The sequence below is a fragment of the Schistocerca nitens genome, chromosome 1 (genome assembly GCF_023898315.1).
Source record: "Schistocerca nitens isolate TAMUIC-IGC-003100 chromosome 1, iqSchNite1.1, whole genome shotgun sequence".
Classification (NCBI taxonomy): domain Eukaryota; kingdom Metazoa; phylum Arthropoda; class Insecta; order Orthoptera; family Acrididae; genus Schistocerca; species Schistocerca nitens.
The window spans coordinates 920,299,988-921,453,420 of NC_064614.1; the positions used below are offsets into that span (position 1 = coordinate 920,299,988).

The window sequence follows — 1,153,433 nt, forward strand, 5'->3', positions numbered from 1 at the left end:
GTTGCAGATTGTACAGCTACCACAGCACAGATAAGAGGGCTGGCAAGCCCAGATGTGTCAACATGAACTCTTGCGAACCAGTTGTTAACAGTGGAGCTATGGGCATGCATACCTCTAGCCTGACTTTCACTCACACTGCAGCTTGTATGTTCATGGCTCGACTGATGCTAACGAAGGATCACTTGAAAGGTGGAACGGTCTTCAGCAAGGAAACCAGATTCTCCCTGCATGCAAGTGATGATATTTTTCATGTACGATGTTGACCTGGTGAGTGTTGTCTCCTACAGTGCATTCGTCCAAGACATACTGACCCCCCACCCCAGACCCCGTTGTCTGGGGGTGCAATAAGCTGTAACTCTCATTCCCCTTTGGTGTTTATGGAGGGGATGCTAAATAGCACTCAATACATGAAGAATGTTGTTAGATCCATTCCTTCCCTGTTCTTGGAACAGAAAGATTGTGTGTTGTTCCAACAAGATTGTGCTCACCCACGCACTGCTCGTGAAGCTCAGCATGCTCTGCAAGATATGCAGCAACGTCCCTGCCCATCACAGTCTCCTGACTTGTCTCCAACTGAGCACGTGTGGGATGTGATGGGATGAGCAGTGACCTGTGCGATTTGTCAAACGACTCCTACAGACTACAGGGGAGGATCGGAAAGTGTCGCACAATAACTTTTTCTTCCCTGGTATTGCAGCTTAAATGTTGAAATTTCACATCTATATAGTTTGAAGTTTGCTCTACAGAAGGCATTTTGTTTTCATGTGCAACTCTAGTGAGAGAAGCCTGAACTATAAAACAAACATGGCATACATCTTACTGTCGTCAGCTTGTGAGTTGGATATTTGTGGCCCGAAGGACATAAACTAGTGAAATTCACAGGGACTTGCATGGCATGTATGGGGACAACTGTATGGACCGTAGCAATGTCTCCAGGTCATATACATTCTTCTAAGAGGGCTCTGTGAACCTCAGCAATTTGCCATGCACTGAGCAGCCGGTAACAGCTGCAACCCCACAGAATGTCAAAGGTATTGAGGTAGCAATTTTGAATGACTGGCATGTGCAACTGCAAACCTAATCACAGCAGTTCAATATTTCCTATGGTGTGGTGTAAGATATTGTTCATGAAATGTTGAAATTTCATAAAGTTAGTACTCGCTGGGTGCCTAAGAACCTGACAGGTAACCACAAGGGCTGGTGGACGACAAGCTTGGATCACTTAATGTGTTATACCACAGAAAGGGATGAATTTCTGAATGGAATCATCACTGGTGATGAGACGTGTGCATACCACTACACACTCAAAACCAAGTAGGCCTCTATGGAGGGGGAACATATTGGTTCCCCAGTACGAATAAAGTTCAGAGTGACTTAGTCGGCTATGAAAGTACTCATGACGGTGTTCTGGAATATGCATGGTGTATTATTGGTGGCCTTTGCTGAACCCGGGACCATTGTGAATGCTGCAGCCTACTTTAAAACTTTCATTAAGCTGCGTCATACCTTTCGTGACAAACACAACAATGTTAATGCTGATGGTGTCAAACTTCTTCATGACGACGGGCTATACACCAACCAAAGGAATTCTGCGAACAGGGCATACTGAAACTGGTTACACGATTCGAGAAATGTACTGTGAATGTTGGTGACTATATAGAAAAGTGGGTTTAAGATGTAAGTTCATTTGTGATTTTTTCTTTTGTCTTTTTACTTACTAAACATTTTGGTAATAAAATTATTGATTGTCACTTTTCAGTCTTCTCTCATATTTAAACAAGTCAAGCAGGTGTGGCAAAACATATCCCAGGACATTATATGCCATCTGTATGATCGACTGGATGCCAGAGTCACTGCCTGCATTGCCGCCCATGGAGGCTACACCACATATTGGATTTGGTGCTCAGCATGGGTCAACTCATGATACCTCAGAACTGCTTGTGCTATTGATCTGTAAATGTAATCATTTCATGTACCCCAAATGCACTATTGTAACAGTAAAACAATGGAAAATCCAGGATAGAATGTAACAGTATTAAGAAAAGGATAGTTGCTACTCACCATAGAGTGGAGATGTTGAGTTACAGATAGGCACAACAAAAAGACAGTCACAAAATAAGCTTTTGTCCAATGAGGCCTGTGTCAAAAATAGACGATAGACACACACAAACATACACTCATGTAAATGCAACTCACACACACATGACCACAGTCTCTGGCATCTGAAGCCAGACAACGACCAGTAGCTCATGATGGGAAATGTGACTGGTTGGGCTTAAGGAGGCTGGGGCGAGGAGGGGGAGGGATAGCAGGCCTGGGGTGTGGCACAGTGGAGTTTTGCTGGGGAGTATGCAGGGACAAGGGGGAGAGAGTGTACAGAGATGGGTGCACTCAGGAGGTTAGACAGGGAGGAGAGGGGTAGTGGAAAAGGAGAGAAGTAAAAAGACTGGGTGCATTGATGGGATAGAGGGGCTGTGTAGTGCTGGAATGGGAACAGGAGTGGGGCTAGATAGATAAGGACAATGACTAACAGAGATTGAGGCCAGAATGGTTACAAGAACATGGGATATATTGCAGGGAGATTTCCCACATGCACAATTCATAAAAGCAGGTGTTGGTGGTAAGGATCCATATGGAATAGGCTGTGAAGCAGTCATTGAAATGAAGAATTCTTGTTGGATGGCATGTCAGTAACAGGGTGGTTCAGTTTTTTCTTGGCCACAGTTTGTCGGTGGCAATTCATATGGACAGACAGCTTGTTGGTTGTCATGCCCACATAGAATGCAGCACAGTGGTAGTACTTTATCTGGTTTCACAGGTAGTCCTGCCTTTGATGGGATAGGTGGTGGTGAAAGGATGTACGGGACAGGTCTTGCATCTAAGTCTATTACAGGGATATGAACCATGAGGTAAGGGATTGGGAGCAGGGCTTTTGCAGGGATAGATGAGTATATTGCGTAGGTTTGGTGGATGGCAGAATACCACTACGGGAGGGGTGGGATGGATAGTGGACAGAACATTTCTCATTTCATGGCATGATGAGAGGTAGTCAGAATCCTAGTGGAGAATGTAATTCAGTGGCTCCAGTCCTGGGTTGTACTGAGTTACAAGGGGAATGCTCCTCTGTGGCTGGACAGTGGGCCTTTGAGAGGTGGTGGGTGACTGGAAAGATAAGGCATGGGAGAGTTGTTTTTGTACACCCTTGGTGTATTTCGAGAGGGACCACTCATCATTGCAGATGCTATGGCTGTACGGAAGGGACTTCTTGGTAAAGAATGGGTGGCAGCTGTCAAAGTGGAGGTATCGCTGGTGGTTAGTAGGTCTGATATGGACTGAGGTACTGATGTATCCATCTTTGAGGTGGAGGTCAACATCTAGGAAGGTGGCTTGTTGGGTTGAGTAGGACCAGGTGAAGCAAATTGGCAAAGAAAATGTTGAGATTCTGGTGGAATGTGGATAGGGTGTCCTCACCCTCGATCCAAATCGCAAAGATGTCATCAGTGAATCTGAACCAGATGAGGGGTTTAGGATTCCGGATTTTTAGGAAGGATTCCTCTATATGGCCCATGAATTGGTTGGCATAGGATAGTGCCAAGCAAGTGCCCACAGCCATACCCTGGATTTGTTTGTAGGTAATACCTTCAAAGAAGACGTGATTGTGTGTGAGGATGCAGTTGGCCATGGGTACTAGGAAGGAGGCTGTTGGTTTTGGAATCTGTCAGGCATTGGGAAAGGAAGTGTTCAATAGCAGTAAGGCCACTGGCATTAGGTATGTTAGTGTAAGGGGAGCAGCATAAATAGTGACTATCAGGCCATCATGTGGTAAAGGAACAGGAACTGTAGAGAGTCAATGGAGGAAATGGTTGGTATCTTTTATATAGGAGGTTAGGTTCCAGATAATAGGCTGAAGGTGTTGGTTTATGAGAGCAGATATTTTCTCAGTGGTGGCACAGTAACTGGATAGTTGAGTTTATGAAATTAGAAAGCATGTTGAAGGCAGGAGTGCATTGAGTGGTAGGGGTGAGGAGAGAGATGGACTTCAGGAAGAGATTCTAGGATGGGCCTAAGGATTTGAGGATAGACTGAAGATCTTGCTGGACTCCTGGAATGGGGTAACTATGGCAAGGTTTATAGGTGGATGTATCAGATGGCTGGCAGCGTCCTTCTGCCATGTAATCCTTATGGTTCAAAACAACAGCTGTGGAACCTTTGTCTGCAGGCAGGTTTATAGGGTCAGGATCAGTTTTTAGGTGGTGGACTGTGGGTCTTTCTCTGGATGTAAGGTTAGTTTGCGTGTTGATGGATTTGGCAAATGATGATGAGGGAAGGTTCACGGTTAAGAAATTCTGGAAAGTTCACAGCGGGTGATTTGGGGCAGTGGGGGTGGATCACGATTGGATGGAGGAGTGAACTGAGTCAGGCAGGGTTCAACATTATTCTTTGGTTGAGACTGATTGGTAGGATTGGTGGCAATAAAGCGTTTCCACTGTAGGGATCAGGAGAGGGGGAGAAGGCCTTTAACTAGTCCTGATGGCTGAATTTGTGAAGGGGACAAAAATGAGGCCTTTGGACAGGACTGATATTTCTGTGGGATAAGGCTTTTGTACAAAAGGTTAATGATTGTGTTTCATGTCTGTTTACGTTCTGGATTCTATGTGGTGGTGGGAGGAAGCTTTGGAGGGTGGGGTAAATGTAATAGGTCTCTGAGATAGGTTTTTCCCAACCCCGTACAAAACAAATCTCCTGTGCCTTATCTTTCCAATTATCCACCACTTCCCAAAGTCTCACTGTCTGGACACAGAGGAGCATTCCACTCATAACTTAGTACCAAGCAGAACTGGAGCCACTCAATTACATTCTCTGCCAGGATTACGACTATCTCTCATCACGCCTTGAAATGAGAAATGCCCTGCCCACTATCCTTCCCACCCCTCCCACAGTAGTATTCCGCCATCCACCAAACCTACACAATATACACTATGTGATCAAAAGTAACCAGACACCCCCAAAAACATACGTTTTTCATTTTAGGTGCATTGTGCTGCCACCTACTGCCAGGTACGCCATTTCAGCGACCTCAGTAGTCATTAGACATTGTGTGAGAGCAGAATGGGGCACTCAGCAGAACTCACGGGCTTCGAGCGTGGCCATGTGATTTGATGTCACTTGTGTCATATGTCTGTATGCATGATTTCCACACTCCTAAACAACCCTAGGTCCACTATTTCTGATGTGGTAGTGAAGTGGAAACATGAAGGGACATGTACAGCACAAAAGCATACAGGCCGACTTTGTCTGTTGACTGACAGAGACTGCCAACAGTTGAAGAGGGTCATAATGCGTAATAGGCAGACATCTATCCAGACCATCGCAGAGGAATTCCAAACTGCACCAGGATCTGCTGCAAATACTAAGACAGTTAGGTGGGAGGTGAAAAAACTTAGATTTCATGGTCGAGTGGGTGCTCATAAGCCACACATCACACTGGTAAATGCCAAACAAAGTCTCTCTTGGTGTAAGGAGCGTGAACACTGGATGATTGAACAATGGAAGAATATTGTATGGAGCTACGAATCATGGTACACAATGTGACTATCTGATGGCAGGGTGTGGTTATGGCGAATGCCTGGTGAACATCATCTGCCAGCGTGTGTAGTGCCAACAGTAAAATTTGGAGGCAGTGGTGCTGTGGTGTGGTCATGTTTTTCATGGAGGGAACTTGCACCCCTTGTTGTTTTGTGTGCCACTATCACAGCAGAGGCCTACATTGATGTTTTAAGCACCTTCTTGCTTCCCACTGCTGAACAGCAATTTGGGGATTGCGACTGCATCTTTCAACATGATCAAGCACCTGTTCATAATGAACAGCCTGTGGCAGAGTGGTTACACTACAATAACATCCCTGTAATCGACTGGCATGCACAGAGTCCTGACCTGAACCCTACAGAACACCTTTGGGATGTTTTGGAACGCTTACTTTGTTTCAGGCCTCACCAACCGACATTGAAACCTCTCTCAGTGCAGCACTCCGTGAAGAATGGGGTGCCATACCCTAAGAAATGCTGGCCGCTGTGGCTGAGCAGTTCTAAGTGCTTCAGTCCAGAACCACGCTGCTGTGGTCGCAGGTTCGAATCCTGCCTCGGGCATGGATGTGTGTGATTACCTTAGGTTGGTTAGGTTTAAGTAGGTCCTAAGTCTAGGGGCTGATGACCTCAGATGTTAAGTCCCACAGTGCATGGAGCCATTTTGAACCCCAAGAAACCTTCCAGAAGCTGATTGAAGGTAAGCGTGCCAGAGTGAAAGGTGTCATCAAGGCTAAGGGTGGGCCAACACCATATTGAATTCCAGCATTACTGATGGAGGGTGCCATGAACTTGTAAGTAATTTTCAGCCAGGTGCCCGGATGCTGTTGATCACATAGTGTATTCGTCCACCCCTATATGACACCTGCTCCCAACCCCTTACCTCTTGGATCATATCCCTGTAATATTCCCAGATGGAAGACCTGTCCCATACATCCTTTCATCACAGTGTACTCCAGTCTAGTCACAAACATCACATATCCCATCAAAGGCAGTGCTACCTGTGAAACCCATCATGTGATCTACAAGCTTCAACCACTGTGTTGCATTCTATTTGTGCATGACAACGAATAAGCCATCTATCTGCATGACAACTGGACCACCTTGTTGCTGAGCATGCCACCCAATACGACCCTCTCCATTTCAGTGACTCTTCACAGCCTGTGCCATATGGATTCTTCCCACCACCATCAGCTTTTCTGAATTGCACAGGTGAGAACTCTCCGTGCAATATATCATATGTTCGTAACCCTCCTGGCCTCAACCTTCATTACTCAGTGTGCTCACCCATCTAGCCCCTTCCCAGTTTTGATTCCAGCACGACACAGCCCTCTATTCCATCAACTCACCCAGTCTTTTTACTTCTGTCCTTTTCTGCTAGCCCCCCCCCCCCCCCAAATCTCCCCTGCCCTCCTTCTAATGTCCTGAGTGCATCTAGCTGCCTTACACTATCTTCACCTCATCCCAGCGCACTCCCATGCAACACTTCACCGTGCCATATGCCTATCCTGCTATCACTCCCCCTCCCCAGCCCGCCTCCTTCTCACATCCACCCAGTTGCCTCTCCCGTAATGGATTACTGCTGCTGCTCATAGTCTGGCTTTAGTGAGTAGCAACTAACCTTTTTATAATATTACTACATTCCATTCAAGATTTTCTGCTGTTTGATTTTGACTGATGACTCTTTTTCCATACTAACTCAGAGCTGTTTTCCTTTGTTACTATTTTCTAATGCTTTATTATACTCCATGTCCGTCCTTTCTTGTGTTTCTCTTGTCGCCTTACAAACCACACTGCATGCTCTACTTATGAGCCACACCCTATCAGCTGTCTCGGCCATGCACAACAGGCAGCTACAAGACCATGCTGCTTGTTGGTGCACCACCTTTATGTCCCACATTACTGCTGCCAATATTGCTAATCCTATACCTTCAAATTGATCACTCTCCCATATTTTCGTGTGTTATTTCCCGCAGCTTTGTCGTGCCACATGATATTGTATCTCATGCTACAAGATGGCGCCGATAGAGAAAGTACGTGTAGGTTCAGCTCCCAGTTATGAAGATAAAAGTAATAGTAATTGTAAATTGTGTATCAGAAAAGTTAGTAAAGGAATTCAGTGTAGAACCTGCAAGTACTGGTTTCATGAAAATTGCTGCTGTAGTGTTGGCAGATTTGCCAACACTGTGTTGCTAGAGGAGGCCAAAATGCACGCGTTTAAATACACGCAGACCGGCGTGAGGTCTAGAACAGGACAATGTCTTGAGAATTGCAATAAAGTACGAAAATCTTGTAATACTTAACTTTAATCCATAATCGGTGTACATCGCTCTTGATTGTACATGCTTCATAAAATAATATCAAATGCTATGGCGCCTTGCTAGGTCGTAGCCAATGACTTAGCTAAAGGCTATGCTAACTATCGTCTCGGCAAATGAGAGCGTATTGGTCAGTGAACTGTTGCTAGCTACGTCGGCTGTACAACTGGGGCGAGTGCCAGTACGTCTCTCTAGACCTGCCGTGTGGTGGCGCTCGGTCTGCTATCACTGACAGTGGCGACACGCGGGTCCGACATATACTAATGGACCGCGGCCGATTTAAAGGCTACCACCTAGCAAGTGCGGTGTCTGGCGGTGACACCACAGCTGCAAGATCAACTTAAAACTCGTAACTGATGACTATTTGTGGACCTGTGAGCCGAGCATAGCAGCCGCGTGTGAAAGTAAATTTTCAAACATTATCAAAAATAAGGACGAAATAATCAGAATGCTACAAATCGATATTGAAGTGCTAGAAGTGAAATACGCTGTCCTCCAAGACCGATATACCGCTCTACAAAACAGTAGTGCTTCGACAGTGTGTGTAGATCGGTGTTATGTACGTCGTGAAAACGTAACCGTCGACGACGCCACATTTATATACAAGAAAGGAAACCCACAAGTGAATAAAGAAGCCTCAACAGTGGACAAAGTTCAGTGCTTGATAAACAGTGATAATTCAAATAACAAAAACAGTGCATCTAAAATTGTAGTAGACGGCAACACGTATACACAAAACACGCGTGGTTGCGTAAGAAAAAGTTCCGATCGCGTTCGTAAACAAACACAACGGAAAAATAACGTAAAAATATTTGGAGACAGTCATGCTCGCAATATTTCGACATGCATGTCGAACTCTGCTCAAGATGGTTCGTGTATATCAGCAATTGTTAAACCAGGAGCAAAATTCGTGAATGTGGTAGAAGACATACACACAGAATGTGCTAAATTCACGGAAAAAGACTGTGTTGCGATAATCGCAGGAGCAAACGATGTTTATTGCAACGAGGCCAGCACTTTCATTAAAAAGCTACTCGTATTGCTGCAGTTATTACAGCATACAAACATAATACTAACAACTGTGCCCACGAGATATGATCTGGCAGACTGGTCTTGTGTGAACAGAGAAATTCGCCTAACGAATAGGAAACTGAAACACTTTTGCACTAAGTTTACGGATGTGACACTACTGGATACAGACAGGTATGAGAGACACTGCTTCACAAAGCATGGACTACATCTAAATCAGTTTGGCAAAAATAAACTAGCAGCAGACATTGGAAAAGCTTTTCATGAAATAATAGACCTAAACAATAACGATCATGAAAGCAGACCAGTCATAGCCCTAACTAACGAGGGAAACTAGTGAGCTGGGCCAACTCTAGCAGGATTTGGTCCAGTAACAAAAATCTGCAACAAGTAATTAATACACAAACGAAAGTTCACTCAAACAGCAATACAATTAAAGATAAACAAAAGTTAACAGTGTTTCATCAGAACATAAGAGGCCTATACTGCAAGCTGGATCAGTTCACAGCAAATGTAGAAGACACAAAAGGTATAAACAGTGCCCACATTCTGTGTCTAACAGAACACCACATCACTGCTGGTATTGAAGTGGTTCCTATTCCCAACTATGTTTTGGCAACGTCTTATTGCAGGAACCATATGGTCAAAGGAGGAGTAGCTGTATATGTAAAACACAATGTCTTGTTCGCGGCAATAGATGTACAAAGATTCTGCTTTGAGCTACATTTTGAAGTATGTGCTGTAGAGGTGCCAGACACTGTCTCCAGATTAACAGTTGTGGCAGTTTACAGGGCACCATCTGGTAATTTTAAAGTGTTTGTTAAACAATTAGATACTCTTTTGTTGTACTTAAGTAGAAAAAATAGGGGCATGGTAGTTGTTGAGGATTTTAACATAGATTTCTTGGTTAATTCTCCCTGCAAGATGGAGTTTGAAAATCTCATGTGCACGTACAACCTTGTTCCCGTGGTTAGCTCGCCCACCAGAACCACAACCTCTTCCAGTACTCTCATTGATAACGTTTTTGTTGATCAGAGTAAAGTCAACCATATTAATATTGAAATGGTTATAAATGGTCTGTCTGACCATGACGGACAACGAGTTACTTTCAACAGCTTGGGAATTCCTCTGAGTGACACCTCACTTAGACGGAAAACAGTAAGGAAAATAAGTGAGGAAGCTATTCGAACATTCAGATCATGTCTTCAGCATACTGACTGGACACCTGTTTATCTAGCAGAAACTGCTAATTCAAAATACAATTTATTCACAAATGAGATAGCAGGTACCTTTGAAAGTGTATTTCCAAAAAAGTCATACAGAGTCCAACCTGCTAGGTCTGCAAAAAAAACCATGGCTCGCCAAGGGCATCATAGCTTCCTGTCAGAGAAAAAGACAACTCTACATAGTATCAAAGACTTCTAACAACCCTGCTCAGCTAAAACATTATAAACTCTACTGTAAAATTCTTGCCAAAGTAATTAAAAACTCTAAAAGTATGTGTATAGCATCTGAAATTACTAATTCTGAAAATAAAATTAAAACAATCTGGAATGTGATAAAGAGAGAAACAGGGACTGTAAACTACACCAAAGACAAAAATATTGTTTTAACTGTTGACAACTCAGAGATAACTAATAGTGAGGAAATTGCTGAAATCTTTAACCAACATTTTTTAACTGTCCCAACACAGATAGGTTGCCATGGTTCTGTAGATAAAGCTGCCTGTATAATGAAAAATAATTTTCCAGAACCTTTCAGTCAAATAGGTGTGCCTCCCATTACTGCCAATGAAATCAAAAAAAATCATAGTCTTTGAAAAATAAACATTCTGCTGGTATCGACGATATTTCAAGCAAGCTGTTGAAGGCTTGCTGCAGTGAAGTGACCGAAGTTTTGTCTCACATCTGCAACACATCCATGCAACAAGGAGTGTTTCCAGACAGAATGAAATACTCTGTTGTCAGGCCCCTGTACAAAGCAGGGGATGCTACAAATGTGTCAAACTATCGCCCTATTTCTCTATTAACAACATTTTCAAAAGTCCTACAAAAAGCTCTGTACAACAGGATTGTGGCACACCTTGGTGACCCGAACATCATTAACAGTCAGCAGTTTGGTTTTCAAAAGGGAGTTTCAATAGATAACACAATTTTCTCATTCACAAATGATGTTCTAGAGTCTATAAACAGCAAGAGGCTGCCAACTGGTGTCTTATGCAACCTATCAAAGGCGTTCAACTGTGTAGATCACCAGATACTCTTCAAGAAGGCCTGTCATTATGGAATTACAGGACCTGTAGGGAACTGGTTAAAATCGTACCTCGAAAACAGGAAGCAGAAGATTATTCTAGATGTTTCAGGTAGTGTATCACAGTATATAGTAGACTCTGAGTGGGGAATTGTGCAGCATGGAATGCCACAGGGATCAGCGCTTGGGCCCTTGCTGTTCCTCTTATATGTTAATGACCTGCCTTTATCCATCAATTAGCAGTGTAAATTTACAATGTTCGCTGATGATACGAGCATTGTGGTGGATAATGTGTCAACTACTGACTTAGAATCCGAGGTCAATGATATCCTTAAAGAAGTTCTGGGTTGGTTTAGTATTAACTCCCTTTCAATAAACCTGAAAAAAACCAATTTTATCCAGTTCCAGACGACCCACAAAAACCCAAAAGAAATAGTTATCACACAGAATGATCAGATGATAAAGCAAGTGTACTTATCAAAATTCCTAGGCGTATACGTGGACAGTAGGCTGAACTGGGAACATCACGTTCTACAAACACTAAAACGGCTGACATCGGCAACATTTGCTTTACGAATTTTGTCACGCTTCAATGACATTACCATCTCAAAGTCAGCTTACTTTGGCTACTTTGATTCAGTCATGTGTTATGGCATCATCTTCTGGGGCAATACACCTGCCGCAAAGAAAATCCTCACAGCACAAAAAAGAGCAATAAGAATCATTTGTGGTGTACCCCCACGAACCTCATGTTGAAATCTTTTTAAACGACTTGAAATACTGACAGCAACATCTCAGTACATACACTCCTGGAAATGGAAAAAAGAACACATTGACACCGGTGTGTCAGACCCACCATACTTGCTCCGGACACTGCGAGAGGGCTGTGCAAGCAATGATCACACGCACGGCACAGCGGACACACCAGGAACCGCGGTGTTGGCCGTCGAATGGCGCTAGCTGCGCAGCATTTGTGCACCGCCGCCGTCAGTGTCAGCCAGTTTGCCGTGGCATACGGAGCTCCATCGCAGTCTTTAACACTGGTAGCATGCCGCGACAGCGTGGACGTGAACCGTATGTGCAGTTGACGGACTTTGAGCGAGGGCGTATAGTGGGCATGCGGGAGGCCGGGTGGACGTACCGCCGAATTGCTCAACACGTGGGGCGTGAGGTCTCCACAGTACATCGATGTTGTCGCCAGTGGTCGGCGGAAGGTGCACGTGCCCGTCGACCTGGGACCGGACCGCAGCGACGCACGGATGCACGCCAAGACCGTAGGATCCTACGCAGTGCCGTAGGGGACCGCACCGCCACTTCCCAGCAAATTAGGGACACTGTTGCTCCTGGGGTATCGGCGAGGACCATTCGCAACCGTCTCCATGAAGCTGGGCTACGGTCCCGCACACCGTTAGGCCGTCTTCCGCTCACACCCCAACATCGTGCAGCCCGCCTCCAGTGGTGTCGCGACAGGCGTGAATGGAGACGTGTCGTCTTCAGCGATGAGAGTCGCTTCTGCCTTGGTGCCAATGATGGTCGTATGCGTGTTTGGCGCCGTGCAGGTGAGCGCCACAATCAGGACTGCATACGACCGAGGCACACAGGGCCAACACCCGGCATCATGGTGTGGGGAGCGATCTCCTACACTGGCCGTACACCACTGGTGATCGTCGAGGGGACACTGAATAGTGCACGGTACATCCAAACCATCATCGAACCCATCGTTCTACCATTCCTAGACCGGCAAGGGAACTTGCTGTTCCAACAGGACAATGCACGTCCGCATGTATTCCGTGCCACCCAACGTGCTCTAGAAGGTGTAAGTCAACTACCCTGGCCAGCAAGATCTCCGGATCTGTCCCCCATTGAGCATGTTTGGGACTGGATGAAGCGTCGTCTCACGCGGTCTGCACGTCCAGCACGAACGCTGGTCCAACTGAGGCGCCAGGTGGAAATGGCATGGCAAGCCGTTCCACAGGACTACATCCAGCATCTCTACGATCGTCTCCATGGGAGAATAGCAGCCTGCATTGCTGCGAAAGGTGGATATACACTGTACTAGTGCCGACATTGTGCATGCTCTGTTGCCTGTGTCTATGTGCCTGTGGTTCTGTCAGTGTTATCATGTGATGTATCTGACCCCAGGAATGTGTCGATAAAGTTTCCCCTTCCTGGGACAATGAATTCACAGTGTTCTTATTTCAATTTCCAGGAGTGTATATTCACTGATGTGCTTCATAATAAATAACCCCACTCTGTATGAAACGAATTGCCTACATCATGAACATAACACAAGAAGAAAAGAGGATTTCCACTGTGAGTTAAAGAACTTGACACTTATTCAGAAAGGGGTAAAGTACGCTGGAACGAAAATTTTCAATTCCCTACCCAACAGCATCAAAAGTATAAGGAGTAGTACATCAGTATTTAAACGTAGCTTGAAAAATTATTTACTTGAGACCTCACTTTATTCACTAGAGGAATTCTTTCAGAGAAATAAGTAAAACCCAGATTAGAAAGATGTTTTCAATTTTTTGACACTGTTTACTGTTAAACTAACGTAATAATGCCTTAATGTAAAAATTCCTGTTTTTCTCATTTCCATTTTTGGGTCACTTTTAAACCCAAAGTGGGAAGTTTTGATTACTGTTCAAGGTTAAAATAAATGCAATAATGCCCTAAATATGAAACTGCTATCTTCACATTTATGTTGACTACTTTTTAAGCTAATAAGTATGACTTTTGTGCACTGTTATTAATACTTTAACAATGTCTTTATTCAATGTATTTTATTATGTATATTGACACGTTCCACATCTGAGTGACTTGCTCACATGTACAGATCTATGGAACAAGTATATAAATAAATAAATAAAAATAAAAAAATACCAACCCATCCCCACTCCTCCTCCCTTCTATCCCAGCTCGCATATACTAATTTCACCTCATGCCATCACATCTGCTGCCCCTCAGACCTGCAACCCACAGTAAAATATGTTTTTTATTTATATCTTTTCTTGGACTCATTGTGACTTTCCACCAATTTTAGTGGGTTTTTGCCTTTCAAAATCATCGTATTCCCTCAGATCTTGCATCTTGTTTCCCCCTACTTCATCTGTTTCTTGATTTTCCCACATATTTGTGTGTAATTTTGTGAACTTTTTTGGATGTAATCCTATGTTATTTGCAAATGGTTTCACACTTTTTTTCCACCAACTCCTTCCATCTACATTAACAGCAGAAAAGCTTTCGTATCCCTTACCAGAATCCAGTCTTACATACCATTCCTGTGTTGTTGCTTGGCTCATATGATCCACCCAATTGGCCCTACCAACAAATTACCCATCTCTGCCAGCCATCCATCCTTCCACAATGACCTCTATCTGTTCAGATTCCACCAATCCTTAGCCCTTACCAACATAGTCCTGCAAAACTATATCAATCAAGCCCAAGCCTCCTTGCAATACCTTCTCTCCATCTGTAAAATTCTCCTGCTATGCAATCTAAAATTCATGGAACCCATAACACACATTGAAACCCTTGCCCTGCAGGAACTAGAGCAACAGGCACAACACCATCTCAAAAATCTCTCCACCTTGCTCACTTCCTACTCCTGCCTTGGAGTACCACTGTCCACCACCTCTACAACAACCTCCAAACCTCCCCCTTGTTCCATCATAGCTGATAAACCCTGTCTCACAGACCTCCTACATTTACCCAACTCTACAGAACTTCCTCCCACCACTACACATGATCTGGAACCTAAACACACCCAAAACACTGTCATGAACATTTCCTCCAAAACCCTTAGCCTTATAGAAATATCAGTCCTTTCAAAAGGACTCACCTTCTGTCCCATTCCCAAATTCAATCATGAGGCTTTGTTAAAGACCTTCCCTCCCTCTTCCAGTCCCTACAGTGAAAACACTGTTTTTGCCACTAACCCTATCAATCAATCAATCTCAACCAAAGACCAATGTTGAATCCTGCCTGACTCAGTTCACTCCTCCATCCAATTGTGATTCACCCCCACTGCTCCCCCTCCCCCCCCCCAAAAAAAAATTACTCCCTGTTAATATTCCAGAATATCTTAACCTTGAACCTTGTCTCATCATCACTCTACAAATCCCTCAACATGCAAACTAACCTTACATCCACAGAAAGAACCACAGTCCACCATCTAAAATCTGATTCTGACCTTATAATGATACGTGCAGACAAAGGATCCACCACTGTAGTTTTGAACTGCAAGGATCACCTGGCAGAAGGACTCCACCAACAGTCAAAAACATCCACCTATAAACCTGGCCACAGTTACCCCATTCCAGAAATCCTGCAGGATCTCCTGTCTCTCCTCAAATCCTTAGGACCATCCCAGAATCTCTTCCCAAAGTCCATCTCTCTCCTCATCCCTGTCACTCCCCATACTCCTACCTGCTACACGCTTCCTAAAGTCCAAAAACCCAACCACCCTGGATGGCCTATTATGGCCGGTTACTGTGCCCCCGCTGAGAGAATCTCTGCTGTTATAGCGCAACACCTTCAGCCTATTACCCAGAACCCTCCCTCCTACATAAAAGATACCAACCATTTTCTCCACTGACTCTCCACAGTTCCTATTCCTTTATCACATGGTAGCCTGATCATCACTATTTATGCCACCTCCCTTTACACTAACATACCTAATGCCAGTGGCCTTACCACTATCGAACACTTCCTTTCCCAATGCCTGACAGATTCCAAAACCAGCAGCCTCCTTCCTAGTACCCATGACCAACTACATCCTCACCCACAATTACTTCTCCTTTCAAGGCATTGCCTACAAACAAATGCAGGGTATGGCTATGGGCACCTGCATGACACCATCCTACGCTGACCTATTCATGGGCCACGTAGAGGAATCCTTCCTAAAAACCCAGAATCCTAAACCCCTCACCTGGTTCAGAGTCATTGGTGACATCCTACCCACATTCCTCCAGAATCTTAACTCCTCCCCAATTTGCTTCACCTGGTCCTACTCAACCCAACAAGCCACCTTCCTAGATGTTGACCTCCACCTCAAAGATGGATACATCAGTACCTCTGTCCAAACCTACTAACCATCAGCAATACCACCACTTTGACAGCTGCCCTCTGTTCCTTACCAAGAAGTCCCTTTCATACACCCTAAATACCCATGGCCATAGCATCTGCAGTGATGAGTAGTCCCTCTCAAAATATACCGAGGGTTCACTGAAGCCTTCAAATACTGTAATTATTCTTCCAACTTTGCACAAAAACAAATATCCTGTGCCTTATCTTTCCAGTCTCCCACCACCTCCCGTAATACCACCATCTGGCCACAGAGGAACATTCCCCTTGTATCTCAGTATCGCGCAGAACTGGAGCAACTGAATTACATTCTCCACCAGGGTTTTGATTACTTCTCATTGTGCCCTGAAATGAGATATGTCCTGCCCACTATCCTTCCCACTCCTCCCACAGTGGTATTCCACCATCCACCAATCCTACACACTATACTCATTCATCCCTACACATTCCCTGCTCCCAACCCCTTATCCTCATGGCTCATATCTCTGTAATAGACCTAGATGCAAGACCTGTCCCATGCATCCTCCAACTGCCACCTTCTTCAGTCCAATCACAAACATCACCTATCCCATCAAAGGCAGGACTACCTGTGAAACCAGTCATGTGATCTAAAAGCTAAGCTGCAACCACTGTGCTACATTCTATGTGGGAATGACAACCAACAAGCTGTGTGTCCACATGAATGGCCACCAACAAACTGTGGCCAAGAAACAACTGGACCACCGTGTTGCTGAGCATACTGTCCAACACGATATACTTCATTTTAGTGACTGCTTCACAGCCTGTGCCATATGGCTCCTTCCCACGAGCACCACCTTTTCTGAATTGTGCAAGTGGGGACACTCCCTGCAATAAATCCTACATTCTCATAATCTACTTTTGACAAAGGCCTTGTTGGCTGAAATCTTATTTTGTGACAGTCTTTTTGTTGTGTCTATCTACGACTCAGCATCTCTGCTATATTGTGAGTAGCAACTACGAGGGCGGTTCAGAAAGTAACCTCCGATTGGTCACAGTGCGGGTGGTTGTGGGGGGAGTAGCGACGCCATCTGTGCGTTCAAGCACTCAACAGGTCAGTCGGCATCAAGCCGTGGTCGAGTGAACGTCGTACCTGCGCTAGTTTAGTTTTTGTGGCAGTTTGAAATGTGTGCTGCAATAGAAAACCCCGCCAAATGTGAAGTGCGTGCTGTCATAAGGTTTTTTACAGCCAAAGGATATTCTGCAGCAGCTATTCATCGTGAGCTTTGTGCCGTGTACGGACCAAGAGTTATGAGTGAAGGAGTTGTCTGTGAATGGGTACGTTTATTTAAAAGTGGACGAGAAAACGTTCATGATGAAGAGAGGAGTGGTAGACCATCATTGGTGACTGACGAACTCATTCAGACAGTTGATGCAAAAGTTCGTGAAAATCGACGTTTCTCAGTGTCGGAGTTGTCTACTGGTTTTCCACAGATTTCTAAGACTCTCTTGTACGAGATAGTGACAGCAAGATTGGGTTACCGTAAGTTCTGTGCACGATGGGTGCCCAAAATTCTTACCGACCACCACAAAACTCAAAGAATGGCCTCTGCATTAGACTTTCTGTCACGTTATGAGGATGAAGGAGAACCATTGTTAAACAGAATCGTGACCGGTGACGAAACCTGGATTACGTACGTGAACCCTGAGACAAAAGAACAATAAAAGATGTGGGCACATTCAAATTCGCCTACCAAACCAAGAAAAGCCTCGCAAGATTTTTCTGCCAGAAAACTGATGGCAACGGTGTTTTGGGATGCCAAAGGGGTGTTGTTGGTTGAATTCATGGAACGTGGTACGACCATTAATCAAGACGTGTACTGTGAAACAATAAAAAAGTTACGACGGGCTATACAGAACAAACGCCGTGGTATGCTGACTTCCGGTATCGTTTTTTTGCACGATAATGCCCGTCCTCACTCTGCTCGCAGAACAACGGCCCTTCTTGAGTCCTTCAAGTGGGACGTTATCAACCATCCACCTTACAGCCCAGACCTGGTGCCAAGTGATTATCACCTCTTCATGCATTTGAAGAAATGGCTCGGGTCACAGCGGTTTGATGACGACGAAGAGCTCAAAGATGCGGTCACAGGCTGGCTCCAGGCACAAGCGGGTGATTTTTATGCAGAAGGAATTTCAAAGCTTGTGAAGAGATACGATAAGTGCCTCAATCGCTATGGAGACTATGTAGAAAAATAGTGCAAAGATGTAGTTGTAAGATGTATATATTAAAATATTTTTATTTAACTTGGTGTATTTTTTTAAATCAACCGGAGGTTACTTTCTGAACGGCCCTCGTATTTTTTTCATAATATTGTTGTGACAATAAATATTGTGTGAACTTGAAGCATGGGGTGTGCTAATTTTTTTCTGGCAGTTTATTTATAGGAGTTTGATTGTGGAAGGGGCTGACCAAGTCTAAGTGAAGGTGTTGCAGTCTGCCAGAAGGGATCTAGGATTGGCATGAGATCATGTTTTGCTCTGCTGATGTACTGCACATGCTTGTATCCACTGTTCACATTTTTTTTCTTTTTTACTTCTGGCCACACAAAATTGTCTTTTACCAATTTCGTTAAGGGCCATAGCCCCTGCTGAGACTTTCAGTCCAAGCAGTTAAAGACTTGCTTCTGCATAGTTGATGGGACAATTGGTGGTCCCTACCCCAGAAAATGTTGCACCAAATCTGTTTCTCCAAGATAGGGAGTAAGCAATGTTTGAACTTGAGGCTGGTGTTCACATTGTGCAAAAGTTCTTGAATTTGTGGGTCTCATTCCTATGCCACTGCAAGCTTCTCATAGTCAGTGCTTAATCTATGCTTGCAGACAGTGCACTGATTCTGGACAGATAGCCAACCACCATGTTTTCACCTCCCCTGATGTGCTGTACATCAGTTGTGAACTGGCTCACATAGCCAACATGCCGAAATCTTCTTGGTGAACAGTCACTGTCTGGGTTTCCTATTGCTTCTGCTAGCAGGCTGTGGTCTGTGAAAATAATGGACTGTTTGCCTTCCACTTCAGGCTTAAAGTGGTGCATCACTTCATATACTGCTAACAACTCATGATTGAACACTGACCATTTGCACTGTGAGTGTATGAGCTTTTGTGAAAAAATGTGTATTGGTTGTTGCTTGCTATCCACGAATTGCTGCAGAATTGCACCAACGGCTGTATCACTTGCATCATCTGTGATGGAGTGAAGAGTGTCCAGTATGGGTTGTGTTAATTTTGTAAGCATAACTTGATGTAACCAAATGCACATTGCATTGCTTGGATCCACTGTAGTAATTGTTTCCCCTGTTTGTTTCTTCCTTTGAAGACATCAGTGAGTCATACTATAGTGCTGCTGCCTGAGATAAATGACCCCTGTAGAAGTTTGCTGTCATAGAACTCTCCTCTGTTCTTGCTAATTGGAAGGACTAGGTAGTGCTTAAGGAAGTTTGATATGTTCCTGCATGGGACAGACACTTGTCTGATTTACTAGATGATCTACGAAAAGGTTGTTTTCAGAGCTGGCACTTCTCTTCATTTATTACCATGCTGTGCTGTTCTAGTGTATTAAAAACTATGTGGAGGTGTTCCTCTAGTTCATTCAGAGAAGTTGAGAAAACTAGAATGTCATCTTGGTAAGAAACAGAAAATGAAAATTGGAGTAATAACTTGTCAACCAAGTGCTGCCATGTTTGTGCAGCCTTTTATAATCTGCAAGGCATAAACAATAGTGTGTAGCATTTGAATGGTGTGATTTCAGCCATTTTGGCATATAGGAATTTGCAAATGTGCTTTCTTGCAGACTTGTTACCCTGAAAATGGTGACACCCACCAACACAGGGGAAAAGTCTTAGGTATTCTGGATTGGGTATCTATCTGATATTGTCCACTCATTCAGAGCATAGTAATCCCCACAAAGTCTCTATGAACCATCAGTTTTTGGTACTAGATGTGTGGGCGAGGCCCACAAACTGTCCCATGGCTACACTATTTCTGCACATAGTAGCTTATCTGTCACAGTCTTAGCCACATGCATTCTATCTGGCACTGCAATTTAAAATGCACTGATGGTCCAGGGTAGTGTGAATACACTGCATAGTATTGCATTTGGCACCCTGATGTTGAGTACCAATTGTTTGATATGAGTGTCATATGATGGGCACTTGCACACTTTGAATGCTGCACTGACTGACCTCAACATTACATGTGAACTGTGGCTGAAGCATGTAGTGCTGTTGCTCTTTGTGTTGTAGTTTCATGAGAGGTGCTTGCTTCTTACATAAGTTTATAGATACAGTGTGTGATGTTCTTCAATGAAATCGACACGTCCTTGTACAATTTTGTCAGAAGTGGTTTGCCTAAGTAATTTTTGTCACAAGGTGCAAATAATGAAGGAAATCCACTCCTAAGATTGGTTTACACACATGCACTTAGTCATCAGTCCGAGATCGACCATTAATTTGACTGTTCTAAACTGTTGCACTGGTGTGTCATTAGCTGTCCTATGTCGTGTGCGTGAAGATCCTGCTGTCTGTGATGATACTATGTATATTATCTCCTTTTGTGACCAAGTTCTACTATAGTACATACTCATATAAAATGAACATTCGTAGTAATCAAGTAATAGTGTAAAGTTACTTGCACTTCTGAGTTGTAATGAACATTGAACTGTGCTGTGAAAGGCACTCCATGAGACATTTGTTCTTTGCTATTTATTTCATAGTCAACTTTCAGCGTATGGATACGAGACTGGTCTTGGTTTGGGTGGAGATATATTTGACTCAGTTCTATCGGGAGAGATACTGATTTCTGTATTAAGTTGTACATTAAACTGTAGGAAAAAAGTGCAGGAAGGTGAATAAAGAATTAAGCCAACATTGTCTATGGATTTATTTGGATGCAAGGCTTTCAAGTCCAATAAATGTCCTCATCACTCCATTGCTCCGGAGACTAAATTTCAGTTCTTTGCTTATTTATTTTACTAGTCATAAATGTTCCAGATCATTGGCAGGCATGATAGACAGCGGCAAATCCAACAGATGAGCCTGCAGTAAAAAATCAATTGTATTTCTCTATGCTACTAACAGAACGACGTCTTCCATATCCGAACACACCTTCTATCGAGTGTAGTCCTCCAGCTGTAACTAATCTGTTTTCTATTTCAGCGACATTCAGAAAATGGTCTGAAATAGGCTTATTTACAATAGGAGTAGTATAGGACATTTTAGTGTGGTGGCTGTGACAGAACTAATGAGAAATACAACTCCTGTAATTAGTACATTATATTCTTTTTAATTTTGTAATGTTTATGATAGTAGATAAAACATTGTATTTTTGTTTCACGTAATGTTTCCAATGCTGACAAAGCCATAACGAGTATTGGAATGAGATCTGATTAGCATTACCCAGGTCTATGAAGTATTCCAACACTGAATAAGTGTACACACTCTTGTCTATCTATGCTTCACAGTAACAAGGCTCTTGTTGGGCTTCAAGACAGTCAATAAGTTATGCATCTTTATTCAGTAAATACACTCATGCTCATAAATTAAGGATAATTGCAGAATGTGGTGCCACACAATGTGGCATTACACAAAACTGGCACTAACAGCACAGGCGCATAGAGAACACACACAACACTGATCTGTAAGTTCACGGTATTGGTGCTAAGTTGAAAAAACTGCCCCGAAACACATGTGCTACAAAATGCCACTATTTCCTGCGTATGTACCCTGCCATCAATATGGGATATGATCACCATGCACAAGTACACAGGCCGCACAATGGGTTGGCATACTCTGGATCAGGTGCTCGAGCAGCTGCTGGGGTATAGTCTCCCATTCATGCACCAGTGCCTGCCGGAGCTCCTGAAGTGTCGTAGGAGTTTGAAGACGTGCAGTGATACGTCGACCGAAAGCATCCCAGGTGTGCTTGATGGGGTTTACGTCTGGAGAACAGGCAGGCAACTCCATTTGCCTCATATCTTCTGTTTCAAGGTACTCCTCCACAATGGCAGCTCGGTGGGGCTGTGCATTATCATCCATCAGGAGGAAGGTGGGACCCACTGCACCCCTGAAAAGGCAGACATACTAGTGCAAAATGACTTTCTGATGCACCTGACCTGTCACAGTTCCTTTGTCAAAGACATGCAGGGGTGTACGTGCACCAATCATAATCCCACCCCACACCGTCAAACCGCGACCTCCATACAGGTCCCTTTCAAGGACATTAAGGGGTTGGTATCTGGTTCCTGGTTCACGCCAGATGAAAACCTAGTGACAATCACGCTTCAGACTATACCTGGACTCGTCCATGAACATAACCTTGGACCACTGTTCCAATGACCGTGTACTGTGTTCTTGACACCAGGCTTTACAGGCTCTCCTGTGACCAGGGGTCAGTGGAATGCACCTTTCAGATCTCTGGGCGAATAAACCATGTCTGAAACTGAAAGCCTAACTGTGAATCCAGTACTTAACACAGGTGCAAGTATCAGTGCCGTGACATTATCTCTATTCCAAAGAATTAAGGAAATAGTGAATGTACCAACTCTTCCAGCAGCAAACTATCAAATAATAGGTGCTGTTGGAGGACATTTGCAATTTGTGAAATGACACATATAAGTAAAAATAATTCTGGATAATGGAGCCACATTTGGTACAGTCAGTTACTCAGTTACTTAGGTAGTTACTTTCATGTTCCATGGATCATTTTGCATGATAAATCATCATGATGTGGAATGAGTCATTTTACATTCATATTGCAAATTAATTTGTACATCTATTTGTGCTCTAAACATCATATTTTTTTCCCCGAAATGAAAACAAGATGTACAGACTGAGTTAGCAGTTCCTACCCACCAGCTTTTACACATTACAAACATAGAAGTTCTTCTATGGAATAGAAGGAATTGTCAAGCAAAAACTTTTTCAATTTGTTTTCAAATTTTATCTTGCTGTCTGTTAGACATTTTATATCACTGGGTAAGTGGTCAAAAATTTTTGTTGCAGATTTGTGCACCCCTTTCTGTGCTAAAGACAACCTTAATGTTGAGTAATGAATGTCATTTTTTTCTTCTAGTATTGTAATTATGTACATCATTGTTCCTTTTGAACTGTAGTGGATTATTTACAAAAAAACTTCACGAGGTAATAAATATACTGTGAGGCAATAGTCAGAATGCACAATTCCTTAAACAGATGTCTACAAGATGATTGTGGGGAGCATCACATATTATTCTTACAGCACATTTTTGGGCAATGAAGACCTTCTCTCTTAAAGATGAGTTCTCCAGAACGTTATTCCATATGACATTACTCAATGGAAATAAGCAAAATTTGTCAACTTACTGATTTCTCTCTTCCCAAAATTTGCTGTAATTCTAAGTGAAAATGTGGCTGAACTGAGTTGTTTTAGGAGTTCCAAAATGTGTTTTTTCCAATTTAAATTCTCATCAATATGGACACCTAAGAATTTTGAAGTTTCCACCCTATGTATTATTTCATCACCATGTGTAACACTTATCACTGGTGCAGTACCCCTACAGGTGCAGAACTGAATATGATGTGTCTTTGTGAAATTCAGTGTGAGACCATTTGCAGAAAACCAGTCAATGATACTTTTGAGAACTTTGTTCACCATTTCTTCCATTTCTGTTTGTATACTGGGAGTGATTGAATACTCGTGTCATCTGCAAAAAGAACTATTTCTGCTTCTTGTACATTAGACGGTAGATCATTTACATATATGAGAAACAGTAGTGGACCTAAGATTGAGCCTTGGGGAACCCCATGCATGATTTCTCCCCAGTCAGAATTATATCCCTGATTCTGTTGTTTAAATTACCATTAAGTACAACTTTCTGCATTCTTTTGGTTAGATATGACATGATCCATTGGTTGGCTGTACCCATAAAACTTCAATTTATCTAGGAGTATACTATGATTCACACAATCAGATTCCTTAGGTAGGTCCCACAAAATACCCACCAGTGCCTAGTTGTGTCAAATTTAGTTGCTGATTGCATTCTAGGGCTTGATTGGCTGCAAGAGGAGGATGCAAACATCGACTTTTTTGCAGGCGAGCCTATACTTTCAAAACGATGGAGTCCTGACCACAGTAAACCTCTTAATGAAGGAATACATCGATGGGAAGTATTGCTGAGGACAAACGATTCAATTGATAAGAAGAGCAATGGCAAATACAATGAAACAGCTGCCTGTCAATGCAGAGACCGTACTGATTAGTGAACTGATTTGTGTAACAATTACAGATTCCATGGCCTTGTCAGCCACAGGGCAGAGCAGTTTTCTGAAGAGAAGCCAGAATAATCAAAGGATACATCTAACAATGGAATATCCAGGATGGAATGTAACAATACCAGAGAAGGAAAGTTACTACTCACCATATAGCAGAAATGCTGACTCGCAATAGGCACAACAAAGATTCACACAATTATAGCTTTCGACGATTAAGGCCTTTGTCAACAGTAGACACACACACACACACACACACACACACACACACACACACACACACACACACACACACACACACGTCTGAAGTCTCAGAGAGCTCAGGTTTCAGCTCTCTGAGACTGTGTGTGTGTGTGTGTCTACTGCTGACAAAGGCCTTAATGGCTGAAAGCTATAATTGTGTTGTACCTATCGCAACTCAGCTTCTCCGCTATGTCGTGAGTAGCAACTTTCCTTCTCTGGTACTGTTACATTCTAAAGGATACATCTGTCATTTAAACACCAGACCACACTGCATGTACTGCTATAGTCATTGTCCTATTCTCTGGGCATTAAAATAAGTCGTGTACCATGAAATTAAGAGAATGTTTCAATAGGGAATTATAGAACCCTCGAACGTCCTTATTGTAGTCCATTACCGATGTTGCCAAAAGCAGGAGTTAGTGTCCACTTAGTCTTTGATGCCCGAGAAATTAATAAAATTTTGATACCTATGTGAACCAGACCACAAAATACTGGAGAAGTCATACGGAAGTTTCCTGATGTCAGATATCTCACCAGTGTCAATCTGAGATATTCATACTGGCAGGTATCATTAGATGAGGAATCCAGGAAATATGCAGCATTTATATATTCTGGATGGAGTTATCATTGTATCGTCTTGCCTTTTGTGCTTAATGAAAGCTCCAGTGCATTCATATCTATTCTGAATACACTACTGGTTCCAGAGCTCAATTATTTGGTTACCTTGTTCATGGAAAATTTTTTGATAGTCTCACAAACCTGGGAAGCATACAATACAGGGTTGTATAGAGTATTGGAGGAATTTTATCAGTCTGGTGTAACAGCTAACTGAAGAAGTTGGAGCAATGGTACTCCTGAGAAACCATTTCAAATCTTCTCTTTTCTCAGCAATAATGTATAAATGATCTGATTAGTGCTGCTACACTAGTTACATGAGACATCATTGGAATTTCTGATTGTCTGTTAAGAATTTTTCTGTTTCTGGGACTAGTACTCAATCCTAGGTACGTGTGAGGTCAGGACATTTGTGTGTGCACGTGCACATGTTAGCCCTAAAAAACACAACTACATCTTATGACCTGCTAGATAATGAGTCTAAATAAATGTACCCTGTGTACTTCCAGCATAAATCAGTTTGTGAGTGTACAATCACTAAAATTTAAAGACATCTGAACCAGTAATAAAGGTGAACCTTCCCTGACATCCATAGACACAGCTATTATGAAAACTTATGTGTGACATTTAGTGCAAAGTTAGCAATAAGAATGGATTTGAAGACTGACTAAAGTCTGTTTTCAATCTCTTGTGTATCATTGGAATTATGAAGTTATAGTTAAGTGCAATGAATTTGAAACATAAACACTGCATGAATGTCTCATTATGAATGTTCCTAAGGGCTTGAATTGTCAATAGCCATTGTGGTGTGAGGAAATCATTACCCCTGGAATATGCTTATTAGTGTAAGCTCTAACACTAAATGCTCAGTGACTGCATTAGTGAGTCAACAAGTTTCATGCTTCTATTCTCGTGTCCATTGAACAGTGAATGATGAACACCATATTTTTTTCTGAATGTGAATGAATGGTTAAGCCAGACCAATCAATTTCTTCCAGCCCCATCAACAACAACAATTTTTTTTCTCTAATCTCATTGTTCCATGTCCGTATCAATCTAAATGTCTGTTGCTGACTGGAATCCATTTGTATCAAATGAGTGTTTCTGGCAACGCGCATTGTAATCCCTCGCATCACTAGCTCCTAACCTGATTCTGTCTGCCCTGCTGTCTACTTGCCACTGTTACTCCAACTGCAACATCTACAATCACTGCCATGTGCCGATCTACATAATGTCAAGACTGTATGAGCAACCTACGTGTATATCTATCCATGAAGCATGTGTATGTTTCAATAAGTGTTAACAGAGCACAGTTGATAATGACCAAGACAGATAATTCAATGTAATAATGCAATTTAATCTCTACAGAGCTAACTCATTAATAATGAATGAAAGGTTCAACTTTGTTTTTCTTAACACTGATGGACTTCTTGTAGATTATCTACGTATATAAATTTTAAGAACATCTTTCAGTCAAGATTTTCAATTGCAGCATTAATCTAATATTTTAAGTATATGTGCATAGTTTATGTATGATTACATCTGCATTATATTACATACCTTAAAATAATATACAGTAACACAGTACTTACACCGCAGCAACCATGATAGACCCGAGAATTATTGTTCAGTATCCTACAAATATGGCAACTGTATAATCTAGGTTACGAAATTTAATGTAACTTTTTGTATTATTATTATTATTATTATTATTATTATTATTATTATTATTATTATACTAAATTAGTGGAGATTAATTACCTGAAAGTTATAGGATCAAAAGACATCCAGATCAGACCTACATTTGAGTCAATACTGTTGCAGACTGAATATCTAATAATGAGTATTTTTCAACCAAATATGGTTAAAGGACAACAGATAATTCAAATAATCCATGGTTAACTCTCATTGTATGTATATCAGATTGGTCTTGTTTTGGATGAAGATAAGTTTGAGTTGAGTTCCTTCTAGAGAGATATTGAATTTTCTACTAAGTTGTACATTAAAGCATGAAAAACAGTGGTAAGAATGCAAATGAAGAATTCTGCCAATTGAAATATACCAGGGCATAAGAATCAATTAGCAAGTACTCATCTTCATTTCTCGGCAACCTCCAGTGATGCTGCAGTAGCTGTAAAAGAATTTGCAAGTTATCTGTTCCACCAAAATTTGCTCGACTTGTTGAGTTCTTGACAGTGAAGCTATAGATTTGGTGGTGCTAAGAGAAATGTCAAGAAATTCAGGTTGACACAATGTCGTTTTTCAGAGTGACTTGTTTATTGCATCATACTGTAACTATATGTATTTTTAACAATTAGTGCCTACATAATCCATTATTAAAAATGGAAAATTTATGGATTACAATCAAAATCTTCCTAGTGTACACAGATTGTCATAATTCCGTTATGCATTAATTTGTTCCTCTCACATTGTAACATGAAGTTTTACATGGCTTTTCCTTTTTAGATTTGAAATTCGTAAAATCTATTTCATTAATAATTTTTTTTATAAAGTTTCTTATATCATGAAGATTATGAACTGGAAAATGTTCCACACATTTCTGTGAGTGTATGTTTAAATAACAATTAGTAACAGTTGAACCAGTGCAGAGATATATGAGTGCTTGCTAAAGACGGAATGAAATTAATGACAAAATATGAAACAGTATAATAAATCAAATGAAACTACCAGATAATTCAAAGATGGTCACTACAAAATTTATATAAGCCTGCAAATGTGGCAGCCTGACAGTTGAGGTCATCACTTCATGTTATACTTATCCAAAGGATCAACAAATATAGGTATGTTTCAACAATGCCTCCTCCCCCCCCCCCACCCCAAAAAAAAAAATCACCCCACACCCTCCCCAGAGTATTGCAGATGAGAATCAGGTATGATACTCTGTCAGAAATAAAACTTCTGTGAGTTTCCGGAAGCCATAGTATAAAATTACCAACCAGCACATGTTGACTTCAGTGAACGTGAACTGTGGCAGTGAGGTGAGTGTAGTACATCAAATACGCTTAAAGCAAAACTTGGCACAAAGATTCAAATTTAAACCATGTCTATTTCCACATAATTCAAAAAAGAAATAAGTGAGTTAATCATACAAAATTATAAAGGGAAAATGTATATATTCTTCTTACATGCTTCTCACTGCTTCAGAAAATTCCAGTCCATTTGTGGTAACACCTCCTACCAGTCTCTTCATATTCCTCTGGTGGTCTGACACACACTATGAATTCAGTAATCTCTGCAAGTACATCCAATTGAGTTTGTCACTATTCGTCTCAGCCACACACACAGCATAGTATACAAAGAAGCAGAACAGCAAAGACAAATTATTACAGAGCAGGAAAGAGTTATACACAGTTGAGGCTCAAATACCCGGATATACTGCTTATATTAAAGTATCAAATTTCATTATCATTATACTAATATTGATTCATAGGCAGTAGCTTTCTAGCAAGATAAGTGTTGCTCAATTCTATCAATAAAGATGCATGACTTCCTCAAATGGCATTTGTGGATAACATGTACATTCTCAGATGTCACCTCCAAGAAACAATAAAAGTTAAAACAGTGAGTAGATAGCAAAATAATCAGTTTGTGTTTTCATTGATATAAGTTGATTTCAGTTTCTTTGCATGTTTGTATATTGATTGTGACATTATAATTGGTCTCTCTCTCTCTCTCTGCAAAATAGTCTGCAACTCAGAAAACATCAAAATATCAAGTAACAAATTCTCTCCTTTTTTTTTTTTTTTTTCCCAGAAGAAGGAAATGCTATGAAAGCACACACTTTTGGGAAAATATTCCTGTAATTGACATGTAATTAAATTTTCATATACTGACAAATCAATATGTACAGTGTGCATATTATGTGATTAACAGTTATTAATCCAGTCAGATGTGTCACTACAAGTGACAGCTTACACGCCAATTCTATTCAGCTAACTCCTTTTCTAATCCATCAAAGTTGCATTACAGGAAGGCAGCACTGTCCTTTACCATAGCTTGTCCAAGGTAACCCTTCTTCCTTCAAATGGCCTTAAATGTATCACTAAATAGCATTCATTGTGTGCATATACATACATATACCCAGCATGCACAAGTGCGCCCCTCCCCCCCCCCGGCCGACCGCGGTGGTCTAGTGGTTCAGGCGCTCAGTCTGGAACCGCGCGGCTGCTACGGTCGCAGGTTCGAATCCTGCCTCGGGCATGGATGTGTGTGATCTCCTTAGGTTAGTTAGGTTTAAGTAGTTCTAAGTTCTAGGGGACTGATGACCACAGATGTTAAGTCCCATAGTGCTCAGAGCCATTTGAACCATTTTTGACCCCCCCCCCCCCCCCCTCCACACACACACATACATTTCAACACCCATAAGTTTTGTAACTAAACACCTGTCAAAATGCAATAAAAATGAAACTTGGGTATACAAATGCATCTCTTGATAAACAAATGAAGTCAGTTATAAGTTTACAATGTAGAACTCTTACATGTGAACATGTTTGAGACACTTTACTGATAAACTCCAATGCTTCTTCCTAACAGTCTACCAGTCACTCAGCAGCTGGATGACAAGAACAGCAGAAAGTAATATTGATCATACTTATTGTGTGTCACTAACTTCAGTTTTCGTTTACCAGTAGAATACAAATCATGTGAAATAGCATATAAGGCCAAGATGTGTCTATAAAGTGGCTTCAAATGCAATGTTGTTGTTGTTGTGGTCTTCAGTCCTGAGACTGGTTTGATGCAGCGCTCCATGCTACTCTATCCTGTGCAAGTTTCTTCATCTCCCAGTACCTACTGCAGCCTTCATCCTTCTGAATCTGCTTAGTGTATTCATCTCTTGGTCTCCCTCTATGATTTTTACCCTCCACGCTGCCCTCTAGTACCATATTGGTGATCCCTTGGTGCCTCAGAACATGTCCTACCAACCGATCCGTTCTTCTAGTCAAGTTGTGCCACAAACTTCTCCTCTCCCCAATTCTATTCAATACCTCCTCATTAGTTATGTGATCTACCCATCTAATCTTCAGCATTCTTCTGTAGCACCACATTTCGGAAAGATTCTATTCTCTTCTTGTCTAAACTATTTATCGTCCATGCTTCACTTCCATACATGGCTACACTCCATACAAATACTTTCAGAATGCAATATATGTGCATTATTTCAAAACAGTATCCCTTTCCTTTTTACTCATTACAACTGAACCAACTGTACAATACTATGATTGCCTGGATCAATAAAAATACAATACAATACAATACACAATACAATACAATACAACCAAAAAATTATCCACAGGGTGTATGTAAAGTATGCGACATAAATTTGCAGAAATATTCTCATTGTAATATAGTGCCTTGTATCAAAATAATTCTCAGACAGTGATTATTTAAATAAAGTATTTCCCTTATCTCTCAGCAATCTAAAGAAATACACCTTCCAGCATCAATAATAGCTCACATGTGTTGTTTCTTTCTTAAGATTGCTAGTACAACTGACTAATTTCAAGTATAAAATTCTGTGTACATAGTCAAATATTCGTTTCAAAACAATGCAGCACAGCTTAGTTTTAAACAGTTTTCATACAGTATATAGGTTACTTAGTGTGTACAATCCACTCCTTCAACAAACTCTTCCAATGCCTAGCAAAATGTCTGTCACATTTGTAATATTACCTATGACATATTTTTAGTATATAGTTGTGTAGTTGGCAAATGACAAAATACAGATAAGATGAAATTAATAAGGCCTTGCTGTGTTGGTACTGTGAACAGCTGAAAGCAAGGGGGAACTACAGCCGTAATTTTTCTCAAGGGCATGCAGCTTTACTGTATGGTTAAATGATGATGGCATCCTCTTGGGTAAAATATTCTGTAGGTAAAAAAGTTCCCCTTTTGGATCTCCATGTGGGGACTACTTAAGAGGATGTCATTATCAGGTGAAACAAAACTGTTGTTCTACGGATTGGAGCATGGAATGCCAGATCCCTTTATCAGGCAGGTAGGTTAGAAAATTTAAGAAGGGAAATGGATAGGTTAAGGTTAGATATAGTTGGAATTAGTGAAGTTCAGTGGCATGAGAAACAAGACTTCTGGTCAGGTGAATACAGGGTTATAAGTACAAAATCAAATAAGGGTAATGTAGGAGTAGGTTTAATAATGAATAAAAAGAATAGGAACGCAGATAAGCTACTATGAACAGCATAGTGAGTGCATTATTGTAGCCAAGATTGACACGAAGCCCACACCCACCGCAGTAGTACTCGTTTATATACCAACTAGCTCCGCAGACGATGAAGAGATTGAAGAAATGTATGATGCGATAAAAGAAATTATTCAAATAGTTAAGGGAGACGAAAATTTAATAATCATGGGGGACTGGAATTCGTTAGTGGAAAAAGGAAGAGAAGGAAAAGTAGTAGATGATTATGGACTGGGGGTAAGAAATGAAAGAGGAAGCTGTCTGGTAGAATTTTGCACAGAGCATAACTGAATCATAGCTAACACTTGGTTTAAGAACCATGAAAGAAGGTTGTATACATGGAAGAGTCCTGGAGACACTAGAAGATTTCAGATATATTATATAATGGTAAGACTGAGATGTAGGAACCAGGTCTTAAATTGTAAGATGTTTCCAGAGGCAGATTCATTGGTTATGAACTGTAGATTAAATCTGAATAAACTGCAAAAAGGTAGGAATTTAAGGAGATGGGACCTGATAAATTACAGAAATTTATATGTATTTTATGTTTTTATACCTCAACAATTTATTCCATATTTTGTAAGTGAACTGTTCCCCATTATGTGACTATTTGGCTTTGGGTCTCACTACATTCTGAAAATAGTCTTTACACATTTTAGAGATAATATTTCTTGGTTGTAACTTTTCTTAATGGGTAAAGTTTGAAGAATTTTGAGAATAGATGAACCATCACAAAAATATAGCTATAACCACCTTTAGATTTTGGTAACTCCACATAGAAATCCACTCCCACTAATTCCAATTGTGTTTTGGTATAACATTTTCCATATAACTTGCACACATTTGATTACTAACTTTTGTTCTTAGAAATCTGTCACAAGTTGCTAAAAGATTTTTAACCATTCTTGTCATGCTATAAAAACATAAATGTTCTTGAATTTTCTGTATACATTTCAGCACTCCACAATGACCACAGCTTTCATGCACATACCAAGTAAGTGTATCCATAAAACAAAAAGAGTCCTTTTGGACACTTTAAAGTACAATCCCACTTTTTCTTTTCCCTTTGTATCAACTTTTTACTAGTTTCCAATTTGAATCATGATTTTCATTCTGCATGATCCTTACAAATCTTAATTATCTCCTTCTCATCTTTGATACCTCCATAAACATTATTTTGAAATTGTTATCACATTCACCTCCATTTTTCTCATTCTAAACCCCCCACCCCTCCGCCAGTGGTGGTATAGACAATTCATCAGCAGTCACATTTTCTCACCTTTTATATATCTAATTGTGTAATTAATGATATGGTTATAATAGAGGGAAACATTCCACGTAGGAAAAATATATCTAAAAACAAAGATGATGTGACTTACCAAATGAAAGTGCTGGCAGGTCGACAGACACACAAACAAACACAAACATACACACAAAATTCAAGCTTTCGCAACAAACTGTTGCCTCATCAGGAAAGAGGGAAGGAGAGGGAAAGACCAAAGGATGTGGGTTTTAAGGGAGAGGGTAAGGAGTCATTCCAATCCCGGGAGCGGAAAGACTTACCTTAGGGGGGAAAAAAGGACGGGTATACACTCGCACACACACACATATCCATCCACACATATACAGACACAAGCAGAAATCATGTCTGCTTGTGTCTGAGGACCGCGCGCCACCACAGTTAGAGCTCTCCATCCGTCTCTGTCTTCTGCTATCTGTCTCCAGTTTTCCGTGACTCCCAGCTGCAACAGGTCTTCTCTCACTCCATCGATCCACCTCTTTCTAGGTCTTCCCACTGGCCTGCTGCCTGACGGGATCCAGTCCATTGTGATTTTGGGCCATCTTGTTGCCTCCATTCTAACAACATGTCCAGCCCATTGCAGTCTTTTGCTTCTCATCACTCCCAAGATGTTAGGCTCCTTGTACAGCTCTTCTAATTCAGTGATATGGCATCTTCTCCATTCTCCAGTAGTCTGATCTCTGACTGGTCCAAATATTTTCCTGAGGACTTTCCTTTCAAATGTTAGCAGTCGCTTAAGGTCTTGTTTTCGAGGGCTCCAGGTTTGAGAACCATAAAGTACTACTGGCATTATTAATGTCTTATACAACCATAGCTTTAGTTGTTGCGAGACACTTCTACATTTTAATATAGGGTCTGGAGAGTGATAGTATCTGTTTCCCGCCTGCAGTCGTGCTTTTATCTCTGCTTCAGTTGATGTTACTTCTGTAAAAAATGATCCAAGGTATTTGAACTCTTTCACACGTTTATACCTGGTGTTGTTCACAATTAAATCTTGAGAGTTCTGGATCTTTCTTCCTATGGTCATATACTCTGTCTTTTCAGAGCTAATTTGTAGACCGACCCTAGCTGCCAATAACTCCAAGGTCTGGATACTTCTCTTCAGATCTTCTTGTGTGCATGCTAATAGTGCAATGTCGTCTGCATAGGCCAGATATGTAATGTGTTCATTACCAATTTGAATGCCCTTGATGTTTTCTTTGTTGAAAGCCCGCATTACCTTCTTAAGTGCCAAGTTGAAGAGGACAGGTGATAGCCCATCTCCTTGGCGTAATCCTGTTACAACTTAGGAGCTTTCTGTCATTTGATTGCCTACCTTAACCTTAAGTTTTGTGTCATTTAGGCATACCTCTACCAGTTTGACCATCTTCTTTGGTATACCAAACTCTGTCATAGTTCTAATCAGGCTAGGTCTATGTATACTGTCGTAAGCCTTCTTGAAGTCTACAAACAGGAGATGTATCTCTCGTCCGTATTCGTACATTTTTTCACAGACCTGTTTTAGGACAAAAATCTGGTCTGTGGTTGATTGCCCTGCCTGGAAACCTCCTTGGTATTCTCCAATTATGTCTGTTGCTATAGGTTTTATTCGTTCTAATAGGCAGTTGGAGAAGATCTTATAACAGGTGTTGAGTAGCGCTATGCCCCTGTAGTTGTCACATACGGATTTGTCTTTCTTTTTATATATGGGGCATATCACAGCTACCTTCCATTCCTCTGGTATTTCATGTTTTACCCAAATTTGCTCGATTAGCTTGTGGATTTTGAAACAGAGGATTTTGTCTCCAGCCTTGAGAAGTTCAGCAGGAATACCGTCCTCACCTGGACTTTTACCATTCTTAAGGTTTTTAATCTGGTTCCTTATCTCTTCAATGGTGAGTGGAGGATATTCTGGGTCTACTGTTACTGGTTCATCAAACTCAAGTAGTTCGGTTGGTTCATCAGAGTTTAGTAATTCTCTGAAGTATTCCATCCATCTTCTTCCAATTTTTTGATCTTCTGTCAACATTCTTCCATTGGCAGCTTTTATGAATCTGTGTTGATGGTATGTCCCTCCTTTAAAACTTTTCACTTTTCTATAAAGTTCTTTATACCTATTTCCATGAAAGTCTTATTCAGCTTCCTCCATGATACTTTTAACATATTTTCTCTTTGCTTTCCTCAATGTGGCTCGGGTCTGCCGTCGTGTTTCTTCAAACTTCGATTTTTCTTCTTCTTGCATATTGCTTTGTATCCACAGTAGTTTGGCCCGTTGTCTCTCCCTGATAGCTCCTTCACACTCCTCATTGAACCACACTCTTTTCCCCCTAGTTCACTTTGGGATTACTTCTTGGGCTGTTTCTTTAATGGTCTCTGCAATCGCCTTCCAGTTCTGATCTACCACAGTATCTCCTTCCTCTTCATTCAAAGCCTCAAAACGGTTTGTTAGTGCTATCTTGAAAGTTCTTCTTATATTATCTTCAGTCAGACTCTCATGGTCATATCGAGTGACTCTTTGCATTCTTTTGTGCTTCCTGGCTCTCCATATTGTTTTCATCCTTCCTCTGACAAGGAAGTGGTCTGATCCACATTCTGCACCTCTTGCCGTTCTAACATTTTGTATCCACTTCTTTATTCTCTTCTCTACAATTAGGTGGTCAATTTGGTTCACTGTTTTCCCATCTGGAGACACCCAGGTTCCTTTATATATTCTCTTCCTGTCGAAATCAGTACTACTTATAAACAAGCCTTTTGCAGTCGCAAAGCTAACCAGCCTAGTGCCGTTATCACTGCTCACTTCATGTAAACTGTGCTTTCCGATGGTCCCCATGAAGGCTGCTTCTTTCCCTATTTTCGCATTAAAATCTCCAAGGATAATTTTGTAATGTTCACTTGGTACATTGTCTAAAACCGTTTCTAATTCCTCGTAGAAAATATCTTTTTTGATGTCATCGCTTTCTTCGGTTGGGGCATGACAATTTATATATGTGAGTTTGTGTTTTCCTGTGTCTATGGTTAGGAGTGAGATTCTGGGGTTGATTGATTTAAAATCTATGAGAGTGGTACAGAGTTATTTCTTCACTGCAAAACCAGTTCCTAGTGAGTGGTTTGTTTCTGAGGCTCCATGGAATATGACATAGTTTTCCATTTCTGTAGCTCCGGTTTCTGTCCACCTTGTTTCTTGCAGGGCCAATAGATCAATTTGATACTTATCTGCCTCCCTTACTACACATTTTGCTGCCCCACGTTGGTATAGGCTTCTGACATCCCAGGTCCCTAGTTGTATTTCCTTCCGTAGTCCTTGTTCTTGCTTAGGTCGTTTTACAGAGATCAGTCCTATCCGAGGCTCTTCTGTGATGCTAGTACCGGTGATTATTTTTTTTTCCAGGACGGGTTGGTAGCCCGTCACCAACCCCCAACCAGGAGGACCAGGATTTTTCATTCGGGGTTTTCTCCCGTAGAAAGATTGGCTTCTCCACGCCTATAGAGGTCTTTCTGCCCTTTTGTACATATACCAGGGAATGACAGGAAAAGGAAATGGTGAGGACAGGTTTGGGATAGGAAAGGGGAGCGATAGATCGTTGTGGGACACACTTTGTCTGGCTCCTCCCCTTTGGTCTGTCCGGCATGGGTGACCCTGCTGGTAGCTATGCTACCGCCGGCATAGCCCTCTGGATCCGGAGCATGCAAACCTCCTCACCCGCACGGACAGTGGTACGTTAAGGCGGTGTCCCCTGTATTTGCTAATATGTTCACAAATAGAGCCAAATAAATACTTTAAGAATCCTAGTAATTCCTCTTCCAAATGTTTATAATTAGAACAGAATTTTTATTTGTTTATAAGTTACAATAGAATCTAAGTCACGAAACAATTTCTGATTTCACTCTATGATGATCTGTAGAAAAAGGTATTTGCTAGAAATGGTCAAAATAAATTAGAAAATTAATTACATACACAAAACTAAGCGTAAAATTAGACCTGGTGCTTTATTCCTTAAGACTGAGGGCCAACCTCTCTCTTTTATGGAAGTACAGATTATACTCCTGCATGTTAATGGTAATTAGGCAAAAATGAAAATAAAATTAATTTAAGGAAGCAGATAGCAAAACAAGAGAGGAAGCAAAGAGATCCCAGATTGCTTTGTCACAAACTCTTCCCATCTGAAGATAGAACATGCTGTATTATATCGTCATTGGCAATTGGTGGCCACCACAGAGCCCTCCCCGCCCCCTCCACCTCCTCCCCCTCCATGGGAAGTGCAGAGCACTGGGGAGAGGACGTGAGTGTAGTTGAATAAATGGGTGTTGAGGGCCGCTCAATCACTGTTGGCTGATCGTGCAAGGTAGCGTGACCACCCATGCTGTGTCTGGTCCAAATGAAAGGCACGGGTAGACCATTTCTCACAGAGTCAAGGAGGTCCATGCAGGGTGGACTAGAGAAGGTATAGACTGCCATCCAGTAAGGAGGACGTACAAGTCACTCTGCTCGTGTAAACTGTGCCAACACAGGAGGCAATGGTGTCGGAGGAGCAGGGACGTTTGTCTTGAGCATCCCATTTGTGCCGAGGGCCACTGTTATTCCAGCTGCATCACCTCATCTGGAACAGGGCTGTGAACAGGGTGGTTATATGTGAAGTGCATGTGGCCTTGGATGAAGAGCTCCTCACAGGAGGATGAAGAGTGAGCCATATTGGAGCAGTAAGGAAAGCTCATCCCATGGGCACCGAGAAGTGTTGATGGAAAAGCAGATCTTGTCAGTGATAGTTGTAGGTGGCACGAAGGAAGTAGGGTGGAGGGAGGGGGAAATTGTAGCTCAGGAGAAGCCCTAGAGCACAGTGGGGGAACAGCATGTGATAGCACTTGCGAGGTTCATGCACAGGCATAGGGGTAGTACGCACTGGTTTGGCCTCATCACACAGTGATAGGGAATGTGACTCAAGAGATTGTGGAGGGACAGATTCCTCAATCATCCAGTCCAGCTTAACCAGCTGAAGTGAAACTGTCTGATGCTGGCTGTTGTTGAGGATGTCCATAGAATTAGCCATGTGAACCAATACCTGATGTGAACCAACGAAAGGTAGCTGCAGTGCCACTTTGACAGTGTCATTCCATAACATAATTCATTTGCATGAGTCCAAGGCCGAGTGTAAGAAAACTGAAGGGGGGGGGGGGGGGGGACACAGGTATGTGGTCATGTGAAGGTATACAAATGGCAGCTCAACAAGAGCAGGGAGATCAAATAGCTTGACTGTTGCAGCACTGTCGACGAACTCAGCTGGGAGGACTAATGTCTCACCATACAAGAATGCAGCAAGTGACACCTGGAGGTCTGCTTTATAAGCTGTGTGGATTCCTAACATGACCCAGGGGAGGGCGTCAAACCATTCACCACTGTGGAACATAAGGGCCGCTTTCAGAGTCCTATGCCAACACTCGATGAGCGTTTTACTCTGAGGATAGTACGCTGTAGTGTAAAATTTATCCACACCACAGAGCAGACAGAGTTTGTTAAATAATAGTGACTCAAACTGTCTAACCTGATTGGTAGTGTTGGAAGCAGGGCACTCGAATCTAGCTATCCAGGAAGATACAAATGCTCATGCTACGGACGCTGCCATACTGTGTGCAAGAAAGATCATCTCTACCCACCATGTAATATGGTAGATGATTGACAAGATATACCTAAAACTGTTAGATACAGGTAATGGTCCAATGAGATCTAGGTGCATGTGTCAGAAACAGCCTCTAGGGACATGAAATTTGTATAGCAGAGGCTGCATATGTCTGCCGACTTCACTGTGCTGACATGGCATGTTGGCGTGAGCCCACATACGACAATCCTGCTGCACGTCTGACCACAGAAAGTGTTCCATGACAAGCCACATTTAGCCTTAGTGTCAGGGTGTTAAAGATTATGCAAAACAGTGAAAACCTGGTGACATAAAACAGCTAGAACAACAGGTCGAGTGACACCCATAGACGTATTGCACCATAATTGCCTGACCAAGCCCTGTAGGTTACAAGAAACTATCTGTAGGGAAGTGGAAGGGACCTGGTGTAGGTTAGCATTTTGATATCATTGTCCTGTAAGTAGGTCAGTTCGCCAAAGTTAATAGGAGATGAAATGGCATTGACACGTGACAGATTTTCAATTCAATTCAATTCAATTCAATTTATTAGCATCCTTGTAGTACATCATCAAAATGACATAGGACTTGTCAATAAACATTACAATTTAAAATACATGTATATGAAAATTTATAATTGAATTTACTTGTCACTTAGACATTACAATTTTAATAGAACTATTAGAACATTCACACAAAAATATACAAGTAGGATAACAACGTACAAAAAAAAAAAAAGTTAGTGATTCTCACATCAAAGATTATTTACAGTCTTACATTAACACTGTTTCACACTTTCATAGAAACAGCAAGTATTTAAATGTGAGCAATTACACATATTTATTATGTCAGGGAAATATTAACTGCGCTTTGATTGTCAACGATTCATAAACTCTTCAATACTGTAAAAACTATTGCTCAATAACATGTTTTTTTAATTCTCTTTTAAATATGTGCAGTTTTGGTATTATTTTTAGTTCTTTGGGGAGAGCACTGTAGAGGATTTTGGGTTGGTATAGTACACTTTTGTGATACATAGCTGTTTTATGAATTTCTCTGTGGAAATCATTCCTATTCCTTGTTTCGCAGTTGTGAAATTCTCTGTTTAATGTAGAAAATTCCTCGTGTTCTTTTAAGAAACATATGCTTTCATATATGTATAAAGATGGTAGTGTCATGATTTTTAATTCTTTGAAAGCATGCCTACAAGAGCCTCTATATCCTATACCTTTTATTATTCTGACTGCCTTCTTTTGTAGTCTAAATGAGTGTTTTGTTAGATTGATGTTTCCCCAAAACTGTACACCGTATCTTAATAAACTGTGCATGAATGAGAAATAAACACATAACACTGAGCTTTTAAGCATTCTAAGTATATAACATGTTTGACTTAATTTTTTGTTCAATGATATTACATGCTTTTCCCATCTTAAGTGTTCATCAAACCATATTCCCAAGAAAGTTAGTGTATGATGCTTGTTCAATCTTACACTTACCCAGTTCTACTGTAAGGTTAGTTTTTATTTTATTTGTAATATGTCTGAAGTTGATCCACGTTGTTTTTTTGGCATTCACAATGAGTCTGTTTTCATTAAACCATCTGTCTGCTTTGTCTGTTGCTAATGTGACTTTTTCCTGTAAGTCAGCTTCACTATTTGCTTTAACAAACAAACTTGTATCATCAGCAAACAGTACTGCCTCTGCTTCAGATAGTTGACTTGGTAGGTCATTGATAAATATTAAAAACAGTAATGGCCCTAATACAGATCCCTGGGGTACTCCATACAAAACTCTCTCGAATCTTGATGAATATGTCCTATCTGCCTGGCTTATCTCCACCTTCTGATACCTGTCCAACAGATATGATTCAAACCATTTGTGGGCAACTCCACGTATCCCATAGGCATATAACTTCCTAAGCAGTAACTTATGGTCGATGACATCAAAGGCCTTTGATAAGTCTAAAAACAATCCACAATTTAATTCCTTTCTGTTTATGGAATTTAGAACAAGTTGCAAAAAATTGAAGATAGCTGTTTCCTTTGATTTATTTTTACAGAAACCATTTCGCGCATTAACCAATATTCTATTCTTAATAAGAAATTTGTATAGTCTCTGATACATTATCCTTTCTATTGTTTTTGAGAAACCTGACAACATTGATAAAGGCCTAAAGTTACTAACTTCATATTTATCACCATTCTTGTAAAGTGGCTTTATAGTTGGCATTTTAAGTTTTGATGGAAACACCCCTGTCTTAAAAGATTCATTTATAATTTCAGTGAGATGCAAGGCCTATGTTTCTTGCACTTTGCTTAATGACTTTGTCAGGAATCCCATCACACCCACATGACATTTTATTTTTTAACTTATTTATAGCATTTAGTACCTCTGATTCAGTTACTGGATAAAGGAACATTGTCATGTCATTCATGGGGATTTTTACCTTGCTATTGGAATTGCATTTAGTTTTAATTAAATTTATGGCTATATTTGTAAAATGTTCGTTAAATATGTTGGCAATCTGAAGTGGATCCTTAACAGTTTTACCCCCACTTTTAATGACAAAGCTGTTATCTTTTCTTTTGTGTCTACCTATATTTTTATTTATTACCTCCCAAGTTGACTTCATTTTGTTGTTACCTTTCTCAATATATGTATCATTATCAAGCTTCTTAGCTGCAATTATTACTTTCTTGTACAGGCTTCTATAACATTTCACATGTGCTTTCAGTGATACATTCTTCCTGGCTGATTTATTTAAATTTCTGAGTGTGTCTGATGACTTTCTAATCCCCTGTGTAGCCCATGTTTTGGTTTTATGTTTAGTTTTTACTCTTTTTATAGGAAAGGCTACATCGAAGCAGTGTTTGTAGCTTTCAAGGAATGAGTCAAACTTTCTGTTGACATCACCACTTGATTCACTACCCAAGTTGTTATTTTCCAGAATGTAATTAAAAATTCTTATGCTGTTATCATTTATAAATCTCCTTTCTCTGTAATTGTTATTGATAACAGGGTCCTTGTAAGATGTGACATTTAAACTCAATTTGATACCCTTGTGATCCAAGAAACCAGTGTCAATTACTTCAGTGTTATATTCACACTTGTCCTTGTTTATAAATACTTGATCTATTATAGTTTCAGACATATTTCCACATCTGGTAACTTCCTTTACAGTTGCCATCATATTGTGACAAAAACAGATTGCACAGTTGCTGTTGTTTACTACAATCATTCTTAAAGTTAACATTAAAATCACCAAGAACAATTACATTATGTTTAAGTTCATTCAGTAGTCCCTCAAGTTTTTCCATAAAAATGGCAAAGTTGCCCAATGGTGATCGGTACAAACACACAATAGTAATTTTTAATTTGGTTAGCTCACATATACTGTATTCAAAATCTTTTTCTATGCATTTTAGTTTACATTTAATTTCTTTTGATTCTACCCCTGTCCTAACATAAATACATGTCCCATCCCCTTTATCGTTGATTCTACAAAATTTGCTAATCATTTCAAAATTTGGAATAATTATGCTAGACACTTGCATTTCTTTTACCCAGTGCTCACTTATGCATAGTATGTTAATGTCTTTTAGATAGTCAGTTAATAGAACTTCTATTTCAGCTAATTTACTTTCTAGTCCTTGCACATTTTGGTATACAACTGTTAAAGTTTCATGTAGTGGATTTGCTGCACTTTGTAATTTCTTGTTGCTGACACTGTAAAGATTCTGCCTTTTCTTCTTCTTCAAATTGCGAAGATCCCATAAAAAATAGTCACTACGCATAGCAGCTCTTTTTATCTTGAGGCTCTTCCTTTGAGATGTCTGCAGAGCAGCTGATGAGTTTCTGGATCTAAGTGAATGGTTCTTGGCTGTTGGTGTGGTTGTAGTCCTAGTTACAAATGAGCATGAAGCATTAAGTGTGTCGAATGTGCTGACAGCTTCATCCTTGGAGGTTTCAGGTGCACATGAGTTTACACTAGGTTTGTAGGCTTTCTCATCTGAAGAAATTGTTTCCTCTTCAACTCTGCTGGTACACCATATTCTACCACTCCTTCAGATACTGGCACCGGTATGTTAGGTATCTCTCTCATCTTAGACGTTTCCTTGCAAATTTCCATTTGCTCAGTTACTGCTATGGTGAGGATACCAGGCAGTTTGTGTTGATCATTGAGATTATTTATTGTTTTCATAATTTGAGCACAGACATACAGTTGTCCTGCTCTATTTAGGAGATCTCCACTGTTTATGAAATGTTGTTTTCTGAACTCTAGCTGGACAAATGTTGAATTTGGGTAGCACTTTGTTATTTTGTGAAGCAGTCTGTTAGTTTTTTTTATTTCTTCGTTAACACGAGATTTCTTAAAAAAATCGTATGGAATGCTGGTTACCATCACATGTACATTTTTGAGCTTTTCGAGCATCTCTCCTAGGGTTCGTCTTGCTGATAATACATCATTGCAGCGGACGTCTACTCCGCCCCCTAGGATTAGAACACAATCATTTTTCTTTATCTTGATACTCAGATTTTCGCAGTTGTTGACGATCTCTTTCAGTGGAGCATCAGGTTTTATTATGCTAGTAACACTGCATCCTGAGTCATATAGGGTTTCTGCCAGTCTTTTTCCGAGACTGTCGGCAAGTATATGTACAGTAAAAGCATTATTTGTTGTGCTAAGTTTCCGAAGTTTTGCAGTCTATTGTATGATCTTCTTTCTTTTCACAGTCTCTATGTATTATATTATTAACAGATTTTAACGTTTTGAGCACATTATGGGCTGAGTTGTTAAGTTTTCGCTCGAGGTTTCTGTTAACAGTTGCTTGTATGTTAGGTGTAATGAACTTTTCGGAGGCTTGTTTACTTTCAGTTCTCACGACACTTACTGCTTCCACTCTCTCTCCGCAAGGTTTTATTTCGTCACATATTTCCAGAGCATTGTATCTGTTTTGTACAGCGATCTTTTTAGTTGCTTTTAGTTCATATTTTTTAAAATTTACACTCGTTTTTGGAAGAATAGATGTGCTGTAGATTTCGGAGTTTGTGTTAAGTGATGATACTCCATAATCAGCCATTACATTTTCTGAGCCATGGATATATTGGATGTCTGTTGTGAACTGACAGATGAGATCCATCTGCCAAAACTTGTTTGGGGGAGGGTCAATGGCAGGATTGCAAACAATATCTCTGAGGGGTTGATGATCCATGTGAACTGTTATGTTCCTTGGAGTTGGCTTGTTTTGGGGAGGAGACCAAACAGCAAAGTCATCAATCTCATTGGATTATGGAAGGATGGGGAAGGAAATCAGCTGTGCCCTTTCAGAGGAACCATCCCAGCATTTGCCTGGAGCGATTTAGGGAAATCAAGGAAAACCTAAATCAGGATGGCTGGATGTGGGATTGAACCATCATCCTACCGAAAGTGAGTCCAGTGTGCTAACCACTGTGCCACCTTGCTCAGTTATGTTCCTTCCTTTGATGTCTGCACAAAAAAATATTTAACAACCTTGTACTTTGTGAATTTTAAAATTTTCCCGGCAAATTGACTGTTCAAACAAATTTCGGGCTTGCAGCCGGTTGTCATTCAATACTTCGCACGATATTTCAACTGGGCACCTGCCAGTCATCTTCAGGTGAGCCATCGCAGACTGGCAAAAACATCCTCCGTTCCACAATATATAGCGTACTGTAACTATTCTGCACATGCGTCGAAAACTTGATAGTTGAACCACACTGCCCGCCGGCAGTGCCCTCGCTGGTGGAATAGCGGAACTCAGTCGCCCTCTGCGTTGCTGTTTGCCACGGCCGTCAACGCACTCTGTCGTGTTCGATTTGAGCAAATCGTGGAGATGATGGGATTCCATGCACTGTCCAGCTGGTAGCCGCTGTCACGGTTTAACAGATTTTCTGCCAGTCGTATTTCTACGGAAAATGGGTATTCCATCCATCAGATTAACAGGGCACTAACAGTTAAAACTAAGAAGCAGGAAGTGAATAAAGAGGAGAACATGCCGGAACAATCTTTAGCTTTTCTTCCTTTCATTGGCAACATTTCGTTTAAAATGACAAGAATCCTCTGAAAATTTCAGGTAAAAGTGGTTTTCCGCCCACCATCGAAGATTGCGTACCTTGTGGGATCAGTTGAGGACAATCTGTTACTACGAAAGGCTGGAATTTACAAGATACTGTGCGAATGTGGTATTGCTTACATACGTCAAACCACACGCACCGTGAAAGAACGCTGCACTGCACATCAACGTTACACACGCCCTTTGCAGCCAAGCAAGACCGCTATTGCTGAACATTGTATTTCTACTGGATATTCAATGGAGTATGAGAAAACAATGATTTTGTCCACAGCAACGTCTTTCTGAGACTCCGTAGAAATACGACTGGCGGAAAATCTGTTAAACTGTGACAGTGGCTACCAGCTGGACAGTGCATGGAATCTCATCATCTCCACAATTTGCTCAAATCGAACACGACAGAGTGCGTTGACGGCCGTGGCAAACAGCAACACAGAGGGTGACTGAGTTCCGCTATTCTGCCAGCAAGGGCGCTGCCGGTGGGCAGTGTGGTTCAACTATCAAGTTTTCGACGCATGCGCAGAATAGTTACAGTACGCTATACATTGCGGAATGGAGGACGTTTTCGCCAGTCTGCGACAGCTCACCTGAAGATGACTGGCAGGTGCCCAGTTGAAATATTGTGCAAAGTATTGAAGGACGACTGGCTGCAAGCCCAAAATTTGTTTGAACAACCGTGTACATTGTGAGAAGTTCTCTACAAAAGCGAACTGCTGACATTGAGCCACAGATAGCATTTTCTGAAAAAAATGGTCTGGCTGAATCGTGTCAGCAACATGTTGTTGAAAAACCACACCTGTTGCAAAATGACTTCCGTCCAGTGTAATAGAGATATGAGCATCTGGCAAGGGATGGGCAAGAGTGATGTACATCCTAGAGCAGTTTTGAGATCCTCAAAAGCTTTCATCATATTGTCAGACCACTATAACTGGTGATTACCAGAAGTTTGTTTGCCAACTAATGCATATGAAAGGCACACGCTTGGATAGCTGCTGCCATCAGGAGACTGCTTCTGTAAGAACTGATGGTCCCCAAAAACCCACAGGGAGTGGTAGACTGTGAAAGCTGTCGATCTGATCTTCTGGGGGACATTGTAGTGCTTCGAGAATTTCCGTGTAAATTCTAGAACTACTTAGCCTTCCTCCATCTCGAACCCATGATATTTTAAATAGAAGTGAGAGAGAGATGACAAATCGAACCTACTGTGTATTGCATGTTTGTGTGTGGATGTCTGAAAACAGTCACGAGCTTGTGGACGTGGCAGCTGAACGGCAGTCGACAAGTACCTGCTGTATGATCCATGGAGTTTCAGTGTATGTGTAATTCAAGTATTGGTTCCTAAAACAAGACATGTTCATAAATTACAGGTGGTTTTTAAACCAACTCGCTTATGAATGTTAATTTAATGCATTTATAAAGCTCAAAATATGATTGAAATACGAGAAGACGGAGATATTTACATGTGAAATGCGAGAATGTTATTCTGCATAAGCCAATATATCATTAATTCGTGAAAACATAAACTTTGTATATTTACTCCACACATTCTATCATCAAAGAGTGTTAGAACATGGTGGCCAGTGAAAAAGAACCCGAAAAAACAGGAATTAGAGACAAAACTGAGAAAAGTAGATGTTGCATGTTGCTGTAGCAACCGAATATAACAAGACGAGAAAACCGTTATGAGAAACTTGATTTATGCCAGAAATCAAATTAAAAAGAAAATTTGTGAATGCAGCAAAGGAAAAAAAGTAAGGAAGTAATAACATTAAAAGAATGGAAAGAAGACCTCAACGTATTAGACTAAGAAGAGATATGATGAGAATAATTCAACTAAGTAGATCAAGTGTGGGGAGTATACAGCTCTCACACACATCGTGGTGACACCGATGTGGAAACCAACAACTGACGCCACCCACACCAGTTGCTGTTCACCGGTGCCGATTCTACATCATGCCGACGCTGATGTGGAAGCCAACAACCAACGCCACTCGCAACAGTTGCTATTCACTGGTGCTGATTCTACATTGTGCTGACACCGATGCAGAAACCAACAACCGATGGCATTGGCACCAGTTGCTGGTCACCGGTGCTGATTTCACACCCACTCACCAACACTGCCTAAAAGTCTATGCCAGGTGAGTGTAAAACAATAATTGTTTGAGTATAAAGTTGAAGAAACTGTTCAGTAGACTGTATTTGTGAATTTACTATACTTAGAATTATTTTTTTAAATGCTTACTAGATCTAAAATTGGTAAAACCATGGAAAACATACAATTAGTTGGAGAAACTTCAGAACCAGCCATGGCTATGAGGATCAGTAGAGAAATACCAGACTGGACTGAGTTAGCAAATTTAATTAAAGCACAGAATGCAGCTTCAAATGATCAAATTGTAACTTTAAGTGAAAAACTAGATGCCCAGAGGGCAGATTGAGCAGCTTTAAGAAAGGAATTAAATGAAATTTTAAATTCTAGATTAAATGATCAGAATGAAACTCAGGAAAGAAATAGGTTTGGTACATTCTAGTTTAAATGCTCAAAGTGAAGTTCTAAATGACCAGCGTGAAACCTTGAATAGTCAAGCAACAAATATAGGTTTACTAAAGACTGAATTTTACACACTAAAAAGTAAAGTTGAAAATCTGAAATTAGATTTAAAGAAAGAATTAACAAGTTCTTTAAACCTTTGTGTAAATCAATTATTCACTGATTTTAGTCAGAAACAGAATGATCAAATCCAAGGTTTAACAAAAAGGATAGAATTTAATATTGAGGAAAAATGTAATAATGTAGAAACCAAAATCAATGAAAAATTTGGATCATTTGAAAATGTATGTAATGTTAAGTTCGATGCTGTAAAGCAGAGATTATATACTCTAAGACAGAGCATTGATAAGCAAGAGAAGTTGCTACCAATTATCAAATCACAAATTACAGGCGTGAATACACGAGTAAATACAGTGGAAAGAAATTTCAGAGAGAAACTAGTGAACTCAGACATTATAAATATAAATAGTTTATAGAAACAGGTGGAGGAAATGATGGATCGAAAAGTTGCTGAGAGAATAACATCTGGGAATGCATCACCTATGGCTTCTTCCGAATTTACTGACACCAGGAAGAGCATAGACGAACTCTGGAGAGACTTCAAACTTATCTAGGATAGAGTAGAATATAGAATAACTTCACCTAACATGGTATTGACTAGTGAAGTGGTGATTGTTTTGCAGTGGGGGAGACTTTCAAACTAAATTCAACGAGAAGTAATGGTCTGTACTTGCTCAAGTGAAGTTAATATCAGATCCATGGGATCCAGGCAGAGTCATCTATCCCCCAGGGATGTTAACATTCTGAGTTAATGCGGGGAGTGACGACCGTCGGCTCCCGAGTTGTTTTCGGTGTTTCTCCCAAAATAGTTTTCCTGCACCGAATTCCCTTCAAATCTTAAACTATTCTGTCATCTATTTCTGAATTCTTAAACTATCCTATAATCTGATTACCTAGGAAACTGGATATGGCTATAACCTAAGGATTGGATTAAGAGAATCATGGATAAAACGTGATCTCTAGATGAAATAAACTGAATAGAATATTATATTTGTGGAAAACATGATATTATGTGAATAATTTAAATATTTATTATACAATAGTGGATACTCTTTCTATTTTGCATAGAATATTTTATAACTTTTATGAGATGTGGTATAGCCTGGGAGGGTTTATATTAGTTTTGAAAGGGGTGGGTATTGTAGATAAAAGCATGATTTACACCAACTGATAAATCATGACTAACACAAAATGCACACCACATCATACCTGTCAAACAACCCTTGCAAACAAGTGTGCCTGATTCTTCATGATTTGCCATTTCAATAGTATTGCTAAGATTTCCTTCAGGGACCTCAAGAGTGAAGGTGGGAATGTCCATTCTGTAGGAGACAATTCAACACCAAACGTCCTCCAGCTGCTCACTCAAATACTGGTGAGGTAGGGATCCTGGGGAAGGGGTGTGGGAAGGGTTTCCTGTCTTTGGGGCTGTCTTCTTTCTCTTCTTCGATCTTAGCAACCTTATCTATTTTTTTCTTTCTTACTACTCTTTTGAGGACCTATCTATTTTTCCCTTTTCCCATATTCATCTACTTCTATTGCACAAGTCCTTCCTAGTTTCTGTGGTTTCCAGTAACCTACAACTTATAGGCCAAAGAATCAGACTACACAAAAACATGTCCGCATACACACAAAGAAATAAGAAATATGAATACACAAGCAATGAAATTACAGATTAAAAGCAAGTAAGAACCTCCAAGGGTTGTAGGGGAAAAAGATATGTGTACATCTGGAAAGATACACAATTGTTTTTAAAGTGACAGTTGTACATCGGTTTTTTTTTTTTTTTTTTTTTTTTTTTAAATCTTGTATATGAATACAGGTTGCCCCCCTACAAAACCTTTCACCTGACTCCATCAACCTCCTGTCCCCATCAACACTCCGCACCCCTACCTTCTACCTTCTTCCTAAAATTCACAAACCCAATCATCCCGGCCGCCCCGTTGTAGCTGGTTACCAAGCCCCCACAGAATGTATCTCTACCTATGTAGATCAACACCTTCAACCCATTACATGCAGTCTCCCATCCTTCATCAAAGACACCAACCACTTTCTCGAACGCCTGGAATCCTTACCCAGTCTGTTACCCCCGGAAACCATCCTTGTAACCATTGATGCCACTTCCCTATGCACAAATATTCCGCACGTCCAGGGCCTCGCTGCGATGGAGCACTTCCTTTCACACCGATCACCTGCCACCCTACCTAAAACCTCTTTCCTCATTACCTTAGCCAGCTTCATCCTGACCCACAATTTCTTCACTTTTGAAGGCCAGACATACCAACAATTAAAGGGAACAGCCATGGGTACCAGGTTGACCCCCTCGTACGCCAACCTATTCATGGGTCGCTTAGAGGAAGCCTTCTTGGTTACCCAGGCCTGCAAACCCAAAGTTTGGTACAGATTTATTGATGACATCTTCATGATCTGGACCCACAGTGAAGAAGAACTCCTGAATTTCCTCTCCAACTTCAACTCTTTTGGTTCCATCAGATTCACCTGGTCCTACTCTAAATCCCATGCCACTTTCCTTGACGTTGACCTCCATCTGTCCAATGGCCAGCTTCACACGTCCATCCACATCAAACCCACCAACAAGCAACAGTACCTCCATTATGACAGCTGCCACCCATTCCACATCAAACGGTCCTTTCCCTACAGCCTAGGTCTTCGTGGCAAACGAATCTGCTCCAGTCTGGAATCCCTGAACTATTACACCAACAACCTGAAAACAGCTTTCGCATCCCGCAACTACCCTCCCGACCTGGTACAGAAGCAAATAACCAGAGCCACTTCCTCATCCCCTCAAACCCAGAACCTCCCACAGAAGAACCCCAAAAGTGCCCCACTTGTGACAGGATACTTTCCGAGACAGGATCAGACTCGGAATGTGGCTCTCCAGCAGGGATATGACTTCCTCAAATCCTGCCCTGAAATGAGATCCATCCTTCATGAAATCCTCCCCACTCCACCAAGAGTGTCTTTCCGCCGTCCACCTAACCTTCGTAACCTCTTAGTTCATCCCTATGAATTCCCCAAACCACCTTCCCTACTCTCTGGCTCCTACCCTTGTAACCGCCCCCATTGTAAAACCTGTCCCATGCACCCTCCCACCACCACCTACTCCAGTCCTGTAACCCGGAAGTTGTACACGATCAAAGGCAGAGCCACGTGTGAAAGCACCCACGTGATTTACCAACTGACCTGCCTACACTGTGAAGCTTTCTATGTGGGAATGACCAGCAACAAACTGTCCAGGCAGACAGTGTTTGTTGGTAATGAGGATCACCCTGTGGCTAAACATGCCTTGGTGCACGGCCAGCACATCTTGGCACAGTGTTACACCGTCCGGGTTATCTGGATACTTCCCACTAACACCAACCTGTCATAACTCCGGAGATGGGAACTAGCCCTTCAGTATATCCTCTCTTCTTGTTATCCGCCAGGCCTCAACCTCCGCTAATTTCAAGTTGCCGCCACTCATACCTCATCTGTCTTTCAACAACATCTTTGCCTCTTTACTTCCGCCTCGACTGACATCTCTGCCCAAACTCTTTGCCTTTACAAATGTCTGCTTGTGTCTGTGTATGTGCGGATGGATATGTGTGTGTGCGAGTATATACCTGTCATTTTTCCCCCTAAGGTAAGTCTTTCCACTCCCGGAATTGGAATGACTCCTTACCCTCTCCCTTAAAACCCACATCCTTTCATCTTTCCCTCTCCTTCCCTCTTTCCTGACGAAGCAGCCGTTGGTTGCGAAAGCTAGAATTTTGTGTGTATGTTTGTGCTTGTTTGTGTGTCTATCGACCTGCCAGCATTTTTGTTTGGTAAGTCTCATCATCTTTGTTTTAGATATACATGTATATAGAGGTATATATAAAGAAAGAATGGCAGCAATTGAGATAGGAGCAGGAGAGCTTGTGAAATAATTATTAAACAGTGATACGCAAGGTTGGAGTTAATCATGATAATCATTTAAGAAAAGTCAGGGTAGCAAACACTCAGATGAAGTGATGAGTCATAGAGTAGTGGGATTTGATCATTATGTATAGACACAGTATCTACAATGAGTCGAATAATATCTGTAGACATAGTATCTACTAATATTATAGAAGTTGTCACGAGTATTAGAGGAGGTAGTAAGAAGTGAGAGTGAAGTGTAAAATATATTTTATTTTTACCAGGAAATATTTAATTATAGTGTACATAGAGATGTATACTAGGGCAATGATCCATGAGGCCTACTCATAAAGGATTTGCTAAGGATATTGGGCAGGCATACCTACATAGAGATAGGAGAACCTGTGGCCTGATGAATAGGGATTTTTTATAAAGTGGCGTAACTAACAGAACAGAAGGAGGAAGTGCACTCATAGAGTCAACCCACATATATGGTATAGGTACTGATCCTAGGGGAAAAGGACAGTATCGTGACAGAAGTCACACATTTAATAGGAATTATTCTGGTAAGTTTGAATTCTATATACCACTAGCTTTATTATGTTTAGGTAAGTTTACAAGTGTCAAAAGGGAACACTTTTATTTTGCCCAGAGTTCCTCCAGACTACAGACTACGATAAATAATGATACTAATACATACTAAGGAAAAAATATTACAAATAATTAGAATAAAGGATAAAGTACTCAAGTCTCCTGAACACCTGGAATTTGCAATTGGGTAAAGAGCAGAAAAAAGAGAAAAAATGGGTCCTCATGATTTTTAGATATTGAAAGAACCATCTCCAACATTGATTGAAATATTCATGTTTTGTAATTAAAGTAAAATGGAAAAAAAGGGAATAGCTAAATAAGAAGAAAAACGGTATTCACGGTTATTAAAAGAACAAGGTATACTGTTGAGAGACAAATTGTCATTCTATGTGATATAAATGGACATAATGATGGTATATAAAATATCATGTGTTTGATCTGAGAGGGGAATATGTAGTGCTTCGAGAATTTACGTGTAAATTCTAGAACTACTTGGTCATCCTCCATCTCAAACCATGATATTTTAAATAGAAGTGTGAGAGAGATGAATCCGACCAATTGCGCATTGTATGTTTGTGTGTGCGGGTCTAAAAACAGTCACGAGCAAACTGTAGATGCGGTGGCCGAACGGCAGCCAACAAGTTCCTGCTGTACGATCCATGAAGTGTCAGTGTATGTATAGAGAAGAGCCTGTGCTATTCTTTGCTTGTATATACATACAGTGACTGTGATGATTGTTAAGGACAAATGAAGAAATGAGATTAGACTTTCAAGTAATTCATGTATTGGACTTGCTAGATGCAAGAGATTTGCAATTTTCTGGTGGTTATTAAACCAACCCTGTTGTAAACGTATCTTAATAGAGTCTAATGTTTGATGACTTGGTTGACATTGAGTTCAAATATTTATATGAGAAATGGTGAATTTGTTTTTTGTGGAAGTTGGAATATACCATGACTGAACTAAAAGAGTTCTTTGAGTGCCAAATTATTTCAAGAGTAGAGAGAGAGTCTGATAAATTCCCTTAACCAGCATTATTCTTCAGAGAAGAAGTTTTTGGAGATTGGCATGGCTGGCTATCAAGAGAAGAATATCGGCTGTGCGTACTAAGTAAGTCAACCTATGGAAGAGAGGTGGGAAGTTTGCAAACCAGCTCCACATTGCTTCTTGTCGTCTAAAGCATTAGAACATATACCGTCACAGGAGACGGCGTACCTGAGAAAAGTAACAGAGATGTGTCAAAGTTGTGATTTATTGTACGAGGGTAAGTCAATTATTATCCTCAAAGTAGTTATAAAATTTTATTGCAATCAAATAGGAAACCTACAAGAACATTTTTCGGCATAGTCTCATTGCATATCAACACACTTGATCCATCATTGTACAGGATTTCTGATGCCCTCATAAAAGAAGCTTCTTGGCTGAGCTGTGAGCCAGGAATGCACCACTTCTTTCACTGCTTCATCCAAGGCAAATTGATGGCCCCTTAATGCCTGTTTGAGTGGACCAAACAAGTGATCGTCCGAAGGGGCAAGATTGCAACTATATGGAGGATGATCCAGTACTTCAAATTTGAGTTTCTGCAGTGTTTCAGCAGTGTGGGCAGCAGTATGCGGACGGGCATTGTCATACAACAACACAACACCTTTTGACAGCAATCCTCGGCATTCGCTTCGAATCGCAGGCTTTAACCTGGCAGTAAGCATCTCACTGTAACATACACTGTTCGTTGTTGTGCCCCTTTCCCCATAATGTCCCAGTACTGGACTTGGGGTGTCCAAAAACACCATAAGCATCAGTTTTCCTGCCGACAGTTGGGTCTCAAACTTTTTCTTGCATGGCAAATTTGGGCGTTTCCATTCCATACTCTATCATTTACTCTCCAGCTCGTAATGATGGATCCATGTTTTGTCACCAGTAATGATCCTGTCTAAGAAGTTGTCCCCTTCATTACCACCCATGTCTGACCATCCTGATTTAGGTTTTCTGTGATTTCCCTAAATCACTCCAGGCAAATGCTGGGATGGTTCCTTTGAAAGGGCACGGTCGACTTCCTTCCCTAATCCGATGAGACTGATGACCTCGCTGTTTGGTCTCTTCCTCCAAACAACCCAACCCAACCTTCATTACCACATTGATGCAAATGTTTTTTGCAGATGTCCAAGCACATTTGTTTAAGCAAATGTGTGAGTTGTTTTGGGACCCATCTTGCACAAACTTTATGAATTCCAAGTCTCTTGTGGATAATTTTGTAGGCAGAACCATGACTAATTTTCAGACAATGTGCCACTTTGTCAATAGTTAATCATCTGTCTAAGAGAATCATTTCATGTGAACACTCAATGGTTTCTTCATTTGTGGTGGTAAAAGGTCGTCCGGCTCCTTCATCATGCATAACACTTGTGTGGACCATTTTGGAATTTATCAATCCATTCATAGACACTCTGTTGTGGCAAAACACTGTTCCCATACTATACCAAAAGTCTTCGATGAATTTCAGCCCCTGATACATCTTCCGACCACAAAAAACGGATCACTGAATGTTGGTCTTCTTTGGTGCAAATAGACAATGGAGCAGCCATGATTAACAGCACAGCAGCAATGACAAAACTAACTTAGCAGCTTTAAAACTGCAAAGATATAGTAATAAATAAACAAAGCATGTGTCATCAACGTAAAAAGACAGTGCTACCAAAATAAACAAAAATATAACTAAATTGCGGATAATAATTGACTTACCCTCGTAATTAATTTCAACTCCATTACTTGACACCAAGTCTTGTACCATGGCCAGGTGTAGCTCATATTCATCATCAGAGGAAGAGAAAATGAGAATCTAGGCACGCATAACAGTAAAAGCAGTTAAAGAGAAGGGAGTTGATGAAACATTGCCAAGTTTGAGGCATGTTTTCAGGGCCATAAGACATTTAACAAAATTCGCAAAGGCTGAAGAGGGTGATCAAGGCTGTTTTGGGTATGTCACTCTTTTCCATTGGTATTTGTAAATATGCCTTGTGGCAGTCCAAAGCACTGAAAATGCATGCTACATTAAATAGTTGGGCAAAGTCCTGAATATGTGGGATAGCATAATTGTCTAATACAGTACATGCATTAAGGTGATGATAGTCACTGCAGAGGCACATTGTGCTATCCTTCTTGCAGGCTAAGTGTATGGGGGAAGATCATTTATTGTCCAATGGTCGAGCAATGGCTGCCAGCAGAAGTTCATCCACTGCAGCCTTACCAAGGCTTATTTTGTGCGGAGGGAGGCGGCATGCTTTATGACACACTAGGGGCCATCTGTTGTGACAATTTTTGTGTCATCCCATTTGTAATAGAGTTCATTTGACCCAATGAACACAGCAAGGGGACATCTCGAGAAGGAGTCGATAGCATGCAGAGTCATTAACCTGAGATGCAATCAGTGTGGGCAAAGGCATACATGCTGGACTTATAAGAGGTGCATCATTTCTGTTGAGATACGGTGGTATAGACAGTTGGCATATGAGGTGCTGCACAACCACAAGTACCTGCTTAGCTGTCACGATAGTGTGGCTAAGTTCTGCATTCTCAGCATGAAGATTATTGAACACAGAGTGCTCAGATTGGAGCTGAGTGATGAAAGTGGTGAGGCAATTCGCCAGAGAAGAGCACTCAATGAGAGCTTCGTCAGCATCATTGGAGGACTGGGGGGTAAAGAGAGCTGAGAGAGTGATCATGCAATATGTGTACCCAAAGCAGTGTGCACTAAAGCAGGCAACAGGAGGTCAGCCAACAGACCGAAATAAATCAGGAAATCAATTCCAAGTACCACGTCTTCAACATTGGCCATGTGGAAGGACCATATGAATGGTTCACAGGGCATGAGTTTAATAGGTAACAAGACCATGCCATTGACACACAGTGTCGATTTATTGGCTGCTAGAAGGAGAATTTTAGTTGGTGTTATATCAACTACAGTGAATGAGAGTGGAATAACACTAATTTCAGCTCCTTTTTCGAAAAGGAAATGACAAATTACTAAGCCATATCTTATGTAAGACGCAAATAAATGCATTGCTGGAGTTACAGTGTCACATTTTCTCTGTCTTCAAGCCCCTGCCTTATCTTTGTAATTAAGTCCAATGCTGCTGTGACCATTTAGTTTCCTTTTCTAAAAGCACGCTGTGTATTCTATAAAAGTTTGTCATCCTCAACATAACTCAACATCCGGTATTTCATTACACACTCCATAACATTAGCTAAAATGGTGATTACTAAAACTGATATAAAACTGTATATCTCACATGGGTCACTATTAGAGTGGAACTGCCCATGCCAGCTTTTGGAATTCTGCAAAGACACTGAAGGATAAGCATTTCATTAGTTTGGATATAACATACTTTATTGAGTCTGTGACCATGCTTGGCTCAATAATATGCTCTTGTCTTGGTTGCTAAATTCTTTTATTTCTTGTAATGTGTTTTGCTTTACAGTACCCTGTGGTACAAAAAGCTAGCTTTAGAATGGATGGAACAGAATTTTGTAAAGTAACGTTGTTTAGAGTAACTGTGGTGCAGCACAAGATGAATTACATGCCTTTTGGGTACATAGTGTATAGTCAAAGCTAAACATCTTATTCAACATCAGAGGTCAAACTGGCTGTTTCTGTTCAGTGTGTTATAAAGTAAACATGTTAAGCCATCAGGTAGCTGAAGTGAATGGAATATATCAAATATGATCTCTCAAAAAATTTTAATATGAAATAATTATTCACTTCCTAAAATACCATAACTGCAGCCCAACTATATTACATCATAAAGCATATCATTACATTACAATAGATATTACTGTTTGTCAAAAATGTGTAACTTGAATCACATGATGACAAATTTACAATACAATTTTTTTAAGAATAACCAACACTGCAATTTACATGCATGCAGAAGAAACATATAACTGCAATATTAATACCATTATACCTATTTTATGTGATAGATTAAATGGTGGTTTTGAAATTTTGGTTTGAAGGACAGTATTTCAATTGAGATTTTTACCTCATTGGAACTACTTCATTGCTCTTGTGTAACTTTGACATTGAGCCACCCATAAAGTGATAATGAACAATGATCTCACTGCCATTATTTTCTAATATAGCAGCAATTGCTTAAGGATTTGTTTTATTTGCATGTAATTGTAATGCTGGACGTATGTGTCATAGGGCATTTGTTGTGGACTCCCACCCTTGTAATTACACATCTCACATGGTGCATCATACATAACTGATGATGTTTCTTCATTTTAATTTTTATCAAATCTCTGAGTAGACATATGTTTCTTCTGTACATGCAACAGCTGCAGGTTTGGTTACTTTAAAAAATTACATTGCAAATGTAGCATAGTGTGATTCAGGTTACATATTTTTTGTGCACAATAACGTTGACTGTAAAGTAATAATATGTTTTATAATGTAATTAATATGTTTAGGCTGCAGTTATAATATTTATGAAAGGAAATAAATGTTTCACATTAAAATTACATGGGACATCATATTTGATTCACGTCATTCACTTCAGCCACCAGGTGGGCGAACATGTTTACTTTGTAATGCACTGCACAATGAGAGCCAGTTTGGCCACTGCTGTTGAGTAAGGTGATTAGCTTTGACTACATGCTATGTATCCATAAGCTGTGTAATTCAACTTAGGCATCACACAGTTACTCTAAACATTGTTATTTTATAAAAGTCTGTTCCATCCATTCTAATGTCAGTTCTTTACACCACAGACATGACGATGCTGTAAAACAAAACATGTTATAAAGAATAATAAGGAAAATAATTTAGCAACAAGGCAAGAGTATATTATTGGGTACACATTTGTTAAGTACTTTGGCTATTGGTTTTAGTGGTTGTACAAACTCCAAGATAATTTTCTTTAGGACTGTGCAGGACACACCACTGATACTTGCACTCTCTGAAAACTTTTATGAATTAATTATTTTTACAATGTCCTTAGAGAGCACTTCCTTTCAGTTAAATGGTTAAACAAATTACATGATTTAGGTGAGAAACAAATTACATGGTTTAGGTGAGCTGCAGGATTTAAGACTGAGTCTGTAATTTTACTTACAGTATTTTTCACTATCCTAACAATGTAACTGAACACATCAGAACTACAGGAATTTAAAGTGTAGGTAGGCTTCGTACTGTGATCATATACCAGAGTCCAATCTGCTTTACATGGTTTATGAGCATCTTTAATGAATGTATCATTGTATTTCTTTTTTTTATCCTCCACCCCATTTTTGTAAATTTTCTTGGCTCTTAAGTAGTTACAATGAAGCACATCTTTATTTGGAAAATTTAATGGTGTCTTCATGCAGTCCCTGAACATTATGACAATAAATTTTAATTTATGTAGTTCAGATGTGCACCATATCTTGCTTTAATAGGTTTTTCCCTGATGTGTGATTTGTCAATAGGTTTCTTCTTGGGGATTATTAGGATCACGTCATCAAATTTCACACTTAAATTTCAGAACAGACAATGAAATATGGCACTGTCCCCCACATCTGCAATCTTCTGCTGCCATTTTATGACAGACAGTGCTGATTTCGGATTGTTTAGCCTGTCTTATTTAATAATCCTTCTATGAATGTGTAATATGAAAGCTTGTGCTTGGCTGTAGTTACACTTGCTCATCATACTGAGCTTCATTACAAAAGCATTGGTTCCGCTGTGCTGATATTATAATCCCAGGTACTGAGGTTAATCATAACAGTGTCTAGATCGGCATCACCCCCTCTTGGGAGCTGATTTCTTACGAATAATACGTAGCTGTTTACTAACGCTTGAGCATGTGCACTGATTTTTGTAACAAGAACATGCGTGGTATACTTTGTACATGCGTAAAGAATAGTTGTTCTTGTGTCACCAAACTAAACTTGTAGGAGCAAAATCACAGTTTAATCTTAGTTTAATTAAACAACTACAAAATAAACTTATATGATGTGAGCTAAATCACTGTTTAATTAAACAATACTTTTAAAAAACTTTCATTGTGTCACTCTGTTGCTGTGTACAAGTGTTACCCCACAGTAATGGCTGCCTCAAAGTATTAAATGGCACATTTGTTGCTAACTCAGCATATGGGGTATTTTCTTGCACAGACTGTAAATTTTATCTTACCTAGCTCACTGTTTATTTTATACTACTGCTGCTCACTTGGATGTATCACAACACAAGTTATCACTGTATTAGACAAAGCAATAATGAAGGAATAGGTATGGGACCACAATTGTGAAACAACAATGGAACAGTACAAGACAAGTTATTTGCAGTTGGCACACTCTATACAGAGGCACGCCCACTTCAGGGTTAAGCCCATAAAGACCCTCTTTTGTACTTTCACTACATATATGTATGTTGAAGTCACCACACAATGTAGTTTTAGACTTAAATGTAGCAGGAAACTTCTGGTAGAATTTTAATAATTTAGTAATAAAGAAGACCAATCTTCCAATAGCAGAATCATTGAGTCATTGACAGACACACACAGAAGAGAAAGAAATCTTGCTAGCTTTCAGAATAAATTCTTTGTTGGGCTAGACAAAAGATTTCTTCTGAAAGCTAGAACATTTTTCAGAATAAATTCTTTGTCTAACTCAATGAAGTATTTATTCCAAAAGCTAGCAAGTTTTCTGCCCTTTTTTGTGTGTGCCTGTCTGATGCAACACTTCTTTTTTCATTGAATAACCATTTTACTCTCAAATTATTTTAATTTTAGACTTAAGGCATGTTAGATAAGATAAACAATTGTCAAGCTGTGTGATAAAGTTTTCAAAGATATTATTTGGTGAATTGCACACACAGATAACAATGAGATTCATATTTGTTAACACTAGTACAGCCAATTCAAGGCCCCCCCTGTGGGCCTGGGGCTTAGAATAGGCCCGAGGTATTCCTGCCTGTTATAAGAGGTGACTAACAGAAGTTTCACACCTTTACCTTTATGTGATGGTCCTCTGTAGTATTTGACCTCCATTTTTCAAAATTTTCCTGAAGAGCGAACCAACTGGGAAAGAGGCCTTACATGGTGACTCGTCTCCATCGTGTATTGAGATCTTTAGCCTACTTTCTCATTGTGGCATTGCAGTCCCACTCATCCTCCATCTCTTGAGTGAGGAAACCTTCCTGGGTGCATTTTCCTCCACCCACTATGCAGTGTCTTTTTCTGCACCAACGAGGACCATGGAATTCTTTGCACCTCATATCCAGCATGGTAGCCAGTCCGTTGTGGTGGGGCCGCCATGTACCCTGTTGGTTGTAGCCCCCGGACTACACAGGGAACTCTCTGCTGATGCCTGCACCGTTAACTCCCCACGTATGCCAGGGAGTAGATGCCCGTCACGGGCATCAGGACTCCTGACAATGGCCATCCTGCCAGGTGGCCTTTGCTGCAGCTGGGTGGCACCCATGGGGAGGGCCCCTGGTCGGAGGGGATGGCATCAGGGTGGATGACATGTAATGAAACATACCATGCCATCACTTGCTGGTGATTAAACGCCAACAGTCTCTAAGGGTTCCAAGTCTCAGTACAATGCAAGGAAGTATGATCCTAAATCGTTCTCCTCCATGGCCACACCATGGGAGGAATGCCAGGTTAAGGTTGGCAACGAACCTTATTCACCCTCGTATGTACGAGAGCTGATGGGTACTCCTTTGTCTCGATGAAGCCTCAGTTTTTTGTAGAGCATTTAGATGACAAGTTTGGGGAAGTGGAGGGCTTGTCCAAAATGTGGTCAGGGTCATTCTTGATAAAAATGGCATCCTCTGCCCAGTCATGGGCATTACTCGCTTGTGACAAGCTGAGGGATGTTTCTGTTACCATCACGCCTCATAAGAGCTTAAATATGGTCCAGGGTATTATATTCCACAGGGACCTTCTTTTGCAGTCTGATGACGAGGTGTGCACCAACTTACAGCAACGAGGAGTTCATTTCGTCTGGTGTGTCCATCCGAGTCCGAGGGATAATCAGGTTGTCACCGATGCCTTGATCTTGGCCTTCGAGGGTAACACATTACTCGAGAAAGTCAAGGTGATGGTCTACCACTATGATGTCAAACCGTATAGCCCTCCCCCAATGTGATGCTTTAAGTGCTAGAAGTTTGCCCATATGTCTTCCCACTGTACGTCCAGCATCACATGTTGAGATTGTGGACGTCTATCCCATTCCAATATTCCATGTGCTCCGCCTCCCATCTGTGTCAACTGCGGAGATCGTCATTCTCCTTGCTCACCATACTGCAGGATTTTACAGCAAGAAAGGAAAATCATGGAATACAAGACCTTTGACCGACTGACCTACACTGAGGCCAAGAGGACATTTAAGTGCCTACATCCTGTGGCTACAACCTCCTCTTATGCCACCACTACGAGAAGAGTTGTAGCCCCATCAGTTCCATGAGTTCAAGTCAACTCTCAGAGCCAGAAGACTGCATGTGCCCCCTTGATGGTGGGGACACTTCCCTCCCTGTTGCTTCCACGCCATCTACCTTGGTAGCACTGTCCCCCAACCATAGGGGACACCAGTCCCCACTTCTCAGCTGGAGAATCATAAGTCTTCTTCAGCTCCTCTCACTAGGAAGGGGTCCCTTGGGTCACTCGCTTCCCAGGTTTCTGCTAGTGGGAAAGATGACACCTGCCAGTGGCTGTAGTGGCCAAAAGCAGCAGCTAGTCATTGGACTTCACCATCATCCACAGTCCCAGAGACTGAATCGGTGAAGCCCTCCCAGCCAGAGAAATCCAAGGCTCAGCAAGAGAAATCCAGAAAGAAGACTCCAAGATCAATGGAGCTGTGGTGACACCCACACCACAACTGCCCACAAGCTCTGCGTCTGAGAATGAGGTGAAGATTCTGGCGTCTACTGTGGACCTAGGTCTTGCCAGACCCTCAGACACAATGGATATAGCCTGTTCAGGAAATGAGTCGGTGGCTTCAGGGGACCCTGAGACATAGACTACCTCATTGAGTGTTTTGTGACGGTTTTTTCCACCACCTGACTGAGCTACAGCAACTGTTACGCTTTACACCTGCTTTCTGCATTGCCCTCCAGGAAACCCGGTTCCTGGAAATGCAGACCCCTGCCCTTTGTGGCTACAGGGGATATTACAAGAACCGTAGTGAATATAATAAAGTGTCAGGTGGAGTTTGCGTTCATGTCCTGAACTCGGTATGTAGTGAACGTGTGCCTGTCAGGATACAGACAACACAAGAAATAACTATCTGCAATGGATATCTCCCTCCAGATGTTGCAGCACCCCTGAACGTATTGGCTGCACTGATTGATCAACTTCCTACTTTTGGGAGATTTTAATGCCCATAACCCCTTGTGGGGTAGCACCATGCTTACTAGCTGTGGCAAAGCGACCTCTGCCTCTTAAATAGCGGGGCCGCCAGGACATGAGCACATGACGACCTGTGTGGTAGTGACTACTTCCCCCCTGGCATCATACCCACAGATGCCTACCCAGATGGGCTTTAAACAAGGCAGACTGGGTAGCCTTCACCTCTGCTGTCACCCTTGAATCTCCCCCACATGGTGCCATCGATGTTGCGATTGAGCAGGTTACTACAATGATAATTTCTGAGACGGAAAACATGATCCCTCGTTCTCTAGGGTGCCCCCGGTGAAAGACAGTCCCTTGATGGTCACTAGATGTGACTGAGGCAATTAAAGTGCTTCGGTGAGCTCTACAGCGATATAAGCGGCACCCTTCCTTGGAGCACCTAATAGCCTTTAAGCAGCTCTATACCCATGTTCCCCTGCTTATAAAACGACGGAAACAGGAGTGTTGGCAGAGGTACGTGTCGACCATTGAATGCCATACTTCACCTTCCCAAGTCTGGACGAAGATCAAACGTCTTTTTGGGTATCAGACCCCAACAGGTGTCCCTGACGTAAACATCAATGGCGTGCTCTCTACCGATGCAAATGCGATTGCTGAGCACTGTGCTGAAGCCTCTGCATGGGAGAACTACACCCAGCCTTTCGCACCCTCAAATGGCAGATGGAAAGGAAAGTCCTCTCGTTCACTACACGCCACAGTGACCCCTGTAATGCCCCATTTACAGAGAGGGAGCTCCTCAGCGCCCTTGCACATTGCCCCAACACAGCTCCTGGCCGGGATTGGATCCACAGTCAGATGGTTACACATCTCTCGTCTGACTAAAAGCGATATATCCTAGTCATCTTCAACGGCATCTGGTGCGATGGCATCTTTCCATCGCAATGGCAGGAGAGCACCATCATTCCAGTGCTAAAACCCGGTAAAAATCCGCTTGGTGTGGATAGCTATCAGCCCATCAGCCTCACCAACGTTCTCTGTAAGCTGCTGGACTGTATGGTGTGTTGGCGGTTGGGTTGGGTCCTGGAGTCACGTGGCCTACTGGCTCCAGGTCAGGGCAGCTTCCGCCAGGGTCGCTCCACCACTGATAATCTTGTGTCCCTTGAGTCTACCATCCGAACAGCCTTTTCCAGATGCCAGCATCTGGTTGCCGTCTTTTTTGACTTACATAAAGCATACCACACGACCTGGAGACATCATATCCTTGTCACATTGTATGAGTTCGGTCTCTGGGGCCCGATCCCGATTTTTATCCAAAACTTCCTGTCGCTCCGCACTTTCCATGTCCAAGTTGATGCCTCCCTTAGTTCCCCCCGCATTCAGGAGAATGGCGTTCCTCAGGGTTCCATATTGAGTGTATCTCTATATTTGTGGCCATCACCGGCCTAGCAGCAGCTGTAGGGCCGTCGGTATCCCCTTCTCTGTATGCAGATGACTTCTGCATTTTGTATTGCTCCTCCAGTACTGATGTTGCTGAGTGGCACCTACAGAGAGCCATTCACAAGGCGCAGTCATGGGCTCTAGTCCACTGCTTCCAGTTTTCAGCTGCGAAGTCGTGTGTCATGCACTTCTGTCGGCATCTTAATGATGATCCACTCACTGTAGTGGAGACGTATCGATTCTTAGGACTGGTTTTTGATGCTCAGTTGACTTGGCTACCTCACCTTCGTCAGCTTAAGCGGGAGTACTGGTAGCACCTCAATGCTCTCCACTGCCTGGGCAACACCAACTGGGGTGCAGATAGTTCTACGCTGCTGCAGCTCTACAGAGCCCTTGTTCAATCCTGCCTTGACTATGGGAGCCTGGTTTACAGCTCGGCGGCGCCCTCAGTGTTGCGTTTCCTTGACCCAGTGCACCACTGTGGCGTTCACCTAGTGACGGGAGCTTTTGGAACAAGTCCGGTGACCAGCGTCCTGGTGGAGCCCGGAGTCCTTCTATTGCAGATCTGACATGCACATTTACTCTCCAGTTATGTTGCACACATTCATAGTTCTCCTGAGCATCAGAATTACTGTCTCCTTTTCCCACCCAGTGGCAGTTCATCTCCTGCATCAGTGGCCCAGGTCAGGGCTCACGATTGCGGTTCGTGTGCGTCCATTCTCTCCAAACTTGAGTCTTCCCTTTACCACCTCTACTTGAGGTCGATTCACGTACACCTCCAAGGTGTACACCTTGGCCAAAGTTTTGTCTGGACCTTTTGTATGGCCCTAAGGTTTCTGTTAACCCCGCCACTCTCCACTGTCACTTCCTCTCGATTCTTGACGTGTTCCGGGGCTCTGAAGTTGTTTACACCGATGGCTCGATGGCTGATGGTAATGATGGCTTCACCTATGTCCACAGAGGCCATATTAAACAGCATTCCTTGCCCACTGGCTGCACTGTATTCACTGCAGAGCTTGTGGCCATATCTCATGCACTTCAGTACATCCGTTCCTGTTCTGGTGAGTCGTTCCTTCTCTGTTCTGACTCCCTGAGCAGCTTACAAGCTATCAACCCTTGCTACCCTCGACATCCCTTGGTAGTGAACGTCCAGGAGTCCATCTCTGCCCTGGAATGGTCCAGTCATTCAGGGGTGTTTGTGTGGACCCGAAGACACATCAGAATCCCAGTCAACAAAGTTGCTGACTGGCTGGGCAAACAGGCTACGCAAAAACCGTTCCTGGAGATGGGCATCTCTGAAACTGACCTGTGTTCTGTCTTACGCCGCTAGGTTTTTTGGCTTTTGGAGATGGAGTGGCATAACAGTATGCACAACAAACTGTGTGTCATTAAGGAGACTGCAAATGTGTGGAAGTCTTCCCTGTGGGCTTCCCGCAGGTAATCAGTTGTCCCTTCTCGACGCCACATTGGCCATATGTGGCTCACACATGGTTACCTCCTCAGTCACGAGGACCCACCTCAGTGTTGCTGTGGCTCCCAAATGACAGTCATCCACCTCTTGCTGCACTGCCGAATTTTAGCCACTCTGCAGCGGACTTTTAACTTTCCCACCACCCTACTTTCGGTGTTGGGTGACAACGCCTCAACAGCAGCTTTAGTTTTACGTTTTATTTGTGAGGATGGGTTTTATCATTTCATCTGAGTTTTAGTGCATGTCCTTTGTCCCTCTGTGTCCTACACCCTAGGGCTTTTAAGGTGGAGGTTTTTATGTGTTGCAGAGTGTCTGGCTTCTTCTTTTTTATTCTCATGGTCAGCCAGCCCTGATAATCTGCTTTCTTGTTTTTAATCTCCTCTCCCTGTTTCTTGCGTCTCTCTGTGGTTTTCTAGTCCTGTTTCGTCCATTGTAGTGTTTGTTGTCCTGTTATTCTTCTGGTTCTGCCTTTCTCCTGTTATTGTGCCGTACGTCTTCTTTGTTTTCTTCTTTCCCTTGGGTAATTGATTATTCTGTTGGGAACAAGGGTCCGATGTCCTCGCAGTTTGGTCCCTTCCCCCACCCCCACCTTAAAAGGTGTTGTAGGCATCCACAACTTACCTACATCGGAAAGAGCAAGTGATGCAAGAGAACACCTAAAAAGAAAAACAAGAGACATATAGCATCACTGCTGTCTTTGTTCCAGTCCTATTTGTAAAGAACATGCAGCAACAATTATTCTTAATTGTCTGTGTGTGTCACAAGATGATGGATCTGGCTTAGAGTAGTAAAACAAAACTGAAGTTAACCTTAGTGACTCACTTATTACGATTATTTCAAAGTGGTGTTACGAGAGACGTGGATGGAACGATAAACTGTGTGCAACCACTGCATATTGAAATATTGTTAGGGTAAGCAAGATACATGTTTCACTCTATGTTTATACATATTTGTAATGTATTGAACAATGGAAAATCCAGCTTGGAATATCAACAATGTTAAGAAAAGGATAGATTGCTATTCACAGTAAAGATGACGCATTGAGTTGCAGATAGGCTCAGCAAAAAGACTGTTACACATAGTAGCTTTCAGTCAAAGGCTTCTTCAGCAAAGGAAACTCATACACATTTCCACAAGGAAGCACACCACATGCATGCATGAGTGCTACCACCAGCATGTCTGACTAGTATAAGGTAGTGAAAAGACCGATCTAAATCGGATATCAGAGTAAGTTAACTAAAACCTCATAAAAGAGCTTTCAGGTTTTCACCAAAGAAGGTTTTGCTGTGGACAGATTATTAATTTAGTCCAACATGTTGAGGATAGGTATGTGGCTTTCATTGGCTTTCATTGACCTCACAGCAGCTTATGATACAGTAACCCACAAAAAGCTGGTGTGGAAAGTCTAGTCAGGCATGAAGGATTATTATTTAACACAATGCATTCATTTTTCACCCTACCAAACCAGAAAAGTTGATGGAGGATCCAAAAAATGGCCGCTCTCATTGAAGTGTGTTGTCCCCTATGTTGTATAACATCTACAGACATGGCCAACCTATTAGCTTTGGAATTTATTTATGCTGATGATAGAGTGATTGCTGCCTAAGGCAAAACTTTTGTGGAGTTGGAGATAAAGTTGACAAAAATCCTTTACGACATGGCCAAGTACTATGATGATAACCATCAGAAGCCAAATCCTGTAAAGACATGAGTTTGTGCATTTCATCTAAGAAATAGGGAAGCTAAAGAAAAACTAAACATTACTTGGGCAGGAGGACAACTATTCCACTGTGACACTCTGAAATAGCCTGGAGTAAAGATGGACTGTTCGCTTATCTTCAAAGCCCACTGCAAAGAAATGTAGCTCAAAGTATCTGCACAGAGCACTATCATCTATAAATTTACAAGAACCATCTGGACACTCAACCTTAAGTGCTTCAAAAATCTTTCCTGGTGATATGTTTCTCCATGACAGAATATTCTGCATCAATCTGGCAAAATTATCTACATGCCAGACAGGTGGATTCAGCTCTGAATGTGATTGGGTGCATTGTGACAGGCTGTATGTTACCAACACCACCCAGTAAATTGCACCAAATTATGGGTAAGCACTAACAAGTATTCACAGGAAAGGAGCTTCAGAAGTGGAGGAGAAGAAAGAGGAAACTGATGTTTAGAGATGAGCTTCAATGACCAAGGCCCAAATGAAGAAAGAGTACGAAGTCCATTTTCTGTACTCACTGAATGGAACTTTGGTGAGGTTATTTGTGTGAGGCATACTGAATGAATGTCAGAGGGAAAACAGCTGGAGGCTCAGACCTGCGTTATGTGACATGGAAGACACTGGACAGATTAAGAACTGGGGAGTCATGATGCACAACTTCAGGAAATGGGGCATTCAGAGCAATGATGAAGTTTGTCAGTGTGATGACCTGTAGCACCAATCAAATCTACTAGTCTGCAGGAATATGCTGGATACATAAACTACTAGTGATATGCTGGATACATAAACTACTAGTGATCTTGCTGCAGCTAACAAAACAGCAATCAAAACTGCTGAATACTGGGCTGTACACACAATATGAAGTGAATTATGTTGCTGTTTCTTCCTATCTGTACTTATGAATTTTTATTGTACATGTTAATTTCATAGTTTTGTTGTTATTACTTTCTGTCTTTATTTTATTGAATTTTCTGTAATTGATATTTTGTATGTGATTAATCTCAATGTGTTATTAATGCTCTACCAATGTCGTAATAACTTCATGTCTGGGACATACAAAATAAATAAATAAACTTCCGTACTATGCCATGTTTGTGGCACAAATTCTCAAAAATTTCATCCTCACATTATTAAGTCCAACATTCAATACTAGTGGACTTCTTTTGGCCTGATATGTCCTTCTTACCTGTTCTAGTCTGATTTTTATGTCTTTCTTGCTTTGTCCATCATATATTATCTTGCTTTAAAGATAGCACTTCCAACAAATTGCTGTACAACTTTAGTACAACTTCAGTACTTTCAACATGAGACATCTCAAACTGATCAACTTATTTATATTAAAAGTGGCAGTAGACTTTTAGTTGAAGATGAATTGGCTTCTCTAAACTGAACAGTTACAGAACTTGGACAAACAAATGTAGGTATATGAACAGTATAGGAAAAGATAGATTGCTACTTACCATAAAGAAGACACATTATGTTGCACACAGGCACAATTAGAGATACTTACATAAGGCTTTCAGCCACAGCCTTCATCAGCCAAAGAGAAACACATATAACTCATACACACAAGCAAGCAAATGTCACACACAGATGAGCACCACTTCCAGCATCTCGGGCCAGAATGCATCTATCATGTGGCATGCAAGCAGCAATCAAGATGGGATTGGAAAGGGAAGGAAATGGGAATGAACCAGAAATGGGTTCTAGGCACTTCAGTCTGGAACCGCGCAACAGCTATGGTCACAGTTCAAATCCTGCCTCGGGCATGGATGTGTGTTATGTCCTTAGGCTAGTTAGGTTTCAGTAGTTTTAAGTTCTAGGAGACTGATGATGTCAGATGTTAAGTCCCATAGTGCTCAGAGCCATTTGAACCATTTTTGAACCAGAAATGGGTAAAACAGATGTTGATGATTGTGAGAGGAGCTGGATAAGAAAAATACACGTAAAAATATATAAAAATACGTGAAAACATGAAGAAATGCCACAGATATGCATAAATATGCACAGATACATAAAAATATCCACAAATATGTGCATTTTGACAACTGTTATCCCTTTCATACCAAAATATCCCTCCCATACAGCCTGGCCATCCAGGGATGACATATATGCAGTGACAAGAACTCCCTTGATCAGTATGCTGAGGGTCCCACTAAGGCTTTCACAGACAGGCACTATCCCCCCCAGACCTATTCCACAAACAGATCTCCTGTGCCATTTCCCTCTACTCCCCTAATCCTTCCACCACCCCCAGGAACCACCCACAAAGAAGTGTCACCCAGTACCACCCCAAACTAGAACAACTGAACCATATTCTTCATTAGGGCTTTGGTTACCTATGATCATGACCTGAAATGAGTGTCATCCTACACATGATACTTCCCACCTATCCTAAAGTGGTGTTCCATAACCCATCTCACCTCCACATGTCCTAGTCCAGGGGTAGGCAACCAGAAAGCCTTCACAGTCTACTATTCCGTACCAACTTATCAAAGTGATCTACTTTTAAAAATTCAATTGCTACATTTTTAATTTTTGGATACTGGTACTGTAAAACAACTATTTAAAATATAAGTTTTAAATCTTCACTATTTATTTGAAACATAATAATTTCATTTCATAATATTCTCAACTATATTCTTACATTAATAACGCAAGAATTATTTTACATTTAATGTGAAATCTGAGTAGCTGTTTTGTCTACAATGTCCTTGATATTTGGTGTATAACTTGTTACACTTAGTCGAATCCATGAGTCCAGTTGTTAATCAGTCAACATTGTTCTGTGTTTATTTTTAATTAAGTTCATATCTGAAAACAGTGATTCACACAGGTAGGTAGAAGCAAACAAGGCCTTTATTCTAAGAGCAACAGTAACTAAGATAGGGTATTTCTCCTGAGGAATTAGAGGCCAACAGGTTTTGGGTTCTGCAACATCTTTGAGAAACAAATCACTTTTAATGATATTATTTCAAGTTCAAGAGCTGCCCTAACTATGTCAAAAACTTTTGCAATGGAGGAAGATGTATTCAGTAGTTCAATGTTAGCCCAAGGGAAAGATACAAACTTGGTTACCACTGAAATTTTTTTGAAGTGTGAAAACCAATCACTGGAATCATCCCTCAAATTGGAGATCATTATTGCATGACATTCACTATTGTAAGGTATTTCACTTTCTTCTATTTGTGTCTTCAGAGTTGGAAAATGTCTTAATTCACCCCTCTTAAGGACCTAGGACCTAGTCCATACCTATGCAACTCCTAATCCCAACCCCTTGCTATATATCCCTGTGGAATAATCAGATGCAAGACCTGCCCAATCCACTCATCCAACACATCCTATTCCAACCCCGTCACAGGCTTACGCTACCCCATTAGAGGCCAAGCCACCTGTGAAAACAGCTATGTCATATACCAACCCTGCTGCAAAAACTGCATAGCCTTTTATGTAGGTATGACTACCAACCAGCTGTCCACTATGATGAATGGCCACTGCCAAACTGTGGCCATAAGCAACATAGACCACTCCGTGGCACAACATGCAGCTGAACATAACGTGCTTCATTTCAATGGCTGCTTCACTACCCAAGTCGTCTGGATCCTCCCATCCACCACTAGATAACATACTGTTTCCACACTGTCCACCCAACAGTTCTCCCCCCCCCCCCCCCCCCACACACACACACACTTGTCGTATTATCTCCTCCCCATTATTATCTCCCACCCACTTTGTTTGCTGCCCTTTGCCAGTGCACTTGCCCATCTTTCCCCACTCCTCTCCATTTTCCCCCCATCTCCCTGCCTCACAACCTCATGGCAATCTGCCAGGCAGCGTTCATCTCTCCCCTTACCCCTACACTACTATCCCTTCCATCTCCCCCTCCCCCCCAACCCTTCCCTCCCCTCCTCCTCCAATTGCTGCATGCACCCCATGTGATAGTTGCATTCTGGCCTGACATGTTGGAAGTGGCAGTCAGTGTGCATAAGATGGCTTACTTTTGTGTATGAATGGTGGGTGTTTCCTTTTTTCTAATGAAGGCTGTGGCCGAAAGCTTTACGTAAGTGTCTTTTAATTGTGCCTGTCTGCAACATAACGTGTCTTCTTTATGGCAAGTAGCAAGCTATCTTGTACTACATTGTTGATATTCCTACCTGGACTTTCCATTGTTTGAAATGTAGATATGAGAAAGGTGACCGTGAGGAAATGTTGGGTAAATGCAAAATACTTCAACTGATCACCAAAAGAAGGAAGTAGAAAATGCTCATGAACTGAGCAATATAAGTCACTCAGGAATGAAATAAATAGATTGTGCAGAGAGTGTAAGAAGAAATGGCTGCAGGAAAAATGTGGAGAAATCGAAAAAGAAATGTCATCAGAAAGACTGACTGACAATGAAGAAAAATCAAAACAACTTTTGGTGAACTCAAAAGCAAGGGCAGCAACATTAATAGTGCAATGGGAATTCCATTGTTAAGCATGGAAGAGAGAGTTGATGTGTGGAAAGAGGAGAAAGTTGATAAGGAAAGAGTACACTGAATATCTCTACGAGGGGTCGCAACTGTCTGATGAAGTGATAAATGGAGAAATGGATGTTGATTTGGAAGACATATGGGATCCATTATTGCAGTCAGAGTTTGACAGAGCCCTGAGAGACTTGAAATCAAATAAGGCAGAAGCATAGATAATATTCCTCTGCAATTTCTAAAATCATTGGGGAAATGGCAACCAAATTATTATTTAAGTTGATATATAGAATCTATGAGTCTAGAGACATAAGAATACGAAAAGGATCATTCATGGAATTCTGAAAACAGCAGTGGTAGATAAGTATGAGACTTATCACACAATAAAATACGAAATCATGCATCCAAGTTGCTTATGCCAATTATGTACAGAAGAATGGTAAGGAAATCAATGATCACTTAGAAGATGATCATTTTTGCTTTATAAAAGGTAGAGGTACAAGGGAAGCAATTCTGATACTCTGCTTGATAATGGAAGGACACAAGTAAATCAAGGCATACTGATGGGATTTGTTGTCTCAGGAAAAGTGCTCATTGATGTAAAGTGATGCACAGTCTTTGAAATTCTTAGAAAAATAGGTGTTAGATATAAGGAAAGATGGGTAATATACAATATGCATAAGAACCAAGAAGGAACAATAAGACTGGAAGACCAAGAACAAAGTGCTCAGATTACAAAAGGCTTAAGACAATGATGCAGTCTCTCCACCCTACTGTTCAATATACACATCAAAGAAGGAATGATGGAAATAAAAAATAGGTTCAGGAATGGGATTAAAATTTGGGGTAAAAGGATATTGATGATAAGAAACAAGATTAGTGATGAACTTAACATCTGTTAGATGAAGCGGAGGAATTCTGCTACCTTAGAGATAATATATGACAGACAAAGCAAGGAAGACATAAAAAGCAGACTAGAATTGGTAAGAAGAACATATCAGGCCAAAAGAAGTCCACTAGTATTGAATGTAGGAGTTAATAATGTGAGGGTGAAATTTTTGAGAATTTGTGCCACAAACCCGGCATAGTATGGAAGTTAATTTATTTATTTTATATGTCCCAGACATGAAGTTGTTACAACATTGGTAGAGCATTAATAACATATTGAGATTAGTCACAAACAAAATATCAATTACAGAAAATTCAATAAAATAAAGACAGACAGTAATAACAACAAAAATATGAGGATTAACATGTACAATAAAAATTTATAAGCACAGACAGGAAGAAACAGCAACATAATTCACTTCGTATTGTGTGGACAGCCCAGTATTCAGTAGTTGTGACTGCTGTTTTGTTAGCTGCAGCAAGATCACTAGTAGTTCATGTATCTGGCATGTTCCTGCAGACTAGCAGATTTGGTTTGCCCTACAGGTCATCACACTGACAAACTAGGAGCCCTAGTTCCTGAAGTTGTGCATCATGACACCCCAGTACTTAATCTGTTCAGTCACTTCCATGTCATATAATGTGTGTGAGCCTTCACCTGTTTTCCCTCTGACATGTATTCAGTGTGCCTCAGACAAATAACCTCACCAAAGTTCCATTCAGTGAGTTGCAGAAAATGGACTTTGTATGAAGCTCTTTCTTCATTTGGGCCTTGGTCACTGAAGCTCATCTCTAAACATTAGTTTCCTCTTCTGATGCTCCTTTCCTGTGAATAATTGTTAGTGCCTACCCCTTGGTGCAATTTACTGGGGGTGTTGGTAACATACAGCCTGTCACAATGCACCCAATCACATTCAGAGCTGAATACACCTGTCTGTCATGTACAGAATTTTGCTAGATTGATGCAGAATATTCTGCCATGGAGAAACATACCACCAGGGAAGATTTTTGAAGCATTTAAGGTTGAGTGTCCAGATGGTTCTTGTAAATGTATGGATGATGCTGTTCGGTGCTGATACTTCGATTCCAAGTAATGTTTAGTTTTCGTTTAGCTTCACTAGTTCTTAGATGAAACGCACAAACTTGTGTCTTTCTAGGATTTGGCTTCAGATGGTTATCGTCATAGTACTTGGCCAGGTCTTCGAGGACTATTGTCAGCTTTATAACTTCGCAAAGGTTTTGCCTTGGGCAGCAATCACCGTATCATCAGCATAAACAAATGCTTTAATTACAGAGCTGATTGGTTGGTCATTTGTGTAGATGCTATACATCATTGGGACAACACATTTCATTGAGGGAGTCAATTTTTTGAATCCTCCATCAACTTTTATTGTTTGGCATTGTGACAAATCATCTCCCATTTTGCAAAAATCGTTGGATGCACTGTCTTAGCAATAATCCTTCATGACTAAGTCCACTTTCCTGACAATCTTTTTGTGAGTGACTGTGTCATAAGCTGCTGTGAGGATCAATGAAAGCCACATGTGTGACTTAACCACTTGCATACCCATCCTGAATGTATAGGACTGTGACTTCCTGGACTTCTGCCATAGGGTTGAGAATTGTAGAGTCACCCTAAATAGGTCAGGTGTGCACTACACATCAGAAGCTGCTACTCAAGTAGCTGACTGTGGGTGGAGTGCACTCAAGAGTCTTTTTTTAGATCAGGTGACTCTCCATCCAATCCAGATAATGATATTTGTAGAAAACCCAGAAGTATAAGTGTAAGATCAAAAGAAATGCCCCCCTCAGGTGAGAGTATTAAAATCCTAATTGTAAACTTGCAAAGCATTCGCAACGACGGGCCAGAGTTTGAAGTACTCATGAAAAGCAGTGAAGCTCACTTAATACTAGCTACAGAAAGCTGGCTGAAACCTGAAACTGATAGCACTGAGATTCTTGCGGAAAATTTAAGTGTATATCGAAAGGATAGGCAAATGGGAAATGGAGGCGAAGTATTTGTCACAGTAGACGAAAAACATTAAATACCCCAAGATAGATGTTGAACCTTCATGTGAGATTGTTTGAGCAAGTTTCAGTATTAGGTATGGGCATAAAATGGTGATTGGATCCTTCTATCACCCGCCAGATGCACTTCCTAATGTAACCAAAAAATTTAAAGAAAACCTCAGTTCACTTGTACATAAGTTACCCAATCATACTGTAATCATTGGTGGATAGTTTAATCATCCAACAATTAATTGGGAAAATTACTGTTTTGTTAGCAGTGGGCGTGATGAGACATCCTGTCAAACTTTACTATAAGCTTTCTCTGAAAACTACCTAGAACAGAGTGCTAGGAACCTTACTCATGATGGAAATATATTGTATCTAATGGCAACAAATAGACCTGACCTCTTTGAGGATGTCCACATTGAAACCAGTATCAGTGACCATGACATGGATGTGGCAACAATGATTACCAAAGTACAAAGGACAACTAAAACAAACAGAAAGATATATGTGTTTAATAAACTATATTTAAAAAATCAGTAATTTCATATCTGAATGAGGAACTTGAAACTTTCAGCACAGGGCAGGAGCATGTAGGGGAACTCTGGCTCAAGTTTAAAAGAAAAGTTGACAATGCACTGGATAGACATGTACCCAGTAGATCAGTTCATAACAGTAGGGAACCTTCATGGTATGCAGTCACTATAAAGAAACTTTTAAAGAAACAGAGCTTACTGCATAATAAGTGTAAAACAAAGGGTGGGGGTATAGATAGAGAGATGCTGAATGACACATGTTTGCCTATCAAGAGAGCAATGCATGATGTCTTCAATGAATACTTTAGCAGACTATTGTCAAATGACATTTCACAAAATCGAAAGAAATTCTGGTCGTACATAAAACTTGCTAGGGGCACCACAGCTAGTGAGATGGGAACTGAAATTGAGGGTAGCAAAGCAAAAGCTTAAATGCTTAATTCATTTTCAAATGCTTCTTTACAAAGGAAAACACAGGAGATTTGTGCCAGTTTAATTCTAATACTGCTAAAAAGATGAAAGAAATATCTGTTATTATCAGTGGTGTTGAGAAACAGCTGAAATCATCAAAACTGAACAAAGCTCCAGGCTTGGATCACTGTCAGATTCTATACTGAATTTTCGGATCCCTGTCAGATTCTATACTGAATTTGCTTCTAAGTTAGCCCCTTTTCTCACTATAATCTACCATAGATCCTTCAAACAAAAAACAATGCCCAGTTCTTGGAAGAAGGCACAGGCCACACCCGTCTACAGGAAGGGTAGTAGAAGTGATCCACAAAATTACCATCCAATATCCTTGACATTTATTTGTTGCAAAATTTTAGAACATATTCTGAGCTCCAACATAATGAGGTACCTTGAACAGAATGGCCTGCTCAATGCCAACCAGGATTTGTTTTTGAAAGCACCGATCATGTGAAACCCAACTTGCACTTTTCTCACATGGCATACTGAAAACTTTGCATCAAGGCAACCAGGTAGCTGGAGAGGTTCTTAATTTCTAAAAGCACTTGACTCAGTACCACAACTATGCTTCCTGTCAGAAGTATGATTATATGGGGTATAAAGTGAAATTTGTGACTGGATTGAGGACTCTTTTGTAGGGAGGACACAACATGTTATTTTGGATGGACAGTCATCATCAGATGTAGAAGTAACTTCAAATGTGCCCCAGGGAAGTGTGTCAGGATCCTTACTGTTTATATTAATGGCATTTCAGACAATATTAATAGTAAAATCATGCCTTTTGCAGATGAGGCAGTTATCTAAAATAAAGTACTCTCTGAGAGAAGCTGCATGAATATTCAGTCAGATCTTGATATGATTTCAACATGATACAGAGATTGGCAACTTGCTCTAAATGTTCAGAACTATAAAATTTTGAACTTAAAAAAAATGTAGTGTTCAATGATTCTAATATCATTGAGTCACTGTTAGAATTGGCCAACTCATACAAATATCTGAGTGTAACACTCTTTAGGGATATAAAATTGAATGATCACATAGGTTCAGTCATGGGTAAAGCAATTGGCAGGCTTTGATTTATTTGCAGAGTACTGGAAAAATGCAATTAGCCTACAAAGGAGATTGCTTACAAATCACTTATGTGACCAATCCTAGAATACTGCTCAAGTGTGTGGGACCTGTACCAAATAGTACTAACAGGGGATATTGAACGTGTACACAAAAGTGCAGCATGAATGCTCACAGGTTTGTTTAATCTGTTGGAGAGTGTCATAGAGATACTGAAGAAACTGAAATGGCAGACTTTTGCATCCCAACAAAGTCTATTAACAAAGTGCCAAGAACTGGCTTTAAATGATAAGTCCAGTGATATACTACAACCCCCTGTGTATCGCACACACAGGGATCATGAGGATAGGGTTAGAATAATTACTGCATGCACAGAGGCATTCAATCAATCATTCTTCCCATTCTCCATATGTGGATTGAATAGGGAGAAATACTAATAACTAGTACAATGGGACATACCCTCTGCCTTGCACCTCATGGTGGTTTGCAGAGTATAGATGTAGATGTAGATGTAGATGTATACATACACTAAATTAAGGATCTGTCCACAGCAAGACATTCCTTGGTGAAAACCAAAATGCTCTTTTATGAGGCTTTTGTTAATTTACTCTGATTTAGTATCAGTCTTTCCACTACCTTATACAAATGCCAGAGAAGAGAAACTGGTCAGACCTGCTGGTGGCAACACTCGTGTGTGTAAGGTGTGCTTCTTGTGTGAATGTGAATGTGTGTGTGTGTGTGTGTGTGTGTGTGTGTGTGTGTGTGTGTGTGTTTTCTTTGCTGAAGAAAGGTTTGGCCAAAAGCTATTATGTGTAACAGTCTTTTTGCTGAGTCTATCTGAAACTCAACGGGTCATCTTTATGGTGAGTAGTAATCTACTCTTTTCCTACCATTTTTGATATCCCAAGATGGATTTTCCATTGTTCAGTGCATCACAAATATGTACAAACAAAGAGTGAAGCATGTATCTTGCTTAACCTAACAATATTTCAATATTCCGTGGTTGCACACAGTTTATCGTTCCATCCACATCTCTCGTAACAGCGCTTTGAAATAATCATAATAAGTGAGTCACTAAGGTTAACTTCAGTTTTGTTTCACTACTCTAAGCCAGATCCATTATCTTGTGACACATACAGACAATTAAGAATAATTGTTGCTGTATGTTCTTTACAAATAGTACTGGAACAATAACAGCAGTGATGCTATATGTCTCTTGTTTTTCTTTTTAGGTGTTCTCTTGCATCACTTGCTCTTACCAATGTAGGTAAGTTTTGGATGCCTACAACACCTTTTATTTTCTACTTCAAGTGGTGTGATATTATTGGATTTAATATATGTTTTATCATACACTCTTTTGAAAGCATCATACTAATTTCTGTAAGGGCCTTTCTCCTTGGTATTAAATCATTTGTATTTATCTTACATATTATTTGAGCCCTAACTACCCTAATGGTGATGTATCTGTATATGCCAACAGAAATCTTTGTGTAAAGCAAATCGATTTAAAAAACTGTTGTCAGACCTGGACCTTGAATTGGCTGCACTAGTGTTTATAAATATGAATCTCGTTGTTATCTGTGTGCGCAATTCACCAAATCGTAACTTTGAAAACTTTATCACACAGCTTGAGAATTGTTTATCTTATCTAACATGCCTTAAGTCTAAATTTAAATAATTTGGGAGTAAAGGTGATCACTCACAGAAAATGAAGTGTTGTCTCAGACAAGCATACACAAAAAAAGAAAGAAAACTTGCTAGCTTTTGGAATAAATACTTCATTGAGTTAGACAAAGAATTTATTCTGAAGAACTTACTAACTTTCAGAAGAAATCTTTTGGTTAGCCCAACAAAGAATTTATTGTGAAAGCTAGCAAGATTTCTTTCTCTTCTATGTGTGCCTGTCAATGACTCGACCCTTCTGCTATTCGAAGAGTGGTGTCCTTTATTCCTAAATCTTTCCTACTACATTTAAGTCTAAAACAACATTGTGTGGTGACTTCAAAGTACAAGAGAGGGTCTTTATGAGCTTAAACCTCAAGTGGGTATGCCTTTGAATAAAGTGTGCCAACAGCAAATAACTTTTCTTGTACTATTCCATTGTTGTTTCACAACTATGAGCCCACACCTGTTCCTTCATTATTGCTTTTTCTAATACAGTGGTAACTGGCATTGTGATACATCCAAGTGAACAGCAGTAGTATAAAATAAACAGCAAGCTAGGCATGGAAAAAGTTTACGATCTGTGCAGGAAAATGCCCCATATGCTGAGCTAGCAGCACACTCCGACAATGAGGTAGTTGTCTATGAGACAATTAGTAATTGAGTAAGCATTTGGGTGGGTTCTGAAGCAAATGCGCTGTTGAATGCTTTGAGGCAGCCATTACTGTAGGGTAACACTTGTACACATCAACAGAGTGACATAATGAAAGGTTTTTTTTTAGTATTGTTTAATTAAACAGTGATTTAGCTCAAATCATATAAGTTTATTTTATTGTTGTTCAATTAAACTAAGATTAAACTGTGATTTTGTTCATACAATTTTAACTTGATGACATAAAAACAACTATTCTGTACAAGTGTACAAAGTACGCCACACATGTTCTTGTTACAAAAATCAGTGCACATGCTCAAGCGTTAATAAACATTATGGATTGTTTGTAAAAAAAAACAACTCCCAAGGAGGGGGGGGGGGGGAGGGGGGGAGGATGTTGATACAGACACTTGGGATTATAATATCAGCACATCTGAACAAATGCTTTAGCGCTTTAGTAGTGAACCTCAATATGAAGAGCAAGTGTAAACTACAGTCAAGCCAATAGCACTCGAATTCCACATGCAGTACAAGGATTATTAAGGAAGTGAGACTAAATTATCTGAAATCAGCACTGTCTTTTGTAAAATGGCAGCAGAAAATTACACATATGGGGCCAGTGTCATATTTCATTGTCTGTTCTGAAACTTAGTTTGATGACATGGTCCCAATAGTCGCCAAGAAGAATCCTGTTGGCAAATTACACAGCAGGCAAAAACCTATTAAAACATGATGTGGTACACATCTGAACCATATAAATTAAAATTTGCCATAATGTTGAGAGACTGTATGAAGACTCCTTTAGATCTTCCAACAAAAGATGTGTTTCTTTGTAACCACTTAAGAGCCAAGAAAATTTACAGATATGGATTGGAGGATAAAAAAAAGAAATACAATGACACATTCATGAAAGAGGCTCATAATCCACATAAAGCAGATTGGACTATGGTGGACGAACACAGGAAGAGGCCTACCTACACTTTAAATTCTGTAGTGCTGATATCTTCAGTCAGCACATTAAAATCACAGACTCAGTCTTAGACCCTACAGCCCACCTAAACCGTGTAATCTGTTGCACTATTAAAAACTAGAAGGAAGTGCTCTCTAAGGACATTTTAAAAATAGGAAATTTGTAAAAGCTTTCAGATGGTGCAGGTATCAGTGGTATGTCCTGCACAGTCCTAAAGAAAGTTATCCTGGAGCTTGCACAACCACTAAAACCAATAGCTGTAGTAATTAACAAATGTTTACCCAATAATATGTTCTTGTCTTGGTTGCTAAATTCTTTTGCTTAATACTCTTTATAACATGTTTTATTTTACAGCACCATCAGATATGTGGTATAAAGAATTGACATTACAATGGATGGAATAGACTTTTATAAAATAACAATGTGTAGAGTAACTTTGTGATGCATAAGTTGAATTACACAGCTTACAGAGAAAGTGTGGCACTGACACTCTGTGATCTTAGCATTTCCCACAAGATACTGCACAATAAATTGAAGTGTTACGGTGTCGGAGGTGTTGTTCTGGCAACTTTTCAGTTTTATCGGGAAAACCGGAGACAAGTGGTATAAATTCATGGAGCAACATCACAAGAACAAAAGCTGGAACATGGAGTACCCAAAGGGTCCGTCATAGGGCCTCTCCTGTTCCTTATTTATATCAATGGTATGGGTTAAACAACAATATGTTACAGTTTGATGATGACACCACCCTTTTTGCCAAAGGAAGAACTGCTGCAGAATCACTCCAAGAAACAGATGTACTCTTCCAAAACATTAAAGAATGGTTCATCAAAAACGAAATGAAAATGAATGAAGAAAAAACACGTCTGATATGCACCCTTAACAACATCAGATGTCATGATAATACGGAGGCTGTCAAACTGTTGGGCTTCATGATAGACAGGAAACTAACAATGAATGAACACACAGTGTACGTGTGCTCCAAGCTTTCCCATAGAATATACCTTCTGAGGAGGTTAAAAGGTGTATTGAGTGACCAATATCTCATAACAGTATATTATGCCCTATTCCATAGCCACATCAATTATGGCCTACTGTTATGGAGACATTCTGCAGGTTGTAAGGATGTGCTAATTCTACAGAAAAAAGCTCTCAGAATAATCACATCAAGCAAAAGACAGGAGCATTGCAGGCCTATATTCAAGCAGTTAGGAATTATGACAGTCTTCAGCCAGTATGTGTTTTTATATCTCATCAGCGTTAAAGAAAACCAAGGAGTCTTCAGCATGAGGCAAGATATACACAATCACAATAACTGTGACAAGAGGAGCATCGAAATACCCAGGTGTCGTCTGACGGGAATGCAAGACAGCTTTCCAGTGGTTGCCCTAAAGATGTCCAACTCACTGCCTCAAGAAGTGCAATCCCTGCTGCTAGGAACATTCAGAAGGAGAGTAGCACAGGACCTGAAAGAACACCCATTGTACTCCATTGGTGAATTCTTTAATAGTGACCAAAGTGAATGGACAAACAAATATTGTTTCTATTAAGTATAAATGTCTTAATTTTGTGAATATTTTTTTTAAATGTATATATGTAATTAATCTTGATGCAGTCTGTCCAGTCATGGCTGGTAAACGACACAGATCTGGTAATAAAGTAGTAATAATAGTAATAAAGTAATATGGATACATAGTATGCAGTCAAAGCTAATCGCCTTACTCAACAGCAATGGCCAAACTGGTTCTCATTGTGTGCCACATTACAAAGCAAACATGTTTGCCCACCTGGTGGCTGAAGTGAATGACATGAATTGAATATGATGTCCCTTGTAATTCTAATGTGAAACATTTATTTCTTTTCATAAATATTATAACTGCAGCCTAAACACATTACATTATAAAACATATTATTACTTTACAGTGATCGTTATTGTGCATCAAAAAATGTGTAATTTGAATCACATTATGCTACATTTACAATATAATTTTTAAAGTAACCAAACCTGCAACTGTTGCATATGCTGAAGAAACATATGACTGCAGTATAAATACTATAAACCATAACTAATTATGTTATACGTATAAATAAGACTGGAACTTTATTTTGAAGGCTGGGAAATATATTCTTTGTATGACATCCTAGGTACAGTATCATAAAAAAACAGTAATGACAGTAAACAGTATTGAAAATGATAATACACAATGGACATGGCTGTAGGTATTGTCCAAATTCTAGCTTTCTTGTGTGAACTTTATATCCAGTAAGAATAATATTCTGATGTTAAATTTATATACAATAAAACCATTATTAATATTTGATATGAAAATGTGTAATACATGTGTGCCTACTGCATGGTAGGGGGTTCAATGAACCACCTTCAAGCTGTCTCTCTACTGTTCCACTCTCAAACAGTGCGCAGGGAAAACGAGCACTTAAATTTTTCTGTGCGAACCATGATTTATTTTATCATGATGATAATTTCTCCCTATGTAGGTGGGTACCAACAGAATGTTTCCACAATTGGAAGAGAAAACTGGTTTTGAATTTTCATGAGAATATCCCGTCGCAACGAAAAATGCTTTTGTTTTAATGATTGCCACTCCAATTCACGTATCATGTCTGTGGCACTATCTCCCCTGTTTTGCAATAATACAAAATGAGCTGCCCTTCTTTGAACTTTTTCAGTATCATCCGTCAGTCCCACCTGATACAGATCCCACTCTACACAGCAATACTCCAGGATAGGGCGGACAAGTGTAGTGTAAGCAGTCTCTTTTGTAGATCTGTTGTACCTTCTCAGTGTTGTGCCAATGAACCACAGTCTTTCGTTTGCTCTACCCACAACATTATCTGTGTGATCATTCCAATTTAGGTTATTTGTAATTGTAATCCCTAAGTATTTGGTTGAATTTACAGCCTTAAATTTTTTGTGTGACTTATTGCATAAGCGAAATTTAGAGGATTTCTTTTAGTACTCATGTGACTAACTGTACACTTTTCTTTATTCAGGGTCAGTTGCCACTTTTTGCTGTCCTAGACTTCTCCAGTGCTTTTCCTTCACCCCTATTCCATCCCCTTTAACCCTTCTACCTGAAGAAGGAGCCACTGGCTCTGAAAGCTTAGCTGATTATAACCTCCTTTTATGTGTGTGTTCTGCTGCCATTTGGTGAGTTGATTTTTTATCTTCCCAATTATATTATTTTGTCAACACTTGAAATACTGTTCTTTATACCAAAGTTTCAAAACACCATTTAATCCTTCACCCAAAATGGGTATAGTGGTATTAATATTGCAGTTATGTGTTTCTTCTGCATACATGTAAACTGTAGTATTGGTTACTTTTAAAAAATTTATTGTAAATGTAGTGTCATGTGATTCAAGTTACACATTTTTGACACACAGTAACATTTACTGTAATGTAATAATATACTTTATAATTAATATATTTAGGCTGTAATTATGATATTTATGGAAGGGAATAATTATTTCATTTTAAAATTATATGAGGGATCATATTTGATTTATGCCTTTCACTTCATGTTTACTTTATACGCCCTGCACAGCAATAGCCAGTTTGGCCTCTGAAGCTGAATAAGATTTTTATGTTTGACTAGGTTCTATGTGCCCATAAGGTACATAATTCACCTTATGCTGCACCACAGTTATCGTAAATCTTGTTATTTTACAAAATTCTGTTCCATCTATTCTAATGCTAATTCAGTGTACCACAGACCTAATGATGCTGTAAAGCAAAACAGATTATAAGAAGTTATAATGAAAAGTATTTAGCAACCAAATTGTTGTTGTGGTCTTCAGTCGAAAGACTGGTTTGATGCACCTCTCCATGTTACTATGTCCTGTACAAGGCTCTTCATCTCTGAGTAATTACTGCAATCTATATCCTTCTGAATCTGCTTACGGTATCATCTCTATACAAATAATTTCAGGAAGGATTTCCTAGAATTTGAATTTATACTCGATGTTAACTAACTTCTCTTCTTCTGAAATTCTTTTCCTGCCACTGCCAATCTACATTTTATATCCTCCCTACTTCAGCCATCATCAGTTATTTTGCTTCCAAAAGTGTCTTATTTCCTAATCTAATTCCCTCAGCATCACCTGACTGAATCTGATTACATTCCATTATCCTCATTTTTCCTTTGTTGATGTTTATCTTATATCCTCCTTTCAAGACACTGTCAATTCCATTCATGTGCTCCTCCAAGTTCCCTGCTGTCTCTGGCAGAGTAACAATGTTGTCGGCAAACAAAGTTTTTATTTCTTCTCCATGGACTTTAATTCCTACTGCAATTTTTTTCTATTATTTACTTTACTGCTTCCTCAGTATACAGATTGAATAACATTTGGGAAAGGGCCAAAACCATGTCTTACTCCCTTCTCAACCACTGCTTCCCTTTCATGCCCCTCAACTCATATAACTGCCATATGGTTTCTGTGCAAATTATAAATAGCCTTTTACTCCCAGTATTTTACTCCTGCCACCTTCAGAATTTGAAAGAGAGTATTCCAGTCAATATTGTCAAAAGCTTCCTGTAAATCTACAAATGCTATAAACGTAGGTTTACCTTTCCTTAACCTTTCTTCTATGAGAAGTCGTAGGGTCAGTATTGCCTCACATGTTCCTACATTTCTCCAGAATGCCTCGGTGTTCCTACATTTCTCCAGAATCCAAATTGATCTTTCCCAAAATTGGTTTTTACCAGTTTTTCCATTCTTCTGTAAAGGATTCATGTTAGTATTTTGCAACTGTGACTTATTAAACTGATGGTTTGGTAATTTTCACACCTGTCAGCATCTTCTTTCTGTGGAACTGGAATTACTAAGTTGTTCTTGATGTCTGTGGGTATTTCATTTGTCTCACACATCTTTCGCACTTGGTGGAAGAGTTTTGTCATGACTGGCTCTCCCAATGCTATTTGTAGCTCTACAGCATATTGTCTACTCCTGGGGCCTTACTTTGTCTTTCAGTGCCTTGTCAATCAGTGCTTTGTCAAATTCTTCACACAATATCATATCTCCCTTCTCATCTTCATCTGTGTTCTCTTCCATTTCCATAATATTGCCCTCAAGTACATCTCCCTTCTTTGCTTAGGACTAGTTTATCATCTGCGCTCTTGATATTCATACAGCTGCTTCTCTTTTCACCAAAGGCCTCTTTCATTTTCCTGTAGGCAGTATCTATCTTACCCCTAGTGATATATGCTCCTACATCCTTTCATTTGTCCTCTAGCCATTTCTGCTTAGCCATTTTGCACTTCCTGTCAGTCTCAATTTTTAGACATTTGTATTCCGTTTCGCCTGACTCATTTATTGCATTTTTATATTTTCTCCTTTCGTTAATTAAATTCAGTCTCTCTTGTGTTGCCCAAGGATTTCTACTAACCCTCATCTTTTTACCTGCTTGATCCTCTGCTACCTCTCAAAGCTACCCATTCTTCTTCTACAATATTCCTTTCCCCTGTTGCTGTCAGTCATTCCCTAATGCTCCCTCTGAAACTCTCTACAAGCTCTTGTCCTTTCAGTTTATCCAGGTCTCATCTCCTTAAATTCCCACCTTCTTGCAGTTTCGTCAGTTTTAATCTGCAGTTCATAACCAATAAATTGTGGTCAGAGTCCACATCTGCCCCTGGAAAAGTCTTACAATTTAAAACGTGGTTCCGAAATCTCTATCTTACCATTATGTGAGCAATATGAAACTTTCGAGTGCCTCCAGGTCTCTTCCACATGTACAGCCTTCTTTCATGATTCTTAAACCAAGTGTTAGCTATGATTAAATTATGCTCTGTGCACTATTCTACCAGACGGCTTCCTCTTTCGTTCCTTTGCCCCAGTCCATATTCACCTACTACTTTTCCCTCACTTCCTTTTCCTACTATCGAATTCCAGTTCATCATGACTATTAAATTCTCATCTCCCTTAACTATCTGAATAATTTCTCATATCTCACCACTCATTTCCTCAATCTCCTTCTCATCTGTGAAGCTAATTGGCATATAAGCTTGTTCTACTGTGGTGGGTGTGAGCTTCGTGTCTATCTTGGCTATTGTAGTGTGTTCACCCCGCTGTTCATAATAGCTTACCTGTGTTCCTATTTTGTTATTCATTATTAAACCTACTCTTGCATTACCCTTATTTGATTTTGTATTTATAACCCTGTATTCACCTGACCAGAAGTCCTGTTCCTCCTGCCACCAAACTTCACTAATTCCCATGATATCTAGCTTTAATCTATTCATTTCCCTTTTTAAATTTTCTAACCTATCTGCCTGATTAAGTGATCTGACATTCCACACTCCAATCCATAGAACTCCAGTTTTCATTCCCCTGATAATGACATCCTCCTGAGTCGTGCCCACCCGGAGATCTGAATGGAGGATGCCTTCATCATTTAACCATACAGTAGATCTGCATGCCATTGGGAAAAATTACACCTGATATTTCCCCCTGCTTTCAGCCGTTCGCAGTACCAGCAGAGCAATGCCATTTTGGTTGATGTTACAAGGCCAGATCAGTCAATCGTGTAGAATGTTGCCCTGCAACTACTGAAAAGGCTGTTGCCTCTCTTTAGGAACCATATGTTTGTCTGGCCTCTCCACAGATATCCCAAAGTTGTGGTAGCACCTATGGTATGGATGGCTATCTGTACTGCTGAGGCACGCAAAATTCCCTACCAAGCAAAGTCCATGGCTCATGGGGGGCAGCAACCAAGATGAGAGCATATTATTGAGCCAAACATGGTCACAGACTCAATGAAGGATGTTATATCCCAACTAATGAAATGTTTACCCTTTAGCGTCTTCAAAAACTGTCATGGACAGTACCAGCCTAATGGCGAACCATGTGAAGTATACAATTTTATACCAGTTTTAGTAATCACAATTTTAGCTAAAGTTATGAAATCTGTAATGAAATAGCGGATGTTAAGTTATGTTGAGGTTGACAAACTTTTTAAGGACACACATCCTGCTTTTAGTAAAGGAAATTAAATGGTTACAGCAGCACTGGACTTAATTACAAAGATAAGGCAGAAGTTTGATGACAGAGAAAATGTGGAACTGGCACTGTAGCTCCAGCATAGCATTTGACTGAGTATTACATAACATATGGCTTAGTAAGATAAAGTGTTATGGTATCTAAGGTGCTGTTCTGAGAAGCTCTTCAATTTTATCTTGAAAACAAAAGGCAGTTAGTGTCATTCCATGGGGCAGTCTTCCGAGAACAAGAAGTGGAGCATGCCTTATCTCAGGGATCCATCATAGGACCTCTCCTGTTCCTTATCTATGACAATGATGTGGGTTGTAGCAGCCATAAGTTACAACTTACTGATGACATCACATTTCTCCCAAAGTGAAAACTGCTGCACAAACTCTGCTAGCAGAAGATGTGCACTTTGAAAACATCATCTGATGCAGCCTCAGCAATGTCAGCTGCTAGGATAATATGGTGACTGTCAAACTGCTGGTCTGACAGCATTACCGACTAATGAGCACACTGTGCATGTGTACCAAGCTCTCCTATGGGGTACACATACTGAGGAGGCTAGAGCTTGTGTTAACTGGCCAGTTCCTTATAACAGTGTATTGTGCACTGTGTCATAGCCACATTAATTATGACCTGCTGTTACGGGGTCACTCTACAGGTTGCAAGCAAAAGACTGAAGCACTGCAAGCCTGTATTTGCCTGGCAGAAATTATGACCATTTTCAGTCAGTGTATGTTTTTATGTCTCATTAGTGTGAAAGAAAATCAAGGGGATTTCAGCATGAAGCAAGAAATACATAATTGTGACTCAAAATGAGAGAGACAGAGAAATCCAAGCTGTTGACTGTCTGGAACACAAGACAGTTTTCCAATGGTTGCCCTAAAAATGTTCAACTGACTGCCTCCAGAAGTGAAATGTCTTTCACCATGATTATTCAGAAGGAAAATTTCACAGGACTTGGAACAGCACCTATTACACTCTGTTGGAGAATTTTTCAATAGTGATGGTCAAAATATTGTTTTTATGTGTTTTACACTGAAGAGCCAAAGAAACTGGTACACCTGCCTAATATCGTGGACTCTACTGATGTCTGAAGTGGTGCTGGAGTGTACTGACACCATGAATCCTGCAGGGCTGTCCATAAATCCGTAAGAGTACGAGGGGGTGGAGATCTCTTCTGAACAGCATGTTGCAAGGTATCCCAGATACGCTCAATAATGTTCATGTCTGGGGAATTTGGTGGCCAGTGGAAGTGTTTAAACTCAGAAGAGTCCTCATAGAGGCACTCTGTAGAATTCTGGGTGTGTGGGGTGTCGTGTTGTCCTGCTAGAATTTTCCAAGTCCATTGGAATGCACAATGGACATGAATGGATGCAGGTGATCAGGCAGGAGGATTACGTACATGTCACCTGTCACAGCCATATCTAGACATATCAGGGGTCCCACATTATTCCAACTGCACGTGCCCCACACCATTACAGAGCCTCCACAATCTGCTACAGTCCCCTGCTGACATGCAGGGACCATGGATTTATGAGGTTGTCTCCATACCCTTACATGTCCATCCGCTCCATACAATTTGAAACAAGGCTCGTCTGACCAGGCAACATGTTTCCATTCATCAACAGTCCAATGTCGGTGTAGACGGGTCCATAGCATATAGCATATAGCTTTGTGTGGTGCAGTCATCAAGGGTACATGAGTGGACCTGTGGCTCTCATAGCCCATATCGATGATGTTTCACTGAATGGTTTGCACACTCCACTGAAATCTTCAGAAATTTGTGGAAGAGTTGTGCTTCTGTCATGTTGAACGATTCTCTTTGGTCGTCATTGGTCCCATTCTTGAAGAATTCTTTTCCAGCCACAGCGATGATGAAGATTTGATGTTTTACCGTATTCCTGATATTGGCGGTACACTCATGAAATGATTGTACAGTAAAATCTCCACTTGATTGCTGCCTTCGAGATGCTGTGTCCCATTGCTCATGTGCCAACTATAAAACCTCGTTCAGACTCACTTAAATCTTGATAACCTGCCATTGTAGGAGCAGTAACTGATCTAACAACTGTGCCAGACAGTTGTTGTCTCATATAGGTGTTGCCGACCACAGCACCATATTCTGCCTGTTTATATCTCTCTATTTGAATACGCATGCCTATACCAGTTTCTTTGGCACCTCAGTGTATGTGTTCTTGTTGTTCTTTACATGTTATATGAAAAAATGTTGTAAATATCTTTCTTCAGTTATAATATGATAAGTAATGTAATTTTGAGGCAGTCCATCCTGTCATGACTGGTAAATGCTGCAGGTCTAGTAATACAGGTGTTCAGCAAGCTGTAAATCATTGTAAGAGGCCAATGTTGGCTTTGAGACAGAATATTCCAATTTCAGATGATGAACAACATCTACACCTCCTTTTGTGAGATTGTAGAATGTAATCACTGCAGGCTTATTCACTTTGCCACAGTCAGTGTCTATACTGATGGTCTAGACTGAAGGACAGGGTAAGCAGCAATCTGCATCTGTTTGCTGACAATGCTATGGTGCACAGGATGGGGTCATCATTGAGTGACTGTAGGAGGATACAAGATGACTTACACAAAATTTCCAGGATAAATAATCTAGTTACGTTTGGACACAACATTAGCAGTGTACTACGGCATAACATTGCAAAGTGATGTAAATGGAAGGGTCACATAAAGGAGAGAAGGTGTATAACACCAGTACTGCCTGAGCGTTTGAGGTATATACCTGGTAGGATTACAGGAAGACATTGAATCAATCCACGCAAGTTCATAGAGATGTTTCATAAACTCAAGTAGAAATCCCTAGAGGAAACAAGTTCTTTTCAAAGAACACTATCAAGAAAATTTAGAGAACTGGAATTTGAACCTGGCTGCAGAATGATTCTATGCTGCCAACATACATTTTGCATGATGTCCATGAAGGCAAGATAAGAGAATTTAGGACTTGTATGAAGCCAGAGAGAGAATTGTTTTTACCTTCTCTGTCTGTGAGTGAAACGGGAAAGGAAATTACTGGTAGTGGTAAAAGGTAACCTCTGACACACATTATATGGTGGCTTGCCGGTGTACAAAAATTTGGAAGAACAACACATTATCATACCTAATACGGTGTAGGAAAACTGTTGACATTCAAAATAGCTTCCAGTTGTCTTGTAATGGATAAATACTGTTCCCATATGGTTTTCAAGGGAATCTCATACCATTCTTCTCGTAAAATAGTGGCAAGTTCAGATAACAATGATGGAGGTGGATAGCGATCACACACCCTTCTCTCAAAAGCTGACCACAAAGACTCAATATTATTTGGGTAGGGTGATTATGGTGGCCAGGGGAGATACAATCATTCATCTTCAAGCTCACACAGCCACTCTTGAATGATGTGAGCCTTGTTGTCTTGAAGCACAGCATCATCACTGGGAAACAAACATTGTATAACGCGGTGATCAGCCAAAATGGTAAGATAATCCTTGGCAGAGTACCCATGGGCTCCACAAAATACAATGATCTAGCTGCCCAAATCATCATCCAACCCCCGCCACATAAACTTGGCTAGAAGTTGGGAACAGTATAAAACTAGTTGGAAACAGTATAAAACAAGACTCATCTGACCAAATGACATTCTTTCATTGCTCCATAATCCAGGTTTTATGACGTCAGTGTCACATTTTCCTGTTATGGACATCCTGTTAAGGACATTTGCGTCACGGATAAGCAGCTTTGGAATTCCAGCTTTCCCAGCAATTCCCTGCTTATGGAGCTCTCTGTGTGTTTTTGGCACTAACAGGTTTCACAAGTAAGACATTCAGTTCTGCAGCAATTTTGGAGCTGTCATTTCTTTATTTTTTGTCACAGTCCTCTTCAATCAGTGTCACAATCACTCAACACACACTTTCATCCATTTTGCGGCTTAATAGATGATGTTTTTATGCTTTCAATATATGCGGCATAAATCTTGAATATGGTGCCCCTTGGAACACCAAACACTTTGGTTTCCTCGGTTACAGAAGCACCCACTACATGAGTGTCAATAATTTGCCCACATTCAAATTCACTTAGCTCCAACACAATTCACTTGCAACTACACAGGACACTGTCCATATTGTGACTTGGTTGATTTTTACACTTTCCCTATGGGTAGCATAAATCTTCAATCTGGTGCCTGTTGAAATACCAAACACTTTGGCTCCCTTGTTTACAGAGGCACCTATCAAACAAGTGCCAACAGTTTGCCCACATTCAGATTCACTTATCTCCAACTTAATGCACTTGCAGCTACACAGAACACTGTCCTCAGCATGACTGACACTTGCAATTTACTAAGGACATTGCAGAGGTGCCATTCATGATGAAATGCAACAGCTCAACCTACAGGCTTGGCTAGCATCCACAGTTATGTTCAAGCATGCATTTCTCATGGCATTTGGGTGTATTTTTCCAGCCCCTGTAGATGTTATTAATACATTCTTTTTCTGTTTCTTGTTTGGAACATATGATCAAAGGAGGCAATTGATACTTGATTTTTCTCCATGTGTGAAAATGCTGCTATTTTGTAGCCTGCCCTTTATTGACAGCAGTTCTGGTGGAACTGTTCTCTTATTCCTCTGCAGAGTAACTACTACTATGAATTGATGATAAGTGGACTGTTAGTTAGTGACTGACATAGATGTAAGTTGTCCATCATCACATTTTTGCATGTGTTGCCAAAGAGTTGAATCAGTGGTGGTACCATATTCCCTGAATCATTGGGTACCTGATATGGACCAGCAGGCTGTTTGTCTGTATAGACTTCCATTTTTAGGAAGTAAAAAGTTCTAGCATTACATCGTGCTTATACTTTTATACTGTATTTTGCTGGCTTGCTTGGAATGTTCTGCCTGAATTTACAATTCCACAGAATGCTTCCAACATATAATCTATTCTTGTCAGTGCTCTTGCACTGTCCGCCTCTGGTAGTTGAGTCCTAAGGGCCTGGGTCCAATTCCCGGCTGGGTCGGAGATTTTCTCTGCTCAGGGACAGGGTGTCATGTTGTCCTAATCATCATCATTTCATCCCCATTGACACGCAACTCACTGAAGTGGTGTCAAATTGAAAGACTTGCACCCGGCGAACGGTCTACCTGACGGGATGCCCTAGTCACACAATATTTCCAATGCTCTCACACTGAAACTCTTCATGCAGACATTCACAAACTGATCAAATGTTTTTATAATTGGTGCCAGGTTATCCATTTCTTTCCACTGTGCCCTTGTAGACTTGTCATCAAATTGTACAGCTTGGAGACGAATATGGAACCTCCATTTGCTCCTCAATGCAGTAAAAAAATCTGGTGCAGTCCCATAGTTCATCAGTGTTGAGATGCTCTGACTTTTTCACTTGTGCTAGGTATAAAACACCAAGAAAATCAAATAATTCTTCAAAATCTTTCTCTGCACAGTGTCTAGCACTCCATGAATAACCTGCTGCCATTCTGTCTACTATTAGGTCTTGGTCTGTGTACAATGTGGTCTATTACACTATCTGGAAAAAAGTTTCCAGCAATCCTTATGTGTTTGTGACATTTTTTTTCTTCCTTACAGCTGGAAGCTGTGTCACAATACTCTGATGACCAATTTTTGATGGAGGGGTTTATGCTTGGCACATTTTGTTTTTCCATCCCTACTGCAATATATATCACAGTCTGCAAAAGTTTCAGAATCACTGTCAAACTGCCGTGTTGATCTCTTCATGTTCAGACTGTGAGTCACTATCTTATCTAGCTATGTGTGTGTGTGTGGGGGGGGGGGGGGGGGGGCGTGAGTGCGCAGCTGCTTCTTTCAATATATAAAAACCCAATAAGAATATTTACTTTGCGTATAAGAGGTAATACATGCAGAACAATTCCAGGACAAAACCTAGTTGCATTTAACTAACACAAAGAAACAGACTAAAGAGGAGGCCATGCAATGTTACAGGAATGCGTAAGAAACTGTTGTGTAATAATTCTCATGTGAGGAGAAAATCTAACAATATGCGCTGCTTCAAGCGAATCAATTATAGCAGGCTTGAATTGTAATTTGACCAATAAAAGAGACAATGACCACAGGTAGATATCAACGAATACACTGTTGGATCAACACTTCAGTTTTTTTTAAAATATTGTTGCGTAGATGAAGATGTAAGTAGATGAATGATGAACACTAACTTCACTTAACGAAGGTTTATTCAGCACTTGCACATACAAGAGCGCAGAGTGAACTGCCTCTCGCCAGAACACATGTGGTATATGTACAGTTACAAAACATTCCAGTACAATGATTCTTGCCATTTGTGGATACTTCTAGAATGTACTCGAACCGAAGACAAAAATTAAAATGTTTCAGTTCAGGTGCGTTTTGAACTCATGACCCTCCATGCAACAATCTAGTATCATAACCACTACACTATGGCGACTGCGCTACTTGGCTCCTTCTGCGACATTGCTCCCTCCTTAAGAGAACAGCGTCTCAGTGTTATGTCCTCCTAGTCCAGGAATGAGTCATCAGTCCTGCATACTCCGACTCCTGATGACTGATGCTCACCGTGGCGGTGATCTTCTTAGAACTTCTTTTGGCACTATGCTCTTCGTCACCTTTCCACTTGTTGCCTTTGCTGGAGCTTTGAATTTGCCCTGGGTTGCAGGATCCTTGTAGGGCTTCATTCAAAGGACGTGGACCGTATCTCTGATCTTTCATCATCTCGTGTCGGGGTCGAAATCTTCAACTTTGTAAGTAACATCAGACAACTGTCTTACAACCTTATAAGGTCCAAAGTATCACCTGAAGAGCTTCTCAGAGAGACCAACCTTCCGAACAGGAGTGAAGATCCAGACAAGGTCACCAGGCTGGTAGACAACAGGGCGGTAGCTCGCATCGTACCTTCAGTGATCATTTTCTTGGTCCTGCAGCGTGCGGAGTCGAGCTAACTGCTGATCTTCCTCAGCTCTGGTTAACGCCTGGCCAATGTAGTCATCATCCGTGTTATCAGGATGTAACGGAAACACAGTGTCCATCATTGTTGTCACCTCACACCCGTGCACTAGGAGGAATGGCGTAGTTCCTGTGGTGTCTTGTTTGGCAGTGTTGGAGGCAAACGTCACAAAAGGTAGCACCTCATCCCAGTTGCTCTGCTCAACATTAACGTACATTGATAGCATGTCGGCCACGGTCTTATTAAGGTGTTCCGTAAGCCTGTTAGTTTGTGAATGGTAAGCAGTTGTCATGTGATGAGTAATGCTGCACCGACAGTTTATCTCTGTCACAAGATTCGATTGAAAAACTTTACCTTGATCCATAATTAACGACCTTGGGGCACCATGTTTTAATACCATGTCTTCTATGATGAATTTGGCTACCTCGAATGCTTTGGCTGTTTTCACGGCTTTTGCAATGGCAAAGCACGTCAGATAATCAGTGCAAACAATGATCCATCTACTGCCACTAGCAGACGTTGGAAGTCATCCAAGGAGGTCAATCCCAACATGCTGGAAAGGCGTTTTGGTTGCTGGGATTGGTATGAGTTGACCAGGTGGTTTCTGAGGAACTGCCTTTCTCCTCTGGCACTCTCGACAGTGTGACACATAGTGACAGACACTCCTAAATAAACCTGGCCAGAAAAATCTCTTGCGGATCCTATCGTATGTCTTAATAAATCCTAAATGTCTGGCCTAAGGTGTCTCATGGAATTTCTGTAGAACATCTAAGTGCATGTGTTTAGGAATCACTGGTAGCCACCTCTTTCCAAACGGATCAAAGTTTTTCTTGCAAAGTAATCCATTAACTACATTAAATTGTCCTTTCACATCCTCTGACCAACTTAAGGCAAGCATAATTTGAGATATCTTGGCATCCTTCTTCCGCTCAGCAGAGAGATCCTGAAGTGCAGTGAGGCAGTCACTATCTTCATCAAAGTCTTGATGGTTTTGCACAGGGTTTCTTGAGAGACAGTCGGCATCTTGGTGTTTTCTTCCACTTTTGTACACTATGGTAATGTCATATTCTTGAAGACATAGTGCCCACCTGGCGAGTCATCTTGTTGGATCCTTAAGACCTGTCAACGAATAAAGTGAATGATGCTCTGTAACAACTGTGAATGGCCTTCCATAGAGATACTGTCAAAATTTGCACATGGCCTAGATCGCAGCAAGACATTCTCTTTCTGTAGTTGAGTAGTTTCTCTCAGCTTTTGTAAGTGTCCTAGAAGTATAGGCTATAAAATTCTCTTTTCCATCCGAAATCTGCACCAGAACAGCACCGATCCCATACCCACTGGCATCTGTGTGTAGTTCTGTAGGTACTCTCTCATCTACAGACCAAGTACAGGGTCACCGTCAGACCTTTTCGCAGCACATCAAAAGAATCTTGTTGAGCACCACCCCAGATGAATTTAGCATCAGCTTTTGACAACTCTTGGAGTGGTCTGGCTTTGATACAAAAGTCTTTGATAAAATGAAGGTAATAAGAACATAATCTGAGGAAGCTTCTCACATCTCTAATACTTTTAGGAATAGGAAATTCTGTTATAGCTCTCACCTTTTCTGGGTCTGGCCACACACCATCGCTTGACACAAGGTGCCCAAGCATTTTGATTTTTTTTGCTCCAAAGAGACACTTTCTTGGATTAAGTTTCAGTCCGGCTTGTTGGAGACACTTAAGAATGGCCCTCAGTCTTTTTATGTGTTCATCAAATGTCTCTGAGGTCATTAAATGTCATTTAAATAACAAAGACACATCGTCCACTTCAGGTGACAGAAGATTATCCATCATTCATTCAAAAGTTGCCGGTGCATTACACAAACCAAACAGTATTACCTTAAACTCATACAGGCACACAGTGGTGATGAATGCAGTTTTCTCATGATCAGCCTCATCTACTTCGATTTGCCAGAATCCTGAGTACATGTCCATGGTTGAGAAAAACTTAGCCCCCTTCAGATAATCTAGTGTATCATCAATTCATGGAAGAGGGTAAACATCCTTTTTAGTTACCTTATTAAGCTTCCTGTAATCAACACGAAAGTGTCAATTGCCATCCTTCTTCCTGACGAGAACCACTGGTGATGACCATGGGCTCTGCGAAGGATGAATGATGTCATTCTTCTTCATTTTCTCTACCTCGTCGCGAATTACTCGATGTTCTATTGCTGACACATGGTACGCTCTTTAGCTTATTGATTGATGGCCTCCAGTGCTAATCCGGTGCTTCACCATCGATTTGTCTAATTTGCTCTTCACCTAAGGATTGAAGCATTCTGAGAACTCTTGAAGAATGTCAAGTAGCTTCTCCTTAGTGAGACCTGGTGATAATTGAGCAAGAAGATCTTGTCTCATAGTGGTAGCGCTAATTTCGCCCACAGACTCAGCATGGGAGGTTTCTATGACACTCAGCTGTTCTTCAGTTAATGGCTCAGCGTTTGCTACGCACATGCATCTTGGATGGTTCTCCGCGACAGTTAACTATCCACAATTCACCGAATCTGTCCTGAAATGAGACGACAGAGGCTGGGATGACCAAGTTATTCATCAGTGGTATGCTTCTCTTACATTCCACTACAAGATCCACAGGTTGATGCATGGCATGACACATGACAGCTACCATTCTAACCCTGACTGCAGGAATGATCACTTCATCCAGCACACATAGTTTCTACACACTCGGATGTACATCTTCCTGTCCACAGTATCTCATCTCGTCTAGCATAATCTTTGAGTGACCACAATCTATAATTGCTTGAGAAGCTTTCAAAAAGTCCCATCCGAGAATGACGTCATGACTACACTCTTGTAAGACGACGAATTCTAAGGTCTGTGTATGGCCACTTATACCCACACGAATGACACATCTTCCTGTAGGTTTTACATATTTCCCATGAGCCACCTTCAGCAGAGATGTTTGGTTTTCTGCAACTGGTGACGGTACTTCTCCGAAATGACTGAATATGATGCTCCAGAGTCCACAAGAGCTTTGGCTGGTCAACCATCCATGAGGATATCAACTTAGTTTCCTATCATTTTTGTAGTGATCGACGACAGAGGATTTTTCTCTTCGGCAGCCTCACCTCCAAGGTAGGTCACACCCTTTAGTTTTCCAGGTTGCAGCGGCTAGGTGATCAGCTGGAGCTTCTAAACAGCAATGGAGACCGTGATCGGCGTGTTGGGGAGTGTCCTCTCCAGCGGCTAGCTTGCGGCTAAGGTGACCTACGTCATCCTGCACCGACCTCTTCTTCTTCACCTTCGTCGTCCCGGAGTTGGTGTTGGCTAAGATCGGTCTGCTGTCTTCTGGCACAGGCATCATCAAATATCCGCCGCCTTTCTCTACAATAGTGCACCACATGTCTCGGTCATCCACAGTGGAAACATACTGGTTGGTTATCATGGGTCCTCCAGACATCAGTCTTCCTAGGTGCCCAAACAGGGTTCTCATGCGGCATTGAAGGAACATAACTTTGCCTAGGTCTCAACTTTTTCACCGTTTTAAACGGAAATGAAGGACGAGAGATTGGGTTCAATGTCTGTTCCACTTCCTCCCTTGTGACCTCTTGAAGCGTCTCAGTTTTTTGCTTGCCGTGCAATCCAAGTGCCTTCTGAACTTCCTTTCTCACTATCTGATGAAGAACACTTGTGAAATTAGTTTCTTCCTCCATCAAAGACATTGATACAACACTTGGAAGCTGTTCAAACTTCTTGCATGTAATTCTCTTTTGATGCATTCTCTTGATATACTGGCACCATTTTATGCTGTCGAAACCTCCTTCACGAGTAGGGCTTGATACATATCCTCAGCAACACCCTTCATTAGTTGTTTCTACCATATCTTCCTCCTTCATTCTAGGATCCACTATTTTACACAGCTCCAAGATGTCTTGAATGTAGGATGCTGTCGTTTCTCCTGGGTGCTGTGCCCTGCACTTTAATTTATCTTCAGCCTTGCACTTCTGTCATCGTGTGTCACCAAAATACTTGCACAGTTCCACCTGGAATACTTCCCAGCTTGTGAACTTCTCCTTGTTGTTCTCATACCATTACTTGGCAGTGCCCTCCAAGTAGAAAAATATGTTAGCCAAACACACGGTGTCATCCCATTTGTTGAATTGGCTATACACTCATATACCTTCAGCCACTTGTTTGGATCTTGGCCATCATCACCAGAGAACCCGGAAGGATGTCTCATGTGGTGGCACACAGTTCCTGTCATCATGACGTCCTCTTCTTCTTCTGTCTCCGATAGATTGCGATCTGTTGAATATGGCTCGAACTTGGGTTTCTCGCCACGTAAATGGCGGCTCTGTCATGGCCTGATGGGAGCCACTGTGTCGTCGATAATGTGTGGTATCACAAGTTCCAATACCCAGCGCCTCCACCAGATTAATGTCACGTAGACGAAGGTGTAACTAGATGAATGATGAACACTAACTTCACTTAACGACGGTTTATTCAGCACTTGCACATACAAGAGCGCGGAGCGAACTGCCTCTGGCCAGAACACATACGGTATATATATACAGCTACAGAACATTCCAGTATGATGATTCTTACCATTTGTGGACACTTCTAGAATGTACTCGAGCCAAAGATAGAAATTAAAATGTTTCAGTTCAGGTGCGTTTTGAACTCATGACCATCCATGCAACAATCTAGTATCATAACCATTGCATTATGGCAACTGCACTACTCAGCTTCTTCTGCAACAATATATTGAAATATTTCAATAAAATCATAAACATTAGATTTTTTTTTTTTTTTTTAGTGATCACAGGTTAGGAGTTCCTCTTTTGATGCTTACTATGTGTTCCAACTCTCTTCCTTTGTTTGCAAACATAGTTCTTTGTATTTCTGTAAGTCTATAGCCACATCTCATACTCTTTGAGATTCATTGATAGAATCCTCAGGAATATTACTCAGCCACAAAAGATATGGTTTACAAAAACCTCATTACGTAGTGTTCAGATATTTTGCGATTGCAATGGTCAATGTGTTAGTGTGTGCACTGATGCAAGAGAATTTTTTATATGGTAATTTTGACTGACTTTCACACTTTTCAGTCCAGTTCTAACTGCAGCTTTTTCTACCTAATGCAGTGGGTGATTCACATTCTGTCTCTAGTCACAGTCAATGCCAGAAGTACTCAAATTTTTCCACACGATTTTGAAATATACTTCTTCAAGGTTTTGGGACTGGAGTCAACAACAGTTACAAGTTGCACTTTGCACTTTTGCCATGACAAGTATGTGTTTCCCATACACTGCATGGGGAGTTGCTACACTGTAAGTTCGTAAACTCACAAGCCACTTCCTCTATGCAACGTGCCAAAGTGTTGTGCAGTCACCTCAAATAAAGTGACACAGAATCCCTTCTTTTACGTATATGATCTACCAGATGATGTAATAAAATTTGGAAATTTGGTTTTTCATAACATTTGGTCAATTAGTTAAGTTCAAATTATTAATTTTGCTACCTTAATTGGCATTTAGTTCAGTAGCAATGGTAGTGACATTTTGCAGTTAGCTATTGATTCAGATGAAAACTCTATTTTGGCTAAAATTTTTATCTGAGACATTGACAAAGTTTTTTACTTATTTTTTTAAGTAAATTTTGTAGATAAAGTATAAGAACTACATAAGATCCAGAGACTTTTAAGTAAAAGTTATAAATAGTAATTTAACTATGCTGCGTCATGGTGGAACTTTGTAAAGTAAATACACTAGTCACATGGAATTTTCTTGGAACATCCCTGGTGGGAATAGATGCATTTCAAAATTATTACAGATGCATCTTTGTGACTAGTACGATACACTACTTCTAGTTTCATTGGGAAAGTGATTGTCTGTTCACAAAAAATTACTGAAAGTTATCAGGAACTGTAATTGGATTGCTGTATGTGATTTACAAAAACCTTTTGCCTTTGTCTGGTGGTTTAAAAAATATGCGAGTCACCTAGATCTAAGATGATCACTCTGTTGAGTGCAATGTGGAATTGATGACTCTTGAATATCAGAGTGCAGAAGCATTCTTGTTCAATGAGAATACCAAATTTCATAAGCAGGCAACCAGTCTCGTATTGCCTACACACTGTTAACAAACAACTATTTATTTGAACCAAAACAGTTACAATAATGTTCCAAATCCACAAGAAATGCTGATAGTGAAATTTCCTGCAATTCTGTAGAAATTTTCCTGACTTATTAATCCTGTCTCATGCATCAACCTTTTAATGACTTAGTATGAAATGAATTTATTTTGATCACAAAAGTTTTGCAGTTTATTCACCAACTAACACAGCTTTTCCCATTGTTGGTATCAAATAAATGTATATATGCTGCAGAGTGACTCCTTTGCACTAATCCATATGTATTATTCTTGTTTAAAATTAATGGAAATCATCTTGTTGTTTAAATTCTTTTGTAGTCCATGTTTGCTTCCTAATATACAATGTGTTTCTACCTTGAACAAACACAATTCTTCTTGTTTTAGTGCCCAAATATGTTTCAATGAGATTTCTCCATCTTCAGTGGATTTATTTATTCTTTTCGTATTATATATTGGTGCTCAGCTGGCTGTCTAGTATTCGTAGTATATATATAATTAATGGAGGACAATAATTATCTATGGAAGTAGTAGAAGCTGAAGAAATGAATTAAAATATGTGCCACAGCCAGGACTTCAACCAGGTCTCCTTGCTTACTTGGTGGTATAGCTACACAGCTGCATGGACTACCCTAGTCCAGTGACCTCCCTAACAGAAACTTCATTTCACATTTTCAGATTATTTTCACCTTCTTAGATCATCACTATTGCCGAGGCACTCCGCTATTGGAATAGCACCCCAGAATTGGACATAATGGGTAAATCCTGCCTGTTCTTCAGGCGTACGTGATCTATAGATCTGATATAACTAAATTTTCATGGAGATGTTTGAGTCCCATCTTTATCTTTGATAATGATAGAAGCCGAAGAAATGGATTAAAATTTGTGCCATGACCGGGACTTGAGCCAGGGTCTCCTTGCTTACTAGCCGACTCTCACCTGTAGTTGTAAATTTGCATATGGAGTACTTCGAGGAAGAAGCCCTAGTGTCATCTAAATGAAAACCCATGTGTTTTTTCCTCTATGTGGATGATACATTTGTCATGTGGCCCCATGGAAGAGACAAACTCCTTCACTTCCTTACACATTTGAACTCCATAAATCCCAACATCAAAGTTACTATGGAGACCACAGCAGAAAGAAGATTACCATTCCTGGACATCAGGGTCAAGAGAAAAGCTGATGGCACCCTGGGCCATGGCGTGTAGTAAAAGAAAACGCCCTCTGACCTGTATTTGTATGCAGAGAGTTGCCGCTGATCTTCGCAAAGGAATGGGGGTACTAAAAGCACTAGTACACAGGGCGTGCACCGTTTCAGCTGCAGAGTGTCTGCTCCAGGAGCTAGAATGCCTCAGACCTGCATTCCAAAAAAATGGATATCCAGAATCGCAGATTAGGTACGCTCTCTGCCCCACCACAACAGTACAACCTGTGGAGATGGAAGAAGCCACAGAGGAAGAAGCAGCCTTTATATGGTACACAGGTGCACTATTACGCGAAATCGGATGCATATTAAAGAACCACTGAGTAAAAACTGTCTTTTGCCTGCCCAATAAAACATGAACATTACTAAGAAGTCACAATAAAACACGAGCATTACTAAGAAGTGTCAGAGTTGATCTCGGTTTGCAGAAGGCAGCATATACCAGATTCATTTAAATGTGACACGACATATTGTGCAGACAGTGCGCTCCATCAAAGACCATTGCGAACACCAGAGGCACACTCAGCTGATGTATCCCAACAAGTCGGCGGTCGTAGAGCACTGTTTGTCCAAGTATCATGCAATGGAGAATGGCTGTATCCGGATCTTGGCATAGTCTTCCAAACACTGGGACAGCGTCATTAGAGAGGCCATAGAAATTCAACCAGGGACAATATCATTAACCAAGATTGCCATTATAATTGTGGCAAGACTTGGGAACTGGCAATGAGTTTAATTAAGAAGACTCTTATCCAACAAAATGATCTAGTGACCAGGGGGGTCAGAGAAGTTACTTCAACGCCACCACAAACACCAGTCCTAGGGTCTCCGCAATTGTCGACACAAGGCCGAAGACCACAGACAGAGGAGCTATTGGGGGCAGGGAATATTAGTCAGCTACGCACCCTCAAGAACTCAGTTCGTCAGTGCACCTGATGATGGTGACATGTCTAATCGCCAAAATACAGGATGTATCTAAAAGAATCATCCAATTTGGCTTGTCTATATTTCTGAAACTAATAAAAATTTAAAATGAATAATGTTTTTTTGATGAATGGGAAACTTAAAAAGTTATTTTTTTAATACCTTTTCATAGGTGTTCAACATGCACCCCTTGAGATGCGCAGCATATGTCAATGGGGTATTCCAATTCTTCCCACACTGCAGCAAGCATGTCTTGAGTTACAGCTTCCATAGTTGCTGTTATGCGACGTCTCAGGTGATTCATTGTTGTTGGTAATAGAGGCACATAAACAGAATGTTTTATAAACCCTCACAAGAAATAATCACAGTCAGGTCTGGAGACCTTGAAGACCAATAACGTAAGGCTGAATCATTTGGTCCAGTGCAACCGACCCATTGTTCAGTAATCCTTTGATTTAAAAATTCTCTCATTTCCAGATGCCAGTGCAGCGGCATCCCATCCTTTTGGTAAATGAAGGCATTCAAATCAGTCTCCAACAGTGGGCAAAGAAAGTTCTCAAGCATAGTCAGATATGTCCTTCCTGTAACAGTGTTCTCGGCAAAGAAAAATGGACCATACACCATTTCCCGTGAAACAGCACAAAACACATTAAAGTTTGGAGAGCCCCTCTCATGTTGTACAACTTCATGTGGTTGTTCCATACCCGATATTCTCACATTATGATGGTTCACCTTTCCATTTAAATGGAATATTGCCTCTTCATTAAACACTAAGTGTGGAAGGAAACAGTCATCATTCGGAACACCAAATGATGTTGTTTTTCACCTTTATGAAGAGCTTGCAGTAGCTGAATTTTGCATGGCTTCATGTGTAAACATCGGCAGCATGAGTCAGATGGACATCGGGGACATGTTGAGCTGTCAAACTGCATGTTGAACAGGTTTCTGTGAACTTCTTGTGAAACTATGGCAGATGCATTTGACGTCTGTGTCAGACAATTGGGGACGGCCTGGCAATTTGCCTTTACACCAACAACCCGTTTCTCGGAATTTTTCATGCCATCATCTAATTCTCTATGCTGTTGGAGGATCCACACAATACCTGGTACAAAAGTCATGCTGAACAGTTATTACTGACCTGCACTGTGCAAAATGTAGAACACGAAATGCTTTCTGGTGTCCGGACACCATTTTTACTAGAACTGAAGGGAGCAGAAACTGCTGCTACCTAGTGAGAACCATGTAAAACTCGAAGAGTTTGCTCTTTTAAACAGTACATTGTTCACACACGTACTTCTAATAAGATAATAGTTAGGATTTTTGAAAAATCAGACGGTTCTTTTTGATACATCCTGTATTGTGCCCGTTGGAAGCTATGAACCAGCAGTACACACGTGGACTGTGTTGTTAGGGCGGCAGCAGACAATTTGTCACTGATTGTTTGAAGGGCGGGGGAATGGATTCCTCACAGGTTGCCTGGGATTTTTTTGCTATTTTTAATTGCCAGTATCATCTTTATTTATTCTTCATTAAGGCTCTCTGTGATACAGAAAAATTTAATTCACAGTTAGAAAAATCTTTCGGCTTAATGATGCAAAAAGCCTGTAATAAACTGAAGTTGATTTTAAAATCAGTCTAAAATTGTTTCTTCTTGAGAACCATCTCTAGTCCACAGAGCAAAAATTTTCATCCATATTCATGTGCTTATGAAAATGAGTAGCATTTATCAATTACGGGGAAGTAATTTCTTTAAAAAAATCCCCCTATTTTCCACAAATAGCACTGTTAACTTCCCAAAAGCAAAAAAAAATAGTAAGTTGTAAGTTTAAAGGCATATCATGGAACATTGCTGCTTCAGTTAAGGAAGAAAGACCATGACACTGAATGTTGCCAACCTGAAATAATTAACAGAAACAATTGAAAATTCATACCAGGATGATCAGATGAATATTGAAACTCACTCTTCCTGACTAAGGAATCGGTGTGTAAATTGCTGCATCAGCTTACTTATATTTATTAATCCAAAATAGCATAATTATCATCCAGTATATTTTCAATAACTGTAATATTTATTTTGTGTTGCTTAAGTCTTTGTGTAATGACTTCAAACTAAATCATTCTGTCTCTCTTGTTGAAATTTTTAGTAACAGGTAGGACAGAAATGTGAACTTTCCCAACAGTAAACTTGCTGAGGCCCTCAGATTTTGCATACAGCATCAGTAGGGCCTTCTTTAGATTTCCCATCACCAGTACACAAGATACTTTATGCCAGATCACATGCAATGCTCTAACCGACTTAGCTAGTCAGGCATGACTCAAAGATTTACTTCCACCAGTATCTCTCCCCTATCTTGCAAAATTCATAGAAGTTCTACTGCATACTTTATGGAACTAGTGCTCCTATAAGAAAGAATATTGCGGTGAAATGTCTTACACACAGTACTCTCGAAACAATAAACAATCATCAGAAGATGACAAGGAGGTGTTTTCTTAAAAGTAATACAAATTCCAGCAACGTCATCCAATGCAAAGCCCAAGAGGTTCAGAAATATTCATCCATTTCAAAAGTGAGGTTAGCGTTAAAACAAAGACATATTTTTATAGGTAGTTTAGGAGTAAAGGAAACCAATCTCTAGATAGCAGAAGCATCAGGTCACTGACAGGCACATACAAAAGAGGGAAAAAACTTGCTAGCTTCTGGAATAAATCCATTATCGCTTCCCCCATCCCCACTCTCACACACACTTGCCTCTCTACACTATGCTGGCTGGACAGCCTATGGTCTATATTAACTTTGTTTTACAGGTAATATATTATGTATATTTCCCTAAAGAAGTCCTCATTCCCACAAATTTATTATAACATGTCTACTACATGGGTAGCAAGTAAAATTTTCTATTCTGTAGTCAACATCTTGCATTATTCTTTATGAACCAGCCAACATCAAGGATAACATACATGAGGTCTGTTTAAAAAAATTCCAGAGCATTCATAACTTCATGTCAATGGTGTGCTGGAGCAATGTGGTTGGCGTCCCTGCAAATGCCTTTGTTTAATGCATAACTGCTGGAAGTTTCATTGTTGATATCTTTTAGTTATTGTTCAATGCTGTATTGAGTAGAACGTTGTGTCTAATTTCGAGATGGCAGAGTTAGATGAGCAACATGTCTGCATTACATTTTGCATGAAACGCATGAAAACTTTTACCGAGACACGCCAAATGATACAGGAAGCCTATGGTGACGAGTGCTTAAGCTGTACTCAGTGTTATGAATGGTTCACATGGTTTAAAAATGGCTGGACACTAATTAAAGATGACCCTTGTTCAGGATGCCATTCGCCATCTAGTTTTCTTTGACTTTGAAGGATTAGTTCATCATGAATTTTTGCCACAGGGATAAACTGTTGATCAGTGGTACTATCGGGACATGTTGCAATGCCTGTGAGAAAATGTGAGACGGAAACAGCTTCAAATGTGGCGAGACATTTCACGGCTCTTCCATCATGACAACGCACCCGCACATTCATCCCTGCTGGCAAGTGACTTTTGCACAAAAAACAAAATCACTACGCTGCCTCATAATCTGTACTCTCCAGACATGGTCCTTCCACTTTTTTCTTATTCCTAAAGATAAAAACCCCATTGAAAGGATGAAGATTTGCAACGACCAATGAGATAAAAGAAAATTTGCATATGGCGCTTCGTGTGATTGAGCAAGAGGCATACCAAGACTGATTTTGGAAGAGAGTATTTCGAAGGAGACCATGCACAACAAGTAAAAAATAGGTGTAGGAAACTTTTGTGGACAAAGTTCCGGAATTTTTTGAACATACCTCGTACATCTTAAAAACACAAATAAAAGGACAGTTTCAAATAGTAATGCAAGTTTAAAGAATAAGAAACATCCCTGAAAATACATTTGTTCTGAGGGATCCTTAGGAGCCTTTAGATACAAGAAGACTTTCAAACAAAAGGTTTCACAAATGTTTCAGTGCTGACCAGGATTAGGAATCAGTGTTCACTCTAACATTGATTTTAAGCTATTTTCATCAGAATTACCAGTAATGGTTTGGGCTGTGTAATAATGGTAAATGAAAAGAAAGAGTACACACTTATGACCCATAAACAAAGTAATGGTTGAGGTAATGAAACACCTTCCAACAGACAAATTGGTCATCATCTGAGATGAAGGCAATGTATTTTTGAATAAGGATACAAATTAGGCAGTACTATACCTGACAAAAGATGCAACCATCATAATGTAGCACTCTGTCTTACTTCTTGACTAACTACAGCTGCAACTCTTAGCTGAACATCAAGGCAAGTGGCGAAGGTATCTAGTTTCTCTGAAACAATACCTCACCAAACCTGACAGCGCACAACAAAAATTAAAGACATTCATTGTGAAGTGTGAGAATACTTATGTTTCTCACTTGATTCGTTGCCCTATGCACACCACTATTTCTCAAAGACAAAAATAATTAGAATTACTAAGTTTCCAAGCCCTGAGAAGAGCTCATTTATCTACACCCTGCCAGTCTCAGTTGTAGGCTTTATAGTGTCAGAGCCCTCCTGTCTAGCAGATCAGAAAGAGCACTCTAAGAACTAATGCAGACACATGCACAACACAGAAAGTGAACACATGTTTATAAGTTGAGTTTCACACTCAGACTTAGCAAACTCAGAGCCTTTCCTTTGGTGGGCAACACTTACTAACTACACAGTTTCAACCTTGCAGTACACACCTACTGCCTTCCAAAGTTCACAGAGACTCTCCCACATACATTTGCTGATCCAGCACACCGTTTGGACAGGCAATGGCTCAACCACTACCTAAGGGTTGTTCTCAGAATGAATATTACACTCTGCAGTAGCATTTACATTGTAATGAAATTTTCTGAAAGATGAAAGGTAATTATAAGTCTGTCTCTTTTCTTCCTTTCTCCCATGGGGACATGCCCAGCACGATATGCAGAAGAACCTTTGTGGATTGTGGCATGCGTGAGAGATAAACTTGCAAATACGAGCTGTGGGGCTGATAGTGAGTCACACTTGGTGAGCTCAGTCACGTCCTAGACTGGCATTTCGCTTTAAATCAGCCAGGAAATTTTGCAGTAGTGGAAATCAATTGCAGAGTGAAAGACACATTCTGATAAAAGCTTCATGTGGTTTTTTTGTGCAACCAAGTAAATGCTGAAATAATATTTCCAATAATCCAAGACACATGGCAGATTTATTCCTTTATCATTGTCAGCACTAAGTTAGTGAATGAGATGTTTATAAATAACATGTAATTGCTAGAAGAAAGAAAATCAAACTGATACCTAAGAATGCTGACAAGAAGCAAGGGACAAAACTGAAGAAACTGATGATTTTGTTTTTACTACATTACCTTCTCTTATCTCTGTTCTCTACATTCCATACAGATACTACTTCTATTTTATACAGTGCTATTCATTCACTTTCATTATGTGGAACCATCAGAGACGACACAGCTTAATGCGTACGCCTCAGCTGAATGCCTATTCTTAGTCATAACTGCATATGTGATACAAATCAATGAAAATAATGAAATGGGTGAAAACTGTTACTTAAAAAACTGGAGATACTTTATTAGTCATATAATGATTATTCATATGAACACAAGAATAAAAATGGCTTATTTACTAAAACAATTCCAAAATAAAATATATCATAAAAACATATGAAAATTATATAATATTTCAACATTAAAATCATAATTCATCTTGTTTATTTCCCATACACAGCTTAAATGTGCATACACTGAAAGTATATTACATGAAATAATATATTCCCATCTGAAACAAGAGTTTCTGGAGTTCTCCAAAGTTCAGAAAAATTAGAACATTCAAATTTTATAAATCAAGCACTTCTCAATCTTCTGGTGGCAGATCTAAATCTTCCACAATGCAACTGCTTATAAAATTGTCTTTAAAATGTCTGTAGGTATCACCCTGTAATCTAAAATAACATACGAGCATATTTCCTTGTTCATTTCACAATATAGTGCTCTTGGACCCAGATATAAACATCAGTGGGGAAAAATGCACCACTATGATAAATCTTATAAAAAATTCAGGGTCACATCTTACAATTTTGTTGTCAAGGTAATGGCAGTAAAGTTGGTCTATTGTCCTTATCATAGCCCATAATATACCTTCCTTCACCAGCAATCTCCCACAAACACTATGGGTTCAATGGAAAATAAAAAAACAGCTCACTTGTCACTTATTTGTACACCCACAATTTCAACAGTTTTTAAAAGTGCTGTATATTTCATGATTTAAAGCAAATACATTCATATTTCTTTTTCAATAAAAGCTTGTCATGTCTACACAAAATACATCCATATTAATCTATGATGATATGAACACAATAGGTTTTTTTTTTAATAATAAATACATTCAGGAAGTTCAGAATAAGTTTTAAAAACCTCTCAGAACATGAAGTTGGCATTTGGTGTTTAAGATTTGAAGAACAAGTTTGGATTTTGTACTCCAACAGTTCACCACTATCAAGAACTGATAAATTGTGGAATGTGCTTAATATGTAACAGTTGACTGAAAAAAATAGTCAGCATGCTACCCCATTAAAGCACTGGAAACTTCGAGAGCTGAAAGTAACTCTTGTCCTTGTAACAAACCACCACTTGAACTAACTGGAGCATTAACATCATAGTCTTGTTGACTCAAATCTGCTAAAGATGGTATAGTTGAACTCTCTGGCTCCAAAAGCGAGAAGGAATTTTTGCGGATGCTTGCTTTTCGCTCCTCTGCCACTTTAGTGCCACTGAAAGCTGGCCCAGGGTCTTGAATTTCAAATTTCTTCTGGCCTGTTTTCTTAGTCATTAACTCCTGGAAAAACAGAAATTTACACACATTAGAGTTTGTTCCAGTTGCTAGCTTAAACTGTATCAAAATGTATACCAACTTCATAATTATTCACTCATTAGCAATAATGTATACAGGGTGTTCCAAAACAGTTATTGAAATTAATACAGGAGGTAGAGAACATCAAAACAAATATATTTCAACAAGGAACATATGGTCTCTGAAATCAACTTGGACTGTAAGGGAACATTTTGTTAGTGGTACTGACAAAAGCTGTTGTGTCGATATCGCTGACTGGTAATGTGTACTGACACTGAAATATCCAGAATTCACATGTTTGGGCACAAATGAATCCACAAGGTACTCGGCATAGTGTTCATCAATAGTGATTCAGTGTTAATGTGTGTGCTGGCATTCTAGGTGACAGGTTGACTGGATCATACATTCTTCCATTTCACCTCGATGGATGGAGATATCACATCTTCGTGGAACTTGTACTGCCAGAACAGCTGGAGGGTGTACCCCTGAATATTAGACAAAGAATGTACTTCCAACATTATGGGGTGCCAGACAATTTCAAGATTGCAGCATCTGAACTATCTTAGGGAATTGATGGACTGGGCTAGGTGGCCCTGTGGCCTGGAAACCTAGCCCTCCTGGCCATATGTGTTTGGATTTCTTCCTCTAGGAGCACATGAAACAGCTGGTGTATAAAATCATTGTAGAAACAGAAGGCCTCATCACTAAAATTGCTGTCACTGCTAGTACAATTGCAGGCTTGCCACGAATCTTCGAAAGGACGTGACACTCAACTGTCCGACAATTTACTGTGTGCATATAGGGCAAAGGTTGCGCATTTAAGCAGTTCTGGTGAATGCCACTGCTGTAATTAGCATGCTAACTACCTTCTCTGTAAATCATCCCTAGCATCAGAAATTGCTGTCAGGCATTGTTTTAATCTTCTCTGCCTTCTGTATTCTGAACACCTTGTGTCAAAAACTTAAATGAGCTAACAAAATATTACTCAGAATGCTAAGATTTGGTTAAAAAGGCTGATGTATGCCAATAAGAGTCAAAGGAGTTTCAGTAAGATAAAAATTTACTTTTGATACTAGTTAGAATAAAGTGAAAAGTGTCTAATTACACCAATGCAGTTACATCATCATCAAAATGACGAGCTCAAGAATGAAATACTAATTACATTATGTTACAAAGAGAAATACAAACATGACAATAAATTGCCAACAGTATAGATTTTATTCATCACTCTTTGCTTTCCACTCCAGTCAAATTCTTTTGTCTTATGTGTAATAGACTTCTGAATAACTTAGTACCACCATATTGACTTATCTTTTTCTCTCTTTCTTTCTTCTGAGGATACATTAGCAATTGCATGCAATGTGTTTTGTCAAGTTTTTTTTTTAACTTATAGCAACAACAAATTCTTCGTATACCACTGTTCACATACAAAAACAATGCTTAATAATTTTATTGTACAACATTTCAAATATAAGTTACAGTATGTTACATCTTTTTGCAGCTTTCCTTTGGGTTTGTGTGGGGAATTGAGTCAAATATTAATCAAGATGATCGAACCAAAAATGAGTGGAAAAATAGTTCACAAGCAACAAATAGGTTAAATTCACTAAGAAGCATAGTTTAAAACAAGATTGTATTTACTCTTTGTATTAACTTAATAGAGTGATGCTGATATATAAACTGTTTTTCTAAAGTTTCATTATGTTGGTGGGGAACCATAATATGGAGAAACTGCTTCTTAATAAATAATTACAAAAAAATCTGGCATATTTCTCAGGAGTAGGGATGCATTTCACAGACTGGTTTTTGGAATCTGCATTCTTCTGTCCCTTTTGCATTGTATTTTAATGTCTTTATCAAAGAAGTGTAGTCAAAAAATTCACCAAGCATCTCTCATGTCAAATGTTTAATGTGTCCAATTTTTACTTTTGTTCTGGCCAAGACTCGTCAGACAATATGTCTTCATCTTTAATAGGTGGGTCAACAACGTTTCCAGACATTATTACATACATTATTCTATCCTACAGTCATAGCTTCATTTTTTAATTTTACACTCATGAAGTGGTTTAATTATATATATGAAAATTTAAATTACTAAATGAAGGGTACTACAAACTGTTCCTTTTTATTAGTAGGCCAACTAAGATGGCACATATATGTGTGAACTCAATAGTTGCCAATCAGTCAGCTTTTGTCTGTATTATTAAGCAAAATAACAGGGTCTATGGAGCCCGACAAACAGGTTTATGCTCTTCCCTGGAATGTTGACCCTAACTTAGTGTTTTGTGTTCCCAAATTTTAAACATGTGTGTTCAGTTTGCACAGTAAACCATAGCTGATAACAATGGCACAAAAGTTGAAATATACCACTACAGCCCAGAAAGAAGACATGATGTACCTATCCAAAAATAACAATAATTTACCATACTGCTACTTAAGTATACAGGACTGTGACGAAATATGTAACTATTTTTATATTTATATTACCAATTTATTAGAACTTCTATAGAAATTCCTGGATAAAATAACATGTAAAATTACGATAAGACACTCACTCACGTATAGCTGACTAATGTGTGGTGCATAGAAACATGCAACAGAAAAGATTATGTGCACTAGCTTTCAAGTGCTTGCTCTTCCTCTAACAAAAGCGTGCACACACACACACACACACACACACACACACACACACACACACACACTCGTAGCCCCAGGAGTATTTTGGTGCCTGTGTGGTTGCATGTGTGAATGTGTATACTTTTGCTAGAGAAAGAGCAAGAGCTCTTTGCCAGTGTAAATAATCTTTTTCTGTTGTGTGTTTCAATGCATTAGACGTCAGTCAGCTACAGATGAGTGGTTGCCTCTCCTTAATCTTAAGTGTTATTACACCTCCTGTTATTTATTTAGTTACTATGTGACACCATGTATTGTCAATATTAATTCTGACTTGTTGTGATTTAAATCTTAGCTATCTCTATCTGTGTAATTCTCTCAAACTTCCTTGCAACTGTTAAGGCACCCAAGTCATTACCTGTAACTCATGAATGAATGGCGATGAGTTCCTTAGGAAGTAACTGATAAATTTTAATGTATTTGCACAGTTTCCCACTCATGTATTAATGTGGTCAGAGGTATTCCCTATGATAAAACTGATGTTAAAAGCAGGTACAATTCCATGGAAAACATGAGAAATGTCCAAATGTTCCAGACAATGAGGAAAATCTGAAATCATGTAGTAATGCCTCCCACACACCCCTCATCATTTTGAGAATTTTGCTACTGAAACTTTAGTAAATACAATTGGAAAGTTTTGTGTGACTGCTGGCAGCCATATAATTAGTTGTATAACTTTTTTTACTTGTTGAGCACCTGTTTTTGACTTGTAAGTTGCAGAATTTATTTTATGCATTTGGTATGTTACATTATACCTAAGATGTAACCCTGCATGTGCAACATCAAAATAAATGACTATATTCAAAAGTTTAGTTCTCAATGAGCATCAAGATCTTAATGCAACTTTCATACTGAGAATTTGCAAACATTGGGTTGGTGTTATAATGAAATAGAATTATTTCAAAGTAATTCATGTGGTGGATAATACAAAACATCTTGAGCAAACTGCCCCAGTTTCGGTGTTTGACTATTTACAGGATCAGAACCAGTTTGAGAACATTTTTTCCACACTAACAACATATCATTTGAATCCCAACCCCCCCCCCCCCTCTCTCTCTCTCTCTCTCTGCTGTGTACTTTCACCCGAATCAGGTTTCACTACTAATTATGTGTGATACACCCAGCACTTGGGAGCCCTAAGTAGCGGTTTGTGTCACTGGGCCCTTAAACTGGTCCTGCTCAGGAGACTATATAATTTGAATATTCTAAATCATATCACCAGCTTCTCACATCGTAATGCCAACCTCACATCCTTCTGACAGTTTTAGATCTGAAAATACCTTTTCCACACTGTGCAGTTTATGTATTGGGAGGAAAAAGTGCAGAAGTGCATTGAGCAGTACTAAAACTGAAAAGGTTTCTTCAGTATACAACTGGTTCTATCATATACCTGCACTAATTCAACATATACAGGATGAGTAAAGATGAAAGGTATATGCTTTGAGGGGTACTGGTATTAGCGATTCCAAACAAAAAACTTCATATGGTCATATCCCTATTCCAAATGGTTTCTAGGATGAAACACATTTAATATCACATTTATAGGTTTTTTTAGAATACTTGAAAACCCCTTCCAGCAAAAATGGGTCACAGTATAAAATTAAACTACATTACATTTTGTACAAAAAAGCTCCTATTTTTTCTCTAGGACTAATAGTTTGCATGAAGAGAGTGCAATAATACTGTAAATCTTGCATAATGCACATGTGCAATAGCTTAGATAGTTTTTGTAGGCCAATTTGAGGGAGTTCCCTGAATTGATAGCCCACAAGTGTTCTTTATCAAACTGTTCTTCTCAACATCTACACTACTGTGGTACCTTGTAAATAATGACAATGTCTGAATAGTATAAAAAAAAAATAATGATATACATTAAATGTGTTTTATCTTACAAACCATTCGGAATAGAGCATATGTCCATATGAAGTTTTTTTTTGTTGAGAATCACTAATACTATCGCCCCTCAAAGCAAATAACTTTGCATATGTGTGTACATTCTCAGTACAGGTTCCTTGCAACACCTCGTTTGTTCATCTTCCTAATGTACTCTTACAATCCCAAATCCAGGTCTCTCTCTCTCTCTCTCTCTCTCTCTCTCTCTCTCTCTCTCTCTCTATCCCCCCCTCCCTTTTCCTCTTTAATGGTATCCCAAGAATCCTTCATCTACAAATTATTCTGCTAGCAAATTTCAGGTTATCATGGTTTTAGATAACAGTTAAGTCTTTACTTTATTTGATTTTATTTAAAGTAAATATAAGCTTTGTTTCAGTCAAACTCAGACAAGACTGTCTCCTTTAAATTGAAGCTGCATACCTTATTATTATCTATTACTTACCAAAATCTAATCACAACAAAGCATGAGAGGAGAAGGAAGTTTTCTCAGTTGTTCTTTACATGTCACAAGTTTTTAGGAGCGCAGTAGAGCAAATTTTTCCTCAGTGAATGGATGCTAATTTGGATGTGTGTGCCCTTGACTCATGAGATTATATACTTCGTAAGTTACTGACATCTAACTTTACCATTGAATTCTCAAGGTGTATGCAAGGAACTGTTTTATTTTGTAGCAATATGATTGTTGCAATATATCTTTGTGACAAATTATAACTGTTGATCTGATTTGATCTGTGCCCCCCCCCCCTCTCTCCTCAACTGATTTTATTTGTTATTAGAAAAGGACAGATTGCTGCTCACCATAAAGATAACCCATGCAGACAGGCACAACAAACCGAATGTTGCACATTGTAACTTTCGACCAATGCCTTCTTCAGTAAAGAAGAATATGTAACAGTCTTTTCATTGTGCCTGTCTGCAACTCAACGGGCCATCTTTATGGTGAGCAGCAGCCTATTCTTTTCCTAATATTGCTGATATTCCAATCTTGAGTTTCCATTGTTTTATTTGCTTTCATATACACATAGCCCCCCCCCCCCTCCCCCAACCTTTAATCAGTCACAAAATGTGAACCACAGAGAAAATCTCGTGAAGCTTTGTGAAAATCTCGTGAAGCTTTGTGCAGATGTGTTGTGCAGTGTCTCTCGTATGCCCATCTATTATTTCATGTCGCACTTTCAGTTCTGAGTGCACAGTGAGCATGTAAAGCTGCCTAGAAAATAATGTCTCCCACCAAGTGTGAAGTCCTGCTGAGGGATTCTGCCTGATTTCATACAGCCCACATAATGTAACTTCATGACAATTCTTGGCTGTATACTGCAGGAGCAACGTAGTCACTCCTGTAGCTTTTTCAGTGAGAAGTATCTGATCCTCTTCATACATCCCTTACTTGGCTTCCTCTGATTTTCATCTCTTCACTCATGTAAGCTACGAGGACTGTATTTTGGCACAGACAATGCGCTGCAGACCAGTGTAGGGAACTGGAGGAAGTCACAAGTGGCTGCCTACTATGACAACAATACTGGACTGTTGGTGCCATGCTACGACAGATGTCCAAGTTGGAGGGGCAACTACATAGAGAGCCGCTGGAAGGAGTAGGTAAATTTTGCAAACAAAACATTTTTTATTTTCACTGTGGTTTCTATTTCGCATCCAATCAGAAATTGGAAAAAAAAAATAGCCCTCATATCGACGGGTTTCGTTTTATAACTAGTGAAAAGAAGAAGAAGAAGAAGAAGAAGAAGAAGAAGAAGAAAAGATATTAATTGCTTAGTTGGATAAGGACACCACATCAAAAATCAGGAGGGCTAAATTTCAGACATTGTAAAGTTTTTGGAAATGGGTAATTTTATGTGATGATAGAATGACAGATAAAAACATGTACCTCATCCTGCAGGATAATTTTCCTTCAAATGGGAGGACAACGTACGCAAAAGAAGTCTCTCAAAGAAAGGAATGGGTGATGGTGGCACAAATGGATAGCAAATCCATTAAATGAAAGGAAAAAGTCATCTTGTTGAATGCTTCTCAGAGGTTTTAGTTATGATACGAGTGTTTCAAAAAGAAAACTTTCGAAAGTAAGTAACTAATGTAAGAATGTCACACTATCCCCCCCCCCCCCCCTCTGCCATGTGACTTTCTAGCTTCTTCCTGCTTTGCATTTGTTCTGCATATTACACATTTTCTATTTGAAAACAAATGTCAGAAAATACAGCGTTGCCAGTGTATTTAACATAACATATTACAAAGGTATGTTCCTGTTGCAAATTGGTATGCTGTTACTTGAACATGACATCCTTACCATACCTAAATGAATTCACATTGATGCCGCCCCCCCCCCCTCTCTCCCCCACTTAAAGTTCATTTATAACAATTATTGATTCAAGTGCGAAAAAAAACCTAATATCAACTTTAAAATACAGAAGGAAATAGGGATGAGTGAAAGAAGGGCTAATGTAAAGCTTACAATTACTACAAATTTCTTTATTGTATCACATAATCATTCTTACACTTAGAAATCAATAAAATACGACAGGTCTGCTGGCTGACACTTGTACTGCATACTGTACCTAGGACACATCTTCTCTATAAATGAAGATGAAACTTTTAAAACATTTCTAAGAGAAAGGAACAATACTTACTGTACATTGTTAAAGGCTGCAGAAAGTACAGTGTCCTATTTTGTCTACTTAGCTGTCTTGTTGCAATGTACACTTATTAAGTGTGATGTCATTGTTTAAGAGAGGACTGACTGCAATGCAGTAGCCATTTCTGATACGTTTACAGAATTTCTTTTGACACAGATACAAAAATAATGGTTTCCATCTGATAAAGCATGATATATTGTTAATGTATGTTTCTTTTGTATCTATGAGTCTATTAGCAGTAATTCAGATTTTCACGAAACAATATACTACATAGGGAATGTCTCATTACGTCAAAAATGAAGCAGCAACAACCAGCTGTAACGCAACTAGATCAAGCACGTTTTACACATCTGTCACTGCCTCGCAAATTTTACATTCAGATTATTTTCCTTTTATTTGTGATTCTGTGTGCAAGACTAGCACACCAAAGCTAATATTGTCGACTAAACTTTGCCATCAAAATTATGACTTTCCTTTCCTTACTGATCTACCACGGGTTGGTAGCAACACAAAGATATGCGAGTCTCTGAAGTGTGATGAAGGTAAACAAAACAGATACGTATATACATTCCATTTCTGCTATATGGCATCTAGCCAACAAATGTTTATGTTTCACAACTGACAATTATAATCCTCATATATACATACCACTGTAAGAATGTTCTCTCCACTGTGCAAGTATGGCAATTGTCCTCATTTAGATCTCACTGAAAGAGTCTATTTACACAAATAAGAAAAGTGCCACGTCAGTTCTCCTGTGCTGAAGAGACAATGAGTGGCAGTATCATGTATAATAGGCAGTGTAGTTGATTACTGTGTGACTGTTCGTAACAATTAACAACCACACAGTGGAAGTGAAACCCAAAGGAAAGCTCTACTTGCCTAAGAGGGCTTTGTCTGCTTGGATACCAGTCCTGCCCTAGTAGGCCCTAAGCAAATATAGCCAGCACTCACATCACACCCGCTGACCAGAAGATTCATCAGCACACTTTCACCAGGTGGTGGCGGTTTGGAACTTGTCCCCCCTCCATCAGGTATCCAGGCTCCAGGTGCCTGTCGAGGTCTTTTGCCTCCTGCCCCACCACCTGCATCTGAGCGAGCCGAGCCTGATGGTGCTACCCTCTTGCACGGAGGCCTGTCAGGGGCTCTTCTGCTGGTGGTTACTCCATTTGTCTCTTTTAAAGGGTCCGGTGGCCCATTCTGCCTCTGGCGTCGTGGACTTTTAGGCCAGTCACTGTCACTCACACACCCTGTTGGGATAGCATACAAAACAATGTAATTACTTTAAATGGAAATCGAAAGCACTCTACATATGACTGGTGACATTAGAATACCACTGCTTACCTTTCTTACATGTTGCACTGGACAGCATATTATTTGTGTCAACCAACCCTCCACCATGATCATTGCAGCGTCCTATAGTGGTTCTTGCTGATGGTGGTGGTGATGATGAAATCACAGGAGATGATGTACTATCTGAGCATAACAGTTGTGCTAGGTTTGAGCTCAGGTCTGGCTTACTGACAGGTGATAGCAATGACCTGAAAAATAAAGCTCATCATTTCTGTTGTACTCACATGCCACAATAAGGGAATCAACAAACTTAACAATTTATATGCTATACATAAAGTAAAACAACATTTTAAATTACAAAATTCCTTTAAGATGGAGGGATGTCTGAGTAGGAGAGTGGTGCAGGGGAGGGAATAAAAAATGACTTCCTCTCACCAATTGTCTTCAGATGGCGGCTTATCCTGCAGTGGGCCCCACATTAAGTCAGCTGATATGAGCAATGGGAGATCATCTCCCACACCCATCGGTATGTAAGGGGCACGCATTGTAAGATCCTCATCAGCATCAGTGCAAGGTGATCCCATGCCTACAGACATCAGCTGTGTCATATGATCATCATCGCCGGATAGACTTGGGCTGCACAGGGATGGCATACTGCAACCACCTGGACTCTGTAATGTCAATGCAAATTATTATCATCATACTTCACGGAAGCCTAAGTATCTTAAACTTTGAAACATAATTTGAAATATGTACAGTTACACCAGGAATATGTTTACCTTTGTAAATGATGAACTACTGAGGTCACTTGGAGATGCTGAAGGAGACAACTCTTCTCTGTATGAGAAGAATGGGTCTCCACTTGTTTTGGAGCCATTGCTTGACTGAGAGTCACTTAGAGAGTTCAAATCATCATTCAAGAGTGGACAATAGTTATCAGATAGCATAATATCATCAAACATGTCTGTGATAAAAGCATTTGTTTCAAGTGGAACACAGACATCTCCAGCTGTTGGGGCCAAGTGAGTAAGGTCTTCAGGCTCATCTTTAAGAACTGCAACAAACATTAAATTGGTTTCAAGACAAACTCTCTTGTGAGAGTCCCCAGTGTCTTACATCTATTAAAAACAAATATTTGAGAAATATAAATATTGTTCTTACTAGTCAACCCCGGCTCCTCGTCTGAAAACATAAGATATCCTTTGTTCATATCTTCAGTTCTTGGAGCAAATATCTTGGATGTTGTAGCTTGTGGTCTAGGCAAATCAGTTGCAGGTGCAGATAGCTTAGGCGGAGACTGCTGATGGATGATGTCTTTGGGAGCTGAAGCAAAGATCTTGCTTGTCACAGCCTGAGGAACATTTTTCACAGGTGTTGCTGAAGCATTAGTTATTATTATTGATGGAGCTTCTTTCACTTGAGGAGTGCTGACAAATGCTTTCTGTGTCACTGTCTGTGGCGGTGTATCTCTGATATTTGAAAAGATCTTGCTTGTCACAACTTGCGGTGTCTCTCGAATTATGTTGCTAAATATCTTGCTGGTGACAACCTGTGGTGCCTCCCTTGTCACGTTTGTGAAAACTTTAGCAGTTACTGTCTGGGGCTGTTCCTTTGAACGTACTCTATCAGGTGCAACTCGCAAATGCTCACTTGGCGGTGGGGCTGTTAACTTGCTACCCACAACCAGTGCCGATTTGTTGGCCACAATCTGAAAATAAACAAACAAATTGTTCTGAAACTACAACATTTACTTAGGTTATCTCATGAAAGAAATGAAATTAAATGAAAGTGTTCACAGCAATTAGTACTATTTCATCTTCATCTTCAAAATCCTCCATGTGAATGCTTTCTAGTGGGTTGCAATATATTCCTAGATTAATAATTTAAAACTTGTTTTTGTCATAATTAATTGTGACTTGGTAAGTAGTCTTTCTTTAAATATTTGTTGATTCAGATTATTATTTACTGTTTAGACATTCTTTCATCAGAATAACAAATCACTGAGAACCAGCTCTGCCCTTCTTCGTGAAGCAGCATCACTGCCAACGTGCCATGACAACATCCACAGGTTTTAAAGGAACCATTGTCAATTAATAGTGGATTGAAAGACAATGTCTAAAGACTACAGTCAGAACAGATAGGAACTGACTGGTTACATGCATTTGTGTATTTCATAAAGTGAGCGCTTATTACTTGACAAAGAAAACTGTAGGCTCAGTCACAGCAGGAACTAACTTCATCTTTTCAGCTCTAAGTAGTGGCTGTTATTACCTCACAGTGTTAGTCAGACAATGTCCCCTTGAACTGCAAAAATGACTTGCTATCAAAGTCTTTTATTGTAATTGACAGAAATTTAATTTAATGAAAGTGTGAACAGTACTTAGTCCAATTTCTTCTTCAAAATCCTTGAAGTGGATATTTACAGTGGGCTTGAAAATACAGCAAGTTCCCAATAATCTCGATTTGAGGATTATCCTTATATGGCTTGGCTTTTTTTGAAAAAAATGAAGCCTGAAGTCTTCTATTACAATTGGGTTAAAGTTTTCATTTACAATATAGTATTTGCATATTATTCATGTTTTATGATGTACAGCGAGTCCGCCCCGGTTCTGAGCGGTCAGCGTGACGAAATGTCATGCCGAGGGGGCCGGGTTCGATTCCCAGCTGGGTCGGAGATTTTTCTCTGCTCAAGGACTGGGTGTTGTGTTGTCCTAATGATCGTCATCATCTCATCCTCATCGACATGCAAGTCACCGAAGTGGCGTCAACTCAAGAGACTTGCACCAGGTAAACAGTTACCTGACAGGAGGCGCTAGCCACACGACATTTCATTTCTTTGAGTCACTGAAATGCACTGATTTGTTAATAGAGTGTTCAGGATAGAATTTGTTTGACTAATATTGATGTTTTGACCCTCTGGAAAATGAAAATGCTCATCAGGAGAAATATGAATCAAAACCAAAAACAGAAAAAAATGAATGGCTGTTTCCCGTAACTGGACTGAATCCAAATTATGTGAAATACAGTGCATTTTCAGTATAATTTCATAAATCACTAGTTAGTTTCCAGAGAGGAACTTATACTTAATCCAGTGGGTTTTCAAATGTGACATGAAACATGTTTTGCAAATAAAGCAAATAGCAATTTCCAGTAAAAATCTTTGTATTTTGGACTATCCATACTTTTAAGTTATCCATGTGGTCTTGGATTTTGCATTTAAGTGAATAACTTGCTGTATTCCTACGGGAATCATATTCAAGTGGAGAAAACAAAATTGGAATTGGAATTAAAATCATGAAAACAGCTGGTGGTTTGTTTTAAGGACATGCATATATGCACTCATTACAGAGAGTATAATGTGATGAGTACAGTTGAGCAATGATTGTTACTGTGCACGTAAGTCTTAAGGGATGCTATCTGAGTTTACATATTATCACTTAGAGATAGTGAGTGGAGCTGTGGATGCTGGAAAATGGAGAGCCAAGTGGAGGAATCAGAACATTTCCGACATATTCCTCCGTTTGGGCTCAATATAGGGGTGACAGCAGCGGATGCAGCTAGAAACATTTGCGCTGTGTATCGGGATAATGCTGCTGAACAGAGCAGGGCAAGAAAATGATTTTCTCATTTTATGGAGGATAATTTTGACATTAGTGATTCCACATTCAAGAAGGTCTTCAGGGTTTGATAAACTTCGTTTAAATGCATTAATCTACAATATTCACATCATTGTACTCAAGAGTTTGCAAATGTGGTAAGCTGTGATCATTTCAGCATCGTGCGACATTTGCATGCAATAAGGAAGCTTCATAAACTGGCTCTATGGATACTGCATGCTCTAAGCCAAAATCACAAAAATCAGCAGGTGGCCATATGTGCATCTCTGCTTGCTCCTCATTAACCGACTTATGAACAACGCCGACCATTCCCATCCTGTATTGTTACTGATGCACCTCGTGGAACAGCAACGGTGTGGTGTGCTACAAATTGCTACCCTGAGGTGTAACTATCATTGCTGACATTTATTGTCAACAACCGAGATGTCTCAGATACACAATCCAAGAACACTGACCGGGAAGACTACGTGAAGTGATGTTATTCTACAACAATGCATGCCCACATACTGTAGACCTCCGACACGCAAGTCGCCGAAGTGGCGTCAACTAAAAAGACTTGCACCACGTGACCGATCTACCCGACGGGAGGCCCTAGCCACACGACATTTCATTTCACACTGTACACAGAGGCCTACGAGAAAGATAGGCTGTGGCACATACGTCACAGCATGTGACACTGCAGGTCTTACGAGTGCCAGCAGCCATCTCTAGTGGGGAGTAACTATTTCAGACGAGTTTGATTATCGTTGACTGTGTGAGTAAATGCCAAGTTCTCGACAGCACACAACAAAATTAAGACCTTTAATAGGTTACGTTTTCAATTGCATATCGATTTCCCGTGGGCTCTACACAGAGCCCAGCATTCGCCGAGTGTGACGGACAGTCGACTAGTGCAATGTCACCAGTTTGTCGCAGGGCCCACATATCTTGTTGCCTCCGCTGCAGACTCACAAAAACATTTTACAGGAGTCGGGTTGGGAAGCCATTCGGCACACATCTTATTCACCTGATCTCGGACCATAAGATTTTCACCTCTTGCACAATCTATCGAACAACCTTCGAGGAAATTCCTTTCCGGATGAAAATGCACTCCGAAAAAGACTCGACGAGTTCTTCGCCTCAAAACCACTCGATTTCTACAGTCACTGAATCGAATATATTATTGACGACTAATGTCTCCCTCTAACGTCTCTCTTACGTGTATCTACTGCGTTTATTACACTTGTGCATCAACGTAGTATTACAAAGAAAACCTGTGAATGGTCAGCATGTTGCCATATTTATGTACAAATGTAGAACGACTCATTCCACATCGTTACAATTAACCAAACAAATCGTTCACGGAACATAAAAATATCTACTTATGAGACACGAATACTAAAGTCACAGTACTTTTGAATGGGATCCATCTGTAGCGGTGATACAATGACATTCAAAATCAGCAGAACACTTACGGGCAAACCACAGTCAATCGACTATTGGACACGATATAAGCTGGCGACAAAAATTCAGCGTCTGAATGTTCACTCCACAGATATTCCCACTCTGTTGTGTCAAGTTCAACTGACACTGCTGACTGATTGGTAGGGGAGTGGAGGTTGGGGGCTGGCGTGTACCTGCGGGGCCTCGAGCACGGCGGGCGCGCTAGCCCGGACTGCGGCGGCGGCGGCCCTCGGCTGGTGGACGGCGGCTGCGGCGGCGGCGGTGGCCGGGGAGGCGGCAGCGGCGGCGGGTGCCGGGGGCAGGTCGGCGAGCGGCAACAGCACCGTCTGCGGCGCGTGGCGCACGGCGGGCGCGGCAGAGAACACCCTGGCCGTCACCGTGCGCGCCGACAGCAGCTTGCCCGACACGGTCTGCGCGACGCAAGGCCCGCTCTTCAGCGGCACCGCCACGCCGGCCGGCGCAGCGGCAGCCGGAGGGCCCGCGCACAACTGGCAGCTCGCGTACACCTCATCCCGGTGCTCGATGCCACTGCAACACGCGACGCCCTCATCAGTACTCAGTAAGCGCACAAAAAAACACACACACACACACACACACACACACACACACACACACACACACACACACACACCATATTAATTTGAAATATTTTTGGTACATTTCCTCGAATTTTCAGCCTTTTTTGCCCTCAGTCGCCTGTTAACAATTCGTTACGTTATTTGTGTCGTCATGAATGCAACGGAAAACACGCGTATTTAAGTCAAAGGCGTCGGGTGTTTTCGCTGCGAATAGCGTCATCATTTGCGATGATAATTTTTCGTAACAATTTCCTTGCTCTTGAAGTGTAAATGGACAGCTCTTACAACATAAGAATGGGCATTTATCAGAGAGAACGCAGAAGCCTAAAAAAGTGTCTCCTATGACGATTCTTTGCAAATAAAAAGTGCCTAGCTCATACACATATGGTGCTTTGCACAACTGATGATGTAACTAACCAAAATAATTATTTCTTGAACATTTACATAACGACTTCTTTTCTGTTCAGTTTTCACTAACAAGCGATAGTTTGGCATGAGAAAACTGTCATCTTCAAGTAGCCATAAGTGACAGATACAGCATGGAAGTATGCCGCGGATACGCTCGCGCCAGTTAGTTTGGCAGCCTAAAAAGAAAAAAAATGCAAAATTTTTAAAAGGTCTGGAATTGTTAAGACATCGAGACAAAGTGTACACTGCACTGCTGAACGGCGAATATGATAGTGAAACAACTATCCTTTTTTGATGAACTATGTATGTTTTCACTGGCATTCTATAAACCTTGTTGGAAAAAGGAGACGGTTTTACAGTGATATGACAATTGATATTCTGAGAGAGAAGGTTTTACAGTGATATGACAATTGATATTCTGAGAGAGAGAGAGAGAGAGAGAGAGAGAGAGAGAGAGAGAGAGAGAGAATGTGTATAATGCATTGTATGAGGGCCATACTATTGTGGCTGTGCAGCTTCACCTACACTGCTATGTAAAAATTCTATATCAAGGTGAAAATTTTGCTGAACCAGCAGACTATAGTTCCGTATTTCGCACATTACCAATGTTCTTTATTGAAGAGTTTATCTGCAAAAATTATGAAGGGCTGTATCGTAGAACTCTTTTTATAACCTCTTCGAATATCTTTAGCAAGTATAGCATTTCACTGAACGACAAATATTAGTACAAGACGAGTATCAAGTGATTAAACACACCGCCAAGTAATCGTCCCTTCGTAAACTATCAGGAAGAATTCTCTGTCTCTAAAAATTTGTCGTAGCAATATTCTTTATTTATTGGCCATACAATGACTGTATTAACGCACAAGTTCCAATTGGTAACGCACAGCCGAGTCGGTGATGACCTTAGGTTTCCAAAGACTGGACCACGTATTTAACTGACCCAACTCAATGTAAAATCTAGTAAGCTAACGAGTTCGCGCCCTAGTCACTCCATCGTAAAAGAAGTCTCGTTTTGTTGTCAGCGAATGTAGAAGATATTGAACGCTTATTGATGTCCGCACACTGCGCAAAACGTTGATGATAAATTTCCATTGGAACTATAAATACATGAGCAAGGCACGAAATTTCAATTGCCTTCCGCGAAATCTGGTGGCCTTGGCAGCGCCGTCCTTCGACAAGAAGATAACGGCAGACCTTCCATATGATCGAAGCAGACGCAGCAACAGAGACATTCCGTAACGTCGAAAGAAAACCATGGGAAACAGAGTCCACGTCCAGTTGTACAGAAATTCAGCAGCCGACTTTTTACTTAAGTAACCAGCGTCTCTCAAACTCATCAGTAACGCCGACATGGAACAACGAAACATCACTCTCACTGTTTACATCGAAGACACAAGAAATGATTCGTCCGACTTCCGTAAGACAGCGAAGCAGTTAAAACCGCCAAACTCCAGTGAACGGAAAGAGAGACGCACCCTCTGCATCAGTCATGGACACCCTTTGATGAAACATCTTTTAACAACGTAAGAGGCGCCCCGTGCTTTTACAAGGCTCAGCGATATGTCGAACCGTACTCTACACGCACACGCATGACTATAACTTTGTTGTCCCCAGAAAGAATCCGGCAGGTTGCGGGAGATCACAAATCACGCTTTTAACGAGAAATCACAGAGCCTGGAAGGGACAACAAGCCACTTTGAGCGATGGTATACGGATGTCAAGAGTTCTTCCCGCCTGCTACGGTCGCAGGTTCGAATCCTGCCTCGGGCATGGATGTGTGTGATGTCCTTAGGTTAGTTAGGTTTAAGTAGTTCTAAGTTCTAGGGGACTGATGACCACAGATGTTAAGTCCCATAGTGCTCAGAGCCATTTGAACCATTTTTCTTCCCGCCTTCAAATTCTGCAGCGGCCACATTCGCAAATAAAAGATAACGCTGAGCTAGCCGCATCAATTGTGCATTTCAATCGACGTTTCGTGCATTTCTCCCTCGTTTTCGTGTGCAGTAAAACTAGCCGTCGGAACCACAACTAGACCACTCTTTTATACAATGATACTTCCACTAAAGCCTTTCTCTGGCATTAGTTTCCTCTCCGAAGAGTACTCAGCATGTAACTGTAGAGTCTGCATGTTAAAACATTCACGTATTCTGCCGAAGAGGATGGATGTAATCTTCGAAGCGTTGAGTAGAAAATACACAATTGACGTGGATGGGCACTGAAACTGCAACAGACAACTTTTTTCTTTTTATATAGTTTCACGTTTCTCGCTGAAGCACTTGTATCCACAGCTGCCGGTAATGCACATTCCGCACTCTATATAAATCCATCGCAAGTTCAGTTCTGAGATGTTTCTGATTGAGGCATTCTCCGTATAGAAACGTATTCTTGCTCTAGAAGCCTTTCGCGGATACGGGTTCGTCGTGTCCACTGATGGCGCGAGGAGCCGTAAGCTGCGCCACTCACCAGGAGTCACGGAAGACACTACTACTGCTTGTGCGTGGCGAAGCCTGTTGGGTGACAGCCCGGAACGTTGTGCTCGTGTGTGCAGCGGCGAGCGACTGACGCGCGACAAGGCGACTGCGCCTGCCCCGAGACCCCGCCCCCTATTCCTCCCCTCCACCTGCCTCCCAGGGCGTTCACAGTGGAGCAACCAGCTGCCTCTCTCCCCTCCGCTGCTCACTGACCACCGAGTGTTGTCAGCGGGACGCTCCGAAGCAGTTCCTACCCAGAGCACACACACAACAGTCTCCCACACTCGCTTCGCACCTACTCGGCTGCAGCGCTCACCGCTTCTTAAGCACGTGCAGCCTGTGGCTGTGATACCTAGTTATTAAAACCGCATATAAAAATGTCATGTATACACTGACTTGACAAGTCACGGCATACACAGCTGGCGGTAATATAGGGCACACAAGGCATAAAAGAGCAGTGTATCGGAGGAGCTGTCATTTGTACTCGGCTGATACATGCGAAAAGCTTTCCGATGTGATTACGGCCGCACAGCGGGAATTAACAGACTTAGAACGTGGCGTGGTATTTGGAGCTAGACGCATGGGAGATTCCATTTCGGAAATCGTTAGGGAATACAATTTTCCGGGGTCAGCAGTGTTAAGTGTGTGCCGAGAACACCAAATTTTAGGCATTACTTCTCACAACGGATAACACAGCGGCCGTCGGCTTCAATTAACGACCGAGAGCAGCGGCGTTTCTGTACAGTTGTCACTGCTAATAGACAAGCAACACTAGGTGAAAATAACTGCAGAAATCAATGTGGGAGGTACGATGAACGAATCCGTCAGTACAGTACGGCGAAATTTGGCGGTAATGGGCTGTGGCAGCAGACGACCGATACGAGCGCCTTTGCTAACAGCACGACGTCGCCTGCAGCGCCTTACCAGGGCTCGTAACCATATCTGTTCAACACTACACGATTGGAAAACCGTGGCTTGGTCAGGTGAGTCCCGACTTCAGTTTGTAAGAGCTGATGTTAGGGTTCGAGTGTCGGACAGATCCCACGAAACCACGGACCCAAGTTGACGACAATGCACAGTGCAAGCAGGTAGTGGCTCCATAACGGTATGGACTGTGTTTACATGCAACGGATTGGGTCCTCTGGTCCGACTGAACCAATGATTGACTGAAAATGGCAATGTTTGGTTACTTGGAGACCATTTGCAGCCATTTATGGACTTCATATACTAAAAAAAAAGACGCAGTTTTTATGGGTGACAATGTGTCATGTCACTGGGTGAAAGTTAAAAAAAAAAAATTGTTCAAATGGCTCTGAGCACTATGGGACTTAACATCTGTGGTCATCAGTCCCCTAGAACTCAGAACTACTTAAACCTAACTAACCTAAGGACATCACAGACATCCATGCACGAGGCAGGATTCGAACCTGCGACCGTAGCGGTCACGCGGTTCCAGACTGAAGTGCCTAGAACCGCACGGCCACACAGGCCGGCGTGAAAGTTCAAGTTAGGTTTGAAGAACATACTAGACACTTCACTGACGCAATCGAGAGGCCAATTCGTGCACAAAATCCTGTACCTGCAATACTTTCATAATTATGGACGGCTGTGGAGACAGTACGGCACAATATTTCTGCAGGGTACTTCCAACGATTTGTTCAGTCCATGCCACGTCGAGCTACTGCGTTACGCCGGGCAAAAGGCGGTCTGGCACGATATTAGGATGTATCCACTTTTGTTACCTCAGTACCTCAATGTGAACCATGTGAAGTGCAGAAGAGTGGTGTGTGTGTGTGTGTGTGTGTGTGTGTGTGTGTGTGTGTGTGTGTGTGTGTGTGTGAGAGAGAGAGAGAGAGTGTGTGTGTGTGTGTGTGTGTGTGTGTGTGTGTGTGTGTGTGTGTGTGTGTGTGAGGGAGTGTGAGTATTGGGGGGGGGGGGGGAGGGGAGGGGATAGTAGCGTATATGTAGCTTGAGCGATCACTATGCCAATGGGCGTTCACCGAGCTACAGAGACTGAACGGGGTGAAATGGTCGGTCTTCGTGAATTCGGATCGTCATACCGTGAAATGTAGCCCTTGAAGAACCAAGAGCTTCTGGAGTACTCTGTGCGTGACGGGTGACGTGGTCTGAAGCGAGCCCGTAAATCTGGTAGAATATAACACGACAATGACGAATATCCTCGGGGAAGGGGATAAAGGTTGTTAGGGGTAATCGTGAGTGATGAAACAACTTTGGAACACCACTACAGGTAAAAGGGAAGTTGGATGGTAACGCCTTGTCGACAACAACGTCATAGGTTACAGGGGACCAACTGGAGATGGGTAGTGCGCAAGAACTGAATACGACTATATTATCCAAGCATTCGCCTGACGTGATTTAGGGAAACTAAGAAAACGTATTTAGTTACTAGACGTTTGCCCGAGCTCCTTTGCCCCTACTGTCTGCCTCCGCCCCCCAAAAAAGTCAGTCGACGTCTCTTATGCTATAGACCGCATACACTTCTTATTTCTCTTGCCAAACGAAAGTGCCTCCAACGACACACTGGCGCCGCCCAACTGGCATCTAATCGTCTTTTCAAGTGAGTTTAGACCACTCTTGGACTTCAGTGACGGTTGGCTACGTTTAATTTTGCAAAATATGCCAACTGTCGTTTCGGAGATTTAAGTTGCTCATATAATTACAAATTGTTTCTTTATGCAACGAGACGACTATCATAGCTTTTACTCGTACAACTGCCGATTTCGACTGTAGTACACAATCATTTCAAATCCACTCATGCAGCATAAAAGGGCTTGCACTGCGGATTACAGTTGAAATCAGGATAAGTACAACCTGTGCTTATAATCTGCTTAAATAAAACAAAAAAGTACGTTTATGGCGTTAGGTTAATTTACTACACTCTAAGAGTCATACTGGAATGATAAATTCTGCCTTTTGCTGGGCGGGGAAATTATTTAATGGTTGTCCACAAGCGTCTATAACCGTAGAAGAAATAGAATCGTTGGACCGATAAATGTTTCTGCTGCGCGGTGCCTGATCGTAGTATGTGGAGTTCTAAAAGCAACTCATTATATCGTCAGTTGGTACATTCACTGCTATACTGGAAGCTACCGCCACTATTACTCTCTTTCAAATCGAGAACCTGCCAATTAAATACTGTTCATTACATACGTACTACGAAAATTAGGCTCCCCTAAAAAAGATAAATAGTGTTATATTTTAGGCATCTTAAAAAATGCCGCTTCAAATATAATCAATCACGGAACCTCTACCACAAACGGTGCTCTCGTGGCAAAGAGAATTTTCGAGGACTCATTTTATACGCTTAGTACGTGGTTGAAAACTTGCGAAACCGTTTCAACATCTGGCTCTTAACTACGAAATCCATATCTGAATATTACCGACACGAAGAATTACAGTACCGTGATCAGAGCGCAAAGTTACACACACACACACACACACACACACACACACACACACACACACACACACACACACACACCAGGGTCCACATTTTCTGCTGCAACTAGACGCCTGTGTCTTTTCACGCACGGTCTTTATTTCGAGTATCGGAAGAGGACATGGCCCCCTTCATTAGGAGGATAGCAGAATGCTAAACATGTCAGCGCTTCTCTACGCTCCAGCGCCACAACACACCATGAGCGACGTGACCGATGCTCGAGCTGACATTCAGGTTATGCGGCTGTTCAGCTGCTGGGGGCGGGACAGCAGAGGCGCCCCTCGAGACAGCGGCATCGCGACCGATGGCGGAAAGATTGATGCTCCGCACACAGCCGTGGGCAGCAACCGGGATCCTATATCGCACAGTGCCGTCCGGGAAACCTGCTCCAGTCGTTTGGCTATCGGCACTTCTACGCTTTACAGCCGCGACAAGCATGTCGATTACTCGCTTGTTTTCTGATACTCCGGTAAATACTGACAGCAATGGTCTTCTTGTCGTCCGTGACGAGGAACACGTTGCCAGACAGAACCGACCTGATAAATTTTATTTAGTGAAAGACGGCAATGAAACTACGTGGAACTGATAGATGAGCTGCGAAAGGTGTAGGTCTATTCTGGTCCTGACAATGTACCTATTCTCTCCTTCAAACGATCCTGCTACAAAGCCTAGGCATATTACCTTAGGGGAACGCAGTGAGCGTTTTGTAGATTTTTTTATTTATTTCAGGTCAGGTCACACAAATGATACCATTACCGCTTTCGGCTTACTACCAAGACATCACTGGATGTTCCGAACACGTTGCACGGTAACAACTGAACACCTCTTTAACATGGTCCGACAGATGAAATGGAAAAAGAATTTACATCACGCGTTGGCTGCACTGTCCTTTATCGCTTTACGATTATCTGTAACTGTTACAATACAATCACCCCTATAACAATGGTTGAAGCTTTCGTTTACAGGGCGTCACACTTTAAGTGGACACACAAAATAATTTTCAAACGGTTCAAGCTGTAGACAAAACGATTTAGACGAGTGGTATGTCCAAAGGGCCAAATACTGTTTTCCTCGAGTTTAAACTTTTACTTTCTTAGCTGCGGAAAGACTGACGCAATTATTTATAATAAAAGCAAAAGGCGAAGGATCTACCTCATTTTGAAGGGAAACAGAACTACTTAGTGATTTTGAAAGCCTCTGGGAGCCTTTTAGTCTATGAGGAGAATCGTTTCCCAAAGATATACAGCAAATGACTTACGCCCAAGGCCGAAATGTGCCGGCATAGAGCAGTTTCAGCCCTGTTATCCAATATTTACGTCGCAAGATAAGCGAAAAAGTGCTATGGCGGCAACTTTGGTCAACACTTGTTGTAAACCGGACTACTTCGCAAAATGTTGCACTTCAAACACTGATTAGCGATAGACACTGTGCTGCTTTTCACAAGAGCTATGGTAAGTGATCAAAAGCTATCCACTGTTGCATTAAAGGCAATGTACAACTGGTGTCCTGTATCTTAATAGGTCTAAATGTTACGAGCGTAAACCCCACAGAAAAACCTCGTGTCCCTCATTACGTGGTGCAAAACTATCGGGAACTTTATTTCGCAATCGCTAAGAGTTTTGTGTGTCCCTGGGGTGTACACAATTTCAGTACATATTCAGTAATAGCTACAAAGGCAAAATGTGATAGTTGTCAACACTAGACTGATCTTGGTTCTCTCGTTACATACACACACACACACACACACACACACACACACACACACACACACACACCTGCTCCTGCTTGCACGCGCCCTAACGCATTTACAACCTTCGAAGCATTTGTTACCTGATACGTCATAAACAAATTGTGTACGTCCTGGCCAGCAGTAGTACGGAATTTCCAAGATCTGAGAATGTATACGAGGGTAATCCCAAAAGTAAGGTCTCCTATTTTTTTTTATAAGTACATAGACCTGTTTACTTCTACAATGGCTTACATCAGTTTACAGCTTGAACATTTAGCTACTTTTCGACATAATCACCATTTCTGTCGATGCATTTTTGCAGCCGCTGTGGCAGTTTTTGTATGCCCATGTCATACCAGCTCGACGCCATGCTGTTCAAAAAAAAAAAAAGAATGTGCGGCAAGCATCAACTCGCCGCATGTGGTCCTCAGTCAGCATGCGTGGCACCCATCTTGCGCACACCTTCCGACAGTTCAATGTTTGGCCGGCCCTTGTGGCCGAGCGGTTCTAGGCGCTTCAGTCTGGAACCGCACGACTGCCACGGTCGCAGGTTGGAATCCTGCCTCGGGCATGGATGTGTGTGATGTCCTTAGGTTAGTTAGGTTTACGTAGTTCTAAGTTCTAGGAGACTGATGACCTCAGATGTTAACTCCCATAGTGCTCAGAGCCACTTGAACTTGAACCAGTTCAATGTTTTCGTTAAAATTCTGTGAGGGGTGCTTCGGGAAACCTCAGGAACCAACGTGCAGAGATCATCCAGGGTGATCCGCCGATCTTCACGCATGCTTTGCTCAACCTTCAACACCGTCTCCTCAGAAATTGACGGTCTCCCGCTCCTTTGTTCATTGTGAATTTCGGTTCGACCAGCTGCAAACTCTCTACACCACTTACTAACATTTCTCACATCCATGCATGACTCACCATACACTTCCGTCAACTGGCGATGGATTTCAATCGGCGCAGTGCCCTTTGCGTTCAAAAACCGAATAACTGCGCGGAATTCACACTTGGCGGTGACATCCAACGGGAACTCCATTCTCAACGGCTGCCAAGCCAAGACAGCGCCTCAGCGCGGCGTGCTTATGTTTACATACATCGCGTGAAGCACTCTTCATAACAGTGTAACCAACTGCCACACAGAGTTCTGTACTTATAAAAAATAGGAGACCTTACTTTTGGGATTACCCTCGTCTGGGTACTATACTATCCATAAATGGTCGCTTGCCAATAAAATAGTTACCTGTCTACGTTTACGATAAAGGTGTTTTCATAATTGCCTGTAAGTACCTCGAATTAAAACTAAATACAATTCGTTCTCGAAATAGTCTTCCGATTAATGACTGCTTCGCGTTTTGGGCCCTACACATGAAACTGTCAAGTTAGAGCCTTGGTAAGTAAAATCTTTTATGTGTGGCTCTATTTATATCAATAGGTTTTCGATACGGATCGACCCCATCTTGTTTTAAGATGCACTGCCCGCCGTAAGTGTGAATAATCCGATTGGACGTCGAAGTGGGGCCCTGCGATAGATGGCATTTATAAAAAATACATCGTGAGCTTTTCTTATCCTTCTGGAAATCTCTTTAAAACCGAGTCCCGCGCTCTGTTCTTTACTCTCATGTTTCTGAATCAGTGCAAGATAGGGAGACTAACGACATGTGCACTGACTCTCTTCATTCCATCCACTGTAACAGTAACTGAGGTCGTACTAAACATCGCAAACTCACAATTTTTTTTTATAACGAAATTAATTATTAGATGCCTTTCGAGTAACACGCTGCTTGGCGTACATTCGTTACCGTAGATTCGCAATGTATTCGTTTCCAAGAAAGTTAAATGGAAATTTCCATTCTTAATGTCTTGTATTTGATTTGTGATGTTCATCGTGTACTAGAGTTTGTTTTGCGTATCGCAATCCAATACGCCGCTCTCCGATGGAAACATTTTGTCAATTGGATAACTGGCGAATTTTAACTTGATAACTGTTTGGTGCGAGCATTATTTCTCTTGCAGGATCTGTACACTAGGAACATTGTAGCTTATTCTTCCTTCTCGGCTCTACACTGCTCTGAAAGTGCAACAGATACATAAAATAAAGTACAGAAACGTCGATAGTGATATTGCTTTCTCCATTAAATCGAGAGCGTTGTTTGACATAATTGCCTTCTGTTGTGAATAATGTCATTTTTGTACCTTCTATTCAGATTTTTTTAAATCGTGCGACGCTATGATAGTCAAGCAGAAGTAAGCTGATTTGAACCCGAACGGTGGTGGGAAAACATCTTTGCTGCTGCCACTTTACGAGAGGTAAATTAGTTACCACAACTCTCTGCCACGTTACATGGGCTAAGGCGTAATCCAGTGTTAGTGGTGATCCGTCCCTGGGATAAGGAGCTTAGGATCGGCGGGCCCCACAAATCTTCTGATAGCTACGGCCAGTGTGCCGGCACCGAGGTTCATCCTCTCCCTCACGATCACCTCCATCTTCTCACGTAATGAGACGCTCACCACACTACACATGATATCTGTACTAATTACAGATATCTACAATATGGACATTCAACGAGCCATTTCGGGTCGAATGTCCATGCCAGGATCTTTACTAAGGATTACAGACAAACGTTCAGCGTGCAAAATTACGAACACATCCTACTTTTTGCGGCAACAATAGAAGCTTGCCCTTCCCTTGTCGTTGCCTGGAGATTGGAACACGATACATCAGGCCTTTTGGCAGTTGAGAAGTGCCAGTGCCTTCCGGTGTTTCTCGAATATAATCGCAAAAATGAGCTGTATTAAATTGCGCTTCGTCATACCACAACCCACCGATATGACATACTGCCGCTTTTAGCCGTTACGGCATCTGCAACTAAACTGTGAGGTGTTCAGAAGATTCGCTGTAACAGCACAGATAACGAAAATAGTGATAAGCGCATGAAATTTATGACTGCCAGACGTATTACGTCTACACGTTTACTTCGTTCGCATGAGAGTACGACGGATTAATTTCACAGCTCGCTGAATGAGGCTGGCGTAAGGATGTTCTTGGCCGTGGCCTTTTCGTTTGAATCATGTCGTCCCTCAGATGAGACTGTTTTGGGAATTCGATGACGAGAGAAGGGAAAGGGAGAGAAGATTATGTGTGCAGTCTTTCTGTGTACGATGGAAGATTTTTTCGCGATGTTTCAGTTTTAAATGAACAGGTATACGAAGAACGAATGGATAATCAGGCAAGCATTTTCTCTCCACTGTGGAAAACTGGTTTAAGCGGGTAGGACGTCAAACGGGCCGACTTGGAACAGGAGAGGCATCACAGAACATTTTAATTTCTAGTGTCTATGCTTTTACAAATAAATTTATAAAACTTTTTCAGCATCAGCAGGAAGGATTCGGGAATCACACTCATTGCAGAGGAAGTTCGAAAACATAACAAAATAAATTTTTTTTATTTGTGAAATTTCATCATTTTTTTCACTTACTAATGGCTGCATTTGTTGCTATAGGTCCACTTTTCTTCGTAAGTTAGAGAGATTCTTCGATGAATTTTGCACATCATACATACCATACTCACAGGTGTATGGAACTCTAGAATTTATTTAACTTATGAAAAAACGAATTAACTACTATATTTTAAACATCATGTTTAGGAAAAACACAAATTTATAGTTAATTACCTCAATTTTTACCACAGTTTTTAATAGATTTGGAGAATTCTAGAGTTTCATACACCTGGAAGTATGGTTTGTATGCTCTGCACAATTCATCGAAGAATCTCTCTTACTTATGAAGAAAAGTGTACCTATAGCACCAAATACTGCCATTAGTAAGTGAAAAAAAATGATGAAATTTCACATGTAAAAAAAATATATATATATATATTTCGTTATGTTTTTCGAACTTCCACTGCTATGAGTGTGAATTCTGAATCCTTCCTGGTCATGCTGACAAAGTTTTATGAATTTACTTGTAAAAGTATAGACAGAGGAAATTAAAATGTCCTGTGGTGCCTCTCCTGCTCCAAGTCGGCCCGTTTGACGTCCTACCCCCCTTTAAGTAACTGCTCGGACTGGGCGCTGTACCAGTTCTCTACAAGTACTGATTGTACAAGAGTTCGCTCGAAGCACGCTATCCTATCCCCGAAATACGTGCTTATCTGGATACGCATATCTATCGAATGCTTACGCTGTTCTATACTCTGGCAGAGGTACACGAAACGGGATCTCTATTCTATGTAATTTGTCGAGTCAGACGTGTTCTACCTCGCCTGTTGAGGCACCGACGACTTGGAGAGTGGTCGTTGTGGAGGCGACGATGGTCTGCGGCTCCGCTGGATCGGAAGTTGCGTCAGGCTGGTGCGAGTGCTGTGCGTTGCGCGCCAGATTGCCTCAATTGGGGCCTGACACGGGCATAATGCGGCTGCCTCGTTTAGTCCACTTGGCGCGCCGGCCAGCTCGCGCCACGCTTTTCGCTAAGGCCTTTGTATTTCAGATTTGTGCACCTCATCTTCTGAACCTTCTTTAGATGCATCCCCCCTCCCCCCAATCTCCGACCGCCTTTTTGAAGGAGCCTCCGTTTCTCTACAGCTTGAATTTTTAAGGGTAGTTAAATATGACTGGCGAACTGACCTCGTGTAGTGCAAGCGGTTACGAGACTCACTACGAAGCGTTTGAGGGAGTCACTTTTATGGTTCATTGTTTCATTTCCAAGAAATACGGCCTGCAGCTGTGTCCTGCGTGACGTAGCCGGTCACGTTTCTGTTTGCTCGGCTTATCGGAGCTACTGATGGCATCCACGCGGAACTCTGCTCTCGCTCTCCGTACGGGTGTGGGAAGAGAGTACGTCTTACACATTTGTTGCGTTATATTAAAAGTGTTTCGAACCGCATGGTTTGCGAGGGATGTATCAATCCTCGTTCCTTATAAGGCTGCATACTCGGGTTTTTCTTACGTTCAGCGCACGTAATGAGTAAGCGAGTGAGCAACACATCGCGGGGGAGGGGGGGGGGGGAGGGAGTACCAGAAATTTAGGGCAGTCACTGAAGTTGTAGTACCGAAATTGTGTAATAAAAATGGTTCAAATGGCTCTGAGCACTATGGGACTTAACTTCTGAGGTCATCAGTCCCTTAGAACTTAGAACTACTTAAACCTAACTAACCTAAGGACATCACACACATCCATGCCCGAGGCAGGATTCGAACCTGCCACCGTAGCGGTTGCGCGGTTCCAGACTGTAGCGCCTAGAACCGCTCGGCCACCCCGGCCGGCAACTGTGTAATCAGTGGTGTTTTATCTTCCTGTCCAAAAGGTTTCAGAGTTACGTGTGTAATCAACTTTAGCACAGAGTATAATGTGGCATAACATAAGAATCTTAGGTAGTTTTTTCTTGCATCACCCACGGAAAGCAGTGGGGAGAGGGAAAAAGTACGACGAGTGTTCAATAAGTAATGTAACACTTTTTTCTCGGCTAATTTATGTTGATAAAATGCGGAATTCGTTATGGGACATGCTGGAACATTCCCACTTCAGCTCCTATATTTTCATGAGTACGGGTCTACACATAGCCTTCAAAATGGCGTCTGCAACGGAGGTGAGTTCCAAGCAGAGAGCTGTCACCGAGTTTCTTTTAACGGATAACCAGAGCATCGCAGATATTCATAGGCACTTGCAGAACGTCTACCAGGAGACCTGGCAGTGAACAAAAGCACTGTGAGTCGTTGGGCGAGGGTCTGTCATCATCGCAATAAAGTCGCGCAAACTTGTTCGATCCCCCGCGAGTCGGCCGGCCGCACAGACCCTCCTGCGATGTTGGAATGTGAGGACATTCTCATTCGATGTGATGCAAAAGAACTTCTTCTTCTCCATGACAACATAAGGCTTCACACAAGTCTGCCCGCCCGGGACGAGATCACAAAACTTCACTGGACTCTTCTTCCTCTTCCACCCTACGGCCCTGTCTCGCACCTTCCGACTTCCTTTCGTACTCCGCGAGAAGCAGTACGTGGATGATGGGGGAGGGGGGGGGGGGGTTACTGATGCAGCAAAATGTTGGTTCCGACGTCGACCAGTATTCTGGTACGATAAGAGCATAAAAGTCCTTCTAGTGAGGTGGCGTAAGGCCGTCACATTGAATGGAAAAGATGTTGAAAACTAGAGAATTTTGTAGCCAAAAGAGTGGGGAATAATATAGTGAATTGGAATTCTGAATAAAACCAACCTGCTTTCATGAAAAAATATACTGCATTACTTACTGAGCGCCCCTCGTTCTTTACTTTGTAAAGCACAATTTAATGCATTACGTTACGCTCTGTGTTGCGATAAAAATTGTAAAACGCACGAATGAACTTTATACTCCATATTTTATACAGATCATCACTGGTGCAACGAAATATCCGTAACCCCTGTTGTGAGATAATATATATATAAAAGTAAGTGTTAAGCAACCCAGTATGTGAAGCACTGTGATACAGTTCAGCCGAAATATAAGCATTCAAGAAAAAATCTGCACCACCTGTGGTGGTAAACTTAACATCTTCAGGCGACCGCCAAGTCTATCTATTACCCTGTCTTTCCAAATCAGCAGAAAAGAATGTCGGATTTAGGTCCTGAGAAGAAAGCTAACCCGGTGTGTCGTTAATTTCATTCTATGGTTGCCTGCATTCTAATTTCGAGCGACTGGCAGCCGCTGCACCGCCTAATTCTGGATCCTCGTTGGCAGTGATTCTAGAAACGCTTCCTCTGCACACCTAATCGCTGTCATCGAAGTTCTGCGTACAGCCGGTTGGGAGAGCTACACACAAACGTGCATTCCTATTCTCTCTTAGTAGAGTTGTCACACAAGTTTGTTACTGTCTATCTGTATCAGATAACTTTGATGATTTCGATCAAATAATTGGAAGACAATTCTATCACTGAGGACAGGTCTATCTTCTCTTCATTGCCAACTTGCTGGCGTACCGCGAATTAAGTGCATCGGGCGAAGCGGTGAAGATGTTGGCCTTGCAGTCCGGGAGGAGCGCGGTACAAACATCTTTATAGTCAGCCAGCTTCTCAAACTAGTTTTATGAAATGCCAGGGTTGTTCCTTCGAAAATAACACGGCCTGTTTCCCATCTGCGCTTCTGCTGTCCGTCTCTAGTGACCTAGTCGTCGGCGCTACGGTAAACCCCTTTCCTTCTTCGAACTAACTTTCGCAACGAATAAGTTAGTTGAAAATTAATGTTATAAAGCCGAAGTCTTGTCATATACTGCAAATTACTGGTTGGTATCGAAGGCCACTCAAGTCAATAAACAAACATCTTCCGAAGAAATCCTCTATATGCGCTCAGCTAAACAGCTAGAACAAGAAGTAACGTGGGAGTATGGACAGTCAAAGACACCTATTGTGCTCGGAACTGAAGTACCGATGAAAGTAACTCGTTACATGTTACAACCATACAATGTGTATGGGGCGGGAAGAATAGAGATGCAAATTTTCGCAAAACGCTAAGAGTGTGTGATGCAGTAAAGAACAGAGTTGGCTGTACGCGAGACGGGCCCAAGTGGCTCTGGGTGGCAGCTATCTACGTACGTGACGCTACGCTGGGCTACGAGGGCGGCAGCGAACTCACAAGTTGGCCGCCGCCGTGAACACCCCTTGCATTACAAGCAGTGGGGACGGAGGGAGCAGCGCAAACCGTCCACAACCAGGGGTACGAGATACGCGAGCTCAGCGTTGATTAAAGTGCCGAGTGATCGTGACTCTAGAATGTGCTTCCTGAGTGACCGTCACAACTTTTAAGTGGACTCCGAAGATGTCGATTTTGAAACGACGGATGACAGAAAACATGAGGGCGTACGAGGAACAACGTTAATTTTTAGGCGTAAACGTACATGTGCGTCGCAACAATTACGTGTGTGCCATGCTGAAGAAGCTGATTGTAATTTTCATGAATTCGTTGCATTTGGAATGCAGTGGAAAAGTAGAAATACATAAAGGATTTCTGCTTACAGGGTGCGGTAGCGTTCTCGCTACCCGCGCCCGGGTTCCCGGGTTCGATTCCCGGCGGGGTCAGGGATTTTCTCTGCCTCGTGATGACTGGGTGTTGTGTGATGTCCTTAAGTTAGTTTGGTTTAAGTAGTTCTAAGTTCTAGGGGACTGATAACCATAGATGTTAAGTCCCATAGTGCTCAGAGCCATTTGAACCGTGCAAGCTTATGGACCGATGACCTCAACAGTTTGGTCCCATAGGATCTTACCATAAATTTCAAATTTCTACCTTTCACGGGCACGTGTTCTACCGATTGAGATGTACCCAAGCACTACCCACGGCCAGTTCTCGAAACATTACTTCCGCCAGTACATTTCCCACCTTCCAAACTTCACAGAAGTGCTCCTGCAAAACTCGTACGAAGAAAGGATATTGCCGAGACATGGCTTAACCACAGACTGGAGAATGTTTCCATAACATGTTTTAATCTGCCATGAAGTTTCAATAGCAGTCGTTATTTATACAGGATTTTTAACGTCCCGTCGAGTTGAGGTCGGAATTCCAGCTCATTTGGAAAATGGCGGGGAAGGAAATCGGTCATGGTCTTGTAGATGGAGCCATCTTCTGAAGCTGATTAAGGTAACCAATGGAAAGCTAAATTGTAGTAGCCGAAGAGACCCTCTGCGCCCAGCGCTTCACCAGCATACGAATCCAATGTTAGCAATGAGCCAAAAAAAGTCTGTATAGGGCATGTTGAAAGGAATCGCAAGAAAAAACGAATGGGCTCTTCACATATAGGAAAACAGGCTATGAAAAATGATGCAGGGATTATGTAAATACAGAGATATCTCAGTGTGTATATCATGGCGAATTCGATGCCTCGTCCTACGAAATGTAATGCGGAATATCTGTTACACAACGAACATGGTTTGGGTATCAAATCCTTTAAAGGTACTTCGGGCTACAGGATTCTCCCACAGAAGTCATTATAAAAGCATGCGACTTCTACTGGTGGCTACGCTCAACGTGGCATTTTTGAAAGTGCGTAACACAAAGATATATCCTGTAATTTGTCAGGAAAAGTTCCCTAGTGTTGTGGGTGTAGGTGTGCACTGGCCAATAAAAATAATTTCATGAGGCTGTAACAATGCGTTTGCTGACTCGTGATTCTACAGCCTTTAAACTTTTCTACATGGTTAGTTCATTCTTGAAGTTTCTCTTTATTTTTGTTAGATTCTGGTAGGCGGTATATTTCCGACATCAAAACCCGCGCAAACGTAGGCTGTCACGCTGGCTGATACGATGCGTCCACAACTGACGGTCTTGTAGATATTAACTGACAAGTTAACGAGGAAGCACGGCACAACGAACACTGTATGAAGAAAGGACGAGAATGATTTGCAGCAAGGAAGAGCTGTTTTCGTGTCACATCCGACAACTCTTACTTTTGCAGCTTTAGGAACTGAGTATTCTTTTTCTTACAAAAGAATAGACCACTTGGAAACAGTCACAAGTAGAAGCGACTGCGGCTAACTGCAAATATTCTCCGAAATTAGTGCGCTGTCTGTATAACATTTATTCACACACGCATTGAATTCCGTCAATGCCGCCGGCCGGTGTGGCCGTGCGGTTCTAGGCGCTACAGTCTGGAACCGCGTGACCGCTACGGTCGCAGGTTCGAATCCTGCCTCGGGCATGGATGTGTGTGATGTCCTTAGGTTAGTTAGGTTTAAGTAGTTCTAAGTTCTAGGGGACTGATGACCACAGATGTTAAGTCCCATAGTGCTCAGAGCCATTTGAACCATTTGAACCGTCAATGCCGAAAAGCTTGTTGAGCACGAGTCAATGATCGATAAATCAGTCTTCGCGTATTTTCTGATGTCTCTATATACGGAAAAAATTGTAACAAGAATAGCAATTTATCATAAAAATTGTCGACAACTACTTTCAAATTTCTCGGTGTAAACAAATGTCTAAATGAAATTCAGGGGAACTTTAAATCTCATTCTCTCGACAATAATGGTAACTCCAGTACTACCCCAGCATTAGTCTTGAGTAATTTATGATCATCAGCACTAAATAACACAATGCAGTGACCTGAGCTTCGCTGACAGCGGCCGACATATAAATCACTGTGCCGCCTCGTTTGATCCAGCTGTCTCGATAACTCGAATCCTTTGGCTAATTACCCGAATGCCAGTGACAGCGAAAGCCACACCTTTTAATGGCAGGTTAAGAGTTTTGTCGACATCAAGCTAGTAGAGACGAAGTATGGAAGAAGATAACGGACTGAATGTGGAGGGCGCTCGATGGAAACATGCTTTTCCTCACTGCCATGAAGTAATTTGCGGAAACCATGGTTAAATAACAGAAAATAGCCGATCAGCACCTACTGGGTACGAGATCTTTACAGGTGCAAGATCTGGACGTAGCAATCGAGAATAAGGAACAACCCTGCTGTATAAAGAAGCGTTTCAGCACGAATTTGAAGCAGTTAAGAGGAACGCTAATTGCTACGGCTGTAACGGCAGCGGATATCAAGACTTCATATTTCGACAGCAGCGTCTCGCTCCTGCAACAAATAAATAAATATCTACAATCTTCTTTGTTACGCGGCGCCGTCAGTAAACTCTCAGACATGTAACTGCTAGTTTATGATATCCTCGTTACCTTACATTCGGTCTGTGTAGACGACGTTAAACTAGTGGAACCCCCTGCATAACACAAAAGAAATGCATTATCCCGATCTCATGGCAACAGGGGAAACTTCGAAGTGGGTCGCCGCACCAGGAAGCGAACGTAGGCTTCCCAGCGAAATTCCAATTTGTGTGCTCGGGCCACTACACCGCTCTCGATGCGAATGAGTCTAACACGGAGTCGGCCGCCGTGTTAGTAGATTTTATTGGACGGGGACCTCGTGTCAACACCCGGACGAGGCCTTCGCTTGCCACTGGAAATGTTCCACATCCGACGCTGGCGGCAAACGAAGGCGAGCGGCTCTGCGTTACCGAAGTGCCAAACGGCCCGTTGGCTGACGCAGCAGCCAATTAACGAAAGGCGAACGAGCACTAACGTCGGCTGCGGACTCCGGGACCCGACTGCCCCATCAGATGCGCCTCCCAGCTGCTCTGCTATTTACATCGGCCAGCATGTGAGCGTCTATTCTTACCTAACTGCCGCTGCCTTACATAAGGCCTTGTGTGGCCGCCGGCCAAACGCTGTCGGGCATACTGTACGTACAGGAGTGGCTTTCCTCACACATCGATACTAGGGCTTCATTCCCGAAGCGGCGAGACCGTTCGCTTCGAGGTCAGATAACAGAATTCTTCAGAGGTCCATAACATTATGCAGTAACAAAGCATTTTTTCGGTGATGTATTTCACAATGTGTCTCAGTTTGGCTATTTTAATAAGCCACGCGTAAGAAATTGCACGGAGTATGGACTGCAAGGGACGAGTAACGGCAGATGTAAACTATGATGTGGTTCCTGAGTTGTGCATTTGTAGGTATGTCGATATGAGCATTTTTCACAAACGGCATGGGTTCGAATGCGAATCTCATTATTCGGTGACGTCTTTCACAACGTATCTAAGTATAGCTTTTTTAGTCGTCCAAAAGGATAAGAACTTGCACGGAGTGTGGACCGCAGGGGAGAGGTACGGCAGATGTAAGAGAGCATACGAGGTGTGTAAGGAAAGTAACGAGGCTGATTTTTTTTATATACCAAAGTTTTTATTTATTTCAAACAACAATACTGTCCCCTTCAAAGTAGTTGTTCGAAACTGATGTACTTTTCAGACATTTTTCAATTTCAGGAAAAGATAAAAGCCACAAGTACTCAGATCGGGTGAATAAGGGGGCTGTGGAACAACAGGAATGCCTTTACAGGTCAAAAATTTCGTGATGGAAGAGGCCGTGTGGCATGGGGTATTGTCATGGTGCAGCATCCACTTCTCTGCAATGTATAATCTCACTCAATTCACCTTTTTCCTGAGCCTTTCAGGGACACTACGTAAAACACTTGGTTGACAGTTTGTCCTGGAGGAACAAATTCTCTTTGTACGGTATCCCTACTGTCAAAAAAAGCTAATCAACATTTGTTTGATCTTTGATTTGCTTATTCAAGCTTTTTTTCAGTCGTGAAGATGTCTCAGTGTGCCACTCCACACTTTTCCGCTTTGTCTCAGGATCGTATTAAAAAATCCATGATTCAAAAGGATCGTATTCAACAATCCATGATTCATCTCCTACGATCACATGACTGAACCATTCGTGGTTATTGGCAATCTTATCGAGAAAATCAACGGACACGATGTTTAGATTATCCTTCTGCTCTGTTGTGAGGTTTTTCGGTATCATTTTGGCACAAATCTTTTCCATCTGCAAAACTTCGGACAAAATTTGGTGAGCGGTGAAATTGTTGAAGTTTAACAGGTTACCCATCACCCGTAATGTTAAATGTCGGTCTGATCTCACAAGAGCACGCACATGTTCGACGTTTTCGTCGCTTTTTGAAGTTGTTCGAGCGAGGTTCATCTTCAACGTGTTCTCGGTCTTATAAAAATGATTTTTACCAGCAAAGACCTTGTGCTCTTGGTAAGGACTGTTCTCTTTAAACTTTTCAAAGGTCACACTCGCGGGTTCTCCAAGTTTAAAACAACACTCGATTGCACGACATTGCTCTAAATTTCCTGTTCAGTTTTCTTAACGCACAACAAGAACACGACTTCACCGATGACGCTCTCAAAAATCACGTGATGGCTGTACGGAGCTGAAAACTGGGAGTGAGCATCTGGAAGGAATGAACACACCTGTCTACACAAGTGCAATAAGACGGCATTGCCAGATCGCTCGCAATTTTGAGGTCTAGGTTAGAAAAAGAAAAAAGAATTATTTGAAAGTAATCAGCGTAATTGAGAAGAACTTCGTGATTTGACGAAAATATGAAGTATTTCACGAACAGCTGCTACTAGATATGTAAATGAAGTCTCAAAAAGTTCATCCCTTCAAGGCGTGGTTACCGGTGTGATATTTAATTCTTAAAATGACTTCCTCCAAATTAAGTACTAAATTCGGATTAGTTCGAGAATAGAAAACGTCAGGGAAGGAAATAAGGTGTCAATATGATTGCGCTTTTGATCAAGACTTGAAAATAAAAAAAAATATCGGCTAATGTTTTGTGACATGATTTGTCTAAAAGAAAGAAATAAAACAAATTAGTGAAACATTTGTCGCGCCTTTGAATGATGCTAGAAATCATGTGCTGCAGATGAGGTGCGTCAGATGTTTCTTTAATCTGTTTCATTTCTTTCCTTTAGACAAAGCGTTTGACCAATTTATTTAAGAAATTTTTAAGATACGATGTTCCACAACAGCGCACACTCAGCTGCAGAGTAAATGATTCATCCACGATACAGAGTGGCGCGAATTGGCGCCACTTCCAAACATTAGCATTAAGTAATGGTAGTGCTGTTAAAAACCGGAGCAACAGTTTGACTGACCTCTAAATAGACTTTCTGCAATCTTGCAACATGTCTTGAGCATCCTAGATTAAACAACAAATAATAAATCTATCTGACTGGGCCAATTAATGTGATCAGAAAGGAAAACCTGTCAATTTGTTCTAGCTAATGAACACCTTAACGAGGGCAGAAGCGACCTAAAGAAAGAAGTTTACCTGCAGGGCTTGAAGTGAAAAGCCGAGTACAATGAAAGACTACAAGACGGTTTCAGAATTTCTAATAGTTTCTTTAGAAATTTGCAAGAAGACGAGCCGTGGAAAAATCCTCTCATAATCAATTTTGATAATGATCGGGGATACATCTCTTTTTATCTTTAAAGGATATGAGTAACGTAACCTACTTTTATACGTAAAGAAGATGTCGATTGGAAACTAGTAATAGTTGAGATCGTCATATAGACCAGTACGCGTACTACTCGTGGTACTCAAGGACATTTCAGATGTTACGTGTACAAGTAAATAATACACATACTAATATAAGTAAAATTACTTATTTTTAAAGTAAAATGCCAGTGAGAAATCTGTTTGGTAAAAGCAGCAGCTTATAACGTTAAAGCAAATGGATTTACCGCAGAATGTGTATTTCGGACTGTATGCGGAAGACACGAAGATCGGATTCTAATCCCCGCCCCCTCCCTTCGTTAATCGTCAGTGCCTTGGCTGCGAGTGGTTAATCTTGTTTTAACTTTGGCGATATTTTGATCGTTTCTTGTCGGTGATTATTCGAGGTTTCGTGCCACTTTTGAATACCGTAACTGTGATGCGAAGTTAAGCTTGAATGTGTGACTTAATGAGTGATTGTGATTTAAGTTAACCATGAAGTGATTTTTAAGCCAGGGAGCGATGAAAGCCACATACATTTTGGCTTTGCGGCAGGGATAGTTAAAAACTGAACACGCTACAGTGGTAACGCTAAATTTATAAAAATGTCGAGTGGTACGGAGTGACAAAAAGTATGGGAACCCTTCCTCTAGACTGAAGTGACAGAATCCACTTGTTTACCCGAAACGTTTATGTATCGTTATGTTAAAAGCAGCATCAGTGCAGCAAGTATTTTCCCGCACAACTGTTGTCGCCGCTGATATAGTTATCTGTGCTCCGAAACTAAAGACAGTTTTTGAGACTACATTTGTGTTAATGTATGCAGTGTCATGCCGTGTCGTTGGTTTACCAAGGATTGTAAGCAACAGGATGAGAATGGAGCGAACGAGAGTGAAGATGCCTTTCTAGTTCCATCTCAGGACTTCAAATCGAAAATCTAATCAAAAGTACAGGGTGTTTCAAAAATGACCGGTATATTTGAAACGGCAATAAAAACTAAACGAGCAGCGATAGAAATACACCGTTTGTTGCAATATGCTTGGGACAACAGTACATTTTCAGGCAGACAAACTTTCGAAATTGCAGTAGTTACAATTTTCAACAGCAGATGGCGCTGCAAGTGATGTGAAAGATATAGAAGACAACGCCGTCAGTGGGTGCGCCATTCTGTACGTCGTCTTTCTGCTGTAAGCGTGTGCTGTTCACAACGTGCAAGTGTGCTGTAGACAACATGGTTTATTCCTTAGAACAGAGGATTTTTCTGGTGTTGGAATTCCACCGCCTAGAACACAGTGTTGTTGCAACAAGACGAAGTTTTCAACGGAGGTTTAATGTAACCAAAGGACCTAAAAGCGATACAATAAAGGATCTGTTTGAAAAATTTCAACGGACTGGGAACGTGACGGATGAACGTGCTGGAAAGGTAGGGCGACCGCGTACGGCAACCACAGAGGGCAACGCGCAGCTAGTGCAGCAGGTGATCCAACAGCGGCCTCGGGTTTCCGTTCGCCGTGTTGCAGCTGCGGTCCAAATGACGCCAACGTCCACGTATCGTCTCAAAAATGGTTCAAATGGCTCTGAGCACTATGGGACTCAACTGCTGAGGTCATTAGTCCCCTAGAACTTAGAACTAGTTAAACCTAACTAACCTAAGGACATCACAAACATCCATGCCCGAGGCAGGATTCGAACCTGCGACCGTAGCGGTCTTGCGGTTCCAGACTGCAGCGCCTTTAACCGCACGGCCACTTCGGCCGGCGTATCGTCTCATGCGCCAGAGTTTACACCTCTATCCATACAAAATTCAAACGCGGCAACCCCTCAGCGCCGCTACCATTGCTGCACGAGAGACATTCGCTAACGATATAGTGCACAGGATTGATGACGGCGATATGCATGTGGGCAGCATTTGGTTTACTGACGAAGCTTATTTTTACCTGGACGGCTTCGTCAATAAACAGAACTGGCGCATATGGGGAACCGAAAAGCCCCATGTTGCAGTCCCATCGTCCCTGCATCCTCAAAAAGTACTGGTCTGGGCCGCCATTTCTTCCAAAGGAATCATTGGCCGATTTTTCAGATCCGAAACGATTACTGCATCACGCTATCTGGACATTCTTCGTGAATTTGTGGCGGTACAAACTGCCTTAGACGACACTGCGAACACCTCGTGGTTTATGCAAGATGGTGCCCGGCCGCATCGCACGGCCGACGTCTTTAATTTCCTGAATGAATATTTCGATGATCGTGTGATTGCTTTGGGCTATCCGAAACATACAGGAGGCGGCGTGGATTGGCCTCCCTATTCGCCAGACATGAACCCCTGTGACTTCTTTCTGTGGGGACACTTGAAAGACCAGGTGTACCGCCAGAATCCAGAAACAATTGAACAGCTGAAGCAGTACATCTCATCTGCATGTGAAGCCATTCCGCCAGACACGTTGTCAAAGGTTTCGGGTAATTTCATTCAGAGACTACGCCATATTATTGCTACGCATGGTGGATATGTGGAAAATATCGTACTATAGAGTTTCCCAGACCGCAGCGCCATCTGTTGTTGAAAATTGTAACTACTGTAATTTCGAAAGTTTGTCTGCCTGAAAATGTACTGTTGTCCCAAGCATATTGCAACAAACGGTGTATTTCTATCGCTGCTCGTTTAGTTTTTATTGCCGTTTCAAATATACCGGTCATTTTTTAAACACCCTGTATCTGCAATTAGTAGTCTAGAGTTTTCAGATCATCGGAAGTCTCACTAGGCGACACTGTCGGTATGATTCGCTGCAGAAGCCGCTGACATTGATGTGAGTTTGATTACGTGGCGAGTGCTCATGACGAAGCCTATATTTCTGAAACGAGCGAAGAGAGGAGTTCGGCAGTGAAAATCCGGAGACAGTTGAGACAGCGTTATGATACCGGCCAGACAGGGCAAACAGGAGCTATGCAGGCTGAGCTGACGTCTGAAACAAACCGATAATGGTGTCACGACCTGCTGGCTCTGATACGCACCGCACGCGATGAAAACAACTCGACGAGAAAACTGGCGTCCGTGTAGTAACCGTTTAGTTTACACGGTGTCATGACCTGACAATAGCAAGGACTATTTGCCTTCTCCAAAATATTCGATTTTTTTTGCTATTACACATGCAAAGGATGTCGGCACGGCACACAAGAGTGGCCATTTCCGTCTTTTTTTGATCCAAGGTAAAAGGGCACGTTTATTGTTAAGGAAGGCAGACCGACTTACAACCGAATAAAACCCGCGCTCCATAATCGAGTGTCTGGTGTCACATTTTGTAAAGAGAATATGATAACTTCTACAATATTATTTCAGTGGTACAGGGGTGCGCAAGAAAAATCGGCCCCCGAGTACTAGACTGCTCACTGTCGCATACCAATCATCATCTATTGTTTCGAAGTTGTTGTTTGCATTAGCTATCTTGTTATTTCTTCACTGCCTAATTATTACATGTTTATCTATTGTGCTCGTAGCGGTCAACAAATCGTGCGTAACTGGCGAGCAGTCTGTGCTCGGGGTCGGTTTTTCGTGCGCCACCTTATATTATTTCACTGCGATCAGCCACATAACGCTACAGTTGGCTAAACGAGAGGTTTTGCAGGATCACGAAAATTACAAGTGTGCGAGAATTCTGTTATTAAGAAAAACTCTGTACTCCAGGGGGGAGGCAAGTGCCTCCTCTCGGCGCCTTTCGTCTTCAGTCACCTATGCTACTAATTTTTCATAAGAACCATATAACAAGCACAAATGAACGGTGAACGAGTAAAAATGAACGGTTCCCGAAAAGGAGGGATCACCAGTGAAGTAGTTCCCAAGGATGAACGAGTTTGCCCATCTCTAATACAGTTTGCTTTGTTCACATGTTATTTCATGCAAATGCTGCAGGTGAACACTTAGATTGCGTTTTCCCAGAGTTCAGAAAGGTGTTCGACAGTGCGCCGCACAGACCGTGCGCAAGACAGACCGTACTGAGTATCTCCACAAATATGTGATTGGTTCAATGAATATTTTACCAATACAACCTAGTACATTATAATGGACGGCGAATGTTCTACGGAAACCAAATAACACCAGGAATGTCTCAGGAAAGCGTAACAGGACCTCTAATGTTGTCAATACAGGTAAACGACCCGTCAGATAAGATCAGCAGCACTGTAAGATGGGTCGTTGATGGTGTTGTTGTCGACAGGAAAGTACCGTCGTTGGGCGACCGAAAAGGAAAACAGAAAGACTTGGACAAAATTTCCACTTCGGTAATGCATGTCAGTCTTCTTTAAATACGAGACAAAAGTATCTGACTACAAGATTAATTGTGAATCTCTGGAAATGGCAACGTCAAAATAAAACAGAAATTAGAATCTACGGCAAGAGACTTAACACTCTGAGATTTTCACATAACATTATACTGTTAGCAAATGATTTTGAAGAATTGCAGAGGTTAGTATCGGGTCTCGCCTCAGAACATCAGGAAGTGGGACGGAACATAAACTTTTACAAGATAGAAATTATGTCTAATAAGCGGAGCTCGGTAGAAAACTTAGAACTCAAAAAAACACACTACTGGACACAGTCAGAGAATATGTCTGTATTGACCGAATTGTAAATATCACGGGACACACAAGATTTCGCAACTTTCGACTCGTAAAACTAAAGTGGCAAGCGTCTGGAAGACATTCAATACCCTTAGGTCAGACATGGCAGTTTTTTTATTATTAGTATGTCCTTCCCGTTTGGACTTAACGCCTATGATACCTGGACACTACGTGAATATACGAAACGGAAACTTAGAACTGCATAGTGAGGGATGGAAAGGTTTATGTCGGCTTTTTCTTTTTTAAAAAAACGGAAGCAAAAGACATCAGATCAGTTACCGACTTCAGGGACATCCTGGAGAGAACAACCACTATGGACTGGCAATAAACCGGCCACTGTGCCAGAAAAAATATCACCGATGGACAAAGTCGGCACTGGAAATGGAGTCCAAACAGAGACAGACTACGAGGACGACCGCCAGACCGATGGCACAAAGACCTGCGCAACATCGGTGGATTAAACTGGCTGAATATTGCCTCAGACCATCCTTCATGGAAGAAGTTGCAGACATACCCGAGTTCAGTACTTGGAGAGTCCACCTCCTCTGATGACAGGAATGGATGATGGTGATAATGATCTAGAACACGCCACATAGTTCAAAAATTCAGGGATAGTATTAAGTAGTGATACGAAATGGGACGAACAGGTAGTACCTGTATGTAGTACGGATGGCAAATGAAGGATATACATTGAGGTGACAGAAGTCATGTGATAGCGATATGCACACATACAGATGGCGGTAGTGTCGCGTTCGCAAGGTATAAAAGAGCAGTGTATTTGCAGAGCCGTGATTTGTACTTAGGTGAATCATGTGAAAAGGTTTGTGATGTGATTAAGGCCGCACGACGGGAATTCACAGAATCTGAACGCGGCATGATAGCTGGAGCTAGACGCATCACACATTCCATTTCGGAAATCGTTAGGGCACGCAATATTTCGAGATCTACAGTGTAAATAGTGTGCCGAGAGTACCAAATTTCAGGGATTACCTCTCACCACGACATCTCAGTGGCCGACGACCTTCACTTACCGATTGAGAGCATCGGCGTTTGCACAGAGGTGTCAGTGTCAACAGACAAGCAAAACTGTGTGAAATAACAGCAGAATTCAACGTGGGACGTACGATGGACGTATCCGTTAGGACAGTGGGGCGAAATATGGCGTTAAGCGGGTATGGAAGCAGACGACCGACTCGAGTGCCTTCGCTAACAGCACGACATCGCCCCCAGTGCCTCTCCTGGGCTCGTGACCCTATCGGTCTTACCCTAGACGACTGGAAAACCACGGCCTGGTCAGATAAGTCCCGACTTCAGTTGGTAAGAGCCGACGGCAGGATTTGAGTGTCGCACAGACACCACGAAGCCATGGTCTCAAGTTGTCAACAAGGCACTGTGCAAGCTGGTGGTGGCTCCATAATGGTATGGGCTGTTCAAAATGGTTCAAATGGCTCTGAGCACTATGGGACTTAACTTCTGAGGTCATCAGTCCGCTAGACTTAGAACTACTTAAACCTAACCAACCTAAGGACATCACACACACCCATGCCCGAGGCGGGACTCGAACCTGCGACCGTAGCGGTCGCGCGGCTCCAGACTGTAGCGCCTAGAACCGCTCGGCCACCCCGGCCGGCGGTATGGGCTGTGTTTACATTGGTGGACTGGGCCTCTCAAATGGTTCAAATGGCTCTGAGCACTATGGGACTTAACATCTGACGTCATCAGTCCCCTAGAACTTACAAGGGAACCTCCCCATCGCACCCCCCTCAGATTTAGTTATAAGTTGGCACAGTGGATAGGCCTTGAAAAACTGAACACAGATCACTCGAGAAAACAGGAAGAAGTTGCGTGGAAGTATGAAAAAAATTTAAATCTGAGGGGGGTGTGATGGGGAGGTTCCCTTGTTAGAACTACTTAAACCTAAGTAACCTAAGGACATCACACACATCCATGCCCGAGGCAGGATTCGAACCTGCGACCGTAGCAGCAGCGCGGTTCCGGACTGGGCCATCTGGTCGAGCCGAACCGAACACTGACTGGAGCTACTTGGACACCATTTGCAGCCGTTTATGAATGTGTGGATGTCATGTTCCCAACAACGATGGAATTTTTATGGATGACAATAAGGCATGTCTTCGGGCCACAATTGTTCGCCATTGGTATGAAGAACATTCTGGTCAGTTCGAGCGAATCATCTGGCCACCTAGATGGCCCGACGTGAATCCCATCACACATTTATGAGACGTAATCGAGAGGTGCGTTCGAGCAGAAAATACTGCACCGGCACCACTTTCGCAATTATGAGCGGCGACAGTTGCAGCATGGCACAGTATTTCTGTAGAGGGCTTCCAATGCCTTGTTGAGCCCATAACGACTTGTTGAGGTCATGCCACGTCGAGTTGCTGTACTACGCCATGCAAAAGGAGGTCCGACAAGATATTGGGAGGTATCACATAACTTTTGTCACCTCTCTGTATATTCATAAAATTATTTAAAAATGAAACAGTTTTGGGGAAACGAATGTAGTGTTTCGGCCATGTCTTCCCAGTGTCACCCTACGTTTCGAAGCCCACTCACAGAACGATAGCTGGAAAGTGCAGAGTGGAGCGCAGCGCGCGGAGCAGCAGACAAGAGCGGGTTCGCGCCTTGCAGAGGTGACGTGGCTGCGGCTGCGAGACTTCCCGGACCAGACCGGACCGGAGGCGGCGCGGCGGCGCGATAGCGGCCCAGCCCGCCGGCGGAACTGGGGCATTGCACCTGCCGCTGCCGCGCCCGTACGTGCGGCGCGACATGGCGCGGTTCGCGCACGTGAGCCGCCTCACGGCTGCGGCCGCCTACGGGGCAAAAAAACACCCAGCCCCGCTGACTCTGCTCCTCGCCGCTTTCCATTTCTAACGCGGCACGGACGCGCATTCTCGCTGGCACTACACAATGTCTACCTTGCAAGCTACCCTACACACGCACCGACGCCGACTTAACAAAATACGTTCGTATCGGATATTCAACCAGATGGTTCAAATGGCTCTGAGCGCTATGGGACTTAACATCTGAGGCCATCAGTCCCCTAGAACTTTTTTTTAAATTCTTTATTCAAATCATTGCATTATACATATTAACCCACTACCTGAATACATTAGTGGGTCCTAATTTCATACACATATATGCAGCTATTTTTCTACACTACAGGTAATCTTGGATTTTGATCTTAACGCTATGGGGTTCCTAATTCTACTTAATCTACAAAACTTATGCTACATGCAGCGTTACAGGTGTGCCAGTGCTCTATAAACCTGATGGATGTTGGCCTTGCCCACTGAGCTAATCCCAGTGGCACTGGGCTGGCCAGTAACTTGGTATTGCTGCAGACTGTCCCGAAAAAACCTTATCCTATCCTATCTTCAACATCTAACCTATTTTAAATCTAGTGTCACAAATTGGCGCGTTGTCCTATCCGGTTATTGTACAACCCCCCCCCCCCCCCCCCCCCCAGTCCAGAGCAAGGCGGATTCCAGCCGTGAAGCGGCTGGCCAAGTCCCGGCCCGGCGGAACACGAAAGGTGCACATAGTCTGAGTTGGTGTGGTTTTTACTGGTTGTCCTTTAGAAAATTCTTAAGGACTTTTTTCGAGGTTTCGTCTGTCAATTTGTTCAAGACATTGAAGGTGTTGTCATGCCTTAGCAGATGGTACGTGTCGTTATTCGGGAGTTGTTGTCGTAGTTCGTTTGCTACGTCATCGAAGAGGTGGCACTCATACACCACATGTTCTTACAACTACTTAAACCTAACTAACCTAAGGGCATCACACACATCTATGCCCGAGGCAGGATTCGAACCTGCGACCGTAGCGGTCAAGCGGTTCCAGACTGAAGCGCCTAGAACCGCTCGGCCACAACGGCCGGCGACTGTTAACTTAGCGACAGGAAAAAACAGCACACTGTCCTTTATGGATCGTTTTCTAGAGACACAAGTACCAACAGACATCCTCATCGACATGTCATACGATTATTTATTGTACTGCGTTGGTGCATAAGTTCGTAAAGTTTTCCCGCAAGTTCAATAAACACAACAGACACACAACAGGGTCTTTAGTCATCAGTGACATATTCTCCTTCACTATTTACAACAGTCTGCCAAAGCTGGGGTAATTCTTAGATTCCGCGACTGTAGAAATGACGTGATTTTGAGCCGAAAAACTCGTCGAGCCATGTTCGGAGCCAATTTACATTCCGAAAGGAAATTCTTTGTAGGTTGTTCAATAGAGAGCGCAAAGGTGAAAACTTAGAGCGCAAGATCACGTGAATAAGGTGGCTGCGGAATAACTGCCCAACCCAACTCCTGTGTCGTGTTTCTGTCAGTCTTGCAGATGCGGGCTGGCGTTGTCGTAGAATAGCATCAAATGTTCAAAATGCATGTGAAATATTATGGGACTTAACTGCTAAGGTCATCCAGTCCCTAAGCTTACACACTACTTAACCAAAATTATCCTACGGACAAACACACACACCCATGCCCGAAGGAGGACTCGAACCTCCGCCGGGACCAGCCGCACAGTCCATGACTGCAGCGCCTTAGTCGGCTTTTTTTTTTTTATAATCTCATTTTGTTCTATATTGTTTGTTGAATTTGTTCGTGGCGGACGTCCGATGACGCTCGTTCAGGTTGTTTGTTGATCCGTTTACTCAGTTTTTTTTATTACAGAGGGTAGCTAAACCCTCTGACCGAACACGCTGAGCTACCGTGCCGGCTCTCGGCTAATCCCGCGTGGCCACAATAGCATCACTTCACGCAGTCTTCCTTATCACTGTTATTGGATTGCGTCTGCAAGACGTCTCCGTTGCTGACAATAAATGTCAGCAGTGATGGTTACATGTCGGGGAAGCATTTCGTAGTATATCACACCGTCGCGGTGCCACCAGATGCATAACATGTTTTGTGGATGCGCGCAGGTCCTTGTACCGGGAGCTGCTACTTTGTTTGACCTCAATCATTCCTTTCTTTTCCTTATGTTAGCTTAAAGACACCGTTTCTCATCACCAGTAGCGATACAGGGTGGGAACGGTCGGTGTTGTTCACGAGGCAAATGATAACGAGGAAGCAGAGATCCACATATGGCCGCCCAATGATTTCTGTGATTTTGGCTTACAAGGGGAGGCCGCCAATTGTGAAATTCAGATTCGATTCATACTGCGCATAATAAAAGCTCATGGCCAGAGGTGTAATGTGGCAAAGCACCAAGATGCACTTCTCAGCCGTTGTCGAGAAACTCGACAGTTAAAAGAAACCGTTGCGGTGAAATACTCTCTACGATGAATAATTTTCTACAGCGTCATTGCGCAGCGGTAAGCGCTCGGGTTTGTAAGGATCGCCGGATCGAACCTCGCACCATCCAACTTTAAACTGGCGACTTCGAACATCATTATGTTTTCCGCAAACAAAGTTGAATTTCACAAATGTTAGTAATTGTCTTCATAATGTTAGCCGCGTATAGTTAACGGAAGACGTAGAAACGAAGAAACGATATTCCGAAACGAATACGTATAGCGTAAGTCAAACGTTCGAATTAGAATGGAGACCCCACGAACACAAATTCGCTGTGGCAGGTATGAAATATAAACTCCGTTACTCGCTCGTTACACTTGAAGGACAGATGTTGAATGGGCCGAAACGAGCCGCTGCATAACAGCGTAGTTGCCTGCTAACTTCGAAAGAAGGTAGATGCGGTCCCTAGCGCAACTTATAACATAGTCGAAAATCAGTGCGGACGGGAGAGCTTTGGTACAGCCTGTTAAAAAAACGGAAAAATGGAGGCGGTACAATTGGAAAGCGATCCGCCTTCACCAACATGCATAAGCAAGTCATTAATAGCATATATGAATTACAAAAAACTAATAATAAAAAAATTGCATGGCGCGAGATTCGATCCTGCGACCTTCGGATTACGAACCCGAGCGCTTACCGCTGCGCCACGAAGCTGTAGAAAGCTATTAATCGTAGAATTTCACCGCAACGGTTTCTTTTAACTGTCGATTTTCTCGACAACGGCTGAGAAGTGCATCTTGGTGCTTTGCCACATTACACCTCTGGCCATGAGCTTTTATTATGCGCAGTATGAATCGAATCTGAATTTCACAATTGGTGGCCTCCCCTTGTTAGAGTATTTGTTACCCATACACTCGATTTTTGCACCTTCCACATTGCATGCAAATATGGCACGATGGTGGAATGATCCCAGTTCATCACATTTTCCAGTTCCCGAGCACACTGACGTGGATTATTGTGTATTAATGCGTTTAAACGATTTTCATCGAACCCCGAAGTTCTTCCTGAACGTGGAGAGTCACTCATGTGAAAACGATCCTCCTTACACCAAGTAAACCATTTTTTTGCCTTGCCCTGTCCAATGGCATTCTCCGCACACACACACACACACACACACACACACACACACACACACGGCAAATGTTTGTGGCTGCCTCCGTTGCTGTCCCCCTGCACTGAACTCAAACATAAATATGCCGGAAATGTTCCGATTTTTCCACTTGGCGCTCCATTTTCTAGTGTCCACAGCTGCACTCTTTATCTCCAAATTAGAAAATGACAATATGTAAACTCAAATGGCAACAGTAAACTACAGATAAAAAATTATTGTCGATAAATAAACCTATAGCAAGCTGAATACCAACATGAAAAAAAAACACGCTACGAACTTATGTACCAACCTAATACACGCCATGCACAATGAGTTTTTGGAGGGGTTGGGAGAAGATTATTGTTTGATGTGGCAAATCTCTTCACCTCCTACGCTAGTCTATTTGTGTCGGAGCAGCACTTACATCCAACATCCTCAATTTCTTTGGTACATATAAGTCATAGTTTACGTTTTAGTGAAATTTTATCTCAGGAAAGGTAAAAATTTTTGTAGGCACATGATACGAGTCTCAGATACGTGAGCAGTGCGTAAGTCAGTGTACAGGGTGTTTGGCCCCTTGAGGTACAAATGAAAGGGGCGAGTAGAGGACAACGAAACAAGTAAATAATCCCAATAAACATAGGTCCCGAAACCAATCATCGCAAGTGAGGCGTAAATTACAAAGTGATAAAGTGCCCTCATTTGGTTTTATCATCATTTCGGATACCTTTGTACTGGTAAACGCCGCGCGGGATTAGCCGAGCGGTCTAGGGGCTGCAGTCAACGCCACCTAGGTGGCGTTGCTGCAGTCATGGGCTGTGCGGCTGCTCCCGGCGGAGATTCGAATCCTCCCTCGGGCATGGGTGTGTGTGTTTGTCCTTAGGTTCAAATGGCTCTGAGCACTATGGGACTTAACTTCTGAGGTCATCAGTCCCCTAGAACTTAGAACTACTTAAACCTAACTAACCTAAGGACATTACAAACATCCATGCCCGAGGCAGGATTCGAACCTGCGACCGTAGCGGTAGCGCGGTTCCATACTGTAGCGCCTAGAACCGCACGGCCACTCCGGCCGGCTGTCCTTAGGATAATTTAGGTAAAGTAGTGTGTAAGCTTAGGGACTGATGACCTTAGCAGCTAAGTCCCATAAGATTTCACACACATCTGAACACCATCATCATCTGTACTGGTAAACACTGTTTCGACAGCCACGAATATGGTGTAATCGTTTCTTCAGTTCCCTAAGAGTTTCGTAATACGCTTCGGAGTTGATCGATTGATCATGATGGAGGACTTCGAACAGAACAAGCCCATTCAGTTTCCCAAAAGACGGTAGCCATGACTTTACCAGCTGAGACTACTGTTTAGAACTGCTTCTTCGAAGTGGGTGTTGTGCGGTGTCACTTCATGGATTGCCGTTTTTCTTTCAGGTTGCAAGCTTCTGAGCTTCATCATCTGTGACAATGTTTGACAAGAACTTGTCACCGTCAGCGTATAATGAGCAAGCGGTTCAGCACAGATGATTTTTCTTTCCTCTTTATGCTCTTCAGTTGGGCTTCGAGGAAATCAGCGAGCACAAACTTTTGAATATGCTACCTGGCGGACAAGTGTATCAGCATTGAGTTGCTTGACTATTATACGTCGATCACGTCGAATAAAGTGTGTCCGGACGTTGCAAGACAGCAGAAGTCACAAATGTGTGCAGCCGTCTGACATGTGAGATTACACAGATTTACTTTTCTTTGTTCTGTTGACGACAGACGCTTCGCCCAGTAACTTGCGATGCTTTTATCCACTGCCCGGTGTCTGTACATATTCTGTACACGCCTCTCAATTTCGGTGATGGTGTGGTTTTCCGCCAAAGAAAATTCACAAATGCTCTTTGCTTGGGACGCAACTCAGCTGGAGACGCCTTTTTTAAGACTAGTTATAACGCTATTAAAGCTACCATTCACCAGGAGTTACTGGATATACATGAGATGACGCAGGAATGTTTAGGGATGTTGTAAACAAAGTTGCGAAATGTTTGAACCTAAACTGGTCGAGGAAAAAATGTTACATTGCTTATTAAACGCACCTTGTTTATAGTTTTTGATAAGGAAAGTATCATTGTCATGACTTAATATCCATACATTTCTGCAGCGTGATATATAATGATGGCACAAGAGACTTTCCTGTCCTGACGGTAAAGTGGGGACCTCAAGTCTGGATGCTCATTGCTAAGCGTCAGAACCTCCCCCCCCCCCCTCCCCCAAAAGTCCTTTTCCCGCGTCTGTCGCCAGACGCAAACCCACACTAGTTACACTTACGAAAGATCATACTGGCATCCCGTATAGGAGGTGCCCAGAGTGCGTGTATACGAACTCGGCAATTCTGTATCCTGCACGAGCACATTTTATTGTGTAAGAAGCCATTCGCTCGTAGATATGCAACACGGATAAAATCTTGTAAGCATTGCATTTCTTCGGAAATTCTCCCTCACTCCTCTGGAATACCATCTTCTACATACAACAGTTCAGCTCTCCAGGACACAAATCTAAATCAGTGAATAAGCCGGCTGGTCGCACCTTTCCAGCAACCATACCGTAACACAAACTTATATGCAATACCTCCTCGGGCGCCAAGCCGCTGGCGACGGTTCCACACCAGCCGCCACAAAAACTGTGAAACACTGGTGCACCGCATACCGCGCGCATTCGTATCTTGTAAGGATTGTGCCTTTACCAGTAATAGGCTTGCTTTCATAATGTCACACAAAATTGAAGAGAATAAAAAGAATTAGAATTTCTGTGTCGTTTTTCCTACTTTCATAGCTCATACAGGAAAAATGATTTCAGGTACGGGACATCACTATGGCTCAGAATTTTTGATGCGTTGTAGGGGAAAAAAGACCTCAAGCGACCGTTACACGCGGTCGCGCGACCGTCACCCGTTTTACGAAATACTCCTTCTATCACGGTATGCAGCCGAGTAGCGTTGAGATAACCCCGCAGAGTTCACGTCTACACACAAGCTTGCTTACGTTACAGACATTTTATGTACGCTAAGCTTTAAGCCTCCCCTCGTGATCGTTATCTGAATTACCAAATAGGCCATCGTTCATGGACACTTCTGCGCTCTATAGGCACAAGGGCACCGACAGACCCACTGAGATTGGCTGCCGAAACTTAAAACGGCTGGCATGGAAAAAAAACTGGTAATAGTAGCAGCATATTTATTGAGCACAAGCAGAATATTCGACACTTCGGTAACGGAAATATGATGTGCATATGACGCTGACAAATCGAACAATGCTCCTGGAGTTGCGCTTCAAGAATATGGAGTAGCCCGCTGTCGCTTGATACGTCCTGCAAACCGCAAGTTCAAATATCATCACCAACGAATGTTTGTTATTTAGAATCAACTTTTCTAGTACGTTCTAGAAATTTCTTACGTTTGTAATGTTTGGAAATTCTGGAATATTTGATGTTTGTATAAATACCAGAAGATAGTTCTGTTCTGTCGCTACGTAGTAAATGTGCTTAGGGTGCTAAGCGTTGTACTTCAATGACGGCCCTGCCTTCGGATTTGGACTTGATTGGGTTACGGCGTGACATGTGCCTCAATAAAATCCGCATCTGTGTTGTAAAACTCGACGCAAAGATCATTAACGTCGTTGGACGCACAAAAACAAACTAATGTAAGCTAGAAACAAAACTACATACAGTTACTTACGCTGTGTGCCTATGGCATCACGTTACGAGAGACACGACTACCTAGACGTCCACCGCATGAAAGATAGTAACGAAAGAAATTCAGTCCATGTTTTTATCACATGGCTCCCGAATGTGCTTAAGCTAATCATGAAAATCATCTGCAGCCGATTAGAGGTATTTAACGTAAATGTCGAGTCACTTCCGTATGTCTTAAAATTAAGTGGAAAAGAACCTATAATTGATGATGCGGTTATATTATTATAAAACTGGTGTTTTGGGCGCGCGTATCTGGGACATTCACTGCTTGATCGAACTCCTCTTCCGTTAGTAAAACACGTATCGGATCTCGCTCGGAAAATCTACGCCAATAAATGGAAAATTACCCAAGTTAGCTACCTATGCGTGATGAAATTCTATTCATGCCAAATATTATGGAGTACTGAAACAAAAATATCGATTGTAGGGACACTGGAAGCTGCTTGGTGGTGTGATAGCCTAGTTAGGGCAAAACCTTACCGTCGGCGTGTGTAATTTTGTGCTCCTTACCACCTCAGTCATTCGCATTCATTCACACAGTCATTTCTTATTTACCATCTACATTCCGTTACGAAATTATTTCTTTTAAATGTCAGATTTGCAATTATGCACCTATTCCTAAAACGTACGGAATTTGATACGGAAGAAATTTAAACTTAGTATTTTCAAATAAACTATCCGACATAGATTGTACTGTTTACCACAGCGTGAGGAATATACGTTTTTGTTCTAATGTACTACAATAAAGTTTATCGTTGATTCATTTATACCATCACTGTGGGAAAAGCGCAGTTAAACGACAAAGAACCAAAACACGCAAAGATATAATCAGTCACCGAGGACCGCGAACTCCGTTTCAAAATTTTGCAGCCGTCTAACGGAAACGGCATGTGCTACGGTGAACCATTTTAAAATACTTAAAAACAGTCGACCCACACTTCATACGGGAAACAAACAGGTTGTGAAATAAGTGTAGTGCATGCGTTGCGCACGTAAGGACAAAGATTCTGGATAGCACGCAAGCCTTCGACGGTCGCCGAAACACGTAAAACCGACCACACGGCAATTTCGTTTGAGTGAGGCAGGGCAGTTTGCAACAGGAAAGTGACAATGGACGGTGTGAGGCCATACGCCTAGCCTCAGGGGCTATATTTGCCGCTGGCTGCCGTCGCCGACCCAGCATGCCTCAGCGGCCGGCGGCACACACTACTACAGCTCAAATCGCAGATGTAAACAGCAAAAAATGATACCATCAGCGTCGCAAGTGATCTTTAAGGACAGGACAGAACCTCAAAAATTCGAGGCTAATATTTTAGTTTACGACCCCAACATGGAGATAGCAGCACTTGTAAAAAAAATTGGGGAAATTGTTTGTGCATGCGTAGTACTCCGTTCATCTAAATTTCAGTCATTTTGGACGCGCTGTAGTTGTTTGACATTCGTTTTGGTGAGTCGATGCGAGTGTTTTTGTGAAAACGGACAAAATCGAGTATCGAACTGTCATCAAATTTTTGTTTTTGAAAGGCAATATATCTACAGAAATTAAACAGGAGTTGTATGCTGTGTACGGGGAGTCTGCACTACAATTTACCACCGTGAACTTTTAGGCAGCTGAATTTAAATGTGGACGTATCAGCTTGGGCGATGAACGTTCGCGTCGGCCGAAAACTGCAACCACTGACGATAACATTGCTCAAGTTCATCAAATTGCGATAGAGAACCATCGAAAGTCTGGAGCCGCGAGACCGCTACGGTCGCCGGTTCGAATCCTGCCTCGGGCATGGATATGTGTATTGTCCTTAGGTTAGTTAGGTTTAACTAGTTCTAAGTTCTAGGGGACTAATGTCCTCAGAAGTTGAGTCCCATAGCGCTCAGAGCCATTTGAACCAGAACCATCGAATTGCGGCGAGAGAGAAAGCAGAGGCTATGAACATCTCTCTCTTTACTCACGAGGATAGGAATTTTCCCTTGAATGAAGAGGCAGCCACATTCGTAAATAACTATTTTGCAGAGAAAGACACTAACTACGAGCGTTGTAACTTAAATAGTGGCAACTATTTATTCACAACCGATACAAAAGTGTTGCATGTTTGCACCTGTTACTGTCCTTCCAAGTAATCACCAGCGTTGTGTAGAACCCGTTGCCAGCGATTTGGAAGGCAGAGTATAGCGTTAGCAGAGCTTGTTCTGTTGATGGTTGGAATGGAGCGGTCTACTGCCTGTCGAATCTCTGGAACAGTTCTGAAGCGAATGCCATGAATTGGTTCCTTCATCTTCGGAATCAAATCAAAGTCACACGGACTAAGTCCAGGGAGTATGATGGATGGTACAGTACTTCCCAGTGCCATCGACCGAACAGAGCAGCCACAGCTTGCGCTGTATGCGCTTTCTTACGCCGTATCGTAACGCTGGATGAGACATGGGCCACATCGTACGAGCCAAAACTGAAACGCCAATCCAACGAATGGCGTCATTGTGGGTCGTCGCGTAAGTCGAAAGTGCGTCAGAGCCCCAGTATGGTGAAAGTTATGGGGATAATCGTGTACGACTGTGATGGTGTTATCCTAACGCGTTACGTTCCTCCACGGCAGACTGTCAATGCACAGTATTACTGTTCGTTTTTGGAGCATCACCTGCGACCGGCTTTCCGAAAGAAGCGGCGACACTTCCGCGCAACCCACCCATCATTTTGCACGACAATGCGTGGGCGCATACAGCGTAAGCTGTGGCTGCTCTGTTCGGTCAATGGGACTGGGAAGAACTGTACCATCCACCATACTCCCCGGACTAAAGTGATTCCGAAGATGAAGGAACCACTTCGTGGCATTCGCTTCAAAACTGTTCCAGAGACTCGACAGGCAGTAGACCGCTGCATTCGCACCATCAACAAAACAGGCTCTGCTAACGGTATACTACGCCTTCCAAATCGCTGGCAACGGGTTCTATACAACGCTGGTGACTACTTTGGAGGACAGTAACAGGTGCAAATATGTAACTCTTTCCTATCGGTTATGAATAAGTAGTTGCCACTAGTTAAGTTCCAACCCTCGTATTATTTGGACGTAGTAAAGAGATAGGAGCATCATGGAGAAAAGTGCACAGACTTACAAGAAGACTATTTTGCACAATAAAAAGAAATTTGAAGAAAAAAGACTTACTTCTTTGTTAAGACTGGAAATTTTGAGACTGCCCTCGTACACTATCTCACCAAATATATCCGGACATCTATTAGAGGACATTAATATGAGATGTGGCCTTCATGGCCACTTGTTGACAAACTGCCTGTTGGCTTCTGTCTCGAGTTCTTGGTCGACTTTCCTCTGATAATTTTTCCAGCCTTTCGCCAGTGCGAGTGGCTGGCATTGTCAACGCTTCACCCGCCATTGTTGGTGGTGGGGAGCCGGTCTGCGGCCACGAACTCGGGCTCCAGTCCACCACCAGCAAATGAGGGTGAAGCTTTGACAATTGCAGCCACTCGGGCTGGCGAAACGTCAGAAAAATCGTGAGTCGAACGTCAGCCGAAGAACCCCAGACGGAAGCCAACAGGCAGTTTGTCAATGTGAGATTTGTTCACCCTTTGCCTATATGGCTCCTTGGACTTTTTTGGGGACAGTTTCAATGAGGTGTTTCAAAGTCGGCGGAGGAATGGCCGCCCATTCCTGTTAAGCCGAAACAAGAGAAGGGTGGGGTCTGGAGCGAACTCGACGTTCCGCCTCAATCCAAAGGTGTTCCACTGACCTCAGGCCGCGACTCGGAGCAGGCCAATCAATTTCAGGAATGTTATTGTTCATAAACCAATGCCTGACTGATGCTACTTTATAACAGGCTGCATTGTCATACTTATAAAACCATCGTCTCGGAATTTTTGCTCCACTGCACGCAATATATAATGTTGTAAAATGTGTTCACCTCCTTCCACACTTAGCTCTTTCCTAAGCGCAATAAGGGGATCACACCCACATCATAATCACAAAAGCACCCCATGCCAGAGCACCCCATTCATACTTCACTCTTGGCACTACATATCATGACAGGTACCGCTCTCCAGGCAACTGCCAGCTCAGACCCTCACCTCGTATTGCCACTGGATATAGCGTTATTCATTACTCCAAATCACTTGTTTCTACTTACCTGCTGTCCAGTGTTGTCGCTCCTTACAGCGCCTCAAGCGTCGCTTAGCACTGACTACAGGAATGTGTGTCTTAGGAGGAGCAGCTTTCCCACCATACCCCATTCTTATTAACGTCGTGTGCACAGTCACTGTCCCAGCTGAACTGCTGATGGCACTCTGGAACTCAAAAGTGATTCCCTCCACTGGTTTCATGCGATTTTTTACAATCACGATCGAAATGCTCGATAGTCCTTGTCCGTCAGTGAATGAGATCTGCCTGGTCTTGGTTTAGAAGTGGCTGTTCCTTCGCATTTTCACTCCTCAGTCACATCACCAACAGCAGACTTGGGCAACTTTAGAACGGTTGGACTGTCCCTATGGATTTGTTACACAGCTGACATCCAATGACTGGTTCAAGTTGAAGTCACTGAGCTCTGCTGACTGATCCGTTCTGCTGCGCTACCTCTCCACTGACAACACATCACTCACAGCTTCTTTTTACACTAGTGGTTCCGCATCTCATGACATCTAAGAGGTCAATTCCGCATAACATGGGGTTGTCCGCATAGTTTCGATCAGATTGTAAATTAATTCTGGTCTGCTCGAATGTGCGATGTGCATTGCTGCCAAAAGGAATTGACGTCTACAGATTGAAATCAATAACGTTACCACGTCTCAGGCTGTGACAGAGAGTGGCACACATGATTACCGCCGAAACACAAGATGCCTGAGAGAGAATACGTCACACAATCAGAATCATGCAGGGAGGAGGTGTCCCGGCCACAGCGGAGCTGACAGCTGCGTGGTCCCCAGCCGGGGGCAAGGCCAAAGCAATCAGCACGTCCCCGTCATCTGATGAACACGCTCTAACTAGCGCAGCGTACGGGGGGACACGAGGGAAGCTATCCGCTTGATGCAGCACCGCGCGCCGAGGAAGGCATCCAAGAATTCGGGCTGCTGGCTACTTCGCCGCTGTGCCAGCACAATCCCGTCGATCTAAAAAAGAAAATACTGTGTGTGGCAATCGCGCCATCTTTACATTTCAAGGCCGACGCGCGGCACACACACCCCGCTCTCGGTTGCTTCGCCCACTGTCGCGAGAATGTCCTCGGAATCACAGAGTGCTAACCTGTGCACCATTTCCTGAATTCCGCTCCACAGCCTCGGTATGTTGTACACACAAAAAAAATCTGCTATTAAATGATACAGGCTGGGTCGTAAGTCATTTGTCACTACCAATCTTTATAAAAACTTTCTAAAGCCAAAGATAGCATTAATGTTTGTTTATATACAAACATCAGGTTTCGGCAGACTTTTGCTGTCATTTTCAGGTCTTCAAACATTTCTGTTATAAAATGTATTAATTTTGAGTTGGACCTCACGCCAAGTTGTCACGCACATAAAATGTAGCACATAGTGTAAACGTTTGTCGCAAATAAGACATTTAAAATCAGGAAGCATCTCGCGCACATGGCAAAGCCCATATACGTAGCGCTCACGGATGATTGTTACGTCATAAAAACACAGTATACAATAAGAAACACAGTACCACATCTGTTAACGTTAGCTGGACATGTTCTAATCATTGAAGATATACCTTACTCTAAGCCGGCCGAAGTGGCCGCGCGGTTCTGGCGCTGCAGTCTGGAACCCCGAGACCGCTACGGTCGCAGGTTCGAATCCTGCTTCGGGCATGGATGTGAGTGATGTCCTTAGGTTAGTTAGGTTTAACTAGTTCTAAGTTCTAGGGGACTAATGACCTCAGCAGTTGAGTCCCATAGTGCTCAGAGCCATTTGAACCATTTGAACCTTACTCTAAGGTGACTAGCAAAATCTGTCGAAACCAGTTGTTTGTAAATATTTATGCGATCCTCGCTTCAGAAAGGTTTTACCAAGTAAAACAGACAGCTCCTAATTTTCAGCATGAGAAAATTTAATCACACCAATCTTTACACTTTGTGCTGCTTAGCGTAGCAGTAGTCAGCAGTACATTAGACTAGAGCGTAGAGCCCAAGAGTCAGTCGGCACCATGGGTTTGAGATTACGTGTTTTTTGTTATCCGAAAAACAAAATTAGAAAGTTAACTGCAAGAGAGCGTGTATTTATTTTGCACACATGATGGAAACGTGTCCATAATTACAGTGATGTTTGTGATTTGTTTGTGGTACGTTTCCCAAACGCAAATTAAACTTAAGATTTAGAGAGACTGGGTCGATAGTGGAGTTTCCTCGATCAGGTAGGCCGAAGTGTGTTACTACAGAAGAAAATCTTAATGTTGTCACGCAGTGTTTTGACCAATCAGCTACTAAATCTCAAAGAAAAGCATTCATGGGGTACGGAAAAGCCTAAGAAGCATCCAGAAAAAGATGAAATTGAGACACGCAGGCCTTCTTTACTTTTAAGGCGAAAATGAAGATGATCTGGAGAGGCATATGGTATTCTGCGAGTTGCACACAAACCGAAAAGAACCCGATTCAAAAGTTTTACAAAAGCATTCTTTGGCGCTACGAAGCGATTTTCAAGTGGCGAAGTTAACGGATTCTATGAATTATCGTGTGGCTTCGGAGACGGAATTAAACTCTCCTGACGTCAGCGCATGGGCAGAGATTTTCAGCGATTGCCGAATCGGACCTTCTGCAGCCAGATAAGGAAAATTTGATACGGAGTTACTGCAAGAAACTTTCTAATTGAAAGCTTTGATCTATGGATTGGCAGACGGGGTACAACTGAATAGCTTCTACGATCCCCAGATGTCACACCAATGATTTCTCAGTCTGGTGTATAATAAAAAATTCGTGATGCCGAAGGAACGAATCCGATCATAATTTGAGTACCTTCAGGCTACAGTCCCAGAAGATTCGCGACAAAATTTGTAAATCCGTGTTGAAAAGGTGCAATGTATGCCTAGAGCAGTATGGAAACCTCGTTCACCACCATTTGTACGTTCATTGAACCCTAAATGTATTTCTGTGCTGGTAATAATTTTTTTATTTGTTTAGAACTAATGCACCAAACGTATTTTTGAGAACTGACTGACTGCCCACCCTGCACTTTATTTTATTGTGAGTAGTTTCGACGTTGCGTCATCATGGCAGCTCAAACTGGTATACGTGTCCATGATTACAATGTACCTAAAACACAGTGTTATACATACATGGTGCATAACAATTAACAGCAAAAATTGACCGTGGCAGAAGTATGCGATAGCAGAAGCACAAACGTTTCAGTGAACTTCAAAGACGTCAACCGTACCAACGGTAGTGGCGGACACTGTTGGTATTACCCCAGACAGAAATATCCAGAGATTTGAGATCAGGTGATGTTCGAGACCAAGGTACAGGCCGTGCTCGACCTGTCCATACTGGACCATATTGGCACGATAGACGTAGTCTTACATCAGCACCAAAATGCCCCAGTGCTCCATCATGCATGTACCAAATGCCTCAACCATAAGCCATGGACGAAATTGGAATCCAGTCAGATTGAAAAGTGATGAAAAATTTACATTTCAAACACATTTATACTAACTAGGACTACATTTCATTCTTAAGTCCATAGCAGTTCGTAACCACAAATTCGCGACTATCTTGCATGCGGCTCGTTCGTTTATTGGAACAATTTTGTTGATTCATGTCAGCTTCCGCTGTATACACAGAGGTTAGAAAAAATATGGAAAAACCGCGAGAAATGCATGCATGAACACAAATGCAGACGCTATCCAAGCCTGCAGGTTCCGCTGTTGTTTTTGACCAGGAACGACAGTTGTATAATGGCCTCAGTACATTGCAAGTGTCAGCCGTGGTCAGTTGTGAGGGCATTATCTCATAGGCAAGTGACTTCGAACGCGGGCAAATTGTTGATGCTCGTATGGTGTGTGCTCCCGTAACCAAGGTGACCGAAGTTTTTGGTGTTTCAGGAGGCGCCGTATCGAAGGTTTGTGCCACATAAAGAGAAAGCAAAAAATTATATACGGGAAATTAGGACTCATGTGGAGGTATATAGGCAATCGTTTTGCCCTATCCGCGAGTGGAAGAGGAAAGAAAATTACTAGGAATGGTTCAGGGTAACCTCTGCCACGCACCGTACGGTGGCTTTCACAGTAGACGTAGATCATCTGTTAAGTCACAAAGCGGACAAAAATGCATGTTGAGTGATTGTGACTGACGAGGACTGTGACGAAAATAAGAGGACGACAGCTACGAAAGTCATTGCAAAACTGAATTTCGCATTCGCGAACATCGTCAGCACTAAAAGAACACGCAGGGAACACCATAAGCAGGGAATTGCAGGGCGGGTTAGGATTCCAAAACCATTCGTATCAACGATGCATATCCCCATAACAGGTTCAAATGGTTCAAATGGGTCTGAGCACTATGGGACTTAACATCTGTGGTCATCAGTCCCCTAGAACTTAGAACTACTTAAACCTAACTAACCTAAGGACATCACACACATCCATGCCCGAGGCAGGATTCGAAACTGCGACCGTAGCGGTCACGTGGTTCCAGACTGAAGCGCCTAGAACCGCAGGGCCACACCGGCCGGCCCCATAACAGGAAAACGTGGTCCCGATCCATAAAACCCGAACTATGGAGCAATGGAAGAATATCATTTGTCCACATATGTCTTTTTTTCACGCAGTTTCCAACTTTTGGCCGAGAGTGAAACATGACGGGGATAGGCTGATGACTTGGCCATCATATCGTTATATTCCAATGGTTCAAATGGCTCTGAGCACTATGGGACTTAACATGTGAGGTCATCAGTCCCCTAGAACTTAGAACTACTTAAACCTAACCAACCTAAGGACATCACACACATCCATACGCGAGGCAGGATTTGAACCTGCGACCTTAGCGGTCGCGCGGTTCCAGACTGAAGCGCCTAGAACCGCTCGGCCACACCGGCCGGCTATTTTGCAGGAAGAAAGGTACAAGACACCTTTGAAAAATCTCCGTTCCGAGACGACAGGAAGTTGTTTTGAATGCCAACTGGTTTCCTACACTGTATTAGCGATGGTGTTATGCTTTTGACGTTTCCATATGTTTGTCCAAACCTAGTAATTGATGTACACAGTAAACGTCTTTGTTAAGTTCGCCACGTATTGATGCAATGTCGAAGTTATTGTTCTGCGAATAAATTAGCAACTAAGAGCAGCTTTTGGTGATGTAAGAAACGTCTTTTATACAACTGTCTGCTGCAGTCACGTAAGAACCAAAGCCCTGAGTACCTCACATGGATCGACACCGGTAAACCGCAAATGGAAATGTTACCACGTACAACCGCAGGAACCCCACTGCAGTGGTAACACGTGAACCTCGGATCGACTTTCGTATCAAATATGAAGAGCCAAGACCTCGTTTCTAGGGCGTAGTTGAAACACGTACTGGAGCAGTCCAAAAAACAAACAGTGTCGCTACGGAGGACACACATCACAGTGTGAAGCATTACACAAATTAGTTTCATACTCACGCTTTGTCGGGTCACCGCTGTTTAGTTAACACACCACAGGCTGTTCTGACATGAAACTACATGGATATGATTGGTAGTCTGCTAACCCCATTCGAGCAAGACATAGAAAACATACAACTGATTACTATTCAGCACTGTTAGCAAAAGCCGGAGCTTTATCTATGATAACGGTTTTCATATTATATGATTCATTTTCATTCGTACCTTGAGCAACAGCTCTCCAAAAGGGCAACAGCGAAAATTTTGCTTCCTTAGTCTCTTTTGGTAATTTCTCTTTCTTTCTCTCTTACATTACTGAGTCTTTCTCGGGATCTGCAAGTGATGCGTACTACAGCATCCTGGCTTTAACATACTTTTTTGATTTATTTTCTGTCAATGGACGCTGTTCCTGCCGACACAAGGTAAACCTAAAGATTAGGCAGAAAGAAAAATCGTGTACACGACTGGTATGTGAATCATGCAAGGTTTTTGGGAAGTTTCTGATTTGAAGATACGAGAATTTGAAAGTCAACTGACTAAAAAGGTCTAGGTCCCGCTTAAAAACACGTCGCGCATGCTACCGCTCTAGTTCTTCTCACCTAGTCTCACCAAAATATCTTATGTTTTACGGTTGCTTTGTCTTATATCCTTCGAAGCTCTAAGAGTACGTTTACAACTGCCCACATCTCTTACTCCTACGGAACGACTCCCAACGGCATCAGAGTAACGTACCATCTTTTCACATCTTTTATTTCTATTGCTCTACAACATATTAGTTACGATATTTAGACATTTCTCTAATGAACTCAATATACAATCCACGCAATATGAATTTAGGTGGTTCAAACGCTTCCCTGCATTCCTTCAGAACAGGTGGTTCCTTATTTTTCATTGCACTTGACGAAACCTTAAAAGAGTTAAGCCAGCAGAACTGCGTTATCCAAACGACTCTCAGAGAAACGGACTCTTGAAAACTAGAAATCATGTTACCAGCCTCTTCTGCCAGTCATAGTAATTTTGACGTTGGCATAAATAATATTGGTACACACAGATGACGAAAAGGTGCACGACTACGCTTCAGCGTAGCTTCTGCCCCTCGAATGAGTATTCTCAAAAAGGAAGATTGCCGTCGTTGTTTGGGAGAAACTGATGCATACAATGGTTTCAAAACGGCGAGTATTATCGGCGACTCGTTTCTACAAAATGCGCCTCAAATTCGTAGTTTCCGTAGTTTCATAGACATTTGCACAGAAGGCAAGCAATCTACGTTCGCCCTTTGTTCACGTCATATTTGCAGTGAAATGCATAACTCGTATGCTACAAATCGTAAACAAAGCCCTCTTTTTTACTGTTTGGCATCAGGGCGATACACAAGTTACTGTTTAGGTTTAATTTTGACACATGTGGGGAAAATGAATGGAACAGGGAAAACTCATCGAGTTAGCTGGAAAAACAGCGAAAACCTATACCAGGATATCCGAACAGCGACTGAAATTATTCTGCTGCAAATAAGTATTACTGTGTTACCTTATCAGCCATCTCGCTTTATCTGAAACGTACTTTCGGTCTCAGCGTGGTCGACAGTTACATAGGATCCCGCCGTTCCCAAGAATGACAAGCAAGTATGTAGCAACACACGATGGTGTTAACGCAGCGACACAGTTCCGCGAAGAGAAGTTCCTCGAAGACGCTGAACACGGAAATCAGCTCACGTAGCTATTTTTGTACTGACGTAACGTCGGAGAGGTAGATCTTACAGTTACATCGCCTATATACTTAAAGAAAAATGCCTCCTCTTTCTACGTAGTTTCTTATGTACTGTTTTACACATTCCAGTTCAAATGGCTCTGAGCACTATGCGACTTAACTTCTGAGGTCATCAGTCGCCTAGAACTTAGAACTAATTAAACCTAACTAACCTAAGGACATCACACACATCCATGCCCGAGGCAGGATTCGAACCTGCGACCGTAGCGGTCACGCGGTTCCAGACTGAAGCGCCTTTAACCGCACGGCCACACCGGCCGGCTACACATTCCAGTGCCATAACATAGTGCTAGTTACAGACCGTCGCCAACAGCCGCATATTTAACGTAGTTACTGTTGTCCTTGACAATAAAGTTGAATTACAACAATCTTCGGGGAGAAATGTCATGAAGATGACTGCACAAACGGGCAGATATGCTTCAATAATGTTAACCTAAAAGATGCGAGCAGAGAATTCCTTCTAAAACGTTATTTCTTCTTTGATCGTCAGAATTTCTACGCTAATCTTGCGTTACAGTCAAATTTCTCTGAATTTCCTGAGCGTTCCGCAATCGTGCCACCCCGCCAGGAATCCTGACAGGACCATTATCCTAATGTCGTTTGGAATGCTATATCCAGAAACAAAGTCTCTCTTACAGTCACGAACTGCTGCGTCAGTTAAAAGAGTGCTGCTTGGACCCAGACGGAGAAAACTACTACAGTTGCTTCTGATCATATTTACGACGAAAAATTGCTTTTATCATTGGGACTACCGATATATTTATAGGAAAAAGATACGCATAACCAATGCTTTCATTTAAGAGCATTAAAGGTGTGCATATTTGTATTATTTCCTCTGTTGGTCACTTTAAATAATGCAGTTGACTGTGCTCATTTTTCGCGGTTCGCATATGACATGCACGCGTAATTCAGCAACCTATCTCTGACAGTTCCAAACTCAAATTCAGCATCATCGAAAACTAATACTATCCCAGTCATCAGTGGTGTTCTTGAATCAGTGCGTCATGACATGGACAGCATCTTTCGAGAACCCCAGGATGTAGTACAGACTGTGAAATAATATTTAGTACTGTTCGGAACGGCCCTAACCTTGCGTAAAGTACTGCAAAATCATCTACGTCACTAGCCCTGCTCATAAAAAGGTTGAAAGCAACGTGAAGTAGCCTTTGTATCATACAGCGTAATCCCTGTTACGAGAAATAACGATGATTGATGATGATGATGATGATGGTGTTGGTGATGATAACAACAACAATAATAATAATATAATGAGAGACCAGTCCATATGAAGTGAGCAGTGGCTGGCGTCCTCTAATCAAGTACTCCATTACTAGGGCAGTTCTCTGTCTATGATTTCCCAATGTAAAAGACCAACTCTAGTTGGACATATCGTCATTTATAAAAGTTGACACCCCCCCCCCCCCCCATGAACCATGGACCTTGCCGTTGGTGGGGAGGCTTGCGTGCCTCAGCGATACAGATGGCCGTACCGTAGGTGCAACCACAACGGAGGGGTATCTGTTGAGAGGCCAGACAAACGTGTGGTTCCTGAAGAGGGGCAGCAGCCTTTTCAGTAGTTGCAGGGGCAACAGTCTGGATGATTGACTGATGTGGCCTTGTAACATTAACCAAAACGGCCTTGCTGTGCTGGTACTGCGAACGGCTGAAAGCAAGGGGAAACTACAGCCGTAATTTTTCCCGAGGACATGCAGCTCTACTGTATGATTAAATGATGATGGCGTCCTCTTGGGTAAAATATTCCGGAGGTAAAATAGTCCCCCATTCGGATCTCCGGGCGGGGACTACTCAAGAGGACGTGGTTATCAGGAGAAAGAAAACTGGCGTTCTACGGATCGGAGCGTGGAATGTCAGATCACTTAATCGGGCAGGTAGGTTAGAAAATTTGAAAAGGGAAATGGATAGGTTAAAGTTAGATATAGTGGGAATTAGTGAAGTTCGGTGGCAGGAGGAACAAGACTTTTGGTCAGGTGATTACAGGGTTATAAATACAAAATCAAATAGGGGTAATGCAGGAGTAGGTTTAATAATGAATAAAAAAATAGGAGTGCGGGTTAGCTACTACAAACAGCATAGTGAACGCATTATTGTGGCCAAGATAGACACAAAGCCCATGCCTACTACAGTAGTACAAGTTTATATGCCAACTAGCTCTGCAGATGATGAAGAAATAGATGAAATGTATGACGAGATAAAAGAAATTATTCAGGTAGTGAAGGGAGACGAAAATTTAATAGTCATGGGTGACTGGAATTCGTCAGTAGGAAAAGGGAGAGAAGGAAACATAGTAGGTGAATATGGATTGGGCGGAAGGAATGAAAGAGGAAGCCGCCTTGTAGAATTTTGCACAGAGCATAACTTAATCACAGCTAACACTTGGTTCAAGAATCATGAAAGGAGGCTGTATACATGGAAGAAGCCAGGAGATACTGACAGGTTTCAGATAGATTATATAATGGTAAGACAGAGATTTAGGAACCAGGTTTTAAATTGTAAGACATTTCCTGGGGCAGATGTGGATTCTGACCACAATCTATTGGTTATGAACTGCAGAATGAAACTGAAGAAACTGCAAAAAGGTGGGAATTTAAGGAGATGGGACCTGGATAAACTGAAAGAACCAGAGGTTGTAGAGAGTTTCAGGGAGAGCATAACGGAACAATTGACAGGAATGGGGGAAAGAAATACAGTAGAAGAAGAATGGGTAGCTCTGAGGGATGAAGTGGTGAAGGCAGCAGACGATCAAGTAGGTAAAAAGACGAGAGCTAATAGAAATCCTTGGGTAACAGAAGAAATATTGAATTTAATTGATGAAAGGAGAAAATATAAAAATGCAGTAAATGAAGCAGGCAAAAAGGAATACAAACGTCTCAAAAATGAAATCGACAGGAAGTGCAAAATGGCTAAGCAGGGATGGCTAGAGGACAAATGTAAGGATGTAGAGGCTTGTCTCACTAGGGGTAAGATAGATACTGCCTACAGGAAAATTAAAGAGACCTTTGGAGAGAAGAGAACCACTTGTATGAATATCAAGAGCTCAGATGGAAACCCAGTTCTAAGCAAAGAAGGGAAGGCAGAAAGGTGGAAGGAGTATATAGAGGGTTTATACAAGGGAGATGTACTTGAGGACAATATTATGGAAATGGAAGAGGATGTAGATGAAGACGAAATGGGAGATAAGATACTCTGTGAAGAGTTTGACAGAGCACTGAAAGACCTGAGTCGAAACAAGGCCCCGGGAGTAGACAACATTCCACTAGAACTACTGATGGCCTCGGGAGAGCCAGTCATGACAAAACTCTACCATCTGGTGAGCACGATGTATGAGACAGGCGAAATACCCTCAGACTTCAAGAAGAATATAATAATTCCAATCCCAAAGAAAGCAGGTGTTGACAGATGTGAAAATTACCGAACTATCAGTTTAATAAGTCACAGCTGCAAAATACTAATGCGAATTCTTTACAGACGAATGGAAAAACTGGTAGAAGCCGACCTCGGGGAAGATCAGTTTGGATTCCGTAGAAATGTTGGAACACGTGAGGCAATACTGACCTTACGACTTATCTTGGAAGAAAGATTAAGAAAAGGCAAACCTACGTTTCTAGCATTTGTAGACTTAGAGAAAGCTTTTGACAATGTTGACTGGAATACTCTCTTTCAAATTCTGAAGGTGGCAGGGGTAAAATACAGGGAGCGAAAGGCTATTTACAATTTGTACAGAAACCAGATGGCAGTTATAAGAGTAGAGGGGCATGAAAGGGAAGCAGTGGTTGGGAAAGGAGTGAGACAGGGTTGTAGCCTCTCCCCGATGTTATTCAATCTGTATATTGAGCAAGCAGTAAAGGAAACAAAAGAAAAATTCGGAGTAGGTATTAAAATTCATGGAGAAGAAGTAAAAACTTTGAGGTTCGCCGATGACATTGTAATTCTGTCAGAGACAGCAAAGGACTTGGAAGAGCAGTTGAACGGAATGGACAGTGTCTTGAAAGGAGGATAGAAGATGAACATCAACAAAAGCAAAACGAGGATAATGGAATGTAGTCAAATTAAATCGGGTGATGCTGAGGGAATTAGATTAGGAAATGAGACACTTAAAGTAGTAAAGGAGTTTTGCTATTTAGGGAGTAAAATTACCGATGATGGTCGAAGTAGAGAGGATATAAAATGTAGACTGGCAATGGCAAGGAAAGCGTTTCTCAAGAAGAGAAACTTGTTAACATCGAGTATAGATTTAGGTGTCAGGAAGTCGTTTCTGAAAGTATTTGTATGGAGTGTAGCCATGTATGGAAGTGAGACATGGACGATAACTAGTTTGGACAAGAAGAGAATAGAAGCTTTCGAAATGTGGTGCTACAGAAGAATGCTGAAGATAAGGTGGGTGGATCACGTAACTAATGAGGAGGTATTGAATAGGATTGGGGAGAAGAGAAGTTTGTGGCACAATTTGACTAGAAGAAGGGATCGGTTGGTAGGACATGTTTTGAGGCATCAAGGGATCACAAATTTAGCATTGGAGGGCAGCGTGGAGGGTAAAAATCGTAGAGGGAGACCAAGAGATCAATACACTAAGCAGATTCAGAAGGATGTAGGTTGCAGTAGGTACTGGGAGATGAAGAAGCTTGCACAGGATAGAGTAGCATGGAGAACTGCATCAAACCAGTCTCAGGACTGAAGACCACAACACAAAAGTTGACAATCTTCTGGAAATGCTGAACAATTGGGATTGTCGGCACAGGGCAAGAACGGTTTCATACCGAAAGGTGTGACCGAGCGAGGTGGCGCAGTGGTTAGCACATTGGATTCGCATTCGGGAGGACAACGGTTCAAACCCGCGTCGGTTCACCCTGATTTATGTTTTCCGTGATTTCTATAAATTGGTTCAGGCAATTGCCGGGATGGTTCCTTTGAAAGGGCCGATTTCCTTCCCCGTCCCTGACGTAATTCGAGCTTGCGCTCCGTGTAATGGCCTCGATGTCGATGGGACGACAACACGATCTTCCTTCCATTTTTCCCGAGAGGAGTGTAATATCTTAACCACAGGACCTTAACCAGAGGGTCCGCAGAGTTGTTGCACTGCTGACTTTAGCACTTCTCGAACAGTCTTCTCCGACAGTTTAAGGACCAGAGTTGTCTCCTAACCACTTAATTACGCAATGTATTAGTACGCAAGATGTAAGCTCTCTATTATCAAATTATCAAAATTTAATTAACTTCTGTTGTTGTGGTCTTCAGTCCTGAGACTGGTTTGATGCAGCTCTCCATGCTACTCTATCCTGTGCAAGCTTCTTCATCTCCCAGTACTTACTGCAACCTACATCCTTCTGAATCTGCTTAGTGTATTCATCTCTTGGTCTCCCTCTACGATTTTTACCCTCCACGCTGCCCTCCAATGCTAAATCTGTGATCCCTTGATGCCTCAAAACATGTTCTAGAAATCATCACTTAATAGAACGGCTCACATCTGTTGGTCGCATTCGCTTTCAACAATGACAGAGCTCTACCAATATGAGCACGGTTTAAGTCATTATGAGTATGTATTATTAATGACTAGGAAACCATCCACTTATAACAGTTCAAGTTTCACGACACTTCTGGAATTTATTATCAGTCACTATGATTTCAAGCTTTTAAACTCGCGATATCATTTCGCCTCTTTCCTATTAACAAACTGTTTTAGACCCACCTTAATATTTTTCCGGCGACCACGCGCTAGTATCTGTACTCCGTCACCAGACTTGATACAACTCCTCACACTTTACTCAAACAATGCCCACTGGGCGCACCAGCCTTGCTCCCAGTTCAAAGAGAACCAAACTCGCAAGAAACGTGTAATGTCTCTTGCAGCGGTCTCTCCGCGATATTTTCAGAAATTTTATAAATTATATAACTCAGTACATATCTCGAAATGTCTCTTCTTATCTTACCGATTCCTAAACTTTAATCTACGATGATTATCAATGCAAAGTAGTTTCAAGCCCTATTATTCCTTGGAGCGTGCATTTACTCCATGGAATAGCTTCTCTGCTATCTATGTTTTCTCTTATGAAAAGAATGAAGGAGATCTTGTCGATTAGCCGTGAAAGAAAGAAGATGTATATGTATGTATTGTTGAGCTAGTCGCCATCTTGATGAGATTCTGTATGAGAAGGAATTTAATACATGAACTAAACTAAAGTAAGTGTGTTCGCGTATTATTTAACTGATTATTATTGCCAGTGTCTGCTTACTACGCTGTGTTGCACGGGATCAGTGGGGAACGTCTGATTTACACTGGACGAACCTGCCGTTTTATATGCTCAAGATATCCAGTTTATTACTTCCAATAAATAGGCTAACACGGTCTTACCAGTAGATCTCCGGTCTTCCCCATGTGATCACCGAAAGTTAATAATTATTACAAATGTTTTCAGGAGATCGACTGACAATTTTCGTCGCACCGAGACTTCGAAATTGCTTCACTGCTTATGGAATTTAAATTAAGCTCAATTTAATCAGGATAGAACAGTATTGAACTGTGTGAATGTGATAAGCCTGCTTTGCGAATGAAAACTCCCTTAATATACGCATGTTTTTAACTATCCTGATCAGTGAAGCTAAGTCAGGTCGGTGTGAGAGAGGTTTTCAAATTTTTAGATCCCACAAAAAATATTAAAAACGGTACACCGTCCCTGGCTCAGGTCAGTGTTGCGCTTGCCAAGAAGAAACCAACAAAAAATTGCCCACGTACTTTTTCGATGCCCCCCCCCCCCCCTTTAGAACATTTCTCCGCTATGTTCAAGGACAGCGCACAGCTTATGTATGAACGAATGTTTTCTTCTTCTTCAGAATGTTATCTTTGACGTGTCTCTGTTTATGATAAATGCCGAATGTGACACGGCGAGGAAAAGAATGAGAGATGAAGCGCTGTATCTACTGAAGTAGCGGTAGCGGGATTTGAGCAGCAGCGACAAGCCGTTTTGACAGCGCGTCGCGTGACTCTAGTGACTTATTAATAGCCGCATACGTGTTGCCGACGCCATCAGCGACCTAAGTGCAGCGCCGGAACTGCCCTCTCGGAATGCAGCTCCGCGCTCACTGATGGAAATTGATTTCGTGCACCGGGCGACTAACAACGCAACCAGACAAAAATGGGCCATCGGGGCTGGCGCCGTAGAAAATCGGAAATCAATCTGGCGCCTTGCGTAGGCGCTGCTCCGTGTCTTGGCGTGCAGACCGCACGCTGCCCTTAACTTGGGCAGTTGGTGACGTGGTCCCCGTTCTCCTGCGCTTGCAGCGTAACACAGCTCTCCGCATGGAAGGGGAGGAACAAGGGAGGGCAAGCTCGGCAGGCGCCTATCACTGTGTGCCTTCCGATAAGGCCCTGTCATCTTCGACACTCTGAAGGACACCTCTTTGGCTGCAGGTTTTTAGTAACAACAATGTTGCCGTACGTTACCGGTCGGAAAGAATTTCCATTGCGAGATGTGCTACGTAATAGCTGCTTTTGGTTGTTATCATCATTTACTGCCTAACTAAATTTTACATGGCACTGACATAATGACAACGGTATAAAAACAAGTTATCATGAAGTTATCCATGTACTCGAGAACGTGACCAACTGTTTTGTAGCGCTACAAATCTGCGAATCCCGTGGCTAAGACACTGTGGTCCTGTGGTTAAGATACTGTATCATCATCATCATACAATCAAGCCTACTTCACGTTGCTTTCCATCTCTTTATGAGCAGGGCTAGTGACTTAGGTGATTTTGCAGTACTTTACGCAAGGTATGGGGGCCGTTCCGAACAGTGCTAAATATTGTATTTCGCTGTCTTTTCTGCATCCTGGGATTCTAGACCGATTGTTGTCAAGCTTATGTCGCATTGATCCCCGCACGCCAATGATGACGGCGATGGTATCAGTTTTAATTTTCCACATTCGACTGACATTGGTGGTCAGATCATTATTCTTCAAAATTCATCCGTGCCACCTTATCATTAACGTTCCGATCACGTGGGACTCGGGTTCGATTCCCGGCTGGGTCAGGGATTTTCTCTGCCTCGTGATGACTGGGTGTTGTGTGATGTACTTAGGTTAGTTAGGTTTAAGTAGTTCTAAGTTCTAGGGGACTGGTGACCATAGATGTTAAGTCCCATAGTGCTCAGAGCCATTTGAACCACGTGGGACTGATACATCGATAAAGAGACGCCATCTTTTATCTGTATGGTGTGTCCAAGAGTACACCCAGGGTCTGAGAAGGCGGCAGACGGGAGAGGATGGCGCAGTGGGGAACCCTTATGAAATTCCGCAGTGAATGACTAAACAGTTTTGAGATTTCACAGCAAATGATTCTGGGTATACTGACTATCAACCAGTATCCATTTCTTCAAACTGATACTGAATTGGCGTATCTGTTCGTGAGACGGGACGGGATCCAAGTTTGGTTTGTGAAGATAGTTCTTCCAGGGAGAGCAGTTCTCCCCCCCCCCCCCCTCTCACAGAGTGATAAATGTCTTAAGGTGATTATTTTTAAATAATGAACAGTTTACTTTTTTTCATTTGTCTCTTTTCATTTGACTGCCCCTTATACATCCACATGAATCTGCTCACTGTAGTCAAGTCTCGGTCCACTTCTACAGATTTTTACCCCTCACACTGTTTTCCACTATCAAATTCAGGACGTATCCTATCAACTGATACTTCTTTTCGTCATACTGTGCCATAAATTAATTTCCTCTTCAATTCGATGCACTAACACTTCGTTAATTATCCGATCTACTCATCTAATCGTCATCACTTTTCTCTAGCACCGCATTTCAAAAGTTTCTATTCTCTTCTGCTCTCAATTGATTACTATCCACGTTTCATTTCCGTAAATGGTTGCAATCAAGACAGCTATACCTTCAGAAAGAATTTCCCATCATTTATATTCAATGTTAATTTTTCGTTTTCAGAAACGCTTTTTGGTATTGCTACTCCGCATTTTATACCTACTTCTGCCATCATCAGTTATTTTTCTACCCAAATAGCAAACCTCATGTGTACTTTAACTGTCTCATTTCTCAGAGTAAACAATGAAAGGAAAAGATAGATTCCATTAAGCGTAAAGATGACACGTCAAGTTACAGACAGACACAGTTAAAAGACACTTACACATTATGGCCACAGCATTCTTCAGAAAAAGAAAGAGAACACACATTCATTCACACAAGCAAGCACATCTGAAGCACACATGACCGTCTTCTCAGGCAGCTGCCGGACATGACGGTTACGTTTGCTTTTCCTTACATTGTTGATATTCCAACGCGGAGTTTCCATTGCTTTATTCGTGTTAGTATCTCGCTCTACCAAAATTACGGTTCGGTTGTTTTGGTACACTACACAAATGACGTAGTAAACGGTAGGATTACCGGTAGCATTGGCAGGGAAAGAAACATAAATCCATGTGTAAGAGAGAAACTGGGAGCCGACGACTTCTGTTTCTTTGTTTATTTTTGAAGTAATTGAAAAGTCATCGTTCAGTGTTAGTCGAATGTGTATTATACATCCTTAAGAACATAAATTGCGTTTTGTTCGTAATAAAAGTCAGTTGATCGCACAACGTTTGCACTTTTATGCATCTACAGGAATTAATTCTGATGCAAAAAGAATTTACATGTACAAACATGAAAAATGCATGTTAATTATCGTTGTCATTTTCCAATCAACAGAAAGTTCATCATCATTATCAAAGACAAGAGTTTCCCGTTATTACTGATAAATGCCGAAGTTTCCTATGAATTACAAAAACATGTTTTTACAATTTCGACGAAGTACAGAAATGATGTTTAATATATTTTATTTTGCTTTTTTATCATTTTACGATTTTTGAGGAAATCGCGTTTTCTTGTGCTATATGATTTATTTTATTTTTTTTTTTTTTATTTTTGCCGCAGCATCCCTCTGTTTCACGTTACACGTCAATGTTTTTAAAATAAAGCCTGAATTAAATACTGAAAATTTCAATTTTGCTATAAATACTGTCTGTTTTTAAGTAACAGACCGGAGGACAACTATGTATAACTAAAATGTTCCGTACATTACGCGGCCCTTTATATATCCTGTTTCGGCCGGCCGTGGTGGCCAAGCGGTTAAAGGCGCTACAGTCTGGAACCGCGCGACCGCTACGGTCGCAGGTTCGAATCCTACCTCGGGCATGGATGTGTGTGATGTCCTTAGGTTAGTTAGGTTTAAGTAGTTCTAAGTTCTAGGGGACTGATGACCTTAGAAGTTAAGTCCCATAGCGCTCAGAGCCATTTGCACCATTTTTATATATCCTGTTTCAGTTTGTAGATTGTTATCCGCTTCCGGTTTCTAGGGGAATCTAATAAGACACTGATCGTATACGTAAACAAATCGAGCGATATGAGGTATCGCTCGATAGGAATGCAACAAACCTAACGTACAGGTAACGCGGGTACGACCTTAACTGACCAAGGCTACTAGGAAAGCTACCGTAGTCTACGCTTACTTGTGATAATCTGCAGTAGTCAGCAGTAACTTTCCAACTCTAGTGTAAATATTTGAGCAGCGACTGATTGAATCTGAGCAGGTTCTATTACCTCTGCTTTACTTTAGTTGATTTTCATCTTATAACTTCTTTTCAAGACACTATCAATTCTGTTCAACCCATCTTTCAGGGCCTTCGCCATTCCTCAGAAAATTACGTCGTCGGCAAACCTGAGAAGTTTTATTTCTTGTCCTTGGGCTTAAGTTTCTTTTGAGATTTCTCTCTGGTTTCCTTGCTGCTTCCTGAATTTACGGACTGAACAACATCGGGGACAGACTACAAACCTAACTTCCCTGCTCAATTAACGCCCCCCTTTCAACCCTCTAAGTCTTGCTACTGCAGTCTGATTTCTATACAAGTTGCAGTTAACGTCCCCTTCCCTTTACTTTATCCTCTTATAATGAGACAAAGAATTTCAGTTGTGCTTCACATACCGCACGAAAGTGAAGCTATGTTAGCGAAACAATATGCGAAAGACATGGCAGCAAAGCGTTAATGATTACTCCACCATTGCAGCACGTGGTTACGCAACATGCGTCATTCAGGAGGTATTGACCAGCATGCGAATGGAGAGAGTAATTCAGGGCAGCAACTGGATGGCGCCAAGCACGCTGTTGCAGGCTCCGCCAACAGCACGGCATTCGATTAGCGATGAGCCCTCTCTCACACACAATTTGTGTAGCGGTTACGTATCACCTCTTAACACATTAGAGGTACAGTTGAGCATTCCCTAAAATTTTCCATGTACAACGCTGAGATGATGAGTACGAATTCCAGACATTTTTACTAGTGTGATTCAACACTTAACGAAAGAAAGGTTAAGGTTGTAACACCCCGTCGACGGCGAGATCACAGGAACGAAGGGAAAGCTCTGACTGGGAAAGACTTAGGTCGCGCCCTTCCAAAATAATTAACCACGAGTTCGCCTTATGGGGTAATGTATGTAAAATTGGTCAACAAAAGTTGGAATTTTTTTGCCACCAGATAGTTCTGTAACGTGTAAGAAATATTGTTTCCAATTTTCATAGTTCAATTCGTGTTACAAATGATGTAAAATCCATTTTGTTTCAACCAATGCGCAGTGCCACGCCACCTTTTTTATCCGCCTCTGTCCTTCCTTATGATGCTTTATTATTTCCTGCCATCAGAAAAGATATCTATGGTGTTAAGAAGGCTGTGAGCCCATTTACGATACAATTAATTAAAGAAATAAACACACGGTGGAATTCAAAACCTGAACGAAAGCTTTAATAACTACATTTAGCAGAGACGGCAAAAGACAACATTTTGCACATCTACTATTGTTAAAATTTTCTCATATGATGCTTGTCTGGTGTTCAGTGATGGTAACCCTGGAAGAATCAGGGCCCTTACGAGAACAGGAGTTGATGCAGGTTGCTTCACTGAAAACGTGAGAAGAAGACTGATGATGTGCATATTGCTAGTCCTTAAATGTCGGTGAAGGATTTTGCCACAAGGGCTTGCGAGAGGAACTGGACAAGAAGAAAAGAGCTACACAAAGACCAACAAGTCCAAATGTATGGTTATGGCCAACACTGACGTACTCATTTCTGGCATGAATGCTCACAAAATCTTTTTTTCTGGATTGCCTGCAATATTCATTTTTCAATCTGTAAGGAACATCTTCTGCTGAACACCTGCTGATAAAATGGTGAAACCTGCTACGGACTTAGAACATACTATAACACAGCTTCATGTGATGCAAAATTTTCCAAGTCTATTACTCTCAAATTTATTTAAATTTTTGTGAAATAAAAATTGTTGTGTATCATACACATGAATTTTAAAAAATATTGCGAGAATTCTAAGAACGATATTAAAAAACTGGTGCACAGATCCTTCTAATTAGTAAGAATGATCTTCCATATTTTGAAAGGGATCAGTAAAGTAACCTCCGAGACAATGTTCCTTATGTGATAGTGTGTGTTCTAAAAGTCTCCAGCCATGTCCTGATCAAATTATTTGATAAAAAAGCGGAGAAACATCCGAATTATAGTCAATAATACAATAACAACATGTTCAAAATTTGGTTCAATTATCTCTCAAACAGTTACATTAGCTTATGTGTACCCTGTATTTTCTCATATGTCACATCCTTAAGCGATTTAGGGAAATCACGGAAAAATCTAGATTTGAATGCCCGGACAGGAATTTGAAACGTCGTCCTTGCGAATACGACTCCAGCGTGTTACCATTGCACCACCCCGTGCTGTTTGTGTGGTGGTTCAACAGGAACTTCGGTCAGTTCACACAATGCTTCTCCACCATCCAAAAGAATATGTCTGTGACTGTACAAAGACTTTGTGCAGGCACTTTACAGTATTTTCCACGAATACCAGACACGATAAAAAAACAACACTGGGAGGAAAAACAGGCATGAAGCAACAACGTAGAGGTTCCGTCATGCAGCAGTAGTTTGTATGTTGGCGCCATAATGGGAACTCCATTCTGGCGCCAATACCGCGATCAACCTCACTCCAGCAAACGGCTGTGCCTTCTTAGAGAATTACATTCGTCATTCACAAACATGGATTCAAGCACAGATGTGTTACTGGAAACTTAAGTGGTACAGCGTTCTCTTCTCATTATTAACTGAGACTTGTTTCTATTAGTTCTGTAGGTGCAACAAGGGAAAGAAAGCGCTTGAGTGCTATAGAAACCAAACGGTCATTTCGGGAGGTAGGGTCTGTTCGCGAATTACTTCGTGCGAAATATACAGTTCCTTGCTATTGAGTGTTAACCTCACAGTTAAATATAAGTTATAATCACATTAGCCTTATTCGTTTCCCCTTTTTCCCTTACGTCAAGTATTATTGATTTGCAAACAAAAATTCCTATGAAATCACGTTCTATGTTTCTGAAACCTCTGTTCTGTTTTCGGTGTGCAATTGTTTATCGCCTAAAATTATAAACAAACAACGATTTATGAAGTTTCTTAAAATTAGCTCTGAAATGAAATGTGCATGTGGCTAGGGCCTTCCGTAGGGCAGACCGGTCGCCTAGTGCAAGTCTTTTTGGTTGACGCAACTTCGGCAACTTGGCGTGACGATGAGGATGAAATAATGAAGACACCAGGATGAAATGATGATGAAGAAGACAAAACACCCACTCCGAGCGGACAAAATCTCCGATACGGTCGGGAATCGAACCCGAGCCCCTCGCATGGCATTCTACCTCCCGGACCACATTGCTATGACAATAAAACATGAACCTATTGTCCTTGAACACTCTTCGCAATTGTCCCGTTGATTTACGCATATTAAAAGGGTTATAGCACTACCGTAAAAAGCTGTTAAAAATACAGAAATAATATTTTACGTTGTCTCGTGCGTGAAAATAACTGTACGTTGCATTTGACTGAGTTTCTGCATCTGAATTTCATACATTTATAGCTTTTCAAGTACAACAGCGAAATCAGTTGTCCTTTTAAGAAAAATTTGAAGGCCGGCCGCGGTGATCTAGCGGTTCTGGCGCTGCAGCCCGGAACCTCGGGACTGCTACGGTCGCAGGTTCGAATCCTGCCTCGGGCATGGGTGTGTGTGATGTCCTTAGGTTAGTTAGGTTTAAGTAGTTCTAAGTTCTAGGGGACTTATGACCTAAGATGTTGAGTCCCATAGTGCTCAGAGCCTTTTTTTTTTTTTTTTTTGAAAAATTTGAAAAGATTTCTGAATTATTATCGTAAAATTATAATCGTGCTATTGTCATAACTTACGATGGCTATAAGCTCTTTCGTGAGTGTTTTTCGTGTTCATATGATGAATTAACTAGATTGTAGTGTTTTAAAAGTATGGGTGAGAAAAATAAAAGAGAAGACAGTTCCTCGCACAACGTAGAATCTGAAAAAAAAAATGGCTCTGAGCACTATGGGACTCAACTGCTGAGGTCATTAGTCCCCTAGAACTTAGAACTAGTTAAACCTAACTAACCTAAGGACATCACAAACATCCATGCCCGAGGCAGGATTCGAACCTGCGACCGTAGCGGTCTTGCGGTTCCAGACTGCAGCGCCTTTAACCGCACGGCCACTTCGGCCGGCGTAGAATCTGATTTGCCATACATTAAACGTAGGTAACATTAGTTCACATACAGTATATTATCTTCAAAAACATGTTCTTGGTTTCGAAAAATGTTATGGAAGGGACAAAAGACAGTGGCGCCACAAATTTAGAAGTACAGAGCGACTCACTCACAATGGGGAACACACAAACTGTTTCTTCCTGTAGTATGTATCAGACAATATCGAGGTAAAGACGAGAATGACAGTAATAAGTTTCAGTAATAGGAATTAATGCAGTTTCGTTCATTTCCTGTATTATATACATCCATACACTGCATTGCATTAAGTTGAACAATAAATAAGACTGAGTCTGTATCGCAAACGATTTGGAAAAGAGTAATACGTACATAAAATACTATCTTCAAAATACGCTTGAGGTCGCTATGCTGCATTTGATATTTAGGTTATGAGTGGAGGCGGATCTAACTGACTACGCGACGAAGAACACGCTGTGACGCAGAGGAAGCAGTAATATACTTTTGTGTGTAAAAAGCAGGTACATACTTTAGTAATCTGTGCAGAGCACCTTGTGCAATCCGATTATGAACTCTCGTAAGGGAAACGTGTTATACAGGAGCAAGTGCGAATCGGACAACTAGTTCTTCTTCAAAACCAGCCAGTGCCTACAGATCTGAGACGTTCGTGACAGTAGGGTTTGTTACGTATGGGGAAGAAGTGGAGAGAGACGTGCTTGAGCTATTGCACAGGCATGCACCACCTGAAGGCTTAGCCGACGGGAATGAATCACGCTACCGGTGTGGTCTGGTCTGTAGAGTTGCATCAGCCGCAAGGTTTCGCAAAAACAAACCACCGCTGCTCTGTTAGGCACAACCTCCTTCGCAAAACGTGCAAAACCGCGATCGCATACTTCCAGCGAGCGACGATAATAACCATTCTGAGAGTAGCTGCCTCCGGTCTTTTACTTCACGTAATACTGTAAAGAGGAAACTTGGTTTTAGCGTTGTCATCATCTTGATGCTCTGTTCCTTCATTCTGTCAATCATAACCCGTAATCGTATGTACAGCTATCAAATAATAGCAATTAGCTGTTTTAAGCACTTAATGAAACCAAGGTAGAAATATGGAAACAGAATTAAAGTTCACGCAGAAGAAATTAAAACGTTGAGGTTTACTGATGACCATGCAATTTTGTCTGAGACGGCAAGTGGCTTGGAAGCGCAGCTGAACGGAATGAATAACGACTTGAAAAGATGTTATTCGATCATCAACATAAGTATAGCAATGTTAATGGAATGTAGACGAATTGAATCAAGCTATATGAAGAAATCAGATTAGAAAACCAGGCACTCATTATTATTATTATTATTATTATTATTAACAATGATAACAGCCTTCGCATTTCGTGCACACAATCAGCTTCAAATTACAGAACCTGGATACGAACAATTGTATAACATTTACATTCTAACACGCAACATACGCACAAGATACATACAATATCAGTAAGCTCCAGGAAATGGTATCCGAGATTTATTACTGTTTTAATAAATTAATACATTGTATGTGAATTTCGCTACAGGTTAACAATGAGCTTTGTACATATCGCAACGTCGGATTTCGCTTAACGCTTTAGGAAGTCATTTGTTAGTTAGAAGTCCGCAGCTCGTGGTCGTGCGGTAGCGTTCTCGCTTCCCGCGCCCGGGTTCCCGGGTTCGATTCTCGGCGGGGTCAGGGATTCTCTCCGCCTCGTGATGACTGGGTGTTGTATGATGTCCTTAGGTTAGTTAGGTTTAAGTAGTTCTAAGTTCTAGGGGACTGATGACCATAGATGTTAAGTCCCATAGTGCTCAGCCATTTTTTGTTAGTTAGAAACGAAGAGGACAGCTCGTAATGGCGCTGTTGACATCTCCCTAAGTACCGTACGCTCACAGGGTTAACGTTATCAATAGTAGCAGCTCTAAATGTCACGTGAACATCCGTTTAAAGTAGAAACGAAACCTCGTCAGCAGACAACAAAACAGTTTGTCGTTATTACTGTTCTACAAGCAGTAGGACACTGACAGCTCTTCAAAGGAAAAGCAACTGAAAAATTCTGTAATCCAGGAAAAATACCCAATACAGCGCTTTTCTTTACTGAATGTGCCAAGAGCAACTTGTGACAAACTGAAACTCCCGCTTGTATGTGGTCACAGGTAGGCTAGCTGCGTGTGCTACTGCCACACGGAGGCGCTGGTCCAGCACAGATGCTGCCGGCTTCATTAGCTGCGTGCGCGCTTAACGACATTAGTGATGGCATGCGAGTCTTCGTTAGTGAGGCCTGTGAAAGCGAGCGTTGAGTAATCACCAATGAACAATACGCTCTCACAGTCAAAGACGTGCAACAGATTTACACGAGAAGGAACAGGAAAGTGCGCGATTAAATGTCATGGAAATGCAAAAACAGTTTCCAGGGCAGAGATCTGGAGATTGTAGCGCTGCTTACTCGCCACAAACTTTAATTGAAAGTACTTCGAATATGAAACACGGCCGGAATCGACGCTGGTGCATGGCGGCCTGATTTTCACACATTTCAGACGAGTTAATAGCGAATAGTTGCCTATACATTACTTCCGCTACGAGATGACAAAATATGCTAGGTGCAATGGGAGATCAGTGTTTCATCGCGACCGGGACACGAAGAATGAAGCAGTATTGTATTTTACGTACAGTTCCACGGTCGAAATGTTGCAGCTCTCCTCTGGTCACCTCATGAACAGAGAATGCGTATTTTTCTGGGATTTATTTACGTAATGGAATGCTGTGCTCTTGTTATTTGCACAAGTACGATTGTTTGGAACGTACAGAACATTCGGCTCCAGACTAATATGTGCACACGACTGTGTGGTATCGACGACGTGTCGCCTGTATACATGCAAACCGTATATTCTAACCATTCGCTCAAACGTGGTGTGAAATCTGTTTATTAGTAACACCAATAAACTTGAAGCGTGCGATGGTATAAAATGAATACCGGGTTTATGGGTGTTATTATTAATATTTTTTTCGGAAACACTGCAAATGGCTTTGACTAATTCTCTTCGTTAACCCACAACATTAAAAAAATAAAAATAAAGAAAATGAAGATTCCTATCCTTAATGCTGCATGATCGCGTCTAAGAATGACTACAAAACATTTTACGTTCGTTTTTAAAGAGCAAAAATAGTATCTGACAGGCAAGCAAGAAATTAATTTGTCTTAATTATTTAACTGGTGCTATCCTCCGACCATAAGTGCAACAAGCGAGTAGGCATATATAATTCGGAGCCATCTGTTTGATTTACAAACGCAATTTCAAAATACCTCCCCAGTAGCAGTTGCTGTCATCTTATGTATTTTCGTTGCCAGTCGTCTGTGAGGTCACCTATTCGAATTCTGGTGGCAGAATAAATTTTTATCATCAGCGTTTGACCAAACTGGAGAGGACAGACGATTACGTGACGTTCCTGATCACTGAAGTTCGTGGTTTAGTGATCTTTCCATGTCATTGATGCCAAGTTTCATGGAGTGAGGCATGCGATATTGTAGTTAGTGATCGTCCGTCGAATGGATATGTTAAGTTCGATGGCCCTCCTTTTTCACCAACAGATACATGACCTGCACACCACATACAGATATGTAACAGTAACCAACGTTCCAATTACTTCCAATTACACACATAATATGTCCGTCATACAAGAAATCTAAGAGGCACCCAATGAAAGGCTTGTATGCAGCAATGAGCCACAAGGAGAGGTAGGAGAGGTATTTCAAACTGCTGCCGTTTGGTAAGACGTTCGAACTCTAATCCGAATGCCATTTTTATTAATGAATTAGGGCTTTCGTTTCTCCTAAATTCTACTTTCCTCTTACTTGGACGATGAACGAAATTTCAACGAAAACCAGTTACGTTTCACGAAATTTATATAGGGATGACCATTTCAGTCAGCCTTAAGTCACGACGAAATTTTGATGAAACAGTACTTTACTTTCGCAAACTGTGTTTGAAATTCTTGAAAATTCGCGTTCTATGTTAGTTTTACAGAATCATATAGCAATTTTATATTACGTATTAAGTGTTGATTTTCTTTATTTTGGCTGCCATATTGTCCGCAGCCACGACAAACTGTCTGAATAAGCGCATCTTACCACACTGGCCGTCATTAGAAGAAGCACAACTTCGCTTTCATTTATTTCCATTTCGGTGCAGTTTTGGTTATGGAGCAATTTGCAAATGCATGCTAAAGCACGGCTCATTAAAGTGGCCAAACTTGCGCAAAAGTCCGAGAATTCGCCAATTCACACGTGTAATTGTCTATTCGCACGAAGGTGCCAGCATTATCTGCTTTGACAGTCGAAGACATGATAAGTCTATCGCGTACTGCAATGATCCAGCGCAACACTTAGATCTGTACGGTTTTATCTCTCTATCAACGGCCCATAAAACGAAATAATTACATAACACAATATCGCAAGTATATTCTAAACTTGCTCAGCGCCCGCTGCTTCGCTTGCGTAGTCTGTATGGTCTGCATATGCACAAATTTTCAAAAAATGGTTCAAATGGCTCTGAGCACTATGGGACTTAACTTCTGTGGTCATCAGTCCCCTAGAACTTAGAACTACTTAAACCTAACTAACCTAAGGACATAACACACATCCATGCCCGAGGCAGGATTCGAAACTGCGACCGTAGCGGTCGCGCGGTTCCAGACTGTAGCGCCTAGAACCGCTCAGCCACTCCGGCCGGCCTACAAATTTTCATGTTATCCACAAATTGCGACACCATCTGAACTTTTCACGCTAACTAAGGCCACAAAGTATGCGCTTCTCCGAATGTACTTCTGTCCAACAACGACTCTGGTAGCTGGAGTCCAAGATTTTTGTTAATCATAGCTTTTGCGTTCTTGTGGTAATATTTCCGTAGGAATTTTTATCCCCTAGCACACAGTTCTTCATACCTAACAAAGAAGTGAAATACCAATTGTCAAAGAAGTAGCTTTAAAAAGCTTTAGAAGTTCTTTAATAATTATTTATTTCCAAAAAAACTTTCATCCACTATTTTACCCCCTTAATAGTTGAATTTCCAAAGATGCTGAAGCTTATATTCTTTTAGTTTTGACTGAGAAACCAAGGAGCAATTTTCGTAGCTCTATCTTATACACTGCCTTAATAGGAACATAGTTTCAAAAAGCCTTTCATTCCCTATTTCACCAAATTACGAGTGAATGTTCGAACAATCCGTTCTTAAACGATACGTACAGTATAAGATCACACCCTCTACAAATTTTAAGTTTCTATTCTTCGCGGTTTCGGCTGGGCGATGGCGAGTCGGTGAATCAGTCTGACCCTGTTTCACCCCCGTACGTGCTGAAGCTCCAAGAAAAGTGAAATATGTAAATTTTCCTGTCTAACCGAGAAGGAAATGCCAATTTTCATAGATTAAGCTTTAAAAACGCTTCAACTGCAACTAAAATCCGCAAAACTGTTAGGTAAGAATATGACACAGAAGAAACATAAGCACCGATCTATCAACGTCAGCTGTACGGGTGGAAGAAAGGATAGTCTTTAAATTTTCTTCTCTAACAATGCGGAAGAAGCTGAGAGGGGTGAAAAAATCCCTTTACCCTGTCGTCAGTCGAGGAGGCACCGACGCAGACAGAGCAGCGGTGGCTACTGCTGAGTGCTCCAGCCGGTGAAATCGAGCCGGCAGGCGCGCCGCCCCTTGCGTCTAGTGTCCGCACCGCGGCTACCCGCTGTACAACGCCCCCCCCCCCCTCCCCCGAACAAATGGAGCGCTTTCACGTGGCTTTCGCCAGCGCATACCGCCGGCTGCGTGCCGATGTCCGACAAAAGGCCGCCACCTCACTTCATTTGACTTTCCCGCTGACACCGTTAATTACGCCTCCTCTTCCACGGGCTGCCTAAATCAGTTTCCAGCAAAGGGGAGGAGCGAAAATTTTTTGTACTCTGCGTCATCTCTGTATTATCTCTATTTGCGAGTGGAACAGGAAAGGAAATGACTAGCAGTGGTACAGGGCACCCTCCCCCGTGCACAATACGATGGCTTGCGGTGTATGTACTTGACGAAGTAAGCCTTTCACTACCACTCGGGCGTACTTAGCCCACGATAGTTTATCAGGCTTTCGTAAGAGGACTGCGCAAAAACTATGAGACGTGTGGGAAGAATGACGCGTAAGTCGACGGAGCATCTCTCCTAGTTTCGATTCGTTATACGCACAGTGGCGTACATGGCGTTCGCGCCTGGAAACAGACAACCCAATGAACTGATTCAGCAAAACGCGCTGCTGTCGCACCTCCCCGGACGGTTCCTGTCAGTGAATTGCAAGCACGTACTTACAGTAGTTTCCTGCCCCACAAACAATGCCCATTATGAGCACCTTTGATGAGAATTCAAAACTTTGAGACATCTCTATTCACTGGTGGCTGTTTTTTCTGTATGTCTTATAATTTTTACGAAACCGTCTCCTGGAATCCAGGAGGTACTTCAGAATAACCCCGTATGTCCCAATCCTTCCCAACAGATCAAAGGAAACGGAGGGATGTATCTTTTAATATTGTTACTTCTGATAAATAACCAGAAGTTAATGTTCTTCAAGCCTGATAGAAAAATCGTAATCGAGGCGCTAGGGCCGAGTTCAAACCACATGCAGACCATCCAGTTTTAGGATTCTGTTGTAGGTATGCCGGGATGTTTCCTTCGTACAGGGCACCAGTCATATCTGAACGTGTGCTCCGTCGCCGACGTGACGGTAAATCTCAACCTTCCTTCCTACCTCCCCTCCTTCCTTTCGTTCTTTTGGACGCTCGGTAGACAGATGCCGTACAGCGTAGGAAGTGCCTCTCATTATCGGGTTTTCAAACTCCCCGGCACTTGGCAGCTCCGGCGCGTTCTGATTCCTGGTAAGCGTCTCTGATGCTGGCCGGCAGCGTAAGCGCCTCGGAGCGCTACGGCACTCCGCCACGCCCGAATTATGCACGGCTCTTGAGACGTCGGAAGCCCGTCCAGTCAGAGGGCTCTCAGTCGCGGCCCCTGCTACTGTAGGAGAGGCCAGGCACCTGGAGGTAATCACAGGGAGATTGCTCTCGTCGTGAATAGCTGCCCACTGCTGTTTCCGGTCTACACAGTTTGCATCACGTAACTGTATCTATGACTCACTTCGTTCATCTTCAGTGTAATGCTACCTTTTTTTTATCCTTCTAAGTTATTTTGGCTCGCGTGAAACACCCGTCCTGCTTTGTTTACTCACAGATATACAAAGAGCTAACTCTAAATTTTACAGATATGCTGTGAATCGATTAATGTATTTCACATCTTTCAACAAGCAACATACAGCACACTATGCTATCGCAAAAATCTCACACTTCCATTGTGCAATGAAAATCTTAGCTTACTAACTGAGGTATGCTACCGATACTACTTGCAGAATATCGTTTATATCTCTACTTGACAAAAAAAGTGAAACACCCGGAAGATACGGCAGGGTGCCAATGTAACTTATATACGATCACAACATCGTTGGGTATTTACATAATTAGAGTTGCAATTATTTGTAAGTGGAACGGCCACCAGAGTACATTAGTGGTCGTACCAGGCCTGGTAGGTTATATAAGGGGCGTGAACAGCGTCAGATGTTGACTGACCACTGTGAAGGACAAGAAGCTAGAGCGTACTCTTGTGAGACAGCATTATCAGCTTCTGTGAAAGGAGATTCACTATGGGCCTCCATTTGGTCGGCTGGTCGAATCGTACATTATCCGGATTCGTGTGTCGTTCAGATGTGACAGTGGAAAGATGTTGAACTACATAGGAACGTTGGAGCAGGCACATTCGACAAGGTTCCGACTGACCACATCTGACAACCAAAAGGGAGGATCGCCGTACTGAGCACCGAAGACATCGTAGCCGCTCCACGAATGCGCCTGCCACACGAGAACAAGTAATGCACTCCTTGCAACATTCTGAGTCATCTCACACCACTGGCTGGAAGCTAGTAACACTCGGACTATGGAATTACCGACCCGTGCATAGGCTACCGGTTAACACCTCGACGCAACAGCTGCGTTTGTAGATAAGTCGTGAGCAGGAAGCATAGACCGCTGATGAACGGCATTGCACAGTGTTCAGCAATGAATTGTAGTTCTTCATTACTCTAGATGACCACCGTCGTCTAGCATTTCATTTATTTATTTATTAACAGTACAGAGTAACCCACCGCCTTGAAATGTAAGGTGGGTCGGATGCTTCTGAATCCAACAGCAAACACTTCTCAGTATTACAATGTTATTGGTATACAGTTGTTAATGCTCTTTTTAAATAATATAAAGAACATAATATAAAAATTTCTCTAAGGTTACAGCGAATTGAGTGATTAACATCGGCGAGTACGGCGACGACGATGGGAGACGTCCCAGTCTTCCAATATTTTGGAGAGGCACGCAGCGTTACTCCGTAGGTCGTGGAATGGGGCACGGCTGGCTGTGGCTGAGGTAAATCTGACGGAACAACAGTACGCCACGAGCATCCTGAGTCCTGATGTGTTACCTCTCATGCGACAGCATCGCGGTGCCATTTTTTCCTCAAGACGATGCTCGTTCATACATGGCACAAGTCTCTGCCGGAACCTACTACATACCTAGATCTGTCCCGGATAGAATATGTATGTGGCCAAATGCGACGTGAATTCCATCCCTGTTCCAGTATCCAGGATATCAAACGCCAGTTACAACAGTTGCCGGCCGGCTTGCTTCAGGGCAGGACACAATAGTTTTATGACACATTTCTCTATTGAATCAATGCATGCATTCATGCCAGAGGGGATGCAACATCGTACTCATTAGTGAGCTCATACTGCCAAGTTTGACTCGAATTTGTGATCAGTGAAATAACATCACATGTCCTCTCGACCCACGTAGCTTCACTTCGTTTCATCCTCCCCTTCTGGATGCCTCAACATTTTTTATTTATTTATTTTTTTTTTGTCGGGTAATGTACTTGGCGCACAACAGCACCTTCCCTATGGACTCCGCTTGAGATCCAACCACGCACAGGGTTGGGGTTGGGTTGTTTTGGGGGAAGAGTCCAAACAGCGAGGTCATTGGTCTCATCGGATTAGGTAAGGATGGGGAAGGAAGTCGGCCGTGCCCTTTCAAAGGAACCATCCCGGCATTTGCCTGAAGAGATTTAGGGAAATCACGGAAAACCTAAATCAGGATGGTCGAACGCAGGATTGAACCGTCGTCCCCCCGAACGCGAGTCCAGTTTGCTAACCACTGCGCCACCTCGCTCGGTCACGCACAGGGTGTAAGACAATTCACTAATTGCTTACAAAAGTGGTCATCGACATGAAGTTAGGCAGTTTGAAGGCTGGTGGCGGAAAAAAAAATCTTCAAAATCAGTACTTAGACGGCAAGGAGATTGGTGAAGATGGCGAACAGTTTCTACCCATCAAATCGTGCACCAACCTCCGGGATAGAATTTGAAACCCCAACCACCTCTATCCCTCTCCTCTTCGTCACATTAAGTGAGGAAAAGTGACACTATTATTGTAATCCGTCTGGTACATGGACATGTTATGGGGGGTTCTGTTCATTTTGAGAGGAGAAGGCACGTGTTTCACATTCTGCCTTGTTTTCACCCTCGAAATTTGCATAAAACAAACGTAACACAAGAACTCGCCACAGTTACCCATACAACACATGTATGGTTGGGATCTTCCGTTGAGGGGTGCTATGTCCGTTCTCCGTTAGGTCTGACTAACTTCCGCGGAAATGCGTCACAGAGTCCTCTTTCTGAATATAATGACTAAGCAGGTAAGGTTTCGGCAAGACTAAACGACAGCGAAGGCATAGTGCGTATCTCCGACTGAACAGCTAATTGTCTGTACAGAAATGTGCCCTCGCTATCGAGGAGTCTGAGACAGAGGCTAAGCCGACATGGAAGATATCGATATCAGATACCGCTTCGACCAGCTTGAACTGAATTTCTCGTAAATGATTATTACACACTTCGATACGATAGCAATAATTTCGCTGTTATGCGTTGGACACGGAATCTAATGAAACTTAGCTATACTTTATTCATGAGTAGAATCTTAAATAAAACAGTATCCTACTCATAGAAATATCGAGGGAAAAGTTTCGATACCTTGTGGTATCGATACTATTGTTCGATTAAAAATCCATTTAGCAGACACACTCTTTAGGCTGTCATTACTCCATCTGAGTTTTTAAAATCTAACTATAAAAGAAATACGAAGTCGATTTTCACAAATTTTAAATAGAATAATACAAGCGTTATATCAAGCAATGTTATCTTAAAGGCTATTTCATATCTGAAATATTTCCCGAAGACTTCAGATTTATGCAACAGATTCTGCACCTCACTTCGCTATTATCTAATTTATAAAAATTTATCAAAATATCATTTTTGGTAGGCGCCATTTTGTCTGCTAATTCAGTAACTCTCGCACCTAAACTGCTTTACACAACTCGACAAAAATAAACTAGCAAGTCGAATCGTGAAAACAAGGGAATACCAAGTGAACGAACTACGAAAGAAACGTTGCCAAGGTTGACGATGCATCTAAAAATATTTGTACAAACTCTCCGTCGCTAGCACACACGCCGCTCGTCGAACTGTTTTAGAAGTGTTGAAACTTATTAATGCGGCTAAAAATCTGAGTTAATAATAACAAAAATGTAATAAATTATTACAAGAATCATACCTGCTTTAAAGTAATGATACGAGTAAAAGTATCAACTAAAAGCATCGAGTAAAAAAGTATCGGTATTTAGATGGAAGTACTCGATACGAAGAAGTATTAATACTTTCTCTGTGTCCCTACTTATGGGACGTTGTGGCCTAAAAATAGATGAGCAAAAGGAAGCAGGAAGGGTGTATTTTTTCTACCTGGCACCAACGTGAATATGTTAGTCGTTACACATTCCGAGAAAACATGTGGCATCGTACTGGCGTACTGGAAGCGGCGGATTCCACAGTAGCAAGCAGCCGGCGATGCGTAGCGTACTGCGCGCAAGGCGGTCCCGTCACGCATGGAACATGTGTCGCTGGCAGCGCGTCTGTTCCTGACGCCCCCACCAACGGCGAGTACTGTGTTTGGCAGGAAGTCACAAACAGCCGTGTCAGCATCGCCTCAAGCGCTTCCTTCTGGCTTATTTGTTTTGTATATGGATTTTCGCCACGTGTGTATCTGTCCGTGCGCGACAAAGCACGGTACCAACCTGTTCCAAAAAGCCGCGCGCGAATTTCGACTTTCCCTTTGGAGGGGGGGGGGAGTGTCATATGTAACGTTCTATTTGGGTAGCCCTTGGCCTAGACCATTTGTATACCAATTGCATGAATGAGTATACCGTAGTTTTCTACAGTGCAGGGTCAAAATTTGAACACTACGCACTTCCTCCAGCCCAGACAAATTGGGCGAATCAAATGGCTCTGAGCACTATGGGACTCAACTGCTGTGGTCATAAGTCCCCTAGAACTTAGAACTACTTAAACCTAACTAACCCAAGGACATCACACACATCCATGCCCGAGGCAGGATTCGAACCTGCGACCGTAGCGGTCGTGCGGTTCCAGACTGTAGCGCCTTTAACCGCTCGGCCACTCCGGCCGGCTTTGGGCGAATCGGTTGGCTCTTTTGCTGTAGGTGTGGTCTAGGGTGGACCTTAGGCAGCATTTTTTTATGGGTGTTCCTGAAAAAACTACTAAAGCATAACTTTTGGTTACCAAAAGTATCCACTGTGAGGATGGCCACTTCTATAATTTATAGTCACGGCAGACTGTCAAATTTTTTACCATGTATTCTTAAGATGATGATCTCGGGGAATTCTGAAATTTTTTTCGATATCATTATTCGTTGCCGAGATGGAGAGGTTCCAAGTTATCGTGGGTATGCACGTAATATCCGGTCTGAGGTGCAGATGTAGTTTTAACTGAATTAGTGAACACTGGCAGGTGTTCTGGGATCAACACAGGTGTTCTGAGGTCACCAAACTATGTTTTTAATCGCCATTTTCTCACCAATGAAACATTATGACGAGCTGTTTTTGTACAATGGGCAGTTCCAGCCTATGCACGCTGTCTTGACCTGGAAGTTATTCGATGGTGTCATTTGGCGCCGCAACCATCTTATAAAAAATTATCTTCTCATACGAAATTTCTCGTACTTGCAAATCCAACTTCGATTTTTTTGTATCCTGTGGTTATAGCCTTAAAATACTGTGCATTTTTATGTAAACTAATGTAAAGTGAACTTGCGTTAGCTGGGAGACGATTTAACTTTAAATTACGTGCACTTGTTTGTCGTTTATATGTGTCAAAGCGTTGTTTACTGCTTATATGTGTCAAATATTTGAACGCATCGAAGCATATAAATAAACTCAAAACTTTACTAATCTACAGTCTTCGTTTTATATCTGCAGGCAGATAGAAGGCGTTAAATAGCTGCATTAATTTAGTGGACATCTCATAAGGCTCACAAAAGGAAACAGCAAAAGATACAGTGCCTGAAAAACCATTTCCTAAAATAACTTTGTGAGGGCCAAATCCACGTAGCTTCGAACTTGAATACTCGCTGCGCAGTTTATAAGCAGGACGACAAAAGTCGAGAGGTAAAAATCCCGTAAATGATCCATCTTTGTTTGTGCGTTATGCTTAGAGAAGTTTATAAATCATTTTCAACAAGCAGAAACTACAGAAAACGTGTTGTTTCGAGAGCGAAATGTGTATATATTTCGTCCAATATAGAACACAGGCCGCAGTGGGAACTGCTTATTCCAATAAAGGTACAATCTCTCATCAGTAATCTTGACAAAGGTGAAGCAAGTGGGCGAACAACGACCACTGATCCACAGAGAACAAAAGTCTGCGCGCGTGCCCGCTGTGCATATAAGTGACACATTCACTGCGAAAGCAGCTTCTGCCGTGATATCTTGCGTTTAATTTTTCGAAATATTTACAAATCGTGTAACTGAGGCGAGACTGGGGAATGAGCCGGCTATTCACCTAGCGGGATGCGTGAAACCACATAAAAACCACATCCCAGCTGGCCAGCACACCACCCGCGTCGTTAATCCGCTGGACAGATTCCATCCGGATCCGGTGCACCTCCCCATCCCGGAAACGACGCTTTAACATGCACGGCTATCCGGGAGGTTAACGGCCAGTCGAGAGTGAGATAGTAAAAAGCGTGGGATTCTTTTCACGTTTTTCTAAAAACTCTTAAATTTTTTCCTTGGTAAGCCCTACAATGAGGCTCTAACCCGACGTAACCTGTACATAAGAGCTTCACTGGGGAGGGTCACAGTATTATGAGAGCGAATAATCTGCTGCGTGTGTCTGCGTACGCTCTTTGTTATGTGTGGTTGTGGGTGACTGGTGGGGTACGCGAGAACAATTCTGAATTTGTGCAACTGGGCGTAGAAACCTCTCTAAAGCAGCATGCATGACAGACGGTGACCAGAGGATTGTGGCAGGCCTCTCGACTGCAGGCTTGAAGCGAATTGTGTCGTGGTTACTGGCGCGAAAATGAATGCGGCACAGACGGGGCACGGCCGAATGTTTGTGACAGTACACGTTTGCGCCACTACTGAGATCAATTGTGCTTGCGCTCAAACCAACGTGTCAAGTGACGTTAAATTGATCATAATACAATTACGATTAACTTACGAGTTATTGAACTGATGAAGATCTAATTGTGACAAAGTGTATCAAATGAATTGCGATATTAAACGATGCAACGTGTATCTAGAGTTTCTCTGTATCCCTGAACTAGTTTCAGCACGTTAGCCTAGTATCACTCCAGAAAATTACCTCCTAACACTCATATAAGACCAAGTGAATAATTGTATTCATTCTAGTTAACACGTTCAATATCTGATCTTCTCCGAAGTCCATATCTCAAAAGCCTCAGAATATTTCTCCATCTCCCTCACGGTAACCACTTTATGAAAAAGTAATGGTGTGAAATTTACAGCTAAAATAAGTAATGAGGTTGTGTTCCAGATGGTGCATGAGAAATGAAAAATAGTAGGCACACTTAAAGAGGGGGAAGAGAAATTGGTTAAGACACTGGATGAGAAGAGACAAAAATGGCTCTCAGCACTATGGGACTCAACTGCTGAGGTCATTAGTCCCCTAGAACTTAGAACTAGTTAAACCTAACCAACCTAAGGACATCACAAACAACCATGCCCGAGGCAGGATTCGAACCTGCGACCGTAGCGGTCTTGCGGTTCCAGACTGCAGCGCCTTTATCCGCACGGCCACTTCGGCCGGCTGAGAAGAGACAGTACAATAAAAGATGCACTAGAAGGAAGGGTCACTGGAAAGACGATCAGAAGCCAAAGAAGATATCACCAAATTAAGATCATCAAAATGTATGCATGTTACTGAGCTACGGAAAAGATGGCGGAAAACAGGACGGACTGAAGAATGCTGAACTTCCAAATGGGCAGAGCACACCACCGCCACCAGCACATTTTATCTGTAATTAATCCAATATTTCAAATGTGAAAATGATTAAGCGGAGAGGTTATTAACTGGAACTGGGCGGGGCACGTACAGCAATTGTGTAAAACTATGAGGGTCAAACTATGCTGTTACTGAAAACTGTTTGGATCGAATATCTAATACGTTTAAGGACAACCTGCTACAAATCAGCCTACGATCTTGCTGCGATATTAATTTTTGAAACGTGGTTAGGAGTGGCATTGCAATGGGAGCACTGAGCCCCAATTTACGGCGGCAACTTGGCGGTGAAAGTGCTGGTACACGGCCAGACAGCTGATTTGTTGCTGCGCCCGCGAGCAGTGCGGCCGATCTCTGCCGATAAGCGATTAATTTTGAAACTGCGATCCAGTTACGGCCGATGACGGAAGCGCTCTACGGGAGTAGAAACAGCTCCACTGTGTGTTGCGAGAAACATTTTACCTTGTATAGTCTGATTTTTATTAATTCAGCCTATGGAGAAGACGTAATATGGTGTGCCTTACTGCAATATTCGTCCACACTTCTGTCGAGAAGCAATATTAAAAGTAAAGTTGTATACCATCGTTGGATGAGAGACCCCGAGGGCTAAGATCAGACGTCTAACTGGAAATGTTTTCTTCTTTGCGCACAATGGCAGCTTTCCTTCGTACCGATTGAGAGCTATGTCTAAGTATTTCTGTCAAGAGATCCTTTGTCCCCATATCGCGTACTTTTCTACGACAGTACCAAAGAAGCTGCATAGCTTAACGTCGCCGTCTAACGAGCGGATAATATGCCCTTACTCCATGAGACAGTGCAGAAAGTTTGGAATTTAACTCAGGACATTGCCGCAAAGTCTGATAATCAGGGACTTCACGCCACCACCTCTCCTGCCGTCACTGGCCAAAAACTGGCGGTGAAAATTTCTTCTACGAACACGGGAGTCGTCTGTGCTTACGGGTCGAGCGCAGACGCACATCCGTGCACTAGTGACCTCGGCTACGGTGGCGGCTAAAACTTTCAGTGTTTCGCCTTGGGGCGACTTATACCGTGTAGGTAACGGATCAGTACCATTTTTCGCTCTATATTGACGAAGGCTACAGAGGAGAGACAGGGAACTTCGCTGATCGCACATAGCTTAACGTTACTGAGTAGTACCAAAGCATCGATGACAGTGTTACGGACAGATAACCATCTGCCTCGCAGTGAGATACTGTAAAATTGTAGCGAAATACACAAAGACCCGCAGAGGATCGATGTTTGATGCAGAGACTAGCAGCTGACACTCAACACAACCAAATGAATGTATTGCGCAGACATGGGTGGAAACATCTGTCACTGGTTATACTACCCGCGGCCGATCAAGGGAAACATTCGCATCAAATAAACGTCTGGGAGTATTAGTACGGAACGATCGCATGAAACTAATCGTAGGACGCGGGACTGAGATTCGTTGGAAGAATCCTCAGGAAGTGTAATCCGCCCACACAGGAAGCAGCTTACAAAGCACTCGTTAGACCGATACTTGAATATCTACACCCAACGTGGGACCTTTACGAGGTAGAATTGATAGATAACTAGAGATGATCCAAAGAAGAGCAGTGCCATTCGTAAAGAGTGTTTCACTAAACACGAAAGCGGAGATGCTGAGCCAACTGCAGTAGCAGATGCTACAAGCCTAGCGTTGTGCGTCGTAGTGTGGTTTCAAAAATGGTTCAAGTGGCTCTGAGCACTATGGGACTTAACATCTGAGGTCATCAGTCCCCTAGAACTTAGAACTACTTAAACCTAACTAACGTAAGAACAACAGACACATCCATGCCCGAGGCAGGATTCGAACCTGCGACTGTAGCGGCCGCGCGGTTCCAGACTGAAGCGCCTAGAACCGCTCGGCCACACCGGGCGGCAGTGTAGTTTCATTTACAACCTCTGAGAGCATATATTCCCAGACGAGTGAACAATTATACTGCTTTTTCTTCATACATTTAGCGGAAAGACCTTGACTGTAAAAGATTAGATTTCATACGGGAATTTATCAACAATCGCTCTTCCCTTGAAATTATTTATTTATTTATCGTATGGTTTTATGCACAATATTAAATACAATACAAAATAATAATAGTTGTAATTTAAAAACAGACATTTAAATTTACAATATAGTCAATTGCGTCGTTCGTTAGCATCAGGAAATCGTCGAACGTTTCACGATATGTCCTGGTTAAGACATCCACCACCTCATCTAATTGGGAGAAATAACCCTTGCACCATTCATGACAGGATAAGGAGAGGAGAGGAGAGGAGAGGAGAGGAGAGGAGAGGAGAGGAGAGGAGAGGAGAGGAGAGGAGAGGAGAGGAGAGGAGAGGAGAGGAGAGGAGAGGAGAGGAGAGGAGAGGAGAGGAGAGGAGAGGAGAGGAAGTTACGGTGGTAAAAGTACCCTCCGCGACACATCCTAGCCGGCCGTTGTGGCCGAGCGGTTCTCTAGGCGCTTCAGTCCGGAACCGCGCGACTGCTACGGCCGAACATTCGAATTCTGCCTCGGGCAAGGATGTGTGTGATGTCCTTAGGTTAGTTAGGTTAAATAGTTTTAAGTTCTATGGGACTGATGACCTCCGATGTTAAGTCCCACAGTGCTCAGAGCCATTTAAGCTTTTTTTTGACACATCCTAGAGTTGCTCGACGTAATGTGCAATGAATCAATCACACCATGGCTCACCGCGGAGGACACAAATGCCGAGACCAGACAATAAATGCAGGCGCTTCCTCCACTTGTCGTTAACATGATGTAGTAATGATCGTGTCAGATTCGCGTCCAGAACAAACTTTAGCGCAAACAAAATTTCTCTGAGTTGAGGACGCTTTACTCAACAGTGGTGCCGTCTTCGGCGGCAGGGCAGGCGACGCGGAGGCCATGGAAGCTGACCCACGGGCGTGGCAAGGTGTGACGGCGCGGCGCGCTGGCCAAGGCGGAACGTATCCCCACATGCGCAGCGTCGCCTTACCGCTTCCGGACAACGATCCCGACACGCTCTTCGACGCCACCCTGCCCTGTCACAGATTATAGCCGCCTCTGAAAGAGCGCTCTACCAGAAATATCGCTGAGGCGCCCCACAACGCGACATCCGTGCCACATACATTCCCCGTAACAGAAATCACAAGAAAATCGAAACGTGGCTGCTTCGGGAACGCTGAGCGTCGGGAAAGCTTTAAATTCCTCTTTGCATGGATAATATTAATACTGCGGAATAGTTATTAGAGACGAAGCCGATATTAGTACACAATTTATATTATTACAAATATTTTATTAGTGCGTACACACGTACCTAAAACAACTACAACAATTATTTCTGTTGTACAGAACTGGAGATGCCCGAAGCAATGGGGTGAAATATAGCTCGCTGAGAAGCAAAATAAAATTATGTGGCAGAGAACTAGTACTACTCAGAATATTTACAAGTGAACAGCATTGGAATAGCAACTGAGACAAACAGGTCACAAATTTGTTAAATATAAATTTATGTATGCTACCTTGTCTGAAACGAAATACGTGAAACGGGACTGGATGTCACTGCAGGCAATTTCTTACTGGTATTAGTAATTTATTTCTTAAAAAGAAACAAAATATTATTCAAAATGTGCTGTTGATGATCACTCTTTCATATTCGCAACTTACGTCGTCTACATTTCTTTGTTCGTTCTTTTTTCCTTTTTTCAGGGTAGTAGGCCTATGCTTACTTATGCCTGAGATAGAGTGGCAATATAATGCTTTTTAGATCCAAATCCTAATCTGATAATCCTGATTTACGTCTTCCGTGACTTCCCTAAGTAGTGAATTGCATCAACTTTTTTTTTCTATTTTAGTCTACAGGTGTGATTATTTCCTTTAATCCCCATGTTTTTCCTGCTGTCCAGGCTGTCATCACCTATATAAAAACGTATTAATGTCGACGAGACGTTAATACCTACATTCTTTCCAGTAGCAAGAAGCAAGAAATTAAAAGAGACCGCACATATTGTAGCCGGTTATTTTTTAATAATGCGCTCCAGACTGACAGTGTTACGTCGTCACGACTAATTTTATAGCAACCTGTAATTTTTTATGCATACTGTACTGCTAATAAAACTGAAATTAAAAATAAATACTAAAGAAACGAAAGAATTACAATGGATCACCATTCTTTCGTTTCTGTACCTACATACAGGCATTCACGTTTCTACAAAGACCGGATGTAAAGTGCCTTAACAGTTAGAGTGATGCAACTGAATAATCTAGCAATATTACAAACATTTCCAATGATACTGAGTTTCATCTTTCACAACTGCTGACCTAGAAAGTTTCGTCTTTCACAACTGCTAACCTAGCAGCTGCAGACTGCTCAAGGAACCATCGATACTATCTTGGCCATTGCTTAAAATACGAGCGCTTCGCTCTGGATGCTATTAAGAATTCTGTTATTGTAAACTGATACATAATTCTTTGATTTTACATTAAAACTGCCCACATATACACCTTAAAAGTATAACAAACATATTAAAATGGTCACGTGTCTACCTGGTAACGTTGTTCCAGTGCGAACGGAGCAGTGACAGGAAACGTTCGTACTCCGACTAAAAGGCGCGCCGAAAACAAGAATGCATTTTTCCGTTTACGTAAGACTGTCTGTTCACAGCTCTGTAATCCTTGAAGCCTTGGCTAGCACAAAAGAAGCGCCAGTAAAAATAACGCAAGCGAAAGAAGGCTCTGCGTTACGTCGCTTCGCCTGCGTATATAGCTCCGACTCCAGAGCTGAATGTAGATCTGCTTGACGATCATCTGCGTAAATTACTTTACTTCCATTTGATGCATTAACATAACAATGGCACTAAAGAAACCAATCACATGCATCAAAGCAATATTAGAAGATTTGCGTCATTGTGAACATTTTAACAGAATTTTTAATCATAGTACGAAGAATGTTATAATTGGGATGGAGGTCAGAGAAGCGGTGGCCGTTTTCACCAGATTCGACCAAATACGTTCATCAAATCTTGAGAATGTGGTATGTTTCACTGCCAAAGTATCTGTGAACTATTCCTGAGAAAAATGTACCGTTGATTAATATTACTGTTGTAGTAACTCGTCCACGACGAGAAGATTAGAGGCGCAACACAAGCTGCGTTGGATAAGGACGCAAAAAGAAATCGGGCGTCCTTTTACTAACAGGAACCATCCTTGCAAAGTGGGATGTGTTTAGGGAAAACCATGGAAAACTGGAATCAAGATGTACACATTGGAGCAAGTCCTTTCCGTGAGAATACAAGTACAACGCGTTAACCGCTACGGTACGCGTACGTTACTCACTGATGAAGCAACAATCCATAACATTAAAATGCTTTTACCAGTTGCACATTTCAGAAGTTTGTTCCCTGCATCACGACCAGATGGCAGGTGGATAACAACGCTCGCTACAGTGACCGAAGAATAATTACTTAGAGGTTTTCCGTCGACATAGTGGGTAAACAATCTGTGTCCATCGTCTGTGTTACAGCGTCTGTTGTCTTCTAGGTGCAGCTACATGTGAAGCTTATAATAAGCGTCCATTGATCTGTCAGTGTTATGTATAGCAGGGGAAAAGTACGTGCATAAGAAAGAAAAGTCAAACTATGTCACGGATTTAGCATATGGATATAATTTAGACAAAAGGCTTATTAGGTAGTGCAAGAGTGATCCAAATAACACGTAAAAAATGCACATAACTGATGTGATTGCTGATGTAAACACGTATTATTCCTGTCACTCGCAAACACGAGTATGAAAACACTTCATGATCTGTTTCGTAAATATTTTATTGGCAACTAAAATCGTCTCCAATTTATAAAAAAAATCGATAAGAAATATACATTCATGTAGTGGATATTGGTACTTGCCCTTCACCCAGATGGTGTTTCACCTTAGAGACCCTACGTGAACGCTCCGTTTCTCTATCTTGATGTACGACGCAAGCTCTGCCTATGGCGCGCTGCACACGAACAAGTAAAAGACACAGGCAGACTGCGATCACCGTACGACGCTCGGGCCCGTTGCTGTTATTTATGATCGGAAGCATCTGTCACAGGAACTACATTATCATCAAAAAACCTTGTAATACTGCCGTAGACACATTGACGATGTTCGCTATAGCACTGACCCTCGTGAAACAACAGTAGGTCTTTCCGTTAGTTGTTACTTCTTTGTAAAAAGTTGCAGTATACCGTCCACATCCCTATCAGGAGTTATGGTTTGATGGAAAAAGAACGGCTCAGTTGTCAGTGCTGCACTAATCGCACAACACTCTTCATTTCACATCAAGCAGAGACTCTTGATTTACCTGATGAGGATTTTCAGAACCCAGACACTACTGTTTTGAGTGTTCACAGCACCCTATAGATGCATCCATGCTTCATCAGAAAAATGAGCGTACCAGAATCAACCTCTCCAATATGCATGGGCTGCAATAGCCAGTGGTGTGAAGTGCTGAATGCAACAACAGTTTTCTCCGACTCTTTCTGCAAGGACAGTCTTAACTCGTCTGGTTCGACAAAACCCGATACTCCACCTGTGAAGCCCAACGAATCGGTCGGAGCGTATACGGTGATCAAAGTGTGTCTCCCCGGTACTGGTTCCTGTATCTCAGATGAAACTGATAGTCACATGATACACTGCCCGACAACATCTGCATCTACTTCTACAAGAACGATTGTCGGTAAATTTCCACGTGAACGCGAATCTCTCCAATGTTATCTTCACCGTCTTTTCGTGAGATATACGTAGGAGATATCTTGTTGAATCTTAAACAATAAACCATACAGTAATACACTACATCTCTCTTGTAGCAATCTGCCACTGGAGTTGCACGAGCATCTTCGTGTTGCTTCCGACAGTAGTAAATGAATCTGTGACGAAACGCGCTGCTCTTGTTTGCATCTCCTCCTTTAATTCCACGAAGTACGGATCGCAGGCTGACTAGCAATACCGAAATGTTGGTCGAACGCTGGTTCTATAAGCTATCTTCTCCGTAAGGGGACTACACATCCTGAAAAGTCTTCCCATGAATGTCAGTCTGGCATTTTCCTTACCTGCGATTATTTTTATGTGGTCGTTCCACTTTCAGTCGCTCTCTGCGTCTACTCCCACATATTTAATGGATGTGACTGCTTCCAGTGAATGTTCTACAATCCTGTAATAATACCATAAGGGGGCTTTCTGTCTATTTACATGAAGTACGTTACGTTCGTTGTTGCTGGGTGTCAACGGCCAATCCTGTGAAGGTTTTCCTACAATGGTCTAGCATTGAGACATCTCGTTATGTAACAGCATCATCCGCTATCCGTCTGATGTAATTCCGACGTTATGGTTCAAATGGCTGAGCACAATGGGACTTAACTTCTGAGGTCATCAGTCCCCTAGAACTTAGAGCTACTTGAACCTAAACAACCTAAGGACATCACATACATCCATGCCCGAGGCAGGATTCGAACCTCCGACCGTAGCGGTCGCGCGGTTCCAGCCTGTAGCGCCTAGAACCGCTCGGCCACTCCGACGTCATGCACTAGGTCATATCGTACGCTCATATTTTGTTAATTAGGCGACAGTGCAAGTGTACCGAGAGCATTCTGAAAGTCGAATAACACGGTATCGCTCTGGGCGTCTCTATCTAGTGCCTCCTGCGTATCGTACACGAAAAGGGCGAGCTGTGTTTCTCATCATCGTTGTTTCCGGAATCCAAGTTGATTTCTATTGCGGAGATTTACGGTCTCCAGATATGTATTAATACGCAAGAACAAAACATGTTCCAAAATTCTACAGCACACTGACGTCAGCGATATGGGCCTACAGTTCTGTGCGCGTGTTCGGTGACCCATCTTGAGAACGGTAACAACTAGGAACACTTCGCTTCTCCAGCTGCAGAAGGAGATACTGGTGGCTGTACATTATTCTGAATTATCAAATATGCAATCTCAAGGATTACGTAACAGAAGAGTATGGAGCACACGTATGAAGTGTGTGGCTGCGTACTATCATCCTTTCATTTCTCTTCGCATCTAGAGTGTAGCCGCAGTGTCACAGTGACGCAAACCGATCTTGAGGAGACAATGGGACAAGCGCGGCTGGGCGCGGCGGAGAGAATCTACGCAGGATGAGCGCATGAGGTCGCTCGTCGATTGTCCAATTGAACGCTGTCCGCTCATCAGTCACATGACGCCGCCACTGCCGTACAATTTCGCAGCTTCAAGAGATCTCCTGCCAGCTCATAAGAACCCGTACGTCTCTGTAGGGGCACTGCGGTCCCGCGTTTTCTCGTGGGGGCACGGATCGGAGTGAAAATACTTTCCCCAACGACGCGAAAGGCATAAATGACGAGAAATTAGCTTCGAGGACTGTTTCAGCCAGCATATTTTGATTACTGAAGAACTACGCCACGTTTTCGCAGCATGCTACCATTATCACGCTTCTGATTTCGGAAAACAAAAAAGCGTTACACCAGCCATGGACATACGCAATTGGCTCGAATAGGAGAAAGTAATCTTTGGTACACTGGCAGACAGAGAAACTTCTGCAAACGAATAAATCATTGGGGAGGGGGGGGGGGGGGGCAGTGGGTATTAAATGGATCCTGCGTACAAACGATAATGAAATACGACGCTAAGGAGAAAATTTTGCATTGTGCCACGGAGGTAGCACTGACATCAAAGAAAATATGTTTCACGATATATTCGTAATTATTACACAGTAATTTAAGTGAAATGTCGACATGATCTGCACAGTAATACTCTAGCTGGTGCGAATTTTTAAAAGAGAGTCTGATTCTTGCTAATTTTCAATAGTTGAAATATGTGTGTCTACTTAAAACGTGCCGTACTTTTCTTGACGATGCTCCACGACAAAGACTGAGCGAAATCTGCACCCACAGATGAACATATCAAGGAAGTGTACACCACAGAACTTTAAACTTGTACCATGAGCATTACAGACGAAAAGGTATTGCAAATTTTAAATGAGGACTTAACTATGAGAGTCTCTGTGCAAGATGGGTGCAAAATTTGTTGAATACTGATCAAATGAAATACGAAAAGAAATTCCTCAAAGATGATTGTGTCGATTTAAATAAAACAGTGCTGATTTTGTGCCCTGATCTATTACTGTGCTTGAGAAGTGGGTCAACTACTTCACGCCAGAAACGAAACAGCAGTGAAAGCGGTACATGGAAGCCAGTTGCTCTACTCCAAAACGGGTGATGTCAACTTCACCTTTCGATATGACTACTGACCGGTGTGGAAAACAAATTATTGTCAAGGAACCGTACCTTGGTGGAAGCTATCTCTAGCTTCTATACGTTACAACATGGAACCAGAGAGGCATTAAAAGTCTTCCTGGTGTTCGGCCCGTATGGTTCTTTCGATTAAAGTCCTCAGATCATTGATACCGCCAGTCGAAGGATACTAATGGGCCAATTGTCTAGTGAGTAGTGCCGCTACAAGAGAGTTTAGCGGGAAACGATTTTTCTTTTATTTCCAAGAAAGTGTTTTCTCAATTAATGTAGTTCTTAGACTTTTTCAGCAAAAGCCACGCAGATCGTAACGCCGGATTACACCACAGAAAAGATCCCTGAATAACCCTCGAAATTTTCAGTATTTTGGTATAAGGGACACATAGTCTCTAATGGCTCACTACATAATTATAAAACTGCAGTTGTGATTTATTAGTTTTGTTACCTCAGTTATTTTTGTTTCTATGTAAATATCGTGATAACGTGAAAAATCCTATACGCTATCAAAGTACGACGTAAAAAACAAAGTAAAAACACCCAGATGCAAAAGTAGCGTGATGTCGCCGTCGCTCCGGAGAAACAGTTCAGCATAGCGCTGTTGTGTTACTCTTCCATTACATTCAGTGAACCCATACTCAAATCGTTCGCTCGAACCAATCGCGAACTACTGTGAGCCGGTCGGAGTGGCCGTGCGGTTATAGGCACTACAGTCTGGAAAGGCGTGACCGCTACGGTCGCAGGTTCGAATCCTGCCTCGGGCATGGATGTGTGTGATGTCCTTAGGTTAATTAGGTTTAAGTAGTTCTAAGTTCTAGGGGACTGATGACCACAGCAGTTAAGTCCCATAGTGCTCAGAGCCATTTTTGAACAACTGTGGCCCGGCGACAAGGCGATTGTCATTCATGAAAATTCCATCGTTGTTTGAGAATATGAAGCCTATGAATGGCTTGCAAATAGTCACCAAGCAGCTGGACACAAGCGTTTCGAGTCAATGACCCAGTCCATTCCGTGTAAACACAGCCCACACTATTACGGAGCCACCAGCAGCTTGCACAGTGCCTTATTCACAACTTGGATCCATGCCTTCGTAGAGTCTGCGCCACACTCGAACACTACCATCAGCTCTTACCATCTAAAATTGGGACTCATCTGAAATGGCTATCGTTTTCCAGTTGTCTAGCGTCAAGCCGATATCGTCACGAGCACAGCAGAGGCTCAGCAGGCGGTGTCGTGCTATTAGCAGAGGCACTCGCGCCTGTTGTCTGTTACTCATAGCACTTTAACGCCAAATTTCGCACCACTGTCTTAACGGATACGTTCCTCGTATGTCCCATACTGATTTGTGTGGTGATTTCACGGGATGCTGCACGTCTGTTTGCACTGACAATTTCACGCAATGGCCGCTGCTCTTGGTCGTTAAATGAAGGCCGTCGGCCACTGCGACGTCCGTGGTGAGAGGTCATGCCTGAAATTTGGTATTATCGGCACGCTCTTGACTATGTGGATCTCGCAATACTGAATTCCCTAACGAATTCCGAAATGGAATGTGCCTTGCGTTTGGCTCCAACTACCATTCCGCGTTCAAAGTCTCTTAATTCTTGTTGTGCGGCCATAATCACGTCGGAAATCTTTAGTCACCTGAGATCCGCAAATGTACTGCCCTTTTATAGCTTGTGCACGCAATACCACAGCCATCTGTATCTCTGCATATCGCTATCCCATGACTTTAGTCAGCTCAGTGTACAGCTGACACTACCAAAAACTACGGGTCGCCCACACCACAATGCTCCTCTCTCTCAGTTAGACGTAAGTACTAGGGGACAGAACATGCGGGATAAGCGGATGTGCAGGATACGTGACCGAAACCGATTTGTGCCTCAAATCATGGCTTCCAGTATTTTCTGTGATGATGAGCAGTTCTCCTATTCATTAAAAAAGGGTCAACTCTGCGTCAGTCTTATACGTTTATCCGTTCCAGTTTTATTTCGCCCGTTCAGTGTAACACAATTAAGTCAATTCCCTGAGGGCACAACATATACTTGTTGCAAAGATTTTACATCATCGTGAATACTGCTAATTCTAGTTAAGCAATAAGAAATTTATGTCCAGCATTAAATGGCGCCAGAAATTGTTCGGCACCCGTACTGATGGCCAACGGATGTTGGTGTAAGCCGGATGGGGGTATAATTTACACTTCTGATTACCTCATGCCGAGTCAGCACACGGCTGTGAAACAGCAAGCAACGGGTGGAATTCAATGGAAAGAAGCAATATAATACATTTACACTAGACAGTTCTGAAGCGGGGTGATGTAAATAAATGTGGCAGACACGGTAGGTTTTTGTAAGACATATGTACGTAAAGGTAAGCAACATGTTTATTAATCTGCTCTTTTAAAAGCTTTTCAGTCTATTAACTATGAGAAAACTGATCTTATATTACCCATGGTACATTACGAATTCAACAAAGACACGTTTTACCTGACCCACTTGTATAATATTAGCTCAATAGTTCCATTATTAAATACATGGAGGTCTTTTGCATAATTATTCGAACGGGATGTGTGGTGATGTAAATTACAATTTCATGCACGAAGTTTTTGTATCGTACTGAAAAACGTACCATATCTTCTATTCTCTTCATAAAATTAGTCTTCCTGCCACATGGTGGGATATCAGGACACATGTGACAAGCATGTTTCGTATACGACACTTAGCTAAAAAACTGTTTTTTCCCCTTATAAATCAGATTCATTTGGTCTACATACATAACACACCCTACTGCACAGTAGCGCTATTTACTGTGCAAACGAAGCAAACGTATCGGATCCGACACCGCCTTGTAGTATTAAGGTTAATGCAAAGTGTAGGAGCGAAACGAAATTATAGTTCACAGAATTTTACGCCTCGTTCCATCACATTCGCGGATACTTTATTTACAGGAGAGACAAGATGTTATATTATATGAAAAAATTAATAAAATGTAATTGAAAACTTTCTGTTTACAGCGTGAAACAACTATTAACGGACTTCCCAAAACAAAATCGGCATAATGACGGCAGTGTTCGTAGTTATATATGCAAACCTTTCTTTAGGACACGACACAGCACGCAAGATCAGTCCGTTCGACAAACTAGCAATGCTGACATTATGATAACAGAAAAATCTGAAAGTAGCCCTATACTTAACCAAAAACACATAAATTCCAAAACGTAAGTGGCCTTCACAGGATAATAATACACTTGTGTACCACGTCCTCGAGTAATACGGCTAACGCAGACCCTATTTCATTGTATGTTAATTGCAGAACACCCAGTGAAGTCGAATATTCTCTAACAACGTCGCCAAGAGATGAAAGAACTTTGTTTCGTGACGGAAGAGTAATCCAATAATTAGGAATTATATTTGCGAGACATTTTCATCTGTGTGAATCCTGTCCAACGACTAGCAGTCACGTATTGAAATCCACCGAAGCTGTAGACGACGTGTTAGCACGACATTACAGAGTCAAAAGGAATACTATACCAAAAGATTCGTTTACTGCAAAAATTTCTAATAGCCTGCAAAGAGCCATATTTCTGAAATACAAACAAACAATGCACTCCTTTATTACCACGTACGATGCATCATCAACAGCGACAGCGCACCTCTGACGCCAGACACAACGGCGAATCGCTTATCAAGCAGCCTGCCGTGGCAAGTACAGATATTGCATTTAGATAATGTTATCTGCGTCTTTCGTAATGTGACTTCTTCAGCGAGATGAAAAGGAAGCGTACCATCTACACATCTACGTCCAATAACAGGGGAGATGATCAAAAGAGAAAAGCAGTCTTCTGGGGATACAAACACTACGTAAAGGCATATAGTTACACGTCAATCACTCATTATTCACTTTATTCTACAGTAACTGGGAGTCAGACAAATCCCTTCACAATACATTAATATACATTGCTCCAATCACTCCAGGCGAACTCCTGAAAGGCCACGACAAGTTTCCTTCCACATCCTTGTCCAGTAAGAGCTATTGCTACGTCTCTAATGACAAAGATGTCGAGGAAATGTTGCATGGAAAGCTGGAAAGCCGTAGATTACAAAACATTTACTGAACATACTTGGACGAAACAAAACCGGCTTAAAACACTGCACTACAAGTCCACTAACCGAATCTTAATGTGTCTTTTTTCTTAGAAGATACGAATGGTGCAGCGGACTCGACTTGAGTTCTGGAGGGTGGTGATTCAGATCCCCGCCCGGCCACCCAGACTTACGTTCTCAGTAGTTTCTCTAAACTGCTTAAGGACATCCCGGGACTAAGCTTCTGAAATGGCACGGTTGAGTTCCTTCCATGACATGAAATTCTGTTCCCTCTCTAATCTCCTCGTCGTCGACGAGACATTAGCCCTGAATATTTCTCCCTTCCTTGCAGCTTTCAGACGACCCGTCGGTAAAGCGGCGTCTATATTCATGCGCCTGTCAGTTCAGGTTTCAGCACCTCCGTGAGTCACACAAACCTGTGACCATTCGTACTAACGTTCTTTGCATAAATTTAACGTTCTCTAACACTCCTGTTTGGTGTGGGTCACATACGCTTGATCTTTATTTTAATTATGATCCATGTGTGTTTTGAAACCACTGTTCTTGGTGCACTGACTACATCTTCCCAGCATCCTACGAATGAACAGAAATCTATCACCAGCTTTACCTACGACTTAACCTAAGCCTATGCCATTACTCCAGTTCATATTCTTAGACGTTGTCTCAATCACGTATTCCACTTGTAACTCATTGTAATTGTACGCTCGCATCCTACTTTTCTGCACATTTCCAAGACGTTGCCAATTTTTGCACCACGTTGAAATCTAATCCAGATCTGATTAGTTAGATATTTGCGGAGCTTTCTGACCTAGTACACTACAGGTAACGGTATTACTTGCAAAAATCTGCCATTAATATTAGTTCCTTCCTTTCTATTTTAGAAGAGTAGCATTAGAGCTATACATCGAGGTGACAGAAGACAAGGAACGGCAATATGCACATGTAAAGATGGCGGCAGTATCACGCACACAAGGTATGAAAGGGCAGTGCAGTGGCGGAGCTATCATTTGTACGTAATTACGGCCGCACGACTGCTATTAAGGCTTTCAACGTGGAATGGTAGTTGGAGCTATACGCATGAGACGTTCCATTTCGGAAATCGTTAGGGAATTCAATACTCCGAGACCCTACAAGAGCATGCAGAGAATACCACATTTCAGGCGTTTCCTCTCACTACCGGCAATGCCGTGGCCGACGGCCTTCACTTGACGACCGAGAGCGGCGGCCTTTGCGTAGAGTTGTCAGTATAAACAGACAAGCAACACTGAATGGAATCAACGCAGAAATCAATTTGGGACGTACGATGAACGTACTGGTAAGGACGCTGCGGCGTAATTCGGCGTTAATGGGTTATGGCAGCAAACGACAGACGTGAGTGTCTTTGCTAACAGCACGACATCGCCAGCACAACGTCTATTAGGCTCGTGACCATATCGCTTCGACGGTGGGCTGGTCAGGTAAGTCCCGATTTCAGTTGGTAAAAGCTGATGGTAGGGTTCGAGTGCGGCGCAGATCCCACGAAGCACTGTGCAAGCTCGTGGTGGCTCCATAATGGTATGGGACGTGCTTACAGCAATGCATTGGATCCTCTGGTCCAACTGAACCTAACATTGACTGGAAGTTTCTCGATACAATAATTTACCAACAGCCGTATGTATTGTAGGCATTTATTTTGTGAACTTCTTATATGCAACCAGTTCAAGGATTACATTGATGCCATCTTCAGGCCTCACACGTCAGTGAATCAAATCGCTATGCAACAGCTCTTGGTGATCAGGCGACACACCGTGTATAGCGATTTTAAGACTATGACGTGTTGGGCCTGAAGATGGCATCAATGTAATGCCGAAGCTGGTTGCATATAAGAAGTTCATAAAATAAATGTCTACAATACATACGGCTGTTGGTAAATTATTGTATCAAGAAATACATGTCAGCCGTTGTCCCACAGCCCATAATTGATCAGCGAAGACTGACTGGAAATAATTATGTTGGGCTACCTGGAGACAATCTGCAGCCATTCCTGGACATCATGCTCCCAAACAACGACGGAATTTTTTTGGATGACAATGCTCTACGTCACCGGGCCACAGTTGTTCGCGATTGGTTGGAAGAACTTTCTGTACAGTTCGAGTACTGCCCAGATCACCCGATAAGAATCCCATCGAACATTTACGGGACATTACAGAGAGGTCGGGTCGTTTATAAAATCCTGCAACAGCAACACTTTAGCAATTACGAGCGGGTAGTGAGGCAGCATGGCTCAATATTTCTGAAGGGGGCTCCCGAGGACTTGTTGAATCCATGCCACGTCGAGCTGCTGAAATACGATGAGCAAAATGAGGTCGGTCAAGATATTAGGCTGTAGCGGATGATTTTTGTCGCCTGAGTGTATATAACGCTGTGAAATAGTAGAGTGCACTGCTGCGTTATTATTTACAACCGATCCTGCCAACTCCAAAACTCTTACCATCTCAGACAAGGATTTTTTCCACCGCATTCATAAAATCTTCAGTGTCTGACGACTACATCGCGACTGATCTTACGTCTTCGAACGTAACAGCGTATACGCCTGTCAGCCACGAAGTATTCATTTACAGGGAAATAATATGCAGGCTGAGTCAGAATTAATAGCGAAAACTGACTCGGGTCAAATTATACGATGTTGTTGTCACTATGCGACAGGATTTCTGTCACCGGACATATTTCACTTTTTCAAAACCTACTCTGTGGACGTACTATCTTACTCTACAATATTATTCGATTATTTTGTTCGTGTGGACGACAGCTATCTTTCAGCCTTCCATAGGGTGGCTCCTGATGTTGATGTTGTGGTGGTCTTCAGTCCTGAGACTGGTTTGATGCAGCTCTCCATGCTACCCTATCCTGTGCAAGCTGCTTCATCTCCCAGTACCTCTGCAATCTTCATCCTTCTGAATCTGCTTAGTGTATTCATCTCTTGGTCTCCCTCTACGATTTTTACCCTCCACGCTGCCCTCCAATACTGAAAAGGTGATCCCTTGATGCCTCAAAACATGTCCTGCCAGCCGATCCCTTGTTCTAAGCAAAGTTGTGCCATAAATTTCTCTTCTCCCCAATTCTATTCAGTACATCCTCATTAGTTATGTGATCTACCCATCTAATCTTCAGCATTCTTCTGTAGCACCACATTTCGAAAGCTTCTGTTCCCTTCTTGTCCAAACTATTTATCGTCCATGTTTCACTTCCATAGATGACTACAGTACATATAAATACTTTCAGAAACGACTTCCTGACACTTAAATCTATACTCGATGTTAACAAATTTCTCTTCTTCAGAAACGCTTTCCTTGCCATTGCCAGTCTACATTTTATATCCCCTCTACTTCTACCATCATCACTTTAAAAGAAGCAAAAACAAGTAATTGTGAATGAGTGGTTACGAGCCGCCATTGACATAAGAATGAAAAGTCTATCCTAATCAGTATAAATATACTTGCGTCCCTATCTAAGTGGCGTTACATTTGTCCCATGGCCCATGATGGGGAGTGTACCACAGGTATGATGGGGCAACGGTACATTTGGGTGCTGATGTAAGACGACACCTTACAGCCAATATGATCCAACATGGATAAGTCGAGCATATCCCTGACCTCAAATTTCCGGATTTTTCTGTCTGGGATAACCTCAAAAGTGGAGTGTACTGTATTCCCGTTGAGAAGGTTGAAGCACTGTACAATGGTGACAAAATTTGCGAGATGATTTGGGGGTGTTTGAAAGAGTTCGTAACTCACTGCAGAGACGAGTGCAATATTGCTTCCAAATGCGAAGACGACAAGTGGAATACCTCCTTCAACAGGTGCGTGTGGAAAGTAAAGAGTAACATGTAACGTACTGAAGTAAGCAACGGGTGAAATTAGAGGCCGCGCGAGATTAGCCGAGCGGTCTTAGGCGCTGCAGTCATGGACTGTGCGGCTGGTCCCGGCGGAGGTTCGAGTCCTCCCTCGGGCATGTGTGTGTGTGTACTTGTCCTTAGGATAATTTAGGTTAAGTAATGTGTAAGCTTAGGAACTGATGATCTTAGCAGTCAAGTCCCATAAGATTTCACACACATTTGATTTTTTTTTTTTTTAATTAGAGCTCAATTACATGGGGACTTAACCGAAGTGTATATTTCAAATACATTTGTAGGAACTAGGACAATGTCACACTGAAGTTGGTGGTGACTAATATCACACAATTACCTCGCAAATGATTCGTTTAAGAACGCGTGTTTATTGGGAAGTTTTCAAGTCTACTATCGGGTATACTTTTAATAGTGATACTGTATAATTGTTATACTGGAGTGCTATGTTGATTCGGCCGTACCGCAGACACTGGAACGTTTCCCGTTCCGGCGTCCCGCCCGTAGCGCGCGCAGCTGGTGCAGTACGTTGAGGGCACGTGCTAAGAGCTACCGGCCCGCTAATGGCCGCTAACGCCACGCCGCGCCGCGAGCACATGCAGAGCACGCGGCCCGGCAGACGGAGTTACGTCACAGCCACAGGCCCAGGCACACGGGCCTTGGCTGCGGCGGCGGCAAGTAAGCGGCGCCGCTTCGCTTGCATAATCCGCTCCACGCCTCTCCTCTCCTCTCAATGAAGGCCGACGCGCCATCCCCGCTGCTGCTGGCACTCTACTAACGACGGCCCAGTGCCGCTGCGATACGTGCTTCAAATTGGAGTAGGGCGGCCGAGTTATCTTGATGTTGCCGGTAATAAGCGTATAGGACACTACACTGGCACACAGGGCAAACTTCGCACTCCCCTTCCCTCATTGCCGTCTGCTGACATCTAATTCTTTTTTCAAAGTGAGTATAATTAAGTTAGATGCACACATTTCATTAATTCTTTTCTTGTACGATACAATTTGTTCCGCCTCCGTATGTGAGTGGTCACCGTACGTGACAGCCACGCTGAGGACTCGAGTTCGATTCACGGTACTGCCAAAGATTTTTCCTTGGTGGAAAGACCGGTACGAGATGCACTTAGCCTCTTGGTGCCATTTGAGGAGGAGTTACTTGATAGAATAGTAGGCTCCGCTTTCCTTTCATATAACTCCGCCCCTTCCCACTTTAGTGCGTTCCCATCCATTTCCTTCTTATTCCTCCTCTCCTCCCTCTTACTTCGCCCTGCCTCTCCCCCTTTTCTTTCGCCGTTCTGGAAAGTCCGGGAAACCGGTGTGCTGACCACATTCCCCTCCACGCTGCATCCGCATGACGCCGCAGGGCAAAGGATGACACGGCGCCCGTCGACATTCCTTGGGCCGTGCGACCTACTAGGCGAAGAGCAGATGATGCAATTCAAACCATGGAGCACATTTTGTGGAAGGTCGCATTGGTTGCAACAGTAACTTATTTCTTGTTTCATTTTCCACAGTGCATAATCATGACAAAAAAAGAAGAAACAAGGTAAAATGTACTCTATACACCTTCACTGGGTTGTGTCACTTATCGTAACAACAGCTACTATATCTAGCAGCTGGAAATAGGCACCATATATCTCCGTGCCAGAAAAGGTGGGGCTTAACGGAACTATTCCTCAGCATAGTCCATTCCCAATGTCTTTCGGATTTCCTTTCATACAATTCCGCTTCTTCCGAATTTAGTGGACTTCAATATATTTTCTGTCATTCTTCTTCTTCCCCCTCTTACTTCGCCCTGCTGTTCCTTTTTCTTTTTTCGTCGGTCACAAAACGGCGTTCCCACACAAACGGCGCGCAGCGCACGTATCGCGGCTGCCAAACCCAACTTAGGACGGTGACTGTAGGTGTATGTTCCTTTTTTGTTACTAAAGTTTTCATTTCTGCAGTTTTGAACTGGTCTAGGGAACAACAGTCCATTCAGAACGCCCGAGAGAAATGGTGCAATGGCTAAAAGACTGTACTCACCTTCCTCTAGTTTCTCCGCGGTTTCTACGTACAAACGAAACGAATTCCGCCAAGGATTCTTCAAAATGCACATGGCTGATTCCTTGTCCATTCCTATCTTGTGCTCCGCATCTAACTAACGCACTGCCGACGGTAAGTTAATTTCTAACTTTTCTTCTTTTCAGTGCAAAACTACGATGCGTTAATCGCCTGTTACATCCTCAACGGTGTAAAAACTGATGTTTTTTAATCTACGATTGTGTGGCTCCGTGGCTCAGCAAGCGCCAAATTTTCAGAATCAATTTCCAGTCGTCACTTCTTTCATCCTGCCTTGGGCATGGATGTGTGTAATGTCCTTAGGCTAGTTAGGTTTAAGTAGTTCTAAGTTCTAGGGGACTGATGACCTCAGATGTTAAGTCCCGTAGTGCTCAGAGCCATTTGAACCATCTTCTTTCATCACCGCAAATGATCTGTTGCGTGACAAATGCTAAGCTGCACCGTGGCTCGTAGTCCACGTTAGGCTGTAGGCCCCACTAGAACTGGCTGGGTAAGTGTGTTCGAAAGTCGGAGGAAGGCAAAGGCACGTCATCATTATTTCCCACCACGACCAAACCTGGGGAAGCACTGCTGTGTTGTGGACTGTGTTACTTTTTTTAACTTAGAAGCAGCCACTGAATTACAGAGCGTTTAAATAGTCATCAATCGCCTACAAATACTAAGGCAATGATTTCGTTGAATTAAATAATACAACACTGCGCCAGTTAAGTTTATTAGTGCATAGCACGACGCGTTTCTGAAACTTATTCCCATTTTCAAGTGCAAGTATTTACATTAGTATTGTATATGATGCCTGTGTGTGTATTGTTCTGCTTCCTTTGCACTGCACTCATCTTTTCATAGTTTTAGTGCAACTGGAAAATCGGAAATACCTGGGACTATATCCATACTCTTTAGGAAGCGATGATATCTAGTGTCTTGGTTTTGACTGAATGTGACATGGTTAGTGTGTGACAATTTATGCACAATGAAGGAGGCACAATACCATCACATAAATACGCAAGAAAGACTAATTTCTAACATTAGCGTCTGAAGGAATCACATACGTAACTTTTCTGATAGCAGTAAAACCACAAAAACGCAGAGAAACAGAAAAGCACACAAAGACATCGCATGCAATACTAATGTAAATACATGCACTTGAAAACAGAACAAATTGCTGAGGAGCGTCGTGCTATGCGCAAGGAAAAAAAGTAACTGGTGCAAGCTTTCACAAACATAGAAATTAAGTTAATGCTTTTATTTTGTCGTGGTGAACAGTTTCCCACTGGGTGCATCTCTATATGACTATGTCAGTTTCCACGAAAGTTTCTTGCTAGGAACTACAAGATACATGTGCGTTAACGGAAGATAATGGTACCTGTGACACTGACGCTTACTTCCGGGATGCAGGTTAGAAACACGAGCTGCACTATTCAAAGGTCTTATTCTCACCACTGAAAATGCTAGCACGAACTGAAAACTGCTAACTCTCTGCTTATTACATGCCACACTGAGTTCGCGTTTATTTCATGCAGTATTAACATGTGCTAATGTAAAGCATTAAAACAGGGAGCTGTTACGTGCGAACTTAATGGGGAGTGGATACTTTATACCAGTGGTTAATTCATGCAAATTTTGACATGTGTTATGTGGCAGAATATGCTCTGTGCTCCTTACGTCACGTGTTTTCCACACGTTTTACGCCGCAAGAAACTGTTGTCACAGCTGCTGGCAATACCTATAAAATGTCGCCGAAGAGCGACGTAAATACAGATGTAATCATGCCCTAATGGGACCCTACACGAAACTATGGAAAGGAAATAAATGCTCGTCCTGAGAATTTGGGGTTGGTTTCGAAGTCTTTCAACAAATACTTCAGCTTGGGACTAAAATGATACTCACCTTCAGAACCACAGGCCCGAGTAATTGTCCATCCTGATTTTTCTTCGTGGTTTTCCCTGTTATTTCCTCTGTATGCCTGCATGGTTGTCTAAGCGAAGCAGTGGTGTATCGTCCCCGTCTGAACCTTGTCAGTAATGAGCTACAACTATGTCAGCATGAGCGCACCACAAAAAACACACACATAATTAACGTCCTGCGAACATAAAATAACGTGCTAAGGGACGATGTTTCAATCGTACTTGCGTCGTGTTGATTTGGACGCTTTTGCATTCGATCGAACGAGCCATTCCTTGTGACGAAGGAAAGAAAACCTCCGGCAAGTACGATGGGCATCGTCAGTCACAATCACTAACACGCGCGCCAGTGGCTATGTGAGGGCTGTAGCACGAATACAGAGGGTCGTTCTTTTATTACTTGTGATATGGAAGGGACGTTTCGAACAGATATGAAATGAGTTTCAAAAGATAATTGGGTAGTTAACACTGCAATCATCAAATGCCGCCAGTGTACAACGCGAATATTTGCTTCAATACACAGTTTATCGTATTTCCAACCTGTCGACGACTTAAGAGTAATAGTTGTAACACAATGTTCAAAATCTGTGGCAAATATATCTTCACAAGCACTTACCAAATTCAGATGCTTCTATCTCAAAACATATCTCTGAATCGAGATTTCTGACGACAAAGTCAAACTATGAGGATCGGAACTTAAGAGGCAACTATTTATTCACAACCGATACAAAAGAGTTACATGTTTGCACCTGTTACTGTCCTTTAAAGTAGTCACCAGCGTTGTGTAGAACCCGTTGCCAGCATGTGGAAGGCTTAGTATACCGTTAACAGAGCCTGTTCTGTTAATGGTGCGAATGGAGCGGTCTGAAGTTATGGTGATTCTCGTGTACGACGGTGATGGTGTTATCCTGACACATTACGTTCCTCCACGGCAGATCGTCAATACACGGTTTTACTGTTCGTTTTTGGAGCATCACCCGCGACCAGCTTTGCGAAAGAAGCGGCGACACTTTCTGCGCAACCCACCCATCATTTTGCACGACAATGCGCGGGCGCATACAGCGCAAGCTGTGGCTGCTCTGTTCGGTCTATGGGACTGAGAAGTATTGTACCATCCACCATACTCCCCGGACTTCTTGTGACTTTGATTTGATTCCGAAGATGAAGGAACCACTTCGTGGCATTCGCTTCAGAACTGTTCCAAAAATTCGACAGGCAGTAGACCGCTCCATTCGCACCATCAACAGACCAGGCTCTGCTAACTGTATACTACGCCTTCCAAATCGCTGGCAGCGGGTTCTACACAACGCTGGTGACAACTCTGAAGGACAGTAACATGTGCAAACATTTAACCCTTTTGTATCGCTTGTGAATAAATAGTTGCTACTATTTAAGTTCAAACCCTTGTATAATATAATGTTTCACAATTTCCACATTAATATGCGAGTTTGGTTTGCCACAGTTACTTATATCCGTATCGCTTGATTTACAGAAGTAGTTACGCAATATTGGTGAAGACCGACTTGTACTCGAGCTCGCTAAAAGTCTGAAAAGTCGGGTCTACGGAAAAACTTGCTTCCGCCAGGCCATTCAGTACTGCTGCTGCTACACCGTTTTGACGTGTTACATTGACCCTCGAGTGCTAGCGACACTGAAACTACGTCCTGAAAGACTCTCGCGATATTTGCTAGGCACAGAAAATATTACAACAGTGTATGAACAATTACAAAAAGTTCAACGAGTATGAAAGTTAAGATAGCCGATCTGCAAAAACGCGTAAATCTCTGGCGTTATCGAACGAATCCTTTCTGACTGGATGGTGGTACGTAAAAACGAAGCAGTTGTGTTATTTGCGGAGTCATTGGTACAAAAACATATCCCAACTGGTTCACGTCAGACAATTCATGTCTGCCGAAATCTCTAATACCTACTAGCTTTGTAGCTCACTGGGCTTCTATACTGAGACAGGAATATTATACAAACGGTGCATTCGTCGTAGCTGTTCGACATAGGGGAATCTTAAGATACTTTACGAGAGCCCTACTATGTGCTACAACGACGTTCTCAAAACATTTGCGCCGGCCATTACATCAGAACGACAGATATCGATATCAGTGCACGTTATCGGAATGTTTTAAGTGGTCTGGTAATCACAATCAAATGCATAAAATTTAATGGAATTACCGGCTATAATCATAATAAACTCTGCTTTTTATTGTATTTGCCCTTATATTTGCCACTACCGTGCAAACCTATGTAGATACAAAAGATTTAAGAAGGGTCAAACAGTATGTGACATGATTTCTCTAAAACCTTTGAATGATGGTCGAAATCATGTACAGCAAATGAGCGGCCGATTGAGAATTTACAGTCCAACGTTTAACTTAGAAACCTAGACTTTTGAAGGGTACAACAGGATACTTGCTGTATACTTAAAGGCGCATCCAATCTGTTTCTAACATTTAAAGTTTTGTTCAGAAAGCATAAGATATATTTAAATACTGATCAGTATTTTGTTATTTTCTTAATTACCCAGGTTACGTTGAAACAATTAAACCTTTTTTTTTTTTTAGAACTAGACCTTACGCTGATCAATCTGATGCCCGAATTGTCCAAGTCCCACTCTTTAACTGGCTATGAAATCTTCAGTGAATCTAATGTTCCATCTCTAACGACTGTGTTATTAGCAGAGACTACGTTACATCAGTAATCTTCCTTCATTCGTCTTACTACTAGCTGGTCTTAGGGGGTATGTTGGCTCAGATGTTGTCTGCCGCCCGCGAATACTTACGAAAATAGTATAGCTTTCCCAGTATACGGAAACGAATAATATGGGGAAGTTTACCGATACATACAGTGTGTTTCACAGTTCATGTTACACACTTCTGGAGTTTGTAGAGAGGGCTAAGTAGATCAAGTTTTACATCGGTGTCCATGTCCGGAAGCGTCATCTAACGACGCTACGGACTGTCAAAGTTATAGGCGCTGCCACCCGTAAATATATGTATACACAGAGTGATTCCATCATGATGTTACAAACTTTCATGGATGATGGAGAACGATAAATGTATCAATTTGAGGTATGGGTCTCTGTACCGGAAACAAACGAAGCCAAAGTTATAAGTGAAAACCGTTCTGGTACCTCTGATAATGGAATACATATACTGGTACTGTTGTTGCTAATACTGTATGGTAGGCAACTTTCAGAGGTGACTGTATGCACCAAAACAAGAAAAAAAATGTCTAGTAAACCTGGGCTCTAGAATGCATGCTATCAGCACTTGTTCAGTAGAGGAGAGGCATGTTTACTGGACTTCTTTTCTTTTTTTGGTTCATACTGCCACCTCTGAAAGTTGCATACCCTACATTCTTAGCAACAACAGAACTGATACATGTATTCCACCGTCAGAGCCGCGCGGTCTAGGCGCCTTGCCACGGTTCGGGCGGCTCCCCCCGTCGGAGGTTCGAGTCCTCCCTTGGGCGTGTGTGTGTGTGTGTGTGTGTGTGTGTGTGTGTGTGTGTGTGTGTGTGTGGTCCTTATCGTAAGTTAAAGTTAGATTAAGTAGTGTGTAAGGCTAGGGACCGATACCCTCAGTAGTTTGGTCCCATAGAACTTACAACAAATTTCCAAATTTCCACTGTCAGAGCTATTAGAACGGTTTTCGCTTGCACGTGTAACTTTAAGGCTCTGTAGCGTTGTTGGATGACGTTGCCGGAGATGAGTTCCTATGTAATACTAGATCAACTAAATCCCCTCTACGACCTCTAGAAGTGTGTAACATGGACTGTGAAACACCCTGTACGTACTTGTCTTACCACACACTACTCTCCGAAGACTACAGTTTTCCTCGTACCGCTGTATGGCGAATCCAGTTATAACACTGATCATTTTTCACAATATTTTCCTGGCAGAACCGGTTTGGTACATACGAAGGCAGGAAATGATTTCCACAGTACCTCATATTATGCCCCCTACAATGAGGCAAATTCTCTGAAAAGAAACCTGCGAAATCGTGCGGGAGAGCAGCAAATCTGGAACACGGGGCGACCGCTTCTACATCCCTGTCACCTACTACGGTCTTGGGTCAGACGGAATCCGAAACGTTCAGGAGCTGAGTCTGTTTCCAGCAGAGCAGGCTATCGCGCTATGCATACAACAAGCAGGTGGCACGTAGACATACTTGGCAGGTTACTGAAGAGCGGATGCCGGCTGGGTGTGCGGTGGACTGGTACGAACTTGTCACGCAAGGCCCTCGCTCAAAACAACTGTTCAATGGTAGCTCATGGCCGCGCCGCTCTTTAAAGCACTGCGTAACTACTGTGCGTGAAGGCGGCCGACGTGCAAAACAGCCGACGCATATTTAACACAGAGCGCGGTATGACGCAAGCTTTGCTGCACAGCTACCGTACACTTGTCGAGCGAAAAGCTTTGTACGAAACAAATTTACCACAGGGCGCCGTCTACAGGTCTCAATACTAAGAGCTAATTCATTCCCTTTTAACGCATATTTAGCATTCGACCGCTAGCGTCGACATCAGATTGGTTCAAATGGCTCTAAGCACTATGCGACTTAACTTCTAAGGTCATCAGTCGCCTAGAACTTAGAACTAACTAAACCTAACTAACCTAAGGACATCACACACATCCATGCCCGAAGCAGGATTCGAACCTGCGACCGGAGCGGTCGCTTGGTTCCAGACTGTAGCGCCTAGAACCGCACGGCCACTTCAGCCGGCCGACATCAGACATAAAACACTAACGCGCATTAGGGATGGCAAAGCGTAGAGGTTATCAGAAGCTCGTTGAGGATTTCTATGACTATTAGTGGAGCTCCAGTCTAATAAATGCTGTGCTCAATCCTTTGGATTTATATACTATTGACATTGGCTTCATAGGCTTTCTGCATATGAAAAATCGAGACATTAATTCGTTACTCAGATTTTACAATTCTGCCTTCATAGTCACAGCGCGAGAAGTGCTGAGGGATACACGTATGTCTTTACGTGAGACAAGAAATCTCGGTGGGTTCAAATGGCTCTGAGCACTATGGGACTTAACTTCTGAGGTCATCAGTCCCCAAGAACTTAGAACTACTTAAACCTAACTAACCTAAGGACATCACACACATCCATGCCCGAGGCAGGATTCGAACCTGCGACCGTAGCAGTCGCGCGGTTCCAGACTGCAGCGCCTAGAACCGCTCGGTTACCAGTCCGGCACACTCGGTGGGATTCAGCGCTATTCTATTACAATAAAATCTTGATAGCATAACCACTTTATTTGACATTATTTGCGCATACTAGTGCTGTCACCATGATCAGTATCTTTGGCACACTGAAATAACAAAAAATCGGTTTCAAAGTACTATCTTTCCAGCAATTATTTAAGTGCTGAAAAATACGTCAGTTCACTATTCTTGGAAATGGTGATTTAGGAACTTAAAAGGCAAACGGTTTTTTTCTTTTTCTACTGTATCCCACTGCTTAGGTTACTTAAAACAATGGTGAAGGTTAACCCATACCGAGCCTAAATAAAGCAGGGCAGTGATCACGTCAAACTTAAGGCTGAAGATAGATTCACCTATTTTTTAATAGTCAAATAACCATTCTGAGTTTCATTTGATGGGCGTTTTATTCCGAGAGATACATATTGAAGAGATCCTCTAAGATGTAGAACATGTCGAAAAAAGAATATATATATATATATATATATATATATATATATATATATATATATATATATATTCCTGGAAATTGAAATAATAACACCGTGAATTCATTGTCCCAGGAAGGGGAAACTTTATTGACACATTCCTGGGGTCAGATACATCACATGATCACACTGACAGAACCACAGGCACATAGACACAGGCAATAGAGCATGCACAATGTCGGCACTAGTACAGTGTATATCCACCTTTCGCAGCAATGCAGGCTGCTATTCTCCCATGGAGACGATCGTAGAGATGCTGGATGTAGTCCTGTGGAACGGCTTGCCATGCCATTTCCACCTGGCGCCTCAGTTGGACCAGCGTTCGTGCTGGACGTGCAGACCGCGTTAGACGACGCTTCATCCAGTCCCAAACATGCTCAATGGGGGACAGATCCGGAGATCTTGCTGGCCAGGGTAGTTGACTTACACCTTCTAGAGCACGTTGGGCGGCACGGGATACATGCGGACGTGCACTGTCCTGTTGGAACAGCAAGTTCCCTTGCCGGTCTAGGAGTGGTAGAACGACGGGTTCGATGACGGTTTGGATGTACCGTGCACTATTCAGTGTCCCCTCGACGATCACCAGTGGTGTACGGCCAGTGTAGGAGATCGCTCCCCACACCATGATGCCGGGTGTTGGCCCTGTGTGCCTCGGTCGTATGCAGTCCTGATTGTGGCGCTCACCTGCACGGCGCCAAACACGCATACGACCATCATTGGCACCAAGGCAGAAGCGACTCTCATCGCTGAAGACGACACGTCTCCATTCGTCCCTCCATTCACGCCTGTCGCGACACCACTGGAGGCGGGCTGCACGATGTTGGGGCGTGAGCGGAAGACGGCCTAACGGTGTGCGGGACCGTAGCCCAGCTTCATGGAGGCGGTTGCGAATGGTCCTCGCCGATACCCCAGGAGCAACAGTGTCCCTAATTTGCTGGGAAGTGGCGGTGCGGTCCCCTACGTCACTGCGTAGGATCCTACGGTCTTGGCGTGCATCCGTGCGTCGCTGCGGTCCGGTCCCAGGTCGACGGGCACGTGCACCTTCCGCCGACCACTGGCGACAACATCGATGTACTGTGGAGACCTCACGCCCCACGTGTTGAGCAATTCGGCGGTACGTCCACCCGGCCTCCCGCATGCCCACTATACGCCCTCGCTCAAAGTCCGCCAACTGCACATACGGTTCACGTCCACGCTGTCGCGGCATGCTACCAGTGTTAAAGACTGCGATGGAGCTCCGTATGCCACGGCCAACTGGCTGACACTGACGGCGGCGGTGCACAAATGCTGCGCAGCTAGCGCCATTCGACGGCCAACACCGCGGTTCCTGGTGTGTCCGCTGTGCCGTGCGTGTGATCATTGCTTGTACAGCCCTCTCGCAGTGTCCGGAGCAAGTATGGTGGGTCTGACACACCGGTGTCAATGTGTTCTTTTTTCCATTTCCAGGAGTGTATATATTAGAAGAAATAGACTTACCTTCCACAGATCTCAAGTGAAATGGTCGTCATGAATGTGAAACAAGTAAAAAAAATCTTAAAGACATTTTCATTTAAAAGGTAAAAAATATCATTTAGTAAAGAAGATTGACATTTTGGGAAGGTTGCGGGGAAAATATCAGCCGTATCCTGCATAAGCCGTATTGTCAATTGCTTGACATAGTTCAGAGACGCCACGACAAGCTCGAATCAGAATACTGAAATTGGTATGTGATCCGCGCTTTTCAAAACTGACAGAGCAACGTTTTACCGCTGTATCATCCCGCTCGCTCACAGGTAATCGTCCCCAATGTTTCTAGCAGTTATCATTATTACAGTTCTGGAAAATTATGGTTTATCTTATCTCAAGGTGATAACAAACAGTCACACCCGTATTAGGTCATATTTTCCCATTTCTCTCCAATAGTAACGCAGCTGCTAATAAGTGGTTCACTAGCGGCTCGCTGACAATTACGTAATTAAACTCATGCGTGAAACTGTGGGAAGCCATAAAACTTACAGCCAATCACAATTATAATCTACAAGCATTGCCAGGCAAATGAAAATTACGTGTCTACTATGGAGAGTAATGTCTATAGTCACGATACGGAAATTCATGGTTTGATTATGATAAAGAATTCGGGAATAGTTATTAAATCTGCAGTTCCAAACTGGTTTTCCCCACTTCATCGATCGTAAAGGACATCTGTGTAACCATCATTTCGACTATCTAATGTATGGAGTATAAGGAAATTCCCACGTTCAACAACTGACCTTCATACTATCACTGATTGTGGCCGTGTGTCCAAGCGCGAAGAGCTCCGGATAGGGGCGGGGACTTTCCCACGTTCCAGTCCCTACAGGATGGCGCCAAATGAGTACCGGGGATCTTTCCCGGGCGTAAAAGGCGGCTGGGGTTATAGGCCCGCCACCTCACCCTACTGGTGCCACGCCAATAGCGCAGTATTTTCCTTCTTATCACTGATTTCAAAGTTAAAGCACCTATCGAAAACTATTACGATCACGAGTCCTTTGATGTGAACTAATGAGTGCAAACCTTTGGGACGCAGCAGGTACATCGAAACAAACGAACACAAATACATCTCGATAACATCAAATAACTTACGAAGATGTTTCAAACACAGTCTGCAGACTTCCTTTTTGTAATCCACAAAAGACAATGAGTACACTACTACTCTTTCGTCGGTATATGGCGTAGCTCGAGAGGAAACGTTCGATCTCTTAAAAGCGATCTGAAACTGATTTTGAAATATTTTTTAGTTGCAGGAGTAGAAAATGAACGCTAGTATCAGGGTGTGACGATATTTGACTGGCCCTTTTACGTAGTGGCCAACAAGAACAGCCACTTTCGAGTTTCCTTGGTGCAAAGTTCTCTGGACGGCAACGATAGCCTTTCTAATTTAAGACACCGAGTAAGTACCGGCTGGTTATAATTTAAGTGCAGCTACTCACAAAGGTCCAGCGTAGCCCGTAATCAGCGTATGGCACCGAAACTTAGAAGATATCCTAACGGGTTAATGAGGAGTCGATTTACGAAAAAAATAATAGTTCCAATTTTGGTCACCGGCGCAAGTCTTCCACTGTGAATGCAAGGAAGACATGTAGAAATTTTTCCATTTGTAAGGAGTTGGGAACGGGACATGGTCAGAAAATATCAAACAAGTGAGAAAGGCGTAGTGTTGATTTTATTACTAACTGCCGTTTACACAATTTGTTAAATACGAGCACCGAAGACGTCGCCAGATTTACACCTGGTTGTCAAAATTTGAACTAATTTGCTTTCCAGCGAACAGCGATTCCTTATTAACGCATTAGCATATCTATCAAGTTTCGCTGCCTTATGATAATTACAGCCCAGACTGGACCTCTGTAACTAGCTGCACATTAATTGTAACCACGTACAGGTCGCAAATACGGATCATTTAACCACCTTCCCGAAAAGCTTCAGCGGAGTCTAAGAAGTGGAATGTTTGTATGGTGAGTGGCGTATATTCAAAGTAATGGCTGATTGTTAGGAAATATGGCTGATTGCAGTCATCACTTTGTCCTTGCACAACAGTAAGTGCAGATCCTGCCTACAGACAAGGTAAAATTTCATACATAATGCGTGTGATGCAGAGTATTAAAATTATTGCAAAAAATATGCGGTATTGTTATGTTAGAATCACAATTACTGATTTCATTACTCACAGCAGAGGGACATACAATCGAGCAGCGTCATACAAATAAACAAAAGTTGAAAAACACTATATCTGCACCGAAAAATGACGAAACCGTTTTTTCGAGTCCAAGTTATAATTGTTGGTGGTCTTCAAAGACAAGACCTGGAAACGTCAATTGCATGTGACATGTGTAGTCAAATAGTTTTGAAACGAAGACCTGTAATTAAAAAACAGATGATACGGGTATCTATTATCTGGGACCGTCCTCATTCACAACAACGCAAGCCTACACAATGCAGTCCATACTGCCCATACGACTGGTAACTTAGAAATATAAGCCGGCCGAAGTGGCCGTGCGGTTAAAGGCGCTGCAGTCTGGAACCGCAAGACCGCTACGGTCGCAGGTTCGAATCCTGCCTCGGGCATGGATGTCTGTGATGTCCTTAGGTTAGTTAGGTTTAAGTAGTTCTAAGTTCTAGGGGACTAATGACCTCAGCAGTTGAGTCCCATAGTGCTCAGAGCCATTTTTTTTAGAAATATAAACTTTTAGTCCTAATCTGCACTCAATGGGTGTCCGCTATTCTTGCATCACAAAAAACTTCATTCTCATTGTTATAAAGACGTGAAGTATCGACTATTTTTTTCTGATGTGTCTGATGTCTCAGGCGGAAGAATTTTATGCAAATGGTTTCAAAAATTCTTGGACAACAATTACCACTATGGAAAGACAGAGACCAAAAATAGTATGCGTGGATGTAACTATACAGGGTATTTCAGGAGGAACAGTAAATATTTTAGGAGGTGGTAGTATCGACTAATTCGAGTAAAACATTCCACATAACGCGAGAACAATTCTCACTGGTTGTTTTGCGCCGTAAAGCCTTTAAGATATAGTTTTCAGAATATAACGTAAATAAATAACGACATGTGTAGATGTCAAATAAAAGGCAAATGATTAAGATCACAGTTGATTTTCTTAAATTCTTCCTCAGACTCCAGTTTACTTGAGAAATCTTCTGACAACCTTGTATCTCTTCTGACATCGTCTTTTGTGAGAACAGCACTAGCGTACGCCGAACGATCACTCTGTCTCAAAGGGGTAATAAGCCGACGGGATCTTGCTGGCCCAGAAACGCAACACATCATCTAAACCTAATATTCCCCGGAATATGGTTCGGCATAAATAGTTCCGTTTATTGGCTATCCCTGGACCTCCCCTCTTTTGATTTTTGCTTTTGGGGACGGTTGCAAGCCGAAGTTTACGATAAAGATTACGCAGTGGTACCCCCTGAGATTTTTCTTAGTTTATGTCGATATATGCACATAATATGAATAAAAATTCTCGTCGGAGTCTCGTTCATTATCTAATGTGTGTGCAAAGTGCGTTTAAATATGATTCATTGGCATCGCCAATTCACAATCAAATTATCACATTTCAGCCAAACCTAGGCCTCGGGCTGCACTGTAATCACTGTCACCACAACCAAGACTTTTCAGGAAGGGGTGGGTGGAGATGTTCAATGTGTGTTCGAACATTATGAATTACCTCGAAGAAAACGATTTATTGACACATAGTCAGCACGGATTGGGAAAACATCTTTCTTGTGATACACAACTAGCTCTTTATACTCATGAAGTAATGAGTGCTATCGACATGGGATGTCAAATTGATTCCATATTTTTAGATTTCCAGACGACTTTCAACACCCTTCCTCACAATCGTCGTCTAACCAAACTGCTGCCTATGGAATATCGCCTCAGTTGTGTGACTGGATTCGTAATTTCCTGCCAGAAAGGTCATAGTTCGTTGTAATAGATGGAAAGTCATCGAGTAAAACAAAAGTAATATCCGGCGTTCCCCAAGGAAGTGTTATAGGTCCTATACTATTCCTGATCTATATTAACGACATCTGAGTAGCCGCCTTACATTGTTTGCAGGTGATTCTGTCATTTACTGTCTTGTAAACTCATCAGATTACCGAAACGAATTGCAAAATAATTTAGATATTGGTACGGTGCGATAAGTGGCAATTGACCCTGAATAAAGAAAAATATGAAGTTATTCACATGAGTAATAAAAGAAATCCACTAAATTTTGATTACGCGACAAGTCACACAAATCTTAAGACTTAAATTCAACAAAATACTTAGGGATTACAATTGAAATTGAAATCTGTGGTAAAGTAATATGACCAAACTGCTGAGGTAATCGGTCCCTAGGCTTAAACAGTACGTAATTTAACTTACGCTAAGGACAACACACACCAACGCCCGAGGAAGGACTCGAGCCTCCAGCGGGGGGAGCTGCGCGAACCGTGACAAAGCGCCCTAGACCACGCGGCTACCTCGCACGGCTGGAACGATCACATAGATAATGTTGTGGGTAGAGCAAACCAAAGATTGCGATTCATTGGCAGAACACTTAGAAGGTGCAACAGGTCTACTAAAGAGAAGGGTTATACCACGCTTGTCCGCTCTATTCTGAAGTATTGCTGTGCGGTGTGGGATCCGCATCAGGTGGGACTGACGGATGACATCGAAAAAGTTCAAAGAAGGGCGGTTCGTTTTGTAATACCGCGAAATAGGGGAGATAGTGCCGCAGACATGATACGTGAATTGGAGTGGCAATCATTAAAACAAAGGCGTTTTTCGTTGCGACGGGATCTTCTCATGAAATTTCGATCACCAGTTTCCCCCTCCGATTGCGAAAACATTCTGTTGGCACCCACCTACACAGAGAGAAATGATCAAAATGGTTCAAATGGCTCTGAGCACTATGGGACCCAACTGCTGAGGTCATTAGTCCCCTAGAACTTAGAACTAGTTAAACTTAACTAACCTAAGGACATCACAAACATCAATGCCCTAGGCAGGATTCGAACCTGCGACCGTAGCGGTCTTGCGGTTCCAGACTGCAGCGCCTTTAACCGCACGGCCACTTCGGCCGGCGAGAAATGATCATCACGATAAAATAAGAGAAATCAGGGCTCGTACAAAAAAATTTAAGTGCTCGTTTTTCCCACGTACTGTTCGTGAGTGGAACGGTAGAGACAGCTTAAAGGTGGTTCACTGAACCCTCTACCAGCCAGTTTATTGTGAATAGCAGAATAATCGCGTAGATGTAGATGTAGAGGATGTCGTTGAATATCAGACTCTTGTCAAGTCTACAAGGATACAGTTAGCACAAAACACGATGTAATCGTTACGTTTATCGAAATTTGGAAATTTGTGTTATGCTCCTATGGGACCAAACTGCTAAGGTCATCGGTCCCTAGGCTTACCCATTACTTAAACTAACTTAGGCTAAGGACAACACACACGCCCACGCCCGAGTGCGGATTCGAACCTCCGACAGGGGTAGCCGCGCGAACCGTGGCAAGGCAACCCTAGACCGCACGGCTACCCCGCGCAGCGTTACGTTTATGAATAGTGCTACCCTGATAAAATATCGAAAAAATGGCCACATAACTCAGAAGAATTCGAAAGTGGTTTGAAGTCAGTGCTTTAATGTATGAAAATCAAGTTTCAGATTAATCATTTCCCTTTGTTTAACTACGTTTGTGAGTGTCTGTCAGGGCTACATTCTAAAAGCTGTATCTCTGTAACCGCTAAAAACTGGACACGTGTTATATGGAATGTTTTACTCGTATTAGTCTATATTACCACCTCCTAAAATATGTTTCCCTAAGGAGTTGTGTTTTACTTTTCAGGCGTATCTCGCATTTAACACACTCCAACCAAGGATGAATATGAGTACGTTTGAAATTCGTGACAGCCGCATAATATTTAATCACCTATCATCACAACTGTCATCATACTCTATTCCGTCCAGCAAACCAAAAAATGGTCCAAATGGCTCTGAGCACTATGGGACTCAATTGCTGTGGTCATAAGTCCCCTAGAACTTAGAACTACTTAAACCTAACTAACCTAAGGACAGCACACAACACCCAGCCATCACGAGGCAGAGAAAATCCCTGACCCCGCCGGGAATCGAACCCGGGAACCCGGGCGTGGGAAGCGAGAACGCTACCGCACGACCACGAGATGCGGGCTCCAGCAAACCCATCTGAAAGACCAATCCCTCGACGCTCACGATTATACAGGGTGGGCGAGAAGTCCCTTAGTCCGAAACCCCTGTTTAGTTATCAAATGTCCGCCTGCGTAGCTGGGTGGCAACGTGCTCGCCTCCCATGTAAGCGGGCCCGGGTTGGAGATTTTTCTCCGCTGGGGGACTGGGTGTTGTGTTGTCCTCATCACCGGCGCACAAGTCCCCCAATGTGGCGTTGACTGAAATAAGACTCGCACTTCGCGGCCGAACTTCCCCGAATAGGGGCCTCCCGGCCAACGATTTCAGTTACCAAATGTTGTTATCTACATCTACATGGATACTCTGCAAATCACATTTAAGTGCCTGGCAGAGGTTTGTAGCTATATTATTTGTTTTCAATTGTTGGAATTCGTGTTTACATGTTTGCGCAGTCGCAGTCGAGTTTTAATTTGTTACGGAGGAGCGCCTGGTGATAAGTGCGTGGCTGCACGAACGACAGCACATAGGGCAGGTAATGAGACGTATTACGGGGGCATTACAGGAAAGATTTAACAAGGCTACACCACGAAAGGCAACACTTCTGGATTGTGAGAGACATGCTTATGCTTTTGGCAGTGTTAAAGACAGACTACTGAGTGGAAGGAAGAAGAAACGATAAGAAACGTGTCAGGGTCACATGCTAGAAATATTGTCGTCTGACCCAAAGAGAATCCTCATCACACAGCCGAACTAGAAAGGAACCCGCCTCACGTACACTAGGGGGTACGAGGAGTTCTCGCCAACCCTGTACAATCGATGGGTACCATAAGGTAAACAAAGAAGTTGGTATAAAAGGTGAAACGGCATCTTCATACTACTCTGGTTTGTAGGGTATTACACAGCGAAGGAATGGCGACCAGTGAGAATGACGTACTCCCAAAGGTCGGCTGCCGGCCGCCGCGCCTCGCCAAGTCTACAATAGAGCTAATGCGCCGGAGATTGCACAAGAGGCGTCAGCTGGTGGCGGCGAGGGAGGCACGCGTAAACACAGGCGACGCTCTATTTTTAGTCCTCAGCCGGGCCCCCGGCAGGCCGCCAACCCGGGACACCCGACCGAGGGGTGCGGAGCGCAGCCTTCCAGCTGGATCCAACATACTTCCCATCACGGCGCGCCCACTTCTTTACCACTAGACGGCCGCAAAATACATTTCACGCTACCACATTATATGAAAAACAAGCACTAGTGAAAGAGCGACGAAGATCAAAATGGTCCTTCATAGTGAAAACACTCATTTGTCTGCTTGGTACAGAACGAATGGCCACTGCTGTTAACGCACCCATCGGATTAGGGAGGATCAGGATTGAAATCGTGGTCCGACTATCCGCAGCGAGATTTTTCACGGTTACCTAGAATCACTGTAGGCCAATACCGGAAAGACGTACTACCAAATGCTTCAGCCGACTGCATGGTTCATTCTGTCCAAACTTGCCTGCAACGAATTAATCGTCGATGGTACGCCAAAACAATACCTTCCTTTCACTCCTTTTCATATCCTTGGAAAACTGAAATGCTGCCGCTTAGCAGTCTCGACAGTCTTGACATAATTCCATCATACGAAATGGCACAGCTAAACAGAGAATGTATACAAAGTTAAAGAGCCCAAGAACGTTTCTCTGTAATTTCTATGAGCCTTCCAACTGACGTCCTACAAATGATATCTGAAATGATCGATAGTTCACCACATACAATGTCAAGGAGGATGTTGGTTTTCTATAGACACTTGAAGATAAACTTGGAGCGATTAACACTTACGACTTCCGGTAAAAAACGAAAAGCACTTGCTTTCACTTGACGTACTGTAACGACATGATGTACATACTACAGAATTTAATTGTAAAAGAGAGAAATTGGGGAAAATTGTGTAACTGAGCAAAGCCTAAATACCGGCGATACCTTCACAGGAGCAAGGCAGAGAAATGGAAGACCTTTAGCAATAAATCATATTACAAGATAAAAACCTGATAATAAACGATGGAAATTATTTTCTTTTTCCATAGTTAGCAGACGGCTGAAAAATTATAAATAAATAAGTACTGAGGCGACCACGTCATAAGTACGAAAGGCGAATCGCGAATAAGCTGTTCTTTAATTCTGTAGGCCGCGGTGTGATTTCTTCTGTTAAGCATATCCTAATTTGAATTCCGTGTATTTGTTGTAGAAAATCAGCGCGCCTATCGATGAAAAAGATCAGTGAATTCTGTACGTTCCCAACTTGACTGAAAAATTGATAGGTTTTTCAACGTCACATCGAAACTAAAGTTAAAAGGAAAATAAAGAATGGAAAGAAGGAAGTTGGGTGTCCAAAACGAAATTCGAGGCAGCAAGGAGTGAGCGGGAAATCAGTCCTGACTTTTCCGAAGAAACCATTCCATCATTCGCCTTAACGACTGAAAACATAATTTGGATGGCTGGACGGTGATTCGCACTCCGTCCCTTCTGAATGTGAGGTCAGTCCCTTAGACGCTGTGTTTTGAGCCGGGGATGACTAACAGTGATACAAGGTACCCTTCGCCGTGCACCGTAAATTGGCTTGCGGAGTCTGTATGTAGAAAAAAATCCACCCTGGAAGTAATGTAGGAAAACAATGGAACCGTGATCGCATGAGAATTTGATGACCGCCGCTCCAGTATGCGTGTTCATATTCCTTTTATTCAGCAGCAGACTCTTAAAATCTAAAGCGATAAGTATCTCAACAACAAAATACTACTAGCACAATCTCATTTACTTAACGGGCTCGGGAGACGGGAAGGAACGGATTACAGTAACATCGTGCACCGTCTGGTATATACACTGGAGAATAGTTATTTACGTTCAGCAGAGGATAATATCACTTTTTAACAGCCCAGATCAACATTGGTCTATGCCCCGCTTATTACCCACACCCCGGTCTAACTGAAATTTGTATCAAATATGCCAACGACGACCTAAAATAAGCACGTACCCATCGACATAACAAACGACTGTCAGCTCTTGAGTTATCTATATTCCTTGCTTTTAAAGAAGAAACCGTCAGTTCTGAGAAGACTTCGAGAGTTCTCCTCTTTTGTACTCGTCCGTCCAAATCATAATATTCACAAGTTCGAAAGTCATTTGCAGCGACTAAGGCTCTCTGAATAGGGAACACAAAGGGGAACCACACCGATTTAAATCTTCCGTGGTTGTCTAAATCACTTTTGGCGATTGCCGAGATGGTTAATTCGGGAAGTTCAAGGTCTATTACGTCTGCAAGCTTTGTCTAATCTGAGACTGTGCACAACCTCTGATAAACTTGGTACTGACAGGATGTTAAATCTAATCTTCCATCTTTCTCCAATATCCGTCCATTTTCACTTTCTACATGCACAATAATAAAACACAGCGACATTTAGCCAGTAACAGTTTCATGTCTCCTGCAGTCAAAATTTCAGACAAAAGCGTTAGAGGTATGATTCTCAACGACAATGAGGGAAATTGTATATGCTTCACTGACAAGTTGTATTGGGCCGAGATCAAATGGTTCAAATGGCTCTGAGCACTATGGGCCTCAACTTCTGAGGTCATCAGTCCCCTAGAACTTAGAACTACTTAAACCTAACTAACCTAAGGACATCACACACATCCATGCCCGAGGCAGGATTCGAACCTGCGACCGTAGGGGCCGAGATCAAAACTGGAGAAGACGCAGTGCTACGTGCATGATGCACAACAGAAACTCCTCATAAAACGTTACAACTTAAAGTCGACGACCAAAGGCCAAGGGAGTTATAGAGACCAGCAGTACGCTTGCGAAACAAACTTGGCTGCCTCTTCAAAGAAGCCGTGTGTGAAAGTAGTTGCGGCTTATTCTGTAGAAGACTGCGCGTAAGTAAGTTGCGATAGTAACACTCGATACAACATTATACACACTCATGGAGCGTTTTCAACATGTTTAAGAGAGAGCAAGAATTTTATGGTAAAATCATTACCACTATTATGCCAGCTAAATTCGTAAAGAATGATAATTTTACTGTCATGGCTTCCGACACAAGGATATGTTGTATGCCAACCTTCAGTCCACGTTCAACTCATTGGGGACCGTGATAAGTTGGAGAAAAATGGCGAAAGGATCCCGTCGTATCACTGCTGAAGAGAGCATACGTTGTTTGCGTGAAATGGTTAGCATAAATTACGGGAAAACTTAGATTGCCTGTGGATATTAAAAACCCCGTTGGAGCTGAATACAAACCTTGTGTTTTATCACTGCCCCAGAGCGACAAGTCTAATTGCTAAACAGTGATAATTAATTGTATGGTACCATCTCATTTATACAGTGAGAGAGAATGAAAAACCCATCTCCATGGTCCGCTAACAGTATACTCCAGCGATTCTTTTGGTCTTCCCACATTTCGTATGATATTAGAGGAAATCAGATAGATTTCTCAAAGAAGTTCGTCAGTCAGTTAGCCGAGCATCACGAGAGTTAACCATCCCTCGCTCAACAGTTCAAAAGGTGCTGCATGAACGACCTCACATGCACGCTTATAAAGTAAAAATTGTGCAACCACTGAAGCGAAATGACTTGCAGCGTCGTCACGGATTTGTTACACAGATGCTGGACTGGATCGGGCAAAACCCCAACTATCTGGGTAACGCCGTCTTCTCTGACAGGGTAACCTGCCACAGGTGTGATAAGGTTAATCGGCACAACATTCAAATCCGGGGTTTGAAAATCGCTCGCAGTTCTCGGGAACGCGTCCGAGGCAGGAAAAAAGATGAATGTATGGTTTGTGCTGACTAAAGACACCATAGCTGGACCATTTTTCTTTATCGATAAAACAGTAACAAAGAGCCGTTTATCTGGACATGCTTGAGCAATTTGCTGTCCCTCGGCTTCTTCCCCTTCAGCCAAATGTGAACTTCCAGCACGATGGAGCACCATCAGACTGGAGTTTATATGTTAGTGGCTTCCTGGACCGAACGATTTCCACAGTGATGGATACGGAGGGACAACACACGCAAAAGAGCTCTTGTAGAGTATCGTCAACACAGTTCACAGGTTACGAAAGAAGACTATGTAGAAATGTATTAACATTTTGTAGAAAAAATTTTTTGTTACTTTACATGATGCTGCAATACACTAGAATCTACGCCTCATTTAAAAAAAAAAAGTTTGAAATCAGGGTGGTTCCACGTGGATACCGAATACTTCATTTATTGACTGCATTGGGAACTAGCACCCAGCAGTACCCCGATTGCAATTTTTGTCTTATCGATGTTCCATTATAATTTGTCTTATCGATGTTACATTATAAAAAGCGCAAAAAATCACCTGCCTACCTCAGTATCCTGCAAAGTTGAGCACTTTCTTGATTAGCTCAATAGCTGTAAGTAAGCAGCTCGCAAGTAAACTAAAATGGTTTCATACTAACTTGGACTCACCAAGAGAACACGGCAAGTGCCATCACCCGATTTCCCAGAAATTTCGCTCTGTGGAAGAGGGGTCAAAATAAGCGAACACGTGTCACGGCTTATCCCTAGATACTCGATCGTTTCCCATCAAAATTTTCGAGGTATTTTCAGGAACATCATATGCGTTTTACCACGCAATGTCTTCAGATCAACTGTTGCCACATTGGTCAGCGTCGTGGCTTCTTAATTTTGCGCCCTGCGCTCGAACTCCGGTTATTACTTTTGGTTTTGGTTTTCATTTATGTACTCATGCCTGCAGATGATTCCTACAAGAATGTTTTTCAGTTCATATTGATATAACGTTGTTCTTAATCGTCTACTAATTGTGTCACATGAATTAATTTAAAAAAAAAAGAGAAAAACATATTTGAAACTGTTTTCGGTGAAATTCCTGTGTCGTATCAATTGCAAGCCCCAGTTTTCGGAAAAGTGATCCGTTTAAGTATGGTGCGAAATTATTGGCGACGCGCCAATGTTAACGACATTTCTTTCCCGAGAGAAATGTAAACGAAGAAACCTGCCTTCACGCTATGACGTGGTGTTTGGAATATCTGTATTTTGGATGTGTCTACGATAGGTATCATCCAAGGGAATGCACCATATGTTTCTGAAGAAAAAAATATAAATAGAATATAAGAATTAATATAAGGATTGATATGAGAATCAAATATCAGGGAATTTAAAAAAAAGATTATAACCCCTCAACATACCATACACACGTATATCATATAACACACGTGTGACACGTATTGTGAAATTCAGTTGTAATTTTACAATTAATGTATCTCCCTTGGATTCCCTAATTTGGTAAGAAACATTCGTGTAATAACCTTATACGGGCGTGGGTAGATAAATGAAAACAATAAAAATAAAATAAGGAAAAACATCAATCGGGTTTCGAACACGGGGCGCAATCATAAGATGCCGTGACGCAAACTACTGCGCCACTATTTCGTCTGAGAAGATCGCGCGGTAAAAGGCACAAAATGTACCTCGAACTTTGAATGTCTTCCCCCTCCCCAAAGAAAGGGTCGAGTATCTACGGGGATAAACCGAGACACGTTTTCGCTTATTTCGACTCCTCTTCCACTGAGTGAAGTTCCTGGGAAATCGAGTGACGGTACTTGCCATGTTCTCCTCGTCATTTTAACGGAGATGCAGCGTCGACTCGTTTCTCGTACTATTTCCTTTGCAGAATGCCAGAAACTACGTACGAAAATACACACCCCACCGTACTTTCGCTGACCTGTTGTGGTATCGCCATTGGGGCGTGCTGCGCGACCGCCTCCCATCTACCACGACGCGCCTACGGGGCGGAGGCGATTCAAATTATGCGGTGAAACACAAGCCTGAAGGGGCCGCAGGCGACGAAGCGCAGTGCCATCAGCAAACCGGGGTATCGCGTAACGACAGCGGCTCTCAGCGGAAACTTTGAGGCGACACGCCCTTGCTCAACTTCATCGCAGTGAGTGAGCGAATGACGCTCTTCAGGCACAGCTGGCGCACAGAAAAGGCCGGCGTCATTAATTAGCGACGCTCGCGCACGCCAACTCATTAACGCTGTTCTATAGGGAAACGATGATATATTAACAGTGTCCCGCACGAATGTAACGTTCTGATGCGTTCCTGCCTCGTAACGACCGTCCATTAGCAATGAGAATACCTGGAAAAAACGGCTGCAGCAACAGTGAGGTCTTTAACGACATGCAAATTCCAGTACGTGCAGTTACCCGACAGTTGCCCTGAGGGAAAAACACTACCTTTCAACAGGCTACTGATAATCTTATTTAGTAGACAGTATAATAGAAGTGATACACTGCTGAAAACTGCAACTGCTGCAAATGTAATCAGCACGACTAAGGAGCGAACACAGTTCTTGTCATAATCTTTAAGAATGTAAAACACTTCTGGACAACTAATTTCTGTTTAACGTCCACAGTACTGCAATATTTTACGAAAGACAACATTTTATACCGTATAATAACATTTAAAATCAGATTATTCGTTGTCGGTATAAAATAATGTGACGAAAACACCTTAATTAGTAGTGACTCCGTTTACCAAAGACTATGACAAAGAGTAAAACACATGTATCAACGACGATCTGAAACTGGGATTCAGTCCAAAATGAACATAATCTTTGCGCACTAAATGCACTGAAATTGAAGGTAGATATGAAAAAAAAATTAAAATATGGAATAAAAGCCAGTGAGTGGTCACGAATCGTGAATGTATTGACGACAGACGACGAATTTCGAGCCCTCGAAGCTGTTGTCTTCTTTAGGTCATTTTTCACTGAATGAGATCTATATTCTATTATTTTACGCAACGAGAATACTAACGATTCTAACACAAATTTTTCAATGGCTAAAAATTATTTACACGTTACAATTTTCAATAACGACCAAACACCTACTTATTCAAGCCCAGGCTTGTTCGTATTCGAGTCTGTATGTGATCTCAGTGAGTGATCTAGCTCTTATAACCTAGCGAATTTGCAGACACGAGAATCCCACCAAAACAAGAAAAAAGGGCTTGCTGTAACATTGAGCAATCCTGGAACGAAAAGAGCAAGCAATTCATGTACGTGGTCTAACGCTGTAGTTCATTTATAGAATGCCTTCCCCCAACGAGTATTCTCCTCCTTTACTTTTCCGTAACAAATCGTCATGGACATTTCCACTCATAGTTGAATTCTTATTATTGAACGTCATTTCTTATACCACATAAAGTTAGTCATCGATAATTGAAGAACGCTGCGAGTTCTCTTTTCTTGTTGTTAAATTTTGTTGACACACAGAGCGCACTGTCGAAGCGATACTGCCCAAAAGAATTAGGGGAACATAACTTTTAGCTCCTGCCACACTCCACTGAGCAATAACTGAGGAATAGGTATGTTACCAAATTATACCTTTATCTTTCACAAATTAAGTACGCAACAAAACAACATTACATCCTCCATCGTTTAAACAAAGAGAATTGAATTGTCCAAGACGTGTCGGGAACGGAAGGGAAATAATCACTCATCCCAGGTGCTTTTCATTGTACTTTTGAGGGCTTCAATAACATTTATGCCCTCCGTGAGCGTTTACCTCTGTCTGAAACCGTGCCATTAAGTCTACAGAGATCACCCTGCGGTATTCGTTCCCATTGTTCAATGAGAACCCATGAGAGTTCAAGTTCAAATGGCTCCGAGCACTACGGGACTTAACTTCTCAGGTCATCAGTCCCCTAGAACTTAGAACTACTTAAACCTCACTAACCTAAGAACGTCACACACATTCATGCCCGAGGCAGGATTCGAACCTGCGACCGTAGCGGTCGCGCGGTTCCAGACTGAAGCGCCTAGAACCGCTCGGCCACTCCGGCCGGCCCCTGAGAGTTCATAATGAGGCTGTCGTGGGACAGGACAACCACGAACACGTCTGTCAAGCATGTCCACATATGCACAACGGGGTTTAGGCTTCGCAAGATATCGCTGCTGATCCCCACCACATAGACCCGGGCATTAGAAGGAATTCATGGGCCATCCCCACATGCAGCAGCCGGAACATTGGTCCACCAGGATCTGTTCGATGTACTGCCTGGCGGTAAGTCGAGCATGGACAACGACAAGATCGGTATGGCTGTCAACACTGAAGCCTTCCTTCAACATCACAGAGCCCTGGAAGTGTGTCAATTTCCTGGACAACATTTGGCAGGTACTCTCCACATATGAATATGGCCATCACCTTATTCCAGAGGATATTTGGACTTGTCTGCGAATAACACGTTTTGCAGTCTGCACGGAGTGCTACGAAACCTGGACACTGGAGTAATGGAATAGCCGGCAGTGAGTCCCGAACAAAACCCCATAGTTCATATGGGAGACATGCTTGGAACGGCAGAATTTAAGGCGAACTGGAAGATATGGTGTCAAGCGGGGTACTCCAACAGGACGTCTTGACCGTAAGGTCCTTTCGCGTAACCTCTTCATCGCAATCTAATCGCACACAGCGGCTCCAGTAACCCTTCTAAAGGACATCGGTAATCACTTCCTTCTGAGCGGTCGCCTGACACTGTACTGCATAACACAGCTAAAGCGAAGATCTCAATCCCTGCAATAAGACAACATGTACCACCTATATCAAAATAGTTTTAACATATCGGACGTTAATACAATTCCCCAAATTCTTTTGAACAATGTCCCGTATTACAACGAAATTAAGAACTATCTGAATCTCATCTCCATCCACTTCGCATGACGCACAAAAAACAAAAGAAAAGCATACCACCATTCTCTTCGAATGGTTTAAAGAATTTATTCATTTCTTCGCAAATGTAGCTTATTACCTATAATAGGTCTCAAGGACTCAAACTATGAACTGATGAACTTCGTAATTGTACGGGAAGATAATTCTAGTCTGTCTGTAAACCAAAGAGTGAGCAGATCTCCCGGAATAACACTACGACTGTTGTACAGAATCAATAACAGTTACCCGTCTAGTTGAGTAGTGTAGTGTGTTGTGATTTACATCTACATCTACGTAGGTTCTGTTCATGTGCGTTTATTGCGTCAGTTGTATTAGTTACTAATTACAGTAATCTGTCTAGTTTTAACAGGTCTACTGGAAAATTAACTCTCCCCGGGTGTGTCCGCGCACTATCTGGCCACTGATGCAAAAGGCGCGCTGCGGAAGGGTCGGTATAACCTAGTGAAACAGGCTACAGGTGCTCCTTGACACGCAGCTGGGTACAGTGGGGATCGTCTGTTCGCACTTCAGCCTACTGACAGACTGTAGTGTGCTGTGCTGTGCTCGCATGAGAAACGTTCTCGTGCCGACTGTACTATGTGCAAGATCAGTACCATCCTCGCCTTCTAACGGTTGCGTAAAGAATGCCGTTGCGGTTGAGCAAAGCTTCCACATGCATCTCCATTCTAGGAAGGGCGCGTGACGTACCTGTGGTCTCCGCACTCTAGGCGAAGCTAATCTATTAATGAACGCCTTGCCACGGCCATGATTCTCACTACCTGCTTTCCCTCCCTCTGGCTCTTTGTCTTGTCGACACAGAGCTCCGCTGAAATGTATCATTTTAATTGTTGTAATGGAGGGTTACACATTCCCGAAATAAGTGCCATCTGATACTCCGTGCTCGCACCAACCGGCTACATCTCTTTCCCCTTTTGGTCGACATATTGTCATTATTTTGTGCATTCTTGCTTCCTCCGTCTGCTATACTACGTACAGTCAATGCCGCCTATTTGTAGTGTTCTGGTTTAATTTTATTTTCACATTTAGTTCTTCACTCATTTAATGACTTGGATTGTGATCTAAAAAAATTATTTTTTTGGCATTCCCAAGAATTATATTTCTGCTATCTCAATTTTATTCTCAGCAGTTCACGTCTCGGGACCACACAGGACTGTCTGAACTGCCAAAGTTTTATGTAATGTACGTTGCGTATCTTTCTACGCTTAATCTAACAAAGTTATGAGAATCGGCCCGGATGTAGTTTGGGACCTGTCACTTACCTCTTTCGTTGGTTACAACGCACGACCCAATACCTGAAAGGAAGATTAAAGTTGAACTTCGCATCGACGACGAGGTCATTAGAGACGGAAGACAAACTCGGATTAAGGATCAATGGCGAACGAAATCGGTCGTGGTCTTTCCAAAGGAACCATCCCGGCATTGACCTGCATCGATTTAGGGAAATCACGGAAAACTTAAAGCTGTATGGCCGAGCAAGGATTTGAACTGTCTTCCTCCCGAATGCAAGTCCAGTGTGCTAGCCAATACGCCATCTCGCTCGGTCCAAATGCCTGATTTTGTGGGACTTGTTCACGAGCCTCATTATCTATCACAATATTAGACTAACTGGAGGTTTTGTTTACTGGACATCTTTATTTTGTATTTAGACAGTAAAGGAGATGAAAATATGTACACTTCTACAGTATGGTATTTCTACCTTACTTACTACGTGTTACGCTAAATAGCACAACCTAGAACATTTGTTATCTATGGATCCTTGTATGCTTTGTTTAAGCTGAAAGACAGCTGGCTAACGCTGGAGAGAGAAACTAGCGCTGCCACTAAAAGAAGGCAATTCCTCCGTGGTGCGGTCTATTTTAATGCACCGGCCTGCAGCCAACGTGGAGTGGCTTAACGACTTTCGAGACCACTTGACATGGTTTTTACTGCTTCTGCAACACTCACCGTTTTCCGGCACTAGGGCGTCTACCTAACATTTCCCACTGACAAATTGATTATTTTGTCGACAAAAACATTGTAACAAATTAAAGTGACAGTGGTTCCCTTTATAACACATTATAGATGAAAAATAATTGCATACGTAAGTCCAGAAATAGCTTGTTGACGGCTGTAGGTTGTTTACCAGAGTAGCTAACTGAAGCATCAAAAGATTTTCTTCTTCCTTGCATCGTATCGTGGCCACATGATTCGAGCTGCTGCTTTCATGACTTGACAATTTATTTATTTATTTATAAATTTGTTTATCAGCTGAGTAAACTTATTGATTGATGAGAAGCAGCCTGGCACTTACATAAATCACGATGGGAAACCGCCTAGAAACGATATTCGGTTCTTGGGAGAACACACGTCTTTTCCTGTCTCCTTCTCCTCCCAAATACATAAAATGTTTTAATGTAACAATTATAATTTTTTACATCAGGGGTCATTACGGAAATTTTGGCTTGTTTTTGGAGGGGGCATTACCACGATGATATCCCACCCCCTACCCAGGATCCGCGCCTGGGCGAATATACTAGAAAAACAATCGTTATTCCTGCGCGTGGATGACCCCCGTGTCTCTTAAGATAGCGCTGACCCATCGGAATAATAGCATGTCAATATACGTTTTAAACGCACTAATTTCACGTGTGGACAATTACCATTTTTGAAACTGGCGTAAAACTGCCCACGATAATTCCGAAACCGGTTAGTGCTCTTACGGCACATGATTTAATTCAAGAACATGATAGGGCACAAATTACAAAGTCTATACTATCATTTAACGATAACACATAACAGCCACCTTTGATTAGAGCCGCTTCGATAACTAGTTAAGTGGCGAACTCCTTATCACCCGAACATTCGCATGTGCCGGTTCTGCACGATACCCTTCACATAATCTTCTTTATAAAACAGACAACAACCTTTAATATCAGGAGCTGCGTCACACTATCGCAGCTCCAGAGCGAAACGAGGAGGACATACACAAGGCAGTACAGTCAATATGAACAATATATAGCATGAAAAACAAACGTCATGGGCAAAGTGGAAAAGTTCGACTCATTGAAAGACACTTGATGAAGCTCGCGACAAGTCTCTATCTGCAATGTATCGCTCAACTCCGTTAGGGTGCCACGTGCTGGAACCACAGAGCGAAACTAGTATCGAGTCGGTCCCATAGTCAATTCCTGCAATGCCGTGTATCACTATTGATGAAGAATGTTGTTTATACACCTGTCGACCTACTGCAACGGATTCTGGTAGCGCTAACAGCGCGTTCTCATTGGCCGCAGGCCATGGTTTAATGTATGTCACAGGGTTCTTGGATTACAGTTTTGACGTTCCATCGTACCGAAAACGACAGACAGAAGAGCTAGGAAGTATATGAAGCTACAAACCACACTTTTATAGTCGCTGAATGAGAACTGTGAGACATGTAGTACCACTGAGAAGAAAGACATCATCTGCCCCAGCGAACATATCCAGAGCGAGTTAGCGCTCATTACTTGAAAGGATACCATACAGGTTATGAGAGTTCTAACATAGGCGATTGATTCGAAAAAAATGTGAGCGATTTATTCCTCAGTTCATAATGGTGTGAAGCAATTCCGTAGCAAGATGTGTGTTGTCTATCGTTTGCGTGATATACACTGACGAGCCAAAATATTTTGACCACCTGTTTAAGAACTTGTTTGTCCGTCTTTGGCACGAAATACATCACTGAGTCTGCGTATCAGGAATCCGACAGTTTGTTGGTAGGTTTGTGGAGGTAGATGTCTACGCACAGGTCAAGTAATTCGCGTAAATAACGGCCCGCTCATTTGTGCACGCAGTGATGGCGCCCGATAGCGACGCAGATGGGTTCAATACGATTTACATCGGGCGAATTTGGTCACCGAGACATCAACGTGGGTTCAGTATAATGATCCTCAAATCACTGTAGCACGGTTCTGGCTCCCAGACACGGACGGTTATACTGCTGAAAGACGACACTGCCGTCGGGGAAGACATCAAGCATGAAGGGATGCAGGTTGTTCGAAGCTGTCAGCGTGTCTTGCACAGGTCCCATGCAAGCGCAGGAGAATGTCTCCCACAGCATACTACCGCTCCCACCAGCCTGTGACCGTGGCGCGCTACACGTTTCGAGCTGCCGTTCATCAACATGACGGCGCTTGTGGAGACGAACGTCGACCTAGCGTAGAAAAAAATGTGATTCACCCGAAGAGCCGAAACGTTTCCATTGGTGGGCGGTCGAATCCCGATGATCCCGTGCCCACTGCAATCGTAACTGACGATGTCGTTGAGTCATGTGATGGTCTGCTCCGGAGCTCCATGTTCAACAACATACGACGAACTGTGTGCTCCGAAACACTTGAGCATGCACCAGCATTGTGGCTCAAATGGCTCTGAGCACTATGGGACTTAACAGCTGTGGTCATGAGTCCCCCAGAACTTAGAACTACTTAAACCTAACTAACCTAAGGACACCACACACATCCATGCCCGAGGCAGGATTCGAACCTGCGACCGTAGCAGTCGCGCGGTTGCGGACTGCGCGCCTAGAACTGCTCGGTCACAGCAGCCGGCCACCAGCATTGTGCTTTGTCGGCAGAGATGCCACAGATCATCATCTATTCTACGTTACAGAGCAGCCAAGGCTCTGGACCCCACGTTTTGAAAAGAGTCGTGGACGTCCAACCATTTGTGGCGCCTAGTGGTAGTTTCACTGTCCAATCTATGTCCGAAGATGCTCAAGACAGTAACACGTGAACATTCGACCTGCTTCGCCGTTTTCGAGATACTCGTTCACAGCCTGTGCGTAATAATAATCTGTCCTTTGTCAAAGTCGCTTACCTCAGTGGATTCCGACATTTGCAGCCCGTATCTTCGTAAGGGTGATCCTCCGTCTGTGCCTGTTCCTCTTACACACTTTTGTTACCGCGTCACGTGTCCGCAACGACACCGGGCGGCATCCAAGGGTCGCGATAGGCAGTGGTCATAATGTTTTGGCTCATCAATGTACACATTATATTCACTCGTTCCAAGACGCAAACAGTAAGATTTTTCCATGTAGGTAGAGATTATCTGTCACAAGAGTCAATTACAATACTCCGCTGCAAATGCAGGCTTTTCCAGATAGGGTTCAACATTAGCAAAGGCTATATCGTTTTACACAATGCGGCATGTTTACAAGGACATTTGCTTCAAACTGGTACGCGCCTGGCAGCCTCAGGGCCCATTCTAAGTCGCTGTGAGGTAGCGTGTCGGACATTTTTGGGTGTTTATTAACCGAAGGTCAGAGCCTAGGTGAATACTATCTGGAGCTTCCCAGTTTCAACGCTAAGGCTGATTTTGTTCACACACAACACACTACCTTACTAAAAATGCCCTAACACTTGATACTCCTGTTCTATAACTCAACTCATTTTAGACCGTGCAGACGCCGACTTCGCCCTTTACGGTGCCATCTCCCGAAATTTGACGAACTTCGCAACAAAGCGCTACCGATGCCAAATGTCAGGGGTGGTCGTGACACGGCAACTGAACTCTACACATGAAGCAACAGCGTACAGATGCATAATGACAAAAGTGATTTCACTGTTTATATCTGCGAATGAAGACTGGCGACAAAAACTGAAGGAAGAACTAGGGAATTAGAATTAGTTCGAAAACTCCTTTTATGCGAGAATTTGGAAACTCGTGAGCACTGTACACAATGTCTAGTCAGAACAGTATCGGGAAAGTGGTCTGATCCAATTCACCGCGTTAATCTATCCGGCGCAAATCAGCTCGTCTGTGCATAATCGCTGCAATCTACATCGATCTGAACTTGTTTACTGTAGTCAAGCATTGGTCTCCCTTTACAATTTTTATCCCGACACACTTTCACCATTACCAAATTAAAGATTATTTAATGTTACAGGATGTCTACTATTAACTGATACCTTCTTTTATTCAGGTTGTGCCACTAATTTATTTCATCTCCTACTCGTTTCTGTACTGCTCATTACTTATCCAAACTATCCATCGAGTCTTCAGCATTTCCGTGTACCACCACTTTTCGAAAGATTCTATTGTCACCTTGTCTGAACTGTTTACAGTTTAAGTTTCACTTTCGTACGAGGTTACATTCCAGGCATATACCTCCCATAAATGACTATCTACGATTTAAATTTATGTTTGATGTTAACAATTTTTTCTTTTTCAGAAACATTTTTCTTGCTGCGAACAGTCTGAATTTTATATCCTGCCTAAATTGGCCAACGTCACTTATTTGGTTGCCCTAATAATGAAACACCGCAATTACTTTCAGTGTTGCATTTCCTAATCTAATTCCCTTAGCATCGCCTGATTCGATTAGACTACATTCCACTAACCTTGATTTACCTCATTTTGAAGACTGTCCATTCCATTCAATTGTCCTATACTGTCCTTCAGTAAATTACACTGCCATCGGCAAACGTTAAAATTTTTGTTTTTTCTTCCTGATTTTTAATTCCCTTTCCAAATTTCTCCTTGGTTTCCTTAAAAGCTCAATGCAATGATTGAATAGCGTGCGGATTAGGCCACGAATCTATTCCGCTACATTGTCAGTTACTGCTTCCATTTCATGTCCGATTCTTAACTGCAGTCTGGGTTCTGGACAAGTTGTAGATAACCTCCTGCTCTCTGTACTTTACGCTGCTACCTTCAGAATTTCAAAAAGTACTTTCTATCCAAAACAGTCAAAATCTTCATCCAAGTCTACAAACGCTACAATAGTATTTTTGTCTTTCTTCAGTCACATCACCAAGTCTAGGTAGTACGATCAACATTGTTCACATTTCTCTCGCACACACATTGATCTCTGAAGTCTGTTTTTACCAGTTTTATCCATTCACCTGTAAATAATTGGTGTCACCACTTTGCAACCTTGACTTATTAAACAGTTCGGAGCAATGACTGACTGTGTCGGCATGACAATGCACCCTGTCATAAATCAGCAACTGTCAGGCAAGGATTGTGGACAATAAAATTCGCAAAATGTACTGACCTGTTCAGAGTCCCGAGCTGAACCCAATGGAAAACGTTGAGGATGAGCTAGAAGTTCGACTTTGCTCCAGACCCCACCGTCTGACACCACTACTTTCTCTGGTTTCGGCTCTTGAGGAGGGATGGGCTACCATTCGACCACAATGATTCAAACCGAAAGTTGCCTCAACACAGTTCGAGTCGCCATAATGGCGAATGTTGGACACACCTATCATTAATATCCACAAGTAAGTGACCGGATACATATGATCACATCTCGCGTCCGTTCCCTGCCTTAATTCAGTACACCGATGAAGTCTGCGTGGTGGTGGTGGTGGTCATGAGGCTCGGCTGTGGCGAGGGCGGCGCGCACTGCAGCGGCCAGAGCGGCGGGTAGTCGAAGCGGCGACCGCCCAGGAATAGAGGCGGGGCAACGGCCGCGCTCAGGCCAGCCTTGAGCGGCAGCCGGTCCGGCGCCGGGGAGCACCAGTCGATACGTCCACCTCGGCCACCGGCAAAAACACTTTGCTCTGCTCGCACACAGCTTCCCAAGATTGAATAAGGGCCTAACTTTTCCCCTTCCACGGGGTCTCTCTCTTCTGCTCTCGGTACTAGTCCCAGCCTCCCTTGCCAGCAATCGAAGGAAGTGCACTTAGGCCGAGCAAAATAAATCAGCGGCACTGAAGATCACAGACCGAAGAAACAGTGATGATTTCAAAAGTTCCACTAATGAGTCCTTTCCCCATTTCTCAGACCAGACAAGAACTACTGGCGACTGTTGGTAGTTTCAACTTATCTCGAGTAAAGTGAGCACCTCCCTAAGGCTCGTTTAGAGACCACTGAATAGGCTTTGTCTTTATGAAAGCGGTATGTCCTTGTCTTCTTCCAACCTAAGAAGCGAAACGCCATTTAAATCATGGGTCGACCAAAAGTTCAGCATATTCACAGCATAGAGCCAGAGGAAGATATATAGTTAGAAAAACCCCAAACACCAAGTGGATATTACATTCAATCACTTTAGACTTCTAAAGACAACGAGTAGTCTTTACCTTGTAGTGATTATGAATTTCACAGCACACATGGCTGTGAGTGGTAGCCGCGTGGTCTCGGGCGCCTTGCCACGGTTCGTGCGGCTCCCCCCGTCGGAGATTTGAGTCCTTCCTCTGGCTTGGGTGTATGTGTTGTCCTTAGTTTAAGTTAGATTAAGTAGTGTGTAAACCTAGGGACTGATGGCCTCAATAATTTGGTCCCATAGGAACTTACCATCACCAAACAAATACATGGTAGAAGGAAGTAGTACAGTTGTTTATACGTGTGGGCGTGATGCCTGACACACCTGGAACCACGAAGTGGTGCAACGACATGTGATGCGTGACTTTGGTATTTATTTACACCACTTCACAGGTATAACATAGCAGACCTTCCAACATGACAATTTATCTTTCATTCCCTTGTATATTTCATTTCAGTAGTTGAGTAATTTGTAATGAAGCTCCTACAGATGAAAGCGAATTAAACTCCAATAAAAAAGAGGACTTGTCCACAGAATAATAGTAACAATTATAATAATAATGAAACAATTGCATGCATATTCCTTGGAAGACCACATCCCTCCAACAAACGGGACACAAACAACCTACAGCTGTAACTACAGCTAAGCCTAGCGCTCTCTTTTACGACCAACAAACACCGATAAAACAGATGCAGCTAACAATATAACATTCTTACATGGCAAGTAAAATGATGAAGCAGCTCGGAAAAAACTAAAGAGGTTAATTGTGTGTAGCAAGTGCAAACTGAGTCCATCGGTGTCATAACTGCCTCCCTGGAATCAATACTGCACAACCGAAGGAGAGCTCTGTCTCATATACCAGGAAGCAGTAAATACGATGAATTTACAGAGCACAGGATTATTTAGAAATGCTAATATCTCGCTGCTGAACATGCTGGAAGCACTTATCAGTAGGCCTCAAACCCAACATACTTAAACAGAAGTCCTCAAAATCAAGTTGATGACAGTAACTTAATGTCGAGCCGCTTACGGCCTGGTGCAAGCCTTTTGACTTGACAGCACTTCGGCGGTTTGCATGATTGTATCTGAAGTGTTGATGTTTTACAGTACGAGACTCTCTTGAGTATAACACTGAACTTCGGTCATTATGTTGACGGTAAAAATACAGAACATCAAACCCGGTAACAGCACACTGCCTGCTTCTCTCGAGTAGCACCAACGTAGTCTCCAAGCAAATCTCCGTACGACTGATAAATCACCAGCCGCAATGGGACCTGCTTTCACTTTAGGAGACACTATAGAGAAATATGGCGGTTGAGCAAGGCTGCTGGTGCAGTCTCTGGTGCTTCTCAGCGCCTCTTCACTCGATGTTGGCGATATACTGGTGATTAAAATTTCATACAGCATCAGAATTTGAATCGGCTACTTCCAGACAACGTTAGGCGCTACCGTGGGGTAGTTTCCTGTATCACCGATACAGACTAACAGACGTTGATCGATAACGACCTTCACTGTGTCCTGTAAGAAGAGAGAGATAGGTTACAGAATCAAACCTCAAGGCGATATCGACGTCATTGGAGGTGGAACACAAGCTCAGTCGATCGATGCGTAAGGATGGAATCTGTCGTGGCCTTGTTCCCTCTTTGATATGGGGGAATGAAATTTGAATCGCAACACATCCTCTTCATTTTTACTGGGTGCTCCTTGCATTTACTTTACTAGTAAATTGCTCAAGAATTTTATACATCATTCAGCATCTTTACGATGCTTCTTATTCTTTTGCAATGCGTGATTACATAAACGTACACGGCGCTTTCCGAATGGCTTTCAGGATGTATTTCAGAGCCAGAGCCAATCAAAGTGCTTTCGCTTTAAATGAAATGCAACGATCGTATGCTGCCAGCGCTTTATAATAATAATGGTAGTATTAATAATATAGCAGCTATGGAACGAAATGTCGAATACTTTTGTCACGAATTAATGACCGAGTTCATTCTGAATAATACTTCTCATGCAACACCGCATTCCTGTTGAAGGTGACAGTTATCTCCACAAATAAATACAGCAGTTCATTTATACTTCGCGAACCTCGTATCGCTACTGCAGTATTTCTACACGGGCTTTTCACTTGAACCAAAGCTCACTTTTCAAGTGCCATCTTCACGAGAGATTCACGGCTACACATTCTGGTACTTAATTTACGAGGTGTGGTCCGCGTCAGATGAAGTAAGAATTTATAAGAGGGGGCGGTTGCCGCCGTCCGTGCCAGGGAACTGCCTGCTACATATGTTACCAGCAACGCACCAAGCGCACACGCTCGGGTCTAGCCGGCAGCGCCGAAGGGAACGAACGAAACTCGGCGGAGTGGAGATGAGACATAACATGGTACTTGAGCTTCTCCCTCTTTCTACGCAGAAGTACAAACGGGAACTGTGCCAGCTAACGGATGTATCTTAGCATTCTGTGACATAGGCTCGGTAGATACTGCTGTTCGTCATTTTGATGGCAGCGTCAGACTTTCACAAGGTTTATAAAAAAAAAATCGTGGAACAGAGAATTTGTAAAATAGTTCCTAACTGCTAGATAGACGTGCATATACTGATAACATTAGTACCCATTCCCAATGCCGCTAACGAACACATAAAATTTGGAAGTCTACGGGATATTTAAGAGCGCTAGTATCGCCTGTGGTCGAAATTCGACAAATTGTGTCGCTGTCTTAAAAATGCAACTACGCAAAACAAGGTGAACGATCATACGTAGATACATAATAATAAAGAATGTCGTCTATTTTAAAGTGATACAATCCACGTAAAACTGGGACTGAAATTTTAGCCTCGGTACTGACCACAGTAAATGCTGCATTGTAGCTACGAATATTATTGAAACAATTCTTTGATTTCTCTTTAATTCTTCTTAATTGTTCACGAGTCCTTGATGCAGTGCGTTGAAAACTAAAGTTTTGTGTTAAGGTGGCAAAGTCTCTTTTCCCTTAGGACAAAACAATGTGAATGCCTTTGTAATAACGTAAAGTAACGTCTGAAATCAGCATTTTAAAATCATCAGACTGCAGTTATAACTCTCAAAATTATTTGGAATTACGTTCAGTGCACATTTAAGTCTATCTTTCAAAACAACACTAGAATTATCATTATTTGTATCCACATTATTCTTATTTTTTGTCTACGCAAAAATTGTGTCTCTCTACCTCTTTTTCTGTCACATCCCACCTGTTACTATTGTTCTTCGAGGCATAGCCTAAAACAATATAGTTTCCGTATAATAAGGGAAGTCATTGGTATTGAAAATGAAGAAACTGAAAACTAGGAACTTAATTAAAATTTTATGGTAACGGTGGTAAATGAACTTAAAGTTAATTCCTTTTAACCTTAGACGGAAGTAAGAGAAAAAACGACGCCAATAAGCACCGTTATGTGTAGTCTGCGCTGCCCCCCCCCCCCACTATAAACTAGCTAGCAGTTGTTGCATTCACATCAGTGAAAAAGTATCTTCCCAATTACGTGGGTTTCACTGTTCTCCTTTCATAATTAATGTTAAAATTGGTACTTCAGCTTTCTACGTTTAAATGTTAATATTAGGATGTGGATACTGATTGTTTAATGCTCGTTTTGTCGTACTGAGTTGTTACTGAAATTATCCTAGCCTTCTGGAGGCACTGAATAAACACATAATGCAGAACCGCAAAAATGTACTGCTGGCTTCAAATGGCTCTGAGCACTATGGGACTCAACATCTGAGATCATCAGTCCCCTAGAACTTAGAACTACTTAAACCTAACTAACCTAAGGACATCACACACATCCATGCCCGAGGCAGGATTCGAACCTGCGACCGTAGCGGTCACGCGGTTCCAGACTGAAGCGCCTAGAACCGCTCGGCCACACCGGCCGGCAATGTAATGCTGAATCATGTCTTACAGGGCTTTTTACCTTTTAGAGGACAATCTCAAAATCTTTCGGCTAGAATGTTAAGAAGGGCTATGACAAGCACACAGAAAAGGAACACTATAATTTCAGTATTTTAATGTGAATTGGTAGCATAAAGGCGAGCATCATTAATATACATCGCGCCTCATTGATATTTAAGCCGAAAAATTTTGCAGTTGTAATGTTAAATACGGTTAGACACAGCGAAGTTCAGAATCAGAAGTTTGCGTTACAATGTTGTAGGCTAGCACAGTGTTTCGGAAAAATTAGGAAGGTTACAGCGACACAATGAGAATAAAAAAATGTACAAGAAGCGTTTATTATATTCATAAATATACAGCACTAATCTGAGATCAACTGTCTCATTTCACAAGCCAGTGGCAGTGATAGAAAATTATTTAAACCTCGCAATACCAAAATGGGGAGGGAAGTGGTGCGGGGCGGGAAGTGGTGCGGGGCGGGAAGTACTTTACGCCCATACGCCCCTTTTGAAAATATTGTAATCCAGTCCTGTATTTTATATATTGAAATTTTTGAAAATATTTATTGTTTTTAATGACTTCCTATACCTGATTCTGTGTTTTTTTTACGTTTTTCAGTACAATGTAAACAAAAGTTTTAGTAGTGAATGTGAGTTTTTACAACTGTCTCATTCATGCTTTCAGGTTCGGGACATTTCCTACGTATCTATGCATCTTTAAAATGTATGTTTTGAATGGCAGTCACACAGCAATGAACGAAATTTGAATTTCTTAATAACTTCTTAAGTGTCATTAAGTACCCCTCCCATTTGGTGTACGCATTAAAGAAAATCCATTGGAATTGCTAAGATTGTGCTTAAGGATATTTTCCGGTTCTGGACCCTTCTTATATATCAGTACATATTCAAAACGTATGTCATTAATAAAAGTTAGAAACAGTTAATTAAATTTCTTTATTCGCCTATTTTTCTCTTTTTTTGTGGTAGGCAGAGAGTACTCGCTCTTGTAGTACGCATTATGGAACACGCGTTGGCATCGCTAGGATTAAATATTGCAGTCATATGGCGGCTAGAACCTGTTTTATAAATTCCGTATCCCACCATGCTAGCACTGGTACCGCTAACATTCCACCTACAAACACAGTTCTTCAAATATGGGGACGAGGCACCAGATCGCGACAAAGAAACATAATAATGATCCGAGGGTAACGTCTCTTCAACGTTAGGTCCATTACGTGTGTAGTTGTAGATCGGCAGGAAAAAGGATTATTGACGAAATCGGTTCTAGGCACACCAAATCATCAAATGGTTCAAATGGCTCTGAACACTATGGGACTTAACATCTGAGGTCATCAGTCCGCTAGAACTTAGAACTACTTAAACAGAACTAACCTAGGGACATCACACACATCCATGCAGCAGGCAGGATTCGAACCTGCGACCGTAGCGGTCGCGCGGTTCCAGACTGAAGCGCCCAGAACCTCTCGGCCACACCGGCCGGCACACCAAATCATCACTTACGAGTTTTTCTCAGAATAATTTCGAGAAAACCATGAAAAATGACGCGGTGGCCGAAAGGGGATTTGAGCCCAGTCCCGTCCGAATACGAGTCCAACGCCTTAAACAAAGCGCTTCGCCTCGCTGTATTTCCCAGTTTTCTTACAAAGGAGTATTCCGACCGCTAGTCCTCTATTTTTTGGGTATTTTCTCTTGTTTGTTTAAGTCAAATTTAAAAAAATAATAATTTGCGCTTGAGACAGGAGGATGAGCCGGAATATCGACTAGGAAAACAATGTGTCGCGCTGATTAAAGGATTCGAGAACATAATTACAGCAGTCCTCATTAATATACAGCAGCGATGAAATATATCCAATGTTGGTACTATACTTGTTACGCCGTCTTTAATTTGACATATTTTCAGTTGTCATGTAATTAAGGCAGCAATGGTACTTCTCTAAATGCAACATTGTTTAGTTATTAAAAACACCCCACCGTTAGCAGTGTTCGAACAAAATGTACATTTACGTCTTATTTTTTATTTGTAAGCTCAGTTAGCCGTGAGATTAAATTGAGATCAAGTCTCCTGCCTCTAGTTGCAGATGACGGAGTTTGTTCTTCATTGAGATGTTTCGTGAGCCCATGAAATGCTTATTTTTGGATGTCTCTCGGAAGTCTGATGTGACAGTGGTGGTGGACTTATCATGAATACGGTTCTACAAAAAGAAAGGAATGTAAAATAAACGAAAAGTCATAACACTCTATAGCCAGAACCATCAAGAACGCTGCACAGATCGATTCAAGTTTCAATCTACCACAAGCGTTCTAAAGGATTGGAAAAGGGCACAGGTCATCCCAGTTTACAAGAAGGGACGTCGAACAGATGTGCAGAACTATAGACCTATATCTCTAACGTCGATCAGTTGTAGAATTTTGGAACACGTATTATGTTCGAGTATAATGACTTTTCTGGAGACTAGTAATTTATTCTGTAGGAATCAGCATGGGTTTCGAAAAAGACGGTCGTGTGAAACCCAGCTCACGCTATTCGTCCACGAGACTCAGAGGGCCATAGACACGGGTTCCCAGGTAGATGCCGTGTTTCTTGACTTCCGCAAGGCGTTCGATACAGTTCCCCACAGTCGTTTAATGAACAAAGTAAGAGCATATGGACTATCAGACCAATTGTGTGATTGGATTGAAGAGTTCCTAGATAACAGAACGCAGCATGTCATTCCGAAGTAAGAGTGATTTCAGGTGTGCCGCAGGGGAGTGTCGTAGGACCGTTGCTATTCACAATATACATAAATGACCTTGTGGATAACATCGGAATTTCACTGAGGCTTTTTGCGGATGATGCTGTAGTATATTGAGAGGCTGTAACAGTGGAAAATTGTACTGAAATGTAGGAGAGGATCTGCAACGAGTTGACGCATGGTGCAGGGAATGGCAATTGAATCTCAATGTAGACAAGTGTAATGTGCTCTGAATACATAGAAAAAAAGATCCTTTATCATTTAGCTACAATATAGCAGGTCAGCAACTGAAAGCAGTTAATTCCATAAATTATCTGGGAGTAGGTATTAGGAGTGATTTAAAATGGAATGATCATATAAAGTTGATCGTCGGTAATGCAGATGCCAGACTGAGATTCATTGGATGAATCCTAAGAAAATGCAATCCGAAAACAAAGGAAGTACGTTACAGTACACTTGTTCGCCCACTGCTTGACTATTGCTCACCAGTGTGGGATTCGTACCAGATAGGGTTGCCGGCCGAAGTGGCCGTGCGGTTAAAGGCGCTGCAGTCTGGAACCGCAAGACCGCTACGGTCGCAGGTTCGAATCCTGCCTCGGGCATGGATGTTTGTGATGTCCTTAGGTTAGTTATGTTTAACTAGTTCTAAGTTCTAGGGGACTAATGACCTCAGCAGTTGAGTCCCATAGTGCTCAGAGCCATTTGAACCATTTTTGAACCAGATAGGGTTGATAGAAGAGATAGAGAAGATCCAACGGAGAGCAGCGCGCTTCGTTACAGGATCATTTAGTAATCGCGAAAGCGTTACTGAGATGATATATACACTCGAGTGGAAAAATTTGCAGGAGAGACGCTCAGTAGCTCTGTACGGGCTTTTGTTGAAGTTTCGAGAACATTCCTTCACGGAGGAGACAAGCAGTATATTGCTCCCTCCTACGTATATCTCGTGAAAAGACCATGAGGATAAAATCAGAGAGATTAGAGCCCGCACAGAGGCATACCGACAATCCTTCTTTCCACGAACAATACGAGACTGGAATAGAAGGGAGAACCGACAGAGGTACTCAAAGTACCCTCCGCCACACACCGTCAGGTGGCTTGCGGAGTATGGATGTAGATGTAGATGTAGATCTCTCTTTTACCCCTCGGATTCGATAAATTCTGCAAATGTGAGTGGGTTCAAGGTTTGGCGAATATGTGCTGGGAGGATTTGGAATCGCAATATGATCACCCACAGATATTATATTCATTAACTGCTATTGGAGTTTAATCTTCAAACCACATATTTTCGACCCTTTAACTCTAAAAACTGACACAACTTATCAAGAACTAATGATTAATACTGAGACACATTTCTTTGAGCTTCAGACTTGGGTATGAACTACGCTAGCGCAGTTTAGTGACCTTTGAACTTTTCATATCGCATGACTATTTCGTAAATGCATTTTTCATCTAACAGCTGTTTGTAAACATCTTGCGCTAAAGCAATTCATAATTAGTACGGAATGCCACGCTCGTCAGCCATTTTTCACACGTATAGGGTGTTTCACAATTCGTGTTACCCACGTCTAGAGGATGTAGTGGGGACTTAGTAGATCATATTTTACGTAGGAATCCGTGTCCGGAAACTGTTCGTTCCTATGTTACAACGTAAACAAGCTGTACAGATTTTACTCCTATTTACTATGACATTACAACAACTGTTCGATATGACGACCAGCAAGTTTGGTGCACACAGTGTATTTGCGCAATAAGTTCGCAAAAACTCTGTCCAACAGGCGTGGTTTATGGTTAATCACGTCTGCCGCAGGCATGATCGGTCCAACCACATCTTCCTCCAACTGGACAGGGATCTCGTAAACAAGATTCTTCATTGGTCCCACAAGAAAAAGTCCAAAGGGGTTCAATCTGAGGATCTGGGTGGCCAAGGATGTGGTCCACCATGACCGAGCCACCTCGGATGCGAGCTGCGAAATGTACTTCCGCGCCATCATGTTAGAACCACAATTCGTGCAGAATGTCCTTGCACATTTTCCAAAAACTTCGCCAGCACTTTTTGCAGGAATATCAAGTACCTGGCACCCCCTTAGGTGGAGAGAAAGGAGGTACGACCCAATCACATGACCATCACAGCTCCCTGTCCAGACATTGATACCGACGGTGTGCTGAAATCTTCGTGCACACGTGGCTTTGGGGTTTTCTTGATCGCAAAAGTGGCTATTTAGAGAGTTCAAAACACCTCCCCTGTTGAAACACGCTTCGTCGTTGAACATAATTCACCAACGATGTAAAAATCAAGTACAGATATTGGCACGTGGTACAAAATCTGCCGGGAGCATGGCGTGTAGCTACTGAGGGTGATACGGGTGGAGTTGCTGTTCATGCAACACACGCCAGACAGACGATTGAGACACATCCAAATCACTTGCAATGGTTCGAGTACACGTCGATTGGTTCTCTGCAACTTGCTGAAGCACTTCGTCTTCCAATATGACAGTGCGCCGCCTTCTTGGAGCACCACAGTTTGATCTATTGCCTGTGAATCTCTTACTGTCCCGCAGCCGTTGTTCTACTGCGGCAAACATGGGGTGAGATGACGTCACACGATTTGGAAAGTACTCGTGGTACAGGCTTCCATTACGACGGGTTTCACCGCGAATTAACAACATATCGATATATTCTGCGAACGTGTACTCAGGCGTACTGTTACTGCAGTACAAGTCACTATAATGTCACCTGACGCACCACCAGTAAGAATGAAAACAAGACAGATGGAAACAGACAACACGTGACATCGCATCATCGTTACAATTCATGAACGTGGGTAGCCTACCATATCAGGCTAACTATGTACGAAATATGTAGCGCGCGACTGACTAGCTCCTCGGACATGGGTTTCTAAGTAAAACTTGATCTACTACGCCCCTATACAACCTCTAGAAGTGTGTAACATGAAACGAGAAACACCTTGTATACGGCTGTGATGTTGATGTGACACAAGCTTCCACGTAACGGCAACGTCATGTGCCCTACAAGTATCGTGCTCCACTGCAGGGGGATCGAGAATTCATTATCTCGAAGGACAAATTGGAATCCACAGACTGGTACTGCGTGTTAAGACAACAATGGTGGTGTAGAATTATTTTTCAGTTACTAACGCGTTGCGGGAGAGGAAACATAGCTTGATTTTGACCGACATAAACTACTAAATGAGATTTGTAATAATGGTTTATTACACAGGTACTCATTCCCAAACTAGGCTAGTGATTCTGGTATTAGGTCTACCGCCTCTAATCAGTCAAGGAAACGATTGGGGGAGGTGTAAATTGTACCTCATAGTCGTAACTGCTTGGTATTCGAACATAATTCCAGGCGGAAACGTTGTGTTGCGACTGTTGTTCCCGTTTCTGATCAGACGAAACGGGCAGCGGAAGTTAACCCCTCCAGCCGAGGTCTATTAAGAGGTCACCGAACAATAAAAACCAGTCAACTGACACAGCACAACGCGATGACACACTGCGATCCACGCAAAGTGTATAATAAAGAACTCATCTAAATCATTTATCTTCCTCTGGTTGCATTCTTGCATTCTGTGACCGACTGCTGCACAGCAACAAGATAAAAGTTAGTCCACTATAAACAAAGGCGATTTATGTGCAACGTCTTCCGACTAAATTACATCCTCATTCATATATGCAATTTTCTTAAAGGTTTAAGATTTGAGAGTTAATTAGCTTTGTAGCTACTGTAAAAAGGTTACGGGCCGCGATCCTCTGTTGAATACTGCAGGATTTATTTCATTTATTTATTTATTCCACTGTTACTAGTACGGTTCCTGTAAGCGTGTGCTATTCAACCGTGATCACCATTTCTTCTGAGAATCACTAGAGCTCCAATTAGGTCTCTGCATTTAATTAACCTTTACAGCGCCGTCTGTTCGCCCTTTCTCATTACTGCTAGCGGTAGTCACAGCGCGCAGCGGGTCGAAGATTTTTGGGAAGTACCAAGGGCTGACGAAACCGCTGCCTTAGTGGTCGCGGTGGCGGTTTCTATAAAAGGGAGGTTAGATACTGTTAAGACGTTTAGAAGGTAACACTACAACGCATCACTAGGCACTGCGTCGCCAATGGCACCCTGAGACTGGAGCAATTCGGCTTTAGGAATCACCACTCAACAACACAACAACTCCTCCGCGTAGTCGAACATACGCTGAAGCGCCAAAGAAACTGGAAAGAGGCATGCGTATTCAAATACACAGATATGTAAACAGGCAGAATACGACGCTGCGGTCCGCAACGCCTATAGAAGACAACTGCCTGGCGCAGTTGTAAGATCTGTTACTGTTGCTTCAATGGCAGGTCATCAAGTGAATTTGAACGTGGTGTTATAGTCGGCGCACCAGCGATGTGACACAGCATTTCCGATGTAGCAATAAAGAGGGGATTTTCCCGTACGACCATATCACGAGGGTGCCGAGAATATCAGGAATCCGGTAAAAAATCAAATCTCCGACATCGCTGCGGCCGGAAAAAAGAACGAGACCGACGACAACTGAAGAGAATCGAGAATCGTTCGATGTGACAAAAGTGCAACCCTTCCTCAAATTGCTGCGGAATTCAAGGCTGGGCAATCAACAAGTGTCAGCGTGCGAACTACTCAACGAAACATTATCGATATGGGCTTCCGGAGCCGATGGCCCACTCGTGTACCCTTGATGACTGCACGACACAAAGCTTTACGCATCGCCTGGGCCCGTCAACGCCAACATTGGACTGTTCACGACTGGGAACATTTTGCCTGATCGAACGAGTCTCATTTCAAATTGTATCAAGCGGAGGGACGTGTACGGATATGGAGACAAGCTCAGGAATCCATGGACTCTGCTTGACAGCATCGGACTGTTCAAGATGGTGGAGGCTCTGCAATGCTGTGGGGCGAGTGCAGTTGGAGTAATATAGGACGCCTAATATGTCTAGGTACGACTATGACAGGTGACAAAACGTACGTAAGCATACTGTCTGATCACCTGCATCCATTCATGTCCATTGTGCATTCCGACGGATTTGGGCAATTCCAGCAAGACAATGCCACACCCCACACGTCCAGAATTGCTACAGAGTGGCTCCAGGAATACGTTTCTGAGATTAAACACTTCCGCTGGCCACCAAACTCCCCAGACATGAACATTATTGAGCATATCTGGGATGCCTTGAAACGTGCTGCTCAGAAAAATGGTTCAAATGGCTCTGAGCACTATGCGACTTAACTTCTGAGGCTATCAGTTCCCTAGAACTTAGAACTACTAAAACCTAACTAACCTACGGACATCACACACATCCATGCTCGAGGCAGGATTCGAACCTGCGACCGTGGTGGTATCGCGGTTCCAGACTGACGCGCCTAGAACCGCACGACCACACCGGCCGGCCGTGCTGCTCAGAAGATATCTCCACCACCATTTGTAGTGTATTTACTATAATGCAACATTTAATTAGATACTAGAATTTTCCCTGTGGCTTCATCTGTGTACATGTATGTCATCTGAAATGTTCACAACTCTTGGTCCATCTCCTCCTAACCCTTCTCTCTCCATTACGTCCTCGCACCCCCATCTGTCCATCTTCCCCTTCCACTTCTCAGCCCATTTCCTCTTCCTTCCTTTTTCTGTCCATCTCCACCTCCCCCCCTCCTCCTGTCTATCTAGTCCTCCTCTCTCTCTCTCTCTGCCCACCTCCTCCACATTCTCTCTCTCTCTGTGTATCCCCTCCTGTCCCCTCTTTTCTATCCATCTCAACTTTCCCCTGCACATGTCCACCCGAACGTCCAGCGTCGTAATGTGCCAACGCCATTCAACCAACTCGCACAATGTAATATTTCGTCCTTGCCATAATGAACGTAGCACTTGTACATAGGTATACGGGGGACGAAAACGTAAAGTATTCCTCATTGGATGAGTACAGTGTTACATGCCTGTGCTAAGAGCCTGGCGTACATCTGGTGACCTCACGACATGGAGCACTCTCTGTGTGTACAATCGCAATGCATGCAGCATACTTGCTATGATGCACTTCGGAAGTGACACATTGTTGTCTGTGGAAAGATAGGAATGGAAGTGTGTACGCTGTGGCGAGGGGTGGGGGGCAATACATCCGCATACGGCAGGTTGCCTACGCAATTGCCCCTAAGGGGCATGTAGAGCAGGTCGATACTATTCCCACACAGCATATCTGTTGCGCAGGGCAGCCTATACGGCTCGGACTTAAAATCGTCGCATATCTATATCTCCCTATATATTAGAGCTAGAGCGTTACAAAACCCCCTATGTTGGTCTTCTCAGGGCAAGAGGTTTGTGTGCCAAATTTGGTCCCCTTCGGTCCAGTGTCTGGGTGGAGTTCCCAGACACACACAAACACATAAGATGTGTAATATTTCTCGTCAATATAGCCCATTTAACTACTGTTTGTCTATAATACTTTATTTTTATTCAACAAGTTACAAAATTTTAAAAAGTTACTCAATTTTCACAGAAAAAACTGCAGGAAGGTTGTTTTACGGTTGGAGGTAGCTTCAGAATTCCGTCAAGGGCGCAGGATCACCTCAGTACGGCTCTGAAGCTACTGTTGCAAACGCACAGAAGGCACTACTACTGCGGGCAGCAACTAAGGGCGTGGAACCTTGTCACAAATGCGAGGGACAAAAGGTGCGGGAAATGCGACAAAATGGCTGCGGCTTGAGAGAGCATTTTGGTGGCTATTAGCGGCGGGGCGCTGTAACGCAGATACGTTGAGTGCCCCTGGGAAAACCGGCTGCAGCGCCGCGCTGCTGTCGCTGTCGCCGTCTGCGATAGACAGGCCGCCATAGCCGAGACCACGGCAGCCTCCCTGTCGCGGTTCGCGTTACCACCAGCTCCAGTGTCGCACGCTCGCCCTCCTCATCGGCTGCGTCGCAGTTTGGGTGCACTCGGGGTTTTACTGCAACCGCGCAATACAGGGTACTGCCCTCAGAAATGAGACTGCACCGTCAGAGTGCACGATATACAGTGGTCAAAACAAAAGTTGCATGCTGCTGAAACTGTAAAACTGAACAATGTGATCCAGAAAAATTTTACAATGTCAGCACAGGTTTGTTTTAAATGTAATTATAGCGGAAACAGTCCATATTTCCACTGTGAGGGGGCATTATGTGCAATCTGTGGCAACAGTGTCACCTGTAACCATTGCAGTACTTATGCTGTGTATCATCAAGAGAGTTGTGTTGCTTCAGGATGGTTTGGACAACAATAACGTACGATCAGAGGCTCTGTATAGTCACTGAGGTAGCGAATGACACAGGTGTACGTTGCAGTGACGTCGCTGTGAGTCAGAGTAATCTCTCTAGAATCTAGAACAAGTTTCTAGCGACAGGATCAGTCACACTAGTGGCCGCGAAAAAAAAAAAAAAAAAACAGGTGTGCAGGACTGATACCGGAATGTTGTTGTTGTAGTCTTCAGTCTTGAGACTGGTTTGATGCAGCTCTCCATGCTACTCTATCCTGCGCAAGCTTCATCTCCCAGTACCTACTGCAACCTACATCCTTCTGAATCTGCTTAGTGTATTCATCTCTTGGTCTCCCTTTACGATTTTTACTCTCCACGCTGCCCTCCAATACTAAATTGGTAATCCCTTGATGCCTCAGAACATGTCCTACCAACCGATCCCTTCTTCTAGTCAAGTTGTGGCACAAACTCCTCTTCTCCCCAATTCTATTCATTACCTCCTCATTAGTTATGTGATCTACCCATCTAATCTTCAGCATTCTTCTGTAGCACCACATTTCGAAAGCTTCTATTCTCTTCTTGTCCAATCTATTTACCGTCCATGTTTCACTTCCATACATGGCTACACTCCATACAAATACTTTCAGAAACGACTTCCTGACACTTAAATCTATACTCGATGTTAACAAATTTTTCTTCTTCAGAAACGCTTTCCTTGCCATTGCCAGTCTACATTTTATATCCTCTCTACTTCGACCATCATCAGTTATTTTGCTCCCCAAATAGCAAAACTCCTTTACTACTTTAAGTGTCTCATTTCCTAATCTAATTCCCTCAGCATCACCCGACTTAATTCGTGTACATTCAATTATCCTCGTTTAGCTTTTGTTGATGTTCATCTTATATCCGCCTTTCAAGACACTGCCCATTTCCGTTCAACTGCTCTTCCAAGTCCTTTGCTGTCTCTGACAGAATTACAATGTCATCGGCGAACCTCAAAGTTTTTATTTCTTCTCCATGGACTTTAATACCTACTCCGAATTTTTCTTTTGTTTCCTTTACTGCTTACTCAATATACAGATTGAATAACATCGGAGAGAGGCATATAACAGCAAATAGACACCACCAACACGATACGGCACGTCTACAGCGATAGTTCCAAACAGCTACAGGAGTGCATGTGCCAACACAAATGATACGAAATGGGCTCCAAAAGTAAGGATTACATGTCAGAAGACCTTAAGGCTCCTCCTCTATATCGAGCTCGCAGAGCGGCTTGCGTCGCAGGGGCACGAAATGATTCTTTGCGGGCTACACGGCAGTTGGACACAACGCTCTTTTCTGATGAGGCCCTGACAATATTGATAATCGTATGTGGAGGCACCGAAGAAAAAGTTTACACCGAATTCTCTCGTAGACCGCCACCTTTATGAAGGCGGTTCAGTCATGTTTCAGTGTGCAACCACATATGGCAGCAGGACACGTGTTGTGCCAATACACGAGAAGATGACTGATGTGAATTGTCGGGACGAAATCCTTGCACGCACTGTGACCCCGTTTGGTAAACATACTGGAGCGTGATTTACGCTGATGGACGACAATGCAAGCCCCCATCGTCACAATCTTGTGAACACCTTCATAATCAGTATACAAACAATGGAATGACCTCCACATTCTACAAATCTCAGCTGCATTGAAAATGAATGGGACACGGAATAACGAGCACTTAGCAATCGGCCTTCCCACAAGAGAGAACACAGAGGTCGCTGTGGAGGAATGGAGCAATAACCAACAGGTTTTCCTGGACTATATGGTAAAGAATATGCCTAACCGCATTCAAAAGTGTCTCCAGTTACGAGGAGGGCAAACTAGTCCACAAAGAATGTATTATGCAAGATGACAATCCGAAGAAACTGTAGTGTCTGCAGTGGTATTCTTCGTAAGGTTTATTTATTTATTTATTTTGCTTGTGTTTGTCAAGTGGTGATTTTCGTCTTCTTGTGACTGTATCTGACAATACAAAACCAGTTTTGTTTCCTATTATAGACAATAAAGAAATAAGCAACATTCACTCTGACTGCTGTACACTGTCTGCCCAAGAAGTTCCGACACTGAATTTATTCTTGATGTATAGGCGAGGTCGACGCAAAACTAACAACTGTAAAAAACACAAGTGCATTCGACCAGTCAGCTGTAAATGTGCAGCTTTTAAGTAATGGACATGTGACCGTAGTGTGTCAACGTAATTGTCTCGCAAATCGCAATGGCGCAACATCTCTAAATCAAGAGTTGAAGGCATTCTCCGTATTGTTTTGAAGAAGAGAAAACTGTGTGCAAAGTTTGTCGCACACACCCCGACTCCCGAACAAATAGACGCGTGGACGTCTGTCGTCACTTGATTGAAATAAAAAAACGTGGACAACTTTTTCCCGAAAAAAATGCGACGGACGATGAGATTTGGTGTCAGCAATACGAAACTACTACAAAACGTTAAATTTCAGAAATTCACTTGTAGGGTCAATGCTTTCACGACACACCCGTAATTCAAGACAATGTGACGCGCAAAATGCAAAACAGCCCAAAGAAGTACTTTTTCTGACAGTTTCACGTGGTTGTATGAAAATTCTGTCCGTTATACTCAAGCCCGAGGAGATTGTGTAAAACACCTTGAAGTATTAAAATCACTTTCCTAATATTTCTCCATTTTCTTCTTAATCCAGTCTTTATGGACTGACTTAAAGTCGCATTGACATTAGGGTTATTGCCGGCACCACAAGCTATGATCGGAGAAGTTTGGAGAAGGAAATGGGCGTGTTCTTTTCAAAGGAACCACTGCGGCATTCACCTGAAGTGATTAGAGGAAACTGCGGAATACTTGTATCTGGATGTAAGACCAGGTGTTTGAACTGCCTTCCTTCCGAATGTGAGTCCAGTATCCTTATCACTACGCCATCTCAACCAGTCTTAAATATTTCATATGTCGGGCTTAGTGCGCTAATGGTATAGCTCCAGGAACAAGTGTCCTACTCAGGCACCTAAATTCATCAGTCTGTCTTTCAAATGTGTGTGAATTCCTAACGGACCAAGCTGCTGAAGTCATCGGTCGATAGACTTCCACATTACTGAACCTAACTTATGCTAACAACAACAACAACAACAACAACAACAACACACACACACACACACACACACACACACACACACACACACACACACACACACGCCCACACACACACGCCCGAGGGAGGACTGTGGCCGAGCGGTTCTAGGTGCTTCAGTCTGGAACCGCGCGACCGCTACGGTCACAGGTTCGAATCCTCCCTCGGGCATGGATGTGTGTGACGTCCTTAGGTTAGTTAGGTTTAAGTAGTTCTAAGTTCTAGGGGACTGATGACCTCAGCTGTTAAGTCCCATAGTGCTCAGAGCCATTTTTTGGAGGGAGGACTCGAACCTCCGGCGGGAGGGGCCGCGCAATCTGTGACATGGCGCGGTCAGTCTGCTTTTACGCTAGCCTTCAAGTAACAATTATGTGAAGATATGGACCCCCCCCCCCCCGCCCCTCCCGGAAAGATAACTGGGACAGATTAGGGGCACGACACTCCTTGAAAGTGGTGTCCGACTGAAAGAACTTGCAAACAGACGGCTCCAATTCCTATCGAGGGACTCCCAGGCAATCGTGTGATACGAATTCACATTTCTAATTTTGTTTTCGTGGCGTGTAGGTGCAGAATTTGTGTCATTGAAGACATACCAACGGACTTTAAGAATATCATTCACACAATACCGGAGATAACAAACGCAGATAAATGAATAAATGAGAGGATTATCGCACAATCACCTTAACAGCTCATGCACCCAAGTTGCTGACAAGCGTAATGAGCAGAACAACGGAAAAAACTGAGGACCGGTTACATGTTTTGCTCGAGGATAGGTACAGGCAAAGGAGGGGCAATTTTGAAGTTGCTCTTGACAATGGAGGGAAGACTTAAGAAAAATCGAGACATTTTCATACGATTTGTAGACGTAGAAAAACTGTTTGGCAATGTAAAATGGTGCAAGATGTTCGAAATTCTCAGAGAGATAAGTGAAGTTATAGGGAAAGACGTGCAACATAAGATATGTGATAGTACCGAGAAGGAGCAATAAGAATGGAAACCCAAAAGTGAAGCGTTCGGATTAGAAAGAGCATAAGGCAAATATATAATCTTTCCCCTATACTGTTCAAATTAAAATGCATCGTCAAATAATATGACTGAGAAGTTTGGCTGATGGCATTGCTACCCCAGTGAAAGCGAGGAAGTCTAAAAGGATCTGCTGAACACACAGAACACGAAATGAGAGTAAAAGAAAGAAACACGAAAGCGAGTAGCATAAATGCTATTAGCGACAAACTTAAGACCAAAATTTGAAATCGTGTATCAGACGAAGTGAGCGAATTCTGCTACCTTGGAAGCAAAATAATGCACGACGGGCGAAGCAAAGAGAGTATAAGAAGCAGACTATTATTGAGAGGGCTTTCCTCGCCAAAAGAAGTCTACAAGTGTCAAAGATAGGTCTTAATTTGAGGTAGAAATTTCTGAGAATGTGCATCTGGCGCATAGCACTGCATGGAAGCCAATCATGCAGCGTGGGAAACTGGAAAAAAAAGAGAATCGAGGAGCTTAAGAAGTGGGATACTGATGACTAAGTATATTGAGAAGACGATAAATGATGTGGTCTTTCAACATTTGCTAGAAGAAGGGAAAATCTGATGGGACATTTGCTATGACGTGAGGAAATGAATTCCAGGGTACTAGTGATTGACAGAGGGCGAAAGCTGTAGGGGAAGGCGGAGATTGGATAATATCCAGCAGGTGGCGGAGAAGTAGGAAGTATAAAGTGAAGATGTTGTCATAATTCTTTCATTACTACAAGTGGAGCCGGGGATAGGTACACGGAAAAGTATCTATGATTTTTGATAGCTAGTACTTCCAACTCTATATCAATACTCTTTCATTCGATACTTTTAAGCTGATACTTTTATTCTCATCAGTGCTTAGTAAGAGGTATCGTACGGAATGATCGTAGTAATTATTTCTTTCTTTCTTATTATGCACTCATAATTTTCACCACGTGACTTATTTACAACTGAACGAGCAATGTCACTGCGAGCGAAGAGTCATAGTACGAAAACATTTAAAAAGATTTGCCAATCCAGGCAACGTTTTGTTCACAACTGGTTCACTTGGAATCAAATTATTTTCACTATTTGACTTATTACTTTGTTTTCGTATTGCTGTTTAAAACAGTTTAGGTGCAAGAATTACTGAATAAGCAGACTCAATGGCGCCTACCGCAAGTGAAATTTGGCAGTATTTTGATATACACGATAATAACGAAGTGAAATGCAAAACATGCTTCAAAATTTTGAAGTCTTCGTGAAATACTTCAAACACGAAACAGCATATGAAAACATTGCCTTATTTACCTCTTGTATTATTCTATTCAAAACTTATGAAAATCGACTGTATCCATAGCAGATACAGTTAAAAAACAGTGATTGAAAAACTGAAACCGATGGAGAGACGACGACGAGAGTTTTCGTACTGGAAACTCTCAACTTCCATTTTAAGATGAAACTTCCATCGTCTTGCGTTGTTTTACGTCTGTTCCATACGTATGGTTATAGTTACTTGTAGCAGATTTTTGGAACCTATTGCTGCTACCTAAGTAGTACTTTTTCCGTTTATTTATTTTTTTTTTCTTACTGTCGCAACATGGTAGTCCTGAAGGTGGTGCGCCACTGTAGAGTGAGGGCGATACTAGCCTTTGTTTTCTAAACTCCAGGTGCGTATATAGAGTGTCCCTGCAGGCGATTATTCAGGGATATGACTGGAACGATTATTTGAAGCAAAAAACTCAGTATTCCGAACGGTTTCCCAGATACAACACATTTAATGTACATTCTTATTTATTTTCTGTATAAAGTGTTGCTGTTCATCCACAGGCTGTTGAACTACTCGTACGGAAGAAAAACGGGAACTAGGAAGACTATGCCTGTAGCAAGCTATATGCTAAAAACTCTGGTAAACACTCTACAATCAGGAATTCGACCTGTAGGGAAACGCCGAGGTATTCGCCGACAGTAACACGAGTACTACCATCGCAGAAGCGGAAACACATACCACATCGGGATATTCTTCATCTGTGTACATGTGTGATTTTTTAGCCGGCGCGTGTACAAACAGTTAACCGATGCTTCTCTCTGATACATTCTCAATCTCCAACAATTTCACTCGTAACACGCCATGGGCAACTGTTCGTTCACTGGTTAGTTTAATGGCGTATAAAGATCCCGAGGGAAGAGGTTGAAACAAACGAGGTAGGTTTGGCTTAAATAAAACGTCAAAGAGGTTGGGTGGGAAAGATATGCGACCCAGTTGTCCAAAAAACAAGGATACATTAAATGTGTTCCATCTCGGAAACCATACGGAATAGTGCATTATGTCCATATGACATAATTAGCTTCAAATGAGTTTCCTGTCCTATTCCTGACGACTGCCTATTCCTCCTAAGACACCCTGTATCTGCAAAGCCAGCAGTACGTTGTAGAACGTACTTGAAGTTTCTCGATGCCGTTCTTTCAGACGCGGTGCAGTTTTCGCGACAGACGTTCGGAGGACTACCGTATTGCATTCCCTGTGTTGTTCAGAAATACGATGCCATGTTCCTTCGGCGTGTCCTAATAAACAGGCACTACGGCGGCTACAGTCATTATGAAACACAGGAAATGTATTCCCAGTTGCGAATATCGACAACCATCGGCTGTATAATGGAATGACGACAGTGAAAATGGACTGGGACTCGAACCCGGGTTTCCCGCTTATCGCGAATGGTCGCCTCAACATTAGGCTATGCGAAGGGACATTGCATCGTACTTCTGAGCACCATACGCACTGCAATATCTTTTTTTATCCACCGCCACCGGACAAGAGACTTTCAATTGAAATGTCTCCCCTGTATGGGAATATACATAATGGATGTTCGACTGTAGGTTGTAGACACGTGATTGACGACATATGGAAGTATGGGTCTGGCCGTGAAGCGTTGTCGGATAGCCTAATAGTAAGGCGACCGCTCGCGGTAAGCGGGAAATCTGCGTTCGAGTGCTGGTCCGACACGAATTTTCATTATACGCTACCGGCCATTAAAATTGCTGCACCACGAAGATGACGTGCTACAGACGCGAAATTTAACCGACAGAAAGAAAATACTGTGATATGCAAATGATTAGCTTTTCAGAACATTCACACAACGTTGGCGCCGGTGGCGACACCTACAACGTGCTGACGTGAGGAAAGTTTCCAACCGATTTCTCATATACATAAACAGCAGTTGACCGGCGTTGCCTGGTGAAACGTTGTTGTGATGCCTCGTGTAAGGAGGAGAAATGCGCACCATCAGGTTTCCGACTTTGATAAAGGTCGGATTGTAGCCTATCGCGATTGCGGTTTATCGTATCGCGACATTGCTGCTCGCGTTGGTCGAGATCCAATGACTGTTAGCAGAATATGGAATCGGTGGGTTCAGGAGGGTAATACGGAACGCCGTGCTGGATCACAACGGCCTCGTATCACTAGCAGTCGAGATGACAGGCACCTCATCCGCATAGCTGTAACGGATCGTGCAGCCACGTCTCGATCCCTGAGTCAACAGATGGGGACGTTTGCAAGACAACAACCATCTGCACGAACAGTTCGACGATGTTTGCAGCAGCATGGACTATCAGCTCGGAGACCATGGCTGCGGTTACTCTCGACGCTGCATCACAGACAGGAGTCCCTGCAATGGTGTACTCAACGACGAACCTGGGTGCACGAATGGCAAAACCTCATTTTTCCGGATGAATCCACGTTCTGTTTACAGCATCATGATGGTAGCACCCGTGTTTGACAACATCGCGGTGAACGCACATTGGAAGCATGTATTCGTCATCGCCATACTGGTGTATCACCCGGCGTGATGGTATGGGGTGCCATTGCTTACACGTCTCGGTCACCTCTTGTTCGCATTGACGGCACTTTGAACAGTGGACGTTACATTTCAGATGTGTTGCGACCTGTGGCTCTACCCTTCATTCGACCCCTGTGAAACCCTACATTTCAGCAGGATAATGCACGACCGCATGTTGCAGGTCCTGTACGAGCCTTTCTGGATACAGAAAATGTTCGACTGCTGCCCTGGCCAGTACATTCTCCAAATCTCTCACCAATTGAAAACGTCTGCTCAGTGGTGGCCGGGCAACTGGCTCGTCACAATTCGCCAGTCACTACTCTTGATGACCTGTGGTATCGTGTTGAAACTGCATGGGCAGCTGTACCTGTACACGCCATCCAAGCTCTGACTCAATGCCCAGGCGTATCAAGGCCGTAATTACGACCAGAGGTGGTTGTTCTGGGTACTGATTTCTCAGGATCTATGCACCCAAATTGCGTGAAAATGTAATCACATGTCAGTTCTAGTATAATATATTTGTCCAATGAATACCAGTTTATCATCTGCAGTTCTTCTTGGTGTAGCAATTTTAATGCCTAGTTGTGTAATTCCATTATATAGCTGATGGTGTCCATATTCGCAACTGCAAATGCATTTCATACAGTTCCGAGGAAGCTGAAGAGAGAGTCGCAAAGCCCTCTTCGGGTCAATAGAGAGTATGTTTTATTTTATTTATATTTTTTTTAAAGCAAAGATGAGCACTGGTGCAGCAAAATATCGATACATTTCTTTCGGTACTATTATGAGTACGGTACTCATGAGTAAAGTATCGATATTTTTTGTTCGACGTCGTGCTCCTAGATAGTCTCGCAGCTGCGTTGCTAAAATGGTTAAGCTGTTGGCGAGGTCGGGATTGGATGTGAAACGGAGCCGCGTCCTTTTGTAGCCGGCGTCGCGAGTAGAGCGGGGCCTTGGCGAGTGCCAGGTGAGCCAGGGTCGCTTTGATCTGCGAGGCCAGGTGCGGGATGAGTCCCGCCGGCCGGCGCGAGGTGAACGTGCGGCAGAGCAGAGGCGCGGCGCTGCCGATCCGTGTCAGGGTCGGCGCTCGCCGGCTGCGGAGTGCGTGCGTGCGCGCGGTCACGTACCTGATGACGAAGTTGAGGCACACCACGCTGAGCGGCTTCTGGCTCTTGCTGCCGTAGATGAGCGTCGCCTGCGTGAGGACCCACACGTAGCCGCCGTTCTTGGCCAGGAAGCGGTACTGGCCCGTCTCGCATTGGCCCTTGGAGAACACTGCAACAGGGAAGGGAAGAGGGTAGGGCGTCGTCGTACATAGGCCGGCGAGGCGCGGCGCGGCCGCAGTCGCGCGGCGTGCGGCGTGCGCTCCACGGGGCAGGTGGCAGCGGGCAGGTGACAGCGCGGCAAACCAGCCCCGCCTGTGAATCAGCGTGTTGACACGCCGGCCTCCGTGCGGCGGCAGCGATACCGCCGCCAGTTCTAGTTCCGACAGTGACCTGTGAAGTGCTGTGTCCAAGTGCGCCACGTTATATGCTTAGGCTGCCTGTCTCCGTTGTTCCTGCCGGCCAACGGTGCGCTCCAGCTCGGGATCCTGAATGGTGAGATGTATCATAGAAATGTTACGGCAAGCCGGCAGGAACCTAAAATGTGTACGGATACACGTCTCTCTGTCGAAACGTCGTACTGTGAGCCGATTAGACTTTGGGGTTGCAAATGGATGTAGTTAACTTTAATTGATGATGATTTCTGCGGCCCGCGGACAGATGCGAGCCTTTTTCTAACTGATGCCACTTCGACATCTTGTGCGTCCAGATTCCAGAGTAGTAGTTTCCTATAGTGTCGTATTGTTGACAGAAGAGTGTGTCGATTGAATCTGTCTATACAATACCTCTGCTTTGATCCGTGGCGTAACGTTATGGCGAATAACGTCATACGTATGCAACGTAATGACACTCGAGAACGTTTCTATAAATTTTTTACATTTTTTGGGTTGCAGTCTGTGGCGACACACTGGTCTGTGACATACTCCGAAGTATGTTAGGTTGGAAAGTGACTGTGTGGTTGTTAGTGAGCGAAGTAACTAATATGAAAACTTTGTTGATTCAGAAAAATCTTTACTAGTCAAGATCTCAAATATTTTATTACTAATTTCGGATCTACAAGCTATCTTCAGATCTAAAATATAGAAAATTGCATCTAAGAGGTATAGAGTTTTAAATCGTTTATATACAAGTTCCATCACATGCTTTATAACAAATTATACTGATTCGTGTAAAACTGCCAAATGGCGGGTCAAGTGACAACTTGTGTGAAGAGGTTAGTTTGTTTTACAAAACTATGGAACAATGCTGTAAATTATCTTGAAAACATATTTAAATCGTGACAATGACCTTATACTGCACAGAAATATAAGCTGAGAATAAAACTCGTCACTTGTCTTGGACAGTGACATGATCACATAATTCACGTACGTGGACACGGCCATCCTATTTGCTACATTATGTTCTACAGTAGCCTTAGAAGCAGTAACTGTTACGGACTCGGCAGAACTAGATGTCTGTTCCACATTAGAAACCAGTACTATGTAACTTCCATATGTCAACATGAACATCATGTGTCGCTCATGACACAAGCCTCGGTAAACAAGGAAGTGCACGTAATGCGGCAGGCCGAAGACTAACTGATGGTGTTAGTCAAGGCTTACGGGAAGTCAGGTTCTACCAGATGGCGCTAATAACTAATTTTTCTCTTAGCAGACCTAAGGAACAATTAATATAATGACAACATGAATAATTAATTACACAAAACGAAAGAGTAAAATATAATTTGTTGGGTGCCATAAACAAGGCACCATGAAAGTGTTGAAAGCACTAGTAAACACATATTACCTGTGTAAATTTAACGAAGTATAATTACACTTCAAATGAACTATAAGCAACTTCTACACGATAGTATAAGTACTTTATTCTCAAGTAATGTTGCAAATATGACTATACTGTTCACATATCTAAACTGATTGTCAGTAAGCATTAAATATGACGACTATTATTCTGCGTAACAGTTGTAGTCTCAACTCGTATTTCCTAGTAATGTATCTTAGCAGTATAATATTACTGTCACGATTTAAATATGTTTTTAGGATAATTCACATCATTGTTCCACTGGACTGTTCAACAAAAGGTCCTGTTCACACAAATTATGACAAGTGTCCCGCCGATTGGTAGTTGCACAGTAATAAATGTATTCTGTTATAGTATATATCGTGTGATGGAACTTCCATATTAGAAATTCGAACTTTTGTACAACTTTCTATACTACAGATCTGAAGATGGCTTGTAGATAAGCCGAAATTAGTAATCGAATAAAATTATATTTGCGATCTGCTTAATAACGGTTTTTCTGAATCCATAGCTTTAAGACAACAGGTCCCTTATCAACAAATGTGACAACGTCAAATAAGAAAGTAATATCCTGAGAATAATTATTATTTTTCTTATGAGGCGCGTATTTTACGCATATTGGATATCGTGAATAGTTCATCTCCATTTTAATGAAGCCATGTGCCAAAGCACACGTGTAATGCAGGCAGATTAAATATTCCCGAAAGACGGCAAAACACGGTACCAGCATGCAGTCCACTGCTCCGAAAGTCACGTAAACGCTCCACAGAGCCTACAGTTTCCATCCAACGGAGGCAGTGCTATCAATCGTGTCACGTGCCCTAACTCTATGAGGCGCTAAAAATAAATATCAGTAAAATAATGGCGATGAAAATATCTTTCAACACCTAGATTCCAAAAGGATAACTCCGAACCAATTATATATTTTACATAAATTTAGACAGCATCTTACAGGCTTATTGCTAGTAGAAAACCATCGCTGCAGTACAGAAGATAGCATATTCGCAGCCAGCAATAGAGTGTATTAATTCAGAGAGACTAGTTAATAATAACAAATTAAATACTGTACAAAACCCGGAAGTTGTGCACCGCAAGCTAAAGCAATTCAAAGGCTCTGAGCACTATGGGACTTAACATCTATGGTCATCAGTCCCCTAGAACTTAGAACTACTTAAACCTAACTAACCTAAGGACAGCACACAACACCCAGCCATCACGAGGCAGAGAAAATCCCTGACCCCGCCGGGAATCGAACCCGGGAACCCGGGCGTGGGAAGCGAGAACGCTACCGCACGACCACGAGATGCGGGCTCTAAAGCAATTCAATGCAATAATTTCTGAAAGGCATTCCTAAACGTAGCCCATCTTCTCGATTGGTGTTAGTCTGCGCGTTGTCGTTGTTCCGGAAAGTAGCATTAGAATATTCAACGTTTGTAGCAGAATCAGTGTTGGCGTCTAAACCTTTCAGTCACTAACTAATCTTCCTGTTTTCTTCAGTGGCAAACAAACACTGACATGTCGTCAACGAAGATTATTAGACCACTGCGACAACGAAATTATGGTCAAAGAGTAGCATCAAGAGGTTGTAGCAAATGCATACTTATTAACGTACCTAATTTTGAAAGTAACGGTATACAATTCGTTTTTATACTATTTCTCGTTCAAGTTAGGCCTCACCTAAGAACTGTCTGCTTTCAAATCTCTCATATGTTAAAGATGGGTTTGAACGTGTGACATTCTCTTACTGAGGCTGTGGCGCCTCAAGTAGTGGATGTTTTGGGCATAAAAAGCGCTGTGGGAGCAAATTGCGGAGGACCGGCGATCTAGATTTACATTAGGCATACATTTACAAACGTTCCGTTATGTGGCAGGTCCTACGTCACATAACTTTAAACTGTGCACAGGAGCGACGCGTCAAACGTAGACACAATACCCGTATTTTAGAGTACAGCAAAACTGCTTTAGTTGAAATTCGCGTTGCAAACGGTTATGTAGACTAGATAACATCAAAATCTTTGAGACTCTTTATCAGAACAGCAATGAAAATTAGACTTGGTGGCAGTATAATTAATGGCAATTACAGTTTATGCTGCAGTAAATCCAGCAATCCGCCCCTCAGATTCACTCGGACCCAAAACATCACAATATATAATGCATGTATAACATGGTGCACCTTACAGTGTCCAAGGCATGGAGTAGACTGTTTGAAGACACCATAGCCTTTTAACGTAAATTCACTCTTTTAGGATCTGTGGTACTAGTTGTCTGAAAGTATTAATATCTGCGCCTGCACGTGTTTCCTCGTTGGCTGCTAATATGAAACAGCTACAGCCCCACAAAAACGATTGCTCTCGAATGACACCGAGAACGATAGAAAAAAAAATCAGTACAAAAAAATTAACTACATATTGCTGTATACCCAAAGTCTAATCGCGTACTCAGTAAGTAGGGAATATTTTCATGTGAAGCGGAGGCAGTGAAACGCTTGTGGCGAAGGGTCCCAGCACTTGCCAGCACCGGCGGACTAGAAGTGAACAGTACGCATAATACAGTGTTACTGACGAAAGTTTTAAAACAAAATGTTAACATGTCCACCACAAGTAATTCACTTACGTTCCGTAACGGTTGTCTTGTCGAAACATCACAACAGAAGTCATAAGATACAATTCTTTCTCAGGGAAGCATTTTGATGATTAATAAAGTGGAAAAAGGGCACCATGCACGCTAATAAGTTTACATTCAAGATGATTCTTTAGTATGAACTACTTTTTATTAACGTATCGTTACACAAAGATTCTGACTGACATATTTTTTAAGTGTTTGGCTGTTGTCATATAACATTAAATAGTAACAACTCCTGCTCAATTAAGACTTATTACTGTTCCAAAATACAGGATGTTTCGAAAAGAATGATCTGATTTCAAAACTCCATATTTATTGATAATAAACTACTTCAAACTTGCGATGATTTGCAAAATACAAAGTCTTAAAGTTTTAGCTATGCTATTACAAATTCTCTGGGTTCACCAGCTACAGCATCTAGAAACTAAATTCGTCATAAACTTGACGCAATGTATCTGTTTTTACAGAAGTTGCTTCTTCTATGTCACGAGGTAACGGAGAGTTGAACAAAGTTTCTTTCACATATCCCCACAAGAAAAAATCGCTTAGGGTCATGTCTGGCGATATTGGAGGCCAAGAATGCAGTGCAGTGTCTCGGGACCCCGTGCGCCCTATCAAGCGTTGAGCTTTCTTCAAATGCTGCAAAATTGGCTTTTTCCACAACTTCAAGAAGACTCCGATGACTTCACTTTCCAAAAGGGTGGAATTCCACCACAATGGCACAGCAACGAACATCAGTTTCTCAATGACACACTGCCTCGACACTGGATGGGGCGCACGGGATCCCGGGACCCTGACCTCAATTCTTGGCCTCCAAGATCGCCAGACATGACCTTAGACCATTTTTTTTATGGAGATATGTGAACGAAAGTGTGTTCATCTGACATAGAAGAAGTGAGTAACAGAACAATGGCCGCCGTAACTTCTGTAAAAGCAGATACATTGTGTGAAGTTTGACAAATTTATCTATGGTCTAGATGTTGTTCGTCCTGATGCTGGAGGACACAGAACATTTTTAACAGCATGTTAAAACTTTAAGATTTAATGAGTATTTTGCAATTTATCGCGTGTATGTAGTATGTTTTTATCAATAAATATGGAGTTTTGAAACCGGGCCATTCTTTTTTAAACACCCTGTATAGATGACTCACTATTGACATTGAGAGATGGAAGAAAATTTTCAAAACCACCTTCTCAATTTCCTTCTCACGAACGTAAGATCTGAATGATACCAAAATCTGAATGGCGACGAGTGTTTTTCTCGGATATTTCATTAAAACACTTCACCGTACTTGGTGCACGTCAAGGAACCGTATGGACACAAACAAGTATCGACCTGTTCTCCATCTTACTGCCTACCCTCCCCCTTTATTTGCCGGACGCCTCATTCCATTGTCACCACCAGTTTGCATTTTCTGATGGGTACAGCCCACAGTGTGTGAAAGTGTTGTTTTTTTTTGCACAGTTTCTGCTAAGAACAAAGAAAATTGCATATTATTATGAATGGCTGCAGATTTCATCGAAGTTTAAGCTACGGACATTATGATATGCAAATTATGCAATAATGTTTAATTACACGTCCTCTACAGCTGGTAGATTTGCTTTATATAAAGGCCTCTAAGCCTATCTGTGGTGCTACATTCCTTTAGCGCTGCAAATAGTATGTGGAACGTGATTGAAGAGCTTTATTATCTAGATAGTTCTTCGATCTGGTCTACTTGATGTACTACTAATGAAATAGTTCAGAGCAGTTAAGCTTATCCATCACGGATATTTTAGAAACCGTTACTATTAATTGATGTAACTAAGTTACATAAAACTGCAACCAGTCACTTTTTTGAAAAATTTTGTTTTATTCCATGAACCGATTTTCGAACCTTTTCAGATTCATCTTCAGATGGATTCTGGAGGTTACATCATTATTTTAAGCATAATGCTGGGTGCTGTCTCTGTGACAAGAAGATGGAACACGTTTTAATGTATCGCCATGACTATTATTTGTCGATATGGACGTAAATTTAGTTTTTTTACACGTATTAAAGTCGGTATAAGGGCAAATATTTTAATAAGACTGGCGATAACATGAGAGCAAAATAAAATACATAAATGAATTGCTCCAAGAACAAACTTAAAGTGATCTGATGTCTTATTTCTCTTCGTATAATAGTTTATAGCATATATTTTAAACAAGACTGGCATTAACATGAATGCCCAGGAGACATTAATACAGAGTTATCGCATTTCCAATGAGATAGAGCCGTTTGTATGACCATGACCTTTATATTTAAGTTTAAATTTTAAATAATAACAAACCTTCAAATGAACTGTTGGCTTATTTCTGTCCTGACGTTTATATGATCAGGAATATTAGTAAGAGTAAATTTTGTTTATTTTAGCTCAGGTAATATGTATAAAAGTTATAGTCTTTCTAATGGACTTTAGCTGATTGTACGACTGTGTTCTTTATATTTAAAAATAAAATAACAAAAGTTCAAGTGAACTGATGATTTATTTTTGTTCTTACATTAACATGAGCTGGCGTACTGGTGAAGGCAGATTCTGTTTGTTCCAGCTAGAGGTAATTTGAATAAAAGTACTGATGTATTTTAACAGTAGAGGGCTTTACGATTTAGAAATATAGTAAAGGTTTTATTCAGTGATAGCATATTTACATTGAACCAGTGTAGTTAGGATGTAAGGAGAGGGATTGGGGGGGTGGGGCGGGGGGTAGGAGATGGGGTAGGGTTGGTTGAGTGGTTACTTGTTTTGAACTAGTAAATCTTCAAAGTTCTGATGGAAAAATTAGTTCAGTTTGGTCATTAAGTAGTCAGTTGCTGTATTTGTGTAGATAAATATTTCAGTTTTAAAGAAGGTCAAGTATCGTGCAAAGCTGGATTTATTCAGGTTGTTAAGACGGAGTGCATCTATGTGTTCTTTAAATCTCGTTGTGAAGCTTCTACCAGTTTGTCCAATGTAGAAAATTGGACATGAGTTGCGTGTGAGCTTGTATACACCTGACTTATGATACTGTTGTATAGTAGTTTTGGTGCTGTGTCTGATTCTATTCATTCTATTTTGTATTTCGTTGTTGGTGTAGCAGCTTATTTTTATGTTGTATGTCTTGAAGAGGTTGGCAATTTGGTGAGAAATCTTCCCTAGTAAAGGCAGGCATATAAATGTGGTCTTCTTGTTTGTGGGTGTTTGTTCAGCTGTTTGGTTGATTTAATTTTGCTGTATGGATTAGTTTATCTATTACTGCAGGGTTGTACCCATTGCTCGAGGCAACTGATACAATAATTTCGGTTTCTTTTTCTCTTTCACTTGCGTCCATTGGGATTTTAAGCATATGATTAACCATTGTTCTGAAGAATGCTTTTTTATGTTGGTCTGGATGGCAAGAGGATTTGTGTATGGTACTACTGGTGGTTGTTGGCTTTCTGAAAATTTGAAATTTATGCTTTCGATTTTATTTGAGATTGTTAAATCAAGACAGTTAATGCCTTCTGGTGTTTCATGTTCTACTATGAATTGAATTTTGTTGTGTAATTTATTAATTTCTTTGGCTAGATTTTCTATTGCTTCTGTTGTTCCATTGAACAGATTGAGTGTGTCACCAGCATAGCGTCTGTAGTAAAGCTGCTTATCTTTTAGCTGGTCTTGGGATCTAAAAACGTTGTTTTCAAGATTATTAATACATACGTCTCCTAGCAAGCCTGCAAGACTACAGCCACTAGAGGTCGCAGGTTCGAATCTTTCCTTGGGTATCGATGTGTGTGATGTCCTTAGGTTAGTTGGGTTTAAGTTCTAAGTTCTAGGGGACTGATGACCTCAGATGTTACGTCCCATAGCCCTCAGAGCCATCTGAACCATTTTTTTGTTGAACAGGAAGTAGTTGAGTGGTAATACAAGCTCCAGAATCTCTATTTCACAAATTTCAGCTCTACCCACTGTTCCATGTTTGAGTAAGTTATTTCTTATTATACTTACTGTTTCTCTGACAGGTATGTTTGAATATAGGTTGACTATGTTGAGAGATGGAAATCTAGTCGTGACTGGGGTGGGGATATCTTTTATGCTACTGATGAGCTCATGACTGTTTTTGATGGAGAAGTTATTTTCGAATACATATGCCTTTCGGATAATCTCATTACGTTTTCTGGTGATTTTATAGCTTGGACTATTTATGGAGTTCACAGGGGACGTATTGGACATTCTGGTTTATGGATCTTAGGCTGTGATCTCAATTTTGGTGCTGATGGGTTTATCACTACACAGTGCTTTGCTTCTGTTGGTGTCAAAAAGAAGTTGCAGTTTTTAAGCAACTTTCTAATTTCATCTCGGAATTTGGGAGTAGGGTCATATGCTATTTCTTTTATGTTATTCTTTCTGAAGAATTCACAACTTTTGTTAATCTGTTCGTATATGACAACAGCTGTACTGCCCTTTTCAGCTCTGACAACGAGGGCGTTCTCGGTTGAAAGTTCCTGTTTATGTCGCATAATGTCCTATGGCCATTATTCATCTCACTGTATCTTTTGTTCTGGTGAATATTTTTCGTAATGATATTTACCTTATGGGCATAACATTTTGTTCGTCGTGTTTTAGTTTAGCTGCTGTGGATGCAATTTTTGTGCTTCCTATTAGGTCTTTAATGTTGCTTTCATTTAGTGAGGGGGGTAATATTGTGCTTAAAGCCTTCAACAGCTTTAATTCATTACTATTGAAGCATATTTCTGTAGTATTTCAGAGAGTTATTGTAATCCGGACGTGTGTCTTTCTTAGGTCACGCTTACGGGCTAGACTACACAGGAAACCGTTAACAGTAAATTAGTAACAGCTGAATTAACTCTGCTGCTACGTCAAAAATGCTTAGGTGCAGTTCTGTCTGCGCATATTCTTTTCTTTCTGTAATTAACATCCTCCTTTCGCTGCCAGTGAAAGGTTGGTATTCACTTGTCAACTGCATGACGAACAACACGTATTAATCATTAACTGTGCCCTCCGACATCTGTACTTCGCAAGTCCTCTTACGGTGTGAAGGGGAGTGCTCTTCAGCGATCTCTTATTTTCTGTTTCATTCACGAATGCTAATCTGGAAGAACCACTGTCGTTCCTCTACTATGAGCTTGAATTTCCAACATTTAACCAATATGATATTTTAGAGATACACTTGGAAGTAAGTATTTGTTGCTCGACTCCTCTTCGAGCAAACGCTTTCGAAATTTTAACAATAAACTTTGTCAGGCACAATGTTTCTGTTAAAACGCCTGCCACTGAAGTTAGTGTAGCATTTCCGTGACGATATCGCGTAAACTAAATCAACGCGCTGCTCTTCTTTGTATCTTCTCCATTAATCGTACCTGCTAGCTTCTCAGCTGACGCACAATACTCGATATCGGTCTAACTGGGGTTTTGTCAGCTACCTCTTTCGTGGATGAATTACATTTCCGTAAGGTTCTTCCGATGTATATGCTTGGCATCTGCTTTTCATATAATTAGCTTTATGTTGTCGTTTCACATCAAACCACTCCGACGGGTCCCCCCAGGGGATCCACAACTCTTTTGTGGATACGTGCGTAGCGAGCACGGGACCCCGAGCTGATGTGGCCTTCCTTCCTTTCCGGGCTGCATACCTTCCCTTTCCGCATCCTTTCCCATCCCCCATCTTCGCCCCCCCCCCCCCTCACCTCTGGCTCTTTCCTTCCCTTCCCTTTCTCCCCCTCTGGGGGTATGGTTTGTGCCTACGTCCGGAGACGGACGCTTGTAAGTCTTCATCCTTCCTTTGTCCTTCTCTTTTCCTTACCTCTTCTCTCTACCCTTTTCTCCGCTGCGGCGTTTGAGACCTCTCTTCTTTCCTTTCCCTTTCTCTTTCTTCCTCCCTGTGCGTGTCTGAAGGCCGACCCACGCACTTCCATGCGTAGCCGGTGACGGGGTAACGCGTAATTCCCCGCCCCGGGTAGACAGGTAGGACACGTACGTATCCCCTGGTAACGGCCAGGCCCAGGGAGGGGTGATTACCCGAGCTGATACCTTCCGGAAGTGCCGATTGGTCCCTCCGTCCGTTTGTCGGGAGGTGTGACCTGAGGTGTGAACAATCACCTAAGGCGGGAGTGCCCTCAGAGAGGGCCCCCACAAGGGAGGAGCGCGCCATCGGAGACGCCGGTAATCATGGGGGATTCTTCCGCAATGGTTTCTTCACCTTCCACTATGTCTGCTCACAAACGTAAGTTCACTGAGTCTCAGCCACAGTCAGTTCTTCCATCGTTGCCACAGTTCCTTGTTGTTTCTCGGTCTGACGAAGGTCACGACTTCTCGACGGTCAACCCTTTCATTATTCAGAAAGGTGTCGACGCAATTGCAGGTCCTGTAAAGTCTTGTTCCAGATTACGGAATGGCACCCTGTTGTTAGAAACAGTCAGTGCCCTCCAGGCACAAAAATTGCTGCGTACCTCACTACTACACACTTTCCCCGTCCGGGTGGAACCGCACCGTACCTTAAATTCCTCGCATGGAGTCGTTTATACATGCTCCCTCGATGGACTGTCTGACGAAGAAATTCAGCACTACCTGTCTGACCAGGGCGTAACGGCTGTTCATAGGGTTATGAAAAGGGTTGACACGAACATCATTCCAACCCGCACTGTCTTCTTGACATTTGACAAAGTGCAACTCCCATCGAAAATCAAAGCAGGCTATGAGATAATTTCCGTTCGCCCTTACGTCCCAAACCCTACGCGTTGCTATCGGTGTCAGCGGTTTAATCACACCAGCCAGTCCTGTTCCAATCCGGCCAAATGTGTTACGTGTGGCAGGGATGCCCACGAGGGTGCTTGTCCACCTCCATCCCCTCGCTGCATCAACTGTATGGGTGACCACGCTGCTTCCTCTCGAGATTGTCCCGTTTTTAAGGACGAAAAGCTCATCCAGGAAATTAGAGTAAAGGAACAGGTGTCGACCTTTGCTGCTCGAAAATTATTCGCCAGTCGACAGCCCACCGTGCCTCAGAAAGGAAAATACAGCACTGTCCTTGCTTCTCCTCGGCCAACAAAGGAGGCGGCCACGCAGACTTGCGACCTCACCTTTAGTACCACGGTCGTCAGATCGGCCAGCGCAAAGATCGCCCGTTCAACCTCACCACTTTCGCCTGCCCACTCTCTGGCTCATCCTTCGTCGAGTTCTGCTAAATCTCGAGCCCAAAAGTCAGATACCAAGACTTCGAAAAAAGAGCATACTCGTGAAGAGTTTTTACGTATGGCAACTTCCCAACCATCGGTTTCTCCTTCCTCTAAACATCATACTTCCAAGAAGGCTACAAAGAAACCCAGTTCCTCTCCTTCTCCGCCAAGGCGTGTCCCATCTACAGCACCACCTGGCGGAAATCGCCCTCGGCCGTCTTCTGTGTCGCCGAGGCGCACTGCTGGCGGCGGATCAACCGGCCGGTCGCTGGTGGCAGGAGCTGCTCCCGACCAACCTATGGATCAGGATCTTCTGCCTTCGGTTGAACGCCATTCCATGCTGTCGGTCGCAAGCTCAGAGCAGTCGTTGAGTTGACAGCGACCTTGGTCACATTCCTCCATTTTCTGTTCACCCTATGTCCATTATCCACTGGAATATCCGCGGTATTCGAGCCAATCCTCTTACAATCCTACTCGCCGGTCATCTTCTGTCTTCAGGAAACAAAGCTGCGTCCCCATGACCGCTTTGTTCTCCCTCATTTTCAGTCTGTCCGATATGATCTCCCCTCTGTTGAAGGCACTCCAGCACATGGAGGACTCATGATTCTTCTCCATGAAACTCTCCATTATCACCCAATCCATTTAAACACTTCCTTCCAAGCTGTCGCCGTCCGTCTTTCCCTTTCCGGATACACGTTCTCTCTTTGTACTGTATACATTCCATCGTCCACACCAATGGCACTAGCTGATCTCCTTCATCTTCTTGGTCAGCTTCCACCCCCCTATTTGCTGGTTGGGGACTTCAATGCCCACCACCCGCTTTGGGGATCTCCTCCACATCCTTGTCCTCGTGGCTCACTATTGCTAGACGTCTTCCACCAAGCAGATCTAGTTTGCCTCAACACTGGGGTCCCTACATTTTTGTCTGCCTCCACGACAAATTTATCTCATTTGGACCTTGCGGTCGGTACTGTTCCGCTAGCTCGGCGTTTCGAATGGTTCGCCCTTGATGATACACACTCGAGTGACCACTTTCCATGTGTCCTTAGACTGCAGCCTCAACTGCCCTACATGCGCCCGCGACGCTGGAAGTTTGCCCAAGCCGATTGGACACTTTTTTCGTCTCTAGCGACATTCGATGACCGTCACTTTCCCAGCGTCGACGATGAGGTCACACATATTACCGACGTTATTCTTACAGCTGCGGAACATTCAATACCACGCTCCTCCGAATTGCCCCGGCGCCCCCCAGTTCCTTGGTGGAACGAGGCATGCCGTGATGCACTACGTGAGCGGCGACGTGCTCTCCGCGTTTTCCGCCACCATCCTACTTTGGCCAACTGTATCCGTTATAAGCAGCTCCGAGCGCGATGCCGTCGTGTCATCCGCGATAGCAAGAAGGCAAGCTGGAAATTCTTTATTAGCTCATTTAACACCTTCACTCCCTCCTCGGAAGTCTGGAGTCGGCTTCGACGTTTCTCAGGCGCGCCTAGTTTCTCCCCGGTCTCTGGGCTCACTGTCGCGCATCACACATTAGTGGACCCCGTCGCAATTTCTAACTCGTTGGGTCAGGACTTTGCTGAGATTTCGAGCTCTTCACATTACCCGCCAGCGTCTCTCCAGAAGAAACGTGCAGCGGAAGTGCGACCTCTTGCTTTCTCCTCTCAAAATCGCGAAAGCTACAATACTGTTTTCTCCTTGCGGGAACTCCAACATGCACTCTCTTCTTCTCGCTCCTCCGCCCCAGGACCGGATAGTATCCACATCCAAATGTTGCTGCATTTATCAACCCATAGTCTGCGTTACCTCCTTCGCCTTTATAATCGAATTTGGACCGACAGTACTTTTCCCAGACGATGGCGGGAAGCTATCGTCGTTCCTGTTCCGAAACCTGGAAAGGACAAACATCTCCCCTCTAGCTATCGCCCCATTTCTCTCACGAGTAGTGTCTGTAAGGTTTTGGAGCGTATGGTGAATTACCGTTTAGCGTGGTGGCTGGAATCCCGCAGTCTTTTAACACCTGCCCAATGCGGATTCCGAAAGCATCGTTCTGCAGTTGACCATCTTGTTGCTCTCTCCACTTATATCATGAACAATTTTCTCCGGAAACGCCAAACAGTAGCAATATTTTTTGATCTGGAGAGAGCATACGATACCTGTTGGAGGACAGGCATCCTCCGCACACTGTTCTCTTGGGGCTTTCGAGGTCGGCTGCCCCTTTTTCTTCGCGAATTTATGGCAGAGCGCACATTTAGGGTGCGGGTGAACACTACTCTCTCCCGTACTTTCTCCCAAGAAAACGGGGTACCCCAGGGCTCCGTGCTGAGTGTTGTACTGTTTGCCATCGCCATCAATCCAATTATGGATTGTCTCCTTCCTGATGTCTCGGGCTCCCTCTTTGTGGACGATTTTGCGATCTACTACAGCTCTCCACGGACCAGCCTTCTTGAACGACGTCTTCAAAGATGTCTCGATCGCCTCCACTCTTGGAGCATCGAAACCGGCTTCCGTTTTTCTCCCAGTAAGACCGTTTGTGTTAATTTTTGGCGACGTAAGGAGTTTCTTCCGCCCTCCTTACATCTAGGTCCTGTCAACCTTCCGTTTTCCAACGTCGCTAAATTCTTGGGTCTTATGTTTGACGCTACGGTCGCAGGTTCGAATCCTGCCTCGGGCATGGATGTTTGTGATGTCCTTAGGTTACTTAGGTTTAACTAGTTCTAAGTTCTAGGGGACTAATGACCTCAGAAGTTGAGTCCCATAGTGCTCAGAGCCATTTGAACCAATCTTATGTTTGACAGAAAACTGTGCTGGTCCTCCCACGTTTCCTATCTTTCGGCTCGCTGTCTGCGATCCCTTAACACCCTCCGTGTCCTGAATGGTACCTCCTGGGGAGCGGACCGAGTGGTCCTTCTCCGCCCCTATCGCGCCTTAGTGCGCTCGAAATTGGACTATGGAAGCATAGTCTACTCCTCTGCTCGGCCGTCTATTCTTCGGCGTCTCGACTCTATCCACCACCGTGGATTACGTTTAGTGTCTGGAGCTTTTTACACCAGCCCTGTGGAAAGCCTTTATGCTGAGACTGCTGAACCTCCGTTGTCCAATCGGCGAGCAGTCCTTCTGAGTCGTTATGCTAGCCATCTGTCTTCCATGCCTGCTAATCCAGCCCATGACCTTTTTTTCGACGCCTCCTTTGATGTAGGGTATGCAGGCCGCCCCTCCTCCCTACTACCACCGGGAGTCCGCTTCCGTCAACTACTCCATTCTCTTTCCTTCCGCTTTCCTAAAACCTTCTTGACAACTTGGGGTACAGCACCGCCTTGGCTCCGTCCCCGGATCTGCCTGCTCCGTGACCTTTGTCGATTTCCCAAGGATGGTACCCCTTCACTTGTTTATCGTCGGGCATTTGCTGCTCTATGTGCACAAATGACGGACGCCACATTTATTTACACCGACGGCTCGAAAACATCGTTAGGTGTAGGGAGTGCCTACGTTGTTGGCGACACCCCAAATCACTTTCGGCTTCCCGACCAGTGTTCGGTTTATACTGCGGAGCTTTACGCTGTTCTCCAGGCTGTCCACTACATCCGCCGCCATCAGCGGATACAGTACGTTATCTGCTCAGATTCTCTCAGCTCTCTCCTCAGTCTCCACGCTCTTTATCCTGTGCACCCTCTGGTCCACCGGATTCAGGACTGTCTGCGCTTGCTCCACCTGGGGGGCGTCTCGGTGGCGTTCCTCTGGCTCCCGGGACACGTTGGTATCTGTGGAAATGAGGCGGCCGATATTGCAGCCAAGGCTGCAGTCTCACTTCCTCGGCCAGCTATTCAATCGCTTCCCTTCGCCGATCTACGGAGCGTTCTATGTCGACGTGTTGTCCATTTATGGCACACGCATTGGTCGACACTTACCCATAATAAATTGCGGGACTTGAAAGCTCTTCCTTGTGCTTGGACCTCTTCCTCCCGACTGCGTCGTCGGGAGGAGGTAATTTTAACTAGACTCCGGATAGGGCACTGTCTTTTTAGCCATCGACATCTTTTAAGCGGCGATCCTCCCCCACTCTGTCCCCACTGCTCTCAGCTGTGGACGGTGAGACACCTTTTAATTGAGTGCCCCTATTTTAATCCGTTACGCTCCCGTCTACAGCTATCGCCTGATATATCGTCGATTTTAGCAGATGACACGTGCTCCGCCGACCACGTTCTCAAGTTTATTAGTGCCAGTGAAATGACGTCAGTCATTTGAAGCTTTCTTTGGGGACAACCAACCCCTTTCTGTAGTGGATTTTTAAGCCTTCCTTCTGCTTTTAGTTTCTCCAATTTTATGACTTTCGTTCTCATTGCTGCTGGTTTTAAATTTCGGTTTTTTACTGTTTCCTAAGTCACGGACCGGGCGCTAATGACCATAGAAGTTTTGCGCCAAAAAAAAAAAAAAAAAAAAAAAAAAAAAAAAAAAAAAAAAAAAAAAAAACTTCCGACGGGTGCTCCTGGATATTTTTTGTGTTGCACATGATTCAAGTATTTTATATGCAAATTGTATAATTAACAATAACGTCCCCTTCCGCCCTATTTACGAGCAGTAGTTTATTCGGAGGTATCAATTTCCAGTTCCTAAACCAAGCACTGATTTTCTGAAAGGCTGCATGCATTTCGCTACTATTAGTAGAATACTCTTTCGGCGCCTAGATTTCAAGACACTCGACATCAGCTTTAATAGCCGCTAAGCCTTAAATTGTGAAATTGGTACTTGTCGCTCCGTCCTCTGGGAACCTGAACATAATGTCTATGCTTCACATGCGACGAAATAGATATCCGATGCGAACAGCAATCGTTTGGTAGTTGGCGTAGGCCCTGCATGATCCACAAACATGAGTGCAGACCGTAACAGAGAATACTACGCAGGATTATTAAAAAGCCTCCTTCCCATTACACCCCTTTCCGATTACACTCACGTATGGCAGACGAAGAGAAATTACGGACTGTACAGTTCTTTAATAATCTCGTTCTACAATGGTTACGCTTAAGAATATAGTTTCGCTTGCAGTTTCCGTCATGCTGTCGAAAAAGATGCGTAGAATAACGGCTCTAGTTCCTTATGATTTCGCAAAAAGTCAGTTAATGGTTATCGCGAGTGAATACTGAAGAATAATTATTCTGTCGGCAGCAAACTGAAAGCCATCGCAGCGCAACGCGTCTAAATCGTACAAAGAAATAAGTCATCTAAGCACAGCTGGCACAAGGGAGCTGTTACGAAGCGTTTTACTTCCCCTCTTTCAACACTTTACCTATCCTCCCTGGTATTTACGCTTTGTCAAATGCTGTTTCGCCAACTGTCTTCCCCATGTGAGTTCATCTTGACATAGAAAAACACAGTAGTTCGACCACTGTAAATTGCATCGGACATTTATGTCTACGAGACATATTTAGCCGTTAAGCTACACCGCCTTCTGTCAGTACTACAACTGTTAAGTACAACAAGCATATCAAAGTACTAAGCGCAGTGCACGAACCAGGAAGTCGCAGCTATGTGCGCAACCGCACGAAACGCGACATGTTTAGTCAACCGCAGCGATTACAAAGGAAACCTTACAGCAATTCCGGGAAGCCGCCACGGTGATGTTTCCGACGTTTCGCGAGTCTTCCCTACACAGGGAGTGGCACCTTGAAACAATGACATGAAGTCTAACAGTATTCGCAGCATCCTCCTCAACATACCAGTGGCTATACTACTCGTGTACGGCTGGGCTTACTTTCAAGTGGAAATGGGTTCAACTGAACGTCTGGTCATTTCTGTTTTATCTTTACATGGACTTTCTACATCATTCAAGGCCAATACGTGCATGGTTTCTTCTTCGCACCGCCATCTATCTTCATCTCATCCATGACTAACAGTTTCTCTAATCATCTCGATGTAAATGGAAGGATAAAATCTAGCCACATTCCATTCCTTATACTTACAGAGCAGGTAAATTCTGGAGGCTACTTAACGACAAAGTATTTCTGCATGTGCAGATTAAACTCGTCTCTGCAGACATCTAAATAAGCAGGCGGATTTTGTGTAATCATTTTGCAAGTATATTACTGACTTGCTGCAATGAAGCAGTTTCACTACCTTAAAATGATAAGCTGTGTGTGTGTTTACCCCCCCCCCCCCTCCCCCTCCAAATATATATATTCGTATTTCGTCCTCCTTTACTCTTCGAAGAATATTATCTTCGATTATATGAGAGTTTGACTAATGCAACGTGCACGTCTTCTTACTGGGTCTTCAATCACCAGATTGGTTACCAGTAGCTCGCCATGTTCTTCTATCTGCGACCTTCCTCATGAGACCGGTACTTAGCATTCTACGGTAGCACCATATCTCGAATGCAATTATTTTGTGTTTTTCTGCTTCTCAGAGGATCCACGTTTCATTCTCGTACAGCAGCATACTCCTAACAGACGGGTCTATTAGATCTTTCCTCAGATGCTATTCTATGCAGCTCTATGTGAAAAGGTTTCTTCTCTCGTGAAAAGTAGCTGGATTCGGCTTGTAATATCATTTGATTTTTCATCTGATGAAATTTTAGGTAAGTGAAGAATTCGACAGTCACCAGTCGCTCATTTGTTAGGTAAGCACTCTGCAACAGTAAGATTTTTGTTTCAGTTTTATCAACTTTCATCTTACAGGAAGAGCAGGGGGGGGGCGGTTTACATCTAGGTCAGCAACGCTTCTAACTGTTCCGCACCTTTAACACTGCGTTATCATCAGCAAATCAACATATCTATTTTCTTACGATAGATTTTAACTCCTCGTTTCTCCTCCGACTTCTTCTACTGCTCTCCGAATGTACCCACTGAGCAAGACATCTATCACTATGTTATGGTTACTTTCGACGTCTGGGTAGGTTCTATAGTCTGTTACTCGACTACAGAAGCTTTGTATAACAAGAATGGAGTCAATCTGGTATCTCGACCTACAAGATTCGAAACGATGGCCTGTACATCAAGGTATTTTCTTATCCATTACGCCACGCAACTAGTCAATGTCATACAACTTTCTTAATGCTACTGAGCGTCACGCAAAATTTCGAAATATTTTTTCGTCAATATCTCGCAAACGAAAGCCTACCAGGGCGAATGGCTGCTTGGCGTGATAGCTGGGATCTTAACCTACATCATCGTATAGACGATTTCAGCTCACCGCTGGGGATCTCTCATTGTTAGACTCTACGTGCTGTAGATATGATAGCCGGCCGTGGTGGCCGAGCGGTTCTAGGCGCTACAGTCTGGAAACTCTTGACCGCTACGGTCGCAGGTTCGAATCCTGCCTCGGACATGGATGTATGTGATGTCCTTAGGTTAGTTAGGATTAATTAGTTCTAAGTTCTAGGGGACTGATGACCTCAGAAGTTAAGTCCCATAGTGCTCAGAGCCACTTGAACCATTTTTTGTAGATGTGATACAACAAAGGCACGACCCTAGAACAGTTCGCTCTTGCACCACTGGAAACGAACCACTGTAGTTGCGTACGACACGCTGACTCGGTAGCCATCTTCCGAGAATTTGCAGAGGACTTGCAAGGAGCTGGGACGCCGAAGCTGGTGGGCAACTGCTTGGGGGAGCGGCCCAACTGGGTCCGGCGCCGGGGCCATATATTGGGCGTATCTGCAGGCAGCTGACGTTCCGGTCCCGGCTTTACGACTGGCTGGCGGGCAGCGGCGGGGGCGAACGCCCGCCTAACGCCGCCCCCGCTGCTCTGCTGTCCGCTTTACTGCTCGCCCCGAACCGTCTCGGCCCTTATCCCAATCGACGCCGGCTTCCGTCGCGCCAATAAGGCTACACCACTACGCGGAAGGAAAAGGCGGGCTCCGCATCTACATTTATGCTGTGGGACTGGTAACCCCGCCAATTCACTGCCAGTACCAGTTCGAACATGTTGAGCCCACAAGCAAGTATCGAGACAATCGTGAATAGGTAGCAGTACTAACTTGAAAAATACAGAACGGTTATATGTTGTTCAGTGATTCTATGAGGCTAGACTTTGACCACACTGCCATCTCAAAGAGGGAATCTGTTCTGAAGCTATAATACAACTGTACCACGATATCAGTTCGTTATGAGTCCGCCTGCCTAGCTGGGTGGTAACGTGCTTGCCCCCCATGCACTGGCCCCGAGTTCGATTCCCGGCCGGGTTGTAGATTTTGTGTTGTCCTCATCATTGGCCGCAAGTCGCCCAGTGTGGCGCCGACTGAAATAAGACTTGCACTTGGCGGACGAACCCGACTGGGACCTCCGGGCCAACAATGCCATACGATCATTTCATTTTCAGTTCGTTATGACGTACCAGTTGACTAAATTTGTGATTAACTTAAAACCACAACATGTTTCGGCAAGATATAATCGCATTATCAAATTCCTCAAACAAGGAAATACATTATTTCGCATTACTTCGGACAATAATATGCATGTAATGAAGCTCTGTCTATTGTTACTGTAGTATTACATCATTAGGCGTAGTCAAGAGTCAACTTTGTAATTACTGATGGAACTTAACACTGTTTACTGAATTACGAAAGTCAACTGCCACTCACTTAACAAGATTGAAGTAATTCGCGACGTACACATCAGTGCCAACCAACGACACAACTGCAGCCGGTCGGAGTGGCCGAGCGGTTCTAGGCGCTTCAGTCTGGAACCGCGCGCCCGGTACGGTCGCAGGTTCGAATCCTGCCTCGGGCATGGATGTGTGTGACGTCCTTAGGTTAGTTAGGTTTCAGTAGTTCTAAGTTCTAGGGGACTGATGACCTGAGAAGTTAAGTCCCATAGTGCTCAGAGCCATTTGACAACTGCCGACTCGCAGACGTTTGAACGTCTGTATATCGGTCATAGCTAAACCTAAACGTAGGTATAACTTGTCTATGTCAGAGTAAAACCTAAAAACAATCTTACACCTACGTTTAGATTAAACTAGGACTTCCATTCGCTAGCTCTGCAGTTGGTTGGCAATGATGTATACGTTAACAAGTTACTTCAAATCTTTGGGAGGTGAATGGCAGTCGACTTTCGTTAGCAAATGGAGTCCTGCCCTGTCAGAGCGTTACGTGCCACCATTAATTACCGACGATACACCATGATATGTAGAATGAAAGAGTCTTAAATGTCTAACAGCGCATGTTTGCTGCTTGATTTTTGGGGTTCGGTGCCCTAGCCTATAAAAAGAGCACCCTTATAAGATCGCTTCATCATCCGTGTGTCTGGCTGTCAAGAACGGGTAGACGTACCCAGATCAAATTTACGTCGCACATTTAAAGTCTATAGTCCCTCGGTTGTGTAATAAATATAAGCTCTTGGGTCAATGAAACCAAAAGATACGTGTAATTATGTCACAAACTTATCGGAATTTAACGTAGCCCACTGAGCCGCATCTTCTTCCAAATGTCTTACAATAAATCTCGAATTCTCTGCTTCGCTCCATACGTTTGGTAATGCACGTTGAAATGATTTAAGAAAAATAACTGGATGCACTTTCCCCCGCGGTCTGAACTTTGGAAAGTTACAGGGTACTTCCACTTCACGTAGAATCATGAAATCTGGCAAGAAGAAAGGTTTCACAGTATAAGTGCAGGAAAAGAATCAGAAAATTGTTAATCTGTATCACACAAAAGATACTTCTTTTTGTCATTTGTCATCCGACTTCAGACTTCAAGTTAAAATATTATCCAAAGTTTTGGACTCCCTAGGACCGATATCTTGCCAGTATTAATGTCGATAACGGGAAAAAATCGTCAATATCCTAGATTCCTGGAATGGGTGAACTGTCTACGGAAACCTCAGTGCGCGAGCCCTACTCACAACTGTCTTTTTTATTTTTTAAAAATTTTATTTTATTTCATCGCCGACCGATTTTCATTATATGTATGTTGGTGAGTTAGGTGATGCGAAATAATGTTTGTTTTTCTTTTTTTTTTTGTTTATAAAACTAGATAACGGGATTATGTTTTCCCGAAATGTACTGTAGTTTTAATTTTAGGAAATCACAGATCTGGATAACTGGTGCATCATAAACTCCGCATTGATATGAAAGAAGGAAGTTTGAAAGATATTACACACAATTATCCACTCGGAGTGCGCCTAGTGGCTGAACGACAAACTCACGATAGTGACTCAAGGCCTCTCAAACTGGTGTAGGTTGGTCATCGCGATTGTAGTTGTAATGGAACATTCTCAATTTTTGATATATCCCTGGAAGCGGAAAGATGTAAACTTCGTCATTGACAAAAGCCACAGAAATAAATGGCGCACGCACACACAATAGGCGAGCGCGGTGGCTATGTTGTGAATCTGCTGTGCGGGTCCATCGATTTAGGAATAATTATTCACATGAAAACTTCTTAATGCAACATCTTTTAAAACTGACTGAAAAGTATAAAATGTCTCCTAGCTGCATATAGATTCCAAACCCCAAATAGATACCTCTGAAAATTTGTCCTTATGAATTTTTAATAGCTGTGTCAAATTTGTAAAATTGAAAACATAAAACACGGGGAGAGGGAGGAGGAGGGGGCGTGAAGTAGATAATAGTAAATAGTGTAGAGAATATCTGTCGTTGATCAAAATCGCACAACAGTTCATATCATTTGCGGTGCAATAAAACTGTTAGTGACTTAGTCCTGCATCTATTATCTATTGTACGCGCTTAATGTTTTTCGTTCCAGATTTTACGAGTATTGTCACAGCAAGTAAAACTTCACAAGTACAAATTGTCAGGACTATTTGTATGGGGATAGGAGAAATTATGTCATACCTTTTACTCCGTTTTAAAAACATGTTGTATTAAAAAGTGCCGGCCGTAATGGCCGTGCGATTCTGGGCGCTACAGTCTGGAACCGAGCGACCGCTACGGTCGCAGGTTCGAATCCTGCCTTGGGCATGGATGTGTGTGATGTCCTTAGGTTAGTTAGGTTTAATTATTTCGAAGTTCTAGGCGACTGATGACCTCGAAAATTGAGTCGCATAGTGCTCAGAGCCATTTTATTAAAAAGTGTTTAATGTCAATTACTTTCTGCTTTTTAGTGTTGTGTGCGTGAAATTTTTTAATCGATTTCAAATATTTTGATGACATTGCAACAGACATTTGGTAAATTTCAAGTTTATTTCAGTTTCTCTTCACCTGATTTAACCAATTAATTGCTTACTTCTATGTATATCTCGCGAAAAGGCCGTGAGGGTAAAACTCAAAGAGAGATTAGAGTTCACTCGGAGGCTTACCAGCAATCGTTTTTCCCGCGAAGCGATCATGACTGGGACACGAAAAGGGAGAAGTGTCAGTGCTACAAAACGCCCCCCCCCCCACACACACAAACACACACACACACATACACCAGACATGGAAGCGAGTTAATCTCGCACTGTCATCCAGCTATGCTGAAAGTTTCATATCTCTAGATCGTCGTGAAGTTAGTTTACAATCAATTGTAAAATTTGTACCAGACATAGACAAGAAACTGAACTGATTAAAAAAAGGTGTTAAAAATCACATATTGTCGAAGGAGATTTGTGAATGACTGCTAATTTCCTTTATATTGTTAAGACTACAATCGCAAAAGCATATCACAATTAAATAACCGGTTTCGACCGGCCGGTGGTCGTAATCAGACTACACGCACACGCCTCGAGCTATAAGTATACTGACAATGCAACGGGAACGGCAGTTTATCGCTTGTGGCGGGTGCTTTTAATCTGATCATCATTGGCTGGTCGAAACCGGCTATTGCGTTGTGAAATGGTGTAGCGCTCGTTGTCGTAATAAAATACACGGCCCAGTCACATCCAAAAGGGCATGGACACTGACTTTCGGGCCACGGGTGGAAGCATTTCCGAAACGGCTAAGTTTATAAAGTGTTCGCGTGCCGCCGTGGTTGGAGTATACCGTACTTGGTAAAACGGTGCTATCCGAAACCGCCGCCGGGGCAACTGTGGTGCACCACCGGCCATACGTGACAGAGGTGAACGACAGGTACGGAGACGTATACGGACCAACACACGTGCAACTGCAGAGCAGCTGACCGCGCAGGTCAACGAAGGAGCTACCGACAGTGTCTCCTAAACGACCGTTCAGTTGCTGAGTATCGGCCTCCATAGCAGGCGAATGGTGCATGCGCCCACGCTGTTCATCGGTGATCGAGGCTGGAATTCGCACGCCACTAACGCAACTGAACGTCCACTGAATAGCGACAGTTGGCCTTTTCAGAGAAAACACGTTTTATTCTCTATCAGACACATGGCCGTCCGACAGCAAACACCCTGCAACAATCGTCAGAAGGGTCCAGGCCTGAGGAGGGAGCGTTTTGATCTGGGGAATGTTTTCCGGACATTCCCTGAGTGATCTCGTCCTTCTGTAAGGCACAATGGATCAACACAAGTATGCATGTATCCTTTACGCAGTTTGTTTTTCCTCACACGATAGCCTCTACCGGCAGGACAATACAATGTGTCACACAGCTCGCAGTGAACGAACGTTGTTCAAAGAGCATCAGGATGAGTTTACCGTACTCTTCTGGCCACCAAACTCCGCGGATTGAAACCGGTCGACAATCTGCTGGACCACTTCGATCGGGCTGGCCATGACGATAGAGTCGGAATGACTCCACATCCCCTTCGGTACATTGCAGAACATCAATGACGCCGCGCGGTTTGAGGCGCCATGTCACGGATTGCGCGGCCCCTCCCACCGGAGGTTCGAGTCCTCCCCCGGTGTGTGTGTGTGTGTGTGTGTGTGTGTTTGTTGTTCTTAGCATAAGTTAGTTTAAGTAATGTGTTAGTCTAGGGACCGATGACCTCAGCAGTTTGGTCCCTTAGGAATTCACACACATTTTTCAAGCTCAATGACACTCTTCCTGCACGTCTTCAGGTTTCTGACAGGTAATCACATTGTGACTGGAGAGTGTATATTGATAACGAAACGGGAACATTCGGTCATCGCTCACAGCGCATGTTGTTAAACTGATCATCACTAGCTAATCGAAACCGGGTACCACAATGTGAAACTTTATAGTGAGGGTTGTAAGCAAATAAAAGGAATGAAAGAAGGTAATCAAAAATGGCTCTATGGGACTTAACTTCTCAGGTCATCAGGCCCCTAGAACTACTTAAACCTAAGTAACCTAAGGACATCACATACATTCATGCCCGAGGCAGGATTCGAACCTGCGACCGTAGCGGTGGCGCAGTTCCAGACTGAAACGCCTAGAACCGCACGGCCACTCCGGCCGGCGAAAGAAGGTAATCCCTAGAGTTCTTATACCAGGGCGAAATGAGGGAGGGTCTCGTACTAAAAGTCTGCCTGTGCACGGAATCATTGGGCTGTAGTTTTTGTAAGCTGAACTTTTATATAAGATCCACTGCAATAATTTTCGTAATATCTTCCCCACCGTTGGCCAGCTGTTCACATACACCCTCCACGTTACAGTAACGCCGAGGACGTTATCCAACGTTATTAACTGTAAGTCATTTACTGACAATAGCGGAAGAAACCGCACCAATCGCAATGAGTAAAGCCGGCCGCGGTGGTCGAGCGGTTCTAGGCGCTTCAGTCCGGAACCGCGCGACTGCTACAGTCGCAGGACCGAATCCTGCCTCGGGCATGGGTGTGTGTGATGTCCTTAGGTTAGTTAGGGTTAAGTATTTCTAAATTCTAGGGAACTGATGACCTCAGATGTTAAGTCCCATAGTGCTCAGAGCCTTTCGAACCATTTGTAATGAGTAATTTGACTGAAAATGACATAACGGCAGCAGACAGTCAACGTGAGCTGACTAGCCTGTTATCGCTGGTTGCGGAAAGGCACATAACGGCCAATGTTTGAAGACCCTGGCAATAATACTGTGCTGGTCTTCCGAAAGTGCTTGGCATCACCGTTGCGGCCTAGCTGCTCTAACCAATTAGCAGCTGCAATGACATCACGACAGCTCTCCATTAGCGCACTAAGGCGTCCAAGCGTCGTTGTTTCCAGTCGCATTCCGCGAAAACAATTTCTTCCTCTGTCTGACCGTGAGTAAGTCTTCACTTATAACCGCTGCCAAGGGCAGGAATGCTTTAACTCTGCTGCCTTTGTCTAAGCCGCAAAATTAGTTCAAACACACGGCATCGGCGACAAGCAGGAGTCACAGCAATGATGCGGCATCAGATTTAACAGAATTTGATAACGTATTACTACCTTGCCATTAGTCTCACAGTTCCTAGGAAATTTATGACTGGTTGATTTCTACGTAGTAACCGCGCTGTAAATGTTACGCAGGACGCTCCGGGAGAGTTGGGGCACTGTTTGGGGGTTATACAAATACAAGGGTTCAGAGTGAGGTCATTAAGATTTAGGTTCTCGTGCGTTCCTTCAATGATTAACACAAATATTGGGCTGGTTCCTCTGAAACTGGCAAGATCGAGTCTCTCCTCTATTTTTCTCCACCCCGAGCTTTTGCTAAAGCCTTCCTTGTTATCGTCGTCGGGACGTTACAATCTAATCTTTTTTGCTTGGATAGAGGGAGCGTCTCACCTCGTTAGTGAAAACTTGTGTGCAAAAAGTACGCCACTCAGAACTCATTAACGACGAACAATTGCCTTAAAGTCTGTGTATATAAATGTGACAGAAGACCGTAATATAAGGGACTATTTTCCTTCCATTTAGTCTGGCAAATGTCGACCCCAACACAGTCTATCTTAACTGCAGCTATACCTGCAAACGCATATCCCGTCAGTCCAAAAAGTTTCGAAACTAGATTAATAAAAAGTATAAGGAAGGTTAAGATGGCGGCTTTAATGCCTCAGGTGTTCTACGTAGTTTGCTCCCACATACGTACAATGGACAGAATGTTCATCCAAGAACGTGTCACTGTCAGAAAATGTTCTTTAGGGTGTTGTTCAACTTAGCGGCATATTTGTTTGAATGTCGGTCATGTCGTCAAAGCGCTTGACCATTTGTGAATTTCTGCACAACACCCAGTCTCGTCATCTGTGATGATTTTATGCAAAAAACATCCCACGTTTTGCCTTTCTGTCAAGTCACAGCAGACGTCCAAGCGTCTTTGTTTTTGTGCGGGAGTCAGGGTGCATGGGTCAAACTTTGCAAACACTTTCGTCTTCTCCTACACATTCTGGAGACTGTCTTGAACACCTGATTTAAAGGCGCTGCAGTCATGGACTGTGCGGCTGTTCCCGGCGGAGGTTCGAGTCCTCCCTCGGGCATGGGTGTGTGTGTTTGTCCTTAGGGACTGATGACCTTAGCAGTTAAGTCCCATAAGATTTCACACACATTTGAACATTAAAAACAACTGATTTACAGCTGTTGCTCCACTGCAATCTGTGACACACTCCAGTCGCACGTCCGCTACGTAAGACTGCCTCCTCACAACTGTTTAGAGTCGGTTAGAACTGCTGCCATAGTTAGCCACGCTGACGTCGCTTATACGCCGGGAATAAAATCAGTGGCGGAACTTTTCGGACGGATGGTGTACGTAAACCACAACACCTTATCTAAAGGTCTGGATAATGCGACCACAGTGACTTTTGACATTGTAGGATACAGAGAAAATTATACATGACCACCTGTTATTATTGTCAAGTGTAAATACTGTTCCATTCCGCTGTGTTTTAACCATTTTGTTGAAATACCACATCTGTACTTAGAATAACAAATAAGGGAAGAATACCGAAACTTCTACTTATGGGAAATACGACTGTGTAAGTACTGAGTGTGGAAACACATGTTCCGAGCAAATATTTAGCTTTTGGTTAAACAATACATTAGTGAGTCTGGTGAATGTCCTGGTCATAACTGTTATTTATACAGTATTGTTTCTCCGACGACTTGCGCTTCTGTGGTCTCTTGATTCGTTAACATTCTCACACTGATTGTGCGCTAAACAGTAAAACAGCATAAGTGATGTGCCACATCACCGTATTTATCCGTTCCAGTTTGGGCGCATACCTTGTTTGCATGACCGCACACTCTCACACTGGTGATCAGTCGATAAAGGCATATACAGGGTGATTCAGCTGCCCCTGCCCATGGGTTTTACGCAACCTGCAAGACCTTCAAATACCACATGCGAGACTCAAAATCTCTCTCTCTCTCTCTCTCTCTCTCTCTACGCGCAGACTATTAGTCCGACAGAAAAAAATAACAGGACGTGAGCTTCAGACAATAGATAAAAACTCGTAAACCGCGGCCTCCGGCGAAGACGTATTCCAGCAAAAAATTTAACTACATTAAATTTCCTACAAAAAGGTCCTGTTTATTTTTTCTTATGGAGTGAGAGAATACAAAAATCTCGCACGTGGTTTTCGAAGGCACTGCGGGTGGCATGAAACCTGAATCACCCTGTATTATAGAGCGCCATATGTAAATCTAGGATAAAAAACATTAACATTTGTTCACCTTCACGCACTAATATCCAGATAATGTTCATGGGAACAAACGAGCTGTCACTCTTACTACAGATTTTTTTCCCCCCGAACCTATGCTGATTCTTCGAGATAAGCTCCTTACGGAGGGTCACAAGCGCCAGCGCACTGCTAAACACGTGTTCCACATGCGCCAGACGGAGTCGGCAATGTGTTCGCTAAGCCCCGCCGGTATCGGCTAATGGTGACGGCGCTGCGGGCTGTAATTAGGCCCTACTTGCGCAACACTCGCGGTGGCAGGAATCCAGCCAGCGCTGCGGTACACCACGCCATGCGATCAGCCATACTTGCACTGCACGGAAATGAAGATTAAGCCTTTCATGTCCCGTCGATGACAAAATCATTTGAGACCAAGACTAATACAAATAGTAAAAGGGTAGAGATGGGACCACCGAAAAAAATCATCCAGATATACGTATTAGTCGATTTAGGGAAACCACAGAAAACCTGAATCTGGATCGCTAAAACGAGATGTGAACACTACTCATCTTTAATACCAGTCTAGTACGAAAACCTCTGAGTTACGTAGTTCGGTAATAGTCGAATTGCAATTTTAATTATTGTTACTCCTAGATTTCCGAGAGTGCTGCATTTTTGCATCGGGTCCAGAATGTGTTTCGGCACAGATGACTTCAGGCTTCAGATACTACTGAAGCTTCCATCCCAATTTACTTTTAGTGTAGAGTAACAACAGACGCACCACATCTGGCACATGTAGCCATATATCGTATATTTCTGATGGCCCGAACAAATTCCATAACCGCATTTTTGTGGAATCCTGCAATGCATGAGAGGAAAAAGACGCAAAAAGGTGCATCTTTACCATTCAGAGAACGTGCTGATGCGGGTGATGTGGACATCAGTTAATGTGTGGGCTGGAAGTAAACCAGCGTCGCTGAGCTAACCAGAAATCTTCGAGGTAGTGTGCGAAAAAACGACGCTGTACATACAGGGAGGAAACAGCATGGAACTCGTGATAAACCTTATGAAATAGCACAGAGTGATTGCAACAGCCCATGTTGACAGATATCTTTGGTGTAAGAGTCATGAATGACTATCGTGTATGCTTTCTAGCAAGTTTTCGCTTTTTGTCATCGTACTATTGCACGCAAAACTCTACCGCTTAACCCACGTATCCAGATACACGCTCTACTACGAACACAATTGAACAGACAAGTTATGGGGTGCCTAAAATTCTCCTGTATGTTCTGTTCCAATTTCAGAGCGTTTTATTCGGTTACTGCCGTTATGTCACATAAGTTCTTCAGTAACTCCAGACGTCCTATTGCGGGTATTTATACGATAAATTACTAGAGAACTACAGCTTTCGCCATTAATCCGATAAAAGTAAACTAAGAAGATTCCTTTCTAGACAACACCAAATGTGGTGGTGGTTTCACATTACTGAGATGTCACGTTTGGACAAATAAATGAGCCGCGCGGTTAGAGGCGCCATGTCACTAATTGCGCGGCCCCTCCCGCCGGACGTTCAAGTCCTCCCTCGGGCGTCGGTGTTAGCTGAAGTGGTATGTACGTCTAGGAACCGATGACCTTAGCAGTTTGGTCTCTTAAAATTTTTTTGACAAATAAATGAAATTGTGGATTTTTTATTTTTTGAGCTAGACTGTTATTACCTAGTACATAACTGCATGCCAGTACATAAGCACACCAGTACATACAGGGTGTTTCAAAAATGACCGGTATATTTGAAACGGCAATACAAACTAAACGAGCAGCGATAGAAATACACCGTTTGTTGCAATATGCTTGGGACAACAGTACATTTTCAGGCAGACAAACTTTCGAAATTACAGTAGTTACAATTCTCAACAACAGATGGCGCTGCGGTCTGGGAAACTCTATAGTACGATATTTTCCACATATCCACCATGCGTAGCAATAATATGGCGTAGTCTCTGAATGAAATTACCTGAAACCTTTGACAACGTGTCTGGCGGAATGGCTTCACATGCAGATGAGATGTACTGCTTCAGCTGTTCAATTGTTTCTGGATTCTGGCGGTACACCCGGTCTTTCAAGTGTCCCCACAGAAAGAAGTCACAGGGGCTCATGTCTGGCGAATAGGGAGGCCAATCCACGCCGCCTCCTGTATGTTTCGGATAGCCCAAAGCAATCACACGATCATCGAAATATTCATTCAGAAAATTAAAGACGTCGGCCGTGCGATGTCGCCGGGCACCATCTTGCATAAACCACGAGGTGTTCGCAGTGTCGTCTAAGGCAGTTTGTACCGCCACAAATTCACGAAGAATGTCCAGATAGCGTGATGCAGTAATCGTTTCGGATCTGAAAAATGGGCCAATGATTCCTTTGGAAGAAATGGCGGCCCAGACCAGTACTTTTTGAGGATGCAGGGACGATGGGACTGCAACATGGGGCTTTTCGGTTCCCCATATGCGCCAGTTATGTTTATTGACGAAGCCGTCCAGGTAAAAATAAGCTTCGTCAGTACACCAAATGCTGCCCACATGTATATCGCCGTCATCAATTCTGTGCACTATATCGTTAGCGAATGTCTCTCGTGCAGCAATGGTAGCGGCGCTGAGGGGTTGCCGCGTTTGAATTTTGTATGGATAGAGGTGTAAACTCTGGCGCATGAGACGATACGTGGACGTTGGCGTCATTTGGACCGCAGCTGCAACACGGCGAACGGAAACCCGAGGCCGCTGTTGGATCACCTGCTGCACTAGCTGGGCGTTGCCCTCTGTGGTTGCCGTACGCGGTCGCCCTACCTTTCCAGCACGTTCATCCGTCACGTTCCCAGTCCGTTGAAATTTTGCAAACAGATCCTTTATTGTATCGCTTTTCGGTCCTTTGGTTACATTAAACCTCCGTTGAAAACTTCGTCTTGTTGCAACAACACTGTGTTCTAGGCGGTGGAATTCCAACACCAGAAAAATCCTCTGTTCTAAGGAATAAACCATGTTGTCCACAGCACACTTGCACGTTGTGAACAGCACACGCTTACAGCAGAAAGACGACGTACAGAATGGCGCACCCACAGACTGCGTTGTCGTCTATATCTTTCACATCACTTGCAGCGCCATCTGTTATTGAAAATTGTAACTACTGTAATTTCGAAAGTTTGTCCGCCTGAAAATGTACTGTTGTCCCAAGCATATTGCAACAAACGGTGTGTTTCTATCGCTGCTCGTTTAGTTTTTATCGCCGTTTCAAATATACCGGTCATTTTTGAAACACCCTGTAACTGCTGTCCCTTCCCAGAATGGTGAAGAGAGCTACAGAACTTTTCCTCCATCACACGGAACGGACAGCATCAACCCTGACCTACGCCACCAGTCGACAGAAAACTGCGAGGAGGTCTGTAAATTACCTTTGAATATTGCGGACACCGTCAACCGCACGTGAGGGGAAAAATGTCGACGGAAGACAAGAGTTGTCCAGGTAAGTTAAATGAGAGCGCTAAAAGACATGGGTCGTTGTTTCCGCTAAACCCTGTTATCTTAATTCAGAGGATACTTAATAAAAGTAAGTCTGTGCAACAGCTCTAGTACCTTTTCTACATAGGGTGAAACCGAACTGGAGCGAATTACATTTTGGAGGTTGTTCAGATATATTTTCTGAGTATTTTGTTATTAGGAACCCATGGTCTACGGTAGCTCCTTACAGACTAACTGCATTTCGTTTGATTTCTTGCTCTATATCTATTTCTGTGTAGTAGTGAAAATATCTGGACAATAGTTGCAAACGTCGATGGTATGTGCTGTGTATTTTGTTCGGAAACATGCTTGTTACGGTACTCGTTGTTTATACTACTGTTCACAATGCTCACTTTGCTTTTCGCCTTCAGGCATGCATTTTGTATTGCTAGGTTCTGTGTAGCGTTTAGCTTTTTTTCCGGCAGAGTTGACTGGAAGTCGACTGTGATACACAGCAGTATGGATGAGTTTACTTGTGAAGAACAGGCTTATGTGCGCCTCGTGTATGGTTCACTGGATGCAATGAAAGAGCGAAACAAGACGATATGCTGAGCTGTTCTCACAGCTACAGTAACCACACCACTGTACTTTAGCATCTTTCGATAGGCTCCTACGAAAATCCGGGTCCTACCATGCAGAATCGTCTTGTATGTTTTCGTGATTGGTTATTACAGGCCTCCACTGTAGTGAAGGTATTATAACAGAAATAAAGATAATTGGGGAAACAAGCCAAATAAATGGTGAAACTTCCTGGCAGATTAAAACTGTGTGCCCGACCGAGACTCGAACTCGGGACCTTTGCCTTTCGCGGGCAAGTGCTCTACCAACTGAGCTACCGAAGCACGACTCACGCCCGGTCTCACAGCTTCACTTCTGCCAGTATCTCGTCTCCTACCTTCCAAACTTTACAGAAGCTCTCCTGCGAACCTTGCAGAACTAGCACTCCTGAAAGAAAGGATATTGCGGAGACATGGCTTAGCCACAGCCTGGGGGATGTTTCCAGAATGAGATTTTCACTCTGCAGCGGAGTGTGCGCTGATATGAAACTTCCTGGAAGGTAGGAGACGAGATACTGGCAGAAGTGAAGCTGTGAGACCGGGCGTGAGTCGTGCTTCGGTAGCTCAGGTGGTAGAGCACTTGCCCGCGAAAGGCAAAGGTCCCGAGTTCGAGTCTCGGTCGGGCACACAGTTTTAATCTGCCAGGAAGTTTCATATCAGCGCACACTCCGCTGCAGAGTGAAAATCTCATTCTGCAAATAAATGGTGATTACATTATTACTGCGTAAAAAGCCACCAGAGACCATGGGTCCCTTGTATCAAAATATTCAGAACGTATCACTTAACAACCTCCGAAATTATCAAGCTGGAGTTCAGCTTCACGCTGTATTTTTCGTTTGGGGGTTTTGAAAATGACAAGATATAGGGTGGCTCACTGAGCCTTACACAGCCACATTTTCCGCCAGTCCACACACAAATGAAACAGGAGTGGTTAACATTGGTACGAAGTGCTCTTAGCCATGTATTAGAAAGTGGCCCTCTTAGATTTTCTTCATATTTACAGGATTTAAAGGCCAATGCCCGGGCATCAAGTACAGCGCACTCATCGAAGGACATGGAAAAATGTACTCTGAAGATTTCCCAGAACAGTTTAGTATAAGAAACTGGGGTAAAAATCTCGACTGCTTGGTGCTGCACAGTTAGTAGATATTTGTTAAAGGCCATCTCCTAATCATCATGAGCTGCACTTAAAATATTTAATAACCAAACCGCTATTCGGATGTATAACCGATCTTCATGTACATCGATATCTACAAGAGTTGTGTACGAGGTGCATTCAAGTTCTAAGGCCTCCGATTTTTTTTCTCCGGACTGGAAAGAGATAGAAACATGCGTATTGTTTTAAAATGAGGCCGCATTCATTGTCAATACGTCCCAGAGATGGCAGCACCGTACGGCAGATGGAATTTTACCGCCAGCGGCGAGAATGAGAACTGTTTTTAAGTTACTTGAACAGCGTGCAATCATTCGTTTCCTGAATTTGCGTGGTGTGAAACCAATTGAAATTCATCGACAGTTGAAGGAGACATGTGGTGATGGAGTTATGGATGTGTCGAAAGTGCGTTCGTGGGTGCGACAGCTTAATGAAGGCAGAACATCGTGTGACAACAAACCGAAACAACCTCGGGCTCGCACAAGCCGGTCTGACGACATGATCGAAAAAGTAGAGAGAATTGTTTTGGGGGATCGCCGAATGACTGTTGAACAGATCGCCTCCAGAGTTGGCATTTCTGTGGGTTCTGTGCACACAATCCTGCATGACGACCTGAAAATGCGAAAAGTATCATCCAGGTGGGTGCCACGAATGCTGACGGACGACCACATGGCTGTTCGTGTGGCATGTTGCCAAGCAATGTTGACGCTCAACGACAGCATGAATGGGACTTTCTTTTCGTCGGTTGTGACAATGGATGAGACGTGGATGCCATTTTTCAATCCAGAAACAAAGCGCCAGTCAGCTCAGTGGAAGCACACAGATTCACCGCCACCAAAAAAATTTCGGGTAACCGCCAGTACTGAAAAAATGATGGTGTTCATGTTCTGGGACAGCGAGGGCGTAGTCCTTACCCATTGCGTTCCAAAGGGCGCTACGGTAACAGGTGCATCCTACGAAAATGTTTTGAAGAACAAATTCCTTCCTGCACTGCAACAAAAACGTACGGGAAGGGCTGCGCGTGTGCTGTTTCACCAATACAACGCACCCGCACATCGATCTAACGTTACGCAACAGTTTCTTCGTGATAACAACTTTGAAGTGATTCCTCATGCTCCCTACTCACCTCACCTTGCTCCTAGTGACTTTTGGCTTTTCCCAACAATGAAAGACACTCTCCGTGGCCGCACATTCACCAGCCGTGCTGCTATTGCCTCAGCGATTTTCCAGTGGTCAAAACAGACTCCTAAAGAAGTCTTCGCCGCTGCCATGAAATCATAGCGTCAGCGTTGTGGAAAATGTGTACGTCTGCAGGGCGATTACGTCGAGAAGTAACGCCAGTTTCATCGATTTCGGGTGAGTAGTTAATTAGAAAAAAAATCGGAGGCGTTAGAACTTGAATGCACCTCGTACATAACAGTACAATCGTAAATCGACTTACATTATACCAGTGACCTGCGTAACAGTTTGAACATGATGTTCACGTAGAAAGCAAACAACTACATGTATAGCTAGAATCCGAGGTCGACAAGAGAGAGAGGCCGTGGCACGTACGTCGCAGCACGTGACACTGCAGGTCCTGCAAGTGCCAGCTGCCGCCCCGTCTCCGGCGGCGAGCGAGGAACTATTTCAGAAGAATTTAAATGCAAGAACTTTCTGGATAGTACACGAGAAAATTAAGACCTTTAATGAGCACCTTTTCAGTTAAATATTGATTTCCCGTGTGCCCTGCACGGAGCCGAACGTTCCCGAAGTGTGGCGGACGAGCCTACTAGTGTGACGACACAATTCGTTGTAGGACCCGTATATTTCATTGGCCCCACTAGAATACAATTACAATCAAGTCTACGTTAATATTTTGGAAATTAAAATCCGTCGTACCTCACAGTACACGCGTTGTCGTGTATGCTACTACTGTCATTTCTTAGGCAGTACCATTTCTTGGTTGACAGCAGTAACGTACATGATAACCTGTGTAGCGAGAGACAGGAAGGACTTTATATCGTAAAATATTAACATAGTCATGGTTGTAACTGTGTTCCTAGTATCCACATGGTTGTTAGCTTCTAAGATCAACGTCAAGTTGAGAATCACATGGAAGTTATACCTGTCACGCATGTCATTGACAAAGAGATACACTGCTGTTATATATACAATTGTCATGTTACAGATAGCGAGGGACTTACATACAATTGTTTGTTGTCCTCTGCATCAGATGCCACTGACGAGGGGATATGCACCGGAATATCACTTTGGCTATTAAACATTTTACCCACGCCCGGGTTCCCGGGTTCGATTCCCGGCGGGGTCAGGGATTTTCTCTGCCTCGTGATGGCTGGGTGTTGTGTGCTGTCCTTAGGTTAGTTAGGTTTAAGTAGTTCTAAGTTCTAGGGGACTTATGACCACAGTAGTTGAGTCCCATAGTGCTCAGAGCCATTTGAGCCATTAAACATTTTAAGTGCATCCCATGCTGTATAGAAGCTGTCCTTTAACATAAAAGAGTCGTTCGTAGTTGCCTTCACAGCGTTCCAGTCTTAAAAATGCGAGGTTGCTGGTTCGATTCTCGCAAAACGTATCAAACCTTAACAAATATACTGAACCATCATTTATATCAATAACACTGTTTTAATATTGTTTGTATTTATTTTTAAACTCTAGAAATAAAAAACGGTTTATTTTCTATTTGATGTTTTACATGTTTCGTACAAAATTTTTAATTTATTACAAATACTCGCATTTTCATGCGACTGGTATTTAATAAATTATTTTTATTAACAGCTATATTTGAATACTTATTAGTTAACATTTTCTCAATTTCCTAATAAATATGTAAGTGAAATAAAACATTTTTAAAAGTTGCGCATAGCGAAAAATTGAAGGGGGCCAGTGATAAGCCGGTCTTTTGAGCGTCCAAGAGGAAGGTAAGTAAAAACAGCGGTCGGTCGGTCGGTCGGTCTGTCTCACTCACTCAGAAACACACGGAAACATACGGCTTGCAAGGCAAGAAACGAAGTATATACTAAGATGGTATCTGTTCTTTCGGACATGTCCGAAAGAACAGATACCATCTTAGTATATATATAGTTAAGGCTCACCGGCCACTAGACCATCTTCTTCTTCTGTGCGAATGCACAAACAGTACCCGAACTCTTACGGGAATCGGCAAAAAGGCGCGAGTAATGAGTATAATGGGCGGGGGCACTACGAATGTAGTGCGGGACAATACGTTGAGAATGTGGGTTTCGCGGGAGGCGTGCCAGAGATAAATCCCTGCAGTCGCGCTATCCTCTGTGTCCTCGGTGGCTCAGATGGATAGAGCGTCTGTCATGTAAGCAGGAGATCCCGGGTTCGAGTCCCGGTCGGGGCACCCATTTTCATTTGTCCCCGTTGATGTATTTCAAAGCCTGTAAGCAGCTAAGGGTGTTCATTTCATTGTAATTGCAAGAAACGAAGTGTTGGGGGATCAGGCTTTAAGAAAGGCACGCGCCGCATTTCCATTAGCGATCCACGACGCCGCCTGCGACCAACGGGAGCCAGGCGGCAGTGAGTCGGCAGGCGCCGCAAATACCGGCGGCCCGAGTGCGGTCCCGTGATCGCCAACAGTGCCGCCGCGGCGCGGCCCAGAATACGCAGCCCGCTATCACATGATGCTGACGTAAGGCGGCCACGCCCTCCTCTATACCTGTGTGCTCGCGGCCAGAAATCTCGCCCCCCCGAGGCGCCACGCCTACTTGCCGTATCGAGGCGAGGCACAGCGAAACAGCGCTAACGTCGGTTATATTTGTAGGCCACCGTCTTAAAGGTAACCCCGTCATCAACCGAAAGCTTGCTTGGGCGCCACGGTGCTTCACTACGCATACCCCTACAGCAGGTGGAATGTCCAGCCAGTTACGGGAATAACCACAAATTAACGCACATTGAAAATCACGCAACTCGGCATTTTTCACGTTAAGAAACGTTTATTAAGGTGAAAGGTGGGGCAAATGAAACATAAAAATTCTAGGGCTCATCAGGGATCGGACCCCCATGTTTTTGGATCCGTAGTGTGGCATTAAATCACTGAGCTATCCTCTTGTCCACTCAACTTACATCTTTACCTTACACTACCACTTTTACGAATCCAGACGAAACGGAATGTTCTGAACTGGACAAAAAATTTGAAATCATATAGTGGAAGCTCACCTCTGCCATCCAAAGGGTCCTCAAGTCTTTATTGGCTTAATCCCACTTAGTTAATCAAATATAATCAGCAGGTTTTTATAACACTCCTCAAAAAGGAACTTGTTTCATTCCTTGGAAGATACCAGAGGAAAGTGACGAGTCACAAAACATCGCTAACCTACTTTTAAAACAAATTTTGTGCACTTCAAGTGGGCGCACCATCTTCATGAAAGACGTAAACGAATGTTGAAAATTGTAAACTTCCAATGACACGATTAATAAAATGTTCCGGGCTATTATGTCGTGGTCGAATTGATTTCACACTTAAACCCAACGTTTTGTCCCCATTCACACCCTGGCTCGCTACCCTACTGCAGCACTATCCTGTTTAAGCGTGTTTCCGTGCAGTGGCGTGACGTCACATGTTTTAAATACCGCAGCGCAATAGGCCGTTGTCGACTGCCGTCGTCCGCCTTCGCTATCACCCCATGGTGGAAGACTAGCAGGCATCCTCTTCAGGACTGGGATCTAGACCCTATTAAATGTCTACTGACGTTCCTGGGATGTTTAAAATCTCTATGGCCTTTCGTGGTATCCACTTGTGGCTGCCAGTACTTGAATGTGGTGGTCTCTTGGCCGCGAAGTATTTTTCACAACAGCTGATCTGTTATCTACCTTCTTCTACACTTTCACCTGTGCTCTTCTAGTTGTTTTTGGGTCGTTCTTTTTGCAGTACCCACTTATACCTCCCCACAACTACATGGAATCCTTCAAACTCTTTTTTCCCCCAGCGGTTTGGGAGCATCCTTGGACGTTTTTAGGTGATTATAATCTACAAAACTATCAGGAAGAGAAATAGAGATGTTCCGTGGATTTTTTCCAAGATTTTTCCTAAGCGTTCAGTAACGCCCTTAATGAAAAGGAAAAAAACTTTCGATTTCACAGACGCTTGTGCCTCGCTATGCTTTCTGCACGGTCGTCTCAACAATGATTCGGATGCCGGTGGTGGATAATATTTTCACTGATGGTATTTCACTGGCGAGATATGGTGGGGTAAAGTTCCTGATCACCAGACTTCTCGTCAATATCCTGTATTAAGTTCCAAACCTCTCCGCAGTGTGGGTCATTAAGGCAGAGTATGTGACACTGTTGATGGTGATCTGCACGTCGGATGGGAACGTTGAGCTTGGCGGCCCCCTTGGTGCTATTCGAGAGGACTAGGTTATGTGCTGGCACCTGGTTTAAGCCTCTCCCTGCATCATCACCATCACTAAACGCAACACCAAGCTATATACGCATCCATTACACTCAACAAATACACACACGACACACCTCTCACATATTCGTAAGGAAGTGGGTCATTGTGCTCGAGGAATAAAACCCTTTCCGGCTACGCGGCTAAAAAACTACCCCTTGGGGCCTACCCATCAAATATGCCACATGTTCTTACTTTTCATTAAGTTTAGTATCACCTCCTTTACTCCGGCTTAGTAAGCGGAAAACGAAAGACACACAGTCCAGAGAAAATGGAATCTTTCCTCTAACTTAGTCTTGTACCCTGTAAAATATTTGCTCTCGTAAACAAACACTGTCTAAAGTTGCATCACACTTGAGGCAACCTGTAAGGATATAAGGGACACTACAGTTTGCCGCCGCCTGCGCCACTAGAATATCACCGTTCTGTCCGAACACGAGACATACGAACGAGAACTATGATTAATTCTTGCCAAATCACAATCCCATTTGTAAATTTTATGAATAGACCATGATCTATCTTAGAGGACAAAAGGATGGTTTTCAGCAATAGTTCCTATGATGATGCGCGAGAGAGAAAAAAAATCAATAATCTCGTGCTACATTCGGAATATATTTTTTTAAATTTCGAAATAACAAATAATTCAAATTAAATTTTACACTTAAACGACTGAAAAACGGTGGCAACCAATTCTCTATAGTATGCACTTAGTAATGGAAGTTTTGCACAGACGCAGTTTTCCTCATGTTGCCTCTGTACTGGCGTCAATAAACGTACCGTGGGAAATAAGCTGTGCGCGGGTCCATCCCAACGATTTACGTTTGCTGAATGGAGGGAGACATTCAATAAGCTAGAATTTCCTCGAGTCAGAACGATGGTATTGGCACAACGCTCTGCCAGGTGCTCACGTGACGCCAGATGCGGCGCGTAAGCGGACTCCGAAGTATTTCGTAACGCACGGCCACGAAACATCGCAGCCGCATCTCACAAAGCTGTCAACGAGGCATCCCTGAACTTATTTTGGCCGCTGGCAGCTACGATGTTGGTCTTGGCAGTTCATGACTGACAGAGCGCGCTCGCGGCATTACACGACTCGCATGGCAGGCACGAGGTTTTGAGAACAGCCGGAAACAAGTCACTGTTTTCCCTTAGCTTAAAAGCGGCCGCCAAGTTGGTACATCACAACCACCTTGTCCTCTCTACCCTTTCCCCCCAACGGGAAGATCGCGCGGCATTTTCTCACGGTGAAGAACTTCCGCGGAATAGTGAAATGCAGCAACGATCTTAATGCAAGTCTAAAACAAATTCTACTCAATTTTTTTAAACAGTAACTCACGCACGAAGGAAGCTGCGCAAAGACCCTTGACCATGTCATTCTTAGGTTCTCCCACTCTGTTTGTTCGTCATTGGTTTCTTTTATAAGTGTGAGAGTTTTTGCCGAATACAGCGGGAGATGCTACAATGCTGGTGTGCACCAAGAAAACTATCATTCTCAAAATTTTTAGAAACACGTTTATCTCCCATAGACATACTGCGTGATTACTCAACCCTTACGTTGGTTACGGCTAAGGCGTAGACGTAAACACTTGTGTTCTTTCCATGCACCTAATGCGAACGTACCTAAAGAAGACCCCTATTTTTACACTCGACTACTAAACCACGTCAGTCCAAAATGTTGCGAGGCGGATTTTATTCCTGGCGTATAAGCGAGATCAGCCCAGTAACCGTGTCAGCTTGAACTAACAACCTAACAGACATTTAAGGTTTTCAGCCGCTAAGCACCTTGGCTCAAATGGCTCTGAGCACTATGCGAGTTAACTTCTGAGGTCATCAGTCGCCTAGAACTTAAACCTAATTAACCTAAGGACATCACACACATCCATTCCCGAGGCAGGATTCGAACCTGCGACCGTAGTGGTCGCTCGGCTCCAGACTGTAGCGCCTAGAACCGCACGGCCACTCCGGCCGGCGCACCTTAGCAAATGCATGTTAACGATCAGCTGTTTTATTTAACCTACTTATCCTCCCCCGGTTTCGGGTCATAGAACATCATCACTGGATGCAAGGTAAAACAGAACAGTTAAAAACATATCCCACTCTCCTTCAAGCTGATACATCAGCCAGTGGCTGCACTGTGACAACGTTGTGTTGTACCAGCTTAAAAGGAAAATAGTATAAGTTTATAACTTTTAACTGTTTTGATTTACATTACATCCAGTGATGATGATCTATGATCGAAACGGGTAGATAACATATAGTTTAAATGAAACAGCTGATGGTTAGAATGCATTTTCTAAAAAAAAAAAAAAAAAAAAAAAAAAAAAAAAAAAAAAAAAAAAAAAAAAAAAAAAACTAAACAGACGTCTCTTCCACCAATCAGCTGCGAAGAGGTAGTGTTAAGTCAATTTCGTTATGTCCCAAACCTCATTGTAGCAAAAATCTCTAAATCAAGTATTCAAGACATTCTTCCGAATTTTTTTAAAGAAGAGAAAAGTGTGTGTGTTAAGTTTATCCCGCACAGCTGGACTATCGAACAGAAACGACTCGTGGACGCCTGCCACAGCTTTATCGAAGAGAAAAACATAAGACAGTTCTTCGTGAAAAAAACGTCACGGGCGAAGAAAAAAAAAAGGGAGGGGGGTGAAGAGACTTGTTGTTATTAACACGACACAGTGCAGAATGGGCCCTTATGGTACGGCAAGACCGAAGACAATGTAAATGTGACGAGCGGATTCAACAATATTCCCAAAGTGCAATTTTCTAACAGTTTCACAACCACCTTAACTCTTCCCTACTTTTTTTTATTAATCCAGTTTCCAAACTTTTAGGATTGACTTATTGTGTGATGGTGAGGAAGGTTACAACATCTACTAACAGCCTATAGACGGTCCATTTCTCTGAAGCTTAACTAGAACCAACTTTAGGCTTCCGTTGGTAAGTTGTGGGTTTCGGCTTTGAGTTCAAAAAATGCGCCATTCTGCTCACTCAGATACGCATTCTGTGCCACTTAAACGTTCACTTTTGCTGATGTAAGTAATATATATTTTGAGAGTACGCTCAATCATACGAAGTCAGCGAAAAAAAAAAAGAAAAAGAAAAAGCATGGGGACTATGGGACTTGACCTCAGAAGTTATCAGTCCCCCAGAACTTAGAACTACTTACACCTGGCTATCCTAAAGACATCACACACATCCATGCCCGAGGCAGGATTCGAACCTGCGACCGTAGTGTTCGCGCGGATCCAGATTGCAGCGCGTAGAACCGCTCGGCCACCCCGGCCGGCGGAAAAAAAAGCATTAATGACGAGGTTCCATGAAAGTGAGGCCTCCGTGGTAACAGCAGAGTTTCGCGCGGGGCCTCATAATACCGCCGCTATATTTTCGCTGTCAGGCATCTGGCACCAAACTACGAACGCGGGGAGAGTGGGTCCGTTCAGGAATAGACGCTGTTGCGGCAGCAGAACACAACTCCGGAACAATCAAAAGGCGCAGTGCTAAGCCTAATATATTAAACCAATATGCAACTGCAGTGTAGTCTGCGCTACGGTCCCGACACCTGTATTACTAGCAGATGCAATTCTAACTTTTGATTTAGTGTTAGATTATGGGTCATCGACAACTAGTACATTTACTTAGAGTTCTGTCTATATTACTTAATTAATCGATAAAGTTTGGACTAAAATCCTTCATAAATAGGAATGTAAAATGTATATCAACTGCACTCAATTAATACGAAACGAACAATAAATACTATGGCGTCTTGTGAGGTGTTTCCCACTTCACCTGTCTTTTAAATCATTAATCATTTCAGCAGCCACAGGAACTAACTTAGAACTTTTTTTACGATTATGGATCATGTACACTCAAATACCCCTACAGGCTGAAACCTAGAACAGTCTACTATCTTGTAAGCAAAATCATATCCGACACGTGAGCGAGCGTACCGTACACAAATACAGTGAAACAGCGTCTCCACTCTAACGTTTTACAGCATACAAATTATAATTAACTAGAAATTAATTCATTTACTCGTTTGATTCTCGTGTAGGAAAAATCTCGATTTCCTTTTGAAACAAAAAGACATGACGCGAAGATCCGAGCTTTCCAAACATCACAATCACTTTGCGCTAGAAACATCCGAAACAGACGGGTAAGATTCTTGGACGGTAGTACAATATACAGTATCCAGTTACATTAACGTGACCACTTTTGAAAAGCCTGAATAACAAGCCTTTGCAGCACGGACGGCTGCGGGATGTGCAGGAAGAACGTCAATGAGGCAGTGGAAAGACCAACAGGGACGTGAGCCGTGCTGAATCTAGTGACGTGCCCAGCTGCGCCGCTAGGTTTCTCGACTGAGGATCCATGAAGCGAACAGCCCGATCGACGTGATCCCACAGATTTTAGATTGGGTAAACCCGGGGAGTTTGGTGGCTAGGGGACTGGTGCTCTTGGAACCATGCACGTACTCTGCGAGCTGTGTGGCATGTTGTATTGTCCTGCTGGTAGATGCCATTTTACCGATGAAAAACAAACTGCGTTTAAGAGTGGATGTGGTATCCAAGGGTAAATGTATACTTGTTTTGATCCACTGTGCTTCCAGAATAACGAGATCACCCAGGGAATGTGACGAAACCATAACGTGTGGCGTCGCAACTAGTGCGCGATCGCCCATTTTTCTATTAAAAGCTTTACTTCAGAATGTATGTGGGCTGCAATGTAAGCCAGTAGAGTATTATACGGTCAGTGACGGACGAGTTGTGTCCTGCAGACTGACGTCACGACCATCTGTTGCAGCTGCGTGTGTGAAAGCAGTGGAGTAGCACTGGCAGGCCACTTACATTATACGAAACTAAAAATATTAATAACTAATAAAGGAATAACCTGAGGTGCGTCATATTTGATGTGAAAACAATATGTCAAAGTCTGAGATCAAAAATAGTTGTATTTTGGAAGTTAGTAAAATTCCAAAAAAAACGTAATTTTCTGACAGTCAAGAATTTAAACAAATACAGTGATGTAATAGTTCACCTTCAGTGACTATATGCGATGATCTGATAACACTTTCAGTGTTAATATATAAATTTGTAAAGTTTTTAGTTTCAGAAAACCTCTGTGACTTTTCTATAATAATAATTTCAAGAATTCAAAGTAAATATGTGTATTGTGTGTTAGGGTGCGTGTGAATGAGAATGCGTGCATGAGAGTATGTGGGACGTTCGGCATTATTAAACATCATTCATGTAATTCTGTACAGGAACTGGCAAGTGTTCCAACTCTGTAACGTGGGAACGAATCCACTAGTGGTTCCCCTACTAGTGAATGTCGGATGTCCAAGTATGTATGCTTATCTATAAGACAGCCAGAACATTCGCGACTACATAATAAATTTCCAGATGTAGAGTAAAGCTTATCGTTAATTTTGTTTTGTTTATTTAATTAGAGAGTTTTGTGTTACTTAATTTGATGACGTCAATGAGCCTAGAGAAGTGGTTGGTGCTTGCTAGATTTTGGCGCGAGCCGCGCCCCACAAGTGAGTTCTCATTGGTCGTAAGTGCTGACAGCCAATGAGAAGGGAGACGGTTGGCCGCCCAGCGAGGAGATATAGTTTTGAGTAGTGGGAGAGCGAGAAGAGAGTCGCGAGCTAGCTTTGATTGGAGGCGGTTACGTTGGATGTGACTTTTCGCATTATGTGTAAGATGAAGTCTTGGGATGACTTCCGCGTTATGGTCCAGTGTTAATGGTATCTGGTAGTGACCAGAAACTGTTTATGAAAACTTTAGTGTGTTGTTGTAATTCGTTCCGACGAAAATCGCGAGTGAACTTTGAATTATATAGCGTGGCGGTATTGTGTATATTCTTGCTGAGTATTTTATGGCCAGCATGAACTTTTACTAAAGACAACCACTGAATATCGTGTGCAGAAGTAATTGGCCTATCATTGACAGTGTTACAAGTAATTGGTTTCGGAATTTGGGAAGGTAAAAGTTCTGGCTGTTTTAGGTATGGTGATAACTGTGAGCAGAAACTTTAGTAATTTTCGTAAATGTGGTCTGATGATCTTGCTTCACGGCAATAAAGATCTATTGAAGGTTTAAATTTGAACTTCATGTTTAAAGTACGAGTGACATCCCCTTTCCGAATCATTTCTTTAAAGTACATAGACAATTTTCAGCAAATTTTACTTATAGCGGCCTCCGGCGTGTAGCTATGAGGTTACAGTTTCCTCAACACTGCTTTTCTGTGATCTCGTAAGTAGCTGCAGTCAGGAGTTTACGTACGAAGATCTACCGCTGTAAAGAGGTAGGTGGACAAAAACTATAAAAGAAATTGCATTGCAGCAGCAACGTATAATCCGTCGCAACTGGTGCAACGCACGCACGTAAAATCTGTCGCACGCTCCCTCCTCCAACCTGGACCCTTCCGACGATTGTCGCAGGGTGTCTGCTTTCAGACGTTTCACGCCGAACACGCCAAAGGCTATCTGTCCAATGGACGTCGAGTTGCGGTATTGCCATCCAAATTCCAACCTCCGTCGCGGATGAACAGCGGTCAGCATGGGCGCATGAACCGGCCGCCTGCTATGGAGGCCCGTACGCAGCAGCTTTCACTGAACGCTCGTTGAGGAGACACTGTTGGTAGCTCCTTCGTTCACTTGACTGGTCAGTTGCCCGACAGTTGAACGTCTATTCGCCCGTACACATCTCCGCAACCTTCGTTTACTCCTGTCACCTATGGCCCGTGGTGCACCACACTGGCCTCGGCGACTGTTTACCAAGCACGGTATACTTCAACCACGGTGGTACGCGAACAGCCCTTTCGAAAATGCTTCCACCCTCGGCTCTGAGGCTGATGATCATGCCCTTTACGACATTAGATAAATCGCTTCGTTTCCGGATTACGTAACGTGACCGGACGGTATCATCGTTATTTAGATGAAAAAGGAGAAAAGATTATGCTTATCCATTACGGATATTTTAGAACCGTGACTGCATATTGAATGTAAATAAGTTATACAGAACTGCAACCAGTCACTTTTTTGAATATTTATGTTTTATTCCATTAACCGGTTTTCGAACCTTTTCAGGTTCATCTTCAGACGGTTTCAGGAAGTTACATCATTACTGGTGGTAGCATAATGCTTTACAACTCAAGTGCATGCTGGATGCTTCAAAAGTCTCGCTGTCAAAGTGTAAATTAATATAATTTGTGTGGAAGTGTGTGTCCTTATATAACTACGGGACATCAAAATGGAGGCAGGCAGATGGACACTAACCGAAAAAAGCCGCCTATTCTGTCGCAAGCCAGCACCCAGATTATGCTACCACCAGTAATGATGTAACTTCCTGAAAGCATCTGAAGATGAACGTGAAAAGGTTCGAAAAAACGGTTAATGGAATAAAACATAATTATTCAAAAAAGGAAAAGTCACGCTGGGAACTCAACAGAGATACAAACATAACGACGTTACCTATGCAGTAAGTTTATCATAAGTAATATACCACTTACGTCGCGTGACGGTATGTCTTTTAATTTTTAGGCTTCCATATCTCAATCGGTAAAAACGTAACCCTTGTTGAAGCACTTTGTTGTCCATCTGTCTGCCTATCCGTCTGTTAAGAGCCCCTTTCTCAGAAACGGGTAGAGATATCAAATTGGTAGTTACGTCACATACTGAGGTCTACGGTGCCTTTTTCGCAGAAAAATTTAAGCTTTTAAGTCAGTGAAGTCAAAACATACAGCCATTTATGTCACATATTTTGATAATTGCAAAGTCGCCCATCAAAACCTATAGTGCACTTCCTATTGACATAGGATAAGGAATTACAATAGCAAACGCGAAAGTACACAAAAAATTTACATTTAAAACTAAAACATTCTTGAAACTTTTGGTATTCCCCCGGTATAGATGAATTGTTTAGTACAGTAACCTCGGAGTGCTAGTTCTACTCGCATCCTGCCAACTTTTTAGATTCTTCCAGAAACATTGTAAGACTCAACATACGCTTCAGTGTCTGTTTCTTTTTATCATATTTTTAACAATTAATCAACGCTGAGAACTTCATAGGAACAAAATGGCTCTGAGCACTATGCGACTTAACTTCTGAGGTCATCAGTCGCCTAGAACTTACAACTAATTAAACCTAGCTAACCTAAGGACATCACACACATCCATGCCCGAAGCAGGATTCGAACCTGCGACCGTAGCGGTCGTTCGGCTCCAGACTGTAGCGCCTAGAACCGCACGGCCACACCGGCCGGCTTCATAGAACAACTCGGCTGAATTAACATTTAAAAATTCTACACTGTACATACGAGCACTAGAGCAGAGCAGTATCACTAGTCTACTTGCAGAAGAGTGAAATATTGCGCAATGTAAATTCTAAAATATTTGGTTATGAGATCCAGCTTTGGCTAAAATCCAGTATTAGCAAACAACATTGAAACAGGCCTTCGTGTAAACGTACAAAACGAGCGGCCGACACATCCAAAACTAGATTCTAGTAGTGGAACGAGAAACACGGTACAAGTGCACTTCTCCGTCTCAGATGATTATAGTGCCATCCCATCACTTACTACTTCTCGGAGAAGCAACAGATTACAACCATTGTAATTCAAATCAGTTTTTCTTTGTGTCTTACGTTTGACGGTGCGAAACTCGTGCCGGAACAGCATCTCGTTTAGAGGCCCAAAGAAGAATTTTCTGAATAACTGTCAGTATTTGCCAACTCGAGACTTTACTTATTTTGTTAACACATGACACACTGAAGTCTATGTAAACGGAGTGACATCTGACGAGAACCAGTTCCAGCCTTATGTAAGGAAGCCTTCCGACATGTGACAAGAATCAACACAGGACCAGCTGCACACGTCATCCCAACGGCCTGCCAGAACTACTTTCGCTGTTTCCTGAGGTGCCTGATAGCGATTGTTCATACGGGTCACCAACAGATGGTAGCATGAAGGTATATGAAAATTCACAGGTTGAAAACACTGCTTCTGTTTGAAAAGTACAACCCCCGTGTCTTACTGCAACGTCTGGTACCTCACTTTTGATGAAGAATATAAATTTAACCGAGAAAATGCGAGTTGAAGCGAAACAGCTCCCACCACCTGAAACATGCGCCGCTACGTGAGCTGAACGTCATTGGCTACCAAAAACCAGATTAAGCGCCACACAAGTGAAATAGCGGTTTTTAAATTATGAATTCGATTCTTTCATCTTTTTATTTGACGTCACTGAACCAAGCAAATTGCACCAAAAGATAACTCAAGTAGACGAAATACAGTGAATGGTACAGGAACGATCATTCGAAGCAAAAACGTCTGGTAAACATTGGCTCTAAAATGCGTGCCTTAAGGGCTACGAGCATTTCCTCAGGTTTGACACTGTGAAACAAATCTCTTCTACTGAACAAGTATGAACTTACCCCGCAGACTAATTCGCCCCTCCGCCACCCCACACCGAACCACTTTTTCAGGGTTATATATAGATGTTTAGTACCTTAATTGTCTGTTCTGAATGTAGTCGATTTCCATTCTAGCTGGTATACAGGTTAACGCTTTGCACATTATGCTTCGTTCCAGCCATATACTGCTGAGCGTCGATTCAACGGCGCCTTCGATGCTCAAAGGGTTGCTTATCCGATTCAGGGTGTATGTCATGTTTTCATTAATTGATGCTACGAATTTCCTACCGGTTAATGGACCCAAGGAAGTAATTTCTAATAACAGTTAGCATTTGTCGAATCATACTTTGCTTATTCTGTTAACACCTGTTCAGAAACAGTTGTTTAAATACTTTAAGGAACTGAATACAATTCTCATTCGCAGTGGGACCGATTACTTCGCTGTCTCGTCCCCTGCCTCAACTCAACCAACCAATCATTCGTAGTTATTCCACCTCTGATTAGCGCTCTGATGGATTGAGAAAGGTATTAATGGATAACCTTATTAGAATGTTTACATGTATAAGCAGCAGTCAAATGAAACACAGACTGACTAACGAGCGTGGAGCGGAGGTTGGTAATGTACGTAGGTGTGTGTATAGACGTGCCCTTTATTGGGAAGCAGGAACCAACAGCGCGAACGCTCACCGCTGTGCCATTTGTTAGACGTGCTCGACGTGAGATCAGCGAGTCGTATGTGCGTCCGATTTCACTACGGAGGCTAGGAAAGATGAACAGCGAGGTGTAGTGCGGGTTTTGAGTGCGGATGTGGTATCAAGAGGTGAAATTTATGCCGGATGTCTGCTGTGTATGGCGAACACAATATGATACGTGCGCATGTTTGCGTGGAATAAACGATTTTGAGAAGATCGGGCGTCACTGAAAGACAGCAGTCGGCCCGGTGAAGCTCCTCGTGTCATTACCCCTTCTGTCACTGCTGCGATGGATGCTGCCGCCAGACGTGGTCGATGGCGGAAGGTGGAAGACGTTCGGCCCATGTTAGATATCAGTCAAGCTACCGCTCATTCCATCATAAGAAAGCATCTGAAGTTTCGAAAAATCTATGCGCAGTGGCTTCCCCGCAGCCCGGAGAACAGAATGTCCGTATCTCTGCAGCACCTGGAACGGTATCATGATGAAGAATATTGTTTCTGTCCTGTATTGTCACCGAAGATTAAACGCGGCGTTGTCTTTTTGAGCTGGAGAGCACGCGCCAGAACTAAAAGTGGAAGCACACGGATTCACTCCCTCCGAAAAAATCTAAACCCTTGAGCGCCAGATCAAGTCATGACGACCTTTCTTCTTTGGCTGCAACGGTTCACTGCTCATTGACTTTCTGGAACAATTACAGCACAGCGGGAGGTGGTCACTTTGCACAGAAGGAAGAGCGCCATCGAGCCGAAACGGCTAGAAATGTTGATGGATGGCATCATAATGTTCCAGGATAATAGGTTGCAGAAATTTCGCCGGGAAGCCCTTACACATCCTCCCCCACAATCCCGGTCTCTCCCCATCCGATTTCCATATTTTTGGAGCCCTGAATAAAGATATTCGTGGCCGTCTATTTGCTTCGGACGGAGAGTTGCACACCTGGTTCCGTAGGCAACAGCGAACGTTTTTCCATGAAGGCAATGACCACCTTCCCTCACAGTGGGATACATGTATTAACAGATATGGCGATTACTTGAAATAATAAATATCTTACTTAGTTTTTTCCATTTGTGTAGGTTTCATTTGACTACCCATTACAGTAATGGAACATTTAACCCGAGGGTTACCTACAACACACAGGGTGAAAAATTAATCATTGCCCAACTAAGGATCATGTCCATATCTTCCTCTGTTCTGCAAGAAGGAAAGAATTTAAAACTAAAACCAGTGGATGAGAAGGTCATTGGAGAGGGAGCCTTGCTCAGTGACCCTCCTCACCCGGCCACTTACACAGATTATGACGGAGCCTGTTGCAACTTCACATGCGCAAAGAACAGAAACTAAAGTCGTGATATACATGCGGATAAAATTCTCACTCCAACATAGTATCAATTCATTTTTATTAAGTGATACCCCCACAGCTCATATATATACACTCCTGGAAATTGAAATAGGAACACCGTGAATTCATTGTCCCACGAAGGGGAAACTTTATTGACACATTCCTGGGGTCAGATACATCACATGATCACACTGACAGAACCACAGGCACATAGACACAGGCAACAGAGCATGCACAATGTCGGCACTAGTACAGTGTATATCCACCTTTCGCAGCAATGCAGGCTGCTATTCTCCCATGGAGACGATCGTAGAGATGCTGGATGTAGTCCTGTGGAACGGCTTGCCATGCCATTTCCACCTGGTGCCTCAGTTGGACTAGCGTTCGTGCTGGATGTGCAGAACGCGTGAGACGACGCTTCATCCAGTCCCAAACATGCTCAATGGGGGACAGATCCGGAGATCTTGCTGGCCAGGGTAGTTGACTTATACATTCTAGAGCACGTTGGGTGGCACGGGATACATGCGGACGTGCATTGTCCTGTTGGAACAGCAAGTTCCCTTGCCGGTCTAGGAATGGTAGAATGATGGGTTCGATGACGGTTTGGATGTACCGTGCACTATTCAGTGTCCCCTCGACGATCACCAGTGGTGTACGGCCAGTGTAGGAGATCGCTCCCCACACCATGATGCCGGGTGTTGGCCCTGTGTGCCTCGGTCGTATGCAGTCCTGATTGTGGCGCTCACCTGCACGGCGCCAAACAGGCATACGACCATCAGTGGCACCAAGGCAGAAGCGACTCTCATCGCTGAAGACGACACGTCTCCATTCGTCCCTCCATTCACGCCTGTCGCGACACCACTGGAGGCGGGCTGCACGATGTTGGGGCGTGAGCGGAAGACGGCCTAACAGTGTGCGGGACCGTAGCCCAGCTTCATGGAGACGGTTGCGAATGGTCCTCGCCGATACCCCAGGAGCAACAGTGTCCCTAATTTGCTGGGAAGTGGCGGTGCGGTCCCCTACGGCACTGCGTGGGATCCTACGGTCTTGGCGTGCATCCGTGCGTCGCTGCGGTCCGGTCCCAGGTCGACGGGCACGTGCACCTTCCGCCGACCACTGGCGACAACATCGATGTACTGTGGAGACCTCACGCCCCACGTGTTGAGCAATTCGGCGGTACGTCCACCCGGCCTCCCGCATGTCCACTATACGCCCTCGCTCAAAGTCCGTCACCTGCACATACGGTTCACGTCCACGCTGTCGCGGCATGCTACCAGTGTTAAAGACGGCGATGGAGCTCCGTATGCCACGGTAAACTGGCTGACACTGACGGCGGCGGTGCACAAATGCTGCGCAGCTAGCGCCATTCGACGGCCAACACCGCGGTTCCTTGTGTGTCCGCTGTGCCGTGCGTGTGATCATTGCTTGTACAGCCCTCTCGCAGTGTCCGGAGCAAGTATGGTGGGTCTGACACACCGGTGTCAATGTGTTCTTTTTTCCATTTCCAGGAGTGTATATGAAAAATGTGATGTCACCGCCTTGAGCTAGGTATAAATCTATTTATTTATTTATACAACGAGATTCGGTCGACTGACAGTCATGAAGTTCATAAACGTATTCAAAGCATCATGTTAAGCGCAATTATAATCATTAATGTCACATGATAAAACCATTAATTAGACGCTGTTATCGTATAGTACTATAAATTACGTCGTCAATCTATAAGTAAAATTATATTTCGCCTAACGAGATGCTGTGATAATGTCATGAACCTGACGATGGGTCAAGTCCACCGAAACTGGTTGCGTACATTTTATCAACAGCTCAGGGCGGTAACATGACATTTTTCAGAATACTAATACCTGAACTTGTAGTGAGAAACTTACCCATTGAACGACCAAATCACATCCACTGTTTCCTTAAAGGTGGTTTGCTGGAGTAACTCCAAACCATGCGTTATGCGTCAGTACCTGCTCAAAGAATCCACACGAGGTCTTATCGAGGCTAATACTTTAAAGCAGACATCAATTTCATCTTCAGCCCCCTACACGTACGAAACAGACTGAAAACTGGCACGCACGTCACAACATAACACATCCTATAAAAGATGTCAATGAAAGATGTTACAGAAACTATTGGAAAAAATTTGGATGCCCGTCTGGTGCACTACGCAAATGTATACTGTCCATCGTCCTTATGATGGACACCATGCGAAGTAGCCACAGCACTTGTAAACACACTCGTCGCCAAGAGGAGTTTGTTCTGAATACTATAGTGCTTCAGAAGGTATGATCTTTGGCACGCCCTCTGAGAAGCGGCGTACGATGTGTACCGAGACTTGGGCCTGGAATTCGTACAACAGTGCGACAGAGTGCTTTCCACATGCAAAGTACAAGGGTTCGTCACAGAAATTTGGAAATTTTTGGTAAATTCCTATGGGACCAAACTGCTGAGGTCATCGGTCCCTATGCGTACACACTACTTAATTCTCTCTCTCTCTCTCTCACTCACACACACACACACACACACACACACACACACACACACACACAAGGGAGGACTCGAACCTCCGACAGGGGGAGCCGCGCGAACCCTGGCAAGTCACCGTAGACCATGCGGCGTTCGTCGCACAAAACAAGTACAAGGAAAAGTGAATCGCTTACCCGACCAAGGCACACGTATCAGACCCGGACCTTGAGCCTGAGGCGCTAGACGGTGGCCTAATTGTTACCCACCAGTGTGCCAACTGTTTTGTTTACGTTTCGATACGAACCTTAGTTGCAGTTTTCTAACAGAGCGTATGTAACGTCTTTTCACGCCACATAGTTGGCACGTAATTGCATTACAGATGTTCGCTAGGTAGTGGGCACTGCGTAACTGAACTCGCAGAGACCTCAGCCGATTACGATAAGTAGCGTCGTTGGCCACCCAATGGTGCGCCCGAGAACAATGAGCCATGCATAATAAGCTGACCGTGCGGCAGCCCGCTGACGTCACCCTCGTCAACAGGTGCAGGCGCTGGCACGGCCGCTGGGTTTTAATGCCCCGGCTATAAATAAGCAAGTTTCTCTTGGGCCTTTGCAGAGGTGCGCCGCTTTTTATAAAACGCCGCACAATCGGCGTGTGAAAGTGAGTCACCACCTTCCAGTGGACCACAAGTGACACGGCGAGGAGACAAGACGCGGCTGTACAAGGGGGCTGTAGCTGGTGACGGTCGCCCATCGATCAGCGGGGCAGGGGTGGGCGAGCGAGGAGGGCGAAGGGTTTCATCACCGCGAAGCGACGGCCGCCTGCAGCTAATGGCCAGCGCTGCGAGCCAGTCGAATTGGAGCCGCCTACGGGCTTCCTTTGTGGCTGCACAGTAACGTCCGGCCACGCCGCCACTCTTCTTATTGAATGCTACAAGCCCCACGTCAGCATGCAAGATCCCATCTGCTCCTTGCATAACACTGCCTTTGGCGTCAGAGCAGTCGGCGCGCCACACATCGGTAGCCTACAATATCTTTAACACGTATCCACTCCATATTAAGAAGTGTTTTACGTTAAATCCAAGAGAAGGTTGCACGTCCTGCTGACAGTTTTTACACAGCACAAACTCTCCTCCCTTTGTTGGCTACGTATCGTTGCTGAAAATCTTCCATCACTGGGATTTGAACCGGAGACCTATACGTGGAGTACCACAGCACTAACGTTCCTCACCGATTGCAGGTTTCAGTGCAATATTTTATAGGATGGGAGTCGCCGAACGGAGTTTCTCGACAACAGTTAGATCCGCTTTTTCTTGGCTCCTTGAATGCAGTATACAACGAAAAAGATGCCGATCAAGTGACCAAGCTTTGTACACACAATGCAAAAGGATGACTGAAGAGATAAGCACGTTTTCAGTGGGCCAGCCCATGTCCAGTAAAACGACGATGAGGACAAACTCCTGATCACTAGTTTCCATGTCGTGTCAAAAATTACGAAAGGATCATCCCGATTTATGACAAAAACCCTGGGTTTCCCACTTTCAAAACTCATCAATTAGGTTGTTCGCTTCGCATGACTACTCATAATGTATTCCAACAAGGTCAGAAAAATAAACCAAGCAGGCAGTACTATACTGTACTTTCTGCGGGACACGAGCTGCACTCGTATTTAAGAAACGTCGTGAATTCTACGACTAGTGAATACAAGCAGTATTTTCAGTCGCCACAGGTCTAGGTGCGTGCAGTGAACTCACGACCAGATGCGTTCCGTAAGCGTTAGATATCACGCACCACAAAGGGACCAAAAGACAATGGTTTTGTACACTGCGGCTCGTGAACAGAATAACGAATGTGGGACAGGAACTTCTCGAATCGCGAAAGAGTAGCTTCTGAAGTTTATATGTAGCTGCATATGATGACAGTACCGGTTCCGGGTTATGGGAGTCTGCTTTGAGGCTTTTTTCTGGATAATGAGATGTTTTATAAGTGAATATTACAGTTTTACGGTTCCGTACCTCATTCGGTAAAAACACAACCCTTATGCCATCACTTTGCTGTCGGTCTGTCCGACTGTCAAAAACCATTTTTCTTATGAATCAGTAGACGTATCAAGTTGAAATGTGTCACATACTAAGATCTACAGGCCCTTGCCGGTGTAATAAATTCAAGCTTCTAAGGCAATGCAACCAAAAGCTACGGCCATTTAGGTCACATATTTTAGTACTCGGAAAGCCACTCCTCAGAACCTTTGGGGTACTTCCCGTTGATCTACAATGACGAAATTTGGCAATAAGTAAGGTTTCACAGTACAAGTAAAAGAAAAATGCGAAAATTGTTAATTTTAACAATATAACACGAAAAAAACATTTCTTATGTCTTTTTTATCCGACGTCAAACTCTAAATTTTAACAATCAATAATTATTGCATTCAGACTGACTCGACCGCAATAGTAAAAGTCAAACATCAGGCAAGGAATGACTTTATGGCTCACATGACGTGCTTCGAAATTTATCCATAATTAGATACCCAAGTGCGCTTACAGCTCGTAAATAATTCCTCCTATATATCTGGTCATGGATAAAATCCGAAACGCGTCATATGAGCAATAAAGTCATTCCTTGCCTGATGTTTGACTTTTACCACTGCGACCTAGTCAGCCTCAACGGAGAGCTACTGATCATTATAGTAATGGTCACCTCACTCCTGCATGTCTTTTCCACATTCAAATTATTGAAATTAAAACATTCTCGAAAATCTTGGAATCCCCAGGGCCCAGATCTTGCCAGTATCGATGCCGATAACAGGCAAAAATTGTCGAGATTCTCGATTCCCGGATCTCTCTCTCTCTCTCTCTCTCTCTCTCTCTCTCTCTCTCTCTCTCTCTCACACACACACACACACACACACACACACACACACACTAAACACAGTAGCTTTGCGAAAGAAAAGGAATTTGGACGCTTCTGTCGTCCCTAACCCAGGACAAATTTATTTCTGGCAAACGAAAAGCTTTGGCGAGTTATTCAGAGCACGAAAGCTAAATCAGTTTCAACATCTGAACTCATCCATTCTATGGCTTTTGTTTTTGCCAGCAGGCTCTCCAAAGCTGTAAGCTATAGTTCAGTGAACTCTTGCTAGTGGAAAGATACAAACGATGTGAATCGCAAATCTTCAAAGCAACAAATGTATGTTTTGGGTTAAAATTGTACAATAAATATGGCTTTTTTTCATTGTCGGTTAAAATGCTGAGACTCCCGCAATCACTGTCTCACGTGTTGCTTGCTGGCATTCGTCTAGAGATTTTCAGTCGACAGTCCTTTAAGGTCCTTTCTGTCGTTTCGCCAGCACAAGTCGCTAGCCTCGTCAAAACGTTCTCCTCCGTCGCAAGTGGCGAACTGAGTAAATCTCTGACAAACGTTTCCCTCCGTTGCGGGTGGTGAACTGAGAGTATCTCTGACAATTTCAGCCACTCGCGCTGGTACCGTCGACGAAAGGAAACCGACACGAACGCCAAAAGGCGACACGTGCTTTCGGTTTCGCGCAGCCATACTGCTTTCTCCCAACAAAAATACAATCAGACTTTTCTTTAAAAAATACGGAAATATAGCAATGCAACATGTTTCCTGAACTAAAAATGTCAAATCTGAGTTATAGAAGAGGTGGTTACAATCGCTCCTAATATAAAAGCTGAATCGGAAGAACACTATCGGTTTCAGCTGTCGGTGATGTTTTGCTGGTATGGTGGAGATGCAGAGAACCAAAGTACGTGAAACGAGTGGCTGACCCGCCGACGACGTGTTTCCTCGCAAGTGAACAGAATGGCGTCAACTGCCTTGCGCTGTACCGTGTGACGGGAGCCTAAGCGATAACAGCACTACAGCACTGGTGCCTCGCCTTTAGTACGATGGCTGGCAGTGGTGCCTCGAATTTAGTGGGCCCCTTGCCGCTTACGATTTAGCGAACTCACTACACACTAAAAGAGAAAAGTCTTCCGCATTCGTGCAATACACACACACACACACACACACACACACACACACACACACACACACACACACACACACACACACACACACACACGGCACTTCTGAATAGAGCCGATACTACTTATACACCTGCTCCCTACAAGCGATACAAGAATAATATGTTATGTAAGAAGGTAAGTACTGTTATTGCTGATGCTAAGCAAAAAAAACTGTCACACAAACACAAATCCTTTTCATAAAACAATCAAGGCAATAACAACAAAAATCAGTAAGATATGATGACGATGATGATGATAATAATAATGATAACAATAATAAATAAAAGCAAGGCGAGGCCGGCGCATTTTGGAACTAGTCGTACAGATAAGCTGCCAGGACAGCCAACTGCATCGAAGAATTACGACTGTGCATACAGAATAGAAGAAGGTGCGACGATACGTCAAGAGGATACCTCGATTACAAGAACGCTTCACAGTTGTTCTTAGTCGCAAGCCTTACTGTAATATACTAATACATACGGTGCCTTCTTGACGTTCTAGTGGAGTCGAAGGTAATACTGTCTAAGAGGAATAAGAATTAGTTTCAGTAGCTGAATGAGGAGATCGGTGCAACTGCCTTTCGTATATTCAAGCGTCACAACGCTGTGTACTTATACTAAATGCATTCTTTCCCCTAAGACAGGTTCCATATCGTCTGGACGTAAATCCTGTATAGCTGATATAAAGTAGGATCAAAAATAGTATCATGTAATATTCAGCTTTGAAGATCATAACATCAGGAGCCACCGAAGAAGAACCTATGGAAGGCTGAAAGATAGCTGTCGTCCACACGAACAAAATAATCGAATAATATTGTAGAGTAAGATAGTACGTCCACAGAGTAGGTTTTGAAAAAGTGAAGATGTGTCCGACGACAGAAATCCTGTCGCATAGTGACTAATTGGTTTCTGACTTTAAAGTTCCTGTCGGATAGTGGCTAGCTGCTTTCTTACTTTAAAGATCAAAGAGACTATTAGAGTTCTTTTGTAACGACACAAAGAAAAAAAAATATTCCTCTTATTACTAGATATCATTCTTCCAATAAACAGTAATTTCATAATTATATTCGGTATTTTCACGATATTTTTGCACCTTGCGGAACTGTTTTCCTTTTCCTCACATAAGAATAGCTCCACCTATGAAATGTAGTTATTGATCTTCTATATCTGAATAGCTCTCCCCTAACTCTGAGGAGCAACACGACACAGTGCGGCAATTACCGCCACTCACGCCATAGGTAATGCGTCACAGAAATGTTCTGACTAGTAACTGAAACGTGCAAGAAATATACTAAAAATAAAACTTGATTTGAATAATCTGCCGCAAATTTATTGGAGAAGTGATACATCAGAAAACGTGATACAACTAACAGTCTTTCGCGATTAATCGGTTAAGTTTCGTATGTACAAATTGTAATCTACTTCTTACACTCGTCTTTCGATTCCCTACCTTCGAATCATTCTCAACTCACTACGAGGATGACTGTAAGTTCGAAATACACCATTTCAAATTGGTATGTTATGGAGAATAAGCGCTACTCTCTTACTACTTTTTCTCCACTCAGCTATTTCTACCGTTTTCTTTTTTTATTAATTCATCGACATCGACGTAACTACGGTTTCATATTCAGCTTAAAGGCCTTTAATCTCCATAATCCGCATAATAATTAACAGCTAACACCCCCCAATACCAGCAATACCAGCAATGTGGAAGCAACAAGACTACTGTTACAATCGACGGAAAGGTAAGTGCAAATTACGTTATCCACAAATCGTTGTTTATATTACAGCTCATTTCGTCGGGCCTATTCTGTAAGAAACACGCTTCAAGCAACAAAAGTTTCGTCTCCGCTCTTATTACAATGGGAGACACATCACTGTCAGCATTGAAATACAAGTGAAAAACACTTTATCGGTGACTCGATAAGTATACTTGCAACGAACGTAATGCATAATTTCGTATCAGAATAGTGAGGTTGAAGGGAGAAAAAAATAGAGTTTAGCATGTCGTCGACCATCATGGTTATTAGTGATGGAACATCCGCACATGTAGTACAGAAGTGACGCCCCTCTATTTAAGAAATCATCCAGACAGTCTAGATGAAGATCGATGAACGACGATCTGAAATACTTTCCTCCCGATTAAGAATCCATATATCTTACTCCTGCCCCACAATGCTTAGTACCACAGCGGAAGTAGGTACGAAATCACGATTTGGAACTGCAGTCCAGTGCAATACTTTACACAAAAAGAAACCCGCTATCGACACGAAGGTTTGTCTGAGCACCACTGAGCTTTAGTAATCATGGTCCTTTTAGAGGTAGTAAAACTTTATTTTTCTCTTATCTTTGAAATGATTGAATCACGACGCAACTAGCCTTTTTTTTCACATTAACAAGCATTGGTAGAGGTGACAGAAATGATAAGTGACAGATAAAAATCTTATCACTGATATGGGATCGAACTGCAGACCACTGGGATCGAACCTTCACACAAGTGGATGATTGGTCTGGCACTTCACCACAGACACACAAGTAAATTACGTAAAACTCTAGATTCTCTGAGGCAAGTTAGTGGGTTGCAAACCCTCACCACGCAGCAATTGGTTTCAGTGCCAATGTATGCAGTACGTGAAGCAGACTAACCAGAAGCCAGGGATACAAAAATATACAAAAGTCAACGTGACCTAAGGACAGTTTATATATTTCGCCTCAGTTTCTAGCAAATTTCAGAAAAAAAAGCTGAATTGCTAGAACATCAGTGTTACAATTCAAAAAAGAGAGACACATCAGCAAGCGCGGTACACTTTATATAGCGCGTCCGTAAAAACGATGATATCGCAACACAACGAACCGTGTAGCAGCAACAGATCGGGCCACGTCTTTCGAGATGAGGTCGGTACAGAGGAAAGTTTAGTGTGTACTGTGGCTGGCTAAATTCGAATCTGTGACCAATGTTAAATATGAATATCGTCGCGTTACGAAGAAGAGTCACCACATACGTAGAAAGAACTTTAATCAATAGGATAAGCAGTAAAACAATACCGGCAGTTTGATGGACAAACCAGGTTCTGGCAGACCTTCGGTAAGTGATGAGTCTGTAGAATCTATACAGGCTAGCTACCTATCAAGCCTCCCAAAAAATCAATGCATGTGTGTGTTCGAGAATTAGGCCTAAAAAGGACTAGAGTTTACAAGGTTTTAAAGACACGTCTCCAGTTTTCGATTTACAAATTGCTGCTGTTGGACGCTATCGGACTGACAAACACAAATGATTCGAATGTTTTACAGATATGCTTAATGTGACCGATTGTGATGAACGAATTATTAAGAAATTGTGTTTAGCGATGAGGTCACGCCGGCCAGAGTGGCCGAGCGGTTCTAGGCGCTACAGTCTGGAACCGCGCGACCGCTACGGTCGCAGGTTCGAATCCTGCCTCGGGCATGGGTGTGTGTGATGTCCTTAGGTTAGTTAGGTTTAAGTAGTTCTAAGTTCTAGGGGACTGATGACCTCAGAAGTTGAGTCCCATAGTGCTCAGAGCCATTTGAAACAATTTGATGAGGTCACAATCTGCGTCTGTGGCCACGTTCATCGCTATAACGTCATAATATGGGCTTCTGAAAACCCTGGTGCCCACATCAAGTACGAAAGTATCACCCTCCCCCTTGATGTACGGTAAAATTATACATCCATTTTTCTTTTCGGAGCTGAATTTGATTTCAAAGAACTACCTCGACATGTTGTAACTGTAGTCAGTGCCACAATTTCCAGAAGATGTCATTTTTCAACAAGACAGCGCTCCTCCACACTACTCCAACAATGTTCGCAAATTTCGGGATACAAAATTCCCCAGCGGCGGACAAGAAGGGATGGTTTTAAGCCGTGGCCACCAGGGTCCCAGGACCTAATGCCATTTGACTTTCACTTTTGGGTACAGTGAACGTATCAATGACATTAATCTTGAGAATCAGAGGCACTATTCACTGTGTTACAAAAGATGTTCTCCCATGTGTGTAGGAAGAACTAGAATATCGTTTACATGTGTGAACGGCGACAAATGGAAACCACGTCGAACTGCGCTGAACGCAGACTTGGTGAGTTTCTCTTTCACTTCAATCATTTCCACATTTCTATCTAACTTCGCCGCTTTTCTGTGGACAATAAAACTGCTACATGACTTTACGAACGCACGGCATAATTAGTTTTAATTAAATAAAATAGATGGTCATCTTTGACACAACTGTAGATGTAGGTGATCTTTAGCGTCGTTTTATTTACAGTGGTACTAGGTTAACTTTCTGACATCGCAGCCTATATTTCATCCACATTGGGTGTAACGGGCAGAATGAACAGGAAAGAACAAACGCACTGGCTTGACAGGGCAGAGAGAAGAGGTCTTTTCCTGCGAACCGCTTTGTGCACAAGCCGCGCTGCCAAGCGGCTGAGAAAGCCCCCGCTTCATTAAGGCTGTGGCAAGATTCATGAGCGACAACACTCATGCTACGTGGCTGCTGATGAGAGCTGCGATTCACGTAGGCTAGGAGGGATGAATAAATTCGTTCCATCGAGCGGCCATTCCTAGCGCTCTTCAATTTACTCTGGCGGACAGGTGTAGTTCAGCATAGGGGTCATTGACTGTTACCACCAAAACAAAATAATAAAAAGCGCCACGCGAAAATTTCCGCGGGGATAGAAACTGTTACGACGCCATTAACCTCACGTTTTATTGAGTGACAAATGGCTTAAGAAAGGTTGCCAGAGAAAAGGGAAAAAAACAATCAGAGGATACCGCAACAGCTATTTATCTCTGTAGTCAAGCAGTTTGCTTGCGTCCAGAAAAATAACTGCTCTGATGGAACTCTTCCACCTACGTTCTCAAGACAACATTTCTAAAAATGTTACCGCGTTTCTTTATATTCCGGGAAGAATATTCTTTCATCGTGCTGTACCTTTTCGTTAAAAAAATGTTACTTACATACCGGTCACATAATAAATGGCTTAAACTTTAGTATGGTCCGAAGAAATCAAACAACCAACTCGTCGTTGTACAAAGGGTCTATAGAAAATAGTGGCAATATGTATAGATCGGAAATACATATAGGCGTACTTAGTTTCGGAAATATGAGAGAGTGAAAAAATGAAATGTCGTGTGGCTAGGGCCTCCCGTCGGGTAGACCGTTCGCTTGATGCAAGTCTTTGGGTTGACGCCTCTTCGGCGACTTGCGTATCGATGAGGATGAGATGATGATGATTAGGACAACACAACACCGAGTCCCTGAGCGGAGAAAATCTCCGATCCAGCCGGGAATCGAACCCGTCGCGCTGACCACTCAACTACCGGGGCGGAGAGACTGAATTACGGCCACTGTCTCATGTGTGTGTGTGTGGGGGGGGGGGGGGGGGTGCGTGTCTGTGTCTCAATTACTTCCTCAAAGTTTAAGAACTATTGTTATCCGATTACTTACAAGACATGCTGCTAGGTACGCCGATGTATGTACTCCATCAACGACGACGCTCTTGCTCATCCTAATGACTGTACATGACCGCACCTCATAGATATTTCCCTATTTGGTAGGTAGAGGACCACAATTCCGTGGCCTCCAAGCTCATCTGTTTAAACCAATTGGTCTTAGTTGTGTGAGAAAATGCCAATTCTACGGTTTACCTGTGTCAATGATGAAGGGTATCGTGTGCTAGATGTGGAGGCAGACACATGATACCAGGCATATTCGAGTCTGTTAGAAATACTGCGGCGGCGGCGGCGAGCTTAAGGCCATATAAAGACGGAAGGATGTCACTTCGAACAATCTGTGATAATTGTTGTGAACCATTCGTAAAATACAGTAAAGAACAAATACAATGAAAAGTATCTTCAACATATACATTACACGTGAAATGCTCGTAACTACTATCGATACGGAAATGTCTTGTTATTTTTACGCGAGCAATCGTATCGCTAGTATGCCTCGATATTTTCGCTACAAACAGTAAAAAATCGAAGCAATATCATACTACCGAGCGAGGTGGAGCAGTAGTTAGCACATTGGACTCGCATTCGGGAGGCGAAGGTTCAAACCCGCGTCCGGCCATACTGATACTGGTTTTCCGCGATTTCCCCATATCGCTTCAGGCAAATGCCGGGATGATTCCTATAAAAGGGCACGATCGACTTCCTTTCCCATCCTTCCCTAATCCGATGGGACGGATGACCTCGCTGTTTGGTCCCATCGCCCAAATCAGCCAACCAATCCCATTCAACATAAACAACTAGTATCAGTGTCAGGGACACGTAAACAAAACTATCTGTGTAGAGCTAATATCGGAACCTTGCAGGAAATATTAATACTAACGTCAGACTCTTCGCAAATGATACAGTTATCTATAAATAAAGTAGTGTCTGATAAAGAAGATCACAAATATTTAATCGAATCTTGTTAAGATGTCAAAAAGTGACGCAAAGATCGGTAACCTCCTTCAAACGTTCAGAAATGCAAAACTGTGCACATCGTAGAACAAAAACACATATTACGCAATGGTCACTTCATCAAGGAGTCGCAATTACAATCGGCCAACTCAAACAAATATCTGGGTATAATAATTTGTATGAACATGAAATAAACAGATCCCATTAGCTCATTTGTAGGTAAAACAAGTGGCAGACTTTGGCTTACTTATAGAATACTAGCGAAACGTAATCAGCCTACAAATCACATTGCTTTCTAAACTCTCTTGCGACCAACCTAATACTGCTCAGGTGTGTGGGATAGGTACCAAACAGGAGACACTGAAACTATACAAACAACCGGTTTTAAGTGATGGATACAAATAACCGGTTTTAAGTGATGGATGTGGGACTGTATCAAAACCCCCAACATATCGCCCCCGTGGCATCGCGAGGACAAGATTAGATAAATTACAGCGTGTACAGAGGTGTTTAAGAAATCATTCTTAGTGCACTCCTTATGTGACCCGAACGGGAAGAAGTCCTAGTAACCAGTACATCGGGATGTACACTGTGCCATGCAGTTCGCAGTGATTTGCAAGAGTATGGATGTAGATGCAGATTCTGTTCAAATGGTTCAAATGGCTCTGAGCACTATGGGACTTAACATCTACGGTCATCAGTCTCCTAGAACTTGAACTACTTAAACCTAACTAACCTAAGGACACCACATAAAACCCAGTCATCACGAGGCAGAGAAAATCCCTGACCCCGCTGGCAGATTCTCTAAAGGAATTAGGATTCGCCTTATCACGCAAGGGAATAAAGTGTGTGCTGTGCGCCATGATAAAGTATATGATACATTCAATGAGAGAGATCATTACGTCATTGTGCAGATAAGATTGATACACAGAAATATCTTACGAAATAATGAGCAGCAATTGAAATTTAGTCCACATAATTTCTGTTACGAGAGTTCGATTATACACAAAGTCCAATAAAACAATATTACGCACAGCTGCAGCGTTCGTCTAGCCAAAGGTAGGTTTACACAACGGCCTTTTTCACTAGGTCTTGTTCTACTGGATATTGTATTATCTGACGTGAGCACCGGATCATCCAGCCAGTTGCTATATCCAAGAACTGAATCTCCAACATCTGGATTTGTGGTCTAACAGTTCCCTGCAGTACCACAAGATTACAATTGCCTAAAATAGCGATTTAGTTAAAAGTTTATCCATATTGTTACAGAGTTGAGAACTGACTGTTTTGTTTTATCTATGGCGTAATCAGCTCTTAACAACGAGACGTTCAAATGCAAGTTGCACGGGTATTAGGCACTGTGACAGTTGAAGAGTAAAGGCTGCACGTTTAAGTCGAAACTTGACCGCTAAAAGCCAACGGAGTCTCATAGTGCTTTGTCTGGGATTTGTGTTGACTTAACAGCCGGCTGCAACACATTTTCTCGTAGATCTATTCGTATTTCTCGTGATCGTATGATAGCAAAGATGAAATGAACGCAAAAACATAAAGAATCAACTAATTGTATATTGTGCTAGATGCTCTTAAAGAAAACTACGGTAAATGACCTAAGGAACTTTCTGAGACCAAAGGGATTATTTCAACGTCAGTACCCCGAACTTAGAGAAATGTGTCCCTTCGCTGCTTAGCTCCTGAAGAGAAATAGAAATTATAGGAACTGTACGCTTTATGGAACAAAGATTCGACACTGAAGACAATTATCTCAATTAAAACGTGACGGGAGTGCTGATTACTGTTTGTGAGCACCAAGAAATCATCACGGCAGACTTGATGAGAATTTACTACTGTGGCTTCAGGCAAAATTTCAGCAGAGAAATATACTAAACCAGTCTCGATTTGGTCGAAGCTGGGCCACTCATTCATCACAGCATCGGCTGACGTAACATGAGACAGGTTTTAGTCGAAATACGATTGGAAAATTTAACCTCGCGTTCTCGACATTTCTGACAAGACTCCATCAGTCTTTTGATTATTCCCCGAGTTGAAATAATTTATGATTCAAAGTTATTTTCCTTCTTTTGAATAAAATTCTGCTGGCATTACCCGAAGCATTCGACTGCTGAAGAGAGATGGTGTGCTGAATTAAGTCACAAATTCTAGCAATACACTACAAGTCTCCATTGCTAGAATTTATGGGACAAATTGTAGCAATAAAGAGTAAGTCTAAATTGCTAGAAGATGAATCACAAATTTTGTAGACATTTACGGATTTTCCGTGTAAAGAAACAGAAACTATTTTCAGTAAGGCGATAGAAGTTCTCAATGCAGGTGTCAAGTAATTCACAATGTTGGCTCGAAACTTAAGCTTCACCGAACGAAGTACCTGTTAGAAACCTACTGCTGACAGGTGACCAGCAAAGCACGAGGGGCAGTCAGTAAGTAAAGCAACACTTTTTTTCCTCGTCCAATTCCATGTGAAAAAATGCAGAATTTTTTTGGGATGTCGAGGAATATTTCTGCCTCAGCCCTTATAATTTCCTGAAGTTCCCATAGGTGGCGGTGCTACACGTAGCCTTCAAAATGACGTCCGTAACGGAGGTGCAGTCCAAGCAGAGGGCTGTCATGGAATTTCTTTTGGCAGAAAGCGAGAGCATCGGAGATATTCAAAGGCGCATGCAGAATGTCTACGGAGCCCTGGGAGTGAACAAATGTACGGTGAGTCGTTCGCCGAGACGTCTGTCATCGTCGCAGCCAGGTCGGCTGCACCCTCAGGGGACTGAAGATGCGACTTCAGCGTGTTCGGCGCCACAAAAACGCCAATAAACTTCTCCTCCAAAACAATGCAGGGCCTGACAAAAGTCTGCCCATCCTAGAGGAGCTCACACAACTTGATTGGACTGTTCTCCATCATCCACCCTACAGCCCGGATCTCGCACCTTCTGGCCTCCATGTTTGGCCCAATGAAGGATGAACCCTGCGAGAAGCAGTACGTGAATGGCGGTGAGCTTATTGATGAGCAAGACGTCGGCTTCGAAGTCCACCTGCGGAGTGGTATCATGCGGGCATACAGGCCTTCCCAGTAATGCGGCTTAAGGCCGCCGCATTGAAATGAGATTATGTCGAAAACAGAGTTTTGTAGCCAGAAGAGTTGGCAATAACATGGTGTATTGGAACCCTGAATAAAACCAACTCGCTATCAGAAAAAAATGTCGTAGATGACATATGCACTTTTTTAACGCTCAAGTCAAGTATTGTTAAATCGTATTCATGCGCCAGAGTATGTCAATAGCGTTCCAATCTGTGCTTCTAACAATAGGAAGAGAAGGAACAAAATAAATAACTCGGTATTATACGCACCACAGGAAGACCCTGCTGTTTTCTACGCCAGATACACAGCGGCAAGAAAGACTGGCATCCCTTTTAAGGGAAGCGGCGGCTGTGGCTGCGTGGTGCATAAGCCGGAGTGCTGGGCGGAGCGTCATCTCATTATGCAAATACAGCGGCCGCCAAGTCGCGCTCAGGAACTGGGGCAATTGCTCGCCCATAGAACACCACCCCTACCGAGACGCTCTGATACCGCACGCGTGGCACAGAAGAAACAGCAACAAACTGTCTTAAGGTTACAGATGTGCAAAACATACCCACGGCATCCCAGCGCACCCATTTCAATAATACACGCGTAGTTACTTGACGTTTCTTGCAGTGTAACAAATACTAACATGAGACAAACAAGCCAAGAAAACGAGGAGTAGAACGAACGATGGATAAATCAACATTGCCGATAAGAAATGTAAGTTCTGACAAGACACGCATCATGAAGTTTGATGAAAGAAGAAGATGATGATGATGAAGGGCAGGAGGAGGAGGGTGACTTTCAAGTGTCTTCAACTGATAGAAAAGGAATGAGCGCAAATAATAGCATGCACTTGAAATGACAATTGAGGCCATATCGAGGACGGGGATAAATCACTACCTGATCCGAGTTATAACATTCGTTCTCTATTATTTATTTGCAGGCTAAGGAAGTCGTATTCGAACCAGATTCAACAAAACTGAGCAATTATTGTTCCACTGAGAGGGAACTGGACAGTAGCCGCCGATTTTTTAAAAATTCATTTTTCTGCAAAAATTACTGGCATTTTGGTATAGCAGCTACAGTGGGCGTCCTCAACGGCCTAAAATATTTATTGAGTGGGAACAAAATCTCCAGACCCATCACCTCTCGGCTTTTATCTACGGTGCACCTTGGAGGAATCAGGTACAACAAAGAATCAAGTGTGATGTGCATTCATCATGGCTGATGCACTGGCAGCTGTAGTTCGCTCGACGCTCAGTGAAATTGAAACTATTCGCTAATGTTGGACACTTCACACACACACAGTGAGAGAACAACGGTAAGAATGATGTATGTAGATTAAGTATTACCAATGACTGACACATCATACAGTACAGCACAGTCATTTAGTGAATAAAATAGGAGCTTACCGAGTAACGAGGCAGATTTTTGACTGTATTCACAATTTTTTAACAGATAGAAGGGAATACTTTATTCTTAACGTGATGAAATTGACAGATGTAAATGTGATTTATGCAGTAACCCACAGGGACAAACCGTCGGACAGATGTAAATGTAATTTATGCAGTAACCCACAGGGACAAACCGGGCGACCACTGTTGCCGAACTGGGAGGGGGATGTCTTAGAGAGACCCTTTGCCGTTTTATTCACACCCGTGTCAATAGTGCACAGTCCCGTGGTCATGCCATAGGAGGGTGTGAAACAGGAGGGCTGAAAAAGCAGAAACACCATCTGCTGCTTCGGATCATGTTGAGACTTCGTCGAATGGTTTTGAACTGTCCCTTGTTGTTGCACCTTGCATACCAGACCAAAAATTGCGGTCGCATTACACTCCAAAGGGGTCAGATCACGTTCATTGGAGTTGCAACCTTACAGTACCTTAGAGACGGGTTGAATCGTCCGAGGGGTGTCATCAGTCTCAAAGGATGTCGAGAAAGTCGTCGTGTTGCAAATCGCACTGGAAATTGTAGTTTTCGATCGCAAAATAAGTGAAAATGAACGCCGCAAGATAAGAGGTCGTTTTATTGACGCCCTTTATGTCACCTCCTGAGGCCTTTTCGCGTCGATTTTGAGCAACGGTTGCCAGAAACGTTTTCCTCCGCCACAGATTAAAAAAAAAATCACGTTATTTCGACCCTGGGCATCGCGGTTCTGACCTCCATCGCAGAGGCAAGAGAAGGGGTGAAATGTGGGTAAGAGGGGGTTCGACGACCTCGATACCGAGTGACTCTCCCACGGTGGCCTCTGGCAAAATTGTGGTGACATTTGGTGCCTTTTTTTTTTGCATACGATGTTGTTGTCTACAAGAAGGTTGCAACGGCAGTAGAGACATGCAGAGGGGCTTGCACAGGATCGATGATTGGTGCAGGGTCTGGCAGCTGACGCAGAACGTAAATAAATGTGACATTGTCCGTAAATGGGCGTTTCCGGCCGAAGTGGCCGTGCGGTTAAAGGCGCTGCAGTCTGGAACCGCAAGACCGCTACGGTCGCAGGTTCGAATCCTGCCTCGGGCATGGATGTTTGTGATGTCCTTAGGTTAGTTAGGTTTAACTAGTTCTAAGTTCTAGGGGACTAATGACCTCAGCAGTTGAGTCCCATAGTGCTCAGAGCCATTTTAAATGGGCGTTTCGATTATGTATTTGCTGAAAATCGATTGGAAACAGTAACTAACGTAAAATATCTACGATTAACAGTCTGGAGCGACCTAAAATTAAATAACCTCATAAAACAAACTAGGAAACGCAGTTGCCAAACAAATCCGTTAGACGAATCTCGAGAAAATGTAATTCATACACGAAAGAAGCGGCCTAAAAACCACTTGTAGAGAAATTTCTGAGTGTTTTTCATTAGTTTATGAGCCTTACCAAGCAGAGATAAAGAAATTCAACGAAGAGCACACTTTTCGTCACGGGATCGTTTAGCAAGTGCGTCACGGAGATGTTCAATAAACTTCAGCGGCATTTGCTACAACAGAAGCGTTGTGCATCACGAAGAAGTTGCAGTTGAATTTTGGAAATTTGTGGTAAGTTCCTATGGGACCAAACTGCTGAGATCATTAGTCCCTAAGCTTACACACTACTGAATCTAACTTAAGCTAACTTACGAGGGAAGACTCGAACCTCTGACGGGGAAGGGAGGGAGAGGGGGAGAGAGACGGAGGGGGAGAGAGACGGAGAGGGAGAGAGGGAGAGGGAGAGAGAGCGGAAGAGGGAGAGAGACCGTGCGAATCGTGGTAAGACGCCTGTAACCGCGCGGCTACAATGCTACCCCGCGCTGTCGAAATCCGAGTGCGTACGATTGAAAATTAACTGCGTAACATACCACTTCCTCCCACGTATGTCTCCCGAAATAACCATGACGGAAGAATTCGAGAACTCACACAAAATTTTACCGACAGAGCAAGAAGGCGGCGGCGGATGGGGACAGGGGGGAGTTAATGATAGTGGTGCTAGAGCTAACCTCCGCCACACACCGCAAGATGGTTTAGGGAGTACAGATATAGATCGTAGCCAGTCACAAGCCATATACAAATTATCGTCACGTTGCAATCAAACAGGTAAACAATATTCGAAAAGACCTTGGAAATGTCGCATTCTCTCCCACTATCAAGTTCACATAGTCACACTATGTAGGTATTATACACTTCGCAACCACACTTTCATCTTGACGTGCCAATGTACCTGAATCAATAGACCTATGGCTCTATAGCCGTCAATACTCCACTCTTTCAAATGATTACATATTTCCGCCACAGCTGCGAAATCAAACAAGTGATCATTCGGTTTCGGCCGTTGGCGCCCATCTTCAAGTCTGTATTAAGGATTACTGTGTGTACAAGTCACACTCACTGCCGTGAACGGATGCTTCGACGTCGAAATATTTTAATGTCAATACAACCGGTAATGGCGACGACTATGTCGCGTTAACACTGTACCCAAGGTCTGAAGACGGCTTCTAACGGCCGAATCAGGTCATCCGTATTAATCAATCAACAGTTGCTGTATCTCTTGAAGGCGCTACGTCGGTCCTTATATACATACTCTTCTAATAAATAAATTTCCACATTTGAGGAAAACCACCACAAAAGTTGTCAAATACGGGTGAAATAAATTAAGAAAAATTACATAAAGTTTTCCGCCTACTGATATGGATGCAAGAATAGTATTGTAATTAAAGTACTAAACGTATATTAAAGTCATATAACAAAATTTAAAAAGGGTTATAGCACGTTGACTAGCTTAATACCCCATTTCCAATGTTTTCACAGGTAAAAATACCTTTCTCGCTCGTCACCTACCGCCATTTCAAATGGATCCTGACGTTGGCCTCGGATGATTAGTTTACGAGAGTGGGACATCTCCCGAGGGAAATCAACGCTGTTAGCGCCGGAGGATTCTCGCAACTATACTAAAAGCGCAATGGACAAATTTGCTGGTTGCGAAAAAAAAAATCAGATGGCCAACAAGGCAGAACGAATACAGCATTCCGCGCGATATGCGTCTACATATGTGCTCCGCAAATCACTATACAGTTCGTTGTGCACTGCAACATAATGCCCACGAGGCTGCCACAAAGGCCTTCAGCAAGTAGGCAAAACTTTTGCACGGTTCAACATGCGCTGAATTAACGAGAACTTCTATCTGTGGTGGATATGAGAGAAAACATACTTCACTAACGGTTCTATACAGAATCATGGAGCAAGAGGCAGTTTGGAGTAACATGTACCACATTTTCTATCACAGAATATAATTGCATAATAAACTGCACAAAGAGATGAAAATGATTACTGCAACACATCTAGCAAAAAATAAATATATATAAAAAAATAGCTAAAACATACTTTGGAAGTAAGGTACAGTACGCAAAGACTACTTCCAGGACTAACAATACTGGTTAGCATCGAAAGGGGACAACTACAACATCCTGTCACATTACAAAACATGATCAAAGTATAACTCTTTTCCAAGAAACTCTTTTGCGTGATATATAGTTAATGACAGCAATGTCGCGCCATTCTCTGAACTCAATATCTCACTCATCGTGGAGGCTGCTGGTTTACATTTTCCCGCAGACGGAGGGGAGGACATGCATTGGTGTTGTTGCATGTTTATAAGGACCTGGAGTTAGTTTTCCGAATAGACCGGAGTTAGTGCAATGGGCACAGCAGCATGTTAGTGGACCTGGGGTCACCAACGAGTGTCCATAACCTGTGCACTGATGCAGAGCAAAACTAAGTTTTATATTATAAGTTATCTTGTGAAAATTGTGTATGATCAAAAGAAGAATGTGCAATAAGGGAGTAACCCAATGAATCAGTGCGGTTGTTAGAATGCTGAATTCATATTCGACAGAGCAGAGTTTCCTCTGTCCGGCCATCCTGATTTAGGTTTCCGTGGTTTCCTTACATCATTTCAGGCAAATATACGGATGGTTCCTTCCGCAAGGCCATGGTCGACCACCTGTGGTGTCCTCGCTAAAGAAATATTTATACGTTCCATGTGTGTGTTATTTTCGAGCTTCTTTTCGCGGCAGTATAATGACAAATCCTATATCACTATGAGGTGATTCCTGGATGAATGAATGAATAAATAATGTAACTACACTTTGTATTACATTTTATGTAAACAGACGTGAGCAGCGTAAACACGATGTGCGGTAAACCCCGCCCAGTCGACCGCCAGCGTCGGACATGTCGCTATCGAGTTAGGCGGAGCCCTCAACTATTAAATACTCTGGGAGGATAAATTCGAAGTTGGAGGATGGCCCCAGTAAAAAGCAACATAAAAGGCAAAGCTTTTCATAGTTAAACATGCGAAGTGGTTGCCAACGTCTACCAGTTTACGAAGCAAGACGCTGTGCTAGGTGCTCCATTGAAACCAAAATCCACACTGAAATGAGTGGCCGAAGCAACTGGTGAACAGTTTATTTCCGTTCCACGAATCAAGAGAGAGCTGGAAGAAGTCCACGCTGGTGAATGCTCGACATTTTCGGCAACTTATAGAGAGACACGCAGTACCAAATAGAGATTGGAATGCTATCGTTCGCTGCGTGGTGAATAATTTCTACATTACAGATAAAAGAAGACACACTTTGAGGGAAATTCGTAAAAAATTAAAGAGTTTAACAAATTCTGAAGGAAGTAAAAATACATTCCGTAAAATTCTTCTCGCTCTAGGATATAGGTGGGAAAAGACTGAGAACAACCGAAGAGTTTTCCGGGAACAAAGCAGTATCAGGGCAAAACGAATTGCTTACTGGAAAATTATCCGAGAGTACATACTTGAGTGTCGTCCACTTGCCTATAAGGAAGATACATATATTCGCACTTGTCGCACAGCATCGTACGGATGGAGTAACAATTCAGCACAGAGTATATTGAAATTTGTTTAGAAAGGGAGCAGAATTATCAACATCCACGATGGCGGGGAGGACGGTTTTGTAACGAATGCCAACATAATGTTTAAGTCTGTCCAGAAAACAGCGGATTTTCACGACGACAAGGACTTCTCAAATTATGGACAGTGTCTCATGGAGAGATTAATACGTTATCTAACACTGTACTCGTTATAGATAACACCGCTTACTACAGTAATCAGCTCGGTAGTGGTCCAATATCAAACTGTACAAGGAGAGAGACGATGTCCTGATTAACAGAACAGAGAATTCCACTTCACAAGGGCATGCTGAGACTCCCCGTTGAATTGACTGATCGAAGTGAACAAATCAGGCCACATCACTTACAAAATAGACAGTATTTTAACCGGACATGGTCATAATGTGTTACGACTTCCTCCATACCACCCAGAATTAGATCCTATAGTGCTGAAACGGGGAGTCAAGAATGGCGTTCCTGAACGTAATGCGACATTCAGAATGGATTTATACATCAACGAATTGCTTCCATAAGGAAAGAAGAATGGAAGAAACGCTGTGAGTATATAAAGAAAATTCAGAGCAGTATATTTCAACTGACGGTTTTCTGGACCAAGCGCTCGAGATGATCGTGGGAAGCAGTACAGACCCGAGTAGTGATACTCATAGTGATAGAAGGAATACTGATTCCGCAAGTGAAGATGACAGTGAATCAACTGGCATTGCCAGGGGAAGTAAAACAGACACGGCTACTGAAGATAAAGAAACATTGGGTGAAGTATTTTCTAACTGTGTTTTTGTGTGGAAATAGTGACAGTAAAAGACCCATAGTATTATGTCACACGATGAAGTGTATTATTTATATTGTGCATTTGTATGGAATTACCGCTTAAATTTTCTCATGTACGCTCGTGCCGCCTCTAACGCCCACTGTTCGTCCGCTACGCTGCAATACCTCTTCCCCTTGCTTGTCTTTCCCCTTCTGCGCATACGAGTGTCCTCGTCTGTTCACACGGAGTGTATATAAGTTGTGAAATTTTAGAGGAAAATCAAGACAACATTTCTAACGACCGCTCAGATTTTGCGTAAAACAATCTATAGTAGCATTTCCCAGGTAAATAGGAACAAACTCGTAGGCAAGGATCTGTTATCCGCAACTGGCCCCCCCGCGAGAAAACAGTGGTGAAAGTACTGTCCCACTGTTACTTTCAGGATCTGTTCACGTACCGGAGAGAAAGAGGGGAAGAGGGTGAAATCCTATGCTGGCCCCCAGCCAGCTTCTACCAAGGGCGCCGCCGAGATTAACGTACCCATTCGTCGCGCGAATCTCCATGTACAGTGCCTTCTAGTCTCACTCCGTGCGGCGCTGCCTGGATGCATGGGATTCGATCCAGGGCGCGGAAATTCCGTGTGGACGTAAGGAACGACGAGAATACAGGCGACAAACATCGATGGAAGAAAGAGCAATGAACGTCCTCTATACTTTCCCATAGCCAACAGATTGAAGAGTTCTTCAAATGACGATAATTCTAGGGCAAGTTACAATTTTCTCCCTGCTGTTGTTATTGTTGATATGGGTAGACGGGGAGATAAATAGAAGCGGAGATGCTGGAAATTTCTAAACAGTGGAAATTAACGTACATACTTAATGAATGGACAAAGATAATTTTCTTGCATTACCTTTAAGAGTCTGATTCTCGTGTAGTGCTCGTTTCAAGCACAAAACAATTCCAGTGTGAAAGAAGACATAAAAGGCAGTATGATAAGTAGCTCGATCATCGGGGTATGTCACAACACACAGCAATAATCAACCCACTTTTATTTAGGTAAAGATATACGGCTGTCTTATCCGAGATGACTGAGTGAACCAAGACACGAAGATTAATAGTTTAATGTAGAAGTCACGAGAGGCAGAGAGCAAGCTAAGATTAGACAGGGATGGTACGGAAATAGGCCGTGTCTTTATAAAGCAATCATCCTGCATCTGCCTTCAGTCATTTACAGTTATCACCGTAAACGTCCGCCCCTGGTAGCTGAGTGGTTAGCGCGACAGAATGTCAATCCTAAGGGCCCGGGTTCGATTCCCAGCTGGGTCGGAGATTTTCTCCGCGCAGGGACTGGGTGTTGTGTTGTCCTAATCATCATCATTTCATTCCCATCGACGATCAAGTCGCCGAAGTGGCGTCAAATCGAAAGACTTGCACCCGGCGAACGGTCTACCCGATGGGAGGCCCTAGTCACACGACATTTACATCACCGTACACCTAAACCAGTGTCATCGCATGGAGATTTGAAGCCCGCTCTTCCCGAATGCGATTCCAGTGCCTTAACCACTACGTCGTCACGTTCAGATACATACAATTAAGGTAACAGACTTCAACATGAGCTGACTGTAACGCTGCGTCTACAAACGCTACAATTATTATTATTATTATTATAACTACTATTATGTGGTGGGGATGTTGTGATGGTTATATGAATGTGTGGTGTCACAAACTTCAGTGCCGATGCACATTTACTTTCGGCCTATAGCGGAAATCTAAAAAAACGAACATGGAGGACACGGACGGGGACTGTGGATAGGTGTTACTAGGTGGGAATGTGGGTTGGCCGGGGAGCGCACCGTGATGGTCTGTGCATTTGTGATAAACACTGAGTCCGGATGGAGCAGTGGTTAACGCAACTGCCTAGTAACCAGGAGATTCCGGGTTCCAGTCTCGGTCCGGCAGACATTTTCACTCGTCGCTGCTGATTTCACATTAAGTCCTGACACAGTTCCTCTCCTTTCCTTTTCCCCTCTCCACCTTCAATTTACATGATACTGTGACGGTCTTGAGTGGCAACGCACTCTTAACTGAGGGCAGCCTACATTAACACGCATATTCACAGAATGACATACAGAAATAGCATTCACCAATAGCTACACAAGTTTAACTAAGAACTCTTCAGAGAGAGAATACTGAACGACTAGATCTAGTTATCGGTAATGAAAGGGGGGGGGGGGGGGGGGTGGCCGAATTCGGTGAACCTCAGCACATAGTTGGCGCATCTGCTCTCCCGTAGTATCGCGAAATACTATACTTCCGAGCGTCATTATTTGACTGTGCCCCAAGTCACGAACCTTTAAGCCTGGCGGTGTGGCCGAGCGGTTCGAGACGCTTCAGTCTGGAACCGCGTGAACGCTACAGTCGCAGGTTTGAATCCGGCCTCGGGCATGGATGTGTGTGATGTCTTTAGGTTAGTTAGGTTTAAGTAGTTCTAAGTTCTAGGGGACTGATGACCTCAGAAGTTAAGTTCCATAGCGCTCAGAGCCATTTGCACCATTTTGAAGTCCCATAATAGCATGCTTCGCACACGGGGGCGGCTGTTTGGAGATAGAAAATGTCAGTGTCAAAATTATAGTGCTTCTGTTGATAAAGCAAGGACCACAGCGTGAAGGTTCAAAGAAAAGCAGGCAGTTTTGCTCAAGATTCCGTTATGAACCGCACTGTACATCTTTGGGATAAAGTAGGGCACTACATGGCAAATCAGTTCACCAAAAACTCTACAATGGTTATCTCCTTCGCATCAGAAAGAACAAAAACAAATTTCGCTTCAGTAAACCAACAGTTGCTGGGGAACCTCCCCTCGAATTTAAAAGCCGTAAATGTAGCAGAGAGCGGACTTCAGGATATTCATTACGGGGATCGAGTTTGCGTGAGAAACAGCAAAGGGTCTTAGGGGACTCGAAATCATCACAATAGTGAAAAATCCAAAACTGAAAGGCAGTCAAGCAAAGGGGATTTTCCAATACCATACTTCACTGAAGGCGTACCTTCATATTTAAAACACTGAAACTAAATATATGCAGAAGACTGGAAAGGCTGACATGAAGAACATTTGGTTTCTGCAAAAATGTGGGAACAAGGGAGGCTATACTGGAATTATCACACGTCTTACACTCATAAAAGGGAAACCTACTTTCAAAGCATTTCTAGGCTTAGAGGGAGCTTTTTACAATGTTGGCTGGAATCAACTCTTTGAAATTCTGAAGGTACCAGGAGAGGAAGCGGGAAGTTATATATAGCTTGTACAGAAATCAGACTGCTGTTATAAAATTCAAAGGACATGAAGGGGTAAACATAGTTGAGAAGAAAGTGACACAGGATTGTAGCAAATCTCAGACTTTATGTTATCTGTATATGAAACAAGAAAGTATGGAAACAAAGGAAGAATTTGGAAAGGGAATTAAACTTTGAGGTTTACTGACGCCATTATGTCAGAGACGTCAAAGCACTTGGAAGAGCAATTAAACATAATGGATAGTGTCTTGAAGAGAGATTGTATGTTGAACATCAACGAACATACAACAAATTAATATGTTCGAATTAAATCTGAGGTAATTCGGTTAGAAAATGAAACACGAAAATTTTTAGGCGGGTTTTGCTATTTGGACAGTAAGGTAATTGATGCTGGCCAAAGTAGAGGGGATGCAGACAGGCAACAGCAACGCTAAATCATAGTAAGACTCAGTTTTTACTGATTGTAATACACAATTCAACAAAACCCGACGTTATAATTTCACCGAAAGGGCATACGATTAGTGAAACTCAGCAGTTCAAATTTCTACGTGTTCAGATAGATAGTAAACTGTTGTGGAAAGCCCACGTTCAGGATGCTGTTCAGACTTCATGCTGCCATTTTTAGTATTCGAACGGTATCTGAAGTAAGTGATTGCTCGGCACGAAAATTAGACTAATTTGCATATTTTCACTCGCTTATGTCGTTTGGGTTAACTCTTCCCATTCTAAAAGGATATTTTCGGCTCAAAAAAAACGGGCAGTTCGGGCAATAAGAGGTAAGTTCACGAACCTCTTGTCGACTCCTGTTCACTAGTCCGGGTATTCTGATATTGGCCTCTCAATGCATGTATATTCTTTACTGCCGTTTCTAGTTAACAACAATAAGCAGCTTTCACTCAGTTAATACACGGTAGAAATCCAACCAGCGGGTAGAAATCCAACCAGCGTTTGGATCGGATTTGCTTAACTCTTATGCAGAAAGGTATGCAGTATACTGCTGTATCCATTTTCAATATGCTACCACAAGAATTCAAAAATCTTAGTAGTAATCCACGCGCTTTCAAATCGAAATTGAAGAGTTTCCTCATTGGTCGCTCCTTCTATTCTGTTGAGGAGTTCCATGAAAAATTAAGCCGATTCTTATGTTATATTGTTGATTGCTTGTATTTCAACTTAAGGCTTGAGTTTTTTGGGTTCATAAAGATTTTATTTTTATCTGTTATCACTTTTATTTTATTACTCATGTACTGACACGCTCCATGACCTTGGGGATTTGCTCCTCAACTTGGTCCTACGGAACTTGACGTATAAATAAATAAATAAAGATTTCCTGACACACAGAAAATTTTGTGGGGAAGGCGAACCAAAGACTCCTTTCACTGGCAGAACACTTAGAAGTTGCAACAGATCTACTAAAGAGACTGCCTACACTACGCTTGTCGGTCCTCTTCAAATGTGTGTGAATTCCTAAGGGACCAAACTGCTGAGGTCATCATTCGCCTAGAACTTAGAACTAATTAAACCTAAGGACATCACACACATCCATTCCCGAGGCAGGATTCGAACCTGCGACCGTAGCGGTCGCTCGATTCCAGACTGTAGCGCCTAGAACCGCACGGCCACTCCGGCCGGCCACGAAGAAATGATCATCATAACAAAATAAGGGAAATCAAAGCTCACGCGGAAAGATACGGGTGTTTGTTTTTCCGCACGCTGTTTGAAACTGGAATAATAGAGAATGATTGTGAAGGTGATTCTATGAACCCTCTACCACCCACTTAAGTGTGATTTTGCAGAGTAGCCATATAGAAGTATATGTAAGTATACCGAATAACTAATGAGGTGGTACAGAATCAACTTGGGAGAAGAGAAATGCACCATCCATCTTGACTGAAAGGTGGGAAATGGAGACGATCGCTTGAATACAGTAAGCAGGTAAAAAGCATGTAGGCTGCAATAGTTATGCGGAGACGAAGACCCTTTCACAAGATGGACTAGCGTGTACAGTTGCATCAAAACGGTCTTCAGGCTGGCTATCCTAGGGCCTCTCTCGTCCGGTATACAAATGCACCCTCGCCGGCGAAATTAAGCGCGCCGCTACGAGCGTCGCCGTCGCATTACCCGGCGCAGCTCTGTCGAACAATAAAAGGGCGGCAGAGGCTCTGTTTTATGGCGGAGCGCGGCGCGGCGGCGCATCTGCGATGGGGATGAAGGACCTCGGCGGCGGTAGTAATTCCGTGCGTGCGGGCTCAGCAGCGCCAGTAGCTTCCTTTCCCTTCCCTCGGCTCCCCAGGGGCAACGCGCGCGCCGAGGCGAGGCGACAGACGACAAAGGCGCGCGCCACCGCCACTGGCCCCATCTCGCCCCGGGCGCAGATTAGACCGTCTTTCTGGGTCGCGGCATTTGTCGGAAAGGAGCGGAGCGCAGCCGCGAGGTCGTCGGCCGCGCTGGCCACCGGCCCGGCCCGGCCCGGGGACTCCGAACCCCCCCCCCTCCTGCCGCCATTGCCATACCCCTCCTGCTGACGCCTTGGCAGTAAAACACCGCCCGCCCCCTCCGTACGGTACCACGCCGCGCGCACCCTTTATCTCCTGCCCCGAGTCCGCGCATGCGCACCCGAAACTGGGGCACGCAGCCGCTGTGCGAGGGTGCAAGCGGCCCACGCCGATATCGGCCGGAACAACTGGGCTGGCTACGCCGACCAAATAAGCTCACGTTCGATGCCATTCCCGGAGCCCTCCCACCCTTCCCGCCCACCGCCACCACCCCCTTCAGCTGTTACTTCCCGCTGTCGCTGGCTGCTGTTTACGCGAAGAACAACTTCGGCCGATGGGTTTTGTAGCTTTGTGGTTTGCTTCCTCTGATTGTCAACTTTCGCAATACACGTGCAATGGTAAATGCAAACGCTAGCAGTAGCATTATTTACAATTAATCTAATATCTGAGTACACAGAAGTAGCTTTAATTATAAAAACAAAGGACAATGTAATCTTTGTAACACATCGTGTTATGAACCCTCCTGAGCAAGACACGTGCAGTGACGAGCGCGTGGACGGCCTCGCACGGCCCAAAGCAAAGGCTGAGTCGAGAAGTACTTAAAGAATAAGAAACCAGGTGACAGATTCAGACCTTTTTATGACAAACAAAACGCTGCTCTACCCATAATTTACACGCAATTTTACACTACTGGCCATTAAAATTGCTACACCAAGAAGAAATGCAGCTGATAAACGGGCATTCATTGGACAAACATATTATACTAGAACTGGTATGTGATTACATTTTCACGCAATTTGGGTGCATAGATCCTGAGAAATCAGTACTCAGAACAACCACCTCTGGCCGTAATAACGGCCTGGGCATTGAGTCAAACAGAGCTTGGATGGCGTGTACGGGTACAGCTGCCCATGCAGCTTCAACATGATACCACAGGTCATCAAGAGTAGTGACTGGCATATTGTGACGAGCCAGTTGCTCGGCCACAATTGACTAGACGTTTTCAATTGGTGAGAGATCTGGAGAATGTGCTGGCCAGGGCAGCAGTCGAACATTTTCTGTATCCAGAAAGGCCAGTACAGTACCTGCAACATGCGGTCGTGCATTATCCTGCTGAAATGTAGGGTTTCACAGGGATCGAATGAAGGGTAGAGCCTCGGGTCGTAATACATCTGAAATGTAACGTCCACTGTTCAAAGTGCCGTCAATGCGAACAAGAGGTGACCGAGACATGTAACCAATGACACCCCATATCATCACGCCAGGTGATACGCCAGTATGGCGATGACGAATACACGCTTCTAGTGTGCGTTCACCGCGATGTCGCCAAGCACGGATGCGAACATCATGATGCTGTGAACAGAATCTGGATTCATCCGAGAAAATGACGTCTTGCCATTCGTGCACCCAGGTTCGTCGTTGAGTACACCATCGCAGGCCCTCCTGTCTGTGATGCAGCGTCAAGGGTAACCGCAGCCATGGTCTCCGAGCTGATAGTCCATGCTGCTGCAAACGTTGTCGGACTGTTCGTGCAGTTGGTTGTCTTGCAAACGTCCCCATCTCTTGACTCTGGAATCGAGACGTGGCTGCACGATCCGTTACAGACATGCGGATGAGATGCCTGTCATCTCGACTGCTAGTGATACGAGACCGTTGGGATCCAACACGTCGTTCTGTATTACCCTCCTGAACCCACCGATACCATATTCTGCTAACAGTCATTGGATCTCGACCAACGCGAGCAGCAATGTCGCGATACGATAAACAGCAATCGCGATAGGCTACAATCCGACCTTTATCAAAGTCGGAAACGTGATGGTACGCATTTCTCCTCCTTGCACGAGGCATCACAACAACGTTTCACCAGGCAACGCCGGTCAACTGCTGTTTGTGTATGAGAAATCGGTTGGAAACTTTCCTCATGTCAGCACGTTGTAGGTGTCGCCACCGGCACCAGCCTTGTGTGAATGCTCTGAAAAGCTAATCATTTGCATATCACAGCATCTTCTTCCTGTCGGTTAAATTTCGCGTCTGTAGCACGTCATCTTCATGGTGTAGCAATTTTAATGGATAGTAGTGTACTTAAGGGGCTCCGGAAAGGCTCAAAATCATGAAAATTTCAATTTTTACTTTTTTGCGTTTTCTGAATCTGCAGACTATTACCTTTTAATAGATATATAATTCATTCAATTCCGAAGACTACAACTATTTTTAAATTTTTTTTTGAAATGTGTTCTACATGGGCGTGACCCACTGTGGCGCTGTTAAACTGCTGTCAAATGGTGTTATTATTAACGTCCGTGTTCATCAGGTACATTTTAGTGATGTGAGATAAAGTATGTGTTGTGGCTAACCTGTGATGGTTCAATAAATATCGCTGGTGTGATTGTCGATTGTTTCATGTTTATTTACTCTGTCGTTATCTCGAAAATATTCGTAATTAATTCTGTTTCTTGAGTCTCTGTTTTGTTGAAGTATAATAATGAGTAAAAGTAAAGTTGTTAGAAATTCTCTTAAGGCTTTTAAGAAAAGGAGAAATGTTGGAAAGCCAAAGGTATGTGTTATTACTGTAAACAATAAAGACGATGAAAATCCCCAACATAGCTTGTGTCCCAAAGAAGAAGACAGTTGGTGTAAATATAACAAAGGATTGCTAACTGGTGAAGTGTACACTCATAAGTATAGTCTGCCTCATGCAATAATAGAGGTGATAAAACCTGTTTTCAGAGACTTAGCAGCACCTGAACTGTTGAAAAAGTGTATTCACGGAAAAACTCAAAACCCCAATGAAAGTGTAAATAGTGTTATATGGTCGAGATTCCCCAAGACTGTATTTGTTGGAATAGAAACACTTCACTTTGGTGTGTATGATGCTGTTGCGACTTTCAATGATGGCCACATTGTAAGGTGCAAGGTATTTAGAAATATGGGAATGAAGATAGGTTCTAACATGGTACGAGCGATGCTTGCTTTAGACAAGGAACGCCTTCGGGCTGCAGACAGGGCTGTAAAGAGTCTAGAAATACGAGCAAGAGTAAACAGGAGGAGGAACAAGAGGAAGCTGGAGGAGGAGTTTGCAGAGGATGAAGATAATCCATCCTATGGACCTGGAATGCACTAAAAGGTTAATCCAATCTTTGTCGCTCGATTCCCAAAACTTTTATTTTCTCATACTAATTACATGTTTTCTATGGATCTTCCAAACATATTTGTTTCAAAACTTTCAGTAAATGTTACACAGTACCTTCTGCATAATTTAACACAGCCTTTTTCCAAAAAACTGTATATTTTTGAATATATAAATAAAAAATTGCAAAAAAATGTTGTGAATTTTCATTACAATTGGAAAAAAATCATCTTTAATAACTGAACTAAAATTTTGTAAAATCCCTGTGTTAAGTTGTAGCCCATATTCCAATAAATAATCTGTAAAAAGTTTAACTTCCTACGTCAAATACTTTGTGAGGAAAGATGTAATTTATAAGCGTTATTTTAACATTGCAAGTATAGGGCGTTCCGGAGCCCCTTAAAAAATAAGAAATCACGTGACAGATTCGGGACCTTTTTATGACAAACTAACGCTACTCTACCCATGATTTACACGCCAATTTTAGTTCTACGTATCTAAAGATTCAGCCGCGAATTAAAGCCTTTACAGGAACGAAAGAAAACTTGTAATAACAATTCCCTACATGCAGAGGAACCCCAATCAGTAAACAAAAATTTCGGCTTCTGTCATTTTGAAAGAAATTAATTAATTGTTCATATGGTGGCGGCCGTTAAAATGATTCAATTTCAAGTTCAAACCGGGCGTCATCTTGGTCTTGAGGTGTGCACGAACGCAGAAAGGCCCACCGTCGCAACGAGCGAGGCTGTGCCAGTTCTTTGGCCCACCAGGCAACAGCTACCCGCTTGACCACCCAGCAAGCTGGCACCGGAACTACTTTTTTCAGCCGTAGCACACTAGTGTGAGATGCCGACCAGCTAACAAAACCCCTGAGCATCGCCCCTCCGGCTCTTTCTGTAACGTCTTCTAGGAAGGTCCACCAGCTGATGCGCGCGTGACCGCCACGCGACGGTAAAGCTTAAAAAGGTTCATTCAAATGGCTCTGAGCACTATGGGACTTAACTGCTGAGGTCATCAGTCCCCTAGAACTTAGAACTACTTAAACCTAACTAACCTAAGGGCATCACACACATCCATGCCCGAGGCAGGATTCGAACCTGTGACCGCAGCGGTCGCGCGGTTCCACACTGTAGCGCCTAGAACCGCTCGTTCACCCCGGCCGGCTCTAAATCTTTTATTTGTGTTACTATTTCTACCACCTTTCCCCAGTATCCATTCAAATTAGTGGCCCTCTGCAAGTAGGGTCGTAGTCCAGGCCTTCCCACGCTCTGATACAGGAAAGAATAACAACATGAGACCCCGATGTCCTATCGACATTGATCTCGCCCGTTAACTGGGGCATGCTCTTTTCATACAGGTCGCCTGGGATACGAAAACAGTAACAGTCAGTTTCAGTGAGCTAGCGCACTTTCACGCCTGAACTGTTCGACGTATTAAATACTTCCGGCTGTTATGTCGCGTTCCCAAGGATTCTCTACAACATTCCAAACTTTCGATCCTATGTGTGAAGAGCATTTTCAGGGGACTCAAGCTTAAATGTATGGCCCCGATGTACAGTACATCAACAAATGCTTCTGACGCAACGTGCTACTGATGCTACGTGCATCCTCACGTCTCTTGGTGCACGACTGTGTGCGGTCGTAGGTTGCAAAGAAAATTCTCTTCGGCGAAATACAATCCTCCTGAATACGTTCTCCATACGAGGGGACGAGACGTTAGATTTTCAACAAGTGTCATACTACTACAGAATTTTTTTAATAAATACAGAAAAGAAAGATAAAATATATTAGCTACAAGCGGATGAAATTAATTCTCTTCATTGGATTCAAACGGGCGCAGTGCACAGCGTATAAATTAATAAACTTCCCCCCCCTCTCTCTCTCTCTCTCTCTCTTTCTCTCTCTCTCTCTCTCTTACAGTAAGAAAAAATATGCACTACAGACTTAATAGTAGGCGTAAAAATTAACAACACTGTACTACGGATCTATGGAAAATGTAAAACGGCAAAGAAATCCTTCAGTTCACACCAGCTGTTATTGCAGACTTTCGCTGAAGAATTATTCTAAGTCCAAAGAAGGCTACGCGTAAAATGGCCCAACAGGCGCGTGTAAGGAGGAATTGCCAGCGAATATTGAAAAGTCTTAATTTCACGCCATATCGTGAGGCGGTTATGAAGCAATTACGGCAGGACGACAGTCAGAAACATGTGGATTACTGCACGTCGCTTTTGAATAACATCAACTATGGTTTGTTAGACACTTCCCATTACGTCGTGAGTGGTGAAGCTTGGGTTCATCTTTCCAGTCCTGTGAATTCACAGAACACGAGGTACTGAGCAACGGAGAACCCTAACATTGTGTGTCAACCATTCCATGAGAAAAAATCGACGTTTCGTGCTGTGTAACAGGAAAGCGCATCATTGGACCGATCGATATATCTTTGACACTACCCTCAACACGGATGCCTATATGAAAAGTTCTGATACATTTTGTGCTCAAATCTCTTAATATGAAAGACAATACTGCTTGTTCCAGCAAGATGCCACACGTCTAAAGTAACCTTGGAACGAGTCCATGATTTCTTCACTGGGGAACGAACTGTCAGCAAACATTTATGGCCACCACATCCGCTGGATCTAACGTCATGTGATTTTTTCCTATGGGGCCACTTTAAGAGCAAGGTCTATGAAACAAATCTACACACAATGCAGGAACTGCAAGACAACATCAACCGTTAAGTTGCCGCCACTGATATCCGAAATTTACGCCGAGTGTATCTAAATATGCTTAGATGTGCACGGCTATGTACTGATGCTGCATTTTCAGCATCTTCTGCAAGTGTGTTTTTCACTGTATTTTTTATTGTAAATCAATGGTGCGACCATTTCAACTCTTCCTTCCCATAATTTCACTGAATTTCCATTTAAATTCCACGGGTTACTTTTATCTATGCTACCCTTTACTAGCGTTTTTGGAAGATGAGTCAGTGGAATACGTAGTGTTGTACGCGTTCAACTGTGCGGACAATGTACAGAATCAGTACAATTATGACGATGTGTGCCTAACGAGTGAAAGTGATACTCGAACAGGTGTCGAACCATTTAGTTCATCATCCTTGTCGGGCAGGGAGTCACAAATCTCGTCTCCAGTGAAATGTAATAAAAGACAACCGTTGTCCAAGGAGCGGGTACTAAACATAAGCACTGCAAAAAACCAATTACGGCAGATTTCAAATAAATCTGCAGCAAAATGACTGCGTTTCAACGATGCTCGATACAGTTTAAAGAACGTGAATGACAATGACCTACTACGTTATGCACATCAAATTGCGCACGACATAGATTACAGTGATTTCTAGGAAAGCAGTGGATGGCTGCATAACTTCAAACAGTGCGACAGAACTGGAAGACGTAAGATAACGAAATTTCATACAAAGCGTCAACTTGACGATGCACACCATTTGCAGATGAGATAAACAAACTTATCCCATCGCTCAGTAAGGAATTTGTTTTCAAGTTCGATCAATCGGGATTTTACAAGGAAATGCATATCAAAGGAACCCTGGAAATTATAAGTACCCAAAGAGTTGTATCAAGATCAACTAACATCAATGCCTTAACGCATACGTATACAATTACATCGACTGTTAATCTAGATGGTAAATTGGCTGGAAAGTTATTAATGTGCTGCAAGATGTTGGACGTGCTCCGCCCCTACGATTCTTCCTCGTGCGCGTGATCTTGCAAGGGCCGTAGGAAATATTTACGTCACAGCAAGCAAGAGTAGGAAAGTGGGCGTAAGAGAACTACAACTATGATATGGCCAACAGCTGATCAAAATAACTTTCTTTTGCTTGATTCCTGGTACACGTACAAAAATCTTACTCCTTTAGAGCAAACTATCTCTCCTGAGAAGTCCCGGGGATTGGATGCTGGTGTTGTCCTCCTCCTCTACTTCCTCCTCCTCCTCCTCCTCCTCCTCCTCATCATCATCATCATCATCATCATCATCATCATCATCATCATCATCATCATCATCATCATCATCATTCGTGACAGTGGCTAGATTGGACTGTGTAAAAAATGTGGACTGTGTAAAAATTGGGACTTTATACGGGCGCTATTGACCGTGCAGTTGAGCGCCCCACAAACCAAACATCATTAACATCATCATCTCCTGAAAAGTGTGTAACGTCGCAATTCACACCACCCGGAACCACTGGACAAATTCAGCCTCTGGATGCTATTTTTCCGCGCCTATTAAACACATTATCGCATTATCTGCAGCAACCCCTTAAAGAATAGCCAGTTTCACGATAAGCTCCACAACAAACCGTCGGATTTGGTTGCATGCCATCACACTCCGTCAGTTCTCCTTGCCCCGTTACACCAATACTATTCTACACGCATTCTTCAAGAGTGGATACCTAGCTGAACGTCCTGCACGGTTTGTAACTCCCAAGCAGTTCGCCTTCGACCTCGGTGGCGCCAACCTTTGTGTTCACTGTAGCGCGCCATTTTTCATTCGATGTTCATGGTACAAGTTAATGGTTTGGTTTGAACGTTTCTCGAGTGTCGAAGACGTCCATTTTGTGAACATCCCATAGAAAGTTGATCTCTGCACCTCCCGGACACTTATTTTCTGTTGTCCTCCTGATGCACATGGTGACTCTTTAGCAGCTAGTATCTTTCCTGCCAAAAATTGTTAATACAAATCTTTCAAATGTGTCTTACTAAAGACTGAACTTGTCCCCTCGACCTCAAAGGGTGCCTTGTTGGTACAAAGAAGTACCTGTAACTGTAAAAACAAAGGACAATATAACCTTCCACGCCTGCACTGTTCGACATGTTAAATTTTTGCGGCCTGTTATGTCGCGATCCTAAGGATTCTCTAGAAAATCCCAAACTTTCGTTCCCGTGTGTGAAGAGAATTTTCGGGGGACTCTAGTTTACATTAACAAATGTTACTGACCCATCACAAATTTCCATCCAGCATGCATCCCCACGAACACCTGACGTCTCTTACATGACGAGGGTGTGACATGTGGGTCACTGATTTTCAACAAGTTTTGCAAGTATACTCTACACTGAAAATAAAGGAGTACGTTTTTCGGCTTTCTGATATACTTCCCTACTTCCTGAAAAAAAAAGAAAAAAAAAATAGGTCACGGTTGAAGCCGGAAAATCGTATGATCAATGCTATACATTGAAAGATCGTCTAAAAACAAACGTTTTTATTTATGTAATATGGGTTCAAATGTTAATAATGTTCGAGTTATTAACGCTTTTTGCGTTTTCACGCAGTAGCTAGGGTACCCATCATCTTACGCCTCCAGCAGGCGGAGGTCGCAAATCGAGCAGGCATGGTTTCAGGCTACCAAACCACTGGCCCGTGTTCGGTTCTTGGTCGTGGCTTATTTTTCAGTCGATATTTTTTCCGGAGTATCTGATAATACTCTGCTAATAGGATGGTTCAAATGGCTCCGAGCACTATGGGACTTAACATCTGATGTCATTAGTCCCCTAGAACTTAGAACTACTTAAACCTAACTAACCTAAGGACATCACACATATCCATGCCCGAGGCAGGGTTCGAACCTGCGACCGTAGCAGTCGCGCGGTTCCGGACTGAAGCGTCTAGAATCGCTCGGGCCCGCAGCTCGTGGTCGTGCGGTAGCGTCCTCGCTTCCCACGCCCGGGTTCCCGGGTTCGATTCCCGGCGGGGTCAGGGATTTTCTCTGCCTCGTGATGGCTGGGTGTTGTGTGGTGTCCTTAGGTTAGTTAGGTTTAAGTAGTTCTAAGTTCTAGGGGACTGATGACCATAGATGTTGAGTCCCATAGTGCTCAGAGCCATTTGAACCATTTTTAGAATCGCTCGGTCACCACGGTCGGCTGCTAATTGGAGGTGTGAATATTAATCAAGTAAGTGTATATAATGTACTGATAGTTACTTTCATCATTATACATGAGACACTACGGTAAGACTGACGTAGATGATGATGCCCAACGAACCTGCACCGTGAAAGTGATACTACCGACATTTACCTATCTTTGTCAACCGTGTGATGTTAACAGCTCAAACATTAATACTTTAGACCCCATGTCACTTTATTTTCAATATAGATCGTCCTTACAAAACTTGATGAAAATGGGTGACCCACATATCAGACCCTCCCCTTGTTAGCGCACGATTGTGCATGGATGTGGGTTCAAGCGAAAATTCTCTTAACTCAGTATGTGCACCGTTTTAACTATTTTTGTAAATACAAATCAGGCCATTTAGAATTTCCATCTTTTATATGTCGATGCGGAAACGCAGTCTTTGAATTCAGAACTCTTTTTTTATGTTCCCAAATACGCTTGACCCACTTCACCTTAATAATTTGTCCACATCATTTAAAATAAAATAAAAAAGAAACATGTATCCTACCAAATTTTACCAAGTGTCCAAATATTTGTTGCACGCAGTTATGAAGGACTGATTAATGTTTTTTTTTAGGCTAAAGACTTCTTTCTTTTTCATAAGGAAAAAAATACTACGACACCTCAAATTTCCATTACGTCCTTGAAAATACAATCATTCATCTCCGAAACAAGCTCCAATGCTCCGAAATAGCTAAGTGTCCAAAAACTTATTATCCACATTGTTTATGCAAGGTGGGCACATCTAATACTAGAAAAACAGAACAAAATAAAGGAACATTTTTAGTGAGTCACTGTACGCAAAGGGGCGAGTATACTGCAGTACGATTATTTCTGGTAAAATTTTTAAATACAGAGGTACTGAAACACCATTATCTTTCTAACAGAAATGCGTACTTTTTTAAACGACATTCGCGAGCTCTTAAAAAGAGGAACATAAATATTATGCTTATGTTTCCCTCAACGATTTTCACAAACATGGGGCGGAAAATGTGTTACTAGAAGTAGACGCCAGGAATGCGAACACAAAGTGGTTTCACGTCTAATGGCGCATAAACATAGGTTTACGGGGCTCAATCCTACAGCTTTGCTACTATATTAACAATATTTTTCGTCTATTTTTGAAAAAAAGTCTTGTTATAAACACGAGCAAATTTCATATTATATTACTGTAGTCTTGTCTTCAAGATCTCCCCACTGTCGTTGAAAACAAATAAACCGTTATAGTAATTAAAAATAACAGACTATTGTTTGAACATATTGGCAGATTAAAAAATTAGGAGCTTAAAGCAGGCATCTAAATATGTGTCCCACTGTCTATCACTTGCCTAATATTTGTTTACAGATTTGTGCCAGATTTGAGATGGCGGACACCCGAGTAGCCATAATTTTGCAGTATGTGTTCCCCCACCCCACCATCCTATTTCCAACAAATAAAGATACTGGTTTCTTTTCAGAAGTTGGGCATACGCACGGGTAAGTGTGAATATATCACTGAGATTAAGAGAAAAGAAAACAAGTAAATTAGTATCCTCTTCGCTCTTTGTTCCTCGTAAGTAGCTAAGACGGATAAATTTCGCTTGGAAGCCTATTTCATCTTGTCTTAGCTTTATTCTCCATTCAATAAGAGAAGACCCATAGGAAAATGAGAGATTCACGATTTAGAAGTTTTATTTCCTAATGCATATCCCTTTGAGGAATTTATTGCACGAAATATATCTGAGTGTTTGCAAGAACATTTCATTAGGACTACAAAATAGCGGCGGTATACCGCAGAATTTTAATCAGTTAGTAAGTTTCGTTCACTGTACCGAGAGTAATAAATCAACTCCACACTTTTTTTTTTTTTTAATTTGGCCGACTTCTTTCTTGAAACTGTCTTGGTAGAATTCGTATGCACATTAGCGCAACCAAAGATTGGAGCACTTAACAATCCGTTTCTGTACATTTGCACTTCACAATACGTATATATTTATCTTGACATGGAAATACCATTCTGACTATCTGAATGTTTTGAAAATGGGTCCGGTGCCGAAACTAGTCATCATGTACACAAGGAAAAAGAGAAATTTGCAACTATGGCTCGTCTTCCGTTGTACTCACGTAACAACGTTTGCAAGTACATTTGCACACATCTTACATCTACCCATAATTTATGCAACAGTGCCTGAGTCTATTACTTCAGTTGTATACAAGTGTTTTACTGCCTTCATGCCACTTCATGTTGTTTCGCACGGTTATTTCGAGACGGGAAATCCAGAAGCTACCGATACGCCACTTCCTTTTGAGTGCCTCCTAACTGCAATGGAAATGTGTGTGTAGTCTCCTTTATTCCGTTCGCGTGACAATAATAAACGTCTGAAACATTTCACATCGTTAAATGGTTCAAATTAGAGATGGGTAAACTGAAACACTTAACTGTTTCGAAACAAATGAAACAGTACAATGTAATGTTTCGATACGCTGTTTCGAACCAGTGAAACAGTTTGTGTTTTGTAATCTAATAAACCTACACATTTTATCATCTTGAATGTCTACTGTATAAATATGTCCATATAAACACAAATGAGGTGCGAGACCGCTAATCATTTCGCAGAAAGTAAAAAACTATCACTTGGGCGTCTTGGCAGTTTCGTATTTCCTGCAACAAATGCGCTGCTTTCGTGTTGTGTGACTTTCATACTTTTCAATTGGCTGAGGACAGCCATAGCTGAACACAGAAGAACCACTACGAACGGATCTGAAGGTAGGAGCAAACTGCAGAAACAACGGATATGCTACTGGGATTCCCACATTCCGTTAGTATGGGTAATATACCTATCCTGCTAATTTCCATGCACATAGAGGGAATTATTGTGGATAATAGGCACAGTGACTATAGACTCACAAATAACGCCAAATAATTCGAATAAATAACAAAATATAAATTTTGTCTTTCAAGGTGTTTCGAACCGTTACTATAATGTCGCTATGCTTCCCAGCCCTTTCCGTTCACCATTACACTATCAGTGATATGTCAAACACATTGCTTGCAACTATACCGAGATCAAATTTATCTATATGTCTAATAACTGTCACTCTACGCCTTTTTTATGCAAAATGTTGTAGGCTTACTTGCGTTTCTTAATACGATTACTGCACGTAAAAAGAGAAGCGTATGTTATAAAAAAGTGTAATTTATCGAATGATTCCACATATTTATTATTTGAAAGTGAATAGTATGCGTTGTTTTATTGTTTGGTTAGTGTTTATAAAGCAGATGTCACGCCATTTCGTAATAGGACAGTCAGCTAGAAACGAAGCTTTATTTTCGGATATCTTAAGCTTCATTCTATTGCTTGTCAAAAAGATTTCGACACTCTTGAAAATGTTTCATGAAGTGTTATGTTGTGTTTCAGTATCTGTGCCGAGCTCGAATCTCGTACGACACAGAGCAGGATAAAACATCACTGTTTCGATACAATTAATCCGTTCCAAGCGCAGCCTTATTTTGAAACAACGATACAGTTTCTGTGTCTGGCTCGAGATCGAATCTGGTGCGGTTATCCCAGACAGGGGCGGAATGAAACACCACTGTTTCGAAACAGTGAACAACAGCCGTTCCGAAACACTGAAACAGTTCCACGTATCGATACACTGTATGGAAACATAGAAACAGTGGCCAAGTCTAGTTCAAATGGCTCTGAGCACTACGGGACTTAACATCTGAGATCATCAGTCCCCTAGAACTTAGAACTACTTAAACCTAACTAACCTAAGGACATCACACACATCCATGCCCGAGGCAGGATTCTAACCTGCGACCGTAGCAGCAGCGCGGTTCCGGACTATAGCACCTAGAACCGCTCGGCCACTTCAGCCGGCTTCACATTGTTACACGATGGTGATGTAACAAGTCACTGGGAAAAAAGCACAGCTTGTTACACTGCTGTAGTGCAATAGGTAGTTAACGAAACACGGTGTGAGTGCAACACACACACACACACACACACACACACACACACACACACACACAGAGAGAGAGAGAGAGAGAGAGAGAGAGAGAGAGAGAGATGCGCTCACGTGATTGCAATTTTCCACAAGGTTTGTTGGTAATCATTTTACATTCAATGGCAAGATGCAATTTAGTGGCATTAAGTGCATGTTTTTATAATCATGTACGTTGCGTCTGTGACACGGCAAAACTTCAAACAACGCTGTTCATTGGTACCTATGATGATGATGGGCGGACATGCATGTGAACTTTTTGAAACAGTGAAATAAAAGCCAAAGGCAGAGATGAATGGATCACGTCACGTCGAAAAAAAACGGCACAAATGGACAAATCCAAAATCAAAATAATGCTGAGACTTCCTGGCAGAACGAAACTACGTGCCAGGCCGGGATTTATACCTGTGACCTTTACTCTCGCGGGCAAGTGCTTAGCTGACTGACCAGGAGAACACGAAAAGTGCCATAACCCAATTTCGCAGAAATTTCGCTCAGTGGAAAGTGACTCAAAATAAGCGAACACGTGTGTCAGCTTACCCGTAGATACTCGACCGTTTCTGCGAAATTGACGGTCAAAGTTTTCGAGGTAGCCCTACTGTATGTGCCTTTCATCGGGTAAATCATTCAGCTCTAGTGGTGGTGCAGGGGGTAGCGTCCTGGCTTCATACTCTTGCGCACCCACATTCGAAACCCGAGTATTACTTTTTTCCATTTATCTACTCCTGCCAATAGAAGATCAGTACTCGAATGTTTTCCAATGAATACTGAAATAACGTGGTCCTTATTCGTCTACTAATTGCATGTCTGGCGAATTAATTTAAACAAAAACAATAAATGAAAAAAAAATTATATGAAATTGTTTTCGGTAAAATTCCTATAATATATCTTGATTCACAAGCAATTGCAAGTGCCAGTTTCCAGTTAAGTGATCCGTAATGTGTGGTAAGCCGCGAAATTATTGCCAATGCGTGAAATCTTCAGCAATGTTAACGAAGAAATGTTACTGTGGCAAACCTGGCTTCGGGCGATGCTATGTCTCGAATGTTTCTATAATAGGTATCACCCACGGGAATGCACCAAATCTTCGTGAAGAGAATGAATTATAAAAAATTAATATCAGAACTGATATAACAATGAAATATAAGAGCATGAGGATTTAAAAAGACCGTAACCCCTGAAAATACAATACACAAATATTATATTATATAGTAAATGTTTGTAACTTATTGTGAAACCCAGATATAATTTTACGATTAATATAACGCTCTTACACTCCTTAACTCGATGAGAAACATTCGTGTAGTAACCTTCTACGTTCATGGATAAATAAATGAAGAAAACAAATAAATAAAAAAATTAATTGGTTTCGAACACGGGCCACAACAGAGACAGGCAGCGGCGCTACGCGCTGTGCAATCACTTTGGCTGATTTTAGCGCGCGCTAAGAGATATCTAAATTACACTGAAAATTTTAACCGTCGTTTTTTCAGGAACGATCGAGTATCTACGGTAAGCCGAGACACGTGTTCGCTGATTTGATTCCGCTTCCACCGAACGAAGTTTCTGGGAAATCGGGTTATGGCACTTGCCGTGTTCTCCTCGTGAGCATCCAAGTGTGACTCACGACGCCCTGGCAGCTCTACCTCCGCCAAGTGCCATACTTCGCTATAGAATGACAATTCATTCTCAAGATTGTTTTCTTTCTTGTTTGGATGACTAGCGGTTTGTTTCGGAACAAACCGCCAGTCTTCTGTTACGAAAACGTTAGTAAGCTAAAAAAGCGAGCTCTTTGCACGCGTACCGTGTGACGTGGCGCTGCCGTCAGCATTCTGGGATCCAGGAATCACATTCGCGAGGACAACGATTCAAATCCAGATTCAGATTTCCAGAGATTTCTCTAAATCACTTAAGGTAAAAGCAGGGACGGTTGCTTTGAAAGAGCACGGCAGATGTCCTTCCCCATCCATGAAACAATCCGAGCTTGTGCTCCGTCTCTAATGATACATTAGACGCTAATCTTCCTTCATTTCTTTGCACAAGTATCCACTTATATTTGGGTGTACCTTCGGAACGCCACCTCTTGTGCCGTAGCAGTTTCGTTACCGAAATTTTCCGTTACTGGGGTGCCTCATTAGGAGTCCCAAGACTTTTTACTCCGGGACTGAGTTCGCACGACTTTGCCTTCTTATCTGGGTTACAGCCACTTCGTCACTTCTAGCCCCGTTCAAAAATTTGTGATTCCGTCTGTACACTGTCGCAACGCACTAGCGCGGAGCGTACATGGTAGCGAATGTTCTAATTCTAATCCCGAGGCCACTACTTTGATTCTTCTAGACGCCGCCTTTGCTTTACTGAGAATTGGTCCGGCTGTCTTCTCAGTCCGTAGTCAGTACTGAGATAATGCTCCGTCTTTTATTATTTGGTGCCTGACGAACATTAAACGGCAACAGAACAACAACATTATTTCTTCTCTGTTGTGCTTAAATACTGCCTTGTGATCTGTTATAGGTCGAATTTTATTTCCCCGGTCGCTAATGAGGCGATCTGTAATTGCCTGAAACCATTTATAGCTTTGTTCTGAAAATCTGCTCTTGGAAATACCTACGCACTTTTTCCCCAGTTACTATTCTTCTTTAAACGTCTGCCAGTTTCGATTTTTGCAGAATTCCTGTTTACACTCCCTCGTGAGGCAAGCAAAACTGTAATCATTGATGCTATGCTTTGTATACTTTGGATGTCCAGTGCTAGTCGAATATGAATCCCATATACGTCAACGATATTATATCAGAGGCTGTGCAAGTGTTTTGTAAACAATCCCCTTCGTAACGAATAAATCAAAGCCTCCCATTCCCTTTGCCTACAACTTAGCAGTCAGTGACCATTTCGTAGCATACATATATCCTTGCATAGTTACTCACATATAACTTCTTTGATATGACTGACTCAGTAATTGCACACTCTAAAAAAAACCTTGTGCGATGTGCGCAACTTCTCCTTCAACGGTATTTTCTTTTTTTTGTGTTAGTTGCCAATCTTCCAACAGGATGATATCTTTTCAAGCTAGGAATAGTTATCATTACATTTTTAATCGGATAACCCAGCCTAATTACTGCTGTGTCTTATTCGAAAATTTTGGCATCGCAACGAACACTACTTGTTAACTGGTTAATACAAAACGGTAAAATAGTATCCTAACTACACTTGCCTTGGGCACATCCGAGATTGCTCCTGTCTCTGCTCTTAGGACCTACACTCAACGGAAGCGTGCTGCATTATTTCTGAGAAGAATGTCCTCGAACCAGTCGTAAACTTTCTACGCCAAATGTTGATGCTTTTCTCTACTGCTATTTTGGAAAGGTTGACACTTCTTCGCTGTCATACTCTTCTTTTGATTGCTCCTTGTCTGCAGAAAACAATGCAGGATTTGCGGGGCCGTTATAATGCAGGGGACTTCAAAAATTAAATTACACGTTAGTATGGCAGGCCAAGTAGCTCTTATTGAATGCAGCACTATACTTCAAAGCGATGCGGAAACATGACATTATTTTTCAACATACCTACAAAGTCTCTGTAACAGACGATCGGGACGTTCTACCAAACATTCAGTTTCTCAACGACAGAAGTACACACTTTGTCACGGAGCCGATATAGAACCGCTGTGCGAGCGTATCAGTTCCTCGATTGCCTGGACTTTCTTGTCTCTGGTCGATGTCGACGGCCTTCCTTCCCGACCAGCATAACGTATGTTTGTCTGGTCTTAGTAAAGTTACTGGAGCCATTTTCTATGGCTGGACGCGACATTGCGTTTAGTCCATACAGTGATTCACATAATTATTCAGACACTCATTATTAACTAGCCTTTACTATACACTGACCCTACAGTTCACAGAAAATACACTCCTGGAAATTGAAATAAGAACACCGTGAATTCATTGTCCCAGGAAGGGGAAACTTTATTGACACATTCCTGGGGTCAGATACATCACATGATCACACTGACAGAACCACAGGCACATAGACACAGGCAACAGAGCATGCACAATGTCGGCACTAGTACAGTGTATATCCACCTTTCGCAGCAATGCAGGCTGCTATTCTCCCATGGAGACGATCGTAGAGATGCTGGATGTAGTCCTGTGGAACGGCTTGCCATGCCATTTCCACCTGGCGCCTCAGTTGGACCAGCGTTCGTGCTGGACGTGCAGACCGCGTGAGACGACGCTTCATCCAGTCCCAAACATGCTCAATGGGGGACAGATCCGGAGATCTTGCTGGCCAGGGTAGTTGACTTACACCTTCTAGAGCACGTTGGGTGGCACGGGATACATGCGGACGTGCATTGTCCTGTTGGAACAGCAAGTTCCCTTGCCGGTCTAGGAATGGTAGAACGATGGGTTCGATGACGGTTTGGATGTACCGTGCACTATTCAGTGTCCCCTCGACGATCACCAGTGGTGTACGGCCAGTGTAGGAGATCGCTCCCCACGCCATGATGCCGGGTGTTGGCCCTGTGTGCCTCGGTCGTATGCAGTCCTGATTGTGGCGCTCACCTGCACGGCGCCAAACACGCATACGACCATCATTGGCACCAAGGCAGAAGCGACTCTCATCGCTGAAGACGACACGTCTCCATTCGTCCCTCCATTCACGCCTGTCGCGACACCACTGGAGGCGGGCTGCACGATGTTGGGGCGTGAGCGGAAGACGGCCTAACGGTGTGCGGGACCGTAGCCCAGCTTCATGGAGACGGTTGCGAATGGTCCTCGCCGATACCCCAGGAGCAACAGTGTCCCTAATTTGCTGGGAAGTGGCGGTGCGGTCCCCTACGGCACTGCGTAGGATCCTACGGTCTTGGCGTGCATCCGTGCGTCGCTGCGGTCCGGTCCCAGGTCGACGGGCACGTGCACCTTCCGCCGACCACTGGCGACAACATCGATGTACTGTGGAGACCTCACGCCCCACGTGTTGAGCAATTCGGCGGTACGTCCACCCGGCCTCCCGCATGCCCACTATACGCCCTCGCTCAAAGTCCGTCAACTGCACATACGGTTCACGTCCACGCTGTCGCGGCATGCTACCAGTGTTAAAGACTGCGATGGAGCTCCGTATGCCACGGCAAACTGGCTGACACTGACGGCGGCGGTGCACAAATGCTGCGCAGCTAGCGTCATTCGACGGCCAACACCGCGGTTCCTGGTGTGTCAGCTGTGCCGTGCGTGTGATCATTGCTTGTACAGCCGTCTCGCAGTGTCCGGAGCAAGTATGGTGGGTCTGACACACCGGTGTCAATGTGTTCTTTTTTCCATTTCCAGGAGTGTAGTTACTAATATCCTTGTTTGGCAGAGTCAACACTACGGTAACATGGTTACGTTTAGGAAACAGGGGAGAACAAGTGATCCTGGAGCCTCCGAACGCTGTGAACGTGCGTCAACAAAGTTATTCGAACACACTCCTGCAGTGGTCGTGTGTAGGATCCACGGACAGTGTGAATGTAAACATTCAGCGACGTAATGTGCTATGTACAGCTGAAGTAACAGTGGGAAGCAGAGGAAGAGAGAGAACATTCGAACAGCGGCAGCTATTAATTTCTCACCAGGCTACAGGCAAAAGTTATCGTAAAATTGCTGAAATGTTACGTATGAAGAGAAGTACAGTTTCCGACATAATCAGAAGATTCCGGGAGGAATATAGGATTGACAAGCTACCGCATACGGGACGTCCAAGAGCGTTTTCTATGCAAGAAGAGTGTTACAGCATCAGAAAAACGAAAAAGGAGTGATAGCGCCAAATACAATGGGAAGCAAGTACGTCCCGAAACAATATGGAGGGTGCTCCAAATAGGTAACTTTCACGGCCGTATTGCAAGACGGAAGCCCTTCATCAGTAAAAAAAAAAAAAAAAAAAAACGAAGAAAGAGAATACTGTTAGAGACTACACTATGTAGTGGAATGACGTTATATTGATGAGAGTAAATTTAATGTACGTCAATCTGATGGGAGAATAGCAATTGATGGGGACCTTATACTGAATTTCAAGAGAAAAATCTCAAACCAGCTGTGAAGTACGCCGGTGGACATGTAATGGTGTGGGGGTGCATATCAGCGAATGGAGTTGATGAGCTGGTTTTTATTTAGGGTAAAATAGACCAATTTGAGGACAAACTGTAAAGAAGCGCTGGAAACATGGAGACTGGGGAATATATCAAGTTTTATCAAGATAACGATCCGAAACATATGGCCAGGAATGCGAGGATGTGGTTATTGCTTCATTGTCGAAAGGTGCTTCATCCACACCCTCATCACCAGATTCGAAAGCGGTTGAGAATCTTTGGGAGAAACCTGATAAACAAACAAGGAAAAATGGAAATGAGCGTTTGGCGCCGCGCGGGATTAGCCGAGCTGTCAAAGGCGCTGCAGTCATGGACTGTGCGGCTGGTCCCGGCGGAGGTTCGAGTCCTCCCTCGGGCATGGGTGTGTGTGTGTGTGTGTGTGTGTGTGTGTGTGTGTGTGTGTGTGTGTGTGTTTGTCCTTAGGATAATTAAGGTTAAGTAGTGTGTAAGCTTAGGGACTGATGACCTTATCAGTTAAGTCCCATAAGATTTCACACACATTTGAACATTTTTGAGCGTTTGGCGTCATTGGCCGGGAGGCCCCTTACGGGGCAGGTCCGGCTGCCTTGGTGCAGGTCTTATTACATTCGACGCCACATTGGGCGACCTGCGCGCCGGATTGAGATGAAATGATGATGAAGACGACACAACACCCAGTCCCTGAGCGGAGAAAATCACCGACCCAGCTGGGAATCGAACCGCTTTTGTTCGTTGCATCTGCTCGGGGCGGGCGTTGTAATACATCCGTTGAAGTTCTTTGTTATCGATTAACTCAGTTTTTTTATTACAGAGGGCTGCTAACCCTCTGACCGAACAAGCTGAGCTACCGTGCCGGCCCACTCAGCTATCGGGGCGGACAAAAAACAAGGAAAAACCCAACATCTAGAGAACAGCTGAAAAAGAAAAAGAGACTGCAAGAAGAGTGGCAGAAAATCTCTTCCGAGTACGCCTGGAAATTAGTGGACAGCATTCCAACTCGTCTCAAAGAATTAATTAAGATCAAAGGAATGCCTACTAGATACTGAGCTTTTGGACCAAAAGTAGAAAAAAAGGTATTTGAATAATTTTGAACAATTTTTGTTTGTCTTTGATTGTGTTTTTCATTTTTATGTTTGTATTTCGAGTGTTCTTTAGAAGTATTATGGACGTTTAATTTTTACATTCCTTACAGGAACTTATAATTTACTTTAAACGAATGCTTTGTTATTACTGAAATTACTGATACGAGGGAAAATATAATACATAATGTCTGTCCGATAATTACGTCAGTCACTGTATATCTCCAGAATTTGACGGTGGATCCGTGTGCAATTTAGATGTTTTGCCGACACGAATCATATTGTGCCGTGTACTTAGACTTCGGAGTACGTTTCCAGTTGCTGCGCCATTTCACAGCCATACTGTAATGCACTTGTTACCCGTAACGCAGTAGAACTGTCTAAGACACTCATAAAATGTTTTCTATGTGTTGTGGAACACGCTGTTTGTCTATTTCACCTTGTGGCTGAAAACGGCGGACAACACATTCAACATTTCAGTATCATGACAAAAACCGACGTCGTTTTGCTTTTTATGCGGTTTTTGGCCGCAACAATGCCACAACTGTTGACTGCCGAACTTGTGCAGTCTACGGATAGCCGTCGTATTACGCTTCATCTGTTGTAGCAGATCCCATTTCCGTTAAGACGCTTACGGAGCCATCTATTGGTAAATGCTGTTCAAATTTGACGTCATTCTGAGCAATGGTTCTCTTTCTACAGCGTTTTGAAACTGGAACTTTAATTACGGACACTCTGGATATCCAGCTACGGAGATGAGATTTCAAAGTCTCAAGGAACGTAAAGAACAGACGGAATCAGAAATGTTGATATCAGATATGAATTGAACATACACAGCGTCAAATAAAGTTAGAAGAAAACAAGAGAGGGTGGAGTGACCATTTTGAGGAATGGATCCTGAAATATTACTGACAAAAATGAAGGAATACTTGTACAAACCTAAACCTGAACGAGACCCAGGAAGACCCAGAAAAAAATTGGGGATCGTAACAAGCAATAAATCGCATAAAGCAGGGCCTGGAGAAGAAGAAGAAGAAGAAGAAGAAGAGTGTAACAGAAAATTAATCAGTTTTCACCACTGTAATTGAATATTTTCATTTTTTCAGATTTTAAAGAAAACCACTGATGACGATAGAAACTTAGGAGAAACAAGTGTTTGGCATCAGCGCGGACTCTAAATCCTGTTCAGTTCTTCGCAAGTTAACGCACATGATGTGTGAAATTGGTCTTGTTAACCAGCCTTACATGTCCGCTAGTGAGCTACTGTCGGTTGCGAAATGTTACACAACACGAGAGAATTAGCTTGAAAGGTGGGCTACGGGAGTATAAGGGCAGGTATTAATATCGAGTCCATTGTACTGTGGCACGGTGTCGCGGCAGCTGCGACAGGTAAGCCCAGTGGAAGCGGGCAGCCGGCGTTCTCCATCCAGCCCATTCAAAAACGTGCGCTGCCTGCACGTGCGGCCCGGAAGCTCCCGCCAATACCGGCGTTAAAGGGAAACTGTCCACGCGCTACTTCTGAAAACAGTCGCGCGCCACTTCTCTGGGTGCCCGCGTGTCAACACAGTTGGAGGTTTCGCGTTGCTGCTTTAAACGAGAAACAAAGGCGGGCCACTTCATCCAAATCTGCACTCAGCGAACCAGCAGAATGTAGATGGCATACACGAAACGATACTTTTTATTGTACAGTTTAGTAGGGTTCTTCTTCGTTCAGCCCACTGATGGAGTATTTGAAGAATCATTTCTGATAATTTGGCTCTGAGTGCTGTTATCAGTCACAATTCAGCTTTTCTGTTTTTACTGAAAATTTTACAAGCAGGTTTTTGCGAGATATTACACGTTTTTCTTCAGGCGTCTGTGAATCGAGTTCTTAAGCATTTGCATTACACTCTTCCAAAATCCAAACAAGCCTCCGACCACCCGTAAAACCGTTACCTTAATACTCTTTATGTGCCCAGCAATTCCTACCTCGTGTACATCATACAAACTTGAGCTGCACCTCAGTATAACCCATTAAAGTGTATTGTCGGCAATCTTTTCAGTAAGCAAGCGCAGTTTTCGAGTATTCTACACGTAAGTAGAAGTCTATCAACAACTCAGCCAACGTAGAAAACCCACTTCACATCCCCACACATTATTACTCCCAAGTACTCGTATAACTTGACGCAATGTGATTCTTGTAGTTGTTATGCGTATAACTTCGAATTTCTCTACATTAACAGGTAGAGCTGCCGGTCTTGTTGACATTTTACTCTGATCTCACTACACATATCTACTAAAGTATTTTTGTCGGATTAGGCATCTCCATACATAATTGCGTTACTTGCGAATAAATTAGGATAGTAACGAATATTTTCGCTAAGGGGTTAAAAATTAACATGATCAGTAATGTCCCTATTATATATCCCTACTGTACACCCGGAAGTGTCTACGGATGACTCATGTACTTGATGCTTCCTGAGCATGAGAGAGTTTTCAACGACGCCGTAAGTCTACCCAGATATCTTGTACGAACGTTTTCTTCAGTAGGCGTTTGTGTAATATTCCACCAAAACCTTCTCTAAAATCTAGAAACACCAGTCATATTCGACCTTGAGTCTCTCCCCTCCACTGAACTTTTTAAAGAGAAAGATTAGTTAGCATCTTACACCGTACAACTTCATACGAGTACTACTCGCAGCAACTGTTTATTGACGGAACATCCGATCTACGTCGATCAACAGGAGGCTAGACGCGCATTAGAATTATGCCTCAGAAAACATGGTTTCGTCATTCTGTTTCCATTGTTATCTCACGGGACGAAATTATGTAGCTGTTGAGAAAATGCGCTGGGGTTTGTGAGAAGCAGATTTCACGTCCTCGTCTGTGACTCAGTCTGTTTTAGGTTTTCCGCGATTTCATTATTCATTTGAGGTGATTGCTGGGATGATTCCTTCAAAAAGACCACGAACCATTCCCTTTTCTTCATTATTGTCCATAGCGAGCTAGTGCTGCACCTCAAACGTCCGATCTCGACGGACCATTTCCCTCTAATCTAGCTTCCATTTCTCTCACCAACTGAGCACAAGATTACTGCCCAATTCGTGTAAATTCAATGACACAACTGTTCTGCAAACTATCTGGTTTCCTGACTAACCGCCATACCACTGATTCTCATGGGAGGCTGAAGGAGATAATGGGAACAAGACACAATGCAAGCATCCCATGTATACAAGTCGTGATGAAGCCATTAACGTTCTTCGCTCTCGTGCAGCTGATATTTGCGCCCTACTTACAGTCGTTGGTGCACGTCTTTCACGCTCCACTTAACTGTAGCGGTCCGATTATCTTCGCTACGTGAATCGTATCCATGGGCGTAACTACATCTCGGGGGTCCGGAGCACGTACCTAAAATTAGGCCCCATCTCCCTACTGCATACCACCCCCTTCCCAACTCAATAAATCGCCCACATATTGTTCCTCACCACAGTAGCATTACGAGACCAAAAATGTTGTAGATGTTCTAAATTGTTTTGAAATACAGCCCTGCTGTCCAACTAGCATCTTAGTCTCTGCAGTACCTTTAAGGAGCAGATTCAAAATTTGAGTCTATTCTTTTTTGCACACCATTGTATACGCCAATCATGATGAATGCTCCTTGAGTCTATTCTTTTTTGCACACCATTGTATACGCCAATCATGATGAATGCTCCTTCACAGATTTGAGTAAAACATTTGCTCTCATCTAGCCCCTTCAGTCTACATTGTCAGTTAACTGATGTTCGAGACCAATCTTCTTTGACTCAGTAAATGAGGAAAATGAATTTCACATCTTGCAATGGTGTCCATATGTCATTTTGTATGGAAGGGGGGAGGGGGGGGGGGCGCAGACAAATGGCGACTCGCAAATAGCTATACAAGAGTTCCAGTTCTGACCCTGCTAAAAACCTGCATAATATCAACTTTTAAATCATCTTTTTGAAAGATAAACACCTGACTACGCTATATTTTCTTCCTTTCCACGAGAGCTAGATGGGGTGTTCCTCTCTCGCCTCTAGTGGGGTGCCCTTGCCACCTTGACCTCGAGTGTATAGCCCTACATGCCACAGCACAGTTATGCCCTGCTATTATTGTCGGATAGTTTCCTGAATTGTGCAATTACTATTTACATCTTCTTACAGCAAAAACAAATCAAAATGTGACACAGTCCTTAACACTATGCTATTCCTTAGCTTTAGTCAAAAACATGGCAACTGGGGTGCAATACAAGTGCTTCTGTCCTCATTCAGCAAAATCTTAAGAAAGATGTGAAATGCAGTAAGAGCATGGAGAAATAAAGCAGTCAGAAGATAAGCCATCAACCAGTGCCTGAATTCTGCTGATACTTGGCACTCAAAGCTTATGTGTCAAGCGGACTGCACTTTCATGCAGATGCGTAGCAGAAATTCTCACATGGAGTTCTTCCACACAGCTCTTATAATTGGGGTAATCCAAACTGTTCATCACAGTTTGTCTGAGGTAGTTTGTGTTGGAAAAAAATGAATTTTATGAATCTTGCAGTTACAATAAAATCAAATACCACAAATTATCAATCCTGCAATGAATCTGTCATGCCAGCTGTTTTCTGTAGTTGCTCACAGTGATCCTAGTCAACAAGTTTATTATATTGCCACAGCATCTTGAAACGCAAGATTTTCTTGCACGTGTCTTATGAAATACTATATATTACCAAAAATTTCCAATGCATTGCAGACAGATCTCAAGCATTAATTTATGTCTTTGTCTGAAAACTAATTTGCCTTCATAGGGGTCTCAATATTGGAATAGAAAGTGATTTTAAATTATAGTTTCTGCATACGTATCATTAAATAAAGTAGTTATCTTTATCATCTTTGCACTGGTGCAGTTGGTGTTGCCAGTCCCAGTACAGTATACCAACTTTTTCTTCACTTCTCATCTCCCTAGAGTTGTATCAGTGATCAATGACCCATTCATAATTAGTCACAAAATTTCATCAGTTTTCTGATGCCACCTTCTGCTTGGTTTTTACGATGTTTCAAATAGTTTTCGATTTTTATAATTTATTTTTACTTGAAACCACATGTAGTGGTGAAACAGTGTTCTTGTATTCATGAGAATAGGTCAAATCACCATCCGAAACCCAGATTTAGGTTTCTGTGATTTCTCTAAATTGGCTATCGTAATGCTGGACAATTTCTTTGAAAGTCACAGCTGCTACCCTTCCTCAGTTCAAGTTTCTGTTCTATCCCCAATCATCTCATATGAATGGAGAGATACCTACATTTTGATTCAATGGCAAGTTTGCTTGAAATTTTTCAATTATTTTTGTAATTGATGACAATAAGAACCACTAAAGCTGAGTTATGGTGAATTGATTGTGTCATGGGTTTGGCGTTTACTTCAATGCTACACTATACATTATATTTTTCATTTAGATCAAGTGTGTGGTATAAGTCCTTCCAATCTGAATTTCTCAAATTCATCTTGAAGTCCTCAATTTCATGATGGTATTGCACATAACATGTGATTGTCTCTAGTCCCTTTTGTTCTATAGATCTAATTAATTGATGTACAAGTACTAATGCAGATCACTCTTCGACCTAGGCAGAGATAGTAAATGATTTGCATATATCTATCTCTGAAGTATATCCCAAATCAACTTTAATTATTTTAACGCAGTGAAATACTTCACTTGACTGAGTTTACTAATTTTCCATTTTTTCTTTCCATTTTAATCCATTTTTATCTTCCTTTTAGGACCTCGGGCCAATGCCCCAGTTTATATCCCTGATCCTATCCTCTCGAGAGTTGTGCACATGTAATACCCGTACCAGATGTATCTCAAGTATGAGGGTTGCTCAGAAAGTATAGCACTGCAGTTTTTTTCTTCAAACACCCTATTTTTCCACGTAATCTGCATCCCATTCTATGGCCTTCCTCCAACACAAAACAAGGGAGTATATGCCCTCTCAGTAGCAATCCTTGTCCTGGTGGCAGAACCAGTGCTTCACTGTATGAAACATTTCCTCATCGACCTCAAATTGTCTTCCAGTAGCAATCCTTGTCCTGGTGGCAGAACCAGTGCTTCACTGTATGAAACATTTCCTCATCGACCTCAAATTGTCTTCCAACTGCCAAGTCATAATGCGTCTGTCCTCATGTATGACAACATCAACTCGCTGCAACATGTCAGGTGTGACAGCTGTAGACAGTCTCCCCGAATACTGCAAATAGTGGAGCTCTACCGAACCGCTTTCTGATGACCTCACCCTCCGTGCCCAGCGACTAACTGTACTTCTGTCAACAGCAGATGCTCTACAGACTTTGCACAAGCATTTGTGAGTATTCCCCACAGTTTCTTTCTCTGCAATGAGAAATTCAATGACAGCACATTGCTTGTAACATACATCACCCACATAGGCCATTTTGAAACTGTTCTGCAGCTATGCTATCTTTCAGAAGTGACAGAAACTGGACGCACTCACTCAGGAGACTTCAAATAACACATACTTAACAATTCAAATTCATAGCATTCTTTTTGGCTGAGAAAAAAAATGTGGTGCAGTACTTTCTGGGCAATCCTCTCCTATTGACCCTCTCTCCTCTGCAAAAAGTACAGGATCTGTCATTATCCATCGACTTGACTGTGAGTGGCATGTCAATAGGAGATCTATGCAACCTATACACGGTGAAGGGGGACGAGGGAGGACTCGGAAGTGTTGTACCAATTCCCCTAACCGACATGTCTGAGGTGTTGTCTTTCACTGAAACAAAAACTAAGCAATGGGATTCACTTCACCTATTTTGGAAGAACAGGAGGAAGCAAAATGCAAAAGGGTAGGGGTCTATGAATTGTCGACAGGTCAAACGTATGGCAAATGATGGTCCCCCTTATAGAAATGCCAACACAGGAGAGGACACCAGGTGCACACGTGTATGCCTGGAGGCCTGATTCAACGTGTTGAAGAGGCTATCCCGGCAGTTACTGAGGTCACAGGTGCAACCAATTGCAGATTGTGGCACTCAGTGGAAAAAATATGCCTGTCATCTAGGCTCTGAGGTCATTCTTGGGTTGTTCCAGCGACTGGCAGTGAAGGCTGAGAAGTACAGCCTTGCATGTGGAGTTTCAGGAACTAGAGACTTCAAATGTTCTGTGAGAAGCTAAGCTGTGACTTCCTGGACTTGTGTCATAGGTTTTCTTTGACCAGAGCCACTACTATTCGGTCAAGTAGTTCCTCATTTGGCATCACGAGACTGAGTGCAACCTGAAAAATAGTAACAGTGCATGACGGCCCGGATGGTCACCCATCCAAGTGCTGGCCACGTAGACAGCGCTTAACTTCGGTGATCTGATGGGAACTGGTGTATCCACTGCGGCAAGGCATTGCCTCGGAGAACTATAGGGTCTTCCTAAATAGGTCGGATGTGCACTTCCACATCAGAGGCTGCTACTCAGGTATCTGACTTTGTACTGGGTACACACAAGGTTTTTTTTAGATTAGGCGACTCTCCATCCAGATGACAACAGCTGTAGGAAACCCAGAAGTATCAGTGTAAGATTGAAAGAAATGCCTCCTACAGGTGACAGTATTAAAATCCCAAAGGTAAACTGCCAAAGCATTCACAACAAAGTGCCAGAGTTTGAAGCACTCATGAAAAGCAGTGAAGCTCACATAATACTAGGTATAGAAAGCTGGTTGGTGATACCTGAAATTGATAGCAGTGAGATTTTTGGGGAAAATTTAAACGTATATCAAAAGGATAGATACATGGGAAATGGAGGTGGTGCATTTGTCGCAGTAGATGAGGAACTCAAATCCACAGAGACAGAAGTTGAAGCTGCATGTGAAATTGTTTGGGTAAGACTCAGTATTAGGGGCGAGCATAAAATGATGATCGGATCCTACTATCGCCCACCAGACTCATCTCTTGTTGTAACTGAAAACTCTAGAAAAAACCTTAGTTCACTTTTATGAAAGTTCTCCTATCATACGGTAATCAGTGAAGGCTTCTATCATCTGACAACTAATTGGGAAAATTATAGTTCTGTTAGTGGTGGGTATGATAAGACATCCTGTGAAACTTTACTAAAAGCCTCCTCTGACAACTACGTGGAACAGATAGTTAGGAACTTCACCTGCCTCTTTGAGGATTTCTGCATTGAAACTGGTATCAGTGACCATGACTTGGTTGTGGCAACAATGATGAACAAAGTAAAAAGGACAACTAAATCAAGAAAAAAAGATATATATGTTCAGTGAACTAGATAAAAAATCAGTAATGTCATACCTCAATGAGGAGCTTGAAACTTTCAGCATAGGGAAGGAACATGTAAGAGGAACTATGGATCAAGTTTAAAAGAATAGTTGACCATGCACTGGATGCATATGTACATAGTACAACAGTTCATAATGGAAGGGAATCTCCATGGTATACAGTCATTGTACAGAAACTCCCAAGAAACAGAAATTATTGCATAACAGATGTAAAACAAAGCATAGGGCTATAGGTACAGAGATGATGAATCATATACATTTGGCTGTCAAGAGAGCAATGTGTGATGGCTTCTATGACTATTGTAGCAGAATATTCTCAAGTGATCTTTCACCCGAACACAAAGAAATTCTGTTCGTATGTAAAGGCTGTTAGTGGCACCAAAGTTAGTGTCCGGATCCTCGCGAATGAGACAGAAAATGAAACTGAGGGTAGCAAAGCAAAAGCTGAAATGCTTAACTCAGTTTTCAAATGTTCTTTTACAAAGGTAAACCCAGGAGAATTGCCCCAATTTAATCCTCATCCCACTGAAAAAATGAATGAAATAAGTATTAGTGTCAGTAGTGTTGAGAAACAGCTGAAATTGTTGAAACTGCACAAAGCTCCCAGGCCCCATGGAATCCCTGTCAGATTTTATACCGAATTTGTGGCTGAGTTGGCCCCTCTTCCTTCTTCTAACTATAATCTATCACAGATCCCTAAAACAAAAAATCATGCCCAGTTCTTTGAAAAAAGCACAGGTCACACGCATCTACAAAAAGGGTAGCAGAAGTGACCCACAGAACTACCGACCAATATCATTGACATTCATTTGTTGTAGAATCTTAGACATACCTGGAACAGAACAACCTCCTCTATGACAGCCAGTGCGGATTTCAAAAACATTGATATTGGAACCCAACTCGTACTTTTCTCACATGACATACTAAAAGCTTTGGATCAAGGCAACCAGGTAAATGCAGTTATGTCTTTATTTCCGAAAAGCGTTTGACTCAGTATCACATCTACACTTATTGTCAAAAGTACAATCATATGGGGTATCAAGTGAAACTTGTGACTGGATTGAGGACTTTTTGTAGGGAGGACACAGCATGTTATCTTGGATGGAGAGTCATTGTCAGATGTACTAGTGACTTGGGTGTGTGCCAGGGAAGTGTATTGGGACCCTTGCTGTTCATGATGTATAGTAATGACCTTGCAGACAATATTAATAGTAAGATCAGCTTTCTGCACATGATGCAGTTATCTATAATGAAATAGTACCTGAAACAGGCTAAATAAATATTCAGTCATATCTTGATAAGATTTTAAAGTGGTGCAGAGATGGCAACTTGCTCTGCAGAGATGACAACTTGCTCTAAATGTTCATAAATGTAAAATTTTGCACATCACAAAATGGAAAAAATATAATATCCTATGACTATAATATCAATGAATCACTGTTGGAATTAGCCAACTCATACGAAAACCTGGGTGTAACACTTTGCAGGGATATGAAATTGAATGATCACATAGGTTCAGTTGTAGGTAAAGCAAATGGTAGACTTCGGTTTACTGGACTTGGCCTACAAAGGAGATTGCTTACAAATCACTCACGAATGGTTCTAGAATATTGCTCAAGTGTTTGGGACCCATACCAGGTAGGTCTAACAGGGGATATTGAATATTTACACAGAAGGGCAGCACAAATGGTCACAGGTATTTTAATCCATGGGAGAGTGTCACATAAATACTGAAGGAACTGAACTGGAAGACCCTTGAAGATAGATGTAAAAATATCCTGAGGAAGTCTATTAACAAAGGTTCAAGAGCCAGCATTAAATGATTATGCTAGAAATATATACAACCTCCTACATATCAAGCACATAAGGATCATGATTAGAAAATTACTGCACATACAGAGGCATTCAAACAATCATTCTTCTGGTGCTCCATGTGTGAATGGAACAGGAAGAAACCCTAATAACTGGTACAATGGGACATACCCTCTCCCATGCACATTACAGAGTATAGCTGTAGATATATATGTAATTGTAGTAATTTATCATTATTATCATCTTAACCCTCTCCACGAAGAAACATGGCAGTTTATGAATGAGTCTGTCTCTAAATAGATGCCCACGTCACTGTATGAGTAGTCGGATTTCGAGCTGCTGTAAATTCAATACAACAATCGCCGCCTCACAGCATCAAAGATGAGAGAAATACTGCAACCAGCAGCAATTCTGCTGAGTGATTGATATGCCCTTGACTAGTTTCAGGCCTATAACCATTTTTAGATGGCGGCATAGATTCTTGTGGAGATAACATACTGTTTCTCCACTAGTATAAAAAATAATGATGGTTGGTAATTTACAACATAATCACTAAAGGTATTGAAATGTTGTGGTGCATAACCTTTCAATATATTAAATGTAAGTAAATGTAAACAACTAAGTGCCTTCATTTGTTCAAGCTACAGGAGGAAATATACATAAGTTTCACAAGACATGTATACGGTCCTCTGAAGATGAGTTTGGTCCTCAAATTAGTTACAGAAATAACTGTTCTTTGTACACGAGTGTGACTCAAAGCGCTTTCTCTACGGATAAAATAAAATGGTGTGCGTGCACCAAAAAGCGTGGGTCACACATCCCTGTACACATATGTATGCTTGAACTCAAGTAAATCAAAGAAATCACTATTCAGCTCATGCTCAAATGTATTTCCTATAGTTATTAGCCATACCCTATTGAGTTTCTGTTGGGAACTGAGCAGACAAATAAAGGCTTGATGACGTGCACTTTAATCTCCATTACCTCATAACTAGAGATTGCTATGTGCGATATACAATGTAGGCATCAGAACTGCTTTAATCTGTCAGAAATTTGGTGTGTTAGACCAACATAACAACATTCTCCCCCCCCCCCCCCCCCAAACAAATCATCATCTTTCCTCCAAAGTCTTATGTAATGTCCAATAGCATTTTTGCTACAGTGTTGTAATGATTTATTGTAATGATTTAAACAAACAGGTACAATGCTGGCAAGAGACTTCAGAATTCTTTTTGTCTCCTATTTCCACCATACCTAGTGAGCAACGTAAACTCTTTAGCATTTCTTAAGGACAATGCACAAGGATCATGTATGTGGTCACCTTTGCAGATGCATTACAATACGAATGCATGATGTTCTTCTCAGATACCAATTTTGCATATTTACACCACTTAATATAACTTCACAGTATTTGCAAAGATATTAAAGTGATGTGAATCTTGAAAGTTTCCCAGTGTACAGTATACTCAGTATTGCTTCTGGAGGGCAGCCAACCATAATTTTCTACCATGAATGACATTTCATCTGAGCACCTGCCAGGGATCTTCAGGCAAAGAAGACTCACCTGATGATGTCCAAATGTTGCCCATGTCTATCTGAGGTAAATGTGAGTCACTTTTTGTGATGTATTGCCACACTATTTACAATTTTTTAAGAATACTAGTAATACAATTCATAATGATGAAATGGAAAAGTGCAGGGAATAACACAGCATAAGGCATATATTTCTACAGGATGAACTGTAGCAAAAATTATGATTTGCCACTGGATAAAATGCAAGAAAAGTCATTAGTCAAGTTGTGTATGACTGTCAAAAGAAATTCTTGGTATTTCATGCCAACACAAAGAGCACGTGACAAGTTAAACATCCTACAAAGTACCCTACTAGTACTGAAACACCTTCAAAGTTTCACTGCCAAATACAAGATTTCATGTGCAGTAATGTGATAATAACCAAAATATGACTTAATAATTTACACATGTAAAGACAACATTTCTAATTATTGAATGGCATTTTTTTCAATAGTAGAATGAAAATAACTGAGGCTCTGATACGAGCTAAAATACGAGGGCGGTTCAGAAAGTAACCTCCGATTGGTCACACTGCGGGTTGTGGGGGGAGTAGCGACGCCATCTGTGCGTTCACGCACTCAACAGGTCAGTCGGCATCAAGCCGTGGTCGAGTGAACGTCGTACCTGCGCTAGTTTAGTTTTTGTGGCAGTTTGAAATGTGTGCTGCAATAGAAAACCCCGCCAAATGTGAAGTGCGTGCTGTCATAAGGTTTTTTACAGCCAAAGGATATTCTGCAGCAGCTATTCATCGTGAGCTTTGTGCCGTGTACGGACCAAGAGTTATGAGTGAAGGAGTTGTCCGTGAATGGGTACGTTTATTTAAAAGTGGACGAGAAAACGTTCATGATGAAGAGAGGAGTGGTAGACCATCATTGGTGACTGACGAACTCATTCAGACAGTTGATGCAAAAGTTCGTGAAAATCGACGTTTCTCAATGTCGGAGTTGTCTACTGGTTTTCCACAGATTTCTAAGACTCTCTTGTACGGTTTGATGACGACGAAGAGCTCAAAGATGCGGTCACAGGCTGGCTCCAGGCACAAGCGGGTGATTTTTATGCAGAAGGAATTTCAAAGCTTGTGAAGAGATACGATAAGTGCCTCAATCGCTATGGAGACTATGTAGAAAAATAGTGCAAAGATGTAGTTGTAAGATGTATATATTAAAATATTTTTATTTAACTTGGTGTATTTTTTTAAATCAACCGGAGGTTACTTTCTGAACGGCCCTCGTATTATAGTAATTTGACTACTATTTAAAATCATGCAGTCACACAGGTAACGACTGTTTTTTCATACTTTATGTAATTATTAACAGTTATTCAAGTGGTGTCTACTGAACAGGGATGCGTTCTGCACTGAGAAAGATACAACGAATAGTTTGTGGCATCTTTATATTACTATCTATTTGTTTCACACATGTTCCACCCATTTTCTGTCCTGGCTACTGGCAATAATGGAGTATGCTTCACATGAGTCACTCATTCTGTTTCTGACTTTCTCTCAATGAACTGATACACACATAAGGTTATAACTCACAAAGGAATGAATAATAGGGTTCAATGTCTCAACAATAATGAGGGTATTATAAATGGAGCTCAAATTAGGATGGTACAAGGACAGGGAAAGAATCTGATACCACTCCACAAAAATGTAAGATTTTTGTGACTTAACCACTGTGCCTTTACATTTGAAGCCATCCACCTTTGTTTATTCACTACATATTTGCTTGTTTCATGTATGTCACACATAATGAACACTACTGACCATATGGGCACTAACATCAAAATAAATACTAAATATTTACATTTAAGCCAAAGCGTTCAACACAGAATGATGTTACAGGTTGATAAATTACAGGTACATTGTCTCTTGATTACACTACTTCTCCATTGCCAACCATGTTACCTGTACGCCACTCTATCAGGATTGCACTATTATGTAATATACTATGTTGTCATACCAAAAATTGAGGAAAGGCTTCCTCACACTTATACCTGATTGATGCATTGCACATTGAAACAGTGAACTGCACACAGATTTTAGTACCTCTGTAGCTAATGCTCTTTTATACCTCTCTCTCTCTCTCTCTCTCTCTCTCTCTCTCTCTCTCTCTCTCTCTCTCTCTCGTTGATTTTCCTCATTTTTTATTACAATTTGCATCCTTAAATTTTCAGTACTGTACTTACTCTCTTTGGTTGATTTTCCTCATTTTTATTACAGTTTACATACTCACATTTTCATTACTGTAATATGCATATTTTCAGATTCCTAAAGCAGTGTGAAGAGCAGGGAAGGAGATATTAATCACTTCAATGAGGTATGGTACACTGGAATGATTTGACTTCTGGCAAGAGTATGGGAAGATCATTAAAAATACATGTATTGGCAGTAAACACACAACAACAGAAAAATTCAAATACAAGCAAATAATGGATTGGGAGGCATCCTTCTCCTTTCATCAACCTCTTCACAACTGCAGTAACTATGGGGGAATTGGAAGAGACTTTCATGTGACCTAGAAATTGTGTGCTTTACCTCACTGTGATCATGATGGTAAGATTTCAGCTGACGCTGTTGACAGTGTGAACTATTATGAATGTGTACAAGCACTTGGGCTATTTTGTGTGATAAGAAGCCTCCTCTTTCTAATGCTATTACGAGATATTAAACCTGGACAATCCTGCATGACCTGAAACTGACTGAACAGTTCAGAGTTCTGGATTTTGGAAGAATAGTAAAGGAACTTGGGCCAATTGTGTGGAACAGTTATGACACCATTCAGACTTATTCCTTCCATGTGTTCCAAACTAACTATGGTTTCTATGTGCAGACAGGAGTACCTAAAGGAAACTACCAGAAGGAAACTGAAACATTCAAGAAATCTTCTCGGAATATCAGCCAAGTCACAGCATCACATTGTTGTAATTATTTGAAGAGTTTCCTATCAATCATCTTCAGGTGATGATATACCCCGTATAACGATGTCACAGTTCACAATCATTCAGTAGTGTCACAGCACACCACTGCAATGTGCATAACATAATTTGTGAAGCCAAGGCTTCTACCTAAATGACATTTGTTGTGGGGCTACAACCTTTCTACATCTTAATAATAAGATTTTTTTGCGTGTTTGCTGTTAGGAAAACCCTTTTGATAAGAAATCTTACGGGATAATGTAAACCACGGAAATACTTCCAAAGTATGCTTTAGGATTGATAATACTTAAAAACTGTATGGGTAACCTGAGCCTGCTCAGTATACTATGAACCAAACTTTTTTCTCATTTTATACTTAAAATTGTGTCAGTAATATCAGTTTTTTTATTTTTGCAACCAATATAACTTTTATTATGGATTTAGTATTACATGAAGTATTACTTTCTGAGTATTATTTGCAGCAATATTTGTTTTAGAAATCGTTTCCCTCATATATTTATGAGCTCTGTGGCCCCAACTGAATAAGTAATAATTTCTATTGGATCAACGCCAGTTGCTCCCACTTTTTTCCTTTCTTTTTGTCATTTCCAGTTTCATTCACATCTGACAATGCCTTGTAAATGTGCAAAATGGCAAGTTACAGCATGGTATGAGTCCACAAAAAACTATAGGTCTCTCCTACAACTGGCAGGGTCAGTCAGTTAACAGGTCAGGGGAAGGTAAGGGCACAGCACTTCCAATAATAAGAACATGTCTAGCAAAGCACTGTGGTGTTCAAACTACCTTTCAGGTTGAGGACAGATTTACATTTACAAATACACTTCAGGCACATCTCACTTTTTATTTACAAAAGCATCATCAGTGACAATACGCAGTGCACTACATTTCCAAATGGCTTCACATGGTAATTTAACATGACATATCGCACACATATGCTAATATTTTTAGATTCCAAAATGTTGGTTTGGCTCTTTAAGACTTACAAATTAGCAAACTAATTCGCTAGGCTATTAAAGTAACAATGGAAAGTTATCAAAAAGTATACCACAATCTGAAGCTCAACAGCTGAAGAATTACAATTTGTCACAGATAGTGAAGTAAGCCCTAATATAACTAGGATAATGAAAAGTGCCCTCTGCTGCTCAGTTCACAACTGTCTTGCAGAATGTGAGTATGGATATGCTTGTATACATAGATGTGGATAATAGAAGCGAAGTTCAGATCTAATGGAAAGACCAACACTCTAATCAGGCCAACAATTCCTAGGAGACACTCAGTAGCAGAAGAGCAGAACAAAAAGACTATTATGCATTTCAGCTTTCGGCCAAAAGGCCTCTTTCTGAAGTAAAAAGCACACACACACATTCACTCAAGCACAACTCAAATACTCATGCCCGCAGTCTTTGGCTGCTGTGGCTGGAATAAGTGGTATCTGTTCCTGATGGGATCAACAATTTGGTGATGGAGGTAAGGAGGTGGCCTGGGGTGGGGTGGGGTGGGGTGGGTGGGTGGGTGAGGGGATAGCAGGGTAGGATTGGGGGGGATGCATAGTGCTGCTTGTGGGAGCATCCAGGAACAAGGTGGGGACAGGATAGGGCTCCTAGGTGCAGTCAGGAGGTTTAGGAAGTGAGCGGCTGGGACAGAAGTGCAGAAAACGGCAGATGTAGAGAAGCAGAATAGGAATAGTGGGTGCACTGGTGGAACAGAAGGCTGTGTGTGCTGGAGCAGGAACAGGGAAGGGGATGGGGATGGGGAAATATAGAACAGGGAGTGGTGAAGGTTGAGGCTGGGGCAGGGGTTACAGGTACGTAGGATACACTGTTGAGAGTGTTCTCACCCATGCAGGTCACAAAAGCTGATAGCAGGAAAGCACCAGATGGCACAACCTGTGAAGCTGTCAATGAAGTGAAGCACACTGTGTTGGGCAGCATGTTCAGTAACTAGGTGGTCTAGTTGTCACTTGGCCACAGTTTGTTGGTGCCAATTCAGGCGGACAGACAACTTGTTAGTCTTCATGTCTACGTAGAAAGCAGCAGGAAAAGGTTTGCAGCTTAGTTTGTAGATCACATGACTGCTTTCACATGTAGCTCTGTCTCTGATGAGATAGGAGATGCATGTGACAGAAATAGTAGGTGGTGGTGGGAGGATGTATGTGACAGATCTTGCACCTAGGCCTATTGCAGGGATATGAGACGTGAGGTAAGGGATTTGGAACAGAGGTGGAATAGGGACGGACAAAGATATTGCGTAGGTTTGATGAGAGGTGGAATACTGCTGTGGAAGCGGGTGGGAGGAATAATGGGTAGGACACTCCTCACTTCAGGGTACAGCAAGAGGTAGTTGAAACCCTGTCAGAGGATGTGAGTCAGCTGCTCCAGTCCAGGGTGGTACTGAGTCATGTGGGGTATGCTACTCTGCAGACAGATGGTGGGTAAGTGGCAGGTGGTAGACGACTAGAGAGAGATGAGGCACAGGAGATTTTTTTCTGTATATGTATGAATGGGTAATTTCAGTTGGTGAAAGCCACAGTGAGGTATATTTCGAGAGGGCCTGGCTGTCACTGCAGATGCAACAACCACAGGTGGCTAGGCTGTAAGGAAGGGACTTCTTGGTACGGAATGGATGGCAGCTGTTGAAATAGAGACATTCCTGGTGGTCGGTAGGCTTGCTATCGACAGAGGTACTGATGTAGCTATCCTCAAGGCAGTGGTTGACATTGAGGAAAGTGGCTTGTTGTGTTGAGGAGGACCAGGTGAAGCAAATGGTGGAGAAGTAGTTGAGGTTCTGGAGGAGTGTTGACAGGGTGTCTTCACTCACGTCCAGATCATGAACATGTCATCAATAAATCTATACGAGGTGAGGGGGTCTGGGATTCTGGATGATTAGCAAGGATTAACCATAATAGGGTGGCACAGGATGATACCAAGTGGGTGGCCATTAGTGTTCTCCAGATTTGTTTGTAGGTGGTGCTTTTAAAGGAGAAGTAATTGTAGGTGAGAATATAGTTGGTCTTGGCGACCAGAAAGGAGGTTGTAGGTTTGGAGCCAGATGGGTGCTGGGAAAGTAAGTTTTCAGTAGCAGCTAGGCCATGGGCAATGGGAATGTTAAGTGTCAAGATAGGTGGCATCAACACTGACAAGCAGGGTGCCTTGAGGTAAAGGAACAGGAGCTGCGGAGAGTCGGTGGAGGAAATGGTTGGTGTCTCTTACGTAGGAGGGTAGCTTACAGGTAACAGACTGGTGTTGGTCCACAAGAGCAGAGATTCTCTCAGTGAGGACACAGTGAGTGGTCACAATGGGGTGTCCTTGGTAGTCAGTTTATGGACTTCAGGAAGCATGTAGAAGGTAGGAATGCAGGGAGTGGTAGGGGTGAGGGGAGAGAGAGAGAGACTAAAGAAGAGGTTCTGGGATGGGCCTAAGGAGCTGAGTAGGGACTGGAGCAGTGTGCGATTTGCAGGGGGGATGGGGGGGGGATTTCCCCCCCTCTGCATCAGACCATCCCCTCCTCTGGTTTTAGTTTATGCATCCCAACCTGGGATGTTTATTTCCCACGCACTGGAGTAAAACTTTACATATAATTTAAATTTGTGGAGCCGAACACTGAAAGTTTTTAATAAGTCTTACTATTAATACTATTAATATGTTTCAGTTTCCTATCATCAGAATAAGTACAGCTTTTCACAAATGTGCCTCTACTTTTTGAATTCCCCTCGTATACCTGTATATAGATGATTTTGTAAATAAGCTTTACCTATAACGTACTTTTAAAGATATAACAAGGGATGGCCTTTCTGATAGTGCATATGCGTGAATAGTGAGTTTCGGCATTAACATCTATTTATAAATAGCTGTTTAACCATGCCTAACGCCATGGTCCAAGGCTAGTACATACATAATTCTACTAACCCCCTAAGACATCCCCCCCACTGGTAAAAGCACAAACCGCACCTTGGACTGGAGGTCCTGGTGGATTTCTGAGACAAGATTTGTAGATGGACAAATCTGACATGTAAATCTCTGTGGTTCAAAACCAGAGGGGAGTTTTTGTCAGCCACCAGGACTGTAATGTCAGGATCAGATTTTAGGTGGCGGATTACAATTCTTTCTGTGGTTGACAGATTGGTTTCCACCCATCCTTTACATAATACTGTTGTTATTCCATCATCCCAGATTTTCCATTGTTTCATTTTGCCTAACAGCTTTTCTGTCATTAGACAACCCAGTGCTGTTTTCCATTGTCACTATTTTCTAACAGATTACTCAGTGTCTGTCTTTTTCCGTCTATTGTTCCCTGTATTTTATCTTTCACCTTCAAAATCACACACACTCTGCTTATGAGCTACACTGCACACTGTAACAATTATCTCATCTGCACACAAAAGATGGCTATATGACCACATTGATTTCTGATGCAGCATCTCGTGTTCCACATTCTTTTCGCTGGTGTAATTCATCTTAGACCCCAAACACACTGAACTTTCTCCCTCGTTTCCCATATTTTTGTGGGTATTTTTTATACCTTCTTGTGCCACATGAACTTGTTGAACTTCGACCTTACTGAACCCTCTCCCCCATCTCTCTTCCCTTATTCCAGCACCCACATACTAACCTCAGCAAACCCATTTAAACCTGCTGTGTCCTCTCTTCGTACATATCCATTCGCTCCTTCATCTAACTGTGATCCATCCCTACAGCCCCCTAATCACCCCTTATTAACATTCCAGATTTTCTTCACTTCAAACTTCGCCACAGTCTCACTACCCAAATCCCTCAACATGGAAACTAACCTTAATCTGTAGGAAGAACAGTAATCCACCACCTAAAAACTGATGCCAGCCTTATAATATTACCTTCCAATGTTTTCAACCACAAGGATTACCCGTTGGAGGGACTCTGCCAGTTGTCAGATTCATCCACTTACAAATCCAGCCACAGTGACTCCATTCCAGCAATCTAACAGGATCTCCACTCCATCCTCAAATCCTTGGGACCATGCCAGAACCTCTCCTTTCATCTACCTCTCTCCTCCTCTTACCAATCCCTGCATTCTACATTCTACATGCTTCCTAAAGTCCACAAGCCCAACCACCCAGAGTGCCCCATATGGCCACTCATTGTGCCCCCACCAGGAGAATCTCTGTTTTCAAGGACCAACACCTACAGCCCATTACCAATAACCTACCCTTCCACCAAAAAGACACCAACCATTTCCTCCACCAATTCTCCACAGTCCCTGTTCCTTTACCACAAGGCGCTGTCTTTGTCAATGTTGAAGCCACCTCCCTCTACATAACACCCCCAATGCCCATGGCCATGCTGCTACTAAACACTACCTTTCTTAACATCTGACAACCTCCTTCCTGATCACCATGACCAACTGTAAACTCACCCACAATTACATTTGCTTGGAAGACTTCACCAACAAACAAATCCATGGTACAGCAACTGGCACCCACACAAAACCATCCCATGCCAACATATTCAGGGGCCATCTTGAAGAATCCTTCCTAACCATCCAGAATCCTACACACCTCACCTGGTTCAGATTCACTGATGACATGTTCATGATTTGGACCCAGGGTGAGGAAATCTTGTCCACATTCTTCCAGAACCTCAAAAACGTCTCCCCCATTTGTTTCTCCTTGTCCTCACCAACCCAACAAGCCACCTTCCTTGATGTTGACCTTCACCTCAAGGATGGCTACATCAGTACCTCTGCCCATGTAAGCTTACCAACCCCCAGAAATACATCCACTTTGAAAGCTGACACCCATCCATACCAAGAATTCCCTTCCCAATAGCCTAGCCACCCAATATCACTGCATCTGCAGTTCTGAGCAGTCCCTCTCCAGATATACAATTACTTATCCCTCCTTGTACATAAACATTTCCAGCACCTTGTCTCTCCAGTCACATACCATCTATCAAATACCCAGTGTCTGACCACAAATGAGCACTCCTCTCGTGACTCAGCACCACCCAGGACAGCTCAACTGAATCACATTCTCTCCCCAAGTTTCGACTACCTCTCATCATGCCCAGAAATAAGGAAAATCCTACTCACTATTTTTTGCATGCCCCCCCCCCCCCAATCCACCGACTGATATTCTGCTGCTCAGCAAACCTAAGCAATAGTCTTGTCCATCCCAACTCCAATCCTGCCTCCAACCCCTTACTTCATAGTTCATATCCCTGCAATAGACCTAGATGCAAGACCTGTCCCACCACCACCTCCCCCAGTCCAGTCACTTGCAACTCCTATCCCATCAAAGACAGGGCTACCTGTGACAGCAGTCAGGTGATCTACAAACTAAGCTGCAAATACTGCTGCTTTCTACATGGGCATGATGGCTAACCAGCTGTCTGTCCACACGAATGGCCAGCAATAAACTGTGGCCAAGAGACAGCTGGATCGTTCAGTTACTGAACATGCTGGCCAATATAATGTGCTTCACTTCAATGGTTGATTCATAGCATGCACCATCCTACAAACACCTGTTTTTCTGAACTGCACAGGTGGGAACTCTTTCTGCAATACATCTTATGTTCCCTGGCCTCAACATTTATTAGTGCCTTGCCTCCACTTACGTACCCCCTTCCCTGCTCCCACTCCAGGATAACACAGCCTCCTTTTCCATCAGTGCACTCATTCCTTTTCCGCTTCTCTAAATCTCCCCTTTTCTGCACCCCTTCCCATCCTCCTCCCCTCCCCCCTGCAACTAGCAGACCTACCCTGCCCCACCACATCCACGGACACTGCAACAAGCAGCAGTACAAGTTCCCCTACCCCATCCTGCTATCACCTCCCCGTGCTTGCCCCATTCCTCCTACTTACCCCCCACCACCAGATTGTTACAGCTTAGTCCGGCAAAAGCAGCCAGAGACAGTTGCCACGAGTATGTGAGTTGTGCTTGTGTGAATGTGTGTATGTTTTCTTTTCTACTTTAGAAGAAGGCCTTTTGGCTGAAAGCTAAAATGTGTTGCAGTCTTTCTGTTGTGCCTGTCAGAACTCAGCATCTCTTCTTATGGAGAGCAGCAATCTATCTTTTTCATAATGCAGATTACAAGACACTCATTGTCAGACATGCAATAAAATTAATCCTGTCCACTAGCAGTAACAATGATTCTTAATTTGTATACATAGATCATATTTCAGTGCGTACTGTAAATTATTGTGCCCACATTACTGAAGATTCTTCTTAATGATGGGAGCTACAAAAGACAATGTGTGATTGTGAGAGTGAGTGAAGGATGGAGTAGAATACGTTTTGCGAGCCAGTGATAAAGATAAGAGGAAAGCTGCTACACATACATGTATGTACAGAACTCAAAACACGCATGGCTGTATAAAGTGAGTGGTATCCACTGATCACACTAGATATCAGTGGGTGGATTAAATGGGTGCAGATGTGGCATCACAGCAAGCAACAACGAAGCCTACCCCCTCCATCATTGCCTTATATTATCGCCACCAGTTTAAGAATTATTCCACCCCAAAAATGAAATTCTGGGTCTAAGGCTATGCTGACACTATCATCACAAAATTCAATAAGCTGCCTCATTGTGTGACATACTGATAACAAGTTTACAGCTCTCCCTCATCACTCTAGCACATAGTTTCTGAATGAGATCACGAACTTAATATGGCATGCTCAGAGGGGTGTTGTAATTGTAGAAATTTGGCTCCATGAAAATAGCACTGTATATTTATGTGATCATACATGTGACTTCACAACTGCATACAGAAGTGTTGATTGCAACTACAAAAATTAAATGTAACCTGCAGCTAACCTTGAAAAACAAACTATCTGTGTTGTAATTTTTCCCAAGCAACCAGTCCTATTTTCTCCCTTCTTCTTACTGTAAGGATTTTGCTATTATCAAAACCCTTCACACTACATTTAAGTAGACAGTAAACACTTTTCTTATTTGAACATCTATCAAATGAATAAAACTACTACAGAAATATCTACAAAGGGTACACCAATAACAGAAAAAAAACTATGATTTAATTCAACAAATATATTATTGTTTTCTCAGAATATTAGCTTCCTTTGCACAATTTCTTTTAAGACCACAACCAACAATGGAAAGAAACTGTAGCATAAGTTGCGTTAGCATTCAAAGCTACCAGCAATGAGAAGAATAATATGAATATTCAACCTGAAAAACTAATAACATCACAGTGAAACAGGTGTTCTTTAATTTTGTCTACATGTTTATTTAAGAGATGAGTCCAGCAGTTTCAAGACACAAAAGCTAAGGTATGGATGACACGTTATGCTCTACAAGAGTTTTCTTTATTCTCAACAAAAATTTTTGAATAAAGGACAGCTGTCTTTGCTTTAATACAGCTTCTCTCTGAATATGTACCTTGATCTGTTGTGCTACTGTTGGCATTATTCATTTAGAAAACAGATTTAGAAACTATATCACTGTCTCTTCAAGCTGGTCATGACACAAATTTTCTTAGCAGAAGATGTTATGGAACCTAATGGCATAGATTTTTGGGCTCATGTGACTTTCAGACAACCTTGGAAAACAAAAATAAAAACGGGGGCTTGGAATTCACTGCATCTTTAGTATATCAACATGCACAATACTTATTTCTTTTCTTAGTTCTCCATCTTTAAAAAGCTTTCATTCGTATTAGTTTCATTCATTAAGCGCATTAGATTTGCAGTTCATCTATTTTCTGAACTGTCCTTCACTCACCAATTCCTTTATGTAAATTCTCTGCCAATTATCCCATTTTCTCTCTTTTTCATCTTCTTTCCTTGCTTCATCTGACTTCATTTCTCTCTACAGTGATCACCATTTGATCTCCCAAAATTTGTTACACTCAGCATAAAGAGTCCTACACTGATGCTATGTTCAGCAGCACTATCATTATATCAGCCCCTGACAAAGAGGTTCTCCAATGGGCACTGCAGTTTCAAGATCCCACACTGGAAGAAATATTTTCTATTGCTCAGTCATTTGAGTTGGAATCCTGGGTGGACATGGCCACAATAAATAGTGACAACAGCAGGTGTTCGGGTTCCGGCATGTCCTTTGAGGTGGAAATCACAGTGGTGCAGCCACACCACAGAAAAACGTCCACAGCAGCCTGCTTACCACAACCCCTTTTCTTCTTGCCCCACTTGTTTTGTTCTACAGGACCAGCCTGATTGCTCCAAGCATTGGTCTTCCTTGCATAACTGTCAAGAAGCTACACAATGTGAGGTGTGTAATGCTTGGCCTGCTCACACTGCACCCTCAGGTCCTCAACCGAAGGACATCAATGTTGTAAACCCTGTATTTGATGTCCTTGCAGCAGTATTCAATAAGTTATTCATCAATGTGCGTATCAACAGGAAGCCCCTTCAGTTGCAAGTCGATACTAAATCGATACTGGTGCCACAGAATTTCTCATGAATTCTCACAATTTCTCATTAATTCTCACACGTATCAGCATCTCAGTGCCCATCATTGACACGCACTACATGTCATCTTTTACGCTACAGCAGGCAACAGATCCCCATATTTGACCAATTTACAAAAGACACAGTGTACAAGTCTGTGGTTTCTCCATCAACCTCCCTTGTGGTGAACAGCACTTCTATAGAAAACTTGTTTGGCTTGAATGGTTTTCACAGCCTTTGGGTTTAGTCTCCAAGTCGGTTCACCTGGTTTCTGACTAAATGTCATACCAGGAATTTGAAGTTTGCAAGGAATTTCCAGACATTTTGTTGCCTGGTCTCAGCACGACTAATGATTTTACCGCTTATTTCACCCTTAAACTAACAGCACAGCGTCATGTTTTTGTTTTTTTTTTTTTTTTTCAAGCACAGCCTGAGCCATTAGCACTTCATGACCTAGTTAAGCAGGAACTCAACAGGTTGATGGCTTTGGGTGTAATTGAACGTACTCTGCCAAGCCAATAGGCTACGACTCTACAGATCGTTAAGTAACTATCTGGCAAGCTTCGTATTTGCAGTGATTTTGAAGTGACAATCAACACACATGCACTATTGACACTTACTCCTCATCCATAATCCAGGTGACTGGCAGAGGGTCAGCATTTTCCAAATGTGGATCTTTCAGATATATTGTTAGTAGTCAACATCCCCTACAGACCGTATAAATACAAATAGTTGGTTTTTGGCATCACAAGTGCTCTTGCACTTTTTCAGTGTTTCCTGGAGCAACTCACACAACACATTATTTGATGTATCAACTCTCTGGACGATACTGTGATCACTGGTCCCTCCATGGAGGAACGTCCATGGAACTTCCAGCTTCTTTTTATGACCCTACAGGATGTAGATCTCAAGCGCAATCTGGATAAATCACAATTCTTTCAGACCCATAATGAACAGCTTGGACAGTTCATTTCCCTTTGGGGAATTCAGCGAACAGACAGTCTTGTTGCAATCACTCATACTCTTTCACAGCCCACAACCCTGAAGGAATTCGAGGCTTTTCTGGGAAAAATTGCTAATTATCATAAATTCAGCCAAAAGCTATCACCATTGCATAGCCTCTAAATCAGTTTGAAAAAGGGTGCACCTTTTGTCTTGTCGGCTCTGTGACAAAGCTTTCATGATGCTGAAAGACAGTCTCCGTTCAGCTTCCCTTTTAGCCATGTAAATAGCTCATCTTGTCTACTGATTGATCCCAATTGACTGTTCAGAGAAACCGGTAACACTTGCCTCAAAGACGTTAAACATGGCGCAGAAGAATTATTCAAAAACTGATAAGGAGCCCTCATCATTATTTATGCGATGAAGAAATTTCATAGTTTTTTAATTTTATTTATTTTTGAATATGGTGCGAACCTTCCACTCATCACGGACCACAAGAAGCTCATCACCTCTCTTAGTACTTCTGCACTTCTGCTGGACAAGACGGCCCACAGACTACAATGGTGGGCCCTGATCCTCAGCACTTACAATTATGAGATTCACTTCTCCCCCACAGCTTAGCACTCTTAACCCAGATGCCTTACTGTGTCTTCATATGGGTCCTGACCCTTGCTTCAAATAGGAAGAACTCTTTTATTTTTATCTCAATGACGAAGCTCAGCAGACAGTGGATTGCATCCCTGTTATGATCTCACATATAGCTGATGCCATCAGTGCAGATCCTGTTCTATGCCAAGTGCAAGAGCATATCCAGTGGGAGTGGCCAGAATGGCCTCCAGCCTGCATGTCACATCCCGTTCATAATTATTTTGTGCTGCGCTACAGATTAATTCCCATCAACGGCATGATATTATTGATGACAGAGGATGCTGTGCCACAGGTGGTCATTCCCACATCCCATTGGCATGATGCACTTTGGTTCTTGCATCACAGCCAGTGGGGAGTATCACATTGGAAAATGCTTGCTCCCAATACAACTACTGACTTGGCGTTGACCGACTATTGGAAAACTTAATTGTTGCACGTCCCAAGTATTGGTTACTAGGCTGCTCTGCAACAATGTTATTCGCTATGACCAGCACCCAAAAACACAGTCATGGGAATGCATCTACCCGTATTTCACAGGCCCCATCTTGCACACATTTTGACTGATTGTCATTGATGCATACTCCCGTTTCCCAAACATCCTCAAGTCTGCTGCATGATGGTGGAGCCTACTGTACATGCCTTTGCCTGGATTTTTTCCACTGAAGGTACTCCCCACACTCTCACAATGGATAACAGGCTGCAGTTCATCTCTCAGACCTTTAAAGAATTTTGCACCCAGCATGGCACCCAATCCATCAAGTGCCCACATTTCACCCACAGTCCAATGGTGAGACAGAAGGTCTCATACAAAACTCTGAAACACAGATGACGAAGTACATCAAGGACATTCCAGCAGAAGAAATGCTCAAGTGTTTTCTTCATTCTTACAGATCCACACCTGCTGGCAGAGTTGCTTCAAGGGCACACACCTTGCTAACCCTCCTGCTGTGGCTGTCACCACATTACATGCCCAGGACCCCTGTCTGGGTTCATGAGTGCCTTCAGTCTTCACAAACAGTGGATTCCGGCAGTCATCCACGAGCAGTGGGGGTGGTGCAACTTCACACTGTATTCAGGTGACAGGCTGATGGTCTGCCATCCCAGCTCGCTACACCTGTGGGCGGGGGAGGAACTCCTACTGTCCCCCTTGTGCACCTCCCTTGCCATTCCATCTGTCAGATCCTGGTTTTACTTACTTTCCTCTGCCTCTCAGGGCACCTCCTCCCTCTTTACCCTGGCTTCCTGTGCTGTTGTCCTCTTTGCCCTCCCCCATCCCCCAGCATCCTCATCTGCTGTTTATTTCATCCCTCTGCATAATTGTCAGGGATGGTGGCAGAAGAATCTTTCCTCAGGTGCAGCTGCTGGGTGGATCCAACACTTTCTCACTCCCAGCCCCACAAGCCAGATGCTCCCACGACTTCCACTCTGGCATCAGAGCGTCTACTGGCTGCTACCACCACACTGCCCAGTGTTCATCCATGATGGAGTCATGGAGTCTTCATGATCAGGGCCACTTCCAGCCCTACTCTCCTGATGTCAGCAACAGAGAGCTTCTTTCTGTTTGCTTGTCTTGCCACAGCTCACAGTATGGAGGAGGGATGCCTGGTTCATGCCATCTCATCATTGCCTTATCAGTGCTTCCGCTGCAGCTGCCATAACCATTGAATACACGCCAATGCAAGCTGTTACTATTCAATTCGCCCAAACGGGCACCAGGTGGTGCAGTACCAGCCACCAGGAGGTGGCATTACCAAACATCAGAAGACAGCTTCACATCGTGATCTGCATGTGCCACTGATGATTAATGCCAATAAAGTTAGCAAACAAACAAAAAACGTATAACCCCAGAGTGGAGAGCACTCTCTCTCTCTCTCTCTCTCTCTCTCTCTCTCTCTCTCTCTCCCTCACTCTCTCATTCCCTATTGTACATTCATCTTAGTTACTTGGACTCAACTCTCGGGAACTAACAGTAAATTGTGGTGTGCAAACTGCCTTGATTGTACTTTGGGACTTGTATGGAACCTCAGTTTCGTGTTCTCATTAAACCCGTTAAAACTTTGTGTGTGTTCTTGCCTGTCTGTGGAGTTAAAACAAATGATTCTATGGAAACTGCCCATTAATAATACAAAGGAAATAGTTTATGGGAAACAGCAAAAAATTTTAATAATGGTGGTCAGAAGGTTATTTCAAGCTTTAGCTCCAAGATTATGAATCGATTTTCTTCTGGGTGGACACCACAGCCTCACTAAATCTGAGAAAATGTATCATTCCATCAGATTGTATTTTAAAATTGTACTTTATTCAGCACTACTAGTTTCAGACCTGGCCAGTTTCCAGTGCATCTATAATACCTGTGGATACACCATTCTCATTTGTGGATGACAAGGTGAGGACAATGTATCCACATCTGCTAACTGAGACATTTGAAAATGGGCCTTATCCAAAATTGATATGATGAATAAAGTACAATTTTGAAATATTGCCCAGTAGAATGATGTCTTTCCTCAAATAATGAATCAAAACCCACTCATTGCTGGTAGCAGTTAGAGTGAAACTGCATGAGAGTCAACATACGTCAAATTAAGACATAATTTAAGATCAGAAACGTGTATTCTTACAAGTAAATTACTATAAGAATGAAACCCCAAGTCCTTGAAATTTCATACTTTTAAACAAAGTGAACAGAACTTAAAATATTTTTATTTCTGTGTTGCTACAAGTTACTCCCACTCCCTCATTCCTTAAGTATTTACATTAGCAAATATACTATCAAGAAAGATTTTGCCACTTACAGCTTTTAAATCCTTTTTCTATTGCATCCCTGTCCATAGCATGATGATATTCATAAACCGACTTCCCAATTAAATCATCTGGGTGGAATCCCAAGAACTGTCCGATGCTGAAACACAATGTTTTTATCAATCACACAATGGAAAATCCAGGATGGAATAATGACAATATGATTAAAAGGACAGATTCTACTCATATAACAGAGATGTTGAGTCGCAGACAGGTTCCACAAAAAGACTACTAAACATGTATGCTTTTGGCCAGAAGGCCTTCTTAAATGAACACACACACACACACACACACACACACACACACACACACACAAAAATTATATATATATATATATATATATATATATATATATATATATATATATAAAAAGAAAGATGATGAGACTTGCCAAACAAAAGCGCTGGCAGGTCGATAGACACACAAACAAACACAAATATACACACAAAATTCAAGCTTTCGCAACAAACTGTTGCCTCATCAGGAAAGAGGGAAGGAGAGGGAAAGACGAAAGGATGTGGGTTTTAAGGGAGAGGGTAAGGAGTCATTCCAATCCCGGGAGCGGAAAGACTTACCTTAGGGGGAAAAAAGGACAGGTATACACTCGCACACACACACATATCCATCCACACATACAGACACAAGCAGACATATTTAAAGACCAATATGTCTGCTTGTGTCTGTATGTGTGGATGGATATGTGTGTGTGTGCGAGTGTATACCTGTCCTTTTTTCCCCCTAAGGTAAGTCTTTCCGCTCCCGGGATTGGAATGACTCCTTACCCTCTCCCTTAAAACCCACATCCTTTCGTCTTTCCCTCTCCTTCCCTCTTTCCTGATGAGGCAACAGTTTGTTGCGAAAGCTTGAATTTTGTGTGTATATTTGTGTTTGTTTGTGTGTCTATCGACCTGCCAGCGCTTTTGTTTGGTAAGTCTCATCATCTTTCTTTTTAGATATATTTTTTCCACGTGGAATGTTTCCCTCTTTTTTTGGCACACATGACCACTATCTCTGGCTGCTGGTCTGGCAGTCTGGCCCCAGCAGCCAGAGACAGTGGTCACGTCTGTATGAGCTTCATTTGTGTATTTGTGTGAATGTGCCTGTGTATGTTGTCTGTTTCAGAAAACGGCCTTTTGGCCACAAGCTTGTATGTTTAGTAGTCTTTTTGTCATGCATGTCTATGACTCAACATCTCTGTTATATAGTAAGTAGCAGGTTTTTATTAATGTTTTGTATTACATAGCCTTCCTTCTAAAAATACAAATTTGTTGGCAGTGGGGTCAAACAAGAATTAGATAGGAACCTGCCCATGGCCTTATTCAAGGAATAATTTTAGTTGTGCCTCAAATCATTTAAGGTAAGCATAGAAAAAAAATAGTTTTGAGTGGCCAGAATGGGGTTTGCATTCCAGTCTTTCTAAACCTGAGTCCAGAGTGTCAACACTGTGCCAACTCACTCAGCATGAAATTGAATGACACTATATCTTTGCAACAAATACAGCTACTAATAACTGTAAAGCATCACAATTCATTTAAAATCTAGTGAGACACAGAAAGTGAATTGCACTTGACTCTCCACAAATTAAGAAACAACTGGAAAGAAAATTACATGAAGAAACAAAAGTTGTCAAATACATGATTTACCTATAACAGAAAGAACAATGCAACTGTATGATGTAATGACCAAAAATAGAAAAAACTTATTGCTTTTGAGAAACAGGAACTGTGTAGTTTGTTGCATAAGCACAACCTGCTCACTGCAGTAATCTATATCTATACTGCCGTCTTATGAACTGTGGCAAAAGGTGTGTGTTGTGAACTGTGGTTTATTCATCTCATGACGTACGTGTACAGAAATTACCAGGTCATCCTTCATAAATTCTTCCACTGAGCATCAACACCTCATATGACTTTGTTTTCAGTGGACCTAACTTCATCTACATACAGTATATTGGGATACAGTTTGAGACAGTGGGTGGCAAGCATAAATTTTATTTGTTTCTTGTATCCTATGTATAGCATAATAAAATATTTTTCCCTCCTTCTGGCTCCAAATGCACTCTGAGAAAGGAGTGTTTCTATTTCTGTGTACACACTTTTTTTCGTTAATTTTACTGGTGAGCTGATTATATGAGATGAATGAAGGATGAATTAAAATGTTTTGTCAGATCATAGAGAAAGGAAGAATCTCAAAATTTTGAAAGTAAGGCTCCATTCTTGCAAGCAATGTATCTTACTGGAATTTATTAAGTGTTCTTTGCACCACTTATACTGTTGAAGCAAACCATTGCTGAACTGTGCAGCTCTTCTTCAGCTATATCTCATACATTAATTCAATCTGGTAAGGGCCCAGCTTAACAAATAATAATTTAGTATTGGTACAGTGAGGGGTTTGTTAGCAGACACCTTCGGGTATCACTTACACCTCTTCAACATCATTCTAATAAACCTCCACCTGGTAGCTGCCCTCCCTAACACTTACATTTATCTGATCATCCCGCCTTAGATTGCTCTGGACAAAGAAGAAGTATTAGGGTATAATGTCCCATCAACATTAAGATCAATAAAGATGGAGCAAAAGCTCAGCGACAAGAATGAAATTTTCTTTCTTTCTTGTGTCATATGTACAGTGTACCAAAATCTTTTTCCCTCTTTCCTTTTGCATTTGCAGGAGAATAAAGGAATGCATTGAGGATGGGGAAGGAAATTACCCGTGATCTTCCAAAGGAACCATCCCCGCATTTGCCCGGAGCGATTTAGGGAAATACATGGAAAACCTTAATCTAGATGGCTGGATGCTGATTTGAACTGTCCCCATCCCAAATGCCAGTCTAGTGTGGCTCTGAACAAACACTGCTAAATACTTCAGAGTTGTGAATGAGATCAAGAGTCTGACAATCATGCAGGCACACATCTTCCAGTTACTGAATACAGTCTTCTTAAGTGCTCAATGATCACTGGAGCTCATCTGTATAACTGCATTACACTGCATTACATTACTGTTGAAGATGGGTTGGACATCAAGTCTAATACGTAGTTCAAGAAGTGCATGCAAACTGCACTCGCAGTTCCAGGTCAGCAGCCAGAGGCAGACACCAACGTTTCACAAATAAACATTGCATTACCTAGTAGCCATGTCAACTATTTTAGTTCCTGTCACACAACACACGAATTAATAAGTGTCAAAAATGAAAAAAGGATATGGAAGCTTAAGTAGGGAGGGATAGCACTGTCTGAAGAACTACACAACAATCATTATGAACACACTCCTTGTTTGTTATTTTATATCAACACACAATGTTTTCTGTTTCTCTTTTTCTACTGAGACACTACTGGCCTGTTCTATATAGCTGGTACAAGTACACACAAACCTATCGTAACAACAAATGTGGTTACAGTGACTTAAAATGAAGGTAAAACATCCACAGTTGCAGAGCACGCAAAACTATTCTGCAAAGATCAAAGACATCCAAACAGGATTAGGTAAATATGATGTACATATCAGACACCAGATTTTTGACCCTTCAATTGAACTAAATATAGACTGACACACTGCCTCTAACACCATAACAGTGGATAACATATCAGACAAACACAATCTGAAAGCAATATCAACTGAGCTCCAGTGATCATTGAGCACTTAAGAAGACTGTATTCAGTAACTGGCTATCAACTTCAATAATCAATACAGAGACATTTCATAGCATCAGGATAAGTTTATGACACCATGACTGTTCAGGACAAGATCTAGATATTTGTTAACATGACCAAGCAGCTCTTCGTAAAAATACACATTAATGAAATCTTGGACAAGGGTTTGACATAAAAAGCAATGGCATTAGACTAATAAAAGTGACGAGAGTTGAGAATTCAAAGCAATTATGGATTTATAGAATGGTTGCTTAGCAGCACATATCATACAGTGAACAGTCCATAAAGAAATGTGGAAGTGGTGCCTTTCTTCACAAAACACGTTTCCCCCTCTTGCTGCTCAGCTAGGCAATGCCACAGTAGGAACCAATAAACAATTTGTTTCTTTATTTATCAGGTTTGTGGGACCATGTGAGCCAAAGTTACTTGGTCATGGAACAAGTTTGTATATAGTCTACAGAATGCTGATTAGAAATTTAAAAAAAATTAAAGAATTATTAAAAATAAAAAAGTGAGAGATTATACACATAAACAGAATATTACAGAGAAATTTCCTCAATTACTTTGAGGAACCCCTATACAGAACAGAACGAGTGTACCCTCCAAAGAAACCTTTGAAATTATGAGTGAATGCTTTGGGTTCATCACTTTTTTTTTTTTTAAGTTTCGCTTAAAGCCTATTGAAAAAGAAACCAACTGAATTCTGCACTTCTTTCCTTTATTGAGTTTTAGTATTTACCTGTTGGCAACCTCCAGGGACTAGTTTGGAGACCTATGCTTTTCGATATGATACATAACATGTTACTATGCAAAAGTATGGTAACAACTTCTCTATACAATTGGCCTGCCTAGAATCATGACATAAGGCAGAACAGTATATTATGGTATGTTTGGACAGTGTTACAGAAAGACTCAACGACTTCCAACAGGTTTTTTGATGATACATCACTGAAGTGGACATGAGACATAAACCTGTAGAAATAAGGAACACCAAAAGTCATACTTTTATAAGATATATTAATTACACAACCAGTTTTGACAGTACATTAGTGTCATCTTCAGGTCCCTATGCAAAATGAATGGTGATATCCAATGCTCAGTGCATCAAGACATGTACCATGTATGGTCTCATGGATCTACATTTATATTTGGCAGCCGTTTTCAGATGGCTAGGGTGCACACATCATGTAAGTAGAAATCCATGAGACCAGTGTAAACATACTACTTGTCACAATGCACTAAGGGTTGGATATCACAATGCAGTTTTCATAGGGGCCTGAAGATGACCCTAACGTAGTGTCAAAACTGGTCGCATAATTCATATATTTTATAAAAAATATCACTTTTGATATTCCTTATTTCTGCAACATACAATGGGGGACATCACTTGAAAGCACAGTGTATTACAGAGACACTTACTTTCAAATTCAGGAAATTCTTAACTTCCAACATTAGTCAAGAAAATATGTTATTTCATCCAACACACAACTCAACCATGACAGTAAATTTAGATAAATTTGAGCCTACAAAAGATGATTACTGACACTTGTTATCCCTGTGCATCATCAGCAAATGAAACAACCTGCACTTGAAGCAGACAAAAACTGTGATCTTAACATTAAAAATGGTTCAGTTAACACCTGCTAATGGGTATCCCTTCTTCAATGCAGGCTACTTTAAGGAGAAGAAAATCTGCATTGGATTCACTATTGTTAGCTCATTTTCAATGTAAAATAGTAATAGCAACACACAAAATGTGCCTAAAACTTAAGGTACTGTTACAGTTAGTATCTTCTGTACAGATATGATCCAGGCATCTGATCAGTTACAAAATGTTCATTTCTTTAACTTCTTACATTTTCTAAATTTTTACATCACTATGAAGATATTCTATGAGCACCTATTATTGATATTCAAAATATTTAAAAGAAAGATTGATACATGGGAAAAAGTATGATAACATAATTTGTTAACAATTTCCACATGAATTATTCTTTGATATAATACATAAATTACAAAAATATGAAGTCAAGATAACTGGAGTGCTTTCTTCGGAGTAGTTCAATTTCATTGATGCCTTATGCAATCAAAATATCTGTAAGTGTTAATAGTGTAAAACATACAATCGTAATTATTTTACGAGCATTTGTCACAAATGCAAAAACTAACGGGGTAAATACAATAGCACTATGTGCATTAGTTGTCAATAAACACTGACTAGCAGCAGCAAAGAAACTCTGTGGGTTAATAAATTATTCAATACTATTGCTGCATTACACTATATGAAAAAGCTGTACTCACTTTTCATCAGCGTAAGTAAACTTCATGTCCAAACTGTGCTTGCTCAAGAAGGTTTGCTTGTCGAGTGGAATTTCAATGTTTGAAGGATGTGGAATTGGTTCACCAATGGCCACAAGACAGTGCTGCTGATCAACTGTGGAACAATCACTGTCACTACTGCACTCGCCACTGCTCTCCGACTTGATCTTCTTTTTACCAGAAGTACCAGGAAGCACATGGCCAGTGCAATGAATAACCTGAAAATGCAAAAAAGACCTCCACTGCATCTCTGGTGATCACTGCATCTGTTAAGATTAGTATTATATAAGAACACACCAACAGCTTTTAAATAGACTGCAATCTCTGTTTATTGCTGGTGCGCTAAAATTCATTTAAATTATATAAATATAAAGCTTTCTGCAACCCAACTGTTGATTTGAAGATCACAGTTCTATGGTACACGTAACTTTGTTGGAGATGGTATGCCTTCTGTAGGCCTTTGAAATGACTTATCCAGCCAGTTGTAAAGGAAGTTAACAGATCAACAAACACACTGAATTTCAGAGAAACTTAGCATTTCCATGGGTACATGAACTGGAGTGATTCTACATGGGAATTTGTGTACCAAATTATTTGTCCCAAAAGTTGACAAGAGATACCACACCGCTGACATAAAAAAATCACCACCACCAATTTGATACATTTTTCAACATAAAACTGGTCAGTCAGCCAAATGGAATAAGTTTTATTCACTGAGAAGTAGAATAAGGGGGGAGAGCAAGCCTAGTATGAATGGAAATAGCCTAGGAAATAGTTGAAAGTTTTGCACACTCAGAACAAATTAGAAACTGAATGGTAAATCGTGCACTTTTAAAGTACAGTGTCCTCTCTGGAGAAGAAATACACACCAATAATAAGCATATAGGATTTGTGTTTACTGTCTACCCAACAGTTCCAGCATGTACCACAGTTCTTCCAGGCTCATAACTTTCTTGATTGTATCATATGTGCATTTGTTTGGCACAGATGTTTCCAACTGCCAATAAACAACTCTCATGAAACCTGGAGGGTGGGTAGAGGGAACAAAATAATGCAGTATACATTTTTTGGTTGATAGCCATTTTCACTTTGAAGGGCTAAAATTCACCCCAAATGATAATTTGGCATACTAGATTTGGAAGGAATATCTTTGAAACAATGATATATAACAAATTTTCCCCATGTAAAAGTTGATACATAATTAACATTCTTGATAACTGTATAATCAAATTTTATAATAATTTACAATTTTGCAAAACACTCCATCACCATTAATTAATCATGGAAAATGAAAACTTTTGTTACAACGTGACTCAATGTGTAATAAAGTTGGTTTCTGAAATATCATTGCTGGAAAATAAGCTGTACACAATGTGCTGTCAGAGTACTTTCATTATACCTAATTAAAATCTCTAAACATTCATTATTAGCCTACTTATTACTTTTACTGATATTTGTTTTATGTTTTAAATTGTTATTTTACATTTCACGCTTTTTTTCTTCTTTCACATTGGCAGCCCTACAAATCTAACAATAATACACATTTTTCTCTCTCGATGGGAAAGAAAACATCTTTCGAATATCGTTTGACCTGGCCATACATTTTGTTTACCAGATTTAGATGGCGTCGCAAGGACATTCTTTTAAAACTACTACTGCAATGATTTTGTGTCATAACAATGAGTTATTTATTTTTTTTAATTAACAAAATATACTCATGTGAAATGGTAAACTAAAAAAAATTGCATGTGAAACATAAAACAATAATTTAAAACATAAAACAAGTATCAGTAAAATAAATAATTACACTAATAATGAATGTTCTGATATTTTAGTCAGGTATGTTGAAAATACTCTTACAGCACAGCGTGTACAGCTTATTTTACAAAAATGGTATTTCAGAAACCGGCTTTACACAGTGGTGACAAAACTCATGGGATACCTCCCAATATCATGTCATGCTTCCTTTTGCCTGGAGTAGTGCAGCAACTCAATGTGGCATGGACTCAAATAGACGTTGGAAGTCCCTTGCAGAAATATTGGGCCATGTCCTATAGCCATCCATAATTGCGAACATGTTGTTGGTGCAGGATTTTGTGCGTGAACTTACCTCTCAATTATGTCCCATAAATGTTCAATAGGATTCATGTCAGGTTATCTGGGGGCCAAATCATTCACTCAAACTGTCGAGAATATCCTTCAAACCATTCTCAAACAACTGTGGCCCGGTGACATGGCATGCTGTCATCCATATAAATTCCATCGTTGTTTGGCTGCAAATGGTCTCCAAGAAGCCATACACAACCATTTCCAGTCAATGATCGCTTCATTTGGACTGAGGACTCAGTCCATTCCATGTAAACATGGCCCACATTGTCATGGAGCCACCACCAGCTTCCATAGTGCCTTGCTGACGACTTGGTTCCATGGCTTGTGGGATCTGCACCACACACTAATACTATTGCCAGCTCTTATCAACTAAATTGGGACTCATCTCACCAGGCCACAGTTTTCCAGTCACCTAGGGTCCAACCGATATGGTCATGAGCCCATGAGAGGCACTGCAAGCGATGTCATGCTTTTAGCAAAGGTATTCGCATTGATCATCTGCTGCCATAGCCCATCAACAACAAACTACACTGCACTGTCCTAATATATACATTCATTGTATGTTCCACATGGATTTTTGGGGTTATTTCATTGTATGTTCCACATGGATTTTTGGGGTTATTTCACACTGTGTTGCTTTGTCTGTTAGCACTGACAACTCTACTCAAATGCCGCTGTTCTCGGTCATTAAGTGAAGGCCACTGCATTTTCTGTGGTGAGTGGTAATGCTTGAAACTTTGTATTTGTAGCACACTTTTGACACTGTGGATCCTGGAATATTGAATTCCCTAACAATTTCCAAAATGGAATGTCCCATGCACCTAGCAACAACTACCCTTCCGTGCTCAAAGTCTGTTAATTCCTATTGTGTGGCCATAATCACATCGTGAACCTTTTGATATGAATCAACTGAGTACAAACAACAATTCTACCAATGCACTCCCTTTTATACCTTATTTATACTATACCACCACCTTCTGTATACGTGCATATCACTATCCCATGGCACACCAACTCAGTGTATTACAAATGGATGTATGTAGCTTGGAAGATTCTTTAATTTATGTTACAATAATTTTTTTCATACTTCAGAATTAATTAATGGCAGTGGGGTATTTTGCAAAATTTAAAATTATTATGAAATTTGATTGTAGAGTTTTCAGGAACATTATATACATGTCAACTTTTATACGAGAAACATTTTTTATACACCACTGTTTTGAAGACATTCTCTCCAAATCTAATATTCCAAATTACCTTTTGGGGTTTGTTTTAACTCTTAAAAGTGAAATTAGGCACAAACAGAAAAATACATATTGCACTATTCTGCCTCCTCTACATACCCTCCAAGTTTCATGAAGATCGTTCATTGACACTTGGGAATGTTGCTGTGTCAGTGATTTTCTGTTCTCTAAATGTGAGAACTGTCTTTTCCAGCCCCATTCCAATGGAAAAGAGTTCAGTTACCACAGATGATTTCCTTGGCAAATGTCTTCAACTACCGGTCAACTTGTCATAATCCATTCAACAAATTGTTTTCATTTATACACAGCTACCGATTCAGTTCCATGCTGGTGCTGTCATTATGTCACTGAGAAGAAAGGAATTAGATATGCTGATTTTCTATTTGAATTCACCCATCAATGTTCTAGACTACTGCGAATTTTCTGGAACAGTTGAAAAAGACTTGGAAGTCTAAATGAGCAAGAGATCAGCCTGCTTCATCCTGAACCTGCATAATAATATGTGACAGAATAGTACCATATGCACTTGAAGGTAATTTTGGTCTCGTTTAGCCTTACAAATAAGTATCTTACTCTCTTACATCAGACCGGTGACAGGATTATGAAAATGTACTTAAATTCGTGATACATTATAATCCACAATTGTTAACTTTGAACCATCACTGGGGCATAGGCAGAGAGAAATTTGAAAGAGACGAAATGCAAAACAACACATACAATTGATTATATTCAAATTCGGAACATTTTAACAACTGTATCTACACAGGGACTGAATTATTTTTTTATGAACATCTCAAGCAACTAGTGCCAATAACATTTCCTAGAAGGATGCAGAGGCTCCTCTTGTAGTAACAGGTAGCATTACTGGAATATAAAAAGATAAAAGAGCAAAACTTAATAAAATAAGAGTCTCATCAACTGAGTGCTAGTGATAAATGGGTGATTGCTTTACTTGTCAATAGCAGAATATTAAGCAGTTGTGGAACATAGCTTTGCAGGCTGTGTGAATATCAGTGGCTGTTAAAGGAAGTAGTTTATGGTGGTGTGAAATGACTACTTCTGATTGTATCATATTGAGTTGATAATGACATCTAAGGAGAAGAAACTTCAACTTCAATGACCATGCGAGAGCTTGACACCCAGCCCTAGCCTGTCACATAGATGCAATTAACTGCTGTCAATATATTTCTGCAGCCTCAACAAGTTGCATGAAATGCATGCTGTTCTAACAATAATTCACCAAAGCTTATTTTTATATATTTTATTTACACTACCGGTTTTGAGTAATGGTTCATTCTATTGTAAGTGTCACAAACACACCATGTTTTGTTGTAATTATATTTTTTTACTTATGTTGTAAGATCTTGAGAGGTTATTTTTCAATTAGATCTACTTTTGTTTTGTTACATTTATATATCTGATATATCCGTTTATATTGCACATTAAATTTAGGATTGTATTTTGTTCCGAATTGTCTATTACTGATAAGAATTTTGTCAAAGTTCTCATTTTTGCTTAATATTTCTAAGTTCTGTTTGATCATTTAAAATGTTGTTTCATTTCGTTGTCAAATGTATGTAGATTTCTGTTTCCTCTAAGATGTTCATGTACCTTCCTTTTTTGACTCTATGAAAAATTGAAATATTAGTGCTTCATTTAGTGTACAGTGTCCATTCTCTCAAAGAAGCTTACTGTCCACGCACGTCAAGTGGCTGATGGAAGCAACTGTAAAGGCATTTCCCAATTATGGTCATTCTCATCAGCCACTGCACAAAGTGTCAACTTGGTTTGCATGGGCAGTACTAAATGTAGATAGGTAGTTTGTTGCTTTGATTTATATGTTTGTTGTATCTTACAGTAAATTTTCATTGTATTGTGCACTGTAGAACTTGTCACAATTTTATGCATTCCTGACGAGTCGCATTTCTGACTTTTGTGTGTTCTGTGTATTATGTTATTTCCTATCATTCTCTTTGCAGAATTTTAACATTAATACTGCCAAATTCTTGCCTACCTTCACTAACATTATTTCACTTTTTTTTAATTAGGCTGGATTTTCTTTCTGTGTATTTCATTTACCATATTTTATGTCAGTAATAAGTGACTTTATCAGCCCTTTGGATTTGTTCGCTGAAAAGTTTATTTTCTAAATGATCTTCCTGCAAGGCAGCTTCCTGGAGCCACCACATCATTCTGCTTGCCTCTCTTTCCTCGGAGAGTGGAATATTTGTGTGATAGCACTATGTCTAGGACATTGTTCAGTTCATGTATTCATGGTTGGCTAACCTTGTTTCATTTTATTTCTTATGTTGTTTATGGTTTCAATAAGTGGTAAATTGAGTCTTTATTCTGTTTTATTAGATCCATGGTATTTTTAACTATGTATTTCTTGGTGTATGTATAGTAATAGCTAAGCAGTTTATTGGTTATTTCTAATAAGTAAGTATGCTGGACTATTTCTATAATTTACAGCAGATCCAATAGGAATTCCTTATCTGCTTATTTTGGGTTGTGCTCCCAGTTTAGGTGCTTGCTGAGCATTAGTATACAATTATTCATTCCCTTATCAAAAAGTGAAAATCACTTTTCGTAACTGCATATTTAATAAGTGTCTCAATTTTGTTTGTTGTTCATCTTTCTACTCTCACAATGTTATTCGCTCTGAAAAATTCTTTTGTTTTGTAATACAGTCATCTTCATGCATAACTACAATTGTACCACCTTTGACTGCTTTTATCTCTCTAGCATCAGGTGATCACATTTTATTGTTGGTGCTTTTAAATTAATTAATGATTTCATAATTATTATTTCTACAACTTCTATACTCCTGTAGTGGGTCTGTTAAAAACTGTTGGTAATGTTGGCATATCATAATCATAATGTGCTTTACTATAGGCAATTTCAGATTTAATATTAGCATCATTAAATGCTGGGTCGTATTGCAGCTTCATCCTTTATGCAATAACTCCATTTCTTTAGGGTAAAATTTTATAACAGTAAGACTGCTTAGTCTAGAGTGAAATTTTCACTCTTTGGGACAGTGTTGTTGATATGAAACTTCCTGGCAAATTGAAACTGTGTGCCAGACCAAGACTCAAACTCGGAAGATGCTATGTCTCCGCAATAAGTGCTGCACGGATTGGCAACTTGCTTTAAATGTTCAGAAATGTAAAATTTGAAATTCACAAAACAGAAAAATGTAGTATCCTAGTGACTACAATATCAATGAGTCAGGAATGACCAACTTGTACAAATACCATAGATACATTAATCCTTGTTCCATAGATCATGAATGTGACATTTCATATGATGTGGAACATGTCACTTTAATGTAAGTTAACAGTTTATAGGGACATGAAATGGCATGATCACATAGGTTCAGTCATGGATAAAGCAGGTGGTAGACTTCAGTTTATTGGTGGAATAATGGGGAACTACAATCAATCTACAAAAGAGATTGCTTACAAATCATTCATTCTAGAATATTGCTCAAGTGTGTGGGACCTGTATCACATAGGACTACAGGGGATATTGAGCTCATACAGAGAAGGGCAGCACAAATGGACACAGGTTGACATAATCTGTGGAGAGTGTCGCAGAGATGATGAAGAAACTGATCTGGAAGACTTTTGAAGAAAGACGTATACTATCCCAAGAAAGTTTGTTAATCAGGTTTCAAGAACCAGCTTTAAATGATTTGTCTAGGAATATACTGCAACCTCCTACATATTGCCCACATAGTGATCGTTAGGATAAGATTAGAATAATTACTGCACACACAGAGGCATTCAAACAATCATTCTTCCCATGCTCCACGCGTGAATGGAACAGGAAGAAACCCTAATAACAGGTACAATTGGACATACCCTCGCCCATGCACCTCACAGTGGTTTGCAGAGTTTAGATGTAATGAGTGACAGGATATAACAAAAAAAGGAGAACAAACTGTGGGAGTTTAAAAATAGAAAAAGAGCCCTGTTCATTCACAAAAGACAATTGCTGTCTTCATTGTAAGAATGCTGTCAAATGTATGATATTGGAAGACTAAAAGATATTCACAGAGGAAAAGTACATTTAAAAGTGTCTGGGCAGAGTTCTGCCAACTCATGAAAACATCTGCTTGCACTTGAAGGTAGAAATGTGATCGCTAAACTATCAAACTGCTAGTGCTGACCTGAGATTGGCAGAGCAATATTACTGCCCCCATAGGCTTTCAGGCCATTCAATTAAATGAAGAAAAGAATGGAACAACTGCAGTTTTACACAAGAGTGAATGCAGTTCTACACAGGAGGCAAATTCACAGACGTGTATATTACAGATACTTGGAGCCAGGATCCAGATCTCCCTCTTCCCCCCTCCCCCCAAACAGTATCAAGAGGTGTTACCACTTGCCACATATAAGGAACTTTATTATTATTATTATTATTATTATTATTATTATTATTATTTTACATAACTGACTTCTGAGGAAACAGCTTTGCTGTATGGAGAAGATTCTCTGACAAACTGTCACATTCTTTCAGAGACTGCGAATAATTTCAGTGGCATCAGTTCACCCTCAGATATGCTTTATACTCAAGTTGGCCTTCTTCATTAGTCACTGAAGAGAACATTGCTTCACTATGGAAATTATGGCTGCGAAGTGTGACGTCTAGTCTAGTTTCCATCAAAATAATTATATTATTCTGGTGGAATAGTGTGAACTAACTGGAGGCTTTAAAAGAAATGAAGTTATGAATGGTGGGCTCCATGCGGTTCCCAAGTCGTGCAGCGACCGTAAACCATAAAATTACCAAATATACAGCAACCAGTTGCAAAATCATGTTTTATTTATTCACTTTTGCAAATCGATTTCAATTGATTAACAGCCATCATCGGTGCTTTCAGCCAATATAAACTACTCAGGGCACATATTGGTTGAAAGCACCGATGATGGCTGTTAATCAATTGAAATCGATTTGCAAAAGTGAATAAATAAAACATGATTTTGTGACTGGTTGCTGCATATTTGGTAATTTTAAGAAATGAATTTATTTTCTACATTGGCAACAGGATTACTGGAGGTGGGACACACTTTTTGTTTTGAAAAAAAGCTTGGAGATGATTTAGTTATGCTTTGCTTCACTTAGCATACAAAGCATTATTTCAAGTTGACCACCTCCTGAACTGAATATTTGGTACTAATTTTCAGCAACTGATAGGTACTCTTCTTCAATGTCTCTTCCTACAATACTAATCTATTTCTTGCAAATGTGTTACTTATTTACTACCACTTCTCCTGTATCAGTGCTTCTGATCTGAGATGGTTCCCACTCTTCTCACCTCTTTTCAGGTGTTCTAGTGCTTATTACTTGTTCTTGGTAAGACTAATTGTTAACCTTCTGTTGGGCGCGGTGTTTGTCGCAGCGAGATCGTGCACGGTGTATCAAATTGATCACACCGTTTATTCACGTGATCATTTATTAAATTCTGTTCACAAAACATATTATGAGTGCCAAATATATTTAAAGACTGACAAAGATGACATACGAGCACAACTGCAGTAGAAATATTCATCATTCAGATTTCTTATCGTCAATGTTGGGCTTTAGTAACAAATGATAAAAACGTCACTTTTTCATTTGCTTCTTTCTTATATTTCACAAATAAAACACATTACAAATGACAATTATCTTTACAGAAAGGCTATTATGACACCGGAGCAGAACAACAATGATATTACAACTCATTCATTTGTTTCATCGTCACTTTTTGACTGTGGTAACAAATGCGGAATTTTTCCGCATTCAGAGCAAAAAGGTTCAATGTGTGTCACACAGATAGGCTTCTGACACATTTTGTCAGTCTTTTTTTTTTTCTGTGCAGGTATTACACCTTTTCCTCTTGATCCCAGTCCCTTGTTCTTCGTTTCTGCTTGTGTCTTCTGCTTCTTCTTCACACGTTGGCCTATATTGTTGCAGCCGCAGTTGAAGATCTCTGTGAATTCCTGAGGTGTCCAAGCTTCTACGAACCAAGTGAGGTAGAACTAACGCATGTGAGAGTTGCTTCAGGAATGCCTTTCTTCGGATAAAATTCTCGTTGTTGCCATAGTAAATTACTTGTGAATTGATTCCACTCATATTGATCATTGCAAAAAATATGACCATGGGCCAACGGCACACATTTCTTGCTATACTGTATGAAGCGGTCAACTTATCTGTAGTGTCAACTCCACCTTTGGTGCTATTGTAAAATGTCACAATGGATAGCTTCTGTTTATCTCCAGTGTCAGCATCTACTGAATTATCTTCATGCAAACTTGCCAAGTTAACACACTTCCCCTTTCTTGAAGCCAAAAAGTGAACTATGGACAGCCCTGCCTGTACTGGTAGCAAACTCCAGAGGAATCTCACACTTGTTTTTCTTCATCGTACCAACAAAAGAAAGATTTTTTTCTTCTTAGCTCTTCTATCAAACGAATACTAGTAAACCAATTGTCTGCTGTCACATTCCGACCTGACTGATAAATTGGTTCACGTAGTCGCAAAACAACATCTGAAGGTTTATTGCTAACATGGTACAATCCTTCTGGCTGCAGACCAGCGTATATTTCAAGATTATAGAGATAAAATACTTGGGAATCCACAAGAGCATATATCTTAATTCCATATTTGTTTGGTTTGCTAGGTATGTATTCGCGAAAACTGCACCTTCCACGGAATCCTTCAAGTTTCTCATCTACTGTAACGTTTTCTACGAGGGTGTAGGATTTCTGGCAACTCTGTACAAACAGAGAAAATATTTCCCGAATCGCTGTTATCTTGTCTAATTTTCTCCTTTCATCACGAGTCACACAATTGTCAAATCTAAGGCACCGCATGATGAATTTGAAACGTTTTATGTTCATAACGAGACGAAATTTTTCAATTCCATCCCCATCATTTCCCCACAGATCTTCTAAGTTTTGTCTGTTACTTTTGTTAACACCAGCCAAAAACAGAAGACCAATGAAAGCTTTTAATTCAATAATATCTATAGGTTTTACGTCACTCTTTCGCTGAAAAGAAGCTTTGATGCTCTCAATATACTGATTGGTATATAGAACTATAATCGACAAAATGTCGTCATCTATGAGGCAATTCCAACATTCCAAAGGCGTTCTCAATGCTTTCGCCGCACCTATAGGACCAGGTAACTTTCGAATAATATTGTGGGCCCTGAAACGTACTCTCTGGGATGGTGGAACTTTATTCCATTTTCTCTCTTTGTCCCTTCCAGTATAATAATGCTGGCTTTCTTCAAGTACTTCCTCGTCGTTTTCACTGTCATTTTCCTCTGTTTCTGAATCTTCCTGCTGAACTTCAACTGCATCATCACAATCTGTGTCTACTTCATCTGCAAAATCCTCTTGAACTTCATTATCCTCATCGAACAACATTTTTTGTATTTCCCTCATCGAACAACATTTTTTGTATTTCTGCAACATGATTTGGGTCAAGGAGGTTGTACGTCTTACTGTAGCCTGCCATGATCAAGTGTCTCACACCTAAAATGATAAAATTCCTATAAAATAACACAGTCAGGCGCAGTGTATCAATTTGATACCTGATACTCAAACATTCTTAACTGACGATTAAACGGTCCAAAAAGAAAATAAGTGCATTACACATTGTATATTAACATTGTACTACTTACTAAGTTATGTTGATAACCAAAGAAATGAATTGTTGAAATGCAACATGAATGGGAGCAATGTATCAAACTGATCAATCAGCACATATATCGACAACAGAGCAGTCATATCGACACTGAAGCACACAACAATGACAAGCGTTCGGAAAAGGCTAGCTACTAGCGAGTAGGCATCAGTGTTCCCACTCATTGACAAATAATATACAGTAAACTTCGAGGTATATCAATTTGACCAGCCGCGCCCGACGGAAGGTTAATGGTAGTGGTCATGTGACTGTTGGGGTGGTGGTGGTGGTGGTGGTGGTGGTGGTGGTGTCGCCATTAGAGAAAAGATGACTCAACTGTATTATCTTAACATTAAACACTTTTTCTGCAATTCTTCTGCATACTACCATCAACTTTAGTTGCACAGTAATAATAAAACAGTGAAAAACAATTATGTGGGTATAATGTGTATTTTATATTCAACTCACCTTATAAGTAGCTGACTTTATATTTACATTTCTGCCTTTGCTAGTCAAAGTGCACTTCATCCTAATGAAGAAAGAACGTGGAATAGAAGGCACAACTGGAGTCTTGATGGAGAGAATCTCTTTAATTTCCTCGTGGTCACATGGATGGCTGAATTCATATATACTGTGGCCCATAAGATCAATCTAGAAGCAAATGTTGTAAATGTTACCACAATGGATACTATAAATAATGAATTTGTACATTATCACTTTCTAACAACACACTAGTACCAAGAAAATAATATCCAATGTAGCGAAACGCACAACAAAATGACTGTCAAACGGGTAAGCTTATTACCAAAAAGGCCTTCATCGAAATTAGACCCCACACACACACACACACACACACACACACACACACACACACACACACACACACACACACACACACAAAAACTCAACAAACGACTGCAGCGTCTGGCTGCCAAGGTCAGCTGTTAATGCCGACGAAGGCCTTTTTGGCTGAAACCTTACCTGTTTGACAGTCTTTCTGTTCTGCCTATCTGCTAGTCAGCATCACCCCTATATGATGAGTAGCCATCTATCCTTTTCGTACTATTGTCATTATTCCATCCTGTATTTCCCATTGTTGGGGTGGAAGGACCGGTCAAGTACTTCTAGGGATGGTGATGAGTGTAAGGAAGGGGTGGATTTGGCAAGTATGTATAACTCGGGCATGCATGACAAAATATAAACCAAACATAGCACATAAATGGCTTACTGTCTAGAAAAGAAAATACTATGGGGAAAAACACTGCTGCCATCCCCATTTCTGGGTGGTGGTGGTTCGAAACTGTTGGTATAGGCATAAATCTGAAATGATTGAAACAATTTCAACCAAACTTGGTATATGTGAGTGAGTGAGTGAGAGAGTGAAGTAAGAGTAGCAGAGTTCATTTGTGAGTCTACCACCCAAGATGTAATTACAGACATGCAAGTGGCCTTTTTTTTAAAGTAATATATGGGAATGGTTAAAGCTTCAGCGGAGAAAAAATGTTAAATGACATGAGTTGAGCAGATCAATCTTTCATGAGGAAAAACACAGATACAGATAAAAGATGGGCTTTACTGTAATCTTCACTTTCCTTCCTCCCCCTCATACAATGGTTCCAAGTGACATGCACCCTCCTCCAACTATATCCTCTTTTCTTTCCAGAATATGAGATCTTTGTTTCTAGACATCAGGGGTATTATCAATACAGAATTACATTTCCTGAAACAAAGTATTGCTCACCTCATCTGTCAATTAAAATTTCTGAATGGAACTTACCAGTTCAAACTTTATGGTAAATAATATTTCCATATATTAGTTTTGGAAAAAAATATTATTATACAGTGTTTTAATTACACCCAGTTAAACCTATATCATTGTGAATAACCATAACATATGTATTAATAGAGAACAAAATAAAATGAACAGCACTTTCCAGTAAGTTTCTGGTATTATTTCACTAGGTTACCATTTGGATAGCAATGAGAAACATTTTTCTATCAGCAAACCGATATATGCAATTACATGCTTTGATATTGATCTTTTTCTGGGGACATTAAAAACATTTTTGCTTTTAGCTCTATAATGATTGCATGGGTTACACTGTTTCAGCATGTTCACAAACATGTAATCAATAGTACACAAAACAGCAGCAATATCAGATAAAATCATACGTTACAAACTACCCTCTTGCATGTACTTTATAGTGATCAGTACTCAGTGGTGCAAGCACACATCATAGGTCAGAATATGGCCATTACCTTGTAACATTTGACATATAGCACAACATACCTGAGGAATACCGAGGTACTCATTAATGTTATCTGACAGGAAAATCATGTCTCCATCAGCAGACAGAACCAACAGAAAGCCTTCCAGTGCCTTTAAGAATAGGGGATCACTGATAGCATCAGCCTTACAGTCAGTCGGTTCCGGAGCTAAAAAGACAAAAATTAAAACAAAATGTCTGTTCAAATAAAAAATACAAACAAATGCATTACTATTAACAGGCAAAGCAACAACATCTATCACATCTGTCAATACCTGATACCTTCAGGAAACATTCAAAAGCAAATGTGAAATTTTTGTGCTCCTTATCAAAAGTTTTTCTACAATAAAAGCTGAAAGGAAGAGACGACATAAAAGGTTTGCAGAAGTAGCAAAGTGAGGCTTAAATCAATTGGAATCAACAGACAACAAGCATGCCTAAACCGAGCCAGCAAACAAGATAAATGCTTATGAGGATTATCTATTAACTAGCATAGGAGGCAGGACCTATTTATACATAAAAAATTTTAATTGTTTGATTATGGTGACTCAGTTTGCATGTAAATACATTTTTACCACACTACTTCATTTGCTTGATATTGCAAGGCTTAAGCTAGCTTGAACAGTAATGACTTCCAGTTTTTGTAAGATGTTTTTCTTTTACTTTTTCTAATGATAATGATAATAATAATAATAATAATAATAATTCCCATGGAGGCCCGGGAAAAGAATAGGCCTCCGGTATGTTCTGCCAGTCGTATAAGGCGACGAAAAGAACAAACTACTAATAGGGCTAACCCCCCTTTTAGTGTGATGAGTTGGTTCAGGGCAGAACTAAAGAAGCCTCGGACAAGCGCCGTCATGGTCGGGGACGACGTTTGAACCCTATGCCCGCCCACAATGGTAACGACACTGCTAGCCAACTGGAAAATGATTTAAATCCAAATAGAGATGTTTTGCAGGATATGCTTCCTGCAACCACCCTAGAAGGAAAACAAAGACAGAGGATGAGATGGTCAGATGAAGTTAATCGACACCTCATGTTCTGTTATTACCAAGCAACAAACCTAGGAACCAACACAACTGGATACAGATCACAAGTATACACAACATTTAATATCAGATACCCAGAATTAAAATTTTTAACAGAACAATGACTAGCTGATCAGATCCGTGTAATAATCAAAAATAACAGGATACCCCAGTCAGAATTAGAAAACATCAAACAACAAGTACAACAAATACTGGAACAAAATAATGTGCAATCAGAAGAAGAAGAAAATACAGTAATGGACTCAAACATCCCAGAGCAAACAAACAAAGAACAGCACGCATCAATTAAACAATCAGAGGAAAACGAAATATTAAGACAGCCACCAGAACAAGCACAAATAGAACTCGAAGTAACACACATGTTAGATATAGAAGAAAAATTTCAGCTGACATATATAGAATACAAAGACACAAATACAGACATTAGACCATTCTTGCATAGACCGCCAAATAACCCACAAGTCGAAACAACAATAAAAACTATCAACACAATCATACACAACAAAATAAATGAAAACACAACTATGGAAGACTTACAACTACTGGTTTATATAGGAGCACTCACTACACTAAATATACACACTAGGCAGAGATCAGAACCAACCAACACACAGAAGAAACCCACAAAACCAGCATGGCAACACAGGCTACAGATCAGAATAGAAGAACTGAGAAAAGACATCGGACAGCTAACACAATTTTTAGGAAATGAAATGTCAGAAAAAAAAAAACGGAAAAGGTTAGGTAAAATCTCACAACAAGAACCGACAGAGCAATTAGATGAAAAGAAGCAGAAATTACAAGCATTGGCCAAACGACTTAGAAGATACAAAAAAAAGTGAAAATAGAAGGAAACAAAACCAAACATTCAACACAAACCAAAAGAAATTTTACCAGACAATAGATAACACACACATTAAAATAGACAATCCACCAAACATAACAGACATGGAACACTTCTGGAGCAACATATGGACAAACCCGGTACAACATAACAGGCATGCATGGTGGATACAAGCAGAAACAGACACATACAAGATGATACCACAAATGCCTGAAGTGATAACTTTGCAACATGAAGTCACCCGAGCAATTAATTGTACTCACAATTGGAAAGCCCCTGGAAAAGATAAAATAGCAAATTTCTGGCTAAAGAAGTTCACCTCAACACATTCACATCTAACTAAATTATTTAACAGTTACATTGCAGACCCAAACACATTCCCTGATACACTCACACATGGAATAATCTGAAACCTAAAGATCAAGCAGACACAGCAAACCCAGCTAAATATCGCCCCATAACATGCCTACCAACAATATACATAATCATGTCCATTATAATTATCCGGGCTGTTATGCCGTGGTCGGTTGACGAATTCTGTGTCGATTCCCAACGTTATATTACTTTTCGGCGGTTTTGCATTGGCAAATATTCTTACTGTTTCTATACGGATTTCTTCAGCTGTTACAGAATCCACACTGCGAATTCCTGCTTCTACACTGGCTATAATTTCTTCCGTGGGCACAAAACGCGGACTAACAGCAAAATTTCCTCCCTTGGCAAGCACAGTAATATAACTGTGGGTGAGAGAAGAGCTTTAAAACTCCTGAATGACGACGATAGTATTTTGGTTCTCCCAGCTGACAAAGGAAGCGCAACGGTTGTTATGGATGTGGCCGACTATCGGGGTAAAATTACTGATCTGCTGGATCCGCAAGCATATAGGAAGCTGAATAAGGACATACTAAGTGCCATTGGTTCGCCCACCTACTTGTTAACCAAGTTTTTGACTACGCTGCTAAAACCACATGTGGGCCGTTCGGACTCTTATATAAAGAAGTCGACACATTTCATCAGCAGATTGAATGGCATAGTGGTCCAGCCGGAGGACATATTGGTCAGCTTCGATGTGGTATCGCTGTTTACCATGGTTCCACTTAATGATGTATTGGAACAGCTGGATCGAATTTTTCCTGCCGATATTTCAGAACTGTTTAAGTGTTGTTTGATGACCACATACTTCAAGTGGAATGAACAGTTTTATGAGCAAACGGATGGCGTGGCTATGGGAAGCCCCCCTAAGTCCCGTAATTGCAAACTTCGTTATGGAGAAATTCGAAGAACAGGCCTTAGGTACTGCCAGCAAAAAACCAAATGTATGGTTCCGATACGTGGATGACACGTTTGTGCTGTGGAGACATGGTAGGGAGGAACTAAGCCGGTTCCATGACCATCTGAACAGTATAAACTCGAGTATTCAGTTTACAATGGAGAAGGAGGTAGACGGCAAGTTACATTTCCTCGATGTGCTTGTTTTTAGAAACGAAAATGGTAGTTTGGGCCACTCAGTATACCGCAAACCCACGCACACGGACCGTTATTTGCACCGGGATTCGAACCACCACCGACAACAGAAGCGGGGTGTTATCAAGACGTTAGCAGACAGAGCTAGAAATATTTGTGAACCTGAGTTGCTCGACGCTGAGATGGAACATCTCCACAATGCACTAATGAAGAACGGATATTCGTCCGCCGAAATAAAACGTGCGTTGAGGCACCCACGCAGAAATCATACTGACGTACAGGCTACTGCAAAATCTAAGGTTTTCCTGCCGTTTGTTAAAAATGTAACGGAAAGAATAGGGAGGATCTTGACGAAGCGGAATATTACCGTAATTTACAAGCCCACCAGGAAGATACGGAAATACCTTAAGCCTGCCAAGGACGCTCGCAAACCACTGGAAAAATCTGGAGTGTATAGGATCCCATGCAGCTGTGGTGATGTTTATGTGGGTACCACTAAAAGAACTGTTTCTAAACGTTTGGAAGAGCATAAGGGAAATTGCAGAAGAGGAGAAACGGAACGATCAGCTGTTGCGGAGCATGCTTTCCAGCCAGGGAACCACAATATTCGTTTCGAGGAGACGCAAGTACTAGCGGCCACAAGCGGATATTACGAAAGGCTCTACAGGGAGGCAATCGAAATCGCTAAACACCCTAATAATTTCAACCGTAAGGAGGAGGGTGTGAAATTAAACGGCATGTGGATGCCGGTGTTAAAGAAGATGTGTACCACCCGCCCACTAGTGGGTGATGGCAAGGGCGATCGACGGCGACGGACAGCGGCCAATTGCACTGACGTTTTCAAAACACGTGACGTCACGCCGCGGCGTGGGAGCGCGCGGACACGGAATTTAGCGGCAGTCAGTAGCGAGCCAGTGGGTGTGTTGGACCTTCCATTGAGCTACGGACCCCCTTGAAGATGTCTCCTGCAGTCGGAGACGAAACGTTGGGAATCGACACAGAATTCGTCAACCGACCACGGCATAACAGCCCGGATAATTATAATGGACATGATATTTCCGGCCGTGAAAGTCTACATTTTAATATACAAAATATTAACTTCAGTAATTACACAGAAATTAATGACACATACAACACAGAACAAAATTATAAATGAAGAACAAAAAGGCTGTTGCAAAGGAGCACGAGAATGTAAAGAGCAACTCATAATAGATGCAGAGCTGACATATCAAGCTAAAACTAAACAAAGGTCGCTACACTACGCATACATTGATTACCAAAAAACTTCTGATAGTGTACCCCACTCATGGTTACTACAAATATTGGAAATATACAAAGTAGATCCTAAATTAATACAGTTCCTAAACACAGTAATGAAAAATTGGAAAACCACTCTCAATATCCAAACAAGTGCAAATAATATCACATCACAGCCAATACAGATTAAGCGTGGAATATACCAAGGGGACTCATTAAGTCTTTTCTGGTTCTGCCTTGCTCTGAACCCACTATCCAACATGCTAAATAATACAAATTGTGGATACAATATTACTGGAACATACCCACACAAAATCACACATTTGCTATACATGGATGATCTAAAATTACTGGCAGCAACAAATCAACAACTCAACCAATTACTAAAGATAACAGAAGTATTCAGCAATGATATAAATATGGCTTTTGGAACAGACAAATGTAAGAAAAATAGCATAGTCAAGGGAAAACACACTAAACAGGAAGATTACATATTGGATATCCACAGCGACTGCATAGAAGCGATGGAAAAAACAGATGCCTATAAATATCTAGGATACAGACAAAAAATAGGAATAGATAATACAAATATTAAAGAAGAACTAAAAGAAAAATATAGACAAAGACTGACAAAAATACTGAAAACAGAATTGACAGCAAGAAACAAGACAAAAGCTATAAATACTTATGCTATACCAATATTGACCTACTCATTTGGAGTAGTGAAATGGAGTAACACAGACCTAGAAGCACTCAATACACTTACACGATCACAATGCCACAAATATAGAATACATCACATACATTCAACAACAGAAAGATTCACATTAAGCAGAAAGAATGGAGGAAGGGGATTTATCGACATAAAAAACCTACATTATGGACAGGTAGACAATATAAGAAAATTCTTTATAGAACGAGCAGAAACTAGCAAAATACACGTAGCAATCTCTCATATAAAGACATCGGCTACACCATTGCAACTTCATAACCACTTCTACAACCCTTTAGATCACATAACATCAACAGATACAAAGAAAGTAAATTGGAAAAAGAAAACACTAAATGGCAAGCACCCGTATCATCTAACACAGCCACACATCGATCAAGACGCATCCAACACATGGCTAAGAAAAGGCAATATATACAGTGAGACGGAAAGATTCATGATTGCAATACAGGATCAAACAATAAATACCAGATATTACAGCAAGCACATTATTAAAGATCCCAATACCACAACAGATAAATGCAGACTTTGCAAACAACAAATAGAAACAGTAGATCACATCACAAGCGGATGTACAATACTAGCAAATACAGAATATACCAGAAGACATGACAATGTAGCAAAAATAATACATCAACAACTTGCCATACAACATAAACTAATAAAACAACACGCTCCCACATACAAGTATGCACCACAAAATGTACTGGAGAATGATGAATACAAATTATACTGTAACAGAACCATTATAACAGATAAAACAACACCACATAACAAACCTGACATCATACTCACCAATAAAAAGAAGAAATTAACACAACTAATCGAAATATCCATACCCAATACAAAAAATATACAGAAGAAAACAGGAGAAAAAATTGAAAAATACATCCAACTGGCTGAGGAAGTCAAGGATATGTGGCATCAGGATAAAGTTGACATTATACCAATTGTACTATCAACTACAGGAGTCATACTACGCAATATCCACCAGTACATCAGCGCAATACAGCTACATCGAAACATATATATACAACTACAGAAATCTGTAATTATTGATACATGTTCAATTACCCGAAAGTTCCTAAATGCAATGTAACATATACCGTACAGTTAAAAGGAAGTGATGCTTGATCAAGGTCCGTGTCACTTTCCATTTTTAACCAGACCTAACGTCTGAGACAGGAAAGAATAATAATAATAATAATAATGGAATGTGTCTAGCTTGAAGCAACTTTGAAAACATCCTAATATCTTGTAGAAGAGTGTGCCAACAAATTTACTAAACTTAACAATCAAGTAAAATAATAATTATATGCTGAGTTTTATATGTAATTTCATCTCACACTCTCATCATGTCATGAAATGACAAATTTCAGTGCTCTGTTCTCAATTACCAATGCTCTCTGGTCCCGCTGCATAAGAATCAACTTCAAAATGGTTTACTTCACTTTCGTGGTTGCTGTCTCAAGTTAGGTGACAGTTTGAAATTGTTTCATTTCACTCCAGTTAGAGACGTCTTCTCGATGTGGTACATTAACTTTCACAGTGGACGAGCGAGCTAAGTCATCATTTTTGAAGGGTCCAACAAGGCTCTCACACTACTGTACACCTGTTGTGTCAAGTGGCTTGGTGGCTGTATTGCCAAGTGGCTTGGCGGCTGTATCAAACTCCTTAAACACATTTCTTGAGTTAGAGCATGAGAGTGCACATAGTTAGTCCCTGCACTGAAAATTTCAATATCTAGCAAATACACAAGATATTATTCATATTTAAAGCCCCTGGTGGTACATTTCCTCAGAGTTCCCCTGGAAGACCCATAACTAACTAAATTGCATGACTTAAGTTATTAGAAGATATCTACATTATTATTTTTACCAAAAATCTCAAAAAGTTATTGACAAATTTATTCCAAATTCGTACACAATGCCCTAATTAACATTCAGAGGGGGATAGGCTATACACATTTTTTAAACTAAATTAAAAGTGACTGTGAGGAAGAAAATGCTATGTTGTGCAAACCTGCAGTTTAGTGTTCTTTTTCACAGTCAATTTTAACTATGATAGCAGGGTGTTTAAACCATTAGACAAACTGCATGTGTCTGACACATACTGAGCACACTCTTCCTCTCCCTCTATATGTGTACCTCTTCCTCCCTCTGTCCATCCGCCTCATCCTCCTATCTCTATCTATCTCTTCCTCCCCCTCTCTTTCTCTTCATCTCCTCCTCTCCCTATCTTAATTCATTTCTTCCACCTGCACTAACTCTGATCATTCCTTCCTCCCCCTCCTTCCTCTGACCGTATCCTCCTCCCCCCCTCTCTTTCCATTTCTGCCTCCCCCTCTTCCTTTTTCGACTGTCCATTATCAATCTGTACCTTCCACCAGCCTCACGCATCTCCCCCACCCCCTCCTCCACTTTGTCCATTTCCTCCCCCATCCTCACTCTGTTCATCCCCTACCCCACCAATCACAACATATCCCCAGCAATGCTCAATGACATGTGTACCCTGCACTACACGTCAATAAAGCAGGCTGATAATTCTCACAACATATCTGTCATGCAGGACAGACTACACTTTAGAGCTTGAAAATCATTTATTTGCCCCTGACGTACAGGCTACCACACCAAGAAGGTAGCCTGCCGTGTAGGTTGCCCTACAAAGAAGGTTGATTTGGCAGGCTGATACTGATCTCACACAACATGCCTGTCATGAGGGGCAGCCTACATGCCAGGTGCTGAAAAAAAAGCTTTTTTGCCTCTATCTCCACTCCTATTGCAGATAGGAAGTTATCAGCCTCACTGTGTTGACACTTGTGAGGCTGGCTGTTTCAATGTCAGTTTGGTTGAAACTGATCCAGGGGTTTGGAAGGAGATCCCAGACATACACATATACAGACTCTCTGCATGCACACACCCTGGATCCCCCAGGACAAAAGCATTTGCAAAAGATTCATATAAGACCATCAGACATTTTCAATGGAAACTCATACAGACAAAGAATTAGCAAATGGTAAGCACTGGCACAGACTGAAGTCGGCACCAGAAAAGGGACAAAGTGACTTGAATTTAAAAAGACGGAACACTGGAGAAAAAATTAAGAGAGCAACCTGGGAACTCCAAAGATATAAACAGAACAATATTCACTGCTTACCAATCAGTCAATATACTGGTATATAATAGTCGCTACACCCAGTGGCTGCTAATGTAACAGCAACACTGCAAGATCTTATTTATACTTGCAAACTCATGTGCTTGCTCTCCTTTCTGCATTGGTAGAGTTCACTTGGGCCAGACAAGACTTAAGTGATGATTTTATGGTTATGATTGGGCAGTGGCAGATACTTGCAAGTCACGTCTCCATGCATTCATAGACTGCGAACGTAGAGATGACATCATAGGAACTATTGGAGAGTTTAAAGTGGGTATACAGAGCTCATTTCCAACATCTGGTGCACAGCAAACCTTATTTCTTAAAGTCATTCTTAACACTTTCAACATCTTCCACTCCAATTTGTCCTCTTCCTGTGTTCTGTATAACCACAGCAAATGTGTTCATTTCTTCCCAAATACTATGCAATGAAGGCTGGGTTCATTTCCATAGCTGCCTTTGCAATATGGTCCATAACTGAGTTTCTCTCTTGTGGGGGTCCGACAGCGGATGCTGCATTTCGCATCTCTGTCACCATTCTTCTTCATAATCTATTTATCTTCTCCCCATCCATTCTTGGATCCCCTTAACCCCACTACTACTACTACTACTACTACTACTACTACTACTACTTCCAGGAGATTGTCATGAAAGTATTCTCTTGGACCATCTGTCTTCATCCACTCTTTTGTAATGCAAAAATTATCTTTGCTATCTTTCTTCTATTATATCTGCAATACTATAGTGAGTCTGCATCATTTCTCTTATTTATTCATTTCTTAGAATGTGAAATTGGGGAATTCTATATGCTCTTCTCAAGTGGTCCATTTCTAAAGTTCTAGGTCTCTTTTTTTAGTTTCTTGTGCTGTTTTGATCAGATGAACTTTGCCTCCACCTCCCCACACCTACTAATTTAAATTGTCAAGTGCAGACATGTAACCCTGACAAAGTGTACGACCTTGAGACTTTAGCAAGTAGCATGTGTGTTCATTACATTACTACAATTTGTTGTACTTAAACGAGTAGAACTATCCATAAATAGCTCAATCTTTCATTCTTTTACCATCTTTTTTTGCCTTTATAATCATCTTGTAAATTATGGGACAGTACAAATAAAAAGCAGAATTTCCTGCATTCTGAAATAACAAAACAAGATAATCGGGATGTTGTTAAAACAGGATATAAATGAAATATCAAAGGAACACAGCCGAGGAAGAAATGAAAGACTGCTGACATTGCTTCTGTGCAAACTGCTGAAAGCCCTGCCATCCAATAATGAGCATAACTTCTTTTAGAGCTGTGCTGATGACAAGAAGGACCAATATAACACTTCCAAAACCCCATTTTACTTGTCCAACAAAGAGGACTTACAAGTTCGCTGTTGCCAACTACATCAGTTTCCAAGTACAATTATGTAAACAACTGCCAAACAAACTACAGTTGCAGCATGTTTTTTTTAAAATGTGATGAAGAACAAGGCATTTATTTCCAGTTACTTCGCTCAGTTTGAGGGAAAGAAAGGCACTGTACTTTATTTAAGGAACAGCAGTAGCAAACAAAGAAAAGGCTAAATCAGTCAGCTGCAAATATGAAATTAGGAGCGCAAGTATTATAAGCACCCCTATATTGGCTTCAAATAATATGACAATATATTCTTAGTTTTTTTCAGCACCTCAAAAGTTTATTCCACACCATACTGTCAATACGCAGAATTCTAAACTGTAGAAGTAGTGAAAACTTGTTTAATGCAACAGCATACTAGCCATTTAGATGTGAGAAGTGTTAAACATAATAATATCATTCATTTCCTAACTCACTCACAATGTTACACACTGTCTTTCTCAAAGACATAGTAGCTGCTAACAGCACAGCCCTTGAAAAATTAAAAATGAAAGAAATTAAGAGGTTTATTCCTGAAACAAATTCACAGTTATGCATGAAAAGGGAACTGGATGTCATAAACAGTTGATCATTCAGCCATTTTGCAAAGCTGGAACAGGAAACCCCTTTATATCATGGTGGATGAGATGAACAGCAGTATAGAATGGAACTGAAACACACATGGGATACAAAAGGTTTTGTTTGAGGAGCTGAGAAAGTGCTGGGTGAATGAAACAGAGCTGCAGTTGAAAAGTCATAGACTATGGGAGGAGTAAGTGCACAAAAAAGGGTAAGTGAGACTTGGAGGCAAAAGGGAAGGGAAAGAGAAGAACACTGACAAGAGAACAACTAGGGCATAATTAAGAAAATAAAAATGGCCAAAGAAATTCAGAGGAAGAGAATTAAAAGAAAGAGAAGGGGAGAAACTGGAAACAGTAAAACATGAAGTAACAAGCAGGAGATAGAGCACAAATAGGTGTGTTGGAGATGCTATATGGAGTAAGTGGACAACAAGAGGACAGACTGAACATTCTAAGACCAACTGGATGAAAGGGGTAATGCACAAGTTGTGCAACAACTTCTTAGCAACAGAGTCCTGAGGTGCAAGTAATCTGAGAAGAATCAAGATACCCATATCAAGTGGTCTTGTAAGCATTCTGTAATGAAGCATGTCAGATCAATGCTACAATTAGTCGCAGAGCTTCTGTTAACACTTAGTGACGATTTTCAGGTGAGCTATGACCAGTTTAATGTTTTTAACACTGCTGATCTGTTCGAATTTACTTCAGCAGTATACTGGCTGGGTAAATATGACTTGGTCTGTCATAATTGGGTACAAAGTGAAAATAAATTCCTGACAATTCATTTATGAAAAAGCGAATTAGTAATCTCTGTATACAGCTGGACAGAGGTTTAAATAACAATAATAATAATAATAATAATAACGACAAGATAGCATGAATTGACGACTCTCGCTTGACAAACAAAATCTTCCAAATCATCAACGGAACCCAACAATCCAAAATACGTTGGCTGGTAGAGACAAAAAGTGACCTCACACAAATCTGTATTGATCTCTGGCAACTACACGGATTATATACAGGGAGAAAAACATTACACATATTTCATACCCAAGAATCCAACAGGAAGAAGTTTGAAATTTTAAAAATGCATGCGCACGAGATAGGCCCGGAGGGAAAGGATGAGGAAGTTTTGGGAACATAAGAAAAACAAGAAAGCCAGTGCTAAGTAATGGCTCCACGTGATCCTTAGCGAGCGAAACGATATGTATACAGGGTGGTCCATTGATAGTGACCGGTTCGAATATCTCACGAAATAAGCATCAAACGAAAAAACTACAAAGAACGAGTACTGCTCGTCTGTACGGGGCCCTTACCAGTTGGGTCTCATTCAAGAGATTGAGAATGTCCAAATAAGAGCGGCAAGATTCGTGACTGGTACATTTAGCCATCGCAGGAGCGTTACAAATCACATAGATAGTTTGAAGTGGGACACACTTGCAGATAGACGATGGGCTAAATGGAAGGGGCTGCTGTATTAAAGTCCGAAATCCGATCTTCGCCGAGGATGTAGAGCATATATTATTACCACCAACTTTCAAATCGCGCAATCATCACCATTCAAAGATAAGGGAAATTAGATCTCGTACTGAGGCGTTCGGACAGTCGTCGTTCCCTCGCGCGATCCGCGAGTGGAACAGTGGGGGGGGGGGGGGGGGGGGGGGGAGGAGGGGGGATATGACTTCGGCGCGAATTGTGCCCTCCGCCACACACCGCTTGGTCGCTAGCGGAGTATATATATGTAGATGTACACTCAAGGTCACCGTTATTTTGACACTTCACTCCTTCCCCGTATGCGTCTTTTCAGTGGTGCATTCGGCCCTGTTTTCATTTTGATCGGTAACAACGCGCGGCCGCATCAAAATTGTGCCCGTCCTTCCCCCGACGTAAACCCCACTGCATACGCGTGGGACGCGTTGCAGCACGTCCACGTACACAAATGACCATCCAGTAGTCACAACCGCGCTGGCAAAGCAATGGGACGCCCAGCCACAAGAACCAACCTCGAGGCCACCATGACAGCACACTGCAGGACATGCACTGCCGTCCGTGGTGATCGCAGTATTAAGAACCATGTCTCGCTGTTTATAATATCCAGGGGACCATCATAAATCTGGTGACTTCAGTGGTATTATTCTGTTTCAATAAAAGCGTCACTGCTTATTTCTTCACTTACCTTCTGTACTGTACTGTATCCGTTCTCTGTATGTATGGTCCACGTCGTTACTTGCCAGTGACACATCATGCGAAAGTTACTTTCGTGCTTCAACCAGTGTAGATTACGCGCATTGAATCAGTTTGCAGACAAGACCGTCGAGAGGTGTAGCAGGGCAGATGACCGTCATCTAGTGGTGATAGCTAGTAAACACCTGACGCTGCAGCTGAGATGAGAAGGCCCTTCGTCGTGGGACCTTGTCTGGTCTTGCGCTCCCTACTGGTGGACAGGTATGAGTTTGTGCACCAGACTGATTTTGCTATCAAGAATAATTTTATCGACTAATGTGGTCCGTTGCTACTCTATTGCTACACGGACAACTGGAAACGCCTCTCCATACAGTAAATGTCATGTAATATATGTTAATTAGAACTTGAAATTAAGAACAGGAGAATAAATATTCATCTCACGGCAAATGCCGATTACAGTCAAGTAAATTCCACTGTTAATTATTATATCTGTGTTTGAACAGGTGGCCAGTCATTGCATAGACATCAGACAAGTCATATATGTATATATCATTTCCGTCAGTGTAATATTTGTCACAATCTCTTCACTACAATCTTTCATATATAAACCCTAGTGTAGAGGTAGAGATTGTGATGATTGGGTTGCGTTGTTTGGGGGAGGAGACCAGACAGCGAGGTCATCGGTCTCATCGGATTACGGAAGGACGGGAAAGGAAGTCGGCCGTGCTCTTCCAAAGGAACCATCCCGGCATTTGCCTGGAGCGATTTAGGGAAATCAGGGAAAATCTAAATCAGGATGGCCGGACGCGGTATTGAACCGTCGTCCTCCCGAATGCGAGTCCAGTGTGCTATAGCCACTGCGCCACCGCGCTCGGTAGACAGAAAAGAAAGTCTTATACCACAAATATCTCGACCAGAGGCATCAAACAGTAACTCCAATATTTCCATGCGTGCGGGATACGTTGAATAAAATTGCATCCTTATACTGATCCCGTACAGAAAAAAACTATTGCTACAGATGAAGAATAGTGTGCGTAGTCAAAAAAATGGCTCAAATGGCTCTGAGCACTATGGGACTTAATTTCTGAGGTCATCAGTCCCCTAGAACTTCGAACTACTTAAACCTAACTAACCTAAGGACATCACACACATCCATGCCCGAGGCAGGATTCGAATCTGCGATCGTAGCGGACACGCGGTTCCAGACTGTAGCGCCTAGAACCGCTCGGCCACATCGGCCGGCTATTTGTAAGTGGCACAGTGCGTTTGTTTCACAAAAATCAGACTGAATCACCATCATCTCCTTTCTAAGAATGTGTGAAGCAACTAACTGTGTTCTCTTATATACCACAGATATTGTTTTGAAACATTATTACACACCTCAGTAACGCTGCTGGTTTGTACTTAATTTGTACCTAGTGAGACGTATATGCCCCAGAGAACTTCACACAATGTAAAAAACATTGGTGTACGGTATATCAAAGCTATGTTCAAATGTGATGTTGAAAACTAGTCTGAACTGTGTGCGAATGTTTTTCATCGTGAGGACAATGAATGTGTTTTGGTAATAATTTGTTTTACTTTTTCCAACATTGCCTGCCTGATAAAATAATTCAAAAATTAAAAAAAATATGTCTGAAAATTCTAGGTTCACGTGCAAACATGCGCCTAGTTAGGTTCGTGGAACACATGTGTCCCACTTCACAAAGTTTCAAAATCTGTCAGCTTAAAATTGTTTTGATAGTGAAAGTGTGTTATTTACCACAAAGGAAGGCAGTGTTTGACCTTTTATTTTTAACAATATATTCAGAATAAATTTTAACCCTGAAATGGTTAAACGGCGGGCAGTGGACGGGTCACAAACATGAGTGAAGCCTAATTATTGGCATGAAAACCGCAGGCTGGTCGACACGCCGTGTGGCTCGCCAGGTCGATCGTTCGGACTGTTAAGTCACACAAAACTGACAGCAGTGGACACGAGGTGGTATCCAAGAGTGACGTACAGGGGCTGGAGTGACCAGAAAGACGCTAGGGCGAGAGGATCGAAGGATCGTGCAGCAAGTGATCAGCGATCCTACCGTGATTCACTCCACAATTCAGGCAGTTTTACGGATGCCAGTTGTTCCACAAACCACTTCCAGACGCCCGGCGGATGTGCATTTGCAATCCAGGCGCGCTTGCCGGTTACTGCCGTAAAGGCCGGTTCCCACTAGAGCGCGGCAGCGCGTCGTGCGGCAACGGCAGTGGCAAGCGTTTTCCGCTTTGACGCGGCGGCTCGCGGAATTGGCGTTCCCACCTGGAAGCGGCAGACGCTAGCGGTAGCCAATGACGGACAGCCACTGAGGTATGGGGCACGACCCACTGAAACGCCTGGTGCGTTTGATTAACTATATCTTACGCCTATATGATGGAAAGACGAAGTTGGGTGAAGACATACCAATTTTTCATTTTCTGTACAATGTACTCTTTCACATATTTCATTATTCATGTTTTCTCATTTCACCATAAACAGATTTCATGACTACCGTTCATGATTGTTCACTATCGCCTAACACATTGAAACAATGTACGACAAAAGAGATTATTCAGATAGTTAAGCGAGACAAAAACTTGAAATGTGATATGGTAGCTGGTATAGGAAAACAGTAAGAACACAAAGGCTTGGGGGAAGGGATGAAAGTGGAAGCCACCTGATAGAATTTCGCACAGAGCATAATGTAATCATCGCCAGCACCTTGCTTAAGAATCATGAAAGAATAATACATATTTGGAACAAAGTTTTTGAAACCAGATTTTAAATTATAAGACATTTCCCGGTGCAGACGCAAACCTACAACACTTTATTGGTTACGAGCAGTAGTTTACAACTAAAGAGACAGTAAACGGTAGCAAATTAAGGAAATGGAACTTGAATAAGTCAAGACCCACAGTTTTTAGATAATCTTAAAGTTACCGTAATGCAACGACTGACTGAAACAGAGGAAGGAATCAGCTAGAATACGAATGGTTATCTTTGAGAGAAGAAGTGGTGAATGCAGCAGAGTATGTGAACGGGAAGAAGGTACAGTAGAAATCGTTAGATAAAACGTGATATATTAAATTTGAAACGAGGGAAAAATATAAAAATGCAGCAAATAAAGTAGGCCATAGGAAATAGAAATGTCTGAACATGACGTTGACAGAAAGTCCAAAATTGCAACGCGATTTTGCACTTGGAAAACATAAGGGAATGAAAATGAGAAAGAACAAAGAAAACTTTGGTCAAAGGAGAAGCAACTGTCAAGAACTCATTTGGCAAGCCAGAACTAAGCAAATAAGAGAAGGCTAGAAAGTGGTAGGAATATGTAGAGAGGAGAGGGGGAGAGGTTGTACAAACTAACATAAGCACAATGTTAGATTCCTGTGAGATGTCTGAACACGCAAGGCAATACTGATCCTACCACTTAGCTAAGTAGACGCACTGAAGAACTGCGAAACCGTGTTTATAGCATTTGCATGTTTAGAGAAAGGTTTTGACAATCATAATAAAAACATTCTTTGAAGCTCTGGAGATGTCACCGATAAAACACAGGCCCACAATATTACCTACAACTTGTACAGAAACCAAACTGCCTTTCTAAGACTTCAGTGACTTGAAACGGAAGCAGTAATTGAGAAGGCAGAAGTAGAGAGGATATAAAAAGAAGACTGTGAATAGCAAGAAAAGCGTTCTGAAAAAGAAAATTTGTTCACATCGAATATAAATTCTAATGATTGGGTACTATTTTACAAAGGTATTTGTGTGGAGTGCAGCCTCGTATGTAAGTGAAACGTGGGCGATGAACAGTTCTGTCAAGAAGACAATGGATGCTTTCAAAACGTGGTGATCAATAAGAATGCTGAAGATTAGATATGATGATCGTGTAACTAAAGAAGAGGTACGGAATTAAACAGAGGAGGAAGAGGAAATTACGGCACAAATTTGACTACAAGATGGGTAAGTTGACAGGACATATTATGAGGCGGTCCAAGAGTGAGGACAAAGGGGTTGGGTGATAGTATTCTGATAATAATCATCTGTTGAAATGCTATTCTACTATTTTATCTATTAATGTAAGCAGTGAATTTACTCTTCCATGCACTCCTCCACAAAACATTTAAACCAAAACTGAAATCAGCTGAACACCATATCTTTCAACCACTGTCTGACAACTACTGCATTCACTTTCAACTTTCTATAACTATCACTGGCTAGCCACACGCACATAAAGATATAAGGAGAACAGAAATGAACAAACATTAGTTTTCAGCACATAATTCTTTAGGTTGGCAACATGTACATAAACCATGCAAGAAGGGACATGAGGTGAACACACTGTAGTTACGACTTCAAATCAGTGTTTTCGGTAGAAGGTCTACAGCTAGTGACAGAAGAAAAAAGAGCGAACATGAAAATCTGCTTATGTTCCATAATCTAAGTTTTAGTTCAACCTCCAGCGTGTGACCAGGTGAGGGGAAACGCAGATGTCCGCCAAAAACTCGATTCACTGTAAGTAATCAGTTATTCACGTAAAAAAAGATGCGAACTGTTTTATGATCTGCAAGTATCACATATCAAAACAAAACTGAATCATTCTACGATTCCACCGAAGATGCCTTAAAGTAAAAGGCGAAACGAGTCTTGAACCAATAAAGTACACTGGATAAAGAAAAAAAAACGTTTGTTACTTACCAAAGGAAATAATCAATAGCTGTAGATAATTAGCAAATTACATCTTATGACATACCAGTAAATTAGTCTCGGTTTAACTTCTCATTCCACATGCTATTAAATGCCGTTTAAAAAAATTCATCTATCCCTTCCGAAAAACTGTAGTTTCTTTCAAATCTCGGTAGATAAACAGATTTAGGATATTTATCATGTGGCGAAATACATGGCTTTTTACAAGTTATCGTTTGCAAAAACACTTTTCGATTTCTTGAACCGTTTACGAAATTTGCAGTTGATGCAACCACATGGTTTACGACGAGCAAGACGAAGTATCGGTCGCGTAGCGAGCGACCCGCGCGCAGTCACCGCACAGCTCCTCCGCCGACATATCATTCAATATCTCGAGAACGGTGATAGCTATCGTTCTGCTCTCAGCTTTAAAAACAATTTCGATACGTTGACTAAACTTCATACGCAATAATGTATCACCTAAAATGAACTGTACGCAAAGTCCACGCAATGCGTTTTTACCTCTGCACGCTCATTAAAATTTCGTGTAAAGGTTTACGTAAATGCGATACAGCAAGTAATCACGACGAATAACGAAAAGAAATTCGGTCCTTTATCGAGAGAAGATATCAGGCTGTAACATGCCCACGAATCAAATTTTTCTACCGAATAGTTTCCTTGGAATCGGATGATAAGTATTTCATAGCTGCCGCCGCGTCCGCGCCAGCGGTTCGGCGAAAGTTCGTGTGGCCCGGGGTTCCGCACCTGACGTCACGCTCAGCGCGTTCTGTGATTGGCGGCGCGCACCTGGAACGCGGCAGCGGAAGCGGTTCGATAGGTCAAACCGCGACGCAGAGCCCGCCGCGCCGCGCCACTGACGCCGTTTCCATGGCAACCACGCCGCTGCCGCGCGGTTTTGACGCTCGGCAGCCCTAGTGGGAACCGGCCTTTAACACCCAGACATCGGCGACTCCTTCCGCAGTGGTGCCACGCCAGACCGACGTGGACTGCCACACAATGGGAAACGTGGTATTTAGTGATGAAACCTGATTCGTTTTGGGGACGGATGGTAACCGCTTACGGGTGTGGAGGCAGCCTGGTGAACGGTACAGTTTAACCCACGCTGTCGCGCGCCACAGCCCCCGCACAGCCGGTGCAATGGTCTGGTCCCCTTTCATTGTGGTACGGGGAACCTTAACGGACCAGCGTTATTAACGGGCCAGCGTTATGTTGATGACATTCTTCAACCCCACGTGGGACCTTTCCTACAAGGGGAACTTTTCCAGTAAGATAATGCTTGTCCACAAGACTTCCTACGCAATGCTCCGACTCTTTCATGACTGACCTGCTCCCCGAATTTGCCCCCTTAGAGCATGTGTGGGACCAGCTCAAACACCAGATGCCGCAGTGTCGCTATGCACATGATTTGCAGGTGGCTGTTCACGATCTGCGGCCCAGTCTACCTCAGGACATCAGACGTCTGATCAACTCGATGCCGGAGCATGGTGCGGCATGTATTGCACCAAAAAGGGATCCATCGCTTTATCGATGTTGAACTTTATCTGTCTACTTGTACTCACTGTATTTGTTTACTTGTCTTCGTTTTGGGATCAAGTGAATCTCTCACCTATATCAGAATGTCTAATAAATTTCATTTCGGTCCGATGCTCCCCTGTTGGTGCGCTATTTTCAATGTTCCTGAGTGTATGTTCCTTTTAGAACCAACCACTATCATCATCCATGTTATCGCAGACACATCGCACTGGGGACCAGTGTGCTGTGTTCTATGAATCTAATTAAAGGCACATTGTGTGCTGAGTTTGATTCAATGAGTCTTGTGTAAAGACGTTTCCCCGTACAACTGCCATACAATAATCTTTCGCGTGAACGATTAGTGAGTAGCGTAAGGTCCGTCTTTACGAAACATGCAAGCCGTTCATGAAATCTGTTTTAGATGGCATATAATGACTGGCAAAAAAAGAATGTTGTAACTTGGGCCTCACAAAAAGTGGTATCTAGAAAACACTGAAACAACTAGCACACCGAGAGTACGCAGAAGGAAATTTGCAGTAGAAATTGTTACAGTGAATCCATTCATGAGGGTAAATAACCTGTTGCGGAAATTGTGAAGGCGGTGAAAAGTGACTTGGGTGTTGCAGGCTGGATACCGAGTTGGGTACCCTCCACTTACGGCAAATCATAGGCAATGAGGAAAGGCTGATAAATGTGTTTCAAACTGAAATGTTGGTATGGTGGTTCTCAGATATCCCAGTGCTTGAAAAAGAAAACATGGTGTGGTACACGCAAGTCAGAACAGGTACAAATAATTATTTAATTAACAAACAATGGAACTTCTGATTTTTTTTGCAGTGCCACTATTTTTTTGGCGCTACTGAGTAAAATACCAACGGCAACGGTACCACGGCTGTTGCAAAAGGGCATGGGAGCTGGCGAGCGCAGAATCGACCAAAACGCCGTTAACATCAGACGCAGCAACGCCACTGGCGGGTTTCCACTTTGCCGGCGGGGCCAGGAGTCAGCACCGCAATAACGACGACACAGCAGAAGGCGGTATCTACAGGCTGGTTACTACACTCCCAAGTTGAGGACTTGTTTTCGAGTAACTGGTTGAAAGCGGAGCTTCAGCAAAACAAGCGGACACTGACACATCTAAAGCCAAAGGTATCAGAGGGTGGCAGCACCGACTACGAGGGGACGTCTAAGCTGGTCCACGGGGCGAAAAGGCTATCGTCAGGAGCGCCCCCGGGAAGTGTGATAGGAACCGCTTTTATTCTGTATAAACATAAATGACCTGACGAAAAGCAGCAATTTACAGCTGTTTGTTGATGACGCTGTGATGTGCGGGAAGGCGTCGTCGCTGAGTAATTGCAGGAATATACAGTATGCATTACACAGAATTTCTAGTTGGTATGACAAACGGCAGCTTGCTCTAATGATAGAAAAATGTAAATTAATGTGGATTAATCCCAATCCCAAAGAAATAATTTCAATCCCAAAGAAAGCAGGTGTTGACAGATGTGAAAATTACCGAACTATCCGTTTAATAAGCCACAGCTGCAAAATACTAAAAAGAATTCTTTACAGACGAATGGAAAAACTGGTAGAAGCCGACCTCGGGGAAGATCAGTTTGGATTCCGTAGAAATGTTGGAACACGCGAGGCAATACTGACCTTACGACTTACCGTAGAAAATAGATTAAGGAAAGGCAAACCTACGTTTCTAGCATTTGTAGACTTAGAGAAAGCTTTTGACAATGTTGACTGGAATACTCTCTCTCAAATTCTAAAGGTGACAGGGGTAAAATACAGGGAGCGAAAGGCTATTTACAAATTGTACAGAAACCAGATGGCAGTTATAAGAGTCGAGGGACATGAAAGGGAAGCAGTGGTTGGGAAGGGAGTGAGACAGGGTTGTAGCCTCTCCCAGATGCTATTCAATCTGTATATTGAACAAGCAGTAAAGGAAACAAAAGAAAAATTCGAAGTAGGAATTAAAATCCATGGAGGAGAAATTAAAACCTTGAGGTTCGCCGATGACATTGTAATTCTGTCAGAGACAGCAAAGGACCTGGAAGAGCAGCTGAACGGAATGGACAGTGTCTTGAAAGGAGGGTATAAGATGAACATCAACAAAAGCAAAACGAGGATAATGGAATGTAGTCGAATTAAATCGGGTGATGCTGAGGGTATGAGATTAGGAAATGAGGTGCTTAAAGTAGTAAATGAGTTTTGCTATTTGGGGAGCAAAATAACTAATGATGGTCGAAGTAGAGAGGGTATAAAATGTAGACTGGCAACGGCAAGGAAAGCGTTTCTGAAGAAGAGAAATGTGTTATCATCGAGTACAGACTTGTCAGGAAGTCTTTTCTGAAAGTATTTGTATGGAGTGTTGCCATGTATGGAAGTGAAACGTGGACGATAGACAAAAAGAGAATAGAAGCTTTCGAAATGTGGTGCTACAGAAAAATGCTGAAGATGAGATCGGTAGATCACGTAACTAATGAGGAGGTATTGAATAGAATTGGGGAGAAGAGAAATTTGTGGCACAAGTTGACTAGAAGGAGGGATCGGTTGGTAGGGCATATTCCGAGGCATCAAGGGATCACCAATTTAGTATTGGAGGGCAGCGCGGAGGGTAAAAATCGCAGAGGGAGACCAAGAGATGAATACACTAGGCAGATTCAGAAGGATGTAGGTTGCAGTAGGTACTGGGAGATGAAGAAGCTTGTACAGGATATAGCAGGATGGAGAACTGCATCAAACCAGTCTCTGGACTGAAGACCACAACAACAACAAACAAAATGTGGATGAGTAGGAACCCGCAAGGCACTATTGCGCAAAGTTAGAGAACCGGCATTTCAGGCTGACTGCAGGACAATTCTACTGCCACCAACGCACTTTTCGCGTAACGATCATGAAGATTCGAGAAATTAGAGCTCGTACGGAGGCTTTTAGACAGTCATCCCCCCCCCCCTATTTGCGAATGTCACGCGAGAGGAAATGACTAGTAGTGGTACAAGGTACCCTCCGTCAAGCACAGTACGATGGTCTGCGGTGTACGTATGTAGATGCAGAGGGTTCTGCAAGCAGCCACCACGAGACTTGTCCTCCACTAACTGCGGGCCTACCGTTAGCTGTAAGTTCACCGCTGAAGACTTAGTGCCTTAGATACGGCGGGCCACCTCGGAGCTCACTTCACCCGCAATCATCCTTCTGCCCTGGAAGGCAGTCGCTCGAGACAAGGGCAGTGCAGCCGCACAACCATCTACGCCTGGGCAGGCATACTGATGTACGCCTCGGCTCGCAAGGGTGTACGCAACTGCTGAGGGATGTCACCCTCACCAAGAATGAGGGCGGGTGTCCGCGCCCTGCCTTGGCTGCAGAGCCGTGCCTGGGAGGTACACGCTTCTGCCGCGGACTCCGCACGTCAGCATTCCTACCCACCCGCAGGACGCCTGCTTGCTTCAGCGCCTCCACACTCGCTGTCTTCAGCGCACATCCAGGAGGTGCTGCTACCGCATAGTGTCGCTATGAGTCTTGTAGTTAATTCTCCAATAACATGTATGGCAGTAATTATGTTTCCTTGACAACCATCGGTCAACACATCGCCTCAACTTAACCCTGGCACTGTAGAGGTCATCCACCCCATGCCTCAACAGATTATTAAGCTTTGGGTGATGATTGTAAAGATATTCACTAGAGCCACAAAAGTTAATGACACATCCGCCAAAAGTACACTCTGAAGGCAGAAATAAGTTCGTGAGGCGGCCATCTTTTAGATGTGACTGGATTTACTGCTGTATTTTGTGAATAGTTGGCTGACGTTTTATTTTCTAGATTCCTATTTTTTCTTTTTTTTTAAAAAAAGAAGGCAACTAAATTAAGACATAAATATAATTTTTTTCTTTGGAAGTCATAAAGAATACATACCAAGGCTGAGCAGGTCCCTAATCTTCAGATACGAAATAGCGAGCCTCATAATAGAGGCTTTGTCAAGTTGCGAAATAGCTGCCTGTGGCAAAGGTAATGCTTGTGCTAAGTTGGTGAAGATTTCAGTCTCACGGCTGCGTCGGCATCGCGCAGCATCTCTGGATTTCTCCTTTCGTTTTTCCGAATTCCTGAAACAGAGAAAAAATTATTAAGTATTGCTTGCATCTCAACAAAAAAGAAGCAGAATACCTTCTTTCGCACTATTATTTAACTTTATCGCAATCGAAAATATGTATCAAAAGTTAATGAAAAAAAAAGACCACACATTTCAGATACGGGGCTAAATCACAATGGACCATTAGTTACCACATAATGTACACTTGTTCATAAGTGTGAAATATGTTTTTACTGTAATTAAGATCAAAGTGCATCACAGACGGCAGAAACTGCACGGCTGTCAATATCAATATCATCATCAATCAGCGTGGTTTTGTGAAACGCTGTGGCACCACCGATGTCGTCCATACCTGCTTGCTTATTAACAAACACTGTGAGAAAATCTAATCATCATCACTTTACCTTCCTGGACCCGGAACACGCTTTTGAGCGAGTGCCACGTTATCTATGTGAGCATGAAAAAAATGGAAATGAACGCATGGCATTGTTGGTCGGGAGGCCCCAACCGGGGAAGTTCGGCCGCCAAGTGCAAGTTTTATTTCACTCGACGCCACAGTGGGCGATTTGCGCGCCGGTGATATGATGATGAGGACAACACAACACCCAGTCCCCCAAAAGAGAAAGTCTTCAACACGGCCGGGAGTCGAACCCGGGACCGCTTGCATGGTGGGGGGGGGGGGGTGCACGTACCACCCACTTAAGCAGGGTGAGCATGAAGACCCGAAGAACTAACTGAATGAGACTGGCTGCTCTAGATCAATCCTGAAAGTCGACTACTATCTGCTTCAAGAGCACCAGGTGATTCTGCTTGTTTCTGTGGGTACTCATTAGGGACCAACTCATCACCTCTTTCTGTTCATCATCATAATGGACACGGTGACAAGAGATCTTAAGATATTAGCACCTTGGACACTGCAGTATGCTGATTTTCCACGGGATGCTGCAGACAAGAATAACTTTCAACTACAATCAAACTGAAATGCAACAGACAAGGCACCAGGTCGTGCCAGGTGAAGACAGAGAGAAAAAAGGGCGGACTCTGCTATATTGCGTGACAAACGTTCACGAGGAAGGAAGACAAAGAAGGTTAGAGCCACTGCCTATTCTACATGCGCAAATGACAATCATGCAAACTGAAGTCACGTGCAGTAACCTATTGTATACATGTAGTATAACCACAGCGTCCTAGACAATGGGTCACAAAACTTCTACAGCTTTTCTGCTTCTTCACTACAGCAGCACCGCCAAGAGGCTGTCATGTGCAAGCATCCTGCGAAACGACTGTGTACTGACAATGGAAACTCCCCATCGCAACCCCCCCCCCCCCCCCCCCCCAGGTTTAGTGGTAAGAGGGCCCAGGGACAGTCCGTCAAAACCTGAACATAGATCAAGCACGAAAACAGGAATAAGTTGTACTGATCTGTGAAAAAAGAAGCAAAATAGAAACAGTGAACGGTCCAAGGAAAAGAAGTGCAACAGACAGCAGGGTGAAGCAGCAACGGCGTTGTGGTTGAATGGTTGTGTTGGACTGCCAAGAGGGCGAGTTGTGGTCAAACCTCCGTCGTACTAATTTTTTATTATGTTGTTCGCTGTATTCAAATTTGTATCCGTGTCGTGATGTAACGCCCGTCTCGCAAGGTTCGCAGGAGAGCTTCTGTAAAGTTAGGAAGGTAGGAGACTAGGTACTGGCAGAAGAAAAGCTGTGAGGACGGGGCGTGAGTCGTGCTTGGGTAACTTTTTCAAAACTGTTTCACAGGGGATGATTGCACTGCAGCGCCTACTTTAAAACGTTGCAGGAACGACAAAATGGCTGATACCGAAATAAGTGACCAAGGGATACAACAGCAATTGAAATCGCTCAACATAATGAAGGCCACTGGACCTAACGGGATACCAACAGTATTCCACATCGAGTACATGAAAGAACTTGCAACTCTTTTGGCACCAGTGTACCTTAGATCTTTGGAGGAGCGAAGTGTTCCGGACGATTGGAAAAAAAGCACAGGTCATTCCCGTTTCCAAGAAGGGTCGTCGAACATACACACAAAACTATAGACCTATATTCCTGACGGTAACTTGTAGAATTTTGAAACATGTTTTACCCTAGTGCATTAGGACATTTCTCGAGGCCGAAAATCTCTTCCATAGAAACCAACACGGATTCCGAAAACAACGATCACGTGAAGCCAACTCGTCAACGAGACCCATAAAGCAGAAGCTACAGCGCCGAGGTAGATATTGTGTTCCTTGACTTCCGGAAAGCATTCAATACAGTTCCACACTGCAGCCTAATGATCAAAATAGGAGCGCACGAAATATCAGACCACTTGTGTGATTGGATTGAAGACTTTGTCGCAAACAGAACACATCATGTCATTCTGAACGGATAGAAGTTTTCAGACACAAATGAAACTTTGGGCGTGCCCCAGAGGATTGTTAAAGGACCATTACTTTTCACAATGTACACTCTAAAGAAACAACGCGCCACGAAGGAATTATCAGCATGCGAAGGAAACCGGTAGATGTGGTGTACATGTACAGACAAATAAATGATTACAATTTCAGAAAAATTGGAAGCTTTATTAAACAGAAAGAGCTTCACAAATGGAGCGAGTCAGTGATGCTGCAGTCAACGTCTGACTCTTACGCAAGCAGTTATTCGGCTTGGCACTGACTGATAAAGAGTTGTTAGATGTCCTCAAGGGATATCGTGCTACATTCTGTCCAATTGACCCGTTAGACCGTAAAAATACCGAGTTGGTTGGAGGGTCCTGCCTATAATGCTCCGAACGTTTTCACCTGGAGAAAGATCCGGCAACCCTACTGGGCAAGGTGGTGTTTGGCAAGCAAGGAGGTAAGTAGCAGAAACTCCCGCCGTGTGAGGGCGGGTATCATCTTGCTGAAATGTAGGCCCAGATTGGCTTACCATGATAGGCAACAAAACGGTGCGTAGAACATCATCGATGTACTGCTGTGCTGTAAGGGTGCCACGGATGACAACCAAAGGGGTCCTGTTATGGAATGAAATGGCACTCCAGACCTTCACTCTTATAAATCGAGCCGTATGATGGGCGACAGTCAGCCTGGTATCCCAACGCTGTCTGGAGCGTCTCCAGACACATCCTCGCTGGTACTGGGGCGCAGTTTGAAGCAGGACTCATCACTGAAGACAACTGTACTCCAGTCAACGTGATTACAGGCCGAACATGCCAGACATCACAGCAAATGGGCTCGATGGTGCACAGAAGTCAATAGCACCGTGAGCTCAGTCCCCTTTCTGTGAGACGCGCCCCTTGTGGTCACTGAAGTACCAACTGTACATTGGATCGATGATAAAGACGAGTGCGGGGCTCTGATTGTTTCTCTGATGATTTCTATCTAGTTCCTTACGTTCTCTCATCCCTCTAGGTCGATCGCTTCCTTCTGAGCGCCGTGTTCGGCCATGTTTCGCCCAGTCCTGCCAATATCGTCGAACAGTGGCACTGCTCCTATTCAAATGTCAAGTACTCCAACCGGCTTCTTTGAGCCCTAGTACACGTCCTCTCTCAAATGCCCCCCCCCCCTAGAGTGTGTATAAATGATCTAATAGATGACGTCGGAAGTTTCATGGGACATCTTGCGGATGATTCTGTTGCACAGAAAGAAGGTGCGACGTTACAAAAGTGTAGCGAAATGCAGGAGGACCTGTAGATGATCGATTCCTAGTGCAGCGAGTGGCAATTGGCCCTCAACATAAACAAATGTAAAGTACTGCGAATGTATAAGACAGAAAGACCCTTTATTGTATGATTACACGATTGCGGAACCGTCACTGGAAGCAATTACTTCCATAAAATATATGGGACTATGCATACACAGCTATATGAGGTGGGTTGAGGACATAACATTGATTGCAGGTAAGGCAGATGCCAGAATGAGATTCATTGGAAAAATCATCAGCAAATGTAATCCATCAACAAAGGAAGTAGCTCACAAAACACGTTCGGCCAATACATGACTACTGCTCGTCAGTATAGGATCCGTACAAGATAGGAATGGTAGGGGAAATAGAGAAGATCCAAATAAGAGCAGTGCTTCCCGTTACAGGTTCATTTAGTAACCAAAGCGTCACAGAAATGATCAACGAGCTCCAGTGGCAGACACTGCAAGAGAGACGTTCAACGTCACGGTGTGGTGCACCGTCAGTCTGAGGCCCCATGTCACGGACTGCGCGGCCCCTCCCGCCGGAGGTTCGAGTCCTCCCTCGGGCATGGGTGTGTGTGTGTGTGTGTGTTGTTCTTAGCATAAGTTAGTTTAAGTAGTGTGTAAGACTAGGGACCGATGACCTCAGCAGTTTAGTCCCTTATGAATTCACACACATCTGAACAGTTTTGGTGCACCGTCGAAGTTCCGACGGCGCAGTTCCCTGAAGGGCCTACAAATGTAATGCTGTCTCCTACACATATCTCGCAAACAGAACATGAAGAGAAAATTACAGAGATCAGAGCCTACACGGAGGCTTACCAGCAATCGTTCTCCCTGCGAATTATTCGCGACAGGAGGAGGAGGGGGAGGGGTTCATAGTACCGTCCGCCGCAATGTGGCTTGCCGAGTATAGCTGTAGATATAGATTCTTCTGGATCTACACGCTTGCGCTTGGAGCACTTGCATCGCCTCAGCTGTTAAATGATTGCTGTTTTTGCGGCATTTTTTGCCGAGATTTTTCCGAAGACTATGGTATAACGTATTACACACATATCAAGTACAGTGATCGGGTAACTAATGAAGTGGCGCTGAATAGAATTTGGGAGGAAAGAGCTTTGTTAATGGAGGCAGTGTGGGGGCTAAAAGTTTTAGACGAAGACCAATGTTTGAATACAACAAGCACGTTCAAAAAAATGTAGGTTGCAGTAGTTACGCTGGACGGCGAGACTTGCACGGCGTAGGCTGGCTTGCAGAACTCCATCAAATCAATTTTTGGACTTAAGTACCTGCTCTGACTACAGACCTCGCAGCGGCCACTCTGCTTGGGGATCGACGGCTCTTTGAAGCTACTCTGCTTCGCAATCGGATGGTGATAAAAGTCAGTTACATGAATAAAGTCAACGAACCTTGTGTATTAATCCCCCTTTCACACTCACTAAATAATGTGCGATTATTTCCTGTGTCCTGGAGTACTTTTTCCTCTCCTACATCTGTGTGCGTTTCCTATTTTTGTTTAACGATGAAATTATCTTCCAAGTTGTCAAAAATCGAAGTTAAATCTACATCTTTTCTTTTTGTATTGTTGTCAGTTCTGTTGTAATTCCTCTTGTTACTAAATTGGCAAGTAGATTGTTCTTCTATATCAGACATAAATTATTTTTCTCTGTGAGTTGTCAGTCCAATCATACGGCTAAAGGAGGTAGTGCAAACAAAAAAATAGTCGTATGTAAACCTTTCTAAAGAGCGTCTATTAACCTTCACTTAAATTATAAAAAATGCTTGAAATATATGTAGTTCGATATCAAAGTTTTTGGGCAACGGTCATTGTTTTTCTATGTAAGACTAGTTGAATATCTAACCATGAATGGTGGTGCGGAAATAAAAAAAAAGGTCGAATACATGAGACCATATGCCGCTCCGCCTTCTATCGCGCCAAAGAAAGGGCGTGGTTCCCGGATATTGCTCGTGATGACTAGGTGTTGTGTGATGTCCTTAGGTTAGTTAGGTTTAAGTAGTTCTAAGTTCTAGGGGACTGATGACCATAGATGTTAAGTCCCATAGTGCTCAGAGCCATTTGAACCAACCGGATATTGCTGATAGTGGTTGAATAAATGTCAGAGTATATCATTGAATGTTGGGTGAAATGGACTTGTTCAATATCGTTGTGCAACATGTGGTTCTAGATTTTACAAGCCAATCAAAATTCGTTACCATTCTAAGCCATATATTAAAAATAAGGACCTTGCAGATGTAGGTTCAAAATTTTAGTGACGTATCTGTTTTTTCACAAACTGACGTTGACAAATGCAAAAAAAGCGATGTTGGAAATATTAAGACTACCAAATAAAGTAAAACAAAAACGGGACAGAAGAGGATCTTATCATCAGCGAAAACTTTTAAATGAAACTAGCAAAGTAAAATAATGTACCAATTTTTTTTTGTAAATCAAGGGGACTTTATACGAAGTTACAATAATAACGAACGACTAAATTCTCATACTGTTATACTTGCAGCTTTCTTAACGATGGGAGGTGGTTGGTATGTCAGCTTCACGAAGTAAATAAAATCGCCACGCAGGTTTCTTTACAGTTCTGGTTTAAATGCTATCGATTTCGAAACCACAACGCTCCATATTCAGGAACATAGATGGAACAATCGTTGTACACCCTCAACATACTAAGGCAGTAGATGTGTATTCGTACTTGTTGCTACATAAATGGATGAGCAAGTGATACGTACTGCGGATGTGTATCAATTGCTGCACCTTTGTGCCTAAAGATGGAGCCCTGTCACTTAGAAATAGATAACATTTTAAATCGGAAACCACCAAATACAAGAGAATGTAAAGTGAAATAAAAAGAAGGGGACATTTATTTATTTCTCGTGTCAGAAGCAAACATACAACACTTGGATACACAACTTAATTAAGAACACAACAGAAGCATTAAATATATTAGACAACTGTAGACCAGAACTTCGTGACCTCAGTGCGCTCGTCGCAGCTTTTGCAAAGTCCTCGACGGTGCAGAAGACTGGGCATAGACGACACTGCAACATGTGGCTTGAGGTCTGCTTGGCCTTACACACTCAAAGAACACAAGACTCCACTGTAAGACTCCACCTCTGGAGGTTAGTTCTGCTCAACGTGATACCAGGACGGAGTCGGTTGAGTGACTTGGGCTCCAGCACACCATGTCCGTAGCCTTGTTTGCTGTGTTGCTGCTGTATAAGTTCCTCAACTGTCTTCAAGGAAGTCTTTCTGGACTTCAATAGTGGATGTCCTTCTTGGTAACACAGGACAAGCGCTGATGTTACTTTGGTCTTGTAATTTCTGGCTGCTAGTTCCTGTCGAATGTCAGGAAGTGCGATTCCAGCTAGACCACATACACAGAGGTGGAAAAGTCACAGGACACCTCCTAATATCGTGTCGGGCCTCCTTTGGCCTGACTCGACGTGACATGGACTCAACAAGTCTTTTTGGAAGTCCCCTGCAGAAATAATGAGTGATGCTGCCTTTATAGCCGTCTGTAATTCCGACAGTTTTGTCGGTACAGCATTTTGTGGACGAGCTGACCTCTCCATTATATGCCATAAATTTTCGGTGGGGTTCTTGTCGGGCGATGTCGTGCTGTTAGAAAAGGCACTCGCGTCGCTCGACTGGTGCCACAGCCCATTAAGGCCACATTTCACCGCACTGTCCAAACGGATACATTCGTTGTCTCACATTGATTTCTGCGGTTATTTCACACAGTGTTGCTTGTCTGTTAGCACTGACAACTCTATGCAAACGCCGTTGCTCTCTGTCGCTAAGTGAAGGCCGTCGGTCACTGCACTGCCCGTGGTGAGAGGTAATGCACGAAATTTGGTATTCTCGGTACACTCTTGACACTGTGGATACCGGAATACCGAATTTACTGACGATTCCCGAAATGGAATGTCCCATTCGTCTAGCTCCAACTACCACTCCACGTTCAAAGTCTGTTAATTCGCATCGTGCGGCCATAATCACGTCGGAAACCTTATCACGTGAATCACCTGAGTAGACACTTGTATAGATGGCGGAAAGTGCAAAAACTGCAACACATGAGCGTTCCTTGGAAACCGTCCAGAAACACCCACAAAAAAAGAAGGGGATAAACATCATTTGTCTTCTTCCGTGAAGCTTAGTTAGCGTTTTACAACCGGCTACCGAAAGAAAGAGAAGGTAGGGGGGCGAGGGGATATGTAGCGATGGACATGGTTTCACACAGCTGTATCGTAACTCTACCAAATTCAGGAGCAGAACTCCTCGAACACCAGCGACGCACAGATAAGGGCTGTGGCGACTGTGACGTTATTGGAGCCGTCGTTCCTGGAAGGCGCGCCCTGCAGAGCCTTATTTCGCAAACAAGCCACAGCGTCCACACCTGCCCTGAGCATCGTCCGCCACCGGAAGCCGCTTCTGCAAAATCAGCAAACACCGCCGTCACACGGCGGACACGCCGGCGTTTGCGAGCGCTCACACGCTGCGCCAACGAGACTAAACAGCTTAAGAGAATGAGAAATATGCCGATTAATTACCGTACTGCCGCAGGCCGCGGTGGCCGAGCCGTTCTAGGCGCTTCAGTCTGGAACTGCGCGACTGCTACGGTCGCAGGTTCGAATCCTGCCTCGGGTATGGACGTGTGTGTTGTCCTTAGGTTAGTTAGGTTTAAGTAGTTCTAAGTTCTAGGAGACTGATGACCTCAGATGTTAAGTCCCATAGTGCTCAGAACCATTTGAACCGTACTGCCTCAGCACGATAATGTAACCGTGAGCCGGAAAGCAGTCAGGCTAAACTCACTTCCCTCTTGCTGCTAGAGCATACACGAAAGTAGTCTGAAAGTTTAATGTGTCCTTGTTCTATAGCCAGTGAGTGTGACCCTGAAGTCTTCTGCATTGAAATTACTCCCTCATAACTAACAGCTTTAATGTTTTCTTATACAGAGAAATATTGCCACGGGAGGGTAGCAGCCTAAGATTCAACACCAGCGACGGGGGCGGTGAGAGAGAGAGAGAGAGAGAGAGAGAGAGAGAGAGAGAGAGAGAGAGAGAGAGAGAGAGGGGGGGGGGGGGGTAGGTGGGTGCGGAGAGACACAGGGGGCGGCGGATTTAGAGACTAAATATTACGTTATTTGTTGAGAAAATTGTATTACAATTGCGAACCGATTCAGTGACAGAAAGAAACGCGTATAGATGCTATGAGCACAGGAGACTCTTTTCTTTAACTAATAAATGTCTGTATTTGAAAAAATGGTACACTAACAGCGAGGCACGCCCATTGAGATGATAGTTACGGTTCCATTCTAATTCTCTCATAAACATGATTGTTTAATAAATAGCGTCGCGACTGCTTAAAATGACTTTCCATGAACGGACTGAACGCAGATAGTACATATAAAACACATATTTACGAGCAGTTAGATGAAATGCAACGTTACAATGAGTAGAAAAATCAGGGAAAACTAGAAAATCGGAACAATCTCATTAGAACGAAAACGGCCAACTTCTTCACGGTGGAACCCCACAAACATTTTGTAGACTGTTACCGCCGCAAAGCGTTGCAGTCGTACAACTTCTCTACGTTCTCACTGAGCCGATACGATATGCGACACGATAGAGGATGTGAATCGCGATAATGTGCAAAATCAAACCGCATTGGTGGAGCGCAAAGACATGTAGTTGAAGCGACTTATTTGGTTCACGATGGAACTACAGCGATGCTCCTCGCACCTGCATCGTGCGATACACGGGGAAGGAAATTTTAATTCATATGATATGCCTAAAAAATTTGAGGCACTGAGAACCATAAGCGCCCAAAGTACAGAATAAAAGTTCTGAGTAACATAAATGTTTGTGAAAATCAAATTTATACACAAACTATCAGTCACATCTGTCTGAACTGTTTTTAACCACGTCTCAACATCCTATCATTTCTACCAAAAAAATAATAATGTACCCATTTTATGCTATGAAATACTAACTAATATTCAAGATATATTTATTATTCTTAATTCACGAAGTTCCGATGTATAGGCTAGAGAAAAAAGCGTCTTTTGATAGTTGTAAAGCTTTTAATTATTGTGAAACTATAGTCACACCATAAAAAACAGATACTAAATTCAGACACACGCAATTATGACCTACTGCAACACTTCGTGTCCTTGTTATCGTCATTTTCATTAAGCACATTTGTGGGCTTGGGGTTCAGATGAAACAGCCAGTACACCTCGAATTATGAAGTATTAGTAGGCTACTACGCACATGATGTACTCGTATACATTAAATTATGTCGTCGAGTCTAGAGGCTGCCAGTGACGCGCCACACGCGAAGATATCGGCGCCTGCCGTGTATTGTTGCTTTTAGTATCGCTCCTGTAGGGACACGAGTGTCCCTTGGATAAGCGTCGCGTCGCGCGACCTTTACTACAAAGTGTCGTATCGCACAGCGTATAGTCTCAGTGAGAAATCGCTCTCTCAGAATCACGGAAATTTTGTTCGTCTCACACTCCTCCCTGACCGTTTTAGCTCTTCCATTTCTCTTTTCAATACCTAATAAAGTGGTTCGCTCATTTTTCCATGTGGAGTTTCACAAGAGACCAGCCCATTAAGCTATACAGAATAATAATAATAATAAAATTATTATTATTATTTTATTATTGCAAATGACGTCGCTATGTTGGATTTCGTATTTTGTCACTACTAGGGCACTTCCCAACTGCCTAGGATTGCGTGATCTATCGATAGATAATAGGCACAGATCCCAGTAAAGTTGCTTTTCCGTGTTAACTGATTCTTCCTTTGCTTCTTGGTCTAATAATTTCATACTAGCAAACGAAAAGCACAATAGTGTGTATGTTCTACATTATTAACTGCAGAACATGCACAATATTGGGCTCTTCACTGTTAAGTGGCCTCTTGTAGTTGTTAGATGAATACTAAATATATCGACTGCACGGTCAGAAAATGGCATTCTTTTGACGGATTTTATGCAACGCGGTTCAACAGTTGTATCTTCGTCCCAGAAAGGGTAGCCTCCATTTTTCACTTTGTGCAAGGAATCTGCTGTGACCTCGACATCGATTTGACGTTAAAACTCCAGCCTTCCGTCTTTAAACCGTCATCTGTATAATGAAACTCATTTGCGTAACGTGTGAGATTTTATAAGAGCAGCACATACATTACGCTACAGTTAAACTTCAGAAATAAGTAGGTTTTTTTCACTTAAACAGACATGTACTCAGTTTCAACTCTATTACAGTTTTCTCCAATGCTTAGAATGTAAGTAAAACGTATAAATGAAAACAAATGTACGCAGTGCTCGATAAATGATCTTCGATAGAAACGGGTCACGGCGGTAGAATGCAGAGGGTAATGAAATAAACACCCTTTGTAATTAAAAAACTAAATATGACTTTCCGTGGATTTTTAAGGATCTCAAATAACAACAAAAAGAAATCGATTACACCATTTTTATGTGGAATAACCTGTATGAATTGTTTTCTGGGCAATGCTCATACACTTCTGTCAGTCACTTATAGCAATACAGACAGCAGCACTAAATTCTTAGTGGGACGAGAAATAAATCGTTTCTGATCCGAAGAAATTGTTTCGACATTCGGCTTTCTATTAAAAACACAAAACCAGGATGATTAAACCTGTACTTAACAGCGTTATTTCTTGAATGCGAATCAAATCACCCTGTGTCATCTTATTCTGGCATAAAATGTTAAGTTCAGTTTATCTTAGAAGGCCCACGCATTTTCCCGACAGCGTTGCTGTAACAGCGGTAAATCAGAGGGCAAGTTCAGGTATACAGCGCGTTATTATTGGTGGGCCTTATGGCGGTAGTTTAACATATCCCAGCCCTGGCGTACGAGCCACGTGTCCTGGCATCTGTAAGGCCAGCAGTACCTGTAGTTCGAATCGTTGCAGTTTATTTCACTTCACGAACAGCTTCTTCGACAGACAGTGGGATAATCGGTGCATTTCGACCGCATCACTAATGATGATATACAACAAAATTACGTTTTTACGTCTGCCTGGGTCTCAATTTTATGAGATTTTATACGAAACTACTACCAGTACTACTAATACTCGTAATAACTACTACTACTACTACTACTACTACTACTACTAATAATAATAATAATAATAATAAAAATAATACATCAACAGCTGGCCTTACAACATAAACTTTTAAAACAACAAGTTCCTACATACAAGTATGCACCACAAAATGTACTGGAGAATGATGAATACAAATTATACTGGAACAGAACCATTATAACAGATAAAACAACGCCACATAACAAACCTGACATCATACTCACCAATAAAAAGAAGAAATTAACACAACTAATCGAAATATCCATACCCAATACAACAAATATACAAAAGAAAACAGGAGAAAAAATTGAAAAATACATCCAACTGGCCGAGGAAGTCAAAGACATGTGGCATCAGGATAAAGTTGACATCATACCAATTATACTATCAACTACAGGAGTCATACCACACAATATCCACCAATACATCAATGCAATACAGCTACATCCAAACATATATATACCATTACAGAAATCCGTAATTATTGATACATGTTCAATTACCCGAAAGTTCCTAAATGCAATATAACATGTACCATACAGCAAAAAGGAAGTGACGCTTGATAAAGGTCCGCGTCACTCCATTCTTAACCAGACTTAAAAAAAGTCTGAGAAAAACAAAAAAAAAAAAATAATAATAATAATAATAATAATATACAACTACAGAAATCCGTAATTATTGATACATGTTCAATTACCCGAAAGTTCCTAAATGCAATATAACACATACCATACAGTTAAAAGGAAGTGACGCCTGATCAAGGTCCGCGTCACTTTTCATTTTTAACCAGACTTAACGTCTGAGAAAGTAAAGAATAATAATAATAATAATAATAATAACAAATCTTGCGTTTTTTCCAAGCTAATGAATTTTTTTTCAAATCAACAGCTTTTATCTTGCGCATTTTCCTTTCACGGATTTCGTATTCATTGGCTGTTCCTTGTAATGCATAATGTATTTGGCCTTCTGTTCTCACTCAAGTGCTGTTATAGTTTGCGCATAGTATTTGCCATAACTCATCCACCTTCTTTTATACTACCTCTTTTTTATTTCCAACTCACACATTACATCTCTTTTTCCAACTCGCACATTATACTTCCTTCTACACTTGCATTTCGAAAGCTTCTAAACGCTGCTAATGTCTTTATGGTATGTACTCTTCAGCATCCGGTCCAAGAGACTCTTCACCAACTTTCTCATCACGACCTATTTCAACGTCGACAGAAAATTTTCTGATTGTTATACATGCCCTGCTGTTCTTCGATAAAGCTTCATCTCCTATGCTTAGTAATGTAAACGGCCTGCCTGCTTTACCATTTCTCTCCCTCTTCCGGTTTTCCTTTGTGGCCGCCAGTTTTTTTAACGTTATTTATCTTCATAGGACATTGTTTACAGCTATTCCTTCACACCTACAGAATATTTATAACTGTTTCTTAATATTGTATCATTAACATGAACCATGGGACCTTGTCGTTGGTGGGACAGGCTTGCGTACCTCAGCGATACAGACAGCCGCACCGTAGGTGCAACCACAACGGAGGGGTATCTCTTGAGAGGCGAGACAAACATGTGGTTCCTGAAGAGAGGCACAACCTTTCCAGTAGTTGCAGGGGCAACAATCTGGATGACTGACTGATCTGGCCTTGTAACATTAACCAAAACGGCCTTGCTGTTTTGGTACTGCGAACGGCTGAGAGCAAGGGAAACTACGGTCGTAATTTTTCCCGAGTGTATGCAGCTCTACTGTATGGTTAAATGATGATGGCATCCTCTGGGGTAAAATCTTCCGGAGGTAAAGTAGTCTCCCCATTCAGATCTACTCAGGAGGACGTCGACATCAGGAGAAACAAAACTGGCGTTCTATCGGATCCGAACGCGAAATGTCAGATCCCTTAATCAAATGGTTCAAATGGCTCTGAGCACTATGGGACTCAACTTCTGTGGTCATCAGTCCCCTAGAACTTAGAACTACTTAAACCTAACTAACCTAAGGACATCACACACATACATGCCCGAGGCAGGATTCGAACCTGCGACCGTAGCGGCGGCCTCGCGGTTCCAGACTGTAGCGCCTAGAAACGCACGGCCACTCCGGCCGGCCCCCTTAATCCGGCAGGTAGGTTAGAAAATTTAAGAAGGGAAATGGATAGATTATAGTTGGATAAAGTGGGAATTAGTGAAGTTCGGTGGCAGGAGGAACAAGACTTATGGTCAGGTGAATACAGAGTTATAAATACGAAATCAAATAGGGGGAATGCAGGAGTAGGTTTAGTAATGAATAAAAAAAAATAGGAAAGCTGGTAAGCTACTACAAACAGCATAGTGAACGCATTATCGAAGCCAAGATAGACAATAAATGAAATTATGCAGATAGTTACGGGAGACGAAAATTTAATAGTCATGTGGGACTGGCATTCGACAGTAGGGAAAGGAAGAGATGGAAAAGTAGTAGGTGAATATGGACAGGGAGTAAGGAATGAAAGAGGAAGCCACCTGGTAGAATTTTGCACAGGTCATAACTTAATCATAGCTAACGCTTGGTTTAAGAATAATGAAAGAAGGTTGTGTACGTGGAAGAGACATGGAGACATCGCAAGATTTCAGATTGATTATATAAAAGTAAAACAAAGATTTAGAAACCAGGTTTTAAATTGTAAGACATTTCCAAGGGCAGATGTGGACTCTGATCTGACTATGAACTGTAGATTAAAACTGAAAAATCTGCAAAAAGGTAAGATGTTAAGGAGATGTGATCTGGATAAACAGAATGAACCAGAGGCTGTAGACAGTTTCAGGGGGAGCATTGGGGATCTATTGACAAAAACAAGGGAAAGAAATACCGTAGAACAAGAATGGATAGCTTCGAGAGATGAAATAGTGAAGGCAGCTTAGGACCAACTAGGTAAAAAGACGAAGGCTAGTTGAAATCCTTGGGTAACACAAGAAATATTTAACTTATGAAAGGAGAAAATATAAAAATGCAGTAAATGAAGCAGGCGAAAGGGAATACAATGGTCTCACAAATGAGATGGACAGGAAATTGAAATGGCTAAGCAGGAATAGCCAGGGGTCAAATGTAAGTATGTGGAAGCATATATCACTCGGGGTAAGATAGATACTGACTACAGGAAAGTAAGAGAGACTTTCGAAGAAAAGAAAACCATATGTACGAATATCAAGAGCTCAAATGGAAAACCAGCTCTGAGCAAATAAGGGAAAGCAGACAGGCGTAAGGAGTATACATAGAGTCTATGCAAGGGAGATGCACTTCAGGGCAACATCGTGGAAATGGAAGAGGTCATGGAGAAAGATGAGATCTGGAAATATGTGGTAAGTTCCTATGGGACCTAACAACTGAGGTCATCGGTCCCTAGGCTTACACATTACTTAATCTAACTTGAACTAACTTACGCTAAGGACAACACACACACCCATGCCCGAGGGAGAACTCGAACCACCGACGGGGGAGCCGCGTGAGCCGTGGCAAGGCGCCACTGACCTCGAGGCTATCCAGCGCGGCGAAGATGAGATCGAAGATATGTTACAGCGTGAAGAATTTGATAAAGCACTGAAAGATGTAAGTCGAAACAAGGTCCCGAGGGTAGACAACATTCCATTAGAGCTATTGACAATCTTGGAAGAGTCAGCCATGACAAAACTCCTGCAACTAGTGAGTAAGATGTATGAGATAGGCGAAATACCCCCAGACTTCAAGAAGAATATAATAATTCAAATTCTAAAACAAGCTGGTGCTGACAGGTGTGAAAATTACCGAACTAACAGTCTAACACGTTACACCTGAAAAATACTAACACGAATTCTTTACAGAGGAATGGAAAAACTGGCAAAAGTCAACCTCGGGGAAGATCAGTTTCAATTCCACAGAAATGTAGGAACACGCGAGGCAATACTGACCCTCCTTCACTTGGAAGACAGGTTAAGATAAATAGACTTAGAGAAAGCTTTTGACAATGTTAATTGGAATACTCTCTTTCAAATTCTAAAGGTTGCAGGTAAAATACAGGGAGCGAAAGGCTATTTACAATTTGTACAGAAACCAAATTGCAGTTATAAGAGTCGAGGGGCACAAAAAGAAAGCAGGGGTTAAGAAGGGAGTGTGACAAAGTTGTAGCCTGTCCCCGACGTTATTCAATCTGTATATTGAGCATGCAGTAAAGGAAATAAAAGAAAAATTTGGAGTAGGAATTAAAATCCACGGAGAAGAAATAAAAACTTTGAGGTTTGCCGACAACATTTAATTCTGTCAGAGACTGCTAAGGAATTGGAAGAGCAGTTGAACGGAATTGACAGTCTTGAAAGGAGGATATGAGATGAACTTCAACAAAAACAAAACGAGGATAATGGAATGTAGTCGAATTAAATCAGGTGATGCTGAGGGAATTAGATTAGGAAACGAGACGCTTAAAGCAGTTAATGGAATTTGCTATTTGGGAAGCAAAATAACTGATGATGGTCGAAGTAGGGAGGATATAAAATGTAGACTGACAATGGCAAGAAAAGCATTTCTGAAGAAGAGATATTTGTTAACATCGAGTATAGATTTAAGTGTCAGGAAGTCCTTTCTGAAAGTATTTGTATTGAGTGTAACCACGAATGGAAGTGAAACATGGACAATAAACAGTTTGGACAAGAAGAAAATAGAAGCTTTTGAAATGTGGCGCTACAGAAGAATACTGAAGATTAGATGAGTAGACCGCGTAACTAATGAGGACACACTGAACAGAATTGAGAACAAGAGGAATTTGTGGCACAACTTGACTAGAAGAAAGGATCGGTTCGTAGGACACACTCTGAGACATCAAGGGATCACCAATTTAGTACTGGAGGGAAGCGTGGAATGTAAAAATCGTAGAGGGAGACCACGAGATGAATACAGTAAGCAGATTCAGAAGGATGAAGGTTGCAGTAGTTAGTCGAAGATGAAGAAGCCTGCACAGGATAGAGCAGCATGGAGAGCTGCATCAAACCAGTCTTTGGACTGAAGACCACGACAACAACATCATTAACAAATAGTTTACACCTGATTTTTCACCTGGCTGCACTTTTTACCTGAAGGCATTTCTTTAACTGTATGTTGAACTAGCTCCCCTTCAATGCGTGCTATTATTTGTTTCCAAACTTTTACTTTTATTTTCTGCATCATACACAGAATGGCTAATGCTCTCCTTTCTTTTTCAATGCATGTCTCTTTTGTGCAGAGTCATCATTGGATTCCTGAACTACATTCCATCAAATACTGGACTCGCATTCGGGAGGATGGTGGTTCGAAAGCCCGTCCGATCATACACATTTAGTTTTTCGAGGTTCACCCCAAATTCAGTTAAGGCAAATGGTGCGATGGTTTCCTTGAATATGACACAGTTAATTCGCTATCTCAATCCTTGTTTGTTTCCGTCTCTAATTAGGTCATGGTCAACGGGACATAATACGTCGTCAAAATATGATTATTCTGAATTGACGTTAGCCGTACACTGTTAAGTGCTCAACTTAAGTGACATAGTATTACTTGTCTAAAACGGAAATGTTTGTGGAAACGATAGCTCATGTTCGACAAAGCAGATGACAGATCACTCTATTACGCCCCGGAAACACGGTTCCTCCACTAACATAATCGTTCCATCTGTAGCTTGAATGAAAAATTATTGTGACGACTATACGCTGAGAATGGATACTTCTGCATTACGCAACTTCCATCCGCCCGTGGCAATGGTGTATTACCACGATGTCTTCGGAAACTTACCGTTCAATTATAGCGAGTGTTATCTCGTACCAAGTGACAGATAAATACTTTTTTCAAATAATTTAATCCGCTGCGTTAAAGCTAAATGTTCAGTAAACAACATTGGGTCGTTCCACGAACAGCGCTGTTGGAATTAAGCAAACGATCGATAAGACGGGGAAAACGGCACAACGATGTTGTGACACCTGCCTGTAGTGACCAGGAGGTACTTGTATCAGCTTGTATCAAGTTACCTTTTTGAAGAGAAACGCAGGATGCTAATTTTATGTACTTCTTTATTTCGATGCACAACTTTAAGTTCCACAAGCGGAACACAATCATTCAGTTATACACGCTGACAGGACGATCAAAATCGACCGAAGGACAGATCCTTTACAGAAGTGGGTGACGGAAAAATAGTACAATATTTTCAAAACAACGAAAAATGTGCGCAGCCAGTCTGAAACACTTTCATTTATTAATCAATGCACATTTCGGAGACTTAGCTCCGTTTTTAGGGTGAATATTTTCGACGGTCGAAGATTATCACCAGAAGACGTAACAGATGGAAGGATCCGAAACGAGTTGCAACCAATAAATATAGATTTTGATAGTAGTTCACGGAGTGTTTTGTTGTTTCAACAGTTTACCATACAGTAATCGACTCACACTTCGCAATTGATTAAACATTTATATTTTCAGTCACAATCACAAATATTAGTGTGATATAGTCCAACGTAGAGAAAGATCATCAGTATCGTTGTTGTTGTTGACTTCAGTCCTGAGACTGGTTTGATGCAGCTCTCCATGCTACTCTATCCTGTGCAAGCTTCTTCATCTCCCAGTACCTACTGCAGCCTACATCCCTCTGAATCTGTTTAGTGTATTCATCCGGTGCCCTCCAATACTAAATACAGTGTATCACACTAAAATATTGAAGGAACAACGATGTAAAAGACAATCACGACATAAATGAGAGCATATCATCAATGAAGGATTGCGACAGTCACTTTATATTCATCTGCTGTCGCTCTTGATCCGTCTGGGCACGTTGTCTTCTATTCTATTTGTGTTTGAGATCGCAACATTTTTTCGTCATGCAAAGTTTTAGTTAACAACTGGTTCCAACTGACAGTAGCAGGCATGGTCTATACACAGCCATAATTTGACGGTGAATCTGTGTGTAACTTACACATTTTGCCGACATGAGTCGCGCTGTCTCGTGTACTTTAACTTTAGAGTGCGCCTCTTCTCTCTTAATGCGCAATGGTTTCAACGTGGGACGACATGTTTAACCAACGTTCTCAAGTCCCTCCGTAGAAACGATAATCTTCTCTCTGTAGGACTGGCTATCTGAAGATTCCTTAAACGCTGAAAGTGATAATAGCTGTGCAAGTTGTTTGTGGCTGGGACTGAAAATACAAAAGTTTTATATGAACTAACAATCGCAAATAATCTTTCACTCGGCTAATTTTCACAAATATGGTTGCGTGCAAAGTAAAGTATGGTTTCTTAAAAATGAATCTCACTCAAACTGATTTGTTTAGGTACGTAATGAAAAATCACTTGCTTAGAGTCCTTCGTATCACCTGGCAATAATCCACAAAAAGTAGTTATCACCGTTAAAGATGATCTGTGGTAAAGAGAACGTTAAGGAATGGAGATTGCGTTAACGCTTAAGCCGTCCTCACACGTCAAGTGGCAGCTAATGCTGACGTGGACGCGGGCGAGGCATTCGATCTCATGAGGGAGAGCGCAGTCGACGCAAGGAACGAGTTGCTTGGCGCAATTTCCACTCTCAGCGTTCTCCAGCGGCGTTTGTCTGCTTTATCTGGCTCGCAAACCACACAGTTTGTTTACGAAAATGAACGCTCATAAAATATCTGCGTTAATTATCGTCAGCGATTGTCGAAGATGGACGGAGAAAAGAAGATTTTGGACTCGTCGATGGCTTGAACAGCGAATTGCTTGTAGAGGAAAACTACGTAACACTGTAACATGATCTGAGATATATACTAGCAGAAGTTATTCGTTAACTGAATTGAATGTTCATCTCACTTCCGGTTTTAAATCGAATATCGTTAAGGTCAGTTTGGACAATATTCTTGACGTAGCATTGACTACCACACTCTGGAATAATGTACTTCATCGTGTAACACTAAAAACATCAACTACAGACTGGCATCCACCTACCGATATGTAGTTTCCTTTTCTTCTTTTCTTTTCGTAGCGTTTTTGAGAGATCCGCAAATTTCGGATGCTCTGAAATACTTTACATTTATGCCACGTATTCTACGAGAAAGAAAATCCGCCAAATACGATGTTTAACGCCATAAAATATGGCGGCTCCTATGTTCCGATTGTGACGAAGACGATGTCGAACTTCATTGGCCACGTTCCTCTTCACGAGGCAAAAATCGGACGTGCCAGATCCTTTATTTCACGCTCCGCGGTGTAGTGCAACGTGAAATTCCATGCTGTGACGTCACCAGCTCCTCGTAAACGTGCGTTTTCACGTCCCGTGAGAGGATGGCTTTAGTGAAGGATGTTTCACCGCCACGCCTGGCCAGGCAACGACGTGGGACGTGAGGCAGTGCTGTGGCTGCCGTCGACTTCGTGGCAGCTAGCTTGTCAAAAGGCCACAGAGCTGCTGACACTGCGAGCGAGTGGAAATGTCACACAAGGCTGCAGCAGCGATATCACTGAGTTACTGAGAAACGATGATTTCGAGCTATTGCCGGTCTCAGCATTAATAAAAGTATTCACGACAGCGGCAGAGCTTTCTTGAGATAACAGTTTTACCACAGAGCGTGAAAAACGTTCACTTCTGGTTTTTACGTGCTACGAAATAGCTTTCGAACTCAACTCTGAACTTGACTTTCCTTGCTCGTACCACGCCTATAGAGCGCGTGCCATAGAGTGAATTCTTTGTCAGAGAAAACTTTAATCAGACGGATCCTGTCTTTTTTCAGTGCTGATTACAAGTGTGATCGACTCCTTGCCTCATATTTAATTGACTTAGTTGAACAATGGATTGATTGAAGGATACGCAGAATCCAATGCCCGTTGAATAGTATAAACGACACGATATTGGGAGGTATCCCGTGACTTTTGTTACCTCGGTGAATCTACCACGTGAAACACGTAGAGTCGTGCTTGAACAGTAAGCAAGCCCGCCCGGTTAGCCGTGCGGTCTAACGCACAGCTTTCCAGATTGGGAAGGAGCGCATGGCCCCGGCACGAATCCGCCCGGCGGACTTGCGTCAAGGTCCGGTGAGCCGGAGAGGTGTGGGTCGTTTCTAGGCGGTTTTCCATCTGCATCGGCGAATGCGGGCTGGTTCCCCTTATTCCGCCTCAGCTACAATACGTCGGCGATCGCTGCGCAAACAAGTTCTCCACGTACGCGTACACCACCATTACTCCACCACGCAAACTTAGGGGTTACACTCCTCTGGTGTGAGACGTTCCCTGGAGGAGGGGGTTCCACCGGGGGCCGAACCGCACAATAACCCTGAAAGAGTGGTTCGGTGTGGGGGGGCGGAGGTGTGAAGTGGACTGCGGTAGTCGTCGTGGGGTAGTGGACCACTGCGGCTGCGGCGGGGACGGAGCCTCTCAGTCGTTTCTACCCCCCTCCCCTCCGGTTAACTTGCAATGCAATACAATACAATACAGTAAGCAAGTACCACGAAAACTGCAGCAACGAACGTACGAACGTTTGGTAAGCTTTAAGAAACGTGGCATAAGCAGACAATAGACACATTTTCATTTGCGCAGTCTGAAGCACATAAATTTCGCGCATGACTCAGCATCCCAAAATCATTGTGTGTTGTGTAGCAGAAGAAATAACTTGACCTTAATAAAATTCTCGCCTTTTTCGCTTGCCATGCCAGTTCAGGACAAAGAAACGGCGCCAACACCATCAGTGTCTTCACGACAATGATAGTGTCATAAACACAAGCTAATCACTTACACAGAAGCTAGTCACATCGAACAACAAATTCTTACGCTTATGGAGATTTTGAAGGAGCACTTGAGTAATTATTTTTCTAATATAGTTTTTTCACATATTATTTTAATGGACTACACGAAAGCCACATTTTTAATTGTTATTCAGATATATGCACGTAATCGCCTAGTATCGAGATGCCAAACCTGAAAGTAATAGCGTGAATAAATAACCATCATAAGGTGACTGGTGCAGATGAGCAAATTCTGTAGTACAATCACGGTTAAAAAGATGTCAACACTACACCATAGATTAGTGTAGCTTCTCGCATCATCAATGTAATAAACAAATTATCAATTCTAAGAAAGTCATCATTTAAAACAAATCGCTAAACTGATTTCTCTAGTCTTTCTTTTGAATTAACAATCTACACTACGGTACATAACGATATGCTACTGAGAATCCAAGACACAGATATGATGAAATGAACACGGGACCCAGTTCGAAAATGTGACAGAAGGAAATAAACCGACGTTTAGCGTTTAAAAGATCTGTCAACTTTAAGGTCATCAGAGACGGAGGACAGCCCAAAAGTATTTTCGGACAATGATGTGGAATTGTTTCCTTTGTCGAGAACTGCCATTCAATATTCTTATGCAACCAGTCTTGCGCGCAGTTATATGCCAGTAGTAGAAATACCGTCCAAATTAATTATTGGATAATACTGACTACCGATTGCGTAACAAACGTTTTTATGCAAACAAACACTAAAATTCGCTAGTGAAAAAAAAGCAATACTCAGCATCTATTTATCATTTTCTATACTATAGCTGACAGAAAACCGCAATCACAGATAACATACTTCATCTTGTTTTTATTAAAGCGAAGGTAGCAATAAAGCGCTATCTGTCAATTTAAAAAGTACCTAGAAGCGTAGAAACATGCAACCCATAGAGAAGGTAGCAATAAAGAGCTATCTGTCAATTTAAAAATTACCTAGAAGCGTAGCAACAGTCAACCCTCAGTAAGGAACAGCTCTATGAAAATAAATATTGGGTGGTGAATATTCGTGACTTGTTCGTAACGAGAGCGGGTTGTTTTTACTGGCGTAAATTATATCTCTAGTAAGTCAAAGTTATTAGAACAAAAACAGCATATTATCAAACACAAATTTTTACTTGAGTTTCACATGCTATGACCTTCGCTTATACACACACCAAGAAAAGTTTTGCATCAACTCGGTTCCGAGAGTTCTGGAACCAGTACTGAAAATTGGAATAGAGATCAACATAACCATCATTTCCGCCCCTTTTATTTCTCATGAAAACCGCACATTGCATGTAGTACCACTATACAGCGAGACCTTTAGAGATGGTGGTCCAGATTGCTGTACACACCGGTACCTCTAATACCCAGTAGCACGCCCTCTTGCACAGATGCATGGCTGTATTAGTCGAGACATACTATCCGCAAGTTCATCAAGACATTGTTGGTCAAGATTGTCCCACTCCTTAACGGCGATTCGGCGTAGATCCCTCACAGTGGTTGGTGAGTCACATCGTCCATAAACAGCCCTTTTCAGTCTATCCCAGGCATGTTCGATAGGGTTATGTCTGAAGAACATGCTGGCCACTCCAGTCGAGCGATGTCGTTATCCTGAAGGAATTTATTCACAAGATGTGCACGATGGGGGCGCAAATTGTCGTCCATGAAGATGAATGCCTCGCCAATATGCTGCCGATATGGTTGCACTATCGGTCGGAGGATGGCATTCACGTATCCTACAGCCGTTACGGCGCCTCCGATTACCACCAGCGGGCGTACGTCGGCCCCACATAATGCCACCCCAAAACAGCAGGGAGCCTCCACCTTGCTGCACTCGCTGGACAATGTGTCTAAGGCGTTCAGACTGACAGCGTTGCCTCCAAACACGTCTGCTCATCGGTGAAGAGAACGCGATGCCAATCCTAAGCGGTACATTCGGGATGTTGTTGGGCCCCTTCTGTACCGCGCTGCATGGTGTCATGGTTGCAAAAATGTACCTCGCCATGGATGTCGGGAGTGAAGTTGCGCATCATGCAGACCACTGCGCACAGTTTGAATCGTAACACGACGTCCTGTGGCTGCACGAAAAACGTTATTCAACATGGCGTTGCTGTCAAGGTTCCTCTGAGCCATAATTCGTAAGTAGCGGTCATCCAATGCAGTAGTAGCCCTTGTTCCGCCTGAGCGAGCCATGTCATCGACAGTTCCTGTCTCTCTGTATCTCCTTCATGTCCGAAATGCATCGCTCTGGTTCGCTCCGAGATGGCTGGATATTTCCCTCGTTGAGAGCCCTTCCTGGCACAAAGTAACCATGCGGACGCGATCGAACAGCGGTATTGACCGTCTAGGCATGGTTGAGCTACAGACCACACGAGCCGTGTACCTCCTTCCTGGTGGAAAGACTGGAACTGGTCAGCTGTCGGACCCCCTCCGTCTAATAGGCGCTGCTCACGCATGGTTGTTTACGTTTTTTGGGCGGGTTTAGTGACATCTCTGAACAGTCAAAGGGACTGTGTCTGTGATGCAATATCCACAGTCAACGTCTATCTTCTGGGAACCGGGGTGATGAAAAACGTTTTTTGTTGCGTATAGAAGATAACCACAGCTCCCGTTAATATAAAAAAGAAAACTGTTGAGGTTCGTCATAGCGGAGCGAACTATAGTTCCTTCTCCTCTGGGATTCTTTAGTCGTAGGAGACGTTACTCAGGCATTTATTATTTCTAAACCTGATATTAAGTACACAGGAATAAATAAAATATCGTCTAAATCAAAATCCGGTACACACAAACAGTATATACTTTTGTGAAGAGAGTTTTTCAGCGGCTGCACAGAAGCACTTCACCAAGACGGGTGGAATCACAAAACATTTGAAAGTTGAAGTCACAATAAGAATGCGAGATCGGGTAATGTTACCTCAACACTGGGTCTTGTCTTTCACGTGACTTGTCCCGAAAAATCTGGAAGTTTCTGCATACTTAAAATGCTATATAACTACAAAAATATGGCTCAGAGGAATACAGAAGTTACAGTCTCCATAAGAAGAGGATGGACTACAATATGCACAAAACAATGAAGCCACATTATATTTAAATTATATTTAATGTGGCAAAAAGGAGTACAAGTTAAACCGGAATTTATATGAACTGAGATTGCAATCAAAGATTGGTACAAATATAACAAAAAGGAAATTTAATTATTAATAAAGTAATATAATCATATATTAGCTGCAAGAACAAAAATGCTATTTTATTTCATGATTCAATCCAAGGCTTCTCTGCCATGATGTGAATTACACCTACGACATAATCTTGCGCATATGAAAAATGCCTAGTCATCCACTGTTCCGAATTTAACGCAACCTCCGCATCTTCAGCTAATTCACGTAATGTTAGGAAGGTCTCATTAGCAAAAAATGTATTTAACTCCGCGGGTCTCCTGATCTTAGTTTTACTACCAGATACATTTTGCATACAGCTGTTTCTTTGCAGACAGATTACATAAAACTTAAATGTATAAGTATCAAGTAAATGTGGGGGAAAATGAGTCACACATGTACACAGTCATTACGAGAAATCAAATTAAATTACATCTGTCATAATGCAAACATGTAAAACAAGCACTACTGAGAATGAGTACTTACTTTGACGTTCCTTTGGCAATACTACCCACGACTTCATAAACGTCAGCTTCATGTTTCTTTGATTATTTTCTAGCGATAGCATGATATCATCAATACAAGTTTGTCAATCACCTGGGAATAGTCTGTCTTCTTGCAGCAACTAACAAGTGCCATTCTGTACATTGTCTCCCTTTGGCCGCCTGTAGGTGGCAGCTAGATCTCTACGCAAAACATTCTCAGAAGTACGATTACGTTTACAATTGGCATCTTAAACATTGATTTCTATCTGTTAAATGTGAGATACATTAAGCACATTTCTTCCAAACGTTTAGAAGACAAGACACAACTATTTATAATTACACTGTCGACGTGATTATCAGAGAGCAAAGTATGGTTTTCAAACATAATTTGGAGTGGGGTGGGGAGAGGGGGGGAGAGGGGGGGGGGTGTAGCATGATCGCTTATACAGTAACGGGCAGCGCCACGTTTTGTAACAGGAAACTTCGTCTTAACCTGAGCCTGTGCGACGTGGATGCCTAACTGAAACGCCTAACATTCAAAGCAGCCGCCTCAATGCTGCAGAAAAAAACCTATAATATGCAGACGTTCAATTCAGTGTCCAGCCCCCTCAGAGCACAGTCTCCAAGTGTCCTCAGAGCACAGTCTCCAAGTGTCCATCACTTAAAGTTTTTTTACTTCACTTATTGGGTTTAATGTCTATGACGAAATACGTAAGTTAAGGGCAGCGCTATCAAAGATAGCGTAAACAGTTGACGTCCGTCACTGCAATGATCTTGGTGCCAAAAAATGCTCGTGACCAAATATGTGAACACAAACACAACAACAACGTATGAAGAACGCAGTGCTCGATATCAAACCTGTGACCGTGTGTGGTACTTCTCACAAAACGCAGTACACATCACTAGACACATTTCTTCCTTGTCTTGTGAGTCCAGATATCAGTGACGACAAGGAAACGGCACTCGCATCTTTAATTTTTTTCCCCACAAATAAAACGCAAGGTTGAGTCACTACAAATCTAATCTTTCTGAAGGTCAGAAACTGTAGAGAAAATGAACTAAAAGTTCGATCTGCATAATAAAATTACTATTATAAATACGAAAATTATTGCTACAGATGCTAGTGGCACTGGAAATTTATACGAAATCACTGCGATAAAATTATTCGAGTGTAGTTCGACACACCATACTGCCACACTCACCTAATCCTGTCTTCTTCCCGCAGTCGAACTCGACACATGTTTATTCCAACTGTCCGGAGCAAGCACGATTCACTTTAATACGCTCAACTGCCCGATTTAATTACAGAAACGAGCTCGTACGCTGCTATCTTTTCCCTGATACTGAAGCACTTTCCGGTCGGATTCTCTCTGCAGGCGCTATCTGCTCATGACGTAGGCAGTACTTATCGCCCAGTGGCTAGAAATGATTATACCAGTAAGTGCACAGGAGGTGTATCTCTGCGCTTTCTTACACTTTGTAGGATATATATACAGGTAGATCATGCCTTTCTGTTTGTTATTCCGTATCCTCACTGGGCTTTGGCAGTCAATGAATCCCGCAATTTTTGGAAGTAGCTGCTCTAAGCAGTAAGTTTCTTACACTGATACTGATGATTCCCGGACATCCAGGACATCTTCAGTGTCTCTCCTTCAACGAAGGGACCGTGGATGCAATATTTTTAATTGCACATTTGTCCACGAAAATCGGATCACCGAGACAGGACCACAGCTTTGGTTGATGTTCTGTACCTTCTCATTGTATATTTCGTTCTCCAATGGCAGGTGGAATTGTGCTTCCAGCCAGTTCTTTAAGAAACTTTTTTTACGCTTAAAGCCTTAATCAAAGAAATAAAGAAGGTAAAAAAATAAAGTATTCACGCTATTCAAATTGAAATTAACATCAAATAACTTCCTGTAATGCAGGCCCACAGCCTCTAAAAGTTCTTTAAATGAGGTCGTTTAACACTTTCAGCTGCAACTATTTTCATTGTGCTGTTGCAATTTCGGCTTATGTGCAGAGTCAAGCAGACGGATTCGATGTCATATTATCGGGTTCATCACCTTTGATGGTAACAGAGTCAATGGCTATCATAACATGGGTTACACGATACGTGCATTTGTGATAGTTACATGCAGGTTGAAGTCAGTTAACAACATAAATGTATGTATCATGTTAATCATGTCACTGATGACAGCCGTTGACTCTGTTACCAACAAGTGTCACAGCCCTACATGAGCAGTGTTATTTGTAGCCAGTTTATATGCTTTAATACGACATCGAATCCTTCTGCTCGACACTATACATAAGCCGAAACTGAAGGAGCACAATAAAAACAATAATAGCCATAAGCACAAAATTACGTCATTTAAAGTACACCAACTTTGGCGTAAAGTATAAATTATTTTTGTAATGAACTAGAGCTGCTTTAACATCTAGCAGAGCGCTAGGCAAATGATCAGTTTTGTGGCAAAGGAGGCGGGTTATGATTGCACCAGACTATCAGAATCTTGTGTTGACCTTGTAGGATTTTAGGTAGTGAATAAGGAAGTCTCATCTAATGAGTGGATAAGAGCGGAGAGGACTATAGGTGGTTAGAAGGCTTATATTTCTGCACGAATTTCTGAATCCGGAAGTAGAGAGTCCGTTACATCGGTGCAGGGCGCGCTTGTACACGAAATTCCCTACATGTGACGATGGTATTGTGTCTCTGCATAGTTTGCTAGTGAATGTCAAAGTCTCGGCAAGTAACATAAAACTGTGAACATAATAAACTTACTACTTGAGGACTTGTATTCGTAAGTGTAGGGACCTCGTGGTCACCCGTACTGGGACTCACTCTCACATTTCCCATATGGGCATAGGGAGGAGGGGAGGGGGAGGGAGGGGGAGAGAGGGGGGGGATTTGTGTCAGCAATGGTCGGAGTGCAGTGTTCACTTTGAGATAAGAGTAGAAGCATCACCAACAATTCCCTCGGCAGAGGTTTGATGCTCGAGTTGTTCTGTTAAGGTGCTCTCTCAACCGTTGCAGTCCGGTTGTTTCTGAGAAGCGCATGGCATGACTGCCGGCCGAGATAAGAGTAGGCACGGCATCCGCGTGGCTTGCAAACCGTTGCGACTCAGCTGCTCAGAGTCCACCTCTACTACCTGAGACAAAAACATCTGCTCCTCTCAAATGGCAACTGTAGTGGGGCTGAAAGCCGCTCACAACACGCCCGTCTTCAATGAAATCAACGTCATCACGCATGGTGAGCGAATGCAAGGTTAACACAAAGCAAAATGGAACGTTCAGATTGGCTCTGAGCACTATGGGACTCAACTGCTGAGGTCATTAGTCCCCTAGAACTTAGAACTAGTTAAACCTAACTAACCTAAGGACATCACAAACATCCATGCCCGAGGCAGGATTCGAACCTGCGACCGTAGCGGTCTTGCGGTTCCAGACTGCAGCGCCTTTAACCGCACGGCCACTTCGGCCGGCTGAACGTTCAGATTACTCCCGAGCATATTCTTCCCTGTCTGAAAGAAAAATAACCCCATTGGATACATTACAGAATGCTATTCCGTCACTCTTTGCTATCTAATTAAGAACGAAGCTGTTCGTCAGCAAGCTACCATTACCAGTTGCCCTATTGTTGCCTTTCTTCTTCTCCTTCTTCCGTTACGGTCTCGATAGGACCATGAGTAGCCCCCTCAGGAAGTGCGTTTTCTTCTCGTCCCAGAACCTCTTCATCCTCTCTCTTCTGCTCTGTTCTCCAGCTCTTTTTCAGAGATTTTCAGTGTCCACTTTTCTCGTCAGCTACACTGGCGACTCTCTTCCCTTTCCTGTACCCTTCGCTGTCGTTGATCTGTGGCATACTGGTCGGTGTGCACTTGTTTCTCCAAGTTTCTTTCCCTTCTACTATGACCGCTGTGCAGACCAGTCCTAGGCTAACAAACCACCACTTGGTTCCCGTCTTTCCTCTAGTCCTCTTCGTTGTTTCCCATACTCTTTTCGCCACTCGGTCTATATTAATCCTGATTCCATGCCCCGCAAATCTTACTTTTTAAGCCTGATTTCTTCTGATACTGTCCTCGAACTCCTGTACAGTTCTTCCCTAGGTCTTTGCTTTCATTTATCACCACCTCGTCTAGGACCCAGTATTTTCATCAATATTTTTCACCTTTCTGTAGTTGTTCTGGATCGTATTTTCCTAGTGCTTTCGTCTCAGTCGCTTAAGTATCACATAGCTCGCCACTGAGTTGTAATGTCTCATCTCCGTGCCGTTAGGTATATTCTTTTTACTGCGTATGTCTCTGGTCATGCAGAAGGCTGCACTCATCTTCATCCGCTCTACCATTCCCTCATTGCCCCTGTTTCTTCTTATACATATTGTTATTGTTGCCTAACCGTAGTACTCCACATTTGCTTAAAAAGTAACTCCACACTCTAACTCCGTTAAGATTAAGGAGTAATTCGAGAAGGGCTCTGAGCACCATGGGACTTAACATCCGAGGTCATCAGTCCCCTAGAACTTAGAACTACTTAAACCTAACTAACCTAAGGACATCACACGCATCCATGCCCGAGGCAGGATTCGAACCTGCGACCGTAGCGCTCGCGCGGTTTCAGACTGAAGCGCCTAGAACCGCTCGGCCACCCTGGCCGGCTAAGGTGTAATTACTAGGAAGCGAATGTGGTGTATTATCATGTGATAAGGATAACAAATCAGATGATTGCTACATGCTGGCACTACGTTTCATGTTACTATAATGAAATACATAATGACTGAAGGAACAAACTCTGCGTAATAAATCGACAACAGAATCATTCACGGGCCTCACCTGACAAAGAAAATTTTAAAAACTTTTTCTTTTCTAAATTCCTTCAGCGAATTGGGAAAGGTACTCACACGGTGATCACATACGATGCTATGTTGCGCAGTATGAGAGGGGAAATTATATTTCTCACGAAAATATTGTTTCACTATTACTGCCTGCGATTTAAAAATATTAAGGTATTGAAAACCGTTGAATTATTTGCTCTTGAATTTATATTTTCTCGCAATGATTTTCCTTATCTCGTAATCAGTTTCTGGTGTGCTCAGCCTTTCCCAGAGCATACTTTGAATAGATTCAGCTACAGTACTACCGTCCGCAAATAAGTATGATTCAGAAGGAGTGAATATGTGATAGAACTCTTTGACACACAGTTTAGCTTTCCGAATCGATATGTCACCATTATTACTATAGGATTATTAAAAATTATTGTCAACTACGTTGGGAAGGATACTGAAAACGCTCGTTATTGCATAAAAGAAAGAAGGGAAAAAATGTTATGGGGAATATGAATACAGCGAACAGCCCTGAAGAGAGATCATTGTTGCTGCCCTGTACGGGCTGTACATGGCATACGAAATAAAAGTACACGGTCAGCTTCTACTCTAACTTAAAAACCTAATCGTCACTCTCGGCAGTCAAAATTGGTCAACTTCAAGAAAGCGATTCATGGTTCAAAAATGGTTCAAATGGCTCTGAGCACTATGGGACTCAACTGCTGAGGTCATTAGTCCCCTAGAACTAGTTAAACCTAACTAACCTAAGGACATCACAAACATCCATGCCCGAGGCAGGATTCGAACCTGCGACCGTAGCGGTCTTGCGGTTCCAGACTGAAGCGCCTTTAACCGAAAGCGATTCATGTAAACCGTATAAAAGATTGCGTGATGCAATAGCGTTCATTTGACAAGCCTCAGAACAATAATTGAAAATACAGCAGTATTGGTACAACAAATTACCCTTCACCCCCACCCCGCGGGAGGGAGGGAGAGTGAGAGAGGGGGGGGGGCTAAGGGGGGGGGGGTTGGAGGCAGGTCTTTTGCTCACTAGCTTAGGTCTCAAATTTACGTAGCGTCTCGTGTACAGAAGCAGTCTCTATTAGCAGAAATATTTCCATCGTGTCTGCACGCAGCTCTGCCCTCCGTATGTAGGACTGTAACGAAGTCTACTCTCATGTCCTCTACACAGAGTGCCTGGCGATAGACTACGATTTCCTAGCATCTACTTTCACTCCTACCTTGCAAATAAAGCAGTGATATTTCACAGTTTCTACAGCAATGCCCTGCAGTGTGCGACACATTGCTTTAATACTCGTTAATGGAGATACATTGCGTTAATTTACGTGAGTGACTTGACAGCAGAGAAAACAGGTCCATGATCAACATAGGGAAGGACGAATTCATTCTCCATATTAAACATGTCATAGAATGATGAGAATCAATGCTACAAAGCATATCACGAGAGCCAAAATCGAAAAGTAGCTTGGAGGACGATTCTCAGGTGATCTAAGTGAAACGATAGCTCTCAAAGGAAGGAATATCAAATTAGGAAGGGCATACAGAGCGCATATCACTGACTAAGAAGATCCCATAAGAATCCTTAAATTATAAGAAAGTAAATTCTTGCGAAAGGCAGCGGGACAAAGGATTCTGCCAGATGGTAGACAATGGTACAGACCTAACGTCGAACTCTACCACCGCCATGAAAATCTGATCCTTGCCGTCAGAACAAGACGACATGCTTTCTATGGCCACCTGTAGGGAATGGACCCGCACACACTGTCTTACAAGATTTTCAAATCAGTCAACTAGGGTAAAACCACTAGGTCCCTGAGGTTCAAGCAAATAGATAAAAACCTTCCAAAACATCAATTACTGACAGCGATGACTATCATAATTTAGCTATTGAAACCATACCCTTCCTAATATCCCTTATACAAGTTAATCACAAAGAGACCTCAAGAAAGTCCGAGGAAAGCAAGATAGAGTTCAGCAAGAAAATGAAGGACTACTGGGCTAACAGAAAAGCTCACGGTACTAACAAGGAAACAGCCAATACACTTCAACAAGAACACCAAAAGTGGCAGATGACTACAGCAAAAAAGCGCGCACCAAGGCCCACAGGTGGCCCAAACCAGCTCAAAAAATAATGGACTATTTTTAGATGCGAAACGATGCAATCCTCTGAATGAAGAACGTAGTACATCGCCTGTATGTATCTCTACCATGCAGTGCTACATCATTATTTTCCATCACAGAAACGATAAAATGTGGCAGCAGTAATAAATAGATCACTATCCAAGCGTACAGCTTTTCTGCACTTTTAGTTATCGCCCGAAGAGTATGCAAAGCTGCAATTCCTGGTAGTTCCTTCGATCACCATACAAACCTCCTTCTACTTGGTTTGGCTGCCAGTTTCTTATAGTGCGATATAATAACAAGTCCAGCATAAATTCACACCGTTGCGACCCTACAACTGAAAACGTTTATGATTTGTACCCAAGAAGGAAGTGTGGAACACCAGATAGAGGGCGGAAGCTGGCGTGGCCTGGATTACGAAGCCTCACGGAATTCGCTTGAAAATCTTAGACAAGCCACGGACAACATGAATCAGAGTGGCAAAACGAAGATTTCAGCCACGTTCCTTCGGAATGCGAGGCTAGAGTGTTAACCAATGCGCCATCTCGATCGTTCTAGCACTGCAACCGGACGTAAAAGTTTCTCTCCCGTTTCATTTGAGTTCAACATGTGAGCACGCGAAGACTGGTGAGCCGGTGCTGTGTAGAGAGAGTTCAGCGAGCGCTTGAAGGAAACCAGGTTGATAACATATATCGAAGAGGCTACTGTTGACGTCAATAGGCAGAGTTTGTAACGGCCAGCAATCGGTCGGTTTGTGTGCGGAGAGGCTTCCTGCCTGTTCAAACAGGCGGCCGGTGTTCTGAAACTGTCCATCCCGGACCATGGGCGCCCCCAGTGCCCACCACACCACAGGCCACGCCAGACACCGGCGCGGACGTCACAGACGCCTCCACATGGATCGGCGTTGGCCGCTTGCAATTCCGCCTTCGTCTACGCCGAGGCCGCAACACACGTGCGCTGCTACGTTGATCGTAGCCTGAAATCCATTGACGTCAAATGCCTTTCTTGTTGACTACCACACTAGCTTCACGTAGTTCCTCGGCTCCGAACACAACACGGGTGGCTCTCCCTGCAAAAGACTCGCCAAAGGTGACCTTATCAACGCAGTTAAGTATATGGTTACAGTGTTTAGCAAAAAGTTATACTAATTACCTCAGTCACTGCACGAATATCATTCAGACAGTGTTAGTAATATTGATAGAGAAAATATGCTTTTTTGGATTTCTAATAATAATTTATTTATTCATTCATTGTAAAGAAAGAAAACAGTTGTACACTAAATTTAAAAAAACTGGAAGGATACAAAAAGCAGACTTGAGCCACAGGTTTATAAGGAGTAACTGGGGCCAGTCCTTACTGTCTCGGAGCATTCAAGAATATTATGTAAATTGAAAGTGGACGGGGAGAAAGGACAAGAAAGGGAAAGAACTGATGATATCAGCTGCATCGGGACTTTATGCAGAATCAGCGGTGACGAATGAAAATGTTTGTCAGACCGGGACTACAAACCGGGATCTCCTGCTTACTAGGTAGTTGTGTTAACCAATGCGCCATCCGGACACAGTGATTATCGCAAAAACGTGGACTGTCTCGGCACGCTCCCCGGCAGACTCATATTCCCACCTTGCGCCGCCACTTACCCGCAGTCCCCGTCCGTATCCTTTTTGCTCGCTAACTTTACATTCCCACAGGAGACCGAACGTAAATGTGCATCTGCACTGATGCTTGTGGGTTCTTAGTCCATCGAGGTAAATCAGCGCCAAAGAAAGTTGTATAGGCATGCGTATTCAAATTCAGAGATATGTAAACAGGCTGAATAAGGCGCTGCGGTCGACAACGCCTATATAAGATAACAAGTGTCTGGCGCAGTAGTTTGGTCGGTTACTGCTGCTACAATGACAGGCTATCAAGATTTCAGCGAGTTTGAACGTGCTGTTATAGTCGGCGCACTAGCGATGGGACACAGCATCTCCGAGATAGCGATGAAGTGGGGATTTCCCCGTGCGACCATTTCCCAAGTGTACCGTGAACATCAGGAATCAGGTGAAACATCAATCTCCGACATCGCTGCGGCCCGAAAGAGATCCTGCAAGAACGAGACCAACGACGACTAAAGAGAACCGTTCAACGTGACAGAAGTGCAACTCTTCCGCAAATTGCTGCAAGTTTCAATGCTAGGCTATCAACAAGTGTCATCGTGCGAACCATTCAACGGAACGGCTTTCGGAGCCGAAGTCCTACTCGTGTACCCTTGATGGCTGCACGACACAAAGCTTTAACCTCGCCTGGGTCCGTCAATACCGACATTGGACTGCTGATGACTCGAAACGTGTTGCCTGGTTCAAATGGCTCTGAGCACTATGGGACTTAACATCTATGGTCATCAGTCCCCTAGAACTTAGAACTACTTAAACTTAACTAACCTAAGGACAGCACACAACACCCAGTCATCACGAGGCAGAGAAAATCCCTGACCCCGCCGGGAATCGAACCCGGGAACCCGGGCGTGGGAAGCGAGAGCGCTACCGCACGACCACGAGCTGCGGACATGTTGCCTGGTCGGACAAGTCTCGTTCCAAATTGTATCGAGCGGATGGACGTGCATGTCAGCAGGGGACTGTTCAAGCTGGTGGAATCTCTGTAATGGTGTACGGCGTGTTCAATTGGAGTGATATGGGACCCCTGATACTTTTCGACACGACTCTGACAGGTGACACGTACGTAACCATCCGTCTGATTACCCACATCCATTCACGTCCATTGTGTATTCCGACGGACTTGGGCAATTCCAGCAGGGTAATGCGACACCCCACACATTCAGAATTGCTACAGAGTGGCTCCAGGAACTCTCTTCTGAATTTAAACACTTCTGCTGACCATCAAACTCCCGAGACATGAACATTATTGAGCATATCTGGGGTGCCTTGCAACGTGCTGCTCAGAGGAGATCTCCTCCCCCTCGTACTCTTACCGATTTATGGACAGCCCTGCAGGATTCATGGTATCAGTTCCCTCCAGCACACTTCAGACATTAGTCGAGTCCATGCTACGTCGTGGCGCTGCACTTCTGCACGCTCGCGGGGGGCTGCACGACATTAGGCAGGCATACCAGTTTCTTTGACTCTTCAGTGTACGAATACTTGGTGTCCGTTGATTTGGACGGATTTTCGTGATATATCTTCAGCATTTAATAGCATTCAAGCACATTTTCGCTGAGTGCGTTATTCAAGGGGTGTCAAGTCGGATAAGTCCCGAACTGTTGTTTACGGCACTGCATGACACGTCTTGCGCCAGACGAAGTTAGTGAGTGAGGTACCATAGTAGTTAGATCACTGGACTCGTATTTGGGAGGACGGAGGTTTAAATCCACGCCCATCTATCAGATTTAGGTTTCCCGTGGGTTGCCCAAAAAGCAAATTTCGATATAATTCTTTAGAAAAGTATTCGGCCGATAGTATTCCTTATCATTCCCCTATTTCAGCATTTGCTACTCTCAAATGGCGCCGTCGTCGACGTGGCGTTCATTCCTCGTCTTCCTTTCTTCCAGATATTCTTCTTCAAGTCGAGTCCATCTAGTTTAACTGAAGGGTCTATGATGTCTTGAAGTTAAGACTGGCCTTCATACCATGGCGCGCGAGGTGTAGACAACTTTTAGTAAGGTGCATCTTGAGAAACGGACAGCTAACGCAGGAGTATGTCTACACACACACACACACACACACACACACACACACACACACACACACACACACACACACACACACGGCCGCCAAACTTGGTCACAGATCTGTCACCGTCATTTGAAGCGAGAGCACAAGGCAAGTGCCACCAACGGCACTTCCAAGGGCCAAGCAATGGAAAGGGGCCAAGCAATGGAAATATTCGAATTCAGAGACTACACCACTTATATCAACTTGTAGGATCTATCAAACGATAATTATCGTCATCATCATCATCATCATCATCATCATCATCATCATCATCATCATCATTTCAGAATGTTCTGCACTGAAGAAAACTTCAAGTTCCTGCAGATGACAGACAAAAGAATCGAAATACTGACAAAGAATGTGGAATATTAATATAGGTGCACACATGAATGTATATGTTTTATTAGTTAGTATATTATTTATGTGTGCTGTCTGTTCTTTGGGACATGACTCGTAGTGACTGTCATTACAAAATTGTTGTTGGTGGTGATGACGGTGAAATAACTACTTCACTGCTTTCGTAGAGGACTGAACAACATCTACTACTTGTACAGTGTGTATGACAGTGTAGTGAAACTAGATTTTATGGTGTAGCAATCCAAGGGTAGTTTATTTTTTTCCCCAACCCTAACCATTTCACCAATGCTTCTTCTCAATAGTTTCTCTTTAAGACAGATTTCAGCATAGATAGTTTTCTGTAATTCATGACGGTAAAATAAGCCGTTATATTATGGGACTAGTTGTCTTCTATGATCTCAGATCTGTTTTTTGGACTTTGTCTTAAACATTTCAATCTGAAGTGTATCTCTTATCAAATAATGCATTGTATTTACCGATTCTTACAAAATCTCCCTCCTTGACTGGTACCATCGCAGCCGGCCTTGGCTGTTGCCGCTCTGCCACGCTCTGAACACACCAGACTTAACCAGTGCGTGATAGATGTACTACAAACGAAGCCGAAAGACCACTATCACAATGCACGATAACCCACAGTCTCAAAAACAGTTACACTACCACTACATAAGCACATACTTGGAAACTTAAGTTACGAAATTCAAGCTAAACGCCACAGAGAAAGACACAAAATTGATACCAAGTAGTATGGTCTTCAAAAAATTCTTTAAATGATACTGATACTAACAGCCACCATGCCTCAATGAGGGAAAAAATCAATATACCCAAGGAAGTGACTAGTAATGTAATGATGCGCTTAACATTTTTTATTTCAAAGTTAATACTAGAGCATACAATAGAAAATTAAATTTTATTAGTGATAAAGCAACAACCCAAGCAACATAGCACGTCAGGAACAAGAGCCTTTGCATTGATCGCTCATTGTCAATAGCACTATCATCATCAGAGAAATTGAATAATAAACTAGCTGTATCAGTCTGTGTGTGTCTTACAGTGAATTTAACTTCTGTTATCTTTCGATTTCTATCCAATGAACTACACTAGCTTCGGAAAATGTTGAAACAAGCATGTAAAACGAAGAACAACTTGTGAACAAATAGATGTGAAGGAAGGCCATGGAAAAAATGCTACGGATTGGTGCTTACTGGCACTTTCGGCAATATGTTGGAATATATTATTGCGTTAATTTAAGTCACTGTCTGCTGCTAATAAGTGGCTCTGATCAATTTATTTCATTGTTATACGGGTAACAACGGCGGGAGAAATAACTCCAGCACTCATCAGAAATAGTATAGGGAATGAGCAGGCAATCTGAACTGGGAAGGCCTAACAAATGAGCATCCAGTGCGATGTGACGTGGTACAAGGAGCGCACGTTCAAACTATTTGTACGCCACAGTCGGTGAGATGGCTTCAAATAACGGCCGCCTTTCAAACAGACCACTCTATCCCTGTATGGAAAGTAAAGAAACCTAAATATTTGTAACAAGTGTCGCCTGCCTCTTACTTTAGAGTTATTTGCAGATTGCATGTAGTTATGTGCAGGTAGGGGTACTAACACAGCTCTCCATCACTTGCTATAAATTCTCGAGCATTATCTCCAAACTGAATTTATGTTTCTATGAGTGAGTGTATCTTAAATGGGCGTCAAATCGATCAACTACATTCTAAAATGGTGGAAACGATGCCTATATCCCAAAGGTCTCACACCACAAAATCCATCAAAGTACTTGCTCAATGAAATTAAGGGGCTCTAAGAGGGATGAGGATGGTGCAAACTGTGAAAATAATAAACAATAAGTTTGAAAACTGAGTTTTATCAACACACAAGAACTGAAAATATAGCCGTGACGTTGTGAGATACAGAAGTCAGAAAAACTAGAATAACTACATAAAATCAGTTTACGAATCAAGGATAGAAAAATCGTAAAACAATACAGGTAGAAGACTGCTCAAAATGAAACTAACCAACAATCTAGACTTTTGATGCCAGTGGGATAATGATAATGAGTCTCAAAACATGTATAGCCCGTCGGACCACGGTAAAGTAAGATCTATGGATTTGAAGTTCGTACCACAGAATACCTTTGACATTCTATTGACAGTGTTTGATACAGAATAAACTTCCTGATAAGTAGCGACAAAGCGGGGTGGTAGCCTACAGGCTTTGCAGTTCGAGCTCCATTACTTCGCGCACAGGAATTACAAATTGCAAGGTAAACTATTAGACTAGAGGTTTTGGTTTTCAAATGGGACGCTACGAGAAAATACGACAGCTACGTGCAGCAAAGCATACTTTGAAGAACTCCATTAATATACTTCATTTAACACAGCCACGGCCGATTCGTTCTCACATCCTTCAACAGTACACCGCGTGGCCGCTACGGTCGCAGGTTCGAATCCTGCCTCGGGCATGGATGTGTGTGATGTCCTTAGGTTAGTTAGGTTTACGTAGTTCTAAGTTCTAGGGGACTGATGACCTAAGATGTTGAGTCCCATAGTGCTCAGAGCCATTTGAACCAACAGTACACCATGTCACATTACCAAGTAGTCGCCCAGACGTTAAAATGTAAATCATCTTTTAACTAGAGGCCGGCAAGACCCAAATATAGGTTAAAAGATGGCAGAAGTTAAAGTTACCGATGAAACATTCCCCTAGGCGACGGTTAGGTAACCGGCCCGCGGTTGTTTCATTCCGGCCCACTGGGCCACGCGATAAATTCATTAAGTAAAGAAACAATATTCACGACGCATAGATAAATGTAAACATCTGAAGACAGCGTAAACATAAAGTGAATTCACTCTCTAAAACGCGTGTTTCGAGGCATCATCTGTTGGCGTGACGTGTTGGGAAAGGGGTGCCATTCATAAACTGACGCTATGGTTCTGGTTTTATTCGCTACAAGCCGCTGGTGTCGCGACATGTGACGAGCCGGCCCACGAGCTTAATTAACTACAGGCCCGCAAGCCACCAAAGATTGTTCATGCCTGCAGCCTAGACTTTAGATCTGTCATCACTCCTATTCAACGTTTAAAATAATGGAATGCATTGAATAGCAATTGCTACCTTGGAGAAATTAGCAAAGCACATCTTATTTGTATTCGAGTGACAGCACTTCACCTAAAGGCTAATAAATTAACTTGACAACTATTCAGTTTAGTCAAACAAAGTAAAGAAAGTATTCACGCGTATATTCCAGCAAAAGGAGAAAAAGGAGAGACCCGACAAAACGTATCCAGCGAGGAGACGAACAGAAATATTCAGAAGTAATCATACAGTGTAAATTGTTGATATTTAACAGCAGAGATGATTAGCATTCTGAATTCGATGGTCGGTGACCGTTGTATGGCGAGGAAACTCTTGAGCATGTACAGTTCTGACCTTGACGCAGCCAAGAACTCTTCCGTCGAAAGGTTCCTGGAACGTTTTTGTATTGCTGGTGAGTTAGAAAGTGGAGCATATTATGTTTCAGATTCCATCAGACTGATACTTCTAGCAGAACGACGAAATATGCTGTACACGTACAATGAGTAAAATTCTATTGGTTCAAAAATGGCTCTGAGCACTATGGGACTCAACTGCTGTGGTCATTAGTCCCCTAGAACTTAGAACTACTTAAACCTAACTAACCTAAGGACATCACACACATCCATGCCCGAGGCAGGATTCGAACCTGCGACCGTAGCAGTCACACGGTTCCGGACTGCGCGCCTAGAACTAAAATTCTATTATTTACTATCATTCCTGGTATCGCAATTTTAATAGCCAGCAGTGTATTAGAATCGTTTTAGGTAGGACGGCGTTTCAAATTACTAAATAGTTATTTTTACATAGATTTCGTAGCATCGCTGTCCGAATGAATTGCAACCTCGTAGAAGATGTCGATGGGATCTTAAATCAATTAACACACAGAACAGTATGCTATATTACATCCATGCGTCAAGGGGTGTGATTATATGCATACATTCACGTCCAATCGAATTCAGTCGTCCGGGCCACTTCTATTTGCCCCACCCTGTAGATCGTTTTTTTTATTTTCTTTATTATTCGATGCGTCAGGTTCACACGTGCCAAGAGGTCGTAAACATTACAACTTGTGTTTTACAAAGTACCAATTGAAAAATACGAATTTTTAACACATTCACCAATAACTATTATCGTATACTTCAGATTACAGCTGTTGTACACTTCACAATAACTGTTCGTATATCACTTCACCCACTTCCATGCATTTGTGCATTCTTGGGAGAAGATGTGATGCTTGTCTGAGTGTGTCTGCACATTCCCTAATGTGGATGGCAGCGTCCATGATGCTCCCAAGCGGTTTATCTAGCATATTCACGTTTTGTTTGTACACTTCAGACTTCATCCGATCCCATAAACAAAAACCAATGGCGTTGTTGGCCAGTTAACTGTACAACTATGAGCAATCCAGTGAGTTGGTAAGACACATACGTGCGCGCCACTAGCTTAAAAATAAATGTACCGGGTGATCAAAAAGTCAGAATAAATTTGAAAACTTAATAAACCACGGAATAATGTAGATAGAGAGGTAAAAATTGACACACATGCTTCGAATGACACGTGGTTTTATTAGAACAAAGAAAAAGGTATTGCTAGACGCGTGAAAGATCCCTTGCGCGCGTCGTTTGGTGATGATCGTGTGCTCAGCCGCCACTTTCGTCATGCTTGGCCTCCCAGGTCCCCAGACCTCAGTCCGTGCGATTATTGGCTTTGGGGTTACCTGAAGTCGCAAGTGTATCGTGAACGACCGACGTCTCTAGGAATGCAGAAAGACAACATCCGACGCCAATGCCTCACCATAACTCCGGGATGCCTCACCATAACTCCGTACGTGCTTTACAGTGCTGTTCACAACATTATTCCTCGACTCCAGCTATTGTTGAGGAATGGTGGTGGACATATTGAGCATTTCCTGTAAAGAAGATCATCTTTGCTTTGTCTTACTTTGTTATGCTAATTACTGCTATTCTGATCAGATGAAGCGCCATCTGTCGGACATTTTTTGAACGTTTGTATTTTTTTGGTTCTAATAAAACCACATGTCATTCCAAGCATGTGTGTCAATTTGTACCTCTCTATCTACATTATTCCGTGATTTATTCAGTTTTCAAATTTATACTGGCTTTTTGATCACCCGTTACATTAAATGCGTTCTATCCAGGAAACGATTCGTAATACGGCATATGGCCGTATGAACTTTTTACCTCAAATGAGAGTTCCTGTCATATCTCTGGATACTGACCATTCCGTCTTGGGGCACCATGTATGTATTGTGTAAGTAATGGTCGCACAACACTCCCTCGGGGCACACCCAGCGTTACTTCTACGTCTTAGGACTTCCTTTTTCAGAATGACACGCCGCGTTCAGTTTGCAAGACTGCTACTGGATGGGAGCAGACTTGTGTGCCGGCACTGAGAGACAAGGCGCAGGGCGCAGGCGCCGCGGCGCGTCCTTCGCCACCTGCAGCTCCTTTGGCAGGCAGCGGACGGCGGCTCGGTTTAGGGAAGGCCCAGCCGGGCATCCGCTGTTCAAGGAAACTGCCGGCGTCAGCGCGGTGCCGCGCCATCAGCTCCCGTCTCACGCATGCCCTGTCGTCCGGCCGCAGTCACCGGCATCCCTAAGTTCGCTTGGCTAACCACGCCTACATCTGCATCCAGCCCGTCTGCAATTCAAGCACGCCAGCTGCATCTATTATCCCATCCGGCTGCTTGGAAGCACCAGAGACCGCAAACGCCCGTGCTTCTTTGCAGATCTATTAACAGCACGCTTCCCCTATCTGTTACGCCACGTAAATAGCGATTTGCCCCGTCACTTTTGTCTCATTTTATTTAAGACTGTATATCACTAGACTGTATATCTCGAATTAGGCTACCGGCCATAAAACTTGCTACACCAAGAAGAAATGCAGATGATAAACGGGTGTTCATTGGACACATATATTACACTAGAACTGACATATGAAAACATTTTCATGCAATTTGGGTGCATAGATCCAGAAATCAGTACCCAGAAAAACCACCTTTGGCCTAATAACGGCCTTGATACGCTTTGGCATTGAGTCAAACAGAGCTGGGATGGCGTGTACAGGTACAGCTGCCCATGCAGCTTCAACACGATACTACAGTTCATCAAGAGTAGTGACTGGCGTATTGTGACGAGCCAGTTGCTCGGCCACTATTGACCACACTTTTTCAGTTGGTGAGAGATCTGGAGAATGTGCTGGCCAGGGCAGCAGTAGAACATTTTCTGTATCCAGAAAGGCCCGTACAGGACCTGCAACACGCGGCCGTGCATTATCCTGCTGAAATGGAGGGTTTCGCAGGGATCGAATGAAGGGTGGAGCCACGGGTCGTAACACATCTGAAATGTAAAGTGCCGTCAATGCGAACAAGAGGTGACCGAGACGTGTAACCAACGGCACCCCATTACCATCATGCCGGGTGATACGCCACTATGGCGATGACGAATACACGCTTCCAATATACGTTTACCGCGAAGTTGCCAAACACAGATGCGACCGTCATGATGCTGTAAACAGAATCTGGATTCATCCGAGAAAATGACGTTTTGCCATTCGTGCACCCAGGTTCGTCGTTGAGCACACCATCGCAGGCGCTCCTGTCTGTGATTCAGCGTCAAGGGTAACCGCAGCATTGTCTCCGAGCTGATAGTCCATGCTGCTGCAAACGTTGTCGAACTGTTCGTGCAGATGGTTGTTGTCTTGCAGACGTCCCCATCTGTTGACTCAGGGATAGAGACGTGGCTGCACGATCCGTTAAAGCCATGCGGATAAGATGCCTGTCATCTCGACTGCTAGTGATACGAGGCCGTTGGGATCCAGCACTGCGTTCCGTATTACCCTCCTGAACCCACTGATTCCATATTCTGCTAACAGTAATCGGATCTCGACCAACGCGAGCAGCAATGTCGCGATACGATAAACAGCAATCGCGATAGGCTACAATCCGACCTTTATCAAAGTCGGCAACGTGATGGTACGAATTTCTCCTCCTTGCACGAGGCATCACAATAACGTTTCACCAGGCAACACCGGTCAACTGCTGTTTGTGTATGAGAAATCGGTTGATAACTTTCCTCATGTCAGGACGTTGTAGGTGTCGCCACCGGCGCCAACCTTGATTGAACGCTCTGAAAAGCTAATCATTTGCGTATCACAGCATCTTCTTCCTGTCAGTTAATTTTCGCGTCTGTAGCACGTCATCTTCGTGGTGTAGCAATTTTAATGGCCAGTAGTGTAACTTCATAATATAAGATCCAACCCTGCTAGCACGAAATACTATAATTTACGATCGGTTCGCCCTACGAAAAGCAAGGAAATGTGGGGCAGATCTTTTGAAATATACCACATGGTAGAGAGAGGTTTGGCATCAGAACATTAAATGAGATGAGTATCATTTGTAAAATAATAATAGCAATATTTCATATACCTTTTCTTTCTGGTCTTCTCCAGAACACACACAACGTTTGAATATACGGCGCCTGATCATTAAATAACATTTTTAATCTTTTACAACTCCAGATCTTCTCAGAACTAATTTAATCAATTTTAATGCATTTTAAATAATCATTTTGATTGTGCATTTCAACACAATGGCGACTATAGACCATTTTTGCGTGCGCTTCTTTCTAAAGGCGGAGTCGATACTCGGCCTCTTCTACTATGGTAGGCAAATTTTAAAACGTGAGCAGAGGTGTAAATTTTATCCTAATCTGTTATTTTAACTAAGACCAGGTCTTGGTTATTCATTGAATTTTTATTAATATTTTATTGAAAACTTACGAATTAATTTCCGCACACGGTGGAAGGCTGTAAACGTACGAAATGTTTCCGATAGTGCTGTACCTGTGTTGTTCAGAAACATAATGCAATGTTCCTTCTAACATGCATGCGTGTCCGAAGGAACAGGCATTGTGGCGACTATAGCCGTTGCGAAATACAGGAAATGTATTCGCAGTTGGGAATATGGATAACCATCAGTTTTATAATGGAATGACGACAGTGAAAATTTGTGCCGGACAGGGACTCAGACCCGGATTTCCCGCTTGACGCGAACGGTTGCCTTACCATTAGGCTATCCGGGCACGACTCATGACCAGACCCAAACTTCCATAAGTCGTCAACCATGTGTCTACAACCTGCACTCGTAATTTCATTACGTATATTCCTCTACAAGGAAGACATTTTAGCCGGCCGCTGTGGCCGAGCGGTTGTAGGCGCTTCAAATGGCTCTGAGCACTATGGGACTTAACATCTGTGGTCACCAGTCCCCTAGAACTTAGAATGTAGGCGCTTCAGTTTGGAACCGCGCGACTGCTACGGTCGCAGGTTCGAATACTGCCTCGAGCATGGATGTGTGTGATGTCCTTAGATTAGTTAGGTTTAAGTACTTCTAAGTTCTATGGGACTGATGACCTCAGATGTTAAGTCCCATAGTGCTCAGAGCCATTTGAAACATTTGAAGACATTTTAACTTAAAGTCGCTTTCCCGGTGTCGGCAGGTAAATGCGATATTGGTGTGCCTGTGTTATTCTGATTACGATGCGAAAATCCCTTGGACACGCATCGTAAATGTGCAGACAAAAAAGATCACAATTTCTTAAAAAGCTGGATGAATTATTCAAAAGATAGAGCTTCAGAAATCGAACAAGTCATTAACGCGTTGGTCCACCTCTGGCCCTTATGCAAGCACTTATTCGGCTTGCCACTGATTGACAGAGTTGTTTTTTTAAGTAAATTAGAATTTTAAGTAAATTAGAATTCTATGGTGTCACGGGCAGTGCTGCAAAATGGTTCAAGTCATACCTCACTAACAGGAAACAAAGGGTGTCAGTGCAAGGGACTAGTGAATTAAGTCATCAGTCATCATCAGAATGGGAAGAAATTACATGTGGTGTCCCACAAGGATCCATCTTAGGGCCACTGCTTTTTCTTGTGTACATTAATGATCTCTCATCAGTTACACTGCCAGAAGCAGAGTTCGTTTTGTTTGCAGATGACACAAGTATTGCAATAAATAGTATGTCAAGTGTAGTTCTAGAAAGATCTGCTAATGATATTTTCATGGATATTAATAGATGGTTTAAACCCAACTCACTGACATTAAACTTCGATAAGACTCACTATATGCAATTCAGAACCTGTAAGAGGTTTCCACCCAGCATATGCATAAAATACGAAGAGCAGATAGAAGAGGTTGACAGTCTTAAATTCCTAGGATTACAAATTGATAATAAATTCAGTTGGGAAGAGCACACCACAGAACTGCAGAAACGCCTTAACAAATCTGTATTTGCAATTCGAGTGTTAGCAGACATAGGCGACATAAAAATGAAAAAGCTTGCATACTTTGCCTACTTTCATTCCATAATGTCATATGGTATAATATTTTGGGGCAACTCTTCAAGTGAAACAAAAGTTTTCAGAGTCCAAAAGCGTGTAATAGGTATTATTTGTGGAGTAAATTCACGGACGTCCTGTAGAAACCTCTTCAAAGAACTGGGTATACTAACTACTGCCTCTCAGTATATTTACTCATTGATGAAATTTGTCCTAAATAATATATCTCTTTTTCCAACAAACAGCTCAGTTCATACATACAATACCAGGAACAAAAATGATCTGCACAAGGACTTAAAAGCACTTACTTTAGTTCAAAAAGGGGTCCACTACTCAGGAACACTCATCTTCAACAATTTGCCAGCAAACATAAAAAATTTAGTTACAAATAAAGATCAGTTTAAAAGGAGCCTGAAAGACTTACTAGTGGCCAACTCCTTCTACTCCATTGACGAATTTATTAATAGAGACAAATGATGTATTGTATATATTCATACTATTAGTATTGTTATTTCAGCTTAAAAAATAAAATAAAAAATAAATTGACATGTTCCACATCCACGAGGATCTCCTCAGCACGGATCTATGGAACGAAAAACTAATCTAATCTAGTTAGATATCTCCCTGAAGGATATCTTGTCAAATTATGTTCAACTGGTACGTGAGATCGTCAAAAATCAAGAGTTGGTTGGAGGTCCCTGCCCATAATGCCCCAAATTTTCTCAACTGGGGAGAGATCCGACGACTTTGCTGGCCAAGGTATGGTTTAGCAAACACGAAGACAAGCAGCAGAAACTCTCTCCGTGTGCGGGCGGGCATTATCTCGCTGCAATGTGAGCCCATGATGGCTTGCCATGAAGGGCAACGAAACGGGGCGTAGAATATCGTCGACTTACAGATGTGCTTTAAGGGTGCCGCAGATGACAACCAAAAGGGTCCTACTATGAAATGAACAGGCACCCCAGACCATCACTTCAGCTTTTCAGGTTGCTTGGCGAGTGACAGCCAGGTTGGTATACCGCCGCTGTCCAGGGCGTCTCCAGACACGTCTTCGTTGGTCATCGGGGCTCAGTGCGAAGCGGGACTCATCACTGAAGATATCTACTCCTGTCAATATTACACCAGGCCGAATTGTGCCAATGGATGTCTGTGAGACGCCTATTAATGTTCCTTGTGGTCCATGAAGCACCAGTCGGAGGTCGGATTGATGATAATGAGAACCTCTCTGACGATTTCTCGGTCCTTACATTCTGTCGTCTCTCTAGATCGACCACTTCCTCCTACACGCTGTGCTCTGCCTTTGTTCATCCACTCCTGCCGACATCATCGAATAGTGACATCGCTCCTATTCAAACGGCGAGCGATTCGCCGGTTACTCTGCTGTCCAACGGAGTACAAGGAATGAAATTCGCAAAGACTTTATGCCAACATGTTCCCTGTTTACAAATCTTGCCAGCAGCGCGTGGAATTGCGCTGCAGCGTCTTACATTCATTCATCGGCCGCCAAAGTTTACAATTTTACATTTTCGTCGATAGTTATATGAATATCAGTTTGTGATCAATTTGCATAACTCCTTTTTTGTCTTCGAGAATATATATATATTGCGTTATGAAGAGTAGAAGAAAAGCACCCACTGATGATGGCACAAAGATGCGGCTGCTGCTTGAGCTTCGAAACCAAATGAAGTTTACAACAGTTGGAACGAAAGTATGAGGAAGATCCAAAATTACGAGGCAAAACAACATCCGGGACGTCACAGTTAGGATTCAAGGACAACTAACGCACTCGACAAAAGGAAATGGAAGACGCTCTTAGGGGAGTCGTTTGGCCGATAAGATTATTGTCGCAATTAAAGGAAAGTAATGAGCTTCCACGCTCACACTTTAGGGATGGTATCTTCCCAGTGGAATAACGTTGGTCAAAGTGCATTAACCTAAAATGGGATTGTGTCGAAAAGGTTGCGCTTTCTCAGCGTGGACGTAGACTTTTCACTCTGACCCGTAAAGTATTCTCTCCATTGAGGAGGTACGTGTACGCGCACTGGAGAGCTGCTCTTTATTTTCGTAAGCTCATAACGGGCAAACACGGGAGAACGACAGCGGCGTACCGCTAGCTGTGATGCAAGTGCAATAACGGCACAGCAGACTGCTGCAGCGATTCCGTGGGCCGCCCTACAGCGTCGCATTTCCCGGAACTCCGCGCGGTGCTTCACCTTTCCCAGCCTCAAATCTCGCTCACTCTCTATTTGAGGGACATGACAGTTATCTCAAGTCATCAGCTCAACGGCAACCACTGTCCTCCCTACTCCACCTCTAAAATACCGGATCTAATAAAGTCTTTAACTACGCGAACTCCACACCAGGAGATAGTAGACCTAGGGTTGGCTCTCTCTGTTTACGCTCCGTTAACAGAAAGTGTTTTGCGGTTCAAACCAAGTAAACTCCCCTAACACTTTCCGAATGTGGGTTTTCTATTTTCTTTCTATTAAAGAACAGGAAATTTGCTCTTTACTACCTGTAAACATGGAAATTTCAGTTTTTAAGAAACGCAGTCACAACAGAAAAAAGATTTTCTCTCTTATCAAGTAAATAATTTTGTCTGTTATCGAATTCCTGAATATTTCGTTAAAACTGAGATTTCCATATGTTGTTGTTGTGGTCTTCAGCCCTGAGACTGGTTTGATGCAGCTCTCCACGCTACTCTATCCTGTGCAAGCTTCTTCATCTCCCAGTACCTACTGCTACCTACATCCTTCTGAATCTGCTTAGTGTATTCATCTCTTGGTCTCCCTCTACGATTTTTACTGATAGTAAAAAGCAGTTTTCCTGTTGTTTAATAGAAATAAAATAATAAAAACACTGATGATGCTGTTAACTTCAGCCAAACATGTCTGGGTGAAAAGAAGAAAAATTGTGCTTGCTCAAGGCGGGACCAATCGAGAAACACTTTCACCTGTAAGCAAACACGGACATAAGACTGAGCTCCAATCTCAAGATCAATTACTCAGTCGTTAACCAAGGGAACACTACAGACTGGCCCTCTTCCATTTTCTTCTTATAGAATTTCAAAGTCAGTGCCCGGTCATCAATTTCTTGAAGCAGTGATTCACTTCACACACACACACACACACACACACACACACACACACAAATCTGATTTTGTATGTTACAAGCGCTTTTACGCATAAAAGTTTCAAACTTTTTAACACAGCCGTTCGTAGTTGAGTGCCTAGCGTTCTAGGTTTGTAATCTCGAAGTTGTTCGTTCGATTCTTGCTGGATTCTCCTTCTTTTACTTTTAATTACTCTCGAAGTTGTTCGTTCGATTCTTGTTGGATTCGCCTTCTTTTACTTTTAACTACATTTTTTATAACTAAGGTTTATTAAAACTACATTTTTTGTAACTAACGATTATTGAAGTCTAACTCAATAATAGTTAACATTTTTTGTAAATTAAAAATGTTCACGATTAGTGATTAGATTTTAATAAAAATAAAATTCGTATTTTTAATTTATAATCGTATGGAAATGAACATACTCATTAAAAAATAAATTTTGGTACAAAATGAGAAACGTCTCATTTTAAAATGAAATAATTATACGCGTATACATTAAAATACTGTTGACATCGGTCCTGTTGTGGATCGATTACGTCCGATCAACCTTGCAGTGCCCTAATGCGAACGTTTCCTGTATACCAGCACCATAAACAAGACCTTCAAAAAATGTTCAAATGTGTTTGAAATCTTATGGGACTTAACTGCTAAGGTCATCAGTCCCTAAGCTTACACACTACTTAACCTAAATTATTCTAAGGACAGACACACTCACCCATGTCCGAGGGAGGACTCGAACTTCCGCCGGGACCAGCCGAAACAAGACCTTCAAATGTCACTCTGAGACACAATCATCACTGTCGAAATTGCACTCCATGCGTAGCTGTCTTATGGTTTCCAATGATTCTATTCTCCAAACACATCGCAAATGGCGTTTTCCCGCCAATACGTTGACTACTCCACCGACAGACAGACTACACACCGCTCACAACGGAATTAAGCAACGACGACTGACGCATCTAATAATGGGTCTTCAATTCTTTTCGATATTTTCTAATCATGTGTCTACTTGAAGCAAGGAGAATTACTTTATGGGCCGTTTTGTGTCTCTAGTGGCACTTAGAATGATCATGTCGAAAAATATTTCTTTTCGTCATTAGTCTCGTTACTGTTTTGATGTTGTCTTCCACTTTTTCCTACTGTCTTTCTTTTATTTGCCCGCAAGTTATATTCTGTGCGAAGCACGCTATGCGTTCCTTTCAACAGGTCTTTAAAGTCTTGCTTACAAATAACCAGAAAGGCTACGTTGCGTGCATACTTTATAACTGGTATCAGTTGCTCTTTTACTTTTGATGCTCTAAAGTTTCTTTCACTCCCTTTAGTGCCTTTTCGACGTTCCACTTGGAACAACATAAGTGATAAGCTGCAGTTATGCTTTACACATTGCAGCAACAAATTCTGATAACTTAATTACAGGACAGAGCGAACTCAAAACGAGCAGCAATGTCATTTGTATTCTTGCTTGTCAAAAATATTTTGTTTTTTTCTTTAGATTTTGTCGCGATTTCCGACGGTGTAGTTTGACACGAACCCAAGAGAGCTTAAATTGCTGCGAGTGAAACGAAAAAGAGTGATATAGTTAAATAAAAAAGACAAAGACGATCACAGTCTGAGTGTCTCCTCAGTCTCCGTTCTGCCTAACGATCAGCCACCCAAATGTGGCTGACTGACCCCGATAAAATATTGGACAGTGGATTAACTATCACATAATTAAAGATCACTTCGCTGACGAAGCTTACTTTTATCTTAACTATTTAACAGCATCATGTCTATCTTCTTTCTGGCGTAGAAAACGGGTATACATTTACAGAATTATAACTTTCTGGCTAGTATCTGAGAAATTCTGCCCATATATGGGACTGTGAATTATTTTTAGATCTACTGTGGCGTCCATGAATCACCAACAGGATCCCTGCTATCACACTTATCTACTGATACTGCTGAAGACTACATGAAACACAATATAAATTATTAAAGAAACATTTACTTCTCTGGCAATGAATGAACGGATAACGAGCCGGAATCAAATCTGTGGTATAACTGGCTTCATCACACCAGCAAGCGGCAGGTACAGAAACGTTTCTGGCACTAAAGCAATGTTATAGCTAAAGTATTCAAATATCACAAGCACTATCTTATTACATGTATGAAGCGTAACGCTGAGGGGTGCCGTGCAACACGCGAAAATTTAGAAAATGTTCATATTCAGAGTACATGCTCGGAACATTAAAAGAGCTGTCAGAGTCACAAAGTAAAGATAGACAAAAAGAGGAATTTCCTGTTGGAAGCCCTAGGTTCAATTTAGTTGCTGTACTCCTAAAGCATCTTTTTACATTACTGTCTGGCCACGCACGTCTTACATTACGATTAAAAAGAAAGATGAAACTTCCTGGCAGATTAAAACTGTGTGCCGGACCGAGACTCGAACTCGGTACATTTGCCTTTCGCGGGCATGCTCTACCAACTGAGCTACCCAAGCACGACTCACGCCCCGTCCTCACAGCTTTACTTATGCCAGTACCTCGTCTCCTACCTTCCAAGCTTTACAGAAGCTCTCCTGCGAACCTTGCAGAACTAGCACTCCTGAAAGAAAGGATATTGCGGAGACATGGCTTAGCCACAGCCTGGGGGATGTTTCCAGAATGAGATTTTCACTCTGCAGCGGAGTGTGCGGGGACGGGGCGTGAGTCGTGCTTGGGTAGCTCAGTTGGTAGAGCACTTGCCCGCGGAAGGCAAAGGTCCCGAGTTCGAGTCTCGGTCCGACACACAGTTTTAATCTGCCAGGAAGTTTCATATCAGCGCACACTCCGCTCAGAGTAATAATCTCATTCTAAAAAGAAAGATGTACGACAACTGAGAGTTAACAAGAAAAAAAAGGTTGACTGACTGTACGTCTGCAAGCGTTGAAAGTGTTTCGCACTTAGCATGTAAATTTCAGAACAGGTTTGTGTGTGTGTTTAGAGAGAGAGAGAGAGAGAGAGAGAGAGAGAGAGAGAGAGAGAGAGAGAGAGAGAGAGAGAGACGGGGGGGGGGGGATATTTTAGTTTTATTCATCTGGGTGGCGTAGTCATATAATGCGATAGTTCGTCAAGCTGACTTGTTACCATCGTCAGAAGCCTTTACGACTTCCTAAGGATAACAACAAGTCAATGAGGCGAAATATCGCGCACCCTTGACGTCACCAGACTCTATCCACGAAAACAGTTCAGGATCGTCATACGTTGGGAAAGCTTGAGGTCATACTGAACTTAAGAATAGTAATACACCCTCGTAAATGTGTGGCTCATGACCTGGTACAAGCATCTCTACTTGACGCCACTTCGGTTGCTTGCGATCCAATGTTCTTGCCTATTTATTCAAGCATCTTCTCAGTTGACCTCGCAGGGCCTGAGTAACCCCGTAAATGGTGGATAATGAGACCTGATTGCACTACGGGGTCTATACTTAAAACTGAGGAAAGAAATCTTGCAGCACGCAACCTGACGCCACTGTAGCGCCAACAGCGTAAGGTGGCTGGCAGAGCGCAGATGTCGACGTGAGACAGCGTAGATTTTTAGGAAGGGTCTGTTCAAGCTTCCGGATAAACTGTAACTGTAAGAAAGTACACTTTGGCAATGTGTATTCACGAAGTATTAATAGGCTATACCTCCTAAGACTCTCTCTCACCCCCCCCCCCCGGCTCTCTCTCACCCCCCCCCCCCTCTCTCTCTCTCTCTCTCTCTCTCTCTCTCTCTCTCTCACTGCCTGTAAGGAAAAATAAACTAAACTAAACAAAATAGATCTTGCGCAAAAAAGAAATGCAAGAATTATGGACGTATCCTTTACTCATAATGTGCCATAAATTTACGCTAACTGTTTTTTCTCCTACTCACTCCTAGTTGAACTTAAAACGAAATTTATGAAAACTTTCTTGTGAATCACTCCAAGTTTTGCAAACGAATCTGAACGTGCGAACAGGAATGCGGAGTACCAGACTCGGACGAGGCGCTTGGTGCGACGAATTTTGGCGTACTTTCTACGAGTGACCCCGGAACATATCGCACCTCGGCATCTACTTTTCCAGATGAAGAGTATTTCCTGCGCACCAAACCCAACGCAGTCACGTGGGTCCGTGGTCACACGGTGAACCTAAAGATGTATTGAACTTCTGAAACTACCTACAAGAACGGCATAGTAAGATTGTACGGGACCCGAAGTACTACTTAGGGGGTGCCCTACGCGGCCTTCCGCACAGCTGGACTTTCCATAGCTAGGAGAAGGTACTCATCGACTGAGCTGATGAGAACACGACCGACTATCAGTAGAATAACCTACGACATGCGTGAAGACATAAACGGATGATCAAGCGTAAGGAGAGAACGCTGCACATCTCTGCAACGTGCGTTTCTCAACTGAATGCACAATGCGATGCTAGTACCCCGTATTCCAGGTGAGGCATTTAAAAGAGGTCTCACTACTGATCTCCCAAACAAAAAAAGGGTCACATGAAATTATAATTATCTAAAAAACATCTGACTGCGGAGCGGAGAAGCCGTGTAAAAAAAAAGCTTAAAAACGTGGTATAGGCAACAGCTCGCGTGAAAAAAAGCTCCCTCCATCATGATCCAAACCAGCAGAGAGTAGAGATCTTTCGAACTGGAGATGAATGCTGACAGTAGTCGTGAGTCACACTAAATTTCTTACGGCTCGTTCCTAGAACATTAAAATCGTTTGGGCAGAGGGATAGAAAGCATCTCATAGCCAACATCATTTTTCACTATTACGTGCGCAAATTCCTAAATCAATTCTGGCAGTAGTTGCGACTGCAACTGCAAACAAAACTTTGTATTTCCCTATCGCAATGTCAACAGCTGTTCTCATCGTCAGACTGAAATATTTCCCCTATGTCACAACGACAACTAAAGTTATTGTTTTTCTCTCTGTCTCTCTCTCTCTCTCTCTCTCTCTCTCTCTCTCTCACACACACACACACACACACACACACACACCACTACATCGATCAAGCAACATGAGCCGCCGGTCGTAACTCGGCAGCACAGCGCTTGTGTAACAGCCTTGTCGGCCGCCGGTCAGCTGGCGAGCCGCAGGCTTAACAAGTTGCATCACGAGTCTTCCTGTCTAGTAGCTGTTGACGCAAAGCTTGTCTGTGAGGCCCCTCTAAGCTCTACGTGGAATATCTGATTACCCTCAACATCTACGGGTGCTAATCAATCTGGATAGAATTGCTGAAACGTTTTTGTAAGATGACAACGTAGGAAGAAGTTCCCAATGAAACCGGGAGTTCTCCCGATTACCAGTTTCGCTACGGTGCTCCTTCAGAACAATTAAGATTTCATTTTTCTTCAGCAGGCGGCATTCGACTTACTATCCAAAAGCCACGGCTATTCCCGAGAATCAACGTCGGATTGACTGCGCGAGGTAGCTCGTAATAATGAATCATATCACATCAACTGAAAATAACTCTACTACATAAACACGAGCTCGGTGAAGTTATTTCGTCTACACATATAAGACGAGTGGAGAGTAAATGCGTTTGCCAGCCGCTGCGGCCGAGCGGTTCTAGGCGCTTAAGTCCGGAACCACGTGGCTGCTACGGTCGCAGGTTCGAATCCTGCCTCGGGCATGGATGTGTGTGATGTCCTTAGGTTAGTTAGGTTTACGTAGTTCTAAGTCTAGGGGACTTAGGACCTCAGATGTTAAATCCCATAGTGCTTAGAGCCATTTGAACCAAGTAAATGCGTTTATTCTGTGAACTGAAAAGCGAACGGCGCTCATAGCGGGGAATTTACTTTTCCTGGAAAAACACCGCGACTGCCGTACACGATGACTATGTATCAGTTTCCCTCTAGCAGCGTAGAACGGTGTGCAGAGATTTGCGTGGATTCTGTCCGCATGCGTTTCTTGCGTTAGTGTTATTAGCAACTGATACTTGCATTCCACGTAATGCTAAAGCACTTTGTAAAAAATGACACCCCCTGGAAATGTCTGCGCAGTGCATCGCCAGTGATTCATGTAGCCGAGCTTTCCTAGGACCGGAAACTTTTTCGCCGGTTAGTATGTAATGTGCCCAGCGTAGTGCTTCGTCCTCCGAGAGCGACAAAATAAAATAGTGAAAGTGTTCTGCAACAGAATGCAATCCGTTGTGCGCCAGCCCTTTACGTCAGGCGTGACAGGCCAACTGGTTGCGGACAACGCATTGTATGCTGCGTTATAGCGCTAACAGTTGCTGCATGTCACGTAAAGTTCGTGTACAAAATGGTTATAAAGTGCGCTAAAAAGCTACAAGTGCGTTTCACTGCCGAGGAAGAAAACCAGTTATTTGACGCAGGGTAAAAAACATCTGCCATCTCTTTTTCTGGGCTTCGCATAAATCTGGAGCAAATAATCCTCTTCTTCACTGGCCGTTATATGTTTAGCTACCAGGGACCCAGGAGTATCCTTTTCTTTTCCCCTCACGCGATCCATAGATATTGTACAGTAGATCAGCACTTTGGCTAAAGTAACAATACTTCGAGTACTCTTCTCAGACATCAGATGTGGAATAAAGTACTTTAATAACAATAAACTACTTTAATAACAGTGAACACTTCGTAAATTTCAGCTGTTGCAGTACTACGACCGTGTCACGAGAAGTCCGCTGACACCGGGGCGAGGAGTAGCGAAAGAGTAAAGTGCCCTTTGTGCACGCGCAACACGAGTAGCGAAGTCCTTCCGGCAAACATCAGCCGACTCATGGTTAGCGCGGTAGCCGGGCCGATGTTGGCGTTTCAGGCTGTAGCGACAGCGACAGCTGAAATGGCTGCAAACTGCTGTTGCGGGAAGAGTAATCAAAGCCCTCCTGGACGATCAAACTGCTTGTTGCACTTAACATGTTTCTCAAATTATTTGGCTGTGTGCATCTTTGTTAGACGCGTTTGTCAGTTTGTGCATACTTTTGTCGCATAATTGCTGGCTGTTTGCCGGAATGTGTCTATAAGTTGCAATTTCCGGCATCTGGAGCAAATTTTGAAGATTTAAAGTTTATATCATGCGTTACACCTCGTATACTGCACACTAGTGTCAAAATACTTGTGGCACGATGTGACAGCTGCTTCAAATGTGATAAATATGACAAACCTGGTTGTGCGTATGCACACTTGTTCGACAAACCCTTGTATAGCAAAAAGCGAAATTTACAAACAGATCTCATCGCTTACAGGAGCCTTTAAGAGTGTCCCTCTGTGCACGTGTCAGACTACAAATCCAAAGATCCGTAAGTTCGATTCTGGGTCGGTTCTAGGATTTTTTCTGTCATTTAGCTCATCTATCAACTCTCGCAATGATTTTTAAAGTGAAGAATGCCAAGTCGCATCGTGGTTCTGAAGTTACGTTGAACTGTAGGGCCTCTGCAAATACCTCGGAAAGAGAGTTCAAAGGTAGGACGAAGGCAACGGCATAATACCTACAATAAGGCCACGAGCAGTAAAGCACTGCAGTGTTAAAACGAACCTTCAAGTCGATGACAGTTCTGCTAACGGCAGCTGGAAGAAAACCAATGATTTAACCGAAGCGGATGTGCCAGTTTTAGTGATTAGCTGTAGAATAAACATCAATGAAATTGCGAGATAACAAGAACGTACATAAACGTAATGTACTGTGCGCCAACGGAATACACAATCAGAGATCAGTCAGAGGAATAAGTTAAAACCTTCAAGCATGTCCGTATGTGAAGAGCAGCGGTCTAACGCGTAAGACGTCAGACAGAGACTTACTGAAAGAATCTCAATAAAGTGTAATTCATCCACGCAGTAAGTCGCTTAAAACGCTTATTCGTTAAGTATTTTTTGTCGATCTGGCACTAGTACCAACGTGAAGGAGTAGAGAGAATTAAGAGGAAAACCGTGCGATTGGTTAAAGGCTAAACAACGCCACAGCGTCACAGATATTCTGAAAAGTTCTGATGGGATACACTCCAAGTATTCGAAACAAAACTTGTGCACATCGGAGAGCCTTAGTAGCAATATTTCAAGAACTCATCTTTCAGTACGAGTGCCGGCCAGGATGGCCGAGCGGTTCTAGGCGCTACAGTCTGGAACCGCGCGACCGTTATGGTCGGATGTTCGAATCCTGCCTCGGGCTTGGGTGTGTGTGATGTCCTTAGGTTAGTTAGGTTTAAGTAGTTCTCAGTTCTAGGGGACTGATGACCTCAGAATTTAAGTCCCATAGTGCTCAGAGCCATTTGAACAATTTTTTTCAGTACGAATCAAGGAGCTCGATTCTGGTAGTCCATGAACCAGTTGACCGCACATCACATCGTATGATCGCTTACGGAGCACAAGTACATTACTGCAGAAGGAATCATTTCAGAAGGAATCTTTCATTCTGTAGTGGAATGTGTACTGTTTTGAAACTTTTTGGCAAGTTAAACCTGATATAAATAAAATTTTCCCCGCGATTAGAACGTTAAAATAAAATTCAGACTTGCAGCTGGTCGTCGTCTACCACGCTCCACGAGATTACTGCTGGGCGTCTGTCCGTCTGGTCAGGTGAGACACGGAAGAGTGACGAAGATTTCCCGCGTTGCACAAGATCGTGCTGACAGACTAACCCTACTACTTTGTATCAGACCGGGTCTGGAAGCCAGAACCTTGTGTCTCAAGGTTCCGAATTCAATCCTCGATTTTGTGTGTATATCTGGTCGTATTTTTTTCTTTTTCTTTTATCAGACCGTCACGTATATAACATTCAGTAAATTTTAGGACTTTCGTGTGCAGTATACATCAAAGAACAGCCACTGACGGGGCACGTCAAATAACCTGCGACATGGGGACTGATGACCTTAGCAGTTAAGTCCCGTAAGATTTCACACACATTTGAACATTTTTTAACCTACGACGAGAGTTGTCGCGAGTAATGCACTTTCTCTCTGGAAAGCTCCCCGCGTAACAATGAATCCGGCTTTGCCGCCCGACAGCTCATCGACATCGAGGTCATAAGAGGCAAACCGCGGTCATTAAGCAAGCAGCGGCCGGACAGTGGAGGAGCGATAAGGCAGATAACTCGCTGACCTCCGGCCTATATTGTGTGTAGGAGAGCAGTATGGGCCCCGGGCGCGCGGAATGCGTGCTGGCGCCGTGTTATGCCCTAGCCCTCCCCTCCCTTCCCTTCCCTGCCCACTGCTTCTGTCGCTCGTTAGCGTGATGGCCCGTCGTATCGCTGCACAGCCGCCGGAAAACATGTTTAGCGCCGACGGGCGGGCTCAGCTACGCGAAAACAGTGCCGTCTAATTCCATGCCACAGACTGATCCCCTCATACTACCATCTCACTGCACCGCCGCTGTGGACCACCTGCGGGGAATGGACAAAATAATATGAACACAGGCCTAAAATTAGGCACAACCATTCAGGGCTACTGCAGTGCTTTGAATTCTGTTTGGGATCATGGCATAAAGCCTGGAAAATGGCATGGAATTTTATATGATACTTTCCAAACAAACTGCTTTCTCCATCTCCACAACAGGCAACGAGTCCTTAATTAGTTGCCAATATAAACCACAGCTGTTCCGCAAGATGAGCATTCACATTCAACGATAGCAGACGAAACGCAAAAGGCATTATTCGAGTCTCATGCTCAACAAATCAATCTCGGGCACTCCCAGCTGTGTGCGTAAGGCATTATCAAATGGTTCAAATGGCTCTGAGCACTATGCGACTTAACATCTATGGTCATCAGTCCCCTAGAACTTAGAACTACTTAAACCTAACTAACCTAAGGACGTCACACAACACCCATCATCACGAGGCAGAGAAAATCCCTGACCCCGCCAGGAATCGAACCCGGGACCCCGTGCTCGGGAAGCGAGAACGCTACCACGAGACCACGAGCTGCGGACAAGGCATTATCATTTTGGAAACTCCTGTCTCCATTCAGGAACTAAGCTTGTACCAACAGACGAATGTGCAAAATGGTTTCGCAAACGTTACTGTTACCTACATTTAGAGTGACCGGAAGACACTGACGTACAAATTTGCAGTCAGGGTGCGTCGGATAACCACGAGAGTGCTCTTGGTGTCATACGAAATCTCGCCCCAGACCATACCTCCTGTCGGCCGAGGTGGCCGTGCGGTTCTAGGCGCTTCAGTCCGGAACCGCGCGATCGCTACGGTCGCAGGTTCGAATCCTGCCTCGGGCATGGATGTGTGTGATGTCCTTAGGTTAGTTAGGTTTAAGTAGTTCAAGTTCTAGGGGAATGATGACCTGAGATGTTACGTCTCATAGCGCTCAGAGCCATTTGAACCATACCTCCAGGTGTAGGTCCAGAGAGTCTAGCACGCAGATAGGTTGTTTGCAGACCCTCAACTGACCTCCTTCCAACCAAACACACGCCCATCACTGGGACTAAGGTAGAACCAGCTTTCATAAAAAAAAAACACAACAGGCCTCTACCCTGTTTCCCAATGAGGTCTCGCTTGATACCACTAAATTGCCGCTGCAGATGCAGTACGGTGCGACAGATCCATACGCCACATGGCCTTCTGGAGCCCGGTCTTCTTATGACCGTACATTCTCGTGACCACCGCTGCCAGCAATCATGTATAGTGGCTACATTCCTGTCAAATCTTTCTGCAACATGGCAGAAGAAACATCCAGCTCCTTTTAGCCCTATTACACGACCTCGTTCAAACTTGGTGAGGTGTTGATAATGGCGTCTTTGTCGCCTTAAAGGCATTCTTGACTAACATCAACTCATCACGTTCAATCTCAAGGGTAACTAACGCTCACGACCGTTACACCGTGTACTCAAGGCAAATCTGATTTGCGTCCTCACATTGGCGCTACTACCGGCAATCTTACGTGACTGGAGCGAAATGTGAACAGACACCATCTTTCAGATGTAGGAACACGCACAACTCTTTCTTGGTGTTGCGGTTTTTTTCCGTCAGTGTATTACTGGACCCCTGTAAGTGGGTAGATAGCGTAACTAATACGGAGGAACTGAATAGAACTGGCGAGAAAAGAAAGCTGTTGCACAATTTGACCATAAGAAGGGATCAGTTGATAGGACACATTCTGAGACATAACAGAATCGCCAATTTCGTACTGGAGGGACGTGTGGAGGGTAAAAATTGTAGAGGGATACCAAGAGATGATTACAGTAAGCAGGTTCACATAGGTATAGGTTACAGTGGTTATTCGGAGATGAAGGGGCTTGCACAGGACACAGCATCGTGGAGAGCTGCCTGAAAACCAAGTCATCGGACTGAAGTTCGTAACAAGCCTGACGCTGAAAATAGGTGTGCGTAATAGCATACTGTAGCATACTGTTAACTGAGTGACATGATGAAGAGGGAAGGATATCAAATATTTTTTGGTATAAATATTTGATGTTAACTTTTATTGGTTGTCATCGGGGTGAAAGTTGATTCCCCTGATCACATTACAGGTTTCCATAAGCCAGCGTCTATCTTTTGTACCTCCTGTACCAATAAAAATTCTCTGTGTATTCAGCGGCTGTGGTATGGAAATAGCAGTCCTGCTCCTGACGCGAATGATTTGTTAATTAAGTTCTAATCACAAATATGCCATTGTCCTTTTATTCTCTAGTGGCATATTAAGTTCACCATTCACAATGGTACTCGGGATCTTCTTATTAGTGGTACCAACACTGTCCTGCCATACTTTCTACATTAGTAGACAGTTCTTCTGTGCGACGATATTTACCTATTTATGCGGTGTGCTGCCGTGACAAGAGATCCAACGGCAGTACAAACCCTCTAAGTAGTCTTGCGGATTCACAAACTGATAAATGTGTAATGTTCGCCACGGTGTTACATCAACCCGGCATCACTATGATCTCACACTTACTAGCAGTTCAAAACTTTAGAGGGGTGCTATGGCGTAGCAGGTAAATAGGAAAACAAGTTTCTCAAGTGAGGTTTTTCTATCAGCGTGCATTGTTATCTGTCCAACATCCTATACCTTCTTGTCACAGGAAACACTATCGTATCTAAAGCTGGAATCATTCACAATCTGAGCCTCAGCGCGCTATGGCACAGAGTTAGGTATTGGAAAACGCACGTTCTCGCGATAATCGGTATTTCATTCTCATTTTCGTAGCACACTTAAGCACCAATATCAGGTACAGTAATTTGGACGAAATGAGATTTAAAGTATGTGGAAAGAACCGTGACAGTTGCTACATACGTCGTGCAGCGCCTTACCCATTACGCCGTTGGAGATCGAGAAAAACTAACGGACGATTTTTGTTCACACAACGTAACTTGCTAATATTCGATGTGAAAGTGGCAACATACTGTTGAAGTCAGTTGTTTCAGCGCTTCATGTACTTATTATGATAGTCATTACGTTTACTAGTTTCGTGTGCCCATCTACATCTTGGTATACTTTCCTAATCTTCTGAACTGCATGCTCCAAGATAAAGGAAAGACTGACAGGAGGCTCGCTAGGCGATGTTGTTGGGACGGGCTGCCCCTGACGAGGAAACAGGAGGAATCTGTCTCCTCATTAGCAGCTACGGCTAACGTCCCCAGTGATTTGTCTAGACGAGGCCTCAGGAGAGACGAGACACCAGAGTCGGCCATCGTGCGAACACGGCTACGTGTCTTGACGATCACGGTTTAGGACCACACAGTCGGCTCCTCTCGGGTTGCTCGCAAATCAAGTAGAAAGAGCAAAACGAATACAGTCTGTTTTCACTGTATAGCCTTATTAGCACAGCAGATACTAAAATTTGACTAACGTGATCGGCATGTGCTATGGCTAGTAACATTAATATGAACGGCGAGACAAATCAACATCGTTTGCGTCGTATACATCATTGTTATTGACGAAAATTAATATTCAGTATTAACAGGGTCCCTCGACGAACCATGGCCCTTGCCGAGGTGGGATGGCTTGCGTCCCTATGATACAGCCAGCCGTACCGTAGCACATCGAAGGGTGTCTGTGGATGGGCCAGACTAACTTACGTTTCCTAGACAGAGCAGAGCCTTTTCAGTGGTTGGAGGGGTAACTGTCTGGATGACTGATCTGGTCTTGTATTATTAGCCAACTTGACTTTGTTATTTTGCTACTGCGAATGGCTGAAACCAAAGCCGTCATATCTATCGAGAACATGCTGTTCAACTGTATGGACTAATGATGATGGCATCCGCCTAGGTAAAATATTCTTCAGGTAAAATAGTTTCCCATTCGGATTTCGGGGTGGGTACTGCTCGAGAGAATTTGTTGTTATGAGAAACAACATTTGCATTCTACTGCTTGCAATGTGGAATGTCAGATCGCTTAATCGGGTCGACAGATTAAGAGAATTTAAAAACGGAAATCGGTAGGTTGAAGTTAAGATATAGTGGGGAAATAGAGATGTGCGATGGCGGCAAGAACAAGAAATTTGGAAAAGAAATTAAAGTTCAGGGACAAGAAATAAAATTTTGTGTTTTGCCGTTGCCACATTAATTCTCTCAGAGACGGCAAATGGTTTGGAAGAGCATTTGAATGGAATATCAAAAAAATTAAAAAAGGATGACGTAGTATAACGAGTTAAATCGGGTGATGCTGACAGAATTAGATTAGGGAACGAGACAGTAAATACAACAACCTATGGGCAAATCCGGACGGGTAACAGTAAGAAAATAGTTCCTGAAAAGAGAAATTAGTTAACATTAAATATAAGTTTATGTCTAAGGAAGTCATTTCCGAAGGCATTTGTTGTACGGAAATGAAACGTGGACGATCAACAATTCAACAAGAAGAGAACTGAAGCTTTTGAAATGTGGTGCTAGAGAAGAATGCTGCATATTAGATGGCTACAACTATTAACTAGTTAGGAGATACTGAATGGAGTTGGGGAAAATAGAAATTTGTGGTACAACTTGATTGGTTCAAATGGCTCTGAGCACTATGGGACTTAACATCTGAGGTCATCAGTCCCCTAGAACTTAGAACTACTTAAACCTAACTAACCTAAGGACATCACACACATCCATGCCCGAGGCAGGAATCGAACCTGCGACCGTAGCGGTCGCGCGGTTCCAGACTGACGCGCCTAGAACCGCTCGGCCACACCGGCCGGCTACAACTTGATTAAAAGAAGGAATTGGTTCATATGACACATCCCAGGGCATGAAGGAATCGTCAATTTGCTAATGGAGCGAAGTATGGTGGGGGGGGGGGGGGGGGTGAAACAGTACAAAGAGATCAAGGCTTGAATACAGTAAGAAGGTCCAATGGAAGTAGGTTGTGATAGTTATGCAGAGATGAAGCGGCTTTCACGCGATGGACTATCGTGGGGAGTTATATCAACCCAGTCTTCGGACTTCATATGAAAAGCATATTTTAAGGAAATTTTGCCTTGTCCTAATGGGAGATTTTGTTAATATGCAGAAACTGAAGAGTGAGAGAATCTGAAAAATAGTAGGTCGCTCGTCTTTCCCCTTTGGTACACTACAACAATGAATCCACGCTGTTGAATGTTGATTCTATTGGTATAGTCCTTTTTATAAGGTGGTTCATGTTGTATTTCGTTTCTTTCTACGTAATTTTTTGGTCTAAACATAACTACATCGCAGAACATTATCAAAAATTTCGTTTACATACTTTGACTGTCCCCGTAAATGATCTCTTCTGCAGTTTACTCCGCAGGCAACTATTCCACAGACAATTATTTCCACAAGCTTCGTCCCTACAACTAACTCTTCTCGGCAACATTTCGTTTCATGCTGTACTTGTCCACATAATTAATTCTTCGTGACTGAGGGTTCACAGTCAAGCACATTTTTTAAAAAGACGTCAATGATCGCTTATGACTGTAAAAACGACACATACATAAAATCTACTATTGCAAATTTTGGCCACGTTGCCATTCTGAAGTGGAGTGCTGAGAAAACCGCACTTCAGTAACACGTCGAAACTTCAAAACTATCTGGCATGTAAATGTGTAATAATCATATCCGTAGGTTGAGTATTTAATGTTACTTCTGAGGTCATCTTTTGCATAAACAACAATCAATCAACCACCATATATATTTACTGGATTAATGGGAACTGAGGCTGCTGCCATTGACAGACTGAGCTTGTCTAGTGGTTTAATTTTTTTTATGCGAGAGATGATCATAGTGATAAAATCAAATACTCAACCTAAGGACGTGATGACGACATACATATACAGCATAAGCAAATCTACATCCACGTCACATATCTCACATTTGCAGTGACTTCCCTGTTTTCTCTTCCGTAAAGCATCTTGCTATAAAAAAATTTTTTCTCACCTTCATGTCAACATTTCTTCCTTGCCGCGCCCATTTTCTATAGTCTCATTTCCTAGCTAGGAGAATGTTTTGACGTCTTCTTTGTCTGCAGCTATATTCCACAAGCCATCTTCCGGTGATCATTGAAACGTACGAGGGGCTTTTGAAAGTCCGTGCAAAGTCCGAGAGATGGCACCACCAGTGCGTGCCGAAGTCATGTTTAGTTAGTAGCATCTTTGGAAAGAACGCACACCAAGTTTCACCCATATTGGTCTATTTCTTTGTGTTTGGCATTCATGTGAATCAAGGAAGTCGAGTGATTGTCAGAAAAATGGACGAAAATGAATTTTGTGTGGTGATTAAACATTACTTTATTAAAGGCAAAACGCCTGAAGAGACTAAAGAGAAGCTTGATAAACATTACGGTGACTCTGTACCTTCAATTAGAACAGTTTATAAGTGGTTTCAAAATTTTCGGAGTGCTCATATGGGCACAAGTGATGCTGAACGTTCTGGACGCCCTGTGGAGGTTACGACTCCAGAAATCATTGATAAAATCCATGATATGGTGGTGGATGACAGAAGAGTTAAGGTGCGTGAGATTGCTAGTGCTGTAGGCATCTCGAATGAACGGGTATATAATATTTTGCATAAACATTTGGACATGAAAACGCTATCTGCAAGATGGGTTCCGCGATTGCTCACGCTTGACCAAAAACGGAATCGTTTGAAGTGTTGCAAGGATGGTTTGCAGCTGTTCAGGAAGAATCTGCAAGACTTTTTAGCTTCGTTTCGCCGCTGTGGATGAAACATGGCTACATCACTATATTCCTGAGACCAAACAATAATTTAAACAATGGGTTACCAAGGGAGAATCTTCACCAAAAAAAGGCGAAGACCATTTCTTCGACCGGAAAGGCTATGGCGACTGTCTTTTGGGATTCAAAAGGGATAATCCTCGTCGACGATCTGGAAAAGTCGAAAACTATTACAGGTGCATATTATTCATCGTTATTGGACCGTTTGGAAACCGAGCTGCAAGAAAAACGCCGGCGCTTGGACAGCAAATACGTCCTTTTCCATCACGACAATGCACCAGCACACACCTCAGCAGCTGTGGTCGCAAAATTAATGGCAATAGGATTCAAACTCGTTTCACATCCCCCCTATTCTCCAGACTTGGCTCCCTCAGACTACTGTGTATTCCCCAATTGGAAGAAATGGCTGGTGGGACGAAGATTTTATTCAAATGAGGAGGTGATTGCAGCAACTAATAGCTATTTTTCAGACTTGGACAATTCATATTATTCGGAAGGGATCAACAAATTAGAACAGCGGTGGACGAAGTGTATAAGTCTAAAAGGAGACTGTCGAAAAATAAAAAAGGTTTTCCCCAAACACGTAAGTAGTCTTTATTTCTGCACGGGCTTTTCAAACGCCCCTCGTACAACGAGTACCACAGTGATTTCCCACCCCCACTTCTACTTGACCATTTGCAGAAATGGTCTAAGAGACGAAACGACTACTATAGAGTCTCGATAGTGTCTTGCGACCTTCTTAACATGAACTTTTCTTTCTATATATATCCCACGTAAATTGAAGTATTTCGACTTGCCGAAGCCTGAAATTTTAAGGTAGTATAGCAGAAGACAAGTAGTTGCAGTCTAATGATCATAAACACTCAAGAGACAGTGACTCTAAAATGGAACCTTGCCCTTCACGGGGAATGCTGTCGGCTGGGTTATGCTCGCCTTCGAAGCTTTACTTATGTCCGTACAGGTCTCCCACTTTCCAAACTTCACAGACGCTCTCCTGCATACCTAGCGGGACTAGCACTCTTACCCTGCAGTTAAACTATTTCTCCGCTATGTCTTTTCCTCCAGGACTTCTCGTGCCGCTCATTCTATAAGCCGATCAGGCCACAGCAGAGAAAATAACCGATAATATTATATGCTGTACAGCACAGAATTCGTCTCTCTTTATGATATGTGGCATTTGAACTAAAAGCCAATACAAAACTTATAGAAAAATAATTGAAATACGAAGCAGATAATTACGCGAAGCATTTGAAAACTGAAGTGGATTCGAAAATGATTAAAGCTCTCAGATCAAACAGTCATTATCTGAATAATCTTATGAACTCTTACTCTGTGTCAGGAAAGATAACACAGAACACTCTGCATTAAATGTATATGTGTACAGGGCGCCTCAGAAGGAATGGTCAATAATAAGGGGTATGACAGAACCATCATTCGAAGTAAAAAAGAAAAAAAAAAAATCTAGTAAACATGAGCTCTAAAATTCACTTTTTTTTTATCTCTGCTACAGTCAAACAAATCTCTTCTATTGCAAGCTATTTGTTTCCATGTTTGGAAGGAGGTAGTGTGGACCAAAAAAGGGAAAAATGTCTGGTAAATTTGGGCTCTAAAATGCATACCTTAACAACTACGATCTGTCGTTTAGTGGGAGACATGTATCTCACTGTAGCGAATATGAGGAAGTGCCCATAGCTCTTGAGGTATGTATTTTAGAGTCCATGTTTATACTTCTTTTTTGCTTCGAATTATCGTTCGTGTCATATCCCTGACTACTGACCAATCCTCCTGGGGCACCCTGTAGACAGCATCCAGACCTAATGATTACAGTGATTAATATTACAAAACTAATACTGCGAATATCGCAAATGTTTACTCTGAAATTCAAACTGCATTAACTGGAACATCACATATTCCGTACAGTGTGTCAGGTCCAACTATGGCACGAAATCTACTCAACGGTGAAACGACTGCCACTGGGCTTACTGCCGATATTAGATAAAGCTGTCAACAATTATACTGGAGGTGGTATCCTTCCGACTTTTGAACTTAGTTACCCCGACAGCTATAAGGAACTTATGATTATGATGTAAACCTAAACTCCGCCCAGAGGCCCGGCGAGCCCATCGTTACCGATCGACCGCTGTGTCATCAACTGCCAACGGCGTCCTTGGATGCAGTAAGGCGCGGGGTGGGTTAGCACAACGCTATCCCGGCTGTTATCAATTTTCATGACCTGGAACTGTTATTACACCGTCAAGAAATAATAATGTGATTCTGACGTAAAGGTACTTTCGTAAAGGATGACGCATGAAGCTCACTAAAAAATTAGGATGAACTGCTCCGCTATTATTTGCAGCTCTGCTGCCCACGAAGCTACACTACTGGTCATTCAAAATGCTACACCACGAAGATGACGTGCTACAGACGCGAAATTTATCCGACAGGAAGAAGATGCTGTGATATGCAAATGATTAGCTTTTCAGACAATTCACACAAGGTTGGCGCCGGTGGCGACACCTACAACTTGCTAACATGAGGAAAGTTTCCAACCGATTTCTCATACACAAACAGCAGTTGACCGGCGTTGCCTGGTGAAACGTTGTTGTGATGCCCCGTGTAAAGAGGAGAAATGCGTACCATCCCGTTTCCGACTTTGATAAAGGTCGGATTGTAGCCTATCGCGATTGCAGTTTATCGTATCGCGACATTGCTGCTCGCGTTGATCGAGATCCGATGACTGTTAGCAGAATATGGAATCGGTGGGTTCAGGAGGGTAATACGGAACGCAGTGCACGATCCCAACGGCCTCGAATCACTATCAGTCGAGATGACAGGCATCTTATCCGCATGGCTTTAACGAATCGTGCAGCCACGTCTCCATCCCTGAGTCAACAGATGGGGACGTTTGCACGACAACAACCATCTGCACGAACAGTTCGACAACGTTTGCAGCAGCATGGACTATTAGGTCGGAGACCATGGCTGCGGTTACCCTTGACGCTGAATCACAGACAGCAGCGCCTGCGATGGTGTACTCAACGACGAACCTGGGTGACCGAATGGCAAAACATCATTTTTTCGGATGAATCCACGTTCTGTTTACAGCATCATGATGGTCGCATCTGTGTTTGGCAACATCGCGGTAAACGTACATTGGAAGCGTGTATTCGTCATCGCCATAGTGGCGTATCACCCGGCATGATGGTAATGGGGTGCCGTTGGTTACACGTCTCGGTCACCTCTTGTTCGCATTGACGGCACTTTGAATAGTGGACGTTAAATTTCAGATGTGTTACGACCCGTGGCTCTACCCTTCATTCGATCCCTGCGAAACCCTACATTTCAGCAGGATAATGCACGGCCGCATGTTGCAGGTCCTGTACGGGCCTTTCTAGATACAGAAAATGTTCGACTGCTGCCTTGGCCAGCACATTCTCCAGATCTCTCACCAACTGAAAACGTCTGGTCAATGGTGGCCGAGCAACTGGCTCGTCACAATACGCCAGACACTCCTCTTGATGAACTGCGGTATCGTGTTGAAGCTGCATGGGATTTTGTACACGCCATCCAAGCTGTGTTTGACTTAATGCCCAGGCGTATCAAGGCCGTTATTACGGCCAGAGGTGGTTGTTCTGGGTACTGATTTCTCAGGATCTATGCACCCAAATTGCGTGAAAATGTAATCACATGTCAGTTCTAGTATAATATATTTGTCCAATGAATACCCGTTTATCATCTGCATTTCTTCTTGGTGTAGCAATTTTAATGGCCAGTAGTATCAAACATGGAATGCATCTAAAGACTGAAACGTAAATACCAGTGCGAATGCTTCCGCCTTGAGCAACGTGGACAGCAGTCAGAGCACGTGTACGCGTCGTCGATACATGTCGAGGCTACAGCGTTCTATACAAGTCGTGCATTTCATTTCAAGGGAATCTCCGATTTCTGCATCAATGGTACTGTTTTGTCACATAGTACAGTCATGTACAAGCTGAGTGCGTCGACAGTTAAAACGACTCAGCTTTTTTGCTGTCCTCGGTGAATTAGACATGCAAGAATGAGAGTTTCGCAAGGGCGACTACGTAGCGTCCTCCATCTGAACGAAATACACGGCGTAGTTCAGTATAAGCGCCGAAGCTGGCCGTAAATTCCGAACTGTTTCTCCATGGCAAACATAAATAATTCAAAAGCCGAATCCATAAATCGCTTAAGACGTCACGTGTTCTGCTTACAAACACACGAAATTACGGCAGTCCGCAGCTGTGGAGAGGGCGCACATATCCTCTTGGTCTCACGAGAGCGCTATTGTTCCGATTTCTTCATACTAGAACACCGCGAGAAAGCTTCCCCGCGACTGTATCACCTTGTTTTAAGTATATTTAATGTTGTTGATGTGACGATCCCAATTGATATTAATGTTATACTAATATTTTTAGGTTAGGTAGGTCAGTCTGCAAGTGAATAACGGCAATATTTGTTTTGCCAGATGCGTTTCTCAACAATTTATTACAGCATCACCAATGGCCTAAAATACATATACATTTTCGTTTGTATGCAGCACTTTCAACTTACATATTTTGCTACTGTACTTGCAAGTTACAAGCAGTTTTGACCTACGCACCCTTTGTTCATATTTGTTTTAGTACTTTCTCTCTCTCTCTCTCTCTCTCTCTCTCTCTGTGTGTGTGTGTGTGTGTGTGTGTGTGTGTGTGTGTGTGTGTGTGAGAGAGAGAGAGAGAGAGAGAGAGAGAGAGAGAGAGAGAGAGCGTGCTCTTTGGCCAGGTTTAACAGTGAATTCTAAAAATGAACACGAACAGTCTCGATTGCAAAGAGATTTATTTTGTGGTAATCTTTTCGGTCAGTTTGTGACCTTCAGACGGCGGCGGCGAATGAACCCGGTTTATAATTCCACGAACATCAACTGCTTAGCAGTGAGTAGTTGTTTATACGTCCCTGGTCATATGTCAGCTGCTTTATTTCCGCTATGGCTTTTTGAATGTGACCATTTCCTTATACTGGAATGAGATATTTATCACGAGTAATTACTCTCCCAATGTTAATGTCTTGCTCTATATTTGTGAGATGATGGCTATATTGCTTTTAATGTCCTGAAAACATGGAGCTATTAGTGTCATACTCCCAATATCTAGTATGTTCTTTGTATCTCGTACTATAATTCCTGCTTGTTATTCCAGCATACACTGCACTGTAGGTTTATAACTTGATTGGGTATATGCCTTGATTCCTGGAATTTCTCCCTCTTGGGCGTGTTTACATATTTTTTGAACTTGAACTTTATAGAAGTGGAACAAATTTGATGTTGCTGTGTAGTTCATCTAATTATGTTCCACGATTATTTTGCTGCCTACACACACAATCTTCTTAGAAAGCTTCTATAAATGACTTTTTCGCAATTGTTACATCGATTTTATTAGTTGCAAACTATTAGATTCTGCCCATTTCATCAAGTGCAGACAAAAATGGTTCAAATGGCTCTGAGCACTATGCGACTTAACTTCTGAGGTCATCAGTCGCCTAGAACTTAGAACTAATTAAACCTAACTAACCTAAGGACATGACACACATCCATGCCCGAGGCAGGATTCGAACCTGCGACCGTAGCGGTCGCTCGGTTCCAGACCGTAGCGCCTAGAACCGCACGGCCACTCCAGCCGGCATGTGCAGACAACCAGGACACTTCGCTTCAGCTTTTCTCTACATACGATGGGTCTAAGACTTCGCATCTGTACAAAGTTATGTATTATTTCTTGCGCCAGTAAACCACCTTTACTCATTGCAGTACCGACGTAATTTTCCTGCTCCTGCTCCTACCCACGCGCCGCCTTCCAGGCGGGATACAAAAAGTTTAGCACAGTTTATCTAGTTCTTTTTGACCATATATACATGCTTCGTTTAGCTTTTAGTTGATAGATTAATCTTAGTGAAAGAAATCACTAGCTTTATTTTATCAGCTTCGTCAGTATGAGAAGTCGTCGAAATCTGTAAAGTGAAATTTAAATATTGAAGCTGCGTTTTACTTTGTAACGGATGAACGAACATTCCCCGAAGTTTCAATTATCGATTTTTAAAGTTTCATGTATCAATTACAGTCCCAATGTACTCGGTATACCAGTGTAGTCTCAGCAAAAGGGTTCGAACACACAAATTTTCTCTTCTTGAGTTACTTTCAGAAGTTTTGAAATTGATGAACAGCATGGCATAGTTTTTTAATCTAGTACCCACGTGACTACAAGGCCATCGTTAAGCTCTATGCCGTTTTTTCAGTAAATAATGTATGCGCTTAGAAGCGATTTCCATTGGTGATAAAGTTATGTTTATGGAAAAAGCTGCTTTTAACTGCTATGCAAGAATACTATTCAGTAAACGTGTGCATTCATTTACTACAGACAGGTAACTCAAAAGACAAAATATTCTCGTCGTTGTGAAAAAGAGAAGCAAGCCTACAAACGTACTGAACATTCACTGGAGATACTTCAGTGAGCAGGCCCGCCTCGCTTTTCTTAACTGCCATTACATAGGAGTCTGTCAGATTACAGAACACTTTCCAAATGTTTCAGTTTATCATAAAATGAAACTGGGGGGTCACAACGAACAAAACGAATCTGACAACCGCTGTTAAAGTAACCACTGCTTTGAAAGTGCGAATTTGCAACTTGGCTGTTAGCTACCAAAGCTTACGTATGTCAGCTAGCGCTAAGACTATAAACGACACGGGAAGAAAGTGCACTTAAAGAAAACAAGGTGTAAATGATTTGCTAAAAGTTCTGCAACCTTAGATGTTACTATTAGCTGACATAAATAAATTTCAAAACTAACAAAAATCTGTGAAAGGGAAGGACGACAATGAGAATTTATGCCGGACCGGGACTCGAAGCCAGATTTCCCGCTTTACGCGAGCTGCCGCCTCAATCGCTTTGGCTATCCGTGCATGACTCATGGCGAGACCTAAAATTCATCTGTCGTCGTTCCTGCGTCACAATCTGTACTCGTCCACACAACTTGTAATTCCCGTACAGGGGCGGATATTTTAATTGAAAGTTGCTAGTATCGGCGGATAAATAAGATATTGCAGTACCTGTGTTGCTAAGAAAAATGATGCAATGTATGCGTGCATCGTATGACTACAAACTGTTTGCCGTGCTTTTCTATCATCTGATGTTTTTATGCAAACATCATGAACTCTCGAACTGGAAAAATCTGTTATTACATACCTTCGGTTACAGATAAACAGCAATATTTGCAAGTGAAAGGAAGTAATAACGGAATTTTAGGGCTGGTAGTTGATTTTAAAATGTCTATCTCGCCTTATTGTCACGGCCACTTCTCAACATGGACTCCACTGACAAAATAGTATTTAATACCCTTCACGTCCGACTTCACGAGATATTTTTTTCTGGGATGGACTTTATGGTTCACAATGATTTTGTCAACATGGGCAGACTGAAAGATCACGACATTTTCCTTTCTACTGTCTAATCCCCAAACGTTCATATTAACGAAATTAGAACAAAGGTTTGTGTAAACTGCTTTCTTGACGGGTAGCATGGAAATCCAAAATTCGCAAAACAAACCTTGTTAATACTGTTGAAATATTCGTACAATCATAGCAGAATGTATTTTACTAGTAGCAGGTAAGCATATTATTATTTTAACTTGTTTCGTGGAAAATATATCTTTTCTATCCGATTTAAATGTTATGTGCGCATCCACTCCTGATTTCGCAGAAATCAGATGGATTAATCGGTCTCCGCAAGGAAACTTGTTGCATGTGAGTCCAAAACTACTGAGTGGCTAAATTCAAAACTGACCATAAATCTGTTGAAGATGATCCACGTGAAGAACGTCTTAAAAGCAAATACAGATGAAAACATAGGCAACGTGGTGGTGATCCGTCGATGAAGGTGACGGAAATATTTGGTAGTATCGTTATGCCAGAAGATAGAATAAGTTTTATCAGGCTAGGAAACGCACCTTTTTGCCCGTATTTCACCAGTTTACACGACCTAGGTTTCGGTCTAAAAGCCATTCTCCACATTCAGTGGACATTAGTTTCTCCTAGGCGTTACTGAATATTTCAATGTGCTTTCAAATCCACGCTAGATGATCAGCTAAAACATTATAACCACTACTCACCACGAGACTGAATAAATGGAATAGACAATTCTAGCGACAATGCGAGCTGCAAATGAGGAAATCCACTGTCATAAGCGGTTTTCACAAAGTGCATATCAGTCTGGTCCGTCGCCTGGGAATGAGCATCTTTGAAACCCTTGGAAAAGATGTGTACAGACGTGACAGAAAAACAATTCGTGCTCAGTCACATATCGCTACAATGGCCATGTTCGGTTTTATGACATCATTCACGATAACGGAGAAAGCGATATACACCGCCTTTTATAAACAAGTGTGTATTCAGAAGATACTCGATCGCTTACCCAGCGCGTCAGAGACTATTTTTTTTTATTTGATCTTTCACCATGGTTAAGACACTCGTAGATGCGGATAGCAGATAACGGCCTGACGGGGCAGAGACGGACTTTGAAATGGCAATGTATTTTTTCTTTTTAACCAGAAAGCTTAACTGGACGTATACCCATGGTGTTTGAGCAAATACTCAAAAATGGGTCGCACAAAAGACACGCGATCTCATTTACAGATGCGGTACACTTAAACTAGAATTCTACCAATAACCTGATGTCAATCATTCGCCTTCCGTACAACAAACCTTAGGTACTCCTTTCGTTTCAAGTCACTTTTCAACGTTATGCCTAGATATTTAAACTACGCCACTGTGCCAAATAGCACACCACTAATAATGTATTCGAATATTACAGCATGGTTTTTCCCACTCACGTGCATTAACTGGCATGTTTCCACATTTAGAGTTAGCTGCCCTTCACCGCAACAAACAGAAATTCTGTCTAAGTCATGCTGCATCCTGTTACAGTTACTCAACGACGACACCTTCCCATACATTACAGCGTCATTGGCAAACAGTCGCGGACTGCCGCTTACCGTATCCGTCAGACCGTTTTTGTATACACACAACAAGAGTAGTCCTGTCAACTTCCCTCGGGCACTCCTGGCGATATCTTTGTTTCCGCTGAACACTCGCCGTTCAGAACAATGTACTGTGTTCTATTAGTCTCCGGGTCACTCAAATATCTGGAAAAAAAAATTTTGTATGCTCGGACATTCGTTAAAAGTCTACAGCGTTGCACTGTATCAAACGCTTTTCCGGAAAACAAGGGGTAACGGAATATGCCTGTTTCCCTTCATTAATGGTTTCCAGGATATAGTGCGAGATAAGCGTAAGCTGAGTTCTGCACGAGCGATGCTTTCTAAATATGTGCTGATACCTGAACGGAAGCCGACCATCAATATCCAGGATTTCCGTGCTTTCCTAAATCGCTTAAGGCAAATGCCGCGATGATTGCTTTGAAAGGCCACCGTCGGTTTCATTCCGCAAACCAAACTTCTGTTCCATCTCTCATGACCTAATCTTCCTTCAATGCTGGACAACAGCAACAACAACCTGCAAGCAGTCATACCACACATAACCATCTCCTAGCTATAAAGTACAGATTTATTTTCTTACCACATGTACCACACATAACCATCTCCTAGCTATAAAGTACAGATTTATTTTCTTACCACATGTACCACACATAACCATCTCCTAGCTATAAAGTACAGATTTATTTTCTTACCACATGTCACAGGGCACAGAGATTAGTTTGGGCGCTAGAAGAATGGGGAAAGGTACCTAGACTGGTGACTTACTGTATTCGTTGACACACGATGTCGAGGCACGAGAACACCATGGGCTGGAGGCATCTCTCTAGCCAACACAGCGTACTTAGTTCAGGCAGGCGGAGGAGGTATTCTTGTGCGCGGGACGTTAACATTGAGATTGGGACCGAGATTGGGGTAGGGGTGGGGATGGGGTTGGTGCTACGGGATATCCTAGAAACGTGTATCATCACCTCCCGCTGTCGAACTACTTATCAGCGTATCATCTTGGGCACTCGTCTGCTCGCTTACACCTTACGCACCTTGCGTAACACAATCTAAGACCTCATCCCTCCCAAAGTATCAGATCTGTAGTTGGAACACTCTTGGAATATGAAATGGTTCAAATGGCTCTGAGCACTATGGGACTTAACTTCTGAGGTCATCAGTCCCCTAGAACTTAGAACTACTTAAACCTAACTAACCTAAGGACATCACACACATCTATGGCCGAGGCAGGATTCGAACCTGGGACCGTAGCGGTCGCGCGGTTCCAGACTGAAGCGCCTAGAACCGCTCGGCCATTCTGGCCCGCTAGGAATATGAGAGCGCTCACTTGGCCTGTCGGGTCACCTGACTCCAGTCCTAATGAGTCCATCTGTGGTACCATCGACCGAGTCCTGAATGGCTTGGATAGAGCTTCGACCAGCCCTGGACCAGTAAGGCTTCACAGCGCTTCCCTCAGTGTATCGAGGAGTCCATGCCCACTACACGCGGCCGCCTAAGTACTGCGGCAAGAATACTGCATAATATTCTTAAGGATACTAATTGGCTGAATAGAGTGACATAACCGTTCTCTTTACCATTGAAAAAGAAAATTAGCGCTGTTGCGGTTCACGGACGTCAAAGTCGACAACAATCAGAATACCGTGCCACTAAATCGGAGATTTATTTGTTTATGCCTATTCCTCTGATGCAGTCGGTTATCCTGTGACCAACCAATGTTTTGTTCGAAAGAAAATCATTGAATTTTCAATGTTCAGTACAATATAGAATTAACGTAGAGTGAGCATACCTGTTCTGCAATTTCTTTCATTCTGTAAAGAAGTAAATTTACATCGTTTCACTATTGTTATTAGAGAAATTAAGTCGTACGTTGTGCCGCAGCCCTGAACGTTAGATTACAGCCTTTTAATTGGAAAGAATTCTTTCATCACACACAATGCCGGCTCTCCTTACCACAAGTGCCAGTGTCGCGACTTGAGTGAAGCTTTTTAGAACAGCTGAGTGGTAAGTGCATTAGAGAGCAGTGTCACGTTTATGTTGATCTTGGCGATAAGTAAAGAGGATTAAGAATGCCGGAGTATAGTACAGAGCAGTCATTATCTCTCTTGAGACTGTCACCAGCACTGGCAGAATTCCGTTCCGTTCCCTTTTCTTACGAGAAATCTGTTAAGATTGCCGTCAAACGACTTAATCACGATACAGTCATTCGTAACTGACTCTGGGACAGAAAGTAGAAACAAGTCCTGCGTACAGAAAAACTGAAGGAAAGAAGGAAAAGGAACCGAGATGACGAGGTTTCGAAATATTAATTTCCGAGAGGACCGTGTCGGTTACTTGGGCTATAATTATGCCAGCGACTGTCGTAAATGTGCATGACGCAGGTGTATAAAAATTCAGTGTCATAGGGCGACCGCAACATCCGCCTTGTTACGGAAGACGCAAAAAAGTCTCTCATAAGACCGTCGTTCAGAAAACCCCCATACATTCTTTCACCTTTCTGTGGCCCACAATGCTAAAAGAGACGAAATAACCGGATATTATTCGGCATCACCTTAAAGAAGGGGCAGAAATATCTGTCATCTACTCTTGAAGCTCTACCACAATAATCCGTCTACGCAATAGCAAGCCTCCGGAATATTTCCTTAGCTTGTCGTCTACTGTGTTCCTCGTACACAGAACAATTCAGCATCATTCTTCGTCATGTATAAATGATTTATTACGTGGATGAGAACTGTTTCTTTTGTTTTTAATTTCTGGATTTCCACAGGTAGGTAAGACTTGTTCAGGATTTCAGGTACAAAGGGAACGTCGTCTCACTGACATGCGTTAATGAAACCCCCCAAATTTTGAAGTCGTGAAGGCAAATGCGGTGTACCTTAGGTTATACTGTTCTCTCCCTATGGATAGATCAAACGTTACCCGAAAGACCAAAAGGCGTAATAAATGCGACACTAAATTAATTTTCATGAGAAGTTACAAGGGACACAGTCAAAGTTGTTACGAGTGACTACTGTCGAAGGTTGTATTGCCATGTAACATTACTACTGGAAAAGTGTAAAGAAACTGTGTTATGAAAAAAATGGAAATTCACGTGACGGATTTCAATGCGTGGTTTTTACGACTTTCGTTCAGGCATGACTCAGCAAAACAGCTAGACTCGCTAGTAATATACAAATTTCAGAAAAGAATGTTTACAGCCAGTTTGCAGAATTTCGTCGTGGTCGGGTCTCTGTCAGCGAACAGTTTCATAAAGCACAGCCAAAATCATTTGTGGTCTCAAAAAGACATAGGCACTCTTCGCCATGTGTTGTAAGAGGATCAGTATGTGTCTTCCCAAGGTATCCTTAAGCACGCCGAAATCTGCAGTAAACTCTACTTTTTATAATCTTTCTGCTGAGTTTTCCAGCGAAACCAAGAAAAGTGCTTCGAAATCGAATAAAGTCGTCGGTTGTTTCTTTTTTTATACCGGACATGTCACGACCGCTGCTTTAGAGAGGATCAAGGAACAGCTGATACTGAATGGTATACAATAATCTATTGACTCAGAAGAAACTGCCAAAAACGACGCACCATTCTTCATCACAATGCCACGTGTCGCACATTATGCTAAATAAGAGGTTATTTGACGAAGAAAAGCCTAGTTTTTTTTCATCAAACAAAAACTGCGTGTGCTGAGATTTTCATTGCCTCGAAGAGGTGTTGATTCCTCCAAATACTACTTTTTTAGTAACAATATAAGAACGCGAAAAACGTTTCCAGAAACAATTCGAACGCATGGAAAAATACTTAAATTTTAAAGGCTGATATTTTGAGAAAAATAAAACGACTTGTACCAAAAAATGTTTCTCTTTCGTTGTTTCTGTTAAAGCATAAAAGGCGGCCATGGTACATCCAACAAAATGTTAGCCATAGCCATGTGGAGCGGTAACTAGCATCTTCTGTAGACTAACGAGGTGCTGTGTGCTTTTAGAAACAATCAAGTGGTGTATCTCTTGACAACCAAAGCAGGTATCATTCGTGTGGTGCAGATGCCCAGGATATATGAGGGCCAACTAACACCTAAGCTCATGACAGGCTTCGACCCATTTTTAGGTTATTGGGAACTGCCGTTTAAAAGACTTCGCTTCCAGACACTTGCTAGAACTATTCCAATATATTGCTCAAGGATGTCCGATTCATGTTGGGCGCAATTATAATATTACGGATATAGTGTATGGGAAGTAGGGTCGCGCTCTTAGTTACTTCTTTGATAGACTGGCAAGTGACTGAAATGCAGAAGATTGTCACCTGGTACAGATGTGAAGCAACACGTATTACATCTTACGACAATCTTTGATAACTTCTAGAATTACCTCTCAGGGCGGAAGGAAAATACATTTTTCAGTCCCTCTTGATACCGCGAGGATAAAATTAGACCAATAACATTTGCAGAGGCGTATCAGCAATCGTGCTTCGAACGCTCGGCCCATGGATGGAACGCCGTTATATGATACAACAAAAACTATCTTGTGTCACGCATACTGCAAAGTAAGAAAGGAAGACCGGGGTTTGAAGCCCCGTCGAAGACGATGTCATTAGAGGCAGAGCACTAACTCGGATTGGGGAAGTACAGCAAAGACAACAGGCCGTGTCCTCTTCAATCGAACCATCCGGCATTTGTCTTCCGCAGTTCAAGGGAGCCACGGAAAAATGTAAATATGGATGGCCGGACGGAGATCTGAGCCGCAATGCTCCCGAGTGCCTATTACAGAACTTTTTGGAGTACAGATGTAGCAGAGTTACTCGTTCTGTTCCTTCCACAGTTAAAACATTTCCCCATGTCGTTAATGCTTTGATATGCAAAGAACGCCCACGGTTTTTACATTACAGAGTAGCGAAGAACACAATTCCTGCAAACTGCACGGGTTAGTGACAAAGATTTTCATTTATCAAATTGGATACATTTCCACAAATCGTTAGTAACATTACTCCCGCATGGTACTTTAGAAACTGAGTTGGTAAGATTGTTACAGTCCTGCGTCTTAAGAATAAGATGTTAACTTGTTTAATCGTGATGGTTTGACTGTTTCTGGCTCAAAAACGCACGACGAGTGTGACGTACACATTTTCACTGTGAATGTTTGTTAATCCATACATATTATAAAATGTGATGTGGTGTGTGTGTGTGTGTGTGTGTGTGTGTGTGTGTGTGTGTGTGTGTGAGGTTCAAATGGCTCTGAGCACTATGGGACTCAACTGCTGAGGTCATTAGTCCCCTAGAACTTAGAACTAGTTAAACCTAACTAACCTAAGGACATCACAAACATCCATGCCCGAGGCAGGATTCGAACCTGCGACCGTTGCGGTCTTGCGGTTCCAGACTGCAGCGCCTTTAACCGCACGGCCACTTCGGCCGGCGCTTGTGTGTGTGTGTGTGTGTGTGTGTGTGTGTGTGTGTGTGTGTGTGGTGTGTGTGTGTGTGTGTGTGTGTGTGTGTCCACACATCACATACAAATCACTGGAACAGTTTCAACCAAACTTGGTACACATATCCCTTAATATCAGGCAACAACCGCTGTGGGGGTGAGAACCATCTACCTGTGATAGTTCCGGATATGACGTCATAAACAACGAGATGCGTGAAAAACTGCCGCTTTGTATATGACGTTTCAACTTATTACTTCTTTTCTACTAACTCTATTAGCAATACATTTTGCAGACTGTATGCAATTACATCGGTTTATGAACCTACACGAATATATCATTGCAGGACACGTCGTTGAAGAAAGATGGCGGCATAAGCAATGAAATGTGTGGGTAGCGCTTTTGACAGTTTCCAAGTGCGAAGCGCAAACGACTGTATGCGAAAACGATAGCCGTCTAAAGAAAGCTTGGTAGAAGCACTGTCAAAAAGATGTTTACAATATCGCGTTGTAGAGGCGCGAAGCAGTTGCACCCACCGTACAGAAAATGTTCGGGATCGTGTTTCTTTTTTGGGTACTGTACTTATACATTTGTGCATTATTCATATTTCTTTGTACGATTGTTTCGTGATTTCAAAGGTGCTTTCACGAATATATGTAAATGATTTTTTTCGGTACTTCAAAGTTTCATATTTTATTTTGATTTCTAATAGAAAATCGACAAAATGAATTCCCATGCAGTGCCACGTTTGTCAAGCAGTGATTAATTGCGAACGCCTTTAGTGATATTCAACACAAGTAAATTGGACAATGTCATTGTATAAATATTTCTTGCTTATGACTATATGAAACTGCAGTTTTATGTACAATTTCTACCTGAACATGACATTACACTCACGACAAGATCGAGCAAGTTGTTAACACAGAATCAAAAATTAGCGAAATTGTATTATCATGCACATGCCTATTGTAATAATATCATTTGATCAGGTACATCTGAAAACGACGTTAGAAGCCTCGAAATTGATCGTGTTGGAAAAAACTGAAGATATTATAATTGTATTCTGACGCAAATTCATTCTTGCTCTCAGTCTATGATAACGGCTACGTTTCAACGATGTAAAGTTTTAAATACCTCGCAGTTTCATGTAAAGTTTACACGACAACTACCAGAGGAGTGTTTTTCCGCGCACTGAGCTGGCCGCGCGGGCAGTGGGCCGGGCGAGCCCCGGCGGCGCGACTGGGGACGGCAGACGGGCGACGGGCGACGGGCGACCCGGTACAATCCGGCGGTCACGGCCCGCCTGAGTGGACGTAATAGGCGGCGCAAACAGCTGCCTGCTCTCCCGTCTCTTCGATTAACCATACTGGCCGCCGCTGTGCTCCATCTGCTGTCTGCGGGCGCACAAACCAGTACACACCGACATCTTAGCCACTCTTCTCACAACAGAGAAGTTACTGTGTTTTTAAATGTGCTCCCGATTTATACATCGTCCAGCCAGAACATTACGACCACCGACCTACTACCGATATAATCCCGCCCAGGTGATAGTAACGTCACTTGGAGAGGAATGACTATCACTCAGACAGACGCACGGAGCATGTAGTATCAGTGAGCGCGCTGTTCATGTGCAGCATGGGGAAGGCGCGCGATCTACCGGAGTTTGAGCGAGGGCAACCGGTGAGGGCCCGGAGGCCCGGCACGAGCATTTCGGAAACTGCACCACTTGTCTAGGGTTCGAGGAGTGCTGTGGTGAGTGTCTTCAACACGTGACAAAACCAACCACATCCAGACGTCGTGGGGTTGGACGGCCACCCTTTGTTACAGACGTCGAACGTCGTAAGCTGGGTAGACTGGTGAAACAGGACAGGTGGCGAATTGTGGCGGAGCTTTAATGCTGGGGAGAGTACAAGTGTGCTTGTACACACAGTGCCCGAACACTCCAAACGATGGGCCTTTGCAGCCGACATTCCATGCATGTGCCAATATTAAAACCATGACACCGGTAACTACGACTGATTTGGGCACGTAACTATCGGCATTGGACGTTGGCGCAGTGCCAGAGCGTTGCATGGTCTAATGAATCCCGATACCTTCTTCATGATGCCGATAGGGAGGCGCGAATCCGTCGTCTTTCGGTAGAACAGCTCCTTGAAACCTGTACTGTGGGACGGAGACAATGTGGTGGCGGTTCCATTATGATCGGGGGAACATCCACGTGAGCATCCATGGGTCCAGTGTAGCTCGTGCAAAGCACCAAGACGGCCAAGAAATATCAAAACTTTTCAAATCTGTGTGAATTCCTAAGGGACCAAACTGCTGAGGTCATCGGCCCCTACACTTACATACTACTTAAACTAACTTATACGAAGAACAGCACACACACACACACACACACAGATTATATATATATATATATATATATATATATATATATATATATATATATATATATATATATATGCCCGAGGAAGAGCTCGATCCTCCGGCGGGAGGGGCAGCGCAATCTGTGACATGGCGCCTTAAACAGCGTGGCGACTCCGGGCGGCGAGGAAATGTAAAACACGTTATTTGGTCTTAATTGTGCCAAACGCAGTGCCACGCCTCTTCACACAGCATTCTTCTATCGCACGCCACTGTATTTCGCTCTGTGGAACTCTAACATGTATATTTTGTAATGGAAGCCATCAAACCTACATTCACGACAGTGGAAATAAAATGTCCTGTCGTGCCTCTCCTGCTCCCAATCGGCCGGTTTGACATCCTACTCTCCTTAAAAAAACACATAGTTAATACTGGGTGGGATTTTTTTGACCGGGAGGATAAGAACACTTCAGAAAATTTGCACTCATTATTGCGTATTAGCTAATAACTTTCTCTTCTGTGCGACATAAAATTAAACATAGTAAACATAAAAGCAATAAAGACAACAGACATGCAAGACAATACGCATTTCTTCAATCCTTAGGTCCGAGCATTTTTTTCTCTCTAATCTGACTACAGTTTTACTCGGTGTGCTTTCCTTTCCGCGACAGAATCTACTACCTCATCAAAATTCGTCAAACGTTTTGCTACATGAAAAATCAAAATGTGGTTGTCTAATACTAAAAAAGCTGTCAAAACGGGTAGTACTCGAGGCTGGTGTGGTTTCTCCATCTGATTACGTATATTTTACCACTGTCTGCTAGATAACACGATAGTCCTTTCTAATATTGCAGTAATTGTAATATACGCCAAATAAGCGAGACTGTTTTGGCACAAATGGTCATGTTTATCTACCTCATTTACATAAATAACACGACAGAATATAATTCACGAAGTAACAGCGTCAAATGCCTATTATACTTACTACAAGTGCAAGCAAAAAGTTTTATCTACGGAAATAGTTTCAAATTTCATTCTTATGCTCCAGTTTCTCAAAGGTGAGATCTAAAAGTAGTAGTACTGCGAAATTTTTGTATAAATTAGGATTCGTCATAGTCCTCCATATGGTGTGATGTCCCCGTTTCTACTCCTTCCTCGTTCTAACAAACAATCTTGTCATCACCAATTGTTACTATTCCTGCCACTGTCAAAACTTTCTCTCTGGTTAACTTCGCTAACCCAGCCAGAATCACCAGTTTAGTTATCTCGCGTTTATTCCCCGGTTAGGCGTTATTATGGGTTCGTACAACGCATTTTTCGTGCTGTTCAGAGAACAGAACTCCCCCAAGTGGCTGCTAACCTAACAACTGGCCCTTAGTAGTGTAGCGACCTGGCAAAAGTCTCCTGTCCAAATTTCATTTTCTTGGATAAATCGAGAAGATAATGTGTAATCTTTCTTACCTATTATTCCTATTACTCGTTTATTTCTGCTTTGGTAGTCTGAATCTACGGATTTTGCAACTAATTAAAACAACGCTTATCATTCGCATACCCAACCAACCACAAACAAACAACGATTGACATTCACCCGTTCGTGTTTATTCGGCGCAGCTCGTATAGTCCCGTCCCCTTTTGTCTGCGGGAAAGTTTTTTATTTCTGCATGCGACGTAGATTTTCCTGACAGAAACGTCACGTACACTATGCATACATTCAAAAATAGACTTAAGACTCGTTCAGATATCAACTTAGAATGTGTTCGAAAATGATCAAAAACCAACAGAAATGCGTTACAAAATCATATGAACAATCGATAGACCAACGTGCGCTGGACGAATAGGTGCTTCGTGAAACAAGGCTTTTTTCTTCTAGATATTAATTTTGCGCCCCCTGAAACTACCGCCCGGGCAGATACCTCGGTTTGCCGCCTCCCCCTCCTCCCCCCAGATGTGGGCCAGCATACCGGCTGTTAGGTAGGTGGTCATAATGTTCTGGTGTGTGTCGTTAAATGGAGATATTGCAATGCGAAATGGTGCTCGATGGTGCTTATGTGTTGTCCCACATCCGATTATAATGTAACACTACGCCTTAAGAGGTCTGTTTGTTACTGAAACTGGCTCTGTAATGAATTGATTAATACAGCTGTGTGCAACCATGATTTTTCAGCAGCTCAAGTTCTTTGTAGGGATCAGAAAGAAAGTTACAGCTAGGTGATGAGAGACGCAGCATGAAACATCTCGTATGTTTTCTGCCTTCCAACGAGGGTAAAAACTGTATCGTAAATTTTTAATAAAATATTAAGTAATAAGACATTGAGTAGCCTCGATCTGAGATTATACAAATTAACGAATAATGATCAAACGTACACATCTTCCTACCTTCTTATGTTTACCATTCCGTAGGGCAAGACGTTGTATATTCATTTTTAGAGTGTTCGATTCCGCTATTTGAGAAAAACGCATGCAAACTGTCTATAGCTACCATCGTATTGAACTGCACAACTAAGCTGATCTATCTGAAATGTATTAAGCTTCGTAATATCAGGGACGCAGTGGAGGGCAGGGGCGAGTTATTTCTGTCTACCTTTGAAAATATTATAATCTAGTTACCTATTTCAGATTTCCAAGTTTGAAAAAGATACTTTCTGTTTAAATGAATTATTCTACTAGGTTCCCTATATGTTTTAAATTTTTCATTTAAACTTAACCTAAAAATTTAAGTCTCAGTAGTAGATGTTAGTTTCCCAGCGAACGTCGTATTCAATATTTCCATATTCTGGGCTATACTTCACATCAATTCCTCTTTAAAAAGTATAATGAGATAAACATCAATAACGATGAACGAAGTTTCAATTTTTTTATTTATTTATTTTTTGTTTTGGCTGTAAAGCCAGCAGCACACGTTATTGAAATTCGCGACGGTACCGCTAAGGGTGTGCTAACAGGTACTTTCGATTCCTGTGCCGTATTTACACACCAGTGCCTCTGTAAAAAGTATGTTGTTAATATAATAAAATAACAATTAACGGATTTTTTAATGTTTTAAGGTGGACACATCGTACTCTCCCTGTTAATGCACGTTATCGAAAATGCCGTAGTATTGCTAGGGTTAAAACTGATTAAATTAATTAGGAGAAGATCTGGAATTGTAAAAGATTAGACTCACATACCCAAAAGATGATGTGCGAGTTTTTGGAAAAAAATATGATTAGTTTTCAAATGATACTAATCCCGAAACTTCCTGGCTGATTAAAACTGTGTGCCGGACCGAGACTCGAACTCGGGACTTTTGCCTTTCGCGGGCAAGTGCTCTACCAACTGAGCTACCCAAGCACGACTCACGCCTCGTCCTCACAGCTTTACTTCTGCCAGTACCTCGTCTCCTACCTTCCAAACTTTACAGAACCCTCCTGTGAACCTTGCAGAACTAGCACTCCTGAAAGAAAGGATATTGCGGATACTAATCCCATTTAAAGTTGTTGGCACATAATTTACGATAAGTGTGGTGTCCGTGGGGTTATACGCTGATACCAAAGATTTTCAACGTTGTACGTTAATATTCCATCCGTCGAGGGCCAAAGAAGAAATAGGCCATATGTCACGCCAGCAATCCGATATTTGCCCAGGACAGCAAGGTGGCAGAAACATCGAAAAAAGCCGTGAGATACGGTGAGACGTCGGTGGCCACGCTTATGATCAGGAAGAGGAAGTGACACAATTAAACATTGCTCGTACGCTGGACAGACAACGACGTAATAAGAGTAACAATTATTTAATAAATAACGGGATAGCAGAAATAGTTCATCGAAATATTTGCCGATATGACTTTTCATGCTTTCCCGACGGATCTGTTGTAAATACGCTTCTCGGGTTTGTCACCGGATTTGTGTAACTCGCACAATTATGCGAATTAGGCCGTGGTCCAAGGCATATGTCTACGCCTAACGTTTCGTCTTTCAATGCTGGAGACTTCATCAGAGGCTGTGACAACTCACAAAGCAGTTACAAACTCATACAAGCTCAGAAATCCCAACTGTTTATACGTATCAGGGCAACGGGCGGGCAACGGTCGGTTCGTGACGTCATCAGACCGCTGCCTAGCACGGCGGAGTCGCGCCGTCATGTGTTCTGGACCTTTATTTAGTACTAAAGCCCACAACTTGTCTAATTTCAGTCCTTCTTTTCTGTTAAGGCCTTTGTTCTGTTTCTGAATTTCTATTGTCTTCCTGTACATGCTAGCATACTAATGAGTCGATCTCGATAAAGACATGGTATAAGTGAAATGAATTTGGTGGTTCCCTCGTTCCAAAGCATGTTCTGCTGCTGACAATTTATTCGTGTTGCCAACACGACAATCTTGTGCTCCTTAAAGCGGATGTTAATGCTTCTTTTCCTAGTTCCCATGTACACTTGACCGCGTGTGCGAGGGATTTTATGTTTCCTTTGCAGTGTTCAAATATTCGCACATCTTTCTTATTGATGTAAACACTATTTCAATACAGTGTGTTCTGAGTACTCTGATATGGCCAACTGTCACCTATTTTACGAACGGTTGGAAAACTTTCCCTTTAGTTCGTTCTTCAAATGGTTCAAATAGCTCTGAGCACTATGGGACTTAACATCTGTGGTCATCAGTCCCCTAGAACTTAGAACTACTTAAACCTAACTAACCTAAGGACATCACACACATCCATGCCCGAGGCAGGATTCGAACCTGCGACCGCGACTGTAGCGCCTAGAAAAGCTCGGCCACCCCGGACGGCTATTTCATTAGAAACTCTAGGTCTTATAGGCTGAAGTGCGCTATTTATTTTTTTGTCAGAACATCTGTTTCCTCTTAAGGCAGTTCTTAATGATCGAGCTGGTCCTCCAAGTACCTGTGGCTGACAAATTTTTGTAGCCCGGTCCACCAATGTTTCGATAATTCTCCTTTTCCGCTTGGGACAATTATTGAAATTTCTGCGAAGGCATCTAACCGTGTGTGTACTCTCTGCAGACCTTGTGCTCTAAAGTTCCGTCGGTTTTCTACGTATCTGTACATCAACAAATGCAATTTGACATCCTTTCTCTTTTTCCATAGTGAATTTTGCATTAGAATTAAAATCAGTCAGAAAATTTAGAAACTGTATTTCTTCGAAATATACCAGTCTGCTCAGAAGCAGTGCTGTATGAATATTTCACCTGATAGATAAGCTACACAGGACATTTGCAGGAATGCACCAGGAAAACAGAAAAGGAGGAAGTCTATAGTTTAAAATTCAGTAAACGTGGGGAACTTCCGAAACGTAGTGCTAGCTCAGTTGCAAAAGGATAGCTGACGAAGTCGATCGCACTCTTATTCAAGGAACCATAGCGGCATTTGTCTTTTGTAATTCTGTGGAAAACACCGAAAATCTAAGTTAGGGAAGTCGCAAGGAGATTTGAACCCCGCACCTCTCTATTGTACTACAGCGTCTTAACCACTAACACACTTCGCAAGGATGTGCTTGCACACGAAGGCTATACTAAATTCTGTTAAGTTTTATGAAATAAAAAAAATGAAATAGAAGATTGTTACAAGGACAAGATAAAAAAAACAACAGCGTAGCGACGTGAGTAGCACAAACACCTCTGACTGTATAGTACGTCTGATACACTCAGAGACCGCCAGTGACCACCGTTAACACCACAAATTGGAAGGTGTTTGTATGCGGAGCAGACAGCGACGTACGAAGTCCCACAACTGTTTAGTAAACGGCGAGACCGCAGACGAAATTCTTGGAACCTTGTCACTTCGTCGCAACGTCTTTATTCTTGAGCATGGAAAATGGACCACATTATCAACGGGTGTGTCATGAATTTCTTCAACCGGATCCGGTAGTCGCCTGACGTCAGACGTCCTCAGGCAATTCGTAGTAGCCGCATGGACAGCACTTATTACGTCTCAGCAGTGCAACTTCGCTCGGGGCTAGCGTATTCTAGCCATCATCAGCATTGTTTCGACCATTGCCATCCTCTGATTTCGCTCTGAGCAGACATCAAGATAACGTCACTACTAATACTGAGACGTATGACTTTCAACGATGTAGTTTCGTTAAAGGAATGCAGAATAATCACTCATTTTTCTTTCCACGTGAACGCTGTACGGGAAGACAAAACACAACCATAACAGCGCCTGAAGTTTCTGGAGCTATCGGAAATGGAGGAGCAAGGTTAGCATACAGTGGGAGACAGCGTGTACAACCCTGGCCGGAACACAGAAAATGAGTCGGCCGCGTCTCAGCATTGACCTACACCACCTCCTTATCTCCACCTGCCATCGTCCCCCTCTCCTCCCATCCTTCGGTCTTCGCCTTATAAAGGAGCCAGTCCGGTAGAAGTTTCGAGAAACTTTTTTTCTCGCTGTCTGGAATGCTGCCGGTGAGTTCGCTGCTCCGCTCTATAGTCGAGTAGGGTTCTATCTATGTGCTTCTCATTTCTTGGAAGAAAGTGTACACAATACTTAAGAACATGCATTCTTAAAATTTCTTCATGAAATGATTGAATGACTAGTGCCGGAAGGGTGGGTGTTACATATAGTGTCAGTGACCAAGGAAGTTATAATTCTGTTCATGGTGCCTCTTACGATGAAGAGTAAGTCATTGCTACATTACAGAGCTGTTACTCGTAAGACAGTCAAAACGGAGTCTGGAGAGAGTGACGACATACTCTATCACAATAACGGATTGCTTGGAAATGACACTCGTGCAGCTTCCGCCGGCAATCATTCAGATGTTCAAGATGATAGCATTCTGCAAACATAAATATCCATTTTCATATAAGTTTGGGAGAAGTTATTTATAAAAACGATATTAAATTAATTCAATCCACGCTCGCGACAGAAATAATGAACTGAAAGCTGTATACGCAGTTTCAAGGCTCTTAAAGGTTAGGATTACATTTTGATGCTTTGCACCCCTATTTTCACTTCAATATTTTAGCGTTTAGTGGGTAGTGAAATTCCAAAAAAACACACAGTACGTTACGTAATCTATCTGTATAACACGTACATGTCGAACTCTACCGTGTTATAAATTACCGTGGCCAGATACATGTGGTTGGATTTTGAGATTAACTCAGCAGTCGTCGATTTGGTTGGAAAACTTTTATAAGAGATACTTTTGTTCAGTGACAAAGATCTCCGGAAGACGATGAAAACAAGTTCCAACTTCACTGTAAACTCCTGTCCGTCGGTGCATGGCAACTCATCGCGGAATGCAACTGGTTACTTAGCAACCTTCAATCGATTTTTCAGCTGAACACCTCAGTCATCATCAAGGTTAGTCGGAAAATGGGGCATGATACCTGCTCGTATAGCGTAAAGCGCAGCGCGCTAGCTTACGAGACAGGAGGTACCTTAAAGTCGGGTCGAATCTGCGCCAAGGACTAACTATCGCGGGCTGGTATTTTTGCCAACCTGAGCAGGGGTTTTAGGCGATCCCACGCTTATTTAGGCAAATGTTGGGCTAGTATCCAAATTCCGTCTCAGAGAATACGATACACAAACATTTAAAATACGTTCACACGCAGAACAAAGTTTCCACAAATCACAGACAGATGTGCACAAGACTTCCCTCTCTTAGGTTACTGCGAAAACTATGACGTAAGGTAGGGCATCATGCTACATTGTTACATAACAAAAACTGCCAAATCCTGAAAAGCGAATCACAGGAAAAAAAACTAGGCAAAAGAAAAGCAACAACGTCAGTGAAAGACGCATAATCGCATTTCCATGATTTATTTTTTGAAGACACAGTTATCCCATTGGGAAAACTTCAAGATTAACAAGTCCGTGAAATATCTGAAATGAAGATACTTCCAATGATGGCACTGTCATGCGTAGTCAAGACTCGCGAATCATTTTGGTGTCCGATTTTTTTGAGAGATGAACGTTGAGCGTTAGGAGTAAAAATTGGCAAGGCCCTATTGCTGATACTGGTCACTGTAACCTTGTGTTCTCGACAGATTTGTAATTCTTTTGGTTGCAATGTTTCGGTGACTATAACATATAAACGTTCCCATTTTTCAATAACGCATCACCGGTTATGTCCACTCTCCAATGCTTCATTAAGCATGAACTATTGAAGAAGATATATCTTTGCTTTCCTCGGCCAAGTAACGTGGGTGGACACATGACTGGGGGAATGGGTTGGGGGAATTTTGAGATTAAATTCAAACCACTGTGCAGATGAGAGTTGGAAAGTAGTGAAAAGCGACAGATGAAACCCTAGGACCAACTAGGTAACAAAACCCAAACTTTTAAGGTCGAAATCGGTCATTTACTCAGGCAGCCATTGAGGAGTCATCTTTCACTAAAGAAGCCGCGGTCGATTAGCTAGCATTTTGATGTACAAAACTATAGAATTAACCACAAACTGCGTTCGTGACAGTTCGTATACATAAACAGTGCAGTGAGTGTGAACATGAGACTGTCCGCACCATCGTTATTCCAAAATTACCTGGCATCACCATTACCTATGTTTCACATTGCTTTAATTTTTCGATCACATGGCTTTCTTAGAAAAGGAGACGTGCGTGTGTCTTATTGGTGAACACCGAGGGAGATGGCCGCGGTAAGACAATGGAGTCGTATTCGGGAGGACGACGGTTGAAATTCCCATCGGAACATTCACATTTAGTTTTCCCGTTATATCTCTAAATCGCTTAAGATGAAGACCAGGATGGTTCCTTTGAAAATGCATCGCCGAATTCCATCTGCATTGTCGCCCTGACCGACTTTTCACTCCATCTCTTATGAACTCATCGTTGACGGCACGTTAATCCCTAATGTTTCGTCCTTCCTTAGAGAAGTGTCGGATGCCATGTTAAACCGCACGGTCCCCTATACCCGGCAGGATTTCTGGTAGTTTAGAGACACGCACTACGATGCAAGTGGCGTCCGATTGAAAGACTTGCACCAGACCTTTGACACACACGGAATTATTTTTTATTATTAGAGAAGTTCATTTCGTCATTTTTTACGATTTCGCTATGACAATCAAAGGTCCACTGGACTATTGTGGATCGTATAAAATTGGATGATGAACAGAGCAGGCTCATCATATTGATTCATGCGATACACATACACATCACACAGGCTGTAAGAGATTGGAGAAAGTAAACGCAAAACAGCTCCTCTAAGACGACAGTATGCGATTCCCACCCATCTCCAAAGCTCCAGAGCAGTACGGCGCAGCCGTTTTACAAGAAACACATAAGCTCTGAACGTGAGCGATGTAATTATATTCTAATCACAAAAACCCCTCTACTGGAAGAACCAGTAGTCTACAGGTCGAACACGCGATCTAAGGAATCATTCACAACGAAGTACGTAGCTGTCGGGTTTCTTATCAAAAGTGTCACTGGACGCAACTCACTGGAGCAACGGACTCATCTGTCGTATCAACAGAAGCACACAGTCCACCGGTCCGCATACAGCTCTAAGAATCCTACTGGCACCGCAACAGGTTTAGCCTCGTCGTCGACTGGAAGCTGCGACTACTGGGGCCGTACCTGAAAGAGACGTCCTCTGGAGTGTCTGCTAGTGGCGGTGTCGTCGGCGTGGGAAGGGGCGCGGGAACAGGCAGCGGCACGGCGGCGCAGGCGCAGCCGGCGAGCCGCCACGTTTCGGCGTGTTGTCGCATCCACATGTCACACAGCACACGAGAGACAGACAGTGAGTGGCGCACCTGCCGCGAGCGGACCTCGGGAGCGACTGGCGGCGGGCAGCGGGCACGGCCGGCGGGCAGCGCCGCCTCCGCCAGCGCCGCCGTGGCCCTCCCCGCCCGCGCTGTGCGCCCTGCGCTAATGGTCGCCCTCATCTCCACTCGCCTCACGGATCGCCCCATCGCCGACACTCCTTGCCAAACCCAAACAACACACTTAGCCACAAAGAAACACCTACCTGCACGTCAAATCCAGCGACTCATTACTGTGGCGCACGATTCTCACTGATGCGACAGGACACGCAGATCGCGCTACGCGACGGTTATTCGTGCGACACTTCTGTTCCCGCAAGAGCCAGACAACAAGCAGCAAGAAAAAAATGGCTCTGAGCACTATGGGACTTAACATCTGAGGTCATCAGTCCCCTAGAACTTAGAACTACTTAAACCTAACTAACCTAAGGACATCACCACATCCATGCCCGAGGCAGGATTCGAACCTGCGACTGTAGCGGTCGCGCGGTTCCAGACTGAAGCGCCTAGAACCGCTCGGCCCCCCCGGCCGGCCAAGCAGCAAGACACAGCAGGCGGCAATTGCTTTGCATGTGGCGCGCCGCTGCCAAGCTCGTTGCGGACAACTTCCAAATATATCACGTATTTAATCGGGAATGGAAAGAGGTATGGCTCTCCTTCAGGCTTAAAAACAATTTCGACATGTTAGCTATATTTGGTAGATAGCACCTTATGACCTAAAACGCACCAAACGTAAAATGGCCATACACTACGTTTTTTTACTGCGCATTTCTCGAATATGCGCTGTGTTTTACTTAATTTCGAAGTATCGCAACGACTACGGACAGTAGCGAAAAGAAAAACATTCATTATCAATCTGTGACGTCAGGCTGTAAAATGGAAAAACATCAACTTTTTTACGGAGTATTTCCTACAAAATCAAATGAGAAAGACCGCTTAGTGGAGAACAAGCGCGAATGCCACAACAGTGCCTTTTTTATTTTTTACACAAAAAGTTTTACTAAGAAAGTAACCACACACGGATGTAACATTGCTTCACCTAAATTTTTAAAAAATCTTTTTTTTTTCTAGGTGCATCACATGACTTCAAATTTTCCTCCCCGTGTATCGTACGATATACGAGGGCTATTCGGAAAGTAAGGAACGATCGGTCGCGAAATAGAAAGTACAGTGAAAATCCGATGAAGCTTTGCAAATTGTATGGGACTGTGTCTCTAGTATTCCCATAGGTACAGTCACGTCTCTCTCCTCAGTTCTGAGAGCACAATGAGTGCGTAAAGATGCCTAGAAAATAGTGTCTTCCGCCAAATATAGGTGCACACTGCGAGGTTTCGCCTGATTTCACGCAACCCCACATAACGTAACTGTCATCCATTTTCCTTCATGAAAATTCTCGGAGGCACACTGGAGCGGCAATGAAGACGGTCCATGGATTTTTCTATGGGAAGTGTTCGATAGCGCACCAAACAGCCTTCGCTTGGCTCCCCCTGATTTTTATTACCTCTGCTCAAATGAACCGCTGGCTATGAAGACAACATTTTGGCACAGACAGCGAGTTGCGGTCCAGCGTATTAAAATGTCGGAAAGCACATGTGGCTGCCTTCTATAACAAGGGTGTCCGCCCCGATAGCTGAGTGGTCAGCGTGACGGATTGCCGTCCTACGGACGCGGGTTCGATTCCCGGCGGGTCGGGGATTTTTTCCGCTCAGGGACTGGGTGTTGTGCGGTCTTCATCATCATTTGATCCCCATCCGGCGTGCAGGTCGCCCAATGTGGCGTCGAATGTAGACCTGCACCAAGGCGGCCGGAAATGCCCCGCAATGGGCCTCCCGGCCAATGACGCCAAACGCTCATATCCATTTCCATAACGAGGGTACTGCGAAGTTGGTACAACTCTACGGTAGATGTCTATGTCGAGCGGCGACTATGTAGAGAAGCGGCTGAATCGTTTAGCTGTTGCAAATAAGACAGTTTTGATTTTCACTGTGGTTTCCATTTCGCGACCGATCGTTCCTAACTTTCCGAATAGTCCTCGAAGTAGCGTGGAGCAATTAGCACTCCGTGTCGCGCTGAGCATACGAATGAGAATCATATCGGTGTTGTGTAGCTGTCGTCCCAGTGTGCGCTAGTTAATAAGCTTCAACTACGTTTCTACGCGCTCGACCAATGCGGGCTGCTTCTGCGAATTATCATGAGTCCCATCGTATATCCTATCGGCTCAGTGAGAACAGTGCTCAAGTATTACCAGAATGAGCTTGGTCGTGTGTCGTGCTTGGATACCTCAGACGATAGAGCACTTTCCCACTAAAGGCAAAGGCCCCACGCTCTTGGCTTGTTCCTATTGGAAAGTCAGCCGTTATATCAAATGTTACAATATTTTTTTCGTTACATAGTTCTAATCTGCGGTGACATTTACACAACCTAAGTCACCTGACGTGCGCAAGTATGAACATGAGACAGTCAGGCTGTCCAAGTTCGCTAATTCCTCACCACAGATATCTCTACCGCGCATCCACATTAATCACCTACGCATATCCTAATTAAATTTAATCTTACTTGAATCTCCAATCTTCGTACTCTCGTACTCTCAAGCACTTGATACTGCAGTAAGTCTAATTTGTAATTCGCAATAATTAAGACTCGTTTTTCATTTTATTTTTTTGTAACCGCTTAGTGAAACGCCGCCTTACTGCATCGGGCATCATTCGCGCCAAGCTCGTTAACTGTAAGATGTTGAAATACCCTTTCAAAAGTATGGAATCATCTTTTATGCGACAAAGAAACCTGTTTGGTCTTGGTGAAAGAGAAGATACAGATTTTCAGCGTACATTTGAAGCTGCAACCATGGGGGACGTTCGTGGTTGACTGGATGAATCCTGAGGATGATATAATAGGCAAGGCACAAGGGCTATCCTGCGAAGAAGACGAAGTCAATGATATGTAGGGACTTCAGAAAGTTGGTTATGCTTGATGTCCCACGCTAAGACCATTGCACAACAAATGTGTCGCTTGTCAGAAGAGAGTGCGTGTTGCGGGTTTTCTGCAGACATATTTCTGTCGCGGTACGGATAACAGATGAAGTATGTCGGACAGTACAAGTCTTGCGGGAAAAACGTCTAATTTGCACGGAGATTCACGGTTATATTCCGCCGGTATATGAAAAAGAAAAAAAGTCATGTCGCATATAGCCTAGGAAAATGGTTCCAACAATATGATCAAGGCCGCACAGATATGGGTGACACTGATCAGGAAAGAAGATCGTACGCCATACAATTTCCATTTTTTTCGGCGAACTTAAAGAAATATGTGGGGGGAAAGAGATTTTCCAAAGATGACGTTCACACAGCGGTACTCGAATGGCTCCGTGGCCAAGGGGCGGATCTCTGTCGTCGAGGAACTCAACGATTGGTTGGTTCCGACCGTTGTTTGCACAGACTTCGTCACTACGTTGAAAAATAGTGTTATATATCTATGTCACACTGAAGCGTAGTGGAGAATTCAATAAAAATTACATGGCCTGCCATAGTAATGTGTAACATTTTCAAGTCTACTGGTATCCGCGTATGTACAGGTGTTTAAGCTATCAATCGCAAGGGAAAATTTCGGTACATTTATTAACTTTATTGGTATTACCAAAAGAATTACCCAATACTAAGAGATGTGAAACCAAGGCATAAAAGAACAGCGAACAAAAGAGTCACAACCAAAAGTAAGATCCTCTGATGCCTTCATCAACATATACTGAGGATGAAAACATTGCCATAGCATCAACATCAGGTAGTAGTGCATCTTTGGCTGCTGTGGACCATGCCACTCTAAAGATCCAGACGACAGCAGGAAATAGCTGGTAAAGCAGGTACCATTCTAAAGTAAATGCATCTTACAAATTTCCAGTACAGTGGGGGCTATAATTTTGAATATATACAGAAATATACGAGGAGTGTTCAATAAGCAATGCAACACATTTTTTCAGAAAGCAGGTTTGTTTTCTTCAGGATTCCAATACACCATATTATTCCCCACTCTTCTGGCTACAAAGCTCTATTTTTCAACATAATCTCCGTTCTATGTGACGGCTGTACGTCAACTTACTGGGAGGGCCTGTATACCCGCATTGTACCACTCTACTGGTCGATATCATAAGCTCACCATCATCCAGGCAGTGCTTCCTGCAGAGTGAATCCTTCATTGGACCAAACAGATGGAAATCGAAAGATGCGAGATCCGGGCTGTTGGGTGGATGAGGAAGGCAAGTTGGATGAATTTTTACGAACACCTCTCGGGTGAACGGACTCGTGTGAGGCCTTGCGGTTACATGGAGAAGATGGTTTGTATTTTTGTGGCGATGAACACACAGCAGGAGTGACTGGCCTGTGCGGCTGGCCGGCCCGCCGTAGATCGTCGTACAGGTCTGTGCGACCTTATTGCGATGATGACATACGCCTCGCCCAATGACTCACCGTGCTTTTATTCACTGCCAGGTGTCCATAGACATTCTGCAAGCGCCTATGAATATCTGCGATGCTCTGAGTTTCTGCCAAAAGAAACTCAATGACAGCTCTCTACTTGGAACGCACCTCCATTACAGACGTCATTTTGAAGGCCGCCACCTCTCAGAACTTCAAGAAACTATAATGGCTCAAGCGGGAATATTCCACTATCTCCCACAACAAAATCCGCATTTTTTCAACCGAAACTGGCCGAGAAAACAATGGTGTTACATTACTTACTGACTGCCCCTCATATATATGACGTAGTGTATACAGGGTGTTACAAAAAGGTCCGGCCAAACTTTCAGGAAACATTCCTCACACACAAAGAAAGAAAAGATGTTATGTGGACATGTGTCCGGAAACGCTTAATTTCCATGTTAGAGCTCATTTTAGTTTCGTCATTATGTACTGTACTTCCTCGATTCACCGCCAGTTGACCCAATTGAAGGAAGGTGCTTGTGTTGACATGCGACTCATAGCATCAACAGGTTAGTGTTCATCACGAACGTGCGTTTGCAGTCAGTGCAATGTTTACAAATGCGGAGTTGGCAGATGCCCATTTGATGTATGGATTAGCACGGGGCAATAGCCGTGGCGCGGTACGTTTGTATCGAGACACATTTCCAGAACGAAGGTGTCCCGACAGGAAGACGTTCGAAGCAATTGATCGGCGTCTTAGGGAGCACGGAACATTCCAGCCTATGACTCGCGACTGGGGAAGACCTAGAACGACGAGGACACCTGCAATGGACGCGGCAATCCTTCGTGCAGTTGACGATAACCCTAATGTCAGCGTCAGAGAAGTTGCTGCTGTACAAGGTAACGTTGACCACGTCACTGTATGGAGAGTGCTACGGGAGAACCAGTTGTTTCCGTACTATGTACAGCATGTGCAGGCACTATCAGCAGCTGATTGGCCTCCACGGGTACACTTCTGCGAATGGTTCATCCAACAATGTGTCAATCTTCATTTCAGTGCAAATGTTCTCTTTACGGATGAGGCTTCATTCCAACGTGATCAAATTGTAAATTTTCACAATCAACATGTGTGGGCTGACGAGAATCCGCACGCAATTGTGCAATCACCTCATCAACACAGATTTTCTGTGAACGTTTGGGCAGGCATTGTTGGTGATGTCTTGATTGGCCCCCATGTTCTTCCACCTACGCTCAATGGACCACGTTATCATGATTTCATACGGGATACTCTACCTGTGCTGCTAGAACATGTGCATTTAGAAGTACCACACAACATGTGGTTCATGCACGATGGAGCTCCTGCACATTTCAGTCGAAGTGTTCGTACGCTTCTCAACAACAGATTCGGTGATCGATGGATTCGTAGAGGCGGACCAATTCCATGGCCTCCACGCTCTCCTGATCTCAACCCTCTCGACTTTCATTTATGGGGGCATTTGAAAGCAACCCCGGTACCAAATGTAGAGACTCTTCGTGCTCGTATTGTGGACGGCTGTGATACAATTTGCCATTCTTCAGGACTGCATCAGCGCATCAGGGATTCCATGCGACGGAGGGTGGATGCATGTATCCTCGCTAACGGAGAACATTTTGAACATTTCCTGTAACAAAGTGTTTGAAGTCACGCTGGTACGTTCTGTTGCTGTGTGTTTCCATTCCATGATTAATGTGATTTGAAGAGAAGTAATAAAATGAGCTCTAACGTGGAAAGTAAGCGTTTCTGGACTCATGTCCACATAACATATTTTCTTTCTTTGTGTGTGAGGAATGTTTCCTGAAAGTTTGGCCGTACCTTTTTGTAACACCCTGTATATGACGTAGTGTATATACCTGCTTCTTTATTGTAACCTTAGAATACGCATTGTAATTTTAATTTCTTTAATCCTATTGTTAATTATTTCGATATCTTTGCATTAACTGCTTTTAAATTATACTGCACAGTATTCCGCATAATATTACAGTTCATAGGCCTTTAATGTAACCACTACATGTGCTGCAAGTCACGTTCCTAATTCTAGCTTTATTTACACATTTGCACAATACAAATGATCTCCCAATCATCCACTGACACTCCGTCAGTAGCGGGTGTAGCTACAAAAAAGGTTGCGCAATCTCCCTGACACACACTTTTTGTTTCAGCTTAAATACAAACAAATCATACATGTTAACCAGGAAGATGCATGTGCCGTCCATGTTCAACGTGAACGTCGGTTACAATTATACGTGAAAGCAGGTCTAAAAGTTACACTGGAACCATTCACCGTCCAAATAAACATGGAGCAAGCACGTTCGTGTCCGCCACAGCAGCTTAGGGACTTCTTACTGTGCATCGTGATTCCAGTGTAGACGTATAGTGTCTGCGCCCATTACAACAACAGAGCATGAAAAAAAATTGCTGCTAAAGGGCTTCAGCGATGAGAAATGTTTTCTGATTGGTAAAGGACGAATGGCGGAGCGCAGTATGGGCGACGACTCAGAAACTCACTCTGATCATTGCCAAAACAACATAAAACCCTCGAGGCGGTGTTACAGCCAGAAAAATATTTTTGTAGCTCATTACAGGACTATTAAAACATATCAAAACCACCCTTAGGCGCTTCGGTTAGCAACCGACCAGCGCGCAGCGACTGTTTTCTGGAATGAGGGCTAATGCTCTTTGTAGCACTTGTAGAAGAGCACGCTCAAGACATCCACCGCCTTCAAGTTCTCCGGGTCTTAACCATATCACAAATTCTGCGGTTCTTAACCAGATTAAACACCTTGAATTGTGAATTCTCCGTTGGAGAACCTTCGACGACTGAGGAAAAAACTGCAGATAGACTGCCTCCGCATACACGTTTAAACCTATCAGCACCTGACTCAGTACCTTCAAATTGCTCTACAAACGGCAGACGTAATACTGTGATTAGACGGCGTATTTATTGTGTTCGTTTCAAACCGACTACACTATGTTTTGGAACAGTAGTTCAAATGGTTCAAATAGCTCTGAGCACTATGGGACTTAACTTCTGAGGTCATCAGTCCCCTACAACTTAGAACTACTTAAACCTAACTAACCTAAGAACATCACACACATCCATGCCCGAGGCAGGATTCGAACCTGCGACCGTAGCGGTCGCGCGGTTCCGGACTGTAGCGCCTAGAACCGCTCGGCCACTCCGGTCGGCCGAACAGTAGTTGAATCCTAATCCTTGCTTTTGCGGAGGCTTTTCACCGATTATTCCAAAAGAGCATAATTCACAGTTCACCTCAAAACCTCGACGTACTAGTAATTACAATCTAATTCCCAAATTTTCAAAAGAACGTCTTTCGTACCATCCCGGACTATCGTTACATACAGAATACGTATGATATAGTATAGCTCATCCTCGAGCACGAAAGTAGGTCTATTTTATGTGACAAGTTCTAAGAAATTAGTCTGACTGGACCCAATGCGTTGTAGAAGGTGAGCGCCCATATCGGAGCCAATGGTGTTGTCAGGAGTATCTCAAGAAAAGTTACACGATCCTCATTGTTCTCAGTATACTTACTGGGTTGGTGCGTAAGTTTGTAGCGTTTTCCCATAAGTTCAATAAACACAACAGGTACACATAACAGTGATCTTGGTTGTTAATAATATATTCTCCTTCACTGTTTACAATACACTCATGCTCATAAATTAAGGATAATGCTGATTCATGGTGAAACACCGTTCTGGTGGGCGGTTTGCGGGTTTAAATCACTTTGGGGTATGACCATGCGGTGCATTTGACCTGCGGTCGTCGCACGGTGGCGCTGGCAGCAGTCCACATACGCAGAGGTGTGTTGGTGCATGTCAGAGTACGGTGCAGCGAGTAAGTGTGCAGGCGTTTTCAGACGTGCTAATCGTGACTGTGTGTCGAAAATGGCTCAAACAACACATATTGATGACGTTATGAGGGGTAGAATACTAAGGCGACTGGAGGCTGGTCAAACACAGCAGGTCGTAGCACGGGCCCTCCGTGTGCCACAAAGTGTGATCTCAAGATTATGGCAACGATTCCAGCAGACAGGAAACGTGTCCAGGCGCTACAGTACGGGACGTCCACAGTGTACAACACCACAAGAAGACCGATATGTCACCATCAGTACCCGCAGACGGCCACGGAGTGCTGCAGGTAGTCTTGCTCGGGACCTCACCGCAGCCACTGGAATAGTTGTCTCCAAACACACAGTCTACAGACGACTGAACAGACATGGTTTATTCGCCCGGAGACCTGCAAGGTGCATTCCGCTGACCCCTGGTCACAGGAGAGCCCGTAAAGCCTGGTGTCAAGAACACAGTACATGGTGATTGGAACAGTGGTCCCAGGTTATGTTCACAGACGAATCCAGGTATAGTCTCAACAGTGATTCTAGCCGGGTTATCATCTGGCGTGAACCAGGAACCAGACACCAACCCGTTAATGTCCTTGAAAGGGACCTGTATGGAGGTCGTGGTTCAATGGTGTGGGGTGGGATTATGACTGGTGCACGTACACCCCTGCATGTCTTTGACAGAGGAACTGTAACAGGTCAGGCGTATCGGGATGTCATTTTGCACTAGTATGTCCGCCTTTTCAGGGGTGCACTGGGTCCCACATTCCTCCTGATGGATGATAACGCACAGGCCCACCGAGCTGCCATCGTGGAGGAGTACTTTGGAACAGAAGATATCAGGCGAATGGAGTGGCCCACCTGTTCTCCAGACCGAAACTCCATAGAGCACGTCTGGGATGCTCTCGTTCGACGTATCGCTGCACGTCTTCAAACCCCTAGGACACTTCAGGAGCTCCGACAGGCACTGGTACAATAATGACAGACAGACGACACCTGATCCAGAATATGCCAACCCGTTGTGCGGCCTGTGTACGTGTGCACGGTGATCATATCACATATTGATGTCGGGGTACATGCGCAGGAAACAGTGGCGATTTGTAGCACATGTGTTTCGGGACGGTTTTCTCAACTTATCACCAATGCCGCAGACTTACAGATCTGTGTCGTGTGTTTTCCCTATGTGCCTATTCTATTTGCGCCAGTTTTGTGTAGGCGCCACGTTGTGTGGCACCACATTCTGCAATTATCCTTAATTTATGAGCATGAGTTAGTCTGCCAAGGCTGGGGTAACTTTTCAATTTCACGACTGTAGAAATCACATCGTTTCGAGGAGAACAACTCGTCGAGGCAAGTTAGAAACGCATTTTCATCCGGAAACGAAGTTCCTTGAAAGTAGTTCGACAGAGAGCGGAAAAGGTGAAAATCGGAGAGCGCAGAATCAGGTGAATAATGTGGGTGCGGAATGACTTCCCAACCCAACTCCCGTGAGCGTTATCGTGGAATAACAACACTTCAGGAAGTCTTCGTAGCCGTTGTTCTTGGACTGAGTCTGCAAGACGTCTCAGTTGAGACAGTAAATGTCAGAAGTGATGGTTACACCTCGGGGAAGCAACTCGTAGTATACCATACCGTCGCTGTTCCATCAGACCCAAAACATTATTTTTTTGTGGATGCTCGCAGGTCGTTGTGCGGGGAGTTGCTGCCTTGTTTGGGCTCAACCGTTCCTTTCTTTTCCTTACGTTAGCATAAACACACCATTTATCGTCACCAGTAAAGATACAGGGTAGAAATGCTCGGTCTTGTTCACGAGCCAACTGATGACGAGCAAGCGGTGACCACCTGCTGATATTTGTGATTTTGGCTTGAGTTGTGGCACCCATACACCGATTTTTTAAAAACTTCCTCATTGCTTGCAAATGTCGCACGATGGTGAAATGATCACACTGCCAGTTCTCGAGTACACTGAGGTGGATCATTGTGGATTAATGGGCTTAAACGATCTTCATCAAACCCCAAAGGTCTTCCTGCACCTGGAGAGTCACTGATGTCAAAACGATCCTCCCTAAAACCATAAAATCATTGTCCTTCGTAGTTATGCCCGCTGGCATTATCTCCGTACACGACGCAAATGTTTCTGGCTGCCTCCGTTGCTGTCATCCCTCTATTGAGCGCAAACAGAGGACTATGTGGGAAACAGTTTGATTTCTCGAATTGGCACTTCATTTTCTAGCGTCCACAGTTCCAATCACTGTCTCCCAGTGACAAAATGACAATATGTGAACCCAAATAGCAACAGTGAACTATAAATAAAAAAAGACATTCGATAAATAAACCCACAGAACCGGAATAGCAGCACATGAAAAACAGAAGATCTAGGAACTTACGCACCAAACTAATATAAACTGATTGTGAGAACCTAAAAACCACAGGAAAGGGTGTGCAAGTTGATGACATACCAAGCATGACCCCAGAAGGTTGCTAGTAGATGTGGCGTACGGCGCTTTTGTGGACACGATATCTGACCAGTATGTTACAAATAGTTTTGTAGTGCGATCACACCACGTCACAAGTTAACCGACTTTCAACTTGAAATAACAGTCGGTGCAAGACGCTTGGGTTATAATACATCGGAAATTGCGCGAGAATTCGACTTCGCGAGGTCAGCGGTGTCTAAGGTGGACTTTCAGTATCGCAGTAACACTGTTTCCACGTGCATAAACCATGGCACAGTGAATCAGAAACGGTGCGAATGAGAGACTCATTTTTCGGGTTGCATACTTTACAAACCGAAGCCCCGCTATTGCGTCAGTGTTACACAGCGTTCCTTCCTTCCCGCTGTTGTTCCACGAGTGTGACGAATCTGACAAGGAAACATCACCAACTCGACCTATTACTTCAAGCAGAAAAAACTGCGCTTGCAAAACGTCAGCCCCAGCAACCGATCTCGCGTGAAAATCTGGGCCATAATTCTGAAACTACGCCGTTATGAGCATCTGAATGTACAGCACTCAAATTTCACACGCACTGCAACCACCGAATGCCGAAGCGCGAAGTGTTGTACAGCAGAGTGACAACCAGAGCTCGGTAATCGCGGGATTTATGTCGGCAAGGGAGGAGTTGGACACCTTCACCAAAGGTATTACCAGATCTTGTTCGAGAACACGTTATTCTACGCGAAAAAGAGGTGAGTACAGCACATAATATGTCAACCGCAAAAACATCTAGGTTGAATATACTCGTACTGACATTCTGCAGCTAGACGGGGTGGTCGGAAAAGTCTGAAACGTTTGTAGCGATGTTGCAGGCAGGTTGTACTGAGACATGAATGTTCAGAAAAAAAAATTCGTTACGTTGCGCCGTTTCCGAGTTACTTAGCACCGCAGTCAGCCAATCGGTAGGTCGCGCGTTCACATTCAAGCGGCCTGCCATGGGCGGTATTGCCCAGCTAGTGCTTTGTTTGGTTAGCTGAAACTTGAATTTGCGCGCGCAATGACCTGATTGGCTTCAATACTAAATAACTCGGAAACGGCGCACAATGTAACATTCTTTTTTACTTAAAATTTATGTCTGAGTACAACATGCCCTGCAACAGCCCTACGAGCTTTACAGACATTTTCATACCACTCTGTATATACGCCTCAAAAGCAGAATGAGTAAACCTAAGTAAATGACGAATTATTATGAAATGAGGTTAATTATTTTGAGTTTACAATTTAATAAAGCAAATCGCGTTGAAGAATAGTTCAGACTCTGATACGTATTTCACTTTAATATTGTCAGTTTTAAAATACGAAGAACGTAACTCGCAACAGTTAGGTTAATAATGAAATAGCGCTCCGCTACGCCTTTAATGACACAATCACTAGTTTCACTTATTGACAATGTACTTGTGAATCGCAACACAAAAACATTTAGAGCGAAGGTATATTTGCCACTTTGACATATTGAGGAAAGCATATTACCAACGTCGCAGCACTATTTCATAAACCTCTTATCCACACTACTGTACAATAAGTCGCGTTGCCGGCCGCGGTGGTCTAGCGGTTCTAGGCGCTCAGTCAGGAACCGCGCGACTGCTACGGTCGCAGGATCGAATCCTGCCTCGGGCATGGATGTGTGTGATGTCCTTAGGTTAGTTAGGTTTAAGTAGTTCTAAGTTCCAGGGGACTTATGATCACAGATGTTGAGTCCCATAGTGCTCACAGCCATTTGAACCATTTTGAATAAGTCGCGTTCGGACATCAAGGGGCTGCAGTGGGGTGAAATGAGTGACAAACAGCGTGCGAAATTTAAAACCTGTACATTCAGAACGTCACAAGTACGTACTATTCAGAATTATGGCCCAAATTTTCATGCGGGATCGATCGCTGGCACTGAAATCTTGGAAGAGCGCTTTTTCACCTTACAATAAGAGGTCAAGTTGGTGATGTTTCCTTTAATCGTGACTTAGTAAGGATGTTGATGTAAAGTAACAATGACAAGACGAAACGGCCGATAGTCCGGATTACATAGCCTTTAACGAAGCTGTTTCCTGAGACAGTAGCGAGTGTAAGACGAAAATTAAATGATGCAGTCTATACAACAATGTTTTCCATTAGCGGATTGATGTCTGGAAGGAAGTTCCTCTGGGTTCGGGTCGGAATTCTAGGTAGTTTTTATTCCACCTCCAACATGGGAAACGTATGTGCTGCGTCAAACGGAAACCAGAAAAAGAGCAACGGCAGTGCTACGTCCCTGAGGCCAAAAAGCACACTATTTTCGTATTCGTTTGATCATTAAAACTTCCATTTATGGACTACCAGTGAGCTATGTAGCTTACCATTCACTTTCGTAATTTTTCTTGGACTGATGTAAATACCTAGGATTCCGACCCGAACCCAGAGGAACTTCGCTCCATACCCCAACGTGCCATATCACTACTTTCTCTGGTTTCTGCTCGTAAGAAAGAACGTGCTGCCACACCTTCACAGACATTCACACACCTCAATAAAAGTGCGACAAACGGATTTCAAGGAGTCATAAAGACGAAGGGTGGACACAACCCATATTAATTTCCAATAATAGCTGCCAGGGTACTTTTGATCAGGTAGTGTATCTAGATACTGAAAACTGATGCTTGGTATTCTAACACATCCTGGAACAGTTGGTAACTGAAAGCTTTGTTTCTGTAACGCGAGTTGTTAACATATACCGTGGCATTTCACAAGCTCCAATCAAGAATGAATTAATAGGCATTTTTTTTCCATTGGTCCTGCGGGCACAGTGCTGTAGGCAATCTTGTCAAGCTAAGTGATGTTGTATCACCATAAAAATGGAAGATATCATCTAGAGTCGATCTAATTAGTGATCTGTACAGGATCCTTCAAGCACACTGATATTATATTATATATACTATATTAAAAGTGGAAGAACCCTGGAGATACTAAAAGGTATCAGATAGATTATATAATGGTAAGACAGAGATTTAGGAACCAGGTTTTAAATTGTAAGACATTTCCAGGGGCAGATGTGGACTCTGACCACAATCTATTGGTTATGACCTGTAGATTAAAACTGAAGAACCTGCAAAAAGGTGGGAATTTAAGGAGATGGGACCTGGATAAACTGAAAGAACCAGAGGTTGTACAGAGTTTCAGGGAGAGCATAAGGGAACAATTGGCAGGAATGGGGGAAAGAAATACAGTAGAAGAAGAATGGGTAGCTTTGAGGGATGAAGTAGTGAAGGCAGCAGAGGATCAAGTAGGTAAAAAGACGAGAGCTAGTAGAAATCCTTGGGTAACAGAAGAAATATTGAATTTAATTGATGAAAGGAGAAAATATAAAAATGCAGTAAATGAAGCAGGCAAAAACGAATACAAACGTCTCAAAAATGAGATCGACAGGAAGTGCAAAATGGCTAAGCAGGGATGGCTAGAGGACAAATGTAAGGATGTAGAGGCGTATCTCACTAGGGGTAAGATAGATACTGCCTACAGAAAATTAAAGAGACCTTTGGAGATAAGAGAACCACTTGTATGAACATCAAGAGCTCAGATGGAAACCCAGTTCTAAGCAAAGAAGGGAAAGCAGAAAGGTGGAAGGAGTATATAGAGGGTCTATACAAGGGCGATGTACTTGAGGACAATATTATGGAAATGGAAGAGGATGTAGATGAAGATGAAATGGGAGATAAGATACTGCGTGCAGAGTTTGACAGAGCACTGAAAGACCTGAGTCGAAACAAGGCCCCCGGAGTAGATAACATTCCATCGGAACTACTGACGGCCTTGGGAGAGCCAGTCATGACAAAACTCTACCATCTGGTGAGCAAGATGTATGAAACAGGCGAAATACCCTCAGACTTCAAGAAGAATATAATAATTCCAATCCCAAAGAAAGCAGGTGTTGACAGATGTGAGAATTACCGAACAATCAGTTTAATAAGCCACAGCTGCAAAATACTAACACGAATTCTTTACAGACGAATGGAAAAACTAGTAGAAGCCGACCTCGGGGAAGATCAGTTTGGATTCCGTAGAAATACTGGAACACGTGAGGCAATACTGACCTTACGACTTATCTTAGAAGAAAGATTAAGGAAAGGGAAACCTACGTTTCTAGCATTTGTAGACTTAGATAAAGCTTTTGACAATGTTGACTGGAATACTCTCTTTCAAATTCTAAAGGTGACAGGGGTAAAATACAGGGAGCGAAAGGCTATTTACAATTTGTACAGAAACCAGATGGCAGTTATGAGTCGAGGGGCATGAAAGGGAAGCAGTGGTTGGGAAGGGAGTAAGACAGGGTTGTAGCCTCTCCCCGTTGTTATTCAATCTGTACATTGAACAAGCAGTAAAGGAAACAAAAGAAAAATTCGCAGTAGGAATTAAAATCCATGAAGAAGAAATAAAAACTTTGAGGTTCGCCGATGACATTGTAATTCTGTCAGAGACAGCAAAGGACTTGGAAGAGCAGCTGAACGGAATGGACACTGTCTTGAAGGGAGGATATAAGATGAACATCAACAAAAGCAAAACGAGAATAATGGAATGTAGTCGAATTAAGTCCGGTGATGTTGAGGGAATTAGATTAGGAAATGAGACACTTAAATTAGTAGATGAGGTTTGCTATTTGGGGAGCAAAATAACTCATGATGGTCGAAGTAGAGAGGATATAAAACGTAGACTGGCAATGGCAAGGAAAGCGTTTCTGAAGAAGAGAAATTTGTTAACATCGAGTATAGATTTAAGTGTCAGGAAGTCATTTCTGAAAGTATTTGTATGGAGTGTAGCCATGTATGGAAGTGAAACATGGACGGTAAATAGTTTGGACAAGAAGAGAATAGAAGCTTTCGAAATGTGGTGCTACAGAAGAATGCTGAAGATTAGATGGGTAGATCACATAACTAATGAGGAGGTACTGAATAGGATTGGGGAGAAGAGGAATTTGTGGCACAACTTGACCAGAAGAAGGGATCGGTTGGTAGGACATGTTCTGAGGCATCAAGGAATCACCAATTTAGTATTGGAGGGCAGCGTGGAGGGTAAAAATCGTAGGGGGAGACCAAGAGATGAATACACTAAGCAGATTCAGAAGGATGTAGGTTGCAGTAGGTACTGGGAGATGAAGAAGCTTGCACAGGATAGAGTAGCATGGAGAGCTGCATCAAACCAGTCTCAGGACTGAAGACCAAACAACAACAAACAACAATATTAAAAGTGGAAGGAGAGTATGTAACGAAATAATTAACGTATGGTGGTAAGAAATATAATTAAATTTTTAGGAGATTTTAAGGTATACAGAGCGCGAAATTTAGTACGTAGAGCTGACGCCACTGGCAATGACGACGCTGCTAACCCGGCTGATGATCGACTGAAACTGAGATGAGCTCGTATGACAGATACTGTTTTGAATAGTAGCGCTGCTAACAAGATGACTCTGTGGTCATTGTAGCCTAGTTTACACCATATTTTAAATTTGTGCGAGGAAGCTAAGCTGATTCAGTGTGTATTTTTTGATGATGCCATTATGGTTTCTTTATGTTAGGAGACGTTGTATAACAGATCTGAAGATAAACTGCCTGTTGGCTTCTGTCCAACGTTTGTTTGATAATTTTTCTGATGTTTCGCCAGCACGAGTGGCTGGCAGTGTCAAAGCTCCACCCCCATTCCTGGTGGTGGACAATGGAAGGTGAAGCACTGACAATGCCAGCCAGTTGTGCTGGCGAAACATCAGAAAAATTATCAAACATATGTCGGCCGAAGAATCCGAGACAGAAGACAACAGGCAATTTGTTAACAAGTGGACACGGAAGCCTTAACAACTTGGATCTGAAGACGGTCATCGCTAACGAAAATCGGTAATCTAAGGACCAAAAACTTTTACGGTAACTGACGGAAATAAATGAAATTTAGTCATTCCACCATGCTTCAAGAATATGCAAGAGTTCATCAACTGTAGTGGCCGGCGAAGCGTATCGTGTCCAGTCCCTCGGCAACCCACGACTAGATGTTTTCAATGAGTGAGGGTTCTAGAGGCCAGGCCAGGATAACAGTCGAATTCTCTCTGTATCGAGGTAGGTTAGGACAACACGAGCAAGATGCGGTCTTGGGGTGTTCATCAGAGGTGGCCGTGTTATGTATTTAATGGTACCCCTCACCATAATATCAGGTGAGGGGACCGCACGATGACGACGAACGCAAGCCGGCAATATTCGTTCTTCTCTGAGTCTCCGCGCACTGACAGGTCCATCGTGATGCAGTGCACAGCAAACGACTAGACCCCCTCCACCGCCCTCCCCCCCCCCCCACTCTCTCTCTCTCTCTGTCTCTCTCTTTTTCTGCTGCCGCAGCACGGGAAGTCGCAGAAATGGTAGCCGTGCAGTCCTTGGCGCTCCAGACGTCGCACTTTCAGTGGCGATGAGCATGGCCCGCCTGAAAGCATCGAAACCATTTCGTTTGGCCATGCGAGCTGCAATATCGCGGATCAGTAAACACGTGTCTGATAGGCTACAGTTCTGTCACTGCCTAATCCCGACACGTGTTGGTAGACGTTTCTCCTTCTTACACGAAGAATAACACGATTTTCTCCCAAGTAACTAACATGTTTGCCGGCCGGAGTGGCCGAGCGGTTCTAGGCGTTACAGTCTGAAACCGCGCGACCGCTACGGTCGCAGGTTCGAATCCTGCCTCGGGCATGGATGTGTGTGATGCCCGTAGGTTAGTTAGGTTTAAGTAGTTCTAAGTTGTAGGGGACTGATGACCTCAGAAGTTAAGTCCCATAGTGCTCAGAGCCATTTGGTTCAAATGGTTCAAATGACTCTGAGCACTATGCGACTTAACTTCTGAGGTCATCAGTCGCCTAGAACTTAGAACTAATTAAACCTAACTAACCTAAGAACATCACACACATCCATACCCGAGGCAGGATTCGAACCTGCGACCGTAGCGGTCGCTCGGTTCCAGACTGTAGCGCCTAGAACCGCACGGCCACTCCGGACGGCTCAGAGCCATTTGAACCAACCAACTAACATGTTTCCATTCTGACTACATTTAGGGGAAAGTTACTATCGATGGGGAGCTCAATTTCTCTGCGGATATTGACAATAGGCACATTCTAGAGGTCATTAAGTGTGTCCCGTGTTGCAGAATATTCGTTATCTTAGCGGTGAATTGTTCCACGAACACATAAAGTAACAGTGAAAAAAGGTATGACTCTTCACTATGTTCTCGTAACTGACTAATGTTAATGGCTGATTAGGGGGAGGAAACCAAACTGCGAGATTATCGGTCCCATCGTATTAGGGAAGGATGAGCAGGAAGTCGTCATGCTCTTTCAAAAGAACCGCCCCGGCATTTGCCTGAAGCAATTTAGGGAAATCACGGAAAACCTAAATCAAGGTGGCCGGACGCGGGTTTGAAGGATCGTCCTCCCGAATACGAGTCCAGTCTGCTAACCACTGCACCACCTCGCTCGGTATTAATACTAATGGTTAAGACGTCGTAGTGATATGGTAATAGTGATTAAATTTCCACAGTCATCATTGGAAAGTACGACAATTCACGCAATATGTTTTTTAATAGTCTGTAACTATTTCGATTATCAGTAAGATGCGTTTTTTTTTGCTTTTTTTTTTAATCTACGAAGGCAACGTTTCTATCTTTAGCCTCCTTGGTTTCAAATACTTGTTACTCAGTTTCAGAAGCGAAAAAAAAAATTCATAAAAAAATATGAAATATATTGACAGTTATTTAGATGTGTTTAGTATTTACCAGCTTTTATGCTATAGCCCATTCACGGAAACTGTCTGACCCAATGAAGGGAATCAGTCCCCTTGACTGGGCCAAAACACATGCTTTTATTTTTCAAATACTTCACTACAGTGAACATTCGTATTTATGACTTCTATGTCTACTACAGTGTTATGCACGAGATAATGTTCAAGTTACACCAAACTATATATATATATATATAGTTTGGTTTAGCCATCCACACAGGCGCTGCACATTCGAGAACTGGTCTAATGGAAGTCTTGTACATGTGAACTATGCTTCGTGCGAAGCGTTGTTAACGTGTCCTGTACTGAGTCTTAAAAGTCCGAGTCATAGTCAAATGGTTCAAATGACTCTGAGCACTATGCGACTTAACTTCTGAGGTCATCAGTCGCCTAGAACTTAGAACTAATTAAACCAAACTAACCTAAGGACATCACACACATCCATGCCCGAGGCAGGATTCGAACATGCGACCGTAGCGGTCGCTCGGTTCCAGAATGTAGCGCCTAGAACCGCACGGCCACTCCGGTCGGCCGAGTCATAGTCCCGCCTTGGTGATGCTGCGAGACTCGCTGCGACATCCTCCCTTGTGTACAGAATGTAGATTGTGTTACTCCTTCCTACTTTGGGCGGTTGCGTGAAATGCTGATCATTTGCATATGTAGGATGTAGCGCACTTCACGCTAACTTGACGTTTGTTGCACGCCGAATATAAATTATAATGGCCTGCTGTGTGTGGGCCACGTGGCCGTGCCTTAGCGCGGGCACGGACCTGGGCCAACCCACGGAGCTGCAGCGGCAATGGCCGGGGGAACAGCAGCTGAGGCGAAGCGAGACGGGCGCGTTCCTGCGGTGGCGGTGGCGCTTTCTCCGCGCCGAAAGCTTGTTTGTAGTCCGGGGCAGCCGCCAGCCACTGGTTTACGTAAAACGGCGCGCAGCGACCGCGCTATGGATCCGCTATCTTGTTTACATGGAAATTAACCACACCGACAAATTAGTGACCGACATACTGAGGCAGGCACACGAAGACAACAAGGCCACGTAAGCGGCGGTCTTTCAGTCCACGTGTGTGTTTACCGCGATCCGAAATCTCTTGAGAGTTAGGTGAACGAACACTTTAAGCTAAACTTTCAAGGTCAAAATTATACAGTCGGTGACTGGACGAATGTACAGAGAAAAGTTTCAGAGAAGGCGCTAAAACTTCATTTTTGTTATACAACTAGTCTGAGTCTGAACAAAACATTTTTGACTGTTTACGCAGAGTAAGGTGCCACCTACATGTAAACGGCAGCGAAGTCACATAATGTGCTCCCATTCGCGACGGTTTCTAACGTATCCGTTTCTCAGAGACATTCTGAATTATAAGAATTGCGTTTATTTTCTGCAGATGATGCCGGTATTTCTTCTCCTCGCACGAACAGGAAACTTGAACAAAGCTTAGGTATCTTTCTTTTATAAAGTAAATGATAACCGAGAAAAAGAAAAATAATTGTGTTCCTTTTTCTTAGCGTACTTAAGATAGGTTCGCCTGCAGAGCTCAGTGATCAGCGTGCCGGACAGCTACGCGGAGGACCTGTGTTCGGCTACTGGCAGGGATTTTTCGTTGGTAGGACGACTCGAACGGGATGAACTCAGCCTCGTGATACCAATGGCCGGAGTACGGTGTGCAGATCCCCCCCCCCCCTCGCCGTCCCCATACCCCATCCAATGAGGGCACTGACAGACGATGACACGGCGGTCGGTCGGTTTCGAGTGGTCCAAAATAGCCAGAATGCGGACTTTTGCTTTTGCTTTGTGTTTCACACTACCGAGATGGACGGAAGGGAGAAACGAAGGACGCGTCATCTGGCAGCAACTGACTGATCTATAAGGGGCGGTCAAAAAGTTTCCGTTCGAAGGTCGTACGATCCAGAGTCGGTATACCAATCACGAAAAATCGCCGTGAGCACTGAAGTAATAATCCAAACCGACGAACCACGTTCAAAATATCCGTTTGCTAAAACATCGTGTCCGCGTGCATGAGAAATCAGTAACTGTCCGCTGCACATCCTCGTTCGGTAGAACTCATTGACCTCTCAAGCCCTTTTTCAAGGAACTGAAAGCATGGGGAGAGATTATAGGGCGGGTGGTCGAGTGTTTCCCAATTGAGTTGGTACAACTCCTGCGTTACTACATTTGCGATATGGGGACCTGCGTAATTACGAAGCGGCAACTTAGCACACCATTCGGCAACGGTGGTTTTCGACAGACATGCTGCCCCATACAAATTCTTCATTCTCCAATGGATGTCTACCGCTCTTTGTTCTTCAGCAGACAAGAAGAAAATACCAGCCGGTTGGCCCTGTTTGGACGCATTTGGTAATAATGTCGCCATAATCCACGTTTCTGCATTTACCACACGCACCTCGCGAAGACATGAATGCAGCCTAATCCCTTACCTACATGTCGGTAGTTATATACCCGCATAGGAGTCCGCTACGTTGCACGTGCGCTGCAGCAACGCTTCAAATGGAAAATTTTTGATCATTCCTTATACTTAACAATAGAATAACGAGAGCGCTATCAAGTCGTGTTAGGTGGAAGTACTTAAGGCCAGAGGTCAAAAATAATTTTAGCACATGTTTCGAAATGGCCCGCAGTGAGAATCAGCATGCAAAAAATTAATGTCTTATCTAAGCCGTGCGGTTTGAGGCACCATTCACGGATTGCGCGGCCCCTCCCGCCGGAGGTTCGAGTCCTCCCACGGGCTTGGGTGTGTGTGTTGTTCTTAGCATAAATTAGTTTAAGTAGTGTGTAAGTCGAGGGACCTATGACCTCAGCAGTTTGGTCCCTTAGGAATTCACACACATCAGAACATTTATAAAAGGAACATCTATAACGAATCGTACTTAAACGATTACCATCTAATACATCGCAGATTAAAACTGTGTGCCCGACCGAGACTCGAACTCGGGACCTTTGCCTTTCGCGGGCAAGTGCTCTACCATCTGAGCTACCGAAGCACAACTCACGCCCGGCCTCACAGCTTTACTTCTGCCAGTATCTCGTCTCCTACCTTCCAAACTTTACAGAAGCTCTCCTGCGAACCTTGCAGAACTAGCACTCCTGAAAGAAAGGATAATGCGGAGACATGGCTTAGCCACAGCCTACGGGATGTTTCCAGAATGAGATTTTCACTCTGCAGCGGAGTGTGCGCTGATATGAAACTTCCGCTGCAGAGTGAAAATCTCATTCTGGAAACATCCCCTAGGCTGTGGCTAAGCCATATCTCCGCAATATCCTTTCTTTCAGGAGTGCTAGTTCTGCAAGGTTCGCAGGAGAGCTTCTGTAAAGTTTGGAAGGTAGGAGACGAGGTACTGGCGGAAGTAAAGCTGTGAGTACCGGGCGTGAGTCGTGCTTCGGTAGCTCAGTTGGTAGAGCACTTGCCCGCGAAAGGCAAAGGTCCCGAGTTCGAGTCTCGGTCGGGCACACAGTTTTAATCTGCCAGGAAGTTTCATATCAGCGCACACTCCGCTGCAGAGTGAAAATCTCATTCTGGATCTAATACATCATTTGACTGTTTGGACAAACGAGGACTTTTTATTGTTCAATTTTAATTTTAATTCAGAGTAGCTTCTACGTAATGTTAAAAAGTATTAACATATATTTAACGAAATGTGCTATGGAAATAATTTCGTTGCTATTATGCTGAAAACTATGATTACTACAACGTTTGTGCGTTTTTTGGTAACATAGTGCTTGTAATGTACACTATGTGATCAAAAGTGTCCGGACTTCTGGCTGAAAATGACTTACAAGTTCGTGGTGCCCTCCAGCGGTAATGCTGGAATTCAATATGGTGTTGTCCCACCCTTAGCCTTGACGACAGCTTCCACTCTCGCAGGCATGTATCCAATCAGGTGCTGAAAGGTTTCTTGAGGAATGGCAGCCTATTCTTCACGGAGTACTGCACAGAGAAGAGGTATTGATGTCGGTCGGTGACGCCTGGCACGAAGTCGGCCCAAAGGTATTCTACAGGATTCAGGTCAGGACTCTGTACAGGCCAATCCAGTGTACAGGCCAATCCATTACAGGGATGTTATTGTCGTCTAACCATTCCGCCACCGACCGTGCATTATGAACAGGTGCTCGATGGTGTCGAAAGATGCAGTCGCCATCCCCGAATGGCTCTTCAACAGCGGGAAGCAAGAGGGTGCTTAAAACATCAATGTAGGCCTGTGCTGTGATAGTGCCATGCAAAACAACAAAAGGTGCAAGTCCCTTCCATGAATAACACGACCACACCATAACACCACCGCCTCCGAATTTTACTGTTGGCACTACACACGCTGGCAGATGACGTTCACCGGGCATTCGCCATACCCACACCCTGCCATCGGATCGCCACATTGTGTACCGTGATTCGTCACTCCATACAACGTTTTTCCACTGTTCAATCGTCCAATGTTTACGCTCCTTACACCAAGCGAGGCGTCGTTTGGCATTTGCCGGCGTGATGTGTGGCTTATGAGCAGCCGCTCGACCATGAAATCCAAGTTTTCTCACCTCCGGTCAACTGCCATAGTACTTGCAGTGCATCCAAATGCAGTTGGGAATAGTCTGGATAGATGTCTACCTATTACACACTATGACCTTCCTCAGCTGCCCGCGGTCTCTGTCAGTCAACAGACGAGGTCGGCCTGTACGCTTTTGTGCTGTATGTGTCCCTTCACGTTTCCACTTCACTATCACATCGGAAACACTGGACCTAGAGATTTTTAGAAGTGTGGAAATCCCGCGTACAGAGGTATGTCACATGTGACACCCAGTCACCTGACCACGATCGAAGTCCGTGAGTTCTGCGGAGCGCCCCATTCTGCTCTCTCACGATGTCTAATGACTACCGAGGTCGCTGACATGGAGTACCTGGCAGTAGGTGGCAGCACAATGCACCTAATATGAAAAACTTATGTTTTTAGGGGTGTCCGGAAACTTTTGATAACATGGTGTATTTTCAAACGAAAAACTGGGAGCTAGTGTTTTGCAGTTTGTTGCACCAGACTATAAACTGCATTGCGCGAATGGTGTCCCTTTCCTCTGCTAAGTAATCAGAAAAATCATAACATTTTTATGATACGTTGGAAATCGTAGAATTTTGCTTTGTGAGAGTTTTCCTTTCATGACTGACGTGAAGCTGCCGATCAGTGTGTAACATTAATTAAAAATCCACACACAATTCTTTCTGGTGCACGTGTGGATACGTGTTCGATCTGTACGCTCGTCGGAACTTCACACTGCGCTTGAGTGATTTTGACACAAGGTTTAGCACAATTTTTTCTCCCTTGTTGAAAAATGGAAGTACACGTTAATATATTGCAACGCCCCATTACACCACAATGGACGCGACAATAATTTTGTCTCACAGATAGCGGCGTAGCTTTTTCCGGCGAAGCTCAAGAAGAGTGAGTGAAAAGATGATGAAAAGAACAGAATTAAGCATCTTGGAATATGTCTTATGGACATGGTATACGAAATTTTCTTTACACAGTTACGGAAGACGTCACACCAATACCGAGCATCACCACATCTAGCCTTGATAATCACCTCACTTCTACGAGAAGAGAAACCACAAGATTGATCAGGTATGTCACGGGCGGCTGAAGCAACACGCTGCTGAGCAGATTTGCGATAGCGTTCCTGAGTGTTCGTCAAACCTAGTATGTTTGAGTTTAGCCCTGTGAACATGACTGTTAGTATCTTGCAAGATGGGTGAAGACATAGAAGAACGTGGAACATCTGGCCCCGTGGTAACGTGAATGAGTACGTGGCGATCATGGTACTATCATACGACCACCTCTGGCCTCAACTACACCTTGCTAATACTGCGAGTTAAACGCCTCAATGCGCCGCCTGTGCAAATGATGCCTTGTAACATTTGCAAAAAGAGACAAAAATCGCGACTCGTTGGACTACAATACACGCCTCCAGCCAGCTACTGTCAAGTTCCTGCGTTGTTTGGCCAACTCAAGAGGTGCAACTTCGTGAGACTCTGTGAGCAATAGTCTTTTGCGCGGTACTCGGCTTCCAAATTATCGCTGTTTGTAATTCCCTTCGCTACATTCACTCGGACACTGGTTGAGATGGCCCATCATACCCTGACAGCAGGAGTTAGACCAGCAACCCCTGACAGCAGCAATTTTCCCCCCTCCTCCCCCCCCCCTCCCGGCCCCTGTCGGTTAGGATCATTTTTACAACTACTGTCATTACGCGGTGTTATACACTGACAAAAGTCATGGGATGCCTCCTAATATAACGTCGAAACTCCTTTTTCCCGACGTAGTGCAGCTACTCGAAGTGGTACTGACTCAACAAATCGTTGGAAGTCCCCTGCAGAAATACTGAGCGAAACTGCCTCTATAGCCGTCCATAATTGCGAAAAGTGTTCCCGGTGCAGGATTTTGTGCACGACGTGACCTCTCGATTATGTCTCATAAATGGTCGGTGTGATTCATGTCGGGCGATGTGCGTGGCCAAATTATTAGCTCGAATTGTCCAGAATATTCTTCAGACCAATCTCAAACAATTGTGGCCCGAGGAAATTGCACATTGTCATCCATAAAAATTCCATCATTGTTTGGTAACATGAAGTCCATGCGTGGCTACAAATGGTCTCCAAGTAGCCGAACATAACCATTTCCACTCAATGATCCATTCAATTGGACCAGAGGACTCGTCCATTCTAAGTAAACACAGCCCACACCATTATGCAGCCACCATCAGCTTCCCCAGTGCCTTGTTGATAACCTGGTCCATGGCTTCGTGGGGGTCTGGGCCACATTCGGAGTCTACCATCAGTTTTTAACAACCGAAAGGGACTCGTCTGACCACGCCATGGTTTTCTAGTCGTCCAGTGATCAACCGATACGGCCACGAGCCCAGGACAGGTGCTGCAGGCTATGTCGTACCGTTAACGAAGGCACTAGCGTCGGTCGTCTGCTGCCATGGCTCATTAACGCCAAATTCTGCAGCACTCTCCTAACGGATACGTTCGTGGTACGTACCACATTGATTTCTGCGGTTATTTCATGCGGTGTTGCTTGTCTGTTAGCACTGCCAGCTGTACAAAAGTGCCACTGATCTCGGGACTTTAAGTGAAGACAGTCGCCACTGCGTTGCCCGTGGTGAGAGATAATGCAGGAAAATTTGTATTCTCGGCATACTCTTGGCACTTTGGATCTCGGAATTGGATCGATTTCCGAAATGGAATGTCCCATGCGCCTGGCCGTCGTGCGGCCATAATCATGTTGGAAACCTTTTCACATGAATCACCTGAATACAAATGACAGCTCCGCAGTGCACTGCTGTTTTATAACTTATGTGCGCGATACTACCGCCAACTGCATGTGCTTTTGTCAAAGCAGTGTGTGGCTCCGAATGGTTGACCATTCCATCTAGACACGTTGGGGAGATCGTGCTGATACACCAACGAATCGCACAACTTCAATCATGATGTGATAGTGGGCACATTCAAATTCAACAGCTCCTTTTCTACTATACCACCAAGTCTTCACGTCGCCGATTTCACAAAATCTTCACTGCCATTACATACATCAGCGGTGAAGGGTAATATGATTGCATGGTGTCAGTTCTACACCATGTGCAGTGCTTCAAAGCGACCAGTACGCTCCTGTAATTGGGTGATTACTATTTACTCCGGTGAGCTTGTGTGTGTGTGTGTGTGTGTGTGTGTGTGTGTGTGTGTGTGTGAGAGAGAGAGAGAGAGAGAGAGAGAGAGAGAGCACTATTGTGCCGTCTCCATCGCGCGTGAGGAGGAGGCACTAGCTTCCTTAAATGAAGACAGAAAATAGGAAAGGCAGGAGTGTGGTACAAAGTTTTCACCGCCACGTATTGAAAAAGAGCATGAGCACAGACGCTGAAAGCTCTAATACCCTGGGGTAAATGCCGCCGTGCAGACACGCACACCTCTCCCAGTGGCGGAACAGTCCATGGAGAACAAGTCGTTCACTTCTTGGAAGTGGAGACGAGGCCGCTTCCAGATAATCGTTCACTCATTTAAGCGGTACACGAAGGACGGACGGACGGCCGGGCGGACGGCTGGCGCCGGCGTAAACATCGTAGCGGTGCCAATGCTGACGCAGAAGAGACGACTTGTTTTCGGGGACAGTAGGGGCCTCGTCAGGAAGCAGGCTGCTTCCCGCGTCCGACGACCACGTCTCCACGCCAGTGCTACGCAGCGCACTCAGTTGTGTTGACACAAGCACCCGTTTGTAATATGGAAACCCGCTGGCGCCACATAGTTTCACGATATCGCGCAATCACTCCTTAGAACTGGCACGTACTTCCGTGGCGCGCGTATCTCAGCTGCACCGTGGCTTGTCCTTTACCCTGTACGAAATGCACGAGGTAAAGTGAGTTTTAATACGGCTCGTCACGCAGCGATGATCGAAAGCGTAAAAGCCAAATGTTGATGGACACATTGAACGACCAGTCCCGAAGGTCATTTTCATTGAGGCGGGAAGTGATGAAAACAAAGAGACGCCGCGAACTATTACGTCGCGCCCAAAGTCTCTAGGACAGCATAATTAAAGGAGCCTTTCGAAATATGGAGGTAAGACGAAGGTTTCGATACAACATAGGGTTCTTACGGACTCCCCCCCCCCCCCCTCTTCGATTTTCTTCATACTTCAAACTGGAAGCCCGAACATCAATTTCCTAAAGTAGTTCCGTGAAATTCTAAAAAAAAAATATTTTTGTTGGCTAGAATATTCCCGAACGCCGTTTTAAGTACAATAAGTTTAGTCGCTAGTAGTTGAGAGCGTGGCTTAAGTGATTTGTAACCATAATGTCACTAGTTCGAATATCACTAGCACCAACTAATTCTGTTTTCGTTTAAAATTTTATATTTGTTAACAAATGGAAAGTTTAACTGAGAAATACTGAATTATTTTAATAATTTTTTTAATTGCTAATCTCTTGCAAAATGCGAGTGTTCGCAAAGAATTAAAATTTCGTACAAACATGGTAAGCATCAAACAGGAGATGAAACACTTCCTTTTTTCTAGAGCCTGAACACTATTATATACACATTTCATTGAACAATAAGATCTTTCGTACCCTATATCAAACTTTATTTTCATACGACTAGTAGTTAAAAATAAAAAGACGTTTTTATTCAAATTATGATTCAATATTTGATAGTAAATATTACCACTTGATAACATAACAAATAACGAATATAGAATTTAAATTGAAGAAAAAACGTTGTTACTAAAGAGATTTGAACCAGCGACTTCACGATTGCCGGACTTATACGCTACGCACTCGGTTACAGACAGTCGGTTTAATAAGCACTAATTGTGCTTTACTTAGTAGCCCTCGAAAATATTCTGATCTTCAAAAGAGGATTTTTTGAGATTTGCGTCGTGCTGCTGCTTTAGTAAATTGACGTACGGACAATGACCTTCACAACATACCAGTATGAAGGTAACGGAAACCAGCCATTCCGTAAGGTGCCCTTGTAAGCAGAGCTACGGGTGCGTCACTCGCTGGTCGTCTCTTCCATTACGGCCGAGAAACATGGAGTAGGTACCCGACGATGTTTCGGGAGTGCAGCCAGTCGTCACTTACCACCACGCGCGATGTTTCATCAGGGTATCTGCCATACATCTTCAGGTGAGGCGCCGAAGTCTGGCCAGTATTCAGCGGTCCACCTCAAGATGTCTCGTAGGTGTCCAGACGAAACGTCTTGCGCTGTAGTAGACTATGACTGGCTGCGCTCTCGAAACAGGTAGTATTTAGTACACAGCGAAAATTTCAAGAGTAAAACGAGGCACCGAACAGATGTTCGTTGGACGAAATAACGATACGGGCACAAGAAAATAAAGTCGACTCCGACCGGGGTCGCGACATCAACAAACCACACTGAGGGCCAGTTGCGCTGCAGCACATGTGCAGTAATTCACCGAGTTTAACCCATCTTACACATTCTTCTTCTTAGTCTTTAGTGCGTCCGTCTTATGTCAAGTGTCAGCTGGAGGCTCTCCATCGCTTCCTGTTCTGAGCATCTTCCTTCATCTGTTTGTAATGTCATTCCTCTCACTCCTTCCTCTTACCCCTTTGTAACTCTATGTTGCAGACAATTCCTACGCAATTTATGTCCCACCCAAGATTTTTCCTCTTTCTGATTACTTCCAATAATCTTCTATTTCCTTGTTTTCCTCATTCTTAAGCCTGTAAATCCACTTCAACTTAATCATTCTTTTCCTTAGCCACTTTTTAATACAAATTGTGATGTAACTTGGTTCAAATGGCTCTGAGCACTATGCGACTTAACTTCTGAGGTCATCAGTCGCCTAGAACGTAGAACTAATTAAACCTAACTAACCTAAGGACATCACATACATCCATACCCGAGGCAGGATTCGAACCTGCGACCGTAGCGGTCGTTCGGTTCCAGACTGTAGCGCCTAGAACCGCACGGCCACTCTGGCCGGCTATGATGTAACTAACGTACATAGTAATTATAGTGTAATTTTTGTGTGTTTATGTTGTGTCAGTGTTGTCACAGTCATTTGTTTCGTCAGTGCTGGAGCCACACACGAATCATCTACGTCGTTCTGTCTTCTTTCCCTTCTGTATTGACGAGTCTATTTATACGCGGTGTTCAAAAAGTCGCTCAGTAGTGCCGTATGATTGCTAGCCGCGCGTGCCGTATAATTGTTCGCCTGCCTGAGTTACTTCCCTTCAAGTGGACTCTCCCAACATTCCACTGTTTCGTTTATCTCAGCCAGCGTCAGTAGTATCGTTGGTGTGTGTCGTTACGTGTCGACGTGAACGTTTAAGTTTAGTTCCTTTGTTCGTTTGTTTCGTTTTTGTCACTGTTAGAATGCTAACAATTGAAGAACGTGTGTTTTAAGTCGAACAAGTGTTCAAAGCTGGCAGTAAATACACAGTTTCAGCTCGTTAAACATTTAATTCAGTTTCCCCGGGGACAACACACCCACATAGCGATACTGTGCGAGATTTGATTAACAAATTTCGAAGTACGGGTTCAGTGACAGATGCACCGAGAAGTGGACGTCCTAGCGTTTTGTCTGAGGATAAACTGCTCGGTATTTCCGATCAAATGTCCACGAGTCCGAACAAGTCAGTAACAAAACTCGCCCAGGAAATCGATGTTAGTGTCGGAACGGTCCACACAGCTGCAAGGAAATACACAGTGACAGTCGTGCAAGAACTGAAAAATACTGATCATGGCAAGAGACTACTTTATTGTCAATGGTTCAAAAATTTCGTTCAACAAAATGGAAGAGATATTCTTAATGAAACATTTTTCACTGATGAGGCGTGGTTTCATTTATCCGGGTAAATGAATTCGCAAAATTCTCGTATGTGGAGTACTGCAAATCCATTGAGTATTCATGAGGGACCACCTGATTCTATGAAAATAAAAGTTTGGATTGCAATTTCTAGACGTCAGATTGTGGGTCCCATATTTTTCAACGAAACAATAAACGCACAACGATGCTGCAGTGTATTATGTACCTATTCACAAGAGAGCTTGTGTTAAGTGAAATACTGAACGGTTATTTCCAACAAGATGGTGTAACCGCGCATGCAGCCCGCGTTTCAATGTCACTGCTTGCTGATGTTTTCGGTGATCGTATAATTTCACAGGGACCTTGGCCTCCACGATCGCCTGACCTAACACCACCAGACTTTTTCTTCTGGGGTGCAGCAACGCAACTGTCTATAAAAACGTCCAAAATCCAGCGATGAATTGAAAACTGCAATATCCACTTTCACTGCTTCTGTTACAGAAGAAATGTTATAGCTTGTGTTTGGAACATGGTTAGACGAATTGAATTGTGTATTCAACAACAGGGGGGGGGGGGGGGGGACACTTTCAACAGTTAATGTGAAAATTTGTAGATAAAACTGAATAGTCAATAAATTAATAACTTTTATTTCACTGAGTTTCATTTCGGTATATTCACTGCGGCATACGGCACGCGCGACTAACAATCATACGGCACTGCGGAGAGATTTTTTGAACACCCCGTACAACAAACAGAATTCAAAAATGGCTCTGAGCACTATGGGACTCAACTGCTGAGGTTATTAGTCCCCTAGAACTTAGAAATAGTTAAACCTAACTAACCTAAGGACATCACAAACATCCATGCCCGAGGCAGGATTCGAACCTGCGACAGACAATGATAAACGACGTTTTACAAATGTATGTCATCACTTGCTTTTCAGGTGTTACTGGTGATTTTGTTCAATTGTGTCCATGTGTCAAGGTTCCTCAGTGCATCATATAGTGTACTTTCTGTTATGTGTTCTATGCTCTTGCGCAAATGTCTGTGTGTTATGCAGTCTAATAGGAAGTGTTCTAGGAAACAAATTCCCCTGCACGTGTACTGACTGCTTTACGAAAGCGACACACGCTGCAAGTGTGTGGATTAAGGGCCGCGCCCAGTCACAATATGAACCACGCCTCGGCTGTGATTGACATGGGGCATCCATAACAGCTCCCGGATATTGGAGAAAATGAACAAACTTGACGGTTCTTATCATCGAACAGGGTGCCATCTTCGTCGTGTGGCCAACTACAGATTAAGGGTACAGGCTACTTTTCCAGCTCAATATTGTGTAAAAATCAACACCTATTCTCTCAGGCACTGTTTACAGCATATATGTTTTACATGTTTTTTGTTGATATCAGATAATGCAACACACTTTTTAAACAAAAGTATTTTGAATATTTTTGAACCTGCTTAAGGTTGTTAAAAAATTACAAAGAAACTGATGAAACTTTTTTCCAAAATGCTTCCTCAAATTGAGGGACCATTTAATCCAATGTTATACATTTGAAGGAGACCAAATTTTTATCATATAAGCATGACAAGATGGCTGAGGCACGACACCTATTTAATTCCATATATTGTGTATATCACAGGGATAAAAAATATAACACCTTACATCTTCACTTTTAAAAATTTTTTTCCTAATAAAAATGTTGTTTTTTCTATAATTTAGTTGGTTCTGCAATAAAGCTTAGGTCTACTACATAAATATGGACTACTGCAAGTTACAGACAAAAAATGAGAGCAATGCTTTATTAACTTTAGGAAATATTTGTATCTGAATTTGGAAAAATACAACTTGCGGGAAATTGCGAATGAAGATATGAGTCCAATTAAACTGTCTCTCAGAACATCCCTGAAGCGTAGTCTTCATCCTGCAGCACTTCTTCATCTTCAAGCTTCCTCTTGGCATTCCTTTTAGCACTTCTTGCTTCTTTGGTAACTTGAAGAGCGAATCTTTCAGCTTCATGCACCCGTTGTCTGTCACACGCAAGCAACTGATCTTCCATATTAGAGCCACATTTTATGCCTAAATTTCTCAGGACTTCCAGTCTTCCTATCACGACATCATTTAAACATATCACTGCACCTAGTACACCAACTTTTAATGTATTTAGTCCTACAAAAATATTCTTGGGTAATCTGTCCCGTATGCAATGGTTGACATTTTCATATGTATTCTGAGTGCCCCCATGAAGACATTTACCAAGCAAAACAGGGTCACTCAGGTCTCTAAAAATTGGTTTTATTTCATTCATAACAGGCTCAGGAAGAGAATGCTTATGATGGTATATTTGACCACTTTCTTTTGCTTTTTGGTAACTACACCAAGAATCTGCTCCTTTAGGGCAAAGTCCGTGAACAGGGTGGTCATCTGTGAACAACTTATGGAAGTAGATGGGCCATACAGCTTTTCTCATTGCTGTAACATCATTCAGAGGTGCAGTTCGTCTAATGGCCAGTCCATAATAACTCTGAAGAAGGTCTATTTCAGTTTCTGTCAATCTGCCTTGGCCAGACAGAGATTTTCCATCAGATAACAACTTTCCTTTCATTTTTCTTCGTAGCTTCCTCAATCTAGCACCCCTCCTCTTTTGCACATGTTCACAACACTCCAGTTTTGTTACCAAGGTATCACATAAACATTGAACTCATTAATTTTATTGAAAGCTTTAGAGTCCCCATCGCCTAGGTATATCTAACGTTATACGGGCAGCGACCTCTGAAATACTGGTAGAGCTCCATCACACTCCATACCTCCACTGTAACCATCATAATTCTTAGAACACTGATGTTCAATATGTCCTTCACTGTTACCAACGCAGGTGTGGCAGTACTTAGATAAGCATTAAACATCAACTTTTCCATTCTCCAGAGAAGTAGCACTTACAACACCATTCAAGGAAAGCTGTCCTTGACGTTGCCATGTCCCATCAAGTGCAACAGAAATGTCCCTGGTTCCACTAATATTTACAATTTCTTCTCCTGCATGTTTCAAGATCTTTTAGACACAAGCTAAAAGTATATTTATGTACTTGCTGAACCTACTGGGAGAAGGAGGAGGAGGGAAACCACAAAACGTTTGAGCAGCCTTTTCTCCTTTTTCTATTGCACGCATTGCTTACACTAACTTCAAATTCACATCATATGAATTATGCAAAATGTTCGAAGTCATTTTCGAGGTAGATTTATTGCAGGATCTTTACGGAACAACTAATTTTGACGCTAAACCCTTCCTGCTACTTTGTTGCTCAGTTATTTCCAGACAGCCTTCACCACCACTTCTTTATCAAAGAAGATAAGGTGTCCACATCAACAACGACAAATCCACTACAAACAGCGTCATTGTTAACACAAAAATTTGAATCACCAGAAGGCGGGCCATTTGGGAATTTCTTCCCTGAAAAACTGACACATAGATTACTTTCAACAACGAACTTTCTTTGTTTGTGAACTGGTTACTATGGAATTTCCTTTTACTGAATTTCTTGGTGCGTCTCATAGTTTGTATTTATTGCACACTAAAGGGTATGTACTGCCACATATATACATAGCACTTGGGCACAAACATTCAGTAACAAGTAAAAAAACTGCTTCAGCGAAACAAAAGTACATACTAGCAAAGATAATCATTTACAGACACTAGAAACCTGCACTTTACCTACATATACAATGTATCATACGTATAATCGCTGGAAACCGAAAAGTTCACAGTTCTTTTAGAAATAATACTGGGTTCTGTAACAGAAATAAAGGGGGCGTGGAGGCATACATGACCGTAACTTTAAAATTTGGTATATATAGGTCATTTTTCATCTGAAACACTACAATGTATATATCAATGTAATCAGGAAAGACTATATAATTTAACAAAGTCTTAAAAAATTTCGATTTTTCCATCATTTATAAGTACCCTGTATCCTTAAGTGAATTAGAAGAAGTGATGTGAAGGTCAGAAACCTGACAACACCGACGAGAGTTATGTCTGACCCCTAGGTAGTGCTTCGTCTTGAGCTCTTTAATTTATCCGTGAGCTGTAAGACTAGTGTGTGTTTTTGGAAGACCTGGTTGCAAAAGAAGTAACGTGCTTCCTTCAACGCAAATAGTCTTCCAAATGATACCCACGGTCTAACGTCAGCTGCATTTCAATCCTAGTATTAAATATTAGATATTCAAAACACCCAAAAACTAAATATTGTTAAAATTCCATCGCAATACCCGCTGTTCTCCACAGAAACGAAACATGGGCCAGAACAGTCAAGGACAGAGGGAAAGGCTAGATCGCATGAATGAATGAGCCAGGCACAATCTCCAAAGAGCATAGTATTCTGGCGACACTTGAGAAATACAGGACAAAGTGGGTAAGCCACATACTAAGAACGGATGACAGCACCGTCTCAAAAGTAGCTTTTGCTGTAAGTCAGCAGCGAAAAGAAGCGTCTGACGACCAACTATGGAATGGGTGCAACAACAAGTTCCCCAACATCCATTAGTGCGTAAAGCTAGGAGGAGGCGGATGAGAGGGAGGGGTAGGCAGAGCACACAGCAAGGAGTTTTAATTTGGCAACCCCCCATAATTTCAATGTCGTATCAGTAACGCCGGCCGAGCAAACTGGTAAACAGATTAATTGCGATCTCCCATGCTCACATTGTTGATAGAGTCTTCAGATCGAATTCTTTAGTTTCTGTTGTCGCAAATATTCGAAGTAACATTGAAGTCATCCGTGTTCTATTACTTCTCTTGCCACTTCAGATAAAGACCAGAAAGAATCCCATTAAGCACACTACTGCTTCTTTGATCGGTCGTTCCCCTAATAACCTTTCTCGATGAGATAAGAAACTCTAACAACAAAAAGTAAACGAAATATTCAGCACTGCATCTTCCGGCTTGTTATGAATCAATATTGGGCTGCAAACATGAGTTACAACATGTAATTTTTGTCCGAAGCCAGTGATAAGTTAATAAAATTTAAAAACTATAGGTCAAGATTAGTGATGTATTTTAAACAGATATAAAAATGAGTAAAAACAATGCCATCTGAGTTAAGCAGATGTTAAAGAAGTCGAATTTTGCTTCTGGACGTCCAGTGTTCTCCGAGGTGTGTGTGAAAAAAAGTGAATTATTTTGGAACGATTACATTTAAATCTATTCAAAGACATATCAAATCCTTTGTAAAAAATTAAACTTGCTTCCAACACAATTTGGGAAACAGTTCGAATGTGGTCCTCATCCAGGAAGCAATCAATATATGTGACCAAATGCTTTAAAAATGCGAAAATGCATAGATAAGCACAATTGGCGCAGTTGTAGAGAATCAGCGGTCCCCGCCGGTCTGAACCCCTCAATTGCGGAAGTTATCTTCCACCTGCCCTGCTCGATGCACTCACATGAATAAAAGAAAAGAAAGGCTACATACTTGTTTCGAGACCGCCACTTAAATTTCTCACTAATCACTATAGTGGTTACCGTAATACACTGGAAGAAGGCCTATAAGCATAGCATCGGGTCCTGTGAAAGTACTGAACATATAATTGAGATTTCGAAACATATGCGCGCCTTCTCTAGATATTTAACGGGTTCAGAATTGTTGGTTTCTGATTTAAAATTTAAACAGATGCGCTCTTGGGAGTCCCAGTAGCTGTCTAGAAAAGGCGAAGAAACACATGGTACACGTATACCTGAGAATAGGAGCACAGTCAGGAGAGTCTTTAACCTTCCCCTAGACCAGCCCACGGGCCTGAGCGCATGATTCTGCTCCTGTACGTCGTATGCACCAAAGAACCGGTTTTCGGATTGCTATTCCGCCATTCCGAGATGCAAGCACGCACGTAAACAGCCACTGGCCTGTGAACGCCACGTGCCTTACATAAGTAATTCCAAGGAAACGATCACATCGGCATTTTACCCAACGCTTCAGCCGTGAACTATTAAGACCCTGGCATCATCGAGCTCTATCAACTCCAACGAGCTTACCATCATCGGAAAGTACAGGACTGGCGTTAAAAATTTGGCAAAACATTCAATTCGTGCTACTCCTGCCCAGAAACCTGTACATTTATGTACATTTATGAACCCTCAGCCGCATAACACTATTTTGCTTTGGGCTGAGTTCAAGAAAAGTGAATCCAATTTATTATTAACGTCTCGTTCAAACTGCGCATGGAAAATGTACGGTTAAAATGGTTCAAATGGCTCTGAGCACTATGGGACTCAACTGCTGTGGTCATCAGTCCCCTAGAACTTAGAACTACTTAAACCTAACTAACCTAAGGACATCACACACAGCCATGCCCGAGGCAGGATTCGAACCTGCGACCGTAGCAGTCGCACGGTTCCGGACTGCGCGCCTAGAACCGCGAGACCACCGCGGCCGGCCAGTGTACGGTTATTTCGAAACGTTGATCTTAAAATAAAGCTGATACATTGGTTACTGTAAAGCCATACACCGCGAACGAGAGAATACAAGGATGGCAATGTTCCTAAGTTTGTCGGTTCTAAGTTTATGACGCTCTATGTTGTTCAAGCATATCCTGGCAATAGTGTCGTTATTAATCAGGAATAACTTACATATTACGAGTATCAGTACTCTGGATAACACAGCAGATGTCTCTACCACGATCCATTTCGGGTAAGGGGTTGCCTTCGGTTGTCAGTGACACTAAAAGAGACTAAGACAAACACTGTTCTTAAAATCATTCAGTTGCTGAGGTAAATGTAAAACGCCAAACAACATACTTCTCGTATTTCGGAAAAAATGACCGTTGGTGTCGAGTGATGAAAATGCTGAGGCCAGAGCAGAATCCACGTGCCATCACTCCCGGGTCGGCGAATCCATCGTCCTGAGATAACGGTTCTCTGGAGTTCACCTACGTCCAGGTCCGTTCTCGTTTGGTGGACCTGCTCCAGGTTCCACAATAGCATGTGGGTTTCCTGTGCACCAGATCCAAACATTATGGCAAATTACGTGTCCAATCACGCAGATCATTGCCTCGTCACTAAACACCAAGCTGTCACAAAATCTGTCCTTCTTTAGAGGATATTGCGTTTCAATGCTGGAGATGGTGCTTTTCAGCTTGTCTTTTGGTCTCAAGTTCAAAATGCAATATAGTTGTAAAGATTACATGACAGGCGATTTTGTAGCACAAACTGTACGGCGTAACCCACGACCAGTCTTCATTGTCAGATTCGTTATCGATTTCTTTACAACCGAGATGCCTTCCACTGACTCCGTCTCTGTTTGTTGATGACTTGGGACTTGTCACGGGGCTGAAACATCCGGTGTGTGAGAACTGTTGCACTCAGGCAATAACTGCAACTAAAAATGTGTTCCATAGTGTCTCTGCGCCGTATAAGTAACTTCACGGAGAAGAAACTTACGAAGACGGTAATTGGAAGCTATCCCGCCAGGATCGCATACGTTATTTCAGCGAAGAATAAATCGGCATTTGCACCATACGTTTTGAACAAACCAGTTCACTGCTTCGCGGCCGTTACTCCGTCTCACTGTAAATATAATTTCATTTCTAATTATTCTACACTGTCAACCAAATACACAGTGTTGTTATGCAGCTATTGACAGGAAGATATGTACAGTGCTTCTGAAAAAGAATGAAAATTTTTACTGTAACAATAAAATTTTAGTCAACCGATGCAGGAAATTCTGCACTTTTTAACTAATTGAGATAGAAATTCCAGTATTTTTATATCACCAAGAGATTATTTTGGCAACAGTCGCACTGCATTCCGGCTGGAAGTTTGTTAGCTAAATGACACCATGGAATCTTTGCAGCAAATGGTCTAGAGCGTGGTGTGTTTTGTGAAACTTACGTGTGTGGCTGCAGTTCATATTATGTGTATTTAATTGTATGGTACACTGAGGTGACAAAAGACATGGGATGCTTCCTAATACTGTGTCGGGTCTCCTTTTGCCCAGCGTAGTGAAGCAATTCGACGTGACATGGACTCAACAAGCCGTTGAAATTCCCCCGCAGAAATAATGGGGCCTTGTTGGCTCTGCAGCAGTCCATAATTGCGTAAGTGTTGCTGGTGCAGGATTTTGTACACGAACTCACCTCTCAATTATGTCCCACATATGTTCGATGGGATTCATGTCGGGCGCTCGAGCTGTACAGAATGTTCTTCAAACCAATCGCTAGCAATTGTGGCCCGGTGACACGGCAAACTGTCAACCATTTAAATTCCACCATTGTTTGGCTGTAAATGGTCTCCAGGTAGCCGAACTTACCCATTTTCAGTCAGTCATCGGTTCAGTTGGACGACTTCATTTCATGTAAACACAGCGCACACTATTATGGAACCACCATCAGCTTGCACAGTACCTTGCTTACAATTTGGGTCCATAACTTCGTGGAGTCTGCGTTACACTCGAACCCTACCATCAGTTCCTACCAGCTGAAATCGGGACTCATCTGACCAGGCCAAGGTTTTCCTGTCGTCTAGGATTCAACCGCTACGGTTACGAGTCCTGGAGAGGCGCTGCAGGTTATGTCGTGCTGTCAGAAAAGGCACTGACGTCAGTCGTCGCTGACATAGATCATTAACGCCAAATTTAGCCGAACTGTCCTAACGGACACGTTCGTCGTAAGTCCCACATTGATTTCTGCGGCTACTTCACGCAGAGTTGTTTGCTAGCATTGACATACCTACCGAAGAGCTGCTGCTATCGGCCGTTAAGTGAAAGCCGTCGGCCGCTGCGTTGTCCGTGGGGAGAGGTAATGCCTGATTCGGCATTCCCGGCACACTCATGACACTTCCCTAACGATTTCCGAAACGGAATGTCCCATGCGTCTAGCTCCAACAACCATTTCGCTTTGAAAGCCTGTTGATTCCCGTCGTTCCGCCATAATCACGTCGGAAACCTTTTCTGATGAATCACCTAAGTACAAATGACAGCCTCGCCGATGCACTGCCCCTTTATACGTCGTGTACGCGATAATACCGTCATCTGTGTATGTGCGTATCGCTACCCCACGACTTTTGTCACCTCAGCGTATAGACTCCAGCTTTGTTTTTCGAAGCCGGCCGGAGTGGCCGATCCGGCCCGGAGGATTTATTTTGTATGTTTTGTGTTCATTTCTTTTTTAGTACTGACGCTTTTCTAGAAGTTTGCTTCCTTCTCCCTATGAAAAAATTCAAGAAAAGATGCAATTTTGTCGAAAACTGTCATTGTAATATTGTGGCTGTATGAAAATACAGGTTGGTTCTCACAAAATAAAAACGGTAACCTGTCAATAAATAAATAAATCGGTTCTAGGCGCTATAGTCTGGAATCGCGCGACCGCTACGGTCGCAGGTTCGAATCCTGCATCGGGCATGGATGTGTGTGATGTCCTTAGGTTAGTTAGATTTAAGTAGTTCTAAGTTCTAGGAGACTGATGACCTTAGAAGTTAAGTTCCATAGTGCTCAGAGCCATTTGAACCATTTTTTTTGTTTTCCGAAATTAACAGTGCATCGTCTTATGTTAAATGGATCACACTGACACATTGTGCTCTATCTTTGTTTTATCTGACTGCATAAAATCAAATCCTCCCACTAATAGCTTCTCGAATCCACAACTCTGATTTATCTGTTTATACAGATCATGTTTTGTTTTATTCGGGATTATAGGTCCACAGCAGCGTTTGGCATGATGTTGTGAATTGAAAATTTATTACTGCAGCACGGTACAACCGAGCAGAAAATTGTGGTAAGTAGCTGCAGGAAACTTAACAGTGCTGCAAGAAGAGGATGGTGGACGGACAAGGTAAACCGGCCAGCGACATGTTAAATAAAGCTTTTCTACGTTCCAGGATACGGAAAGCTGTTGATGTGGCCGCTATCTAGATGATTCAGCGAACGAGGATAAAACAGAACAACGTTTAGACGCGCGTTCTGCTAACGTCTGCAGAAAAATAAGCGTTCTCTTTCCGTATAGTAGTAGCCAGTACCATGTGAAACGACGTGAACCTTTTTCGAGAGCTCCTTATATTGGTCCCATAACCATTCAAATTTATTGCGAAACAAATAAAACAAAAACGAGTGAGAATTACTATGGAATATAATGATTTTATGTAATCGAAATTTGAAATCTGGTTCCTGTAAATTGCATCTGACCGTGACACTATCTCTTTTGCATCAATGTATTCCTCAAGAAAAAAAATCGAAACTGTTGTACTGCGTTATTGAGCGTCTAAAATTTCCGGTAAAATCAACGTACAGTGTGACTATCAATAAAGCATAAGGCCAAACACTTCAGTGTTGTGGAGTAAGCTTAAAAGAATCATGTTTCTTGCACAGACAACTAAATGTAGCAAGTTCGTTTTTGCATTCGAAAGCAAAACAGCAAAACGCAGTTCATAAGAATGTATTCTAAGTTTGATGCTACAAAAACGAGATGATTAACTGCACACTTTTCCCAGTTCAGAAAAAAATGAAAATGACCACGAGAAGCAGGTCCTTTTCAGCTATTACTACCATTCAATGCTACTGCCAACACAATTGTTCGCTAAATAAGTTAGGTACCCAGAGCGAACAAGTCACTACCGGCTGACTTCTACTGATTACTCCGCACCCAGCAACCCACCTGAATGAGCGTATAGTACAACTAGAGTGGTGAAAATGAACGTGTGATGATTGTGGGTGAAAGAATGCAGAGCTTTTAAACATAATGGTGACAAACTGGAAAAAGCGAACTCCTATATAATTTCAATATAGATCATGCACTGACTGACAGCAATTGCTGATACATTCGACATGCGGCGAAAATGAAAACTGTCTAGCTTCCTTAGAGAGTACGACCGCTGACTTTCGGCGGACTTCGAAAACTCGTTGCAATTCGCCAAGAGGTATCTACGCGCCGATTCTGTGACTGAATTTCAACAAATTGAGAAATGTTCTGTTCTTTTTAAACATGGCCACGCCTCCTTTCTGTAAGCGAAAGACAAACTAGATCGATTTGACAAAATAAGTAAGACTTAAATAATTCAGCCTGTCCCTAGGATCAACTGAGTATCTCCTGGAAGTGCAATACGCTTGTTTTTACGATCAGAACAGACTATTTCAAAAGGCATACCTAACTTTCTTTAAAGTCAGTAACGCCATTAAGCTGTTGTTTATTTACAGTGTTACATTTACACTTACACAATCATGATTTCGGCTTCAAGTCAAGTGTTTTCAGTGTTATAATTTGCTTAAGATGCCATATAGTCGTATTAAAATACATTATTAGACACATTGTCTAAGAGTCGATGTTTCTGGCCTACTGCTTTGATTCATTACTGAGTACACCATCTGACTGAATGACAGTAATGAAACAAAGCAACAGGCTCTGCCACAAATAACGACTATTAGACAACGTGTCTAATAGTGTATTTTAATACGACATATATCATCTTAGGCAATTTATAACACTTACAACACTTGATAATGGCACTTTGAAGCCGAAATCATAAGTGTATTAGTGAAAATGTAACACTGTAAATAAACAAGTCTAATGGCGGTACTGACTTCAAAGAAATATGACTGTGGCCCCGCATTATGAAAAAAATTATTACATACCTAACTCTACCGAGCGAGGTGGCGCATTGGTTAGCACACTGGACTCGCATTCGGGAGGACGACGGTTCAATCCCGCGTCCGGCCATCCTGATTTAGGTTTTCCGTGATTTCCCTAAATAGCTCCAGGCAAATGCCGGGATGGTTCCTCTGAAAGGGCACGGCCGACTTCCTTCTCTAATCCGATGAGACCGATGTCCTCGCTGTTTGGTCTCTTCCCCCAAAAACCAACCAACCAACCAACCAACCAACCGTTCACTATGGTACAACAAACTAAGAATTGTCTACTTACGTGTACCTCAACTAAGTGAAAACTCTACCAAAAAAGAGGAAACTGCAACAGGAGCGAAATGTGAGCATACGTCACATTGTAACCGTATCAGATGCAGACATTCACTAATGCCACTACAATACGAGATAGGTCAAAATCTTAATCTCCCACGGCGTTATCTGAGCTAAATCTGCAGGAAAGGTTGGATTTTCAATAGTATAATGCCTTTCTTTCTGTATATTCGTCGTCTTCCAAACCAATTTTGACAATGAAAAGGTGCTAAGATGTAACAGGATCTCCACTGAAATAAGTTCTAAAAATTGTGACTGCGTTCATACCAGATGCTAACCGATAAACTATACACTGCTAAAAGAAGAGTTGTCGTCGTTTGCACAAATCATGAAATCTTGGCAGTTGGACAATTCACGGGGAATTGGGCTTGAGTATGCTGACAGCTGTCAGTAGCTCCTGCGAGATCACTAATGGCTATTATGTCTCCAAATTTTGATTGCAACTGTAAGTGAAGCCCTATTATGAACTTGTGCAACAGATTTAATTGCGTTAGGAAATTTATTTACAAGAATAAAATCCTCAAACGATAGAAAAAGCCAGCAATAAAGTTACCGAAAACCAGAAACATTCAAGTTATAGACTCTGTAGGATTCAAAAGGTGTTTTGGTGATAGAATACAGTAAGATTGAATAGAGACGCCTGCTATTCGAATCTAAAGATGCAGTAAAACTGGATTCCCGTAGAAAGCTACAGTACAATAAAGTTGCCGTTATGTTACAGGACCATGTGTAAGCAGGATTGGTTGGCCTTGCGCGTACTGCCACGTTTTTCCGTTTATCTTATCACATCAAACTATTTCCTTATTCGAACTATAAACGACATCTTTACGTGTTTTTGTAGTGCTGCAGGAGTGACAACAGAAGTGATGTATATTTCCTTTGAATTGTTTGGATAATTTCTTAAGATTTTTACAAAGTATGGTCTCTTAAGTAGGAAACATGTCCACTTTATGACTTACTTTGGTCTTGGTGTGGCAGATTATTCACCTGGAATAGCACAGATGCTGGAGGTTTTCACAATAGCGAGTCCATTTCCGATGGAATATTTATTCGATTTTGAAACGAACCAGGAAAGAAGCGACTGTGGCCTTGCGGAAGACAATACTTTGACATTTGGGTGGAATGATTTAAGAAGCCACGGAAAATCTCGATTCTCTAGAATACTAATTTGATCTTCGCTAATCACTTACTTCGAACTTACCCGAGTGGATACTGTAATACCCTCTAGCTCCCTGTGCGGCAAGCCTACGACTAACTGCAGATGACAGTTACGAAACCTATTAATACGTCTCTCCTGATAGGAAGAACCATTTCTATCTTTAATACGTAATTTCTCTCTATCAGTATTCCAAAGTGAGGATTAATATACAAATGAGTATGGTTTACTATAAGGATTCAGTGATATATTCCGCCTTACGCAAGATAATGTGCGTGTGCTTTATTTTTCCAAAATATGTTTCAGCACTTGTGCTATCATCAGTGGGATATTTTTATTTTGCTGTCTGAAAATTTTTATAGCACAATTACATTTGAATTTCTGTCTAAAGTTGTTTATGTACATATGAAAGAATGGTGACTGCGTATCAGTTTTGCACTGGTTTACAAACGTAATTAACTGCACATGTCGGCTAACTGGTATACAAAATATTTCACTTTTTTTGCTACATCAGAAAAACGTCATATTTCTTCTATCTGTTAGCTGACATTCGCAATTAACTACATATGCAGATCAATGCCAAATTGAGACCTTGTTATCACTACTTCATATGCACATTAATACGACGACGTGCTGAAAAGTAATGCCTCCGAATTTTTTATGTGAAAAATCTTTAAACTTTTTAAATGAAACAACCCTTATTAACATTCTACATATTTATTCTTCACGTCTACATATTTGCAACCCTCTGCTGCTAGGGTGCTCATAATTGTAGCGTGTAACATGGCGGTGTGTAATGCAATTATGTCGGTGCATGAGAAGCAGCGTACTGTAATCGAGTTCCGAATTAGAAGAGTTCGTCCACACGTGGAGCACCCTCTCCATCAGTAGGACAATGCCAGGCCACACACGGGTGCTGCGACAACTGCAATTATCCGACGCCATGGGTTCACGGTCATCGATTATGCTCCTTAAGGTCCCGACGTGGCACCATTCGATTTTCATCTGTTTCCAAAACTTATAGAATAAGGTAGAATATCTCACCAATTTTCTCAGCAAGACCGGAAAGAAAGAAGAGCGTCAACATCTAAACAATGATTATAAAGTATTTGGTTTACGCGAATATTTTGCCGATGTACTACGTTACTAAATGAGGTGCACTCAGCCTCGTGATGCCAATTGAGGAGCTACTCGACCGAATAGTAGCGGCTTCGGTCAAGCATACCATCATAACGACCGGGAGAGCGGTGTGCTGACCCCACGCCCCTCCTATCCGCATCCTCCACTGAGGATGACTCGGCGGTCAGATGGTCCCGGTAGGCCACTCGTGGCCTGAAGACGGAGAGAGTGAGTACTACGTTACTAAATAAGCAGCCACAAGACTATTTCTGGCGCATAATAAGTCGTCTAATAATAATGTGCACCTTCACCCTTTTAAGATGATATGCGACTCGTCAGATAATCATCCATACTTTTTCCTGCAATACAATATTTAACTTTCACGTAAAAACTCCTCTGAAATTCATATATAGCTTCTTCATACACAACAATAGGACAAAGATGTAACAGCACCTCAGTCAAAGATGCTGCAATTTTACACTGTCACTTTCTTCCCACTGTTGTTGTGGTTTTCAGTCCACAGAATGGTTTGATGCAGCTCTCCATGCTACTCTATCCTGTGCAAGCATCTTCATCTCCCAGTACCTACTGCAACCCACATCCTTCTGAATCTGCTTAGTGTATTCATCTCTTGGTCTCCCTCTACGATTTTTACCCTCCACGCTGCCCTCCAATACTAAATTGGTGATCCCTCGATGCCTCAGAACATGTCCTACCAACCGATCCCTTCTTCTAGTCAATTTGTGCCACAAATTTCTCTTCTATCCAATTCTATTCAATACCTCCTCATTAGTTATGTGATCTATCCATCTAATCTTCAGCATTCTTCTGTAGCATCACATTTCGAAAGCTGCTATTCTCTTCCTCACTAAACTATTTATCGTCCACGTTTCACTTCCATACATGGCTACACTTCATACAAATACTTTCAGAAACGACTTCCTGACACTTAAATCTATACTCGATGTTAATAAATTTCTCTTCTTCACAAACGCTTTCCTTGCCATTGCCAGTCTACATTTTATATCCTCTCTATTTCGACAATCATCAGTTATTTTGCTTCCCAAATAGCAAAACTCCTTTACTACTTCAAGTGTCTCATTCCCTAATCTAATTCCAGCAGCATCACCCGATTTAATTCGACTACATTCCATTATCCTCGTTTTGCTTTTGTCGATGTTCATCTTATATCGTCCTTTCAAGACACTGTCCATTCCGTTCAACTGCTCTTCCAGGTCCTTTCCTGTCTCTGGCAGAATTACAATATCGTCGGCGAACCTCAAAGTTTTTATTTCTTCTCCATGGATTTTAATTCCTACTCCGAATTTTTGTTTCCTTTACTGCTCGCTCAATATACAGATTGAATAACATCGGGGATAGGCTACAACCCTGTCTCACTCCCTTCCCAACCACTGCTTCCCTTTCATGTCTCCCTAAGAATAGCGTATAAAAAATACGTAATTATTTCTCTCCCGTTTCTCCAGTTTTCTTTATAAAATTTTATGGTATTTTAGTGTCTCTTTAAAAAAGAAATTTCTGTTACTTATTGATTAATGACTAAGATCCCTCCTTTTTATTTATATATATGTTTATAGTAAATCGTCCTAAGACAAAACTATTATCAAATAGATTGAACACGACTTAAAACTGAATCTTGATAAGATATTATTTCTAGAAAAATACAAACCAGTCTTTTACTGTTTAGAAATAACTTAACGAACTTTGTGAGCCATAAAGTCATTACATTTCCCGAACCCGAGTTCCATTGCACAACCTATCATACTATAACCTGGCCTACCCTAAAAAATAATAGATTGCCACCGCCACGTCTTTAACCCTGTCCGTTATGAAAATGTTAGAAAATCTCAAACTCTTCAGCCGTTGGCTCCGTTCTATACTAGTGTCCCCGAGGATTTAATACAACAGATTGTGGTAACTCGATCCAGCTTCGCCATCAAGTAGCTAAAAACGCTATTCCCTGATAGTTGATGGTTCCTTAAATTCACAGACAGGATCACATATTTGGCTGTACGATCTCACATAATAGAATCCTCGGAATTGGACTCCTTAGGTGTACGTAGTTTCTATTAGGGTTGGATTTCTAGATTCAATTACGATCGTTTTAGGACTAAAAGATTAACTTCACTGTTGACAGTCTCATACTATATCGCTGTGGAACAATTTCCCATCGACAAAAGAATGTCGTATTTATACCTGTAACGACAGTGTAGCTGAATTTCCGTGCGGCCAGCTCTGCCACTTCTGTAAGGATTTTCCGCTCATCGGTTTCTGCCTTCGAACTGCTTTCTTCTCCTCTTAACACATCTACAATGCATTTTATTTGCAGGATTTACATGTGAAGCAAGAACAATAGATAAACATATAATCTTACTGGCAAAAAATATTAATCCCTTGCTAAGGGTTTATAATTGTGATCGTGCGACTATTTCTTTCGTGGCAACGCTTAAGGACGTGAAATGAAATCGAGGAGCTGATGAAGTCACGCCGTGAAATTCGAGGCCCACTCAGGCCTCGGTGAAATTTCACGTTCCACCATACTGCGAAGCGTGAAAGGAAGAATCCGCCATGTCAGAGTTTTGCTTCCTGAATAGCAACGTGACCAATAAGGTGCAGCATCGGTTTTGCGTCACAAGCAGAACTTAAGAGACGCCATATTGTATTAATTCATAATTATGGAGTACGAATTTAAGCTGTTTCCCATTACCACCACAATGAGGAGCTCTCGAAAACAAGTCGTTCTTGTTACGATTTGTTACAATAAAATGAAAGGAAATTACACATTGGTAGAGAAAAAGCTTCTCATATTTGATGCTTTTGTATTATAACTCGCATACTTCATAAGTATGCCGTTTCAGTGCTAATACACATTGGTCATTTGTCAAAAGCGCGTAGTTTTTGGTACAATTTGCGTAGTTAAATATCAAATAATGACATTTGTATACCCGTCCTTAAGACGTTAGCAAAATATATTTACCATCTACTAATCCCGTCCATGTGCAAAACGTAGCGCTAGTGATAGCGGCTGGGAACGGAAAGGTAACAGGTTCGCGTTTGGATATAAGTAAATTGGGAGAACTAACAGTAATTAATGTATACAAACCCCCAGCTATCTCTTGGCCTCCTTCGGTCATTCCGGTATCACAATACCCCGCCATATACCTCGGAAATTTTAACAGCCACCAGACTTAATGGAAGTATAAGGAATGTGGTGAAAATGGTGAAGCCGTTGTAAATGGGGCAGAAGACAATAGTTTATATTTGGCATTTGATGCAAAGGATGAAGGGACATTCGCATCAGCAGCTTGAAAACAGGAGTATAATTCCGATCTACGCTTTGTGACAACCAATCGAAATTAATTACCTCTCCAAAGTTCGTGGTTCGTATTATAAGACTTCGCACACAGTCAACACTCTCCAACCTTGATTAAAATAGGGACAAATACCCCACTCGTTTCATCCTTTCCACGACCTAGATGGAACTTCAGAAAAGCAAACTGGGATGTATCTGCTAAAAATCAGGACATATGTCGTGGTTGGATTCCCCCAAAAGCAAAAAACCGTGAGAGACTTGTTGGAGCTATGATAAGTGCAGCAAAGAAGGCAATCCCGAGGGGCTACCGGTAGCAATACAATGCAGGTTGGAATGAAACTACTGATAAACAATATGATGACGGGGACCCGGAAATAGCGGATAGCCTACTTCATAACCTCAACACAGCCAGACGTATTAGGTGCATAGAGACTGTTGAGTTACTCAGTTTCCAAACATCAAGTAAAAAAGCATGGTATTACTACGGAAGTTGGATGGAAAAAAATTAAAGTAAGGAGCAAAATTCGTATATCAGCTAATAGGATTGCATCGCATTTACTGTCCACATCATCAAGAGCACCAAGGAATAAAACTCATACAAAGTGTATCAGACGCAAAATTACATTACTCAAAAAGAATATTAATGAACAATCTGACTTCAAGAACTTTCTCTATTCTTGAAATTCTGTTGCTCTTAAAACTCCAAAAACTTGGAAAGTCACCGGAAAGTGACGGCAATCACTCAGAATTTCTTCTGCATAGTGGGAACTACGCAAAAAGATGGCTGGCGGATTTCTTCGCTGACAGTAGGATATCTGGTTCAGTCCCACAAAAAAAATGTAGCAATCAAAAATCGTAGCAATACTCAAACACGGCAAGACACCAGACCATCTTAAGAACTATCACCCAGTCGCACTATTGAGCACTATTTATAAGTTCCTTGAAAGAATTATATGCAGCCGGATTAATCTAGTAATCTTTGACAACCTTCCTACTGAGCAAGTTGGATGGAGCTGCGCTGATCAAATCTTATCTTTAAAAACATCTGCTGAAGCAGGATACCAAACGAAGCAGAAAACATCAGTTACTTTCGTTGATCTAAGTGTAGCATATGGACTGCTTTATAAATTATTTCAGGTTGTCCCATGCAAACGGACGAAATCAATTGACAATATGTTAGCTGGAAGGAAATTTACTGTAACGACAGAAAAAGACACTAGCTGCCCAAAAGTATTGAATAATGGCTTACCACAGGGATCCGCCCTTGCTCCTTTCTTGTTTAATTTACTTATATCTGATATCGCTCCAACACAGTCCAGAAGGGCTGGCTTTGCAGACGACTGGCAACAGTTACCCAACAAAAAACTTTTGAAACAACTGGAGAAATCCTGACTTCTGATCTAGACATCTTAAGCCATTATTTCCACGAATGGATGTTACAACCAAACTCAAATAAAACAGAAGTTTCATGTTTTCGTCTGTCCAAAAGATTGGCACACAGAGCCCTCGATGTCTGTTTTGAAGGAGACAAACTTCACCATAGTATACATCCAAAATACCTTGGGATCATGTTAGATAGGACATTTTCTTTTAAGGAGCACTTGACACGCACATCTGCTAAATTCAAAACCACAAACAACATTCCCCATAAACTCTGCGGCTCTCGTTGGGGATCGTCAGCACATACTCTCTGGGTATCAGCAACGGTTTGGATACTCAACAGCAAAGTATTGCGCGCGTTTGGCTTAATAGGCCACATTTCATCTCTGGATATCAGACGGAAGAGCGTGCTACTGCGTGAATACTAGAAGATTGCTAATAACACCGACCGTCCAATAATGGTTGACGCATTCCCTGCGGAGCGAAAAAGACTAAGATCAAGACATCCCACTCTCATCAGAACTAGGACTCTCACGGAAACTGAATTCAATACCATCGATGAAAGGAAAAGCTGCGGGTAATAAAACTTTTCACCACAATGCCCTAAGCTACCTTGTATCCAGAAGAAATGCCCTGGATTCGACCAGCTTCGGGCAATTTGGACTACCTTGAACCGTTGACGATGTGCAGACACTCTCCACAAGTAGGGCAAATATTCATCACCATCGTGTCACTGTGGTGCGGAACAACAGAGTTGCTCATTTTGTATCGACATGTTCCGCATGTGCCTACAAGGGTCCTTTCGAAGATTTCCTCACATAACGACTGATGTTATAAAACACATAAATGTCCTTGATATGCATATACGGCTATAGTCATTTACGGTATTTTATGCTGGAAAGCTGTGCTTAAACGTTGACTTGCAATAGTTTTGTAATCTTTGTATATGTACTGCCACCGCCGGCCAGTGTGGCCGAGCGGCTCTAGGCGCTTCAGTTTGGAACCGCGCGACCGCTACGGTCGCAGGTTCGAATCCTGCCTCGGGCATGGATGTGTGTGATGTCCTTAGGTTAGTTACGTTTAAGTAGTTCTAAGTTCTAGGGGACTGATGACCTCAGATGTTAAGTGCCATAGTGCTCAGAGATATTTGAGCCATTTTTTATTGCCACCCGATTTTTAAAAAAAAAAAAACAGCAATATCTTTTCTTTCGATACTGCGTGTTCTAAAAAATTCTGGACTTCCCTACTGAGTTACCACAAGTATGACCTGCAATAGTCGATGTTATTTACTATAAATAATGCATTTGCTGCAATTCTTGTTGCATAGGCCAACGACTGAAATGTTTCCCCAATGGCCAGAAATCTAAACGTGACTGCCAATCTATGTTGGGAAGTAAACACCAGTTACGACACTGGAAGTATCTGCTATTATTAAACTTTGTGCAAACGATTTTATGGACGGCTTCATTTTTATATCTTGACGGTAAATATACATTTCAATGGTGGTGATCAGCTTCGAAGAAAAAAAAAACCTCCCATTCCACTCGAATGAAATTACGGGATGAATCGCCGCGATCTTGAAACCTATGTGATAGGGTACTTTACTTCAGAGCTATGGTAGTCAACAGAACATTGAGCATAAGGATATTATTTATGAGGGAACTGAAATTAGACACTATATTTTAAAACTGTTAAGGCTTTCGTGGCCACTTGTTGACAAACTGCCTATTGGCTTCTGTCTCGGGTTCTTCGGCCGACGTTCATCTAATGATTTTTCTGGCGTTTCGCCAGCACGAGTGGCTGGCATTGTCAAAGCTTCACCCTCCATTTCCAGTTCACCACCGGCAATGGAGGGTGAAGCTTTGACAATGCCACCCACTCGTGCTGGCGAAACGTCAGAAAAATCATTAGATGAACGTCGGCCGAAGAACCCGAGACAGAAGCCAATAGGCAGTTTGTCACTATATTTTAACTATATTCAATTTAAAACCGGAAATGAAATGGATATTCAACTGAGCCAATGAGAAACCTCTAATGGTACGTATATCAGATCTTTGTCCAGCATGCCTAGAGTCCCTCTACCAGCAATTCGCTGTTCGAGTCATCGTCGAGTTCGGACTCTTCCTCGCGATTTCTCCCGCGCTTCTTCTACGTTCGCTACAAAGTTAACATAATCATTTTATGTGAGCCCTTTCTCGTAAACAAGCTGTGTGATTAGCACGCCAGATGCAGCTAATTGCCGCTGGAGTCTGCTGCAGTCGTAAATCACAATGAGGAGAACGTTCCGGGAAATGCAGCTGGCCGTTTCAAAACCGTGCAGCAACCACGACGGCGACGTTTGGCGCGCTTCGCGATGAGCAACACGTCTCGTGTGAAGACCGCTAGTTGGCCAGTCACAATACGACCTCTGTTCATTTACTTTGTTCTCCTTATATTGTTACGTTAACACAGAGGTACAAATGCAGTCTAACCAACAACATGACAAATTTTCCTGCGTTTAAAACTGTGGTCTTCCATGCCAATAGAATAATAACAACCCTAGTAACTTGAGCCTTCATCTCTTTACCTATAAACTGCGTCTGAAAAGTGCGGTGATTGATCTTGGAAAATAAAGGAAACAAGAGTTACAAACAAAATAGCTTTCCTAGCCTTCAAAGTAATCACCATTAGCTACCACACACTTACTACAATGGTTGCAAAGCTTTTGGAAACTATCAGAAAACGCTTCTTGCGGAATCACTCCAAGCACCGTGCTCAGGCTTTGTTGAATATCCGCAACTACTGCGTGCTCAACTCTCTCGCTCAATGCAAGGTGTCTGTTCTTCAACATTCTCCTTATTCTCCAGATTTTCGCTCCGGCAGATTTCTTTTTGTGATCCCGTCTTAAATTAGCCCTGAAAACCTTACGCTTCGCAGATACTGCTCGTGTTTCCTTTACTTTCAGAGACCATTTACCGCACTTTTTAGACGCACCTTGTACATTTCAGTGGCTTATCGTCCTGAAGTTGATGACAAACGTCAATACTACTATTGTGAGGTGAACAACAGCTGTACAATTTTTCTGTTTATTCTCTACACACAGATCTTCTGTTCCTTTACATGGTTTCTTAGTATGGGTTTACGCTTTTCTACAGTATCGACATTATTTTGTTCATCAATGTTTACACACTACAATGTCGGATTATAGATCTTATTGTTACATCCGAGTACGTTTAACCAGTCGGGCAAAGGGGTCTTGGTGGGCACAGTGGCTGTTGGGGTCCTGAGGCTATAAGATGCTGGCATGGTGCGGGAAATGCTTTAACTTATTACTGCTGGAGGGCCAGTCACACCATAAGTCTAAACTGTTTGCTGTGCCGCTCCTCAGTGTTATATCAATTTTTGAGGTTTTTAGTTATCCTGATGTAAGGTAAATTGTCAGTTTATGGAAAGGGAATGTGAATTACGTCTTTTTAGTGAAACTGTAATGGAAGTGGCATACACTGTCTCCATAGACCTATTTAATTACTGCAAGTCAAGTCATTCCACTACAGGGTATACAGCTTTTGTGTAAAGGCGTCAGAGTGGGCAAAATGGCCATCTTGGCGGTAGCTTCTGGCCAATTTGTGTAGGGGAAAACGTAAAAGCAGCGGCCGAGATGAAGGCTCCACAGCGATACTTGCAGCAGGTCCTTGTAACAGTGACCCCGAAATGGCAATTTGAGAAAGTGAAGAAAAGAAAAATAAAACGAATGAAAAGCGAAAAGCAGACGAAAAGAAGAAAGGCGATAAACAGAAGAATGCTAAGACCAGGAAACCTAGAAGAACTCTTTTTGATCACAACGATGCAGACAGGGGGTGCATGTACAGCGAAGAAAAATTTTCAAATTCAGGGAGAGAAGCACGGTGCAGTGGATTACGTGCCAATTAATTGTGCTCCCTCTGGACTCACGAACACTGAATAGGAGTCGAGACACACAGTTTGACTTTTACTTGTGAAAAGTGTAGACAATTTAATTCGAATCATGTTTCACGACAAAAGAATTTAGCTCATAGTTAAAATAGGTTTTTTTCTCCTTTTTTGGGTTCAAAACTAAGTACTTCCTTCGCCCACTAATGTAGTGCAAAGTGGCCATTTAGCCACTTTGTGAAAACTGACGTATTTAATGTATTTAATTGGGTCCTAAGGTAATTAAACTACTCGATATTACTTTAATAGTTGCAGATTGTAATCACTCATTTCTATGCTTTTCTGTGTATTGCCACACATCTTAAAAAACAGGAATGCCATAGGCCTGGCCACTGTCCGGCTCTCCCCTTCTCGATGGCTATACATTTGTTGGGGTTGTTGGCCGTAGCGGTCCCACATCTGACTACTAAACAACCGTCTAATATTGGAGTCTACTTATCTTTTAAATGTTGTTTACATAATATATGTTAAGAAGTTTCGTTAATTTAATGATACAGTGAGAACGCTTGACATCCTATTAAGTGATGTGTGAACTTGGCCGACAACTGTGGAAGTTAATCATTCGTACACTAATTACGCATGCTGCTTGAGGGAAACAGTGATATACTTGTAATTTAACATTATATTTTTATTTTATATTATATTATACATAAAAATTAATAATGCGACTCACTCTCCTCATTCACTAAAATACGATATATCTGCGTATTTTTGATTTTTAATTATTTAAACGTTCGAGACACATGTTTATTTTACAAATAGCTGAATTGGTAAAAATATTATAATGATTAGTATACATCCTTGTAAGATGAACTTGTTGAACGCTAACTAGCGTCATCTACAAATCGTATTCAAAAGCTGCTCTCATCACGTCATGGTTTAAGCCCAAACAAGTGTTCGAGACACCCTATCCGAGCGCAAGACAAATGAGCTAAAATGTAACAAGCTTGATAAGTTGTAATGAATATGGCAAGCAATTTTTCATCAATTCACACCAGACCACTATTTTTAATTACGTTATATATGACGAATTTCAGTTTACCCTAAGAACGAGAAAGAGATCTGTAAATTAAATCTGTTTTAGTGGTATGGATAGCCCATAGATAACCTGCTTAGCGTATCGAAATTTAACAATAAGCACGTTTGGCTGGACGCCACAAGAACCTGAAGAAGATCCTACAAGAGTGGTCGATACGTTGTTCACGTAGAAGAAACATGACGCGGCGTAACAACCTTAAAGATTTTAGATGACAACGACCACGAAACGCTGCAGACTTACCTGGAACAAAACATATTCAGGTTTCTAGTTCTACTCTGCAAGTACAGTAGATTTTCGATTACACATTTGAGTGTTCTAACGCCCTTGAAGCGGTCCTTTGAAAATATTTCCATCTTTGCGGAGCCGTTGTGTGTATCACGTTTACGCTTGCACGTGACTGTAAAACGGCTGCGTCCACTCCAAACAGAGCACAATGCCACAGATAACATCTGTTGACAGCATTCCGACGTGTAACAATTTTCATTCACAGCGCTGTTACAGATACTTGTGCTCCCGAAACAATAATGAAGACAGACGCTCCCATTAGAAATTTCATTCATTGTAGCATTTGCGTCGTCAAGAGCTGTTAGTGTGCCTAACTCACTTCACTGCTACGGAGTTAAGTTGCTATAACCTTAGAATAGGTGTCGATCAGAGTGTTACTCGGAATTACAACCAGTGGATTTTTTAATAATTAATATCTGAATCTTAAACTACAGATAACCGTAAATAATTCTATCTGTCATATGTGTTTGTTTGTGCTGCAGTCACCTGAGTTGAATAGTAACTAAATAACTTTAAGATCTAAATATAAATATAGAGATAAATATATACAACTTCACTACCTTATTAGCACGTTTTTGCTTCAGTTAGAACCCCAATGCTAAATAATTGACATCAAATGTTCAAATGTGTGTGAATTTCTAAGGGACCAAACTGCTGAAGTCATCGGTCCCTAGACTTATACACTACTTAACCTAATTTACGCTAAGAACAACACACATACAACCATTTCCGAGGGAGGACTCTAATCTCCGGCGGGAGGGGTCGCTCAATCCGTGACATGGCGCCTTAAACCGCGCAGCCACTCCGCGCGGCTTTGACGACATTAGTTGAGTTTACCTGTTCTTTATTAAAAGAACACACTGTGTAGTCAAATGGGGAGAAATAAAAATCAATCAATCAGTTATCTAGACTGAAGTTGGCGGAGAACCCATATAAGGGTGGGACAGGTTCCGTGCACCAAAACAACAAAAAATGTCCGGTTAACGTGGGATCTAAAATGCACATCCAAAGAGCTAAGTACGCTTGTTGATCTTCAGCACTGCGAAATGCATCTGTTCAATAGCGATCTCTTCGATTTCTGTATTTTGTGAGGAGGTGGTATGGACTGAAAAAAAAGAAGTGTCGGTAAACATGGCCTCTAAAATGCCTACATTAAGAGATATGAGCACTTGTTCATCTTCGCTGCTGTGAAACACGTCTTTTGTATTGTACACGTGCTGACAGATCTCTTAAGATACGCATTTTAGAGCCAAAGTTAAAGGACTTTTTTTCTTGTTTTTGTCCAAAAAAAGGGAAAGAAAACAGCTTGCTGTAGAAGAGATGTGTTTTCAGTATCGAAGACGAACAAGTGCTCATACCTCTTAATATATTCATTATAGAGCCCATGTTTACTAGACCTTTTTTTCTTGTTTTGATATAAGAAATCTTTCCTCACAGTCTGTAAATGGAATTTAGTTACACCCTTTATATCCGTCCTCATGGCTTTTCACTGCTCCTGTTTACGCGACAAACGGACAAAGAAAAGGGGCGATTTTGCGATGATAGAGACTGGACGTAAGATGACGAGTTCGGTGAGCTTATCTGGACATCGTGCAAGGGCTATTGCCAAGAGAAGTTACGAGGCATACAACAACACGCACAGTGTATTTTGTTCTCACGATGGTACGATGTCTTTGCTGTCCGAAACACATGAGTTCTGACTTCAATTTAATTTAGAAAGGTGTTGTTCGGTGGCTCAGAGTGTAAGTGAAGTGTACAAACCCAAAAGTCCGGGGTTAAATCCCGTGTCCGCTCTAAGATATTTTTGCGTCAGTAATCTCGTCTTTCACATCGGGCAATGACTTGCAAATGTGAAAAATGCCGAGTTCCACAGTGGTTGGGAATCGACGTTAAATTGTGGGTCCTTCTGTAACTTGCTAAGTAAGGCAGTTTAAAGAGAAAAGGTAATTTCAGGAAAACGTTTGACACACTGCCACAACGCCGAATTATCAAAGATACAAGCAAGCGGAATAGGTTCTAACATATGTGAGTGGGTCGAACACTTTGTGAGGAATAGAACTCAATACGCTGTCCAGGACGGCGAGCGTTAATCGGAGACAAAAAGGCATCGTCAAGAGTGCCCCAGGGGAGTGTGATAGGACGACTCTTGTTGTCTATATACATAAATGGCTCTAAGCACTATGGGACTCAACATCTGAGGTCATCAGTCTCCTAGACTTAGAACTACTTAAACCTAACTAACCTAAGGACATCACACACATCCAAGCCCGTGGCAGTAATCGAACCTGAGACCGTAGCAGCAGCGCGGTCAGGACTGAAGCGCCTAGAACCGATCGGCCACCGCGGCCGGCTATATACATAAATGATCTGACGGATAGGGTGAGCAACAACCTGCAATTATTTGTTGATGACGACGTACTGTACGGGGAATATCGTTGTTGAGTGGCTGTGGAAACATACAAGGTGACTTGGACATAATTTCTATTTCATGTGATGAACGGCAGCTTGTTCTAAATGCGCAAAAATGTAAATTAATGCAAATGAGTAGGAAGCGCTACGGTCACAGGTTCGAATCCTGCCTCGGGCATGGATGTGTGTGATGTCCTTAGGTTAGTTAGGTTTAGGTAGTTTTAGGTTCTAACGGACTGATGACCTCAGAAGTTGAGTGCAATAGTGCTCAGAGCCATTTGAACCATCTGAGTAGGAAGTCAATTTTGCAATGTTCGAATACAGTATTAGTCGTATGCTATTGTGACACTGTCACGTCCACTAAATACCTAGGCATAATGATGCAAAGAGATATGTAACGAGTACATAAGATCGATTGTAGAGAAGGTGTTGGGCGACTACGGTTATTGAGAGAATAGAGATGTGTAGGACATCTGTAAAGGAGACTGAGTATGGAACACTTTTACTGTTTGAGTGTTTGGGAGCCCCACCAGGTCGGATCATACGAGCGTATCGAAGCAACTCACACGCGTGCTGTTAGATTTGTTATCTTTAGGTTGGATCAACACCTGAGTATTACAGAAATGCTACGAGAACTCAAATAGGACTCTGTAGAGGGTAGAAGAAGCGGTTTTCGCGGAACAGTATTGAGAAAGTTAAGACAACCGAAATTTGCGACACAACTGTACAACGATTCCACCGCCACCAACTTACAACTTGCGTAAGGACCGTGAAGACAAGGTAAAAGAAATTAGAACTCGTACGGAAGCCTATAGACGGCGGTTCTTCCCTCGCTCCATTTGCAAGTGGTCAGACAAGGGAATGATTCGTAGCGGTACAAGGTACTCCCCGCTATGCATCGTATGGTCTGCAGCGTTCGTATGTAGATGAAGATCGAGATAGTTCGCAGGTGCATAGTAAATCACTGCAGTGTTCATACCAACCACCTGGTTACGGACGGTTTTATTTAATGTTTGGAGAATCTATGTTACGGCACTAAAGCATTTGCCACCATTTAATATTTTGGCGATTAGTAATGTTTTGTCACATTAGGTGCACGCCGGTCAGCAAAGATAAAGCGCAAAGATCGATAGTAGACGATGGATCAAGCGCGCCTATCACGAGAGAGGCGAGAGACGTACCGACAAACAACGTCGCCAACGCCCTCTCAACAGCATGTATTCAGGCCGCCGCCGCTGACCGGGTGGCCGCACTGATTCACTCTTCCAGTTTGGCGTCTGTCATTTCTTCGCAGAGCAGGCTCAGTTCATGTCACAGGCTACGACAGTGCAGAGCAGCAGGGTTAGCGACTATAGCGGCACTAGCAGTGAGACTGAAGTTTGTAACAGCAAGATTACCGATATTGTCTGCAAGAGGACTATTACTGATTGACTTGTACCACAACATGGACTCTATTCCAGTTAAGTACCAGCTTCATGTAAATAAAGAAACGTATTAATCCACAAGTGCAATTGTGTTGTAGAAAGAGGATACCGGCCACCCATAACATCCTCTCCCTTGCTGCCTTACGGTACAAGAATTGAAAATTTGTGGTAAGGTCTTATGGGACCAAACTGCTGAGGTCATCGGTCCCTAACCTTACACACTACTTAATGTAACCTAATCTACCTTACGCTAAGGACGACACACACACCCATGCCCGAGGGAGGACACGAACCTCCGACGGGGGGAGCCGAGCGGATCGTGACAAGACTACAGTGGTGAGGAGGATTCTACAGGGTCCACCAAGTTCCTACAGACGTCGAACGGTTCAGCTAAAAACCTGGCTGATCATAATGTCCAACCCTCGCCACTCGGGCTCGAGTTCTTCGCCTCGGTCACACTTGCAACACGTGAGTTCACTCTGTAGAAGCTCGCCTGTCCCGCAACCACTGACGGTGCTGCAGTTTTCACAAACACTTGAACTTAGCTCTCTCTAAAGACTACGCCAATTCATCGTCCGGCCGCCCGCTCTTAAATCGACGCGACGAGCGCTCAAAAACTGGTTACCGGTGGGTGTGGGCACCACAGAGCGGCAGCTGTATGTCTTCCTGTCATCTCTGCTGACAAGTTCCAGATGCTGGCCTACTTAGAAGGAGAGAAAAAAAGCAAACGGTCTGGCACTCTTGGGTTTTATGTTGCAGAACACTGCCCATCTGTTTCGCCTCAGCGCAGAGGAGGGATCGCCGTTCAGCTAGGATGTCGCTCCCGACTAAAGGTGCTGCGAGGTTCAAGCGTCAGTATTACCAAAAGTGAGTTGCCACCTTCGTTAAATTGGGACACAAAGCATAATTTCTGGAGGTTATCGACGCTGTTACACGTAAACGGGATTTCAATATTTGGTACTAATTCACTTCATTCGCAAGATGGCCATGAGTTTTACTCACTATATGTGCGAGATGTAAGTAAATGTAACCTTTGTATTAAAGCAACAGCTGCAGCACAACTTAGCGAACTAAACAGAACAAAAGTGAAATATGGCTACCTGGAACATATTGTTAAAACTGGAAGGGGATCAAGAATTACTTTAAGGGTCCATTCATGCGATATAGAAACGAAAATGAAGAGTCGTTTACTAGCACGGTCACAAACTATACACATATCCTTAACTATTATCACAAAATACCTGAATAAACATCAGTATATAAATTAAAATTAATTATCTCGTGCTTCGGCCTCCGATCACACAAACGCTATCATCACCAGTTTCAACTCTTAGTCAGATGAGAGGATGTAACTACTGTTGTAGGTTACATAGACGGAAGTGCAAATTCTTGAAGTAGAACAGGGTTTCCCAAGCTGTGTTCCGCAAAACACTGGTGTTCCGTGGAAAATAAGTGAGTGTTCCGCGAAAAACTATCAATAGGATTATGTTTTTTTCAACATTTTGACTGTACTAATTATTTTTTTCATTCTTTATGATTTCTTTGTTATTAGCTATAATTTACAATTGAAGTCATCACTGAATGAAATAGTTCTTCTCATTTTTAAAATTTCATTAACCTTCAAAATAAACAAGGCGTTCAATCAAAGTACGAGGATTCTGAAACTGTTCCGTCAAAGGGAAAGATTTGAAACCCGTGCACTAGGAAACAACACCCCGGCGCGATTCTTTGTCTACAAAATCAGCATAATGTACGAGGGTAATCCCAAAAATAACGTCTCCTATTTTTTTATAAGTAGACAGACCTGTTTATTTCTACAATGGTTCTCATCAGTTTACAGCTTGAACAGTTAGCTATTTTTCGAGATAATCACCAATTCTGTCGATGTATTTTTGTACACGCTGTGGCAGTTTTTGTATGCCCATATCATACCAGCTCGCCGCCATGCTGTTCAGAAAGTTATGAACCTTTTCTTTCACCTCGTCGTCGGAGCTGAATCGCTGGGACCACAATTAACGCTGACAGGTACTGTGAGACTCTGAAAAACCTCAACGGGCAATTCAGAACCGGAGAAGAGGTTCAAAAAATGGCTCTGAGCACTATGGGACTCAACTGCTGAGGGCATTAGTCCCCTAGAACTTAGAACTAGTTAAACCTAACTAACCTAAGGACATCACAAACGTCCATGCCCGAGGCAGGATGCGAACCTGCGACCGTAGCGGTCTTGCGGTTCCAGACTGCAGCGCCTTTAACCGCACGGCCACTTCGGCCGGCCCGGAGAAGAGGGGTGTTGAGCAAGGGGGTACACATTCTCCAGAACAACGCTCGCCCACAAATCACTCGACAAACCGTTGTTCTCCTGCAACAGTTTTAGTGACACATAATCACCCACCCGCCCCATAGTTCTGACTTGGCGCCCAGTGACTATCACCTGTTCCCTAGGTTCAAAGAACATTTGGCCGTGAAGCGATTCAACTCCGACGACGAGGTGAAAGAAGAGGTTCATAACTTTCTGAACAGCATGGCGGCGAGCTGGTATGACATGGGCATAGAAAAACTGCCACAGCGTCAACAAAAATGCATCGACAGAAATGGTGATTATGTCGAAATATAGCTAAATGTTCAAGATGTAAACCATTGTAGAAATAAACAGGTCTATGTACTTATAAAAAATAGGAGACCTTACTTTTGGGATTACCCTCGTATAACTATCGCCAGAAAAATGCGTGTGAGAATAAGAGTAGTTGCGTAAATGAAGTCTTAAAACGTTTCCTCTTTACTTGTTAATCAACACCTACATAGACCAAATATAAAGTTTTAAACGTTTTAGAAGTAATAGAACTCCTCTTAAGTGATGCTGCCGCGCGGGATTAGCCGAGCGGTCTAAGACTCTCCAGTCATGGACTGTGCGGCTGGTCCCGGCGGAGGTTCGAGTCCTCCCTCGGGCGTGGGTGTGTGTGTTTGTCCTTAGGATAATTTAGGTTAAGTAGTGTGTAAGCGTAGGGACTGATGACCTTAGCAGTTAAGTCCCATAAGATTTCACACATATTTGAACATTTTTTTTTTTAAGTGACGCTGTTGATGAACAGAGCCCAAAGTGTTTATGAGAAGATAGGTCGTCCTGCGGACGTAAAATCTGTCATTTTGAAAAGTATAAAAATGTGCATTAAAAATAAAACCAGCAGAAAAGTATGTTGTGGATGACAGGTGACTTCAGTAAATCATAAAAGGAAAGGGGGGGGGGGGGGGGGAGTGAGACGAAGAGAGAAATTCTCATCGCTTTGCTTCAAAATTACAATAGGATTTAAATTTCAAACAGCAAAAGGAAGAGTCACGAAAGACAAGGAATTACATAAATAATTAACTACAGTGGGTACTGTTCCCCAAATTCACGGTTAGAATCAGCTACTTGCTCGATAGCTGTATTCTGCTTTCCTGTCAGTTTTATAACTCGACCGAACTTCTCATGATTTTAAGAGAACAGTAGTTAAAATATATGAGCCACGAATTCTTTTGGCCTGCCTTGCCATCGCGCAATTGTTCCCGACGGCTATTCATGTGGTAGTCTGAATCTCATTACTGTTACATATTACAAACATTTTCTGTAAAACTACTTTGAAGAAGATAGCAAAATCAGCGTGTTAAAAAAACTACGCAGGTTTCCCTGAAATCTCATATCGCATTGCGAAGGCTGTGATTCAAAGCTAAGACTGGTCACTAAGTTTCAAACAAAGCAAAGAAAAAGCGCTGATATTTTTTTAAATATTTATTTACGAGGTTAATCTCACAAAAATTTCAAGTGGAGATAAACTGTACTAGCGTCCAGAATGAGATTTTCACTCTGCAGCGGAGTGTGCGCTGATATGAAACTTCCTGGCAGATTGAAAATCTCATTCTGGAAACATCCCCCAAGGCTGTGGCTAAAGCCATGTCTCCGCAATATCCTTTCTTTCAGAAGTGCTAGTTCTGCAAGGTTCGCAGGACAGCTTCTGTTAAGTTTGGAAGGTAGGAGACGAGGTACTGGTCGAAATAAATCTGTGAGGACGGGGCGTGGGTCGTGTTTGGGTGGCTCAGTTGGTAGAGCACTTGCCCGCGAAAGGCAAAGGTCCCGAGTTAGTGTCTCGGTCCGGCACATAGTTTTAATCTGCCAGGAAGTTTCTGTACTAGCGCCTTTTGCCCACTGATAGAAATAAATAAGAACTAGGACATTTGAAGACTGCATCACATGCTGGGTTCCTAGTGTACCAGGCACCGTGCAGACGGGAAGCCTGCGAATGAGAACAGACGGATCTGTACACGCAATGGACTGGTTAATTGCGGGTCTTGAACGCTGTGAGGAGGTACTAGATGGAAACAACACGCAAATGTTACTTGTAACATTACAGTTTCCGTAGAACGTACCAAAATACGCCGCGCTCAATACTACAACATTCAAAGGGAAATTATGTATTACTTAATTATCATTATTAGATCTCCAATGGTACGTTACGTACCAAATGTACTGTTTTGTACCCTACTACAATCGTAAATTTTACGAGGATTTAGTAATCTAGGGTTAAGAAGAAATGTAGAAAAGTTACCATTTTTTTCACCTCAACTGGTCACGCACGTTCCAGATTAATCCTATCCTGTCCTTGCTGATCTATTTCAGTATTACAGAAGACATTTGTTAGTCACATTGTTTGAACTTAAAAGCGTGCATATCGTTTTATTCTGCTGTGAGCAGGAGAGAAGCAGCTCGTAATACACCTACCTGTTGAAAAATTTAGCTAAGATCTGTATTAAAGCTAGTGTAAGTGTAATTTGGAAACAGTGCCACGATGAAAGCCTATCTCGCGGATCAGACTGGCGTTGTGCATTTCCATCATATGAACAGTGTTAAATAACAGAAACAAAACAGAATTAAAGGATTTCGAAAAATAGTTTGTGTTAAAACTATTAGACAGTAAGTTAAGAATTAAAAAAATATAATAACCTATTTAAGACGAGTACTATGGACATACAAGTCGAGGGCAAACAATATTTACGAACAAAAGATTCGTTTAATCACAGAAGCTCAAATGGCTCTGAGCACTATGAGACTTAACATCTAAGGTCATCAGTCCCCTATAACTTAGAACTACTTAAGCCTAACTAACCTAAGGACATCACACACCTCCATGCCCGAGCAGGATTCGAACCTGCGACCTAAGCGGTCGCGCGGTTCCAGACCGAAGCGCCTAGAACCGCTCGGACACCGCCGGCTAATCACAGAAGCAACGGGCTTTATTTTATCTGATGGTCCGTGAGTAAAAGTGGGAAATTGAATTAGAACAGAGAGAGAGAAAGGAGAGGAGAAATGGAAGTCTTAACAGCGCGGATACACCTGACCACGCGAGGGCATTGCTCTAAAATCGCCAAAAGTTACAACCGACTTCTAACGGGAGAGAGAGAACGATATGATAAGAATGTGCGACAAATGAGCACGATCACAACAACCGTGCTTGTAAAAAACGCATTTTACTTTATTTGACGCGGAAAAGCACTGTCTTAGGCAGTGCTGCGCTGAGGAAGAATGCCGGAAGAACGGCTGTCGCTTCAAGTCCGAGAACAGAAGTGGACGCAGACGCTGAGTGTGTCTTATCAGCTGGACACGGATCTCAAAAAAGAAAAAGGTGGCTGATCTATTTACGGCCTCTTGTAAAATCAGTACAAATAAAGGCATAAGTTATAGAGTGAATCACACATTCCGTTCAGTGTGCCGCTGCCGGAGATATCTTATTGGGGATGACAAAAACGAACAGCTGCTTTGGTAGCTTCTTGGTTAGGTTAGGTTAGGTTAGTGTTTTTTTAACGTCCCGTCGACAACGAGGTCATTAGAGACGGAGCACAAGCTCGGGTTAGGGAAGGATGGGGAAGGAAATCGGCCGTGTCCTTTCAAAGGAACCATCCCGGCATTTGCCTGAAACGATTTAGGGAAATCACGGAAAACCTAAATCAGGAGGGCTGGAGACGGGATTGAACCGTCGTCCTCCCGAATGCGAGTCCAGTGGGTAGCTTCTTGGCTTTTGCTTAGAGAGACGGGTAAACACAGGAGAAGATAAAAAGATGATGCACCATGTTTCGAAGGACGCACAGAATCAACTCCGCAACAACTTGCTGTGTTGGGTACACAAGCCGTAGTCGGTTTTTGGCCTCGCCAATCAGCCTCCTCCATCTTCCTCGGTCCGTGTACGCTTCTCCCGCTGGTCTAATCTTACCTACATCCTCTCTGATCCCACCAATCAACCCCAGCCGTGGTCTTCCCCTCTGACGTATCTTTGTGGATGTCGATAGAGGGCGGGACTTCAGCCAGTTTTCCGAGTGCACAGCTTGACCTGTTTCCTACTTGGACTCTTGCCATTATTTCTTGTGATCCATCTCATTCCCTTCACTGAGTACTTCCACAAGATATTTGAACTCTTTTTACCCCCGCACCCAAAGATTTTACCATCTACATCTAAAGTTCTTTCACCGTTCTCTCTACTCGCAACAGGGTATATGGTCTTATCCATATTCAGCTTCATGCCTGGTCTCATAGCCTCTTGCCATTTGCACCAGGTTTCGCTCATTCTGGGCTATTAAAACTACATCATCCGCTTAATCTCCTTCCATTACCTGATTAAGCAGAAGAAGGGAGAGTCAAATCTCCCTGTCGCACTCCACTCTTCAACTTGCATTCCCCTGACATTTTTCCATTCACTTTCACCATATATATAGTCTCTTATATACACGCTTGTATTATTTTTATAAGTTTTCTAGTAACCCGCGGCCTTCTCAGTATTCAAAATATTGCTTGCCTGTTCACACTATCATACGCTTTTTGGAAGTCTAGTGAACATCTCTGCGAAATTCCTAGCTATTTGACAGTATTTGTCTCATTGTATGTAGTTAGTCTACGGTTGATTTTTCCTTTCTAAACCCTGCATGTTTGAATCCTAGTATCTTCTCAACGTATGGTGTTCGTCGCTTCAGCAATAACATGCTCAGGGTCTTATAAATTGTGCATAGTAAGGTAATTCGTCTATAGCTGCTGAATCTCACTGGGTCTCATTCTTCAGTATTGCGCAGATATCAGACTGCTTCTATTCTGCAGGGTTCATCTCTCTCCTCCAAATTATACTAGTTAGGTGGTATACTCTCTCTTGTTGGGTATCTCTTCCCTCTATCAGCATCTCTGCAGGTACGCCATTTATTCATGATACCTCTCCTCTCTTCAGCATTTTTATGGCTTCTACATCTACATCTACATTCATACTCCGCAAGCCACCCAACGGTGTGTGGCGGAGGGCACTTTACGTGCCACTGTCATTACCTCCCTTTCCTGTTCCAGTCGCGTATGGTTCGCGGGAAGAACGACTGTCTGAAAGCCTCCGTGCGCGCTCTAATCTCTCTAATTTTACATTCGTGATCTCCTCGGGAGGTGTAAGTAGGGGGAAGCAATATACTCGATACCTCATCCAGAAACGCACCCTCTCGAAACCTGGCGAGCAAACTACACCGCGATGCAGAGCGCCTCTCTTCCAGAGTCTGCCACTTGAGTTTGCTAAACATCTCCGTAACGCTATCACGGTTACCAAATAGCCCTGTGACGAAACGCGCCGCTCTTCTTTGGATCTTCTCTATCTCCTCCGTCAACCCGATCTGGTACGGATCCCACACTGATGAGCAATACTCAAGTATAGGTCGAACGAGTGTTTTGTAAGCCACCTCCTTTGTTGATGGACTACATTTTCTAAGCACTCTCCCAATGAATCTCAACCTGGCACCCGCCTTACCAACAATTAATTTTATATGATCATTCCACTTCAAATCGTTCCGCACGCATACTCCCAGATATTTTACAGAAGTAACTGCTACCAGTGTTTGTTCCGCTATCATATAATCATACAATAAAGGATCCTTCTTTCTATGTATTCGCAATACATTACATTTGTCTATGTTAAGGGACAGTTGCCACTCCCTGCACCAAGTGCCTATCCGCTGCAGATCTTCCTGCATTTCGCTACAATTTTCTAATGCTGCAACTTCTCTGTATACTACAGCATCATCCGCGAAAAGCCGCATGGAACTTCCGACACTATCTACTAGGTCATTTATATATATTGTGAAAAGCAATGGTCCCATAACACTCCCCTGTGGCACGCCAGAGGTTATTTTAACGTCTGTAGATGTCTCTCCACTGATAACAACATGCTGTGTTCTGTTTGCTAAAAACTCTTCAATCCAGCCACACAGCTGGTCTGATATTCCGTAGGCTCTTACTTTGTTTATCAGGCGACAGTGCGGAACTGTATCGAACGCCTTCCGGAAGTCAAGAAAAATAGCATCTACCTGGGAGCCTGTATCTAATATTTTCTGGGTCTCATGAACAAATAACGCGAGTTGGGTCTCACACGATCGCTGTTTCCGGAATCCATGTTGATTCCTACATAGTAGATTCTGGGTTTCCAAAAACGACATGATACTCGAGCAAAAAACATGTTCTAAAATTCTACAACAGATCGACGTCAGAGATATAGGTCTATAGTTTTGCGCATCTGCTCGACGACCCTTCTTGAAGACTGGGACTACCTGTGCTCTTTTCCAATCATTTGGAACCCTCCGTTCCTCTAGAGACTTGCGGTACACGGCTGTTAGAAGGGGGGCTCCATGCTCGGGAATTCAGTCTTCACATTAGGCATTATTACTCTATCTTCTCCGTGCAATTCTTCTTCTTCTTCTGATGCTGCTGTCGCAGCGCTGTTGATGGCGTCGGCCACATTCTGAAGATTTTTGAAACAGTTTCTCCATTCCTCCACAACTTTCATTTCATCTGTTATCAATTGTCCTGCACGGCCTTTGATCATGTCAATTCTCGCATTATGCCCTTTCTTGGCTCTGAGCACTATGGGACTCAACTGCTGAGGTCATTAGTCCCCTAGAACTTAGAACTAGTTAAACCTAACTAACCTAAGGACATCACAAACATCCATGCCCGAGGCAGGATTCGAACCTGCGACCGTAGCGGTCTTGCGGTTCCAGACTGCAGCGCCTTTAACCGCACGGCCACTTCGGCCGGCCATGCCCTTTCTTGAAGAACCTGATTCCTGTAAAGGTCGTACTGCCTATTGTTCGATCCTTTTCCGCCAGTGATATCTTGCTGTTTATATACTTTCGTTTTTCTGTTCTCCTTAACAAAGCGCAGACAATATTTAGCATCACTAAGTCAGTGTTTCAGGAATCATGTATTTTACGTGGTGATCTCTTATTTCAAAATGGAGGTTTGCCACTCTTGTGAGACGTACTGTACGCTTCACCACAAACATCAGAGTTCCTCGTGTGTAGTATACTTTCATAGATTTACTTCTGTCTTTATAGTTCCTTTTGCGAGGCAACAAGCATTAAGCTTACATACATATCACCAAGGCATTCAAAGATGTAGCATCCCCATAATACACTTCCTCCGCGCGACAGTTAACAATAATGTATACCGAGCAGTGTTCTAATTAAGGAGAGTGATGCACGCATTCTTTCAAACATATCAAAAAAAATTGAACATAATAAACTGAGACACCATTATCCATGAATAAGTTATTTTTTTAATTTACGCTTTCTAGTTATAAATACCCGCACACCGTTATGTAATACGGAACTGATCATTAGATGTCAGGGGAGGCGGACCCGCCAGTGTAAAAGGAGGGGGGAGGAGCACTGTGTCGTCAGTAGAGAAACAGTAACAGAAGAATGGTCTGGTTACATGAGATCCGTGACTTCAACGCTGACTACTTTTTGGGTGTAACTTGAGTAACAAATCCATCGGGGACATTTCAACCCTTCTACAGTCGCCCACAGCCAACTGTTTATGTGATTGTGAAGTGGAAATGCAAAGAAACAACTTCAACTAAAACAAGACCAGATAGACCTTATGTACTGAAGTACAAAGAGGGTGGCTGTAAAAAAAAAAAAAAAACCACTGCCATGGGCAGCACGAATTTCTGCCGCTAGGTGCGTATAGTGCAACTCATTCCCAATTCAGCGCCGCCTTTATTGTCAACCTGACTTATTCTGTTCATCTGAAGGGATTATTTTTGCTAGCCTTGTTCTGTTCTTGTTTCGGTTTTTATGATGGCAAGTTTAAATGAACAACGTGAAGCCGTGAAATTTTGTTTTCTATACCGTAAAAATGCTGCTGAAACTGTTTCAACGCTGAACACAACTTGTCACAATGACGCTATGGGAAAAACTCGAGTGTACGAGTCGTTTGCTCGATTTAAAAATGGCGACCTGTCGATTGATGACAAACCTCTTTCTGGACGTCCATTAACTTCCCGAATCGATGAAAATACTGAAAAATTCAAGAGGCTGTGCTCACAGTCTGTTTTAAGCAGTTTTAAGAAGATTGCGCAACAGTGTTAGTCAAAAAAAGGCTCGATTTGTGGCAGGAGACCTGTTCTTCGGCCACGACAACCAACCTGCACACACAGCCAACTTTTTAACAAAGTTTTTGGCTAAAAATGGTATGGTTCCGCTACCCCACGCACCTTATTCGTCCGATCTTGCTCCGTGTGACTTTTTCTTATTTCCGCGCATGAAAAAGGGAATGAAAGGACACCGATTTGACAACATTGAAGAAGTTAAGAAAAAAAACGAGGGAGGAGCTGTCAGCCATTTCTAAAGATGACTACAAAACATGTTTCGAACAGTGGAAGCAACAGTGAGCCAAATGTATTAGTTGTAACGGAGGGTATTTTGAAGGGGATAAGGGTTTTTGTAAACATTTTAAAAACATGTAACTTTTAAAAAATAATTCTGGTTCTTTTGGCGTACCCCCTCACACAAGTCGCTAAAGAATGAAATAATTAGGGAGCGCAGGGAAGCTAAGACGAAATTGCTGCATGAAAAATGTGAAGAAATCGATAAAGAAATGATTGACGGAAGGCTGACTCAGCATCCAGGAAAGTCAAAACAGCCTTTGGCGAAATTAACAGCAAGGATGGTAACATTAAGAGTGCAACGGGAATTCCACTGTTAATTGCAGAGGAGAGACTGGATAGGTGGAAAGAGAGCACTGAAGGCCTTTATGAGGGGAGAGATTTGTCTGATGTGATAGAAGCAGAAACAGAAATCGATTTAGAAGAGATAGTGGATCTAATATTAGAATCAGAATTTAAAAGAGCTTTGGAGGACATAAGATAAAATAAGGCTGAAGGGATAGATAACATTCCGTCGTAATTTCTAAAATCAATAGGGGAAATGGCAACAAAACGACTATTCACGTTAGTGTGCAGAATATATGAGTCTGGTGATACACCTTCTGACTTTCGGAAGAATAGCATCCACACAATTCCGAAGACTGCAAGAGGCAACAAGTGCGAGAATTATCGCACAATCGGCTTAACAGCTCATGCATCCAAGTTGCTGTCAAGAATAACATACAGAAGAATGGAAAAGAAAATTGAGGATGTGTTAGATGATGACCAGTTTGGCTTTAGGAAAGGTAAATGCACCAGAGAGGCAGTTCTGACGTTGCTGCTGATAAAGGAAGCAAGACTGAAGGAAAATTAAGACACTTTCGTAAGATTTGTCGACATAGAAAAAGCATTCGACAATGTAAAACGGTGCAAGATGTTTGAAATTCTGAGAAAAATAGAGGTAAGCTATAGGGAGAGACAGGAAATATACAATACGTACGAGAGCCAAGAGAGAATAATAAGAGTGGACGATCAACAACGAAGTGCTCGAATTAAAAAGGGTGTAAGACAATTATATAGACTTTCGCCCCTACTGCTCAATCTGTACATCGAAGAAGCAGTGATGGGAATAAAAGAAAGGTTCAGGAGTGGAATTAAAATTCAAGGTGAAAGGATATCAATGACACGATGCGCTGATGACATTGCTAGCGTTCATGAAAGTGAAGAAGAATTAAATGATCTGCTGAACGGAATGAACAGTCTAATGAGTACACAGTATGGTTTGAGAGTAAATCGGAGAAAGACGAAGGTAATGATAAGTAGTAGAAATGAGAACAGCGAGAAACTTATCAGGATTGTTGGTCACGAAGTCAATGAAGTTAGGAATTCTGCTACCTAGGCAGTAAAATAACGAATGACGGACGGAGCAAGGAGGACATCAAGAGCAGACTCGCTATGGCAAAAAAGGCATTTCTGGCCAAGAGAAGTCTACTAATATCAAATACCGGCCTCAATTTGATGAAGAAATTTCTGAGGATGTACGTCTGGAGTACAGCATTGTATGGTAGTGAAACATGGACTGGGAAAATCGGAACAGTAGTGAATCGAAGCATTTGAGATGTGCTGCCACAGAAGAATGTTCAAAATTAGGTGGACTGATAAGGTAAGGAATGAGGAGGTTCTGCGCAGAATCGGAGAGGAATATCTGGAAAACAGTCACAAGGAGAAGGGACAAGATGATAGGACACCTGTTAAGACATCAGAAAATGACTTCCATGGTGCTAGAGGGAGCTGCAGAGGGAAAAAAACTGTGGAGAAAGACAGAGATTGGAATACATCCAGCAAATAATTGAGGACGTAGGTTGCAAGTGTTAATGTGAGACGAAAAGTTTGGCACAGGACAGGAATTCGTGGCAGGCCGCATCAAACCAGTCAGAAGACTGACGACTCAAACGCACGCACGCACACACACACACACACACACACACACACACACACACACACACACAGAGGGGGGGAGGGGGGAGGGAGGGGAGAGGGGGAAGGGAATGAGGGAGAGGGAGAGGGAGGGAGAGAGGGAGAAAGAGAGAAAGAGAGAGAGAGGGGGGGGGGTTATGAAATCATGTTGTGACCAATTTTTTTATGCCTTCGTGGTATGTTGTTTTTTGTGTCTTCGTCTTCGAGTGTATTCACGAAGGTGACAGCGACATCTCGTGACCTTGCAGCAACGAAAACCGCCCTTGTTTTAGTGACTGCCACCCCTCCTGCATGTCATATTCGTAGCGCTCTCTCTTCCCTGCTTCTACTTCGTGATAATATAAATGAGCTGCCCTTCTTTGTATGTCTGCTTTCCTGAATCGGAAGAAAACTTCAAATAGTGGCTGTAACTGTGTGCGGGACAACCGCATCGCATTTACTGCATCGTCCCTGACCCATCTCAAAAAGGGGTCGGGCGGCTACCGCAGCGTACGTGGCGCGTGTTCGCAGAAGACACGGACGCAGCCGCTTCCGGTCACGGCGGCCGCGACTCTTCTCCGTGACGTCAATGGACGGCACGTGTCACCGCCGACGTGCACAATCCGCGCCGTCGCCGAAGAGGTCGGCTACCATAATGCAGCACTGCCGCGCGGTAAACAAGGCAGAATGTCAACTGTGTATTAGCTCTGCTTTCACATTCTGCTGAAGCGAATCGGCGGACCTTTATTTGCAAATAACCTCCAGCTAAGTCGCGAAACCTCAACCGTCAGTTACTACAAAGCAGTGTTTTTGAACCTTTCTGTATATGCGACTCCTTTCAAGGAAAAACATTCTGGCGACCCCTGAATCATAATAAAAGTATGTCAACGATTTCAAAGGCAACGTATTTAATTTTCTTTCTATTGACACTACACTGATCGAGAAATCAACTGCAATGTGAAAAAAGGTCGCAGTGCTCTGCGGGCAGTTATATAATTATATTCTTTGCCGCGGTAGAGGCGTGGGTGTGAGAAGGGATCAGCGGAGGCACAGTCACACGTTTTCGGTCACTACAATCAGTTGTCCGAATACGCCAGCAAGTACGGATGTGATTATTGTCTTCGCGATTCGCTCTGAGCGAGTATAAAATGGACAAGTTTCTTTGCTTTCTCCTGCGACCGCGACCCCCTGAACAAGGCTTTGCGACCCCTCAGCGGATCGTGACCCACTGCTATACGGGGTAGAGAGAAACTCGTTAATATCAGAGCGGAGTACGCGACGCCGAATCGGGAAAAATTTTCCAGATAACCACAAATCCAAAATGTGTTTGATGGCTAAACGTCAAGTCAATATCTACTAATCAATGGTGGCTGATATTCGTTTCCCGAAATGGTGTTAGCTGCATAAAATACAACCTTCTTTCTACGTTAGAACTGTGCCACGCGATGCTCCAGATTTATAAGGTTGGAAAGCATAGAGACTTCCTCCCTTTGTAAGGGTATTTCACGATATTTAGATCGTTAGATAGTCGGGGTCGAGCCATTCAATTTGACGTTTTCCTTCGTTTCTCACTTCACGCGAGTTTTGGACAGTTACCAAACAGATAATGTATATTTCTTCCTCTACTGTGGTGCATTGTGAGCTCCGGTCACGCCATTACGGACCAGAATGGCGATGTGACGTTAGATTCGACCATTCGTTCCCTGGAGTGACTTAGAATTCCGATGAAAAATATTTATTTTAAGTTGAGGTTCATCCATATAACAGGAAAGCTTGGTACAACACAAGGGCAGAGGTAACTGCAAAGTTTCTGAAGTCGAAATGTAAAAATATACTTTAGATATTCGTTAAACATATGAGAAAGTACGATGAAATTTTCACTCTACAGCGGAGTATGCGCTGATATGAAACTTCCTGGTATTTTAAAACTGTGTGCCGGACCGAGACTCGAACTCGGGACCTTTGCCTTTCGCGGGCTAGTGCTCTACCAACCGAGCTACCCAAGAACGACTCATGACCCGTCCTCACTTGCCCGCGAAAGGCAAAGGTCCCGAGTTCGAGTCTCGGTCCGGCACACAGTTTTAAAATGCCATGAAGTTTCATATCAGCGCACACTCCGCTGTAGAGTGAAAATTTCATTCTAGAAACATCCCCAAGGTTGTGGCTAAGCCATGTCTCCACAATATCCTTTCTTCCAGAAGTGCTAGTTATTAAAGTTTAGCAGGAGAGCTTCTGTGAAGTTTGGAAGGTAGGAGACGAGGTACTGGCGGAATTAAAGCTGTGCGGACGGGGCGTGAGTCGTCCACTGGTAGCTCAGTTGGTAGACCACTTGCCCGCGAAAGGCAAAGGTCCCGAGTTAAAATCTCGGTCCGGCACACAGTTTTAATCTGCCAGGAAGTTTCATATGAGAAAGTGCCGAAGAAACTTTCGTTTACAAGCAAACCTCTGGTTTCCGATGTTTCGCTTCGCACATGAAAATTTATGCTGCATTAAACGCACCCCACCTGTAAAACGTGTAATGAATCAGACTTCGGCAAAACGGAACACGATTGTAGTACAGTGCACAAAAAAAATTCCACTTACGAACAATATCTTCCATACAGCACATAGCGCTTCCGCTCGCCGTAGACCTTCTACAATAATCACGCGCGCCGGCCGCGGTGGTCTCGCGGTTCTAGGCGCGCAGTCCGGAACCGCGCGACTGCTACGGTCGCAGGTTCGAATCCTGCCTCGGGCATGGATGTGTGTGATGTCCTTAGGTTAGTTAGGTTTAACTAGTTCTAAGTTCTAGGGGACTGATGACCTAAGATGTTAAGTCCCATAGTGCTCAGAGCCATTTGAACCATTTAAGCACGCGCATAAATAGACGACTAAAGTGATTAGCATACTCTCATTAGGACGCAGCTTTATGTTTGATCATTTGAAGTTGTACGCCCTCAACAGTTAAGTGCACGAGTGCAGCAGCGTATCCGGGTCTACAGCTTCTTCACCGATCATGTTGTAGCAGTCTGTGTCAGAGATAGGGTGGGCGTCATCATAACCGACAAAATTTCGGGTGTTGTTCAGAAATAATTTAAGATTATTTTGTTATGAGAAACCCATGGTCTCCGCTGGTTCGTACAAGAGTAATTGCGTATCGCATGGTTGCTTCCACTCGTTTATCTTTGTATCTGTATTCCACTGAAAATATCTGCACAATAGAGCATATGTCGACCGTATGCGCTGTCTCTTGTTTCGAAACAACCTGTTCCATTCACTCACGTTACATACTGTTAATAACAGTAATGTTCGTTTTATTCTTCGCTCTCAAGCTTGCATTCACTACTGTTCGGTTCCGCCTGAGATCACTTTCATTTTGTGTTCACACACCAGTACGGATAGGTTGCCTCAGCAACAGTTAGCCGATATGCAGCTCGTGTATGGCTTCACTAAATACAACGGAAGAGCGGCACGACGATAGTACGGTGAGCTGTTTCCGCGGGGGTGGTTCAAATGGCTCTGAGCACTATGGGACTTAACTTCTGAGGTCATCAGTCCCCTAGAACTTAGAACTACTTAAACCTAACTAACCTAAGGACATCACACACATCCATGCCCGAGGCAGGATTCGAACCTGCGACCGCAGCGGTCGTGCGGTTCCAGACTGTAGCGCCTATAACCGCTCGGCCACCCCGGCCGGCTGTTATTGGGGCATTACTGCTAATAACACAAATGAATTATCTGTGGATAATTTAGGAAAGAGGTTTTTCTTGGAGACAAAGCTGTTGTCTATGTGAAGACTACAACGCACGGAAGGGGGCCGAAATGACAGCAGTACTGTCATCTCTGCAACACACCGTATGGTGGATTCCGGAGTATACATGTACAATTAAATTATAAATACACTATTACCCTGTAATTAGCTACTGGAGACCATGGGTCCCTTATACCAAAATACTCAGAAGATATCTCTGAAGAATTTCTGAAATTATATCGGTGGATTTGGGGATCATCCTGCATGTCTTGTAGGTCATAACCTCCTTAATATGTAAAAAGTATTACTTTTATGTTGTGTTAATAGCACATCATTTCATCTCATCATCACCGACCCGCAGGTCGCCGAAGTGGCGTCAAACAGAAAGACTTGCACCAGGCAGCCGAAACACCCCAGACGGTATCTACCGGCCAATAATGGCACACACAATAATGCCATTTCAATACAAAAACGCCGGACTTATTTTAGAAAAGCTCTCTCTACTGAGATCTGGTGCGTTGGAAGTGATTAGTTACAGGAGAAATATATACGCACTCAAGCAATACCGTTGGGCTAACAATAGGTTTGTTAGGATGTCTAAAGGTAGCAGCCCCCTCAACCTACCTACAAGTAGGTGACCTACAGCGGAGGAAATCATAATTTACTCTTCACAATCAAGCAAATAAAATCCAGACACGAATTTTCTAAGTATTTTCGTAATCTTATCAAACAAACAATATATTCAACCGTGTCGTGGCCGAATTCAAGAAAGTACGATTTCGGGAAACACAAAATATGGCACATCGCGCAATAAATGCGGAGCATTCTGGACCCCAGCAATGGTCTGACAATAGTCCGCCCTGATCGCTAGCAAATTAATCTATATAGAGTAATCAGAAATAGTCGGAAAAGCTTGTAAGGGCGTTGCATGGTAGGTTGTACTAAGAAATAACTGTTAAGAAAAAAGTTCGATATGTTGTGCCTTTTCCATGTTAATTAGCACTGAAAGTAGCCAATCAGGACATTGTGCGCTCAGATTCAAGTAGCCCGCCAAATACAGTGTCAGTTGTTGAACGACACTGCTCAGCCTTCGGCTCGGGTTCGATCCTTACTACCGTCGCATGTATTGCTCTCTTGTTCGTCTTTAGGAAGCCAACGAAGAACACGTTTGGCGAAACCATCTCGGGTGGGCAGCTTGAATTTGCACACGCAACGGCTTAATTGCCTAATTTCACAGTTAATTAACTCGGAAACGGCGCACCGTATTGAATTTGTTTCTTTAAAATTACTTTTCAGTACAGTCTACCCTGCAACGCCCTTACAAGCTTTTCCGACTGTTTCTGACCATTCTGTATACAGGGTGTTACAAAAAGGTACGGCCAAACTCTCAGGAAACATTCCTCACACGCAAATAAAGAAAAGATGTTATGTGGACATGTGTCCGGAAACGCTTAATTTCCATGTTAGAGCTCATTTTAGTTTCGTCAGTATATACTGTACTTCCTCGATTCATCGCCAGTTCGCCCAATTGAAGGAAGGTAATGTTGACTTCGGCGCTTGTGTTGACATGCGACTCATTGTTCTACAGTACTAGCATCAAGAACATCATCAGTACGTAGCATCAACAGGTTAGTGTTCATCACGAACGTGTTTTGCAGTCAGTGCAATGTTTACAAATGCGGAGTTGGCAGATGCCCATTTCATGTATGGATTAGCACGGGGCAATAAATAGCCGTGGCGCGGTACGTTTGTATCGAGACAGATTTCCAGAACGAAGGTGTCCCGACAGGAAGATGTTCGAAGCAATTGATCGGCGTCTTAGGGTCCACGGAACATGCCAGCCTACGATTCGCGACTGGGGAAGACCTAGAACGACGAGGACACCTGCAATGGACGAGGCAATTCTTCGTGCAGTTGACGATAACCCTAATGTCAGCGTCAGGGAAGTTGCTGCTGTACAAGGTAACGTTGACCACGTCACTGTATGGAGAGCGCTACGGGAGAACCAGTTGTTTCCGTACTATGTACAGCGTGTGCAGGCACTATCAGCAGCTGATTGGCCTCCACGGGTACACTTCTGCGAATGGTTCATCCAACAATGTGTCAATCCTCATTTCAGTGCAAATGTTCCCTTTACGGATGAGGCTTCATTCCAACGTGATCAAATTGTAAATTTTCACAATCAACATGTGTGGGCTGACGAGAATCCGCACCCAATTGTGCAATCACGTCATCAACACAGATTTTCTGTGAACGTTTGGGCAGGCATTGTTGGTGATGTCTTGATTGGGCCCCATGTTCTTCCATCTACGCTCAATGGAGCACGTTATATGATTTCATACGGGATACTCTACCTGTGCTGCTAGAACAAGTGCCTTTACAAGTACGACACAACATGTGGTTCATGCACGACGGAGCTCCTGCACATTTCAGTCGAAGTGTTCGTACGCTTCTCAACAACAGATTCGGTGACCGATGGATTGGTAGAGACGGACCAATTCCATGGCCTCCACGCTCTCCTGACCTCAACCCTCTTCACTTTCATTTATGGGGGCATTTGAAAGCTCTTGTCTACGCAATCCCGGTACCAAATGTAGAGACTCTTCGTGCTCGTACTGTGGACGGCTGTGATACAATATGCCATTCTCCAGGGCTGCATGAGCGCATCAGGGATTCCATGCGACGGAGGGTGAATGCATGTATCCTCGCTAACGGAGGACATTTTGAATATTTCCTGTGACAAAGTGTTTGAAGTCACGCTGGTACGTTCTGTTGCTGTGTTTCCATTCCATGATTAACGTGATTTGAAGAGAAGTAAGAAAATGAGCTCTAACATGGAAAGTAAACGTTTCCGGACACATGTCCACATAACATATTTTCTTTCTTTGTGTGTGAGGAATGTTTCCTGAAAGTTTCGCCGTACCTTTTTGTAACACCCTGTAGATGTATATAAGGCACAAATGTGTAACTTTGATTAAGCACTTTCAGAATATACGCAACTATGTTAGCAACTAATGGAATGTTGTTTAGTAAGCCCCCGCCTGCGTAATGAAGTAAGGTGCTCCACGGGACGGGCGTGGCGAGCGGATGTATCGTGAATCAAGGCAGAGGTGAGAGAGGCTGTGATCAGAACGCCTTCTACATACGGTGCTTTGCAGCTTTGAAGCAACTATATAAATGGCGAACAGCTAATTATTAATATGACACATTTACAATGAGTTTGGTCAAATGCAGGCGAGTGAGATTCTCACCCCCTTTCTAAATTGTGTAGGTCCACGCTCTTTATTTGCAATTCGCCACGGCGAGGTTGAGGAGCATGGTCCACCTGCCTAAACACTGTCTACTATAGAACCACAGAGAAAAGGAAACTGTAAACTCGGTGTGTATTACTGAGGGCGCTTACAAAGTTGGAGCACTCAGTAACACATCCCATAATGCCTATTGAGACGTCTGCGTCGTAGCCGCAGCAGACTTTACGGCAGCGGACGCTGACGTAACACAGATTGCTCCAGTGATGTAAGAAGAACGCCATTCACCCGTTCCATTACACAACGTAAGACGCCTGGCAAACGCTATTATCAAACTGCAAACTCTGGAGCAAAGGCCTTTGCAAGCCGCCAGTGACACGCAGTTTTCCTGGGTCTGCGGAGCGGAATTTAACGAAGCTCCAGCCAGCTTGAGAACTCACGTTAAACTATTTTAAAGACACATACATGTCCGCTCCTTAAATTAAGGGATCTTCGCTATCCACAACAAAACAGCGCGTTATCGCGGCACTGTCCAGAATAAAATCTGAAGGGACAACATGGAAGCATATACGAGAGCCACTCAAAAAATAAAGCCAGCTATTCTTTTCTTTTTTTTTAACGACAATTTCAAATGTAACTACATAGCCTCAAAACCACAACACTGACGCTTAATTTATAAATTTTAAATATAATCTCCATCTATTTTCAAAGTTTTGATCAATCTTTTAACAAGAGCGGGTGTTGCAGCGTGATAAAACGCAAGGTCCTTCTTCCGAAGCCAATGAAGCACGAACGTTTCCAAGGTCTGCTGGTCTTCAAAGTGAATCCCACAGTGTACTACTTTTAGCAGCCCGAAAAGATGATAGTCTGGTGTTGCCACGTCGGGGACGTATGTGAGATGAGGCAAGACTTCCCAACCAATTTTCACAATGTCTTCAGTGGTGTGACGAATGATGTGTAGACTTACAAACCTTTGAGCGCCCCCGTTGTTGAATAATCGTCATCACATTCGTTTTACTGAGGAGGTAAAGCGACACAAATCTGCGGTCACTCGGTGGTCATCACGAATGATGTCATTGACTCGCTGATATTGTGGGGCGTCACTGTAGTCGCCAGCACGCCGCTCTCCGTTTCGCCAGCCAACGGTGTTTCCCTTCAGCTTCGTTACCGCGACGAACCCATCGTCTAACAGAGCCTGATATCCACTGTTGCATCACCACACACATTTTTCAGTCTCTCATGAACGCGAATGGGCGCTTCACCCTCTGCATTCAAGGACGCTGTCTAATACGAACATCGATGTTGGCCATTTCACAAAAAAAATGGCTCTGAGCACTATGGGACTTAACTTCTGAGGTCATCAGTCCCCTAGAACTTGGAACTACTTAAACCTAACTAACCTAAGGACATCACACACATCCATGCGCGAGATAGGATTCGAACCTGCGACCGTAGCGGTCCCGCGGTTCCAGACTGTAGCGCCTAGAACCGCACGGCCACCAGGCCGGCGGCCATTTCGCATGCGACTGCAGTTCTTGAATCTAACAATGTTGAAAGTTAATACTGCGGTGGATTGGACCTGAAGCATTGTGAATAGCGCCAAATTCAAGTTTCTTCACTTAACAAACTGTATTTAAGGAGATAAAAATAGGAGGCATACTACGTAAGTCCTTTTAGCGTTCCTGACAGAGTGGTGTCACAGTTTCGCAAGCAGTATTCAAGCCGCTGGGCAGCAGGACCGTGTGGTGAATGTAAGGGGATAATTGGAAAATTAGAGGCGGACTAAAGTCATCACAACACGGGTCGAGTTTTGGACGTCACACGTAGCATCGTATCCTGGTTGTGGAGATAATGTCAGTATAGGGGAAATAACAGCCATACGGCTAATAGCGTTATCAAGCCGTAAGTGAAAGGCGAAGTCCAATCAAATCAGCATCTGACCCGTCGTTCTGCATTATTAGGGCCAAAAAAGACAACGCAGGCGAATCCCAGTTTATCCTGGTGTGTGATTCCTTCAGTTTCTCCATCTGGTGCCTTGGGACACGATACAACACTGCCAAAACTATGGAAAAGGACCGCTATATTTGCGCCACTGGAGACGTCCGTGTGACGTTATATTAGGAACACATGTGCAGAGGAGCATATTACCTTGATCTGCAGTTGCATACACCACCACTTCTGCGGTATATGTCCCTCAGACCTAGTAATTAGAAAGAAGGAAGGATAAGACTGCTTACGAATTAGAACCACAGAAAGTAGTGATATAGATGTTAGACACATAATAAAAGACTGGTAGGACTTCTGCGACGCAAAAACAACAGCACGACGCGCCAGGTGGTTCCTTCCCATCGTGAAGGTAAGGCTTCAGATGAAGTACATGCTATCTATGAGGGATATGACGGGTTTTCTTACCAGATATTAACCTTAAACTACACATTTGAAAAGAACAGGACGTTGACGAAACGGTAACTGTGACTACAGAGAAATTGGAACACTGTACCATATGATGCGGTAGAACACCCAGAAAATTTTTTATCATCTTGAAACGCACAGCGGGAGCCTACGTAGTTATTTCGGTGTTCCATACTGTTCGGCGCTGTATTCATTTGACAGAATTCACTGAATACGAAAGAGATGAAGTCGGGGACGGGACGGAATACAACGTCTTCGTGGCGAATCTACGTAGAGCTAGTGAAACAAAATAGCCGAAAACATACCCAAGAGAGAAATGAATGTTTATCTTCGAAAACAAGAAAGGAGTAAAAACGATACGCGATGAAGGATTAAATCTACAGAGTGTATCTCCTAAGATTCGTGAGGCGAATTTTCTCTAGTATTTCGCCAGATACCTGCAATTGCGTTTTTGCAATGTGAAGTTGGAGTCAGCGTAAAGTGTCGGTTTGTTCCCGTTACAAACAAAACTATATTTAAAGCGAAATTTTACGTGGCCTTTCGATAGGGTGGTCCTAAATTAGTGTACTGCGATATTTGTTTTATCGCTCTGTATTAACGGGGCAGTAAAACACGAAGACTAACTGGTACTCCCGTACTCCAGCAGCAATAGAGCTGCGCTTATGCATGGCGGCAGCAGTCAGCGCGGGGCACGGCGATGCCGTCGCTGCCGGAGTATTAGTTATGCTTTGCGTATAAATGTCCCTACTGATACAAGACGATAAAACAAATATCGCAGGACCGCCGTATCGAATGGCCACGTAAAATTTCGCTTTAAAAAACAATTGTAAAGCAAACAGAGGCTGTCCGTCGACACTGGGCGTCGCGTGAAAGACATAATGACCAGTATTTGTTTGGCCTGGTTCCTGCTACGCATTGCAGTAACGTAATTACAAACATCTGCCGTAACACCAGGGCAAAATAGATATCTGCAATTGCGTTTTTGCAATGTGAAGTTGGAGTCAGCGTAAAGTGTCGGTTTGTTCCCGTTACAAACAAAACTATATTTAAAGCGAAATTTTACGTGGCCTTTCGATAGGGTGGTCCCAAATTAGTATACTGCGATATTTGTTTTATCGCTCTGTATTAACGGGGCAGTAAAACACGAAGACTAACTGGTACTCCCGTACTCCAGCAGCAATAGAGCTGCGCTTATGCATTCTTAGGAGTGACTCCTTGTATAAATATATACAGGATGGTCCACTGATAGTGACCAGGCCAAATATCTCACGAAATAAGCATCAAACGAAAAAACTACAATGAACGAAATTTGTCTAGCTTGAAGGGCGAAACCAGATGGCGCTATGGTTGGCCCGCTAGATGGCGCTGCCATAGGTCAAACGGATATCAAATGCGTTTTTTTGAAATAGGAACCCCCATTTTTTATTACATATTGGTGTAGTACGTAAAGAAATATGAATGTTTTAGTTGGACCACTTTTTTCGCTTTCTGATAGATGGCGCTGTAAAAGTCACAAACGTATAAGTACTTGGTATCACGTAACATTCCGCCAGTGCGGACGATATTTGCTTCGCGATACATTACCCGTGTTAAAATGGACCATTTACCAATTGCGGAAAAGGTCGATTTCGTGTTGATGTATGGCTATTGTGAACAAAATGCCCAACGGGCTTGTGCTATGTATGCTACTCGGTATTCTGGACATCATCCAAGTGTCCGGACCGTTCGCCGGATAGTTACGTTATTTAAGGAAACAGGAAGTGTTCAGCCACGTGTGAAACGTCAACCACGACCTGCAACAAATGATGATGCCCAAGTAGGTGTTTTTGCTGCTGTCGCGGCTAATCCGCACATCAGTAGCAGACAAATTGCGCGAGAATTGAGAATCTCAAAAACGTCGCTGATGAGAATGCTACATCAACATCGATTGCACCCGTACCATATTTCTATGCACCAGGAATTGCATGGCGACGACTTTGAACGTCGTGTACAGTTCTGCCACTGGGCACAAGAGAAATTACGGGACGATGACAGATTTTTTGCACCCGTTCTATTTACCGACGAAGCGTCATTCACAAACAGCGGTAACGTAAGCCGGCATAATATGCACTATTGGGCAACGGAAAATCCACGATGTCTGCGACAAGTGGAACATCAGCGACCTTGTCGGGTTAATGTATGGTGCGGCATTACGGGAGGAAGAATAATTGGCCCCATTTTATCGATGGCAATCTAAATGGTGCAATGTATGCTGATTTTCTACGTAATGTTCTACCGATGTTATTACGAGATGTTTCACTGCATGACAGAATGGAGATGTACATCCAACATGATGGATGTCCGGCACATAGCTCGCGTGCGGTTGATGCGGTATTGAATAGCATATTTCATGACAGGTGGATTGGTCGTCGAAGCATCATACCATGGCCCGCACGTTCACCGTATCTGACGTCCCCGGATTTCTTTCTGTGGGGAAAGTTGAAGGATATTTGCTATCGTGATCCACCGACGATGACTGACAACATGCATCAGCGCATTGTCAATGCATGTGCGAACATTACGGAAGACGAACTACTCGCTGTTGAGAGGAATGTCGTTACACGTATTGCCAAATGCATTTAGGTTGACGGCCATCATTTTGGACATTTATTCCATTAATGTGGTATTTACAGGTAATCACGCTGTAACAGAATGCGTTCTCAGAAATGATAAGTTCACAAAGGTACATGTATCACATTGGAACAACCGAAATAAAATGCTCAGACGTATCTATGTTCTGTACTTTAATTTAAAAAACCTACCTGTTACCAACTGTTCGTCTAAAATTGTGAGCCATATGTTTGTGACCGTTACAGCGCCATCTATCACAAAGCGAAAAGAGTGGTCCAACTAAAACATTCATATTTTTTTACGTACTACACAAATATGTAATAAAAAATGGGGGTTCTTATTTTAAAAAACGCAGTTGATATCCGTTTGACCTGTGGCAGCGCCATCTAGCGGGACAACCATAGCGCCATCTGGTTTCTCCTTTCAAGCAAGACAAGTTTCGTTCTTTGTAGTTTTTTCGTTTGACGCTTATTTCATGAGATATTTGGACCGGTCACGATCAATGGACCACACTGTATAAGTGAAGACGGTGACGTACACATATGTTGGGCCACCTGTGGCTGAGTTGTAAGCGTCAGGAACTGCCAGGAGTTACTACAATTTCTGCGGCGCCCGGTGCTGTCGTCTGTGCCATGTTGCACTATGGTGACCACACGACACAAGAAGACTGGCCATTCCATGTTGTTACTGTGTATATCCTTACTAGGGCCATGGAGGCAACTTCAGAGCAGGGGAACAGAGTGGTACATTCAGAACATATTGCACAGCAGTAGAATTTTTTAAAGAATTTCGGAAGTTACCGGACTTAAACTATTTAGACTTATCGTGGTCTTCCGGACTGCTGAAAATCTGCGGTAGTGCCGGAGGCCATAACCCTGACAAGATCTATTTTGAAGAAAAAAAATGCATTTTAGAAAGAGCAGAGATCTTAATTAGTACTTAGCAAGTCGCTATTACGTTGATAATTAAGTCAGTAAGTACTGTTATCTTCGTAATTAATGAATCAGTAGTAAATTGTTCTCTCTTTGGAAATAGTTACCAAATGAAATTATAGAGGAATATTTATTACAAACAATAAGAAGTTAGTTTGCTTTAATTTCTAGGTAACAGACACATACATAAATAACGATGTTAGAAGCATGTACTCCAAGGGTGAAGTCTGTAGCGACGACATCCCGCAACTTTTTATGCTGCTTTTATGTGGAACATACAGACCTCGGTTTTGTTCAGATGGCCGACAGGTTGCATGAACATGAGGACACTGGACGTCTACAAAGGCTGGTTTATTCTCCCGAATCACGTGAGACTGAGCACGAAGGAGATAATCTAGGTTAGACGATCGTAGCCTTAACACCGCTACCATGGATCACTGCCGCTCTCGAGAGGGCGCTTGTTCAACGATGGGAGGCGTTACTGCATACCATGCCACGCAGTAAGGGGAGCCGTTACTCATCCTGTACCGCCATATGAGAGCATCGCACTCGAACTGAAGTTCTGCATGCCACCGGCAGAGGGACACCACAAATGGTAAGTGTGCCAACCCCACCCACAGCCCGTTTTCTAGAACATCTTGCATCCAAGTCATTCAGTCAAATGTTACAATATTGCCATTACACATTTTGGCGCACATATTATACATGTTTCATGCTGCTTCTTGGATGGTCTCGAAGATCCATTCCGTTATGGGCAGCAGTGCACGTGGTCACCACAGATGGAGCAACAGCGCAGTTTCTGTCCAAGAAAGGGGTAAGAATAAAACTGTTGACGCTTTCGTGGCCACTTCTTGGCTTATTGCGTTGGATTTGGGTCGGGGTCTTCCGATGACTACTGTTTCATGACTTCTATGACGCTTCATCAGCACGAGTGGCTGGCATCGTCAATGGTTCACTCTCCGCCACTAGCAATACACCTCACTTAACGCTCAGGGACTTCCTTTTAAACAGGAACAGACCACTGCCCCCCCCCCCCCCCAATCATGCTACTCTTCAATCAAGTCAACTTCTTCTCCGTCTCAAAATAAAATCCTATTTCAGTGGCCGGCCATTGTGACCGATCGGTTCTAGGCGCTTCAGTCCGGAACCACGTGACCGCTACGGTCGCAGGTTCGAATCCTGCCTCGGGCATGGGTGTGTGTGATGTCCTTAGGTTAGTTAGGTTTAAGTAGTTCTAAGTCTAGGGGACTGATGACCTCAGATGTTAAGTCCCATAGTGCTCAGAGCCATTTGAAATATTTCAGTGTTTTCGATGCATTTAAAAGGTAACCCTACTGCGCGGAACTGAAAATAGTTACTGAACACGCAACAGTCAGCGAACTACTATTTGCAACGTTGAGATCGCTTGACTCGTTCCATACGTAATGCTTTGGAGATTACAGTTTAGTAACGAAGTAAACTAAGTTTCCTGGTTATTTATTAGAAATAGTTTGCATGTTAGATGAAATATTCTGTGATCGTTACTTGGCTGGAGAAGGAAAACACCTATCTAACAGTCTCTGAAGAGTTTCTTTAGCCTAGACTATCTTACTTCCACTGCGGTGCCATTCATGCATTAATATTTGTGAGGAGAGGCACACAATTTTCAATTATGTCTCTTTCACTTAATTACAACAACTGCTCATCGAGTTGCCCATGACTGAAGTTATTACCATATTCGAACTGTCGTAAGCAACAACAAAAAGTCTGAAGCGGGAAATATTAGTATCTAACGGTCTTAGTAGCGAAAAGATCATGAGCTACATAAGGAAAGAAGCATGAAGAACCCGAATTGTTCCTCTACCATAAAGACTGTGCTCTACCTAGAGCACATAACAGACAAAAAAAACCGACGGAAAGATGGAAAAGTTACAGTTTAACGTCGCGTCTAGACAAAGGGCTGAGGTCTTGCTCTTACAGAACTGTCTCAGCGTTCGCCAGACCCTGTTCACGGCTTTCAGCTCTGCTTCTCCCACGCGTGGGTCCACAGACCTAAACGCTGCTATACCCCAGCACACTGCTGAAAGCATGACGCAAGCAAGTAAACAGTGGCAGCAACCCTAGGCTTTCCCAGTATGCCGACACGCGGAATGAGTTTCAGATTATCTTCTCTCGGCAACACGACGCGAATGCAGCGTACGAAGTCAGCAAGACAAAAACGTCAATTACCAAGAAAGCTCTGCTTATCAAACCACAGTAGGTATCGTGCAACGAACAGTTGTGCGCCTACAAAACAATGAACAGTTACCTTACGCATAAATGTTCGGAGGAGGATATACGAAAAACAGCAATTTTTCAGGTGTGCTTCATATGGTGAGGATGTAAATATTTATGAGGAAAATAACCTGAAATTTACAAAGTACTCCCCAAAGCACTGCAGGCTAAGCTGGTAAAGCAATTAGATCGGCAAAATTTTTAATATCAGGCCTCAGTATATGGAAGTCATGCGTAGAACAGATCCGGAGTCTAAAAAATCGTATTGGAAAGTTACATTTTTGAGTACTTGGTGGTCGTCTTCATCGACTTTACGAAGCCCATGATTCTAACGACCTAGAAAGGGTGTTTGACATCTTAATAGAGTTTAGAGTGGATCCAGAAACAGTAAAAATTATCAAGCAAGCAAGCTCCAACAAGGAATCATTCGAAAGTAAGATTCATGGAAGACTCGCCGAAGAGTTTTTTAATTAAAACTGGAATCCGACAGGGGGATGGACTTTCTCCAGTTATCTTTAGCTGTGAGATAGCGAAGGTCATCAGAGAACGGGAAAAGGAATAAGCCGGGAAAGAGCTAGTGGACGAAGTTCACATTAGAGGTTCAAAGAACGCTGTTCAGTTTAATGCCTTGCAATCGCCAATGACCTGGCGATCCTGTCAAGAAACATAGAAACAGCTGTGGAATTGATAAACACGCTGAAGGAACAAGCTGGCATCTAAATTTCTTTCGAGGAAACAAAGCACGTAACCATCATATGAACAACGCCTTATCACATAACGACAGAGTACCGTAAAATACAGAGGCGAAAAAGGAATCAACGAGAGCAGGAGAGTGGAAGGTGGCTGCTGATTTTTGTAGAACGCATGTTCTATATACAATCTTAATAAACTTAAGGCACTATAACATAGTGATAAAAAATGCACGCCTATACGGAAGTGAATGCCTCGGAATGACAGGAAAGGCTGAACTGTGAGAAACCGAAACGTTCGAGCGCAAGATCCTTCGGAAAATAGCGGCTCCTAGACGAACAGTACACACTGCGAGGAAGAAGAGAGTTATACAGGAATAACGAACGGTTGACGGAATCAATAAGAAAACGACGATTAGAGCTCTGTGGACATCTGTTTAGGATGGATGCAATCCCCCTAACAAAGCAGATTTCTTATATGCCGAACAACAGGCCAAAAGTTTCCAATAAATCGTTTCAGTAAGCAAGGAAAAGACTTAAGAGCGCTGGGCTGAATCATGAAGACCTCTCTGACCGATCAAGGTACACATCCTGATCGACGACTTTAAGAGCGTCTATCTGAGCGGAAGCAGAATAGCAGCTGGACATAGGAGAGGAGGCAGGTGGTCAGTGAGAAAATGCAACGCTTTCAGGCTGGAAAGTGCCTTACACTTATCTGAAATGGCTCCAATGGCCTTAAATAAAGAAATAAAGCGGTTAGTCAAAAACGTACACTGGTAGAGCCTATACACTGCAGCGACGTACACTCATTAAACAAACAACACAAATTCAAAAACGAATTTAGGCGCCGAAAATACGGTCATGCGTTGTCAAGAATTACTTATAATAATATTTACTTTCTGGTGTTTGTGTTAATGTATAGAACTAAAAAACACTTTGTTGCAGATAAAATTCGAAGCAAAGGATACCATAAAAAACGAGTATTACAGCTATAACAAGTCTATAGGTCCAGTATCTTAATGCAGAAAACAAAAACCCTCTCATTTTTAACCTTCATTATACCAGTATGTATTTTTTGGCAACAGTATAAATTCTCTGCGCGCTGAGAAACAAGGCTCAAACAGGCAGCACCACTTCAAGAAACGTAAAATGCTTCAAACGCCTTTACAAAGAGCAAAATCTGATGAAGCACAGAGAGGCATTTTGTTCAGATTAATTAACTTTGAAATTTTACAGTCTTTCGTTTTTTCCTCTAATAATATAAAAGGACACCCCTCCCCCGACTTATCCTACAAGACAGGATGAAGAAAAGACAAACCGACGTTTATAGAATTTGCAGATTTACAGAAAGCTAGTGGCGGTTCGCTTGTCGATGTTACCACATAGCTACATTTGAATATTTCTGTGCACGTCATATTGTTTCAATGTTTGTTACTTTATTTTTTATTGTGCTTCAAGTAGAAGAAGAAACGTGACACTGGCACCAAAAAATGAATACATTCAGAAAGAGGGTGAAATAATTTCATCCATAAGGACAGGAAAGGGATCATCACACATAATGGAGTACTTCACTCCCGTGAGTTTATAAGCTTTCGTCAGGACGCCTTCGGTTCAAAATATAGGTGGTTGCACGTAGTTTATTCTTAGAACTGCTGGATTTATTAGTCAGTAATATATATCTTACAGTGTTTCAGTATCACTCCCCTTAAGCGATCAACTTGTCTTTAAGAGTTCATTGTGTGTGGGAGTTTCAACCCCCATCCTCCATGTTTGTGTAACGTGAGCACCCTCTTTCCCAAACGGAGGGAATTAAGTTGATAAACCATTTCCTCTGCGTCTATTTCCTCCACCAGCCTCTCGCAACAAAACGCTGCTAATCGCCTAAGCTAAAGGAGCCGTACGCTTCACGAAAACAAACTGAAGTTTGCGACTCTTCCTACAAACGTTAATATGCTGCAGAAGCAGTTTCTATCATACATCACGTCTGTCGCAATAGAAATGTCTTCATTGTTGTTGTTGTTGCCGTCATCATTACGAAGACTGATTTGATGCAGCTCTACATGCTAATCTACTTTGTGTTCAAATGGCTCTGAGCACTATGGGACTTAACTTTTGAGGTCATCAGTCCCCTAGAACTTAGAACTACTTAAACCTAATTAACCTAAGGACATCACACACATCCATGCCCGAGGCAGGATTCGAACCTGCGATCGTAGCGGTCGCGCGGTTCCAGACTGTAGCGCCTAGAACCGCTCGGCCACTCCGGCCGGCTAATCCACCTTATGTAAGTCTTTTGATACTTACATCACTACTGCAGCCTGCATTCATATGAACCCGATTACTGTATTCTTGCCTGGCTCTCCACACAGGATTTTTACTTCCCACTCTTCCATCAACTACCATATTCATGGTTCCGTTATGTCTCCTGACGTGTCGTGTCCCTTCTTTCAGTCTAGTTGCGCCATCTTTATTGGCTTGTAATACTTTATTATACAGAGTTTCCAGTTCACAAGACAAACGATATATATGCTCCAACTGACTCCCCTAAGCTGTAAGTGCTTAGAATGCGTTAAAATCCACAATGTAAAATACACTGACATTTGATCACCAAATTAAGTATGTGTATTTTTGCACAGTACCTGAAATGCGGTGCTTCGAAATGATGTTCACAATTAAGTGGATATACGACGCGAGAAATGAGGTTGTACTGAGAAGAAAAAAGGATAGCAGTCTATCTTTACAGAAAAAGGGCCACATTACTGTGGGATTTGCAGCGACATCCGGGAGATGTTAATCTAGCATTGGACGATGAGTTAGAAGGGGCAAATCGCAGACAAAAACTAAGATTTGAAAATGTAAAAAGCCGGCCGCTGTGGCCGAGCGGTTCTAGGCGATTCAGTCCGGAACCGCGCTGCTGCTACGGTCGCAGGTTCGAATCCTGCCTCGGGCATGGATGTGTGTGATGTCCTTAGGTTAGTTACGTATAAGTAGTTCTAAGTCTAGAGGACTGATGACCTCAGATGTTAAGTACCATTGTGCTTAGAGCCATTCGAACCATTTGAAAATGTAAAAAAGACCGTTTATGATGTTGGGTTAGTAGTTACGAGCTGACGCAGAGATAGAAATGACAACAATACATCGATATGTACGAAAAATTAAATCAATAATCAAACACAGACTCAAAACAGCCTATATCGATATACTTCACTACTAAATCACGCTTTCACTCTCAAACCCTCAGAACGAAACATATATTTCCAGTATTCCATTGATATGACACCTCAGCTCTTCTAGATGGTAAGTACCTAACTATTTTTAATGGAATCATTTTCACTTCTGGGTGATCTAGGTATATGACAAATATTCGTGTCTCTTGTGTCTCTTACTGAACTGAACAACTCGCTTGACTCCCAATCTATCTTCAACGACTCAGTGAACCCCCTGTATATCTGAACTCATTGAGTGGCTTCCTCCATTTGAAGTCAGTCACGCATCTCTATCAGTTCATTTCGGCTATTCAATCAAATTCATGTGTTTTCAGGTATGTAAATTGTTGACTTGCAATTGAAGAAGTAAATATTGCATCGTTTTTTTTTTTTTTTGAAAGCTTGGTCAAAGTTAGTTTATAACTTAGTGGGGCATGGCTCCTAAAAGCGACATGTGAAGGCGGTTTAGAATAAAAGCTGTGGAACTGGTGATAGGTGTAACATCTGAGACAAAATTTTGAAAATTTCTGTGAATACTTCAAACTCGAAGTCATACCCACAGCTTTACAAAATAAAAGACAAAATGGTTAACGTAAGGCATAAATAATAAGTCAGATTGCCTGCAATGGGTATCTACACACTAGCGACTGACTGCATGCCCTCACAAGATACTGATTCAGCACTTACACGTATCCTGCCGTTAGTATCATGAGGTTCAAAAGATAATTTCTTCTCGTTTGCCATCATTTCTTCGGAGTACATCGACTGGTCATCCACGAAGTGAAAGTAAGTTTCAGTCAAAAACGGTTCTGCCTTCAATTTTACGACACAGGAAAATAATCTTTCAGATCAAACAAAAAATTTTTTGTACATAAACAAATTTTTTTGTTACCCTATTTTTGATCTGACAGTTCTTTATTATTTTCTAAACTGAACACTTTTGAATAGCATTCCTTTAAGTCAACATCGAACCAATTTAATAAGCAGAACTTTCAATAAAATATTAGTATTGCTGACTTCATTTACTATTTTCATTTTATAGGAACTGTTAGGTCTCTGGTATCACCATTAATAAAGTATTAGCTAAATAAACAGCTCTATACTTTCATTAACTTAAAAATAAAGAAAACGTTAACAGTTTTTAATAAAAATCAAACAAATGTCTCGACAAAAATTGTTTGTAAACAACAGACCTGTCATAAAACAAATTTAAATAATATGAGTTTTTTGTTGCCGATTTAAGTTCTGTCAAATACGAATCTCTTTTTTGGTAACTCAAAAATTCTAATATATCGAAATTATCTATTTTAGCCAACGATTTAGCATCGTAGTAGCGATGGCAATACACTGATGTTTCGGTTCTTCAGCTAATTTTACCATCTAACGTGCAGTTTAGTACAGAACTGGAGGAGATGAAGAGCGTCATTAAACCAGACGAATCTTATTATATAAAAAGAAGCTGTGACATGAGTTTTACAAGCTCCATGCACTAAGTCCAGAATTTGTTTCTTTGGTGTCAGCCGGTTATCATAAAAATTGTCGTCAGACTATTCATTTCGACGATTCGATCCATTATGACGATCTGTCAGAAAAAATTGAATGTACGTATGGCGTAGTTGGTTGGGGATTCCCTTCTTGGTAGTTCGGCCGCCTGGTGCGAGTCTTTATTTGGCGCCACTTCTGCAATTTGCGCATTGATGATGAATTGAAGATGAGGACAAAATACACACACACACACACACACACACACACATATATATATATATATATATATATATATATATATATATATATATATATATATATCCTTGAACCGGCCGCAGGGAATCGGATCCGAGAACGTGTGATCGAGAGTAAACAACGCTAATCACAAGAACACGAACTGCTGACTGTTAGGAAAAGAGATTCCAAATAAAATTTCTGAGTAGTCTCTCTCATCCAAACAATGCATTAAGAAATAATGAAAAGATACTAATTCCATATATGATCAAAAAAGACGTCAAAAGTTATAAACAAAATTAGATTGGCATCATCGAACAGGTAAAATAATAAAGTGCAAACCAGGCTAGAGCGCCGGAAGAATCATAATGTGAAGGCGTTGCTGTTACTATAAAACAGGTGCGTTTTCGGTTCAAAAAACAAGTTTGCGACACAAACTTGTCGAGTGTCTTTACTGCAAACATATCTAACAATTTGGTAAAAACGTATAATAAAGTAAAAAACTGCTCTGTAACTCAAATATCTAATAAGTTGTTACATTACTAAAATATTTTAAAAAGCGTAAATGAATTTAAGTTTTTGATTGTTAAAAAGGAAATGGGTGGCGAGTGACATTATGTGATGTCTAAAGACTATGGTGTTAACTCTAGATAGCAGTAAAATATACCCATGTATGAAGTTTCAGGAACGCCAATGGCCTTGCCTCGGTGAATACACCGATTCACGTCATACCACGAAAGTTAAGCAACGTCGGGTGCGTCCGGTACTTGGATGGGCAACCGCCCTCTTACACCATGCGCTGTCGGCAGCTTTCCCTTTCCAGCAAAGGGGAGGAGAATTGGTGGAATAACGTTCCTGATCACAAAACTTTGCACCAACGTCATTGATTAAATTCCAAACCTCAACGCAGTGTCTCATGGGGTGAGCGCATGTGACATTGTTGATGGTGACGCCTCCGTCGGATGTCTACGTTAAGCTCGGCGGCCCCCTTGGTGATATTCAATAGTATTAGTAGACTGAGAGACGGCACAGGTTGCACCCTCTCCGTTCTCTCATCATCGTACAACGCGAACACGACACCGCACTACACACACATCCTTACAGTCGTCCACAGGTATCAGATACACTTAACAAACGACTCTCACACATCGCGAAGGAAACGTACCACTGTGCATTAACGATAGGAAAAACCTTTCCAATTAGGCACCTGGACCTGCACCACAGGGTCTCCAAGCCAACCATGCCACACTACTTTAAGGAGCTAACAAAATTACATAAATACGATAAAATATAAGGTACAGTCAAATGACAACCGAACACCCGCCACAACGAGACCATGGAATGGTTCCATTCAAACGCAATCACCATACGCGTTAAGACATTTATGCAAATGGGAGATGAGACGAATCAATACCTGTTTCGTAGAAGGCGACCAGCCGCTTACGGATCCGCAACCGCACGCACTCGTCCGACTGAAACGTCCATGCTTGTCTTTCTTCATGTCGCCAAAGATGTGAAAATCACACGGTCAAAGATCTGGGCTGTACGGAGGATGTTGCAGTGTTTCCCAACCAAACGGCTTAAGCGTAGCCTTCGTCCGATGGCAATGTGGGGCTGGGCGTTATCGTGCAGTAGTATGGTTCCGTCCGTCCGACAGCATTCCGACAACCCGAGGGCAAACATTCAAAACGCCCAGGAATGCTATTGGACGGAATCACCTTGTACGATAACGCCAATCGGACGAAAGCTTCGCTTCAGCGATGTGGTAAGGAAGCACTGCAACGTCCTCCGTACAGCCCGCGCCTTTCACTGCGTGATTGTCACATCTTTGGCGGCCTGAAGAAAAATATCCCTCTACATTGGTTCCAGACGGACGATGAAGTGCAAGAGTACGTGCGGTTGTGTATTCGTACGCAGTCGACAGCGTTCTACGAAGCGTGAATCGATAGTCTCCTCTCCCAGGGCGATATACGCTATGTGATCAAAAGTATCCGGACTCCCCCAAAAACATACATTTTAATACTAGGTGCAGTGTGCTGCCACCTACTGCAAGGTACTCCATATCAGCGACCTCAGTAGTCATTAGACATCGAGAGACAGCAGAATGGGGTGCACTGCGGAACTTACGCACTTCGAACGTGGTCAGGTGATTGGGAGTCACTTGTGTCATACGTCTGTTCGCGAGATTTCGACACTCCTCAACATCCCTAGACCCACTGTTTCCTATGTGATAGTGAAGTGGAAACGTGAAGGGACACGTAAAACACAAAAGCGTACAGGCCGTCCTCGTCTGTTGAATGACAGACACCACCGACAGTTGAAAAGGGTCGTAATGTGTAATAGGCAAGCATCTGTCCAGACCATCACACAGAAATTCCAAACTGCATCAGGATACACTGCAAGTACTATGACAGTTAGGTGGGAGGTGAGAAAGCTTGCATTTCGTGGTCGAGTGGCTGCTCATAAGCCACATATCATGCCGGTAAATGCCAAACGACGCCTCGTTTGATGTAAGGAGCGTAAACATTGGACGACTGAACAGTGCAAAAATGTTGTGTGGAGTGACGAATCACGGTACACAATGTGGCGATCCGATGGCAGGGGTGGGTATGGCGAATGCCCGGTGAACGTCATCTTCCAGCGTGTGCAGTGCCAACAGTAAAATTCGGATTTGGTGATGTTATGGTGTGGTCGTGGTTTTCATGGATGGGGCTTCCACCCCTTGTTGTTTTGCGTAACACTATCACAGCACAGGCCTACATTGATGTTTTAAGAACCTTCTTGCTTTTCACTGTTGAAGAGCAATTCGGGAATGGCGACTGCGTCTTTCAACACGATCGAGCACCTGTTCATAGTGCACAGCCTGTGGCGGAGTGGTAACACGACAATAACATCCCTGTAGTGGACTGGTCTGCAAAGAGTCCTGACCTGAATCTTGTAAACACCTTTGGGACGTTTTAGAACGTCGACTTCGTGCCAGGCGCCACCGACCAACATCGATACCTCTCCCCAGTGCAGCACTCCATGAAGAATGGGCTGCCATTCCCCAAGAAACCTTCCAGCACCGGATTGAACGTATGCCTGTGAGAGTGGAAGCTGTCATCACGGCAACACCATATTGAATTCCAGCATTACCGATGGAGGGCGCCACGAACTTGTAAGTCATTTTCAGCCAGGTGTCCGGATACTTTTGATCACATAGTGTATGTCTTAATGCGTGTAGTGATTACTTTTGAATGGTACCATTTTATGGTCAATTGCGGTGCGTGTTCAGCTTTCATTTGACTACCTCTCAAAAATAATAATAAGAAGTAAGACGAAGAAAACTTAGTCCAGTCTTAAATGTGTGTGTGAAATCTTATGGGACTTAACTGCTAAGGTCATCAGGCCCTAAGCTTACACACTACTTAACCTAAATTATCCTAAGGACAAACACACACACCCATGCCCGACAGAGGACTCGAACCTCCGCCGGGACCAGCCGCACAGTCCATGACTGCAGCGCCTTAGACCGCTCGGCTAATCCCGCGCGGCTCCTGTCCTAAGTCATGAAATTGGTACCTTCTCATTATTTCATGATTTATTGTTTACAAGATGCAGAGAGTCCAGCAGTAACGTGTCGTTTCCCTTTTCCTGACAGTTCTGGAGACGGTCATTATGGAACAAAATCAGTGGTCTGACGACAAGTTGTTTGTGTCAGTCGATATGAATTAAACGAACTAATTCTTCACGGGTGCTTGAAGACTGTGGACATCGCTGTGTTTGCAGCTGTACTCCAATATGAATGCAAGGGCAGAGCAGCAAGTACGGCCTGCCAACGGCAGTTCCTTACTGTGCTGAAGACTTCCTCAGGCGAAGAAGAGACCTGTGGTGGGGCGCAGGGTCAGTGGGGTAAGAGCGAAGTGCACTAAACAGCTGCAGGAGCTAGCAGCAGAGACGCGCTGCCGCGAAGGCAGCCTAAAGAGAACATTGTAACAAACGATAAGGTAGTACTAGAATTACTGAAGGGAACACAAGAAAGCACAAGAGAATGTAGGGCGAAGGTGAAGAGAAGGCAGAGACGAGCGAAGAATGTGAGCGGGAAGGGATACGAGGAACAGGGCGACAAGCGCAGAAGACGAGGAAGAGGGGCGGGGCGATGGGAAGAGCGGAATGAAATGCGGAAGAGGCAGTAAGCGGCAGCGGCGGCGGCGGCAGCAGCAGCGGGAGAGCGAAGTGGGGAGCGGGCAGAGTGATAAGTGGGTGACCTCCCGGCCGAGGCAGGGCCGCGCGGGTGAACAGCCTGGCGCAGACTCCGGCGAGGCGGTCCGGCCCGCAGACTACGTGCCGCTGCGCGCGCACCGGGACACGCGTTCGCAGAAGCCGCGCCGGCGCGGATACTGCCAATTGCGGGGTGGCTGCGCAAAAAGTCAACCGGGCGGCGGGCACTGGCCTGGGGCACGGCCACCAGACGCGGCCGGGACCGGGCTCTGCGCTCTATCTCAACGTCGCGGTTCGAGCCCCCCGTACTTACTGCTACCGGCCCACATCAAAGCAACGTTTGCTCAACAACTGACGCGCTCACTTACTTCCTGCCATTCTCACAGTTGTGAATAAAATATTTCTGTCCTTCTGTATGAATCAAGACATGAAACAACTTTGTTCCTTCTTCTTCTTCTTCTTCTTCTCCTCCTACTACTACTACTACTTCCTCTGACTTCTCCCATTTCTTTTGCGGCGTCCGCATTGTAATATGGATTGAGGCAATATAGTGGTAGATGGTGGCCGGATACTCTTCCTGAGGTCACCACTCATCCCCTAACGGAATTTGTGTACCTCATCTGGCTGCGTATGGAGTAAATCTCATGTTTAAGTGTGAGCCGTTTTCGAAATGAAACTTCCTGGCAGATTAAAACGGTGTGGCGGACCGAGACTCGAACTCGGGACCTTTCCCTTTCGCGGGCAAGTGCTCTACCATCTGAGCTACCCAAGCACGACTCACGCCCAGTCCTCACAGCTTTCCTTCTGCCAGTATCTCGTCTCCTACCTTCCAAACTTTAAAGAAGCTCTCCTGCGACGTAGGAGATGAGGTACTGGCAGAAGTAAAGCTGTGAGGACGGACTGTGAGTCGTGCTTGGGTAGCTCAGCTGGTAGAGCACTTGCCTGCGAAAGGCAAAGGTCCCGAGTTCGAGTCTCGGTCCGGCACACAGTTTTAATCGGCCAGGAAGTTCATATCAGCGCACACTCCGCTGTAGAGTGAAAATTTCATTCTAGAAACATCCCCCAGGCTGTGACTAAATTCTCTGCAATATCCTTTCTTCCAGGAGCGCTAGTTCTGCAAGGTTAACAGGAGAGCTTTTGTAAAGTTTGGCAGGTAGGAGATGAGGCAGAATTAAAGCTGTGAGGACGGGGCGTGAGTTGTGCTTGGGTAGCTCAGTCGGTAGAGCATTTGCCCGCGAAAGGCAAAGGTCCCGAGTTCGAGTCTCGGTCCAGCACACAGTTTTAATCTGCCAGGAAGTTTCATATCAGCGCACACTCCGCTCTAGAGTGAAAATTTCATTCGTTTTCGAAATGTTTGACTAGCGTTTACCCAAGACGGAACGTGGATATCAGCCCAGTATTCACCCAGTTATATGTGGAAAACCTCCTAAAAACCACATCGATGCCCGCCAAGCCTTCCTTGTTAGTCCACAAGGTGGATTCGATCTGGCCAGGCTCGCTTCCCGTATTCGGGAAGCTGCGCTTTAACGCGCTCAGGTATCTGGTCGGGTCAAAGTACACTGCTTTATATCCACTCGCTAATGTGACCGATCGACACGTCACAGATTTAGTGCTGTGTTTCTCGAACTGGGTGGCATAGCATCCTTGGGGGAGGAGTTCCACTTTTCGGTGAGGGGGAGGGGCAGTGGAAGCATGCATTCTATATTACCTACGATGACTTATTTTAGATGCTAACAGACAGCCGGCCGCAGTGGCCGAGCGGTTCTAGGCGCTACAGTCGCAGGTTCGAATCCTGCCTCGGGCATGGATGTGTGTGCTGTCCTTAGGTTAATTAGGTTTAAGTAGTTCTAAGTTCTAGGGGATTGATGACGTCAGATGTTAATCCCATAGTGCTCAGAGCAATTTGAACCATTTTTTGCTAACAGACAAAAACATGACAGTTTACTCTAATACCATGGATTAAAATGATATTATCAATTAGCCTGAAGATCGTACTATGAGTACAATAACTTGAAAGACACACATAAATACGAAAATTCTTCTGAAGAGAATTTTGTATGAAACATTATTTCCAGAAGCCGATGCAATGTGAGCAAGTGGAAGAAGTTACTGCACTCCGATTCAGGCAAAAAGACTCCCACAAGGAACTTCCGAAAAGACTCGTCACCACAACTGATTTAGCAGCAGCAAAGTGTCAGTACTGAGAATTCTGAACACCGTGTATGTTGTGGCAGTTCATTAAAACTATTGAAACACACTTTTAACAATAAGTAACTTTATTTTATCTTCATATAAAATTATTATGTATAAAATCTTTCATACTTTTCCCGCTCTGAGTATGGCAGTACTCTGTACATACGAGCGTTTGTATGGGCGGTACTCTTTATGTACATTTAAACTAGGAAGACCTGAGATGGTGACAGTGAATTAGAAGGGCAGGGAGGTGGGAGGCAGCCGTTGAACACTATTCCAATCCAGCAAGGGGGTTAAGCGGTACTTTCCATTTAGTTAACAATTAAACAAAGCACAAACTTTCACTCTCATAAATAATAAGGAATTTTGACCACCGCCTCAACTGGTACATAATTTCTAACACAAATACAATGCACCACAAGGTGTCCCAATCGTCTTTCTTAAAGCCAGTTCATGTAAAATTTGACGTGTCTTCTCAAAACCTCTCTCGAAGGATGCCTCTGTGTCTTCTAAAAATTTCCTGCTGAATTTTAGCTAATTTTCAAAGACACTGACGTCGACATGAGAATAAACTAAAAGCTGACTTTCTTCGCTGAGTGTGAGGAACTGTTAACAATCATGACCAGTACGCTCGAAGTGTGTTAGATAATAAGCGACACTCGTACGCGATTAGTATCGCAAACAGCTCAGTGGTGCCTTTCCGATTTGACAAAACTTGGTTATTTTCTACAGTTAATTCGCTGTTTATTTATTCTACAAACTTCTCATTTGGCCTCACGAAGCAAAGAAGACTCCATCTACACGGAAATCGAGCGTGAAATATTACATAACCGTCAACCATTTCAGGGGGGTTTCATCACAAATGACACGAAATTGTGCTCTATTCACATCACATAATTCCCAGATCACTTAAATGATTGTTGTTGGCTTTACATCGGGGTCGGTTTCCAGAAGATGAAAAGAATTTGTGAAATGCTGTTGTAAGCGCACATCGTCCTCCTGCCCAACAAACCCAAGTTAATCACTAGATAATCAGTTACTCAGAGTTGTATGTCGTTAGTTGTAGTTAACATCAACAGTAAAAATAGTAACACAAACGTCATAAAATAAGACAAAGGATTTTAAATTCTCTATACCTGAAAACTTAAGTTAGCAATACCCGTGACCTATTAAGCGCCTTTGACGTATAGAACAGGAATTAAGTAACATACTGTCCTCTTTACGTTAGCGTCTATTACTGAGCTATTCCTACTAACTTAACTGGCCGAATACCAGGGTATCGAAAAGTGACACATAAATCCAAAAACTTCATAACTATTCTCAGAAATCTGATTCACGCAGGCTTGAAATCGAATCCAGATTATTCTTGGCAATGTCACGCTTTTCCGACTATTTACGAATTCAACAGTTCAAAAAGCCAGCCACAAACATGTGACACGGTACGGCTTTCTGTCTTCGGAGCTGCAAGCAATGCAGATTGGTAAGAAGCCAACGCCGATTCAGAAACTATTGTTCTTGTGAAACACAGCTAGCTCTTCATTCTCACTAAGTAATGTATGCTATCGACAGGGGAATTCAAACTGATTCCATATTTTTAGAGCCGGCCACTGTGGCCTAGCGGTTCTAGGCGGAACCACACTGCTGCTACGGTCGCATGTTCGAATCCTGCCTCGGGCATGAATGTGTGTGATGTCCTTAGGTTAGTTAGGTTTAAGTAGTCCTAAGTCTAGGGGACTGATGACCTAAGATCTTCAGTCCCATAGTGTTTAGAACCAGATTTTTAGATTTCCAGAAGACTTTTGACAGCATTCCTCACAAGCGGCTTCCAACCAACTGTGTGACTGGATTCGTGATTTCCTGTCAGAAAGGTCACAGTTGTTAGCCGTGCGGTCTAAGGCGCCTTGTCACGGTCCGTGTGACTCTCCCCGTCTGAGGTTCGAGTCCTCCCGCGGGCATGGGTGTGTGTGTTGTCCATAGTGTAAGTTAGTTTAAGTTAGATTAAGTAGTGTGTAGGCTTAGGGACCGATGACCTCAGCAGTTTGGTCCCATAAGACCTTACCATAAATTCCATTCACAGTTCGTATTAATTGACGGAAAGCCATCGAGTAAAACAGAAGTAACAGTGGCGTTCCCCAAGGAAGTGTTACAGGCCCTCTGCCCGCATCTCGTGGTCGTGCGGTAGCGTTCTCGCTTCCCACGCCCGGGTTCCCGGGTTCGATTCCCGGCGGGGTCAGGGATTTTCTCTGCCTCGTGATGGCTGGGTGTTGTGTGCTGTCCTTAGGTTAGTTAGGTTTAAGTAGTTCTAAGTTCTAGGGGACTGATGACCACAGCAGTTGAGTCCCATAGTGCTCAGAGCCATTTGAACCATTTTTTACAGGCCGTCTGCTGTCCCTGATATACACAAACGATTTAAGAGGCAATCAGAGCAGCCCTCTTAGATTGTTTGCAGTTGATGGTGTTATTTACCTTCTTCTAAAGTCATAAGGTGATCAACGCAAATAAAAAAAATGATTTAGACAAGGTTATATGCCTGGTGCAAAAAATGGCATTTGACTCCAAATAATGGAAAGTGTGAAGTTTGCGGGCAGAGCAGAGCCCATCCCTTTTTTTGGTCATGTTACAAGAACAAAGAACAGTTGTTTTGCACCCACAATAATCGGAATAATCACATAAAATATGCCTTTTTCTGTTTCGCAGTACAGATGTGCTATTAACATGTATTTCTCAGAACCCACAACGACTGTAACGTACGTTCTAGAGGGCATGAAATTCTGAGAAGTTCGAACAGCTGGCTTGACGAAACGTTCTTGGAAAACTGTCTACCGAACAATAAGATCATTTGCAGGTTGAAAAAAGTATTAAAAGGAGTCCGGTACATTTCGGTTACACGATAAACCACACAAATCTAAAGGCTGTGAATTCAATTAAATATTTAGGGATTACAATTACGAATAACTTACATTGGAACAACCACATAGATCATGTCGCGCGGAAAGCAAACCAAAGACTGCGATTACACTTGTTCGCCCTCTTCTGGAATACTGCTCTTCGGTGTAAGATCGCCTTCAGACAGGATAGACGACGGACATCGGAAAAGTTCAAAGAAGGGCAGTTCGTTTTGTATTATCGCCAAAGAGGGGAGAGAATGCCACGTACATGATACGTGAATTGGGAGTGGCAATCATTAAAACAAATGCATTTTTCGTTGCAGCGAAGTCTTTCGACGAAATTTCAATTAACAACTTTCTCCTCAGAGTGTGGAAATATTTTTTGGCGTCCACCTACACAGTAAGAAATGAGCATCATAATAAAATAAAGAGAAATGAGAGCTCGCACGGAAAGATGTAATTGTTCGCTTCTACCGCGCGCTATTCGAAAGTGGAACGGCAGAGAAGTAGCTTGAAGCTGCCAGGCTGTTAATTGTGAATCGCAGAGTAATAATGTAGATGTAGAATTATGTAATCTGTATCGCTGTCATTAAGGCAAAACCATGAAACTGTCGTTATGTTTGATGAACTCTCAGGAAGTGCAGTAGCGCGAAGAGTTGCTCATTTCGTATCATCTCGAGGGACGCTGGGCAGCTGTAGGTGGGCTGATCTTACGCGTCTGGACCCACATCGTAGAGTCCCCCTCCATTTCGCCCGCTGCACCAACCGCAGGCCAGCTGTAGTGAAGGACCTTGGGAGAATGGACGGAGGGGAAGTGGGAACGCAAGGGGAAACAGCAGTGCCTGGTCTCGAGACCTGGGAGAAACGGCTTTTCGAGACGGCACGATGATCGCAACAGGCGATACGCGCACCGTGCCGTACATCGTGGTGCAGCTCGTACCCCAACAGGGCAACGACCTTTCTGCACCAGACATGCGGCTCGGCATGGTGATACGCGTGAAGGTTCAAAAATGGTTCAAATGGCTCTGAGCACTATGGGACTCAACTGCTTTGGTCATCAGTCCCCTAGAACTTAGAACTACTTAAACCTAACTAACCTAAGGACATCACACACATCCATGCCCGAGGCAGGATTCGAACCTGCGACCGTAGCAGTCGCACGGTTCCGGACTGCGCGCCTAGAACCGCGAGACCACCGCGGCCGGCAATCCGCGTGAAGGGAAGGGCAGGTTTTGCTGGTACAACACTCAACGCATATCCCGATTCAAATGGTTCAAATGGCTCTGAGCACTATGGGACTTAACTTCTGAGGTCATCAGTCCCCTAGACTTACAACTACTTAAACCTAAGGACATCACGCACATCCATGCCCGAGGTAGCATTCGAACCTGCGACCGTAGCGGCAGTGCAGTTCCGGACTTAAGCGCCTAGAACCGCTCGGCCACACTGGCCGGCTACCGTACCTTCATTCGTCAATCTACTCTCGAGAATATGAAATCGCTGAACAATTAAAACCGAGACTAATTTCAAAATTTTTCAACCTGCAAATGATCTTATTGTTCGGTAGACAGTTTTCCAAGAACGTTTCGTCAAGCCAGCTGTTCGAACTTCTCAGAATTTCATGCCCTCTAGAACGTACGTTACAGTCGTTGTGGGTTCTGAGAAATACATGTTAATAGCACATCTGTACTGCGAAACAGAAAAAGGCATATTTTATGTGATTATTCCGATTATTGTGGGTGCAAAACAACTGTTCTTTGTTCTTGTAACATGACCAAAAAAAGGGATGGGCTCTGCTCGGCCCGCAAACTCAACCGCTTCAGAACATTAGAAACAGTGCGCAACGTAAAGTTCAACGTCCAGATGGGTGGCAGAGCTTCAATCATTAGCATGCATTCGCGGGAGAAAAGGCGTAATAAACTAGTTTTCTCGCTCTCCGTAACATTAAAATATTTATTTTACTTTTCATCATATGGCGATTACCGTAACATTTAGAAACGAGATGCAATATACAGGTACAAAATAAATTCTGTAATTTAAATACCACTGTGTGAAATACGATATCAAAGACATATACGAACAACCGCGATTATATGCATCTGAGGTGATAGCTGCATGTGCGCGTCAGGAACAAGTCATGGGTTGAATTTTCTGTTTTTTAGAGCAGTCGCCTTACCTTTAAGTTATTCAAGCCTGAATCCTGACCTGACCCATACTTTCACTGTCAATCCACGTTTCCGCAGGTACGTCGGTCTACTGTACGACGAGGCCCTCCGCTGACTTTTCCCAGCCAGGGGATGTTTATTAAGATGCAGTTGATACATTTCGCGTTAGACATCAGCCAGTATGCAGGAACATTACATCTACATCTATACTGAGCAAGCCACATTACGTGTGTGGCGTAGGATACTTCCGATAGCGCTATCATTTCCCCCCTTCCTGTCCAATTCTCGAATGGTTTGCGAGAAAAATAACTGGCCAGGCATCTTTATGAGCTAGGACTTTTCTACAATTTCCTGGCAGATTAAGACTGTGCTCCATCGACCGAGTATCCAAGAACGGCTCACTACCCGCTCTCACAGCTTTACTTCTGCCAATAGCTCATCTACTACCTTCCAGGTTTCACACAAGTTCTCCTGCACATCTTGCGGGCTAGCAGTCGTGGACGAAAGCAGTTCCAAGTCTTGTGCACGCTCCGCTACAGAGTGGAAATTCCTTCTGGAAAAAATCTCCCAGGCTGTGGCTAAGCCGTGTCTCCACAGCATCCGTTCTTTCAGGAGTACTAATCCCGCAAGATAGAAGATGAGGTACTGGCGGATCCAAAGCGGTGAGGCCGGATAATGAGTTGTACCTGGATACTCAGTCGCTGGAGCACTTGCTCGCAAAAGGCAAAGTTCCCAGATTCGAGTCCCAGTCCGGCACAAAATTACAATCTGCCGGGAAGTTTCAAATATGTGAATACTCCGCTGCAGAGTGAAAGTTCATGCTGGAGAGCCTTTTCTGATTTTTCCCCGTCATGGTCATTTCGCGAAATATATGTGGAGGAAGCATGTTTCCTCAGTTTTTTTTTTACAGTCATCTTTTCCGTGATGTACAACGCCACTTTATTTAGCCTCTGCCGCTGCCGTTCCTTTCAACAATGTGTTTCATGGTCTGTTTCTCGGAATCAACAGCACATATATGAGATCACTTTCCCTCATATGTGCAGCACATCCACGCACTTCCAGTTATTCTGCTGAGCTGAGAGCTCACCGTTCGCTAAAAGTCAAAGACCTGAGCGTCACAGTAACACACGGATTGTGCTGACTGACAGTGAACGAGAGACGAGAAGTCCACCGATCCTTCCTGGCATCCACGTATTTGTCAACAAACGGGAACTCTGCGAGCTCATTACTTCCGCCATTGCACCGAAAGATTTCCTCAAGCATTGCGTATATGTTTGCGTCAATGGCTATACAAATAACGGAAAGGAGCTCTTTTCGAAGGAAGGAAGGAAGGAAAAAGATTAGTGTTTAACTTACCGTACACGATGAGGTCATTCGAGGGTGTTGAAGCTCGGACTGAAGGAAGGGGGAAGGAAATCGGCCTTGTCCTTTCCAAAGAAACTAACCCAGAATTTGCCTTAAGCGATTTCAGAGCGCCACAAAAACCTAAATATGGGTTACCAAATGACGATATGAACCGAATGTGAGCCCAGTGCCTTACATTTTATCACTTCGCTCTGTTAATTCTTGTCGCACCAAGGCATTATTTATCCGGGGTAACTAAGGGCCGCACGGGGGGTTATGTAGGAATGTGGTAGCCTGATCAAAAAATGTTCAAATGTGAGTGAAATCTTATGGGACTTAACTGCTAAGGCCATCAGTCCCTAAGCTTACACACTACTTAACCTAAATTATCCTAAGGACAAACACACACACCCACGCCCGAGGGAGGACTCGAACCTCCGCCGGGACCAGCCGCACAGTCCATGACTGCAGAGCCTTAGACCGCTCGGCTAATCCCGTGCGGCGGTAGCCTGATCGCTCATACTATAGAAGCAATTGATGTCCAGAGGTTGCTAAAATATGGATAACAAGATATGCTGGAGAAGTATGAACGAGGTCTTCGACTCGCCGCAAAGCCGTAAGGCTTGACGTAACTACTAGGGTACAAGAAAGAGCCACTTTATGAGAGCGTCGGGAATGCATTCATGTCAACTAGAGAAATGAGCAGAAACTTCTGTAGGTGGGTGCTATTATTGTTGGCCGACGCCTAAATGCTCCATTCTCCATCATCATAATCTGCAAAAAAGCGAGTCATTTCTTAATTTCATCGACGTGCAAGTAAAGCGTTCTGTTTCGAGTACCTCCCAGTTGCAAAACACTACTGGGACCAGGTGGAATGGTCCAATGAAGAAGTTTTTCTTTCGGACAAGGTTGGCAGGCTATTTCTTATGGGGACTCGATAAAATCACTACTCTTCAACTCACTTTGCTCTCATTTCTCAAAGTGAGAGGATAAGATTGGCTGTTTGGGACTGGGTGAATGTAGGTGAAGTAGTAGATTTAGTGAGAGCGTCGCACAGAATGGACGTGGAGGAATACACTAACATTTCAGAAAAGTCTGTCTTGCCAACCACTCGATTTTTTTCTCCAGTAGAAGAGATCCTTTAATTCGCTTAGAACTTGACAGCAACGCGCACGCACAATAAACATCAAAAACGCCCAGAAGCTTGCGCGTTGGGATGACCATCAAAGTCTCTCTCAGAATCATGTTTTCGTCATGTGTGGAGAGCATTACATGACTTTTGCTTATTTGCAGCTCTTTGACCCCACGAGATCTGAAAGACACAAATAAGTGTTCGACAACTATTTTGTTAACATAATCTGTTTCCGGAACAATACAGTGATAATCACATCCCTTGATCCACAGCAGCTCTGTTAATGAAAATTTATGGTCCCCATATAAACATGAAAAATGATGTAATTGAATTTTAGTTTCTCATTTTTATTATTTTATCATCAGTTTCATAGTGGTGTGTCAATACGTCCCACAAAAAGCTATTTTTCCTTTCATACAATGCAGGCTTTCATGGCCGGTATTTGCTGAGACTGTGTAAGTCTGGAACAGCTATCTCAGTGTTTATGGGGTCTAATGATGTATCCAGCATTACGAGACGAAACGTTAGGCACCGAAATAAGCATTGGCCCATGGCGTAGTGCCCGTAAAACGAGATCACCGACGACGTATTTTTCTTTTTTTACCATCGTATTTCGATACATCTTTCAACATTAAAGAAAACATTGACCACTGGACGCTGTTTTTTACGTTAGAGCTACACATTTCATCTCGCTGTAACTCAGCCACTGGTTTATAAAGTATTTTGGTTCAACCCTCATATATATAACAATTCAATTACTGGAAAAACATCCAGCAACCAGTCACTTAAGTGTTATTTTTTGTAACACCTATATCAGTTTCGAATGCTTTTAAATACAAGCGCCCCCCCCCCTTCCTCCTCCGTCCCCTCTCTCCCACCTTCAGGTGACATTAACGTTTTTAAAAATTGTTTACACATTACAAACACGAGCCTTCATTTAACAAAAATGTTATTGTGTGTTTATTTCCACCAGTCATGTCATTTTCCGGTTAAACGTCTATGACTGTAAAAGGATCATGTATTTTACTCTGAGCCTGTTGTTTAGTATAAATTATCTGAAAGGACAATTTGGAAAGCGAGAAATTCTATTAATTATTTATTTGTCTCGACGATACCAAAGAAGTTCAACGTTATAAACTGCGAAAGCTGCGAGCTAAGTATGGGTTCTTTGGCGCTGGACAATCTTTCGCTGTTAGCAACAGATGCACTTGAGAATGTCTGTTCCCACAGATAGGGATTTTTTTAAACAGTTCTGCGTATGTAAGGCCTTGCTCCCTTACCATACGTCATAGAAACGGGCGTTCATTCGAAAGAAAAGAAAACAAACAAAAAACAAACTCAGTGACGTAATAAAATATTGTGATGTATTCACTTTTTAACTAAAAGATTATCACTATCGTTTTTCAACGAACGAGGACTACGAAAACAATTATGTTCGCAAGTTTGCCGAAAATTTCAAAAAATTATTCAGTATTTTTATTTTTTAGTGCAGTTGTTTGCAATAGTAGTTTGCCCTATTATATGTGATATACATTGGCTTCCCTCTCCGTAATGCAGGAAGACGACTTGGGTGCGGGTTGTTTATTTGATGTCATCCTGACAAAGGGCTGCACAGTGCGCGCTCTATGGCTAAAGTATCGTAAAGATTCTTTTGGATGAGACTGTGAATTGAGAAAAGACTAAAACTTTATATTGGAATAAATAACATTTGGAGAAGGCACTGGAGCTTTCAACTTTGTATGAAGTGCAAACTACCTCCCTGCCGACAGGGAAATAAGATTAATTCTTGAACAATTCCGACTAGAACAAACGGCTCTTCGATCTGGGCTAAAATACAAATGAAGGGGAATACAAAGTATGAGGTGGGCAGTAGAATGGTGCAAGCTAAATGTAAGTAGTGACAATAGTAATACATCTAGAAGATATAAAACAAAGTAAAGGTCTGAAATGCCCCAACCTAAAATACTGTAATACCTAGGAAGACGAGACGACATGAGAAGAACAGACAACAGTTGGACCATACTTACAACCGACAAGGCGCCTTTATAAGGAAACAGCAGAAGATACGGAAGAAAACAGAGAACAGAGCCAGGAACTTACAGACGACTTCATGGTCAACGAAGATGTCAGTGATCAATGGAAGACACTCAGAGAGGTATTAGCTTAGCCACATGACACAAAGAGCCAATAAAAACAACCATTACAAGAGATTTGTTGATTATGTATATAAGTACAGTACATCGAAGGAGGGTCTACAGCAAGAGATATTTATTTACACGAAATAGTTTAGGTTTTTTTGTTGTGGCTGATGATGATGGTAGTGGTGGTGGTGGTGGTGAGAAAGGGAGTGGTGACACACAGTGCCGACACATAACCTACCATCCCTTTTACTAATTCCAAGGGGACTGATCACATTGTCACATGTCCTCAGTCTAGGAGACACAGCTGAGAGGTTTGGAAATTAACCGAGGACATTGGTGCAGCCTGGTGACCGTGAACTTTACGCCACCACGTCTCGCACCCTTGGCGGCCAAAACTGGTAATGACATCATCTTCGAACAAGTTGCTCGCGAGTAGAGCGCCTTTGCGAGTTCTTTCTCGGAGGAGGGTATCAAAAACCTGCGGTGCGCTGACGAAGCGCTCGCTTAGAACGCGTGTACAGTGATCGCCTAGGGGCGAGTAAAGGGCAAGTGGGCTGTGACGTATGCGCAGGAAGCAGTCCGGCCCTGAGGCACAAGGCTGCCGCCACTTCCTGGCTGCTGCGCTGCGCAGTCCGCGCAGGATGGCGACCATCACTCAAGGCACCGCCAGTTAGCCCAATGGAGCGCTCCGTCTTCCTAAGTGCGCAGTTCAATAGCCACGCTACTAACACCTGGTCTGCCATCACGTTACAGGCTTCCACGTTCTTCGCGCACCTACTGATGAGATACATATAGAAGCACTGTAAAAACAGTCCCAATTCACAACGTGAAGTATGACAACCCCCAAAATAAGGACTGCACCAGTACATTGTGAAAACTCTGTAGCTGCCAGTGTCCTTAGGCGAGGTCTTTATCTACATAAAGGGTAACAATTATTGAACTACACGGGGAGAAAATGTAAATTAATTACAATCTACGGAGTGCACACATGTTATTCAACATGTAAACGTCACTACAGATATTCGGATTTAGGTTATGACATGTTCGATATGCCTGCCATCATTGGCGATGATGGGGCGCAAACGAATAGCGAAATTGTGCGTGACCCGCTGAAATGTCGGAACATGGATGCTGTCGATGACCGCCTCAATAGCTGTTTTCAGCTCAGCATATTATTGTACATCTTGTCTTTAATAAAGCCCCACAAAATCAGTCGCATGTGTTCGGATCCGGTAAATATGGCGGCCAATCGAGGCCCATGCCAGTGGCTTCTGGATACCCCAGAGCCAAGATGCGGTCCCCAAAGTGCTCCTCCACGACATGAAACACTCTCCTGCTTCAATGGGGTCGAGCTCCGACTTGCATGTACCACATCTTGTCGAAATCAGGGTCACGTTGAATAATGGGGATGAAACCATCTTCCAAAACCTTCACGTACCTACATCTACACCTACATCTACATCCATACTCCGCAAGCCACCTGACGGTGTGTGGCGGAGGGTACCTTGAGTACCTCTATCGGTTCTCCCTTCTATTCCAGTCTCGTATTGTTCGTGGAAAGAAAGATTGTCGGTATGCCTCCGTGTGGACTCTAATCTCTTTGATTTTATCCTCATGGTCTCTTCGCCAGATATACGTAGCAGGGAGCAATATACTGCTTGACTCCTCGGTGAAGGTATGTTCTCGAAACTTCAACAAAAGCCCGTACCGAGCTACTGATCGTCTCTCCTGCAGACTCTTCCACTGGAGTTTATCTATCATCTCCGTAACGCTTTCGCGATTACTAAATGATCCTGCAACGAAGCGCGCTTCTCTCCGTTGGATCTTCTCTATCTCTTCTATCAACCCTATCTGGTACGGATCCCACACCGGTGAACAGTATTCAAGCCGTGGGCGAACAAGTGTACCGTAACCTACTTGCTTTGTTTTCGGACTGCATTTCCTTAGGCCGGCGGCGGTGGTCTCGCGGATCTAGGCGCTCAGTCCGGAACCGCGCGACTGCTACGGTCGCAGGTTCGAACCCTGCCTCGGGCATGGATGTGTGTGATGTCCTTAGGTTAGTTAGGTTTAAGTAGTTCTAAGTTCTAGGGGACTGATGACCTAAGATGTTAAGTCCCATAGTGCTCAGAGCCATTTGAACCATTTTGCATTTCCTTAGGATTCTTCTAATGAATCTCAGTCTGGCATCTGCTTTACCGACGATTAATTTTATATGGCCATTACATTTTAAATCACTCCTAATGCCTACTCCGAGATAATTTATGGAATTAACTGCTTCCAGTTGCTGACTTGCTATATTGTAGCTAAATGATAAAGGATCTTTCTTTCTATGAATTCGCAGCACATTACACTTGTCTACATTGAGATTCAACTGCCATTCCCTGCACCATGCGTCAATTCGCTGCAGATCCTCCTGCATTTCAGTACAATTTTCCATTGTTACAACCTCTCGATATACTACAGCATCATCCGCAAAAAGCCTCAGTGAACTTCCGATGTTATCCACAAGGTCATTTATGTATATTGTGAATAGCAACGGTCCTATGACACTCCCCTGCGGCACACCTGAAATCACTCTTACTTCGGAAGACTTCTCTCCATTGAGAATGACATGCTGCGTTCTGTTATCTAGGAACTCTTCAATCCCATCACAGAATTGGTCTGATAATCCATATGCTCTTACTTTGTTCATTAAACGACTGTGGGGAACTGTATCAAACGCCTTGCGGAAGTCAAGAAACACGCATCTACCTGGGAACCCGTGTCTATTGCCCTCTGAGTCTCGTGGACGAATAGCGCGAGCTGGGTTCCACACGATCTCTTTTACGAAACACATGCTGATTCCTACAGAGCAGATTTCTAGTCTCCAGAAACGTCATTATACTCGAACATAATACGTGTTCCAAAATTCTACAACTGATCGTTAGGTAGTCGCCGTACCGTCAAGGAATATCGCACCGATTATTCCGTGACTGGACATTGCACGCCACATAGTCACCCATTGAGGGTGAAAAGACTTTTGGGGAGTCTCAGTGCGCCCAGTGCGCACACTTTGCTTATTGACGAACCCATCCAAATGAATGTGGGCTTCATCGCTAAACCGAACCATAATGCGCATACTAATTCCCATCATGATCCAAGGCCTAAGCCACTATATATTGCATGTCGGAGGGTGTATCGGACCAATATTATCCATTTCTTTCCTATTCATTCGCATACTGAGCGATCGAAAAAATGATTGTCTAAATGCCTTTGTATGTGTCCCAATATGTCTTATCATTTTCTCATGACTCTTGCTCAAGATGTACGTTGGTGGCAGCATAATGATCACACAGTCTTCTTCGAATAAAGGTTCTTTAAATTTACCGAATAGGACTTCGCGAGAAGTAGACTTTCCTATGTACTAAATTTTCCTGTTACGGTATTCTCTACAAGTGTCTGCATCCGTTCGATGTCTGCCACCATGCCCACTTGATAAGGACCCCAAACACTTGTACAATAGAATCATTGCAGTAGAGTCTTGATCGCTATTTTCGTTACACATTCTCCGACTTCCTCAAACACCCTTCCAACAAGCCTAAGCTTTTCATTCGTCTTCCCTAATACACATTTTACGTGATCATACCACTTCATATTTGTTATTAGCATTAGCCCTAAATACATACTAAGACAAAAGAAAACGACGCACCACTAAACGACTATCCGAATGACGCCGCAGACAATCACTCCTGGTTGTCAGACCGTGCGACTGGCGACTTCCTGACCCAGCAACCACGAGTGATGGTCTGGGATACCACTTCTTTTTATAGCGGGACTCCTTTGATTGAGATCCGTGGCACTCTTACAGCACAGCGCTATGTCGACGATATTCCACGCCCCGTTTTGTTGCCCATCAGGACTATCCCTCTTCCTCTTACACTTCAGCACGATAATACCCGCAAGCACGCGGCTAGAGTTTTTAGTCTTTGTGCTTGCCAAACCATACTTTGGCCAGCAAGGAGAACGTTTGGAGCATTATGGGGAGGGACTTCCAATCAGCTCGGGATTTTGATGATCTAAGGAGCCAATTGGACAGATTTAGCACGATATCCCTCAGGAGGACATCTAACAACTCTACGAACCACATGCCAAGCCGAATAAATGCTTGCATAAGGACCAGAGGCCGACCAACGCGTTATTGACGTTCTCAATTTGTGAACTCTTTTCCGTCGAATAAATCATCCACTTTTTCTGAAATTGTAACCATTTGTTTGTCTGTACATGTACATCACATCTATTGATTTCCATCCTATTCGGCTAATTCTTTCGTGCTGTGTCTTCCCCCCCCCCCCCCCACCCCCCTCCCTTATAGTACAATAATACACTGTGACGTGCTGTCCTCAAGATGTTCGCCACTAATCTCGTAAACAGATACTATCGGTTTCTTTCTCTTAACGATCATCCAGCGACGATTCTTTACACAACTACATCGTCAGCGAACAACCGTACGGTGCTGCTGATCCTAACACAAGTAAGCATGAGAGTTACTGACTAGACATAAGCCCTATATAACAGCAACTCCTACATTTTGAAGGAAACGGTGTGAATGTCAACAGAAATCTCAGAAGTTTAAAATCAGCATGATTTGATGCGAATTTGAACTCTGCTTCTCCCGAACGTGAGTGCAGTGTCATAACCCAGCAAGAAGTTGAACACCTCAATACTATGCCGAAGGCAAAATTATGATGTGACCCACTTTGGAGCACTCTGCTCCAGTGTTTATAACCCTACTAAGCCTACACAGGAGATCAAAGCAATTCGGCTACCGTCTGCTGGATTTTCGACTTATCGGTTTAGTTAGCACGACAGCCCGACGTAGATTTATTGCAAACAGGACGCAGTACCCCCGTCAAAGGCTGACAAAAGAATTTCTAGAAAGCGTATTACAGAAAGTCTCAGCAATTATAATGTGCCTTCGACATGCGTACTGAAAGTGCGACTGTATTAAGTGTGTAGCTAGGCATATGTACAGGCAGGGTTTCAACAGAACTTGGTTTCACTATCTAGTTTAACATCTGAAAATGGATATTTGCTGTTACAATCTCATTAAGAAATTCCTCTACAGTTATTTTTATCTTAACCCATTTATCATTTGTTCAATGGGTGTCCACGTATCTTCAATACTTTCGAATGTAGCACACACACCAGGTACTTCAAGAACACTTTTCCTCTTCTTCTCGAATACGCCAACTAAGGACCACGTGCCAATTTGAATTCTTTATCCTGTTCTTTTCTTGCAGTACTCTTTCATCTATTCACTATGTTGTTTCCTTCTGTCTTCTAACCACTTCAGACCAGTTTCTTTCACTCTCCTGCTTTGGAATCTTTCCATACTCAGTTCTTTTTCATTAAACACATCTCTCATTTATTTCTTCAGTCTTTATTATTTTTTCTAATTCCTTTTTTAATTCGTGTATCCAACTTCTTGTTGACTTTTAATCCCACAAATATCACCGAGCGAGATGGCGCAGTGGTTAGCGCACTGGATTCACATTCGGGAGGACGACGGTTCAATCCCGCGTCCGGTCATCCTGATTTAGGTTTTACGTGATTTCCCTAAATCGCTTCAGGCAAATGCCGGGATGGTTCCCTGGAAAGGGCACGATTTCCTTCCCCATCCTTCCCTAATCCGATAAGACCGATGACCTCGCTGTTTGGTCTCCTCCCCCAAAACATCCCACAAATCAGTAACTCTTCATACAACAACATCTTCCTACCAATACCTGGAGACATTTTTGGTTAATCTACCGTCTCGCATTCGGTATATATATCCAAGAAATACCAGTCTTCTTTTCTTATTACCTCTGTTATGTTTTCTACGATAAAATGATGACAGATATTCAGCAATCACAGGCCCTGCAGACCACGAGTTGCTTCCACAAACTGCCTCCATTCCTTCCTGTTTTGTGCCCGGTTCCTCCAGGTGCCTTCAATTCCCAGGGCTGGTAGGTCCTTCGCCAGGTCGTCCATCCAGCGCTGCCTTGGTCGTCGAATGTCGCGTTTGGTGTTTGGTTTCCCCGCTAGTACCATCTTCGCCTGTCTTCCATCTGGCATACGGGGTACATGGCCCACCCATTGTATTCTTTTGCTCTTTATCTTCTGTAGGATAGTTGGTTGTCGCACCAGAAGGTATATTTCCTCGTTTTTCCTTCTCCTCCATTGTCCGTTGTCTAAAACTGGTTCCCATATCTTCCTTATTGCTCTTCTTTCAAATATTAATAGCTTTTCCCTTCCTCGCTTAGTCCATGTTTCTGAACCGAACATTACTGCTGGGCATATCACTGTGTTGCAGATTTTTATCTTAGTGTTCAGAGATCGATTTAGAGCCGAGCGTCTCTCTGAGGGAATGCATGCATTTCATTCCCACTGCTATTCTTTCCTTGATGTCCATTTTTATGTTTTTGTCCGTGGTAAAAAAAGATCCCAAGTATTTGAACTGGTGTACTCTCTTGAACCTCTTGCCATCTGTCTCAAGAAACTCTTCCTGCTCTTGTCTTCTTCCTAATTGCATGAACTCTGTTTTGCCTCGATTCACTTTGAGTCCTACCTTCTGTGCATAATTGTCCATTTCTGGTACATTTATTTCAACTCATGATGTGATTCACTTAGTAGTACTATGTCATCTGCATATGCGAGACAGTTGAAGTTACCGTCCATCTCTACTCCAGCCCACTCCTGTTGCCTACGCTCATTTATTACTTTCTCTAAGATGACATTGAACAGAACACATGCGAGAGCATCCCCTTATCTGAGGCCTGTCCCGCTCTCGAATGTTTCTGATGTGGCTCCTCGGAAACGTACTACTGCCTTTGACCCTGCCATACAAGCTTGCACCATTCTCACTAGCTTCTCAGGGATTCTGAAGTCACACATTGCATTGTATAGGCTATTCCTGTGGATGCTGTCATATGCACGTTGAAAATCGACGAACAGGCTGTAGATATCTATCACATCCCCAGCGTTTTTCAAACAATTGTCTTAATGTGAAATTGTGATGTATTGTCGATCGGTTTGGTCGAAAGCCAGCTTGGTACTCCTGTATGTTGTCTCTATGAATGGTTGCAATTTTCTGAGGATAATATGGGCAGAACTTTATACGTTACATTCAACAAGCTGATTCCTCTGTAGTTACCGCATTCCATTTTGCTTCGCTTCTTGTATATTGGGCATATCATAGCCAATATCCATTCTTCTGGCAGTGTCTCCTTCTCCCATATCAACTGGATCAGTGGATACTATAAATTTCATAATTAGTTCGTAGTTTCCAAACATACATGGTTTTTCGTGGGCCTAATATTTTCCTAATGAATAATTTTTTCGATGGTGCTTCTGGAGCGGAAGGCTTGGCCTATGTCTCACCGTTTTCAGTGGACACCAGTGTGACGTAATTTTTGCACTCTTCAAGGAGGCTCCTTCCATGTCCCATTCTGCAACTCTGAGACTGGGCAGACCGCAGCTGACATCAGGGTGCCAATTACTAAGGGCATTCGAGAAGCAATGTAACACTTTTTTCTCGGGAAATTTCGGTTGAAAAATGCAGAATTCGATGTGGGACATCGTGTAATATTCCCCTTCAGCGCCGATAGTCTCATGAAATTCCGATGGATAATGACGATATATGTAGCCTTCAAAATGGAGTCTGCTACAGAGGTGCATTCCATGCAGAGAGTTATCATTGCGTTTCTTCTGGCGGAAAACGTTGAGCCGTTGGGGGGAAGCGTCTGTCATCGTCGCAACAAGGTCGCACAAACCTGCCCCATCTCTCACGTGCCGTTTGGCCGCACACAGCTATGACTCCTGTACTGTTGCAAGGTGCGGACACTCTCATTCGAGGTGATCGACTGATAATTCGAGGTGATCGACCGATCACAATGAAACACTTCGCTGCTCCACTGGACATCTCTGTTGGTAGTGCGCACACACTCGTCCACTAGACGGGGTACTTAAAGCTGTGTGCACGCTGTGTATCTCGTCGCCTAACAGAAGACCAAAGAGAGCAACGAAGAACAATCTGTGCGGAATTTCTTGCGCGTTACGAAGCCGACTATGACAATTTTTTGTCGAAAATCGTCACAGGCGACGAAACATGGGTTCATCACTTCGAATCGGAAACAAAACGGCAATCCATGTGAAGTGGCGCCGCACCGCCTCTCCTCGGAAGAAAAATATAAAAGCCGCACCCTCAGCTACCAAAGTCATAGCAACGGTCTTCTGGGACCCTGAAAGGGTTCTTCTGTTTGATGTCCTCCCTCATGGTGCAACGATCAACTCTGAAGTGTGCTGAGCTAACATCACGAACCTGAAGAAACGACTTCAGCGTGTTGGTCCCCACAAAAATGCAAACGAACTCACGTCGACCGGGCCCTCCCAGTAAGGTGACGTGAGGCCGTCGCATTGAACGCTGAATAAAACCAACCTGCTATCAGAAAATATTATGTTGCATTACTTACTGAACGCCCCTCGTAAATAAAGCGTCGTCCGCTCAGGAAAGAACAAAAGAGTAAGAATTACGCCGGTACGGAATTGTCGCTAGAGAAATATTACTGCAGAGTGAGATACAAGACTCAATTTACCCAGTGACGGTACGGGCGAAGGATAAAATGGCCTACGTATGAGTAATGTACGCCAACGGCCTTGCCGCAGTCGTAACACCGGTTCCAGTCGGGTCACCGAAGTAAAGCGCTATCGGACTTGGAGCACTTGAATGGGTCATCGTTTGGCTCTGCCGAGTGCTGTTGGTAAGCGGGGGCACTCTGCCCTTGAGAGGCCAATTGAATTGCTACTTGACTGAGAAGAAGCGACACTGGTCACGAAAATTGATAACGTTCCGGGAGAGCGGTGTGCTGACCACATGCCCCTCCATATCTGCATCCGATGAGGCCTAAGGGCTGATGATGACACGGTGGCCGGTCGATACCGCTGGGCGGTGTTTGTTTGTTTTGTGAGTAATGTAAGCATGTCGAGGGGGACTGGAGAGGCAGCCGCCTAATTCCCATCCTACAACTGAGGCTACGACTCCGGATCTGGTGACGAAGTCCGGTTCCGCTCTCTCCACGCTCGTGTGAACGCCACAGAGAGAAAGGCGCCCACAAACGGTCAAGCACTTGCACTGGAGGACGGCGCCATCAAGCACATTAGACAGCGATTCTGCTGTCAACTTCCATTGTCTTGTCGTGGCGTTGGTCTTACAATGAGAACACGGGGGGTGCCACAGCCCGATTTCCCAGAAACTTCGCTCGGTGGAAGAGCAGACAAAATAAGAGAGCATGTCTCTCGGCTTATCCGTTGATAGGTCGTTTCTAAGAGAAGGTGGCCAAAGTTTACTATGTAATTTAGATGCCCTTTAGCGCGCGATACTGTCAGCCGAAATGGTGGCACAGTGGTTAGCGTTGCGGCTTCCCACTTCTTGCGCCCCGTGTTCATAACCCTATTATTGTTTTTATTTATTTTATTTTTTCAAGTATCTACTCATGTTCGTAGGTTACTACACCGATGTTTGTTATCAAGTTATCACTGGGTTTCACAGTAAGTGTCACAGAAGTATTATAAAATGTGTGTGTATAGTATTTTCAGCGGTTACAATCTTTTAAAATTCTCGTGTTCTTATACTTCATTCTTGTATCAATTCGTATATTAATTCTTATCTTTTATTCTTATGTTTATACTTCAGAAAGATTTGGTGCGTTCCCTTGGAGGATACCGATCTTAGAAACATTCGAAGCACAGAAATTCCGAACATCACGAGCATCGCGCGAAGACAGGCTTAACACAGTGACATTCTTCGTGTGACTCTCACTCGCGAAAGAAACATCGTTAACATTGCTGAAGATTTCACGGGTTGGCAATAATCTCGTGGCAAACTACGCATAACGAGTCACATTACCGAAAACTGGCACCTGCTACTGATTATGGATCAAGATACACTACAGGAATTTCACTGAAAACAATTTCAAATAATTTTCTCATTCGTTTAATGTTTATTTTTTAAATTCATTTTGGCAGACAGACAATTAGTAGACCAATAAGGTCAACTTTATTTCAGTATACACTAGGAAGCAGTCGTGTAGTACTCTTCTAGGGACATCAGTAGATAAATGAAAAACAAAAATTAAAATAATAATAGCGTTTCGAACATGGGGGCGAAAAAAACTGAGTCCGCGACGCTAGCCACTGTGCCAGTCTTTCTGTTGAACTGTTTACTCGCTAAAGGGCACATAAAGTACTTTGAAAACTTTGACGGTCGTTTTCTCAGAAACGGTCGAGAATCTACGGGTAAGCCGAGACTCTTGTTCGCTTACTTTGACCCCCTCTTCCATTGAGCGAAGTTTCTGGGAAACTGGATTATGGCACTTGCTGTGTTCTCATGATATTCTCTTCTTGCATGCCGCATAAACAACAGTATCGGTTAACAAATTTTTCGGTTTGCATCCTAGTTGTCATTAGCGCTTTACAAAATATTTCGTCAGTTTCCATACCTGACTTCGTCGCATGTCGAGCGCAGGTGTCTTTGCTTGCTACTTTAAGTCCAACCAAACTGTGAGCGTGCAGCCCTAGTCACTGTTTCACAGCACCGTTAAACATTTAAACAAACAACAGAAATTCAGTTATTTCTTTTCCGGCGTGACTGAAGCAACCTGAGTGCCGTACCTCACGCTGTAGCTTAACTCGTACCTGGTATGTTGAATTTCTGTTTCAGTACTGGTATGATGGGGTCACCAATACCCCAGTTTTATTATTTCAAGATCAGGGGAATGAAAATAAAACAAACCGTTATGCTCAATTTAATCTTAATAGTTTCTTTATTACAATTTTAGTACGTAGTAACTAAAATCTGAAGGTGAACATACTTAAAAAAATCAAATGGAACTATGTGGATCCAGGGACCCTTTAAAGCCTCAAACATCTATGACGTAACAGTACATGCAGACTGAAGCGATGAATTCAAATTTGTACTAAGTCCGGGACTCGAATCCGGGTCTCCCGCACAATGCCAAATAACTACGCCACCCTGGCATAGTGGCTTTGCACACTACATGGACTACACTGGCACGCCTTCCTCTAAATCCAAATTCCCAATCACGCCTCAGCCCACTTGGTGATTCCGATAAACTCGAACAGACAGGGTAGTCCTTTTAGTTGCATAAGGCTAGTGTGTCAGGGTGGCGTGGTGGTTAGCACATCTGCCTAGTCAGCAGAAGATCCAGATTTAAATCCCGGCCACTAAACAAATTTTCATTTGTTCCTTCAGGCTGCATATTACATCATAGATGTTTGAGATTTGGGAAGGTCTTTGGAACTATACTGTTTCCTTTGATAAAAGCACTCATGTCTGGGTTTCAGGCAGGATCCCCCGTTCCTGCTGAGGTGCTATTCCGATACAGTTAGAAACCCTCTGCAATGCTGCTCGAGTTTCTGGGGTATACCAAGTGGGCTGAGGCGTGAACGAGGATTTGGATTCAGGAGGAAGGCTTGTTGGGGTTGTACTCGCAGTTGTGCAAAGCCAGTATGCCAGGGTGGCGTAGTGGTTAGTACTTCTTCCTAGTGACTGGAAGCCTCGCTTTCGAATCCCGCCCTCCACACAAATTTTAATTCGTCCCTTCAATCAGTATATAAATACTTAAACAGTTTAATTAGGACTATACTTCGCAACAGAAAAATGTCATACTGCTATGGTGGAGTTGGTTCTCAACAGAAAGAAAAATGGTTCTACGGTAACAAACTTACCTACTGTAAGCAAATCACTCTGTTCAATAGCTAAGAGCATAGCGTCTCAAAGATATCACGATATGCAGAACTGTAAGTTTTACAAACATTCGTTCTAAACAAAAAATAAAATTCCGTGGGTTCCACACGATCCTACTACTCAGTTTACTGACAATACGCCGTAGAATTTTGGAACACGTATTATATTCGAGTACAATGACTTTTCTGGAGACTAGAAATCTACTCTGCTCTGTAGGAATCAGCATGGGTTTCGAAAAAGACGATCGTGTGAAACCCAGCTCGCGCTATTCGTCCACGAGACTCAGAGGGCAATAGACACGGGTTCCCATGTAGATGCCGTGTTTCTTGACTTCCGCAAGGCGTTTGATACAGTTCCCCACAGTCGTTTAATGAACAAAGTAAGAGCATATAGACTATCAGACCAATTGTGTGATTGGATTGAAGAGTTCCTAGATAACAGAACGCAGCGTGTCCGAAGTAAGAGTGATTTCAGGTCTGCCGCAGGGGAGTGTCGTAGGACCGTTGCTATTCACAATATACATAAATGACCTTGTGGATAACATCGGAAGTTCACTGAGACTTTTTGCGGATGATGCTGTAGTATATCGAGAGGTCCTAACAATGGAAAATTGTACTGAAATGCAGGAGGATCTGCAACCAATTGACGCATGGTGCAGGGAATGGCAATTGAATCTCAATGTAGACAAATGTAATGTGCTGCGAATACATAGAAAGATTCTTTATCATTTTGCTACAATATAGCAGGTCAGCAACTGGAAGCAGTTAATTCCATAAATTATCTGGGAATAGGTATTAGGGGTGATTTAAAATGGAATGACCATATAAAATTAATCGTCGGTAAAGCAGATGCCACACAGATTCATTGGAAGAATCCTAAGGAAATGCAATCCGAAAACAAAGGAAGTACGTTACAGGACTCTTGTTCGCCCACTGCTTGAATACTGTTCACCGGTGTCGGATCCGTACCAGATAGGGTTGACAGAAGAGATAGAGAAGATCCAACGGAGAGCAGCGCGCTTCGTTACAGGATCATTTAGTAATCGTGTAAGCGTTACGGAGATGGTAGATAAACTCCAGTGGAAGACTCTGCAGGAGAGACGCTCAGTAGCTCGGTACGGGCTTTTGTTGAAGTTTCGAGAACATACCTTCACCGAGGAGTCAAGCAGTATATTGCTCCCTCCTACGTATATCTCGCGAAGAGACCATGAGGATAAAATCAGAGAGATTAGAGCCCACACCGACAATATTTCTTTCCACGAACAATACGAGACTGGAATAGAAGGGAGAACCGATACAGGTACTCAAGGCACCCTCCGCCACACACCATCAGGTGGCTTGTGGAGTATGGATGTAGATGTAGAAAACATCTTCATTTCTCTCTCTCTCTCTCTCTCTCTGTCTGTGCGTGCGTGCATGTGTGTGTGTCGACAGGAAAGACAAAAGTTAATATAAACTTGCCAAATCACGAAAACAGAGGGCAGAATTAACATTAGGAGATATATATATATGTATACAGAGAGAGAGACTTACATCAACAGTGACTAGTGCATTGAAAAAGGAAGATCGCTTTAATTGTCTTATTTTTCAGTGACACATATATTTATGATGACGAAATAATTCATATATTTAAATACGTATTTAATTACGAGACGAAATTTAGCTTGAGTATGACAAAAAGTGTGGTAATTTGCACGGCTACTTTCTTCGCCACTATCTGCCCCGTAGAGACGAAATTACAGAAATTTAGAAGGAACCAACTGTAAGGAAAGGACAGATATGTCTCTCATGTAAACTGCACAGTTATTTATACATATACAAGTCTGATTAGTCATAAAAAAGTCTGTACCTTGAAATAAGAGCATCTACAGGTATGAGAAAAATATACGAGCAATCTCCCATTGGGGGACCAATAAAAGTCGTATTACTGAGAGAGTGCTGTCAGCGTCTGCAATAAGATAGTGATCAGTTTGTAGGTTGTGGGAGCGAGGAAAACCAGATGTCATTCGTCAGAAGATTAAGAAAAAGTATTAGAGCACCTACGTATTGGATCAAAAAAGGGATAAGCGGCACAGGGAGTTTAAAGAGGGTGATGAGGGGGGAGGAGGAGGTTGTCAACACTGACAGATGTATTGGGTTTTAGCACTCCGCATGTTGCGATTACGCCATACAACATCTACAAATGGAGCGATACTAGGAAACTGGCGATGAACACCAGACGAAAATTTGTGAAGAACTGAACACTAATCAATGCATCTTCGTGGGTACCAAAACTGATTGCCCTGATGTGAAAGAGCTTCGTCTTACTTTCTATGGATCTCCGCTATAAATTTATTAGAACGAGGAAGATGCTTTCTCAAAGCATATTATTACTTTTGATGACTGCTGAGAATAACACCTTCAACCAGAACGTGAGTGGCGACATTCATTTTCACTGGAACCAAGGAAATTTCTTACCACTCTTTCTGCAGAAAGAAAGACTCATCTACGGCCGCATATATAAGATGTCCCAGTAAAATGCAAATTCTACCACATCATGTACATTCTCACGTCGTATAACTGTAAAGCGCCTCTATCTTGCAAGAAGGCAACTTGGTGGCAAGCAGTTTGATGTGAAAGAGGCCTTACTCGAGAGGTTATGCATTCAGACTAATTCATAATTAGTTCTACGTGAAACTGAGGCATTAGTAAAACTTAGGCACACTTGCGTGCACCGATTGCAATGGGGGAACTACGTTGAATAGCGAATTTTTTCTGCCTCTTGTGAATATTACATATATACACAACATACCAGTTATTATCAGACGTTGCTTACACGTTCATCTTCCCCAAATACAGGTAGATAGGTCTGTGTGGTTTAGAGCAAGCTCGGTACTAATGTAGGCTTCCTCCCCTCAGATTCCGCTCATGGGCGGTGCTAGGGCGAAACTATCGCCTGTGGGTTTCCTCATGTAACCTAATTTGAGGCTCTCTGCGCGATGAGTTATGTGGGACGTCGTATGTGTGACTCGTCCCAGTGTATATGCTAACGGTATATTAGCAGCAACTAGTCTCATGAGGCTCGACACCTTTCTTGTTGTGTCTCGCACTGGAAGTTACTGAAGTGTTCAAGAGGTTCTCGTGCAAACTGAATTATTTCTTCAGTCATTTAGAAATTGTGTGGATACCAGGACAGAAGAGTTGGTTTTACAAATAATCTCATTTGTACATACGTGGCAGTCTTTAAAAATTTTTCAAATCAACCGAACTATAATAAAAGCCTCCGTCGTAAACATGAAATTGAGATGGCGTTATACCTTGTGTCGCTGAGTGTCTAGTGTAAGAATACATTCAAACTATGTGGGTGTTACTCTAATCGTTATCGTAATTATTGTCAAGTTTCATAGATAAGGTTCCTACCAAATGTTGTCTGCGAGTGCAGTACTCGAAGTGGGCGCAGTCGGTACATATCCTTGATGGGGAACGCAGCTATCTTCTTTGGAAGTGGTCCAAAGGGAGAAGAAACTGCTTTGTACTTGTCATTTCATTATTTCTCGTATTTCCTTAGGGTCTTAGAGGGAAGGAGATGATAAGCTGTTAATGGTGATTCATCTGGTGAGCGTAAAAGTTGTGTTCGGCGAAATTTTTGTACCTTCTCTTTGGATGTAGAACATGCATCGGTACAAGCTTCCACCGTCTCCCCTTCTTCTGTTCCACAGTCCGTAATACAGTAATACAATCGCAGGATAACACTGCCCATAAAGCACTTTGGATTCCTGGGATACCTCAGTGGGCGGCCGAAGTCGCCAGGCGGTTCTAGGCGCTACAGTCTGGAACCGCGCGACCGCTACGGTCGCAGGTTCGAATCCTGCCTCGGGCATGGATGTGTGTGATGTCCTTAGGTTAGTTAGGTTTACGTAGTTCTAAGTTCTAGGGTACTGATGACCTCAGAAGTTAAGTCCCATATTGCTCAGAGCCATTTGAACCATACCTCAGTGCTTATTAAAGAGTATGCAGCGACTCTTGATCGGTGTTACGCTGCATCGTTGGTTACAGGGAACATCATAGCTACATCTTCAGATTTTTCTATGATAAAATAGCATCCGTGCTCAAGAAAAACTCCTGAGGCGGTTACCGATATTATTATTTACCGTGTCATTTACGCACAAAGATGATAACTGCCCTATAACACTTGTCAGAGGCACTGTGATTCACGTCTACAGATTCAAGTCAACAGATAACAACCAACACCACCAACACCGAGTTTTCCCCCCATGAAGCGTAAACCACATCAATTTCGCTGATAAAAATTTTGCTCACTACATTAAAAACAGGCCATTTATTAAGAAATACTACAAAATAAATATGTAATGGTTAATCTAACTTGAAGTGTAGCTCGATGGGTTTATTGGAAAAGTGCCATATAATAGGTAAAAGGTTAGATCCCTGGTCGATCACAGGATTTTCACTTGTCACTTTTCATTTCTTACGCCTCTGGCAATGTTTGTTAATGTGAAAAATTTGGAGTTGCATAACGGTTCGGAATCCAAATCAGTTCGAAGCTCGGAGGAAAGCAAGGGCATATCATCTGTAATACGACTATGCCTAGTAAACCACTGTGGTATTCATACCAGCTTCCGGGTTGATGAAGCTGTACCTTATACTGGAAGGTACTTTTATATATGCAAGATACTTTCATATATGCATACCATGGGGTATAGAAAGGGAAGTGGACGCAGACGCAGATGAGATCGGGTATATGACACGGCGAGAAGAATTTGACAGAGCTCTGAAAGATATAAGTCAAAACAAGGTCCAGGGAGTAGGCGACATTTCGTCAAATTACTGACAGCCGTGGGAGAGCCAGCCATGACAAAACTCTTCCATATGGTGTGCAATATGTATGAGACAGGCGAAATACCGTCACAACTCAAAAAGAAAGTAATCATTCCAATTCCAAATAAAGCAGTTGATGACAGATGTGAAAATTACCGAACTATCAGTTTAATAAGTCATGGTTGCAAAATACAAGCACGAATCTTTACAGAGGAATGAAAAACTGGTAGAAGCCTTCCTCAGGGAAGATCAGTTTGGATTCCGGAGAAATGTAGGAACACGTGAGACAATACTCACACTACCACTTAGCTTACAAGATAAATTAAGAAAAGGCAAACCTATGTTTATAGCATTCGTAGACTTAAAGAAAGCCTTTGACAATGTTGACTGGATCACTCTCTTTGAAATTCTGAAGGTAGCAGGGATAAAATACAGGAAGCGAAAGGCTATTTATAACTTTTACAGAAACCAGACGGTAGTAATAAGATTCGAGGGGCATGAAAGGGAAGCAGTGGTTGATAAGAGAGTGAGGGTTCGATTGGGTTGTTTTGAGGGAGGAGACCGGACAGCGAGGTCATCGGTATATGTCTCATCGGGTTAGGGAAGGACTGGGAAGGAAGTCAGCCGTGCCCTTTCAAAGGAACCATCCCGGCATTTGCCTGAAGCGATTTAGGGAAATCACGGAAAACCTAAATCAGGATGGCCAGACGCGGGATTGACCCGTCGTCCTCCCGAATGCGAGTCCAATGTGCTAACCACTGCGCCACCTCGCTCAGTGATAAGAGAGTGTGACAACGTTGTAGCCTACCCAGATGTTACTCAATCTGTACACTGAACAAGCAGTAAAAGAAACAAAAGAAAATTTTGGAAATAAAAACATTGAGGTTTACCGATGACATTGTAATTACGTCAAATACTGCAGAGGACTTGGAAGAGCAGTTGTAGGGAATGGACAGTGTCTTGAGAGGAGGATCTAAGATGAACATCAACAAAAGCAAAACAAGGTAAAGGAATGCAGCCGAATTTACTCAGGTGATGCTACGAGATTAAGATTAGGAAAAGAGACACTTAAAGTAGTAGATGAGTTTTGCTACTTGGGTAGTAGAAAAGTAGCTGATGATGGCCTAAGTAGAGAGGATAAACAATGTAGACTGGCAATGGCTAGGAAAGCATTTCTGAAGAAGAAAAATTTGTTAACATCGAATATAGATTTAAGTGTTAGGAACTCTTTTCTAAAAGTATTTGCCTGAAGTGCAACCATGTATGGCAATGAAAATGGACTATAAGCAATTTTGACAAGAAGAGAATAGAAGCTTTCGAAAAGAGGTGCTACAGTATAATGTTGAAGATTAAATGGGTAGATCACGCAACTAATGAGGAGGTACTGAATAGAAGTAGAGAGACAAGAAATTTGTGGCACAAATTGACCAAAAGAAGGGATCGGTTTATAGGATACATTCTGTGGCATCAAGGGATCACCAGTTTAGTACTGGAAAGAAATGTGGGGGTAAAATCAAAAAGGGAGACCAAGAGATGAAGCAGTAAGCAGATTCAGAAGGATGTAGGTTGCAGTAGTTGTTCGGATATGAACAGGATAGAGTAGCATCAAACCAGTCTTTTGACTGAAGACAACAACAACAACAACAACAACAACAACAACAACACAACGACGACAACAACAACCAACCATTGGGTGACAACTGAATGTTAGCAATATTCTAGGAGGTTCAGCAAAATAAATTATGATCCACTTACAAACGCCTAGAAACTAAGGGCGATATCAGAAATATTAAAAAGACAGGACGCGAAAACGAGGAGGGAAACACTGATTTACAGCAACGAAAACTTAGAAGTACAGTGACTCCAATGCAGTACGAATGAAAAGCAAACTAACCTAAAAATTTTGTCACGTGCCAACAATAATTTCTCGAACTGGGGACGCTAATGGGTCGTAGAAAGGGGGAAAATCCTTTTTTTTCTACCGCATGCTTAATTTGTGAAGTGGACTGATTTATGTGTCGTCGTTCGAAGCCACGGCGTCAACCGAAATTGCTGTGAGCAGGTTGCTAAGACCGTAGCCCAACGAAAAGGAGATGTGATGTAAGTAGAGGCTAAGATTGCCCTTATAGAAAGCTTTCCAACGTGGCGTCTAATGGTACAGATAAAAGGAGTCGCATAAAGAAGTGAAGACTGAGAGCGCACTGTACTTATCAGCTCTAACAGCCGCCTTTTACATCTAACGAGTGTTGTTTGACTGTTACAATGAAACGTGGTGCCTATGCTGGATATCTTTTACGATGGAATAGCAATGCATGAAGTAAAAGACCATCTTGTATAACGCAAAAATTCATGTTATTTCATAAACAGTTCAGAAAATTTTCGGCAATGCATAGTACCCGCAGCGAAGGCTATTTTTTCTGCCCGTAACAGACTTCTCTACCGTTGCTACTGTTGATTGTTGGTGGTAAGATGAACTATTTTTAACGGCGTTCTGCCGTCCCTGTGGGGAAAAATACAATGAAATAATGCACGGTATTTTTCGCAAAAAATTATGACCTACGAGGTTCCACGTCCTGTCGATACGGCGGAATTTTAAGACACAGCACTAGCTCATTTTGGCTAGGATGAGGAAGGAAATCACCCTCGCTATAGTGAAAAGAATCTTCCTAAAATTAGCTTGTAGTGCTTTAGTGAAACACTGATAAAGTGTAACCACAATGGCTGGCCGGAGATTTCAACTCCGCAGTGTCTTAGCCATCGGTTTCACAAAAACAAGTGAGAAATGTTCGAAAAATGAGGATAGCATGGCCCACCAAGCAACGTCTGCATAACATCTACAATGAAGAAATTATGCTGTGCCAACAAACTCCTCATTAGTATAACACTCTTTTCACGGACAGTCGAAACATAGATATTTGTATTAAAAACAGATTGTTCAGAATTGTTTGGATAAAAATTACAGGTATTTAACTACAACTCAAGTCTAAGCATTTTGCTTAGCGTGGATATCTGAAAACCATGCTTAGTTATCTTGACGAATTGACAGTTTCGTAAAAATCAGCGTTGTCTCCGTTGTGTGAGACATGCTCTGTAGCTTCTCTCTAAAGAGAAACGTGTATCTGATGCATCAATAAACAAAACGTTTCCCCAGAATGTGGCCTCTCTGGAAGACAGTAGCTTGCCTGTATGAAAATAATCCGATTGGACACACACTCACACACACAAAGCGCACACAAAGTATACAGGATGAGTCACCAACTACTGCCAACAAGAAAACTCTGAAGGTATGATAGGAGCTGAAAAGTTTGTGGGACAGAAGTTGCATGGGACAACGGGGGACATAATATGACGTCGGTTTTCTGTTGCTTGGTGGGGTCGCTTCAGAGATTTGAAGGTCAATTTTATTTTTTAAATGGGATGCTATAGTTTGGTACTTATTTTCTGATAGCGGCTATCGAGACGAATCCAGTGATGTGTAACAGTAAGGTCTTTGAAGGTCATCGAAGGTCACAAAGGTGGCATGAACGTCCATTTACAGAAGGAGTTCGTAGTGATGAACATTGGTGTCAATGCAGTGCTGCTATCTTCTTATCATGGATTGAGTGGTATTCCTTATCACATGGGCACTTACCGAAGCACATGCTCTGACAATTCTCTCTCGCATATCTTCACCCCACAAAGAAAATCCAGAGGCGTCAAGTCTGGCAAACGAACCGTCCACGACACATCTCCTCCGTGTCCAATACAACGATTAGGGAATTGACTCTGCAACTCATTTATAGCCATCAGCGAAAAATGTGCAGGACACCCATCGTCTTGATACCACATTTCGTTCCTTGTTCCTAAAGGTATTTTTTCCAGTAACAGACCTAATGTTTCTTGCAAGAATGTGGTGTATTTCCCACCATTAAGATTTCCTTCGATGAAACAGGAGCCTATAATTCTGTCCTCTAGAATCCCACACCATACATTCACCGACCACGGTTTTTGGTGTGCAACTTGCCGCAGCCAACAGGGATTTTCAGTCGCGCAATAATGAATGTTAGGAAAATTAACAATTCCATGGTTCGTGAAGGTAGCCTCGTCAGTAAATAAAATCAAATTAATGAAGGTGTCATCCCTCTGAATTTGAAATTTAGCCCATCGGCAGAATTCAATGCGATGCATACAATCCGTACCTCTTAATTCTTGGTGGAGTCTGATATGGTAAAGATGATGTTAATGGCGATGCAGAACACGAACTACACTACTCTGGCTCATGCCAGATTTCCCTGCGATTTGACGCGAACTAACATAAGGATCTCGAACCACAGTGGCAAGAGTGCAAATTTCCGTTTCCTCGTTAGTAACTTTCCTTTGCCGGATATGTTTCCGATATGTTAAACATCCTGTTGCTCTCAGTTTATCATACACATATTTAAGTGTACGACGTGTAGGGTGAGTACGTTGAGGATATCTTTCAGCATGTAAGTCTCTAGCTCTCACTGAATTTCGGTGGCATTCTCCGTAAATGAGAAGCATATCGACTTGTTCTTCGAAGGAATACATCATTCACATTCGCTTGATTCGACGATACTAGTCTTACCGTTCCTATTAGTGCTGTATAGCGAAACCGCCGAATGGTGTTTACATGTCAATGTCACGTTAGAGATGGATACGCCGCATTCGGCGAATATTTACTATTTGCACGATATACGGGAGAGATTTGTCAGGTCATGAGTTTCGGTAAGTGCCGAAGTGATATGGAATACCACTCAATCCATGATAGGAATATTGCACCGCTGCACTGATACCAATGGTCATCACTTCGAACATCTTCTATTAATAGTCGTTCATGCCTTCTTTTTTACTTTCGTGAACTTCAAAGACCTTACAGTTACACATCACATCATTCGATTCGTCTCGATAGTCGCTACCAGGAAATAGGTACCAAACTAATCTGACCTTCATATCTCTGACGCGACCCCACCTAGCAAAAAAAAATCAGCGTTAGATTATTGACCCCGTTGTCCCATGCAACATTTGTGGCACAAGCTTTTCAGCTACTATCATACTTTCGGAGTTATTCTAGGTGGCAATAGTTAGTAACTCAACCTGTATACATTACACATGAAAAATGCAATGGTACTGTAAGCATTACTGAGTCTCTATGAGTAGAGGAGCTACAACAGCCATTGTATTATTTCCTGATTAAAATCCGGATGTAGTCCCTATAGTCATGGTGATACTGTCACGGTAACTACGCGTCGTTTAAACTCCTTTTGTGGTTGAAAGCTATGCCAGCGGCAATACCAGGTGTACCGGTATGAAATGAGCGTTAAGATACAAATGTGTCGATAGGGAACATTTGTTGTGAACGAGCCTTAATTTTTTGTTTGTTTGGTTGGTATGACATCTGTTAAAGATATTTAGTATACATCAGGTCATAGAACAAACAACATCATATGTTTTCATCGTGTTAACAATGTCGAATTTTGTACCAGAAAGTGATGATTTGCGGAAAGCATTAATTTTTTGTTTTCATTTGACAAAAAGTGCTGCAGAGTCGTATCGAATGCTTGTCGAGGCATCGGTGATCATGCTCTATCAGAAGCAACATGCAAAAGATGGTTTCAACGGTTCAAAAATAATGATTTTGATGTAAGAAATGAAGAACGTGGAAGACCACCAAAAAAGTTTGAAGACGCCGAATTGCAAGCAATATTGGATGAAGATGATATTCTGAGTCAGAAGCAAATGGCAGCAATGCTAAATGTTGCACAACAAACAATTTCTGACAGTTTGAAAGCTATGGGAAAGATCCAAAAGTGTGGAAAAAGGGTGTCACATGAATTGAATGAAAGACAGATGGAAAACCGAAAAAAATTTGTCAAATTTTGCTTTAAAGACATGAAAGAAAATCAATTTTGCATCGAATTGTTACTGGCGATGAAAACTGGATTTATTTTAAGAATCCTAAACGGGGAAAATCATGGGTTAATCCGGGACAACCATCAACATCGACTGCAAAACCAGATCGATTCGGCAAGAAGACAATGCTCTCTGTTTGGTGGGATCAGAAAGGTGTGGTGTATCATGAGCTTATAAAACCCGGTGAAACTGTGAATACTAATCGCTACAGACAACAAATTATCAATTTGAACTATGCATTGATCGAAAAAAGATCAGAATGGGCCAGAAGACATGGCAAAGTAATTTTTTTACACGACAATGCACCTGCACACAAAGCAAAACTGGTTCAGGATACAATCAAAACACTTGGCTGGAAGCTGCTACCCCACCCAGCGTATTCACCAGACTTGGCCCCTTCCGACTACCAATTGTTTTCTTCAATGGGACACGCATTGGCTGAGGAACACTTCCATTCCTACGAAGAAGTCGAAAATTGTGTGTCTGATTGGTTTGCTTCAAAAGACGAACATTTCTATTGGCGTGGTGTCCACAAATTGCCAGAAAGGTGGTCAAAATGTATAGAAAGCAATGGTCAGTACTTTGAATAAAATGTTTTTACTTTTCACTTCAAAATTAGTGTTTCATTTTCACAAAAAAACGCTCATTTCATACCGGTACACCTGGTAAATACGGCGTTCTCATGATTAATGACACAAATTACCTAGTTTAAATAAATATGCCACGCAACAAAATTTAGACACACTGGCAAACGCTAGTATCGACTTCCCTCAGACAGGACTGAGAGCTCTGCATGGAATTTCGACACAGCAGCAAACAGGTCGTTCTCAGTTTCCTAAAATACGGAGTTTCTCTTTAGTGGTAAAAATAACATATTAAAAATAGCACACAACTGTATCCTGGCTTTAGTATATTTCAGGAGACACAGCAGCCTCATGCAAGATTTATGACTGTTGGGCATATGCTGCGCGCTTGAGCGAACTCACATGTACGCTGCTTTTAACACGCAGCAGCAGTCGTCGTCAGAAGCCGTGAAATGGTTACGAAGTCTCCGGATAGTTCTGTCTTACCTGCAACAAAATAATGAAATGTTACAAAAGTGGCAGAATACATAATCGGAAACACACTTTAGCCAGAACATTATGATCACCGGCCTACTAACGATATAACCCATCCAGGCGATAGCAGCGTCAACCGGCGAGGAATGACTGCTAGTCAGACACACGCACAGCGCATGTAGTAAAAGCGAGCGTGCTGTCCGATGGGGCAGGCATGCGATCTATTTGAGTTTGACCGAGGGCAGACTGTGATAGCCCGGAGGCTCGGCACGAGCATTTCGGAAACTGTACCACTTGTCGGGTGTTCGAGGAGTGCGGTGGTATCTTCAACACACGGCGAAACCAAGGGGAAAGCACGCCCAGACGTTGTGGCGTCGGACGTCTCTAATGATCGGCAGAGTAAAAGTGTGTCTGAACACACAGAGCACCGAACATTCCTAACGACGGGCCTCCGCAGCCGACGACCAACATCATAACATCGGCAACTACGACTGAAAAAGGCACGTGATCATCGGTAATGGGCGTTGGCGCAGTGGCAGAGCGCTGCATGGTCTGATGAATCCCGATACCTTCTTCACCATGTCAATGGGAGGGTGTGAATACGTCATCCTCCAGAGGAACAGCTCCTTGACACCTATACTGCGGGACGGAGACAAGTTGGCGGCGGTTCCGTTATGCTCTGGGGAATTTTCACGTGGGCATCCATGAGTCCAGTGGAGCTCGTGTAAGGAAGGCACCATAACGGCCAATGAGCTTCCTACACTGGTTGCAGACTACATACACCCCTTCATGACTATCATATGTCCCGACGGCAAGGCATTTTTCAACAAGATAATGCGCCCTGTCACAAGGCCAGGAATCTGATGGAGTGGTTCGAGGGATACAGTGGCGAGTTCCAACTGATGTGCTGGGCTCCCAACTCGCCAGATTTGATCCCGAGCGAACACATCTGGATGTGATTTGAATGTGACGTCAGATCTCATCGCCCCTCTCCCTAGAATTTACGGGAATTAGGTGACTTGTGTGTGCGGATGTGGTGCTAACTCCCTCCAGCGACCTATCAATGCCTCATTGCTTCCATGTCAAAGGTGGACATACCGGCTATTAGGTAGGTGGTCACAATGTTCTGGCTGATCAGTGTACGTTACACGCAAAACACAAATCTTTCATACGGGCGATATATTAAATGGGAGTTGTAACCATATACCTAGCAAATACGATCACAGCTGTACTATTGCACTCCATGTGCGATGAATTTCAGAACTTGGCTACGATATTGATGTTTCAGTTGACCATTAGCACATACTTCAGCATGCAGTGACCCTCCCTACGCGCTCAAATAAATGTTGATTGTAACTGCCCAACACAACAGTTAACTTACTCAGGCACTTCGAAAGGCCAATTACTATGAGTTGTTACTATGGGTTGTTTGTGGGAAGAGACCAAACTGCGAGGTCATCGGTCTCGTCGGATCAGGGAAGGACGGGGAAGGGAGTGGGCCGTGCCCTTTCAAAGGAACCATCCCGGCATTTGCCTGCAGCGATTTAGGGAAATCACGGAAAACCTAAATCAGGATGGCCGGACGCGGGATTGAACCGTCGTCCTCCCGAATACGAGTCCAGTGAGTTGTGGGTATATCCACTTACTTGAAATTAGTGATGTATTTCTCAAAATCTGGAAAAGAGTTGTTGCGTTTGAGAACTGGAGCAAAAAACTAGCTGAGCACAGCACCTATAGCCAACGAAATTCAACAAGCACCTTAGGACACTAACTGTAGCTCGAACCGTTTTAAGTTGCAATCCGCACAAAGAATTAGTTTTGTACACCTCCACCCTATCCCCCCACCCCGGTTCAATTCCATGAAGGGTATTTTCACAGGAAAAAGTTTCCACGAATGTCTATATAAGACAGCAACACTTTTGACCTTTCTTCGTAATATTGCCACGTCACATTTCAGCTTTTATCCGTCGGTACAACCTCCTTGACTAGACAGTTACAACGAAAAATAACGACGAAGCAGAGGTCTGTTAAACCAATAAACACAACAAAAAAGGCAGACGCAAAGTTTGGAGAGAGGCAGAATCTTAGAAACTAACACATGAAAATTTAAACTGATCGAATACCACACTATGGAGAAGTACGTGTCGACCAAGTGGACTAAGGCTGGAGAAAGACCCTGCGTGGGGTAACAACAAAATTTAGAAAATGCTGAGAAAACGGCGGTTGTTGCTCTCTATTTAAAAAAAATACACGCAAGCAATGCCAACAGGCATTTGTCAGTAGAAATTCGTGCGCCTACAGAAAGATCGATGTGCGAAGAAGATAACAACTGCCACCGTCATACCGTAGCAAAAGATCTTGCCCATAACCTCAGAAAATTCTGGTACTGCGTAATATCACTAAGCGGATCAAAGGCTTCTATTCACTCACTCGTAGACCAGTCTGGTATGCAAACAGAAAACAGCAAAAGGAAAGCTGAAATTTTAAATTTTGCGCTGAAAATAGAAATCATTCACGCAGGAGGATTGTATGTCATACTATCATTTGATTGCCGCACAATTTTACAAAGAATACTCTACGGCAGTGGCTCATTACCTAGCTTGCATTAATCGTGAATCTCTCGCCGAGTACAAAGTCCCAAGCGACTGGAAAAAAGCGCAGGTGACTCCAGTATATATGAAGGGTAAAAGAACGAACCCGCAAAATTAGAGACCAATATCTCTAAACTTCTGTCTGCTGCGGATTCCTTGACCATATTCTCAGTTCACATATGCTAAATTTCATTGAGACAGAAAAGCTTCTGTTCACAAATCAGCACGGGTTCAGAAAGCATCGCTCGTGCGAAACTCAACTTGCCCTTTTCTCACACGATATCCTGCGAACCATGGATAAAGGGCAGCAGGTAGATTCCATATTCCTATATTTCCACAAAGTATTCGACAAAATGTGACACTGCAGACTGTTAACGAGGATCGGAGCACACGGAACAGATTCTCAGATATGTGAGTGGCTCGAAGATTTCTTAAGCAATAGAACACAGTACGTTTTCCTCCACTGCGAGTGTTCATCAGAGACAAGGGTTTCGTGAGGAGTGGCCTAGGATGTGTGACAGCATCGCTCTTCTTCTCTGTATGCATAAACAATCTGATGGACAGCCAGAGCAGCAGTCTGCGACTGTTCGCTGACGACGCTGCAGTGCACGGGGAAGTGTCGCCGTTGAGTGTCCGTCGGAAGTTACAGGGTGGCTTATAACAGTTTGCTCTAAATATGGAAAAATTTAAATGAACGAAGATTAATAGGAATATTCGAATACAGTGGAAGTAGTATTCTGCTTGACACTGTCATGTCGACCCATTGAGTACTGCTGGTGGGTCTGGGATCCCTACATGACGGATTCGAGGCGTGTTGCTAGATTTGTCATCGGTAGGTTCAATCAAAAAACGAGTATCACGGAAATGATACAAGATCTTGAATGGGGATCCCTAGACCGAAGAACACGTGATTTCCTTGAAACACTATTGAAGAAATTTAGAGAGGCTGCATTTGCGATGGACTGCAAGACGATCCTACTGGCAGAAATACATATCTCGCTTAAGAAACGCGGAGGGAAGATAAAACACCGCTCGTACGAAAGCATATATACAGTAGTTTTCCCTCACTCCATTTGCAAGTGGGTCAGGAAACGAAATGACTAGCAGCACTACAAGTTACCCTCCGCCACGCACCGTACGAACACTTGTGGAGTACTTATGTAGATGTAGGCCTACATAACTGCAAAACAGACTACAGAAAAATGTATACTAGCGTTTTAGTCAGTATTGGTGTTATCCTCAAATATGTTCTTTTGAATCCATAACAAACGTAATATTATAACTATCGCACAGATGCACTAATCAAATGCAACAGAACTATCATGCAACTGTGCATGCCTCATAATAGCGTAGCTTCACGAACATACCGTTCCCCAGGTACTCCGCTAAGTTAAGCTGATGGCGTCAGACGCGCTGCCGAACTACAGAGCGATTAAATTAACGAGCTTAAAATGTGCTTTTCTGGGAGCCTCAGCCTCCCGCATTACACAGGCGCCACCGCTGCCTGGCACGCACGTCGGGAGCCTTGGTGCCTGTTAGGCTACGGCCACAAGAGCGTTTTTTTCACGAGCGTTTCTGCCGGCTTTCACGCCGACATTATAGACGACTGCGTGTTGAATGGGGCTAGCCACACGAGGCGTTTTCACACGCCGCGGGCCCGCAAACTTCGGCGTTCACGCTGAGCGAACGCTCCCGGGTCCATTCGTTGTGCGTGTTTTTCACGCTGGGCGCTGGCCACTCGGGCGGGAGACACGCTGCGGCCAGAGTCCGGAACCTCAGCCCTTTCCTCCGACGCTTACCGACAATTACCGAACTGAAATCGTAGCGATGCCAACGTATGCAACAATGCGTGGAGCGGTATTATTTCAATAGGTATTTCATAATAAAGAACATATGCAGTCTGACATTGCGTGGTGCGATATTATAAAAAGTAGGTATTTCATAATGAAGTAGCCACACATGTCTTATTTTTGGTTTTATAGCATGTCAAATGCATGATAAATGTACGTCGTTTGAAAGCCAAAGTACGAGATTTTAGTTGTTTATGTGCGAGGAAAAAAGTTCTATGGTTGGCAACCCTGCTCGGCAGCTTGCTGTTCAGTTTACGGACAGACTTTGCCGTCCTCGCTTCGTTGTCATTGTAGCAGTCTTCTTGTATTTTATAAAGTGCCAGAATGGAGCGTCTGGACAGTGAAATCATTATTACGGAAGTGCAGAAACATCCATGGTTGTACAATACAAGGGATCCGGAATACAAAATTAGAGAAAGAAAAAGAGAATCGTGGCGAGCAGTTACAGCGGCCGTTCTGGGAGAAAAATGGGATGGAATGGATAACAAGCAAAAATCAGATCTAGGTAATTACAGACAGTAAATATTTTATTAATTGCTATAAACAGTGTGTAATGAAATTTATACATGAATAAAATGTTAACAAGCCAATACAAAAATTAGTCTTCATCCGAAGAAGTTTGCATAATGATCTTGCCATGGAACAGATCCTTGAGGGGAACAGAAGTAATCAGCAAAATGACCTATGACACTTTTGCCACTGACCGCTCCTTTTGTCCCATGTGCTGGAATACTTTCCATTGTGTAAGTCAGTGTGTCTTCAAAATTGTAACCATCATATCATGTTGTCTCACAAAATTGAACAATAGTATTCGCCACATCCACGTTAACATCGATTGGACGATGGAAAATTCTCCATTTATTGGATTAAATGCCAAATGCACATTCCACATAACGTCGTGCTCGTGACAGTCTGTAGTTAAACACGTTTTGTTTATTCGTAAGGTTTTTTGCGGGATATGGTCTCATTAAATGGTCACGCGTGTTGCGTGAATTCTGGCAGAAACGCGCGTGGAAAAAACGCTCGTGTGGCCGTAGCCTTAGTGCGCAGAGACGTCAGCAAACTAACACTGCAGAATATCTCCAAACCTGCCGCCGCTCGCTAAACAGTCAAGCTTCCTCGCGAAACTTGTCTCTTATTAACAGTTTCACCGCAAACAACATTTACGATATTGCAGTACCATGCCGTTAATAGCACTGTAAAGAGAAACGCACGTACCTACACAGAGCAAGCAAGAGCTAAGAGATAGTGTTAACATTTAAATCGCTGAACTGTGCGGTCATCGGAGCCATTGCATGAAATAGAGACAAGGCTGATTAAACTCTATTAAAACAAAAGGAATTTCCAAAACCAAGCTGTGTAAACAAAACACAGCACAATAAACTAGAATATAAAGTAGAACACCGACATATGCAGAGTCATAAAGACACATTAGAACATCAGCGGATAAAATTAAATTATACAGGATGCGGGGCGAGAAATTACTTATTTAAAAAAATCGTAAAACAGAAAGTATTGAGATATCAACTCTCTTCTTTAAACAGAGGTACATTTAAAGTTTCATTTCATTAGGTTTTGAAAATGATATCTTGAGGGCAGCCTCCGTTCTGCTCAATGCATTTGGAGAGTCGAAATTGTTAAGTTTCGGTGCACTTTGCACAGCATCTCTCTGTGTTGGCAACAGTAGTGCTATGACTGGGTGTTGTGTGATGTCCTTAGGTTAGTTAGGTTTAAGTAGTTCTAAGTTCTAGGGGACTGATGACCACAGATCTTAAGTCCCATAGTGCTCAGAGCCATTTTTTTGAACAGCAGCGCCGATGTTGTTCCACAGATCACTCAGGGTCAGTGGACAACTGGTGTACACCGAGGATTTAAAACAGCCCCATAAGAAAAATTCGCAGGGGCCTAAATCTGGCCAGAGTGATGGCCACTGAAGATCCCCCCCTCAAAGAGATGAGACAGTCGGGGAAGTGTTCGTGCACGAGTGTCATTGACGTTCGTGCCGTGTAAGCCGTGGCGCCGTCTTGTTGGAACCAGACATTCCGCACATCTATTTCTTCATGCTCAGGAAGAGAAAACTACTCAAACATCTGGACATAACGCTCAGAAGTGACCGCAACTGCTCTATCGTTCTCTTCGAAAAACCACGGGCCAATAACGCTGATTTCGGATAATGCACACCAAACAGTCACGCGTTCTGTATGTACGGGCTGCGCATGAAGAAGGTCTCGGGGGTTCGTATCACTCCATTACTGCATATTTTGTTTATTCACACATACAGACAAACGAAAATGTGCCTCGTCGCTAGAAAACAACAAGTCATGAAGCAGGTTTTCGACAATGCTTCACAATCATTTTTTTGTGAAACAAGATCGCATGGATGAAGGGTATGCACTACCGCCGGTTCGCATTGACGAAATTTCCAGTCCTCATTAAGAACTCCTCGCACTGTGCGATCAGAGTTCAAGAGCTGCTGCATGTCTGTGTGCAGGTCGCTTGGAGGAATTCAAAATCGTCAGCCTTACTTTCTCGACATTTTCTGGTATTCTGAAACTCTAGTTTGTTTTGCTACACATTGCCAGTATCCATAAACGTGTCCATCCACCTAACAATCGATTTTCGATCAGGAACACGACCTACAGGCGCGGTTTTAAACTGTTCCCCGAATGCACTCTAGGTAGTTATGACCGAACGGCCATCGCAAAAGTAAGTCGCCAAGACGAACGAGCACTATCCTCTCCTTCAATGTTGTTCATTAAAGGTTCATATTAAAAAAACCACACACGCACGCGCGCACACACACACACACACACACACACACACACACACACACACACAACACGAAGTTTTCGCTCCGCACCCTGGAAAGCTGCCACTCTTCAACACACTAAAATTTCACACCTAATATTTTGGGAAGGAGTCCTGACCACACACAAAATCTTAAAATATCTACCACATTCGTCTCATTGTCATTTAAAACTAAGGGCATAGCCTGTGGGAGATTCATCTTTGCCCTCAGGTTGTCAAATAAAACGCAATTAAAATACGCTGCATCGACATCCGTGATCCGTATCTTCGACAATGGTGGGCGAGTTCATTTTCCGAATCTCTGTGTGCCCTGGAAACCAGCAGGAAATGATTCCCTCCTTCTATTTTTGCAATACCTTGCACCGTCCTACCCATTGGGTCCATCTAACAGCAAGAACGGCGCTTTGGGACTGAAAAATAGCATCAAATAAAAAAAACAAAAATGATGTCGATAGCCGAAGTCGCTAACACATGCCTGTGCCGTGGCACTCGGCTCACATGGAGTCAGATTCTGGTACCGGAAAAATTTCACCAGTGATGTGAGAAGAGACGGAGGCGTTTTATTTCGTATCACGACATTTTACCTCAAAGGTTCGGATCGAATTCCAAACCTCTCCGCAGTGTCTCACGTAGTGCGGGCACGTTACATAGTTGGTAGCGACATGTCTGTCGAATGAGCGCACGTTAAGCTTGGCGACCCACTTGGTGCTATCCGCGAGAAGCAGATTATGTGCCAGTACCGAGCTTCACCCTCTCTTTTCTCGTCTTAAAAAAATAAAAAAATAAAAAACACGTTAACTTGGCACTGTATCAGACGTACTCATCACACTCACGTAGATGAGACACTTCGATTCAAGATTCTTGACAAGCAGCCGCCCAAATGGCGTCGGTTACACAGGCACACGAGAAGAAAAATAGACGACCGCTGTATTTTCCCATGACCTGCGGAAACATCCGGACAGTGTGACCGTAGATCATTCAGCAATTACTGATGCCCTGCTTGCTTGGCATGCAAGTACCGCCATGTAGACGGTTACGATGGATGCTCTTAACGCAACAACAGAGACGCTGCAGAGTTTCCATGATCGGTCATAATGATCCCACGCCGAATGGCAGGAGGCAGCCGTTAGTGATTAGTCTTGCTTTCGTCTTTGATGTAATCACCAACGAATCCACGTCTGGGGGCAACGTGACAGTCACAGCATAAATGGCATCAGGCTGCATGTCACGGTTCTATATGGCTCGGGGTTATGACGTAGAGTGTGAGGTTGGGCAATTTCTGATCAATCTCTTTACCCTGAACGTTTCTCTCTCTTATAGTAGCAAGAACGTGGAAAACAAATGTTCTCCTCATCTTCATAGGGACGGTTAAACGTTGCTGCTCACGAAGCCCACGGCGCAGTGGTATTTCTTTAAAAAAAAAAAAAAGTAAATAAATAAAAATAAAAAAAATCCTTTGCTATCGGACTAACTTCTTCCTGATCAATTCGGGAGATAAGAGGATACGAAACGAAGATCAAGAAATTTGAACCGGAACATCTACTGCAGCTGTAGTTTAAATCTACCGCCCAGGTCCAGGCCAGAAGACTGCTACGGGTTTAAGAAATAAAGATACAAACTGTGAGTTATGTATCCACCCCGCGAGCCGAGACCAGCGGTCTTAACTCGTTCAGCGAGGTGTGTAAAGGATATTGAGGATGGCCTCTGAACTAGGGCAGGGAATGCAGTTACGTTTCACGGTGCCATGAGCCACGATGTGCAATCAGCTGTGCCAGTTGCCCGAGATCATTGAGTGGTAATATGTAACTCAGCAGGTACGAGCATTCGTACAACAGTCTGCGCCATACTACATCCACGACCATGGCCAACAGAGAATCTCTGGTCTCAGCTAAGGCGTGGGGCCAGTGTAACGGAACGTTGCCACAGGGATTCCCAGAGAAAGACAGAGCTTTCTCCTTCGTCCAGCAGCCGTCTCAAGAGGAGAAGCAAATACAGGTTTCGGAGTGGCCCGAACTTTCGTCTTAAGGTGGCATACCATACCTCTGACGTTGTCGAAAGCACCAAGTCCAACCGCATCCAAAAGACGTGGGTGATACCACTGACACATACATAATACACACATCAAAAAACGTTTTGCATCGCCCCTGAAGATAAACGTTGACTGTGGATATTGTATCACAAACACAGTCCCTTCGACTGTTCAGAGATGTCACTAAACCCGCCCAAAGATGTAAACAACCGAGCATGAGCAATGCCTATAAGACGGAGAGGTCCGACAGCCGATCAGTTTCAGTCATTCCACCAGGAAGGAGATACACGGCTCGTGTCGTCTGTAGTTCAACCATGACTAGACGGTCAATACCGCGGGGTTCCATCGCGTCCGCAATGTTACTTTGTGCCAAGAAGGGCTCTCAACAAGGGAAGAGTCCAGGCGTCTCGGAGTGAACCAAAGCGATGTTGTTCGGACATGGAGGAGAATGAAGGAGACAGGGACTGTCGATGACATGCCTCGCTCAGGGCGCCCAAGGACTAATATTGCAGTGGATGACCGCTACCTACGGGTCATGGCTCAGAGGAACCCTGACAGCAACGCCATGATGTTTTCGTGGAGCCACAGGACGTCGTGTTACAACTCAAACTGTGCGCAATAGGCTGCATCATGCGCAACTTCACTCCCGACGTCCATGGCGACGTCCATCTTTGCAACCTCGACACCATGCAGCGCGGTACAGATGGGCCCAACAACATGCCGAATGGACCGCCCAGGATTGGCATCACGTTCTCTTCACTGATGAGTGTCGCATATGCCCTCAACCAGACAAACGTCGGAGACGTGTTTGAAGGCAACCCGGTCAGGCTGAACGCCTTAGACACACTGTCCACCGCAAGGTGGAGGTTCTCTGCTGTTTTGAGGTGGCATTATGTGGGACCGACGTACGTCGCTGGTGGTCATGGAAGGCGTCGTAACGGCTGTACGATAAGTGAATGCCATCCTCCGACCGATAGTGCAACCATATATCGGCAGCATATTGGCGAGGCGTGCAGATATTGTGAATGACTTCCTTCAGGATAACGATATCACTCGACTAGAGTGGCCAGCATGTTCTCCAGACATGAACACTATCGAGCATGCCTAGGATAGATTGAAAAGGGCTGTTTATGGACGACGTGACCCACCAACCACTCTTGAAGGATCTACGCCGGATCGCCGTTGAGGAGTGGGACAATTTGGACCAACCGTGCCTTGATGAATTTGTGGATAGTATGCCACGACGACTACAGGCATGCATCAATGCTACTGGGTATTAGAGGTACCGAGGTGTACAGAAATCTGGACCACCGTCTCTGAAGGTCTAGCTGTATGGCGGTACTACAAGCAATGTGCGGTTTTCATGAGCAATAAAAGGGGCGGAAACGATGCTTATGTTGATCTCTATTCCAATTTTCTGTACAGAATCCGGAACTCTCGGAACCGAGGTAAGGCAAAACTTTTTTTGTGTGTATATATGGACCATCTGATGAGCAAGATGTATGAGACAGGCGAAATACCCCCAGACTTCAAGAATAATATAATAATTCCAACCCCAAAGAAAGCAGATGTTGACAGATGTAAATATTACAGAACTCTCAGTTTAATAAGTCACGGCTGCAAAATACTAACACAAATTCTTTACAGACGAATGGAAAAACTGGTAGAAGCCGACCTCGGGGAGGATCAGTTTGGATTCCGTAGAAATACTGGAACACGTGAGGCAATACTGACACTACGAAAGGTAAGCCTACGTTTCTAGCATTTGTAGACTTAGAGAAAGCTTTTGACAATGTTGACTGGAATACTCTCTTTCAAATTCTGAAGGTGGCAGGGGTAAAATACAGGGAGCGAAAGGCTATTTACAATTTCTACAGAGAGCAGATGGCAGTTATAAGAGTCGAGGGGCATGAAAGGGAAGCAGTAGTTGGCATGGAAGTGAGACAGGGTTGTAGCCTCTCCCCGATGTTATTCAATCTGTACATTGAACAAGCACTAAAGGAAACACAAGAAAAATTCGCAGTAGGAATTAAAATCCATGAAGAAGAAATAAAAACTTTGAGGTTCGTCGATGACATTGTAATTCTGTCAGAGACAGCAAAGGACTTGGAAGAGCAGCTGAACGGAATGGACAGTGTCTTGAAGGGAGGATATAAGATGAACATCAACAAAAGCAAAACGAGAATAATGGAATGTAGTCGAATTAAGTCCGGTGATGTTGAGGGAATTAGATTAGGAAATGAGACACTTAAATTAGTAGATGAGTTTTGCTATTTGGGGAGCAAACTAACTCATGATGGTCGAAGTAGAGAGGATATAAAATGTAGACTGGCAATGGCAAGGAAAGAGTTTCTGAAGAAGAGAAATTTGTGAACATCGAGTACAGATTTAAGTGTCAGGAAGTCGTTTCTGAAAGTATTTGTATGGAGTGTAGTCATGTATGGAAGTGAAACATGGACGATAAATAGTTTGGACAAGAAGAGGATAGAAGCTTTCGAAATGTGGCGCTACAGAAGAATGCTGAAGATTAGATGGGTAGATCACATAACTAATGAAGAGGTATTGAATAGAAATGGGGAGAAGAGAAATTTGTGGCACAACTTGACGAGAAGAAGGGATCGTTTGGTAGGACATGTTCTGAGGCATGAAGGGAGCGCTAATTTAGTATTGGAGGGCAGCGCGGAGGATAAAAATTGTAGAGGGAGACGAAGAGATGAATACACTAAGTAAATTCAGGACGACGTGGGTTGCAGTAGGTACTGGGAGATGAAGAAGCTTGCACAGGATAGAGTAGCATGGAGAGCCGCATCAAACCAGTCTCTGGACTGAAGACCACAACAACAACAATATGGACTGTAATCATATAACATATACCGGGTGAACCAGAACTCCATGCAAAAACTGTCAGTGCTTGTTTTGGTTTAAGAGACCCACGTCTCTGGTGGTTCCTTACAGAGTTATTGCATTTCGTTTGGTTTCTTGCCCAGACTAGCTTTTATCTGTATTGCACAACAGTGCAAGTGCCGACGGTAGGTGCTGTGTCTGTGTTTCCAGTCGTTTACAGTACATGCTGTTGAAAACAACGATGCCGTGTTTAACCCGCTACCCTCAAGTTTACATTCAGTACTGTTCGGTTATGTCAAGGATTTTGTTTACCGGCACTATTAGTTGTGCCTTAACAGTGACACACACATGTACTATGGATATGTTCACTGATCAAGAGTTGGCCGATATGCAGCTCGTTACGGGTTCGCTGAATGCAGTGGATGCGCTGTACAATGACACTATGCTGGACTGTTCCCGCACTGATGGCAACCACAAACAGTACTTCGCAGCTGAGGGTTTTTGCATTACTCTGTGTTGTATGTTGTACGTTTTGTTATTGCATATTACAGGTTTCTTCACTCTCGTAAAGATATTTCCATAGAAACCAGGATGAATGCTGTAACAAACCGAATAAATCATAATTACATTACTACCCTGTAAAGAGCCGTCGGAGACCGTGGATCTAGAAGGTATGTCCGAACAACGTCTGAAAGTTTGTCAGTGGAGCTCTCGTTCACCCTGTGTAATTATACAGGGTATACCAGGAGGAACAGTCAGCATTCAGGGACAGTAAAGTTAACTCGAAGCAAAAAGTCTTGCAAACAGGGGCTCTAAAACGAATACCGTAAGAGCTACGAACACTTGTTCAGCAGAAGAGATGTGTTTCACAGTAGCGAAGATGAGCAAGTGCCCATAGCTATTAATGTGTGTACTTTACAGCCCATGTTTACTGGACCTGTTTTCTTGTTTTGGTCCATATGACCACCTCTCTACATATGGTAAGCAAGGAGGTTGCAGCAGAACACATTTGTTTCATAGTATCGAAGATGTAGTAGTGCTCATAGCTGTTAATGTAAGTGTTTTAGTGCCTATGTTTACTAGACTTTTCTGATTCGGATGACCGTTCTTGTATGCTGATCATTTCCCCTGCAACACCCTGTAGAACGACTTTCACGTAACTGACACAGTGCACAACCGAAACATACAAAGTACTAGAGCATGTGCTCTGATGCGGGGAGTACAAGATCAATAAAATTGGGTTGATGAAAGACTGATGGTGTCATATAGGTAAAAGAGTGTGATTCTGCACAGAACACGTAACTGCGACTACGATCCACATCCATATCGATATAAGTATCAATATTCTGCAGATCACTTTACGTGGCTCTTACCGTCTCTGTTTTTTCCATTATCAAAATGATTCAAATGGCTCTGAGCACTATGGGACTTAACTTCTGAGGTCATCAGTCCCATAGAACTTAGAACTACTTAAAACTAACTAACCTAAGGACATCACACACATCCATGCTCGAGGCAGGATTCGAACCTGCGACCGTAGCGGTCACGCGGTTCCAGACTGTAGCGCCTAGAACCACTCGGTTTCCAATATCATTTCGCGAGATGTATGTGCGAGGAAACAATATGCCTGACTCTTGCTGGAACGTACGCTCTCGCAAATTTAAAAGTGATGTAAAACAGCACGGCTTTAGAAAGCATCGCCCTTTTTCCACATGATATCTTGCGAACCATGGATGAAGGGTATCAGACGGATTGCATTTCCTTGACTTCCGGAAAGCGTTTGACTCGGTGCCCCACTGCAGACTCCTAACTAAGGTACGAGCATATGGGATTGATTCCCAAATATGTGAGTGGCTCGAAGACTTCTTAAGTAATAGAACCCAGTACGTTGTCCTCGATGGTGAGTGTTCATCGGACGTGAGGGTATCATCTAGAGTGCCCCAGGGGAGTGTGGTAGGTCAGCTGTTGTTTTCTATCTACATAAATGATCTTTTGGATAGGATGGATAGCAATGTGCGGCTGTTTGCTGATGATGCTGTGGTGTACGGGAAGGTGTCGTCGTTGAGTGACTCTAGGAGGATACAAGATGACTTGGACAGGATTTCTGATTGGTGTAAAAAATGGCAGCTAATTCTAAACATAGATAAATGTAAATTAATGCAAATGAATAGGAAAAAGAATCCCGTAATGTTTGATTACTCCATTAGTAGTGTAGCGCTTGACACAGTCACGTCGATTAAATATTTGGGCGTAACATTGCAGAGCGATATGAAGTGGGACAAGCATGTAAAGGCAGTTGTGGGGAAGGCGGATAGTCGTCTTCGGTTCATTGGTAGAATTTTGGGAAGATGTGGTTCATCTGTAAAGGAGACCGCTTATAAAACACTAATACGGCCTATTCTTGAGTACTGCTCGAGCGTTTGGGATCCCTATCAGGTCGGATTGAGGGAGGACATAGAAGCAATTCAGAGGCGGGCTGCTAGATTTGTTACTGGTAGGTTTGATCATCGCACGAGTGTTACGGAAATGCTTCAGGAACTCGGGAGGGAGTCTCTGGAGGAAAGAAGGCGTTCTTTTCGTGAATCGCCACTGAGGAAATTTAGAGAACCAGCATTTGGGGCTGACTGCAGTACAATTTTACTGCCACCAACTTATATTTCGCGGAAAGACTACAAAGATAAGAGAGATTAGGGCTCGTACACAGGCATATAGGCAGTCATTTTTCCCTCGTTCTGTTTGGGATTGGAACAGGGAGAGAAGACGCTAGTTGTGGTACGAGGTACCCCCCGCCACGCACCGTATGGTGGATTGCGGAGTATGTATGTAGATGTAGATGCAGAACGTTTCGTTGCTTCTGCCACTGGGGCACCGCCGTACCGCTCTCGTGCTTACTAAATGGTGCGACTAAACGCGCCCCTCTTCATTGTATCTCCGCTATCTCCTGTATTAATCCAACCTGATAAAGGTCTCAGACTGTAAAACAATGCCCGATAATCGGTTGAGCAATTGTTTTGTAAGCCACTGATGCCGTGAACGAGTTAAACTTCCCCAGGAGTCTTCTAAACACTCGCAGGCTGCCATCGACTTTTTATAGACTATTTTTGTGCCATCATTCCATTTTAGGTAGCTCTAGACGTCTGCTGCTAAACATTTCCCTGTTGGTACTGTTTCCGATTACATGGACTGGTTATCCAGTGCATCATTTATATGCGAAGGTCTGTGAATGAAATAGTGGCAACGTAGTCCAAACACTCGCCCAGATCGGGTATGCGCAAGTAGGATGTGGGAACGGTCGGGTGGCGCTGTTGACCACGTTTAGAGTGCATCTGAGGGGCATCCAGTTGGAAGTGTTGTTGCTGTGTGACGTTGAAGTGAAGAGTGTCAATTTTACCGATCTACAGCATGTTTTCACGATGAACATTCGTGGATTAATTATTAGAGGTGTTCAAATAGAAACGAGCCGGAGGCATAATTACAGAAATCAGTACCTGTACATTAGAAGTATTGACCCTGCCTGTTGAGAGACTTGTCCCACTGTGACACAATGCGGTGAATGGCTGTCTCATAAAATTCCCGGCGCTGCAATGTGAACCAGTTCCGTACGTACAGCTGGACGAACATACTTCAACACGTCCGTTTCGTTCCGTTAAGAACACTCGGCAACCTCGTATTCTGTCCAGTTAAGCAGAGTGCGGAACAGTGTCGAATGCCTTCCGGAAGTGAAGGAGCACGGTATCAATTCGAGCGCCGTTATCTACGGCACTCCGGGTATTACGGACGAACGGAGCGAGCCGAGTTTCATATGATCTCTGTTCACGAAACAAATCCTGACTGCTATACAGTGTGTTAACTGTAAGATGGCAGAGTTGTGAGGGGAGTGCGGGGAGAGGAGGAAGCAAGCATTGGCTGGCGAGGGGCGAGGAGCCGTTTGGGGGGGGGCACGCCTACCAGTTGCAGTGCTGGCACTACAAATTGCGCGTTATGCTTACACGAAAGCAGACGAAAGGCTTGGAAGTAAAACTCGCTTGTCGACTATGCGCTCACAAACCATTCATCCGATTGCAATGGACCTTTGATGACTTGTTCTCCGCAATGGGGTTAGTGTAGCATGTGTAGCGCAATTCATTAGGTAAAGGTTTATCATGCAGCGGACCCGGGTTCGATTCCCACCGCTCGCAATTTTTTTTTTCGTTTTATTTCATCTTGGATCCGACACTTGCAACTATCAGTCCTCTCGATAAGCTCCCCCATGCAGTGACACCAACGACATTCTCTTCACGTAAGTCGCCCTTCCTCTGCCAACATTTATTAAACGTTAAGTTACTATCGATCCACGATTCATCGTGATAAAATATTTCTGTTCCTGCTTCCCTGAAGTTCTTCATGTCAACAATGAAACGAGATCGCCAGTGCACACTGTCTGGACGTTCTATCAACAATTTCCTCTTGTTTTCCACCTTACGCCATATGAATCCCATAGACAAAAGTACTTTTCTCAGCGAGACAATACTCCAATTCCAGCCTATTTTGTCGTGCAAAACTGGAAGCAGTGTTCGCAGGCTCGGCACAATCTTCTGCACTGAATAAAATTCCGCTATCGTGTCGCGCACTGCATGTATTTCTTTGAATTTGGAAATTTACTGTAATATGAATGTGTTTCGAAATAATACAGTAACCAGTGGTGTTTCCAAACAAAGAAATACGGTAGCAAGGAAAAATGAAATATAAGGTAATTCGGACGAAATAGGGGGCTCCTTCAAAGTGATCGCGAACAAAATATCTGAAATGGAAACTCACCTTTTCTTGCCAGGCGTTTGTGGTGATACGCCAGGATGATTCTTGGAAAACTGTTTGAATCTTCCAATGCTACGCATGCTTTGTCCTGTGTATGTAGCAGCTCTCACTCAAGATTTGTAAATGGGGTGAAGCAATTTTTGCTGCTCCCTTTCCCTTTCGCAGCATTCAATCACACGCAATATAATTTTGCGAGCATCGCTACATAATACTGGTTTCCTTCTAACCGTAGGCCTACCGGTAGGGGTTGTTGGCAACTCCCGAGATGGGCCAGCAACTGTCTCTTCACTCATTTTGATAATGTTTAGCACAACTGCACAATAAAAACACGCAAAACAGTACAGCGCAAAACAATAACGAAGCAGACGACAATGGCTACCTTGTACAACACAGTCAGCTACGTAACGTTGGCAGCAGTCAAAACTGCATGCCTACCGAAGCCTCCCGACGCTTACCGACTTCTACCGATTCAGGACTAGGGAGAGGTCTGCCATCTGAAAGTTTACACACTGTACAGGGCACTTCGCTCTGCAAATACGTCAACATAAAACGTGTTCCATATTTGTACAACGGGCTGATGTCACCGATATGGGCCTGTAATTGTGTGCATCAAACCGACAACACTCCTTGAAAAATGAAATGATCAGCGCTCTTTACAAACCGCTTGGCCAATCCAAAGTACGGTGTCGATAAGCGAGGTTTAATTCACGTATGTACATCTCGATATATGTTTCCTGTTGTTTCTCTAAATTAGATTACATAAATTCTACAATGCTTCCTTCGACAAGGTTACAGTCAGTTTCCTTACCTGTTCTTGCTTCAATTAAACAGTGGTTCGTCGTTAATGGGGAAATGATAATTCCAGCCTCTACTCCCACTCAACGTACGATCTCATATAAAAATATTCTCACATAGAAATATAATTTACAAAGTAAATTGTGATAGAAGCAAGGCTGTTGTTTCCAGGGGAGGTTAACGGGACATATTTACGAGCATTGGACAAGGAAATATTAGGCTGGTGCATAAGTTCGTAGCGTTTTTGTTTTGCATGTTGGTATTCCTGTTGTTAAAGGTTATTTATCGACTGTCATTTTTTATTCGTAGTTAATTGTTGCTGTCTGAGTTAACATATTGTCATTCTGTCATTTGGAGATAATTAGTGGAGCTGTGGACGATAGAAAATGGAGTGCCAAGTGGAGAAACAGGAGCGTTTTCGACACTCTTCTGTTTGAGTTCACTAGACGGGTGACACCAGAGGCGGCAGCCACAAACATTCACGCCGTTTATGGGGATATGCCACTGGACAGAGCACGCCAAGAAAATGGTTTGCTCGTTTTAAGGAAGGTCGTTTTGCCATTAGTGACACTCCGCGCCCAGGAAGACCTTCGGGGTTACACGGAGATCGTTTAAAGGCATTAATCCACAGTGATGCACGTCAATGTACTCGAAAACTGGCAAATGTGATGAACTGTAATCAGTGTCTTCAAAGGTGGATATAAGATGAACATCAACAAAAGCAAAACGAGGACAATGGAATGTAGTCGAATTAAGTACGGTGATGTTGAGGGAATTAGACTGGGAAATTAGACACTTAAAGTAGTAGATGAGTTTTGCTATTTGGGGAGCAAAATAACTCATGATGGTCGAAGCAGAGAGGATATAAAATGTAGACTGGCAATGGCAAGGAAAGAGTTTCTGAAGAAGAGAAATTTGTGAACATCGAGTATAGATTTAAGTGTCAGGAAGTCGTTTCTGAAAGTATTTGTATGGAGTGTAGTCATGTATGGAAGTGAAACATGGACGATAAATAGTTTGGACAAGAAGAGAATAGAGGCTTTCGAAATGTGGTGCTACAGAAGAATGCTGAAGATTAGATGCGTAGATGGCTCAAATGGTTCAAATGGCTCTGAGCACTATGGGACTCAACATCTTAGGTCATAAGTCCCCTAGAACTTAGAACTACTTAAACCTAACTAACCTTAGGACATCACACACACCCATGCTCGAGGCAGGATTCGAACCTGCGACCGTAGCAGTCCCGCGGTTCCGGACTGCAGCGCCAGAACCGCTAGACCACCGCGGCCGGCAGATGCGTAGATCACATAACTAATGAAGAGGTATTGAATAGAATTGGGGAGAAGAGGAGTTTGTGGCACAACTTGACTAGAAGAAGGGATCATTTGGTAGGACATGTTCTGAGGCATCAAGGGATTACCAATTTAGTATTGGAGGGCAGCGTGGAGGGTAAAAATTGTAGAGGGAGACCAAAAGATGAATACACTAAGCAGATTCAGCAGGATGTGGGTTGCAGTAGGTACTGGGAGATGAAAAAGCTTGCACAGGATAGAGTAGCACGGAGAGCTGCATCAAACCAGTCTCTGGACTGAAGACCACAAGACATTTGCACGGAATGGGGAAGGTTCAAAAATCGGGTGTATTGGTACCGATGCTCTTAAGCCAAAATCACAAAAATCAGCGGGTGCCCATGTGCGCATTTCTGCTTGCTCGTCATCAATCGGGTCGTGAACAACACCGATCACTCCTATCCTGTATCTTTATTCGTGATGAGAAATAGTGTCTTTATGCTAAAATAACGAAAAAATGGGGGGTTCAGCCCCTAAAAAAACAACAGCTCTCTATGCAAAGACCTACGCGCACCCACAAAATATAATGTTATACATCTGGTGGAACAGCGACAGTGTGGCGCACTGCGAATTGCTTCCCCGAGATGTAACCATCACTGTTGACATTTATTACCAACGAATGAGATGTATTGCAGACTAGCCGGCCGGTGTGGCCGAGCGGTTCTAGGCGCTTCAGTCTGGAACCTGCCTCGGGCATGGATGTGTGTGATGTCCTTTAGGTTAGTTAGGTTTTAGTTGTTCTAAGTTCCAGGGGACTGATGACCTCAGATGTTAAGTTCCATAGTACTCAGAGCCATTTGAACCATTGTATTGCAGACTCAATGCAAGAACAACCACTAGGAAGACTGCGCGAAGTGATGCCATTCCTTGATAACGCTCGCCCACATTCTGCTAGACCGACCAAAAACAGTAAACAGGAATTGGGTTGGGAAGTCATTCCGCACCAATCTCATTCACCTGATCTTGCGCCCTCAGATTTTCGCCTTCTCCATTCGCTATCTGACAGTTTACAAGGAACTTCATTTTCGGATAAAAATGCGCCCCGAAAATGGCTGAACAAGTTTTTCGCCTCAAAACCAAGTGATTTCTACAGTCGCAGGATCGAAAAGTTACCCCATCGTTGGCAGACTGTTGTAAATAGTGAAAGAGACTATATTATTGATGAATAAAGTCTCTGTTAGGTGTATCTGTTGTGTTTATTAAACTTATACAAGAATGCTAAGTACTTATGCAAAACCCAATAGTAACAGTAGTTGCTGATACTCATTAAATAATAACGCAACGGGATTACGAGCGTTGAATAAAGAATGTCTGTTTCATAGCATAGTGAATTTGCGGAGCGTCGATTTTCGTACATGCAATGACGCTCCCCGACAATTATGGCTAAGTCAGTTGACGTGGGAATGCCACAATTATGTTCAGCCCAACAGTTCAAGTTTCCTCCGACATTTATGATGTTAGAATTTTTAAACCGTAAGTAGGGAAAAATAGAATTTAGCTAATCATAGATGGACTCGACAACTGGTGTACAAGTGTGAGCTCTTTGCCTGATACGCCTCAGTTGCGAATTTGAGATGGTCACGGCATTATCTTTAGTTCTGGAGAAAAAGCTAAAAGGCCATGCCCCGAGTTACAGCTTCGCCTGTCGAAACGAGACATGATTTATCTTGTCTCAGTACTAACTGTGCTCGCTAAGGGGAAAAAATGCATTGTTCCCGTGGCAAGGCCTCGTTGAATGGCCTTGCTTTTTGCCTTTCTCCGGCCTTATTGTGCGATGTGACATATTTATAACATCGCACTGTTGGTGCCGTAATTCCTACATGCTCAGTGTAAAGTTTCTGGTATTACAGATGGAAAATATAATTAAAGGGAGGGAAAGGACGAGTCTCAAAAAATGAATACAACCTGTTCATCTCACAAAACAAACACGGCAGCGCCCTCAACGAGCTCATCTGATGTGTAGATCACCATCGTGCTGCCTCACTCTGAAATAAATATCATAGAACATTTTTCGAGCTAGAATAAAATGACGAATCTAGAGACAGGAAAGCGTATCTTCAAAAATTAGTACAGATTCTGGAAGCACGCTTTTTGCATCCGATAAATTATAAATCACACACAGACACACATGAACAGGCACATATACTGCCAGATACCCGAAAGGTATTCGGACACTACATCACTGTCGATTTGTATCAACGATACGCGTATGTGACGCACTTCCAGAAATATGATGTTAGCTAGTAGAATGTTTTATTGGCAGAAACTCGCATGTTATCCTGGATGGCGAGTCGTCATCAAAAATGGTAATGTTGGGAATGCTACAGAAAAGTGTATAGAACTGATCTTGGACTCAATGTGCACAAATGACTCATCCCACAGTGTGAATAGTATATTCAGATTGTTGGGGAAGCGGTTGGGTACCTATAAATATCCGCATCAACATGTGTAGAGAAATTCTGAACGAGTTACAGAAAATATCAACTTGGTGTGATAAACGACATTTTGTTTTAAGTGTATATTAAGCAAGGATAACGCTCATGATTAGGGAACAAATCCGGTAGCTTTTCAAATCAGCGTTAGTGGAAAACTTCTGTGCTCAGTTACATCGATAAAATACTGCGTGTAATGCATCGCTGGTGGGAACCTAGTGCAAATTGTGACTCCCTGCATATTCTGGCGCAGAATTAGGTCTGGAAGTATCTAAGGGCTACTGAAAATAACTTATCAATCGAAACCAGTTTAGCAGTTAAATAACTTAGGGGAGCACTTGACGGCAAAACGCTTTTTTTAAAAAAAGAAAATAAAGTAATTTGCTCGCTGCTGCTCTCAACCAATAACATGGCAAATACGATCAATATTAAGCCGGACGAGAACATAAAAAGTTTGTTACAGAGAAGAAAAATGAATGATTTAGTTCTATCGGAGTAACTCTGAGGAAAAGATAATGCTGATGGAAGGAAATCGCAAACGCTTGTGCGAGCTAGTTTAGATTTCTGATGCTGTTTGGAAGCGTTACTACATCGAGTAAAACGGGGGACCCAAGGAATTCAGAGCCTTGCTGCTATATCTGTAACCGGACGATTCGAAGGAACATTTTGGTTTAATGTCCCGACGACGACGACGAAGAAGTCACTAGAGTTGAAGCATAAACTCCTACAGTCTAAATCTACATCTACAGGACTACTCTGCAATTCACATTTAAGTGCTTGGCAGAGGGTTCGTCGAACCACAATCATACTATCTCTCTACCATTCCACTCCCGAACAGCGCGCGGGAAAAACGAACACCTAAACCTTTCTGTTCGAGCTCCGATTTCTCTTATTTTATTTTGATGATCATTCCTACCTATGTAGGTTGGGCTCAACAAAATATTTTCGCATTCGGAAGAGAAAGTTGGTGACTGAAATTTCGTAAATAGATCTCGCCGCGACGAAAAACGTCTTTGCTGTAATGACTTCCATCCCAATTCGCGTATCATATCTGCCACACTCTCTCCCCTACTACGTGATAATACAAAACGAGCTGCCCTTTTTTGCACCCTTTCGATGACCTCCGTCAATCCCACCTGGTAAGGATCCCACACCGCGCAGCAATATTCTAACAGAGGACGAACGAGTGTAGTGTAAGCTGTCTCTTTAGTGGACTCGTTGCATCTTCTAAGTGTCCTGGCAATGAAACGCAACCTTTGGTTCGCCTTCCCCACAATATTATCTATGTGGTCTTTCCAACTGAAGTTGTTCGTAATTTTAGCACCCAGGTACTTAGTTGAATTGACAGCCTTGAGAATTGTACTATTTATCGAGTAATCGAATTCCAACGGATTTCTTTTGGAACTCATGTGGATCACCTCACACTTTTCGTTATTTAGCGTCAACTGCCACCTGCCACACCATACAGCAATCTTTTCTAAATCGCTTTGCAACTGATACTGATCTTCGGATGACCTTACTAGACGGTAAATTACAGCATCATCTGCGAACAACCTAAGAGAACTGCTCAGATTGTCACCCAAGTCATTTATATTGATCAGGAACAGCAGAGGTCCCAGGACGCTTCCCTGGGGAACACCTGATATCACTTCAGTTTTACTCGATGATTTGCCGTCTATTACTACGAACTGTGACCTTCCTGACAGGAAATCGCGAATCCAGTCGCACAACTGAGACGATACCCCATACGCTCGCAGCTTGATTAGAAGTCGCTTGTGAGGAACGGTGTCAAAAGCTTTCCGGAAATCTAGAAATACGGAATCAACTTGAGATCCCCTGTCGATAGCGGCCATTACTTCGTGCGAATAAAGATCTAGCTGCGTTGCACAAGAACGATGTTTTCTGAAACCATACTGATTACGTATCAATAGATCGTTCCCTTCGAGGTGATTCATAATGTTTGAATACAGTATATGCTCCAAAACCCTACTGCAAACCAACGTCAATGATATAGGTCTGTAGTTAGATGGATTACTCCTACTACCCTTCTTAAACACTGGTGCGACCTGCGCAATTTTCCAATCTGTAGGTACAGATCTATCGGTGAGCGAGCGGTTGTGTATGAGTGCTAAGTAGGGAGCTGTTGTATCAGCGTAATCTGAAAGGAACCTAATCGGTATACAATGTGGACCTGAAGACTTGCCCGTATCAAGCGATTTGAGTTGCTTCGCAACCCCTAAGGTATCTACTTCTAAGAAACTCATGCTAGCAGCTGTTCGTGTTTCAAATTCTGGAATATTCCATTCATCTTCCCTGGTGAAGGAATTTCGGAAAACTGCGTTCAATAACTACGCTTTAGCGGCACAGTCGTCGGTAACAGTACCATCGGCACTGCGCAGCGAAGGTATTGACTGCGTCTTGCCGCTTGTGTACTTTACATACGACCAGAATTTCTTCGGATTTTCTACCAAATTTCGAGACAATGTTTCGTTGTGGAACCTATTAAAGGCATCTCGCATTGAAGTCCGTGCCAAATTTCGCGCGTCTGTAAATTTTAGCCAATCTTCGGGATTTCGCGTTCTTCTGAACTTCGCATGCTTTTTCCGTTGCCTCTGTAACAGAGTTCGGACCTGTTTTGTGTACCACGGGGGATCAGTTCCATCTCTTACCAATTTATGAGGTATGAATCTCTCAATTGCTGTTGCTACTATATCTTTGAATTTGAGCCACATCTCGTCTACATTTGCATAGTCAGTTCGGAAGGAATGGAGATTGTCTCTTAGGAAGGCTTCTAGTGACACTTTATCCGCTTTTTTAAATAAAATTATTTTGCGTTTGTTTCTGGTGGATTTGGAAGAAACGGTATTGAGCCTAGCTACAACGACCTTGTGATCACTAATCCCTGTATCAGTCATGATGCTCTCTATCAGCTCTGGATTGTTTGTGGCTAAGAGGTCAAGTGTGTTTTCGCAACCATTTACAATTCGCGTGGGTTCGTGGACTAACTGCTCGAAATAATTTTCGGAGAAAGCATTTAGGACAATCTCAGAAGATGTTTTCTGCCTACCACCGGTTTTGAACAAGTATTTTTGCCAACATATCGAGGGAAGGTTGAAGTCCCCACCAACTATAACCGTATGAGTGGGGTATTTATTTGTTACGAGACTCATATTTTCTCTGAACTGTTCCGCAACTATATCATCGGAGTCTGGGGGTTGGTAGAAGGAGCCGATTATTAACTTAGTTCGGCTGTTAAGTATAACCTCCACCCAGACCAATTCGCACGGAGTATCTACTTCGACTTCACTACAAGATAAACCACTACTGACGGACACAAACACTCCACCACCAATTCTGCCTAATCTATATTTCCTGAACACCGTCTGAGACTTCGTAAAAACTTGTGTAGAACTTATTTCAGGCTTTAGCCAGCTTTCTGTACCTATAACGATTTCAGCTTCTGTGCTTTCTATTAGCGCTTGAAGCTCAGGGACTTTCCCAGCACAACTACAACAATTTACAACTACAATTCCGACTGTTCCTTGATCCAAGCACGTCCTGTATTTGCCGTGCACCCTTTGAGATTGCAGCCCACCCCGTTCTTTCCCGAGGCCTTCTAACCTAAAAAACCGCCCAGTCCACGCCACACAGCCTCCGCTACCCGTGTAGCCGCCAGCTGAGTGTAGTGAACTCCTGACCTATTCAGTGGAACCCGAAACCCCACCACCCTATGGCGCAAGTCAAGGAATCTGTAGCCAACACGGTCGCAAAACCGTCTGAGCCTCTGATTCAGACCCTCCTCCACCCGGCTCTGCACCAAAGGTCCGCAGTCGGTTCTGTCAACGATGCTGCACATGGTGAGCTCTGCCTTCATCTCGTAAGCAAGACCGGCAGCCTTCACCAAATCAGATAGCCGCTGGAATCCAGAGAGAATTTCCTCAGATCCAAAGCGACACACGTCATTAGTGCCGACATGTGCCACCACCTGCAGCTGGCTGCACCCTGTGCTCTTCATGGCATCCGGAAGGACCCTTTCCACATCAGGAATGACTCCACCCGGAATGCACACGGAGTGCACACTGGATTTCTTCCACTCCTTAGCCGCCATATCCCTAAGGGGCCCCATTACGCGCCTAACATTGGAGCTCCCAAGTACCAATAAGCCCACCCTCTGTGATTGCCCGGACCTTGAAGACTGAGAATCATCCTCTGAAACAGGGCAGGCAGCTGCATCTGGCTCAGCCAGAGACAGTGCCTGAAACCTGTTTGTCAGACGCACCGGGGAGGCTTTCTGATCAGCCTCCGGGGACGATGGAGAATGAAATCGCGTTTCCTTTACAAAGAAATCATCCCGAATCCGCATTAACAGATTTAGGGAAACCACAGAAAGCTTATGCAGGATGCCTGGACGGAGATTTGAACAGTAGTTTTCCTGGTTCGTTCACTTAAAGATCCGTCATGGAAACCATTACAAGAAAGACTGTCTTTGTAGAATTAAAGAAGTTATCTTCGTAAAAAATGGCTCTGAGCACTATGGGACTTAACTTCTGAGGTCATCAATTCCCTAGAACTTAGAACTACTTAAACCTAACTAACCTAAGGACATCACACACATCCATGCCCGAGGCAGGATTCGAACCTGCGATCGTAGCGGTCGCGCGGTTCCAGACTGTAGCGCCTAGAACCGCTCGGCCACCCCGGCCGGCTATCTTCGTAAAACTATATTATTGCCTCCGCACTGTATCTCGGGGAAGATCCTAAGCGACGTTGGGTAGTGCATGAAGACACAAGGAAAGTAATTTTACCCAAGTTCCATTTGCTAGTGGACAGGACAGGGACGGAAAATTAGGAGCAAAGTATCCTGTGTCACGAATTCTACAGTTTATAACGGGATATTCATTCAGATACGTAACACTGGAAATACACTGCATGACAAAGAAACTGAAGCACCCAGAAGACGTGGTCGGATTTCAATATAACATCGTAAACGTACACACCTTCGTAAATAATGTAAATAGTCAGAGTTGCAATTCTCTGTGACAGGTATAACGGCCACTAGGATGCGTTAGTGCTGTTCGTGTGTAGTCTTGTTACCGTTCCTGGATACACAAGGGGCGTGAAGAGTGTCAGACGTTGCGTGATCACTGTGATGGACACGGAAATGCCGCGTACTCGTCTGAGACAGCTTTGTCGGCACCTTACGTAGTTCGAAAGGGGCCTCATTTTGGGTCTCCATTTGGTCGGCTGGTCGAATCGTGTAATATTCCGATGATCGAATCATGTAGTATCCAGACTTGCGGTTCATTAGGATATGACAGAGACCCGACTGCATGGCAATGTGAGGGGAGACATACTCATCGTCAAGGTTCGAGTAGACATCGAACACGTCTGACCACTACAGAGGAGGATCGATATCTCGTGCACCAACGACATCGTCATTCCTTCACACCTGAACCTGCCACCCGAGACCAAGTAATGCACTCCCTGCAAGGGTGTGAGTCGTGGCGCACCCCTCGTCAGAAACTAGCTGCATCCGAATTGGGAACTACCGTCTCATGCGTAGGTTGCAGTAAAAAACACAACAGAAACGGCTGCGTTTTTAGTTATTCCGTGACAGTTAAGTACAGAAGTTCATGCTGATGAATGGTGTCGCATTGTGTTCAGAGATGAATGTGCCTCTGGACTACCCCAGATGATCATCGTCGGGGAATATGGCGACACTTTGAGGAGAGATGCCATTCTTGTGCAATGTGTTGCAGAGGCACAGCAGTTTTACTTTTGGGGCATGGCATGGGAAGCCATCGCATATGACTTCAGGTCACGGATGGTATTGATTCAGAAACTCCGACGACGTAATGGTACATCTCGGACGTCTTGCGCCCTCATATGCTACCTCGCATGCGACAGTATTGTAGTGCCTTGTTTCAATAGGACAATGCTCATCCACACACGGCACATGTCTCTATGAACTTTCTGCATGACTTTGAGGCAATCTCGTGGCCAGCAAGATCCGCAGACGTGTCCTCGATAGAACATGTGAGGGACCAATTTGGATGTCAACTCCGTGTTGGTATCGAGGTTATCGAGAACCAGTTACAACAGTTTTAGACCAGTTTGCCTCAAGAGAGGATACAACGGCTTTATGACATTGTTGCCAACAGAATTAGTCAATGTATCCAGGCGAGAGGGGATGCAACGTAACACTCAAAAAAAATGTGTGTAAAATCTTATGGGACTTAACTGCTAAGGTCATCAGTCCCTAAGCTTACACACTACTTAACCTAAATTATCCTAAGGACAAACACACACACACACACACACACACACACACACACACACACACACACACACACACACACACACACACCCATGCCCAAGGGAGGACTCGAACCTCCGCCGGGACCAGCCGCACCGTCCATGACTGCAACGCCCAAGACCGCACGGCTAATCCCGCGCGGCTATCGTAACACTCATAAGTGCGCTACTTCTGCCAAGTTCTTTGTAAATGGGTCTAGATTTTGTATTCACTGAAATATTATCATACACTCTCTCAACCTGTGAAGTTTCATTTCGTTTCCTCCTCCCCTTCTGGGTGCTTTTTTTCAGGCAGTGTGTTTATCATGGTGTTTAGTAAGCTTGAAGTGTATCCCATGGTTTCTCTTCTCCATGCAAGACAAGCATCATATATTTTTAGGGCTAGAACTGGACCAACTATATAATCTATAAAATCGTGTTTCTTAAAGGCTAACAACTTTTCCTCCTGGTAACATTGTGTTCTCTCCCCACAACTGACCATCTACATCCAAATTTGTGAGGACGTCGACTTTCAAAAGTGAGCAGTGATGACGACAATAATAAATAAGCACTCCTCACCCACATAGCTCTTCAAGGAAACAGGTATTTTAACCAATCCTTCACAATATCTATAGTCGGTCTTAAAATTCGTGACAAGTAATCCACAATTTGAGGACAGTAACAACATCTGTAGTCCTAATTAAAATTAAGAACAGATTTTTCACCTGTTTCGAGCAACACAGACGTCTACACAATGAACGAGATTCAGATTTTTTCGTGATTTTTGTGGGAGATTGCCACTTCAAAGCGATTTCCCATCGCAGCGAAGTGCAGTGTGCTGTGGTGGCTGCCTGCAGGCACTACTAGTCGCGACAACGCGCAACTCTGGACCTTAAAATGTCAAATGCCAACTAATTTAAATCAAACTATAATCAACAAGCGACTTTTTCGTGACCACCGGCCCCTTTCTTGGACGCTAGCTACGGCATAGTTACCAGCATTGAGAAGACATTGCCAATAATCACATAGTAAATATGCAGGGGAGTCTGGGGGCCTTCTCCGGAAATTTTTTTGGGAATTACGAGCCCGATTTAGGCCTTTAATAGGCGAACTGTGCATCTTGTTACGTCATCTGGTCAGAGGAACCGGAACAGTTTACGGACGAATTCCTTGACCTTCTGATGTCACTTGGTTCGAAAGCAGTTTCACTCCTATCCTCAAGCTGACACTCGCAGAACGAAAAGTTTTCGTCGTCACTCAGCATAACCTATCGAAGTAAGCCGTGGTGACGAAATCACTCGTAGACAGGTACACTATGTACTCAGGAGGAAAATCATTACAATCTATAAATCATTTTCACAGCATATGATTAACGAAATTTGAACAGTATTTTCTCTGGTTTTTTAAAAACAACAAATGTCTATTTCCGTATTTTTTAGCAACTTACCTTAAGCTCGTAATTAAGATTATAATCGGTAAAAATTATGGACAATACAAAATAGTTGGCAGTTTTGCTACAGCACCGCAAGAGCGGGCAGACGTTTAAAAACGCCGCAGAGTCAACAGACAAGCCGCCGCGCGCCGCTTACAAGCCATCTCCCGTTCGGTAAACAACTCCCGCCACGCCTGGCTACTAAGCCTTACGAAAATATTTGACGATAGCCACTGTTTGTCCTTTAACGCTGACAATGCAACATTATAGATTCCGAATTCCATTCATCTGTATTGGCATTGAATGGTTCGAATGGCTCTGAGCACTATGGGACTTAACATCTATGGTCATCAGTCCCCTAGAACTTAGAACTACTTAAACCTAACTAACCTAAGGACAGCACACAACACCCAGCCATCACGAGGCAGAGAAAATCCCTGACCCCGCCGGGAATCGAACCCGGGCGTGGGAAGTGAGAACGCTACCGCACGACCACGAGATGCGGGCTGTATTGGCATTACCATTTCCTCTAAGCCCTCGGTGCTTTCCTACCCGCGTTCGGTACATCAGCACAGAGTCATCTTAGTTCCATCCTGTAAGTAATGACACTTTCTTCAAGACATGACCATCATTTTGCAGGACAGTGCTCAGGCAAGTACAGTGCAAGCTGTTACTGATTTGTATGACTGATGGGGCTGCTAAGTGCTATACCACCTACTGCACTCCCCTGACTTAAGCTCTCGTAAGTTCAACTCGATTTCTCAACCGAAGGAAACACTTCACGGCATTCGCTTCAGAACTGCTAAACATTCGTCGGGCAATAGCCTGCGCCGCTCGCACTGTCAACATAACTGGCACTGCTAAGAGTATCCTACGACTTCCACATCGCTGGCAACGGGTTATACACAATGCTGGTGACTTCTTTGAAGGTCAGTAAAACTTTGAAACACGTATCTATTTTGTACGAGCTGTAAATAAATAGTTGCCACTATTAAAGGTCCAACCCTCGTATGTTCGTTTTCTTCTTCATGGAAGATAACTTGTACAGACAAGTTGACAGCGTAAATAAATAAATTAAAAAACTTATAGAGCTGTCAGCTCTATAGGCGAAAAATATTTGCGTAAATGTATTTTCTGAGTTCATTTAATTAGGACCTTCGTAATTTAGTGTGGGGGTATCGGCTGGTAACGTCGCAAGTGCCCTAACTGATGCCGAGTAAGTGAGGACGTCAAATAGCTCACCGGACAAAAAGTTTGTCGCCCCTAGAGAAATTATTACCGTTTAATTCCACCCCAAGACTTGATAACCGCCGGCCGGTGTGGCCGAGCGGTTCTAGGCGCTTCAGTCTGGAAGCGCGCGACCGCTATGGTCGCAGGTTTGAATCCTGACTCGGGCATGGATGTGTGTGATGCCCTTAGGTTAGTTAGGTTTAAGTAGTTCTAAGTCTAGGGGACTGGTGACCTCAAATGTTACGTCCCATAGTGCTCAGAGCTATTTGAACCATTGAACTTGATAACCGGTTGGATTCGGTTACGGAGTCCACAAGGTTGTGCACGAACGTCGGGTCCAGGTCAAGCCACTCGCTGAGGATTTGATCGTGCTATTCCGTCAAATAGTAGGGATGCTGATATAGGCGTTTTACTCATTGTTACCACATGCCCCACAGATTTTCTACACTGTTCAAGTCGGGTGATTTTGCAGGTAAATCGAAATGTAATAGGGTGGGGGAGTATTCAGGAAACCAGTGACATATTCTTACAGCCCGATGAACTTTGCTAGTGTCGTCTTTATGTGCTTGCGTGAGCAATGGGCTCTTGCGATGTGACCAACTTCAAATGTTCATTGCATGAAATTCACGCCGCGATGTTCTCTACCACTGGGTTGAACCTTCATTCACTGCCTGGAGTAATTCCTGTCGGGTCTGAGGTGATTTTGATTCACAAGCCGGGAAACGCGTCTCCGATACCTATCAGTCTTGATCTTTCTCCGACCACAATTCTGACGTCGTGTTTCGTGACAATGTGTGTTACACCACTGCTTGTAGACTCCTTGAACAGTCTGTCACGGAACATCAGCATATCCAGCAACTTCACACACCGTATGGCCGTGGGAAAGACCAAACACGATTGCCCCTTTTCGGAACTTTGCCACGTCCTTATATTTACCAATTTTTATGTGCAATGTCCCCTCGAAACATAAATGTCACACTGATAGCTACTGCTTTATGCTCACGAGATACAGTGCGTGACTCAATCACTGCGCCTTCTCTAATAGCTGAAACATTAATTTGTACGAGCGCAATGGGGTGAAAAATTTTTGCCCAGTGAGCTTACTTGATTAATGCCTCTACGACTACTTACAAGGGAAACTAACTCCCCCTCTCTGATTTAGTGGTAAGTTGACCCATTGGATAGCCCATCAAAAACTGAACACAGATCAAGCATGAAAAAAGGTGTACTGAACCGTGGAAAAAAGAAGAAAAACAGAAACAGTGTACTATGTAAATTTGGTATGTACAATATCGAGCAACGTCTATGGACGTCATGTCGTGGTTCTGTGGTCACGGTGTTGGGCTGCGAAGGGGGAGATGCGGGTTCAAATCTCAGTCTGTCCCATTTTCTTCCACAAAATTACGAACTTTCCGTCTTGTCATTGACGTGTCTGTTCGCTGTATTCAAATTTGTGTATGTGTCGTGGCGTAATGTCAGCTTGCTACTGCGACGTGTGACGAAGGGACTTCCAGATGTACGTACCTCCTATTTGTTCTACACAGGTACCATATGCTATGACTCTCACGTTTCGTTTTGCACGTTTTGTCTCTTGAATTCCTTCGTTGTAACACAGTTCACATCCACTTACTTGTTGTTCTCCTTTTTGTGAGAGGTCTATGCGGCATCTTGCCTGCTCTCACTATTCAACACATTTACTGCCACGACACGACCTCCATCGACGTTGCTCGATATTGTACACATCAAATTTACAGAGTACACTGTTTCTGTGTTTCTTATTTTTACCACGGTTCAGTACATCTTCTTCCTGTTTTCATGCCTGATCTATGTTTAGTTTTTGACGGCCTATCCAATGGGCCAACTAACACTAAATCTGAGAAGGGTGCGATGGGGAGTTCCCCTTGTTAGCAGCTCTGTCAGCAAATCCTACCGTCATTCCACGTCGTGGCCCCTGGTCAGCGCACATAGTTTAAATTTTAGTGTGATACTACGATTGGCAAAATATCAATCTTTTGGTCACTTTGTAGTTAAGATGTGGCACTGATTCAAATGCGCACGTATAACGTCGGGATTCGGCGCTGTGTTCCCGTCTGCAAGTAATGATGTAGAATTGTCACAGAAACTGAAATAACGTGCTAACCGAGGCGCTACTGTCATTAGTAGATATGTGGAAATAATGTGAATTTTTTTCATACGAACTATAGCATGCTGAGACTTACTTAAAAACAATTCAGAATTATGAGAGTGGTGATTTGTTATAAATTTGATTTTGAGAATCATCTATTTTTCTCTAAACTTCTTTGTGCTTTGGATGATCAATTAATTCATTGAAATTGTATCTAGACAAGTGTTTACCAACTGTGTTATCACAAATAATTAACACAGTTTTACAATTACACATCGCGATGAAAGCTGCTAAAACGTTTAACAAACATTGCAGTCAGTATCTTGTTACTCTCACACTGACAAGGGGAGGCCGCCAATTGTGAAATTCAGATTCGATTCATACTGCGCATAATAAAAGCTCATGGCCAGAGGTGTAATGTGGCAAAGCACCAAGATGCACTTCTCAGCCGTTGTCGAGAAACTCGACAGTTAAAAGAAACCGTTGCGGTGAAATTTCTCTCTACGATTATTAACATTCTCCAGCGTCGTGACGCAGCGGTAAGCGCTCGGGTTCGTAATCCAAAGGTCGCCGGGTCGAATCTCGCGCCATGCAATTTTTTTATAATATATTAATGAATTGCTTATGCATGTTGGTGAAGGCGGATCGCTCTCCAATTGTACCGCCTCCATTTTTCCGTTTGTTTAATAGGGTGTACCAAAGCTCTCCCGTCCGCACCGATTTTCGACGATGTTATAAGTTGCGCTAGGGACCGCATCTACCTTCTTTCGAAGTTAGCAGGCAACTACGCTAGTTATGCGGCGGCTCGTTTCGGCCCATTTAACGTCTGTTCTTCAAGTGTAACGAGCGAGTAACGGAGTTTATATTTCATAGCTGCCACAGCAAATTTGTGGTTCAAATGGTTCAAATGGCTCTGAGCACTATGGGACTCAACTGCTGAGGTCACTAGTCCCCTAGAACTTAGAACTAATTAAACCTAACTAACCTAAGGACATCACAAACATCCATGCCCGAGGCAGGATTCGAACCTGCGACCGTAGCGGTCTTGCGGTTCCAGACTGCAGCGCCTTTAACCGCACGGCCACTTCGGCCGGCAGCAAATTTGTGTTCGTGAGGTGTCTATTCTAATTCGAACGTTTGACTTTACGCTATACGTATTCGTTTCGGAATATCGTTTCTACGTCTTCCGTTAACTATACGTGGTTAACATTATGAAGACAATTAATAACATTTGTGAAATACAACTTTGTTTACGGAAAACATAATGATGTTCGAAGTCGCCAGTTTTTCCACGACAAACGACTTTCAACAACTTATTATATGCATAAATGTTGCAACTGATTGCCGGGAATTTTATATATATATATATATATATATATATATATATATATATATACACACTCCTGGAAATTGAAATAAGAACACCGTGAATTCATTGTCCCAGGAAGGGGAAACTTTATTGACACATTCCTGGGGTCAGATACATCACATGATCACACTGACAGAACCACAGGCACATAGACACAGGCAACAGAGCATGCACAATGTCGGCACTAGTACAGTGTATATCCACCTTTCGCAGCAATGCAGGCTGCTATTCTCCCATGGAGACGATCGTAGAGATGCTGGATGTAGTCCTGTGGAACGGCTTGCCATGCCATTTCCACCTGGCGCCTCAGTTGGACCAGCGTTCGTGCTGGACGTGCAGACCGCGTGAGACGACGCTTCATCCAGTCCCAAACATGCTGAATGGGGGACAGATCCGGAGATCTTGCTGGCCAGGGTAGTTGACTTACACCTTCTAGAGCACGTTGGGTGGCACGGGATACATGCGGACGTGCATTGTCCTGTTGGAACAGCAAGTTCCCTTGCCGGTCTAGGAATGGTAGAACGATGGGTTCGATGACGGTTTGGATGTACCGTGCACTATTCAGTGTCCCCTCGACGATCACCAGTGGTGTACGGCCAGTGTAGGAGATCGCTCCCCACACCATGATGGCGGGTGTTGGCCCTGTGTGCCTCGGTCGTATGCAGTCCTGATTGTGGCGCTCACCTGCACGGCGCCAAACACGCATACGACCATCATTGGCACCAAGGCAGAAGCGACTCTCATCGCTGAAGACGACACGTCTCCATTCGTCCCTCCATTCACGCCTGTCGCGACACCACTGGAGGCGGGCTGCACGATGTTGGGGCGTGAGCGGAAGACGGCCTAACGGTGTGCGGGACCGTAGCCCAGCTTCATGGAGACGGTTGCGAATGGTCCTCGCCGATACCCCAGGAGCAACAGTGTCCCTAATTTGCTGGGAAGTGGCGGTGCGGTCCCCTACGGCACTGCGTAGGATCCTACGGTCTTGGCGTGCATCCGTGCGTCGCTGCGGTCCGGTCCCAGGTCGACGGGCACGTGCACCTTCCGCCGACCACTGGCGACAACATCGATGTACTGTGGAGACCTCACGCCCCACGTGTTGAGCAATTCGGCGGTACGTCCACCCGGCATCCCGCATGCCCACTATACGCCCTCGCTCAAAGTCCGTCATTTGCACATACGGTTCACGTCCACGCTGTCGCGGCATGCTACCAGTGTTAAAGACTGCGATGGAGCTCCGTATGCCACGGCAAACTGGCTGACACTGACGGCGGCGGTGCACAAATGCTGCGCAGCTAGCGCCATTCGACGGCCAACACCGCGGGTCCTGGTGTGTCCGCTGTGCCGTGCGTGTGATCATTGCTTGTACAGCCCTCTCGCAGTGTCCGGAGCAAGTATGGTGGGTCTGACACACCGGTGTAAATGTGTTCTTTTTTCCATTTCCAGGAGTGTATATATATATATTTGAACATTTGAATTACAAAAAACAAATACTAAAAAAAAAGGTTGCATGGCGCGAGATTCGATCCGGCGACCTCTGGATTACGAATCCGAGCGCTTACCGCTGCACCACGACGCTGTAGAAAGTTATTAATCGTAGGGAGTATTTCACCGCAACGGTTTCTTTTAACTGTTGATTTTCTCGACAACGGCTGAGAAGTGCATCTTGGTGCTTTGCCACATTACACCTCTGGCCATGAGCTTTTATTATGCGCAGTATGAATCGAATCTGAATTTCACAATTGGCGGCCTCCCCTTGTGAGCAGTAACCCGGGGTAGCGCAATGATTTCGTTCTTACAAGTTAATCTACGTGGCCGTTTATTTTGTACTGTGCAGTGTCCCACTGCAGCATTACATCACAGAGATTTTACTTTGTTTCTTAAGAAAAAGATGTTGCGCTGAATTCCTTGAGGTATCTTCGGTCGACTGCAAGAGAAACGGTCGTGCTAACTATTGTCATACTAAAATTTTGTTCCGAGTTCAAAACGTTCATATTAGGACAATCTAGCAAAAGACTATATTAGCTCAACTTTTCCTTTGTCCTGTCGCTTTCAACACATCTTTGATGTTATGAAATTACACAGTACAACAAATGTATGTCTCTTTTCGCCACGTGGCCTCTAGTTTTATGCTTTCTGCTCACAGTTCACTTGCCACTCTACACACATTTTCTCTGTGCACGCGTGAACATAATTTCGTCTTTTCATCGCTGGATGGAGGACAAACGAATGCGGATAGATTTTCAATTCCTGGTGGTTGAATGTAGCAGTGGAAGTACAAGTACCAACCCATACGCCCACCCTTCTCCCCACACAATTCATTGGTTTATGTGGTTTCAAGGATCATCTGTAAGGAATTCCAGGCCGCTCCCTCCAATGGTTTTAATTCAGCGTGTTGGTCAATAAGTGTGACGAAGGTCTGGGAACGTAAGCGGAAGAAGGGCGAGCTTGTAAGTGTAAACAGCTGTTAGGTAAATATATCATTTATAGCTTCTTTTATAAATATTGATTCATGACCTATTCGAGAAATGGAACACGGTAGTAATAGACCAACGACGGTGAACGAACGCTGCTCCACGTCTTGCACAGCTTTTCGCTTAGAGCCGGCCGCGGTGGTCTAGCGGTTCTAGGCGCCCAGTCCGGAACCGCGCGACTGCTACGGTCGCAGGTTCGAATCCTACCTCGGGCATGGATGTGTGTGATGTCCTTAGGTTAGTTAGGTTTAAGTAGTTCTAAGTTCCAGGGGACTGATGACCACAACTGATAAGTCCCATAGTGCTCAAAGCCATTTTTTTTTTTCCGCTTAGATACGCGTACAGTACGCAAGGCTGTGTAGGTATAGAAAGGATGCATGCGACTACAAAATCTGATGAGTCTATCCTCTTATCACTCAGTATCTTCTCGAAGGTCAACTTGCAGTGTTTGTTTTAGTTTTTATTTCTCTGCCTGCGTGAATGACGTAGACGCACTGAATGCAGAAAGCAAAAACAAGAGTGTTTAATATTTACAGAAAGATGAAATTAACAGGATTTTCGACATCAATGTTTTCATTGCTGAGTACATCGTCAAGGTATTTCTCTAGCAGCTAAACGTTCCTGATCAAAAACAAGAAGCCGTTGTAGACGAACAGCGGATGACACAGTAAACACGAAGACAAAAATTGCCCAACACTCTGCTGGTTACTAATCATCGTCTAGAGCAGCGTCTCACACAGCACGGTTCGTTGATTAGCGCAAGTGACCTAATTCGGCGACAAATCGTCACGGAGAATCGACGCCCGAGGTTTACGAAAGACCGTCAAAACTGGACGTCCGACGGGCGAAAGTTTGACACAATCTCGCAGTGGTCAAAGCACTCGTGACCATCTCAATACGATTAAAGAACAAAAATAAATAAATAAATAAATAAAACTACTATTTATTACTGGCGTTGTATGTTGATCGTTAGCGTAAAGGGCTTACACACTACTGTGAACATAATATTCTCATGCTTCTTTAACTATATACAAAGGAAAGGATGGAGACGTGTCCCTCAAATCCGTAGTGGGAAAATTACAGGTGTCCCTCACTCAAAGCGGCGGTTGTAAGAGGGTTATGCGCCCCACCCCGTCCTTGGCATCGTCCTATTGAGTCTTTAGTTCAAATGGCTCTGAGCACTATGGGACTTAACATCTATGGTCATCAGTCCCCTAGAACTTAGAACTACTTAAACCTAACTAACCTAAGGACAGCACACAACACCCAGCCATCACGAGGCAGAGAAAATCCCTGACCCCGCCGGGAATCGAACCCGGGAACCCGGGCGTGGGAAGCGAGAACGCTACCGCACGACCACGAGATGCGGGCTGAGTCTTTAGTTTTCAGCGCAGTGTTACAATGGCATCGACCTATCGACTACACGTTCATCTCATCTCAGCTTCATCACACTCATATATCAGGTGGGGAGGGCGGGGGGAAGAGTTTTAAAATTTACAGAAGTAGTTTTAAACATCGGAAAGTGTTAAATTAGACGTGTCTTACGAATTCAAATACATGTGATTTGCTCCGAGCATTTTTTAAACGTAAAGGTTCGATTTCCTTGATTTTTTATGGCGTAATTGTAGGTAGACACTGATGCTTTTACTGATTGTACCATTGCAAGTGGTGATGGTGCAGGATGTTTGGTAACTTTTAGAGGGTAGGGATGAATTAGAACTGTTGACTTTGAGTATGACGAGTCTAGCAGATAAGAGAAGTGGGGTATGATCAAAGGTGATGGGTGGTGTGGGATTTATGTGGGAGAGTTTTTTGAATAGGAAAGATGTTGGATGATTGAGAGGCGGGCACTGAATCAATGTTTTAGAATACTGAGGAGTGGAGTGGGGACAAGAGCAGCTCAGACATGTAGAGGAAAAAGCGGATTCTGTTGAACCTGGAGGGATGGGCAGGACTGAGGGGTAATTTCACTGTCGGGTGGGGAAGGTCATTAAAATTTTATCGGGATAGGATGTAAAGAGTCTGCAGATATAAGGCAGCCTGAGCATGAGAATTGGAAATCAGTGATGAGACAATTGATTAGATTGCATCAAGATTGCGGTAAGAGCAGGAGATTCGAAGGTGTTGAACGTGGGAGATTTAAAAGTTGATACGGGATTTGCGTGTGACAGATAGGCGGTCGCAGAACGTGTGCCAGCATTCGATGACTTGGGGGACAATGATAGAATTTTTATGGTGCGGAAACAGAGTCGACGTTGACACAGGACAGGAAAGGTCGAAACACGGCTTTGTAGATCTGGAGGATGCTGGAAGCATTCGATCCCCGTCTTCGGTGGTTCAAGAGTTTTATTACTGTCGTCATGTCCAACCCCGTGACCAAGGACTAACGTTTGGAGGAGGGTGCCTCAGTTCACCGCCCGGCCAGCCTGATTTAGTTTCGCCTTAAATTGCTTATGGCCAATGCCGGGATTGCTCCTTTGAAACGGACACGGCCACTTTCCTTCTCCAGCCCTGGCCATTCCGAGTATGCGCTCGTCTCTAATGACGAAGCCATCGACGGGATGTTAAACACATATTTCCCTCCTTTTCCCATCAGCGCATTTATAGCTCGGCCATGCGAAGTGTGTTCCAGGCGCCGCGGGCGCGACTACAGCTATTATTGAGGAATGATGGTGGACATATTGAGCATTTCCTGTAAAGAACATCATCTTTGCTTTGTCTTACTTTGTTATGCTAATTATTGCTATTCTGATCAGATGAAGCGCTACCTGTCGGACATTTTTTGAACGTTTGTATTTTTTTGGTTCTAATAAAACCCCATGTCATTCCAAGCATGTGTGTCCATTTGTACCTCTCTATCTACATTATTCAATGATTTATTCAGTTTTCAAATTTATACTGACTTTCTGATCACCCGGTATATTTGACGATGCTGGTGCTAATTTTGTGTTTAACATTCGACGATACCACTATAGCTGCAGTACATTAGGACATGTTGTTATAGAACAGATCTGAAGATGGTCATTATAGACCAAAACCGGTAGTCTGATGACAAAAAATTTGTGACCACTGACGTAAAGTAAAGGAAATTTGATTCCATATTCGGGTCACTGTTTTATTCGCGACCATGTCGCAGCTTGTGATACTTAAATGTGATGAAACTTTTTGGTGTGCGAGTGGTGCTTTAGATTACGTGTATAAATACACAAAAGAAAGTGCATCATACAGTCTTCACTGCTGCCAATCACAAGTAAACAGCACTGGAGCGTAATGACGCAGATTTTTCAAGGTAAGTAACGAAAAGACCTTCATTTTAACAATAAGTTTACATCAATTAGTAATCTTTGTGAGGCACAATCACAGTTAATAAGTCATTGTGTCACGTCTGGTTATGGTTGTAGGGCACCACCGCTCGAAAGAAATTTCATCCTTTTGGAAAACAAAAAGGGACAGCTAACGTAAAATGTATCTTAACGTGAACTTGCCATCTGAAGATGAACCTGTAGGTTCGAAACCGGTGACGGCGCTATTTATATAAATAAACAGCATTGTAAAAAGTAGCTTGTTGCTGTTATTTTCTCTGTAAGAGTCAACCTATATTTTGTATACAGCCACGGGCTCAGAATGTCAGTTTTCGACAAAATAGCGCCGCGCGGGATTAGCCGAGCGGTCTCGGGCGCTGCAGTCATGGACTAGGCGGCTGGTCCCGGCGGAGGTTCGAGTCCTCCCTCGGGCATGGGTGTGTGTGTTTGTACTCAGGATAATTTAGGTTAAGTAGTGTGTAAGCTTAGGGACTGATGACCTTATCAGTAAGTCCCAAAAGGTTTCACACACATTTGAACATTTTTGACAAAATAGCATTAGCCGTTTATCCGTTCCTCGCACCCGTCACTTTGACAGTCTGAAAATCAGCACCTCGCTGTCCAGTGCCATTTGTTGGCCGGTTTTTTCAGTCGTTTTTGGTTTCTCTAAAACCCCATGTCATCTGAGGCATGTGTGTCAAGTTTTAGCTCTCTACACACGTCATCCCGTGAATTAGTGCATTTTCAAGTGTTACAGACTTTTGGGTCGCCTCGTTTCCACGCAGCAGTTAGGATAATATCCACAAAAAGACATTTTGGTAGCATGCTCTACCAGAGAATTACTGGATTAAGCTACGGCCGACTGAGTGCAAGAGCAGAGCCGAGCTGCAGTCGGTGGTGCTTATCGCTCTACTGCACGGTCGTGGCCCCGAAAAAGTGAAAGCGGCTTTCGCGCGGCAGTCAAGGCGACGGGCAGCGTTGCGAAACGGCGCTGGTAGACTGGCGCGGCGGACCGGCCGAGAATCTTCCGACAGGCGTGCCGCCGCGCCGCGTCAGCAGCACAAACACACTGATTTGGGTCACGCTAGCGCCGCCGAGCTCAACTGCCGTCTCGCGTGCATCATGACGGCTGTCCTACTGGCGGACTGCACCTTAAGGGGATACGGAATCGGATTTTGGGTTAAAAAATCGAATTTTTTTTATTGGCGTATTATATTCTGCCATGTTTCCTCTTTAAAATGACGTATCATACATAGCTCTACTACAATTATAACTATTTCATTTTTATATATTTGTGAGATCGGGTATTGCGCTTTAGTTATACACGTCTCTCGTGGCTGACCATGAACTTTTTGGCAGTACCTTTAAAGTGACATGAATTCAAATATCCCGGTTTCCAGCGACTATTTATACACTAGTTGCCCGAAAATGTTTCTCTCTGGTTTCCTCAAGTTACTCTTTGACTTTGTGGCGGGACTGTTTTGTAAACAGTGTGATATAAGAAAGTAGTTGTTGTTGAGTTATTTCGTATTTAGTGCTTCATTTTTCGCAGTGAAAATGCCTAGAGCTAAAGCAAAAGTATTTAAAAAGCGTGTGAACTGGCAAAAGAAAAGAAATAATGATTCATTAGCAAAGCAAAGCAGTTCATCATCATCACTGTTGGAAAATGTGAATCCACTTATTACTGATTTGCCGAACGAACTTACACCAAATGAAAACAGTGCTTCTCATAAAAAACTAAGAGATTTGGAAGAGAAATATAATTTACTTGATAGAGGGAATGAAGTTTTTGAACTCATTGATACGAATATATTGTGTGAAGCTCTTGAAAACAGTTTGTGCTGCAAAAAATGTCATGGAAACGTTTCTCTGAAAGTAGAATCCCATGTTGGCCTGGCTGCCCAGTTTAATTTAATATGCAGTGTTTGTAAATACAGCTGTAAGTTTCCAAGTTCGGTTTCAGTAACTGTAAATAATGGATACAAGAAAACTGTACTTTATAGTGTAAATATTAGGTTAGTTTATGGATTGCGAGCAATTGGTAAGGGCAAAGCAGCTGGTGATATGCTATGTGGTGTTCTAAATCTTCCAAGTGCACCTTCAAAGTTTGAAGCTTACAATTATGTACTAGGATCTGCAGTTGAAGATGTAGCACAGAAGTCAATGCAGGTTGCTGTGGAAGAAGCAGTGGAAGAAAATGACGGCAGTCGTGACCTCACAGTGGCGTTTGATGGCACGTGGCAGAAAAGGGGCCACACCTCCAACAATGGTGTTGTAACAGCAACTAGTGTTGATACTGGCAAGGTTATTGATGTTGCAATAATGTCTAAATACTGTAGGTGCACAGGCAGGCTGAAAAATGAACACAGTGATGACTGTATTGCTAATTATTATGGTAGTAGTGGTGGCATGGAGGTTGCTGGGGTGAAGAAAATTTTTCATCGCTCTTCACAGTGGTATAATGTTCGCTATGTCAAATATCTGGGAGATGGTGACTCTAAAGCATTCAAAGAAGTTTTGGAAAGCGAACCATATGGGAACAGTGTAAATATAAGCAAACTTGAATGTATAGGACATGTGCAGAAGAGAATGGGTGCCAGGCTGAGAAGGTTAAAATCAGTTATGAAAGGGAAAAAACTAGATGATGGGAAAACCTTGGATGGCAGAGGAAGATTGACTGATTCCATAATAGACCACATTCAGAACTGCTATGGCCTTGCAATCAGGCAAAATACAGGCAATCTTGAAGAAATGAGGAGAGCTATATGGGCTTTATATTTCCACACCGCATCCACGGATGAGCATCCACAACATGGTTTGTGCCCCAAAGGTGAAAACAGCTGGTGTAAATACAATAGGGGACTAACAACAGGAGAGAAATACATTCACCACCACAGTCTACCATCAGCCATCATGGCAGAAATAAAGCCCATTTTCAGAGATCTGGCTGACAGAAGTCTTCTGATGAAATGTCTTCACGGAAAAACGCAGAACCCCAACGAGTGCTTGAATAGTGTGATATGGCATCGTCTCCCAAAAACAGTGTTTGTCGGAATTAATACACTACATTTTGGTGTGTATGATGCTGTGGCAACCTTCAATCTTGGAAATATAACTAAATGCCAGGTCCTTCAAAAGTTGGGTATGTGTGTTGGTTCCCGTACGGTACGTGCTATGTTCTTTTTAGATCAGCACAGACTAAGGCATGCTGATAATATAATCAAGACATTAGTGAAAAAAGCAAGACAGGTGCAGAGGGGTGCCAAAAGAAGACTTGAAGATGATTATGAAGACTGTGAAGGGGGTATTAGCTACGGATCAGGAATGTTTTAATCTTCTTTCTCCGTTTCCCGTAAGTTTACTTTTTACTTCATCTAGGAACATTATCTCAGGTACTGGTCAACCTAGAAGTCTGAAATTTTTATGACGTAGTGACATAGGTCCCTATTACATACTGAAACAACGATTTTTTAATTACTTGATTTACAAAAGACTTAGGGGTGATAGTCTAGTAAAAAGCGATGGAAAAAATTTACTTAAAAATAAATGTACAATATCTCTGTAAGAAAATACTTTGACAATAAACTGTTGTTTCAGTATTGTTGTAACATATGAATGCACATACAGTAAAATTTTTACCTCTCTGTCTCCAGTAGTTTGTGAGAAAATGTTCCCTATAGTAGGCATATATTAACATTGCGGGGATAGGTGATTCCGTATCCCCTTAAAAAGCGCCCACTTGCAGCGGCTCCGGTCAACCAGTCTGTTTGCCAAGGGGCGCTCATCAAGGCGCACCCATACTGCTGACTAGTCGGCCGGCACGGTAGCTCAGCGTGTTCGGTCAGAGGGTTAGCTACCCTCTGTAATAAAAAAAAAACTGAGTTAATCGATCAACAACGGACTTCAACGGATGTCTTACGATGCCCGCCCCGAGCAGATGCAACGAACAAAAGCGAACAAAAATGAGATTAAAAAAAAACTAGTCGCGGTATAGGACTTACGAAATTCATCCCCACTTACAATTCTAAAAATGGGTACATGCTTATAAGCCACCGGTAGTTTGAAAGTTATTCGCCAGTGGTCGAATACTCAGTATAATAAATGTGAAAATGAAAACTGATACGCCACAGGAAAAGCTTAATCAAGCCCATTTCCGTTCATCGCTTGCAACAACGTACGGTGTGGTCACAAAGTCAGCTGAACTAAATGCGTTTACCAGCGTAAGATGGTATGATATTTACGGGTTGAATCCCCGTCCAGACCACTGACATGGCAACAATGTTGCTCACGCGAATCGCAACGTGACTGTCGCGTAACTGCCACGTGGCTAACCGGAGAGGTGAATAAAGTGTGTGACCTTCAGCAGTTCATTGTTCGCCTTTCCGTGTTTGGGGACGAACAATGGCTGATACCAGAGACTTCACTCATTGACAGGTGGGTCCACGAACGAAAGTACAACAGCAAAAATATGACTCAGATGTTGGATGCGTTTAGTGAACGGTTCGGTATGGAGTCACGAAGTCTACAGGCGGGGAGGAAAGCTTTTCACCTGGGAAGAGTTTTGGATGCCTTCCATTCTGGTCATCCATCGACCCAAACAGAAATACGTGCTGAAGTTAGCTGTCAGTGATGTGCTCACCCTGCAAGGCGACCAAAAGGATGCTGCAGAACTTGGAATTAAAATAAGTACACTGGAATTACACATGAAAACGGACTTAGTCTTGCAAGCATTCCGGGCAATGGCCATCAGTGAAGTAACGGACGATGACTTAAATCGCCATACGCTTATCTATCTGTGCAGTGATAACAGGCGCACATACCGGCGTTGTGGACAAATAACTGTGTTACTAAAGTTACAATTAAATGATTTGTCACCCTGCACGGTACTGTAGGATAGAAAGAAAACACTGTTTCGATCCCCTCGCCAACATTGTCCAGATCATAAGAAATTCTATACAAGGAGAAAAAAATAGAAAGGTACCAAAAAAGCAGGGTGAATGTTTAGAAGGCCAGGAAAACAGTCCTGTGTTTTTAACAACGAGTCATCGTAGCCTTCACTGGCAAACTGCAACGAACTACCTGAATAGATCTACTGCCATCAGTCTGTGTCGGACAAGGTTTGCTTCTTGCACACAAGCAGAGTGTTTACACTTCTACCTTCTTTAAAGGTACGCTAAAATGCAAAGAGCTTATGAGCAGCCTTGCGTGACTTAACTAAATTAGGGTGAGCAAATGACCAGGACAAACTCTTACCAGCAAGCTGCTCCATAAGCAAGCTGCTTCAAGAATTATGTTGAAGAAAACGGTCTACTGACACACAGTCAGTACGCATTCAGAAAATATCGTTCTCGTGAAACACAGTTAGTTCTTTATTCGCTATCGACAGGGGATCTCAAACTGATTCCACATTTCCAGGTCTGCAGAAGGTTTTTGACACCGCTGCTCACGAGAGACTTCTAATCAAGTAGCGTGCCTATGGAATATCGCTTGAGTTGTGCGACTGGGTTCCTGATTTCCTATTAGGAAAGTCACAATACGTAGTAATAGACGTAAAATCATCGAGTAAAACAAAACTGATATACAGCGTTCCCCAGGGAAGAGTTGTAGTCTTTCTGCTGCTCCTAATCAATACACGCGAATTAGGAGATAATCTGAGCAGCCCTCTTAAGATTGTTAGCAGACTATAATGTAATTTACCGTATAGTGAAGTCATCAGAAGATCAAAACAAATTACAAAATTATTTAGACAACACAACTATACGATGCGAAAAGTGGCAACTGACTCTACATGATGAAAAGTGTGAACCCTCATCCGCAAAAGTACTAAAAGAAATCTTTTAAATCTCGGTTAAACGATAAATCACACAAATTTAAAGGCTTTGAATTCAACTAAGTACTTAGCTATTACAATTACGAATGTCAAACTGAAATGATCACGTAGATAATGTGGGGAAAGCTAACCAAAGACTGCGGTTTACTGGTGCAACACTTAGAAAATGCAACAGGCCTAGATAAGACTCTGCCTACACTACGCTCGTCTGTCCTCTTCTAGAGTATTGCCGTGCTGTGTGCGATTCGCATCAGATATCATTGGCGGAGAACGTGGAAAAAGTTCAAAGACGGGCGGCTCCTTTTATATTATCGCCAAATAGGGGAGAGAATCCCACATATATGATACGCGAGTTGGAGGTGGTAATTATTAAAATAAAGCCTATTTTCGTTGCGGCGAGATATTTTCACAAAACCAACTCTCTTCTGTGAGTGTGAAAATATTTTATTGCAGCCAACTTACTTAGGAAGAAATGACCATCATAATAAAATAAGAGGTATCAGAGCTCGCACAGAAAGATTTAAGCGTTCATTTTTCCTAAGCGCTATTAGAGGGTGAATGGTACAGAAGTAGCTTGAAGATGGTTCGAGGGACCCTCTGCCTTGGACTTAACACCAACTCCAAAGTAACCATGTAGGTGTAGTTGTACAAGAATAGGTCTTAATATGCCGTCGACGACGATTTCATTACGGAGGGAGAATAAGCTCGGATTTGAGAAGGATAGGAGTGAAATCGGCCGCGCCCCTTTCGGTGCTCACGTTATGCGACTTACGGAAACACGTGAAACCTGAGCCGTCGTCCGCCCGAACACAAATCTAGTGCGCCACCTCACTCTGCACGTTTTATATACTCGTTTACTAGAAATCACGGGGCAGAGGAAGAACCATGTCTGAAAATTGGTGTGTTATCACCCGTTTCCTGTTAAAGTCTGCTGCTTCTTAACAGCTACGAAACTGTCAAGTATACGCAGTTATAACGAAGTCCGGTTCTTCATTTATGCCCCACCCGCCACCAGCTAAAAAAAGGTCCCTGTACTCGCACATAACGGCTGTAATTTGCAATGGCCTCTCATACACTTATACCGTTTAGCGGCGGAATGACTAATGCAATTCATCTGGGTCGTAGCGTCGCCCGAGGCGCCACCGCTTGTCCGATCCTACAGAATGGTAGTCCGCTAGAACACGTGCACACATTCCTTACAGGTAACCACTCTCGCTCTGAGGCAGCATTCATTCAGGTCATACTAAGGCGGATAAACGTTTGCAAAAGCGTTACTTTTCCTAAGCTAAAAAGCCACAATGGCGTCTAAACTACCAAGACTTTACACCTAGTTACCTAGTATTACAAGTGTCAATCCCAATACCATTCCCTATTTTCGGGTGACAGAGCTTGGTGAGTGGGTCTTGAATTCTCTGAAGTCTAATCTCTACGAGGCCAAGCTGTTAAATTCTGCCGGCAGGAGTGGCCGTGCGGTTCTAGGCGCTTCAGTTTGGAACCGCGTGACCGCTACGGTCGCAGGTTAGAATCCTGCCTCGGGCATGGATGTGTGTGATGTCCTTAGGTTAGTTAGGTTTAAGTAGTTCTAAGTTCTAGGGGACTGATGACCTTAGATGTTAAGTCCTATAGTGCTCAGAGCCATTTGAACCATTTTGTTAAATTCTAAGCGTGGTAGCGAAATACTGCGTTTCTAACGTCTCAAGTGCACTTTTTGTTTTCTTCTTTTTCGTAGTACAGTGGAACCTCATTTATCCGGGGTAGGTTAGACCGTACATCATACGGATTATTGAAAATTCGGAAAATTGAAAAAAAAAATAGAATTACATGGGTTTAATGCTAGAAGCACACACGATGAATTTATTTTCACGTAAACATAGTAATGATACATTACACAGAAATTCTGATGAGATACTGGAACAACATACAGTGAGTTTATGCACTAAAACAATCAGTAACTTTCTTGTGAGTTGTGTTCGTATGTCGTTTGTGTGGAAGATGATAATACAGGCGTTACACCAGCATTATATGAGGGGCGTTTGAAAAGTCTGTGCAAAAATAAAAACTTCTTACGTGTTTGGGGTAAACCTTTTTTTATTTTTCGACATAGTCTCCTTTTAGACTTGTACACTTCGTCCAACGCTGTTCTAATTTGTTGATCCCTTCCGAATAATATGAATTGTCCAAGTCTGCAAAATAGCTATTAGTTGCTGCAATCACCCCCTCATTTGAATAAAATCTTTGTCCCGCCAGCCATTTCTTCAAATTGGGGAACAAATAATAGTCCGAGAGAGCCAAGTCTAGAGAACAGGGAGGATGTGAAACGAGTTGGAATCCTATTTCAAATAATTTTGTGGCCACAACTGATGAGGTGTGTGCTGGTGCATTGTCGTGATGGAAAAGGACTTTTTTGCGGTCCAATCGCCGGCGTTTTTCTTGCTGCTCGGTTTTCAAATGGTCCAATAACGATGAATAATAGGCACCTGTAATAGTTTTACCCTTTTCCAGATAGCCGATGAGGATTACCCCCTTCCGAATCCCAAAATACAGTCGGCATAACCTTTGTGGCCGAAGGATTGGTCTTCGCCGTTTTTGGTGCAGATTCTCCCTTGGTAACCCATTGTTTAGTTTGTTGTTTGATCTCAGGATAACTTTCTCACGTCAAAATGTTAATGCAAAACATTATGTACCCGTTCTTTCGAGATGCCCACAGCACCAGCAATCTCATGCACCTTAACTCTTCTGTCATCCATCACCATACCATGGATTTTATCAATGATTTCTGGAGTCGTGACCTCCATAGGGTGTCCAGAACGTTCAGCATCACTTGTGCCCATATGACCATTCCGAAACTGTTCTAATTGGAGGTGCAGAGTCACCGTTATGTTTATCAAGCTTCTGTTTAGTCTCCTGAGGCGTTTTGCCTTTCATAAAGTAATGTTTAAGCACCACACGAAATTCTTTTTTGTCCATTTTTCGACAATTACTCGTCTTCCTTGATTCACACGAATGCCAAACACAAAGAAATAGACCAATATGGCTGAAACTTGGTGTGCGTTCTTTCCAAAGACGCTACTAACTATTTATGACCTCGATACGCGCCGGTGGTGCCATCTCTCGGATTTTGCACGGACTTTTCAAACGCCCCTCGTATAAACACACATATTAAAAATTTCCGTCCAGCTGCGTTTTGTGTCATGAAGTCTCCATAATGATGGGCAACTTCGACAGAATGTCCATTACACAGTCTGGAGCTGCGCGACCGCTACGGTCGCAGGTTCGAATCCTGCCTCGGGCATGGATGTGTGTGATGTCCTTAGGTTAGTTAGGTTTAAGTAGTTCTAAGTTCTAGGGGACTGATGACCTCAGATGTAAGTCCCATAGTGCTCAGAACCATTTGAACCAATCCATTACACTGTCGTCATTGTCTGCAGATGAACAAACGGCGACAATTTCATCAGTCACTTTGAAACAAAAGTCTGCAGTTTTCTTCCAGTTATTCTTCCAAACTTTTTGCGCGTGGACACTACCATATTCCTTCTTTTTGATGTTACTTTTACGCTTGCAACAAACAGGGTCATGCAATACAGTACAATCAAAGTATAGCCGTCATCTTAATTTAAATTTAATGATTGTCGCTGCTTTTACTTCCAAAGTATGAATTACTGTACAGTAACTACACTTGCGAAAAAACGACAAGCGCGAGTACGACTTGCACTCTGAGAGTTCTATAGGTTTTGACGTGTTAGTTTGCGAGTGTTAAAATATGTGACATAAAAGGCCATATCTTTTGACTGCACTGTCTTACAATTTTTGCACCGCCATGGGACCGTACACTTTAGCAGTAACTGAGATAAATTTCAACTTGGTACCTCTACTCATTCCTGAGAAAAATGTGTCTTAACAAACAGACAATAAAGTGATCCTACATGGATTCTCTTTAGCCAACTGAGATACGAAACCCCAAAAACTATCAGATGAACCAGTGATACTTATTACTGAGCATCGCATAAACGAGATTTCACTGTACTCTTTTTAAGCCAGTGCAGTTTGCTTAAAGTTTTAGCGTTGACTAAACTCAAACCCAAAAGTGCGATTCTGGAAGGTCCGCAAATACAATCTATGGCTGCCATAACCTTTTCATTGGACTCAAAAGAAGTGCTTTGCTACCATACATTTCTTTCGATGTGAAAACAGTTGTACGTCAGAGGCTAACGAATCTGGTAGTGTTCTAATAATTACTACTTCACTTACTATCGTTTCTTCCATTACCAAAGCACTTTAAGCGGACAGATGAATTTTCCTAATTTAAATAAATTTTCTTCTCTTTTGAAACCCAGGCCTGTACTACTTTATTTCCCCCCCCAAACAGTAGTATTATTGTTTCACCCTTTGTCAGGTAACTAGTGTATCTTTCGCAACCTGTAAACTTTTCGACTGATGCAATCGCCTTTGCCCTATGTGGTGCAAGGCCACCGGCTTCCACCCAATGTTTTGACAATTTCTTTTTTCTCGAGTCGAGACGAAGTCAAGTTTACACACAGCAACAAATTGTCGCACATAATCAGATACTTTTTGGAACTGTCCAGGCAATGATGAGTAATGCGTTTTCGCTGTTGCTTTTAAGCAGAATTCAACAAATGTGGCACTCACCAGGAACAAATATCATAGTTTGTTCTTCACACAAAATATGGTATACTTTATTCTGCTTTGCTTATAGTGTCATTATTTAGCACACCTTCAGCCGTCAATTGCCCAATAGGAGCGCATACAGCCAACATTCCAGAGACAGTAAGCTGAATGCCGTCGCTGAAGGAGGTCGGGACTAGTTTCGGCAGAGTTTACAGTGTGTGATTGTCGTTTTTGCAAGGCTGATTTCCATGAACAGCGTGCGGCGGTGACATTCTGCCTTTTTTCTCAGAAAAAGCGGAACAGAAAAGCTTGAAATGTTAAAAATGGCGTATAAGGGACTACTAAGGTGTTTGAGCGGTTTTTCTGTTTCGAAAATTGTGAAATGTCAACGGATGACGAACTTCGTTCTGGTCGTCGTTCCACGGCCCGGACACATGAAAATCTTGAAAACATATGTGCAATCATCAATGAAGATCGATGACGGACCACTGATGAAATTCTGGAACTGTCGGCAGTGACCTGGAGTTCAGCGCAGCGAATTGTGTCAGAAGATTTGGAAATGAAAAGGGTGACTGCCAAATTCTTGCCACGGCTGCTGAATGCCGGACAAAAACAGCGTCGCGTGGAAGCACGCTGGCCTTGGAAAGAATTCCCGAAATGATATGAAGTTTTTTCAAAAATTATCACAAGTGACGAAACATGGTGCTATGCTTGCATCCTGAGTCAAAGCAACAATCAGACCAGTGGAAGATTTCAAGTTCGAAATCAGATATTAAGACATTGCTGATTTAATAAGTATCGCATTCATAATGGCTAGTTACTAGCCTAAATCTGGATTTGCTATAATACACCCAGAACGGAAATTACGACTGATTGCTACTCTTTACCATTTTGAAAGTCCTATCACAGTGGTGGAACGCGCCCCACTTTCCCAATGGAAGGTAATTTAATGCTGCTTTGTTTTTTTCTATCTGAGACGAGCCGTCTATTCAGAGTTTGTTCGGCGGAGTCAGACAGTTAAGCAGGCGTTCTACTTGGTAGTTTTGAAAAGATTGTGCAACAGAGTGCGGTGGAAGCGGCCTGATTTGTGGTACCTGAGTGACTGGTTTTTCCGTCATGACAATGCCCCTGCTGACATAGCTCTGCCTGTACGACAATTCTTGACCAAAAATTGTATGATCCCTATTCCTCACCCCTCGTACTCAACCGACCTTTCCCCGTGCAATTTTTTTTTGTTTCCTAGGATGAAATAAGACATGAAAGGGAAGCGGCTTGGTGATGTGAAGAAAGAAACAGCCGTGGCGCTGTCAAGAATCACAAAAGATGAATTAAAGCAATGTTCTGAAAAATGGAATAAAAGATTAGACAAGTGTATTAATGCAAGTGGCGAGTACTCTGAAGGCGATTGAAGGTTTGTGCTTAAAATGTGAATAAAAAATGGTTCAAATGACTCTGAGCACTATGGGACTTAACATTTGAGGTCATCAGTCCCCTAGAACTTAGAACTACTTAAACCTAACTAACCTAAAGACATCACACACATCCATGCCCGAGGCAGGATTCGAACCTGCGACCGTAGCAGTAGCGCGGTTCCGGACTGAAGCGCCTAGAACCGCTCGGCCATCACGGCTGGCTAAAATGTGAATAAATAGGTTTTAAAAAATAGTTGAGTTCCTTTTCGGTACCCGCTCGTAAACAGCTAATATCAGAGATATTAGTCTAGCTTGTTTCATTTTAACACGAATTCGGTCTGACGTAATACCCCGTTTTCACATCTGAGCTTTACGGACTTCGCGTGACGACGACAAAGCTTTACAACGGCTCATACTCGTATTAAGCCCTTATCTTAGCTATGGTCCTTTTTGTCCTCATAATCGTTTAACGACAGAACCGGTTCGGTGTCAGATCTTAACTACCTAAATAAAAATATAGAACCAAACTCATAAATTATGAAACACTGTAGAAACATCTAGGATGCGTTACGTCGTAAAACGCCAAATGAGTATTAACAGATGCGGCAGTAAAACGCCTCCCTCACTGGAAACATGCCCATACCATAGCTCTTGTTACCTCCGTGTACCGCAATGGGTGTTTGTCAGATACAGAGGGTAGTAAACTCAACACAGCGGAAGGTGTCGATCTAATACGGGCGCAGGTAACACAAGTTTTTCCTCACTATAATACCTCCAGTAGATAAACGATAAATTCTTCCAACCTCGAGCTGCGCGAAATAGACTTTGAATTCCGGCACTACTGTATGATGTCGAATAGTATGCGAAAAAAATAGTGTCCTACTCTCTCCGACAGTCTGTTGGCAGAAAATAATGAATGTGGCACGCACTAACTTCAAGAAAAGTCCATGTTTCTTTAGGAAAAAAGTAGAGTAAAACCTAAATCAGGTAAAAATGTTTCTGCAGGTAAATACAATTTATGCTATGGTTTGGCAATCTACCTGAAAGATATCGATCACCTAATGAATTTAATTCTATAAAACATTACGATATGTAATATTTCTTTCTTTATACACACAATATTCATCCCATCAATTTCACAATTCGTTTAGTAAATGTAAAGAGAGCATATTGGCTCAGTAATCGCACTGTCAGTACAGTTGCATCATATTAGATAATAGTTATCTCACGCGCCATAAGTTATTACGAAACGAATACTCTCGACACAAGCAAGACTAGAAGGCTGGATCGCAACTCATACTTCTCTCTCTCTCTCTCTCTCTCTCTCTCTCTCTCTCTGTGTGTGTGTGTGTGTGTGTGTGTGTGTGTGTGTGTGTGTGTGTGTGTGTGTAATTACGCGTCAGAAACGAAGCCACGAAATTTCCTACTTTCACGTAAGCATCGTCTCTGGATATTTACATGAAAATTATATACAGGTCAATAAACGGCCTTTGCGCATTTGTACTTGTCTTCTTCCTACCATTTCATAGTATATAACGCATCTGTTATAACACCTTTTCCACCAGTTTTACAAGACTTGTCTGTTTGGAAGAGCAATGTGGAAACCCTTTCACCTATGTAATCATAAGGGTCCAAGATCAGTACTCGCCGCGACGTACGTTTGGAACACGGCATTGTATGGTAGTGAAACATTGACTGTGGGAAAATCGGAAAAGAAGAGAATCGAAGCATTTGAGATGTGGTGCTATGGAAGAATATTGAAAATTAGATGCATTTATAAGGTAAGGAATGAGGAGATCCTCCGAAGAATTGCAGAGGAAAGGAACACATGAAAGAAACGACAGGATGATAGGACATCAGTTAAGACATCACGGAGTGACTTCCACGGTTCTACAGGGAGCTGTAGAGCGTGAAAACTGTAGAGGAAGACAGAGACTGTAATACATCCAGCAAATAATTGAGGACGCAGCATATAAAGCGCTACTCTGAGATGAAGGGGTTGGCACAGGAGAGGAATTTGGTGGGCCGCATGAAACCCATCAGAAGACTATTGACTCGAAAAATGTGTGGTCGTACTTTTCGCAATTACTCTGCCTTCAGAACTGGATCAGAATTATGGAAAAAAATCTACCGCATAGCACTTAAATACTGACTGAGCTTTATTGAAAGAGGGATGGAATTTAAGATATTAGAGCAGCGTCGATGATAAGATCATTACTGAGGGAAGAAAAATAGTTTTGACATAGATAGGGAAGCAAACTCCGTATTCTTTTCAAAAGGAGCCATCACGGCATTTCTTTAAGGGGCTTACGGAAATCACGGAAAACTTAAATCCTTGTAGCCTCGTAGTCGATCGGATATCTAAAGTCCAATATTCCCCAATGCAAGTACATTGGTTGAGTGAAAGATCCTCTCTCCCCCCACCCACCCCCCCCCCCCCAAAAAGAAAAAAAGAAAACTGACTACTAATATTTACGTACCTCAAAATATATTTTGGCGGGTTTGCAACACCAAGAAACGGCAAGCTTCATTTGTAAGTTAAACAAATTTAAGGAGGCTGCAAACGAAAATGGCTTTCCCATGCCGCTTTCTCATCAAGAACTGAGTCATTTAATGAATAAATCATTAACAAAAAACATGAAAATAATAGTGCCTACAAAATATTTATCTCAATGGACAATTGATAATTGATGCTGCTTTATGGCAGGGTGATGTTGCTACAAGCAAACACTGTCTCCGAACTGTTGCACTACTATACGCTATGCACTAAAATGTGTTCACATCCTTAAGCATTTAGCGTTTTCTGAGTTGCAGTAAGGAGATCACACCCCAATCACGATAAACACACCCCAACGTTAACACCACATCCTCCGTACTGCACACGGTGGCAGGTAACGCTCTATAGGCGTGTCACAGCTTATAACGTGATTCACGACTCCAAATCATTCGCTTCCATTCATCCACTGTCCAGTGATATCACTTAGCACTGTCTATACAAATATTTGGCTAATGAGGAGCTGCTTGACCACTGCACCACATTCTTTTTAAAATCCCTATACACACTCACTGTGATAGCTGGACGGCTAGTGGCACTGTGGAACTCACATGTGATTCCTGCCGTTGATTTCATGCGATTGTTTACAACGACCCTCCGCAATGTTCGGCGATCCCTGCCGACAGTGCATTAGGTCTTCCTAGTCTTGGTTTACCTGTGGTTGTTCCTCCGCATTTTTCCTTTCCGTCACATTAAGTCCGACTCCGACAGTTTTCGAAGGGTTGAAATCTCATAGATTAATTTGTTACTTAGTCGACATCCAATGATTGGTCCGGGTTCGATTTCACTTACCTCTGCTGACCGACCAATTCGCCTGTTAGTGCTTCTCCACTCACTAGACCAGAGGTTGTCAAACATGCGGCCCGAATCAAATATTCTTGCGACCCACGGTTCTCAGTCGCATTTTATAATATGTATCTAACATAACAGCTGAATCCAATAAAAGTCAAGACCTTCTCAAGAGCGTAGTTTTCCTGCTCAGAAACAAACAAATAAACTTACAGAGACAGTAACATTTTATAATGTGCGGAATTTTTACTGACGTTGGTGAATTTGGCCGTGAGCTAAGTTGGCCGCTTACGTCAGGGGTGGACGAGTAACTGGGTGTTTAGTATATACCGTTTGGTGACGAAGTTCCATCAATATACACTCCTGGAAATGGAAAAAAGAACACATTGACACCGGTGTGTCAGACCCACCACACTTGCTCCGGACACTGCGAGAGGGCTGTACAAGCAATGATCACACGCACGGCACAGCGGATACACCAGGAACCGCGGTGTTGGCCGTCGAATGGCGCTAGCTGCGCAGCATTTGTGCACCGCCGCCGTCAGTGTCAGCCAGTTTGCCGTGGCATACGGAGCTCCATCGCAGTCTTTAACACTGGTAGCATGCCGCGACAGCGTGGACGTGAACCGTATGTGCAGTTGACGGACTTTGAGCGAGGGCGTATAGTGGGCATGCGGGAGGCCGGGTGGACGTACCGCCGAATTGCTCAACACGTGGGGCGTGAGGTCTCCACAGTACATCGATGTTGTCGCCAGTGGTCGGCGGAAGGTGCACGTGCCCGTCGACCTGGGACCGGACCGCAGCGACGCACGGATGCACGCCAAGACCGTAGGATCCTACGCAGTGCCGTAGGGGACCGCACCGCCACTTCCCAGCAAATTAGGGACACTGTTGCTCCTGGGGTATCGGCGAGGACCATTCGCAACCGTCTCCATGAAGCTGGGCTACGGTCCCGCACACCGTTAGGCCGTCTTCCGCTCACGCCCCAACATCGTGCAGCCCGCCTCCAGTGGTGTCGCGACAGGCGTGAATGGAGGGACGAATGGAGACGTGTCGTCTTCAGCGATGAGAGTCGCTTCTGCCTTGGTGCCAATGATGGTCGTATGCGTGTTTGGCGCCGTGCAGGTGAGCGCCACAATCAGGACTGCATACGACCGAGGCACACAGGGCCAACACCCGGCATCATGGTGTGGGGAGCGATCTCCTACACTGGCCGTACACCACCGGTGATCGTCGAGGGGACACTGAATAGTGCACGGTACATCCAAACCGTCATCGAACCCATCGTTCTACCATTCCTAGACCGGCAAGGGAACTTGCTGTTCCAACAGGACAATGCACGTCCGCATGTATCCCGTGCCACCCAACGTGCTCTAGAAGGTGCAAGTCAACTACCATGGCCAGCAAGATCTCCGGATCTGTCCCCCATTGAGCATGTTTGGGACTGGATGAAGCGTCGTCTCACGCGGTCTGCACGTCCAGCACGAACGCTGGTCCAACTGAGGCGCCAGGTGGAAATGGCATGGCAAGCCGTTCCACAGGACTACATCCAGCATCTCTACGATCGTCTCCATGGGAGAATAGCAGCCTGCATTGCTGCGAAAGGTGGATATACACTGTACTAGTGCCGACATTGTGCATGCTCTGTTGCCTGTGTCTATGTGCCTGTGGCTCTGTCAGTGTGATCATGTGATGTATCTGACCCCAGGAATGTGTCAATAAAGTTTCCCCTTCCTGGGACAATGAATTCACGGTGTTCTTATTTCAATTTCCAAGAGTGTATACTAAATGGCGTCATGTAGAGCCAATTTTCTTGCGCAACAGTTGGCGAATCTGGTTCTACTTATAATTATACACAAAAAATTGTGTTAAAAACATGTTGTGCAAAATCTACCGGTATCATGTAATTGCAACGCTATCGAAGTTTTCAGCTACATGATGTATGGTACTCGATTAATTCTCAAGATAGACGACTGATTAGTTTTTTGTCCACATGTATGTACCCGCCAGAATATTACTATTTCTGAGGTTATGTACATGATTTCTCTGTTTCGTACTTTGACCACTGGTCATATTTCCCCAGAATTACAGGTACATAATGTATTAAATAGTGTTCATGCCGATGACAGTGAGGAACTAATGAATGCACACATTAACCATCGATATATAGACGAAAGCTCATCTGTAACTGTTAATGTGCTTGCGAGTGAGAAAAACAAACTTCAGACATATATTGCTCTAACTGCAAGTTGTTGTGGTTCAGGTTGTAATTTGGATACAATATATATCGTCAAATATCTCCGGAAACAAGGAATGAAGTTTGCTTGGCCACAAGTAGCAGATATCGTCTCGATAAATGAAGAAAAGGTAACGTTAATTCTAACTGAAATGGGTGTTTTCAAACGAGGATTTCGGTTTAAGATTGATGAGACTGAAGGTATTATGCTCAGCTGAATTTCGAGCTATGTGTATGGTACTCCATCTTACTGCCTTTCATTACATTTATAATTTTGATGATGGATCACGCTGTTTGACTTATGTACAGTACTAGTTTTTTTTTTTCTTTTATGAGGCTTAACATTAACTACCACTGGCAAAAACGGTATTTCTGGCCAGGAGAAGTCTACTAGTATCAAACATACATCTTAACTGGAGGAAGAAATTTGTGACATTTTATGTTTGGAGCACAGCATTGTATGATAGTGAAACATGAACTGTGGCAAAACCGGAACAGTAGAGAATCGAAACATCTGAGATGTGGTGCTACGGAAGAATACCACAAATGGAGTAGTACCTGACAGCTGCGGTGGAAATATAGGCCGGTCAATGGATCGCCAAATCCATGCTAACTTTGACAACGTATATTTTTTTACATTACTTCCTCCGCATTTTAGAAACTGTATTTTAATAATTAGCATGTAATCCTTTCATACAAGCCCCCATGTTCACCAACGTAGGGGTCACAGAAGCTAAAAAACAGACTTGATAATCACATCTGAAACTGAAAATCGGTCAAAGGATATCCGGTTTTACGCTTTGTATGTACGGTCTCTGCCTGTATCTGACTAGCTGCTTGTCAGTAGTGCCGTAGTAAGAGGGAAAAGAGGAGTGGCTGGCTGGGACAGCAGCGGCTTCCGCTGTGGTAACCGCGGTGATTCATGGCGAGCATCGGCAATGCGGGCGGCGGGCGGCGGGAAGCGGGCAGTATGGAGGACGTGAGGCGGCCACTGATCATTACGCCTTATCTGCCAGACGGCGAAGCCACGCTTCCAGTCGCCAACGGCCGGGTTTCCCCGGTGATCACCAATTACAGACGGCTGGTCGTCAGCTCTGGAAGAAATGACATTGGCTGCTGCAGAGTCTCACAAGACAAGCTGACGGACCGGTCCTCTTCTACACTTTTAGAGTATACATGCAGTGCCCAGACTAATTCGCAAAAAACACTTGCAAAAATCGACTATTAAAATTTCCGTGTGGTGTCGAGAGTACTGTAGCGTATTATTCTAATCCTATAATCGCGAGGTTGCTCGTTCGTTGCTCTCTAAAGGCAACATTTTTTCTTTTAATTACTAATCGCATGTAAATGCGAGTATTCATATTAAATTTGGGAACCAAAAATACCAAATATTTCCCTAACAAATGACAAAATTATATATTTCATAGATAGTGTAACATTTGTATTTATTCGTAATCTCTAGAAAGAAAAAATATTTTTTTTCTATTTGATCATTCGCATTCTTGTACCAAATTTCAATTTACTATGAATACTCGCACTTCCATGCTATTTGTAAATAAAATGCCAGTTTGACAAAAAATTATGATTCCATATTTGTTAATTAACATGTCAATTTGATATTGATAATAAATATAAAATGCATATAAAAATACAGTTGCATCTGGCGAGAATCGAACCAGCATCCTCGTGATAACCAGAGGCGCTATGCACATAGCTTTTTTTTCACGTTTTTGTACGTCGCTACTTACTAAATCAACTCAATCTTTGTTTACAAGGAATGACATTGAAAATTAAAAATAATACGGTCAACTGTTAGGTTCGAAAATTGTTTTACTTAACAGCGCTCGGAAACCTTCAAGTTTTTTCGAGTGTGTTTGAGAAGTGTACTGCTTTAGCAAACTGATATCCCGGTTCTGGAACTTCAGTTACGGGAAAGTACAAAGGGAATCCTTTGACAGCCAGTCCCTTTGGGCCACTTTGTTTAGGCATTCAGAATGCTCTTCCTCTGTTCATTCGTTCTCTATCAGATTTCTTACGTAGCTCATTACAAAAGGAAGGACGATTACAGTCTGAGGTCCCATCGACGACGATATCATTAGAGAAACTAAGTATCAATTCGAATATGAATGGGCGGTGTCTACATTTGCCAGTTTACAATGTTGTTGTAAAGTCTGAAGAATATCCAATTAAAAATTACAATGTTGCCAGAGTTTTCTATACCAGACCGCATCTGACGGATGATGATAAAACGTTCTAACATTCGCAGTATCTCCGCAAATAAGTAATTAGTTGGAATAATTTGTGAGCCGTAGAAGCAATACAACATCCTGGTCGGTTATGTCTCGTTACAAACAAGGATAACACAGATGCTTAACGCGTTAATAGAGTCTTTCGAGGCTGAAACCATACGCAACGCGCTTACAGTTGCTCCTAATCACACCAAGAGTTCAACGTTCAGAGAAGGCTGAGCGTGATCATATAACAACAGGTGTAGTTAACATGTTTTACCTACCGCCCACCTTTGTGTACATACATATATCACTAACAAAATTTTCTAATCGCCCACCGGTTAAACAGTAATGGTCGTTTATAAAGTATAGTAAGGTAAATTATAAAATTTGTAAAGCAGGGTTACAGCAAGTTAAAGCATATAATAATAATTAATTGACAAATCTTCCTCAAAATTGTATAAAAATCTAATGAAAATGCATGTCTGTTATTTTAAGAGACTAGTTTTATTGGTGTGACGAGCTCTTGATTATAGGGTTTTAACTTTTACATATGGACATACAGACCACTGGCGACAGATATCACTTCTAACGAAGACGGTTTAATTCCGTCGAAACCATGGTAAAGGTTATTTGAAAACCACCATTTATTGAAAATGGTTGGCTGTCTATTACGCATGCTATTTTAAACCCCCAGCAGCCTACCGCTCACCATGAAAGCTGGAACGTCCACTAGTGGGTGATAGGGGTCAGGTTGATAACGACTGTACAAAATGTAATCTCCTACTTTTTCGTGCCAGAATAACCGTGCATTATAACCCGCCAGGTTAGCCGAGTGCGCTAACGCTCTGCTTCCTGGACTCGGGTAGGCGCGCCGGCCCCGGATCGAATCCGCCCGGCGGATTAACGACGAGGGCCGGTGTGCCGGCCAGCCTGGTTGTGGTTTTTAGGCGGTTTTCCACATCCCCCTAGGTGAATACCGGGCTGGTCCCCAAGTCCCTCCTCAGTTACACGGCTCGCAGACATCTGAACACTTTCGCACTATTCCATGGATTACACTAGTCGCAGACAGTTGGGGTACACGGGGTGGCGGCAGGAAGGGCATCCGGCCACCCCTTCAACTAACATTGCCACATCCGATTAACCATGCCGACCCTGCATATCCGCGGGAAAAACGGCACAAGCAAAATAAAGAAAGAAAGAAAGAAAGAATAACGGTTGCATTATACCGACGGATGTTGAATCTTACTGTTTGCGACATGTAGAAGAATACACGATTGGAGGCTGAAAAATGTCGTAGCAACTAGTGACCACTATTTGATGAGTCATTGTGATAAGGACAGAAAATCATTCTATGAAGGCGTACTTTAATACGCCAGTTCTGCAGGTACATCCATATTAAACTACCGATAACGCTGACAGCCAACAAATAATGCTAACAACTCTGATTACAGGAAGATAATCCCATATATCATAACTGGTCTCGTGTGCACGCCTCTAATGTCTGTCACAGATTAAAAAAACTGAATCTCGACATGCCTTAATGAAACCATCTCTAATTACGGGGTGACAGTTACTAAACAATATGAAATAAAATCGTCGTAACTTCTGAACGGTTTGCGTTAGGACGTTTCAACTGCGCGGTTGGTCGCGGGGCATGATGGGAGTTACAATTATCATTGTTGTTTGTTTCAGCGACGAGGCCCACTTTCATATGAATAGATTCGTCAATAAGCAAAGCTGGTGCATTTGGGGGACTGAGAATCCGCATTTCGCGACCTAGAAGTCTCTTCACCCTCAACGGGTGGCTGTGTGTTGTGCAATCTCCAGTTAGGACGGTACGCGAAGATTATGGAAGACGATTTCATCCCCAAGATCCACAGTGACCCTGATTTCGACAAGATGTGGTTCATGCAAGGCGGAGCTCGACCCCATCGAAGCAGGAGAATGTTTGAGTCCTGGAGGAGCACTTTGGGGATCGCGTTCTGACTCTGGGGCCCCGGAGACCACTGGCATGAGCCTAGATTGGCCGCTATATTCTCCAGATCTGAAAACATGCGACTCCTTTTTGTGGGGCTATATTAAAGACAAGGTTTACAGCAATAACCACAAAACCATTGGTGAGCTGAAAACAGCATCTATGTTCCGACACTTGGGCGGGTCAAGTAGAATGAGGGCAGGCATATAGAACGTGTCATAACGTAGTTCCGAATATCTGTAACCACTTTTACATGTTCAATAAAGTGCATTTGTAGCTAATTTATGTTTTTTTCATGCAGTTCAATAATCATCACCCTGTACATCAAAGTAAGCAAGGAAATTTTATGGTGAGACCCAACAAAATGTGTTACAACGCAATTTCTGTATCGCCAGTTGAAGAAATTAAAGATACTTGGACGTATTCTGCGGAAATGTTCCTTGGCAGGGCTATAAGAATTCCAACTTGAACGCACGTGTAGCAGGACATCAATCATCAAAGCACGCATTGTAATAACACGAAGAAACTATGTGAGAAACGAAATCAGTGAATGTTCCGATTTAAATGGGAGAAGTGTGTGGCTTGACAGTGCTGCGGGTAATGTGCAGAACTCCAAATCCAGAGGTCTGGGATCAGATCCCTGGCAGCTTCTACATTTTTTTCTGGCAGTACTTGTGACTTGCACCTCTGACAAAGATTTGTTTACGTAAGGAAATAGCGTTCATAATGGTATGAATTCCTCGTAAAATTGAAGACTCACTTATAACTGGGCGTTGTCCAAATAAACTTTCAGACTGGTGACTGCTTCAGTTTTAAGTATGCGTCCACCAATTGCGACTTATTCAGTAACTGGGGAACTGTTTACCTTTGGAACGCTTGATGAAATATCAGAGGACACCACAAGACAATGGAATTATAAAACAAGTAAATTATAAAAATGCTTCAAATGATACGCACGGGTTTATCTGCAAGCCAGATGTTCCTGATAAAGGTCGTCAAATTACCTCTGCAGTTACAAACTAGTAAAAGAGTGCGACGATTCCTCAACATAGACAAGTTTAACGATACCCCTCTAGCATACCATCAATACGCAAAAAAGAATTTAACGTATAAGTTGCAACCTCAATGCAGTCTTAATGACCTCTTGTCCCTCAAAACATGGTTGCAGAGGATAGCGTTTAGATGAGACATTAATGTACACCGTGCGATTTCATTTTACTTTGTAATTTAAAGATATTCAGTTCACCCCTGATACCATTCCTAATTTTGCCTAACGCTTAGATTAATTGTACATGGTGCGGTTTCATTTTTCTGTCTAATTAATACATGTTAATCTACTAAATCATTTTACTGACTGGGTCACATATAAACAACAAGGTAGTAGAACTGATGCTGCAGGCATGAGATATCTCAGAGCAGTAAAAGGATGGAGTAGTTTAGACTGAATTATTACACCAGGAATGAAAAGGACATCTATCATTTAGGAAATAAAATTCATGAAAACATGGGAAATTGTACTGAGCACATTATCAGGATGAGTAACCAAAGATTACCTCTCAAAACCGCAAGATACAAAGTTAAAGGGTAAAGAAGTCAAGGAAGACTGGCTTAAAGAAGGCTATCACAACAGGCAAATATCCAACATTTGAACTGTACAAGAACAACACGCAGGAGTTCCGTAGCATGACGGTGTGCAGGAGCAGGTAGCAATTTCGTAAAAGTTTAGGATGCCTTATGTGCCAATTGATTACGGCTTCTAATAATACTTGACAAATGCAATAACAATTTCGCCTTTAAATTACGAAAGTTCAAAATAATTCTTTACACAACGATGAAATGATTCCACTACCGATTAATAGTTGTCTGATCAGGTTAGTACACAGTTTCAGCAATCGTTTACCATCAGCTACACACTACCATTTTCGTGAAGCAGCAGACATTGTACTCTTTCTAATCTACTTGGAAAACATGTGGAATAATAAATAGCGTAAAAATTAACGCGTTACGAGGCTTCCTCGAGTATCCACATAAATGCCCATTTCGCTTTCACGAAGAAATTTCCCTGGAGACACAAGTTTATTCATTCATGGCCTCTGGCACTACACGAAAGTAGTAGGCCATCGTTGAGCTTGATGTGTTACTCCCACAGCGAAACAAAAATTTCGCTACATTGCGAGGCAGGAAGAAGAAGTCCTAAACTGAATACGCGAGCTGAGTTAACGACTGCTGTCTTGGTACACTGACCAGTCTGTGTGGCGTTTCAGTGATATCGCTTATAATAGCTTTTTAGGCGAATACTGGAGTGATTCCATACTTGAATGAGGTGCGCAAAACTGTTAACATAAGAAAACAGGGTTCGAATATTCACGACTCGTTCACACTAATGGTACTAGAGCAACTGATCGCCAGATGCGGGACCTGTCACAGCTGCATAACGCCACAAAAAAAAAAAAAAAGAAGCAAAACCCTGCTATAATGTCCTATTCTGGGTGTGAAAACACGTTCTCCCTGGAATGAGCGCATATTGCGCTGATGGATACCTCTCTCCGTCCTCTCACAGTGTTCTTGAGAACTTTATTACAACCGACGGAAAACTTTTGCTGTTTGTGGCACTTTCCAGTCAGGAAAGGACACATTTTGATCGTCTGTGATGATGATATGCATATATACCAGTTCGCACTCGTATTTATCTTAGTGAAGGTTTTGAAATGAATTGTTCCTCTTTCTTCTCACAAAGAAAACTACTACTCAGTCTTGATCAATGCCGGCCGCTGTGGCCCAGCGGTTCTAAGCGCCTCAGTCCGGAACCGCGCTGCTGCTATGGTCGCAGGTTCGATTCCTACCTCGGGCGTGGATGTGTGTGATGTCCTTAGGTTAGTTAGGTTTAAGTAGTTCTAAGTCTAGGCGGCTGATGACCTCAGTCCCATAATGCTTAGAACCACCTGAGCCATCTTGATCAATATAATGTATATCTCAGGTGTGTTGACTTAATACATACACCTATATGACAAAAAAAATAACCGGCCACCTACTAAAGGGCATTAGTATGGGATGTGTCTATCATCCGCCTTTATGATGTCTTGAACTCTGTTGACGAAACTTTCAATGAGGTGCTTGAATGTCTCTGGAGGCCTGAAAGCCCATTCTTCCTCAAGATCCGAAACCGGGGAAGGGAAAGATGTTGGACGCTGGGATCTAGAGCGAAGTCGACGTTCTCACTCATCCCGACGGCGCTGCATTGGGTTGAGGTCGCGAATCTGGGCAAGCCAGTCCATTTCAGGAATATTATTGTCCACAAACCATTGCTTCCCAGATGTTGCTTTATGACAGGATGCATTGTCATGCTGATACAGTCAATCACTGTCTCCGAACTGTTCGTCTACTGTACGCAGTATATACTGCTGTAAATGTGTTGGTATCCATCAGCGTTTTGGGTTCTCTTAGTCGCAATAATAAGAACACACACTACCACGAAAAACACACCTCCTACGTAGTTCACATGATGACCGGTAACGTTCTCCACACGTGCCACAGGACACAGCGTGATCCATGTGTCTAAATCACTAGTTTCCAGCGATCCACAGTCCAGCTGCGGCGATCTTCACACCACGTTAAGCGTCGCTTAGCGCTGATTACAGAAATATGTGGCTTCTGAGGAACCGCTCAACCAATGTACCCCACTCCTTTAAACTCCCTATGCAGAGCCAATGTGCTAGCTGGACTGCTCGTAGTACTTTGCAACTCTCGACTGATTCCTTCCGCAGATTTTACGCAACATTTTACATCCATGCTCCGCAAGGTTCGGCGATCCCTGTCCGTGAGTACATGAGGTCTGCTTGATTTGTGGTTGTTCCTTCGCCTTTCCGCTTCGCAATCACACCAGCAACAGTCGACTTGGGCAACATTAGAAGGGTTGAAATAACACTGATGGATTTGTTTCTCAGGTGACATTCAACGATTAGTCGACATTCGAAGAAACTGAGCTCTCCTGACCGATTCATTGTGCTCTTATTGTTTCTCGACTGACAACACTACACACCGACACTGGCAGATGCGACTGTTTCAGAACATATGTCAGGATACACAAGGTGTGTCAGGTGGAAAGGTACATGTTTTTACAGGTGATAATAGTGGTGATTCTGAACAAAACATTTCAAAAGAACATATGCTCTTTTCCTAACGGTATCAGACGTACAGTTGTTTGAACATCACGGGCGTACGTCGCATTGTCCTTCACCAGCACTGACATGCGAATACAACAGAAGCGACATTAGGATATATAGTGTTGTCTTTACTGACGATTTCAGAATGGACGCAAAGGACGAATTTCTCGCTCGTACTTGGAACGTACGAGTGAGCTCAGGTCAGCAACACAACAGCTGTCTATACAAGCTGCAAAATGCATTGCAACTGACGGCAGACTTTTTTAATATCTTCTGTTTGGAAATGTACACAATTAAATAAAACACTTGATCACAATGTTTCATTTATTATCACCAGCATATGTTCTCTTTCCCACTGTTTTCATTACATTTCGCGGAAACTGTTAAAAGCATATGACTGTTTTGTTCAGAATAGCCATCACCCTCAAAGCATGTGCCTTTTTTTCTGACTCAGCCTGTAGAGTTACAGGCACAGTCAATTTATCGACGATCAACTTCTCTTGTCTTTGGTTCAATCCTGATGTTGCAGCTGACGTTTCTGGCACCTGTCACAGCTGGTGTTGTGCTAACTAATTACTGACTGCTTTGAGAGAGGCTGAGGCACTGAAACCCACTTTTTCATGTACACTACTGGCCATTAAAATTGCTACACCAAGAGGAAATGCAGATGATAAACGGGTATTCCTTGGACAAATATATTCTACTAGAACTGACATGTGATTACATTTTCGCGCAATTTGGGTGCATAGATCCAGAGCAATCAGAACCCAGAACAACCACCTCTGGCCGTAATAACGGCCTTGATACGCCTGGCCATTTAGTCAAACAGAGCTTGGATGGCGTGTACAGGTACAGCTGCCCATGCAGCTTCAACACGATACCACAGTTCATCAAGAGTAGTGACTGGCGTATTGTGACGAGTCAGTTACTCGGCCACCATTGACCAGACGTTTTCAATTGATGGGAGATCTGGAGAATGTGCTGGCCAGGGCAGCAGTCGAACATTTTCTGTATCCAGAAAGGCCCGTACCGCACCTGCAACATGCGGTCGTGCGTTATCCTGCTGAAATGTAGGGTTTCGCAGGGATCGAATGAAGGATAGAACCACGGGTCGTAACACATCTGAAATGTAACGTCCACTGCTCAAAGTGCCGTCAATGCGAAAAAGAGGTGACCGAGATGTGTAACCACTGGCACCCCGTACCATCACGCCGGGTGATACGCCAGTACGGCGATGACGAATACGCGCTTCCAATGTGCGTTCACCGCGATGTCGCCAAACACGGATGCGACCATCACGATGCTGTAAACAGAACCTGGATTCACCCGAAAAAATGACGTTTTCATAACATGTAAGCTTTCACGGCCGGCGTCTTCATTAATTAAAACTTCCGGCCTGAATTGCCGTGGTCCATATATAAAACTGCTTCTCCTTCCTGACGACTCACGTCAGATGTTTCCCGCAGTAGGAAACGAAACGTCAGGAAGGAGAAGCAGTTTTATATATGGAACACGACAATTCAGACCGGAAGTTTTAATTAATGAAATGACGTTTTGCCATTCGTGCACACAGGTTCGTCGTCGAGTACACCATCGCAGGCGCTCCTCTCTGTGATGCAGCGTCAAGGGTAACCGCAGCCATGGTCTCCGAGCTCATAGCCCATGCTGCTGCAAACGTCGTCGAACTGTTCGTGCAGATGGTTGTTGTCTTGCAGACGTCCCCATCTGTTGACTCAGGAATAGAGACGTGGCTGCACGATCCGTTACAGCCATGCGGATATGTTGCCTGTCATTTCGACTGCTAGTGATACGAGGCCGTTGGGATCCAGCACGGCGTTCCGTATTATCCTCCTGAACCCACCGATTCCATATTCTGCTAACAGTCATTGGATCTCGACCAACGCGAGCAGCAATGTCGCGATACCATAAACCGCAATCGTGATAGGCTACAATCCGACCTTTATCAAAGTCGGAAACGCGATGGTACGCATTTCTCCTTCTTATACGAGGCATCACAACAACGTTTCACCAGGCAACGCCGGTCAACTGCTGTTTGTGTATGAGAAATGGGTTGGAAACTTTCCTCATGTCAGCACGTTGTAGGTGTCGCCACCGGCGCCAACCTTGTGTGAATGCTCTGAAAAGCTAATCATTTGCATATCACAGCATCTTCTTCCTGTTGGTTAAATTTCGCGTCTGTAGCACGTCATCTTCGTGGTGTAGCAATTTTAATGGCCAGGAGTGTATATGTTTCACATAACTGGACTTCTACTTATTCAACTCGGTAGCAACAGTTTCCAGGTACCTGTATTCCAGATGAGGATTATGTTCCATAAAGTAACACTTATGTAAAAGTATGTCATAAATGACTAATGATGTCGCCCGTAAAAGATTCGCCCTCGGACCCGTCTGTTATTTTCTAAAATGGATGCCGGACTAGTGTTCGGTGTGTGTTGCTGAGTCAGTTACTTTTTCATGGTGTAGATGCAGTATCCTTGAACGAATGTCGAACAACCCATCGAGCCCCACCTTACCGATTGCAGCGTAGGACGGCCTGGCCAGATAAATAGAGCAGAGGACTGCTGCTGACGTCACGGCGAAGGTCAACAGCCTGAACCCGCGAGCTGGCCTATCACGCGCCGCTGCCGTCTCTCAGCCGGACTATTCGAACTCAGGCTGTCGCCAGTGTTCGCTCACGCACTGTTTTCAGCAATTTTCGTCGGTTGTGTGATTATACAAAAAGCTAAGATTTTGTCGAGAGATACCTGTTGAATAATGGAGCGTCAATGAATCATTGGAAAACAGTGATTACCATTTTTTTTTAAATAATCAATGTGGAAGATCGTAAATGGATGAATCTTTAATACTGCGTCACGCAAAAGCATGCCTTGAGTTTCTTCCTATAAATGCGCGTTGCGTGTGGTATGATACGCCCTGTTTCTTCCTGTCCGCTTGCTCCATTGTAACTGTTACGGCCTGCCGCGTGTTCCAAAGGGTCACAGTGTGACACAAGGGAACTAAAACGGCTATCGAACATAGATAATTCGTTTTCTTTCACTGCGTGAAGTGTCGTAATCACAGAGCTAGTGCTAATTTGCTCAATGTAATCAAAAAAATGTGTGTGAATTCCTAAGCGACCGAACTGCTTAGGTCATCGGTCCCTAGACTTACACACTACTTAAACCAACAACAACACACACACACACACACACACACACACACACACACACACACCTTCGCCATGACGTCAGCAGCAGTCCTCTGCTCCATTTATCTGGCCAGGCCGTCCTACGCTGCAATCGGTCAGGTGGGGCTCGATGGGTTGTTCGACGAGGGAGGACTCGAACCTCCGGCGGGAGGGGCTCAATGCATTCGGGGGATATTATAAGGTTATTTGAGGAGGTGGGATAGCACAGAATAAAAAGGCTAATAATCAGAAGAAAGATTAAGTGTAATCCTCAATGAAGCGCATGAAGTTTACGCTGCAGCTTATTCAAAAATATGGTAAGCGAGTGAATGAGTCAGCTGCCCATTGTGTTACCAGAGAATGGAAGAATGGCGAGGAAAACGTCATATGTGAGAAAGCGAACAGAGACAAAAAGACTCCAGTTCGCAAGCAGCCACTTTAAAACAGGGCGAGAGTGATGGAATGGGTTTACATTTACTGATGAGAGCAACAAACGGAAGATCTATGGCGTGGTGAAAGCCAAATAACGGCGAGCAGGCTAAACATTTGCGATCTACTGAGAAACACGGCGGGCGAGTTTATTGGTACGGAGGCTGCATTTCATCATCTGATATGGCAGATATTATTTTCGCAAACAGAAATTAAACAAGCAAAACAGGGGTGCAGAAAAGTTGGAAATTAGATCTACATTCGAATTTTTGCAAGATAAAAAAAGAATGGTTTCTTCAAAACTGTCCCAAAGTTATTCATACACCACTTTAGAGAATTTGCTGAAAGAGTTCGAAGATCAGGAGTACTATAATCAACTCGGAAGATCTGCAGCGGCGAAGGAAGAATAGGAACTATTGGGTCTGAGTAAATAGGAAAAATCGTTGGTAACACACAGGAATATTTGAAAGTGGCGCAAGCAAACAAACAAACAAACACCGTACGAACCGGCCTTGAAGACCTAATGGTACCGACCAGCCGCCGTGTCATTCTCAGAGCTTAGGCGTCACCGGATGCAGACACGAACGGGCATGTGGTCAGCACACCGCTCTCCCGGCCGTTGTCAGTTTTCGTCACCGGTGCTGCTACTCTCAATAAAGTAGTTCCTCAGTTGGCCTCACAAGGGCTGAGTGTACACCGCTTACCAACATAAGTTATGAAAGGTTTGAATATTAATAGCAACTTCTGCAGTTCTAAGACACACAGGGGGCGCAGAAGGAGTTACATGGCGCCCGTTAGCGATGTCGTCGGATTAAACTACTGACACATACCAGATCTATGACCAAAGATTCTCTCTCTCTCTCTCTCTCTCTCTCTCTCTCTCTCTCTCTCTCTCTCTCACACACACACACACACACACACACACACACACACACACACACACACACACACACACACAGAGAGAGAGAGAGAGAGAGAATTGCCCTGACACTTGAAAATCCAAGTCTGTTTCATGATTAGGAGTAAAAAAAAATGTTATAATCAGTTGTACACCTCTTACCATAAGGTGTTCTAGATGTATAAAGCTCGAGCCTTTATCATATGATGCATTTGCGAACTGTACGCTTTTATTGAGACGAAGATCCCTTTCTCCCTTATATCCTCTGTCCCAGCCACTCGGATGGATGTTACCTTATCCTCTTCTTTTTTTTTATTCAAATGAGATCAGTGAATTTACAGCACTTGTTTCAATCACGAACTATTCCAGCCAAACTCATTAATGTTCAGATATTTATTTGAGACTTTTCTGTTTAGTTTCTAACAGTCGTCATTCTGCGTGAATCGACACAAATTTCTACGAAGTCAATAGGTCAGCGTGCATTTAATGTACTTTAAGAAGAAAAAACAAATACGGCCGAAGCGAAATAGAAAGGTAAACCGAACATATGACTAATACTTAACGTTTATTTGGCATTCAGTACTGCCCAGTGAGAAGTCTTTAATCAAATTTCATTCTTTCTTAAATCGCATTAATTACCTTTTAAGAACAGAATTTATGCGAACATGACAGAAGTTCTGCCAAAATGTGCACCGAAAGTTTAAAGTCTCTCATCGTTTAATCGTCGCTCGTGAAGAAACTCGTGATGATACTTTGTATGAATCATACACAGAGCCAGCGAATACGAAATCTTAGTGGAGGTAATATCTGTAGCATAATGGAAGTCTAAGTGAAGTCGAAAGGTGACAGTTTGGCTGCGAGTTGGCGAAGCTGTATGGTACGCTTCAGTTAGTTCTCTGAATTCACGGCCTATACCTGGCGCTGTCGTACGAAGATTCCCGCATCAAACCCGGCGGTGATGTGTGCGTTCTCGGAAATTTCGCCCTACAAATGACGACACAGACTATCGCTCATCTGGTACGGTCAACGTAAGAAGCAGCTACGAAAGGAAAAGAAAATTCTGGGATTAACGTCCATCGACGACGACACTAGAGACTGAGCGTAATCGCCTATAATGAGAAGTATGAGGAAGGAACTCGGACATGTCCTGCTCAAAGGAAGCATTCCGGCATTTGCCTTAAAACTTAAATCTGAACTGCCAGTTGAGGACTTGAACCATTGTTCTCTCGGATGCAAATCCAGTGTCTTAGCGCTGCGCCTTCTCACTCGGTCATGCAGCTACACTTCAGGCTACAGCATATTATGTCCTGAATTCGGCTATTCCGGACATCAACTAGTTAGCAGAAGTGGAACTGCTGACCAGCACGGTAGAAAGTAAGCAGCCCTGAATCGGAGCATATATTTAGCTTCTGGCAAAGTGATGTAACAGTTGTATGGAATGCATTTTTAAAGAAACGTGTAACAGACGATAATCACTTGATCCCACACAGACAGCGAACTCAACAGGTTGTAGAGCTGAAATCCTTGCAGCCTCCGATGTCTGCAGGATCGCAAAGGATGTTCAAACAACAGGAAAATTATGTTTGGTGAGTAATATGTTGGCCAGCAATAGATTCTACAAGTTATCAAATCAAAGAGGTTGGTCATGTGGTGTTAAATCCACTGCACACTACGCAAAGAAATATCGAGCCAAAAATAACTTGATAAGCGATATCAATGTTTTTGCTTTTTCATTAAAAAAATCACATGATTACTTATTATGTACAGCTATTCCGCGTCGATGTAAATGAGGCTTTGTATTTAGGAACGGACGGCGAGTAAGTGTGCGGCGCAGAAGAGACCAGAAAACAACGGAACTTTCCGTCGCTACGCGACCCGAGAACTAGAAAAAACGAGCGCGAAGCCGACAGCATACGACTTAGTCGAAAACTAAAACTTCCCATTTCATCTGTATTTGACGCATTGTCAAGAACGAGCAGTTTCGCACAATTTACTGGAAGCAGATCACTTTATATGGAGTTCGCTGAATACGAAAAACAGAAGTATTCTTGGGAAAATCTAGCGATAAACTAAGATAAATAATATTGATTATTACAGGCTGCCAATAACTAGGTGAAAGATATGAATAACATGAAAAGATTTGGAGAAACAAAGACCACTTTCATTGCTCGTGCGATGTGACACACATGACATATTTTGTAAATAAAGTGTCAAAAGCAAGTGCCACTAATTTAGAACTTGGTGGAAACAGCCGACCGGATTGCTTATTCTGTCGCATTCGTGGTGACTTATTCGCTTAATGCACACCAGGACTTAAGGCGAGAACTATCACTACCTATACCAAAGACGATTCATTTTATCTTGAGCTAATGGAGACCAACAATGCTGGCGCCTCTTAGAGCCGATATGTGCAAATACGTTTATGTGTAACACGGTAAACAACAGTAGCATCCGAGTTAGAAACTGCTGACACACAGCAACGATGTAAGGTAGTATGAAACATATTATCGAACCTCATACACGCAGTCCGCCTATTCCAGGTTCTATATTTAGTTCTCCTGCTCCCAGTCTGACTTGTTATTGTAAATCACTCACCACCACCACCACTCTTTTGACATCTACTGCTGGTTGAAGGCTTCCTCCACACTTCTCCATGCATTGCAGTCTTCATCCATACGTTGAACTATTATATAGGAGTGCTACAGAGTCTCCGTTTTGTGACTGTGGGGCTTCGAAACAGACAATCAAGTAAATTAGAGATGAATACCCGTTGCGTTCCTACCAGGGGAGTCGGAGCGACCTCATGAAAGCTGATTATACGGCTCTTATATGAATATTGACATTTAGTTAGTTTTTATATGTAATTTTGTATTTTCCTATTCCTGTTATAGATACTACTACTCATGTTATATACCTGTAATTTTGAACTGCACTTGAGCCATACGAATAAATAAATAAATAAATAAAAACTACTGTACAGCATAGGAATAACGTTTGTGCTCATTTTATTTTGGTCGCGTACAATTACTCTGCGTATCTTCTTTTCCCTAACCCTTTTTCAGGATTTGGGAAATTTTACTTCAGCGAACAATTCCTTTGCGTATAGCTGAAAAAAATACGGATACGTTTTAGTAAACACTGAAACATTTTTGTTTAGACAACGGCCATTAGCAAACAGGATAACTTAGTATACGTCTTACTGGTCAGAGTGTTTCCGTACGCCTTCCAATACTTCAGGAAATGAAGTCACTCAACGTACTGGAGTAGAAAAGTCGCTTAATGTGTCCAGTTTTCAACGGCCATGAAGAAATAAAATTTTCCTTGAAAAACATTAATTGAGTCTCTGGAAGAAGATGCACTCAGTTTGAATGAAACACATTACATTCAAATTCTGTGTTGCACAATGCCTGACCTGACATGCTACCTTAACGTAAGACTTAAAAGCACAATTAATAAATCAAATGGAGTTAAAAAATATTTAAACGCACATATTACCGATACTCTCGAGCTTCATTTCAATCGACTTTGGTATGATAGCTAATTTATCAACGTAACATGTATCTTACTAATTCATCAACATAAGAGATATCTTACTGAACTCTCGTTCGACCGATTCTTGAATATTTATCATCAGTGAAAGAGAAGATCCAAAGGTCAGCGCGTTTCGTCATATATTCGTTTTCAAAAGCACAAGGGCGTCACGGAGATGTTGGCTAGCCAACTTCACTGGCATCAGCAATAAGAGATGCATTGTGTTTTTTGCGGAGCTTTACTACCAAAATTTAGAGATTACATGTTTCTGGAGGAATGCAGAACATACGCCTCCCACACATATCTCGTGAACTAACCATGATGCTAATATCATGGAAATTTGAGCTCACGCGGAGTATTACCGGAAGTCGCTCTATTGCGCACCACTCACAAATGGAACAGGAAACGGGAGAAATGATAGCTGTACCTGCAGAATCCTCCGTTACTCACCGTGAGCTGTAATTAAACATATAGTGCATTCATTCCTAATCGCAGAAGATCATGTTTTAGTGGATTTACTCAAGTAATTAATAAACTTTCGTGCGGCTTCAGCACTCCGCGGCAAACATATTACTGCTGGGTGTGCAAATGAAACCTGTGAAACAATTACTGTTCCGTGTGAAACACACAAGAAGATCGCATTAAAACGTTTATGAGGCGAAAATACTTGGCCTAATATAGTATGACCAGTAACTGAGCCGTGGTAAAAATTTCTGTTTTGAAGAGCTCGCCAGTGAGTCAGTCTGGGTCAGTCTCTCGTCCCCAGCTTGCTAGTCTGTCTCTCGTCCGCATTTGTTAGGCAGTTAGTGTCTGTCTGTCGTTCGGAGTGCTAGTGTGTCTGTCGTTCGGGTCAACCTTTAAAGCCGGCAAAATGAGAGTCTTTCCACTCCGCCAGTAAGAGAACTCAGCGAGTGGTCGCCCGGTCGGGGCTTAGTTCCTGCATCTGTCTGCGCGTTAGGCCGCCACTCTGCTCGAGTTTGCTAAGGCAATGGTCACGCAGTTGGATCGATCGATTGGTCGGTCGCGCACTGAGACACAAGATGACTTGTCCGTCTTGAGCGTCGGCGCATGTGAGGTCGCCACGTGAGTACAATGGGCCGCGCCGTATAGCGAGGAGTAGTGACTTCGCGGTCGACACGAGAGAAACACGAGTCAACCAACGACGTCTGGCCGGTGGGAGCTGCGACGCCGTGAGACGGGAGATCGGCGCGCCTTCCTACGTCCGTTGAAGCGGCTGGCAGCGGACGGTTAGGGAGAGCGATTTGGGAGTGCTGCGCCAGGTCTTCTCGAGAAATTGCAGTTTATTAGAAGTTAAGTGATTGGTGATATCTTGTTTGATTTACTCTTGTTAAATTCTACTTGTTTTCTTGGTGAAGTCACCAGCCGTTTTGCTTTGGGGTCGTCCCACCATTCTTCTCCGTTTGCCCACCCGCGGGAAGGTGGTTGTTTATAAATTGGGTGGTCCGTTTTTCCCTTGTGGAGTAGGGGCGGGGTGTACGGTAATCTCCCTATCAATCTACGATACGTTAGTAGCTGCCTCTGTCATGTTTGTCGGATTTGGTGAGTTAACGAATTTATTGCTTGGAGTGTAACGGCCTAATACCTGAAATATGTTTTGATCTTTGGAAACTTTGATATTATTGCCTATGATCTTGAGAGGCGGTATCTGTGTACTGTAGAGCATCTTAACTATTGTTTGGCCAACCTTATAGAATTTTATATAAGACTGCATTTCATGGGATTTTATTTAAATGATCATTTTAGTATAGTTGCCACCCTTTCACCGTAAGACTTTTCTTAGAAGTTAAAATCAAGTTGCACCTTCGGTAGCAAGGTTAATATTTTAATTGTTAGTGTTTTGTACTATTTCCATCCCTCCTACGGGGGTGCATAGTTTGTGTGCTTGTGTAAATCGTTAAAACTCTTAAAGTTATCTGGTGTGTTGCAGATTTGCACCAGTGTAGTCTTTCAGAGGCTGTTGTGAGAGGTCGTAACTACGGCCGTGTCAAAAGGGAGCGGCAAGGTTCTCTGCCCGAAAGCTCATACAATCAAAACTTGTTTCTTTCTGCCTCTGAATAAATTGTAACTTTGATATTTAGAGGGTGCTTTCTGATTATAATTTTAAATCTGTTTCTTTTTTTTAGGCACTATTAATGTGAATAAAATTCCCATTTGTTAAAAGGAATTTGGTTATGATTTCATCAGTTACTCCCTGGCAACTACTTCCATGCTTACATAGTGTGATTAAATGTATTAATGTTCTTGATGAATCGCTAGTAAATAAAATAAATTCTTAAGAATATTGTTTGAAAATAAATCACGGTTCAGTAACGAAAACTGGTGCGAAATGAGTTCCGGTACTCTGTTCAGTATTGCGTCACATTACATAGTGTATCTGCAAATTATATTACTATCAGCGCTTGTGTACTTGCCATTGAAAGATGAAATGTGATTCAGCATGGTATCAGACATTATCTTTTGTGCCTGTCGCTAATGCGAGAAAAGGAAAAACAATACTGAATCATCAAATGCAGCGTTTTTTAACCCACCGACTGCAAGAATCAGAAGTCAATTGCTGGTAGGCAAAAATTAGCCGCAGACACAAATAAAAAAACGGCAATACCAATAGAAAAAAAGTGAAGCATCACGTCTCTCCAGTCGCATACAGGAGGTGGACAAAAAATATGGAAACACCAAAAACACGAAACATTGCCTCATGCCTGATACGACGTAGGAAAGCTTTTGTCATTCAAAACAGCTTACGGTCGTCCCGGAATGGATAAATACACACCTTTTATTATTTTCAAGAGAAACTTACATCATTCTCGTGAGAAATAGTGGCAAGTACAGGTAACGACGAAGGGGGTGTATAGCAATCGCGCAAGCTTCTCTCCAAAATAGACCACAAGGGCTCGACACTACTGAGATCTGATGACAGTGATGGAGAGGGGCAGTGCGACAACTCGCCCTCGTGTTCTTGACCATCGAATTATGTGAATAGAGTCCCTGTCGTCTTGAAACACAGCATCACCATTGGAGAACAAACACTGTGCCACGGGATGGGCCTCATCACCCAAAATGGCCGCATAATCCTTGGTGGTAATGCGTCGTTGCTGAGTAACCACGGGGCCCATGGAATACCACGAAATGGCTGCCAAATTACCACCGAAGCCCCGCCGCGCTTCGTTTTTGGCAGCGAGCAGTCAGCGTCGCAGGCTTTGAACGGCGTACACCGGGCGTAAACTCGGGCAGACGTTGGAAACTTTCTTCCATCAGTCCACAGTCCGGGATCTGAGCACTATAGGACTTAACATCTAAGGTCATCAGTATCCTAGAACTGAGAACTACTTAAACCTAACTAACCTAAGGACATCACACACATCCATGCCCGAGGCAGGATTCGAACCTGCGACCGTAGCGGTCAGGCGGTTCCAGATAGAAGTGCCTAGAACCGCTCGGCCACAACGGCCGGCACACAGTACAGGTTTTATGGCTTCTGCACCACGTTTTCGTATTACGGGCATTTGAAACGCTCATATGTGGTTTTGGAATTCCAGCTCAACCTACAATTCGCTGCTTATTCAGAACCATTCGTGTTGTTTTTGTGCTGACTGGGTTCGCGAGTGCGACTTTCAGTTCTGGAGTTACTATTGCAGCTGTCGTCCTCTTACTTTTCGCCACAATCCTCCTCAAATGACCGTTTGTCACGATCCCTCAGCGCACAATTTCGATCGCGTTATGACTTAGCGGATGATGTTTGTCCGCTTTCCCTTTACGTGTTATAAATTTTCGATACGTTGCCTCTTGAAACACAACACACTTCGGCTCCCTTGGTTACGTAAGCACACACCATACGAACGCCAACAATTTGCGTACGCTCGAAGTCACTTAGGTTGGGCATCATGCACTCACAATGACGCAGAATACGCTTTCTGACCATGACTGACACTTGCAACGTACTGAGGACATTGCACAGGTGTCGTTCGCGGTCAGGAACAGCGCAACCTGCAGGTTTGGCCAGCATCTGCATTTAAGTTCAAACATGCATTTCTCGCGATGTTTCCATATTTTTCTCCAATCTCTGTATATGCCCTGTCTGCAAGTCACACTCTTTCAGATGTTTGACAGCGCTACTGAACAAAATTACAAGATACGCGAATGTTTCCTCCAGGAAAACTAATGATGATACTTACGACTGATTATTATGTGCCATTTCAGCACGCCCAACACTACGGGCGATAAATGATGTTACAACCGACGTGCTTCAACTAAGAAAGCATAGTGAAAAATGACGTGACTTCTTTCACCACCGGCGAATTTGTCCGGCGTTATACCGCAGCGCAGGTGGGGGATGAAGCGAAGAGCGAGTTCAATACTAGCGAGACGGTATCCGTATCGTTCCGGTCACAAGCTGTCAGATTAAAGCCATTTTCGAAGCGCGGCTAGTTGTGCATTTATGCCTGGGATTCAGTATGCGGAAAATGTTATTAATTCTATTGCACCAGTTCTCTGAAGAAGGATGAACAAGTTCAAACACGTGACCGGCCATCCAGATTTATGTCTTTGTGGTTTCCTTGTATCGCTTTGGGAATTGCCAGAATAGCTCCTCTGAATTGGCTCCATCTTCATACAAATTGAGCTTCTGCTGGGGCTCTAAACGACCCCGCCGTTAGCGCAGTGTTGAAAGCTATCACAATTCTTTTTCCTCCAAAACGCTGGCGGCAAAATGATGCCTACCCTCAACGTCAGGCACACAAGTCGCTTGGTCGAGTTTTCGAAGCTCTACACTGATGGCCAATTAATCAAAATCTTCTTTCGAAAAGATAACAACAATGACCTCTAGACAATGAGATAAGTATCAACTAGTGTGAATTTCTGATACCATACGATTTGTCCGAATCTTTCATGTTGATGTCTGGGATGACAAACCACACCCCTGAAATGCTCCCGAGAACGAAATCTAATCCTGGTGAAAGCGCTGCTCTGTTCGACGTCCACATGCCTCGCGACAGTTATTATTAGAAAACTGAGAGCAAAGAGATTGTAGAGATGGTCACTCTGGACGTAAGAAAAGATAAAGTAAGCAGTAACGAGCTTCGTGGTCGGTAAACAGCGCCATTATCTAAAGAGATACCATCACATGCTTCACAGCAATCACATTACGCATCCCAGTTCCTCCGTGTTTTGTACTGTTTCATCTGCCACGTACCACAAACAACGTCATGTTTTTACTGCTATACAGTCAGCGCGAAAGGATCAGTTAACTGGTGACCCATTACAGTTCCCCCCCCCCAAAAAAAAAAAAAAAGGAGATGGGGAGGGGGACGTGATTTTGAATGATCCAACAAACAGTAACGTAAGGTACATTGAATTCTTTGACATAAAACAAGCATCTGAAGCGTTAAGAACGAGTACTGCAAATATTATCTATCCGTTTGTCAAAGAAACGGTTTTACCAAAAGCTATTCAGCGGCTTATTCACTGCACTGCCTTGTTCCGTAAACTGAAATACAGAATGAGAAGAGAAGAAAGGGAAGGAAGGCAACAATGCCTAGTATTGCAACTACGAGTGCTAAGAAGAAACAAGTCACTAAATTATGGTGCAAAGTTCAGTTTAACAACAGGTGCAACGACAGATATCAGATAATTTCATAACAAAAATAAACAAATGAAAAATCTAAAGAACGCAAATAGACGTGAGCGATACACTTGGCACACTTCGTCACACTTGCCATCTAGTGGGATTTGGTGTTGGAGGTGGTGTGCGGTTTGTTATCAGTGGGTCCCGTGTCGTAGAGGGAATTAAAATCAGTACTTATGAATGGTGGTAAATAGTTCAAAAGGACAAGACAAATAAAGACTTGAAAGAGGACGTGGATCATGCATTTACACAACGAAAGAACAGTCCAGATTGCGATATAGGCAGTTCCTTCATCGTGTAAGAAACGTACAAGGACGCAGACACACAAGAAAGAGTGTCGTAGAACAAAGCATCATAATCGCACAAGTAGAATACGTAAATATTACTGGCTGATACAAATAGTACACCATTTCTTCTCGTTATTAATAACATAAGGAGCAGTTCCGTAATAAAGCTTACAGTTAAACTGAAAAGTACAGACGTTTTTTTTCATTAGTTATCTAGAAAAAGAGTGATTTCATTGGATATGTTCTGCGGAAGGATTTAATACACGTCAGACAACATGTGACACTAAGCGGAAAGGAGAAAATAACACTGTGATACGATCATAAACGGAACGTCTAAAACAGGCAGATGGACTTGATGTGAATGGAAGTTGCTAGGCTCCGTCCTCAGTTCTGCCGTTCTCAAAGAAACCTGACAAGGCCGCACACAGCTACCCATTCGGCCATCAGCACACACTCCACGCGTCGCACATAACCCTCTGCACGTGAGCCGATTTGCAGAGTTTCGCTTTCTGGTCCTCCAGGAGGCTGTGATAACGGCGAGAGAAGTGACATCGAGCCTGCGTTGCCCTCGTGCACACAAACACACACACACACACACACACACACACACACACACACACACACACACAGAGAGAGAGAGAGAGAGACTGCATGAGTGAATAGTAAAATCTCACATTTATTTCATGAAGACAAGAAACTCTCAACGAAATTGATCGATATTTTAAACATGTCATATCCACCACAGAATTGCAATTTCGACGGTGTGTCGAAAATAGGCCAAAGGAACTTCCATTTAAGGGGAGCCGGAGGTGCCTATGCTGCCCATGTTAGAATCACTAAGTTTGAGGAACATTTATGAATAAACTACCAAATAGAAAAATTTGAATTTTTTTTACATATAGAGTGGTTTAGTATTGCAGTTATGACAGGGATTTTGGAGTATCTTTTCTAGTTTCCTTCCAATTATTTTTTTTATTAATGACCCAAATTTTTTTACAAATAATTGCTTTATAATTAAACTGAAATGAAACTACTGAACATATTGCCAAATGGCTGTGTTACAATGTAAGTTTGACCACTAGGAGTGCTGTATAAAAATTTCATCTCTCTAGCTTGAGTGGATTTTGAGAAAATGTTCCTTATATTCGAAAAATTCTAATTTACAGGAAATGGCTATCAAAGATTCTCAATACATTCCTGCACTATAGGATGGATTATCAGGGTCTTCTTCTTCATCCTCCAAAATCTTCCTCTTCTGTCTTCTTTTCTGGCCTGTTGTTCCACCATACTTCATATGCCTTTCTCTTCTTTCTGCTCCTCTTATCCTTTCTCTGTCAATATTTCTTAGTGCTCGTACAGTGTTCACCCCAGCTGTAAATCCTAATGCCTTCAGAACTTCACACTTCACACTGTTCCCTTGGTTGCAGATTGCTATTGCATCATAAATGCCAAAGTGCAGTGTTTTTATGCTTACAAACACCCTTTTAGGAATCACTTTCCAAATCAAATTGTTTACGCTCTCATTAGGATTCTGCGTCTTTCCATGTAGTCATTTGTGTAACAATTCTGGCTGTGCTAAGTCATCAAAAATTGGTTTTATTGCATTTATCACAGCTGCTGGCAAACCATGTTTGTGATCATAGTCCTTTTTTGCATTATATTTGTACCAGGAATCTTTGGGGCACAGGCTGTGTTGAGGGTATTCATTGGAAGAGGCAGTATGAAGGAACAATGCCCACACTGCTTTTCGCATGTCATTAACATTACTAGTATTTTGCCTTATAGCATGCCCACAGTATCTCTGTAGACGTTCAATCACCTCATCAGTAAGCCTGCCTCTTCCTCCTATTGTCTTTCCATCACTGAGCTTAACTGTACCCAAAGTTTGTTTGAGCCTTCGAAGCCGTGCACCCATACGCTTTTGCACATGCCCAATGCATTCCAACTTTTCAACTACAAATTTATGTCCATATGGTTGCAGTTCCTCTATAGCCTTGAAACCTTTGGAGTCACCATCCCCAAGGTAGTATTTGTACCTAACGTTGTATCTGGGAACTGAATGTTCAAAAATTTGTTTCACTCCATCCACTTCCATTGCGCCACTTGATCCACTAAAATTTGCCTCACAGGTTCCACTGTGCTCTCCTTTGATTTTATTTTTGCACCTACAATGTTTTGATAATATTGCAACATCTATCACTTTTGCACTATCACCACAAGTAGCAGTTACAACCCCATTCAGGAATTTATGACCCCTCTTTTGCCAGGAACCATCTAATGCCACTACCAAATCCCTAGAACCACCGTTCATTTCTACAGATTCCTCCACTGCTTCCTTCGTGGTTTTCAAAGCCACATCTTCAACAGAGGATCCTACCAGTTCACAGTAGTACCCAAATTTGCTTGGAGGCGATGGCAAGTTCATAATACCACAAAACAGTTTACCAGCAGCGGACCCTTTTCCAATGGATCGAAGACCATACACAAGTCGAACATTCACATCAAACACTCTAGATCGTCCATTTTCACCAAAGAGACTGGCATGTGAATTGTAGAAAGTCACTTGATACTTGCAACATGCACAGATTATCTTCATCTCACAAGCTAAACCAAAGTGCTTTGTTATATCTAGTCCCACTCCTACACTTGAACACATTTTGCACAGAACACTTTCTTTCAGCACAGAATATAATAATCCAATATTCAGTACTTCGTTAATATCATCACTGTCACTAACATATTCACGAAATCTGTCACTTCCACCAGTCAGCTTCTTGCTAGAAGATGTCACAGGGCTATGGCCGGCCATGTATTGCTTAGCAGAAGAACGCACTGTTTCAGCAATTATAGTATCGCAACTTGGTATTAGTGTTAATTTTCTTTTCCCTACGTTCTTCCTCTTCTTATATACACGGTTACTAAAACGTGGCATCGTAACCAGAACAACGCTTTACACAAGAAGTATAATACTACCAACAACAGGCGCAACACTGAACTAATTCGAAACGGTTAACAGCAAAGAGACGATGTTCCGCGCTCTTAGCGCTTCATTTGTCACAGAAAACAATGTAGCCAACCCTTGCACACTCGCTGTGTGCGTAACATAAGGCGCTGTATGCGTAACAGGCCGAGAAAATCCCAAGCAGTTCGCCAGGAAGTCACGAGAGGGTGTTACATGCATTCAGCGGCCGCCCATTTCCTCTGCAGGCGTGGGGGAAAATGGTAATAACTCCACTTCTAGGGCGAGTAGAACAATAATTCAAAGTTTACATTAAAGAGGAATGTTCCAAGTAATTCTCGGTAGCAAAAAAAAACGTAATTTTTTGAATTTGACCACCTCCGGCTCCCCTTACAACACGTCCCTCTAGAATTACTCGCGAGGACCCAATACAATGAACAGTATTCGAGATATGCACTGACTTGTGTGGGGCTCTAACCCGCTGAATGGCGTAACTGTTAATGTATGGCGACATATGGAATGAGTCTGGTGGCAGAATATAAAGCACTTATATTCGCAACAGTTTTCCTTAATCATTTCTGACAAATGCCGGATTGACAGAGCTGGTTCCGTTCAATTAAAAAATGTTACAACCTCTGTTCAATCATTAAGAATTTTCGACAGTTTCTGGTATTTTATGTACTTACATTTGCATTTAACTGAGCGGCACTTTTGCGGATGCTACATACGTAGGCACTTCCAGTATTCACGTTCACATAAAAACGAAAAAAAGGTGTGCTCACTATGAGATGTTTACAGTCAATGTATGGAGAGAAGTGTTCCTTTTATTCCAACACAACAATAACAACGCATCCGTTCGTGTACAGTCAATGGCTGTATGTCCGAACGAATGTATGAGACCGTAGTAAATATAGTAAATATACAGCAGGTCTCTCTTACAATTTACAGTTCTTCGTTGTGTCACCTCCATCTATATTGTGGCTACATATTTGTATTATAACTAGTAAGCTCCAAGAGTCTTTTTGCAGACGTTGCTGTTACCTGTAGGAAGGTTATAAAGTCATAAGACTGAAACGAAATGCAGGAAGTACAGCGAAATGACAATAACTGGTGCACGGACTAGCAGACCATCCTGAACGTAGCACACTGCGCGTAAACGAGCCAAGAGATTAGCTACTGTTCGATTAAGCATTTGCTGAAAATTCAATGAAAACTGTAACAACCGTAAAATGTCTATACTCTGTTCACCATATGAATAAACCTGTGTAAACAATCATAAACGCGGTGATTGGTCAGGAGCCGTAGCAGACGTCATTGGTAGTGTAATGCTCTTGGAAGTAGGTCTTACTTATGTATTAGATATCTTATTACTAAGTTACGTTAAATAACTTTAAGGTACACTACTGTATTAACAGCCATAAACGTTTTTCTTAATCACGCTTTAGCTATGTAGTTTTCCTTTCAAAGCTCGTACAGTCACAGTCTCCATATCGTTGCGCTATGATTCTCAAAAAATGGTTCAAATGGCTCTGAGCACTATGGGACTTAACTTCTAAGGTCATCAGTCCCCTAGAACTTAGACCTACTTAAACCTAACTAACCTAAGGAAGTCACACACATCCATGCCCAAGGCAGGATTCGAACCTGCGACCGTAGCGGTCGCGCGGCTCCAGACTGTAGCGCCTAGAACCGCTCGGCCACCTCGGCCGGCCTATGATTCTCGCGCTGTTAATACGCGGTATGAAAATGTCTATGGCTGCTTCGTACTACGTTATGGAACATGGTTAAAAAGTGCCGAGAAATAGGGTGTTCTTAATTTTTTTTCATAAATTAAAAAAAACTTTGAAGTTTTCCAAGGGACTGTATTTAATACAGTTGAGGTACAAATATACGCGGGATGTATAGCGGAATCGGTAATGCAATAAGGCTGATAATCTGGCGCAGTTCATGGATCGCTTGTTCACGTCTCGCCTTCGTCATCTTTTTTTCGTTCAATTTGAAATACTTCCATGTCATAATTGTAAAATTCATCATCATTTTTATTGAATAATGCACGTGTTCTTGTTTCTGTTTACATATTGCACACGAAATTCCTCTTTTCATTTCAAATGTAAGTTCTTAGTGCTCGATATTTTAAGAAAAAAATTTAATACATGTTGCATAAATTAAGAAAACAGAACAACTTAATTTTTAGGACAAAAAAGAAAAACTAAATACTCTTTATGTGGACTACGTCCATTGTTCTATAGAACAGATGTAGCCTCACACGGACCAGAGTGATAAGTGTGGTAGAAACACGAAACACAATCATTTTCGCAGCATCGAGCACACCATACAAACGCTGCATTTTTACATTTGCCACTGTATCTTTACAATATGAATCCAACAGAACTGATCTAGAGCCAAATTACGGGATTTGTCGCGAGAAATTACAAGACTGTTAAGCTGCCAGATGTACTGGAACTTACGCACGCAGCTTTTGCCCATGTCCCTGCCGAATGCAGGCGCGTTATAGAACGGCACGTCATAGAAGAAGAAGAGAAACTGCGGCGCCTGGTGGCTTCGTGGATTTTGTTGGTGATCGATTCGTTATCAAGGTAGCAGATGACAGTTCCAGAACTGATATGTATTTCTCGGATTCGAATAAGGAAGGAGTTAAGACATTACCAGACGACTGACAGTTATTAAAACCTTTAGTAACTTGAATATTCAATAACACGGTGAGATCCCTGCAGAATGCCTTTGCATCACACATAGCTCGCTCAGAAAAATTACTATGTGTTTAAGTTAGGAATTTTTATCACGCTCGCCTGTGATTAGAAAACTATTTTAAGTCAGTCTGGTCGTCTAAGAACCGTGCAGTACTGCTGGAGTTTTGCCGAATATCACTTCATTCTCTTTAAAAATCAAATGCAGTTCGAAGCTATATTGTTTATCTGCTCGTCTCTGTTATGTCTGAACTGCAACTGCTCACATCATTGCAGGCTGGTTGAACCAGTTGATTGGCAAGTGCTGTCCAAGTTAAATATGCCTGGAAAGCTGTTGTCCCGCATTATCGCTCAAGCTATGTGCGTGTAACACAGCACAAAACGCATTCTTATGATTGTACTCGACTGTACTGGACACAGCTTGGCTTCTGCTTTACGTGAAACAAAATCCAATGAGATTGAAGCAAACGTGGCGTAATGTTTACATCAGGATTATTCTTGTGACGAACACAGTGTAGTAGTAAACACCTCACGCGACCTAAAGCCGCATGATCACATAAAATTAACTGCAGGAAAAGCACAAGCCAGGAAAGAAATAGACGAAATTATATTTCAGTGATGGTATATCAACCATTATGGAATTGTGAAAGTGCTTGAAACTGAGCTCGGATCAGCCTGTTACACCTTTTGCACAAAAGCGGACGAAAAGAGTATCGAACGAGCAGAGCAGCGAATGTCAGAAGCTGTCAAAGAAGCCCGCAGGACCACCATGGCCACCAAAAAGATGGACGAGGAGCTCCTTTTGGAGCTGGAAGGACTGCTGTATGGTCCACGGATCGCTGACTAGACGTATGCTTAACTACACAAAATGCAACCCAAAACTTAAAATGCGTTTTTGTCGACAACGTATTTTCTCAAGTTGGCGGGAAACAAACTTAATAACAGTACATACGATTTTAATAGGAATTCGATGCCGACATTCTAAACTGAATTCTCTATCAGCGTACGTAACCGTTTTGCGGTATCTTCAAGAGCCTATTTTGTTGCACGCTTTTGTCTTTGTTTTGTGGACGAAGAAAACGACATTTATTTCAACACCACGTCACCATTTTGTTAGAACTTAATACTTTCCAATTATACTATGTGTGTTAATAGATAATATATTGAAAATGACTTATACAAAATTATTTTACCACAGGTCAAATAGAAGCGTTTCGGGAATTCGCCAATTATCAATGTTTAGACTGCAAGGCGTCCTTCTACCTGGTGCAACAATTACACGAAATGTTCGGTGGACACCAAAGTGATTCTATAAAGTCAAAAGTGTAAAGAATAAAACTGCATCACCAGATTTAGCATTACTTTTTAAATTACTTTTAAAAAATCACGGGAATCACCTATTCTAAAGAAATGTAACTCGTCTACGAAAGAAGTGGCTTACAAAACACTTGTTCAACCATTTCGTCAATATTCTTCATAAGTTTGAGACTCTTGCCTGGTAGTACTAACAAAAGAGGTAGAGAAGACTGCCAGTTGTTTCACGAGAGGCGTTATGCATAACGGAGAGCGTTGTTGTCCAAATTCCGACAGCGTACGTTCGTAGAAGAGTCGAGCAACAAATATTTCCTCCCACAGACGCACCGCGAAACGACCATGGCCATAAAATGAGAGAAACCCGATTTATAGGCAGTCTTTCTCATCAAACACTATTCGAGAATGGGACAAGGATGGGGAAATGTGATAGTGGAACCGAGGGTACCTCCCGCCACACACCGTAACGCTGCTTGCGAAGTATACATGTTGATGCAGATATAAAACACGTTCACCATTTCTCATGCGCCGCGCGGGGTAACCGATCGGTCTGTGGCGGCCTTGTCACGGTTCGCGCGGCTCCCCGGAGGTTCGAGTCCTCCCTCGGGCATGAGTGTGTGTGCTGACCTTAGCCTAAGTTAGTTTAAGTTAGATTAAGTAGTGTGTAAGCCTAGGGACCGATGGCCTCAGCAGTTTAGTCGCATAAGAACTTAGCACAAATTTACAAAAAAAATTTCTCATGCGATTTCTTTACCGCTAATGCCTTCCACTAAAAAGACGCTTTCCGCCATACGACGAAGGAGTAACCCTCGAAACGTGTTGTGGATAACTGAAAAAATTGCCAGTACCGCACAAAATGTAATACTATTATTACAGTTCCAGTCCGAACGAAGCAGTCCGTAACCGTGTGAAACATTGCAATATCGCTGCCTTTCACGGAGGTCGTGTCACCAGTGTTCGACCGTTTCAAATGCTAGCCGTTTCTGGAATAACTTTTTTCCTAGGCGTGTACAGAAGCAGTCCCAGTCCACCTTAAGTCAGTGACATTTACGAGAACTGAAGAAAACCTCAGAATAGACACATGCGCAGTCTGGATACCAGCGTGCTACGCCACAATATACTGGCACCACCAAACGCATAATACACTTTATTTCCGTTTCTACGGCATCACTTTAATATTACCACAGTTGCAGATTACTATGACATTGTCTTTAATTCTTCATTTATGCTACAAAGTGAAGTCTTGCCCATTATAATTTCTTTAGAATAGGATGTATCGGAAAGTGACTGAATGGATAATGTCCACAGGCCATCAATAAAATAAAAAGCACTAGGACCTTCAGTCAGTGATGCGACAGCCATTTGCACCTAGCGGGTTGAAAGCTGCAACAGTGATGATAGATGTCAGAGATGTTCGCTCGTTGAATGGTGCATTATGTGATCCCAACCGATGGCGAACTGATCTTGTTAATCCTGTTCTTCAAGGACGCCAATTTTTATCTTTTATTTCTTATTTATTTATTTATTCATTTATTTATTTTTTGCAAAGCGACACCATACAAAATTATCGAGAGCAAAGGGCTAGTTTGCATCTTCCGGATCGACTGAAGGCACTGCCCATTGGGCTACGCTTTCAGAATAGAACGGGAGTACGAAATTTCCAATGAAATAGATCTCCAGCTGCAAGTCAGCTCTCTTCAACGTCTTCTCAACAGCCAGCAGCATCAACACATCCACAGTTAGTTGCTGTGTGGGCACTTCTCGAATCCCACGCCATCAATACCGGCCTTCACTGCAACTATACTTTATTCATGTTTGAGGATCTTTTCTTACATCTAGTCACTGAGACAGGTTCTGTTTTATTCCACTGTTATATTTATTTTAGCTTGTACTGGGAGGCAATATCCGTCTCCGTAACTGAGTGCTGTATACTACTACATGAGCGATCCAGGTGCGATTTCCAGTACAACCAAAGAATTTTCCATTACGGGTTCGTGGGGGCAATTGAGGAGCTACTTGAAAAATTGAAAGAATACGCTATGGCACCAGCGGGAAATTGAACTCCTTTTGGAGGAACACATCAGGAAATACAGAATTTGTAAACTAGTGACTGTGATAATGGATAGTTATGTTCTGGATTTAAAAAAAAGTCGTTTCCTGACACATTAAAACTGTGTGCCGGACCGAGACTCGAACTCGGGACCTTTGCCTTTCGCGGACAAGTGCTCTACCAACTGAGCTACCCAAGCACGACTCACGACCCGTCCTCACATCTTTAATTCTGTCAGTACCTCGTCTCTTACCTTCCAAACTTCACAGAAGCTCTTCCGCGAACCTTGCAGAACTGTCACTCCTGGAAGAAAGGATATTGCGGAGACATGGCTTAGCCACAGCCTAGGGGATGTTTCCAGAAGGAGATATTTCACTCTGCAGCGGATTGTGCGCTGATATGAAACTTCCTGACAGATTAAAACTGTGTGCACAGAACGAGTCTCGAACTCGGGACGAGTTCGAGTCTCGGTCCGGCACACAGTTTTAATCTGTCAGAAAGTTTCGTATCAGCGCACAATCCGCTGCACAGTGAAAAATCTCATTCTGAAAAAAAAAAGAGTCATTTGGCAGTTATACAAGAAGATGACGTTTCGGGAGAAGATCTTGCCACAGTATTTATCATCCCACTCGGGGTAATGTACGATAACAATATTTTTTTTTTGTAAGAAATTCAAGACATTATTGACCAGAGCATTGGGATGAATAACTAAGTGCTTCCTTCTACTGGAGGAAGTATATGTTTGTCTTCCCCAGTCCGAGAAAGGACTAACCAAACCATAACAGTTTAAAGATGAATCGGAACAACTGTGCAAGTCGGCATTTTAACGAATGTGAAAGTCGTGATAAGTGCCAAAAATAAATTGTAGTGTCGACCGGGAACTGAACCACAAACACTTTGCGTCTCTTCTCTGAGATCTAGGCAGCAATCAAGGCACTCATTTTCTTAAAGAATTACACAAGTGTGCAAAACTTAAGGACGAAAGTAACTTTCGCACGATTTATCAACTGCCACAGTAACACGCCTCAGCCAAATTTGGACCACACAGAAAAAAAATGATACAGTATACGTCAGGAAGTAACTGAAAGACGTACGCAGGGAGACGAATGTGAATGGCACTTTTATCAAACCATACACTGAAGTAACCGCGATTCGTAATGGTCCTCTGCACATCACAAATGGCGGGGAGTAGTACTTAATAGGCTTTGTGATCACCCTGGACAGCAGTGCATTCTATGCAACGTGCTACCACGCAGGTTGGTACGCAGTTATTGTGGTAGGGCGTTCCATTTCTCCACCAGCACGGTTAACAACAAGTTTCATATAAGCGCACACGCCGCTGCAGAGTGAAAATCTCATTCTGGAAACATCCCCCAGGCTGTGGCTAAGCCATGTCTCCGCAATATCCTTTCTTTCAGGAGTGCTAGTTCTGCAAGGTTCGCAGGGGAGCTTCTGTAAAGTTTGGAAGGTAGGAGACGAGGTACTGGCAGAAGTAAAGCTGTGAGTACCGGGCGTGAGTCGTGCTTCGGTAGCTCAGATGGTAGAGCACTTGCCCGCGAAAGGCAAAGGTCCCGAGTTCGAGTCTCGGTCGGGCACACAGTTTTAATCTGCCAGGAAGTTTCATATCAGCGCACACTCCGCTGCAGAGTGAAAATCTCATTCAAGAAAAAAATCATTGGCAATACCGGGAATCCAACACGGGTCCTCCTCCGCATGGCAGCCTTCTATGCTGACCACTCAGGCCGACAATTCGTCTTCAAGCCTCCAGTAATCTAGCCAGGACATTCCAGTAGAATGCTCATGTGACAGTTGGCAGTAGAATGCTCATGTGACAGTTAGCCGTTTACGACTATAATCTCTTAGTACATCTTAACAGTCTGTAAAAAGACTCATTATAATCTTGCACGATAATATTTGGGTCTTCGATTTTGTCGGTTATGGAGAATCGACTTGTTTGCATCGCTTGCTTTGTTCCTTTGTATTGCGGTCATAGTGACACAGCCAGCAATCGCCTTTTGCGGTAGGCGGTTACACAAGTCGTCATCAGAATTAACCCGACACAGAAGCAACCTTTCCACTGTTACCTCGTTTCGGCGGATTTATTTATTTCATGAGTGGGTGTCGGCAGTGACGTAACGCAGCGGTGGTCACCTTTGCCGTATCCGAGTTTCATTTTTTCTGCAATCGCCAATCGCACCATGACCATCTCTTGCGTCATGGCTCTTCAAAGACAGATGGTCTGCCACTCTTTTCTTTGTCATTCAGACTTGTTTTGCCAACTTAGAGCGTCTGCGCCATGTAATATCAAGGTACATTGTTACCGTAAGGTTCCATCCACTCAAAAAAATGTTCAAATGTGTGTGAAATATTATGGGCCTTAACTGCTAAGGTCATCAGTCTCTAAGTTTACACGCTACTTAACCTAAATTATCCTAAGAACAAACACACACACTCATGCCCAAGGGAGGACTTGAACCTCCGCCGGGACCAGCCGTACAGTCCATGACTGCAGCGCCTCTGACCGCTCGGCTAATCCCGCGCGGCCTATCCACTCAGCGTGGATTCTTTCAGCATTGTTCTCTATCAAATGCAAAAAGCGAATTACTGTACGATACTGCACTTTATTAACGAACTGCGCCACTTTTGTTTTTACTACTCCAGAGGCGTGCTACGGTCCTGTGGCACAGGCACTTCAGGGTGTACCGGGACTGTAGACACGTAACTGCGAACAAAGATTAATTACGTAACTGAATTTTTTTCAAGATTTCAATTAAAAATTTGTGGCTACCTTCCGTAATTAAGCACGTAGACCATCCAGTCAATCGGAGAACACCGCTGGCACCTAGAAACGTCACTGTTTCCAGTCGGAGCCGAGGCTTGTGGTAACAATGTTGGCTCACGACTTTCAGCAGACACCCACGCAGCAGTCATTGTTGCCATTTTACACAAGGTGTTCACCGTCTCTCTTTTTCCCAAAGCACCGCAGCCTCTGGCAACGCAACCACGTCCCCAGGACGGAGGATCGGAGCGCAGCGGCAGCTTGCAACTGAATGTAGTGTCACCCTGTGTTCGTTCCACGACGTAGTCCTGAAAGGGAACGAACGGTACGACGGCCGCTTAATCCCTTAATGTATTCCGGCGGAGATCCGACGGAGCATTCTGCTTTTGTATCCCCGCAAGTATCTTTTCAAAGACGTGACGGTGCCTCCGAAGGGGACTTAATCTTCTCACTGTCGACAAGAAATATGGAACTGAAACGACCCGAATATCATTTCCACTTATTTGCTTCCATGTATCAGTTCCGAGACAATTCCAAACGAATGCTAGCTCAACTAGCGGGCACCTGACGGGCATGCAACTGCGAGCAGTTGTGTAAATTCTATGAGGCGCATAACACAGTACTTATTTAGTTAAAATGGGAACCGCGGCGGAAGTAAATCCCATTGTACCACGTATTATGGTTTCTTCTCGTTCCATTCGCTTGAAGAACGACTGCTCGAACGGCTAAGAGCCGTCTGTAATCGCCAAAATTTGTCTTTTCGGCCGCTACGGCTGCGATCCACAGAGTCTGTAGTACATTCCGAGATTCCTCAATTAAAACTTGTAGTCGAAACTCTGTAAGCTGGTTTTCGCGGGATAGGCCTGGATGGTGTCTATCTTCAAGCGTCGTACACTTCTAATTTTTCAGGATTTCCGTTACGCTCTCCCATTAGTCAGACAAACCTATGACCATTCGAACCACCAGTACGGTATTTGTATTCCTCCTGTATGCACTGTTAGTCCTATCTGATTGTGCAAATCCGTATTCAGTACGGGGGAAAGCAGATTCCTGACAGTTGGCAGCACTGTTGCCAGCTTTCGAGAGCCATGAGTAAATGGTTGCCGTCAGTACTGCCTGACAGCCACAGTACTCGCTTAGAACACTGAAGAAACGTACACAAAAACGCTCGAAGCAGCCAAGCAAAGACCACTTTTACCGTCTCGGTTCTGCACTCGCCGCACGACTTAAAGCGTTGTTCGCACGAGTATTTTGTAAGCAACCTCGTCAGTAGACTAATTGAATTTTTCCATTACCGTATCAACGGCCCGAAGAAGTATGACAATGTTATTCCTACAACAGCCTACGCGATACATCAATGTCATACACCCCCATCCCTCCCCCACCCCCAAAAAATTTACAGCTATTATTTGTATCATTTCAACTGTGACACACTGACATTGCACTCACAATGTTTTTATATTCTGCTAAGTGTACAGTTTTGCTATAATATAAGCGATCTACTAACCAATGCTTCATCCTATTGCGCAATGCCGTAAAAATAATTAACGACAGCTACTAACATTACATGTCCTTCGTAAAGGACTTCTTAGTTATCGGTCTCAATTTTGTAAACACAAAAGCTGCTTGCGGAGGTAACATGAAGCGTCTAAGTCTGGATCTGGACAAGTGTTTATGGTAGTATTTGCTGTCGAGATTATTTGCTAAAGATTTTTGAGCTGTTAACTAACATAGACGACGGGACGAATGCATATTGCATAGTAACGGGGGAATGGCCAGACCTGTCATATGGGAACCAGCGACCTTTTTCTTTTTTTCCGCCATTAATAGACAAGCCATATTCAGGTGCCCGTACAGGCTGTAAGATACCTAAAACAATCGCGATAACCGGTATTTTCTGGTTTGGCGTCTGCTACTAAGAGATAGATACCCATAGCTGTTGTTCGGTGCGTGCTGTATGATGGGGGAACTGCAGCCCGCCACCGCATCGATCTTTGAAGAGGATTCGCGACACAAAACAAACGCTAATATTCGTTTTCGTACAGTAATGTCTTTTCGGTAAATGTCTGGAAGACACGTTGTAACCATATTTTGGAATTCAAAAAAAGTTATGTATCATCAATCTCGCGAATCATGTGAATGTTTTACTGTTTGCTATGGAAATATACAATAGAGGGGACTGATGACCTAAGTCCTAAGATGTTAAGTCCATAGTGCTTAGAGCCATAACGCCACACAATATACGCATCCATTACAATCCTACACTCCACAAATACACGGAAGATGTATCTTTCACAAACCCCCAAGGAAAGGGAGTCGCTGTGCGCGACGACAAGAAACTCTCTTCGACTACGCGGCTGATCCACCCCTCGGTGTCTTCCAGCCAACAATGTCATGCGACTTCGTTTTCTTAACAAGAGGCGCCAACAGTGTGGCAACAAACAAGCTGGAATTGTTGGGTTAGTGTAAATTCAAATGGCTCTGAGCACTATGGGACTCAACTTCTGAGGTCATTAGTCCCCTAGAACTTAGAACTAGTTAAACCTAACTAACCTAAGGACATCACAAACATCCATGCCCGAGGCAGGATTCGAACCTGCGACCGTAGCGGTCTTGCGGTTCCAGACTGCAGCGCCTTTAACCGCACGGCCACTTCGGCCGGCTAGTGTAAATTGATCCATTATTCTGCGGCTTCTTTCTTGAGAAACTGTCGCTATGTCATGGTGGTGAAAGTGCTCTTCTATTGCCAACAGAACGAGCATTGGAACAGTGCATGAAAATCAGTTACCGGTGCCGTGTTTTTTCAATAATCAATCGGCCCTCATTCGTGATGGCCGAAAACTGTCTATAGATCCTCTGCTGCAGGCACGCTCTTGAACCTAGCAGAACATCTCTGCCTGCCTTTTCGTAGTAAGTCGACTGGCATCTGGTGTCCCAGCAAGAATGAGAATACCTTCGAAGCAGAGCGGAGGACATGGAGATTGCTGCATAAACACCGTATCCTCGTCAAATATGGCTGATTAACCATACAAAGCGTCCTGTTCTAGGTCCTTAGTTTTCACCTCGGCGGATTCCTGTCTGTTACAAGTAGTGCTAAATTTGGAGAGTGATCGGGAGGAGGGGGACAGCACGTTCTCCTTATAAGAGACGATGAGAGAAGTGGAGAAATGGAAAGGTCAATGGCGAAGGATGACCAGATTGGTATGTCTGTCTCGCACATTGTAAACAGTAGTCTTCCGATAAAATGATGTTCTCAAAAATTCTTCAACACCGCAGCGTAATTTATGATCTTAAAAGAATTAATTGGTAGGCTAGTTGTTGAGTTACATAATTCGTTGGGAGGAGTAACGTGTCATGAATTACATGTGTCTAAAAGTATTTTCTGGCAATCCATACACAATTAAAGCAGTTTCCCACATCTCCTGCTAGTGACGGGAATAAAGAATACAATGTGGATTGACCACCGTCGCCCTTTTGTGGGCAACTACAGGCATTTTTGCTACCTACAAAGCTTGCCTTCTGGTTTCGGCTAGTAATTAAGACACTGTGGTCTACCTAAACAGACAAACAACCAGACAACGTTTTAATAATGCTTAACAATAAAATATAGGTAGCAAATCATAATACGAAGGATGAGGAAGTCGCTCAAATAATCACATTCCAGTATTTTCTTTTCGGATTTAAGTTTCATAACGCAAGACATCTTCAGTGCATAATTATTGGTTACAAATGAATGACAATAGGGAAACCACGCCTTTACCATACAAAGATAGAATCGACGTTTTTTCCATTCAAGTCGGTCCCGTAAGTTACCTTCCGTTAATAGCAGGGATCGGCGGAGGAATGTACTAACCATCAATTTAGTGAGGATTAGTCTGACCAATTTATCCGTCGTGTTTTCGAATGCACCATATGCTGGTAACACGTAGTGCTACAAAATTGTATCTACTCTATAAATTGCTCGGTGTTATTATGTCCTTGTCTTTGAATTTAGCCAACCATAAAATACGCAGAAATGAAAAGTACCCTCTTGCGAGTAACCACTTTCTTCCGCCGACCCCTTCAATTGCTTTTTGTCACAGAGAACTGCACCCAGGATGCTCTTCCTTCTTTATCTGGACTTGGGGCCGGCAGGAGTATTGCTAAATAACTCAAATAATGAAGCAGTAATGCGGGCAAAGTTTTTCCAACGAAATAGATTAAGGCTCAGATTCATTCTGAACTGCCTACGCAGTTTATAATTTCTTCTGCAATAATGACATGTACTATGAACTGGGACTACGAGTTCTTTTCATGATCTTCTACACTATTTTTAAGGGTAATTTCACTGGCGGGTCCATAGCTGATAAGGTATTTGTTTTGGAAACAAACGATCCGCGGCTACACTTATTTCTGTTCATTTATTTATCTCTCGTATTTGCTACTAGTTTCGGGGTCTTAGCCACATTTTCAAGCAATCATTCCTGCTCAGCCATGCCGTCAGGCTGTGATCCGACATCACGGCTGGTCAGAGCCAAACTAAACTTGAATAGGAATGTGATGTAAGTCAGCCAGAGAGTACACACATTGACAGTATGTACACTCTCTGGTCAATGTACATCACATCAGCCAGAGAGTACACACACTGACAGTATGTACACTCTCTGGTCAATGTACATCACATTCCAGCGCAAGTTTAGTTTGGCTCTGACCAGCTGAGGTGTCGGATCACAGCCTAATGATCTACATCTACATCTACATCTACATCTACATTTATACTCCGCAAGCCACCCAACGGTGTTTGGCGGAGGGCACTTTACGTGCCACTGTCATTACCTCCCTTTCCTGTTCCAGTCGCGTATGGTTCGCGGGAAGAACGACTGTCTGAAAGCCTCCGTGCGCGCTCTAATCTCTCTAATTTTACATTCGTGATCTCCTCGGGAGGTATAAGTAGGGGGAAGCAATATATTCTATACCTCATCCAGAAACGCACCCTCTCGAAACCTGGCGAGCAAGCTACACCGCGATGCAGAGCGCCTCTCTTGCAGAGTCTGCCACTTGAGTTAGCTAAACATCTCCGTAACGCTATCACGGTTACCAAATAACCCTGTGACGAAACGCGCCGCTCTTCTTTGGATCTTCTCTATCTCCTCCGTCAACCCGATCTGGTACGGATCCCACACTGTTGAGCAATACTCAAGTATAGGTCGAACGAGTGTTTTGTAAGCCACCTCCTTTGTTGATGGACTACATTTTCTAAGGACTCTCCCAATGAATCTCAACCTGGTACCCGCCTTACCAACAATTAATTTTATATGATCATTCCACTTCAAATCGTTCCGCACGCATACTCCCAGATATTTTACAGAAGTAACTGCTACCAGTGTTTGTTCCGCTATCATATAATCATACAATAAAGGATCCTTCTTTCTATGTATTCGCAATACATTACATTTGTCTATGTTAAGGGTCAGTTGCCACTCCCGGCACCAAGTGCCTATCCGCTGCAGATCTTCCTGCATTTCGCTACGATTTTCTAATGCTGCAACTTCTCTGTATACTACAGCATCATCCGCGAAAAGTCGCATGGAACTTCCGACACTATCTACTAGGTCATTTATATATATTGTGAAAAGCAATGGTCCCATAACACTCCCCTGTGGCACGCCAGAAGTTACTTTAACGTCTGTAGACGTCTCTCCATTGATAACAACATGCTGTGTTCTGTTTGCTAAAAACTCTTCAATCCAGCCACGCAGCTGATATGATATGGCTGACAGGAGGAATGATTGCTTGAAAATGTGGTTACGACCCCGAAACTAGTAGCAAATACGAAAGATGAATAAATGAAACATAATCCGTGGATCGTTTGTTTTCAAAACAGATGGGAAGAAGAAGTTATTATCCTTGTCTACAACGAACCCTAAAGGCGCATCTTATACTCTTCCGTGAACCAGAGACATTACTGGTCAACCAGTTTGATACTGGTACGACACTCTCTAACTCACAATCGTTGAGTCTCAGTAGACTAGGTTCCTTTTATGGAAAGGAGAATAATAATAGGAATGAATATATAGGAATGAAGTTATGTAAAAACTATAACGGATTGCGGGAACACTCATACAGTTTCTTCGCCTAAGGGAGCTACCATTTCGTAATACTTACCCTAAAATCACGGTTTGTCTGTCTGTCTGGAGGTTATATTTATGAGCTTGTATGCACAGAAGCACAGAATTAGTTTTTGGGGAAGGTCTTGAACTGCAATGAATATTTCTAGGGGACGGAAAGTCTATAGAAAATATAATCTCTCGCGTGGCTAGGTATGAGACAGACAGCGGAATGACGGTCGCTCGCAGGGAGAGGAAAAAATTGGAAATTTGTTGAAAGGTCTTATGGGACCAAACTGCTGAGGTCATCGGTCCCTAAGCTTACACTCTACTTAATGTAACTTAAATGACTTACGCTAAGGACGACACACACACACACACACACACACACACACACACACACACACACACACACACACACACACACACACACACGCCCGAGGGAGGATTCGAACCTCCGACGGGGGGAGCGGTGCGGACCGTGACAAGACGCCTCAGACCGCACGGCGAGGGGGAGCGGAGCGGTGTCGCGTATAGACGACTGCCTGGTAGGGACCACCGCACGAAGACACAGCAGTTCGACCTTGTCCAGATTACTTCCTGTCACATCGATTCCTTGCAGCAGCACCACTCTGTGTATGAGCGAGCCAGGTGACGCAATCCTTAAGATGATGCACCCGTATACGGAGGGAAGCAGTGTTCAACTCTTCCCCCGCTTCTTTCCGTAGCCAAGGCTATGGCCCATATCCTTGTCCAACACGGCTGGTGTTCTGTCTCAAAATAATTCTATTTTCAGCAGGCAGAAATAGCAGCACACCTGCGCTAGACTGCATTCATCATCATCACCGTGGCCCAGCACAAAGCATGACGGTACTATATAGTTGCCACTCTATACATAATGCGAGATTTCTGATTCGCATAGCCGGTAATTTTGACAGGGGACGTTACATTTCTGATATGTTGAGGCCGGTGGCTGTTCTCTATCTCCGAGGTCTGCGCGACAAGATGACGCAGAACTTTTAAGTTGCCCGCCCGGTCTTTCTTACCTCAATCCAGAAAGTGTTTCACTGTTGCCCTGGCGGGCAAAATCTCTAGATCTATCACCCAGTGAATAGAACCGGTACTGGGTTGCCGAGAGACTGTACGCTACCATTCGCCAGCCATTACGATTGATGAACTCTGCCAAAGGATTGAAGTAACACGGAATGACGCACCCTTATCTGTCGTTCCAGCTCAATTCGACAAATTACCAGTCAAGTTGAAGCCACTGTTACTGCCGAGGTGGCAGCTTCCTGTACTAAATTTCGTATAGTGCGTATGTCCAAACTTTTAATCATGCATTCTTTTCACGATAAGTAAAATTCTGTTACGTGCTATACACCGTGGCGTTGCAGTTTTAATGACCGCAATGCATAATCTCCGATATGCTCGGTTTTGCACCAATCATCATCCTACATCCAAAGCAGGTCGACTTGCGGCGTGCTGATAAGTTCGTTCCGCACCTGTTCGTTAATAGGCTGATCATGTATCGTGTCTACACTCATGTCGCATCTAGCCGCAACATTCCGGCATCACACACAGCGCATCCTCCAATAGGACAAGCATTTTCTTGGCTGGTTCAAATGGCTCTGAGCACTATGCGACTTAACTTCTGAGGTCATCAGTCGCCTAGAACTAAGAACTAATTAAACCTAACTAACCTAAGGACATCACACACATCCATGCCCGAGGCAGGATTCGAACCTGCGACCGCAGCGGTCGCTCGGTTCCAGACTGTAGCGCCTAGAACCGCACAGCCACTCCGGCCGGCGCATTTTCTTGACTTTCGGCCATTAAGTTTATCTTATTCGTGTTTGCGACAGTGAACTTTACGCTCCCGTACACACAGCCCATAGCCAGTCAGTTGCCGCTCCTCTGCCCTGACGCGGGGCAGAGCACACCGCGCAACCATCGCCCAGCTGACGGTGCATGCGAGTCACAAAGCGAGCTCCCATTGCGACGGCTAAGCACTTGGGCACGCGAAGAATGGGCGCAAGGACTGTAAAAATGCCCACGAAGCGGACGGTCCGAGGTGCATCAACAAACGCAAGCGTGGTTGAGCCAGTGGTAGAATGGACCCACGTGCGCTACTCCGACATTCGACGCAAGGATAGGTCGACGGCCTTGAATAAAGGCCGGTTCCCACTAGAGCGCGGCAGCGCGTCGTGCGGCAACGGCAGCGGCAAGTGTTTTCCGCTTTGACGCGGCGGCTCGCGGAATTTGCGTTCCCATCTGGAAGCGGCAGACGCTAGCGGTAGCCAATGACGGACAGCCACTGAGATACGGGGTGGGACCCACCGAAACGACCGGTGTGTTTGAATAACTATATCTTACACCTACATGAAGGAAAGACGAAGTTGGGTGAAGACATACAAATTTTTCATTTTCTATACAATGTACTCTTTTACATATTTCATTATTCATGTTTTCTCATTTTAACATAAACAGATTTCATGACTACCGTTCATGATTGTTCACTATCTCCTAACACATTGAAACAATGTACGACAAAAGAGATTATTCAGATAGTTAAGAGAGACAAAAATTTGAAGTGTGATATGGTAGCAGGTACAGGAAAACACTAAAAACACAAAGGCTTGGGGGAAGGGATGAAAGTGCAAGCCACCTGATAGAATTTCGCACAGAGCATAATGTAATCATCGCCAGCATCTTGCTTAAGAATCATGAAAGAATAATACATACTTGGAACAAAGTTTTCGAAACAAGATTTTAAATTATAAGATATTTCCTGGTGCAGACGCAAACATACAATAATTTATCGGTTACGAGCTACGGTTTACAACTAAAGAGACAGTAAACGGTAGCAAATTAAGGAAATGGAACTTGAATAAGTCAAGACCCACAGTTTTTCGATAATCTTAAAGTTACCGTAATGCAACGACTGACTGAAACAGAGGAAGGAATCTGCTAGAATACGAATGGATATCTTTGAGAGAAAAAGTGGTGAATGGAGCAGAGTATGTGAACGGGAAGAAGGTACAGTAGAAATCGTTAGATAAAACGTGATATATTAAATTTGACACGAGGGAAAAATATAAAAATGCAGCAAATAAAGTAGGTCATGGGAAATAGAAATGTCTAAACATGACGTTGACAGAAAGTCCAAAATTGCAACGCGATTTTGCACTTGGAAAACTGGGGAATGAAAATGAGAAAGAACAAAGAAAACTTTGCTCAAAGGAGAAGCAACTGTCAAGGACTCATTTGGCAAGCCAGAACTAAGCAAATAAGAGAAGGCTAGAAAGTGGAAGGTATATGTAGAGAGGAGAGGGGGAGGGGTTGTACAAACTAACATAAGCACAATGTTAGATTCCTATAAAATGTCTGAACACGCAAGGCAATACTGATCCTACCACTTAGTTAAGTAGACACACTGAAGAACTGCGAAACTGTGTTTATAGCATTTGCATGTTTAGAGAAAGATTTTGACAATCTTAATTAAAACATTCTTTGAAGCTCTAAAACATAGGGCCACAAGATTATCTACAACTTGTACAGTAACCAAACTGCATTTCTAAGACTTCAATGACTTGTAAGGGAAGCAGTAATTAATAAGGCAGAAGTTGAGAGAATATAAAATGAAGACTGAATAGCAAGAAAAGCGTCCTGAAAAAGAAAATTTGTTCACATCGAATATAAATTCTAATGAATGGGTACTATTTTACAAACGTATTTGTGTGGAGTGCAGCCTTGTATGTAAGTGAAACGTGGGCGATGAACAGTTCTGTCAAGAAGACAATGGACGCTTTCAAAACGTGGTGATCAATAAGAATGCTGAAGATTAGATATGAGGATCGTGTAACTAAAGAAGAGGAACGGAATTAAATAGAGGAGGAAGAGGAAATTACGGCACAACTTTGACTACAAGAGGGGTAAGTTGACAGGACATATTATGAGGCGTCAAAGAGTGAGGACAAAGTGGTTGGGTGATAGTATTCTGATAATAATCATCTGTTAAAATGCTATTCTACTATTTTATCTATTAATGTAAGCAGTGAATTTACTATTCCATGCACTTCTCCACAAAACATTTAAACCAAAACTGAAATCAGCTGAACACCAAACCTTTCAACCACTGTCTGAGAACTACTGCATTCACTTTCAACTTTCTATAACTATCACTGTCTAGCCACACACACATAAAGATATAAGGAGAACAGAAATAAACAAACATTAATTTTCAGCATATAATTCCTTAGAATGGCAACATGTACATAAACAAACCAAACAGGAAGGGACATGAGGTGAACACACTGTAGTTATGACTTCAAATCAGTGTTTTCGGTAAAATGTCTACAGCTAGTGACAGAAGAAAAAAGTGCGAACATGAAAATGTGCTTATGTTCCATAATCTAAGTTTTAGTTCAACCTCCAGCATGGGACCAGGTGAGGGGAAACGCAGATGTCCGCCAAAAACTCGATTCACTGTAAGTAATCAGTTATTCACGTAAAAAAAGATGCGAACTGTTTTATGATCTGCAAGTATCACATATCAAAACAAAACTGAATAATTCTACGATTCCACCGAAGATGCCTTAAAGTAAAAGGCGAAACGAGTCTTGAACCAATAAAGTACACTGGATAAAGAAAAAAACGTTTGTTACTTCCAAAGGAAATAATCAATAGCTGTAGATACTTAGCAAATTACATCTTATAACATACCAGCAAATTAGTCTCGGTTTAACTTCTCATTCCACATGCTATTAAATGCCGTTTAAAAAAATTCATCTATCCCTTACGAAAAAACTGTAGTTTCTTTATTATCTCGGTAGATAAACAGATTTTGGATATTTATTATGCGACGAAATAGATGACTTTTTACAAGTTATCGTTTGCAAAAAAACACGTTTCGATTTCCTGAACCGTTTACGAAATTCCCCGAGCAAGACGAAGTATCGGTTGCGTCGCGAGCGACCCGCGCGCTGTCACCGCACAGCCCGTCCGCCGACATATCATTCAATATCTCGAGAACGGTGATAGCTATCGTTCTGCTCTCAGCTTTAAAAACAATTTCGATACGTTGACTAAATTTCATACGCAATAATGTATCACCTAAAATGAACTGTACGCAAAGTCCACGCAATGCGCTTTTACCTATGCACACTCATTAAAATTTCGTGTAAAGGTTTACGTAAATGCGATACAGCAAGTAACCACGACGAATAACGAAAAGAAATTCGGTCCTTTATCGAAAGAAGATATCAGGCTGTAACATGCCCAAGAATCAAATTTTTCTGCCGAATAGTTTCCTTGGAATCGGATGATAAGTATTTTCATAGCTGTCGCCGCGTCCGCGCCAGCGGTTCGGCGAAAGTTCCTGTGGCCCGGGGTTCCGTACCTGACGTCACGCTCAGCGCGTTCTGTGATTGGCGGCGCGCACCTGGAGCGCGGCACGCGGCAGCGGAAGCGGTTCGACATGGTCAAACCGCGACGCAGAGCCCGTCGCGCCGCGCCGTTGTTTGTTGTTGTTGTTGTTGTGGTCTTCAGTCCCGAGACTGGTTTGATGCAGCTCTCCATGCTACTCTATCCTGTGCAAGCTTCTTCATCTCCCAGTACCTACTGCAACCTACATCCTTCTGAATCTGCTTAGTGTATTCATCTCTTGGACTCCCTCTACGATTTTTACCCTCCACGCTGCCCTTCAATGCTAAATTTGTGATCCCTTGATGCCTCAAAACATGTCCTACCAACCGATCCCTTCTTCTAGTCAAGTTGTGCCACAAACTTCTCTTCTCCCCAATCCTATTCAATACCTCCTCATTAGTTATGTGATCTACCCACCTTATCTTCAGCATTCTTCTGTAGCACCACATTTCGAAAGCTACTATTCTCTTCTTGTCCACACTAGTTATCGTCCATGTTTCACTTCCATACATGGCTACACTTCATACAAATACTTTCAGAAACGACTTCCTGACACTTAAATCTATACACGATGTTAATAAATTTCTCTTCTTCACAAACGCTTTCCTTGCCATTGCCAGTCTACATTTTATATCCTCTCTATTTCGACCATCATCAGTTATTTTGCTTCCCAAATAGCAAAACTCCTTTACTACTTTAAGTGTCTCATTTCCTAATCTAATTCCCTCAGCATCACCCGATTTAAATTGACTACATTCCATTATCCTCGTTTTGCTTTTGTTGATGTTCGTCTTATATCCTCCTTTCAAGACACTGTCCATTCCGTTCAACTGCTCTTCCAAGTCTTTTGCTGTCTCTGACAAAATTACAATGTCATCGGCGTACCTCAAAGTTTTTACTTCTTCTCCATGAATTTTAATGCCTACTCCGAATTTTTCTTTTGTTTCCTTTACTGCTTGCTCAATATACAGATTGAATAAAATCGGGGAGAGGCTACAACCCTGTCTCACTCCTTTCCCAACCACTGCTTCCATTTCATGCCCCTTGACTCTTACAACTGCCATCTGGTTTCTGTACGAATTGTAAATAGCCTTTCGCTCCCTGTATTTTACCCCTGCCACAACAACATTTACTGCATTTTTATATTCTCTCCTTGCATCAATTAAATTCAGTATTTCTTCTGTTACCCAAGGATTTCTACAAGCCCTCGTCTTTTTACCTACTAGCTCCTCTGCTGCCTTCACTACTTCATCTCTCAAACCTACCCATTCTTCTTCTACTGTATTTCTTTCCCCAATTCCTGTCAATTGTTCCCTTATGCTCTCCATGAGACTCTGTACAACCTCTGGTTCTTTCAGTTTATCCAGGTGCCATCTCCTTAAATTCCCACCTTTTTCCAGTTTCTTCAGTTTTAATCTGCAGTTCATAAGCAATAGATTGTGATCAGAGTCCACATCTGCCCCTGGAAATGTTTTACAATTTAAAACCTGGTTCCTAAATCTCTGTCTTACCATTATGTAATCTATCTGACAAGGGGAGGCCGCCAATTGTGAAATTCAGATTCGATTCATACTGCGCATAATAATAGCTCATGGCCAGAGGTGTAATGTGGCAAAGCACCAAGATGCACTTCTCAGCCGTTGTCGAGAAAATCGAGTTAAAAGAAACCGTTGCGGTTAAACCTACGATTAATAAGGTTCTACAGCATCGTGGCACAGCGGTAAGCGCTCGGGTTCGTAAACCGAAGGTTGCCGGATCGAATCTCGCGCCCTGCAACCTTTTTTTTATTTGTTTTTTTGTAATTCATATATATATATATATATATATATATATATATATATATATAATTCCCGGCCATCAGTTGAACAATTATGCATATAATAAGTTGTTGAAAGTCGTTTCTCGTGGAAAAACTGGCGACTTCGAACATCATTACGTTTTCCGCAAACAAAGTTGTATTTCACAAATGTTATTAATTATCTTCATAATGTTAACCACGTATAGTTAACGGAAGACGTAGAAACGATATTCCGAAACGAATACGTATAGCGTAAAGTCAAACGTTCGAATTAGAACAGAGACCCCACGAACACAAATTTGCTGTGGCAGGTATGAAATATAAACTCCGTTACTCGCTCGTTACACTTGAACGACAGATGTTGAACGGGCCGAAACGAGCAGCCGCATAACAGCGTAGTTGCCTGCTAACTTCGAAAGAAGGTAGATGCGGTCCCTAGCGCAACTTATAACATCGTCGAAAATCAGTGCGGACGGGAGAGCTTTGGTACACCCTGTTAAACAAACGGAAAAATGGAGGCGGTACTATTGGAGAGCGATCCGCCTTCACCAACTTGCATAAGCAATTCATTAATAGTATATATATATATATATACATATATATATATATATATATATATTTGAATTACAAAAAACTAATAAAAAAATTGCATGGCGCGAGATTTGATCCGGCGACCTTCGGATTACGAACCCGAGCGCTTACCGCTGCGCCACAACGCTGTAGAACATTATTAATCGTAGAGAATATTTCACGGCAACGGTTTCTTTTAACTGTCGATTTTCTCGACAACGGCTGAGAAGTGCATCTTGGTGCTTTGCCACATTACACCTCTGGCCATGAGCTTTTATTATGCGCAGTATGAATCGAATCTGAATTTCACAATTGGCGGCCTCCCCTTGTGAAACCTGTCAGTACCTCCAGGCTTCTTCCATGTATACAACCTTCTTTTATGATTCTTGAACCAAGTGTTAGCTATGATTAAGTTGTGCTCTGTGCAAAATTCTACCAGGCGGTTTCCTCTTTCATTTCTTAGCCCCAATCCATATTCACCTACTACGTTTCCTTCTCTCCCTTTTCCTACCACCGAATTCCAGTCACCCATGACTATTAAATTTTCGTCCCTCTTCACTATCTGAATAATTTCTTTTATTTCATTATACATTTCTTCAATTTCTTTGTCGTCTGCAGAGCTAGTTGGCATATAAACTTGTACTATTGTAGTAGGCATGGGCTTCGTGTCTATCTTCGCCACAATAATGCGTTCACTATGCTGTTTGTAGTAGCTTACCCACACTCCTATTTTTTTACTCATTATTAAACCGACTCCTGCATTACGCCTATTTCATTTTGTATTTATAACCCTGTATTCACCTGACCAGAAGTCTTGATCCTGCTGCCACCGAACTTCACTAATTCCCACTATATCTAACTTTAACCTATCCATTTCCCTTTTTAAATTTTCTAACCTACCTGCCTGATTAAGTGATCTGACATTCCACGCTCCGATCCGTAGAACGCCAGTTTTCTTTCTCCTGATTAGAACTACTGACGACCTTGGGAGAGCCAGTCCTGACAAAACTCTACCATCTGGTGAGCAGGATGTATGAGATAGGCGAAATACCCACAGACTTCAAGAAGAATATAATAATTCCGATCCCAAAGAAAGCAGATGCTGACAGATGTGAAAATTACCGAACCATCAGTTTAATAAGTCACGGATGCAAAATACTAACGCGTATTCTCTACAGACGAATGGAAAAACTGGTAGAAGTCTACCTCTGGGAAGATCAGTTTGGATTCCGTAGAAATATTGGAACACGTGAGGCAACACTGACCCTACGACTTATCTTAGAAGCTAGATTAAGGAAAGGCAAACCTAAGTTTCTAGCATTTGTAGACTTAAGAGAAAGCTTTGGACAATATTGACTGCAATACTCTCCTTCAAATTCCGAAGGTGGCAGGGGTAAAATACAGGGCGCGAAAGGCTATTTACAATTTGTACAGAAACCAGATGGCAGTTATGAGTCGAGGGGCATGAAAGGGAAGCAGTGGTTGGGAAGGGAGTGAGACCGGGTTGTAGCCTATCCCCGATGTTATTCAATCTGTATATTGAGCAAGCAGTGAAGGAAACTAAAGAAAAATTGGGAGTAGGTATTAAAATCCATGGAGAAGAAATAAAAACTTTGAGGTTCGCCGACGACATTGTAATTCTGTCGGAGACAGCAAAGGACTTGGAAGAGCAGTTGAACGGAATGGACAGTGTCTTGAAAGGAGGGTACAAGATGAACATCAACAAAAGCAAAACGAGGATAATGGAATGTAGTCGAATTAAGTCGGGTGATGCTGAGGGAATTAGATTAGGAAATGAGACACTTAAAGTAGTAAAGGAGTTTTGCTATTTGGGGAGCAAAATAACTGATGATGGTCGAAGTAGAGAGGATATCAAATGTAGACTGGCAATGGCAAGAAAAGCGTTTCTGAAGAAGAGAAATTTGTTAACATCGAGTATTGATTTAAGTGTCAGGAAGTGGTTTCTGAAAGTATTTGTATGGAGTGTAGCCATGTATGGAAGTGAAACATGGACGATAAATAGTTTGGACAAGAAGAGAATAGAAGCTTTCGAAATGTGGTGCTACAGAAGAATGCTTAAGATTAGATGGGTAGATCATATAACTAATGAGGAGGTATTAAATAGGATTGGGGAGAAGGTAAGTTTGTGGCACAACTTAACTAAAAGAAGGGACCGGTTGGTAGGACATGTTCTGAGGCATCAAGGGATCACCAATTTAGCATTGGAGGGCAGCGTGGAGGGTAAAAATCGTAGAGGGAGACCAAGAGATGAATACACTAAACAGATTCAGACGCATGTAGGTTGCAGTAGGTACTGGGAGATGAAGAAGCTTGCACAGGATAGAGTAGCATGGAGAGCTGCATCAAACCAGTCTCAGGACTGAAGACCACAACAACAACAACAAGTATTTAGTTGAATTTACAGCCTTCAGATTTGTGTGACTTATCGTGTAATCGAAAGTTAGCTGATTTCTTTTAGTACTCATGTGAATAACTTCACACTTTTCTTTATTCAGGGTCAATTGCCACCATACAGATATTTTATCTAAATCATTTTGCAATTCGTTTTGGTCATCTAAAGACTTTACGAGACGATAAATGACAGCATCATTTGCAAATAATCTGAGACGGCTACTCGTATTGTCTCCGATATCATTAATATTGATCAGGAACAATAGAGGGCTTATAACACTTCCTTGGGGAACGCCGGATATTACTTCTGTTTTACTCGACGACTTTCGGTCTATTACTACGAACTGTGGCCTTTCTGACAGGAAATCACGAATCCAGTCGCACAACTGAAGCGATATTCCATAGGCACGCAGTTTGGTTAGAAGACGCTTGTGAGGAACGGTGTCGAAAACTTTCTGTAAATCTAAAAATATGTAATCAATTTGACATCCCCTGTCAATAGCTAAACTCAAGTTAGTATTCATCGTAGTGTATATATCTAAAACAATTAAGTGTTGCAACCTTGTGTGGAACATATATTGCAGTATGGACTACCACAGAGAGTTAGTCTATAGCGACCTAATGTCAACACACGCTTCGATGAGATGTAACGTATTTGATGGAGCAAAAAGTTCAGGACGGTGATCATGAATCATTAAACTTATGTGTAAGTGCATATGTGTGTGATGATAGTATTACTCCTATACGCTTGGTTGGTTGGTTGGTTGGTTTGTAGGATTAAAGGGACCACGCTTGAATTCAATACAAACAGAATTTATAGACGGCACACCTTAATCTTTCAGTGATCCAATAGGTTCGTCACATAATTTAGAGCATTGTATCAAACGATAACGCAGTATGGTATAGTGGTAGGTTTGTACGTTTTTCAGGCAAACATTTTGTAATTGCTTAAATACATCAGTGGAGTGTATATGCATATAAAAATAATTATTCAGAGCATACTGTATTATGAATGGGACAGATCTAGAAACTAATAAGAAAAGACAGGCATGTTTAAAAATACTCATTTTTTGTTTATAATGTACAAAAAGTTTTCAAAACTTCACCTACAGAGTGATTATGATTAAAGTTTAACTTTCAAAGCGCTGTAGAAATAACACCACTGGTCAGAATGACGTCAAATTGCAACGGGATATTATCGGAGAAGGGGGAAAACGTATGGCAGAAGAAAAAAAATAGAGTGAAAATTGATCAACAGATGGCTCTGTATGTGTCAGAATACGTAAATGAAAACACCTGTCTTGCGCACGACCCATTGAAGTTGGTATAAACAAGCGCCGGGTACACGGCTTTTCCTTCTTTCGCTTCTGCAACATTCGCCATGACTGCCTCAATGCAGGATCGGGCTCTGCTCGTAAAGCTCTATTACAAGAATAATGACTGTGCATACGTCGCTCAGCAGAAGTTACGGACACTAAAGGGTTTGAAAAAAGCCGCTGGTCCGATGACTGCCGTGGGTCTGGAGTAAATGATTCGGAAATTCGAAAAGACCTGGTAGAGGGAGGAAACGAATCGATTCGACGTCAGTGAACAGTGGCCATAGAAATGCAGGAGGAGGCGAGTGGTGTGTGCAAACGTGTAGTGCACAGAGAACTGTCCGAACATTGGACATATCCGTGAGAACAGTGCGTAAAATCCTACGAAACATCCTTCTTTGCTATCCATTCAAAATCACCCATGTGCACGAGTTGCTTCCTGTTGACCTGTCAGCAAGAGAGACCTTGCTTTAGAATTTCTTGCTCGCATGGAAGTTGACAATGATTGGCAGTGGGAGATTTTGTGGACAGACGAAGCCCACTTCCATCTGACACGATATGTCAGTATACAGAATTGTCGAATATGGGCAACGGAAAATCTACACGCAAATCAACCAGTACCACTTCATCCTGAAAAGGTCACTGTGTGGTGCTGATTTGCGGCATCATTTATCATAGGGCCACATTTTTTCGAAGAAATAGGTGCTTCCAGTCCTGTTACCTGTACCGTCACTGGTAAGCACTATGAGTGTCTTTTGCGCAACCAACAGCGTGGATGTGTGGATGATATCATTTTTATGCAAGATGGTGCACCTCCACACACTGCAAACCCAGTTAAGCAGCTGCTGAAGCGCCATTTCGGAAATTCTAACATCATCAGCCGCCATTTCCCTAAAACCTGGCGGTCCCGATCACCTGACCTTAATCCGTCTGAGTTCTGGCTGTGGGGCTATCTGAAAGATGATGTGTTTAGTGTTCCGATTGCAAACTTAGCTGCATTGAAGGCACGCATTGCGCAACACATTCTGGACGTGACCCTGGAAACACGTGGATCAGTTGTGGAACATGTTGTTTCTAGGTTTCAACTTGTTGCAGGAAATGGTGGATAGCATATTGAACCTGTCACACGGAAATTAATAATTTGATTTGATTGATACTTTTCATGCGGTTTTTGGCCTCAGGACAATTAAAACCCGAATTGACTGATGCTTTTTATGCGGTTTTTGGTCTTGGGACGATTAAAAACAGATTTTTCCCATCCGATGTGATATGACCCTGCCTTGGTGGATGGGCTTCCTTAACTAACAGTATTACACCTGTACACCCATGCACATTGAGTAGCACAGTTGGTTAAACGTCAAACGTACACCTTAGGCATTGTTGTATGATTCATTTGTCATTTGTAGTCGACCACTATTAAATTGATGCTTACAGCAGTATATATGGCTACATATTGTAACTGTTTATTTTTTGCCGCCATACGTTTCCCCCCTTCTCCGATAATATACCGATGCAATTTGACCAGTGGTGTTATCTCTACAGCGGTTTGAAAGTTTAATTATAATCACCCTGTACATAGCTTTTAGCTCTTCTTTAATGAGAAGATATTTGACTAATATGTTCATATCAGTCACTACTCACACAACATTTATTTATTCGCTATAATGATTTACACTTTTCACTTATTGTCAAGAGCCATACGAAACAACATGAATAACTTTCGACAACTGACTGGCTGATTACTATAGTAATCAAAGCTATTAATAGCCACCTCAAGATTGCATACAATTATGCTTATTTGTAAAATAAAAGTAACGAGTCTCTCTCAGCAGATACTCCCATAACGCAGCACGTAGAGTCGCTAGTTTGTTATGAAGCAACATACAGTCTTTAAATGCACCTGTGTCGTGATTACCGGAATGACTACTAGACAGTCTATGTTACACATAGATCTCATTTCAAACCAATCGCACTTTTCACTCACAGTGCAATGAACGAGGTACCATACCCTAAATAGTTTATCCAGTGATTGGAACAGAATGAAAACAATCGATTCAATAGGTCGCAGAGTTACTTACGATTAGGCTGTTATTCACTTCTTTCTTTCGAGCGAAACCAGTTTGCGGAGGCAATAAAACAAAGATGATAAGATTCCGTGCTAGTTCCGTATGTGAGCGAATCATTCATTCTTTTTTTTTAAAACTGAAACCACTCTGTAGTTTTACTGTCGATTGTAAAAAGTATTCGTTCTTTCAACTGAAATCACCCTTCATTGTTTTAGCTGGCTGAGCTATTCATTCATTGTTGCGAGTCACACCAGTCGAATGAAAGCAGTGCTATACAACTTGGGTCGCACACGCTCACTCTCGGACGATACCCGTGCCCCCAGGGGTACGTGAACACATCCATGGAGTGTAGGTCAAAGTTAAAATAAGCATTACACATGTTTCTTTATTTATTTATTTATTTAATAGACAAATTCTTCTTTTCATCATTTACAACTGATTGCTCTGGAATGAGGTGTAAACGATGCGATTAACGCTTAATTAATCAAGCTGATATATCGTTGCGGTACAAAATACAGACTTAAAAGTATCCTTACGGGTATAAGAAGCAAAGAGAAACAGGGTCAAATTATAGCGACAGTTCCCACTCCGTTAACTGGAGAGGTGTGATCATATCCATAAACTAAAAACCGTTTATACTTAAATACTCATTCTGACATTTCCTTACGTGGAAGATAAATACAGTGCGCACTAAATTGCGTCACCGCCTACATATGTACAAATCGCACTAACGCGCACAAACTTATTATTTACATTTCATAGCCTGTGAAAAGTAGCATCATTTCACAGTTATGATACAGTACCACTCATATTCACACATGCGTACCTCAATTTCACGTATCCCTAGCCAACAATTTACAGTGCAAACATACTGCAACCACCTAAAATCCACGATATTTCGAGTGCGCAGATGTCAGTCACCCTCAGGTGAGCCATCGAAGACAAACGAAGAACACGCCGACGGTCGCGCCACGGTGAGAACTGCAGAGTTCCGCAGTTCTACCACTGATGGCGCTGCCGTCGTGCAATGTGGTCAGTCCGTCGTCATGATGTTGGTGCATGCACGGAATGCTCCCAGAGCGCTGTGTATTGCGGAACGGTCAGCTTTTCGTTCATGTTTATGAACAGTGCACTTACGTGAGTGAACTTTGGATCTGGGTCAAAATGCCGACACTGAGAGTGGTGTAGGAATGGGAGAAATCATATGACTGTATATAAGTGATCCTTAGGCAAACTTCCACTTAAAACACCTACATACATTGGAACCTTTAACATAAATACATTAATCCAACCAGGAAAACTTCTAAACCTTACAACAGAACTTGAAAAGCAAAAGATAGTACTAGCTTTACAGGAGACACGTTTTACAGATGAAGAAACATCAGATTATGGCAACTATCGCATCTTTAAGAGCAAGACGGATAAACGAATCGGAAGAGGAGCCCCCCATTTCGGGATGGCGTTTATCATACACAAGAGCGTGCTCAGCTCCATCAAGGAAGTTACTCCCGTAAATAATAGGATAATGACGATGCGCTTACAATGTGCCAACAAAACATACACAATGGTTAATGTTCATGCTCCCACAAACGGAGACAACAAGAAAAACCCCATAGAAACAGAAAAGTTCTGGGAAAATTTGGAGAATATAATGGCCAGGATTCCAAAAGATGATACAAAAGTTCTACTCGGCGATTTTAATGCCCAAATGGGTAGAGAGAAAATCCACCAAAAAACCGTAGGCAAATATCCTGCACATAAATTTACCAATAAAAATGGTACAAGGCTCGTCGAACTATGTAAGCAGAATAACCTGAAGATAATGTCAACATCTCTAAGAAAATGTCCAAGAAAACAAAAGACATGGAGATCTCCTATACAACAAATTGGCGAGTTTCAAATAGATCATGTGGCGATTTCATACCCAGTACAAAAAGAAATTTACGACGTCCAAGTACGCAGAGGAGCAAACATTGATTCAGACCATTACCTAACTAGAATTAAAATCAAGTTTACAGCACGAAGAAGTCATCAGAAGAAAACAGAAATACAGAAATATGACACCAAGAAGATTAAAGAATCTAAAGTAAAAGAAGAATGGGAGAAGGAAAAGGCAAACACATGGGAAGAATTTCATTCTAAAATCACGCGAATAGCTAAGGAAACTATTCCCTTGAAAAAGATATTCAAACACCCTTGGTGGGATTCGGACTGTGAAAATGCATTGGAAAGGAGAAAAAAGGCATTTCAAGAATATAACAGTAAAAAATCACAAGAAAGTCTACATTTATTTAACGAGGTTAGAAAACAGGTTTCAAAATCTATTAGGCAAGCAAAAAGGAAGTACACAAAGGCACAACTGGATGCCATAGAAGAAAATTTCCAAAACTATAATACAAGAGACTTCTACAGAACTTTCGCAGATAAAATACGAGGATATATCCCTCAAAATTTATGTTTCAGAAAACCAGATGGTAAATTAGCCCTAACAAACCAGGAAAACTGTCAAGTATTGGCTCAATATTTTTCTAACCTACTAAATTGCCCAGAACCTAGTTTAAGGTTTCCCAAAGAAATCTGTGCCAACGCTCAACCAGATTCATTACCACCAACACAGGAAGAAATCAAATGTCACATTAAAAACTTAAAAAATAATAGAACATCTGGCGAAGATGGCATTGTTGCAGAGCTATTAAAAAACCTAGGACCAAAGACGTTGCAAGAGCTCACAAAAATAATAACAAAAATATGGGAAACAGAAAAATTACCAGAGGAGTGGAAATGTGCCCTTATTCACCCGTTACATAAAAAAGGAGACAGAACAAACGTCAATAACTACAGGGGAATATCACTTTCACAAGTCACCTACAAAATTCTCTCAACATGCCTGCTGAAAAGAACACAAGAGCAGCTGGAATGCCAAATTGGTGATTATCAAGCAGGCTTCCGCCCCGGTCGCTCATGCATAGAACAAATATTTAATTTAAAGACAATATTAAAACACAAAGCAATTAGAAATGCCCCCATAATTTGTACATTTGTAGATTTTAAGAAAGCCTATGACTCAACTGACCGGCAATCTTTGTTTAACATTTTAGAGGAACTTGGACTTGACTCCAAAACACTAAGGCTTATCAAAGAATCACTGACAGACACTGTATCTAAAGTTAAATTCAGGGGAGAAATCTCTGAACCTTTTCTCATAAAAACTGGAGTACGTCAAGGTGACGGGCTATCTCCACGAGAAATCTCTGAACCTTTTCTCATAAAAACTGGAGTACGTCAAGGTGGCGGGCTATCTCCATTTTTGTTTAATATAGTCCTGGATAAAGTCATTAAGGAATGGGAAAAAGAATTAAAAAATCAATCCTACTGGAAACCAATCCATCTTGGTAGAACCAAAGACAACGTGGAGATATCTTGTTTAGCATTCGCGGACGACTTGGCCATACTTGCAGATGATGAAGAAATCGCCACCAAACAAATAGAGATCCTTAAGGAATGCGCGGATAAAGTAGGTTTACAAATTTCGTTTCAAAAGACAGAATTTTTCTGTACAAAATTCCATATACACAGTTTGAACACAAAATATGGAAAAATAAATAGAGTAAAACATTTTAAATACCTAGGTGAAATTTTGGAGCCAACCGGAGGAGAGAAAGTTGCACAGAAGATCAGACAACAGAAAATGAAGAGAGCATATGGTATGACACATGAAATATACAATAAAAAATGCATCTCCTCGAACACAAAAATCAGACACTACTGCGCAGTAATTAAGCCAGCAGCACTATATGCTAGTGAAACGCTCACACTCCACATAAAATGTGATTTAGAAAAAATACTAAAAGAAGAACGAAAAATTATGAGAAAGATTTTAGGTCCAAAATTAACAGAAGAAGGATACCGGATACAATCAAGAAGAACCACAGAAACTATATCAAACCTGGCAGCAGACATAAGAAGACGAAGATTAAAATTTTATGGACATGTCACTAGACTTCCCCCCACACGACTCACCAACAGAATTCTCACTTACATAGAAAAAGTCAAATCAACAACACCATGGATTAGCCAAGTAAAATTAGATTTACAAAAAGCAAATATTGAACTTAAAGACGTCAAAGATAGAAAAACTTTTAGAAATAAGGTGGAAAAGTGGAATGTATTGTCGGAGAAGGAAGCACTAAAGAGACCAGGAACAAAATGGACAGAAGAAAGAAAAAGAAAACATGGAGAACGAATGAAAGAAGTATGGAAGAAACGACGTCAGAAAGCTTTGCGTGATCCTTCTGGGTCCATTCGCGATAAGTAAGTAAGTGATCCTTAGGACAAATTCAATGCGATATACAGTGAACAGTATCTGCAAGGATGATTCGTATTCTCAAACTATATCAGTTACAGAAATTCGAAAAAAATTAACGCAACATGAGAAATATTTTTCGGGAAAAAATATTTTCAACATGTGCCAGTATATGCTTAAAAAGCAATAGATTAAGTCCCAAGCAATTAGAAAATATTGTATCCTATATGCTTTTTGCTAACGTTATTTCGGCATATATAGAAAGAAAATTATTCCATGATACGTCAAACCAGTGGAATACAGACAGAGCTTCAATACAAGGAAATTAAAAAATAACGTTATTTAAACAAAAATTTACGACGCAGCATCAGTTATTGATCTTCTAAAACCTACTATTTAACGCCAGTAGTATGAATAATTCATATTCAAGTAAATAAATACATAAAGTATGACAATATTTCATGTCTAGAAATATAGCTTATTTCACTTCTCCTTGAAGGAAGACACATTATTTGCGTCTAAAAAGTTAACAAACATAGTCACGGTTCGTGTATAACCGAAAAGGCTGAACAAGTATGTAAGTGAAATCACTCAAACCCGGAGGCGTGGTCGCAGATATTTGGTTGTCTGTCCTATTACTAAACTTAACCCAGTGTTATTCAACGTGCACGATGAGCATGCAGTAAAGGAGACAAGTGACAAATTTGAGAAAAGAGAGTTGACGTTCAGGGAGAGAATATAAAAACTTCAAGGTTTGGCGATGACATTATAATTGTGTCGGAGACTGCATCTATTTGGAAAAAGCAGCTGAAAGGAACGGTTACTGTCTTGAAAAGGATTTATTTATTCGAATCAGAAACAAATACAACACATGGTAATTACCGTTAAAAACAAAAGGGAGAAAATTATTAAGCTACACTACTGTTGCCCAAAATCTAGCAACATTAATAGTACTCCATTCAATTGCTTCTAGAGTACTGATATTCAAAAAGTGAAACAAATGTAGCAGAGTATGGTGAAATTATATCAGGTGATGCTATACGAATTAGATGAGGTTATGACACGCTTACACATAGTAGATATGTTTTGCTCGTTCAACAGCAAAATAACTGACAACGCAGAAGCTCAGATGATAAAAACTGCCGATCGGCAATAACAAGGAAATCTTTTCGGAAAAGATAAAATATAGTAACGTCCAATACAAACGGAAGTCTTTCCTGCGCTTTAAATGGGCAGGAAACGTGGACGACAAACAGTATAGACATGAAATGAAATGATCGTACAGCATTATTGACCAGGACACTCATTTTGGGACTGTTCGTCCCCGAGTGTACGGCGTCTACAGCACGGCTGGGAATCGAATCTAGGACCGTGTTCACGGCAGTCAGCCGCGCTGACCAGTCAGCTACGGAGACCGGCGCGAGTCACTGAATCTAACTGGAGAGACAGGAAATTTTATGCACATTTTGTCTGAAAGAAGAATCAGTTGATAGGACACTCCCTGAATCAGGAAGGGGTAGTTAATTTGACAATGGATGGATATTGGACGGGGAAGGCGGATTTTGGAGTGAGATTAAGGACTGAATACGCCAAGCACATTCAAGGGTTGTAGCACCGTCGTGTTGACACCAGAGAGAGACAGTAATGGCGGACACAGCAATTAAGTACCGTGTAGAATTTTCACAGTACACCTCGGTCACTATCACCTGGCCAGCATCTGTTGTTATTATGCGGACGATATATCTTGGCAGTGGCCACGACCGTAAACAAACGGGAACTTAGACTGTCGCAGGGGTTGCAGGAGAATAAGCCACGTCTCCCTCTCGAAGGGCTGCCATCCTACGTCCGCGTTCTAAGCTTCTATGAAAGCAGAGCTGACTTAACAGTCTTAGGGGGCGCTGATTCCTTTTATTGTAGTAAAAGTCACATTCGGATCACTTTATGTACCAGGATTAGTCTCTTCACACGTTTCAAAATAAGAAAAGACAAGCAAACCATAACAGAGTACACGAAGCATTTTATGGTGGCTACAGCGCAATCGTTTGCTGCAGTTGGCAGTGGTAGTTCAAGCCTGACCTCTAATGGGATCTTATGCAACCTTAGTTCAAAACACTCACCACCTAAAGCTGCCACAATATGGTCTTCAGTCCAAAGACTGCTTTGTTGCAGCTCTTCACGCTAGTCTATCCTGCGCAGTCTCTTCATCTTCGCACAGCTATCGCAATCTACGTCAATTTCAAACTGCTTACTGTAGCGAAGCCTCGGTCACCACCTACAATTTTTAAACTCCCCCCCCCCCCTTTCCTTCATTATTAAATGGGCAATTCTTTGATGCCTCAGGATGAGTCCTATCAATCTATCCCTTCTTGTAGTCAAGTTGTGCCACAGATTTCGTTGGTTGGTTGGTTGGTTTGGGGGAAGGGTCCAAGCAGCGTGGTCATCTGTCCATCGGATTGGGGCAGGATGGGGAAGGAAGTCGACCGTGCCCTTTCAAAGTGTCCATCAAGACATTTGCCTGACAGGATATAGAGAAACCACGGAAACTTAAATCAGGATGGCCGGACGCGGGTTTGTATAAAGATTTCGTATTTCTCCAATTCGACTTCGCAGTACAATGCGTATGAAGTCGCGCCACTTCGAACTGATGCTTCTTTATTCTGTAAAAATCTAATTTAGTTTGCCTTTTTCTGAAACTTTGTCGCCTTGTCGACTTTTCATAACTGATCTAGTCTGGAATCTATTAAAACAAAATCGTATCTCAGCGTTTCTTGGCTTACCCTGATGTTTAGTTTTGTGCTACAACAGCCGTGGAGTGTTGCGATGTACGTAATTCCTTGTGTGCTTAATAGTTGTGTAACAGACATTTATCCAGATCTTCTGAGGGTTATTCACTGTAGTCACATCACATCTTCTTCTTTGGGTAAATACTTCAATCCCACTGACCTCAGCATCGTGTACCATCTTCCATAAATGACACGTCATCGACTTAACCAACTTTAACATTTTGCTTGCACGTTCAGTCATTTTTATCTGCACTGTCACGTCAAATGGCTCTGAGCACTATGGGACTTAACATCTGAGGTCGTCAGTCCCTTAGAACTTAGAACTACTTAAACCTAAGTAACTTAAGGGCATCACACACATCCATGCCCGAAGCAGGATTCGAACCTGCGACTGTAGCGGTCGCGCGATTCCAGACTGAAGCGCCTAGAACCGCTCGGCCACACCGGCCGGCCCCTTCTCTTTCCCAGTAAACTTCATATCGCAATAACCAAACCATCACGGATGCCTGCGAAGGTGTTTTCCGCGTTCACGTGCCTCGGTTGCAATGCGTAATAACTACACGTTCTACTTTGGACTATTGAATGGGTGTACCTAGTCACGTGACCACTTTAATATCCATTACGGCCAGTCTACGGTTCGCTGTACCGGCTAAAACAAATGTTCCAGTAGCTAATGACTACACACTAAACAAAGATCTATGACAACTGTACGAATCGAGGAGCAGCGCACGGAAGGCCAGCTGCTTTGCCAGCCTGGTCGCTGCCCGCGTCTCTCTCGTGCCGGCGTCTGGTTGCGTCAGCCTCAGCGCACATACAGCCGCTCTGTTGTGCCCACGCCGGTAGTTAGCGTGCTTCCGACGGGCGCTAGGTGGCCGCGGTTGCGCAGGAAATGCGATGTCAGTGGAGTGGGCGCTGGGTGGCGGGTGTCTGGTTTCGCGGCGGTGCTGTGCGGTGATAAGGTCGCGCGCGCGTGCCTGCGACTCGGCTCTGTATTTTTAGCCGGGCTCTTTCCGAGAGCAGCAGGTGGCTGGGACCGGCGCACCGCTAGCGTGACGCCACGGCCGGCCACCGCGACCACGAGTGCCGTGTCCTCCGCACAATACAAGCAACTGCTCACAATTATTGTGCAACACGCTACACCCCAGTGGCGGGCGTTCGTGGTATGCTGGGCAGACGCCGCTCACCCACGGGAATGTAACAGCGAAACTGCGGACGTCATTCCCATATTCAAGAAGGGTCGTCTAACAGATATGCACAAGAATGAGGCCTCTATCGGCCACACCGTCCGGCACAGATTGTCATTTTGTGTTGAAGGGCAAATTGTGAAATAGTGTTTAAGCTTATGTAACTGAATTTTTCAACTGTCAATTCTACGGTATCATTTAAGTATGGCGTAAGTATTTACCAATTCCGAGTATACAAATGTTGTATTTGTGTAAGGGTTTCGTAATGGAGGCGCTACTGCTGCTTGCTGCTAGACGATTTCCTAAACGCACAGTACCTTATTCAACCGCGCTCAATCGTGTTCTCAGCATACTGCGTAAGACCGGTGTAATTCCCAGCACTCTCAACGTGCAAATGAAGAGAGAGAGTAGACGCAATGGACGATATTATTCGTTTGATACAACGAAAATCGAAAAGACTGTAGGTGAAGTAGACATTATTTAGTTGGCAGAACCAAAGTCCTTCAACAGTCACAAATAGAATTTGTGCAAGTACCGGTGTTCCACATACAAGAATAAGGCGGGATGGACGTTCTTCGTCCGCCTTAACTTACAGCGGATTCAACACCTTCGAGAAGGAGATGAAGATAGACGACTGGAATTTTGTCATTGCCTAATTGCAAATCGCCGAGTAATCCCTTAAATACTGTTCTTGATGAAGCCACCTTCACTCGTGCCAGTATCAATAATACTCGTAACTAAAATCGACGGCCTGACGAAAACCTACAAGCCTCCGTCAAAAAACACACTTCTTTATAAATGTGTGGTGTGTTACGATAGCCAAGCAGTTGACTGGGCCGGCTGTGGTACCGCATCGTCTTTCTTGAAAACAAGCCTAATAAAGATTGGTATGCTCTTCCAGCACGATGGAGTTCCTCCACATTTTAGTTGTCAGGTAACTCATCATCTAACGCTAACACTCTCCGAAGATGAATAGACAAAAATGGTCACGTTTCTTGGCCATCAAAGTACGCTATTCCTTATCCCACTCAATTTCTGCCTGGGGCGGTGGTTGAAAGGCGACGTCTAAAGAAACAAGTAAACCAAAGAGACGAACTGATCTTTGGGATTATTAATAGTGCTGCTCGCATAAAACAGCGCCGGAACAGCTACTAGTGGTGATGAGAATTCGAAATGCACTAAAGTCGGAGGTAGAACTTACGAAAATCAACTCTTAGTTTGACCACTTGCCTTTGCTTAACACCTTGCGTCAGTATTTGTTTTGGATACCTTCTAACAGCTGTATCTCACAAGGGAACCTCCCCATCGCACCCCCCTCAGATTTAGTTATAAGTTGCCAGAGTGGATAGGCCTTGAAAAACTGAACACAGATCAATCAAGAAAACAGGAAGAAGTTGTGTGAAACTATGAAAAAAAAATAAACAAAATATACAAACTGAATAGTCCAACATAGGCAACATCAAAGATACTGTGAGCTCAGGAGCGTCGTGGTCCCGTGGTTAGCGTGAGCAGCTGCAGAACGAGAGGTCCTTGGTTCAAGTCTTCCCTCAAGTGAAATGTTTATTTTCGCAAAGTTATGATCTGTCCATTCGTTCATTGACGTGCTCTGTTCACTGTAATAAGTTTAGTGTCTGTGTTTTGCGACCGCACCGCAAAACAGTGCGATTAGTAGACGAAAGGACGTGCCTCTCCAATGGGAACCGAAAACATTTGATCGCAAGGTCATAGATCAACCGATTCCTCCACAGGAAAACACGTCTGATATATTCTATACGACACTGGTGACGGCATGTGCGTCACATGACGGGAATATGTTGTCAACCCACCTAACTTGTACACTTGGCGAATGGGTAAAATTATTCTTCTACCTTGCCCGATTTACGTTTTCTTGCGGATGTGATAATCACTCCCAAAAAAGTGATGAAAGCATAAGAGTTTGTCACGTAAACTGCAACAAATGAATGCAACAGTTTCACAATCGCAGTTTTCCCTGTGCTCTGTCAAAACATATGTTTTTAGCGTTTTCAAATTTTTCCGTGTGCAGACCGTCAAATACTGCATACGTCCAAGCAAATATGAACATGTCCGGGAATTTTGGAGAGCGAAGCTGATTATACAAAAAATTAAACTTTTCACTCGAGGGAAGACTTGAACCAAGAACCTCTCGTTCCGCAGCTGATCACGTTAACCACGGGACCACGGCGCTCTTCAGCCCACACTAACAAAGATGTTGCCTATGTTGCGCATGGACTACTCAGTTTGTATATTTTGCTTATTTTTTTCATAGTTCTTCCTGTTTTCTCGATTGATCTATGCCAACTTATAACTAAATCTGAGGGGGGTGTGCGATGGGGAAGGTTCCCTTGTCAGTAACAAATTAAAATTGGACACATGTTACACGTAATGTTTTATTCGAATTACTAGGCCTACCAGCTCCTAAAATACTTACAGTTCTTCCTGAAACAGCCGCTATCTACAGTAGCTGGACAAAATTATGGGAACACCGAGAGAAATGCAACCTTGAACAAAAATGCAGATGATAGCCAAGCCTGCAGGTGGCGCTTTTGTATCTGACCACAAAAGACAATCGTGCAATGTACTCAATACTTTGCAAGTAGCATGACTAGAACAGTTTTCCGTGGAGCTGAAGAGTGCACTATGTCGGAACTGGGTGAAAACGAAAGTGGGCAAATTCTTGGTTCTCGTGTGGTGACTGCTTCCGTGACCGAGTGAGCCGTAGTGGTGGTTCAAGAGGCACCACATGGAAGATTCATACCGCATACAGGGAGAGCCGAGAAACATTATCTACTGAGTATTACTAGGACATATTGTGTGTCGAATGGTCGTGACAGACGGCAACTGAAGAGGATTGTGATGGAAAATAAGGGGTCGACAGCTCCAAAAGTCACTGCAGAACTGCATGTCGCTCTCGCGAACCCTGTCAGCAGCAAACCAACACGAAGGGAGTTCCAGAAGCAGGAAATTGCAGGGCGAGTTGGAATCCCAAAACCGCCCATGTGATGCAAATGCCCATAGCAGGAAAACGTGTTGTCGAAGCCATAAAACCTCAACTGTGGAGCAAAGGAAGAGATTCATTTGATGGGATGAGTCTTGTTTCACATTGTTTCCAACTTCTGGTCGAGTTTACGTCCCAAGAACGAAACATGTCCTGGGTTCGGTGGTGGTGATTTGGGCAGCCGTATATATAATGGGTAGTCACAAACAGTCTGAAAAACTTGGAACGATACTGCAGGGTAGGTTGTGCTGAGAGATAATTGTTAAGGAAAAAATTCAATAAGTTGCGCCTTTTCCGAGTTAATTAGCACAGAAGTTAACCAGTCAGGCCGTTCCGCGCGCAAATTCAAGCGGCCCGCCGGATACAATTAGTGTCAGCTGTTCTTATAGCGTTGATAATACGCACAAGACTGCTCAGCCTTTGTCTCAGGTTCGTTCCTTACTACAGTCCCATGCCCAGTTTCTGTATCTCTCTACTTTTTTGGTTTTAGATATATTAGCTGACGCTATAGGAGAGGCGTTGTACATCATGATATGGCTTACTATTGAAATTCCGAGAACGTAAAGTTCCTTGGAGAGTCAACCAACGTATTGGTTCCTCTAACAAATATGCTGTGATCATAGAATGAAGGTAAAATTACATCCGCCGAACAACGTAAATGGCTTGCGCGGGGTTGAGATGTAGATGCAGAATTAGCGGGAAAAGTCAAGGTTATTTTAATCGTGGGTAACGTAGTCACACTGTCGCAAACGCTTCCGCTGACTGTGCTTCGCACTCGAAGAGCGTGGCGGAAAACGTGGATGGAGGCGCGTGAGTAATAGGAACCTCTCGCAGGCAACGGCTCGGCCCACCACTGCCTTCCCCCAACTTCTGCTCACTTTCTGCGAACGGAACATTTCCTCTTCCTTAACATTCGTTCGGCGACATCAAGTCTTTTTTGTTTTTTTTCTTTATTGTATTTCCAATTCGCCACCTGGGGCGGGCTGGCAGCAACACAGTCGCTGCTATTCAGCCGAAAGACTTTACAAGTAGACAGTAAGACATTAAAACAATATAAAGAAGAAAACATGGCGGAACATAGAAACAAAAATGGCAGAACAGAAGAGAAGAAAGCATACAAAAATCGGCGACTGTAAAACGGAGGTAAAAATCTAAAAAAGTATTGTACTCACAAAAACACATTTTTAAGGGTGAAACGGCACCAGTCGAAGTACGACCGGAGCATAAAAAGTCGCAGAACGATTAAAACAGCCACGTGACTGACGGGCACCGGTCCCCGTTTCAGCGCAGTGTGAGTAGGCGGACGAAACGAGTAGCACATCCTCAACCCCCTACTCGTTTCAATACTACAAGGGAGAATCTTTGCCATTCTACTGACTGCGATGATAAATGAAAAGTTTAAGTAAAGTAAAGCTGCCCTCAACCCAAAGGTGGTTTTAACAGTGCTTTACAAGATGTCTTCCTCGTCCTATTGGAGTTGGTATCCCCTTGCTTTCTTCCGACATTCGAAATCACTTGCCCAGCCACTTATAAGAGGACCTACATTTTAAAATAGACCCCGAATCACAGTACAACTCGGCATTTTTTGGATGTCTGGATATGTAGTGCATTTTTTTTCTTTTTTCCTTTCTTTTTCCTATAGGCATTTCGCTGGATTGGCATTTAACCACAAGTCAACGCGCTGCACGTGAAAGGTATAGGGTCGGGTAAACTACTAGGACACACCAATAAATTAATTTCATACCGGCATTATTCACAAGAGGGCTTTACAAACCGGCCAGCTTCCTTTTCTACATACTGACAGGATCTGAAAACCAGTGCCACGATATCAGTTTGTTCAAGCTGTACGGCACAATTCTAAAGAAAGACAAGCCTCTCGAAAAAACCGTCTTTGGAACTCAGAATCTACTGCTAGTCGTTATAAAGCATCTTTAACATATTAACATCGTTGACGATTACTGAGTGCGTAGCATAATTGTCTTATAATTGTAAAGTTGTTGGTTCGAATCTCATTGATAGCGACATTTCCTTAACTTTATTTAAATTCCATTTTTACCAATAAATATAAATGATAATTAACAAATACTTAATCATAATTTTTAATAAAATACATTATTTAATTACTATCGCATGAAAATAAATTAAAATTTGATTGACGAAATGCCTTACTATTATTTACATCAATCTTACAGTTCAATCCCTTAATACAAAAAAGTTATTTTATTTTCTACTTGTTGTTTCACATTTTTGTACCAATTTTTATTTAGTGTGAGTACTCGCATTTTCATTCGATTAATAATTACAATAGGAATGTGTTACTTTTATTAACAATTATGATTAACTATTTGTTAATTATCATTTTTAAAAAAAATGTTACTACCAACGAAATTCGAAACAACGACTTTGCGATTACCAGACCGTCTCGTTCTGCTTTCGGAAACTGATGTCACGCCACCGAGCTTGAAATGCTATAATTGTGGAGAAAAGCAAATACGGTCAGTCCGTAAACTCCCTCTCAGTAACCAAAGGGTAGGGAACGACAAATGCGTTACTTACGGACGCAAGGCCGTAATTCTTATTTAAAAACTAGTCTGTAATTAAATTCAGTTTCCGTGTTTTTTCTTCTTACTTGAAGTTGTTTCTTCTCTATTATTACCTGTTTGTCCTGTTTGTAATTAAGTTCACTGTAATCAATTTTTTTATTAGGAACGTTGAACACCCTTCATCGAGATTTCCACATTTCTCTGTATTCCTTTGGTTTCCATATTATGAACTGGTCACTGAAATAGTCCAGTGTCACTGGAATAGTTTATTACGTCGTCACTGTGCGATATATCACTCGAAACGAGTGAGATATTTCGCTTGTACGTGGAACTCAGTCTACCCACGAAGCATGTAGCTTACAAAACCCGTGTTCTACTAATAATTAAATATTTCTCTTTAGTTTGGGATCCGTACCAGGAAGGACTGAGAGAGGAAATAGAGAAGATCGAAAGAAAAGCAGCGTGTTTCGTCGCATGTTCATTTAGTAAGAAAGCGTCACCGAGATGCTCATCCAGCTCCAGTGGCAAAAGTTACAAAAGATGCGTTAAGCATCACAATCTTGTTTACAGTTAATATTCCGTGAGCGTACATTCATAGAGCAAACAATATATTGCTTTCTCCAGCATACAGGGTGTTACAAAAAGGTACGGCCAAACTTTCAGGAAACATTCCTCACACACAAAGAAAGAAAATATGTTATGTGGACATGTGTCCGGAAACGCTTACTTTCCACGTTAGAGCTCATTTTATTACTTCTCTTCAAATCACATTAATCATGGAATGGAAACACACAGCAACAGAACGTACCAGCGTGACTTCAAACACTTTGTTACAGAAGATGTTCAAAATGTCCTCCGTTAGCGAGGATACATGCATCCACCCTCCGTCGCATGGGATCTCTGATGCGCTCATGCAGCCCAGGAGAATGGCGTATTGTATCACAGCCGTCCACAATACGAGCACGAAGAGTCTCTACATTTGGTACCTGGGTTGCGTAGACAAGAACTTTCAAATGCCCCCATAAATGAAAGTCAAGAGGGTTGAAGTCAGGAGAGCGTGGAGGCCATGGAATTGGTCCGCATCTACCAATCCATCGGTCACCGAATCTGTTGTTGAGAAGCGTACGAACACTTCGACTGAAATGTGCAGGAGCTCCATCGTGCATGAACCACATGTTGTGTCGTACTTGTAAAGGCACATGTTCTAGCAGCACAGGTAGAGTATCCCGTATGAAATCATGATAACGTGCTCCATTGAGCGTAGGTGGAAGAACATGGGGCCCAATCAAGACATCACCAACAATGCCTGCCCAAACGTTCACAGAAAATCTGTCTTGATGACGTGATTGCACAATTGCGTGCGGATTCTCGTCAGCCCACACATGTTGATTGTGAAAATTTACAATTTGATCACGTTGGAATGAAGCCTCATCCGTAAAGAGAACATTTGCACTGAAATGAGGATTGACACATTGTTGGATGAACCATTCGCAGAAGTGTACCCGTGGAGGCCAATCAGTTGCTGATAGTGCCTGTACACGCTGTACATGGTACGGAAACAACTGGTTCTCTCGTAGCACTCTCCATACAGTGACGTGGTCAACGTTACCTTGTACAGCAGCAACTTCTCTGACGCTGACATTAGGGTTATCGTCAACTGCACGAAGAATTGCCTCGTCCATTGCAGGTGTCCTCGTCGTTCTAGGTCTTCCCTAGTCGCGAGTCATAGGCTGGAATGTTCCGTGCTCCCTAAGACGCCGATCAATTGCTTCGAACGTCTTCCTGTCGGGACACCTTCGTTCTGGAAATCTGTCTCGATACAAACGTACCGCGCCACGGCTATTGCCCCGTGCTAATCCATACATCAAATGGGCATCTGCCAACTCCGCATTTGTAAACGTTGCACTGACTGCAAAACCACGTTCGTGATGAACACTAACCTGTTGATGCAACGTACTGATGTGCTTGATGCTAGTACTGTAGAGCAATGAGTCGCATGTCAACACAAGCACCGAAGTCATCATTACCTTCCTTCAATTGGGCCAACTGGCGGTGAGTCGAGGAAGTACAGTACATACTGACGAAACTAAAATGAGCTCTAACATGGAAACTAAGCGTTTCCCGACACATGTCCACATAACATCTTTTCTTTATTTGTGTGTGAGGAATGTTTTCTGAAAGTTTGGCCGTACCTTTTTGTAACACCCTGTATATCTCGCGAAAAGCCATGCAGGTAAAACTAGGGTGAGTCGAGTTCAGACGGAAGCTTACCAGCAATCGATCTTCCCACAGGCCATTCGCTACTGATACAGCAAAGGGACAAATGGCAGTGGTGCGCAAAGTAACTTCTGCCACACACTATAGGGTGACGTGCGGCGTTTGGATGTAGATGAACGGTAGCGTGCGTGGTCCCTATGTAGACGAATTGTTGTTGTCATCACAGAGGCAGGGAGAGCTGTAGAGGTCTGGCGTACCCAACTTTGCGAGGCAAGGGAAACGCTGACACTTCCTGCTGCCTCACAAGCAGCCCAGTACTGGGCTCACTTAGCACACTGCCCGTAACGAGGTCAGTGGGCATTCTCAAGTACTAACACGTTTCACACACAGTGGCCGGATGGATGCGTATGAAGAGACGATTCCCTTAATGACGTAAACAGTTTAAGAGACGCATGTAGGACAGAGCATGAATTGCATGAACGTCACAATTGATTCTGAACGTTGCAGACAGGATACGATAGCTCCGATCCTCTGCAGGTAAAATAAAACTGTGGAAAATGGGAAATTTTGACACTTCATTCACATAACTGGCAGCAGCTATTTGTTAATATTTTAATATTTCCTCAAATCGCAAACTTAAGTTTTACTTAACTACGCTGACTACTTTCGCGCAATTTAACATAGTTTAGCAAAACTGCACCTCTAGCTAGTCAATTTGAAAACTTGTTTCTCCATTTCCGACTCTTCGTTTGGCTATTCATTTCCCACTCTTTGCTTGATTATGAATATTTGGGCAAATATCCATTGTGTAATTTTCCAACAAATTACTAACTCAGTTGTTCTTAATTAGCCTGACCATTTTGAAACGATTAAATCTTTTTTTTGCAAAACTAGACTTCACGCTGGTAAATTTGATATCCCACGTTTGTCATTTCCCACTCACCGTTTGACTACGAATTCTGTAATTTCTAGTGAGTATTGTTTTCGCTCCGGAAAAGAGCACTTTGTTATCAGTAAGCTAATATGTCGGCGAACGAGAAGAGGTGATAAACTTTCCGATGCAAATGTGTGAAGGAGTGTCAGCTGAAGATAATACGTACTAAATACTGTACAAGCGAAAGTTCAAGAGCGTGGATACTTCCTGTCGCTTAGAGAGATATCGTCAGTGCACCTGCCGCGTGTCTGAAGTTATCTGAGAGTATGCTATAGACTGCCGCTCAATACTACTGCTGCCGGGCAATCGTGCATGCGACTAGCATAAAGGCTTCGAATTCTAGCGTCGAAAGCTCCGAGGGTGACGCTGACAGATGGACTAGACCAAATCATATTAATCATCTTGGAATAGAAAATACTGAGGAGAGTCATTAGCGAACGAGAAGAATTCGGATTTGGAGGAAGGGTGGGGAGCGAAATTGGGCGTCTCCTTTTAAAAGCGTTCATTTTGGCATTCGCCTTAAAGAGTTTTGGAGAAAATACCGTTCTAGTCGCAGCGACACATCACTCGATAGCCTGGAATAGTTGGATTAACTGAAGAGTTCGATATCGCTACGCCAATTCAACTGAACTGTCATCTTCCAACCTAACCTAGATTTCGGGCTCCGCTATAAATCCATGAATCAACACATCTAGGTATCCGTATTCACATTCGTTGGCCACACCAAGTCATTTCCAAATTGTCACCTTTCCAGAATTAAATGTATAATGTCCACGTACAAAAAGTCAAACAGGTTCTAGGTATCTTTTTTTATTTATTGGATTACCAGTTTCGAACCATCAGATCCATGACTGAGACTGGTCATGTCTTTCTACTCGCAAGAACTTCAACCTTCCAGCCTAACCTTGACCTCAGGCTACGTTACAGATCAGTCTGTCATCATACCCTATATTCTAAACACTAATACAGATGAAAAGAAAACATTATGAGGGATCGGTCCTGTTTCTGTTAGCGCACGTGTGATATCACCGCCTCAACCCGGGGCCCTCGACAAATACAGCCCCGCAACCAACTTGTGACGCCACATTAGTAGTTGCCTTGCCCATCATACAACGCAAAACTTGGCTCCACCTGGGGCCCTCGAAAAAATCAATATGTCAATGAAAAGGAACCCACCACACGTCTTAACTTAGTCATGTGTTATCAAGAGCTTGCATGTATTTTAATGTGCAGGTAGGAACTATTAAACTCGTATGAAATAGTAACTCGCTCCCTGCAGGGGACAGTCGGTGGAATTCGTAAGGCCTGTAGTGTCACATGCTGTGACAAACGCCACAGAGCCCGCATATCTTGTTGGCCTCACCACATCATTATGTTACGGGTAGAAGGCAACCAGTCTCATTAGGTTCAGTTGATCCGACTTGTGTATTTAGTTACACATGTTCCAACAACGGGGAGATGGCAGAACTCACCAGAGTGTTTCGTTGTTGCTCGTTTGACGGCAGAGCTTGCAGTTGCCACGACGATCAGTAATCAGAAGATACGAGTCGCCCGTGCAACGCCTGGGATTCATGGAACTGCCAAAGGCAATACATGCATTGCACATAATTCCAACAGCCTGTCAGATGGTTTTTGACACGCGAGGGTTTTGTATCGACGTAGAGGTACAAGTCTCGCTACACAAAAAATTAAAATCATCGTATCACATTGTTTGCGGGACACCGCGTCTGGAATAATTCTTTGTATTCTACGCCAGTTCGGCAGCTTGTGCGTCGATGACGATGAGATGAAATGATGATGAGAACATAAACAACCAGTCCTCGAGCAAAGAAAATCTCCGAACCGGCCGCGAAACTAAACTGAGTGTGTAAGGGCTTCCCAGAGAAACTCCTGCAGCATAGCTGAAACAACTTGCCAACAAAATACCCGCCAACATGTTGCCAAGTTGTTTCGACTACGGTGCAGGAGTTCCGCTGGGAAGCACTTACACATGCTCCATACAGTCCCGAACTCTCCTCATGAGATTTCCATGTTTTTTGAGGCCTGACGAAAGACATTCATGGCCATCGATTTGCTTTGGACGAAGAGGTGCACGGTTGGGTACAATCATGGTTCTGTAGGCAACTATAAACATTTTACGATGAAGGCATTGACCGTCCTGTCTCACAATGACGTAGATGTATTAACAGTCATAGTGATTACTTAGTTTTTTCCATGTGTCTCTTTTTCATTTGACTGCCTCTATAGATATCGGGGCCACAATGATTTTGTTACGCCGTAAAGTCAAGCGCCGGCACGCCAGTCTGGAACGACAGAGAAGGGAAGACTGTGAGAAGCGGTCTGCCTGTGCACACTAACCGACCCCCTTCCAGGACGACAACGCTACAGCAGCGGCCCCTAGGTGAAGAGGACATAAGGACGCTGCGTCGGAGCCCCGTTCGACAGCACCTTCAATGTTAGGCACTTGGATAGCAAACGTCACAATAGCCACTTGGATAGCAGCTTTAACGTAAGCCACTTCAATAGCAGTTCAGGACAGATTTCGTCAGTTAGAGATCAGCAGCCACTGCAAAAACTGATCATTTCGTATGTCGCCCTTTGCTTGCGACACATCTGTGTAACTGCTAAAGTTAAGTATTTGCAATTTTCTTGTCGTAATAAAAATCATTAATTTGAGTTGTTTGTTTGTCTATAAACCGAGTAGGCAGGATTCCTAGACAAAACAGATTTCACCATGTACCAATCGCAGTTTGCAGCTGATTTGCGGAATAGGATTTTGAGACAGCACGCGTCACAAGAAACAATGTATGTATGGTATCATAAAGGAGATACACGATTCGTTTTTCTCTGTGTCATTTGATCTGCATCTACGTCTACATTATTAATCCGCTACTCACAATAAAGTGCCTGGCGGAGGGTTCAATGAACCACCTTCAAGCTGTCTCTCTACTGTTCCACTCTCGAACGGCACGCGGGAAAAACGAGAACTTGAATTTTTCTGTGCGAGCCCTGATTTGTCTTATTTTGTCGTGATGATCATTTCTCCCTATGTAGGTGGGTGCCAACAGAATGTTTTCGCAATCGGAGGAGAAAACTGATCCCTGAAATCTCATGAGAAGATCCTGTCGCAAAGAAAAACGCCTTCGTTTTAACGATTGCCACTACAATTCACGTATCATGTCTGTGGCACTATCTCCCCTATTTCGCGATAGTACAAAACAAGCCGCTCTTCTTTGTACTTTTTCGATGTCATCCGTCAGTCCCACCTGACACGGATCCCACACTGCACAGCAATACCCCAGAATAGGGCGGACAAGCTTGGTGTAAGCAGTCTCTTTAGTAGACCTGTTGCACCTTCTAACAAGGGAACCTCCCCATCGCACCCCCCTCAGATTTAGTTATAAGTTGGCACAGTGGATAGGCCTTGATAAACTGAACACAGATCAATTGAGAAAACAGGAAGAAGTTGCGTGGAACTGTGAAAAAATAAGCAAAATATACGAACTGAGTAGTCCATGGGCCACATAGGCAACATCATGGACAATGTGAGTTCAGGAGCGCCGTGGTCTCGTGGTAGCGTGAGCAGCTGCAGAACGAAAGGTCCTTGGTTCAAGTCTTCCCTCCAGTGAGAATTTTACTTTCTTTATTTTTACATCGTTATTATGTGTCCGTTCGTTCATTGACGTCTCTGTTCACTGTAATAAGTTTAGTGTCTGTGTCTTGCGACCGCATCGCAAAACCGTGCGATTAGTAGACGGAAAGGACGTGCCTCTCCAATGGGAACCGAAAACATTTGATCGCAAGGTCATAGGTCAACCGATTCCTCCACAGGAAAACACATGTGATATAGTCTATACGACACTGGTAACGGAATGTGCGTCACATGACAGGAATATGTTGTCGACCCACCTAACTTGTACACTTGGCGAATGGGTAAAAAGATTCTTCTGCCTTGCCCGATTTAGGTTTTCTTGTGGATGTGATAATCACTCCCAAAAAAGTGGTGAAAACACAATAGTTTGTCACATAAACTGAAAATAAAAAAGATTAAACTTTTCACTCGATGGAGGATTTGAACCAAGGACCTCTCGTTCCGCAGCTGCTCACGTTACCACGAGACCACGGCGCTCCTGTGTTCTTAGAGTCCTTGATGTCGCCTATCTTCCCATGAACTACTCAGTTTGTATATTTTGCTTATTTTTTCACAGTTCCACAGAACTTCTTCCTGTTTTCTCAATTGATCTGTGTTCAGTTTTTCAAGGCCTATCCACTGTGCCAACTTATAACTAAATCTGAGGGGGGTGCGATGGGGAGGTTCCCTTGTAAGTGTTCTGCCAATGAATCGCTGTCTGTGGTTTGCTCTACCCACAACATTATCTATGTGATCGTTACAATTCAGGTTACTTGTAATTGTAATCCGTAAGTATTTAGTTGAATTTATAGCCTTCAGATTTGTGCGACTTACCGCGTAATCGAAATTTAGTGGATTTCTTTTAGTACTCATGTAAGTAACTTCACACTTTTCTTTATTCAGGGTCAATTGCCACTTTTCGCACCACACAGATATCTTACCCGAATCATTTTGCAGTTCGTTTTGGTCATTTGATGACTTTACAAGACGGTAAATGACAACATCATCTGCATTGATCCTAACTTCATAGCGTTCCTCATGCCGATATGACATCACAATGGAACCAACACATAAAAACTACGTTACGGTTCATCTCCGTCTTCCGCAGGGATCCTGTTTTACGTTTTTCATGCGGCCGAATGGATTACGTGAAGGCACCAGGCTACCACGCAACACCGGGACGATTCATGGCGTTTGCTCTGTCTGCCCCGTTTTGAGAACAAATCTGTCTGAGACGACGTTCCTGACGCAATGTAATACAAGCACAAACGCTAGAGCTCCTGTCGTGAACGGCAGAAAATCGCATCCACATTACAAATTTCCCTTGTTTATATCCCACCACAAACAAGTATTTTACATTTATGTGTAGGCATAATGCAGCAGTTCCTGGCAGGATGACAGGAACAATGAAACATTACGCTATCCATATTGAAAGACTCGGCGGTTCTTTACCGACACCAAAGACTCGTAAGGAAACAACCACGACGACTTTAGGGGCAGCAAGCTCAAATACATGGCCGTAATGGTTGAGCGACACAACAGTAATCCGCGTCCAGGTACATGCCCGGCAGTCCTCTACTCAGTGCCACGAGAGCTGATTACGGTAGCACCTTTTTGAAGTGGTGAGAAAATATTGGTCTAAGGCTTCTGAGGCGCATCACTCAGACAATAATGGGGTTCAACTACGTCTACATATATATTGTGCAAGCGGTGTGTGGCGAAGAGTACGTTGTACGTCGCTGTCACACTCATTTTCCTGTTCCAGTCGTGAATGATTCGTGGCAAGAAGGATTGCTGGTAAGCCACCATGTGCGCTCGAATCTCTCTAATTTTACCTCCACAATCTTTTCGCGAGATATACGTAGAGAAAGGAATATATTGGTTAACTCTCTAGGAACACAAGCTCACGACGAACCTCACCGTGATGCACACCGCCTTTCTTTCATTGCAATTGGGTGCATCTCATTGGCAGTGACGATTTACCACTTACTAAACGAAGCTGTAATGAAACTCGATGTTCTTCTTTAGTTCTCCTCTATTACTTCTATCAATCCTATCTGGGACGGATCCCAGACTGATAAGCAATATTCAAGCTATCCCCGTTATAGCTGGACTACACTTCCTGAGCATTCTTGCAATGAATCTAAACCTGCCATCTACCTTCCGTGCGAGCTGTTTTATGCGGTCATTCCACTATAAATCGCTCTGTACTAAGACTCCTAGCTATTTAACAGATGTGGCCGCTTACAGTGATTGCTCTACAATCGTGTAATCATACAGTAATAGGTCTTTCTGGCTATTTACGCACAGTACATTGCACTTGTTTATGTTCAGGATCAGCTGCTAATTCCTGCACCACGCGCCGATCCACCATACGTCTTCCTGCATTTCGCTACAATTTCCTATCCTCTGTATACAACGGCATTATCCAAGTAAAACTTCACACATCTTGCCACGTTATCCACCACGTCATTTATATATATATATATATATATATATATATATATATATATATTGTGTAAACAGTAAAGGTCCTGCAACACACTGTCGGGATACACCTGAAATTATTTTTACGCCCGAAGAATTCTCTCCGTTGAGTATGTCCTGTTTCTTAAAAACTCTTCAATCTAGTCATGCAACTGGGCTCGTATTTTTTGACGAGGTGGCAGTGCTGAACTGTATCGAACGCCTTCCGGAAGTCAAAGAATACGGCCTCAACCTGGTCGCTAGTATCTGCTGTTCTCTGGGCCTCGTGGTAAAGAAGAGTGGACTGAGTTACAGACTTTAAATCAAACTAAATCAGAATGTCTACTATGAGAGCAGTGAGTGAGGTGGCGAAGTACAAGACACTGAACTCGCACTCTGGAGGATGGTGGTTCAAAATCTTTGTATGGCAAAATACGTCCCTCATCTCTTTGTATTTTTGAAGAATTTTAAATAGTTTTTCTTGAGAAAGGTATGGTGTGGGTGCCAACATGTGTCAAGGAGGACATTTTCATGTAATAGGTCTATAATCCAATTTTTTGTGTGACATGATGTGTTCTTCAAAACAAATTAATAAGTGGTGGAAATATTCACGAGAGAAGATTTGCAACTAATCATTTTACAGCTGATGCATAACAAAATTTACGATAGATGTCTTCTCTTCAAAGAAGAATCATCATTCTAGATATACTGTGCCGATGATACGGAACAAAGTCAAGTAATAAATAATTCTACATGTTTTAAGGGTTATCATGCCACAAAACAATAATTCGGCACTCTTTTGTGTGTTCTCAAGGTACTGAGAATTGTTTACGGAGAACGCACCAATGTTCGCTATCGAGATTTGCTGAACAGTTTTAAACACTGAAACTTCCTGGCAGATTAAAACTGTGTGCCGGACCGAGACTCGAACTCGGGACCTTTGCCTTTCGCGGGCAAGTGCCTGCGAAAGGCAAAGGTCCCGAGTTCGAGTCTAGGTCCGGCACACAGTTTTAATCTGCCAGGAAGTTTCATATCAGCGCACACTCCGCTGCAGAGTGAAAATCTCATTCCAGTTTTAAACACTGCTTTTAACCTATTGCAAAAAAGGGGGTTAGAGACTGTAATCCAAAAATGCCCGTTTGATGGGTTATACCACACAGCTGAAAATGGCTCAACAGCGGAAGCTTTGCAGTAGTTAAAAAGACAGAATAAAAGGAAATTCTATGCCCAATTGCGATAGCCAGTGTGCCAGGTTTTGTCATTAAAAGAAAACAATTAGCAGTGATAAATGGAAGACTAAGATTTGTTGGAAGGGTTCGGGGAAAATGCAATTCATCTGGAAATACGAGGCGCTAGTGCGTCCAACTCTCAAAATTTGGAGTCCATATCAGGCAGACATAGAGGCGACATCGAAGGAATTCAGAGACGCGTTGCTAGGATCGTAATAGATACGTGAAGCCCATTGGGAAGTGTAACAGAAACGCTAGGCGAACTTAAAACGGTTATTCTTAGAAGGAAGACAAAGTAGTTCTCGCGAAAACATAATGTAACTCTTACAGAACCTCTACTTGAAGAAGACTGTGCAAAGATTATGCTGCCAACATCTTATATCTAGCACAGGGATAAAGAGAATAATAAAATATAGCTCAGCACGCGTACATAGGAATATACTGAAGTCGTTTTCCCCTCGCCTCAATAAGCGAATAGAATAAAACAGAAAACCGATATATACGTAAAGCATCGGCAGAAATAAAAACCACATACGGAAGGAGTAAAAAAATCCTTTGAAAATCGATAATTATGCTCCAGCTCCCTGGATTTATGCATTGAGGGACTGTGTATGTGTGTGTGTGTGTGTGTGTGTGTGTGTGTGTGTGTGTGTGTGTGAGAGAGAGAGAGAGAGAGAGAGAGAGAGAGAGAGAGAGAGAATTCGTTTGCATCCGTTAATATTTAAAGCCTTCAGTCAGATTGGCTCAACAGCAGAAATGCCGTGAAAGGTAATAAGCATGTTAGAGTTCTGGTCTGTGTTAAAATAGAGTGGAATCGAATTCTTTCTTGTGTGCCGACATCCTTTCGTAAATTATAAAGAGACTAACATGAAGGACTCGGGAGAACGCAAACACGGCGCACAGAAACAGCTCTATTCACAGCTGTGTACACCACTCAAGTGTTGACAGCAAGGGCATATGTACACATCAAGTTTTTTGTTCAGAATCAGTGATGCTATAATCCGTCAAAACACGTACCTTTCCCCTTGACTCACGCTGTATATAGCATTTCTCTGTGATGCACAAAAATAATCGATAAATTTTCAAAAAAATGTGCTTGGAAACGTTAGTATAGCATTGACAGAAAAATATAAAACTAGTTTTTTGTACAAAAACATGTATACCAGACGAGTGCTTCCAGCTTTCGGCACAGAATCACCTTTTTAAGCAACGATGTTAGAAATGCGAAGCGCAGAACTCAAAATTAAAACGAGGTACGTGGCGCGGTTGATCAGCGGTTAATTGTCAGCTACCGATCCAAAGGCTTGGGGGTCTGTCTTCGGGCAAACCTAGTGTTTTTATCTGTCAATACTTTTTTTCACCTCTGGCGATTTTTGTTAACGCGAAAAATTCGGAACAGGATCTTGGCTCAGAGTCCATTTTAACTTTAGGTCTCCCTATAATCAGATGGCTAAGTCAATCCAAAGTTCCGAGGACGGCAAGGACTAGAACATGCCTCGTAAGGCACTGGTTATTGAAATGAGTCTTAGAGATGAAGTAGTATGCTTTACCTTTCTATGAACTATCTGGAGACATCAGTTACATAAAGTAAATTAAAAGAATATTTATATGTTTCATTTCTCTTTTAAGCATTTACGAATGAGATGCTGGCATCATATTATGTATCTTTACTACTGAGAGGCAGGCATAATACTGCGTACCTACTTCTTCTCAGGATAAACACAGTTCTTGTATCCGATTTGATGCTATTCTCCACATCTTCCTATAGAGTGCTAATCTTTTCATCTCTGCATATTAGTTGTGATCATAAAGTGACAGATTTTTTTTAATTTCGTGGGCTTTGTACATCCGATTTTCAAAATTTGTTTTATCTTTTTGGTAGGTACACATGTTCCTGATATACGTTTGCATTTTCAGCTATTTTGAATATTTAGTTTATTGTTGACAGTTGAAAAGGTTATACGTGTTTTCGAGAGCTAAGCGAATTTTTACTTTCGAAAATTATGGATCAATGAGATTGCATTAAATTCTGCTTGAAAAATGGCATTAAGTACAGCACCACTCGAAATGTTGATTTTGGCTTTTGGCGAATCTAGTATGAGTATATAAGTAAGACAATAGCTCACGAATGGTATAAACGTTTCAAAGAGGGTCGAGAAGACGTTGAAGACGGCGACCGCCCTGGACGCACCAGCACATCAATTACCGACAACGATGTGGAATAACTAAAGAAATTGTTCTCGAAAATCGCCAATCACAATCTGAGGATGCTGATGATGTCGGCATATTCTTTAGCTTATGCCAAACCATTTTTCGGATGTTTTGGGCACGAAGCGTGTAGCAACAAAGTTTGTGCCGAGCTGAGAGGACTATGAAAGGATACCGTTTTGCTACCACTGATGAGATAAAAGCAGAATCGCTGAAGTAGCTGAACACCATAATGAAAAGTGAGTACCAGAAGGGCTTCCAAGATTGGAAAGAACTCTGACAAATGTGTATCGTATATGGGGGGTATTCCTTTGAAGGTGACAGAGTTGATGTTGATGAATACATATACATTCTCTCAGAAAAAGAAAAATTCCAGTTACTTTTTTATTACACCTCGTACGTGTATTTACCCCTCGCAACTTTCTGATTCACACATTCTTATTTCCATTCTACTGCTCCTTCCAGCGTCAAAAAATTTCTCTGGGATGTCTCAGAATATGTCTGGCAAACTAACTCGTTTCCTTTTCTTTAAGAGCTCTCGACAGACTTGCTGCTCACCCAAGTGGCACTTGTCTCCTCTTTATTTAGTTTTCTCACAGGCTACATTTCACGTCAATATAATGCTATCCGCCAATTATGCAGTTTCAGAAGTTTTCAATTCAATGTCAACATTTGATACCAGTAGAACTCTCTAGCTGCAGAAAGTTCTTTCTGTGCTAATTTGCTCGTAGTGCCTCTCTAGCGTCGTATTTTCTACGTAGCTAAACGCTCTATACCTACCTCCCAAGACTGATATTCAGCAAATTTCTCCGTACTTTTCTATCACTCATCGTCTTCGTCTTAGCATCGTTTTTTCTTAACTCAAATTCTGTACTACGAAGCATGACAATTCGATTCTACTGATGTGTTGAAGCACAGATGTCTCACTTTCGGGCAAACGGGCTTTGTCGTCTTCCAATCTTAACAATAAATTCCGTTTAACCTGTGCTTTTGCCCATTCTGAAAACAAGAGTAAAACAACTGCGGAGATGCGCTTCGATATAACCTTAAATCTATTTTTAACACGAACTTTTCTTCTACTGTTGTCTCTGAACAATTTCACAGTTTTTCTCTACAAGTGGCACATCTTAATATAATTACAGTTGATGACAGCTCCAAAACCACTCATCGCCAATCACTGGTTTCTGTGTCTGGTGCTACCCCTGGTTCCCCCGTTGTGCGCTACGGGAGCTGTGCGGTGATAGCTGTTACTGTGGAGATACGACTGTCTGAAAGTGCTCATCAGATCGTGGTGGTTACCGTGACTCCTCCGTCTCTGTGGTATCAATGTATTGTTCAATGGAAAAAATTCGAGACTGTTCTATAACGTTCTTGAGGTTACAGTATCACTGATGAGATCGAATATTTTCAAATGTTATAATATTGTTGAACGTTCTCGAACACAGACTGGATATGGCACATGCTACCGCGCTGAACCGCACTCCGACAAAACCGTCCTAACCGACGAATTTTGCAATGCATTGAAGAGAGAGGAACAACTCATTGAAGAAGTGTATCCACTTAAATAATCTACCTAAATAAAGAACAGTAGTGTAAGTAATCAATTTTAGAAACAAGTAACTGGCGACGTGCGACTAGGGCTCGCACCACTGAGGGTTCCGTAGAAACTTAACTATGTGTACAGACAGTTCATCCATTCCGGGAATCGAGGGTCTCGACGATATTTGCCTTTTATCGGCATTGTTACTGGAAATATTGGTTCTAGGGACTCCAAGACTTTCGAGAATGTTTTAATTTCAAGCCTGAAGTCGGATAACAAATCACAGAAGGAGAATTTTTTCGTGTGACATAGTTCTAAATTAACAGTTTTCTCATTTCTTTCCTTTACTTGTACTGTGAAACATTTCTTCCTGCCAAATTTTACGATTCTACGCCCTGGGGAAGTGCCCCACAGGTTTTAATGAGTAAGTTTGCCAGTGTGAATATATGTGACATATTGTTGTTGTGGTCTTCACTCCGAAGACTGTTTTTATGCAGCTCTGCATTCTACTCTATCCTGTGCAAGCTTATTCAGTTCCGAGTAACAACTGCAACCTATATCCTTCTGAATCTGCTGACTATATTCATCTCTCGGTCTCCTCCTACAATTTTTACCCCCACACTTCCCTCAGTACTAAACTGGTGATTGCCGGCCGATGTGACCGAGCGGTTCTAGGCGCTTCAGTCCCGAACTGCGCTGCTGCTACGGTCGCAGGTTCGAATACTGCCTCGGGCATGGATGTGTGTGATGTCCTTAGGTTAGTTAGGTTTAAGTAGTTCTAAGTCCAGGGGACTGATGACCTTAGATGTTAAGTCCCACAGTGCTTAGAGCCATTTTTTTAACTGTGATCCCTTGACGCCTCAGAATGTGTCCTAACAACCTATCCCTTCCTTTGGTCAAGCTGTACCACAAATTTTTCTTGTCTCCAATTCTATTCAGTAACTCGTCATTAGTTACGCTATATACCCATCTAATCTTCAGCATTCTTTTGTGGCACCACATTTCAAAAGCTTCTATTTTCTTCTTTCCTACACTGTTTATTGCCCATGTTTCACTTCCATACATGTACATTTCAGGCAAATACTTTCAGAAACGACTTCCTGACACTTAAATCTATATTAGATGTTAACACATTTCTCTTCTTCAGAAACGCTTTTATATCCTTTCTACTTCGGCCATCATCAGTTATTTTGCTGCCCAAGTATCAACACTCATATACTACATTAAGTGTCTCATTTCCTAATCTAATTCAATCAGCATCACCCGTCTTAATTCGACTACATTCCATTGTCCTCGTTTTGCTTTTGTTGATGTTCATCATCTTATATCCTCCTTTCAAACAATGTCCATTCCGTTCAACTGCTCTTCCACGTCCTTTGCTGTCGCTGACAAATATCCATTCTATCTTCAAACCTCAAAGTTTTTATTTCTTCACCCTGGACTTTAATTCCTACTCTAAATTGTTTCCTTTACTGCTTACTCAGTGTACACTGGCGACAGGCTACAAGCTGTTTCATTCCCTTCTAAACCACTGCCTCCCTTTCATGTCCCTCGACCCTTATAACTGCCATCTTGTTTCTGTACAAATTGTAAATAGCCTTTCGGTCACTGTATTTTACCCCTGCTACCTTCAGAATTTCAAAGGCAGAATTCCAATCGATACTGTCAAAAGCTTTATCTGATTCTACAAGTGCTGTAAACGTAAGTTTGCCTTTCCTTAACATATCTTCCAAGATAACCTGACGGTCAATATAGCCGTCCATGTTCCTACATTTCTCCGAAATCGAAACTTATCTTCCCCGAGGACGGCTTCTATCAGTTTTTCCATTCTTCTGTAAGGAATTCCTGTTTATGTTTTGCAACGATGACTCATTAAACTGATAGTTCGGTAATATTCAGACTTCTCAGCACCTGCTTTCTTTGGAATTAGAATTATTATATGCTTCTTGACGAATGAGAGTATTTTGCGTAGTCTCATACATCTTGCTCATCAGATGGAAGAGTTTTGTCATGGCTGGCTCTCCCCAGACTATCAGTGGCTCTAACGGAACGTTGTCTACTCCCGCGGCCTTGTTTTGGCTTACGTCTTTCAGTACTCTGCCATACTGTGTTCTTTCAGTATCATATCTCCTATCTCATTTTCATGTACGTCCTCTTCGATATTTATAATATTGCCCTCAAACATATACCCCTTGTCTAGACCCTCTCCAAACGCCTTCCCCCTTTCAGTTTTCCCTTCTTTGCTGAGGACTGGTTTTCCCTCTCAGCCCTTGATATTCATATAGGTGGTTCTGTTTTCTCCAAAGGTCTCTCTAATTCTTCTGTAGGCGGTATTATCTTCTCCCTGGAGATATACCGAGCGAGGTGGCGCAGTGGTTAGCACACTGGACTCACATTCGGGAGGACGACTGTTCAATCCCGCGTCCGGCCATCCTGATTTAGGTTTTCCGTGATTTCCCTAAATCGCTTCAGGCAAATGCCGGGATGGTTCCTTTCGAAGGGCACGGCCGTCTTCCTTCCCTGTCCTTTCCTAATCCGATGAGACCGATGACCTCGCAGTTTGGTCTCCTCCCCCAAATCAACCCCAACCCTAGAGATATACGCTCAATGTTCCCAGTATAGCCCCAGCAAAAAACCTTTTACACAACATTATAAAAGTGCAAATATTAACCGGAAAAGAAAAATGTAGGCAAATATACAAACTACGAATTCCATCCATTTCAACTGATTTGTCAATCAGTTTTAAAAGACTACAATTTTCTGTAAGATTAGCCTACATTATGACCATCAACAGAGCACATGGATGAACATTCCAATGCTGTGTAGTGACTATAAAACGACCAAGCGAAGCGGGTCCTTTTCGGCCAGCTAAATGCAGTATCATATTTAGTTAAATTAAGAAGTATTTCAGTTTCAGAATGTAAGTAATTCACTGAAGCTTAGATCCTTAATACAAATATAAAATTACGTAAATAAGAGGAAATTACAGCTTAACGTGGCTTCCACATGGTGAGGAGAAATAAATGGCAGCAAAAAACAATAAGTTTGTCAAACAGCATTCGAAACGCGCATTTGTAAGTAAAGAGGCGGAGTAGGGAAATCACACTACAGGTTACTCTGATTCATAAGGAACAATGCGGATAGGTCTGCTAATGAGACTGCTTACACCACACTTGTCCGCCCTATTCTGGAGTATTGCTGGGCGGTGTGGGATCCGCATCAGGTGGGACTGACGGATGACATCGAAAAAGTACAAAGAAGGGCATCTCGTTTTGTATTATCGCGAAATAGGAGATATAGTGTTACAGACATGATACGTGAATTGGAGTGGCAATCATTAAAACAAATGCGCTTTTCGTTGCGACGGTATCTTCTCATGAAATTTCAATCACCAGTTTTCTCCTCCGATTGTGAAAACATTCTGTTGCCACCCACCTACATAGCGAGAAATGATCATCACGATAAAATAAGAGAAATCAGGGCCCGCAGAGAAAAATCTAAGTGCTCGTTTTTCCCGCGTGCAGTTCGAGAGTGGAACGTTAGAGAGACAGCTTGAAGGTAGTTCATTGAAGCCTCTGCCAGGCAATTTATTGTGAATAGGGGAGTAATGATGTAGATGTGGATGTAAATATATGCTTCTACCTAGAACTTTTGGTAGGAGATGGGAACTAACACAATGTGCGACATTTCACTTTTTCGCTCCCGTAATGTAGGACAAGTCTACTGCTACGCCACAGACTGCCCCGACCTGTGATTAATGACCGGGCTTGTAATCCACCAAAATGAGGGACACAGGGAGGGGAACACGTCAAGCAGGCGGGTTCTCTCGTTGGAGAGTTATCCAACACATCATCCGCCGCCACCCAGCGAGAAAACGGAGGAGGCAAATTACGAAGAGGGAAAAAGCTTACCACGTGCACTCAACCTTCGTCGCCAACAATTAGTGTGCAACGCGAGAAAGCTCGAGAGCACATTCCAGAGAGTCTTTTATCTACACGTGTTACTGAAACTATGTATTTTCATTTGGAGCAGTGGAAGCTAAATTTATACAGCAGTCGAGGATATAACGAAGCGCAACCGAGCTACGGCATTCCTGCTCTTAACGTTGCCTGCGGTTTTTCTGATGCTCCGTGCGCACGGACATATGCACTCAGACGTCGACTTCGTTTAAGAACTGAGACAAACGGCGCACGCTCCCTCGGACACTTCGTGTCCTTCGCGCTACCACTGCGCTATTTCACCGCATCTTCCGGGGCGGGGGCGCGAAGAAGTTGGCGGAGAAGTAGCATGAGGAAGGGGGTTAAAGGCGTAATGAAACACAGTTTCTTTTTCCCGCCAAGCCCCAAGCGTAAGACACAGCGCGTAGAAATTGTAATTTCCCCGCTGTTGGAGTAAAAGATGATGCCATCATCAAAGAACAAAGTAATTACTACATAATGAACTATCACTCTGCAGATGAGTGTGTGCTAATTTGAAACTTCTTGGCAGACTGAAACCTTGTGCCAATGTGGGACTTGAACCAGGGACCTTTGCCTTTCACGGACAATTCCTCTACTGACTGAGTTCACCAAGCACGACTCTCGACTACTTTGTTCCAAGAGTGCTAGTCTCACAAGATATGGAGGATGACCTCTGTGAAGTTTTTAAGGTAGGAGACGAGGTACTGGCGGAATTAAAGCTGCAAGGGCGGGTCGTGTACCATTCTGGGATAGCTAAGTCGGTAGAACACTTGTGCGTATAAGGCAAACGTCGCAGGTTCAAGTCCCAGTCTGGCACATGGTACCAAGCTGCCACGAGGCTTTAAAATAAAGTTAGTGGTACTATAAAAACGCACCATTTTCCATGCTCGTTTAAGCAAATGCTGGGTTGGTTTCCATTTCCGCCTCAGATGATATGATACATAAACAGTTAAAATATGATAACACACACTATAGTTTACACGATTTACAGATGGATGATGCACACTGATTCCCTCCCTCAGATTAGCTGCTGACTAGCAAGAAGATAGGCTTTCGAAGCTAAAAAAAAAAAAAAAAAAATGCCAAATCAAGACAACAGTGTACCCCGTAAAATGGGACAAACTGTAGGGGAGGGAGGGAAATAGGGGTGGGCAGGGGAAGGAGGAAGGGAGGGAGAGAGGGTGGAGGAGAGAGAGAGAGGGGGGGAGAGAGTGCACAATGTTTTGCTGTTTGGGCAGAAAAATAACTGATAACGCCAGAAGGAAATAGCATATAAAACGCGAACTGGAAAAAAAGTGAAAAGCTTCTGTGAAGGAGAAAAATATGTAATTATCTAATGTACGTTTAAGTGTCAGGAAGTCTTTCCTGACACTTAAGACAGCTGAAAATTCCATAAATTAATCGCTTTTTTTGCAAAGAAAATACCAACTTCGGAGCGCTTCATCTAAGCGGCCAGCGGAATGTGTTTCACCAAAACAAAGAAGAACTAGGAAAAAGTGTAGAAGGAATTGGATGCCCTATTCTTATTCTCCACAATACCACATCAAGTGCTGCTGTAGTCTAACTGTCGACACTGAAATAATCATGAAAATATTCAATTATTTTTCAATATATACGGTAAGGACAGAGAAGCTGAAAGAGTTCTGCTTATACGCTGATGTCAGTCATCAACCTCTTCTATCTCACTCAAAAACAAGATGGCCGTCGTTAATGCCCGCAGCTTAGAGATTTCTTAAGCTTTGGAGTCCTTTGAAACAATTTTTTGACGCCAAAGATGGGCCACCTAAAATAATTTCAGATTTTTTTCAGTAGTCCGATCAGTGAAATTTATTTCATGTTTCTGCAGTCAAACTTCGCTCTGTTTGAAAAAATATAAAAGTCGTGGAGAAGAATAAAGTCTCCATAACTGAAATAGGAAATATATTAATCGACACTCAGATATGTCTGAATGAAAGGAAGGCTGCCAATTTTATTGGCATGCAAAAACCAAGATGAATTTGAACAAATTAAAGACTGAGAATCAGAACCAAGAAACAATTAACTTGATTTCAAAGTGTGAGGAAGAGACAATGGCTTTCTATACCATAGAATTTGATTACTTATTGACATGGGCTATTTCATTTAATAAGTATCAAGTATTTGTTTGGATGACGCTATCTGAAACCTTAGAGTGGGTGACGATTGAAAACACAATTGTATCCCTAACTAACACGGTTAGAAAATTTCAGGCGACAATTGTTTTCAGGAATATATGTATCCTAAGAGCCTTCTGGAAACTAAGCAGCCGGCCGTTGTGGCCGAGCGGTTCTAGGCGCTTCAGTCCGGAACCGCGCTGGTGCTACGGTCGCAGGTTCGAATCCTGCCTCGGGCATGGATGTGTGTGCTGTCCTTAGGTTAGTTAGGTTTAACTAGTTCTAAGTTCTAGGGGCCTGGCGACCTCAGATGTTAAGTCCCATAGTGTTCACAGCCATTATTTTATTATTATTTTTTTTTTAATCTAAGCGTGACTCGGAAGAATGGAAGTCCAAACACTTCGCGGAACAAAGGTGGATTTACTTTCTTAAGGAAACGGGAAATCCTGCAGGCAAATGCCAACTGCTAAAATTATGCGATTATTTGTTTTCTATTCCCGCACAAAACGCCACTGTGGAAAGAAAATTTTCGCTGGTATCGGCCCAGTGGACAGGTGAAAGAAATCCACTGCTACACGGGACTGTGGAATCAATCTTACAATGCCAATTTAGCTACAAGCCGATTTGCGTGGAGTTTTATAAATACGTAAAAGTGAAAAACTGTGAAATCTTCCGAAAAATATTATGTACAAACTACTTCTGTCGCAACAAGTTCCATGTAACTGTGTTCTAAATAACAAGTAATTACATAAATTTTTTACTTCATTTCTGCACTCCATCTCATATTTGTCCCGATGAGGTCCAAGCTAGATACGGCAACCTTAACTGTGACTGAATTGAAAGTAGGATAATTAGGATGTTACGTCTCGTCGTAAATGAGACCGTTAGATATGAAACACAAACTTCGGAGGAGGATGGTTTAGAAACTACCCTGGGATTTGGCATAAGTAATTTAAAAAAATCACATAAAAGCTGCATCAAAATGGTTGGAGGAGATTTGAACTTCAGTCTTCCCAAATACATTATACTGTTCAGGCTAGTCCATAATTTTCAGGGTTCTTCTCTGACACAGACAATGTCGTAGGCACACACTGGCGACTGTCGGGTCTGCACTCCGGTGGCGGCAAATAGTTCCACGGCTTTTAGGTGCTGCGGGGCTCTGGAGCGCAAACTGTTGGTGTCCACACCTTCGGGCCCTTTGTAAATTGGTAGTAAAGCACCACTTTAACATCTTATGTCTGAACATGGTCCCGCCGTATTTGGGATGGGAGAACATGGTTATAGGTAGCGACCCCAATAGGTTGGTGCAAGCCGTAACAGCAAAACGCGTTGTGAGATGTTGCGGCCATTTTCTGACGCATTCAGAAACTGATGTTAGTCCTGAGCAATGTAATCATTAATTTTATACTGTCTTATGCGTTTCGGCCTTAAGCCACGCTCAAAGACTCAAAATATCTATAACACATTCTTAGGTAAAACGAAACCGAATCTGTCACACATGGATTCAAAGTATCTGGTCGACATTATTTAATGACATCTCAGAGCAAACTCAGATAATGTAGACTATCCATGATTCAGTTTCGTTTTATCTAAGAATGTGTTACAGACATCTTGAGCCTTTCAGAATGACGTAAGGCCGAAACGCGTTAGGCAGTGTAAAACTAATAAATACAGTGGTCATGACTAATTTCAATTTTTGATTTCAGGCCTTCAGGGCACGGTTTAATCCCACATCGTTGTTCCTCGTGTGAGCCCTGCTCACCCACAGTGGTGTACTTTTCGGAGAAGGGCACATCAGACAACGAAGATAGTCCACAACGAATTCACACTCTGCAGCGGAGTGTGAGCTGATTGGAAACTTTCAGGTACATTAACAAACGGTGTGCCATATCGAGTTTCGATACCAAAATCTCTGTCTTTGCTTTTTCATGGACAATCTCTACCAACTGAGCTATCAAGATACCACAGACAGTCACAGCTTTACTTGCCTCAGTACGTATGTCAGTACTTCCCAAACTTCACAGAAGTTCTTCTGAATACCTGAGGGGACTAGCAGTCCTCGAAGAAGAGACATTGCGGAGAAAAGGCTTAGCCACAACATGGGGGATCCGAAACGGAAAATAGGAGATAGGTACGGGGGGAAACAAAGCTACAAGTGACGGTCGTGAGTCGCGTCTGGATAGCGCAGACGGCAGAGAATTTGTCGGCGAAAGACTAAAGCAAAGGTTGCAGGTTCATGTCACAGTCCAGCACACAGTTTTATACTCTGATTAAAATTGTTTGTGACTGACACATTGCAGTGGCTGGGGCCACTGTTGCCAGCGTGCAGCGAGCCACGCTTCGCAAAGCGCTACACGTACATACAAAACATGCTACATAGCGAAGACGTGGCACTCGAGAAACAACTACACTACTGGCCATTAAATTTGCTACACCACGAAGATGACGTGCTACAGACGCGAAATTTAACCGACAGGAAGAAGATGCTGTGATATGCAAATGATTAGCTTTTCACAGCATTCACAGAAGGTTGGCGCCGGTGGCGACACCTACAACGTGCTGACATGAGGAACGTTTCCAACCGATTTCTCATACACAAACAGCAGTTGACCGGCGTTGCCTGGTGAAACGTTGTTGTGATGCCTCGTGTAAGGAGGAGAAATGCATACCATCACGTTTCCAAATTTGATAAAGGTCGGATTGTAGCCCATCGCGATTGCGGTTTATCGTATCGCGACATTGCTGCTCGCGTTGGTCGAGATCTAATGACTGTTAGCAGAATATGGATTCGGTGGGTCAGAAGAGTAATATGGAACGTCGTGCTGCATCCCAACGGCCTCGTATCACTACCAGTCGAGATGACAGGCATCTTATCCGCATGGCTGTAACGGATGGTGCAGCCACGTCTCGATTCCTGAGGAACGTTTGCAAGACAACAACCATCTGCACGAACAGTTCGACGACGTTTGCAGCAGCATGGACTATCAGCTCGGAGACCATGGCTGCGGATACCCTTGACGCTGAATCACAGACAGGAGCGCCTGCGATGGTGCACTCAACGACGAACCTGGGTGCACGAATGGCAAAACGTTATTTTTTCGGATGAATCTAGGTTCTGTTTACAGCATCATGATGGTCGCACCCGTGTTTGGCGACATCGCGGTGAACGCACATTGGAAGCGTGTATTCGTCATCGCCATACTGGCGTATCACCCGGCGTCATGGTATGGGGTGCCATTGGTTACACGTTTGGGTCACCTCTTGATCGCATTGACGGCACTTTGAACAGTGGACGTTACATTTCAGATGTGTTACGACCCGTGGCTCTACCCTTCATTCGATCCCTGCGAAACCCTACATTTCAGCAGGATAATGCACGACCGCATGTTGCAGGACCTGTACGGGCGTTTCTGGATACAGAAAATGTTCGACTGCTGCCCTGGCCAGCACATTCTCCAGCTCTCTCACCAATTGAAAACGTCTAATCAATGGTGGCCGAGCAACTGGCTCGTCACAATACGCCAGTCACTACTCTTGATCAACTGTGGTATCATGTTGAAGCTGTATGGGCAGCTGTACCTGTACACGCCATCCAAGCTCTGTTTGACTCCATGTCCAGGCGTTTCAAGGCTGTTATTACGGCCAGATGTGGTTGTTCTGGGTACCGATTTCTCAGGATCTATGCACCCAAATTGCGTGAAAATGTAATCACATGTCAGTTCTAGTATAATATATTTGTCCACTGAATACCCGTTTATCATCTGCATTTCCTCTTGGTGTAGCAATTTTAATGGCCAGTAGTGTACAATTGGATGGCGGCTGACTCCTACCACTCGACTCGATGAAACGTCAATCACAAGTAATTTTAATCGGTATACAATCTGCAACAAAACTTCAATAAAGACAGTACAAAAAGGCGGGTTTTAAACGCTAAATGACTCGAAAATTATTTTATTACAATAAGAGTGTTTTATGACGTATTTTGTTTTCCGCTAGAGGGATTGAAATGTTATCCATAGTCCCTCAGCCCTATTTTCGAGACGCAGCCCGCTGAATTTTGACAGCAGTCACGAAAGACTTTCTTTGCTTTCCGAAGCTGAGCCCGGCGGCTGGCGCGTGGCTAACGACCGTCGCGTCAGTGGCGTGTATCTGTATCGCCAGACGGCGCCACCCCTCGCCGGTCGACACAGATTAGGCAGGAGTCGAGGTCGTTCCTTCACCAGCGCTTCGCCTCGCTTCGGCCAGCCGGCTCCGAGTGCACTACAGCCATACCGTTAACCATCAACACCACACAAGATATACCAGTGTCTGTGTCCCGTTCACTGTTTCACACGAATAGTGCGTTTGATAGAAATAGTCATCGCTGACTCTCCATACAAAAATATTACATGCGTCCATCATTAGCCCCCTAAAATAACGGCGTCAAACTAACCAGTTTAACCAAGCTGTTCGGGGATAACCTAAATTTGTTACTGGAGTCTCCCAAGGTTCAATCGTATGTACATTATTGCTTCTCGTGTATCGAAATTCCAGTAGTACATGAACAACTAATTGTTTCTCTTTGTTTCACGAGTATCATAATCAGTCCTAACAGATACACAGCAACCATAAGAAAATGTAAATAGCGTTTTTGCAATAGTTATTGACTGTTTTCTAGAAATTACGTTTCATTGTTTTTTTTTTTTTTAGTTCATGCCTTTTAGCTCTGCACATGAACAGATATAATATTTGGTTCAAATGGCTCTGAGTACTATGGGACTCAACTGCTGTGGTCATCAGTCCCCTAGAACTTAGAACTACTTAAACCTAACTAACCTAAGGACATCACACACATCCATGCCCGAGGCAGGATTCGAACCTGCGACCGTAGCGGTCGCGCGGTTTCAAACTGAAGCGCCTAGAACCGCTCGGCCACTCCGGCCGGCCGACGCGGGATTGAATTTTCGTCCTCCCGAATACGAGCCCAGTCTGCTAACCACTGCGACACCACGCGCGGTATTTCACAGTACAGAAGTTAATGAAGTGCCGAGAACTCTAAACGTATGCGTTTTAGAACCTATGTTAACTAGACTTTTGTGCTTTGAATGATCATTCTTGTCATATTCCTGAATAATGACCATTTCTCCTTTGACACCGGTTGTATTCTGCCATGAAATTTGTTGTAAATAAATCCTCAGCCTTCCTTAATAATAACACTGTTTTCAATTACAAAACTAAAAGAAACACTGACTTAATATACATTAAAATTTATTTAGCTACGAACAACGCTACTACCAAGATCTTTGATCTCCTGTGTAACGGATTCAAATGTATGACAGCTAGAAAAGCCTAAGCTAGAAGAAAAAAAATGTTTTAGGTAATTGCTTCTACTTTATACAAGAATTTTTGTTTACATACCTACATCTGATGAAGAGTGAAAATATTCATACACATTATTACGCTAAATATATTCTTTACTGTTAATAAACTCATCTCCAAATAGGATGCGGCCATATTCAGATAGCAATTAGATTCAAGAACGCCCGTGTCGCATACTATACTTCACTATATCGTGTGTTTGCTACGTGTGAATATCATAACTTAAAAACAGCAGCCGCCCACTAGTATGGCATAAAACTATTAAAACTTAACCTATCTGGTTTCAGGTTTAAAAATCTGTATCAGGTGGCTTCTATAGCCTATATGTTTTCTCTTTCCTGGTCTCTTGTGATCATTTAGTGGTACGATGTCACGGAATATGGTCCTGTCTAATGAACGACGCGATCTAGCCTGCAATTCGACCGGAATCTTACTGGACATATTCTGAAGTACACACAGTTTACTAACGATGAAATAATAAGTACCAGCCACATTACTTGAGCACCACACGCCATTACAACGATTTTCACTGTTCTCTAACTTCACATGAGCCGCTTAGGAATTTAGTAACCGCAACCCCCAATCCTTAAAATAGCTTCACGTCTAAGTGTTCTCATTATCAAACATTGGATGAATATAGTCTGGATAATTTGCGCGCTTTGAGATACGCTGCTTAAGACATACACAATTTCTAACTTAAATACTTTACTTACTGCAAGATTTTATCTCTTAATGAGCAGATTATGACAGCATTTTAAAATTTTTAAATTTAGCCAATAAGTAAATGAAATACTGAAAATCAAACGTTTTGCCCCCTGGAAGTCGTTGGGTGGCCAATCTTCGACGGTGTGCGCCCGGGTTCCCGGGTTCGATTCCCGGCGGGGTCAGGGATTTTCTCTGCCTCGTGATGACTGGGTGTTGTGTAATGTTCTTAGGTTAGTTAGGTTTAAGTAGTTATAAGTTCTAGGGGACTGATGACCATAGATGTTAAGTCACATAGTGCTCAGAGCCATTTTTTTTCTTCGACGGTGTATGGGTAACTGTTTTAGCCATCTTGTAAAGTAGATTGTCAGCTTCTCATAGATACTGACCTACACATACTACAGAGTGCGGAAAAATTAGGTAGGTACATAAAAAAAGCTATTTCAAGTAATAATGACTAGATTCGGAACATAATTATTTCTTTAGGGGCCCTAAAGACCCACGAAGGTTTGTCCACATTGTGTATGCTGAATATTAAAATTTTCTACAGCTTTCCACGCAGTCTTCAGATCTACTGTTTACATGTTCTCCAAGTCTTTGAGAGTGATGAAGATGATGGCGTTTAATGACGATCATGAGGTACGTTTTAGATAACAAGAATGGGGAATAGAACTGGAGGTGGACTCTTTAAACGAAACCTCTACCATTCGCCTCCAGCACCTTGAAATACCTAAATCTCTATGGATATAATGGAATTTGACCTTTTCTTCTCCGATCTCCTCGCACGACTGGTGAGTGATTCATACACATTCGTTCAGCGTTATCTGCCATTGCTTTGACAGAAATTGACTGTCACTACGATTACAGAACTATCAGTGAAATCGATCGCTGACTAATAAGGCATGTGCAGCTCTGAAATATAAGAACGACGCAACCAGTGCGTTACTCTTACCGCTAAGACTTGTAACCTCTCCCAACCTGAATACAATGCTTCTGTCAAACACTAACCATGTGAACAGCATTTGCTAGCAAGCAGATGCCACCTGATTGCGAAATCATAGCGAAAAGCATACGAATCGCGAACTGCACAAAGAAAACGTGTCATAATTTTCAAAACTCGTTTCATCGCATGATTTACTGCAGACACTGAACTTATCACTCTCGATAAAGCGCGCCTCGTAACAGGTATAATTCACCACTTACTGCAGAAAGGGAACATGACCAGAACGTGTTCCCTTTCTGCTGTGAGTAATGTAAGGACTTTGCGATTATCAAAAGAAAACTGAGAAAACAGGAACGATATTACACTGTTAGTGAGGTGATACACCTCATATTGCATTCTTCTCAGAAGAAAGACAAACTTAGTGTTGTTCTCATGAAAACAGAAAGAAGACTTTACGGATTACAACACTTGATGAGCAAAATTCTACAAAAATGCTTGCCTTACTTATGATTCTTACGGCAGAGGTGCTCCACATGCAAAAAAGATTTTTTTACCCAATCGAAGTATCGCGAAAAAATACATCTCAGCTAGCTCAAAATAAGATGAACGTCACTGGCCGACGAACTGGTAACTTTTAAGAAATACTCAGATGACTCTAGAGCTTCCCAATGATCTTGCATACAAACTACCCATAAACATCTTAAAAATGGATTATATTAAAAAGGTTTAATTTACACCCCGGAAGAAGGGATGCAATTTTGTTACGAAATTGTGATCAACCCAAAAAAAGATGAAGACAATGTTTACATACTCGAACTTATTTTGATGTAACAATGTTTAAAACATATTTGGCTTGAGGAAAATATTTAAAATAAATCTGTATTATAAAATATAAGGCTCAATCTTTTTAAACCTACTGGTAAACAAATTGGATAAAATTACATAATCCAAAGCATGTTACAGCCACGTATTTTTAGACAAAATATAGAATAATTTGGCTTTATGGTTTTTGTATAAAGCAACTTTTTATCTCTACTGTAGAATTCGTAAAAGCGGAGTTGTTCCCATTTCTTTCGTTTTTCTTAACAGAGCAAATGTTGTCGCTTGAATCAATGTGAGACCAATGGATAAATAAGACAACGGATAGACTATGTGTTGAAACATGACTCTCGGGACATGAGCATTAATAAGGTCCTTAAAATAGTATTCCCATAAATCATTTAACGCCTGTTATCTTACGTATTTCCAACAGAACATCTTCGTAATTACGTAACATCGATTACTGAATGTTACAAATGAGGAATATTTCAAACGAAACTAGGGGAACAAGAACATCTAAAATATTTACATTCTGTTTTTCAACAGGTATTAGCTGAACCTACGGGAAATAGCCATTGTGCCAACAGTAAGAAATGAATTCAAATTCATTGGCTGTAGGATCGCTTCAGCAAACATACGCCTCTAACCAACGTGGAAGAGGAAAGGTACAGTTTCTTCAGAGACCTTCCGGTGATACGACAGACCGAAAACATCCGGAGGCGCTGTGTCAGCTACGGCAACCACGGACAACGTTGCAAAGGAACTTTACTGCCCAAGTACGTCCCCAAAATAACTTCTTTACTATCTGGAAACGTGCACACTTTATGACGAATGTTACGAAGTTAACCGCCAAATATGTTCTCCGAAGGTGAGAAATGACTGGTACACGCGACCACGCACGTAAATTTTCACAGACGAATACAAAATTTTGCTAAACCACTTAATGCTGACAGGCATGGTACTTGTTTTTCTTTTCGGCATCAAACTGCAGCGAAATACAGTTGGATTTTTGCCAGTCACCTAAAATGTCGGTGTCGTTCTCATTGGAGGAGTGAAACAGCTGGGGTATTCACGATAGAAGAGGATGGCGATCATGTGGGTTAGATGAACGTAAGTTGCAACAAAGATGAGCTTCGGCAGGCCAGTGCTGACGTCGCATGGTAACGGAAGATAACGCAGTGAAAGCTCACGAGATTGTTATCGAGGCGTTGGCACACAGAAATGCTGCTTTAAACTGGCCGACATAGCAACCTACACAGTAGCAGCTACAGTGAACATGGAAAATATGTATACAGATGTTTTTTTTAACTTTAGACAACTAAATATTTCGAAAACGACGCGCCGTACGAAAAAAAAATGTTATAGGCGAAAAGTTAATATTAGCAAAGGGGACATCTGTCTGCTACGAATGGGCCACCTCCCAATCACCCCTTCGGTGTGTATTTTGAAATGGGAAGCCCACCTCTCATTTTTAATGTATATTCCTATTCTACATTAAAAAATAATGTTTCTCAAACAATCGTTTTCCATTCGTGGCAGATGGCGCTGTAATCGATAAATATCAAGTGTGCCTGTTTTTGCAATTGCGAACCAACGCATCTGATTCTACATTTCATTTAAAGCCTAAATGTAAACATCTGCATTCTAACGATTGATATTTATGTTCGAAATTTACCGTAGTGTGCAAATTTGATTGTATAGCGCAATATGGTTAGTCTTTTCAATGTCTAGTTAGAAGTTTAGCGTGATCCAGGAACAACGGCGTGCATGTAACAGTTTTTTGTTCCGATGTGGATGCTTGATATCGGCGAGTTCCACTGTCTCTTACCACTGACGTGCTTGATTTTGGTGAGTCCCCTTGCGTGACACCACAACTGTAGTTGACAATAAATGCTCAAACTGACGACCTTCCATTTCCTAGCAAGTCTGGTGGAATGAACTTGCAAGCATTTCTGATAGGTTCCATCACGTTCTTTCGGGTAGTAGGTACTTCTACATACACTTCGTCCTTCAGATAACCCCACAACAACAAAAATCGGGCAACGTTAAGGTCGGGTGATCTGGCAGGCCACGTTGCCCGACCTTCTATTCCGATCCAGCGACCACTGAAATCACAATTCAGTGCTTCTGTGGCTCTTTCGGAATAATGTGTTAGACACAAAGGTTTACATTTACATCGCAAATGAATTGGAGAATCAAATGCGTAGGTTCTAAGTTACAAAAACGAGAACATTTGATAGTTGTCAATTTCAGCGCCATTTACCAAGTCTGGAAAACAATGGTTTACGTAAACCGTGCGCATTTTTTTGGCGTAGAATCCGAATATGCAATAAAATAGAGGGTTCCCATTCGGAAATAGAAAGATGACCACGACCAAGCAGGACGTGTGGTTAGGTGACTAGTTGTAGCAAAGACGTAAGTCGCCTTTACTAATATAAACTTTTCACTTGGAACACTTTTTTCGTACGATGCGTCGGTTTCGAGACATTTACTTGTCTCTAGTTGAAACAAACACACTGTATACTTGAATTCGAATTATCGAGTCTTAGCAACAGTATTGCGTATAACGACGTCATGGGCACTGGAGGTTAAACTCTGGTAATTAAAGGAAAGATAAATTCTGGTACGTTTTGTAATCCGTACAGCGGAACTGAGAGAGTAACAGATGAGAGCTACGTGGTAACCCGACTACAATACGTTGCTCATTCATCACTGCTTGTGAAAGAGCTCCTTGCACGGCCGCATTCCAGTCGTATTGCGACACTAAAGTTGCTCTCTTCAGCTTATGCACCTATCCGCTTTTCTCCTCTAATGAATGACAACCAGCGAAAAAGATCATAAGGAATTAAATAAGGTACAAATGAATAGAGCGATCTGTGCAATAATGAAAGATGGAGAACTGGCAGTAGCTCAGGGAGCTCGAGATAACAATTTCACCATCAGATTTGGATATCCAAAGATCCAGCCAGCAGACTGCTGCAAGTGTTGCTTCTGCAAAATCTTCCCAGGTACCCAAGAATGTTATTTTTGGGCAGTCGTGCAAAATGTGGTTCAGTGTTTGTTCCGATATTCCGCAGTCGCATTGGTCATCACTGGTCATTCCTCACTTGTGTTGCGTTGCTTGGGTCACAACGCGGCCAGTTCTTACACGGCTGTGATCTCCAAGCGTCTCTTGGTTGGTTCGCTCCTGGGAGTTGGAAGGTCGGATCTGTTTTACTTAATTTCGCATGACCATGATAGGATGCCCACTGATTTATTCATTTTTTTCTTAGATCATGGCTTTCTGTGGCGATATGGCCATTGTTTACCCAGATTTATTTATTTACAATATTTGTAATACAACTTTTGCATCCCGCCTGGAAGGCGGCGCGTGGGTAAGGAACAGGAAAAGGTAAAACACGTCGGTACTGCTGTATGAATTTAAATTCCCTTTGCTCAAGAAATAAGAATACATAACTTGGAATGAGGTGCGAAGCTGAAGCGAAGTGTCCTGGCTGGCTGCACCTGATGAAATGGGCTGAATCTGTAGCGGAGCCTATAGAGCTGCATAGCACCAGCTAGAGGGCGCTGCCGTCGGTGTCTCGTGGTAGTGCCAACCTTTGAAACTATGTGGCATTGTTACTATCGATACCACAACAACATGAATGTATTGTAGGGGGGGGGGGGTTGCAGTGTAATGTTTGTGTTGTTTTATAATGATGATGATGATGATGATGATGATGATGATGATGATGACTGACGGAAAAGGATGAAACCCGGAGCCGACACATAGCCTACTCCTAGCTAATACCACTAAGAGAACCGCCAAGCTTAACGTCCCTATCCGACGAACAGGTCACCGTCAACAGTGTTAAATGCCCTCACTATTTAAACACGGACATTGGCGCAAAGTACGGTGGTCAGGAACTTCACGGCACCATCTCTCCACACTTTGCCAGCCAAATAGTGCCAGCGAAAATTTTTTGCACCACGAGGATTCGAACGGTCTTCCTCCGAGGTCGTGTTTTAAACGGATGTGAGTAATCTAAGAGGTCTCTGGATTTTAAAAGTTTCGTCAATTCAAGTGTTATTGCTCATTGTCGTCGCCGGAGATTTACTGAGGCGAATACTGACAGCCATGGTATTGGTGTGGATTTAGGAGCTCTGTGGAACTCAAATTCCCCTCTAGTCAATAAAATTTAGGTCTGCCGCTGTTCCTCGCCATCACATTAGGTGAGTGCTAGACGCTTTCCTAAAGGAGCCCACAGCCGCTTTCCTTCCTTTTCCCAGCTACTCCGTAGTCTAATGACTTCGGCGTCCACAGGACTTCGAATTCTAGCCTCCTTTCCTTTTTCCTGTGACACAGCACTGAGAATGAGACAGGGGCTTATAGTCTATCCCCGATGTTATACAATATGTACCCATACTTACATTGTCAAACATTAAAGGGAACTAAAGAGAAACTCTGAAAGGAGATCGAAGTTGAGGCAGAAGAAATAAAAACTTCGTGGTTTCCCAATGGCATTGTAGTTCTGTCAGAGACGGCAAAGGATTTGGAAGATATGTTGAACGGCATCCATAGCGTCTTGAAAAAGGAGTTACGAGTAGCAATAAAACAAGGCTAATGGAATGTAGCTGAATTAAATCAGGCAATACTGAAGGAATTAGATTAGGAAATGAAGCTCTAAAAGTAGTTTTATTAGTTTTGCTATTTCGGCAGTAAAATAACTGACAATGGTCAAATCCAGAATGTCAATGGCAAGAAAGCGTTTCTGAAAAGGAGTAATTTTTTAACACTGAACAAAAGTTGAAGACTACTGAAATATCTCAAGGTATTTGTATGGAGCATAGGCTTAAATAGAAGTGAACTGTGGAGCAGCAGAAGAATGGTTAAGATTAGCTGGGTATATCGGGTAGCTAAAGAAAAGGCACTGAATCAAATCGGGAAGAATAGAAATTTGTAGAACAAGCGACGAGACTGGTTGATGGGACCCTTCCTACAAGGAATAGTTCGTTTGTTAATGGATGAGAAGGGGGTAAAAATTGTAGATAGAGACTAGACTGTAGTAAGTAGCTTTAAGTGGATACAGGTTACAGCATTAGATGGATGTGAAGGGACTTGCACAAGATGGATTACCGAGGAGAGCAGCAGCAAACCAGTCTTTGCACTGGCGGCGGCCGCAGAGCAGTGCGCAGAACGGTAGTATATGAGATTTTGGAGAGACTTTTTATGTTAGTATCACTAAGTTGTCTGATGAGTGCACCATACAGGGTAGATTTGTTGTTCTACAGCTACATTAAGCTACCTGACGGTCGTTGGCGGATGGTACAACTGATTCCTCCTTCCGTTTTCTATTCGCGAATGGCGGTTGGGAGAAATGATTAACGATAAGCCTCTGAATTAGCTTTAATTTTTCGAATCTTCTCGTTGTGGCCATTTCGAGAGATGTATCTGGCAGGAAGTAATATGTTGTCCGACTCTCCCCGGACAGTACTCCCTCGAAATATCAATAGTAAACCTCTCCGTGATGCACACCGTCTCTCTCGTGGCGTCTGGCTAAGGAGTTTGTTGAGCATCTCTGTAAAGCACTCGCGCCAACTGTAACGATCCGGTGAGGAAGGCGCCGCTCTTTGTTGGATATTCGGTCGGTCGGTCGGTCGGTCGGTCGGTCGGTCTCTCTCTCTCTCTCTCTCTCTCTCTCTCTCTGTCCGTCTGTCTGTCTCTATCACCGATTCAAATGTTCAAATGCGTGTGAATTCCTAAAGGACGAAACTGCTAATGTCATCGGTCTCTAGTCTTACACACTACTTACCCTAACTTACGTTAAGGGCAACACACACACCTATGCGCAATGGAGGACTCGAACCTCTGGCGGGAGGGGCGGCGCAATCCGTGACATGGCGCCTCAAACCTAGCGGACACACCGTGCGGCTAGCACCGATTATTTCTAGAGTCCCAGATTGATGAAATGTACTTGAATCGGTCGAACAAGAGCCTTGTAAGATACTTCCTTTGTGGACGAGTTACAATTCCTTAAGATTCTTCATATGAATATGTCTGGCATCCTACTTTTTGTTTTATGTGGTCATTCCACTTAAGGTCGCTCTGGATAAGTACTCGTAAATATTTTATGTCAGATATTGTTTCTAGCGGTTTCTGATAATATTGTTTTTGTACAGTAGTGGGTTTCTTTTCCTATGTATGAGCAATATGTTACATTTATTCACGTTCGGTGTCAACTGCCAGTCCCAGCATTATTCATCAATCTCTGCAGGTCATTCTGCAAATCGATAACTTTCTGCCGTTGCTACTTTCCTATAGACAACCGCATCATGTGCGAACAGTCTTAAGGGGGGTAGGACGTCAAACGGGCCGACTTGGAGCAGGAGAGGCGCCACAGGACATTTTAATTTCCACTGGCTATACTTTTACAAATAAATTCATAAAGCTTTGTCAGCATGACCAGGAAGGATTCAGAATTCACACTCATAGGAGTGGAAGTTCGAAAACATAACGAAATGATTTTTTTTTACATGTGAAATTTCATCTTTTTTTCACTTACTAATGGCAGTATTTGTTGCTATAGGTACACTTTTCTTCATAAGTAAGAGAGATTCTTCGATGAATTTTGCACAGCATACAAACCATACTAAAAGGTGTATGAAACTCTAGAATTTTCCAAATCTATTAAAAACTGTGGTAAAAATTGAGGTAATTAACTATAAAATTTGTGTTTTTTCTACACATGCAGTTTAAAATATAACAGTTCATTCGTTTTTTCTTAAATTAAATAAATTCTAGAGTTTCATACACCTGTGAGTATGGTATGTATGTTGTGCAAAATTCATCGAAGAATCTCTCTAACTTATGAAGAAAAGTGTACCTATAGCAACAAATGCAGCCATTAGTAAGTGAAAAAATTATAAAATTTCGCATGTAAAAAAAATTATTTTGTTATGTTTTCGAACTTCCACTGCAATGAGTGTGAATCCTGAATCCTTCCTGGTGTTGGTGACAAAGTTTTATGAATTTGTTTGTAAAATTATAGACACTGGAAATTAAAATGTCCTGTGATGCCTCTCCTGCTCCAAGTCGGCCCGTTTAACGTCCTACTCCCATTAAAGAGCTTCCCACTCTTTCTACTACATCATTTATATACATTGTAAACAGTAAGGATCCCACCACACTTCCTCGGGGTGCACCAGAAATTAGCTTTAAATCTTTCGATTTTGTTCCGTTAAGAGCAATGTGTTGAATTCCGTCTGCAAAGAAGTCTTGAATCCAGTTGCAAATTTGGTCCTTTACTCGGTAAGCTCGTATTTTTCCCACTAAACGGCGGTGCGGAACAGTATAGAATGCCTTCCTGAAGTCGAAGAACACAGCATTACCCAGGCGGATTTCAATGCCCTCTTAGGGAGACGTTATTTTCAGCTTCTGGGTACAGCACTGCAAATCTAAAATCACAGGGACACAGTTTTCGGGAGCCACAGATCGTGTCTAGACGCATTACCAGCTTCAGTTCACATGACGTGGCAGCAGGGGGCAGGTGGCCACAGAAACTGGTGCCAAATCCACGATGAGCGATCTCACATCACGTGCGGAACCTGCAATGGCGGGAAGAACGCCAAGAAAGAGGGACACGGCAGGAGTCACATGTCTGCTGTTGTAGGCAGCAGAATAACAACGCCCCCACTCAAGACAACGAAGTTCAACCAACAGTACGAACATTACCCGAAAGATAGTAAATTTTTAACCTATAATTTCTTGATAAGTAGCGTAAATTAGATACCTCGCTATCGCACTAGTTTCCGAAGACAAACAGTGCGACAATTACATACGTGTACTGAGCTACAAAACTAAAGATACTCCTGCTTCTAGGAACTGTTTGCTGAAACGTTATGCTTAAAAGCAATGTTCCGATGATAGGTACATCTCGCCAAGTGCTGCGGCCGAGGCGTCTACTGGTTTGCACCCTTACCTCCTGATAAGATTCTAGTGTGTTACAAACCTCATTCGTTTTCAACACGAAGTCCGTGTTGTATAACCTGAAATACTGCATGAGGGATCTTGCGAACTGTACCACATTACAGACCAAAATTACGAGACATTGTGTGATGACAAGGTAGTTATCCGGCTATTATTTTATTTTAAAAAGTTTACAAGTAAAAATCGACAGGGGTTGGAGCACTTTATAAACACGCTAGCATGCGTCCCTTCTAGGTAATCATGATATTGAGGTTCTTGTGACGTTTGTAGCTTTCTTCTATAGCAATCTGAAGAACTGACTGATGTGGGGAAAAAATATAGAAAATAGCAACATGTTAAAGTTTCAGTGAAGACGTACGTACAATCGAGAATATTTTAAAACATTTATTTTTTATTTTTGTGGAAGTGAGGAAGAGAGAGAAAGGTGACAAAAGGTGGTACAGTAGATGAAGAGATGATCAAAATGATCACTTGGGAAAATTTTAAGTGCGTTTTATAGCGCAGGCGGCATAGTACAGTACAGTGAGGGTCTCTTCTGTAAATATGTTGTGTATGCTCTCAGTCATTTTAAACGACATTTTGAACATGTGCACCTAAATATATATTGCTCTCTTTGATTTCAAGAGTGTCTCTCTCCCCCTTGGTTATTGATACGCTGCTGAATTTTGTAGCCTAATGGGGACAGTGAGTGATGCATACCGAATGTCTTTCATTCAGAGATATGAGATTTGCAAATGAAATGAAAGGCATAATAGCGATAACGCGGTGTTGCGCAGCAGTGTAAGACTGCTGGATAGTAAGGGGAAGAGAACATTGGAAGAATGGAAGTCACTGGAACATCTTCGTTACGTTGGGTACCACAGCCACAAATCTGTTGAATGACAGCGAAATTTTCCGCTTAGGCTGCAATATTTACTAACACATCTGCTTAGTTGCTCTTAGTAACTATTTTTCCGTTATGTTACGTTCGCGCTATTTTGTTTCTGCTTCGTGTCCGTAAGGTAGTGCGCTTTTTATACCGGCAAGCATACGAAAATAGCAATGCAGCCTAAACCCGAACTCCACCGACAAAATTTACAGGGTTATTCAGGAATACTTTTTGAGTATTTTGCTATACACTGAGGCGACAAGAGATATGGAATAGCGGTATGTGAAAAAGTTTCCAACGTGATTATGGCCGAATGAAGGAAATTAACAGACTACGAGCGCAAAATGCTAGTTGGAGCTAGAAGCATGGGACATTGCATATCGAAAATCGTTAGGGAATTCAATATTCCGAAATCCACGATGTCAAGAGTGTGCCGAGAATACCAAATTTTGTGTATTAACTCTCACCACTGATAACGCAGTGGCCGACAGACTCCACGTAACGACCGAGAGCAGCGCGTTTGCACATCGTTGTCAGTGCTAACAGACAAGCAACACTGGGTGAAATGAACGCAGAAATCAATTTGGGACGTACGACGAACGTATCCGTTGGGGCAGTGCGGTGAAATCTGGCGTTAAGGTGCTATGGCAACAAAAGACCAACCGAGTGCCTCTGCGCGACATCGCCTGCAGCGCCTCTCCTGGGCTCGTGACCATATCGGTTGGGCCCTAGACGATTGGAAAGACGTGGCCTGACCAGATGAGTCCCGATTTCATTGGTAAGAGCTGATAGTAGGGTTCGAGTGTGGCACAAAACCCACGAAACCACGGGCCTAGGTTGACAACAAGGCACTATACAAGCTTGTGGTGGCTCCATAATGGTGCGGGCTGTGTTTATATGTAATGGACTGGATCCCTTGGTATTTGATGGGAAATGGTGATGTTCGGCTACTTGGAGACCATTTGCAGCCATTCAGGGCTTCGTGTTCTCAAACAAAGACGGAATTTTTATGGATCGCAATGCGCCATGTCACCGGACCATAATTGTTTGCGATTGGTTGAAGAACGTTCTGGACAGTTCGAACGAATGTTTTGCCCACCCAGATCGCCCGAGATTAATCCAATTGAACATTTATGAGATGTAATCAAGAGGCCAGTTAGTGCATAAACTCATGCACCAGCAACATCATCATGCGATGGATAAGGGGTTGATTTGGGGAGGAGATCAAACTGCGAGGTCATCGGTCTCATCGGATTAGGGAAGGATGGGGAAGGAAGTCGGCCGTGTCCATTCAAATGAACTATCCTGGCATTTGCCTGAAGCGATTTAGGGAAATCACGGAACGCCTAAATCAGGATGGCCGGACACGGGATTGAACCGTCGTCCTCCCGAATGCGAGTCTAGTGTGCTAACCACTGTGCCACCTCGCTCGGTACCAGCAACACTTTTGCAATTATGGGCGGCTATAACGGAGCATCACTCAATATTTTTGCAGAGGACTTCCAACAACTTGCGGAGTCCATGTCTTATTTGCAAACACGGTACTTGCTACTGACAGTAACAATGCTCACTTTACTCTTTGTACGTAAATCTGAATCCACAACTGTTCAGTTCTGTCCCGTGTTTGTTTCCCCAAAGGTGTTGGTTGTTCTTTAACAGTCGCTGGTGGTGGCCAATTTGGCCAATATCTGTAAGCGAACAGTACTATATTTGTTATATTGTGACACAAGGGACTGAATATACTGCGACGAAAGGTACATGTTTCGTCTGTCGGCTCTTGCATTAATCTGCGTGTTGCGTTGCACGTTTTAGAGATTGTTACAGGATTTTCACCGCTGAAAATATTTTACAAGGAACAAACATAATTGGGTAACAAACTGAACAAATCATAACTGTACTGTCAACTCCCTAAAGACCCACCGGAGACCTCTGGTCCCTTAAATAAAATTCTCAGAAAATCTCTTTGAACAAACTTCGAAAAATATTAAAAATGCCCTCTTCATTAACGCTGAAGAGCATGTTAAGCACTCTTAAATAGCATACCACGCACTTATAATGGAGATAGGAGGAAGAATATTCTTGTCAGGTAGCATTAACACAGGTGATAGGGATGATCCAAAGAAGAGCAGTGCGTTTCGTCACGGGTTCTTAAAAGTTAGGGAGTGAGCGTCACGGGCAGCCTCATCCGAGTCAAGCGGCAGACCCTACACGAGAGACGTTGCGCATCATAAGGAGAGTTAATATCAGGGAAATTCCACCTCATACAGAGTATTACCGACAGCCGATCATTTCTCACTGTAGGAAAGGGAAGGAAATTATAGTGCCGTGAAAAATGCCTCCACCACACAACGCGCAGTTCTTTAGTGCAGATGTACCTGTAGGGTGAAACCCGTTGTCAGCACATTAACCTCTACATTCACGTATTTTTCCAAGAGGCCACTCGCTTCCACAACGTGATGTTAACGTGAAACAGCAAGAAAGCCTCTAGAGAGATTTTCATACCAAAGGCAACTTTGGTGGAGTACTACGCAAACAGTGAACGCTGTAAAGAGGTGGTAACTCAAATCGACAGCAAGATAGCAGAGAAGACAGACTTGGAGCACATACGCGGAAGAAACATACTTTATTTAAAAACTGAACTGCATGGCAGGCTACTACAACGGAATAAGGTATCCCTCAGGCTTCCAAGACATAGGATAAAATCTAATCGAACTGCTTCAAAATCGCGAATCAGCGACAGCGGTGTTAGCGTGTCCCCTGTCGTTTTAGAAATGCCTATACATGCGCGAAGAGAGAATGAAAAGTGGGGGGTTGTCGTAGTAGTCCCGTCCCCAACAACATTTTAGTTGTTAATTACTTGATTACTTATCCAGTGGCCACCTGTTCTACAGATCAATCGCTCTTAAATCTCATTGCCGAACTGAAGCGATTCCTCCAACAGTAGAGGCACCTTCCGTGTAAGAAAGCAGAATCATCGAGACTCCGGCTTTTACTGGTAACGGCAAGTACCGCGCCGGGGCGCCACTGCTTTTCCCTTCAGTGATAAGCTAACTGTTCGTCACACCTCATCTTATCGCGTTCCATTACTGAAGCCTCATTTATTTGGAAAAGATTTCCATCGAACGACTCGGACCTGACGCGTTGGCAGTTTACGGTAAATGTACTTCAAAACACCCAGCAGCTGTAACAGAGTAATTTTCCAAATGTCTTTGACGGAGTTTTTCGCGATTCCTGCTGGAGGCTATTGTTCTCCAAATTTAATTATCATTCTTTTCTTCTATCTACTACACGTCATCTTACTTTTTTAAAGTGATTTATACATTGTTTTTTGTATTCTCCAAAAATCGTCATAAAAGGGTGGAGGAGCGGACAGGGGTTCAGGATACTCTCTTGTCCTCGGGGTGGGAAACTGCCCCTAAAGGCGGAAGAATCAGCAATGCTCAACGACATGAGTATACAGAAGGCAATGGAAACCACTGCATTAAAGAGACGTAACGCATATCCACAGGACATGCTGCCTATAACAGAATAACTGTCATGATGATCTCTCCATTGGCAAAAGATTCCGGAATAGTCACCCATTCGGATCTCCGGGAGGGGACTGCCAAGGAGGAGGTGACCATGAGAAAAAGACTCAATAACCAAAGGTACGATAACGTTCCAGGAGTCGAAGCGTTGAATGTCAAAAGCTTGAACGTGGTACGGAAGCTAGGAAATCTGAAATGGAAATGCAAAGGGTCAATCTAGATATAGTGGGGGTCAGTGAAGTGAAATTGAAAGAAGACAAGGATTTCTGGTCCGATGGGTATAGGATGACAGCAGCGGAAAATGGTAGAATGGGAATAGGATTCGTTATGAATAGGAAGATAGGGCAGAGAGTGTGTTACTATAAACAGTTCATTGATAAGGTTGTTCTTATCAGAACCGACAGCAAACCAACACCGACAACGATACTTCAGATATACATGCCGACGTCGCAGGCGGAAGATGAAGAGACAGAGAAAGTATATGAGGATATTGAAAGAGTAATACAGTACGTAGAGGGAGATGAAAATCTAGTAGTCGTGGGAGACTGGAATGCAGTTGTAGGGGAAGGGGTAGAAGAAAAGGTTGCAGGAGAAAATAGGCTTGGGACAAAGAATGAGAGGGGAGAAATACTGAGTTCTGTAATAAATATCAGCTAGTAATAGCGAATACACACAAGACGAGGTGGTATACTTGAAAAAGGCCGGATGATATGGGAAGATTTAATCAAATTACATCATGGTCAAACAAGATATTTCGAAATCAGATACTGGATTGTAACGCGTACGCAGGAGCAGAAACGGACTAAGGTCACAATTTAGTAGTGATGAAGAGTAGGCTGAAGTTTTGGAGATTAATCAGGAAGAATCAATATGCAAAGAAGTGGGATACGGAAGCACTAAGGAATGACGAGATAGTTTGAAGTTCTCTAAAGATATAGATTAGCATAAGGAATAGTTCAATAGGCAGTACAGTTGAAGAGAAGTGGACATCCCTAAAAAGGGCCATCACAGAAGTTGGGAAGGAAAACATAGGTACGAAAAAGGTAACTGCGAAGAAACCATGGGTAACAGAAGAAGTACGTCGATTGATCGATGAAAGAAGGATGTACAAAAATGTTCAAGGAAATTCAGAAATACAAGTAACTGAGGAATGAAATAAGTAGGCAGTGCAGTGCAGGAAAGCTAAGGCGAAATGCCTGCATGAAAATTGTAAAGAAACCGAAAAAGAAATGATTGTTGGAAGGACTGACTCAGCATACAGGAAAGTCAAAACAAACTTCAGTAAAATTAAAAGCAAGGGTGGTAACATTAAGAGTGCAACGGGAATTCCACTGTTCAACTCAGAGAGGAGAGCGGATAGGTGGAAAAAGGTTGAAGGCCTTTATGAAGGGGGAAGATGTGTGTGATGTGACAGAAGAAGAAACAGAAGTCGATTTAGAAGAGATGGGGTATCCAGTATTAGAAACAGAATTTAAAAGAGCTTTGCAGAATTTATGATCAAATAAGGCAGAAGCGATAGATAAGATTCCATCACAATTTCTAATAATCGTGGGGGGAAGTGGCGAAAAACGACAATTCACGTTGGTCTGTAGAATGAGTGAGCCTGGTGACGTACCACCTGACTTGCGGAAAAATATCATCCACACAATTCCAAAGACTGCGAAGGCTGACAAGTACGAGAAATATAGCACAATCAGCTTAACAGCCCATGCCCAACTTGCTGACAAGAATAATATACAGAAGAATGACAAAGAAAATTGAGGATGTGTTAGACGACGATCAGTTTGGCTTTAGGAAAGGTAAAGGCATCAGAGGCAGTTCTGATGTTGCGGTTGACAATGCAAACAAGTCTAAAGAAAAACCAAGACACGTGCACAGGATTTTGTCGACCTGGAAAAAAACGTTCGGCAATGTAAAACGGTGCAAGTTGTTCGAAATTCTGAGAAAAATTGGGGTAAGCTATAGGGAGACAGGGGTAATATACAATATGTACAAGAGCCAAGAGGGAATAATAAGAGTAGACAGCCGGCCGGAGTGGCCGTGCGGTTCTAGGAGCTACAGTCTGGATCCGAGCGACCGCTACGGTCGCAGGTTCGAATCCTGCCTCGGGCATGGGTGTGTGTGATGTCCTTAGGTTAGTTAGGTTTAATTAGTTCTAAGTTCTAGGCGACTGATGACCTCAGAAGTTAGGTCGCATGTGCTCAGAGCCATTTGAACAAGAGTAGACAACCAAGAAAGACGTGCTCGGATTAAAAAGATTGTAGGGCAGGGATGTAATCTTTCCCCCTTCTGTTCAATCTGTTTATCGAACAAGCAATGATGGAAATAAAAGAAAGGTTCAGGAGAGCTATTAAAATTCAAGCTGTTGGTATATCAATGATACGATTCGCTGATGACATTGCTATCCTGAATGAAAGTGAAGAAGAATTAGATGCTCAAAATGGTTCAAATGGCTCTGAGCACTATGGGACTCAACTGCTGAGGTCATAAGTCCCCTAGAACTTAGAACTACTTAAACCTAACTAACCTAAGGACAACACACACATCCATGCCCGAGGCAGGATTCGAACCTGCGACCGTAGCGGTCGCGCGGTTCTAGACTGTTAGATGCTCTGCTGAATGGAATGAACAGTAAAATGAGTACAGAATACGGATTGAGAGTATAAAAAAATCTTGTTAATCAATGTAACGAAAATGAAACACGTGTGGGCATGACAGAAGTCAGCCGTATTGGCGTACCAATTATATTTTCCATGGTGGTGCAAGCAAACCTATCCCTTGAACTCGTCTAATATGAATTTGGCATAAATCCTTCATCAAAATCTTTAAGCAAACATGTATGTCGACAGTGTGGGAACGTGTGCTACTCAGTCAGTTTTTGTTGTTCTACAAAGTGAAACAATTTATTAATATTAAAAGTGGTAAATATGGGCCCACTTTTATAGGTCCATGTTTCAGAAATAATTTCGTTCCACAAATGAAGCAGGTGAAAGGGGATACAAAATCTATAAAGAGAGATTGGAGGAGTTGCTAGACGCCCAATGTAAGGCTTTAGAAACATTTCTGTCCGGGGGAAAAATAGATACCACCCACAGGAAAATTAGTGAGACTTTTGGAGAAAAGGGAAGAACTGTATGAACATCAAGAGTTCATATGGAAAATAAGTACTACGCAAATAAGGGGAAGCTGAAAGGTGGACGGAACATATAGGTCTATACAAGGTAGACGAACTTGACGGCAATATTATAGAAATGGAAGTGGACGCAGATGAAGATGATATATGATCCTGCGAGGAGAATTTCATAGACCACTGGAAGACCTACGTCGAAACACGGCCCTTGGAGTAGACGACACCCCGTCAGAACTACTGACAGCCCTGGGAGAGCCATCATTAAAAGCAATATAAGAACCCCAGACCCGACATCTTAGCGTCTGCCTCCCAACAAAAACATTTTTTTGGTATGTGAATCCGTATGAGTTTTTGAAAGAGTTATTTAGATTCTGCGTCTGCCCATACAGACTCTTCAAGAAGTGAGAATGTGCCCATTCTCTGTAAATTGGATTTGTAATTTCCATGACTGCAGCTGGAGCGGAATGTTTCTGGCTCTATGAAGTGTCTGAATGTTGGGCGTTGCGTTACTTGCCATCAATTTTGTACGGGAGGCACAGTTGATGTATTGGTTTGCCATTTGTTGACAGTTTGAGGAACAATGTAGCCCACAATGCCTGCCGCATTCTGAACAAATAATCAGTGTCAATCCTAATGCTCGTCCCACAGTACTGTTGCAATTCATCAATAATTCTGTCTGCCCGCCTACCCCTTTTACAATCAGAAGGTTTGTTGTTTCTCAAACTTGTTAGTTTCAACTTCCTTACCCAGTGGAGATCCTCTCCCGGACGTGAGCCACACATACCTGCTTTTTGATAATCTTATCACCACAAGACCGAGCTGCTACTACACTGTTGTATACCTTTGATTCCCCACCACACAAGAACATAGAATAACAAACACTCGCATCACTCAAGGAACGACTGAAAATTTCAAAAGCTGCACCACTTGTTCTTTCATAGTTCCTATCACAGGTACGTTCTGTTTGCTTCACTGATTTACAGTTATAACAATATTTTCTCAGAATCTGAAATTCGATTATCTTTCCGGTCTCGACACTGGTCGCTGTAGCTGTAGGATTCTTAGATCTTCTAGATAGTACATGAGCTTACATTATGAACAGCTACCATATTGTTATCGAGAGAGCCACCAATAAATCAACATAATTTCGCCTTTGTAATACTGTAACCCACAGCACTCTATGTAAATAGTTACCGACTTTATCTTACCTTGAAGTAATGCATGTAAGGTTTTTAATTAGATGACATTTAAAAAAAATTCCCATTCGAGCTCATAAATGATTTGTGTACCATTTTATTGAGAAAATTGCAAATTTTATTGGTGGATAATAATCTGAAAAAAATCCAAACTCTCCTTGAACGCTAAGGAGAGGGCAGATGCGTAGAAAGAGAACATGATCGCCTCTGCGAAAGGAAGCATATGTCTGATTTTTGTTAACAACACGAGCAAACTGTACGTCAAAAAATCCAATGTCAAAAATACAAAATTTATAAATAATGTTGAATCAGATATATAGACAAGCCAAGAAATGTATTGCACATGACTAAACGTTATTTATAAATATATTTTTGACTTAGTGGTTTTTATGTATGTATTTATGTAAACTTATTATTATTATTATTATTATTATTATTTGGGGGCCATTAGTCTTCTGACCGGATTGAGCTGTTCGCTGAGACTTCATCTCTTGTGCCAACCTCTCTATCTCACAACAGCATTTACAACCGACGTCCTCTGTTATTTGATTGATGTAGTCCAATCTTCATTAGCATAAACCTCTGTTATGGCCCCGTTATTTCCAAATAGGAACATCAACTCCCATCCAGTCAAACCATTATCTACTCCATACGTTCGAAATGTACTGTCTGCCTGTCGTTAACACATTGCAATTTGCAGTTGCGTTAGGCAACCTTCATCAAACCATCCTTTACTCCTCCTGCGGTCTCTCTGCCACCATCCAATTAAGGTATACTTGAAGATACTTCAAGCGATGGTTTAGAAGGGCCACTGCAGAAAGATTCTTAATTATCGGTGATACTTTTTCTTTTCAAACGGCGATATCTGGATTGCTACGCAGCATGTGCTGATTGGTTTTAGATGTCCATAGCTGATGAGTTTGGATTTCTCTTCGCGAGTATTACCTGTATTCACAAATACATGTTGCACAGGAAATTTGCAGTGTCCTTGTTCTACAGCCGTCACAAACATCCTCGGCGGCAACACACATCACATATGGGGCAGTCAACGAGACTGAAGAAAATGTAAGTACACTGTATATTATTTCAAAAGAATACGCCATAACTGTTAATAATTTAGCCCACTGTGAGATGCCTTCATGGAAAAATGTCTGCGCTTGATTGTGGAACCATGATTGTACCAAAGCGTACACCGAAGCAAATTGACGGCCACGAATATCTTTACTCAAGAGTTCCAAAGGTATGGAAATCTGGCCTGTTTGGAGAATGTGCAAGGGTTTCCCAGCAAAACAGCAGCGGCGCAGAAAAAAACACTTGGCTACATGTGGGCCCATGGGATAAATGTACTCGTTTTCATTTGATTACCCCGTATACTTTCATTGTTTGCACTATATTCTGTCCCCACCCAGCCTACAAATTTTGCTTCGCAAATAAATTCCTTCCAGATTATTCTGTTTCACCGTATGTAATGTGACTACACATAGGTCGGTGGATAAGCTTTACCGTTCCCTTGGCTTTTAGTGAGAAAATGCTCGAGTAATGGTCAAATAATTGTTTACTTCAGTACTAGACCCAAATACCGTCCATCTTACTTTAAAAATGCTCATCATAATACAGCTGAAATTCATTTTCTTCTTGGACCCAATATTTGCAACTTTTTAATCTTTTGTTTCACATTTTTAATGCCATTTTCCCAAAACGACAAAACACGCGACGTAGAGAATTTATATTACTAAAATAAATACGAACAGGTTAGAGTAGACACATGATGATAGTCAATATCCATTGACGTAACGTATGAAAGGACTGCAGTGTTATCAAGAAGCAAAGGAAGAAAAGTGTTTGACTTGACATCATACTGGAACGGAACACGTGGTCGGACTGGGCGAGAAACGAGAAAGGTCGCGTCCGTTTCAAAGGATCCATTCCAGAGGAATGAGAAACGTCGCTTCCATTTGAAAGGAACCATCCCAGCAGTCACTTTAATCGATAAAGAAAACCACGGAAAACCGACATCAGAATGGGCGAATGTGTGTCCAGTATGCTACCTGCTAAACCACTAGAAAAAAAAAACGATATAAAAGTAATAATTTCAAAGAGTGTTTGGATCATTTTGGATGGTTTTCATACAATATGTTGAAAATCTCACTTCATTAAAAACTCTATGCTGCCCTAGGCATTGTGACAAACTCATTGAATACGATTGCGAGTTCTTGGCGTGAGATGCTTTTTTTAAACTGTGATAGTAAAAAATATAACACAAAAATGATTAATTTTGTTTAGAAAGTAATGTGTTTTCAAGTTAACTGAATTTCAACAAAAACAATTTATACCTACAACAATAACTTTGTACACTATCACATATGTTAGATTTGTGCTTTAGCACCTGTTCTGCGCAGAACCGTAGATGAACAGGGCCGACAAAAGCAAATCAATACAATCACAATCAAAAACATTTCATAAATTTCTGCGTATACTATGTCCCTTTGCATGCCATATTCCAGTTCACATGTAGTAACGTAGCCTAAAATAGCTTAATGACTGACAATGTTTTCGCACAAGAAATTAAGAAAGGTTGGCGAGAAAGATACATCGCATCCATGCTCTGGATAATTTACACTAAATAAAGAACTATTTCAGGCAGCACGCGAAAACTATGCCGCACCATTGCGAATCATCCACACCCCACCTAACTCCAGCTGAAGAATTGACAAATCCGAAATGTGATAGTACTTGTTACTATTCCTTCAAACTGTTCAAACCGAAACTAATGTTGCAAGCTCAGGACAGTGCTATAACGCTTTATCGGCAGACAAAATGATCACGTCTATGAGTGAGATTATCTATGCAAAAAAGGTAGAAAATACATTTATCTTTTAATATAATTTTTAGAAACTGAATTCCACACTGTAACACGTAAATAAACTGTTTCGCGAATAAGAAACGATAAGAAGTCGGTAACTAGAGGTGTGATCATGAAGATATTTATCTTATCTGTCACGAATGTCATTGGATAGCCTTATCATTCCCAACTATAGACTCTGGGTGCATAAGTAGCTTCTACTCATCAAGTAGAAGAACTGGCGTCTGCCCTGTTAAATTGGCTCCACAAAAAAGTCTATTTCTACTGAAGCTAGTCATTTGGCGCAGCCGGGAAGTAGCTTGAGGTACGTTGTTTTCTTTTATAATTCAAATTATAAAAACACTTTTATGAAAACGGGCTAGAAGTTCCATGGCTCACGATAACATAAAAAGTGAAACATCCTTACTTGCATGATCTATCACAAATGTAAGCCAGTGCAGAAGCAACACATTTTTACAAATCACTTATTTGTATACTACTGGCTTGAGAAAGATTTTCTGAGGTTCATTTTTCAGTAAACTGTGAACATAGCTATTTTAAACTTTACATATATTGACGAAAAGCTCTATGAGGCCTTAATAAACTGTTGTCTGTACGTTACTAGTTTCTCGTTCATTCAATTGCTCCATGACACCCTTTGCCTCCAGAAACTGAGCCCGTGGTATGTATTACAGGCAAGGCAGCGAAAAATAAATTGTAGTGTTATTAACCCTATCACTACCTTAAATCAATTTTAACTCAAGATAAAAAAAATTGTGAAACGGCAGGTAGATCTTTAACTAAACACGGCATAATTTTGCGCGTTCATACCTCGACATTTTCTCTCAGAAGTGAACCTCATAAACAACCACTTAAAACAGCAACATTAATTAAGACAAAAAATCGGACGTATAAAATGCTGTTGGGCAGTAAAACTGAGAACACGCTTTTACAGTCTGCAAGCGCAAATTTACAGCACTCACTAAAAATGCATACATAACAAATTGGGAACCGATCAGCTGGTGAATTGTCCGCCACTACCATAGATACCGCACGTGATTGCGTACGAAGGTAAATATAATTACATGGAAAGCTTCACGAGATAGTAACATCCGATTACAATTTACGTAATGATTAGTATTAGTGCTACCGATTAAGTGACCTTCTTGACCTTGTCAACTAGTAGTCTAATGAACAGCAGTGAATTTATGATTTCAAGTGCAAGAAAACAATAACAAATTCTATAACGTAGTTCAGATTAAGCGACACAAAGGTTGCCTGCAAACACGTGTAGTTTGTTCTGTGCGCACAACAAAAATTTAACTTCGCCAGGTGGTGACAACAAAGCATTGACAAAAACATATGCAGTAAGCAGACAATAACGATATTTATAAAAAAGCATAATCGTGAAACACAGTCAAAGAGCCCAATATTATTCTGCATCTGCCTGACTGTTTAGTCGCAGTCATATGGGCTGTTCTGAACACTGTCATCGGAAAAACATTCTCTCACATATACAAGAATTAACTAAAACATCATTATTCATGCTCAGTAGTTTACAAGGACACTTAGTCCATCCAAAAAACGCGTCTCTAAGGAGCTACAAAAATGATGCACTCACTATAATAGACAAATTTCAGCGAGGGAATAAGATATAGCAATTCAAAATAAAACAGGCGACCTCCAAGAATCTCTAATTAGGATGTAAAAGCTGTAGTCCAACAGGATTTGCTTCAGAAGTTACAGAGTTCACATGTGTTTACTGTTAGTAAAGTTCCTTTCTCATAAGGTTATGGTAAGTTATGTATACAACACTCTCTTATCATGACAGAACCTATGCACACAATTACATCAGCTTATTAAATTCTTGTAGGCTTGATCTTTTACGGAAACGTAGAAGCCACGGAACCGGCTGCAATGTTGCGGAAATTCACGAATTGACCTACTTTAATACACGAGCAGCCATAAACAACTTGAACTTACCTCCGCTTTTCCTTGGAAGATTTCTTTTTCTCCATGACGAAGCAGTTGTACCTTTGTCGTTAAGCACACAAAATTCTTCGGAAAGTTCTTAACTATGATCTTTATGAAAACAATGCTCACAAAAAATCACAATATACGAAAGTACGGCCCACAAACACAACGCACACCAGCTGACGTCAAACTGGAAATACCGTGCTGCCCTCTGTTATTAAGCTTGTCAAGCGACGTGCCGTCCACAGCCTTCTAAAACATGAGAACCGCTACGCTTTCAATCTTTCTAAAACACACGATTTTCCGGCATGTGACAATCAGCTGAGACTCAGAAAATTTAATAGGAACGAATATGCATTAGGACGTAGCAATTCTGCTTGCAGAGGGACCTAAATCTATGTGTTATCACGTTAACAACTTTTCCACGTGAACGACGACACAGCTACATCATATTTGTGCATTTTTAAGACATATTTTTACATTAATATTTTTTTCTGTGTCCTGGATATGCTTGAAAAGATGAGACACACTCTCGCAGGTGCTTCAGCGACGATTGTCACAAAAGTTGTACATGTATAAAGTTAGTAAACTTGCTAAGTACATTCGCTACCTTTTTTTAAGTGCCGTTAATCGATTATGGCACAAATATAATGAACTGTTAAATGGAAGATATTGACTAGCAAAAAGACAAAACAGTAGTCAGGTTGTGGTAATTGAATGTAATAGTTCTTATCAGGATGAATACCAACAAATTCGTGCGCCTAACAATATGTTAACGCAGCAACAATGCGATGTGGTATAAAATTTTACGGTGCTAACTTCTTTCGTGATACGTGAAAAATACATCTTTGTATGGTGATCTTTTTATTTTAACAAAGAATTAAGTTACTGATTTTAATACCTTTTCCTCAGAGTAAAAGAAACGTACCAGAGGACATTGAAGAGATAGTCCGTCCCACAGATCATATATAGTACACATAGGAGATAAACGCAGAATTGATTCATTGAGAAGGTGCGAACCAGCGCAGGAATATGTACGCCAACCTTCGCTACAGAAAGTCGGCCGTTTTTGGGGTAAGCAGAAGGTGAATTCTTTCATCTCGAACCATTTTAGAAAAGTGCCTCGTTATTTTCTTGTAGCGTTTATCCTTTTTCGGTTGATGAATAAGCAATGGTCTGAATTGGTAATCGATGAAAGGCATAACAACTAGTGCCTTGATGGTGCAGTTGCTTCTAAGGTTAAAAAAATTCTCAAGTAATGGTCATAGTTCTTGTCCACTTCTTCCAACTATTGCCTTATTAAATAGCAAGACAGTCTGAAGTCGTTGTCACGGTATTATAAATTTGTTTAGTATTAACCAAACATTAAAATATTGTCCGCCTCGATAGCTAAGTGCCCGCATCTCGTGGTCGTGCGGTAGCGTTCTCGCTTCCCACGCCCGGGTTCCCGGGTTCGATTCCCGGCGGGGTCAGGGATTTTCTCTGCCTCGTGATGGCTGGGTGTTGTGTGCTGTCCTTAGGTTAGTTAGGTTTAAGTAGTTCTAAGTTCTAGGGGACTTATGACCACAGCAGTTGAGTCCCATAGTGCTCAGAGCCATTTGAACCATTTTGATAGCTAAGTGGTCAGTGAGGCGGAATGCTGTGCAAAGAGGCTCGGGTTCGATTCCCGGACCATCATCTCATCCCCATCGACGCGCCGTTCGCCGAAGTGGCGTCAACTAAAAAGATTTGCACTAGGCGACCGGTCTACCAGACGGGCGGTCCTAGCCACACGACATTTCATTTCATTTTCACTAAAATATTGTATCATCCTGGAATTAAAGTGAAAAGGGGGGGGGGGGTGTATTGGGACTCAAACCTGGATCTTTGTCTTTCGCTAGACGTGCTCTTGAACAACTTTCCTTTATATACTAGACTTTATCATCATCCGAATGAAGAATTAAATACATCACGCTTTACAATGTAGGATTATTCCCTTCAGTTACTTCTTGTTTAGATGAGCTGAACGTGGTTGTGGATGTCTTGGTTCAAAAGACTTTTCTGAAGCTCTCGCACTAACTTTCACTAACGATCCATTTGCAGACAGCACAAAGACTAGCTTCCATAATTTATTGCACACTTTTTTTTTCACTAGCTGCTTATTTTTTATGACCCACCGTCTAATTTCTTATGGTGGGTCGTATGTTGCCACTTACCCGCTGTGACTGGGTCCGGGGTCCGGTGTGACTGAAGTAACACCACCCCGGCTCCCGTCGACCACTCACACCGTTGCCCGTGTCCCGCCACATGGAGGCGGGCTCTATTTATTTACATCCATTTGATATCTTTTTTTGTGCAGCATTAGAAAAACTTATAACTAATACAAAATAAGTGAGATATTAATAAACAAAACGGAATTAAATATTTAGAAAGAAGGAAGGGAGAGAATTGAATAGAGAGGAGGTAGGTATAATATTGCCCGTCACCTGGTTGTGGGCGGCGGCCCGGGTCTTGGAATGACCCTCAAGACGCTGGCCGTCGCTCACCATGCCTTTAACATCTACCATCCTAAAAACTAACTTAACTAGAAGAGATTAGGATACGTTAAAGCTAGAAACTAAGACTAAGACCTCCATGTCCAGCCTGCTAAACTATTTACGATATACAATAGAGAGGTAACTGATTTTGTGCTTGGCTCAAAGTTGCTAATGAAAGGGTTCTTGTGATAATAGTAATAAAGGTAATGACGCTAACGGTTTGTGTTGAGCCTACGAGGCTCCTAGTAGAGTGCATCAGGCGGAAGCACCTCCCGGTGCCGCCGATAACACGACCTGAACGGTGGTTTTCCCCGATCTACCATAGGTATCCGTCGGGTTGGGCTCAAAAGAGAGGAACCACAAATAAGATCTTTCCATCCAGGCCGTGCGCCGCCTCTTACCAGGAGGCGTAGGTCCCTTGAAGAGGTGCCTAACTTTAAGCTTCAGATCAGAAGTTATTAGTGTAGTGGAGGTTGAGGTATAGGCTGAGTAGGTTGGTTGTACAAACAATTCATGCTGAGCCAATGAGACTTATAACGATACGTGGTGTGGCAGTTAGCACCTTCCGGCCCCGCCAGCAACACAGCCTGAACAGTGGTTTTCCCCGATCTACCATAGGTATCCGTCGGGTTGGGCTCAAAACAGAGGGACCACAATTAAGATTGCACAAGAGAATGTGGCAGAGCTTGGTTTAACCACACCTTACGAGTTGTGTTCCAGAATGATTCTTTCGCCATGATGGTGGATGGGCTCCGTGACCCATTAAAATCGTGTATTCGATCGGGACTTGAACTCTGACAAGACACCAGTAATATTTAATTTTATACTGCCTTTGCAAAGGCCTGTCTAGCGAGCTGTGTCGAGTGCTGTGTGTGAATGTTCAGATATTTGTGTTGATGATAATCATATTTAGGGTTCTCGACAACGTGGTTTTGAGTGAACGTTGGCGTTTCTCAGTGACTGACCTAAGCTTTAGGTAAGAAACAGTAAAACCTCGGGCTCTGTGTCATCATGTTCTGATATCGGTCATAGCCGCTAGTTCTGCTAGGAACAGTGTTATCATACTCGCAGTATGTAGATAAATATTTTTCTTTGACGAGTTCCACATTATAACAGATATACGCCTTGGGAAAAACGCAAGAGCTGGTTTAATTTCTACTTTTTCTCCTTTCGTTTGCCCTTTTCTCCTTTCCTCCCTTACTGTCTTGTCTATTTTATTTGTTTCAAATTGCTACTTTACTGCTAGCCTACAGGTAATACCCCATATATAGAGGAACATATTAGGTCTACAAATTTGGTTCTGCAGTTTTTTTCCTTTAAGTTCGGGGCCTCATTGTGAAAAACTTACACAACATTTACAGTTCAAAGTATTGGCCGTTGCTGACCACTAAGTCTATCGAGCAGCATACGAATCCCGCGGCAGAAGAACTGGGCATTTTTTGAGATCAATGAATCTATCCAATTTTGCACTTGTTCATATGACCGGAAGTACTGGTCAGTCAGGTTGTGTGCTATTATCGAAAAAATGATAGTCGGAGAAAGTAAAGCCTGGAGAATACAGGCAGGTTCTAGGAATTACCTATTTCAACGTTTCCAAGTATACTATGACAGGTGGACGAGCACCGTCATGTTGCAAAATCGCCTTTTCGTTTGTATCGCTGTATTGTGGCCGTTTTGCGTGCTCGGCTCAAATACATCACCTGCTTTCGACAACGATCTCCTGCGATTGTTTCCTTCGGTTTCAGCTTCGGAAACCTCTCTTTCACCGCCATGCCGGTAATTTCCAAGAATGATTGCCTATCGAAGTCGATGGATCCAAACGATACATATCGAGCGTGCGATCGTAAATCGATCATGCGACTCTGGTGCCGGGCGTTAAGAGTATGTTTACGTTGGGCACTACACGACAAAACAAAAGCGTTTCGAAGATACTTGTCACTGCAAAGGAGACGACTTACCTTACACATCGTCGGTGTTGTCGTCATGTGAAAGTCCATTACGGTGGTCTGGATATATAATTTGGATGAGTCGAACCATGTATTCTTCCTGAAACTCGTTCGTTTTCCGCACTGAAAGTGTAACGGTATTTCAGCATCGAAACTGTTCTTACGAAGTTTTACACACCTCGCACCGCCACAGTCTACACAGTCCCTTCTTTCCTCGTCTGGTAGTACTCCATATTTGCGACAAAAAGTCGAACAATTTTCTACGCTGGATAAACATGGAATTAGATTCTTCCATGTGAGAGAATCCGCCGAAGAAACGTCAAGTACGCCAGACATCCCACTCACTGTCAACATAAATCGTCTGGCTTTCCCTAGAAACTCACGAATAATTCGCGGAGGTATGTTATTTAGAGCAACTAAGGGAACGATGCTAAACCGATAAAAATGACGATCACAAATAATTGATCAGAATGCCCGCCAGCGGAGTTGCATGATCGATTTACGATCGCACGCTCGATATGTATCGTTTGGACCCCTCGACTTCGATAGGCAATCATTCTTGGAAATTACCGCCATGCGGCCATCAACGTCAAAATCACCGTTCTTGAAGCACTGGAACCATTCTTTGCACGTTCTTTCACTAACAGGTGCCTCACCAAAGATCTTACCCAGCATTTTATGAGCCTCAGCCACAGATTTCTTCACGCTGAAGTAGAAAACTAAAACTTCCCGCAAATGACGAGAACTGGGCTCGTAAGTTTGACATATTCAATGGAAAATAGCTTTAATATTTTGATAGCATTATGCTTGCAAATAAAGCTTATTGTACGACACTTAACGACCTACCATCTGCGCCACCACCTTCCGCAACTATGTTCTATTGCGAAACGACAGAAGCAAAATTGTAGGACTAATAAAATTAGACAGCGTAACAGCAGTCCCAGACTGTTCTTTGAAAACTCCGTTGTTTACTGGAATAAACTAGTCACCCCTAGAGAAATCATTGCAAGTTTCATTTAATACAGTGTAATTCCGTCCCTGGATCTGATTAACGCGTTAATTCGGTTAGGAAGTGAGTCAACAAGTTTGGCAGGTACGATGCATCCAGGTTAAGCCACTTGCTGAGGATTTCGTCACGCATTTCCACCAAATTGCGGAGAAGGTGATGTCGCTGTTTTACCCACTGTTCCAACAGTTCCCACAGATTTTCTGTGGAGTTAAAGATGATTTTGCAAGCCAATCGAGAGTGTGCAGAAAACCAGTCGCATATTCTTCCAGCCCAGCGAACTTCACTGTTGTCGGCTTTAAATGCCTGTGTGAGCAATGGCTTCTCGCGAAGTGACCGACTCCAAATGTTCATTGCTTGCAGTTCCCGTCGCAATGTTCTCTCGCTAGCAGATTGGGATGGACCTTCATTCACCACCTGCAGCATTTCCTATCAGGTTTGGAAGCGATTTTGATTCACACGCTGGGCATGTGTTACACCGTTGCTTGTAGACACGTTGAACAGTTCTCCGCGAAACACCAACAAATCCAGCAACTTCACATCCGTATGGAAACGTGTCTGTGCCTTTTTGCCACGCTGTCACTTCCTTACATTCATGCACGTTTACGTACAATGTTCGCTTGAAACATAAATGTCTCACTGCCACCTGCTCCCTTAATGCTCTCGTAGAGGCAGTGCGCGCGCATTTCAGCACGTGACTCGATCGCTGCGCCATCTGTAAAGGCTTACCGATTCATCTGTTCGTGCGCATCGCGATGGTTAATTTTTTACCGGATAAGCTTACATCGCCACTAGATGACTGTAAATATATTTAGAGCTATTTAAACGGTATTTGTACTTCGTTTACTAAATTTCACCGCTCTTCAAATGTGGATAAATGTAAGAGACTACACACGACAAAGAGAATTATAAAAGTGGCCAAATGCAAGTAGCACTCGCACACTGAGGATTCCACACAAACTTAATTATGTATATGCAAAGTATATAGTTCATCCATCCCTGGAATCGAGAATCAACGATTTTTGCCTGTTAATCGATATCGATATTGGCAAGATACTGGTCCAGAGAATTCCATGATCGTATCAAAATCTCTGCAGTAGTCGCTGGGACTAGCCTGGATATACCATGCTTTTGACGGATGATAAATATGAATTTTCAAATGGCAAAATATATTTTTATGTGATATAATTCAACAAGTTTTAGATTTTTTACTTTATCTGTATTGCGAAACCCAGCTTCTTGCCGAATTTCATGATTCTAGATCAACGAAAGTACACTGTAGGTTTTCATGAGTGAGCCTGCGAGTACCAAATATGTGACAGAATGACCGAATCTTTTGATTGTGTTGACGTACAAGCTTGCAGTTTTTTTGCATCGCCAAGAGACCATAGGCTTCAATGTGAGACACAAATTTGAACTTGACACGCCAACCCGTTTCAGAGAAAAAGAGGTCATAAAAGATGGACAAAAAAAGGCAAAAATGTTTGTTCGTGTGATATAACTAATTTTCGGATTTTTCCTTTTCTTTTACTGTGAAACTTCGCCGAATTTCACGATTCTAAGTCAACAGGAAGTACCCTTTAGGTTTTGATGAGTGAGTTTGCGAGTATTAAAATATGAAACATAAATGGCCGTATCTTTTGATTGCATTAGCTTAGAAGCTTACCATTTTTACATCGCCAAGGGACCGTGGAGCTTAGTAAGTGACATGAATTTTTCTGAGAACAAGAGTTTTTAAGAGTCGTGCAGACAAACGGACAACAAAGCGGTCCCATAAGGGTTCTGTTTTTACAGACTGAGGTACGAACCCCTAAAAATTCGATTAAAGGATTGATGTATAAAATTCTATCGGCAATATTACCAAGCGATGGGAATAGAACGAACATCTGAAATCAGTAATAGTGAGTAGTAGACTTGCATGGTTGAGAGAATTCTGAGGAAGTACCGTACAGTTTTTGGGCAGATTTTTCTACTTAGTCAAATGTCAGCTCTCTTTGAATGTGGATATTGTGGTCTTGAGTCCTAACGCTGGTATACTGCAGCTGTCCACCCTGTATAGTCTAACCAGTGCGAGCCACTTTACCTTCGAATAACTAATGCAACCCACAGCCATTCAAACCTATTTATTGTACTCATCTTTTGGTCTCCCTTTACCAGTGCCTTAAAATGAAAAAGGAAGGAAGATTAGAGTTTAACGTCCCATCGACAGCGCGATGATTAGACACGGAGCACAAGCTCAGGGTACGAAAGGAGGGGAAGGAAATCGGCCGTACCAGATCGATTTACGGAAAACCTAAATTTGGAGGGCCTGACGGATTTGGAACGTCGTCCTCCCGAATGCGAATGCGGTGTGCTAACCACTGCGCCTCCTAGCTCGATTGCATTTAAGTGTGTCCTATCAACCGATCCCTCCATTTAGTCAAGTTGTGCCATAAATTTCTTTTTCTCCATTTCGATTCAGCGTTTCTTACATAGTTACTCGATCTACCCATCTAGTCTTCAGCATTCTTCTGTAGCATCACATTTCAAAAGCTTTTGTTCCCTTCTTCTAGTCTGACTAGAAGAAGGAATAGGTTGATAGAAGCATTATGAGACAGCAAGGTATAAGCAATTTAGTACTGGAGAGTAGTGTGGGAAGTAAAAATCGTAGAGGGAGACCAAGAGATGAGTACAGTAACCAGATTCAGTAGGATGTAGATTGCAGTAATTATTCAGGGATGAAGAGGGTTGCACAGAATAGAGCAGCATGGAGAGCTGCATCAAACCAGTCTCCGGACTCAAGACCAAAACAACAACAATAAGAACTGTTCTCTTCTTGTCTGAACCGCTAATCGCACAGGTTTCACTGCTGTAGAAGGCTACGCTCCAAACAAATACCGTCAGAAAAGATTAATTTTGTTTAAGATGCTAACAAATCCCATCTTTTAGAAATATTTCTCTTGCTATGGCCTCCTTCGGCCACCATAAGTTATTTTACTGCCCGAATAGCCAAGCCGAGATGCTACCTTTAGTGTCTCTAATTTCTAGTCTTTTACTCTCACTTCGCCTGATTTAATTCGGCTACATTCGATTACCCTTGTCTGATATTTGTTTATGTTCATCTTACAACTCCTCTTCGAGAATCTATCCATTCCGTCCAACTGCTCTTCCATGTCCTTTGCCATCATTGAGAGAATGAGAGAATCATCAACAATCCTCAAAGATTTTATTTCTTCTCCCTGAACTTTACTCCATTTTCCAAATTTCGCCTCAGTTTCCTTCGCTGCTTGATCATGTTTCAGGTTGATTAACACCGGGGAGAAGCTACAACGAACTTGTCTCATCCCCTTCTCAATTAGTGCTTCCGTATCGTGTCTTTCGATTATTATAACTGCAGTCTGTTTTCTCAAAAAATCGTAACCTTTCTCTTTATGTATTGTATCTCTGCTGCGTAAAAAAATTTAAAAGGGTGTAGTCCAGTCAACATTTCAAAAACTTTCACCAAATCTACAAAAGCTGTAAACATAGATTTGCCTTTCCTTAACCTATCTTCTAAGATAAGTCGTAGGATCAGTATTGCCTCGCGTGATTTTATATTTTTCCGGAACCCAAACTGATCTTCTCCAAGGACAGCTTCTACCAGCTTTTCCAGCCTGCTGTAAATAATAAGTGTCAGCCTTTTTGCAAGCACGACTTATTAAACCGATAGTCTGTTAATATTCACATTTATCAGCACCTGCTTTCGTTGAGATTGAAATTACTGCCTACATTTTGTTAAGTCTGCGAGTATCATTCAATCTCTTCATCTGCAGAGCCAGTTGCCATATAAACTTGTACTTCTGAGATGTGTGTGTGTGTGTGTGTGTGTGTGTGTGTGTGTGTGTGTCCATTTCCCTTTTCTAATTTTCTAATCCAAGTTTCCAAAAGGGATCTAACATTGCACGCTTCAACCCGTAAAATGCCAGTTTTATTTTTCCAGATGACGACATCCCCCATGAGTAGCCGCTGCAAACTAACCCAAATGAGTTCTATTCTACCCAACAGGATGCCATCATAGTTTGACCATACAGTAGAGCAGCATGCCTACTGCTGTAGTTTCCCCTTGCTCTCAGCCGTTCGCTGTACCAGCACAGCAAGGCCATGTTGCTTATTGTTACAACACCAGAGCAGTCAATCATTCAGACTGTTGCCGCCGCAACTACTGAAAAGTCCGCTGCATCTTTCACACTAATTCGATAAGTGTCCTAGTTGTCCTTTTCAGAAGCCGAGTATCAATGTTGACCGTGCTACTCGCTGGAATCCAGTCGACATCCTGACTGAGAGACAGCTACGGCCACGTGCCGTTCTTTATTGAACTCACTCTTGCAGAACTGTCGTTACTGCTAGGTACGAGATTAATGATAGCCTGCCTTCGTAAAATATGTTGTTAACGCAGACTTCTAAGTTACTGCTCGGCTTGGAGTTTTCCGTTTCGAATCTTGGTAGTCCAGGAAGTTTTTGTTGCCAGTATATGGCCAGCAAGGCGATATAAGATGGACATACGCAATTCGTAACTTTGCTCCAATTACCTGGTTTAAATTCGGATCCTCTCTGCAGCGTTTCATGACGCGAAGAAATTTGAGTTTGTCGATGGTAATCCGGCCATCGGATGAGGACTCGGTGCGTTTTTAGAGGGCTAGTTTCTGATCTTGCACCGACTTTTATCCTCTCCTTCATTAACGGAATAAAAACTACGTCCTTCTCAATCCAGTCATAAATTTCGTTCTTTGCCACCATACGATTGTACTTGAGCTAAAAGGTGTTGGCGCTGAGTTAAATGCTTTTCGTGAGTTGAGAAATATTACACCTTCCTGAATGCCTTGATCCATGGCTTTCAGGGGTCATGGCGATCGTACTGTACTCAATGATTATTTTGGCGAATTCTGAGTTTTTTCCACTTTGCGTATTCAAATTTTTATTGTAATGCAGGCTTATACTGTCGTTTTTTACAACTGGTTGGGTGGAGCTGTGACTGCATACCGAGTGTGATGTTTAATTAGAAGGTTCCGATTGTCTACATATCTTCTGGTTATTTAATAAGCTTATTCGAGCCATTCCATCGCAAGTGTTGCGGAACTCTCGATTTTCGCCTCTTGTAGATATCCTCTAACCTGTTCAGACATGTGATCATGGCTGAGAGTTATATTTAGCTTGGACGGGTCATGCAGCGAACCCTTCCAGAACAAGTTATCAGTATTCAGTCGTGAAAGAACCGAATACGGCCATCATTTTCACGAAACACAATGACCTTTCCCGAGAATATGGCCCATTTTCTTTTCGGACGGCGGGTTGGGAAATAATTGTCACAGAGTTTGTCCTCCTCCACAAAAATTTAAATATGTAACACCCTCTTCGACACAGTAGCAAATCTAAGCGTATAACACATTCTACTGCTCGGTAACTAAGTGTCATATATCTGAAAGTCATTGTGTGCATTTAGTTAGTCTTAGAAAGCTAAGTGCTGTCACTGAACTGGTTTACAGAAATAAAGTAACGCCGCCATTGTGACTAATTAATTGTAGAAGTGAATCTCTCCCAATACTCTTCGTCCCTTACGACATCCAAGTTGATGGGAAGTTATGTTCTAACATACTTCCTTTCCAAATGTAAAGAGCTCAAGAGGTGTTGCACACACTTCGAAAACGACATAGTGTAACCGAATCATTCTTAACCATCGGCTACTGTTAAAATAAGCTGTGACGGTTTCATGTCATTTCTGGGATTCCTTATTTTATTGTTTTTAAAACAGTGGAGGTACACTGCATATCATTTATGCGGCTGGGAATCCATCTATCAGTATCTCTCTCTTACTAACTGTTGGAGTTTGAAACTTTATTATTTCTTTTTTTAAAACTCATGCTCAGAGGTGTCAAGTTGCTATCTGAGAAATGGGTAAACTTCTTTTGATATCGAAATATGTAAATCTCAGTGCAGGGCAACAGAACTATGTGAAAATTTATTTTTGAACGGAAATATGTGAAACTCACGCTACGCAACGCAAAATCCATACTAGCCGGTACACCAAACAATCTGTTTTAAACAAAATTTTCATATGCCATCTGACTGCAAGACGAAACGACACAGATTAAAATGTTGACCCTGAATATTGCTGAACTTTATCTTTTGTCTTGCAAATAATCACTGTACCACATTGTAATCACACACCAAATAAAAATTACAATTAACGCATCTGAGTTTCTGATAAAACTACTTGAAAATGTACAAGACAGCACTCTACTGAAATCTTCCGCTGGTATTAAGCCTCTGAACTGATATAATATTTTTACAAATATATCCTGACAATCACTAAGCCTTACAGTAGACATGAACTTTGATGGTAATTAAATTCATTGGCCTACCTGTGCGCACGGAACACTCACCTGCTCTGCAACTTGTTGCTATTAGGAATAATGATGTGACTATCAAAAATCAAATTTCGCTTGCCCTATTTGTTGTGTGCAACGCAAGACGGTTATCTTACCAATTTTCATTAAATGCTTCTCAATACATAACTCGCTATGTGCAATGCGAGTGTGCAAACAGAGCCATGAAAGTAAAAATGAAAATGGGGAACTAATCTTAACGACTGGTAAACGAGAACAGACTCCAAATTTAACTAAACTTCATTAAGCCATGACAAGATTGTACCTCATCATAGAGTTCTCTCACCTAAACAAGTTAGCAAAAATATTTCTTAATTACTCTCATGTGTGCAGTTGCCTTTCTTGACACTTGTTTCCGCTATAAGGTAATACCACATGCTGCATTATTAAATTTCTACAGCAACTTCGACCATACGCGGTTTTCCAACAATACTTAGTGTCTTTGTTCTTGTTTATCAGTCGCGAGTTGAGTACTGAAAAGCATTTTATGAAAAGCTTCACAGTTAAAAACCGGATTACCTTCAAAGTTGCCTTTTATCGGTCTCCCATTAATATAATCTCATTTGGTCTGTGTGTTTCCTCGAAACATATTACAAAATCATTTTTTAAATAATGCTGCTTCCACTACAGGACAATGTCAGGTCAGCTTCCATCCTTTTCAAACAAAGTACATCGCCAGAATGTCCAACACACACTGACCCTGATACTCTCCTCTGACTACCATCACCAAATATGATTATATCGATACTAGAGAGGTCGAGTACATTTATCAAATTCGCAACTTTATTCATATTTATTATATTTTACAATTAAAATCACCATGGCAAATAGGACAGCTCCCTTTCATCACCTCTCCCTATTAAAGAAGACTTCTGCAGAGCTGTTCCTGCTCATGCAATAGCAGGAGACGCTCAAAACATTCTCCAAAAGAAACAATCACAAAAGCATGGTACAAAATCTGTGGTTACAAATACCTGGTCTGGGTGACAATGAATACAAAATATCAGGTAACAGGTACAAAGAGTTACAAATATGGTAAATAAGTTGAAATACAAGTAACAGTACATAAATGTAAACGAGGACATGGCATTACAAGATGCTTGCTGTGGTAAATCATTATTCTAATTCAGTCAAATACAATGGCATAAATACATACAGTTTTACAATAAGGGACAAGCATTATAAAGCTCTTACAGTTAGGTGTACAAATGTTTACAAGAAACCTCTAAGACAAGTAAGAGTTCCTGTCAATTCAAATGGTGTAAGAAAGATACATTTCATGCAACGTGGTACAAAATTTTGCGATACAGTTACAGTTTTTTGTTCAAATGTTTAAGAAAATGTTATGAAGATAAGTAAATATTCTTGTTAGCTCAAATAAAGCAAGGAAGATACACATACGAGGGCTGAAACTTTAATAGGTGCAACTGTTTATTTACAGCTCGTACAAAATAGATAGGTATTTCAAAGTTTTACTGACTTTCAGAGTAGTCACCGGCATTGTGTATAACCCGTTGCCAGCGATGTGAGAGTCTTAGGATACTCTTGGCAGTGCCAGTTGTGTTGACAGTTCGAGCGGCGCGGTCTTTTGTCCGACGAATTTGTAGCAGTTCTGAAGCGAATGCCGTGAAGTGTTTCCTTCAGTTTAGAAATCGAGTTGAAATCTAAGCTGGTCGTAGGTTGTGTTCCAAAATTAGCAGCATTTTCTGCAGGACCTGGCCATCATTTTGCAGGACAATGTTCAAGCCCGTACAGTGCAAGCTGTTACTGATTTGTCTGAATGATGGGGCTGCTAAGTGCTATACCACCTACTGCACTTACCTGACTTAAGCCCTCGTAAGTCAACTCGATTTCTAAACTGAAGGAAACACTTCATGGCATTCGCTTCAGAACTGCTACAAATTTGTCGGGCAATAGACCGCGCCGCTCGAACTGCCAACACAACTGGCACTGCTAAGTTTCCTACGACTTCCACATCACTGGCAACGTGTTATACATAATGCTGGCGACTACTGTGAAGTTCAGTAAAACTTTGAAACACGTATCTATTTTGTACGAGTTGTAAATAAATAGTTGCCACTATTAAAGTTTCCAGTATGGTACAAAAATGCTTACAATTATCTGTTCAAAATTATTAGAAAACCTGTGAGGACAACGTCGTGCGATGGGAGGAAAAAATATCGCAACAGGATGTCACAAGCATCATTGATTTGTCACACACATGTTTATCACAGTCACACAAACATGGTAGCATGAACACATTACTGGGACAGATTCAGGGAGCATAGTAGCTTGCCTTCAGTTTCTCCACAGACAACGCGCAGAGTCCAGAATAAATATGTTTTTCAGGCGGACTCTGGGAGGAGGAAATGCCTTGTCACAACCTTCGTTGACAACTCAGAATCTGAAGAGAAATTGCTGTAGTATTGCCATAATGAGCAATGTTCCCATTCGTCCATCTTTCATAAGCAGTGACATGATGCAAACCTCAGCTTAGTGCCACGGCAATTATATGAAGCCATCCACTGTAATTATTTCGATTACGCTTTGTGTGTGCATGATAACTATGATTGTCTCCCTTGTGTATCCGGGATACATGAAACAAATCAAGGAAAAAATTAGATAACTAGGTACATACATTTTAGTGCAGAAATGAATTGTCCTAACCATGGTAATTCCTGTATATGTGCCTTATTAAAAAATTCTTATCTGATATAAACCCAATAGAAATGGTTATATTATAACGTGGGCATCACATAAATTGCATTTTAGGCTTTTCAGTACAGTTCTGGTGTCATTTCAACCAATTGCGTAAACAAGTGAGCAGTTAATCATCAATCTGATATCAGATCTCAACCTTTAATACGTATCTCCATTTTAAAGTGACCTCACGTAAATGAAAAGACTTTGATCCAGTTTCTTAAATTATATACATTTATCTACTTGGACAGAATGGTAACTCGCACATATCTCATGTATAGCAACATCAGGAATAAGTATGGTGATCACCAAAATAGCTAATTATTGTGTACACCCTCGTAGAACAGAAAACCTTATTAGAGTAGAATCAATGTCAGTCATGTAACAGTCAACATCTTGTACTATTAGAGCAAAAATTTTAGGTGTAACATCATTTTAGCTTCAAATTCACTGGTATCATTACGACTACAAAACCGTTGTCATTCCTGGTGATAAAAGAGTCACATGTTAATTATATTTTCACTAACAAGCTGCCAGCTCCTGAAAATTCAAAGGTCAGGTGTTGACCACAGAATAGCTCTATCGTCTGTTGAGTTAATCCTACATAAAGACGTACATACAGATTGGTTCTTTTTCCAACGATTATAGAGTGTGCCTATAAAGTTAATATTAAACCGCATAAAACTTCATTTCTGAGACAAAAATCTCCCTTGATTCCTCACTGGCTGGCTGAAGTAATAACCTATAAAAACATCCACATACATCATCACTACCGAAATATCATCTATTCCTCATTGTCTTCTTAAAATATTTATTCTTAAAAAAACATATCTTCACCTAGATACACATCATAAATCAATACATATTATTCCTTCATTTCTGCTCAGCATTAGTAACATTTACATTGTTGCACAATATCAACATCTTATTTCATCACACAAATACAACTGCATCATAAGCACATCATTTCTTACCTTTTGGTCTCAGTATTTTTTACATAAATGTCACACTACACCCTGTCTCTTCACTCTTTGCACTGTGTCCAGTTGTGTGCAGTATATATATTCATTTGAAGCTGAAAGGTCATTGCTCAGTATTAAGTGTAGTCAACAGCTGAGGATTGTTAGCTTCGTGTAACTATTTCCAGACATCTCAAAATGGCACAATACAGTAGACTTCTAAAACATCATTCAAAAACCACCACAAGTTCATAGTAAATTACATTTATCTCCAGTTACGAAAATAATTTCTTGCAGCGGAAGGTCAACCAGTCTCAAAACTTAGTTCACTATACTTACGCTAGGATAGTATGAGAACAGTAGAAGAAGTCGAGTGCACCGTGGATTAAAAGGAATAATAATACCCAGCTTGAGGAGGCATCAGTCGCCAGCTGATGTACCCCTCACAGAGAGATGGGTACTCTACCTGTTTTACTCACTTTTCAATAACATTACGTGGACTGTTGTAAGAACTCATGGCAGGTTCAGTGACAGGACTGGATCTTAGTCTTTACTTTTTGCCTGTATACCAGTGGAATAGCATAACGTGGTATGACTATATAGTCATACAGAAAATTTCGTATGGTACCAGGTTTGTTGACAAAGACTTCAGAATGTGATTGTAAGATATTGAATAATTCTTGCCTATCTACTTCAGAAGCATCCTCCGCCCTATATACTTTATCACAATTTCAGATATCGAAAGACTTTCAGTTCCTGAGAAGAACTCATACTTGCTTTATGATCAATAACTTCAGTTGAAGGTTGTGATTTAAACGAAGATAAATATTTCAAACGCTGATTTCTTCTTTCAGTTTTGTGATCTAATCCTCTAATTGCAAACACATTAACTTCCCATCGACTAGAGCTTTCGCCTGAGCAACATTCAAATTCAGAACGACCGTGTATTCAGTCAAGAAATCGACAACGAATGTAATTTGTGTAGTGGCACAATTAAGAAGTTAGCAGAGAAGTGATGGCCTTGGCAGCTGATATCCAAACATGTTTGCTTTCTGACCTGCACAGTTTTACCAGTAATAACTCAATCAATTTTGGTTCGTTGCAGTGAAAATGATGGACAAACAGTTGACCTCTGACATTTACTGAAAGCTGCCTCACTGATAACCGAAACAGGACTACCCGAGTCTAATACCACTGATAAAGAAACCTGTCCAACGTAAACTGACTCTATAGGATGGGTTAAGAGCCGCGCGGAGTGACCACGGGGTTAGAGGCGCCATGTCGCTAATTGCGCTGCCTCTCCCGCCGGAAGATCGAGTCCTCCCTCGGGCATGGATGTGTGTGTTGTTCTTACCATAAGTTAGTTTAAGTAACTTTAAGTAGTCTAGTGACCGATGACCTGACCAGTTTGGCCCCTTAGGAATTCACACATATTTGAACATTTGATGGGTTAAGATGTTCGGATTGTCTACCTTCTCTTCCAATAAGATGTCTAATATCAGCAAACTGGACAAAATTTATTCGTCTCTCTGAATCCATATCACAATTTTTTTTCCTAAGAAAGTGTCACAAAAATCCAAAATTATTTGCTATGCCGTGTACTGTTAGCAGATGTATATGTATGTTATGTCCGCACTATAACACAACAAATATTCCGTGATAACCAAATTTATTTGACCTTCTGTAGCGCCAAGGAGAAATCAGAGTCGCTAGTAGAGAATACAAGTCCAAACCACTGCCAACCAGTCGATACCGACGCGTCGTAAGTTTCCAGCCAGGGAGGCCACAGTACGGTTCGGTCTTCGCGAATCCAGCAGCCGGGTAGTAACACAGTCATCGGCGAAGATTGAACTGGTTAAACGGGCTCAGGGAGCTCGCTTAAATCCGCAGGTCCGGCCAATCAGAGTGTTGGTAGATGGCGCCCTTATACGGTTGCTCACTGTGGTGGCAAGGGCAGCGCCGCCAGGGTAATCCGTATCGATAGTGGTGTGTACGCTGCCGCTAACCCCGCGACGACGCGTTCACTTGCGCCAGTTTTTGACATCGTGTGCGGCGCCAGCGGTACTCGCTGTGTGCCGCGCGTCTTGTAGCACGCCGCGCCGAGTTGACGGCTGCTGTGCGGCGGCCGATACCACAATGTACATCTGTTTCACTTTCACTATCCTTATCTGACCAAGACTTGTAATTAGTTAGCCAGTCAAAAATATTGATTTCCATTAAGTTTAATGCCTGGTGCTCAACAGTCTCTATATTAACGGGATTATGATCTGTTTCTCATAACATCAGTTCCTCATTTTGATTAATAATAGGCTCACACTGTTCATTTTGTTCACTAATGGGTTCACAAAGTATGATTTTCATGGTATGACTGGAGAAATTTTCTGTATTGACAAACGAGTCGTTTGCCGCATGGGCCATCAGTCGTCTCTGTGCCATCAGTCTTCTATGTGATGGCCCGTCGTCTAACATTATCACGAGAATTAGGTGGTCTAATTTCAAGTACTTCAGCACGTTGTTCAGCACTAAAATTTCTACGATCCTCCTCTCCTGATTATTTCTTTCGTAATAACTGTTGTTGCACCTGTGGTCTAGGTTTAGCGTCTTTAATTAGTAACCAAATCGCCGGCCGGAGTGGCCGAGCGGTTCTAGGGACTTCAGTCTGGTTAGAATCCTGCGTCGGGCATGGATGTGTGTGATGTCCTTAGGTTAGTTAGGTTTGAGTAGTTCTAAGTTCTAGGGGACTGATGACCACGGATGTTAAGTCCCATAGTGCTCAGAGCCATTTGAACCATAGTAATCGAATCGTCCTCGCTCCCGGGTTCGCACACCGTCACCGCTTACGTTTTGAATAAAAGACTTCCGGCATTAGAAGCCACCCTCATTTGCCAACGGTCTTGTCAAAGAGGGCGGAGGAGTCGACAGAGGTTTAGGGCACTCTTGTCCTTGGGCTGAGAAACTGCCCCTAAAGGCGGAAGAATCAGCAATGATAAGCGGCATAAGGACGCAGAATGCAATAAAACCACTGCATTAAAGAAATATAAAATGTATCCATAGGACACGTGGCCTGTAAAACTGTCATGATGATCTCTCCGTTTGCAAAAGATTCCGGGATAGTCCTCCATTCGGATAGAAAATCTGAAAAGGGAAATGCAAAGGCTCAGTCTAGAATAGTGGGGGGTCAGTGAAATGAAATGAAAAGAAGACAGGGATTCTGGGCAAATGAGTGGAGGGTAATATCAACAGTAACAGAAAATGGCATAACGGGTGTAGGATTCGTTATGAAGAGCAAGGTGGGACAGAGAATGAGGTAGTGTGAACAGTTCAGTGAATGGGTTATTCTCATCAGAATCGACAGTAAATCGACACAGACAACGATAGTTCAGCTGAAGATGAAGAGATAGAGAAAATATTTGAGGATATTGAACTCGGTACGTAAAAGGAGATGAAAATCTAATAGCCATAGGTGACTCAAATGCGGTTGTAGGGAAGGAGTAAAAGAAAGGATTACGGGAGACTATGAGCTTGGTACTAGGAATGAAAGAGGATAAAGACTAATTAATTGTGCAATAAATTTCACCTAGTAACACCTCTATACAAGAATCACAAGAGGAGGAGATATACCTGAGAAAGGCCGGGAGATGCGCGAAGATTTCTGTTAGATTACATCATGGCCAGGCAGAGATTCCGCAATCAGATACTGGACTATAAGGATTACTCAAGAGGAGATATAGACTCAGATCACAATTTAATAGTGACGAAGAGAAGACTGATATTTAAGAGACTAAGGAAGAATCAACGCGCAAAGAAGTGAGGTAGGGAATTACTAAGGAATGAAGAGGTACGCTTGAAGTTCTCTAATTGTCTGAAGTGATAGAAAGAGAAACAGGAACCCATATGTAAGAGATACGGGATCCAGTATTAGAAGCAAAATTTAAAAGAGCTTTGGAAGCCCTAAGGTAAAATAAGGCAGAAGGGATAAATAACATTCTATCAGAATTTCTAAAATAATTGGGGGAAGTGGCAACAAAACGACTATTCACGTTAGTGTGTAGAATGTATGAGTCTGGCGACATACCATCTGACTTTTCGGAAAAATATCATCCACACAGTTCCGAAGAATGAAAGAGCTGACATGTGCGAAAATTGTTCCACAGTCAGCTTAACAGCTCATTCATCCAAATTGCTGGCAAGAATAATATACAGAAGAATAGAAAATTGAGGATGTGGTAGATACCGATCAGTTTGGCTTTAGGAAAGGTAAAGGCATCAGAGGGGCAGTTCTGACGTTGCGGTTGATAATGGAAGCAAGACTAAAGAAAAATCGACACGTTAGTAGGATTTGTCGACCTGGAAAAAGTTCGACAATGCCAAATGGTGCAAGATGTTCGAAATACTGAGGAAAATAGTACTAAGCTATAGGGAGAGACAGGTAAATACAATATGTACAAGAGCCAAGAGGGTATAATAAGAGTGCACGATCAAGAAAGAAGTGCTCGCTGTTCAATCTGTATATCGAAGAAGGAGTGATGGAAACAAAAGAAAGGTTCAAGAGTGGAATTAAAATTTAAGGTGAAGGGATATCAATGATAACATTCGTTGATGACATTTCTGTCCTCAGTGAAAGTGAAGAAGTACGAGATCTGCTGAATGGAGTGGACAGTCTATTGATTATAGAATATGGATCGCAAGTAAATCGAAGAAGGACGAAAGTAATGAGAAGTAGCACAAATGAGAACAGCGAGAAATTTAGCATCGGGGTTGATAGCCACGGAGTAGATGAAGTTAAGAAATTCTGCTAAAAGGTACAAAATAACCCTTGACGGACGGAGCAAGGAGGGCGTCAAAAGCAAACTGTCACTGGCAAAAAGGCATTCCTAGCCGGGACAATTCGACTGGTATGAAACACAGGCCAGAATATGAGGAGGAAGTTTTTGAGGAAGTACGTCTGGAGCACAGCATTGTATGTTAGTGAAACAATGACTGTGGGAAAACAGAAATAGAGAATCTAAGCATTTGATATGTGGTGCTACAGACGAATTTTGAAAATTATGTGGACTGGTAAGGTAATGAGTAAGGAGATTCTGCGCAGAATCGGAGAGGAAATGAATATAAGGAAAACACTGAGAAGAAGAATGGACAATATTGTCTTTCATGCCAGTTACTGTTAATTCTTTCATTATACCGATGTCTGTTGAAATCACAATTATTGGCGTAACTTCTTTGATTCCTAAAACCAGGACCTCTGTTTCGGTCTCTGAAATTGCCGCGATTGTAAGACTGATCTCTCGTATGCTAATTGTTTGAATAATTATATTCACGACTATTAGAGAATTGATTATTCTGTTCATAATCGTTGTTCCAATTTGCATAACACCCATCATCTGATCTGTTTCTCCGTAATTGGAAATTTTGACTGTTACCGTCTCCGTGTTTATTTCGCGAGGAAAATTCCTCACTGTCAACTTCGAGTTCTTGCAATAAAGTTTGAAAACCCTCAATGTCATCTACACAGCGTTCTGCCAAAATAATGTGTCGCAAGCTTATCGGTAATTTACTCAAACAAATTCTTATTTATTCAGAAGGACTGTACGGATTCGATAAGAAGTGATTTTTGTGTATCATGTGCTGAAAATAGTCTGCCGGGCTGGAAAAATCTGATTGCTCAAAACTTTTTAACATAATACTATTTTTCACTCTGTCTTCTGTTGCTTCCGACCAGTATGAAGACAAGAATGCATGATAAAATTTACATTCCATACGGCATTCGTGCGAATTGTCCTCTTTCTTGTACTTGATGCAGATTCTAAATAGTCATTCATATTATATTCCAATTTGTAACCAATTGGCCGTGAAGCTGGAAGACAACATCGGAATTGTTGTATCCACTCACTGAGGTTCAAATCACTGGGAGAATTTCGGAAAACCTTAAACTTCCGAACAAGAGGAAATGTTTGGAATGAAATGTATCGTTCTGTGGGAGGACAAATTATTTTTCGCTCTTTGTGAGGCATGTGCGCTCACAATCAGGAAGTTCTTCAGGAGTATTAAAAGCCAAAGTACGGTTGTCGCCATTATCATGCCCGTGACTGGTTTAACGTTCAGTGCCCGGTAATCCGTCATCCAGTTTCCTTACGTCGGACTTGTGCCGTTGAGATGTCCCTGTTTAAAACGATGAAGAGGAAGATATTGTTCCGACTCTGCAAAGGTAACAGGCTGTGTAACATCAGAATTTTTGTCTGCGTTGCTACTCAGTTGGGCTACGGTTACAGGAAGTTCGTCTACTTGTTTGGTAACTTGATTTAACTGTTCTAGGATAACTGTTTCTTTAGCCTTAAATGATGCGCATTGCCCTTGAAGAACCTGTTTCACAGTTTCAAACAGACTATCTTGCTGTTTTAACTGTAAGATTTCGGCTGTTTCAGTGTGTTCAACTCTCGACTTCAGATTATTCATTTCCGGACTGAACTCTTCACCTACATTTTGCCTAATCTTTTTCATCTCTTCCTTGAAGCGCTTAATATTTTTCGCAACAGTTTCTTTAATCTCTTCTTAAAGATTTTCATTGTCTTCCTTAACACACTGACAACAGTATCTGCAACAGGTCGTTGTCCTTATCTTTGGTGTTACTACCGGAAGGACTAGAGAGTGGTTCAGTTTGATTGACAGCCGTGGGAGAAAAACCAAAATCTCGAACCACAGGAGCTGACTGTTCTAGCAAATTACATCTTGCAGACTCGATGTCTAAAGCAGGATCCCCAGTTCACTTTCTTGTTCCATATTTGATACCGAAAAATTATCCTGATCAATTCTGTCAGGCATGTCTGTTAAACCGGTATTGTGAGAGGATACCTGTTCAGTTGTTCCTTCTCTCTCTACAGATATACCAAAAGTTGCATCAGCCGAAGTTCTAGAATTTGACCGAGCTCTGGCAGTTTTTGACATTTTAATACAACTGTAGTAAAGCAGCGAACAAAAAAGAAATCTCGTACACACACACACGTACACACACACACACACACACACACACACACACACACACACACATACACACACACACACACACACACACACACACATACACACACACACACACACACAAGATTTACATTACACAGATAACGATTAAAATCACTTCCTATAATCATTAATGAAAACAGAGAAATGTTTAAATTACCACTGACAGAAATCACTGAATAAATACAAATGCAATGAAATACCTACACTTCAGTTAGGACACAAAGTAGCATATATCACTGTCTGTCTAATCATATGAAACTTCAGGATTCAATAAAAAATAATACTTGTAACTAGGAATGTATCATTAGCAACAGCAAAGATCAGTAGCAAAAACACTTATTCTAAGCACAATATAACATTACAAATGCATAAAAATGAAAGAATCTCACTTGCACTAGACTCAGTAAAATACTTGTCACAATTGCAGGAAATACACAAAACTCTCTTCCTACCGAAACGAACCTCAACTGTCCAGAAAATTATAGTGTTTCCCGGTAATAAATATGCAAAACTGTATTCTTGTCATGGCATACAGTATACAATTACTTAAACTGTTGCGTCATATTGGAAGTAATTGCTAGATCAATGCATGTATATGCTGTTGCAGAATAAATTTTTATCTGACTGCAAAAAATCAGCAGACTACCATACGCATCCTGACAGAAAAGGTCGACAGGTAACAGTTCCTTTTTTTTCCCCCCAAGTCGTGCTCAGAAGTGTCAAGCCGGTATCTGAGAAATATGTAAAACTTATTTTGGTATAGAAATATGTAAATCTCAGTGCAGGGCAACACAACTAAGTGAAAATTTATTTTTTAACGGAAACATGTAGAGCTCACGCTATTCGATACGAAATCCAGACTCGCTGGTACATCAAACTATTTGTCTACGAGAAAGCAATCCGTTTTCAGTGAAATTTACGTATGCCGTCTGACTGCAAAACGAAAGACTCAGACTAAAATGTTGGCCCGAATATTGCTAATCTTCATCTTTAGTCATGCAAACAACGACTATATGAGAATTGTTACAGTAATTACACAGCAAATAAACATTACAATTAACGCATCTGACTTACTGATGAAACTCTTGAAAATTTACAAGATAGCACTTTATATAATTTTCCATTGTTATTAAGCCTCTGAATTGATATATTATTTTCACAGATACACTCTGACGGTGACTGTGCCTTACAGCGTACATGAACTTTGATGGTAATTAAATTTATTGGCCTACCTGTGCGCACGGAACCCTCGTTTGCTCTGCAACTTGTTGCTATTAGGAATAATGATGTGTCTGTCAAAAATAAAATTTCATTTGCCATACTTGTAATGTGCAATGGAAGATGGTATCTTACCATTTTCATAAAATGCTTCTCAGTATACAACTCGCGATGTGCAATACGAATGTGCAAACAGAGTCATGAAAGTAAAAATGAAAATGTGGAGCTAATCTTAACGACAGGTAAACGAGAACACAGACTCCAAGTTTAACTATGCTTCATTAAACCATGACAACTATACACATTTTCATGAAGTTCTCAGATCTAGACAAGTTAGAAAAAATATTTCTTAATAACTCTCAGCAACTTCAACCATACGCAGTGTTCTGACAGTAAGAAGTTACACAGTTACAAATATAAAAAAAAACTGGATTTCCTTCAAAGTTATCCTTATAAAATTCTTCCAATAATTTAATCTCATTTGCTCAATATATTTCCTCAAAACATATTATAAAATCATTTTTTAAATAATGCTGCCTCCACTACACGGCAAGTCAGCTTCCATCATTTTCAAACGAAGTACATTGCCAGACTGACCCTGCTACATTCTGACTTACTCTGACCACATTTCTGACCTCAAACACAGTCTTACAAAGAATATGATTATATCGATACAGCAGATGTTGAATACATTTACCAAATTCGCAACGTCGTCTAAATTTATGGCCAAAACTTAATTAAAATCGTCGTGGCAGGTAGGGCATCCGCATTCTAAATTGATCTGATTATGTTGATATTCACACTTCAAGGACTGAAAGAGTTGTACGTGTTTATATTAACATCGCCCATGATAACTTTTCGGCACTTTTATCTGGCGTGATTGAATGGCAAATGGAAGAAACAGGATTCGATGGAAACATGGAGATCTACATATAAGTGTAATTATTTCAGTTCTTACCTGTTGCACAGAAGCAAGTTCGAGTATAAACTGACTATGATCAATTTTGTCCTTCCTCTTGAAAAACTGCCGCTGTGCTCTATTCCAACTATCCCAACCTCTCAGGCACCCTTGAGGAATAAAGTAAATTGGGAAATGACTTGTTGAAACTACAAGTGTTTAAATGCAACTTCGACATTTTCACTTGTACTAAGTGCTTAGAAAACAGAATATACGTATGTTAAGGTAAACTTATGACTTGTCAGGCACTTTAAGTCCTCACGTATACGGTCTCGCTGTTAAGGCACGGAAATATTATTCTAGAAGTCTCTTACATTTTTTTTTAAATCAGTGATTCATTCCCATCGGGAGTAGTCTTAGTGTCATAAAGGTTTTCACACTTTTGTCTCTTAGCCTGTTGTTTTGATTTTTTGCTCTTTCTTTCGTTTGTTTGATCAAGCCGCACGCATAAAGTTTAAGATGTAGGTATTAAACATTTTTCAGTACACCAGTAATAATTTGTGGAAGTGTAACTCTCTGGAAAAAGAAACTGTGGAAATCAGAAGCAATTGTGCTTCTAATAACACTGGTAAAAAATCTCTAATGTACTATTCGTAAGTGATATCATAGTGAAGGTATTCCTAACAGATAGCCTACTTGTAGAATTACGTTACCCCATTTTAGCGCGGAACCTCGCACTCAACAGTAATAACTAGACTTTTTGTTGAAATTGCTCACTGCAGTTTTGTGAAGTTTAATGAGTCGCGAACGTACCCCTAAATATCCTCATTTTCCCATGTATGACATGATTAAATCACCGGTGGGGACTGCGAAAGATTACGTCGAATTAAAGTAAGCGTTTGGATGTCTCGATGTAATACACCATGGTAGGGAGCAATATCTCATCGTCACTGAAAACCCTACACATGTAATCATGAGAACTAACACATTTGCTCAGCAAAACAAAATTTTCTTAAAAATCAAAGGAAGTAGACTTCTTGAAGTTTAATTTTGAGGAAAGCAATAAATTTCGTAAGACAAGAGCAGTTTTCCCGCCCTATGTAATGATATCATAAGAGGAGCAATGAACTTCTTCCCTCTTACTTCCTCGTAAGGATGGTGTGAGTGCACATTCAATAATGTAAATATATACAAGGTTATTCATAAATCCCTCCAGTGTTCCAGAAGACAACTGTGTGGAAATTACAAGTGCAGAAAAATGACTCATGTGAGTCGATAGAGCATCTCTGCTTGTTTTTAACTCAAATTACAGGCGCTCAATACGGGCATCGTTTGTGACGCGGCAGACATCGATATTACAGATTAACTCTTGCCATATTCTAATTTATTTAGCGTTTGGCATAAAGGACTATATTTTACAAGTACATGTAATAAAGTTGATACAAAATAAAATGTGAATCAGTACGCGCAGATACATCTACTTATGTATAGATTATAATGAAAGCCGGAGAACGGGTAGAAGCTGAAAGAAATTGGGATATCCTTTTTCCATAATAGTTAGATATCGATCGACTCCAGCCAGTTCACTGCTGCAGCTGTTGCGTCTACGATGTTTTTCCAGGTATCCACGAATTTTCTTTTTGGGCAGTCGAGAAAACGTGCGTCAGTGTTTGTTCCGATGTTCCACAGTCGTGTTGGTCATGACGTGACCAGCCCTGATGCGGTTGAGGGAGCTGCGTATTTTTCTTGATTGATTCGCTCGCGGCGGTTGGATGGTCGGACCTGTTTTACCTAACTTCTTATGAACATGGAAGGACGTCCACTGATTTCTCCATTCATCTCTTAGATTATAGTTTTCTGGGGCGAGTAAACCATTGGTTGCCCAGATTGGTTCTCTATATTTGTCAGGTGCGTATTAAGTTGTATCCGACTCTCGACAGATCCCTGACATTCAGTACACACGTACAACAAACAGGACAGAAACTAAAAGCAAGAAATAACATATTAAGGAAACTGACTGGTGCTAGCTGTGGACCTAATGCAAACATCTCGATAACTACAGCACAAACGCTTGTGTATCCTGTTGCCGAGTACTGTTCTCCTGTTTAGAGTGGAAGTAGCTATGTCAACAAAATTAGATATCCACATAAACGACGCAATGACGATCGTGACAAGAACTCTTAAATCCACACCAATACTATGGCTGTCAGTACTCGCCAATATTCCCTCTCCAAATCTCCCACGACATTGCCACTTAATTTGAAAGAGTTGCAACAAAGCATAAGCAGTGCAATCACTGATACTGACCTTGACATGTCGGGGCATGCACGGCAAGTGTCTGTGAAATTGACGTTTTCTGCATCATATACAATGCTCATATTAAGCGCCTGTAATGTGAGTTAAAAATTTGGCGAGATGCTCTATCTACACATATGTGTCCATTTCCTATATGCCTTGCAAATTTTTCGCTGTCTTCTTCTGAAACCTTAATAGTAAATCCTGTACTATGCAACAAAAAAGTAGATATTTGGAAACAGAAGTATCTTTAGTTTGGTGAAGCAATAATCCTAGAAGTTAGATAAATATATTTTAAGGAGCGTTACATTGCGGGTCCGCCAAAAAACTTTTCCAGGGAAATGTGCGGAGCAGTACGTCACGTAATTTGTTGCGCACGCATTACATCACCAAGAGCGCGTCGATTCAGACCGCGGCCGCTAGAGGAATTTCGTGCAACGCCACGGAAGCTCCAAAGAGCGAAGGAAAGGAACGTTATTACAGGTTCTCTAAATGTACCCAGCTGAGTTACGACGCGGGAACTACGTAGCCTCATTACCAAGGATTCTCATTCTCGTTCTCCGTGAATTTCCATCACGCATCGGTATGTGCTCTATCGCCTTGTTATGATCCTAGTAGCGGCTTTTACTTTGTTCGATGCCTATCGCCATACCAACTGCGTAAAGACTCGAAACACTGGAACAGTATACTAGCATTGTTCGCACTAGCGTCTTATGTGCAATTTCTCTTTTCAGATGCATTGAATTTTTCCAGAAACTTTCCAATAAACCCACGTCTTTTTGGAAAGAACGACGTTTCAGCCGAATTGTGGATGCACAATGATCGCCTGTTTTGAAACTAATTTATTGTCTAACTCAATCATAACAGTTTCAAAATGAAATTACCAATTTTGTCCGTCATCATCCATCTTCAGATGATATGACAGATATTATGGTTCTCTCCCACCAATGCGGAAACCGCATTGCCAGTATCTTTCACTCTCACATTAAACCGCGAGATCTGTCTTATGATCTGAGGATGGCTAGTGATGGCCGAAAACGGTAATTTCAGTTTGAAACTGTTGTGACTGTGCAGGGCAACAATTTATTTTCAAATCTAAGCCCACTTTCGTATTCTCTAATACTGATTTTATGTGATCATCCCATTTCGTATCATTTCTTACCACTGACATGAATAAACTTGGACACTCAGATCCGCGGGAAAATGTGATTAGAATGTAAATCGTTCATTCTAAAAGCAGCGGTATGACCCATTCGCATGTAGAATGGCGCGTTTTACGACGAGACACATTCGAATGACCACCTATTGAAGGTCTAAGAGAGGAACTTTGGGAACGCGACGAAGTAAAATATCGTTATGAAGAGTCCAAAAACACACATACGAGAGGGGACCCAAAACTAATGACATTGTTTTAGGAAAAATCGTGTAACTGACGGAATATTTTCGAATCTTCAACATCTTCAAAATATTGTCCATCGGACAAAATACACTTGTTCCAACTTTTTTTTCCATTCGGGGAAACAGTTGTGAAACTCGTCTGAAATTATGCTGTTTAGTGCCTCGAGTGAGTTTGTTTCACTTCTACTTCTTGAACACATTCGCTATTCAGGTTCGTTTCCATTCTTCAGAGTAAATAAAAGTCACAGGGGCCAGACACGATGCGTAGGGTGGATTAGAAACCATTGTTATTTGGTTTTCGACAAAAAACTGCCTGACACTCAATGCTGTGTGCTAAGGGGCATTCCTGTGGTGCAAAAGCCAATCTTCTGATTATCATAATGCGGGTCGTTATTTTGTCACTACGTGCTCGTTGGTTAACTGTGGTATCCTGAGGAGTGAGTTCATGGTGTACGATTACCTCTGTATCGGTTTTGCCTATGATTGCCTTCACATGCGGTCTCACCTGCCTTACTTTCTTTGGTTTCCCCGTGACTGGATTGTTGTTTGGTTTCTGGGTCGTATCCATAATACTGCGATTCGTTGCCAGTGACGACTTTTACTGGACTTCAGGACATTCCAATTATTTCCACCATCTCATCGATTGTTTCACGACGATCAAACAAGGATTTTTTTCTATGTTTCCGTCCGTTCTGACAATCGAGGGACGTCCCCATTGTCATTTGTCATGGATTGCCATTTGACCACCTTTAAAACGAGAAACCCACTCATAAACCGTTGCCTGGCTCCAAAGTCCCTCGCCACATATCGTCCGAACAACTGCGACAGTTTCTGCTGCTGATTTCCTAACAGGAAACAGAACCTGATTTCAGCATGTTTGTATTTAATGTCTAGGAATGAAAAATCGCCGAACCCGTGAAACGAGCGCTTGTAGAAACAGTCGCACAGACTACAATAATATTTCCACCAATGCCGCTAGGGCAACTGATGCAAAATGGTGTCTAGTGAAGGGACCTAGCGGAAAAATTCGGAACTAGTGTTCTACCAACTGCCAGAGAAAAGTTCTCGTTGCTTTTGGATCGCACCTCGTAATAGATTGTCGTGACTTTTTTCTATGTATTTCTCTCTGCTTGAAATAATTACGCTACCTGAAGAAAAAAACTTTTCCTAGTTATCTGATAATGTTAAAGAACAATTGAGTCTTCAGTGTGCAGGCGTGGGATATCAATGGCATGCTGACTGCAAAGAGGAACGGAAAACTGTACATGAGCCGTGGCGCGGCTGGCGCCAGTGTTCTCGCACTTAGAATGGCATCGCTGCCATCGATTTGCCTTCCGCGATTCAGGCCGGTGGTCGGGTGGTTAACGGGGGAGAGAAAGGAGACAGCGGAGTGGAGATTCGCAGGGTCGGAGGTGGCTTGACGTTTACCATGAGGCCTGTGGTACGACGCCTGTATGCTATGGGCAGGGTCAGCGAGAGATGCCGGTAGTGACTTGATGGGCCTCGGGTTTGGTATCGCGGTGGTGCACTGTTGTGTTTTGGGGCTTTTCTGCTAGGAGGGCATGTATAGGTTCTTGTTACTGGCCATTGAAATTGAGATGTGTATGGCGTGACGGAGGAAATGTATGATGCTCGCTGCTGTTGCATGTGAAAACGCTTCGTCTGCCTTGTGTCTGTGCAGGAAATTATGTGAAGTAAATAGCTGAGACCACGGCGACGTCTTGGTGCATTTATAAACCCTTCTTTAATTGCAGAAGTTATCGAAGTGTGTAAACAGAGAGCTATGTGGAAAGGGATGTAAAGTGGAAACCCTTCCAATAAGTGAATACACTAACACTGTATTACTAAAGGTGCCTCTCGATACCAGTACCTACCTTGGGTAATAAGTGTTATTCGGAGGTTGCCATGGTACTGTAAGTAATTATTATACACGAAATTGTTTACTCTGATTATACTAAATTGCAGATGTAAGGTCGGTTGTGTGTCGCTGTAAATTACTATTGTCTCCTCTGTGGCACACTAGCATTGTCAGTGGCTTCTATCATTATTCCTGTCATATTTCGAGTTTTGCATTCGCGGGTTTGCTTAAGCTGACACTGTTGAGTTGTAAGACCTATAAAAAGGCAAGTCAAACTGCGTATTCTATGAGCTCAAGGCGATATTCTATTACTTGGTACCTTAGTTTAAGGTTAGAAGTATTTTACGTGTTATTAATATTCTGCTGTTTGCTACCTCTAAAGAGGAGCTGGTTCTGGGAAATAGTCGTTTATATTTTGTTAGTGTGTTACGCGATGTGCCTTTTCATGTTAATTGTTTTTAAGAAGCTACAAATGACTGTATGTTGCAGGTAGCTGAAACTGTCGTGTTCACGGGGGTCGCGTGCTGACGGGGTTGATAGTGGCCCTTTTTACTACAGCACATCCGGCTATCCTCCTTCAGTACATTTGTCTCGCTTCTATCGTTACTACGTTTGTCGAGTGGAATTAGGGCTTACTGTAATCGCCTTATATGTTGAAGTTAAATATCTCAGGGTGCGAACTTTCGTTGATATAGTCGTATTCTCATCTGTAAAGATTGATAGTGTTATTCATTTGTTCGCGTCACATGTATGATTATTTATCTTGTTATATTTAATGTCCTTAAAATGTAAGTGTTAGCGAGGTCCGCATTGGGACGTTGTATTCTCCTCTTGCGGAAACAAATTTAAGTGATTTTATTCCTTTTTTAAGTAGCCTTTAGATGCTCACATTTTGCCTCCATGTTTGGTGTTTTTATGGCTTCCACGTTAATTAAAATTACAATAAAGGTAAATTTGGCAACGGAGGGTTTCGTGTATTTATTAGTTGCTAACTTAAGTGCAGGAACCCTACCAGTACACATATGTTTAAAGACACTTTTTCACTGCTATATTCTGCTGCTAGTGCGTGTGAGGGTGAGTGCTTGAATCGGCCGCGAAGTGTCAGCACAGAGCGGCCGCTTGAGGCGGCTTGTGGGAGGCGCGGCGCGCGGCGCGGCGCGGTCTCCGCTCCGCCGTCTGCCGTCGACTCGCGCATATGCGCGTAGCAGCGCTGACGGACTCTCTATGTTCTTCCAGTTCTGCAGCTGACATCAGTTGTTCTGTGTCTTGTTACGTGCAAATTCACGACAGGCTTATTCCCGTTATTGTTCAGAGGTTTATGAATAAACCCATATTTGGATTGGTTTCGTGTATTACTTGGTTACTATATTCACATTCAACATCAATTCTGCATTAAAGGTGCCCAGTATGAAACGCCCACACTAATTCTATTTTCAAACCTGGATATTGGGTTGTCAATGTCATAAAATGCCTTTTGCCAAGCATTTTGTAACATTGGCTTTAGCCATGTGTGCATAATGTTTGTTCCACTTTAACCGCTTCATACAAATTCCACATGAACACTCAATACTGAATTTCTGTATAACACCTTCAGGTCTGTAGAAAAATTTTGTTGTTCAGACAGCGCAGAGGGAACTTTAATAAGTCACTACACTGAAATGTGCGTTTTTTTGGTCCTATTATATCGATATTTTGTTTCTTCTCGTTACCAAAGTCCCTCTCTTACAAGGCGCACGGCAATCGGATTTTTGAATTTTTTTTTAAAACTTTTATGGTACGACAACTTCAGAACTAAAACATCAGTCTTACTAAGGAGAATCGACTTCCAAGTTTTCTGAGCATCTATAATAACCTGAACTAAGTTCTGTTTTTCGGTGGACCATGTGAGCGGCCTGTCTTGTGGGTAGATTGGGTACGACTCCCAGGTGCCATAAATCTTTAAACGAAGGTGCACGTTCTATCAACATTTCCGTGAAGACCAGAACATATAAAACTAAAAAAAAATATTTGTAATATTTTAAAATCCAAACAATCTTTTACACAAACTCGATAATTAAGAATTCATTTCACCAATGAAAGCTGTGTTTTTATGTGTGATATGTAATTACAGCTAAAAAGACCTACATATTCATAAAAAAAGACCTACATATTCATAAAAATACAATTTAATGTCTGTTGATTGGCATATGTTCGATGAATTTTATATTTAAATGACTTAGGTATTGCCGGCCGCGGTGGTCTCGCGGTTCTAGGCGCGCGGTCCGGAACCGTGCGACTGCTACGGTCGCAGGTTCGAATCCTGCCTCGGGCATGGATGTGTGTGATGTCCTTAGGTTAGTTAGGTTTAAGTAGTTCTAAGTTCTAGGGGACTGATGACCACAGCAGTTGAGTCCCATAGTGCTCAGAGCCATTTGAACCATTTTTTGACTTAGGTATTGGAACTGAACAGAAAAAGAATGAAAAAAATAATTTCCAAAACGAGACCAGCAACTGCCAGTCTCGAACGCCACCGATTTTTTCCCATATTTATGCCACTTTATGTATTTTACGCTTCACAGAAATGCTCGTAGAAACGTCGTTTAACAATCTGCGTCTGCTTGGAATCGAACACTACCCACCCACGTGGCAGGCGAGCGCTCTAACACAGAGCCTGTCGACAAAATATCGACATTAATTTAGAATATTAAACACGTTCGCAAAACTTCAAAATCGATTTATTCGAAAATTATTGAGAGCTGCATCGAATGGTTGATAATTGAGTTCTGAGCTTCTCGTACCATAAATATGAAAATTAACATAAATCCGATTGCCACGTGTTCTCCTTGTTAGACCATAAATAGGTGATCATTTAAATGTCTCGTGATAAGACGCGCAGCATGGCATGCGAATCGTTCATTCCACTGTTTTTGGGATAAGCGATTTATTTTCTAAGCACATTTTCGTGCGGTTCTGCGTGTTCGAGGTCACGCACTTCCCTTGTCAGTATTAGATGAGGTGACGAGCTCGAGTAGTTCACCATTAACCTCGTAACCAGATATTATCGGGTTGTTTCTCATTTTTTTTGTTTCCGTACCTCAATCGGTGAAAACGGAACATTATAGGATCGATTTGTTGTCCGTTTGTCAATCTGTCTGTCTGTCTGTCCTCTTCCCGACTGCGCAAAACCCTATTTCTCGGGAATGGCTAGATCTATCAAGTTCAACTTTGTCACATGCAGACGTCTATGGTCCCTTGATAGCGTAAAAATTGTAATCTCCTAAGTCAAAGCAATCAAAAGGTACAGTCATTTATGTCATATTTTGACTATCGAAAACTGACTCATAAAAACCTATAGGGTGCTTTCCGTTGTCGTAAAATCATGAAGTTTGGCAGGATGCAAGGTTTCACAGTAGGGGAAAAATGCAAAATTAATTTAGGCGTTTTATCCGTTTGTCAGCCCATCTTTTAAGATCCCTTTTCTCTGGAACAGTTTGGCGTATCAGGTTCAAATATATGTCACGTACTAAAGTCTACGGTACCTTGGCGGTGTGCAAAATTTAAGCTTCTAAGCAAATGCAGTCAAGAGATTCGGTCATTATGCCACATTATTGCATACTCGCAAAACCACTCATCAAAACCTGCAGGGTATTTCCCGGTGATCTAGAGTCATGAAATTAGGCAACAATGAAGGTTTCGTAGTAGAAGTAAAGTAAGAAAAACGAACTTGTTAAATTGTATCATATAAAAATATCTTTTGCCATTTGAACATACATTACATTCATCATCCGTCAAAAGCGTAATAGACGAGATTACTGCATGCAAACATGAAATGAAAGTTGTAGTTATGTTTTAGTAAGCATATCAAAAATATTTCGTTATGTCTTCTCTCCCTACATGTATAAACTGAAGAGCACTGCTCGCTTCTTTTGGTAGGCTATATCGGGGCTGTTCTGAGGAAGTACTTTAGAGATTTTGATGCGGTCTTCGAATTCCTGGGACGAATATCTTTCCTGTATCGATATCTACAGACATTAAAAGCAGTTTTGCATCACCCAGGTTCCCAGAACTCTTGAAGATAGAGGTTGGCTGTGGACATTGTATCACAAGGCACAGTCCCTTTGACTGTTCAGAGATGTCACTATCCCCGCAAAATGGTTCAAATGGCTCTGAGCACTATGGGACTTAACATCTATGGTCATCAGTCCCCTAGAACTTAGAACTACTTAAACCTAACTAACCGAAGGACATCACACAACACCCAGCCATCACGAGGCAGAGAAAATCCCTGACCCCGCCGGGAATCGAACCCGGGAACCCGGGCGTGGGAAGCGAGAACGCTACCGCACGACCACGAGATGCGGGCTCACTATCCCCGCCCAAAGATGTAAACAACCATGCATGAGCAGCGCCTATTAGACGGAGAGGGTCCGACAGCCGATCAGACCCAGTCATTCCACCAGGAAGGAGGTACACGGCTCGTGTTGTCTGTAGTTCAACCATGCCTAGACGGTCAATACCGCGGTTCGATTGCGTCCGGCGTCTCTGAGTGAACCAAAGCGATGTTGTTCGGACTGAGGATACAGAGAGACAGGAACTGTCGATGACATGCCTCGCTCAGGCCGCCCAAGGGCTACTTCTGCAGTGGATGACCGCAACCTACGGATTATGGCTCAGAGGAACCCTGACAGCAATGCCCCATGTTGAATAACGATTTTCGTGCCGTCACTGGACGTCGTGTTACGACTCAAACTGTGCACAATAGACTGCATGATGCGCAACTTCACCCCCGACGTCCATGGCGAGATCCATCTTTGCAACCACGACACCATGCAGCACGCTACAGATGGATCCAGCAACATGCTAAATGGACCGCCCAGGATTGGCATCAGTTCTCTTCACCGATGAGTGTCACATATGCCTTCAACCAGACAATCGTCGGAGACGTGTTTGCAGGCAACCTGGTCGGGCTGAACGCCTTAGACACACTGTCCAGCGAGTGCAGCAAGGTGGAGGTTCGCTGCTGTTTTGCGGTGGCATTATGTGGGGTCGACGTACGGCGCTGGTGGTCATGGAAGGCGCTGTAACGGCTGTACAATACCTGAATGCCATCCTCTAACTGATAGTGCAACCATATTGGCAGCATATTGTCGAGGCATTCTTCTTCATGGACGACAATTCGCGCCCCCATCGTGCACGTCTTGTGAATAACTTGCTTCAGGATTAAGACATTGCTCGACTAGAGTGGCCAGCATGTCGTCCAGACATGAACCCTATCGACAATGCCTGGGATAGATTGAAAAGGGCTGTTTATGGACGACGTGACCCACCAACAACGCTGAGGGATCTACGCCGAATCGCCGTTGAGGAATGGGACAATCTGGACCAACAGTGACGTGATGAACTTGTGGATAGTATGTCACGGCGAACGCAGGGATGCATCAAAGCAAGAGGAAGTGCTACTGGGTATTACAGGTACCGGTGTGTACAGCAGTCTCGACAACCACCTCTGAAAGTCTCGCTGTATGGTGGTACAACATGCAATGTGTGATTTTCATGAGCAATAAAAAGGGCGGAAGTGATGTTTATTTTGACCTGCATTGCAATTTTTTGTATAGGTTCCGGAACTCTCGGAACCGAGGTGATGCGAAATATTTTTTGATGTTTGTGTATCAGGCAAAAAATCGTTGAGAGTCTCGAGTCGTAGGAGGAGTAAACTGCACTCATGCTCATAAATTAAGGATAATTGCAGAATTTGGTGCCACACAACGTGGCACTACACAAAACTGACGAAAAGGAGCATAGGCACATAGGGAACACACACGACACAGATCTGTAAGTCCACAGTATTGACGATAAGTTGAGAAAACCGTCCCGAAACACATGTGCTATAAAACGCCACTGTTTCCTCCTCATGTACTGCGACATCAGTAAGAGATATGATCACCATGAACATGTACACAGGCCGCACAACCGGTTGACATACTCTGAATCAAGTGGTCGAGTAGCCGCTGAGGTATAGCCTCCCATTCTTGCACCAGTGCCCGTCGGAGCTCCTGAAGTGTCATAGGGGTTTGAAGACGTGCAGCGATACACCGACCGAGAGCATCCTAGACGTGCTCGATGTGGTTTAGGTCTGGAGAACAGGCAAGCTACTCCATTCGCCTGATATCTTCTGTTTCCAGGTTCTCCTCCACGATGGCAGCTCGGTGGGGCCGTGCGTTATTATCCATCAGCAGGAAGGTGGGACCCACTGCACCCCTGAAAAGGCAGACATACTGGTGCAAAATGACGTCCAGATACTCCTGACCTGTTACAGTTCCTCTGTCAAAGACATGCAGGGGTGTACGTGCACCATTCATTCATAATCCCACCCCACACCATCAAACCATGACCTCCGTACATGTCCCTTTCAAGGACATTAAGGGGTTGGTATCTGGTTCCTGGTTCACGCCAGATCAAAACCCGGCGAGAATCACTGTTCAGACTATACCTGGACTCGTCCGTGAACATAACCTGGGAGCACTGTTCCAATGACCATGTACTGTGTTTCTGACACCAACTTTACAGGCTCTCCTGTCACCAGGGGTTAGTGCAATGCACCTTGCAGGTCTCCAGGCGAATAAACTACATCTGTTCAGTCGTCTGTAGACTGTGTGTCTGGAGACAACTGTTCCATTGGCTGCAGTAAGGTCTCCAGCAAGGCTAACTGCCGTACTCTGTGGCCGTCTGCGGGCACTGATGGTGAGATATTGGTGGTCTTGTGGTGTTGTAGAGAGTTGACGTCCCTTACTGTAGCGCCTGGACACGTTTACTGTCTGCTGGAATCGTTGCGATAATCTTGAGATCACACTTCGTGGCACACGGTGGTCCCATGCTATGACCTGCTGTGTTTGACCAGCCTCCAGTCGCCCTAGTATTCTACCCCTCATAACGTCATCAATATGTGTTCTTTGGGCCATTTTCAACATACAGTCACCATCAGTTCGTCTGCAAACGTCTGCACACTTACTCGCTGCACCATTCTCTGACGTGCACCAACACACCTCTGCTTATGTGGACTGCTGCCAGCGGCACCGTGCGACAACCGCAGGTCAAATGCACTACATGGTCATACCCCGAGGTGATTTAAAACCTCAAGCCGCCTACCAGAGCGTTATTTCACGAAGTATCAGCATTATCCTTAATTTATGAGCATGAGCGTATATGTACTCTTAAGTTCGTACGGAACCCTCCTACTCGCACTTGGCCAATTTTTATAGACATTATCTCACAGTTATCCACATGGAAAGAGAGTTGCTGTTGATCGAGTGGAATTTTTGTCCAAGTCGTTCGGCATTTCCTTACGACGGTCGGTGGGCGGTGGTGTGCGCTGTGCAGGGGGACGACAGCTCTGAGTCGGTGTCCCTGGGCTCCGTGGTGTCGCTGGCGCTGCCGCCGCTGCCCGCGTGGGGGCTGCCGCGGCCCAGGGCCCCCACCACAGACTCCCGCCGGCAGCTCGTCGAGTTCCTCGCCTGCCTCGCCGCCACCACCGTGCTGGTCAGCTCCACACCGCATTTCTCTACTCTTCTGCTTCTATAACGAAACAAAGTAGTCGATATACTGGGTGTTACAAAAAGGTACGGCCAAACTTTCAGGAAACACAAATAAAGAAAATATGTTATGTGGACATGTGTCCGGAAACGTGTACTTTCCATGTTAGAGCTCATTTTATTACTTCTCTTCGAATCACATTAATCATGGAATGGAAACACACAGCAACAGAACGTACCAGCGTGACTTCAAACACTCTGTTACAGAAGATGTTCAAAATGTCCTCCGTTAGCGAGGATACGTGCATCCACCCTCCGTCGCGTGCAATCCCTGATGCGCTGATGCAGCCCTGAAGAATGGCGTATTGTATCACAGCCGCCCACAATACGAGCACGAAGAGTCTCTACATTTGGTACCGGGGTTGCGTAGACAAGAGCTTTCAAATGCCCCTACAAATGAAACTCAAGAGGGTTGAGGTCAGGAGAGCGTGGAGGCCATGGAAGTGGTCCGCCTCTACCAATCCATCGGTCAACGTATCTGTTGTTGAGAAGCGTACGAACACTTCGACTGAAATGTGCAGGAGCTCCATCGTGCATGAACCACATGTTGTGTCGTACTCGTAAAGGCACATGTTCTAGCAGCACAGGTAGAGTATCCCGTATGAAATCATGATAACGTGCTCCATTGAGCGTAGGTGGAAGAACATGGGGCCCAATCAAGACATCACCAACAATGCCTGCCCAAACGTTCATAGAAAATCTGTCTTGATGACGTGATTGCACAATTGCGTGCGGATTCTCGTCAGCCCACACATGTTGATTGTAAAAATTTACAATTTGATCACGTTGGAATGAAGCCTCATCCGTAAAGAGATCATTTGCACTGAAATGAGGATTGACACATTGTTGGATGAACCATTCGCAGAAGTGTACCCGTGGAGGGCAATCAGCTGCTGATAGTACCTGCACACGCTGTACATAGTACGGAAACAATGGTTATCGTCAACTGCACGAAGGATTGCCTCGTCCATTGCAGATGTCCTCGTCGTTCTAGGTCTTCCCCAGTCGCGAGTCATAGGCTGAAATGTTCCGTGCTCCCTAAGACACCGATCAATTGCTTCGAACGTCTTCCAGTCGGGACACCTTCGTTCTGGAAATGTGTCTCGATACAAACGTACCGCGCCACCGCTATTGCCCCGTGCTAATCCATACATCAAATGGGCATCTGCCAACTCCGCATTTGTAAACGTTGCACTGACTGCAAAACCACGTTCGTGATGAACACTAACCTGTTGATGCTACGTACTGATGTGCTTGATGCTATGAGTCAGATGTCAACACAAGCACCTTCCTTCAATTGGGCCAACTGGCCGTGAATCGAGGAAGTACAGTACATACTGACGAAACTAAAATGAGCTCTAACATGGAAATTAAGCGTTTCCGGACACATGTCCACGTAACATCTTTTCTTTATTTGTGTGTGAAGAATGTTTCCTGAAAGTTTGGCCGTACCTTTTTGTAACACCCTGTAGAAGCTGCCTACAGTAATGTTTCCTGACGTGCAGAGATGCTTTTAATAGTCTCCAAAACAAAACTCTCTCTCGAAACAGAGCAGAAAATCCGAGGAGATTTTAGTCGTATGTCAAGTATATCAGCGGCAAGACACTATCAATACCCACACTGCGCGATAGCGATGATACCTTTACCGATGACAGTGCCACTAAAGTGGAGTAACCAAATACGGTTTTCCGGAATTCCTTCAGCAAAGGAGACGAAGTAAATAATCCAGAAGGCGAATCAAGAACTGTTACCAACGTGAGTAACGTAAGTAACTTAAAAATACACTGTGCAACAGAATTTGAGAATCACTTCTTCCAAACCCCATAATTCCCTTTCACTCCGACGGTTAAGTTTGTAATTTGGCTGAGAGGTGCGTACGACTTGTGTCTGTAATTGTGCGCCGGCCGCAGTGGCCGAGCGGTTCTAGGCGCTTCACTCCGGATCCCCGCGACTGCTACGGTCGCAGGTTCGAAACCTGCCTCGGCCATGGATGTGTGTGATGCCCTTAGGTTAGTTATGTTTAAGTAGTTCTAAGTTCTAGGGGATTGATGACCTCAGATGTTAAGTCCCATAATGCTCAGAGCCATTTCAACCATTTTTTGTAATTGTGCAAAAGCGTGGCGCCGTGCGACGTCACCCTCGGGCTCGACGACGCATCAGGTACGAGGGTTGGAACTTAAATAGTGGCAACTGTTTATTCACAACCCATACAAAAGGGTTACATGTTTGCACCTGTTACAGTCCTTCAAAGTAGTGACCAGTGTTGTGTAGAACCCATTGCCAGCGATGTGGAAGGCGTAGATACCGTTATCAGAGCCTGTTCTGTTGATGATGCGAATAGGGCGGTCTACTGCTTGTCGAATCTTTGGAACAATTCTGAAGCGAATGCCACGAAGTGGTTCCTTCATCTTCGGAATCAAATCAAAGTCACAAGGAGTTAAGTCCGGGGAGTATGGTGGATGGTACAGTACTTCCCAGTCACATCGACCGAACAGAGCAGCCGCAGCTTGCGCTGTATGCGCCCCCGCATTGTCGTGCAAAATGATGGGTGGGTTGCGCAGAAAGTGTCGCCGCTTCTTTTCGCAAAGCTGGTCGCAGGTGATGCTCCAAAAACGAACAGTAATACTGCGCATTGACGGTTTGCGTCAAAGAACGTAACGCGTTAGGATAACACCATCACAGTCGTACACGAGAATCACCATAACTTTAGACCACTCCATTCGCACCATCAACAGAACAGGCTCTGCTAACGGTATACTACGCCTTCTACATCTACGGGTTCTACACAACGCTGGTGACTACTTTGAATGACAGTAACAGATGTAGACATGTAACACTTTTGTATCGGTTGTGAATAAAAAGTTGCCACTATTTAAGTTGCAACCCTCGTATTAAGCTGGCGACACACCCGAAAAAAAGGCCAGAACCCAGAACTTCATGTGACGTGTAAGGTGGGTTATTGATGTCATATTGGCACAAAATTTCACCACAATTCTGCCCAATGCCCTATGGACGTGCCACACGATCAAAGTCATCACACACCCTCTTACCGACAATTTACCCCTTCTTCTGACACCTCTGTGATGAAAGTCAGAACCGCCACGCCCAGCGTTGAAATCAAGAACGTTTCTTATAAGTGGTGGAAGCAAACATTCTAGACACACCGTTGCACAGAACTGGCACGAAAAGGCCGCAGGGGTGGCATAAAGAGCATCGATGAAACCACACCTTTCCCTGGGGCGTTGATTTCCAAACATTTCGCGCTCGAAAACGACATTTCGCGTTGAAAACGGCATTTCGCAGTGGGATGACCAAGAGGAAGACATTCTTTACAATCTTCAACATTGCTGACACCCTCGTTTCAACCTTTTTCTGAGGACATTGTGTCTCTGGGTGCGATCACGTTCGATGCGGATACATTTAGGGAGGACAACTGCAATTTTTGCTCTTGTGTACAGGTTACAACCACTAGAGACATTTCAGAACCGTTCGACGAAATTTGAACGTCTTCCGAAGCAGCAAAGGGTACTTATAATTTTTCAGTGTTCCTGAGTTCTGCCCTCCTGTGGCGTAGTCATGAGGAGATGCGGCATTGGCAAACGGCCAAAGATCCCTCTAAGAGCCCCCAGTTCAGCAAGACCCTCAGTGGCACTCGTCCACCTTTATTGAGAATTTCAAAATGTCCCTGTAGAGACAGAGTCCGTGACGATGTCATACGCGCTTGCACCCCACAACCACTTCGACTCACTCCGAGTCCGGGTGGCCTACTATCCGGCGCAAGAGCAGAAATATAGTGGCGAAAGAACAACAGCGTAGCATGCCTGCAGGTGCCTGGGATTCTCGTCACTGGTTCTGCCTGTACACTTACATTTTTAAGGTGCTCAATAATCGTGGGTGGGTGGCACTGATGGTTTTGCCGAACTAGAGGAAGGGGTGGAGGGTGGGTAGGGTCTTAGAAGGACCTTGACCTAGCAGATAGTGTCGGAAGTTCCATGCGGCTTTTCGCGGATGATGCTGTAGTATACAGAGAAGTTGCAGCATTAGAAAATTGCACCGAAATGCAGGAAGATCTGCAGCGGATAGGCACTTCGTGCAGGGAGTGGCAACTGACGCTTAACATAGGCAAATGTAATGTATTGCGAATACATAGAAAGAAGGATCCTTTATTGTATGATTATATGATAGCGGAACAAACACTGGTAGCAGTTACTTCTGTAAAATATCTGGGAGTATGCGTGCGGAACGATTTGAAGTGGAATGATCATATAAAATTAATTGTTGGTAAGGCGGGTACCAGGTTGAGATTCATTGGGAGAGTGCTTAGAAAATGTAGTCCATCAACAAAGGAGGTGGCTTACAAAACACTCGTTCGACCTATACTTGAGTATTGCTCATCAGTGTGAGATCCGTACCAGATCGGGTTGACGGAGGAGATAGAGAAGATCCAAAGAAGAGCGGCGCGTTTCGTCACAGGGTTATTTGGTAACCGTGATAGCGTTACGGAGATGTTTAATAAACTCAAGTGGCAGACTCTGCAAGAGAGGCGCTCTGCATCGCGGTGTAGCTTGCTCACCAGGTTTCGAGAGGGTGCGTTTCTGGATGAGGTATCGAGTATATTGCTTCCCCCTACTTACACCTCCCGAGGAGATCACGAATGTAAAATTAGAGAGATAAGAGCGCGCACGGAGGCTTTCAGACAGTCGTTCTTCCCGCGAACCATACGCGACTGGAACAGTAAAGGGAGGTAATGACAGTGGCACGTAAAGTGCCCTCCGCCACACACCGTTGGGTGGCTTCCGGAGTATAAATGTAGATGTAGATGTAGAAGCTTTGCCGTTTTAATCACGGAGATGTTTAATAAACTCAAGTGGCAGACTCTGCAAGAGAGGCGCTCTGCATCGCGGTGTAGCTTGCTCACCCCTCCCTTCTTCACATGATCACACCACACGAGGACGGGAAATAGGATGGACGAAAAAGAATAAGCATCCTTTTCTGCTTCAGATCACATTCAGATTTCGTCAAATGGTGTTTAACGGTACCTAGTGTTTCCAACCTGCACACGAGAGCTCGTGCTGCGCTCGAAAGGGACCAGATCATGTTTAATGGAATGCAGCCCCATAATGTTGTTAGAGAAGGGTTGAAAGGTCCGAAGGCGTCAGCACTGTCAAAGGTTGTCAAGAACGTCTTTCATTTGCTCATCACACCGTGAGCTGTCGTTTTCCATCGCAAAATAATTGGCAATCAATGTCCCAGGAAAGGGGACGGTTTCATTTAGATCCTTCATGTTACCCCCTGAGGCCTTTCCGTGCCGATTCTGAGTGGCGAAGTGTCTGGAAATGTTTTCCTCGGTCACACATAAGAAAACCTGGTGACTGCAACACTGTGCATCGCAGTTCCGACGTTCACCGTGGCATTGGACAGAATTGTGCTGATATTTGGTGCCAATGTGACGTCATTGACACAGTTTCACGTCACACGAACTTATGGGCTGTGGCCTTTTTTCGCACCTGTTGATGCCTTACTGTTTGAAGGGTAGTCGACCCAGGAGGCGACGTTGCAGGGCCCCACACTTTTACACTTTTGAGCCAAATTTCAAGCTTAAGCTCACAATTACGTCTCGAAAAATTGATCCTTTATTTCTGTTGCACTGTGTAGATATCCTCGACGTAGCGAAGCATCTCAAATACTTAATAAAGGCAAGTCTTCCGGTTCAGACCGCGTATCAGTTAGGTTCCTATCAGATTGATGCGTAGCTCCATATTTAGCAATCATCTATAACCACCCACTCGACGAAAGATCCTTACTTTAAGTCTGGAAAGCTGCACAGATCACACAAATACTCAAAAAAGGAAGTAGGAGTAATCCGATGAATTACAGACCCATAGCACTGACGTCCATTTGCAGTACGATTTTGAAACATACACTGAGTTCGAACATTATGAATTACCTCGCATAAAACAATTTGACACCTAGGCAGCACGGATTCAGAAAATAAAGTTCTTGTGGGACACAACCAGCTCTTTCTTCTCATGAAATAATGAGTGCTATCGACAGGGGATCTCAGACTAATTCCATACTTTGGATTTCCAGAAAGTCTTAGACACCGTTCCTCGCAAGATGTTTCTTAACAAATTGCGTGCCTGTGGAGTACCGCTTCAGTTCTGCAACTGGATTCGTGATTTCCTATCAGGAAGGTCACAGTTCGCAGTAACTGACGGAAAATGTAAAATTAAAAACACTTTCATGAACGAAGGGTCACGTTGTTGAAACTAGAAGTCTACGAATACCAGTTACGCAATACTGGCCCCTATTTCGACTGCACATGGGGCTGGATTCCTCTTACACGTTGGTCAGAGTTTCTGTAGACGGCGTAGTGGGAACCTGAAACTGGTCGCAAAATTACATTCCAAATACTACAGTCTCGTAAAGTCATCAGAAGACAAAACCAATTGCAAAATGCTTAGACATGATATCATCTACATGGTGCGAAACGTGGCAGTTCACTCGAAATAAGAAAGTGTGAGGTCATCCACATGAGTACCAAATGGTATCCGTTTAATTTTGGTTACACGATAAATCTCAAATCTAAATGCTGTCAATTCAACTAAATATCTAGGAATTACATTTACGCACAACTTAAATTGGTACGATCACATAGATAATGTTGTGAGGAAAGCTAGCCAAAGACTGCGTTTTATCGGCAGAACATTTAGAACAGGTATGCCAAAGAGATTGCCTGCACTACGCTTGTCCGTCCTCCGCTAGAATATTGCTTTGCGGAATATGATCCCTACCAGAAAGGACTGACGGACGATATCGATAAAGTTCGAATAAGAGCAGCTCGTTTTGTGCTATTGCAAAATAAGAGAGATTCAATTACCAACTTTCTCTGCAGAATGTAAAAGTATTTTATTGGCGCCAACTTACATATGAAGAAATGATCATCGTAATAAAATAAGAGAAATGCGAGCTTCAAGGGTCAATTATTCCCACGCACTGTTCGAGAATAGGACTGCAGAGAAATTGTGAAAGTGGTTCGATGAACCCGCTGCGAGGCACTTAAATTTGGATTGCAGAGCAGTCATGTACTTTTAGACGAACGCACGCGATAGGAATGCGGCTTTGTGTCAGGTTTGTATTGTGACCCGGGATCTACAATGTTCGCAAATTATCGATGGCTGATAATAATCGACCCGAAAGCGCAAAAATCAACATAAATACAGAGTGAGCAACATAATACAGAACCCTTAACGTAACCGGTGCAGAATCGGTAGCTTTTTGTAGAATGAAATTTTGGGCACTGATAACCTCGCCGTTGAGAATAAACTTCCACGAATGATACATAACTTAAATGTTGCATTTGTTACCATTATTGTTACAAAAGATGTTCAAAATGATCACCCTGGGCTTCGGAACACGTATGTTGGACTGTTATATTGAGAGTTGTCAAACGTAAAACGTTGTTCTCGTAGAATGTTCACTTTCAGGTCATCGATATTGTGGGGATTAGATGCTCTCTGCTTTCAGCAGCTCCACGAGAACGCCATTCAGTGAAATGTTTCTCCATATTGTTAGAATAAGTTGTTGTTTTTCATTATCAGTAAATTGAGCATACAATTATTCAAAAACTGTTAGGTAAATTTGCTTATTGACCGTCTTGTCAAAAATATTGAACGGAAATAGAAAAAAATATTGAACGTAAATGGCACACCAAACACCAATTTTTTTTCATCTTTAAGTGGACGCTCGAAAATCTCGTAAGGAGTCTTCATTATCTGATACCTGCTGTTCTGGGAACGAATATGGCTGAATAAATGCAACCATGCCCCCGCTGACTTGAAATACGACGTCGGGTATATCTGTCCACCATCAATGTTTTCGAAAAGTCAACTGTAACAATCAACCGTTTCGATTTGTGTGTCTCTTTCAGCTATTGTACCGTTGTAACGAGGTATGGTTTCGGTTGTAATTCATGACAAATTTACAATAACGTGCGTATTTAACACCAGATTGTTGGGATAACTTGCGTACTGATTTATTTAGACTGGTATTAATTCTCCTTAAAATAGCGGAAATGAGCTGTGGAGTTCTAATTGAAGGTTGCCTATTTCGTTTTGCATCTGAATCCATACCCGTTGTTCGCTTTTTTCCCCCCACAAACCTTGTATGCGACTCTTCACTGGAATACTAGCATTTGGAAATTTTTCTACGAACGCTTAGAGTATTTCTTCTGAAAACGAATATAGGGATCAGCATATAGCTATTCCCTCCTGGGTTGAATAGAACGGCAGCAACAATCATTAGTGACATATACATCCGTTGCTAGTCGGACTAGTGAGAGAGTTTTTCATAAATAGTGTTGGGTAGCGATTTCATTACGCGTTCGGTTTCATGTTGTTTATTTTCTACATTTAATATCTCATTTATTAACCAATAAATACAGCAACAGTCAACATTAAATCTCCAACAATTTTTGCATGACTATGAAAACAACGTACTCTATAGGAGTTTTACGTTCGGTTGTTGTCAGAGAGTGTACCCTACTTCTAAAAAGTTTTTTAGAACTTCAAATATATATAAGGTGCGATTAAAACTTTCTGTGCAAAGGTCGTACAGTGGAGAATCCATACGCCTCTCAGGCCGTGAGCTTTGAGCATTCCATCGATGCACCACCTTGAAGATGCACCTTTGGTAAAACACCGTGACATGCCGTATGAAAAATTCCATAACTGGCCGCTACACATCCTCGTCCGACAGGAACCTTCGACGCTTGAAGGCCTTTTTTTAATGAACCGAAGGCGTGACAGTTGCCTAGCGAGAGATCAGGTCTATAGGGCTGGTGCTCGAGTGTCTCCCACTTGAGTTGGCCTAACTTCTGTGTTACGACATTTGCGATTGCGTCTTGTGTCGAATCGCTGCCAGCACGAAACTTGGCGCACCATTCCACAAACGGTAGTTGACAGATATGCTGCCCCATACGCATTCTCCAATCTCCGATGGATGTCTACCAGTATCTGTCATCCGGTAGCCAAGAAAAGAAACACCACGTTGGTCCTGTTTGGGACGCATTTGGTGATAAAGTCGCCATAGGTCACGTTTCCGCACATACGGCACGCTCGTCAGAAAGGCACGGATGCCACACTAATCCATTGCCTACGTGTCCGCCTTTATACCCCCGTATCGGAGTCGCGCTACGTTGCATATACAGGGTGGACCATTGATAGTGACCGGGCTAAATATCTCACGAAATAAGCATCAAACGAAAAAACTACAAAGAACGATACTCGTCTAGCTTGAAGGGGGAAACCAGATGGCGCTATGGTTGGCCCGCTAGATGGCGCTGCCATAGGTCAAACGGATATCAACCGCGTTTTTTTTTAAACAGGAACCCCCATTTATTATAACATATTCGTGTAGTACGTAAAGAAATATGAATGTTTTAGTTTGACCACTTTTTTCACGTTGTGATAGATGGCGCTGTAATACTCACAAACGTGTAAGTACGTGGTATCACGTAACATTCCGCCAGTGCCGACGGTATTTGCTTCGTGATACATCACCCGTGTTAAATTGAACGGTTTACCAATTGCGGAAATGGTCGATATCGTGTTGATGTAAGGCTATTGTGATCAGAATGCCCAACGGGCGTGTGCTATGTATGCTGCTCGGTATCCTGGACGACATCACCCAAGTGTCCAGACCGTTCGCCGGGTATTTAAGTTATTTAAGGAAACAGGAAGTGTTCAGCCACATGTGAAACGTCAACCACGACCTGCAACAAATGATGATGCCCAAGTAGGTGTTTTAGCTGCTGTCGCGGCTAAGCCGCACATCAGTAGCAGACAAATTGCGCGAGAATCGGGAATCTCAAAAACGCCGGTGTTGAGAATGCTGCCGGCCGCTGTGACCGAGCGGTTCTAGGCGCTTCAGTCCGGAACCGCGCTGCTGCTACGGTCGCAGGTTTGAATCCTGCCTCGGGCATGGATGTGTGTGATGTCGTTAGGTTAGTTAGGTTTAAGTAGTTCTAAGTCTAGGGGACTGATGACCTCAGATGTTAAGTCCCACAGTACTTGTAGCATTCTCAAAAATCGTTCAAATGGCTCTATCAACATTGATTGCACCCGTACCATATCTCTATGCATCAGGAATTGCATGGCGACGACTTTGAACGTCGTTTACAGTTCTTCCACTGGGCACAAGAGAAATTACGGGACGATGACAGATTTTTTTCAGGCGTTCTGTTTAGCGACGAAGCGCCATTCGCCAACAGCGGTAACGTAAACCGGCATAATATGCACAATTGGGCAACGGAAAATCCACGATGGCTGCGACAAGTGGAACATCAGCGACCTTGGCGGGTTAATATATGGTGCGGCATTATGGGAGGAAGGGTAATTGGCCCCCATTTTATCGATGACAGTCTAAATGGTGTAATATATGCTGATTTCTTACGTAATGTTCTACCGATGTTACAAGAAGACGTTTCACTGCATAATAGAATAGCGATGTACTTCTAACATGATGGATGTCCGGCACGTATCTCGCGTGCGGTTAAAGCGGTACTGAATAGCATATTTCATGACAGGTGGATTGGTCGTCGAAGCACCATACCATGGCCCGAACGTTCACCGGATCTGACGTCCCCAGATTTCTTTCTGTGGGGAAAGTTGAAGGATATTTGCTATCGTGATCCACCGACAACGCCTGACAACATGCGTCAGCGCATTGTCAATGCATGTGCGAACATTACAGAAGGCGAACTATTTGCTGTTGAGAGGAATGTCGTTACACGTATTGCCAAATGCATTGAGGTTGAAGGACATCATTTTGAGCATTTATTGCATTAACGTGTTATTTACAGGTAATCACGCTATAACAGCATGCGTTCTCGGAAATGATAAGTTCACAAAGGTACATGTATCACATTGGAACAACCGAAATAAAATGTTCAAACGTACCTACGTTCTGTATTTTGATTTAAAAAAACCCACCTGTTGCCAACAGTTGGTCTAAAGTTGGGAGCCATATGATTGTGACTATTACAGTGCTATCTATCACAAAGCGAAAAAAGTGGTCCAACTAAAACATTTGTATTTCTTAACTTACTAGACGAATATGTAATAAAAATGGGGGTTTCCTATTTAAACAAACGCAGTTGATATCCGTTTGCCTTATGGCAGCGCTATCTAGCGGGCCAACGATAGCGCCATCTGGTTTCCCCGTTCAAGTTAGCCAAGTTTCGTTCTTTGTAGTTTTTTCGTTTGACGCTTATTTCGTGAGATATTTGGCCCGATCAGGATCAGTGGATCACCCTATATACTGCAGCATCATCCTTTGGTTAGGTAGTGCCGATGTTGTGATTCCATATTTGTAATGCTCTTGGTTGAAGAGCTAGAAGTGATCTTTCAGGTAATAACTGAACTGTGATGGTAGATACATTTCTATTGCAGTTTGAAAATTATTCTTTTCTTATGACATTTTATAATTTCCACTCATAAATCAAATTGTATTTCTCTGTTCGCGTATAATGTATCGACGTGTTGCTCATCTTCAGTGACTGTTTTTTCGACAGCAGCAAGCAGATCCTTGATGGTTTTGATTGGCTTCCAATATGCTAAAGCATTTTGAAAGTGTATGTCTTGAATGTAGACTCTAACAACGTTGATATGTTAACATGTTCAATTGGTACTAAGCGGTATTTGTTTCAGTTATGATGGTACTCTTCAGATTCCTTCCAGTAGTTTGTACTGGTCGCATGCCAGATATTCTGAACTACAACGTAATAGTTATTGGGATTACTGTACTACGCATAGTTTTTTTTTGTTTTTTTTTGTTTGTTTGTTTGGGGTTTAAGGGCGCTCAACTACTGAGGTCATTAGCGCCCAGTCACAATTGTTAGCGCACATAGAATCTTGTAAAACTCAAGATGCAGATAAAATAAGTGAAGGAGTTAGATGTCTTTGGACAAGCCAGTCAAAGCAATGAAACGAAGAACACGAGCAGCTGCTCGAGCGTCATCAGCTAAAATATCCTGTAAAGTAGATGGCAGAGACAGGACAACACGAGATTGACTAAAACGGGGACACGACAATAAAACATGGCGCACTGTTAATGCATGACCACAAGGGCACTGCGGGGCTGAGTCACCGGAGAGCAGGTAGCGGTGGCTAAACCGGCAATGCCAAATCCGCAACCTGGTCAGAAGGACCTCTTCTCGCCGAGATGGTCGGGAGGAGGTTGTCCAAGCAGTTGGGAACGGTTTTACTGCCCGGAGCTTGTTTCCTTGAAGTGATGACCAAGTATCCCACCACAAAGACACAAGCTTCTTACAAACAACCCCACTAATGTCAGATGACGGGACACAATGGGAGGCTGGCCGAGGCAGGAGGACTGCAGCCTTGGCTGCAGCATCAGCAGCCTCATTCCCAGGCACTCCTACATGGCCGGGAACCCACAGAAAGCTGACAGGAGAGCCATCATCAGCAAAAGAATGAAGGGACTGCTGGATCCGTTGCACCAAGGGATGGACCGGATATGGAGCTCCAAGGCTCTGAAGAGCACTGAGTGAATCAGAGCTGAGTACATACGATGAACGCCGGTGGCGGCGGGCATACTGAACGGCCTGATGGAGAGCAAAAAGCTCGGCCGTAAAGCTGGAACACTGGTCGAGGAGCCGGTATTTAAAGGTGCCGGCCCCGACGACAAAGGCACAGCCGACACCATCGTCAGTTTTGGAGCCATCAGTGTAAATAAAGGTGTGACTGGCAAGTCGCGCACGAAGTTCGACAAACCGTGAGCAATACACTGCAGCCGGAGTACCCTCCTTCGGGAGCGAGCTGAGGTCGAGATAAATATGAACCGGAGCCTGCAGCCACGGTGGTGTCGGGCTCTCACCCTCTCTGAAGGTGGGAGGGAGGGCAAAATCCAATTGTCGAAGCAGGCGACGAAAGCGGACTCCAGGGGGCAGCAGGGCAGACACAGACAACCCATACTGACGGTCGAGAGAATCGGCGAAGAAGGACTGATAAGAGGGGTGGTCGGGCATTGACAACAGCCGGCAGGCATAGCGACAAAGCAGTACGTCGCGCCGGTAGGTCAATGGTAACTCGGCAGCTTCAGCATAAAGACTCTCGACGGGACTAGTGTAGAATGCTCCGGTCGCAAGACGTAACCCCCAATGGTGGATGGAGTTGAGACGGCGTAAGAGGGATGGCCGAGCAGACGAGGCTCCCATAATCCAGCTTCGATCGGACTATGGACCGATACAAGCGAAGCAGGACAGTGCGATCCGCTCCCCAAGATGAACCACTAAGAACTCTGAGGACATTAAGGGAACGTGTACAACGGGCAGCCAAATAAGAGACGTGTGGAGACCAACAAAGTTTCCTGTCCAGTGTGAGCCCTAGAAACTTAGTTGTTTCCACGATTGTGAGAACAACGGGACTGAGATGTAAGGATGGCGGAAGGAACGCTTTATATCGCCAAAAGTTGATGCAAACCGTCTTCTCTTCAGAGAACCGGAAGCCATTTGCCACACTCCATGAGTATAGGCTGTCTAGACAACGCTGAAGGCAGCGCTCCAGGAGGCATGTTCTCTGGGCACTGCAGTAGATCGCGAAGTCATCGACAAAAAGAGAGCCTGAGACATTAGGTGGAATGCATTCCATAATTGGATTGATCGCTATGGCAAAAAGGGCTACGCTCAAGACGGAGCCCTGAGGCACTCCGTTCTCCTGGAGGAAGACGTCGGACAATACAGAACCCACATGTACCCTAAACTGTCGATCTGTTAAAAAGGAATCAATGAAAAGGGGCAGGCGACGGCGTAGACGCCACCTGTGCATAGTGCGGAGGATACCTCCTCTCCAACAGGTATCATAAGCCTTCTCCAAATCGAAGACCACAGCTACCGTTTGGCGCTTTCGCAAAAAGTTGTTCATGATAAATGTCGACAAAGTCACAAGGTGGTCAACGGCGGAGCGGCGGCGACGAAAGCCGCATTGAACATTGGTAAGTAGCCGTCGAGATTCAAGAATCCAAACTAACCGAGCGTTAACCATGCGCTCCATCACCTTACAGACACAGCTTGTAAAGTTCACTTCTAAAGGCCGCTGAATGCCATAGACGTCAACTAATCAATAATTTATACAGCTGGGTGGTGCAATATGAAGGCAATTATTGATAGTATTAATCACTGAACGCAGTTGCAACAATCTTTCAGTTTTAAAGAACCTTGAATTCCATATAGTTGGTAATTCTTGAATTAATTTGAGGTCTGATTCTTTCCTTAGCTCTTTTTTTTTTTTTTTTTTTGCTATTTTGTTTAATCCATATTACAATCATGTTCGAGCTGGCCGCGGTGGCCGAGCGGTTCTAGGCGCTCAGTCCGGAACAGCGCGACTGCTACGGTCGCAGGTTCGAATCCTGCCTCGGGCATGGATGTGTGTGATGTCCTTAGGTTGGTTAGGTTTAAGTAGTTCTAAGTTCTAGGGGACTGATGACCATAGATGTTAAGTCCCTTAGTGCTCAGAACCATTGAACAATCATGTTCACAACAGTAATCAAATCAGACAGTTTGTCAGCCTGTCAATTGTCTCTGTGCATGTGTTCATGAAGTCAAACTATCATTTCCAAAAATCATAACTTGGAAACTACTAGAGATAGAGACTCGTTGTTTGATATAAAACGTTTAGCAGCTCCCAAAGATTTTTTTACTTTGTTCTTTGTTGCAGATTTGACTTGGAGTGCATCACAATGGCGACAGACCAGGAGAAAGTGCAATGACGCAATTGCGTGAGTCATCTGGTATGCAGAATTCAGTGTGATAACGGTATTGCGGAGTTATCGACGGCGGTATGGGAAGCAAAAATAAGCGTAATGAGATGGTTAAAAAACTTTAAAGAGACAGGCAGTGTCAAAGGCCTTGCTGACGAAGTGGACGTTCCTCTGTGTCTCAGGCACGTGTTGACAGAGTGCAAGCCGCATTTCAACGCAGCCGCCAAAGTCAAGTCGCGGCATATCGCGCGAATACCAGGAAGCAAGATCAGCTGTCCAGAAAGTGTTATATAAGCGTAGAAGTGCAATTGGTCCAAGCCTTGCAGCCAAACGATCGTCCTCTGCGTATGCACCCGCATGCTCCAAGAAAGTGGATGCTGAAAGTGACTACCTAAAAAAGTTTCTGTTTACAGAAGAAACAACGGTCCACATTTCTGGACATGATGATCGCCACGGCATTAGGAAGTAGGGCTCATAAAACCAGTAAAATACTCGTCTACACATCCGCGTTAACACGAAGCTTCATGTTCGGCGTGACAATATGTACGATAGAGTGATAGGCTCATTTTTCTTCACAGAGAAAACCCTTACGGAGAATGTTTACGTGGAAAAGCTCAAACAGTTCCTGATATCATAGATCGAAGAGCTACAGCCATCCATGTTCCAACATGATGATGCACGCCCACGTTGCAGTTTGAAGGAGCAGCGTCTGTTGAATGACACACATTTCCTAAGAGGAAATGTGTTATATCAGATAGCACCCGCGCTCTTCCTGTGTCACATTTTTGTGGGTTTATGTGAAGGATCGCCTGTACATGCCAGCCAATGACATTGCCACCCTTTGTGCACGATTCAGTAAAGCAATCAGAACTGTTGATGCTGCCAAGCTGACCTTCATATGGACAGAACTGGTATATCGCCTTTATCTTCTAGGAACTATGAGCAGGGTACACACTGAACTTCTGGCACAACAAACAGTTTTGAGAGCTGCTAAGCGTTTTACAACAAATCACAATGCACTAATAGTTTACAAGGTATGATTTATTAAAATGATAACGAAGTTTTACAGACACCATGTATATGATTTGTTCTTGCAAATGCTGTTTCTTTTTCTTTAACCACTGCACTGATGTTACAAGTTCGAAACAGATTCGTTTAAATCACTAAAAACTGATTGACGGTGGTAACAAGTAGTCTGTTTTTTGCCAACGTCGAAGGTCTATATTTTGTGATTGTGTCATCGATGTTAATGTTTCAGATTTCAGAATCGATATTGAAACATCGATGTCTGAACTACTTATAACGATATTTTTTAAATACTGATGATCATCTTACATCCCTAATTGTGAAATACTCTAGCAAAATAGTACGCGCCATTGTAAAAGCATTATAATTAATACAGTTACGTCAGTATTCTGACTGACTGACTTGCAGACGTGCGAGCAATGGCGTCCGCAAGGGGAGTTAGGGTGTCAAGGGGTTGCGGTGGCAAGAAAGGGCACTTCACTCTCCCCACCGTGGAATTTGGAACAGACTTTTTAAACATTACAAAATTCTCATACGCTTCTAGAAATGATTATCTGTGATTCGAATAAACCACCGTCTTAGGCAATTGTACCATAACGTGGACTACCACAATGCCTTTAGTAGTTATGTAACTTATGATTGTTTGATTTTCATACTGTTCGTGGTAAATGATGCCGAGTTTTTCGGCACAGCTGCGTTTTTGCGCTGACCGAAACACAAGGCAGAGCGAGTCTGAATAGTGCTGCAACAGAGCTGGCGCTCTTTATTTCTGTCGATTCCCCGTACACGCTTGACGCTATTGTTGGTACGTACCTGGCACGTGGATGCTATTCAGTTTTACACGGCAGGTCGTTGGAATGACCATTAAAGAACGGGGTCGCGTTATGCATTAAGTGTGCTTTTTCAGTCGCAGTAAGGCTCGGGTGCAAAAGCGTTAGTCATCTGAAAGGTAAGACATTTTTTCAAGAGCGTAATCTGTAGTTTTACATGCTTTATGTAATTATTTACGCAGCCCACTGAGCATCAGGATGTGCCCTGTGGGAAAGTCTCATTGTGTCCTCTCACTTGATAGCAAAGAGAATTCAATTTTTTAATTAACCTTTTTTTAGATACTTGTAAGTTGGCTCGAAACAATGATTTCGACAAAGCGAGCTTTGTTTTATTACACAGTATGTCATTTGAATATAACGACAGTACATACTCTTTATATGAAGACTCTTGGGGCGGTAACTGATGAGAGTAGGTGCATCGAGTGAAATGGAATTCTTGTGATCGCTATTCATATCGTTCCCATCGCAGTCAGCTTCAGACAACAGACAACACTTGTTAACCCTTAACTACTATGGCCATTCACAGGAACAGAATTACTATGGAGGGGTCTGACAGACAGCATTTTTCTATTTTATATATCAAACCAGAATTTTGCTGAATATATATAGTTTCTTTACTTCCAGTCATTCATTACACTTCTTAGAGGTGGCTTTTGTAGAAATTTGATTTTTTTAAACACTTCAACAATTAAAACAAAGCGAAATCTGGAGTATATTTTTATTTTATGAGTTACGAAAATAACAGCAAATAGTTAGCTCTCTACTCACACAGATTTTCATCAGAGGGATTATATTACAAATCGGCAATGTAACTAGGTGGAAAAATCCGACATGACTTACGATAAATTGTGTGCGAAGTCAGCTTTCAGTTTACGACTCACTTTGCAATGTAGAGCGAATATTGCAGTACATAAGTCTACGAATGGAGAAACTTTGCCACCATTTTACTTCTAAAATTACAAGTAAAAACTAATACTTGTTCTCATGTGCCACTGAATCATACTTTAGTCAATTTCCACCTGCAAACACTTCACGCAGACCTTCCTGGAACACTCCAAACAAATCGGAACCCCACGCTGACATGGATACCTTGTTTTCCTCTTCAGACGAGGAGGGGAAAAGGTGCACGTTTTTCGAATTCTTCTTTCGGTGTCTGAGGCTCATCTTGCAAGTGAAGACATCTGTCTCACATAACACACGTTGCACAGAAGGCCCAGCTTTCCCCGCCATGGAGAAACAGTAGCATGCAATAAAAACGCGGCACGCAAACACTATCGTACGTCTGTGAGACCTCTCAAGGCTAATAATTACGAAACAAAGAGCAGCAACAATGCAAGAATGCTGGCACGTGTAGCTTGACAGCCAATAGGAAGGTACATGGAGGAGTCCATTTGGCTTTGCAGGGGGGTGAGAAATATCTCGACACAAAAATTAGTAGCGGTCTGAGAGACTGTCGATAGTAGTAAAGTGTTAAGGAGGACAATCATGTCAGTAAACAACGTGTTTCCAAAATGAATTATACATAACATTTCATCGATTTTGAACTCAACATATCAGTTCTGATTTCATAAGTGCAGATGCAGTAAACGTTGTCTTCTAGTTCATGTCAGCAACGGTCAGAAATCAGTTACTACTGGCAGATGTCATTTAATTTTATCGTTTTAAGAAGCAGCCCCTTCAGCCACCTCGTCGAGAACCTTAGAGCCCGCACAGCGAACACTTCGCACCTTAGAAATGCATACAGAATGTAGAGCCTACATTATATTCCGTAGTACGGTATAGGAATGTACAGTATGGGGAGTTTAACTCCCACAACAGCAGTGTAACAGTTCCACTTCGTGATAAACTTGTGAAGTGTACGTTCAAGAAGGTTAAGATTGAAAATCGGGATGGCACAAAAGAGTGGTTTATTAAATATATTAAAAGACAAAAAACCCGCCTCGATTGCGAAAAAAGCACCTAGTGTTAAGTGTTAACCCAGGTTTCGGCGTAGATAACTACACCTTCATCAGAACAACAATAAAACCCGTAAGTACCTAAGAAGAACTTTGTCAATGATTAAAAGAACACCATAGCTACACATTTATAACCGAAAAAGAAAGGAAAACACAAACAGTACATATGTACAAAGTCAAAACCACTACTTAATGGTGTACGCTCCACCTCAAAAAATGGTTCAAATGGCTCTGAGCACTATGGGACTTAACATCTGAAGTCATCAGTCCCCTACAACTTTGAACTACTTAAACCTAACTAACCTAAGGACACCACACACATCCATGCCCGAGGCAGGATTCGAACCTGCGACCGTAGCGGTCGCGGGAATCCAGACTGAAGCGCCTAGAACCGCTCGGCCACCCCGGCCGGCGGAGTATCGGTGTTCGCCGGTAATTAAATGATGAACGTACGCATCCCTCGATTGGAGAATATGATATGGCTCAGTTGCCCTAACCTCCGCGTCGCCTTGCCTAATCCCTTGTGATACTTTCCTCTGGGGGTGCATTAAGGACTGTGTTCATCGTACCCCTATATCCCTACTGCCAAGAACACGAGAACAGCTCATAGAAGCATCAATGCCTCTGAGATTACCACTGACCGGATATTGCTACATAAAGCATGGAACGAACTTGACTACCACTTGGAAGTGTGTCGTGCGATCCGGGGCGGCGGCGGCGGCGGCGACGACGACGACGACGACGACGACGACGACGACTCATAGCACGTTTGTAGATCGCAAAATGCAAACTTGATGAGTTTACGGTTCTACTCATGCATGAATCATATTTGTTCATGTAATACTTTGGAAAATAACGAAAAAGTATACTCTTTCACCCAACTCAAGCTATCTTCAAACTATAGACATGGTGTAGAGTTAGATGATCCAGCGCTCTTATACCACGAAATGAACAGGAAATTCGGGAAACGGTAATCAATCTGTCTAGCTTCCCGAATTTTGCGACAGAGGTCTGCGCTATAAAAGATGACGCCAAGCCTTACGAAATCAGGTTAATCTACAGTCTTTCAGGTTGTAACAAACCGATCTGCTTTCTTTCGACTCAGTTCGGCATTCACTTCAGAATACGTGGTAAGCGCGTATGCTTATGCTGCAAGGGGAGCCAGCTACAGGTACCAGTGTCACGGAGAGTTACGTGCTAGCATCGACAACACAGCGCTGTCCTCGACCACCTGTTGACGTGCGTCACACGGTTGCCGCTGGAATTTCGAAAGAAATGCATCGCCTGTACAAGTGAAAGGGATTTCCCTATTTCCAGGAGCTGTAGGGCTCTACAGACGCAGAAAATATTTCCTTATACTGTGCTTGGGGATGACTTCATTCGCCTTAGTTTGTACGAGTTTGGATTTTTCGGACAGAATAAGGAATATAATTCAAGGATGACAAATAAGGATCTAGACATAAAAGGTACATTCCTAGGGTCTCAAACTTTTAGAAAGACAAAGCTGAGGTTACAGTAAAAGTAAGCGTGGGGAATTAAAATAAATATATTTTAATGCCTCTTCATCACCAGGTGATAGATGGCGATTCTGATTTTGTTTATAGTATGTCAAACATATAAGTGTAAATTTCAGAGTAATTATGGGAATGCAGACAGCATGAATTAACATAGATTCTACAATCTTAGTCTATAGCTGAATTGACGTCTACTTACTCTGTGCCGCTGTTACAAACGTTCCTGTGCTTTTAGTCTTTGTGGTATAGATACACTGTGACCGTCCGTCTGCAACATTTGGAAAACCTTATCCAATTTTATATGTTGTACAGGATGAGTCAGGAGGGAAGATACATGCTTTGAGGGGTGGTAGTAGTAGTGATTCTGAAAAAAAAAAAAGTCATATGAATGTATGTCCCGTTCTTAACAGTTTCCGAGGAAACTAAGGAAAGCAATGGGAAGCAGGACAAATGCAAGTGATGAATGAAACATTGTGATCTCACGTTTTCTTTAATTGTACACATTTCTTCACAAAAGACGTCCAGAGAGTCCGCCATTAACTACAAAGCATTTTGCAGCTTTTGTAGACAGGTGCTGTGTTGCTGATCTGAGCTCATGCACACGCATGTAAAATACGAGACAGTAGTTCCTTGTTAGTGGCTGCTCTGCGCTTTTGGACTTCGGTCTTAAGCCAGTCCACAAACGGTAATCTAATGTAGCAAGACTCTCAAAAAGTATCCACTTTTTTCAAAAGTCGAAAACTACGGAAAACACCAAACAAAATTGTTGAAACGCGCCAAAAACCGATTAAAAAAAGGCAGTATACTTATGTAATTCCATTGTTTCTTCAACCTATATACAGCAATTTACGTCACACTGAACGATTTCTATAGTTCACTATATGAAAAGATTGAAATCACAACTTTCAAGCTCAGTACTCATTTCAGAAGCAAAATCCAATATTTCAGAAAGCCGGCCGGAGTGGCCAAGCGGTTCTAGGCGCTACAGTCTCGAACCGCGCGACCGCTACGGTCACAGGTTCGAATCCTGCCTCGGGTATGGATGTCTGTGATGTCCTTAGGTTAGTTAGGTTTAAGTAGTTCTAAGTTATAGGGGACTGATGACCACAGCAGTTGAGTCCCATAATGTTCAGAGACATTTATTTCAGAAAGCTCATAAATTCTCATAACATGCCGGCAGATGTATTCATTCCTCAAGGAATGTAGGAACTACAGAGAGTGCTTGTGAAGTAGGAAAAGCGACTAACGCACGTGAGTTTTAAACAGCTGTATGTCGGACACGGCTAAGAAAAGGGGCTACGTTCGTTTGAAGCTTTTTGTTCAGAATCACCAATACTATCACCCATCTCAAAATATGTACCTCTCCTACAACATTATAGAAACTGAAGAGGATTAGGTGAGGATGAGACGGGAGATATAGAAGTGCGAGATGAATTTGACAGGACACTCGACCTAAGTCGGAACAAGGCTTCTGGGGTAGATGACATTCCGTCAGGACTACTAATAGTCTTGGGAGAGCTAACCATGGTAAAACTCCATATGGTGTGCAAAATGTATGACACAGGCGAAATACCCTCAGACTTCACGAATAATGTAATAATTGCAATTCCAAAGACAGTTGGTGCAGAGGGCTATGAAAATTACCGAACTATCAGTTTCATAAGTCATGGTTCCAAAATACTAACACGAAATCACTATGGAAGAATGAAAAAAGGTAGAAACCGACCTCGGAAGAAATCAGTTTCGATTCTGGAGAAATGTAGGAACACGCGAGGCAATACTGACCCTACGACTTAGCTTACAAGCTCGATTAAGGAGAGGCAAACCTACATTTATAGCATTTGTAGACTTAGAGAAAGCTTTTGAGAATGTTGAGTGGAATACTTTCTTTGAAATTGTGAAGGTAGCAGGAGTAAAGTAGAGGAAGCGAAAGGCTGTGTACAACCTGTACAGAAACGAGGTGGCTGTTATAAGAGTCGACTGGCATGAAACGAAAGCGGTGGTCGAGAAGAGTGAGACAAAAATAGTTCAAATGGCTCTGAGCACTATGGGACTTAACGTCTGAGGTCATCAGTCCCCTAGAACTTAGAACTACTTAAACCTAACTAACCTAAGGACATCAAACACATCCATGCCCAGAGTGAGACATGGTTGCAGCCTATCCCCGATGTTATTCAATCTGTACTTTGAGTCAGCAGTAAAGGAAACCAAAGAAAAATTTGAAGGTGGAATTAAAGCTCAAGGAGAAGAAATAAAAACTTTGAGGTTTACCGATGACATTGTAATTTTGTCGAAGACAACAGAGAACTTAAAGAGCAGTTGAACAGAATGGACAGTCTTTAACAAGGATGTAAGCTAGGCATCAACAAAAGCAAGTCAAAGATAATAGAACGTAGTCTAATTAAATCAGGTGATGCAGAGGGAATTAGATTAGGAAATAAGACGCTTAAAGCAATAAATGAGGTTTGCTGTTTGGGCAGCAGAATAACTGATGATGGCCGAAGTAGGGAGAGACAAAATGTAGAATGGCAATGGAAAGAAACGCGTTTCTGAAGAAGAGAAATTTGTTAACATAGAGTATAGATTAAAGTCTTTTCTGGAAGTATTTGTCTGGAGTGTAGCCATGTATAGAAGTGAACGTAACCGATAAACAGTTTCGACAAGAAGAGAATAGAAGCCCTTGTGCTGCCACACAAGAATGCTGAAGATTAGATGAGTAGATCATGTAACTAATGAGGAGGCACTAAGTAGAACTGATGAGAAAAGAAATTTGTGGCACTACCTGACTAGAAGATGTGATCGCTTGATGTGACACGTTCTGGGACATCAATGGATCACAAATTTAGTATTGGAGGGAAGTGTGTGTGTGTGTGTGTGTGTGTGTGTGTGTGTGTGTGTGTGTGTGTGTGTGTCGGGGGATGGGGAGGGGGGAAATTAGATATCGTAGAGGGCGACCAACACATGAATACAGTAAGCATATTCAGAAGGATGTAGGCTGTACTAGTTATTTGGAGATGATGAGGCTTGCACAGGATAGAGTCGCATCAAACCAGCCTTCAGATTGGAGACCACAACAACAACAACAACGGCGACGGCGACTGTGGCGGCGGCGATGATAACAACAAACACTGCTACGCATTTGAGATATGTAAGTCAAATCCTCAATCCTACTGAAGGAGAAAAGTTCTCACAGAAGACTGGACTACAAAAAATGAAGAGAGTTTACGACAGAAGACAATACATATACAATAAGAAACGCGTGAACCATAGGCCCTGCCGTTGGTGGTAAGCCTTGCGTGCCTCAACGATACAGATAGCCGCACCGTAGGTGCAACCACAACGGAGGGGTATCTGTTGAGAGACAGACAAAAGTGTGGTTCCTGAAGAGGGGCAGCAGCCTTTTTAGTAGTTGCAGGGGCAACAGTCTGGATGATTGACTGATCTGGCCCTGCAACACTAACCGAAACGGCCTTGCTGTTCTGGTACTGCGAACGGCTGAAAGCAAGGGGAAACTACAGCCGTAATTATTCCCGAGGGCATGCAGCTTTACTGTTTGGTTAAATGATGATGATGATGGCGTCCTCTTGGGTAAAATATTCCGGAGGTAAAATAGTCCCCCATTCGGATCTCCGGGCGGGGAATACTCAAGAGAATGTCGTTGTCAGCAGAAAGAAAACTGGCGTTCTAGGGCTCGGAGCGTGGAATGTCAGATCCCTTAATCGAGCAGGTAGGTTAGAAAATTTAAAAAAGGAGATGGATAGGTTAGATATAGTGGGAATTAGCTAAGTTCGGTGGCAGGAGGAACAAGAGTTTTGGTCAGGTGAGTACAGGGTTATAAATACAAAATCAAATAGGGGTACTGCAGGAGTAGGTTTTATAATGAATAAAAAATTGGAGTGCGGGTAAGCTACTACAAACAGCATAGTAAAAGCCTTATTTTGTCCAAGATAGACACGAAGCCCACGCCTACCACAGTAGTACAAGTTTATATGTCAACTAGCTTTGCAGATGAAGAAGTTGAAGAAATGTATGATGAGAGAAAAGTATTCAGATAGTGACGGGAGAAGAAAATTTAGTAGTCATGGGTGACCGGAATTCGATAGTAGGAAAAGGAAGAGAAGGAAACGTAGTAGGTGAATATGGATTGGGGCTAAGAAATGAAAGACGAAGCCGCCTGGTAGAATTTTGCACAGGGCATAACTTAATCATAGCTAACACTTGGTTCAGGAATCATAAAAGCAGGTTGTATACATGGAAGAAACCTGGAGATACTGACAGGGTTCAGATAGATTATATAATGGTAAGACAGATATTTAGAAACCAGGCTTTACATTGTAAGACATTTCCAGTGGCAGATAAGGACTGACCACAATCTATTGGTTATGAACTGTAGATTAAAACTGAAGAAACTGCAAAAATGTGGGAATTTGAGGAGATGGGACCTGGATAAACTGAAAGAACCAGAGGTTGTACAGAGTCTCAGGGAGAGCATAAGGGAACAATTGACAGGCATGGGGGAAAGAAATATAGTAGAAGAAGAATGGGTAGCTTTGAGGGATGAAGTAGTGAAGGCAGCAGAGGATCAAGTAGGTAAAAAGACGAGGGCTAGTAGAAATCATTGGGTAACAGAAGAAATATTGAATTTAATTGATGAAAGGAGAAAATATAAAAATGCAGTAAATGAAGCAGGCAAAAAGGAATACAAACGTCTCAAAAATGAGATCGACAGGAAGTGCAAAATGTCTAAGCAGGGATGGCTAAAGGACAAATGTAAGGATGTAGAGGCTTATCTCACTAGGGGTAACATGGATACTGCCTTCAGGAAAATTAAAGAGACCTTCAGAGAAAAGAGAACCACTTGTATGAATATCAAAAGCTCAGATGGAAACACAGTTCTAAGCAAAGAAGGGAAAGCAGAAAGGTGGAAGGAGTATATAGAGGGTCTATACAAGGGCGATGTACTTGAGGACAATATTATGAAAATGGAAGAGGATGTAGATGAAGATGAAATGGGAGATACGATACTGCGTGAAGAGTTTGACAGAGCATTGTAAGACCTAAGTCGTAACAACGCCCCGGGAGTAGACAACATTCCATTAGAACTACTGACAGTCTTGGGAGAGCCAGTCCTGACAAAACTCTACCATCTGGTGAGCAAGATGTATGAGACAGGCGTAATACCCTCAGACTTCAAGAAGAACATAATAATTCCAATCCCAAAGTAAGCAGGTGTTGACAGATGTGAAAATTACCGAACTATCAGTTTAATAAGTCACAGCTGCAAAATACTAACACGAATTCTTTACAGACGAATGGAAAAACTAGTACAAGCCAACCTCGGGGAAGATCAGTTTGGATTCCGTAGAAATATTGGAACACGTGAGGCAATACTGACTCTACGACTTACCTTAGAAGCTAGATTAAGAAAAGGAAACCTACGTTTCTAGCATTTGTAGACTTAGAGAAAGCGTTTGACAATATTGACTGGAATACTCTCTTTCAAATTCTGTAGGCGGCAGGGGTAAAATACAGGGAGCGAAAGGCTATTTACAATTTGTACAGAAACCAGATGGCAGTTATAAGAGTCGAGGGACATGAAAGGGAAGCAGTGGTTGGGAAGGGAGTGATATAGGGTTGTAGCCTATCCCCGATGTTACTCAATCTGTATATTGAGCAAGCAATAAAGGAAACAAAAGAAAAATTCGGAGTAGGTATTAAAATCCAGGGAGAAGAAATAAAACCTTTGAGGTTCGCCGATGACATTGTAATTCTGTCAGAGACAGCAAAGGAGTTGGAAGAACAGTTGAACGGAATGGACAGTGTCTTGAAAGGAGGATATAAGATGAACATCAACAAGAGCAAAACGTGGGTAATGGAATGTAGTCGAATTAAATCGGGTGATGCTGGGGGAAATAGATTAGGAAATGAGACACTTAAAGTAGTAAAGGAGTTTTGCTATTTGGGCAGCAAAATAACTGATGACGGTCGAAGTAGAGAGGATATAAAATGTAGACTGGCAATGGCAAGGAAAGCGTTTCTGAAGAAGAGAAATTTGTTAACATCGAGTGTGGATTTAAGTGTCAGGAAGTGGTTTCTGAAAGTATTTGTATGGAGTGTACCCATGAATGGAAGTGAAACATGGACGATAAATAGTTTGGACAAGAAGAGAATAGAAGCTTTCGGAATGTGGTGCTACAGAAGAATGCTGAAGATTAGATGGGTAGATCACATAAATAATGAGGAGGTATTGAATAGAATTGGGGAGAAGAGGAGCTTGTGGCCCAACTTGACTAGAGGAAGGGATCAGTTGGTAGGACGTGTTCTGAGGCATCAAGGGATCACCAATTTAGTAGTGGAGTTCAGCGTGGATGGTAAAACTCGTAGAGGGAGACCAATAGATGAATACACCAAGCAGATTCAGAGGGATGTAGGTTGCAGTACGTACTGGGAGATGAAGCAGCTTGCACGGGATAGAGTAGCATAGAGGGCTGCATCAAACCAGTCTCAGAACTGAAGATCACAACAACAACAAGAAACGCACGTTCATTCAAACAAAGATGAGACCCTACATCACTGTAATCAAGCCTGAAATACTCTACGCAAATGTGATACTTACGCTCCATACGAAAAGCGACATGGAAAGCATACTTAAGTATGAACGGAAAATCAGAAGAAAAATTCTCGGCCCAAAGCTGTGAGAAGAGGGATACAGATAACACTCTAGGACAATAACAAATAAGTTGTTAAACCTAGCAGCAGGTGTCAGAAAAAGAAGTTTATAGTTTCGTGCGCACGTCAACAACAGAATTCGATGTACACATAAGAGGTGAAGTCAAGCTTGACCTATAAAAATCACAAATCGATCCAGTAGAAGATCAAGAGAGCAACATATACAGAGATAAGATACACAAGTAGAGTGTTAGGTCGGAGTGTAAAGTCCCAAAGAAATCTAGAAAAAATGAGAGAATCATGGAAGGTCAGATAGAATGTCTTGCGTGATCCTACAGGGTGTCGATGCAAATAATAATAGCAGAGAGCTTAAGTTACATCATATGTAAATAAACTGTTGAATTGAAAAGGAATAGTAAATTACAAATGAGAAGAGAAAAAACACCAGTAATAAAATTAACTATGTGACTGATTTGACACAACAGTCGTCCATGGACAATGTTTTTCTTCCGTTCATTAGCAAGGTCACATATCGCATTGGGAAAGTTTTAGGCAAGTATGGGGTGGAAACTATTTTCAGACCTACTAGGAAAATAAAAGAATTTTTAAGGTCGGCAAAAGATACACGGCACCCTTTGGCTATACCGGGGGTATATAAAATTCCTTGCAGTTGTGGACAGGTTTACATTGGTACCACAAAGAGAAGTGTGAACACCCGTCTTGTCGAACATAAGAGGAATTGCCGCCTGGGTCACACGGATAAATCAGCCGTAGCGGAACAGGAAGGTGACCATGAAATAAAATTCAGCGAGACGAGCGTCATATCAAAAACCTCGCATTTTTATGCACGCTTGTATAGAGAGGCTATCGAGATTGATAAACATCGTAATAATTTTAACAGGAAAGACGAAGGTGTTAAACTGGATAAAATTTGGATGTCAACGTTGCACCGCAAGCGTGTCGATCGATTAATTTCAATTGAGAATGTTGGCATTACCAGAGACAATCTCATAGCCGACGACACGTGATCGACAGTGGCGCCCTCTGTACTGCCTATATAATCAACGCTTCCTCGAGTTCTCTTCGCAGTTCGCCGCTTTACCTCCGAGGATGTCTCCCGCAGTCGGAGACGAAACGTCAGGAGACAGTTTTATACTTCGACCACGGCCTATCAGCCCGGAAGTTTCAAGTGAATAACGTAAGGACATCACACACATCCATGCCCGAGGCAGGATTCGAACCTGCGACCGAAGCAGCAGCGCAGTTCCAGATTGCAGCGCCTAGAACCGCTCGGCCCCTTCGGCCGGCCAGTAAGCAGTCTATTCATTGTTTATGCATACAAAATCGAAGCGGTCTGAAATATGTGGCAAGTTCCGTTACGCAATAAATGCATCAAAGCCAAAAGAACAAATAATCTAAAGCATATTGTCTGTATTTAAAATGTCTATTATGTTACTATTTAAGGTAACAATGATAACGGAGGTTACTCGAGGCGAAAAATGAGAAAACAATAGGTGCTTGATCGACACAGTGTGTGGGTACACAGCCTACAGCAAATATAGCAGGAACTAACGCTTCTGAAAGTGAGATGAAGTAATAGTGTTAATAACACTGCAGCTTCAGCATTTCGTCTAGACAGCATGACGCCAACCACCAACCACAACGTATAAATTGTAGTGTTTCCTCAAAGAAAAGGGGGATTTTGTGGGTGCTGGTGACCTTCCATAGTATGTCTCTAACGTCTTGTGCAACAGAAACGTGATGCGGTTACTTTCCTGTTACTTTAATTTGCGATTCCGTAAGTCGGAAAACACAGACTCAATTTAGCGCTTGAAGCACAATCTGGCAATACCACAACTGTCTCCAAAACACCGTGAATATAAATTCGATGTTCTCATAAATGACGTTATTATATGTAATGAAATGTCGTGTGGTTTAATGGTATACGTGTAAGTTTCAGACAAAAACTCAAAATGTTCGATGTCGAATACCTAGGAAGTCCAAGGAGTTTTCTTTTTTTCCAGTATTTAAAACAGCGTTCAGCGTGTTCTAAGATTGCGAAAAATGACAAATAGTCCAGCGGTTCTGGTTACATGCAAACTGTAACGGGAGGGCAGCCTAGTAAAACAATGCGGTATTCAAATCAGTTTTCGCGTTGATGAAGCTTTGTTTTATGAAAATATCATATTAATTAAGTGCAGCGGACCAGTGTGGTATAAGAAGTCTGGTTACTTTGCCAAGGATCTGCAAATACTCACAGTCATGCAACTCAGATCTTAACGCTGATGGACATAGTTAAAAACAGAATGATGAGGTAAGTCTATCACGAGATGAAGCTATTGGCTTAACTCCTTTCATTCCAGTATGTTGAGCGGGGTGTGGGAGTGGGCTAGGAAATGATTAATTAAAATTTTTCGGGATTCGAAGTCGGATCTCCTACTAATCCTGTGGATTTGCCATACTTATTTTTTATTGTGTTTAACCATGACGGCATCCAAGTACAACCCCATAACCAATGCAGACATCCATTGTTATGTTGTTATTCCCGTTTTTTTTTTTCGATGAAAAAACACAAGGTTCTCCATTCGCAAATAGGGCCACCAGAAGAATGGATGCGCTCGAGTACCACGGCTTACCCTGCCACGAGGGAAGTATACCAAATGATGTGTATTTACTGGCGTAAATGGAATCAGTGAAGATGAAATTCATAAAATACAATGTCACGAAGTGCTACCTTCAGTTCTGGTTGTAGTGTATAGAAATAATAGATGGGAACACCAATATTGGACACTTGACCTGGGGGAAGGCCTCATTCCTCTTATTTTTTGAAGAGGCACTCTAACATTCTGCGTGGTGTCTGTCTGTTCTATATCGTGTCTCCCTACCACTTTCGCGCAACGACGTTCTGAGCGTGTTTTTTAGGGAATTGACTAGTTTGAACCTGGGACCTGTTGCTGGCAAGGAGACGCCAGACCACACATGACACGTAGAATTCAGAACAGTTCAGTGAGACTAGCGATGATATAACCAAATACTTAATGATTTCAGCGTCAGCTCCACTGCACTCCCTGTAAAAAAATCTTAATACTAACTAAATTTAGTGGAAGGGGTTCAAGGCTTTCCTATTTTTAGTTAGCTGGTAAAATAACGTCGAAAAAGCAGTTAAGTTTACCATTGGAAATGTTATTCTACTCACAAAACATCGTTTATAAATTGCACTATTGATAAAAGGAAATGTTTTAATACAGGATGGTAAAAACCGACTGCGTTCAACAAAAATGTGAACGAATATTCCCTGAATGGGTTTCCAAGTTCTACAATGGATTGAAGGATGACCTATGCCATATCACATCTATAATCTAGGTTTAAATGAAGTTTCACAAAAGAGAAAACTATCAAAATGGTCTACAGTGACCCTCAATTATCTTTAATTACTTATCTAACTTGTCGTAAATTACAGTGGCTGATGTGGCTTCTCAATAACTATATAACAGAAAAATCATCGCGTTTCAGATTTTTACTTCAAGTGGCAAATGTGAACACCGTGAGCTTTAATTGACGATCGACACTAGTATTACGCAAAAAGGGGATGTAACAGATGAGACTTCTGCAGTTCTGAGTGAAGCCTTATGCGCTCAAAAATGCGGCATCGCGTGCGTTCATTACCTTGTCGGTGTTCGTCAGGGGGCGGCGGACAGCACAGCTCCGCTCACCTCGCTGTCTCGGAAGGAACTCTACTCTTCTTCTCCTTACTACAATTTACCGAAGTTGGTTTAAAAAAAACTATCTGGCTGTGTTTTCATCTGACCAATCAGGGTCTCGATGTTAACCTTAAGCTCCACCTACAAAAATTCTGTCTATCCAATGAGAAACGTTATACTTTTCGTGGTGGGGCAATGTTTTTAAAGTTTGCAACGTAACAGAGACGCGAAAAAGTCTCACGCTAAAACTTGCAGGTGGTGTGGTCCTAGCAGTTAGTTGGCGACATGGGTGTCCGTCCGTCCCTCATCGTAGGGCCTTCCAGCTTAACACGGTTCTGCTCTCGGCTTCTGTTCTCGTTTCTCCCCTCGGAGCTGCGTCTGTCTCATGGTGGGAAGGTATGACATGCATTTAGGCATTCTTGTGTTAGTCTGTGGTATTCCATTTACTCACTCGTTACTCGTATTACTTTGGTTAATTTAATGTCACGATTTATTCGGAGCTATGTGACATACGACTGGATTTGCTTATCATGTCAGGGTTTTCATGGAAGGTGTTGGATTTGCCTGACACCTTACAGCACAATGGTGTCACTCCTGTCGTGTGGTGTAGAGAGCCCTCGTGCATGACTTCAGGTCACGGCTGGTCCGTCGGCGCAACGGTACGCCACAGACATTCTGCATTGTCGCGTGTTACCTCTCATGTGACAAACTCGAGGTGCCATTTTTCAAAAGGACAATGCTCATCCAGGCATCGCACTCTTCTCTATGAATTGTCTGAGTGATGTTGAGGTATTCCCGTGGCCAACAACGTCCCCAGATGTATCTGCGATAGAACATACAGAATGTGGGACCAGTACGAACGTAAACTCCGTCCTACTGACAGTACCCATGACCTCAAGGGCCAGTTACAACATTTGTGGGCCAGCTTGCCTCAAGGGAGGATCCAACGGCTTTATGTTTCCCTTCCCAAGTGGAACAGCGCATGCATCCAGGACGGGAGGGGGGGGGGGAGGAGGAGGAGGAGAAGAGGGGCGCAACGCTTATACTGTTAAGTGGGCTCGTACTGCCAAGTACTTTGTAAATCGCACTGGATTTTATAGTCACTGAAATAACATCATTTACCCTCTCCGTTCTTTTTTTGTCCGAGAGTCTGTAAATAGAAATTCTTGCACGCAACAGGATTTTTATTCATAAACGAAAACTAAAAAGTAGTGTTTTCCTTCAAATATGGCATTTTCCCCTATTATTCGGCATTTCGTAGTTAATGTGAAACATTTCTAGGAACATAACGAAGAGACACTTGACGGCCCCAGGTATTTTAATCGATTTATAGCAGAACGTACTCTAACAATAATCCAAAACAAATCAGCAAACATTTCATAACTAGTACCTCTACAGCGAGCCAATGCTTTGTTATACACTACTGGCCATTAAAATTGCTACACCACGAAGATTACGTGCTACAGACGCGAAATTTAACCGACAGAAATAAGACGCTGTGATATGCAAATGATTAGCTTTTCAGAGCATTCACACAAGGCTGGTGCCGGTGGCTACACCTACAACGTACTGACATGAGGAAAGTTTCCAAACGATTTCTCATACACAAATAGCAGTTGACCGGCGTTGCCTGATGAAACGTTGTTGTGTTGTGTAAGGAGGAGAAATGCGTACCATCACGTTTCCGTCTTTGATAAAGGTCGGATTGTAGCCCATCGAGATTGCGGTTTATCGTATCGTGACATTACTGCTCGCGTTGGTCGAGATCCAATGACTGTTAGCAGAATATGGAATCGGTGGGTTCAGGAGGGTAATACGGAACGCCGTGCTGGATCCCAACGGCCTCGTATCACTAGCAGTTGAGATGACAGGCATCTTATCCTCATGGTTGTAACGGACCGTGCAGCCACGTCCCGATCCCTGAGTCAACAGATGGGGACGTTTGCAAGACAACAACCATCTGCACGAACAGTTCGACGACGTTTGCAGCAGCGTGGACTATCAGCTCGGAGACCATGGCTGCAGTTACCCTTGACGCTGCATCACAGACAGGAGCGCCTGCGATGGTGTACTCAACGACGAACCTGGGTGCACGTATGGCAAAACGTCATTTTTTCGGATGAATCCTGGTTCTGTTTACAGCATCATGGTGGTCGCATCCGTGTTTGGCGACATCGCGGTGAACGCACATTGGAAGCGTGTATTCGTCATCGCCATACTGACGTATCACCCGGCGTCATGGTATGGGGTGCCATTGGTTACACGTCTCGGTAACCTCTTGATCGCATTGACGGCACTTTGAACAGTGGACGTTACATTTCAGATGTGTTACGACCCGCAGCTCTACCCTTCATTCGATCCCTGCGAAACACTACATTTCAGCAGGATAATGCACGACCGCATGTTGGACGTCCTGTACGGGCCTTTGTGGATACAGAAAATGTTCGACTGCTGCCCTGGCCAGCACATTATCCAGATCTCTCACCAATTGAGAACGTCTGGTCAATAGTGGCCGAGCAACTGGCTCATCACAATACATCAGTCACTACTCTTGATGAACTGTGGTATCGTGTTGAAGCTGCATGGGCAGCTGTACCTGTGCTCGCCATCCAAGCTCTGTTTGACTCATTGCCCAGGCGTATCAAGGCCGTTATTACAGCCAGAGGTCGGTTGTTCTGGGCACTGATTTCTCAGGATCTAAGCATCCAAATTGCGTGAAAATGTAATCACATGTCAGTTCTAGTAAGTATATTTGTCCCATGAATACCCCTTTATCATATGCATTTCTTCTTGGTGTAGCAATTTTAATGGACAGTAGTGTAGATGTTGAGTGATGGTGAATCTATTGTCTGTGTTACTTGCGACTAGATTTGAGCATAGTTAAAGTATAATGGCACGCATGTTTTACCTGTACTGTTCTGACTCATACTTTGCCTGCCACATTTAATTGAACTGTCGCACTCGTCAAACAGCTAAACATAGATTTATACGCAGATTTATCCGTACCTATGTTCTGAAAACCACTCTCATATGTCAAAGTCTGCATTTCTAATAAAAGGACAGTCGATTGCTGCCGCACCAACGGATTTCACAAGTTCTCTTCTACAACTGTAATTCGAAGACATTCGTTCATCTGCTGAGTCTATCAGTAACAATAGAATTACGGTCTTATCAGCTATTACTAGGATGAATTTTGATAGAGTTTACAGAAAAATAAATGCTGAAGTATTAGGATCCGTTCTAAAATTACCGTCAGAGAGAACAATCGTTGTAAAATATTGAACTATGAAGTATCTTCTCACTGACTGTCCTTTGAGGGTGAATCGACCTTAAGATTTTCTTCCTGAACACAGTTAGCAATCAAATCAAGAGGCAAGCGTCTTCTGTAGTGAACGATTGGTTTCCATGTCCTGGTGTTGATTTTGCATAATTTTAGACACATTATGACTTGGTTTGGTGTTTTGTATCGAGGAAAGCTGTTGACTATATTGACATCAAAAATACACGAAATTCGGCACATTTTTGTATTCTCTGAGAAGTAATTATTGATATATAGCACAAAGCATAAACTCAACTGTTGTGCATAGATAAACTTTTTTCCTGGATAGCACATTTCCTTAAAAAAAACTACTTTAACGAAAATCTTTTAAACGAAGTTTTCATGGACCAATGTACTGTAATAATCAATTACTCTTCCCAGACTGCGCCTGTGGCTAGAATAGAAAGAACTCTTAAGATAGCGTTCAGTGAACAATATCCACTACAATGGACTGTGTAGTAAGTGGAGAGGTATACAGGGTGTTTCAGCAGGAATAGTAAACGTTGTAGGAGGTGGTAGAATAGACGAATTCCGAATGAAATATTCCATACAACACGGGTGCCATTATAATAGTTACAGAGATACACCTGCTTACAGGGATATTTTCATTTGACTTGTTGGTACTCCAGTTGCTGTGGGTTTCTTTATCGACTGTCTTCTTTGTTTTGAAGTTCAAGTTGTGAAGTTGTACTTTACTTTACAAAATTGAATTTCTGAACTGTTAGTGTTATTTGTTAGCCAATTCTGCTGTATCATTCAAGTATGTCACATGTATTTACAAATTCTGAGCATGACAATATGGTATTTCTGTGTGGCGTTTCTATTGGAAACGCTGCTGCTGTATATGGAGGATTTGGTTGATGATTTCCTAACTGAAGAGTACCACATTCCAGCGAGTTCACTCATGTTTTCAAAAAACTGCATGAAACTGGTGCAGTTGCCAGCAATCTTATTTCAAATGAATGGTAAAATGAACAAAGTGTAGATAAAGTAGATGACATTGTTCAGTTACTAGAACAAGTACATGCATAATTTCTACACTTATTGATGTTTCGCATGCAAGAATATGGTAGAATTACGTACGCAAGGCCCCTACCCTTATCATTTACAGCTGATGGAATTCTGTCAATGGTTAATTGCAGATGTCATTTTAGTACTTGCGCTCTGGCAAAGGTATAGAATCTCACTGCACACATTCATCTCAGCGGCAATTAGTCAGTAGGTTAAAATAATGATGGAGGGAAGAAATCAGATGGAAACATTTATAGATGGATGTGAGATTTTATTAAAGTTGGATTGGTGAAAAATGCATCATGATCCGAGATAGGAATCATGAGGTACCTGAACTTTAAGTGAGCTTAATGATCCGAATTTACGGTAACTGCCGGCGGTCGCGAATAGCCTTTGTTGCACAGGAAGGGGTAGGCGCTCGCAAGAAAATTGAGACCTCATGATGGGAATTCAACTGCGGAATTTGTAAGTCAAGAAGGCCGGCGTAACTGGCTTGAACTCCTCAGCTATAGCCTGGTGGAACAGTTCAAGGGAACGCAGAACGGGAAAGGAAAATTAGTCTCTCACAAAATTATGGACTGTCAGAGTTCGAAACAGGTGAAATTATGTCTTGTATTATTTTGAAATTGTTTCCACTAGAGCCCTCAATTTAAGCCATTATAGTGTGACATCCATTACTACTCGTACAGTGGATGGTCTGACATCATCGCAGCCCAGGGAAGGTTAGCATTGTGTAGAGAGAATGTTGCTCATGTTGCAAGAGATCGGACGTGTGGCGGATGTCAGCTCCAACTATATGACATTATAAGCTTAGTTTTTGCTCATGTTGAGAACAACGCCTAATCAAGCATAGTCGCGAAGCCCTTTGACTGTTGCTGGTGAAATATTTTTTGATTTGTGACGATGTATATATATCATGTGGTGGTAATGCATGGTAAATAATCAGCAAAGCTTATGTTGTATTGGTAAAAGCATATTACTGAGCTATAGGTGACCTTTCAATACGTAAAGAGCTAATTTTAGTTAAGACGAGACACGAGAAGAAAACTTTTTATTTAAATGCCAGCGGTTTGAGACAGCAAAAAAGTAAAGTACAACAAGTCCAAAGATTTTTTAAGCGGTCTACTCTGATTTTAAACACTGACGAAGAACAGCTTTAAAACAGGGGCTTACAATATAATATAAGAAAGAAACAAGACATAACTACAATTAAAAATGCGGTAGCTCAGATTAAAATGGCAGGTGAGATAGGAAAACTAAGCACAGGCGAACAGTTTATTATTGCAGCTAAAAGTGAAAAGTTCTTAAAAAGATCCGAAATCTTTCTCGAAAGTAAATCACCGAGGATAAAGTTATTACAAAGCTCAATAATAAACTTAAAGATCAAAAAGTTCTCGTCACCAAAGCAGGTAAAGGCAACACAGCCGTTTCAATTTATGACACTGATTACATAAAAAAAGACAGAAGATTTCTTTAAGAAAAATAAAACTGTAGAAGTTAGAAAGGACCCGACAAAGAGGTTTCAGAAAGAATTAAACAAAAGGATAGATAATGGGAATTTCTTGTTTTCAGATAAAGAAAAACGGTACTTAAGGTAATGAACGCACGTACACCAAACCTAAGAGCGCAAATAAAGCTTCATGAACAAGAAAAACCCATTAGGCCACTGATTAATAATGTAGATTGTCCTACATATAAGATTAATAAGGAATCAATAAAATTTTGAAAACTAATTTTGTTTACGAAGAATCATACAATGTTAAAAGCAGTGCGGCCTTTGCGCATTAAGTAAAAGATATCGAGATACCGGAGGATGCCACATTCGCAACAATGGATATCGAGAACTTATATACAAATATTCCCATCGATAAAGCCTTAGAGATAATAAAAACTGGCCTATTACGTAATGGGCGTCTAGGCCAAGCTGAAGTTGTAGAACTGATTGAAATACTGGAGTTTGTTCTGTCGTATAACTACTTTCTATTTAACAATAAATGTTACAGACAAGGCGATGGAATCGCTATGGGAAACTGCTTAACAGGTTAAAGGGTACAGTACCGCCCGACATTGAAAATAGGTACAACATACTTCATTATTTTTGTCAGAACAACACATTTTTTTTGTAAAATAACTCTATTTCAATTAATACAGCGAAGCCGGATACCAGTGTGGGAAAGAATGACAATTTATTTATTTAATTGATCACATGTGCACTCCCACAAAGTAAATCCCTACATCCAGTTTGGTGATATCTGTGAAATGAATGAATGTATGGTCGTCTGCTAACCGCAGATAGTGAATGTGAATATATGATCATCTTTGAGACGATCCTTTGGCCACCTTTGGTGGGACCAAAGAGATGAAATTTACCTGAGCTTTGAGCGCGTGAAATGTGGCTGACCAATACGGTAGGAAGGTGCTCCCCCACTTCAGCAAAGGTGCGAGAGGACCTCAAGAACGGCCATGTTTCAGCACTCTGCCGCTGGATCTTGTGCTGTTAAGACCTTTTTTAGTTGTGCTCCGTAATGACAAAAGAGTGGAGACATGGTATGCATGTGGAATATTTAAGAGTAGTTTGAAATAATAATTTCTCTATTTCAGGAACTTTTGTGGGGAGAATTAAGTGTCAGGCAGGTAATATTAATGGGATTGTAGTAATCTTCGGAAGTGACCAACGGTCACAATGAAACCACGTGTAGCAATAAGTTGAAATACTTCCGTGTGCTTAAGTTAAGCTGAATTACTAGCGTGTGTACAATAAGTTGAAATATTTAAGAAATAGCGTGTGTACCATAAGTTGAAATATTTAAGAAATGGCTTGTGCAGGACTTGAAATTAGAGACGAGTACTTCCACGTGGTGAGTACTGTGTGAGTCTCAAACTGTGTATGAGACAAAAGATAAAGAGAAGTACTCGTCCGTGGTATCAGTTGAGGACTCGCGTGTGTGATGAATACGTTCTTAATATTACTTTGCGTGATATGATTCCGTGTGATGCTAGATTCAAACTCTGAGAGAGAAGCAAGGTGAGTCGGACGTCTATCCAGCAACGCCACTTGGCTTGCATTGCACAGGAAGACGTGCAAATATCTCCAGAGTTCATAGTAGGAAAGTAGAATTACGAAGTGGGGCAGTGTCGTGTGAAACTGGGATAAATACTAATTGAAGTGGGAAAGCTGAAAGTGATAATGTTGTGACTATTCCCTGTGTAGTGTTTCATATTGTAGTGTGGTGTATGTCATGTAATTTGGGTATGTGTGGTTTGCATGGGAGAGTAGCAAGGTAGTTTCAAAAGATTAGTGGGTTATGCTAGTTCCTTCTGTACTGCTCGGTCTGGAGGATAGTTTCGTGATGATGATTGTGAGAGTCGAAGTGTGAGAAATAATAAAAGATCCACCATCCTATCCAGAAAGTGCACTGTAGCGTTAGATAATTACGAGACCATAATATAGAGATTCACCAATGTAAAGCCATGCCCACTGGGCGGAATTTCTCATGTGTTATTGTTGCAGGTTATAGAATTTGTGTGTTTAGGTTAGAGAATTTATCGGAATAAATAAGATAGTGAAAAGAAAAAGATTGGTGGACTTTTCCTTCGAATTGTATGTTGTCATAATGTCCCGAATTTATAATGTGTGCGCCATTCATATTCAGTGCGGTGGCCACGTGTTGACAAAAGCCGTTAAATAAAAAAGAAAGAAAATGTGGTATTGCCAGTGCGTAGTGTACAGTCAGAGTTCTGTAAATTACTGATAGTCAGATGCGTGTTTCCGTTGCGTATTAATCATATAGGAGGATAACTTGTAACTTAAGTGTGAGTACTAGAGTTCATGTTCCTCGATAAATACGAATGAATCCACTCGCTTGGCAGACCACTCATCTTGCAGGCCTGACTGCTTGATGCCACAGTATGAGCAAGGCATGTGGGTGCCTCTCACAGGAACAATAGCAGACATTTTTATTAACCAGCTTGAAAAGACTTTCTTCGAGACGAATCCAGAGATTCTGACGAATACAGTATATTACAGAAGATAAGTCGATGACTAGCAGTGTGCATTCCAAGATAAAATTCACGACAGAAATTAAAGTAGCCAAAAAGATAAATTTTCTAGATCTGACGATTCATAACAAAAATGGTAGACATGCGTTCCAAATATTTAGGAAACCAAGATGTACGGATGTGATTATCAATACCCACTCCAATCATCCTCTACGTCAGAAACATGCATATTTTTATTTAGTGTTACACAGAATAGTAAGACTTCCATTAGATCAAATTGAGGTGAAAAAAGAACTTGACATTAAGGCAGGTCGCCCTTTAAATGATTATGACCGAGATATAGTTAACTCCATACAAATCAAAATTAAAAAGATAAAAAGGAGCGTGAAACGGCAGGTAAAACCGACATCCGAAGTACGCCACTATGAAATACACTCCTGGAAATGGAAAAAAGAACACATTGACACCGGTGTGTCAGACCCACCATACTTGCTCCGGACACTGCGAGAGGGCTGTACAAGCAATGATCACACGCACGGCACAGCGGACACACCAGGACCCGATGTGTTGGCCGTCGAATGGCGCTAGCTGCGCAGCATTTGTGCACCGCCGCCGTCAGTGTCAGCCAGTTTGCCGTGGCATACGAAGCTCCATCGCAGTCTTTAACACTGGTAGCATGCCGCGACAGCGTGGACGTGAACCGTATGTGCAGTTGACGGACTTTGAGCGAGGGCGTATAGTGGGCATGCGGGAGGCCGGGTGGACGTACCGCCGAATTGCTCAACACGTGGGGCGTGAGGTCTCCACAGTACATCGATGTTGTCGCTAGTGGTCGGCGGAAGGTGCACGTGCCCGTCGACCTGGGACCGGACCGCAGCGACGCACGGTTGCACGCCAAGACCGTAGGATCCTACGCAGTGCCGTAGGGGACCGCACCGCCACTTCCCAGCAAATTAGGGACACTGTTGCTCCTGGGGTATCGGCGAGGACCATTCGCAACCGTCTCCATGAAGCTGGGCTACGGTCCCGCACACCGTTAGGCCGTCTTCCGCTCACGCCCCAACATCGTGCAGCCCGCCTCCAGTGGTGTCGCGACAGGCGTGAATGGAGGGACGAATGGAGACGTGTCGTCTTCAGCGATGAGAGTCGCTTCTGCCTTGGTGCCAATGATGGTCGTATGCGTGTTTGGCGCCGTGCTGGTGAGCGCCACAATCAGGACTGCATACGACCGAGGCACACAGGGCCAACACCCGGCATCATGGTGTGGGGAGCGATCTCCTACACTGGCCGTACACCACTGGTGATCGTCGAGGGGACACTGAATAGTGCACGGTACATCCAAACCGTCATCGAACCCATCGTTCTACCGTTCCTAGACCGGCAAGGGAACTTGCTGTTCCAACAGACAATGCACGTCCGCATGTATCCCGTGCCACCCAACGTGCTCTAGAAGGTGTAAGTCAACTACCCTGGCCAGCAAGATCTCCGGATCTGTCCCCCATTGAGCATGTTTGGGACTGGATGAAGCGTCGTCTCACGCGGTCTGCACGTCCAGCACGAACGCTGGTCCAACTGAGGCGCCAGGTGGAAATGGCATGGCAAGCCGTTCCACAGGACTACATCCAGCATCTCTACGATCGTCTCCATGGGAGAATAGCAGCCTGCATTGCTGCGAAAGGTGGATATACACTGTACTAGTGCCGACATTGTGCATGCTCTGTTGCCTGTGTCTATGTGCCTGTGGTTCTGTCAGTGTGATCATGTGATGTATCTGACCCCAGGAATGTGTCAATAAAGTTTCCCCTTCCTGGGACAATGAATTCACGGTGTTCTTATTTCAATTTCCAGGAGTGTATATAGGCAAAACATCAGATAAAATCGAACATATATTCCGAAGAAACGGGGCTAAAATTGCATTTAGGACTTCCGATAATTTAAAAAGACTAATGCGTCGTAACTTGCCACAGAAAATTAAGAAATATAGTAAATCGGGGGTCTACAAAATATCATGTCATGAATGCGGAAAAAGCTATATCGGACAGACAGGCAGGACCTTTGATGTAAGGTTTAAAGAACACACGTATCCCAGTAATAACACAGCGCTAGGCTTACATATGCAAGAGAAGGGTCATACGAACAGCATCGAATTCTACATGAAGATTCAAAAAGTAACCGATCAGACATTTAGAACAACTGGAGATTTATGTTACGAGACGCAGAGAACCTGACAAACTCCTCAATGAACAGAACGAATTTGCAACAGACGCATACTTCAACATTTACGACGATCTGTTCACTTGAGCGAATCGTTTTTACCACATACGTGCTTCAGCTGAGGATGGAGCCTTCCGGCGGTCGAGTGTTGCACTGTCTAGTATGAGCCACAGTAGAGGTCAACAACCTATAAGGCGGAGGAGCGTGCCAGCCACCTGCAGCAGAGCACTACACACGTCGTCCTGCACGTGTCGTCCCTGCCGTACTAATGGACAACGGCGTAAACAGGCAATAGCCGGAAAGACAGCGCCATCGGGCGTCAGAAATACACTCGACAAGTGTTACTACTATTTTCATCTATAGCAATGTTTTCTCCTTGTTCTGAAATGTTATTTCACTGATTTAACGATCTGTTCTGTAATTTAAATTTTATATACATTTGACCTAAATATTAATAGTAAATTTGTCATATTTTAGGCTTTTGAAAAATGAAGACTATATGTATTTCGCATACATTCAGTTTGATTACTAATAAGCCTGGTTAAATATTGCGCTTATTTTTAGGTTTGAATATAAATTTTCTTTTGTATTTTTTAGAATCTGAAGATGGTCATTGTATGGCCGAAACCGGTTATGACTCTGTCATAATAATGTGATTGCGTCTATACATAAACAAAAAATTTTTACAAAATAATCACTCACTTCATGGGCAAAATGCGTTTTTTTCCAAAGACCTACGCTTTATTGTAGAATCAACTAAATTATAGAAAAAATAACATTTTTATTAGGAAAAAATTATACATAATATATGGAATTAAATAGATCTAGTACCTCAGCCTGGTAAAAGTTGGATCTCCTACAAATATATAACATTGGATTAAATGCTACCTCAATTTGAGGAAGCATTTTAGAAAAAAAATTGCATCAATTTCTTTGTAATTTCTTAATAACCCTAAGCAGGTTCAAAAAGATTCAAAATACTTCCAATCTGTTTAGAAAGTGTGCTGAATTACCTGATATCAACAAAAAAATCTGTAAAACATATAAAGTATAAACAGTGCCTGAAAGAAATAGATGCTGATTTTTACATAATATTGAGTCGGTAAAGTATCCTGTATCCTTAAATTCTTATGCAAAATGTAAAGTTTGCCGCAAGCTCATCGCCTCCGGGGATGGAACACCAAAGCAAGAAAAATTTCAGTACAGAGTGACCTTTTCAGAGTCACGCAAAGTTAATGGTTGGTAGCGCCCGTGAAACAACCGTCTATTAAGCAAGAATGGATACATAACTATCTACTCCGCCAACGTAGCGACTGGTATTTTTTCTGCTCAACTGAAATCAACTTAAACTTTGTTTGGGAATTTTGTAATTCTGCGCTGTAGGGAAGCTGTGATGATACGTCTCATCAGTGCGCACAACGCCAATTATTACTGCCCTCCAGATTAACTGTGCTGTAAGAGAGGGAAAAAAAGACATGGGCGTAGCGCATACGCTTCATAATGCAGCAGATGAGAAAAATATACATGTGTAACAGGATATTCTAAATCTGAACAGCAAAGTTGTTACTCAAAATATATTATAACGCAACATATCATGCCAAGTTTTTGTATAAGTTGTAGTACAGAACGGGTCAAGGGTTGAGATAACTGTGATGCCGTAACATGGAATTACGACTTTGATGGCATTCGAGAGCGGTCGAAGAAAAAAAGTCGATATTATGTAGCGTCAAATCTACCCACGAAGTTTATGCTGTGAAAGATGGAAAAAAAGTTAGCACAGTTTCCATACTATTATCCAGTATTTACATGGCAGTATAAATGAAACTACCATCTGCTAGTAGTCTTGGCTTCCGAAATTAGCAAATTTCCTGTTATTTTAGGGAAGAATATTACCATAAACTTTAGTAGATGCCATTTAATAAATTTCATAATTTCAAGAGCTCTCAAATAGCGCTAAAAACGGACTTCTTACGAAGACATAGTTGATGTTACGTGTAACGTGACATAAAATGTAATGCGAAACACGATGTTGCACGACACGACGATAAACGTGAGATGAGCTAAAGTGACACTTGTCACGGCGTTACGTGTAATGTGACAAGACGTGATGCAACACTCGACTTTGCGCGACCATTGCAATACTACATAATGTGCGGTGCACCACATGACATGCACTATATCATGTGATATGTATTATGACAATAGCTCAGGTGGAACGTACCGTCTGGGATATGCCGCACCACATGGTACGCGATGAACTGCATGGAACATTACGTAACGCATTTAGTGATGAGCCATAAGATAGCCATTGACATTGTAAAGCTGTCAGAAACGACAAAGGACATGCAAGATCAGTTGGACGGAATAGACAGTATCTTGAGAAGAGTTTGTAAGATGAGTATCAGCCGAAGTAATGCAAGGGGAAGGAATGTATGGGAATGAAATCAGGCGATGCTGAGGGTATTAGAAGGAGAAATGAGACACTGAAATTAGAAGATGCTTTTCACTGTTTGAGCAACAAAATAACTGATGATGGTCGACATTCAGACTGATAATAGCAAAAAATCGATTCTAAAAGGGAAGAAAACCGATTTTGTTTAAATTAAATACAAATTTAGATGTTAGGAAGTCTTTTCTGAACGAGGATTGCAGTGGAACGACAATCAGTTCAGAAAAGAAGAGAACGGAAACTTCTGAATTGTGATGCTAGAGGAGATGGGTAGATCACGTAATCTACGAGGAGGTACTGAACAGAATTGCGGAGAAAAGAAATGGGGTGAAGTAAGGGGGCGGTGATAAATATTGCAGAGGGAGACCAAGAGATGAATACAGTAGGAAGGTTCAAAAGGATGTATGGTGTAGTAGTTATTTTGCGAAGAAGATGCTTGCACAGATGATAGGGTAGCATGGAGAGCTGCAGCGAACCAGTCTTCGGACTGAAGACCACAACAACAACAACAGTATTTCTCTCATCTACTTTCGAAGAGTAGGGTTGAAAACTAGTTTTTTTCGCGTCTTATAGAATAACACAGTGCCTTGATAATTAACTGGCAATTTGTGTGACATTCGCCACAACTGTTCTGATGATGTCTAGAGTGCAGCCTTGTAAGGAAGTGAAACGAGGGCGATAAACAGTTCAGACGAGAAGACAACAGCAGTAGTTTCTGAAATGTTGCGCTACAGAAGAATGCTGAACATTAGATGGGTACATCCGAGAACTAATGAGCAGGCACCGAAATGAATTGTGAAAAACTAAATTTGTGGTACAACTTGAATAAAAGAAGGAATCGATTGATATGACACATTCTGAGACGTCAAGGAATCGTCAATTTGGCGATAGACGGAAATGTGGGCGGGATGGGGGGGGGGGGGGGGATAAAACTTGAAAGAGCAACCAATGCTTGGCTGTAGTACGGAAATACAACTGGGTTAATGTTACAGTAATTGCTAAGAGGTACGATCAAGATTGAGTAGCATGGAGAGTTTCATCAATCCATTCTTCGGGATGACGACTACAACAACAAATCATAATTAATTTATCTATGTTTTCATTTGAATCAGCAATCGAGTAAGGACACCATCTGCAAATGTGTGAATTATCTGCAATAATAATTTATAGCATTTAAACGATAATTGCTCCGTTCCGGTAACATTATTATTCCCATGGGGTTTACACGAACGTATACAAATCATGTACGAAAATTGTCGGGTTACAATATTTGACTGAAAATAGTTTCCTTGTATCTATTTTATATTTATAATAAGCAAGATAGGTTAATATCTGCTTCGAGTAAATCTAAATAAACATGTAAATTGAACACACGTTTGCCGCTCGGTTTGGCCGAGCGGTTCTAGGCGCTACAGTCTGGAACCGCGCGACCGCTACGGTTGCAGGGTCGAATCCTGCCTCGGGCTTAGATGTGTGTGATGTCCTTAGGTTAGTTAGGTTTAAGTAGTTCTAAGTTCTAGGGGACTGATGACCTCAGAAGTTAAGTCCCATAGTGCTCAGAACCATTTGAACACACGTTTACAATGTCCGCAAGCTGACTACACGCAATGTCGCAGATTCCAGACGGCTCAGCAGGCAGCTGTCCCAGCACACGCAATTTTGGCGCTGACATGTAAACGAAAACGACCACTAGCGACAGACAGGACTCACAATCAGTACACGAATAAAATGCTAGAGACCCTGCAGTAGACTCAATTGGCACAAGTAGCCGACTGACAGACAAGAACGTCGCTTGTTTAAAAGGGGCTCAAGATTTGCCGTGCGCCCTTGGTTGGCGGAGAATGCTCTCTTCTGATCATACAGTGAAGAATTTCACGATCGGATCCCATGGTTGCTGATGAGTCTTCCGGACTGTATGGCCATGGCGGGTGGACATCTTCAGAGGTGCTCCTGGCGACGTCGGACAACGACATAAATACTGTGTAAGGTGGGAGTGGTCGAGCTTACACGTGATCAGCACAAATAATCTTTCTCAGAGATAGAACTTAACTATCGATTGTCGCCTGTCAAGATAAAACTTATCTATGGATTCTGCCTACCACTGTCGATATATCATTGACTATCATGCCTTCTCGTTTTCTGTTAAAATTATGACTATGATGATGATGATGTATGGTTTGTGGGGCGCACAACTGCTCCGTCATCAGCGCCCGTACAAAGTCCCAATTTTTACACAGTCCAAGTTTCACACACTCAAATCGAGCCACTATCACGAATGATGATGTTGTTAGATAGTGCTACAATGGCAGGGTATCAAGATTTAAGTGAGTTTGAACGTGATTTTATAGTCGACGCAGGAGCGATGGGACACAGCGTCTCCGAGGTAGCGATGAAATGGGGATTTTTCCACACGACCATTTCACGAGTGTACCGTGAATATCAGGAACCTAGTAAAACATCAAATCTCCGACATCCCCGTGGCCGGAAAAAGATCTTGCAAGAAAGGGACTAACGACTGCTGAAGAGAAATGTTCAGCATGACAGAAATGCTTCCCTTCCACAAATTGCTGCAGATTTCAGTGCTGAGATATCAATAAGTGTCAACGAAACATCATCGATATTGGCTTTCGGAGCCGAAGGCCCACTCGTGTGCCCTTGATGACTGCACGACACAAAGCTTTAGGCCTCGCCTGAGCCCATCAACACCGACACTGGACGGTTGATGACTGGAAACATGTTGCACGAGTCTCGTTTCAAAGTGTATTGAGTGGATGGACGTGTACGGGTATGGAGATAACCTCGTGAATCCATGGATCCTGCATGTTAGCACAGTGCTGGTGATGCTGGTGGACGCTCCGCAATGGTGTGGGGGTGTGCAGTTGGAGTGATATGGGACCCCTGCTACGTCTAGAGACCATCTTGAGAGGTAACAAGTACGTAAGCATTCTGTCTGATCACCTGCATCCGATCATGTCCATTGTGCATTTCGACGGACTTGGGCGATTCCAACAGGACAATGCACGTCCAGAATTGCTGCAGCGTGGCTCCGAATGCCGGACATTTGCCACGCCGGACATTTGACACACTTGCCCCTTCGTCAGGTAGCTTGAGTAGCGATCCCTCAGGTAAGGGACGCCCTTCCTCGTACTTCTTCTGTCTGCTTTCAAACCCCCGTCTCCACATCTTACTCGATACAACCAGTACGCGAGGGACCTTCTTCTTCGACATCTTGGCGAAATACAGGACTTCTTTTCTGAAATAGAAATATTTATAACTTTTGGGAAACGAAAGCAATACCGACGATTATGTCAGTATGTAATTAGTTCTGCTAAGTATAAAACAGATCCCTCTGTCTGTACGGTAGCTTCGTTTCACGCTTAAAAATGGTTCAAAAGGCGCTGAAAACTTTGAGATTTAACTTCTGAGGTCATCAGTCCCCTAGAACTTAGAACTACTGAAACCTAACTAACCTAAGGACATCACACACACCCATGTCCGAGGCAGGATTCGAACCTGCAACCGTAGCGGTCGCGCGCTTCCAGACTGTAGCGCCTAGAACCGCTCGGCCACCCCGGCCGGCTTTCACGCTCACTGTTTGTGATAGAAACAGTCCGTAGGCAGGGGAGCAACAAGAAAGGAATGATATAAAGAGAATGCGAGTGTACACTAATCATTTTTTTTAACACTGCATTTCTGCCTGCTTTAATTACTACAACTGCATGCCCAAAAGACAATAAGGAAAGACGAAGTGGGAATTTGAATGTTTGAAAAGAAGAACGACATACTCCATATTAACTTACTCTCTAAAATCCGATATCTCTAGCGGCGAAACATTAGTTAGTAAAGTGTCGCGGGACAATTTTCAAAACGTGACTGAAAATACGTTCACTAAATAGAGATAAGGACATCTATGACTGACATGTCATCTAAAGTCGACGTACAATTTTAAAAAGTTAGAAATAAGAAATGAAGTAATACAGGCTGCTGTGTTTGTAACGTACGTTGTTGTTCTACATTGTTTAGCTATGGTATTTACAGGGTCACAGAGAAAGCACCCTAGGTTTTGGAGGGAAAAGCCGTAATTGTAATGATCTGCACTACAACAGAAACAAGAAGCACAACTTAAGGAAAAATAATGTAATGTGTGTTTCAGCTCACAAGCGACATTGACTTAGTATGGGCAGAGGTTATATTCGACAACCGGAATAAATTAATAACTGGCTCCTTTTGCCGACCACCGGTCTCAGATGAAACAGTTGCTGAACAGTTCAAAGAAAACAGAAAAATGGCTACGCTACTCATACAATTATAGTTGGCAGTGACTTCAATCTACTTCCCGTATGTTGACAAAAATACATTTCAGACCCTATTGTCGATAGAAAACAACTTCTGTAATTGTTCTAAACGCTTGTTTTAATTATTTTGAACAATTAGTTCACGAGGCCATTCAAATTGTAAATGGTAACGAAAACACACTTGACCTCTTAGCCACAAATAATCCTGAGCATCACGACGGATTAGTGAACACACAGTCGAGCGAGGCTCAATTCCGTAACAAAGAAATTCACCAAAACTAAACGCGAAATATATCTATTTAAAAAGCAGCTAAAAATTCGGTTGACATCTTTGTAAGAGACAGTCTCCAATCCTTCGAAACTATGTAAGTGAGGACCATACGTGGCATAAGTTCAAAGAAATAGTAACAATAGCACTCGAGAGATTCATACCAAATAAATTAATAAGAGACAGAACTGATCCCCCATGGTACACAAAACACGACAGAAAGCTGCTGCAGGACCACCGAAAAAGGCACGTATAATTTAGACGAACACAAAATCTCCAAGATTGGCGAAGTTTTACTGAGGCTCGAAATCTGGTGCGGATTTCAATGCGAGATGCATTTAATAGTTTCCACAACGAAAGTCTCTCTAGAAATGTGGCGGAAAATCCAAAGAGATTCTGGTCCTATGTTAAGTAAACCAGCGGAAAGGCTCAGTAAGTAACTTTACTGCGCGACAGCGATGAGGAGTAGGAGGGGGAGACAAGGGACCCAACCCTTCGGAGCAGGTAAAATCGTGGCAAATGTCCGGCGTGGCAAATGTCCGCACACCGTGGCTCCAGAAACGCTCTTGAGTTTAAACACTTCCGCTGGCCGCCAGATTCCCCAGACATGAACATTATTGAGCATATCTGGGATACCTTGCAACGTGCTGTTCAGAAGAGATCTCGTACCTCGTACTATTACGGATTTATGGACAGCCCTGCAGGAGTCATGGTATCAGTTCCCTGCTGTACTATTTCTCACATTAGTCGAGTCGATGCCACGTTATGTTGCGGGACTTCTGCGTGCTCGCGGGGGCCCTACGCGATACCGGTTGAAAGGTCTCTGTTGGATTTCTTTCATGTTAATTTCTTAAATCTGTTGTCATTTACGGCATACATTCCACTTATAAATTTACTGTGGTGTTTCTGACTCTATCTGGGAGGAGACTGAGCAGTGGAACGTGTTACTTTTACACATAAACAAGACGATCTGTCACACTACTACACTTTAAAACACAGTTTATATGTAATTCATGTCACACAGTCTCATATGGAACCTACATCCGCTTTCTTTTATATAGTGTATATGATAAGATACTGTCATCCCCCTTCCCTTCTGTGTGAAAGGATGAATGAGCAAATGTATTTCTAGTTGCATGCTTGATGGTAGCAGACAAGCCTGTCTGCTAGAGAACAGTAGGACCATCGTTGGAACAGGTAGAGGTTTCTATTCTTTGTATGGTCCTGTCCGTCCCTTGTCATATTGGTATAGAAAGCTGCCTCTCTGGTCACTTCCGTTTGTATCTGTTAAGCACGCTCGGTAGTGGCCCAGGTCAGTCTGTCCGCGGCGAGCGTCTGAAGTGGTAAGAACTCCGGCTAAGCGCGTGTCTGCTAAGTCCGTAGGACAATGGATTTCTTAAGTTCAGCCTAACTGAAAATTTAATCACCTTTATTTCAGGTTTAGCTCTAAAATATCTAATGTTATCTTAAATTTCAACGCAGTGTAATTCGAGTGTAAAGTTCAGAATATCTTCCGGTAGTTGCTTTGTCACTACTTTGTGAGCAAAGTGGAACCACGTGTTGATGATCCATAACTCTAAGATCATCAATCTTAAACGCGAATGTGTGTGAGATTATAAAGTCTCATCTTGACATTTACAATATACACTCCTGGAAATTGAAATAAGAACACCGTGAATTCATTGTCCCAGGAAGGGGAAACTTTATTGACACATTCCTGGGGTCAGATACATCACATGATCACACTGACAGAACCACAGGCACATAGACACAGGCAACAGAGCATGCACAATGTCGGCACTAGTACAGTGTATATCCACCTTTCGCAGCAATGCAGGCTGCTATTCTCCCATGGAGACGATCGTAGAGATGCTGGATGTAGTCCTGTGGAACGGCTTGCCATGCCATTTCCACCTGGCGCCTCAGTTGGACCAGCGTTCATGCTGGACGTGCAGACCGCGTGAGACGACGCTTCATCCAGTCCCAAACATGCTCAATGGGGGACAGATCCGGAGATCTTGCTGACCAGGGTAGTTGACTTACACCTTCTAGAGCACGTTGGGTGGCACGGGATACATGCGGACGTGCATTGTCCTGTTGGAACAGCAAGTTCCCTTGCCGGTCTAGGAATGGTAGAACGATGGGTTCGATGACGGTTTGGATGTACCGTGCACTATTCAGTGTCCCCTCGACGATCACCAGTGGTGTACGGCCAGTGTAGGAGATCGCTCCCCACACCATGATGCCGGGTGTTGGCCCTGTGTGCCTCGGTCGTATGCAGTCCTGATTGTGGCGCTCACCTGCACGGCGCCAAACACGCATACGACCATCATTGGCACCAAGGCAGAAGCGACTCTCATCGCTGAAGACGACACGTCTCCATTCGTCCCTCCATTCACGCCTGTCGCGACACCACTGGAGGCGGGCTGCACGATGTTGGGGCGTGAACGGAAGACGGCCTAACGGTGTGCGGGACCGTAGCCCAGCTTCATGGAGACGGTTGCGAATGGTCCTCGCCGATACCCCAGGAGCAACAGTGTCCCTAATTTGCTGGGAAGTGGCGGTGCGGTCCCCTACGGCACTGCGTAGGATCCTACGGTCTTGGCGTGCATCCGTGCGTCGCTGCGGTCCGGTCCCAGGTCGACGGGCACGTGCACCTTCCGCCGACCACTGGCGACAACATCGATGTACTGTGGAGACCTCACGCCCCACGTGTTGAGCAATTCGGCGGTACGTCCACCCGGCCTCCCGCATGCCCACTATACGCCCTCCCTCAAAGTCCGTCAACTGCACATACGGTTCACATCCACGCTGTCGCGGCATGCTACCAGTGTTAAAGACTGCGATGGAGCTCCGTATGCCACGGCAAACTGGCTGACACTGACGGCGGCGGTGCACAAATGCTGCGCAGCTAGCGCCATTCGACGGCCAACACCGCGGTTCCTGGTGTGTCCGCTGTGCCGTGCGTGTGATCATTGCTTGTACAGCCCTCTCGCAGTGTCCGGAGCAAGTATGGTGGGTCTGACACACCGGTGTCAATGTGTTCTTTTTTCCATTTCCAGGAGTGTAGCAACTTTTCTCTATGTTCATCCCACGTGGGGTGTACTTTGTGAGGCCAGTAACACGTGCTTATAGAATTGTTTGACCCATCAGGTTAATAATATGACGATAGTAACCAGTTTGAGGTTTTTCTTTTGTAAATTGCGTTTCGATGTAATTTATTTTAACTACCAAAATTATTGTGGAGTTACACTCTTTGTGTAAACCAAGTTGACCACGCGAAGCATGTGGTGTAATCATCAAAGTAGGCCTCAGCTATTCTTTTCGAGATGATTTCCCAGACAATTAGTATGAATTTAGTATACCAGTGTGTGGTAATTTCATGACGGACAGGATTGCGCTACTACTGTAACTTCTTTGGGTGAAAATTGAATCGGTTGGTTGTGGTTAATTTCCTCTTGGATATGTTACAACGTTCTTCGTGTGTTATTTTATGAATGCAGTGTTGTATGCAGTCTCCCAATCTTGACTCCATATTTGATGTATTCCTTAAGATTACAAACTCACGTTTTCACAATCCTAAATAAGGCACCAGTTTAGTTATGTATCAAGTTTAATATGCTGAAATTTTATTTGGTAAACTAGACTGGATACCTGGAGAACCAGTTGCGCAGTAATGCAAGGATAACTTCCCCAGATAGCTCACAGCTTTTAACCCGCTTTTATTATCTTGAATATCAGCACCGCTTTCAGAACAACTTAATGCATCAACTTTACACAGTTTCTTTGGCTCTTCATATAATTTTAGCAGAAACTCAAATGGCACTGCAGCTTCGATAGATAAGTTTTTATCCTTCACAGTCGACAATCGATAGCTAAGTTTTATCTCTGACAATATGTCTGCTGATCGCGTGTAAACTCGAACACCAGTATCTACGTCTCTATGTGACGTCCTGCTTGTAAATCGGCAAGGCTCAAATTGGTGTATGAGTATGTGTAGACCTCTCCGTGACTTTTTGTTGTCGCCCGCCGCTAGTTCTGTGTAACGGCCTAACGGGGCAGATGATGCCGGCAGGCGGTGGGCGTGCTGAGCGCGGCGACGGGCTGCTGGCTGCTGCCGGCCAAGCTGTCGCTGTGCCGCGTGGTGGGCGCGTGGCGGCTGCCGCTGTGCGCCGGCCTCATGCTGCTGGCCGGCGCGCTCGCCGTCTGCCTCGCGGCGCTCGCCTGCCTCTCCCAGCACGGCCAGGGCTACTGGATGTTCGTGAGTCTCGCCAGCTCCACCTTAACAGTACAAGGGGCCGTCAAAGAGATCCCGTTCGAAGGTCCAGCGGTCCAGAATAGGCATGCCAATGAGGTGAAACAGCCGTGAGCATTGAGGCAATCGTCCCACCGATGCACAAGCTTGAAGATAACCGTTTGGTAAAACACTGTGTCCTACTGCTCGAAGAAGTCCGTAACTGCGCGCTGCACATCCTCGTCCGACAGGAATAGTCGACCCTTCGAGGCTGTTTTTAAGGGGCTGAAGGCGTTACAATCGCATGGGGAGAGATCAGGTCGACAGGGTGGGTCCTCTAGTGTCTCCCACTTGAGTTGGGGTAACTTCTGCGTTACATTTGCGACATGGGGACGTTTTTTATCATGCAGGAGCACACCCACTGGCGCACCATTTCACAACAGTGGTTCGCGACAGGCGTGCTGCCACATCTTCATTCTCCGATGGATGTCTACCGGTGTTCGTCTTTCAGCAGCCACGAAGACTTAACGCACACACTTCGAAATGGATCTAATTGCACACTAATCCCTTGCCTACATGCCGATACTTATATAACCGCATTGGTGTCGCGCTTCGTGTCATACAGGCTGCACCATCAAACAGAAACTTTTTAATCGCCCCACTCTCTGACGGCGCTAGACTGCCACAATAGTCGCCATGTCCTGAATTGACTGCCACAGTGGTCCATCGCCCATGTGACTGAGGTGTGGTAGCCCCCTGTCACAGTTTAACATATACAGTAGTAGTGGGGTTAGGGACTGTCGCCAGATTTCCGATGATTTCATGCAATAATGTCATGTATCCTCTCCCCCAACTTTCCCCGGCCCCTCTAACATCACAGCTGACACAGGGCAACTACCCTTCGTATAAAATGGTTGGAAATGCAAAAATGGAAGGAAACTGAAAATAGCCCAATCGTGGTATTGGTTGTTCTCCAGTCCTGAACGTCACAGACCACTTGTACCAAGTATAAAATGATAGCAATTCCAAAAATCCAATTTGCGCAATTGTTGTATTGGTGGGATATTCAAAAAAATCGAAGATACTGGAACTACAGCATTTATGCTACGTATAGAATCGATTATGGCTGACATGAGCCTACTCGCGCAGCCTGAATGCTTGCCAGGACACTTGTGCGAAGTTTATAGTCCAGCATCAGTGACCTGAGGATACTGAACCAGCCCACACACATTTGCCAGGTCGCCTGTCCTAAGTATAGAATCCAAGATGGCGTATCTGAGGATGCTAATGCAGCCTGCATGGTTGTTAGGTCACTTGCACTACGTATGAAATCCAAAACGGCGGACCTGGGCCTGTATAGTTCCCAGGTCACTTTTTCTAAGTCTAGAGTCCTGTCTTAAGTATAAAATGGCATAAAATTCAAAACTCGTCTTTTCCTAAATTTCAATCCATTTGTGCTATTCTCATATTAAAAGATTTCAACCACCCTCGTTAGCAGACTCCTTGTACTGTTTAGATAATTGTCACTCTAATTTTAAATCCAAAGAGCTGACTTGCCCTAAGTTTAGGACTGAGTAACTCTATGTCTAACATTTATGGTATACATATGCTAAATTAAAATGTTAGGAAATTTGAAAATGCAAGAAGCACTCTTATGCTTTATTCCAGTGTCGATCATATTGAAAAATGGCATGGAATTCAAAATTGTCTTAGGTTTAAAATGCTATCTGTTCTGCAATAGCCCACCGTTATGTCCTGGAAGATACTTCAAAAGTCCCAGTTGCACACTCATCTGGTGAGAACTTGTACAATAGCTCTGGAGCGAGAATTTTTCTGGCGCTATATTTTTTATATTTACCACAAAAGAATTATGTGTGGGAGGGGTGGCACATCACTAGCAATCTGCCCAATCTGTAAAAACACATAAACCTTATACGCATCTGGCATTTATCCTTTATATTCAAGTAGCAAGTCGAATTACGTCCAACAAAAACGCTCCAAATACATGTGACAAAAAGAACATGTTATGAGAGTAATGGTATGCAGCCTAATTGTGAGCAGTAATTCGAGAAGAAAACCTATCAGCACTGGTAGACGAAAACTGAACTCTGTAGCCGACGGACTAACACTAACACGAGAAGTATTCGGACGTTTGAGTGTGCGTCATCTCACAATAGCCGATCTACAGACTGTGCAGAACTATTAGGCAGCTGATTACAGCATGCACCTGAGCATGCCATCCTATACCTGGTCATCTGCGTACGCCTGAAATGCTCGCAAGTGCTAATCCTTTTTATGCTTTAACTCAGCTACCTGTACTGCAACGAACATACACTTTTTTGATTTATGCCACTATTATTCTATAACCGACAATGATTTTTGCTCTTGATTGGCTTTGTTACGACAGAAATTTGTCAGTAGTCGATCTCAGGAGAATTCTAAGTGTATTCGTGTACCTGTGGAAGCTTATCGCGCTCATAATCGATCTGCATGGAGTGGGGTTTCCAAACGTTGGCAAGCTGTATTTTTGGTGAAACGGTGCTCCGGCTCAGACAACAATGTCCTGGACAAAGGCACTGAAATGTGTGATTTAGTGAGAGGGTTCCAGAAAGTGCCGTGCATCTGTAAAGAAAAGGCATATAAGACGCCAGTACGACCAACTCTAAGAGTACCTGTCCACTAGTTTGGTGTCGTTATCAAGTACACTGATCAAAAGTATCCGGACACCCCCAAAAACATACGTTTTCATATTAGGTGCATTGTATTGTCACCTACTGCCAGGGACTCCCTATCAGGGACCTCAGTAGTAATTAGACACCGTGAGAGAGCAGAATGGGGCGCTCCGCAGAGCTCACGGACTTCGAACGTGGTCAGCTGGTTGGGTGTCACTTCTTTCATAGTCTGTAAGCGAGATTTCCACACTCTTAAACATCCCTAGATCCACTGTTTCCGATGTGATACTGAAGTGGAAACGTGAAGGGTCACGTACAGCACATAAGCGTACAGGCCGACCTCCACTGTTGACTGACAGACAGTTGAAGAGGGTCTTAATATGTAACAGGCAAACATCTATCCAGACCAGCACACAGGAATTCCAAACTGCATCAGAATCCACTGCAAGTACTATGATAGTTAGACGTTAGGTGAGAAAATTTGGATTTCATGATCGAGCGGCTGCTCATAAGCCATGCATCACGCCGATAAATGCCAAACGACGCCTCGCTTCGTGTAAGGAGCATAAAATGATTCAAATGGCTCTAAGCGCTATGGGACTTAACTACTGAGGTCAGATCTTAGAACTACTTAAACCTAACTAACCTAAGGACATCACACACGTCCATGCCCGAGGCAGGATTCGAGCCTGCGACCGTAGCGGTCACGCGGGTCCAGACTGTAGCGCCTAGAACCGCTCGGCCGGCTAAGGAACATAAACACTCGGCGATAAACAGTGGAAAAACTTTGTGTGGAATGACGAATCATAGTACACAATGTGGAGATCCGATGGCAGGGTGTGGGTATGGCGAACGCCCGGTGAACATCATCTGCCAGCGTGTGTAGTGCCAACAATAAAATTCGGAGACGTTGGTGTTATGGTGTAGTCGTGTTTTTCATAGAGGGGGCTTGCACCCTTGTTGATTTGCGTGGCACTATCACAGCACAGGCCTACATTGATGTTTTAAACACCTCCTTGCATCCCACTGTTGACGAGCAATTCAGTGACGGCGACCGCATCTTTCAGCACGATCGAGCACCTGTTCATAATGCACGGCCTGTGGTGGAGTGTTTACACGACAATGACATCCCTGTAATGGACTGGTCTGCACTGAGTCCTGACCTGAATCCTATAGAATACCTTTGGGATATTTTGGAAAGCCGACTTCGTGCCAGGCGTCACCGACCGACATCGATACCTCTCCTCAGTGCAGCACTCCGTGAAGAATGGGCTGCGCCACAGGGCGCACATTATGAAAGGGTGTTCGATCGTGTTGAAAGATGCGATCACCATCCCCGAATTGCTCTTCAACAGTGGGAAGGAAGAAGGTGCTTGAAACTTCAATGTAGGCCTGTCCTGTGATAGTGCCACGCAAAACAACAAGGGGTGCAAGCCCCATCCATGAAAAACACGACCACACCATAACGCCATCGACTCCGAATTTTACCGTTGCCACTACACACGCTGGCAGATGACGTTCACCGAGCATTCGCCATACCCACATCTTGCCATCGGATCGCCACATTGTGTACCGTGATTCGTCAATCCACACAACGTTTTTCCGCTGTTTAATCGTCCAATGTTTACGCTCCTTACACCAAGCGAGGCGTTGTTTGGCATTTACCAGCGTGATGTGTGGCTTTTGTGCAGCCGCTCGACCATGAAATCCAAGTTTTCTCACCTCCGCCCAACTCTCATAGTACATGCAGTGGTTCCTGATGCAGTTTGGAATTCCTGCGTGATTACACATTATGACCCTCGTCAACAGACGAGATCGCCCTGTATGATTTTGTGTTGTACGTGTCCCTTCGCGTTTCCATTTCACTATCACATCGGAAAAAGTGGACCTAGGGATGTTTAGGAGTGTGTAAATCTCGCGTACAGACGTATGACACAAGTGACACCCAGTCACCTGACCACATTCGAAGTCCGTGAGTTCAGCGGAGCGCGCCATTCTGCTCTCTCACGATGTGTGATGACTATTGAGGTCACTGATATGGAGTACCTGGCAGTAGGTGGCACCACAATGCACCTAATATGAAAAACGTATGTTTTGGGGGGTGTCCGGATACTTTTGATCACATAGTGTATATCGGCAATTTGGATGATAGGTGCAGTGACGAAGAGTCAGTAAGTGCTGCAAATACGAAATTGTCGTTCTCGCTAGTATTACGGCGACGCCTCGGAACTCAGATCGTGGCGGCGGAATTCAAGCAGTGGCGGATACGGAAAAACCTCAAGGAGGGGGAGCTAAACATGTCTTAAGCTACCTTTATTTTTTCCGTAATAAAAAATAATCAAGTCACATGCAAAGTTTAAGAAAGTTTTATTTAAACTGATCACCCAGATATGCAATATAAAGCCAACTTATCATATAAAAAAGTTACAATTGTGGTTCTCTTCCTTAAACAATGAATTCTATACGCCTATTCTTTCTGGCAAGTTGGTTCATTACTATGGTCAATAGGACAATCAGTATCAGGGTGAGTATACAACAGTGCTAAACCATTAAGTCGATCCTCCTTCATTGTCGACCTCAGCCAGGTTTTTGTACTCCGCAATGTTGAAAAACTTGTTTCTACTGTAGCAATAGATGCAGGTAGACAAGCAAATATTTTGTACGGCATTTACAAAGTAGGATAGTCAGATCTAGGACAAACAGACAACGCCTGCATAACAGAATTTTGATCGTTAAGGGCGTTTATGCTCGTTTGCTTGTTGAAGAATCTCTCCCATTAGTCTCTTTTTAATCATGAAGAGTGATTCTTCAACAAAGAAACGAACGAATAGTGTGCGGGCTGACTGGCGGGGGCGGCGCAGGTGGCAATGGGCCACTGCATACAAGTAATCCTACACTGTCGCGCACGGAATCTCTCGTAAGTAAAATACTTTCGTAGGTGACACGATATAATAATGTCTTCTTAGATGTTACCAAAATTAACTTCATGGTTTTCTTAACAACTTTCTCACTGAAAGTTTCTACAACGTTCAATAGAACACAAATTTATCAGCGACAGTTTTCGCTACACAGGCAGAACAGTTTCAGGCCTCTTGCAGTATTTTACTTTTTACCTCCGAATACTTTAAACTTTTCATGATAATATATGTATCACATGCATCTACACTACTGGCCATTAAAATTGCTACACCAAGAAGAAATGCAGATGTAAACGGGTATTCATTGGACAAATATATTCATTGGACAAATAGAACTGACATGTGATTACATTTTCACGCAATTTGGGTTCAACTCGATTTCTAAACTGAAGGAAACACTTCACGGCATTCGCTTGAGAACTGCTACAAATTCGTCGGGCAATAGACCGCGCCGCTCGAACTGCCAACACAACTGGGACTGCTAAGAGTATCCTACCACTTCCACATCGCTGGCAACGGTTTATACACAATGCTGGTGACTGCTTTGAAGGTCACTAAAACTTTGAAATACCTATCTACACTCCTGGAAATTGAAATAAGAACACCGTGAATTCATTGTCCCAGGAAGGGGAAACTTTATTGACACATTCCTGGGGTCAGATACATCACATGATCACACTGACAGAACCACAGGCACATAGACACAGGCAACAGAGCATGCACAATGTCGGCACTAGTACAGTGTATATCCACCTTTCGCAGCAATGCAGGCTGCTATTCTCCCATGGAGACGATCGTAGAGATGCTGGATGTAGTCCTGTGGAACGGCTTGCCATGCCATTTCCACCTGGCGCCTCAGTTGGACCAGCGTTCGTGCTGGACGTGCAGACCGCGTGAGACGACGCTTCATCCAGTCCCAAACATGCTCAATGGGGGACAGATCCGGATATCTTGCTGGCCAGGGTAGTTGACTTACACCTTCTAGATCACGTTGGGTGGCACGGGATACATGCGGACGTGCATTGTCCTGTTGGAACAGCAAGTTCCCTTGCCGGTCTAGGAATGGTAGAACGATGGGTTCGATGACGGTTTGGATGTACCGTGCACTATTCAGTGTCCCCTCGACGATCACCAGTGGTGTACGGCCAGTGTAGGAGATCGCTCCCCACACCATGATGCCGGGTGTTGGCCCTGTGTGCCTCGGTCGTATGCAGTCCTGATTGTGGCGCTCACCTGCACGGCGCCAAACACGCATACGACCATCATTGGCACCAAGGCAGAAGCGACTCTCATCGCTGAAGACGACACGTCTCCATTCGTCCCTCCATTCACGCCTGTCGCGACACCACTGGAGGCGGGCTGCACGATGTTGGGGCGTGAGCGGAAGACGGCCTAACGGTGTGCGGGACCGTAGCCCAGCTTCATGGAGACGGTTGCGAATGGTCCTCGCCGATACCCCAGAAGCAACAGTGTCCCTAATTTGCTGGGAAGTGGCGGTGCGGTCCCCTACGGCACTGCGTAGGATCCTACGGTCTTGGCGTGCATCCGTGCGTCGCTGCGGTCCGGTCCCAGGTCGACGGGCACGTGCACCTTCCGCCGACCACTGGCGACAACATCGATGTACTGTGGAGACCTCACGCCCCACGTGTTGAGCAATTCGGCGGTACGTCCACCCGGCCTCCCGCATGCCCACTATACGCCCTCGCTCAAAGTCCGTCAACTGCACATACGGTTCACGTCCACGCTGTCGCGGCATGCTACCAGTGTTAAAGACTGCGATGGAGCTCCGTATGCCACGGCAAACTGGCTGACACTGACGGCGGCGATGCACAAATGCTGTGCAGCTAGCGCCATTCGACGGCCAACACCGCGGTTCCTGGTGTGTCCGCTGTGCCGTGCGTGTGATCATTGCTTGTACAGCCCTCTCGCAGTGTCCGGAGCAAGTATGGTGGGTCTGACACACCGGTGTCAATGTGTTCTTTTTTCCATTTCCAGGAGTGTATTTTGTACGAGCTGTAAATAAATAGTTACCACTGTTAAAGTTCCAGCCCTCGTATATACTTAATAAATGCAACTTGTAAGTTCATACCAAGAGGAAGTATTTACAAATGGTATGTCATAGGTTACAGAAGGCCGCAGTGTAACAATTGGCATGGATAGGTAAAGATTTCAGCATTCCTCAACTGATAAAAAAAACATCGCCAAATGATAAAAAGACCATCGTCAATGATGAAACTCATGTCTAAAACAAAAGAATAGAATTAGGAATCAGAACTGATCATTATTAATTAAAAACAGTAAAACATTATCTCAAATGAAAAGTACATGAGGACCATCTCCATGTGATATGGATCAATTGCCATAAACGAGACCGGCTTGTGTTAAGTCGCGAACTGTACACATTCTGATTAAAATGTGCTCTTGTCCGCCTATGTAAAGCAACAAAATGCCCCTCATAGATGTTATTCAGAGAGGGTCCTGTACCGACTCAAGAGTAAAGTGAAGCTTGTGATGAAAACTTGTGAATTTAATGCACTGAAATCTGCTGAAAATTATTTTAACTGTTATAGGGTGGTGGGGGGCACCAATGACCGAAATGAAAAAGCGTATGCTGCCTGTCAAACTTATTAAAAGGCGACACGCTCATGAGTCATTTGTCACCAACATAGCAGCTGACAATATAAGCTACGAGCGTCCCGTGTATTGTCGAACCGTGTGCTGTGGGTGCTATCCGGGTACTCAGACGGTTGCGGAAGCTGAACTAACACGGGCAACACAGAAAATAAGAAAGAGAGACGCTAGCGCTCTGTTGGGGAGTTTCGGTCATTTCGCAAACTATTAGACTCGGCTCTCTGTACTACATAAAACTGAACATGAGTAATACAAAAGTGTCGACAACGGCCAACTGTGGTCGGGTATTCAAAACATGTGACGCCACGCCACAGCGTGGGGGCGCAGGTAAACGGAATTTTGAGAGTCAGAGTGTGAATTGGGCACTCAGAGAAGCTATGATAGCCGTTGAAAATGCCCTCCGCAGAAGGTGACGAAACATTGGGTTTAAATGTAAAATCCATTAGACCACGGCATAATAGCGCGGAACATTTTATTAATTGTGGAGTGGGTAATCCCTTTTGGAAGCGCCAGCAAAATATGCTTCTTTTATAAGGAGAGGAGATGGTATCTGTCTGTGAGTCACCCATTTACACCGCTCTCCGAAACCGTCACAGTCCACACGTCGCGCTCTCCTCTCTCGCGGCTGCTACCTGGCTTCGCCATTCACCACTACACTCTCCTCGCCAGCCCATCCCTTGTCAGTTGTCAACCCTTGCAGGTAACGGTTCCTTCCCAAGGCCAGCGGCGTTTAGCGATCGTAAACAGGTGCCGGAACTCCGGCTCGTTCCAGAGTGCTGAAGATTTTCAGCTGCAGGAGGGTTCCTGCCCGTGGTTTCTGCATCCCTGCTGCCGGCTTGTTCGGCTGTCTTAGCGTGATAGTCGCGTGACAGCGACAAGCCCGGAAACCGCTGTTCGTCTGACCTTAATATGTATGCTTTCTACAAATTGTTTCAATTTGCCGGCCGGTGTGGCCGAGCGGTTCTAGGCGCTACAGTCTGGAACCGCGCTGCTACTACGGTCGCAGGTTCGAATCCTGCCTCGGGCATGGATGTGTGTGATGTCCTTAGGTTAGTTAGGTTTAAGTAGTCCTAAGTTATAGGGGACTGATGACCTCAGGTGTTAAGTCCCATAGTGCTCAGAGCCATTTGAACCATTTTGTTTTAATTTCATTCATCGTAAACGATGTTTTTGGAAATCCAGCGATTGTATCAGTAAAGATTGAAATAATGATGTATATCTACATCCATACTCCGCAAGCCACCTGATGGTGTGTGGCGGAGGGTACCTCGAGTACCTCTATCGGTTCTCCCTTCTATTCCAGTCTCGTGTTGTTCGTGGAAAGAAAGATTGTCGGTATGCCTCTGTGTGGGCTCTAATCTCTCTCGTTTTATCCTCATGGTCTCTTCGCGAGATATACGTAGGCGGTAGCAATATACTGCTTGACTCCTCGGTGAAGGTATGTTCTCGAAACTTCAACAAAAGCCCGTACCGAGCTACTGAGCGTCTCTCTTGCAGAGTCTTCCAGTGGAGTTTATCTATCACCTCCGTAACGCTTTCGCGATTACTAAATGATCCTGCAACGAAGCGCGCTGCTCTGCGTTGGATCTTCTCTATCTCTTCTATCAACCCTATCTGGTACGGATCCCACACTGCTGAGCAGTATTCAAGCAGTGGGCGAACAAGTGTACTGTAACTTACTTCCTTTGTTTTCGGATTGCATTTCCTTAGGATTCTTCCAATGAATCTCAGTCTGGCATCTGCTATACCGACGATCAATTTTATATGATCATTCCATTTTAAATCGCTCCTAATGCCTAGTCCCAGATAATTTATGGAATTAACTGCTTCCAGTTGCTGACGTGCCATATTGTAGCTAAATGATAAAGGATCTTTCTTTCTATGTATTCGCAGCACATTACACTTGTCTACATTGAGATTCAATTACCATTCGCTGCACCATGCGTCAATTCGTTGCAGATCCTCCTGCATTTAAGTACAATTTTCCATTATTGCAACCTCTCGATATATTACAGCATCATCCGCTAACAGCCTCTGTCAACTTCCGATGTCATGCACAAGGTCATTTATATATATTATGAATAGCAACGGTCCTACGACACTCCCCTGCGGCACACCTGAAATCACTCTTAGTTTGGAAGAGTTCTCTCCATTGAGAATGACATGCTGCGTTCTGTTATCTAGGAACTCTTCAATCCAATCACACAATTGGTCTGATAGTCCATATGCTCTTACTTTGTTTATTAAATGACTGTGGGGAAGTGTATCAAACGCCTTGCGGAAGTCAAGAAACACGGCATCTACCTGGGAACCCGTGTCTATGGCCCTCTGAGTCTCGTGAGCGAATAGCGCGAGCTGGGTTTCACACGATCGTCCTTTTAGGAACAGATTTCTAGTCTCCAGAAAAGTCATTATACTCGAACATAATACGTGTTCCAAAATTCTACAACTGATGACGTTAAAGATATGGGTCTATAATTCTGCACATCTATTCGACGTCCCTTCTTGAAAACGGGGATGACCTGTGCCCTTTTCCAATCTTTTGGAACGCTACGCTCTGCTAGAGACCGCTGCAAGAAGGGGGGAAAGTTCCTTCGCGTACTCTGTGTAAAATCGAACTGGTATCCCATCAGGTCCGGCAGCCTTTCCTCTTTTGAGCGATTTTAATTGTTTCTCTATCGCTGCACCATTTTCAATTTTTCAAGCATGTCACGACGAATTTGAGGAATTTATTGATAGTTTCGAGTGCTGTGAGTGTTTTCGTAAGTATGAGACATGATGCCTGTGTCCGTGTTGTCCCCTTTTGTTCCCACAGACGTCTTTTCGAGTTCTCAAGGTATTATGATGGTTCCGATCGTAGTGAATGTGTTGTGTGTTTGTAAATGTCTGCGTGATGAAGGAGAGACGTTAACTTGACAACATAAGGAGAAGATTGCAGGAAAAGAGACATAGAAAAACACATACACAGACATCTTTCATGTACACTATCTGATCAGAAGCATCCAGACACCTATTAGTGGCTTTTATTATGGTGTGTGTCCGCCCTTTGCGTTTATGACGACTTGAACTTTACTGGGAACACTTAAAATGAGATATTTCAACGTTTGTGAAGAAATGGCAGCCCATTCTCCCTCAAGAACCGAAACCAGAGAAGATAGGCGTGTGGAGCGAAATCGGCTAATTCACGCTTTCGGTGTTCCATTGTGTTCAGGTCGGGATTTTGGGCAGGCCAGTCCATTTCAGAAATGTTATTGTCCACAAAGCATTGCCTCACATATGCTCCTTTATGACAGATTACATTGTGGAGCCGGTTCGAACAGTCATAGTCGCCGAACTGTTCCTCTTCTGTACGCAGTACAGAATGCTGTAAAACTTGTTCGTATCCTTCCGCATTTAGCATTTTCTTAAGCGCAGAAAGGTGACCATACCATAACCATGAAAAATATCTCACACCGCAACGCCACCTACTCTCTGCGTTCTTCAAGCACTCACCACACCCAACCATTCCATGGGATTGCCACAGGATACAGCGTCATTCATCACTCCAAATCACTTTCTACTGCCCAGTGGCATCTCTCTTTACGCCATCTCAAGCGTCACTCAGCACTGACAACAGAAATGTGTGGCTTGTGACGAGCTGCTCGTCCATCGTGCTGCATCCTTTTTAACTTCCTGTGCAGGGCCATTGCGGTAGTTGGACTGCTGTTAGCACTTTGGAACTCACGAGCGATCCCTTACGCTGATTTCATGCGACTTTTTACAACTAACCTCCGCGGTGCTCCACACTCCCTGTTTGTTAATTCGTGAGGTTTGCATGGTCCTGGTTTAGCTGTGGTCGTTCCTTCGCGCATCCACTTAACAGTCACATCACCAACAGTCGGCCTGAGCAGCTACAGAAGGTTTGAAGCGTCTCTGATGGATCTGTTACTCGCAAGGCAAACTCCGCATCGCAGCCGCCTCAGATTTGGTGGCAACAGGGCCCAGTGGACAGCCTATCAAAACCAGAACACAGATCAAGCATGGAAACAGGAAGAAGGTGTCCGAATTGTGAAAAAAAAAAAAGCAAAATAGAAACAGCGAACCGTCTAAGGACAACAAGTCCAATATAGAGCAGGCAGTAATAGTAGTGTCGTCGTGGTTAAACACGTTCGAGAGCGTTTACCGACTTCCCGACAGCTGGCCTCGAAGGACGTGTGCCATCTGCTTCTTCGGCAGATCGCCCGGAACAGGGTGGAACGGATCATCAAAAAAAAAAAAAAAATGGTTGAAATGGCTCTGAGCACTATGGGACTCAACATCTTAGGTCGTAAGTCCCCTAGAACTTAGAACTACTTAAACCTAACTAACCTAAGGACATCACACACACCCATGCCCGAGGCAGGATTCGAACCTGCGACCGCAGCAGTCCCGCGGTTCCAGACTGCAGCGCCAGAACCGCACGGCCACCGCGGCCGGAGAACGGATCATCCAGCCGTTAATTGGCACGTGGTATGGCGCACGCTACGCCACCCCTACCTACCTGCAACAGTCAGGTCAACATGGTACACTGCAGTGAACAGGAAATACCCAACGAATGACAAAAAGTACTCAATACATTTGGCGATTCGCCCATGTGTCAGCAATGCGGCATGCCGGATACTCACGACCACCGGCTGGTCTGCGGCGAGGCGTTGGCTGTCTGGACTCGAGCAAGGAAGATACCAGCGTTCATGCGGCGCACTATATATACAGCAATATCTTCCGACATCGTATTTTTTTCCAGAGGAAACGTATTTTCCGCGTCATAAGATGAACGCAGTGGCATGGATCACAGGTATGACGGTCCATTACATATGAAGAGACATTCATCTGAACTTACTGGATTACTGGCAATACTTCCAAGATGGACACACAAAACTGTTACGGCTACGAAAGTACAACGACTGGTATGCCAATTTCCTAGGAACGGTTTTTGCGGACCCGCCATATACTTGGAGTGAGCCTGGTGCGCAAAGATGAGCGGCTGTGCTGTCGTGGAACCAAGTAAATGATCAGCTAAGGACAACTACGCGAGTATGTGACCCAGGAAGAACTAACACGTTCACAGTTAGCAATGGAATGTTTGTTTTAATTTTGTTTTAACATATATAAATACTTTTTTAAGGATGCCGGAGGTGGCCCCACTTCGACTTTGTTGTTATTTCATGTTGCATGGCAGGACGGCAGCGAGGTTCCTTCTAGGACAGTTATAATATATAAGGACGTACTACAGTTTTGTGAATAATAAAGGTTTGTGTTTCTCCTATCTTCCTTAAAAAAATAAATAAATAAAATAAAAAAAGTGTTCAATGGGCTATCCTACCAAGCGGGCGAACCGTGTTCAAATATCACTCCTACAAATCTTTTTTTTCCGCTGTTCGCTGTATTCAAATGCGTGTCTGTGTAGTGGTGTAACGTACGTTTGCAACAGCGAGGTGTAAGGAAGGGACCTATAATAACAGTTGATTCTGCACAACTACACTATTAGCAGCCGAAAGGAAGTGGCTTTTGAATGGGAACCGCAAACGTTTGATGACAAGGCGACAAGTCAACCGAATCCTCCACTCGTTTGATATGTCATCGTGGCATTAGTGATAGTACGTGTGTCATATGATAGGAATCTCTTAACGAAGCACTTACTTTGTACCCCTGATAAGTGAGTGAGATATGCCTCCTTGCCCGATTTAGGTGTTAGTATGAATATCAATGTGATCATTCCCGAGGAAATGATGAAAACATAATAGTTTGTCACATGAACAACAGTTTCACAATCACACAGTTTCTCTGTGCTCTGTCAAAAGATATGTTTTTAACGTTTTTGAAGTTGCGTTCCATTTTGGAAGTTTTGACTCTTGAATTCCTCTGTTTTAACATAGTTCACACCCGTCAATTTGTTGTTTTCATTTCTCTGAGACGTCTGTGTGGTATCTCGCCTGCTCTCACTATTCATCATGTTTACCTGCGACGATAATCTATTTTTACCACATGACTCATATTCTATAACCAATGTACAGTATGATAACTGCGAAGACTACAGAAAGAGAACAAACATTTCAGTTACCGGGCGGACAGTTCATAATGATGAAAAAAAAAAAAAAACAATAAGAGACACGATGGAGTTTTGAACACGGTTCGTCCGCTTCGGAGTCCAACACCAAAACCACTTCTTTCCTTAAATCTCATTTTCTTCGTTATTGTTCGTTACATTTGTTCGGGACGCACGTCCCATGGCACGCGGTGAAGTTAATCGTTGATCCATTCACCCATTACAGAGGGCAGATAACCCTCTGACGGAACACGCTGAGCTGCCGTGCAGGCAAAACCAGGAGGCTGCGGCAGTTCAGTTTCGCTCCATATTGCTGCACTTGTTGAGCCTGGACCAGTCACTGTTTCTATCTTGATTTTTTTCACAGTTCAGTACACCTTCTGTCAGTTTTTGACGGGCCGTCTTACCACTAAATCTGAGGAGGATGCGATAGGGAGTTTGCCTCGTCAGGTGGTATCCAGTGATTAGTCCACGTTCGAAGTCATTAAACTCTCCTGACCGAGCCATTCCGCTCTTAGCGCTTCTCTACTGACAATACAATATTCCACGCCTCCATTTATATTCATGCGTCCGCCTCTCGTGTCAATTCCGCATTACATACGGTGTCCGCATACTTTCAATGAAATAGTATATAAACTCCCCCCCCCCCCCCCCACCGCATTCAAAAATGGGATTAAATTCCTAAAATGGATCGTATTACACTTCAAAAAAGCGTTTGATGCATTACTTTAATATTTCAAACATTAAAAACCGTATACTATTTACTAAATTAAAACTTTATATATAGATTACGTTTCCAAGTGGAAAAATCCTGATGATGGTAAGCGAAGAATCTAGAAATGTTTTTCAATTGTGACTGACAACGCAAAGTACTACCATCCTTAGTGAAAAGACAGTAAAAATAGCAACCATCCAAGAAAAAGCAGTGAAGTTGCTCTGACAGGAGGAAACAAAATCTTCTGCGACATTTCATTGTCAATATTGGTTAGAATTTACTAAGAATCTGGCGGCAGGACAGCGGCTGGAGTGCTTTTTGAAACCATTTTAGGAAACTGGTAGTGTGTTTCTTCGCCTGTGTCAGAGGCGCTCGTGGAAGTGATGCAGGAGACGTTTGGCCACAGACCATCCAAGTGTGACCTGCGTGCTAGTCGGCAACTGTTCATTCTGAAGTCGACATTGCACAAGGTTGTGACGAGATAACGGTATTTCTGTTTTGTGCTGCGAACATGCGCACCATCGACTTCGGGGTTCCAAGAGTCCTGCTGTACATCGAATCCGCGTCAGGAACAGGAAGCTACCATGCAGAGCACCGTTGTCAATCTTTTAGCCGGGATATACAGGGTGCCCCACTCAAACTTCCCTGATTTCAACGACCCAGGAGAGAAAAACCACAATGAAAAATGCACCACATTGTAGAGCATCTCAAAGAATTTATAGTCTCGCGTCAGAAGTGCCAAGTATCGTCGCCAGAGTGCAGCATGGCTGCATCAAGTGAAAATGGCGGCTCCATAGCAGCGCACGCAAGCAGTAGTGTGGTTTGCAGAAACAAAATCGTCGATTACTGTGCAAAGAAATTATTGTCGTGTGTATGAATGTGATCCACCGGATTTGAAAGCAATTAAGGAATGGTAGAGGAAGGTTCTGGCAACAGGAGGTGTGCCGGCCAGTGTGGCCTTGCGGTTCTGGGCGCTTCAGTCTGGAACAGCATGACTGCTACGGTCGCAGGTTCGACTCCTGCCTCGGGCATGGATGTGTGTGATGTCCTTAGGTTAGTTAGGTTTAAGTAGTTCTAAGTTCTACGGGACTGGTGACCACAGATGTTAAGTTCCACGGTGCTCAGAGCCATTTGAACCATCTTTGAACAGGAAGTGTTCTGAAACATTCTTGCAGTGCACGTTATGGAGTTTCAGAAGAGACAGTGGAGGACATCAAACAAACGTTTCTCAGAAGCCCACGTAAGTCAATTCGTCAAGCATCTAGGCAACTTGTACCTCGATCGACATTGCATCGTGTAGTTCACCAGCGTCTCCGTATGTTCGCTTACAATGTGCAAATTCCGCAACATTTGACGCCGAACGACGAAACACACCGGCAACAATTTGCTGCGGATAAGCTGTAGCATATTGATAAGGATGCCAGCTTCCTGGAAAGATGTTTATTCTCAGATGAGACAACCTTTCACCTATCAGAAAGAGTTAATAGGCATAATGTTCGGATTTGGGGTTCGCAAAATCCGCACGTTGTCATTGAACATGTTCGTGATAGCCCTAAACTAGACATATGGTGCGGCCTAATGCATGACAGGATTGTTGCACCGTTCTTTGCGGAACAAACAGTGAATGGGTCAGTGTATCTGGACATGTTGGAGCAGTTTGTGTGCCCTCAGATACAAGACTTGCAACCCAGCATCATTTTTCAACAAGATGGAGCGCTGCCGCATTGGTCAACGGCTGTTCGCAAGTTCCTGGGCAGGAAATTTCCCAGTCGTTGGATCGGACGTGGAGGACCCATTGCCTTGCCACCACGTTCACCCGACGTAAACGCCTTCATGTGAGGATTCATGAAGGACCGCGTGTATGCGACCAAAGTGGACCATATTCCTACATTACGACATCGTATCACTAACGCGATTGCAACAATAACAAAGGAAATGTTACAAAGAACTTGGCAATAAAATGAATATAGACTCGATATTATTCGTGCTACAAATGGTTCACAGGTACAGGTGTAATGATAAATAAATAAATTCTTTGAGATGGTCTACAATCTGGTGCATTTTTGATTGTCGTATCTACTATGTTTTTTTTTTTCCTGGGTCTTTGAAATCAGGGAGGTTTGAGTAGGACACCCTGTATTTATATTGCAAATTCCTTTGATGTATTGGAACGGTATACTATGATCCAACCAGAAGAAACAGCGCCGAAATAATTAAGTAAATGAGCGGAACGTTCTCACCACGAAAACAGAATGTTGGACAATTCCATATCAGTAATTTTTTGAGTTGGAGCCATTCGATGGTTCCCCTGGTCCAAGAAGCAAAACCCTTCTCGAAAGGTGCTCCCACCCCCTGACCGTCAAAGAACATTTCACTAAAAGCGTTTATATTTTTACATACATCAATTTCCCAGCTTCTTAGATAATTTCGGAAAATGAACTAGCGTGAGTACTATTGTGTCCGTCGGTATAATTAGGTGGATGAACACACCATATCGCATCAAACACTATAGAAGGATCAAAACAAAACGTCTTTATTTACAATACATACAAGAAACTTTGTATCCTAGAGTCTGTGCTGTCTCTCTCTCTCCATATATATATATATATATATATATATATATATATATATATATATATATATATATATATATATATATATTCCACCACTAGGCCTGATTTTCAATATTCACTAGCAGTCGGCGTAGCAATATCGTCGAACTAGGTTCTTCACGTCTCTATAGCATCGTGCTACGTTCGTAAGTTCTCACTGCATTGTCATCCGTACACTCAGTGTGATCAGAGAGTAGTCTGATGACAATCTGAAAATAATCTGAAGATAATCTGAGAACAATCTTAGATCAATCTCTGTTTGAGTGCAGCGGCTTAAAAAGACGCGTGGACTAATATAAAAAAGGGATACGGATACGGCATCCTCTGGCGGCGGGAGCGCCACCTGGCCGCGACCGGCGAGCCTTCTACAGCAGCGACGCTGAATGCGGTCGACGAGCACCGTCTATATCTAAAGAACGGTGTAAAAATGACAACGAATTCTAGAAAACTACGAGGGTATGCTGAAGAGTAATGCCTCCGAATTTTTAAATTCAGTTCTCAATATCGGTTGAAGTATTACTTGTCGCGCATAGTACTCGGTCGACTTTACCGCTTCGCTGACGCAAGCTTCAGTCCTCTGCCGCTAGTGGGGTCCGAAACTGTAATGTGTAACATGGCGCTGTGTAACGTAACTACATTGAAGCACCAAAGAAACTGGTATAAGAAACTGGTATAGGCATGCGTGTTCAAACACAGATATATGTAAACAGGCAGAATACAGCGCTGCGCTCGGCAACGCCTACATATTTGAAAAGTGTCTGGCACAGTTGTTAGATCGATTACTCCTGCTACAATGGCAGGTTATCAAGATTTAAGTGAGTTAGAACGTGGTGTTATAGTCGGCACACCAGCGATGGGGCACAGTATCTCCGAGGCAGCGATGAAGTGGGGATTTTCTCTTACACCCACCTTAGGAGTCGTACTGTGAACATCAGGAAATCGATAAAATATCAAATCTCCATCGCCGCGGCCTGCAAGAACGGGACCAGCGACATCTGGAGAGAATCGCTCATCGTGATAGAAGTGCAACCATTCCGCAAATTGCTGCAGATTTCAGTGCTGGGCCATCAATAAATGTCAGCGTGCGTACCATTCAACGAAACATCATCGATATGGGCCCACAAAGCTTTGCGCCTCGCCTGGGTCCGTCAACACTGACATTCAACTGTTCATGACTGGAAACATATTACCTGGTCGAACGAGTCTCGTTTCAAATTGTATCGAGCTGATGGGCGTGTGCGATTATGAAGACAACGTCATGAATCCATGGACCCTGAGCCGCGCAGGGTAGCCGCGCGGTCTATGGCGTCTTGTCACGGTCCGCGCGGCTCCCCCCGTAGGAGGATCGAGTCCTGCCTTGGGCATGGGTGTGTGTGTTGTCCTTACCGTAAGTTACTTTAAGTTACATTAAGTAGTGCGTAAGCTTAGGGACCGATGACCTTAGCAGTTTGGCCCCATAAGACCTTACCACAAATTTCCAGTTTCCATGGACCCTGCATGTCAGCAGGGGACTGTTCAAGCTGGTGGATGTTCTGCAGTGGCGTGGGGCGTGTGCAGTTGGAATGATATGGCGCCCCTGATACATCTAGATACGACTCTGAGAGGTGACAACTACGTAAACATCCTGTCAGATCACCTGCATCATTCATGTCCATTGTGCATTCCGACGGACTTAAGAAATTTCAGCAGGACAATGCGACACCCCACGCGTCCAGAATTGCTACACAGTACTCCAGGAACATTCTTCTGAGTTTAAACACTTCCGCTGCCCACCAAACTCTCCAGACATGAACATTATTGAACATATCTGGGATGCCTTGCGACGTGCTGTTCAGAAGAGATCTCCACCCCCTCGTACTCTTACGGATTTATGGACAACCCTGTAGGATTCGTGGTGTCAGTTCCCTCCAGCACTACTGCAGACATTAGTCGAGTCCATGCCACGTTATGTTGCGGGACTTCTGCGTGCTCGCGGGGGCCCTACACAATATTAGGCAGGTGTACCTGTTTCTTTGGCTCTTCAGTGTATATCGGCGCGGGAGAAAGCTGAAAGCACGAATTCGAAGAGTTCGTCAACACATGGAGCATCCTCTGCTTCAGCATGATAATACCAGAACACACAAGAGCGCTGCAACTTCTGCAACAATCCGACACCTTAAGTTCACTGACATCCATCATCCTGCTGACTTGGCCCCATCTGATTTTCATCCTTGTCCAAAACTTAAATAACACCTTTGAGGACTTCACTTTGATAGTGATGAAGTGGTGTAAGCAGAAATGAGGTTGTGACTCCGTCAACAAAGTCAAACATTCTACAGCGACGATATCAACAAAGTGGTCTCTCGTTGCGAGATATATGTTCGTTGGCAGGGTGACTATCTTGAGAAGTAAGTATGGAGACATGAAAAATCATGATGATGAATGTTAATAAAGTTTGTCTTATTTATAAAGTTTTAATAGTTTTCACATAAAAAACTCGTATTAGTTTTCAACACGCCCTCGTATAAGCTACGTTTACCACAAGACACTTTCAGTTGCTCGCTTGAGGTCTTGCCTGCATGGATGGGCTAGCGAGCTGACTGCCTGCAGAAAACATTCCAGCTAGGAAAAGGCGCACACTCACAGGCTGGCTATAGTCTATCTGCTGCCAACAATAAACCCTACACAGTTCGTGGGACCACAGGTAGAATCGAGAACCACAGAAATGGAAAGACCCTCCACCAAATTTACAAATAAAAGAAATACTAACTTTTTAACACTAATTTATTTTTACACGCTCGCATAGTCATAGTCTTCTGACATTTGCATACGGTGACTGCACATTTCGATATTATATCGTGTAAATTATTGTACTTGTTGTGGTGTCATCGATAATCGACTGTGGCAAAGCGACAGTCGATCATCACAAGTGAGACTCCACGCCCAAGCTGCATCACCAGGCGCCAGTCAGGAAGGAGCAGTTACGAGGTGCCGCTATCGCGTAACGCTCTCCAAATACCGCTGCATAGGACAAGAGCGGCCAGTCCTGTTCGGTCTGCGAGCTGTGTCTGCAGTTTCGTCGCGAGTGCAGTCACGCGTCGAAGTTCTGCATCCGCTTTCAGGGGACAGTGTCGTCGTATCGCCGCTGAATCGAGCCTGCTTCATTCTTAAATGTATAGTGTGTTTAGCGCCAAAAACGACCGCGTTTTCGTCGTAGCTACAGCAAACATTCATAGTTCATTATCTGCAGCCTTTTACTTTAACGGATCTCCGTGTCTACGACTCTCTCTTGACTATTTAAACAGCAAGTCACTTAGCTGCACAATTAATTCCATGGGGTTTCACACAGCCACAGCAGTGGAGAGCTAAAGAGAAGATTATTTTTTGTATTAACAAAGTGTAATGTTATTCGACTGTTCACTTAACTGAGTGTTACAGCCGGCCGGTGTGGCCGAGCGGTTGTAGGCGCTTGATTCTGGAACCGCGCGACCGCTACTGTCGCAGGTTCGAATCCTGCCTCGGGCATGGATGTGTGTGAAGTCCATAGGTTAGTTAGGTTTAAGTAGTTCTAAGTTCTAGGGGACTGATGACCTCAGATGTTAAGTCCCATAGTGCTCAGAGCCATTTGAACCATTTTGAATGTTACAATTGTTCACTTGTATGTGTGTTCGAAGCAGAACACAAGACTTGTAATTTGTGCTGAAGCGATGCAATAAGCAATAAATAAGCAGGTTATTATTACTGTGGGTTACGGTGGGTTCAGGACGGTAACACGGAACGCCGTGCTGGATCCCAACGGCCTCATATCACTAGCAGTCGAGATGACAGGCATCTTATCCGCATTACTTTTGAATACATTATGGGAACAGCAGTGATCAATGTCTTATAAGTAATTACTATTAAAAACAGTCTTGATCACTTTTTATTTAAGAAGGTGACCGGTTCCGACCACTACTGTGGTCATCTTCAGACCTATAAGTTGTATACAAAGCTCTAATTAGAGGGCTACATACATTAAACAAAATACATAAAATTATGAAACTATAAAACGTTGAATTTACCATTGAGTAGGAACCTCTGTTCTGTTGTGGAATCACTACTGGAGAATCCAGAGCACGTCTTACTATATATAATGGAGGCTCCACCCACTTCTGACTGCATGATGTCATTTTTAACCAATGAGTAATAAGTCGAATTACAATTTAAAATTTCTTAGTTAAAAAGAACATTGTCAAGAATTAGAAATAAATACACACTAAACTTAGCTTATTAAACAGCTATTGTCAATTAAGAAGCGTTAAAATATTTAAAAATGTAGAAAAATGAACTTCGGTTTGGCAGTACATGGGTTGCCCTCTCAAGGCCTGTCAGCGAACTATTTGGAACCACTGGTTGCTATGGTGAAGTTAGACGCCGTTGCAAAGATGAAGCAGCAGGCTTTTTTTTTTTTTTTTCACTGAAGTTGTTGTAAAGTCGATAGTCGAACTAGTGGTTGCCATGTGGGACAAACGCCAGTGCAAAGATGTGGCAGCAGGCTTCTTTCCAACGAAGTTGTTGTAAAGTCGATAGTCGAACTAGTGGTTGCCATGGTGAGGACAAACGCCAGTGCAAAGATGTGGCAGCAAGCTTCTTTCCAACGAAGTTGTTGTGGCGTCAGACGATGTATTATTGAGCAGCAACTCTCTTTATTGAACTCTCTTATCCGCATGGCTGTAACATCGTGCAGCCACGTCTCGATCCCTGAGTCAACAGATGCGGACGTCTGCAAGACAACAACCATCTGCACGAACACTTCGACGACGTTTGCAGGAGCATGGACTATCAGCTCGGAGACCATGGCTGCGGTTACCCTTGACGCAGCATCACAGACAGAAGCGCTTGCCATGGTGTACTCAACGACAAACCTGGGTGCACGAATGGCAAAACGTCATTTTTTTTCGGATGAATCCAGGTTCTCTTTACAGCATCATGATGGTCTCATCCGTGTTTGGCGACATCGCGGTGAACGCACAATGGAAGCGTGTATTCGTCATCGCCATACTGGCGTATCACCCCGCGTGATGGTATGAGGTGCCATTGGTTACACGTCTCGGTCACCTCTTGTTCGCACTGACGGCACTTTGAACAGTGGACGTTACATTTTAGATGTGTTACGACCCGTGGCTCTACCCTTCATTCGATCCCTGCAAAACCCTACATTTCAACAGGATAATGCACGACCGCATGTTGCAGGTCCCCTACGGGCCTTTCTGGATACAGAAAATGTTCGACTGCTGCCCTGGCCTGCACATTCTCCAGATCTCTCACCAACTGAAACCGTCTGGTGAATGGTGGCCGAGCAACTGGCTTGTCACAATACGCCAGTCACTACTCTTGATGAACTGTGGTATGGTGTTGAAGCTGCATAGGCAGCTGTACCTGTACACGCCATCCAAGCTCTGTTTAACTCAATGCCCAGGCGTATCAAGGCCGTTATTGCGGTCAGAGGTGGTTGTTCTGGGTACTGATTTCTCAGGATCTATGCACCCAAATTGCGTGAAAATATAATCACATTATAGTTCTAGTATAATATATTTGTCCAATGAATACCCGTTTATCATCTGCATTTCTTCTTGGTGTAGGAATTTTAATGGCCAGTAGTGTAATTCGTGGATATACTGTACTTACAAAATAACACCAATATTAAAAAAGAAGATGCTGCAATGGGTCACTGTTGACTGTCAAGAATCCTGATGATGACTGGTGGTGGTAACTGCAAGATGATTAAGGGGAACTGCCATGTGCCGAAATTTTTCATTTGTAGGACAAACATAATTCGCACAGGAAATCAGTGGATTGGAAACATTCCTCAAACAGCCGGTGCTATGTATTTTCTGTCTAGTTTCGTACATGTGAAATGGCGCGGTGTCACAGCAGTGTGACAGCGACCTTACGACTGACAGTATCGGAGTGGGCGGCCGTGTTGCAATGGCCAGCCTTGAGGAGAACGCAGCCCGGCGGTCGCTTGAAACGTGAACCGCCAACCGGGAACTTGCGAGGCGGCGAAGGGCGCTGGCTTTCCGGGCACGGCGCGCCCTGGTCGCCCCTTCACTTGTCCGCGGACCAGCCGTGAGTTCAGATGATTCAGCGAGTAACGCGGGGCTATAAAGCGAACACTTCCTACTTTTACTATATTTATAGCTCCAAACCAATTTCTATATTCCCAGACCTCCTACTTTAAACTGACGAAGGCGCAAAGTTGCAGACAGTTCGAAACTCTTAACGGGTAATCACATAGAGCGCTGAGATTTTCTTTTAAAGAGGCACTGGTGTGTAAAGACACCCACGAGCGTATAAATTAGACGTTGACGTTATGTACATGATACGACAGTAGTTCCCCGCCATTGACAAAAACAAAAAACACTCGGAGCAGCATCGTGCATGGTAGTCTGATTCCTGTAGCTTAGTTATTACAAGCATAATCCCGAATACATTGCTGCAACGTAGTAACGGATAAGTCCCTAGCAATCCTCCCGAAGAACAAATTAATTGAAACTTCCTGGCAGATTAAAACTGTGTGGCAGACCGAGACTCGAACTCGGGGCCTTTGCTTTTCGCGGGCAAGTGCTCTACCAACTGAGCTACCCAAGCACGACTCACGACCCGTCCTCACAGCTTTCAATTCCGCCAGTACCTCGTCTCCTACCTTCCAAACTTCGCAGAAGCTCTCCTGCATACCTTGCAGAATTAGCACTTCTGGAAGAAAGGATATTGCGGAGACATGGCTTAACCACAGAGCATTTGCCCGCGAAAGGCAAAGGTCCCGAGTTCGAGTCGCGGTCCGGCACACAGTTTTAATCTGCCAGGAAGTTTCATATCAGCGCACACTCCACTGCAGAGTGAAAATCTCATTCTGGGAACAAATTAATTTTTCGCTTGTTAGAAGAGTTACAGCTTCACTACTCAGTAGGTCAAATACGAACAAAATACGAGCTTACCGTGTATCGATCCAGTTTTCTGACTGTATTCAGGACTGCTTTGCAGATACACGTCGCTCTTAACTCACCAAGATCGAGAGGTGGAAACGTAATTTTAGGAATACCCAGAGGAAATGTGACTGGATACTTACAGTTTATAGTTTATACAAATGATGTAGTGGATATCGTTGGAAGCTCCTTGAGGGTGTTCGCAAATGAAGCGGCTCTCTATAAGAAGGTTGGAATGCGAGGGGACTAGCGAGACGAAGAAAGCCCTCCAGACGATTAATGACTGGTGCCGGCTTTTACAGTTGATCCTGAACGTAAATAAATCTAATGTAATGCTGTACAATTACACTTTTGGCGACAACTCACTAGACACGCACTAACTACCGTAAAACACCTAGGAATAACCATCCGGATCGACCTACAGTGGAATGACCACATAAAACGAATTGTAGGAAACTCATAAAAAAAGTGTGTGAAATCTTATGGGATTTAACTGCTAAGGTCATCAATCCCTAAGCTTACACACTACTTAAGCTAAATTATCCTAACGACAAACACACACACCCATGCCCAAGGGAGGACTCGAACCTCCGCCGGGACCAGCCGCACAGTCCACGACTACAGCGCCTTAGGCTGAAATTCATTGGAAGGATCTTAAGTAAATGTAATTCATCCACGAAAAAAACTGGCTTACAAAACACTTTTCCAACCGATTCTTGAGCGTTGCTAGTCAGTGTACGACTCTTACCGTGTCGGATTAATAGAAGAGATACGCAAGATTCTACGAAGCATCCCCGCATCTACGATATTTCCGAACCGGGGTAAAAACATGATAGTGGCGCCCACCTCCCCTTTGAGCGTTAAAGAAAAGACATCAAAAAATTAAAAAAGAAAATCGATTTTTAAAAAGTATTTTCATTTTGTAGCGCATATCTTTCTCAAGAGTTTGATATATAAAACATATACGTACGAGACGAGGAAATGGAAGACATGTTATTTGATCTTAAATGTGCCACAGTGCATTGCCGTACCTCTTCACACAGCATTCTTCTATCGAAATCACTGTATTTCACTGCATGAAATTCAAACGTGTATATGTTGCAGTGGAAGCCATCAAATCTATATTCAAGATAGTGGAAATTAAAATGTCCTGCTCTCAGTCGACCGGTTTGACATCCTACCCCCCTTAAAAAAAAATCACAATTAATAATGGGTGGGATTATTTGTGACTGGGAGAAAAAGAACTTTTCCAAAAATTTGCACTCTTTATTGCCTATTAGCAAAGAACTTTCTTTTTTGTGTAACATAAAATTAAATGTGGGGAACACAAAAGCAGTAAAGACAAGAGACGAGCAAGACACTACACAATTCTTCAATCCTTAGGTCCCAGCACTTTTTCCTTTCTAATCTTGCTACAGCTTTACAAGGTGCGCTTTCTGAGAAAGAATCTACTACCTCTTCAAAAGTTTTGCTACATGAATAATGCAAATGTCATTGTATAGTACTGGAAAAGCTATTAATACGAATAGTACCCAAGATTGTGTGGTTTTTCGATTTCATTACGTCTATTTTGTCACTGTCTGGTAAATAAAACGAAATAGGCCTTTCTAATATTGCAGCAATTTTAACACACGCCAAATAAGCGAGACTGTTTTGGCACAAACGATTATTTTTCTGTACCTCATTTACATAACTAACGCGACAGCATATAATTCAGGAAGTACCAATATCAAATGATTATTAGGCCTCTTACAAGCAAAAAGTTTTATGTTAGGAAATAGTTTCACATTCATTCATATGTTCCAGTTTCTCAAGCACGAGATCAAATAATAGTAGTAGTAAGAAATTTTTATATAAATATGAATCGTCATATTCTTCCATATAATTTGTGTGATGTCCCCGTTTCTTCTCCTTCCTCGTTCTAACAATCAATCTTGTTATTGTAAGTAGGCTGTTTATGTTTTTTTATTGGTAACGCCACCTCTGTATGAAAATCACTGGCTGTGCTGTGTGCAGTCTGTGGCTGCTTTGCATTGTTGTAATACTCGCCATTGTAGTGTTAGGCAGCTGGATGCGAACAGCGCGTAGCGTTGCGCAGTTGGAGGTGAGCCGCCAGCAGTGGTGGATGTGGGGGGAGAGATGGCGGAGTTTGGAAATTTGTAAGATATACAATGATCTGTTATGTATATTATGAGTTTTCAACATTATTAAGGTAAATACATTGTTTGTTCTCTATTAAAATCTTTCATTTGCTAACTATGCCTATCAGTAGTTAGTGCCTTCAGTAGTTTGAATCTTTTATTTAGCTGGCAGTAGTGGCGCTCGCTGTATTGCAGTAGTTCGAGTAACCAAGATTTTTGTGAGGTAAGTGATTTGTGAAAGGTATAGTTTAATGTTAGTCAGGGCCATTCTTTTGTAGGGAATTTTGAAAGTCAGATTGCGTTGCGCTAAAAATATTGTGTGTCAGTTTAAGCACAGTATATAATTAATTGTTCAAAGGGGACGTTTCATATGTTGACCCTTAGCCGAGGATACCTCACTGGAATCTTCTGATTTTTTCTTCTACTTTGTGTAATTAGTGTAGCTATTGTTTATTGCTAGTGCGTAATTGTAGAGAGAATCTCCTTTGTAGTTGCAGTCTTTCATTGTTGTACAGTAAAACAATTGTGGCATGCATGTAGATTTGCACCAAGTATTTCGCAGCTGCGCTTGCAATTAACGAGATATTATTTTCAGTGCTATGTTAATGTGTTCTCTTATTGTTGCTCTTCAAATTGTGTTTTTCTGTGTTATCGTGTGAAATATTGTGACAATAATGGCGTGTGAAAAACGTAACACTAGGCTCCAAAGTAAACTGAGAAATAATAGTGACGATGAGCGTAGCTTGGCAGCACCACTGTGTAGTGAATTAACAGACATTCAAAGTAGTCATTTGGTAACTGTGCATAGGGAAATGGAGCGGGCGTCAAATAATGGTGTAGACAGTGAAACAGGTAGTGAACAGGGAACCATTATCGATCGATCGGTCGATAACAGCTTGCCTCAGGAATCCGAAATGACAGGACACAATCTTGCAAATACTGTAGATTCAAGTTTTGCGTCCTCACCCTTTTCTCAAATAAGTCAAGACACATTTTCTGCTTTTCAAACTGCGAATATTGCCGGTTCAAATGCATTGCCGAATAGCACTGAGGAACATGTTTGAGACACCAGTGCATTGTTATTACAATTAATGCAACAAATGGGACAAAAGCTTCAAAAGTTAGACACAATGGAACAAAATCAGAGACAAACACAGCAAAAGCTTCAAAAGTTAGACACAATGGAACAAAATCTTCAAAAGTTAGACACAATGGAACAAAATCAGAGACAAACACAGCAACAGTTAGACACAATGGAACAAAATCAGAGACAAACACAGCAAAAGCTTCAAAAGTTAGACACAATGGAACAAAATCTTCAAAAGTTAGACACCACACTTGAACAAACACGTGAAGATTTAACTACTGAGTTACATAACATCGAATCGAAATGTCAAAAAGTCTGTAATGACGTAAAAACACAAATTTGTGAGCATTTCCAACCTATTTTTTCGCGGCATGAGAATGCATTACAGAATCACGAAGCAGCCATAAAGGAACTGCAAACTATTGTTCATCAAAATCATGAGACCCTGCAAGCTAAAATTGACTCAGTTGCATCTACCGATTCGGTTACGCAACTTGCAAAAACTCAAGAAAACTTAAAGGACACAGTAGATACTCTGAAAATTGGTTCAGAAAGACACATGGAGAAAATTAGTTCATTATCAGAGAAAGTAGTTGAACTTTCGGATCAGCTAAATAATTTATCTACGAAGGCAGATGATAATCTGAATGACACAAAACCGGTAGTCTTTAATGAGACAGAAGAGTGTGAACAAATTAGGAAACTGAAACAAAATCTGAATCAAATTAATACGCAACACCAAAGAGAAATCTAGGAAGTACAAGATCAGCTGACACAGGTAATACAAGAATTACGTATTTCAGAGGACACTTGCGCCCCAATACGGGATGAGGGACACAGAAATATGGAACAGCCACAAAATAATAACACAGCGCATTTCGGAAATTATGACAGAAATTGGCAAGGTGCACCGAATTTTGAAATGGAACCGCCGAAACGACGTAACAATGACCGCTATGCGACTCGCCGACATGATGATTTTGACTATAAGCTGTTCATTACTACACGTAAATTTAAAACATTTAAGAATTCTGGCAACGACATTCATCCACAAGCGTGGCTCCATCAATTCTCTCATTGTTTTCCTCCCAACTGGTCATTAGAACACAGATTAGAATTTATGTGTGGCTACTTAGAGAATGAACCAGCTGTAAGAATGCGATCGGTCATTCACGATTGCCACAGTGAAGGAGAATTTTACCATGCCTTCCTCTCAGCATATTGGTCTCAAGCCACACAAGACTGAGTAATACATGGCATCATAATGATGAAACATTTCGAACAATCTGAATTTTCCAGTCTTGTGAAATATTTTGAAGACATGTTGCATAAGAATCAGTATCTTTCAAACCCATACAGCCCCTCAGAACTCATCCGCATTTGCTTAATCAAATTACCTGAACATTTACGGCATATTATTTTGGCAGGACGTTGCAAAGACGACATTGAAACTTTTCAGGGGCTCTTACAAGAACTGGAAATTGACACTGACATTCGCGGAACGCGAAAACAGGAGCACAACAATTACAGGTCACATCCGTCACAATTCCGCGATGACAGAAATAATAACTGGACACGACAAGGCTATTCTCACAACACATATCGTGACCAAAACAGACACCACCCGTATGACAACCATTGGCAGAGTAGTAATAATTACAGGGAAAGATCACCTCTCCGCGGTAGTGACTATCACAGAGACAATCAGAGAAACAGACAATTTGGGAACCAAAATAATTATTATCAAGGGAGACAGAATAACTTTAGACGCAACGGTCCAGCGCGCAATTACGACTCAGGGAGAAATTCTCCACCACGTGACCGACAAGAAAGAAACTATGGAATCTACCGACATGACGACAGACGATATGATCGTAACGACAGACCTGAATTGCATCAGAACTGGCGGGATTTAAACAGGGCAGGGCCTTCACGTCAGAGTGAATTTGTAGAAGTTAGGTCTCCTAATCCCAATAACGGCGCGCGCCAACAAAGAGACAGACAATGACTCGCACAGCAGGCAGCCGCGTGCGCCCGCTGGCTCCGAGAAAAATAACATAAGACGCTAGCCTTGAGAAAAATTTTAGCATTCTTTACCGATGTATAAAACATGACAATTGCTTTTCAGTTGAAAGTCTGAGTACTATGAAGAGTAAAGGTTTACACCACATTTCACATGTAAAACCGTTTATTGAGAGATAATCTGCTTTTTAACTTAGTCTTTGGTATAAAACTTTTCACTTCACATTTCTAGTATGCTTTGTCAGACTTAAGAAACTGTTAACATGCAACAATGTAGTGAAGTTAAATATCCAGTCTAGAACCTAGGGAACATTTTTAAACAGAAATTACGAATGCATTGTTATAGTGAACAGACGTCATAGTGTTATTGTGTGTGTACATTCTTGCTTGTTAGTTGCACGATTACGTAACGACTATAAGGCTCACATACTTAGAACATTTACCAGTACTGTTAATGAGATTTTAATGCAACATTTTGGTTTACTTGAAATTTAGTGTATCATGAGGTAAGTACATTGGCTTCTGCAGAACTTAGCTTTCGGAGGACGATAACTACGACACTTCCACAGAGATTATCTTACAGCAAGACGCACATTTAGCGCTACAGGACACGTATTTGAGTGATTAATTTCGCACTTAAAACATGCATTTTTTAAGATATTTGAAGTACAATGATACAAGGGTTTTCCGTGATATATTTCATTCCATTGCTGTAATCTGTAACACCTGAGGGTATAATTACATTAATCCCCCAGTAGGTACTGGGAGATGAAGAAGCTTGCACAGGATAGAGTAGCATGGAGAGCTGCATCAAACCAGTCTCAGGACTGAAGACCACAACAACAACAACCTCAGGGGGGTACACGCCTACTTTGTGTACCATGTGTTTGGCAAGCACAAGGAGCCCTAGCTAATATGGTATTTGCTTATACAACTTTACACATCGGTACCATATTTCTCTAACACACAAATTACACAGCTATCTGATCATTTAACTGAGAGATAAACTTTTTTTACTACATCAGTGACACATGCTTACACAATTACACAGTTGGGTAACTTCACACTTATGAAATTGTATTTCGTCTGTACTTTGTGAACTGTTCATATTTTTTCGGAACCATTGTGATACTATGATTGCTTTGAATGATGTATTTGGTATGGGATTATGATTTTTAAAGTACGTTTGAGGCAGCTGACACTTTTGACATGAGCAGAGAATTTTTTTTAGGCTTAGAAATTATTGGAGGAAGTTACGATGATTTTGAGAGTTGACTGAGGTGTTATGATGTTATTATTATGATGACTATGTGTATTATGCTGTTGCGGTATGTTTATGATCAGTAAGCTGATGCTATATGAGTTATTTGATTATGCTACATATATGTTATGATGAAATATTGAATAAGTGTCGACGAATAAGGTAAGGAATAATGAGTAGTGGTTAGGGACTCTGGTTTGTGAAAAAGGTTGTTGGAAACCAAGAATCGTACTTTAAGAGTTATGAAATGTGTGTAAATGCATGAATGTATCACAATGCCGACGAAAACGTTTTGAACACTGTTATATTCATAGGATTTTGTTTCTACAGATTTGTAACCCAAATTCTTGATCTGTGAAATATTTTTATATGAGACTGTCACTGTAACGGAAACTGGTGTCGTAAATATTTCGGTAAGAAAGTTAAGTGACCACCTGCACATAATGCGTTGTGGGCACCCAGCTGGGCGACAGTCGCCCGAAAAAAAAAAAGCCATTAGCGTGTGCCTTTCAGTGGCACAGGTAGAAAAAAGAGGGAGGCCATTATCCTCACTATTGACGTTCCTTTGTAGAAAGCATCGCAAAAACGACACGGTCGAACTTGAAAACATATGATTACACTGTGGAGCTCTTAATTTATGATATTTACTAAATTGCCTAATGAAATGACGAGGAACATTTTTACATCTATTGTCTTGCTAGTTGAGAGAAATGCCATATGGCTTGCTTTATGTATATATTTGCTCATTTCGTTTAATATCTAGTTTCTAGCTGCACTGCAGCATTGGTTAAAATAAAATTTTATAGATGTACTAATATAAATATTTTCTGTCTACAGATCGAGTAAATAATAATTTTTTCAAAAATGAGGGAGCACAAAAAGACATTTACCTTCACAGGAACTGCAATCATAGTTTTCTTTTCAAGTACTTGGTAATTTCTTTTGTAGAATAAATCGTGATGCATCACTCTAGTGTTAAGATGTGACATAGGTATTAGACATGGCCATTTTTAGTGTAATATTTTTTTCTGCTTGAGGTCTAGGTTTAAATTTTATTTGCTGCTGCTGTTTGCCAGGCATAGTGTTACTGAATTTAACGTTGTATTACTCTGTTAAGCTAGTTTTACTACTGATTTATTTTTCTTGTTTGCTACACAGTGCCTTATATTAGTTATAATATTGCAATTGCTTTGCCTATTTAAATTTTTTGTCATTGATGTTTGTGTTAATTCTTTTGTGCTGCTGCATTGCCTCGTCCCTTAGTTTAGCATCTGAGCTCAGTAGATTTAAGTTAGCTTAAGAGGGGGTAGCCTATAAGAGAATGAGTTGCGATGAATTTGAAGAAATGCACTGAGAGGCAATACGCGAAAAGTACAGAAAGTAGGTATAGATAGGACTTTTGGGAATAATGAAGAACGAAGGGAGATCTCCAAGAAGTAAAGAAAGTTTTGTTTGCAAAATACTGCAGTAAAACAAACCCTGTCCTTGCCTTGTATTATTCCACTATATGTTTGTGTACCCTTGTGTATTTATGTTCTTCCTGTCTTTGTGTAGTTTCATAGAATTGTTTCTTCTTCTAATACTAAGCTACATTCACTATGATGAGGAATACTGGTATCCTCAAATATAATTGGCATTAATAATATGTTATTTACCTTGTAAATATGCTTAGACATTATTTATTCTGTTTTGTTTTAATGCTTATGTGTAAAGTTGATGTTTCAAAAGTTATTCTGATATTTTATGTATGTACTCATGTCATAATTCCTGTAACACTGATGTATCTATTTATTTCTATTCTTTTGTAAAGCCTGTTTTACTACAAATGTTATCTGTATTGTTATGTTCTTTAATGATGTATTTTGTACCTTTGTAATTGTATTCTTATGTTATAAAATTGTAATTGACACCAGTTCCTCAAATTAAGTAACTTGTAAGTCACATTTCACTGCACACGTTTCTGTTTGTCATAGTATATGGACAATATGTGAGAAGTAGGGACTGTTAGTGTTTGCACATGTGTTAATAATTCAGCAAGGGACTGGATAACAGCATTGCTGGTTCTAAGGACAATTTCAAAAACTTTGTGAGTGCACAAGTGGTGGTTTATGGACTTGCTATATTGTCCACAAGACTCTTCGATGGTGATTGTGCACCTGCACAGTTGCAACAGATGGCTGCTGCCCGTCTCTACAAGGACTACAGTGGGTCTGCATCTTTGATGACCCAACAATACCATTATTTCTACAAGGACTACAGTGGGTCTACACTTTTGCTGACTCACCAGTACCATTATTTCTATAAGGACTGCAGTGGGTCTGCACCTATGGTGGCCCACCAATACCATACTCTCTACCAGGACTACAGTGGGTCTGCTCTGTGATGACCTACCTACCAATATTCTTCAAAACGTCGAATGACTCTGCTGTGGGTTTGCTCTGTTGTGTCCAATTACCTGTCAGCATGTCAAGAGTCAGCACTGTCTTTCCGTTGGAAGGACAACACTACTTCTTCAAGACTGCATGGAAATCAACTGCTTCCATGTGCATTGTCTTTTACTGCTCAGACTTTGAGAAAAGAAACGGCAGTTTCACTGTGGTGAATGATCAGGACTGTCATTGTGGACTGTGAGAAAATTTTAGCTTTTGACCAACATTGTATTTATAAGTGTGTGCATTTGATATTTTTCTTACTGTAATTATGAAATTTTTTTTTAAATCTGTATTGGCCAGTGCCCAAAACAATTTGTAAAATTTTTTGTGGGGATCATGGGGGCTATGTAAGTAGGCTGTTTATGTTTTTTTATTGGTAACGCCACCTCTGTATGAAAATCACTGGCTGTGCTGTGTGCAGTCTGTGGCTGCTTTGCATTGTTGTAATACTCGCCATTGTAGTGTTAGGCAGCTGGATGCGAACAGTGCGTAGCGTTGCGCAGTTGGAGGTGAGCCGCCAGCAGTGGTGGATGTGGGGAGAGAGATGGCGGAGTTTGGAAATTTGTAAGATATACAATGATCTGTTATGTATATTATGAGTTTTCAACATTATTAAGGTAAATACATTGTTTGTTCTCTATTAAAATCTTTCATTTGCTAACTATGCCTATCAGTAGTTAGTGCCTTCAGTAGTTCGAATCTTTTATTTAGCTGGCAGTAGTGGCGCTCGCTGTATTGCAGTAGTTCGAGTAACCAAGATTTTTGTGAGGTAAGTGATTTGTGAAAGGTATAGTTTAATGTTAGTCAGGGCCATTCTTTTGTAGGGAATTTTGAAAGTCAGATTGCGTTGCGCTAAAAATATTGTGTGTCAGTTTAAGCACAGTCTATAATTAATTGTTCAAAGGGGACGTTTCATTATAACTAATTCTGGTAATATTCCTGCCGTTGTCAAAACTTCTTCTCCGGTTAACTTCGCTAACCCTGGCAGAATCACCTGTTTAGTTATCCCGCGTTTATTCTCCAGTTAGGCGTTATTACACTGCTGCTACACCAAGAAGAAATGCAGATGATAAACGGGTATTCATTAGACAAATATATTATACTAGAACTGACATGTGATTACATTTTCACGCAATTTGGGTGCATAGATCCTGAGAAATCAATACCCAGGACAACCACCTCTGGCCGTAATAACGGCCTTGATACGCCTGTCCATTGAGTCAAACAGGGCTTGGATGGCGTGTATAGGTACAGCTGCCCATGCAGCTTCAAGACGATACCACAGTTCAAGAGCAGTGACTGGCGTATTGTGACGAGCCAGTTGCTCGGCCACCATTCACCAGACGTTTTCAATTGGTAAGAGATCTAGAGAATGTGCTGGCCAGAGCAGCAGTCGAACATTTTCTGTATCCAGAAAGGCCCGTACAGGACCTGCAACATGCGGTCGTGCATTATCCTGCTGATATGTAGGGTTTTGCAGGGATCGAATGAAGGGTAGAGCCACGGGTCGTAACACATCTGAAATGTAACGTCCACTGTTCAAAGTGCCGTCAATGCGAACAAGAGGTGACCGAGACGTGTAACCAATGGTACCCCATACCATCAAGCCGGGTGATACACCAGTATGGCGATGACGAATACACGCTTCCAATGTGCGTTCACCGCGATGTCGCCAAACACGGATGCGACCACCATGATGCTGTAAACGGAACCTGGATTCATCCGAAAAAGTGATGTTTTGCCATTCGTGCACCCAGGTTCGTCGTTGAGTACACCATCGCAGGCGCTCCTGTCTGTGATGCAGCGTCAAGGTTAACTGCAGCCATGGTCTCCGAGCTGATAGTCCATGCTGCTTCAAACGTCGTCGAACTGTTCGTGCAGATGGTTGTTGTCTTGCAGACGTCCCCATCTGTTGACTCAGGGACCAAGACATTGCTGTACGATCCGTTACAGCCATGCGGATAAGATGCCTTTCATCACGACTGCTAGTGATACGAGGCCGGTGGGATCCAGCACGGCGTTCCGTTATTACCCTCCTGAGCCCACCGATTCCATATTCTGCTAACAGCAACACGCGAGCAGCAATGTCGCGATACGATAAACCGCAATCGCGATGGGCTACAATCCGACCTTTATCAAAGTGGGAAACGTGATGGTACGCGTTTCTCCTCCTTACACGAGGCATCACAACAACGTTTCACCAGGCAACGCCGGTCAACTGCTGTTTGTGTATGAGAAATCGGTTGGAAACTTTCCTCATGTCAGCACGTTGTAGGTGTCGCCACCGGCGCCAACCTTGTGTGAATGCTGTGAAAAGCTAATCATTTGCATATCACAGCATCTTCTTCCTGTCGGTTAAATTTCGCGTCTGTAGCACGTCATCATCGTGGTGTAGCAATTTTAATGGCCAGTAGTGCAGAAGCAATGAATTCAAGGAAAAAATGAAAAAAAGTAACCGCTCAATTATTTTATGGAAGTTGTTTCACTTCGGTATACAATTTTAAAATGTTTCACAAAATTGATCTTTATTACCATAGTAAGCAAAGAATACAAGAAGAAATCGGCAAAAAGCAAACAATCAATTGTCTTACCGATAAATGTTTCATAAATGTTTGAAATTATGTGCAAAGTTTGTTGGAATTCGCTAAGAGCCCTCGTTCTCAAATACTGGATGAATAAAGTATGGGTAATATGCACGCTGTGAGTTCGCTCCCTCAAGACATGCGCAGTTTCTAACTTTTTTAGTTGTTTCACTGTACTAAACCTTTAACTTAAGATCATACCTCTTAACATGTAAATTACAACAGCGTTTTAAATTTTTAAATTCGATCAATAATCATAAGAAATATTCAAAATCAAGTTTTTGTTTTCCCTTGAAGCCAACAGTTACGCAATCCGCAACTGGGTGCCTGGTGACCGAGCCCTGGGTTTGACGTTTAGTGATACAGATGTGTAAGTTAAAACGCACCCCACGTTTCCATCTTCATTCATGTACAAGCTACAGTCTTGCGAACTGTGATGAATGTTTTTGAAACGTCCTGTAAGTGCTGCACGAACGTCTGAAGAGGGATGGTACTGGGTTGAAGACCACTTAGGTCACAGAAATTGTATGTCATTCTTAACGAGAAGACATCGTTAGTAGCCGAAATATCGCCTGATACCTCAAAGAAACATGATAGTGGCAATACGATGTCAATAAACGAAGTCAATGATAATGCTGTCAGTTTTCTGAGATTTTTCGTAGTTGTTCACGAGCACAAGAAGGTCACTGCTTTAGAACATTATTGCCAACCATTATCAAGTATGAGTAACGGTAAAGATAAAGAAGATTCAAAGAAGAGCTGCGCGTTTCGACACAGGACCTTTTAGAGCGTCAGACAAACGTTCAGCAACCTCTACAGGGTCATTACAAAGACGAAGAAACGTTGAAAAAAATCGGTATAGACGAACCCCCAAGTTACTTTTAATATATTCATAGATGTTCTAATTGTCCACCCTTCGACACAGTGCACACGTGTAATCGGCTATTGAATTTTGACCGTACCTGACGCACTGTATCACGAGTTATACAGTTGCTGCGATCTGGTGACGGAAGTCTTCGAGAATCTGTGGTAAGGTGGAACACAAGCAGTATCCTTTATGTAGCTCAACACACACACACACACACTATAAAAGTTGTACAACTTTGCTTCCACCGTTTGCCGATAGGTGGCGACAACGGTAAGTAGCGGTCGAAAGAAACAGATCACAGACGTCAGGCAGTTAGCTTGGACATCGGTCAACATAACCTCATTCAAACATTAGTCGATTTGTGTCTGCATCATAAAGCTGTTCTTGATTAAAAATGTCAGTTTACGAGCCTAATTAGCGTCATTTGCGGGAGGTGTTACTGCTTTGTTTCAATACGAAGAAAACAGTGGCTGAGTCTCATCGAATGCTTTCTGGTACGTATGGTAAGGACGCTATTAGTGAAAGAACGTATCGTGAGTGGTTTCAACGCTTCAAGAACGGTGATTTTAACGTCGTAGACCGGAATAGTGATTGAACAGAGAATGTTTTCGAAGATGCAAAATTGGAGGCATTGCTGAGTGAAGACTCGCATCAAACTCAAGAAGAATTGGCACGATTAGTGGGAGTCACACAGCAAGCTATTTCAAAACGTCTCAAGGCTATGGGCATGATTCAGAAAGAAGGAACTTGTGTCCTGTGTGAGCTGAAACCAAGAGACGTTGAACGGCGTTTGTGTGTTTGTGAACAGTTGCTTCAGAGGCAAAAACGGAAGGGATTTCTGCATCGCATTGTGACCGGGGACGGAAAATGGTTTCATTACGAAAACCCTAAACGCAAAAAATCATGGGGATATGCCGGCCATGCTTCCACGCCGACGGCGAAACCGAATATTCATGGCTCCAAGATCATCCGCTGCACTTTGTAGGACCAGCACGGCGTCGTGTACAATAAGATGTTAAAACCAAAACAGATGTTTGTTATCGAACGCAATTAATGCGTTTGAGCAGAGCATTAAAAGACAATCGGCTGCAGTACAGCGAGAGACACGATAAAGTGATTTTGCAGCACGACAACGCTCGACCCCACGTTGCAAAAGAGGTCAAAACGCACTTGGAAACGTTCAAATGGGAAGCCCTACCCCACCCGCCGTATTCTCCAGACATTGCTCCCTCTGAATATCACCTGTTTAGATCAATGGCACATGGCCTGGCTGACCAACACTTCCGATCTCATGAAGAAGTCACAAACTGGATCGATTCGTAGATCGCTTCAAAAAATGAACAATTTTTTCGACGCGGGATTCGTACACTGCCCGAAAACTGGGAGAAAGAAGTGGCCAGCGATGGAAAATACTGTGAATGATACATGTGTAACCAATTTGGGTCAAGTCTGGCGACGATTTAGCCACTCAAGTAGTGCCAATGCAGTACATCCAGCGATGTGGCAACGCCTCATCCAGATAATCTCCTTTGCAACTGTTGGAAGATGAAATCCCTGCTATTAGTTTCAAGTTGTGGCATGAGCTAAATTATAGTGTGTCGAAACAGGTGATAAACATTGTCAGTTCTCTCTGCGAAGATGGGTCTGTGGGGACATCGAGTCAAATAACATCAGTGACAAACGCAGCCGAGTGGTGGTGTGGTGTGTCTGTGCTTTGGACTGGCAGTTCGTGCTGAGTCATGCTATGTGCTGCCAGTGGGCATTGATTTATATCATTGGGCCAAGTTGAAAATCTGTGCCAGACTGGGATTCGGACCCGGGTCTCTTACTTACTGGCGAGATGTGCTGACGACTGCCGGCCGGAGTGGCCGAGCGATTCTAGGCGTTGCCGGCACGGTAGCTGAGCGTGTTCGGTCAGAGGGTAACGTGCCCTCTGTAATAAAAAAACTGAGTCAACAGATCAACAACGAACTTAAATGGATGTCTTACGACATCCGCCCCGAACAGATGCAACGAAACAAAGCGAACAAAACGAAAATAAAAAAAAGGCGCTACAGTATGGAACCGCGCGACCGCTGCGATCGCAGGTTCGAATCCTGCCGTCGGGCATGGATGTGTGTGATGTCCTTAGGTTAGTTAGGTTTAAGTAGTTCTAAGTTCTAGGGGACTGATGACCTCAGAAGTTAAGTCCCATAGTGCTCAGAGCCATTTGAACCATTTTTTGCTGACGACTGGTCATGTGGGCCCAGTGGTCACCACAACTGCACGGACAATCCTAGCATGTTTCCCATTAGACCCAAATTCTCAACTTGTACCACACAATACAGATGTTGTGTCACTGATTATTAGCCTCATTACTCGCAGCATGTCGTCGATTCCCGAGTTCGAGCTTCGTGTATATCTGCAATGAATGAATTATTGGCTGTCATCGTCTTAATTATGTATGTGGTGTCTCTTATTTTGGAAGTTCAAATGGTTCAAATGGCTCTGAGCACTATGGGACTTAACATCTGAGGTCATAAGTCCCCTAGAACTTAGAACTACTTAAACCTAACTAACCTAAGGACATCACACAAATCCATGCCCGAGGCAGGATTCGAACCTGCGACCGTAGCGGCTGCGCGGTTCCAGACTGAAGCGCCTAGAACCGCTCGGCCACTCCGACCGGCTATTTTGGAAGTGTCAGAAACAACAGACACCATTTTGATCCAGAAGCCACTATGAATCAAGGCCACAAAAGGATTAAAGACATTAGCTGAAATGGGGACTGATTTGTATAAACGGAGCAAGTTGAAAATTTGTGCTGTACCAGGATTCGAACACAGGTCTGCTGCTCACTAGGAAAATGCGCTAACCACTACGCCATCCGGACCAGAACTGCATGCACTACCAGAGCACACCTCCCATTGGACCAAAATTCTCAAGAGGTTTTTTTTTAATTTTTGCTTTGGCTTTGGGTTACAAGCACCATACAGCCAACATCCCTTATAAAGTACCAAAGAAACATAATCGCAAAATGGCGAATTAGCACAAAATTACCAAGTTAGCAAACAAACACACTCTTAAAGCAAATAAAAGCATAATTAGAGAAACGCCCCGATAAAGTTCGAGCCTAGTGTACATGTGGAGGGATCATTGGCCGTCGTTGCCTTAATTATATATGTGTTTCTATTCTCATACTGGAACGTCCGTATTCGCGTATCATTGCTGCATTTCTTTGCACTGTACGAAGGAAACTATGTACAGATCCATAGGCCGTCTTGGACACGGCACAGAACTGTTGTAAGCTGACGGTGTCTTGTGAAACCTGTCACGGAAAGCTCTTTGCACGTTCACTATAGGTTGATAACGGACAAAATCTAGCGCAGAAAACGTTTGCTCTGCCTGATTCGACGCCATTTTCCGTAACCACGGTACGTCGCGCCCCAGTCGGTGGCTCAAAAATGGCTCTGAGTACTATGGGACTGAACATCTGAGGTCATCAGTCCCCTAGAACTTAGAACTACTTAAACCTAACTAACCTAAGGACATCACATACATCCATGCCCGAGGCAGGATTCGAACCTGCGACTGAAGCGGTCGCGCGGTTCCAGACTGAAGCGCCTAGAACCGCTCGGCCACTCCGGCCGGCCCAGTCGGTGGTTTTCTGTACATGATCCCAAACCAAAATACAGAGTACCTATAGTAGTGGGTGAAATAATGTTAGCAAAGTAGAAGCCTATGGGCTATGTTGAAGTCGAGAAGAGCAAACGTAAGATTATGAACACATTTATTTGGCAAAAAATTTATGATTGGGCATAAAAAGTGTTACATGACGTATACCGTATACTAAGGATTTTATGGGTAATGAATTAGTAATGCCACCAGTGACATGGCAATGGTTACTGTGACATCACTTCCTTGCGTGATATTATTGTAATTAAAATTGTCTGTTTCATTTACAGTTCAAAATGTGGCCACCTGGTTGGAGTGTGATTGTAGCCTACCTCAAAACCTTAGTTGCCGTAATGGACAGATCAGTAGCGTACCCCCAGGTCTTTGTTCGCGCCCTGTGCAAGAGTCTTGTAGTTATAAGTAACTTCGAAGTAAATTCAGAAAAGTGTATTACATAGCAGACTATGATCCTATACTCGCCATGTGAATAATGTAGTCTTGTAATGACATCGCGGGTCAAATTAACCAAGCAGTGTCGCAAGTTGCACTTTATCTGATTCTCCTACTTCTGCATCTACATCTGTATTCCCCACCCCAAATTACTGTGTGTGGCGAAGGGTACTTTCTGCACCACTGTCACTTCTCACCCTTTCCTGCTCCAGTAGCGAATCGTTCGTGGGAAGAACGATTACTGGTAAGCCTGTCTCTTGTCGTGAGATATATGTAGGAAGAAGCAATACGTTGCTTGAATCTTCTAAGAAAGTACGTTCTCGGTATTTTAAAAGTAAATGACGCCGTTTATTATTATTATTATTTATTTTATGGCCTTCATTGGACCACTGTAGTCAAAAATACAAAGTTCTAAACAAGTTGTTACACAGGGATACAATTTGGTTCGACAATAACTTAATATGATATTTAGGTAATACAATTATTAGAGGCTATTCTTATATAAAAGGTGTTTTGCTCTTCTGTCTGCCCAATATTTCTTCATTCTTTCAGATATTTTCTTTCTTTCTTCATCTGAGACAACTCTTCCTGCACTCCTTTTATTGATTTTCATTTGTAGTCTGGTTTGCGGGTCTTGCAGTATTCTGGTTTCTCTGTCTTGTTTTTTAGGTCATCTACTGTAATTTGAAGTTCTTTTATATCTTCCTTAATTTCTGTGATCCATTTAATGTCGCTCTTGCTATTCCACAATTTTTGCATTATTTTTTTACTAATTCTGTTTTCTGCAGTTCTCATCAGATGTCCAAAGAATGAGATGCGTTTCTTCCTGATTGTGCTCATGTCTGGTTCTATTTTCTTATATACTGTTTCATTTGATGCTATTCTCCAATGTCCATTTATTTTATACTGTTTATTTATACATGTCCTAATTATTCTTCTTTCTATTTTTAGTATTCTGCCAATTTCTGCTGTATTAGTTGTTTTGAAGATAGTTTCAGCTGCATACGTTATTTCTGGTTGTGTAACTGTTTTATAGTGTTTTAATTTTGCATCTATAGATAGGCTTTTTTTGTTGTATGTAGTTTTGGTAATGTAATTTGCATAGTTAAGTTTTTTTATTCTATTTTGCCATGATGGCTTCTCATTTAGATTGTATGTTATTATTTCGCCTAAATATTTAAATTTATCAACAATTTTTATTTCCCGTTCTCCTATTGTAATTTTGTTTTGCAAGTGGTGGATCAGTTAGCATAATCTCCGTTTTTTCAAATGATATTCTAAGGCCTACTTTCTCTGCTATTTCTTGTAATGATTTCACTTGTTGCCTGGCTTCTTGAACGGTGTTGGCTAGGAGAGCAAGATCATCAGCGAATCCCAAGAAGTTTAAGCTAATATCATCTTTTTCAGTTCCAATTCTTATCCTCTTTGGATTGTCCTTGTACCATTCTCTCATTATGTATTCCAGTGCACAGTTGAAAAGTAATGGTGATAGGCAGTCACCTTGTCTTAAGCCTGTTTTTATGAGGAATGGTTCCGAAATTTCTCCTCTAAACTTCACTTTTGATTTGGTGTTGGTTAGAGTGAGTTGTATTATTTTAATTAGTTTTGGATGGAGTCCTAGATTTCTTAAAATTTTTAATATTGAAGGTCTGTGGAGACAGTCATATGCCTTCTTAAAATCTACAAATGTTATTGCCAGAGGTTTGTTCCGTTTCTTGTAGTATGCAATAATCAATTTTAAACTAATTATCTGCTCTGCACAGCTACTCCATGGCCTGAAACCTCCCTGACATTCCCCTAACTCCTGTTCTTCATACAGGATCTTGGATAGAATTTTGTATGTGCAATCTAGGAGAGAGATTCCTCTGTAGTTGTCTGGGTTGCTCTTATCTCCCTTTTTGTGTATTGGGTGGATGATAGCTGTGGTCCAATGTTCGGGAAATTGTTCTGTTACCCAAATTTTTGTTAGAGCCATGTGTAAGGAGGTCTTGACTGTGTCACTTGCATATTTCCACATTTCAACAAAAACCTGATCTTCTCCACATGCCTTATAATTTTTTTGTTCTTTAAGAATTTCTTCTACTTCTTGGAAAGTTGGAGGGTCTCGTTTGTTAGGTTTGGTTTTTATTGGGGTATTTATGTTGATTTGTAAGGGTTCTTTGGGTTCCTCGCAATTCAGAAGTTTGTAAAATGCTTTTGCCATGATTTCTGCATTTTCCTTGTTACTGTGTGTCATTCTTCCATCTTCATCTTTCAGTATTAGTGTAGGGACCTCATATTGTTGTAGTTGTTTTCCAAAGATTTTGTAGTAGTTCCTGGAGTTGGTTTTATGATAATTACCTTCTATAGACTTTATAATATCTTTATGAAATCCTCTCTTGATTCTTCTAATATTTTGAGTGAATTTTTTTCTTTCATTTTTTAGGTTGCTGGCATTTTCTTCAGTTTTATGTGTTTGAAACTTTAACCATGCTTGGTGTCTATCTTCATGGAATTTGTCACATTCTGATGTCCACCATGCATGTTTCCTTCGTGGGTTCAAGGGAGCTAGATTCTCTGCTTCTTTTTTAAGATTAGGCACTAGTTGTTCTAGATCATCTGTTAATTTGATGGTTTGTGTTATTTGTTGGCACTTATTATTTTTAATTAGCTGATGTGGGTCAAACTTCCTTTTTATTTTATTAGTTTTTCCGGTCCTCTTCTTTAATGGTGTGAATTTGATTTTAATTTTAACCATATAATGGTCTGAGCCTGTGTCTACTCCTCTCAGTACTTTAACATTGTGGATCTCCTTATGAAAATTTTTGTCCATACAGACATGGTCTAGCTGCCACTCGCCCTTCCTCCAGTCTGGATGTTTCCATGTTTTAAGTTTACTTGGCTTCCTCTTAAAGTATGTTGATTTAGATATAAGGTTGTGTTCTCTGCAGAGTTCTACAAGTCTCTGACCGTTTTTGTTTGTAAATTTATGTGGACTCCATTTTCCAATTATATCTTTATATTTCCTTTCTTTTCCCAACTGAGCATTGAAATCTCCCAATAAGATTTTTACATTCTTTTTATTTACTCTGTTCACAGTTTGTTCTAGAAGGTCCCAAAATTTATCTACCTCTTCCTTTATTTTTGTTAGACAATTTTTTTCATTTGTTGGGGCATGAGTATTTATTAGTGTATAGGTTTTATTCATTGTTTTAAAGCTTAGAGTCGCAATTCTTGGTGATACTGCTTGGAAATCCGTTACTGAATCTATTATTTTTATGTTTACTAAAAATCCTGTTCCAAACTGGGGACATTGTTTCATTGCCCTCGGTCCTGGTTTCCCCTTATAAATTCTGTATCCTTGTGATTCGAATGGGTCCTCTGTGGTGTTTCTCATTTCTTGGATCCCTGTTATTAAAATTTTTTGTTTATTTAGTTCATCTGTGAGCTCCTTGAGTTTTCCGGTCTGAAGTAGTGAGTTTATGTTGTGTGTTGCTATATAATTTATTTGCTCATGTTTAATCTTCTTTTTGTGTTTTAGTGTGCATTTGGATGGTTGCAAACGCTCCGATTCGTTGCTGTCTTCTAGTTGACTACCCATCGAATCCGATGTAGCCTTTTCGTGCTTTTTTGAGCAGGGCGGTGGAATTTTTTTCCTAAAAGACCTTTCCATTATTGACTGTCGAAGGTTGTCAACCTTAGTTGGAGCAAGCTCCGATTTACAATTACGGTTGTTAACCGCAGAGGGTGTGTTTGGTCCGCGAGAGCTATTTTATTTCACTCAAGTCCGCCAGTAAACCGGTGAGGACTTCCCTATCGGCCACCTGGGACGCGCCACGTAGGAGTACCACCTCTCCTCCTACTATGACAGCATAGTAGGATCGTGGACGCCGTTATTAGTTTTTGAAAGGAAAATATTAAGGAAAATTTTTGGGCGCAAGAGAAACCTAGAAACACAGGAGTGGAGAATACTTAAAAACCAGGAACTGAAGGAGCCGTATCAACAGGCTGATATTAGTCAAAGGATGAAGAGGAGGAGACTGTACCAGCCGCAGTGGCCGAGCGGTTCTAGGCGCTTCAGTCTGGAACCGTGAGACTGCTACGGTCGTAAGTTTGAATCTTTCTTCGGGAATGGATGTGTGTGACGTCCTTAGGTGAGTTAGGTTTAAGTAGTTCTAAGTCCTAGGGGACTGATGACCTCAGATGTTAAAGTCCCATAGTGCTCAGAGCCATTTGAACCATTTAAGGAGACTGATGAGGGCCGGACATCTAATTAGGATGGAGGAGGAACGACTACCTAAAGCAGAATTCTCTGGAGCCATAGGGGGCAGAAGGAAGCGAGGAAGGTCACGAACCAGATGGAAGGATGACATCGACGAGGACACGGTGGCAATGAGCCTGAGTAAAGGAGAATGGACTGCAAAAGCCAGGAACAGAGAGCACTGGAAGAGGCATGTAGAGAACGCGTATGGTCTCCAAGGCCCAAGCGACAGTTAAGTAGAAAGAAGAATAAGAAACCACGCCATGGTACAGAGTGCCTCTCTTGCAGCATCTGCCACTGGTGCTGGCTGAGAAATTGCGTGACACTTTCGAGCTTACTAAATGTAACTGTGACGAAATGCGTCGTTCTTCTTTCGATGTTCTTTATTTCTTCTCTCTATCGCAGACTGACGAGTAATATTCAAGTATTGGCCGGAGGAGCGTTCAGAACGCTAACTCCTTCGTGGGTGGAATACAGTTCCTGAGGATTCTTCCAACGAATTTCACTCTTGCTCCCGCCTTACCTGCGATTAGCATTGTGTGACTGTTCCACTTCGAACCGCTCCGTAGGCATACTCTTAGATATTTAGTGGATGTGACTACTTGCAGTGACTATTCTACAATCTTGTAATCATACAACAATGGGTCTTTCTGCCTATTTATGATCAGTGCGTTACATTTGTTCATGTTGAGATACAACTGGCAATACCTGCAACAAGCGTTGATCCTCTGCAGGTCTTTCTGCATTTCGCTACAATTTTCTAGCGTTGTATACAAGGAACTTCCAACGTTGTTCTCCACGGCATTTATACAGGGTGTTCGGAAACTCCCGTTATAAACTTTTAGGATTTGTAGAGGGGAGTGAGTAGATAATATTTTGATTCGATACCCATGTCCGGAAACGTACCGTTTCCGTGCTACAGGCATTTGAAAACATGTTGGTAACACGCCTGCCGACGATGAAGGTTCCCTTTCTCGAAGCAGATGCGTAATTCTAACGAAAAGGGTATGCGATGGAGTCGGATGTTGTGGATAACGATCTTGATAAAGGTGACGAGCAGCTCTTCGCCATACCGAAGAACCGTGTCGGTGCAAACTTGTACTCAGCCATGTTCCTCTAACGCTCACAGACTCGTGAATGAGGCTTGAACCGAAAAGACGTCAAATGACTTCAGGCGATGCGACATAACTACAAGCCCCTTCCTCTCCCACCAGACTACTCTGTTGCATACCTATTTAGCAAAAATGTTTCCAAACGGCTGTAGCATGGAATCGGTACGCTTCTGGGCATGGGTTCCTATTCAAAATATTGTATACTCACCCTCCACCCCCTTCAAGTTCTACAAGACTGTAACGGGAATTTCCGAACACCTTGTATACTTTGTAATGGTCCTATAACATTCCACCGCGGTAGGCCTGCCATGATGTACTCTTTTACATTTGACGAGTTCTCTACCTTAAGAATGACAAAATGTGTATTTGCTTGGAACTCTTCAAATCAATGACGCATAACGGCTCAACACAAGAGTCTGTCTTGTAACCCCTCCCACTCTGCTCTGTAGCATTTCTGTGTCGCCCTAGCGCTGACTAATTAAACTTGATACGCAGTGTGCACCTCTTAATTAATCTTTTCTATCTCCTTCCTTCGCTAAAAGTTGGTAAGGGATCCAAACAGTCGAATAATACTCAAGATTAAGTGGAGCGATAGTTCTGGAAGCAACGTCTTTTCGTGCGTGACTAAAATTGCTGCCGGACTAGTTCGATAGATGTCAGTCGGACACCTTTAATCACGCTCGACAGAGGGACTGATGACCTTCGCTGTTTAGTCCCCCTTACACATCCCAACAACAACGCTCGACAGATTCTCATAGGTACATAACTGTTGTGATTGATTCTAGAGACTCATCGCCGGTGGTGCAGTCAAACATAGAGGGTATTTTCGTCTGTTTACTCACATTACATTACGTTTGCGTATATTGAGTATCATCTGCCAGTCTTTGCACTTATGGCTCATCAGAGTCAGCTATTCAGTTTTTCGTAACAATTTTTTTGTCAGTGTAACCACCCTATATACTAATGCATCTTATTCAAACGACCTCAAAAAACCAAAAATGTTACCCTGTACGTCGCTTGTATATCGAGAACGCTAAAGTTCCATCACATTTCCCTGACATACATGAGACGTTTCTTTCGCTGCTGACGATGTCTGCAGTGGGGTTCTGTTACCTGGGAACTCTTCAGTTCACTGGCAGACCTGTTCCGCTGTTCTCTAAGCTCGTGTTTTGTTTACTAGAAGGTGAAACGAAACTGAATAGGACGCTTTAAGAAAGTCAAGAAACATTTAAAAGACAGTCATGAATTGTAAATTCTGCAGCAATGAGAAGTGTTATCTAAGCCACAGCAGCATAATAACATCCATAGTTTCTCAATGAGCACAAGAAAACGACAGTAAACGCTGTTAAAAATAAGCAACGCAATCTATAAATAACAAACCACAACAAACAGCTTTCAAACCAAGGCCACGTGAAATTTAACCGGTGTCCACAAGTGATTTTAAATATAAAAACAACAACAAAAACACAATAGCAAGCAAATAGAGACCAAGTACCGCTAACGGCAAGTCAAATAGAACAGTGACAGGCGTCAAAGAGGCATATGCCACTATTATACCGGAATATATAGTTTAAACGTTATATTTTAAAATAAAAATTCAATCCATACGTGACACTGTGTATTAATTTAGACGTGTCACTGATTTCTGTTGGAAGCTACAGGGTATACATAACATAAAAAAGGTAAAGTAGGTAATTATGAATCTAAACAACGGCAAAATCTGATCTCTGTTTATTTCTAACCTACATAAAATTTCTATATACATATATTTCAGAAGCAATAAAAGGAAAAAAGTGGGGATTGAACAAACAACAATTGTTTTCTTGTAAGAAGGCCACAGTATTATTATTTTCTGCAGGCACAGGAACAGAGCTTCAAATTGCATTATGAACTTCGCATCAGCCTGGGTTTCGCTATCCACAATCTTCTGGATCTAATTAACGAACGAGTAATCTGAGTTGCAAAAGGTCGGTGCTTGTGAAATTCGTATTGTTCCTACGCGGACTTTTTCTGTTAAAAAAAGTAGTCATTCGCGAGCACAAAATGTTTTTGATGATTTTTCAGCAAACTGACGTCAGAGAGATAGGTCTGCAGTATTGCACAAGTCTTCTTACAGATCGGGAAGACGTTCGCCTTTTTCCGGTCACGTGGCATGTTAGCGATCTAGGTCACACTGTTGCTAGAAGTGTGGCCTTTTCTTCCGCATATTCGATAACGGACATTCAATCCGGTAACGAGCCCTTTCTCTGGCCTGGTTCTTTACTAGTTTTTCACTTCAGAGCTCACTGATTTCTGTATCTATCAAACTTGTGAGTTTTTTGTTTTTAAAACTTTGTATTGTTCATACACAGAGTGTTCAAAATATGTCTCTCAAAACGTACTTTTGTTATTTCTTGACAATAGACGCTTACCAGCGAAGAGTTCATAGAAATCGGGGCATATACCCACGGGCGCCCTCAGACATTTAGCCAAGAGAAGGCAAGATTCCTAAAGTTATATTTTTGATATAACTTTTTAGTGGAGATTGAGAACGTGTTGAGACCCCAGAAATAAATTTGACAGGCAGTACACAAAGCTTATTGTACCTTAAACGTCCGATCGTAACACAGTCAATTTTTTTTTTTTTTTTGGAGGTAGATTACTGGCATATCTTAGAAGCAAGGATATTTCATTAATATAAACAAAGTATATATTTTTATAGCCTTAAGAATAATATTGACGTAGGAGAACGTCGGAAACAACAATCAGATTGGTCGGTAGAACCAACTGTTACCAGCCTAAAATGGTTCAAATGGCTCTGAGCAGTCCCCTAAACTTAGAACTACTTAAACATAACTAACCTAAGGACATCGCACACATCCATGCCCGAGGCAGGATTCGAACCTGCGACCGTAGCAGCAGCGCGGCTCCAGACTGAAGCGCCTAGAACCGCTCAGCCACAGCGGCCGGCCATTACCAGCCTAAGACTCAATGGAAAAGGTTTGTTTTTCCCTGGTTTAGCACGTTATTTTGTAGACATGGAAACTGGATTACAGATCTCGTAACTGTATGGCTGGATGTCGTGCTCGGCTTCACCCCATATAGTTTAAGAACCATAAAGTTTAATAAGATTCAAACAAGTTTCCGATTTTGATATCTCACCACTTTTCCCTCTCGACGAGCGCAGAACGTATAGGTTGATACACCTACTGTATAGCATTACCGCGTTGTTTACACTCTCATACAAGCTCCTTGCCGTGTAAAACTGAGTCTCGGCATGCCTTGATGGGTCAAATGAAAACTTACTGTTGAAATTTAGATGTGCACAAGAGAAGGAACTGTTCTTGTGAGAATTTTGGACCGGTGTCGGGCATGTATAATGCGGCCCCGTTTATAGTGTGTCATGTGTTGGGACTATCTCTTTCTGTAGCTAATTACGGCGTGCGCAAGAAAGACAGACAAAGACTGGGCAATTTGTTTGAGCACTATTTTGTGAAGATTCACATCTCCCAAGACTGCAAAACAACGCCGAAACCGTCGCGCCGACAAGGAAACGATAAAATTTCCCTTGAGCGACATGACAATCAAACGATATAGTGTTTGATATAGTATTTACTAAAGTCACTGCGTTACTCCTGGTTGCGGTTCAGTAGAATAATAAACAATCATTTCTAGAAATACATAAGAATTTTGATATTAACTAAAAGTCTACCACAGATTCCAGGAAGGTGCAAAAGCCCCCTTTTGTCTCCCCTCGCGGGCGCCTATGCAGACACAACTAAGAGTGATTCTTCTATGAAAAGCAGTTCTCATGTTCGTAAACTACGGAACCTTTTTCGTATCAGATCAATAGGTATTTTCCGGGTTAGATAAATACTTGAAAAATGTTATCCGTCTGCTCGGCTTTATGTCTTATATGTATTTCATTGGTTATTTTTTGTCACCAGATCGACGTTGATGTTCGATTTTTTCTAAAATCTCACTATGTTGTCACTCGCGTCGTCACTGCTATTGATAGAGCTTTTGTTTATTCTGAGGAACGTTGATGAAGTGGGAACCCCTAAGCGAATTTTATCCATGATTGCTCTTAATGACCCAAGTGGACAGTGCTAGTCGTTAGTCGATAACAGATGGAAATACTGAGGGGAACGGACTGTCAGACAAAGACTCATACTCATCTCACACACACACATACCAGACAAAAAATTAGTCAGCAGGCTTCCCATTAGTGCCGTAGAACGTCGCAACTAGCCCAGCCTTTATGACGGCCCCATGCGGCGAGGAAGAGTGCGCACTAGTTTTTGCAGGTATGCCGTATTCAGCTGAGGATCCCGTAGCGCCGCCAAACTGCGGCGATGTTGATTGCTACGCCTCACCCGCTGTTCCGGACAAACCCAGACATTTTCTGTGACTTCCTATTACGCGTCAAGGATTCAGAGTCAATACTATTTGTAAATGACTCCGATCTTTCGACAGAAGGGAGGGACAAAGAAGTGTGTCCGCAAAAGATATCACGAAAGAGGTGTCTGAGTGGAGGCTAATAGTAAATATCCAGTAAACGGTATCCATGAGTTTGCATTTGGATGGATAATCTAAACACAAGTGCTGTTACCGAAACTAAATTTCTTGAGATTTGTATTCAAGACAATCTTAAGTAGAGTTCTCATATCATATCTGCAAATTTAAAACGGGAAAAAATGTGGTATGTAGTAAGAATTCTCCTCAACAACATTAGTGCAAGAACAATTACGGCAGTATACTTTGCTGGAAAATATTCATTACTGAGGTACAGTGACATAGTCTGAAGGAATGTACACCAGACGAAAACGCTTTTAAGGAAACAAAAACAATCATAAAACATAATGGAACAAGTAAAAAGCAGGAAATGCAGTTTTTTTCAAACAAGAACTCAAAATCTATGTCTAATCATTTATGTATTGGGGTAGTTATGCATGTCAAAAATGAGTGCCGGAGAAAGAAAACAGTTTTATTCAAAACTAAAATCTTCATAATTATAATAGCATGTGAAACAATGACATACATGTAATTCCCTACCATGGAGAAAGAAAACTGTACAAGAGATTACCTAGAAATTAAAACGCCTTTCTGAACTACATATCTTTCAAAAACTGTGACATCTGCGTACTGCAAAACTATTACAGACTGCAGAGTAGCTCATTCTTTTAAGTCTGCATATAAGTTGTTTGTGTACAGTGTATGAAACCAATGTATTATTGAAAGTTGCAACTGTTCATTATCTGGTATCCAGTTGACTGCAAAAATTTAAATGAAGCACACTTGTAAGTTTCAAAACCGACATATAAAAAGATTTTGTCTAACATCTTCAGTACGTTGTATAAGGTGGCCAGAAGCATTCTGAAAAGCTTGTAAGGGAGTTGCAGGATAGTTTGTCCTGAGAAATAATGGTTAAGAAAAAATCTGATCGTTGTGCCGTTTCCGCGTTAATTAGCAATGAAGTTAGCCATTCAGGCCTTTGCGCGGTCAAATTCAAACGGCACCCCAGATATGACGCCGCCAAATGTGTTCTTCGTTTGGTTTCCTAAAACCGAAGAAGAGAGCAAGACAAAATTTGAATATGGGACGGTAGTAAAGATCGAACCCGAATCAAAAGCTGAGCTGTCTCGTGCGCTATAATGTACCCTTTGAGAATAACTGACAATGATTGCATCTGACGGCTCGCTTGAATGTGTTGCATGCAGCGGCCTCATTAGCTAGCATCAATCCTAATTAACACTGAAACGGCGCAACGTTTCCAATTTTTTCTCAACAATTATTTCTCAATACAACCGACCCTGCAACATCCTTAAGAGCTTTTCAGACTGTTTCTGACCACCCTATATATACTGTACTGTAAAAAGGTTAATGTGGGGCCGGCCGAAGTGGCCGTGCGGTTAAAGGCGCTGCAGTCTGGAACCGCAAGATCGCTACGGTCGCAGGTTCGAATCCTGCCTCGGGCATGGATGTTTGTGATGTCCTTAGGTTAGTTAGGTGTAACTAGTTCTAAGTTCTAGGGGACTAATGACCTCAGCAGTTGAGTCCCATAGTGCTCAGAGCCATTTTTTTGGTTAATGTGGGCAAATAAATGAGTAAATAAATGGGAGGTTAAGTAAGACAGGGGTATTTAGTGGGACAACAGAAGTGTGATACGGTGCCTGAGTGTTTTTCAAACCAAAATTGCGTGCGTGCAGTGTCGTCAGCACAGCTGTCGTCATCTCGGAAGACGGGAGTCTCAACAGAACGCTCATCATAAAGATGTAAACGAAAAGGCATCACTTAGTCACCAAGAATGTTGAAATATACATACTGGTTAACGACTACGGTAACATCAATGAGTAGCCCCCACTCATGGATCGAAAAACACCCCCAAACCATTACAGGGCCACTTCCGGCCTCAATGACACTCTACACGCTGCAGGTTAAACGCTTCACTCTGATGTCGGACCAACCGACGCCTTGCATCATCAGTACATCCACATCAGACCACACTCACACATCTCTAGTCAGCTACTGTCGAATTTCGCGTATAGTTTGGCCCAATGAAGACGTGCAGTTTTTTTTCTGATTCTGTGAGCAATGGCTTTTTGCGGCTGACCCGGCTCCAAATGCCCACTACATGCAGTTCACTTCGTAACATTTGCTTGAAATCTGGCTGAGGTGGATCTTCATTCAAAGTGAGCAGCAATTCCTGTCGGATTTGAAAGCGATTATCATTGACAAGGCGTGACCCTCGTCTCCAGACCTTGTCGTTACGACCTCTTTACGACCACTGTTCTTACGTCGTGTTACAAGACACGACTCTGAAGACACGTTGGACGGTCACCGTTGATACCCCAACAAATCGGGAAACTTCATTCACGGTGTGCTCGTGGGCATGGCAACTTCTTTCTGCTATTGCGTTTCTCCTCAAAGTCGAACCACCTTATTGTGCTGATTTCTATACACACGGCAGGCACACAGACACTTCTTCACTTTCGTGGCTTACGTGGCGTTGGGTGGTCACATGACCCCTGCTACCAGTTCTACACCATCTTCTGTATTCCAAAGCGACTTGAGTCTTCTTTCAAAGGAGTGACTGATGTTTTGTGCGGTGAACTTAGTATCCCTGTACGTATTTGGAGAGGAAGCCTAGATCTAGTACTGACAGACCGGAAGCTTGTATTCGGCGTCACACTGCCCTGCGCCATGTAAAAAGGAACGTTAGAAGCAAAAGCTGTGCCGAAGTCAAGATACTATTTCGATTAAGGAAACGGTGGATGCAAACTAGTTGCTTAATGTATCATTCAAGGCTCTAGCGTTCGTCGTCAGTTACTATAGAACTTCTTCAGTACAAATAAAGAATAGTGGTCCGCTCGTTTATACATCGCTGCGGTTGCAAATATTCGAGCAAAGAAATTCTACAAAAGTGCACACTGACGTTCAGTGACGTCATTGGCAGAGAATGACAATGCAGTCGGTCAGTACAACACAAGCCAGAATGGGGAATTGTCGTTGCCTTTATAATGATAACATTAATACATTTATGAAACTGTTTGTGATAACGATCCTGGTAGGCAGACAGGTTTCCTGCGTCATTATACAAGTTGGTCCTTCTGCTGGTATTGCTATTTCGCCGTATAAATTACTACATGTACTTGTAGTTTTTCATCGATTCTGTGATGATATTAGGAGTTTATAGCCAAGGAACCAACCGATCAGAGGTTGGTGCCAACAAATAGGGACCAAAAGCTATGTTTGTAAGGCTTAGTAACCCTTACTCATGAGGGTATTTTTGATCCGTCGTTGCAACTACAAAAATGCGTGATTTTTTTCACCCGACGCGTTTCGCTTTATTGAGGTAAAGCGTCATCAGAAGTGTTGATTTTTCGGCTGCTTTCTCGCTTACATCGGGAAATGCCGTCTGCAAGCACATCGTTGTTTTTCTAGCAAACGGCTTCCCGATGCAAGCGAGAAAGCAGCCGAAAAATCACCACCACTGATGAAGCTTTACCTCAATAAAGGCGAAACGCGTCTGGTGAAAAAATCACGCATTTTTGTAGTTGCAACGACTGATCAAAAATACCCTCATGAATTATAAAGCAACTACGGACACCATGGCCACACAAATGAAGAATTCTAGTAACCCTTCGTTGCTGGTCTTTACAGAACGGGCAGCAGCGGCATTACCAGGCTGGAGCAACTGGGCAAAGCCCCAGGAATTCCAACGATAAGAGACCCCCGTGACAAAACTAAACCTGGATGGCCAGAAGGGAATCTGAATAGAAGTCTAGAGTGTCCCAGTGCATCTATTTTCTAAAAAGGCACACGTCGCATATAAACGCAGGAGGCCATCTAGGTTTAGGTTTCCGGCTGTTTCCCTAAATCGCATAAGATAAATGCTTGGACGGTTCCTTTGAATAGGACAATGGCGATTTCCCTCCCCAATCAGAGCTGTGCTCCGTATATAACGACCTCGTCTACGGTCCGCTAAAAGCACTCTTTCTTCCTCTACTAGAAAGTTTTTCATAGGAATGAACGCGCAGAATCTGTCCGTTTCCGTGTTTCAAGGAAATCAAAACTGGCTCACGTTTGTAATTTCCGCGCTGATACTGACGTTCCCTACGTAGTTTTCACAACATTGAGTGTTTTGTAAGTAGGCTGTTTAGGTTTTTATGTTGATAACGCCACGTAGCGCCCTATATGAAAATCACTGACTGTGCTGTGTGCAGTCTGTGGCTGGTTGGCATTGTTGGAATATTTGCTACTGCAGTGTTGGGAAGTTGGATGTGAACAGCGCGTAGCGTTGTGCAGTTGGAGGTGAGCCGCCAGCAGTGGTGGATGTGGGGAGAGAGATGGCAGAATTTTGAGAGCGGACGATCTGGACGTGTGTCTGTCAGAAAAAGGAAATTTTTAAGACCGGATGTCATGAACTGATATATATATATATATATATATATATATATATATATATATATATATATATATATATATATATATATATATATATATATACTCCTGGAAATGGAAAAAAGAACACATTGACACCGGTGTGTCAGACCCACCATACTTGCTCCGGACACTGCGAGAGGGCTGTACATTCAATGATCACACGCACGGCACAGCGGACACACCAGGAACCGCGGTGTTGGCCGTCGAATGGCGCTAGCTGCGCAGCATTTGTGCACCGCCGCCGTCAGTGTCAGCCAGTTTGCCGTGGCATACGGAGCTCCATCGCAGTCTTTAACACTGGTAGCATGCCGCGACAGCGTGGACGTGAACCGTATGTGCAGCTGACGGACTTTGAGCGAGGGCGTATAGTGGGCATGCGGGAGGCCGGGTGGACGTACCGCCGAATTGCTCAACACGTGGGGCGTGAGGTCTCCACAGTACATCGATGTTGTCGCCAGTGGTCGGCGGAAGGTGCACGTGCCCGTCGACCTGGGACCGGACCGCAGCGACGCACGGATGCACGCCAAGACCGTAGGATCCTACGCAGTGCCGTAAGGGACCGCACCGCCACTTCCCAGCAAATTAGGGACACTGTTGCTCCTGGAGTATCGGCGAGGACCATTCGCAACCGTCTCCATGAAGCTGGGCTACGGTCCCGCACACCGTTAGGCCGTCTTCCGCTCACGCCCCAACATCGTGCAGCCCGCCTCCAGTGGTGTCGCGATAGGCGTGAATGGAGGGACGAATGGAGACGTGTCGTCTTCAGCGATGAGAGTCGCTTCTGCCTTGGCGCCAATGATGGTCGTATGCGTGTTTGGCGCCGTGCGGGTGAGCGCCACAATCAGGACTGCATACGACCGAGGCACACAGGGCCAACACCCGGCATCATGGTGTGGGGAGCGATCTCCTACACTGGCCGTACACCACTGGTGATGGTCGAGGGGACACTGAATAGTGCACGGTACATCCAAACCGTCATCGAACCCATCGTTCTACCATTCCTAGACCGGCAAGGGAACTTGCTGTTCCAACAGGACAATGCACGTCCGCATGTATCCCGTGCCACCCAACGTGCTCTAGAAGGTGTAAGTCAACTACCCTGGCCAGCAAGATCTCCGGATCTGTCCCCCATTGAGCATGTTTGGGACTGGATGAAGCGTCGTCTCACGCGGTCTGCACGTCCAGCACGAACGCTGGTCCAACTGAGGCGCCAGGTGGAAATGGCATGGCAAGCCGTTCCACAGGACTACATCCAGCATCTCTACGATCGTCTCCATGGGAGAATAGCAGCCTGCATTGCTGCGAAAGGTGGATATACACTGTACTAGTGCCGACATTGTGCATGCTCTGTTGCCTGTGTCTATGTGCCTGTGGTTCTGTCAGTGTGATCATGTGATGTATCTGACCCCAGGAATGTGTCAATAAAGTTTCCCCTTCCTGGGACAATGAATTCACGGTGTTCTTATTTCAATTTCCAGGAATATATATATATATTAAGGTAAATACATTGTTTGTTCTCTATATTTCATTTGCTAACTATGCCTATCAGTAGTTAGTATCTTCAGCAGTTAGAATCTTTTATGTAGCTGGCAGCATTGGCGCTCGCTGTATTGCAGTAGTTCGAATAACGAAGATTTTTATGAGGTAAGTGATTCATGAAAGGTATAGGTTATTGTTAGTCGGGGCCATTCTTTTGTAGGGATTATTGAAAGTCAGATTGCGTTGCGCAAAACATTTTGTGTGTCAGTTTAGTGTTGATCAGAATAAGTGAAGAGAGAAATGTCTGAGTACGTTCAGTTTTACTCAGCTGTTTGAAAATCAAATAACGTAAGCCGTTTACCAGCACAGTCATTTTTAATTTTTCTAAGGGGATGTTTCAGTTTATATGATACGATCTTGAAAGCGCAACAGTATGCCCTCTGTTCACAACATGACTCGCCGATTCTGTTGTGCGTATGTGACAAAAATTATCCACCATGTTTTGGACGGAGTTAATCAGAGTTTACTGCGCGTTAACAGTTTTATTCAAGAAAGATGTTAGTCATTGGATCAATCAGTTTTTATAGTTTCCTAAGTAAGAAACAGTATTATTAGCGCGAGAGTGGAAAACGTGAAACGCACCCCTATCTCCTCTCCCCGTTGTAACATGGAACCGGACAAATTCCGAACATATGTTCCTATTAAGGATTGTTGTGAATTTCAATCAGCCACAGTACCTTTAAAAAGGTTTGTTTTAGCGACATGGCCGGTTTCGAATTATCATGCTCATCTTGAAACAGCGAAACTTGTGTAATTATTGTATTGTATTCGTCACCAGTACGCCGTCCACTCCCACACTGCACAAGAATATTTGAGAAGTTAATGCAAAGAAAAATGCGAATGTATTTTTTTGTATGATTCATGTCATCAACGCAGCAGATAAAAGCTGCGCTACATACTCAAATACTCGTATGCAGTGCAGGAGCGGCATGACGCTGGCGAATATAACACTATCATAAAACAAATAAAATAAAATAACCGTTTCGAGATGAGCATGATAGCCCGATGGCAGTAAAATAAACTTTTAAAAAAGTATTTCTTGCTAGTTGCGTAATACATTAACAATCCTTAATATAACAACAGCCAAGCAGTTTAATAAGATTCAACAGGTATAAAATAAATATTATGTCTCTATATAAAATTAGTTGTATTTGCAACCCCTAGATGGGTGTAGTATTAACAGAGGAACATCCTGAGTGAGGTCCAGTAGAAAGCGGCCTGTGTCGCGGCCTTGCGGTGATTTGCAGCGTATAGACGCAGGCGTGTCCCAGCAAGCGGGGCGCGAGCGCGCACCTCAGCCTGCATAACGCATACCTGCTTTTCCGTCCCCTGTCACAAAGAGACGTTTCTCCCGGGCAGTGGAGACGTGCTGGTAGCAGGGGTGGGCAAAACAGTGTGCCATCGAGGTCTATCCAGGGTACAGGTGGATTCCTGCAAAGAAGGAAACAGCAACCAGTCACTGCTGGTAATGCTATTTATTTACGCAAACAGCGGTTTCGAGCTGACAGGTTCATTTCAGGCAGTTGTTCACGTCTGGATAACGTTTCTTGTTGTTTAGTTGTCGGCTGTTTTTCCCTGTTGCGATGACAGTTCCTTGGGTGGTGCTGCTCCATACCAAGAAACCATGTGAGCAATGGCCTAATAACGATTTAAAACAATACAAATAAGTCTCTAAGGTGGAAATGTTTTAGTTTTATGTTTCTTACGTCAAAATAAATAGAATTATTTACAGTGACTGACTGCTGGTTTCTTCTTTGTTGGAATCACCCTTTATTTTGTTTACAACCACAGTCTGAAAATGTCACTTGTCGACAAAATCTACATCTATACTCCGCAAGCCAACTGACTGTGTGTGGCGGAGGGTACCTTGAGTACCTCTATCAGTTCTCCCTTCTATTCCAGTCTCGTATTGTTCGTGGAAAGAAAGAGTGTCGGTATGCCTCTGTGTGGGCTCTAATCTCTCTGATTTTATCCTCATGGTCTCTTCGCGAGATATACGTAGGAGGGAGCAATATACTGCTTGACTCCTCGGTAGCCGGCCGGTGTGGCCGTGCGGTTCTAGGCGCTTCAGTCTGGAATTGCGTGACCGCTACGGTCGCAGGTTCGAATCCTGCATCGGGCATGGATGTGTGTGATGTCCTTAGGTTAGTTAGGTTTAATTAGTTCTAAGTTCTAGGCGACTGATGACCTCAGGTGTTAAGTCGCATAGTGCTCAGAGCCATTTGACTCCTCGGTGAAGGTATGTTCTCGAAACTTCAACAAAAGCCCGTACCGAGCTACTGAGCGTCTCTCCTGCAGAGTGTTCCACTGGAGTTTATCATCTCCGTAACGCTTTCGCGATTACTAAATGATCCTGTAACGAAGCGTGCTACTCTCCGTTGGATCTTCTTTATCTCTTCTATCAACCCTATGTGGTACGGATCCCACGCCGGTGAGCAGTATTCAAGCAGTGGGCGAACAAGTGTATTGTAACCTACTTCCTTTGTTTTCGGACTGCATTTCCTTAGGATTCTTACAATGAATCTCAGTCTGGCATCTGCTTTACCGACGATTAATTTTATGTGGTCGTTCCACTTTAAATCACTCCTAATGCGGTTCTGGAACCACGCGACCGCTACGGTCGCAGGTTCGAATCCTGCCTCAGGCATGGATGTGTGTGATGTCCTTAGGTTAGTTAGGTTTAAGTATTTCTAATTTCTAGGGGACTGATGACCTCAGAAGTTAAGTCCCATAGTGCTCAGAGCCACTCCGAATGCCTACTCCCAGATACTTTATGGAATTAACAACTTCCAGTTGCTGACCTGATATATTGCAGCTAAATGATAAAGGATCTTTCTTTCTATGTATTCGCAGCACATTACACTTGTTTATATTGAGATTCAATTGCCATTCCCTGCACCATGCGTCAATTCGTTGCAGATCTTCCTGCATTTAAGTACAATTTTCCATTGTTACGAACTCTCGATATACTACAGCATCATCCGCAAAAAGCATCAGTGAACTTCCGATGTTATCCCAAGGTCATTTATATATATTGTGAATAGCAACGATCCTACGACACTCCCCTGCGGCACGCCTGAAATCACTCTTACTTCGCAAGACTTCTCTCCATTGAGAATGACAGCCGGCCGCGGTGGTCTAGCGGTTCTGGCGCTGCAGTCCGGAACCGCGGGACTGCTACGGTCGCAGGTTCGAATCCTGCCTCGGGCATGGGTGTGTGTGATGTCCTTAGGTTAGTTAGGTTTAAGTAGTTCTAAGTTCTAGGGGACTTATGACCTAAGATGTTGAGTCCCATAGTGCTCAGAGCCATTTTTTTGAGAATGACATGCTGCGTTCTGTTATCTAGGAATGCTTCAATCCAATCACACAATTGGTCTGACAGTCCATATGCTCTTACTTTGTTCATTAAACGACTGTGGGGAACTGTATCGAATGCCTTGCGGAAATCAAGAAACACAGCATCTATCTGGGAACCCGTGTCTATGGCCCTCTGAGTCTCATGGACGAATAGCGCGAGCTGTGTTTCACACGATCGTCTTTTTCAAAACCCATGCTGATTCCTACAGGGTAGATTTCTAGTCTCCAAAAGAGTCATTATACTCGAACATAATACGTGTTCCAAAATTCTACAACTGATCGACGTTAGAGATACAGGTCTATAACTCTGCACATCTGTTCGACCTCCCTTCTCTTGAAAACGGGGATGACCTATGCCCTTTTCCAATCCTTTGGAACGCTACGCTCTCCTAGAGACCTACGGAACACTGCTGCAAGAAGGGGGGGGGGGGGGGGGGAAGTTCCTTCGCGTACTCTGTGTAAAATCGAACTGGTATCCCATCAGGTCCAGGGGCCTTTCCTCTTTTGAGCGATTTTTAATTGTTTTTCTCTCCCTCTGTCATCTATTTCGATATCTACCATTTTGTCATCTGTGCGGCAATCTAGAGAAGGAATTATAGTGCAGTCTTCCTCTGTGAAACAGCTTTGGAGAAAGACATTTAGTATTTCGGCCTTTAGTCTGTTTCACAATTCCTATTAGAGGAATCTAGCAGATAAAATTTTGATAAAGAACCCATGTCTAGAAATTTACCGTTTAGGTAAAAACTAAGTTTGAAGATCGGACCCCTTATAAATGTTGTGTGTAACTGTACGCATCTGCAGAGACAATGAGATGTGACCCGCGTGTGCTACAGGAGCCCATGACGAATGTTACGAGTACTCGTCGTCGAGTTCTCTTGTACTTGACGAAGGATGTCCTCTCTGAAGCCGAGATGGCTGCACCACAGTCCAACCTCGTAGTTGCGAACCTACCAGTTTATCGCAGGCGTTGTTACAGTGGAACGTAAATGGTATGTGATGTCGAAATTGAAACAGGGACTGATGACGGCGCCCTCTCCTTAGTCTGCTTACTGTGCAGCGGTACATTTGAAAGTGTTCCGATCTTCAAGCTTGTTTTGTACCTAAACTGTAAGGTTCCACACATGGGTTCCGTATCAAAACTTTATCTACCAAGTCCCCTTTATACCCCCAAAAAACCTCTAATAGGAATTCTGAAACGCCCTGCATAGTCTCACAACACTTAAGCAGTTTCCTTAAGTTCAATATTTATTGACAGTACTAGATCTACATCTACATAGATACTACACAAGCCATCGTACGCTCCGTGGCGGTGGGTACCCTATACCACCACTAGTCATTTCCTTTCCTGCTCCACCCGCAAATAGAGCGAGGGAAAAACGACTGTCTGTATGCCTTCGTATGAGCCCTAATTTCTCGTATCTTATCTTCGTAGTCCTTACACGCAATGTGCGTTTTCGGCAGTAGAATCGTTCGGCAGTCAGCTTCAAATGCCGGTTCTGTAAATTTTCTCAGTAGTGTTTCTCGAATAGAACGTCGCCTTCCCTCCAGGGATTCCCATTTGAGTTCCCGAAGCATCTCCGTAACACTTACGTGTTGTTCGAACCTACCGGTAACTAATCTAGCAGCCCGCCTCCGAATTGCTTCGATATCTTCCTTCAATCCGACCTGCTACGGATCGCAGACACTCGATCGTTACTTAAGAATAGGACGCATCAGCGTTCTACACTGAAACGCCCAAAGAAACTGGTATAGGCACGTGTATTCAAATAAGAGATATGTAAACAGGCACAATACGAGGTGCGGCTAGAAAACAACCGGACTGATGCTGGAAAAAACATTTATTTACAATTATTTACAATTTCATGTTATCTCCTTCAATGTACTCTCCTCCTCGGTCTCTACACCGCTCCATACGAATTTTCCACTGTTCATAGCAATGCTGCAGATCATTTTCGGTAAGTCCATACATTACTTCCGTCGCTTTTTCTTTTACTGCTTCGACAGTCTCAAATCTAGTTCCTTTCAAAGCTGACTTGACTTTAGGGAAAAGAAAAAAGTCACAGGGGGCCAAATCAGGTGAGTAGGGTGGATGATCTAAGATGGGAATGTTGTGTTTTGCCAAAAACGTCTTCACTGACAACGCACTGTGAGCTGGGGCATTGTCTTGGTGAAGGATCCATGACTTTTTTCTCCACAAATCGTTCCGTTTACTCTGTACTCGCTCACGTAGGGTAGCCAGGACGCTAATGTAGTAATGCTGATTCACTGATTGTTAAACGGCGATCTTGTCGAACAAGTTTACCGATTTTTTCAATGTTTGCATCAGTTTTTGCTGACAATGGTCTGCCAGTGCGAGTGTCATCACTGGTGTCTTCGCGGCCATCTTTAAATCGTTTAAACCACTCAAACACTTGTGTTCGCGATAAACAATCATCGCCGTACACTTGTTGTAACATTACAAACGTTTCACTTGCAGATTTTCCTAGTTTGAAACAAAATTTGATGTTAACACGCTGTTCTTTCTGTACACTCAACATTTTCCGACGCACAGACAAAACGTCAACTACTTAAAACAGACGCCACGGGCAGACTGAGTGCAGGAGGCAGATGAAACTCGAGCAGTAGGCGGAGCGAGAGTCACGTGACAGGCCACGCGACTTTCAGCCTTATTGCATTCGTTTTATTGTTTCACCAATACTAGTCCGGTTTTTTTCTAGCCACACCTCGTACAGCATAGCGATCGACAACGCCTATACAAGACGACAAGTGTCTGGCGCAGTTGTTAGGTCGGTTACTGCTGCAACAATTCCAGCTTATCAAGAGTTATGTGAGTTTGAACGTGGTGCTATAGTCGCCGCACGAGCGATAGGACACAGCATCTCCGAGGTAGCGTGAAGTGGGGACTTTCCCATACGACCATTTCAAATGGTTCAAATGGCTCTAAGCACTATGAAACTTGACATCTTGAGGTCATCAGGCCGGTCGAAGTGGCCGTGCGGTTAAAGGCGCTGCAGTCTGGAACCGCAAGACCGCTACGGTCGCAGGTTCGAATCCTGCCTCGGGCATGGATGTTTGTGATGTCCTTAGGTTAGTTAGGTTTAACTAGTTCTAAGTTCTAGGGGACTAATGACCTCAGTAGTTGAGTCCCATAGTGCTCAGAGCCATTTGAACCATTTTTTGAGGTCATCAGCCCCCTAGACTTAGGACTACTTAAACCTAACTAACCTAAGGACATCACACACATCCATGCCCGAGGCAGGACTCGAACCTGCGACCGTAGCAGCAGCGCGGTTCCGGACTGAAGCGCCTAGAACCGCTCGGCCACAATACGACGATTTCACGAGTGTACCGTGAATATCAGGAATTCGGTAAAATATCAAATCTCCGACATCACCGCAGCCGGAAAAAGATCCTGCAAGACGGGATTCACGACGATTGGAGAGAAACGTTCAACGTGACAGAAGTGCAGCTCTTCCACAAATTGCTGCAAGTTTCAATGCTAGACCATCAACAAGTGTCAGCGGCGAACAATTCAACGAAACGGCTTTCGGAGCCGAGGGCCCACTCGTGTACCCTTGATGACTGCACCACACAAACCTTTACGCCTCGCGTGGGTCCGTCGACAGTGACATGGGACTGTTGATGACTGGAAATGTGTTGCCTGGTCGTTTCAAATTGTGTCAAGCGGATGGACGTGTACGATTATGGAGACAACCTCATGAATCCATGGACACAGTATGTCAGACTGTTCAAACTGGTGGAGGCTCTGTAATGGTGTGTGGCGTGTGCATTTGGGGTGATATGGGACCCCTGAACATCTAGATACGACTCTGAGAGGTGACATGTACATAAGCATCCTGTCTGATCACCTGCATCCATTCATGTCCATTGTGTATTCCAACGAGCTTGGGCAATTCCAGCAGGACAATGCGACACCCACACGTGCAGAATTGCCACAGAGTTGCTCCAGGAACACTCTTCTGAGTTTAAATACTTCCGCTGGACACCAAACTCTCCAGCCATGAACATTATTGAGCATATCTGGGATGCCTTAGACGTGCTGTTCAGAAGAGATCTCCACCCAATCGTACTATTACGGATTTATGGACAGCCTTGCCGGATTCATGGTGTCAGTTCCCTCCAGCACTACTTCAGACATTGTACTGTGTGTGTATTGTATTAAACTGGGGACCTAGAAACGACGGAGAGGCTTCGTTGCCGCCGAAGCCCTCAGTGGTTCAACCCCACAACAGGCCACAGCCATCCAACAACCCCACCGCCGCACCACACCGAACCCAGGGTTATTGTGCGGTTCGGCCCCCAGTGGACCCCACAGGGAACGTCTCATCCCAGACGAGTGTAAATCCCAAATGTTTGCATGGCAGAGTAATGGTGGTTGTGTGTGTATGTGGAAATGGTGTTTGTGCAGCAATCGCCGACGCAGTGTAACTGAAGCGAAATAAGGGGAACCAGCCCGCATTCGCCGAGGTAGTTGGAAAACCGCTTTAAAAACCATCCACGGACTGGCCGGCACACCGGACCTCGACACTAATCTGCTGGGACGGATTCGTACCGGGGACCGGCACGCCTTCCCGTTCGGAAAGCAGCGCTTTAGACCGCACGGCTACTTCAGACATTAGTCGAATCCATGCCACGTCGTATTGGTGCACTTCTGCCTGCTCGCGGGGACCACACACGATATTAGGCAGGTGTACCGGTTTTTTTGGTTCTTCAGTGTATATGCGGTCTCCTTTACAGGTGAACCGCTCTTTCCCAAAATTCTCCCAATAAACCGAAGTCGATCTTTCGCCTTCCCTATTACACTTCTCTCATGCACGTTCCATCTCATGTCGCTTTGCAACGTTACGCCCAGATATTTAAACGACTTGAGTGTGTGAAGCAGGACACTAGTAACACTGTTAACCAGTTTTGATTCCATTTGGAACCGTTGCGCACAACGACCGTAGATTGTATGGATGGAGAGGCACATGGCAGTCAGTCGCTATCCCAAAAGTTTTTATTACGCTTGCAAATCTAGATTTCGGCTATAAATAGCCATCCTCAGTGCATTTTTGTTACAATTCAACAGTCTCGTGGCTGTTCTTGTCACCATATGTTCTTACATGTGTGTAGCCGAAATCTAGATTTGCAAGCATAATAAAAGCTAATCGGATTGCGACTGACTGCTTTGTACCTCTCCTTCCATAGTAATACTGTAACCAAACATCACAGGTTTGTTCTTCCTACTCATCCGCATTAACTTACATTTTTCCACATTTAGGGTTAGTTGCCATTCATAACACCAACTGGAAAGTTTATCATACCACCAACATGGTGAAACGACCCTCACTCCATCAGTAATATTGTCAATATTGTTAGGTGGCAGTGTGATTTCACAAGGTTAACATGTACGAGGTGCATTCAAGTTCTAAGGCCTCCAATTTTTTTTCTCCGGACTGGAAAGAGATAGAAACATGCACATTGTTTTAAAATGAGGCCACATTCATTGTCAATACGTCCCAGAGATGGCAGCACCGTACGGCAGATGGAATTTTACCGCCAGCGGCGAGAATGAGAACTGTTTTAAATACTTAAAATGGCGACGTTTTCCTTACTTGAACAGCGTGCAATCATTCGTTTTCTGAATTTGCGTGGTGTGAAACCAATTGAAATTCATCGACAGTTGAAGGAGACATGTGGTGATGGAGTTATGGATGTGTCGAAAGTGCGTTCGTGGGTGCGACAGTTTAATGAAGGCAGAACATCGTGTGACAACAAACCAAAACAACCTCGGGCTCCCACAGGGGGTCGCCGAATGACTTGAACAGATCGCCTCCAGAGTTGGCATTTCTGTGGGTTCTGTGCACACAATCCTGCATGACGACCTGAAAATGCGAAAAGTATCATCCAGGTGGGTGCCACGAATGCTGACGGACGACCACATGGCTGCCCGTGTGGCATGTTGCCAAGCAATGTTGACGCGCAACGACAGCATGAATGGGACTTTCTTTTCGTCGGTTGTGACAATGGATGAGGCGTGGATGCCATTTTTCAATCCAGAAACAAAGCGCCAGTCAGCTCAATGGAAGCACACAGATTCACCACCACCAAAAAAATTTCGGGTAACCGCCAGTGCTGAAAAAATGATGGTGTCCATGTTCTGGGACAGCGAGGGCGTAATCCTTACCCATTGCGTTCCAAAGGGCACTACGGTAACAGGTGCATCTTACGAAAATGATTTGAAGAACAAATTCCTTCCTGCACTGCAACAAAAACGTCCGGGAAGGGCTGCGCATGTGCTGTTTCACCAAGACAACGCACCCGCAAATCGAGCTAACGTTACGCAACAGTTTCTTCGTGATAACAACTTTAAAGTGATTCCTCATGCTCCCTACTCACCGACCTGGCTCCTAGTGACTTTTGGCTTTTCCCAATAATGAAAGACACTCTCTGTGGCCGCACATTCACCAGCCGTGCTGCTATTGCCTCAGCGATTTTCCAGTGGTCAAAACAGACTCCTAAAGAAGCCTTCGCCGCTGCCATGGAATCATGGCGTCAGCGGTGTGAAAAATGTGTACGTCTGCAGGGCGATTACGTCGAGAAGTAACGCCAGTTTCATCGATTTCGGGTGAGTAGTTAATTAGAAAAAAATCGGAGGCCTTAGAACTTGAATGCACCTCGTAGAGCATCCACAAGACAGCGTGTGCTGTAATTATATTAACTATGGATGGCAGGAAACAACGGTCCGAAATCACTGAAAAAAGGAGTGACTTGCCGCATGTTAATTTACTGACTGAAATCTGAACCATGGAACAGGAGGACTTCATAAACTGTTTTCGGATGAGTACTGAATCGTGCAACAGACTGTTAGTGCTGATATAGTATAAAACACAGAAGCAAAATACGTTGGCGAGAGACTAGGAGTGACTTGGAGAGTGCTGCCACAAGCAGGTCACTGGAATCCTTAATGTTTAGCGCTGTATATAAGGGAAGACAACTGGAAAAATTGTTTTGGTAACCTGTGGAGTAATTTTATCTCCCCTGCAATGAAATATCCAGGTAAGCCAATTTCACGTAAAACATTTTTTATGCTTTGTGGTGACACTCAGATTCCTTTCGTAGATCTCTTACTACTCATTGCATCCATATGACGTACATTTCGAAGTAGAAGAGTTTTGTCACACTGCTGTACAATTCGACAAGCTAGTACTACTCTTTCAGATTAATAAAGAAGACAACGGCATAGCGAATCCTCCAGTGACCATCCTAAAATCGTAAATATAATGACTACTCCCACATAGGCCTGTAAAATTGTCATGTATTAGTAATTATTCATTCAAGGCATTTTTTAAATTTTTTTAAGTACCTCGGAGAATACATTGAACCAACAGGCCAAGAAATAGTATCACAGCAAAATCGTTTACAAAAAGTCAAAAAAGCATTCTGGTTAGTCCACAACCTCTACAACAAGAAATCCTTGTCAAGACAAACTAAAATTCGGCATTACAATACCGTCATAAAACCAACAGTCCTCTATGCAAGTGAAACACTAGTACTGAACAGAAAGCGAGAACTCGAAGACATCAAAAAAGAAGAGAGAAAAATCATTAGGAAAATTTTAGGAGCGAGACAGACTAAAGATGGCTACAGACTGCAAACAATCAAAACAACAGAAAAGTTTTCAAACATAGAAATTGATTTTAAGAAAAGGCGACTGAAATTCTTTGGTCATCTTAGCAGATTACCAGAAAACCGTTTGACCAGAAAGCTAATAAATTACGTAACCTCACTTAAAGCTTCAACACCTTGGATGATCGAAGTTAGAAAAGACCTCACCAACGCGGATATAACAGCAACCGATATTTCAGACAGAGATACTTTTAAGCACAAAGTAGAGAAGTGGAAAGTTTTACCAGAGCAACCAAAACAAAAACAGTACAGACCGAAGTGGTCAGAAGAGCGAAAGCAAGCCTTCTCAAAAAGAATGAAGATCTATTGGAGCAACAAGAAGAACCAGAAAAAAAGTTGATTGTCATTTGCTTAATGTCATTTGCTTAATGTCTTCCGTTATTGGGAGAATTCATAAATAATAATAATAATAATAATAATACTTTGAGATTGATTCTACACAGATTGTTAGTTTCTGTAGTGAACTGTGACCATCTCGAAGCAAAAGGAGCAAACACGAACTGAAAACATAAACAGTGCGTAATAATGGCGTATGTCTGGTTCATGAAGCTCTGTCAACGCTTGACTGATATGCATGCCGAATGTTGTCACACCGTCGACACTCGAACTCACACGCTCATTACCTGTTGGCAATACTGAGAATATTTTGAGGGCCGTCAATACTGCTCGTCAATATTCCGGTACAGACAGAATGTCAATGTGTGCCCTTTAAGGGTCAGAATATTGACGATTTGACAATATTACTAAACGCACGAGGGCCTCATTAGACTCTGTAAGCCAAACGGCACCAATGTTATCAAGTAATGGAGCAAGAGACAGGAGAGGAGTGTGTTTGTGCGTTCTATCTGCAACAGACGAGGCGAACTAAAGCTATTCGTCGGAGATACTGTAACGAGAAGTAAATGCTATCTACGTAGAGGATAACACCAACATCTAATAAAGAAAATAGCGAACGCGCTAGTGGGGCTAAATAATAATAATAATAATTGTGGAAGTTTGTTGTTGTTGTTGTGGTCTTCAGTCCTGAGACTGGTTTGATGCAGCTCTCCATGCTATTCTATCCTGTGCAAGCTTCTTCATCTCCCAGTACCTACTGCAACCTACATCCTTCTGAATCTGCTTAGTGTATTCATCTCTTGGTCTCCCCCTACGATTTTTACCCTCCACGATGCCCTCCAATACTAAATTGGTGATCCCTTGATGCCTCAGAACATGTCCTACCAACCGATCCCTTCTTCTGGTCAAGTTGTGCCACAAACTTCTCTTCTCCCCAATCCTATTCAATACTTCCTCATTAGTTATGTGATCTACCCATCTAATCTTCAGCATTCTTCTGTAGCACCACATTTCGAAAGCTTCTATTCTCTTCTTGTCCAAACTATTTACCGTCCATGTTTCACTTCCATACATAGCTACACTCCATACAAATACTTTCAGAAATGACTTCCTGACACTTAAATCTATACTCGATGTTAACGAATTTCTCTTCTTCAGAAACGCTTTCCTTGCGATTGCCAGTCTACATTTTATATCCTCTCTACTTCGACCATCATCAGTTATTTTGCTCCCCAAATAGCAAAACTCCTTTGCTACTTTAAGTGTCTCATTTCCTAATCTAATACCCTCAACATCACCCGACTTAATTCGATTACATTCCACTATCCTCGTTTTGCTTTTGTTTATGTTCATCTTATATCCTCCCTTCAAGACACCATCCATTCCGTTCAACTGCTCTTCCAAGTCCTTTGCTGTCTCTGACAGAATTACAATGTGGAAGTACCGTAGAAAATGTAAAGCACCAGTGGAAATATTGTCTATGCACACTGATTCTCATTAATAATGGACAAATCACAAAAAAACGATAACTCAAAAGTTTATGTCTCATACACGATGAAGGTACACTAGGTTTAAAATAAATTACATTACACGAATGAAGCAGTATTATCGCTTCACTTGGACTTTGCTAGAATGGTGACAAATTCCTAATTAAAAGAAAAGTTACGCAAGGAAAACGCTTGTTGCCAAAATTATACTGAAGAGTTCTAGAGGAAGTGCCAGATTGTTGAAATGAAGAAAGAATTCGTATTGATAACGAGATAGCATTCGTTTTACTAGCGAAGTTGTAGTGTTCGTCATTAGTGCAGATAAGCATGTTAAAGCGGTAAGTAGGAGTGAAAAGCAATAATAATAAGGTGAAAATGAATCTTAATAAAACTAAAATAATGTAGAACCAACTCGTCGAAAAGAAAATAGTATACGCTAGCATCGAAGTCACATAAACCATGACGAGTTTTTCTATTACGGTAGTCGTAGACGGTGGCTGGGTGTGCGAGGTCTTGTTGAACTCAGTACGGCTTTTAAAATTGAGCTTCAGGTGTGAAAGTAAAGGAAAGTTTAGAATCAGTGTGAAGTTTAGTTTTGGTTTATGGTACTGAGCCATGAACTTCAGATGTGGAAACCATTAGGGTTGCCAGAGAGATGCATGTCGCGAATTACTAGGACACTCATGACAATAAGCGAATGAGTTATAAACAGACCAGTAGCCGGAGCAGTGTGTACTGGGAGGGCTAATAAGTTTCTTCCGTTGGGTTCCAAGAGAGGAGAAAAGACTGAGGCGGACATGCAATGGAGGGCGAGTAATGAAAATAGAAAACATTCAGGAGTAACCCAGACACATGTAGCTGAACACTGTTGTTGTTGTTGTTGTTGTGGTCTTCAGTCCTGAGACTGGTTTGATGCAGCTCTCCATGCTACTCTATCCTGTGCAAGCTGCTTCATCTCCCAGTACCTACTGCAGCCTACATTCTTCTGAATCTGCTTAGTGTATTCATCTCTTGGTCTCCCTCTACGATTTTTACCCTCCACGCTGCCCTTCAATACTAAATTGGTGATCCCTCGATGTCTCAGAACATGTCCTACCAACCGATCCCTTCTTCTAGTCAAGTTGTGCCACAAGCTCCTCTTCTCCCCAATCCTATTCAATACCTCCTCATTAGTTATGTGATCTACCCATCTAATCTTCAGCATTCTTCTGTAGCACCACATTTCGAAAGCTTCTATTCTCTTCTTGTCTAAACTATTTATCGTCCATGTTTCACTTCCATACACAGCTACACTCTATTCAAATACTTTCAGAAAGGACTTCCTGACACTTAAATCTATACTTGATGTTGACAAATTTCTCTGCTTCAGAAACACTATCCTTAACATTGCCAGACTACATTTTATATTCTCTCTACTTCGACCATCATCAGTTATTTTGCTGCCCAAATAGTAAAACTCATCTACTACTTTAAGTGTCTCATTTCCTAATCTAATTCCCTCAGCATCACTCGACTTAATTCGACTACATTCCATTATCCTCGTTTTGCTTTTGTTGATGTTCATCTTATATCCTCCTTTCAAGACACTGTCCATTCCGTTCAACTGCTCTTCCAAGTCCCTTGCTGGCTCTGACAGAATTACAATGTCATCGGCGAACCTCAAAGTTTGTATTTCTTCTACATGGATTTTAGTACCTACTCCGAACTTTTCTTTTGTTTCCTTTATTGCTTGCTCAATATACAGATTGAATAACATCGGTGATAGGCTACAACCCTGTCTCACTCCCTTCCCAACCACTGCTTCTCTTTAATACCCCTCGACTCTTATAACTGCCATCTGGTTTCTGTACAAATTTTAAATAGCCTTTCGCACACTGTAACGCACGCTTAACTCTAGAGAAAGCATGCATTCAGCGCAGGATGTCAAATGGCTGTTGTAGCAGTAGTAGTAGTAGTAGTTGTTGTTGTTGATGAAGACGATGATGATGACATAAACCTTGAAACAGTGTCTACGGTCAAAAAGATTACTTTCCAACTTGTAACATACGTCGCACGTGCAAAACTGATGTCTCAGTACAAATCAACGCCAGTAAGATAATCACGAAGTGTGATTATCCCTATGAGCAATTCAGCAGATACAGTAGTGAGCGATGCTGTCAGTGATGGTAACTAGGGACTTCATAGGAGCTCCATAAGAGCATGCTCTTTGACCTTAGTGCAGACGTGGTTCAGGATTCAGCCATCACTCACACGCTTAACGTGCCTTGGCTACCTTCATCTTTAAAAAAAAAATACACTACTGGCAATTAAAATTACTACATCACGAAGATGACGTGCTACAGACGCGAAATTTAACCGACAGGAAGAAGATGCTGTGATATGTAAATGATTAGCTTTTCACAGCATTCACACAAGGTTGGCGCCGGTGGCGACACCTACAACGTGCTGACATGAGGAAAGTTTCCAACCGATTTCTCATGCACAAACAGCAGTTGACCGGCGTTGCCTGGTGAAACGTTGTTGTGATGCCTCGTGTAAGGAGGAGAAAGGCGTACCGTCATGTTTCCGACTTTGATAAAAGTCGAATTGTAGCCTATTGTGATTGCCGTTTATCGTATCGCGACATTGCTGCTCGCGTTGGTCGCGATCCAACGACTGTTAGCAGAATATGGAATCTGTGTGTTCAGGAGGGTAATACGGAACGCCGTGCTGGATCCCAACGGCCTCGTGTCACTAGCAATGGAGATGACAGGCATCTTATCCGCATGGCTGTAACGGATCGTGCAGCCACGTCTCGATCCCTGAGTCAACAGATGGGGACGTCTGTAAGACAACAACCATCTGCACGAAGAGTTCGACGACGTTTGCAGCAGCATGGACTATCAACTCGGAGACCATGGCTGCGGTTACTCTTGACGCTGCATCACAGACAGGAGCGCCTGCGATGGTGTACTCAACGACGAACCTGGGTGCATGAATGGCAAAACGTCATTTTTTCGGATGAATCCAGGTTCTGTTTACAGCATCATGATGGTCGCATCCGTGTTTGGCGACATCGCGGTGAACGCACATTGGAAGCGTGTATTCGTCGTCGCCATACTGGCGTATCACCTGGCTTGATGGTATGGGGTGCCATCGGTTACACGTCTCGGTCACCTCTTGTTAGCATTGACGGCACTTTGAACAATGGACGTTACATTTCAGATGTGTTACGACCCGTGGCTCTATCCTTCATTCGATCCCTGCGAAACCCCACATTTCAGCAGGATAATGCACGACAGCATATTGCAGGTCCCCTACGGGCCTTTCTGGATACAGAATATGTTCGACTACTCTCCTGGCCACCACATCCTCCAGATCTCTCACCAACTGAAAACGTCTGGTCAATGGTGGCCGAACAACTGGCTCGTCACAATACGCCAGTTGCTACTCTTGATGAACTGTGGTATGGTGTTGAAGCTGCATGGGCAGCTGTACCTGTACACGCCATCCAAGCTCTGTTTAACTCAATACCCAGGCGTTTCAAGGCCGTTATTCCGGTCAGAGGTGGTTGTTCTGGCTACTGATTTCTCAGGATCTATGCACCCAAATTACGTGAAAATGCAATCACATGTCAGTTCTAGTATAATATATTTGTCCAATGAATACCCGTTTATCATCCGCATTTCTTCTTGGTGTAGCAATATTAATGGCCAGAAGTGTAACAATAAAGCGTATATAGTATTTTAAGATGATAATAATAATAGTAATAATGGAAATGTGCGTTTGGCGTCATTGACCTGGAGGTCCCTTGCGGGGCAAGTCCGGCCGCCTTGGTGCAGGTCTTATTACATTCGATGCCACATTGGGCGACCTGCGCGCCGGATGGGGATTAAATGATGATAAACAGAACACAACACCCAGTACCTGAGCGGAGAAAATCTCCGACCCAGCCGAGAATCGAACCCGGACCCGTAGGACGGCAATCCGTCACGCTAATCACCTTTTTTTGCATTGTGTGAGAGGTGGCATGAGCCCCCTCTCATATTTCTATCTTACGATTCTCCTCTCTAAGTGCATGCGGTGGGAAGTCGCTATTCCTTCACACGCGGACTTCCCACGCAGCGTCTCTCGTCACCCGGGTGGTCCGGTGACAGGCGGGTTAAGCCGACGTGTGTGAGGCAGTCGAGTGAATGCTTTGCAGACGCCGACATTGTCAAGAGACACGCCCGCTGGGGTTTGAAGTAGCGGCTGGGCTAGAGGTTCCGTTACTTCGGAGAAACTTAGCGAAAACACTTTCTGGCGGGCTACCAGCGAGGCGTGGGAATGACTTGTGTACCCTGGCAGTTGTGGCGGGAAAATTCCCGCACTTTCTGCAAAATAGTAACGGTGATTGGTTTGCTCAGGGCATAGCGCCGTGACGTAGCAAAATCAGCACAGAAATTGGCGCCAAGAATCTCCATTGGTGGAATGGTAGTGCTCCGGCAATGGAGTGGAATTTCCGCCGGTTTTCGAGTTGCTGATTGGAACGTTTAACCTCGGCCACTGTCGTGGGGGCGGAAATGTTCTGTGTTCGGCCTGTACTGGTGCTCTTGTGAAGAGTCGGCAGTCGCCTTTCGGTCGAGGACGTCGAAGCAACCAGCCCTCGCCTGCGGTACGCCAGATCGTGTTCTGGGAGATAAGAAGACCGTTTGGTAATGTACGTCCGCAGCACCGGCAGATAGGGATTTTCCTAGGTGACAATCAGAGCTCAGCAGAGCGCGCCTGTTCATCCTTTTCTAACTTTGTTCTGTTTCGAGTAGCAGCAATTACTGGTGGGTTAGCTGTGTGTCTCTCTTGAGATTTGAGTGGAAAGGAATTGGCTCCACATACCACTACGTCTTAAACCTCACGATCTAAGTTAGGGACAACTTCACCTTTATAGTGTTTGTATGAATCTCCAATTTTAGCCAATTTGATGTTTTATAAATATTTCCTGTATCTCTTTTACTATTCTGTGTTTAATCTTAATAAATCATATTGTTATTTTGGACAGAACTTTCATTCTGTTAATCGATAGAGCAACCCTATCATTCCTCACTATGCAAATGAAACCTTGGTTTATTTAACTTATTTATCAAACTAAATTATTGCAGGTGCCAAACTCTCTTCTACTCCACTAGCAGGGTTGATTAGAGTCAGTTCGCGTATTTCTTTTATCCTTGTGCAACAGCAAAAGTCGGAGTTAGAATAGGGGGGGCTTAGAGCATGATTTACATATGTGGATTCTAGTAGAACTTAGTGATAAATACACTGCTAGCCCCGGCACCTCGCATAATATGGCGACCCTTAGCCTCGGATCTTTCCTGAGAATCACTGATTAACAAACAGTATTCTTAGTACGAACATTCAAATTTTTTTCTCTAATTTTTTATTGATTAATACCCAAGTTTTTTTTTCTGGTAGTTCCGCGTTTAGTTTTAAGTAGCGGCGCATGATTACAGTTTTTGTTTTCAGTGTATATATTCTTTTGTTCATTGTTTTTTTTTGTGTTTCGTTGATGTGGTGTCCGTACCACATCGCACTTTGTCGGATTTGTGTGCGGTGTCTGTACCACATCAAATTGTGTTGTTAATTACAGCGTTGGAACAGCGTTGTTGAAATTTTATGTCTATGTGTATAACTACAGTGAGTAGATAATTTTTACTGTATATTTTAGATAAATTTGTTTTTTCATGAATGATCACGAGAAGTAAGGCACGACTATTAGCGAGCGAAACTAAAACAAAAGAGAATAGCATAATGGATAAGAGGCAGGTTACTGACGAGGATAGGTTCAGAGATGAGATGGGCACATTTTTTGCAGGACAGGACGACAGGATCATTGATGAGGAAGGTGATTTGGACGCGATCTCAGAGCAGCGTTGCGGCCGTGATTATGATAGTGAAGTAGAGGATGAAACAGAGACAGGCACACAGGTCGAGACGGTAGCAGAAGTTTGTAATCAAACGAACGAGAGCAGACAGGGGCTAGCTCGGCCACGTCAGAGCTCTAGCGCCCAGGTGTCCAGAGTTACATCTCCCACGTTTGAAGTGGATCAAAAAGATGACGTAAACCCAATACTGAGCTTCCTACGATCAATGAAAGAAGAAGATGAGAAACAGCGTAAGAAGGACACTCAGACTATAATTTCGCATATAGGGGAAATTCGTGGGGAATTACTAACAATAAAGAAAGAATGTGGAGAAGCAAAACAAATGTCAATGGCTGCACAAAAAGTAGCAGGCCTGGCCAAAACGGCAGCAATAGGGGCAATGAAAGTCGCGGAAGCAACTTCTAAACTCGCAGGGCGCTTGCGACGTACAACACAGTCCCACTCAAAATCCCTAGCATTCTTAAAAAGTCAAGGTAATATCGCGGTTGCAAACACCACGAAACGAATGGAAGAAGTAGAGAGTCGGATAGCAAAACTAGAGCAAAACGGGCACACGAGCACTGCGCGTTCGGATACCAATGATGGAATACACAGAATTGTGTCTCCGAGGAAAAGCCCGCCGTGCTCTAGCCCAGTGACAGAGTGCGGAACTAACAATGCACACGCAGAAACAGCGAGTAATAGCTCCAATAATTATAGCCCACCTAGGAGAGTGAATTCTGAGAGCCACTTCCACTGTGATACAGAGGTAGCACATCACAGTTATCAGCAAGATAGAGCAGGACACTCAGCAGACGTGCAAGTATCGGAAACGAGTGACAACACCAGTGCGAGGATCAGACAGTATTTTGATCACAATCACTTCCTGTCGATACTAAAATTCCAGAAGTTCAAAGAAAATGGAGGGTCGATGCATCCGAAGAGCTGGGTGATGCAGTTTACAAATTCATTACCGGCATCATGGCCAACCCAGGCAAAATTAGAATTCATGTGTGGACACATCGAAGGCCAAGCCGCGGAAAAGATGCGGGGTGTGGCAGTGACGTGTCGGACTTATCAGGAATTTGTTGGTGCATTCCTGCGGACCTACTGGTCAAAGGAAACGCAAGACAGGATTAAAGAGGAAATAATATTTTGTCCTGAACTGGAAGTGTCCGGGCATAGGAGCGCAACAAAATTTCTTGATGATTTACTCAAGAAGAATCAATTTTTAGATAGTCCATATAGCAACGGAGAAATCATTAAATTTTGCTTTTCCAAATTGCCAGTTAGGTACCAACAGACACTTGTCGGCAAGTGTGGATCTGACATAGAAGCATTCAAGAGTCTATTGCGCGAACTCGAAGTAGTCTTTGATAAACAAGACGCAAAGGACAGGAAGAAGGGGCAAAGTAACAAATACCACGGGCCAGGAAGGGAAGACGACAACAGATCGCATAATCGCACTGGTCAGTTAGGAAACCAGGGTTACGGAAGTCAAGGTTACGCTATTCAAGGTTATGGAAACCAAAGACACGGAAACCAGAACGTCAGGGAGCAGGGTCAATCTAGACAAGGAATCTGGGATAGGAGGAATAACGAACGGCAAAGCGACCGTAATTGGAGAGAGCGAAACCAAGGACAACAGTGGAACCAGGAGATTGAAACTAGACCCGCAAATCCTAATGCACGTCAGAGGAGGGGGAGCTTAACAAGGGATTGACGCCAGACTAGTGCGAACACAGGCCGCCGGAATTTCGCACGTAATCTCGGACCTGGCCAACTACGGATGATACATTACGAAGATTTATCAGAAATCCTGCTCGAGGAACATAAAGCAACTCCTCGACAACATCGGCAGCCTCTTATCACAGTAACAATAGCTGAAAAGAGTATGAATGCGATAATAGATAGTGGAAGCTACATAACAGCAATATCTGAGGCAGCATACAAGAGGTGCTCTCAGGAGATGGACTGGCCTGTTCTATCGGTTAAGAAAACCAAAATAAAAGGGGCATTAGCGGGTAAATGTACGGAGGTCACCCAACAAACAAGACTGGAATTCTCCTGCCAAGGACACAAAATAGAGTCTAACTTCTGGATCGTGCCAAATCTGGCGATCGACATGATAATAGGAACGGACTTCCTAAATGAACATGAAGCGATAGTTGATCTAGGACGAGGTGAAGTGGTTTTGAGGAAAGGGAATCCCGTCCACATTAAGTTCGACGACCAGCTGATCCCAGCTCAACTACCGTCTAACTGTGTACGGATAAACTATGCGTGTCTGAAAGACAGAAAGGAAGAACAGGTCGACGTTGCGGGTAAGGGAGAGGACACGGATGAGAATGAAGTCGGAATAATGGGAGAAATAAAGGAGAAAATAGGAGAAAAAGTGGAAGCAATAAAGAATATAAGGAGTGACCACCGCAAAGAACTTCATAAATTACTAGTAGAACATGCGGAGGTCTTTCTTCCCAAGACAGGATCAATAAAGAACTTCCAATATGAATTTCGTGTTCGTCCGCACAACCAGTTTCGTGTGCCACCCTATCCAATCCCCTTGGCATATCGACAGAAAGTAGCAGCTGAAATTACGCGAATGCTGAGTGAAGGAATAATTGAACCTACGGCTTCAGCCTATAATAACCCGTTAAGAGTAGACGAGAAGGCAGATGGTAGTATTCGTTTAGTCTTGGACTCGCGACAAATTAATACCATAATAGAACCCGAAACAGACAGACCGGAACGATTAGAGGAACTATTACAAAACTTCCATGGAATATCAATCTTCTCATCAGTTGATCTAAAATCGAGTTTCTGGCAGATCGAGCTCCATCCAAATTGCAGACAGTACACAGCCTTTTTAGCATTTGGAAGATGTTACCGGTTTCGTCGTCTACCATTTGGTTTGAACGTTTCATCTGCCGCATTCATTCGGGGGCTGGACGGCATACTAAGCGATAATTTGAAACGTCATGTCACCAGCTATGTGGACGATTTGCTGATCGCGGAGAAATCTCGGGGAGAGCACAATGCGGTCCTCGGTGAACTCCTTGCGACATTCAAGGATTACGGAGTGACTATCAATATTGAAAAATCGAATTTTGGGACGTCCTCTGTCAAATTTCTGGGACATATCATCACGGGTGAGGGCATTGCGCCAAATCCCGAAAAGATCGAAGCGATTGAAAAGTTTCCCATTCCTACGACAAAGAAGCAGTTAAGGGGGTTCTTGGGGATCATAAATTTTTACAACCGCTTTATACATGTCAAAACTCAGAGCAGTCCTAGGTTGCATCAACTTACAGGAAAGAAGATTCCTTGGGAATGGGATGAGGCAGCCGAATCCGAATGGAAAGTATTAAAATTCGCATTATTACAAGCACCCATCCTATCACACCCTAATTTAGCAGAAGAGCTTTGCATAGTAACGGACAGTTCATACTCAGGTCTGGGTGTCATGGTGTTCCAAGACTATGTACATGAAGGAAACAGGGTGTGGAAGACAATTGCGTTTGGTAGCAGAGTACTAGCCAAGAGTGAGAGGAATTACTCAGTAACCGAGTTAGAGGCGCTGGCTATTGTATGGGCGTTTGAAAAATTCAGATACCTTCTGTTTGGTCGCAAGACGAGGGTCTACACAGACCACAAGGCACTCGAGTTCTTGATGACTGCAAAGCTTAATCACAGGCGGCTCATTAGGTGGGCATCATATCTGCAGCAGTACAACTTTTCGATAGAATATATCCCCGGCAGTCAGAACATTATTGCAGACGCCTTATCACGGTCACCGATCGGATTTGAGCACAACGTGGAAGAAGATCTGGAGAAAAATCACTACTGCCTTTTCTATATGCAGAAAGTAGCCTTTGAAAATTTTATTACCTGTAGTATGCAGGACATCAAGAAGGAGCAAGACAAGGACCCTGCCCTTGTGTTATTGAAACAGAAATGGATAGACAGAAGACACGCCACCATCAGGCAGTTCTACCTCTTGCGGAAAGGCATAATTTTCCACCGAAATTATGCCAATGACACTGAATGGGGGGTATGCATCCCTGAACACCTAATAAACAAGGTTATATGGCATACTCACCTCAGCTATGGACACTTCGGACCACGCAAGTGCAATCTCAAGCTAAGGACCATGTGTTACTTTCGAAACATGGAGCGTCGAATACGGAGGGTACTGTCGGTGTGTAAAGACTGCCAAAAGGCTAAGCACACCACTGTGAGCATGCAGGCACCATTATACCCAATCGTACCGACCAAATTAAGACAATTAGCAGCAACAGATTTGATGGGACCTTTGCCAAGAACAAGAAGAGGATATACTTACGTATTAGTGTTTGTTGAACTAACGTCCAAATACGTTACCTTTACGCCACTGAAGAGGGCGACAGGACGAACTGTATCACGAGCCCTAATCCGGGATTTCCTACCACAGGTTGGTCATGTGAGTAAAATTATTTCTGATAACGGGCCACAGTTTAAGTCAAAAACATGGAAGGAGACGTTGCGTGGATGTAAAATTGATCCCATTTTTATATCTTCACACCATCCGAGCTCGAATGCTGCAGAACGGGTTATTAAGGAACTCGGAAACTTGTGCCGGTTGTACTGTAACAAACAGCACACGACATGGGACGTTTTCCTTAAAGACTTCCAGGAGGTGATCAATGAGGCACCCCATGGGATAACAAGATTGGCACCCATTACAGTACTGAAAAACCGGATTCCTAAGGACTTGATAACCAAGGTCGTAAACTTCCCACCAAGGGCGCGAACGCAGCACCAAGCCATAGTGGATTTGGCTCTCAAGAGGATACGGGCTGCAGCAGAGGTCAGGAAGAGACGTGCCGACAGGGGAGCTCGTCTACGACACTTCCAAATTGGACAAAAGGTGCTCGTTAAGTCTTTCCGACTTTCGAACAAACAAAAAATGAAATGCCAAAAATTCTATTCTGTTTACAACGGCCCGTACCGTATAAGGAGAGCAGCTCACCACAATGCGTATGAATTGGAGACGCTGAAAGGAAAGAAGTCCATAGGACTCCACCACATCTCTCACATAAAGGAGTTCGTAGAATAGTAGTAGTGTAAGAAGTGTACATAGTAGAATAGGCAAAGATATGAACCTTTCTTCGGGGAACAATAACCGTTGCATTAATAGATTAAGATTGCTAAAGAATTAACACGCTGCGTTGTCTTGCATAAGAATTTACTGCTGCTATCCTCTTTTTTTGTCTATGTTCGGGATCTCCTCTGTCGTTGCGATAAGAGGGACTACCTTTCCATGAGCAATGTTTTTGTCCTTTCCTATCTGGTGTCCATGTTAAGGGATAAAGATGAGTGACGAGACGTCGCACAAACGGGCGCATACAAGAACGTGCTCTTAGAAGCGTTCTGAGAAGTCGTGTTACGCTCAATAGCGGCCACAACCAGTTCGTGAAACGTTCATACCAATGCTTGCAGGGACGCGTCAGTGCACGGCAAGATTGTGGTATATTGCGTGATTTCGAGGATGAATATGGGCAGTATAGTTTTTTGCAGAGCTGCGCCAGCATCGTTGTCTTGCAAGTCGGGGTGATCCTGTGAGCGTTTGACTCCAATGGTGCCCTAGACGAGAGAAATGCGAGCATAAAGCCTACCATGCCAATGTGCTGGTTGGGGATTTAGCGTGCTGCTCGTGACTGTCACAGATGAATAACCAGGGACTTATACTTGGATATTCGTGACATACTGTGTAGCTGGCGTGTGTTGGGCGACTGAATCCTCAACAGGAACCAGTCCTGGCTTGGTCATATTACATTGCTTCTGGAAAGGTGTGCTTTGATCCCGAAAACCGCATCAGATAGAGAAGGAAGTTGCAACTATAAATTTATTGTCGTGTATGGCCATGGCTGGCCCAGTCTCTGGAGTTTCAGTGAGGCGTGGTGAGAGCTCGGAGGCCGTGTCGTGCGGCGCGCACATCGCTGTCGTCAGTAGCGGCGAGCAGCGAGACATCTCGGCGTAACAGGAATTATGTAGGAGTGTTGTATAAGGGAAAAAGGGGTAATAATAGTAATAATAGAGTGCCATATTCTAGGATAAATTAAACTTTAGGATTTTTACAATAACTAGATTGGTATTGTGGGGGTTTTCTACCACAAGTGTTGTGTTTGGCGCGCGCCTGTTGGGATGTTGTTTTTCAGGTCGTGGAGCCACAGACCCGAGATGGAGGGACGACCGGCGAGCGAACGTGCAATGGTTGCATGTTCGAACGTACAATGGTTGCATGTTCTTTATAGCTCAGTGAAACTTCAGCCTGCATAATAATATAATTTATTTGGAAGACATAGAATGTGGATCGTTGGCATATGGTGGTTGGTTCTTGGGCATGTCTGCTGTCGATCTGTATAGTTAATAGTAGTATTGGTGCGGGCCCGCACATTTGGTTGTTCATCCATTACAAGGCATCAGTTGTCACACACCATGTACATACTGAGATCGGTCTCTACACATATATCAAGGTAAATTGTTTCCATGTCTAGATTGGATGTTGTAATGATTGCCATAGATTAGTAGCTATAGAAGTGAAATGGGGGTGTCTGAAATGACAGACCATCAATGTTTCATTATGTAGATTTGTTGTAACATGGAAGGTCGTGGGAGGGAGTTGGGCATGGGATTTTTGTGAGAATTGTGCAGATGACGGGGATCGTGGCAGTGCGGAGGCCGGCCGGAGCGGGAACGGGAGGTCTGCGGCTGCCTGCAGGAGGAGAGCGTCAGCGCCCCACCTGGCGTGAAGGGCGAGAGCGTCCGGTCCACGGGCTGACAGTCGCCCGGCGCATACCTGAGGGATTGCGCGGGGCCCTTGCCAAGCCACAAGCGAAAGTGAGGCTGGCCGTTGACACTGACACGCGACCCACACGCGACAGCCTGCTAGCTCTCCAGACGCGGCAGCCGTTTGGAGGGATTCCCTGCGGCAGACCACGTTGTCGTGAGTACACGAAGAAGATCACATATCGTGTCAGAATCTGCGCCTCATGTGCCTCAGGACAGAAAGGGACGCTATATACTCACCTGTTTGGGTTTTTACAACTCACTAGCATTGGCCGATCTGCATACACAAAGCAGTATCGTGCCACACTAACAAATGTATGGTCTCATTTCTTATTTCTCCTCTCTATTAGAGAGCAGTTTTAACAATAGTCGCTCCTAGTTCGATCCTGTATGGATGACCTCACACACTTGTGGAGTCACTCCACGTGCCATCATCCCTCGTCGAACTGCAATATTGGGAAACGTAAAGTTCTGTCCAGCGAGAGAAGAGACCTAGACTAGTGATGTATCCCAACGAGTAGACCTCAGAGACAATTAATCGACGTGAGGAGAGCCTATCACTGTGTCTTCCTACCGTACTGCCGTGATCATATGCGTGGGTCTGACTACAATCTCAACAGCGTACGGCAGACACTCCAGAACTCCCTATTGCTGTTGCCACAACGTAGCAACAACACCCGACGTTTAGCCTTATGTGATTTCAGTACTGTGGAATTAGTGAAGTGCCACGGATATTTCTAACAATGTGATTTTGTGCCTCATTCTCAGCACAGTCGTGAACTTTGTGCAATGTGCACGCACAATTTGATGCCCCATGAACCTTGTTTTTTTTCTTAAATTTCTTTCTCTTATGTTGTTTTTGTAATGTAGGTTATACCTTGTATGCGTTTGTGTTTTACACTGTAATTCTTATTACAGATTACTGTATTGTTCTCCACATCATGCTTTTTTTGTATTTTGTGTTTATTGTTGTGTGTATGCAAACAGTGTGCCTGAAGTCCCCATAAACTGAAGCAGATACCACCACTGTCATTGTGAATGGACCATCAGTTCAGGGAACATTTTGTAAAGGTTATTCTTGCTGCAGGGAGACAGAATGAATCGGAGGTTGTAACTAGATTCTGAAAGCTCACAAAGAGATTGTTAACTTATATAGTATCATGTGTGAGTGAGTTCAGGTTAGTTTAATGATTAAAATTGTTGTAACATCTTGGGCATTTAATTGCGGAGCACTCCAACTCTGATTGTAAAGAATAAACTGCTCCATATTTGGCTCAGATGCCCGGGCCATATTTAGAGCGTGAATGTCTGCGTGAATCGGTGTTTGGAAGGGGCTCCCTGGGTATGGATGTGTGATGTGAGTGTTAGTGTTCCATATTAAGAAGGTGAAGTTGGCTACATCATAAATAATCCTCCCTCTATGAGCTGCATTTTTCAGTTGCAGTGATTTTTTTATAGAGTGCGGCATGTGGAGTCAGTTTTTAAGATTGTTCTTGGGCGATTGACTCACTACCTTGCTCCTAAGTGAGCCAACCGCTCACCAATTACAATCTAAAATGGTGTAGGGGCAATGAGAGGTGGCATGAGCCCCCTCTCATATTTCTATCTTACGATTCTCCTCTCTAAGTGCATGCGGTGGGAAGTCGCTATTCCTTCACACGCGGACTTCCCACGCAGCGTCTCTCGTCACCCGGGTGGTCCGGTGACAGGCGGGTTAAGCCGACGTGTGTGAGGCAGTCGAGTGAATGCTTTGCAGACGCCGACATTGTCAAGAGACACGCCCGCTGGGGTGTGAAGTAGCGGCTGGGCTAGAGGTTCCGTTACTTCGGAGAAACTTAGCGAAAACACTTTCTGGCGGGCTACCAGCGAGGCGTGGGAATGACTTGTGTACCCTGGCAGTTGTGGCGGGAAAATTCCCGCACTTTCTGAAAAATAGTAACGGTGATTGGTTTGCTCAGGGCATAGCGCCGTGACGTAGCAAAATCAGCACAGAAATTGGCGCCAAGAATCTCCATTGGTGGAATGGTAGTGCTCCGGCAATGGAGTGGAATTTCCGCCGGTTTTTGAGTTGCTGATTGGAACGTTTAACCTCGGCCACTGTCGTGGGGGCGGAAATGTTCTGTGTTCGGCCTGTACTGGTGCTCTTGTGAAGAGTCGGCAGTCGCCTTTCGGTCGAGGACGTCGAAGCAACCAGCCCTCGCCTGCGGTACGCCAGATCGTGTTCTGGGAGATAAGAAGACCGTTTGGTAATGTACGTCCGCAGCACCGGCAGATAGGGATTTTCCTAGGTGACAATCAGAGCTCAGCAGAGCGCGCCTGTTCATCCTTTTCTAACTTTGTTCTGTTTCGAGTAGCAGCAATTACTGGTGGGTTAGCTGTGTGTCTCTCTTGAGATTTGAGTGGAAAGGAATTGGCTCCACATACCACTACGTCTTAAACCTCACGATCTAAGTTAGGGACAACTTCACCTTTATAGTGTTTGTATGAATCTCCAATTTTAGCCAATTTGATGTTTTATAAATATTTCCTGTATCTCTTTTACTATTCTGTGTTTAATCTTAATAAATCATATTGTTATTTTGGACAGAACTTTCATTCTGTTAATCGATAGAGCAACCCTATCATTCCTCACTATGCAAATGAAACCTTGGTTTATTTAACTTATTTATCAAATTAAATTATTGCAGGTGCCAAACTCTCTTCTACTCCACTAGCAGGGTTGATTAGAGTCAGTTCGCGTATTTCTTTTATCCTTGTGCAACAGCAAAAGTCGGAGTTAGAATAGGGGGGGCTTAGAGCATGATTTACATATGTGGATTCTAGTAGAACTTAGTGATAAATACACTGCTAGCCCCGGCACCTCGCATGTGTTCGTTGTTGATCGTTGTGTACGTCACATTACATCCGGTCAATTTCGTTCGTTGATCCTTCCACTCAGTTTTTTATTACAGAGGCCTACCAGCCCTCTGTCCGAACACGCTGAGTTACCGTGCCGGCAGGCACTCAAATGGTTCAAATGACTCTGAGCACTATGGGACTTAACTTCTGAGGTCATCAGTCCCCTAGAACTTAGAACTACTTAAACCTAATTAACCTAAGGACATCACACACATCCATGCCCGAGGCAAGATTCGAACCTGCGACCGTAGCGGTCGCGCGGTTCCAGACTGAAGCGCCTAGAACCGCTCGGCCACACCGGCCGACGCAGCCACTCAGCTATCAGGGTGGACATAATAATAACTGGTTAAGATCAGCACTTAGTATATCATTTTAACGTAACATCGAATAAATTGCAGTTCAGTGAGAGCTTTGACAATGTGTAATTTACACAGTACAATGATTCCGAGGAGCAATGGTCATCGTTCAAGGATGTGACAGGAACGATCATTCAAAACAAAAAAAATCTAGTAAACACGGCTTTTAAAATGCATGCCTTTAGAGCTCTTAGCACTTCTCCATCTTCGATACTGTGAAGCTAATCTATTCTACTGTAAGCTCTTCGCTTTCTATATTTTTGAAGGAAGTAGTATGGACGAAAACAAAAAAAAAATTGTCTAATAAATATGGGCTCTAAAAAGCTTACCTCAAGAACTAAGAGCAGCTGTCCAGAAGAAGATACGTGTTTCACATAAGCGAAGGGGGTGTTCATGACACCCATGACAACCCTCCCCACTGCACCCTCCCTCTCCGCCCCACACCACCCGCCGTTCCCTTGGATCCACGCTTGTCTGAACGGGGAGGACGCTGCCAACCAGTAACACGCCTCACTTTTGTTGCAAACCATAAATTTTCTGCGTCTGTGAGCGATACAAGCTTGGATGTAGGCTAGGCTGCGATAAATGTTTGCTGTGGTGCTCTTCCAAAACAAACTTAGCGTAGTCGAGAACTGCCCTCTTGTGAGATGAAAGGCTCACCTACTGCAGTGTCGTATACTGATTGAGGTGACACGGTCTCAAGACTCTGGAGTCGTATTCTGGAGGACGACGGTTCAAATCAGTGTACAGTCAACCAGCTTTAGGTTTTGAATGATTTCCTCAAATCGCCTGAAGCAAATGCCTGGATGGTTCCTTTGCATGGATAAGACTGATTTTCTTCCTAAACCTGAACATGTGGTCTGTCTTTAACGACTTCCTCGTCGGCAGGACAGTAAACCCTAGTCTTCCTTCTTCCCTTCCTTTGCAATGGCATAATGACAAACACAAGCATCAGAGATGCCATTTACGTATGCCTGCGACGCCACAGTTATTCATGGAATGACATACAGCATCAAACAGGTATACATACTGCATTCTTTGCACGCATTATTTTCACGTGTGTTTGATGGATGGCAATGAGTTGTCACTTTTCGTCAAACCAAAAGACTCCTGTCGACATTCGCAAGTGGAACCGGGATTTATGCGAGTGTGTACGCGACAGTCCTACCTACTCCTTCCTACTATAGCGTGGCCCGTCGCCTTGAGTGCAAACCACCTTTATAAGCCTCAATATCACCTTTTGCGTGGTGGTAGGATGGGCAGGTGGGAGATGAGGCCGTGGTCCTCTTGCTTTGGAGTGTATAACACCAAATATCATGTTACACGAATGTCGTAACACTTGACCGAACACTGTAGCAGCCGAACTTGTGGTTAGAAATTGTTGCCAGAGACTGGACAAAAACGGACTGGGATCTAACCACTTAGCTAACTCTGTCCCAGTGAAGCCCGCCTCTTGTCTGTAAAAATTCTCCTTCATAGCGCGTGCCTCGCTGCCATTCCCATAATGTGGTTTGGGAGTCGCTGTCCCAATCATTTTCGAACAGCGCAAGTAATGCCTATATGATGCGTGTGTCCTGACAGAGCAAAAGTGCTAACTAATGTTTCCATAATCTTCATAGCAAATCAAAGGCCCTTCTGGTTTACAAAGCTGAACTCAGCTGCGGATCTAGGGATCGATTTTGGAGATGGGGGGGTGCTAGCTTGTTACTGCCTCCCCCCCCCCCCCCGCAGATATTACTTGTGGTCACCTACATTTTTAATGTGCCACAGATGACTATGGTTTTGATAATAATGACGATAAAATAGATAAAATGTTTTAATATAATAATGATAATGATTTGTTTACATCAGTACTTAGTACATCGCCTTAGCAAAACATCAAGAAATTGCAATTCAGAGAAATGCAGAATTCGAAAAGCGTTCGTCCGAATATTTGAGGAGAATGTGTGCCATACGATTTGTTTGAAATTATAATAGGGATTAAAGGCCTTATCCTCCAGCCTTAAAATTTATAACAGCAAATTCAAATAATTAGATAATTAATTTGCATCATGGTTCCTTGTCGTGTAGATTGAATCTGTGGTTGGAAATTGTTGGGACAGTCTACAGGCATTGCTATGAACTTTGAATCAGTTGTCACACTCTGTCTGAATTTGAGATGCCCCTAATCTGTCAAAGATTAATCATTGCAGTTCGTCTTATACGTGATGTCCGGACGCCAAACCAAAGTTCTTGTCCAAGATACCTTCTCTTACTAACTGTAGTAGTTGCTTTCTTACATTATAGATGCCGCTTGTGTTTCTACATTCGTAACTACCGTGCCACTCTCTCCATGTTTTCCCGGCTTACTACTTCTGAAAGATTTTTTCCCCTTCCTCATTTACGTAAACCAATGAGCGACTGAGGAAATCTGTCGTTGTAGCGCAATTTTTCATCGTTGAGTAATGCTGCTAGACTGAGCGACATACTTCTGAGACGAGGCCTTGAAAGAATCGACGCTGATGTGTCGTATTAAGGACTTAATGAATTAGAACAGCGCGTTCCGTAGCATCGCAGCAACGCTGGGAGTCCGGCGAGCCGGAGGGAGGGCTGGTGAGCGGCTGTCGGCAGTGGAATGCCGCGCTTATCGTGGTCCGGCATGCGCCACGCCTGCCACTTGCCCGGCTCGGCGACGATACACTCACTGTGCACAGACCGCCATCAGACCCTTTGATTACTACAGTTAACAGAAAAATGTACAACGAAAGACACAGTGTGTCAAAGTCTTGCCTTCTCTCGACAGAGTCGCTTGCAGCGGAATCAATTCGTGATAGAAATTCGTGCTCATTCGAATCCCATTTTAATATAAGTCTTATAATTTCCTTGGGAAGTACTCTTCCACTCCCGGGTAGACTTCAAGAAATGAAAGAAGTCGCTGAAAGCGACGGTTACTGAACAAAGCAGGATGGGGCAAAATTCCGTAGTCACACCTGACACTGTTACTCTAGTCAACTTATGACAACAATAGCCAGAGTCCTTCCCAGCCTGTGACCCTCAGCACCGCCACCAGCCACCTCACCACACTCACCACAAGAATAACGTGTGCAGTGATAGTGATAAGTACAACACAAAAGATAAAGTGCTTTCTCCCCTCGCATCAAATAGTGAAGTATAGTACTATAAAGTGTTTCTTCTTAGTGAAATCAGTGATACAAAGTGCTTCTCACCAAACATCTGTCATGCTCGCAGCCAAAGCAGTGTCAAAAGTATGCACAGTAGTACTACCAGTTTTTTTTTTTGATTAACTTTTCTTCCATTATTTGTACTATACTGACTAGGAAACAAGCATTACTTAGTGAAAAGTGCCAACTACTCATTATTATTATTATATATTTTTTAAATGATTTCCTTTACTTTGTGCCTATAAAATTATATTACTCACACTCTCCTTTCTGCTTCTCCTATGTAATATGACAAAATTTTCTCTCTTCTTCAATTTAGATATATTCTGTAGTATATGTAAAAAAGTTTCTTCCACTTCTGCTCCACCTATCATGGTGACGTTTCCCTCATACTGTCCCACTTAATAGTGTAACTAGAGGAAGAGATCAAACCAGAATACACAATGTGCCTGTGGCATCACAAGTGCATCACATACAGAAACATAAACTCAAAATCAATGCATCGATGCCAAATATAAACTGTTATGCCAATGTCTACACCCTCAAAACAAAAACAAAAAAAATGGCCATGTAAAAGGGTTTAAGGAACAACAATAAGAGAAAAACGAAAAAGGAAAATATAAAAACGAAAACATATAAAAGACAGTAATATTAATCAACACTAGGAATATAATAGGTTAATAGAATAAAATGTCTTTTTTTAATGTATCGTTGTTAATACGAGTATATTTAAATAAATATATATGGTTACAAAAAAAAAAAAGATTCCCAGTAGAGTCAGTGATTTTCTCTCCCTCGTGACAACTGGGTGTTGTGTGTTCTTCATCATCATTGCCTCGCAAGTCGCCTTACGGCCAACAATACTATACGATCGTTTCATTTTCATTTTGTACAGTGCTACGACGGAGTGTCACGAACAACATAGTGAAAATCCTGATTGGTGGCGTGTGACCGTTGGGGTGGGGATGGGCATAAAGGTCAGTTTTCATGTTTCTCTCGAATAACTCGAAAACGACAGCTTCTAGCGAAAATGCCTCCCAATACAAAATTAAACTACATTAAATTTCCTACAAAAAAAGGAACTACTCATTTTTTCTCTAGGACTAATAATTTTCGCGTTGCAAGAGATAAAAAAAATGTCGCGGATGATTAACAGTATGCCGTCCGGCGACACCACAGTGGTGGCGACAGCACGTTAGTATCTTTTGCATTCTGTTGGGGTTTTGTTTAGGTAACAATAAGTTATACACGTCAACAACTGTTTGTTTTCATGAGTACTTGTGCCCTTTCATCATGGCGGATGAAAGAGACAATAGGATTATTTACGATGAATGAGCGGACGTCTTGTATGACGTCCCGAACGACTTGGCCGATTGGGAAGAAGACATTGGATATAAAAAAAATGAAAGTGAAGCAGAATCGTAGGAAGATAGGGAAATACGTCCAAGAAGAATTCGGCGAACGCTACGGTTGCCAACTGATTCGGCTGAATCAGACGAAGAAGACAGAGCACAGTGTCAGACTTTGACTTACCGAGGAGCAATAATAAATTTGAAGGATCCCCGGGTCCAAACATATTTCCCAAAGATATCGTAGAATTATATATTGGGAACGATCTATTGAAACATATTAGCAACGAAACCAACAAGTACTACAATCAAAATTGCAATAGAAGGAAACTGGATTTATAAATGCCAAATTTGTCGACGTTACGGGACCCGAACTTAGAAAATGATTTGGGCTTGCTATCCTCATGGCAATTGTAAAAAAAAAGCAAAGATCAATTATTATTGGTCAACGAATCCGTTGATAGACACACCGCTTTTCGCAAAACGATGTCCCGCAATCGATTTAGACAAATATGATAATTTTTACATTTTTCCGACAGCAACAATAAATCGGATAATGCCGACCGGCTTGTCAAAGTGCAATTCGTAATTAATTATTTTCCAAAAAGTTTAAAGAAACGTTTAATCTAAGTCAAAACATCTCAGTTCATGAAGGAATGAGACCGTGGCGTCGGCGGTTAAATTTTAAAGTTTACAATCCATTGGAAATTTTACGAAATACGGCATACTCATTCGGATGCTTTGCGATTCGAGTACGGGATACATTTCTTCATTAAAGATATATTCCGGCGCTCGAGAGCCTTTAGCAAAAACAGTGATGGAACTATTGACACCTGATACAAATGGCATCACTTCTTCATGGATAATTATTGTAATAGTGTAGAACTTGCAGAGAAGCTACTTGAAAAGAAAATTCGAGTTTGTGGAACGATATAGAGGATTTCCGGAAAATTAAAGGGCGCAAAAGTCAATGTGTTTGAAGCTTGTCATCAACGGAAAGGTGACAAGAGGCTGGCGACAGCCAAGTAATCCGCTGCCGGCGCCAAGCGAATAAATTTGTACGAGACGTGCGGACGGCAAACTGTTAAAAATGTTGTTCTCGAGGAATAAAATTAAAGTTTATCTCTAAATGAAGCGGGTTAAAAACAAATATTAAATGTGTATACCATGTCTAAGTGCAGTAAAGCTGTGTGAAGGGTTGAATTGTGTTCTGGGCGTATAAGAGGGTGGAAGGGGGAGATGTGCAGGGTAAAAGCGCGGGGGGAGGTAGGTAACCGGAGCCTGTGTTCCTGCCTTTTTTACGTCTGCAGACTGAAGGTCAAATAGGTGATTCCACACTCTATCTACCCCAACACGTCACAAGAATCAACTATAGGGTGGTTCACAAAGCTGTACAGGCCCTCCACCGCGACTTACGAAACACAGGCGATGCAGTGTTCAAATGGTTCAAATGGCTCTGAGCACTATGGGACTTTAACATCTGAGATTTCAGTCCCCTAGACTTAGAACTACTTAAACATAAGGACATCACACACATCCATGCCCGAGGCAGGATTCGAACCTGCGACCGCAGCAGCAGCGCGGTTCCGGACTGAAGCGCCTAGAACCGCTCGGTCACAGCGGCCGGCCGACGCAGTGTGCAGACTTATCCGCGGAGTGTCTGTTTTACACAAAATGCTTTGACAGTACAGGGAATGCGGATACGAGTTACTAATAACACTAGTGCAGGTAATGCATGTGGACGGAATCTACGTAAAGCTCTACACACAGTTCTACACTGCTACAGGAGAATTTGGTTCTTCGTCATCCTCTAAAGAAGCCGCAGTGTTCTTCCAGGAAAGGCACCTTCCCCCACCGTGAGCATTGCACGTTTTTCAGTTTACAGATAGACTATAATTCCCCAGCATTTCCTGCCCAGTTCTATTATGTCAGTAGACACAATAACTTCACTGGGCTCGTGTTTGTATAGACGTTCCTATGTCTGACGTTCCTATGTGTGTATGCAATATCTACGTTAGTGTTATTAATAATTCATATCTGTATTCCATGTGGCGTCAACGCATTTTGTGCAAAATAAACATTCCCCTAGTATGTCTGCGCACTACATCGCCTGTGATTCATAAGGCACACCGTGGAAGGCCTATATAACTTTGTGAAACACATTGTAGTTGCTTCTTGTGACGTAGTGGAGTAGATAGATTGGTGAACCACCTGCTCGCTCTTCAGTTTGCAGAGTTATGAAGAAGGAAAGTGCATGAACACGATTCGGCGATCTACATTCCCTTGCGCTTCTACCCCATACACATCCCTTCACCCCGTTACACAACCGGAACACAAGTTATCCCTTAACACGGCTCTGCTGCACTTAGAGGGGCTACAAACATTTAATATTTGTTTTTAACCCACTTTATTTAGAGACAAATATTCATTTTATGCCATTACAACAACAGATTTAATAAACTGCGATTTTTCCATTCCCTGCAACACAGAAGCTCTTAGTCCTAGAGAACAAAATGCATAGGACATTTTTTGTATGAAATTTAATGTAGTTTAATTATGGACTGGGGAACATTGTCGCTAGAAGCCACAGTTTTCGAGTTTTTCGAGAAAAATATAAAAAGTGATCTTTAAACCCACCCCCACCCAACCGCACCGGTCAGGATTTTTAGTAAGTTGTTCAGGACACTCCATGCTAGTACTGTTAAAAAAATTTGCGACTAAGCAATTTTTCCCCTAATCGACCTTTTTTGGTCTTTGTAGACTGGGCTGTATACGAACATACAGGGTGAGCGAAAACTTGTATCAGAAACTTTAGGGATTTATTCTCATCATCAAAACATTACAAAAAAAATCATATGAACATGGGTCTGAAAAACCTAAGCTACGGGCATGTGAAAGGAATTCACTGTAGCGAGTCTTGGTTGTATAATTTGTCTCAAATGCACATTTTTTTACTCGCCTACTTGCAGTTGGTCGTGGCATTTGTTTTGTTTTGTCTGATTGACGTTTGTTCTGTTTTAGACCAACTTTCATCGCAATACATCACGGCGATGTAGTCCGTGTCTAAATGGTTCAAATGGCTCTGAGCACTATGGGACTCAACTGCTGAGGTCATTAGTCCCCTAGAACTTAGAACTAGTTAAACCTAACTAACCTAAGGACATCACAAACATCCATGCCCGAGGCAGGATTCGAACCTGCGACCGTAGCGGTCTTGCGGTTCCAGACTGCAGCGCCTTTAACCGCACGGCCACTTCGGCCGGCTAGTCCGTGTCTGAAATGACGTATATGCACTACGTGTACTGCCTAGCAGATGGGAATGCGACACAGAACGTCTCGAGCATTGCCCTGCAAGGCAGTTACCTTCTGCAAGAACGCTTGTACGACTCCACCAACACGGGAGAGAGACGGGCACATTCGAGAAAAGAGTTGCAGATGGTGGGTAACCAAGCGATGTGCGGAAGCATAAGCTTGAAGAACGGGTCCATCGTGCTGTGTACGAACGTCCATCAACTAGTACTAGGAGAATCACGAGAAGGGAAGACGTTAAGGGCATGACGATCTGGAAAATTCTGCGTGAAAATCTTCTCTGCACGTATCACCTTCAACGGGTGCAAGGACTAAATCAGCCAATTTTCAGTCAAGAATAGTTTTACGTCAACGCATGTTATAGCAGTGCGCGGTGTTTCTGTGCCTCTAAGCCTGTACATTTTTCACTCATTAGGCTGGCTTTTGACGTGATCGTATCTTCAGTTATCATAACAGTCACGTCTGAACTTACGAAAACCCTGACGAAGTGCGACAGGACAGGCTTCAGTCTCAACGTGTGGGGTGGAATCATTCACGATCATCTCATTGGCCCTTCTTCTTCCCACAACGTCTATTAGACAATCGTATCTACAATTTCTCAGACACGAGTTGCTTCACTTACTTGATGATGTACATCTAGACGTCATCCAACAAATGTTTTATTTTTTATTTTTTTTGAAATTTGTGGTGGGGTCTTATGGGACCAAACTGCTGAGGTCATCGGTCCCCAAGCCTACACACTACTTAAACTAACTTACGCTATGGGCAACACACACACACACTCACGCCCGAGGGAGGACGCGAACCTCCGACGGGGGGGAGCCGCACGGACCGTGCAAGGCGCCTAAGACCGCGCGGCAAATGTGGTTTATGCACGATGGTGCTCTGACACACTTTACACGCACAATTTGCCAGTATCCCGACAACCTGTTTCCGAACAGATGGATTGGTCGAGAGAGGTCCATCGCATAGTTTGTCTGTTTACCAGATGTACGTTTTCCTTTGGGAATATTTAAAATCGTTGGTGTATTCAACTACTGACCGATTGTCAATGTTCTGAGGGAGAGTATCCAAAATGGATCTGACCAAATATGAAATACAGCAGGAGTTCTCCATAACGGCCAAGTATGAAAAGCAGGTTCAGGAGATACACGGAAGCAGGTGATAGTCACCTGGGGTGATTTTGTAAATGTAAATCTGTTCGGTGAACGTGTCATTTTTCCGCAATGAATAATAACTCCTTTCAGATTTGTATCAGTTTTCTACCATCAGTAATAAATCCTTTCACATATCTCCGTAACGAAGGATTTTCGGACTCACGTCCATAGCAACTAAGTGTAATATTTTGATGTCAAGAATAAATACGCAAAGTTTCTGACACATGTTTTTATGCATCCTGTAGACAGATCCAGACAAAAGTCTTTGTTGGCTCTAAGATGAAGATACAGCGATATGCTTCTTTTATCGCAGACGACAATATAATTTATGGAGGTAAAGGAATTCGCTCGTTCTTGAGATGTCAGTGTCTGTTCTGTTCAAATGCTTGTTTTGAAAATAGTTTGCTTTGCGGCACAAATATTCACAATTTCAAAACGAAATTACCGGTTTCGGCCGCCACCGTCTATCTTGAGATCATAAGACTGATGTAGTAGTTCACTCCAGACACCGAGGAAAATTGCGTTGGCAATTGTAGTGAACTACTGTATTCATCTTATCATCTGATTACGACTGGTGAATTAGTTGCGATTGAGTCAGAAAATAAACTACTTTGAAAACAAGCACTATAATTAATGTATAACAGTGATCTCATCAAGAATTCCATTGAGAATGAGAAACAGACATCAAGGGAGAAAACAAAAATGAGCGTTAAGAGGGTTAGAGGAGAGGGGCGAGGGGGGGGGGGGGGGAAGGCATGCAGCATACTACTGTATAATGCGGATTATAGTGCGTGTAGTATGCTGCATACACCTGCTTAGATTTGATGCTCGCTAATAATGCCATAGTTATAATCTTCTGAAGAAGGGCACAAGGTGTGTGAAACTGGTAAAAAAATAAATTTTCTTCTGTGGAGTTGGTTGCTCATTTTTTCAACAAATACGCAGACAGTTGGTGATGATGGATAAAGTAGTTAACAGCATTCATCGACAAAGTATTTGAACTCTTTCGTATTCGTTCCTACAATCGAGCCAACGCAACGGCTACCAAAACGCTCCTCTTCTTTTGTAGTGGGAGGAGAGGGAGCAGTGATACATACGCAGCAGTATAGAGGCATTAAAAAGGAACTGCCTTCAATAATAGTCGAAACTGTGGTCTTGTATTATTTGACATCATAGATTGGTCTCTCACTCATAAGAATTTTACTACTTCTGCTTTGATTTCGATAGGCGACGTTCATTGCTGTCACGACATAAAATTTCGCTTCGATCTGAATGAGCGCTGGCAGCTTCCAATAAGTACTATCATTTCCGAATGTGATCATTTTCTAACGCGAGAAGAACGACGACGTAAAAGAATAAAAAGATAAGGCTGTTATTAAATGGAAGCCTGGAAGTTTATATTAACACCACGGTACTTCACTATGCATGGTCCTGTTCAACGTGACAAGCCTTCGTCTTCCTTCGACCTGAAAATCAGCTCCAGACGACCAAGCTAGCTACATGTGGATCTACAGTTTAACATGCGATTCTAAGCACGCTGCAACTTGATTTCTGCATTTATACAAAAGCACTGCCATTTGTGGAAGTCGCCAGGTGTCAGAAATAAATCTAGTAGCTGTCCAGCATCTGAGACTCACACTTGTCAGTTTGTAGACCTACACTTCTTTGTGCAGCCACCAAGGTATCAACGAAATAGCTATCAAAAATTCTAAAGAAGTTTTTCAGTCTAGCACGCCGAATTACTATGGAAGCACTCTCTGCACTGGAATATTGCTCAAGTGTGTGAGACCTGTATCAGTGTGAATTAACATGCGGCACTGCATTCCACAAACAAGAGCACTATGCATGTTTGCATTTTGATTGACTCACGTAAAAGGGTAATTGAAACTTCGGAAATTCTGAACCGGCTGATACTCAAAGCATAATGAATAACGTAACGTGAAACGATATTTGAAAAATTCTAGATACTACTAGATACCTTACAGAAACGTGAGGTATCTAGTAGCAGTTCGCAGCCCTACACATATGCAACATATGCAACTGTTAACGTGCGCCGAGCCATCCTTCATGATAAGCTCAATACACGAATTAGAAGGTATCCTCTCCCACACATTTTATATCGTTCTCAAAGCACACGTGTAGATGTAGAAGCAACATTAATGTGGTAATACATTATACAGAGAAGCGTCCAGCAGTAGATTATATTTGTTAGTTTCTTTAGATTTTATTTGTTTATCTGCAGTATCATTTATGTCCACTTCGCAAATTTCCTGATGGTGCTACAGTCACTGACAGAACAGCTCAAAAGCTAGGAAGTTAAATACACTCATGCTCATAAATTAAGAATAATTGCAGAATGTACAGCCACACAATGTGGCACTACACAAAACTGGCGCTAATAGCATAGGCACATAGGGAACACACACGACACAGATCTCTAAGTCCACGGTATTGGTGATAAGTTGAGAAAACCGTCCTGAAACACATGTGCTACAAAACGCAACTTCCTGCGCATGTACCCCGACATCAATATGGGATATGATCACCACGCACACGTACAGAGGCCGCACGACGGGCTGGCATACTCAGAATCAGGTGGTCGAGCAGCTGCTAAGGTATAGCCTCCGATTCTTGCACCAGTGCCTGTCGGAGCTCCTGAGGTGTCGTAGGGGTTTGAAGATGTCCAGCGATACGTCGACCGAGAGCATCCCAGGCATGCTCGATGGGGTTTAGGTCTGGAGAACAGGCAGTCCACTCCATTCGCCTGATGTCTTCTGTTTCAAGGTACTCCTCCACGATGGCAGCTCGGTCGGGCCGTGCGCTATCATCCATCAGGAGGAAGGTGGGACCCGCTGTACCCCTGAAAAGGCGGACATACTGATGAAAAATGACGTCCCGACACACCTGACCTGTTGCAGTTCCTCTGTCAAAGACATGCAGGGGTGTACGTGCACCAATCATAATACCACCCCACACCATCAAACCACGACCTCCATACAGGTCCCATTCAAGGACATTAAGGGCTTGGTATCTGGTTCCTGGTTCACGCCAGATGAAAACCCGGCGAGAATCACTGTGTGTTCTTGACACCAGTCTTTAAGGGCTATCCTGTGACCAGGGGTCAGTGGAATGCACCTTGCAGGTCTGTTCAGTCGTCTGTAGACTGTGTGTCTGGAGACAACTGTTCCAGTGGCTGCGGTAAGGTCCCGAGCAAGGCTACCTGCAGTACCCCGTGGCCGTCTGCGGGAACTCATGGTGAGATATCGGTCTTCTTGTGGTGTTGTACACTGTGGACGTCCCGTACTGTAGCGCCTGGACACGTTTCTTGTCTGCTGGAATCGTTGCCACAATCTTGAGATCACACTTTGTGGCACAGGGAGGGCCCATGCTACGACCTCCTATGTTTGACCAGCCTCCAGTCGCCCTAGTTTTCTACCCCTCATAACGTCTTCAATATGTGTTTGACCAGCCTCCAGTCGCCCTAGTTTTCTACCCCTCATAAGGTCTTCAATATGTGTTCTTTGATGCATTTTCAACACACAGTCACCATTAACACGTCTGAAAACGTCTGCACAGTTACTCGCTGCACCGTACTCTGACATGCACCAACACACCTCTGCGTATATGGACTGCTGCCAGCGCCACCATGCGACGACCGCAGGTCAAATACACCCCATGGTCATACCCCGAGGTGATTTAAACCCGCAAACCGCCCACCAGAGCGTTGTTTCACCATGTATCAGCATTGCCCTTAATTTATGAACATGAGTGTAGGGTGGAAATTTGAACAGATGCTTGAAATATTCAATGGAGAAGTCTAAGGTAACATACGATAGTGGTACAGGAAGAGATAGGGATATACCGTTATGAACTTGGGACATAGACCTTCCCCAGATGTGCTCCTGCAAATTAGAGCCCGAAGAACATGTTGTATCCTCGACACCACTGTAAAGATGACATCATGCGGAAATAGTCCAGTAAACCGAGCGAGGTGGCGCAGTGGTTAGCACACTGGACTCGCATTCGGGAGGACGACGGTTCAATTCCGCGTCCGGCTAACCTGATTTCGGTTTTCCGTGGTTTCTCTAAATCGCTTCAGGCAAATGCCGGGATGGTTCCTTTGAAAGGGCACGGCCGACTTCCTTCCCCATCCTTGCCTAATCTGATGAGACCGATGACCTCGCAGTTTGGTCTCTTCCCCCGAAATCAACCCAACCCCAACCCAAATAGTCCAGTAATCCTTTTACGACCGCAATAGAACTCTGGAATTATTCTCGTGATAACTTTCTGTCTCATCTTTAATACGTGGTTTAGACAATAACTTCATTAACGGCAATGAATAGAGGCACGTCACAGCTAGTGTGTCGCAGTCTTGGACACCTACCATATCGCCATCGTCTGCCCTCTAAGATGCCAAGAAAAACTAATTTACTTGAGTGTCTAATAAATTATCGACAATGATTACCTACCAGCGTTGACAGCAACGTAAGCGGTGTTTTTAAGTGCTGGCTGAACAATAATCTAACGTTCACATAGCTGTATCATAGACTTAAAATTTCCAAGCATATGATTTGTAAGATCTATGAGTTTTGTGGGTGCATGGGCTTGTGCATGCCTATTTGCCTTTATTGGTGGTTATCTGTGTACTTAGCTTTAAACACTAAACGTTCTTCCCAACAACAGGTGACGTGGCAGAGATTTGTATTATGTTCCACCTCGATACGTTCCACCTCGAAGATAACTTCGCCGTCAGTCTGAAAATACCCAACATCCAATGGTTTCTTCGCTCGAGGAATGAGGAAAAAGTCACTGGGTATCATTTGTACTGAGCGCTGTGCTGAATTATACTGAGGGCTCTGGAGAAGACTGATAATCCAAAGAAGCAGCTTGTATGAATGTTTTGTGCCGAACGAGCTGGGGTGTTATCGTGGAGCAAGCGCACCTCCTTGTACACCTTGCCGCGCCGTTTTCATCTTGACAGCATCTCGTAACCTCGTCAGGAGATTTCTTTAGTATGCTGCTCTGAAGGTTTTACCCATACAAGCTTAATATGTTAGCACCAAACCACAGAATTTCCAAAAAACATACAAAATGACCTTGCCCAATGATCTGTATGCCCATCTTTTTAGAGATGGTCGCGGGACTTGGATGTTTGATAGACCATGTCAAATTAAACATCTTTCAGCCGTCAAATTTCCAATCAATAGTGGGTAGGTGATGGCTGAAGTGATCACTGTAGCAAATATCTACTAATACCAGTATTGCTGGCCCCTGTTTTGATCACAACGGAGGTAGATTCTTCCTACGCGTCGGTCAGGGGCCTGAAGATAGTGTAGTGAAACGCTGATACTGGTTGCCAAATAAAATAAGGGTGGAAATTTCACGGCTGAAAGGTGTTTAATTTTATATCCTTTGCCCAATGATGGTTGGGTCTTTGTCTTTTTTGGGCGTGGTGAACCCACACATTTCCATTGCTTGCTTTATCTCTTTGTCTAAGTGTCATAGTGATACACTCAGCACTTGTCCATTGTGATTAGACAGCCGAGGGAGTCATCTTGATCAGTCTGAGGCAACAGTAAGGTTTTCACTGCAGCCTCAGTTCGGCAGGCTTTTTAGAATGAGTGTTAGCGGTCACGGAACCCACGGAGTGATGACCTTTGTCATGTTCAAAGTCAGGCGCGGCTCGTGGTTTCTATACTGGGGAAGGCTGCGGTATTTATCGACCGGAGCCAACATAGACCTAGGGTTACGCTACAGATTAGTCTGACATAAACAACTAAGAATTTAGGGGGAGGGGTGGGCATATCACTCTCTACCCTTAATTTTACGTACTGTATCTTCTATAATCAGGTATTAAATATCATTAGAAGCTAAATTCGAGTTAAAATCTTTGGTTAGTGTTTCTAAACGTCATCATTACATTTTCTGACACTTTGCAGCAAATCATATGAAAAGACGCGTTTCGGAGAGATCTTTAACGCTATGAATGTTAACTTTGCGGCTGCTTAATATTTTAAGTGTTTCCAGTTCTAAACTTAAGGCGTTTATTGTGGTTTACCTCCAAAGCTCGAAGTTTACGAGTTCGCATGACGATACTGTGATGTTTTGGTGACGTTACAGGTCTTGTGCAAGTAAAACTCGCTAAAATCTTGCAAAATACACTCCGAAAAAGAAACTTGCTAATATCACACGATATCAACAAAAGCAGTCAGCATCAGCATGCAACGAAAGTAAAGTAATGGGACAAATTTCGCGCGTTTTGTCCTCTAATCACTTATGAAACTCTCGCTAGATGGTAGTACTGTTATGTTACTGTAGTCTAGTGCACTCTGGCGGGATATTTGCAAACTTATTCTAAATGTGGGTATAATAGCCAATGGCAGAAACAAAACAACTATGTAAAACATTATAAAACAATAATACTAAACGTCGATTAATGACGCATTGAAGCGCAGTAGAGATATGCAGAGACAGAGATTGGATAGCAAAGTTTCGGCCACTACATTCCTTTATTACATAGATAGTGGAACGTGAAAAACGTGTGGTGGTTGGTATGACACCCTTAGGATGCAAGCTCTGAGCCTTCGGGTCGCCCATAAAGAGCAGTACTATGTAGAAGCCACGCCCCCAAACCGCTACTATATGCAGCTTACGGACGTTCCAAGGCGCAGCCTAAACACTACTAACCGTTCGTAAAACATCTATCGATACAAACAGTTCCAAAAACGTTGACCGTCGTTATTTTAATCGGAATGGGAATTATGCGAAATTCGTCTTGATAATTTAAATTATGTAATACGTTTTTGCGAAATTTACGTTAACATATATTTTGGGCCGGCTCCGCCTCAGAGCCTTTAATTACGAGCCGCGCCTGTTCAAAGTAGAGGTAAGACAATGTTCCGCATTCTAACCCTGACAGGACAATCGGTCCTGACCGACTATCGTGTCATCCTCTGACGAATCCGTGTGACACAGATGCAGCAAGTAGGGGCATGTACTGCCTAGTACACCGCTCTCCTGGTCATTTTTCCGACTTTCCACACCTTGGAGTCGCTACCTCTCAATCGAGTAGCTCCTCAATTGATCTGAGCGCACTCCACATCACTCCTTCCGCTGAAGAAAAATCCCTGTCAGAATCGGGAATCGAACTGGGTCCCCCACATGGCAGTCAGCCGCACTGACTATTCAGCTACGCAGCTGGACTGTCATGTTCATGGTGTCATGCAAACTTAAAACTGTGTGCTGAACTGGGACTCCAATCAGCGAGTGAGCATTTGCTCACGAAAGGTAGAGCTCCAAGATTTGAGTCCCAATCCAGCAAGGAAGTTTCAAACCATTGTACACTTTGCTGCAGAGCGAAAATTGTCAGGCAATATGATGAAAACTGATTCATGACCAATTTTCACTGTTTCCACTATCATCTCTATTGTGATATACTGATCTTCGATCCTCTGGGCCACTACCTCTCTTGCGATTCCCGATTCTTCAGAGAGATGGTCTGCCACTCCATTCTTCGTCCTTTCGACTTGTCCGACTACACTGGAAGTCTCTGCGCCACCTAATCACTGTGTTACACACTAACATTACGACCACCTAACCGTTAGGGTATTGGTACTCACTGAAACGTAATACAGTAGCGAGTCAGCATGGCATGGATTAAACTGTCCTTGGTGAGTTTCCGGAGTTTGTGGCACCAGATGTCAACTCACAAGTCAAGCAGTTGTAGTAAATGACAGGCCAGTGAGTTGTTGGCGTTATGCTTGCGCCCAACATCGTCCTAGATGAGTTTCATCAACGTGAGTTCACTACCCATGCTTCTCCGACCATTACAGTGGAATCCTATCCTTCTAAAGCAGACAGCCTGCTGGTAGATGCCATCCCTGCTGAGGAAGACATCAACCATGAAGGAATGCAGGCGGTCACAATAATGCTCACGTAGTGTACAGCTGTCGTGGCACCTTCTATTACCACCACAGGTACCACAGAAGCCCAGGCGAGTGTCCCCCACAGCATCATATGACCCCCAACTTTCTGCGTCTGTGGCACATTACGACAAGTCGTTCGCCTGGATGGTGGAGTATGCGGACACAACCATCGACCTGGTGCAACAAGAAACGCGATTCATCTGACCAAGCGATACGTTTCTATTGATCCACGGTCCAGTCCCGATGGTACAGTGCCCACTGCAATTATAATTGTAGATGAAGTTGCATCAACATGGGAATACACAGCGTTCCTCTGCTGTGGAGCACCACGTTCGACAATAAGCGCTGAATGGTGCGCTGCGAAACACTTTTGCCTGCACCAGCAATATACTCTTCGTTAAATCTGACATACATCGCTTCCTATACTGCTTTACAGAGCGGGCAAGCCTCCGACCTCCACATTCTGAGATGAGTCATGGGCGTCCTACATTTTGTCGCCTATTTGTGGTTTCGCCATCTTTCAACCACAGTGTACAGATGCTGACGACAGTAGCACACGAACAGCCAATCAGCTTCGCTGTTTCCCCGATGTGCATTCCCAGGTCCTGGGCAATAACAACTTGTCCTTTGTCAACATCACTTATGTCAAGGTGTTTCACATTTGGTGGCCCATATCGTCGCAGAATGATTCCCCATTCGTCTGTGCTGTACTTGCGTTCTTTCCTTCCCATGCTACGTGCCCGCAAAGCCACCAGGCGGCATTCAATCTCGCTGTGACTGAGGTCATAAAATTTGGCTCGTCAGGGTATGATGGTACATCACTGCCGTATTCCCGAGCGGCAAGGCGTGCCGGTCTCCGGCACGAATCCGCCCTGGGGATTAGTGTCGAGGTCCGGTGTGCCGACCAGCCTGTTGATGGTTTTTAAGGCGGTTTTCCCTCTACCTCGGCGAATGTGGGCTGGTTCCCCTTATTCCGTCTCAGTTACACTATGTGGGCGATTGCTGCTCAAACACTTTCTCCACATATGCGCACACCATAATTGCTCTACCACGCAAACATTTGGGGTTACACTCGTCTGGTAAGAGACGTTTCCGGGAGGGGTCTACTGGGGGCCGAACAGCACAATAACCCTCGGTTCGGTATGGGGCGGCGGTGGGGAGGGTGGACTGCTGTGGCCTGTTGTTGGGGTTGTGTACCACTGAGGGCTCGGCGGGACGAAGCCTCTCCGTCGTTTCTAGATCCCCGGTTTAATACACAGTACAATACACACTGCTGTATACTCCTGTTAGTTTGTTGCATAAGTTCGTTTTTCTTTTGCATGTCGGTATTCTGGTTGTTATGGGTTTAATTATCGACTGTCATTTTTTATTTGTAGTTCATTGTTGCTATTTGAGTTTATACGTTGTCATTTTGTCATTTGGTGATAGTGACTGAACCTGTGAACACTAGCCAAGAAATCGTAGCGCTTCCTCCATACTCTTCTGTTTGAGTTCAATAGAGGAGTGAGGGTAGCGGAGGCAGCCAGAAACATTCGCGCCGTGTAAGAAGATAATGCCACTGGACAGAGCTCGGCAAGAAAATGGTTTTCTCGATTTAAGGAGCATCGTTTTGACATTAGCGACGTTCAGGAAGCAGTGTACTCGAGAACTGCCAAATGTAATGAACTGTGATCATTCCACCATCCTGCGACATTTTCATGCGGTGCGGTAGGTTCAAAAATCGGATGCGTTGGTATAGCATTCCTTAAGGCAAAAAGACAAAAATCGGCGGGTGGCCGTATATGATCTCTGACTGCTAGTCACCAATTGGCTCGTGAACAAGATCGACCATTCCTACCCTGTATCGTTATTGTTGACGAGAAATGGTGTCTTCATGCTAACGTAAGGAAAAGAAAGGAAGAACGACTCTCCGTATAAAGACCTGTGCTCATCCACAAAAGATAATGTTATGCATCTGGTGGAACAACAACGGTGTAGTGTACTACGAATTGCATCCCTGATATAGAACCATCACTGCTGACTCTTATTGCCAACAACTGAAACGTCTTGCAGACCCAATCCAAGAACAACGACCAGGAAGACTGCGTGAAATGATTCTACTCCACAGTAATGCCCGCCAGCATTCTGTTAAAGTGACAAAAAATAATATACAGGCGTTGGATTGGAAAGTCATTCCACATCCACCTTATTTGCCTGTTATTTCGCCTCAGATTCTCTCCACTGCCTACCGAATAACCTTCGAGGAACTTCATTTCCGGACGAGCATGCCCTCAGAACAGAGCTCGACGAGTTTTTCGCTCAAAACCACGTGAATTCTACAGTCGCAGAATCGAAAATTTACCCCGTCGTTGACATACTGTTGTAAATAACGCAAGAGAATATGTTAGTGATGGTTTAAGTCTCTGTTATGTGTATCTGTTGTGTTTATCAAACTTACGGAAAAACGCTACGAACTTATACACCAACCTAGTAGCAAAACAGCATCGATTAATGCAGCTTTGTTCCCTTCAAATGCCAAAAACGATTTACTGCAAGATACTCCACTTTGTCAAAGAGCTGCGCCTTTATGTTCAGATCCCTTTGGAATCGTGCTTCGGCACCGTGGCTTGGGAATTTTAATGTATACCAGGACTATAGAAATGTGCCTGGAACAAAAAAACAATTAGTTAAAAATACTTAATTTTTCGAGGAAATAATTGAAACATTAGGACTACTTGTTATATTAGAAACTGTCTGAGTGGGTGGTGTCTAGAGGTGTTAAAAAAATGGAACCAAACAACAATCTGCTGTACAGTGCTTTCCTGACGAAGAGACCTCGTACTCAGACCTTGATGCACCGATCGCCTTACCACTTCTCAAATTATAGAAACATTATCTCTTTTTGAACGATGACAACTCATCTAGATCGTCTTCTTGCAAACATTTTACCTAGCAAGGTGGTGTAGTGTTGTGTTACTGACACTGGACACGTATTTGAGACTAGTGTTCATTTCATCATCCTGACTTGTGGGTGTCATTTACTTCACTTGTCCTGAATTGAACCAGTCGCTGGGACAGTTCCCTCAGAAAGGCCACCGTCACTTTCTTGCTCTTTCCATTTCCAATTGAGCTTGTGGTCTCACATTGGAGACCTCGATTTGCCAGAAAGTTAAATTCTAGCCTCCCCTGCATTGATCTTGCACCCTGTAATGCAATTTACACTGTTGTGAAAAGTCCTAACAGACTAAGCTGTGTGATGGACGGAATCTTGACTTCTGTGAACGCTGCTCTTACTGATTGAACTATACCAAGTACGAACTGCACTCTGCCTCATAGCTTGCAACTATCAGGAAGTTTCACAGTAGCGTACACTCCACAAAACTTCCATGGACCGCGGCTAACCCACTCTCAGCAGTGTCCTTTCTCCCATGGGGTAGACTAAACCTGTGATGCGGATTGTGAGTCGTTCCTGGGTTAGCTCACGATTTCCCGCCAAAGACGACGACCTTTTCCAGGTCTGGAACACATTCTGTAATTTCCTTTTTTCTGTCCTCAGTGCTTAGGAAACGAATCAAGGACGATGGACCACAATGGACCTTCGTGGAATGAGACGGAATGGCAGTGTGAAATGGTGATGTGATCACACTAGATGGATTTCTACATAATGTATCATCACTCAGCCCAGTTATGAATGGTGAGAGTGTGTCCGGGAGATGCAGCCAGTCTTACAAAAAGCATGAATATAGTATCGGAATTATGGCACTAGCCACGATAGCAGATTAAATTAATGCCCAAAGCAAAATTTGTGACCGATTTTATTGACAAAAGTCCTATGATAAATTTTCAATTTTCCTAGGAACTGAAAGTGTCGTCCACATACTTCAGAACATAGACATTTTCTTCGATAAAATATATGGACACAAACACATCAAACAATATTTAGTAGGTCGTACGTAGACGCCTATTTACTGCCAGATCAACGAAGATACGTGCTAAACTTACACTTGGGTGGGTAACTGTCCGGGTCTGCCGAGCGTTGTTGGCAAGGTGGATGCACTCAGCCCTTGTGAGGTCAATTGAGAAGTTGCGGCTCTGTTCGCGGGAGCTGATAACGGCTGCAAGAGCACTATGCTCATCTGCCTCTACATCTCCGCATCCAGTGACACCTATCAGCAAGGACTGACACAGTGGGCGGTCAGCACCATTGGACCTTCTGAGACCTGTCCTGACAGAGTTTTAGTTTGAAATGATTTTACTGCTTTATCGTGTTTGTCCTACTGAGATTGGTGTGCTTACGTGTCGCAGACACAAAATCTGCTCTGTACCACTGGCAAATAACGTCCAAAAATATGGCCACGAAGTCTTTCGCGACGTATTTCTTGAATAAAAATCTCAGTGCAGATTTTGTATCTGCGACACGTAAGCATACCGAGCTCTGCAGGACAAACAGGATAAAGCAGTAAAAGCGTCTCAAACTAAAACTCTTGCCAGAACAGGCCTCAGAAGGTCCAACAGTGAGTTGGATAAAGAAAAATCGCAGAGGGAAGCTTCTCGCACTTTACCTCCTGATTCAAGGGATGGTGTTGCAAGCAATGCGGGATAGAAACTACATCTGTGGAAGTAGAGGGCACCACTTCACTACGCGCCATATACAGGGTTATTACAAATGATTGAAGCGATTTCACAGCTCTACAATAACTTTATTATTTGAGATATTTTCACAATGCTTTGCACACACATACAAAAACTCAAAAAGTTTTTTTAGGCATTCACAAATGTTCGATATGTGCCCCTTTAGTGATTCGGCAGACATCCAGCCGATAATGAAGTTCCTCCCACACTCGGCGCAGCATGTCCCCATCAATGAGTTCGAAAGCATCGTTGATGCGAGTTCGCAGTTCTGGCACGATTCTTGGTAGAGGAGGTTTAAACACTGAATCTTTCACATAACTCCACAGAAAGAAATCGCATGGGGTTAGGTCGGGAGAGCGTGGAGGCCATGACATGAATTGCTGATCATGATCTCTACCACGACCGATCCATCGGTTTTCCAATCTCCTGTTTAAGAAATGCCGAACATCATGATGGAAGTGCGATGGAGCACCATCCTGTTGAAAGATGAAGTCGGCGCTGTCGGTCTCCAGTTGTGGTATGAGCCAATTTTCCAGCATGTCCAGATACACGTGTCCTGTAACGTTTTTTTCGCAGGAGAAAAAGGGGCCGTAAACTTTAAACCGTGAGATTGCACAAAACACGTTAACTTTTGGTGAACTGTGAATTTGCTGCACGAATGCGTGAGGATTCTCTACCGCCCAGATTCGCACATTGTGTCTGTTCACTTCACCATTAAGAAAAAATGTTCCTTCATCACTGAAAACAAGTTTCGCACTGAACGCATCCTCTTCCATGAGCTGTTGCAACCGCGCCGAAAATTCAATGCGTTTGACTTTGTCATCAGGTGTCAGGGCTTGTAGCAATTGTAAACGGTAAGGCTTCTGCTTTAGCCTTTTCTGTAAGATTTGCCAAACCGTCGGCTGTGGTACGTTTAGCTCCCTGCGTGCTTTATTCGTCGACTTCCGCGGGCTACGCGTGAAACTTGCCCGCATGCGTTCAACAGCTTCTTCGCTCACTGCAGGCCGACCCGTTGATTTCCCCTTACAGAGGCATCCAGAAGCTTTAAACTGCGCATACCATCGCCGATTGGAGTTAGCAGTTGGCGGATCTTTGTTGAACTTCGTCCTGAAGTGTCGTTGCACTGTTATGACTGACTGATGTGAGTGCATTTCAAGCACGACATACGCTTTCTCGACTCCTGTCGCCATTTTGTCTCACTGCGCTCTCGAGCGCTCTGGCAGCAGAAACCTGAAGTGCGGCTTCAGCCGAACAAAACTTTATGAGTTTTTCTACGTATCTGTAGTGTGTCGTGACCATATATCAATGAATGGAGCTACAGTGAATTTATGAAATCGCATCAATCATTTGTACTAGCCCTGTAGCTGTTGCTATGACGTATTCCAGCCAATCAGAAGCCGTCCTTTGCATATAAAAGTGGGAGCCTCGCTGGTTTACGACTCCCAGATGATGAACTTCGCCGTGACATCTACCCTTCCTTCTAACTATAACCTGGCCTTGTTCCCCCCCCCCCCTCCCCAGGGCCCCCTTTTTCCTCTCCCCTCCTTCTTCCAGAGCGGATTTTCCTCCTTCCCCCCCTGAGACCCTGCACCACATCCTTGCCTCTTTCCTTCCCACATCCCTCCCTACCTGGCCCTCTTCAGCACGCTCCCCGCCCATCCCCCCCCCCTCTCTTCCCCTCCCTCCCTTCTTCAGGTCTCCCTCATCTCCTTGCGCCTGGCAGATCCTCCGTTTAATCATCTTCAGTGTGCCACGTCAGTGTTGTGTTTAGTGCCGTTTCTCCTGTGCGTCAAGAGGTGTGATTTTAATTGTGTGCTGGCCTTGTACTTAGTGTCACTGTCAGTGTTTGTTATGTGCTACACCATCTGTCGATACTTTCATGCACTGGCATACTGTGCCTTGTGTTCTTTTAATTGTCCCAGTGTGTGGTTTTTTCGTGTGCGCTACTTTTTTACGGTTTTTATCTCCATTTTACACTCGCTCCTTTTTTTGTCTATTGCCTTCCATGATGTTCCCCCTTTTTTATATCTATGTTCACCATGTTTTTCTCCTTTGTATATTTTTAAATGTCTTCTATTGTTTGTTCTATGTCTTTCGGCTGAAGAGCAGCGCATATGCTGCTGCCAGCCCGCCCCGATGGGGAATTGAAATACAATAAAGGGGAAAAAATAGTTTACTACAGTTTTTTTAGCCCTGACGACGACAATGGAGGTAGTGGTCGAAAGCTCGGACTTTTATCCTGAATTGACGCGGCATGTACACCGAGAGATTTTTATTCAGCGTCCAAAAATGGTATTTTTTCTGTCAACAGAGCTGACTTTTTCGATGTTGGTCGGTTTTTCATTAGAAAACATTATTTATCTGCTTGTGTTCTAATTTACAAATACTGCAAGCTTTTTCTTTATCCTGGTATTGTAAATTCTAAATCGTTTTGCGCTTTCGTATATCTGGTATATTTTGTGTGAGAACACTCGTAAGAAAAATATCAAGAGTCCCGATGCAACCTTCGCAGTGTGTCACGAAAACAAAACGTTCTTCCCCAGAATCATTGTCAGAGACGTTCGGTTCCGTGACGTTGCAGATCCTGTCGCTGGCGAGCCTGGCGCTGGTGATGCTGGTGGGCGGCGCGTGGCAGACAGTGGAGCAGCGCGCGGCGCTGGCGTTCGTGCCCGCCGCCCACGGCGCCACCAGCCTGCCGCCCCCCGCCGCCCCGCTGCCCAGCGGCCTCGTGCTGGTGCCCGGCGCCGCCAGGGACTCGATGGGCGCCGTCATGCGCGCTGCCCTCAGCAGATACTCCGCAGACCTCCGACACTCGTGGGACAGTTTGCAGAGATCGGTAGGCCTACGTGCCGCGGGCAGAAAATCTACACGATGCTGGAGGCATCTGGAACAGATTCGCACGTCAATACCCCACATATTTCCGTGTCATATTATTGTATTAGGTTCGTGCACAAGTTCGTAACGTTTTTGTTTTGCATGTTGGTACTCCGGTTGCTAACGGTTTATTTACAGATTGTCATTTTTCTCTGTAGTTCACTGATGCTATCTGAGTGACATTTTGTCATACGGAGGGAGAGAATGGAGTTGCTATAAAATGCAGCACAAAGTGGAGAAATCAGACATTTCCGACATATTCTTCTGTTTGAGTTCAATAGAGGGGTGACAGCAGTGAAGGCAGCCAGATACATTTCCTGCGTATACGGCAATAATACCACTGGACAGGGCATGGCAAGAAAAGGTTACTTTTTTTTCGTTTTAAGAAGGATTGTGGCCCTCTCCTTCGGTGTTTGATGAAGATCGTTGACATGCATTAATCCCGAATGATCCACTTCATTGTACTCTAGAGCTGGAAAATGTGATGAACTATGATCATTCCACAATTGTACGACGTTTACAGGCAATGGGGGAGGTTCTAATGTTCGGTGTATGGCTACAGCATGCTGTAAGCCAAAACCAGAAAAAATCGGTAGGTGGCATATGTGCGTCTCTGCGTGCTCGTCGTCAACCGGTTTGGGAACAACACTGACCATTCCTATCCTAAATCGTTACTGGTGACGAGAAATAGTGTCTTTGTGCTAACATAAGGAAAAGAATGGAGTGGTTGAGCCCAAACAAAGCAGCAACTCCACATACAAAGACCTATGTGCATCCACAAAAGATAACGTTATGCATCCGGCTGAACAGCAGCGATATGGTGGACTATGAATTGCTCCCCTGAAGTGTAACCGTCACTGCTGACGTTTATTGTCAACAACTGAGACGTCTTGCAGATGCAATCCAAGAACAACGACCAGGAAGACTGCGTGCAGTGATCCCGTTCCAACATAACTCCTACCTGCAATCTGCTACACTGACAAAAAACGCTATACAGGAGTTGGGTTGGAAAGTCATTCCGCACCCACCTTATTCACCTGATGTTGCCCCCTCAAGTTTTCACCTTCTCCCCTCTAGATGGAGCAAGCTTTAATGAACATTCTTTCTGGATCAAAATGCACTCTGAACATGGTTCAATGAGTTCTTCACCACAAAACCACATGATTTATACAACCGTGAAATCGAGAAGTTACCCTAGTGTTGACAGACTGTTGCAAATAGTGAAGGAGAGTACAGTGTTAATGAGTAAATTCTCTGTTAAGTGTATCTGTTGCATTTATTAAACTTACGGAAAAACGCTACGAACTTATGCGTCGATCTAATGCAATAAGTATTCGTACACTGGGCAGAAAATTGATCACCACCAGGAGATACCATGCTAACACCGAGTAACACCACCTCTAGCTCTAACAATGGTCTCTGGTGATGGACAGAATCCACAATTTTCTTCAGATACGCGATGTCCAGTTGAAACTAGTAGCTGATGGTTTCATCACATAGAGCTACCAAACTGCAGGTATGTTTCAACCAATGTTTCAAACAATCCCATACATTTTCTATGGGACTAAGATTTCGTGTTCTAGTGGACCATTCAAGATGCAATACGATGCCAGGGTGCTGGTAGAACCGGGAATCTATGTGTGCAGTCCTGTGAACCCAAATGTTGTCATCTTGAAACTCAGGAGTGTCCACAGCATATTCGTGATGAAGATTTAGATGAAAGGGAAATGCTTGGTCTTCAAAGATGTTGAAATAAAGGTCTTGATTCATATTCGTGGTAGCCTGAGTCAGTGGGCCCAAGTCATGTTATGAGAAATACTTTCGGCAAGAGTACATCCTCTGTACAATGCAGGCTAAACATCTCATTCGGTCATCAGTGTATTTGACAGCTTGCATCTTTTAACAAAGAGACCAAATCATGACAAGTAGCGCCACGCTACACCCTTCCAATATGCTACAGTCAAATGTTTGTGCTGGTTGGCCTAGTCAAGACGTGCAACTTTATGTGCGGCTGTGAGCATGGCCTTCAGTGAGGTGCTATACCTGACTCCAAATGTCCGTTGTAAGCGTTTACCTCTGCGATGTTTGTTCAGAAACTGTTTGAGAGGAACCTGCATTCAGGGACAGCAGCAATTCCTGTTGGGCTTAAAACTGAGTGCCACTGATAGAGTGTGAAACTTGTGTCTGGTCCCTGTCGGTTAGGATCTTTTTACTACCATTGTTCTTAGGTTTTGTTACAGGACTGCATGTGGCACAACATTCCTTGTAGACACTTTGGATAGTCCACATTGTTACAGCAATAAATCAGGCAACTGCAACACAGTGTGGTAACGTGCACAAAGAAGATAACACTTCTGTGCCATTCTGTCCTGCTTTCACATCCACCCAAGTGGACTGGTTCCATACAACTCACTGATCAAGGCGTATATGCACACAGGAAAAAAAAATTCCCAGATTTCCCAGTTACAAATACGCTTTTTCCTATGTGAAAGTACGCTATACCCCAGGTAAAAGTACATTTTTTTGTGTCAAGTGACACTATACATTCCCTTGGAGCTACAAAAACTTATCCATCCTTTGAATGGTAAAGGTTTTATACACACTTCCCAGCACTTTGGAAAACGAAAGCCAGCAAAAACAATGCATTTTGGAAAGACCTATGATGTGCGGCAACACATACACTGCATATTATCATATTACGAACGTATAAATACGAATTCCATCGAATAAAACACGTTCACTTCTGAAGCACTGAAATCAAGATTGTGCTGCATAATGCGCTTTAGTCTGCCAATTATAAGTCACGTGTTCTCGCCAGCCAGTGACAGCAAATATCTAGAGCATAGGACAAGTGATGTAGTCAGCCGATAGCAACATCACTGTTAAGTAGCATGAACACACAAACATGAAAAGTTAGTGATTTAAATCAATATACATCCAATGTAGCTACAAGAAGATAAGCTTTCACATATAATATTGGTCATAATTTTTTTTTTTTTTTTTTTTCTGACGGTGCAGTTAGGCAGGATCCTAAGAGCACAGCTTAAATCGCAACAGCTATATATTTCTGACAATCACTATCATAAATTTCACTGCTATGGAGCGAACATGTCGTGAGTTACCTGTACATGGCTGAGTACACATTCCACCGAGCACTTTGACTTTTCCATACAAAAGCCAATTACGTGTGAAATTGCTCAAGTCAAACTTTTTTAAGGATAATTGTACTTTTTGCCACCGTCATAGCATAATTTGTGATCTATGAAATACCTTAAGGAAATATGAAAAACTAACATTGAAGCTTGGCATTCTTTAGTGTGTGTTTCCCTTTAAAATATACCAAACACAAATGTGCCAGTAAAATTTTAAGGGATGGCATAAATGGCTGGTCGTCTGGGCCTGAAATTTTTTGAAGTGGATGGTTCTCAATGTGTTTCAATTTTGAAGAAGAATCAAACGCTTTGTGATTTAAGAAATTCATTGCGCAGTTTCACACATAATTCAGTTTGCGTAAAAGGAAATTTTCGTTGAAAGTAATGCTTCTCAAACCACCAATCATTCACTGCGCAGTTTCACACATAATTCAGTTTGCGTAAAAGGAAATTTTCGTTGAAAGTAATGCTTCTCAAACCACCAATCATAATATTTTTTCGCTACCTGTTAGAAATGTAAACAGTCGTGGCATCACGGTCATCGAAGGTGGCTTGTTATAAGTATTGCATAGCCTTCACCCTAGTCATTGACACGTTTTGCTGTCAACAGGCGCTTGTGGTGCACTATGTTTTGTTGTTGTAAATGGCGCAGTTTTTTGCAACTAAAGTTTTATTTTGGTGTTATTACCTCGTTTATATCTTATTGCTACAGTAGCACGCTAAAGTAAAATTCATTATTAGAGTATCACCGTTTACCAGTCAAAATTGCAAAAATTGAAGGGACAACTAAAACAATGAAAAATTCATGGAATTAAAAAAAATCCCGCTTTTTTCCGGATGAAAAAGTTCCCGCGTTTTCCCATGATTTCTCAGCTGACGCGAGGCGTATACACCCTGTTGATACGTACGCACCACTTTCCGGCCATGTGCTGGCTGGTCACATGACTGCCTGGTACCAGTTTTATACTGAGCACAGCACTCCAAAGCGACCAATGTGTTCTAGTAAGGGGGCCGAAAGGAATTGTGTCCAGGGAGTTTATAATGTGACTTCATGATCAGAGCATGCTATGATTCGCAAGTGAGAAGTATTTTATTCTGTGAGACAGTTAAAACTGCAATTATGTCTTGTCTGGCATCTGTCTGAATGGGCAGTCAATAGAATAGTGGTGAGGAATCGCTAATTGGCAAGCTCCTGTGGCACACCTCTATTGTTCATGGCCATGGAGAGGATGAGCTGTGTTGTGAGAGTAGGAAAAGTGCTATAAGTGTACATGTCTTTGACACTGTTTTTCATTTTAACTGTGTAGTATATTGTATTTGTGGTTGTGTTTGAAACTGTATATAGTTCTAAGAGATTTGTTGAAAGTTTCAGAAATAAAGGAAGAAGGATTCGCCAGCTTATTTTTGAGAAGAAAATTAACTTTGTACTTATTTTGAACTTGTGTGTAAATCCTCAAGTCATGTTAGTCATGAGCCACCATTGAACAATACGGTTTGCAACAATATATTGATGGTCACTGAAAGGGACCAGCAATTGAATGCTTAAACTCACCATGTGCTAGCTGATGGTCATGGTATACACACTAGCAAAAATGAAACTATGGTAACGGTGTGCACAACAGGTGGACACGCTGGACAGTTACCTGTTCACCTGGACAAGACTTTCAAAGAGGTGGATGAATTTTACTCTCTCATAAGTAGAATAGATAAAGAAGGAAGACACAAGAAAACTTTAGTGCCAACGATTGCTACAGGACAACAAGGCTTTCTATATAAATGAACAGCTGTTAACACTGGAAAAGAAAAAAAATCGTGATATGATACATTTGGAGCACAGTTCTGTACAGGTGCAAAATGTGGACGTTGGGCAAGCTAAAAATGAAACAATTACAGCCCTTTGAAATTTGAAGTTACAGGAAGTTACTGAATATTATATACCTTGATTAAGTGATGGATAAAGATGTCCTGCAAACGTTAAACAAGTACTTAGTAAAGGACATAATAAACTGAAGGGAGAATATTTGGGCATACGTGAGCCGAGCAACAACGTGAAGCACACGAAAGGTATGGAGGAAACAAAATGAAATTTCATGGCTTGACAGAGATTGTGATGTCATTTCAGAAATTAAAAAATTGAGTCGAATTTACAAGGAACTAGGCAGTATAAGCCTAATTATCAATATAATGTTGCAACGCCCTGGCCTGGATACATGCAGTTATTCAGTTGGGAAGGGTGCCATTAAGCTGTTACATCCTCTCCAGAGGCAAGTTGGCCCACAACTGTTGTAACTGGTCCTCAGTATCCTGGATACTCCCACAAATATTCTATTGCGGACATATCTGGTGAAACTGGTGGCTACTGGAATATCTCAAAATAATGCAAACTGTTCATAATACACGTTCTGTGAGTGGACGTGCAGTGTCCCATTGAAGAATGGCACCACGATCCTGTCACATGAGAGATAACACTTGAGGGCGCAGCATGTCCGTGATGTGTCATTGTGCTTCAAAGTTCGCTCAGTCACTATTAGCTGTGACCAAAAGTCATACCAGATGGCACCTCGAAACTATGATACCAGTAGTAGTGCCACTTACCTCTCATAAACACTGGAAAAATTGGATCTCTCCTCAGGTCACCGCCGTACTAGCCAATGGTGGTCATTCGATGCAATGCCATTCGTCAGTAGTTCATGTTTCCTGGTCATGGCACCAATTCAAGTGCAGGTGTTTGTGTGTTAGTGTTAACAGCAGCCCAAAGATGGGACATTAATTCTCTTGTCTGGATGCTACTAGCATTTGACCAGTGGTGCAACTTGATATAGAGTGTTGGAGGGAGTGCATTACTTATTTTTGGATGTCAAATGCATACGTGAAGGGATTACAATGTGCTTGGTTCACAGTACAGCCACAGCCTCCATCCCTTGTGATGGCCAGACAAGGTCCACTGGAATTTCGATGCAGAGTTTGACTGCCCCCCCCCCCCCCCCCCCCCCCGTTCCCATGCCTTCTACTGGGCCATTGTCACTTCTGAATACCCCACATATCTGCATTTTATACAAGTCAACCAGCCAGCGAAATGGAGACCCACAATTTTACCCCTTTCAAACTGTCAGGTACTTGTAGCACTGTCTCACACATGTATGCTTAATCTCCGTCTCCTTCAGCGATCATTCGACATCTGATGCTGTTCGCAACCCATATATAGCGTAACAGGCCTGGTAACAATACACATGAACAACTTGTATGCACTCTGGTCACTGGGCTACCTGTCACAGAGAATTATAACTCTAATAATTTAGATAGCCACCAATGGTGTGTACATGTATAGAGTTACACTCATGTTTCATCATGTTTTCAAGAACTGTAGTCAGGGGGATGGCGGAAGGAAGGAATTACAAGGCGAGGCATAGAAATGAGTTACAAGTGTCTGAAAAATTTGCATTGATATAGAGAACTGTTAGTTACAAATGGATATTTAGTTTTTTTTTGTCATAAACAACCACATCCTCCAGCAACCAGTTGAGTTTACAGCAACAACTTGAATTCATAGAAATTGTCTAAAGTGATTACTTCCAATCTCAGTCCACCCATTACAATGGAACTCTGGGCTCAAAATCATATGTCCCCTTTGCTTGCACACACATTTTATGATGGGATGCCATTGCTGCTCTGCCAAAACTCTCATCACTGGTTTCTTTGAAGTGTGCATTTCACAGTGAACACTGATAAATCTTCAGCATGATCCAACATCATCTCCTCAATTCTAATGTAGAAACAACTTTTTGTCAAGAACCCTGACTATATTTCTGTGGCCTGAAGAACACAGTTTCTTGTAAGTTTCCCTCTATGGTGATAAATTTCTTCTAATTATGGTGGCAGCTGTTGTGGAACTTTTCTCTGTGCATTTATTCAGTTCTCCAGGCACTACATCCTACTGCCCCATAGTTTAAATGCATATCTCACAATTCCTGCAAACAAATAAAATTTTAGGATCTTAACAACCCCAGGGCAAGACAGAGGAGCAAACCAATGATAAAAGAGATTCACCTATGAAATAAAACACATGGATGAGGCTCCATTCACTAGGGACCTTGGGCAACTTTCCAATTTAATAAATGAATGTTTCTATTTCCTCTGGCCATTTCTTCTCTTTTGTCACCTGAAGGAAGTTACACATCTAAAACTAGCTCTTTTTTTCTCTCATTTGCACGTTTGATGCTATACAGGGTGAATATTAATAAAACCAACAAAGGACAGATTCCTGACTGGAAATGGACGAAAAAAGGTCCTATAACATGTGTCCAGAAGTGCATCATTGCCACGATAGGTGGCACTGACAAATAAAGTGCCTCTGATTGCTTACCATGTATTCCTTGTGCATTGCAGGCTGTGTAATTAACGCAGCATACTGTTCTGGTATTCATGTCGAGGACAAGCCGAGATGGTGTTTGTGTATGGTGAAGCAGATGGAAATGACCAAGAGGCAGTGTGGTTACACCAAAACAACTACCCTCACAAACACAACATTTCAGACCCTTCTAGGGCGCTCGTGTGATCATGGGTCCTTTCAGACAGACGAACGTGCAGGGAGGTGGTAGACTGAGCGTACACCAGGCTCTACAGCATATCTAGCTGAACTCTAGTACAAGCTCCAGGCAAGTGACCTGCCAACACATTGTGATCCAAAGTAAAATTACACATATCCTGTATAACAGCTGTTATCCCTATCACCCGCAATCCCGTGGAGGCCCCTTTGAACATCTCTTGTGAAGTGTATGCAATGCAGCTCCGTACTGTGCTCTGGGAGAATTTGTTCTTGTTATACACACCCTGTCCATTTCTAGACACATCTTGATTAGCCCTTTTTTCCTCCATTTCCATCCGGGAATCCATCCCTGCAGTTTGTTGGTTTTATTAATGTTCACCCTATATAGAAACAGACAATGCTGTAATTACTTGTTAGCAGTCTCATGTAGGAGAGACTTTATTTTTGACAACTTAACATATTTATTTATTACAGATGAATGCAACAACTCCCATCAAACCAATGTTTTGTGTGGCATTAATGTGTTGTACTCATAAATGTTTCTTATAATAGTTTCAATATCACATTTAAAATTCTGTTCTCAATTAAGAAAAATGTTAGAGACTGCCAGTTCTACAGTACAGATAGCAATCCAGTATTTCAGTCATTTGCCTATAGCAAACATTTAATTATTTGTTTAAAGCTGAGGTGTTTTCTTGAACCTCTGATTGTTATTGAAGTTTTAGGCATTTTATTGCTAGCTGTAATATATGTCATTTACTGATATGCATCCAGTTATATGCAACACTGTGAATTAGATATCAGTGCTGTTTAGCAGTTTTATGCTGTCCTACTTCTAACTCGTTTTGTCTTTGACTTAAAGATTTGTCTTAGTTGCAGTGCTGTGGTGTAGACAATTACAGTGATTGGCTGAATGTCCAAGATTCTGTCCCTTGTTCCTGTCTTCCAACAGAAGTAAGTGAAGCTGATGGCATTAAAGATTTGATTTAAATTTTTAAGTGATAGAAAAGTAGAATTAACCATATAAATATACTTCATAGCTCTTTAAACTCAATCTCTTTGATTTTATATAAACATGGAAATATCAGGTGGTTATAATTAAACTTTCCCTTTTTAACATGTTATAACGCAGAAAATAATTACTGTACGACTACCAAAGTTGGTAACATTAATGTCCAGAGCATGCGTTGCACAATTTCCATGCGTAACAGCACCACCGTCCAGGTCCAACTGTGGCCACCAGGTGCCATGATCAGTTATCATGTTTCATAGTCTCACACATCTGACCAGTTGCAGTGCACTTGTTGACATGTCAACTTGAACTTGGACAAAAGGAGCAGGGCATTATTGGTGAAGCTCTATTATCAAAACAACAGTAATGCTGCAGCTGCACTTTGAGAATATTGCCAGCTGAAAGGATTATGGAAGAGTCCTCTTTCTCCACCTGCTGTGCAAGGCATGACGAAGTAGTTCGAATCAACTCGAGAACTGAGCATCGCACTGGGAAGAGGCCAACGATCGGTTGCACCACAGGTGGTTGATGAAATCACTATTGCTATGGCAGACAATGCTGTGTGCAATTCCCAATTGTCAGGCAGTGTGTGTGCTGTGTCATGACAGTTGACCATTCATGGTCCACTGTATGGAAGGTGCTTCAAACCATTCTCAAATGGTATCCGTACAAGGTTCATATCATACAGCAGCTTGCACCACAGAACGCACAACAATGTGTTGACTTCACTCTACACTTTCTCGCAAGGATTGAAGTTGATGAGGACTAGCTCTGGACCATCCTATGGGCAGACAAAGCTCATTTTTCTCTGACGAGTGAGATGAACACACAGAACTGCCGATTGTGGGGATCTTCACTTCAATTCACTGTGCACAAAGTTGCTCTGTATCATGAATGTGTCACTGTATGGTGTGGTTTCAGGGCTAGATTCTTTTTTGAACAGCATGTCATACCCAACCTACAGGAGACAGACACATTGAACTCAACAGTTTTCATGCAGAATGGGGGCCCACTGCATATTGCTCATGAAGTTCACCTGCTTCTCCAAAACACATTTGCTAACGATCAAATTATCAGCCGATCATTTCCAAAGGCTTGTCCGGCACGATCACTCGATCTCACTCCCTGCGATTTCTGGTTGTGGGGGCTACCTGAAGGACAGACTTTACAAGAGGAACATTCACACATGAGCTAACCTGAAGCACAGCATATCAAGAGAGGGAGCCAGCATACCTATGGACACGCTTCGTTCTCCTGTGCAGAATGCAATCATGTGCTTTAAGACTCTTCTTGGCACTGATGGGCACCATATTGAGCCCATTTTGTAGCGGTAATGCTACTGGTATGTAGTGGTATGATGTATGGTAGCAGTATATTAAAAGTGTTTCAGTTGAACTGATTCTGCATTATTTCTCTTCCCCATGTCCTTGATGTTAATGCTACCAAGTTTAGTACTCATATGGTAATTAGTTTCCATGTTACAACATGTTAAATAGGGAAAGTTTTAATTATGGCCACCCAGTAAATACAACAGGAATTGTGATGGTCAATAAAGAAGCACTTATTTTTGTCTTGTATAAAGACATATTAAAATTTTTCTGTCCTTTAACCTAGAAAAATCTTTCAAAATCGAACCTGGAACTACTTACTTCAAGAGACTGCTTTCAATGGCTGAAGTTGACAGTCCACATGACTGTTCTTGAGAAAGTGTTGAACTGCAGTATGTCTTCATAAATATGACTTTTGAAAAACTCCTTTCGCCACTTGCTACAGATATCGGCAAAGTCAGAATAATTTGTAAACTTACAAAACATTTGAGGAAAATGTCAGTAAAATTGCTTTTTGTAATATAAGATATTGAACTTGCGGAGAACTTCCAGCAGGAAGAATAAGCGCCACGATCAAAACTTCAGTATTTAGTTCTTTCACACACGTTAACATTCATCACTGTGATCACAGTCTCAAGAACTACAGAGGTGGCTTTTAATTTTCCATCATACTGTCTACAGATCATAAATACCAAATTAAAAGCTGAGCCTCTTAGTATGACTGTCCATAAGAATAAATCTTTAGTGAGCATATAACTGTATCAACAACCAGGTAAAACATCTTTACCTTAAGACAGCATTCTGCTCCACCTACAACAACAGATTCATAGATAAAGTGCTTTTCTTACACTCCCAGGATGAATTTTCATTTCTTTTCAAAACTCTGATTGATACAACCTCCAAAAAGACTTTGCACTCTGGCATGCATAGCAGCCACCTGGGCCTTAAACAGGCCATACATCTGTCTCTGTTTCACTTTCATTACATTCATAATTATGTCTTTCACTCTTGACAATTCCCTGTTACATATGTTTGTTTTCCCGTCTCTCACTTAGAGCAAACCTGCCAACTTTTATGGTTTACCCATAAAATTTATGGAAATTGCAGCATTTTACGGTTTTAAACATGGACAGTGTCATTTTATGACATTGCAGACAAAAATTTGAAACATTTACATTCAGTTATCACCCCACTTCTGTACAATCGATTGTTTGTGTGAGTTGAAGGTAAGTCTAAAATAGTCAATAACTCATTCTTTGATATGATTGGTACTTTTAACTGTGTGATGTTTGTGTCATCATTGGAACTGAATTTAAAGCTGGGATAACAGTTCTTCCATGTGAATCTTATGTATCAACAGGCTCTACTCTGCAAATTCTTTGTTCCACTCTGTTCATTTGTTGTGATTTAATCGATATTCTTTGGCCACATGTAGACAAATTACATTCGTTTCACATGTGCCGGTGTGTTTTTTACCACATGTATATTCTTTGTTCACGAGTTTGGTGTCATGTCCATTTAATTGGTTTAAGACTGTGTGCTTTGACAAGTTTCAATGAAGTATTTGACTGCCTTGAGTGTTGATATTATAATTTTATGTGATGTTCAGTGATAAAGGTTTCTTTCAATGTTTCACTATGTATCAAGACATTTGTTCTTGCAGATTTTCATACGCTATATTCGTATTGTAGGAATCAAGAATAAATCTAACAAAAACAGTACCTACTTTCAGATATATAGAGAATCATAATCTGTTGATTATCCATGCATATTAAAATCAAGAAAGGGAGGAAAATTTTCCTTTTGCATGGTATGTGAGTGTGATACTAATATTGCACATTGAGGAAGAAATGATTTAAGTAGTCATGTGAAGTGCAGTCAGCATGTTAGTTATGTTGACTCAAAGGAAGCAGAACAGTCCACGGGTGTACTGGCAGTCCATACCAGTAGTGTCCAATGGGCACAATATTTCGGCGATCAGACATGTCACCATGGTCAGGTGCGCTGACGAACTGAGCTCCTGAGGGCGGGCGGCTGTCCTAAATCCCCTTTCCCCGTGAGGCGTTCTCTCCACGGTCCGCGCCCCGGCCGCGCATCGGTGGTCACTGAGAGGCTGGCGTCGGCGTCTGTGGTGGCGTCAGTGTAACTGCCTCATCCGCTGTGGTCACCCGTTCGTTTTCTTTGCTGAGTCTCTTTTTAATTAGACTCAGTGCTGGTTCCCATGCCTTGCTGAGGTTATAGCCGCAATCTCTGTTGATGAGTCTGTCCCTGGTACGAATTCGGATAGCCTCCATAACGACGCTGTCCCAGTATTTAGAAGTCTGTGCCAAGACCCTGGTATGTTGGTAGTCCATTTCGTGATTTTCGGTCAAACAGTGCTCTGCGACTGCCACTTGTTGGGAGACATAAGTTGAGTGTGCCTCTGATGTTTTCGGCAACAATCTGCGATGGTGTGCCCTGTCTGTCCAATGTAAGTCTTCCCACACTCACAGGGAATCTGGTATATGCCGGCCTTCCGCAAACCGAGATCATCTTTGACACTTCCCAATAATGCTCGTGTTTTATTGGGCAGGCAAAAGACAGTTCCTACTCCGTGTTTCCTCAATATTCTTCCTATTTTCCTTGATAGTGCGCCAGTATACGGTATATAGGCGGTGGCTATCTTTTCCTCCGTGACCTTGTCCATCTCCGCACGCTGTAATGTAGAGGTGGGGTGGAGAGCGCGTTTGATCTGCCATTCCGAGTGCCCATTTTTCTGAAATACAGTTTTGAGGTGTTCCAGCTCATGGGGCAGACTCTCTGCATCCGAGATGGTGCGCGCCCTGTGCACCAGTGTTTTTAGTACCCCATTCCTCTGCGAAGGGTGGTGGCAGCTATTTGCATGCAAATACAGGTCAGTGTGCATTTTCTTCCTGTATACCCCATGGCCCAGGGTGCCATCCGCTCTTCTTTTGACCGTGATGTCCAGGAATGGTAAACTTACTTCTGCTTCGGTCTCCATAGTGAAATTGATGTTTGGATGTATGGAGTTCAGGTGTGTAAGGAAGTCTAGGAGCTTGTCCCTTCCAACGGGCCATATCACGAACGTGTCATCAACATAACGTACAAAACAAGTAGGTTTCCTTTGGATGATGCCAAAGCTTCCTCCTCGAAATACTTCATATAGAAATCCGCGACCACAGGTGAAAGTGGGCTCCCCATTACGGCTCCTTCTGTTTGCTCATAGTACTCTCATTAAACAGAAAATACGTGGAGTTCAGAAAGTGCCTGAAAAGGTCGGTCATCTTCTCGTCAAATTTCTGTGCATTGAGCTCAACTGACTCTCGATGAGGCACCCTGGTGAATAACGAGACAACGTCAAAACTCACCAGGATATCTGAGTCTTTTAGCTTGAAGTTCTCGAGACGTTTTACGAAATCCATAGAATTCCGAACATGGTGAGGGCATTTACCCACATAAGGGCTTAGTAGTTTTGCCAGGTATTTGGCCAGCAAATATGTAGGTGCCCGAATGTTGCTGACTTATGTACCCCAACAAGTCGGCAGTTGCAGAGCACTGTTTGTCCGAAAATCTTCAAATGGACTACCAACATGCCAGGGTCTTGACGCAGACATCTAAATTTGGGACAGTGTTGTTAGAGAGGCTATCGAAATTTGTACCAGGGACGGACTCATCAACAGAGATTGCGGCTATAACCTCAGCAATGTATGGGAACCAGCACTTAGTCTAATTAAAAAGAGGCTCAGCAAAGAAAACAAATGAGCGATCAGGGTGGACGAGGCAGTTACACCAACGCCACCACAGACGCCGATGCCAGCCTCTCAGCGACCACCGACGTGCGGCTGGGGGCGCAGACCACGGAGAGAATGCCTCACAGGGGGAATGGGCTTTAGGACGGCCGCTCGCTCTCAGGAGCTCAGTTTGTCAGCGCACCTGATGATGGCGACATGTCTGATCGCCGAAATATTGTGCCCGTTGGGCACTATGGACCGGCAGTACACCCGTGGACTGTTCGAGCAAGAAATATGCTGGGAGAAGTTGAAGAATGACAAAGGAAGCAGAAAATCAACACCTTTTTTGCCAAGTCTGGAAATGTTGAGAGTGACATAATTAGGGCCAAGTGCCTGTTCACTTCCTTTTTGGTGGAACACGACGTTCCCTTAATTGTGGCTGATCATGCTGGTGCTTTATTTAAGATGATATTTCCGAAGAAATATAGCTGCAGTCACACAAAAACGACATGCACTGAAAATAAAATGGCAAAAAATGCATCATCTGAAGTTGTTAAGTGCCTTCATAATTGACAGTTTTCTTTGGCGATGGATGGAAGCAATGATACAAATGCCAAGTTGCATCCTATTGTTGTTACATTCTATGATATTCTGCAGGAAAAAGTAGTGAGCACTGTGCTATCCATACCACCATTAGACAGGGACTCAACAGAGCGAAACATAAATAACCTTGTGTTATCACAGCTGAATTCTCACAACATATCAATTGAAAACTGTGTGGTTTTCTGCTCCAATAATGCTCCTGTTACGATAGGACACAAGAAAGGGGTTTTAGCAGTTCTGAAACAAGTTCAAACAGTAATGCCATCATAGGTTGCATTTTCCAACTGATTAACCTAGCAGCAAAAAAGTTGCTGGAAGATTACCATTTAAAGTGGATGAGATACTTGATATATTTTATGTCTTAAAGAAGAGTGTCAAAAGAAAAGAACACCTTCCGAAATTTCAGAACTTGCACACTGAAGAGACAAAGAAAATTCTGAAGCATATATGTATTAGGTGGTTATCTTTAGGCGGATGTTTGGATATACAACTGGACAAGTGGAGTCCACTTCTTTCTTTCTTCAAGGAGGAAGTAATATTATGCCCCCAAAACTTAAGCTTGACACCTTTCAGAATACCTAGAGTTGAACAAAGTGGATCCAGAGATTATCAGAAGAAGAGAATTCTTGAGTCTACTGTTATACATGCCCATAAAAGAATAGCATATTCTTCCAAATGTGACAAACTCATCCTAAAAAGGAAGACTTCTGCTACAACACATGAGGAAGAATTGTTTCTGTTCCTGTCCTCAAACTTGAAAAAGGCCTTTTGCACTTTCTTTCATATGCCTATTCCTGTATTTGACAAACTGAATGTTGCCCTTCAGACTTTTCCCCCCACAAGTTAACTTTTTATTGGAACTTCTAATGGATTTGCTAAAGCGGTTGTTCATGAAGTTTGTCATGCCCAAAATTGTCAAAAGCTCCTCACTGCTTGAAGTTGAGTACAACTTGATTCAAAATAAAAGAAGTGATAAAGAGTTAGTTATTGGCATTCAAACTTTGAACATAGTGAATGATCTCCAGGATTCAGATAAATCTCTCTTCTTTTCATCAGGGTGAGAATCCACTTTCATACTGCCTGTGACTACATCATCAACAAGTTTTCACTCAAGGATGATATGTTAAAGCATGCTCAAAATTGAAGATGCACAGTTTTCTTCCATTCATTTTTTCTTGGAAAAGTTTCCTACCATGTTATGCAAGGAAGAGAATGAGCTTCAGAGGCAATTCAGAGTCTTCAGGTAGATGAAACTTTGGCTGCAAATCAAGGAGCCGCAAGTGATTCCAGTGGGGCACAAATGTCAGGAATTGGTGGAGCCGATGGACTTTTTAAGTATAACTGAATTTCTAAAGTAATGCTCACTATTCTCACCACACCCCAGAGCAATCATGAATGTGAATGTGTTCTCAACCTTGTGAAGAATAATAGAACAGGGTCAGCTCATCCATGTCCAATGAATCTCTGGAGTCTATTTCTATTTTGAGGACCAAGAATTCTGGTCCCTGTTATGACAGAACATTTTCTCAAGACTTGCAGGAAGCAAGGATTTTATAGTCCTACTAACATTGATTTGCAGTGTTTATCATATTATTTTTTGCCTGTGTTACGTTAAACAAGTTGTATTGCATAAAGCCTTTTTCAGTTATGGCATATCTGCTTAATTTATCAAGGAAGGCCTGATATGTTTGCTCCAAACCAATATTCACCACACCTGCTGCTGTTTAACATGGATTTCTTCTTGATTGTTATATTCATCTACAAATCATTGGCCTATCATGTAAGTATGATTGTGATTTCATTGAAGTATCCTGTTTAAAGCTTGAAATATTGTATTTTGTAGCCCAGAATTATTATTATTTTTGTCAATCTGGGGCATGTAGAAAATTTTTAGATTTCTTGCCGCATGTGAGTTTTACTGATAGCCCTTCTCAAACACCGACAGGTATGTTAATGCAACATGCATCTCTACATTACCTACTAGCAACACTTACTTTTTGAATTGTATTATCATAAAAAAAGAAAAAAAATTAAGCCTCACACCATTTTGGCTGAGTTGTATGTTGTGAATGTGCAGTCCAGATTGATTGCGTTATTTGGATTGGTTTCATGTATTACTTTGTTACTACAATGCCAGTCTTCCTTAGCTTGAACAAAGAGACCATACTGCCACTTTGAAAATGGTAATGGCAAGAAAAGCATTTCTGAAGAAGATAAATGTGTTAACATCTAGTATAGATTTAAGTGTCAGGGACTCTTTTCTGAAATTATTTGTGTGGAGTGTAGCCATGTATGGAAGTGAAACATGAACTACAAGAAGTTTAGAAAAGAATAGAATAGAAGATTTCGAAATGTGGAGCTACAGAAGAATGCTGAAGATTAGATGGATGGATCACGTAACTAATGAGGAGGTACTGAATAGATTTGGAGAAGCAAGAACTTTGTGGCACAACTTGACCAAAAGAAGCGATCGGTTGATAGGACACATTTTGAGACATCAAGGGATCACCAATTTAGTGCTAGAGGGATGTGTGAGGGGTGAAACTCATAGAGCGACAGCAAGAGATGAATACAGTAAGCAGATTCAGAAGGACGCTATCTGCAAAAGATATTCGGAAATGAAGAGCCCTGCACATTATAGAAGAGCATGGAGAGATGCATCAAACAAGCCTGCGGTCTGACGACCAATATATATATATATATATATATATATATATATATATATATATATATATATACACACACACACACACACACACAGGGTGGTCCACTGATCGTGAGCGGGCCAAATATCTTAAGAAATAAGTGTCAAACGAAAAAACTACAAAGAACAAAACTTGTCTAGCTTGAAGGGGGAAACCAGATGGCACTATGGTTGGCCTGCTAGATGGCGCTGCCATAGGTCAAACGGATATCAATTGCTTTTTTTTTAAGTAGGAACCCCCATTTTTATTACATATTCATGTAGTACGTAAAGAAATATGAATGTTTTAGTTGGACCACTTTTTTCGCTTTGTGATAGATGGTGCTGTAATAGTCACAAACATTTAGCTCACAATTTTAGACAAACAGTTGGTAACAGGTAGGTTTTTTAAATTAAAATCAGAACGTAGGTATGTTTGAATATTTTATTTCGGTTGTTCCAATGTGATACATGTACCTTTGTGAACTTATCATTTCTGAGAACGCATGCTGTTACAGCATGATTATCTGTAAATACCATATTGATGCAATAAATGCTCAAAATGATGTCCGTCAACATCAATGCACTTGGCAATACTTGTAATAACATTCCTCTCAACAGCGAGTAGTTCGCCTTCCGTAATGTTCGCATATGCATTGACAATGCGCTGACGCATGTTGTCAAGCGGTGTCGGTGGATCACGATAGCAAATATCCTTCAACTTTCCCCATAGAAAGAAATCCGGGGACGTCAGATCCGGTGAACGTGCGGGCCATGGTATGGTGCTTCGACGACCAATCCACCTGTCATGAAATATGCTATTCAATATCGTTTCAACCGCACGCAAGCTATGTGCCGGACATCCATCATGTTGGAAGTACAACGCCATTCTGTCATGCAGTGAAACACAAATATGGCTTTATTCATAAACCTCTGAACAATAATGGAAATAAGCCTCTGGTGACTTGACATGTAACAAGACAAAAGAATCGTGCAGGAGGTGCAACACGATTGATACCCAGAACAACCGGTGTGAGGCAGTACAAACTAAAAGAACATAGTGAGGGTGCAATTTTGGTAAACATTTTTGGAATACAGTGATCAATTAATTGTTATATTTAGATTAAAGTTCAGTCTTGATCACGTTATGTCTGTTTTAATGAGTAACCGGTTTCGGTTTTTTCTATAAAACCATCATCAGACCCATTGGCTCCCTTGGGTTGGTAGGTGGAGCTCTCCTTGCTGCTGTGCAGTCAACTGACAGTTGACTGCACAGCAGCAAGGAGAGCTCCACCTACCAACCCAAGGGAACCAATGGGTCTGATGATGGTTTTACAGAAAAAACCGAAACCGGTTACTCATTAAAACAGACATAACGTGATCAAGACTGAACTTTAATCTAAATATAATAGTGAGGATGAATCAGTGCTGCCTTGTGCATATATGGGCGTGAGTCACTGGTAGACTATGCGGCGGAGACCATCCAACGTGCACACTTTCCACGGGTGGCCTCTAGTGGCCGGCCTGTGCTGATACAGTTGGCAGTTAATTTAAGTACACACACGGTGACACAACATTCACCCACTCATAATCACTGTAGTTGGAGTCACAAGTCATGAGCATTCAGTAGTGTTCTGAGTGATCTGCTCTCAATGCTGTAGCTAATGCGAGCATTAAACATGACTGTAGTGTGTTTATTAATGAATTTTTATTCTATTTGTTGCGAGTTGCCATTGCTGATTGTGGTGGTAAGTGATACATTCCACATGAGCAAGTGAGAGATGTAATTTGCAGAATATATGCCTTCCTCAGGATAGCAGGCACATCCGCCTACTGCAACCATCACTTGGAATCATCATCACTGTAATCCTTGTCCTTGCCTTGCGAACCGCCATCATTCACGGGTTCGACTGTAGTAGCACGATATAGCACACTTCTCCCTCATCCAAAGAGGGCACCCAGGCGATGGCGGAGGTGTCACTGAGACACACATCGATCAGATCTGGGGTGGCAGCAGCCAGTGCTGATGGCGGTGACAGGATGATATGCCAGGCAGGCATCAGAGCATAGGGTTGGAATGTGCGGAGACTCGGTCATGCCTGAGGGTGGTGGGTTCACACGGCACCTGACGACAGCACAGGGTAGGAGGGTGTCACTGCCATCTCTGCATTGTCATTGGCAGGCATGCCTCAGTGCAGAGGATACGGGGCTGGACAGGGATGCTGAGGTGATGATGGCGAGGGGGCCAGTGGAGGCAACCCGAGTGGAACAGCAGACTGTGGCAAGGAGCCGAGGCTGGAGGAGGACTGACGCCAGCACCTCTACAGCAGGTGACGATGGGCTTGAGACGGAGGGAGGTGGAGGTTGGTAGGTGGGCTGTGGTTACGAGGCCTGCAAATCAATAGCTTCTGGTGGCGAAACTGATCAAAGTGGCACATCACCAGTCCGTCGGCCATACGAACATCACAAGGACGGACTCCGTGATGGTGGACAATGGTGGCTGGTATCCACTTGGGCCAGAGACCAAACCCTTGCACCCACACTGGCAAACCCGATGTGAAGTGGCCAAATGAACCCTACCGTGGCAGGTACAATTCAGACAACAGAAGGTGGAGGAGCATGTATGGCTGCTGGTTGTGAAGCAACTCAGCCAGGCTCCACTCCCCCATAGACATGAAGCAATAGGTACTCAGAAAATGGAGAAGAGCGTCATCTGGTGAAGAATCCGCAACAAACTTTTTCATTTGGGACATGAACATACGCACTAGTCATTTTGCCTCACCATTTGATTGAGGGTGGAATGGTGGAGCTGTAACATGACAAATGCAGTGACAGGAACAAAGCAATTGAAAGGTGTGCATAACAAACTGAGACCTGTAATTGAAAACTAAGGTACAAGGCAACCGTCCAATAGGAAAAAAACCTTCAAATGCATAAAAATTGTGATCTCAGCCGATGTCGATGCACACGGTAGAATGTAAGGAAACCGGGAAAATGCATCCACAACCAAGAACCGATGGTAATTCAAGAATAGTGTACATGAATGCATTCCCATGGCTGATGTACAGAGATGCCCAGGGAGCTGCCTGTTGCTGGCCACACTGATCACAAGCCATGACAAAACAGATAATTTTGCCATCAATACCAGGCCAAAAATCATGTCTCCTAGCTAACAGTTTAGTGTACAAAAACTCCCTAATCGCCCAAGTGGAGAAGGCATAGAACCTAGAGCCTAACATGGCAGGAATGACTACTCTTTGAGAGAGGTTTCCTGTGGATAGCAGCAAAACACATCAAAAAACGGAGAGTTGATACCGTAATGAAAAATGGTTATGCAGGGGGTTCAAAGCCTTACACAGCAGTTTATTATGGTGAGCCCTCTTGAACTGACCGAACTCCATGTAGGAAAACCATGTTGACAGCAATGACACTACTATATGCAGGCTCTAATTGGGAAACATTTGACCACAGCCTGAGTTTCAGTATCAAGAGGGAAGCAAAGTAATTCTTCACATTTAAAATCAGGATTAGGACTCTCACGAAGGCTGGACAAGGCATTTGTGTTGGCACATTTAGATGTAGGTCAAAAATGGATTTCATAATTGTAAAAAGACAAGAACAGTGCCCAGCATTGTAGGTGGTGTGCTGCATTAAACAAGAAAACCAAGGGTTTTGGTCAGTAATTAGGTGAAACTTGGAGCTATACAAAAAAACCATGAAATTTCTGGAGAGGATAGACTGCAGCAAGAGCCTCTTTTTCCACTTGAGAGTAATGCTGCTGGCTGGAGTGAGCAATTTAGAGGCAAAAGCAACAGGTTGCTCAGAGCTGTTGGCATATCAATGCACTAGGACTGCACTGAGGCCATACTGTGAACTGTCATTCACCGAAACTATGTGCTGGGCCAGGGAGAACATAGCTAAAGAAGGGACCAAGAGTAGTTTAGATTTCAAAATTTCAAAGGCATTTTCGCAATCTAGTCTCCAACAAAAAGATACATTTTTGAGTAACAAGGCATGCAACAGTTGGGTGAATGTGGCCACTCCTGGCAGAAATTTATGGTAGTAGGCCATTTTCACTAGGAAGGTCTGAAGCTCCTTTGTGTATGAGGAGCAAAGCCTGGACATCACAGTGGAGATGTGGTTTGGCAGAGGGTGAACCCCATCCCGTGAGATCTCGAACCCCAAATAAATAATAGAAGTTTGTGTAAATTTTTCAAGAAATCAGCCATGGAGGAGCTGTTTGAACAATATCATCCAGATAATTAATGCAACATGGTGCAGGCATAGTCAATTGCTCTAAAAAGCATTGGAAAATAGCAGGGGCATTGACCACACCAAAAGGGAGGTGCAAATATCAAGAGAGATCAAAAGGAATATCCAAAACCAGAACTCACCTTTTTGTTCACAGGAACCTGCAGATATGCTCCAGACAAACCAATTTTGGAACAGTACTGGCCACCTGATATTTTCGCCAACAGTTCCTCCTGGCATGGGAGACGATATGTATCCATAATCGACTGCACATTGAAGTCGCCACAGAGCAAAGTTTCCGCAACAGCTTCTGAACCACAACCAGTTGAGACAACCATGTATTAGCCATAACAGGATGCACCACCCCTAGAGACTGGAGACCGTCCAGTGCCTTCACTCGATCCTTCAATTTCGACAGAAACAGGACATGCATGACAAAAATGGGGCTGAGCTGTGGATTTAAAAGAAATATGAGCAAAAGAATTCATGGCACACCCTATACCGTTCGAAAACTTCTCATACAGTGTTTCCAGAAGAGAATATGGTACCTGATTGGACACAAAGTGAACTGTGCTGCTGATAGAAAATCCAAATGCCTGAAACTCATCCACTCCGAACAAGTTCTCAACACCAGCACCAGCAATCGCCAAATAGTAATGGAACAAACCACTGTCTTATAAGAGGCAGAAGCCGTAAATTGTCCCACAGTGCAATGTTCTGTTCATTATAACTGACCAGCTTCTGCATGTCCAGTGTCGACGGTGGCAAGTCTAAACTCACACAGATTTGACAATTCAATAATTTCACTGCAGCACCTGCCAACCTGTAGCGAGAGCACTTGGCGAAAATCAGTTAACTCGATAAACAGCTTGGGAGAAGTCACGAGCACTGGAGTCACACAATTTATATACACATCCATATCCTGAGAAACCTTTAGTGAATGACACAGGGAGATGATGTGGCCTTTCTTCTGGCAAGCATTACAAGTAGCTCAGTGCTTAGAACATGCTGAAGCTGTTTGTCATACTAGTGGGCACATCTTGTGACCCTACTGTCATCTCGGCCCACTCTTCAATTTGGTGACCTGCTGCCCGAGGAACTTCAAAAGACTGTACTATTTGCAAAACTTATGACAGTGGAGGGGGGTGGGGGGTTCACATAGTAAAGCCTTCTGTCTCACTTCCTTATGTGGTGCTAAACAGATAATTACATCCCTCTTCACAGGGTCTGTGTAAGGGTCGTCGTGAGCATCAGTAATGAACTGACACTTACAGCTAAGGCCGTGAAGTTCACTGCCCAGGCCCTGCACGACTGGTTTGGTTTCGTGTGGCATCAGTAAAATTCAACTTGTGCTGCCACGACACGTGTTTGTATGCGATCCTAGTTGGACAATAAACCGCACACGTGATCAAAAGTAAGAGCTACCAGTTCTTGTAAAGAGACAAGCTGATGTAGCAATCAATACACCTTAGGTGAAATACACAAGAGGAATAAGGCTTTGCACAAGTTCGAGTCTGTCACATCAAAAGCCATAAAATTCTGTCTGAGTCTTCTTTCATAAGCTTCCCAATTCTCAGCTTAATCACATGGAGGAAGTGGGTGGATAGACTGGTGGAATGGTACCCTATCTGTTAATGGAAGCCAACAAAGCGATCATAACTGATGTGAGCTGTTCAATCAGAGCTAGTTGCACGACATCCATAATGAGAATGCACCCATGGAAACCATTTCAAACTCATTGCCAGTTGTGCAGTAGCCAAGAAATACATGAAACTGATCAAAGTAACACAAATATGGCTTTATTCATAAATCTCTGGTAATAATGGAAATAAGCCTCTTGTGCCTTCACACACGTAACAAGACAAAAGAATCATACAGAAGGTCAACATAAGCGGTACACAAAAGAACTGATGTGAGCAGTACAGACTGACTAAAAGAACACAAAGAGGGTGAGTCAGCACTGCTCTGTGCGTATATAGGTGTGATTTGCCAGAAGATGGTGCAGTGGTGACTGTGCCATGTGCACGCTTCCCACAGATGGCCTCTACTGACTGTCTCATGCTGATACAGTGTGCAGTTTATTTATACAGGGTGAGTCACCTAATGTTACCGCTGCATGTATTTCGTAAACCACATCAAATACTGACAAATCGATTCCACAGACAGAACGTGAGGAGAGGGGCTAGTGTAATTGGTAATAAAACCATAAAAAAAGGCACGGAAGTATGTTTTTTAACACAAACCTACGTTTTTTTAAATGGAACCCCGTTAGTTTTGTTAGCACATCTGAACATATAAACAAATACGTAATCAGTGCCGTTTGTTGCATTGTAAAATGTTAATTACATCCGGAGATATTGTAACCTAAAGCTGACGCTTGAGTACCACTCCTCCGCTGTTCGATCGTGTGTATCGGAGAGCACCGAATTACGTAGGCATCCAATGGGAACGGTGATGGACCTTAGGTACAGAAGAGACTGGAACAGCACATTATGTCCACATGCTAACACCTTTTTATTGGTCTTTTTCACTGACGCACATGTACATTACCATGAGGGGTGAGGTAAACGTACATACGTGGTTTCCGTTTTCAATTACGAAGTGGAATAGAGTGTGTCCACTGGAAACGCGTCGACGTATGTGGTATCAGCATGATGGTGCACCTGCACATTCCGCAATTAACACTAGGCTGACCCTTGACAGGATGTTCGACGGGCGTTTCATAGGACGTGGAGGACGCATAAATTGGCCAGACCGTTCTCCTGATCTTACACTCCTGGACTTCTTTCTGTGGGGTACGTTAAAGGAGAACGTGTACCGTGATGTGTCTACAACCCCAGAGGATATGAAACAACGTATTGTGGCAGCCTGCGGCGACATTACACCAGATGTACTGCAGCGTGTACATTCATTACGCCAGAGATTGCAATTGTGTGCAGCAAATGATGGCCACCACAGTGAACATCTATTGGCCTGACATGTCGGGACACACTCTATTCCACTCCGTAATTGAAAACGGAAACCACGTGTGTACGTGTGCCTCACCCCTCATGGTAATGTACATGTGCGTCAGTGAAAAAGACCAATAAAAAGGTGTTAGCGTGTGGACGTTATGTGCTGTTCCAGTCTCTTCTGTACCTAAGGTCAATCACCGTTCCCATTGGATGCCTACGTAATTCGGTGCTCTCCGATACACACGATCGAACAGCGGAGGGGTGGTACTCAAGCGTCAACTTTAGGTTACAATATCTCCGGATGTAATCAACATTTTACAATGCAACAAATGGCACTGATTACGTATTTGTTTATATGTTCAGATGTGCTAACAAAACTAACGGGGTTCCATTTAAAAAAACATAGGTTTGTGTTAAAAAACATACGTCCGTGCATTTTTTTAATGGTTTGTATTAACCAATTACACTAGCCCCTCTCCTCACGTTCGGTCTGTGGAATCGATTCGTCAGTATTTGATGTGGTTTTCGAAATACATCCAGTGGTAATGTTAGGTGACTCACCCTGTATACACACGCATGGCATACACATGCACTCACCAATACAGCAGATATGGAAACTAAATTCATAATTCAAATGGAAAGCAAGAATTCAGAACAAAAGCTCTGCCACATGTAGACAAAATAGTTGAAACTAGTTTAATCAAAGCTGAGCTTTATAGCAGCTTTTGGTGTTGTACATAATGACGTCTTTTAGCAAAGATGTTGAGCAAAACTTAAAGAAGATTTTAACCATTTATTTTCAGAATTGCTCGTCTACATCATACTTTGCCCAGGGCTGCCTGGATGTGGCAGCATTGGACTTAGCAGCAACAGCTTCTTTCCTGTGTGGATTTATTTCTGTAGCCATCACTACTCTGGTAAATTTTGTTTTTTGTCTTTGTTTTGTATGTTAAAATCCCCAATCATGACAACAGAACATATATCGTCAACTGTATGGCAGAAGATAATAGAAACAGGATGTTAAACTCAAATTTTATTTTAAAAAAGTAGAATTCAAACAGTATTATAGCTGTTACAGATAAAAACTGAATAAATAAAAAGTAATTCATAACTTGTTACACTTGAGGTGGTGAGAGGTACTTCATATTACTGAAAGCAGAAATAGATTAATATTCACTGTGGTGAAACAGGAGTGTGTTTGGTGAGCAATAGTGACTGGAGACACTGTATCTGAAGACTAAGAAAGAATAACAAATTTAACATTTTTCACATAAGAGTAAATGAAAATGTTAAACCTCTCTCTTACTCTCAAAGATTGACAAGAAACAAATAACTTGGCTTCTACAGGTAAATACTAAACAAGCAGTCACTAATAAGACTGCTGGAAATGCACAGAATGCTATACCCCAGGATTTTTTCATTCATGATATTCCATTGAGGAGGACGAACATTCAGGGATGTGGAATGAGGCTAGACTTATCACAGTAAAATTAACAGTAAAGCTTTTAGATTGAAAAAACTACTGCTACCTCAGTTATATCAAATAGCTGCCGTTTATCTCCTGGTGCTAGTGTAATATCTACATGGCCAAAATAACATTTATCAAAAATAGTTTTCTATGTCATAAGAAAAGAAACTCATTTACTTATCTTGCTGCTAGCAGGAATCTTCAATCCTTGAATCTAGATAACCAGGTGAATTATAGATGGAGTGCCTACTAAGATAAGTTTTTAATTTTCTTTTGAATGTAGAGGGAGTCTCAGTTTCTTGGTTTATGTTAGACATTACTCAGAATCCTGGATAAAGAGACGAAAGTCTACTTGGAAATTTTTTTTCCTGTATTGGGGATGTGTAGATCAAAATATCTCCACCCGAGTTTCTTGATTAGTTTCTCTATGTGCATTTTAGTTTATTGTCCAGGTGGGCTGCAAAGCATTTTACACATCATGTTCCATTCGATGTATAACTATTAGTGTTTATTTGTAGCACCAGCTGCATGATTTTGCTTGTTTGAAGTATTGTAATGTGAGATTATCATTATGACCACCTGCTTTATGTTATCAAGGTAAGACTCCACCTATGCCAGAAGGAGTGCATGAATATCACAACATTTTAGGAAAGTAGTGGGTTTCCTCTTAATTTTACCATGTTAAATTTACCTTGAATAATTACTCACACATCACTCTCTGTAAATCCCATCATGATGGAGAACCTTCAAGGACGTGGGACACACTAACAGGCAGAAGCAGCCACTGCATGCAGTTTCTATAAAACGGACTAACAATCAACTGAGTAGAACTTACCTACTCACATTTGTAACTATGTCTATATGCATACAGTATGTAACAGACACTTCACTTTGTTATTGTATACCCTAAGTTGTTTCACATTGTTGAAGATTTCCTTTCATTATGGGATATATGGGATACAACAAATCAGTCAACCAGGAATGGTTTGTGAAATCATGTAAGGTTTTCTCTGTTGAGAAAGCAGAACTGCTAGGCAGCTACCAAGTTATGCTATGAAAAACAGATTAACATTCTCTTGTAGACCACATTCAGAAAATACTGAATAAGTTGTGCACATCACTAGTTGCTACACCGGTAGCACACTCCTTTTTTATACTTTATTTATTTATTTTTTGGCTGGGCTATTCTCCATCCAACCCAGATACTGGTCGTTTATAGTGGACCCAGAAATGTCAGTATTAGATCCACAAAAATGTAGGGGGTGATTTGTTAACTGCTGAAGCATTCACAACAAAGTGCCAGAGTTTGAAGCAGTTCTACAAATCTGTGGAGTTCACATTTTATTAGGTACAGAGAGCTGGTTAAAACCCACCGTTGACTGCAGTGAGATATTTGGAAAGAAATCTAAGAGTATATCAAAAGGATAGGTGAATGGTAAATGGATGTAGTGTATTTGTCACAGTACACAGAAAAATCAAATCCACCGAGATAGAAACTGAAACTACGTATGTGACTATTTTGGATAGACGTCGTATCAAGTGTCTGCATGAACTTATAATTGGGTCCTTCCATTGACCATCAGATTCACCTCTAGAAACTTTTGAGAACATGTAAGTTCACTAGTGTGTATGTTCCCTGTTCATACTGGCATCACTGGAGAGGCATGAATCATCTATCAAGTGAAAAAATTACAGTTTTCAACTGGTGGGCATGACAAAATGTCATGCAAAACATTACTATATGCATTCTTTGAGAATGATCTAGAAAAAATTACTTGGAAGTCCACTCATGATGGAAATATATTGGATAGAATGAAGGGAAATTAAAATAAGTAGAAGGATTTATATTTTCAGCAAACTCGGTGAAGTGGCAATTGTGTCCTATGCCTGTAAAGAATTCTAAACATTTAGTTCTTGAGAATGGCATGCAGAACTGTGACTTTTGTGTCTAGACAAGACAGCCTAGACACAATGAGAGGAAGCCGAAAGGCACGCGCTTAAACTCACGCAGGCTGGCGTGAGGTCTGAAACAGGATACGTAATGAATGCTATAAAGAAAAGTACGTAGCTTCTGGAATACTTAACTTTAATCCACATTTGTAGAACATCACTCTTGATGATACATTAATAGAATCTCAATATCAATTGAATACGGCGCCTTGCTAGGTCGTAGCAATTGTAGCTGAAGGCTATGCTAACTATCGTCTCGGCAAATGAGAGCGTATTTGTCAGTGAACCATTCCTTGCAAAGTCGGCTGTACAACTGGGGCGAGTACCAGGACGTCTCTCTAGAACTGCCATGTGGTGGCGCTCGGTCTGCAATTACTGACAGTGGCGACACGCGGGTCCGACGTATACTAATAGACCGCGGCCGATTTAAAAGGCTACCACCTAGCAAGTGTGGTGTCTGGCGGTGACACCACAGTGACCACGTTTGGAATAGTTGAACATGCACTTGATAGATTTGTACCCTGTAGAACAGTTCATGATGGGATGGACTCTCCACAGTCACTCCAAAGAAAGAGGCTACTGCATAACAGGTGTAAAGCAAGACGTAAGGCTAGATACAGGGAGATGCTGAATGACACATACTTGTCTGCCAAGAGGGCAATGTGTGAAGCCCTCAGCAACTACAGTAGGACCTCTCATGAAATCGAAAGAAATTCTGGTCATTTGTAACAGCTGTTAGCAGTACCAAAATTAGTGTCTAGACACTAGCAGATGAGACAGGAACTGAAATTGAGGGTAGCTGAGCAAAAGCAAAAATGTTTAATTATTTTTCAAATGTTCCTTTACAAATGAAAATCCTGGGGTATTGTCTCAATTTAATTCTTGCACCATTGCAAAATGAGTGATATAGATACTAGTGCTAGTGGTGTTGAGAAACAGTTTAAATTGCAAAAACTGAACAAAGCTCCAGGGCATAATGGAATCTCTGTCAGATTCTTTGCTGAATTTCTGACTGAGTTAATCCTTCTAACTAACCTACTGTAGTTCCCTTGAACAAAAAACCATGCACAGTTGTCTAAAGAAAGCATAGGGTAGCAGAAGTGATCCACAAAGCTACCATCCAATACCCTTAATATTCAATTGTTGTAGAATCTTATAATGTATCCTGAGCTCAAACATATTATGATATCTCAAACAGAATGACCTCCTCCATGCCAACAAGAATGGAATCTAAAAACATCAACCATGTGAAGCCAACTCTTACTTTTCTCACATTACTTCCTGAAAGGCATGAATCAAGGCGGTCATATAGGTGCAGTACTTCTCAATTTTTAAAAGGCTTTTGACTTGGTACCACATCTACACTTATCATAAAAGTACAACTGTATGGTATGTCAAGTGAAATTTGTGACTGGATTGCAAACATTTTGGAAGGGAAGACACAACATGGAGAACCATCAGTAGGTGTAGAAGTAGCTTCAAGTAGCCTCAGGGAAGTCGGTTGGGGACCCTTTCTGTCCATGTTGTATATTAATGACATTGTGGATAACATCAATAGTAACCTCACACTTATTGTGGATGACAAAGTTATCTACAGTGAAGTACTGCCTGACAGAAGTTGCATAAATAATCTGTCAGATCTTGGTAAGATTTCAAAGTGGTGCAAAGATTGGCAACTTGCTTTAAATGTTCAAAAATGTAAAGCTGTGAACTCCACATAATGAAAAAGTAATGTCATATGACTACAGTATCAACAAGTCATATTTGGAATCTGTCAACAAGTAAAAGTACCTTGGTGTACCACTTTTTAGGGATATGAAATGAAATGATCACATAGGCTGTTGTAGGTAAAGCAGATAGCAGATTAATGTTTCTTGGTGGAATTTAGGGAAATGCAATTAGTCTGCAAAGAAGATTGCTTACAAATCACGTGACCCATCCTAGAATATTGCTGAACTGTGGGAACTGTACCAGACAGGAGTAAAAGGCAATATTGAACATATACAGAGAAGATTAGCACAAATGATCACAGGTTTGTTCGAGTCATTGTTGAAGGTAGATGTATACTATCCATAGAAAGCCTATTTACAAAATTTCAAGAATCTGCTTTAAACGATGACTCTAGGAATACAAGATTAGATTACTTACATCATACACAGAGGCATTTAAACATTCATTCTTCCTGCTCTCCTTACAGGAACAGAACAGGGAGGAAGGGGGAGAGAATTTGCACACAACATACGAGGAGTGATTGGAAAGTTTTAAGAAAGGGCTTGTAATTGTACAATGGTGGTACTTACATGCACTGTGATGCATCTACTTCAAAATAGTTCCCTTCTGACTGAACACACCAACTCCAACAGTGTTTCCACTTTTGGAAACATTCCTGGAATTTTTTTTTTCCTGAAGTGTGTTAAGGACACACTCCATATTTGCCTGGATGCTTGAATTGAGTGTAATTGCTTCTCCTTCAGTGAAAATTTCAGTTTAGGAAACAGGTGGAAGTTCACAGGGGCCAAACCAGGGGAATACGGCGATTGTGAAAGCACAGGAATTTTGAATTTGATCAAAAACTAAATGATGGAGAAGGCACGATGAGCTGGAGCATTGTCATGGTGTAGCACACAACTCCTGTCTTTCCTCGATGCAGGTCTTTTCTTCCACACCTTTTCGCATAAACACTCGAGGACACATTTGTAGTATTCTTGGTTAATTGTCTGTCTTCCAGGGGTAAATTCATGATGCACAATACTGGTAGAATCGAAAAAATCACCAACAGTGTCTTCACCTTTGACCGACTTTTGCATGTTTTTTTGGTTGTTGTGAACCTGGAGTCTTCCACTAACAAGACTGCACTTTGGTTTCAGGATCAAGTCCACATACCCATAATTCGTCACCTGTGATTACCCTATTTAACAAACCTGGGTCATTTTTAGTCCAAGTAATCAGTTCTTGGCACACTTCGAGTCGCTATTGTCTCTGGTCACTTGACAACACTTTTGGAATGAATTTTATGGTCACTCGACACATGTACAGATCTTCAGTTAAAACTGACTGAATTGCATAGCAACTTAAATTAAGTTCACCAGCCCTAATTGTAAGTCTACATTCAGAGTGCACTAAGTCATGAAATTTCACAACATTTTCATTCGTTTCTGAGGTGGAAGGGCAGCTGGACCGTGGTTCATCTTCAGATGATTTGCAGCCATTTTTAAACCTGTTGAACCCGACAAAAATATTTGACTGGCTCACACCATTATCTCCAAAAGCTGTTTTTAATGGTTCATAAGTCTCAGAAGCTGATTTCCCAGTTTTAAAACAAAATTTCACACAAACTCTTTGCTCCATTTTTACGTCCATTTTCACGCTGACAGAATATGGCAACAAGCTCTAACAGATCTGTACTCAACTAGTTGCCACAACGAACTGAGTGAAGGAAACACAGTTTCCTGTCAGAGGACATTCAAGGACAAGGCAATGGCTCACTCCTCACCCTCCGTGTACCTGCCTGCCAAACCAATAAGCAGTAGCAGAGCCATTCTTAAAACTTTCCAGTCGCACCTAAAAAGGAAGATAGACATTGCTGTAGCAAGATCAAGAAGTCAGCTACAAATAATAACCTATAAAACCAAAACCTATGTTTATAATATTAAGTACATGGGTAAAAAAACTGCAAAATAGGGGCTCCACAAGAAATAAAATCAAGCAACTTGGTAGAACACTTAGACCTAATTTAAAACCATTATTCTTGGAACACTATTTTTATTCTACCACATAATCCGAAAGTTTAGCTTTAGTTTAGATATTCTATAATACTTTTGTTGGATTATCTGAGGAATATTTGCCTGCATTAAAGTAGTCTACTTCCACAGTCTTAAATTTTTTTAGCATGTGTTTGCTTATTTATATATCTATCCAATCACAATAAAAAATTGTCTTCTTTACTTTGTAACTACACACACAAAAAAACTGTAAAATTATGGTTAAATAAAATTATGAGTTATTTTCCACAAGACAATATTTATATTGTTCACAAGTACTCTTCATTAAATTGTATATCAGAGTTGCTACAATTGCAGATTTCATCTCATAAATAATTCATCTCTATTTCATTCCTGCATCAAAATTACAAGAATTGTATGAACATGCCCAAAGGCAAAGGATAAACAAAAATTTTAAAAATATGTGTTTTTTGACTATTAGAATGGTTTGGGTGCTACTAGTTATGTGACACTTAACAGATTAATGGAAGAATAATTATCTGAGAAATATTTCCTGTCCCAGTGTGTAAAATTTGCACCAGTATCTGGAAACGAAAAAAATCACTACAACTTACGAGGTCTGAGTACCATTCAGGGCACTGTCTGTTTCAATTCTTGATAACATCTTGTTTGTTGAAGGCTCAGAAAATGGCCTAGAAGCATTCTGTTGTTGTAATTATTATAACTTTAATTATTTTCTTTCTTTTGAGTTGCTCCATGCCTGCATAAAACAATATGGGACCATGGATATGCTTTGATGCAAACACTTTTGAAGAATTAAAAACAAAAAGTGTTTACATCAAGCTGGCTGCACAGCGCCACACTGTTTTATTCTTTTGTCACTATTAGCGGCCATTTAATTGCAGCATGCCAAGAGTCATCCTTTTATCAATTTGGAATTTGTTCATCATTACACTAAGTGATCAATCAATTTGCTACCTATTTGCAACAGCCCTGATGATCTGCCTACATCATGTGAAGGTCTATGTAAGCAAGAGAAAGAAACTTGGGTGACGGAATGACTTACTACATTTCATTATGAGAGGCTAGAATTGTAAACACTACCACATGCAATAACTGAATGATACTGTTTTGTAACATGAATTGTCAAGACAGTTTTATGTTCTGATATAATTTCAATGTCCAGGAGTACCAAATACAAAAATAGTGTCAGATCTTTCTCACAAATTCAGCTCCAGGTGACAACCAGTGAAATGGTTAGAAGTACCGTTTACAACCAGTTCGCATTTATACAGTTCTGACATTGTCAGCAAGGGGGTGATCTATAGTATTGTGAACATTGAATAAATTTTCAACTGCCAAAATTGTTAAAATCATGTGTTTGATCAGATCAAACAATGGAAGACATGAGGTGACTGAACTGCAGGTAGACATCAGGTAACAAGCTCTCACCTAGATGCTGAACAACATATTGTCGTGTACAACATAGCACAAACAGGTTGGTTGCTAACAGAAATGCAAACTATTAATTGTTGCTCCATTGGAAAATAGGTACAGTGTATATTTTGCAGATGAAAATTATCATAATGTATTAACTGCACCTTTAATTCCTAGTAATTATGAACATAATAAAACTAGCTCACAAATGGCATTACAAGGCATACATAAGATTTTTTTTTAAAAAAGGTTTTGGTTTCATTTTATGTAATTTGTCATTAAGAATTGTTAAAAAATTTAGAACTATTTTTAGAAAAAGTTTTTTGGACAAAGATTGGCATATAATGTAATTCTGTATGAAAAATGCCTTACGGATTTATTGTGTAACAAATATTTTTAAAATTATGATGATTTGGACACTGGCCATGTTCTGTTACATGATGGCATTTTGACATTAGTCTACTAAACATGTTTGTTCTAGCACAGCCACACATAAGAGACAGCTGGTAATGACAGATCATAGGCTCAATTTAAGATTCCCCACTGGACCTCCAGTAATGTATTGTTTTGGATAAGCTCACGTAAACACTGTAAAGGACAACAAACGCACAAACATTAAACAGCTCCACTGTTGGTACACAGACCTTGAATGTATTCTTGATGTAATATCATGCCTGTGCCTGTAGATATTGAGCTACTCCTAGAGGTGTTAAAATCAACCTAATTGCGATACCTTTAGCTGTACATAAAGAGCTCTTAAGTGGTTATAGGTTGTCACATTGGTTGCGATTTTATATAAAAGGAAAACTTGGTAAAGAAAAATGTCTGCTTGTGTCTGTGTATGTGTGGTTGGATATGGGTGTGTGTGCGAGTGCATACCTGTCCTTTTTTCCCCCTAAGGTAAGTCTTTCCGCTCCCGGGATTGGAATGACTCCTTACCCTCTCCCTTAAAACCCACATCTTTTCATCTTTCCCTCTCCTTCCCTCTTTCCTGATGAAGCAACCGTTGGTTGCGAAAGCTAGAATTTTGTGTGTATGATTGTGTTTGTTTGTGTGTCTATCGACCTGCCAGCGCTTTCGTATGGTAAGTCACATCATCTTTGTTTTTAGATATAAGAATGTTTACACTTAGATTTGTCAGTTGTAAAGTGGTGATAATGTGAACACTTATAATCAGTGCAATAATGTGTGTGTACATAGTTGTTATTTTAAAATCGACAAGCCAACTTCTATTACAGCTCACAATACCATCATGGACGTATGTTGTATAGCACCACTTACTATACTCAAGGATGAGATTATAACCCTACACCTGCAGAAAGAACTGCTATCCACCTTATAAAAACTGATCTACACCTTATAATCCTACCTGCTGACAAAGGCTCCACCACTGTTGTTTCAAACCACAAGGATTACCTGGCAGAACCTCTACCCAGAGTCCACCTCTCTCCACTTCCCACACTCCTAATCTCTTCACTCTTCATACTTCCATGGCACATCATGAAAGACCCCCAGGATACCTTAAAGTTAAAATTTATTAAAAACAAAAATGAAACACTGATCGACCATAAGTGATGGCAAAGACATTAATTATGAAAGTGTGGTAAGGCGCAGAAAAATGAAAAAACATCATTAATTTTTGTATATGATTTTGTTTCTGACTATCTGGTTCTCTTAAGAAGTGCCATTTGGAATATGATGGGCTACAAGTGTTTTGTATCATACATATTTCAAAATAAGAAAAACTTTGATACCAGTATTAAGTAGTTTTTATCCAAGTGAAGTGAAACCAAGTAAGGAGGATTTTCTTATTTATGACACGCACTGGTGTACTTTAAGTCCGCTACCTGCTTCTACAACTGAAATGTAAGAGAAGAAGTTCAATAGCCTAAAAATTCTTACAAGCACAGAACATTTCTAATAACGCAATTGAATTATCCCTTTTAAATGTTTTTCATATGCATATGAATTCAATAATTATTTTATTTATTTATATTACAAGACAACTGTCGAGCTGTGTGCCAGGATTTCACGGCACTGGTTGTGAGTAGGGTTTGTTAACTATTGTTATAGTAAGAAATTTCTATGACATTGTTATGAATCACAAAAACTAATTGTCTGTATTTTCTGTTTGCACAAATCACGAGGGGGAGCAACTAAAGCAGAAAGGCAAAAACTGAGGAGAAATTATGGAAGTAATAAGAATTGGACGCAGGTTACATAAAGTTTTCCACACTGAGCTGTTTTGTTTAGCACAGCAGAGGTAGGATGGTTACGCAAGTTGCTTCCATGGTTACGCTTGGTAGCGCCTCTTTTGATGTAGATAGAAACCTTTTCTTCATTATTCCTTTCCTTGAATTTTATTCTGAATAATTTACAGGAAATTTCAGTGGGATACATATTGTCTGCAAAACATAAAGAATTGTGACACAATAGTTTGCGTATCATGATAGACGTAAAACAGTCTTTGACATCATGTAAATTACAATTGTCAAGTGTAATAACTAGCACGTGAAATTTTTACACTTTCGTTAAAATTTTATTTCTTGCACATTCATATAATATGGCCAAAAAATACATGCCCATTGTTGATAGCGACAGTGAAAATGCAATCAGCCAAGGTGGTGTAGAATTGCATGATCGAACAATTTAAGTTCATGCACCATGCATGCCTACAGCAGAAAGTTTAAGTAGATCAGAGATGAGAGTCGCAGGTGTGACAAATGATAGCGACGCTCCACAGCAGAATAACCTTGATGACACAATGCTTACAACTGATGAGGCAATGCCATACATCTTCCAGACTGACATAACGCTCATGAAGGAAACACTGGAGAGCGATTCCAATATGAATTTTGACAACACGTCATGAACACCACTTGGTCACAACAAAAACATTAACTTGAAAGTTACAGCTGACAACAACCACACTAGTACAACTGACACACTGCTATGGCAGTTATTATCAAACAAACACAAAATTAGGTAGCATCAACACAAATTTCAGTGATATGAAACAAGATATGAATACTAAAATTGATAAACTGACACACAATCTGAACACTGTCACACAAGATCTAAATATAATGAAATAAGAACAAAAACAAGTATTCAAGGATCAAGGATTTGCAAGACATGGCCTCACAGAAATTCAATGACTTAGCCAAAAATTTTCGAAATCAACGAAAAATTGAATGATACAAAAAAACAAGTAAAGCATGAAGTACTTTCTGAAGTTAATGATGATATTATGGAGTTAAGACAGAACGGCCATAATGATCTAGTAAAGCAACAGATAAAGAAAATCACAGATGCAAACACAAATACTGGAGCCACACAAAACCAGCTGGTTTCAACAGTAAAAAAGGTAACCACTGTCATTAACAAACTAAAGACTATGAAAGTGTACCTGTATCTGTAGAAGAGCTTACTTCAAAGGTAGCAACATTAGAAGTTGACTCAGCATGTGCTAAGGAGAGAGACATCAATGAAAATCTGAGTGATATCATTAGACAAGCTGAAGCAGATACATTAGATAAGGATAATACCACTGCAGAGAAGTTAGTAACCAATAGCAAGTTATACACAGATGTAGTAAAAAAGGCTATTCAGAAAAAAGAAAATGAAATAGTGAACAAGATAAACATTAACCTACAAGCTGCAGAAAATAGGATCCGCACTCTTTCAGAAGGAAATATTACCATATCTCAAAATATGCATGTACATAATACACATGCTATAGTGAACAAACCACAACCTGTTGGTATTCATCCAAAAATTGTCACGAGTCCCACAGCAGGTACTAGTTACAGCTGTAGAGTGCAAAATGTAAGCATACCCACAACTCCAGTACCTGAACAATTACCCACCAGAATTACAGGTAAATACAATAACAACATAAATATGACCGAAAATGCCAGGTATCTATCAATTATTTTTGCAGATGAAGGTTCGCTGAGACATAGACAGTTTAATACATTCACTACCAAAGGTAAAAGAATGAATCCTGTAGTATTTATCAGTGCTTTTTGTCATGCACTTCCACGCAACTGGACGGAAGTACAGAAAATCAGATATATTGTGGGATATAAGCAAGGTGACATTCTTTTATGGGAGGGCAACTGAAGTGGCCAAATGTTGCAACACTTATATCCAACTTGAACGAGTTTTCCTCAACAAATACTGGTCTGAGGCAGCACAAGAAAGACTCAGATGTGAGGTTTTCAACCCCGCACCATTCAATGGCAAATACGGTAGCCCTTGTGGATACTTTGAAAAATACCTGAACAAGACACGCTACTGGACGAACCCAGTATCACAGGCAGATGTGTTAAAAATTTTGAAAAGTCGTTTACAATTGCACATTAGAGAAAAATTAGTCATAAATCCAGAGCACGACACCGAATATTTTCTGTCAGTGCTTGATTCTATCGACTTAATCAATGAGAAAAGATCGCAGAGGGAGTAAAGTCATGCAAAACCTTAAGCAGGATGAAGGTGGAAAGGTCAGTAAATGGTATCAGGAGTACAAGGGCATTTTGTTTCATAGGAAACATGAAAAATCTGACCAGTGGTGTGTGTGTGTGTGTGTGTGTGTGTGTGTGTGTGTGTGTGTGTGTGTGTGTGTGTGTGTTTTCTTCCAAATTTGAGAAGGCGAGTCCTACACGTATTAAGAAAATGTGCAATATGTCAAAAATCAAAACAGCAGTCCAATGTGTCAAAATATACTGAGCTACATCCAGTACTCACAAAAAACCCTTTAGATATAGTATCCCTGGACATAGCTGGTCCATATCAAAGAAGTATAGGAGGAGTAACATACATAGTAGACGATATGATATTTTCTTGAAACATATCAAAATTTGTCCCATTAAAAATGCGACAGCCACAAAATCAGAAAAAGACTATTTGAGGAATATAGGTAAACCAAAGGTACTATTAACTGATAATGCTTGATATTTTGTTGGACAAAAGTTGAAACAATTTATGACCTCACAGGGCATAGAGCACATATTAGTAAGCTTTTTTCACCCAGAAGCAAGCCCAGTAGAACGAGTCTAAATAATTTAACTGGTTTATTAGGATGTACACCCCTCACAAACACACCCGATGGGTAGAGTACGTAACTCTCTTTATGCAAGTTGTCAATAACATTCCACATTCTTCAACAGGTTTCACACCTAATAAATTGATGCTCAGACAAAACAGACAAATAAGTGGGAGTCGCCCACACCAAAGGTACCCACTACGGAAATGACACTACACAACAAAATCAAACAAGTCATTGTTACACTATGAAACCGGGCCAAGTACTGAAATAAAATTTATAATAAGAAACTGAAACGTGTTGCACAATTTTTTTAAGGACGAGTCCTCTTATGGACAAATTGACAAAATTTGGAAAACTGAATGAGAAGTGGCAATTACTCTATTTGGAGGCCATATATAATTTCCAAAATACCATACCCTGGGATGTACAGGATAGTCTGTCTGGAAACAGGGAGAGACAAGGGTCTCCACCCTCAAAGATAAAAGAGCTTTTATAGAATGAAGCAGCTAGGTAGCATTTTTTCTTTCTATCATAAGATAATTGTACATACTGTACATAACTCTAAAATGTAATTTTTCTTGTGAAGTGTATTTTAAGATAAAGTAATCTGTATAGGCATAATTAATTCTTTTGATTTGTACACATACGCATCAAATTAACAGCAATGGTAAGTAATACACTGCTTAATGCGAAACAAAGGTATAAACAAAATTAGCTTATGGCTCAGCTGCCCGCACTCAACAATATGAGCTGATGTCAGTAGTAGGAGAGGCAGCATTGACCTGTGCGCATGCGCGACAAACTGGTGGAAGGCGCAACCAAATAGGAATGCAATATGTACAAGTACCTAACTTAAATACAAAGTAAATGGAAATACTATGCAAATACATCTACTGTCTAAGAACTAGAGAACCTATTGATATATGTACACAGAGATTTAATTAAATGCTAAGCTATATACGACATATTTACAAGTAAAAGAAAGCATTATGAAAAATTACACAAGATTTGTAAGTTAAGGTCAAATGATGAAATACTGTAAGAAATGTCAAATAATTTTCTTTGCAGAGTAAATGATCATAATGGGTAACAGAATAAACAAATGTCTGTGAATTTAAACAAAGTACGGAAATATCTGCGAACAGATGTATCAGTGGCTACTGAGCTATGTAATGCAATTAGTTTTAAGCTTTTTTCTTTCAGCGACCAGTGCACCATCATGGCACAGAAGAAGAGAATTACATTAAGAGTAGCAGGTACCAAATGAAGAAACGGGCTGCACCTCGACTAAACAATTTAGTTATAAGGATATTTATGCAAAGATCAAAGACAAATGAAAAATGCATCGTCACAGTGTATCTCCGTGATAATTATCAGTACCTATTCACTGCATAGTACACAAACATTTAAGCAGCATGAGATTTTGCAAAAACCAATTAATTTTTATCGTGTCACATGAAAGCTTGAATAATGACATTTCCAGGTATTTGAGAAAGATAAGTCCATGATGGTTAAAAGGCCATATTTCACACTGTGAATCGAAGTAAATAGCATTAGCACATGAAGAAACAATGTGATACCATGTGAATGATTAGTCAGTACACATTATTTCCATGAAACGAAAGTTCCTTGGCAACATGACTGTATGAGTAACATTTCCTCATAAATCCTTGAATCAGTAGAGGAGTATTTCCTTTCTTCCCTCCCAAACAAAGAAGGCGGCATCAAGCATAGTTAGGCCAGCAATGCATAATGTTTTTGTCCTCTTTCCAATGTTTTTCTCCCTCCTCTATCTATGGAAGAAATGAGCTCCCATAAGTGATAAAAATCTACCTATAAAATGAAGCATAAATGTATGATATGCTTGTATTGTAGCATGATAATGTGTATGTAATGTGAACGAAGAGAAGTTTAAGCATACTATGTTTTGGGTGGCTATTTGTGTGTTTCAACAAGTGGATGGTCAAGGGGGGGTGACTTGAACATGCGTGTACAATGAAATAATTTCTGAGTATTGTGGCTCACAACACTTGACACATTAACAAGTGAAATATAGTTGTTTGAGCCAGTACTCACCTCATTGACGGACACTGTTGGTCGGGTTTCTCTCCGCTGAAAATGTGAATGCGGTGGGTAATAATGCCTGGGCCGTAAAAATGGAGATGATCTGCCACAGCATCGGATTTTGAACAATAAGCATAGATCCACTGCATCCAGAATGAAGACAAACGCCACGGCAATTCTTTAATATGTGACACTCAGGTGAAGGTGTGACACTCAGGTGAAGGTGTGACACTCAATGTGAAATCAACACTAAGAAAACGAGTGCACGCACGTGTGATGGTAGCAGCTGACATGTTGACCGTTGGTGACTAGTTCTTGCCGCCAAATCTGCCAGTGCGCAAGCACGAAACCCAGCAGTGACAATGAAGCGAACCAAACATTATTGTTAGCGCACTAAATTCAAATATGTAATGGACTATCATATTATTGGCACAATCTTAATTTCTTGTAGAACTCTAACATACATAGGATAAGCTGACATAACCATTCCATTAAATAAAAGTGAAGCCGACAAGTAAAGGGCATTGACTCTATCAGCAAATGTAAACATGTCAATATACAGTGTGAGGGCAATTGTGTAGGTACACGATGAAAGACCCCAGGATATCATAAAGCTAAAATTTATTAAAAATAAAAATGAATCACCGATCGACCATAACCGATAGCAAAGACGTTAATTATGAATGCACAGTAAGATGCAGACAAATGAAAAGACATCATTCATTTTTTTGTACGTAAGTTTGTTTCTGACTCTCTTGCATGTAGAGGTTCTGTTAAGAAGTGCCATTCAGAATATGACAGGCTACGAGTGTTTTTTAATCATACCTTTTTCAAAATAAGAAAAACTTTGACACCAGTATTAGGTATTTTTGATTCAAGTGAAGTGAAACCAAGTAAGGGGGATTTTCTCATTTATGGCATGCACTGGTGTACTTTAAGTCCACTGTCTGCATCTACAATCGAAATGTAAGAGAAGTAGTCTGGTAGCCTAAAAATTCGTACAAGTACGGAACATTTCTAATAACACATTTTAATTATCCCCTTTAAATGTTTTTAATATGTGTATGTATTTAATAATTATTTTATTTATTTATTTTTATTACAACACACCACTCAGGAGCCCCACTGTGACCAGTTACTGTGCCCCCACTGAGAGAATCTCTGTTCTCGTAGACCAACACCTTCAGCCTATTACCTGCAACCTAATCTCCTATATGGAAGATATCAACCACTTTCTCCACCAACTCTCCACAGTTCTTGTCCCTTTTCCACACGATCTCCTGCTCATCACTACTGTTGCCACCTCCCTTCACACTAACATCCCTAAAGCCCATGGCTTTCCCGTTATTGAACACTGCCCTTCCATTCGCCCAATGGATTTCAAACCTACAACCTCCTTTCTAGTCATCATGACCAACTATATCCTCACCCACAATTATTTCTCCTTTGAAAGCATCGCCTACAAACATATCTGGGGTACGGCTATGAGCACCCGCATGGCACCATCCTATGCCAACCTACTCATAGGCCATCTAGAGGAATCCTTCCTAAAAACCCAGAATCCTAAACCCCTCACCTTGTTCAGAGTCATTGATGACATCTTTGCCATCTGGATTGTGGGTGAAGACACCCTATCCACATTCCTCCAGAGCCTCCACAACTTCTCCCCCATTTGCTTCACCTGGTCCTACTCAACTCAACAAGCCTCCTTTGCAGATGTTGACATCGACCTCAAAGATGGCTACATCAGAACCTCTCTCCATATCAAACCTACCAACCACCAGTAATACCTCCACTTTGACAGCTGCCACCCTTTCCATACCAAGAAGTCCCTTCCATACAGCCTAGCCACCCATGATCATCACATCTGCAGTGACGAGCGGTCGCTCTCAAAATATACTGAGAGGTCTCACTGAAGCCTTCATTGACTGTAATAATCCTCCCAACCTTGTACAAAAACAAATCTTGCATGCCTTATTTTTCCAGTCTCCCACCACCTCCCAAAGTCCCACTGTCCAGCCACAGAGGAGCATTCTGCTTATGACTCAGTACCACCCAGGACTGGAGCAAATGAATCACATTCTCTGCCAGGGTTTTGATTACCTCTCATCACACTCTGAAATAAGATTCACATCCTATGACATCTGCATTCCTCCAACCAACATCATCAGCTCTTCTGAATTGCACAGTTGGGAACACTCTATGGAATATATACTATGTTTCTGTAACCCTCCTGACCCCAGCCTTCATTAGTCATTGTCCTTTACTCACCTATCCCCTGCCCTGTTCCCATTCCAGCACTATACAGCCCTATATTCCAACAAGACACGCATAGCCGTTTTACTTCTTTCCTTTTCTGCTGTCCCCCACCCATCTAACCTAATGACAGCACCTAGCTTCCTGTATATTCCCACAAGCAGCACTTTACATCCCCTGTGTGTGTGTGTGTGTGTGTGTGTGTGTGTGTGTGTGTGTGTGGGGGGGGGGGGGGGGGTCTCATTTTGATGAAGGCCTTTTTGCTGTCCATATCTGCGGCTCAGCATTTTCACTATATGGTTAGTAGCAACTATCCTTTTCATAATATTATCATTATTCCTTCCGTCCTGGATTTTCCACTGCTTGAAAAGGATAGATTTTTACTCACCATATAGAGGAGACATTAAGTCGCAGGCAGGTACAATGGAAAGACCAGAAAACACACACACACACACACACACACACACACACACACACACACACACAAGGACACTGTCTCTGGCTGCTGTAGCATGTACATGTGGTACACCAATTTGGTGTCAGTGTTCACACATTATTATGCACTACAGGCAAACATAACACTACATCTGAAGCAGGAGCCCTTACAGATATTTAGGGAAAACCTCTGAACATGCTAGAGGACGACATAATTTTGTCACTGAAAGATTAGGAAACCAGGTAAGACAACGACATTCATTACGGCACATTTTGTGTGGAAGTGGCATTTAATCTGTGGGGAATTGAATACAGCTGAGTATGTGATGCAATACACACAGAGTCAGAATCTTTTATTTCACTGCATATTCAGTTGCCAAGAGGAAGTCTTCCTTCTAGCATAGCACCTTGAATACAGCTCAATAGAAGGAAAACAGTTCTGAAAAAGACAGCCTGGTGGCATGAAAATCAGTTTAAAATGTAACACATTAAATTTGATTCAATAAATCTAATCTTTAAACACTAATGATGATAAATAAATGAAAATATAAACCACCATTAAATTTTTTTATGTTTCTGAAATATAATTTTGAAAATACTTTCATTTTTAGGCTCTGGTGCTGCTGCTTGCAACTTGGAGGTATGCAGCAGAGAGAAATATTCATCCTGTAACTCCTCGAATGAGCAGCTAATATGTTGGAACTTGGCTGGTCTTGATTCTCATTTCCAGAAAAAAAGTGTGACAATGGTGCTAAGAAATAAAGTCAAATGATATGTATAGTCAATTTTTTTTTTACATATTTCCCAAAATTGGCGTCAAAGTTGTGCTCAATGCAATTTTGAATAGCAAAGAAAGAATAACCACAAATTGAGAAAATGTATTCTTGCATTCAAATTTAAGGCAACCTTGTTACAACGTGTAATGTGGTGCAATAAATTTATTTCCAGTGTAGTATATTATAATGATTTATGAAGCATAAATAATGAACATTTATTTAATTAAAATACCATTTTTAATGTATTTTTATGTATTACACGACTTTTGTATTTTCTTGGCAACATGATTAGAAGCAGATACAAGCAAAGGGAAAAAAGCTTACAAGGCGTTGCAAAGGAACTGACTATCCATTATGATATAGTCAGTGTAACAAAGCCTGAGAAACACTAAAACAAAGATCTGTTGCACGATTATCATATCTGATGCTTCAATATCTTGAATATTACCATGAACTGAGGCTTCCCTATGGAATAATGTGACAACGATGATCATACTTGGTTTGTGAGGCACTCAACTGCGCGGTTATCAGTGCCCATTCAAATTCCCAATCTTTCCCCTGTCCAGTCTTTCCACTTTGAAAAAATGATCAGGACAAGACAAAGACCCAGTCCCTGGGTGGAGAAAGTGCCTGATCCAGCTGGGAATCGAAGCCAAGACCCCGTGACTCAGAGGCAGCAATGTTAGCCACTAGTCCACGAGCTTCAGACTTCACTAACATCATAGCAGAACAGATGTTTCAGCAAGACTGTAATCAGAATACATTTTTTTTCCCAGAACACAGAACAGTGGTTGTGAAAAGCCTCTTCACTTCTTCAAAGCAGTTGTTCAGACTATGGAATTTCTCTACACCCCCATGAAGTACTTGCCTCTCACTGAATTTTCTCTCTTCCAGTTAGAAGCACAATTCCTGGCAAGTTATTTTAACAGTTATTAAGGCTTCCTCACAGTAATATATATATATATATATATATATATATATATATATATATATATATATATATATATATATATTCATGTGCAGAGTGCAGGTGAAAATTTGTATAGTTTGTACTGGATAAGTTTGACAGCCCTACTGTTATGAAAAAATATTCTTGGATAATACTCTACCTGCTGCTGGGTGGAAAAACTGCATTGTCCATCAAAGACAAGATGGTAATTTTCTCAGTAAGTAGTAAAAAGTTAAGGAGATTTTAAGGGGCTTTTATAATGAGTTTTTAATGGGTCAGTGCTTACCTCTATACACAGTGCACATTAGTAAGTGACTGAGGGAAAATTTTGTCTTAGAAGCAAATGGGATACTAACAACACTTACTGCCTTCAGGGTTCTTTTATATTTACTTTGACGGTTATCTACCATATTGCAACTTGTTAGTTCCTTTCACACAGAAGTAAAGAATGAAATTATAATGAAATCTAGACCTTCAGCTGCTTCCAGGCATTGATAAATATCAACGGGGACAGTTGAAAAATAAGTGCCCCGATAGGGACTTCCTGCTTACATGGCAGATGCTCTATCTGACTGAGCCAACGAGGACAGACGATAGCGCGACTGCAGGGACTTATCTCTGGCACGCACCCCTTGAGACCCACACTTTCCAACTTTCTGTCCACACACTACATTTGTAGTGTCCTCGGTGGCTTAGTCGGATAGAGTGTCTGCCATGTAAGCAGGAGGTCCCAGGTTCGAGTCCCGGTCGGGGCACATATTTTTCAACAGTCTCCGTTGATATTTATCAATGCCTGTAAGCAGCTGAAGGTCTAGATTTCATTATAATTTCATTCTTCGAGAGCTGTAAGATCAGAAACGGTGTCTGTACAGATACCAGCTTCATATAGAAGTAAAGAAGTGTTCAGATACCTGGTAGGTGCACTTTGTTCTGTTTTTGCAGTAGAAAAGGTGGTGGTTCATATCAAAGATATCATACCTTCTGTTTTACTTAGTCTGTCCTTTTTTAGTATGGCAATTTTTCATTATTTTAGCAAAGGTCCGACAAAAAGTGTTTTCTTAAAGCTACTATCGAGAGCATACCCAGGATCTGAGCCGTGGTGTGTGAGCAATTCATATTAGCCTCTCAGTGAACAATGAAATAGTTCGAGATTCCATGAGAAATGCCTCTGAGCACTTGCTACAAGTCATTACCTATTACATGTTCTAATTTTCTTTAATCCTCATAATACTAACAAATTTTCAATGACATGTATTACCATGGAGGGGGGGGGGGGAGTGGTGTTTCTTTGTAACCACCGTAAAAAATTAAAGTTGATAATTGCTGTTGACTTATTGCTCGGCGACACCACTATGCATGATGCTTAGTTTTGCATTAGGGTAGGTGGGCGTGGGAGGGGCATGATTTTGCACATCACACACAGATACATGAAGACAGTAGATGTTTTTGTACGTATGACAGCTTACTTATTCACCATCACTCATCATAACGAAACTACTGATATGTGAATGCAGCTGTAGGTAGCTGCTAGTTACCCTGTAAAATTTGAAGAACTAATGAAAACTTAAGTGGAATAAATTTCACAACATGTATAAGAACAAACTAAGAGACAGAAGACATTAACATTTGCGAAAAGTTACAACTGGGTGTCACATAAGGAAGTTGCATCCCTGCTTTGCACGGGCACTGAACTACTAATTGTGCACTCTGTGACTGTCCTACACGAACAAATGCAACGATTCAATTTATCAACAGTTTCCCTCCGTACAGTCTAAACCCCACTTGAATTGAAATACTAGAATATCTAAAAGAAAAGGTACAGCAGAGAGTCTGATTTAATAATGTATCAGTAGTTTCCTGAGGTGATACTTGCTGCTTTACAGTAGGGCCATTTTAAGACTTCTGCACAGAGCGTATGTCTGCCTGTAACCGTCAAACAACTTCCGCGTGCGAAGTGAGATAGCTGTTTTCAAAATATTGAGCAGGTTTCTGATGCAGGTAGTTAAGGATACAAGACTTGCTGAAACACTGCACTACTGTTATTGTGAAGAATGGAAGTTCCATGGAGGACTTGTCAAATAATTTTTTTTCTTTTTCTTTTCTTTTTTTTTTTTTTGAATCATAATTTTACGGTATGCACAATTTTTTAAATGACCCTTATAGTAGAGCCTATACTGCAATAAACATTTGCGACAAACTGATGTATGGTGGGCAGAGTCAAGTCTGAATAGTAAGTAAGGAAATGAGACAGATTGAAATTGAGTTAACCAGTGGGACACTGGCAGGCAGCACATTTGGTGGTATAATGCCTGCAAAACACAAAAATCCAAGTTTCAGTCTCAGTCTGGTACACAAATTTGTCACTAACATTTATCAAAGCATATATTCTGTTAATGTGTAGAAAAAGTGTACTCTCAAAAAGCCACTCCTTCAACTTGTTCAAAGACTGCACTTACTAGTATGTGAAGAGGACATAACTACCACAAAACAATGTTTTTAAAGTTGTTTTATAAGTAATGTTTGCCATCTCTAAAAATTTTATAACCTTTGTAAGTTATTAAGATGTTGAGGACAACAATGCTGACATGAAACTCAAATCAGCAGCACAGCACAAGGCAGTAAAAATATTTTCCAGTATGCATATCTTTTCCTTACAAACAGCACACTCACGGAATCAACATCTTGATTCTGCCACCACAATCTGAATTATTTACTTTGTATCTTTTGAGAGTATTAAAATACAAAATTCAGTAAAACAATAGCTGTGAAGTAACCCAAGTTTTCAAGCATTTCCGCAACAGCAGGATTTTTCCCCCTTTCAAAATCTACAGTAAAAAACAGTTTTTCAAACATGACTATTTATTACTGTCTTTACAGTGAAATATAAATATCTGCAACAAGTTTAATAACAGTTTTACACATTAATAACAAGGTTTTCTCACACAATAGCATGGATTTCTGCTTTGTTTATAAATACTCTATTTCTGGGCAAATGACAAGAATGTGAAATGTAACTTGCCCATCAGATGGGTTATTTCATAATTAGGCACTGAACAAGAAGCTTCTTCCACAACACAAACTTGGCATTCACACTGGTGTTCAGTTCACTGTCAGAAACAATGAGCACAGAATACGAAAGGCATCAATTTCTAAACATCACACACAACATTGTAGTAAGTCAGCATACTTGCACATGCTCTACTGACCCGACAAATACAGATGTTGCATTAAGTACAACACATCATGAAAAAACTCATTATGAGTATAATGAATATTTGAAAACTGCTGCAAATTTGGTGTCAGCCTCATTGTGTCAAAAAGTAAACATTTCAAGCAAGTCAATTTCTTATCTCACTGCATATGAGAAACCAACACAATTGCCTTCACATTATTTACAACATATATTATTCAATGCTACCAAAAACTGCTACAAAACGCAATGGCTACGCCCTTTTGTCACTTGTTTTTTCTTGCTGTGGGTGTTTGTCACTTGCATCTGCCTGGGAGGCCTCCGATAAAGATTCAAGGTCTAAATCATCATTTTTGTCATCATCACGGTTATATAGGGCTGGATACTTTGACATACAAGACTGCATTTCTTTGAAAGCATCATAACAATCACTTCCTTTTGGTTCAGCAGTGCTGTAGTGAAAGCAGGAAAAAGCTTCTCTGAACTGTACACCACAGGGTCCTGTTGCCATACCTCCCAAGCAAGGACAGTTCCAGTTGATACTGCCATCTGGAAGAATTAGTCCAGGCTGTGGATCAGGTGCTGGGAGTTGGACCTTGCTTGGAACTTTATGATCTTCTTTTGTAGCAAATATTATTCTGTCTTTGCCTTCTTCACGACAGTAAGACATTTTTCACAACCAAGGATCACAGTTAAGTAACTATACAAAGTCTTAGCTAGGCTTTTTTAAAACAAAGGCTTACACATGACTGTATGTCCTACTGTTTGAAAGGAGAGAGAGAAGAAATGGACTGGTCTGATGCACTTTATAAACACACGAACTGCCACCGTAATCACCACGTAAAGTTAGAGAACTATGCAATTTCACATAGGACTCTGCCGGGCAGCGAAGAACAGCACGCTGTTTTTCAATATCGTACTTCAGTACATCAACAGGAATGCTTGCACCAACCTGTAACAAATTTATCTGTAAGCAGGTAACTGTTAAAATCAAATTTACATATTAAAAAAAAGTGACCATTACCAGCTACTTAATTTGTGTAATCAATCTTCTGAAAAAGTTGAGACCTAGAAAAATACAACAGATTAAGTGTTCAGTCCTAATGTCACAGAATAATTATTTTCTTACATGGTTACAGGAAGGGAGGAATACAAGTTTACAATGTTAAGAAGCATCGTTAAAGCATGGTAACTAACACCCCTTTGCACTTTGTTTTCTAAAAATTGTGATCACTGACCCTTTCCCGAAATCAACAAAACTCACCTAAAATATAATCTATTAACCTGTATCAGTACCTTTGAATTTATCTTTTTCTTATTTTGCATTTCTTTCAGCAAAAGCACTACTCCGCAGTTCTGAAAGAAGTGAAGTCTTGAAAAACAAATGAATACTTCACTGATTAAGGCAATTCAGCAGCTGCTATTGATAGTTCCTATACCACCCGTATGCTCTCTCCTTTTTCTTTAATTGGTTCATCAGTTTTCTGATTGGCCTGATGTGGTCCACCACATTCTCTCTCCGAAGCCAACCAAACTCTTCATTTCAGAGTAGCACCTACAACCAACTTCAATTCTTTGTAGATACATTCTAATTCTATATTCCTGTACAATTCTTCCCCTGCAAAGTTTCGTCTAACACCATAAAAGTTATTCCTTGATGTTTTATCATGTTCTATCATCCTGTCCCTTCTTGTAGATAAGTATGTCCCATATATTCCTGTCCCCCCACAATTCTGCAGTGCACCTCATTTCTTGTCAGGCCACTAACTCAAAAAAATTTGTAAGGTTGAGGGTGGAGTTGATTCCTGCAAGTGGTGCACCCACATAGGTAACTGGGTTAGGAAGTCAGGTAATGAACTGAATACTGGGAATGTAGAAGCAATTTAATGAAAATGTTGTTAATAAAAACCCGGTCCTTTCCAAAGCCAAAAGTGACTGCTTCTGTCAATATGCAAGGTCTTAAATCTAAAAAGGAAGAACTACTAAGCTAGATACCAGAATTGTGCTTAATATCAATTCAGGATACTCAGGGACTTGAACTTTTGTCACTCCAAAAACAGAGGAGTAAGTCTAGCAACTGAATATCCTCACTGACAATATAGCAAGGCCACTTTATCAAGCCTAATATTCAGATTATCTCCATGGGAGTATAAGTGGAAGACAATATAAAAATGCTCACAGAGCAAATGAGTAATTGTTCCATAACATCTCTTTATAAGCCCCTGAGCACTGGATTTAGATTTGTGGAATCCAGTAACTTCCAGTATTAGTGCATCATGTTTGGGCTTGGCCACTTCACTAACCATAACACTATGATGGGCTACTCAAATACTGGCAGAAGTGGAGGAATTATGGCAGAATGGGTACCCTCAGCCTACTACATAGTAACTTCTAGCATCATTCAACATCTGTAAGTTATCTAGATCTCATCATTGTGAACAAACATTTCACTTACCAATGAAATCAGTGGAACAGGCAATCCTCGCATGCAACACCATTCTGTTATATGCTGGATATATTTTGCAATCCAACCACAGATATTTACTTTTGGAGAAGGTATAATTTTAACAATGCCACCTTTGCACGGGACAAGAGCATACGTATGATTCAATTCATTCCAGAATCAGATGATTACTTTGTGAATGTCATGAAGCACTGCTGCAGTATTTGAATCCTATGTGGTTGGACGCCACAATACATTAAAGGTCTGACTTCAGAAACTTAGGAATACTTGGGAAACTATTTTATTTGATATTGATCCTTTTAGTGAAAAGGTCCTGCAGGTTGGAGAAGATCTGTTAACAGCAGTATCCAAGAACAAGGATGATGCTTGGTGTCAACTGATGTACGAGTCATATGTGCAAGAGTAGCCACAAACCCTGGAGGTTTCTCAAGTATCCTAGTTGCTACCCAACAACTAGAAAAGGACTAGTTGCCAACTTGCAAGTAACGGCAAACCGATCATCCTATATGTAAGTCCGATTACAAAATTGCATGGGCAAGGGTACTGGAGAGTAGTGAAATTTTACAGCCTTTTCATATGAAAGAACTGAATGCAGCCATTAACCACAGCCACCAAGGCAGGAGGGGTAGAAGACATCAGAATGGAGCAGGTCAAACACTTTAGCGATTAAGCAAGAGACGGGATTTTGTCGCTTTTCAAAACTGTGTAAAAGCCTATGATTTCACTGAAACCTAGAGGAAACTAAATGCAATTCCTATCTGGAAAATCATCAGGTAAGCCAGAAAACTACAGTTCAATATCTTTGTTGTGCCATCTGCTCAAAATTTTCATGTGAATGTAGCTGAACCATTTGATTCTTGTTGCACAGCACATTCTAATAAAAGAACATGCAGGTTTCAGGACACGAAGAATCTGTCTCAAGTCTTCAATCTCAAGCAACTCACTGAGGGTGACTCCGGAACCTGGAGAACTACAGGAGTAGCTTTTATTGATGTGTCTGTTGCTTATGACACTACCAATCACCAATGCACTGTCACAGAAAAGCTAGGGAATAATGACAGATTATGATTTAACCAAACTTATTCAAAGTTCACTCCAAACCAGGAGATTTTATGTGGACCTCCAGGGTCAACATAACTGATGGAGATATCAAAGAACGGCTTAGCACAAGGAAGTGTTCTTTCACCTATGTTATTTATCATCTATACCAATGAACAAATACTTCTGCTGAAAATAAGGAGTTTCCTTTACAGCAGTGATCTGGCACGAGTGAGTCAAGACAAATCTATTTAGAACAGAGCACAAAGAGTTTAGTGTCTATTAATATAAAAATCAACTTCGTCCAAACCCAACTAAAACCAAACTGTGTGTGTTTTATCTTAAGCAAATCAAGCATGTAGCAAAGTTAACATTACTTGGCAAGTGATATAATTATTAAATCTGCACCATCCAAAATATCTGGGAGCCACTTTGGATCATAATCTGAAGTACAAGCAGTGTTGCGAAAATGCAAGAATGAAGGAGGAAGCCAGAAATATTATCCTTCAAAAGGTCATCTATAGTATTTGGGGCTCTTGATCACACACCATGACAACAACAAAACGAGAAACATGTCACAGGGCTGCAGAACAAGTGTGCTCAGTCTGGTGCAAATCTATCCATGTAATTATAGTTGACAAGGACCAACATGAAATGTGTGTAGGCTTATCGCATGTCATTTGAAATGTATGCTACTTGTAAAACTGTATCAGCTCCCAAGTAGAGCACCACCATATATTCACTGTAAAGTAGCTACCAATGCGGAGAGAACAAATCAGGCTCATCAAGAAAACCACCCATTATGTGAGGACATGTAGCAGCCCCACAGTTATCTCCAGGAGATGTTTCCTGAAGATCACTTTGGCCATGCACATGGTAGCAGCTATAGCAAGGCAGAAAATTATGGACTTCTCAACTTGAGAATCTCTCTAACTAGCCCCTCCCTTTGTAAAGCCTCCCACCTGGGCGAACAGAATTGGTTTGTGTGGAGGGCACTCAACAGTCTTAATTTTGGAGTTAATCTTCCAACTCCAGAATGAAGGTATTAAACCGCATTATTATCAGTCTGTTTGCATTTTTAAATGACCCATTTCCATTCACCATGAACCATCCACTGACCTGTAGAAAATAGTAAAGTACCTAATCCGCAAATACTGTAGAAAACAAAAAATGTTACCACACCACGCCATGTACCAGAATGTGCCTCAATGTATTGGTTCCAGGATTAACCTGCTCACTTATCTGCAAATTTATGTGCTGCACCACATCAACATTATGAATAGCCTTTAAGATACTGGTGATATATGGTGTCTAGTACAACTGTCACATTTGAATAAAATTTATACAGACACACTGATATAATAATAATAATAATAATAATAATACAGGAACAGTACATCACATCACAAGCGGATGTACAATACTAGCAAATACAGAATACCCCAGAAGACATGACAATGTAGCAAAAATAATACATCAACAGCTTGCCTTACAACATAAACTTGTAAAACAACATGTTCCCACATAAGTATGCACCACAAAATGTACTGGAGAACGATGAATACAAATTATACTGGAACAGAACCATTATAACAGATAAAACAACACCACATAACAAACCTGACATCATACTCACCAATAAAAAGAAGAAATTAACACAACTAATCGAAATATCCATACCCAATACAACAAATATACAAAAGAAAACTGGAGAAAAAATTGAAAAATACATCCAACTGGCTGAGGAAGTCAAGGACATGTGGCATCAGGATAAAGTTGACATTATACCAATTATACTATCAACTACAGGAGTCATACCACACAATATCCACCAGTACATCAATGCAATACAGCTACATCCAAACTTATATATACAACTACAGAAATCCATAATTATTGATACATGTTATTACCCGAAAGTTCCTAAATGCAATATAACATATACCGTACAGTGAAAAGGAAGTCACGCTTGATCAAGGTCCGCGTCACTTTCCATTTTTGACCAGACATAACGTCTGAGAAAAGAAAGAAATAATAATAATAATAATAAATCCCGTGGAGGCCCAGGAAAAGAATAGGCCTCCGGTATGTTCTGCCAGTCGTAAAAGGCGACGAAAAGAACAAACCACTAATAGGGTTGGTTCAAATGGCTCTGAGCACTATGGGACTCAACTGCTGAGGTCATTAGTCCCCTAGAACTTAGAACTAGTTAAACCTAACTAACCTAAGGACATCACAAATATCCATGCCCGAGGCAGGATTCGAACCTGCGACCGTAGCGGTCTTGCGGTTCCAGACTGCAGCGCCTTTAACCGCACGGCCACTTCGGCCGGCCACTAATAGGGCTAACCCCCCTTTTAGTGTGATTAGTTGGTTCAGGACAGAACTAAAGAAGCCTCGGACAAGCGCCGTCATGGTCGGGGACGACGCTTGAACCCTATGCCCGCCCACAATGGTAACGACACTGCTAGCCAACTGGAAAATGATTCAAATCCAAATAGAGGTGTTTTGCAGGATATGCTTCCTGCAACCACCCTAGAAGGAAAACAAAGACAGAGGATGAGATGGTCAGATGAAGTTAATCGACACCTCATGGTCTGTTATTACCAAGCAACAAATCTAGGAAACCAACACAACTGGATACAGATCACAAGTATACACAACATTTATCACCAGATACCCAGAATTAAATTTTTTAACAGAACAACGACTAGCTGATCAGATCCATGTAATAATCAAAAATAACAGGATACCCCAGTCAGAATTAGAAAACATCAAACAACAAGTTCAACAAATACTGGAAGAAAATAATGTGCAATCAGAAGAAGAAGAAAATACAGTAATGGACTCAAACATCCCAGAGCAAACAAACAAAGAACAACACACATCAATTAAACAGTCAGAGGAAAACGAAATCTTAAGACAGCCACCAGAACAAGCACAAATAGAACACGAAGTGACACACATGTTAGATATAGAAGAAAAATTTCAGCTGACATATATAGAACACAAAGACACAAATACAGACATTAGACCATTCTTGCATAGACCGCCAAATAACCCACAAGTTGAATCAACAATAAAAACTATCGACACAATCATACACAACAAAATAAATGAAAACACAACTATGGAAGAGTTACAACTACTGGTTTATATAGGAGCACTCACTACACTAAAAATACACACTCGGCAGAGATCAGAACCAACCAACACACAGAAGAAACCCACAAAACCAGCATGGCAACACAGGCTACAGATCAGAATAGAAAAACTGAGAAAAGACATCGGACAGCTAACACAATTTATAGGAAATGAAATGTCAGAAAAAAAACGAAAAAGGTTAGGTAAAATCTCACAACAAGAAGTGATAGAGCAATTATATGAAAAGAAGCAGAAATTACAAGCATTGGCCAAACGACTTAGAAGATACAAAAAAAGTGAAAATAGAAGGAAACAAAACCAAACATTCAACACAAACCAAAAGAAATTTTACCAGACAACAGATAACACACACATTAAAATAGACAATCCACCAAACGTAACAGACATGGAACACTTCTGGAGCAACATATGGTCAAACCCGGTACAACATAACAGGCATGCACGGTGGATACAAGCAGAAACAGATACGTACAAGATGATACCACAAATGCCTGAAGTGATAATTTTGCAACATGAAGTCACCCAAGCAATTCATTCTACTCACAATTGGCAAGCCCCTGGAAATGATAAAATAGCAAATTTCTGGCTAAAGAAATTCACCTCAACACATTCACATCTAACTAAATTATTTAACAGTTACATTGCAGACCCATACACATTCCCTGATACACTTACACATGGAATAACTTATCTGAAACCTAAAGATCAAGCAGACACAGCAAACCCAGCTAAATATCGCCCCATAACATGCCTACCAACAATATACAAAATATTACCTTCAGTCATTAAACAGAAATTAATGACACATACGACACAGAACAAAATTATAAATGAAGAACAAAAAGGCTGTTGCAAAGGAGCACGAGGATGTAAAGAGCAACTGATAATAGATGCAGAGGTGACATATCAAGCTAAAACTAAACAAAGGTCGCTACACTACACATACATTGATGAGCAAAAAGCTTTTGATAGTGTACCCCACTCATGGTTACTACAAATATTGGAAATATACAAAGTAGATCCTAAATTGATACAGTTCCTAAACATAGTAATGAAAAATTGGAAAACCACTCTCAATATCCAAACAAGTGCAAATAATATCACATCAAAGCCAATACAGATTAAGCGTGGTATATACCAAGGAGACTCATTAAGTCTTTTCTGGTTCTGCCTTGCTCTGAACCCACTATCCAACATGCTAAATAATACAAATTATGGATACAATATTACTGGAACATACCCACACAAAATCACACATCTGCTATACATGGATGATCTAAAACTACTGGCAGCAACAAATCAACAACTCAACCAATTACTAAAGATAACAGAAGTATTCAGCAATGATATAAATATGGCTTTTGGAACAGACAAATGTAAGAAAAATAGCATAGTCAAGGGAAAACACACTAAACAAGAAGATTACATATTGGATAACCACAGCGACTGCATAGAAGTGATGGAAAAAACAGATGCCTATAAATATCTAGGATACAGACAAAAAATAGGAATAGATAATACAAATATTAAAGAAGAACTAAAAGAAAAATATAGACAAAGACTAACAAAAATACTGAAAACAGAATTGACAGCAAGAAACAAGACAAAAGCTATAAATACTTATGCTATACCAATATTGACCTACTCATTTGGAGTAGTGAAATGGAGTAACACAGACCTAGAAGCACTCAATACACTTACACGATCACAATGCCACAAATATAGAATACATCACATACATTCAGCAACTGAAAGATTCACATTAAGCAGAAAGGAAGGAGGAAGGGCATTTATCGACATAAAAAACCTACATTATGGACAGGTAGACAATTTAAGAAAATTCTTTATAGAACGAACAGAAACTAGCAAAACACACAAAGCAATCACTCATATAAATACATCGGCTACAGCACTGCAATTTCATAACCACTTCTACAACCCTTTAGATCACATAACATCAACAGATACGAAGAAAGTAAATTGGAAAAAGGAAACACTACATGGCAAGCACCCGTATCATCTAACACAGCCACACATCGATCAAGACGCATCCAACACATGGCTAAGAAAAGGAAATATATACAGTGAGAGGGAAGGATTCATGATTGCAATACAGGATCAAACAAACACCAGATATTACAGCAAGCATATTATTAAAGATCCCAATACCACAACAGATAAATGCAGACTTTGCAAACAACAAATAGAAACAGTAGATCACATCACAAGTGGATGTACAATACTAGCAAATACAGAATACCCCAGAAGACATGACAATGTAGCAAAAATAATACATCAACAGCTTGCCTTACAACATAAACTTATAAAACAACAGGTTCCCACATACAAGTATGCACCACAAAATGTACTGGAGAACGATGAATACAAATTATACTGGAACAGAACCATTATAACAGATAAAACAACACCACATAACAAACCTGACATCATACTCACCAATAAAAAGAAGAAATTAACACAACTAATCGAAATATCCATACCCAATACAACAAATATACAAAAGAAAACTGGAGAAAAAATTGAAAAATACATCCAACTGGCTGAGGAAGTCAAGGACATGTGGCATCAGGATAAAGTTGACATTATACCAATTATACTATCAACTACAGGAGTCATACCACACAATATCCACCAGTACATCAATGCAATACAGCTACATCCAAACTTATATATACAACTACAGAAATCTGTAATTATTGACACTTGTTCAATTACCCGAAAGTTCCTAAATGCAATTTAACATATACCGTACAGTTAAAAGGAAGTCATGCTTGATCAAGGTCCGCGTCACCTTCCATTTTTAACCAGACATAACGTCTGAGACAAGAAAGAAATAATAATAATAGGAACAGAACCTCCAAAGCCAAATTTAAATGTGAGCTCTCTGAAAGTTTCATTACTGAAAGGGAATTTGGCAAGGTGATGGCCTCTTGTGTATCGATTCAACTGTGTACTGGAAAATCTATAAGTGAATGGACTCACAATACCATCAGAAACTGAAGTGAAGGTTGGGTACATAAAGATAACCTCAACATACCCTGCCTAGCCTTTGCAGCCAACAATACAGAGGAGGCTACTCAACAACTACAGAGCCTCTAAAGCATTGGAGCTAGACACGACTGACGGTCAGCATAGATAAATTTTTATTAATAACATAAGGGAAGCCCCATCTGCAATTCCACTAAAAGGCACCACTACTCGTAAAGTTCCGGCAGTCAAGCATTTGGGAGGGTGGATTTCAGTAAATGGGAGTGAGAACTTGTCAACAGATACCAGATGTGCCACTCCTGCAAGAATATTTACATTTCCAAGAATATTAAACATTACAAACTCAGCAGTAAAGCCCTCCATATTATATGCCTCTGAATGCCTCTTCATAAACAGGAAGGGTTCAAACTAGAGGTCAAGGAACAGAAAATACTAAGGAGAATACTAGAGCCAATTAGAGAAGATGACGCCACCTACAGGATCAGACAACAGTGACCACACCCAAGAAGTCACAACTATAAGGACAAGGTTACTGGCCTTCTATGGACATTTGACACACAAGAAGCCATCCACTCAGGAACAGGATCTTCACCATGACAGACAGAAGGAAAGTCTCCAAGAACAAATGTTTCACCACAGTGAAATAAGACCTGCAACAATTTTAAATTGTACTGGAAACCACACAATATCAGTCCAAATTCTGGAAGATCACTCTCCAAGGGATATTCCCTCATGTCCCACAACAGCAAAAAGAGCACAGGAATCAGTACACTGAAGTGACAGAGGAGAGAAAGCTTGCTCACAGCCAGAAAATTAAAGCTTTTGGGGCTAAGAAAAAAAAGACTAAGTGTCGAAATGAGTCGTGGTCCTAAGTAGGCCCTAATGAAAAGAAGAAGTGGTTTGGTTTAATCCACATTACTAATATAGTCCTTACAGCTACAATTGACAGGTGCCATCTGGTGCATTTCTCACATTTGTATAAAATGTATACAACAACACTGACTTAATAACAATTTTTGTTTTTTGGTGAGAATGCTATTCTTGGAGGTACTCAATTAAAATATGTGGTTTGTCGCAGTTAAAGACATTATGAAAAACAACCTAAAATATTTGTAATTTGAAAGACGGACGATGTTTATATCCATGACATTCCTATAAGTATGTCTTCATTGTGTCTTGCTTCATCACGTAATCACTATTTTGGTGTTGTACCATAAGCTGACCAGTGATGGGCTGACTGCTGCCATGAGTAGAGGGCTGGACAGGAGGGCTCCTTCACCAATGTCAGGCACAGAATATATGTTCCATAATTATTTTCAGGCATAATGGCTATGTTTGTGCACCGTGACTGTGTGGGATAATTATTTATTTAAAGTTTCTGCTACCAGTCACTTTTTATATAAAAAGTGACTGGTAGCAGAAACTTGAAATAAATATATGTTCCAGCTGCCCACTGCTGCACACTCACTCGCACCCATCACCTTGGACATTCATTTGCAACAGTCATTATCTTAGTAAGTAATCATACCATTAAATAGGCATTATGATTTATTTCACTATGCCCATTCAGGATTAGAATTTAATCTTGCTTTTTGTGATTATAGATTTGAAGTTCCTCTAAGACATTAGAGGGTCGTCCCTTTTGAGCCCTATGTATGCTATCCAAATTTTGCTTAATGTTCGCAATTGAGTGCTTTCAGGCTATGATGTGACTTCTACTTATTTCTTTCAGTTTCTTTTTCTTAATCTCATAAATTTTCACTATGTATTTGCTTTTGTATGCCTTCACCACAGCCACTTGCTTTAATTTTTTTTCCCCCTGCCTTAGCGGCAATCTTAACCCCAAGTGGCTGCACTGATCTTCGTTAACACCAGCTGGAGTGCAGAGTACTTTGTACACATGTAAAGAACAGCTGTCTTTGTGTTACCAAGAGAAACAAGTCAGAGCTAAATCAAAGATGAATCTTAGTTTAACTAAGCAACAATAAAATAAACTTGCATAATACGTGCTGAAGCACTGTTTAATTAAACAATAATGAAATAAATTTTCACTTTACTAATCTGTTGTCATGGACAGGTATCTACCCACAGTAATGATCCACTCTGATTAAACACCACTGTTGCATCAGATCGTAGCCAACCGCTTATTAGATTACTCATTATCTTGTAGGCAAATGCCTCATTGTTGGATTGCGCCACTAGATTGTAATTCGGATAATTTTCTTGCACGAATTGCAATTTTTTTTTCTGGCCTAGATCACTTTTTATTTTATATTACTGTTCTTCACTTGGACGTATGACAACACAGTTTATCACTGTGTTGGCTGAAACAATAACAAAGGAACAGATATGGTCTTGCCATTGCAAAACAATGATGGAATGGTGCAAAACTATTTTATTTGTGTTCGGCACATGCTAAATACAAGTTTTTCATCATTCTTTACTTAATGTAGTCTTCCAGAATTCATTTTATATGCTATGTTTTAAATTTTTTTTTCTCCTTCGCATAATATACTCCTATCTCCTGTAACGTATGACTTTCTCTGTAATTTTGGCATTTTCAGCAAAGAAGTTTCTTTCTAAGTAATTTATAAAAATATCAGCAGGGTTCCAGCTAAACTGTTACTGTTCACTCATCTTTCTGTAGATAAATTTCATTACTGCATGTGAAATAACTGAATAATAATATCACAACGAACATAATCAAGTACTAATAACATAATGTAAATGAATAGATAAAAAAATTTACTCACCATGCAGTGGTAGGGGGGATTTCTATTGTTTCTTTCACAGAAATTTGTATACAAATTAGTGATGTCCAACAGTGGCAGTGACGCACCATCGGATATTACTGTATCTTTAATTTTCTCAGCAAATTTGTAACTGTTCTTCATATTGAAAGATTGCTGATATTTATATGATACCTTCAATCCATTATTTATTTATTTTATAATGTGGGCAACAGATGTTATGCACAATAGAGAGTACAGACTTTTTCATATTCATGTAGATTTATTTGTGAGCGTATTTCGGGGATCTGTGGATACATTATTTTACATTTAAACTTTTCCTCCTCCATAAGGAAAAGATGCTGTTATATATTTTTTCTGTGTACATCAATTTGAAATTTCCTGGTTATACAGCAGAATATAAATAAAAGTATGTTTTACTTTAAGGAGGATGAAAAGTTCAAATGTTCAATAATGAACACACAAATCCCCGAAGTATGCTCACTAATGAAACTACATATACAGAAAACACCTACATGTTTTATTGTTCACAGCACTTGTCCACATTATAAGATAAATAAATAATTAAGTAATAGATTGAAGGCAGCATACATAAATCGTCAAGCTTTCAATGTGAAGAACAGTTATGAATTTGCTGCGGAAATTAAATATATAATAATAATAATAATAATACCTGAGGATGCATCACTGACATCATTGTACAACACTAATTGGTGTGGACTTTGAGGAGAGCAACTACATGAACTACATTACATTTAATATTAGTAAAGAATGATAGAAAATATGAATTTAGATATTCAGAAAACATTAATGTACAGATAATAATGAATGCTCAGGCCACCATCCACAATACAAGTGCGAATATTTTACAGCACTGGTTCATAGCGTGTTAAGATCGCCACTAAGCCAGCAGGAAGGACAAAAGGAACAGCATTTTTAAAGCAGTTGGCTATGGTGAATTCATACAGGAGCAAGGATGCGGTGCAAATTTATGATGAGATAATGAAAAAGCAACTAAAAAAGCAGTGAAAGTCACAGCTAAGAATATAATAATGACAAAAGGTATGTAGTTTTAACTTACATGGAAAATTATGGGATGTTTTCATAAAGCAAATATTAAAATTGGTTTTTGTACAAATAACTTGTTAAAATTCAAGCCTAGTCATAAAATCTGTAATAGCAGGAATCAGTTTCATGATACGGGTTTGTATGCAGTATTAAATGCAATGACTACAGTCAACATTAGATAGGATGGAAGGGGAGGAACTTTGAAAGTAGACTCGGGGGCACAAAAAGCAAGATCTGATTCTAATCCTAAATGAGTAGAGCAAAATCAATCATAATGCCCATTTCAACACTTATAACTATTTACTACAGAGGTGATTTGTCATGTATGGCTGTTCAAGATGACTGGTCCTCTTCCTATGGCGACAGTTAGGAGATGACTGGTCGGCTCGCAGCACAACACCAAAACAGCGATCCCATGAGGAAGGAAGCAAGCATCAAGGACAACAGGTCTACAGCAACGCTGTGGATATTGGAGCTTCTGTCTTTTAAATTACAAACATTTTATGATGTTTTCACGATGTCTTCTAAACTTGCCAAACAACATATTTTAAGTAAGTATCTTCAAGAACTGTAATCTAACAAAAAATTTACAATTAACTATTCAGTGTGGGTGGATATGTTTTAGTCAAATGTACAAATTTAGCAGACACCATCTGTTGGCAGTAGTCTTACATGTTATATTCATAATATGGATGGATTCGGCCAAACCACTATTTTATTATATGAGACATCATGTAAATTTGCTGATAGCTGGGTGGGTTTGAATCTGTTTGAAAACCTATGATTGTGGATATGTTCTCCAAAGGCATGGGTCAATTTTTGCATAGAACCAGGAGTGATCTCCAGTAATGGCACTCCTCTGCAGATATCACCACCTGTGACAGCAGAGAAGCACAGACAACAAAACTTGTACTGAATTGCCTACTATGACCTGCATCTTACAGAGAAGATAATCTGCCTGTGACCTCAAGTGCAACTGAAGTTGATAATTCTTTCTTCAATTTGCTTTTACTGGTGATTACAATGTATTAGATTTGTTTCTGATTTGAATAAATAAATAAATAACAAAAATCTTTTTCAGCAGCTTTCTGTAATACAGGGCGTGAGAGAAAGGATGGACATTTTTAGAACAGATAGTATTCAGACACAGGTAGTAGGATTGTTTGGACTGATGTGGTTGTGTGTTTGGTAGCTCCTGCCATTTTGTTTCACCGAGGTCATGGAGCCATGGACTGTGCACCATTGTGTGTTTGCTTATGATAGTTCTGTGTATAATAATAAGTCTATCATTGCAGTTCAGTGAGAGTTTCATCACCATTTCAATCTCACGAGACATGATAGTGTTCCCACTTTCAAAATAATTTTATGTTGGGTTGAATCATTTCGTTTAAGAGGAACAGTGATGAACAGAAAACTACTAGAGGCTCCTTGCTCAGTATGCACCACAGAAAATGTTGAAAGAGCTTGGCAAGCCGTACTTCATAGTCCTGGTTGATCTGCTAGGAAACATTCTGCTGAACTGCACCTAAGTAATCATACAGTAAGGTGTATTTTGCACATTGATTTAGGATTTCATACCTACAAAATGGCCATGGTGCAACAACTGAGCCCTAGAGGTTATGTACAGCAACTAAATTTTGCTCAGGAAATGGTCATAGTTCAGCAAAATGACATTAGTTTGTTTATGAGTGATGAAGCTCATTTTCATTTAAGCAGCATGGTAAATCAGCAGAACAGTCATTAATGGGCCAGTGAAAACCCGAAAATAATGCACGAGAGACCATTACATAGTACCAAGCTGACTAGGGTGCTGTAGCTGCCACATGTTTGGTGTGCTGTAACAGGTACAAATGTTACTGGTCCATACTTTTTTCCTAAGAGGATAACGGGAGCACTGTAACTGTAACCGGAGAACGTTATAGACAGATGATCACTGAATTCTTCCTACCTGAACTAGAAGAAAACTTATTTTTAGCCAGTGTGTTTGGTTTCAGCAGGACGGGCTCACAACTCTCACAGCAAGAAAGTCAATGGAAGCTATTCAGACTTTTTTGTATTCCCATCATTTCACTGTTTGGTAACATTAGTTGGCCGTCTCATTCCCCAGACCTGTCCATGTGCGACTATTTTTTTATGCGGTTACCTCAAGACACAAGTAATGGGTGTAAACTACATACACTTTAAGAACTGAAGGAAGCAATTTGTGAGGAAGTTGTTCAAATTGACGGAGCAATGTTGGAGGGAGAGCAGCCTGAGAAGTGCATCGCTGAAAATGGCCGTCACCTGGGAGATGATGATTTCAAGCATTAACTGTATAAAATGGCAGTGTAATTTGATTATTATTCTGTAAATACTTTTTTTTTTTTTTTTTTTTTTTTTGAAACACAAGTAACGATTTTTTTAACATCCGTCCTTTATGCCTCACCCGATATTACATTTCAACCACTTCAATTATCTTCTTTTACAATTTTCTCTCAGTCTGAAATTGCCTCTATACAATGATGCACTCCAGACCAACATTCTATTTGGCTGTGATTATCAGCTTCCCATCAAAATGACAACAGCGTGCCCTGGACATTATCTATACCTCTGTACTTTTTTGACACAGTCATTGGCAGAATAAGGTTGTCCCTTTACACTTTTAAGTTTTGTGTCTGCCATAGCTGATGATTTTATTCAAAGTCAAAACAGTGGTTGATAGCAAACCTGAGACAAATGAGCTTTAGATTATCAGTAAAACAACTGCTACACGCAGACCAGTTACATGTATAATATTGCAACTCAGGAACACGAAGTAATTTGCTTACAATCCAAGCTTTTACCAAGAGTCTTACATTGCCTTCACACAAAATGCACCTTCTGGCAACTATGGAATGGGATGACCAGCTGACCTGTTCTGGAATTTAAAACATGTGCATAACACACTTCCTTCCCTCCTCCCCATGTCTTCTTCTCCCAATAATGTCTAGGCTGTACTGTCTTCTGTACTGTGCAAGGTAACATTATGTTCTTTCTATGAATGATGTTCAGGATTCTCATTAAATAATATCTCATTTGTAACTCTTGTGAATCTGCTGATCATAATTACCTATTACACAGTATTTATTTCTCTTTAACAACTTTAGCTTCTGAAGCCTTTGGTTCACTGATTTTCAAATGTCAACTTTACACAAATGCAGTTTTACAGATAAATCACTTGGACAGGTTGTAGAACATAAACCTCTCTGTATTTTAAATTTTTTTATTCAGAAACAGCTGGTTGAGGTGGGTACTTTCCTTTGTACAACTAATAGTATGTGTCCTTATAAATCAAAATAGCTATTAGTAATGATGATAGAAGTGGACAGGTTACTGCTTCACAATAAACCATTCAAAAACTACGTTTTGTTCCATAGCTGGCTATCAAATCAAATCTAAAACAAACAATTTACTCCAGTTACTTCAAAAATAAATTAATTTTTTCTCAAATAGTGGTAGAACTAGCATGCTGCCTGCATTGAACACTACCTTCAAAAAATTAGATCTGACGGATTAAGCAGCCTGTTTTTTTTTACTACAAAACATTATTAGCTAGGAGTTAGACTTTAGTTTTTTGTTATTGACCATGAGTGAGAACAGTGGGAGATGTCATAGGGAAGTGAGTACTGGGATTCATTGTGAAGGTTACAGTAACTGGTTTCAGTGTGATAAGTGTAGTGGGGAGAACACTGGGGATGTCGCAGATGTCCCATCTTGGAGCTGCTAGATGTGAAGTAAGAATAGTTTAATATAGAAGCATGAAAGAAAAATCTGTGCCCTTTAGGCACAATTGCAAGAAGCAAGGAAGTAGCTAATGACAACGTAAGCAGGAAATGCGGAAGATTCCAGCTGCCGGAGGGAAGCCTAGAGGAGCCTCAGGCAGCAACAAAGTAGGATATTTGCCGAAGACTTTGTCCAAGACCAGAAAAAATAGGAACAATGCTCATTAGAGGGAAATGAAAATGTGACTGCTAGGTAGTAGTCATGCCACAGATATAGGTCCTCAGTTACAGGAGAAATTGGAATCAGTATCTGCACACTAGCTTTTTTGAGCTAAATCCTAGGCCCAATCAGATGATAGAGGGTTTAGGGACTTCATGTAAATATTTAAATAAAGATGATCAGATGGTAATAGTAAGTGGAGCAGGGAACAGTTTCTTAAAGTGACAGGATATACGACATAGGTGGTGACCTGAACACTAAAGCCCCTTAACAGGAGGCACAAATGTGTGCCTGGTTGAGCTATTCCAGTACCATGATTGCACACACATCGACAGTGCTGTAGAGGGAGTTCAAGGGAAGCTGGAAATGATACGGATGACTGCTGATTTGACACACATTGCACTGGTGATTCTTAAGACCACTGGGAGCTAGGTATGGCTGAATAGTGTTGGGAAAGTGAGGTTAGTGGGGTTAATTGAGTGTAGAGGGTTGGGATGGGGCCTTGAATGGGTAGAAGAACCAGGTCCTTTTAGGATTCACCTTGGCAACAAGTTTTCGTGACAACCATGTGTTTTAACTGATTTAGAGATTTCTGCAACAGGTACACTTTAGATAAAATGTACCACACTGGGCGTATGACCACAGGTAACAGCAAAGAAAAAGAAATCTTAAGGATAAACATCCCAAAAATGTACACAGACTTGTCCATATTTCATCTAAGTGTACAGTCTATTAAAAATGATGTACAATAACTTGTAATGGATCTAAAGCTTCTGAACAATATGTTGTTTGTGTGGCTGAGCACTGATGTAGAGATGCTGAAATACAGCATGCGGTGCTCACATCTTACAGAATGGCAAGCTGTTATTGCAGAATTACCGAAGAGGAGAGGGAGGAAGGGATGGATGATGCATTTATAGCAGGCAAGAGACATTTGTGGACAAGATTTTTAACAAATTAACTCGACAGAGTCTTATCTCACAAAACTTACATAATTATATGTGGGTATGTAAATACCTGTAAAAACACAAGTGTTAAACACTGTCACAGAAGTTGTAAAAAGGTAGTGTCAGTCTTAGACCATGCACTTACAGATAGCAGCAGCAAAAATTGCGATATAGGCCTATATACACAGTGGCTCACATAACACCCTTTCTATTCCCTGAAAGGTTCCAGATATCAAAAGAGGTTTTCCGCAACTGCTAGTATCCCGAGAGACATACCAGCTTTTGTGTGGATAATGCTCTGAAATCTGGTTTCAACTGAGACACAGAAAGAAGTACAGTTTTTGTAATAGACCTGCATACTTCATAACTGCATTCAATAGCTCTTTCAAAGAGAATTACAGTCCTATCCAACGGTCAGGAAACTTTTCATTCAGTATTTGTCTTGCAGCATGAGAAGAATGTAGAAGAGTGCACTGGGCAACCGTCTTGGAAAGACATACAGTGTCATTTATCCAGCTCTTCAAGAAGAACAGGTACAACATTCATAAGAAAGCTTGCATACATATTTCCAAGATATCTCAGTAGAATTTTTGGGTCAACGGAGTCGTCCAATCCCACCCGTCGGTATTGACCCGTGACATAAGGGTGTGGTGGTCATGACGGCACAGAGTTTAGTTTACGAGTGTGTTGTGTTTGTAGATTTCATCTTGCTGCGATTTGTGGCGTTCTCTGGTGGTGTGTGTATGGTCCGCATGCTATGTAGTGTGTGGGTTCATTTGGGTGTCGGTGCTTGAAGTGTGCATTTATTGGTTGTGACTGTTATAGAAGAACGGAAATTAGTTTCAGTGAGTTAAAAATTAAGTTTCCATTGTGTTTATGTTATTGCGGTGTTATTTGATGTTATTGGTTTGCTGTTTGTTGCACTTTAAGTCATTTAATTCAATTTGTGGCTTCTTTTGTTAGGTATGGATACGACTTCTAAGTTTAATAGTGCGCAACTGCGGGCTGAAACGGGGGCGACACATTGTCCGTCATTAAGTTTCTACAACTTCTTGGGCTTGTCGCGGAGATAGTAAAATGCAGCATATGCAAGCAGAATATGCGAGTTGGGGTTTTTATTTGTTTGCGTGTGTGGTACAGGAACTTTTTTGGGGTAAGTAGTCTTTTCTTGGGTCTATTGTTCGCAGGGTTTTTGTGTGTTGTTGGGTCAGTGTTATTTACTGCACATGTTGGTGGTTGATTTGTGCATCTTAGGGGAAGTACTCGATTTCAATTTTTTTTTTTGTATCGTCAATTGTATTAGAGCTATATAGGTCATTGGAAGTGACCGATCCCAATGTGTCGTCGTAGCTGTGTGTGTTTTGGTATCGTGAGCTGTTGTTGACCATTATAGGTCAAGGGAAGAGTTCGATTCCAATGTGTCATTGTAGCAGTGTGTGTTTTGCTATCATTAGCTGCTGTTGACCTATATAGGTCAAGGGAAGTGTCCGATTCCAATGAGCCGTCATAGTTATGTGTTTCGGTATCGTGAGCTGCTGCTGACCTATATAGGCCAAGGCAAGTACCCGATTCCAATTTTTGTTGTTTTAGATGTTGGTTTTATGGTATCAAAAGTTGCGATGTGAATATAATTTTTGGAATAGTTGGTTTTCATTTTGCGGTATCGACAACTGCTGTTGAGCTATGTAGGTGAAGGGTACTGACCGATTCCTGTCGATATTGTAAATGTAGTGGATTTTGGGAATTTTGTGGTGGTTTTATGTTGTCATTTTGTGCGGTTTGGGGTCGTGGTGTGTGTGTGTGTTCTCATATTTAGTTTGTCTCCACCGGAAAACCCCCAATTTCCCGCGCTGGTCCCGTTAGTTTGATTATATTTTTGGAGGGAGATGTGTTTGTTGGTTTTATATGTATTTTCGTGTTTGATGTCGTGTTTATGTAATGACGTCATAGGTGCCATATTGGAGATGTTGAGAATGGTTGTTTCCACCATATTGGTGATGTCATGGGTCAAAGCAGACAAGTGGAATCGGACACTTCTGTAATGCTGATTTTTTTATGATGCCACACCATATATTTCCGTTCTTTAGTAGTTGGTGCTGAGCCTGATGGAGCCACGGGTTTTCAGCTGCCTTGTAGTGCATTTTACGTACATTTCCATTACCATGGTGCATAAACACTTCTTTGTCAGTAAAAACCACACACTGGAAAAATGTAGTGTCAGCTCCCAGGCACCCCAGAGGAAATCAACGAAATTCCATTTGTTATTTCAAATCAATCCTCCATGTGCCTAATGTAGTGACAGATAAGGATGAAATTTATGTCAATGCAAGATGTGAATAACACTTGTCTGTCTGATCCCACATTCCTTGGCAATATGCCTTGTGTTTCTATGAAGACTGATGAATGTCATAGCCAGAGCAGCTTCTTCATTTGCACTGTCAGTTGCAGTATTCATCCTCTGATGTTGAAGCTGCTTGCTCATATTAGTGACCTAATAAGTTGTGCAATGCCTGGTCCAATGGACTGCAATGATCAGAATAGAGATTCCATTACCCTATTATACCATTTCGACTGGATTGTTTTGACATTTGCTGTAAAAATCCAGCATGCAAGGAATGTTGAAGCAGAAATGACCTGCTAATACGAGGGTGGTTCAGAAAGTAACCTCCGATTGGTCACAGTGCGGGTTGTGGGGGGAGTAGCGACGCCATCTGTGCGTTCACGCACTCAACAGGTCAGTCGGCATCAAGCCGTGGTCGAGTGAACGTCGTACCTGCGCTAGTTTAGTTTTTGTGGCAGTTTGAAATGTGTGCTGCAATAGAAAACCCCGCCAAATGTGAAGTGCGTGCTGTCATAAGGTTTTTTACAGCCAAAGGATATTCTGCAGCAGCTATTCATCGTGAGCTTTGTGCCGTGTACGGACCAAGAGTTATGAGTGAAGGAGTTGTCCGTGAATGGGTACGTTTATTTAAAAGTGGACGAGAAAACGTTCATGATGAAGAGAGGAGTGGTAGACCATCATTGGTGACTGACGAACTCGTTCAGACAGTTGATGCAAAAGTTCGTGAAAATCGACGTTTCTCAATGTCGGAGTTGTCTACTGGTTTTCCACAGATTTCTAAGACTCTCTTGTACGAGATAGTGACAGCAAGATTGGGTTACCGTAAGTTCTGTGCACGATGGGTGCCCAAAATTCTTACCGACCACCACAAAACTCAAAGAATGGCCTCTGCATTAGACTTTCTTTCACGTTATGAGGACGAAGGAGAACCATTGTTAAACAGAATCGTGACCGGTGACGAAACCTGGATTAAGTACGTGAACCCTGAGACAAAAGAACAATCAAAGATGTGGGCACATTCAAATTCGCCTACCAAACCAAGAAAAGCCTCGCAAGATTTTTCTGCCAGAAAACTGATGGCAACGGTGTTTTGGGATGCCAAAGGGGTGTTGTTGGTTGAATTCATGGAACGTGGTACGACCATTAATCAAGACGTGTACTGTGAAACAATAAAAAAGTTACGACGGGCTATACAGAACAAACGCCGTGGTATGCTGACTTCCGGTATCGTTTTTTTGCACGATAACACCCGTCCTCACTCTGCTCGCAGAACAACGGCCCTTCTTGAGTCCTTCAAGTGGAACGTTATCAACCATCCACCTTACAGCCCAGACCTGGCGCCAAGTGATTATCACCTCTTCATGCATTTGAAGAAATGGCTCGGGTCACAGCGGTTTGATGACGACGAAGAGCTCAAAGATGCGGTCACAGGCTGGCTCCTGGTACAAGCGGGTGATTTTTATGCAGAAGGAATTTCAAAGCTTGTGAAGAGATATGATAAGTGCCTCAATCGCTATGGAGACTATGTAGAAAAATAGTGCAAATATGTAGTTGTAAGATGTATATATTAAAATATTTTTATTTAACTTGGTGTATTTTTTTAAATCAACCGGAGGTTACTTTCTGAACGGCCCTCGTATAAGCCACACTTCCTGCTAATTTTGCAGTGCAGGCAAGAAAATAGTGTAAAGGCTTGATACAATGAAGCAGCCTAGCATGAATGAGTTTATAACAACAACCACCCTGCCTTTTAATTTTAGGATATTTCTGGTGCTTTTGCAAAGAGTTTCAACCTCAAAATTAATAAGCATTATATCACTGTACTAGTCTTTTCAAGTGCTTTTGGAATGCATACAAGAAACACCATTCTATTTAAAAAAACCATACTTGCTTCAATATCTCTACCGATACCAGAGTTGACTCCATACTATGACAAAAGTATGTGCCCCTTATGATGCTATCATTTGCTTGGAAAAAAACACTTTTTTCACAAATTAAAAGAGGCATTAAGTCTTTAGTGAATCACGGCCCATATAAAAGACCTTGGCTTCTCAAATCATTAAGATAACATACTAAGTCTAAAGGTAGGCTAAGAAAATTTGATAATACTGGGAACTCAAAGGAATCTTCTGCAAGCCTAAAATACATATTTTTCTAAATTCTGCACAATGTTCAAACTATGTGTTGAGGAGACAACTTCTGCAGCAGCAGCGACTAAAGAAAGTAAATCACTAATTGCAGGTATTAGATAGCCCATGGACACTAATATTGTGTCTCCATTCTTAAGAAAAGCACTGTACTGATCTTAAGTTTCCAAATTATCGTCACACTTACATAAAGCTTACAGGGGTACTGTCTATGGATAAAAAATGATACATAATGCAATAAATAAAAGTAAAGCAGCATGGAACGTCACAAAACAAGAAACCAAAAAGGCAGACAATTACAACAACACAAAAATAACAGCAAAGGAACAAGAACTAACAAATTTTGTTAATGACTATCTTTTTCAAGGATCACAGAGAAGATCTAACAAAATTTTCTTTAGGTGTAGAAGGCACACATGAGTTGTGTCCCTATTATAGACAGGTAATGCACAAATATTCCAAACTATGAGCCACTCTCACCGTGGACTGAAATAATAGAATCAGCCATGACAACTGATTAAAGGTGGTGGAAAGTTTTGGTAGAATGCAAATATTTAGGAATAAATGTAATAACTCGCCAAACAGGCAAATAAACAAAACTGAAAATTTTGATAGCTTTCAGATCAATACTTTTGATAGACCAGAGAATGGGAAGAATAGAGAGAAGAGGGTAACGAGTGCTGGACGAGTGAAGTCAAACTGCTGATGCAGGGTGGAGGTAGAACAGTGAGCTAGCAGACAGTGATGTCAGAACGATTACAGGAATGAAGGCTGTGTTGCACAGACAATTCTCATCAGTGCTCTTCATTAGAAAGCTCTTGACCACAGTTTGATGTGACCATTCACTTGGGTGGAAGCTGGCTGGTGGGCATGGGATAGCCAACACCGAAAGTGGGTGGAGAAAGAATTAACCGTGTATAAAACTAGTATCTCTGTTACAAAAATAATGATTTGAAAACGAAGAAGATTATAGTTAATTACACAAGTTCGAGCACAATAATTTAAAATCAAGTGAACAAACAAAGCCTCAACATTTCTATTTCCTTTTAAAATATTTTCTGATGCCTGCAACTTCTCACGTCATATCATTCCACATATGTCTTAACACTTGAGTAGCCCTTCTTTGCTACAAGCTTTCTGACTGAAGAGTGTACAACACTTTCGCATAGTTAACACTGAACATGAAAAAACTTGGTACTTGGCTGTCTCTCCACCCCTTCCCTCAGAGGAAATTATCTCTACAACTCAGCTTGTTTATAAACATACTAGCAGTGTTTTCGTAGCAAACGTTTAGGGAATGGTTTCGTGCAATATTTAATGAAAACAGTTTTCGTAACACATTATTTTAACAAAAAATTAATTTCTGCGGTAAGGCATAAGAGGCAATGCGGATCATTTTCTGGTCCTCCAAAGACGAAAGAAGATAAAAATTGTTTTTGCAGGCAATGTAATCAAGTGACTGGTTTCCTATCTTAGATATAAACGACTTCACTAGGTGTTTCAATGAACGCACAGTTCAATGATTCTTGGCCTGTATGCGGCCGCTAAAAATACAGAAAAGAAAAGGAAAACAAATACTGCTCAGGTAGGCTGATCTGTTACTACATCTCTGAATTACAGATAGGTTTCCCACGTGTAAATGTTTAGAAAAACAAGAACACCGCTTTCATTAAAGTTTTTTTCTATGCACTGCAAAATTTTAAGTCCGGTTACGAGTCATTTCTATAAAAGCAGGACGCTGTGTACCTCTCCGAACTATGTCTTAAGTTACGCACACGATTGCATCATCTAAAAAGCATAACGTTATCCTCATAATGAGTCGACAAAAACGAAGCCAGTTATTTCTTTCTGTTTGATTTTATCAACAAATAATAAATTAACCACCACTCTAGCTTTGGGCGAAGCACTTCTTGAAAGTCTGATAGCTGTCATTAAATAGTAAAACAAGTTACACATACGTACCTCTCCAAATAAAATTTTCATGGACTGCATAACATGGTTTTTAAAATATACAGCTGACACCTTCTCCTTCTCTGCCGGTATCACTTCCCTGTGCAAGAAACGACGTTTAAAAACTTTTTTTATTTATAGCAACAGTTGTTAACTTCAGATTTATGAATATTGTAAAATTAATACACAAAAAGAAGAGTATAAACAATTTCTAAGCGCGCTCGGTGAGCATCGCCGGTTTAACAAAACGTAACCAAACTCTGAATCATACAAACGCTAAAAACAGAAGCTTTACTAACAATGAAACATCCAGATAGTAATAATCGCTCATTATAAACAGATTACTTTAAAGGTGCTACGCTCCTTCATTGCAGAACAAAAAAGAAACGAACTATAAACTGACACCCACCCTCACCGACCTCACGCTCCTCCTAACCAACTGCGGGAAGCGTGGTGATCTTCGGGCAGAGGGTGAAATTAAGACACTATCGATATACTCTCACTCATCGATTGTTTAAATTGATGACCGATGAAATAAAAACCGCCATGTTTAAAAGCTCATGAAATAAAAAATTGTTAAGTGCGTAAGCTTCTGCGGCCAGAATCAGTTAACGCTAGTGCATTAATGGTACACACAGTTGAAAGTATTTGCAGCCATGGCCGTCTCTTATTCATCGACAATTATTTGATGAAGTTGCTTCATACCCAGCAAACTAAGAAATCGATTCTGTGGCCAGTTTAAGTAACTCCTAATTCATATAATTAATGCGGGATTTACATGCCATTTTATTAGATTTAACTGAGGTCCTCTCTGCTGTTTTAATTCAGAGATGTAATGCAGTAAAATATGCCGTTTGTAATCAGTCATATAGCAGGTACAGTTTTTACGAACAATTTTACGTACCAATCAGTCACAGCCAGTGACCAAGATTTTCAAAATCTGATTATGGATTTTCATGGTCTCTAGCATTTAATTTGTATAACCTTCAAAATTAACCTTCAATATTAGCAACAAGTGACAATAGAGGCACCATAAGAACTGTGTCAATGCTTACGAAAGTCATATACGGTACCGGTACCGCCATCATCGCACATTTGTTTGGAGTTGAATGACGTTTTCCTCTTTGTTTGCAACACTGCTAACTTTAGTTTTAGTGTGGGTTGCTATTTAATATTTTGTTTTCTTTCTTTGCAAAATTAGTAATATGTAATCCATATGCAATATCAACGCGAATTGAATTTACATGAGGGATTTCAATCTGTAAACCGATATCCAAATAGCTTAAAATCCAGTACCAAACATTCTTTTTAACGTTTAGACATTTCAAAATAATATTTAGAATTGTCAGTCAAACGTAATATGGTCGCTAACGTTACAACAAGGAAAAATAATCAGCAAAAAATTTATGCATTCAGCTTCAAGTATATGGAAATAGGAATATAAAATCACATTTCAGTAGATCCAACGACCACTGACCTCACCACAAATACAATATCTCTGTATCATGATCTGGTACATATGATCACCAATCCCTGATCCCCACTGAAAAAAATTAAATCCAAACTGACTCATCATTTCTTAATTCATTGCTCCTATTCTGTTTCAGGACATGAGATTTTATTGTGTGAAATTATTGTGTAATCTTAGTTTGTTTATACTTTATAATGATTGAGACTGACATATTATCATTCAGCTGCTCACATATTTTAATCACAGGTTTACTCATTACTGGTCTGTAATTTTTCTGTGTGTCCATTATTTCTGACAACCAGCCACCATTCAGATATGCATATTTTTAAGTTTGATTCACAGGGGGTGATTAAATTCCCTTTACAGACTTTGAGGTTATTTACCACATACAGAAACACGGCTTTCTTGCTACACGCAAAATACCACAATATATGTTTCTCTCTGACTCTTACTGCATGTTGTACAAGTAGGACTTGATGTGACCACCACTGACCTCACCACAAATACAAAATCTCTGTATCATGTTCTGGTACATATGATTACCAATCCCTGATCCCCAATTTAACACAGCTGTAACCCATACCAGTAGGTGGATGCCATAGGAGTCAAGTATTTCACATGATCCCACAGGTACTTACATAGTGGGTTCATGTCAGGAGACCATGCAGGCCATGCAATTGGGCCACCATGGCCAATCCATTGTAGCCCAAACCATTGGTCCAGATGATCTCAAACTGCATTTGAAAAAAACAGGTGGTTTACTACCATGCTGGAATTACATGTTTTGACACACATGGAGTGGTGTACCTTCCAAGAGCCCTTGCAGTACTTTATGAAGGAACTGCAAGAACGCAGCACCTGTGAGATGTAATGGAAAAATGTATGGCCCAACCACATATGCATCCATGAATCTTGCCAAAAGTTCAGGCCACATCATTTCTGAAACTTATGGGGACACACAGGATAGGGTTTCCATCATCCCACACTGGCTGTAGTGGGAACTGAGGTCATCTTCCCTGGTGAACTTGGTTTCATGCTTGAAAAGGATCTGCCATGGAAGGTTGGGTGCATATACACAGTAGTGCAAGAACCACCTGCAGAAATGGGTTTGTGATGTAAAATCCCATGGCTGCATTGCATGTACCTTCTTGGGGTGGTATGGGTGTAGCTGGTGCTCATGCAGAATAGGCCAGACAGAGCTGTGATCCACATTCAGTCTATATGGTATTTTTCTGGTACTCATTGTCATGTCTCCTTCCACTCCATGGAGTATTGAGCACAACAGTCAGCCGAGCTCGTGATGAATGCAACTGTCTCTGAGGCCCACTAGTGTACCTTAGAAAAGAGGGATTGTAGAGGTGTTTGGCAGTGTGGAAAATGCTCCACATACAATTGATGAGCAGCCCTCCGTTTGCACTAAGCTTCGCCATATAACAACATTGTGTTGGCGTATTCCGCAAATAGGTAGTTCACCACAGTCAACAGCAACACCCTAGAGATGAAATGTACATACACCTTGCACTCTGTACTGTAGTGGATGATTACTACTTCACAGTTATGCACATGAACAAAGAGCACAAGCACAATAGCAGGTACAAACTACTCTGAGCAGATCAAAGACTCAACTGAATGGCATGTAAATAAACCTGTAGTAGATGCAGGGCATTAGATGATCAGTATTATAGTCAGTGGCCGAAATGCTGAAGATTTGAAAATGTAATGGGGTATTTGGCATGTAGCAGGAAAACAGTACGTTTCCAAACGTACTGCGCTAAATGTAACTGTCTTGGTTCCCACTACAAGGCCTCAATGTCTGTAAAGGAAATCTAGTTGCATCTGCTATAACTGAGCTGTGCAACTTTTGGTTGATTCCATATTGGCTGTACAGTTTATTTACTGCCTTGACATGCAGCACAAATACAAAATTAAATTAAATGTTCCTGGTGACACTAATCACAGTACATCAAGTAACATCTATAATAGCTAACAGCATTAATTTAAATGTTCTTATTTGCAAGTACATTTACATGCTATCCTGTTCAATAATTACGTTATATTAGTCCATAAATAACTCAGATATGAAAACTATGTTTTTACTAACAAGAAATATTTTCATTTCATTCAATTAAATTAATCCTTTAGTAAATTTACTTCTATAAATTTAATTCTACTATTTTGACAATATTGAATACTTCTTGTAAAACAGTGGGTAAGTTATCAGATATAAAGGGGAAATTAGATTTATTCATTGAGTGTAAACAGTTATGCATATATTTAAATTTTTCATGTTGCAGGAAGTGAAGCACTGTTTTAATTAGCTCCAGGCTAAAAACGCCGTATGTAGAGCAGTTATTATTCTTTTGTTGCAGCTTATCGATTTTATGTAGTTTTGTTCATGTTTCAATTGTGACATAATTGTGAATTAATAGATATAAAATTTGAGGAGAAAAGTGCATGTGATATTGACAATAAAAATAGAATACCAAGTTTTTAAAGAACAGAATAACTAACTTGACACTGCAAACTCAAATACACATATACATGCAGGCAGATACATGACTCTTACTTTCATGAACAGGTTGGCCACTTATAATCCATAGATGGGATGGGATGGCGGATCGAGTATGTTATCGTTGGATACCTCCTCTGAGACAAATTGGGATTATAGCCTTTTTTTGTTCCAATGTGTAGTTTTCGAGATATTTCAATGTCTTCAGTTAAAATGAACACCCTGTATAGATTGATGATGATAATGAAATAATGATTAAACAAGAAATTTGCTGCTGCGGTCATACATCAGACAAAGGCATGGTTTGAGGTTTCCTTATTGGGACTACCTACGAGCTCTCAGCCTCATAGGACTGTGTCGTTACAGCTCATTAGGAGACTGCCTACGAGTTAGCAGCCTCATGCGACTGTGTCGTTGATAATCTTTGCTGCTCCTCAGTACATTGCTATTCTCAAGTTTCGTAGACGTTACTCTCAGAGGTTCTGTTTAGCTTACTTCTTGTAATAAATGGTTGCTATTGCAAAGTGTATGTTTCACTTCAGCGAGTCTCCCTCCTCTTCTAGAGGATAGAACATAAAGTTTGTTTCAAGTCGCTAAATGCTCTCATTCTCAAATACCAGATGAATAAAATCTGGGAATTCAACCATCATGGGTCACACTTCTTCTTTGCTTCCACCCCCACAGCGATTATCGCCTGACAGTCATGTGTATCATGTTTGGTTGAAATTGATCGAGTGGTTTAGGAGGAGATATGGGAAACACACACATGCACACACACACACACACACACACACACACACACACACACACACACACACACATATGCACACACATATACAAATTTTTATAACATGTGTGGATTAAAGGCTTCTTCACTATTATGAAAATATTTTCACAGAAACAAGGGTGATTGCTATAGTAAACTGAATGAATCATAATTAATTATTACTTTCTAATGAGCCACTAGAGACCATGGGCCCCTTACATCAAAATAATCAGAAGGCCTCCCTTAAAGTTTGTTGGTGGAATTATGATTCACAGTGTATATTTTCAGGTGGCTCTGTCTCAGAGTCTTTAACTATGAGCCGTGCGCAATTCGATCTATTTTCATATGTTGCCTATAAGGACACTTCAGGCATTAATTAGAATATTCTGGTTCATGAATCACTTGCACTTCTTTGAGACAATTTATATTTGAAAATTAACAGTATGGTACATTATTTCAGTTAGTTGTCACACCTACAGTGTGTCCAGCGAAGATGTTTCTAATTTCAAAATTAAATATCCTGAAAACTAAGACCGATAGATAACTACAACAAATGGCATATTTGTTGTGAAAGCTGCTAGAATTTTATACATAAGTTTCGAAATAGTTCCAAAAGCTGCTAACAGATGGCACTGTAATCGCAATGCATAGTGCCTATAACTAGCGCACAGCAGCTCAGAATGAACAGTTACACCATTGAAACCTGAAAGATGGTTAGCATACCAAAGGAAGAGATAGAAATCATGTATTCCATTGAGAAACATGTTTTCTAGTGCTGGAATACCACAGGGTAGCATACAGCCATATGGCAATAAGGCGCAGTTTTCAAATACGATTTAATATTCCAAAATGACATGATGCAAAAACTATTCGCAGGCTCTTCACCAGACTCCAATGTACAAGGAGTGTGACTGTTGATCTGTCGAGGAATGTTGGCCCCAGGTAAAGTGTAGTTGCTCCTGAAAATGTCGCCACAGTTTCTGGAATTATTCAGCAAATCCAAGGAAACCCATCTGAGCAATTGCAGCAGAGACTGGTTTGAAGCATTTCAGCATGCAGAAAATACTAAGACAAAGCTGACACACGTTTACATTCACACCTATGCGAGCTGCACGACAGAGGGCTGACTTAGCTCACTACATTCTCACTATGATTGATGATGAAGGATTTGATGTTGGCTGGTTCACAGATGAAGAACATTTCCACTGCAATGGAGTCGTGTAAACAAAACTGGCGATTTTGGGGTTCCAAAAATCCCCATTTGCGTGAAGTGAAACACCTGTATTTCAAAATGGTTCGAATGACTCTAAGCACTATGGACTTAACATCTGAGGACATCAGCCCCCTAGACTTAGAACTAATTAAACCTAACTAACCTAAGGGCATCCATGCTCGAGGCAGGATTCGAACCTGCGACTATAGCAGCAGTGTGGTTCTGGACTGAAGCGCCTAGAACCGCTCGGCCACAGTGGCCGGCGAAACAACTGTATTCTCCCAAGGTCATTGTTTGGGTTGGAATATACAGTAGAGCATTACTGGCCCTTTTTTCATGCAAGAAACTTTCAGTGAACGTTACGGTGCAATTTTGGAACAGTTTGTCGACACACGTCTGGTGTTGGAGGATCGACCAGTCACAGAGTGGTCATGCAGGATGTTGCTAGAACACATCACATCGAAGAGGTATTTCCCTTTCTTGATGAATACGCCACGCGGGATTAGCCAAGTGGTCTGCGGCGCTGCAGTCATGGACAGTGTGGCTGGTCCCGCCGGAGGTTCGATTCCTCCCTCAGGCATGAGTGTGTGTGTTTGTCCTTAGGATAATTTAGGTTAAGTAGTGTGTAAGCTTAGGAACTGATGACCTTAGAAGTTAAGTCCCATAAGATTTCACACACATTTGAACTTTTTTTTGTGAATACTCCAGGAATAGAGTCATTGCGTTGGATTATTGCAAGCTTACTGGCGAAATGATTTATTGGCCTCCATATTCGCCCTACGTGGTCCTTGTGACTACTTTTTGTGGGGAATATTGAAAGACACTGTTTACCGGAGTCATTCTGCCACGCTGGACGGAATTAAATCGGTGAGCTGTGTGGCATCTGAATCCATTTCCGTTAAGATACTGCAGGATGTGATGGCAACTTTCATTGTTTGTTTGCACCGCTTCCGTAATGTTACTGATGGACATTTCGCAAAGATTGAGATATGACTGCAAGGACTGTTTGCAGATGAGGAGTTTAATTATGCCCACTGATGCAGTAAGCAAACAGTGCCACATGTTAGCAACTTTTCAAACTATTTCGAAACTTCTACGTAAAGTTTTTGCAGCTTTCACAATTAACATACATTTTGGTGCACTTGACTGTCGCTCTTAGTTATCGAGATATTTATTTTTGGAATCAGGAACGCCTTCGCTGTACACTGTTCATTTCACGTATATATTTGCGTTTACTTATCATCGATAGGCAATGAAAACCTCATAACTCCATCTGACAATGAAATCCACTAACTCCATTACCAAATGTAGACAAGTATGCCATATAGCCTGTTGAAACCTTCCTTCTTCGAGTTGTACGGTTTAGCCATCTAATGAAACACTCACATCTCCAGCGATATGTAGTTTGTGCTGTAAACCTCGCATTCCGGTAATCGCCATTGTTAGTGTGTTGGGCGAACACATGCTCCGAGATTAAAACGGTTTTTGATGTGATAGTAACCTTTTTGACTGACAGACCGAACACTGCTTTATTGATAGAGGTATGTGTTAGTATTTCTAGGTATAGTTATGTATTGTATTTTAATATAGAGAATTAATAATGACCTCGTTAAATACCATGTTGATTTACGAGTTTTTCATCACACACAAAGCAGACTGCACTCGGTACATACGAGAACTTAACAGAATCCTATACATTCTACAGTAACTACTTTATTTTCAGCTATGGGTAAAATGAGTAAATGCACTCTTCACCTTGTGAAACAAGCCGACAACGGGTCATATCGTATAAAATCACCGGAAGAAGATTCTAGTCTGGTTCCTCCTTGTGCTCTACCAAAAGAAAGAGTAGACCTACAAAACGAAGGCAAACCATAGTTTATATTGCTGTAACTTCAAGTAAGATCCTTGTTTGAAAATTGAGGTGATTATATTATTTAAATATTATTGCTGACGTTATGGTTTACACTACAGATAATATGGAAAAAGAAGCCAATACAGAGGCGAGTTCCACTTCTGAGTTTGAAAGTCTTTTCGAACACAGCAGCGAGGATGATATCTCCAGTGGCAGTAGTGATGTGTATGATCCAGATAAAAACAAAAATGACCATAGCAGTAACAACAGCACGGAAGACGACGATGACGAAGTTGATGTGGGGGTAAAAATTACTAAGCAACGCCATAAAAGGAAACGCAATCAATCACTTCAAAGTTTGCAGAAAGAAAAACGTATGAGGGGACACGATTATTTAGGAATGCAAAAAGATGAGTTTGGCAAAAAGAGACCAACAATGAGCAGAAGGAGGAGGGAAGTGAAACCACGATGTACTTGTAAACATTCTTCCTTAAATCGGAACAGGAATTTCAAGGATATTACAGAAGAGCAGATACAGCTAATATTTAATCATTTCTGGCAGGGGTGAAGACATGTCTACTCCGTTCCAGTTAAAAGACAGAAATAATTCAGAATCTAATAAATCTCACCGTTCTAACACACTATATTACAATTTTGTAAAAGGACAGAGAAAAACTGTCTGCAAGACTATGTTTCTGAATACTTTGTGCTTAGGCGAATGGAATGTCAGAACATGGGCATCTAGTGCATCAGGAAGAACGCTTGCAGAAGGTCCTCAAATGCAGGAGAGACCAACGAAAGTTTCAAGTGGAGGACAATCAGCGTCAGATTTTTTCGCAGAATTGCCGAAACTGGAATCGCATTACTGCCATCGTTCTTCCACAAAACTCTACTTGGAACCTAACTGGCAGAGTAAATCAGAACTACATAGGGTATATATAGAATTTTGCAAGAAAAGAGGACAAATCCCAGCTGCTTACAAACAGTTCTGCGAGGTATTCGATGAAAATAATCTTAACTTATTTATGCCTAAAAAGGACCAGTGCGATCTTTGTTGTTCTCACCAGACAGGCAATCTCTCAGACAATGAATACTCTTTCCATATGGTCCGAAAAACTGAGGCAAGGGAAGCAAAAAATAGTGATAAATTAGGACCAGCTAGAGTGTTTTACTATGGACCTTCAAGCACTTCTGCTTTCTCCCAGGCTAAAACCATCTGCACTGTACTATAAAAGCAAACTAAAGGTCCACAACTTTACCATCTATGATTTAAAAAGTAACGATGGTTATGTTACCTTTGGCACGAGAGTGAAGGTGGACTAACAGCTTCGGAATTTGCCAATATACTCGTGCATATTATAGAAACGTACGTCCAGAAAGATTCAGAAACTATTTTGTATATCAACAGATGCACGTACCAGACTGGAAACTCAGTCATGAGTAATGCACTGACTCATCTCGCCAATCGGAAAGGCATTACAATAGTGCTAAAATTTCTGGAGAAAGGTCACACTCAAATGGAATGTGATTCTATACACTCCACCATAGAAAGGAAGTTAAAAAACAGACACATTTATACTCCTGCTGACTACGTAGAAGTTTGTACTACCGCAAGACAAAGTCCTAGACCTTATGTTGTCAATTATTTGGACCACACATTTCTCAAGTCCTATGATAAACTCTTGTTGTATTCGTTTATTCGGCCAGGATCCAAGATTGGGTCCAACAGTGAGTGATAACAGTTGTCTCAAGTATGATCCCTCCGGAAAAATGGAATATAAATTGAAATTCAGCGATATGTGGGAACCACGTACAAGAAGGATGTCAAATATACCCAGCTCATTTACAGTGCCCCTCTCTACAGTTCACCACTAAAGATCAGTGCAGAAAAGTTTATGCATTTGCAATAATTAAAGCTGGTCCTTCCTAAGGATGTGCATTCATTTTATGACACACTGACTCATATTTGTAATGAGAGAACATGTCCATGCCTAAAAAAATTGCAGCCAAAAATAAACTTGTTTACAGCCATTATGACTGTGATTGTGATAGTAGCAGTAATAGTTACAATAACAAATGTTAATAAACTGTAAAAATGTTTACAGTAATAAAAGTGTAATTAAAGTTAACAACATCGTTTATATGTTTTTTAAACACTGTAATTTATTATCATCCAGATTCCAATATTTTGATCAATGTGAAATTATTCGTTTTACAGATGTTTCATAAAACACAAATAATGCAAAGTTTAAGTGAGTACTTTTTAAAACAAATTAAACATTCATTCATTTCAATTTTTAACCGTGCACTCGTTACATGCCTCTTATCCCCATCACTACCAAGATAATAACTGTGAAAACCTCGTAACTCCAAAAACAGGCAGACAATTTGAAGTGCACAATAAAGTCTTATGTACCAATGACCAGATCCATATTGTGTAGCAGAAACCACTACATTTGACAAATCAGGTCCCCATGTGATTTCAACAATTAGTTTTTTGTTTCTCCTGTAAAATTTGACCAATTTGAGTTACAAGGTTTTCATTGCCTAGCGACGTTATGTTTTGCTTTGGCAGATCCTCTTTCTTTCCCGTTCTCATGAGTTATTGAGAACCACGCACAAATACTACTCACATTTTGTAGATTTTGTGTGTGGTCCACAATAACTCATGAGAATGCAGAAAAAAGTATTTGTAAAGCAAAATGTAACTAATAGAAAATATCTGCACAAAATATCTCTACACAAACATGAAGTGATGTGTTAACTAGCCGACCAAATTCACATTTACATCGTTTGGTTGCAGCTGACAGGTTACCAGTACATGATAATGTACAAATGGTCCTACATAACCATACAATTTAAAATTAAGATAATAACAAAAACAATAAAAACTATCTTTATGTCTAATTTCGGTAGGTCAGTCATCTCTTAAAATATGTTCACATCTCACAGAATTGAAGAAAACCCACTTATGTGGAACAAAGGTGCTGAAACACGTTTGCATCATATGAAAAACAGTACTTAGCATAACATACAGTCCTTATATCCAATAACTTTAATTTCAAACACGGCAAATGCAAGAGTAGTAAAGCCAAATAGTGAATGTAGGGGAGAAATTAGAATAGAACACGCATAGCAGATCATAGATTTGATGCTATGAATTTGTTCAAACTCTTTGTTGGCAGCTTATTTTTCGTGTTTTAAATGGTATAAATACAGCTGCAAATTGTCGTTTCTTAGTAAAACTTATTTTTGCTCATCCTTATTGCTTTGTAATCAATAAACTTATATTTTGATGATGCACTTGTGGATTTTGTGGGTACCACTTTCCAAATCATTTTTACATCTTGTAAGGGATACGCCTATCGATAGTGATATGACATAGCAAATCGTATCCCTTATGTGTCGCTGGTTCTCTAGAAATTTTGAAGCTGAGCGCGCCTTTTTCCGACAGGGTCGTGTCTGGCCCGCCACGCACCACAATGTGAGGACAGAGACGTTGTCTGGGTTTCACGTAGAACGATTGTATGCATCTTAGGACCAAAAATTATATGAACTGTCGGCTGATGTGATTAAAATAAGCTTGGAAGTATTCCGTCGATTGTAAGGGCAACAGTGAGTGATTATTCAATTTATTCGTAGAGGGTGAAATCAGTCGACAAAACAATATCGTCATTCTGATAGAGTGACATCCATTGGTGGAACATTTTATTATTTTGAACAAATATAAGGGCTATGGTGGCCAGTTATAGAGTGACAGATTAATTTGAGTAAGCAATACAGCAGTTACATACTGTGGCTGGACAAAAAAATATGGAAAAAAGGAGAGAAATGCATGCTAGAACATAAATACAGATGCTAGCCGAGTCTGTACGTTGCGCTGTTCTGTTTGACCATGAAAGACATCTGTTTAATGTCCTCAATACGAAGCAAGTGTCAGTCGTGGTCAGAACAGCGTTCTGTGCGGTAGTGAGGGCATTATGTCGCAGCCAAGTGACTTCGAACGTGGGCAATTTGTTGGAGCTCGTATTGTGGGTGCTCCCATAACCAAGGGGGCCCAATCGCATGGTGTTTCAAGAGGCATCATATCTAAGATTTATACCTTGTGCAGGGGAAGAGGAAAAGACCATCCACTAACTTACAACGTGGACGAAAGTGTGTAAGTTGAGTGATCGTGACGGACGGTCATTGAAGAGGATTGTGACGAAAAATAAGAGGGTGACAGCTGGTGTTTACCCTTTCCTGTGTGTCATTAGAAGTGGCAATACGTACTAAAATTAGTCCTTCTGTTTGTTTAGAAGTACTGAGCTAGAGTAGAAAAGTTTCATGTGCCTTGTTTTCTCCTTTATCTTATCGACATTCTTCTAGTAAATCGATTTCATTTGCATTTTGAGAAAAATCTCTATTTCATGTACAGCATTTACTATGTTAGGGAAACTATTCAAAACAACATTAGCGTTCAGTTCATTATATTTCCATTTAATTGCTTCAGTACATGAAGTAAAAGTTAAGATAATAGGTGCTTTTTGATATTTTGTTGTTGTTTAGACTAAGATAAAAGAAAATTGATGGCATTGTGTATCATATCTCTGATTTTAACTCCATAAAGGTAGTGAGTATATTCTCAGGACGAACACAAAAATCTCACATAAAAAGAACAAACTGAACTGCTTTGCTGGTAAGAAGGTGCAAGAAATGGCGAAATTTCTTGACAATAATTCTACAGGACTCGAAATTACCCTCCTCTCACACATGTGAAAGCTGCATTGTTCTTCTAATGTATAACGCCGGCGTCTCAGGTCTGGACCTGCTTTCACGTCTATTGTCAGAATAGCTCATAGCTCGTTGGCACACACGATTAACGCGGCCGGGAAAACATTTACTACTTGCATGCAACCGAGATGGTTACGGAAAACCTATCACTCTGATCTGCGCTGCAGGCGCGTGTAATCATTGAGATCACTCTATTTATTTTTTCGAACAACTTATTTAACCATAGAGAATATCTATCACGCTATCACAAAACACCCACCCAGATGTTGCACAGCCCACAGACACGCTCCCAATCATAATTTCAGTATACACTATAGCAAACTGCTACTAAATAATTCCTCACACAGATGTGTAGATACGCTCAGTACTCGTAAACTACCCTAATAACGCATAGCGGAGCCTGCTGATCCGCTCGCAAAATAACTCAGCAGACGTGCGCAGGTACCCCCCCACTCCGCACCCTGCCCACAGTCACCCATCCGTCTGATTTCAGACCTCGCACAGCCCCTACTCGGCTTCCGCAAGCGTGAGTTGGCAAGGTCAACGCGCTCGTCAGCGGTCAAAGCACACACATAAGTAATCTTCTGTAATGCAGCGATAGTGGTATATTTGTCATTCATTTTAAGAAATGGGAAGTACATCAGTTATGAACTAGAGTAACATATGCTTGTTCTAAAACAGAGGAAGAATTGGGATATGCTTTCTTCAGCACTATAATGGCTTCTGTAAAATGATTGCACTTCCTTCTATACAGGGGGCTGTTCACCATAAGGTGGCTGTTTACTATGGTGCACAGACATTTACGCTTATGCTGATAGCCATGACCTTCCAAAGCGTTATGGAGAAATTGCAAAATCCAAAATTCGATAGGCCATCTGACAGATATATTTAGGATATATCGAAGATCGGAGACCATCAAAGAACCAAGGAAAAATGATATAGACATCTACTTGTTACTGGATAAACGGCCTTCACAGCATTTTAGGTAATGAAATAGTCGACTACCTAGCAAAGAGGAGCATTACTGAAGGACAGTTCCGTTCAACACTATTTCTTCATACTGATTTCAAATCCACGATCAAGAAAGACCATGAATGGCAATCTAGGAATTAATACAAGCACCTCACAGAAAAAGTGCAAGAACAAAGCCGGTTCATGCCCTAGGTGCGTTATTGACAGAGTCTCGACCTCTCCTCTCCCTCCCCCCCCTTCTCCTCAATGATGTCGTGCATTGTTGCTATATTTTCCATTTCCCTATGCCCCTCTAACACAGGCAAATTGCCCCTTGTATTAATTGGTGGGTAATTCAAATTTGGTGACAAATTCAAAGTAGCCCAATTTTACTATATGTAAAATGGTGGGAAATTAAAAAAAGATCGGAAATTTAAGAAATCTGAGATAAGCAACTATTCTATTAGTTGAAAATCCAAGGTGGTGGATACAGGGATACTGGTGCAGCCTGCATAGCCATCAAATTTCCTGGGTTTTCCCTAACCATCTGACGTTAGAACTAAAGATGGCAGATTTGGTATACAGGTGCAGCCTGTATGATTGTCAGATGTCAATTGCTCTAAGTTAAGAATTCTCTCATAAACATAAGAACTGTTGGCAAATTAAAAAAAAATCATAGGTTTTTCCTTGATTTTAAGGCCCACTTGTCAAAAATTTAAAATCTTGCTAGCCAAGTTATTCAATGTTTAAACTGCTACCCTCACACTTCTATGTCACTGAAACAGCTGACCTGGGTCTCACTGTAAGTTTGGAGCTGACTTGCCCTAAGTTTAAAACTATAAGGAATAGAGTGTGAAAGTTTATGTGTTTATTTAAACAAATAGCACATTGGGGATCATGTCATCTGCAGTCTCCACGCTTGTAGTTCTCCACTGGACCACTACTGGGTCATGTGCCATGTTAGAAGAGAGGGCTGGGCAGAACTGCCGCTGTCAGCCACCCATGTACAGCCCTGAGACCTGCCAGGCGACTCTGCTGCTCACCTACCTGTTTGGTGTTAAGTGTAGGTGTTCATATTTCAAAACTTTTAATGAAGTGTAAATGCATCTCTTCTTGGACACATGCAATTCAGATGTACCTGCCTACTGTAAACTTGAATATTTTGTGCAAATCTTCGTTCGCATACTGTAAAACTGAACACCCTCAATGGTGTACATGTGCCCATTATTATAGAAGAAGAGATGTGCAGTGCATATGTATTTATTTGCTCCATCTCTTTTTTCAAAATAGATTAACATTTCAGATAATATGTTTTTTACAGAGAGTATCTGTACCCCATATTGGACTAGTTCATTCGCTTTAAGTTTCACATAATATGTTTTTCAGCACAAGTTGGACTACTTCATACACAGAAAAACAAGATACAAAAAGCTGTATATAAAATATTAACAAAAAATAGTTTAAGAATGTCCAGAAAGAAATAGATACGAAATATATCTCACAGGTTAATGTGTTTTCTACACTTGATGCCCTTCTATGTTATTTTGTTCCAACAGTTTTTTATAGTTCTACCACAATTTATAATATTGTATCACAGTTGACAGATGTTTTTTGGATTGCAGTTTATGCACTTTAACCAAATACACTCGTGAGAAACAACATTAAACTAAATATCATCTTATTTTGTTATGGCCCGAAGCAGTCAAACTTAATCAGTATGCAGGCAATATGTACAATATATGCATAGTGCGCCCTCTGTCTCACAAACACAGTATGCACTCATACACATGGTGTGCAAAATAGTACAATTCACACTTGTACATGCACTCTCACATACAATCGCAGATATATACATAAATACAGATATATACATAATATGGTATGTAGGTCATGCTACTCCAAATACACACATTTTCACCATCTATACAATACTTGCACATACACTCTATCACTCAAGTGAGTAGTGTGTTATGGTAGGGTTCTGGTCTCATCAGCTCAAATGAACGCTTGTTGTCATATCGCGACAGACCAATTTTCAGCTTTGATACAATGTGTTCCTCATGTGTTAATGACTGAATGCTGACTTGATACACCATATTTAGAGGGGCAGATGAAGCACCACCAACACCACTGTGCAGACACTTGAAATAGTCTTCAATCAAGAGAACCATTGAGGCCACGGAGTTCACACTCATGGCCTTCTAGGGATAGCAACTGTGTCTGTACAGCAAGCATACATTTTCTAGCGGAGGCATACAAACCTCAGATTCACGACTCATTTGCCCTATCTTTCATCAAGCTTATAACGCTATTGTTAGCCGGCTTCATGCCATAACTATGTATTACTCGCTGCATATCCAGATGTATCAAAGGCATCAGGGTGGAGTTTTGTGGCTTCTCTTTACTACTTCACCCAACAAATAAAGCTGTCTGCATCCCTATGCAGTAACTCAGGATCCAAGAAATGAGTTTTCGCAAATCATGATGGAACTGATAGATGTGGAGTTTAGACAGGTGTAATATACACATATTCACATAAACAGGTTTCGTAATCTCTATCAAAAACTCAGCGTCTCCAAACCGCCAAAATCTTTATTGAAGACTGTGGTCCATTTAAAATGTGAACTGGCGATATAAGCTGCTGCGCGGTAACGCCCCTCTCAGTGGGTAACTACACTATGTGATCAAAAGTATCCGGACACCTCCCAAAACATACGTTTACCATATTAGGTGCATTGTGCTGCCATCTACTGCCAGGTACTCCATATCAGAGACCTCAGTAGTTATTAGACACCGTGAGAGAGGAGAATGGGGCACTCTGCAGAACTCAGGAATTCGAACGTGGTCAGATGATTGGGTGTTAGTTGTGTCATACGTCTGTATGCGAGATTTCCACACTCATAAACATCCCGAGGTCCACTGTTTCCAATGTGATATTGAAGTGGAAACGTGAAGGGACGCGTGCAGCACAAAAGCGTACAGGCCGACCTCGTCTGTTAACTGACAGAGACTGCCAACAGCTGAAGAGGGTCATAATGTGTACTAGTCAGACATCTATCCAGACCATCACACACGAATTCCAAACTGCATCAGGGTCCACTGCAAGTACTATGACAGTAAGGCGGGAGGTGAGAAAACTTGGATTTCATGGTCAAGCGGCTGCTCATAAGCCACACATCACGCCAGTAAATGTCAAACGACGCCTCGCTTGGTGTAAGGAGCATAAACATTGGACGACAGAACAGTGGAAAAACGTTGTGTGGAGTGACGAATCGTGGTGCACAATGTGGCGATCCGATGGTAGGGTGTGGGTATGGCGAATGCCCGGTGAACGTCATCTGCCAGCGTGTGTAGTGCCAACAGTAAAATTCGGAAGCGGTGGTGTTGTGGTGTGGTCGTGTTTTTTATGGAGGGGACTTGCACCCCTCGTTGTTTTGCGTGGCACTATCACAGCACAGGCCTAAATTGATGTTTTGAGCACCTTCTTGCTTCCCACTGTTGAAGAGCAATTCGGGGATGGCGATTGCATCTCTAAACACGATCGAGCACCTGTTCATAATGCGGGGCCTGTGGCGGAGTGGTTACACGACAATAACATCCCTGTAGTGGACTGGCCTGCACAGAGTCCTGACCTGAATCCTATAGAACACCTTTGGGATGTTTTGGAAAGCCGACTTCGTGCCAGGCCTCCCCGACCGACATCGATACCTCTTGTCAGTGCAGCACTCCGTGAAGAATGGGCTGCCATTCCCCAAGAAACCTTACAGCAGCTGATTGTACGATTGCCTGCGAGAGTGTAAGCTGTCATCAAGGCTAAGGGTGGGCCAACACTATAATGAATTCCAGCAATACCGATGGAGGGCGCCACGAACTTGGAAGTCATTTACAGCCAGGTTTGCGGATACTTTTGATCACATAGTATAAGTGAATTTCGTGATGTTCTCTAAAATTCTCCATAGTTTTGCCGAAAACTGTATTATTCGAAAGTTTGTAAAAATCACTCTCAGATGTGCATGTCAATGCATTCCTTGAACCAGGAATGCTGCTTGTAGTAAATAATGAAGGTGACTCTATCCAGTTTCAATCCCAACTTGAGTCGTTGCTCGAAATTACGATAATGTAATATGTACCTTGTTTTTCCTTACAGCATTGTTAACAGCTCGGGGTGGGAACTGTTTCGCAGAAATCAGCACTCTGGACATAGCGGCAAATCGCTGTGCACGCTACACTGACTAATGGTATGTACATCCACATAAAATCTACATGTACCTGACATGTAAATGTCATATATCAGCGCACACTCCGCTGCAGAGTGAAAATATCATTCTGGAAACATCCTCCAGGCTGTGGCTAAGCCATGTCTCCACAATATACTTTCTTCCGGGACAGCTAGTTCTGCAAGTTTCGCAGAAGTGCCTCTGTGAAGTTTGGAAGGTAGGAGACGAGGTACTGGCGGAACTGCAGCTGTGAAGATAGGTCGTTAAGTCGTGCTTGGGTAGTTCAGTTGATAGCCGACATAGCTCAGCCTATTCGATCAGAGGGCCGATTGCCCTCTGTAACAAGAAAAAACAATAAAGGAATCAACGATTCAGATTGGACGGATGTCATATGGTGTTCGCCCAGACCAAACGCAGCGAACAATACCGAACGAAATTGAGAAAAAGACAAAAAAGAGTCGGTAGAGTACTTGTCCGCGAAAGGCAAAGGTCCCTCTTTCGAGTCTCGGTCCGGCACACAGATTTAATCTGCCAGGAAGTTTCATATCAGCGCTCACTCCGCTGCAGAGTGAAAATCTCATTATGTAAATGACTATTGTGCAATTACATTTGAGTGCCTGGCAGAGGGTTCATTGAGCCACATTCACACAATTTCCCTTCCGTTCCACTCTCGAAGAGTGCATGGGCATAAAGAATGCTTAAGTCTCTCGTTGCGAGCTCTGACTTCTGTTATCCTGCTATCCTCCTTGTGTTGTTGGGCGTCAACAAAATACACTCCTGGAAATGGAAAAAAGAACACATTGACACCGGTGTGTCAGACCCACCATACTTGCTCCGGACACTGCGAGAGGGCTGTACAAGCAATGATCACACGCACGGCACAGCGGACACACCAGGAACCGCGGTGTTGGCCGTCGAATGGCGCTAGCTGCGCAGCATTTGTGCACCGCCGCCGTCAGTGTCAGCCAGTTTGCCGTGGCATACGGAGCTCCATCGCAGTCTTTAACACTGGTAGCATGCCGCGACAGCGTGGACGTGAACGGTATGTGCAGTTGACGGACTTTGAGCGAGGGCGTATAGTGGGCATGCGGGAGGCCGGGTGGACGTACCGCCGAATTGCTCAACACGTGGGGCGTGAGGTCTCCACAGTACATCGATGTTGTCGCCAGTGGTCGGCGGAAGGTGCACGTGCCCGTCGACCTGGGACCGGACCGCAGCGACGCACGGATGCACGCCAAGACCGTAGGATCCTACACAGTGCCGTAGGGGACCACACCGCCACTTCCCAGCAAATTAGGGACACTGTTGCTCCTGGGGTATCGGCGAGGACCATTCGCAACCGTCTCCATGAAGCTGGGCTACGGTCCCTCACACCGTTAGGCCGTCTTCCGCTCACGCCCCAACATCGTGCAGCCCGCCTCCAGTGGTGTCGCGACAGGCGTGAATGGAGGGACGAATGGAGACGTGTCGTCTTCAGCGATGAGAGTCGCTTCTGCCTTGGTGCCAATGATGGTCGTATGCGTGTTTGGCGCCGTGCAGGTGAGCGCCACAATCAGGACTGCATACGACCGAGGCACACAGGGCCAACACCCGGCATCATGGTGTGGGGAGCGATCTCCTACACTGGCCGTACACCACTGGTGATCGTCGAGGGGACACTGAATAGTGCACGGTACATCCAAACCGTCATCGAACCCATCGTTCTACCATTCCTAGACCGGCAAGGGAACTTGCTGTTCCAACAGGACAATGCACGTCCGCATGTATCCCGTGCCACCCAACGTGCTCTAGAAGGTGTAAGTCAACTACCCTGGCCAGCAAGATCTCCGGATCTGTCCCCCATTGAGCATGTTTGGGACTGGATGAAGCGTCGTCTCACGCGGTCTGCACGTCCAGCACGAATGCTGGTCCAACTGAGGCGCCAGGTGGGAATTGCATGGCAAGCCGATCCACAGGACGACATCCAGCATCTCTACGATCGTCTCCATGGGAGAATAGCAGCCTGCATTGCTGCGAAAGGTGGATATACACTGTACTAGTGCCGACATTGTGCATGCTCTGTTGCCTGTGTCTATGTGCCTGTGGTACTGTCAGTGTGATCATGTGATGTATCTGACCCCAGGAATGTGTCAATAAAGTTTCCCCTTCCTGGGACAATGAATTCACGGTGTTCTTATTTCAATTTCCAGGAGTGTATTTTCGCATTTGGAGGAGGATGTTGGAGATTGAAATTTCGTAGCTGTAACGAAAACGCCTTGGTTTTAATAGTTGCCATCCAAAGTCACTCTCTCCCCTATTTCGCGATAGCACAAAATGAGCTGCCATTCTTTGAACTTTTTCGATGAAATGTCCTCCTTCAGCCCTATCTGGTGAAGATACCATAGCCACAGCAATACAAGTACTCTAGCATAGGCAAGCGTAGTGTAAGCAGTCTCTTTAATGGATCTATTGCGTCCTTTAAGTGTTTTGCCAATAAAACGCAGTCTTTGGTTCACATTCCCCCAACATTATCTAAGTGATCATTCCAATTTAAGCTGAACGTAATTGTTGCTCCTAGGTATTTAGATGAACTGGCAATCCTTAGATTTATGTTCTTTATTGTGTAACTGAAATTTAACGGGTTTCTCCTACAAGGGAGTGGTCAGACTAGTAATGATGAAACATGTATTGATTTTTTTTACCACTGTTAGTTAACTGTGAAAAAGTTCTGCACGCAAAACTATAGCTGCTGACATGAACTTAAAGTCACCTATACGAAATCACGAAAACGGTTGTTTTTCTTGCTTGGTGCTAGCAAGTGAAGGCTGGCCAGCCCTGGATACCGCGAGTCGCCAGCTGTTGGTATGGTGAACGTTGCGAGCGTGGTCGGGAAGTGCGGCCGTCTTATCGCACCGTTCACTAAAGAATATCGCTGCAACGTTTGGTGAAAAAGGGAAGTTAATATTCCTTACTTTGGGACGAACTTTCTTGGAATTTCGAAACATTTCGTCCTGACGCTAGTTCGATTTGTGAAATATATTCTGTACCCCACAAGTCACTTTACACCGAACATTCAGTCTCCCCTGACAGGTGCTGGCGAATACTGTAAATGTTTTATTACTTGCTACGGACACATACAACAGACGCCAAATGAAGCCATCAACAAAACACGCGTTAAGACGATGTGAAGTACGAAATGATAATTCAACTTCTAAACGAGCATGTAAACAGTGCAGGCATGTGGCTAGAAACGCCTGAAAGACTTGATATTGTAGACTACGAATCCTCAGACGATGAAGAAACTGAAGAAAGTTGTACTCATGAGCCTTTTTGAGTGACAGTGCCACGTATAATCATCAACTTTCTCCGAAAGCAACGCCTGGAATTAAAATTACGTTATCAGACAAAGAAAAACCGGTGATGTACCGGTTGAACGAAAGTGGTAAGAAACGCCAACGTATCAGTACTGCTGAGAATAAATATCGCTTTATCCGTTCTGAACGTGAATTGTATAGATGGAAAAATGAAGGGTCTGGACGTCGTGAGAGTTGACTGCAAATTGCGAAGGAGTTAACTGCGCAACTTTTTGAGCTATTTACGGAAGCCAGAAAAATGTCATGTAGTGTCAGCGATACGACTTTACATGATTAGTGATTACTTATTGCCAACGCGATAGACGCTATAGAATTTACAGTTTCTCAGAGTTGGATTAGTCGCTTCAAAAGATCAAATAAAACTGCTGCAAGAAAAATAACAAAATTTGAATCGAGAAATAGATCGGAAAACGAAGTGATTCAAATCGAAAAGATTGAAGCTTTTATTACGAATGCAAAGCGTAAGTTCCCTAGTTTTAGTGAATCTTAACGTTTATAATGAAGACCAGTCAGGTTAAAAAAATAATGTGCTAAAAGAACAGTTTCATTGAAAGGGGAAAAACATGTAGAAGCGACTGTGCAGTCCACGACTGCACTCATAAATTACAATGCCCGTAATCGGTCTGGATGGTTGATTACTGCCTAAACTAGATGTATGTCTTCAAGAATCAGTAGGAGGTTTGGACCACGTGTCAAAAGAACAATGTTCAACACAAACAATCTTGTGATAGACGCAACGAAGTCAGGAAAAATGGGATATGAAAACCTTACAGTTTTCATGCATCATGCTTTTGTTCAGTTCTGCGAGAACAAATCTTCTTTCCTTCTAGATTCGTGGTCAGGTTATAAACATTCTCGTTCATTCAACCACCCTCACAAAGAAGTGAAGATACTTCAGATTCTACCCGGCAAGACGAATGTAATTCAACTATTAAACAGAATTTTTCCGTCAGTGGAAGGTATTTAACAGAAAAACAACAGAGAAAATTATTGTGTGCAGATCACTGCAGCTTCCAGTCTACCTCCGTGACAATAATCTCAAGTTGCAGTCAGTAGTACATTATCAGTCTTCCTCCCCGCGGTTTCGAAATTTGATTAAATATGCGTGACATTTTTCGAAATATACTGATAATAGGCCTGATTCATACCTAATACCGGCGCAATTTTGTTTAAGGGCGTCTAATAACGTCTGTGACTCGCAGGGCTGTCATATGTCGTCTTTCCGTGCGTGTTCTTGGTGCATTCAAAATGTATGTTTGGAGCAATGCGTCAATATTTAGCGTTTTTGCGGCAGTGGCAAGAAATAAAATTAATTTTATCGTTTTCCAAACCGTATATTTATTGGTATCTAGTCCACAGCAATTTGGAAATAATTGTGTAGATAACGTATCAGTTGTACTTGTCAACATATGTTTAATTACTTTACGATCAGTTTCACTGAGCGAATCAACTCTGTCTTTGCTGTGGGAAGAGGGCGTTGCGTAGCTAACGTCACCACCACCTTGTCCCTCGATGGCGTTGGCATAACTTAGCGAGAGAGGTCAGGGTTGTAAAATAGGCAGTTACAAGCGCGGAAACCATGCGACAAATGTCTTACTTCATAAAGTTGTTTTCTTTTATATCGCACCATATAGATAGTTCGTCTAAATCACCTTGCAATTCGTTTCATCTTCTGAGTTACTTACTAGATTGTAGAAGAGAGCATCATCTGCAAACGATCTAAGATAGCTGCTAAAATTGTCACTTAAATCATTTTTACAGATTAGGAACAACAGAGGTTCAATAGCACTTCTTTGGGATCGACAGATATCACTTCAATTTTACTCGATGACTTTCTGTCAATTATTATGAACTGTAACCTTTCTGACAGGCAATCACGAATGCAGCCACACAACTGAGACGATTACTGCGAAGGCACTCAATTTCAGCTTCTGAGGAACTGTATTAAAAGTTTTCTGGAAATCCAAAAATACGAATCAATTTGACATTCCCTCTCGATTGCACTCACTGCTTCATGAGAATACATCTACCCTTTCTGCTGGTACATCTTTGACTTTATTCAGTCTGATGAATTCCTCAGGAATGGCCGTTGGGAGATTAACAAGTCTTCATGTTTCTGATGCCGACCAGTGAGCCCGGCAAAGTAAAGGAGCCCAATGACTGTATGTAACACTCCATCATTTGACTTACATTCCTTTATGCCGTGTACATTAATAGATATTTCGGGATTATACGTCACCAGTTTAGTAGTATCTTGAAGAGTCATGGGAAAATTCAGTACCTTCATGTTTATAATAGTCACTGATATCCATGTGGTGCTTATTTGGATACGAAGCAAGTTTCTCTTGCACACCAGAACTAACCACAGAAACCAGTATTTGTCGTTATTTTGACATTAATAATGCCCCCTATTTAGCTCCATCCTCTGTAAGGTGGATATAGGAGGATCGACCACTTGTTGGATCAAATGCAAGCGTGTCAACATCGAATTACATGACTCTATTTAGAGCTTACTTTGAATTCAAAAAAGCAGTTCTGTATTGGCTCCAGGGTACACTCCTCAAACCAGGCAGCAATTGAGGTGTCCACATTATCTTGCTATTATCACCTTGCTTATATGTAATCACATTCTTGGAGATGCCCTCCTTAGGTAGGAGGCTGAACTCACGTTATAAATGTAGCGCTGCACTTAATGACAGTATATCACAATACGTCGAAGTTTATGGAATGAATGGTTCGAATGGCTCTGAGCACTATGGTACTTAACTTCTGAGGTCATCAGTCCCCTAGCACTTAGAACTACTTAAACCTAACTAACCTAAGGACATCACACACATCCATGCCCGAGGCAGAATTCGAACCTGCGACCGTAGCGGTTACGCGGTTCCAGAATGAAGAGCCTAGAACCACACGGCCACACCGGCCGGCGAAGTTTATGAGAATTTCGCTTTCCAGAACAGGTATGCACTCATGCAGGTAAGCAGTATCCTGCCTTCAAGTGTGCTTCTAATAACTGAAAATGATAATTCTGTCTAGCATACCGGAACATATGTATATTCACTGTCAGAATGGGCAGAGAGGTTGCTGCTGACCAATAGATCTCTAAACTTCAGAGGCCTCACCCAGTGTCAGCAACAGTGCTGCAGCTGCTCACGCAGGCCCTCATGTCAGCGATGCAGATATCGATAGCGCTGGTGCTCGCAATGTTCCAGGCAGTGGTGATGCTGGTGCTGCTGTTTGCAGCAGTCTGAACACATGTTGTTTCGTTGCGGCTATCGGCGCGGGTGCAGCATGATTGCAGGTGACTGCAATAGGTTTCCGAACATTCTTGGAAAGGAAGTAAAAAAAAAACACCATGTTCAATAAGTACTGAAAATTTATATACATACATGTAGCCGGCCAGTGTGGCCGAGCGGTTCTAGGCGCTACAGTCTGAAACAGCGCGATCGCTACGGTCGGAGGTTCGAATCCTGCATCGGGCATGGATGTGTGTGCAGTCCTTAGGTTAGTTAGGTTTAAGTAGTTCTAAGTTCTCGAGGACTGATGACCTCAGCAGTTGAGTCCCATAGTGCTCAGAGCCATTTTTTTATATATACATACATGTACTCAAGTAAAAAAAAGAGATAGGCATATACTTACTTGTAAGTGAAAACTCCATCTCACCCAAATCATAGACATCATCATCTTCATGATTCTTGAGCTGGTTCACCAGTGGTGCTAAAACCAATGGTGCATTTCTGAAAAAAAAATCACAACAACTAATAGATACTGAAAATTTGTGCACACATATATACTTGAGCAAAAGACAGATGGCCAGATACTTATGTATAAACTCATCACTGCAGTCGCCATCATCATTAGCGTCCTGAAATTGTGTAGCCAACTTCTCTATTCACCCATTAATGATTGGGTGCCAGCCCTCCAAAGCTGACAAAGCCAAGAACGATGTAGGTGGCAAGATATCAACACTAATCTGTCCTAAAAGAATGACACTGACTGAGTAAAATGTAGAAAAATGCAGACACTAACACAAACACGTATATATGATAGTCACCCTGAGATCGTGTAGCCAGAGTCTCTATAACCTATTAGCTTTTGGACTCTGACCTCAGATGCCAGTGACGCCAAGAACGGCATGTGCACCATAATAAGATCATTGATCGATTCTGAAACAGCAAGAACGACTCTAGGTAAGTAAAATGCGAAAAATACAGGCATTCGCACATGTCTAGCGATATATGTCTATTATTGCCATCAGGATCCTGGGCTAGTTTAACGAAATCAGTCACATAGTGTACGTATCTACAGAGTAACACTCAAATTATTCATGATTCCTGAAACACCACCAATCTATAAATATCGAAAATACTGACACACACTCATGTGTGTACATGCACATGCACACACACACACACACACACACACACACACACACACACATCCACACGCACACACACATACACACAGAAAATAAGTAGTACACATTTGCAAGATCCTTGTCATCTGCAGTGTTCTCCATTAAAGCAGCAAATGTATCATCTTCTCAGAGCACCTCAGAGCACAACATGAATCTCATCAAGGTGCTAGCTGCTATCACTGAAACTGCTGCTGCCACTGCCTGGCCGCTTCATGATGAAGATGCTAAGGATGATAGTGATACAAATGCTAGAAACAGACTAAAGTGAATTATCGCTTGCTGGGCTTCGCTATATAGGCACAGCTTTGGGAGAGGTATTGGGGGGGGGGGGGGGGAAGAGGGTGGAAGATTTCAACTAGTAGCAATGCAGACTCCACTGGGAGGTAGATGCATGTCACTGCAGCTCCTGGGAGTAGAGTGTTAGTAAATGCTTTGAAAGCTCAGGGTGCATCTCTGAAATAAGAAGAGATGATACACCGAAGTGCCAAAGAAACTGGTATAGGCATGCATACAGAGATATGTAAACAGGGAGAATTCAGCGCTGCGGTCGGCAACGCCTACATAAGACAATAAATGTCTGGCGCAGTTTTTAGACTGGTTACTGCTGCGATAATTGCAGCTTATCAAGATTTAAGTGAGTCTGAACGTAGCGTTATAGTCGGTGCACGAGCGATGGAACACAATATTTCCGAGGTATCGATGAAGTGGGGATTTTCCCGTATGACCATTTCACGAGTGTACAGTGAATATCAAGAATTCGGTAAAACATCAAATCTCCAACATCGCTGCGGCCGGCAAGAAATTCTGCAAGAATGGGGTAACGACGACAGAAAAGAATCATTCAACGTGACAGAAGTGCTACCCATCCGCAAATCGCTGCAAATTTTAATGCTGTGCCATCAACAAGTATCAGTGTGCGAACTATTCAACGAAACGGCATCTTTATAAGCTTTCGGAGCTAAAGGCCGTCTTGTATACTCTTGACAGCTGCACGACACCAAGCTTTAAGCTTCGGCTGGGCCCGTCAACACTGGACTGTTGGTGGTTGGAAACATGTTGCTTGGTCGGACGAGTCTCGTTTCAAATTGTATGGAGTGGATGGACATGTAGGGGTATGGAGACAACCTCATGAATCTATGTGCCCTGCATGGCATCAGAGGACTGTTCAAGCTGGTGGCAGCTCTGTAATGGTGTGCAGTTGGAGTGGTACAGGACCCCTGATGTGTCTAGATACGACTCTGACAGGTGACACGTATGTAAGCATCTTGTCTGCATAATTCCAGTAAGTTGACTGTAGTTGACTATGTACTCATGTAACATTAATGCAACTGCTACTGTGCTTGTTGAGAAGTTCTGAGAGGCCTCACATCCGATGCAAACGTCCACTACCCCACTTTTCTCACTTCTGTTCTGTTTGGAGCAATATATGACGACAGTTGGTGCAAAGTTCTTAAATTGTTTAGCACTGAGCAAACACCTTTCATTCTGTTCACTTTCAGAGTATGTTGTACAAATCCTTGCATAGATTTCAAAAAGCAGCTATATTCGTTATTAGACCAATATTGCTGTAGGTTGTCATACAAGTAAAGCTCAGAATTACAATAAACTTTTGAAATTACAATTGTTGAATTCACTCGAATCATGTGTCAGGTTCAGTTTCCTAATGGACTGAAATGCAAATATGATAAATCATGGTGTTTCTAATTGAAGTGATGTTTTGATACTCCATGAATGCTAGGATGAGCTTGGAAGTAGAGGACATTCAAACAGTTCCTATGATTTTAAATATAAAGGCAAATGAAAGCCAGAGTAAAGTATTTCTAGAAGTTTCGAACAGTCTTTGTCGGCTACAGAGACATGAGGCATTTTCCAGGTTAATTTCTCAAACACGATATTGTTTTCTTTTCCATTGTCAGCTTGGATAAACGTAAAACGTGTGTTCCACTTTGTGCTAGTGTAAGTTCCTATTTAACATTAACTAGAATTTGACTCATTTCCTCTAGTATCCCATACTAACCTTGAGAAGTGTGCATGAACTAGATCACTTGTACTTTCCAGCTGATGGTTGTTTCTCCATAAATCGTTCTGCGGTTTCTAAACCGTTCATGTGCAATTTTGATGATGGAATGTATGTTTTTAAGGTTGATGTGGTACCTACTTTATGATTGTGCTCAATCTCAACACCGTTTAACTTCTACTTTATTTCCTGAAACAGGAAAGTGAATGCACTATGTGTAAGATGAATGTTGTTGTGAGACCACCAATCTTTTTCATCAAATTCTCCTACAAGCAGAGGAAATGGTTACTTGAAATGGTCAGATCATCCCGGTGCTGGATAACTATGTAGACCTCATCATGGTTCTCGAACATTGGTTATACAAAAGGTTCATACAAGAGGTATTCTTGCCGAATGACTTGTTCATCATGTTTGACTGGAGCAGTTGTGTAGAGTGCTGACACTGTTCTTGCGTGGTTTCAAGTGTAATATTTAAGGAACTGATGATTCTTTGGTGTCAACATGTCGTGTTTCCATTGTAAAGTGCTGCTGGTTGCATGAGCTGGTTTTATACGATACACTCATCCTACTTCAAATGTGGCCATACCATGATTTATTAACAGTGAAAGTCGACGAGATAATTGCTCTGGTTCAGAGTCCTTAATTCAACATAGTCTAATATATGAACAGGGATTGAAAGGAGAATGGTATTGCTTGGTAAATCTACAATTTTATTCCTGAAGTGCAAAATCCGTAGCTTGTTTGGATCAGTGTCTCACTGATGAGATAGTGCATCTCAATATTGGAGTTGACACGAATTTGCCTAACCAGTAGTACATCCACTGAATAAACAGAATCATAAAATGTATTTGGCTCGATCCTATTGAATTTTTCTTTCTAAAATCTATTACTTGCTTGGTCTTTCTTATTTCTCATTTAAGCTTATTGACAATCGCACTTAACTCAAAACCTGATACTACCAATTTTCAGTACCTGTTTAAATCATCGGTTTCATAAGCACTGGGGGGGGGGGGTTCTTGCACAATTTTACCACAGACATAGACTACAACTTGATACTGTGATATCAGGAATAGTGTTGCACAGTTCTAAGCCTATGGACACAATACTTCATACCATCTGCTTAGTTTGTGGAAAGTAATTCACACTTAGTATCAACAACTGAATTTTTAAAGTGAATGTGTAAGACATAATTACTGAAGCTTAATTGTCGAAGTGGAGTGCATGACTATAGTTTCTATATCTTCTTCTTTGTAACCTCTCAGTGACATATAAATATCTGAATGAAATATAAATGTCTGCAGATATATATAATGAACTTTTCAATATCACTGAAAATTATAGAATACGCGGTTATTGATAAAGTAGCAGCATAATTCTTGTGGCGGCTGTAAGACGCTGAATGAGTCGCAGTGATAGATGCTACTCGGGGTACTTCTTCTGACGTTTACCGGCCAGTGAGATCCAAGTCCTCCTGAAACATCTAAATATACAAATCCACATTCTTTAGATTTCCACATAGTCTCAGACAATGGATTCTACATAAACACACCACAAAATTTTGGGATGGAGAACTCTTTGACGAATTTAAGCAGGTCGATATTTGTAAGCAGTCTGTTGGACAGTGTAGATAGTAGCCTTATCTTTAACGAACAGTTCAAGCACTTTCCTGCACGGTTTTCAAGATAATCCTTTCCCAATAGCTTCAGATTCCATGACTCTATTACGTCTCTTCACTTAATGAAGCTGCTGCTGTGCATCTTCTACAGATTCAACTGTTCTGGCGATAGCTACCATGCCATAAGCTAAAGAACCAACCATTGTAAGTCTCACCATGGCTGGAATTAATGATTGGAAGGAATCCACATGATGTACTAGGCATTGGCGGGATTTTAATTTTCCTGTTGAAGTCCTCTTAGCTTTCACCAATGATAACTAAACGCATTTTTAAGTACCCTGATGATCCCTTCTACTTCTTCTTTTTTCTCAGTAAACAACGGCAGGCGTTCATACTCGACTGAAATTAAGCCCCAGGATTAATTTAAGTTCTGCACACAGTGACCCTGCCTGGGGCAGCAGTGTGCGCTGTCTTACCAGTGATTGAAGTGCCTGGTGACCATGGAAGAGACCCTCCCCAGTGTATTATTTGTTTAAATAAAGATATAGATGTTCCTTCCAATTCCTACTTGACAGCACTTACTTTTAAACTTAGGGAAAGTCAGCACCAAAGTCAGGGTGACCATCATGCAAGCTGTATCAGGGATGTCAAGGGGGTGGATGAAGTTGCTTAAATTATTGATAGCTTGGCCAAAAAAACTTCAAACTTAGAATAAGCGGACTCAAACGTCAGGGAAAACCGATAATTTTTTAAATTTCCCATAAGTTTTTGTTTTATTCTTAGAACAGAATTCTGGACTTAGAACACATGAAATCTGACAACCATAGAAGCTGCATCAATATCCCAGGGCCCACCATTTTTAATTATAATGTCATAAGATTGGAGAAAACTAGGAAATCTGACAACCATGCTGGCTGCACCAATATCTGAAGGTCCTTTGTCTTGAATTATGATATCAAAGGATTGGGGGAAACCCAGGAAATATGACAACTGTTCAGGCTGTGCCAGTTTTCCAGAGTCCAACATCTTGAATTATGGTGTCATAGGGTTGGGGAAAAGCCAGAAATCTGACAACTATGCAAGCTGCACCAGTTTTGCAGGGTCTGCCATCTTGAATTTTCAACTAGCAAGGTTACTGCCCACCTCAGTTTTTTCTATTTCGCACCACATCTGTGTTTCCCATCATTTTACACGCAGTGTAATTGAATTTCCCTTGAAAGGGCATTTGCCTATTTTCTATCCCGCCTGGAAGGTGGCACGTGGGTAGGAGCAGGAGTAGGAAAAATACGTCGGAACTGCATGTAAGTAAAAGTGGTTTACTGGTGCAAAATAACAAGCTAATACATGGTTACATAACTTGCAATGAGGTGCGATGCTGAGACCCGTCGTATGTAGAACAAAGCTGAAGCGAAGTGTCCCGGCCATCTGCTCTTGATCAAATGGGCTGAAACTGGAGACCAGCTCATAGAGAACAGCACCAGCTAGAGGGCGCTGTCGTTGGTGTCGGTGTCTTAGTGCCACCGTACGCCATGGCATCATGGCTATCGATACCACAGTCTGTGTCAGAGGGACCGTGAGAGAGGGGAGAGGGAAAATCTGGAAACAGCTTGTGCTGTCATGAAGGGGGGGGGGGGGGAGGAAGAGCGGAGGACGAGAGGCGAAATCTGGCAACAATGCAGCCTGGGACAGAACTGGCTTTGTTATACTCCTACTGGCCTGTATCTGAGTAACAAAAATGCATATACCTAGCAGCTACAGAATCTGACGTTTCTTGTTGACCAGGATTCTACTATGTGAAGCTAATTAAACAATGGGTGCTGTCCATCATTCATATCAGACTTAGATATGGACGTTAACCCGCACATTTAAATCAAGTGAAAGTTTCAGATTCAGGACATTGTATGAGAACCGAACTTACGTAGTGAATTTGAATCATTTAATACTGGCATGCACAAGGAAGCACAAGAAGTACTGTAAAGGAAAATGGTAGCAGGGGTTTTTCGACTACCTACCAGTGTTACCTCCTTAATCTACAGAATAAATAAACACAATCTGATAGTGGAATATTTGAAAAAAGCTGATATACGGATTTAAATCTGTTACTTTAAGTTCACTTGGCTCAAATAGTCTTATGGTGACAACCCAGTTAGAATAATGTGTTGTAACTCTCTTTCTCATGTATGTGTGTGTGTGTGTGTGTGTATGTATAAGCATGAATCACCTAAAACTTGCACCATAAATATTGGGGAAATGAAAAGTGCTGTTAATATGCGCTTTTCAAAGAATGGATTGCTAGAGTTCACGCAGGATATGGTTCTCGTCCCAAGCGCTGGGCGAGTTCATTCGTTGTTGTATGACATCTTTCGGCCGGTCGTCGATGACAGAATCGAGGCACACGCCCTGCATACCGTCTCAAACGATTTTACAGTAACTATTCGGTAAAAAAAATTCATTTTTGCTTTACTTGTAGCTTTATATATCAGGTTCATGATGATATGCCCATTATTTCGCTAATGGTCGTATATATTGTGATATTTACATGGAAGTAAAGCACTGCGCGAAATTTGAAAGAGTTTTCAATGAAAAATAGAGATCGCTCTGATTTTGCCTTTGGTGCATATTACACAATATGTTGCTGCGTATGAAATTTAGCAAACATATTGAATGTTTCTTTACACTTGGGTGGAGGTCCCTATTTGTCACCAATCTCGAGGGAACTGATGTGACGTAGCACACTCATTTGCGATCGCGCGGCTCCACCGATAACCCCACAGTGAAATATCTACAAAATTCCTCGTATTTTATAAACGTTTTTCGATACAGAAATGAGATTTTGACAAATGGTAGCACGCTAAGAGGAGTGTATTTTGCCATATGGTGCTTTTTTATAAGATACTGATCCTACTTTATTTTTATTTATTTATTTATTTTATTTATTTATGCATTTATTTTACCTGGCAAGATTAGGGCCTTCAGGCCCTCTCTTACACCTAACCAGGCATGCTCAGATTGAACGAGTTACAGTTTCTACAGAACATTAAGGACATATAACGTATTATACAGTATTGATGTCAAAGAAAAAAATAGAGATTATAACAGTAGTACAATGATAATTATAACAATCAAAAAAATAATTATAACAATCAAGAATAATAATGATAATAATAATAATAGTAATGACTATGTATATGAAAGTAAACATACTTTTCTTTTCCGAATGTCAGTCCTATTGTTAGTTGGGAATTTTCTCGTTATGTTCTTGCAGCTTGTGAGTTATTCTAATCGAGCAGAGACATAAGACGATAGAATGGGGTGAAAGAGATATAGAAGAGGTAGATAGGTTAGAGGAAGAGAAATAGAATGGTAAAATTGGAAGCTGTGATGGAGAGGAGAAAGAAAGACATGAGAGGGGCACAACAAGGGTAGCTATACCGTCCCTAATATGTAAGTTTTGAGTTCCCTCTTGAATGTTGAGTGGTTCTGGATAAGACGCAGATCACAGGGGAGCACGTTCCATAGTCGTATGGCTGAGATGGAGAATGACACGGAGAAAGATTTTGTGTTATGTAAAGGTACAGCCAAGATGCTAGACGTATCCAATCTGGTATTGCGGTTGTGGAATGATGATAGGTGTTTAATGTGAGAAGATAAGTATTGGGGGCACCAGTGGCTAAGAAATCGATGAAGTAAGCATATCGTATGGAGATCGCGTGCCTTATGTGGGCGTATGCACCCTAGCTGGGAGTATGAAGGACTGATATCATCATACAACCGAATATTGCACACGTATCTAACGCAAGCATTCATCGCCAGCTCGAGGCATCTAGAATTTTCACTATTTGTGTCGTGTTGAACTACATAACAGTAGTAACGATTAGGCAAGACTAGTGTTTGGACTAATTTTTGTTTAACGTGGGTTGGAAATATTTTTCTAAATTTTTGAATTGCATGTAGGGAGGAGAGCGATTTCCGGCAAGCTGTGACTGTTTGTTCTTCCCAGTTTGGGTGTTCATCCAAGATTATTCCAAGGTCTTTCACTGTTTTTTGGTATGGTAGTTGGGTACCGTTGAGGAGTATTTGAGCGACTGTTTCGCGAAAGTACCGGCTGATTAACTTTGGATGAGATACAAGTATGACCTGGGATTTCTTGGAGTTTAGTTTCAGACCTAGGTTCTGTGCCCATCGAGAAACATAGCAAAGATCTGCGTTCATACTCGCTACTGCGTCAGCAATGTTCTTGGGGCTTGCACTTATGTACAGTTGGATGTCGTCGGCATATACATGGTAGTTGCAGGAGTGAATCACTGAAGAAATATCATTAATGTACAGTGAGAAGAGTAATGGACCAAGGACGGAGCCTTGGGGAACTCCAGAGCGCACGTTTTTCCATGATGACTTTTCTGACCCACAAACGACTTGTTGACTTCTGTTTTTGAGGTAGCTGTCGAACCAGTGTATTGCGCTGTTTGAGAAATTCAGCTGTTTCATTTTAATTAGTAATATATCAAAGTCAAAGTCAATGTCAAAGCCTTGCTAAAGTCAAGCAGTGTTAGGATGGTAGCTTCACGTCTGTCCATAGCATGTTTAATGTCATCAGTTACTTTGATTAATGCAGTTGCTGTACTATGGTGCTTTCGAAAGCCTACTTTTCCTCAGTTAATTAAGCAATTATAACATGGCAACAAGAGAAATGTGTATATTTTACTCAAAATTCGCCAGTCATGACACTTCTTTGAAAGTTACAAATGGTTAACTAGCCACATGAAAATAAATACCTGCATTTTTGGCGGAATTCTTTTTAGATACTAACCAAAGCAGAAGTAACAGGTCATTCTGAATGGTCACTATACAAGTTCTTTTTACAAAAAATGTAAGTATAGACTTCAGTTTAGAACGGCACTTCACCTGCAACGTTTGGCATTTCCCCTATGGCAGCTTCCCACAGCCCCCACCACCATCACTCTCCCCACACATGCCATGCCATCCACCATCCATGGTATTCTGCGCGGAATTGTTGCCAGTCAACGGACTGTAACAACACTTAGAAAATGTATTTTTTGTGCAAACAAACACTTTTCCAAATGGAAAAATATTAACAAACTAAAAGTTGTGTAAATTAGAATTTCAGTGGTGTTATGTTTCAATATTCTAGTGTGAGTTATTTACGAGATATCGTATTTTGAAAAGTTCCACACCAACACTCGTTTGTGCCATTCAATGTATGTAGTTTCTAGATATGATGTTATGTTTGCTTACAGTGTGCTTGTGTGTTCCTTGGTGCATTACAACTTGCTAGACAGTCTTTGGAAGTCGAAACAGTAGGTCGTGGGTGGATGATGGGATTTACCAATGCAGAAAAAGCCGAGATACTTATGGTGTATAGAGTGTGCAAGAAGAACGCAATTCGTTCTTGTATGGCATATGCAGCAAGATATCCTAATGATGTTAATCATTTGGGCAATTACCTATCAATCTCTTCAATCAGTTGCATGAAAGTGGTAGTGTAACACATAAACAACGTAACAGAAGGAAACAAGTGACGAGATAAGAGGTGGAAATTAACGTTCTTGTTGCTGTTGCAGTTCATGCCCACAATAATTTATAGTTCTTGCACAATTGCATGAGAAAATGGTATGAGTCAAGCAAGTGTCCCACACATTCTCCGTCGATATAAGTTTGAAACATAACAGCTGGGAGCTTACTGCTTCTTTCAAGTTTGTGACCAGCAGCTTTTCACTCACATTAAATAATTGAAAATCTAGTAACATATCAACAACAATCATAAGCACAAGGGCAATATCAGTAATACTATACTTTGGGAAATGTGATCATTAAATAAACCTACACAGTGTATTCTTTATACCTCAAGTAGACACTGCAATTAGTAGGAATGTCTAAAACAATTATATTCTCCCAGTACTGCTAAAATTCTGCTACCATCAGTGCTGATAACAAACTTAAACAGAAGTGATTTTAAAGTAATTAAAATCAGTAAAATTCAGTTGTAATCATTATCGATATAAATGGTTTAAAAGTAATGTAATTCAGAAACAAATGCCAGGATCCAATTAAAATCCAAGTGTAACTATGTAATTATAAAGCATTATCCTGTCTGCCAGACATTATTGAAATGTAGCTCATTTTATTAAAGTTAGGAAAGATGCCAGGAAGAATTTATGTTCGATATATTACTAATAATCCATTAAAATGTAATATTTATTGTTATATTTTTATATATTACTATTTTCACTGTAAATGAGACTGCTCTGTAACTAAATTCATGTATTACATAATGTAGAATGAAGTTAGTAGTGATGTTGTATGTTTAGATGATGATTGTATATTGAATAGGGATGGGCATGATAATTTGCTTTTGCCAGTTCATGTCAGTGACATTTTGTCCACTTATTCTGATGATAGTAAGAAAAATGATTTAATTAGTAATGAAATATTGAAAGTAGCTCGTAATTATTATGATAATGTTGGCAATGGTAATAAAATCCACGAAACTTGAAGAGAAATTTGTCAAAATATGCGCCCTGGTAATAAAATAAAACTTCATTCAAATGAGGAGCCATCCAATCATAAAGAAGTTATGGAGAGTTTATAGACAGTAATGAAGTTTCAGAGGAAGAGAAAGGAATGAGTTTTAGAGAGACTGAGGAAGATGAATAACTTGAAAATAAAAATAATAAAAAATGTTTTGAAATGGGAAGATCTATATTTCTATTCAGATTTATAATTGGAGAGGTAACTAACTTCAGTCCCATTAATGGAATACCAAAGAAATTAAAGGACAGGATAAAGAACAGAGACAGTTTTACTGAATTTCTTGTTGTTGATGTTAGAATCAAATGAGCCACTGGAAGGATCAGCAACTGAATCACTAGACAAGTTTTAGTAGAATTTAAAATCAATGGTGTTAGCTTTACTCAAGGATGCTTAGTGACTGAGGAATTTAATGAACGTATAATACTTGGTATGGATTGTATAGTTAAAGCAAAGGTAAATTTTTAAGAGGAGGGATAAGAAAATAGCTTTTACTGAATCAAAAAGTCGAATTTCTGGAGAAATAAGTATTGTAAGATTGAACAATAGAAAAAGCAAATAAGCAATCAGATCATTGGGGGAGGGGTGGAGGAGACGCAGAACTTAGAGACAGAGGTTATTTTGGGGAAGATGAAGTAATTCGTATAGTGAACTAGTAGCCAGAACAGTATCTGAAGCAGAAACTTTAAGTACAGGTAATAGAAAGGAACTAGAAAATTTTCTATGGGAGTACAGTGATATTTTCGATATTAAACCACAAAGAGCAAAACATTATCAGTGTGGACTTAAATTAAAAGTTCAGGATCCAGTTTTTGTGAAGCCCTATGCAACACCAATATGTAAAAGAAAGGAAATAGAAAGAGAGTTGCAAACAATGCAAAGGTGGAGAATAGTATAGAGAAGACATATCAAGGTGTAGACAAGCATAATTAAAAGACACTCACATATGGGTTTCACCCACAGCCTTCATCAGTAAATGAGACACACACACACACACACGACTGCCAACTCCAGCATCTTGGGCTGGAAGGCAGCATTACATGGGATAGAAGCAGCAATCTAGATGGGGTGGGGAAGGGGAAAGGATAGTAGGTGAATGCTGTGTGGTGGAGTGTGCAGGGAATAAATTGCTAACAGGTACAGCATCAGGATGTTGTGCATCAGAAAAACGGGGAAAGAAGGAAAAAGAAAGGAGAGGAGTGGGTGCATTGGCAGAAGGCTACAAATAAACAGGGTGGGAGATGAGAATGGGAAGAGATGATAGGCCAAAAGGGGTGGAAACTAATGGATGGAGGGTTTGGGGACAGTATGTCACTGTAGGTGGCGGCTGGGACAATTACAGGAGCAGAGAATGTGTTGTGAGGAATACTCCCATCTGCTTAGTTGAAAACAGCTGGTGGTGGAGAGAAGGATCCATATGGCTCGGGCAATGAAGCAACCATTGATATCAAGCGTGTTACGTTCAGCTGCATGTTGTGCCACGGGGTCATCTACTTTGCTCTTGACCACAGTTTGGTTCTGGCTGCTCATCCTGGTGGACAGCTGATTGGTAGTCATACCAATATAAAAAGCTGTGCAATGAGTGCAGCAGAACTGGTAAATGACATAGATGCTTTCACAGGTGGCACAGCCCCTGATGGCACAGGATAAACCTGTGACAGGACAGGAACAGGAAGTGCTGGGTTACAATCAGCTGAGTGGTTTGGTTCATGGATACTAGAGCATCTTGCTCACCTTGAGCTGGCTTGGGCCTAATGCGCAGAAGTTGCTTCTGGCTTTGCTGCAGTATTCAGTAGGCAACAGACAGCACATAAGAAAGGCCCCACAAATCTGGATCTCTCTGTATGAACACAGCACAAAGCCGGCCTGTGCTCGCATTCATTGATTTCCGTCACATATTCTTGAGTAGTCGTATGAATCTGAACCAGACAATTCTACATGTCCCAGTCACATTAATGTGACCACCGCCTTTGTCCGAAGTCAGTGTGCAGTAACCACTAACAGACGGTAGGTGGCAGCAAAAGCAGAGGATGGCTATATAAAGCGTTGTGGGGGACGCCGAAAATAGTGCTGTCGTTTTCATAATGCAGAAACAGAGCGACTTAGTTGACGCCCAAGAGGGTATCATCATTGGCTTTCGGGCCAAAAGTAGAAGCATTTCCGAAACGGTTAATTTTATGAGCCGTTCGCGTACCGCCGTGGTTAAGGTATTCCGTGCGTGGCAAAACGGCGCTGTCCAAAATCGGCGCTGAGGCAACTGTGCTGCACCATGGGTCGTAGATGGCAGGGGTGGATAACGGCTGCGGAGATGTGTACGGGCGAATAGACGTGCAACTGTTGAGCTACGGATCGCCCAATGAACCAAGGAGCTACCGACAGTGTCTCCTCAACGACTGTTCAGCAAACGTTGCTTTATATGGCCCTCCACAGCAGGCGCCTAATTCATGCACCCATGCTGACTGCTGTTCATCGGCGACGAAGACTGGAATTCTGAGGCCAGTGCTGCAACTGAGCGTGCACTGAGTGGCGACAGGTGGCTTTTTCAGGTGAATCACGTTTTATGCTCCATTGGACACATGGCTGTTGTGTACGGAGTGAAACGTCTGAAAGAAAAGGGCCCAGGCCGGTGGAGGGAATTTTATGATCTGGGGAATCTTTTCACTGCATTCCCTGGATGATCTCGTCATTCAGGAAGACGCTAGGGATCAACACAAGTACGCATCTATCCTTGGGGACCATGTCCAGCCTTACTTGCAGTTTATTTTTCGACACGATGTCATCCACCAACAGGGCAATGCAACGTGTCACACAGCTCGGTGTACGTGCGTGGTTCGAAGAGCACCGGGATGAGTTAACTGTTTTCCCCTGGCCACCAAATTCCCCGGATTACAACTCAATCGAGAATCTGTGGGACCACTTCGATCAGGCTGCTCACGCTATGGACTCTCAACCGAGATACATAGCGCAGCTGACCACGGCAGTAGAGTCGGCATGGCTCTGCATCCCTTCGGTACCTTCCAGAACCTCACTGACTCTCTTCCTGCAAGTCTTACAGCGGCCCGCACTGCAAAAGGTGCAGGGAGTGGCAACTGACCCTTAACATAGACAAATGTAATGTATTGCGAATACATAGAAAGAAGGATCCTTTATTGTATGATTATATGGCAGCGGAACAAACACTGGTAACAGTTACTTCTGTAAAATATCTGGGAGTATGCATATGGAAAGATTTGAAGTGGAATGATCATATAAAATTATTTGTTGGTAAGGCGGGTGCCAGGTTGAGATTCATTGGGAGAGTCCTTAGAAAATGTAGTCCATCAACAAAGGAGGTGGCTTACAAAACACTCGTTCGACCTATACTTGAGTATTGCTCATCAGTGTGGGATCCGTACCAGATCGGGTTGACGGAGGAGATAGAGAAGATCCAAAGAAGAGCGGCGCGTTTCCTCAC

General features: G+C 42.5%; 3 protein-coding genes and 1 non-coding gene across 6 annotated transcripts; 1 reads left to right on the top strand and 3 right to left on the bottom strand.

The window, feature by feature from the left end:
• Positions 1-107,243: 107,243 nt before the first annotated feature.
• On the bottom strand, positions 107,244-841,948 carry LOC126192404 (protein similar). 3 transcript variants are annotated; one of them, XM_049932602.1, is made up of 14 exons: positions 841,769-841,948; positions 444,789-444,976; positions 422,017-422,162; positions 420,195-420,377; positions 408,679-408,914; positions 402,721-402,827; positions 275,174-275,321; positions 122,280-122,634; positions 118,208-118,754; positions 117,826-118,100; positions 117,482-117,717; positions 117,098-117,294; positions 116,708-117,003; positions 107,244-108,527 (listed from the first exon to the last, which is right to left on the bottom strand). In XM_049932602.1, the coding sequence occupies exons 1-14, from the start codon at positions 841,801-841,803 to the stop codon at positions 108,255-108,257; spliced, it is 3,222 nt and encodes a 1,073-aa protein (XP_049788559.1). In that variant the 5' UTR covers positions 841,804-841,948; the 3' UTR covers positions 107,244-108,254. The 3 variants fall into 3 exon arrangements, with proteins under 3 accessions (XP_049788559.1, XP_049788557.1, XP_049788558.1); XM_049932600.1 differs by lacking the exon at positions 841,769-841,948 and adding an exon at positions 536,124-536,311; XM_049932601.1 differs by lacking the exon at positions 841,769-841,948 and adding an exon at positions 471,350-471,485.
• Trnap-cgg (transfer RNA proline (anticodon CGG)) lies at positions 496,418-496,492 on the top strand. The gene has a single exon. It is a non-coding gene; the product is annotated as a tRNA-Pro (tRNA).
• Positions 841,949-1,089,687: 247,739 nt separating the features above from the next.
• On the bottom strand, positions 1,089,688-1,090,104 carry LOC126212685 (mitochondrial intermembrane space import and assembly protein 40-B). Its single transcript, XM_049940135.1, has one exon. It carries the CDS (start codon positions 1,090,102-1,090,104, stop codon positions 1,089,688-1,089,690), a length of 417 nt encoding a protein of 138 aa, XP_049796092.1.
• On the bottom strand, positions 1,090,023-1,114,725 carry LOC126237336 (ribonuclease P protein subunit p14). Its single transcript, XM_049947339.1, has 3 exons — positions 1,114,573-1,114,725; positions 1,114,286-1,114,373; positions 1,090,023-1,090,386 (listed from the first exon to the last, which is right to left on the bottom strand). Exons 1-3 carry the CDS (start codon positions 1,114,602-1,114,604, stop codon positions 1,090,174-1,090,176), a joined length of 333 nt encoding a protein of 110 aa, XP_049803296.1. The 5' UTR covers positions 1,114,605-1,114,725; the 3' UTR covers positions 1,090,023-1,090,173.
• Between the last annotated feature and the right edge of the window lie 38,708 nt (positions 1,114,726-1,153,433).

What these genes read in the sequence shown, in the direction of transcription:
- LOC126192404 (XM_049932600.1), bottom strand. Translation starts at nt 536,260, where the DNA reads ATGTGGATGCGACAACACGCCGAAACGTGGCGGCTCGCCGGCTGCGCC. An exon ending in TTTACTTACGCTGATGAAAA is followed by an intron (nt 402,828 to 408,678) that starts GTGAGTACAGCT and finishes ATTGTGTTTCAG; the next exon opens with CATCGGACAGTTCTTGGGAT. An exon ending in CGAGGAGCCGGGGTTGACTA is followed by an intron (nt 118,101 to 118,207) that starts GTAAGAACAATA and finishes TGTTTGTTGCAG; the next exon opens with TTCTTAAAGATGAGCCTGAA.
- LOC126212685 (XM_049940135.1), bottom strand. Translation starts at nt 1,090,104, where the DNA reads ATGTCTTACTGTCGTGAAGAAGGCAAAGACAGAATAATATTTGCTACA.
- LOC126237336 (XM_049947339.1), bottom strand. Translation starts at nt 1,114,604, where the DNA reads ATGAGCGATTATTACTATCTGGATGTTTCATT. An exon ending in TACTATCTGGATGTTTCATT is followed by an intron (nt 1,114,374 to 1,114,572) that starts GTTAGTAAAGCT and finishes TTTCTTGCACAG; the next exon opens with GGAAGTGATACCGGCAGAGA. An exon ending in TGAAAATTTTATTTGGAGAG is followed by an intron (nt 1,090,387 to 1,114,285) that starts GTACGTATGTGT and finishes AATTTGTTACAG; the next exon opens with GTTGGTGCAAGCATTCCTGT.